At 43.5% G+C, this 1,153,433-nt stretch overlaps 4 non-coding genes and 1 pseudogene across 4 annotated transcripts; 3 read left to right on the forward strand and 2 right to left on the reverse strand.

Moving 5' to 3' along the window:
- Positions 1 to 330,833: 330,833 nt before the first annotated feature.
- Positions 330,834 to 330,908, reverse strand: Trnat-ugu. Its single transcript has one exon. It is a non-coding gene; the product is annotated as a tRNA-Thr (tRNA).
- A 299-nt stretch (positions 330,909 to 331,207) lies between these two features.
- On the forward strand, positions 331,208 to 331,282 carry Trnat-ugu. Its single transcript has one exon. It is a non-coding gene; the product is annotated as a tRNA-Thr (tRNA).
- A 333,699-nt stretch (positions 331,283 to 664,981) lies between these two features.
- Trnai-uau lies at positions 664,982 to 665,056 on the forward strand. Its single transcript has one exon. It is a non-coding gene; the product is annotated as a tRNA-Ile (tRNA).
- A 131,488-nt stretch (positions 665,057 to 796,544) lies between these two features.
- Positions 796,545 to 796,662, forward strand: LOC124621186 (annotated as a pseudogene).
- Positions 796,663 to 977,802: 181,140 nt separating this feature from the next.
- Positions 977,803 to 977,877, reverse strand: Trnas-uga. Its single transcript has one exon. It is a non-coding gene; the product is annotated as a tRNA-Ser (tRNA).
- Between the last annotated feature and the right edge of the window lie 175,556 nt (positions 977,878 to 1,153,433).

Below are 1,153,433 nucleotides of genomic sequence, written 5' to 3' on the forward strand. Positions count from 1 at the left end.
GGGACTGATGACCATAGATGTTAAGTCCCATAATGCTCAGAGCCATTTGAACCAACCGGTCCCTTCTTCTTGTCAAGTTCTGCCACAAACTCCTCTTCTCAACAATTCTATTCAATACCTCCTCATTAGTTATGTGATCTACCCATCTAATCTACAGCATTCTTCTGTAGCACCACATTTCGAAAGCTTCTATTCTCTTCTTGTCCAAACTATTTATCGTCCATGTTTCACTTCCATACATGGCTACACTCCATAAAAATACTATCAGAAACGACTTCCTGACACTTAAATCTATACTCGATGTTAACAAATTTCTCTTCTTCAGAAACGCTATCCTTGTCATTGCCAGTCTACATTTTATATCCTCTCTACTTCGACCATCATCAGTTATTTTGCTCCCCAAACAGCAAAACTCCTTTACTACTTTAAGTGTCTCATTTCCATACCTAATTCCCCCAGCATCATCCGACTTAATTCGACTACATTCCATTATCCTCGTTGTGCTTTTGTCGATGTTCATCTTATATCCTTCTTTCAAGACACTGTCCATTCCGTTCAACTGCTGTTCCAAGCCCTTTGCTGACTGAATTACAATGTCATCGGCGAACCTCAAAGTTTTTATTTCTTCTCCATGGATTTTAATACCTACTCATAATTTTTCTTTTGTTTCTTTTAGTGCTTGCTCAATATACAGATCGAATAACATCGGGGAGAGGCTACAACCCTGTTTCACTCCCTTCCCAACCACTGCTTCCCTATCATGCCCCTCGACTCTTATAACTGCTATCTGGTTTCTGTACAAATTGTAAATAGCCTTTCCCTCCCTGTATTTTACCCCTGCCACCTTTAGAATTTGAAAGAGAGTATTCCAGTCAACATTGTCAAAAGATTTCTCTAAGTCTACAAATGCTAGAAACGTAGGTTTGCCTTTCCTAAATCTTCCTTCTAAGTTCAGTATTGCCTCACGTGTTCCAACATTTCTATGGAATCCAAACTGATCTTCCCCGAGGTCGGCTTTTACCAGTTTTTCCATTCGTCTGAAAAGAATTCGTGTTAGTATTTTGCAGCCGTGGCTTATTAAACTGGTAGTTCGGTAATTCTCACATCTTTCAACACCTGTTTTCTTTGGGATTGGAGTTATTATACTCTTTTTGAAGTCTGAGGGTATTTCGCCAGTCTCATATACCTTGCTCACCAGATGGTAGAGTTTTGTCAGGACTGGCTCGCCCAAGGCTGTCAGTAGTTCTAATGGAATGTTGTCTACTCCCGGGGCTTTGTTTCGACTCAGGTCTTTCAGTGCTCTGTCAAACTCTTCACGCAGTATCATAATTCCCATTTCATCTTCATCTATACCCTCTTCCATTTCCATAATATTGTCCTCAAGTACATCGCCCTTGTATAGACCCTCTACATACTCCTTCCACCTTTCTGCTTTCCCTTCTTTGCTTAGAACTGGGTTTCCATCTGAGCTCTTGATACTCATACAAGTGGTTCTCTTTTCTCCAAAGGTCTCTTTAATTTTCCTGTAGGCAGTATCTCTCTTACCCCTGGTGAGATAAACCTCTACATCCTTAGATTTGTCCTCTAGCCATCCCTGCTCAGCGATTTTGCACTTCCTGTCGATTTAATTTTTGAGACGTTTGTATTCCTTTTTGCCTACATCATTTACTGCATTTTTATGTTTTCTTCTTGTTTTCTTGTTTGTGAAAGTAAATTTATTTTGTTGTTAGTGAAAGTAAATTTTTTTTGTGTACTCGAAGACAACGCTCGTACTAAAGTAGTAAGTACAACGTTCAAAGTCCATAGTTTAAGGTTTATTTTGACACTGATTACTGCGATAAATGCCTAAATAGTTTCCGTAAACGTTCTAAGATAATTGCAATATGGCGACGGAGGACAGTGACCCGCTTAAGTAGGGGCGTTTTGGCCCACATGGTCAACCAGCCCCTTTATCTTTAAGTAAGTAAGTACTCCAAATCATATCCAGTGCAATTTGCGGAGGCCAGTTATGTGTTGCGATGAATTTAAACCGGTAACCTGTATGCGATTTTGATTTTTATTTCTATTTGATTTTTTGGTTTTGACATATGTTTTCGTACTTTTTTTTTTTTTTTTGGTCATCAGTCTACTGACTGGTTTGATGCGGCCCGCCACGAATTCCCTTCCCTCATGTCTTAGCAGATGTCCTATCATCCTGTCCCTTCTCATATCAGTGTTTCCACATATTCCTTTCCTCTCCGGTTCTGCGTAGAACCTCCTCATTCCTTACCTTATCAGTCCACCTAATTTTCAACATTCGTCTATAGCACCACATCTCAAATGCTTCGATTCTCTTCTGTTCCGGTTTTCCCACAGTCCATGTTTCACTACCATACAATGCTTTACTCCAGACGTACATCCTCAGAAATTTCTTCCTCAAATTAAGGCCGGTATTTGATATTAGTAGACTTCTCTTGGCCAGAAATGCCTTTTTTGCCATAGCGAGTCTGCTTTTGATGTCCTCCTTGCTCCGTCCGTCATTGGTTATTTTACTGCCTAGGTAGCAGAATTCCTTAACTTCATTGACTTCGTGACCATCAATCCTGATGTTAAGTTTTTCGCTGTTCTCATTTTTACTACTTCTCATTACCTTCGTCTTTCTCCGATTTACTCTCAAACCATACTGTGTACTCATTAGACTGTTCATTCCGTTCAGCAGATCATTCAATTCTTCTTCACTTTCACTCAGGATAGCAATGTCATCAGCGAATCGTATCATTGATATCCTTTCACCTTGTATTTTAATTCCACTCCTGAACCTTTCTTTTATTTCCATCATTGCTTCCTCGATGTACAGATTGAAGAGTAGGGGCGAAAGGCTACAGCCTTGTCTTACACCCTTCTTAATACGAGCACCACGTTCTTGATCGTCCACTCTTATTATTCCCTCTTGGTTGTTGTACGTATTGTATATGACCCGTCTCTCCCTATAGCTTACCCCTACTTTTTTCAGAATCTCGAACAGCTTGCACCATTTTATATTGTCGAACGCTTTTTCCGGGTCGACAAATCCTATGAAAGTGTCTTGATTTTTCTTTAGCCTTGCTTCCATTATTAGCTGTAACGTCAGAATTGCCTCTCTCGTCCCTTTACTTTTCCTAAAGCCAAACTGATCGTCACCTAGCGCATTCTCAACTTTCTTTTCCATTCTTCTGTATATTATTCTTGTAAGCAGCTTCGATGCATGAGCTGTTAAGTTGATTGTGCGATAATTCTCGCACTTGCCAGCTCTTGCCGTCTTCGGAATTGTGTGGATGATGCTTTTCCGAATGTCAGATGGTATATCGCCAGACTCATATATTCTACACACCAAGGTGAATAGTCGTTTTGTTGCCACTTCCTCCAATGATTTTAGAAATTCTAATGGAATTTTATCTATCCCTTCTGCCTTGACCGTAAGTCCTCCAAAGCTCTTTTAAATTCCGATTCTAATACTGGATCCCCTATCTCTTCTAAATCGACTCCTTTTTCTTCTTCTATCACATCAGACAAATCTTCACCCTCATAGAGGCTCTCAATGTATTCTTTCCACCTATCTGCTCTCTCGTCTGCATTTAACAGTGGAATTCCCGTTGCACTCTTAATGTTATCACCGTTGCTTTTAATGTCACCAAAGGTTGTTTTGACTTTCCTGTATGCTGAGTCTGTCCTTCCGACAATCATATCTTTTTCGATGTGTTCACACTTTTCCTGCAGCCATTTCGTCTTAGATTCCCTGCACTTCCTATTTATTTCATTCCTCAGCGACTTGTGTTTCTGTATTTCTGATTTTCCCAGAAAATGTTTGTACTTCCTCCTTTCATCAATCAAATGAAGAATTTCTTGTGTTACCCATGGTTTCTTCGCAGCTACCTTCCTTTTACCTATGTTTTCCTTACCAACTTCTGTGATGGACCTTTTTAGAGATGTCCATTCCTCTTCAACTGTACTGCCTACTGCGCTATTCCTTATTGCTGTATCTATAGCGTTAGAGAACTTCAAACGTATCTCGTCATTCCTTAGTACTTCCGTATCCCACTTCTTTGCGTATTGATTCTACCTGACTAATGTCTTGAACTTCAGCCTACTCTTCATCACTACTATATTGTGATCTGAGTCTATATCTGCTCCTGCGTATGCCTTACAATCCAGTATCTGATTTCGGAATCTTTGTCTAACCATGATGTAATCTAATTGAAATCTCTCGGCCTTTTCCAAGTATACCTCCTCCTCTTGTGATTCTTGAACAGGGTATTCGCTATTACTAGCTGAAACTTGTTACAGAACTCAATTAGTCTTTCTCCTCTTTCATTCCTTGTCCCAAGCCCATATTCTCCTGTAACCTTTTCTTCTACTCCTTCCCCTACAACTGCATTCCAGTCGCCCATGACTACTAGATTTTCGTCCCCCTTTACATACTGCATTACCCTTTCAATATCCTCATACACTTTCTCTGTTCATCTTCAGCTTGCGACGTCGGCATGTATACCTGAACTATCGTTGTCGGTGTTGGTCTGCTGTCGATTCTGATTAGAACAACCCGGTCACTGAACTGTTCATAGTAACAAACCATCTGCCCTACCTTCCTATTCATAACGAATCCTACACCTGTTATACCATTTTCTGCTGCTGTTGATATTACCCGATACTCATCTGACCAGAAATCCTTGTCTTCCTTCCACTTCACTTCAGTGACCCCTTTTCAGATTTTCTAGTTTCCCTACCACGTTCAAGCTTCTGACATTCCACGCCCCGACTCGTAGAACGTTATCTTTTCGTTGATTATTCAATCTTTTTCTCATGGTAACCTCCCCCTTGGTAGTCCCCTCCCGGAGATCCGAATGGGAGACTATTCCGGAATCTTTTGCCAATGGAGAGATCATCATGACACGTCTTCAATTACAGGCCACATGTCCTGTGTATACACGTTACGTGTCTTTAATGCAGTGGTTTCCATTGCCTTCTGCATCCTCATGTCGTTGATCATTGCTGATTCTTCCGCCTTTAGGGGCAATTTCGCACCCCTAGGACAAGAGAGTGCCCTGAACCTCTATCCGCTCCTCCGCCCTCTTTGACAAGGCCGTTGGCAGAATGAGGCTGACTTCTTATGCCGCCAATGCTGATTACTTATCAAAGTTTAGGCAGTGGCGGGGATCGAACCCGGGACCGAAGACGTTTTTGAATATGAATCAAAGACGCTACCCCCTTTTTTTTCTTTTTAATTTTTTTTCTTTTTAAATCTCATTTTGTTCGTTTTTGTTCGTTGTATCTGCTCTGGGCGGACGTCGAAAGACACCCGTTTCAGATCGTTGTTGATCCATTAACTCAGTTGTTTTTATTACAGAGGGCACCTAGCCCTCTGACCGATTCACCTGTATTGCCGAGAGAAAATGGACCCCTAGACCACGGGGAACTGTTCGTACATAACGGATATATTTGATCTTAATACTGTTGGTTCTGATTATGCTGCTGAAGCTGGCCCTTCAACTGCTCAAGGAGACAGCGGTAGGTCTGTGCTGTCATAATGACGCCTATTAAATTGAACATTGCTTCAGCCGACCAACCATGGTACCCAGCGCCTGAGGTAGTCCGGCCATTAAAGAAATGGTAACCAAGAAAAAACATATAAATCTAACGGTAAAGAACTTCAAGAATACTGACAGGCAGTCCAGTGAACGATGCGTTGCAATGCAAACAACAAGCCTCCACAGACAGAGAAGAAAGCACTTTAAAGGGGAAATGTGAATGTACTGCGTAAAAATAATTTTCTAAAAAAGTGTCCATGATCAAGCTAAATCACATGATAAAACTCAAATAAAATGCAGTACGGAAGCAGGCATTCCTAAGAAGGTCAAGACGAAGGTGAGAGGATGAGAATGCCATTTGTCTTAGGTGTGTTAAATCTTAGGTGTGTTAAACCATTTTCTCTCGGCAATACAGGTGATGAAAAGATTCAATGGACAGGTTATAAGCTGAAACTTCCTGGCAGATTAAAACTGTGTGCCGGACCGAGACTCGAACTCGGGATCTTTGCCTTTCGCGGTCAAGTTGGTAGAGCACTTGCCCGCGAAAGGCAAAGGTCCCCAGTTCGGGTCTCGGTCCGGCACACAGTTTTAATCTGCCAGGAAGTTTCATATCAGCGCCCACTCCACTGCAGAGTGAAAATCTCATTCTGGAAACATCCCTCAGGCTGTGGCTAAGCCATGTCTCCGCAATATCTTTCTTTCAGGAGTGCTAGTTCTGCAAGGTTCGCAGGAGAGCTTCTGTAAAGTTTGGAAGGTAGGAGACGAGGAATTGGCAGAAGTAGAGCTGTGAGGAGGGGGCGTGAGTTGTGCATGGGTAGCTCAGTTGGTAGAGCACTTGCCCGCGAAAAGCAAAGGTCCCGAGTTCGACTCTCGGTCCGGCACACAGTTTTAATCTGCCAGGAAGTTTCATATCAGCGCACACTCCGCTGCAGAGTGAAAATCTCATTCAAGTTATAAGCTGTTGGCACATCGATCTTGTATTGAAAACGATACGGATAAACTTTTTTTAAGAATTTTTGAATGGTAAAAATCCTATCGGGCTTTCAGACAAAGACCGATAAACCTTCTGGACATACTTTTCTGTCAAACAGCTATTCCGACTATTTATGATTATAATTTTTGTCATAAGGGTGTAGGAATTTCTATTAACGTGTTAATCCATATATTTTCAGTTAAATAATGTCGTAACTAATTAAATGATAAAATCATATGGGGGAATTTGTCCCAACTGTTGGGTCAACTTACCCCATGGGTGAGGTAGCTTGGTCCCAATGGTTCTACTGTACTAAATATTTTTTTTGGCAGTAAAGATACTGAAATAATGTACCAGTGTTTTCTCATAACAAAATCAATGGCAACATTTTAAATACAAGCTAGAAAAATATCAAGAAAAAGAATGAGGGTCAACCTGCCCCGATCTCCCCTACCGTACGTGGCAAAATGGTGCTATCCAAAACTGCTGCCAAGGCAACAGTGGTGCATCAAGACCCATAGGTGACAGGGGTGAACGACAGCTATGGAGATGTGTATGGGGGAACAGACGTGCAAATTTTGAGCAACTGACCGCCCAGATGAATCAAGGCGCTACTAACATTCTCTCCTTAAGGACCGTTCATCGATCATTGCTATATATGGCCCACAGTACCAGTCTCCTGGTTCATGTGCCCAAGCTGACTGCTGTTCGTCAAGGCTGGAATTTGCGCGTCAGTACTGCAACTGTACGTTCACTGAATGGCTACAGATGAGCTTTTGAAATGAATCGCATTTTATGCTCCATCGCGGTGATACGTCTGCAAGTAAACACCCTGTAACAATCATCGTATGGATCCAGGCTGGAAGAGCGAGCGGTATGATCTGCGCAATGTTCTCATAGCGTTCGCTCGGTGACCTTGTCATTTTGGAAGGGAGAATGAATCTAGAGAAGTATGGATCTATCCTTGGGGATCATGTCATCCGTACAAGCAATTTGTTTTTCCTCGGCACGATGGCATCTACCAGCAAGACAATGCAACGTACCACGTAGCTCGTAGTTTACGTGCGTGGTTCAAAGAGCACCGGGATGAGTTAACTGTATTCCCCTGGCCACCAGACTACCCAGTTTTCAACCCAGTCGAGTATCTGTGAGACCACCTCGATCGGGCTGTCCCCACCGTGGATCCTTAATGAAGAAACCCAATGGAGCTGGCCACGTCAATGGAGTCGGCGTGGATCCACCTCCCTGTAGGTACTTTCCAGAACATCTCTCTCTCTCTCTCTCTCTCTCTCCTTGCATGTCTCGCAGTGGGCTGCGCTGCAAAAGGATGTTATTCAGGCTCTTGCCAGGTGGCCACATTAATGTGACTGAACAGTGTGACTCCTGGAAAATAGAAACTTCTAATGAGATGACTTACAACTGTAATATTTGCTAGACGCGTTGATAGTTTCCAATAATGGAGGAAAGAAGGAAAGAAATATAATCAGGGAAGTCTTGGGACCAAAATACGAGAATAGGAAATGGAAGTCAAGAAGTAATAAAGAAATGTATGAAAAAATAGAACCAATATCAGACAAAATGAGGAAGAGCAGAGTCGTATCCTATGGACACCTAAAATGGCTGGATTAAAAGACGGTAAGAAAACGAATTTTTAACTGTTTTGACAGAAACCCAAAAACGACAGTGACATCGATCAAGGAGGTTAAAGCAGACTTGAGAGAAATGGAAATAACTCAGGAAGAAATAGGAGAAAGAGACAAGTTCAGAGCGTAAGTAAAAAAATTTCTTTTTTTTAATTTTTGACGCAATCACTTTTTTACGCTACAATCATAACCGGTTTCGGTCTTAAAGGGCTATCTTCAGATGCTACAATAGAGAACAGAAAAGCCTAAATTAGGACCTAAAACAAGTCGTTATTTTCACTAGGTCTACATGTGACCTTAATAATGTCCTAATGACATGCATACCGTCCATACCTCTGGGTGGCATTTGATGAACAAGTGTTCATGCGTTGTCATCTGAACATAAAATCAGAAACCAGGGAATTATAGAAATACAACCAAGAGAAATTTTCCTTCCCTACTCTCTTAGATAGATGCGCACTTTTTTATAAGGCCATCTTCAATTGTAAAAACCATACAATATGAAAATTATGACAAAACTATTTGAATCAGTTATTCATAAAATATGTAAGTAAATACCAGTTTTTAAAACAGTGGAACCTATTTAGAACAAAGTGAGGTCTTTACAGTAAAAGCGACAGAGTAGCAATCCTTATGACATACTTCCGGTGCCCGATGGCGCTGAACTTCACGCTGCTTGATGTTTACGCCACTGCAAATAAACTTAGGAGAGATGACATGGAATGGATGAACAGGGCAGTTCCTTGTTCAGCTCTCTGGCACGCTGTAAGTCAAGTACTATCTCCGCAAACGGAATACTTTTTTTCCGAAATGTTTCTGCTTCAAAATGCTTGTACTCCATAGAAGTTTTGAATAGGTGATATCCGTGTGTACTTTTGGTTAAATTTATTAAATTTTGATATGGATTAACATTTAATTAAAAATCCAGTTATGTAAATGGCCAGCATATATGCCTTCACAGAGGTAATGTGACCGTATGGTAAACGTAACGTTTCACTCACAGCTTGTGTTGTAAATATGGTCCGCGTTACACGCAAAGAACTTACAGATTTCTTATGTATTTTATGACACAATGGCATAAGCATTTCGCAATGATGTAGCAATTTTCGGCCAGCCAATAGTCACCTTCAGACTGTCCATGGATGAAAAGAGAAGCGAAGAATCGTTATAAGGTCTACCATGAAAGCCAAACAACTATCTACGTTAGTGACGAAAAACAATAAAATTATACGTAAGTGCACATGCTACAAGCGGTGCTGTAAAATTCCCGTTGCGTTGTCCCGCTTGCAGCATGTGGAGGAGCATAATTTGTGAATTTACGTCCATTCAGCGAATTCGTACTGCGAACCTTTCGGAACAGTAGAACGGATTGCCCAGTCCGTTAGATACGAGTTGTCGGCTGTTCGTCCATATTTTTACAAGAAAGGTTTACATGAATCAAAAGGGACAAATATAGTATATGTAAGATCGAGAGGACCGGAAAAATAATAAAGCCCTCACCATTCCTATAGAAATGCAGATTTAATTTGAATGAGCAAAATAATAAGAACAACGATGAAGTTAATATATTCGTCCTGGCCTGATATTATCTTTTGTATTCGGTCGTTACAGAGATTACTTTCAGAAAACGGACCGAAGACGACTGTCACTTGTTGTCGATATCACTGGCGACTTATTTCCTGTAGTGGTTACAAATCACGGACAAGTGCTTCCGAACGTGGATATAGTTTCTTAGGCGAGTTTTCTGGTATTTTTAATCCTGGCAGATCAATATTTGTAAGATTCAGTCAAACTCTTTACAATGAAATTTGTCTTCGAATTTGAATCGCACTGAATCTCAGTGAGTCCCATGTGATTAGGCTCTAATTCAATATCAATTGAATACTTTAATGAAGCAAAGATAACTTCTCTTCCAAAATTGTGAAGTCGCCGGATTCAGATCTCTGAGTTAAAGTTTTCTCCGGGTATTTCTGATTCAACGCGGTTTCACTTGAACTGGATTTTATGTTTAATGTTGGAAAGTGCGCCCACCTTCCCTGTTCGACTGGTTTTCACAAGAACCTAATTAATGTCTGAATGCTTGGACGCACATGTTCGTGACAATCCGACCTTTCGCTTGGAGTTTTCAATTTATATCACGCTGTTGTTTTGTTATGACAGCCACGAAGAATAAATCTTTCAACCATATGGCATCAAAAACCAGGCTTGTATCTTCGTTGTTGTTATTAGAAAGTGACATATTCCTTCTTTAAAGTTTCGGAATTGTTAAGGATCAGCTTCTGCGACGTGTATGGAACCGGCGACGAAAGAAAGTGTGACATTCATCAGTTCAGTAAAGGAATACCGAAGGGCATATACCAGCCGTCTCGCCAACAATGCATTTTATTTGGGACCTCGAAGTCACAATGGGAGACAGTATCAAGCAACCACCAGGGTTCCGAAATTATGTCGTACACTGTTTTAATTAAATTTCTATGACGTGTTATCAGTTTCGTCCCACTGTAAATAATGTGTGGTAATGACAATGAGTTATCGCTAAGTACGAAACCAACTCGAAGGCAGCTACGCAGTATGTTATGCTGTTCTGTAGGCATTATGAAAATGGGAACAGAGTATTATAAGGTTAAAGCTCAATCCATCCAAAACCTAAGCGGTCCTGATTAGTCATTCTGGGCTCATTAATCCGAAATATGATGAGAGCCTACGATCTTTAATCCTAAATGGGACGAATATAAATCTATCTCCCTAAGCAAAAATTTGAAAAGCCCTTCCCTTTCGAACCAAAAAGAAAACTTGAGCTTCCGATTGTTGATTAAAGCGCTGTTATGCTACAAAATCTTTCTCAGGACTGCTCTACGTGCTTGGAACTGGTGATAAATACCTGTGTACGATAATCTCAAATGGTTCAAATGGCTGTAAGCACTATGGGACTTAACACCTGAGGTCAGCAGTCCCCTAGACTTAGAACTACCGCCGGCCGGAGTGGCCGAGCGGTTCTAGGAGCTACAGTCTGGAACCGCACGACCGCTACGGTCCCAGGTTCGAATCCTGCCTCGGGCATTGTTGTGGGTGATGTCCTTAGGTTAGTCAGGTTTAAGTAGTTCTAAGTTCTAGGAGACTGATGACCTCAGAAGTTAAGTCCGATAGTGCTCAGAGCCATTTAGAACTACCTAAACCGAACTAACCTAAGGACATCACACACAACCATGCCCAAGGCAGGATTTGAACCTGCTACCGTAGCAGCAGCGCGGTTCCGGACTGAAGTGCCTAGAGCCGCTTGGTCATAACATTCGTCCCAACCATAGAAAAGCCCTTCATGTCCGATTCCATCAGCCAGCCTGTAAGCCCTCGTCAGTAGCAGGAACCCGATTCTAGGCCTTTCTCCTTAATCATATGAGAGAACTGAATAAAATATCCAGCTTCAAAAGACAATCAATGACATATGTACTACAACAACAATGACTGCCAATGCCCAGTAACGTTACGTCATTACAGCTGAGTGATCCTTCATTCCCATCACAGCTTCCTCATTCTCCCAAAGCCCTCAGCTGATATAATCTACCAAAATCTATCGCCTTTAAAACTCATTGCATCAGAAAACATTACTTTTATGATCTTCACTGTTAAGATTCCGAGGGCGTACATTCCTAGAAAAGTCAACAAATAAACTGCCCAATCACATTAATATAACCGCTAGTCAAAAGCTTTTTGCAGAGTGGACGTGCAGGAAGAGAGTCATTCAGGTTCTGGATGGTGCAGACAGGGTATGGAGCCATGCCGACTCCAATGCTGCGGTCAGCTGTGCTAAGTTTCTCGGTGGAGGATGCAGGGCGTGAGCATACCGATCGAGGTGGTCCCACAGATTCCCGATTGGGTTTAAATCCGTGGAGTCTGATGGCCAGTGCAGTATGGTAAACCAATCCTGCTATTCTTAGAACTTCTCACGTACACGAAAGCAGTGTGACACATTGGAATGTCCTTGTGTTAGATGACATTGCGCCGAGAAAAAAGCAAACCGTATGTGTTGGTGGACGTGGCCCCCAAGGATAGATGCGTACATGTATTGACCCATTGTGCCTCCCAGAATGGAAAGAATGCCACGAAAACATAGTCCAGACCATAACGGGGTTAGGCTGTTACACGATAACTGCCACCTGTCCAACGGAACGTGATTCATCCAGAAAGGCCACCTGTTGCCGCCAAGCGAATGTCCAGTGGCAGTATTTGTGCGCAATTTCCGGCCTGTGTCGCGGATGAACGGCATTCAGCATGGGTGCACGAAACAGATGCCTGCTGCGGAGTCTCTTACGCAGAAACGTTCGTTGAACGGTTGTTGAGGAAGCACTGTTGGTAGCTCCTTGTTTCACCTGGTCAGTCAGTTTGTAACCTCCGCGTGACACAGTACTCGTTAAAGCCTGTGCTAAGGTAAGTGAGCGGGGTTCACCTTATGAGAAAGGATTTTCGTATAGATATCGACCGCGTGTACCTGACTGGTGGCAAATCAGACTTACATCCACTCTGTAATAACACTGATACGTCAAGTAAGTTCGAAATGCAATTACACGTCAGGATGGACGAAAAGCAACCCTGAAGATGCTACCAATTTGATAATAATACGGTCTCCAGCCTAATTAGGCATTAACTGAGTTTCTTCCCTGTACAAGTTGGTATATATTCATGCAAAACAACAAGTAGTAACACTGCATAATACTGTCGAATTTTAGTATCATAAAATCTATTGAACTGATGGTTTCACGTTCTGTACTGATATGGATGAATACATAACACTACACTATAATGCATTCAACAAAACTTTATACTGTCTATTAATCTGATTAAAATCGGGCATAGGTTACCCTAGAAATTGCACTTTCGTGCGACACACACAAAATGTCAATTTTGATAAAGATAAAACACTGATAAATTTTGACTTTTATATTGACTTTAACTTTTGCTGGTCAAACCAATTTAGAACACTTCAGAATAAAAAAGGGGGGGGGGGACCCTGAAACTGTTACGATCACTGTATTAAAAAAATTGATTACTGAATTTATTATGCGTTCAAGATTACCAGTATATAAGTTACTACTCTTTTCATCTTATTTACTGCTCATTTAAATACCTTTATATCTGTTTCGAAATAATTAAACTTCATTACTATATCAATATTAAAGTTATATTTCAACTTCGTTAGACCTTCGTTATTCATTTACTGGTTCATTAAAAAAACACTTCTTTAAACACCATTCTAACATAGCTAGGTCTGCAAATAATTATCATTTTGGGACACTCGGATTGCACAATATTTGGAAAGGACCCTGTCTAGGTTAGTTGTGAGGATAATTAAATGATGGGAAAGTTCTGGTAAAATTTAGGTTATTATTGCACAGTTCACTCTATGATCCATACGAATACAGTACTAAAAGTTTCAACCTGCTAAAATATAGTATCGGTGCGGCGGTTGGCGGGCGGCGAGATGGCGAGGCACAGAGCACACATACAACCACAGCTATGGCTCTTGATGTATCGGCACTTTAATCCTTCTTAGCGTCGCAATACTTTTCCATTTAGTGCCTATGGAATTTTGCCATGCTGTGTGGGCGTTGGAACGGTATACCCGAGGCTCAGTGAAGCTACGTCTTCCAGGAGAGCCTCCTCGCTCCAGAAGGTGTTGCTCAAACCAGTGCCAAACTCCAACTACTACTACTGAGCCCGTTGTGCCGTGCAGTGCCCGCGTGCGTTTTCCCGCGCTCGCCTGCCATCCATCTTTTACCGCTCCCTTACAGACCGGGTATTCACCCGAGGTTTTGCATTCTACCTATCCTAACACATTGCCTACGTATGGACCAGACGCACAGTTTACTATTTTAAACATCTTACAACAGTTTCAACATTTCTTACATTTCAATTCTGTTACAATATTGCTTGACATTTGACATAAACATTAATATTCACATTGAAACTTATTTACAGTTTTCTTAACATAATGACATTAAACAAAAAAAAAAAAAAAAAAAAAAAAAATCAAATCAGAACATCAATTACACAAATGTATCGAAAAATCAGAAGAAAAAAATTATTTATATGTACAACAGTACAGCGTCGTTGTTGTTACAAGTTGCTCAACAGGTGCACGACTATTCGACTGTACACATCTCTGCTGTGATCGTTCACCCCTGTCATGGGTGCAACGCACTTGCCTCGGTGCCTGTTTTGGGTAGCATCATTTTGCCATACACAGATTGCTTTAAGCACAGCTACAGTTTGCTAAATTAGCCGTTTCGGAAATGCTTTTACTATTAGCCCGAGAGGTAATTATGATACCTTTTTTGCTTCGTTTTACGCATTACGACAGTGACTGCGCATTCAACCGATACGCATAACACGTACCCTCCAACTAGTAGTGCTGTCATATTCCGCATGTGAGTGGTTGTTACACGTAGACCGTGTATACTACCTGCTCCTACGTTTATTTCGTGAAACCACTGTGAAGATAAAAACAGAGGTATTTATGCTCACCAGCAACGTTTTTCAGCGAACCATTCGCGACTAGAACAGGAAGGGCAGAAGTAACCTCCACCACACACCACAAGGTGGCTTGCCGACTGCACGAGGGCTATTTTTCTTTTCCATCCCACGACCGGTCGCAAAATTAAAAACACAGTGAAAATTCGGTGTATCTTTGCGCAGATGTGTTGTGCAGTGTCTCTACGAGTAGTATGCCCACCTATCACGTCAGCTCACATTGTTCAAGTCAGTGAGTATGCGAAGAAGCCTAGAACGTAGCATCTGTGTGAAGCTCCGACGATGGGTTTCGCCTGATTTCGTGCATTCTACATAAAGTAACTGTCATGCATTTCCATCTTCATGTCAGTTCTTGTCCTCATTCTTCAGATGCAATGAAGACGCTCCTGCAGCGCTTTCGATGGGAAGTGTTTGATCACCCGCCATACAGCGCAGACTTTTCTCTCTCTGAAGGCGAGAGGCTCAAAGCATTGCTGAGGCACCTACCCTCAGATGAAGAGTAGTGTTAGATCGGACGGTGGCTGCCCACGACAGAGAAACTCCGTGTCTTTCTGACGTACTTCCTCCCGGACAGCATCGGTAGCGGTACTTTGTAAATCTAAGTCTTTTGCTATCTTTCAAATTTTTTATGTTATTGATACATAAATTTTGAAGTATTCTCTTTTCATAATTAGTTTTAAGTTTACAGCTATTTGAAGCTGCAGGATTGTTAAACTTGGTTAAAATTTAAAAAAATAGATTCTTCATATCCTGGGCGGCTGCCTCATATGAAGACCCTATTGGGAAGCTGGTACCACACTACGACAGATGTCTCACTCGGAGCGTTGACTATGCCGAGCAGTAGCTGCAAGGTTTTGATTTTCACTATCGTTTCCATTTCGCAGCCGATCGGAGGTTGGATAAAAGTAGCCCTCATATATGTCGATGAATACACCTATAAATACATTCTGCATCTTTTAATCTCACTGTTATTTTTTTTTGTTGGTTTGGGCTACTAAGCAACACATGAAGTAGTAGCTTTCAATTCTTTCCCTATGGTTTTTCTCTTCTTTCTTCTGTCCATACAGTGTCTGTCTTTTTCTTTGTTCTCTCTTGGAAGCCCTTGAAACTTATTACTTACGCTCTAAACTTGTCTCTTTCTTCAATTTCTTCCTTCGTTATTTCCATTTCTCTCAAGTTTGCTTTAACCTCCTCAATCCGCGTCACTGTTGTTTTTGGGTTTCTGTCAAAAAAAAAAAAAAAAAAAAAATCGTTTTCTTACCGTCTTTAAATCCAGCCATTTTAGGTTTCCATAGGATATGACTCTGCTCTTCCTCATTGTGTCTGACATTGGTTCTATTTTTTCATAAATTTCTTTATTACTTCTTAACTTCCATTTCCCTTTCTGGTATTTTGGTCCCAAGACTTCCCTGATTATTTTTCTTTCCTTCTTATCTATTTCACCTGATTTTTTAGCTGTATTTCACGAAATGCAGTACATGTCGGTATTGTAGTGCCAGAATTTTGAATTAAATTTTTTGTTATATGGTCTTTCTTTGGTTGAGTAGCCATTCCCAGTTTCCGTGTCCTTGCTAAGTTAGCTTCTTTGTCCAAAGCACTTGATTGTAATATTTCACCTAGCTATTTAAATTTTATAGCTTTCCATAATCAGTTTCCATGTATTTTGGAGCCTCTATTTTCTCCGAAGATATACATAGGCCTGCTTTTGAAGCTTTCCGTTGTAGGAGATTTATCCGTATTGTTGCATCTTCTGTAAATTGAGCTAAGATGACATGATGGTTCAAATGGCTCTGAGCACTATGGGACTTAACATCTGAGGTCATCAGTCCCCTAGAACTTAGAACTACTTAAACCTAACTAACCTAAGGACATCACATACATCCATGCCCGAGGCAGGATTCGAACCTGCGACCGTAGCGGTCGCGCGGTTCCAGGCTGGAGCGCCTAGAACCGCTCGGCCACACCGGCCGGCTTAAGATGACAAGATCGTCTGCAAAAGCCAGCAATCAGAACTAGTACAACTACAGGCTAATATAACAAAAATTCCTGTGTTCCTAAAGAAATATATCAACGATAGCATGAGTTAAGGAAATAAAGAACTAGAAAGAACAACATCAAAGAATCAGAAGTAACAGAAAGAAACATAATAATAAAATAGTAAATTTAGAAGTCTTTACAGCAGAAGAAATAAGAAATCGGGAGATATGGTTAAAAGAATGGAAAAGACAATATGGGGAGAATATGGAGTACTGAAAAAATAAGAAACAACATCGAAAAAGGACATGAAAGTGTCACATGATCGTAGTTGGTTAATACGAAGATTTTTTAAAGATGCAACAGATTTTAGATTTTTTCTTTAGGTAAGAAATTAACACCAATGTCGATCTTGCAGCTTGAAAAACGTTTGGAATTACACAACATAAAGGAAAACATGCAGCTGAAATAAAGTCATCAAAAGGAAAGTGTTAAAATTGGAAGAGCTCTGAGGTGGAAACTGTAAGACAACAACTGTAATATTATCTCAAAAAGACAAAAAGCGACGTAATGAAGAAAAGGAGAAAATTACATTGGAGGAGAAGATAACGGTTTTTTTGTTCGTTTATAAGAGTAACCAGTACACAGTTTACCGGCACAAATTTGCACACATCGCTTCAGGCTTATTTAATACAATCACATTGCAGACGACTTGGTTTCTTGGTTTTATTTCCCACATTTCTCAACAACATAGATCACAAACAGAACAAATTTTCAGTATTATTTGATTATTTTTGACGCACTGGAGGCATAATATAATTTTCATCTGGTACAGACTGTTGAGGTATGGACAGATGCGGAAATTTTCACAGATTTTTGCACTGAGGTTGCCACGTGATCATGACTGACTTAATCACATAATCGAAAGAGTCTTTCACACACGTTTTGCTCGAAATATTTAAGCACTTTTGTAACCTGACTGAGGAGACGGGGAAACTCTGGAAACTCTACCTTAGGAAAACAATGTACATGTCCTGGACAAAAGTAAAAAGGATTTGTCTTTGAAACGGAAATTGCGTTGCAGATCAATCGCCGGCCGAAGTGGCCGTGCGGTTAAAGGCGCTGCAGTCTGGAACCGCAAGACCGCTACGGTCGCAGGTTCGAATCCTGCCTCGGGCATGGATGTTTGTGATGTCCTTAGGTTAGTTAGGTTTAACTAGTTCTGAGTTCTAGGGGACTAATGACCTCAGCAGTTGTGTCCCATAGTGCTCAGAGCCATTTGTTTTGCAGATCAATCAGTTCCATCTGAAAATGCACAGGGGCGCTTTCAACTGAAATATCAAATAGTCTCGAAAACAGATATAAGATTAGCAGTGTCCTTAAAGCGTTTAGAAAACTATGGTTATAATTTTTTCTACGTGACAATGAATTCATCAAACCTCGTATTTTTGTTAGCTCCAGTGAGTTTAAGAAAACAGATGGTGTATTTTGTCAGAATTTGTCCCTTTCAATATGCGATTTTCTTTTCAAAAGCATCCCAGTCAAATCAGAAATACTTTTTTTCACACCTTGCACTGTCTTACTGTGGACAACGTGCAGTCAAGTTCACTTAAAATGCAACGTCTGCAATCTATTGCCGGCCGTGGTGGCCGTGCGATTCTAGGAGCTTCAGTCCGGAGCCGCAGGACTGCTACGGTCGCAGGTTCGAGTCCTGCCTCGGGCATGGATGTGTGTGATGTCCTTAGGTTAGTTGGGTTTAAGTAGTTCTAAGTTCTAGGGGACTGATATGGCCTAAGATGTTAAGTCCCATATTGCTCATGCTCAGAGCTATTTGCTATTTGAACCTTTTTTTTTTTTTTTTTTTTTTTTTTTTTTTTGCAATCAATTCTGGATGCTCTAATTTTCATTCCTGCACTCCTTTTTCCTTCAGAAAATCAACAATAGTGGATTTTAAATCGAAAAGTCGTTCCAACGTAATATATTGAAGTCTCCATACTCTTCGTTCAATCCAATTGAAAACTATTGCAACTGACAGAGGAATAATATGTATGACTTCAGAAATTCTACTATTTTTATCACAAATTTCTTCACGAGCACCATGCCTACAACTTTAGCGCAAAGTGAGTGTTGCTGTATGTAACAATGAATCCTGTCTCGCGATCGTTGTAATTTTTTGTTCTTTCATTGTCAACTAAATCTTCAAATTCTTTCTGCGTGGTATTATATTGTCATTTCATAGCAAATTTGTATTACCCACCGATTATGCAACTCCATAATACATATTAAGAATTCTCAACCGTCTGTTGCGTGACTGTCATTCAGTTTTAGAGGTTTGTGCGGATAGATCGCTTGAGTGCTTCTTTTTGTGCAGACAGACATTGGACCTGTCGACGTCGTTCATACTTCGAACATGAACAATGAACGAATGGTAAACAGGTCTGACACCACGATTCAGCCAAACTGAAGCGAGTTGTGCCGACTGAAAAATGCCATTCCGCAATACTAAAAGAAATGTGGCGTTTTACTGGATACTTCCGAGGAGTGTCGAGCAAAGCCGAAACAGGCAGCCCCTTGGCCAGCACACAACCCGCACAACTCGCTCGCGAGCAGTTTGGCATGCCATGTCTGGCCTAATTTAGATGGGTAACAGGATCTGTTTTATGCCAAATGAGTGCAAAATTTCACTGAAGACAAAATATCAATTTTTTCCAAGGACAACAAAATGGTTGACACTTTTTCAATAGACGGGCATAACGAAAAAATTGTCAGAGTAATATACAATACTGGCCATTAAAATTTCTACACCATGAAGATGACGTGCTACAGACGCGATATTTAACCGACAGGAAGAAGATGCTGTGATATGCAAATGATTAGCTTTTCAGAGTATTCACACAAGGTTGGCGCCGGTGGCGACACCTACAACGTGCTGACATGAGAAAATTTCCCAACCGATTGCTCATGCACAAACAGCAGCTGACCGGCGTTGCCTGGTGAAACGTTGTTGTGATGCCTCGTGTAAGGAGGAGAAATGCGTACCATCACGTTTCCGACTTTGATAAAGGTTGGATTGTAGCCTATCGCGATTGCGGTTTATCTTATCGCGACATTGCTGCTCGCGCTGATCGAGGTCCAATGACTGTTAGCGGAATATGGAATTGGTGGGTTGAGGAGGGTAATACGGAACGTCGTGCTGGATCCCAACAGTCTCGTATCACTAACAGTCGAGATGACAGGCATCTTATCCGCATGGCTGTAACGGATCGTGCAGCCACGTCTCGATCCCTGAGTCAACAGATGGGGACGTTTGCAAGACGACAACCATCTGCACGAACAGTTCGACGACGTTTACAGCAGCATGGACTGTCAGCTCGGAGACTTTGGCTGCGGTTACCCTTGATGCTGCATCACAGGCACGAGCGCCTGCGATGGTGTACTCAACGATGAACCTGGGTGCACGAATGGCAAAACGTCATTTTTTCGGATGATTCCAGGCTCTGTTTACAGCATCATGATGATCGCATCCGTGTTTGGCGACATCGCGGTGAACGCACATTGGAACCGTGTATTCGTCATCGCCGTACTGGCGTATCACCCGGCGTGATGGTATGGGGTGCCATTGGTTACACGTCTCGGTCACCTCTTGTTCACATTGACGGCACTTTGAACAGTGGACGTTACATTTCAGATGTGTTATGACCCGTGGCCTTACCCTCCATTCGATCCCTGCGAAACCCTACAGTTCAGCAGAATAATGCACGACTGCATGTTGCAGGTCCTGTACGGGCCTTTCTGGATATAGAAAATGTTCGACTGCTGGCCTGGCCAGCAAATTCTCCAGATCTCTCACCAAATGAAAACGCCTGGACAATGGTGGCCGAGTAACTGGCTCGTCACAATACGCCAGGTACTACTCTTGATGAACTGTGGTATCGTGTTGAGGCTGCATGGGTAGCTGTACCTGTACACGCCATCCAAGCTGTGTTTAACTGAATGCCCAGGCGTATGAAGGCCGTTATTACCGCCAGAGGTGGTTGTTCTGGGTACTGTTTTCTCAAGATCTTTGCACCCAAATTGCGTGAAAATGTAATCACATGTCAGTTCTACTATAATATATTTTGCCGATGAATACCCGTTTATCATCTGCATTTCTCCTTGGCGTAGCAATTTTATTGGCCAGTAGTGTGTAAATTATTTGTACCCTACATTCTCAATTTTTCGTTGGACGTATTCCATGTACTGTCTCCCCCTAAAATATGTTTATAACAAAGCGTTTGCATCGGAAGAACTCTTTCTTGAGCTCCGACTTAACTTTTTTAACTTGATTGTGGGTATATGGCGGTCGTTATTGGAGTGTGTGTGTGCCAACTTGCCGCCGAAACTTGAAGCAATCATGGAACATTTTCTGAAAGGTCTAGGAAATTTATGATCGATCTATGCACGTGACGAGAAAGGCGCGGTGAGCAGATTGGTTCGAGTTTCTCGCAGTCAAGCTGTCGGCCTCGTGCACTTTATGACTGGCGAAAACGATGGGGCGCGCTGGGGGGGACGGAGCTGTCAGACAGGTTAATCTGTGGCGAAGGCCGTGCCTGGCACGTGGCGCAGAGGCTGAGGTCGGCGCCAAGGCGCTTTGGACAGTAGGAGCATGGCAGCACAGGGCCTGCAGGACCATCCACATCGACGGCACGGGATCGCAGCTCGCCCAATTCTGTGGCCGCCCTCATTGGGTCCCAGACGGAGAACCGAGGCCTTCATTCCACAGGCAAAAAATATCTGTGGCGAAGGCCGTGCCTGGCACGTGGCGCAGAGGCTGAGGTCGGTGCCAAGGCGCTCTGCACAGTAGGAGCATGGTAGCACAGCGCCTGCAGGACCATCCATACCGACGGCACGAGATTGCAGCTCGCCTAATTCTGCGGCCGCCCTCATTGGGTCCCAGACAGAGAACCGAGGCCTTCATTCTACAGGCAACAAATGACCGCCAACTGAAGTTAATACCAAAGCAATTACCCAATAATGAAACTAAGCAGACAGTATCCACACATTATCCTTCCCACTAAAAAAATGGTTCAAATATCTCTGAGCACTATGCGACTTAGAAGTTAAGTCGCCAAGAACTTAGAACTAATTAAATCTAACTATCCTAAGGACATCACACACATCCATGCTCGAGGCAGGATTCGAACCTGCGACCGTAGCGGTCGCTCGGTTCCAGACTGTAGCGCCTAGAACCGCATGGCCACTCCGGCCGGCCTATCATTCCCACTCCTAAGTTCTTTTTAGGTGATTAAACTTCGCGCTTAAGCTCAAAAATTTGCCTAGGTAGGCCATACCTTGTAAGCACATGATGTCTTCCTCATATCATGACCAGTGAATACTTCATAAATGTTAACACAGTCGATCTAAGTACGTTCTGCACAGGATAACATAAACGCCCTTTTCCTCAGCTATACCTTTTATTTCACTTTAGTAGTAAATTCAAGGTCAGGAGTTAAGTTCGCGTCTTGTCCCAACAAGTAACTATCATAGAGTCAATGCGCAGGCGCAAGGTATTGTGTCCGCCTAGGCGGGCCTCATGACGCTACGGTCAGTTCCAGTACTGCATTCGTGGTCGCGAAGTGGGGCCGAGGCAGTTTTAGATAAGTTTTTACAGTCTGCCGATAATTTATGGATTTGTAGTTTTAGCTTGACGATGTCCACTATGGACAAACGTTAGTTACTGTTATTCTGAAGAAGGTTGGGTTATCTCGACTGAAACCTAGGTAAATTCTAGGTAAACGGTGCAACTGAGGCTGTTGATTATTAAAATTAAAATTAGTATCCACATATTCCGTTCAATGTACGTAAAAAATACATCATTCTAACCTAGGATTATTATTAATCCCATCAATATTTTGACATACACCATCACGAATTAATCTTATCTGGAATAAACTTTTTTTTAGGTGGTGACTTTTAATCTTTTATAACACTAAATGTTGGTCTATTATACCATTTTTTAACGATATTGTTATTTCTTTATGATTTGTTTCCGGTTTTAAAGACCGGTGTTTTTTTTAAACTATTAAAAGTAATATTTATATTCTCTATTTTTACTTCATCTAAATTGAAGCAACCTTAAAATAATTAAAATAGTTCAGGATATACGATGTCATGAACACTGAAATGCATGAGATACTGCGTCTGAACGCCACTAATAGAATTTAATTACTTATTTGAACTGCTAAGAGAAGTTTACTGATGCTAATCACACTTGGCTACGTGTTGTTGAAACTATCCCCCAACAGGAGGTCAAAGAATGAGGCATATTTTGCTACAATTTACATTTCTGCTGTTGCTTTTGTCACAGATTTGGAGGGTGAAGTACATACTAAAGTGACAAATGTTATGGAATAGAGAAATGCAGATATGGGAATGGCGATAGTATCGCGTACACAAGGAGTAAAAGGGCAATGCATTGGCAACGCTGTCAGTTGTGCTCAAATGGTTCATTTGAAAAGGTATGCGGCGTAACTATTGCCGCGCGACAGGAATTAACAGACTTTGAACGCGGAATGTTAGTTGGAGCTAGACGCATGGATCACTCAATTTAGGAAATCGTTCGGAAATCCAATATTCCTTGATGTGCAGAGTCAATAGAGTGCCGAGAATACCACCACCATCATCATCAGTGTTCTGCCAAAAGGCAGTTTTTCACATGGTAATTTTCCAGGCTGTCCGGTCTTCTGCCATACTCTTAAGGTCCTCTTCCCTTTATGTCGTCTATCATCTTGTATCTCCTTCTTCCTCTTGGTCTTCTCCTACAAGCCAATCCGTCCAAAGCATCTGCTAGCAAACACATCCTTCTCAATGAATGTCCCAACCAGTTCTTTTTCCTTTCTCTTACAACCTTCAGCAGACATCTTCTCTCACCAACCCTTTGCAATACTTTTCGTTACTCACTCTTTCTATCCAGCTGCTTCCTCCACATCCACATCTCAAATGCTTCTAACCTTTTCTATCCTCTCGTCTCAACATCCATGTTTCTGCCCCATATAGTGCCACACTCCAGACAAAACATTTGGTAAGCCTTTTCCTTCGACCTTTATCTAATTTGCCACATAAGAGTCTCCTCTTTCTCTTGAATGCATCCTTCGCTATGGCAATTTCACCTCCTGGTGACATCTCAAGTCTTCAGTTATTGTGCTTCTAAGATATCTAATGGTTCAAATGGCTCTGAGCACTATGGGACTCAACTTCTGAGGTCATCAGTCCCCTAGAACTTAGAACTAGTTAAACCTAACTAACCTAAGGACATCACAAACATCCATGCCCGAGGCAGGATTCGAACCTGCGACCGTAGCGGTCTTGCGTTTCCAGACTGCAGCGCCTTTAACCGTAAGATATCTAAATTCATTTACTTGGCTAATGGTAGATTGTTCTATTTTAATATTGGACAGTCAGCGTCTTGTACTGATGACTGCGCCTTTTACTGTTTTTGCGGTGTTTATTTGCATCCCATATTCCACACAAGCTTCCTTCAGATCTCTCAGCATTTATTCACTGTCCGCTCACTTTCTGCCACTAATACCATGTCATCAGCAAATCTTATACATTCCATTCTCTTTCCACCAATACATATTCCTCTTTTCCCATCTAAGCCTTTCGCAATAATCTCTTCAAAGTATGCATTAAACAACAGTGGGGAAAGGCAACAACCTTGTCTAAAACCTCGTCCAATGCTGCTTCCTTCTGACATTTTATTTCCAATCCTTATCCCTACTTTCTGGTGTAAATATAGATTCTGTATCAGTCGTCTCTCTTTCCAATCTACTCCTTTCCTCTTCAAAATATCCATCAGCTTGTTCCACTGAACTCTGTCAAGAGCCTTTTCTAAATCTATAAAAACAGCAAAGACTTCTCTACCTTTCTCCATATATCTTTCCCCTATAGTTCTTAACATGCCAATAGCATCTCTTGTTCCTTTTCCTCTTCTAAATCCGAACTGCTCCTCTGCAATCCCTCCATCCAGCTTGCCATATAGCCTTCTATTCAACACCCTCAGCAAGGGAATACCAAATTTCAGGTAATTATCTCTCACCACGGACAACGCAGTGACCGACAGCCTTCACTTAACAATCGAGAGCAACGGCGTTTGCGTAGTGTTGCCAGTGCTGAAATTTTTGGAAAATGTGGTAAGCTTCCTTGGGAATAAACTGTTGAGGTCGTCGGTCCCTAGACATACACACTACTTAATCTAACTTAAACTAACTTACGCTAAGGACAACACACACACACGCCCAAGCCCGAGGGAGGACTCGAACCTCCGACGGGGGGAGCCTCGCGAACCGTGACAAGACACCCTAAGACCGCGCGGTTACCCCGCGTGGCGTCAGTTCTGACAGACAAGCAAAAATGTATGGAATAACCGCAGAAGTCAATGTGGGACGTACGACAAATACATCTATTAGCACAGTGCGACGAAATTTGACGTTAATGGCCTATGGTAGCACACGATCGGAGCGACTGCCCTTCATAATAGTACGACATCGCCTGCAGCGCCTCTTCTGGACTAGTGATCATATCGGTTGGATCCTAGACGATTGGAAAACAGTGGCCTAGCGAGATGAGTCCCGATTTCAGTTGTTAAGAAGGGACGTTGATGAAAAACACACACTATTTCAAAAATGCACCAAATCCACAGTTTTGGAGATATCGCAATGAAATTTTGTACCACGCTGTACATGAAAGCATTTACATATAAAATCCTTTGAGTATATACAGGGTGGTCCATTGATCGTGACCGGCCCAAATATCTCACGAAACAAGCGTCAAACGAAAAAACTACAAAGAAAGAAACTTGTCTAGCTTGAAGGGGGAAACCAGATGGCGCTATGGTCGGCCCGCTAGATGGCGCTGCCATAGGTCAGACGTATATCAACTGCGTTTTTTCAAAATAGGAACCCCCATTTTTTATTACATTTTCGTGTAGTAAGTAAAGAAATATGAATGTTTCAGTTGGACCACTTTTTTCGCTTTGTGACAGAAAGCGCTGTAATAGTCACAAACATATGGCTCTCAATTTTAGACGAACTGTTGATAAGAGGGAGGTTTCTTAAATTAAAATACAGAACGAAGGTACGTTTGATCATTTTATTTCTGTTGTTCCAATGTGATACATGTACCTTTGTAAAATCATTTCTGAGAACGCATGCTGTTACAGCGTGATTACCTGTAAATACCACATTAATGCATTAAATGCTCAAAATGCAGTCCGTCAACCTCAATGCATTTGGCAATACGTGTAACGACATTCCTCTCCACAGCGAGTAGTTCGCCTTCCGTAAAGTTCGCACACGCATTGACAATGCGCTGACGCATGTTGTCAGGCGTTGTCGGTGGATCACGATAGCAAATATCCTTCAACTTTCCCAGCAGAAAATAATCCGGGGATGTCAGATCCGGTGAACGTGCGGACCATCGTACGGTGCTTCGACGACCAATCCACCTGTCATGAAATATGCAATTCAATACCGCTTCAACCGCACGCGAGCTATGTGCCGGACATCCATCATGTTGGAAGTTCATCGCCAGTCTGTCATGCAGTGAAACATCTTGTAGTAAAATCGGTAGAACATTACGTAGGAAATCAGCATACATTGCACCATTTAGATTGCCATCGATAAAATGGGGGCCAATTATCCTTCCTCCCATAATGCTGCACCACACATTAACCCTCCGAGGTCGCTGATGTTCCACTTGTCGCAGCCATCGTGGATTTTCCGCTGCCCAATACTGCATATTAGACCGGTTTACGTTACCGCTATTGGTGAATGACGCTTCGTCGCTAAATAGAACTTGTGCCAAAAACCGGTCATAGTCCCGTAATTTCTCTTGCGCCCAGTGGCAGAACTGTACACGACGTTCAAAGTCGTCGCCATGGTGCATAGAAATAAGGTACGGGTGCAATCTATGTTGATGTAGCATTCTCAACACCGACGTTTTTGAGATTCCCATTTCTCGCGCAATTTGACTGCTACTGATATGCGGATTAGCCGAAACAGCAGGTAAAACACCTACTTGGGCTTCATCATTTGTTACAGGTCGTGGTTGACGTTTCACATGTAGCTGAACACTTCCTGTTTCCTTAAATAACGTAACTATCAGGCGAACGGTCGGGACACTTGGATTATGTCGTCCAGGATACCGAGCAGCATACATAGCACACGCCCGTTGGGCATTTTGATCGCAATAGCCATACATCAACACGATATCGACCTTTTCCGCAATTGGTAAACGGTCCATTTTAACACGGGTAATGTATCACGAAGCAAATACCGTCCGCACTAGCGGAATGTTACGTGATACCACGAACTTATACGTTTGTGACTATTACAGCGCTTTCTATCACAAAGCGAAAAAAATGGTCCAACTAAAACATTCCTATATCTTTACGTACTACACGAATATGTAATAAAAATGGGGGTTCCTATTTAAGAAAACGCAGTTGATATCTGTTTGACCTATGGCAGTGCCATGTAGCGGGCCAACCATAGCGCCATCCGGTTTCCCCCTTGAAGCTAGACAAGTTTCTTTCTTTGTAGTTTTTTCAGTTGACCCTTATTTCGTGAGATATTTGGCGCGGTCACTATCAATGGACCACCTTGCACATTCAACTTTTTTTAATGAAATTTGAAATTTTATTTTCAAAAAATAATGTATGTTCCTCTTTCTCTGAAAGTATTCAAGAGATTTCTACAAAAAATTATTCTCTGTTTCATTTCTTTATATGTTGTATGCTTCTCTCATGAGCTTTTTGGAATAGGTTAAATTGGAGAATTTTCATAATTTTTTAATTATAATTCCACAAGTACAATTTTAAATTCATGCAAAATTCAAGCACTTTGCCCCATATCTCAGCTTGCAATCAGAATTTCAAAATTTTCTTTTGAGACAACGTTTATTAGGGTTACAGATATATGTGTACAAAATTTTATAATTCTAGCATTCATAGAAACTGAGGAAAAGGTACATAAACTTTAAAAAACACACTTTTCAGGAAACGCAATTGAAAGTTCAATCTATCTTTTTTCCTTATGTCACTTCTTCAGAAGGCATCACATTTGTACTCTGGTCATCTTTCCCTTCAAGGCTTCTCTTCTGGTTTCTTGTTGTCTGTCTTCTTTCCTTTACCAGGTCGTCAACTGACTTTTGAGCTGAACAGAAGCGCAGTAAATCTATTTTTCTCAGGATGTCTTGAGTAAAATTTCGAATCTTGAATCCCATTCTTTCTAATACCTTCATCCTCTCGACGTTCCCATCATTAAATACAATAACTGCATCATAAGTTGCAATTCTTACAACTCTAGCAGATAAAAATGTGTTTTTAGGACATCGTTTCCATATGAGTGAAATTAGAGACTCATTTGGATTTTGGGTTTTGCCGCGAACACACTTTTTGAGAAGTGCAAAAAATAGTTCAAATGGCTCTAAGCACTATGGGACTAAACATCTGAGGTCATCAGTCCCCTAGAAATTAGAACTACTTAAACTTAACTAACCCAAGGACATCACACACGTCCATGCCCTAGGCAGGATTCGAAACTGCGACCGTAGCAGCCGCGTGGTTCCGGACTGAAGCGCCTAGAACCGATCGGCCACCACGCCGGCTGAGAAGTGCGGGATCGGCCAGAAACTTTTAAGTGTGTTTGACAAGATCCAGGATACAATTTGGAAGCCTCTCCTTGTGAATGAATGTAGGGGTTGTTCACTGAGCTGGTATTGAAGTCCTGCTTCAAAACGTGGGCGTGGCAGGGAGGCCGCGTCACACTTTTAATTAATTTTCAGGCACTTCGGATGCGATTTCAACATTGAAACTTTGGGAACTTATTGTCCATGAGTTTTACGAACATATAAAGAATCAATCGAAAATTGACATTTTTGCTCAATTTCATCAACGTCCACCCTTAAGACCCGATGGTAGGGTTCGATTTTGGCGCAGACCCCATGAAGCCATGGAGCCAAGTTTTCAACAAGACGCTGTGAAAGCTGGTGGTGGTTCCACAATGGTGTGGGCTGTGTTTACATGGAATGTTCTGGGTCCTCTGTTCCAATTGAACCGATCGTTGACTGGAAACGGTTGTGTTCGGCCACTTGGAGACTATTTGCACCATTCATGGACTTCATGTTCCCAAATAACAACGGAAGTTTTATGGATGACAGGCACCATGTCACTGGGCCGGAATTGTTCGAGATTGGTTTGGAGAACACTATGGACAATTCGCCCGACATGAATCCCACTGAAAATTTATGGGACATAGTCGAGAGGTGAGTTCGTGCATAAAATCCTGCACCGGGAACACTTTCGTTATAATGGACAGCTACAGAGGCAGCAAGGCTCGGTATTCCTGCAGGGGACGTCGAACGACGTTTGAGTCCATGCCATATCAAGTTGCTGCATTACCCAGGCGAAAGGTAGTTCCACATCAACAAAATAACTATCGGAAGTTTACAGAATGAGATTTTCACTCTGCAGCGGAGTGTGCGATGATATGAAACTTCCTGGCAGATTAAAACTGTGTCCCCGACCGAGACTCGAACTCGGGACCTTTGCCTTTCGCGGGCAAGTGCTCTACCAACTGAGCTACCCAAGCACGACTCACGCCCGGTACTCACAGCTGTACTTCTGCCAGTACCTCGTCTCCTACCTTCCAAACTTTACAGAAGCTCTCCTGCGAACCTTGCAGAACTAGCACTCCTGAAAGAAAGGATATTGCGGAGACATGGCTTAGCCACAGCCTGGGGGATGTTTCCAGAATGAGATTTTCACTCTGCAGCGGAGTGTGCGCTGTGAAGTTTGGAAGGTAGGAGACGAGGTACTGCCAGAAGTAAAGCTGTGAGTGCCGGGCGTGAGTCGTGCTTCGGTAGCTCAGTTGGTAGTTGGCCTTTGGCTGTGCTGCGGTGAGGACGCGCTGTTTGTGTTCCTGCCGCGGAGCGAGCGCTCGTGTTGTTTACATAGTACTCGGCCGTTTCGCGCGTGCCGTACTCAGCATATAGATCACTATGGCGCACCAATACAGAAAATCGGCGCTCAAATTTACGTTCCGCAACGAATTTGCACGGCCCAAAGCACTCGAAGTCGAACGATTTCTACGAGAAGAAGTTAAAATCCCGGCGACCGACATTCTCGGCATTCACTTGTCCATTGTGAGTAGTATCGTATATGTCAAGATCATCAACGACGCAACATGTGAACGGATCCTTCGGGACACGAAACAGGGCCTCCGTTTCTGCCATGCTGATGGCAATGTCGGGACTGTGCACGTCGATTATTCTGGCATGGGACTTCGCACGATCAGAATTTTTGAACTTCCTTTCGAACTACCGGCGGAGGACGTCGTGACAGCGCTGCGCCCCTACGGCACGGTCCATGATCATATTGCGGAAAGATGGACGCAATTCCAGACATATCCTGTGCTGAACGGCGTCCGCCAGGTTCGAATAGAACTTAAACGACATGTACCTTCATATCTGAATATCGGTGGCTGCCGTGCCATCGTCATCTACGATGGGCAACCGAAGACCTGCTCTGGTTGTGGGAAGGAGGGACACCTCAGATCAGAATGTATGCAACGTCGCATCACTCAACTGCCGCCGGCTGAAGCGGATCCGCCATCGCAGCCGACGCTGCTTCCTGTGACTTATGCAGCAGCCCTCACGACAGCTACCACTTCACCACGACAGCCGACATCCACTGTTGGGTCGCGGCTCCATGCTCCAATACAGAGCGATGCTGACACACCCGTTCCACAAGATACGGATTCAACTCCGATGCCGCCGCCCCCGTCGACTGATAACAACGTACATGACGATAGCATGGCCGTAGACTCACTTACTGTGCCTACGGCTGCCTTTGTGCCAGAACGTCGTGAATCTTTGCCATCGTCTGACACAGAAGGACACACCAGGAAGCAACGCTCTCCGAAGCGACGGAAGCGGAGGCGTAGAGCAACTTCCGAACGGGATGCGACACAGCCTCCACAGGATGACGATTCCACCTTCAATGACGACGCTACCACAGAGGTAGCCGCCATTTGCTGCAGTGTGGCACCATCGAACGAAACTGAGGACAAACCACATGTATCTACAGTGGCAAAATCGGATGCCGAGCTGCAGGACAGATGCTGCCCACCACCATCTGGAATGCAAGCACCTATGCCGTGTCCTGAGGAAGCTAGGGAGGCCGATCTTACTTTCAGTTCCCCGACGTGGGCGGATGACCACGACGACAACGGAACCATGCAAGTTCGGCCAACAGGACCCACGCCATTGGCGCCGGCTCTCTAGCAAGGACTGCCGGTGAGGTTTGGGGGGATGCGGAGGTGTCAATACAGTCAGAAGCGTCATAGGTAATTCCAGTCTTAATGGATAACTTGACACCTGCGGTTCGGCAACAAGCTTATCGTATCGCCACGCTTAACCTCAACACGATACGAACGGCAGTGAAGATTCAGTTGCTGCGTGAGATGCTTCGTTCTTCGGATGTTGACATTGCCCTGTTGCAAGAAGTATATATAGCGGCCCTCCCCGTTTTCTACGGTTATGTGACATACGTGTCACCGGCGGACCGGAATGGCAGCGATACGGCAATACTAGTGCGCGACGGAATTGCCATCGACGAAGTGACTTACCTTCCGTCAGGAAGGGGGCTGGCGATCACAGCACTGGGAACGCGCATCATTAACATTTACGCTCCATCAGGAGCTGACCAACGCCACGAACGATCGCTGTTCTACTCGGAGGATATCGCCCCCCTCTTTATCAGCCGTTTCGAGCAATATATCTTCGGGGGCGATTTTAACTGTGTGCTCCACCCCAAAGACCAAGTCCCACGTTTCTCAACTTGTCAAGAACTTCGGCTCCTGGTTCGAGATCTGCTTCTCACCGACACGTGGGAGACAGTGCACGGTGGACGTCCCGGGCCGACGTACCTTACTAGTCACTCCGCCAGTCGCCTAGACCGCATTTATGTATCACGAGCTCTAGCGCCGGGAGTATTGGACGCCGAACGTTGGCCGCTTGCCTTCTCCGATCATAGCGCTTTCATATGCACACTCACTCTACAACAGCAGCGGATATGGCGCAGCCGAGGACCCTGGAAGCTGAATGTGGCACATCTTCAAGCCCCGGAATGCCGTCAGATTATCGCCAACACATGGCTGGATTGCGAACGTCGTCTTCCCCGATACCCATCGACTCTAGCATGGTGGGTGGACTGTGCAAAACCAGCTTTTCGGCGTGTGCTAACACAAATCGGAAAAGATATCGCAGCTTGGCATCGTCACACATTGGACTTTTTTATTACACGATGCTTCGAGAACTCGACAGCCAACCACCATCTCCAAACCGACAAATGGAAAGCAGCCGAATTAAAGGTAAAATATTGTCTCTTACGAGGAAACGTTTGGAGGGGGTCGTAGTGCGATCGCGACGTCAAGACCGAGTGGAAGGAGAAAACCCGTCTATGCATCACATCGTGCTCGACAGCCGCCGACGCCGACAGCAGCTGATCACGGACCTCGTATTGCCAGGTGGTAGGGTCGTAATGACTCAGGCCGCAGTTACAGAAGCCTTCGCAGATCACTATCGCCGGTTTTACGACGAGGTGAATACAGAGGACGAGGGAGCGGACGATCACGACATACTGCAGCACGTGTCGCACACCCTCGACAATGCAGCAGCGGCGACGCTGTTAGGTGGGATTACACGAGACGACATCGAGGACGCGCTTAACAAGGGAGCACTCAACAAATCTCCCGGGCCAGACGGACTGCCGCTCGAGTTTTATCGTACTTTCCGCAATCTCATGATGCCCCGATGGATCATCATGTACCAAGAACTGATGACCCCCGGTTCTCACGTGCCACCTGCATTCGTGGAAGGTCTCCTAATACCAATACACAAGCCTTCCAGAGGTCGGACGGTCGAGGACTACAGGCCCATTACAATGCTCAACTCGGACTATAAAATCTTCGCCCGACTACTCGCCAGCCGCATGAAGACGGTTCTGCCCCTACTCCTCTCAATGGAGCAAACGACACAGGGCGGAGTGACCAACATGCAAACGGCAACCAGTGAATGCAGGGATTTAATAGCCATCGCCACATCCTGTCGCCTTCGAGCTGCTCTGATCTCCATTGATTTCGACCACGCCTTCGATAGAGTTCACCACAAGTTCCTTCTGTCCGTTATGGCCCGCATGGGCTTCCCGCCTGACTTTCTCGACATCTTTCAGCGCCTTTTCCGTGGAGCTGCATCCCGTGTATTGGTAAATGGACGGATTGCGGGTCCCTTTCCGATCCGACGGTCAGTTCGCCAAGGCTGCCCTCTCTCCATGATCCTTTACGCGATCGCACTCGAACCACTTGTCGGAGGGTTGAAAAACAGGCTCTCGGGCATGTCATTGAGGGATCGCACCTTTCACTGCAGGATATATGCTGATGACCTTCTATTACTTGTCCGATCTGGTGACGAGGTACGCTCGGTGATACAATGGATCAATCGCTATGGTATGGCAGCGGGCAGCCTCATGAATGTGGCCAAGTCGGCAGCGATGCCCATTGGGAGAGGTCTACAGGAGGACGCTTTAGCCCCACTCCCACTAGTTAACAAGATCCGGTTCTTGGGCATAACATTTACACAGGATGTGCGCCGCACGGCTGCCATGAACTATGCACGATTACTACAGGCAATACGCACAGAAGTTCGCCGGAACTTACTTCGACGGATGGACCTCCTACAGCGTGTGGAATACCTCAACGTTCACGTGGCAACTAAGATGAACCACATGGCCCAGGTCCTACCGATACCGACAGCGATGGCAGACAGACTGCAAGCAGCGTTTGGATATTACCTTACCGCTGGACACCTATTCAAAGTCCGCTACGAAACACTCACCCTCCCTCCGCTTGATGGCGGACTGGCACTTATAAATGTACGAGCGAGGGCTACAGCATTATACTTGTGCACAATGATGAAATTGTGGACCCACAAAGAGGCTTCCCTTACGGGTCGTCTGTTGAAGGAATTGCTGCCACCTGTCACGGTTGCGCACATTACACCCTCACTCTCGCACCTCTCGGCATTTATTCTTTAGTTACGTGCACCCAGACCTTCCCAACACTCGCACTCCCAAGGCGAGAGACTTCTACAGACTGCTGCTAAGGTCCATCCCTCGCAATGTGATTGAGAGGAAGAGCCCTACGACCCTATGGCCTGCAGTGTGGAGAGCGGTCCAGAAGTCGTTCCTCCCCACGCGGGTACGAGCTGCGTGGTACCAGGTGGTGAACGGGAAGGTTGTAACTCGACAAAGGCTGCACGCTATTGGGATGGCGGATTCCCCCCTTTGTCCACATTGCCACCTCGTGGATACTGACGAACACCGTTTAACATGTGGATCGGCGTTAGATGTATGGCTGCTAGTGCAGAAGATCCTCGCCTGCTACCTACGTATCGCGCCTCGCACAATTGAGCCACGACTCCTCCTTTGTCCAGAGGATACTTATTTCCCACCTGCGAAGACTCATGCTCTCACATGGTTTAAAGGCATGTCCATATACTACCTCTTTCGAGATGATGAGAAGATGGTGCTTGATTACTGGCAATTTCTCCAGGACAGTCATAGCACACACTTGAGTGTACACCCCGATACCGAGAACTATTTGCCAACTATTTACGCAGTGTCTTCGATAACCCCCCTCACAGTTGGGGAGTACCGGGCAGAGGATGACCGCCGTCATGGAGCTCCAAACGCTGCGAAATGTTGTACCAATTTGGAACATGGAATCTGTACGCAGATGGGCCATGCACATGGAATGGCGTGCGGGATTTGGTTACGTTTTTCTTTCTTTATTATCTATCACCACACTATTGGTTTCAAATTCTCTTTCATAGTTTAGAAGAAACTCTTGTTCTGTTGTTGCTACGGATGTACATTCTAATTTTGTTTGTCGTAACTGAAAGACGCCTTTTTCCATCTATATATAAAAAAAAGGGTTGGCAGGGGGAAAAAAAAAGTGGTCAGCGTGACAAAAAAAAAAAAAAAAAAAAATGGTCAGCGCGGCAGAATGCCATGCTAGGGGCCCGGATTCGATTCCTGGCTGGGCCCGAGATTTTGTCCGCTCGGGGACTGGATGCCATCAGCATCATGTCATCTTCACTGACACACAAATCACCGAAGTGCCTCTTAACTGAAAAGACTTGCACCAGGCAACAGGTCTATATGCAGGGACACCATAGCCACATAACATTTCACCAACCCAAGGCAGTTCCCCTCCCCCTATCAATGCGATGTTCATTTCCGCTTGCATTGGATACTGTCCTTAAGGACTCGAAGTTTTTGCCACTCTACCGCACCACTCACTTCTCTTTCTGAACTGTTCTTGAAATTGGGACTTATTCACATAGCATTGTGTTCCTACTGCTGCGCTATGTACAAGGGTTGGACCTTTAATAGTGGTAAAAAAAAAAAAAAAAAAAAAAAAAAAAGGTTGGTTGAGCACTTGCCCGCGAAAGGCAAAGGTCCCGAGTTCGAGTCTCGGTCGGGCACACAGTTTTAATCTGCCAGGAAGTTTCACATCGTAAGTTTAATTTATAGAGACGTACTTACAATCTAAAACTTAAACATCAGCAACAGTGACTAAAAGGAAATCACAAAATAAAGTGGTCACGAACTCTTCCATGAAATTTGATTTATGCCATTAAATCTTCAAAATATCACGCGTCTGCTCCATTAAATGCTTATAGTCTCTGGTGGAAGGACTTCTAGGGGACTGATGACCTCAGAAGTTAAGTCCCATAGTGCTCAGAGCCATTTGAACCATTTGAACATGTTGCAACAGCGCGATAGATTATATTCTCTTAGGTCGTCGGATTTTGTGAATGGCCTCTGAGCTTACGACAAATAATGAAGTTCAACTTTAAAAAAATCAAATGCAGGTCATCTCATGAGCTTTCGAGGATTTGTTAACGTTGCTTCATCGATAAAAAAGAATTCTTTGACGAAGCAACATGTATTCTGAATTAGCATCAGAGAAGAGGGAAAGAACTGTATGTATCTTCTAGGATCCCGCTGGTTAATCTGGTGGCGAAGCGACACATGATAAATCTGGAAACTGTATGCGTGCACATGGAAGTGTGTGGCGCATTTTCTTACAAATAATTCAGAGAGTTTAGATACATTTGAAGACAACCCCAGACGGAGCTACATTATAACTGGCTCTTTCATTTTGATGGGGGATAGAATACCACACTCTGATTGGAGGAAGATGCAAGGGGCTGGCACATTATGTACTGTGTGTGTGTGTGGAGGGGGGAGGTTGTTTGTTTATGGCAAATATCTTTGACATTTTACATGAATTTGTCATTTATACGCATCATTTTATTACTACGCTGTGGTTGGCTGGGAAAGAGGAGGAATGGGTGAAAGGTGGCATATTTTTTTTCCATGCTACCACAGTTGGACTGGTTCCCCTATCTTTGGTTTAGACTGGTTGTCTCATGATATTACTACACTGTGTTTAACTGGAAGGGGGCAGGAAGGGAGCACAGTGGGATACGGGGCGTGGTTCGTGACGTTATCATGGAGAAGTTGATGACCTGGGTTTCGTAATGCAAACAAAGTGCGTTGGGGTCATAATAGCTTTGCTGCTGATGTGAGTCAATAAACCATTATTAAACATGACCGACGATGCAAAAAATTTTTTGTGTCCAGATGATAGAAGAACTATCGCGGAAGATGTGGAATATTACACGTATTAATTGGGATACCGGTATCTAACTAACAAGTGAGTACGACTTATGGAAAACAAATAGACACTATCTGTAACTAAATGGAGTAATGTTATTAAAACTGACGATTTTATTATCAGAACATGGTAAAATAGTAGTGACTGGACTATTAAAAATTTCCACAATTTAATGTAAGTACTGTCTTCCAAGTTTTGCAATGAGGATATCGAGCAGTAACTATGTCCTGTTGTCTCCACCCACAGAAATAGACCACTGTCACTGAGACTCGGAAATTTATTTATTTCGCTTATATTTATTGTATGGATAACTTTGTGGAATGACGAACGATAAGATGGACACTGAATCTGACCCTTCATTTAGTCAGTTAAGATGGTAAAGTTTGAGGCGCAACGTTTGTAACGTCCCCTTAGAAAAATTAATGAATGACTGCTGATAAACCCCTACGTTATTTGATTTTCAAACAGCTGAGCAAAACTGAACGTACTCATACATTCACTAAAGTGACACACAATATTTTTAGCGCAACACAGTCTGACTTTCAGTAATCCCTACAAAAGAATGGCCCTGACTAACAATACCCAATACCTTTCATGAATCACTTACCTCACAAAAATCTTCGTTACTCGAACTACTGCAATACAGCGAGTGCCAATACTGCCAGCTAAATAAAAGATTCTAACTACTGAAGGCACTAACTACTGTTAGTAACTGTTAACATAGTTAGCAAATGAAAGATATTGATAGAGAACAAACAATGTATTTACCTTAATAGTGTTCGAAAGTCATAATTTTATATATATATATATATATATATATATATATATATATATATATATATGTTCATGACATCCAGTCTTACAAATTTACTGTCTCTGATGGACACACGTCCAGATCATCCGCTCTCAAAACTCCATCTCTCTCCCCACATCCACCACTGCTGGCGGCTCACCTCCAACTGCGCAACGCTACGCGCTGTTAACAGCCAACTGCCCAACGCTACAATAGCAAATTCCAACAATGCCACCCAGCCACAGACTGCACACAGCACAGCCAGTGATTTTCATACAGAGCGCTTTGTGGCGGTGGCGTTACCAATATAAGGACCTAAACAGCTTACTTACACGCTGTAACCGTGCTATTGACTCGACTGCAGCCGGCCAGAGTGGTCGAGCGGTTCTAGGCGCTACAGTCTGGAACCGCGAGACCGCTACGATCGCAGGTTCGAATCCTGCCTCGGGCATGGATGTGTGTGACGTCCTTAGGTTAATTATGTTTATGTAGTTCTAAGTTCTAGGGGACTGATGACCTCATATGTTAAGTCCCATATTGCTCAGAGCCATTTGAACCATTTGACTCGGCTGTAGGTAGAGTACAGCGTTTCGTCGCCGCAGCACTAGGAGGAGGAGGTTGGCGCTCTCGCGGTCATAGGAAAGATCCGTCGTACTCATTTGACAGCAGTCTGAGTGGACCTAGGGCCGCCCTGGAGAGACTGGAACGACGGAAGTCCCTGTCCTATGCGGGGAACCTACCGGGTCCAACTCTAGTGCTGTGTCTGCTAGATCACCACACTCACACTGTTAAACAATATGCGACTTACATTTATTTTGTGGCCGATTCGACTGTGTTGTTCTTCTTCAGTTATCATTGGTCATCAACATTCTTCTGCAGGAACATTTCATAAGCTTCAGTTTTCTTATCTGCTCTTTTCATTGCTTACGTTTCGCTTCCATCGAAGGCTATACTTACGACATGCACCTTCAGGGAAGGATTCCTAACATTTGAATTTATGTTGTGTTTTCACATATTTCTCTTTTTCAGAAACTCTTTTGTTGTTATTGCGTCTGCTTTTATATGTTTTTTACTCAGGCCATCATCAGATATGTTTTATACTTATGCTATCGTCAGTTATTTCGCTCCCAACACTCCAGTCATTAAAACTGCAGTACTCTCAAGGCAGTACACAGCAAATGTCAAATTGTCATGAAGTGTACTACATTTTTGGATATGCAGATAATTCATATTTTCGCGTAGCCACACAACAGTTACGCCATCTAAATCCATACATTTATATATATCATAAAATGTATGTGTGTATGTTACAATCTACTCCTAAACCGCAGGACCGATTTCAACCAAATGTAGTGCACAAATCGCTTACTGTCAGGAAAAATATTCAGTGGGGGTGAGAACCACGTAGCTATCAAAGGGGAGGGGTTGGAGCTGAAAAACAAGTGCAGCAAATCACACACGAGTTCGCAGACTTCATTCATCCGTTATTTGATAATGAGAGTACTTAATGACTTGCAACGGAAAAATGTGTATCGCTTACTACGTTTTCGCTGTACATGCAGTAAAACTGCCGCATCGGACATGATATTTTAATTCATTACCTCTTTACTACTAAATTTATTCACGAGACATTTTGCATACAGTAGTCTCATACACCACCGAATGTACCAGCAAAATTTCAGTACATCATTGTTGACACATACTTCAGGAGATATGACGTCATAAACACCGAGGTGCGTGAAAACTGCCACATCATTCATGACATTTGACTTATTTTTTTACTACCAACTCTGTTCGCAAAAAGTTTTGCAGATAGTATCCCAATATACAACTGAATGTACCTGCAAAATTATACAGTCGTGTGACAGATCGTTTACGAGATATGACGTCATAAACACTGAGATGCCTGAAAACGAATCTGCAGGGAGAAATTCCCTACAGATACTGCTGAATATATATACAAATATGTAGGACATATATTAAATGTACGTAACAGCAGCGTACTTTGGAAAATCGCGGGGAAAAAAAGCTCCTCCTAAACACCTTGATTGATTTCAACCAAACTTGGTACACATATTACTCACTATCTGGAAAGAAATATTGTGTGGCAGGAACCTCTAGCCTGCTATCATGGTGGAAATTATATCTTGGACATGGTGAGAGAAGGTGTGGAGGAGGACATGAACAGAGAAGGGGAGGGAAGAGATGGAAACAGAGACGAGGGGGTGGGGTAAGGAAATGGACAGATAAAGGGAAGAGGGTGAGATGGACAGAGGCAGCCGTGAGGAGGATATGGACACAGAGAACGGGGATGAGGAGATTGACAGAGAGAGAGGGCGTCACTCAATTGGTTTGTCAGGGTAGCAGCACCTCTAGCTGTAACCACACTCGCATTGCCATGGGTGTTAGCGAAATATTTCAGTAATTCTTTCGCTCATAATAATTTTAAATTAGGATAATTTGAAATATTTAAGGAACAAATTTTAATTAAAAGGAAGTAAAATGACTAAGAACATTAAGCTATAAGAGAACAAAGGTGCTACACCATAGTTTGATTTTGCCTATATATAGATGCACGTAAACATAATTGTTAGCTCGTTACTACTCCGATTACTGTTCCGATTCCTGTTCGAGTTCCTGTCCTCTGATTGCTGTTATTACTGTTATTGCGATTTCTAATATTGCGCGTTATGTAGGGCGAAGTACTCATAATATACCAAGTTATTTTTAAAATGTTGACGATCATTTTACGAAAATATTACATGCCCATAGTCGGCGTAATTTTCATCATCCAAAGATATAATTTCAGAGATTTGAATTTATTTAAAGAGAGAGAAAGTCAGATTTTTTACTGATTAGGGCTGATGGTTTGTGATAGTTCACGTTAAACAGAATTATTAAGTGAAAAGTGAAAGGTGAAATTATCTGCATTTTAGTGTGAACATTTGCAGAAGTTAACAGTATCGATATCGACATTCAAGTGTTAGTATAAAATTTCAATACTGTAGACTTAGAGTCTCTGATCGGACGTAAACTTTGAGCTAGTTAGAACGTTTTGAGAACTTGTTAATGAATTTTTATTGGCCTGTTTAAAGAACGAAAATAGGAAAGGCTATAAACTTTGCAAGCCCATAATTATAAATCAGAATGAATAGTGCAAGCCAGATAATTACGTCGACGCAGTCCCTTCTGTAACGTGTGTAAGGAACAGTTCACTGGTATCACACGCAGTGACTGTAAACTATTTAAATTAAACTGAAACGATTTGTGTCTTATTGAAGCGAGATGTTGGTTTTTACTCTGTGCTCTTATACGTGATCAGAACGTAATAACTGAATCGAAGCTTCGTCGCCCGCCGTTGTGGCCGTGCGGTTCTAGGCGCTTCAGTCTGGAACCGCGCTACCGCTACGGTCGCAAGTTCGAATCCTGCCTCGGGCATGGATGTGTGTGATGTCCTTAGGTTGGTTAGGTTTAAGTAGTTCTAAATTCTAGGGGACTGATGACCTCAGATGTTAAGTCCCATAGTGTTCAGAGCCATTTTTTTTAGCTTCGTCGCCGTGTTATTGAAATAAAACAAAATAATACCTAGCATACTCCGGTAACACTTCGTACGATTTACGTCCAGATTTGCATACACGACGACGCCACAGCTTAAGAGAACCACATATTAAAATACCTACAGTCAAGACAAGACCACGACAACTCAACACCAGCCGCTGGTGGCGGCTGTGGAACGACCGGTGCGGTGTATCTGGCTCCAGAGGGACGGCCGCTTTGACGTGCGATTTAAGGACAGCCGCGGTCGGCAACGGCCTCACTCAGTTCCGGCAGGCAGTGAGCTGCAGTGTTTTCGCAGCCGGCGGTGGAGCTGCGGCAGCAGCAGCTACACGTAAAACATTAGTCTGTGCTGTTTTGATGTGACGGTTGTTTTTGTTTTGACAACGAATGTCGACTGGTGGGAACTTGTTCCGACGTAACGGTTGGATCTTTGCTTGAGCTCAGCAACTGAACATTTGAATGATGAGGTGGCGAGTTTGCTACCTGCCCGTCAATTCCGAACAGTGGTCGTCAGGGCTACCTGTAGATTGTGGTGTGTTGGTTGCTGAACTACAGCTGTACTGTGAAGGCACCTCTTGCTATCGGCCTCGGTTATTTGGGGCTGCTATTGATTTCCTCATCGATCTTCAGAAATAACGGTGAGCATTTTGTTTTACGATTATTATGTCGCTTGTGATCTACCCGTTGGTGTGCTGGCCACTCTGGTACCCAAAAACCTGTCAGAATCACAGTATCATCAGTGAACTAGTTATCTCAGATTGGGTACTAAGTGATTTCCTATAAAATTGTTTGTTGTTAATCATACGGTATCAGCAGAACTGCTAGGCCAAGTTGGCTCGTGTTAAGTATGGGCCCTGTTGAAAATGGCAAATCTGCGTGTAAATTCACTCCTGTGACGTGGCAGTTGAAGTGTTACTTATTGTTCCTTGTGTGGAAGAGCAGTTATTTAATCTGGAGGTGGTATGTTCTGTGTATGTTTACTTCATAAATTTATTTTGATTGTTTACCTCTGCCTCGTGTGTTACAGGAAGGCGATCATGTAATTCTGTCTGTCAATTTTGTGTATCCATGGATCCTGGAACCGGTGGCAGCAAAGGATTAGAGAGGCTCCTACACGAACAGATAGATGACTTGCTACTACAGGCTTTACGTTATCCATAAGCCACGATAATGGAACTAAATTAAGAAACTAGTTAGACAGGCCAGCTGTTTAGTCTAGTGTTCCTAAGCAAAATTCTGTTGTGCTTTTGCTTCCGTTACTGTCTGCTAGTTCCTTCTTACAGACGGGCTTTGGTACTATTTCAGGGTACAGATAATGGTACTGATTTTTTTTGATCACGCATCTTTGAGTGATTGAAGGTGCGTACAAGAGGTTGCTGAAAAGTTACTGGCCTTGCCAACATTGAAAAAAAAAAGCTATAGTTTTACCCATTTATTCAATATATTATTCCCTGAGATTAGCTCTCCGCAGCCTCCTTGACATCTTCCCTGTCCTGAAAACGGTTACCCTTCAAGTGTTTCTCCAAGTTCGGGGAAGATGATAGTCCGAGGGGCTATATTTGGTGAGATGGGTGGATGGCTGCCTAGTTCAAAGTCCTGGGTTGTCAATTTCTTCTTCTCTTCTTCAGTAGCTCTACAGCCCTTGGTGAGCCTTGGGTTCTTCAACAATCTTCCTCCACACTTCTCGGTTTTTTGCTGCTCTTTTCCACCCCCGGACTCCCATATTGCTGATATCCATTATTACCTCATCGATTCATCTTCTTCTAGGTCTCCCTTTTCGCCTAACTGAATGGATCATACCTTTCATCATTTTCTTTGGAATTCTATCCTCTGCCATTCTCTCCAAGTGTCCTAGCCATCGTATTCGCTGTGATTTAACAAATTTTACTATGTCCCTGCCTTGTATTAACTCCTGTAATTCAGCATTGTAGCGTATTCTCCAGCCTTCTTCCTCCCTTATTGGCCCATAAATTTTGCGTAGTATTTTCCGCTCAATGCTTCTTAGAGCATTTTTATAGTGTTCTGTCAACGTCCATACCTCCGAGCCGTATGTGATAACTGGGCGGACTAGGGAATTATATATTAGCAATTTAGTTTTTCTTGTAACAAGGCTACTTTTGAAAAGCTGCATATTTGCAAAGTAAGCTCTGTTTCCTGCTTGTATTCTTTCCCTTATAGCCTTTCCAATACTGTTATCATTTGTTATTAGGGCTCCCAAGTAGTTAAAAGAGGACACTCCATTGAAGCATTTCCCATTGATGTTTAGATTTTTAGGGGTTCTTCTGGCCTCAGATTGTGACATTACCATATATTTTGTTTTGTTTACATTTACTATGAGGCCAATTTTTAAGGCTTCTGTTTCCATTGCCCGGTATGTTTCTAGGAGTGTATTGGTATTTCTTCCTACTATAGCAATGTCATCAGCGTATGCACATATCTGGCTAGTTTTCATAAATATGGTGCCTCTTTTGTTGATTTTATTTACTGCACTATGCAGGGCAATGTTGAATAGGACAGTGGAGAGACTATCCCCTTGCTTCACACCTTTATTAAAGTCAAAGCTTTCACTTGTTCTGCTAAGGACCTTTACTTTTGCTCTTGTCTCTGTCATTGTCATTCTGATTAGTCTTATTAATTTAGCACATATACCAACTTCTTTCAGTACTCTGTATAGTTCTTGCCGATTTATGCTGGGTTGTCAATTTGTGAGCCACAAAGTTGGACGTGTGCGCAGGTGAGTTGTCATTCATCAAAAGAATCCTTTTGGTCCTCCGCGATTGTTCTTAACTGCTTCGATCAGCTGGTCCAGCAGGTTAGCATAGTATTTTCCGGTTCTAGTGGATCCCTGAGATAAGTCCACCAGCAGAATGCCGCCCTTCTCCCAGAAAACGGACTCCATCAGTGTGTGTGTAACTTCTTCAGGATTGCTGTGGCGCCATTATATTGATTCTTGTTTGCTTTCAGGGTCATAAATGCGAAGTTAGGTTCCATCCTCAGTCACTAACTTCTAAAAACGTCTCTGGAGCTTCAAAATGGCGCAAAATGATTTTCGATGTTCCTGCTGCTGATAACAGTTCAGATATTTCGGCACCTATTTCGTTGAAGGCTTTCGCATATCCAGTATTGTGGCGCTCATGAAACCAACACGCTCCAGGGAGATGTACGGTATGCCGGCTATCTTTTTCGCCGCTGTTTGTCGGTCCCGATGAAACAACTCATGGACAGCATCCGATGTTGCAATGTCTGCTGCAGTTTGAGGGCTGCTGCTGCGGGGCTCGTCCAGATATACAAGTTTTCACAGTGCTGCAGGAAGCACTGCAGTGCTTGTGACATCTCAGTATGACAGTCCTTTACGGACTTTCCCTGAAGAACCCCAGTGACGGGAAACTTGCTTGGGACTCTGTCATCTCGGCAGTTATGTTCAAAGGGTTCAAATGGCTCTGAGCACTATGGGACTTAACTGCTGTGGTCATCAGTCCCCTAGAACTTAGAACTACTTAAACGTAACTTACTTAAGGACATCACACACATCCATTCCCGAGGCAGGATTCGAACCTGCGACCTTAGCGGTCGCGCAGTTCCAGACTGTAGCGCCTAGAACCGCTCGGCCAGTCTGGCCGGTTGCAGTTACGTGCGACAGAACAAATTGTACGAATAGTAAACACGTTTTAGTTGCGCAGTTACCTATTAAAATTTCAGACTTTCAATTGAGTCTCCATTTCCTTTTTTTATTGTTTTGTTTCAACTATAAGGCAACAAAGGCAAGAACTTTACAGCATCCTCTCGTACTGCTTGTTTTTCATTATTTAAAAGGGCCTTTTGGGCCAGTAGAAGTAAACATATTTGCTCCCGTATTTTGGTGGAATACCCATTCTGAATAATATTTAACTTTCAGTTTAATTGTTAGTACCACACTAAATTACATTTACTCCAGGTTTTTTTTCAGTAAATCTTGCTGGCAGTTGGCGTTTTGCCGTTTTTGAATTCTGCCGACAGTTGCCTTTCTTAAGTTGTCATAGTAAATCTTGTTGGCAGTTGCTGTCTTGCTCATTCATTATTCTGTTAAATTCTGCCAACAGTTACCTTTTTTAAATTGTGACAGTAAATTTGGTGGACAGTTGCTGTTTAGCTTTATGCTCATTTTATTAACTTCTGCCGGATGTGACTTAATAGATCACTGTAGTAAATCGTGTTGCCAATGGTTGTTCAAATTTGTGGTGGCATCCTATTCTTCTCTTAAGTTTAATAGTTAATTTGGTTGGCAATGTTACTTGAATGTTGACGTCATTAAATTGCTGTCTTGAGCTTTTTTTGGTAAATTCTACCACCAGTATTCTTTTGTAAAGTGATATTAATAAGTTCCGGCGGTATTTACTGTCGTTATCTGATATATTTAACGCTTGTTAACTTTCATGCTTCTTGAAATAAAGTGGTTTTTCGAGATGTGAGTAAACTTGCTCTGATCCAGCACCTTACCACTCAACACTATCTCCCTAGAACTCTTAATGACGCAAGTGCAGTGTTGCGAAACAGGTTGTAAGAGTAAAGGATTATTGAACAGCCGCTGCGGTTTTGTTTAACAGGAGTACGATTAAGGACATGACTGGCGGGCAGAACAGAAAAAAATCTGGGTAGATTGTGAGGGCGGCCACAGTGAGCCAGTCTCCTGTAGCGTCATTTCCTGGCTGAGAAGACAGTGTTGGAGAAATTATTCAGCATCTGGCAGGCCAAGGTAATCACGTGCTACATCACAGCAGCAAGACAGTTGTCATAGTTCAAGTGCTCGGATGCAGCCAATCTGCACGGCACCTGCCCTGCGTATAGAGCTGGGTCACACATGCCTTCAGGCTCGGAAGCCTCGGCTTCTAGTACCTGCTCTGTGTACTATGCGACGCATCACACCCACTTCCTTTCGCTTAACAGCGCCGCTCCGTGCTCTGCACACCGTGTCTGGACGTGTAACAAAAGCGGTTCGGTAAACCTCCCGGCTGAGTTGCAGTTCTGCACAGAGAGAGGCTTTCATCGTCCGTTCATGTGGTGCACGTCTGCTACACGTTACAACGCTATGAGTAATGTGAAAGGAAACCGATACTGCAGCTTCTGGGTGGGGCCGATACGCAATTTTATAATTTATAGTTGAGCTGCATCGTGTTAGGAGCATGTAAGCCTTGTCTAGGATATGATGGCATTTTTTAATGTGCAGCGTAACGTTTCATTGTCCGCCCCCGGTAGCTGAGTGGTCAGCTCGGCAGAATGTCAATCCTGAGGGCTCGGGTTCGATTCCCGGCTGGATCGGAGATTTTCTAAGCTCAGGGACTGGGTGTTGTGTTGTCCTAATCATCATCATTTCATCCCCATCGACGCTTAAGTCGCCGAAGTGGCGTCAAATCGAAAGACTTGCACCCGTCGAACGGTCTACCCGACGGTTCATTACTCTGTATGTTCGACGTCTCTCCAGGTCCACCCTCCAGCAGAAAAAGGCGCTCCGCGGCTGGGGTAATTTGATGTCTTGTTCAACGTGACTGAATTCAGGAACAGTCGGCCAGCGTCCTATTGGTGGACGTTTCAAGGTTCAGACGAGAGTCTGATCTTCGACTTAAGCTCATCTGGTGTAACAATGAGATGCTTTACCGTCCTTGCAATGGCAGACCGTGATAACCTAGGCAATGAGCGCCCGTAAGCTGCTCCTCCAATGATAGACCAATATGACTGCAACAGTGTTCTCATTAGAAATTCTTCCAATCCATATGTGGCATGCAGCAAACCAGTGCTTAACAGTATTGGTTAAAAACAGTCTTTGTTGCAGTTTTATTTCTTTATTTTTCAACGACGCGTTTCGCCTTGTTTAGGATTCTTCAGGTTATCTTTTCTAGATGGACGCGAGAAGCACCAAGATCTGCATAACGCGTTCCCGTTCGGTAAACTTCCCGGCTGAGTCGCAGGTCTGCACAGAGAGAGGCTTTCATCGTCCGTTCATGTGGTGCACGTCTGCTACACGTTACAACGCTATGAGTAATGTGAAAGGAAACCGATACTGCAGCTTTTGGGTGGGGGCCGATACGCAATTTTATAATTTATAGTTAGGCTGCATCGTGTTAGGAGCATTTAAGCCTTGTCTAGGATATGATGGCTTTTTTAATGTGCAGCGTAACGGTTCATTGTCCGCCCCCGGTAGCTGAATGGTCAGCTCGACAGAATGTCAGTCCTGAGGGCTCGGGTTCGATTCCCGGCTGGATCGGAGATTTTCTAAGCTCAGGGACTGGGTGTTGTGTTGTCCTAATCATCATCATTTCATCCACATCGACGCTTAAGTCGCCGAAGTGGCGTCAAATCGAAAGACTTGCACCAGGCAAATGGTCTACCTCGACGGGAGGCCCTAATCATACGACATTTACATTTTTTACCTTCCACTACTTTTCCTTTTAGTGTATGTTTACCTCTTTTGCTTAACTTCTTTCGTTTTCTCTTTCCGTGCAGTTCCCGGTTATTTTACCGTCCTTTTCCTTTCTCCACTGCTTTTGGTAATTGTTTTAACTTGAGCCTTGTTTCCATGAGGGAAAAGGGACTGATGACACTGTATTTTGGTCCCTCTACGCCCCAAACCAACCAACTAGTCGTCAGTATTAAAGCCGCATCCACCAAAAATGCTTGCGGTTTCTAAATGTGGATGACAGGAGCGAAGCTTACCTTCGCTAATCCTTGGAATACCCCCGTGAACAGGGAGATTTTCTGTAGTTTTTTGTACGGTGGCACAAATGCACATTCGCGCCGCAGAGATGTAGGTGGTACACGGCTGAGTATGGGTAGACGGAAAGAAGGTATGGGTCTGATGCTACCAGTTATAAGACGCATGGTAGGTTGAGCTGTGTGTTAACAACTTTCCTTTGGGCACTACTCATCCAGGCTGGTGGGCAGTATTCCGCCACAGGGTAACCCGTCTCAGACCTGGAGTACGGAATGTTGATGCAGTTGATCCCCATGATGTGCTACAGAGTTTCTGGAGGATGGTGATTCGAGTTTTGATTTTGGCAGCTGTTTTTGACAGAAGTCACACACAGCCCTGGTGGATCAGTATATGCATAATGAGGACATCGCACTTCTTTTTCTTTCTTGCTAGGCTGGTTTTCAGATCCATCCTTTTCAAAAATTAGAAATTAGATGGCTGGCTGAATTATGTATCTTATCCGCTGTGAGCAGCTGTGACAGCTAATATTCAAATGTGAAGGAGGATAGTAGTCAGTCACAGAATCCGTAATTTATTGCTGATCCGGATTTCAATTATAACATCGGTAGTAAAATACGAAAACAGAAGGAATCAAGAACAGGCAAAGAACGCAGTTACACGAGTCCATATAAACGCAAAATAACAGTACATACGATTACCAGAAGAGTCGTACGGGCATAACCAAATCAGAGCATGAACATGTGACAATTGATGCTGGCAGAAACAAAACTGAAACCGTTGTTTTCAACCAGCACAGACAGTGATAAAATGCGCCGTCGAGGCCCTATAGTGCCCTCTATTGGTGTGTACTTCCGAGAAGCTATAACTCAGTTTTACTGAAGACCATAAGCATACTATATTTGGAATTTGAAAATTATATATATATATACCAACAGAATGTAAATGGAAATAAATCATAAGACAGATGGCGTCCTGTATGAGATTACACTGTAACAAAAACAAGTCGAATTTTCTAATGAGACTGGTGGATTAAAAATCAAGTTACAAAAGTTTCATACAACATATTTGATTAATACGCGTCAGAAGATATAAAGATAATTCAGCAGTGGAATATGGGCTGGTTTGAAACTTTATCGCAGATTAGAACTGTGTGCCGACCGAGTCTCGAACCTGTGACCACTGTGTATAATTCCCTTACTGCGTCACGTGACCAGTGTCACCAGGCGGCATTCAGTTTGGTGATGTTAACGGCCATAAAATTTTTCTTCCTCAGAGTGTACAGCCCGCCAACATGTCGAAATGAATTCATTAACAGCAGTTATGTACTTCCCCTGCTTGTGAGCAGATGTGTCATGTGGCCATGTGACAGTGGAATATGTAATGAATGCTCTGTTTGTTAAGTTTATTCGGCAGAATTTGTGAAAACCAGTCAGTACATAGTTACAAACCCTATTGGAAGTATGACTGTACGAAACTGTATAATGTGTGCGTGCTAAATCGAGAGTATGTGTTGATGTAGCATTAAATAGACACTTCAAAATCGTTGTCAGTATTGAAACTTTTACATATAAACTTAGTAATTAAAAACATAAACTTAGTAATTAAAAACTGCGTGTGTGATAAAACCTCTCGCTAGCAATGTGAAATCAAGAACTTTTAAAATCCGATTACAGTATCATCAGTGTATTCTGATCTAGAATGGCCTTAATGTATCGAATACAGTGGAGTGAGAGTAAATCGAAGAAAGTCGAAAGTAATGAGATGTAGCATAAATAAGAACAGCTAGAAACTTCACATCAGGACTGGTGATCACATAGTAGATGAAGTTAAGGGAGTCTGTTTCCTAGGCAGCAAAATAACTCATGGCGGACGAAGCAAGGAGGACATCAAAAACAGACTAGCACTAGCAGACAGGGCATTCCTGGCCAAGAGAAGTCTACTAGTATCGAACATTGTCCATAATTTAAGGAAGAAATTTCTGAGAAAGTATGTTTGGAGCACATCGTTGTATGGTAGTGAGACATGGACTGTGGGAAAAACAGAAGAGAAGAGATTCGAAGCATTTGAGATGTGGTGCTACAGACGAATGTTGAAAATTAAGTGGACTGATAAGGTAAGGAATTAGGACGTTCTGCACAGAGTCGGAGAGGAAAGGAATATATGGGAAACACCGACAAGAAGGAGGTACAGAATGGAAGGACATCTGTTAAGGCATCGAGTAAACACCCACGGTACTAAAGGGTGCGGTAGAGAGTAAAAACAGGAACAGGAAATGGAGGAAAAGTGAAATTGAAATATATCCAGCATATAATTGAGAATATTAACTCGAACATTAACTATGTAAATTACTTTTGATGTGTGTGATACCAATTAACGGAAACTAAATCTGATGAATTTAAATACAAAGAATGGTTATCAATAATCTGAAAATCTGCAGAATTGCTTCTTATGAAACAATCACGCACAATGACTAATGCTGAGTACTGAAATTACGTCCGGTTAGAAATTTTGCAAATGAAAAGAGTTACAAAGTTCATCATCGAAAGTTCGCTTAGGCCTTACAATTGATTGTTATCTTGCAACGGATAGGTCAGCTTTCTCATGAAATGCTGAAGAGCGTAATATGAACTGTAAACAGCTTGTACCTGAAATAAATCACTACGTGGCTAATTGCTTTATCTCTTGCTTTAGGCTGCCTTTGCAAACTAGACTTTTATCTTTTCAAAAAAATGCAGCTAGGTATCTACGCAATAGCGCAAGATGCGATAGTGCAGTAATGTTGGAATTGCATTCAAACTGCGAAAATAAACTTTAGTGACGTGGTTGCAAACGAATAAAAGGGTATTTTGAATTTATATTAAACCCATTTTAACTACAAAGAAGTGACTCGTACTAACATGAACTACGATTTTTTTTCCTAGCTTTGCCATACACCACGAAAATGAACTCACACAAGTAATATTTAAATTAAGTAAAATTTACTCTTTGCTTTTCTGATGAAATACTTTTAACTGAAGGTGGAGGGTGAAGAAAAATAATTAAGATTCTGAAGACATGACAGATAATTCGCCCTGGGTACCAAAACGAGATATTGTTAAACACAATGTAATATTTACTCTACAATAACCACTCGACTAGCGCTTGCGCAAAACAGAACTCAAGGCGTAGTATCTTTTTTCGGTGACTTCTCTCTACAAAATCATCCCAGAAGTTTATCCTCTATATTCAGCCACAGCAGTTAGTGTCTAAATAAAATTCATTCTCTGTACGGCACGTCCGCCATCAAATATCACTCAGCAGCGACTTCACTCACTCTCTCTCTCTCTCTCTCTCTCTCTCTCTCTCTCTCTATTTCTGCACTCTACTCACTCACTCGTGCTCTCCTATTAGGCAAAGAATACGTATCCCTTATGTGTTCAGGCATGTAGACGTTCATAATGGCAAGCAGTTCAAAGTGCCATTTCTCATGATATATAGGCTTTTCCATATATCGATATTACTTTTCGAAAATTCGTCCTGGAAATAATCCCCTAGACTGTGGCTAACCCATTTATCCGCATTTTCTCCCTTCCAGGAGTAACCCCAGCAGGTATGCACAATAACTTCTTTGAAGTTTGGAAAGTAGGGGAGAGCTACTGAATTTTGGAAAGCAATAGATGGCTACTGGCGGTAGGAAAGCTACGGGGATGAATCGTCAATCGTGCCAGGATAGTTGGGGCCTAGAGCATTTGCCCACGAAAAGCAAGGGTTCCATGTTCCAGTCCAATTCAGGTAGACACGTTTACTTCGGTTAACCTTTAATAGGAGTCGTAAAAAAAACTCGTACATAACCGGAGCAAATTAAAGTCTATGGTCCGTTGGAGCTGTAAAAATTTTAAGCTTCTAAGCCACTTCAGTGATAAAATACGCTCATTTATGTCACATATTTTCATACTCGCAAACTCACTCAACAAAGCCTGTAGGTACTTCCCGTTAAGCTAGAAACATGAAATTTGGTAAGCAAGATGGTGTAGAGCCCATGCGAGCACGCAGAAGTGCCGCAACACATGACATGGACTCGACTAATGTCTGACATAGCCCGCCCGGCTAGCCACGCGGTCTTACGCGGTGCTTCCCCGGCAAGAATCCGCCCGGCGGATTAGTGGGGAGGTCTGGGGTGCCGGCCAGCCTGCGGATGATTTTTAAGGTGGTTTCCCATCTGCCTCGGTGAATGTGGGCTGGTTCCCCTTATTCCGAGTCAGTTACACTATGTCGGCGATTCCTGTGCAAACACTGTCTCCACGCACGCATATACCATAATTACTCTAGCACGTAAACATTTGGGGTTACACTGGTCTCATATGAGACGTTCCCGGGGGGGTCCACGGGGGCCGAACCGCGCAATAACCCTGAGTTCGGTGTGAGTCGGCGGTGGGGTGGGTGAACTGTTGTGGCCTGTTGTGGGGTTGTGATCCACTAAGGACTATGGCGGGACGAAGCCTCTCCGTCGTTTCTAGGTCCCCGGTTTAATATGCAACACACAATGTCTGAAATAGTGTTGGAGGGAATTGACACCATGAATCCTGCTGGGCTGTCCATAAATCGGCAAGACTACGAGGGGGTGGAGATCCCTTCAGAAAAGCACGTTGCAAGGCATCCCAGATATGCTCAAGTTTGTTGGCTAGCGGATGTGTTTAAACTCAGAAGAGTGTTGCTGGAGCTACTCTGTAGCAATTCTGGACGTATGGGGTGTCTCATTGTCCTGCTGGAATTGCCAAAGTCCGTCCGAATTCACAATGCACTTGAAAGGATGCACGTGATCAGACAAGATGCTTAGAACGTGTCGTCTGTCAGAATCGTATCTGGACGTATCAGGAGTCACGTATAACTCCAACTCCACATCATTACAGAGCCTCCGCCAGCTTGAACAGTCGCCCGGGTCCATGGATTTATGAGGTTGTCTCCATACCAGTTCACTTCCATCCGCTCGATACAATCTGAAACGAGACTCGTCCGACCCGGCAAAATGTTTCCGGTCATCAACAGTCCAATGTCGGTATTGATGGGCCCAGACAAGGTGTAAAGCTTTGTGTCGTGCAGTCATCAAGGCTACAGGAGTGGGTCTTCGGCTCCGAAAACCCATGTCGATGATGTTTCGTTGAATGGTCGCATGCTGGCACTTGTTAATGGCCCAGCATGGAAATCTGCAGCAATTCGGGCCGGTCGGGGTGGCCGAGCGGTTCTAGGCGCTACAGTTTGGAACCACGCGACCGCTCCGGTCGCAGGTTCGAATCCTGCCTCGGGCATGGATGTGTGTGATGTCCTTAGGTTAGTTAGGTTTAAGTAGTTTAGTTCTAGGGGACTGATGACCTCAGAAGTTAAGTCCCATAGTGCTCAGAGCCATTTTTTTGCAGCAATTCGCGGAAGGGTGGCACTTCTGTCACGTTGAACGATTCTCTCCAGTCGTCGTTGGTCCAGTTCTTGCATGATATTTTTCCGGCCGCAGCGATGTCGGAGATTTGATGTTTTACCGGATGCCTGATATTCACGACACACTCTTGAAATGGTCGTACTGGAAAACCCCAGTTCATCGCTACCTCGGAGAGACTATGTCCCATCGCTCGTGCGCCGACTATAACACTACATTCAAAGTCACCTAAATCTTGATTGTAGCAGCAGTATTGTTATATTAACTCTTGCCTCTCTCTCCATCTATAAACTGAAGTCCCTTGTTCGCTTTTTGTGTCTGGGCTAGTCTGGGAAACAACTTGAGAGATTTCGATGTGGTATTGGAATTCCCGGGGTCAATGTCCTGCTAGTATCGATAACGAAAACAGGCAAGAATCGTTGACATGTTCGATTTCCAGGATGAATGAACTACATACGTACATAATTAAGTTTGTACAGAACCCTCGTGTGGAGTCATACTCGCACTTGGACAATTTTTTTTCCTTGTGCCAGCGGCATGAAATATATTGAAAGTATTTTATTGAAAAGTTATTAGAATAGACATACATTGACAAAGATAGAGACTACTTAAAGTAGACAGAATTTATACTGAAACTTTTTAACATGTTTCTTTTGGTATTCAAAAGTAGATTTTAAGACAATAATAACGATGTAATACCATTTTCATCAGAAATATTATGATTTACAAATGAAATGACAACTATAAGAGAGAAATTTTTTCCTGTTGTATACAATTTTTGCAAATGGTTTGGAGACACATATTACAGATACGTCTTTATACATTTCTTACAGTATTGTGAAGTGTTGGTGTCTGCCTTCGATGGACATATGTAAGGCCTCTTTCTTTAAAATGTTAGCTTCAGGGAACGAGGATCATTCACAATCGTTTTCTCGATGTTCTCCAAACTGGTCATTGTAAACTACAGTAATTTAAAATGAGGCCTTAGAATATACAATTATGTTATTCAAACATTAAACTTAAATAAGTCATTACAATAGATAATTATGTTATTAGCTATCAGTATACATTAAAATATGAAAACTGGAAACTTACTTAATTGCAACAGCTGAATCCTCAGATACGTTTCCGCAAACTGACAATGATGTGACACTCTTCAACAATGAACAACGTATTGGTCTTAACGGTCAACTAAAACGATAACACTACTGATAAACACATAGCGTTAGTAGTACGGATAACGAATATATGATTTATAATCTGAGCTTCGGATTCATTTGACCCGCAGTTCTCGAGTTGGAGGCTAATCGTTGCCATTCTCCGCTGTTGTCAGAGTCATCCGCCTTTGTTACAGGCTGCCGCGTTTGCATTCGCGCGACGACGCCACTGCCTCAACTCATCGACTGTAGCACAAAGTTTGCACAGCACCATACCGGTGGCATAAACAACACATATGAGTGAAACACTCCATTGTAAATACGAAAGTCACTGTCACGTACACGAGACGGTTGAACGTCAGTAACACTTCGGGAGTGGAAAGTGCCACTGTGCACGAAGGGAGAAAACGTTACCAATTAGGCGATTAAACATGCTCGTCGGAGTCTCAGAGATCGTATAAACAACAGTCAATCTACAATCATCGTATTACACTTATTCATATTTTAAGTTGCAGTCTCTAGTCTTTACTGTGATCGCTGAACGTCTTACTCACCTTCACTGATAATTAGGTCCTGCTCAATTGACTTTGGATAACTGCGTGAACAGAAGAGTTAGCTGGCGGACCGGTGACACCGCCACACTAATATACGTCTCACTAAATTTTCTCTGCTGCTTATGATTTGGATTACATGCTACCAAATTGGGAAATTAAACCTGCTACGATACGAATCAGTTTCTTTTCCCCTTCACGCTGCAGGCTCTTCGTAGTTGCCTGTCAGGTGCACGGTCACCGCTGGTCGCGAAGTGTTTGCACGCAGGAAAGCGCGGGAGCCAGGTTTACATTCCCATTGGCGATGAGAAGAAACTGGACAGGTACATACTACAAAACTCGTTCCACAAGCGGCTCCAAGGCTATAGTCTCGACATACGACGATAGCCCGACCGAAACGCAGCGCAGCTAAACCAGTTCCCAGTGTAGCTGCTTTGTTTTCCAGTCGCACCAAGGTGCTTCACCAAATGAAATGGGTGCATAATAAAACGTTCAATGCGCGGTATCAGACACCCACCCTCTTATACGGTGCGTACAGAGTACTTACAAGGGAACCTCCCCATCGCACCCCCCTCAGATTTAGTTATAAGTTGGCACAGTGGATAGGCCTTGAAAAACTGAACACAGATCGATCGAGAAAACAGGAAGAAGTTGTGTGGAACTATGAAAAAATAAGCAAAATATACAAATTGAGTAGTCCATGGGCAACATAGGCAACATCAAGGATAATGTGGGCACAGGAGCGCCGTGGTCCCGTGGTTAGCGTGAGCAGCTGTGGAGCAAGAGGTCCTTGGTTCAAGTCTTCCCTCCAGTAAAAAGTTTAAACTCTTATTTTCACGCAATTATCAGAGTTCAGGCACTTTTTCGCTCTCCAAAATTCCAGGACATGTTCAGATTTGCTTGGACATATGCAAGATTTGACGGTCTACACACGGGAAAATTTGAAAACGTTAAAAACATATGTTTTGACAGAGCACAGAGAAAACTGTGCTACTGTGAAACTGTTGCATTAATTTGTTGCATTTTATGTGACACACTCTTATGTTTTCATCACTTTTTTGGGAGTGATTATCACATCCACAAGAAAACCTAAATTGGGCAAGGTAGAAGAATCTTTTTACCCATTCGCCAAGTGTGCAAGTTAGGTGGGTCGACAACGTATTCCTCTCATGTGACGCACATGCCGTCACCGGTGTCGTATAGAATATATCAGACGTGTTTTCGTGGATCAAATGTTTTCGGTTCCCATTGGAGAGGCACGTCCTTTCGTCTACTAATCGCACGGTTTTGCGGTGCGGTCGCAAAGCACAGATACTAAACTTATTACAATGAACAGAGACGTCAATGAACGAACGGACAGATCATAACTTTGCATAAATAAAATACGTAAACTTTTCGCTCGAGGGTAGACTTGAACCAAGGACCGCTCGTTCCGCAGCTGCTCACGCTAACCACAGGACCACGGCGCTCCTGTACCCATACCAACCTTGACGTTGCCTATGTTTCCCAGACTACTCAGTTTGTATATTTTGCTTATTTTTTCATAGTTCCACACAACTTCTTCCTGTTTTCTCGACTGATCTGTGTTCAATTTTTCAAGGCCTATCCACTGTGCCAAATTATAACTAAATCTGAGGGGGGTGCGATGGGGAGGTTCCCTTGTTAGTCCAGTCAACGAAGACCAATGAAGGTCGATTAGATGAAAGAATTCGTGCAGTCGCAGTTTCTTGTACTCTCTCGCTCTCTCTCTCTCTCTCTCTCTCTCTCTTTCTCTCTCCCCCTCCCTCCCCTTCCCCTTCCACTCCCTCTCGTTAAACACACACACAACTATATAATCTCCCCCAGCAAGCAAACCACAATAGTTTTCACCTAACATTCAAAATTAGCGCCACACTGAACAGAAACGAAACGATGCACGAGTGAGCAGTGAGAATGACACAGCGCATCTCTGGATATGGTGATTTGATTTTTTTTTTTCAAACCCGGTTTCGTGAAAAAAGGAAAGTTTGAAAACAAGTGAGAATGAAACACAAAAAAAGGTATGAAAAACTGTGCATACAAACGCGATAGAGATGTATAATTGGATCGAATTGGTAGGGATGGGTACACGTACGACTACTGATGAAAAGTATTTCGAAAATCAGAAAATTTCTTTCGAACTACTCTCAAGATGTCACGCTGCCAAAACTACAAAAAGGCATAAAAACAAGTCATTTTCGTAAGTAATGTAATTTCAGGTGAGCAATCGAAAAAATGTACATGTTTTTATTTTTAAGCCTGAAATACAAAAGAATTGTACGATAATTACAGAAATAAATTGATACCCACAGAAGATTATAGCCGGCCGGAGTGGCCGAGCGGTTCTAGGCCCTACAGTCTGGATACCGCGTCTTTAGGTTAGTTAGATTTAAGTAGTTCTAAGTTCTAGGGGACTGATGACCTCAGAAGTTAAGTCCCATAGTGCTCAGCGCCATTTGAACCATTTAGAAGATTATAAACACGTGTCAAAATATTTCTGGGTAAAAAGAAAGAGAAGTACAGTGTGTTTTTCATAAGTTGAAGCTTTAAGAAAATTTAATTCGCAAACACGGAAAGAAGTCAACAGGGGCTTCCATCTCGAGCAAGATGAAATAATAGGCATTTTACCCCGTTCAGGTGTTGAAATGGAAATGAAGTCCAATGCTTCTTTACATAGCGTAGGGGAACGATGCAGGAGACCCGCACCGCTTTAACTAGGCAAGGTCGTAGTGGAGGTGGTTTGCCATTGCCTTCCTTCGACCGTGATGGGGATGAATGATGATGATGGAGATGACACAACAACACCCAGTCATCTCTAGGCAGGAAAAATCCCTGACCCCGCCGGGAATCGAACCCGGGACCCCGTGCTCGGGAAGCGAGAACGCTACCGCGAGACCACGAGCAGCGGACGTTCAGGTGCTACCCACTATAAAATTTTACCCCGCTCAGGTGTTACCCAGTATAGAAATATACTCCGCTAGACCCGTTATGAATTTTCACATTGATTCGAAACTAGCGCCTTTGCCTTTCGCGCGTAAGTTTAGAAGGTAGGCGAACAGAACTGGCTGAAGCTATGAGGGCGGCTCTGAGTCATGCTTGGATGTTTCAAACGGTAAGCGCTTGTCCGTGAAAGTCAAAGGTTGCAAGTTCGACATCCGTTTCGGCACATAATTTATCAGGAAGTTTTACGTCCTATTACTTCCCAATATTCCACAGCTAAAACTCAAGAAACCACGCCAACTTCGGAGATACAAAGCTACCTGAGCCAATGTAGGCGAAAACTATTTGCGGTATGGGTACCGAACATTACAGCAATAACGTTCAGAGCACCCGCTGCATGATTTCCGTTGTTACTTGTTAGTAGCGTTAGTATCATGACTGACCGTTGGGAGCGGCTATTGATACGACGACGTTAGGTTGAAACACAAGCATCAGTGTGTATTACAGTCGCAGATAGTAAACATAATTCTGGATAAGCCCGAGGAGGGCTTCCTCGTAAAACTGTTTTATTGAAACAACAGAAATAGTGCCGCTGTTCTTCGCGATTATCGGCGCTTTAAAGGAACACAGAGAGACATCTTTCAGCGCCGGGATTTAACAACTCGATTCGGCAGTTCGAATTAACTGGGGATTTGGGAATTGCTCCTGTGAGAGGCCAGAGGCCTATTGCGCTACAAATTGTTGAAGGTTACTGTTCCACAGCTGAGAATGCGGGGCGCAGTTTGCTACCTTCAAGCAGTGCACGAGCTATGCCACGACAGCTGAACATTGCATGGTCAACCCTCAACCCTACGAGAAGTGGCGCGAACAATTGTGGAATGTGAGAGTTTTTCCCGGCGTATATAATGTTCGAATAAGTTACGAGAATGCAGCGAGGTGGCGTCGTGGACAACCGCCGACATTTCGACCGGAGCACAACCTGCTATTTTCAAGGCCAAACTGCACCACGTAAGCGCTGTTCAAGAGAATTTAAAACGTCGGTTTCATCATAAACTCCGTAAAGGTAACACACACACACACGCACACACACACACACACACACACACACACACACACAGTGAGTGAGAGAGAGAGAGAGAGACACTATGAGCATTAGCAACAATACAAACCAAAGATGACCGACGTCAGAAATTGTCCCTCTGTTTCTTTGGCCATGTGAGGGAGAAGGATCCCATGCAGAATTCAAGCAAAAACCACCATCTACATTTATAAGATTATTTTCTAATTTAATTTTAACAGGTTTCTTAATAACATTATTCCGACAGCTGTAAGCGCATGCCAGATTCTCCGTGTTGTTATATTCCACAGGATTAGCGGTGTCAAGACAATGTTCTATCGACCAACTGTGCACTGGGTGACTGATGGTAATACCGAGGTGATGCCTTACAGTCCGAAGCTCGTGGTCGTGCGGTAGCGTTCTCGCTTCCCGCGCCCGGGTTCCCGGGTTCGATTCCCGGCGGGGTCAGGGATTTTCTCTGCCTCAGGATGACTGGGTGTTGTGTGATGGCCTTAGGCTAGTTACGTTTAAGTAGTTCTAAGTTCTAGGGCACTGATGACCATAGCTGTTCAGTCCCATAGTGCTCAGAGCCATTTGAACCATTTTTTGATGCCTTACACATGGAACATTTCGAACAGAATTGGTCCTATTTGCGGAAATATGATGTGAAGTGTGCTTTTCGACCACCATCTAAGATCAGGGTCCTTTTAGGATCCGTAAAGGGTGATCTTGGTTTGCGTGAGGCACGAGTGTCTACCGTATTTCTTGTAGTTGTCGCATGTCAACCACTGGTGAGACTATCAGGACTGTGGATGATCGGTGTACTGAGCACAAGCGGCACACACGCTTAAGACTGCCGAGCAAATCCGCCATTGCAGAACATTGTCTTGGCACCGGTAACCTTGTGGAATACGCTATTTGATCAAAAGTATCCGGACACCTCGCTGAAAATAACTTACAAGTTAGTGGCACCCTCCATCGAAAATGCTGGAATTCAATATGGTGTTGGCCGACCCTTAGCATTGATGACAGCTTCCAGTCTCGCAGGCATACGTTCAATCAGGTGCTGGAAGGTTTCTTGGGGAATGGTAGCCCATTCTCCATGGAGTGCCGCACTGAGGAGAGATACCGATGTCGTTCGGTGAGGCCTGGCACGAAGTCGGCGTTCCAAAACACCCCAAAGGTGTTCTATATGATTCAGGTCAGAACTCTGTGCAGGCCAGTCCATTACAGGAATGTTATTGTCGTGCAATCACTCGGCCACAGGCCGTGCATTATGAAGAGGTGCTCTATCGTGTTGAAAGATGCAATTGCCATCCTCGAATTGGGGAAGCAAGAACGTGCTTAAAACATCAATATAGGTCTGTGCTGTGATAGTGCCACGCAAAGCAACAAGGGGTGCAAGTCCCCTCCATGAATAGCACGACCACACCGTAACACAACCGCCTCCGATTTTTACTGTTGGCACTACACACGCTGGCAGATGACGTTCACTGGGCATTGGCCATACCCACACCCTGCAATTGGATCGCCAAATTGTGTACCGTGATTCGTCACTCCACACAACGTTTTTCCACTGTTCAAGCATCCAATGTTTACCCTCCTTACACCAAGTGAGGCGTCGTTTGGCATTTACCGGCTTATTACACATTACGACCCTCTTCAACTGTTGGCGGTCTCTGTCAGTCAAAAGACGAGGTCTGCCTGTACGCTTTTGTGCTGTACGTGTCCCTTCACGTATCCACTTCACTATCACATCGGTAGCAGTGGACCTAGAGATGTTTAGGAGTGTGGAAATCTCGCGTACAGACGTATGACACAGGTGACTCCCAATCACCTGACGACCTTCGCGGTCTGTGAGTTCAGCGGAGCGCCCTATTCTGTTCTCTCACGATGTCTAATGGCTACTGAGGTCGCTGATATGGAGTACCTGACAGTAGGTGGCAGCACAATGCACCTAATATGAAAAACGTATGTTTTGGGGGTGTCCGGATACTTTTGATCACATACTGTATGACGACACGGAGATTATGGCATGCACTTCAGCTATTGGGGTAGTGTTATTAAGGAAGCCATTGAAATTAAATTAGCAAATAACATTACAAAGAGAGATGTTAGTTTTTGTTTGAATTCTGCATGGGCTATCTGGCGTTAGGAACTTGCTTATTCTGTATAAGAAATATTAGTAAATAATAATAGTGATGCTATCACTGTTGGTTGGTAATATTTACTGGCAAAATGCAACTTAACACCAGATTGCATACTTACGGCTATCCTGTGTGGCCGTTTTTCAGTACGACTTGAAAAGAGAGAGAGATTATATTAATTGATCACCGATGTGTCGATTCTCGATTGTGTTCAGGAGACGCACGGATTGATTGCGCGAATAATTGACCTTTTGACCCGGATTGCCTTCACGCAATCAGAATCTTCGATGAAAAACCTAAGGAACCTATTTGAATATAAAAATGGAAATAAAAACAAATTAGTGGAATTTCGTAAGAGAAAGATTAATAGATTGGAAGTTGAACACATTAGTGGGCTCCCAAACACAATCAAGACACCGTGATAAAGAGCGAACCTGTAACAAAGCTCATATACAATTTGAACATCAATTTTGGTTAGTGAAAGAAAAGAATAAGAAGAAAATTACTGCATCGTAAAATATTAATATATTTTGAACAAATTGACTTTAAACTTCTAGACATTGACAAATACACAATAAATGCATGACTTACGTCTGATATTTCTTTTGTACATGGCGCAGTCCAATAATCGCTGCTTTGTCAGTCCGTTCCATCTTAAAATTAAATTTCGTTGCGTGTGCGTAAGTACATTGTATCCTCACCTGAGTTACCGAAATGTTTGTTCGTCGTTTCACATAGTTTTTACACAAAATAACAATACAACTTGTAGCAATGCTATGTAGTACGTCTTAACACGTCGGCGACCAAAAGTACAAGGGATAATGAAGTATCTAGAATATTTCTTAACAAAAGATAGATGGTTTTTTTCTTCTGTTTCGCAGCTTCCTGTTATCAAGCGCTGCAGCAATGATTTTAAATGTCTGCGCCCAGGGGGTCATAGTGTTTATTTATTTGGAGTATTTAAACGCTGGACGCGCGTCTTGATATAGGCGCACATTTAAAAAAAATATTTCAACTCTTTAACTCTCGCGCTGTGATGCTTAGCATTTTTACGAACTACAGCTCGTTGGCTGTCCTTTTCTTTTATGACAAATATCTCATGTACAAAGTATATGAAATCTAATAATATTACAGATACTGATCTCTCCTTTGTCAAAGCAGAGGGTCAGAGTTAATGCTGCCTCACACATTCGCTATGAATTTTCTCTCACTGTCGATAACTTCTGAGTCGGCCATCTTTGGTTGTGTGATGGCGCTGGTGTCTACTCTGTGTGTGTGTGTGTGTGTGTGTGTGTGTGTTTATATTTACAGAATTTGTGTGGGAACCGAATTTTAAATTCGCCTGCACCGCGCTTACTTCCTGCGGTTTTGCCTTGAAAATTTCAGGGTGTAATCCTGTCGAGATATTCGCGGTTTTCGACGACGTCATCCGGCTGCATTCCCGTTAGTCATTTGAAAATGGTGACATGTTAGTTGTAGTGTGATCCCAGGCTGTCGTGGATGCAGATGATTGCCACATTGATGTATACCTGGAACGTTAACATGGAACGCAGTTGACAAATGTTACAGTCTCATGTGGAAATTAAAATACGTTTCATTAGTTTAATCTTTATTTCTCTTCAGCATATGCTTACACAATTTTCAGAAAATTTCATTGACCTGTGATCACTGGTTTGGCGTGGGAGCTCACTCAAGTCACAAAAGCTTAATTAGAATTATTCTGTACGCTACTTTGAACGCATTACCACGTCCTCGTTCATCACCATATCCGATGCGCTGGCTGAGATAAAAGCTATCAAACTACCTTGATCTTTGTTATATTAGTACTAATTCGGATAAAGGTCCGGTGCTTCTGTTCTTTACAGTGACGAATGCAATGCTGGCTTTCAGCTTTAGCGAGCAGCTTCTTCAAGTGCAACTATCGCGCGATGGTGAGAATGGCAAGCAGCTTCCATGGTTCATATCATCACCATTTTCGCTAGAGGTCTCTGCCATCGCCCGTGCTCTCTCGTTCGTCGTAATTAAATGTAACATAACGTGCGTACAACAGCAACGAATACTCGTATACGGCACGTTTTAACCGAGCTGTGGTTAGCACGCTGGACTCGCATTCGGGACGACGACGGTTCAGATCGGCGTTAGGCCATCCGGATTTAGGTTTTCCTTGAATCAGTCCTAGATTGCGCGCTGTCTCCTCGATTTCGGCTAGTCGTTAATCTCTAATCTTCCTTACTTTTTTAATACACAGCCGTGAAATTTACGTAGTTTCTAATAGGAACACGTCTTTAATGCGTGGTGCGACATTTTAATGGGTGAAAATGTGCAGTAGAGCAGATTGGTGTCTCACGAGAGCGAGGACGGTTTCCCTGTGGTTGACCTTCGTCCCGGGGCTGGGCTGCAGCGGGGTCTGGCTGCAGGAAGTGAAGATGCGTCACTTAAAGCTGCGTATACACAGCTTTAGTGCTGCTCTGCTTTCAACGACCTTTGGCGGCTAAGGACAGGTTAATTTTGGATTTTAACAGCGCTTCTGGTTGTGTGTCTTTAGTCCTTCACCTGTGCAGTTTTCCTCATGACGTGCGCTGTAATGAAACTGTGGTTACAAACCTTGGCGTGTGCAGTCAGTGTTACTTCTAAGTCTCTAGCAGCACCTGTGGTTATCTATTTCTACTCACTGTCCTGTGGATCATCTTTTACCTCCTCCTAGGTAATTTTTCTTTTTTTGCATAGTCTCTAATAAAATTATTACGATACGTAGTAAACTTTCTTCTAAGACAAAATTCTCATGTAATTTTCTAATCGGTTGTTTCCTTTAAGCTTTTAAAAATATTGCCTCTCACTGTATACACACTCATGCTCATAAATTAAGGATAATTGCATAATTTGGTGCCACACAATGTGGCATTACACAAGACTGGCGCTAATACACTACTGGCCATTAAAATTACGACACCAAGAAGAAACGCAGATGATAAACGGATATTCATTGGACAAATATATTATACTAGAACTGACATGTGATTACATTTTCACGGAATTTCGGTGCATAGATCCTGAGAAATCAGTACCCAGAATAACCACCTCTGGCCGTAATAACGGCCTTGGTACGCCTGGGCATTGAGTCAAACAGAGCTTGAATGGTGTGTACAGGCACAGCTTCCCATGCAGCTTCAACACGATACCACAGTTCATCAAGAGTAGTGACTGACGTATTGTGACGAGCCAGTTGCTCGGCCACCATTGACCAGACGTTTTCAATTGGTGAGAGATCTGGAGAAAGTGCTGGCCAGGGCAGCAGTCGAACATTTTCTGTATCCAGAAAGGCCCGTACAGGATCTGCAACATGCGGTCGTGCATTATCCTGCTGAAATGTAGGGTTTCGCAGGGATCGAATGCAGGGTAGATCCCCAGGTCGTAACACATCTGAAATGTAACGTCCACTGTTCAAAGTGCCGTCAATGCGAACAAGAGGTGACCGAGACGTGTAACCAGTGGCACCCCATACCATCTCGCCGGGTGATACGCCAGTATGGCGATGACGAATATACGCTTCCAATGTGCATTCACCACGATGTCGCCAAACACGGGTGCGATCATCATGATGCTGTAAACAGAACCTGGATTCATCCGAAAAAATGACGATTTGCCATTCGCGAACCCAGGTTCGTCGTTTAGTACACCATCGCAGGCGCTCGTGCCTGTGATGCAGCGTCAAGGGTACCCGCAGCCACGGTCTCCGAGCTGATAGTCCATGCTGCTGCAAACGTCATCGAACTGTTCGTGCAGATGGTTGTTGTCTTGCAAACGTCCCCATCTGTTGAATCAGGGATCGAGACGTGTCTGCACGATTCGTTACAGCCATGCGGATAAGATGCCTATCATCTCGACTGCTAGTGATACGAGGCAGTTGGGACCCAGCACGGCGTTCCGTATTACCCTCCTGAACCCACCGATTCCATATTCTGCCAACAGTCATTGGATCTCGACCAACGCGAGCAGCAACGTCACGATACGATAAACCGCAATCGCGATAGGCTACAATACGACCTTTATCAAAGTCGGAAACGTGATGGTAGGCATTTCTCCTCCTTACACGAGGCATCAAAACAAAGTTTCACCAGGCAACGCCGGTCAACTGCTGTTCGTGTATGAGAAATCGGTTGGAAACTTTCCTCATGTCAGCACGTTGTAGCTGTCGCCACCGGCGCCAACCTTGTGTGAATGGTCTGAAAAGCTAATCATTTGGATATCGCAGCATCTTCTTCCTATCGGTTAAGTTTCGCGCCTGTAGCACGTCATCTTCGTGGTGTAGCAATTTTAATGGCCAGTAGTGTAGCATAAGCACATAGAGTACACACACGACACAGATCTGTAAGTCCACGGTATTTGTGATGAGTTGAGAAAACCGTCCAGAAACACACGTGTTACAAAGTGCCACTGTTTCTTACGCATGTACCCCGGCATCAATGTGGGATATGATCATCATGCACACGTGCACAGGCCGCACAATGGGTTGGCCTACTCTGGATCAGGTGTTCGAACATATGCTGGGGTATAGCCTCCCGTTCTTGCACCAGTGCCTGTCGGAGCTCCTGAAGTGTCGTAGGGATTTGAAGACTTGCAGCGATAAGTGGGCCGAGAACATCCTAAACGTGCTCAAAGGGGTTTAGGTCTGGAGAACAGGCAGGCCACTGCATTCGCCTGATATCTTCTGTTTCAAGGTACTCCTCCACGATGGCAGCTCGGTGGTGCTGTGTGTTATCATCCATCAGGAGGAAGGTGACAACCAATGCACCCCTGAAAAGGCGGACTTCCCTGTACAAAATAACGTCCCGATACACCTGACCTGTTACAGTTCCTCTGTCAAAGACATGCAGGGGTGTACGTGTACCAATCATAATCCCACCACACACCATCAAATCACGACCTCCATACAGGTCCCTTTCAAGGACATTAAGGGGCTTGTATCTGATTTCTGGTTCACGGCAGATGAGAACTCGGCGAGAATCACTGTTCAGACTATACCTGGACTCGTCCCAGAACATAACCTGGGACCACTGCCCCAGTGACCATGTACTGTGTTTTTGACACCAGACTTTACGGGCTCTCCTGTGACCAGGGGTCAGTGGAATGCATTTTGCAGGCCTACCGGGCTAATAAACCATGTCTGTTCAGTGGTCTGTAGACCGTGTGTCTGGAGACAACTGTTCCAGTGGCTGCGCTCAGGTTCCGAGCAAGGCTACCTGCGGTACTTCGTGGCCGTCTGCGGGCACTAATAGTGAGATATCGGTCTTCTTGTCCTGTTGCACACTGTGGACGTCCCGTACTGTAGCTCCTGGACACGTTTCCTGTCTGCTGGGAACGTTCGCATAATCTTGAGACCACACTTTGTAGCACACGAAGGACCTGTGCTTCGACCTGCTGTGTTTGGCCATCTTCCAGTCGCCCTGGTATTCTAACCCTCATAACGTCACCATCTTGTGTTCTTTGAGCCATTTTCGGCACACAGTCACCATTAGCACGTCTGAAAACGTCAGCACACTTAGTCACTGCACCGTACTCTGATACGCACCAATACACCTCTGCGTATGTGGACTGCTGCCAGAGCCACCGTGCGACGACCGCTGGTCAAATGGACCGCATGGTCATACCCCGAGGTGATTTAAACCCGCAAACCGACCGACAGAGCGTTGTTTCATCATGTATCAGCATTGTCCGTAATTTATGAGCATGATTGTAGTTACTCGCGCTCGAAACCAACCCGAGATTAAAGCAATATGCTAATACAACTAGGAGGAATTGTGTTTTGGGCTTTGCCGGTTCACTCACGGGTTGCACTTTTATTACGCATTTATTTTCCAAGAATATCACACTGCGTCAATTTGTATTTTTCACGCTCACAATGCATCTTTACCAGCGCCAAAATTTACTTTGTACACAATATCGGTAAAATCACAAAAACTTGAAAAAACGACAACAAAAGAATTTTATTGTAAAATTTTTGTCTTTTTTAGAATATTTCAGAGTTCTGCTAAAAGCTAAACTTACTAAATCTTACAAGTTCAAAATGTTTTAGAACAAGGATGGGTCTTGACGTGGTTCTGCATCTCAAACACCGGGAGAGGTGGCGCAGTGGTTAGCACATTGGACTTGCATTCGGGAAGACGAATGCTTAAACTCGCGTCCGGCCATCGAGATTTAGGTTTTCCGAGATTTCCCTAAATCGCTCCTTTAAAGGGCACGGCCGATTTCCTTCCCCATACTAGACGCAATCCGAGCTTTTGCTCCGTCTCTAATGACCTCGTTGTCGACGGGACGCTAAACCTAGTCTTCCTTCCTTCCTTTTTACATCTAAGACGTACGCTGTACATTAACCAAATTAAACGGATTTGGAGGACTGTGTGGGCATGGCTCACCTTAGTCCCTCCCTTAACCAGGCAAGTCAGATTAACATTATATGGAATCTGCAAAAAAGTGGTTCAAATGGCTCTAAGCACTATGGGACTTGACATCTGAGGTCATCAGTTCCCTAGACTTAGAACTACTTAAACCTAACTAACCTAAGGACATCAAACACATCCATGCCCGAGACAGGATTCGAACCTGCGACCCTAGCAGCAGCGCGGTTCCGGACTGAAGTCCCTAGAACCGCTCGGCCACAGTGGCTGTCTAATCTGCAAAATAACTTGTATTAATATCACACAGTAGTAATATTACATCTCACAAGAAACAACTTGCAAAGCAAGCAGTTGATGTGAGTTGTACGCTAATGACATGTCAAGTAAACGCACTTAAGCTTATTAATTTACTAAATTAAACATAAATCGGCTCTGCTAAAACTATCCCGGTACTTTCTTCTCCTTGCCAAATAACCTGCTCGCTCAGCTCAGGAGTCTGGAAGAGTTTTTGGAACCTTGATCTAAGGAGTGGATGTGGAGACTAGAGCTATAGCTGGTACGATTTCTGGAGAGAGAGGTTGCGTGTAGAATTGCCTTGAGAAGGCATATGGAGAGTGTGGTCGCGGGACGAGGGTGAGACGTGTTGGTATAGATGCAGCTGCAGCGTCGGATTAGAGAGAAAGAGGTACAGAAGTATGCAGGATGTTTAGAATTTGTCAAGATATTTAAGGAACCCATCGAAAGAACATACATATAGAAGAAGGGAGGTCGTTACGGAATGCGAGGCAGAGTGCACTGTGTTCTAAGACTTGTTAGGAGAGGAAAAATATTTGGGGTGCGTAGATCCACTGTAAATTGGCAAAGGTGAATATACTGGACTCTCTCTTCTATCTCTCTCTTTTCTTTTTTGTGTCATCAGATCTCTGAATGGTTTGATGTGACCCGTCACGAATTTCTCTCCTATGCCAACTTCTTTGTCTCAGAGTAACAAGTGCACTCAGCATTCCCATTGATGTGTTGGATGTAGCCGGCCGCAGTGGCCGTGCGGTTCTAGGCACTGCAGTCAGGAACCGCGGGACTGCTACGGTCGCGGGTTCGAATCCTGCATCGGGCATGGATGTGTGTGATGTCCTTAGGTTAGTTAGGTTTAAGTAGTTCTAAGTTTTAGGGGACTGATGACCTCAGATGTTAAGTCCCATAGTGCTCGGAGCCATTTGAACCATTTGTTGGATGTATTCCAATATTTTCTCCCATACTTTTCACCCTCTACAACTCCTTCTACTACCATGGAAGTTGTTCCCTGATATCTAAACATTCGTTCTGTCATCCTGTCCCATCGTCTTTCAGCATTTTGCATGTGATCCTTTCCTCACCGATTCTGCGGAGGACTTTCGCTTTTTACACTGTTTCAGAAGAAAAAGTGTAGCACCTCGAAGGCGAAATGAAACTTTACGAGGTAAGAGGGTATATGATGTTATTTCAGTGATTACAAAGTCGAGTCAAACTTGTTGCGCACGACATCGTTTACGACTGTAAGGAGTCGTGGGCTACAGACTGCTGCGGCAACTGTCGTCGTAGAAAACCTGCACAGGAGCAGAAATCACCAGCGAACAAGTTAACAGAGCAAACAGAAGAATATATTAATTTGTATTTCTCCAGACGTATGTACATTCGTGTGTAGTGTTCCAATAACAAGAAATCAAGCGGACTGAGACCAGGACCTCCTCTGTCTATCCACATTTCAGGGAATGTTTGATCGAAATGTTCACGAAACTTTAGTTCAAAGTGAGGTGGTGTTCCACGATATTGCAGCCACATCTGTGGACGAATAACAAGTGGGATATGTTGCGCAATCCAGGGTAGTATGTCTCTGAGTAACGTTGTGTGCACTTGTGCATTTAACCCTTTATGATCTGACGGGACTTCAAAGTCCCACTTTATAAAAATGAGTGTAAAACATTCTTCGTCCTTTGAATTGCCCCGGAAGTGTAGCACTCCACATATTTTTCCTTTGGTACACTGTTAATGCATCGCAGTTCTTTCATGGTTGAGTTATCCGTGACGCCAAAGCAATTTGAATTTCAGCGCGCGCAGTCCTCGCGGTATTTGGTTGTTTGCATTTGCAGAATGATCGTTCAGTTTTAGTTCCGTTCATTTCCTGTGGGAATCCGATCTTAACAATTTTTTTCCTGTTACTCGGTAAGTCAATTTAAACTGGCCAGAAGCGGAATATATTATAAATTGTTAGAATAAATTTGTAAAGATAGTTTGGTACTAGTAAGTCAAAAAAATGGCTCTGAGCACTATGGGACTCAACATCTTAGGTCATAAGTCCCCTAGAACGTAGAACTACTTAAACCTAACTAACCTAAGGACATCACACACACCCATGCCCAAGGCAGGATTCGAACCTGCGACCGTAGCAGTCCCGCGGTTCCGGACTGCAGCGCCAGAACCGCACGGCCACCGCGGCCGGCTACTAGTAAGTCCCGTCACGCCTATACATATGTGTTTTTGCATGACAAGCTACGGCGAGAAAGCTGAAAAATGAAGAGATACTGGAGTTACTCCTGAAGGATTTTCCATCTGACATCGATACGCCTGATGAGAACAGTAGTGATTCTGAAACAGAACAAGTTTTAGAAAAATTCGAACTCAACAATGTGAAAGTGCAAAGATCAAAAAATTATGCCACACCGTCCACCAGTCGACAAGAGAATATTCCCACTTGTTCTCAAGAAGCTGCAGAAATACATTTTGAAGACAGTAGTGGTTTTGAAAATGATCTGACAGACGACGAACAAGAAAGCAACAATATACAAGCGCAACAAGAGGGAAATAACAAAAAGCAAGCAAACAGCTAGTCACAAAGACAATACAGACTCTCCCTTCGGTGAAAATGAAAGAAATGCGAAAATTGTGAATCGCGATCTAAACCTTTCTCGCAAATTTAGGAGACAAAGCTGTGTAACAGATTTTCCTAAATTTGTGCTCCTAAAGGGAGTGATCGAGCAGTACTTTTCCCAAAAGGATTCTGCAACAGAGATCTTTTTGACTGTTTTGTCGAGCAAAGTGATTGAAAACATTAGTTTTCAAAGTAATCTATATATTGTGCGAAAGGGAACACGGAGTCAGCGTATAACTGAAGAAGAGCTTTACGGATTTCTTGGTCTTGAATTCCTCTGCAGTTATTAGCGTTTGCCACAAAAACGTCATCATTGGTGTTGTGATAGTGATCTGAACGTTCCACTGGTCACACAAACAAAAACAAAAGAGAGAGTACAAACAAATTCTGTTCGTGATTCAGCTGAATGAGAATCTCTCTATACATAAGAACAGTACAGACAAACTGTATAAAATACGTCCGCTAATTACAGTGTTGAACGAAACAGAAACTACGGCTTCCAGATCAGATTCAGAGTATCGACGACAGTATTGTTCGATTCAAAGTACGATCTTCCCTAAAACAATTCAACCCGATGAAGCCAGTGAAACGTGGGTACAAACTTCGGAGTCGCCCAGATATGTCAGGTTACATCTACGAATTTGATGTCCACCAGGGCAAAACATCAGATAGCGGCAAATGAAAGTTCGGACTCAATGGGAATGTAATGCAAAAACTGCCATCCCACATTCACTACAATCATTATGTAGTTGTGATGGACACCTGTTTGTCTTCTGTGTATCTTCTTGAGTATCTAAAAGCTCATGGTGTATATGCATGTGGAACTGTGCGTCCCAATAGACTTGGCCTACTAAAACTAAAGAGCGATCAAGAGCTGCTAAGAGGTGAATTTGGCAGTCAAACTTCGGAAGAAGGAATTATGTTTTCAAAGGAAAGACAATAGTATGCCGGCCCATGTGCCTTCAGTCCGGAATCGCGCTGCTGCTACGGTCGCAGGTTCGAATCCTGCTTCGGGCATGGATGTGTGTGATGTCCTTAGCTTAGTTAGGTTTACGTACTTCTAAGTCTAGGGGACTGATGGCCTCAGATGTTAAGTCCCATAGTGCTTAGAGCCATTTGAACCATTTGAAAGACAATAGTAGTGTATATTTTTAGCTAATTTTCATGGAAGTGAAACAGTTAACGTAAAACGGAAACAAAAAGATGGTACAAAAATTTATGTGACGGTCTCAGTAGTGGTTAGAGACTATAATTCACATACGGTTGGAGTTGATAAAGCACATATTCTCCGTACCATTAATGACAGAGATTGTAAAGCTAAAAAATGGTGGCAACGCCTGTTTTTCGCTGTCATCGATATAACACTTGTGAATTCATATGTTACATATTCAGATTTCAATGAACGAATATCTTTCCTTCAGTTCAAGTGTATGGTAACTCAGGGACTTCTACAAAAGGAAAAACAGTTTTGAAGAAAAGAGGAAGACCAAAGCAAGAAACGTCTCCTAGCTCTTTACTGAATAAAAGAAGGAAGACAGGTTTTTCACCTTCAGATGAAATTCGAATCCAAAATCTCGGAGCTCATTGGCCAAATTTTGTTGCAAATCGTGGTATATGTGAAAACTGTGCTATTCGTAATATAGAATCAAGGCGTCATTCTAATGTTCTCATTGTAGAGTATTTTTGCGTGTCAATGAACAAAAAAACTGAAACTTTCTGGCAGATTAAAACTGTGTAACGGACCGAGACTCGAACTCGGGACCTTTGCCTTTCGCGGGCAAGTGCTCTACCATTCTGTAAAGGAGAAACTGTTTTTATGAGTACCACTTTTCATGAAGTAATGGTTGTTAGTATCTTAACCGTTGTGACCTGAAGGGACTATCAAGTCCCTTTTTGAACGAAATTAAGTGCCTGGCAGAGGGTTCATCGAACCCTCATACTACTTTTCTACCATTCCACTCACGAATGGCGCGTGGGAAAAAGGAACACCTAAATCTTTCCGTTGGAGCTCTCATTTCTCTTATTTTATTGTGATGATCATTTCTCCCTACGTGGGTGGGTGTCAACAAAATATTTTCGCATTCGGAAGAGAAATTTGGCGATTGAAATTTCGTAAATAGATCTCGCCGCAAAGAAAACCGCCGTTGTTTCAGTGAGTGCCACCCCAACTCGCGTATCATATCAGTGACACTCTCACCCCTATTGCGCGATAACACGAAACTAGCTGCCCTTCTTTGCACTTTTTCGATGTCCTCAGTCAATCCTACCTGCTAAGGATCCCATACGGCGCAGCAGTATTCCAGCAGAGGACGGACAAGTGTAATGTAGGCTGTCTCTTTAGTGGGTTTGTCGCATCTTCTAAGTGTTCTGCCAACAAAGCGCAGTCTTTGTTTCGCCTTCCCCACAATATTATCTATGTGGTCTTTCCAATTTAAGTTGCTCGTAATTGTAATTCCTAGGGATTTAGTCGGATTGACAGCCCTTAGATTTGTGCGATTTATCGTATACCCAAAATTTATCGGATTTCTTTTAGTATCCATGTGGATGACCTCGCACTTTTCTTTGTTTAGTGCCAATTGTCACTTTTCGCACCATACAGAAATTCTATCTAGATCATTTTGTAATTGGAATTGATCGTCTGATGATTTTACTAGACGGTAAATTACAGCTTCATCTGCAAACAATCTAAGGGGGCTGCTCAGATTATCACCTAGATCATTTATGTAAATCAGGAACAGCAGAGGGCCTATGACACTACCTTGCGGAACGCCAGATATCACTTCTGTTCTACTCGATGGTTTACCGTCTGTCACTACGAACTGTTACCTCTCTGAGAAGAAATCATGAATCCAGTCATACAACTGAGACAATACTCCATATGCAGGCAATTTGATTAATAGTCGCTTGTAAGGAACGGTATCAATAGCCTTCTGGAAATCAAGGAATATGGAATCGATCTGAGACCTCTTGTCGACAGAACTCATTACTTCATAGGAATAAAGAAGAAGAACAATATTTTCTGAATCCGTGTTGGTTATGTATCAATAAGTCATTTTTTTCAAGGTGATTCATAATGTTCGAGTACAGTACATGCTCCAAAATCCTACTGCAAATTGAGGTCAGTGATATGGGTCTGTAATGCAGTGGGTTACTGCTATTTCCTTTCTTGAATATTGGTGTGAGCTGTGCTACTTTCCAGCCTTTAGGAGCAGACCTTTCGTCAAGTGAGAGGTTGTATATGATTGCTAAGAAAGGCGCTATTCTGTCTGCATACTCTGAAAGGAACCTGACTGGAATACTATCTGGACCAGAAGACTTGCCTTTCTTGAGTGATTTGAGTTATTTCGCAACACCTAAGATATCTACTTTTAAGTCACTCATGCTAACAGCTGTTCTGGTTTCGAATTCTGGAAACTTTACTTCGTCTTCTTTCATGATGGAATTACGGAAAACTGTATTTACTAACTCCGTTTAGTAGTACCATCATCGGTAACATTTCCATCGCTATCGCGCAGTGACCATATTGACTGTTTTTTGCCACTGGTGTACTTAACATACGACCAGAATCTCTTTGGGTTTTCTGCCATATTTGGAGACAATGTTTCATTGTGGAAACTATTAAAAGCATCTCGCATTGACGTCCGCACTAAATTTCGAGCTTCCGTGAAACTTATTCACTCTACATAAATGGAGGTAGTATCAGTGGGGGAAAACAGAGAGAAGACAGTGGAAATGAAAAAGAGAAATGACTGGAGATCGTTTATAGGTTTGTGGGTCTGGACACCTCCACCACTACCACACACCGGCGAACTTAACATACAGGTATAGGGAGGAAAAAATTCTTGGAACTCCCAAAATGTTTTAAGTGCCGAATTATGATGGAGGCAGTGGTGGTGGGAAAGAAAGACGAAAATAGACAATGTAAGTTAGTGATGAGATAGTAGCAGTGGGATCTACTGTAAATACAGGAGACGGTGTAAAAAGAGAGACAGACACAACATCAGTGAGAGAGAAAGAAACAATGGCAGACGTACAGAGGAGCCTACATGTCGGCCCGTCTCCTGTTTCGGGGAGGAGGGTCGAATTTTGTCAATCTTCACCCATCGCCCTATCCTCACGCATTAAAAAATTGCCTAATTTTTCCCCGTACCCTATAACTATGTGTTGAAGGTTCCTGATCTAGGGATCGAAACCTCGAACAAATCTTCCTCATGGGCATGTGTGGGTACATTCTTGAAGAGAAATACAGCAAATCGTAAGAGACAGTGGCAATGGGAGCTAAAGAGAATGGGACAAAGACAATGACAGTGGGACAGAGAGACAGTGCAAAAAGCAAACAGTGGTAAGGAAGAGAGAGAGAAAAGGATGAAGACACTGACAGTCGGAGAGACAGGTAGGAGGAGATTGTTACAATGGGTGAAAAAAATGTTCAAATGTGTGTGAAATCTTATGGGATTTAACTGCTAAGGTCATCAGTCCCTAAGCTTTACACACTACTTAACCTAAATTATCCTAAGAACAAACACACACACCCATGCCCGAGGGAGGACTCAAACCTCTGCCGGGACCAGCCGCACAGTCCATGACTGCAGCGCCTGAGACCGCTCAGCTAATCCAGCGCGGCCGACAATGGGTGAAAAAGGAGATAATGGGAGAGAGACGTAAACGGACAATGGAAGTAACAGGGAGGTGCTGAGTATGGAGGCTGCGGTACAAAAAGATATTGGGTGAATTGATTTAGAATGTTCTGTGTTTAAAGAGCGCGATTATGTTTGCGCATACCAAAGTGTTTGGAGATCAAGGGGGGGATGAGGATTGAGTCAGCTGGTTCTCCACTTTTCTGTCAGAGGCTTTTAAAGAGGAACACATTCGCGTTTTTCCGCTGATTATGTAAAATGTTTTACTTATTTATATTTATTTATGTTATTTGTTATTTTTTAAATCTTAGGCATTTGTTGCTTTTTAAAAGTCAGGATGACGGCAATTTATATTTGCAAGGGGGGCGGAGGAGTAGGGGTCAGTACAAGAAACTGGTTCTTAAACCACCACCAACAACGGCCGCGACCATCACACGCTGTCAGGAACTGAACGTTAGATCCGCGCCTGGTATGTCAGAAGAAGGGACCGTCCGCTAGGAAAGCTGCGTAGAAAGTACCAGTCACCGTATGTTGAAAGCTGCGGTCGACAGCTGAAAATGAGGCTGAGGAGACCCGGTCTGATGTCAATAGCTCTTTCACATCCACAGCTACATTCCTTACGTCACCTGCCTTGGCCTTGCCACGTGCAGCCGAACCGCTAGGTGAAATCGCAATCGGAAGGACAGGGATTTGAACCTCGGCCATAGCTGACTCAGGCTTTTTGCGCAACGTTAATATCGCTGCACTTCTGTATGACACGGAGCTCGCTATCTGGGGTCTGTGTCGTCCGGGATTTCCGGTGCTATTACCGACATTTGAAAAGAGAAAAGTATCACACTGTTGAAGCTAACGTTGCTAAATGTCGTGGGTCTACCTTTGGAAAGCAAAACTGTAGCGGTTCTCCGCGGTGTAGATTCTAGAAGTCCTTAGTAAGTTTCAGAGGTACGTTATGTGATAAAAAGTATGCCGACTCCTTTAAGTAATGCGCAATTGACCACCAGATGTCACAAGAGATGGACACGGCAAAGGAGGCGAGGAGTAGTGTCTTACCAGTAGAGACGCACTAACTGCAGAACGGGTCGTTCAGGATAGCTCAAATGACTAAGCACGTGAACTTGGCATTGGACGTCACCTGAGCACCGAAATTCCTCAGTGACATTTCAACCCTTCTAAAGCTGCCAAGTCAACTGTTACTGACGTGAAGTAGTGGTGGTGGTTAGTGTTTAACGTCCCGTCGACAACAAGGTCATTAGAGACGGAGCGCAAGCTCGGATTAGGGAAGGATTGGGAAGGAAATCGGCCGTGCCCTTTCAAAGGAACCATCCCGGCATTTGCCTGAAACGATTTAGGGAAATCACTCGTGAAGTAAAAATCACTGCTAAACGACAAGCAGGCAGACATGACGCACTGACAAAATAGAGCCAAACAACAGAATGGAATCGGCAGAAGAAATGTATCGTTCTAAAGTGCTACCCTAAGTACAGTTAACACAATCATTGTGGTTAGGGTGTTAAAAAGAACCGTGTATAATGGGTGATCAGCTTGTCATAAAACAAATATTTCAGTCGTGATTGCCAAGCGAGACTTGAGATGGTGTAAAGACCGATATACCACGGGACAGTGGGTGACTGAAACGAAGCTTGTGATTTGTTTTATAATTTGAGGCCATTTTCGAGGTTGCTAGTTTTCACGTTGCTGTACTCCCTGAGAGTTCACTAAAAAATTTCGAAATTAATATGTGTAAAAATGTAAACGCTGTTTGTAAAATGTTGTGTGTGTGTGTGTGTGTGTGTGTGTGTGTGTGTGTGTGTGTGTGTGGAGGGGGGGGGGGGAGGGGGAGTAACGCCTTCGTAATAAAGCGTGCCACAAGCTATGCAGGAGAGAGTGAGACAAAAGTGAACATCTTGCTTCACTGGTCTCCCTCAATCCAATTACATTTTAATTTCTGTAAGCAGTGATGCAACACTCCAGTATATGAGGTGTTACCCAAAAGGCCGGAATGCATGTGTAGCTCGTGAAGTGTAGCTAGTATGATGAAACGCCGCCAGGTGGTACCTCATACACCTTTTGTGAGTCACTGCACAAAGCAGCTCTGTGCTGTGTGGTCGCGTTTACATGTTATGCACATATCCTTATTATCGTGTGTTGCATAAACTTTCCTTGTAGACTCGGAAAAGATGCTGCAGAAACACATACACGTTGAAGCAAGCATATGGGGAAGACGCCTTAGAATGCAGTCAAACTTACGACTCGTTTAATCTTCTTCAACATGATAGAACATAGCCTGATAATGATGCCTGTTCAGGACTGCCGCCAACCAGCATTACTCTTGAAAATGTTACTGCTGTTCGGACTACGGTGGTGCAAGATCTTAGGCAGACCATGCAAGAGATATGCAATACCTTGTCGCTGTCTTATGGAACAAATAGTTCAAATGGCTCTGAGCACTATGGGACTCAACATCTTAGGTCATAAGTCCCCTAGAACTTAGAACTACTTAAACCTAACTAACCTAAGGACATCACACAAACCCATGCCCGAGGCAGGATTCGAACCTGCGACCGTAGCAGTCCCGCGGTTCCGGACTGCAGCGCCAGAACCGCACGGCCACCGCGGCCGGCTATGGAACATGTCAGAGGATTTTGTCCGACGAACTGCAAATGAGATGTATTCCTACAAGATTTGTGCCACGAATTCTGAGCAACGAGCAGAAAAACCATTGTGTGCAAGTCTGCAAAAAATTTCAATAGATGCTTGAAAGTGAATCAGACTGTTTTTCGAGGGTTATTAGTGGCGATGAAAGCCGGATTTATGTGTGCTGTCTCGAAACTAAGCTGCTTTCGTCTCAGTGGAAGAGACCACTGTGATCCCACCACAATAAAGCCAGGCAAGTGAAGAGAAATGTAAAATCCATTTTGATCTGTTCCTTCGAATGGAAGTATTTATCCATAAGGAGTCAATCCATCAACGCAGTGTTCTTCCGTGATGCCCTGACGTTGTTGAGGGAGAAAGAACGTAAGAAGAAAAGTCCGGAAAAGTGGCTCACTCCACGGGCGAGGTCACATGCTGCATTGATCACCTAGGTGCTTCTGGCGAAAAACAAAATGATAGCACTAACCAGAAATGGCACGGAGTGACTTTTTTTATTCCCCAGAATGAAAATCAGTTGAAAGGCAGAAGCTTTCACGTACACTCTAAGGAAAAAAAAAACAACACGTTACAAAGGAATTATCCGCCGCGCGAGATTAGCCGAGCGGTCTCAGGCGCTGCAGTCATGGACTGTGCGGCTGATCCCGGCGGAGCTTCGAGTCCTCCCTCGGGCATGGGTGTGTGTGTTTGTCCTTAGAATAATTTAGGTTAAGTAGTGTGTAAGCCTAGGGACTGATGACTTTAGCAGTTAAGTCCCATAGGATTTCACACATTTCATTTGAGCCGATGAGAGTGCTAGGAGTGGAAGTCCACTAAACTTAGTTTGAGAACAGAGGCGTAGTACATTCTTCGTTAGGGGACCTTTTCCGCAGACTAGTGAATGAAGTCCCTTGTTGATCTGTGGGGTGCGACAAGGCAGCACTGCACTTTGCAACTGAAACAGATGTTTGTTATTTCAGACGTGTGAAGCAAGTTCAGGCTGCATGCTGTATTTCGAGGTTTTGTAGTTTCATTAACCAAATAATCGCTACTAGGGACGACGGTTCAGAAGAAAATGAAGGTAAACTAATGTAATTTACAACGTACTGCGAAACAAAGGTCACGTTTTTATCACTTATACCATTTGTGTACATGGTTTGACAACAACATAACCTTTTTTTGAAAACTTATAATGAACTTAATTGTCTGAAATTTTACTTTTGGTGTTTGTAATAGCTGTTTTTATTACATTATTTGTTGTAGGGCTGAGAGAGAGAATCGTAGAGAATAGTTAGTCACCACTAAAACAGAGTAAGAAAACATACGAGGAATGTGGAGCTATGGAAGACCAACAAAAGGAAAACTTTACGAAATACTGGACTAGTGTATATAACCAGAAAGGGACAACTGGTTCAAATGGCTCTGAGCACTATGCGGCTTAACTTCTGAGGTCATCAGTCGCCTAGAACTTAGAACTAATTGACCTAACTAACCTAAGGACATCACACACATCCATGCCCGAGGCAGGATTCGAACCTGCGACCGTAGCGGTCGCTCGGCTCCAGGCTGTAGCGCCTAGAACGGCACGGCCACTCCGGCCGGCGACAACTTGTTAAAGAAAAAGCTTTTACCAACACGTGTCGATTAAGATACTCTCCAAGAATTACAGAAGGGCAGTCTACGAAATTCCTTGATTATTTCTGGAATTTAGGTGATTATTCACAACAGAATATTTATCTTCCGGGAACAACGCAATTATTCTGTGTGAAAAGGAGACGGTGACGAAATGGTTATAATGGATACGTAAAAATTAAACACTGAAAAGTTTTTATTGTGTGCTACTTTGCTTGCAATTCTTTTCAGAAGACTACTGGAGCAAGTCCGTATTTTCCGTTTCAAACATTATTGCAGTCTTCAGTGTTTCTCCTATGTACTCCATTCTGCACTTAAAAGATGAAGCACAATTGTCTGTTTCAAAATAAAGTACATTTACGTTTGTAAAGTTTATGCTGATTATTTTATTCCCATGTATCTTTATCCTCCGATATCTAAGAAACACTTTCTCAGGACTTGCACCACGTGTACCATGAGTGCCTAATTAACACACGAGAAAATTGACAGCTCACGAATATCAGTTTCTGACAATAGTGATATACCGTTAAATGGAGAAATAAATTGGGGAACTGTTGGATGATGGTGTGTTTGATTTTGAGGAAAAGTGAACCTACTACACAGGCAGTTCTGATGTTAGGCTTGGTAAGAAAAAGTAAAGTGGTGCAAGAAGTTTGAAAATTTCAGAAAATAGGTGTTAGGTATAGGAAAAGACAGTCAACATACACTGTATGCAAGAAGCAAGAGAGACCAATAATAGTGGAAGACCAAGGGACAAACGCTCGGATTAAGAAGGGCATGCAGGAATTACATCCCCTTTACTGTTCAACTTATATACACCGAAAAAGCAACGAAGAAAATAAAAAAAAGATTAAGAACGAGGATTAAAACTCAGGGACATCAATAACATTCTCTGGTGACATTGATATCCTCAGTGAAAGTAAGGAAGGGTGACAGTATGTGTTGAATGAAATGAACAATGTACCAAGCACGGAATATGGAACGAGAAGAAAGCGTAGAGAGACGAAGGTATTGAGAGGCAGCAGATATGAAATTAGTCATAAATTTTATAACTGGGGACCACTTAGTAGACAAAAATGTTCGAATGTGTGTGAAATCTTATGGGACTTAACTGCTAAGGTCATCAGTCCCTAAGCTTACACACTACTTAACCTAAATTATCATAAGGACAAACACACACACCCATGCCCGAGGGAGGACTCAAACCTCCGCCGGGACCAACCGCACAGTCCACGACTGCAACTTAGTAGACATAGTGAGAAAATGTTGCTGATTTAGAAGCAAAATATCGCGTGATGGACGAAGCAAGGACGACATAAGAAGCAGACAATGAGAGTCAAAGGGAGCATTAACCAATAGAAGCCAAGTCTAGTCATAGCAAACACAGGCCCTACTCTAATTAAGATATTTCTTAGCAAGCACAGTATGTGGGAACCATAATCAGGCACTATGAGGAGGGTGAAAAGAAGAGGAACTGAGGCATTTGAGATATAGTATTAAGGAAGAATTTTGAAAATTAAGCGGACATAATAAATGAGATCTCCACAGGACCGGCGAGGGAAGGAATATGTGGGAAACCACTAACCAGATCCCAGAACAGCATGACAAAACATACGTTAAGACCTTAGTCGATAACTTTCGCTGACTACAGGAAACAGTAGTGGGCAGAGAGTAGAAAATATACCACAAATAATTGAGGTCTTTCGGTGTAAGTGCCAATTAGGTGAATGAAATTGTGAGGGGCTGCAAAAACTAGAGTGATGAGCAGAAATAAATAAAGGTTTCGTGTGACCCGTGGGCGACAGCTGTTGATCATACACTCCTGGAAATTGAAATAAGAACACCGTGAATTCATTGTCCCAGGAAGGGGAAACTTTATTGACACATTCCTGGGGTCAGATACATCACATGATCACACTGACAGAACCACAGGCACATAGACACAGGCAACAGAGCATGCACAATGTCGGCACTAGTACAGTGTATATCCACCTTTCGCAGCAATGCAGGCTGCTATTCTCCCATGGAGACGATCGTAGAGATGCTGGATGTAGTCCTGTGGAACGGCTTGCCATGCCATTTCCACCTGGCGCCTCAGTTGGACCAGCGTTCGTGCTGGACGTGCAGACCGCGTGAGACGACGCTTCATCCAGTCCCAAACATGCTCAATGGGGGACAGATCCGGAGATCTTGCTGGCCAGGGTAGTTGACTTACACCTTCTAGAGCACGTTGGGTGGCACGGGATACATGCGGACGTGCATTGTCCTGTTGGAACAGCAAGTTCCCTTGCCGGTCTAGGAATGGTAGAACGATGGGTTCGATGACGGTTTGGATGTACCGTGCACTGTTCAGTGTCCCCTCGACGATCACCAGTGGTGTACGGCCAGTGTAGGAGATCGCTCCCCACACCATGATGCCGGGTGTTGGCCCTGTGTGCCTCGGTCGTATGCAGTCCTGATTGTGGCGCTCGCCTGCACGGCGCCAAACACGCATACGACCATCATTGGCACCAAGGCAGAAGCGACTCTCATCGCTGAAGACGACACGTCTCCATTCGTCCCTCCATTCACGCCTGTCGCGACACCACTGGAGGCGGGCTGCACGATGTTGGGGCGTGAGCGGAAGACGGCCTAACGGTGTGCGGGACCGTAGCCCAGCTTCATGGAGACGGTTGCGAATGGTCCTCGCCGATACCCCAGGAGCAACAGTGTCCCTAATTTGCTGGGAAGTGGCGGTGCGGTCCCCTACGGCACTGCGTAGGATCCTACGGTCTTGGCGTGCATCCGTGCGTCGCTGCGGTCCGGTCCCAGGTCGACGGGCACGTGCACCTTCCGCCGACCACTGGCGACAACATCGATGTACTGTGGAGACCTCACGCCCCACGTGTTGAGCAATTCGGCGGTACGTCCACCCGGCCTCCCGCATGCCCACTATACGCCCTCGCTCAAAGTCCGTCAACTGCACATACGGTTCACGTCCACGCTGTCGCGGCATGCTACCAGTGTTAAAGACTGCGATGGAGCTCCGTATGCCACGGCAAACTGGCTGACACTGACGGCGGCGGTGCACGAATGCTGCGCAGCTAGCGCCATTCGACGGCCAACACCGCGGTTCCTGGTGTGTCCGCTGTGCCGTGCGTGTGATCATTGCTTGTACAGCCCTCTCGCAGTGTCCGGAGCAAGTATGGTGGGTCTGACACACCGGTGTCAATGTGTTCTTTTTTCCATTTCCAGGAGTGTAGAATGACTCTAGAGAGGTTTAGCAAGATTGGTTATTACGTTAGGAGAGAAAATACTGACTCTTCACACTTGGTATGTAGTCGTAGATGTTCCCATGTTATTCATAAAAATACCCTCTTAAATAATCAGAAGCTCACAACCAACTTACTTTCGTAATATACTGATGCAAACAACAAGATTAATTCGGATCAATTCAAAACTAACTTTTCCATCACCCCAGCACTGTAAAGTGCCCTGATGCGAAATACTTTTTACATTTACTTAATTTATAGCAATTATGTTTGATAAACAATAGTGGTAATTGACAGAACAATTTTCTAACTTACTTGCAAATATCAGTTCAAAACACAAAACAAATAAACGGATTGGAGAGCCTAGTATGAAATACCGTATATGAACAACTTAAATATCGACTGAGTTAGGGTAACACATGTTTGAAATAAGTAAACATTATAGTACGTAAACACTTTAACTCAATATTCCGTTTGGATTTTATCGTCAATTGTCACATAAAAAAAAAAAAAATAAAAAAAACACGTTGCAGTAATTTCAATACTATGAATTTGATTTTCATAGTAGATTTTTTTCACAAACTTACCACAAATGAACTGCTTTTTGAGTTTCCAACACACTGTTCATGGGCTCATAACTTGCGCCTTTGGCACTGGACCCAGACACCATTCACATTTTTGAACCATAACATCCGACAGAAGATACATTCGGCATCCTCCTCAGATGAATTTTCACTAGACGTATCTATTATTTTTGTGTCATCTTCAGAAGTGGTGCACGTCTAATTGCAATTTTTCTTTAGCCTCTTGCTGCCTCTTTCTTGCGTTTAGTGGAAGTAGGTTTATTTGCAGTGTGGGACCTAGACGGTTGCAACTCATTCTTGCTTGCGGTGAACTGGCCCTTAAACCTCTCTGTTGTAGTTGGACCTAGGCTGTGAAGTGAAGTTAGTTCAGATATGCTAGTGATTGTTTAAATTATCTCAATTTTCTTTGTGGTTGGTTGTTTCTTTGTTAATGAGCTCCTGTAGCAAGTCGTCCTCATCAAACGTGTTCCTGTTGAAGGGGTAGATACATGTTTCCTAAATCCATTTATGGCGGTTTCCGTTGACGCCGCTTTAATATAAGCTTTTCCCAGAAGCTCAGATATCTGGTGGTGTGTAACCGGACATACTGGCTCTCCCTGATTCACCAACCATGTCTTAATTTCGATACTGTAGAAACACTTCAGTGGATTGATGAATGCTATATCTGGTGGTTGCCGTTTATGAGAACTGTGTGGAGATTTTGACACAACTGGAATGTGATGCTCCTTTGCAAAAGCGACATCTAAATTTATAGAATGCGAATAGTGACCAGCAAGTATTAAGAAGACTGGATCTAATACAAAATGTTTGGCAGTTGATACAAAATGTTTAAACCATTTTGTGAATATGCCCATCTGGATCCGTCCAGATTTATGGCAGTCGAATATCAACCTGGGGGATACACCGTCCATAAACTCATATTCTGTCTTGGAAACATCAGGAGAGGCGGTATACAATTTCCAGCTGCACTCATGCAAATAACAACGGTGACTAAGCATCCCAGTTCAGCCGAAGAAAGCGAAGTTACTAGCTTCTTCCCTTTCTTTGAGAACAGAGACACATTTTTTATGCTGAGCCATCGCACTCTGGACAATGGTGTTAATTCAGATATGGAGGGATTCCTCTGCAGAAATGTCTTGAACCACTTTCTTCCGGCAGATTCAGTTTCTCTGTTGAAGGTGTTTGGTATATTTGTGGCCTGAGCAAGCTGAGAAGCAAATTTTCGAATATCCTTGCTGGAAAGGCCAAAAAATTTCTGTCTTCATATAATAATCCGCAAGGTCCTTTCCCATACTGATTGGTAAAGGGGGCTTTCCTCCTAATCGTAGGTTAACAATATCGTTAACATTTAAATTTGCGTCACTTTCCAAAATTTAAAAAAAGGGAAAAGAATACCTCGTGGTAGATTGTATGTATTTTGGGCTTTAAGAAAACCCTTCTTGTTGGACCAGTAGATCTCTATTGCTGCTTTCATGTTTGTGGCATACCATGTATATTTCGTCATTTTTTACCAGCATCTAAAAACACAAACACGGACAAAAGGCTTTGTTATAAAGCACTGTAATAACGGAGATTTAAATATATTGTTATTCAAAACAGAGGAAATAATAACAAAGGAAAGGCAGAAATTTATTCTGAGCATGCTTCCAAATAGTCTCAAATTATTTCTCATTTATGCATTCCAGTCATTAATATATGAATATCCTTGTGGGATCTTGGTACTATTAAATTATTTTAGTTATCACACACAAAACATGTAAAAGTATTCCTAATATGGAATATTAAACATTGAGATCTACATGGTATTCCACATTAGGAACATTCTTTCCAATTTGTTCTAACCATGCTGAACGCAAACCGGTTTTACCAGTGTTTTAGCAAACTATGCAGCACAGTCCCACAATGATTCCTTTATCAAAATATAACAATTATATATTAATTTTGCTTACTTTATTCAGCTTTACTACCCATTCAATCGTGAAGACAGAAAACCGAAAACTTGTAAAAACATTTATTGCGACAGAAAAAGACCAACGAAGGTTATCAAGGAACGAACGGCACTCCATTCTGCGCCAGTTGTCTCTGTAGAAGCATCTGCACTGTTTTCCACCTGATGTCACCTTCATACAGAGTGAACACATCAGGAAAGTGTTCCACATTAGGGCACCTTACCCTACCGGTTTCATGAACTTTCGCTTTGTTCGCAAAATTATCTGTAGGTCTTCTGAGAATATTTTGCTGTATTTTTGTGGAGGTTATAAAGTTTATATTTCGAGCATCTAACTGGAGACTTGTGTTCACGTTTTCTCTGTGCAAGTACCTCCTCACGTCCATCTGCACAGATGTATTAGAGCAAGGTCCAGCTTCATCCGTGGCCAATAAATGTGACAGGTGAAGGTCAGTCCGAGTGGATAATGTATTACCTGACACCAGAACATGTTGCCACTCCCCCACACTGACAAGAAGAAATCCAGTCTTGTAGCCAAAAGGACCTCTTCCAATGGCAGTGACAAAAATTTCCATACATGAGGCCCGTGAGGTGATTAGACAAGACAGCAAGTGAAACATATGAAGGACTATAATTGCGTGTATGAAGATGCTATCTGTTCTTTCGGACATGTCCGAAAGAACAGATACAGTCTTCATGTAGTTAAGGCTAGCCGGCCAATGACCTTCCTCTGTGCTGGATGCACACGCATTACCCGAACTCCTACGGGACTCGGTAAGATTGTCTGCCAGGAGTACTGAGTGTAATGGGCAGGGGCACTACGAATCTAGTGTGTAGCCATTAAGTTGGGAATGTGGGTCTTACGGGGAGTGCAGTCGCACTATCCTCTGTGCCCTCGGTGGCTCAGATGGAGAGAGCGTCTGCCATGTAAGCAGGAGATCTCGGTTCGAGTCCCGGTCGGGTCACACATATTCAACTGTCCCCGTTGATCTATATTAACACCTGTCGGCAGGTTACGGTCTTGATGTAATTATCTTATAATTGCGTAAGCTTCCGCGGCCAGAGTCAGTCGACATAAACGTTTTCTGAGTGTGGTACCGCGTCATAAGGTATAAAACTACTGCTACTGGAGAAAAACCAACGTTTCGGCCACTTTTGCAGCGGCCTACTTCTGGGTCTACTCGATAAATGCAGGCCAAGAAGAACGCCGCTGCAACCGTGGCTGAAACGTTGGTTTTTCTCCTGCAGCAGTAGTTTTATACATTATGACGCGGTACCACACCCAGAAAACTTTAATGTCGATATGAAGGACTGTTCATTGCACATTTACATTCTGCCGTCACTTCCTGAGACCGTATTACTGGAACTTCCACATGAGAAAACAGTTTCATTAGCACCCGGTGTGAACAATATTAACTGGAGACTTTGTTACCTGCATTGATACCGTGTTCCATGGCAACCAGAAGGCATCAGATACAGATTCACCTAATGAACAAAATATGACCGAACGGAATGTCAGACTCGCTTGGTGACTGGATTAAAGATTTTATAGCATACAGAAAATAGTGTGTCATTCTCAGCTGACAGACATCGTCAGACGTAAAGGAGACCTTCGGCGCACTCCAAGGGTTGTTACAGGACCATGTGACTCATTTGATACCATGTAAAAGTTTCCTTTAAAGTTTTTTTTTCGTTTGGTTTTGAACTTGTACTGGCTTGGTTGGTTCGTTGTTAACTCTGCTGTTGTTTAGCTTTGCGTGATTTTAGCCATTCCCAACTGCGAGAGAAACCAAATATATCGGCCTGTGAGAATACAAGATGAATTTGGCCCTGTCATATAATCTTTCTAAAAAGTGCACATTCATGTTACAACACTCATTATCACTGACAAATGGCAACATTGATGTCAAACTCTTACTCTCACGAATGTTAGAGAAACAATTAAGAAACATGAAAAATACCTGACTGTGAAAATTACTCGATCTTGACCGAGAAATCTGAAGTTCCCTGACGTGGATGTCTCAGTCAACAATGATTCCAAACTACGTGCGACTACAATGCAAGTAAATAAAAAATATTACCTTCATTCCTCTTCCTATGCTTTTCTAATCTCATTACACCTCATTTATTTCTAAACCACTAATTGAATCTTTCTCCTCAGTTTCACAATACTCAAACACAATGCATTTTACTTAAACACAGATGCACTTAACTTTACGTCCACATTGCCACGAGTCTTCTGCTCGGCGTCTGACTTACTACTCCTCCAGCGATGGAACCCCCGCGCTCCATGCTGCCAGGCAGCGATGACCAGACAATCACATCTTCCAGCGACACAGCTACTTTGACAAAAGACTGGGCGCGATTCAAAATCGCCGCTTAGCGTTTGAGACATACAGGCCATGTACAAATTCCAGAAATGCAAATAATAAACTCCCAATAGATCTGTTTCACTTGGGTTTCCCTAAGGACGTTCACGGATGATATGCTACTCTAGACAGAAAAATCGTGACGCTATAAAATTATAGCAAAATCCAATATGGTATGCAGAGGATCAACACGTGGTGTAGGAACTCCCACATGATCCTTAATGTAAACAAATGTAAAGTGTCATGCGTAGATTGGCGTAAAGACCCGTTATAATATGTCTAAACGATTGCAGAACGATCACTGGAAGCGGTCACTTCAACCAAATACATTGTCGGAAAGAAATTGGCACACCTGGAAGGGCGACGATGATTTTGACCCGATGACGGTATACCACCTGTGGGATACCACATGTGCTCATAATGCATTCAACATTGCCCGCCAACAGACAGCGTAGTGGCATAGCTACTAGAGTACCATCTGCGTCTACCGTTTAACAGGAAATGCTCAGAAGGCTAAGTGTGATGCAAACGTGTGAAGCTAGTAGCGAACCATGCCATGGAGAGCACTCGTGCTTCCTACAGCCAAGTGAGCGAGTTTCAAAGGGCCAAATTGTGGCCTTCCGAGTAGGGGCATGGTCCTTTCGGTGAACGGACACATAAGTTGGACGTACTGCGTCAGTTCTGCAACGTTACTGGTGTCAACGATCACGTGAACATTGTCGCCACCGTAGACGAGGTTCTGGACGTCCACACAGCACAGACGCCCGCCAGAACCGTCGTACTGTAAATGCAGCACTGGCAGCTGCTACAACACAGATAATAGGGCTCCTGAGTCCAGAAGTGCACACACGAACTGTTGCGAAACGGTTATTACCGGTGGGCCTAAGGGGAACACACATGTCAAGCCCGTCTTCCACTCACGCCTCGCCATCATTGTGCACGGCTCGACTGGTGACATCAGAGGATCGCCCGGAAGGTGGAATGGCGCACCGTGGTCTTCAGCGATGAAAGCAGATTCCGCCTGCAGATAAGTGACGGTTGTTTGCGCGTACGACACAGACCTGGTGAGAACTGTCTTGTGCGGTGCATTTGTCCAAGACATACTGGCTCCACTCAGGACTTACGGTCTCGGGTGTGATAAGGTACACCTCTCGTTCACATTTGGTGATTCTGGAGGGGACGCTAATCAGCGCGTGGAACATGTAGAATGTTGTTAGGCTCGTTCTTATGCCGTTCTTGCAAGATGATGCGTTGTTCCATCAAGATCATGCTCTCTTACACACTGCCTGTGAAACTCAACGTGCCAGATTTGTCTCCAATTGTCGGTTATGATGGGACCAAGTGACTCGTACGACTCATCAACCAACAATTGTTATAGAACTGCGTGAACAGATCGAGCAGGCAGGGAATAACGTATCCATGAGAATATTCGCCATCTGTACGATTGACTGGACACCAGAGTCGGCCCCTGTTTAGTCGTCTGTGGAGGTTACACCAAGTACAAACATGGGTGTGTCAGCATGGGTGGATAGCCGCTACCTCAAACCAGCTTGTGGTATTGATCTATAATTACACTACTGGCCATTAAAATTGCTACACCACGAAGATGACGTGCTACAGACGTGAAATGTAACCGACAGGAAGAAGATGCTGTGATATGCAAATGATTAGCTTTTCACAGCATTCACACAAGGTTAGCGCCGGTGGCGAAACCTAAAACGTGCTGACATGAGGAAAGTTCCTAACCGATTTCTCATACACAAACAGCAGTTGACCGGCGTTGCCTGGTGAACCGTTGTTGTGATTCCTCGTGTAAGGAGGAGAAATGCGTAACATCACGTTTCCGACATTGCTGCTCGCGTTGGTCGAGATCCAATGACTGTTAGCAGAATATGGAATCGGTGGGTTCAGGAGGGTAATACGGAACGCCGTGCTGGATCCCAACGGCCTCGTATCACTAGCAGTCGAGATGACAGGCATCTTATCCGCAGCGCTGTGACGGATCGCGCAGCCACCTCTCGATCCGTAACAGATGGGGACGTTTGCAGGACAACAACCATCTGCACGAACAATTCGACGACGTTTGCAGCAGCATGGACTATCAGCTCGGAGACCATGGCTGCGGTTACCATTGACGCTTCTTCAAAGACAGGAGCGCCTGCGATGGTATACTCAACGACGATCCTGGGTGCACGAATGGCAAAACGTCATTTTTTTTTCGGATGAATCCAGGTTCTGTTTACAGCATCATGATGGTCGCATCCGTGTTTCGCGACATCACGGTGAACGCACATTGGAAGCGTATATTCGTCATCGCCATACTGGCGCATCACCCGGCGTGATGGTACGGGGTGCCATTGGTTACACGTCTCGGTCACCGCCTGATCACATTGACGGCACTTTGAACAGTGGACGTTACATTTCAGATGTGTTACGACCCGTGGTTCTACCCTCCATTAGATCCCTGCAAAACCTTACTTTTCAGCAGGATAATGCACGACCGCATATTGCAGGTCCTGTACGGGCCTTTCTGGATACAGAAAATGTTCGGTTGCTGCCCTGGCCAGCACATTCTCCCGATCTCTCACCAACTGAAAACGTCTGGTCAATGGTGGCCGAGCAACTAGCTTGTCACAATACGCCAGTCACTACTCTTGATGAACTGTGGTATCGTATTGAAGCTGCATGGGCAGCTGTACCTGTACACGTCACCGAAGCTCTGACTCAACTCCCAAGCGTATGAAGGCCGTTATTACGGCCAGAGGTGGTTGTTCTGGGTACTGATTTCTCAGGATCTATGCACCCAAATTGCGTGAAAATGTAATCACATGTCAGTTCTAGTATAATATATTTGTCCAATGAATACCCGTTTATCTTCTACATTTTTTCTTGGTGTAGCAATTTTAATGGACAATAGTGTATTTCCTGTACTCCATACGCACTTGTGCAACAATAACGCTTGAGAGAACTGGAAACCTATAAAAGGATGTACTATTTTTTTACGGAAGTGTATCTAGGGGTATGCTTGTAGAGTGATTGAAATTGGAACGACCACATAAAACAAACTGTAGCAAAGGCTTATACCATGCTGATATTCATTGGCAGATCAGTGGGAAGTTCCGAGAGCGTAGGTGTCTATAGCAGACAACCAATATACTCCTTCCTCTGACGTACACTTTTCTGAAAATCCATGACGATAAAATTACAGATTAAAGCTCATACGGTGGCTTACAATCAATCATTCGGAGGGAGTGCCCTCCAACCTGCACAATAAGTTGGCTTGCGGAGTGTAGATGTAGCCGTCGCAGGTGCTGCCCATACTGATGATTATGATGCAAATTTTGCTAGACTTATTGGTTTATCACCCTCATGGAACATCAGCAAGTACTGAAATCCTTCGCGTAGGAACCACGTTCTATCTGCTGATAGGGTCTACAACTTCAGACACATTACCGAGCGAGGTGGCGCAGTGGTTAGACACTGGACTCGCATTCGGGAGGACGACGGTTCAATCCCGCGTCCGGCCATCCTGATTTAGGTTTTCCGTGATTTCCCTAAATCACTCCAGGCAAATGCCGGGATGGTTCCTCTGAAAGGGCACGGCCGACTTCCTTCCCCATCCTTCCCTAATCCGATGAGACCGATGACCACGCTGTCTGGTCTCCTTCCCCAAACCAACCAACCAACCATCCATCCACATTCTCTCTGCCAACGACGTCAAGCTTGTCGTTTAGCAATTGCCCTGTCATATTCTTTACTCTAGGAATGGTATGCAGTGGGAAATGCCGATGAGCTGCTCGTAGTTTGTTGTATGTACCACCAAAGAAGCTGCTATAAAACTATTTTGCTGCGACGAGTTTCGGTTATTTCGTCGTCATCTGGGAAACTTAAAACTGAAGTTAACACATGTCTATTATCACAGAATATGCTACACATGTAGTTAACGCTGTGGAAGCAAATGGGCCTAGTGTGGCACGAGATCATTCCAATGTTTGGGAACTGGATGTGCCATACATTGGGTCACTCTCATCTACAACATCAAATAAATACAATATCAAACAAACTTGTACCTCCTTGTGATTCTTGAGTTTCTCCCGGCGTATTTGATAGTCAAAATATCCACGGGTGTGCTGCCGGTACTCAGAGTGGCAGATTCAACGTGCTCTCCGCCCAACCACTGCAACACAACCTGTTGAGATGGAGGAAGTCACGAGGGAGGAGGTAGGCACTGCATTTATTCCATACACAGGCGCACTCTCGGGGAAAATCGCCCGCATTCTGAAGAAACACCGGGTCGGAACTGTGTTTTGTCCTCCAAATAAAACTCGTGCACTGGTGGGGAGCGCCAAAGATGACCTCGGTTTGAGGAAGGCCGGCGTGTGCCAGATTCCGCGTCAATGTGGCAAGTCGTATATTGGTCAGACGATGCGTACCGTTGAGGATCGCTGCCGTGAACACCAGAGGCACACTCGACTGATGTATCCGAGCAAGTCGGCGGTCGCTGAACATTGTTTGTCGGAAAATCACGCCATGGAGTATGACCGCACGAGGATTCTGGTACAGACGTCGAGATACTGGGACAGCGTTGTTAGAGAGGCCATCGGAATTCGCACCAATGACGACCTCATAAACCGTGACTGTGGCTATAATCTTAGCAAGGCTTGGGAACCAGCGATTGGGTTAATCAAGAGTAAATCGAGCAAACGGCGGACAGAGCCATCACACCGACGTCATCTCAGACGCCGTCGCAATCTGTTCCACCGCGCGACCGTGGCGCGGACGGCGGAGGGAGCGCGCCGCGGGCGGAGGGTATTTAAATCGGCCGCCGCCGCGACCGAACCCAGTTCCCTCTGAGCAGCCATAGCGTACGGATCTCCGTGCCGGCACGTTCACAGGAGCTCAGTCCGTCAGTTCACCTGATGATGGCGACGTGTATGATCGCCGAAATATTGTGCCCGTTGGACACTATAGACCGGCAGCACACCCGAGGATATTTTGACTATTTGTACCTCCTTCATTTCACAAACTTCTATTAACGATATTCAAAAGCTCTTGAAGATACGAGGACTGTGAAATAAGGGCGGTTAATGTTGGTGTTGAAATGTTTCACCAAAGAAGAGTGGCGTTCATGCCACGTTACTGGCTGCAATTTTATTACATAGTACAATCATTGTTATGGATGTGCGTGTCAGAAGACAAACTCAGGTTCTGCACTCCACTGTGACAGATGCTCAAGTTTACAGACCTGGCGTGTTCGAAAGTTTGAATCTGTAGGAGACTTTTTCTGTGAGATGCGTCAAACTGTAGAAACTTGCCAGCAGAATTGGAGACATTTTGTAGAACTTCATATGTTAGAAATAAATAAATAACTTATTAAAAACCATGTCGACCATCCTAGAATCCTTACTGATAATGCTGTTTAATAACTGCAATATTATATCTGCAAAACGAGACAAAGCCGTTGTGAGACTAGGGCAAAGCAACAGGGTAAACCTGCTACTGGTCACCCAGGAATCCGTAGCAATGAACAAGCTGATAGGCTGTCTAGGGAATGTGTGAGAAGTTCACTTATTGGACCGGAAACTGACCTAATCATTAATAAGATGATAGTTAAATCAAGACAACAAAGCTGGATCAGAAGACAGCATCTAGAATACTGGACTACGATCCAAAAAATAAAAAATAAAAAAATAAAAAAAATTTAAAAAAAACTTGGCAAGCCAATAATACCAAAGTCATGTTTTAAGGTCTGTAACCGTGGGAGGCAGACTGAACTCAAGGCAGGACTCATGACTGATCATAGGAACTTTAAGAAATATCTTCAGTAGCGAGTATAGTGAAAGAAGACCCTAAGTGTAGGCTATGTGATGAGGCTGATAAAACCAAACCACATTTACTTTTCCAACTCATATCGTTGGTGATCGAAAGACAGAATATTTGGGTCATCAAATATTGAATAAATGGTGTGTAGTGCAGAAATAGTAAAGGGCCTCCTGGTACTCTTAAACTGTACTGGACCAGAAGAAGTGAAATGTATGTTTTCATAGGAGTAATAGTCTTTTTGTCTCCCTGTTCAAATCATATCAATATCTTCAAAAGGCCTTTGGAAGGTAGACAAATGAATCAAATAAACCATGGAGGTAAGAATGAGGGGAGATGGCGCTACGTATCCAAGCCGTACTACGTTTTGAAGCCATGGGGGCGTGGCTCGCTGCCATGACACTCTGACCAAAACATTGCCAGTGTGCTATAGCGCTGCGTGTATTAAAGTCGCTAATTGCACCATATACGCATGTAACGTCATCAGATTGGTTGTTTCAAAGTTTTTGTTTAAAATAAAATCTCGTAAAGGCGAAATTACGCGTTTCTTCTGATTAAAAATAGTTTTTAATGTAATATTACGAATGGTTAGTCTTTCAATGTAGACGATACAATTTTGTTAATTCAGTAATGAACGTGTATCACAAACTAGGGTTCTTTCTTTACTTATTCTTACGATCATCTGATTGGACGAAGCAATGCCAGATTTACGAAAAGTGACGTCGTCTTTTGCGATTTTCGTGACATACAAACCAAAACTTTTCAGTTGTTTGAGTTCAGAATGATGTATTGTAGCAGCTATTTACTAATGTGTAACAGACTGATTGCGGTTCTGACCTCCACCTATATCTGAAGAGGTAACCAAGTGATCTGTCTTTGTTGTTAATTATTTAAACAATGAAGCAGCAGATAAATAAGTCTGATAAAATAACTCAATGTGAGTTAATGTTTAGCCAACAACCTGTCACATTTTGCACAACTTCATTCTGTTGTCAAGTGGAATATAACTGCGGAGAATCCCAAGAAATATAGATCAGGTTGTTGTTATACACAAAACAGGTACTTTCAGTTTGGATAACATTGACCCTGAGGAAGAAAACAAAACACTTTGCCATACAGTTCATACACACTTCAATACATACCCACATTTCTTCTCTTAAGTGATATGCAGCAGCTCTAATATGAGACTACGGCACTTTTTTTAGTAACTAACAAATCAGCTGCAGCAGCAGCACTTAAATGACATGTCTGTCAGCCAAGGCAGTATAACAGTGTTCCAATTTTCATCTGCTATGGGACTCTTTTTAATATTAGTAAGGAGTTCTACTTATTGCTTACTTACCTTAGGTTCCAATTTCTTATTTTGGTATGGAAGAGATTTCTTAACAGGGCAACAATGTCCCAGTGTTTTTAGGTAGCTTAGACATAAACCATTCTACATTGAGCTTTGTTTATGTCATTCCCTATTTTATAATTTTCATTCTTTTAAATGCAAGCCTTCCTTGTCAAGCTGACAGGTATTTACAGTGGTACAAAATGAAATGATGAAGGGATTGAGACAGATCATAGAGCAAAACTTTACACCATAGTTTGAGAAGTGTGGAATGTCTCAATCAATAAGCAGAAGCTTCATTACTTGCCAATGACAATGTTTTACTAACATTGAAACTAGGATTTCTTTTGAAATCATTGTCCTAATAAAAATATAGGCTATATATTCCTTATTCATTCATAAAAAGTATGGGAACTGGGAATGAAATAAAGCATAAGTATTAGGTACTATATTCAGAATTTTATTCCAGCAAAAAAGCTTTTCTTGATCTGTTGTTATCCACTTTGTTGAACTGCTTGTTACAGGTATACAGAAAAATTATTACAATGTGACTTTTCAGTTAACTGCCTTTTTCAAAAGATTGTGGAATTTAAAAATAACACAGTTTTATGTAAAAAAAATTATATGAAATTGTAAAAAAGTCCACATCATTGCTTGTTGAGAATGAAAGAAATCTCTCGGTCTCCTGACTGATACAAATGTAATACCATTTACCATTCCACATACATATGATTTATCACAGCGGTCTTGCATAAACCAGGAAAGTAGTCAAGCAAACATACATAAGAAAATATGCTATCATTTATAAAATATGTCTTACTACAGATATAAATGTTGTGGGCTGTAGTTTCTGTACAACACATGGGTTACATTTCAATGGATTAGGGGAGAGACTGCTAGAAAATTTCGTGCCCAAAGAAGTAGTGAAAAACCAATAACGCTCAGCTGTGAACACTACTATCTCTCATTTTTTGAGGGTAAACCACGGACTAGATCACAAAAAAATGTAATTTGTAATGGCACACAAGCAAAAACAATAACATACCACACAATGATGGGAATGTATTTCAATGTGCCAAAAATGAGGCAATTCTATTTCTCATTAACATGTTGTCACTCGTGGAAATTTAATTAACAACACTGGCTAGAACATACTACAGCATACTCTGCCAAACAATGGCTAAATATTTCAAAAAGAAATGTATGTCCCATTTGGAAGCACACAGATCACAAGCTATTGCAGAACTAGTACTGCATACTGGTATGGTGGAGTATCAATCACTTGGAAAGACTCTACATATAATGTAGTTCCAAATTTTGGTTTGAGGAAGATATATTTGGAAGGTATTACACACACACATAAAATTATAATTGTCTGACTCCATCACACACCGGGAACAAATTTTCATAGATACCCTGAATATGCTAGTACTAATAGTTTTAAGATACACACATCACAAACATTTTGTAGCTGGTTATAACAACATAGACATAACGGAAAAGGAAGAATGTGCATCATTTATTAATCACAATAAGGTTACATTCCCAGTTTGCCTCAATATAATGAGTGCTTTATACAAGATGCCTCACACACTAGACCTCTGTGTACAAATATCAGTTACTGATCTTTAAAGAGTACCAGTTTTGTATAGGTTGTCCTGATTTTATTTTCATGCAATGCATCACTTATTCTCTTGGCTGCATGTTTTTGCCGTGTCAAGAGGTATCGTGTGGCAATTGCTTTAATCAGCAGTATCATATGATTGTCCAAGGGATGCTGATTTTTCATGTGGTCTGCTAATCCCTTACAACACTGGCTTGAATATGAATTCACTAAGCACCTCAGACACACATTTGGAAAACTGATTTTTCAAAGGAACTTTAGAATTACCTGTAGTATAGCGCCTGAACACTTTTTCTGCACACACACAGATGTCAACAACATCATTCGATGGTAAAACCAACCATCCCCTATTCTTTCTATGAATGAGAGAATAAGCAACATGGCTACCATCCCCTCTCAACACGGATAAACATGGTTCACATTTTAAGGTTTTCTCTAAGTGACGCACCACAAATCCAGCTATATATACTACAATATGGACTGCCACTTCAGAGAGATAAATTCCAGTAGCAAAGTAATCGTGGTCGTTGTCAGTTGTCGCTGCATTATTATCCGTGCTTAGTAACTGCCACCGTTCCGAAGCGTTAGCCACTTTCTTCTTAGACTGCTGAAGAGTTTTAATTTGTTTTTTGTACTGATCAGTTTTTATTATGAGGTGTTCACACTTTGCCTTCAGTTCCTCACTTTCAGAGGATGTCTGACTACGTTCTGGTGGTCCTGCAGTGTACTCAGGAACAAGAGCAGGAACTTCTTCATCCTGCACTCTGCTGACGGTAGCCAAAACTGAAGATGGAAAGGAAGAGCTCTCCTTCCGCAATGGTGGCTTTCTCTTCTTGTCTCCCTAAATGAAATAAACGGATGGAAAACATTAAGAACTGTTTTTAACAGATGGTTGAAGGTGTCACAGTCTTTGTCATGAACAGCATGTTACAGCCTACTAATTACTCCTATTCTTAGTCCTTCCCAGAAATATAAATTCTATTTTTCCAGCAGCTATTTATCTTGTTCATAAAATACTCATTACTCTAACAAAAACCGTTGTTGTGTTCAGCAGACAACTTGAAATGCCTCCCATGTGCGAAGCTACAATTAATACACACTTATTGAAAAAATATAAACTTTGAACATGTAAAATATTTCTGCTGGGGTGTCTTGTTTAACTATCACACTGTATCGCTATGGGTGCTGTCAGTCAACAAGTTCTCAATACAACTGGTCCAACAGTTAATGATATAAAATTATGTGTTATATTTAATTTTGCATTAGTGGTTGGTGCATATTCAATGTTCCACAGTAGTGGATAGTGTTAACAAGAAGGTACTGCCAAAGCTTTTTAATCAATGATATCTTTCAATGGAGAATGTCAATGAACAGTGCATCAAACAAAAGAAATGTTCATTTGCTGTGCTTAACCAAAATACAGAGTTATATTTAACACAGCCCAAGTGTTAATTTCTGTGACTTCACTAAATAATTATACCAGACAAACTTGTTAGCTTCAGTAGTCTCATAATCTAAACAGCGAACCTGAGTTTTCTTCTCAAATATTCTCTTGTGTGCAGAGGCTGATGCTCATCAAAAAGGAGTTTCATAAATTTGTTTCTACATGACAATGTGGAGAAACAGATTATCTCTTTATAAAATACTGTGTAGCTGCAGAAACACTTCAGTGTTCCAGCACCTCCCCTCTTAAATTCTATATACAGTATGGAATCATTCCTAGGCAAAAGCTATGTGTAAGGACCTAATCAGGTGGAAAGTGAAATTAATGTATTCAAATGACCTGAAGGAATCCTCCCAAAATAAACATATATAAGTAAAACTAGAGCTGTATCAATTACTCCTAAAACATAACTGCCATTAACTAGCAAAGACAGTGCAATAAAAATGTTGTACAACACAGTAGACCAGACAAAGTGAAATGTTCACAAACTGCTGCCTTAAATATTCACATAACTGATATAATTTACTTCACACGTGTATTCCATTACTTTCGGAGTTAGAGCTAAATAATAGAAACTGAAAATTAAATTAGCTATACCCTCCCTCCAAAGCCCGATAAATACATCTTGTTTGTAATACGTTCTGGGACATTTCAGTTACGTTACACTACTGGGAAACACTGTTCATTACCACCAATATTTACTGAAATACGGTACATAGAATGGCAAATCTACACAGTGTCCTGTTTAGGCCTATACTTTACGCCAGTTAATGTAGTGTTAGCTTTTAATTTGGTACATGACGAAGACAAAGTGAGTTACTCAACACTTCGATTATCGACGATACGTACGTATTATACTGAAACGTGAACTTGAAAACTAAGACTTTAATTCTTTGAATTAACACACCTTTTGCAAATGTTTTGGGTGTGTAGGGAAAACTGATGGTACAGCATTTTCTCGGAGCCTTACTGTTGAAAGGGAAGTTCGGTCTATGTCCTCTTCTCGGAAATGCTGAGAACATATAGTGCTCCATTTAGACGCACGCCAATTCTTCCTCCTCACGGCATTCTCCCACACAGCTTTCCGACTTTCATTTCTAGGAAATCTAAAATCATACAGGAGGAAAACACGCTATAGTACAAGTACCGATGTAGCACACGTTCATTCACAATGAAGTTGTAAAATCACACTTAACGAGACAACTTACACATGAAATGTTATTCCCTTCGATTTCGCATCACAATCAGAACGATTCGTACACCGGAACACCACACAAGTCACCATAATAGCGCAAAATCCTTCCAAAAGCGAGCGACAAGCCTATGCACACAAGCTTACAGCAGCAATGTTTTGGTCGGACTGAGATGGCTACCCTCGGCTTCACATAGCTTCGCAGCTGTGACGTCACGGCGTCTCCCTCTATTCTTACCTCCATGAAATAAACGTTAGCGGAAATGGTTGGTCTGTGACGGAAATGAGCACTATGGGACTTAACATCTGAGGTAATCAGTCCCCTAGAACTTAGAGCTACTTAAACCTAACTAACCTAAGGACATCACATACATCCATGCCCGACGCAGGATTCGAACCTGCGACCGTAGCGGTCGCGCGGTTCTTGAGTGAAGCGCCTAGAACCGCTCGGCCACACCGGCCGGCGGTCTGTGACGGAAATGTGCCATACTGCGGGCAAGCCAGAATCTGTTTAGCGCGGTCATTAAGCTGTTAACTCGGTGTTCGGTGATGACAGCTTGTGACACACTATCAAGTGAACAAGTTATAATTTTGTAGGTAGAAGTGAAATAAACGTTAAAAGTGCCATCAGCAACGTTTGATGTGATACTGAGAGCACAGTGTTACCAGGTGTAATTGTTTCGGTGCTACATATTGTGATTAGACATCGCGATCGTAGATTGGCACTGGCTCTCGCGCGGCATTGATTCTACCATATCACCAGATATGTTTGTCTGCTTATTTTACATAACTGGACAAATACATAAGGTGGCATCCGTTTTTCCTTAAATCAAAGTCTTTGAGCGCTGTTGTAGAGACGGTAGTAGTGACCTACTTTCACTGTCGAAAACAGCAATGTTACAAGTTGCAGGAGACGGTAGTAGTGACCTACTTTCACTGTTGAAAACAGCAGTGTTACAAGTTGCAGCCGGCGGAGAAGAATTCCAGTAGGGATAAAGAGACATCTTTAGAAGACATGAGATAAGCACGCCTCTCTACCAGTAACCAGCAAACCACCGAGGGCAGACTGTTCAGTAACGCAGTTTATCCAACATAGCCCTCCAAATGGAATTTCATGTCGGGAACAACTTACGGAGTTGGCATAGTCAGATGGAGTACGAATAGCCTATTCCATTGTTTTTTAAGTCCATAAATCACTGCTCCATGACATGCCAAAACCGAGAGGCGAGGAGGACTGCCAATTGATGCTGCACACTACATCCTGCGTAGATATCATATAGTTCTGTACCATCGCTACGTACAATGTGTTCCAGTTACCAAGAGACATAGGCAAGGCCCCGCACCACTTGTTGTTCGCTATAGCAACGAGCCAAGACGTCGATAAAAATGCCCCGAACTGAAAGAAGCTGTCACTTCCTACCAGTTACAGTAAACGTGGAGGAGACGCCGTTACAGCTAATTAGATATCACAGCTAATTGGAGACCATCGGTCCAATTAGTTGTCCGAACCGGCGGAATGTGCTCTCCGTGGTAGATGTACTGCAGAAAACAACTAACGGAGCAGACATTTTCGGTTGATAACAGATCTCGTGGATTGCTGGTCTACTGCGAAAGAATCAAAGAGTTTCAGATGGAGTATTGAAAAGTAAGTGGACTGATAAGGTAAGAAGTGTGTTTTCTCGAAGATTCGGCGAGGAAAGGAATATGTGAGAAACACAAGCTAGTACAAGATGTGTGTTAATACATCGTGTTAGGAGAGGGAGACGTATAGAGCAGAATTGTTGGAGATGATAAAAAACTAGAAGATTCTGAGCGTTTTCCTCTATATCTTACAAAAACAAGTGAGAGTAATATTTAATTAGATTTGTAAACGTAAGGTACGTTCTTTTTCTGTGGAGCTCTGGACGTGGTATATTTACTTATTTTCCAGAAAGTTACAGCAACGCTTTATCATTTTTGAAATAGCGCATTTTTATCATGGTCTGATCGTTAAAAAGCAGCGCCATTCGTGATAATTCGAGCTGACTGTTCTCTCTTTCAAGTTGCTGCCACCCTCACCGAGTCCAAAGTTGTCACACTGTAATTACCAGACGAAGTATTACTGTGTTGCCTGTGTGAGAGTACGATTAATTGAGTAATGACAGCAGTTTCATTTATATTTAAATCCATTATGTAATACGAGACACGATCACAAATTTTTAGTAAATACTGCCTGCAACAAATATGACCGTCTGTGTAATATACAATAACGAATCCATGTCACTTCGGTTTGAAATTTATACCGTAGCAGCTGGTGGGTACTAGTCGTGTACGCTAGTGAGTTGCCAGTACTGGCAGACAATCAGTACAGCTTCTCCGTTTCACACCCTCTAGCCCTACAGTGACCGTGCTACTTGCCCCTCAGCCCCTGAGCTAAGCAGTCGACTTTATCTATCTCATGGCCGAATTCAGCAACGTGAATTAAAATTAAGCAGGTAGTAAAATATTGCTGTCTCCATAAGTATTTGTGTTTGTTCAAATGGTTCAAATGGCTCTGAGCACTATGGGACTCAACTGCTGTGGTCATAAGTCCCCTAGAACTTAGAACTACTTAAACCTAACTAACCTAAGGACAGCACACAACACCCAGCCATCACGAGGCAGAGAAAATCCCTGACCCCGCCGGGAATCGAACCCGGGAACCCGGGCGTGGGAAGCGAGAACGCTACCGCACGACCACGAGATGCGGGCATTTGTGTTTGTTACTGAGCAGGAAACTGCCCTCTTAAGAATCTTGTAATGGTAGCTGAAGTTTTTACCTTCGGCTACTAGTTGGTGCAAACATGTTATTGTGAAAATACTGATGACAATCGCGGGCCGCACGAGTAGTTGATTTGGGTCATATGCGGTCCGTGGGACACAGTTTGAAGACCAATAGTCTAGACATTAGCGGCCGTGTATCGATGTAGTACGACGTGTAACCAAGCTCATTCTGCGCATCGTATTGAGTAAGAATTGAACAACAGGTTTCCTGATAAATGGTTAGGACGCCGTGCTCCTCGGGAAAAGCCCGCATGGTCACTCGATTTAACAACAATAGACATCTTTTTGTGGGATTCTCTAAGAGTCGTATTTATGTCACCGAATCCACCTTCCCAGATGCCTTCAAACAGCACATCGAGAAAGCTTGTCACTCCGTGATAGCAGGGATTTTACGTCTCGTGCGCCGGGCGTTTGGAATACACAGGAAAATGGGCACTCGTTTGAATATCACATTTAAATGAATGTTCCGCCACCAGAACAGCCAGCTAAACATAGCCAACTGTGTACAGCGTGTTGCTTTCATACCCAAAACTCCAGTGCCCTTTCCTAGATTCAAAAATAAATGGATAGAAAAATGATTTGCATTAATTTCTATTGAGTTGTTATTAACAAATCAACCTACATGAAAGGTGAAAAAATGTTTTATTGCAAAAATTACACTCATTGATGTCACTCTTTGGAAAACAGCTGTATAAATTGTGTCCATAACTCCGCAGAAAGGTAAAGCTTCTTATGGTTCTTCATACATATTTCTTTCATCTGTTATTACGTAAGTTAAAGAGGAAAACACCTTACCTGCAAGGTCCTTTATAAATGAAACAATTGAGGGAGCTGAGTGTAAGTGCTACTTTGGGATAGAGAGTCTGGCGGAGGAGAGGAATTCGTGGCGACGGGGAAAAGAAAACTCCTACTGTAATTTGTAACACCAGTTGCAATATATCGTTAGTTCTGGATCATCGTGATGTTTGATGGTGTTGTTTGCACTGGCTGAAGTTACTACACAGACACTGGGGATTTGCTCCTCTTAGGCATTTCTCACAAACATTAAATTAACTTACTGAGAGTAAAGTACAACAAGTATAAGACTATTCACATCACTGCCTGATGTGAAGATGAAATCTTTTACATGTACAGTATCATTGTATAGTACAGAATAACTAAAAAGTATTAAATCCTTCAGACTACAATCATAGTATTTGTTAGAGTCTCTATTGCCCCTAACCACCTCAGAAGTATTTGGCGGGATTGATTCTTAGGTTGCTAAAGTCGTTCAGCGATAAATCTGATTACCTCAATGAATATTTGACCATTGCGTGCTCCAGGTCCAGACACTTTAACGTGACCACCGCCTTTGTTCGACGTCAACGTGCGATAACGACTCACAGACGATAGGTGGCAGCACTAGCATTTGAGGGTACATACAACGTGCCGAGGGAATCGGGAAAACAGTTCAGTTGTCGTAATGTGGAAGCTGACATCCAAAAGAGCATGATCATTGATTTTCGGGCCCAGGTTGGAAGCATTTCCGAAAGGCCTAAGTTTGTAAATCGTTTGCGTGCCGCCGTGGTTTGTGCATGGCAAAATGGCGCTATCCAAAACTGGCGTCGAGGTAGCTGTGATGCATCAGTAGCCGTAAATGACAGGGATGAACGACAGCTGCATAGATGTGTACGTGCTACTAGACGTGCAACTCTTGAGCAAATTACCGCCCAGATGAACCAAGGGGCTACCAACAGTGTCTCCTGAACGACCATTCAGCGGAAGTTGCTCTGTATGGGCTTACGCAGCAGGCGCCTGGCTTCATGCACCCATGCTGACTGCTGTTCATCGGCGACGAAATCTGGAATTTTCACCCCAATAGTGGATATCAACTGAATGGTGGCAGGTGGGCTTTCAAGATGAATCACGTTTCATGTTCCATCGGAGCCGCCCGGGGTAGCCGTGCGGTCAGGGGCGTCTTGTCACGGTCCGCGAGACACCGACCATCGGAAGTTCGAGTCGTCCCTCGGGCATGGGTGTGTATGTCGTCCATAGCGTAAAAAATGGTTCAAATGGCTCTGAGTACTATCGGACTTAACATCTGAGGGCATCAGTCCCCTACAACTTAGACCTACTTAAACTTAACTAACCAAAGGACATCACACACAACCATGCCCGAGGCAGAATTCGATCCTACGACCGTTGCAGCAGCGCGGTTCCGGACTGAAGCGCCTAGAACCGCTCCGCCACTCCGGCCGGCTACTTAGGCCATCATCAGGTATGTTTTTCACTTATGCTATCGTCAGTTGAAAAATAAAATGGCTCTGAGCACTATGGAACTTCTAAGGTCATCAGTCCTCTAGAACTTAGAACTACTTAAACCTAACTAACCTAAGGACATCACACACATCCATGCCCGAGGCATGGACCGTAGCGGTCACGCGGTTCCAGACTGAAGCGCCTAGAACCGCACGACCACACCGGCCGGCTATCGTCAGTTATTTCGCTCCCAAATACACTCCAATCATTACAACTGAAGCGGCCGGCTCCATAGCGTAAGTTAGCTTAAGTTAGATTAAGTAGTGTGTAAGCTTAAGGACCGATGACTAAAGCAATTTGGCCCATTAAAAAAAAAAAAAAAAATGTTCCATCGGACAGATTGTCGTTGCCGTTTACGACATGAAACGTCTGGAACCAAACACCTTGCATGTGTTATGATCTGTGGAATGTTTTCGTGGTATTCCCTAGTTGACATCGTCATTCTGGAAGGCACAGTTGATTAGTTCATGTATGCATCTATCCTTGTGGATCGTATTCACCCATTCATGATGTTTGGTTTTCCTTAGGACAATGGCATCTACCATCAGGACAATGCAACATATGACACAGCCTGCAGTGCACAAGAGCACAAGGACTAGTTTTCTGTACTCCCCGGAATTAAACCCAACCCAGAATCTCAGAGACGATCTCGATCGGGATATTCGTGCTGTGGATCCTCAACCTAGCAACCTAGGGCACCTGGCCACCACATCCCTGTCGGTATCTTATTAAACCTCATTCACTCCATCGCAGCGGTCTGCGTTACAAAAGGTGATTTTTCAGGCTTTTGGCAATTGACCACAGTGACTGTGCAGTGTAGTACACGCTAGACATTCCATAAAAATAAATGTAATACCGGGTGTGCCTCAAGAAAGCGTAATACCATCTGTAATGTTTATAATATACGTAATGGTGAGAGGTCTGGAGAACGTTATGACATGGGGACAGCAGAGAACTCAGAATTAAGGCAGTTGAAGTCTCGACAGAGATAATGTTATGAAGAATTCGGAGATAAAGCAAAACGCCAGCCTTAACATGTCATATAATTTAGAGCCTGCTGATCAAATTAGTGTGTTTTATGCCCAGTTTCTGGTCAGAGGAGTATAGGGCAATGACAACAGCAGCAGAAAGCGGTATACCGGGAGTAGGATTCGTTATGAATAGGGTCAGGACAGACAGTGAACAGTTCAGCGATATGGTTGTTCTCATCAGTATCTACAGTTAACCACCACCGACAACGATTGCTTGGGTATACATGACGACGTCGCAAGTGGGAGATGAAGAGACAGAAAGGATATGAGGATATTTGAAAGATAATTCAGTACACGAAGGGAAATGAAAATCTACTACTCAAGGGGGGTTGAAATGTGGTTGTGGAAGAAGAAGAAAGGGTTACGTGACAATATGGACTAGGTACTACGAATGAGAGAGGAGGAAGGCTCATTGAGTTCTGCAATAAATTTCAGTTAGTAATAGCGAATATACCTATCAACAATCGTAAGAGGAAGAAATACAGGCATATCAAAAAAAACTTTTCCATCACCTCGATTCCCTGGAACCGCGAGACCGCTACGGTCGCAGGTTCGAATCCTGCCTCGGGCATGGATGTGTATGATGTCCTTAGGTTAGTTAGGTTTAACTAGTTCTAAGTTCTAGGGGACTAATGACCTCAGCAGTTGAGTCCCATAGTGCTCAGAGCCATTTAAACCTCGGTTCCGAGAGTTCCGGAACCTATTCAGAAAATTGGAATAGAGATCAACATAAAAATCATTTTCGCCCTTTTTATTGCTCATGAAAACCACACATTGCATGTTGTACCACAATGCAGCGAGACATTCGGAGGTGGTGGTCTAGATTCCTGTACACACCGGTACCTCTAATACTCAGTAATACGTCCTCTTGCATTGATGCATGCCTATATTCGTCGTGGCATACTATCCACAAGTTCATCAAGACACTGTTGGTCCAGACTGTCCTGCTCCTCAACGATTCGGCGTAGATCTCTCAGAGTGGTTGCGGGGTCACGTCGTCCATAAACAGCCCTTTTCAATCTATCCGTGGCATATTCGATAGGGTCCATGTCGGAGAACATGCTGGCCACTCTAGTCGAGCGATGTCGTTATCTTGAAGGAAGTCATTAACAAGATGTGCACGAAGGGGGCGCGAATTGTCGTCCATGAAGACGAATGCCTCCCAAAATGCTGCCGATATGGTTGCACTATAGGTCGGAGGATGGAATTCACGTGTCGTACAGCCGTTACGGCGCCTTCCATGACCACCAGCGGCGTACGTCGACCCCACATAATGCCACCCCACAACAGCAGGGAACCTCCACCTTGCTGCACTTTGCTGGACAGTGTGTCTAAGGCGTTGAGCTTGACCGGGTTGCCTCCAAACATGTCTCTGACGATTGTCTGGTAGAAGACATATGCGACACTCATCGGTGAAGAGAACGTGATGCCAGTCCTCAGCGGCTCATTCGGTATATTGTTGGGCCTATCTGTACCGCACTGCATGGTGTCGTGGTTGCAGAGATGGACCTCGCCACGGTCGTCGGGTGTGAAGATGCGCATCGTGCAGCCCATTGCGCACAGTTTGAGTCGTAACACGACGTCCTGTGGCTGTACTAAAAGCATTATTCAACATGGTGGCGTTGCCGTCAGGGTTCCTCCGAGCCATAAGCCGTAGGTAGCGGTCATCCATTGCAGCAGTAGCCCTTGGGCGACGTGAGCGAGGCATGTCATCGATAGTTCCTGTCTCTCTCTGTATCTCCTCCATGTCCGAGCAACATTGCTTTGGTTCACTCCGAGACTCCTGGACACTTCCCTTGTTGAGAACCCTTCCTGGCACAAAGTAACAATGTGGACGCGATCGAACCGCGGTATTGACCGTCGGCGTGGTTGGACTACAGACAACACCGTGTACCTCCTTCCTGGTGGAATGACTGTAACTGATGGGCTGTCGGATCCCCTCCGTTTAATAGGCGCTCCTTATGCATGGTTGTTTATGTCTATGGGCGGTTTTAGTGACATCTTTGGACAGTCAAAGGGACTGTGCCTGTGATATAATATCCACAGTCAACGTCTATCTTCAGGAAGTCTGGGAACCGGGGTGATGCAAAATAGCGGCCGGCCGTCCAGAAAATAGGCACCTCAAGATCATCTTATTGTCCTACAGCATTGCCAATTAGTGATAATTTCAAATGACAGTAATTCCAAAAAAATATTATTCATCTCTATGTAGAGCATGATGGAGTATTTTCCAAAAGAAAATTCTTGCCAGGCGCTACGGAAAAAAAAACCACTACTGCAAGGAATCTTGAAGAAAAGTTAGGTCATGATAGGCCAGAGATTTCGAAATCAGATACTGGATTGTAAAACTAACACAGTAGCAGACATAGGCTCAGATCATATTTTAGTGTCGATGGAGAGTAGATTGAAGTTTAAGAAACTAGTCAAGAAGAATCAGTACGCAAAGAAGTGGGATCCGGAAGTACTAAGGAATGAGGAGAGACGCTTGAAATTCTCTGAGGCTATAGATACTGCGATAAGGAATAGCTCAGTAGGAAATTAAGTTGAAGAGCAATGGACATATGTAAATAGGGCTGTCACAGAAGCTAGCAAGAAAAACGTAGGTACAAAGAAGGTAACTGCGAAGAAACCGTGGGTAACAACAGAAATACTTCAGTTGATCGATGAAAGAAGGAAGTGATCAGGGACACCCAGGAATACCGAAGTGGAAGTAACTTAGGAAATAAAGAAATAGTAAGTGCAAGCGGGGGGGGGGGGGGGGGGGGAGCGGGGGGGAGGGGGAGAGGGGGGGAGGATAAGGCGAAATGGCTGCAAGAGAAATACGAAGAAACAGAAAAAAAGATTGTCGGAAGGACTGACTTAGCAAACAGAAAAGTCAAAACAACTTTCAGTGAAATTAAAAGCACGGGTGGTAACATTAAGAGTGCAATTCCACTGTTAAACGCAGAGGAGACAGCGGATAGGGGGTAAGAGTACATTAAGGACCTCTATGAGGTGGAAGAGTTGTCTGATGTAACAGTATAAGAAACAAAAGTCGATATAGAAGAGATAGGGGACCAAGTATTAGAATGTAAAAGAGTTTGGAAGACATCAAATGAAATGAGGCAGAAGGAATAGATCACATTCCACCAGAATTTGTAAAATGATTGGGGGAAGTGGCAACAAAACGACTTTTCACATTGGTGTTCAGAATGTATGCGTTTGGCGATGTACTATCTGACTTCCGCAAAAATATCATCCACAAAGTTCCGAAGACTGCAAGAGCTGACAAATGCGAGAACTAACGCACAATCAGCTTAACAGCTCATGCATCCAAGTTGCTTACAAAAAGAGTATATAGACGAATGGAAAAGAAAAAGGAGATGTGTTAAAGGACGATCAGTTTGACTTTAGGAAAGATAAAGGCACCAGAGAGGCACTTCTGACGTTGCGATTGAGAATGGAAGCAAGACTAAAGAAAATTCAAGACACGTTCATAGAATTTATCGACTTGGAAAATGCGTTCGACAGTGTAAAATGATGCAAGATGTTCGAAATTCTGAAAAAATAGGGGTAAACTACAGGGAAAGGCGGGTAACGTACAATATGTAGAATAACCAAGAGACAAAAATAAGACTGGAAGACCAAGAACGAAGTGCTCGGATTAAAAGGGGTGTAAGACAGGGTGTAGTCCTTCGAACCTACTGTTCAATCTATACATCAAAGAAGCAAAGAGGGAAATAAAAATAAGTGTCGAGAGTGGGGTTAAAACTCATTGTGAAAGGGTGTCAGTGATAAGATTCGCTGATGTCATTGCTAACTTGAGTGAAACTGAAGAAGGATTGCAGGATGTGTTGGATGTATACTGAGTGAGCCGTGCGTGGCTCGTGTTCGTGCCATATCTCATTTGACATCCTGTTTTTACTGTACTACCACCTCGTTATGTTAATTTCAATTACTGGTGTCACCGAGTTGCCGCCTTGCCTGCCCGTGAGCGGCAGCAGCGGCGCTTATCGATATAAGCCCTGACGTACTATCTTTCCTGACTGCCCTTGCTTCCCGGTCGTCGTGTGTTCGGAGTTAGTTGGGATCTGCCAGTGAGTTGGGAGGCGCTAGCAGTGCAGTTCGGACCTGGCGGTGTTTGACTTGGACGCGGCAGAAGTTCAGTCGGGGCGCGGCTGCAGTGAAGTCCGGACAGCCAGGCTCGCCAGACGATTGCCCATAAATATCACTTGAGTGAGGACCACCTTGGTTGGTCGACGGTCGGTCGTCTTATGGGACGACATGTATGTTGGCCAGCGATCGCTTATGGGTTGCCTGCGCGTGCCGACTCGTGATATATCGCCAATTTTGTAAAGGCCTCAGCGCTACTGCTGTGGAGACCGAGTTGCCACTGCTGTTACGGTAGGTCGAGTTTATGAGTTCGTTCAAAAATGGTTCAAGTGGCTCTGATCACTATGGGACTTAACATCTGAGGTCATCAGTCCCCTAGACTTAGAACTACTTAAACCTAACTAACCTAAAGACATCACACACATCCATGCGCGAGGCAGGATTCGAACCTGTGAACGGCCACGCGGTTCCAGACTGAAGTGCCTAGAACCGCTCGGCCACACCGGCTGGCCTTTGAGTTCGTGAATCAGCTCCTGGTGCAGTATGCCGCTAAGATGCCACTATTACATAGCTATGGCCTAGGGTCAGGTAACAGGATAGGAAAACGAAGGTTATGCAGCACCCCAACAAATTAGTAACAAAGTCACACAAATGAGTTAAAAAGGTTCACTTATCTTTGTGGCCTGTTGAATAATTAAGTCTGCAACACTGCTCGTAATATAACACAAAAAAGGCCCTCAATGGCTAAGTTCAAAATGGCTCTGAGCACTGTGGGACTTAACATCTATGGTCATCAGTCCCCTAGAACTTAGAACTACTTAAACCTAACTAACCTAAGGACAGCACACAACACCCAGCCATCACGAGGCAGAGAAAATGCCTGACCCCGCCGGGAATAGAACCCGGGAACCCGGGCGTGGGAAGCGAGAACGCTACCGCACGACCACGAGATGCGGGCAATGGCTAAGTGCAAATAATCGTAGGTGAACTACACAGCAGATGACAAATGCAATTTACAACAACCGTCTGTACACTTCCAAGAGGTCACTAAACGACGTTCCCTGTATAGTCAGCCCTGGACGATATCACCAAGTGGCGAGAGCTGCTGCTCTGTCTTCCTAGTAGGCTTCTGTCTGTTGTCGTTCAGTCATTGGCGGATTGTACTCGGCCGGCCATTGGCCGAGGCGAAGTGGATATCTTCATTCTCAGCGCCGCTCGTGGCGCTGGTGGAACTCGCGAAAGTGGCGAGTCTCTATGCACTGGCACCAGCTCGCATCTTTGCGCCTGTGCTGCTTTTACGTGGCTGTCTCTTGTTCGGCGACACAGCAGAAGGAATGTCTCCATTTAAAAAAGCGGTGGTTGCAATGGTGCATGGGAACTGAAAAGACACACCTTCTCAACGGGTGCTTAGGGATGTGACTAGGAAGCCGGTTTGGATCTGCCCTTGTCCCCGTCTAGAAATAAAACGAAAAGTCTCCCTCTTACAGCCGCCCTGTTGAAATTACATTGAAGTGGTGGTCGCAGTTTCGGTGAATCTTGGCTAGAGATTGGACTGTCCTCGGAATCATTACCATCCATGGTGGACGACTTGGAGGTTTTCCAGAACCAGAGAGAATCTAGAATTTCAGTAAAAGTCTTCGTTCTGCCTCCAACAAAGATGGTCTTGCTGCAGCCCCATGGATCGCACACTCGAAGATGGGTCCCGAATGTTGTTGACAGCACGGCAGCCATGAGTACTGGAAGTTATTTGCTGATATTCGGGCAGCAGTGCTTTTCCGTGGTGCAATTCAGGGCGCGCCGTATTTGTTAACTTTGCAGAGTTAGTCGTTTCGGTAATCGATGACAGCATTTAGCTGTCTGATTTGCAGGATGCACTTTGTACGTCTGAACGGTTTCTCTCTTCCGATTTCACTTTTCATCAGCACTTTCTGATATGCTTTTCGCTTGGCCATTGGCAATATTCAATACGCGATTCTAAAATTGGTACCAAGATCGGAGTTAAACACTACTGTTTCTTTAACTTTGCATTCATTGTCATCTTGCTGAAGGTTTTCCCACTTAACTGCACTTTAAGGGAAATAAAAAGCAACTTTTATGATAGTGGATTTTCATTCAGTAATGAGATGCCTCCCGTAACTAATATGTAGTGTTGTGTAGCGGTTGACTGGTGTATTTCATGCACGACTATTAACTTTTGAAGGTGGGCCTACCCCTATGAAATGTTAACCTTAGCGCGACTAGTTCCATTACATTCCAAAAGTAAATTCGCCTGATTGTATAAGGAGCTTCACTCTGTTTTCCGATCACAGGGACTTTAATATTTGCATCTCAGGGATATACGCTACTACAACCACAACCATCTCACCTCACAATTTCAGCAACCGAATGATGCGACAAGTCGTCAGTGAGAGTAGGCAGACAACAGCACCTCCTTCCTGACCGTGTATAGCTTATGACTCGCGGGCGTTCGTTCCTCCGAGCATCGCAAAGATTTTGTAGTTTGCTGAGAAATGAATGAATGTTTTAAAAATGCTGTTTCCATGACTAAACGTACTACAAGAGGTCAACGGCTACCAACCTATGCAGTATTGTGGAACGATGAACTGCATATTAGCCCAAGATACTCCCACTATCGAATACTCCCACTAGTACTGATAGATGTCTCTCAAACAATCAACATACAAATGCACATTTTGAATGAGAAACCAGCTGGGTAATCATTCTTTGCGTAAATAATGTGTAGCATCACTCCTGTCTTGTGAGGCTGTGCTCAAAGGCCTATCATTTACAAAAAAATGGTTCAAATGGCTCTGAGCACTATGGGACTTAACATCTGTGGTCATCAGTCCCCTAGAACTTAGAACTACTTAAACCTAACTAACCTAAGGACATCACATACATCCATGCCCGAGGCAGGATTCGAACCTGCGACCGTAGCATATCATTTACATATCGGCAATGAAGTACACTTCATGTTAATTTGACGCTCGTTAAACCTCATATTCGTGATGTTGCAACTTTAACGCCCATCTCGTTCAGGGGTTATACTGAAAAGCAAGATGAAATGGTATGAAGACTTAAAATCAGTATCAGGAAGGTTTGTTGGAATGATTCTGGGGAAACGCAGTTCATCTGTAGAAGAAATCGTATACACCACGCTTGTGCAATCAGATCTGTTGTTCTACGTCTCATCTCTGAAAATCATTTGCCCTCCCCTCCCTTCTCCGAGGTCTAGGATCATACTGTCGCAAACTCGTACCCAGGATCACCCTACGAAAATAACCATGTCAGTGCAACGTGTTCTATGTGAAGCTGAGCTTGAAGAGATTAATGTGGGAATGAACTAATATTTCATACAAGTGACCGGTTGCAATTTCGTGTATTCATATTCAGTACACAGAACATCCGTAATAGACAAGCTTATTAAGATTTTTCCAGAATACCCAGCAGTTAATGCTGCTGGTTATCGTCCCGTCGCAGTTCATTGCGCTCTATTTCTTGTTTGCGTTGGTGTACTTAGTGTTCCGCTTCTTACATCAGCTGTGTGTTACGTACATTATTGAAGCTTCGCTGGTATTAGACCACAATTAAAAAGCCCGTGGTCCGCCCCCGGTAGCTGAGTGATCAGCGCGACAGAATATCAATCTTAAGGGCCCGGGTTCGATTCCCGGCTGGTTCGGAGGTTTTCTCCGCTTAGGGACTGGGTGTTGTGTTGTCCTAATCCCCATCTACGCACAAGTAGCCGAAGTGACGTCAAATCGAAAGACTTGCGCCCGCCGAACGGTCTGCCCGACGGGAGGCCCTAGTCACACGACATTTACATTTTATTTACAATCCCGTGCACTGTAATCAACGTAAAAAATTCAACGTTATTTAGTGTGGGAAAAATTGACACGGCATCCTTCAGTAGTTTAGCCGATGACGTCAACGAACTTGACTGCTATGCGGGGCGAATGGCGTCCACAGCGTCACGTCTCGTTCCACCTGCGTGAAAAAGAAAACACTCAACAGGTTATTCCAGAAACTTTATGAGTCTGCCCGTGTCGCAAACCTGATATTTTGGGGCTGGTTTTCCAACGAGTAGAACATTATCCTGAAACAAATCAGCAAAGAACTGCCGCTACTAAGGCCACCAGACAGGTAAATTCTTCAATGGAATTTATTATATCTGTAATAGAGTACAAATGGCCATCGGCTTCGAAGGCGGAGTGTTGTAGATTTGTAATTAACAGCTCCTATTTAGAGATAGCGGTGGGGAAGGTAGTGGGAATGGATTCAGACAGAGTGGATTAATAAATTATTACAATTGATAACAGGGCAGGTGCGAATCGCCGAGCAATCAAGGATGCAAGGTGTAGGCTTCTCTTTACATAAAACGAAAGCAAGAGTTACAGGGTGGCAAGCTTGCAAGGCAGCACGCCTCACTGAACACGGGATGAGGTGATGTTGAACAAGAATTCTGTGAGACAGATTACGTCAGTCATCGGAGAAAGTTGCCCTCGAAGGCATACCGGGCTCTTACGTAATATGTCGGAGAGAACAGTACATCGAGCCTTTGGGATGACTTTTCCAGTCATCATGTAACAGGATGTGGCTCAGGTAGCCATGGAACATTACCCCAGTTTGCAGGCTTCATAAGGTACTTAGCTATTTGTCAAGTGTACTAAATCACGTTGTAGACAGTAGCAATTTTGGCGTCCGATATTGCTTTAGTACATCGAAAATTTCTTTGGAGAGGTACCTTTTGTCGGTTTTTGTACACTGCTGTCCATTAAAATTGGTACACCACGAAGATGACGTGCTACAGACGATAAATTTAACCGACAGGAAGAAGATGCTGTGATTTGCAAATGATTAGCTTTTCAGAGCATTCACACAAGGTTGGCGCCGGTGGCGACACCTACAACGTGCTGACAGGAGAAAAGTATCCAACCGATTTCTCATACACAAACACCAGTTGACCGGCGTTGCCTGGTGAAACGTTGTTGTGATGCCTCCTGTAAGGAGGAGAAATGCGTACCATCACGTTTCCGACTTTGATAAAGGTCGGATTGTAGCCTATCGCGATTGCGGCTTATCGTATCGCGACATTGGTGCTCGCGTTGGTCGAGATTCAATGACTGTTAGCAGAATATGGAATCAGTGGGTTCAGGAGGGTAATACGGAAGGCCGTGCTGGATCCCAACAGCCTGGTATCACTATCAGTCGGGATGACAGGCATCTTATCCGCGTGGCTGTAACGGATCGTGCAGCCACGTCTCGATCCCTGAGTCAACAGATCAGGACGTTTGCAAGACAACAACCATCTGAACGAACAGTTCGACGACGTTTGCAGCAGCATGGACTATCAGCTCGGAGACCATGGCTGCAGTTACCCTTGACGCTGCATCACAGACAAGAGCGCCTGCGATGGTGTACTCATCGACGAACCTGGGTGCACGAATGGCAAAATTTAATTTTTCGGATGAATACAGGTTCTGTTTACAGCATGATGATGGTCGCATCCGTGATTGGTGACATCGTGGTGAACGCACATTGGAAGCGTGTATTCGTCATCGCCATACTGGCGTATCACCCGGCGTGATGGTATGGGGTGCCATTGGTTGCACGTCTCGGGCACCTCTTGTTCGCATTCAAGGCACTTTGAACAGTGGACGTTACATTTCAGATATGTTACGACTCGTGGCTCTACCCTTCATTCGATCCCTGCGAAACCCTAAATTTCAGCAGGATAATGCACGACCGCATGTTGCAGGTCCTGTACGGGCCTTTCTGGATACAGAAAATGTTCGACTGTTGCCCTGGCAAGCACATTCTCCAGATATGGTCAATGGTGGCCCAGCAACTGGCTCGTCGCAATACGCCATCACTACTCTTGATGACCTGTGGTATCGTGTTGAAGCTGCATGGGCAGCTGTACGTGTACACGCCATCCAAGCTCTGTTTGACTCAATGCCCAGGCGTATGAAGGCCGTTATTACGGCCCGAGGTGGTTGTTCTGGGTACTGATTTCTCAGGATCTATGCACCCAAATTGCGTGATAATGTAATCACATGTCAGTTCTAGTATAATATATTTGTCCAATGAATACCCGTTTATCATCTGCATTTCTCCTTGGTGTAGCAATTTTAATGGCCAGTAGTGTATATACGTAAAAAGTGAAGATCCCTTCTTTCACAAGCGTATCAAAACAGGCTGCATCTGAAATTTGTTAAAATCAAGCCCAGTAGAATTTTAGTAGTGCGACTCTATAAAAATGAACTAAGTTTCTTCCGAGTGTTGTTGTTAGACATTGAGATTATTTGGTAGACTGTCCAGGACAGGATTATTTTTTTGTTTCTTGTAAATTCTTTCCCTTGCTCGTGAGGCGAGCTACATATTTGCCACTCCTCAGCCAAGGACATTTACAATAAAGACAAGGTCAGGTTTTAAAATATTATGATTATAAAATAATTACTTAGTATTAATAATTGTTAAAAAACACTGCAGTGCGCTGCACTAATTCTTCAGACGTGTGTTGAGACTAGAAGTTGGGATTACTGCTGGAGGGAGGCCGTAACGGTGGACAGATACAATGGGTTTGCAGTATGGGTGAGTAGGTGGCAGGAGGCACGGGACGGGGGTAGGGGCAACCAGCGCAGAGACCAGGCCATTGTCATGAAGAGGGAAAAAGATCAGGTTGGGAACCGAGGTAGGAAGTCTTACATAAAAGAAAAAAGATAGGTGTGTGTTGGATCTGCTGAGAAGGATATATGAGTAGCGTTACATCGTTTGTAACTGTGTGGGATGTGACCTGGTTAGCAAGTGCAGTTAACAAGATGTATAGGATGTTCAATTTCCACGATGAGGGAGGGGAATTTTATGAGATGGTAAAGGATTCAGGTGGGGGTATCGGAACAGTTAGCAACTATTGCTTGGGCCAGGAATGAACTGCTTAAGACAGTAATGAAGCGATTTTTGGGTTTATGACCTATGTAAGCGATGCTATAGGGGTACTTTAGAACATGAGGAAGGGGGACTGGTACAGGCATATCGGGCTCTTATGTCAGAGAGAAGAGTGCATGGAGTCTTTGGGATTACTTTTCCAGTCATCATATAACTTATTCGGAGGTACGTACATAGCAAATGCAAAGCACACCAATGGTAGACACTTATCTAGCGCACATTGTGCTCAAAACCGGAAATAAGTTTTCACGTGCATTAACACTGATCTCGCTTGCTGTGTAAACGAACACTTTAGCAAACACAAGGGCCATCCGGAAAGTGATCTTCCCAAAGCGCCGAAAGGTATCAGCTCATATACTGCGAGATGCGAGTGGACATACGCGAAAAATTCAATGCGTAAGTGTTGTATATTGCTATCGGCACTTTCTCGTTTGTGGAAAGCGAATTATAAGTGACACTCAAATGAAAACGAGACAGGTGGAAAAAAAGTAAACCGTTTATTGTTTCAAAAGTAGTCGCCACAACTGTTTCTTAATTTATTTCACTGTGAGACAAGACGGGTCAATGCATTCATGAAAATATGTTTGCGGTTGCCAACGGAAGCATGATTGTACCCAGGCAGGTCCATATGTTGCCAAGATTGTGTCGACCACGTTGCAGAAGTTTCACTGGGAAGCCCTTACACACGCTCCATTCCACCTCGATTGTTCGCCTTGCGATTTTCATATTTTTGGAGCTCTGAAGAGAGACATTCGAGGCCGTCGATTTTCTTCGGACGATGAGGTGCTCACGTCGAGTACTCATGTTTCCATAGGCGAACACAAACATTTTTTGATTAAGGCATTCACCGTCTTGTCTAAAAGTGGCATGAATGTATGAAAAGTTATGGCGACAACTTATGAAATAATAAACAGTTCACTTTCCACCAGTCTCATTTTTATTTGAGTGCCCCTTGTGTAGTGTCCAGTCACATTGTGCCCATTTGTCGAAAGTCTGAATTGGCACTTTCTGCAGCGCGCACTGCTTCGAGACTTGCAGAAAGAGTGTCAGTGAGACTCTGGAAGTTTCCGACAGGGATTTAGAGCAATGCGCGACTCAAGTGCCGTGGCCAGCTGCGCTAGGTTTCCAGGTTGAGGATCGATGGCGCCCACATAACGATCAAAGTGGTCCCAGAGATTCTTGGCTGGGTTTAAATCCGGGGACGGTTCAAATGGCTCTGAGCACTATGGGACTTAACTGCTGAGGTCATCACTCCCCTAGAACTTAGAACTACTTAAACCTAACTAACCTAAGGACATCACACACATCCATGCCCGAGGCAGGATTCGAACCTGCGACGTAGCGGTCGGGCGGTTTCAGACTGCAGCGCCTAGAACCCCTCGGCCACACCGGCCCGCTTAAATCCGGGGAGTTCGGTGTCCAGGAGAGTCCGGTAACCTCACCCTGGTGCCATTCGAACCACGCACACACACTGCGAACTGTCTGACACTGTGCATTGTCATGCTGGAAGATGACGTCGTGACGAGGAGAAACAAGCTGCATGTGGGGGTGTACATGGTCTCCGAGGATAGAAACATACTAGTGTTCCCCCTTTCTTCCGCCTAGAATGACGAGATCACCCAGGAAATTCCGCGAAGAAATTCCCCAGACCATAGCCGTTGTAGCGTTGCTCTTGGGGGGCGAAAAGAAAAATAATTGTTATTTCATATTTTTAAAAAAAATGTCGAAAAAATGAATATTTTAGTATGCCACTTGGCAACAGAATCAGGGATTGATTACACTATTATAATAACATACGTTGAGCATTAAATACCTGAATAAGATATATTTGAGATCGTTCGGAAGAGACATTATCATTTCTATGCATTTTTATAGTCGCGATGTAATCATACCCGGAACAACACTAAGGGACCAGAAGATTTATAGACTTTAAAAGAAATGCAACACTACACAATTAAAAAAAAGAGTTGATTCAGAAATAATAGGAAAACGATAATGTTCCTTCTGCCTCATGCTGCATTCGGCCCATCAGCGTGATCGTAATTTCTGGTGATGAACTAACACAAAACAATTATCATTCAAGTAAATAAGGAGATGGCAATCATCGAGGTTAATTTGCTGAAATAAGCACACTTATCTTTAACACACGTTTCTTTAATGCTACGTACCTTTTCATATTAAATTACAATAGATGACCCATTGTGGTTAAATATTTTCTACATAACAGTCAAAATGTCCTCTTGATGCTGTCTGTTCGTAATCAGATACAAGAAACTACATGTTTTCTGATTGTAAAAATAACAATTATCATATTCACTCAATATTTTCACATAAAATGTTAAACACCCTTGCGGAACGCAGCAAGTCCGCGTCCGCCTTTCATGGAGTACAAACAGTAAAAGGTGAGGCGCCCAATGCCTCATTTGTCTTGAAACAACAGAATTCTTTTTTATATCATTAATCGATACACGTACATAGAGATTTACAGGCACCGCGCAAGAACGGCAAAGATAAAGAATAATAGATTCTGTCGCTGCTATGCGATGGCTCATTTCTTTTACTTTACAGTTGTTCGATACCTTTAGGCCATCAGGCGTTTACTATTGAGCGTATATTAATGTTTGTGAGGCGAAAATTACTAATATTACACAGTCTCTTCTCTGGCCTGGATCCTTCAGACTAATGTATAAGGTGTTTTCTTTCAGACGTTTCACGCCGTACAAATCAATGCCCATCTGTCAGGTGGAGCAAAGAACGTGATTCATCCGAAAAGGCCAGCTGTCGACCCATAGTGCACGTCCAATTGCGATCGTCGCCGATGAGCAGCAGTCAGTATGGGTGCATGAACTCAGATGTCTGCTACGGAGGTCCATACACAACAACGTTCACAGGACAGTCATTCATGAGATACTGTTGGTAGCCCCTTGATTCATCCTGGCAGTCAGTTGCGCAACAAATGCATATTTGTTCGCATCATAATCTAGGCCCGTGGTGCACCACAGTTGCCTTGGAGCCAGTTTTGGATAGCGTCCTATTGCTATGCACGGTATGGTCTAACCATGGTGGAAAGCCAACGGTGTATGAACTTAGCCGTCTCGGAAATGCTTCCACCCTTAGCCCGAAAGCCAATGACCGAGCACTTCTGGACATGGGATAAGTAGCTCTGTTTCCGCATTACGACGACTGCACCGTCTTTCGCCTACTCCCCACCAACGCTGGTGCTGCCGTCAGCTAGTGGTTATTGCACGTTGGCGTCGAACATAGTCAGTGGTCAAATTAATATGACTGCACCGTGTAAAGTGATAGAGTCGAATTTTTCTCCCGCCAACTGCAAAGTTAGTGACAGCAGTATCGAGAATACACAATGTGACGGAAAGGATTTCAACGCGTTAATCACTCCGCCACTCTGATGTGGAACAGAAACGATAGGACTACTGTCCCATAGCGAGACTGATGAACACTTGGCGGCATGATGGTTTCGACAAAGGGCCAATTATTAACGCTTGGCTCCTGGGAACGATCATATCGGTTAGTTGACTGATTGTGTCTTACTGCCGTGTTATCTTTGGAAAGTGGTGGAAGAACGGTGAAAAGTCGGAAAGGTGCTGGATGTCCAGGACTGTAAAACAGGATAGGCGGTGATCTGTGGGAAACTGGACGATGCTGCTCGAGCATACGCTTCAGCGCACGTTCTTGATGTTAGGGCCCCATAGCAGCGATCCATAGGTGTTCGTATGTTGACCATCATCATCGTTAGTTACGACTTCAGAGGCCACGGGATCATCGAGATTGGACGGTTGATTCATGGAAAAATGTTGTCTAGTAGGATGAATTATACTCCTGATTATATTCTATCGATGGTCGTGTCCAGAAATGTAGACATCCTGGAGAATGGCTGCTCGAAACAATCACCGGGCCACGGACATAGGCCAATTGGGACTGTGCACGGTACCAGTATGTTCCAAGAAGCCGCACACGAAACGGAGATCTTTCAGGGGGTCCCATCTCGAGTTCTATTGATCTAAGATGTAAAGAGTCAAGTGTTTTGGAAAGCCATTGACGATTTCTATACCCATCGGAAGAATGGGCATACTGTAGCTATGCTATAGCATAGGATCAAAATTTAAACACTTTGCACTTCCTACAAACAAGGCAAATTGAACAAAGCGGTTGGGTCTTTGCTTGGAACTTAAGCGGCTTGTGAAAGTACCATTTGTGCATCGGCGATTCCAAAGATAACTCCGAAAAACCATGATTATTGGTTACGAAAAGTACCAGCTGTGTGGATGGCCACTTCTGTAATTTCTATTCATTGTAAATGGTCGAATTTTTTACCACGTGTTCTCAAGATGATGTTCTCGGGAAAATTTGGAAATTTTTGGATATCATTATCTGCCAGAGATTCAAAGTTTCAGTAACATATGCACGTAATTTCCGGTCTGAGGCGTAATGTGCAAAGGGCGTTCAATAAGTAATGCTACATTTTTTCTGAAAGTAGGTTGGTTTTATTCGGGATACGAACACACAATATTGTTCCTCAGCTGAACGGAATGGACAGTGTCTTGAAAGGAGGATATAAGATGAACATCAACAAAAGCAAAACGATAAATCGGGTGATGCTGCGGGAATTAGATTAGGAAATGAGACGCTTAAAGTAATAAGGAGTTTTGCTACTTAGGGAGCAAAATAACTGATGATGGTTGAAGTAGAGCGGACATAAAATGTAGACTGGCAATGGCAAGGAAAGCGTTTCTGAAGAAGAGAAATTTGTTAACATCGAGTACAGATTTAAGTGTCAGGAAGTCGTTCCTGAAAGTATTTGTATGGAGTGTGTCCTGGTATGGAAGTGAAACGTGGACGATAAATAGTTTGGACAAGAAGAGAAAAGAAGCTTTCGAAATATGGTGTTACAGAAGAATGCTGAAGATTAGATGGGTAGATCACATAACTAATGAGGAGGTACTGAATAGAATTGGGGAGCAGTTTGTGACACAACTTAACTAGAAGAAGGGATTGGTTGGTAGGGCATATTCTGAGACATCAAGGAATCACCAATTTAGTATTGGAGGGAAGCGTGGACGGTAAAAATCGTAGAGGGAGACCGAGAGATGAATACACTAAACAGATTCAGGCGGATGTAGGTTGCAATAGGTACTGGGAGATGAAGAAGCTTGCACAGGATAGAGTACCATGGAGAGCTGCATCAAATCAGTCTCTGGACTGAAGACCACAACAACAACATGTTGTTCCCCAGTCTTTTGGCTACAAAACCCTGCTTTTCAACATAATCTCAGTTCAACGCGAAGGCCTGACGCCAATTTATGGGAGGCCCTTCATGCCCGCATGGTTCCACTCCACCAGTCGACATAGGAGCCAAGTTCTTGCCGCATCAATAATCTTCGCATGATCTATGTACAAACAGATGGAAGTCGGAAGGGAAGGTACGAGATCCGGGTTGAGGGGTGGATGAGGAAAAACGGTCCAGTGAAGTCTTGTGAGCTTCTCTCGGTAGCGCAGACTTACCTGAAGTCTTGCATTGTTATAGAGAAGGAGAAGTTCGTTTGCATTTTTGTGGTGATGAAGACGCTGAGGCTGTGTGCGGCCGATCGGCACGCGAGAGATCGACAAGTCTGCGCGATTTTGTTACGATGATAACAGACACGTCGCCCAACGACTCACCTCGCTTTTGTACACTACCAGGTCTCCGTAGACATTCTACAGGTGCCTACGAATATCTGTGATGCTTTGGTTTTCAACCAAAACAATCTCAATAACAGCTCCCTGCTTGGAACGCTGTAACAGACTCCATTTTGAAGTATAGGGCCGCCACCTGTCGGAACTGCATGAAACTATAGGGGCTGAAGTGGGAATATTCCACGATGTACTACAACAAATTCAGTATTTTTTTCATTCGAAATCGGACGAGAAAAATAAAAATGCATTGCGTTTATTGTTGAACGCCCCTCGTGGTTTCAACCAGCGTAGTGAACACATGGTGAGGGTTCTAGGGTCATCGCAAGGGCTCTAAGATCACCAAACTATGTTTGTAGTAATCATTTTTTCGCTAATAAAATTTTATGATGGGCATTTTATGCTTGTACAGTTATGCCCAAAGTGGTACTTCAGTGACAAAAAATGGGCATAATAAACCTGAAAAGAATTTTGAGTTTCTGCCAAAAATTATGAAAAATTGGAAAAACTGTAAATGAAGTACCATATTTCTAGTAAAATTTTTAATTTTTGAGATTCAAATTATAATCCAGGCTTTTCGATGATCTGTCATCGATGACTAAAGTGTCCTCAAAAAATATACGCAAACGATTTTGTATTGACCTTATATTATGCGTACTTATTGTAGTTTATATGTGTCAAAATGTATTAATGTGTCGAAGTATGTAAATAAACTGAAAAACCGTTTTATATAAAGAGCACAAGTAGGGAAAATAAGGGAACTAGCTAAAAAAATGCTCCTGTCGAAGCACAAAGAGGCGCATCTGTTCCTCTTTAACAGACTCTGACAGAAAAGTGGGGAACCGGCTGCTTCAATCCTCGTTCCGTTTCTCTCGCCAAAATTTCGGCAAGCGGACGTATTCCCGCTCTTTTAATGCAGAAAATTCTAAGTCCTCTTACCCAACCTCTCTTTGTAGTGAAGCCTTTATTCTCAGCACCTCCGTCTTACTTCCACTTGTTGTAAATGTCTCTCTCCAACTGCTTCCTCCCTTCCCACTGACATACAGTATATCTCATTTACACAGAATATTTTCTCAGTCGGAGGAGAAAGTTGGTGATTCAAATTACACGAGAAGATCATGACGCAACGAAAAACACCTTTGTTTTAATGACTGCCACCCCTATTCGCTTATCACATCTGCGGCACTCTCTCCCCTATCTCTTGATTATACAGAACGAGTTGCCCTCTTTGAACTTTTTGGATATCCTCTTTCAATCCTATCTGATGCGGATCCCCATACCGCGCAGCAGTGCTCCACAAGAAGGCGGTCAAACATAGAGTAGGTAGTCTCTTTAGTAGATGTGTTGCTTTTTCAAGTGTTCTGTCAATAAAACGCGGGCTTTGGGTCGCTTTCCCTACAAAATTATCTACGTGATCGTTCCAATTTATTATTCGTAGTTGTAATCCATGACTATTTAGTTGAGTTCACAGCTTTATATTTGTGTGATTTATCGTCTAACCGAAATTTAGCGGATTCATTTCGGTACTCATGTGGATGACTTCGCAGTTTTCGTTATTTAGGATAAATCGTCATTTTTTACACCATACAGATATGTTTTCTAAATCATTTTGCAACTGATTTTGAGCATCTAACAAGACTGTAAATAACAGCATCACCCAAAAGCAGTCTAAGAGAGCTACTCTCAAATAGTTTCTGTAGATCAGTGACAGCAGAGGGCCAGTAATACTTCCTTTGGGAACGCCAGGTATTACGTATGTTTTACTCGATGACGCTCCGTTAGTTACTGCTAAATGTGACCTTTCTGACTGGAAAGCACGAATCCAGCTGCACCGCTGAAACGATACTCCGCAGGCAAGAAATTTTATTAGACTTCACCTGTGAGGGATGGTGTCAAAAACCTTCTGGAAACCTAAAAATATGGAATCAGTTTGACATGCCCTGTCGATAGCACTCGTTACTCGGTGCGAATGAAGAGACAATTGTGCTAGCTGTGTTTCGCAAAAACATGTTTTCTGAATCCATGTTGGCTGTTTGTTAATGAATCGATTTCCTCGGGGTAATTCATAATATCTGAACGCAGTATATGTTCCAAAATCTTACTACAAATTAATGTTAGTGATATGGGTTGTAATTTAGCACATTACTCGTATTTCCTTTCTTGGGTATTCGTGTGACCTGTGCAACTTCCCAGTCTTTAGGTACGGATCTTCTGATACGCGAGGGGTTGCACATGCTTGTTGAGTATGGAGCTATCCTACCAGCATATTGTGTAACGAACCTAACTGGTATAGAATCTGCACCGGATGCCTTGTCTTTATTAAGTGATTTAAGCTGCTTCATTGTTCTTTGACACTGCCAAGTCGGAAGACAGGCGATATGTTACGTTAAAATGTGTAGATAAAAATCATAGATCAAGATCAGTGAAACTCCTTTATTGGTTTCTGGTTTCAGCTCATTGACGAGCCATCTTGAGATCAGTAACAATTATTAATTAATTCAGTTTGTATCAGCTGCAAAGCATTACACATCGTCATAATCTGTTGAGCTGAACTGCGTCTGTTATCATGCACACATGCACACACTAAAGAGGATAGTCATGGTTACATAAAGTACAACATTAGCCATACATGTTGGCAGCGCTCATATTGCCACACTGGCGACATAAATGGCTAGCGTTGTACATTACGTAACCAGGACAACCTACTTTAGTGTGTACATGATAACAAGAACGATTCAGCTGAACAGATTATGACGATATGTAGTGCCTGGTGGGTGATACACTTTGAATTAAGCGATAATTATTATTGATCTGAAGATGGCTAGTCAGTGAGCTGAAACTAATAATCAGTAAAAGAGTTTTAGTTATCCTGACTCAGAATTTTTATCCACACTTTTGGAGACTTTCAAAAATGGTTCAAATGGCTTTGAGCACTATGGGACTTAATTTCTGAGGTCACCAGTCCCCTAGAACTTAGATCTACTTAAACCTAACTAACCTGAGGACATCACACACATCCATGCCCGAGGCAGGATTCGAACCTGCGACCGTAGAGGTCACGCGGTTCCAGACTGTAGCATCTAGAACCGCTCGGCCATCCCGGCCGGCGACAGAGTTTCGTCGTGGAAATTATTACAATCATCTCGCATTGAGGGTCGCGCAAAATTTCGAGCTTCTGTAAAACTTCGCAAATCTTGGAGATTTTGAATCCTTTTAAACTTGGCATCCTTCCCCGTTTCTTCTGCAACAGTGTTCTGACCTGTTTTTGTACATGGGGTATCATTACCATCTCCTATTAATTTATTTGTATATATTCTCGCAATTGCATTTTATAATTGGCTAACGTAACCCCGAAATACGTTGTAGTAAAAACATGACACATTTGGTAATTGATGGCGCAACGTTCTCTGAACCGATTTGGTTCACAAGAAATAGGGATTTTCTAGGTCCATACCTGCCAAACTCCTGGAATCATGCTGTGGGTGGCTGGTCCCGGCGGAGGTTCGAGTCCTCCCTCGGGCATGTGTGTGTTTGTCCTTAGGATAATTTAGGTTAAGTAGTTGTGTTAAGCTTAGGGACTGATGACCTTAGCAGTTAAGTCCCATAACATTTCACACTCATTTGAACATTTTTTTGAACATGCTGTGGGGAACTACTGGATGTGCCAAGAGGGATGATTTGTTAATTGCTGAGTGGAAGCTGAAAGCTCGCCGGTATGTGTGAAGTCTGATGTCATAACCTTTTTGACTCGGGGAACAACTGTCCCCACTGTAGTTCACAGCATAAACGCTCTGAGTAGTGTACGAATCTTTGACTGGCCTGCACGGTTCCCTGAAATGTCCTTTTATAGAGCATAGCCAGGGTTCGATGGGAAGCCGTGTAGTGTCATACCAGCATCCAATCAGCAATGTTCATGAACTGACAGAGCATGTGTTTCAGGCATCACAAGCAAGTTTCAAGAACACATTTATTCGCTGCTTTCTTCCGTATCACAATGAACACAAGAGTATATTCTTGCCTGTAGGGGGAACACTTCATACCTGTGGGGTGGTTGTGATGGTGATGATAACAATGATGAAAGATATTAGTTCCTAACTGAAAGAAAGTATCCTTTTATAGGATGAACATCTACACAAAGTTTGACAAACATCGCACTGTTCCGCCTCCCCTGATGTCAACTAGAGACTACCTGCGACGAATTATCTAACTGATAAGAACTTTTTCAGTCGTTGTTGTGACCGTATGTCGCCATGGCGCAGTTGCAGATCGTAGTATATCTAGGAATTAGACGAACCCGCATTAGTCTTCATCCAATTAAAGTCTTCTTCTATTAAATACTGGCCGGCCGGAGTGGCCGTGCGGTTCTAGGCGCTACAGTCTGGAACCGAGCGACCGCTTCGGTCGCAGGTTCGAATCCTGCCTCGGAGATGGATGTGTGTGATGTCCTTAGATTAGTTAGGTTTAATTAGTTCTAAGTTCTAGGCGACTGATGACCTCAGAAGTTAAGTCGCGTAGTGCTCAGAGCCATTTGAACCATTAAATACTGTTCTTCAGTATCAGATCCTTTTCGCTAACAACAAGAAGACTCAGGGATCATTTTGGACGATAATATTCAATTCCGTTTGTGACAAAAAGATGACAAGATTGTGAAACAAACGAAAGATCAGTATATCGATATTCTGACAATTTGATAATCTCTGTAGCAGTGTCTTCCTTCACATTCCTTTATGATAAAAGTATTTCACAAAAAGCTTTTCTTGAGTACAGAAGCATTTGAATAATTGGATTAACTGACGTAACCAGCTGCACTTCGTTAATATAATTTAAACCTTAATGTTCACGTTAGCCGGCCGGAGTGGCCGAGCGGCTCTAGGCGCTTCAGTCTGGAACCGCGACACCGCTATGGCCGCAGGTTCAAATCCTGCATCGGGCATGGATGTGTGTGTCGTCCTTAGGTTGGTTAGGTTTAAGTAGTTCTAAGTTCTAGGGGACTGATGACCTCAGATGTTAAGTTCCATAGTGCTCAGAGCCATTTGAACCATTTGTTCACCTTAGCTGTGGACGGCAATCAGAGAATACATTCTTACCAAGAAAATATACCACTTCGATATTGGGTGCAATTTGCTTTTAAGACAACATAAATGTATAACAGTCCTAATTAGAGGGATAATATTTTAACAGTGCTTAATTAAAGTTAATAGACCTTTTTGGCTCACTTGGCTCAGCCGACATGCACTGAATTTGAAACTCTCGTAATAGAATTCTGTGTTTTCCATTTAACTATCAAATCATTATTTATGCTGGTTCAGCGACCGCTACTAGTTCTTAAAGCTTCGTCAATGTCCAGTATGTGCCTGAATACCGAAGAGAAATATTATCAGTCAAAGTCTGCTCACTACTAACCGTCAGAGATATTGTAACACTTTTGATCGTACACAGTGCGTAAGTATATTTACTGTCCTTTAGCCTCCAATTTAAATTTCCATAAACTTAGTCTGAGTTATGAGAATTTCCATTAGAATTGCTTTGCACATCTTCCTGCAACTCGAAAGCACGAGAATTAAATATCTTCTTATGCTATATTTCTTCTGAGTAATTCTTACGTACAATGAAACACCAACGGACACGAACCTGAGAGAACACAATTTTTGATGTTCACAGCCGGACATCAGTAACACAATTCGTCATTTCATTCTTTAGCGAGACATTTTTAATAATTAACATTTAATCTCGGCATTGTCTTCCAGGTCATCTGCCACCCGCTAGCCAACGCTTGGACTCGAGTAGAGTAATCATAACTGCACTGGGAACCAAGCAAACATTTTAGTACATCAGTTCGTACAAAATCAATAACAAAAAATTATAACAGCCATTTGTACTTGTCTGGTGTTGCTCAGCGGACCCTCTCAGTGTTTGCCACGATTTATCGTAAGCACTATATGTTTCTGCGTATAACACTGTCCGCTCCCGTCACTGTAAGATGTGGAATTCCGCCTGGCGTGTCGCATAGCATACACTGCAGTCTTGGAGAATTTATACTGCACAGCCCGATGGGAGATGTGCGTCCTGAGTCAGAGGCTAGGTATGTATCTAAGACATGTGCCGTGCTGGCGGAATTTATTCAGGTACTTACGTCGACATGATCTTCCTCGTGGCGGTGTGGCTCACACACTTCCCACCAGGCTGTGAGGCGTCTACTCCGAGAGACAGTTACGTACGCTACGCGACACGCCGTATGCATTCCCCCTGATGCAAAACACTGTGCAGTGGTTTGCACTCTCTGACTGGGTGCATAACAGTAGGGTTAACAGGAACGGCGTAGCCTGTTTGTCTGGCGCTGTCCTACATGGTGTCACAACGCTATGAGAAATCAATGTGGATTCCACCTGGGGTCAATATGACAGTTTGTGTATTCTCATCTGAAGCTAGATCCTGTTAGCAGCTCGTACGTCACTCGATTCGTTTTGTACATTAGCTTGGCCTTCTGAGTCATGCATGAGGGACGTTCGGTAAAGACTACGCATGGAGTACATCTACGTCTATATTATGCAAGCCACTTTACCATATGTGGCGGAGTATACTTCTGGTTCTACAGTCTTTTCCCCCTTTCCGTGTTTCATTCGCGACTTCCACATGGGAAAAATTAAAGTCAATAAAGCTCCGGATTGGCTTAAATTTATTTGCTTTCCTCATCGTGATCATTTTGAGAGACGTACGTCGAAGGAAGTAATATGTTGCCCAACTTTTCCAGAAACGGACTCTGCAAATGTCACCTCTTCGTGATGCACAGTACCTCTCCTGTAGCGCCTGCCACTGGAGTTCGTTGAGCATCTCTGGAAAGTTGATCACATGAAAAATAGTTGGTTTTACATGATTCTTTTTCTCGAGTAAAATAAAAAGTAATGCGAAATCTGGTGATACAGTTTAACCCCTTTCGTTATTATCTGTCCACACAGGAGGCTCCCTTTGACTGCTCCACCAGGGGGAAGGATCACTTGCAACGGGAACATCGGTCACCGGTGCGGATTCTCGAAGCCCTCCTATTGAACCTGTAACAAAATAATTTCGTAATAATTGTTTTCAATATATTTTCAACTAGCGTACATAGGATATGATGTGTTGGCAAATGTGCCAACACCTTGTAGATATAGGAGGCCGAAATGCACGCTATCTAACGCAGACGGGCGTGAATTCTGGAACAGGATAAGTAGTAAATGCTAATAAGAAAAGTATGCAGCTCCTCGAATACTTAACTTTTATTTATCCTTGTTGTGAATACAACGTTCTTGATGAGACATTTCATACGATCACTATCAAACTCTGTAAGGCTAATGGCGCCTTGCTAGGTCGTAGCCATGGACTTAGCTGAAGGCTATTCTAACTGTCTCTCGTCAGTGTACTCGCTAGCAAAGTCGTCGTACAACTGGGGCGAGTGCTATTCCGTATATCGAGACCTGCCTTGTGGTGGCGCTCGGTCTGCGATCTCACGGTGGCGACACGCGGGTCCGACATGTACTAAATGGACCGCGGCCGATTTAAGCTACCACCTAGCAAGTGTGGTGTCTGGTGGTGACACCACAGGATAAGTGAAATATATTAAGTTCTAAAAAAAGGCCGATGTGTTGAAGCCATAGACCATAGATAACGCAGACTGCGCATGACGTCATTTTACTGAAACCAACATCTGAGTCACGTGACTCGGAGCACGAATACGAGTATGTCATTACGCGTTTATAGTGCACAATTTGACATTTTTTGACAGATCAAATGTTGTGCTGTTATGCTTTTTACTAGATGCAGACATAAAGACCTTCACACTTGTATCCTACAGATTAGGTAAAGTGACGAAAACTTCAGTTGTGTAAGTGAATTACTTTAAAATACTTGCAGAGGTATTTCCATGAGTTGAAAGCTAGGATGGATGTTGGTACTGGGATGTAGAACTTGGTGAATGACTAAGCTTTTGAGACGACATACCGTTAATATGTAGCTCACTACACCAATATAATGAACATTTAGTGATGGATTACGCTTCCCTTCTTGATACCGTTTAGGTTACTGGATTACGCAAAAGTCAGAAAACGTATGTGCTTATTTTGTGTAAACTGGGATCAACACTACAATATAAAAGACATCCCGGAGAACATTTTAAGCCAAAAACAAAAAAAGTATTTTTTCAAATTTTCAAAAAAGAGCTTCATGTTATTCCAACTTGTTGATGGTCCCAGATTAATGAGTAGTATACAAAAATCAGTCGATTAAGTATTTTGCAGGACACCTCTTTCGTGGATGAACTGCGTATCGTTAAGGTTGTTTCAATGAATCTCGGCCTCGTGTGCTTTTCTTTCTATTTGCTTTATGTGCTCATACCGCTTTAGGTCGCTCCGGGTGGCTAATCAAAAAATGTGTGTGAAATCTTATGCTAAGGTCATCAGTCCCTAAACTTAAACACTACGTAACCTAAATTATCCTAAGGAAAAACACACACACCCATGCCCGAGGAAGGACTCGAACCTCCACCGGGACCAGCCGCACGATGGCTAATCCTAGATATTTTACGGTAGTTACTTTTTCCACAGACTTTTGGAAGATAGTATAATCATACAGTCGTGGATTTGTTCGTCTATTTTGCCCAAGTTCAGGGTCAGCTTCCAATTTCTTCACCAGTCGTCGATCCGCTTCAGTCCTTCATGCAGATCGCTACAGTCTTCTAACGTTGCTACCTTCTTACAGACAACAGCAGCCTCTGCAGCCAGCCTCAAGGACCTTGCATCGTTATCCACTAGATCATTTTTGCTATTGTGAACAGCAACGACCTTATCACACTTCCTTCAAATACTCCTGAAATTTTTACGTTAAGAGCGACGTGTTGAGTTCTACCTGCAAGGAGTGACTGAATCCAATCACAACTCTGGTTCGATCCTCGGTAAGCTCGTATTTTGTTAACTAAAAGACAGCCTATATGTGTATCAAAAGCCTTCTGGAAGTGAAGGGATGCGGCTTTGGATCTGCGGACGACGTTCTAGGCCAATTAATTTTGTCCCTAAGACCATCATTACAGCCCATTGCTCAGCTTCAGAGGGCGCTTGTACAGCAGTCTGACTCACTACTCTTAATCGTGTTCTGCTGCGTGGTGTACTGAAACATCCCCGTAGAAAAATTATGAATGATAGAGCTGGTAAACCTCTTACGTTATTTGATTTTCAAACAGCTGAGCAAAACTGAACGTACTCAGACATTTCTCTCTTTACTTATTCTTATAATCACTAAACTGGCACACAATATTTCTAGCACAACGCAATCTGAATTTCAATAATCCCTACAGCAGAATGGCCCTGACCAACAACAACCTATACCTTTCATGAATCACTTACCTCACAATAATCTTCGTTACTCAAACAACTGCAATACAGCGTGCGCCAATACTGCCAGCTAAACAAAAGATTCTAACTACTGAAGGCACTATCTACTGATAGGCATAGGTAGCAAATGAAAGATTTTGATGGAGAAAAAACAATGTTATTTACATTAATAGTGATTATCAGTTCATGACATCCAGTCTTGCAAATTTCCTTTTTCTGACGGATACACGTCCAGATCGTCCGCTCTCAAAACTCTCCCATCTCTCTCCCCACATCCACCACTGCTGGCGGCTCACCTCCAACTGCGCAACGCTACAATAGCAAATATTCCAACAATGCAAACCAGCCACAGACTGCACACAGCACAGTCGGTGATTTCCATTCAGAGCGCTACGTGGCGTTACCAACATAAAAACCTAAACAGCCTACTTACAGTACATACACGCTCTGCAAGCCAGTATACAGTGAATGGCCCAAGCATTTTGTGCCACTGCTAGTCATTCTTTTCTTGTTGCACAGAAGGAGAACCGATGCATACTTTTCCATACTGCGCCTCCAGTAGACCCCAACCAAACAGTTACCTTTACAAAGCACACTCCACCTGGCTGAGCTATAAGTAACGTATGCAATAGTATGCTTTCATGTATCACATAGCGACCTGTCATGTGCTATCTATATTGTGCAGTAGCGGCTGGTTATCATGTGCTAATATTCTGCAGCATACTATAAATATCACACTAAAACTACGCCGTTTCTCTTCGAATGCGTGCTAGTATACAAATAAAATGGACAAAAACATGTTTTGTAACACTCTCTACGCTATAACTAGAAACGATTGTCGAATACTGAAACGATGGTCAGCAGTTCTACGATCAGCTCAGAGAAGGGACCACAGCTGTGTATTCGAGTGTACATGCTCTGATGTGACGTCATCCTTTCCGGCACTGTGAACGCTATGTTTCTCATAGCACCAGGTCAGTATTCTTCTTTGAAAGTGTGTGTAACGTATTGTGCAACCATAGAGTACCAGCTGTTCTTGAGGAACCGTTGCCGTAACGGTGCTGCGGCTCAGTGGTCAAGCGCACTCACTGGCAAGTCGTCAGCTCGGGTTTGATTTCGGATGCTACCATCACATTTTTTTCATTTTATTGTATTCCTCGCAATGTTGAACGATTAACTATTAAATTTAAGTATATTCGAACAGTTCAATCTGTATACGTAAAATTAATGTATTCAGTTTAGTCACGATTACTAATCTTGTAAGTCAAAAGACTATAGGCCACCATATTGTAACACATGGGTAAAATTTTTGCACTAGCTGTCACAGATATTGTGTAATAGTTCATATACATTAGTTACGTCTAAAAATATGTCTCTTATCTGTTTCCAGTCGTAACCAGCATTTACTGAAGGAATAAAAAAAGATAGATATGGTCCTAGAACATCCGGTCGTCAATGTACACTTTTTAGTGAAAGCCAAAGGACGCAGCTTCGAATCCCAGCCCAGCACACACTTTTAAGTGGCCAGGAAGGTTAAAATCGGTGCACAGGCCGTTGAAAAGTTAAAATTAATTGTAGAACCATGGCAGTTTGCTACAAAAATGTACTTGCAGTGTTGTGGGTTGGCAGGAGAGCCAACACCGGGTTACAAGAGGAAGCCGAAAGGCACGCGTTTTAGCTCACGCAGGCTGGCTTGAGGTCTGGAACAGGACAAGAAAATTAGAATTTAGAAAAAATGGACGTAGCTGGTGGAATACTTAACATTAATCCATTAATGGTGAACGTCGGTCTTGACGGTACGTTATTACAGTATCAATAGTAACTGGTACTGGCGCCTTGCTAGGTCGTAGCAAATGACGTAGCTGAAGGCTATGCTAACTATCGTCTCGGCAAATGAGAGCGTATTTTTTCAGTGAACCATCGCTAGCAAAGTCGGTTGTACAACTGGGCCGAGTGCTAGGAAGTCTCTCTCTAGACCTGCCGTGTGGCAGCGCTCGGTCTGCAATCACTGATAGTGGCGACACGCGGGTCCGACGTATACTACCGGACCGCGGCCGATTTAAAGGCTACCACCTAGCAAGTGTGGTGTCTGGCGGTGACACCACATGCAGCACGAACAATTGCGACAGCGCGTAACGGACGAGATCTCAAGTAAGAGTAAAATGTGCACTGAAACCTGTAACATAATCTTGTTAGATGGTCCTTTCGTTTATGTGCTTCTACAGAAAGCTTCAACTGTGAAAGAAGCAAGGAATAAATTAAAAAAAAAAAAGTGTGAGAACTCTGGACTTTACCGAAAAATAGGACTGGTGGAAACACTCTCAGCTGCTTTATTGCAGAACTATTGATCTGTGAAAGAATATGTGTCGAATATTGTTTAAACATGGAAAAAATAGAATAATTTTAACTTTAAAGTAAACGAGGAACGTAGTAGGATGTTTCATACTAGCAGGGCCAGTTTATATTGAAAATCAGTGATAACGGGTTTGGAGAAGTCCACTGCGGTGATAACGGGATATTTAGTAAAGGATAAATTACTGTAGGATATAAAGGATGATGCATGCGGCAATTCGAGTTTTGATGACACGGCCCTTCAAGCAGATAAGGATGACAGCCACAATAGCCACACTAGATTCCAAGAGGTCCGAGATGTAGGAAGTGCAGCAAATCTGGACACATTGATGTAGTAGAAACAAAATAAACGGGAATATCTTCCACCAAAGTAACGAGTTATAAAAGATTCTTGACGATACAAGCGTCACGTAATGTTACGTAGCTCATCGGCACTTACGTTAAAGCACCCATACGATTAGAATTTTATGTAGTCAGTGTTCTGTTCACAAGTACTCGTGGCTAGCTAACGACGAGAACTCACATGTTACAAGGTATCTATATTGTAGCTGTAGCACACAGAGATAAGGCAAACATCAGGGTGACTGATGTGTTTTACGCTCCTCAAAGTAAAATTTACTTTCCCTAAGAAAAACAATGGAACAGATCAACCTATTCGTTTCTTATGAAAAAACCTGTCGCATCTGTGATGCAAACTGATAGCCACATCATCGTTAATGTATGGAATGTATGAACTGAATCAACCCCTGTCGCATCTATGATGTAAATTGATAGGCACATCATCGTTAATGAATGGAATGTATGATCTGAATCAACCAAGTGATCAGTGTTGAAGGTAAGCCTGCATCCACGTATAATGATGCAGATCTGTGTCGTATAGGATAATCTATCCCACCTACATTCAGATGCGATTAAAGAATAACGAAAACATTTGGCCCGTGGCATCAGGGATAAAGGAACTGTTGATGTTCCACGCATTACATGTGTAGATAGTAAACAAACTTGACTTTCAGTACCACATTCTCACGGCGTCCCGGGTTCTATTCCCGGCCGGGTTGGGGATTTTCTCTGCCCGGGGACTGAGTGTTTGTGTTGTCCTCATCATTTCATCACCCCCATCATTCGACCGTGAAAAAAATTGGACTATGAAAAAGTTGGGATTTTGTACTGGCGCCGAACAAACTAAACATCATCAAGTACCACATTCCACTTCTAATGTTAAAAGGATTTTGGGATTGGTACATTGAGATTTACGCAGTAAAAAAAAAAAAAGTATGTCAACCAGAGGACTTAAATAAATGCTGACACTGATTGATGATCCTTTCAGGATGATTTTCTTACACTTTTAGCAATTAATACAAAGCACCCTAGCTTATATTCCATGTAAAAAGGTGTGGAGGCAGATGAAAGAACTTGTATCTTACGAAACTTCGGCGTCGTGGTCACGGTGTTGCACTGCTCCACGAACGACCTACACTCATGTTCATAAATTAAGGATAATGCTGATTCATGGCGAAACAACGCTCTGGTGAGCGCTTTGTGGGTTTAAATCACCTCGGGGTATGACCATGCGGTGCATTTGACCTGCGGTCGTCGCACGGTGGAGTTGGCAGCAGTCCACATACACAAAGGTGTGTTGGTGCATGTCAGAGTACGGTGCAGCGAGTAAGTGTGCAGACGTTTTCAGACGTGCTAATGGTGACTGCGTGTTGAAAATGGCTGAAAGAACAAATATTGATGACGATATGCGGAATAGAATACTAGGGCGACTGGAGGCTGGTCAAATACAGCAGGTCGTAGCACGGGCCCTCCGTGTGCTACAAAATGTGATCTCAAGATTATGGCAACGATTCCAGCATACAGGAAACGTGTCAGGGCTTACAGTACGGGACCAACACCACAAGAAGACCGATATCTCACCATCAGTGCCCGCAGGCGGCCACGGAGTACTGCAGGTAGCCTTGCTCGGGACGTTACCGCAACCACTGGAACAGTTGTCTCCAGACACACTGTCTACAGACAACTCAACAGACATGGTTTATTTACCCGGAGACATGCAAGGTGCATTCCACTGACCCCTGGTCACAGGAATCGGGCTTTAGCCTGATGTGAAGAACACAGTACATGGTCATTGGAACAGTGGTCCAGCGTTATGTTCACGGACAAATCCAGGTATAGTCTGAAGAGTGATTCTCGCCGGGTTTTCATCTGGCGTGAACCAGGAACCAGATACCAACCCCTTAATGTTCTTGAAAGGGACCTGTATGGAGGTCGTGTTTTGATGGTGTGGGGTGGGATTATGATTGGTGCATGTACACCACTGTATGTCTTTGGCAGAGGAACTGTAACAGGTCAGGTGTATCGGGACGTTATTTTGCACCAGTATGTCCGCCTTTTCAGGGGTGCAGTGGGTCCCACCTTCTTCCTGATGATTATAACGCATGGCCCCACCGAGCTGCCATCATGGAGGAGTACCTTGAAACAGAAGATATCAGGCGAATGGAGTGGCCTGCCTGTTCTCAAGACCTAAACCACATCGAGCACGTCAGGGATGCTCTCGGTCGACGTAACGCTGCTCGTCTTCACACCCCTAGGACACTTCAGTAGCTCCGACAGGCACTGGTGCAAAATGGGAGGCTATACCCCAGCAGCTGCTCGACCACCTGATCCCGAGTATGCCAACCCGTTGTGCCGCATACGAATATAAGGTTGTTGTGAAATTCAGTGCTCGAATTGACACATATTACGACAGAGGGAGCCAACAGATATATTTCTTAAAGCAAACAAGTGTCGGAAAAGCAGAGTTGAGTCAGCCCTAAGTTAGCGTAAGAATACCCGTGTCGAAGGAGATGTACAAACCGTATCTTCCAGAAACATCGTTACACCAAAGATGATTTGAGGTGCGTAATGTTGTGAAGTCCTGTTTTTCGTATTGAGCCACTAGAAGGCATTTAGTTCTGAAGTGCCACTTTAGAAAACATGCAGCGCTACACATGGAAAAAATTGTCAGACACGCATTTGTTTCCGGTGCAGCTGATGACAATGGTCGAAGAGTTCAGCGAATGTACCGCGAACGCTTCTCTGCACTGTCAGTACTGTTGCACATTTCCTGCTGTCCATTTCGAGAGGGCAATACCGGTACACTGATGGTAAGCGGGCTCAATGGAGACACCTACTTTTGAATGAGACGTGCTGTTACCTTTTGAGAACAGGCCCGAGGCAAGTACTTGAGCAACTTCCACCTATATCGGTGTTCACCAGAGATGTATATGAAATGTGTTGCTTGATCCCTCTTTTCCTACCAGAGTATAGTCCTATATCTCTAACATCGATCAGTTGCAGAATTTTGGAACACGTATTATGTTCGAGTATAATGACTTTCCTGGAGACTAGAAATCTATTCTGCAGGAATCAGGATGGGTTTCGAAAAAGACGATCGTATGAAACCCAGCTCGCGGTATTCGTCCACGAGACTTAGAGGGCCATAAACACGGGTTCCCAGGTAGATGCCGTGTTTCTTGACTTCCGCAAGGCGTTTGATACAGTTCCCACAGTCGTTTAATGAACAAAGTAAGAGCACGTGGACTATCAGACCAATTGTGTGATTGGGTTGAAGAGTTCCTAGATAACAGAACGCAGCATCTCATTCTCAATGGAGAGAAGTCTTCCGAAGTAAGAATGATTTCAGGTGTGCCGCAGGGGAGTGTCATAGGACCGTTGCTATTCACAATATACATAAATGACCTTGTGGATGACATCGCAAGTTCACTGAGGCTTTTTGCGGGTGATGCTGTAGTGTATCGAGAGGTTGTGACAATGGAAAATTGTACTTAAATGCAAGAGGGTCTGCAACGAATTGACGCGTGATGCAGGGAATGGCAATCGAATCTCAATGTAGACCAGTGTAATGTGCTGCGGATACATAGAAAGAAAGATTCTTTATCATTTACCTCCAGTGTAGCAGGTCATCAACTGGAAGCAGTTAATTCCATAAATTATCTGGGAGTAGGCATTAGGAGTGATTTAAAATGGAATTACCATATAAAATTAATTATCGATAAAGCAGATGCCAGACTTAGATTCCTTGGAAGAATCCTAATGAAATGCAATCCGAAAACAAAGGAAGTAGGTAACAGTACACTTGTTCGCCCACTGCTTGAATACTGCTCACCGGTGTGGGATACGTACCAGACAGGGTTGATAGAAGAGATAGAGAAGATCCAACGGAGGGCAGCGCGCTTCGATACAGGATTATTTAGTAATCGGGAAAGCGTTTTGGAGATGACAGATAAACTCCAGTGGAAGACTCTGCAAGAGAGACGCTCAGTAGCTCGGTACGGGTTTTTGTTGAAGTTTCGAGAACATATCTTCACCGAGGAGTCAAGCAGTATATTGCTCCCTCCTACGTATGTCTCGCGAAGAGACCATGAGGATAAAATCCGAGAGATTAGAGCTCACACAGAGGCATACCGACAATCTTTCTTTCCACGAACAATACGAGACTGGAATAGAAGGGAGAACCGATAGAGGTACTGAAGGTACCCTCCGTCACACACCGTCAGGTGGCTTGCGGAGTATGGATGTAGATGTAGATGTATAGTCTCTTGCAGCAAATGATTGTACACGTCGACTTGAGTATGAAAGGCTGACTTCAGTAACAATTTCCTGAAGCTCTGCTGTTATGCATGGGGCTCACTTTGCTCGGGAATGCACGTAGTAATCTTAAAAGTTGCACGCATGGGAGGGTGAAAATCCGTGTGCAACAGTTATGAGAGACTATTAGAGAAAATTTGCAGTATACATGCGGGCCTGCGTAGATGTTGCCCCCTCGACTCAGGTTACCGGTGTACAGCCTGCTTTTGTAAGAGCAGCTGCCGACGTTTTGGAGGAACTACCACTGTATATCAAAGGGGGATGTAGTTCCGACATGATGGAGCAGAGTCAGTACTTCCCTCAGTGACCCGTACTTTCGGCAATCGATGGATCGGCTGTAGAGGAGCTATGCATTGCACATTGACCTGCAGGATCGCTGGATCATACCCCTTTAAACTTGTTTCTCTGAGCGACAAGAAAACCAAATTGTATTCCACCACTGTGGACTCAGAGGCGGAAATAGTTGCAAATATTCTAGCAGCGGTCACACACCAACAGAAAAAATATGACATTTTCTGTCGAATACGGAACTTCTTGCGAAGTCAATACCGCTTCTTCGCTAAAGTTACTGGTTCTCATTTTGAACATTTATTGCAGCATCGATGAGAACAGTAAAGGACTCTATACTCGGTCAATGTGCATTTTCTTCACTTTTTTTCTTCTCTCTCCCTCTATCGTATGATGTCCAACACAAAAGGTCTATTGCCATCTCTGCAAAAGGATTAGTTTTCACTAGATTGAGGTCTCGCAGGATGTGGGAACTGCGATGTTTGCGTGCGTCTGGTTAAGGTTAACCATTAATACTCGCTCATCTGGAGATAAATTGGGTCGAAAGTTGAACGGAGGGTAGCGGTTTGAAAGGCAGAGGGGAAAGAAGTGGCAAGGCAAGAGCCAAGAGAAAAAACCTCTGCGATAGTTGGGTCGGCTTGTAAGAGCAGTAGGGTTTTCTTGCTGCCTGCGACAGGTCATGCAAGGGTAGGCTTTGTTAGTAGTGTGTATCATGCGTGTCGATACCTTGACGTTGTGCGGTGCTGTTACTCGGCAGCTGCCGCCGGGTGCCGGTGTTGATTTCTCGGTCAGCGTCAGTAAGCCTGTAACAGTTAGGTTCATCATCGTTTTGTGCCCGATAGTTCATAAGTCAGATTCACAGTGTAGGGTAATGCTGACTATTTGTTTTTGCGTCAGTGTGCGAGATTGTCGGTTTTCCTGCTTTAGCCTGCTTTAATAGCAGCTGGCATATCCAGTCAACCTTGTTGATTTGCAGGGGCTTGCCGACGTTGTCGCTTGCTGGTGTATGTTAGCTTGCCATAGGTGGTTATGCCCTAGCTAGTAGTGTCTTTGGCCGCTTATGCTTCCACCTATGGTTGTGGTCATAGTTTCCCACAGTAAGGATGAAAGGATTGTTCGAGTGTCTCGAGTTCCTGTATAGTCGTTCATGTATAGTCGTTCCTTGAGGGTCTCAAGGCGGTATTCATGGTGAAGATCCACGGAGCGTGTGTAGCGTGGAGCGTTGCTAACTATGTGTAGCACTTTGTTCTGTATGATCTGCAGGCGGCGCAGACGTGTAGGAGCTGCATATCCCCAGACCGGAGCTACGTACGTCGTCAGAAGTCTAAACAGTGTTATGTGTATGTACCCCGACACCCTCGTATTCGGTGTACTTTCTCTGTTGAGCATTGGGTAGAGTTGTTTGAGCCTCGTGTGCGCTCTGTTGACAATGTATTCGATGTGGTCCTCCCGGTCCAGCCAGATACCGAGCTATCTTACTTTCTCTCGGAAACATATTGGGCGTTTATGTAATGTTACCTGTTGAAAGAGTTGATGTTTGCGCAGTAGTTTCGGTCTGTGTGTAAACAGAACTACTTTGCACTTGTCGACGTTTACTTTAATACGCCATCGTTCCAACAAAGGCTCGGCAGTTCTGAGTGCCGTCTGTATTCGTGAATTTATGTTCGATGGCGCAAGGATGGCTGTGTCACCCACGCAGACGGATAACGTCGTGTTTTGTTCAAAAATGGTTCAAATGGCTCTGAGCACTATGGGACTTAACTTCTGAGGTCATCAGTCCCCTAGAAGTTAGAACTACTTAAACCTAACTAACCTAAGGACATCACACACACCCATGCCCGAGGCAGGATTCGAACCTGCGACCGTAGCGGTCGCGCGGTTCCAGACTGTAGCGCCTAGAACCGCTCCGCCACCCCGGCCGGCGTCGTGTTTTGTGTTGTTTGAAAGTTATTAATGTACAGGTCGAACAAGATGGGCCCCAAGATGCTTCCCTGGGATATTCCAGTTTGGGTACCGTGTTGTGTCGGTTGTTTGCCCTGCATGTCAGTGCTAAAACATCTGTTCGTGAGATATGAGTGTATGAGAGGTAGGAGTACGTCCGGGAAACCAGCTTCGCTTAGTTTGCATATAAGGCCGTTATGCCACAGATGGTCGAAAGCTTTTTAGATGTCCAGGAACATGGCTCCTGTGGTTTTGTTCGTGTTGTAGCCGTGTGTTAAATGTTCGACTACGCGGAGGAGTTGTTGTGATGTTGAGTGGTGATTCCTAAAGCCGAATTGCACCGGTCTTAGGCACTTGGTTTCTCAGATAAATATATTTTTGTCTCCTCATCATATATGCTAGTTTTGCACTGAATTTTTAAACATCCTGTATAGAGGAGAGACTAACTAAATACGCGCAATGTCATAGAATATGTCTTAAAATCCAGAGATTTTAAAACGGATTTCTTATATGTGTAACTGTGGAACATCAGAAAGAAAGTTTTAAGAAAGTTTTTCGAAAAGCACAGGGGCGATTTCTTACTGCAAATTCATTCAGCCCAGTTTTTGTTGTATCCATAATGACCTTTTCCTCGACGGGGCGTTAAACCCTATTGTTCCATTATATTGGCTTATAAAAATCACTTCGAGGAATTACTATCACTAGCAGTGTGCTGCCCGTTTGCAGATCCGTAGATGGCCAGGGAGAGTTCCATCATTCTCCATCAAGTCCAGCTTCCAGTTATTTCCGTTGATCTGCATCTTCATTTTATTCCATTAACTACCAATATTTTGTAATTCATCAGTTTTATTCTTCATTAGACTCTCTTCTACGCCTTCAATAGCTTCGTCCAGAAAACACTTATCTCTCAAGACATGACTTTCCGAAATATATTTCACATGAAGGATGGCTATCAAAACTGATTTCCTCCTATCAGATCTTTTCATCGCCTCTTGGTTTCTTGTTTTGTCTAGTTTATCTTTACTGTCCTTCTCCGTCACGTCTCAAGGCTCTTTAAATATTTTATGTCATATTTTATTACGGCTCTACGTCGTCATTGACATCTACATGGCTATTCTTCAATTTACAATTGTCGGAGGATTCATAAATTACGTTTAGACTATTTCTCGATCGTTCCACTCATCAACAGCACCTAGGGAAAATTAACATGTAATTCTTTCGCTGCGAGCTCTGATTTCTCGTTTTGTATGACGACGGCCGTTACTCCATGTGTAGGCGGGAGTTAACAAAATATATTCGCATTTGGAGACGGAAGTTGATGATTGATATTTCGCCACAACGAAAAACTTAACAATTGGCTTCCCCAACTCACTTATTATATTCATGACACTCTCACAACAGTATAAAATGAGCTGTCATTGTTTGAACTTTTTCAGTATCCTCCGTCAACCCTACCAATAGCAGAAGACGGAAAAGCGTAGTGTAAGCAGTCTCTTTAGTAGACTTGTTGCATTTTCTAAACGTTCTGCCAATATAACGCTGCCTTTGATTCGCCTTCCCCAACAATTTTTCTGTGTGATGGTACCAGTTTGTATCTAATTGCAATTCCTAGGCATTTGGTTGAATATAAAACTTTTTAAGTAGTGCTATTCATCGTGTAACCGAAATGTAACGGAATTTATTACTCATGTGGAGGCCCTTAGTATTTAATTTTTTAGGATCAAGTACAAAAATGTTTAGGGAAATTCAGGAACACAGAAAAGCAAATCAAGCAGCAGTGATACAAATAGGAAAAGCAGACAAGTGAAGGTGAAATGGCTGTATGAACAATGTGAAGAAATCGAAAAGAAATGATTGTCAGGAGGACTGACTCAGTATACAGAAAAATCAAAACAGCCTTCGTCGAAATTAAAACCAGGAGTGGCAACATTAAGACTGCAGTGGAAACTCCACTGCTAAAAGTGGAGGAGAGAGCGGATAGGTGGGAAGATTATATTGAAGGCATCTATGAGGGGTGGACTTGTCTGATGTGATAGAAGAAGAAACAGGGAAGAGGTAGGGGATCCAGTATTAGAACCAGAATTTAAAAGAGTTTTGAAAGACTTGAGATCAAATAAGTGATAAGTTCCATTGTAATTTATAAAATCATTGGGGAAAGTGGCAATAAAATGTCTATAAGCGACGTATGAGATAGAACGTATGAGATAGCAATATCCGACAAGTGCGAGAATTATCGCACAATCAGCTTAACAACTCTTGCTTCCAAGTTGCTGACAAAAATAATGTACAGAAAAAGGTTTGGGAAAGGGGAGAGGTGGTTGTTACATATGGTTCAAATGGCTCCGAGCACAACGCGACTTAACTTCTGAGGTCATCAGTCGCCTAGAACTTAGAACTAATTAAACCTAACTAACCTAAGGACATCACACACATCCATGCCCGAGGCAGGATTCGAACCTGCGACCGTAGCGGTCACGCGGTTCCAGACTGAAGCGCCTTTAACCGCACGGCCACACCGGCCGGCTGTTACATATGCCTCGTGACAACAGGGTGCAGGAGGTCGAGCGCTCAGGATTAGAGAGTGGACATCCAGCGCTGCCGTTAAATTACAAAACAGGAAATTAAGTACAATAAAGAGGAAGTATTTCAATGTACGGTGTACAAAGAACGCGACTAAGGTCGGAAATTAGCAGGTTTAGGCCAGTCTAGGAGGACGAACAATTAATTGAAATTGGAAGCGGTTCATGTTAACTTACGTTGGTGGCTGGTCGTGAAAAGCAGAGCCAGAGGTTCTGCCTTCCAAAAAGACGTCTGTTCTGCTCGAGGTCTGGATTACAAGAGAGAGACGCAACTGTGTTCCGCTCCGCAGAACACTCCACTGTCCACACACGTGACCTGTATCCCACGCACGCTATTGGCTAAAGCCAATGGCGTGAATTCGCTAGCAGTTTCAGCAGAGGGCTAAAGGCGTCTCTTGTCAGCAGCTTTAACTGGACAAAACTGCCTCGGTATTGAAAGACAAGTGACTGGTGTCACGTAGGCACAGCGTAAGTTACTCGGGGAGAACTTTTGTAAAGTTTTGACTGGGCCTTTGAAATAAATTTTTTAAACCAATCCCCTAAAATATTCATTGACTGGCTGCCACCATGTACAGTCTGGCTTTAGGAAAAGTAAAGGTACCAGAGAGGCAGTTCTCACGTTGGGCTTGATAATGGATGCAAGACTGAAAAAAAATCAAGACACGCTCATGGGATTTGTCGTCCTGAAAAAAGCGTTTAACAATGTAAAATGGTGCAAATGTCCGAAATTCTGAGAAAAATAGGGGTAAGCTACAGGAAAAGATCGGTGATACACAGTACATACAAGAACCAAGAAGGAACAATAAGAGTAGAAAACGAAGAATGAAGTGCTCCGATTAAAAAGGATGTAAGGTGTGGATGCAGTCTTTCGCCCCTACTGTTCAATCTGTACATCGAAGAAACAATGACGGAAATAAAGGGAAGGTTCAAAAGTGGAGTTAAAACTCAAGCTGAAAGGATATCAATATTCGCTGATGACACTGCTGTCCTAAGTGAAACTGAAGAATTGCAGTATAGGATATGTTGAATAGAATGAACAGCCTAATCAGTACAGAAAACGAGGTTAGAGTAAATCGAAGAAAGACAGAAGTAATGAGAAGTAGCATAAACGAGAACAGCGAGAAACTTAACATCAGACTTGGTGATCTTGAAGTAGATGATGGTGAGAAATTCTGCTATGTAGGCATCAAAATTACCCATGACGGACGGATCTAGGACGACCCAAAAATCATAGTAGATAGCACTGGCAAAAAGGCATTGTTGGCCAAGACACAGAAACGTTATCGTGACGATATAATCGTCGGTTTTAACGGGACCAAGGACGAGGCGCTCATACTACAAGAAATTTTTAGCTTTTGACACCATAATTTAATTTTCAGTGTGGATTTTGAAGTTGAGGGTTCTCTTAACTTTTTTGGATTTATGGATAAGTAGGATTGGCTAGTGTTTAAAATAGGAGGTTTTCCGTAAGCTGACAACAACAGATGTCATTATTGCTGAGAATTTTAATCATCCCTCATCACACAAGAAAGCATTTTTTCGTTCAATGTTCCACAGCTTAAATGCACTTGATCACCGATAGGGAAACAGCCACCGTTGTCTAGATAGGGACTGCGAACGGATTTAGCAAAAGTGGATATTAGGAAAATGGGTGAAAAAATTCTAACACAGACTCACAAAGGGACCGAAGTAAAGAACGAAGAAGTTAGACATCCTACTGGGCCCATCTTCTCTGAAGATTAGTAATGAGTTTAAAAAGCATAATGTGGTAGTAGGTTTTAATGCTGTTAACAACTGTGGATGCTCCTCCGAAATATTATAGAGCAGCCAGTTAATAAGTTTTGCGAAGGGGTTCTATAACGTTACGTGTGGAGCTTGAGACAAGTTTTACAACGGACAGACTGGGGAGAGTTCAGAACGCGATATAGGGAACACGGTTATCCTAGCTGTGGTAGTGCTCTAGGCGCTCATTTACGTCACTGCATTCATTAGCTTCGTGACATCGAAAACGATTTACAGATTCTACATTATGAGAATAAATGTTTATTTGGATATTTTGGAAGACCTAGAAATTTTCGAATATAGATGGCGTTTCCATGAACGATTACTTAATGAACAGATCAGTAGAACAAGAGATTGTTTTTTTATATTTTTGATAAGTTATTCAAATGCCATTGAAAGTAAAAATCGACGACTGCCGTTGAGTTTAATTTAACATGCTGTAATTGTCGTACATGTAATAGTTACTGTCATGCCTTCCACGAATTTATGTCTTCGAGCTTCACTTTTGTCATTGTTAGTAAACTTGATATGCAACTTTTATTAAATTTCCTTATAGTAGTGGCGGTTCGGTTCCGCCACATGGCATTGTGCTAGCCCAATGTGCCCTCTATCGGCCTCGGCGCGTACTACCCGCTGCTCTGGCGTTGGTGCATTTGTTTCTACCTGTACGAGTGAAAGGTTGATGCACCTGATACAATAAGGATTTCTTGATGTACGACATTTGCAACTGCCTCTTGAACTTACGTAATTGCATATCGTATGTACATTATTGTCTGTTTTGATTTCTTCGATTTTTTATTATTTTTGTACGTTTTGGAACTTGCAATTGAGTATACATGCATTTGTATTATGGGAAGAGTCTGAAATCTCAAATTTTGATCACTGACAGATCATCAGACGATGGGCTGGCCCGAAACATGTTGTAAACGTGGAAATAAAAAAGAAAGGCCTCAAAAATAACTACGAGATTTTCCGAACAGCCAACTAGTATTTTTCCAGGCACTTTTATAATCCAGAATTAAATTTTCACTCCGCAGCTCTATGAGCTGATATGAAACTTCCTGACACATTAAAACTGTGTGCCGGACTGAGACTCGAACTCGGGATCATTGCCAGTTCTGCAAGGTCTGCAGGAGAGCTTCTGTGAAGCAGGAGGCGAGGTACTGGCGAAATTGCAGCTGTGAGGACTCGTTGTGCAACGTGCTTGAGTAGCTCAGATGAAAGAGCAGTTGCTTGCAAAAGGCAAAGGTCGCGAGTTAGAGTCTCGCTCCTTCATATAGTTTTAATCTGTCAGGAAATTTCATTTTTGTAATATTTATTCTGAGAGTTTCACGTGGTTATGGGTGAGTGGACGTATTGTGTGTTGTATTCAGATAGGAAGGGGGTAGGGGGTAAGCCTGTGTAGAACACCTGAATCATTAAAACCATCATTTTAACGTTTCTGTATTTTTTATTAATCCAGACACGAAACTTTTTGCACTGACGATGTATTCTGTGTTAGAATATAATAAATTTCCTTGAGACACAAAGATTCTATCCAGCAACCATAATTTGTGTGAAACTCAACTTGCTCTTGCCTCGCACGATATTCTGTGAACCATTGATGAACAGCAACACGCAGATTTCATATTATTAGATTCCCGGAAAGCGTTTGACACAGTGCCACATTACCGTACTGCAACCTGTTAAGGGAGAACCGAGCATACGAAATAGGTTCTCAGGTATGTAAGACTTTTTAAGCAATAATTCCTGTTTCGTTGTCCTGGACGGCGAGTGTTCGTCAGAGACAAAGATATCGTTAGGAGTGCCCCAGAGAAGTGTCATAGGACCACTATTGTTCTCTGTATATAAGAGACAGTCAAATGAAAACGAGACAGTTCGAAAACATGTAAGTAAACTTTATTATTTCAAGAGAAATTGTTAATACATTTATCTCAATATGATATAAGACGACCAATGTCTTCACAGAAAAGTATTTTGCGATTACCTGGGAAACCATGATTGTGCCAAGGCGTGCACAATTCTTCGTCTTCAAAGCTCCAAAAATATGGAAAGTGCATTGGGAGAGATCAGGAGTTAATGGAGGTTGTGTGAGTCCCTGAGAAACTTCTGTACTCAAAACAACTTTGGAAACGCGACACCAACATAATTTTCGGTGCATTTTCAAAAGCTGTCGAGAACTAGAAAAAAGTTTTGCCTGTTAATATACACAGTTTTGGCATTATGGTGTACACAATTGTAACATTAATAACGTATTATATTCCTTGACGTTACCTACTGATTATCGTTTTATTCTCTATCATCTGCAATGAAGATGATATTTTGCTCCTCTTTTTGTTATCTGCATCTAATATGGATTTCACCGTAGTATATTCCATATATCTACCGAATGATTAGGACTATGAGGGCCGCGCGGGATTAGCCGAGCGGTCTGGGTGCTGTAGTCATGGACTGTGCGGCTGATCCGTCTTTGTCCTTAGGATAATTTAGGTTAAGTAGTGTGTAAGCTTTAGGGACTGATGACCTTAGCAGTTAAGTCCTGTAAGATTTCACACACATTTGAACATTTTTGAAGGACTATGAGGGGCAGTCGAATGGAAACCGAACACACACCATAACGGGACCACGGATTGTTTTCATTCAAAAGTAATGTTGCACGCTTTCAGACATTTATCCTACTGGGAGACGAAACGATCAGTTCTTGTTTCGCAGAAGACGGTCGACCGCTGATGGATGCATAACCGCACCCACCCTTGCACTTTCTCGTCCGACTGAAACCGACGTTCACGCGTCTCTTTCTTCAAGTCGCCAAAGATGTTAAAATCACACAGTGAAAGATCCGGGCTGTACGGAGGACGTTGAAGTCTTTCCCAACCAAATCGCTGAAGCGTACCCTTCGCCCGATTGGCAGTGTGGGGGCGGGCGTTATTGTACAAGAGGAAGATTCAGTCCGACAGCGGGGACAAGCGGCAAAGCGGACAGTGGAAACCCCCCAAATCTCTCACGCCAAAGAAGTCCAAAGTTATTCACACAAGTTCTAGTAAGGTCATAATGACCTCCTTCTTCGAAGGGCCCTCTGCTCGGGGAGTTCCTCGAGACTAGACCCACAATCAATACTCAGCGCAGTGAAGGCTCTTTGCAGAAGATGCAACCCGCCATAAAGTCAAAATGCCTGGTAATTCTGTACGATAACGCCCCCCCCCCCCTTTTCTCTCAATCGAACAAAAAATGGTTCAAATGGCTCTGAGCACTATGGGACATCTGAGGTCATCAGTCCCCTAGAACTTATAACTACTCAAACCTAACTAACCTAAGGACATAACACACATCCATGTCCGAAGCAGGATTCGACCCTGCAACCGTAGCGGTCGCCCGGTTCGAGACTGAAGCGCCTAGAACCGCTAGGCCACACAGACCGGCTTAATCGAACAACCAGGATTTTTCACCGTGTGATTTTTCACATCTTTGGCGATCTTAAGAAAGAGATGCGGGTTTGTCGGTTTCAGTTGGACGAGAAAGTGGAACAGTGGGTGTGGTTCTAGATCCGTAAGCGGCCGGCCGCGTTCTACGAAACAGAAATGAACCGTTTTGTCTCCAGTGAGATAAATAACACGTTTCTTATTTTCTTTCTCCTTCGTCAGTGCTTCTATTTACGGTGGTAGGATAACATCTGTCACCCGAGAAATCATCACTTGATAGGCACACTGATGTTGTAGTTGTAGCTTAAAATAAATAAGCAATCAACGTAGCAGAAATAAAACCAGATCCACGCAATCTAATACAAAGATGTCGAAACATATGTGGATGAACATTACGTCTTGGGCAAAGCAGGGTATTAAAAAAAAATTAATTGTATCACATACACAAAAAATTGCACATGGAGTTTATTATTTCAACAACAACTGCACCCATACTCCACAGTCCGCCTCACGATGTGTGAGGGAAGGTACTCCTGGTACCAATACCTGTTCCGCCCTTCCCTCTTCCATTCGCGAATGGAGCATGGGAACAATTACTGCCGATAAACGTTTTATTTGCTCTAATTTCTCGGATATTCTCGTTGTGGTCATTTCGCGAGAAGTTTGTGGAAGGATGTAATATACACTACTGGCCATTAAAATTGCTGCACCACACCACGAAGATGACGTGCTACAGACGCGAAATTTAACCGACAGGAAGAAGATGCTGTGATATGCAAATCATTAGCTTTTCACAGCATCCACACAAGGTTGGCGCCGGTGGCGACACCTACAACGTGCTGATATGAGGAAAGTTTCCAACCGATTTCTCACACACAAACAGCAGTTGACCAGCGTTGCCTGGTGAAAAGTTGTTGTGATGCCTCGTGTAAGGAGGAGAAATGCGTACCATCACGTTTCTGACTTTGATAAAGGTCGGATTGTAGCCTATCGCGATTACGGTTTATCGTACCTCGACATTGCTGCTCGCGTTGGTTGAGATCCAATGACTGTTAGCAGAATATGGAATCCGTGGGTTCAGGAGGGTAATACGGAACGCCGTTCTGGATTACAACGGCCTGGTGTCACTAGCAGTCGAGATGACAGGCATCTTATCTGCATGACTGTAACGGAGATCGTGCAGCCACGTCTAGATCCCTGAGTCAACAGATGGGGACGTTTGCAAGACAACAACCATCTGAACGAACAGTTCGACGACGTTTGCAGCAGCATGGACTATCAGCTAGGAGACCATTGACGCTGTGTCACAGATAGGAGCGCCTGCGATGGTGTACTCAACGACGAACCTGGGTGCACCAATGGGAAAACGTCATTTTTTTGGATGAATCCAGGTTCTGTTTACAGCATCATGATGATCGCATCTGTTTTTGGCGACGTCGCGGTGAACGCACATTGGAAGCATGTATTCATCACCGCCATACTGGCGTATCACCCGGCGTGATGGTATGGGGTGCCATTTGTTACACGTCTCGGTCACCTCTTGTTCGCATTGACGGCACTTTGAACAGTGGACGTTACATTTCAGATGTGTTACGAACCGTGGCTCTACCCTTCATTCGATCCCTGCGAAACCCTACATTTCAGCAGGATAATGCACGACCGCATGTTGCAGGTCCTGTACGGGACTTTCTGGATACAGAAAATGTTCGACTGCTGCCCTGGCCAGCACATTCTCCAGATATCTCACCAACTGAAAAGTCTGGTCAATGGTGGCAGAGGAACTGGCTCGTCACAATACGCCAGTCACTACTCTTGATGAACTGTGGTGTCGTGTTGAAGCTGCATGGGCAGCTGTACCTGTACACGCCATCCAAGCTCTGTTTGACTCAATGCCCAGGCGTATCAAGGCCGTTATTACGGCGAGAGGTGGTTGTTCTGGGTACTGATTTCTCAGGATCTATGCACCCAAATTGCGTGAATGTGTAATCATATGTCAGTTCTAGGATAATATATTTGTCCAGTGAATACCCGTTTTTCATCTGCATTCCTTCTTGGAGTAGCAATTTTAATGGCCAGTAGTGTATTTATTGTTAACTGTGACGTCCTATCACACATCCGTCGGGTACACCTAACATTAAGCTTACGTTTGTCGATTTTGTTCCGCTAAAACCGATATGTTGAGTTCTGTTTTCACCAAAGTCCAGAATCCATTCGCAAATCTGGTCCGATATTCGTAAGCTGATAATTTATTCACTAAACGACGGTCCGGAACTGTATAAAACAACAGTAATTGATTTAGTATATGGCTAGAACTGACTGTAGAGAATGGAACTGGGATTCCACGAAGTCCTCGTATCAGGTGCCCATCAGTTCTAAAGCGTTGCCGATTAATAAAACCACAAGCTTTAACTGTGTAGACGGTCAACCACAGTGGAAACAGGTAGCAGCTAAGTATCGTATGTCGCTTCGCAGGCGAAGCAAGGACGGCTGGGTGCAACGTCTGGTTCTGCGGTCTGCTTCTGCGGCTGCGCCACGTGGCATATGACGTCAGCGGCTGGCTCGTGACCGGACGGCACGTGCTACGCGGCATGTGGGGACGCTGGTGTGAAGCGGGTAGCTGACCTCGCAGGGGTCCGGTACCCCGAGATGTCGTTCTGGCAATCGTAGGTACCGGATGGCGCTTGGGTTTACCGACTGGACGAATACTGTCGGTGAAAATCTCTCTTATCGCATGGATAACAACCAGCTATCTCCGAGACTAGGCGGCCACACAAATGAACGTTAGGGACAGTTGTTACAGCGTTGAGTACAGTTCAATGGCCGTTCATTGTTGCGCTCTAACAGAGCTGGTTTTAGTCGAACTGTCTGCAGGAGTCGTTGGCGATAGTTCAACTCAAGCAAGTAACCAGTCCTGAATAGCAAAATAGTATAAAATTGTAATTTTTATTTACGTAGAATTTGTGTTTTCATCCTGAACTGCTTGCATAATCGACGATTAAGTGATGCAACAAAAATATGTTTGAAAGCAAAGTAATGCTATTGTCCATTCACTCTGTTGTTCAGGGTGTCCCAGGAGGAATGCTCAGTATTCAGGGATATGACAAGAACGTTCATTTGAAGTAAAAAACTTCACATGGACGTATACCCTATTCAGAATGGTTTCCGAGATAGAATACGTTTAATGTGTATTTAAGTTTGGGCAACTGGTGCTCAAATACGTGTCTTAGCCAGCCAACCTCTTTGACGTTTTATTTTAATCGAACCAGCCTCTCTGATTTCAGTCTCTTTGCTCGGGATATCTTTCTGCCATTAAACTAGCCCACCGAACGCACAGTTGGGAGTGATTTGTCATGAAGGGTGGGGTTGTTGTGGGGGAGGAGACCAGACAGCGAGGTCATCGGTCTCATCGGATTAGGGAAGGACGGGTAAGGAAGTTGGCCGTGCCATTTCAAAGGAACCATCCCGGCATTTGCCTGGAGCGATTTAGGGTAAACCCAAGCGCCATCCGGTACCTACGAGTGACTTTCTACGCGTGTCCCAAAAACAAGTTCACTAATGAGGGATATGCGGGTATGGTGTTCGTTTAAGGCTTCTGCTGTTGAAGAACACAGTCGGCGCTTTCCAATACGTCGAATTCTTGATCGTAGAGTGTTTGCCGGAGTTTTGAGCACACTGCGTGAAACAGGTATTCCTGGAAATCCCCATTTTTGCTCTGCACGGGTGTTTCAACGATATGTGTAGGAACAGCAACACATCGTAAATGGTGCAGCGTAGTCCTACTGCCAGTGCACAGTGACTTTCTACGCCTGTCCCAAAAACATGTGTATGATGAACATTATGTGAGGGGAAACTTGTATACATTTCACATAGAGCGTGTCCACTGTCTTCACATTGACGACAATCCCACACGACTTGATTTTGTCGCTAGGTGAACGATAATCGTTATATGCTTTCATTAATGCTATTCACTGAAGAAGTCACGTTTACACGGAATGAAATCAACTCCACACTTAACAACAATGATGGTAGCAGGAAAATCCTTACGCTACGGTTGAAATCAATTTTCAGATTATTTGTCCGTTCAATTTTGGTGTCGCACGATCGGTAACAAGTTGACAGGTCCAGTCATTTCGGAGAGCGAATGATTGAACAAAATTACTCGCATTTTTTTGGAAAAATTGTTTGCTGAATACCCTGAGGACGTTCCTTTGGTCATGCGGAGTGCAATGTATCTCTAGTATGACGGAGTCTCTCCATATTTTACCAGACGTGCGAGGGAATATGTCAGCCGCAACAACCATAATCGCTGGATTGGTAGTAGTAATAGTACAATTAACTGGCCACCAAGATCGCCAGACCTACGGTATTAGATGTTTGTTTACGACGTTGGATGAAATGTGAGGTGTACAAACGAGAAGTGAATATGTGAGATGAAATGCCTGGTCGCACCACGAACGCTGCTGCCCTCATAAAGAAGCATGTAAGGATACACAGAGAACCAATACAAAATTATCTGTCAAGAGTGTCTAGATCTACTGCAGCTGATGGTGGCATATTCGAACATTTATTGAGCTGTACAACAGCTGTAATGTGACGTGTATTAATGTGTTAAGGAAACGTACACTGAGGTGAAAAAAGTCACGCCATAGCGATATGCACATAACAGACATGGCGGTAGTATAGCCGGCCGAAGTGGCCGTGCGGTTAAAGGCGCTGCAGTCTGGAACCGCAAGACCGCTACGGTCGCAGGTTCGAATCCTGCCTCGGGCATGGATGTTTGTGATGTCCTTAGGTTAGTTAGGTTTAACTAGTTCTAAGTTCTAGGGGACTAATGACCTCAGCAGTTGAGTCCCATAGTGCTCAGAGCCATTTGAACCATTTGAACCAAGCGGTAGTATCGCGTACACAAGGTATAAAACGGCAGTGCATTGACGGAGCTATGTTTCCGACGTGATTACGGCCGCATGATGGGAATAAAGACTTTCAACGTGGAATGGTAGTTGGAGCTAGATGCATGGGGCATTCCATTTCGGAAATCTTTAGGAAATTCGATATTCAGAGATCAACAATGTGAATTGTGTGCCGAGAATACCAAATTTCAGACATCACTTCTCACCACGGACAACGCAGTGTCCGGTGGCGTTCATTTAACGACCTTGAGCAGCGGTGGTTGGGAAGAGCTGTCAGCGGTACCAGACGAACAACACTGCGTGAAAAAACTCACGGAAATTATTGTGGAACATACGACAAACCGTGCGTGGCGTTAATGGGCTATGGCAGCAGACGACCGACGCGAGTGCCTTTGCTAACAGTGCGACACCGCCGACAGCGCCTCTCCTGGGCTGGCGACCATATCGATTGAACCCTAGACGAGTATAAGACGGTGGCCTGGTCAGATGAGTCCCGATTTCACTTGGTAATAGCTGATGATAGGTTTCGAGCAAAGAAGGGAAAGCAGAAAGGAGGAAAGAGTATATAGAGGGTCTATACAGGCGCGATGTTCTTGAGGACAATATTATGGAAATGTAAGAGGATGTAGATGAAGATGAAATGGGAGATATGATACTGCGTGAAGAGTTTGACAGAGCACTGAAAGACCTAAGTCGAAACAAGGCCCCGGGAGTAGACAACATTCCATTAGAATTACTGACGGCCTTGGGAGAGCCAGTCTCGACAAAACTCTACCATGAATGAGACACTTAAAGTAGTAAAGGAGTTTTACTATTTGGGGAGCAAAATAACTGATGATGGTCGAAGAAGAGAGGATATAAAATGTAGACTGGCAACGGCAAGGAAAGCGCTTCTGAAGAAGAGAAATTTGTTAACATCGAGTTTAGATTTAAGTGTCAGGAAGTCGTTTCTGAAAGCATTTGTATGGAGTGTAGCCCATGTATGGAAGTGAAACATGGGCGATAAATAGTTTAGACAAGAAGAGAATAGAAGCTTTAGAAATGTGGTGCTACAGGATAATGCTGAAGATTAGATGGGTAGATCACATAACTAATGAGGAGGTATTGAACAGAATTGGGGAGAAGAGGTGTTTGTGGCAAAAATTGACTAGAAGAAGGGATCGGTTGGTAGGACATGTTCTGAGGCATCAAGGGATCACCAATTTAGTACTGGAGGGCAGCGTGGAGGGTAAAAATCGTAGAGGGAGCCCAAGAGATGAATACACTAAGCAGATTCAGAAGGATGTAGGCTGCAGTAGGTACAGGGAAATGAAGAAGCTTGCACAGGATAGAGTAGCATGGAGAGCTGCATCAAAGGAGTCTCAGGACTGAAGACCACAACAGCAACAACAACAACAACAGGTTTCGAGTGTGGCAGAGACGCCACGAAGCCATAGACTCGAGTTGTCAACAAGGCTCTGTGCTAGCTGGTGGTGACTCCATAATGATATGAGCTGTGTTTACGTGGAATGGACTGGATCGTCTGCTCCAATTGAACCGAACATTGACAAAAAATGGTTGTGTTCGGCTACTTGGGGAGCATTTACAGTAATTCACTGGCTTCATGTTCCCAAATAACAATGGAAATTTTTTATGGATGACTGTGTCATGTCACCTGGCCACAATTCTTCACGATTAGTATGAAAAATATTCTGGACAGTTCGAGCGAATGATTTGACCACCCGGATTGCCGTATATGAGTGCCGGCGAACATTTGTGGTACATAATCGACACGTCAGTTCGTGCACAAATTCTTGCACCTGCAAAACTTCCGCAATTATGGACGGCTGCAGAGACAGCATGGCTCAACATCACTATAGGTTCCTTTCAACGACTTGTTAAATCCATGCTACGTCCAGTTGCTGCACTGTGCCAGACAAAAGGAGGTCCGACGCGGTATTAGGAGGTATCCTATGACCTTTTTTACCTGAGCGGGTTTTTCAATGGGTACTTTTTAAAATGCATGTTGTAATGTTTACTACGTGTTGTATATGTAACCCTGACAGTGTATCGATTGGTACAGACAATAAAGAACAATGTGTATAAAATGTGTAATATCTTGGGAACCATTTGCTATAGGGCTTATGTCCAGACGGAGTCTTGTGCTTCAGATAATGGTTCATGTCGTATTCTTGAACTTTCTTCCGCGGACACACTGTAGATACGTCTGGTACCGAAACTTAAGTCAGCAGACTCGTAGCAGAAATGTTTAATTCAACATTTCAAAATGTATCAACGCAAGAGCACAAAACCGTACCAACGTTTCACCGCTGAACAGATTCATAAATGAGCAGTATCGATATTACCACAAATTTCTCAAGAACAGCTTGCACAGCGGAACAATCTTGTGTGACTGGAAAAGAGCAAACGTACATTCTGTTTTCAGCAAGGCTAATGCACTAAAGGGAAAAAGGAGGTGTGTGCAACCTGGGGAAAGTTAGTTGGCATGTTTTTATATCCGAAAGATGATATTAAATATGGCGCCATTAGCATAGGAGTGGCGCTAATAGCACAACTATGAGGATGCAAATCAGGTTTGCTTTGATATACGCTGTAACGGTATTGAACTTAGTTATCTTTGAGACTGTACGCGGTGAGTTGATGGCAGTCAGGAATGACTTTAAGGCGACAAAAACACCATTGTCAACACCCCGCTGAGTTTGAACGAAGTCACGTACGCTACGAGAAGCTGTATGTTCCTTTAGCGATACTGCAGAAATACTTGGTAGGAATGAGGCCACTGTACTAGATTGCTGGCAGTGGGGTCGCGAGAATGTAAGGTCGCAGGAAGACTGGGCTCCGAACGGCCACATGGCACTATAAAAAAAAAAAAAAAATGTTCAAATGTGTGTGAAATCTTATGGGACTTAACTGCTAAGGTTATCAGTCCCTATGCTTACACACTACTTAACTTAAATTATCCTAAGGACAAACACACACATCCATGCCCGAGGAAAGACTCGGACCTCCGCCGGCAGCAGCCGCACAGTCCATGACTGAAGCGTGGCACTATCGAGAGGGAAGACTATCTCGTATCCGCCATATGACTCTGGCGCATCGTATTGTATCTGCAGCAGCAATTTGAGCAGCAGTTGTCATCAGGTGAACTGTAATGTTACAGATCGGTTACTTTATGGACAGCTCTGTGACAGACGCGTGTAGCGTGCAATCTCCTCATCCCAAACCACCCCCATTTGCGCCTTCAGTCGTCTTAAGCGAGAACTCATAGGAGAGCGGGGTTGAAATCTTTCGTGTTTTCTAATGAAAACTGGTTCTACCTTGGTGCCACTGATGGTCGTGCGTTGGTTAGGAGGCCAGTCGAGGACCTGCAACCAATCTGCGTTCTAGACACACTGGTCCTATCCGTGGAGTTATGGTCTGGGGTAGCGATTTCATATGGCAGCAAGAGCGTTCTCGTGGTTACCCCACGCACCCTGACCGCAAATTTGGACGTCAATCTGGTAATTCTGCCTGTTGAGCTACCGCTCATGAACAGTATTCCAGGGGGTGTTTTCTTACAGCATAACGCTCACCCAGATGCCGCTGTTGTAGCACAACATGCTAACATGCTCTACAGAGTGCCGACATGCCTTGCCCTTTTCGATCATCAGATCTGTCTCCAATCGAGCACATGTTCGACATCATCCGACGGCAACTTCAGCCCCATCCACAAAAAGCATTTACTGTCTCTGTACGACCGATAAAGTAAAACAGGCACGGAACTCCATGCTACAAACTGACATCTGGCACCTGTACAACACAATGCAAGCACGTTTGCATGCTTGCATTCAACATTCTGGGGGTTAAACCGGTTATTAGTGTACCAGCATTTCACATTTTCGGCGACTTACAGGGTGTTTAAAAAATGACCGGTATATTTGAAACGGCAATAAAAACTAAACGAGCAGCGATAGAAATACACCGTTTGTTGCAATATGCTTTGGGACAACAGTACATTTTCAGGCGGACAAACTTTCGAAATTACAGTAGTTACAATTTTCAACAACAGATGGCGCTGCAAGTGATGTGAAAGATATAGAAGACAACGCAGTCTGTGGGTGTGCCATTCTGTACGTCGTCTTTCTGCTGTAAGCGTGTGCTGTTCACAATGTGCAAGTGTGCTGTGGACAACATGGTTTATTCCTTAGAACAGAGGATTTTTCTGGTGTTGGAATTCCACCGCCTAGAACACAGTGTTGTTGCAACAAGACGAAGTTTTCAACGGAGGTTTAATGTAACCAAAGGACCGAAAAGCGATACAATAAAGGATCTGTTTGAAAAATTTCAACGGACTGGGAACGTGACGGATGAACGTGCCGGAAAGGTAGGGCGACCGCGTACGGCAACCACAGAGGGCAACGCGCAGCTAGTGCAGCAGGTGATCCAACAGCGGCCTCGGGTTTCCGTTCGCCGTGTTGCAGCTGCGGTCCAAATGACGCCAACGTCCACGTATCGTCTCATGCGCCAGAGTTTACACCTCTATCCATACAAAATTCAAACGCGGCAACCCCTCAGCGGCGCTACCATTGCTGCACGAGAGACATTCGCTAACGATATAGTGCACAGGATTGATGACGGCGATATGCATGTGGGCAGCATTTGGTTTACTGACGAAGCTTATTTTTACCTGGACGGCTTCGTCAATAAACAGAACTGGCGCATATGGGGAACCGAAAAGCCCCATGTTGCAGTCCCATCGTCCCTGCATCCTCAAAAAGTACTGGTCTGGGCCGCCATTTCTTCCAAAGGAATCATTGGCCCATTTTTCAGATCCGAAACGATTACTGCATCACGCTATCTGGACATTCTTCGTGAATTTGTGGCGGTACAAACTGCCTTAGACGACACTGCGAACACCTCGTGGCTTATGCAAGATGGTGCCCGGCCACATCGCACGGCCGACGTCTTTAATTTCCTGAATGAATATTTCGATGATCGTGTGATTGCTTTGGGCTATCCGAAACATACAGGAGGCGGCGTGGATTGGCCTCCCTATTCGCCAGACATGAACCCCTGTGACTTCTTTCTGTGGAGACACTTGAAAGACCAGGTGTACCGCCGGAATCCAGAAACAATTGAACAGCTGAAGCAGTACATCTCATCTGCATGTGAAGCCATTCCGCCAGACACGTTGTCAAAGGTTTCGGGTAATTTAATTCAGAGACTACGCCATATTATTGCTACGCATGGTGGATATGTGGAAAATATCGTACTATAGAGTTTCCCAGACCGCAGCGCCATCTGTTGTTGACAATTGTAACTACTGTAATTTCGAAAGTTTGTCTGCCTGAAAATGTACTGTTGTCCCAAGCATATTGCAACAAACGGTGTATTTCTATCGCTGCTCGTTTAGTTTGTATTGCCGTTTCAAATATACCGGTCATTTTTGAAACACCCTGTACCTCCCACTGACATTACTCTGTAATCTTGTGGGGCAAATCACTTACATATGTTACTAGACAAATGTATTCCAGAAACTTCACTACTCCACGTTAATTATTTTTTGGTGTTGCGATTTTTTTTTCTGTCAGTGTAGATCGATTATTCACCAATGTCACTAAACGTCCGTCAGTTGCAGAATCCTAAAATGTATTAAGAAAGACATTTTATGCGTGCATAAAAGTAAGCTACGTCTATAACGAACAGGGAGAATTATACAGTACCTGATTACAGTACTACTGGTGAGCTTCTTGAGCACGTTATGTCGCATAATTTTGTAGGGGTGACACTATGAAGCGTTATAAAACGATACGATCACCTACAATCAGTGCTACAGAAGGCGAGTAGAAGACGTAGGGACCTGGAATAATGCATCTGTAAATCGTGTACATGAGGACAGTGCGAGCAATTGTATTGCTACAGTGTTTGTGTGTGTGTTGGGGCTTATGGGCGCTCAACATCTACAGTGTTTGGAGCCGTTATCAATTAGGCATGGCAACAGACATCGGGCGAATTGAAAGACGTGCTACGGGGCTCATAACAGGTCGGTAGTGGCCACATGAAAGTGTGACAGAAATACTGGCGGAACTTGAGTGGGAATCTTTGGAAGAAAGATGTCATAGTTCTCGAGAACGCGTGCGTCCCAAATCAAGTTTTAGATTTCCTTACGATTATTTTCAGCTTTAGGAGCGGCTGATAAATATGAACCCTAAACCACTGGGAAGCTGAGCAGCACATGAAAGACCGCACTTACAGATCTGCTATTCAGAATTCTAGTCGTCAGTGTCTACAGTTTCCACTCTCATGTTTGGACACTCCCCTCGACATTCCACTTACATCCCCGAACTGGCCACACGAGAGGTGACATTCTTTGGGTTGGGACGAGGCGGCTCAGCAGGCAACAACGCCTTTCGACAACTCAGGGTATCAAGCTGGCAACTTTTTTACTGCTACTTGACGTCTCGAGTTTTGAAAATCAAACTTTAAACCAACTTCTGTGCAGAAATCTCTGAACTGCTGTCGGAGTTCTAAATTCGGTTGGATGTTCCAACCTTTCTGGGTTGGAAGCAACGAAAGAAGATTGGAGTTTACGTCCCGTCGACAGCAAGATCCTTAGTTCCAAGGTCGGAGGCGAAGCTTCGACACCTTTCTAGCACTTGGTTACTCAGTGCCCCCTGAGTTGTATCCACCCGAGCAGCAAAGATCCACAAATTTCCTGATTTATATTCGCACCACGAAAAGAAGTGTTGACATCCATCTGGTTGAACACAAGAGCAATTGCCGTCTGGAATGTATGGATAAATCGGCCGTAGCGGAACATGTTTACCAAGAGGGCGATAATGAAATAAAATTCAGTGCGACTAGTGTCGTATTGAAAACATCGCATGTATAGAGTAGCTATTAAGATATATAAAAACCGTAATCATTTTAACAGAAAAGAGGAAGGTGTTAAATTACATATAATTTGGATGCCAACGTTGCACAGTAAGAATGACGATCGCTTACTATAAATCGAGAATGTTGGCGTTTCCAGAGGTAATCTCGTAGCTGACGCCATGTGACGGACAGTGGTGCCTTCTATACTGCCGATATATATGGAGATCTCTCTAGTTCTGGTTGTAGTCAGCCGCTTTACCTCTGAAAATGTTTCTCGCACCCGGAGATGAAATGTTGGGAGAAAATTTTATACACCGACCACGGCCTACGAGTCCGGAAGTTTCAAATGAAATCAGTACTGTGCCTGAAAATATACACTACATGATTGCCCTTGTGTAATCGCCTCCACTCTGAGGTTGCTGGTTCGAAACCACGTAGTGGGAGAAATTTTCACCATCAGTATTTGGCCGGCTAGGGAAGACACCGTAGTGGAGTAAGTTTCTCGATCACCAGACGTTGTGCCAACTACGGTACAACTGAGTTTTGATGAAATCGAGTGATTGAATATGGTGCGAACTTGAACATTAGGCTCCGCTAGAGGTCACTCTTTACCACAGCCTTCGTCTGGCATCTAGACCTCGGACCACGCTACAAATCAGTCTGTCACCACATGCAATTCGACAGATTTAATCTGAACGACAGTTGTGCCGTATGCCTTTTAGCCAATCATCTGTATCTTTAGTCTGTCGACTCAGTCTGAAGAAGGCGGAAAGATATACGCCCGAAATGTCAAACGAAGAAGAAATAGTTAATTCAGATATACTCCAGTAATTTAATGGATTAGTTATTTCTGCACAGAAACGTCAAGATCCACATGTTTAAGGTCCTTTGGCATTATTGACTTAGAGTTTATCTGGTACCGTACACTTCCCATCGGCTCGCCTCTCAGTTCTTTAGTATGTTGATCCCGTGTTAGCCACATGTCGAGTGTGTGTGTGTGTGTGTGTGTGTGTGTGTGTGTGTGTGTACTTCCCCATTGTGAAGTCCCACCATGGATAAGTTTTGAAGCGTCGGGTGCCAGAGGTACAATTTTTTTGAGGAGAGAATTTTCAACGTTGGCTGTATTATGTTCACAGTCATTTACTTTTGATGAAGCGCTACTTTCAAGTCCTTACTCATGTGATTTGTGCTATGTGTTAATATATCTGACGCTCCGCATCGAAAGAATAAGTCGCTGCGAAGGCGAACAGTAGCCACAAAGCCTATGTTGGTGCACAGCGCCGCTTCTCCAGCCGTTGGGCCCCGTCCTTAACTTGTGGTTCTGCTGTAGCTAGGGACCGTGCGGAGCAGGTTTCGCGGCCTGCGGTAGGGCAGTGAACCAGCTACGTTGCGCGGGCGCCTGGAGACACAAGGGTCTACGTAGCATGGGCGCTTCCAGACTCAAGGGCACTCAGCGCTCGGCGTGTCTGGAGCACCGCGTTAACGATCTGCATCTGCGTTAGGCGTAAATAGTGAGTTCTTCTGCTAATAATAACACGTTCGACCTCGGAATGAAGTCGTCAGTGTTTTTGTATAATGTACTCGACTGGGACGACGCATCCAATCCAAAGTGAATACGTAGAGCAAGGTGTACTACTCGTTACTCATTCGTAATAAGCTACGTTTCGTCTCGCCTTCAGTATAAAGTAGCTGTACTAACATCTAGTGCAGTCACACGTTATTGAAATACAGATACTAACACATATGGGTCTGAAAATCGGCAACGCAGTACTGACAAGGGAAGGGTGTTCCTAATCTGTCAACGACCTTACAAAAGCAGGCAGGGCGTATTGTATTGTCAATAGTGAAAAGCTAACTGCAGAATGATTGGTCAGAGTTTCAGTGACTTCGTATGTAGGATAATCACTGAATGGCACGCGAGTAACAGAACCGTCAATAACATTTCAAACTTTGTAAAGCTGTCCAAGTCTGCCCTTGATGATGTGACTGTGAAGTGGAAACGTGAAAGAACATCCACCGCTAAGCCATCTAACCAGCTAACCAGCTTCATACAGGCTTCATATGCCGAGAGACAGAAACAGTCGAGCATTACGAAACGTAATTATATAAAATGGCGCGAAATGAGGTGAAGGAGTCACTCCTGAGCTCCGAAATGCTTCCTTGAGTCCAGCTAGCACAATTTGCGTAGGGAATTAGAAGTAGTGGGTTACAATGGCCGAGAAACTCCTCATAACCCACACATTTCTGTAGTCATTGCGAAGCTGTCGTCGAGGTGAGGTAAAGAGGGACGCTACTGGACAGTGGGTGACTGGAAGAGAGTGGTTTGGAGTGATGAATCACACTGTAGCCTGTGGCAGTCCCATGGAAGTGTAGGTCTGACGAATGCATGGAGAACGTTACCTGCCGTCATGTATAGTGCCAACAGTGAAGTATTGAGGAGATGGTGTTACAGTATGTGGACGTTTTTCCTGGTTAGGGTGAGGTCCCTTTACTGCTTTTAAGAAACGCTAAATGTGGAAACATTTTACAGGAATGTGTGTTTGTGTACAGTTACGGGACACTTAGGAGACGATGATTGTATGGGTGTGACAGTGTACTCTGTCATAAATCAGCACTTATGAGGCAATGGTTTGTGGACAGTATGTTCCTGATATGGACCGACCTGTTAAGAGTCCTGGCCTGGACTCAGCAGAACACTTTTGGCCTATTCAGGACGACAGGCTGTCATTCCTCGACATACTTTCAGACACCTCATTAAAAGTCCTTAGCAGAATTCAAGGCATCATAAAGGCAACCGGTAGACAGACCATATATTATTCTCCATTGACAGATATCCAGATACTTTTGATCACATAGTGTACATTTGGACAGGTGCAGATCCAAGGGGGTGCGTGGGAGGGGGTTTCAAGGACACCTCTTCGTTTTGGGCATCAGATTAGAACTGGTAACTCACTGGAGCGATCGGCTCTTTATCATGACTCACCAATCACTTACCAAATTAAATGAAAATAAGGCACCATGCCTTTTTAATTCATGGTCAAGGTACCTATATTTTTACCTTATTTTAACTCTTTTTGAAAGAGGATTAATAATTTCTGTTATATTCCTTCTAGTTTTTAAATTTTCGAATAGTAGTACATTTTGTCTTCAGCAAAAATTTAAAATACCTTAACAAAAATCTGAATATTTTTTATCAAGTTGGGTAATTATAAAAATAAAACTCATTCTTGTTACTTTTTCATAATTTTATTGAATGAAAAATATAATTTTCTATCTCCTGTAATTATCTACATTTTTTCATTCATGAGAAATTAGTCAGTGGTACGTTTTCATTTACAGTCAACATGAGGAATTAGTCAGTGGGACGGTCCATAAACAAAATTTGACCAATTTTACTTGAAGCGAATTAGTGTCTTTGCGCAGTGCATATCTGTCTTTCTTTTGAAAAGCTACACTCACAGGTCACAGATGCAGATGGAATATGTAATACCCGTATTTTTGGAACACACTGGAGAAGCATTGGTTACAGCAGTTATCTGGATTCCCACATGTCTAAGGAATCGCTACTACTTGTAGGAAACTATGTCTTAGATAAATAATGTATTTGTCCATTTCGACAAACGCTGCCGGTTGCGGTTCATGGCTGTTTTGAAGATGACTGGTGGTATCATCCAAATTGAAGAATTTGCAACTGTTAAGGTAATAATTTTCTTGTGATTTTTCAAAAATTTTCTTATGCTTCAGCAGGTTTTCTTAAGGCAAATCAACATTTTTTGAAAATAACATAACTGCACTTTTGATCTTGTCAACAGCACTGCCTATAGCCAAACGAGAGTTAAAGAATGTGCAAAGTATGAGACATGTGGGAAGTTCAGAAGCTTGACAGTTGATTTCCAGTTGAAAGCATCGTCCATTATTGTGGCAGTGATTTTAAGGTTGATGCCATACTTAGTGATGACAGCTTTTACTCAGTTTGACATATTTTCTGAAATGTGTCTTTCTTCAGACTGGAACCACTGAAGAAGGTACAACTTTCAGATTCCTCGTCTATAAAATGTACTGTGAGTGCATAGAATGTAATATTAGTTATAATTGTCCAGCTGTCCTTGTCTCTGCAGAGGTCAAATAATTTTTGATTTTGCTAGTACTTGATAAGATTTTTCGAATTTGTAAATTATAGTTTGGACAAGCATATTTATGATATTTTAAATTTTGTATATACAATTGCATTATTCTGTAACATTGGCGTTTACTTAAGGATTGTTGCAAACGAAAACCAGATGAAGGTGAGGAGAAGCTCCTAAGTCCTTATCAGTCCACTTAATTTCCATCATTCTTCAGTAGCACCTTATCTCAAATGCTTAGGTTGTCTTCTCCGGTTTTCTCACAGTTCAGGTCTCATTACCATTCAATGCTGTGTTCCAGATGTACATTCGCTGAAATTTCTTCCTCAAATCAAGGCTAATGCTTGATACCAGTAGACTTCTCTTGGACAGGAATGTCTCTTTTACCAGTGCTAGTCTGCTTTCTACGTCCGCCTTGCTCCGTCTATCATGAATTCTTTTGTTACCTAGGTATCAGGATTCGTACTAAATGAAATGTGGACTCATCACGGTTTTCCAGTCGTCTAGAGACCAACAGATAGTGTCACTAGCCCAGAAGAGCCGCAGCAGGCTACGTCGTACTGTTAGCAAAGGCACTCGCGTCGGTCGGTCGTCTGCTGCTATAGTCCATTAACCCCTGTTCTAAAAGGGATACGTTCGTCATGCGTCTCACATTGATTTCTGCGGTTATGTCATGCAGTGTTGCTTGTCTGTTAGCACTGACAACTCTTCGCAAACGCCGCTGATCTCGGTCATGAAGTAAAGGCCGTCAGCCACTGTGTTGTCCGTCGTGAGAGGTAATGCCTGAAATTTGGCATTCTCGGTACACTCTTGACGCGGTAGATCTCCGAGTTCCCAAATTATTTCCAAATTTAAGTGCCCCATACGTCTAGCTCCACTTACCATTTCGCGTTCAAAGTGTGTTAACGCCTGTCATGCGGCCATAGACACGTCCGAAATCTTTTCACACGAATCACCTAAGTACAAATGACAATTTCGCCAATGCGCTTCCCTTTTATACGTTGTATGCGCGATGATATATGTGCGTATCGCTACCCCATGACTTTTGTCACCTCTTTGTGTGTTTCACACAATGATTCAACGTTAAAAATTAGCTAAAAAAAATGTTCTGAATAAAAGTACTTGTAACTGAAGTTCTTTTCTTTCGACACTTTTTTCGCGTCTTTCCATTACTTAGGGTAATGTATTAAATTCCCTTCTTAAAATTTTGTAATAAATATGTAATAGTCCTCTTTAGCTTAACATTGCTACTCTCGTGCAATATGGATTACTGAGCTGGAGAGTGGCCGACAGAAAATGACAGATCTGATTCCCGTTGTGGAGCTGAGAATGCGGAAGTTGGGAACTTTATTTGAACTTCGTTCAAGCGCTCAAATGTCTATTGCAAGAATCTTTTCTGCTTTGGCAGTCCTTCATGGCGCAGGTTTGAAACAAACGAAAAGAATCTACTTAAGTACCCTATGTTATAGGAACATTATACGCCACCAGCAAGAGTGACCACCTAGTGGCGATATGGCCATATTGCCCGGAGAATTGTTCAAGGAAGTTCTTTCCTTCATTAATGAAACACGAACACCAAGATACTGGTTTTTGATGGTGATGTAATGTAAATTTTTTATCATTATGTGTGGTGCTATTCATTTTCCATCATTAAAATAACAAAATAATTTCTTGAGGGAAGTCATTGTACTGAGTAGGACGCTATCAGCTAATTGCGCCCCATTTGTCATTTTCATGCTGTCTGGTAGTGAAACAAATGACAAAAATTACAAGGTGTACAACTTTGCTTCCGCCGTTTTTTCCCCAACATTTGAGGCTTTAATAAAATAAATTGGTCACACATATATTATTCAAAGTATTTTCCATCGCTGGCCACTACTTTCTCCCATCATTCGGGCAGTGTACGAATTCCGCGTCCAAAAATTTGTTCATCTTTTGAAGCGATTCACGAAGATCCAATTTGTGACTTCTTCATGAGATCGGAAATGCTGCTCAGCCAGGCCGTGCACCATTGATCTAAACAGGTGATGATATTAGATTTAGATTAGATTAGATTAGTTTTGTTTTTCGTTCCGAAGATCCGTGCTGAGGAGATCCTCGTGGTTGTGGAACATGTCAATTTTTCTTAAAGCTGTAATAACAATACTAATAGTATGAGTACATACAATACATCATTTGTTTCTATTAAAAAATTCGTCAGTGGAATAGAAGGAGTTGGCCACTAGTAAGTCTTTCAGGGTCCTTTTAAACTGATCTTTATTTGTAACTAAATTTTTTATGTTTTCTGGCAAATTATTGAAGATGACTGTTCCTGAGTAGTGGATCCCTTTTTGAACTAAAGTAAGTGCTTTTAAGTTCTTGTGCAGATCATTTTGTTCCTGGTACTGTATGTATGAACTGAGCTGTTTGTTGGAAAAAAAGAGATATATTATTTAGGACAAATTTCATTAAGGAGTAAATATACTAAGAGGCAGTAGTTAGTATACCCAGTTCTTTGAAGAGGTTTCTACAGGACATCCGTGAATTTTCTCCAGAAATAATACGTATTACATGCTTTTGGACTCTGAAATCTTTTGTTTCACTAGAAGAGTTACCCCAAAATTTTATACCATATGCCATTATGGAATGAAAGTAGGCAAAGTATGCAAGCTTTTTCATTTTTATGTCGCCTATGTCTGCTAACACTCGAATTGCAAATACAGATTTGTTAAGGCGTTTCTGCAGTTCTGTGTTGTGCTCCTCCCAACTGAATTTATTACCAAGTTGTAATCCCAGGAATTTAAGACTGTCAATCTCTTCTATCTGCTCTTCTTTATACTCCATGCATATGCTGGGTGGAAACATCTTACAGGTTCTGAATTGCATATAGTGAGTCTTTTCGAAGTTTAATGTCAGTGAGTTAGCTTTAAACCATTTATTAATATCCATGAAAATATCAGTAGTATATCTTTCCAGAACTACACTCGACATACTATTTATTGCAATACTTGTCATCTCCAAACGAAACGAACTCTGCTTCTGGCAGTGTAACTGATAAGAGATCATTAATGTACACAAGAAAAAGCAATGGCCCTAAGATGGATCCTTGTGGGACACCACATGTAATTTCTTCCCATTCTGATGATGGCTGATGACTTAATTCACTAGTCCCTTGCACTGACACCCTTTGTTTCCTGTTATTGAGGTATGACTTGAACCATTTTGCAGCACTGTAGAATTCTAATTTATTTAAAAGGATATTGTGGTTCACACAATCAAAAGCCTTTGACAAATCACAGAAAATACCTGCTGCTTGTAATTTGCTATTTAATGAATTAAGTACATTTTCACTGTAGGTGTAAATAGCCTTCTCGATATCAGAACACTTCAGAAATCCAAACTGTGTTCTTGATAATATGTTATTTGTCGTCAGATGGATGAGAAGCTGCCTGTATGTACTGTATGTTAACCGGGGACCTAGAAACGACGCAGAGGCTCCATCCCCGCCGCAGCCAGTGGTCCACAACCCCACGACGACTACCGCAGTCCACCCCTCCGCCGCCCCACATCGAACCCATGGTTATTGGGTTGGACCGCCCCCCTCCCGCCCAGCGAAAGTATCACATCAGACAAGTGTAACCTCTGTAACCACTATGTTTGTGTGGTAGAGCAATGGTGGTGCACGCGTACGTGGAGAACTTGTTTGCGCAGCAATCGCCGACATAGTGTACCTGAGGCGGAATAAGGGGAACCAGCCCGCATTCGCCGATGCAAATGGAAAACCGCCTAATAACCATCCACAGGCTGGTCGGCTCACCGGACCTCGACACAAGTCCGCCGGGCGGATTCGTGCCGGGGACCAGGCGCTCCTTCCCACTCCGGAAACTCGTGCGTTACGCCGTTCGGGTAACCGGGCGGGCGTAAACAGCTGATAGTCAGAGGGAGCAATGTCTGGAGAATACGGCAGGTGGAGTAGGTTACTTACTGCCAAATGTGACGTCTATGACAGGAAACCACGAGTCCAGCTGCACCGCTGAAACGATACTCCGTAGGCACGAAATTTTGTTAGAATTCACTTGTGAGGAACGGTGTCAGAAACCTTCTGGAAACCTAAAAGTGTGTAATCAGTTTTACGAGCAATGTCGATAGCACTCGTTATTCGGTGCGAATGAAGAGATAATTGTGCTAGCTGTGTTTCACGAAAAGATATTTTCTGAATCGGTGCTGGCTGTTTGTTAATGAATCGATTTCTTCGGGGTAATTTATAATGTCTGAACGCAGTATATGTTCCAAAATCTTATTGCAAATTAATGTTTGTGAAATGTGTTGTAATTCAGCACATTACTGCTATTTCCTTTCTTGGGTATTCGTGTGACCTGCGCAACTTTCCAGTCTTTAGGTACGGATCTTTTGATCCGCGAGGGGTTTGCACATGCTTGTTGAGTATGGAGCTATCGTACCAGCATATTGTGTAACGAACCTAACTGGTATAGAATCTGCACCGGATGCCTTGTCTTTATTGAGTGATTTAAGCTGCTTCATTGTTCTTTGACACTGTCAAGGAAGACAGGCGATATGTCATATTAAAATGTGTAGAGAAAAATCATTGGTCAATATTTGTAAAACTCCTTTATCGATTACTGGTTTCAACTCATTGACGAATCATCTTCAGATCAGTAACGATTATTAATTACTTCCGTGTGTATCAGCTACAGAGCATTAGACATCGTCATAATCTGTAGAGCAGAATTGCTCATGTTATCATGCACACACTAAAGAGGATAGTCATGGTTACATAAGGTACAACATTAGCTATACATGTTGGCAGTGCTCATATTGCCACACTGGCGACATTAATAGCTAAAGTTGCGCATTATGTAACCAAGACAACCTACTTTAGTGTGTACATGATAACAAGGAAGATTCAACTCAACAGATTATGTCGATGTGTAGTGCCTGGTTGCTAATACACATGGAACTAAGCGAAAATTATTATTGATCTGAAAGTGGCTTGTCAGTGAGCGAAACTAATAATCAATAAAAGAGTTTTAGTTATCCTGACTTAGAATTTTTATCACGCACTTGGAGACAGAGTTTCGTCCTGGAAACTATTACAATCATCTCGCATTGAGGGTCGCGCTAAATTTCGACCTTCTGTAAAACTTCGCAAATCCTGGAGATTTCGTGTCCTTTTAACTTGGTATCCTTCCGCGTTTCTTCTGCATCACTGTTCTGACCTATTTTGTGCACATGGGGTATCATTACCATCTCTTATTAATTTATTTGTGTATATTCTCGTAATTGCACTTCATAATCGGCTAACGTAATGGTGAAAACATGACACATTTGGCAGCTGATGACGCAACGTCCTCGGAACCGATGTGGTTCACAAGAAACAGTGATTCTCTAGGTCCATACCTGCGAGACTCCTGGAATCATGCTGTGGGAAACTACTGGATGTGACAAGAGGGCTGATTTGTTAATTACTGAGTGAAAGCTCGCCGGTATGTGTGAAGCCTGATGTCATAACCGTTTGGACTCGGGGAACAACTGTTCCCACTGTAGTTCACAGCATAAACGCTCTAAGGAGTGTACGAATCTTTGACTGGCCTGCACGGTTCCCTGAAATGTCCTTCTATAGAGCATATCCAGGGTACGAAGAGAAGACGTATGATGTCATACCAGCATCCAATCAGCAATGTTCATGAACTGACGGAGCTTCTCTTTCAGGCATGACAAGTAATCTTCAAGATGACATTTATAGGCTGCTTTCTTCTATACAACAATGAACAGAAGAGTGTATTTTTGCCTGTACGGGGTACACTTCGTACCTGTGATGTGACTGTGATGGTGATGATGATGATTATGATGATAATGATGATGATGAAGGATATTAGTTCGTAACTGAAAGGAAGTATCCTTTTATAGGATGAACATCTGCACAAAGTTTGACAGACATCGGACTGATGTTTGCACTGTTCCGCCTCCCCTGATGTCAACTACAGACTACCTGCGACGAATTATCTAACTGATAAGAACTTTTTCAGTCTTTGTTGTGACCGTATGTCGCCACCGCCCAGTTGCAGATCGTCGTCTATCTAGGAATTAGACGAACCCTCATCAGTCTTCATCTAATTAAAGTCTTCTTCTATTAAATACTGTTCTTCAGTATCAGATCCTTTTCGCTAACACCAAGAAGACTCAGGGATCATTTTGGACGATAATATTCAATTCCGTTTGTGACAAAAAGATGACAATATGGTGAAACAAATGAAAGATCAGTATATCGATATTCTGACAATTTGATAATCTCTGTATCAGTGTCTTCCTTCATATACCTTTATGATAAAAGTATTTTCCAAAAAGCTTTTCTTGAGTACAGAAGCATTTGAATAATTGCATTAACTGACGGCACTAGCTGCACTTCTTTAATATAATTTAAACCTTAATGTTCACGTTAGCCGGCCGGAGTGGCCGAGCGGTTCTAGGCGCTTCAGTCTGGAACCTCACGAGCGCTACGGTCGCAGGTTCGAATCCTGCCTCGGCCATGGATGTGTGTGATGTCCTTAGGCTAGTTAGGTTTAAGTAGTTCTAAGTTCTAGGGGACTGATCACCTGAGATGTTAAGTCCCATAGTGCTCAGAGCCATTTTTTAAACTTCCTTAAACTTCATCTCAGTTATGAGACTTTCCATTAGAACTGCTTTGCACATCTTTCTGTAACTCGAAACCATCAGAATTAAATATCTTCTTATGCTATATTTCTTCTGAGTAATTCTTACGTACAATGAATCACCAACGGACACGTACATGAGAGAACACAATTTTTGATGTTCACAGCCGAACATCAGTAACACAGTTCATCATTTCATTCTTTAGCGAGACATTTTTAATAATTATCATTTAATCTCGGCATTGTCTTCCAGGTCATCTGCCATCCGCTAGTCAACGGTTGGACTCCGGTAGAACGCAGCATACACGCTGCCGCGTAATCAGAACCGCACTGGGAAGACTTTGTCTGGACTCGGTCGGTCGTGGATTATAAAACAAATACCAAAGCAAACATTTTAGTACATCAATTAATAGAAAATCTCTAACAAAAAATTATAACAGCCATTTGTACTTGTCTGGTGTTGCTCGGCGGAACCTCTCAGTGTTAGCCACGATTTATCGTAAGCACTTTATGTTTCAGTGTATAACACTGTATGATGTGGAATTCCGCTAGGCTTGTCGCTTAGCGTACACTGCAGTCTCGGAGAATTTATACTACACAGCCTGATGGAAGATGTGCGTCCTGAGTCAGAGGCTAGGTATGTATCTAAGACATGTGCCGTGCTGGCGGAAGTTATTCAGGTACTTACGTCGACATGATCTTCCTCGTGGCGGTGTGGCTCACACACTTCCCACCAGGCTGTGAGGCGTCTACTACGAGAGACAGTTACGTGCGCTACGCGACACGCCGTATGCATTCCCCGTGATGCAAAACACTGTGCAGTGGCTTGCAGCCTCTGACTGGGTGCATAACAGTAGGGTTAACAGGAACGGCGTAGCCTGTTCGTCTGGCGCTGTCCTACATGGTGTCACAACACTATGAGAAATCAATGTGGATTCCACCTGGGGCCAATATGACACTTTGTGTATTCTCATCTGAAGCTAGATCCTGTTAGCAGCTCGTACGTCACTCGATTCGTTTTGTACATTAGCTTGGCCTTCTGAGTCATGCATGAGGGACGTTCGGTAAAGACTACGCATGGAGTACATCTACGTCTATATTATGCAAGCCACTTTACCATATGTGGCGGAGTATACTTCTGGTTCTACAGTCTTTACCCCCTTTCCGTGTTTCATTCGCGACTTGCTCATGGAAAAATTAAAGTCAATAAAGCTCCGGATTAGCTTAAATTTATTTGCTTTCCTCATCGTGATCATTTTGAGAGACGTACGTCGAAGGAAGTAATAAGTTGCCCAACTTTTCCGGAAACGGACTCTGCAAATTTCACCTCTTCGTGATGCACAATACCTCTCCCGTAGCGCCTGCCACTGAAGTTCGTTGAGCATCTCTGGAAAGTTGATCACATGAAAAATAGTTGATTTTACATGATTCTTTTTCTCGAGTAAAATAAAAAGTAATGCGAAATCTGGTGATACAGTTTAACCCCTTTCGTTATTATCTGTCCACACAGGAGGCTCCCTTTGACTGCTCCACCAGGGGGAAGGATCACTTGCAACGGGAACATCGGTCACCGGTGCGGATTCTCGAAGCCCTCCTATTGAACCTGTAACAAAATAATTTCGTAATAATTATTTTCAATATACACTACTGGCCATTAAAATTGCTACACCAAGAAGAAATGCAGATGATCAACGGGTATTCATTGGACAAATATACTATACTAGAACTGACATATGATCACATTTTCACGCAATTTGGGTGCATAGATCCTGAGAAATCAGTAACCAGAACAACCACCTCTGGCCCTAATAACGGCCTTCATATGCCTGGGCATTGAGTCAGAGCTTGGATGGCGTGTACAGGTACAGCTGCCCATGCAGCTTCAAACACGATACCACAGTTCATCAAGAGTAGTGACTGGCGTATTGTGGCGTGCGAGTTGCTCGGCCACCATTGACCAACGTTTTCAATTGGTGAGAGGTCTGGAGAATGTGCTGGCCAGAGCAGCAGTCGAACATTTTCTGTATCCAGAAAGATCTGTACAGGACCTGCATCATGCGGTCATGCATTATCCTGCTGAAATTTAGGGTTTCGCAGGGATGGAATGAAGGGTAGAGCCACGGGTCGTAACACATCTGAAATGTAACGCCCACTGTTCAAAGTGGCGTCAGTGCGAACAAGAGGTGACCGAGACGTGTAACCAATGGCACCCCATACCATCACGCCGGGTGATACGCCAGTATGGCGATGACGAATACACGATTCCAATGTGTGTTCACCGCGATGTCGCCAAACACGGATGCGACCATCATGATGTTGTAAACAGAACCTGGATGCATCCGAAAAAATGACGTTTTGCCATTCGTGCACCTAGGTTCGTCGATGAGTACAACATCGCAGGCGTTCCTGTCTGTGATGCAGCGTCAAGGGTAACCGCAGCCATGGTCTCCGAGCTGATAGTCCGTGCTGCTGCAAAGGTCGTCGAACTGTTCGTGCAGTTGGTTGTTGTCTTGCAAACGTCCCCATCTGTTGACTCAGGGATCGAGAATTGGCTGCACGATCCGTTACAGTCATTTCGACTGCTAGTGATACGAGGCCGTTGGGATCCAGCACGGCGTTCCGTATTACCCTCCTGAACCTACCGATTCCATATTCTGCTAACAGTCACTGGATCTCGACCAACGCGAGCAGCAATGTCGCGATACGATAAACCGCAATCGTGATACGCTACAATCCGACCTTTATCAAAGTCGGAAACGTGATGGTACACATTTCTCCTCCTTACACGAGGCATCTCAACAACGTTTCACCAGGAAACGCCAGTCAACTGCTGTTTGTGTATGAGAAATCGGTTTGATTCCCTCATGTCAGAACCTTGTGTGAATGCTCTGAAAAGGTAATCATTTGCATATCACAACATCTTCTTCCTGTCGGTTAAATTTCGCGTCTGTAGCACGTCATCTTCGTGGTGTAGCAATTTTTGTAGTGTATTTTCAACTAGCGTACATAGGATAAGTGAAATATCAGTACTTTAAACATAGCTGCGCTACAGCAATGGTTCCACGTAAATCAGACTAAGAACAGCCGACCAGTTGCAAAGGATAAAGCAATCTTTACCTAGGTTTCAATAGATATAAATCTATCTTCTTCAGAAGATGCAGTATTATAACAACATGAAGTGATATGTCCTTATCGTTTAGGCAAACATCTGCATAGTTACATTAATCATATAAAATATAGCCCTGACAACAGGGTTTGTCAAACAAATAAAATAGGTACATAGAAGTTGCAGAGCGCCTAAGCGCCTAGGCGCTCTGCAACTTCTATGTACCTATTTTATTTGTTTGACAAACCCTGTTGTCAGGGCTATATTTTATATGATTAATGTAACTATGCAGATGTTTGCCTAAACGATAAGGACATATCACTTCATGTTGTTATAATACTGCATCTTCTGAAGAAGATAGATTTATATCTATTGAAACCTAGGTAAAGATTGCTTTATCCTTTGCAACTGGTCGGCTGTTCTTAGTCTGATATAAGTGAAATATATTAAGTTCTGTGTGGGGGGGGGGGGGGGGGGCGGTCCAACGGGGGCCGAACCGTACAATAACCATGGGCTCGGTGTGGGGCGGCGGAGGGGTGAAGTGGACTGCGGTAGTCGTTGTGGGGTTGTGGACCACTTGTTTGCTGCTGGGATGGAGCCTCTGCGTCGTTTCTAGGTCCCCGGTTAACATACAGTACATACAGGCAGGTGGAGTAGGACTTCCCATTTTAACGTTTCCAAGTACGTTTAGACCTCTTTTGCAACGTGTGATTGAGCGTTGTCTTGCTGCAAAATCACTTTAGCGTGCCTCTCGCTGTAATAGTAATTTAATGCTCTGCTCAAACGCATTAATTGCGTTCGATAACGAGCACCTATGATTGCTTTACTTGGTTTTAACACCTCATAGTACACGACGCCGAGCTGGTCCCACCAAATGCAGAGCACGATCTTGGAGCCTTGAATATTCGGTTTGGCCGTCGACGTGCAAGCATGGCCGGGATATCCTCATGATTTTTTTCGTTTAGGGTTATCGTAATGAACCCATTTTTCGTCCCCGGTCACAATGCGACGCAGAAATCGCTTCCGTTGTTGCCTCTGAAGGAACTGTTCACAAACACACAAACGCCGTTCAACGTCTCTTGGTTTCAGCTTGCACGGGACCCAAGTTCCTTCTTTCTGAATCATGCCCATAGGCATGAGACGTTTTGAAATGGCTCGCTGTGTCACTCCCACTAATCGTGACAATTCTTCTTAAGCTGCACTCGACAATGTCTCCAATTCTGTATCTTCGAAAACATTCTCTCTTCCACCATTATGACGGTCTACGCCGTTAAAATCACCTTGAAGCGTTGAAACCACTCACGACTCGTTCTTTCTTTAACAGCGCCCTTACCATACGTACTTGAGAGCATTCGATGTGACTCAGCCGCTGTTTTCTTCATACTGAAACAAAACAGTAACACCTCCTGCAAACGACGAGAATGAGGCTCGTAAACTGACATTTTCAATCAAGAACAACTTTATGATGCAGACACGAATCGACTAATGTTTGAATGAGATAAAAAAAAAAAAATGTCGTGTTACTAGGGCCTCCCTCCGGGTAGACCGTTCGCGGGGTGCAAGTCTTTCGATTTGAATGAGATTATGTTGACCGAGTTCTTAGCTAACTGCCTGAAGTCTGCGATCTGTTCCTTTCGACCGCTACTTACCGTTGTCACCACCTATCGGCAAACGCCGGAAGCAAAGCTGTACACCTTGTACAACAGCTTCAGTATTAGAAAAATGAAGTCTGAATTACACATAAAAACTTTTTACGCACATCCATCACAATGAAAAACTGTAATCACTTATTTTATCTTCCACACATTAGTAAGGAGAAAGCGCCGTCTAATAGTATCTCTAATGAAGGTTATTTGTGAACGTGGCGGATAGATCTCTAGTCAGCATAATTCATACAAAAATGTGAATAACATTTAGTTTTACCGTCACATGACGTTACAACTTGCACAAATGTGAATTACGTAGGCCAAATGATAAAATGTAAGCCTTATTTGGGATTTGACGCTGTGCCAGTCTTACATGACAGTGAATTTAACTGCACGATTGCGTTGTCAGAGACAAAAATGCAGCTTAAACCAAAGAAACACCTGGCCAAAAGCAATCCTACATATGTTTAAACTCTCGTAAGTGAAATATACTGGAGAAATGTGAAGCTTCAAAAATTTATTGGGAAGGTGGAGAGTCTACAGCCTTATTTATTACGTCTGTGGCTCTGAGCACTATGGGACTCAACATCTGAGGTCATCAGTCCCCTAGAACTTAGAACTACTTAAACCTAACTAACCTAAGGACATCACACACATCCATGCCCGAGGCAGGATTCGAACCTGCGACTGTAGCGGTCGCGCGGTTCCAGACTGTAGTGCCTAGAACCGCTCGGCCACCCCGGCCTGCTTATTACGTCTGTAAGGAAGCAAATAGCTAGCCAAAACACAACAGAAGTCTTGCTCAGTCACAAAATTATTAGGATACAGCGAAGGACTATGTCCTCGAAGTTTTATGTCGGCTCGACGAGCGATTACATCCAATAGACAGTGAGACCATTTCGTATAGCCGTTGCTTGTAATCTTCTAAAACAGTACTACAGTTAACAAGAAAAATTCTAAACCATGAACACAGACACGGACACAATATAATAAAATAAAATTGTCAAATATCTGACTATTATGTATCCTTTGCAGCAGGAAGATCCATTGTAACTGGCAATAACATATCTAAAGCTTTTTGTGCCATGAAGGTCCGTTATAAAAAATTGTGTCTGATGCACTTGACAGGAAGATCCATGCCAAGCACAAAGTAAAAGCAGCGTAACATTATAACAGTTTGAAGTTGTATAAAAACTGTCTAAATACCGTCTATTTTTCAATTCCGTCTGTTGCTTTAAAATCTTTTCTGTGTGTTTTTTATAATGGTTATAAGTCTCGATCTCTTCTAAAATATTTAGGAGATATCCTTTACCTACTTCATGTGATATATTCAGACTAATAAAATAATTGCTAGCTTTCAACGTAACGATTTGTTATGATAGTATTACCTAAATCGTTGTCTGCTTCCCTGCTTTGTGTTTTTCGATTTACGTTTTTTGTTTATAAGAATCCGCAGGCAAGTTGCAATCATTACTAATTTACCGTCGAAAGTTCAACAGATTTGAATTAATGTTGCAAAGCAGCAAATCTGTTTACGTCGTTTTGCTCTTGGACATGTAACACGAAGTTTATTTTATTCAGTTTCTGTCGCTCGCGACCGTGTCTCAAATGTTTTGTCAAGTACACAATTGGTCCTTAATTGCCTGTGCTTTTAGTGGTCTGTTTTGGTTTGCGTCAAGTAAAAAGGTTAAATTCTGAACTTAGATCGTTCGTTTAATTGAGCTCATAGCTTGTTTGCGTTCTCAGCGAGAGGTTTATGCAATTTACTTAACCAGAAGCTTGTGAAACGAAAACGCTGTTGACTGAAGATTTAAAAAGGCTGTGAGTAATGTTTCCGCTTAGTACACTCCCTTCGAGATAACGAGTGGGAAGATTACCCTAGGCTTCTTGTGCATGCAGTCGTTAAAGCAGGATGAATCGATTGAAACCGTGTTTTCGTATTTTTCATGCTTACATTAAAAGCACCGATAGCAGTACAGCTAATGGACACAGATTATTCGTCGCTTTTGCAACGAGACGGGACTGTTGCATTCGACGAGGTGGTACGTTAGTTCCAGTGGCTTCCTAATAAACTAGAACAGACTGATAGAAGTTTGTTTTGCTTAGTGTTGAACCAAATGGGAATTAAAGTAAATAAGTAAATAAACATGCCGATTCTTTACAAGAGAAGTGCTGTAAGCCTTCTGTAAAACGTTGCCTGTATGTGTGAATACTGAATGTTTTGTTTTCCAAATCTTACTCTTAATGCTATGTGTACCTTAGAACCGATGGCCCTGTGTTGTGAATGTGAACAATGCCGTAAAACAAAACTTGATGAAATTCAGTATTTGAAATAATGAAAATGAATCTGGTTAACTGCCAAAAGAGACAAATTGTGTGCCCACTGAAAACAATGTAACTGAAACTCAATACCAAAGTACATTATGAAAGTTGCGTGTTGTGAAGTGCAGTGTTTGACTTCGATTAACCACAAAAAGAAATTACTGCTCTACTCGGGAAATAAATAGCTGCAAGAAATTACCAACACTCTTCACTGAAAATTAATCTGTTTGGTTAGGAAAACACCAGATAATTCTGATTGCGTACTATTTCCTCATAAGAATGCAAGGAGAGATCTGCCTTGAAATAAAAGTGACTTACTTCTTGTTCAGCAGGCTATTTTGTGTCTGATGTACTGAAGTCGGGACGGCGACGGTTCAATCCCGCGTCCGGCCATCCTGATTTAGGTTTTCCGTGATTTTCCCTAAATCGTTCGCGGCAAATGCTCGGATTTTCCTTTGAAAGGACACCGCCGACTTCCTTCTCCGTCCTCCCCTAATCCGATGAGACCGATGATCTCGCTGTTTGGGCTCCTCCCCCAAACAACTCAACCCATTTTAAAGAAAATCACTCTTGAAAAATTAAATTCTGATTATTGACAAGGAGGACTGTACAACATAAGAAAAGTAAGCAATTGCGAAAGTCTCTTATTACCAAAATTAAAGAAATATCAACCAACTGCGTAATTTGTGACGTAATGAAAATACAGAGAGCAAGTTAACACTAATCATAAATATTATTAGTTATCTTTTCCTTCAATTACATCTACATCTACATACATACTCCGCAATCCACCATACGGTGCGTGGCGGAGGGTACCTCGTACCACAACTAGCATCTTCTCCCCCTGTTCCACTCCCAAACAGAACGAGGGAAAAATGACTACCTATATGCCTCTGTACGAGCCCTAATCTCTCTTATCTTATCTTTGTGGTCTTTCCGCGAAATGTAAGTTGGCGGCAGTAAGATTGTACTGCAGTCAGCCTCAAATGCTGGTTCTCTAAATTTCCTTCAGTAGCGATTCACGAAAAGAACGCCTACTTTCCTCTAGAGACTTCCACCCGAGTTCCTGAAGCATTTCCGTAACACTCGCGTGATGATCAAACCTACCAGTAACAAATCTAGCAGCCCGCCTCTGAATTTCTTCTATGTCCTCACTTAATCCGACCTGATAGGGATCCCAAACGCTCGAGCAGTACTCAAGAATAGGTCGTATTAGTGTTTTACAAGCGGCCTCCTTTACAGATGAACCACACCTTCCCAAAATTCTACCAATGAACCGAAGACGACTATCCGCCTTCCCCACAACTGCCATTACATGCTTGTCCCACTTCATATCGCTCTGCAATGTTACGCCCAAATATTTAATCGACGTGACTGTGTCAAGCGCTACACTACTAATGGAGTATTCAAACATTACAGGATTCTTTTTCCTATTCATCTGCATTAATTTACATTTATCTATATCTAGAGTTAGCTGCCATTCCTTAAACCAATCACAAATCTTGTCCAAGTCATCTTGTATCCTCCTAGAGTCACTCAACGACGACACCTTCCCGTACACCACAGCATCATCAGCAAACAGCCGCACATTGCTATCCACCCTATCCAAAAGATCATTTATGTAGATAGAAAACAACAGCGGACCTACCACACTTCCCTGGGGCACTCCAGATGATACCCTCACCTCCGATGAACACTCAGCATCGAGGACAACGTATTGGGTTGTATTACTTAAAAAGTCTTCGAGCCACTCACATGCTTGGGAACCAATCCCATATGCTCGTACTTTTGTTAGGGGTCTGCAGTGGGGCACCGAGTCAAACGCTTTCCGGAAGTCAAGGAATATGGTATCCGTCTGATACCCTTCATCCATGGTTCGCAAGATATCATGTGAAAAAAGGGCGAGTTGCGTTTCGCAGGAGTGATGCTTTTTAAAGCCGTGCTGATGCATGGGCAGCAACTTCTCTGTCTCACGGAAATTCATTATATTCGAACTGTGAATATGTTCGAGAATCCCTGCAACAAACCGATGTTAAGGATATTGGTCTGTAATTTTGAGGGTCCGTCCTTCTACCATTCTTATATACAGGCGTCACCTGCGCTTTTTTCCAGTCGCTCGGGACTTTACGTTGGGCAAGAGATTCGCGATAAATGCAAGCTAAGTAAGGAGCCTATGCAGTAGAGTACTCTCTGTAAAACCGAACTGGAAACCCATCAGCACCTGGCTTGGGTTACCTTCAAAAATTCCTCCAAAAATCTTCTCCATTGATATAAACAACTTATATCGATAATAAAGTATAACAGACAGTTTCTCCCAGATTCACAAATAACAGATGTAATTCTCTGAAAAACTAAAGTGCTCGCTATAATGCGTCAAATAAGAATGCCCCAACGCTGCACAACTGACTGACTAGAAAATGAACCACAGGTAAAACAAATCACAGAGTCAAGTGTAATTGCTTAAGTAATTTAGTTCGTTGAATCCGATAACAATATCTGAGCCGTGTTGCGACTCGCGTTGGTGCCGTTGGTAGATTGGCATCGTGTAATAGGGATAATGGCGTCTTGTTTTCTTCTTGTGTTTACTGGAGCCACTATGTTTGCTAGTGTTGTCTGTCCGCGAGTGGCAGCAGCAGCGGTTATCGATATGTAGTACCCTAGGAATATCTTTGGAAGGTCGTCAAGTGTTTTCCCGGTTGGGTGTGTCGGGAGTTCGGTTGGGACAGAGCAGTAGTGAGGTCCGGCATACTCGTTCTTAAGAATTTGCTATCTAGGCCTTCAGCAGTGCCGGTCGTTGTGGCCGAGCTGTTCTAGGCGCTTCAGTCTGGAATCGCGCTGCTGCTACGGTCACCGGTTCGAATCCTCCCTCGGGCATGGATGTGTGTGATGTCCTTAGGTTAGTTTAAATAGTTCTAAGTCTAGGGGACTGATGACCTCAGATGTTAAGTCCCATAGTGCTCAGAGCCATTTGAACCTTTAGCCGTCAATTTATTACTATTGGGGGCCTTCAGCCGACAAATAAGTTCAATTTCTGATCAATAAGGCCTTCAGCCGTGAGTGCAACTTGCTTAGGAAACTTTTTATTAGACATAGTATCTTAAAAGTCAAATTTAATAATTGTTCCTTATTGTCAACCTTATTTGCAATTGTTTCCAAATAAAGTGGAAGTGATTTTTTAATAATAATAGAAAAAAGAAAACTGAGCAACCAATGGTGAGTACTGCCCCGTCCACACTGAATCTTGCCTTTCCCTAAGTCCCACGTTTCAATATCATTCAATATCTTAGATTAAAAACGCTATTGTCAACATTTTGCTTCTTATACAGAGAGGAGCTGGTATGTGTGCGTGTCAGTATTACGTACTCGCTCGGGTGCAGACACCTGGTAAGCCTTGGCTACGTATAACACTGGTGCTGCGTCAGTCAACACATCCACATCTAGAGCTACGAGTACATCTACGTACGTACTCCGTAAGCCACCGGATGCTACCTTGTGTCACCGCTGCTCTTTCCCATTCCGGCTCCACTAGCAAATGGAGCAAGGCAAAAACAAGTCTCTACATTCTTCCATAAGAGCCCTCGCTTGTCTTGTCTTTTCTTTGCGTCCGTGTTTGTAGCAGCAGAAGCGTTTCGCACTGTGTCGCAAATTCCGTTTCTCTAGACTTTCGCAGTAGTGTTCGGCGAAAAGAAAGTCTTTCCCTCCCCCTCTCCCCCCCCCCCCCCTCTCCTCCAGGGATTCCAATTTGAGTTAGCGGAGCATTTCTGCAATACTCTCATGCTGATCGAACCTACCGGTAACAAATCTAGCAGTACGCCTCTGAATTGCTTCTATGTCTTCCTTTAATCCGAACTGGAGAGGATCGCGAACAATCAAAAATGGATCAAAATTTTTTCAGATGACTGTCAACAGCATCGCCATACTTCGAGAAATGAATGGTAAACACTGTGCTGTCTTACAATATATTTATTCACAACCGATTTCGATCAGTGTTCATCTTCAGAGTGGAAAAATATTATGACAGCTTCACATGTCATACACACTATTTAACCAGAAAAGATACCATAGCTGACTAGCAAACATGAAAAAAAGATACTTCATGCAAAATACCGGCTAATGTAAGCAGAAAACAATGAAAAATAAAACCATGTAAAGCAGAAAGTGCACAGCACCATTGCTCAGACCCAACAAGAACTTACTGCTGTTACATGGTTTCATTTTTGAATGTTTTTTGCTTGTTTCGAGATTTACCGTGAAGTTTTTAGCTTGCTTAAGCCGGTATTATACGGTGAAGTATTTTATTCTGATGTTTGCAAGTTGACTATGACATATTTTCTGGTTAAATAGCATGTACGACAAGTGAAGTTGTCACAATATTTTTCCACTCTGAAGATGATCAATGGTCGAAACCGGGATGGCATCTTTTCTGATTAAATAGCATGTATGACATGTGAAGTTGTCACAATATTTTGCACTGTGAGGATGATCAATTATCGAATACTAATTCGAATAAATACATCGAAGAGCCAAAGAAACTGGTACATCTGCATAATATCGTGTAGGGCCCCCGCGAGAATGCAGAAATGCCGCAACATGACGTGCCATGGACTCGGTTAATATCTGAAGTAGTGCTGGAGGGAACTGACACAATGAATCCTGCAGGGCTGTCCATAAATCCGTGAGAGTACGAGGAGGTGGAGATCTCTTCTGAACAGCACGTTGTAAGGCATCCTAGATATATTCAATAATGTTCATGTCTGGGGAGTTCGGTGGCCAGCGGAAATTTTAAAATTCAGAATAGAGTTTCTGAAGTCACTCTGTAGTAATTCCGGACGTGCGGGGTGCCGCATTGTCCTGCTGGAATTGACCAAGTCTGTCGGAATTCATAATGAACATGAATGGATGCAGGTGATCAGACAGGATGCTTACTTACGTGTCACCTGTCCGAGTCTTAAGTAGACGTATCAGGGGTCCCATATCACTCCAACAGCTTGAAGAGTCCTCTGCTGACACGCAGGGTCCATGGATTCCATGAGGCAGTCTTCATACACGTACACGTCCATCCACTCGATACAATTTGAAACGAGACCAGGCAACATGTTTCCAGTCATCAACAGTACAATGTCGGTGTTGACGGGCAGAGGGGAGACGTAAAGCTTTGTGTCGTGCAGTCGTCAAGAGTATACGAGCGGGCCTTCGGCTCCGAAAGCCCATATCGATGATGTTTCGTTGAATAGTTCGCACGGTGATGCTTGTTGATGGCTCAGCACTGAAACCTGCTGCAATTTGCGGAAGGGTTGCTCTTCTGTCACGTTGAACGATTCTCTTCAGCCGTCGTTGGTCCTTTGCTGTCTCTGGCAGAATTACAATGTCATCAGCGAACCTCAAAGGTTTTATTTCTTCTCCATGGATTTTAATTCCTACTCCGAATTTTTCTTTCGTTTCTTTTACTGCTTGCTCAATATACAGATTGAATAATAACATATGTATTATAGAATACTTATTATTGAGAAATGATCCTAAAAAAATTAAGAAGGCAGGTTTGTGTTATCTAAACGCAAAGATCTAAAACCAACATCGTACTGTATTAAATGTGCTGATGTTGTAGTCAATATATTTGATAACACCTAGAAAATTCAAGGCAACCTTGAGAAGTGACAGACTCACTTAATTACAGATAGCTCGCACATTAGCAGAAGGAAGACCGAGTCACGATGAACAACTGCAGCCTCGATGCCAGCCAGCTATCAAACTTGATAATGTCTCAGTTCCAAGCGATAAAATTTTTAGATATTTCGTATCAGTAAAATTAGATATAGGGGAGAGTTTTGTACCATGGAACGCTTTTCAGGCTTTCACTTCTACGGCTTAATATATTTTCTTATTCCATTTTGAAATGATAGCATTCACTTTATGTATACTACAGTCCTTTCCCAAAAATTACTGCGGAAAATAAGATTTTTCCAAAGACTAATAACTGTTCGAAGATACAAAATACAGAAACGTTAAAATGATGGTTTTAATGATTCAGGTGTTCTACACAGGCTTACTCCCTCCCCCCCTCCCGATCTGAATACAACACACATTACGTTCACACACCCATAACCACGTGAAACTCTCAGAATAAATATTATAAAAATGAAATTTCCTGACAGATTAAAACTATATGAAGGAGCGAGACTCGAAGATACAACATGGCCATCTAATTAGGAAAAAATATTCCGTTCAAATTTCAAAGTGCTGCAGTCGAAAAAATACTGCCGATAGTCTGTGTTTTTAAATTATTACTCTCCTATATTTGAGAAATCAGTAAGTGAAATCGAATTAAGAAGTAGTATTGTGAAAAATCAGTTATAAGTTAAGAACATACAACATTAAACAAACCCAGTTTATTTGTCTCATGGTATAAGGTCTCCTTCCGTTTCAAGGTAAAAGATGCTGCACGACCGACGAAGTGCGGTTTAACCGTCCACACGTTATGTAACCAGCTATAAAAATATGTAGCATTTTACTCACAATAAAACTTTGTAACTGAAGAATTAAAAGTATCCGCACAAGTGTCCATATTAATAAAAGACAAAATTTATGAACCAGCTGCGAGACCAGTGTCATCGAATGGAAACGAAGTCTGGACATCAAAAAAGAACGACAAACGCAAGCTGCACACAACAGTAGGACACATGTAACGATGGGTGGGAGGAATGACACTGAAGGACAAAGTGCTCAATGAATTCATTAGAGGTATTTAAAATTTTAGGAATCATTCTTCCAATGGAGAGCGAACAGCGATAAGCGTAAAATGATTTAACAATTTTACTAAACCAGTCTTGATCGCAACAGATGTTTATTTTGGTTGGCAACCGTTTTCGGTCTATAATTTAGACCATCTTCAGGCCGTAGGCACGATGATGGCGGCTGGTGCTGGCAGAGGTGGACGGAGCGGGATCCGTAAGAGCAAGGACGTTGTAATCTTACCCTCCCACACATCACTATTAAAGTTATCTTAGTGTGTTCGTTAGTTTCAAAAGCTTCGAGAGGCGTAAGGCATACAAAAGAAAAACTTCTTACTTATCTTCATTTTCTCATATCGTTAGCTCCATGTCTTGCGTCTAGGGGTACATTATTGCGGGTGAAATTTTGATTTAACGTTGTGTGTTCCTGATGAATAAATAACTGATGAAGATTTGCCTGTATTTTTCATGAATTTTAAACTTTGTCACATCAGACCGTTTCTACAATTTCCTCTTCATATTCCAAATTACATCGTTAGTGTCGATCATATAAATACGTCTGTCTTCATAACAGGCATGCCCACTACTACTAACATTCTACGGTACTCAGAATATATCAAAGAGTTTACAAAGCAAGACGCTTACAAACTATCTTGAAAAAAGAAGAGTCATCACGAAGATATAACATTATTTTATAAATGAATCCAGAAATAAATTTAATAATTAGCGTTTGAAAGTCCAATTAATAGTACGAACTTTAAGCATAGCAAAAATTTCGGAATTTCAAATATTTTTCAAAGAAGAGTAATTTTAACTGTACGTACAAAGTACTAACAAATTAATTTCTTTTATATACAGGATGGTCCATTGATCGTGACTGGGATAAATATCACACGAAATCAGCGTCAAACGAAAAAACTACAAAGAACGAAACTTGTCTAGCTTGAATGGGGAAACCAGATGGCGCTATTGTTGGCCCGCTAGATGGCGCTGCCAAAGGTCAAACGGATATCAACTGCGTTTTTTTATAGGAACATCGATTTTTTATTACATATTAGTGTAGTAAGGAAATTGAATGTTTTAGTTGGACCACTTTCTTCGCTTTGTGATAGATGGCGCTGGAATAGTCACAAACATATGGCTCACAATTTTAGACGAACAGTTGGTAACAGGTAGGTTTCTGAAATTAAAATACAGAACGTAGGTACGTTTGAACATTTTATTTCGGTTGTTCCAATGTGACACATGTACCTTTGTGAACTTATCATTTCTGAGAACGCATGCTGTTACAGCGTGATTGCCTGTAAATACCACATTAAGGCAATAAATGCTCAAAATGATGTCCGTCAATCTCAATGCATTTGGCAATACGTGTAACGACATTCGTCTCAACAGCGAGTAGTTCCCCTTCCATAATGTTCGCACATGCGTTGAAAATGGGGTGCCGCCTGTTGTCAGGCGTTGTCGGTGGATCACGATAGCAAATATCCTTCAACTTTCCCCACAGAAAGAAATTCGGGGACGTCAGATCCGGTGAACATGCGGACCATGGTGTGATGCTTCGACGGCCAATCCACCTGTCATGAAATATGCTATGGAATACCGCTGTTGGTGAATGACGCTTCGTCGCTAAATAGAACGCGTGCAAAAAATCTGTCATCGTCCCGTAACTTCTCTTGTGCCCAGTGGCAGAACTGTACACGACGTTCAAAGTCGTCGCCATGCAGTTCCGTGTGCTTAGAAATATGGTACGGTTGCAGTCGATGTTGATGTAGCATTCTCAACACCGACGTTTTTGAGATTCCCGACTCTCGCGCAATTTGTCTGCTAGTGATGTGCGGATTAGCCACGACAGCAGCTGAAACACCAACGTGGGCATCATCATTAATGTAGGTCGTGGTTGCCGTTTCACATGTAGCTGAACACTTCCTGTATCCTTAAATAACGTAACTATCCGGCGAACGGTTCGGTCACTGGATGATGTCGTCCAGGATACCGAGCAGCATACATAGCACACGCCTGTTGGGCATTTTGATCACAATAGCCATACATCAACACGATATCGACCTTTTCCTCAATTGGTAAACGGTCCAGTGTAACACGTGTAATGTATCACGAAGCAAATACCGTCCGCACTGGCGGAATGTTATGTGATACCACTACTTATACGACTGTGACTATTACAGCGCCATCTAAAACAAAGTGAAAAAAGTTGCCCAACTGAAACATTAATATTTCTTTACGTACTACACGAATATGTATTTAAAAAAAGCCAGCAGGTGCGGCCAAGCGGTTCTAGGCGCTTCAGTCTGGAACCGCGCGACCGCTACGATCACTGGTTCCAGTCCTGCCTCGGGCATGGATGTGTGTGATGTCCTTAGGTTAGGTAGGTTCAAGTAGTTCTACGTTCTAGGGGAGTGATGATCTCAGATGTTAAGTTCCATAGTGCTCAGAGTCATTTTTTGTAATAAAGAGTGGGAGAGAAGAGAAGATTACTGTTTAACGACCCGTCGACAACGAGGTCATTAGCGACGGAGCACAAGCTCGGATTAGGGAAGGATGGGGAAGGAAATCGGCCGTGCCCCTCGTAAGGAACCATCCTGGCATTTGCCTGAAGCGATTTAGGGAAATCACGGAAAACCTAAATCAGGATGGCCGGACGCGTGATTGAACCGTCGTCCTCTCGAATGCGAGTCCAGTGTGCTAACCACTGCGCCACCTCGCAATAAAGAGTGGGGGTTCCTATTTTTAAATAGCAGTTGATACCCGTTTGACCTATACCAGCGCCATTTAGCGGGCCAACAATAGCGCCATCTGGTTTCCCCCTTCTAGCTAGACGAGTTTCGTTCTTTGTAGTTTTTTCGTTTGTTGCTTATTTCGTGAGATATTCGGCCCGGTCAATGTCAATGGACCACCCTGTATACAGGGTGAGTCACCTAATGTTACCGCTGGATATATTTCGTAAACCACATCAAATACTGACGAACCGATTCCACAGACCGTATGTGAGGGGAGGGGCTAGTGTAATTGTTTAATACAAACCATACAAAAATGCACGGAAGTATGTTTTCTAACACAACCCAAGGTTCTTGAAATGGAACCACGTTAGTTTTGTTAGAACATCTGAACATATAAATAAATACGTAATCAGTGCCGTTTGTTGCATTGTGAAATGTTAATTACATCCGGAGATATTGTAACCTAAAGTTGACGCTTGAGTACCACTCCTCCGCTGTTCGATCGTGTGTATCGGAGAGCACCGAATTACGTAGGGATCCAAAGGGAACGGTGATGGACCTTAGGTACAGAAGAGACTGGAACAGCACATTACGTCCACATGCTAACACCTTTTTATTGGTCTTTTTCACTGACGCACATGTACATTTACCATGAGGGGTGAGATACACGTACACACGTGGTTTCCGTTTTCAATTACGGAGTGGAATAGAGTGTGTCCCGACATGTCAGGCCAATAGATGTTCAATGTGGTGGCCATCATTTGCTGCACACAATTGCAATCTCTGGCGTAATGAATGTCGTACACGCCGCACTACATCTGGTGTAATATCACCGCAGGCTGCCACAATACGTTGTTTCATATCCTCTGGGGTTGTAGGCACATCACGGTACACATTCTCCTTTAACGTACCCCACAGAAAGAAGTCCAGAGGTTTAAGATCAGGAGAACGGGCTGGCCAATTTATGCGTCATCCACGTCCTATAAAACGCCCGTCGAACATCCTGTCAAGGGTCAGCCTAGTGTTATTTGCGGAATGTGCAGGTGCACCATTATGCTGATACCACATACGTCGACGCGTTTCCAGTGGGACATTTTCGAGCAACGTTGGCAGATCATTCTGTAGAAACGCGATGTATGTTGCATTGCTCTCCGATACACACGATCGAACAGCGGAGGAGTGGTACTCAAGCGTCAACTTTAGGTTACAATGTCTCCGGATGTAATTAACATTTTACAATGCAACAAACGGCACTGATTACGTATTTGTTTATATGTTCAGATGTGCTAACAAAACTAACGTGGCTCCATTTTTTAAAAAACGTAGGTTTGTGTTAAAAAACATACATCCGTGCATTTTTGTATGGTTTGTATTAAACAATTACACTAGCCCCTCTCCTCACGTTCGGTCTGTGGAATCGGTTCGTCAGCATTTGATGTGGTTTACGAAATATTTCCAGCCGTAGCGTTAGGTGCCTCACCCTGTATATATATACGTTGTATATAAAATCAAATGAAATTCTTTCAGTGAAAGTGCCGAGAATTCTCATCTATACCATATTCGGGATTAATCCTGGTATCGGCTACTTTTGTAAAAAAAAAATTGTTAGAAATGGGTGTCCCATTACAACGTGAAATGCTCAAAACAGTTGACGTCCATGTTATTACGTATATGCACTGTCCACCACCACCAGTCTCCATCGTGGTGCCTACGGCCTGAAGATGGTCTTAATTATAGACCGAAACCTGTAGAAGCGTTTTTATCATAAGAGGAAGTTTGAAAGTCCCCCCCCCCCCCTGTAAATGAAAATCTAGGCTGAGATGGAACGGACACGTAACACTAAGATATGAAGGACATGTCGTGAAGAAGTAGTTGCCCACGGCTACAAGGAAAAGCTGGTTGACGTAACCAAAGTGATATGAAGGAGCAAGGTAGGCCTTCGCGAAGAAGCCGCCTATCAGCAGGCTAGACGGCGCTGCATGAGGAGGAAAACCGACCCGGAGTAACGGGAAAGGCAAGGACAAAGCAGGTGGATGGAGGCGGCGGTTAGAGGAGGCAGGAGTGAGAGGTGAGACCGGCACTCGCTTCCACATTTCCAACGGCACCGCAGCAGGCCAGGCTTGCTGGCACCGAGCGAGGTCATCCAGGCGGGGAAACGGTACTCGTCAGTCACCTGAGTGGCTGTCTCTGAGGACGCGGCTAACTACCAAAACTAAGCCGTGATTAATTATTCGGGTGAGACAGGGCAACAAAACGGCTATTAAAGTTGGTGTGTAGAATGTATGAGATTGGCGATATACACTATGTGATCTAAAGTATCCGGACACACCTAAAAACAAACGTTTCTCATATTAGGTGCATCTTGCTCTGACCTACTGTCAGGTACTCCATATCAGCGACCTCTGTAGTCATTAGAAATCGTGAGACAGCAGAATGGGGCGCTCCGCGGAACTCAGGGACTTCGAACGTGGTCAGGTGATTGGGTGTCACTTGTCATACGTCTGTACGCAAGATTTCCACACTCCTAAACATCCCTAGGTCCACTGTTTGATGTGATAGTGAAGGAACACGTACAGCACAAAAGGGTAGAGGCCGACCTCGGCTGTTGACTGACAGAGACTGCCTGCAGTTGAAGAGGGTCGTAATGTGTGATAGACAGACATTTATCCAGACCATCACATAGGAATTCCAAACTGCATTACGATCCACTGCAAATACTATGACAGTTAGGCAGGAGGTAAGATTACTTGGATTTCTGGTCGAGCGGCTGCTCATAAGCCACACATCACGCCGGTAAATGCCAAACGACGCCTCGCTTGGTGTAAGGAGCGTAAACATTGGATGATTGAACAAGTAAAAAATGTAGTGCGGAGTGGCGAATCACGGTTCACAATATGGTGATCCGATGGCAGGGTGTGAGAATGGCGGTGAAAGACTTCTACCAACTGGAAAATTCGAAGGCAGTGGTGTTATGGTATCGTCGTGTTTTTCATGGAGGGGGATTGCACACCTTGTTGTTTTGCGTGCCAGTATCACAGCACAGGCTTATATTGATGTTGTAAATGGTGGAGTGGTTACACGACAATAACATTCCTGTAATGGACTGGCCTGTACAGAGTCCTGATCTGAATCCTATAGAACACCTTTGGGATGTTTTGAAACGCCGACTTCGTTCAAGGCCTCACCGACCGACATCGATACCTCTCTTCAGTGCAGCACTCCGTGAAGAATGGGCTGCCATTCCCCAAGAAACCTTCCAGCTCCTGATTCAACGTATGCCTGCTGGAGTGGAAGCTGTCATCAAGGCTAAGGGTGGACCAACACCATATTGAATTCCAGCATTACGGTGGGATGGCGCCACGAACTTGTAAGTCATTTTCAATCACGTGTTCGGATACTTTTGCCCACACAGTGTACGATCCGACTTTGAAAAAACATTAGCCAGACAATTCGGAAGATAACAAGATCCGATAACTGCGAGAATATCGCACAACCGCCTTAACAGTTCATGCATTCGAGGTGCTGAGAAGAATAGTGTGCAGGAAAATGGAATAGAAAACTGAGAATAACTTAGATGACGACCAGTTTGGTTTTAGGAAAGGAGAATGTACCAAAGAGGCAGTTCAGACGTTGCTGTTGATAATGGGAGCAACACTAAAGAAAATATTCACAGGAATTTTCGACCTGGAAAAAGCGTTCGACAATGTAAAGTGGTGCAAGATGTTTGAAATTCTGAGAGAAATAATGGTTAGCCATACGGAAAGACCGGTAACATAAAGTATGAAGAAGAACCAAGAGGGAACAATGAGAGTATACCACCTAGAACGAAATGCTCGAATTAAAAATGTTGTAAGACATGGGTGTAGTCTTTTGCCCCCACTGTTCAGTCTATACATTGAAACATGTAAGAAGAAATGAAGGAAATAAGAGAGCTTCAAGAGTGGGTTCAAAATTCAAGGTAAAGGATAACAATGATAAGATTCACTGATGACATTGCTATCGTCAGGAAAGTGAAGAAGAATTACAGGATCTGTTGAATGGAATGAAAAGTCTAATGAGTATGGATTGAATGTGAATCGAAGAAAGACGAAAGTAATGAGAAGTAGCAGAAATGAGAACATCGAGAAATTAACGTCAGAATTGGGAATCTCGCACGAGATGAAGTTAGGGAATGCTGCTACCGAAGCAGCAAAATAAAATGCAGACTAGCACTGGCAAAAAGGGCATTTCTGGCTAAGAGATGTCTACTGGTATAAACAAAGGCCTTAATTTGAGGAAGAAATTTCTGAGAATGTATGTGTAGAGAACAGCATTGTGTAGCAGTGAATCATGAACAGTGGGAAAACCGATACAGAAGAGAATCGAAGCATTTGAGATGTGGTGTAGCAGAAGAATGTTGAAAATTAGGTGAAATGATGAGGCATGAGAAGGCTCTCATCAGAATCAAATGGCTGTGATCACTATGGGACTTAACATCTGAGGTCATCAGTCCCCTAGAACTTAGAACTACTTAAGCCTAAGGACATCACACACATCCATGCCCGAGGCAGGATTCGAACCTGCCACCGTAGAGGTCACGCGGTTCCAGACTGAAGCGCCTAGAACCGCTCGGCCACACCGGCTGGCTCATCAGAATCAGCAAGGAAAAGACCATGTGAGAAATACTGACAAGAGGAAGGGACACATGTGTTAAGACGTCAGGGAATAAGTTCAATGGTGCTAGAGGGGATAAAAGGTAAAAGCTATAACGGAAGACAGGGATTGGAATGTATGCAGAGGATGACTGGAGACATAGGTTGCAAGTGCTACGTTGTGATGAAAAGGTTGGCGCAGGAGAGAAATTTGTAGCGGGTTGCCTGATGAGAAGTGCTCGTCCAACAATGATTTGCGTTGTGTCACCATTGAATCACACGACAGTATCACACGAACAGCCGACCACCTTTACGGCTTCCGAGCTGCCTATCCGCCTTAAACGGCATTTTTGTTGATAAAAGTTTTGCATCATCTCGGTTCCGAGAGTTCCGGAACCTGTACAGAAAATTGGAATAGAGATCAACATAAACATGAGTTTCGTCTTTTTTATCGCTCATGAAAACCACACATTGCATGTTGAACCACCATACAGCGAGACCTTCAGAGGTGGTGGTCCAGATTCCCGTACACACCGGTACCTCTAATACCCAGTAGCACGTCCTCTTGCATTGATGCATACTATCCACAAGTTCATCAAGGCACTATTGGTCCAGACTGTCCTGCTCCTCAACGGCGATTCGGCTTAGATCTCTCAGCGTGGTTGGTGGGTCACGTCGTCCATGAACAGCCCTTCTCAATCTATCCCAGGTATGTTCGATAGCGTTCAGATCTGAAGAACATGCTGGCCACTCTAGTCGAAAGATGTCATCATCCCGAAGGAAGTCATTCACAGGATGGCCAATAATTGGCGCCCATGAAGACGAATGCCTCGCCAATATGCTGCCGATATGGTTGCACTATCGGTCAGAGGATAGCATTCACGTATCGTACAGCCGTTCGGCGCCTTCCATGACCACCAGCGGCGTACGTCGACCCCACATAATGCCACCCCAAAACAGCAAGGAACCTCCACCTTGCCGCACTCGTTGGACAGTGTGTCTAAGGCGTTCAGCCTGACCGGTTTGCCTCCACACACGTCTCCGACGATTGTCCGGTTGAAGGCATATGCGACACTCACCGGTAGAGAACGTGATGCCAATCCTGAGCGGTCCTTTCGGCATGTTGTTGGGCTCATCTGTACCGCGCTGCATGATGTCGTGATTGCTAAGATGGACCTGGCCAAGGACGTCGGGGGTGAAGATGCGCATCATGCAGCCTATTGCGCACAGTTTGAGTCGTAACACGACGTCCTGTGGCTGCAAGAAAAGCATTATTCAACATGGTGGCATTGCTGTCAGGGTTCCTCCGAGCCATAATCCGTAGGTAGCAGTTATCCACTGCAGTAGTAGCCCTTGGGCGGAATGAGCGAGGCCTGTCATCAACAGTTCCTGTCTCCCTGTGTCTCTTCCACGTCCGAAAACGTCGCCTTGGTTCACTCCGACACGCCTGGACACTACACTGGTTGAGAGCCATTCCTGGCGCAAAATAACAATGCCGACGAAGCCGAACCGCGGTTTTGACCATCTAGGCATGGTTGCGCTTCAGACAACATGAGCCGTGTATCTCCTTGGTGGAATGACTGTATCTGGTCGGCTGGCAGCCCCCCCCCCCCCCTCCGTCTAATAGGCGCTGTTCATGCATGGTTGTTTACTTCTTTGGGCGGGTTTAGTGACATCTCTGAACAATCAAAGGGACTGTGTCTGTGATACAATATCCATAGTCACCGTCTGTCTTCAGGAGTTCTGGGAACCAGAGTGATGCAAATTTTTTTTTGATACATATATACAGGGCGGTCCATTGATCGTGACCGGGTCAAATATCTCACGAAGTAAGCATCAAACGAACGAACTACAAAGAATGAAACTTGTCTAGCTTGAAGGGGGAAACCAGACGGCGCTATGGTTGGCCCGCTAGATGGCGCTGCCAAAAGTCAAACGGATATCAACTGCGTTTTTTTTTAAATAGGAACCCTCATTTTTATTACATATTGGTGAAGTACGTAAAGAAATATGAATGTTTTAGTTGGACCACATTTTTCGCTTTAGATAGATGGCAATGTAATGGGCACAAACATATGGCTCACAATTTTAGACGAACAGTTGGTAACAGGTACGTTTTTTAAATTAAAATACAGAACGTAGATACGTTTGAACATTTTATTTCGGTTGTTCTAATGTGAGACGTGTACCTTTGTGAACTTATCATTTCTGAGAACGCATGCTGTTACAGCGTGATTACCTGTAAATAACACATTAATGCAATTACTGCTCAAAATGATGTCCGTAAACATCTATACATTTGGCAGTAACGACATTCCTCTCAACAGCGGGTAGTTCGCCTTCCGTGATGTTCGCACATGCATTGACAATGCGCTGACGCATGTTGTCAGGCTTTGTCGGTGCATCACGATAGCAAATATCCTTCAACTTTCCCCACAGAAAGAAATTCGGGGACGTCAGATCCGGTGAACGTGCGGGCCATGGTATGGTGCATCGACGACAAATCCACCTGTCATGAAATATGCTATTCAATACTGCTTCAACCGCACGCGAGCTATGTGCCGGACATCCATCATGTTGGAAGAACATCGCCATTCTGCCATGCAGTGAAACATCTTGTAGTAACATCGGTAGAACATTACGTAGGAAATCAGCATACATTGCACCATTTAGATTGCCATCGATAAAATGGGGGCCAATTATCCTTCCCCCCATAATGCCGCACCATACATTAACCCGCCACGGTCGCTGATGTTCCACTTGTCGCAGCCATCGTGGATTTTCCGTTGCCCAATTGTGCATATTATGCCGGTTTACGTTACCTCTGTTGGTGAATGACGCTTCGTCGCTAAATAGAACGCGTGCAAAAAATCTGTCATCGTCCCGTAACTTCTCTTGTGCCCAGTGGCAGAACTGTACACGACGTTCAAAGTCGTCGCCATGCAGTTCCGTGTGCTTAGAAATATGGTACGGTTGCAGTCGATGTTCTCAACACCGACGTTTCTGAGATTCCTGACTCTCGCGCAATTTGTCTGCTAGTGATGTGTGGATTAGCCGCGACAGCAGCTAAAAGGTCGTGGTTGCCGTTTCACATGTAGCTGAACACTTCCTGTATCCTTAAATAACGTAACTATCCGGCGAACGGTTCAGTCACTGGATGATGTCGTCCAGGATACCGAGCAGCATAAGTAGCACACGCCTGTTGGGCATTTTGATCACAATAGCCATACATCAACACGATATCGACCTTTTCCTCAATTGGTAAACGGTCCAGTGTAACACGTGTAATGTATCACGAGGCAAATACCGTCCGCACTGGCGGAATGTTATGTGATACCACGTACTTATACGACTGTGACTATTACAGCGCCATCTAAAACAAAATGAAAAAAGTTACCCAACTGAAACATTCGTATTTCTTTACGTACTACACGAATATGTAATAAAAATGTGGGTTCCTATTAAAAAAAAAAAGCCGCAGTTGATATCCGTTTGACCTATGACAGCGCCATCTAGCGGGGCAACGATAGCGCCATCTGGTTTCCCTCTTGAAGCTAGACGAGTTTCCTTCTTTGTAGTTTTTTACGTTTGATGCTTATTTCATGAGATATTTGGGCCGGTCACTATCAATGGACCAGTTTTATAACAGGACGGCCGATACAGTCGCCAAAGCCGGCTGGTGTAGCCGAGCGGTTCTATGCGCTTCAGTGTGGAACCGCGCGACCGCTGCGGTCGCAGGTTCGAATCCTGCCTCCGGCATGGATGTGTGTGATGTCATTAGGTTAAAAAAAATGGCTCTGAGCACTATGGGACTTAACATCTGTGGTCATCAGTCCCCTAGAACTTAGAACTACTTAAACCTAACTAACCTAAGGACATCACACACATCCATGCCCGAGGCAGGATTCAAACCTGCGACCGTAGCAGTCGTGCGGTTCCGGACTGAGCGCCTGAACCGTGTCATTAGGTTAGTTAAGTTTAAGTAGTTTTAAGTTCTAGGGGACTGATGACCTCAGATGTTAAGTCCCATAGTGCTCAGAGCCATTTGAACCATTTGAACAGTCGCCAAAACATAATATTTTGGCGACTGTAGCGGCCGTCCTGAAAATACGCACCGCAAGGTCTTCTCATCGTCCTACAGCATTGCCAGTTAGTGCTAATTTCAAATGATAGTAATTCCAAAAAAATATTTTTCATCTCTATGTAGAGTATGATGGAGTATTTTCCAAAAGGAAATTCTTGTCAGGCGCTACGGAAAAAAATCAAGTGGTACAAGGAACCTTGAAGAAAATTATCTTTTTACTTCATCCCGTCGAAAACAACAGACCCACTGACATATTTAAACCGAAAAAAATATATGAACTTTCTCAAATTTTATTGATGCCTGTGATAGGTATTTTATCGTGAAAATATGAAAGTATTCTGGGATAAAAACTAACATACCCAAAGAGTTGTGAAACTGTTCCGCCTGTCTAATGTAATGGAAAATGTCGTCACCAATGAATCTGCGTTGTGTTGGACCTTGTAGAAACTGCCAGCGTGAAAGTTGTTAAGAAAACTACGAAATTAATTTGAGTAAAATATGAGACATTATTACTGTATCATGTCATGTATCAACGCAATTTATTTACGAGAGACACCATGGGCGACAGCGCGCGACTAGCTGTATGCTGCCACCAGGATTTTGATTGCGACGTCTCTTCTTTATACCACCAAGAATATTCACTACATTCCGAGAATTTTTTATTTGCAGCTCTTTCTGACTATTTGTCAATGCAGTTACCGCCAAAATCGCCGATACGCGCAATAGAAAAATATCTGTAGGTAGTGTCATACGAATATTTTCGTTTAAGTAGAGCAAACATAGAGTTCTTGTGGTTTTGTGAAACCCAAGGTCTATCGAAGTATACTACAAGACTATTGTTCTCAGCACGCGGTAAGTACATTTTACACACAACTTCGTTCTTACTACTGCAATGTCTCTGCAAACGATTAAACATTTTTGTCCAGCATTCTACTTCCCGAATGAAAAACAAGGTGATCAGAGAAGACAAAGGGGTCTCTGGGTCAGAATAATGAATTTTTTCACGGAGATCATTCTGTACTTTTCTAGCCGTCGGATACTCTCCTCTGTGGTAGTACTGAAGTACAGTTCTGCGTACTAACTTTTTGTCAAAATTGTCAAATTCCTTAATTTCCGTTTTAATTTATAATCTTTTTCTTGGAGAATCAAAACAAGAGCTCACGTCTAAAGATTCTGCGAGCGTTATTGCACTGTTATTACAGAATACGGTCGATTCGGAAATACCACAAGGTTTTGATGTCATTTATGAACTTGCGCAGAATTTATATTATTCCTTGCTTTTTCATTCTTTGGCGATATCAGTAAGAAATATTCAGTACCTTCTATACGACAGGTTTAGACAGTTTTCGAATGTATTTTCACCGTTCAAGCACACCGACGTGTGTAGCACTACACGTAGGCCTTTGTTCCTGCATTTCAGTCACTATCAAACACACGTCAATTCACGGTTCCACGTAAGACCGAAACCATATGTAAACACACAACATTGCACGGAAACACAGAACATTCATCTGGCACTTGCTTACTGCACTGTTAACAGTGTACATGTGGCGACAAAGCCATGAGGGGGCAAATTACAGCTCTTAGTGCCAGCGGACTGCAGCGGGTATGAACTCGAGGTGTCTAATTTCTTGACGGCCGCTCCCTAGTTCCCAACGGACTGGTTCTTTCTCAAGCCTGATCTACTGAGGCTGCACTGAAACTGCCTGATCTTAATGGCAACCATTTAAAATTGGCAATACATGCACCGCACAGTGACTGTACATAAATGTCACAATATACATATGCTCACTATATAAGTCAGAATCAAACTCTGCAGTTTACCCCTTGTATTGTCACTGTAACGATTCACCATTGGACAGTGGTCACTGGCCCATCAGAACACCTTAGTACGAGAAATGAATCATCATCATTGGACAGTTGAAAGTTTTCTCTTTTGCTTGGGAAGTTTTCTGTGCTACTACTTAGGTCTAAATTTTCAGCATTATAAGTGTAAGTTTTCAAAAGAGACTAATATTCAGTGTGTCTTGTGCTTTCTAACTTCCTATCTGGTATGACTTTTCAAAAGAGAGTTTCTACTTTCGGATCTGAGTGAAACCTTTAGAATTTAATGTGGCAGATCATTCCCTCTGTCTTTTCTGCCTTCCTATGAGCGTAGGCTGTCCCTTATATCTCTTCTCTTCCATATCGCTCTTGTCTGAACAACATGGCAGAAACATCAGTGCCTATCACCGTAAAATCCCTTCTGTCCCACACCATTGTTCAGCCACATTCTCGAAGTCTTTTTCGGTAGCAGGAACCCGACTCTTGAATAACCGCCCAGATTATATTCGAGAACTGAGTAACATCTCCAGATTGACAAGACACTTAATAACGAATCTACAAGAGCAGCAATGACGATTAACTTGACCCTGTACGCACTCGTACCCTTCTTACTAACAAGACCTCCCTCATTTACCAGTATTTTTAGCTGGTGGAGTGTCCTTAAATTTCCTTCCCCAAGAACTTGCTGTATCAGAAAATATCTACTTTCTATACCACTATCATTATTGTTATTATTACACTACAGGCCATTAAAATTGCTACACCACGAAGATGACGTGCTTTATCCGACAGGAAGAAGATGCTGTGATAAGCAAATGATTAGCATTTCAGAGCATTCACGCAAGGTTGGCGCCGGTGGCGCCCACCTATAACGTGCTGACATGAGGAAAGTACCCAACTGAATTCTCACACACAAACAGCAGTTGACCGGCGTTGCCTGGTGAAACGTTCTTGTGATGCCTCTTGTAAGGAGGAGAAATGCGTACCCTCACGTTTCCGACTTTGACAATGGTCGGATTGAAGCCTATCACGATTGCGGTTTATCGTATTGCGACATTGCTGCTCGCGCTGGTCGAAATCCAATGACTGTTAGCAGAAAATGGAATCGGTGGGTTCAGGAGGGTAATACGGAACGCCGTGCTGGTTTCCAACGGTTTCGTATCACTAGCAGTCGAGATGACAGGCATCTTATTCGCATGGCTGTAACGGATCGTGCAGCCACGTCTCGATCCATGACTCAACAGATGGGCGCGTTTGCAAGACAACAACCATCTGCACGAGCAGTTCGACGACGTTTGCAGCAACATGGACTATCAGCTCGGAGACCATGGCTGCGGTTACCCTTGACGCTGCATCACAGACAGCAGCGCCTGCGATGGTGTACTCAACGATGAACCTGGGTGCACGAATGGAAAAAACGTCATTTTTTCGGATGAATCCAGGTTCTGTTTACAGCATCATGATGGTCGCATCCGTGTTTGGCGACATCGCTGTGAACGCACATTGGAAGCGTGTATTTGTCATCGCCATACTAGCGTGTCACCCGGCGTGATTGTATGGGGTGCCATTGGTTACACGTCTCGGTCACCTCTTGTTCTTATTGACGGCACTTTGAATCGTGGACGTTACATTTCAGATGTGTTACGACCCGTGGCTCTACCCTTCATTCGATCCCTGCGAAACCCTACATTTCAGCAGGATAATTCACGACCGCATGTTGCAGGTCCTGTACGGGCCTTTCTGGATACAGAAAATGTTGTAGTGCTGCCCTGGCGAGCACATTGCCCAGATCTCTCACCAATTCAAAATGTCTGGTCAATGGTGGCCAAGCAACTGGCTCGTCACAATTCGCCAGTCACTACTCTTGATGAACTGTGGCATCGTGTTGAAGCTGCATGGGCAGCTATACCTGTACACGCCATCCAAGCTCTGTTTGACTCAATGCCCAGGCGTATCAAGGCCGTTATTACGGCCAGGGGTAGTTGTTCTGGGTACTGATGTTTCTGGATCTATGCACCCAAATTGCGTGGAAATGTAGTCACATGTCAGTTCTAGTATAATATATTTGTCCAATGAATACCCGTTTATCATCTGCATTTCTTCTTGGTGTGACAATTTTAATGGACGGTAGTGTATTTACGATTATTATTGTTATTGTTACTATTATTAGTGGCAGCAGCAGCAGTAGTAGTAATAGTAGAGGTACTGCCAAAATTAACTTTATCATTCCACAGTCAGTATAATTTACTCACGTCGTCATTGCAGACACTCAAATTATTTTAATACTATTTGTAATATGAAAATTGTCATTTGCTAGGTAACTACAATATAATAAAGATACTGTATGTCCGAAACCCAGGTACGATGTAAAAGAAGGCCCTATGGCCCTAATTAATTAATAATATAAGCTCATGGTCCCTAGTGGTTGTGTGTAACCATTACTTTTCCTGCATATGAAGATTGTATAACGTAAGTACCTACGTGCATTATTATGTACACTGAGTGCAGTCCTCATGAACAAAACGCATCTGGCTCATCACATGTGAATAACCTCAACAATCTTATCTCTAGTGAAAAGCTGTTACACAATCACTGAGCTAAATAACGTCAAAATATGAATGTAATCTGACTTGACAATCAGTGTTCCTTAAGTGCACAAAACAATGGCCCTAATAAACACTTTAGCTTTGCTGTGCACAAATGGATAAATTGTTTTTCATGCAACTATCTACCTCAACATTCACGCTGCTTGTTATTATTTAATTCATTTTGCCATATGCTGTGCAGGATCTTGCTCCAGATAAAGTGAATACTCGGATTCGCGAAACGCAATGCGAGCGCGAAATTCTTTTCTTTTAAAACTTTTGGATGGTAAGTGGGACGTGGAGGCTCAGCGTCGACTAATAATTTGCGAACTGACTGAACTTAACTTTCACATTCGTTACCCAAATTAGATAATATGAACAAAGATTCCTACATCATTATACATTGTTATTAGAAAATGGTTATACTTTGGAAATGGACAGTAAATTTAAAAAATTAACTCTTCGACAAAACTTTAATCAAAATTAATTTGTTAGATAAAATTTACATTCAGTATTTAAAAATGAATAGGGGTAAAGAGTGATGTATCCCTTTTGTGAGTTCGTGCATTTACAAGATAATGAAACAAAAGTACCATAATGGTCGAACAAAGTGAGTTACGAAAATTTACAGATCAACTCTGAAAATATTTCCTGAACCCAATATCCTACTATCTACTACGGTAAGGAACGAGGCAAGTTACCTTTCCTTAACATATCCCAAATTACAGCAACTGCATTGCGTAATTTGGGCTTCGCACCAATACACACGTCTGCTTCTAATCACGCTCGACAAGTCTTTCCCTCTCCTGCAGATTGACTGCTTAACAACAGCATAGGCTTTGGAATTCATATAATTTTGTTCATACATAGACTTCTGTGGACAATATCGCATACAAAACTGCCATTTCTCATACCGTGACAACCTTTCACAGAGTGATGTGTCTCTCTTGGGAGACAGATAAGGGACAATAGCTGGAAAACCCATTTTCGCAACTGATCTGGAAGGAAGGGACGCGTTTTGATTCAAGACGATTGAGTAAAGTATAGGGCCTGACATAATCACTTTTTACAGTCGAATATATTGGATTTACTTATTGATCTATTACACTTACCTCACAATATAAAATTTTTTGAAAGACGTCATGGTCACCTTTCATGGTAAAATACTTTATTTTAACAAGTAACTATTGCAATTCTTTCTTATGAGTGTTATGAAGTAGAAATAATAGTGCTTTAGCACACGTCGAATCCTAAAAATCATATTAAATATTTGCTTGACGTCGTTACATTCATGTGTTTTGTCTTTAACTATACGACTGCGACTGCATTAGACGGTACTGGAAACTGGTCGCGAAGAATCTTGCACCTCGTTCAGCAACATTCACTAGCAGGATACGAAACGAAGAGAGTGGACAAATACTGGTCGTCATCTTGGGGTTGAAGCTCTTTTCTTCCCTGTTTGCTGTAACAATATGTATGTTTTTGCATAGGGTCCACGTTTAGCAAAACACATTTTTTATTTTTTAACCCAAACATGTTTCACTGCAGTTGCAGCATCTTCAGTGGGCTTTTATTTTCCATCTGTTAAAGATAAAGAGTGTTCTTTGCTGTTTGTATACATGTAGCTATTAGTTTTTAAATCGTAATTGCAGATATTTGAAAAAACACATAAATTACGAATTGATACCTTTTTACCACATAGCGTGGTTTTTCTCATGTGTTGTGTTTCTACAGTGACCGTTTTTTGCACAGTTTGTCATCTGCAACCACTTATACCTTAAAGTAGACAAACTGTTTAAGCCAAACTTCCTATTTGAAAACTTGTTATTTCTATGTCTGAAATTATTTCTCTGTTCTCTGCAGACAAGACAAACCACTGGAGCTCTCACCCACCTCCCCCCCTCCCCACCCTCACACACACACACACACACACACACACAAATAAGAAAATAAAAATAAAATAAAATAAATCCCTAAACCTACTGTCACCGTCACTCTCTCTCTCTTTCTCTCTCTCTCTCTCTCTCTCTCTCTCTGTCCCTTTTCTCACACACACACACACACACACACACACACACACACACACACAAAGAGGAAAAAAATCACAAACACCTCTGAAAGATTCAGAGCAACAGCCAGGAACACCTTCAACTGTTCCACTGTTGGGCATCTTGTTTTTACACCTTCAATTATTCCACTGCCCGCCATGTTTGTTTTTACAGCTGGTGAAGCAGTGAATCAGTTACAGTGTCAGCGACAGTGACAACTCAATATATACTGTTTGACAGTGATGAAGATGATTACAAGGAAAATGTAAGTGAAACATTATGTAAATAGACATACACATTAAATAATTTCAGACACACAAATAACAAGTTTTCAAATCGTAATTTTGGCTTAAACAATTTGTCTACTTTAAGGTATAAGTGGTTGCAGATGACAAACTGTGCAAGAAAGCGGTCACTGTAGAAACACAACACATCAGGAAAACCACACCATGTTGTAAAAAGGTATGAATTCGTAATTTATGTCTTTTTTTTCAAATATCTGTAATTACGATTTAAAAACTAATAGCTACATGTATACAAACAGGAAAGAACACTCTTTATCTTTAACAGATGGAAAATAAAAGCCCATTGAAGACGCTGCAACTGCAGTGAAACATGTTTGGGTTAAAAAACAAAAAATGTGTTTTGCTAAAGACGGACCCTATCCAAAAACAATCATACTGGTCGTCGTTTTTTGCCTTTAGTTTTGATGAAGATTGCTTCTAGGTTAGAATGTCTGCCGTTGCTGCTACAGTCGTACTTAAAGCACTCAGTAGTACAGCTGTGCAGTGCGCCACTCCCTTCACACTATGACCTTTAGTGCATTCAAAGCTAGTCACACTCTGTAGCTAACGTGTCACATCAGCCAGCATTCGTTAGTGCATTAGACTGGGAACAAGAGCTACAGCATTTGTTATGGTAATTATTTATGACTATAATTACTAGTTATATCCCATTTGCACATTATTCGTTGACTATTACATTGTCTTAATGATAACATTTTTCTCATTTGTTGCAGGTGAGTACAAATTCATCGTTGACGTTATCACATTCACATTGTAGACAGGTAAGACGTGTTACTCAATTACTGCGTATATTTTATCTTTGCCACAGCTAGTTTCACTGGTTCTCATCTTCCTAATTTCGTCTTAACCAGTAAACTCACGATTCCTTAATGAAAACGAACTCGCATGTATAGAAGAGCATTTGAGAGATAATTAGGAGTTTATGGGTTAAATATCTTACGTCAAGCATCTAAGCGAGAAAAAGTTTAGAGAAGATTTGAAGCCGGCCGGTGTGGCCGTGCGGTTCTAGGCGCTTCAGTCTGGAACCGCGTGACCGCTACGGTCGCAGATTCGAATCCTGCCTCGGGCATGGATGTGTGTGATGTCCATAGGTTACTTAGGTTTAAGTAGTTCTAAGTTCTAGGGGACTGATGACCACAGATGTTAAGTCCCATAGTGCTCAGAGCCATTTGAACCATTTTGAAGATTTGAAAATTTGTGTCAAGTTTGTCGCAAATCAACAAGTCTTCGCATTCATAAACACTGGATAAATACAGTCCAGCTATGAAAACTAGTTTTGTATGAATCTCAGTGTTAATGACGTCATATCTCCTAATGAGAATGATACAACTTCGCAGTTTGTATATGGAGACTATATGAAAAATGCATTGCGAACACAGTTAGTAGTAAAGAAGTAAGAGATTAAAACGTCATGCCTGATGCAGCAGGTTTACTGCATGAGGAGCGAAAATACAGCAAGCGATAAACTTTGTTTCCTTTCATCATTTTGTGAGGGGAGTAAGCGGAAACAAGTCTCGAAAAGGTTTAAGTTATGTTAAAACCTTGCTACAGGTCTCGAAGTGTTCTTTTTCTCATGTATCGGATGAATATAGTCTGGGTGTCTGCGCGCTGTGAATTACGCTGCCGCAAGAGATATACACAGTTTATGACTGTAGCGTTTCTTCTAGTGTGTTGAATCTTTCACTTGAGAGTGTAACTCAAAATTAATAGTTTATGTCCGCATTTCAAAAATTTTTATTTCGGTCGTTACTTATATGAAATATTGAAAATCATATTTTTGTTGCCTCCGGATGCCGCTCGATAGGCAACCTGCAAATCCATGTAGTCGCTTACTAATACAGATGTTAAGTATGAATCTTAACTGGAATGGAAGCTTCATTTCAAAGCTTCTGCTAATCTGAAAAAATGGAAACCAGTGCAGTGTTTCCTCAAAACTATTAAGTGAGCAAAATATAAGCAGTTGTAGTGTGAGAGTCTTTCTACTCATTACGGCTAAGTTACATGCATTTGTAGTATGAAGGTAAAAACCGAACCTAGTAGCTGGACGAAACAGAGAAATGGAGACTTGAGCTAAGACGGATTGTTCTGAATACATGGAGTAAAAGAAACTGACAGAATGACAGTAACCATCCCGGAAGTAATACCTACCTAACACAAATTATCAAAGGATAAGAAACAGAACGGTATGGGGGACAAAGTTAACAGTCAGCGTGCATTGCCAATTCTGACTTATGGCAGTGAGACATGGATTTTTATCAGGAAGTCCATTAAAAAGCTGTGGCATATTCAGGGTGTTACAATGAAATGCACTACGGACGTCACAAGGTAAAAAGATGGAAAATAAACAGGTTGATCTGGAAGCGCACTGGATTTAACTACACCTCTAAGGTGAATCAAATTGTAGTGGTCCGGTCATTCAGCCAGGACTCCATGCTGGCTGCGAATATATATATATAAGAATAGAACGAGGCGACGACGGAATAGAGGATGGGGAGGTGACATTAGGAAACGTGAAGAGAAACGAGGATGAAGGCCCTAACAGACTGAGAAGCCTAGAGCAGGTTTTTATTCTGCAGCGCTTGAGAAATGGCTGCTGGTGCTTCTAATGGTGGTGATGCTGGTTGCACCACTAGTTAGCTATTCATTCGGGCAGCACAATACAAAAGCGCCCTGTTTATACGGAGGAAGTAGACGTTCATTGTTCAAAAATATTTGCGACACTCTCGTATGAACTGAAGGCGAATGATGGCAAACCAAATACGAAGAGGAAGAGAGATTTTCGTTGAATGGCAGTTTATATCTTTAGATCTATTCTTGTGATTCATAAACTCTTAATGTAGACCACACGAAAACTAAATAAAAAAATAGATAACAATTCTCAAGTAAGTACGATCATGTTCAGTTAAAAGGCGCAATCTTAACTGTTAAAAGTGAATGCGCAGACGGAGTTACAAATCTTCACCAACTTTGAAATGGTTTTGGTGGGGATAACCAATTCGAAGCAAAGAATGCTATGACGACACGGTAGGTACTCCAGTTTATGAATTTTAATCATACACATTCAACGCAAACGCTTTTAGAAGTCGAACACACACAATTGTTCAAGTTGACATGCGACAGCATACCAGAAACAAAACTTATTTCTTGGGACTATCCTCTTTGTGCAAGGCTCAGAAATAGTTTTCGTGGTCAGGGGAAAATTTGAAAGGTTTTCTCTTGTGGAATTGTTATTTGCAGGAATCTTTGGTCGCCCGCCTGGTTGGGCGTGCGGTCTTACGCACGGCTTTTCTGGCGGGAAGGAGCGCCTGGTCCCCGGCACGAATCCGCCCGGCGGATTTGTGTCGAGGTCCGGTGAACCGGCCAGTCTGTGGATGGTTTCTAGGCAGCTTTCCATCTGCCTCGGCGAATGCGGGCTTGATCCCCTTATTCCGCCTCAGTTACACTATGTCGGTGATTGCTGCGCAAACAAGTTCTCCACCACTACTCTACCACGCAAACATAGGGGCTACGCTTGTCTGGTGTGAGACGTTCCCTGGGGGGTGGGGGGTCCACCGGGGGCCAAACCGCACAGTAACCCTGCTTTCGGTGTGGGGTGGCGGAGGTGTGAAGTGGACTGCGGTAGTCGTCGTGGGGTTGTGGACCACTGCGGCTGCGGCGGGGACGGCGGCTCTCCGTCGTTTCTAGGTCCCCGGTTAACATACAATACAATACAATACAATACAATCTTTGGTCTATTTCAATTTCTTTATTGCTAAAACATAAATTCTCGTAATATATTACATTCATGCTAGAGAAATCATGTTATTAAATCCTTCAACAAGAAAGTGTTACGGCGTAAAGTCAAGCGCCGGCACGCCAGTCAGCAACGATAGAGAAGAGATGGCTGTGACAAGACGTCAGCCAATCGCATGCTGACAGACCCCTTTCCAGGACGACAACGCGACAGCAGCGGCCCCTATGTGAAGAGGCATAAGCGCCGCGACCGACTGGCGATGCCCATTTGAGAAGCAGCTTCAAGAGAGAAGCGTTAACGCTCGTTACTTCGCTTGTGCAGTGTGTGTAGCACCGACTTGCAATTGTTTATACTGAAGAACATTGATTGTTTTGTATGTCGCCCTTTGCTTGTGGCACTTCCGTGTAGTTGGCAAGTTGAGTATTGTCATTTATTTTTTTATAATAAAACTCATTAATACGATTTGTTTGTACGTTTGTCTAGCTAACCTAGTAAGCAGGCTTCCTAGACACCATATATTTAACGACGGAGCATGGAGACATAATAGACAGGAACAAAGGAACAGTAGAAAGGAATCGCCCCAGCATTTGTGTAACCACTTAGGGAAAGGCGCAATTGGTTCATAGAAAACACTTTTTCCACATCATTGCTCTGATGTAGCCTTCATGACTGGGTGTATTAGAGGATATTTGTACTGAATGCCATTGCGAATTAGTTGCATCGTATCTGAGGCTACATTTGGTCAACCAGGCGGCAGAGTTTGAAGCATTTCGCCGCAGTCATACTGTACCGTGTCATAGGTTATCCTAGATTCTCTGGAAAGCAAAGAACCACCAGGTTTTAACTGGCAGTCGGAGTTTGAAAGCATAGGGGGACGGATTCGTGAGTAAGGAATGGATACAGACCGGAAAATAACATAGCACAATCCTACAGTTACAATGCATAGAGGAAATAGTCTTCTGTTATGGAAAATATGCCCTAAATGTGAAAATACAGAGAATGTGAAAATACAGAGAATGTGAAAATACAGAGAGGTCCAAAAAAATGTATCCACTTTTTAAAAGTCCATAACTGGCAAACTAATTGTCGGAGTTGTCTCATCTTTGGTAGTGTAATAGTTTGTAGTTCCGGCAATCGCCACACAAGCGTTGTTTTGTTTTGTCAGATGACAGTCGCCAGATATTCAGTGTTTTGTTCTTAGTTGCACCTAGTTACTCGAGTAAACATGGCTGGCACAATCCTTTCGATGAAAGGAACTCAGTTTTGAAGTGCTATTTTAAGTACGAAAACATTAATGAGGTTCAACGACAATAGCGAAATAAGTATCAAACAGAGTCACCGACACGTTTAACGATTCGTCGCATTAGAGACAAATTTGAATCCGAAGGCTGTGTTAAAGATGTACACAACCAACGATCTGGGCGACCTGTAACAGTAACAAGTGCAGCTAACTCCCGCTGTGTGTTACAACAATTCACTCTTTCACCACCGAAGTCTGTGAGACAGTGTGCCCGTGAAACTGGAGTGAGTAGCTCAAGTGTTCGGCGAATTTTGAAGACAGCAAAGTGGAAGTGCTACATCCCACTATTGCTACAAGGAATGAACGAGGACGACCCACATCGTAGAATGGAGTACTGCGAGTGGTTTACTAACATGGTGCGCAACGATGAAGAGTTTACAGAGACGATTGTGTGGTCTGATGAGGCACAGTTCAAGCTCAATGGTACAGTAAATCGCCACAATTGCATCAAAATCTACCAGGAAGATGGATAGGCCGCAGAGGTGCTGTAGAGTATCCACCACGTTCCCCAAACCTAACCCTCTGGACATTTACCTGTGGGGAACACTAAAGGACGTCGTTTATCGACAAAAGCCACACACATTGGATGAACTTCGAGAATCCATCGTACATTCATATGCAGACATCCAACTGAACACGTTGCAGTCAGTAGATCGTGGTGCAGTTCGGCGGCATCGTTTGTGTGTGGATGTTAATGGTGACCATTTCGAACACGTACAGTGATATCTTTAAGTTGGACTTTAAGCTACACCTTCACCAAAAATGAGACAACTCAGTCAATTAGTGGCGTGCTGCTTGACACAGTCGCGTGACGTTGCAAAGCGATATGAAATGGAAGGAGCACGTAAGATCGGTTGTGGGGAAGGCGAATGGTCGATTTCGGTTTATTGGGAAAATTTAGTGTTATGTACGGTTCATCTATATAGGCGTCTACGTACGGAAGGCGTGGTGCTGGATTTGCTACCGGTAGATTCGATCAGCACACGAGTATTGCGGAATTCTCCATAAACACAAATGAAAATCCTTGGAGCGAAGTAGTGCCTTTCGTGAAACTCTATTGAGAAATAATGCTTTACCATATAAATAAGACAAATTGCGTCTTTTGCGAACCAACATTTTATTTGTGTGTAGCAAACATGTTTCGCTCATCCATGCTGGGCGTCTTGAGTGGTCTATAATACGAGTATACAAGAAAATTATATTCTGATAGAAGGCCTGTAGTGGTTCTTGGCAGCTCATTAAATTAGTAATTTACAACTATATGGTTGTGTTTTGCACACTTACATTAGCTACTGTGTCCTCTTTTGTACCCATGTGATCTCGTACTACATATAGTATAGGCATCTTCCAATTAATGTCGTATTTAAACATTTCACTGCACATAACCTATACTGTAGCACACTGCACATAACCTGTACCGTAGCACACTGCACATGACCTATAATGTTGTACACTGCACATAGCCTATCCTGTATTGCACTGCACATTACCAGTACTGTAGGATACTGCACGTAACCTACACTGTTGCACACTACACGTGTACTTATTCACATGCTGACATTGACATTTGACTATACGAATCACAATATCCTTTTAAGTAAATTAGAATATTACGAGTAACAGCAGATGGTACAAAATGGTTCAAATCCTGTATTTCTGACAGGAAACAATGGATGTAATGAAGAAACCGACGTGTATTAAGCTATCAGGCATCATCCAGCTGTACACTAATTACATGTGGTGCCCCACAAGGTTCATCTTCTGATCCTATTTTTTTTATTTATTTTTTTTTTTTTTTGTGTATCAGTGACCTTTCATCTGTCATATTACCTGATGTCCTCCTTTTGTTTGCGTATGATACAAACATTCCAGTAAACGGCAGATCATATCTTAGAAATATCAGTTTATGATATTTTCAAGGACATTATTAACAAAAGGTTAATAGCCAATTCTTTGCCATTAAATTTTGAAAAAAAAAGAAAAAAAGTAAATGCAATTCTAAGAGGTTCTAAGTGGTTTATCGCCAGAAGATACAAAAAATATGTCGGCAGAGGAAGTTGAGAATGCTAAATTCCTGGGATTACAACTTGATAAGAAATTTAACTGGGAGGAGCATACCACAGATCTTCTGAAACGCATAAAAATCTTTATTTGCAATACAAATGTTTTTCAGACAGAGATGATATAAAAAAAAGCTATCATACTATGCTTACTTTCATTCCATAATGTCATGCGGGACTATTTATTGGGTTAACTCATCCTAAAGTTTTCCAAGTCCAAGAACGTGTGATAAGAATTGTTTGTGGTGTGAGCTCAAGAACATCTTGCAAAGGCCTGTTTAGGAGAGTAGGGATGTAAACTACAGCTTCTTAATATATTTCGTCCTTAATGGAATTTGTTTTTCAACCCAGTAGCGTAGTTCATGAAATCAATATGAATAATCTTCAGAAAGATTTAAAGTGACTTGCTTTGGTCCAAAAATATATCCATTATTCACGAAGACACATTTTTTTAAATAGTGACTTACATCTGACCTCAGTTTTATGTTCTGTCGCATACAGTTTTGTCACAACGTAAGTTAGTTACAAACTAAAATAATTAACAAAGTATACTAACTGGAAGGGAAATTAATTTAATTTTTAATAAGAACAATGGTTTTTTTCGAAGTGTAAATGCTAAAACACCTCTTCTTTAAGTAGGAGTTGGGCATACATTGGGATATATTTAGTTTCTCTCTTCTCCTTAAAGCAAATAACGTAGCTTTTTCCCCGATGAATAGCCAGATGTACGCCTCGACCAAGTGACCAACAGTAGTATTGGTACTCAAGCGATCCTGATGCCGTCCATTCTCAGGAATGTTTAACGAAAGGAATCTAGTTATCTGTAAGATGCATTCCGCAGGGACGCCGATAACTGCCCTTGTGCTTCGCATCGGCAAAGTAAGACAAATACCTGTTCATTCTGATGCAACGAAATACAAGTGCTCCAAATGCAGATTTTCAAGGATAAATCAGAACTGACAAAAATACTTAGTGCAGTCAACACTGACAGATTATAAACTCATCAAAGGCAACAATAGAATGATGGAGAATGCTTTAAAGTTGTTGCCTTTTTATCTGGAAAGGGAAGTTGTATAAAACGCTAATACTTCAGTTCTTGATTACATAGATGTTATCCTGTAAGGTCTTCCCCAGAAATCTCACCTGCTGGAGCTGATTACGGACACCTATGTTCCATATCTCTGTAGCATTCGACTCGATCGTATTTCACAGTCTTATGCACTGCTGTCCTGGCTACGTGCAGACAATCGCAGAGACTGCCATACACTCTGTCTTACCAACGTACACCGTCCCTCATAACTCTCCTCGACCTCAACACAGCTGAAACACTATTTCATATCGGAGCAAAATCCTTTCTGTCCCACCCCATAAATCACCCGTTTTGTCTAATTCTTTTGAAATAGCAGGAGCCTGACTCCGGAATGACCTTCCACTTTATATCAGAGAACTGAATAACAGCGACAGGTTTTAAATAGTAAAAAATATTGTCAATAACAAATCTACTAACACAACAGTAAGTCTGCCTTTGTTCCTGTTACCCCATTACAATTAAGGGGCTCCGGAACGCCCTATACTTGCAATGTTAAAATAACGCTTATAAATTACATCTTTCCTCACAAAGTATTTGAGGTAGGAAGTTGAACTTTTTACAGATTATATATTGGAATATGGTCTACAACTTAACACAGGGATTTTACAAAATTTTAGTTCAGTTATTAAAGATGATTTTTTTTCAATTGTAATGAAAATTCACAACATTTTTTTGCAATTTTTTATTTATATATTCAGAAATATACAGTTTTTTGGAAAAAGGCTGTGTTAAATTATGCAGAAGGTACTGTGTAACATTTACTGAAAGTTTGAAACAAATATGTTTGGAAGATCCTTAGAAAACATGTAATTAGTATGAGAAAATACAAGTTTTGGGAATCGAGCGACAAAGATTGGATTAACTTTTTAGTGCATTCCAGGTCCATAGGATGGATTATCTTCATCCTCTGCAAACTCCTCCTCCAGCTTCCTCTTGTTCCTCCTCCTGTTTACTCTTGCTTGTATTTCTAGACTCTTTACAGCCCTGTCTGCAGCCCGAAGGCGTTCCTTGTCTAAAGCAAGAATCGCTCGTTGTTGTGTTCGTAGATTTTGCTACCATTTTCTTCAGTTGCAGTTACTGCAACACTGTTCCAAAAGGTGGTCATGTATGAACACTTATCACATTTCAGTTGTATTTCACTAGCAAGTCCTACGTGCTTTATTATGGAGAGTTCCAGACCAACTTCACTACAATGAATACATCTTACACAGTTTGAAAAAATTCCTTTGAGAACCGAGATATCAAATATTTAATTCACATCCGATTCGCCCATAAAACATTCATAGTTTTCACTCATTGAACCAAGCTTCTTCTGTGAAGTATTTTCTTTCCCACTTTGACTGCTATGGGCAGGTGTACTTGAGAGGTTAGGTTCACTCACTTGGTTATCGTCTTTATTGTTTACAGTAATAACACATACCTTTGGCTTTCCAACATTTCTCCTTTTCCTAAAAGCCTTCAGAGGATTTCTAATAACTTTACTTTTACTCATTATTATACTTCAACAAAACAGAGACTCAAGGAACAGAATTAATTACGAATATTTTCGGGATAACGACAGAGTAAATAAACATGAAACAATCGACAATCACACCAGCGATATATGTTGAACCATCACAGGTTAGCCACAACACATACTTCATTTCACATCACTAAATTGTACCTGATGAACACGGACGTTAATAATAACACCATTTGACAGCAGTTTAACAGCGCCACAGTGGGTCACGCCCATGTAGAGCACATTTCAAAAAAAATTTAAAAATAGTTGTAGTCTTCGGAATTGAATAAATTATATATCTATTAAAAGGTAATAGTCTGCAGATTCAGAAAACGCAAAAAGTAAAAATTGAACTTTTCATGATTTTGAGCCTTTCCGGAGCCCCTTAAGTATTTTTCCTGCCAACCAAGTCTTTCTCATTCCCAAAGTTAGTAGAAAGTGCAGTCTACCTAAACTTCTCTCCCTCAGAACGCACTATCATGTATAATATCACTTTTGTACACCTATAAATATATTTTTTACCTTTTGCTTTCATTATTATTATTATTATTATTATTATTATTAGCGATAGTAATAGTAGCAAACACCGCCTCCGATGCACAGTGATACTACTCACATGACACGCCAGTACTACAGGGCAGCCGAGATGTCAGGTGTTACTGAACTTTTTCATCCCTAACCACACCCCTGTCGGAGCAAGACGGATCAGAGAAGTTTAAAATTTCAAGTCTCTAGCTCATGGAGAAGCTAGTTTAAAATCAACTGCAAAATTTGTGCCAGATAGAGCAACTTAATAAAAATGTATTAATAAACAGTACCAACTAGAAACCAATAATGTTAATACTAACAGTGCTTCTACTACTGTTACATCTAATGCTGCTGCTAATACTAACAGAAAAAGTAATAACAGTGATGATAGTGATAGTGACAGATACAAAATGTATATATAGTTGTTCAAAAGTGATATTTTTTGACGTAGGTGATTTCTAATGGAGGGAAATATAGGTGATCGGAGCAGCTAAGAACACTGGGAAATAATGATCACGTTGGACAGAAGGATGTAATGGCGTAACAAGTGCATACAGAGACAAAGGTAAACATTATTATCATTTCATCAGGTGTATTGTTAATTGTGTTTCGAAGCTGGAGATGTTATTCAGTTCTCTGATAACTTGTAGGATATTATTCCAGAGTCAGATTCCTGCTACTGAGAAGGACTTTGAGTAAGTGGCTGAACGATGGAGTGAGACAGAAAGGATGTTGTTGTGACGGGAACAGCTTTAATGACGAGGAGAGATAAGAGGGACAGTGTTCATTAATAAGACATTAGAGGAGACAGTGTACATGGAAATCTCTGCGCTTGCCTGCATGTAGCCGCGAAAGCTGTGCGTATGATGGTGAATTTACAACAAAGAGTTAAACGTCACAGATATATCAAACACAGACGTTCGTAATCATCTCCAACAGCAATGACCTTCCCTAACAAAAACTTTGCAGGATATCATCATTGTAATCAACAACTGAAGGTACAGGCATTTGAACAAATTTCTATTTCAGGTCAAAAGGAAGGAGCTTTTTATATTCTCACAGAGCATGGACAGATGGTGAAGCCCTCTTGCACATTACAGCCATGTGCACATTCTGAATCAGTATTATGTCATCCAATTTTTTTGAAGGCAATTTCTGCCATTTGACTGTTAATTCTTAATTTATTTTACACAGTCACGATTTCGGCTTTATAGCCATTCTCAAGAGCACGTTGAAATGTTAAAATATATCTGATCTGTCTGTGACATCATTGTCAAGAAAACATATTTTTGGTCGTATAGAGCAGTTGTCATAGTATACGGTGTGAGTTAATGTCGGAGATAGATAATATGGCTGACGCACTGCACAGTGTATAACCATTAACACACAGTATGGCATATTTAACAGCCAATACATCTTGTGACCTGCATTAGTTCCTTCTGTTCATCAACAGGTCAAGTCAGGTTAGTTGATGAACGTAAGTGGCTAATGCTGTTAAATACGCCATACTGTGTGTTAATGGTTTTTCACTGAGCACAGTGTCAGACATATTATGTTTCTTCGATATTTACCATATCCTGTAATATGACAACTGGTCTATAAGACCAGAAATATGTTTTCTCGACGATAACATGTCGCAGACATGTCAGATATATTTTAACATTTCAACATACTCTTGAGAATTCTTATACAGCCGAAATCATGATTATGTAAACTAAATGAATAATTAACAGTCAAATGGCGGAAATTTATTTCAACAAAACTCCACATGACGGTGGACCTCACACGAAGGAAATTGTCATTTGATATATTCAGATCATTTTTAATTTTATTAATACAATGCTATTAGTATTTACATATTAAGATTGTCATTCCTTCGGTATGACACTGTATGATGAAGAAAGATTAGGTACGTGTAAAACCCTGGTTCGACTTAAGAGAACACCTGAAGTCTCTAATCTGATGAGGTTAAATAAATAAATAAAAATATTAGGTGATCGTTACAGTTAAATTTTTGTCACTTTCAACGCATTTCCTTCCGTTGACTATATGTAGTTGCATTCGCGTATTCCATTCTTTTAAACTAATGTTGTAGGTCCACAGTTTCAAATCTGCTACTGGATTGAGTTGATTACCCTCAAACCGTAGCAGTACCGGCTACAACCACAGGTTCCCTTTGCACTTTAGCGCACTAATTTAGGAGCAAACTCCGGCGGAGGAAGAAAGTCACCGCACCCTCTTTATGTGGAATCCTGCCTTAATTTCTTGCCACTGCCACAATCATTCTTTGGAGATCGACTTGAACCAGTAAAACCGGGTACTGGGTTCATTTGTCAGCCACCTGGTCATCTTATCTGTCTTTTCTGATGTGTGGTGCCGATTGCAGTCCTCCGGTTCGAGAGTACCGCCATTTAGTTTTAGTCGCAGCTGTAAAACTGGTGTCAGGTAAAACTGCTTTGTTTCCGTCGGTGTGCTAACACAGCTCAAAATTCTATTTATGAGGTAACTCATATTTCATGCATTCTTACCATTTTTAAGTAGAGCGATAGAAGCTACATCTGCTTAGGTACTCAACAAGCCGCCATACGGTGCATGGCAGAGGATACATTGTACAACTGCTAGTCATGTTCTTTCCCGTGATATTTGCAAATGGAAGGAAGGAAAAGCGATTGTTCGTATTCTTCCGTAGCAGCTGTCATTCCTCATATCTTGTCTTCACGCTTTTTTACCCATTGTGTACATCGGTGGCAGTAGAGAGTTTTGCAGTCTGACGCAAATGCTTGTTTTGTAAACTCTCTCAACAGTGTTCCGCAAAAAGAACGTCTGTTTCTCTTCAGGGATTGCCATTTATGCTCACGGAGGAATTCCGTAATATTTGAGTATTGATCGAACCTACCGTTATTATAACTAGCAGCACGTCTCTGAATTGCTACTGTGTCTTTCTTTATTCCGACGTGGTGGCGATTCAAAACATTCGAGCAGTACTCAAAAATGGGCCACACAAATATTCTCTCTGAACAACATTGTCGTAGAATTCACACAATAAACAGAAGTCGGGCATCCGCATTCCCTACAACCGACATAACGTGATAGTCGTATTTCATGTTGTGGTGTCACCGCCAGACACCACACTTGCTAGGTGGTAGCTTAAATCGGCCGCGGTCCCATTTAGTACATGTCGGACCCGCGTGTCGCCACTGTGTGATCGCAGACCGAGCGCCACCACAAGGCAGGTCTCGAGATACGAAATAGCACTCGCCCAGTTGTACGGACGACATTGCTAGCGACTACACGGACGAAGCATCGCTCATTAGCCGAGCAGATAGTTAGCATGCATTGCTCATTAGCCGAGCAGACAGTTAGAATAGCCTTCAGCTAAGTCCATAGCTACGACCTAGCAAGGCGCCATTTGTAACATTGCATGTACCTCAAGATAGAGTCTCACTTGTATCACCAAGAACGTTGTAAACCAATGAAGATATAAAAGTGTTCTAGTAGCTACATACTTTTCTTTATAACATTAATAAGTATCCTGTTTCAGACCTCTATCTAGCCTACTTAAGATTACGCGTGCCTTTCGGCTACTTCAGTGTGGCGTAGCTGTCTTGTTACACCACAACACATGTCGCGTTGCAACGTTTCACCTAGATATTTAACCAACTTAACTGTGTCTATAGCACTTAACTAATAATATATTCGAATAATAAATATTACAGGATTGCTTTTCGTACTCACATACACTAGTTTACATTTTTGCACTTTTAGTGCATTCATCACACCAAACAGAGATTATGGCCAGGTAATCCTGTATTCTACCCTCCTACAGACTCCCAACGACAGCACTTTTCCGTACTCTACAGCGTTATCGTCAAAGATCGCAGATTGCGAGTCACGTTATCAGTCGGTTTATTTACGTATATAGAGGACAAGAGAAATCCTATTACACTTTCCTGGTGCACTGCGATACCTTTCTCTCTGAGAACACTCTCCGTCCAGGTCAACGTACTGTTTTTTATTACTTGAAAATTCTTCGAGCCACTCACTGTCTGAACCTATTCCGTATGCTCCGACATCTAGGGATAGTGAATTTGCCCGTTATCCTTCATCCGTGGTTCGCAGAATGTCGTGCGAGAAAAGGGCAAGCTGAGTTTCGCATGGGTGATACCTTCTAAACCCGTGCTGGTTTGGGGACAGAATCTCTTCCGTCTCAAGAAAATGTACACGAAAGTTATAACTAAATTTTCACTACGTGAGCCAGTGTAGACGGAAAACTTTAAACTTCTTTATTTAAATGAGTGTGTCTGTACTTCAATTGCTGAATGACTGAGAAGATGAAACTTCTACGTTATTTGATTCTGAAACAGCTGAGTAAAACTCAACGTACTGAGCCTACTTTCTCTTATCATGTCAACACTGACCCACAGTATTCTAGAGCAACGCAATCTGACTGCTCAAAAAAATTACAACCTGACTTTAAATAATTAAATCAAAAGAATGGCCCTGACTAAAAAGAAATCTTAACAGTAACCTATACATTTCATTAAGCACTTACCTCACAAGTGTGTGCATTACGCGAACTACTGCAATACAGCGAGCGTCAATACTGCCAGCTAAATAAAACATTCTAACTACTAGAGCCACTAACTACTAATAGGCATCTGGTTAGCAAAGGAAAGATTTTGTTGCAAACCAAATAATGTATTTTTTACCTTAATAATGTGACAACCAGTTCAAACACGAATATAAATCGTCATTGACATCCAGTACAATGATATATAATCATAATTTTCAATCTCCAAGTCGGATAGCTCCAGATCGTTAGCCTACGCTAACACTTCAGACCTGTACCCTCCATTAATACTGACTTCTAACGTCTAACATTCATCACTGCTGGCTGTTCGCCTCCAACTGCCCAACAGTATTTCCATCACTGCTGGCGACTAACTTCCAACTGCCCAACACTACTGGCGATTAACTTCCAACAACGAGTCCGACCAGCCACAGACTCTCTTACAAAGAAAGCGCAGTCGGAGATCCAATGCAAAGCGCTACACAGCGCTGCCTACACAAAAGCAGCCCACTTACAAACTATTTACCTTTTGGGTACTCAGCTTTAAAGGATGATGTCCAGACTATGAACTGTAGGATTGTAATTGTTAATGGTGTTGTCATGTCGTTAGGCACCGGTACTGACACGGCCACGCAGGATTGAAACACAAGCATCAGTGTACGTTGCAGTAGAAGACCAAGGTGAGCAGGGCTTCCTAAAACTGGTTTATCAAAACAACAGAAGCCGTGGCACTGTTCTTTGCGTAAGGACACTTGGTTAGAGCACAACCCATTTGAAGAAAACCGAATCATTGCCGATCGTTCCAAATTGCATGGCCACCAAGATCACCAGATTTGAACCAGTGTGTCTTCCGACTGTAGTTACCTGAAAGATAGGGTTTATCAAAGGTAAACTGGAACGTAAACATTGTATGCAATTACCGTCTCATGTGAAAATTCAAAAGCCTTCTGTTCAGCGATTTATTCGTTATTTCTCTTCCGCATTTGCTTCCAAATGTTTCCACAGAATTTCATTGCCCTACGATCACTCGTGTCTCATGGGGGACTTCTCAAATAGCGAAAGTATAGTTATAACTACCCTACATTACATTCAGACACAGAAAATGTTCAAGAATCCTGCAGCAAGCCGACGTTGAGGATATTGGCCTGTGCACTTGCGGGTACATTTTTTGTACACTTGCGGGTACATTCTTTGTAAATTCCCGTTACAAACTTCTAGGACTTGGAGAGGGGAGTGAGTGCATAATATTACGAACAGGAACCCATGACCGGAAACGTACAGTTTCCGTTCTACGACGGCTTCAATTCAGATGTGTAATGCGTCTACGTCTGCTGATCGAAAGACAAAAGTCTCGAAGTACCTCGTCCTGGTATGCAATAGGTTACTCAGGATGACATGTGCTACCTCAGACGGGCGCCTGTTGTCATTTACCATCTGCGGTGCGAAGTTTAATTTACGGGACTGCTATAGAGCTAGAGGATGATCTGCTGCCATGACGTCTCGCCATTGCTCTAGAAAGGAAAAGACGTCAGGTGGGATGGACAGTGTACACCAGAACGTGCTTCGTAGGGGGAACATCTGTAACAAAGTCGGTGGCCGCTGTATCGAGTCGCTGTTGTAATGCATCAGTATTATTCTGTTCGTTCCTTTTTGTTTTGGAATAGTGTAAGCACGTAATGTTTAAGTGTTAATGCAACAAATGTGCTTAAGTGATAAACGGATGTTTCGGCATGATTGCTTTGGAATTGTTACCTAATGACTGTACTGCGCACGCCTAATTCATTTCCTCAGGCAGAAGTGGATGAGTTAAAGATCTGAATTGAAACCGTCGTAGGACGGAAACCGTACGTTTCCGTACATCAGTTCCTAATTAAAATGTTATGTACTCACTCCCCTCTAGAAGAATGTAACGGGAATTTCCGAACGGCTCATATACACTCCTGGAAATGGAAAAAAGAACACATTGACACCGGTGTGTCAGACCCACCATACTTGCTCCGGACACTGCGAGAGGGCTGTACAAGCAATGAACACACGCACGGCACAGCGGACACACCAGGAACCGCGGTGTTGGCCGTCGAATGGCGCTAGCTGCGCAGCATTTGTGCACCGCCGCCGTCAGTGTCAGCCAGTTTGCCGTGGCATACGGAGCTCCATCGCAGTCTTGCCGCGACAGCGTGGACGTGAACCGTATGTGCAGTTGACGGACTTTGAGCGAGGGCGTATAGTGGGCATGCGGGAGGCCGGGTGGACGTACCGCCGAATTGCTCAACACGTGGGGCGTGAGGTCTCCACAGTACATCGATGTTGTCGCCAGTGGTCGGCGGAAGGTGCACGTGCCCGTCGACCTGGGACCGGACCGCAGCGACGCACGGATGCACGCCAAGACCGTAGGATCCTACGCAGTGCCGTAGGGGACCGCACCGCCACTTCCCAGCAAATTAGGGACACTGTTGCTCCTGGGGTATCGGCGAGGACCATTCGCAACCGTCTCCATGAAGCTGGGCTACGGTCCCGCACACCGTTAGGCCGTCTTCCGCTCACGCCCCAACATCGTGCAGCCCGCCTCCAGTGGTGTCGCGACAGGCGTGAATGGAGGGACGAATGGAGACGTGTCGTCTTCAGCGATGAGAGTCGCTTCTGCCTTGGTGCCAATGATGGTCGTATGCGTGTTTGGCGCCGTGCAGGTGAGCGCCACAATCAGGACTGCATACGACCGAGGCACACAGGGCCGACACCCGGCATCATGGTGTGGGGAGCGATCTCCTACACTGGCCGTACACCACTGGTGATCGTCGAGGGGACACTGAATAGTGCACGGTACATCCAAACCGTCATCGAACCCATCGTTCTACCATTCCTAGACCGGCAAGGGAACTTGCTGTTCCAACAGGACAATGCACGTCCGCATGTATCCCGTGCCACCCAACGTGCTCTAGAAGGTGTAAGTCAACTACCCTGGCCAGCAAGATCTCCGGATCTGTCCCCCATTGAGCATGTTTGGGACTGGATGAAGCGTCGTCTCACGCGGTCTGCACGTCCAGCACGAACGCTGGTCCAACTGAGGCGCCAGGTGGAAATGGCATGGCAAGCCGTTCCACAGGACTACATCCAGCATCTCTACGATCGTCTCCATGGGAGAATAGCAGCCTGCATTGCTGCGAAAGGTGGATATACACTGTACTAGTGCCGACATTGTGCATGTTCTGTTGCCTGTGTCTATGTGCCTGTGGTTCTGTCAGTGTGATCATGTGATGTATCTGACCCCAGGAATGTGTCAATAAAGTTTCCCCTTCCTGGGACAATGAATTCACGGTGTTCTTATTTCAATTTCGAGGAGTGTATATATAGATATAGTCAAGTGGTCTAGGGGTAGCGTCTTTGATTACTAATCAAAATGCCCTCGTTCCAGGTTTAGAACTTCGTTACTGCTTAGCAATGGCGGCCGATCACTTCCGGCATAAGAAGTCACCCTCGTTCTGCCAACGGCCTTGTCAAAGAGGGCGGGTTCAGGGCACTGCTTTCTCGCTGTAGTTACCTGAAGGACAGGGTTTATCAAAGGTAACCTGAAAACTAAACATGGTATGGAATTACCCTCTCATGTGGGAAATTGCTCTTAAAAGGCCGGCAAATCAGCTATGGTCAACGGCATGGAGATTCACAATTCAACGAAAACCACTGAATTAATGGGTATCCACAGGACATATTGCCTGTCGTTGATAAAGTGTCATAATGATCTCGCCACTTCCAAAAGATTCCGGAATAGTCTCCTATTCGGATCTCCGTCAGGGGACTGTCAAGTGAGAGGTGACCATGAGAAAAAGATTTAATAACCAACTGAAGGATAATGTTCTGCGAATCGGGACGTGCAATGTCAAAAGTTACAGGAAAGCTAGAACATCAGAAAGGGAAACACTTGGGCTCAGTCTCGATAGAACGGTGGTCAGTAAAGTGAAATGGAAAGAAGACGAGGTTCTCTGGTCGGATGTATAGGTATTATCCAGAGCAACAGAAGAAGGTATAACGGGAATAAGATTTATTATGAATCGGAAGGTAGGGCAGAGAGTGAGTTACTGTGAATAGTTCAGTGACAGGATTATTCTCATCAGAATTGACAGCAATCCAACAATGACAACAATAGTTCAGTATACATGCCGACGGCGCAAGTCGAAGATGAAGAGGCAGAGAAAATATATGAGTATACTGAACGGGTAATTCAGTATCTAAAAGGAGACGAAAATCTAATACTCATGAGGGATTGGAATGCAGCTGTAGGGGAAGGAATAGAAGAAAGGCTTACCACAGAATACGGGCTTAGTACTACAAATGAGAGAGGAGAAAGATTAATTCAGTTATGGAATAAATTTCGGCCGGTAACAGCGAATACTCTGTTCAAGAATCACAAGAGAAGGAGGTATATCTGGAAAAGGCCGAGAGAGACGGGAAGATTTGAGTCACTTTACATCATAGTCAGGCAGAGATTCCGAAATTGTATACTGGATTGTAAGGCGTACCAAGGAGTAGATATAAGCTCAGGACACAATTTATTAATGATGAAGAGTACGCTGATGCTTAAGAGGCTAGTCAGGAAGGATCAGTGCGCGAAGAAGTGAGATACGGAAGTACTATGGAATGAGGAAACACGCTTGAAGTTCCCTGAGGCTATAGGTACTATGATAAGGAATAGCTCAGTAAGCAGTTCAGTTGAAGCTGAATACACATATCTAAAAAGGTCGATGATGGAAGTTGGCAGGATAAATATAGATATAAAGAAGGTAACCGCAAAGAAACCATGGGTAACAGAAGAAATACTTTGGTTGACTGGAGAAAGAAGGATGTACAAATATGTTCTGGGAATTCGGGAATACAGATATACAAGTCACTTGGGAATGAAATGAATAGAATGTGCAAGGAAGCTCAGGCGAAATGGCTGCATGAAAAATGTGAAGAAATCGAAAAAGAGATTATTGTCGGACTCAGTTTCCAGAAAAGTCAAAACAGCCTGCAGTAAAATTAGAAGCAAGGATAGTAATAATAAGAGTGCAATGGGAATTCCATTGTTAAATGCAGAGGAGAGAGTGGAAAGGTGGAAAGAGTACATTCATTGATATAGAAGAGATAGGGGACCAAGTATTGGAATCAGATTTTAAAAGAGCTGTGGAAAACTTAAGATCAAATAAGGCTGAAGGGATAGTAACATTCCATCAGAATTTCTAAAATCATCCACATTGGTGTGTAGAATGTATGAGACAGGAATTTAAAAGAGCTTTGGACAAATTACGATCAAATAAGGCTGAAGCGATAGTAACATTCTATCAGAATTTCTAAAATCATTCACATTGGTCTGTAGAATGTATGACACAGGCGATGTACCATCAGACATTCGGGAAAACATCGCACACCCAATTCTGAAGATATCAAGAGCCGACAAATGCAAAAATTATCGCACTATCGGTTTAACAGCTTATGCATCCAAGTTTCTCACAAGGCTAATACTCAAGAGAATAGAAAAGGTTCAAAATGGTTCAAATGGCTCTGAGCACTATGGGACTCAACTGCTGAGGTCATACGTCCCCTAAAACTTAGAACTACTTAAACCTAACTAACCTAAGGACAACACACACATCCATGCCCGAGGCAGGATTCGAACCTGCGACCGTAGCGGTCGCGCGGCTCCAGACTGTAGCGCCAGAACCGCTCGGCCACCAGCGGCCGGCAATAGAAAAGGAAATTGAAGATCAGTTAGAAGGCAATCAGTTTCGCCTGCGGGAAAGGTAAAGGCAACAGGGAGGTAATTCTGACATTACGGTTGATAATGGAAGCAGGACTGAAAAAAATCGAGACACGCTCATTGGATTTGTCGACCTAGAAGAGGCATTCGACAATGTAAAATGGATGTTCGAAATTCTGAGAAAAATAGGAGTATAAAATGTGCACAAGAGCTAAGAGGGAACAATAAGAGTGGAAGACCGAGAACGAATTGCTCGGATTAAACAAGGGTGTAAGACACGGATGTAGTCTTTCGCCAGTGCTGTTCAGTCTATACATCGTAGAAGCAATGAGGGAAATAAAAGAAAGATTCAGGAGTGCGATTAAAATTCAGGGTGTATGGATATCAGTGATAAGATTCGCTGATGACATTGCTGTCCATAGCGAAAGTGAAGAAGAATTACAGCATCTGCTGAATGGAATGAACAGTCGAATGAGTACAGAATATTAACTGAGAGTTAGTTGAAGAAATACGAAAGTAATGAGAAGTAGCAGAAATGAGAACAGAGAAAAACTTAACATCAGAATTGGGGATCACGAGGTAGAAGTAGGTATGGAATTCTGCTATCTGGGCAGCAAAATAACCTTGACGAGCGGAGCAACGCGGAATTAAAAAGCAGACTAGCTGTGGCAAAAAGGGCGTCCCCGGCCAAGAGAAGTCTGCCAGTATCAAACGTAGATCTTAAATTGAGGAAGAAGTTTCTGAAAATGTACTTTTAGAACACAGCATTGCATAGTAGTGGAAAATGGGCTGTGACAAAACCACAGATGTGGTGGTACAGAAGAATGTTGGAAATTAGGTGGACTCATAAGGTAACAAATGAGGAGGCTCTGTACAGTATCGGCGAGAAAAGGAGCATGAGGAAAACACTGACAAGAAGAAGGAACAGAATGATAGGACATGTGTTATGGCATCGGGGGATAACTTCCATGGTAGTAGAGGGAGCTGTAGAGGGTAACAACTATAGAGGAAGACAGAGACTGGAATACGTCCAGCAAAAAACTGAGGACGTAGGTTGCAATTCCTACTCTGAGATGAAAAGGTTGGCACAGGAGAGGAATTCGCAGGGGCCCGCGTCAAACCAGTCAGAAGACTCACAAACTGAAGGTCGCAAATATGGTCGGAACAACTAAATTAGGGATACCTATCTGGTAACGAGTAGTGAAAAGTTACGTTCGCCATGTTACTGGAGATTAGCATCCGATAGAACATTACTTTTAACAATAAAGTTTAACGCAGTCACATGCTAACGTAAATCCTGTAATGGCTTAAACCATTCTTATAGTGGTAATTCACTTTCAAATTAGAACACACTATATACACACAGACGTACAACGGCATTACACCGATATACTAAATGAATACGTCACTAATCTACTTCAGCCTTATAAGTAACGTTATGGGAACTTATTGGCATACTGTGACGCAACGACGCATAGAGTTTCTTCGTAATCTTTCACGGTGCTATCCAAATTGACTTATTAATCGAAAGCGATTTAGCGATTCTACGTCAACGTCCAGATTCATACTCTGCAAGCCATATTATTGTGTGCGCCCGTAGATACATCCTGCAACGGCCTTGCCGCAGTGGATACACCGGTTGCCGCGAGATCACCGAAGTTCAGCGCTGTCGGGCGTGGTCGGCACTTGTATGGGTGACGATCCAGGCCGCTGTGCGCTGTTGCCATTTTAAAGGGTGCACTCAGCCTCGTGATGCCAATTGAGGAGGTACTCGACCGATTAGTGGCGGCTTCGGTCAAGAATACCTTCATAACGACCGGGAGAGCAGTGTGCCAACCCCACGCCCCTCCTATTCGCATCCTCTATTGAGGATGACACGGCGGTCGGATGGTCCCAGTAGGCCACTCGTGGCCTGAAGACGTAGATACATCCTCGTTTCATTCTCGAATGGTGCATGGGAAGAACGGTTGTCTATGAATCACTGTATGAGCTATAATTTATCGGATCTCGTTATGGTCATAATGTGACCTCGTGTCAACAGCCTAAATAACTAGCTATCGCAGCGCGGACCGCTGCGAAATGCACGGAAAGCGAGCCAGTGTGGTTGTGACAGGTCCCGACAGGTATGTGAAGACATGCCGACTCGTGCCGCGGGCCAGGTGCACTAGGTTTCTCGTTTAAGGACACATGCTGCAAACAGCCCTATCGAGGTGGTCCTACGCATTCTCGATGGGTTTAAATACGGAGAGTTTAGTGGCCAGGGGAGTGTGGTAAATGCATCCTGGTACTCTACGAACCACACACATAAACTGCGAGCTGTGTGACACGTCGCATTATCCTGCTGGTAGATGCCATCGCGCCGAGGGAGTACATGGTCCCCAAGGACTGCTCATTACCTGTGTCGGTCCATTGTGCATTCCAGAATAACCACGAAAACACCCCCCAAGACACAACGCTCCCTCCTCCGGCCTGGGCTCTTCCGACGACTGTTACAGGCTATTTGCCTTCAGACGTTTCACTGGCACACGCCAACGGCCATCTGATAGATCTTGAAACACCACCTACCGCCATTCAGGGGACGTACAGTTGCTGTTCCATCCTTCGTCACCAATGAACGGCAGTCAATATAGGTGCATGAACCAGACACTTGCTGCGGAGGCCCAAATGCGTCGAACGTTCGCTGAAGGTTCGTTTTGCTCAACAGTTGGACGTCTAATCGCCCGTACGCATGTCCGCAGCGGTGGTTCATCCGTGTCATCTATGGCCCGTGGTGCACCACAGTTGCCTCCTCGTCGGTTTCGGATAGCGCCATTTTTCTGTGCACGGTATACTTTAACTGCGACGGCGCACGAACAGTTTACAAACCTAACCGTTTCGGGAAAGCCTCGGCCCGAAAGCCAATGATCATTCCCTTTTGGGCGTCAGATAAGTTGCTCCGCTTCCGTTTTACGACGAGTGCACTATTTCCTACATCCCCCTGCATGAGGTAGAACCTTGGTATAAATTTTAGCTTACGCGTATGACGACAAAGTTTTTCTTTTCAAAAGAACTCTCTGATTTGATTGGGACAATATACAAATTGACAAGAAAAGTGAAGCACCCGGAAATCACGCTCGGACGTCAATGTAACGTCCTTCACGTACACGACATCGGCAGACACGTAAAAGGTTAAATTTGTAGTTCTCTACGATAAGTAGAAAGACCACCAGACTGCATTAGTATCGTTCGTTCAGTGTTGTTACCAGGCCTGGTAGGCTACCTAAGTCATTGGACAGCGTCAGATATTGAGTCATCTCTTTGAAGGAGACAGAGGTGCTGCGTACTCGTGTGCGACAGCGTTATCAGCCACATTGTTGGTCTCCATGTGGGAGGCTGGTCGAGTCGTGCAGTATCCAGATTTGTGGGGCATTCGGATGTGACAGTGATCCAATATCGGGACTGCATGGGAACGTGACGCCAGCCACACTCGTCGCCTACGTTCTGGCTGAAGTCGCCGGCCACAACGAGGGAGGATCACCGAACTGCGCCAGCGACATCGTGACCTCTCCACTTCTGCCCCTGCCATCCAAGAACAAGTAATGGAATTTCCTGCAACATTCTGCGTCATCCCGCACGGTCAGCCAGATTTAGGAATTACCGTCCCACCCCTAGGCTGTGATGAACGCCACAAACGCCTAAGTTTGGAGTGTTGCAGTGACCAGGAAGCACGTGCTGTTGGTGAATGGCGTCGCATTGTTTTGAGCGATTAATCGCGATTCTGCACTGCACCAGCAGAGCATTGTTGGAAAGTGTGATGGCGGCCTGGGAAGACATCCGATTGTTCCAATGTTCTGGAGAGACACAGAGGTGTTATCCTGGATTCATGGTGTGGGGAGCCGTAGAGTATGACTTCAGGTCACATCTGGTACTAGTGACTGAGGGAACACTGACGGCACAACAGCACACAACGTACATCCTTCGTCGTTTCTTGTTACCTGAGTGCGACAGTATTGTCGTGTCATTTTTCAGCAGAACGATGCTCGTCCACGATAGGCATGTATCTCTATGAACTCTGCTGATGTTGAGGTACTCCAGTGGCCTCCACGATCCCCAGATCTGTCGCCGAGAAAACATGTGTGGGCCATCTCGAACGTCAACTCCACCGCAGTGCCAGGATCCAGGATATCAAGTATCAGTTACAGAGGTCGTGGGCCAGCTTGCTTCAGGAGAGACAGTTTTGTGACTCTCAACCCAACCGATTCAGCGCATGCATCGATGCCAGAAGGGTGCATCGTCGTTCTTGAAAGTTCTTTGTAGATTTGACCCGATCTTGTAACCACTGCAGAGAACCTCCTCATCGTTTATCTTATCAGACCACTTAATTTTCAACATTCTTCTGTAGCACCAAATCTCAAACACTTCGATTATCAAACGTACATTTTCAGAAATTTCTCCCTCAAATTAAGCCCTATGTTTGATACAAGTAGACTTCTGTTGGACAGGAATGCCCTTTTTTCCAGTGCTAGTCTGCTTTTGATGTCCTCCTTCCTCCGCCTTTCATAGGTTATTTTGCTGCCTAGGTAACTTCATCTCCCTCGTGACCATCAATCTTGATGTTAAATTTCTCGCTTTTCTCATTTCTGCTATATCTCATAACCTTTGTCTTCTCCCATGTTCTGTACTCATTAGGCTGTTCATTACATTGGAGAAATCCTGTAATTCTTCTTAAAATTCACTGAGGACGGTAATGTCATCAGCGAAGCTTGCCCAGAAAGTTATGCACCACATTTTTTTCTTCAACAATTATTTATTGAACATATTGAGAATTACACACACGAAAGAATGGTGTTTTTCTACGCACACTATTTTTTCACGTAATCTCCATCCTGTTCTATGGCCTTCCTCCAGCGCGAAACAAGGGCGTGTATGCCCTGTCCGTACCAGTCCATGTCCTGGTGGCGGAGCCAGTGTTTCAATGTGGGGCCTCCTCATTGTCCTCAAAATATCTTCCACGAATGGCATCCTTTGATGGCCCAAACTCGCAAATGCCAACGTCATCTCGTGGATGGTCTCCCCGACCGCTGCAAATAATGGAGCTCCGGCGAACCGCCTTCTGATGACCTCACCCTCCGTGCCCAGTGACAAACTGTACCTCTGTCGACAGCAGAATTTCCTTAGACTTTGCACTAGCGTTTGTGAATATTCCCCACAAGTTCTTTCATTGCAGTAAGAAATTCAATGACGGCATGTTGCTTGTAATGTACATCACCTACAGACGCCATTTTGAAACTATCCTGCAATTACGCTGTGTGTCGGAAGTGACGAAAACTTGGCGCCCTCGCTCAGGGGACTTCAAATAATAAATACGTAACGTTTCGCATTCGTAGCATTGTTTTGGGCTGAGAAAAATAATGCGATGAAATCCCTGGGCTTGCAGGACAGAGCGGGTGTGGTTATATTTGTGGAAAGGGGCCAGAATGAGTTACAGTCAGTTGCACTCAACATATAATCTTTATTTCTTAAAACAGACAATCACACAAGCAAGAATCAAGAACTCTCAAGGTTTTAACGAAAGACCTCCTTTGATTTAATTTAGATCAGCTGAAGGCCACATCGAAAAACCAAGGCGCAAGGTCCAAGCAAGGAACTGAGGTACAAGAGTTCTTCTGGAGGTTTCACTTCTTTAGAAAAAAAGTCTTAGCTTAAGTTTTTCCCATAGAACTCGGCGGAAGGCCTCACATTAATCAAGAACAATGTTACGGCATAAGGGCGAGACAAAGATTTTCAATGTTTAATCTAAATAGGTTGAAAACTCGGCTGAAGGCCGCATATCAACAAAACAATTTAACGGCTTAAGGCCTAGGAATAAGAGCTTTCAATTTGAAATGGCTGAAGGCCTTATCTTAAAATATTTCGTGTAAAACTCGGCTGAAGGCCTCATACTAAAGAATAACAATCTTATGACTTAAGGGCAAGACAAGGATTTTGAATTTTTAATTTAAGAGAGATTAAAACTCGGCCTGAATGCCACACAGCATTCAGAAAACAATTTTACAGCTTAAGGCCTAAAGGAAAGAGCTTCTAAATTTCAACTAAAATAGGCTAAAGGCTTTATCCTAAAATGCTTCATATAAAACTCGGCTGAAGGCCACATACGAAACCCAAACAATCTCACGGCTTAAAGCCCAGAGAAAGAAATTTACAATTTTTAATTTAAGCTGGAAAACTCGGCTCTAGGCCACATACAAACTAGAATATATTTCTTACAGCTTAAGCCTAGACAAAATTTTTCAATTTTTGATTTGAAAAGGCTGAAAACTCAGCTGAAGGCCACATACCAACTTGAAACAAATGTACAGCTTAAAGCCTAGGCACAAGGAATTTTCAATTTTAATTTTGAAAGGCTGAATCTCGGCTGAGGGCCACATACCAAACAAGAAACAATTTTTTTATGGCTTAAGGCCTAAGAAGAAAATCTTGCAATTTTAATAAACTAAAACTCGGATGAGGGCCACGCAGAGACTAAAAAGGAAATCACTATGTAAAGCACAAGGAGCGGCGCTCAGAAGGTTCCAAGGATCGGCCTGGGAAGGTAACACTAACGGACGTTTAGGTGAGACAGGCAGCCAGACCGACAACCTCTTAATCGGAAGGCAACCCAACCAAAAGCCGATGAACCATCCAACGAGATCAGTTCTGCTCCACCCGACCAGCAAAACGACAACTAGAGGTCAATAGTACAATGTTTTGGATACTGGTGCCCAATCCAGCCAAGTCAGAATAAACGCCCAAAAACTACCAACAACACCTCAGTTGCCGAACTACAAGCCGCGCTGGGCAGCATCAACATGACGAGGAAAATACACTGCCGAAAACTACGTCAAGCACCAGGGCAGGTCACTGGAACGTCAATGGCCACAAGGCCGAAGATACCGCTGGTACACTTCATTAATGAAGGAATGAATTAAATTAAGTTAAACACCACACAGGAAGACGGCTGCAGTTCTAGCTGACCTCAATGCACACACAGTGTTGCTTGTGGGAATTTCCCAGAAAGCGACAACCAGGATCAAACGAAGAGATGTGATAGCAGTTAAGGCTTGATAGTAGGTTAAGTGAGCACTCAACTTTAGTGTCCAGGATCGGTGGGTGACGAACTTCGTAACCCTCGCAAGAAGCACCCCACAACTCGAGCCGCACGTGCGCTCCGCCAGCGGCTCCAGCCTGACTACGCGCCACGGAGACTTCCTCGCTGCTCTGCCCCAACCGACTGACTGCCACCACCCGGAAACGGTCAAAGGACCAAACAGACGTCGGCTGATGGGATGACCGACCGAACGACCAACCAGCGGTCGTTGGCGCTCCAGTCTTCTTCAGTCGGACAGTGCATGTGTGTCGCCAGCAGTCGGCAAGTGCTGGCTGTCCGCACCTCACTGGCGCGTCCGTGCCCGACGCTCCTTCGTCCCCGACTGCTGCTCCGCCCCCGACTGAGCTCCCAACTGCTCCAGATACACGACGACCCGGAAACATTATCGGTCGCTCCAGAGATGGTACGACAGTGCGCTATCGATACGCGCTGCTGCTGCCGCTCAGGGGCAAGTAAGGCAGGAAGTTAGTGACGCCAGTAAATGGAATAAGAGAACGAGGCGACAGATGACAAACAATAAATGGCATGAACACGAGTCTTGCACGGCTCATGCGGTGCATTACTTTCTGGGCAACCCTCGTATCAGTGACATCCTTCCACCCTGAATGTCAGCCCCACTCTTTAATCTTTCTTTTATTTCCTTCATTTACTGTTCCATGTAGATCTTAAACAGTAAGGGCAGAAAACTGCATCTCTGTCCCACGCCCTTTTTAATCCGAACACTTCGTCCTTGGCCTTCCAGACTTACTATTCCTTCTTGGTTCTTGTAAATCTTGTATATTACCCGTCTTTTCCTATAGCTTATCCGTATTTTTCTCTGACTTTCGAACATCTTGCACCATTTTACATTGTCGAACGCCTTTTCTAAGTCTACGTATCCTATGAACATGGCCGGCCGGAGTGGCCGTGAGGTTCTAGGCGCTACAGTCTGGAACCGCGAGACCGCTACGGTCGCAGGTTTGAATCCTGCCTCGGGCATGGACGTGTGTGATGTCCTTAGGTTAGTTAGGTTTAAGTAGTTCTAAGTTCTAGGGGACTGATGACCTCAGAAGTTGAGTCCCATAGTGCTCAGAGCCATTTGAACCATTTTCCTATGAACATGTCTTGATTTTTCTTCAGGCTTGCTTCCATTATCAAGCGTAACGCGAAAACTGCCTCTCTGGTGCCTTTGCCTTTCGTAAAGCCAAAGTAATTAAAGTCAAAGTAATCCTTGAAACTTCCTGGCAGATTAAAACTGTGTGCTCGACCGAGACTCGAACTCGGGACCTTTGCCTTTCGCGGGCAAGTGCTCTACCAACTGAGCTACCGAAGCACTGTGGAAACATCCCCCAGGCTGTGGCTAAGCCATGTCTCCGCAATATCCTTTCTTTCAGGAGTGCTAGTTCTGCAGGTTCGCAGAAGAGCTTCTGTAAAGTTTGGAAGGTAGGAGACGAGGTACTGGCAGAAGTAAAGCTATGAGTACCGGGCGTGAGTCGTGCTTCGGTAGCTCAGTTGGTAGAGCACTTGCCCGCGAAAGGCAAAGGTCCCGAGTTCGAGTCTCGGTCGGGCACACAATTTTTAATCTGCCAGGAAGTCTCATATCAGCGCACACTCCGCTGCAGAGTGAAAATCTCATTCTGGAAACATCCCCCCAGGCTGTGGCTAAGCCATGTCTCCGCTATATCCTTTCTTTCAGGAGTGCTAGTCCTGCAAGGTTCGCAGGAGAACTTCTGTAAAGTTTGGAAGGTAGGAGACGAGATACTGGCAGAAGTAAAGCTGTGGGTACCGGGCGTGAGTCGTGCTTCGGTAGCTCAGTTGGTAGAGCACTTGCCGGCGAAAGGCAAAGGTCCCGAGTTCGAGTCTCGGTCGGGCACACAGTTTTAATCTGCCAGGAAGTTTCATATCAGCGCACACTCCGCTGCAGAGTGAAAATCTCATTCTGGAAAGTAATCCTTATCTAACTGACCTTCAGTTTTCTTTTTGTCAGTGGCTTGGATGCATGAGCTATTAAGCTGATCGTGCTATGGTTTCCGCACTTATCTGCCCTAACTGCCTTCGGTATTGTGTGGATGATATTTTTCGGAAATCTGATGTTACGTCACCAATCTTATAGATTCTATACACTGACGCGAATAATTGGTTGCCACATCCCCAAAGACTTTCGAAATTTCGATGTGATGTTAGCTATCCCTTTTGCCTTATTGAAGGGCAATTGTTGCAGAGCTCTTTAAAATTCTAATCCTGGATTCCCTAAGTCATCCATATCGACTCCAGTTTCTTCTTCTTTCACGTCGTCAAACAAGACCTCTCCTTCACATAGGTCTTCAATATACTCTCCCGCATATACGCTCTCTCTCTTCTGCGTTTAATAGCGGAATTTCCATTGGCCTATTAATATTACTACCCTTGCATTTTAACATCACCGAAGATTGTTTGACGGTTCTACATGCTGAGTCAGTCCTTCGGGTGATAATTTCTTTTTCGATTTCTTTATTTCTTTCCTGCACCCATTTCACCTTATCTGTCCTGCTATTTATTTCATTCCTAAAGCATTTATACTACTGTATTCTTGTCTTTTCCTGAATATGTTTGTACTTCCTCCTCTCGTTTATCAATTGAAGTATTTCATCTGTTCCCCATCTCAAGGGCAAGAGAGTGCCCTGAACCTCCGTCCTTGTTGACAAGATCGTTGGCCGAACGAGGTTGCTTCTTATGCTGGAAGTCCTCGACCGCCATTGTTGATGATTTTCATTGAAAATGTAATCAGTGGCTGGTTTCACATGTGGGATGCTCGACGTTTAGATTAGTACCGAAAGACGCGACCCCTAGACCAAAAATTGCAAGAGCCGTAATGTACAGTGTGGAAGTATGTAATTAGGAAACTTCTGCGAGATAGACGTAATTATTCATAAAAATTACAACCAGTTCCTCATGTGAGAAAGCAGCACACTTCATTGTGGACACATGTCTCAACACAAATACATTAATTAAAGCGATGAAATGGTCTTGTTGCGTTTTTCGTAGGCCATCGGATGTTACAGTAGTACTGGTAATATGTGAGAAGCAGGAACCATTCATTTTACGGTAAAAGTGATCAGAGGCATGCCCCATTCGCCAGAGGTGATCCAGGTAAACTGTACCGGCACGCGCAGGCTGATAATTGGCCCCGTAACCTCCAGTATAAGTGTCTGATTTCTTGATCAGTGACTGCCTCGAAACGTATCGCATTGTAGAGTCTACTGTTCCATTTGTTCTCCCACGTTGGCGCTCTTCGTAGGGTCCCAAGCCAGTATTCATCCTTTTGGTCGGGACAATGAACCAAGGAGACGGGAAATGATACTTGAACACCGGTCGTTCGTATTCCATTTGGTAATGCCTCTGCTGTTTCCTGTGGCACGACCCAGCTCTGTGCAGAGCTTGTCCCGTTCCACGTTACACGTGAACTGCCGTGTGAAGACTTTCATGTATGCAAGGGAGAATCCAAAGCGAATGACAATTACTTTCCAGCAGGCGAAAGAACCTGTAAGTGTCTCCAGCACATGTTGATTTGACCTCTTGCCCAATCATATCCGTGCAGATGCATTAGGTCGGAATGCTAGTTCTCATAAAAGCTGTGCCACTTGTTCGGCTAAATTTTTCGCTTCATCTTAATCCTAAAAGCACTTTCATTTTATTTTCATTTTCAGTCACAGGAACGTGTCAGTAATAGCAGGCCCGTCGGGTGGGTCCAAAAGGGTTCTCAGTTTACGATGCATGCATGTCCAAGGAAACAATGCATCGTATTTGTTGCAAACACAGTTACTGCAATATCGTATTTATCCGCCAATACCAAGCAAGCGGTTTTCGATTAAATGTCTCTCCCGTATAGAAGTTATAGTAAGTGTACTAGTGCAAATTCATGAGACATGGACGGCGACAAAGGAAGTTTTGGTTTGGCCGTGAAACGTCCACTGATGGCTGGAATGGTTAAGGCGACCACTCGCGACAAGTTCTCGAGTTCTAGTCCGGCACAAATTTACAATGTCGTCATTCCAGTCTACAACTGGAGGTTGCCTGTATTCGCAACAGCAAATACGTCTGCTGTGGTGTTCTCAATTTGTTTGCGAGCAGACACTGCTTGACGCTCGACGCCGCGAGACAGCCAACGCTGTTGCTACAGAGACGCCCATCCTCTGATAACATTAAGCCTGCATCTTTGACAGGAAATGTAAGATATAAGATATGACTTCTCAAAAACAGGTGTTCAGGAATCAACCTGTAATGCTGTTTCTGAAAGTTACTTTCCTTTTTTTGAGTCTCGTCAGAATTATTCACGTAATAAGACCTCATATTTTACAGAGTTAAGGAACTGAGGCACAAACATCAAAAAAAAAAAATCAATCAAGGTCTATATTAATTCAGAAAAACTGCTCTCACCAACATTATTAATAAACTGTTACAGTTGATTCTCACATTTTTTCTCTTGGTTTCCTCGGAGAACCTTCGTGTTTATTGTCCTTCTTCAACATCCACCATACTTTCATTTTTGTTTCCCTGGCACAGCTTCTCCATCTCCCTAATACCCTAGTGGCAGGGAGTTTCAGAAGTGCAATAAACACAGGGTGTAAAAAAACTACGTATACAAAACTTTATGTAGAGCTTCTAGAGGAGATTAAAAAAATTTTTGTATGGCAAAAATATCACGGGTGGTGCATTGTTTCCCGGCTAGTGATCGATGAAGGTTTTGACGCTAGTGATGTTCAGACACGGTATTGACACTGCCGTGTGATGAGTATTGTTTTAGAGATTTTCCTAAAAATGTCGTCCGTTTTTGTTAATACACAACTGGCATTTGCGTGCTAATGATTGTCTAAAAACAATCAGATGTTTCACCAATAATGATTGCAACTTCAGCCAAGTGGGCAACGAGTTTCTGCGCCGTGTCTACTGGTGTCTCGTAAGCCAAGTGCTTCTTTTCCCCGCACAAAAAGAAAACCATAGCAGTGAGGTAGGGAGAATGTGGTGGCGACGGTACTGGCTCATATCTCCCACTCTTTTGTATAAAAGTTGTCTTGACATAAACGGCAAAGTGTGGAGAGGCCAAGTCATGTTGGAACCATAATCGTTGCTTGACCGGTAGCGGCACATTCTTCATTATTTCCGGCAGTACATCACTGAGAAAGATACGGTAATTAACTCTTCCGACTGTTAACCATACCTCGGGCATGGATGTGTGTGATGTCCTTAGGTTAGTTAGGTTTAAGTAGTTCTAAGTGCTAGGGGACTGATGACCTCAGATGTTAATTCCCACAGTGCTCACAGCCATTTGAACCATTTTTGTTAACCACAAGATATGCCGCAGTAAGACGGCTGAGACCGATACCAGCCTACACATTCCTTGCATTATGAAGGCAACATAATTTTAAGCAGGGGTTTGGAAGTCTGGGATATTTGCTGTCTGCTTTAGATACGGTTGTCAGAATTTCACGCTCTGTGGGAAGTTCTGTACCTTCAGATGCTTGAATGACTGCATGCGCGTCTCGTTAAGGACATTCCACACATTGGCGTTAGAGGTTTTTAGTTCCTTCGCTATCGTCCGTGTGACTATGCTGAGGTTGTCACACAACTTCTTCAAAGCGCAAAGTAGGCACTTTGCGAGTTCTACCAGTTTCCCAGTCGGTCTAGTCTAGGGGAACCTGTTTCACGACGATGGCTTTCAAGTCTGAGAAATGTGGTAACCTGCTCGTTGTGCGACTGTTGCACTGCATCCAGCCTCCCTCCTTGAAATTTCAAGGACGGGTTGTGATAGTTGTTTCGATAGTTTCATGTTATACTTCCTACCATATTTTATGAATTTAACCCTTTGTGAACCGATTACTTCCATCAGAAACCACCCTTTTTTTCCTTTTTTTATAACTACCTGTGCTACTGCAAGACATCTAATGGTATACTGACGTACTTCCACGAATGTAGTGCATTGCAGCAGTCATTTGCAGCGTTCAAAGCAATAGTCGACGCGTGATTGTACGAGATTGTGTGTGTTTTTTTTTTATCATACTGATATCGCTGACAGTGAAAGTACTCGTAGGTATATCTACAGTTATCCCAACATAAATTTTAGTTTTTACTACTTTTATCAGTGGTTTCGAAATGCAGCTATTGGGGCATTATGAACTTTGATATAGATTTGTTAAGTTTTAGGCCAATTTTTGCTTGTGATTTAGGACTATAATTTGTTTTCGACGTTATGAGTTCAAAGGTGTTTCGAAATGTGGAATTGTGCCGAGGAAAAATGCGAAATGCCATTCAATGATGTCACATGAAATGATGAGCGGTTGAAAACTGTATGTCCCAATGAGTCCAAAGTGAAACTACCTCCATAAAACAATTGACTGTATACTTTTAGCCAAGATCTTCCTTTTATTCGACTGCTGACTATGACGGTAAAAGTTAATTCTGTGAAAATAAAATTATATTACAAAGTGAAAGCACATCCTTTGAACGATTGGTTGTTTACTTTTTACCAATTTCTTTTTTTATTCCTGGTGTACCGAGAAAAAAGATTAATTCTGTGAAAAATTTAAAATATTTTTTTTAACGTTGTAGAATTTCAAAGGGTTAAACTTTTGTAATTAATTCAAAGTCGCGCACATCATGCTTATGATCAACTAGTTGGCAAACCCTCTATTATGATCTATGTTTTTAATAAAAGAATTGTGAATATCCCAACTTAAGCTTCACTGCTAGGGCCGCAAATTTCTAAAGCATTAATTTAATCCGTTGTGCACATTTAATCCAACGCTAATTCTGAAGTGTGGATCTGTCTCATAGTTAATTCCGACCGACATTCTTATTCACAGCACTGAGGTTTCACAATGCGAGTTATCATAGCTCCATATAATATTTCCTGCGTAATAGATTCTGTGCAGGTTTCGAAAAAAATTTTGTCAAATTTTGGATTCTTGTACATTAGTATCTTTTTTGATCCTAGTCAGCTGTTAATTTACGATCTTATAATAATCGGTACGCTAGTTACTAAAAACCAAATAATCGTAGAACGAAAAAAACCTTTAAATATGAGATTTGGAAATCGAAATTGATTTGCGCCAGAAACTGTTTGTAATCTGGACATTAGTGAACTTCTTACGAGATACAGAGAATCTCGGGCTACTTGTCAGCGAATTCATGTTTAAAATGAAGATATACGTACACCGAAGAGCCAAAGAAACTGGTACACCTGCCTAATATACTGTAGGACTCCTGCAAGCACGCAGAATTGCCGCAACACGACGTGGCATGGACTCGACTAATGTCTGAAGTAGTGCTAGAGGGAATGGACACTATGACTCCTGCAGAGCTGTCCATAAATCCGTAATAGTACGAGGAGGTGGAGATCTCTTCTGAACATCAAGTTGCAATGCATCCCAGATATGCTCAATAATGTTCTTGTTCTGGGAAATTTGGTGGAAAGCGGAAGCGTTGAAACTTAGAAGAGAGTTCCTGGAGGCACTGTGTAGCAATTCTGGACGTGTACGGTGTCGCATTGTCCTGCTGGAATTTCCCAAGTCCGCCGGATTGCACAATGGACATGAATCGATGTAGGAGATCAGATAGGATGCTTCCGTACGTGTCACCTGTCGGAGTGGTATCTAGACGTATCAGGAGTCCCGTATCACTCCAACTCCACACTATTACAGCCTTCACCAGCTTGAACAGTCCCCTGCTGACATGCAGGTGCAAGGATTCATGAGGTTGTCCCCATACCCGTACATGTCCATCCGCTCGATACAATTTGAAGCGAAACCAGGAAACATGTCTCCAGTATTAACAGTCCATTGTCAGTGTTGACGGGCCCAGGCGAGGAGTAAAGCTTCGTGTGGAGTCATCAAGGGTATACGAGTGGACCTTCGGCTCCGGATGCCCATATCGATGATGTTTCGTTGAATGGTTCTCTCGCTGACACTTGTTGATGGCCCATCATTGAAATCTGCAGCAATTCGAGGAAGGGTTACACTTGTGTCACGTTGAAAGGGTTTCTTCAGTCGTCGTTGGTCCCGTTCTAGAAGGATCTTTTCCTGGCCGCAGTGATGTCGGAGATTTGATGTTTGTCCGAATACCTGATATTCACGGTACACTCGTGAAATGATAGAGCCTCGGAGAGGCTGAGTCCCACTGCTCGTACGCCGACTAGAACACCACGTTCAAACTCATTTAAATCTTGACAACCTGCCATTGTAGCAGCAGCAACCGGTGTAACAACTGCGCCAGACACTTGGTGCCTTATATAGACGTTGCCAACCGCAGCGGCGTAATCTGCCTGTCTACATATCTCTGTATTTGAATAAGCATGCCTATACCAGTTTCTTTGGCGCTTCAGTGTATGTATTCACCAGCTGGAAGGGCTTTCAAATTCCCGTGGCACAAACGTCTGTGGCCTGCGAATAAAGCCAGTGTGTCACAGCTGTCTGCAGTTCTTATTCATTTCACTATTGATAAATGTTCGGGAATACAAAACTTTTTGTGAAGGTACGACGCATATCTCAGTTCCTGTTGTCTCCCATACAAGTGGCTCAAGTATTATAATATCGGGTTCAGAAATGTCTGCAGGGACCTACGTTTTCATTTCTGTTTACGGCCCTACAGCAACTTAATTTCCAGATAGGTAGAGGTATGGGGGGAGGGGGCTGGTTGGGGGTAAATGGGGTTTCACGCTTACATACGGAACACAGCGTTTATTTTTGTGACACTGTTTGAATTTTATACACGTGCATTGAATTTAAGCTGGAGTGACGCGAATGATGGGTAAAGCAGAAGAATATGGCAGAAGTCATACATTGTCCAGTCACATGAACTCGGCCGTCTGTCACATGCCTGAATAATCACTTTTTCCAGCGCGGACAGTTGCGAAACGTGCAGGAAGGGAATGAATGAGGTTCCTGGATATACGTGCAATGATGTGGAGTCATCCCAATTCCAGTAGCTTGGCCAGCTCCGCTAGGTTTCTGGTTTGCCCGATCGAGGTGCTCCCATAGGTTCTCGACTGGGTGAGGTCCATACGCAGCAACGGTCGCTAAACGGTCGCTGAGAAGAAATTTGGTAGTTCCTTGGTTCATCTGGGTAGAAGGTGAACATCCATTCGCCCGTACACACATCCGCAGCCGTCGTTCACCGCATCATCTACGGCCCCAGTGCACCGCAGTAGCCTCAGAGCGGTTTTGTATGGCACCATTTTGCCATGCACGGTACTCTTTGACCACTGCGGCACGTGAACAGTTCACAGATTTAGCCGTTTCGAAAATGCATCTTCCCTTCGCCCGAAAGGCAATAATCATGGCCATTTGGACATGAGATAAGTCGTTCCGTTTTCGCATTGCGACAACGACGCTCTGTTTTGCGCATTCTCGGACACTGTTTATACAGGGTGGTCCATTGATCGTAACCGGGGCAAATATCTCACGAAATAAGCGACTAACTAAATAACTACAAATAACGAAACTTGTCTAGCTTGAAGGGGGGTTGGCCCGCTAGATGTCGCTGCCATAGGTCAAACGCATATCAACTGCGTTTTTTTAAAAATAGGAACCCCCATCTTTTATTAAATATTCGTGTAGTACGTAAAGAAATATGAATGTTTTAGTTGGACAACTTTTTTTACTTTGTGACAGATGGCGCTGAAGTAGTCACAAACATAGGGCTCACAATTTTAGACGAAAAGTTGGTAACAAGTACGTATAATAAATTAAAATACAGAATGTAGTTACGTTTGAATATTTTATTTCGGTTGTTCCAATGTGATACATGTACCTTAACCAACTTATTATTTCTGAGAACGCATGCTGTTACAGCGTGATTACCTGTAAATACCACATTAATGCAATAAATGGTCAAAATGGTGTCCTTCAACCTCAATGCATTTGGCAATACGTGTAACGACATTCCTCTCATCAGCAAGTAGTTCGACTTCCGTAATGTTAGCACATGCATTGACAATGCGCTGACGCATGTTGTCAGGCGTTGTCGGTGGATCACGATAGCAAATATCCTTCAACTTTCCCCACAGAAAGAAATCCGGCGACGTCAGATCCGGTGAACGTGTGGGCCATGGTGCTTCGACGACCAATCCACCTGTCATGAAATATGCTATTCAATACCACTTCAACCGCACACGAGCAATGTGCCGGACATCCATCATGTTGGAAGTACATCGCCATTCTGTCATGCAGTGAAACATCTTGTAGTAACATCGGTAGAACATTACGTAGGAAATCAGCATACGTTGCACCATTTAGATTGCCATCGATAATATGGCGGCCAATTATCCTTCCTCCGATAATGCTGCACCATACATTAACCCGCCAAGGTCGCTGATGTCCCACTTGTTGCAGCCATCGTGGATTTTCCTGTGCCAAATAGTGAATTATATGCTGGTTTACGTTACCGCTGTTCGTGAATGACACTTCGTCGCTAAATAGAACGCGTGCAAAAATCTGTCATCGTCCCTTAATTTCTCTTGTGCCCAGTGGCACTACTGTACACGATGTTCAAAGTCGTCGCCATGCAATTCCTGATGTATAGAAATATGGTACGGGGGCAATCGATGTTGATGTAGCATTCTCAACACCGACGTTTTTGAGATTCCCGATTCTCGCGCAATTTGTCTGCTACTGATGTGCGGATTAGCCGCGCAGCACCTACTTGGGCATCATCATTTGTTGCAGGTCGTGGTTGACGTTTCACATGTATCTGAACACTTCCTGTTTCCTTAAGTAACGTAACTATCCGGCGAACGGTCCGGACACTTGGATGATGTCGTCCAGGATACCGAGCAGCATACATAGCACACGCCCGTTGGGCATTTTGATCACAATAGCCATACATCAACACGATATCGACCTTTTCCGCAATTGGTAAACGGTCCATTTTAACACGGGTAATGTATCATGAAGCAAATACCGTCCGCACTGGCGGAATGTTACGTGATACCACGTATTTATGCGTTTGTGACTATTACAGCGCCATCTATCACAAAGCGAAAAAAGTGTTCCAACTAAAACATACATATTTCTTTACGTACTACACGAATATGTAATAAAATATTGTAACGTGTCAGGCAAATCCAACACCTTCCATGAAAACCCTGACATGATGAGCAAATCCAGCAGTGTGTCACATAGCTCCGAATAAATCGTGACATTAAATTAATCAAAGTAATACGAGTAACGAGTGAGCAAATGGAATACCACAGACTAACACAAGAATGCCTAAATGCATGTCATACCTTCCCACCGTGAGACAGACGCAGTTCCGAGGGGAGAAACGAGAACAGAAGCTGAGAGCAGAACCGTGTTAAGCTAGAAGGCGCTACGATAAGGGACGGACAGCCACGTCGCCAGCTAACCATCAGGACCACCCCCCAGCCTACGTTAAAAGCTAGAGCCCTCCTGAAGAACAGCATAGATCTTACGATAACACTAAAAAGGCCACACCAGCCGCAAGTTTTAGCGTGAGACTTTTTCGCGTCTCTGTTCCGTTGCAAACCTAAAAAACATTGCCCCACCACGAAAAGTATAACGTTTCTCATTGGATAGACAGAATTTTTGTAGGCGGAGCTTAAGGTTAACATTGAGACCCTGATTGGTCAGATGAAAACACAGCCAGATAGTTTTTTTTTAAACCAACTTCGGTAACTTAAGGTTAACATTGAGACCCTGATTGGTCAAATGAAAACACAGCTAGATAGTTTTCTTTTAAACCAACTTCGGTAAATTGTAGTAAGGAGAAGTTAGAAAAGAGTTGCGTCCGAGGTGAGTGGAGCTGTGCTGCCCGCCGCCCCCTTACGAACACCGACAAGGTAATGAACGCACGCAATGCTGCATTTTTGAGCGCATAGGGCTTCACTCAGAACTGCAGAAGTCTCATCTGTTACATCCCCTTTTTACGTAATACTAGTGTCGATCGTCAATTGAAGCTCATGGTATTCACATTTGCTACATAAGCTAAAATCTGAAACGCGATGATATTTCTGTTATATAATTATTGAAAAGCCACATCCGCCACTGTAATTTACAAGTTAGATAAGTAATTAAAGATAATTGAGGGTCACTGTAGACCATTTTGATAGTTTTCTCTTTTGTGAAACTTAATTTAAACCTAGATTATAGATGTGATATGGCATAGGTCATCCTTCGATCCATTGTGAACTTGGAAACCCACTCAGGGTATATTCGTTCACATTTTTGTTGAACGCAGTTGGTTTTTATCATCTTGTATTAAAATGTTTCCTTTTATCAATAGTGCAATTTATAAACAATGTTTTGCCGGCCGAAGTGGCCGTGCGGTTAAAGGCGCTGCAGTCTGGAACCGCAAGACCGCTACGGTCGCAGGTTCGAATCCTGCCTAGGGCATGGATGTTTGTGATGTCCTTAGGCTAGTTAGGTTTAACTAGTTCTAAGTTCTAGGGGACTAATGACCTCTGCAGTTGAGTCCCATAGTGCTCAGAGCCATATAAACAATGTTTTGTGAGTAGAATAAAATTTCTAATGGTAAACTTAACTGATTTTTCGACGTTATTTTACCAGCTAACTAAAAATAGGAAAGCCTTGAACCCCTTCCACTAAATTTAGATAGTATTAAGATTCTTTTATAGGGAGTGCAGTGGAGCTGACGCTGAAATAATTAAGTATTTGGTTAAATCATCGCTAGTCTCACTGAACTCTTCTGAACTCTACGTATTATGTATGGTCTGCCGTCGCCTTACCAGCAACAGGTCCCAGGTTCAAACTAGTCAATTCCCTAAAAAACACGCTCAGAGCGTCGTTGCGCGAAAGTGGTAGGGAGACACGACATAGAACAACAGACACCACGCAGAATGTTAGAATATGTGGGCTCCTATTTAAAAAAAACGCAGTTGATATGCGTTTCACCTATGGCAGCGCCATCTAGCGGACCAACATAGCGCCATCTGGTTTCCCCCTTCAAGCTAGACGAGTTTCGTTCTTTGTAGATTTTTCGTTTGATGCTTATTTCGTGAGATATGTGGCCCGGTCACTATCAATGGACCACCCTGTATACTTTTCACTGCTAGTGCTAGCTATGAGTGCTTATTGACGTTGATGTCGAACGTAACCAATGGTCACGTTAATGTGGTTGTACCGTCTATTATGATGCCTTAAAGAGGCAACAACAATGAGAGTCTGTCTGCTTAGATGGTCTGGTAACGCAGATGGTTGGCGTAAGTTGATTATTATTTGTATTTGCCTGTACATATGGTCGGAGAGGACTGTTTATCAGTATTTTCTGCTGGGGGAAGTACCTCGGACATTGCGCCAAACTGCTAAGGCAATTATGTAAGCCTCCTGTTATGAGAAACCGTGCTGAAGTGTTTCTGCCCCGGTCACTGCTGGTGATATTTCAGTGTCACAAACAGACTTCATACAAGTTCAAAGGATGCTGTCAAAAAACGTTCCACTGCGATAACACTTAAAATAGCAACTTTCATTGAAAGGAAAGACCGGCTGAAGCTGCTGCCACAGCAAAGTATGAGAATCTTTCTGGACCAAATGCGCTGAAGAAAACGATGTTAGCTTGAGGACTTTTTAAATGTTGTTTAGTATATTTTATCCTTATTCGTCATCATCATCGTCTGGTTTATGAAACAGGGACTAGGCATATGTCTCTAGTGTCTTCAAAACGTTTCTATCCATTTCCTTGGTCAGCCGATTTACCTCCATTCTTTCTGGCATATTTCGAAGTTCTCTTGGACAGTCTTTCGTATCTCATTATATTTGAAAGTTATTTCCACCTATTTCTGCATTCAGTTGTTTGCCCATTAATAGCATGTTTTCGATTCACCACGGTACCAACTCACAGTAAAACGTCGTCATAGTTTAGAATTATAAAAGTAATTACGGGAGCAGATTGCTAATACCGGCAAGAAGACATAGCAAATGACTTGAACGTACTATTACTTTTCACCATTATTATCAATCCAATATCCTAATTCTATATTTACTTCTATACTACGACAATTATTTTATTGGGCGTTGATATTATGATATTTAAAGTCCAGTCTCTGATATGCAACATGGAATTCACACGTCGTGTCGAATTCCTTTCTTTTCCTCAATTTTCCTGTATTTATTTATTTTATTTTTAGAGTTTTATTTTATTGCTATTTCCCATGTTCTCCACATACTCTGTTGCTACAGTTATGTTCTACACTATCACTTTCAATATATAATACTCCTTTAAGCCGTTAATCAGATTGGAATCCATGTGATCCCATTTTGGGCAACGTTCGTTGAATATAGATAGCGGAGAAAAGAAAAACAATCGATCGCGAAATCCGTCGTTTTATTACAGTACATCTAGATTTCAACTATTACATATTCATATTAAGTGCATATAAGAACAGATAAGAATAGCTTAAATCTTGATCTGCTGAAAAAATTAAAAAAGAAAACAAAACGGATTTCGCGATAAATTACCATTCTTTTTTCCGCTTCAAGTTATTCTATAGTAGTCCTGTCAAGTACTCATTTTATTTTGTTGGTATTGTTAACTTAATTTAAATTTTTATATAGGCACTGTTTTTCAGGTTTAGTGCTCATTTTTTTCGTGGTTTGCTCCCTTTACATTTATTTACTGTTCAACTTTTTAATTACATTATCAAAGCTGTCATTTGCTGTGTGTCTGTGCCTCAGTCTAGAGGAATAACATCTTTTCCAATGTGATCTACAAATATTGTAATCCCTTCAACTACGATAGCAGTTGATACGTTATTCCAGAGCCTTTTGCTCAGAAAGACGACGCAGAATTCCTTCGGACATGAGTGCTGTTCAAAACAACGATTCACGGTATTTGTAAACAACACATGCACTGCAATATCGTATCTATTCGGCGACACCTGGCAGCGACTTTTAATTGAAATGTCTCCTCTGTACAGGAATAAACACTACTAACCATTAAAATTGCTACACCACGAAGATGATGTGCTACAGACGCGAAATATAACCGACAGGAAGAAGATGCTGTGATATGCAAATGATTAGCTTTTCAGAGCACTCACACAAGGTTGGCGCCGGTGGCGACACCTACGACGTGCTGACGTGAGGAAAGTTTCCAACCGATTTCTCATACACAAACAGCAGTTGACCGGCGTTGCCTTGTGAAACGTTGTTGTGATACCTCGTGTAAGGAGGAGAAATGCATACCATCACGTTTCCGACCTTGATAAAGGTCGGATTGTAGTCTATCGCGTTTGCGGTTTATCGTATCGCGACATTGCTGCTCGCGTTGGTCGAGGTCCAGTGACTTAGCAGAATATGGAATCGGTGGGTTCAGGAGGGTAATACGCCGTGCTGGATCCCAACGGCCTCGTATCACTAGCAGTCGAGATGACAGGCATCTTATCCGCATGGCTGTAACGAATCGTGCAACCACGTCTCGATCCCTGAGTCAACAGATGGGGACGTTTGCAAGAAAACAACCATCTGCACGAATAGTTCGACGACGTTTGCAGCAGTTTGAACTATCAGCTCGGAGACCATTGCTGCGGTTACCCTTGATGCTGCATCACAGACAGGAGCGCCTGCGATGGTGTACTAAACGACGAACCTGGGTGCGGCCGGGCGGAGTGGCCGAGTGGTTCTAGGCGCTACAGTCTGGAACCGCGCGACCGCTACGTTCGCAGGTTCGAATCCAGTTTCGGGCATGGGTGTGTGTGATGTCCTTAGGTTAGTTAGGTTTAAGTAGTTCTAAGTCTAGGGGACTGATGACCTCAGAAGTTAAGTCCGCTAGTACTTAGAGCCATATGAACCTTTTTTTTGAACCTGGGTGGACGAATGGCGAAACGTCATTTTTTCGGACGAATCCATGTTCTGTTTACAGCATCATGATGGTCGCATCCGTGTTTTGCGTCATCGCGGTGAACGCACATTGGAAGCGTGTATTCGTCATCGCCATACTGGCGTATCACCCGGCGTTATGGTATGGGGTGCCGCTGGTTACGCGTCTCGGTCACCTCTTGTTCGCACTGACGGCACTTTGAACAGTGGACGTTACATTTCAGATGTGTTACGACCCGTGGCTCTGCCCTTTATTCGACCCCTGCGAAACCCTACATTTCAGCAGGATAATACACGACCGCATGTTGCAGGTCCTGTACGGGCCTTTCTGGATACATAAAATGTTCGACTGCTGCCCTGGCCAGCACATTCTCCAGAAGTCTCACCAATTGAAAACGTCTGGTCAATGGTGGGCGAGCAACTGTCTCGTCACAATACGCCAGTCACTACTCTTGATGAACTGTGGTGTCGTGTTGAAGCTGTATGGGCAGCTGTACCTGTACACGCCATCCAAGCTCTGTTTGACTCAATGCCCAAGCGTATCATGGCCGTTATTACGGCCAGAGGTGGTTGTTCTGGGTACTAATTTCTCAGGATCTATGCACCCAAATTGGGTGAAAATGTAATCACATGTCAGTTCTAGTATAATATATTTGTCCAATGAATACCCGTTTATGATCTACATTTCTTCTTGGTGTAGCAATTTTAATGGCCAGCAGTGTACATAACGGATGTGCGCGTCCAGGTTGTAGACACGTGGTTGACGACATATTCAAGTTTGGTCTTGCCGTGAGTCTTGCTCGGATAGCTTAACGCTAATTCAATTGCTCGCGATAAGCTGGAAGTCCTGGTTCGAGTCCCGGTTCGACACAAATTGTCGCCATTCCATTACACAATTGATGGTTGTCCATGTTTGCAACTGCAAATACATTTCTTGATTTCTTGTGGAGTTTGTTCAAGTCTGATCATGGCCTTTTAGACCGAAAACCGTTTCATTTAGTAAAAACAATGATTTGCAAGAAAGTTAAAACGAACACTTCACTACCACTTGATCGTAGCGATCTGCACTTAGAAAGAGTAATGAGGAAGAAAAAGAATTAGTACTTTTGAGTAATTGAAGTGTCTGTGGAGCAGCGTGATTCAGTTGTGTTGGGTTGTGGGGATAGGTGTAATGTGGTAAGAAAATGTGGGATTCTGGGTGCCTACAGCGGAGGGAGGGGAGCCATGAAGTCAGAAATGAATATGGGTAGATGCTGAGCCGTGACGGCTCTAATCTTGACGGCATAGCATTCCACTGGCGCCACTAACTACTTAGGTTGCCGACATCGATTCGATCGTGTGTCGCGAGTTAAGGTCTTGGATCGAGGCGTGTGTGTGGTTGGTTTGGAGGGGTCTGGAGTAACAGTTGGCTGGAGGGCACGTGGCTGACAAGTTGTGGCTTTTCGAGGGACTTCAGCTGTCCAGTGCGGGTCTCGAGAAGCCGCGTAAGGTTAAATCGGTCGGGGGAAAACCTGCCCGGCTAGCTTAAGGACTGGTAGTGGCGGGCGTTGCATGCAGTCTGGTCGCCACGTCCCCGGCTTACTCTGCAAGCTTAATTAAAAGAGATACTAGCAGAAGTAAAGCTGTGAGTACCGGGCGTGAGTCGTGCTTCGGTAGCTCAGATGGTGGAGCACTTGCCCGCGAAAGGCAAAGGTCCCGAGTTCGAGTCTCAGTCGGGCACACAGTTTTAATCTGCCAGGACGTTTCATGTCAGCGCACAATCCGCTGCAGAGTGAAAATCTCATTCAAGCTTAATTAAAGTTTACGGCACGTCGACGACCGCCTGTACGGAGTGGAGGCTGTAACACCCTGGTTGGAATTCTGCAAGTCACGGCTCCATCACACCTGAGTGCAGTTACGTGTTTTCTTATTTTGAGTGCTTGATATGTACGGCCATGTCTGCGTTATATGGAATTGGACCTGTTATATTAACGCGCCTTCGAGTGATTGAGCGCGTGACCATCGGTCAGTGTTACTAATTGCCATTTGTGTTCCAGGCCATATGTCATACAAGTGTATTCCGTGTTACAAGTTCCGTTCAGACGGTTCAAATGGCTCTGAGCACTATGGGACAACGTTTGAGGTCATCAGCCCCCTAGAACTTAGAACTAATTACACCTAACAAACCTAAGGACATCACACACATCCATTCCCGACACAGGATTCGAACCTGCGACCGTAGCGGTCGCGCGGTTCCAGACTGAAGCGCCTAGAACCACACGTCCACAGCGGCCGGCTATAAGTTCCGTTACTCATTGGCCATTCTTGTGTGCAGCCTTATTTGCGCAAATTACTGTTCGCTTTTTAGGTGTATTGGCAAGGTATCCTTGGCGGCAAACTATGCGTTACTGTTTCTGCCCGGAGGAGAGGCGTGTTTGCTTTTTGCCACGGAGGCACTTCTGTCGTCCCACGGCGTCCAGGTTGGTCGGCAGTCTGGTGACCCTACCAGCCGCGTTGTGGTGGCTCAAGTGAAGTTGATCGTTGATGCGTGCCACGGTCGTGTGTCACCGTTTAAGCAGAACGCGTAGTTGGATCTGTTTGGTGAATTTAAGGAACTCAGGAAGTTAAGGAGTGTTTGCCAAGCTTGAGGTTCTTCCTCATTATACCTCTGTAACTATTCGTTTAAAGTTTGCACTCTTATTACTGCTTCTCAGCGCGTCAAGTTTAAGACCTGTTACTTATCAATATAAACTGCTGAGCCTTACCATGATCCACAGTCATTAGCTACTCCCCTTGTTGTGAAATTTGGCTTCTCGTTCCTTATTGGCTGTGGTACCCGTCTGCTGTAGCTCTCTGCTTACTTTGAATTTTGGGCAATTGTGTATTTATTAAAGGTTGTTGTTAATGGCTGGTTGGAATGTACAGGTGGCCATTTATATTTAAATTTTATACCCTCCCAGTTTGTCTGTTTTGAGGGACTGTGTATTTTATTGCTTAATGGATCTTATTAAGGGTTATACATTGCTAAGCAGACTTCCAACAGCTACAATGAGTGGTATATCTTGTGGTCATTCCGGTATTTTGATGAATGTTGTCCGACTATGTAACTGTCACGAAGTTTTGCAAATTCTTAGTACATCTAAGGGCTGTTATTGTAATTCATGTGGTTCATAAAATTATTTGTTTAACGTGCTTGCAGCCACGCCCGGTCGGTGAGACTTTATTGTTTTTGGGAACTGTGTACTTCCGATTTTCGTGAACTGCTCTTAATGATGTAATTGTTATAGTTGGTTTTTAATGATTTGAGTCTGTTCAAGTTTTGTCGAGAATTCTGATTCTTTTCATAAGTTTTTAAATTGTAACGATAATCTTGTTGTTAAGTAATAAAATATGTGGGTCGACCTTCCATGTGTTATCATTAAAGCATTCCCAGCGCTAGTTGTGTGATGTCAGATACATTCTTATTAATGTAAGCAGATATATGTAACATCCAATTGACATAGGGTACAAACACTTCTTTTTATTTGGGTGGATCTATTGCGTTTTGTGAGTTAGGCACGTCAGTTGCTCATTTGAAAAATATCTAAGAGAGTAAGGAAATAATTAAATTAATTTATTGTAAATATGAAGGGGAGGATGGAGGACAGAGAGAGAGAGATGTGGGGGCAGCGATTGTGTGTGTGCGTGCGAGTGTGTTTGTGTGTGTGTGTGTGTGTGTGTGTGTGTGTGTGTGTGTGTGTGTGAGTGAGTGTTTAGGGATTGAGATAAAGGGAGTGATTCGAGGAAGAGCTGTGGGATGTTAAGATTATTACTGTTAGGATTTAAAGGAAAGTCAATCAACTTTTGTTCTCCTGTACAACAAAATCTACATCCTGGAATGCGAACGAGAGTGTTGCTGCTGTATGCATCATCTCTGACAATATGTCAAACGCTCTCGAATACATTAAGATTACTGTATGACACGTCTCAGATTCCAAAGTCTGTTTCCTTCAGACGTATACCGACGTCAGTAAATGTCTCGTAGAACAGTGTTTTGTTTCTGTTTATGTACCAATGTACACTTGTGTCCGTTAAAATCAGTATGAAGGTGTGGGGGTTGGGGAAAGGGGCGTTTAGACGAAAGCGTTAGCACGGCGCTTGTTCTTGTGGCAAGATGTTTTTAGCTATAGAACGAGTGCGACTGTGGGAAAAAGAATCAGGATGACAACTGGTAAGTACGATGTACGTCAGGAACGATCTCATGCCATAGACGGTCACAATCAGCCGCTCTCCGGTTTGATAGCCTCCCAGTGAAGCATTTTCGCGCCATTGCATTTATCTGTAGGTGTGCTCGGAGAGTAGGTTTTGTCATCACACTTGCTTCCATGCTGAGGGAAGCGCCTTCGTCACGATGCCAAGCTGCTAAGGCTCTCTGTTATGTGGTTTCAATTCAGTCAATGCTGTCAAGAAAACAGCGATAAAACTGAAACTGCAGCTTTCATTAAAAGGAAAGATCGACTAAGATGGATGCCATAGGAAACTATTAAACTCTCGCTGTGCGACATGCAGTGAATCAAAGGGATAGTACCTTGAGAATTTTATTCAGTGTGCTTCCTACGTTCTTTTATTAATATTACCAATATGCTCTCGAAATTATGTTTTTACTCATAAACTATGACAATTTTCAAACAAAGATATCGTTCCACCACACTTAATTATGAAATACACTACTGGCCATTAAAATTGCTACAGCAAGAAGAAAAGCAGATGATAAACGGGTATTCATTGGACAAATATATTATACTAGAATTGACATGTCATTACATTTTCACTCAATTTGGGTGCATAGATCCTGAGAAATCAGTGCCCAGAACAACCGTAGTAACGGCCTTGATACGCCCAGGCATTGCGTCAAACAGAGCTTGGATGGCGTGTGCAGGTACAGCTGCCCATGCAGCTTCAACACGATACCACAGGTCATCAAGAGTAGTGACTGGCATATTGTGACGAGCCAGTTCCTCGGCCACCGTTGACCAGACGTTTTCAGATGGTGAGAAATCTGGAGAATGTGCTGGCCAGGGCAGCAGTCGAACATTTTCTGTATCCAGAAAGGACCGTACCGGACCTGCAACATGCGGTCGTGCATTATCCTGCTAAAATGTAGGGTTTCACACGGATCGAATGAAGGGTAGAGCCGCGGATCGCAACACATCTGAAATGTAACGTCCACTGTTCAAAGTCCCGTCAAGGCGAACAAGAGGTAACCGAGACGTGTAACCAATGGCACCCCATACCATCACGCCGGGTGATACGCCAGTACGGCGATGACGAATACACGCTTCCAATGTGCGTTCACCGCGATGTCGCCAAACACGGATGCGACCATCATGATGCTGTAAACAGAACCTGGATTCATCCGAAAAAATGACGTTTTGCCATTCGTGCACCCAGGTTCGTCGTTGAGTACACCATCGCGGGCGCTCCTGTCTGTGATGCAGCGTCAAGGGTAACCGCAGCCATGGTCTCCGAGCTGATAGTCCATGCTGCTTCAAACGTCGTCGAACTGTTCGTGCAGATGGTTGTTGTCTTGCAAACGTCCCCATCTGTTGACTGAGGGATCGAGACGTGGCTGCACGATCCGTTACAGTCATGCGGATAAGATGCCTGTCATCTCGACTGCTAGTGATACGAGGCCATTGGGATCTAGCACGGCGTTCCGTAATACCCTCCTGAACCCACCGATTCCATATGCTGCTAACAGTCATTGGTTCTCGACCAACGCGAAAAGCAATGACGCGATACGATAAACCGCAATCGCGATAGGCTACAATCCGACCTTATTCAAAGTCGGAAACGTGATGGTACGCATTGTTCCTCCTTACACGAGGCATCACAACAACGTTTCACCAGTCAACGCTGGTCAACTGCTGTTTGTGTATGAGAAATGGGTTGGAAACTTTCCTCATGTCAGTACGTTGTAAGTGTCGCCACCGGCGCCAACCTTGTGTGAAAGCTCTGAGAAGCTAATCATTTGCATATCACAGCATCTTCTTCCTGACGGTTGAATTTCGCGTCTGTAGCACGTCGTCTTCGTGGTGTAGTAATTTTAATGGCCAGTAGTGTAGTAGTTTATGAAGGATTACTAGTTTCGATCGCGGTTCATATATCCTATTTAGCTATTTAGCTATTTAGCTTACCGGATGTAGCGTTGCCTTCAGAAACAGTGTTTCCCTACAATTGATATAGATATATTATCCTCGTGAGCCATGTGTCGTTGTACATAGCACGTTCGTGTAAAATGCAAGAAGTGATAACAGATAGGAGAACTGTATACTAAAATAAAATTAAAAAGCCACACGTAACCAGTAGTAACAACGGGAAGTCGAATCTCGCAACGCATACGTAGTCACAAAGCATACTCACACACATTTGTTTCATGTACCACGTCGTGGTTACAAATGTATACGTGGAAACTGTGTCAAAGAGAGTACAATCAAATGATCTTAAAATAAATGTATCCATATAGAATTTCACAGGACGTCTTTCGTCGTGTACTACAACTTGCGTGGCAGGCGGGCGAGCATGTCACTTTAATATTTACGAAACAGTGTCACATGTAAGCATTTTATAAAAAAAGAATCAGGTTGACATTCACAATCTGAACATAATAATTTATAAAACGAACATTCGTTGCAGTTGTGAATATAGGCACACACATACAGCCTCGCCTGAAACAACTTTCAAAATGGTTCAAACGGCTCTGAGCACTATGGGACTTAACATCTATGGGCATCAGTCCCCTAGAACTTAGAACTACTTAAACCTAACTAACCTAAGTACATCACACTGAAACAACTAACCTGGAAAATAATATCATCTATATCTGCAGTGAAAAACGTAAAGCACTTCTGAGGACAATAAAGGAAGCTCGTAACAACAACACAGTACGCCGTTGTGTCTAAGCATGCGGAGCATCAGTAATTAAATGCAGGTAAAACATATTCCCTTAGTCTTCATGAACAGCATTGACATGAAATCTACTGAAGCACGAAAAGTTGATTTATGATCATTTTTATTGTACGTTGCTGTCCTGATATTTTCATTTGCATATTTCCTCTCTCCGACTAACCAGGGATATTCTTCGCGTGAGTTCCTATTTTCCACTGGAGCGTTACCTACATTTGTCATTGTCAGGCATTTCGAGATTTCAAACAAATTAACAATAATTAAAAGCTGCGGTCAGTTCCTCATAGCATGTTCCGTTAAATGGATACTGGTGTAGTCATTTCCATCACACGTCCGTCTTGATCTAATACGTCGTATAACATGTTACAATAAAGAGACCGGCTAGCAGGAAAACTGGTCGTCTAGCTAGGCTCACGTGCCCTTGTCTCAAATGCTGCCTGACATTCTCCGCTTACTTGTGACAGATTAATGTCTCATTGACGGTTGCAATGTCCGTGTTTGAACAGTGTCTGTATCTTCACAATACATCGTCCTTCAGACATACATGCATGTCTAAAGGACATTGTTCAAATGGTTCAAATGGCTCTGAGCACTATGGGACTCAACTGCCGAGGTCATTAGTCCCCTAGAACTTAGAACTAGTTAAACCTAACTAACCTAAGGACATCACAAACATCCATGCCCGAAGCAGGATTCGAACCTGCGACCGTAGCGGTCTTGCGGTTCCAGACTGCAGCAGCCTTTAACCGCACGGCCACTTCGGCCGGCTAAAGGACATTGTACTGTGAAGATACAGGGATTATATACACACAGACACTGTAACCGTCAGTGATGTTTGCACGTCTCGACGGGCTTAAATGATGAGATAATATTTGACTTTCTGTGCGGGAATCACGAATTACGCGAGCACGAGGGTTGTGACTACGTGACGTGTCGAAATTTGGATCGGTTCTGGAGGTGTGCACGGACAACCGAATGGCTAAGGCGACCGCTCGCGGTAAGCAAGAGATCCGGGTTCGAGTCCCAGTCCAGTACAAATTTTGATGTAACGCAAACAGCTGACATCAATGAACACTCGCTGAATGCAAATCTATTTCGTAAACGTTAAAGTATGGCCAGTGCCCTTGCGAACTGAACGATTCAGAGTCGCAACAGTACATTCACATTTTAGTGAATTATACAAAATATTATTCTTGTTTTAACACTTAAGAGACCGTCGGCTCCCTTAAGCACTTACTGTGCTGTGAATTTCATCAACTTTAACTATGGAGCCGGATAAACAGTATGTAAGAATTCTGTCATTTTTGTAAGCATCATTTTTTCCGTAATTTACCTACAAATAGCAGAAGCTACAAGAGGAGCGTTAAGCATTACGGTATCTACATCTACATCCATACTCCGCAGGCCACCTGACGGTGTGTGGCGGAGGGTACTTTGAGTACCTATATCGGTTCTCCCTTCGTTTCCAGTCTCGTATTGTTCGTGGAATGAAAGATTAGCGGTATGCCTCTGTGCGGGCTCTAATCTCTCTGATTTTATCCTTCACGAGATATAAGTAGGAGGGAGCAATATACTGGTTGACTCCTCGGTGAAGGTATGTTCTCGAAACTTCAACAAAAGCCCATAGCGAGCTACTGAGCGTCTCTCCTGCACAGTCTTCCGCTGGAGTTTATTTATCATCTCCGTAACGCTTTCGCAATCACCAAATGATCCTGTAACGAAGCACGCTGCTCTCCGTTGGATCTTCTCTATCTCTTCTATCAACCCTATCCGGTACCGATACCACACTGGTGAGAAATATTCAATCAGTGGGCGAACAAGGTACTGTAACCTACTTCCTTTTCTTTTCGGGTTGTATTTCCTTAGGATTCTTCCAATGAATCTCAGTCTGGCATCTGCTTTACCGACGATCAACTTTATATGATCATTCCATTTTAAATCACTCCTAATGCGTACTCCCAGATAATGTATGGAATTAAATGCTTCCAGTTACTGACCTGCTATATTGTAGCTAACTGATATGGGATGTTTCTTTCTAAGTATTCGCAGCACATTACACATGTCTATATTGAGATTCAACTGCCATTCCCTGCACCATGCGTCAAATCGTTGCAGATCCTCCTGCATTTCAGTACAATTTTCCATTCTTACAACCTCTCGATATACCACAGCATCATCCGCAAAAAGCCTCAGTGAACTTCCGATATTATCCACAAGATCATTTATGTATATTGTGAATAGCAACGGTCCTACGACACTCCCCTGCGGCACACCCGAAATCACTCTTACTTCGGAAGACTTGTCTCCATTGAGAATGACATGCTGCGTTCTGTTATCTAGGAACTCTTCAATCCAATCACACAATTGGTCTGATAGTCCATATGCTCTTACTTTTTTCATTAAACGACTGTGGGGAACTGTATCGAACGCCTTGCGGAAGTCAAGAAACACGGCATCTACCTGTGAACCCGTGTCTATGGCCCTCTGAGTCTCGTGGACGAATAGCGCGAGCTGGGTTTCACACGTTCGTCTTTCTCGAAACCCACGCTGATTCCTACAGAGTACATTTCTAGTCTCCAGAAAAGTCATTATACTCGAACATGTATTCTATTTATTCTATGTATTCATGTATTCTATTTTGCTATTAAAATTCAGCGAGCGTACGTTCTTTTCTCCGTCCTAAGTGCGTCTCACAGAAAGACCATGAAGGCAAAATTAGAGATGCTCGCGTTGTGAAGATGATGATCGTACGGCACTGACACGGGTAGCGTCATCTGGTGAAGCATCGGAGAGTTCTCTTAACGTTTTCAAATCACAGGTTCTGCTCTTTGGAGGTGACCTGCCTGAGGGGTGCATCGCTCCTCTATGGCAACCATCGTCCGCTGCTTCGACACTGATTTCACGAACGATATTCGTCTTTCGGCGGCAACAAACAGTAGACGTCTCCTCCAAACGATGAGGGCTGGTCTCGTTGATCCCAGCTTAGATCCTTCGACACTGTTCGGCGGAAGCAATTCGCGAACGTCTACCATGCCTCTTGTATTCCTCATCTGGCACAAGTGTTCACAGTTCCGATTACCCTTGCCTGTAGTATATTGATGGCACTAGGATCCTTTGTCTGTAACGGGATGTTATTCAAAGTTCAATATACTCCCCTTGCCATCCGACGGGAACGTGGTGGGGTTAGCTTATTCCACGAGGCGAACAGAGTTAGGACAGTTTTTGTCAGGTTCCAAGTCTGGCGCCCTATTCCGAGAAGCCTGATCGAACTGCTTTTACAAGATTATGTGGCGGTCTCCTTGTCAGCCCAGTTATGTTATCAGACATTTCACCCCCTCCCTTTTAACCACTTTCGGCATTTCTTTCTGGAATTAAGTTACATCCTCCACTTCTTACCATTTCCACGAATACTCCGGACAAAGACGATACACGACGCATTACAAATGTATCAGTCCCCAGTCCCATCGAAACAAGTTTGCCCAGATCATATGGCTTCAGATGTGGAAAGCGGTACATGCAGGCCCTCTCGACACCAGCGTCCAATCCGCCTAGTATGTCACAATCGATGGCAAACAGGTCAACCAGCTTCGTTGGCACCGCATCCGCCTCGCTGACACACAGCTACGTGTTCGCTGTAGTGGGGACGACACAGCCGTCCACCGATTCTCGTGTGGTCTGTCGTCTGATGTTTGGAGGCTTTTCTTGCCAGACAGGCATCTGCTTAGACCACTTTCCAGACGCTTTTATTCCCGAACTTGATTCATTACCCTGCAATGAAAAAAAAAATGGTTCAAATTGCTCTGAACACTATGGGACTTAACATCTGTGGTCATCAGTCCCCTAGAACTTAGAACTACTTAAACCTAACTAACCTAAGGACATCACACACATCCATGCCCGAGGCAGGATTCGAACCTGCGACCGTAGCAGTCGCGCGGTTCCGGACTGAGCGCCTAGAACCGCTAGACCACCGCGGCCGGCCCCTGCAATGAAAACTAACGCTGTGAGTAAGATATGCGGCCATACGGTCCGCTACCTTTCGGGCTCCGACGAGAAATTGGAATTTGGTTACTGGACGTATTGTAATGATCGACACTGCACACTTGTTCGCAACCCTAGAAGCAAGCAGTTCTTTTCAGATTTTTAATGGAGCGCCTTTCATCACGCGACTTCTAGCTGTAACAGCCAGGCCATGAGATTCTGATGTTTATTTTGACGACATGATGCTCTGAACGAACTACAGACAGAATCTCATTAAAAATTTCGTGAAGACAGCTTTGGATGTTCCACAATCCGAAGGTGCGAGTGACTCCCGGAATTTCGGTACCTCTAAAAATAAATAAAAAATCTGTTACACAACTCCTTTCATTTTTATCGCTTTGCTGTGTGTTATTTTCCCATACTGTCTTCCTTCCCTATCCCAATTTTAGTAAAAGGCTAGTTGTTTTGGGATAGGCATAGATAGACGCCAACGCCTGAGTAGGTGCAGCTCTTTTTTCTCTTAGGACACAAGTGGTGGTGGCAAGTGGATTCATTTTTGTAGTTCCGTTCCGTGTACAGGGGAGATAAAAAAAAGAGCAAGCGTTTAGCTTTATAAGTGCGAGATCTCTGGATCGAATCTCTCTGCCAGTACATCTTTTTTTTCATTCCCACGTAATTGTAACAACAGAAGTTTTATGACTGTGTAAATTGTCAATATTTAATGATTCATTTATTATTCTGACAATCTGCATCTTTAAAAACGGAGACAGTTTTTTTTTTTTTTTTCGTTGGAGATTGAATGTAAAAATCAGATACATAGGAATTTTCAGTTAAATCAGCAAAGCAATGTTATTTATATTGTTGTATCTACATTTATGGAAAGTATAATACGTAACCCACAGAGTACTGGCGAATCAAGCTGATACTGATCATACAAACATGTATAACAATAGTGATTGCGACGTACAGGACATGTAATTAGAGCCTAATTTTTGTGTGTGCGTGGTTTTCCAATTTGTCGATGCAAAACAGTGAGTCTACAATCATGAACGATTCTCGGCCATCACACAATTTCGTTGCGTACCACGCACATCTGTTGGTAGAATTATTGGCAATGAAAAAAAAGAACAGCAAGAAGTATACTGGAAGCGATGTTCGATCTAGAGAGCTGGCGATATGAAGTTGGGGGCTTACTCGCTCGGCTGCGGACTCCTCGAATACTAGCGTCGATCAGACGAAGTTATAAGCACACATAAAATGTTCAAACACGATTTTGTCACAAATGGTTGGGAGTTGCGTCTCCCCGTGTACATATGTTGAAGTCCTAATAATACCCGGAGCACCCTATCGATAGGAATCAAATCGGTGAGGGAAAGATCGTACGATTTTCTTGTAAGGGCTGTAAGAGAAGGTGGCAACAGATTGGTATCTTCGTGTGTCACTAGATGGCGCGGCTTGTTTCGTGTCCACGGTGTGGCAACTTGGGTTTGAGAACCTTTCAGTCTGACGGCATCTCCAACCACTGTTTCCTCTTGCAGTCCTTAGCGCCGTGTACCGTACTAAGCCATGAAGTTATAGCCTCACTGGCAGTTACCAACTTTATTTCAGTTTCAATGTTCTTAATTTTTATGTGGTTTTAATATCAACTTCTCAATGAAGCATTTCGAATGACTAGACCATTATTGCTCTTAAATTTGTTCGTCAGTTACTACACAGCAGTTGTGGCCTTTCTGGTGAAGACATCCGCAGTCCGTGTCGAAACCTGGTACAAGTAAAATTCTGCTGCAACCGGTTGGCTGTTTTATACTTATCATATTTTTGTACGGTTGCTTTCTCACTGCCAATGTTTAAAATTGTAATAAAAAATGGTTCTGAGCACTATGGAACTTAACTTCTGAGTTCATCAGTCCCCTAGAACTTAGAACTACTTAAACCTAACTAACCTAAGGACATCACAGAGTCCGCAGCTCGTGGTCGTGCGGTAGCGTTCTCGCTTCTCGCTTCTCGCGCGGGGGTTCCCGGGTTCGATTCCCGGCGGGGTCAGGGATTTTCTCTGCCTCGTGATGACTGGGTGTTGTGTGAGTCCTTTTTTTGAACCATTTTTTTTTTGACATCACAGACATCTATGCCCGAAGCACGATTCGAACCTGCGACCGTAGCGGTCGCGCGGTTCCAGACCGTAGCGCCTAGAACCACTCGGCCACTAAACAGGCTAAAATTATAATACAGATATACTTGAAAGTAAATGTTTCGATTAAGTCCCAATCTCACTGGGCTCGAATTTCAACCATTACCCATTGCTGCGGAGTTTGGTAAATATATGCTGGGGCACAACCAAATTTTTCTGTATACGTAAGACGACATCTAAAGCGCCAATATGGTCCAAGAAATGGATGCGTTGTGCAAGGTCTGTATCTTGGCCTCAAGTCCTCTGTATTTTTCTGTCGGGGGTTGTTTCAGAAGTGAACTGCACAGCACTCCCACTAATACGCCTGAAGAAGTGGAGCAGTGAACTGTATCATCTTGTCTAGATTTACCAGAAGATTGGTGTCTTCTTCAAAGAACTCCCAACTCACTGCAGAGATCAGTGCAGCATTTTATCCAAATGAGAGAGCGACACATGAAACAGGTGCCGAAATGGACTCAATGCTTTGTACAACTAAGGCAATAGTTCATACTGGAGTCCGTGGTGGCTCATAACCACGTACTTACACTTATATCACAAACGTCTCATTTTCAGACTATTGATTACTACAAAGTTTTTGCTTCTTTCGCCGTATTTTGGTAATTTCCAAGAGTAATAGCAAACAACGAGTTTAAATTTCATAGAGTGGCCATACGTCCGCCATGTTTGAGCCAATTTAATTCCCATGCGCCATTTTTTCTGTAGCCGAGGGCGTCGTATGCTTCTCCGGCCCCCTTGAAATGACGTTTGACTAACTTCAGACAGCTCATGCTAGCTTTAGTTTTTCTCAAAAAACAGAAAACATCGGTGATTTCTGCGTAAACTAGCAGCAACAAGTACACTTTCAGTCGCAGTATGGATAAACTTTTCGATGCAGATAAAACTGCAAGATGACTCAAAACATGTTCGTCTACTCACATGTTTTTAATGCACGGAAATTGAACATAAATGAATGAAATTTCAGCAAGTACCACGTCTAGATTATGTAGTCAACTTCAAAACGCGCTTTTGTGGCTAATAAAAACGCTAGCTGGCTCAGAAATTCTGTATTTTTGTTTCTGTCATAAGGATACGGTCACAGCCTCAGAAACCAGTGCACCATGGACGACAATATTTTAAAAAACTGAGTGGCAAGTAGTTATTGCAAGTAATACAATAATAATAATTATTATTATAACTTAAAACACAATGAAGTAACATGTTTCCATTTCATTTTTATAATGTTTTATTGACTTTTCATTAGTATTTCATTTTTCTATGACATTTTATTTCTGCCCCGTATTCATTGACCTTTCAATGAAATAAGGTTGGTATATAGTTGAATCGCAACTTGACCTGTTCCCCAAGGTCAGTACCTGTGAAAAGATGGTCACTCTTTATAAATAGGGAACTTCACAGTAATTGCAGTGAAACGTTCTTAGGCGAGATAATTTCACAAACTTCCCTAAGCACCTATATGCCTCATCAGGATAAAAATGTAGGGTCAGAGCCAATTTCCTTACGTTCTGAGAATACAGTGATATTTTAGCACTAGCTTGAAGTTCAAAAGTTTCAAAACTGTTTAGCGTATCAGAAGCTGAATTACAAAGTACTTTTTGAAACAAGCAACTCAAGTTTCTAACAGCACTATTATTCTCTTGTGTCACACAATAAGCTGCTTTATATGCTCCTTCAGTAGCACATTCTCATCTTAGCCATATTGAGCCTGTAGCTTTCTTTGGACTTGGAAGCCCGAAAGTGTGATCATCATAAAGAGGCGTACTAGGCACCAAATGAATGAAATTAAGTCATAAGATTATAACAATAATTTTGCTCCATAAAAAGCAGAAATTCTCAGAAACCGTAGGTGTCGCAAGACTTAATGGAAAACAGGAATTGACGAGCCTGACTTTAAATCGTTGGCTTCTTCTTTATATTCGGACTATCGTGTCCTGGAAATGGCGGCCGAGTTAGCTTTCGTTACCGCAAGGAGCGCTGTGACGCGTTTGTTTACGACTCCATGAAATTTTGACATGTTACTTGCAAACGATGTGTTTAGAGAGCGCGACTGTCATGGCGCCAGATATCGATTTTGTGTACAGCATCCAAAACGATAACGACAAAAGCTGAACGTCTTCCAAGGATGAACTTAAATGAAAAAGAAAGATATATACTCGCGAATTTATAGAACGTGTTTTGCTCACTTAATGTCAAGATGTACGAAAAAACTGAAAGCACAACAATTTAACTTACATTACTCGTCATCCAGATCTTCGCCAGCGACAATCCCGTGTTTTGTGTACACAACCTGAGACAGTCGCTTTTGATGATGATGATGATGATGATACTTGGTTTGTGGGGCGCCCAACTGCGCGGTTATCAGCGCCAATACAAATTCCCGATCTTTACTCAGTCCCATCTTGTCACTTTCATGAATATTGACGAAATGATGATGACAACACAAACATCCAGCCCCTTCGAGGAGAAAATCCCTCACCCCGGCTGGGAATCGAACCCGGGACCCCGTGATCCAGAGGCAGCAACGCTAGCCACGTGCAGCGGACAGCCAGGGTACATTGTAGCTCTGTCGTCCAGGAAAACAGTGATAGTCTAGCAAGGAAGCTTTTTCCCACACAACCACAAATTGTGAAAATAAAGGTACTGAAATACGTACGGTTCGTCTCTTTATTAATAGAGGATTTAACAGATTTTCACAAGTGCTTTGTGTGTGAACTAACGGATCTTCCGAAGATACATATTCCACTGAATAGTTGACAAATTCGTCTTCTAAACCTTCTAGCTTCAAGCTTCTATAGGATCTCCAGCCGTCCATAATTATTTTCGTTCTTGGAAAGACGAAACGCTTAATAAGAGGCACTAAAGTTTCTTCATCCGTCGAATTCACTATCCGTGGTCTGTGTGACAGACCTAGTGGAGGTACATAAATCAGAACTGTCTGTTTAAATTGACCATATTTCGAGTGGCGTACCGTGTACCATATTGAGGGCTAAACGATGTGTTAATCATACAGTGTAGGCTTTCACGGCCGGTGTTGTCTTCAGTTGAAACTTCCGGGCTGAGAGGCCGTGGTCGATGTTTAAAATTTCCACCTAACGTTTCGTCTACATCTGCGGGAGACATCTTCTGAGGTCGTCCGGCTACTGCCACTTAGGCTCCAGGTACTCTCGCATTTATAGAGCTCACCACCATTCGTCACGTGATGCTGACGGTATGCCTATGTTTGTAAGGCGTCATCATTCTCGATTAAGAGTAATCGATTGTCATTCTGCTGGTGCAACGTCGACATTCATATTTTGTCTAACTTAACATGTCTGGGAGAGAATTAACAAAAGAGAAACATTCAGTTCTATCGAAAGGAGACAACTTTGCAGTCAAGCCACTAAAGGTCCCTACGGAGGACATTATAGCGAATGTGGAGGCAGGAATCCGTTTGTTATCATCGCATTCCGCGGATGAAATCAGGACTGAAACAGCCAGAATATTACGCCAAGCGAAACCACCTACCAGCAATTTGTCTCAAGCGGAAAGAAGGCCACTGAGGGAGATCAATGCGGATAAGAGCATTATTGTACTTGCAGCTGATAAAGGTAATCCTACGGTTTTGCTGAACACCGGAGTTTATCACAAGAAGATTAGTGACCTTTTGGATCCCACTACTTATAAAAAGCTTCAGAAGGATCCTAGAACCAAATTTTGAGAAATACCAATCAATTGACAGAAATATCTTCTCTTTCTTCGGATGATAAAAAACAACTCTGCAAAACGGAAACTTATCCGCCCAGACTATATGGACATAAACCACAGGTCCTGTTGAGACCGATTGTGAGTACCATAGGATCTCCAACACAACAGGTGGCCAGATATCTCGCCTGCTTGCTGTAACCATACATTGGCAGAACGAACAGTTACATTAAAAACTCGGCGCATTTTATTGAAAAACTGAGGGAGATTAACGTCAGCTCAAGTGATATTCTTGTGAGCTTCGATGTAATGTCATTGTTTACCATGGTGCCTGTAAACGAATCTATTTCATACATAGCAGATATTTTTAGGATTGACTTTTTTTTGTCATCAGTCTACTGACTGGTTTGATGCGGCCCGCCACGAATTCCTTTCCTGTGCTAACCTCTTCATCTCAGAGTAGCACTTGCAACCTACGTCCTCAATTATTTGCTTGACGTATTCCAATCTCTGTCTTCCTCTACAGTTTTTGCCCTCTACAGCTCCCTCTAGTACCATGGAAGTCTTTCCCTCATGTCTTAGCAGATGTCCTATCATCCTGTCCCTTCTCCTTATCAGTTTTTTCCACATATTCCTTTCCTCTCCGATTATGCATAGAACCTCCTCATTCCTTACCTTATCAGTCCACCTAATTTTCAACATTCGTCTATAGCACCACATCTCAAATGCTTCGATTTTCTTCTGTTTCGGTTTTCCCACAGTCCATGTTTCCCTACCAGACAACGCTGTACTCCAGACGTACATCCTCAGAAATTTCTTCACCAAATTAAGGCCAGTATTTGATGTTAGTAGACTTCTCTTGCTCCTGGGTACGCCTTACAATCCAGTATCTGATTACGGAATCTCTGACCATGATGTAATCTAATTGAAATCTTCCCGTATCTCCCGGCCTTTTCCAAGTATACCTCCTCCTCTTGTGATTCTTGAGCAGGGTATTCGCTATTACTAGCTGAAACTTGTTACAGAACTCAATTAGTCTTTCTCCTCTTTCATTCCTAGTCCCAAGACCATATTCTCCTGTAACCTTTTCTTCTACTCCTTCCCCTACAACTGCATTCCAGTCGCCCATGACTATTAGATTTTCGTCCCCCTTTACATACTGCATTACCCTTTCAATATCCTCATACACTTTCTCTATCTGTTCATCTTCAGCTTGCGACGTCGGCATGTATACCTGAACTATCGTTGTCGGTGTTTGTCTGCTGTCGATTCTGATTAGAACAACCCGGTCACTGAACTGTTCACAGTAACACACCCTCTGCCCTACCTTCCTATTCATAACGAATCCAACACCTGTTATACCATTTTCTGCTGCTGTTGATATTACCCGATACTCATCTGACCAGAAATCCTTGTCTTCCTTCCACTTCACTTCACTGACCCCTACTATATCTAGATTGAGCCTTTGCATTTCCCTTTTCAGATTTTCTAGTTTCCCTACCACGTTCAAGCTTCTGACATTCCACGCCCCGACTCGTAGAACGTTATCCTTTCGTTGATTATTCAATCTTTTTCTCATGGTAACCTCCCCCTTGGCAGTCCCCTCCCGGAGATCCGAATGGGGGACAATTCCGGAATCTTTTGCCAATGGAGAGATCATCATGACACTTCTTCAATTACAGGCCACATGTCCTGTGGATACACTTTACGTGTCTTTAATGCAGTTGTTTCCATTGCCTTCTGCATCCTCATGTCGTTGATCATTGCTGATTCTTCCGCTTTTAGGGGCAATTTCCCACCCCTAGGACAAGAGAGTGCCCTGAACCTCTATCCGCTCCTCCGCCCTCTTTGACAAGGCCGATGGCAGAATGAGGCTGACTTCTTATGCCGGAAGTCTTCGGCCGCCAATGCTGATTATTTATCAAAATTTAGGCAGGGGCGGGGATCGAACCCGGGACCGTAGACGTTTTGATTAGGAATCAAAGACGGTACACTTTTTTATTTTTTTTATTTAAACACTGCCTGACGACAACTTATTTCCAGTACAACAACAAGTTTTACGAATAGATCGACGGGGTGGCGATAGGAACCGCTCTCAGCCCAGCTGTTGCCAATTTATTTATGGAGGTCTTCGAACAGCGAGCGCTGCAGACTGCCAGTAAAAAGCCAGCTAAACGGTATCGCTATGTTGATGACACATTTGTAGTGTGGACTCATGGTGAAGAAGAGCTAGATATCTTCTTGGTGCATCTGAACAGTATTAATCAGAAAATACACTTTACGATGGAGAAAGAGAGCAACGGTCAACTCAATTTCCTGGATGTGTCGGTAATTCAAATGGTTCAAATGGCTCTGAGCACCATGGGACTTAACATCTGTGGTCATCAGTCCCCTAGAACTTAGAACTACTTAAACCTAACTAACCTAAGGACATCACACACATCCATGCCCGAGGGTGTCGGTAATTAAACGGGTGGATGGGACGCTGGGACACAAGGGATACAGGAAGAACACTCATACGGATCGATACCTCCATAAGGAATCAAACCATCATCCTAGGCAAAAAAGAGGTTCCATGAAAACCTTGGTGGACAGAGCCAACAAAATCTGCGAGCCGGATTATTTACAAGGTGAACTAAATCACTTACGGTCAGCCTTCATGAAAAACGGATATACCAGCAAGGAAATTGATCGAGCCCTCCATCATAGAAGAAAAGAAGGCAGAAGTCAAGAGCAACAACGGTCATCTACTATAAAACTTTTCCTACCGTTCATTAATAAAGTCACGGACCGTATCTGGAAAGTTCCGGCCGAGTATGGGATCGAAACAATCTTCAGACTCACCAAGAAGATTAAGAAATATTTCAAAACTGCAGAAGACGCCCGACACCCCCTAGCAACACCTGGGGTATACAAAATGCCATGCAGTTGTGGACAAGTATATATTGGAACAACAAAAAGAAGTGTAAACCCCCGCTTAGCCGAACATAAAAGAAATTGTCGCTTAGGACACATCGAAAAATCGGCCATAGCTGAGCATGTTTTTCGATATGGGAACCACGAAATTAAATTTAATGAGGCAAGCGTTCTAGCACGTACATCCCATTATCATGTTCGCATGTATAGAGAAGCAATAGAGATTCACAAACACCATAACAATTTTAATAGAAAGGAGGAAGTTTTAAGGTTAGACAAAATATGGATGTCGACGTTGCGCCAGCAGAATGACAATTGCTTACTCTTAATCGAGACTGATGACGCGTTCCAAAGACAGGCATACCGCCGGCATCACGTGACGAATGGTGGTGCCCTCTACGTGTTCTATAAAGGCGACAGTACCTGGAGCTTCAGTGGCAGACGTCTCCCGCAGATGGAGACGAAACGTTAGGTGCGAATTTTATACATCGGCCACGGCCTCTCAGCCCAGAAGTTTCAACTGTAAACTATGTGTTGTTCTTCCTTTTAAATAATTAAGTTTAACTAAATCGGAGTGCCTTTCACTGCAATCATTTTAATTAAGCATTTGCAATACATTTTAGTGGAGTTGGTCTAACTTAACCAGAGTGTCTTTTCACTGTAATAATTTTAGACAAGTATATGTAAAGCATTTTGGTGGCGTTGTAAGTTGATCTGCCATGAGAGTTTCTATAGTAAACTCTGCTAAAATAAGAATATACCATTCCACTGTGGTTGTTACGGGCAGCCTGGTAAACAGAGTTTGACATCTGAGATTCGGTTGCTTAGCTATTCGAAATAGAGGATTTTGCGTTAGTAAGAGGTGCCGTATTAGTTATTTATGGGTAATATTTCTGTAAAACATGTTGGAAGTCAGCAAATTTGAATTTTCTTCCATTTCAAAATAATGTGTAATGACTGTCCTGCGGCATAATTAGTACAAGTAACTGCCAATTAATTTTGTAGGCACGCAAGCCTTATTGGTTTTCTCATTCCTGTAATCAGAGTGCTACACAGTTGTTAAGTGCTTTGTTGCTTATCACCATATTTGCTGGGTCGATGTTTGCTTATTTATTTAAATTGGATTTTAAATGGTAATATGATGAAACATGTGCCGCCCTTTGTAAAGCAGTGCACTGTTACTAGTTTTCTAAGGTTAGTTTTTAGTCTGTTGTAGTTAACGTTGTACGGGACCTGCCGCGTCGACCAGCATATCCGTGGGTGTCGAGTTCACACCGCCCTCTCTGTCCGTCGGTTTATCCCGCTGTCACGCGGCTGAATTGTATCTGTGCAACTTTTCCTGGTTCTGAACTTATGTCACCAACGGAAGTGACGCGTTGCTTATGTTGCTATTGCTGTTAACAAATCTGCTGCACTTATTCAAGATATTACATTTTAAAAGTCAATTGAAAAAAATGGTAAATGTTAAGCTTTTGATTATTAACGTGCAGCTTGGCTGACTTCAGATACTTGTTAATGTTTGACAAACAGCTTAGTTTCTTTATTGTTTAAAGCCTCTTTTTCTGACGTCAATTCTGATCTCATTTCCTCGTTAATATTCGACTAGTTGTTTTTTACTTGTTTTTAAAAGCTACTTTACTGACGTCATAAGCTGTTGGCTTTTATTTAAATACGTTATAATTCATATTTTCAACTTTTAGCGCTGTTTTCTTGCCTTCTGCCGCGCTCTATCGCTCAACAGCGTATTAAGCTGCTGTGGGGTACCTACGCTCGTTTCAACCATCACATAACGCACCTCACGATAGAAAACGTAAACATAGTAATCGTGAACAGAATTAGTAGTTAATCCAGTTTCTTGTAACGTATATGCTTTAACCCAGCTAGAAACTAAAATAGTACTCTACTGAATACACAACTTACGTTTATAGAACCACGTGTCGTTCCTGTTTGTAGTTCCTTTGTGACCTTCCACACAATATAACTGGAATGGGAAATCAAAGAGCTCGTTTTCTACCAAGTTTCACACACAACGTTCCATGACAGTCCACACATTTCCTACAATCGTCGTTCAGCAATAAATGATATTCCAAACAGCAGTCTAAGCTATTTTCCACAGTACACAATCTTAGAATTAAGTACCAGCAAGTCGACATTGCAACGGGTTCACTCTTGTCAAGAGCACTCGTGGCTAATGTTCTGCTGTCATTGCTGTGAACAAAATGGAAAACTAATAGCCGTATGGCGCAATGACAGCCGCGCGCTCAATATATATCGTTTGCAAGTAACCTTAGAAATGAGCCGTATTTTGTCCGCGGCTCGTGGTCTTGCGGTAGCGTTCTCGCTTCCCGCGCACGGGGTCCCGTGTTCGATTCACGGGGGCGTTAGATTTTTTCTGCCTCTAGATGAGTGGGTGGTGTGTGTCTTTCATCCTCATTCACTCCCAAGTCGCCGTAGTGGCGTTAAAGAACTCGTGGAGCGGCGGCTGAACCGCCCCGCGAGGGGTCTCCCGGCCACAAATGCCATACGCTCATTGCATTACCCGTATTTTTATATCCGTCCAAGTTTTCGCTGTTAATTATGATACGCCCTGTATATAGATACCTACTGCTCGTTTGGGCGGGAGGCCACTTCATACGCCCACTACCCGCTCCTTCACAGCCCACGCAGGTCCATTACTTTCCGCCAGTAAAGATATTTCAAACAGACAGTTGTTGTGACATTGTGCGACGTCTTTGTATAGACCCCAGTGACGACCAGTAGCGCCACATACTTGTTTGTTCAGAAGCAATATGTGGGACGATCTGTAAATGCTTCCCCATCTAACGGACAGTCGCGTGACGCAAAGCACCAGGATACCAGAGCCGTTGCTCTGAGAGGAGGAAGACACTGTTCTCGCGCTATTTCTGTGTATCCTGTTCAATTCATCACTTCTCGCTACAGGGGGGAGGAAGTACTGTGGTTCTGGTAAGGGGAATCACCTGTTTGTGTCCGATCTGCCAGTGCCAAGGAGCAGAATTCCTGGAAGAGCCTGTGAGCTTTGTGGTCATCTGTCATGCCGTAAAAAAATTGGACGTCCGTTTACTCAGTGTCATAACTTTACTAGCCACACGAATGGCGGAAAAGTGTTGCAGGTAGATAAATAGGTGGACCAGTGTGAAAAAAAATTGGGCTGCTACTGTTTTGGTGTTCGTTACCGGATAAAGCTTGACACATGTATAATTCGTGATTGAGCAATACGGAAATCTTACAAGATGGTACAGACGTGTGGAACCATCCTTCTAAAGCAAGAACAGCTAGATAAATAGCAGTTTAAAGTCAAGTAGCATCAGACGGGAGAAGTGGAAAACCTGTGAGGCTATGGTACCAACATGGGAAGTCGCCATCTTGAATGCAACTCGTAATTTTCAAATGGAAAAAAATGGTTCAAATGGTTCTAAGCACTATGGGACTTAACATCTGAGGACATTAGTCCCCTAGACTTAGAACTTCTTAAACCTAACTAACCTAAGGACGTGACCACATCCATGCCCGAGGCAGGATTCGAACCTGAGACCGTAGCAGCAGCGCGGTTCCAGGCTGAAGCTCCTAGAACCACTCGGCCACAGCAGCCGGCTAATTTTCAAATGGAAAGGAGGTCATGTGGCATATCAGACATATAGAGAACTACGTGAGAAAAATACAGGGTCCAGTCAAATGAATGTGACCACTGCTTATCTTCGAGGTCAACTATCCACAGACGACAGGCGATAGTACTAGCAGTGGAGCGTACATAATGCGAGTCGGGGAGAGGGGTGGGGGGTGAGGGGTGAGGGGGGGGGGCTGGAAATGGCAAACAATGCAGCCGTTCTCGTAATGTGGTTCAAATGGCTCTGAGCACTATGCGACTTAACTTCTGAGGTCATCAGTCGCCTAGAACTTAGAACTAATTAAACCTAACTAACCTAAGGGCATCACACACATCCATGCCCGAGGCAGGATTCGAACCTGCGACCATAGCGGTTGCTCGGCTCCAAACTGTAGCGCCTATAACCGCACGGCCACTCCGACCGGCTCGTAATGTGGAAACGGGAACGATTTATCTGACGCCTAAAGGAACACCATTCGCTGTCGAGCCAAATGTGGGAGCATTTCCGAAACTGCTGAGTCTGAAAATTGTTCGCGTGGTTCGGTGGTTAAATTATATTGCGCATAGCAAAATGGCGCTATCCAAAACAAGCGCCGAGGCAACTGTGGCGCACAACCGGCCATATATGACAGTGGTGAACGACGGCTGCGGAGATCTGTACAGACGAATAGACGCTGAACTGTTGAGCAGCTGACCTCCCAGACGACCTAAGGGTCTACCAAGTTTCTCCTCAACCACCGTGGGAGTGTACGACGTGGAAAGTCTGAAGACAAACACCCAGCAAAATTCGGCGGGAAGTTCCGGGCCAGAGAAGGGAACGTTATGGTCTGGGGCACTTTTCTGTGGCATTCCTTGCGCGTTTTCGCCATACTGGGAGGCACAGTAGGTCAACACAAGTACGCATCCGGCCTCGGGGACGACGTCCACCCCTGCATGTAGTTCATTTGTTTTCTCGGTACGATGGTAACCACCAACAGGACAATGCAATGTGTCACACAGCTCGCAAAAATGGTTCTGAGCACCAGTATGTCCGCCTTTTCAGGGGTGCAGTAGGTCCGACTTTCCTCATTATGGATGATAAAGCACGGCCCTACCGAGCTGACATCGTGGAGGAGTACCTTGAAACAGAAGACATCAGGCGAATGGAGTGGCCTCCCTGTTCTCCAGACCTAAACCCCATCGAGCACTCCAGGGACGCTCCCGGTCGACATTTCGCTGCACGTCTTCAAACACCTACGACACTTCAGGAGCTCCGACAGGCACTGTTGCAAGAATGGGAGGCCATACCCCAGCAGCTCCTCGACCACCTGATACAATGCCAACCCGTTGTGCGGCCTGTGTACATGTGCATGGTGGTGGTGCAAGTGGCTCTGACAAGGGAACTTCCCCATCGCACCCCCCCTCAGATTTAGTTATAAGTTGGCACAGTGGATAGGCCTTGAAAAACTGAACACAGATCAATCGAGAAAACAGGAAGAAGTTGTGTAGAACTTTGAAAAAAATAAGCAAAATATACAAACTGAGTAGTCCATGTGCAAGATAGGTAACATTTCTGAGTATATGGGCCCACGAGTGCCGTGGTCCCGTGCTTAGCGTGAGTAGCTGCGAAATGAGAGGTCCTTGGTTCGATTCTTCCCTCGAGTGAAAATTTTAATTTTTTATTTTCAGACAATTATCTAAGTTCAGGCACTCACACATAATCAACTTCGCTCTCCAAAATTCCAGGACAAGTTCAGATTTGTTTGGACATATGCAGGATTTGACGGCCTATACACGGAAAAACTTGAAAACGTTAAAAACAGGTGTTTTGACAGAGCACAGGGAAAACTGAGCGACTGTGAAACTGTTGCATTCATTTGTTGCAGTTTATGTGACAAACTCTTATGTTTTCATCACTTTTTTGGGAGTGATTATCACATCCACAAGAAAACCTAAATCGGGCAAGGTAGAAGAATCTTTTTACCCATTCGCCAAGTGTAGAAGTTAGGTGGGTAGACAACATATTCCTGTCATGTGACGCAACGGCGTCACCAGTGTCGTATAGAATATATCAGACGTGTTTTCCTGTGGAGGAATCGGTTGACCTAGGACCTTGCGATCAAATGTTTTCGGTTCCCACTGGAGAGGCACGTCCTTTCGTCTACTAATATCACGGTTTTGCGGTGCGGTCGGAAAACACAGACGCTAAACTTATTACAGTGAACAGAGACGTCAATGAACGAACGGACAGATCATAACTTTGCGAAAATAAAAAAAGTAAACTTCTCACTCGAGGGAAGACTTGAACCAAGGACCTCTCGTTCAGCAGTTGCTCACGCTAACCACGGGTCCACGGCGCACCTAAGCTTACAGTGTCCTTGATGTTGCCTATGATGCGCATGGACTACTCACTTTGTATATTTTGTTTATTTTTTTCATAGTTCCACACAACTTCTTCCTGTTTTCTCGATTGATCTGTGTTCAGTTTTTCAAGGCCTATCCAATGTGCCAACTTATAGCTAAATCTGAGGGGGGTGCGATGGGAAGGCTCCCTTGTGAGCACTATGGGACTTAACTTCTGAGGTCATCAGCCCCTAGAACTTAGAACAGCTTAAAACCTAACTAACCTAAGGACACACACATCCATGCCCGAGGCAGGATTCGAACCTGCGACCGTAGCGGTCGCGCGGTTCCAGACTGTAGCGCCTAGAACCGCTCGGCCACATCGGCCGGCACACAGCTCCCAGTGTACGTGCCTGGATGGAAGAGCACCAGGAAGAGTTTGCCGTACTCCCAGAGCTACCAGATTCTCCTAATCGGGAATCTGTGGGACCATCTCGATCAGTGTTCGTGCCATCGATCCTCAACCGAGAAACCAAGTGCAGCCGGCCACGGTACTGGAGTCGGCTTGACTCTATAACCCCGTCGGCATCTTCCAGAATATCACTGACTCTTCCTGCACGTTTCGCAGCAGTCAGGGCTGCGAAAGGTGGTTATTCAGCTGGTCAAATGTGACTAGGGCAGTGTTATTATCAGTTTATGACTGATGTTTATTCTTTACACATCACGTGAAAGCATTCGGCGTTAACGTAAGTCAAACGATCCGAGATCGTCATGATATCATGAGAGAGGAGCATCCTTTTTATCTCAGGGGGGTTCAACCAACGTCATCAAGACATCATCCATTACACACAGAGTGGTGGTGAAGCTTCTCGCGCCATTACGTGAGACTGGCCACGTTGCAGACAAAAGTGAAAGCCGGACTATCGAAAACGGATACGGATGAACCAAAATTAACTGCTGTTCTAGCAGCCTTCGAACAACAGTGTTCAGTAAGAGCCCAGAGCACAGTATAAGCCGCATCTCGAAGGAAACCGGGAATATCCGTCTGTTGATGATGTGCATCTGGATCGCACGTAAATGCTACACTTACCAAATGCAAATGTTAAAACATCTCAGTGAGGACAATACAGATCGTTTGGATTGCAGAATGCAGAATGGATGACAAGCAGACCGAACGAAATACCTCGCTATTCCGATACTGTTGAAGGTTAAAGCTAATTTCTGTTTGAATGAAAAAAAAAAGGAAAAAAAAAGATTCATTGATAGTGAGCAGATGTCAAACCTCTCTGGATGGCTCCATTGAGGTGGTCAGCGAAAGTGATGGCTTGCTTTGGAATATGGGGTTCACGACTTGCTGGGCCCTTCTTCATTCAGTGTACACCAACATCAGCTCATTATCTACAGATGCTAGACAAACATGTGATGCCGTCTCCGCTGAAGATAGGACATTTCGAACTTTAAGCACGATGGTGTCCTTCATTACAATCTAGCTGCCCTTACGTACGTGGGTTCGCGTGAAAATTCCAAAACAGGCAAATCTCATTTACAGAGGTAACCACTGTGCAATACGGTGAATACCAGTGGTCAATACGAAACATAGCATGGTAATCCAAACAATAGAAGAGCCATTATCTGGAAACAGCACAAAGTTCAATATACATATATACGGCAGGATTTTAAGAACCTGAATATTTCACACTGTTTGATTCTGTAGCGTATCCCCATGCAGACTGATACATTCCAAAGCCACTTTCACATGTTCACATCGTTTAGCAGCACAGGACTCCATCGTCCTCTCGATGGAGGCAGTACATACTACCGACCGCACGCACATCTCCGCAGCCCAACTGCCCACGTGACAGAAAGAGACAGAGCATGCGCAAAGAGCGACCGCCGACAACCCGATTGCACACCGGAGCGCCAACCAACCGACTAAAACCAGCCCTCTCCCCACCGCGTCGTGGGTTTAAATAATCGAAAAGCGACCGAAGAGGAAAACCGAGGCCACGCTATACAGAGTCGATCACAGAGATCTTAATGAAAGGAAAGAAGCGACTGCGCCAACGGCGCCACGTATCAATGTACTATTTTCTTCCTCGCAGTCGATTTTCTCAGAAAACGGTAAAGGTGTATTTATGATTTATCAGCTTACGATTACAATACTACTAAGAAATACTAAAATGCGTTAACAATAAACAGTGCTCAAGGTCAGAGGGAACAGCAGATGGACAACGGAAGGGGGGAAGGGAAGAGAGGTAATGGACATAGAGAGGGGAAGGAGAAGACGAATACAGAAAGGGGGATACTGAAATGGACAGAAAAAAATGGTTCAAATGGCTCTGAGCACTATGGGACTTAACTGCTGAGGTCATCAGTCCCCTAGAACTTGTTGTTGTTGTTGTCTTCAGTCCTGAGACTGGTTTGATGCAGCTCTCCATGCTACTCTATCCTGTGCAAGCTTCTTCATCTCCCAGTACCTACTGCAACCTACATCCTTCTGAATCTGTTTAGCGTATTCATCTCTTGGTCTCCCTCTACGATTTTTACCCACCACGCTGCCCTCCAATACTAAATTGGTGATCCCTTGATGCCTCAGAACATGCCCTACCAACCGATCCCTTCTTCTAGTCAAGTTGTCCCACAAGCTTCTCTTCTCCCCAATCCTATTCAATACCTTCTCATTAGTTATATGATCTACCCATCTAATCTTCAGCATTCTTCTGTAGCACCACATTTCGAAAGCTTATATTCTCTTCTTGTCCAAACTAGTTATCGTCCATGTTTCACTTCCATACATGGCTACACTCCATACAAATACTTTCAGAAACGACTTCCTGACACTTAAATCTATACTCGATGTTAACAAATTTCTCTTCTTGAGAAACGCTTTCCTTGCCATTTCCAGTTTACATTTTATATCCTCTCTACTTCGACCATCATCAGTTATTTTGCTCCCCAAATAGCAAAACTCCTTTACAACTTTAAGTGTCTCATTTCCTAATCTAATTCCCTCAGCATCACCCGACTTAATTCGAGTACATTCCATTATCCTCGTTTTGCTTTTGTTGATGTTCATCTTATATCCTCCTTTCAAGACACTGTCCATTCCGTTCAACTGCTCTTCCAAGTCCTTCGCTGTCTCTGACAGAATTACAATGTCATCGGCGAACCTCAAAGTTTTTATTTCTTCTCCATGGATTTTAATTCCTACTCCGAACTTTCCTTTTGTTTCCTTTATTGCTTGCTCAATATACAGATTGAATAACATCGGGGATAGGCTACAACCCTGTCTCACTCCCTTGCCAACCACTGCTTCCCTTTCATGTCCCTCGACTCTTATAACTGCCATCTGCTTTCTGTACAAATTGTAAATATCCTTTCGCTCCCTGTATTTTACCCCTGCCACCTTCAGAATTTGAAAGAGAGTGTTCCAATCTACATTGTCAAAAGCTTTCTCTAAGTCTACAAATGCTAGAAATGTAGGTTTGCCTTTCCTTAATCCTTTTTTCTAAGATACGTCGTAGGGTAACTATTGCCTCACGTGTTTCTACGGAATCCAAACTGATCTTCCCTGAGGTCAGCTTCTACCAGTTTTTCCATTCGTCTGTAGAGAATACGCGTTAGTATTTTGCATCCGTGACTTATTAAACTGATTGATCGGTAATTTTCACATCTGTCAGCACCTGCTTTCTTTGGGATCGGAATTATTATATTCTTCTTGAAGTCTGAGGGTATTTGGCCTGTCTCATACATCTTGCTCACCAGATGGTAGAGTTTTGTCAGCACTGGTTCTCCCAAGGCCGTCAGTAGTTCTAATGAAATGTTGTCTATTCCCGAGGCCTTGTTTCGACTCAGGTCTTTCAGTGCCCTGTCAAACTCTTCACGCAGTATCGTATCTCCCATTTCGTCTTCATCTACATTCTCTTCCATTTCCATAATATTGTCCTCAATACATTGCCCTTGTATAGACCCTCTATATACCCCCTCCACCTTTCTGCTTTCCCTTCTTTGCTTAGAACTGGGTTTCCACCTGGGCTCTTGATATTCATACAAGCGGTTCTCTTTCCTCCAAAGGTCTCTTTAATTTTCCTGTGGGCAGTATCTAACTTACCCCTAGTGAGATAAGCCTCTACATCCTTACATTTGTCCTCTAGCCATCCCTGCTTAGCCATTTTGCACTTCCTGTCGATCTCGTTTTTGAGACGTTTGTATTCCTTTTTGCCCGCTTCATTTATTGCATTTTTATATTTTCTTCTTTCATCAATTAAATTCAGTATTTCTTCTGTTACCCAAGGATTTCTACTAGCCCTCGTCTTTTTACCTACTAGGTCCTCTGCTACCTTCACTACTACATCTCTCAAAGCTACCCACTCTTCTTCTACTGTATTTCTTTCCCCCATTCCTGTCAATTGTTCCCTTATGCTCTCCCTGAACCCCTGTACAACCTCTGGTTCTTTCAGTTTACCCAGGTCCCATCTCCTTAAATTCCCACCTTTTTGCAGTTTCTTCAGTTTTAATCTACAGTTCATAACCAATAGATTGTGATCAGAGTCCACATCTGCCCCTGGAGATGTCTTACAATTTAAAACCTGGTTCCTAAATCTCTGTCTTACCATTATGTAATCTATCTGAAACCTGTCAGTATCTCCAGGGTTCTTCCATGTATCCAACCTTCTTTTATGATTCTTGAACCAAGTGTTAGCTATGATTAAGTTTTGCTCTGTGCAAAATTCTATCAGGCGGCTTCCTCTTTCATTCCTTAGCCCCAATCCATATTCACCTACTACGTTTCCTTCTCTCCTTTTTCCTACCACCGAATTCCAGTCACCCATTTTCGTCTCCCTTCACTAGCTGAATAATTTCTTTTATTTCATCATACATTTCTTCAATTTCTTCGTCATCTGCAGAGCTAGTTGGCATATAAACTTGTACTACTGTAGCAGGCGTGGGCTTCGTGTCTATCTTGGCCACAATAATGCGTTCACTATGCTGTTTGTAGTAGCTTACCGGCACTCCTATTTTTTATTCATTATTAGACCGACTCCTGCATTACCCCTATTTGATTTTGTATTTATAACCCTGTATTCACCTGACCAAAAGTCTTGTTACTGCTGCTACCGAACTTCAGTAATTCCCACTATATATAACTTTAACCTATCCATTTCCCTTTTTAAATTTTCTAACCTACCTGCCCGATTAAGGGATCTGACATTCCACGCTTCGATCCGTAGAACGCCAGTTTTCTTTCTCCTGATAACGACGTCCTCTTGAGTAGTCCCCGCCCGGAGATCCGAATGGGGGACTATTTTACCTCCGGAATATTTTACCCAAGAGGACGCCATCATCATTTAATCATACGGTAAATCTGCATGCCCTCGGGAAAAATTACGGCCGTAGTTTCCCCTTGCTTTCAGCCGTTCGCAGTACCAGCACAGCAAGGCCGTTTTGGTTAGTGTTACAAGGCCAGATCAGTCAATCATCCAGGCCGTTGCCCCTGCAACTACTGAAAAGGCTGCTGCCCCTCTTCAGGAACCACACGTTTGTGACTGGCCTTTCAACAGATACCCCCTCCCCCCCCCCCCCCCCCCTGTTGTGTTTGCACCTACGGTACGGCTATATTTATTGCGGAGGCACGAAAGCGTCCCCACCAACGGCAAGGTCCATGGTTCTTGGGGGAAGCCCTAGAACGTAGAACTACTTAAACCTAACTAACCTAATAACATCACACATCCATGCCCGAGGCAGGATTCGAACCTGCGACTGTAGCGGTCGCGCGGCTCCAGACTGTAGCGCCTAGAACCGCTCGGCCACTCCGGCGGGCTCAGCGTTCAGAGACAGATATTTTCACGTGTGATGTGTTGACAGAAGTGCCGAGACAGTGTTATTTTGAGGGGGCCGATAGGCACGCTATAAGCTCACGCAGAATATCTTGAAGTCTGAAACAGGACGCTCAATGAATTGCTATAAAGAAAAGTACGTTGCTTTGGGAATACTTAACTTTTAATCCTTGTTGTATACATCGTTCTTGATGAGACATTTCATACGATAACTATCAAACTATGTAAGGCTAATGGCGCCTTGCTAGGTCGTAGCCATGGACTTAGCTGAAGGCTATTCTAACTGTCTCTCGGCAAATGAGAGAAAGGCTTCGTCAGTGTAGTCGCTAGCAATGTCGTCCGTACAACTGGGGCGAGTGCTCGTCCGTATCTCGAGACCTGCCTTGTGGTGGCGCTCGGTCTGCGATCACATGGTGGCGACTCGCGGGTCCGACATGTACTAAATGGACCGCGGCCGATTTAAACTACCACCTAGCAAGTGTGGTGTCTGGCGGTGACACCACACCGTGTACTGAATAGCAATGGGTTGTAGTTTAGGCGGTGGCGTGTTGACGTCCTGTGAAGTGCTCAGTGCAGTCGTGGCGTGCTTCTTCAGTTTCAGGAGCTGGTGAGACATCAGTTTGTTCACTGACTGTTTGGATGGGGGTGAAATGGCACGAAGCAGCGATTGGTAGCTGCCTCTTGGTGACATCGATAAGCTCTTGAGAGTTCTTTCGTTTTCTCACGGCTCGTCTGCGGCGGATGAGTTGAATGTTACCTTCTACTATGTGTTCTGGCTGCTGGTAAACATCTGAATCTGAGCCTAATGCCAATCCTTGTGCTTTTACGTCTCCTGAGATGCTGTCTGCGTTACGTTTGAGTGTTGTCTGACCGCATCTGGCGGCCTGTCTCGTGGCAGTTGGTCCCTCCTTTGTCTGTCTCCACTGGTGGACCGTTGGTCACGGTCCTTTTCTTTGGATGCGGTGTTGATAGAAGACAGAGTATACGTTCCTAATGCAACGCTCCTACCAGCGGAACCGTTCCTCGTTCCTGACCTCGACATTTGGCTTGGAGGGTGTGGGCTTACCGGCCGCGGCCGGGGCCTGGGCCATTTGTTGTTTACGTCCAAAGCGGCGCCAGAGTGTGCCGCATCCGAAGCTGTCGTCGTTCCGCAACAGCCGGTGTCGTCATACACGGCAGTCCAGCCACCACTGCCTGGGTCGTCGTACTCGGGTGTCCTTCCTCCTTTGCAGGGGTCATCATAAACGGAGTGGCCGATGGGGCAACCAGAGCCGGAAGGCAGCCGACCAGCTCCTGAGCTGCCGAGGCTGCTGCCCAGACCGCACGCGCATTGCAGTCCATCTTCCGTGGCGTCGCTCGCTCGACACTGCACACTGATGGCTGTGGAGCTAGATGCAATTCTCACACATGTTTAGCAATTGCAAGGCATTTCCGGGTTCGTTACCTCTAAATATTAGCCGAGCTAGTTTTATTTACCGGGTGATCAAAAAGTCAGTATAAACTTGAAAACTAAATAAATCAGTGAATTATGTAGATAGAGAGGTACAAATTGACACACATGCTTGGAATGACATGGGTTTTATTAGAATCGAAAAAAAATACAAAGGTAAAAAAATGTCCTACAGATGGCGCTTCATCTGATCAGAATAGCAATAATTAGCATAACAAAGTAAGACAAAGCAAAGATGATGTTCTATACAGGAAATGCTCAATATGTCCACCATCATTCCTCAACAATAGCTGTAGTCGAGGAATAATGTTGTGAACAGCACTGTAAAGCATGTACGGAGCTATGGTGAGGCATTGGCGTCGGATGTTGTCTTTCAGCATCCCTAGACGTGTCGGTCGATCACGATACACTTGCGACTTCAGGTAACCCCAAAGCCAATAATCGCACGGACTGAGGTCTGGGGACCTGGGAGGCCAAGCATGACGAAAGTGGTGGCTGAGCACACGATCATCACCAAACGACGCGCGCAATAGATCTTTCACGCGTCTAACAGTATGTGGTGGAGCGCCATCCTGCATAAACACCGAACGTTCCAACAGGTGTTTATCAGCCAGGCTGGGGATGACGAGATTCTGTAACGTATCGCTGTGCCTCTCACCCGTCACGGAAGCAGTTTTGCTGTCCAGCGCCATCTGTCGGACATTTTGTATTTTTTTTTTGGTTCTAATAAAACCGCTTGTCATTACAAGCATGTGTGTCAATTTTTGCCTCTCTATCTACATTATTCCGTGGTTTATTAAGTTTTCAAATTTATACTGACTTTTTGATCACCCTGTATTAACCCCGTTGTAGACGTTGTTAAACGTAGAAGTTTCAGACTCATTTGTATCTGAACAACTTAATGATACCCATAAAAGTTTCACAATCAGAAAAATTTAGAGCCTGTGGTTTCTCTTCTCGCAAACACTTAGGTAAACACACACACACACACACACACACACACACACACACATACACACTGCAAAAGGAACGGATGCACCATAGAACAGGCAGACCACCATGAAGCATAGCCCAAAGGCGCTGCGAAATTAAGTGAACTCACCTAGCCAGAGATTAAAATACATTTATAGAGCGACAAATCCCTACTTGAGAAGTATGGGAAAGTGAAGCAAAAAGGGAAAAAAAGCAAAGAAACTTGAGCGGTTCAGCCGCTGTTGGAAGTCGGCCGGATGACGGGTTTCATCACTGTGCGTCGCCCGCAACTGATATGGTTGCCCATTCAGCGATTTGAAGAAGTTGTGCAGGTCAGTTGTGGGAATGCGTGACACCAGCAGAAGGATTTATTACTCCGTGCCAACAAGGGCACTGGATAAGGCCCGTCCATTCAGGCGTCTCACACATCAATGGCATCGAGACATTGTCTGGATACTAGAAACAGAACCTTTATCACCGAAAGAACTTGCCCCCCTTCTAACAGCCGTGTACCGCAAGTCTCTAGAGGAACGGAAGGTTCCAAATGATTGGAAAAGAGCACAGGTTGTCCCAGTCTTCAAGAAGGGTCGTCGAGCAGATGCGCAAAACTATAGACCTATATCTCTGACGTCGATCTGTTGTAGAATTTTAGAACATGTTTTTTGCTCGAGTATCATGTCGTTTTTGGAAACCCAGAATCTACTCTGGAGGAATCAACATGGATTCCGGAAACAGCGATCGTGTGAGACCCAACTCGCTTTATTTGTTCATGAGACTCAGAAATATTAGATACAGGCTACCAGGTAGATGCTATTTTTCTTGACTTCCGGAAGACCTTCGATACAGTTCCGCACTGTCGCCTGATAAACAAAGTAAGAGCCTATGCAATATCAGACCAGCTGTGTGGCTGGATTGAAGAGTTTTTAGCAAACAGAACACAGCATGTTGTTATCAATGGAGAGACGTCTACAGACGTTAAAGTAACCTCTGGCGTCCCACAGGGGAGTGTTATGGGACCATTGCTTTTCACAATATATATAAATGACCTAGTAGATAGTGTCGGAAGTTCCATGCGGCTTTTCGCGGATGATGCTGTAGTATACAGAGAAGTTGCAGCATTAGAAAATTGTAGCGAAATGCAGGAAGATCTGCAGCGGATAGGCACTTGGTTCAGGGAGTGGCAACTGACCCTTAACATAGACAAATGTAATGTATTGCGAATACATAGAAAGAAGGATCCTTTATTGTATGATTATATGATAGCGGAACAAACACTGGTAGCAGTTACTTCTGTAAAATATCTGGGAGTATGCGTGCGGAACGATTTGAAGTGGAATGATCATATAAAATTAATTGTTGGTAAGGCGGGTACCAGGTTGAGATTCATTGGGAGAGTCCTTAGAAAATGTAGTCCATCAACAAAGGAGGTGGCTTACAAAACACTCGTTCGACCTATACTTGAGTATTGCTCATCAGTGTGGGATCCGTACCAGATCGGGTTGACGGAGGAGATAGAGAAGATCCAAAGAAGAGCGGCGCGTTTCGTCACAGGGTTATTTGGTAACCGTGATAGCGTTACGGAGATGTTTAACAAACTCAAGTCGCAGACTCTGCAAGAGAGGCGCTCTGCATCGTGGTGTAGCTTGCTCGCCAGGTTTCGAGAGGGTGCGTTTCTGGATGAGGTATCGAATATATTGCTTCCCCCTGCTTATACCTCCCGAGGAGATCACGAATGTAAAATTAGAGAGATTAGAGCGCGCACACGGAGGCTTTCAGACAGTCGTTCTTCCCGCGAACCATACGCGACTGGAACAGGAAAGGGAGGTAATGACAGTGACACGTAAAGTGCCCTCCGCCACACACCGTTGGGTGGCTTGCGGAGTATAAATGTAGATGTAGATATACAGTAGCACGGTGGCAGTAAGACACCGACTCGCATTAGGAAAGATGGGAGGATCAGAGCCTCGTCCAGCCGTCCAGGAATAGGTTTCCTGTATTTTCCATAAAAATGGAGGTTGCTCGTTCTGCCTTTAATTTCCATATTCAATGAAAATACAATACTGCACTGTGCAAGTACCCATCAGTTATCCAAACGTGAAGAGACTGTTCCTAATAAACTGACTGAAAAAATCGCATCACCAAAATATAATTATTGTAGAATAATGAAATTACGGGAATACATTTGTCTAGGTAATATATTTAAGTAATTTACTTTGCAAGATCATAATTTAATGTAAGCGCGAGCTAATCCACTGCAAATGTGAAATGATGGTATATTAATAACTGGTGTAACCACCAGAACTTTGACCACAAACATGCAAACGTGCATGCATTGTGATGTGCAGGTGCCGGATGTCAGTTTTTGGGATGGAGTTCCATGCCTGTCGCACATATTCGGTCCAAAAACAGACAGTTCATGCCAGTTGTGGAGGAGGCTGGAGTTGTCATCCGATGATGTCCAATATTTGTCCGAGTAGAGACAGATCCGGTGATCAAGTTGGCCAAGGCCACATGTCGACACTCTGCATAGCATGTTGGGTTACAACAGCGGTGTGTAGGCGAGCGTTATCCTGTTGGAAACCTCTCCTCTAATGCTGCACATGAAAGTCATCACAACAGGTCGAATCACCATACTGACTTATAACTTTGCAGTCATGGTGCGTGGGATAGCAACGATAGTGCTCCTGCTTTCATACGAAATCGCACCCCAAACCATAAGTTGCAGGTCCAGCGTGTTTAGCACGCAGACAGATTGGTTGCACTGTGGTGCCAACCACTGCGCAATTTGCTGCTGAAGATGCAGTGCGTTGCGCTCCCTCTCGTAGTACCACGTGGCTGCCCGGAGCCCGGTCTTCTTGTGACAGTACATCTTCTTGGCCACCGCTGCCAGCAATCATGTATGTGTTTACATTTCTGCCAAGTCTTTCTGCAGTCTCTGAGAAGGAACACTCAGGTTTTCAAAGCCCTGTTATACGATCTCTTCAAACTCCGTGAGCTGTTTATAATGGCTCTTTAAAGCTATTCTATTGTAGCATCAACTCACCACGACCAGTCTCAAAGATAACTAACACTCATGATCACTACAGCGTACATTTAAAGGAAACCTGATACGCATCCTCTTAATGGCACTAGGAGCGATGTCTCGAATAGGCGGTGTGTGTGAGACATGTGTTTGTTAGCTGCTTCAGTTTCTTAACAATCAGCAGAATGCTGTATCGACTGTGGTGTCCTATCTCGAAAAACAATATACAGTCAATTGCATAATGCCCAATGTGGGGTTACAGTTTACTGTTCATGCCCCATTCTTGCAGAGGGAACGTTATTCGTTACAAGAAACTGCAGACGCGCATTTAATATACGGTACTTTTTTAAATTTACTGTATTTATTTTAATTGATGATGCATCACTTGCTTAACACACAAGGCCGTTTTTATACATTATATTTTCAAACAAGTTATAGAAATAAAAATATATAGGCCTACATTATTGTTGCCATTTCGTAGAATTGATTGAGGAAAATTGTTGTCCTGCGTAAACTCTTTTTATTTTTGAAATAAACACTTTACTTCATGCGGCCGGCCGGAGTGACCGAGCGGTTCTAGGCGCTACAATCTGGAACCGCGCGACCGCTACCGTCGCAGCTTCGAATACTGCCTCGGGGATGGATGTGTGTGATGTCCTTAGGTTAGTTAGGTTTAAGTAGTTCTAAGTTCTAGGGGACTGATGACCTTAGAAGTTAAGTCCCATAGTGCTCAGAGCCATTTCTTTGGTTCAAATGGCTCTGAGCACTATCGTACTTAACTGCTGAGGTCATCAGTCCCCTAGAACTTAGAACTACTTAAACCTAACTAACCTGAGAACATCACACACAACCATGCCCGAGGCAGGATTCGAACCTGCGACCGTAACGGGCGCGCAGTTCCAGGCTGTAGCGCCTAGAACCGCCCGGCGACGCCTGCCGGCAGCCATTTCTTTATTTCATGCTTTTGCGCTATTAGCTACTTTCGCCCCCTTGGACATCTTCAAGTTATCTAGTAATGAAACTAATGGCGAAAGCTATGGCAACTTCAGAATAGAAAAGTAGACAGAGATGTACGTTAAGACGTTTTACACACTTTCGTCGCAGAGAAAACTTTTTATTATATACTCGTATTTTATTTCTCACACATTAGTGTGATGGAAGCAACATCTAATGGTACAATAATAAAGTTATTTGTGAACTTGGCAGTAACGGGTACAATCTGCATATACATCACTAATTTTGTCATTTGTTTCACTACTAGGTTGTAGGGTATCCCATTTCGATATTGAATAACGGAAACCATTATAGCTACACTTCAAAGGGAAGCTGTGTCCCATTGCCAGCACTATTTCAGATTTCACTCCTATGGACTTTTACCTGTCAGGTTACACCAAAATTCTAGCAGAAACCTGGGGGAACTGATTCGTGACGTCGTAACTATCTTCATTTTTTCAAAACAGACAAGAATAGTATTTGAGAAAAAATTTTGTGCATCATTGGAAAGCACACGTTGAGCTATTTACTGACGTAAACAATTCGTTTCTGGTCATTAGTTCCTTTTCTCAAAGTCTTCACTTTTGAGACGCCGTTGGATCTGATTTACATTTCACCTATCAAACGAGAGCAAGATCAGACCGCCTCCGTTTGGAACTTCTCGCAGAAGCATGTGTGTGTTGATCCATATCATTGACAATTTCAGTAATGTGTGGAAATATTCAGACAATTCCGGGTGATTGGAGGTACGTGCTTAGGGAGCTCAATAATGCTATCATTAACGCCTTATGGAGCTAGCGGACCGAGTGAATGGCCAAATTGGATGATTAAGGATGTCGGTTGCTGTCTTGTCTATAGGGACACTTATTGCGTTATACAGTGAGTAACGGAAAAAGTTACGCTCACAGAAGTGAGAGAGGAAATGAAATTAAAATTCTCGGACTGATAGTGTATGTAATACAGTGATTGCAAAACCGAGAAAATTTACAAGGAAACTGGCAGTGTGAGCCACTCATCAGTACAAAGCTGCATCCCTTCTGGGCTGCATGCATACTTGCACTGATTCAGGTGTGAAATATGTAGTAAAACCACTTTATTGTTTCCTGAGGCAAGGTGCCCCACAGCTGTCGATACTGGCATTGGCACGAAGATGACGTCGGAGCGACGGAGATATCTAAACTTCACACATGCAGTTCATAGAGACAGGTGCCTTGTGTGCAACAAATGAATGCAACAGTTTCACAGTCGCACAGTTTTCCCTGTGCTCTGTCAAAACATATGTTTTTAACGTTTCCAAATTTTTCCTTGTGTAGACCGTCAAATCCTGCATATGTCCAAGCAAATCTGAACATGTCCTGAAATTTTGGAGAGCGAAGTTGATTATGTGTGAGTAACTAAACTTTGATAATTGTCTGAAAACAAAAAATTAATCTTTTCACTTGAGGGTAGACTTGAACCAAGGACCTCTCGTTCCGCAGGTGGTCACGCTAACCACGGGGCCACGGCGCTCATCACATTATCCTTGATGTTGCTTATCGTGCGCATGGATTACTCAGTTTGTATATTTTGCTTATTTTTTTCATAGTTCCACAAAACTTCTTCCTGTTTTCTCGATTGATTTGTGTTCAGATTTTCAAGGCCTATCCACTGTGCCAACTTATAACTAAATCTGAGGGGGGTGCGATGGGGAGGTTCCCTTGTTAGTTCCTTCAGTCACTACTGGCCACACCATGTCGTTAGGAGTAACACCGCTGTGCCGCACCAAAATACTGGAAGAATGGGACCTCTTCCCTGGTCGCCACAACATTCGTCGACGATGGTCAGCTGGGGTAGTGCAGAACCAAGACTCATTTCTGAACACAGTGCGACGTCATTCATCAGCAGTCAATGCTTCACGCCATTTCTCCGTATGTTTGTGTTGTGGTGTTACGGCATCTGGTGGTAATTCCCCGGTGTGGCTGCTGCTAGTCTCTGGAGAATGGTACTGAGCCATGGCTGGCTCATGCTATGCGTTGGATTAAACCTTGGTTGCTATTCTGTGTTTAGATTCCAGCGGTTATCGCGATTATGCTGTTATATTCTCTTTCCCCCGGTGGCAGCAGCGGTGTGTATCGATGCTTTGCACTATCTTTGGCCTTGCGCTTACAGTTTCCGGCTGGGCTGTGTGCGGAGAGTTGGTCGGTTGGCGTGGAGCAGCGAGGAAATCTCCACGGCGCGTAGTTTGGCTGGGCCTGCTGGCGGCCTCTTTGCGGTGTCGGAGTGTGTGGTGCTGTTCCCATTGCTACGAGGTTCGTGGCTCATCGGTCTTGGACTTGAAAGTTGAGTTTTGACTTAAACTACCAGCAAGTCACGATTGTTCACATTTTGTCGTTTGGAGTTCGTTGTCAGCTGTTGAGATATTCCCACAAGCTACAAAGTGTGTTTTCAAGTTGGCTAATTTTAGCCACCCTCCGGTGGAGTTTAACTGTACTTGGTTATTTGGATTGAAGTGCTACGGCGGAATCTTCTGCCTCGTCGCTGTTAACGTTCCAGTTATCTGCCCTGGCCGTTGATGTAAAATCAGGCACTGTATTTTCCTCATCGTGTTGTCGCTATCCAGCACAGTGTGTAGTTGGACAGCTCAATGGATAATTCGTTGTGGGTGCCAATACCTTCTACGTTGTGCCAATGAACTCCCTGTTGTGTGCTGGTTGGGTGAAGTCAGGTTGTCTTGCTGGTGGGTCCGTTGACTGTCTGTCAGTGGTTGGGCCGACTGCCTGTCTCACCTAAGCGAGCGTTAGTGTTTCAATTCCAGGCCGACCCTCGGAACTTCTGAGCGCCCTTGGGTGTACTGCCTTTTCCTGTTTGTGCTTGTTGTTTGTACTTGTATGGCTTCTAGCCCATTTTTAGATTAAGGATGTTTTGCCCTCAAGGGGTCAGATGGTTTGGGCTTTCAGCCTAATTTAAGAACTGTTTTGCGTAAAGCCTTTGGCATTTTTAAAATTAATGTTATTGAGTCCTAAGTATTGAGCCTTCAGACGATTTTGAATTTAAGTTGTTTGCTCTTAAAGTGTCAGATTCTTTGGGCCTTCAGACTAATTAAGGAACTGTTTTAAGATAATGTTTTGCCTTTTAAATTTCTGATTTTGGTTGAGCTTTAAGTTATTTTCTTTCAGCCATTTTTAAATTAAAGTGGTCTTGCCCTTAAGCTATGAGAATGTACGGCGCATTCAGCTGCTAATTAAGTTCCAAAACTAAAGCTGTGTTTTTTTTTAAAAGAATTTCTTGGCTCTTGTAGTGTATGATCAAATAAAAGGTCGTATGTTCGAGTGTAACTGACAGTCGCTTATTTTGGTCCCTTTCCACAACTTAAACCACCTGTCCTATTCTCCGGGTTTAGCAGGGCGTTTCAGGTATGGTATGACACAGAATGTTGCAGGGCACACGCAGATGTGAAGGGATACAATGTGCTCGGTGTGCAGTGTAGCGATCCTACCTTTTGGTGGTCACACGTGGTCAACCGGAACCTTGACGAGTATGCCTGCCTCAGTTACCCACGCAGTCTAATATCGGGACACTGTCACATACGAAACCTCCACAAATCTGAATATTGCACTATTTGATCAGCCAGACAAATGGAGACCCACAATGAAGACCCTTTCAACCTCAGTCAGGTGCCGATAACGTTGTCTCGCATTAGTACACGGCATATGCGTGTCATTCGCAGTGATCACTCAATATCGGGCGCTGTGCATGCTCTTTTGTACCCTACCAGGCCTGGCGTTAACAATAAACGCCAACATAACTAATGCACTCCTGTGGTCGTTATATCCGTCACAGGGACATGCAACTCTAATCATCTACATACTTGCCGATGGTGTGAGACATACCAGGGACATTAACAAGCATATATGTCTTCGGGGTGTTTCACTTTTTCGTTATGCCGTTTATTTTTATAGACTATGTGATCAAAAGTGTCCGGACACCTGGCTGAAAATGACTTACAAGTTCGTGGAGCCCTCCATCGGTAATGCTGGAATTCAATGTGGTGTTAGCCCACCCTTAGCGTTGATGACAGCTTCCACTCTCGCAGGCATACGTTCAATCAGCTGCTGGAAGCTTTCTTGGGGAATGGCAGCCCATTCGTCACGGAGTGAGGAGAGATATCGATGTCGGTCGGTGAGGCCTGGCACGATGTCGGCGTTCCAAAACATCTAAAAGTTGTTCTATAGGATTCAGGTCAGGACTCTGTACAGGTTCGAATCCTGCCTCGGGCATGGATGTGGGTGATGTCCATAGGTTAGTTAGGTTTAAGTAGTTCTAAGTTCTAGGGGACTGATGACCTCAGATGTTAAGTCCCATAGTGCCCACAGCCATTTGAATCATTTTTTGAACTCTGTACAGTCCAGTCCATTACAGGGATGTTATTGTCGTGCAATCACTCCGCCACAGGCCGTGCATTATGAACTGATGCTCGATCGTGTTGAAAGATGCAGACGCCACCCCCTAATTGCTCTTCAACAGAGGGAAGCAAGAAGGTGCTTAAAACATCAGTGTAGGCCTGTGATGTGATAGTGCCACACAAAACAAGCCCCCTTCATGAAAAACACGACCACAACGTAACACCACCGCCTCGGAATTTTACTGTTGGCACTACACACGCTGGCAGATGTTGTTCACCGGGCATTCGCCATACCCACACCCTGTCATCGGATCGCCATATTGTGTACCGTGGTTCGTCACTCCACACAACATTTTTGCACTGTTTACTCTCCTTACATCAAGCTAGCCGCCATTTGGCCTTTACCGGCGTGATGTGTGGCTTATGAGCAGCCGCTCGGCCATGAAATCCAAGTTTTCTCACCTCCCGCTTAGCTATCATAGTACTTGCAGTGGATCCTGATGCAGTTTGTAATTCCTGTGTGATGTCTGCCTCTTACACATTACGACTCTGTTCAACTGTCGGCGGTCTCTGTCAGTCAACAGACGAGGACGGCCTGTACGCTTACGTGCTGTACGTGTCCCTTCACGTTTCCACTTCACTATCACATCGGAAACGGTGGACCTAGGGGTGTTTAGGAGTGTGGAAGTCTCTTGTACAGACGTACGACACAAGTGACACCCAATCATCCGACCACGCTCGAAGTCCGTGAGTTCGGTAGAGCGCCCCCATTCTGCTCTCTCACGATATCTAATGACTTCTGAGGTCGCTGATATGGAGTACCTGGCAGTATGTGGCAGCACAATGCACCTAATATGAAAAAAGTATGTTTTTGGGGGTGTTAGGATACTTATTATCACAAGGTGTATTAACTTTCGTTACTTTAAACGCCCGAAATTGTGAAAGAATAATCAACTTTCCTGGCTGTAGCGTAATGTTATCTAAGTTTCAGCTAAAAGATTGTTTAAGCGAATACACTCATCAAAGGCTTTTCCCTAATGACGGCACCTTTTTCCTGTCGCCCATACAACACTTTGAAAAAAATTTCTCCGTTGCGAAACACTACTATTACGGGTCACCGTTATCTGCTAGGTGTGACAGATCGTCGTCAATCAATTGCGACTATAGCTTTTACTTGTGAGCTCAATTCCGCACCGATAAGACCAATGAAAAGTTAACAATACCAGCCTTTCTAACTTAGCGACACATAGAGAAATAATCTTTCTCCGCGTCGGTTCAGAAAGCTGAATTCTGGAATACTTTATAAGAGTGACTGAAACGAACGCCCACTGTAAGAAATATTTTGCGTCTCGTTACATGATACTGTTAACCCAGTACCAGTAAATTTCTTTTCAGCTGTCTTTTATGTAAGATATCAATATTACATTGCTGTTTTAGGGTTGCACAACCCTATCTTCAGATGTTTATAGATTTTTTTGTGATAATCTAAAGTAGTGCAAATCGAAAAGGCTTCTAGAGATTTTGCAAGAGTCTCATCTTTAAGGGTACTGTATACGACCAATATCTGCGGTATTAAGAATTCTATACTCGTCCCTATAGTTCCACTGTCTACCTGTTTGTTTTTGTTTGTACGACGTACGCAGATTTCGACCAGTCAACTAGATGGACGTCTGAAGATGGGCTTCTATAATCTTGAAAGCTATAATGTAAAACTAATTTCTTAAATGAAATATGGCTGAGTGGATCTTTACCCAACAAATGATTAACAAAACAATTGAAAGCCATACCAAGTCACCATGAAAAGATGCAGTCTACCACAATATCGTGCTACATTTTTGTTAGTAGATAGTTGATAATAGAAAAAGAAGACATGACAGTCGTCAATCAGTGATCTGTTCTTTCAACCGGAGGATTTAAGTAGCATCACGCAAGTATTTTCGTTGTTGACCCAAGAGTCCAATGCGAGAGGTTATTTTGCGCCCACAGGTACGGCAACTGTACATCACCTCGAAATAGGGATTCGTCGGAGGCGCGTGACTACAAACTCTTTTGAGGGGAAGGCGCCGACGTGGAACTTGGTGTCGTTCTTGAAGGGTTCCCTCCATTCACGTCAGTCTTTGGCCACCTCTTCCCATTTGTTGCACTCTATATTAAAAGTGTTCATATAGCACTAGGTGTAATCTTTAAAGCGCAGTGCAGGCCTTCCAGGGAGTACCTTGGCAAGTGATACCTCACAAGTAGAGTGCGTCGGGGAAGACGGGAGTGTCCGAACACCTCAAGTGGCGGTGGCACTCTGTAGCTTCGCAGCATTGAGGACCATCTCATTTGTCACGTGGTCCCTCCATGTTCTGCCTAGAATGTTTCGTAAGCACCGCAGATAAAAGGTACTGAAGGAAGGAAGGTAGGAAGATCAGAGTTTAATGTCCTGTCAACAGCACGTTAATTAAAGATGCAGCACATACTCGGATTACCAAAGGGTTGGAAAAGAAATCGGTGGTGCTTTGTCCAAAGGAACGGCCTCGATATTTCACGGGAGCGATTTAGAGAGTTATTGTGATCGTTTCATAGCTTTGGTTACTGGTAATAACTTGACACCAGTGCCTATGAGTTTAATTTGCACACTACAGCACTGAAGATGATCGCTATGTGATTGAAAATCGATTTTGCTGTCAATAAACCATCAATATTACGGCCAACGCTGACCTTCTTTCTGATTTAGAGAAATATGGATGGACGGGCGGGAATCTGAACCGTCGTCCTCTCGAATGCGAGTCCCGTGTGTTAACCAATGCGCCATCCCGCTCGGGTGAATGCTACCGAGCTTTCTTTCTTATTTTGGTATATGTCCTCTTCTCGGCGCCATACACGGGGGTGTTGATAGATGAGAACTTTTGTGGGCAGTGTAAGGTGTTTATTGCCTCAGTTTCTTGTACGGAGATTTCCGAAAGTATTCGTCAGTTTGTTAATTCTCGCCTTTACTTTATCGTGCAGAGAGAGATCCTCTGACAATATCGAGCCGAGGTAGCAGAATTTGTCGACGACATTCAGCAGGAGGCCATTCAATCTCACGGGAAGCATATTAGTGTATCTTAGTACCATAATCTTCCTTGTATTCAGACATAACGAAGAGTTCGCACGCAGTAGCAAATTTGTCCACAAGCGTCTTGAGTACGTGTTACAATACTGCAACGCCAGCGAGTAAATTGTTGCTTAGGGGTGCACTGGTGATGAGAACTTGAGAACAGACATGATGTCTTACTGCCAACTGACACAGCTCGATGAAACTTGGAGCATAAATACAAAGAACTTCTACAATACAGTACAGTACTGATGGTAACTGATAGAAATACGCAATGAGACGAACGGAAATGGGAGCAAATGCAGTAAATGCACAGATGTCAACGCGTTTTTAGTGGTCACCTGGTCATTATTAATGGCGGGACATGGTTCTTAATAAGGTTTATGATCACCAGTGACGGCAGTGCATGCTCTTCAACGTGCTCCCAGGCTGACCACATGTTTGGTAAGGATATCTAGTGTAGGACATTCCATTCTTCCACCAGGTGGCTGACAACTGCTGCATAGTACTGGTGCATGTGTACGTACAGTAGTAAGTCTCCCAACGCATCTGACAAGTTCAAATGGATGAAATGGCTCTGAGCACTATGGGACTTAACATCTGAGGTCGTCAGTCCCCTAGGACTTAGAACTACTTAAACCTAACTAACCTAAGGACATCACACATAACGATGTGCGAGGCAGGATTCGAAACTGCGACCGTAGCGGCCGCGCAGATCCAGACTGTAGCGCCTAGAACCGCTCGGCCACTCCGGCCGGCATCTGACAAGTACTCGATGGGATATAAGATGGGTGAACGCGCAGGCCAGTCCATTCAACGAATATTCTCTTCGTTCCAAGAGCTCCACCAGCAGTGCTATTTGATGCGTTCGCGCACTGCCATCTGCAGAAATGAAATCAGGGCCGAATGTACCGTGAAAAGACGTACTTGGGAAAGGAGTACAGCGTCACAGTAACCTCGACCAATAAGTGTATCGTGTTCCAAGATTTGGAGGTCAGTATTTCCAGGCCACATTGTGCCACCCCACACACCTGGACCATCAAACGATCCTGTTTGACAATGTTCCTGGGTTCAATCCGTGATCCTATTTATCGCCACATGTGGTTACGTCCAGAATCACCAGACTTAATCCGGTGTCATCCGAGAAGAGCAGGCGATATCACTCGGCGTTTGTCCAGTTCCTATGCCCTTGTCACGATCGCAGATGTGTGGGTGTCTACGGAACGCAGAGCACTGTTCGTCTGGCAAAGAGACCAACCACATGGAATCGCATTGCTATTGTGGAGCGTGAGATTGTGTGACTTGCACTCCTGTTAAATGTGATTGCAATTGCACCCACTGTTTGAAGTGGATCCTTTCCTGCCCGTTGCACAATGTAGCGGTCATCTGCTACCGTCGTCGACCAATTTTTCTCATTCGGCAGCGGTGGCTGTCGCTCGGAACGCTCCCCATGCACGCGAAACAATGCTGTGAGGAATACCAAACTTCAGAGCTGCACTCTACACACTTCCATCTCCAGTTTCCCGATGATTCTTCACCGTCTGAAGTTATGCTGGGACACACCGTAATGAAGGAGCCCACCAGAGCGCACCGTCACTACTCGTCGATTGACGCACACTGTCCTGTCCTGTCCTGTCTTGTTCCTTTAACTACCATGAGTTGTGGTGTCAGCCCCATTAGACGCTATAGTCACGCTGGCGCTATGTGGCGTCCAACTTCATATGTACGAATGGCAACATGCTGTCGCACTTTCATTCGTTTTTACGGAGTAGGTAATATGTTACGTCACTTAAGGGGCTCCGGAAAGGCTCAAAATCATGAAAAGTTCAATTTTTACTTTTTTGCGTTTTCTGAATCTGCAGACTATTACCTTTTAATAGATATATAATTTATTCAATTCCGAAGATACAACTATTTTTAAAATTTTTTTGAAATGTGTTCTACATGGGCGTGTCCCACTGTGGCGCTGTTAAACTGCTGTCAAATGGTGTTATTATTAACGTCCGTGTTCATCAGGTACATTTTAGTGATGTGAGATAAAGTATGTGTTGTGGCTAACCTGTGATGGCTCAATATATATCGCTGGTGTGATTGTCGATTGTTTCATGTTTATTTACTCTGTCGTTATCTCGAAAATATTCGTAATTAATTCTGTTTCTTGAGTCTCTGTTTTGTTGAAGTATAATAATGAGTAAAAGTAAAGTTATTAGAAATCCTCTGAAGGCTTTTAAGAAAAGGAGAAATGTTGGAAAGCCAAAGGTATGTGTTATTACTGTAAACAATAAAGACGATAACCAAGTGAGTGAACCTAACCTCTCAAGTACACCTGCCCATAGCAGTCAAAGTGGGAAAGAAAATACTTCACAGAAAAAGCTTGGTTCAATGAGTGAAAACTATGAATGTTTTATGGGCGAATCGGATGTGAATGAAATATTTGATATGTCGGTTCTCAAAGGAATTTTTTCAAACTGTGTAAGATGTATTCATTGTAGTGAAGTTGGTCTGGAACTCTCCATAATAAAGCACGTAGGACTTGCTAGTGAAATACAACTGAAATGTGATAAGTGTTCATACATGACCACCTTTTGGAACAGTGTTGCAGTAACTGCAACTGAAGAAAATGGTAGCAAAATCTACGAACACAACAACGAGCGATGCTTGCTTTAGACAAGGAACGCCTTCGGGCTGCAGACAGGGCTGTAAAGAGTCTAGAAATACAAGCAAGAGTAAACAGGAGGAGGAACAAGAGGAAGCTGGAGGAGGAGTTTGCAGAGGATGAAGATAATCCATCCTATGGACCTGGAATGCACTAAAAAGTTAATCCAATCTTTGTCGCTCGATTCCCAAAACTTTTATTTTCTCATACTAATTACATGTTTTCTAAGGATCTTCCTAACATATTTGTTTCAAACTTTCAGTAAATGTTACACAGTACCTTCTGCATAATTTAACACAGCCTTTTTCCAAAAAACTGTATATTTTTGAATATATAAATAAAAAATTGCAAAAAAATGTTGTGAATTTTCATTACAATTGAAAAAAAATCATCTTTAATAACTGAACTAAAATTTTGTAAAATCCCTGTGTTAAGTTGTAGCCCATATTCCAATAAATAATCTGTAAAAATTTCAACTTCCTACCTCAAATACTTTGTGAGGAAAGATGTAATTTATAAGCGTTATTTTAACATTGCAAGTATAGGGCGTTCCGGAGCCCATTAATCTGTCTCGCCCTTACGTCACAGTGGAGCATTGTACGACCTCACTACAGAGCTTGGCTCTAAGTAGCAAGATGTGTGGATCTCCACCAGCCCTTGTACGTAGATGGATGCGAAGGTATGATTCTCTTAAAGGATATTTAAGAAGCATCGATAAAATGTATCAAACAAGGTACATTAAATGCATTCGCAGTTACGAATATATCCAACCTTCAGCTGTATAATGGATAGAGGACAATGCAAATTTGTGCCTGACCGGGACTAGAACCTCGTAAAACACCGCCATTAGATATGGGGCTCGACATATTTCTCTCCTTCTACTTCACGAAGAATGACGGTTTAGTTCCCTACAGCTACTCTACAACTACATCTTTGCATATATCTTTGCACTGACGCGAACTGCATGGCATTTGCTTTTCTTACCGGCCCACTCTCCCGGCAAAAGAACGCTGGACAGTGGATGTCGATAGGAAAAAAACTGCGCTGCCGTTGCATCACGTCTGGTCAGGAATGGGAGTGAAATCAGAACGATTGTCTTTTCAGCAACTGCGAATAAAAACTAATATCTTCGAGTCTTTAGTTCTGGCTTGTTTCATGAACTATGACTGTAGTCATGGCACTTCGATTTTATACTTGTAAATTAAATTTGGAGTATGACGAATAAGTGAAAACTTTTACATGAAAAAGGAAAACACTTCAGTAACGATCTGCAAAATTATACAGTATTTATTTGGTCACTAACCGGCATTCAGCATCTCAGGTCATCTTCTGGTGACAGATGAATGTCGCAAACACAGATAAACGCGTTGTGTAACTTACACAGATATTATTTGTACAGAAGATGCAAAAATGACAGTGTTTACGTTTTAAAGCATTACATTTTTTGTCACATAAAAATAATCACATTAACTAAAAATGGAGATGATATACTCAGTGATAAAACAAAGCACTAGGCTTTTACCAGAAATATTCACCCTTAAGCAATGTGTCTAGTAGTATATTGTAAATACGACAGTATGCCATCTTAGGCACTGTATAACATTAAAACACTTGATAATGGCAACTTAAAGCCGAAATCATGATCGTGTAAATATAACACTGCAAATAAAAAAAAGAGAAAACAGTCTAATGGCGGTACTGACTTTAAAGAAAGTAGCTTTTATTGAATACTGCACTACACATCACAATGACACAGATACATAACAGTGGTTTTTAACATAGTCATCAACTCTCTATAACCAAATATCGGGTCGTTGTACCAATCGTTCGATTCCTCGATGACAGAAATCCCCTACATGGTCATAGAGCTATTCGAGAACCGCTCTGTGAACTTCCTCATCACCAGAAAATCTCTTTCCCCCTAGGTGTTCCTCCAGCCTGCCATAAAGGTTACCTGGACATTGTCGTCTATTGTCGAGGTCGATGACCTTCCCTCCCGATCAGCGAGGTCTGAGCGCCCGTGAAATCATTTCTCTGCAGCTGGAAATGACGTTGTATTTGGTCCATATTGTTGTTGTTGTTGTGGTCTTCAGTCCTGAAACTGGTTTGATGCAGCTCTCCATGCTAATCTATCCCTTTGCAAACTCCTTCATCTCCCAGTACCTACTACAACCTACATCCTTCTGAATCTGCTTAGTGTATTCATCTCTTGGTCTCCCTCTACGATTTTTACCCTCCACGCTGCCCTCCAATGCTAAATTTGTGATCCCTTGATGCCTCAGGACATGTCCTGCCAACCGATCCCTTCTTCTAGTCAAGTTGTGCCACAAACTTCTCTTCTCCCCAATTCTATTCAATACCTCCTCATTAGTTACGTGATCTACCCACCTAATCTTCAACATTCTTCTGTAGCACCACATTTCGAAAGCTTCTATTCTCTTCTTGTCCAAACTATTTATTGTCCATGTTTCACTTCCATAATGGCTACACTCCATACAAATACTTTCAGAAATGACTTCCTGACACTTAAATCTATACTCGATGTTAACAAATTTCTCTTCTTCAGAAACGCTTTCCTTGCCATTGCCAGTCTACGTTTTATATCCTCTCTACTTCGACCATCATCAGTTATTTTGCTCCCCAAATAGCAAAACTCCTTTACTACTTTAAGTGTCTCATTTCCTAATCTAATTCCCTCAGCATGACCCGACTTAATTCTACTACATTCCATTATCCTTGTTTTGCTTTTGTTGATGTTCATCTTATATCCTCCTTTCAAGACACTGTCCATTCCATTCAACTGCTCTTCCAAGTCCTTTGCTGTCTCTGACAGAATTACGATCTCATCGGCGAACCTCAAAGTTTTTATTTCTTCTCCCTGGATTTTAATACCAACTCCAAATTTTTCTTTTGTTTCCTTTACTGCTTGCTCAATATACAGATTGAATAACATCGGGGATAGGCTACAACCCTGTCTCACTCCCTTCCCAACCACTGCTTCCCTTTCATGCCCCTCGACTCTTATAACTGCCATATAGCGCCACGATTTCAACTCTGAAACTGTGTGTGTTTTTTGGCCTCGAGAGTCGACTGTTGCAGCACGTTTCCAGTTGCTGCCCCATTTCACTCCCATACTATAATGTGCCCGTTACCCTTACCACCGCAGAACTGTGCCAGCAGGAAACCTGATACATCTATTATTCAACCACGATATTATTGCACTTGGCTGTTATCGGACATACGCCGTGACGTCACAGGAAACAAGTACACTGGTGACTAAGGAAAGCGCATCGCAGTGCCAATGCTTTCAGGTAATTGGTGCATACACAGGGCTATTAAAAAAAAGAACAGATTTCAGACATTTATTGCTTCCAAACTAAAAAGTAAGAAACACAACTCCAACGTTCCTCAAAAGAGAAAAGTTCAAATTTTTAACAATATGGTTACTGTGTGCTACACAACATGAGTTTCAGACATAGGGGGGACAAAAACATAGTCTTTTACGTAGAGAATTTCTCTAAGCACGTCCGACGTTACTTAAATGACACGGTTCCATGACGTTGGATTAGAAAAGGAGGAACAGAAGACGAACTTCATCGCCGGTGCGCTTCCAGGTCTCCAGACCTCACACCTTGTGACTTGGGGCTACGTAAAAATTGCGTTTTTATGTCCCTCCCCTCCGCCCTGTACCTGACTCTCTTGAAAGTCTGCGACATCGCGTTGTTGAATTTGTGAATTCGATAACTAGAGACCAGCTGCTTCGTGCGTGGCAGGAAATGAGCCACAGTTGTGATATCTGTCGTGTAACACACGGTACTCACATTGAATGTATAAAGATTTGATCTTTTCTCTTTGGAGGAACTTTGGAATTGTGTTTCCGTCTTTTGTGGTTTGGAAGCAATAAATGTTTGAAATCTGTTCCTTCTTCTTGAATAACCCCGTACTATGAATCCCGAGCACACGCTGACTCACGATAAACCGGGCGAGCACTCTTACTCCCAAGTGCAGTAACATATTGATCGACTACCGTATTTTACGGACTGTAAGACGCTGTGGACTATAAGACGTGCTCAATTTTAAGCAACTTTTTAAAAACAACATTTTTATCATTTTTGTCATTAGATTACAAAGAAAGACTATAATTTTTTTTATATAAAACCGAACTGATCTTTAAAATCCCTGAAAATCGTCTTCAGAACTTTCTTCTTCTTCTTTATGGACTTCTTCTTCCTCTTATTTGTGAAAAAGCAGCTGTCAGAAGGACAATGAGAGACTCTTTTAACGAATTTGAAAGCAATATTTTATCTGCAGATTCTAAAAATAACCCCAAAAAATTTTGGTCGTACGTAAAATCTATGAACGCTACAAATAATTCAATACCTCCTCTTGCTGACAGTACGGGTAATGTAACTGATGATGATAAACAGAAGGCCGAAATTCTAAACCTAGCTTTCAAAAACTCGTTTACGATAGAGGACAGCAGCACCAATCCCCCATTCAATTATCGAACAAACGAAGGGATGGCTGACATAGTGTTTAGTGTATCTGAGATTGTAAAACAGTTAAGATCCTTAGACACCAGAAAGGCATCTGGCCCAGACGGTATCCCCGTAAGATTTTATGTTGATTATGCTACAAATATAGCACCATTATTATCCGTCATCTATCAGAGATCATTGGAACGGCGAAAAGTTCCACGGGACTGGAAGAAGGCGCAGGTCATAGCAATCTATAAAAAGGGTAGAAAATCGGATGCACATAATTACCGGCAATTTCACTGACATCATGGAACTTATTCTGTGTTCAGACATAATGACCTTTCTAGACTCTGAGAAGGCCATCTACAAAAACCAGCACGGTTTTAGGAAACAGCGGTCATGCGAGACACAGCTCGCCCTCTTTGTGCATGATATACAACAGGCTCTAGATAACGGATCCCAGGTTGATGCCATATTTCTCAACTTTCGAAAGGCGTTCAACTCAGTTCCGCTCTGTCGCTTGCTACAAAAAGTGCGCGCTCACGGTCTATCCAATGACATATACGGTTGGATAGAAAGTTTTCTAACAGACAGGGGGCAGTATGTAGTCCTGAACGGGGTAACTTCAACAGAAACAAGAGTAACTTCAGGTGTGCCCCATGCCAGCGTAATAGGTCCTCTGCTTTTTACGATTTACATAAACGATCTGGTTGATGGTACTGACAGCGGCCTTAGACTGTTTACCGGCGATGCTGTAGTCTACAGGAAAGTAGTATCACACGAAAGTTGTGAACAAATCAACGAGGATTTGCAGGAAATAAATGCGTGGTGTAATGACTGGCAGTTATCTCTCAATATTAGTAAGTGTAATCTACTGCGTATAACAAGGCGAAAATCCCCATTAATGATCAGTCTTTGGAAGCGGTAACATCAGTCAAGTATCTGGGTATGACTATTGGAAATGATCTCAAATGGAATGATCAGATTACACGAGTAACGGGTAAGGCGAACTCTAGATTCCGCTTTATTGGCAGAATCCTGAAGCGATGCAGTCCTTCAACAAAGGAAATAGCTTACAATACGTTAGTTCGTCTGGTCTTACAGTATTGTTCGTCTGTATGGGATACTTACCAGTTGGGTCTGATTCAAGATATTGAGAAGGTCCAAAGAAGAGCGGCAAGATTCGTGAATGGTACATTTAGCCATCGCGAGAGCGTTACAAATCTCATAGAAAGTTTGAAGTGGGACCTTCGACCATAGATACTAATAGACTGGGCAAGCAGTGCAGCGGCCATACATCAGACGTGGCTGCAACATAGAATCACGTGACTGTTGGCAGAACGTCGGCGGGAGTTCAAAGCAGCATTCTGATTCCTGATTTCACTTCCAGTATTTCTCAGTGGATTTCCTGCTAACTTCACCACATTAAATGTAGCTTATGTAAACACAGCTAGAAGTGATAAATTATTGCGTAACCACTGTACAAATTTAGTTTTACAGCCATTACTTCACAATGAACTTTGTGAACTGCTGAAACACTTTCGATGTTCGGCAATATATTCGCCTCGAATATTTCAGTGTTACCAATTATGAGATGCATTCTCTACTAACAATACGCGTTATGCACTGCATAAAATGTAAATATTGCGTGTGTGTGTTTTAGTGCCTTGGTTGTAGAAAGTGTTATAGACTTCATAAATCGGCATAAACAACGAAACCTGTAACGTAAACACACGTGTTCACATCGAATGTAACGAACTCAATTGTGTCGTTCACCCAAAAAACGTAAAGCAGTTTCATTTGAAAGCTCTTTTTTGGTTTAAACAGTTTGTTTCGTAGATGTATCAAATAAGATATCTACAAAATCAGTACCTACTTACATGAATACTTGTTCCACAGATCATGAATACGATACTTCGCAACGATGTGTCAGTTTAATGAAAGGTAGACCTATCATTACATGACAATTCTTCCAATCACTTATTTATACCTAAAAAATCGTCTACTGAGTAGGAGCTGTCATTCATAGATTCTTTTAGTTTGATTTTAAATTCTGGTTGGCTATCTGTCAGGCTTTTAATGCTTTTTGGTAAATGACCAAAGATTTTTGTAGCAGCATATTATTTATCCCATACATTACAGCTTATTATCTGGAAACTAACGTAGGCCATACAACTACCTTTTTGCAAATGGTATTCAGTATCTGTTTCTGATATTCGTATGTTTTGTAACTGGGAAGTACAAAATAAAACTAAACTCTGATGAGAAATCAAACCCCTAACTTGTTTTTGCAAATTGTTCTTTAAAATAATACCAGCATAATTCACCCCTTTTTGTACCAAAGTCAGATTTAATCCAGGATAGTAAAAATCATCCTTTCTTCTGATGTAGTAGCAATGCACATTGCCATTGCTTTTGGAGTGGGAAGGGTTATTGGTAATAAATATCTCTCTCTCTCTCTCTCTCTCTCACACACACACTCACACACACACACACACACACACACACACACACACACACACACACATATATATATATATATATATATATTCTTCAAAGTGCTTCGAACAGATGCGTGTGTGCGCAGTAGGCTTGAAATCTTTTCGTTTCACTGCCTGTATCCACATCTGCCTGCGCCCTTCATCCTTTGGAAACCTATACGAAAGAGAAAAAGCAGCTTTGTAGCTTACCATTTCAAGAAATATGTACGATTGCAATGTACGCCTGGAAACACACACAGCACTTCAAACCGCCAATTTACGTAACTGTGGCGTTCTGGGTAAGGATATGATACACACAATAGCTTATCAGTATTCAAGAAATGCCGCTAAATTAAACTAATAATACTTACACGTGAAATTTAATGTTACTTCCCTTCACAAAACGATCGGTACAACCATAAGCACAACAGGATACCACCGTTGTTTTGCCAAAAGTCACGTGGTATAGCAGTAGAGATGTTGGTGCCACGAAATATACGTCATGACCAGTCTACCAATATCTATGGTCGAAGAGTGGGGCACACTTGCAGATAGATGACGTGCTAAACAGAAGGGGCTGCTCTCTAAATTCCGAAATCCAATCTTCACCGAGGATGTAGAGCATATATTATTACCACCAACTTTCAAATCGTGTAATGATCATCATTCAAAGATAAGGGAAATAAGAGCTCGTACTGAGGCGTTCAGACAGTCGTTTTTCCCTCGCGCGATCCGCGAGTGGAACAGAAAGGCGGGAGGGGGGGGGGGGGGAATTATGACTTTGGCGTGAATTGTGCCCTCCGCCACACACCGCTTGGTGGCTAGCGGAGTATATATGTAGATATGCAGATGTAGATTGTTGTCCTCTTCATGTATAAGATGGTCTTCACTGCCATCGGTAGCGATACTTATGCCGCACTTCTTGAAAGATTTATCACTAATGTGTTCTTTCACGCTAGACCACAGCTATTTTATCCACTTCCACGTTTGTATGAATGTAGGTCGCATTAAAGCTCCCTTTGGCGTGAATTCATGTTGGGTTTCATCCATCATCCATTTGTTCCATTACTGTCTCATATACACTTTCAATGGTTTATTTAACGGGACATCAAGATTTTGCAGTTGTGAAGTAAATCCTCCCGGAATAACAGCAAGCTCAGTTTCTCTTTCACAGAATTTTTCAGATTACTACTTAACTGATGTAACACAAGAAGAGAACTCTTCTTCAATTACGCAGCTTTGCAGAGAATTTTTTTCATGTCCACTTTTTTTATAGTTAATAGTTTTAGCACCTTTCTTGGTAATAATCCTGTTACTCGGCACATCAAATGTCAGAGGAGTCTCGTCCATAATCGCTATTTCGCTTAATTCCACACTAGTTTTATTTCAATGTTGAATAATAAAGCGATGGCAAGATAATATTTTGTCTTCATACTCTTGCGGCGTTTTCTGAGCTATTTTGGTTTTGGTTCGCTTGCTAAGCCCATGACGCATCATAAACCAGTAGCACCAACCAACTTCACCGTAAAGTCTGTTAAGTTCCACCGTAGCGCTAGGTTACGAACGTTTATTTTAATCATTTTTATATTAATTGCAAAGCCATTTTGACGGTCTCCTTGAATCTATTTTAATACGTCATCTTCTTATGTGGGCCAGTTTGCTTTCAGTCCCTGTTTGTATATTTAGTCTTTATCATTTTCTTCAGTTCTTCTTTACCAGCCCTCCAGTCGGGAATGTTTTCTTTCTGTTGGTGGAGGGCCGAAATCCCGCTCAGCTGCCCTGTTTCCATGCTGTTCTGCTTGCACTGCACTGCACTGCAAATCTCTGGTGACAGCAACCAGGAGTGAAACAGGCTAAGCAGCGTAGCTGCTGTTCCTGTGTGGACGTCAAGAACGAATTCTGGCCTCACGGGTGGGATTGGCCTGTGTGAGCGGCCGCGTGGGAGCTGACGCTTCGTCGAAATCGACAGCGGGGCTGCGGAAGAAACTACTGCCGCAGCAGATCAGGCCAGCGCGTGGTCGGCCTGCGGTGGACCTTTTGTCACAGTCCACGAATAAGACGACTGCCAGAGTGTGCGGAAGAGGCATAGAACACCCTGGCCGATTGCCTGAAGCGATCCCTCAGCAGCGGCACGCCTGCTTCCTTATGAAGGAGCCTCGTCGAGTAACGAGGCGGCTTGTGGAGAGGGGGCGGAGCGCCCGATTCTGGACGCGCTGGAGCATCGCGACGTCCGACGGGGCTGCATTCCCCCACACTATGGCGGCGCACTGAAGCACTGGCAGGACAAGGGCCAAGCACACAGTCAGGCCGTGCCGAGGTGGGAGGGCGGATTCGGGGTTCAGCAGCGGGCAGAGCGCCAAGAGACGCCCAATCGCTCGCCCCCTGATGTCTCGGATGTGCGGCAGCCATGTGAGATGCCTGTCCAGCGTCACACCGAGGTATTTGCCGGACGGCGACCACGGGATGGGGCCTCCCAAGATCGTGACAGGTGGCAGGGCAGGAGGCAGTCGTCTCTGAGTGAAGACGACCGCCTGACTCTTTGCGGCGTTAAATTTGAGTCTCCACTTGGTGGACCACGCCCCCAGGACGTCGCACGCTAGTTGGAGTCGGCGGCACATCGCGACCATGTTCATGCTGCGGGTGAACAGCGCAGTGTCGTCGGCATAAAGAGCCAACTCCACGCGCGCCACGCGCGGTGCGTCAGCGGCGTACAAGGAGTACAACAGGGGGCCGAGAACCGACCCCTGCGGTACCCCCGCACGAATCGGGCGGTCGGTGGAGGTGCCCCCGGCAGCCCGGACGTGGAAGGTGCAGCCCGCGAGGTAGGACCGCAGCAGAAGCGCGTGTGACGTCGGGACCCCGTGCACAAGGAGCTTGTACACGAGGCCCTCGTGCCACACGCAGTCGAACGCCTTGGAGACGTCGAGGAGTACCATGTTGTTCTGCTTATGCAGTTACTTTCAACAAATAGGCCGCATCATATGAACACCTTTTCTTTTTTTCCATTACGAAAGTAGCTACTAGCAAAGATATTGTTCTGTTACCGATAACATAAAACATTTTCAGTTACGGTTCACTGGCGCTGTAGACTGCAATGACGATTAACAGGCTAGACAGTGTCAGGGTTTTTGATGGTGAGGCTGTATGGTTACAGTGTTAGCAAGCTTGTGAATTCCGGCAAATGTTCGTCTCATCGGTGCACTGCTGCTGCCTATTGAATCCAATGTTGCCAGATAGGCATAGGTTTTCCGCGGCATCGAATATATGGCCATTTTTAAGACTGGCGGGAATTTTAAATCAATGACTGGACATGAGGAAGATAGGAGACGAGGTAATGGCGGAATTAAAGCTGTGAGCAGAGGTCGTGAGTCGTGCTTGGGTAGCTCAGTTGGTCGAACACTTGCCCGCGAAAGGCAATGGCCCCGAGTTTGAGTCTCGGTCCACCACACAGTTTTAATCTGCCAGGAAGTTTCATATCAGCGCACACTCCGCTGCAGAGTGAAAATTTCATTCTGGAAACGCTGGACATTTTTGTATTAATTTCGAATCTAAGACGCACCTGAATTTTGGAGGCAAGTCTTCGAAGAAAGAATTGCGTCTTATAGTCTGTAAAATATGGTAATAGTCTTTCCTGACTATGCGTCGCTTACGTTGCACAATGTTCTTAATGCAGGGCGACGTGTATTACTTACTTTTTGAAGTTCTTATGTCCCACTAAAATGTAAATGTCGTGTGACTAGCGCCTCCCGTCGGGTAGACCGTTCGCCGGGTGCAAGTCTTTCTATTTGACGCCACTTCGGCGACTTGCGCGTCGATGGGCCTGAAATAATGATAATTTGGGCAACGCAACAACTAGTCCGTGAGTGGAGAAAATCTCCGACCCAGCCGGGAATCGAACCCAGGTGCTTAGGATTGACCTTCTGTCTCCATTTGCATATGGAGCGTGGTTAGAATTACAGCTTAGTGCTTTACTGTCGGTGCTATAATCAGTCTAGTCTTTTCTTCGCGGTAGGTATGAAACGATTGGTAAGGGAGTTGTGCATACAAGGGGATGGCCCTTATTCGTCACCCTCGATTTCATACAAATTTATGGTACATGAAGGGCTTGACCGGAAATAAAATTGACAGAAGTGGGAGCCCCAGATGACCAAATAAATAGCATTTATAATCCCCATCGATCGAGGAATGAACGATTTATACTGAGGTTACAAAACTCAAAGGATACCTCCTGGTACCATGTCAGACGTCCTTATGCCTGGCGTAGTGCAGAAAATCGACTGGATGAACTCAACAAGCCTTTGGAAGCCTATTGCAGAAATACTGAGCCATCCATAAATGTGAAGGAGCTGCCAGTGCTCTGAATTATGTCCCATAAATGTTTGATGGGGTTCATGTTGAGAGGTGGCATGAGCCCCCTCTCACATTTCTATCTTACTCTGAGTAATTCGATTTTCCTCTCTAATTGCATGCGGTGAATAGTTGCTATTCCTTCGCACGCGGACTTCCCACACAGCGTCTCTCGTCACCGAGGTGGTCCGGTCACAGGCGGGTTCTGCTGATCTTGAAAGGGTTAAGCTGACAGGTGTGAGGGAGTCAAGTGGATGATTTCCAGACGCCGACATTGTCATAAGAGCGGCGGCGACACACCCACAGGGGCCTGACGGAGGGGCTGGGCTAGAGATTCCGATACTTCGCAGAAACTTAGTGAAAACACTTTCTTGTGGGCTACCAGCGAGGCGTGGGAATGACTTGTGTTCCCAGGCGTTTTCTGCAAAATCATAACTGTGATTGGCTTGCTCAGGGGATAGCTCCGTGACGTAGCAAAATCGGCGCAGAAATTGGCGCCAGGTATTACATTGGTGGAATAGTAGTGCATCAGCAATAGAGTGGAATTTTCGGCCGGTTTTCGAGTTGCTGATTGGAACGTTTAACCACGGCCACTGTCGTGGGCGCGGGAATGTTCTGTGTTTGGCTTGTACGGGTGTTCTTGAGGGAGTCGGCTCTTGGCTTTTGATCGGGGTAGGTTACAAGATTGAGCTCTCGCTGCTCTGGACACCCTACCTTCCATTGGCCGTCTAATATACTTTCATTTAATTCTAACTGTTTGACGAAGTTGCTGAAGTTTCGACTTCAACGTAACTTTCTGAGTACAGATGGCAACTGAGCTTTCTGCGTACAAGCAGCCTATGTTGTCCGTCTTGAGCAGTTTTGGCTAAAGTTACTGTGTGACTTCTCTTGTTAAAATCACTCACTGTAAAGTCCGTGATTGTGTAGCGAGCCTTCTTCGTCTCCCTCAGAGGCGTATTTGTGTTGATAGGAAGTCTGTAGTCTGGAACAACCAGACCAGGAGAATTTGTTTCGGGCTATACTCACGACATTATCATCACCACGACAGGACGTCAAAGCAACCAGCCATCGCCTCCGGTATGCCAGATCGTATCCTTGCAGTTAAGAAGACAGCTTGGTAATATATGTCCGCAGCACCGGCAAATCAGGGAATTTTGCTAGGTGATAATCGGAGCTCAGCAGAGCGTGCCTGTTCGTCTTTTCTAACTTCGTTCTGTCTTGGGTGTTCATTGTCTTAGTTATCACTACTGTAGCAGCAATTAATGTTAGATTGGCTGGGTGTTTCTCTTAAGATTTGAGTTGCAAGGAATTGGCTCCACATACCACTTGGTCATAAATTTCACAATCTAATTTATGGACAACTTCATCTTCACAGAATTTATTTGGGTATCCAGTTTGATGTATTGTAAATGTTTCATGTGTTTTGTTTATTATTTTGAGTGTAGTCATAATAAATCAAATTGTTATTTTGAATAGAACTTTCATTCTGTTAATCGGTAGAGCAACCCTTTCATTTCTCACTATGTTAATGAAAATTTCCTTTATCTACTTAATTTCTATCCAATTAAATTATTGCAGGTGCCAAACTCTTTTCTGCTCCACTTGTAGGGTCGATTACAGTCAGTTTGTGTTTCTTCTTAATCTATGTGCAACAGCAAAACTCGGAGTTAGAAAAGGGGGGCTTAGAGCATCATTTCGGTATGAAGATTCGAGAAGAATTTAGTGTTAAATACACTGCTAACCCCGGCACCTCGCAATGTCTGACAGTCTGGGTAGCCAAATCATTCACTCGAATTGTCGAAAGCAGTGGGATAAAGCAGGTTCTGGCACATTTTGTTTTTGCAGGTTGCATTCATTCAGGGGCAAAACTATTGTTCTGTTTACTGATTTATGTACCCCTGGGGATTGATTTATGACTCCCCAGGGACAATCTGTCCTGGGAAACCCCCCTACCCTTCCCCTCCCCTTCTTTCACCCTCCTCTGGGAAATCCCCAACCCTCTCTTTGGCGACACAAGCACACATTTTATACCAAATTAATTGACTAATTGCCGCAGTCAGTAAAATTCTTCTGGGTTTGAGGCCGCATTGTCAGCTATAAAATTCTGACGTTTTGGCGATTGTTGCAAGGTGCCTTCCTCAAGGTTTATTGCTAACTGCTGAATGAGCAGTAGTTTGGTTATTTATATACTGCTGAGGAGTGCTGTCATTGGATATGAGGATGAGGAGGAAGGGTATTTGGAGTTCATTTTATTGATCTTGGCATTGGCTCTGAAGCTCAGACGTTTAGTGAGCCACACAGATTCATACATCAATGATGCCACCCATTTTATAGCACTTTTGAAAGTAAAGCATGTCTCGGGTACCGATGTGATGGCCAGTTTTGACGTGAAGTCTTTGTTCACGAATGTACCCATGACAGACACAGTGACCATCTTAGAGGAATGCATGGCATCTGATATCTGCAAGCTAGTGCGCCAGTATTTGACGACCACCTATTCCAGGTGGAAACGGGATTTCTATGAGCAGACGGACGGTGTAGCTATGGGTTCCCCTCTTTCGCCTTCCACAGCAGACATTTTAAGGCAAGTGTTCGAAGAAACAGCACTCCAGTCCGCACCATTACGCCCAGAATGCGGCTGCGATACGTTGATGACACCTTTGTTACCTGACCACATGGAGAAGAGGAGCTTCAGAACTTCCACCAACATCTCAAACAGCAGCACAGCAAAATTCACTTTACCAAGGGGATAGAAAAGGACGGGGTATTGCCTTTTCTCGACAGTAATCCTGACGGTAAGCTTGGACACAGAGTTTATAGGAAGCCCACCAACACGGACAGGTACCTGCATGCATCCTCCTACCGCCACCCTACGCAAAAGAAATCGGCCCTGCAAACTTTAACTAAGAGAGCATACAGGATCATCGATGAACACAGTCTGAAAGCTGAACTACAGAACCTCAGGTCCATTTTAGGAGCTAATGGCTACGACATGAGCATGATACGCAAAATCATGGCGCCGAAGGAGGAGGGCAACTGGGAAATGCAGAACGAAGCACAGAACACCGTTCTGCTTCCATACGTACAAGGGGTTACTGAACGTCTGGGCAAAATTCTCCGTCGGGCTGGTATTAAGCCGATTTTTCGTAGCAACAAAGTAAACGACGTTCTGGGCTCGACGGGAGATGCAATTCACAAGTTTCATGCCACCGTAATTTATGAAATCGGATGCGAATGTGGACTGGTATATGTAGGTGAGACTGGGCGTTCAATAAGGACAAGGTTAACTGATCACGAGACATGTATCCGCCTGAAAGAAAACAACAAATCGGCGGTGGCAGAACATCAGGAACAGTGCAGGATGGAGATCGAATTTCGAGAGGCCCGCGTACTGCCAAAACAGCCGTTTAGTTGAGGAGGAAGGGTTGTTTGGGGGAGAAGACCAGACAGCGAGGTCATCGGTCTCATTGGATTAGGGAAGGACGGGGAAGGTAGTCGGCCGTGCCCTTTCAAAAGAATCATCCCGGCATTTGCCTGGAGCGATTTAGGGAAATCTCGGAAAACCTAAATCAGTATGGCGGACGCGGGATTGAACCGTCGTCCTCCCGAATGCGAGTCCAGTGTTGAGGAGGAAGATTAGAGAGGCTACAGAAATAGCCAAGCGACCCGACAACATGAATAGAGAAGTCGAGTACCGGCTTCCAGCGTCTTGGCTGCCAGCAGTGACAGCTCCGCCGAAGGACAACTCTCGCAAAGCAACAGGCGCGCGCTAGGCCACAGCGGCGGAGGGTACAAGCCGGCCGGTGTGGCCGAGCGGTTCTAGGCGCTTCGGTCTGTAACCGTGCGACCGCTACCGTCGCAGGTTCGTATCCTGCCTCGGGTATGGGTGTGTGTGATGTCCTTAGGTTAGTTAGGTTTAAGGAGCTCTAAGTTCTAGGGGACTGATGACCTCAGATGTTAAGTCCCATAGTGCTCAGAGCCATCTGAACCGAAGGGTACAAAGAGTGCTGACGCGCCCTAGTAGATACTAGGCAGTTAGTAAACAACGCTACGCTGCAGTTGCTGCTTAGTTTCCTATTTGTCCATTTTCACCAATGGCAAGCAATAATGGAAATTCCAGTGAAAACGCCTATTTCCGCCAATGATAACACACAGTGCAAAGACCTATAAAATGAACTCTTAATACCCTTCCTCCTCACCCTCATTTCCAATGACAGCACTCCTCCATGGTATATAAGTAGGCAAACTAGTGCTCATTCAGCAGTTAGCAACAAACTCTGAGAAAGACGCCTTGCAACAGTTGCCGAAACGTCGGAATTTTATAGTTGACAATGCGGTCTCAAAGCCAGAAAAATTTTATTGGCTGTGACAAAGGTCGCGGAAGCCTACGTTTACATAATTGACTAATTATTTAAATTAAATGGTCAGTTTAATTAATTGACACACGGCAGCTTGTAAAGAAATCACATATGACACACACTAGTGGATCCTATTTTAGGCAACTGATCTTGTATGTGGAATGCTTGTAAATAAACAAAATGGGGAAGTTCCGCGTTCTATCCTACACGGGCCAATCGGGCATGACCGACCGCCGTGTCATCATCCACCAATGACGTCGTTGGATGTGAGATGGAGTGGCATGCTGTCAGCGAGAAAACAGGAACAGGTTCTTGCTTACAACTTTTCACTTCACAAGGCTAGAGAAAATATATGATGTCTCCTCGTTGTCGGGTTTCTTGAATTTGGAACCGCTGCTAATAGGTGTAGTAGCTCCTCAGTGGGCCTCACGAAGCTAAGTGCGCCCTTTTCCAGTCCTTTCACGAAGGAAATGTTCCTGGGAGTACCGGGAATCGAAAACGGATACAATGCAAGGCGGGCAGCCTCGTTGAGCAGTCAGCTACAGCGCGAACAGCGTAACGGAAGACGGCGAAGAAATTAGGCGACATGCTGCTTGGACTTTACCGTCAATAGTTTAAATTCTACTCTCGTCACTTTTTCTCTGTTTTGCACATGGCATTGTGGTTTGTTACTTGCTGTCCAATAACAAACCGAGAGGCGTTGCAATATTACTGTCGTTCAAATTACCCTCTACACCTGGCTGTTGGCCGAGCATCACTGAATAAAAAATCGCACGTCTCTGTCTAAACGCGGCACAAATAACAAGCGCAATTTCTATCGCTCCTTCCGCGCAGGCACAGAAGACCCGCCTGTTCAATCCAACAACTGTTAAATAGCTGTAACGTTTCACTGTTTGTTGTAAGGTGGTACGTAATGAACCGCAATGCTACATACGAAATAGGAAAAACGCAAATCAACAAATACTGTGAACACTTCACACTCGCTATAGTAACCGATTAAGATACTAGCAGCTTTTCCCCTAATTCCTCCCATACGCTAACTTTACTTACAATTACAAACACTAGAATAGTTGTGTGGAATAGGTACGGCGAGAGTGTCGCGCATGCTTTCATTCAAAGCTGGACTGGAACTTCGCAGAAATCTCAAACGTTTTAGGTTTTCCATTTGCCATTCATTACTGATTTAGTGTTAGTACCTTTCCTGTCGACTGAATGTACTGTCCTCCATACCCCGCCACTCCAAAAAGTTCCGAGAAGAACCGTTAACACGTTTTAATGTTTCAGATCTTCGACACTACTGGCCATTAACATTGCTACACCAAGGAGAAATGCAGATGATAAACGGGTATTCATTGGACAAGTATATTATACTAGAACTGAAATGTGATTACATTTTCACGCAATTTGGGTGCATAGATCCTGAGAAATCAGTACCCACGACAACCACCTCTGGCCGGAATAACGGCCTTGATACGCCTGGGCATTGACTCAAACACAGCATGGATGGCGTGTACAGGTACAGCTGCCCATGCAACTTCAACACGATACCACAGTTCATCAAGAGTTGTGACTGGCGTATTGTGACGAGCCAGTTGCTCGGCCACCATTGACCAGACGTTTTCAATTGGTGAGAGATCTGGAGAATGTGCTGGCCAGGGCAGCAGTCGAACATTTTCTGTATCCAGAAAGGCCCGCACAGGAACTGCAATATGCGGTCTTGCATTATCCTGCACGATCCGTTACAGCCATGCGGATAAGATGCCTCTCATCTCAACTGCTAGTGATACGAGGCCGTTGGGATCCAGCACGGCGTTCCATATTACCCTCCTGAACCCACCGATTCCATATTCTGCTAACAGTGATTGGATCTCGACCAACGCGAGCAGCGTTGTCGCGATACGATAAACCGCAATCGCGATAGGCTACAATCCGACGTCTATCAAAGTCGGAAACGTGATGGTACGCATTTGTCCTCGTTACACGAGGCATCACAACAACGTTTCACCATGCAACGCCGGTCAACTGCTGTTTGTGTATGAGAAATCGGTTGGAAACTTTCCGCATGTCAGCACGTTGTAGGTGTCGCCATCGGCGCCAACCTTGTGTTAATGCTCTGAAAAGTTAATCATTTGCATATCACAGCATCTTCTTCCTATCGGTTAAATTTCACTTCTGTAGCTCGTCATCTTCGTGGTGTAGCAATTTTAATTGTCAGTAGTGTACATAGTCTCCCCTTCCCATTTGATTACGAAGCACAGAACGTATATATAACCACATAAAACTTCATAAAACTGGTTTTCTGGGGCGTTCTACTCGCGCTTCACAATGGCTTGAACGTCGGTACGTCGTCAAAGTGTTCAACCTTCATGTGAATTTCTGCACTTTGTCGTTTTTTGGTAGGTTCGTATTTATAACACCAAATGTTCCGTAAGAGAATTGTCTGATCTGTGCATTTCAATCAAGCTGCGACAGGCATCCGCCAGTCCTCGCTTTTGTGCGAGAGTCAAGGTATGCGCGACAAACTTCACACCCACTCTTCTCTTCCTAGCAACGTTTACAGAGCATAAATCGATAACCTCGAGGACCACAGCAAAACTAATCACTATCTGCTGGAACACACATGGATGTTTATAAAACTATTTCACCTTATATCTGAATAAAAGCAGTTACATTTGAATGTTTTTGTTAATAAAACAGCATATAAAGTGGCTCTAAATATACAAATACTCTTGTACAACGCAACAGCAGGCGACATGCTGCTAACCAAAACTTCAATGTACTCCGATATGTTAGCCATCTGATAAAGGATATGGTATTGCGAAACCAGTTAACGGCACTGAACTCGCTGTGCTGGTACTAAGAACGGCTGAAAGCAAGGGGAAACTACAGCCGTAATTTTTCCCGAGGGCATGCAGATTTACCGTATGATTAAATGATGATGGTGTCCTCTTGGGTAAAATATTCCGGAGGTAAAATAGTCCCCCATTCGGATCTCCGGGCGGGGACTACTCAAGAGGACGTCGTTATCAGGAGAAAGAAAACTGGCGTTCTACGGATCGGAGCGTGGAATGTAAGATCCCTTAATCGAGAAGGTAGGTTAGAAAATTTAAAAGGGGAAATGGATAGTTTAAAGTTAGATATAGTGGGAATTAGTGAAGTTCGGTGGCAGGAGGAACAAGACTTCTGGTCAGGTGAATACAGGTATAAATACAAAATCAAATAGGGGTAATGCAGGAGTAGGTTTAATAATGAATAAAAAAATAGGAGTGCGGGTAAACTATTACAAACAGCATAGTGAATGCATTATTGTGGCCAAGATAGACACCAAGTCCACGCCTACTACATTAGTACAAGTTTATATGCCAACTACCTCTGCAGAAGATGAAAATATTGATGAAATGTATGATGAGATAAAAGAAATTATTCAGGTAGTGAAGAGAGACGAACATTTAATAGTCATTGGTGACTGGAATTCGAGAGCAGGAAAAGGGAGAAAAGGAAACATAGTAGGTTAATATGGATAGGGGGTAAGAAATGAAAAAGGAAGCCGTCTGGTAGAATTTTGCACAGAGCAAAACTTAATCATAGCTAACACTTGGTTGAAGAATCATAAAAGAAGATTGTATACATGGAAGAATCCTGTAGATACTAGAAGGTATCAGATAGATTATATAATGGTAAGACAGAGATTTAGGAACCAGGTTTTAAATTGTTAGATATTTCCAGGGGCAGATGTGGACTCTGACTACAATCTATTGGTTATGAAGTGTAGATTAAAACTTAAGAAACTGCAAAAAGGAGGAAATTTAAGGAGATGGGACCTGGATAAACTGGCTAAACCAGAGGTTGTACAGAGTTTCAGGGAGAGCATAAGGGAACAATTGACAGGAATGGGGGAAAGAAATACAGTAGAAGAAGAATGGGTAGCTCTGAGGGATGAAGTAGTGCCTTCACAGAGGATCAAGTAGGTAAAAAGACGAGGGCTAGTAGAAATCCTTGGGTAACAGAAGAAATATTAAATTGATGAAAGGAGAAAATATAAAAATGCAGTAAATGAAGCAGGCAAAAAGGAATACAAACGTCTCAAATATGAGATCGACAGGAAGTGCAAAATGCCTAAGCAGGGATGGCTAGAGGACAAATGTAACGATTTAGAGGCTTATCTCACTAGGGGTATGATAGATACTGCCTACAGGAAAATTAAAGAGACCTTTGGAGAAAACAGAACCACTTGTATGAATATCAAGAGCTCAGATGGAAACCCAGTTCTAAGCAAAGAAGGGAAAGCAGAAATGTGGAAGGAGCATATAGGGGGTCTATACAAGGGCGATGTACTTATGTACTTAAGGGCAATATTACGGAAATGGAAGAGGACGTAAATGAAGATGAAATGGGAGATAAGAAACTGCGTGAAGAATTTGACAGAGCACTGAAAGTCGAAACAAGGCCCCGCGAGGAGACAACATTGCATTAGAACTACTGATAGCCTTAGGAAAACCAGCCCATACCCGCCTGGTGAGCAAGATGTATGAGACAGGCGAAATACCCTCAGACTTCAAGAAGTATATAATAATTCCAATCCCAAAGAAGGCAAATGTTGACAGGTGTGAAAATTACCGAACTATCAGCTTTCTAAGTTACGGCTGCAAGATACTGACACGCGTGTAAAAAGTGGTAGAAGACGTTCTTGGGGAAGATCAGTTCGGATTCCGTAGAAATGTTAGAACACGTGAGGCAATATTGACCCTACGACTTATCTTAGAATATAGATTAAGGAAAGACAAACCTACGTTTCTAGCATTTGTAGACTTAGAGAAAGCTTTTGACATTGTTGACTGGAATACTCTCTTTCAAATTCTGAAGGTGACAGGGGTAAAATACAGGGAGAAAGTGGCTATTTACAATTTGTACAGAAACCAGATGGCAGTTATAAGAGTCGAGGGGCACGAAAAGGAAGCAGTGGTTGGGAAGGGAGTGAGACAGAGTTGTAGTTGTAGCGTATCCCCGATGTTATTCAATCTGTATACTGAGCACGCAGGATAGGAAACCAAAGAAAAATTTGGAGTAGGAATGATAATCCCTGCCGGCCGCGGTGGTCTCGCGGTTCTAGGCGCGCAGTCCGGAGCCGTGCGACTGCTACGGTCGCAGGTTCGAATCCTGCCTCGGGCATGGATGTGTGTGGTGTCCTTAGGGTAGTTAGGTTTAAGTAGTTCTAAGTTCTAGGGGACTGATAACCACAGCAGTTGAGTCCCATAGTGCTCAGAGCCATTTATGATTTTATGATGATAATCCCTAGAGAAGAAATAAAAACTTTGCGGTTTGCCGATGACATCTTAATTCTGTCAGAGGCGGCAAACGGCCTGGAAGTGCAATTGAACGGAATGGACAGTGTCTTGAACGGAGGTTATACGATGAACATCAACAATAGCAAAACGAGGATAATAGAATGTACTCTAATTAAATCCGGTGATGCTAAGGGAATTAGATTAAAAAATGAGACACTTAAAGTAGAGATGAGTTTTGCTATTTGAGGAGCAAAATAACTGATGTTGGTCTAAGTAGAGAGGATATAAAATGTAGACTAGCAATGGCAAGAAAAGCGTTTCTGAAAAAGAGAAATTTGTTAACATAGTGTGTAGGTTTAAGTCTCAGGAAATCTTTTCTAGGAGTATTTGTATGGAGTGTAGTCATGTATGTATGTGAAACATGGACGATAAATAGTTTAGACAAGAAGAGAATAGAAACTTTCGAGATATGGTGCGACAGAAGAATCCTGAATATTAGATGGGTAGATCACGTAAGTAATGAGGAAGACCCTAACAACAACAACGTGAAAGTACCGCACGTGTTTGATTTGACTGATTCTTTTGTATTTTTTCAAGGGTAGAGCTGAGAGCGTAACCACATCAGTCAGAGCAGTGTTGTTGAGCCTGACCAGTGAGGACTGTAAAAGCCGGTTTGCACTTTGGTGTCGCACTATTATGAAACAGTTTTCCTCATTATTGTGTCACTTGCGCGAATCCCGCATCTTGTCAAAAAAAGTCACATCCGACAGAGATCCCAAATTCCTGTGGATATTCGGGGCTCAACTCCTTCATTAACAGGGAGCAAATGTCCCTGTCTTCAACCTTTTAGGATCTTACCTAATTCCTACTCCTGGCATTACATCGTCGTTCTGCCCTTCTTCTAAGGCTAACGCGGATATTGTCACAGCAAATACTGCATAGATAATTGCGTTCTCCAAGTCTAAAATGCTGTGAAACGTAAATATAATCATTTTCATGAACCATCATGACAGAAAACGAACACTTCAGTCCATCATTAGTCCGTAGCTCGTGGTCTATTGGCTAGCGTTGCTGCCTCTGGATCACTGGGTCCCGGGTTTGATTCCCGACCGGGTTGGAGATTTTCTCTGCACGGGGACTGGGTGTTTGTGTTGTCCCCATCATTTCATGATCATCATCCTCATTCGTGACTGTAGCTAGATTTGATTGTGTAAAAATTGGACTGTGTAAAAATTGGGACTTTGTACAGGCGCTGATGAACCCGCAGTTGAGCGTATTATTATTATTTCTCTTTCCTGTCTCAGACGTTATGTCTGGTTAAAAATGGAAAGTGACGCGGACCTTGATCAAGCGTAACTTCCTTTTAACTGTACGGTATATGTTACATTGCGTTTAGGAACTTTCGGGTAATTGAACATGTATCAATAATTACAGATTTCTGTAGTTGTATATATACGGTTGGATGTAGCTGTATTGCGCTGATCTACTGGTGGATATTGTGTGGTATGACTCCTGTAGTTGATAGTATAATTGGTATAATGTCAACTTTATCCTGATGACACATGTCTTTGACTTCCTCAGCCAGTTGGATGTATTTTTCAATTTTTTCTCCTGCTTTCTTCTGTATATTTGTTGTATTGAGTATGGATATTTCGATTAGTTGTGTTAATTTCTCCTTTTTATTGGTGAGTATGATGTCAGGTTTGTTATGTGGTGTTCTTTTATCTGTTATAATGGTTCTGTTCCAGTACAATTTGTATTCATCATTCTCCAGTACATTTTGTGGTGCATACTTGTATGTGGGAACGTGTTGTTTTATTAGTTTATGTTCTATGGCTAGTTTATTATTATTATTATTATTATTATTATTATTATTATTTTGCAGTGTATATGCTAATGTGAGGCATTGTTTCGTTTACTGTTAGTATTAGTCTTACTGCTCGTATTACTATCAATGCTGCTCTTTCTTCTACCACGACTTCGAATTCTGCTGGTGTTACATTCACTGTACGTGCTATAATAGAAAAATATACTAATCTGGAGATACCTTAAAGTGACTAATTAACAGTAATTTCAAATTTTTTCAAACATTCACGGGCATTTTAACAGACAATATTTGAGATATTTTGCAATCTGAAAACTACGAGACTTTATTCAAAAGTGATTTTTTCAGAATAATATACTACATGAAATTTACGCGACAACGCAATACGTTCTTCAATTGTCACGCGAAGGAACGCGAAGGAACTTGCCCCCCTTGTTGCAGCGGTGTACCGTAGGTCTCTAGAAGAGCGTAGCGTTCCAAAGGACTGGAAAAGGGCACAGGTCATCCCCGTTTTCAAGAAGGGACGTCGAACAGATGTGCAGAACTATAGACCTATATCTCTAACGTCGATCAGTTGTAGAATTTTGCAACACGTATTATGTTCGAGTATAATGACTTTTCTGGAAACTAGAAATCTACTCTGTCGGAATCAGCATGGGTTTTGAAAAAGACGATCGTGTGAAACCCAGCTCGCGCTATTCGTCCACGAGACTCAGAGGGCCATAGACACGGGTTCCCAGGTAGATGCTAGGCGTTCGATACAGTTCCCCACAGTCGTTTAATGAACAAAGTAAGAGCATATGGACTATCAGACCAATTGTGTGATTGGATTGAAGAGTTCCTAGATAACAGAACGCAGCATGTCATTCTCAATGGAGAGAAGTCTTCCGAAGAAAGAATGATTTCAGGTGTGCCGCAGTGGAGTGTCATAGGACCGTTGCTATTCACAATATACATAAATGACCTTGTGGATGACATCGGAAGTTCACTGAGGCTCTTTGCAGATGATGCTGTGGCGTATCGAGAGGTTGTAACAATGAAAAATTGTACTGAAATGCAGGAGGATCTGCAGCGAATTGACGCATGGTGCAGGGAATGGCAATTGAATGTCAATGTAGACAAGTGTAATGTGCTGCGAATACATAGAAAGATAGATCCCTTATCATTTAGCTACAAAATAGGTCAGCAACTGGAAGCAGTTAATTCCATAAATTATCTGGGAGTACGCATTAGGAGTGATTTAAAATGGAATGATCATATGAAGTTGATCGTTGGTAAAGCAGATGCCAGACTGAGATTCATTGGAAGAATCCTAAGGAAATGCAATCCGAAAACAAAGGAAGTAGGTTACAGTACGCTTGTTCGCCCACTGCTTGAATACTGCTCGGCAGTGTGGGATACGTACCAGATAGGGTTGATAGAAGAGATAGAGAAGATCCAACGGAGAGCAGCGCGCTTTGTTACAGGATCATTTAGTAATCGTGAAAGCGTTACGGAGATGATAGATAAACTCCAGTGGATGACTCTGCAGGAGAGATGCTCAGTAGCTCGGTACGGGCTTTTGTTAAAGTTTCGAGAACATACCTTCACCGAAGAGTCAAGCAGTATATTGCTCCCCCCTACGTATATCTCGCGAAGAGACCATGAGGATAAAATCAGAGAGATCAGAGCCCACACAGAAGCATACCGACAATCCTTCTTTCCACGTACAATATGAGACTGGAATAGGAGGGTGAACCGATAGAGGTAGTCAAGGTATCCTCCGCCACACACCTTCAGGTGGCTTGCGGAGTATGGATGTAGATGTAGATTAGTTGCTCCCTCAGTAACGGATATCTCTGGATCTCATTATTCTGCGCTAGACGTCTTTACTGAAATAAACTTCAATTTAAAGTTTAGAAATTTTGTGTTGAACCAACAGGGAAGAGATATTTAATTCAAATCATGTTCTTTTATAGAGAAAATATTCAAATATAGTGTTTTATGTGTTGTATAGCTTCCGACTGCAGAAATATTTTTTTGCGTAAGCTCAATAGCAAAAAATTCGCGTAGAGTGTAGAATTCTGCCTACGTTCCTTACAACTACAAAGAACAAAAACCTTCATGGAAGACTGTACATTATTGTACCGTTCTCCCATGCGTATAACGGAAATGCAGTGTCCTTGAGATAAATACTGGAAAAATAAAAATCTACAAAAAATAAAAATTTGTGTGACAAATTATCAGTCGCTCACAAGAGAAAACATTACAATAATGAATGCTGTCATTAGTCTAACGTTGTTTTCGAGATCCTTGGGACGACTTTCGTAAGAGAAGGGGGATGGATTCTGTATGTAGTATATTCCTCACTTAACACTGGTTCGTTAAACATGATAGTTTTTTTCCAGGCAGTTGACAACTATCTTCTGCTGCCTAGCAGTTTAGGGTTTAAGCATTTACGTGACACACTTCTGTAGGTCAAATAAACGACTTACCATTCACGCTGTCCTTTTTTGTAGTGCCGGGTTAATTCTCTTGTTTACATTTCATTTATCTACATTTAACGAAAGCTCCCACTGAGTACACGATATCTGAAGTCTGACGTAAGATTTCTTCATTTCCTTTGAATAACGCAGCATTTGTCTGCAGTGGATACGAGTTTTCAGTATTACTATCATCGAAACTTTCTTATCTCTTGCACTTGACTGTTTGCCGAGCAGCCCCGAATAAAAATATCTCATGTTTGTCGTTTCATTAATAAACATGGCACCTTCGACAAATGAAATATTACAATCGCCCCTTTTGCGTAATCGCAGGAGACTTGTTTGTTGATCTGCACGTGCTGTTAAAAGGTTGTGACGCTCCGCGGTTTGTTATCGGCTGATAAATAATGAGCCATAATGCGATGTGGAAGAGAAATGGGAAGTGAGCGAACAGTGCAGCTGCGACTCGGCTTCGCTTCTCAAGGCCGTGCGGCGCAGCGGCAGGTCTGGCAATGACCTCGCGCCAGCCAGCCGTAGACCCAGATCCAGCGGCACCGGCACGAGGAAAACGCCGCCGTTTTCCTGCTACGGAGGGCGCCGCCTCTCAGCCAATCAGCGCGCGTCCCGCGCTGCCTGCCCGCGGGGTGGGGGAAGGCGCCGCGGGCGTCACAACAGTCGAACGACAGCTCCGCTCGGCGACACGGGCGCCAATTCCGTCACTGCACCGCTCCTAATTATACCAGCACAGCCCCCGCTGGTGTCTTGCGCTTCTGCTTCCGACAAGATCGCGCTAATCTGCCCACAGGTCACAGATACATAAAGAAGCTGCCGTTAATATGCGCTCAGGCACTGTTTCGACGTGAAAACCTCTCTTCGCTCGTCGGTCGAACATTTTTGTGTGATAAAATACCGTAAGATTTGTATTGGTAATAATTACGAGATTGATAATGCGTAAACAATGCTCTGTTTATGTTTTTCGGGCAGTATTTGTTTCGCTGGTGACGTCATTGTAACTCAGTAGGCGCATGCACGTAATACTTACGAATTTCTTTTGTGCAAAGTTATAAATTTTCATGTAGTATGGATCCACAGCTTTTATAAATTTCTTAAAGGATTTCATCTCGCTTTCAGCTGTTAGTATTTTATTTTACGATTGCAATTTCGGCATTAAGCTATTTTCAAGCATCTATAAAACATAATACAGCGTAATGAGAACAATTTACAGTGGGATTAACAGTAGGCACAACCAACCTTGTAGTTTTTTGACGTTCGTACATCGTACTTACAAAATTTTGACAAATCGTCAGATATAACAACGTAATAGGCACATCAAAGAACAACTATTCAGCGATGCTAGACAATATTCCAATTTGTGTCCTGCGATTTTGAGTGGGCTGTATACATCGCAAAAGTGTGCGCTCCTAATGCACCAGAGTAAATGTAAAAAAAGGCGAGAAAATTCTTATTTCTGTGGTCTGTTTGTTCATTGACTACGTACTGCGATTCTTGTTTGAAGGAGCCAAAAATTTCAAATTTTGTAGAGTGTTCATTTCTTTGCATTTCACTACCCTGTGTAGTATCTTTAAGGATTACTCGACGCTGCTAGTTTCGTACATGTGAAATAAACGAAGATTTACAGTTCTCTTATGTTTGTCCCTAATTTGTTGTTCGTTCGAAATCCGATTCGTACATTACTTTTTTGAAAATTATCGGCTGTTCTGCCTGACATGGCACCTTAATACAGTAAAGCAATGTATTTCGTTCTTTTGTCACTCTGCTTCTTATGTTTTTCTATTTCTCTATCTGTAATGTTGATTTAGATATGTAGTTTGGTAGTATGCAGTTTGTCTACCTTATCACTGTTGTAGCCGTTATTTGCTGCTATATGTTTCCGGTAATTTCGTTCTGTTCCAGTGGGAGGTTAACGATACTGTTGGCCATGCAATGAAGAAAAGCTTTCTTATACATTTCTGGGTGGCATGAACTGTAGTGGAGTATGCCTTCTTGCAGGTTGGATTCCGAAATATTCCGAATTTGTGAGCGTCTTTCTCATCCTTCAAAGGGTAGAGAAAGATAGAGCAATGGACGCTCTAGAAGAAACTGAAATTTGTAGCACCTTCAAAGAACAATCACAATACGTGCTCAGTGAACAAGCAGATGTCAGAAATAAAAGTCTTCTCCTCTGTTTTAGACATTTACTCTAATTCATGGTCAGTGAACACTTGTAGTTATGTGATATATAAAATCTATTCCAAATCGCAGCACACGAAATGGAATATTGACTAGTATCACTGAATAATTGTCCTTTGCAGTTGTGCATACTACGTTGTTATCTCTGCCTGTATGTCAAAATCTTGTAGGTATCGTATATTAACGTCAAAAAACTACGAAACTGGTTGTACCTACTGTTAATTCCCCTGTAAATTGTTCTCATTACGTTGTGTTATGTTTTATAGATTCTTGAAAATGGCTTAATGCCTAAATTGCAATCGCAAAATAGAATTCTAACGGCTCAAAGCAAGATGAAATTCTTTAAAAAATTTATAAACTGGTGTAGCAGGGAAACAACGCGTTGAGCTAGGACTGCGCCATTGCGAAGAGCCTGTGGGGTACTACGAACTAGGACCCAAAGTAAAACAATAAAAAGATTTTGAAAAGGAAAACATGGTCGGTAGCAAGAAGTAATATTCTTTATTAATTGTGCCATCAGCCAATTTCGGCGTATATGTCATTTTCAGGGACTTAAAATAGAAACATGCCGACGTGGAAAACATTTTAGCGTAAGTTTATATTTGTATAGTGATATACTGTAATAACCGTCATATTACAATCATGGCACAGACCCGTTTGTAACACAACTTGATGACTCACTGTCAGAGATTTAATTATTCTGTCAAAAGCTCGTCTCTGGTGCATGTTCTACTGTCGATCGGAAATTCGTTTCTATGTTGTCTTAAAAACTGGAAGCGATGTACAACTCACTCTTGTTCTGTCTCTTGTCTTCTCACTCTGTTCTTCGAGCTTCCACATGAGAAGATCCTCTATATTTTATTAGATTAGTTATGCCGCGTTATTTTAGGAGGAGTAGGCGTTCGCGTCTTACAGTTTTTAAAGCAATAGACAACATTTCTATTACTACCAAGGATTTCGTAGGCGCGCAAGTCAACTTGCATGGTCCATCGGTGTTTTGCGGTGGAGTTTTGAACTTCACTCTCGCTAACAAGGATACAAATGAACACGGTAACGGCTGGGTCACCGTTGCTCTTTTACGTGGACCAAAAGTCGATAAAGTAAAAGGGCTAAATAATGTCAATTCACGTGATGTCATCGCTTATCGGACATTTCAGATTTGTGAAGTGTACAACAGAGATAAGGATTCATCGTATTACGTGACGACCATGTCTTTGGTTCTCAGGATCAGGAATCGTCGTAAAATAAATGAATCGGAATCTGTCTCACTGTGGGTGAAAGGTGTTGACAACTGTAAAAAGATCGCACTAGTTGGTGATCTGATTCATTATTATAGAAATTAAATAATGTTCCATTCCGTATCTTTAATCCTTATCTATTAAAAAAACTACACATTGGTCTTGTCTTATATTAAAGTAACAGAGAGATGGTTAACATGCATTGTGTTTCAGTTAGTAGAGGTACACGTACAGCCCTACCCCCGCAATATAAAGTCTTGTACGTACTTTTCAGCCTGTGAAATTGGTTGGAAGTGGTCGGTTTGGTTACGTAACGATGGTGCGCCATTTGTACGCCATGGTACTCAAATTATTACGTACCTTATTAGAGTCTGCGGTGTATATGTTCAACGAAGACCTATTAACATCACCTTTTATACGCAAAGCTGACTTTCTGCATTAACAGCAACAGTTACCAGATCAGGTGTCACAAAGGTTACTGTTTCCAACTATGACCTCTTGCTATAAAAGTCTCAATATTCCGACGAAAAAAGGTTTGTCAGCACCATAGATATATTTGCGTCGTATCATTGCATTAATTATTCTTTTCTTGTTTGCAAATTAACGATAGTGTCGACGATCCAAAAATACAGTACTGGCCATTAAAATTGATAAACCACGAAGATGACGTGCTACAGACGCGAAATTTAACCGACAGGAAGAAGATGCTGTGTTATGCAAATGATTAGCTTTTCAGAACATTCACACAAGGTTGGCGCCGGTGGCGACACCTACAACGTGCTAACCTGGGGAAAGTTTCCAAACCGATTTCTCATACACAAAAAGCAGTTGATCGGCAGGTTGTTGTGATACCTCGTGTCAGAAGGAGAAATGCGAACCATCAACTTTCCGACTTTGATAAAGGTCGGATTGTAGCCTATCGCGATTGCGGTTTATCGTATCGCGACGTGCTGGTCGCGCTGGTCGAGATCCAATGACTGTTAGCAGAATATGGAATCGGTGGGTTCAGGAGGGTAATACGGAACGCCGTGCTGGATCCCAACGGCCTCGTATCACTAGCAGTCGAGATGACAGGCATCTTATCCGCATGGCTGTAACGGATCGTGCACCCACGTCTCGATCCCTCAGTCAACAGATGGGGACGTTTGCAAGACAACAACCATCTGCACTAACAGTTCGACGAAGTTTGCAGCAGCATGGACTATAAGCTCGGAGACCATGGCTGCGGTTACCCTTGACGCTGCATCACGGACAGGAATGCTTGCGATGGTGTACTCAACGACGAATCTGGGTGCACGAATGGCAAAACGTCATTTTTTCGGATGAATCCAGGTTATGTTTACAGCATCACGATGGTCGCATCCGTGTTTGGCGACATCGCGGTGAACGCACATTGGATGCGTGTATTCGTCATCGCCATACTGGCGTATCACCCGACGTGATGGTATGGGGTGCCGTTGGTTACACGTCTCGGTCACCTCTTGTTCGCATTGACGGCACTTTGAACAGGGGACGTTACATTTCAGATGTGTTACGACCCGTGGCGCTACCCTTCATTCGATCCCTGTGAAACCCTATATTTCAGCAGGATAATACACGACCGCATGTTGTAGGTCCTGTACGGGCCTTTCTGGATACAGAAAGTGTTCGACTGCTGCCCTGGCCAGCACATTCTCCAGATATCTCACCAACTGAAAACGTCTGGTCAATGGTGGCCGCGGAACTGGCTAGTCACAATACCCCAGTCACTACTCTTGATGAACTGTGGTATCGTGTTGAAGCTGCATGGGCTGTACACGCCATCCAAGGTCTGTTTGACTCAATGCCTAGGCGTATCAAGGCTGTTATTACGGCCACAGGTAGTTGTTCTGGGTACTGATTTCTCAGGATCTATGCACCCAAATTGCGTGAAAATGTAATCACTTGTCAGTTCTAGTACAATATATTTGTCCAATGAATACCCGTTTATCATCTGCATTTCTTCTTGGTGTAGCAGTTTTAATGGCCAGTAGTGTAGAAAGATTAGATTGCCGGAAACGTTCCTCCGCTACTGGGTCCCTTGGTGGCCACTGAGCAGGTGAGGAGTCTTTGCGGTAGGACGTTCATTCCTCCACCAGCGCGGCTTACAACAGTACGTTTCACGTTTCACCACCACATTCCACCTGCTCGACAGGACGTAAGTCGGGGGGGGGGGGGGGGGGAAGCAAGGCCAGTCTATTCGCGGAGTATCCTCTCGTTTTAATAAAAGTGACGCCATGGCCGAGTGCATCCCTGAAAAGACGCACAGGCGGTAAGTGTACCGTGCTCCGCCGGCCGGTGTGGCCGTGGGGTTCTAGGCGCTTCAGTCTGGAACCGCGTGACCGCTACGGTCGCAGGTTCGAATCCTGCCTTGGGCATGGATTTGTGTGGTGTCCTTAGATTAGTTGGGCTTAAGTAGTTCTAAGTTCTAGGGGACTGATGACCTCAGATGTTAAGTCCCATAGTGCTCAGAGCCATTTGTACCGTGCTCGAAGATCTGGAGGTACGTATGCTATGACCTATTAGTTGTAGTCACTGCAAACAACAGAGCCCAGTTAGAAGAGAAAGCCAGTGGAATACTACAAACAATTACTCAGTGGTGTCACAGCAACAAACTCAGGATAGCCGAAAACAAAACAACATACACTTTACTGAAAGGATCACTCCATAGGAATCCTTCAGTTAAAATTGTGGACACAAACATCAAACGAGCACGCATTACGTGCAATATTGGGGTACACATAGATGAAAAATTGATTTTCCACGAACACATAAGGCTAACAACAGACAAAGCAGAAAATATACTACACAAACTGAGGAGGCTAAATTCAAAACAGTACAGACTACCTCTACCACTCATACGTACATAACACTGTGCGCTATTCGAATTAGTACTGAGCTTCGCAGCTAGAACGTGCACATGCGGAGAAGAAGATTCCCCAGAACACACTGTCTTTTTCTGCGAGCAATACGCGAACAATAGACAAAAAAATGGTTCAAATGGCTCTGAGCGCTATGGGACTCAACTGCTGAGGTCATTAGTCCCCTAGAACTTAGAACTAGTTAAACCTAACTAACCTAAGGACATCACAAACATCCATGCCCGAGGCAGGATTCGAACCTGCGACCGTAGCGGTCTTACGGCTCCAGACTGCAGCGCCTTTAACCGCACGGCCCCTTCGGCAGGCAACAATAGACATACACTACACTTAGATTACACAGATACAGACATAGATATATACACAGCAATAAGGGACGAAGAACAATGGGCACAATTAAACGCACTGACAAACAGTATTTCAAAAACAACACATGAAGAGTATATGCGGAAACGACATTACAGACATGCCTATGTGTAGCGTAACAGCAATCTCCATAGGTCCACAGTGACAGCGAAAATAGTGACAATGAGGAGGAACAGGAGGAGGAATCTGAGATGTGACAGTTAATAAGCAAAAGTACTGTCAATCTAGCCAAGAAAACACCAAATTCTGTACATGGATGGGCACCTAAAGTAGTTAATACATAGGATTAGTGATAAATAGGATAAGCAACATTATTTCTCTACTAATACCTATTTGTGTGTGTGTGTGTGTGTGTGTGTGTGTGTGTGTGTGTGTGTGTGTGTGTGTGTGACTGGCGGTCAACGGTTCGAAGAAACCATTCCGAGGTATTCACCGTCAGTCACATTCGGTGATGGTACTTACAAATCTCTCATCTATTCTATCTTCTTTTTATATTCTTTTTTAAAAAAAAACAACAAAATTTTATTTATATTTCAACCTTAAATTATTGTTATTTTGAAAAGTATCATTCTTTTTAAATGCTGTAGATAAAACAAAAGGAAAGAAAACTGTAAAAAGATAAAAAACCAAAAATTGTAAGATGTACGACCTGTTTTAAACATCAGGTAACAGATCTATAATTTGGCAATAAATGAATAAATAAATCCCGACACCACAACACCTGGATCACCAAAATGCTCATGTTCCTGGCTGAATGCGTACCCTCACATGGCCAAAGGTTTGAACACACAACGCACCTGGGAACATCGTCGAGCACGATCGTTTTGGCGGTCCAAAAGTTATAGTGCGCGGGGGCTCACTGATCTCCAAAACTCTGAAGACGGTACACTCTTCAAAAATCAAATGGCTCTGAGCACTATGAGACTTAACATCTGAGGTCATCAGTCCCCTAGAACTTAGAACTATTTGAACCTAACTAACATAAGGACATCACACACATCCATTCCCGAGGCAGGATTCGAACCTGCGACCGTAGCGGACGCGCGGTTCCAGACTGAAGCGCCTAGAACCGCATGGCCACTGCGGCCGGCGGTACACTCTTCTGTCAGCATGATTCTGACACTGTATTCCTTTTCCATGTGCGTCTTTTCAGGGCGCGTATTTCCCCGACTTCGTTTTTATGGATGACAATGCGCGACCGCATCGCAGTACACATGGAGCCATGGGAACGAGGGGATATTCCGCGAATAGACTAGCGCGCCAGTTGCCGCGGCTTAAATCCCACCGAGCACGTACGGGATGCGTTGGGGAGACATCCTGCAGAATGTCCACTTGCACCCCAACGATCAACTACATCTACGTCTACATCTACATCCATACTCCGCAAGTCACCTGCGGTGTGTGGCGGAGGGTACCTTGAGTGCCTCTATCGGTTCTCCCTTCTATTCCAGTCTCGTATTGTACGTGGAAAGAAGGATTGTCGGTATGCCTCTGTGTGGGCTCTAATCTCTCTGATTTTATCCTCATGGTCTCTTCGCGAGATATACGTAGGAGGGAGCAATATACTGCTTGACACCTCGGTGAAGGTATGTTCTCGAAACTTCAACCAAAGCCCGTACCGAGATACTGAGCGTCTTTCTTGCAGAGTCCTCCACTGGAGTTTATCATCTCTGTAACGCTTTCGTGATTACTAAATGATTTCGCAACGAAGCGCGCCGCTCTCCGTTGGATCTTCTCTATCTCTTCTACACTCCTGGAAATGGAAAAAAGAACACATTGGCACCGGTGTGTCAGACCCACCATACTTGCTCCGGACACTGCGAGAGGGCTGTACAAGCAATGATCACACGCACGGCACAGCGGACACACCAGGAACCGCGGTGTTGGCCGTCGAATGGCGCTAGCTGCGCAGCATTTGTGCACCGCCGCCGTCAGTGTCAGCCAGTTTGCCGTGGCATACGGAGCTCCATCGCAGTCTTTAACACTGGTAGCATGCCGCGACAGCGTGGACGTGAACCGTATGTGCAGTTGACGGACTTTGAGCGAGGGTGTATAGTGGGCATGCGGGAGGCCGGGTGGACGTACCGCCGAATTGCTCAACACGTGGGGCGCGAGGTCTCCACAGTACATCGATGTTGTCGCCAGTGGTCGGCGGAAGGTGCACGTGCCCGTCGACCTGGGACCGGACCGCAGCGACGCACGGATGCACGCCAAGACCGTAGGATCCTACGCAGTGCCGTAGGGGACCGCACCGCCACTTCCCAGCAAATTAGGGACACTGTTGCTCCTGGGGTATCGGCGAGGACCATTCGGAACCGTCTCCATGAAGCTGGGCTACGGTCCCGCACACCGTTAGGCCGTCTTCCGCTCACGCCCCGACATCGTGCAGCCCGCCTCCAGTGGTGTCGCGACAGGCGTGAATGGAGGGACGAATGGAGACGTGTCGTCTTCAGCGATGAGAGTCGCTTCTGCCTTGGTGCCAATGATGGTCGTATGCGTGTTTGGCGCCGTGCAGGTGAGCGCCACAATCAGGACTGCATACGACCGAGGCACACAGGGCCAACACCCGGCATCATGGTGTGGGGAGCGATCTCCTACACTGGCCGTACACCACTGGTGATCGTCGAGGGGACACTGAATAGTGCACGGTACATCCAAACCGTCATCGAACCCATCGTTCTACCATTCCTAGACCGGCAAGGGAACTTGCTGTTCCAACAGGACAATGCACGTCCGCATGTATCCCGTGCCACCCAACGTGCTCTAGAAGGTGTAAGTCAACTACCCTGGCCAGAAAGATCTCCGGATCTGTCCCCCATTGAGCATGTTTGGGACTGGATGAAGCGTCGTCTCACACGGTCTGCACGTCCAGCACGAACGCTGGTCCAACTGAGGCGCCAGGTGGAAATGGCATGGCAAGCCGTTCCACAGGACTACATCCAGCATCTCTACGATCGTCTCCATGGGAGAATAGCAGCCTGATTTGCTGCGAAAGGTGGATATACACTGTACTAGTGCCGACATTGTGCATGCTCTGTTGCCTGTGTCTATGTGCCTGTGGTTCTGTCAGTGTGATCATGTGATGTATCTGATCCCAGGAATGTGTCAATAAAGCTTCCCCTTCCTGGGACAATGAATTCACGGTGTTCTTATTTCAATTTCCAGGAGTGTATCAACCCTATCTGGTACGGAGCAGTGAGCAGTGTTCAAGCAGTGAACGAACAAGTGTACTGTAATCTACTTCCTTTGTTTTCGGATTACATTTCCTTAGGATTCTTCCAATGAATCTCAGTCTGGCATCTCGTTTACCAACGATCAAATTTATATGATCAATCCATTTTAAATCACGCCTAATGCCTACTCCCAGATAATTTATGGAATTAACTGCTTCCAGTTGCTGACCTGCCATATTGTAGCTAAATGATAAAGGATCTTTCTTTCTATGTATTCGCAGCACATTACACTTGTCTACATTGAGATTCAATTGCCATTGCCTGCACCATACGTCAAAAATGGCTCTAATGGCTATGGGCACTAGGGGACTTAACATCGGAGGTCATCAGTCCCCTAGAACTTAGAACTACGTAAACCTAACTAACCTAAGGACATCAACACATCCATGCCCGAGGCAGGATTCGAACCTGCGACCGTAGCGGTCGTGCGGTTCCAGACTGAAGCGCCTAGAACCGCTCGGTCACTTCGGCCGGCCTCATGCGTCAATTCGTAGCAGATCCTCCTGCATTTCAGTACAATTTTCCATTGTTACAACCTCTCGATATACTACAGCATCATCCGCAAAAAGCCTCAGTGAACTTTCGATGTTATCCACAAGCTCCTTTATGTATACTGTGAATAGCAACGGTTCCACAGCACTCCCCTGCGGCACACTTGAAATCCAGCAATTATCAGCCGCGCTCTTGGAGGAATGACACGCCTTTCCACAGGCATTCCTTATCAACCTCGTGACCAGCGTGGGAGCGCGTTGCAGACCCTGAATTGTGGTCCGTGTTGAATGCACATACGTATAAACCAAAACATACGGCTGGTGGTAAAGTTTTTTGAATCAAGAAATACGTACCACCCGATGTCCCCCAGGTCATAATAGACCGACAGAGACTATTAACAATCATGTCTCATCTTTTGCAATGTTCAGGGGACCAGCATGAATCGCGGGGACTTCAACAGGTTATTGTATTTGAATAGAAGTGTCTCATTGCGTGTTTGTTCTTCTGTGTTGTACTCTAGCTGTTTGTAACGTCCCAAGGACAGAAAACTCCAGTTAACAAACTTTGTGGAAAGTTAAAGTAGGGAAGTGAGTCATCTTGACAGTGACGACAACTATTGACGATAAAATCTGCACTGGTGATATTTTGATTAACATCTATATCATTCAGATATTGAGAATAGCATACAAAAAGGAGAGATAAAAGGATAGATTCTCTATCAGACATCTACAGAATAAATTTAAAATCATATGAACGAAGGTTAAATCCGAGAAAGTAATTCATCAAAGATAACATTTACTATGGAAGAGAGTTGTAGCAGCATCGAAAAGGAAATTCAATGCGACTACAATGCAACTCGGATATGGAAAAGTTCAGTTAGTTAGTTGCTCTTGAGTCGCTCTAGAGTACTTTTGCGATAGTTGTCTGGACGCAAACGCTATTAAATTGTTTCAGTTTTGGAAGTTTGATAATTCGTGAGGTAGAGACTGAAGTATTGCTCAGTCATTCAACCGATGAAAGTTAATCTTTACCGTTCTGAACGCGACGGTATGGTAAGACGAGTGTTAGACTTCAGTTGAGTGGTATTGGTTTATCAGACTTGGCCTTCGTGCTGATGAACAGTTACCAACTTTTAGAACAATGGATCAACGACAGAAAAACAATTCGTAGTCTTGAGTAGGGCACAATGAAACGAAGACACAAAGAAACACAAGTGTGTGCGTGTGCGTGTGTTGTAGGAACAAACAATTAATTACGCAAAGAACAATAAAATCTGAATCAAAAGACAAATCTTACGTGTCGCCTAACTCTTTATGAATAATAGACAGTGAAGAGTGAAATGATAATTAAATGGACACCCTAGCTGCAAACAGGCGTTGATGTACTTCATTGGGGACATGTTGAAAATGTGTGCCCTGACCGGGACTCGAACCCGGGATCTCCTGCTTACATGGCAGACGCTCTATCCATCTGAGCCACCGCGGGCACAGAGGATAGTGCGTCTGCAGGGACTTATCCCTTGCACGCTCCCCGTGAGATCCACATTCCCAACATGTCCACACCGCTACATTCGTAGTGCGCCTAATAGATGTTTGCCCATAGCGTTCGCACACGCTATGCCCGAACTCGTACGGGACTTGGTAGATTAATCTGCCACGAGTAATGAGTATGATGGGCAAACATCTATTAGGCGCACTACGAATGTAGCGGTGTGGACATGTTGGGAATGTGGATCTCACGGGGAGCGTGCAAGGAATATGTCCCTGAAGACGCACAATTCTCTGTGCCTGCGGTGGCTCAGATGGATAGAGCGTCTGCCATGTAAGCAGGAGATCCCGGGTTCGAGTCCCGGTCGGGGCACACATTTTCAACATGTCCCCAATTAAGTACATCAACGCCTGTTTGCAGCTAGGGTGTCCATTTAATTATCATTTCATTTCTAGCAAAGCTGCATGGCCATCCACGGTAACTGTTCTTTCGGGAACAGATACTACCGTCATATACAGTGAAGAGTGATTAGTTAAACCAGTATTACGGCCTATTAAAAAAAAAAAAAAACATTTACTCCAACATATCTCTGGAGGTACGTCGGACCATTGTTAATAACTGGACGTAGCTACGGCATAGCAACGGAATAGTAGACAGAAAATTTTCATCCTCGCTATGTATGATGTGAAAAACGCCCGTAATGATGAAATCAAGAATCAAGATTTTATTTCATGACGGCACTAACAGGGCATAAAAATAAAACTAAACTATTGCAGTTTTACCAGTTCGCACAAACTGAGAAGACTATTGTGGACAGATAACAGAATATTACTAAACCACGCGAGGAGCTGTGTTCTTACGAGAGCTACAGGTGCTGTTCCACGTCACACCTACAGGGACGAACGTCGTTACGAGTTGCGCCTCCTCCCGGCGAGTGAAGGAGGAGGGAAGGGACGTCACAAGTTGTTTCTATGTATGGTCGAAGTTTCACCGAGCTGTCTTGCTTGGCAGTGACTCATCATGTGAAACTTCCTTTCATCCTTAGGTTTTTCACACCATTTGTGGAAGTCATGAAAAATTGTCGGTGCCGCGTTAAAATTTCATCCTGAGTATATATTAGTTAGCAAACGTACACAAAAGAATACGCACGTTGTAATCTCATGTACGAAAAAGTCTCCATTTAAAACTGTATAATAGCACTATGCGGTTAGTGCAGTTGTAGAGTTGTGTTAGAAAACAACGTGCATTATTCATTTCTAGTATTTTTTGTGATTGCTACTATAAAGAAATTTCCAAAAATTCTCCAAAGAATCTTAAAAATCCTTTAACCTTTTGTTTTGAGAATAAATGAAAATCCTTCCAGCTCGCATTAGCTGTTTAGGCAACACAACCGGTTTCACTGTATTATAGGTGCATCTTCGGGTGGAAATCTGTATCGAATACAAAAAAATGTTTTTATAAAATGCCGTTATAACGTAGGGTAAAACAGCGAGAAAACAGGAACAGGTTTTTATTAACAACTTTTCACGTCATAAGGCTAGAGAAAACATACGATGTCTCAACATTCAAGTTGTAAACCGATTGGGTGCGTAACCTCTTAAAAGTTTGATCATCGAGTGGCTAAACTCAGAATTATACGCCGTAAGGTGAACGCCGAAAGCGTCGAAACTCATGTTCCAATTAAAAAAAAAAAAAAAAAAAAAAACTAGGGAACGAGAGCAAATCACTGGAACTACGACATATAGGAGACACCACGATAACGGATACGTGCAACAGAGCTCTCTTATCAGACCCGACGTCTAAAAAATTGACTCCTTATCAGATGTGGTCGTAAAATGCAGTCCCCTTTGAAAGGGACCTGCAGTCAGCGTGTACAAGGTCTTCGTCAGGCAAATAAAACCATAGTTCATGAGGATCATTTACGGACAAACATTAAGCGAGAAAATATTTTTACCGGTTGTAATCGAGCAGTATTTGGACGAAAATGGGGCAACAAGCGAATACTTGTTAGCCGGGAAGAATTGATAAGCAAAATGTTTTTGGAAACTAACCAAAAAAGGGGCTGTGATAGTTTAAGCTGGTCATCTGATGATTGGTTCTTGCACATTGCTACTGGGAATCCGTCTTATAAGGTATTCGTCACAATGCGCTGTTGCAACAGTCGCACGGTAGGCGAGGCCACTGAGACGTACTAATACGAACGGAACACGAGCCATTCTTGTTTGGATTTCGTACAAGATGGATTCCCAATAGCAGGGTGAAACAGCCTGTTACCGAATGACCAACTTAAAGTATCAAAGCTCTTTCTCACTGTCTTGCACAGTTTTATTGGTGAGTTGCCAAAAAGCCGTTTTTTTCCTATCCGTTCTTCCCGGTTAACAGGTGTTCGCTTGTTGCCCCATTTTCGCCCTGCTTATGCTCGACTACAGTCGGTAAAAAAGAAAGAAAAAAAAGAAAGGTCGGTGACGTCTTTCACTAAACGATTTAAAATTGCTATGGTCCTATTTGTTTTAATTGCAATGATTTCTCTCGTTCTCTAGGTTTTTATTGGAACATGACGCTTCCAACTTTCACCTTAAGGTGCATAACTCAGAGTTTATTCATTCGATGCTCAGCCTTTTAAGAGGTTACGCAACTAATCACTTTAGAACTTGAATGTTGGTACACCGTACATTTTCTCTCGCCTTACGAACTGAAAATTTTTCAGCAAAGACCTGCACCCGTTTTCTCGCTATTTTACACGATGTATTAACAGCATTTTAGAGAAGCATCTTCTGGGTTCAATATAGATTACAACCTGAAGTTGCACGTATAATTGTGTGAAACCGGTGGTGTTGCCTAGTAGAGGAACCTCGTAACAGCTAAAGCGTCCTTGAGGAATTTTCATTCATTAAAAAAAAATTAAGGAACTTTTAAGATATTTTGGAGAATTTTTAGAAATTTCTTTATGCTAACAATGCATAATCTAAGTTCTGGTTGCACTAACTACAGCCGCGCTAGTGGCCGCGCGGTTTGAGGTGCCAAGTCACGGATGGCGCGGCCACTCCCGCCGGAGGTTCGAGTCCACCCTCGGGCAAGGGTGTGTGTGTGTATGTGTGTATTGTTCTTAGCATAAGTTACTTTAAGTTAGTCTAAGTAGTGTGTAAATCCAGTGACCGATGACCTCAGCAGTTTGGTCCCTTAGGAATTCACACTTACTTGAACAGTAACCACATTTTTTTGTTTTGGTTCGCTGCGTTTGATCTGACAGGTATCGCATCCAGTTTCTTACTCGTTACGCAGTAATTACACAGGTCCTGTCCAAAACATGTGCAGTTACTCAATCGTAACGCGAAAGTAATTATAGTCTACAGTCGTTTTAATTGTTCCAAATCTGAATTTGTGTTTCGTCATTTTTGGCCTATTGTCAGCTTTTCTTCCTTCACCCCCTTCAAGGCATCTTCTGTTTGTTGTAGGAGAGGAAGTGGATTTTCGAATAAAAATTATAGGACCCTGTAAAGAAGAAGTGTATTTCCGGATAAAAAAAAATATGGCGCTATTTAAAAAATGTGTACTGTCATTCAAAGTTGCAGCAAAGGCATTCGTCCTGCTTGACGCCCATGGTAGCAAAAAAAAAAAAAAAAAAAGAGAGAGAGAGAGAGAGAGAGAGAGAGAGAGAGAGGTACAAGTTATCTGTGGATCTGTGGTAGGAGACCATGCACATGAAAAACACATCAGCTGCAGTTAAGAAATACAGGATGACTATACTTAAACTTCCAGTTTCAAAACGCTGTAAATATTGAATCACTGCTCAGAAGGACTTTAAATTTCAATGATTAGTGTGGAAGGAGAGGGAAAGTTACGGAAAAAAAAAACAAATTAATGAAAATTTTTCCGATAGATGGCGCTGTAAGCGTCATAATGTAAATGGGTTCGGCTACAAATGGCAGATGAATTGCAGTACGATGGCCATGGTGTGAGTTGCGCATTAAACCAATAGTACTGCGCAATGTGCATGACCGCCGAAGTTTGGCATTCATCAATTGCAGCACTGTTACTTAGGTAAGCCCATCCATCACAGCAATGTCGTACCACATCGGATGGGAAAAAATCGATATTTAATTGTCCTGAGACCCAAACCGCATGAAAAGTAACAAACATCACGAGACTGGCGCAAGACATGTTCGATATGCAGTCCACCGTTTTCTGCCACATGTTGAAACCGGGAAACAGCATGTTCCACAACAGATCAGAGTGTCCCAGGAGTCACATTCAGAATACGTAGCACAATGCGTGCCTTCAATTCAGCTACGTTCCTAATCGGAGCACAGAATACAGTGTCTTTCGGATAACCCCGTAGCCAGAAGACACATGAATTAAGATCACGTGATCTGGACGTCCAAGCTACATGGAAATGACGCCTCATGATTCTAGTACTTCCAAAATCCCTCTGCAGTAGGCGCTTCACTGGCTCTGCAATGTTCAGAGAAGCAAAATTATGCATAAAAATGATCCTACCCACACAACCATGCTGCTGAAGGGCTGGAATGAAGTCGGTGCGCAAAAGACTCACACAGTGATTACCAGTGACGGTACAGGCACGAGCAAGACTAGCAGGATCCATCTCCTTGCAAAAATATGGCCCTACGATAAACGATGCACGACAAGCTATTTTACCAGAATGAGGAGAAACCTGTTCATGTGCGAGTGGATTTTTCGTTGCCTATATTGTGCAATTCTGTGTGTTGTTCGTGTCCTGGTCTTGAATATGGGCTTCTTCTGTCCACAGAATGTTCCATGGCGAGTCCTTGCGAGGGAGAAAATTCTAGAACAAACGTTGTCTTGCTGGCAGGTCAGCTTCAAGCAGCTCCTGGACGTGGATAATTTTGTATGGATAGCAGTGCAGGATATTTCGTAGAATATTGTGCAGCGTGCTCACTAGCACGTCCAAAATTCGGGCAATTCCCAGTGCACTGCAGGTTTGCAAACCACTGCTAGAACTCTCCTGCAGTACTGAGACCACATTTTCTAATGAAGGCGAATCAACTATTTTCCTCCCTCTGCCTATTGCACTTCAAAAGAACCTTATTTTTCGGATTTCATAATCGTTTTTCCAGGTCCTTGGCAGACATCGGTAAAATGCCTTTTTTCATACTCTTCGAGTGTCCGGAACTTCTGCGGAGCTACTGGGGCACTGTCATCGTCTTTGTAGAAGATCTTTCTTTACAAGCAGTACGATCCTGTGTTGGGACAGTCATGCTGAACGTCTCAAACGCAAACTGACGAACAGCCGTGTAAAGCCCGCTTTTTGTTTTGCATATTCTGCTGCTAATAGCGCCATCTACTGATAAAATTTTCATTAATAGTTTTTTGTTACCACAGTGTTTGCCCCTTCGTCGATAATATTCCGTTCAAATTTGGCGTCATTCTACGCATTTGTGCTTTTTTTGAAACTGGAACTTTAATTATAATCACACTGTACTTTAATCTCCATTACCGGTTTCGTTTATTGAACATATTGAGGCGATGGGTGTGTAGAAACTTGCCGAGTGCTTCGGTGCACAGCTTAGGTGGTGTTCTATACACACTTCGAAGCAGCAGCGCAACGCAAAACATGCATAAAGTTGAGTTGTACTGGCTTATATAATGGAGGATATTGCTCTTACTGAATATTCGGAGATAATCTGCATACGTGTGTGTGTGTGTGTGTGTGTGTGTGTGTGTTTGTTTGTTTTGTAATGTTATCAAAAACTAAGAGACCAACTGCGTGGTCACCGTGATATCTGACCTAAGCCTGCCTGACTTTCACTCATGCAGTGGTCTAACGAGTAATGTGTGTGCAAACCTACACAAACGCCATGAAATTCTCCAGCAAATAAAAAGCACACTGGTGACATTTCAACTCTTACGAGACGTCGTGTTGACGCACGGTTGTGAGCTAATGGAGCCTTGAAGTCGAGTGTTTTCTATTGATCTTGCTGTGAAACGTCTGGAAATACTTTCTTGCTCATCCTAGCCTTGTCTGGTTCCGCCTTTTCTAATCTTGGATCGTCATTTCTCATGTTCCCATATACTGCATAGAGAAGACCATTGGTCTTCATGTCTTTGTCGATGATATGAGGAATAATTTTTCAAAACGCGGTGACTACACAAAAGAAGAAAAAGAAAGTTATTGGAGAGACCAAAAACTAATATCGAGTTATGTTTTATAACAATTGATAATTTAAATATGAGGTGATATTAATGGAACTGAATATAAAAAGAGTGGGATAAGAACGAAAAACCTCACTATTTAAAGGCACAACTGCTTGTCAAGTTTTTGGAATCTGTGGATTTATTTCGTTTTACACCAACCAGAAGGGACGTTTCGTAGTTTGAACCAAATTTATATGATAAAAACTGAAGAATCCATTCTTTAGCTTTTATTTTGAGCAATGATGCTCGGTACAAATAAACAAGAATATATGTCTGACTGTAGTGTAAAGAATACAGTCAAAATTAATGAATTTGGTTTAATGATAACATAATGTTTGTATGAGAAGTCTCCATTTATTCTGTGAGCACTCTTTTAAAACTGTAATTACGCAATATACTTCTAATTAATCTTTAAAAGGTAGAATTAAACTAGTTATCTTAGTTACACTTTTTTGTTTTTCAGGTAAAAAGCTTTTTGGCCGTTTTCAATGCATTTTGTATCCAGTTTCCTTCTACAAAACAATCACGCTTTCCTTCCTCAACTTGCTCTTTATATTGTTTGCCAAATAAATATTTTTGCTGTGCTCCAGCGTGATGATACTTTTCTGCTCATACTTTAAGTGACTTTGTACTGGGATAAAGCATTCAGAAACATTCCGTAAGGATCCAATACATGATTCTTGCAATTGGAGCGTTTAATATTCAGGAATTCGCTGAGTAGTCAACTTCGTACCAAACTTTTCTTTTAAAATCACTTACCCTTCCTTCTGGTCCACTATTCTTTTCACTACGCTCTTATTTTGCCTCATAGATCCAGAAAAGTACTCCCCTACACGTACACTTTTTTCCATCTCACCGAGCGAGGTGGCGCAGTGGTTAGCACACTGGACTGGTATTCAGGGGGACGACGGTTCAATCCCACGTCCGGCCATCCTGATTTAGACTTTCCGTGATTTCCCTAAATCCATCAAGGCAAATGCTGGGATGGTTCCTTTGAAAGAGCACGGCTGACTTACTTCCCTGTCCTTCCCTAATCCGATGAGACCGATGACCTCGCTGTCTGGTCTCCTCCCCCAAAACAACCCTACCCCAATCTTCCATGTCCACCATATTTTATATGAACTGCATGCTCACACAAAAATAAAATCGTAGACAACAAACCTGTTTTATACGACATTGCGTTGGCCACAACATTCTGCAGTATACAACGGAAACATTGTTGTGAAGTTTCGAAATGCTTGCTGCCATGGCGTTAAAAATTTTATTGAACTTTACAACACCGATGAAAAAAATCGCAATACCAAAAAAATAATGCAGAGTAATGAAATTTCGGCAATACATTTGTCTAGGTAACATATTTAAGTGATTAGCATTGCAAGATCGCACTTAAATGTAAGCTCGAGATAGGCCACTGCAAATGTGAAATGCTGGTACATTAATAACTGATATAACTGCCAGGATGTTGAATGCAAGCATGCGTAAGTCCATGCACTATGTTATAGAGGTGCTGGATATCAGTTTGTGCAAAGGAGTTCCACGCCTGTTGCACTCGGTCGGTGAGTACAGAGACGATTAATGGTGTTTGTGAATGACATTGGAGTTGATGTCTGATGATGTCTTACAAGTCCTCGCAAGGAGACATGTCGACACTCTGTAGAGCATGCTGAATTACAGCAGCGGTATGTGGGTGAGCAGTGTCCTATTGGAAAACACTCCCTGGAATGCTCTTCATGAATGGCAACACAGCAAGTCAAATCACCAGTCTGACGTACTAATTTACTGTCAGAGTACATGGGACAGTCACAGACACACTAAATCACACCACAGACCATAACTCTAGATGTGGGTGCAGTGTGCCCAGCACACAGACAGATTGGATCCAGGCCCTCGACTGGTCTCCTTCTAAACAACACACGGCTGTCACAACCATTGAGACAGAGCCAGCCGGCTTTCTGTCACGGTGTAAAGTCAAGCGCCATCACGCCAGGCGGGAACGCCAGGGTAGAGAAGGCTGTGAGAAGAAGTCAGCCAATCGTACGCTGACCAGACCCCCTCCAGGACGACAACGCGACAGCAGCGGCCCCTATGTGAAGAGCACATAAGAGCCGCGACCGACCGGTGACATCCCAGTTCAACAGTAGCTTCAACATTAGCGACTTGGATAGCAGCGTCAACGATAGGCTCATCGATAGCAAATATTTACTATTAAAAACAGTCTTGATCACAATTTATTTAGTCTGGTGACCGGTTTCGACCACTACTGTGGTCATCTTCAAACCAATGAGTAAGAACCACCTCCTGGTGATTTACCACCAGAAGGAGGATCTTCCTCACTGTTCTGAAGATGACCACAGTAGTGGTCGAAACCGGCCACTGGAACAAATACGCTATTGGTCATTAAAAGTGCTACACCAAGAAGAATTGCAGATGATAAAGGGGTATCCATTGGACAAATATATTATACTAGAACTGACATGTGATTACATTTTCACGCAATCTGGGTGCATAGATCCTGAGAAATCAGAACCAGAACAACCACCTCTGGCGGTAATAACGGCCTTGATACGCCTGGGCACTGAGTCAAACAGAGCTTGGATGGCGTGTACAGGTACAGCTGCCCATGCAGCTTCAACACGATCCCACAGTTCATCAAGAGTAGTGACTGGCGAATTGTGACGAGCCAGTTGCTCGGCCACAAATGACCAGATGTTTTCAGTTGGTGAGAGATCTGGAGAATGTGCTGGCCAGGGCAGCAGTCGAACATTTTCTGTATCCAGAAAGGCCCGTACAGGGCCTGCAACAGGCGGTCGTGCATTACCCTGCTGCTGAAATGTAGGGTTTCGCAGGGATCGAATGAAGGGTAGAGCCACGGGCCGTAACACATCTGAAATGTAACATCCACTGTTCAAAGTGCCGTCAGTGCGAACAAGAGGTGATCGAGACATGTAACTAATGGCACCCCATACCATCACGCCAGGTAATACGCCAGTATGGCGATGATGAATACACGGTTCCATTGTGCGTTCACCGCGATGTCGCCAAACACGGATGCGACCATCATGATGCTGTAAACAGAACCTGGATTCATCCGAAAAAATGACGTTTTGCCATTCGTGCACCCAGGTTCGTCGCTGAGTACACCATCGCAGGCGCTCCTGTCTGTGATGCAGCGTCAAGGGTAACTGCAGTCATGGTCTCCGAGCTGATAGTCCATGCTGCTGCAAACGTCGTCGAACTGTTCGTGCAGATGGTTGTTGTCTTGAAAATGTCTCCATCTATTGACTCAGGGATCCAGACGTGGCTGCACGATCCGTTACAGCCATGTCGATAAGATGCCTGTCATCTCGACTGCTAGTGATACGAGGCCATTGGGATCCAGCACGGCGTTCCGTATTACCCTCCTGAACCCACCGATTCCATATTCTGCTAACAGTCATTGGATCTCGACCAACGCGAGCAGCAATGTCGCGATACGATAAATCGCAATTGCGATAGGCTACAATCCGACATTTATCAACGTCGGAAACGTGATGGTACGCATTTCTCCTCCTTACACGAGGCATCACAACAACTGCTGTTTGTGTATGAGAAATCGGTTAGAAACTTTCCTCATGTCAGCCCGTTGTAGGTGTCGCCACTGGCGCCAACCTTGTGTGAATGCTGTGAAAAGCTGATCATTTGCATATCACAGCATCTTCTTGCTGTCGGTGAAATTTCATGTCTGTAGCACGTCATCTTCATGGTGTAGCAATTTTAATGGCCAGTAGTGTAAATTGTGATCAAGACTGTTTTTGATAGTAAATATTTGTAACAACATTGATCACTGTTCGCTCCCACAATGTATCCCAAAGTAATTTCTTTGATAGCAGTTCAGGAAAGGCTCTTGTCAATTTGAATCAGCAGTCACTCCAGAGACTTATTATTTCATATGTCGCCCTTTGCTTGCAACAAATGTTTGTCGTTGCCAAAGTTAAGTATTGTTTTTGATTAATTGTAATAAAACCCATTAATACGGATTGTTTGATTGTTTGTCTAGCGAACCAAGCATGCAGGCTTCCTAGACACAATAAGATTGACGACGAGGCTGGACGGAACACTTTCGTCATAAAACATTACAGACCTCCATCATGACCTCCAATGAGCTCTTGCTTGACACCACAGAAGGTGCAAATGGCGGTGATTCGGGGACAGTGGAATGCACTCGAAAGGTCGTTGTGTCACCGTGGTGCCACCTTTGCAGTATCGCAGAAGGAACATGTAACTTCTCGTAGCTCTATTACACGACCTCGTCCGAACTTAGTGAGGTGTTGATAACAGCGTGTTTATCTCATTAAGGACATTCTTGGATAACATCAACTCACCATGTTTAATCTCGAAGGTAACTAATGCTCACGACTGTAACAGCGTGTATTTAAAGCAAACCCGATTTGCATCCTCATAGTGACTCTACTAGAGCCACTCTTATGCGACTGGCACTAAATTTGAAGAGACATCATTTTTGAGCTGTAGAAATACGCCTATCAACTTTCATTTATTTCGCACGTCTCTTTCTTGACGTGGCGACTTTTTCTCTGGCAGTGTATTTTTACGTCAAGGACGCTTGCATGTGTCAGAATTTATTTTCCACATAGGAAATATCTGCAAAAAAAAAAAAAAAAAAGTCAGAAATGCAAAATGGACTCTAGGCACTACTTAAATTGGCAGTCGGGAAAAATGTATCGAGATTTGAACCAAATTTGCTGCTGCACGTATTGTGTTTTGAACCAGAGGCCAAATTTTGCACTTGATCTAGATATAAATGGTTAACAATAGCGTTTTAAGTGAAAACAGCACCGTGGCTCCACGCGGCCCATCTTCTAGACTAGAAATATGTTTCATACTAGTTTACAAAAGAAAAATTCGGAGTAGGAATTAAAGTCCATGGAGCAGAAATAAAAACTTTGAGGTTTGCCGATGACATTGTAATTCTGTCAGAGACGGCAAAGGACTCGGAAGAGTAGTTGAACGGAATGGACAGTGTCATGAAAGGAGGGTATAAGACGAGCATCAACAAAAGCAAAACGAGGATAATGGAATGTAGTCGAATTATGTCGGGTGATGCTGAAGGAATTAGATTATGAAATGAGTCACTTAAAGTAGTAAAGGAGTTTTGCTATCTGGGGAGCAAAATAACTGATGATGGTAGAAGTAGAAAGGATATCAAATGTAGACTGGCAATGGCAAGGAGAGCGTTTCTGAAGAAGAGAAATTTGTTAACATCGAGTATAGATTTAAGTGTCAGGAAGTCGTTTCTGAAAGTATTTGTATGGAGTGTAGCCATGTATGGAAGTGAAACATGGACGATAACTAGTTTGGACAAGAAGAGGATAGAAGCTTCCGAAATGTGGTGCTACAGAAGAATGCTGAAGATTAGATTGGTAGATCATATAACTAATGAGGAGGTATTAAATAGAATTGGGGAGAAGTTTGTGGCACAACTTGACTAGAAGATGGGATCGGTTGGTAGGACATGTTCTGAGGCATCAAGGGTTCACCAATTTAGTATTGGAGGGCAGCGTGGAGGGTAAAAATCGTAGATGGAGACCAAGAGATGAATACACTAAACAGATTCAGAAGGATGTAGGTTGTAGTAGGTACTGGGAGATGAATAAGCTTGCATAGGGCAGAGTAGCATGGAGAGCTGCATTAAACCAGTCTCAGGACTGAAGACCACAACAACAACAACACTAATTTACGATGGCGAGTGGATTTATCGCGTTTTGAAACGTCACTCTTCATCTATTCTCCCATTGTTGCCTAGGTCAGCCACGATTTTCCGGCTTCCAGACTGCGGCGTCACGAGACGGCACAGAGTCACATATCCGCTGCAGCGTGAAGTATGCCGCCAAATATTCCCGTGAGGAACTCGCCTCTCCCAAGTATGCTCCGTAAAACTCGGTCCGTTTTTTTTCTTTTTTTTTTCGTGACGAACGTGCTGTGTCGATCGTCAGCTGCACCTGTAGGAGTACAGTGGTTTGATGGACGGAACGTTTCGTCAACAGCTTGTAGAAGGCTGCTTGCTTGGTCCTGCGGTTATTGTATTGTCTGGATGTACGAGGTGCTATCCAAAACTTTCGGGACTGTTGCTCCCATCTGTTGAAAACCTTACCTTTGGACTAATGGTCACCATCACCCTCGAAGTAGTTCCCATCCGCATATACACACCGGTCCCAATGCTACTGCCACTGGACAAACGTTTTCTGGAAGCTCTGTTGTTTGAGGGTGTTTATCACTGCCAGTGATGCTTCTTGAATCCTCTCTTAGAGTGTCGAACCGACGGCCTTTCAACTTGAGTTTCAGTTTTGAGAATAGCGTGAAGTAGCAAGGTGCCAAATCTGGCGAGTTCGGTGGGTGGGGTACAACCGCTATGTTGTTTTTTGCCAAAAATGTCCTGTGAGCAAGGAAGTGTGGCGGTGCGCGTTACCGTGATGTAGTAGCCAGTTCCGTTGACGCTGAAGTTCGAGCCCTCGTCGCCGCACGTTTTCACGGAGCCGTCGCAAAACGTCACAGTAGTACGCGGAATTCACTGTTTGGTTGACTGGGACGAATTCATTGTGCACAGTTCCCTTGGTATCAAAGAAAACGATGATAAGTCTCTTCACTTTGCTCTTCACCTGTCTCGCTTTTTTGGGTCTTGGAGAACCTGGGCTCTTCCACTGGGACGATTGTTCCTTTGTCTCTGGGTCCTAACCAGCTCTCGTCGCCGGTGATAACCCGTGAGAAGAAGGTTGGATCATCAGATGCGATCTGACGAAGGTCCGTGCACACTTTAACACGCTGTACCTTCTGATCGGCAGTTAAGATCTTTGGCAAAATTCTGCAGCGACGCGATGCATGCCCAATTCATCAGTCAATATTTGATCACATGTCCCATAACAAATACCTACTTCATCCGCAAGGTCTTGAATGGTTCGACGTCGATCCGCACGAACCAATCGCAGAAGTTTGGCAACAATAACTGGCGTTGTGTAGTTAACGGGCCTTCCAGTGTGAGCCGGTCCTGAACCGAGCATGCCACTCAAACACACAAGTACGGCTCATGCTCTGTCCCCCAAACACTTGTTGAATCATTGGAAGGGTCTGCGTAGCACTTTTCCCGAGATGTACACAGAATTTGATACACACACGCTGTTCTGTTCGCGGATCCATCGTAAAATCGCCACACACCAAACAAAGAGTATTACGGAAATCACTGTGGACACGCTACACGTCCTCTCAGCTGTATACCACTCCGCACACTGACTCATCAGAAACGCAGCTCTCGCCACCTAGCGGTGCAAAGATCTACTACTCCTACTTCCCAAATGGCAGCTCCAGTCCCGAAAATTTTGGGTTCCATCTCGTGTGTGGTAGGTCTATTTCATAAACGGCCGAATAATCGAAAGTTATGGTATGCAATTTTCAAGGTAACCTGTTAGTGTCTATAGTGTCTATCCAGAGCATGGCTTCTGCTCGAGCCAGTACAGTGCTGATATTTTCATCTACTCGTACACTGTCCAGTCACATTACGGTGACCATCTGTCTATAGCCGGAGTAACCACCTTTTGCAGTGCGAGACGTGCAGGAGGGATGCCCATAGGCTCTAGAAGGTACCGACAGGTATGTGGAGCTGTACTGACCGCAGTGCCGTTCTAGCTGCGCCAGGTTTCTGGTTTGAGGATCCATGGCACGAACAGCCCAATCGAGGCGGTCCCACATATGCTCTATTGGATTTAAATTCTGGGAGTTTGATGGCCAGGGGAGTAAGGTAAATTCATCCTGGCGATCTTCGAAACACGCACGTACGCTGCGAGCTATGTGCCACATTTCACTGTCCCGCTGATAGATGTCATTGCGCCGAGGAATAAGAAACTACATGTAGGCTTGGGCATGGTGCCCAAGGGTAGATACATCCATTCCAAAATAAGGAGATCACCTAGGGATGCCACGACAACATTCCCAAGGCTCCCTCCTGGTTGCAGAGTGTTTTCTTTCAGACTTATGTAGGCGCATACGCAGCAGAGTTCGCTGAACGGTCGTTGTCGATACAGTATTGGTAGCCGCCTGGTTTGCGTGGGTGGTCACTTGCTCACCAGTTGCACTACTATTCGCCCGTGCACATCTCCGATGTCCTCGTTCACTCATTCATCACAGCTGCCTCGACACCAGTTTTTGATAGCACCATTTGCCATGCCGGCCGTTGTGGCCGAGTGGTTCTAGGCGCTTAAGTCTGGAACCGCGTGACCGCTACGGTCGCAGGTTCGAATCCTGCCTCGGGCATGGATGTGTGTGATGTCCTTAGGTTAGTTAGGTTTAAGTAGTTCTAAGTTCTAGGGGACTGATGGCCTCAGATATTAAGTCCCATAGTGTTCAGAGCCATTTGAACCATTTGCCATGTACGGTATACCACGGTGCCACGCAGAATTTACGAAATTATCCTTTCCGGGAATGCTTCCACCATTGGCCCGAAATCCAATGCCCATGCCCTTTTAGAAGTCAGATAAATGACTGCGCCGGCCGCGGTGGCCGTGCGGTTCTAGGCGCTTCAGTCCGGAACCGCGGGACTGCAACGGTCGCAGGTTCAAATCCTGCATCGGGCATGGATGGGTGTGATGTCCTTAGGTTAGTTAGGATTAAGTAGTTCTACGTTCTAGGGGGCTGATAACCTAAGATGTTAAGTCCCATAGTGCTCAGAGCCATTTGAACAATTTTTTTTTTTAATGACTGCACTGTTTCCGTCCCCCCTCATGCCTCCTCCAAAGGCGTTTTTCATATACCCTCCACTGCTGGTGATACCACGTGCCGTCTGTGAGTGGTTATTAAACTTTGGCATCGAACATACACGGTGGTCAGATTAATATGTGCAGAGCATGTAATATCACCATAGTGCTTATGCAGAGAATGTTTGTACAATTACTTCGTATCGGTAAAGCTGAGTAGATATGATTATCATTCTAAACATTCCGATCTGTAACTGTGGCTATGTGTTTACTTGCATATCCAGTGATGTTCTAACTGATGTGCTAAAACTGGCTGGATGAGCATTACTTTAGTAAGCGAGTAATAGTTGCGTTAGTTTTAGTGAGGGAGGGGGGGATTACCCTTGTGATAATAGATGCTTTCATGATGTAGTGTTTCCGCATGAGCCAGAGGTATAACAGAGTTTTGTGGAATTTATCATCTCGTAGTATTGTTAAATAGGCTGTAACATGGCCTGATTGTGTTAATGTCAGCTGTACCCCGTATTCGGTAGGCCCGTACATCTAAATGTGTTGCGGTGAGGGCTTACAGTCTATCTTGTTAAATATAGCGCGTCAGTAGCGTGAATGAAGTGACTGTCTAGCCCCATTGATATTACAGTTTTATTGGTTAGACTCGTGTTTCAAATTTAATTAATCTTAGTCGTTATAAATCAACTTATATTTAATGAAATTGATATGAATGTTCTGGTTCAGTGATTCACCAAATCAATACAGAGCTTATACTGACTGTGACGCCACATCTGGCACGAATTATCTATTTAATTAATTGCAGGTCAACTGATGACTAATACGTTTAAAAGGGTGTCAGTTAAATTGTTACGGGTTGATACAGGAGGTGCACCTTAAATCAATAGATGTTTAAGTGATTTTATGATAAATAATGTTGTCATACGAATCTTTAGCGCTCAACGATGAAATTACATGCATGATCTACGGCCAGTAAGTCAGATTTGTTATTGGCTTGAGTTTTCTTATCATTAGTGTTCCCATTTCTTATAAATGAAATTTTTGTGAAATAATATTTATTCAAAAACTACGTTTATTCACAGCTCACCTCAGCCCTTCCAAGTGGTAGGTCTATTCCACTACACAGCAGTCTGCAGCTCGTGGTCCCGTGGTCGCGTTCTTGCTTCCCGAGCACGGGGTCCCGGGTTCGATTGCCGGCGGCGTCGGGGATTTTCACCTGCCTCGAGATGACTGGGTGTTTCATCACCATTCATGAATGTGGCGAGTTTGGACTGAGCAAAAGTTGGAAATTTGTACGGGCGCTGATAACCGCGCAGTTGAGCGCGCCACAAACCAAACATCATCATCATCATCATCATCATCCACTACACAGAATTTACTCTGAGGTGACGTAAGTCATGGGATACCTCCTAATATCGTGTCAGACTTTATTTTTCCCGGGCGTAGTGCAGCAACTTGGCTTGCATGGACTCAATAGGTCGTAGTACCCTGCAGAAATATTGAGCCATGGTGCCTCTTTAGACGTCCATAATTCCGGAAGTGTTGCCGGTGCAGGATCTTTTGCACGAACTGACCTCCCGATTATGTCCCACAAATGTACGACGGAATTCATGTAGGGTGATGTGGGAGGCCAAGCAATTCGCTCGAATTGTCCAGAATATTCTTCAAACTGTGGCCCATTGACGTAGGGCATTATCATGAAGTCCATGAATGGCTGCAAATGGTCTTCAAGTATCCGAATATAACCATTTACAGTCAATGTCGGTTCAGTTTCACCAGTCCATGTAAACACAGCACACACCCTTATGGAGCCACCATCAGCTTGCACATCATCAGCTCTTACCAAATGAAATTGGGACTCATCTCACCTGGCCATGGTTTTGCAGTAGTCTAGGGTCCGACCGGCATGGCCACTGTCCCAGGAGAGGCGCTGTCGGCGATGTCGTCGGCCGTCTGCTGCCGTGGCCCATTAACGCCAAATTTCGCCCACTGTCCTAACGGATACGTTCAGCATACGTCCCACATTGATTTCTGGCGTTATTTCATGCACTGTTGCTTGTCTGTTAGCACTGACAACTCTACGCTAACACTGCAGTTCTCGATCGTTAAGTGAAGGCAGTAGGCTCAAATGGTTCAAATGGCTCTAAGCACTACGGGACTTAACATCCGAGGTCATCAGCCGCCTAGATTTAGAACTACTTAAGCCGAACTAACCTAACGACAGCACACACATCCATGCCCGAGGCAGGATTCGAACCTGCGACCGTAGCAGCAGCGCGGTTTCGGACTGAAGCGCCTAGAACCGCTCGTGGTGAGAGGTAATGCTTGAAATCTGGTATTGTCGGCACGCTCTTGACACTATGGACCACGGAATATTGAATTCACTAACGATTTCCGAAATGGAATGTCACATGCGTCTCTCTCCAGCTACTATTCCGCGTTTGGTCTGGTACGCCCCGTTGTGTGTGTGTGTGTGTGTGTGTGTGTGGTCTTCAGTCCTGAGACTGGTTTGATGCAGCTCTCCATGCTACTCTATCCTGTGCAAGCTTATTCATCTCCCAGTACCTACTGCAACCTACATCCTTCTGAATCTGCTTAGTGTATTTATCTCTTGGTCTGCCTCTACGATTCTTACCCTCCACGCTGCCCTCCAATACTAAATTGGTGATCCCTTGATGCCTCAGAACATGTCCTACCAACCGATCCCTTCTTCTGGACAAGTTGTGCCACAGACTTCTCTTCTCCCCAATCCTATTCAATACTTCCTCATTAGTTATATGATCTACCCATCTAATCTTCAGCATTCTTCTGTAGCACCACATTTCAAAAGCTTCTAGTCTCTTCTAGTCCAAACTATTTATCGTCCATGTTTCGCTTCCGTACATGGCTACACTCCATACAAATACCTTCAGAAATGACTTCCTGACACTTAAATCTATACTCGATGTTACCAAATTTCTCTTCTTCAGAAACGCTTTCCTTGCCATTGCCAGTCTACATTTGATATCCTCTGTACTTCGACCATCATCAGTTATTTTGCTCCCCAAATAGCAAAACTCCTTTACTACTTTAAGTGACTCATTTCCTAATCTAATTCCCTCAGCATCACTCGACTTAATTCGACTACATTCCATTATCCTCGTTTTGCTTTTGTTGATGTTCATCTCATATCTTCCTTTCATGACACCGACCATAATCAGGTCGAAACCTTTCATATGAATCGCCTGGGTACATATGACAGCTTCACCAATGCACTGCGGTACTACCACGATTTGTATATGTGCGTATCACTATCCCGTCACTCGTCAACTCAGTGAAAACAGTTTTCCTTGAGGATGTATGGAAACTGGCAAAGCCTTCCGCCATTTTCTCTGTAATGGACGATATGCAGAACCACGTCTGGATAATGTCGTTAAAGATATGATAACTGATCAGTTTGTATCTCGTGAAAGAATCTTGACACCTATTGGTGGACATCAGTATAACATTAGAGCTTGAATTGTGCTGGGGACAATTTCGGTGAGGTATCCAATGTCTCTGGAGGAATGGCAGCCAGTTTTTCCTAAAGGGCCGAAACCACGGAAGGTAGTGATCTAGGACGCTGAGTTCTGAAGCGAAGCAGTCTTTCTAACTCGCACCAAAGAAGTTCCATTGGGTTCAGGTCAGTACTCCAGGCAGGTGAGCCCACTTCTGAAAAGTTGTCCAGAAACCATTGCCTCACATTCGCTGCCTTATGACAGGGTGCACTGTCACACTGATTCAAATAATCATCGTGTGCGAACAGTTCCTCTACTGTAAACAGTACACAATATTGTAAAATGTGTTCATACTCTTCCGCATTTCTCGTTTTCTTAAACGCAATAAGGTGTTCACACCCTAACCACGAAAAGCACCCCCATAACTTAAACCACCCCCACGTATTTCGCTACCGGTGTGGTACTCCACATCATGGCAGCTAAGTTCTCCAGGCATTTGCCAAATGCACACTCTTCCCTTGTATTGCCATAGTCTACAGGGTGGTCCATTCATCGTGACCGGGCCAAATATCTCGCGAAATAAGCGTCAAACGAAAAAACTGCATAGAACGAAACTTGTCTAGCTTGAAGGGGGAAAACAGATGGCGCTATGGTTGGCCCGCTAGATGGCGCTGCCATAGGTCAAACGGACATTAACTGCGTCTTTTAAATAGGAACCCTCATCTTTTATTACTTATTCGTGTAGTACGTAAAGAAATATGAATGTTTTAGTTGGACCACTTTTTTCGCTTTGTGATAGATGGCGCTGTTATTTAAGGAAACAGGAAGTGTTCAGCCACACGTCAACCACGACTTGCAACAAATGATGATGCCCAAGTAGGTGTTTTAGCTGCTGTCGCAATTCCAACGAAGTCCTTAAGGACGATTTCAGAATAATTACTTAATTTTCTTATGTTTTTCGTCGTTCCTTACCTGCTTCTATATTCCTGGGATGTTGTTCAGCCGCGCGGAGTGGCCCCGCAGTTTGAAGCGCCATGTCACGGACTGCGCGGCCCCTACCACCGGAGATTCGAGTCCTCCCCCCGAGACGGGGTCCCAGGTTCGATTCCCGGCGGGGTCAGAGATTTTCACCTACCTCGAGATGACTGGGTGTTTGTGTTGTCCTCATCATTTCATCATCGTTCATGAAAGTGTGAGATTGGGCTGAGCAAGGCTTGGGAATTTGTACGGGCGCTGATAACCGCGCAGTTGAGAGCGCCACAAACCAAACATCATCATCATCATCATCATCATTATCGAGTCCTCCCTCGGGCATGGTTGTGTGTGTTGTCATTAGCGTAAGTTAGTTAAAGTTAGTTTAAAGTATTTTGTAAGCCAAGGGGCCGATGACCTCATCAGTGTGGTCCCGTAGGAGCTGATCACTAATTTCAAAATGCTAATGAAAAACCACACCTTGCATGTTGTACCATCATACAGCGAGACATTCAATGGTAGTGGACCAGACTGCTGTACACACCGGTACCCAGTAGCACGTCCTGTCGCACTGATGCATTCGTCTTGGCATGCTATCCACAAGTTCACCAAGGCACTGTTGATCCAGACTGTCCCACTCCGCAAAGGCGATTCGGCGTGGATCCTCAGAGTGATTGGTGGGCCTCGTCGTCCATAAACAGCACTTTTCAATCTATCCCAGGTACGTTCGATAGGGTTCATGTCTGGAGAACATGCTGGTCACTGTAGTCGAGCGATGTTGCTATCCTGAAGGAAGTCATTCACAAGATGTGCACTATGAGGGGGTGAATTGTCGTCCATGAAGACGAATGCCTCGCCAATATGCTGCCGATATAGTTGCACTATCGGTGGGAGGATGGCATTCAAATATTGTACAGCCACCCCAAAACAGCAGGGATTCTCCATCTTATTTACAAAACCATAATTTACAAAACCATAATAATTATACAAAATTAACTCGCTTCCTTATCTCATTAGTGGGTCGTAATAATTATACAATTAGTACTTAAACTGCAGCTATATACAATTTGCAAGTGAGCTACAGTTAGTTTTTCATACAATGGGCATTTAATTTCTAATATCTACGGCTTATATCTATTTCTTATAACTAATTCCTATCGCCTGCAGCGTCACATGTGTGCCAGTTAAAGATATAAACGTACTTTTCATAGCCTTGCTCTTCGAGTTAAACCCAAAGAGCGTGCCCCTGACAATGGGCAGGCCACGATGTTGATTCGCTGCAGTTCCCAAGCATAATTTTCCTAAAAACTAAGTCCTACAAACTAACTTATCCTACGTCATTTCCGGTGCATGTCCTTATCGATGGCATTGACCCCCACTCCCCCTAATCCTGCACGTGGCGGATTCCAACTATGATGGAAAGTCGGCCAGTCCACGCACAGGCGGTATGGGAATAGGGCTCTGGACGCAATAAGTGTTGGTTGTCTTTGTTATTTAGTTCATGTCCCTCAAGTATTCTGTTAAAACTTTCCGTGATACCTCGTTGTCCAATGTGTTTAACATTTGGAAAGTGTCCTCACGTCCAAGCAGTTGGTATGTGTCGTGGTTTGGAACCTCCATCTTGATGCACTCGCTGGAAAGTGTGTCTAAGGCGCTCAACCTGACCGGGTTGCCTCCAAACACGTCTCCGATGATTGTCTGGTTGAAGGCATTTACGACAGTCATCGGTGAAGAGAACGTGATGCCAATCCTGAGCGGTATGTTTGGGCCCATCTGTACCGCGCTGCATAGTGTCTTGGTTGCAAATTGGACCTTGCCATGGACGTCGGGAGCGAAGTTGGGCATCATGCAGGCTATTACACACACTTTGAGTCGTAACACGGCGTCCAGTGACTGCACCAAAAGCATTATTCAACATGGTGGCGTTGCTGTCAGGGTTCCTCCGAGCCATAATCCTTAGGTAGCGGTCATCCACTGCAATAGTAGCTTTGGGGCGGCGTGAGCGAGGCATGTCATCGACGATTCCTGTCTCTCTGTATCTCCTCCATTTCCGAACAACATCCCTTTGGTTCACTCCGAGGCGCCTGGACACCTTCCTTGTTGTGAGCCGTTCCTGGCACAAAGTAACAATGCGGTGGCTTAGTGATTTTGCTGTATTATTCTAAAACTGATGCAGCTTATGGAGGAAGGCGATAATCACTATTCTTGCAGCAATAAGTCGTCTCACGTAAATTGTAGCCGTGGGCACAATACATTTCCAGGTAAATTTATAGTGTTGCAAAAATTCCACCGTTTTACTACAAGAATGGTTCCAAAAAGTAAACATTATGGCATGTTTGGTTTATCTATATAATATGAGACGTGAAGATGCTGTGGAAGCAGTACCATATTTTCAGCTCCACTTTTTCTGCCAAGGCAATCTAATGACCTTTTATTTCGTAATTAAATATAAAAGGAACGCCAGAATTACTTTAACATACTGTAAATTGGAATTTATAGTGTCTTTGGATTAATACAGTAATAGATCATTTTCAAAAGTGTCACCTTGTTGTTTCAATTACATCCTATTTACATTGCTCAAATTCTATCATGAAATTTTTAGTATTAAATTATTTGCATTTAATATAATGTTTTGCGATTAATATACGCAAGGACGTGGAGATACGCTACTTTGATGTGTGGAGTTGTAGCAGTACTTGCTTAAACACATTTCCTTAGTTTCTCACCGCTGAAGTAAATTCAGTCTGATGCCAATTAACTGACTTTATTTCTGTGTGCAAAGTTTTGTAAAGTTATAGTTGATAACGAAGTCGTTAAAGAAATTGTTACATTCATTGTGGCATTAAAAGCAAAAATTATGGTAATTCAAACATAAATTCATTAACTGTTTGAAGTTTGATGCACAGACTTACGTTCAAAATTTGTCCGTTGAGGATTTACGAGCTGTACTGAAGGCAGAATTATTCATATTCGAGAGGAAAGTTCTCCATGTGAGTCAGTATTGACTCCTGGCGCCGGCCGAACTGGCCGTGCGGTTCTAGGCGCTACAGTTTGGAACCACGTGACCGCTACGGTCGCAGGTTCCATCATCAGTGGGTTTTCATTTTTATTTATTCTATAATGTCAACATCTTTGCTAAATGATTATAAAATTATGTGCATCTTTAGTTCAAACAATAGACCGTTTCTTTTTGTAAATACCTTTACATTTGCTGTGCATAAATTTTCTGGATCACTTGTGTGTTAATTACTACAGGTAAGTACATTTACATTCTAAAAGACACCTCTGACAGGCTATTTCACCCTGATACAGTCTGCTTATTGGCACATCAGGTGCTCTATTTAGTGTGACTGATGTTACTCTCTTTCTTCTTCTTTTCGTTTTTTACCCAAAAAGAGGAAAGGCTTTTGTAACGTGTCGCTAGGAATTTATGATAGCTTCTGAAAAATTAATGACGCTATGGACTCTAGCAACCAAATTTGTGTCTGGTGTCGTAATTTCCGACAAGGACGAATAAGGCCTGAGTTTGCTTTTCCTCAATAGCTCCTCGCGATAGATCAGCGTCCTAGATCGCTCTCTGCGGTGGAGCTGTTTTCGTTCGTGGTTAGCATTATCACCAGTCCTTCACTGTTGACGTGCGTTATATCGTTTCTGTTTCTTTCTCCCTAATTAGGTAAGCGACCTTTTACGGAATTCAAAGCACGGTTTTTCCTGTTATATCCCTGCCTACACACACCAATCGAGTTCCGCCGCAGGGAAAAATGTCTCCAAGTGTTGGTAAAGGAGGACTCGGAACAGAGAGCCAAAGGCGGAGGGCGCTATCGCGACACACGGCTTCCGGCTGTTTGTTTAAGCGGCGCGCACGTGGTCGACTTCCTGGTGCGTCTGGTGTTTCCCACGTGGCTAGTCACTGCACGTGTCTGAGGTCTCTTCCAAGGCCAGGCTCACAACTACTGGGTGGGTGTGACTACTCGACAGGGTTGTAATTATCGTATGGGAACGAATCTTTCCATACAGGGTGTTACAAAAAGGTACGGCCAAACTTTCAGGAAACATTCCTCACACACAAAGAAAGAAAATATGTTATGTGGTCATGTGTCCGGAAACGCTTACTTTCCATGTTAGAGCTCATTTTAGTTTCGTCAGTATGTACTGTACTTCCTCGATTCACCGCCAGTTGGCCCAATTGAAGGAAGGTAATGTTGACTTTGGTGCTTGTGTTGACATGCGACTCATTGCTCTACAGTACTAGCATCAAGCACATCAATACGTAGCATCAACAAGTTAGTGTTCATCACGAACGTGGTTTTGCAGTCAGTGCAATGTTTACAAATGCGAAGTTGGCAGATGCCCATTTGATATATGGATTAGCACGGGGCAATAGCCGTGGCGCGGTACGTTTGTATCGAGACAGATTTCCAGCATGAAGGTGTCCCGACAGGAAGACGTTCGAAGCAATTGATCGGCGGCTTAGGGAGCACGGAACATTCCAGCCTCTGACTCGCGACTGGGGAAGACCTAGAACGACGAGGAAACCTGCAATGGACGAGGCAATTCTTCGTGCAGTTGACGATAACCTTAATGTCAGCGTCAAAGAAGTTGCTGCTGTACAAGGTAACGTTGACCACGTCACTGTATGGAGAGTGCTACGGGAGAACCAGTTGTTTCCGTACCATGTACAGCGTGTGTAGGTACTATTAGCAGCTGAATGGCCTCCACGGGTACACTTCTGCGAATGGTTCATCCAACAATGTGTCAATCCTCATTTCAGTGCAAAAGTTCCTTTTACGGATGAGGGTTCATTCGAACGTGATCAAATTGTAAATTTTCACGATCAACATGTGTGGGCTGACGAGAATCCGCACGCAATTGTGCAATCACGTCATCAACACAGATTTTCTGTGAACGTTTGGGCAGGCATTGTTGGTGATGTCTTGATTGGGCCCCATGTTCTTCCACCTACTCTCAATGGAGCACGTTATCATGATTTCATACGGGATACTCTACCTGTGCTGCTGGAACATGTTCCTTTACAAGTACGACACAACATGTGGTTCATGCACGATGGAGTTCCTGCACATTTCAGTCAAAGTGCTCGTACGCTTCTCAACAACAGATTCGGTGACCGATGGATTGGTAGAGGCGGACCAATTCGATGGCCTCCACGCTTTCCTGACATCAACCCATTGACTTTCATTTATGGGGGCATTTGAAAGCTTTTGACTACGCAAGCCCGGTACCAAATGTAGAGACTCTTCGTGCATGTATTGTGGACGGCTGTGATACAATACGCCAGGGCTGCATCAGCGCATCAGGGATTCCATGCGACGGAGGGTGGATACATGTATTCTCGCTAACGGAGGACATTTTGAACATTTCCTGTAACAAAGTGTTTGAAGTCACGCTGGTACGTTCTGTTGCTGTGTGTTTCCATTCCATGATTAATGTGATTTGAATAGAAGTAATAAAATGAGCTCTAACATGGAAAGTAAGAGTTTACGGACATATGTCCACATAACATATTTTCTTTCTTTGTGTGTGAGGAATGTTTCCTGAAAGTTTGACCGTACCTTTTTGTAACACCCTGTGTAATTATGTTACTGTGGAACCGATTTACTCTGCAAAAAATTAGTTCCTGTTTTGTCACCAGGTGCAAATCTGCTGTTGTGAATATTTCCTCTGTAATGGATTAGGAGTGGGACCTGGGCAGAAAAGATCAAACAAATGAGAAAAGCATAAGTTGCTCGTAGTATTAACGGCTGCTTACCCGCTTTCACAATTCTTTCAACATGAGCACCATAGGAGTCGACGAGATGCTGTACAGCGCCAGATTTGCACCTGGTGGCCGACATTGGAACTATTTTTTTTTTTTTTCGGCGTAAATCGGTTCCGCATAAACGATTTAGCGTATCGACGAAGATTCGCTACCGCACTGAACAGCTGTGAGTAGCTGCACTTTATAACGACCAAATACGAAACACAGTGACCGCTTTTAAAACATTTCACTATATTCCAGCCGAAAAAGACAGCTTTCACTTGGTCTTCATTTACATTTGTGTTCTGAAAACATTGCAGATCACTCGAGAATACTGTAATAATGAACTTCATAAAAATGTTATTGTTTCACGCTCAAGTACTCTGAAGCACTCTTGAATACACTTAAGTAGTCAACAATGTCCTAATCAATACTTATATACAAAGCTTGGGGCAGCTAAGATAGACCGTCGCAAATACATCAAGAACATCTACAGAGGTGTGGTTTTCGCCAAATTATAGCGGACAATATGGGGAATTTCCTGGCGTTTGCAAATAATTTTTGTTGTTTATAGTCGTGTATGGGACTTCCTGAAATAGTATCAAGATAACAGCGCTGCAAACTACTGCCCCGCTGTCAGGAAGAGAGGTCTGGCAACAAAAGCGAAAATTTTAATTACATTTATGTATAATGATAGCTGTGTCTACCTCCATAGCTGAGTGGTCTGCGTATATAGCTACCATGTGTAGGACCTGTGTTTGATTCACAGTACTGCCAAGGAGTTTTCCTTGGTGGCAGGTCTGCTATGAGGCGCACTCATCCACGTGGTTCCAATCGAGGAACTGCTTCATGGAGTATTATCTGCTGCAAAATGGCCCGTTATACTTTGTACTAACCACATGCCCCTCCATACAGTATTCCCATCATACTGCAAGCAAAATGAAGACACGGCAGCTGACAGACATCCCTCAGGCCTTCATGGCCTGGACGGGAGCTCGTTTTTATAATACTGGCTGCGCCATAAGGTGTTACCCACGGTTAAACAGCTATTTATAAAAAGTGCCCGGGTATATATTCATTCCAATTTTCTATTAATCTATCTCCCTCTTCCCCTCCCTTTGTACACCGCCTCCTTCCCTTCGTCTCTGTCCATCTTCATCCCCTCTCTCTATTCACCTCCTGTCCTGGACCTTCGACTCTCTCGATGTCATCCTTCCCCCATGTCGTTCCCCCTCCCCCCATTCACTCACCCCCTTTGTTGTCGCCTATCTTCAAAATGTTCAAATGTGTGTGAAATCTTCTGCGACTCAACTGCTAAGGTCATCAGTCCCGAAGCTTACACACTACTTAACCTAAATTATCCTGAGGACAAACACACACACCCATGCCCGAGGGAGGACACGAGCCTCCGCCAGGATCCGCCTATCTTCATCCCCTCTCTCTGTCCACTTCCTGCACCCTCCACTCTCTCAATATCATCCTCTCCCCCCCTCCCCCTATGTTCTCCCCTCCTCATTTCTGCCCATTTCTTCTTCTCTGTCTCTCTGTCCACCTCATCCTCCTCCCCTACTCTCTCAGTTCATGTCTTCCTCCCCATTCTTGCAGTTCATCTCCTCTTTGCTTCTCTCCCTGACCTTCTCTTCCTCATTCCTTTCTTTGCCCATTCCCCCCCCCCCTCTGTCCATCTTCTCCTCTACCCATCTCCTGCTTCCCTTTGTCTGTCCATCTCCTCCTCCCCTCCTTCTCTCTCCACATTATCACTGCTACCCCAATAGGAGGCTGGTGGTTCTCAACCCCTCAGTATTTTCCAGATCGTAACTAATATGTGTAGTGAATTTGGTTGAAATTGCTGTAAGGATTTAGGATGAGCTTTCTACCCGTGGCTTCGCGCACCTATGAACATTGAAATATATTTCACATGCATTTAACGTATGTCGCACGTATTTATGCACATATGTCACCTGCATCTCCAGCGAATTTCGCCCTGCAGTTTCATTTTCGAGCAGATCAATGTTTATGAAGTCTTATCTTTTGAACTATGTGTCGTACAGTGATATAATTTTGCAGGTACATCCAGTGGTATATGTGGTTACTATCTGTGAAATGTGTTGTGAATAGAGTTAGTAGTAAATAAGGAATTAACTGGAACGTCATATACTTTTTCACGCATCAGTATTTGGCGTGATATCTCCAGAACATTTTGTCGTACATTGTTATAATTTTGCTGGTACATTCAGTGGTAAGCCTACACTCCTGGAAATGGAAAAAAGAACACATTGACACTGGTGTGTCAGACCCACCATACTTGCTCCGGACACTGCGAGAGGGCTGTACAAGCAATGATCACACGCACGGCACAGCGGACACACCAGGAACCGCGGTGTTGGCCGTCGAATGGCGCTAGCTGCGCAGCGTTTGTGCACCGCCGCCGTCAGTGTCAGCCAGTTTGCCGTGGCATACGGAGCTCCATCGCAGTCTTTAACACTGGTAGCATGCCGCGACAGCGTGGACGTGAACCGTATGTGCACTTGACGGACTTTGAGCGAGGGCGTATAGTGGGCATGCGGGAGGCCGGGTGGACGTACCGCCGAATTGCTCAACACGTGGGGCGTGAGGTCTCCACAGTACATCGATGTTGTCGCCAGTGGTCGGCGGAAGGAGCACGTGCCCGTCGACCCGGAACCGGACCGCAGCGACGCACGGATGCACGCCAAGACCGTAGGATCCTACGCAGTGCCGTAGGGGACCGCACCGCCACTTCCCAGCAAATTAGGGACACTGTTGCTCCTGGGGTATCGGCAAGGACCATTCGCAACCGTCTCCATGAAGCTGGGCTAGGGTCCCGCACACCGTTAGGCCGTCTTCCGCTCACGCCCCAACATCGTGCAGCCCGCCTCCAGTGGTGCCGCGACAGGCGTGAATGGAGGGACGAATGGAGACGTGTCGTCTTCAGCGACGAGAGTCGCTTCTGCCTTGGTGCCAATGATGGTCGTATGCGTGTTTGGCGCCGTGCAGGTGAGCGCCACAATCAGGACTGCATACGACCGAGGCACACAGGGCCAACACCCGGCATCATGGTGTGGGGAGCGATCTCCTACACTGGCCGTACACCACTGGTGATCGTCGAGGGGACACTGAATAGTGCACGGTACATCCAAACCGTCATCGAACCCATCGTTCTACCATTCCTAGACCGGCAAGGGAACTTGCTGTTCCAACAGGACAATGCACGTCCGCATGTATCCCGTGCCACCCAACGTGCTCTAGAAGGTGTAAGTCAACTACCCTGGCCAGCAAGATCTCCGGATCTGTCCCCCATTGAGCATGTTTGGGACTGGATGAAGCGTCGTCTCACGCGGTCTGCACGTCTAGCACGAACGCTGGTCCAACTGAGGCGCCAGGTGGAAATGGCACGGCAAGCCGTTCCACAGGACTACATCCAGCATCTCTACGATCGTCTCCATGGGAGAATAGCAGCCTGCATTGCTGCGAAAGGTGGATATACACTGTACTAGTGCCGACATTGTGCATGCTCTGTTGCCTGTGTCTATGTGCCTGTGGTTCTGTCAGTGTGATCATGTGATGTATCTGACCCCAGGAATGTGTCAATAAAGTTTCCCCTTCCTGGGACAATGAATTCACGGTGTTCTTATTTCAATTTCCAGGAGTGTATATTTAAACACTGTCTGCAAAAGTTGTAACGAAGACAGTTAGTAGTGAAGAAATAAGAAAGTAAAACTTCATGCTTCATGCGGTACTTTTACTCCTTGAAAAGCGGAAATGTAGCAAGCGATAATTTTTTTTTTCCTTTCGCCATTTTGTGGGGATCGTCAGCGAGAGAAATTTTCTTAAATGTTCGATATTATGTCTAAAGTTTGCTGCAAGACACTAAGTGTTTTCATTCTCAAATAGTGGATGATTAAAATGTGGGTATTCCCTCGTCGTACACTACACTTCTTTTTCGCAACCCCTACCCCTTTGATAGGTAGGTGTATACAAGGTAGCCTATAAGTTAATTTCGGGTATAAGTTATCTCGATTCCAGATTTTATCGCAATCCGTCCAACCGTTTCAGTATGAAGTAATAACAACCATACTAACATACACATACTCTCACTACATAAGAAACAGAACTGATGTATCTGGTGTTACTCAAGGAGATCGGGAAAGAGAGAGAGAGTCAGAGAGAGAGAATCAGAGAGAGAGAGAGAGAGAGAGAGAGAGAGGTAGAAAGAGAAGCAGAGAGTGAAGGTGCGGGTAGAACAGTTGCAGAAGTGTGCATAAAGGAAACTGGTCATCATGTGTCAACAAGGCGTGAAACACTTGTTTATGTCCACACGTACATATGTCAGTGCTTTCCAGGAAACCTCCGCGTTCTGTTTATGTAAACACTGCAGATTCATTCAATGTGCCTTACTGGGCTGCACTCGCTGCGTCACATTACAAAAACATTTTCTGAAGCTCTACGCCGCAGAATCACTTCACTTTTGCCTTTACGTTTGTAACATCTGGCTCAGCCTGTTAGTTGTGAGCAGAATGACAGCGTATGACCGTTTTTCAGCAGCAGTGTCTAGCAAGAACAGCTTCGTTTGTTCTGACGGAAAGGTACCCAAGGAGAACACGACTGGCTTTAAAATTTTCCCCAGATGCGCACTGACGCATTTCAACACCAATCAGTTTCATCAGGATACGTACCGAGCAATCGCTGTTCACAGTTCAGTAAGGGAGCTACTTCTTTGCAGTAGGACTACATCCTGAATCCTTTAGTACGAGCTGGCCTGTGTGACCGAGCGGTTCTAGGCGCTGCAGTCTGGAACCGCGCGACCGCTACGGTCGCAGGTTCGAATCCTGCCTCGGGCATGGAAGTGTGTGATGACCTTAGGTTAGTTAGGTTTAAGCAGTTCTAAGTTCTAGGGGAGTGATGACCTCAGATGTTAAGTCCCATAGTGCTCAGAGCCTTTACAACGATGAAATCAACTGCAAAATCATTTTCATCTTACTAGCTTGGCTAAGCTCTGTATCGAAACGCAATGTTCGGAGACCATATTTCTTTCTGATTAAAGGTGGGAAGTGTTAGATTATTAGTAAGGTATCACCTGAAAGCGACGTTAAAATGTTGTCGAACATTCATTAGCTGTAATGTGTGTTCTTATTGAATTAATTTTTTTAGTCAGACATTTCCTGAATTGCCATACGGATCGTCCACATTTTCTGCTTTACGACTGGTTTTATGCAATCCTTCTTCATTTCGCATATTACGCTGAACTTTCTCGTCTCTGTTTACTTACTTACATATAATATTTTAACGCATCTAGTCTTTGTCTACCGCTACTATTTTTATCATCTAACGCCATTTCCAGTGCAACGTGAACTATTCCTGGACGCCACAGCACTTGACATATATAGCGAGCTTTTTTCTGATATGGACATTTCACAGACATCTTTCCGTAGCTGTTCCTTCTAGTACCTTTTCACTTCGTAACTTGTTGGTCCACTCAAATTTTAACGTCCTTCTGTAGTACCTTATTTCAAATGCTTCCCGTTTCTTGTCTTCGGCATTCTTCACTGTCCATATTTCACTTCCATGTAATGTCGTTCGCTCAGGTACTATCAGCCATGTTGATACATTCTTGGTTTAACGTAGACTCGGGCACCTCATCGCAACTCGGATGTCGCGCTGAACCATGTGATTTTTATGCCATAGACGTAGTCTGGAACTACAGGGGGAGCACAAAAACGTGGAAACACCAAAAACACAGCACAAGACGATGCTTAATGCGGTGTAGGAAACCCGATGGCATTAAAAACAGCCTCCAGTCCATAGGATCTATGGGGTTTTCACGGGAATTTTATACCATACTTCCTACAAAATAGTGGCACGTTAAGGTAACGATGATGGAGACAGACAGCAATCACATACCATTCTCTCCAAAGTAGAGCGCAAAGGCTAAAAAATAATGAGATCTGGTAACTGTGGTAACCAGGTGAGATGTGACAATACAACCTCGTGCTCACAAAAAGTCCTGGAGGATCGGAGCTGAGGAATGGGGCACTGTCGTCGGGGAGGACAATATCACCACTAACGAACAAACATTGTACCATGCGATGGACCTGATCAGCCAAAATGGTCACATAATCCGTGGCAGTAATGCAGCCTTGTAGAGTTACAATGGAGCTTGTAGCACACCACGATATGGCTGCTCGGATCATCACTAAACCCCCGCAGTGTTTCACTCTTGGGACGTAAACTCGGTCAGAAGTTGGAAACAGTGTGTTAGGTTAGGTTAGTGTTGTTTTTAACGTCCCGTCGACAACGAGGTCATTAGAGACGGAGCGCAAGCTCGGGTTAGGGAAGGATGGGGAAGGAAATCGGCCGTGCCCTTTCAAACGAACCATCCCGGCATTTGCCTGAAACGATTTAGGGAAATCACGGAAAACCTAAATCAGGATGGCTGGAGATGGGGTTGAACCGTCGTCCTCCCGAATGCGAGTCCAGTGTGCGAACCACTGCGCCACCTCGCTTGGTGAAACAGTGTGTAACAAGATTCATCCGAGCAAATGACATTCTGGAGCCATGCTGCGGCTCGCATTGGTACCGTTGCTAGGTTGGCATCGTTTATTTGGTATACGAGGGCAGTTCAGTAAGTAATGCAACACATTTTTTTTTCTCGGCCAATTTAGGTTGAAAAAACCGGAAATTTCTTGTGGAATATTTTCAAACATTCCCGCTTCGTCTCGTATAGTTTCATTGACTTCCGACAGGTGGCAGCGCTGTACGGAGCTGTTAAAATGGCGTCTTTAACAGATGTGCGTTGCAAACAACGGGCAGTGATCGAGTTTCTTTTGGCGGAAAACCAGGGCATCTCAGATATTCATAGGCGCTTGCAGAATGTCTACGGTGATCTGGCAGTGGACAAAAGCACGGTGAGTCGTTGGGCAAAGCGTGTGTCATCATCGCCGCAAGGTCAAGCAAGACTGTCTGATCTCCCGCGTGCGGGCCGGCCGTGCACAGCTGTGACTCCTGCAATTGCGGAGCGTGCGAACACACTCGTTCGAGATGATCGACGGATCACCATCAATCAACTCAGTGCTCAACTTGACATCTCTGTTGGTAGTGCTGTCACAATTGTTCACCAGTTGGGATATTCAAAGGTTTGTTCCCGCTGGGTCCCTCGTTGTCTAACCGAACACCATAAAGAGCGAAGGAGAACCATCTGTGCGGAATTTCTTGCTCGTCATGTGGCTGAGGGTGACAATTTCTTGTCAAAGATTGTTACAGGCATTGAAACATGGGTTCATCACTTCGAACCTGAAACAAAACGGCAATCAATGGAGTGGCGCCACACCCACTCCCCTACCAAGAAAAAGTTTAAAGCCATACCCTCAGCCGGTAAAATCATGGTTACAGTCTTCTGGGGCGCTGAAGGGGTTATTCTGTTCGATGTCCTTCCCCATGGTCAAACGATCAACTCTGAAGTGTATTATGCTACTCTTCAGAAATTGAAGAAACGACTTCAGCATGGTCGTAGGCACAAAAATCTGAACGAACTTCTCCTTCTTCATGACAACGCAAGACCTCACACAAGTCTTCGCACCCGAGAGGAGCTCACAAAACTTCAGTGGACTGTTCTTCCTCATGCACCCTACAGCCCCGATCTCGCACCGTCGGATTTCCATATGTTTGGCCCAATGAAGGACGCAATCCGTGGGAGGCACTACGCGGATGATGAAGAAGTTATTGATGCAGTACGACGTTGGCTCCGACATCGGCCAATGGAATGGTACCGTGCAGGCATACAGGCCCTCATTTCAAGGTGGCGTAAGGCCGTAGCATTGAATGGAGATGACGTTGAAAAATAGTGTTGTGTAGCTAAAAGATTGGGGAATAACCTGGTGTATTTCAATGCTGAATAAAACAACCCCTGTTTCAGAAAAAAAATGTGTTGCATTACTTATTGAACTGCCCTCGTAGCTACAGTTGTCGTCTTCTTCTTGTGTTCACTGGCGACACGCCATTTGCAAGCGTTGTCTGGCCGCTAGTGGCAGCAACGGCGGTTGTCGATATGTAGTAACGGTGCTACGATCTTTGGGGCGACCTTGTGGTGTTTCCGTGCAGTAAGTCAGCAGTTCGGTTGGGGATGGCGAGCAGCCAGGTCCGCGCAGCACGAGAACACGCTGGGACTGCTGGCAATGCAATTCCGGATGGAAGGGCTGTAGTCGCGAGGGGTACAACCTCGATTTCAACTGGATCCAGGAAGTTTAAGTTGAGTGGGCCTTAATTCAAGTAGTGAAACCTCCACCATTGTGAGATCTCGCCATTTGCTTGCGTGTTGCTGCTAGCAGTGTCACCGAGACGAAGAGCAGCGAGTGGAGCTTTTGGGGGAGGCGAACCTAATTAGCCTTCCTACATTTATTATTATTAACTGTTTCATTCTATGTGTTATTATTTGTTAAGTTCAACCAATGGTATTTTTCCTGCCTAGTGGCCGCTAACGCCCCAGTTACCTGCCCCGGAGCTTAGTGTATGTTATGCCAGTGTACTTTCCCTCACCTGCTGTCTGGTAAGGTGTGTAGTTCGACAGTTTCCTTGATTTGTGGGCCGGGTGGCGGTTTTTTTTTTTTTTTTTTTTTCCTACTCTGGTAGTAGTGGTTCCTTTCTGCTTCCGGATGCTCTAAACACCAGAGTCTGAAGACGTAGTGCTGACCGCCGGTTCCGGCTTGGGTGTGTTATCCCAGCGTTGCATTGGTCATCAGACATTAGGTACATTCGGCAAATGATTAATGGTCATGCGTTTAAACTGCCACTAGTCTGAGTTACCATCTCGTGAAGTGAATGCAACTCTTGGCTGTCTGTCTCATCGCTTGTGAAGTTTTGAGGGACTTTTTCAGGTCTATCCTTGGAGCAATGTCTCCGCCCCCTCCCCCCCCCCCCCCCCCCTCTCCATCGGTTTGGTCAGATTTGATGATTTTTTAAATAATATTTTAATAACTGTAATTTCAAGTTTGAAGATGTTTAACTGGTTCTTAAGAGATTGCTATTCAGGCCTTCAGCCGAGAAACAGTTTTTAAATTATTACTGTTGGGGCCTTCAGCTGAGAAAAAGTTTGAAATTGTTGCCATTAAGGCCTTCAGCCGTGGGTGTTACTTGTAACTTGTTCTTAAGATTGCTATTCAGGCCCTCAGCCGTGAAATAGTTCTTAAATTATCACTGTTGGGGCCTTCAGCCGACCGAGCGAGGTGGCGCAGTGGTTAGACACTGGACTCGCATTCGGGAGGACGACGGTTCACTCCCGCGTCCGGCCATCCTGATGTAGGTTTTCCGTGATTTCCCTAAATCGCTCCAGGAAAATGCCGGGATGGTTCCTTTCAAAGGGCACAGCCGACTTCCTTCCTCGTCCTTCCCTAATCCGATGAGACCGATGACCTCGCTGTCTGGTCTCCTTCACCAAATAACCCCAACCCTTCAGCCGAGAAATAGTTTTGAATTTTTTGTCATTAACGCCTTCAGCCGTGCAAAATGGTTCAGATGGCTCTGAGCTCTATGGGACTTAACTGCTGTGGTCTTCACTCCCCTAGGGCTTAGAACTACTTAAACCTAACTATCCTAAGGACATCACACACGTCCATGCCCGAGGCAGGATTCGAATCTGCGACCGTGGAGGTCGCGCGGCCCTTCAGCCGTGGAACACTTCTTAATTTATTGTCACCTTTTATCTGTTGTTGTTTCCAAATAAAGTGTATGTGATTGAAAAATAAAGTAACCAACAGTAATTGATTACGGCCCCGTCCACAATCGTAACCCACTCCTGCCTTCCTTGGTACCAGGTCTCAATTCTTCCATTGCTACATAGTTCAGGTATTATGGATTCGGCTTTCATGTTACGGGCGTTCTCACATTCTGCGTGGTGTCTGTTTGTTCTATATCGTGTCTCCCTACCACTTTCGCGCAACGACGCTCTGAGCGTGTTTTTTAGGGAATTGACTAGTTTGAACCTGGAACCTGTTGCTGGTAAGGAGACGCCAGACCACACATGACATGTAGAGTTCAGAAGAGTTCAGTGAGACTAGCGATGATATAACCAAATACTTAATGATTTCAGCGTCAGCTCCACTGCACTCCCTGTAAAAGAATCTTAATACTAACTAAATTTAGTGGAAGGGGTTCAAGGCTTTCCTATTTTTAGTTAGCTGGTAAAATAACGTCGAAAAAGCAGTAAAGTTTACCATTGGAAATTTTATTCTACTCACATAACATTGTTTATAAATTGCACTATTGATAAAAGGAAATGTTTTAATACAGGATGGTAAAAACCAACTGCGTTCAACAAAAATGTGAACGAATATTCCCTGAATGGGTTTCCAAGTTCTACAATGGATCAAAGGATTACCTATACCATATCACATCTATAATCTAGGTTTAAATTAAGTTTCACAAAAGAGAAAACTATCAAAATGGCCTACATTGACCCTCAGTTATGTGTAATTACTTATCTAACTTGTCGTAAATTACAGTGGCTGATGTGGCTTCTCAATAACTATATAACAGAAAAATCATCGCGTTTCATATTTTTACTTCAAGTGGCAAAAGTGAACATCATGAGCTTTAATTGACGATCGACACTAGTATTACGCAAAAAGGGGGTGTAACAGATGAGACTTCTGCAGTTCTGAGTGAAGCTGTATGCGCTGTTATGCGGCATCGCGTGCGTTCATTACCTTGTCGGTGTTCGTCAGGGGGCGGCAGGCAGCACAGCTCCGCTCACCTCGCCGTGTCAGAAGCAACTCTCCCCTAACTTCTCCGTACTACAATTTACCAAAGTTGGTTTAAAAAAACTATCTGGCTGTGTTTTCATCTGACCAGTCAGGATCTCAATGTTAACCTTAAGCTCCGCCTACAAAAATTCTGTCAATCCAATGAGAAACGTTATACTTTTCGTGGTGGGGCAATGTTTTTAAAGTTTGCAACGTAACAGAGACGCGAAAAACTCTCACGCTAAAACTTGCAGCTGGTGTGGTCCTTTTAGTGTTATTGTAAGATCTACACTGTTCTTCTGGAGGGCTCTATCTTTTAACATGGGCTGGGGGTGGTCCTGACGTAACAGAGACGCGAAAAACTCTCACGCTAAAACTTGCAGCTGGTGTGGTCCTTTTAGTGTTATTGTAAGATCTACACTGTTCTTCTGGAGGGCTCTATCTTTTAACATGGGCTGGGGGGTGGTCCTGACGTAACAGAGACGCGAAAAAGTCTCACGCTAAAACTTGCGGCTGGGGTGGTCCTAGCGGTTAGCTGGCAACGCGGAAATCCGTCCCTTATCGTAGGGCCTTCCAGCTTAACACGGTTCTGCTCTCGGCTTCTGTTCTCGTTTCTCCCCTCGGAACTGCGTCTGTCTCACGGTGGGAAGGTATGACATGCATTTAGGCATTCTTGTGTTAGTCTGTGGTATTCCATTTGCTCACTCGTTACTCGTATTACTTTGGTTAATTTAATGTCACGATTTATTCGGAGCTATGTGACATACTACTGGATTTGCTTATCATGTCAGGGTTTTCATGGAAGGAGTTGGATTTGCCTGACACCTTACAGCGCCTATATCACTGACGTGTGGTTTTGAGATTCCAGCTCACCCTGCAGTTGCCAGCTTCTGGAGCTCCCTTCGCGTTGTTTTGGTGCTGACAGGTAACGTGAGTGTGACATTCTGTTCTGCAGAGTCTTTTACAGCTGTCGTCACCTTATTTTTCGTCACAGTCCTTTTGAGTGGCCGTTTATCACTAATACTCACTACCATACTTTCTTACGCGTTGTGACGTAGTTCCCGCTATCCCTGTATACGGCGTAAACATTCGATACGGTGCCTCTACATACATCAAAAACTTGGTCTGCCTTGGTTACGGTAGCACCCAGCATACGAGCAGCAACAACTTGTCCACGATCGAATTCTGTTACGCTCTGATACAAAGCACTCACAACTGCACATAACACTGTTCTGAGAACGACTGACGCTTGCAAGGTATTATGGACATTGCACAGGTGTCATTCGTTGTCAAATACTGTAGCATCACCCTTTTTCTGTCACTTTTTCTCTTCTAGCGCAAATTTTTATGCGTAACTAAACAACTGATCTATATGGATCAAAGACTCATTACGACTGCGATAGAGAAAGAGATTATCTCTGACTCGTGATATAAAAGCTCTGTGGATAGAATGTGGGGCTGAGGCTGTTTCCCAGATAAGTAATTGCAATATGACGACATATTATAGTTTTTGACATCGTCCATTATGGACAAATCGTAGTTCCTTTTATTGTGAAGAAGGTTGGGTTATCGCAACTGAAACCTAGGTAAATCCGGGTAACCATTGCAACTGAGGCTGTTGTTAATTTAAAAGTACTATTTATACACTTGCTGACAGATCCGCGAAATGTTGAAAATATTAGAATGTGAAACATTACTTATACTATGGACATACTTATAATTCCTGATTTAGCAAATGCGAAGGGCAGGATCGCAGCGGAACTGTCATTAGAGGCATTGTTGTAATCTGCCATTTTGAATACGGAATGTAACTTCATTAATTATGATAGCATTTCATCTCCTACAAGAAGATGATGTATCCTTAAATGTAGCTATGAAGATCATTTATGGAGTTGATGAACGGAAAAGGTACGTTTAATTCTTTGGTTAGTTTAACTTCTCCCGTGTCTGTGGCTCGGGACATTATCTGGAGTGTCGAAACTCGTAGGGAACTTTGTATCCTGGGAAATCAGTAAAGCCTGCACCACTGTCGTTAATGCTCTATTTCTAGAGATTAATTTCTGGACTTTCATCGACACAATTTGGTCACTGATTCCCATGCTGCAGAACGTGTACGCCATACCAGCCAAGATAGCCACCCCACGGCGTACAACTGTGCCTCTGACTATTTTAAGAATTTTCAGAGTCGAGAATTGCCGGAATTCTGCAGAGCCACAGAAATTTTATTGCAGATGCTGACTTCGACATCGAGAGGCAGACAGAGTATAGCTATGAACGGTAACTGTCTAATCATTTTGTTTTATAGACTTGATAATTCAAATACGAATTAAATCTATATCTGGGGGTGTGACAGTTGTGTTAAAACATTGGGCAAGCGACTGCTCTCGCCGAAAAGTTTCTGTTAAAGTGACTAGATATTACTGTCATAATAATTTAACATCAATTTAGTGGGGAGAGAAGTTGAAATACGACAAGGCAGTCTCGAGGCTCGGTTCTCATTTGCATTTATGTTCAAGCATGATTTTCTCGCGGTATTTCCATATTCTTGTCCAACTCCTGTATCTGGAACAGCGCGAGAAACTTAGCAACCAACATCCTCGCAGTTTCATAGCTCCGCGGGATCTAATCGCAAATGAGTGGCCTGAGATGGGCGAGAGTCTTCCTCGCCGAACCGAGACCAGTGTCAAAGCCAGGGGCGCCTTTACACGATATTATCGTGATGTCTCCTGGAGGAAGACTTAATTTTTGTCTCGTGCACTTACGTACTAGGCAAAGTAATAAGAGATCAACAGTGATTTAATGGTAACATAAGCGAAAACATACGTTGTTAAATTCACTAAAAAATCTAGGAATACTAAAAGAAACATTTTAATCATAAGTCGTGTATCCCTAAGAAAGGCAATGCGTCAAGTCTGCTGTCATTTCCACAGTGAGAGTCAAAGGAAAAATAGAACAGGCAGTCATAGAAAGTTCTCGTTCTACTTCTACATCTACATCTATGTGATTACTCTGTTATTCACAGTAAAGTGCCTGGCAGAAACTTCAATGAACCACCTTCAAGCTGTCTCTCTGCCGTTCCACTCTAGAACGGCACGCGGGAAAAACGAGCACTTAAATTTTTCTGTGCAAGCCCTGATTTCTCTTATTTTATCGTGATGATCATTTCTTCCTATGTAGGTGGGTGCCAACAGAATGTTTTCCCAATCAGAGGAGAAAATTGGTGATTGAAATTTCATGAGAAGATCCCGTCGCAACGAAAAAGTCTTTTTTTTAATGATTGCCACTCCAATTCACGTATCATGTCTGTGCCACTATCTCCCCTATTTCGCGATAGTACAAAACGAGCTGCCCTTGTTTGTATTTTTTCGATGTCATCCGTCAGTGCCACCTGATGCGGATCCCACAACGCACAGCAATACTCCAGAATAGGGCGGACAAGCGTGGTGTAAGCAGTCTCCTTAGTAGACCTGTTGCACCTTCTAAGTGTTCTGCCAATGAATCGCAGTCTTTGGTTTGCTCTACCCACAATATTATCTATGAGATCGTTCCAATTTTGGTTATTTATAATTGTAATCCCTAAGTATTTTGCTGAATTTACAGCCTTCTGATTTGCGCGACTTATCGCGTACCGTAATCGAAATTTAGCTGATTTCTTTTAGTACTCATGTGAATAACTTCCCACTTTTCTTTGTTCAGGGTCAATGGCCACTTGTCGCACCATTATTTCTTATCCAAATCATTCCGCAATTCGTTTTGATAATATGATGACGGTAAATGACAGCATTATCTAAACAATCTAAGACGCTACTCAGACTGTCTCCTATGTCGTTAATATAGATCAGGAACAATAGAGGGCCTATAACACTTCCTTGGGGAACGCCCGATATTACTTCTGTTTTACTCGATGGTTTTCCGTCTATTACTACGATCTGTGACCTTTCTGACAGGAAGTCACGAATCTAGTCGCACAACTGAGGCGATACTCCGTAGGCACGCAGTTTGGTTAGAAGACGCTTGTCAGGAACGGTGTTGAAAGCCTTCTGGAAACGTAAATGCTATCCTCATCTCCCAGTAAACTTTATTTCATATGTACATAGTGTCCGTAATTATAGTTGCAGTTTCAAAACGCTGTAGAAGGACACGTCATCGAAAACACACTGTACGCGTCAGATTATGCACGCTAGCAGACGCGAAGTACATGGCTGTTTTACATTTTTCGTCCGAGACGCCCAACATGACTGTCTATATGTAGGATCGCGCAGTGCTAGTAAAATTTTGGTAAAAGAACGGTGACCTTGCGTCAACAGCCCTGCTGAAGTTCCGGACATTCAGGAGTATGAAAAACGGCATTTGACAGACTTATGCCAAGAATCTCGAGAAAATGATTACGAAATTCGAAAAGACGGTTTCTTTTGAAATGGATGAGGGAGGGCTGTCGAAGATGTGGCCACAGGATTGCAGAAAGGGGTCGAGCGGTGGCGTGCAAACATGAGTTGCGTGGGGAATTGCCCGATCGTTGGACTTGAATGCGAGCATGGTGCATAAAATCTTACGAAATATAATGCATTGGTATCCATACAGAATCACCGCCGGCCAGTGTGGCCGAGCGGTTCTAGGCGCTACAGTCTGGAACTGGGCGACGGTTGCAGGTACCAATCCTGCCTCGGGCATGGATGTGTGTGATGTCCTTAGGTTAGTTAGGTTTAATTAGTTCTAAGTTCTAGGCGACTGATGACCTCAGAAGTTAAGTCGCATAGTGCTCAGAGCCATTTGAACCATTTGCACAGAATCACCCATGTTCAGGGGTTACTTTCTGCTGATCTACCGCCAAGACAATCGTTCGCTCTGGAACTACTTGCCCGTATGGAAATGGGCTATGAATGGCCATGCAACATTCTGTGGACGGACGAAAACCATTTCCATCTCCAAGGACATATCAATACGCAAAATTACAGAATATCGGCAACGGAAAATCCACACGCATATCAACCGCTATCGCATCGTTCTGTGAAGGTGACTGCGTGCTACAGGTTGACGGCTTTTTTTTTATCGTAGGGCCGTATTTTTTCCGGGAGATGAGTTCTGTGGGTCCTTTTACCTATATCGTCACTGCTAAACGCTATGAGAGTCTTTTGTGCACTATCGTCATTCGAACTCTTTAACAGCGTGGATGTGTGGGTAGGATCATTTTTATGCAAGATGGCCCTCTTCCGCACATTGCACAGCCAGTGGACCAGCTGCTGCATAGGCGTTTCGGAATGGCAGACTTATCAGCCGTCATTTTCCTACAGCCAGGCCGTTCAGATCATCTGATCTTAATCCGTGTGGCTTCTTTCTGTAGGGTTGTCTGAAAGATTTTGTGGTTATTGGTTCAATTACGAACGTAACTGAATTGAAGGCATGCATTGCGCAACGCATTCTAAACTTGACCCCCGAGACACTCCTATCCTTTGTGGATCATGCTGTTTTCTCTGTATCAACTTGTGGCACAAAACGGTGGACAGCATATTGAACATGTCTTGCGCCAGTCTCACGACGCTGTCATTTTGCTTTTTATACGGTTTTTTAGCCTCAGGACAGTTAAAAACCGATTTTCCCATCAGATGTACGACCCTGCCGTCGTGGATGGACTTACCTAACTAGCAGCGTCACAACTGTTAAATACCAAATTTGTGCAGTCGTGTACACTGAACAATATGGATGGCACAATGTGCAGCTCAAACCATAGCCGTCGTACAGCGATTCGTCTATCATTTTTAGCAGACCCTGTTTACGTTAAGACGCTTACAGCGCCATCTATTGGTAAGATTCCCGTTAAATTTTTTTGTTCCATGACTTTTTCACTGCGTCAAAAACATGCTGTTCAAACTTCACCTCATTCTGAACAATTATTCTGTTTTTACAGAGTTTTCAAAATGGAAGTTTAGTTTAGGACTACCTGTATATGGTTGTATGTTTGAGTTGAAGTATACAGAAAGTGTAACTTTATTGAGAGCATTTTCCTATAAATTTACGCTACATGCTTGAGCACGCTCAGCGATATTACAACACGGGTTTCTGAAAGTTAGCTTTACACTGTTCGGATAATGAACGAGGGTTATTCCTTCGAGTGAAAATGTGCATATGGAAGACATGATTCGGAGCATTTCTTTTTGAGCTTCGGTACGAGACGTACTAGAAAGTAAGTATACCAACAAGATTGATACTGGTACTTTGTTGCATTGTTGGCGGCCAGTGTGCAATAAATTCTAACATAATAAAATACGTCCTACGTGGGCGCGTCTACAATAACACTTGTCACGAAATTATTGGAGATTATGAACTGTCAAACAACAAAAGTACGACTAACTATAGTTTCTTATACGTCCCGCACCCTATATTTCATGCATACCGAATTTTGTCAACGTAAATTACGGGAATGTTTGAAGTATGACGGATTAGTTTTGTTCTACTCCACGGTCTTTGCAACTTTGTGAGATTTTCTAATTAACGGAACTGTATTTTATCGCACAACATGTTTAAAATCCGGTCACCCTACATGCAGTTCGCTTACTCTCACAAACGTGCGGATCCCGTTTTTCTTTATCTAGAAGCAGGAATTAAATCCAAAGCTAAGTGCTTCAAACTTAACGTAATTTCAGCCTTTATGCAGTATAGATACGCAGTGATGATGAATGCAGAATTCTCAAGATAACAATATTCATTTAAATCTGGAATTTATTGAAACAAACTTAGTGAGCACGCCTGTTACAGAAATGATAGAATTTCTTGTCGTCCACTTCCGAAAACAAAGAATTTTCTCTTAACAATTTGATCTAAAGACTGTTAACTGAACATTACTTGTTTGATTCAGGGTACTATACTTTTAATCCGTTTACTATAGTTTTGCCAGTTTGAATTAGAAACAATAAAATTATTTTCTGAGGTCAAAGTATTTTCGAAAACACAATTTTCGCTACATCCGAGTTTGGAAAATCTGCTTCTGATCATTTAAAATTACTCACACTTGCAATACACTCTTGTACTTAGGTTATTGTAACTGCTTCGTGGTATGTACAGATACAGTATACATAAAGCGAAAAATTAGTTCCAAATCTTTCAGTCTCTTTTTTGCGGGCGGAACAGGATTTGAAACTGACGACAACAGTCAGAAAACATATGTATGACTTTGTTTATGCCTGAGAATACAACTGTACCAACGTTTGAGCACTGCACATTCAAACGAGAGATAATGAAATGATTAAGCCCCGTACCTGATTAACAAGTAAGAGTTTTTCGAAGCAAGCAGTGCACCAGGTCCTGAAGGAATTATTTTTAAATTAACACCTTTCACACTTAATGTTTGTTGGGGGTACCTCGCGGTGACTTTATTCTCTCACATCACGTGAAATGAGCTCAGGTTGGAACGTCCCCGTAGAAAAATTAATGAATTACTGTGCTGATAAACCTCTTACATTATTTGATTTTCAAACAGCTGAGCAAAACTGAACGTACTCAGACATTACTCTCTTTACCTATTCTGATCAACACTAAACTGACACACAATATTTTTAGCGCAACGCAATCTGACTTTCAAAAATCCCTACAAAAGAATGGCCCTGACTAACATTAACCTATACCTTTCACAAATCACTTACCTCACAAAAATCTTCGTTACTCGGACTACTGCAATACAGCGAGCGCCACTACTGCCAGCTAGATAAAAGATTCAAACTATTGAAGACACTAACTACTGATAGGCGTAGTTAGCAAATGAAAGATTTAGATAGAGAACAGACAATGTATTTACCTTAATAGTGTTCAAAGGTCATAATATATAGCAGTTCATGACATCCAGTCTTACAAAATTACTCTTTCTGATGGACACACGTCCAGATCGTCCGCTCTCAAAATTCCACCATCTCTCTCCCCACATCCACCACTGCTTGCGGCTCACCTCCAACTGCGTAACGCTACGCGCTGTTAACAGCCAAGTGCCCAACACTACAATAGGAAATTACAACAATGCCAACCAGCCTCAGACTGCACACAGCACAGTCAGTGATTTTCATATAGAGCGCTACGTGGCGGTGGCGTTACCAATATAAGAACCTAAACAGCCTACTTACAGGGTCACTTGTTTACAGAAATGGTAAAAGGGCGTTTGCTCTGGATTATTGAAGAATATCGATAACTAAGCTAATGGAAGGTCACTGGAATATTTTTCATCAACTTCATTTCTAAAGGATTTTTGAATACACGCTACCTTGCAAGCCGCCAAAAATGTTGAGGAATATTGAAGACTGTCGATAACTGAGAAGAAAAAAAATGGCTCTAAGTACTATGGGACTTAACATCTGAGGTCATCAGTCCCCTAAACTTAGAACTACTTAAACGTAGATTACGTAAGGACAGCACACACATCCATCCCCGAGGCAGGATTCGAACCTGCGACCGTATTATGCTATTATGCCCACGGGTCCGGACTGAAGTGCTTAGAACCGCTCGGCCACAGTGGCCAATGGAAGATCATTAGAATATTTTTCATCAACTTCATTTCAAGAGGCTTTTGGAAGACACGCTATCTTGCGAGCCGTCAATAATTTTAAGGAAATATCATGATAGTTTCGTTGTTAGTATACTTTTGTGAATATTGCTTATGGAAGAAATAAGCTGGCTAACACGCTACCCCATTCGCTCCATAGTCTTCAGTAGAAGGTCTGTAACGTAACGAAGCGAATTAAACATTAAGAGTCCTACGATTGTGGCGGGTATCGGTGTCCTGACCATATCGTGAGACCATATCGTGACGATAGCGATGAGACCCTATACGACTGGGAAACCGTGACCTGGTCAGATGAGTTCCGATTCCAGTTGGTAAGAGCTGATGGTAGGGTTCGAGTGTGGCGCAGACGAAACGAGTTCATAGATCCAGATTGTCAACAAGGTACTGTGCAACTGGTGGTGGCTTCATAATGGTGTGAGCTGTGTTTACATGGATTGGGTCCGTTGGGCCAACTGAACCAATCACTGACTTAAAATGGTTATGATCGGCTACTTAGAGACCATGTGCAGCGTTTCATGGACTTCATATTCTGGTTTGAAAACATTCTCGACAATTACAGCGAATGACTTGGTCACCCAGATCGTCCGACGTGAATCCCATCGAACATTTCTGGGACTTAATCGAGACATCAGTTCGTGCATAAAATCATACACTGGCAACACTTTCACGATTATGGACGGCTATAGAGGCAGCATTGGTCAGTACTTCTGCAGGAGACTTGTAACAACTTGTTGAGTGCAGTCACGTCGAGTAGCTGCATTGCGCTGGGTGAAAGGGAGTCCCACACAGTGTTACAAGCTATCCCATAACTTTCGTCAACTCAGTCTACTCGTCGTGGCCAGTTAGTCTGTTAGTGCGGTAATGTAGTTGGACCTGAAGTAGTGACTCCTTTCATGAGGATCGGTTAGCTGTGTTGGCGCAGAGGGTTTGCGACAGACCTGACCTTGCGCTCTACGGTAAAGCGTTACATGCGATGACCTTTTGGCCAGGGCATATTCCTTTCACGGCTGAAATAATTTGTAGATGCAGTTTTTTCGTCAGACTGCACGCTCGATCGCGGCGAGAGTTATGCCTTCCGGCAAGGGGGGCGAGAACAGGTCCTGCCACTGAGTGGGTCAATCCTCAGGATACCGTATTTCGAGACACGCCAAGGTCGCGAAACAGTCGCACGCAAATTCATCGTAATACGCAGTTACATGGTAAAGCGAGCATCTTAGTTTATTTTGTGTCGATGTAGAACGTTTGGAAGAGTTTAGCAGTATCTCTGTCTTCAGTCGTATTTCTAGTTTCCGCTACTGATAAATTCGGTGTCCTGCCATTGAGTGGGACAATCATCAGGACACCGTATTTCGGCACACGTCAAGGTCGCGAAACAGTCGAACACTAATTCATCGTAATAAGCAGTTACATGGTAAAGCGAGCATCTTGGTTTATTTTGTGTCGATGTAGAAAGTTTGGAAGAGTTTATCAAAATCTCTGCCTCCACTCGTATTTCCAGTTTCCGGTACTGATAAATTCGGTACGTACATACACGGTCTATTGGGAGAATCAGTAAATATTTTGGAAGGTGGTAGTATAGATTGACTGCAATAAAACGTTCGATACAGCTTTTACAGAGATGTTTTCAATTCGAGTGTTTTTACTCCCATTGCTATGGATTATTTTATATATCTTTATTCATCGAAGTGTGTCGATAGTTTAACTCATGTTTCCTACCCAAATTGCTATTGTTGATTGGGGCGCTGGGACAGCAGTATAACCGAAGGTATCTGACATTCATTCGTAGCGTCCATGTGTATAAAGATAATTTATTCATTCCAAAACAATACGCCTCCAAAATTTAAAGAACTCTATACAGCCGGCCGGTGTGGCCGTGCGGTTCTAGGCGCTTCAGTCTGGACCGCAGGTTCGAATCCTGCCTTGGGCATGGATGTGTGTGATGTCCTTAGGTTAGTTAGATTTAAGTAGTTCTAAGTTCTAGCGGACTGATGACCATAGATGTTAAGTCCCATAGTGCTCAGAGCCATTTGAACTATTTACTTACCTAGTAAGAACTGCTCCCGCCCAGGAAGCACTGAATTTTACTGCAACACAAGCAAATATTAACCAGGAGCCCTCTGACACAGCCGGTCGCTGTCGCCGAGCGGTTCTAGGTGCTTCAGTCCGGAACCGCGCTGCTGCTACGGTCGCAGGTTCGAATCCTGCCTCGGGCATGGATGTGTGTGTTGTCCTTAGGTTCGTCATGTTTAAGTAGTTCTAAGTCTAGGGGACTGATGACCTCAGATGTTAAGTCCCATAGTGCTCAAAGCCATTTTAACCATTTGGACCCTCTGACACAGTGCAGCTAAACACGTTGTTGTTCGAAACTACGGAAACCATGTGTCATTTCCCCGCGAGCTACAAAACTTTTCACGGCACCATTTCCGTGTAAGTGGTCAGTAAACGCATTTCTGTCGCCTCAGACAGACATTCCGTCCTCTTCCATTCGCTGCCTGTCTATCATGCCTCACTTCTCCAGATCACGAGTCGAAGAATTCACTTGGCCCTGCGATATCTTCGACACGGCACAATCGGTCGCAATAGCGCCAACCACCGGCTCAAAACGATCATATCACAATGATATAGGGTCTGTCATTTGTTTTATTTATCATTCATCATTCATTTTGTTTATCGATTGTCGTTTTTATTTTGAAGTTCAGATTGTGAAACTGTGCTTGAGTTTATATAACCGAGCTTCTCAACTGTGATAGTGACTGTGATTTGTTGTCGAATTCCACTGTATCGCTTGAGCACGCCGCATGTATTTACAAATGCTGAGTATGCCGAGATCATATCTAAATGCTGGTTTTGTAATGGAAACTATATTGCTCCCTTCTTCCTACCGTTGAGGGCTTCCTAACTTTTTTCGAATCAGAAGTAAAATGTTGACGAAACAAGGTCAAATTTGTCACACTGACAACAGCAAGAGAACAACAAAATCATGAATATGGACGCTTTCGATTTAATAGCTTGAAACAAAGTTCTCCTGCTTCGTCTAATACCTTTAATTTTTTAAATACCTCTTATCTTTCTGAAAATGAATCATTAGACACAGAAGTCGTTGTTGGAAGGTGGAAAAGGTTGCGACACAAGGCCCTAGTTTCATGTTAGGTTTCGTAGCCAAAAATTATTTGTGGGATAGTAGTAATACTGATCGGTTTTTGTTAACATTACAAAGTACAGTCTCCAATGATTTACGTTGAAATTTCGAAGCAATGGCGTGCGGTCGTTACGTCAGCAAACCAATCACTTCTAGCTAGCTTCATACATAAAAGTTTTTGGATTAGTGAGCTGATTACAACACTCGAAATAAAATATAATATATTTTTAAGTATTTACTTATTATTTAATTAGCAAGTATCATAGCAAAAAATACAGAACCATCTCTAACAGGAAGAATAACAAGTGTGAGCTGAATATAGTTTTTTTCATTTTAAAACAACAGAAGAACGAAAATTCCGCAGATAGCTGCATATAAACAAAAGATAAGTTTTCTACACATACATCTTGTCGCGTAATCCCCACCGCACACCCTATTTACTTTATATGGAGTTTGTATAGCATAAAATTTTAATTAATTTTATATTGCTTATTGTTGCGAGCACGACAGATAAGATACGATTCTCACTATTAGTTTCTGCAGTTGAAAATATTTTAATGCACTTTGATCTATTATGTGGGGATACACACAACACTGAAAGATTTCCTGCTGTGGACGTACGATCTTTTATTTGCAAACTAGTTTCATATAACACTGATCTGGCGTGTTAGATATGGAACATGGTATCATTAATGTAACTAATTATGGAATGAAAAAAAAAATGCCCTTCGCTACTTTCATCTCTTGAATGCACAGAAAATTACTCTTATTACCTGTATGGAAGTTACATTGTGTCATGTTCACTAAACGTAACAGCTGCAGTGGATTTTTTTAAAAATATATGAACACTATTAACTGCCACGACTCTGTCTGTAGGCAAGTCTTTATCTAGCGCATTATTACACTTTCTTGTGAGCCTCGCTCATACCATAAATATTCTTTACTCTCTTGATATTCAGAACTGAATATACCAAATTCATTCTCAGACACAAATATAAAATTTCCTTATGGCTACTACTTACAGTCTGTTGCCACTGCCTCCCTTCTCGACCTTGTGATGGGGTAAGACGCTCGACAATAAGTTTTGTTGGTCGTAACCTCTATATGATAGTTGTAACCCCTAATTACTCCTGGCCGTTCAGTAAATACCATTGTATATTCTGACAGCAACTGCGTTAGCTCTTGTTTTTGCATACTATTTGAACCTTCAGATTCTTGGACTTTATTCTGGAATGCATCTACATTTACTTCAAAATAATTACTTTCTTTATTGGGACAGTAAAGATCTGTCGTTGTTGAATAATTTTCTAAATGCAGTACACACGGGTTCCTACCCTTGATATTTATTCTGTTACAAGATGGCACAAGTACCTCTTTCGATCGCATGGAGAGCTGCATCAAACCAGTCTCAGGACTGAAGACAACAACAACTACTGTACGGAAGTTACAGTGTGTTATGTTCACTAAACGTAAGTGCTGCAGTGGATTTTTTAAAAATATATGAACACTATTAACTGCCACGACTCATCTGTCTGTAGGCAAGTCTTTATCTAGCGCATTATTACAGTTTCTTGTGAGCCTTGCTCACACCATAAATATTCTTTACTGTCTTGATATTCAACGCTTCTACCTTTATTAAGTATGCTTAGTTTTCCTGCGGAGAGGTCGATCACTGCGTCGCTCTCACGGAGAAAATCTACTCCCAGAATGCAGGCCACCCTTAACACCTTAACAGCGAGGAACGAGCTCACTATGGCTACGCCCTCTTTATAAATTTCTGCCTGCACCTGGCGTATAATTAACTGGCTCTGAGCGCTTTTGGCTCCAGACACCTTGCAGTTACTCACTGGGAAAGTCGGTATATTTCGTCCCTTCCCATGTGCTTTTATACAGTTCCGCACTCATCACACTGACCGAGGCACCTGTGTCATTGATTATGTGTACAGTAATATCGTAGATTTTTGCTTCTAGGATTGCTTGTATGTTTTCATTATTATTCTTTTCACATTCATGCGGTTCTCAAAAATGGCTCTGAGCACTATGGGACTCAACATCTTAGGTCATAAGTCCCCTAGAACTTAGAACTACTTAAACCTAACTAACCTAAGGACATCACACACACCCATGCCCGAGGCAGGATTCGAACCTGCGACCGTAGCAGTCCCGCGGTTCCGGACTGCAGCGCCAGAACCGCTAGACCACCGCGGCCGGCTCATGCGGTTCTATTAGGAGGTCGTGCTCCATACTAATGCCGTCATTATAATGCAGCATTTTGATTCCAGGTATATTATCATTTGTGAGGCTCTCACTCCAGCCCACGGCCTGCGACGGAGAGCATATTGTGGCTGATTCTAGTTTTCGTGCGAAGTGCTTGGGCGGTTGTTGCCCGTGACCTCGATAATATGAATATTTTGATTTACAAGCCGTCACGACTGCGCGATAGGCGCGTTTTGCTGCGGTGGTCTGTTGTTATCGTACCTCTCGCTATTTTGTCGGTCTTGCTTCGGTCGGTGATTATGATTCTAGTTACGATTGTTTTTGTGCCATTGCCGGCTGGGGTGGCCGAGCGGTTCTAGGCGCTACAGTCTGGAACAGCGCCACCGCTACGGTGGCAGGTTCGAATCCTGCCTCGGGCATGGACGTGTGTGATGTCCTTAGGTTAGTTAGGTTTAAGGAGTTCTAAGTTCTAGGGGACTGATGACCTAAGAAGTTAAGTCCCATAGTGCTCAGAGCCATTTGAACCATTTTTTGTCGTGCCATTGACCTCGCGCATTTTTCCAGCGGTTCGCCCCTACTTGTCCGTAATCATATCGATGGTCAAATCTACGTTTTTTATTATTTGACGGGTGACCATAACCATTTTGATTTCGGTTGTTGCTACTACTCAACTGATACTCATGCCTTTTACCACCGCCCCCACCATTTCCATGGTTGTGGTTCGGTGCATAAGCACTTCTACCGTTTATGCATCCTGAGCCATTATTTCTTGCGTGTTCGCACGCTGACTTCACGTCTTCCTGTATAAGGTCAATCGAATCTAGTACTGACAGGAGATGTTCCATGTCGTTTTCGGGAACGTAAATTAGCTTTTCTTTGATGTGGGTAGGTAAATGTGATTCATGTAGCCTAATAATGTCTCTCGACTATACAGGCTCGTCCCAGTAGGGCGTCTCGTTAATGTATTTTTCAAAATATCGTCTCAGGTTTCCAAGACGAGTTGAAATAAGGTTCAGGATTATAGACCTCTTTCCTAAGCCGCTCTTGGATGCAAGGCGACCAATATTTGGCTAATAATGCCATCTCAAATGGCGTATATGTCATGCAGATGTCCGCTACATCAGTAGCCCATAATGCTGCGTCGCCCTGAATATAGGACATGACATACTGTATTTTCTGCGTTTCATTCCATGCGCCTGCCAAGATGTTCCTGAAACTTTTAATAAACACTACCGGATGTACTGACTTTCGTTCGGTAGTGAAAGTCTGGAATTGTCTATACTTAATTACACTTTCTTCGACCAATATTTTTGAATTGTGCGCATTTGCGCTTGGTGCATAGGCTGCCTGCTCATATCTGGAGCTGCGGCTATTCGCATTATCGCACGAAAAATCCTCGTTATTGCGTCGCACATACGTCTGTGCGTTACCAAAAACATTCGTTACTGGCGACACACTTTCATTTTCCACACGCTTGCTACTAACGGCTAAACTTTTTTCCAAGTATTGATATCCGCTTAGCTATATTCATCTGCCAATGATCAGTATCATCACTTAGTATTTGTATGATAGTCTGAACATCACTCTGTACCTGGCTGTTTATTACAGCGCTAAAAGATTCGGAGTCCTTATCGTCAAAAGCTGCTTTTACCTTTGAATCAGTCCTTTTCTCTATTTCATTGTTTTTCGATTCTAACCAGGAATTAAACTCAGCCTCAATTTTAGTAGCTTGTTCGTTCAGTTTGTGTTCGAAAAGCTGCGTAGAATCTAGCTCTAATTTTTCGATTAGGTTAGCTAAAATGCCCATTTCAACTACAATGGTAGTATTCGCTAACTGCTGATTATTTACTTGCGCAGTCAAGTCTTGTACAGCTTTAGGTATTGACTCATAGGTTTGTTTCACATTTGATATTTCCTTTTGCACGTATTCTAAGGACTGTACTACTTGTTGGTCACGCTCTGCTTGCTGTACAAGAAAACTTTAGATTTTTTCATCTCTTTCCGACTGTTGACAGAAAAAGGCTTTCAATTGCTTGTCCTTTTCCGACTGCTGGCGGTCCCGCTCAGCTTGCTGGCAGAAAAAGGCTTCCAATTGCTTGTCCTTTTTCGCTTGCTGTTGCGCTAACTTCGCATGATAATTTAGCATGCGCTCTAACATAGCCTGAATCGAATATCCACCAGGCAGATTACCAATATCTGGTCCCTGCTCTGGTGGTGGTTGTACTACTTCTTTTTCTACGTCTGCTTGGACACAGGTGGACGGAAGCAACACTTCCTGTGCCCCCGCCCCCACAGTTTCACAGGGTATTTCCTCAAACAGATTGCTTGTGCTGTCTAAAGCACTCGTTTCTACATGTACTGCTCTGGCTAATTGATGTTCCTCAGTAACCATGTTGCCTGTGCGTTGCCTACGCAGTTTGACCATATTTATGGCTTCGAAGTTGGATCTACATTCAAACTCTGTTCTTCACAAACAACTATCATTAAACTACACACACACCACTATTGACATGGGATGACTTCACTGAAATTCGTACTCTACTGACAGGGCAACTACACTGTAGTCTTACCGTTAATTTGCATGGTTCTAATTTCGGCTGCTCCAGGCTATGTTGTTGCAATTTCTCTGTAGAATCAGTTTATACTCGTTCAGTCTGCTCGAAGTGGTGTAGTTTTCATGAAAGAATTATACATGCATTGATACGTAGCATTTGTTACAAAATACATATGTGCATTTAGCAGTAAATATATATATATCCACTAACTATTCTGAAAGAAAAAACATAAAATTGTTAATACATTTTTTTTCTTTCGTGGCCACTGCTTATTCGGGCCCCGCGCTTCTGGGCGTCAAATTGCCACGTAATCCCCATCGCATATCCTTTTTACTTTATACGCAGTTTATATGGCATAATATTTTAATTAATTTTATATTGCTTATTGTTGCGAGCACGACAGATAAAATACGATTCTCACTATTAGTTTCTGCAGTTGAATATATTTTTATGCACTTTGACCTATTATGTGGGGATACGCACAACACTGAAAGATTTCCTGCTGTGGACGTACGATTAATTTGCGAACTATTTTTATATAACACTGATCTGGCTCGTTGGATATGGAACATGGTATCATCACTGTAACAAATTATGGAATAAAAATACCCTTTGCTACTTTCATCTCTTGAATGCACTGAAAATTACTCTGATTACCTATATGGAAGATACAGAAAGCTATCTTCAGTAAACGTAAAAGCTGCAGTGGATTTTTTTTGAACATATGAACACTGTTAACTGCCACGACTAACATGAGAGCATGAAAGTAAAAAAAGATGACGTTTGATTTTTATATTATTAGCCAGAACAGGTTTTGCACAGCACTCTTTGATCACACACACGTAAAATTATTAAATTATTTTCGTAACTGATAACATAATAGCAGCTGCCCATGACCACCTCAAAATGACGTAATAAAATCCACAATTTCCCTCTGAAGTGTCTAGGAAGCTGAAAAGATAATTTTAGTGTGCCGTTACCTGCCCGCTGTATTGCGGGAAAACTGCTTTCATTCAATTTAATTTGAATTTGCCGCGGCAGCGGTTCCCGCCATAGCTGCACGGCTCTGTGTGATGAAAAATTCCTAATATGCTGAAAACGGCTAAGAATGTGGAATGAAATCTTGGGCAGGCCAGCAATAAATTATTACAGGTGATAATTTTAACAATTTCTATATTCAAAAAATCAACATAAATTGAAAATACACACCTTTTACAAATATCAACCTCCAATGGCGTCTTTCTCGATCAAAGGACAAACGAAGGCTACTTAAGCATCCAAGCGAGCGTCACAGGCTCTTACAACTTTAACGACTACAAGAAGACAGAGACAGTAATGATGTTTTAACCTCCACTATTTATAGGTAATTTAATATGCACGTTTGTAATTATTTTTAATTATTATTGTCTGCTTCTATACATACATACGCCGACCACAGACGTTATTTGTGAAATATAGATACATAAATATTGCACAAACATAAAAATGAAAAATTTTTATTTCCTCTTCTACATAATCTACCACCATTCATACAGTAATGAAATAATAATATTTTTATTATTATTTTATATATTATAACGATTCCTTAAATGTCTTGCCAGGAGACGTCACAATCTACATCTACGTGATTACTCTGCTATTCACAATTAAGTGAACCACCTTCAAGCTGTCTCTTTGCCGTTCCACTCTCGAATGGCACGCGGGAAAAACGAGTACTTAATTTTTTCTGTGCGAGCCCTGACTTCTCTTATTTTATTGTGATGATCACTTCTCCCTATGTAGGTGGGTACCAACAGAATGTTTTCGCAATCGGAGGAGAAAACTGTTGATTAAAATTTCATGAAGAGGTTCCGTCACAACGAAAAACGCCTTTGTTGTAATGATTGCCACTCCAATTCACGTATCATGTCTGTGACACTATCTCCCCTATTTCGCGATAATACAAAACGAGCTGCCCTTCTGTGTACTTTTTCCATGTCATCCGTCAGTCCCACCTGATGCGGATCCCACACCGCACAGCAATACTCCGGAATAGGGCGGACAAGCGTGGTGTAAGCAGTCTCTTTAGTAGACTTGTTGCACCTTCTAAGTGTTCTACCAATGAATCGCAGTCTTTGGTTTGCTCTACCCACAATATAATCTATGTGATCGTTCCAATTTATGTTATTTGTAATTATAATCCTTAAGTATTTAGCTGAATTTACAGCCTTCAGATTTGTATGACTTATCGCGTAATCGAAATTTAGCTGATTTCTTTTAGTACTCATGTGAATAATTCACACTTTTCTTTATGCAGGGTCAATTGCAACTTTTAGCACCATTATTTCTTATCTAAATCATTTTGCGATACGTTTTGATCATATGATGACTTTAAAAACGGTAAATGACAGCATCTTCTGCAAACAATCTAAGACGGCTACTCAGATTGTCTTCTATCTCGTTAACAAATGGTTCAAATGGCTCTGAGCACTATGGGACTCAACGTCTTAGGTCATAAGTCCCCTAGAACTTAGAACTACTTAAACGTAACTAACCTAAGGACATCACACACACCCATGCCCGAGGCAGGATTCGAACGTGCGACCGTAGCAGTCCCGCGGTTCCGGACTGCAGCGCCAGAACCGCACGGCCACCGCGGCCGGCTATCTCGTTAACATAGACCAGAAACAATAGAGAGCCTATAACAATTCCTTGGGGAAGACCGGTTATTACTTCTGTTTTACTCGATGATTTTCCGTCTATTACTACGAACTGTGACCTTTCTGACAGGAAATCACGAATCCAGTCGTACAACTGAGGCGCAGTTTGGTTAGAAGACGCTTGTGAGGATCGGTGTCGTAAGCCTTTTGGAAATCTAAAAATATGGAATCAATTTGACATCCCATGTCGATAGCAATACATCTGAGTCTGTGACATTGAATCATAATCATTTCTTATAAAATGCTGCAGCTAGTTGTAGAGAACACAGTAGACGATTTTCTAACCGCAGGGTGCCAGATTCGAGAGTGTTTACTAGAGTTTCAACTAAACTACGTGAAACTTGCGTAGTGGCTAGAAGTCAAATCTCATCTGAAAGTGGAAATGAGCAGTGTGTGGATGAAGTAGAAGACTTTTACAACGTATTAAGCACCTTCGTGTGTAAAAGGAAATAAAGCTTTTCGCACACAGTCAATGGATTACCTTGTAACAGAGGAATCATGCGCAAGAAGAACATTTTTCAATTCACATATTTACATTATTTATTTATTGTTACTACCTTCTGATTTGGCTGCCTCATTTAAATACCATGCTGTGATTGGCTAGAGAGAGGGAGGAGGGCAGGGGGAAGGAATTGGGGTATGGCTTGCGTTTTTCTTAATTCTCCTGATAGCACAATTGAGCTAGTTCACCATCTTAGATTATGATTGGTAGTTTCATTTTAATACTAGTCTGTAATTACCTGTAGTGATGGGTATGGGAGACAGTCAGGTGCCTGGTTTAATGTTGTCATTGATAAGGATGATGACAACGCTGATGAGATTATCCCTCATGTAGGTAACTCACACTAACTCTTGCATGTTGCAAGGACAAGTGGCCACCTTCTAGGATTGTAGCGTCAGTGGTATAGCATACTTCAGTATCGCATTTGACTGCAAAGTATCAGTGAGTCACCGTTGATTTATTACTCTATGCGGAAATATCCAGTTCTCTTGGCCAGCGACGTCTCTTGTACTTACCACTTCAGATTTTTCTCTGTAGGGATAGTTGAAAGGCAACGTCTACAAAGAAGAAGGAAACACAAGAGACGGACTGATCGAATTATGAACAGTGCTGCCTTTATAAAAGAAAGCCAAGATGATCTCAGAAGAGCTACGTGTGCTGTTGTCAAGAGGATTTGAAAATGCACTGAAATGGAAGGTGTAATTTATGCAAATCAAGTTTCAAGTTAATGATTTGCCTTTGCTTACAGCTTCTGTGAGTATTTATTTGGGTTACGTTCTAACAACCGTATCTCTGTATTTGTAAAAACTGGAAGCAAGTTACATGGAATTACTTACTGATTTACTCTACCTTCTTGTAAAATATTTACTGTTCTTCCTGAAAGATCCTGTATATTTTTTTTAACACATTGTGACATAATATTCCCTATCACTGTGTTTAAAATATCTGAGGGTACATAGTGTGCCAGCGTTCATTGCACACACTTATTTTTTTCCGGATGCTATACAGATAGGAAGATTGCCCGTGTGTTTGAGTATGAGCCAGAAAGTGTCTGATTTCATTGTCGTATTCATTATACGGGAAATACGTTGATAATGTTATTAACTTGTTTTTGATCGTGGGAGTTTTGAATTTTCTGAGTAAATCTCTTCTCGATGCACAACGCTTCATTGTTACATATCTCGACTTTCACTGCAATTCGTTGCGCTTTTCAGTGACCTTCTCAGTCTGACTACAGAAATCTGCGAAGAATGGTGCAACTCTTATTTGAATCTTTTCGATTTGTTTCGTTGATCCAACTTGCTGAGGACAGCTTGGTAAGCTTCCAAAACCCGAATGATAATAACCTTGACTTTGACTAATGAGATTTTTTTGTTCACATCTCTGCGAACCAATTTTGCTGGTCTTTTATACGTATTCGAATGTAATGGTAAAGGTATACTAGGGCAGAAACCAATTCCTCCCCATATTCAACATAGAAAGGATAGAGAAACACCACCAGACTCTGTGTCCTTTGCTCTAATGATCGATTTGATCCGTTTTCCAATTCAGTACTCACTTTATTCCTTGTCGATCATTTATGCATGAGAGCTATGGACGAACATTGGGACTGTGTTGTGATCATTGGTGAAGCAGTGTCGGAAGATAGAATATTGGATTAACTTTATGAACTTCCGATTCGGTGCTATCATAGACAACGAGCGTTTTGTGAAGACACCTTAGTTACATAAACTGAATTCATATGGTACCGAAAATTGTTATTAACTCAGCAGGTGATTTTTTGCTTCATGGTTTGTTGAATGCTTCTCTCTTGGCTGTCTTGATGCTTACTTTCGCGTTCTTCACATCCGATTACTCAGCAAGGAACGGATTTGTTTGAATCTCCTTGCAGCTCTGTGCTGACATAGTGTCTTCTTCATAACATCATTAAACCGATGGGAGTCACTACCACCTCTCGTTATCTTTCACGTCGCCAGCATGTGAAGTATATTAGAATTATATATTAATACCTTCAGATGCTGACGGGCGTTGATATATATCAACGGGGACAGGTGAAAATGTGTGCCCCGACCGGGACTCAAATCCGGGATCTCCCGCTTACATGGCAGACGCTCTACCAATCTGAGCCACCGAGGGCACAGAGGATCGTGCGACTGCAGGGACTATTTCGCGCACGCCTCCCGCGAGACCCACATTCTTCAAATGGTTCAAATGGCTCTGAGCACTGTGGGACTCAACTGCTGAGGTCATAAGTCCCCTAGAACTACTTAAACCTAACTAATATAAGGACATAACACACATCCATGCCCGAGGCAGTATTCGAACCTGCGACCGTAGCGGTCGCGCGGTTCCAGACTATAGCGACTAGAACCGCTCGGCCACTCCGGCCGGCAAACCCACATTCTCACCTTACATGTCCACACACTACATTGGTTGTCTCCCTACCCAACACATTCATTACTTGTGGAAGACATTCTTACCAAGTCCCGTAAGAGTTCGGGTAATATGTGTACACCCGCACAGAAGAAGAAAGTCATGGCCGGTACTGCCAGAACTATATACTTATATGGATATGGTGTCTGTTCTTTCGGACATGTCCGAAAGAACAGACGCCATGTCGATATACGTTACGGCTATGTCTTATACAAGACGACTGGATTTATTCCACATAAACTTCACATTCTCCTCCGCAGAATTGAACGTTCGCAGAAGACTACACTGTTGAACTGCGGGCGCACACATATTGTATCTTTGCTTGTGAAACGACTTCGAATTCCGTTACCTAGCTACAGTTTCTCTGTCGTCTCGGTAGGTGACAACCTTATAGCAGCTCAGGCGGGATTAAAGCTCATTCTAAAGGCTCACTCCAAAGGCCTGCCTGCTTGGGGTCTCTCTGGAACGTGGCGTGAACTTGCTAGCCTTGGAGCTTCGCATGCCGCGCTTAGATGGCGGGTGTTTGGTGTGAGGAGTATGCCTACCCCTACTGGAGATTCTCCACTTCCCTCTGCCCTTGTGGTAGTCGCCCATACTCTGGACTTCGACTAGACCTGTTCCCTGCTGCCTTGGTTGGTTAACGTGGTCACATACACCTTTTAATTCCACGAAGCTGGAATAACACTGAGCACCATTTCTTGTGTAGGGTGAAGTGACCACTACAGTTCGTGAAAAGCCCCTCTGATTCTGCTATTGAATTTCGTTCGATGTTCTTCTGTAAACTGATATGGATTCTGTTGTTGGCCGTTGTGTTGGCTAGAAGCTTGAAGTGGATCAGCATCCCGAAGAAAAGACGTAGCCAATTTAAACATTCATTTGATTGTATGAGGGCTTCCACTTTACCTTGTTATTGTTGTCGGTAACTGGACAGAAAGACTTGGCTGGTGCGTGTGTTCCCTATATATAGGAATCTTTGAATTTTTTTATTGTCTGTTAACCTTGATCTAGGACAGTGGTTGACAGAATCAGGGGCAAATATCAACAGTACAATGACAGGATTTCTTTTGGGAGCCAAATTTGTTAAACTTAAATTATATAGGTTGGTATATTATTATTAATATACGGTACAGTCGCATTAATGCGACCACCACCTATATCTGACGTCAACGTGCATTGAGAACGCTTCAATAGCAGATGCCAGCACTAGTAGCAGAAATCATATAAAGCGTGTCGTGGAGATGCGGGAAACAGTGCGGTCATTGTCACTAGGCAGAAATGGAGTGATGCACCTGACGTCCAAAAGGGCATGATCCTTGGGCTTTGATTCAAGGTTGGAAGCATTTCTGAAACGGCTACGTGTAAACTGTTCGTGTGGCAACGTAGTTAAAATATACCGTGCACGACAAAATGGCGCCACTCAAACCGGCGCCTACAGCACTGTGGTGTATCACGGGACATGGGTGTGAACGACGGCTGTGGAGATGTGCACAGGCGAACAAACATGCAACTGTTGAGCAGCTAACCACCGAGATGAACTAAGAGGGCTGTCAACATTGTCTCCTCAACGATCACTCAGCGAACGCTGCTACATACGGATCCGCAACAACTGCCTGGTTCATGCACCCATGATGACTCATGTTCATTGACGACGAAGGCTGGAATTGGCACGCCAGTACCGCAGCTCTACGTCCACTGAGTGGCGACAGGTGGCCTTTTCAGATGAATCATGTTTGATGCTCCACTGGACAGATGGCCGTTGGCTTGTACGGCATAAAACGTCTGAAAAGCAAGGGGTGAGGGAGCATTATGGGCTGGCGAATGTTTTCGTGGCATTCTCTGGGCGATCTCGTCATTCCGGAAGCCACAATGGATCCATCTTTGGCGATCATGTCCACCCCTAAATGCAGTTGGTTTTTCCGCAGCACAATCGCATCTGTGAGCAGGACATTGCAACGTGTTACACAGCTCGCGGTGTTCGTGCACAGTTTGAAGATCGCCAGGGTGAATTTATCATGCTCCCTTGGCTACCGGTCATCCCGGATTGACACCCAGCCGCGTCCTCAGCTCCTGGTCTCGCAGTCGCGTTCTCGTTTCCCGAGCACAGGGTTCCGGGTTCGATTCCCGGCGGGGTCAGAGATTTTCACCTGCCTTGAGATAACTGGGTGTTTGTGTTGTCCTCATTATTTGGCTGAGAGGGTTGGGAATTTGTACAGGCGCTGATAACCGCTCAGTTAAGCGCCCCCCAAACCAAACATCATCATCATCATCATTAAACCCAGTCGTGAATTTGCGGGACTACATCGATCGGGCGGTTCGCGCTATGGATCCCCAATTGAAAAACCTAGCGCACCTGCCACGGCACTGGAGTCGGCATGGATCCAAATACCTCTCAGTATCTTTCAGAACCTCAGTGAATCTCTTGCTGCATGTCTTGTAGCGGTCCAGGCTGCAAAATGTCGTTCTTTAGGTTTTTGACAGGTGGTCATGTAGGGTATAACTGCGGTCCTGTCTCACTTCACTGGGCCACTGCTGACGATGCCCTCGTGTATTATGGACACTCGCCTTCGAGGACAACGTGCTGGGTTCTGTTACTTAACAAGTCTTCGAGTCACACATCTGGGAAGCTAATCCGTATTCTCAGACCTTCGTCAACGTATTAACTAGCAGTAACCTGAATGCTTTCATTTTTATTTATGTAAGACCTCGTAATGATAAAATATGGATGTTAATTTACACTTGTAAACAGCTCTATTGTTGTTGAGTGCAAAGTAGGCGGAAAATGCTCATGACGTTAATGCAGGAAAGTAACCGACGCGCCGGAGTATTTATAGTGTGTGAATTGCGTATCCGCTAGCATTTGCGGCTCTGGAACTGGACTGGTGGCCCGGCGAGCAGGGAGGCTTTGCCGGTGGCGTCCGTAGCGCTGATTGGCTGTCGGGTACCTGGCCTGGCGGGCTGTTGCCCGGCCGCTGGTGGCTTTTCCTCGTTACGTGTCCGCTCAGGCACGCGGTGTCCACGGGAGACAACCTCGCCTGCACATGTACTTCTGCGGTCGCGTGGTGCACGCTAAACCAGCGGCAACTTTTTTTTTTTTCTTTTAATCCAATTCAAGGCTGGCCAGAAGCGCCCAACAGGCCTTGCACTCGATCGTGTACTCTGCTTAACAACTTGCTCTGCGTACATTCAACTAAATATTCGATGACGTACGTTGGTAAATGACTCCTCGCGGTTTAGAAAGTTGAACGCGCGCCCGCCTCACCCGAACTGTCACGTCCTGCACCAATCAGTGACTCAGGAATGCTCCGGTTTTAGTTTTTATCGTTCTTTCTATTCTGAGGTTACTGCAGACAGAACACTATTTGGGCAAGGACAGAGAAGGACATCGCTAGGCACCTCCGGAAGGAAAAGTCCTTTTCGTTTTGTTGTTCAACACCCCGCTGAACTTACACTACTGGCCATTAAAATTGCTACACCACGAAAATGACGTGCTACAGACGTGAAATTTAACCGACAGGAAGAAGATGCCGTGATATGCAAATGATTAGCTTTCCAGAGCTTTCACATAGGATTGTCGCCGATGGCGACACCTACAACGTGCTGACATGAGGAAAGTTTCCAACCGATGTCTCATGCACAAACAGTAGCCGACCAGCGTTGCCTGGTGAAATCTTGTTGTGATGCCTCGTGTAAGTAGGAGAAATGCGTACCATCACGTTGCCGACTTTGATAAAGGTCGGATTGTAGCCTATCGCGATTGCGGTTTATCGTATCGCGACATTGCTGCTCGCGTTGGTTGACATCCAATGACTGTTAGCAGAATATGGAATCGGTAGGTTCAGGAGGGTAACACGAAGCGCCGTGCTGGATCCTAACGGCCTCGTATCACTAGCAGTCGAGATGACAGGCATCTTATCCGCATGGCTGTAACGGATCGTGCAGCCACGTCTCGATCCCTGAGTCAACAGATGGGGACGTTTGCAAGACAACAACCATCTGCACGAACAGTTCATCGACGTTTGCAGCAGCATGGACTATCATCTCGGAGACCATGGCTGCGGTTCCCCTTGACGCTGCATCACAGACAGGAGCGTCTACGATGGTGTACTCAACGGCGAACCTGGGTGCACGAATGGCAACACGTCATTTTGTCGGATGAATCCAGGTTCTGTTTACAGGATCATGATGATCGCATCCGTGTTTGGCGACATCGCGGTGAACGCACATTGGAAGCGTGTATTCGTCATCGCCATACTGGCGTATCACCCGGCGTGATGGCATGTGGTGCCATTGGTTACACGTCTCGGTCACCTCTTGTTCGCATTGACGGGTCTTTGAACAGTGGACGTTACATTTCAGATGTGTTACGACCCGTGTCTCTACCCTTCATTCGATCCCTGCGAAACCCTACATTTCAGCAGGGTAATGCACGACCGCATGTTGCAGGTCCTGTACGGGTCTTTCTGGATACAGAAAAAGTTCGACTGCTGCCCTGGCCAGCACATTCTCCAGATCTCTCACCAATTGAAAACGTCTTGTCAATGGTGGCCGAGCAACTGTCTCGTCACAATACGCCAGTCACTACTCTTGATGAACCGTGGTATCGTGTTGAAGCTGTATGGACAGCTGTAACTGTACGCGCCATCCAAGCTCTGTTTGACTCAATGCCAATGCGTATAAACGCCGTTATTACGGCCAGAGGTGGTTGTTCTGGGTGCTGATTTCTCAGGATCTATGCACCCAAATTGCGTGAAAATGTAATCACGTGTTAGTTCTAATATAGTATATTTGTCCAATGAGTACCCGTTTATAATCTGCATTTCTTCTTGGTGTAGCAATTTTAATGGCCAGTGGTGTAGCTATACACATGAAAAGTTTTGCATCAGCTCCTTTATTTAGAAATTCATAGCACGGAATACAAAAATAGGCTCTTAGGCACACACATCCGGGGTGATTACGTGAGGCTGATATAAAGTTTCGGGGCTGATGGAGAATGGTAAGTATATCAATTTGAGGTAAAGGACCTTGGACCGGAAACAATGGCATCGAAAGTTATGAGCCAAAATCCTTCCGATACATCTGACAGTAGACCTCGAAGCCTGTAAGCTCTTTGCTTTCTATATTTTGGGACGCGGTAGTACGGAACAAAACAAGAAGAAAAATTTCTTGATGCAGTAATTTAGCAACAGCCGTATGTATTGTAGAAATTTATTTTATTTTATGAACTTCTATGTGCTACCAGTTTCGGCATTATATTGATGCCATCTTCAGGTCCCACTCGTCATAGTCGTAAAACCGCTATACACGGAAGGAGCTACAGTCTGGAACCGAACGTCCGCTACGGTCGCAGGTACAACTCCTGCCGCGGGCATGGATGTGTGTGATGTCCTTAGGTTAGTTAGGTTTAATTAGTTCTAAGTTCTAGGCGACTGATGACCTCAGAAGTTAAGTCGCATAGTGCTCAGAGCCATTTGAACCATTTGAACCACGGAAGGAGCCATATTACTGGATCCGTGAATCAATTCGTCCTGCAACAGCTCTTGGTGACCAGGCGACACAGACTGAGCAACCAAGAGCTGTTGCAGGACGAATTGATTCACGGATCCAGTAATATGGCTCCTTCCGTGTATAGCGGTTTTACGACTATGACGAGTGGGACCTGAAAATGGCATCAATATAATGCCGAATTCATGCCGGCCGTCGTCCCACGATCCATAATGGATCAACGAAGAAAAACAAATGGTTCAAACGGCTCTGAGCACTATGGGACTTAACATCTGAGGTCATGTCTCCTAGAACTTAGAACTATTTGAACCTCACTAACCTAACATGACACACATCCATGCCCGAGGCAGGATTCGAATCTGCGACCGTAGCGGTCGCGCAGTTCCAGACTGAAGCGCATAGAACCGCTCGGCCACATCGGCCGGCCCAAAACAAGAAAATTTGGCCAGTAAACTTGGGATCAAAAGTGCATACCTTAAGAGTTACGAGCGCTTGTTCAGTGGAAAAGATGTGTTTCACAGTATCAGAGGTGAAAAAGTGCTCATATCCTTTAAGGTACGCATTTTAGAGCTCGTATTTACTGCGCGTTTTTTCTTGTTTGGTCCATACTACTTCCTCCTAAAATATGGAAAACAAAGAGTTTGAATTTGAAGAGGTCCACTGTCAGAAGTAACAGAACGATTTTCGCTTACAACTTTCGACTCCGTCGTTTCCCGACCAAAGCCCCTTACCTCAGAGTGATACATTTAGACTTCTCCAGAATCCCTGATAATTTGTAACATCATCACGGAATGTGTGTATTCATTTTGTCGAATGCAGGCTTGAATCCATCGCGGCAAACCATCGAGGAAGTCAAGCCAACCCTTGTCCAAATTTGTCCCACTCTTCGATGAAGATTCTGCATAAATTGGGCAGGTTACGAGATCGTTGTCGACGTTCAAAAACTGCTCGTTTCAGTCGATCGCACATATCTTGTATTGGGCTCATGTCCAGGGAACAGGCAGATCACTCCATTTTGGTGATCCTAACTTGCTGAGATACACGTGTTCACGAGAACAGCACAATGAACCCGAGAGTTATCGCGCATGAAGATGAAACTGTCACCGAAATGTTGGCGATACGGACCAACTGTTGGTTGCAGAACTCGTTCCTGTACTACAGAACAATTAGACTGCCATCGACAACCATGAGTGGAGTACGGTGGTCCCATCTAATGCAACCCCAGGACATCACTCCACCACCACCTTGTTGAACATGTGAGACGCAGTACTGGAGGCGTTCGTTATTACCAAGTTGAATCCAAACACGTTGTTTTTTATTATCAAGGTACAGACAGATCCGAATTTCGTCCATAAACAACACCCACCCGACGCCAATCTTGGGGCGTGCATTCTACATTATTCCTTGACTATCTGTAACGGAGTCCACGATGTTGTTGTGTAGGGCATGGTGCTCGCTATGGTGGTCCGGAGTGGAGATTTGCATCATACAGTCGTCTCCTAACAGTTTGGGGCAATAAGTATATTTCTGTAGCCGCTTCGAACGTCGAATTGAGTTCTAGAGTACCTAGCGCAGGGTTCCTCTGACTGAAAAGTCGTAGATACCGATCATCCTGTGTACTTTTCGAAAGCGGATGGCCTGTCCCATGTAAGTCCTGAAGACTATCTGTCAGCTTGATGTGATTACACGTCCGACCACATCACAATGGGAGACATCCCTAGCTAAGAAGCCTTCTATGCATAATTTGATGATGGGGACCCGATCCTTGACCTTCCTGGCATGATGGATGTTCAGTCTACTGTCCCACAGAAATCTCTAATGCATCCGTACTGGTGCTTTACATTCATCCGAAATGCTGCAATCCATTCGTGTGCGACAGTTTACCGGTATGCAACACTCGCGGTAACTATGTCTATGTTTACAAACAACGGCAGGGGTGATCTTCCGATCGGTACAAAAACAATCACAATAGCAGCACTCCTGCGCGAGGTTTCGGGGTGATGCGAAACTTTTGCTGATGGGTGTACTTTAGCCAATAAAATTGTAGCATCATGAATACGGCATACAACAGTAGTCGAACTGACATGAATCGTGCTGCATGTTTGGATATGCAACCTCAGTACACCCTCACAAAATAGGCAGGATAACGCAAGCAGCGAGGGACGCTCTGGAAGTAAATTTCGCCACTGTCTTTGAAAGATAAGATGGTACGCTACGTGACACAAACAAATGCCATATGATATACACCTGTGGCTGGTTCAGCAACAGAAAAGATGGTTCAAATGGTTCAAATGGCTCTGAGCACTATGGGACTTAACATCTGTGGTCATCAGTCCCCTAGAACTTAGAACTACTTAAACCTAACTAACCTAAGGACATCACACACATCCATGCCCGAGGCGGGATTCGAACCTGCGACCGTAGCAGTCGCGCGGTTCCGGACTGAGCGCGTAGACCCGCTAGACCACCGCGGCCGGCAACAGAAAAGACTTCAGCGGAGGAGAAATGACATATGCGCAGAGTGCCGATGAAGTGAAAGCAGCAGCAGACTGATGGAACGGAACGATGGCAAAATGAATTGCCGCAACTGGTTGCTTTCAGAATGAAATAAAATATCTTAAAGTGTACGGCTGTTGGTGAAGTTTATTGAATTGCAAAGTACGTATCAGCCGATGTCCCCTGGCCTTAATGGACCAACAGAGATTAGATGTGACATAGGTTATTCAAGTACACATCATGATGACAGATGGGCGTTTACTGACGACGTGGTTGCCAGTGGAAGTGCGTGCTGTTATCCGGTATGAATGGACGCATGGGACTATTGTGTCTGGCATCCATGAACATCTGTGCACGGTGAAGAAGTCGCTCATTGTGCCTCCTGCCTTGTTCACAGAAGAAAGGCCGAATGTAGAGGATGAAGGCCGAAGTGGGTGCCCTACACATCCACGAATGAAAGCAACGTTGCCAGAGTACAGGTCATGGTGATAGCGGACAGGCACATAGCGGTGTCATATGTGGCATCCACACTGTGCATTGGCCGTGCTCCTCGATAAGTTGGAATACCGAAAAGTGTCTGCGAGATGGGTGCCGAGAAACCTGACCCAGGATCACAGGAGTGCAAGAATGGGAATCAGCCTCGATCACTTGATGCAGTATGTTTGAGAGGGAAATGACTCACTGTTCGGAATCGTCACAGGCCACAAGACATGGGTGCACCACTTCACCCCATAATCCATGGCCGCCTCAATGACGTGGAAGCATTCCAGTTCACGAGAGAGGAAAAAATTCAAAGTATCACTCTCCGCAGGTAATATTACGGGCACAATATTCCGGAATGTGAAACGTGTGGTTCTCCTTGACCATAAATGCGGTACACTACTGCAACATCCTCAGCAGACTTAGGTCCGTCATTCGACGAAAGAGACCGAGTCTCTGCAGTGGAGGTGTTATGCTCTTGAACGACAACGGAAAACCACAAGAAGCAAGGCTCACACAGGACCAGATTCGTCGCTTCGCTTGAGAGACTTTGGATCATCCGACCTGGAGCTCCCATCTGGCCCAACGGACTTTTACCTGCTCCTGTATTGAAAGTCACACTCTCAAGACGTCACTTACAAATCGACGTTGAGATGGAGCAAATTATGTGACAATTCCTTGCACTGCAGGGCACCGAGTTTTATCACAGTGGTTTCTTCAAAATTACTGCACGCTACGACAAATTTCTCAATGTCTTTGGTCTTTACATCGAAGAATAGTGCACAGTGTATAGTACATAATGCCATAGAATATTTGTTGTTGGCCATGAAGTTCCCGTGACGAAATTTACTTTTGGAACGTTCCTCGCACATCTGCACGTAAGGAGAGGTTATGTAGAGAGTTTCTCGATTAAAAAGCATAATAAAATGTTGATTGTTTTTGTTATGCCTTGTGTGAGACGCGCAAGTGCCTACCAGAATAAGTCATAACTCGACAGCGGCAAGGTCGTGGCTTATAGATGGGTTATCGTTCCGAAGTATTGCTGTCCACATTACATTGGTCGGGATACGACGACTGTCATGAATCAATATGTTCAGGGACGCCACACTCAACGTCAAGCGGGTTCTCAACGGCCCCATGCGACAAGAGCTCGAGACGCATTTGTTCGCTTGGCTGCTCAGGCTCGTCAGCCACATAACGTTCCTCCTATTACGTTTGCAGCAAGGCAGTCGGATAATACCGCTAAATCTGTCATGGGCTGTCAGTATGAAGACCATTACTGCGGATTTCCTTGACGCGGCCGCATAAAGAGACGCGCCGACAATGAACACTGGATGCAGGAATGCCTACAGTCACAGTCTTTACATGCGAGTTCTGGTACTGCATACTGTATGAGGACGGGCGTATCCGTAAGTGGAGTCTCTTACGAGAACGAGCTTTGCTAGATTTAATTGTCGTCATATGGCGCGTGATGGAAGGGGATGCTGTTGAGTCCACAACATCACTATCCTTGATACTTGAAACACTAATTGCACTCATGAGCGTGGTATTATAGTGGGTAGAGCACTAGACTCTCGCCCAAGTCCCATGATCAGTCCCAGATAATGTCAAAGATATTCCAGTTCCCTCAGGACGGACCTATGTTCACCCAGCTTGCTATCAAATGAGTACCGGGTACCTTACCTGGAGATAAAAGGTGCCTGGAGTGATGAGACCCTCGCCCAACTATTCCTAATGCCACCACAGAGAAAGGCTGCAGCACCGTACCTGCCAGACCACAGATTTTATCTTTTACTTTACTACTCACACATGGATACATTTGGTTTCGCTTGGCCTCAGGGCTCATTTCGAAACGGGACTCACCACTGAAAACATTTTTACTCCACCCAATGCGATTCCAGGCCGAAGTTTAACGGGAGACGTCCTGGACAGCTGTGGGATACCAGCCTGACTGTTGCCCTCCATATGGCCCGACAACCAGGTGTGATGGCCTCAAGCGCCATTTCTTACCGTAGCAGAACCCCTTTGGTTGTCGTCCGCGGCACCCTTACAGCACTGCGGTGCGTCGACGGCTTTCTACGCCCCGTTTTGTTGCTCTTCAAGGCAAACCAACCTGGGTTTTCTGCTGCTTGTCTTCGTCCTTACCAAACCCTACCTTGACCAACATGGTCGCCGGATCTCTCCCCAGTGGAGACGTTTGGAGCATTATGAACAGGGCCCTCTAACCAACTGGGATTTTGATGATCTGGACATCCAACATCTAACATCTCCGTCAAATAACTGCTTGCATAAGCACTCCGTCTTCAAGCCACATATGTCCCATCGGGACCATCCGACCGCCGTGTCATCCTCAATTAAGGATGCGGATAGGAGGGGCATGTGGTCAGCACATCGCTCTACCGGTTCTTATGATGGTTTTCTGTGACCGGAGCCGCTACTATTCGGTCGAGTAGGTCCTCAATTGGCATCACGACGCTGAGTGCACCCCGAAAAATGGCAAGAGAGCATGGCAGCCTGGATGGTCGCCCATCCAGGTGCCGGCCACGCTCGACAGCGCTTAACTTCGCTGATCTCACGGGAACCGGTGTATACACTGCTGCAAGACCGTTGCCTGCTTGCATAAGGGCCAGAGGTTATTGACTTGCTCGATTTACGAAGCTCCTTTTCTTGAAAAAACCATCAAATTTCTCTGAAGTTGTCACTATTTTTTTTTCTGTACATGTATATCACATCTACCGATTTAATTTCGGTCCATTTCAGATTAAACTTCACGTCATGAATTTAAGGTCAAGATATGCGCTTCCGCTGCAAAATTACTTCAGCAGCAGCATCAAAAAGTCAGTCACAAAATATATGTTCATAAGGGAAGATGAAGGCAATATTATAGAAATGGAAAAGGACATAGACGAATATGAGATGAGAGATATGATACTACGAAAAAGTCGAAATATAGCTCCTAGAGCAGACGACGTTGAGTCAGAACTATTTATGGCCTTGGGAGGGCCAGCCATGACAGAACATGTATGGCGCAGGCGAAATACTCTCACACTTCAAGGAAGATGTAATAATTTTAATTCTGAATAAAATAGTTTGCTGACGGATGTGAATTTTATCGAACTGTGGTTGCAAAATATATGAATTCCTTACAGAATGGAATAAGTGGTAGAAGGCGATCTCGGGCAAGATCAGTTTGGATTCTGGAGAAATGTAGAAACACTCAAGGGAATACTGACCCTACGATTTATCTTATAAGATAGCTTAAGGAAAAGCAAACCTATGTTCCTAGCATTTGTAGACTTAAAGCTTTTGACAATGTTTGCTGGGATACACTCTGAAATTCTAAAGGTAGCAGAGATAAAATAAATGGAGCGAAGGGGTATTTACAACTGGGACAGAAGCTAGATGGTAGTTAGCCGGCAATGGTGGCCGAGCGGTTCTAGGCGCGACAGTCTGGAACCGCGCGACCGCTACGGTCGCAGGTTCGAATCCTGTCTCGGGCATGGATGTGTGTGATGTCCTTAGGTTAGTTAGGTTTTACTAGTTCTAAGTTCTAGGGGACTGATGACCTTAGAAGTTAAGTCTCATAGTGCTCAGAGCCATTTGAACCATTTAGATGGTAGTTATAAGAGTCAAGGCCAGTGAAAAGGAAGCACTTGTTGAGAAGGGAGTGAGGCAGGGTTGTAGCCTACTATCATTGTTATTCGGTCTGTTCATTTCGCAGACAGTAAAAGAAACCAAAGGAAGGTTTAATGAAGAAACTAAAGATCGAGGAGAAGAAATAAGAATTTATTAGAGACAGCAAAGGACTTGGAGGAGCAGTTGAGTGCAATGGACAGTGTCTTGAAAGTAGGATGAACATCAACAAAAGCAAAACAAAGATGACGGAATGTTGTCGAATTAAAACACGTGATGCTTAGGGAATTAGATTAGGAAACGGGAAGCTATTTCGACAGCAAAATACCCAACGATGGATAGAGGATATAAAAGGCAGACTCGGAATGCCCAGGGATACGTTTCTGAAGAAGGGAAATCTTTGACATCGAATTTAGGTTTAAGTGATAGGAAGTCTTTCTTGAAGGTATTGTTATTGATTGTAGCCATGCATGGTAGTGAAACATGCAGGATCAACAGTTTAGATAAGAAAAGATATAGCATTCTAAAATGTGTCACTACAAAAGAATACTGAAGATTAGGTGGATAGATCGCATGACCAATAAGGAGATATTGAATAGAATTGGGGACATAAGGAATTTGTGACACAACCTGACTACAAGAAGGGATCGGTTGAAAAGATACATTCAGAGACAGCAAAGGATCAATAATTTAGTACTGATGGGAAATTTGGAGGCTAAAAACCGTAGTGAATACAGTATGCAGATTCAGAAAGATGTAGATTATAGTAGTTATTCGGAGATGAAGAAGCTTGCGCTGGATGGACTAGCACGGATAGCTGCATCAAACCAGTCTTCGGACTGATGATCTCAACACACGCTTCCTTAAAACTTCATTTACGTCAACAACTGCTCAAAATGCTCGCCGTCTACTTTAATGTAAGTTCAAAGTCGCTGGTGCAAGGACTTATGGAAAGGCGGAAGATATTCCTTAGATAAATGGTTTAAATGGCTCATTCAGCTATTTGGCAATCGGTCACATTAATGTGACTGGACAGTGTGTACGTAGATGTGCCAGAATAGTAAGTGCCCAACTCACTACTCGTTTGTGACTAGGAAAGCCCTCATACATCTCTTTGCTAGTCGCTGGATACGACATGAAGGCGTTGTCAGTTGGCCCACACGTTCTCCAAATTTCACGTCACTGGAGTAAAATCAAATATGAGGTCTATGTCCAAGGTCCCACTAGCCAATAAAATATAAAAGGACGCATTTTTGGTGCATGTGCAATATCTAAGGAGCTGGCCGCTGTGGCCGAGTGGTTCTAGGCGCTTCAGTCCGAAACCGCGCTGCTGCTACGGTCGCAGGTTCGAATCTTGCCTCGGGCGTGGATGTGTGTGATGTCCTTAGGTTAGTTAGGTTTAAGTAGTTCTAAGTCCAGGGGACTGGTGACCTCAGATGTTAAGTCCCATAGTGGTCAGATCCATTTGAGTTTGAACCTTACACGCCAGGAGTGGCAATAAATTAAGAATTCTTTGAAACTCGCTGCAACTTACAAATTACAGGTATTGAAATATTAAGGTAAGTCGCCACAAACACAGCAGAAGGCATCAGACGCCAGGAATGGCAGTAAATAAAGTTTTAAGGCTTACTGCTAAAATACAAATACCAAATTAAAATTTTAAGCCAAATGACCACAATCACTGTTGAAGGCCTTACACGCTAGGAACGTCAATAACATAAAAAAATTTTGAAACCTGCTGTAAAACATCAAATACAGTAGCAAAATTTAATTGAAAAGAAACAAGCAACTGATCCAGACGGTGCTCCAGGAATCGACCTCTGAGAAGATCCGGCAAGAAACACTTTCGCGGGCGATGAGATGGGTGGCCAAGAGTTGCATTCACTTCACAAGATGGTAACTCAAACTAGTGGTAGTCCAACGAATGACTAATGATAATCTTGCTGAAGCTACCTGATGTCCGATAACCCAAATGCAACGATGGAACAATACGCCAAAGCAGGAACCGGCGGTCTGCACTACGTCCAGAATACTGAGTTTAGAGCCCCCGGAACGAGAACGGAATCATTACCACCAGAGTAGAGGAATTACCAACCGGCCTACAGTCACGAAAGCTGACAAAACTACACGCCTTACCGGACAGCAACGACAAGGCGAGGAAATGTACACTGCCATTACATACACTAACCCCCAGGGCAGGTAAGTGGGGCGTTAGCGGTCACCAGGCAAGAAAAATTTCCACTGGTTGACCTTAACAAATTGTAACAAACTGAACGCGGTAAACAGTAATAAGAAGTCGAGGAAAGCTAATCACGTGCCTTCCCCAAGCACTCCACTCGCTGTTCTTCGCCTCGGCGACACTACGAGCAGCAACACGAACCCAAGTCACTGGAGAATCGCGGGATATCACAATGGTGGAGGTTTTTCTACTTGGATTGAAATGTGCTCATCTTAAAGCTTGCTGGATCCGGTTTACGACGAGGTCGTGCACCCTCGTGAACAAAGCCCTTCCATCCGGCAGTCCATGCGTGCCGCCAGCGGTCCCGGCGTGTTCTGGCACTGTGCGGACCTGGCTCCTCTTCAGCCCCCAACCGAACTCGCCACTCACACAACCCGGCAAAACGACGACGTCGCCCCAAAGATAGGGCAACAGTTACTACATATTGATAACCGCCGCTGCTGCCACTAGCGGACAGGCAACGCTTGTGAAACCGAGTGGCTCCAGTCAACACGAGAAGAAGACAAACAACCGCAACCATGCCAGCTAAACGATACCGCGTGGCCTCCAACAGAGGCCGGAAACCTACAAACAGTACCAAAGCGAGCCGCAGCACGGCTCAATTCACGTTTCTGTGATTTGTAACAGTAGTTTCATCGGCCTTATGAAGGAAGAACTTATTGGTCGCCTCGCATCATACCTGAGTGGCAGAATCTCATGCTTCTTCGGCAGTCGCACTGGTTAATCTGCTGGTGAAGTGACCCATTGTACGGATGAAAGCTGTTTGCTCGCAAAATGAGGGTATCGCTGTGATGACTTATTCTAGAGGCACTCTCAGTTTCTCTGAAGCTAACATGTGGATTGTGAGCGACAACTGCCAGAGCATCTACACTGAGAAAGGTCGCAACAAAAGAAAATAATTAGTGTAGAGTAATAAAATTTATGAGTTCATTTGTCTAGGTAATACAATGAAGTGATTAACATGGCAAGATGTAAGCTTGAGATAAGCGATTACAAATGTAAAATGCAGGTACATTAATAACCGGAGTAACCACACTAAATGTTGAATGCAAACGCGCTTACATGATGTTATACAGGTGCGAGATCTCTGTTTTTAGTATGGAGTTCCATGTCTGTTGCACTTAGTCGGTGAATACAGGGGCGGTTAATGCTGTTTGTGGGTGACGCTGTATGATGTCCCATATCTGCTCGACTGGAGACAAATGTCTCTGAGCACCATGGGACTTAACATCTGAGGTCATCAGTCCCCTAGAACTTAGAACTACTTAAACCTAACTAATCTAAGGACATCACACACATCCATTCCCGAGGCAGGATTCGAACCTGCGACCGTAGCGGTCGCGCGGTTCCAGACTGAAGCGCCTAGAACCACTCGGCCACACAGACCGGCTCGATTAGAGACACATTTGCTGATCGAGTAGGCAACATGTCGACAATGTGTATAACACGTTGGATTAGAACAGCGGTATGTGGGCGAGCGTTATCCTGTTGGAAAACACCAACTAAATTCTGTTCATGATTGGTAGCACAAGAGGTCGAATCACCAGATTGACGTACACTTTTGCAGTCAGCATGTGTGGCCTAACCACGAGAGTTCTGCTGTCACACGAAATCACACCGCAGACCGTAAATCCAGATGTAGGTCCAGTGTTGGTTGCAGGCCATCAACTGGCCTCATCCTAACCAATATATGGCCATCGCTGGCCCCGAGGTAGAACCAGCTTTCATCAGAAAGAAAAAAAGACCTCCCCCCCTGCTCTCCTATAAGTTCTCACTTTACAGTGCCGAAGTGGCAAGTGGCGGTGGTTTTGGGCGAGCGGAATGCTTGCCGCAGTACCTCTGACTAGGAGCTGTTCTTAAAGCAACCAATTTGTAACAGTTCGTTGTGTCACTGTGGTGCTCCCTGGTGCCCCAATGGCTGCCGCAGATGCAGTATGATGCGCCAGAGCCATACACCGAACACGACGGTCTTCCCTCATGATAGTGTCACATGGCCGTCCGGAGCCCGGACTTCGTCCGACCGTACATTCTTGTTACCACCGCTGCCAGCAATCATGTACAGTGGCTACATTCCTGCAAATCTTTCTGGAGTATCGTAGAAGGAACATCCACATTATTACACGACCTCGTTCCATCCCAGTGATGTGTTGATAATGGAGTCCACGTCGCCTTACAGACTTTCTTGACTAACTGTTGTGTTGGCAGAAGAGCCAACACCGTGTTACTAGAGGAGACCGAAATCCACGCGTTTTAGCTCACGCGGGCTAGCGTGGCGAGGGAAGGACTATACTGACGAGAGATCTGGAACATGACAAGGAATTATAATTCAGAAAGCGAACGTAATTACTTTGATACTTAACTTTAATCCATTAATGATGAACGTCGCTCTTGACGGCACATGATTCACAGTATTATCTGTTCAGAATACATTTTTGTAACTGCATATGGCGCCTTGCTAGGTAGTAGCAAATGACGTAGCTGAAGGCTATGCTAAACTGTCGTCTCTGCAAATGAGAGCGTATATAGACAGTGAACCATCGCTAGCAAAGTCGGCTGTACAACTGGGGCGAGTGCTAGGGAGTCTGTCTAGACTAGACCTGCCGTGTGGCGGCGCTCGGTCTGCAATCACTGATAGTGGCGACACGCGGGTCCGACGTATACTAACGGACCGCGGCCGATGTAAAGGCTACCACCTAGCAAGTGTGGTGTCTGGCGGTGACACCACACTAACATCAACTCATCGCGTCCAATCCCAAAAGTAACTAAAACTCACGACAGTTGCAGCATATATATTATAGCAAACGTGATCTGCATCCTCATAATGGCCACTCTTATGCGACTGGTGCGAAATTTGAACAGACATCATCTTTGAGATGTAGAAACACGCCTACCAACGTCCCTTTATGCAGCACAAATCCTTCTTGGTGTTGTGATTATTTTTCCGTCAGTGTATTTCGTTCGCTCCAGTAGTTTCATGCTTGCCTCTTATCTCCTGCGTCGAATTGCAGTGCTCGCCCATTCGTTGAATCGTCAAAGAACAGAATTCTTTGGTGTGACGTCATAAGCGAGTGACTGCGTGTGAGATCGCTCTCTAAGCTTTTATATATTTTTAGGTTTCAGATACATATTTTAACGGTTTTTGGGATAATATTTACTATATAAATCACTTATTAGTGGTTTCTTCATTCACCTCTGCCTTTCTTGTGTTGTGACCTGATATTTGTGAGTGTTTCGTATCGAGCAACGTAACCTCTTACCTGTGTTTACATTCCGCGCTGACCAGTTTCAGCTGTAGCGGCGCATCGAAAGCTAAGTACTAATTAATTGTTTGTGTATAGTGGTTTATTTAGGAACTTTAGTAGTCTTCAACCGGTGTTTTTTGTGTTTTCTGGTGAAATAATTTCAGAAGAACCTTTTGGGAACTGTTTTCAGCTTCGTTACTGTGTCATTAGACGTTTGATTCTCTTTCTATATTAGTCTTTTGTTATATTCACATTTGTTGTTTAATAATACTGTTAATAATAGTAGTTACTTCCCTTGTAGAGTAAGTCTGTGATTATTGTAGTCAGGTTTTTAACACCTTCTTATTGTAGTAGCGGAACTTAGAAAAAGTAAAATTTTACCATGAGTGAGAAGTGTGGGCTTTGCCGTAGGTTCGTGAGTAGTGGATTGCGGTGTGAGACTTGTTCGTAGTATTTTCACTGGGGGGAATGCAGTGGGGAAGCCAGTGGGCATTCTGGTGAGATCCTCTCCTGGAACTGCAGGTTATGTAGCAAGAGTAAGTTGATAGAGGAGCAGGAGCGTAAGATCTGTGCCCTTCAGGTGCAGTTGAAAAACGCACAGGAGGAGCTAGATAGGATGAGGAGGGAGAAGGGGGTTGGGGAATGGGAGCTGGCTATTGGCAAGAGATCTGGCAGGAGAAGAAGATTTTCAGATAGTTTTACTATTGGTGTTTACAATAGATATGACCAACTGTCAGAGTCTAGTGGAGAGGAATCTCTAGTAGCTGTAGATGTAGGAAGTATGCAGCAGACCTCAGTAGTTACGGTGGCTGGAACAGTTTCAAAGTTGAAGAGGAAGAAGAAGGTTCTGCTGTTAGGTAGTTCTCATGACAGAGGTGTAGGCCAGCAGTTGCAGGAACTGCTGGGGAGTGAGTACCAGGTCACCAGCATTGTGAAGCCTAATGCAGGATTGGCTCAGGTGACTGTTAGCATAGGGGGGCTATTTAGGGATTTTACTAAAGAGGATCAGGTAGTGATTGTAGGTGGGGCTGGTAATAGTATTGATAGGGATGGGGAGTATGACATAGATAGTGACCTGGAAAAGATAGCCACTCAGACTGGTAACACGAATGTGCATTTCGTGGAACTGTTTCAGCTCCACGATCGGCCTCATCTTAATACAGCCGTCAGGCCTAATAACATGCGGGTGCGCTGATGACAGAAAGCATGGGTCACATTTCATTGGTGTCGGTGGAGTCTATCAGCAGGACGGGTTTCACTAGACATGGCCTGCACCTCAACAGGTATGGGAAGGGGAGATTGGCAAAGCTTATAGGTGACAGCATAGGTGGGGTTGGTGGGATCACTCATGGGAAAATTCCTGCTGTAGTGGGTGTTAGAGCTGCACCTTTTTTAGACTGAAGTCAGCTGATAGGTACTCCTGCTTAAGGGAAGTCTCTCTAACAAAGGAATCACTTTTGACAAAGCTTAGGTATCCGAGTAACGAGGGAATTAATATATTTCATCAAAATATACAAGGTATTAAAGATAAAGTTAGTGAACTGCTTGTAGATGTTGACTCTGAAATTATTGGTATATCTGAACACTTCTTAAATAAGAAGATAATTCAGAGGCTTCCTTTACCAGGATACAGGTTGGCTGGCAGCTTTTCGAAGAGCTCTTTGCGGTGTGGGGGAGTAGCCATGTATGTGAAAAACGGCATCCCATTTGAGTCCATTGATGTTTCAAAGTACTGCACTGAAAAGATGTTTGAATGTTGTGCAGGTGTGGTTAAATTTAATGGAGCTAAACTTCTAACTGTTGTTATTTATAGATCCCCAGACTCCTATTTCACAATATTTTTGCTAAAGCTAGAAGAGGTTATTGGTTCACTTTATAGGAAATACAAAAAGTTAGTTATATGTGGTGACTTCAATATTAAGTGTATAAGTGATTGTGCAAGGAAGAGGATGCTGGTACACCTCCTTAATTCATATAATCTTATGCAAACCGTATTCTTTCCTACGAGAGTGCAAGGGAACAGTAGAACAACCATAGACAACAATTATGTTCATTCCTCATTACTAGAAGGGCATTCTGTTAGCAAAAAGGTGAATGGCCTTTCAGATCATGATGCACAAATTTTAACTCTAGAAGATTTTTGTGCTGCAACACGTGTTAAATATAGTCATCAGCTGTTTAGGAAAGCTAATCCAGTTGCTGTAGAGACCTTTGTAAACCTTATCAAGGAACAAGAGTGGCAAGATGTTTATAGCGCTGATACAGTAGACGATAAATATAATGCTTTTCTCAAGACTTTTCTCGTGCTCTTTGAAAGTTGCTTTCCGTTAGAACGTTCAAAACAGGGTACTAGCACAAACAGGCAGCCTGGGTGGCTGACTAGAGGGATAAGAGTATCTTGTAGAACAAAGTGGCAATTATATCAAAACGTTAGAAACAGTCAAAATCTAAATGCAGCAGCCCATTACAAACAGTATTGTAAGGTGCTTAAAAATGTTATTAGGAAGGCAAAAAGTATGTGGTATGCAGATAGAATAGCTAAGTCTCAGGATAAAATTAAAACCCTATGGTCAGTCGTAAAGGAAGTGGCTGGTCTGCAGAGACAGGTCGAGGATATAGAACCAGTGCGTAGTGGGAATGTCCGTGTTACTGATAAGTCGCATATATGTACAGTATTTAATAATCACTTTCTGAATATAGCAGGTGGACTAAATAGAAACCTAGTCCCAACAGAGAATCATATAGCGCTCCTAGAAAAAAGTGTTCCGAGACTGTTACCTGAAATGCTCCTCCATGATACTGACAAGAGGGAGATTGAGTTAATAATTAAATCACTAAAGACCAAGAACTCTCATGGATATGACGGGGTATCTAGCAGAATACTGAAGTATTGTTCTATGTATGTTAGCCCAGTACTTAGCCATACCTGTAACTTTTCCTTTAGGAGTGGTCGGTTTCCTGACCGATTAAAGTACTCGGTAGTGAAGCGACTTTATAAAAAGGGAGACATTGATAATGTTGACAATTTTAGACCTATTTCTATGCCATCGGTGTTTGCTAAAGTTATCGAGAAGGTTGTATATGCAAGGTTACTGGAGCATTTAAATTCACATAATTTGCTGTCAAATGTTCAGTTTGGTTTTAGAAATGGTTTAACAACTGAAAATGCTATATTCTCTTTTGTCTGTGAGCTTTTGGACGGATTAAATAAAAGGTTGCGATCGCTAGGTGTTTTCTTTGATTTAACGAAGGCTTTTGACTGTGTTGACTACAAAATATTTCTGTAGAAGTTGGACCATTATGGAGTAAGGGGAGTAGCTTACAATTGGTTCGCCTCTTACTTTAAGAACAGAAAGCAGAAAGTAATTCTCCGCAATATTGAGAGTGGTAGTGATGTTCAGTCCCAATGGGGCACTGTTAAGTGGGGCGTTCCCCAAGGTCGGTGCTGGGGCCACTGCTGTTTCTTATTTATATAAATGATATGCCTTCTAGTGTTACAGGTGATTCAAAAATATTTCTGTTTGCTGATGACACCAGCTTTATAGTGAAGGATCTTGTGTGTAATATTGAAACAGTATCAAATAATGTAGTCCATGAAATAAGTTCGTGGTTTGTGGAAAATAATTTGATGCTAAATCACAGTAAGACTCAGTTTTTACAGGTTCTAACTCACAATTCAACAAGAACCGATATTTTGATCAGACAGAATGGGCATATTATAAGCGAGACGGAACAGTTCAAGTTCCTAGGCGTTCGGATAGATAGTAAGCTGTTGTGGAAAGCCCATGTTCAGGATCTTGTTGAGAAACTAAATGCTGCTTTATTTACCATTAGAACAGTATCTGAAATAAGTGACACTTCAACACGAGAAGTAGTCTACTTCGCATATTTTCATACGCTTATGTCGTATGGTATTATTTTTTGGGGTAATTCTTCTGATTCAAAAAGGGTATTTTTGGCTCAAAAACGGGCTGTTCGAGCTATATGTAGTGTAAGTTCGAGAACCTCTTGTCGACCCCTATTTAATAGTCTGGGAATTCTGACATTGCTCTCACAGTATATATTTTCTTTAATGTCGTTTGTTGTTAGCAATATTATACTATTCCCAAGATTTAGCAGCTTTCACTCAGTTAATACTAGGCAGAAATCCAATCTGCATGTGTATTGGACTTCCTTGACTCTTGTGCAGAAAGGAGTGCGGTATTCTGCTACATCCATTTTCAATAAGCTACCACAAGAACTCAAAAATCTTAGCAGTAGCCAAACTCTTTTAAGTCTAAACTGAAGAGTTTACTCATGGCTCACTCCTTCTATTCTGTCGAGGAGCTCCTGGAAGAGCTAAAAAATTAACCAAATTCCAGTGTTACATTGTTGATTTTCTTTATTTAAACTTACGGGTTGTCACCTGAATATGTTTTTTTGTATTTCATTTTATCTGTTTCTAATATCGTGTTATAATTTCATGTATTGACTCGTTCCATGACCATGGAGACTTCTCCTTAATTTGGTCTCACGGAACAATAAATAAATAAATAAAATAAAAAATAAACTCCGTCTAGTGGGAAACATTCGTCCACACTTCCCAGCTGTTCTCTTTGCTTTTCTTGTTCATTCCTTGTGCATTCTATGTAAAAAAATGTAGCATATCTGTGTTCTCCTCGTTTATGGAAGATATTTTTTTCCAAACTAACCAGCAATCGATATATGCGAACTATACAGACAGAATGATGGCTTCCTTTTCTCTGTGGCTCATTTATAGCCTTATCACGACGGTGCAACACTCAGTTGCTCCATATCTGACGTGACGCATTCCTTGTTTTGGTATAAAATCACGAACTTCCGCATAGGGCGGTAACCAGTTTCGTGTTCATGGTGGATAAATCCCAACTTCTAAACATTGTAACTACTCCGAAACTAGTAATCAGACAGAACGAAAAACCAGTTCAAGTTGCAAATATTTTATCTGTCGTTCGATGACTAGTTTCGGGCCGAGTTTCGTTTTCAAATCAACATAAAAAAAAGTCGAAAATGGCTGTAACTTGGGAAGTGGGGATGAGGGGTACACTTAGGATGGAAGGACGAGGCCCCTGTAATGTCACTCAAGGCCTCTGTAATGTCACTCCTTAAACAACAACTAACAAATTCATTGTTTATTCAAAACAGGTAAGAGACAATCAACGTGGCCATCTTTTATAAGATATTACAGATATCTTGCTTCTCAAGCAAGACAGCAGATAACAATTACCAACAGACTTAAAGAGATGACCCACAGATATTTCAAGTAAATTACAGTCTGAAGCTGATTTAACGAAATGGCACAAAAATTTAAAAAAATTTACAATATGAAGGTGGCTTACGAAAAGCACCAGTTCGTTTACAGCCCCCAAAAACCCAACCAGCACAACACGTGACTATAGTTACAATTCATACTCAACAAATTTAAAACCTTTTCTTAAAAAAAAATACATGAAATGGGTTATGTTTATCAAAGTGACCCCAGGCTGCCCTGGGCGAAGGTGACAACTTAAATGCCGGAAGCAGCAGACCTATCGGTATACAACAGCCCTGTAGGCATCTCAACACGCGATATCAGCACATTACTCAACATTTCACCGCGAGTAATAGTCGCTGGAGATCTGAACGCAAAACACCCAGAATGGAATTCACGCATACGAAATCCCAACGGCAAAAAACTGTACGAACATTCGCTAGGCAGAAACTACATTATACTAGCGCCGACTGAACCGACGCACATTCCCTATCAGAGGGGACACAGGCCAGACGTGATAGACATGGCCCTCATCAAGGGCATTACAGCGACACTCAACGTCGCCGTTGAAAACGATCTGCCCTCAAACCACCAACCTGTAATACTATACATTGAGGAAACACTGCAGCACACGGAACAACGCAAGATGTTGGACTACGGGCGTGCGAATTGGACATTGTTCAGGCAAACGCTTGATAGCCACATCCCACCTATACACGAAATTAACGAAACAGCACAAATTGACGAGGCAGTAGAAACCCTCACCAACGCTTCCAGGACGCAATGGCAGGCACCATACCTGATCGCACCTCACGACAACGCAGTGCGGCCCTGTCCCAGGAAATCCTGGGCCTAATCTCAATGAGGAATCGCCTCAGGAGACAATGGCAGCGCACCAGGCGCCCGTACTTCAAACGGCTCATTAACAGACTACAGGACATCATACACGATAAAATACAAACACACAGAACACAACAGTGGAACCAAAAACTCGAAGGGCTGGACACCACACGACCTGGCGTGTGGCAACTAGCCCGCCACTTCACCAGGGAGAAAATATACACCCCAACGCTTCAAGGGCCTGACGGACCTGCATACTCAGCGGAACAGAAAGCAGAACTAATGGCCCGAACACTCGCAGCGTCATTCACACCGAACCTGGTACCATCAGATCCAGTGTTCACACTTGCTACTGACCAAGAGGTTACACGCATTCTAGCCCAACCATCGCGCGACGACATTCGACATGCTAGCACAGCCGAAGTCTCCTGGGCTATAATGCATTCCGCTGCTAGGAAAGCCCCTGGCCATGATGGCATTCAAAACCGTGTCCTCCAGGAGTTCACGGATAAAGCAACTGAGTACCTAACACACATAACGAATGCCATACTAAAACACCAACACTTCCCCGCCTTTTGGAAGACGGCCAAGGTCCTGATGTTCAGGAAGCCGGGGAAAGACCACAGCCTCCCACAAAATTACCGACCCATCAGCCTTCTGAGTTCGCTCAGTAAGATTGTTGAGAAGGTGATTCTCAAACGCATCACTAGGCACTGCATAACAAATGACATCCTGAGACCGGAGCAATTCGGCTTCAGGAATCACCACTCCACAACACAACAACTCCTACGGGTCGTTGAACATATAACACATGGCTTCAACATAAACAAAGCTACAGGGGCAGTGTTCCTGGACATCGAAAAGGCTTTCGACCGTCTATGGCACAACGGCCTCATCCGCAAACTCAGCGACGCGGGGTTCCCTGACGGGCTGCTGCGTCTAATACACTCATACCTCACAGACAGGAGTTTCAACACTGACGTGCAGGGAAAACAATCAACACGACACGGTATACACGCGGGAGTACCCCAGGGAAGCATCCTAGGGCCCCTACTGTTTAACCTCTACATAAACGATCTCCCAACCACACACAACACAATGATGGCAATCTACGCGGATGTCACAGCCATCCTTGCGCAAGATTGGAAACCATCAAACATTACGTCACGCCTACAGACTGCACTTAGAGTGGCCGAGCCTTGGTTGGAGAAATGGCGTGTTAGAGTAAACGTCGACAAGTGCGAAGCCGTTCTGTTCACTAGAAGACCGAAGCAACTGCGCAAACACCGCTACTGCAGACAATGAACTCTACATGCACGTCCAATACGTTTCTGCGAGAAAGTCAAACACCTCGGTGTCTGGCTGGACCGGAAATTACTCTGGGGGGACCACATACAGCACATGACCAACCGAGCTAGCGCGAGGCTCAAACAGCTCTACCCTATGCTCAACAGGCGTAGCACACTGAACAGAAGGGTGTCGAGGTCCATGTACATGACACTTATCCGACCCCTGATGACGTACGCAGCTCCTGTCTGGGGATACCCTGCGCCTACACGCCTGCGCCGTCTGCAGCTCATACAAAGCAAAGTACTCAAAATCATAAGCAATGCTCCACGATACACACGCATCGCGGACCTTCACCGGGAATACCGACGTGAGACTCTCACGGAGGTAATCCACAAACTCACCACAAGACTATACAGAAACTCCAGACATTCGCAGAACCCGTTTATTCTGATTCTGGGGAACTACGACCACAACCATAGATGGAAACATAAAAGACCAAAAGACATACTTGCAAGGACATAACATCTATGGCCAAGCATACGCAAACATAACGGCACAGGCGAGCCCCTGTTAATCAGACGCATTTACTGGATATCCAGCTGAAATACACTGCCGAATAACTGGCACCACACAGGGAAGCCGTACCGTACACTGCATGGAAACAAGCTCCACACATCCCCCACACAGTGAGATGATCTATGGCCGATCTCCCACTACTGTATAACGATCTTGATTGTTCCAGGAATGTAGCAGCTACAGCAACTGGGACACATCGCCATCGCTTGTCACGGTAATGATGCATGATACCTATACTAACAAATCCAACTTTGCATGAGCTATCGCAGATAGTAAGCCACTACTGCTCTTACTACCCATCCCACTGTCGCAGAGGTTTTTTTCCCACGGCACGGCCGGCCGGAGTGGCCGTGCGGTTCTAGGCGCTACAGTCTGGAGCCGAGCGACCTACGGTCGCAGGTTCGAATCCTGCCTCGGGCATGGATGTGTGTGATGTCCTTAGGTTAGTTAGGTTTAATTAGTTTTAAGTTCTAGGCGACTGATGACCTCAGACGTTAAGTCGCATAGTGCTCAGAGCCATTTGAACCATTTGAACCCACGGCACGAGCCATGGCACTTTTTTCCCTCCGCTCTTCAAATCGCTACCCTCACTCGCGTTTCGTCCACTATCTATCACCTGATGGACCGTGTTAATGCGTAGCCTTACCCAGACGCACGGACAACATCACAGCCCAGCATCCTGTGATCCACTTACTAGATAACTAACATGTTTACGGAGGTGACAGTAGAACTTTTGGTTTGGTCACCACGTTGGTGCGGGCGTGGAGGGGCCCCATCTCTATTTTTAAAAAGCAGCAGACCAGCCGTCCAAACAACACCTAAACCCCGGGGCCCAACCGGGAGTCACTTCCCATTAGACGGCACGTCACAGCCTCTGTGCACCGAAGCGGGACGTGGCGCCGCACCCACGCACCCCAACTCGCAGAAACTGAAACACAAACAGACCGCAGAAGACACAGCAAACACCAACCAAACATCAATCAATATACATTAAGAATTGATAAACAATAAAATACACAAACCAATTACTGTTGAGTGAGTGCATTCAATAAGTGCACGTATGTAAGGAAGTATATATAAATGACTAGCTTTACAAAATACAAGTTTTACTAATAACAGAATAACTGGTCGCAATAGAAAAAAAAATTTTTTTTCTTTTATAGCAATATACCAGGGATGTCGCCTGATGGCAGTAGCCCTAAATTACACGCACGCGCCGGCCGGAATGGCCGAGTGGTTCTAGGCGCTACAGTCTGGAACCGCGCGACCGCTACGGTTGCAGGTTCGAATCCTGCCTCGGGCATGGATGTGTGTGATGTCACTAGGTTAGTTAGGTTTAAGTAGTTCTAAGTTCTAGGGGACTGATGACCACAGCAGTTAAGTCCCATAGTGGTCAGAGCCATTTGAACCATTTTTTTATACGCACGCCTTCGTGCTAATCTGCCTTTTAATAGTCATCCAACCACAGGATTTTAAAGCAAATAGTAACTGCTGGTCTGCATACACTCACACAGACTCTGCCGGCTGCTCTTACTTCGACAACACGTACATTAGAACCAACCGACCGACAAGTACACTCGCTGCAACGCAAATCGTTTGACGAAACGAAGGCACCAAAACCACTTACGATGGAGAGCATTGTTCCAGATGGTCTCGAGGGATGGCTCTCTCCGAGAAAACAGGCACCAAAGCAATGCGAGGATCACCGTCCGAAGCTGACATCAGACAGGTCCACCACAAACTGGCGACCGTCTTGCGAGGTAGACCGGCCGCGCCACCGCTGCCGAGCCGGCGTGTTTGCTCCGCCGTCACCTCAGGCACGTCCTAGCGCCTCGTAGAGAGTCCGGCGACCAACTGCCCTGTCGCAAATACCCACCGCCAGATCACAACAGCGGCAAAGATCGTAGTACAGCCGGGTAATAGTTAATACGGCCAAAAAGCTGGTGTGCCAAAAAAATCGCACCACGACTCAGTGGCATTTCCGAAGATGTCAACGAAATATGTGCTCCACAACATGCTCCCATAATAGCCACAAGGTTGGTTCGGAGTTCTTGTGGTAGGTCGTTCCATTCCTTCACCAGCGCGGACGACATCTGCTGGATGGTCGTTTGTGCTTGTGGACGTGTTCCAATACGACTTGGCAACGTATTCCACATTTGCTCTATGGGAGTTAAGTCAGGGGAAGGGTAGTCAGTCAATTCGTCGAACATAACAAAGTCGAAAATGGCATTTCCGAAGATCTCAACAAAATGTTTAATGTACCTTCACAGTGCATGCAAATATCTGATATATCTGTATACACTGTGAATGTATATTACACATTTTGTTGACATCTTCGGAAATGCCGTTTTCGACTTCGTTAAGTTGATCTCGGATGTTGGATCTCGGCCCGAGACTTGCCATCGAATTAAAAATAAAATATTTGCAACTTGGACTGGTTTTTCGTTCTATTGAGTAACACAAGTTTCTGACCCAAGTTACTCCAGCGTGCTGGAAGTTCGTAGTAAACCGATTTCGAAGAGTGAAACACCATTGGCTTCGTCTGTGTTAGAACTACAATGTCAACAGCATAAATTACTGTAGTTCCAAATAAAAAAGCGAATTTGATACCCATATCTCTGTAATTAATATGAAAAGCGACAATAGTCCGCAGCTCGTGGTTGTGCGGTAGCGTTCTCGCTTCCCACGCCCGGGTTCCCGGGTTCGATTCCCGGCGGGGTCAGGGATTTTCTCTGCCTCGTGATGACTGGGTGTTGTGTGATGTCCTTAAGTTCTAAGTTCTAGGGGACTGATAACCATAGATGTTAAGTCCCATAGTGCTCAGAGCCATTTTTTTTTAAAAGTGACAATATGTTGTTTGATGAGGACTTTCCCACAGTTTATCTGGTTGAAAGCGGAATTACGATATCGTGAACAATTACGGAAGTGTTAGAGAGGGGGCAGCTTATCTGTGTTACCTAATTAATATATACACGATGAGCCATCTGAGAGACGCCACTGTTAATACACTGGTGTGCAAAACGTCAGCACGAAAGTACGTTTCGCACGATGTGTCACTGCCAAGTATCATAGCTCGATGTAGCTTTCACCGTGCATAGAAAGTAGAGAGGATCAATGAAACAAATAAGCAATGTTACGAACAGAATTGACACTTCTATTCAAAGACGACAATTACACTGCGATTTATGTCGGTACTAATGGAGTGTGTGATGCTCCACAAATGGTTCAAATGGCTTTAAGCACTATGGGACTTAACATCCCCTAGACTTAGAACTACTTAAACCTAACTAACCTAACGACATCACACACATCCGAGCCCGAGGCAGGATTCGAACCTACGACCGTAGCAGCAGCGCAGTTCCGGACTGAAGCGCCTAGAACCGTTCCGCCACAGCGGCCGGCGGTGCTCCACAGCGTCATCCCATAATGACCATGAGGTTGGTTCGGAGTTCTTGTGGTAGATCTTTCCATTCCTTCGCCAGTGCGGTCGTTTGTGCTTGTGGACGTGCTCCAATACGACAAGCCAACGCTTTCCACATTTGCTCTATGGGCTTTAAGTCGGGGGACGGGCAGACAATCAATTCGCTGAATATATTGCTGCTAAAAAAGCTACTCCACCTGTGCTCTTCGACTACGTTGCGCATTGTCATTCACAAAAATATGGCCAGGTGCAAGTCTCACTTAGGATACCGTACACACTTAATTTTGTATATAGACAGTTTGTTCAGCCCGAGAATCGAGGACACTGCAGATTTTTTCTTGTTATCGACGTTGATGCCGGCAAGATATCCGTCCCAGGGATTCCAAGTCCTTCGATAATGTTTAAATTTCAAGTTTGAAGTCGGACAACAAAACACAAAAGAAATGTTTTTTTCTGTGTGATATAATTACAAATTAACAACTTAGGATTTTCCCTTTATTTTTACAGTGAAAGCCTGTTTAATGTGCCAAATTTCATGCTTCTAGGTAAACGGGAAGTACCCTAAAGGTTTTGTCGAATGAGTTTTCGAGTATCAAAGTACGTGACACAAATGGCCCTAGTTTTTATTGCATTGACTTAGAAACTTAAAATATTTACATCACCAGAGGCTAGAGACCGTAACACGCGATATAAAATTGGACTTGAGACGTTACTGAGAAAAAGGGACCTTAACAGTTGAACAGACGGACAACAAAGCGATCCTATACGGGTTCTGTTTTCACAGACTGAGGCACGGAACCGTAAAAATGAAGTCCCTGAAGAGACGTACATGGGGAGTGAATAGCGTGTGATGTCCTTAGGTTAGTTAGGTTTAAGTAGTTCTAAGTTCTAGGGGACTGATGACCTCAGATGTTAAGTCTATTTCCTGTCGCCATGTGAAGGTACGTCCCAAATAGTAGAACATAATCGTTCAGGTGGTCCAGGTGTTGTAAAGTGGAGAGTCATGACGTAGCAGGGACGTGTTGAACAGAGTGCATTTACAGGTCAATATTATATGACACTGTACTCCTTCGGCGTGTGCGTCTTTTCAGGTGTGTATTCGATCACGAATTCATTGTTATGGATGACTATTGTCGCGTCCTGAAACAGGATAGAGGGAAGACAGGGGTCTAAGGCCAATGTGCGATTTCCGAGCGGTGAGGAGCGAATGTATAAAGACAAAATTCCCAGTGAAGGCAGGTTGTTGACTTGTATCAGCGCCAAACACTGTCGCAGGGCACCTACGACAGACGCATCCGAGATTTTGGGACTCGACAAGATGTTTGAATCGGGAGACTCATGGAATTCAAGCGTCTGACTAGCACTATTTATTTGCGATCAGATTAACTACTACTCTGAAGGCTAATTCTAAACATTAGAAAAGCAAAAGAGGCAACTGGTTGCACGACGGAAGTCATTGTCTGAAGCTACGGGGGCGGATGCTAACAGAAGTAGCGAACACTAGCAGCACGTTAAGTACACACTAGAGAGCCGGACTCCAAGTGAGATAAACAGGCATATACTTATATGGATATGGTGTCTGTTCTTTCGGACATGTCAGGAAGAACAGACACCATTGATGACCAGCAGCAGTCTAGAACGAAATTAGAATTATATTAGTAGCTTCAGCTGCTGACGGGCGTTGGTATATATCAACGGGGAGAGGTGAAAATGTGCGCCCCGACCGGGACTCGAACCCAGGATCTCTAGCTTACATACCAGACGCTCTATCCATCTGAGCCACCGAGGGCACAGGGGATAGTGCGACTGTAGGAACAATCTCGTTCACGCCTCCCGCGAGACCCACATTCTCACCTTGTATGTCCACAAAAAGATGGTTCAAATGGCTCTGAGCACTATGGTACTTAACTGCTGTGGTCATCAGTCCCCTAGAACTTAGAACTACTTAAACCTAACTAACCTAAGGACATCACACACATCCATGCCCGAGGCAGGATTCGAACCGGCGACGTAGCGGTCGTGCGGTTCCGGACTGTAGCGCCTAGAACCGCTCGGCCACTCCGGCCGGCTGTATGTCCACACACTACACTCGTAGTGTCCCACCCCAACCCACTCATTACTCGTGGAAGACATTTTACCAAGTCCCGTAAGAGTTCGGGGAGTACGGCTGCAGGCCATCAATGGTGTCAGCTCTTTCGGACATGTCCGAAAGATCAGACACCATATCCGTATAAGTACATAGTTCTGGCAATACCGGTCATGACCTCCTTCTTCTGTGCGGATGCACACATATTCTCCGAACTCTTACGGGACTCGGTAAGAATGTCTTCCACGAGTAAAGAGTGTGTTGGGGTGGGACGAATGTAGTGTGTGTACATACAAGGTGAGAATGTGGGTCTCGCGGGAGGCGTGCGCGAGATAATCCCTGCAGTCGCCCTAACCTCCGTGCCCTCGGTGGCTCAGATGGATAGAGCGCCTGCCATGTAAGCAGGAGGTCCCAGGTTCGAGTCACGGTCGGGGCACACTTTTACAGCTGTCCTCGTTGATATATCTCAACGACTGTTAGCAGCTGAAGGTATTAATATAGTTGTAATAAACAGGAATGTAGGAGCTTATCGAGGCTTGCCACGAGTGATACGGAGTCTGCCCTCAAGAGATCTGACTGAGAACTCTCTCTGAATGCAAAAATATTAGTTTTTAAAGAATCGTGGCGGCACCCCATTTCTCCCTTTCTACAGTCGACCAACCGGCACTTAACAATCTGGCGAGTCATTCTGCATCTCCAGGGCGCTTCTGGCCAACCACAAATAGATTCCTCTTCTACTCTTACTCGGTAGGTAGGGATGCTTCTGGATCTGACATCAACAAACTCCAAGTTTGGTATCAAGAGCGTTCAGCTGGAAGCTAAACGTCACTGCCATTCCTATTATGGCCACCAACAACAGTGTTTTACGTCATTTGGCCCCGCCCACCGCCCTTCTGTGTAAACCCACTGACGTTGCAGTTCTCAGCAGCGAGTATCAAGCTTGCTGCCTCTGCTACGACGTGCCTTTTCGGGGCCATCTTCTACAGTGACGCCTTACGACAGCCTTTCGCCGGTGGATGGAGTTACCAGTTAATTCTCCGAAGTGAAACTTCTCCGCTGGGACAGCTGCACAGAGCGTCAGCAATTTGCACAGCTCTAGTGTTACTATTTATCTCAAGTAACCCTGACGCTAACACTTTTACCTGCTCTCTGCATTGTGTCTCTGATTTCCTGCCCTGGAGTGCCCTTGATTGCTCCAAAAAGCCTTAAGCGGAACAAAGTACAAATTATTATGTCGTCAATATATGACACGCGTGACTGCATTCAACAGCGAAGGTAGAGGATCTCTTGGAACGAGAAGATATTCGGCGAATAGACTGACGTGCCCGTTCCCCCGACGTAAATCCCATCGAGCACATGTGGGATGCGTTATGGAGATGTATTTCATCATATCCACATGCGCCAACTACCATCCAGCAGATTCCAACCGCACTGCTGGAGGAATAGAACGTCCTTCCACGAGAACTGCTTACGAACCTTGCGGCCGCATGGGAGCACATTGCAGAGCATGGATTGTCGTCTGTGGCTGTTTACGGCGTGATTACACATCATCTCCCGCCTTTCTTAATCTACAAGAGACGCTCCTGTTCGTCTCATTGCATATCTGTTGCAGTTACATCCTGTACTACACCGTAGCAGTTCTCTCTATGTATAGTTCACGATTCAGCGAGCTATATAGTCAGTGACACATCATGCTAAAGCAACTTTTTCCTTTTTTGCACAGCAGTGCACGTCCACAACGACTCAACCTACAAAGCTGCAGTTGTTCTAAGTTACAGCGGATACTGTGACGAATTTTATTACGTACGCAAGTGATTTTTAGCATTTGGAGCTGCAGAATTGTGGAATCAACTTTTTTAATGGAACAGTCTACTTTTTTCTGTGGCATTAGAAAGAGTCTTTGAAGAAGACTTCGGTGAAGTGACATGTGCGGAACTTGATTAAACAGTGGCAAGACAACAGCACCGTAAAACACTGTCCTGCCGTCAGGAGATGAGGCTCAAAATAAATCCTTCCCACTTACCGATTGGAGGGGGGAGGGGGGGGGGGGAGGGAAATAAACATATCCTGTTGAGTCTCTGTCACATATTTCCAGAGATCAAACGTAGAATTAGATGTTCAAATTAAGCAGCGCTCCATCGAATTAGTGCAGTCCCCACACGTAAGGAAACCACAGAGAAACGCGACTCTTATGTAAGTGCCGTCCTTGACAGATAAGCTGCACCTACGCACAGCTGTCGCGTGTAACCACGTTTGTTCTTCGCTTTTTCCTCGTACTAATCCTTGTTGTCATTCCTCCCCATGACGCATTACCGCGCAACTCATGGTCTGCGCTGGAAGTGCATGCAGCGCAGCTCATTCGAGTCGTACACTATGTAATCAGAAGTATCCGGACACCCCAAAAAACATACGTTTTTCATATTAGGTGCATTTTACTGCCACCTACTGCCAGGTACTCCACATCAGCGACCTCAGTATACATTAGACATAGAGACCAGAATAGGGGCCTCCGCGGAATTCACGGACTTCGAACTTCGTCGGGTGATTGGGTATCACTTGTGTCATACGTCAGTACGCGAGATTTCCACACTCCTAAAGATCCCTAGGTCCACTGTTTTCGCGGTGATAGTGAAGTGGAAACGTGAAGGGACACGAACAGCATAAAAGCGTACAGGCCGATCTCGTCTGCTGACTGACAGAGACAGCCGACATTTGAAGAGGGTCGCAATAGATAATAGGCAGACATCACACAGGAATTAGAAACCGCATCAGGATCCACTGCAAGTACTAAGACAGTTAGGCAGGAGGTGAGAAAACTTGGATTTCATGGTCGATGATGATGATGATGATGATGATGTTTGGTTTGTGGGGCGTTCAGCTGCGCGGTTATCTGCACCTGTACAAATTCTCAAGCTTAGCTCAGTCCAAACTAGCCACGTTCATGAATGATGATGAAATAATGAGGACAACACAAACACCCAGTCATTTCGAGGCAGCTGAAAATCCCTGACCTCGCCGGGAATCGAACCTGGCACTTCGTGCTCGGTAAGCGAGTACGCAACCGCCAGGTCACGAACTGCGGACTTCATGGTCGAGCCCCATCACGCCGGTAAATACCAAACGAAGCCTCGTTTGGTGTAAGGAGCGTAAACATTGGACGATTGGAAAGTGGAAAAGCGTTGTGTGCAGTGACGAATCTTGGTATGTGGCGATCCGATGGCAGGGTGTGGGTATGGCGAATGTTCGGTGAACGTCATCAGCCAGCGTGTGTAGTGCCAACAGTAAAATTCGGAGGCGGTGGTGTTATAGTGTGGTCGTGTTTTTCATGAAGGGGGCCTGCACCTCTGGTTATGTTGCGTGGCAGTATCACAGCACAGGCCTACATTGATGTTTTAAGCACCTTCTTGCTTCCCATTGTTGAAGAGCAATTCCGGGATGGCGACTGCATCTTTCAACACTATCGAGCACCTGTTCGTAATGCACGACCTATGGCGGAGTGGTTGCACGACAATAACATTCCTGTAATGGACTGGCCTGCGGAGATTCCTGACGTGAATCCTATAGAACACCTTTGGGATGATTTGGAACGCCGGCTTCGTGCCAGGCCTCACCGATCAACATCGATACCTCTCCGCAGTGCAGCACTGCGTGAAGAATGAGTTACCAGTCCCCAAGAAACCTTCCAGCACCTGTTTAAACGTGTAAGAGGTATGTGCTGCCTGCGATATGTAAGCTATAAGAGAATCTGAGACCAAAGAGCAGTGTTGACTGCAGTACAAACTGTGTAGCAGTAGCAGTAAGTTGTTGCTAGCGAGCAGTCGCCTGTCTGCGCTTGTCAGTCCTGTCTGGTGTATCATGTTGGCTGGGCCGGTCGCGGCGCAGCGATGCCGGAGCCTGAGTATTATTGTATAAGGTAAAAAAGCAGCCTCGCGCATATCTAGTAATATTATGTAAACTCACATGTAAATCTTTTAAAAATGTCCTAATAATAATCTTTGTCTAATTTCTAACAAGCATTCATTTCAATTTAAAGAATTTAATATTTTTTTATGCATGATCATTCCGATTGTTGCAAAAGAAAAATCATTTGCTTCCTTTCATAAATAACAAATGTATAGGCCAGCATTGCACAGAGCTGTGCCGGAAAAGAGCTATTGTAAGAGCAGATAGTTGCCGACTCTATCGAGGTGAGAATTTTTGCTTTTTATTCAGAATGATCTTACAGGGCCATGACGCAGCACTGCTGTCGTCCAAATTTTACCAGGTTACTGCATTTATTTTTTTATTACGAGGTTTAGGAATTTTTCTGTTTCGAGCTTATATTAAATGAGAAAAGAATTTTGTGGGTACATTAAATGGGAACGAATTTTGTTCATAGGTTAGACAAAAAAATAGAATCATATTATTATTATTATTAATTAAGTTTTTTTGTGAGGTTACACAAATTAGAATCATTAACCAAATAATATTTAAAATATTTCGTGTGGGGAGGTTACAAACGTATGCCTGCGAGAGTGGAAGCTGTCATCAAGGTTGCGGGTGGGCTAACACCATACTGAATTCCACCATTACCGATGGAGGGCGCCACGAACTCGTAAGTCATTTTCAGCCAGGTGTCCGGATACTTTTCATCACATAGTGTAGGTCTGATCTCTGCTCCTCCCAGTGCTCTAAAATCTTTTATCGAAATGTTGGACTAAGGGCGCTGTGCCACTCGATACGCATCGTCATTCTCTACGAAGATAAAGGCGATCGTGGTGACTGCAAATGCTACCGCGAGAATATGTACCCTATGTCTCAACTATTTTCCGAGCCCACCGACCTACATTCACACACCAAGAAATTCAGGAAAAATACAGCGAGCGGAAGACCCGGTTGTTCACTGAATCTATCGACCTAAATACGGCATTTGACACAATAAACGTGGAGGGGCTGTATACTTTACTAGTAAAGATGGGATGTCTTCTAAAACTCTTGAAGATGATCACGGCTTTTCATTACAATATGGAGGGCGCTGTGATATTTGAAGGAAGCGTATCAGAATTTCTTGTGCAATGGTGACTTTGTCAAGGCTGTGTTCTGACTCCTATCTGTTTGGTATATTCTTCTACTTACTTCTCAAAGTAGCTTTCGGAGAAACAATCTAGGGCATCCATCTACATACCAGGGAAACTTTACATCTCCTTCCTCAGTCCCAAACAAAATCTTGACGACTTATATACTCGCTAACGATGCAGCGTTCATAGCAGATACCCAAGACGACCTCCAAAGGTTTATGGACAAATTTGCTGCTGCATGCAAGCTCTTCTCCATGTATCTGAATGGAGAGAAAACTGTGACTATGGTGTAAGGATACACAGACATACCTGCCATGTAATTAGAAGACTTTTTATTGAACGTAGTCGACAAATTCTGCTACTTCTTTAAAGTGCCGCCATTAGACTGTTGTTTATTTACAGTGTTACATTTACACTTACACAATCATGATTTCGGCTTCAAAGTGCCATTATCAAGTGTTTTAAGTGTTATACAGTGCCTAAGGTGACGTACTGTCGTATTTAAAATACACTATTAGACACGTTATCTACTGCTTTGCCAGAAATGTCGACCCTTAGACATGTGTCAAATAGTGTACCTTAAATACGACTGTACGCACTGTATAGCACTTAAAGCACTTGATAATGGCACTTTGAAGCCGAAATCATAGTGTAAGTGTAAATGTAACAATGTAAATAAACAATAGTCTAATGGCGGTACTGACTTTAAAGAAATATAATATTACTGTGTCCCCGCATTATGAAAAAAATGATTAAATTCTGCTACCTCCGTTCATTAGTGTCGGAAGATTTTTCTCTACACGACGAAAGAAACGCACAAGTGTATGGGACAACAAAAATGCTCTTCTACCACGCATGCGTAGTGAGCACCCTCTTGCATGTTCCGAGAGCTGGACGTCACGCACCAAACATGAACGCAAGCTTAGCACCTTCCATCTGTGGTGCTTACGAAACATTGTAGGCATAGCACGGAGGGACCATGTGACAAATTAGATGGTCCTTAATGGCGCGCATCTACAAAGTATCACCGCCACTCTCAAGGAACGTCACTTGCAGTCGTCTGCATCACTCCCGTCTTCCCAGACGCACAGTACTTAGTGATATAGCACATGCCAAGAGGCCCTTTGAAAGACCTGCTTTGCTGTTTAAAGAGCTTTCAGTATAAAGTTCTACAAATGGGAGGGACTCGCCGAAAACCGCAGCAAATGGAGGAAACTCATGGAGGATGGGAGCAAGTTCCATGACGGCCCATGGCTCAACAACTTAGCTGCGAAACGAGCATGCAGACAAAAGCCTCCGACGAACCTCTCATTCGGAGTGGTACACACGTGCCCAACCTGTGAGCGCGAAGTGCACTCTCGCAATGTACTCCTGAGCCGGAAGTGTAGGACATTCAGGGTGATGATGATGATGATGATTTCTTATCGTTAATACCATCACAGAATCCCTCCACTTTACCGAGGCCGCTGAATCCTGTCTTTTCGTATCTCTTCCCGATGTAGAGAGCATTATTCATTATGGAATTTTCTCGCGGCTCTTTATTTTTTTCTTACCTCCGGTACTGCTAAAACGAGAAGACAAGAGTTTTTGGCTTGTTACGTGTAGGTGTACCTCATATTGTCACCATATAGGCAACAGAATCTTTCGAATTTGTAGTATTTATTAAGCAGTTGTATCTTATTAAAAAGTAAGATAATGATCAACGGGTTGCGACAAGGTGGCAGTAAAATCCTTAAGATACAGGAATTATTATTTAATTTATTTTATTATAAATCCAGGCAGGGACCACAAATTTTCATCAATCAGGTTATTATTTTCGGTCAAAGATGACTATTTTCATACCTAAAAACAGGCATATACAGGCAGTTTGACGTACAATGTTTCCAAGTTACACAAAATGCGGAATCAGAAATTACAATAAGTAAAACGTGTCAACATTTTCATGCTTGAGTAAATGCATTATACTACACAACTCTTGTCACTGCGTACGTATAAGGGGGGGGGGGGGGGTGTTGCTGCTACGTATATGCAGTGTAGAGCGACTCCGTTGTGGATATATAAGGACCGACATGTAGAAAGCACATTTGTGAATGTCCGAAGTGTGTGCAGTAAATGCGGAAAAATGAACTATGTGGACGTAATCACGAAATGCATCCAAACAGTTCCAGCGTGCTGTTATTCTTTTCTTGGTTGCCGAAAGAGAAACACCGGTAGAGAATGGAGATGGAGAATGAAGAATGTGTATGGAGCAGTATGACTGTCGAAAATCTCCGCTGTGGAAAGGTGCGCCAAATTCTGTGCTGGTCGTGATTCGACACAAGACGCCGATCGATTTGGGAGGCCAGCCTCAATCACTAAGGACAACATCAAGCGGGTGGTAGATGACACGATTAGTGCGGACCGGTGCATTACCAATCGTGCGCTGGCATCTCGACATCAGCTTCGGTAGCGTGCACCACCTTATCCACTAGGCTATTGTAAGGTCGGCAGCTAGTGGATATCTCGAGTGTTGAATGCTGAATACAAAGAACCCATTCGCTGTTTGCCTGAAGCAATTGTTGGTATTTAGTGTTGAAAGCAACGCGTTTCTAGAGCACGTTTTTGCAGGCGGCGAAAGCTGGTGCCACCACTGGGAACTGGAGTCGAAAGCGTTGTCGACACAGTGGTGTCATCTATCGTCCCCTCGTCACAAGCACTTCAAGAGCCAGACAACTGCTGGAAAGATCATCTTCATCCCACTCTTTGATTACTGGGACCCATTGCTTACTGATTTCAAGGCAGTTGGCATCTCTGCCACTTTAGAACGGTACTGAACAGCGTTGAAGAAATTACGGTGTGCAATTAAGGCGAAACGTCAGGGGAAACTGCTGCAAGGGGTGCTGCTGCCGCTTCATGATAACCCACACCGCGGAAGTCGTAACGCAAAAGTTAGGCCACCTCAAGTGTGAGACACTCGAATACTTGCCTAAGAATTCTGATCTCTACCCATGCGTTTATCACGCCTTCGATCCGTAAAAAAAAGGGGCTGAAGGTCGACGATTCGTGTCGGACAAGTATGTGCAGTATTTACGGTCTTCTTCGCGCAGCAGCACACGTTGCTTAATCAAACAATTGTCTTCAGCTTGGTTCAAATGGCTCTGAGCACTATGGGACTTAACAACTGAGGTCATCAGTCCCCTAGAACTTAGAACTACTTAAACCAAACTAACCTAAGGACATCACACACACCCATGCCGGAGGCAGGATTCAAACCTGCGACCGTAGCGGTCGCGCGGTTCAAGACTGTAGCGCCTAGAACCACTTGGCCACTCCAGCTAGCCTCTTCAGCTTGTTGCGTCGGTGTGATGGTTGCCTCAATGCTCACAAAGAATTTGTCTGATTGGCATACCGATTCTGGATTGTACAACCTTCGAACGAAAACTTTTTGATCGCCCCTTACAGATGGTACAGTCGTATTAATTAGTCATATAAACTTTGTCATAAAATTACAAATTTCCAATACCATGGCCATTATTACACAGTGTTTGATGTTCGAGGTAGTCAAAATCTGTAATTATGTGACGATGCTTGTATGGCTAATTAACGTGACTGTATCATCTATAGCCGGCCGCGGTGGTCTAGCGGTTCTAGGCGCTCAGTCCGGAGCCGCGCGACTGCTACGGTCGCAGGTTCGAATCCTGCCTCGGGCATGGATGTGTGTGATGTCCTTAGGTTAGTTAGGTTTAAGTAGTTCTAAGTTCTAGGGGACTGATGACCATAGATATAAAGTCCCATAGTGCTCAGAGCCATTTGAACCATTTTGTATCATCTATGGCCGGCCGTAGTGACCGAGCGGTTCTAGGCGCTTCATTCCGGAACTGCGCTGGTACTACGGTCGCAAGTTCGATTCCTGCCTCGGGCATGTGTGTGATGTCCTTAGGCTAGTTAGGTTTAAGTAGTTCTAAGTCCAGGGGACTGATGACCTCAGATGTTAAGTCCCATAGTGCTTAGAGCCATCTGAACTATTTGTATCATCTATGTAGGCAATGACACGAATTGCATAGTATACAGAATTTACTCAGATACGGAAATGTTGTCATTTTTGCCGACAGTGATTTATGATTATATATTTCGTGTAATTTGGCATAATTGTACGTTAGATTTAAGTCTGGTCATCGTTGACCGAATTCAATAATTTCCTTGATAAACTTTTGTGGCCCGTGACAGGATTTATAATAAAATAAAACAGTTAATGATTAAGATAATGATCAACAGCAAGGGGCAGGCATCACAAACATGAGAATAAATAAATCCATTTTCAATCAAGAAATGACTTTATTGCCCACTTAATACCGATACAAGACAAGTACAGCACATATATTAAATAACAAACAGCGCTAGAATGTTGAGCAAGAGCACCCACTAAACAACTGTATACGCTATACACGGTAAACAAATATTCCTTCTACGAAGACGTACTAAAAGGAACGTCTCCGAATTTTATGTGAAAATTCTTAAAACTTTTTAAATAAAACATACGTTATTAACATTCTGCATTTTAATTCTTAGTGTCTACATAATTAGTTTTAAACATAATCACCCTGGCAACGAACACGATGTTCCATAAGTAACTGTGCAGTTCATAACTTGCCGTATCCCATTGAGCTTGAAGACACAGATGCACACCTTTCTGCATGTTCTTGGAGAGGCTGTGCAGAACATCGGGAGTGATGTTCCGAATGTGACGTATCAGTGCAGCTTGAAGTTCATGTATGGTGTGCGGATTGCCTTCATAGGCCTTTCCCTTCAACGTACTCCGTAGAAAGCAATCCGGTGGAGCCAAGTCGGGTGAACGCGGAGGCCAGTCCACGAGAGATGATGCGGTCACCGAGATGTCCTTTAAAAAGTTCATCGGCTTCTGGGCGGTATGTGCAGTCGCCCCATCCTGTTGGAACCAGACATTCTCAATTTCTTCCTCATTCAGTTCGTCTAGAAAGGGCTCCAGAATGCACGTGCAATACCATTTTGCATTTATGGTGTGCTGAAACAAGATCGGCCCAATGATGCGTTTACGAGTCACGGCGCACCAAACACCAACATTTTGATCATGCAGTGGGGTCACCTTAAATTCATGCGGATTGTCCTTAGTTCACACACGACTATTCTGGCTATTCAGGTTAAGTGGAGGGGTAACATCATGCCTCATCCGTGGAAAACATTGTGTCAAGAATCCCCTCACAATTATCCTGCAGGAAGGACAGAAACCAGTTGCAAAAGTTCACACGCGCCGGGCGATCGGTGTCTCTCAGTCCATGCACGATCGACATTTTGTACGTATACATGGACAGTGACATCCGGAGAATCTTGTGAGCAGAACCCACGGACACGTGGGCGTGCTGAGCTAGTCGTCTAACCGATTTCTTTGGACTTTGCAGCATCATGTCTTGCACCTCCGCCACCTTCTTTACGGATGTCGATGTGCACGCCCTGCCTGATTTTGGGGCATTATGAACGCTTCCGCTCTTTAGACACTTTGTTCTGCGCTTCCGTACAGCATTGCAGTTAGGCATCTTCTGGAAATGCAGCTTCTACTTCTCAGGTAAATTTGGCTCCATTGCGGAACACATGCTCCACAAGAAACATTCTTTGTTCAATCATCAACTTGATGACCTGGATCACAATGATGTCACACAAGACGTTGGTCTTCAATCAAACTGGACCTGCGAACAAATAAAAATACCTGGTCAAATATGCTTAAAATATGGTACAAAAATGTTAAATAATGGAAAATGCTGTATTAATAATTGACAATCATATCAGTCATTACTTAGCACACCGCAACATGGCACAGCATAGTTACTTTGTGAACACCTGGTATTTCTCCCAACGAGAGACCAGTTTGTTGACACCGTCACTGCAGAATGTTTGACTTCGTTGACGGATGCTCAACCTCAGCTCTGCTTGCACCGCTTCATCACTATGAGAGTGAAGTTCTCAAAGACGGTCTTTAAGTTTTGGAAACAGATGAAAATCGGATGGGGCCCAGTCTGAACTGTATGGAGGACGAAGGAGGACAGCGAACCAAAGGCTTCGGATTGCTGCAGATATCGCAGACCTCATTTGTGGTGTGGCACTGTAACGATGAACGAGAGGATACATCATCTGTGGACGAACTCTTCAAATAAGAAATTTTCGTACTCAATTGATGGCAATACTTGATAGGCTTCACTTCGTGACCAGCAGTCGCTTGTTAGTAAGCGACATTTTGCGATTCATGTGTTTATTTCCACCGTCTTGGAAATAGCCGTGCAGTTAGGTTCAGTTTTCATTAAGTCGCTAATGGTAGGACAGTCACAAAAAAATGTGACCTATTTAAGATGCAAATATTCGGTTTGCATCGCGAAAGATCAGCCTCGCGGTTTTATCAGTGTTAAATCGGTAGTATTTAAAGTGCTACCCCTGCCCGTGTACTCGCACTGTGTTCTTACCCATGACTTAACATTAATTTATGATCGGAATCCTGGCTTTCGTTTTAATTAAGCTGCATCAGAACTCTCTCTAGGGACTGGGGTAGTGATTGTTATTTATGTTCGTATTTTATGTCTTTTCACGTATTGACGGCGTCTGCCACAAGCCTGTGGATAGCTTGTGTACCCAGGAACTGTGGACTAACTTAGTTTCTATCTATTTGTATCGAGACTGCCTCTCATGTTAATGTGTTGACGAGGATACACCGACTTTTATTTTAGCTGTCTCTTACTGGTCTGTAGTATCCCCCTGTTCTCTTAATTAAACAATTAATTTTGGTCACCAGTCGAAATCTCTGGTGTACGAGAAAATGAATCCGACGCCATGACGGTCTTCAGAGTAGCGGATCATCAGGTGAGGTCCTTCTAATCCAATAGTAGGGGAGACGGCGACAGGCAAAATTCAGTTACTTCTTTCATTTCAGAGTCTTTCGCCGAAATAACAAAGACAGCTACAGTATGACACGTGCAGTGGTAGCGTAGCTACTGGTAGAATCTCTGTAACTCGATGAACCAGACGAAGTATGTCTCACTGACACTATCTTCCCACAGCCTTTAACATTTTATTGAAAGGGGAGACGAACCTCGACAGCTGTCGGAAATAAATTCATCTAAGGGAAGCTTACTTCAAACTCAAAACCCTGGTACTTCAGGTTCCGGGTAACTTGGTAACGGTAAAGAGGCTACGAGGAAGCCTCGGAGGAGAGGAGCCTTGCTGCTGTGTGCAGTCCTCTGGGCGTGACCACACAAACGCAAAAAAGGGTAAGCTTTATACATGGTGCAGTCTCATTAATGCGATAACCGCTTATGTTCGGCGTCAACGTGCAATAACCACTCACAGAAGGCAGGTGGCAGCACTAAGAGTGCTATATAAAGTGTACCAGAGGGATGCGGGAAACAGTGCAGTGATTGTCGTAATGCGGAAACGGAGCGATTTATTCGACGTCCAGAGTGCTTGATCATTCGCTTTCGTACCAAAGGTGGAAGCATTTATGAAATGGGTAAGTTTGTAAAGTGTTCGAGCTCCGCCGTGGTCATGCTAAAACGGCACTATCCAAAACTGACGGTGAGGCAAATGTGGTGCGTCACAGACCATAAAAAATGGTTCAAATGGCTCTGAGCACTATGGGACTTAATTGCTGTGGTCATCAGTCCCCTAGAACTTAGAACTACTTAAACCTAACTAACCTATGGACAACACACACATCCATGCCCGAGGCAGGATTGGAATCTGCGACAATAGCGGTCGCGCGGTTCCAGACTGTAGCGCCTAGAACCGCTCGGCTACCCCTGGCCGGCCACAGACCATAGATGAAAGGGGTAAACGACCGCTGCGGAGATGTGTGCAGGCGAATAGACATCCAACTATTAAGAAACTGACCGCCCAGTCGAAGAAATGTGCCGGCCGGGGTGGCCGAGCGGTTCTAGGCGCTACAGTCTGGAACCGCGCGACCGCTACGGACGCAGGTTCGAATCCTGCCTCGGGCATGGATGTGTGTGATGTCCTTAGTTATGTTCTAAGTTCTAGGGGACTGATGACCTTAGAAGTGAAGTCCCATAGTGGTCAGAGCCATTTGAACCATTTTTTGAAGCAAGGTGTCATCAACAGTATGTCCTCAACGACCGTTCAGGGAAAGTTGCTGCATATGGGCCTCCGCAGCAGGAACGTGATTGATGCACACATGATGACTGCTGTTCATCGGCAATAAAGGCTGGAATTTGCCCGCCGTTACCTCAACTAGACGTTCACTGAGTAGCGACAGGTGGTATGATCGTCGTATCACGAAAAATCTGAGGAGCCGCCAGCACCAGCCTTAGGGGGCCAAAAAATTCTGAAGATGGCTTGTAGATAAGACGAAACCGGTTAATAAAGAAATATTATTGCGATACCGACTGGTCTTTTTTAAATATATAATCAGGTCGCTGCTCTCTGTGGACTATGTTGTCAAAATTCATGAACTATTTAGATGAGTCATGTTTTATACTCCATCAGACAGGTGGTCTTTGGAGTGCCCAGCGTGAAACATCTGAAAGCAAAGGGTCCAGGCTGGAAGACACAAGTCTTCCCTAGGGTTCTCGTCATCCTGGAAGACACAAGGGATCAACAAGTATACATCTATTCTTGGGAAACATGCCCACTCCTAAATGCAGTTTGTTTTTTCCTTGGCACAATGACGTCTACCGGCAGGACAGTGCAACGTGTCACACAGCTCTTAGTGTACGTGTACGTGTCGAAAAGCACCAGGACCAGTTTGGCTTAATCCTCTGGCGATCACTTTGATCGGGCTTTAGGAACCATGGATCCTCAACTGAGAAACATAGTGCATTTGACCACGTCACTGGAATCGTCATTGATCCACATCCTTATCGGTACATTCGAGAACCCCATTGACTCCTTACCCACTCGTCCGTGGTGCGAAAGGTGGTTATTCAGGTGGTTTTATTAATGTCACAGGACCATATAAATGAAATTTTCAGTTTTACTTTTATGGGTAGTATTGGGCGCCTTTGTGTAATCAACAGTACCGTTTCCCACGAGAGTATTTTCTAAAACATGATTACATATCTAGCTTGATAAGCACACCGGACAAAAAATTAGTCTTCCCCCGAGGAGACATGGCGTGCATCAACATCTGCAGCCTCAGTAACGGCCACAGTTCGATGATGAAGAACATCCACTAATTTATTAAGGTTGCAATATCCAGCAGAAGCAACTCTTTGATAATCAGCTCCCATAGAGCTACCAAAGTGTCGGCTAGTTAACTGCTACATCTTACGCGGCGTTCCAAAGATCCCAGATATTTCCTGTGGATATAAGGTCGGGTGATTTAGCGGGTCAGTTGAGATGCGGTAGGGTACGTGAGTTACTCATTCGTGCAGCCTTTTGAACACGGTTGTAGTTACCTTGGACGACAGGAGTGTCCATAGCATGCTCATCAAGAAGAATAGAAGGAACAGGAAGCCTTGGTCACCGACAATGTTGAAATGAAACTTCTGGTTCATGCCCACAGTAACATAAAAACCAGTATGGCCAAGTCATGGTAAACAACATCACAGAACCGTCTCCACCCTGAACTGCGTCCGCAACACTGTGCCGGCGAAACCTCGGTGGGCCGTCAGTGCGTGAGATGCCTTGCATCGTCTGAAAATGTCGTGACTGTAGTAAGTGAATTCTACCCTTAATTCAGCCCAAACATCTACATTAGGGGAAAAATGTTTCTCTGCAATGGTTCCATAATGGTGGCCCCTTATCACTATGATTATTGAACCACTTGTTTGATAGTGCACATTCCAAGAAAATGAGATTTGTTATACAGATGAAATTTATTGCGTGTAAATCTCACTTAAACCTCCTTTGTAATCATGGTCAGATGTTGGTCACCTCCCTTGAAAACCGTGATCAAATATTGCTAACCCTACCTCACAGTACCTTACCGAGAAGATGCATGTCCTGTACTGCACTATCAGGCTGCTGGTGTAAATCTGGCTGAGTGTACTCAGTACACTGTGTTTTGGTGCCTGTTGGTTGAAGGATTTGCATCCCTGCCAGTACAAGATTGAAGCGGTGTAGTCTGTGGTTCACAGTGTGACACTATTGGAGAAAGTATACGACCTGCTAAAGAAAGTGGCACAGAAGAAAGAAGAGGTCTAGATTTGTCAGCGCGATTTGGATGGTGCTGCGCAGACCTGAGGTGCCTTGCGAATGGCTGTGATTGTGTGGTGGCGCCCTCTTGCAGTATTTGTTTGCACCTCTTGCTTGGTACACAACAGAAAAGAGGCAAAATAGCAACACGTTGGACAACACTACACATCTCTAGTGAAGTCCTGGTTCAAATGGCTCTGAGCACTGGGGACTTAACTTCTGAGGTCATCATTCCCCTAGAACTTAGAACTACTTAAACCTAACTAACCTAACATCACACACATCCATGCCCGAGGGAGGATTCGAACCTGCGATCGTGGCGGTCGCGCGGTTCCAGACTGTAGCGCCTAGAACCCAGTGACGTCCTGTCTAGTTTCTGTGTTGTTTGGTCTCTTGAAGGTCCCGTCTTTGTTTTCACCCAGATGCTGGCTGGAATGGTCCTACGTATATTGACGGAAGTAATTCATGGTGAGTATGAAACAATTCTCATTGACAATGCATGGCACATGTGACTGTCGGTTATTCTCGGTTAGGATATTTTTACGACCACTGCTCTCACTACGCGTTTAGTGGCTGTGAGTGGGACACCAATTCATTTGCAGACACGTTGGACAGTCCTCGTTGATACATACCCAAATTTGGTAGTTTCGTTCATAGTATTGCCTTGGCCAAGTCCACAATCGATAGCTCCTTCCTGCCATTCTACCACGTCTCCACGTCGATCGATCTGACTACATTGACTCCATACAATTGTTGCACAGCAGAACAGTAAGAACAGGAACAAAATTAGTTTGCAAACAGCTGGAGACGTCGCTAAGTGGGGCGCATCTGCCGGCTACGGATTGATGTCGTAGCTGAATGTCAACACGGAAGGCCCAAAGTACAAATAAGCTCGTAGCTCATTTGATGAGACCATGGTAGAGGGAAGCCAAGAACAACTGATTCAGCACTTTAACATCAATGTGGGGAAAACAGAACGCTCTACCGTAACGAAGCTAAATGCAGTAACTTCGATTAGCGGTGTCAAAAGAATACCTTTCAGGACGCAAACATTGCATAAAGGAATGCTCTGGAACCCTGAACACTAGAGCAGCTGAGAGCGCTGAAAGGATCAGAAAACGAGTGCACATTCGCTCTCCAGTGTGTGTTTGGTTGGGGGGGGGGGGGGTGCAGTGAGGGAGGTAGTATCACGTCATCACTTGCTGTAAAGCCTCCGCCCTCCTCAAGCTAGGCCATTCGATCTGTATTACAGATATCGATGGAAGACGAGATCTATTACGTTGGAGGATGCTCTGATGAAATCAATAAGTGGCAGCAACCTGCCGCCAAATCCTGGAAACCTACAGCCGTCTGGCCATGGAGGTGACTTCTGAATTGCACTCCGCAGTCGTGCCGGTCACAACGGTGACTGACTGAGAGTGGGGAGGGCAGGCCAGTCGTCTGCGGATGAAGAGCCGATCTGCCCTTCTGCAAGCTGTTCGACTTAGGCGCTGGGTGCCTGGATCGCCACTACTGAAGCAGTGCAAGTACCGCCACTCAGGCCTCTCCTTTGAGTTGCTACTGGCCTTTCGTCCACCCGCCGGCCCGACAACAGGGGCGTGCAGATTTCTTGGACCTAGCCCTAGTCCAGCTTCCGTCGACGAGAGCACTGAGGACGGACGTACACAGCCACGCTAGGCTTACGGTGGCGCGTGGGCCGCCCCATTCTCCTCCGAGGGGGCCGCAGCGCTGACCACAGGCAATGCCAGCACCTGTTCTCGTCAAGTTCCTTGCTTGGCAAGGACGTGCCACCCCGTGCTTCCATGCAGTGATGACTCAGCATAGGCGCTGCCAGGCAGCGCTGAAAAGAGGACAGAGGATTGAAAAACTCTCGCCTACAAATGATGTTTCATTAATGCCCTCTAAAGGATCACTCACCCCCTGTCTTCGCTCTACCTTCTGATAACAACGCAACCACGGTTGGGGTCGTAACACAACCGATTGGCACATAGACACTCTTGGAAATGGAAAAAAGAACACATTGACACCGGTGTGTCAGACCCACCATACTTGCTCCGGACACTGCGAGAGGACTGTACAAGCAATGATCACACGCACGGCACAGCGGACACACCAGGAACCGCGGTGTTGGCCGTCGAATGGCGCTAGCTGCGCAGCATTTGTGCACCGCCGCCGTCGGTGTCAGCCAGTTTGCCGTGGCATACGGAGCTCCATCGCAGTCTTTAACACTGGTAGCATGCCGCGACAGCGTGGACGTGAACCGTATGTGCAGTTGACGGACTTTGAGCGAGGGCGTATAGTGGGCATGCGGGAGGCCGGGTGGACGTACCGCCGAATTGCTCAACACGTGGGGCGTGAGGTCTCCACAGTACATCGATGTTGTCGCCAGTGGTCGGCGGAAGGTGCACGTGCCCGTCGACCTGGGACCGGACCGCAGCGACGCACGGATGCACGCCAAGACCGTAGGATCCTACGCAGTGCCGTAGGGGACCGCACCGCCACTTCCCAGCAAATTAGGGACACTGTTGCTCCTGGGGTATGGGCGAGGACCATTCGCAACCGTCTCCATGAAGCTGGGCTACGGTCCCGCACACCGTTACGCCGTCTTCCGCTCACGCCCCAACATCGTGCAGCCCGCCTCCAGTGGTGTCGCGACAGGCGTGAATGGAGGGACGAATGGAGACGTGTCGTCTTCAGCGATGAGAGTCGCTTCTGCCTTGGTGCCAATGATGGTCGTATGCGTGTTTGGCGCCGTGCAGGTGAGCGCCACAATCAGGACTGCATACGACCGAGGCACACAGGGTCAACACCCGGCATCATGGTGTGGGGAGCGATCTCCTACACTGGCCGTACGCCACTGGTGATCGTCGAGGGGACACTGAATAGTGCACGGTACATCCAAACCGTCATCGAACCCATCGTTCTACCATTCCTAGACCGGCAAGGGAACTTGCTGTTCCAACAGGACAATGCACGTCCGCATGTATCCCGTGCCACCCAATGTGCTCTAGAAGGTGTAAGTCAACTACCCTAGCCAGCAAGATCTCCGGATCTGTCCCCCATTGAGCATGTTTGGGACTGGATGAAGCGGCGTCTCACGCGGTCTGCACGTCCAGCACGAACGCTGGTCCAACTGAGGCGCCAGGTGGAAATGGCATGGCAAGCCGTTCCACAGGACTACATCCAGCATCTCTACGATCGTCTCCATGGGAGAATAGCAGCCTGCATTGCTGCGAAAGGTGGATATACACTGTACTAGTGCCGACATTGTGCATGCTCTGTTGCCTGTGTCTATGGGCCTGTGGTTCTGTCAGTGTGATCATGTGATGTATCTGACCCCAGGAATGTGTCAATAAAGTTTCCCCTTCCTGGGACAATGAATTCACGGTGTTGTTATTTCAATTTCCAGGAGTGTACATTACTTCCCTGCCATAGGAGTACATTAGCGCTGGAGGAGATGTGATTGCCTGGTACCGGTTCTATGCAGTCTACAGTGATCCGAATTAAGCAGCTTGCTCCTGTATGGTGGTGCCGGATGTTTCTCCGGATGAGCTTAGTTCAGTTACAGTTTCTGTGCCACCAAACATGGATGCCGTCGTACTGGGTGTGGTTTATCACGCACGAGTTACAAGTAGCAACGGCGGGTCGGTCGCAGTTGCTGGGCCGCGTCCTACGGAGTGTATCGGCACTCGAAACGAAAGTTCAGTCAACGTGCATCTAATGGAACGTCCACTGTCAGTGGCATCGGACCACACTAACAGGGAAGGTGCATATTGTCTGGGCGAAGCAAACTGATCAGAGTTTTATGGGGGGAGGGGGGGGGGCGGTTCAGACTGGGTTCTAGAATCACCTTTAGATGCAGCAAGTAAACGAGAGACTACAGAAGGCGACCCTTTTTACTGCAGAAAAGTTTGAAGAAAGTTTTTTTTAAAAAAAAGCGACTCCAGGAAGAACGTACTACGAGTTTTTCAGATTTCCCACACCTGCTCTGTATAACCATAGAACATTTTCCTCTTGACATAGTCGTCTACCTTTCGAAGATAGGAAGTCTTTCATGGTCATACAAAAGCATGGATACATTTAACATTTGCCTCTCTCTCGGCGTGGAAAAACACAAAATTATGACATTAACTGTAAACATTCCAGTTTTGCACAGCTACTGACAAATTGCGCACTATACAATATTCGAAATTTTTACTAGTTCGCAGTACGTATTGTGCTCCACGTTGGATCTATCAGCAGGTCATTCCAGCATTCAAAAAAACATCCAGAGTAACATTCCTGTGGGAACTCTGACCGACTTTGTTTGTCTGGAGTAATATGACTACGAGGCCTTTGACTAACTTTGTTTACTTTTGCGGCATACGTCACCTAGGTCAGCGACCTACCCATGGTCAGAAGCCGCGTCTTCTTATCTATGATGTCATTATTGTAGCTACACAAGTCACACGACTTTTCGATGAGATCGTCAAGCTGGAGGTTGGCACGAAATTTGAAAACTGGAGGAAAATTATAAATGCAAGATGGTGGGAAACTTAAAGATGGCGGAGATCGGTAAATTCAAAAAAGATAATAGGGCTAGTGTGAAACATTTTTCGGTCAATCACAGTATACTATTAAAAACAGTCTTGATCACGATTTATTTATTAAGCTGACCGGTTTCGACCACTACTGTGGTCATCTTCAGACCATTTAGTAGGAACCTCTTTCTCCAGCAAAAAGAGGTTCCTACCCAATGGGCCGAAGATGACCACAGTAGTGGTCGAAACCGGTCAGCTTAATAAATAAATCGTGATCAAGACTGTTTTTAATAGTAAATATTTGTAACTCACTGATCACTGCTACTCCCATAATGTATTCAAAAGTAATCACAGTGTAGTTTGGTGATGGTAGGAACAATTTTACAGCCAGCGACAGTTCGCTACATTTATTTGCATTGTATTTAACTATACTACAGTATTTGCACACTAAAAAATTACGTAAGGTTCTCCATCTGAACTGGCCGGTCGGAGTGGCCGAGCGGACCTAGGCGCTACAGTCTGGAACCGCGCGACGGTTACGATCGCAGGTTCGAATCCTGCCTCGGGCATGGATGTGTGTGATGTCCTTAGATTAGTTACGTTTAAATAGTTCTAAGTTCTAGGGACTGATGACCACAGCAGTTATGTCCTATAGTGCTCAGAGCCATTTGAACCATCCATTTGAACTGTCAGCATAGAAGTATTATCAGTACTACAGTATTTCCAAAATAAGTGACCTAAGCTTCTGTACATTAATTGTTTAAACACACACACACACACACACACACACACACACACACACACACACACACACACACACACGCACTCCCTCCCTCTTTTCTCTCCCTCTTTTCTCTCCCTCTCTCCCTCCAAAAACTTATGTACATTGTATAAATTGCAGTATTTCAAAGTACTTTACAGTGTGCTCAAACGTATCCGAACTATCTGAATGTTTTTTTCATACTCACAAGTGTTGGTCCAAAAATACATAAAGCTGTTATGATGACGACGAAAGAAACGTCGCCAATGTTGAATGGCTGGTGGCCAATGGTAAATAGAAACATACAAATCTCTTTGCTCATACAGCAGGTTTGTCAGTGAAGTCGATAAGGAGCTGGCTGCATAGTCTGTGTCTACAAAGACTAAAATATTTAAAAGTCGTTGGTAAAAAAAAAAAAAAAATATATTGTACTTAACTGGTGGTACAGGAGTCTTCATAGTCAGGATGAATATAATAATAAACAGAGAGCTATTCGCGGGTCCAGCGATACTAGTACGGACCGCGGTCGATAACTGCATCCCTTAAGCCGGCCGGTGTGGCCGTGCGGTTCTAGACGCTTCAGTCTGGAACCGCGTGACCGCTACGGTCGCAGGTTCGAATCCTGTCTCGGGCATGGATGTGTGTGATGTCCTTAGGTTAGTTAGGTGTAAGTAGTTCTAAGTTCTAGGGGACTGATGACCACAGATGTCAAGTCCCATAGTGCTCAGAGCCATTTGAACCATTTTGCAACCCTTAACAAGGGTGGTATCGAACATTGACACCACAAAGCAACACTTGCGTATGTGAATAGTTTGTTTTTTGGTTGAAGTCGCTGATGAGAATTTTGTTTGTTCAGACAAGTCTTGTCTTGCTGACATTCAATGCATTTGACTCCCTTAGCCTGGCATAATCTGACGCACTTGCCACGTTGTAAAACACACATGTGTACCAACGCTGATACAACTCACAGCTTCAGATTCACTTGTCTATAAGAGTAAACAATGTTATTCACACATCAAACACTCGTCTCTCACTACTCATTAAATACTCGTAATTTTATGCGTAAGTCGGATATAGAGCTTACGATCGCTGAACAAAATATAATTCATCGCCTTAAAAGGAAAAAAGTTGGCTACAAGATTTACGCTGAATGGTGTTTTCAGTCCTGGTTTAAGGCATTAGTTTTTGATGCAACAGCATTAAATACAGACACAGTTCAAGAAGCGTGTGTTTTGACGGAAAATGTTTTGGAAAAATATTTCTTGTGCTTGCCTCGAAGACATTAGATATATAAAATCAAAGTGAGTAGTGCTTTTGAGAAAAAGATGAACTGTAGACGCACAGTTCCTGGCAATTGGCGAAACAGTAAAATTGTAGAATAGGTGAATGGTTGAACAACTGATCGATTGAACAGTTTAATGGTTGAATGGTAAAATTGTTGAACTCTATATTGTCCTTTAAGACTAAGTTAACTATGAATTTAACGTACGTTTGAAAATGTAAAAAAACAATAAATGTGATCTAGTATGTGTGACACACAGGTGGTGGAGACCAGTGCATTTGAATATGGAACTGGCAAAGTATGACATACGAGTACATTAGCAATCAGCAAATCTCAGCTCAACAACTATGCGTTTTACAAGCCAAAAATTGTCCTGCTTTTCGAGTATTTGAAGTGTGATGTTGCAAAACATATTGACTTTCGGACGAAGCATAAAATCGCTCAAGAAGTAGTACTTTACAGGTTCTGAATACTTCGTTGCTTTCCTAGTGTGTGTGATAAGTATGAACTTACTTATTGCACAGGAGTGATTGTGTTTCAGTATAAGAAAATGGTTGAGTGTTACAGCAACGATAGTTGAGTATTTTTGTAGTGCGAAAAAAAAACATAATAAAGTACAGAAAATGTGTGAAAAATGTAAAAAATACTAAATGTAAATGTACAATTAAACTCCTAATATCCATTGTTGTACGTAAATGTGTACCGAGCGTGCATGTAACTTTCTCTCCAAAGTATTTTTTTATTTTTTATTTTAAACATAGCTGCACAACAGCAACGGTTTCACGTAATAAAATTATAAACAGTCGACCATTTGCAATGGATAAAGAAATTCCTTACCTAAGTTTCGACAAATATAAATTTGTCTTCTTCAGAAGGTAGCAATTTTACAAAGGTATTAATCTACATTGTCACCTTCTGAAGAAGACAAATTTGTATTTGTCGATACCTACGTAAAGAATTTCTTTATCCATTGCAACTGGTCGGCTGTTTATAATTTTATTGTAATTTTTTTATTATAAATATTAAATTTACAGTATTTTTGTTTGAATTTATTTTCTTTTTGCATTTCTTCTGTATTATGTTAGAAAGATAGGGATGAAGTTTCGTAATGATTTCAGGCAGTACAATACTTGATATAAAAAGAGAGACATGAAAGTATTGATGATCAGGTAATATAGTGCTTTGATGTAAACGTTAGTAGAATATGGAAACAAAGATGAAATTTACTGATGCTGCTGATGTGAGATGAAATTTACTGGCAAGATAATATAGTTTTGGCATAAAAGTGTGTGTGTGTGTGTGTGTGTGTGTGTGTGTGTGTGTGCGTGTGGCTGCGTGCTTGGTGAATAGCACTGATTTGCAAGATTAAGGCGAAACAGTTTGGAAATACTGTCGTATTGGTGATTCTTTCTGAACATGGCACCCGAAGAAGCTACTGTAGAATAATGAAACATAATGCAAAAACACCGCGCTGCGACTGGTTGAAAAATATTTGCAATCTTTAACTTTTATAAATTTAGTGCCCACCACTATGTCGCAAATTTTTCGCCCACACCATCTTTAACATTTAAATTTCGCACCTGTTTTAATATTTAAATTTCCCACGAAATTTCAAATTTCTCGGAAATTTTTTAATTTCCCACCTTCTACCATGTTGATGACGTTATCGGAAAGGGGGTGTGTTTTTGATGACACAATGATCACGTCGTGTATAAGGAGTTGAGGCAAGTGGCGTCACCGACCTGGGTCACGTGAGGTCACAAATGAAAGCAACGATAGCCAAAGGCCACATAGTCACACGACTGCCTGGAAACAAACACTTGTTGAGATCTTTTGGAACAACGTTCCCGGGAAACAGAGATCAAAATAATTTTAAATAAAGTGTAGGATCGCATGTAAATTTTTGAAGTTTATTTATCAGTGACCGCTTTCGGTTATGGTACTACCATCATCAGGCCATTAAAGCTCCATGATGATGGCTGAAGAGGGTGACGAGGAGTGGTTCACTGTGTAGCTACGATAAACACTGAACGGTGAAACCGGCCGTCTGGTTAATAAATAGACTGTTTTTATTTAAAAATTCTTGCTTGTTAAGATATTTGTTATTCTCTCCCACGATATCGGGGTGGCGCTAAATGTAGTTACCACTCACTGTTACATACTCTCCAGCCGGCCTCCACATAGACTCACGAACTCATAACAACACAACTGGATACCCTTGCATTTGGTCACACCCATGGCACATACGACTCTGTAACACGTGTATTTCATCGATGGACTTGAAATACAAACATTTCTAAAGGATTAAGATCACGTCGAATGGGAGACTATGCTGTTGGATCAGTCCATCGCTTAGTAACCGTTTGTGTTCGATAGTGTCATACGAGGCCCAGAAAGTCGAACGGTGCTCTGTCGCAGATAAATCAAATCCAAATGTGACATGTGTGGAGTTTCATTTTGCATAGCCACTTTCAAAAGATACTGTTGTATCCTAGAGGTTCGTTCTCACTTTAATGAAGGACGCTGAACTCTTTTTCTTGGGAAATATTTGGTATACATAAACATACAACAAAGTCAGTCAGAAAATGTTGGATAAAAATTTAAAATAGATTTTCTTAAGTGCACGAGCACAAAATATGTAAGTACCACACTGTATAGACACAGGCGCTGTTTGAGGAGCGGTAGAGTTTTGTTCCTTGCAACTACCAGATGTTACCTGTGTTTGTCTCTCGCAAGCAGACGAGTTGGGGCCTTACTTAACCATTTGCCACAGTGCCGCTCCGCCGAAGGACGGACGATGACATTTCCTCCAAGGCACTGCCATTGTAAAGGTTGAGAACAATTACACTGACGAGGAAAAGATTAGAGGCTTGCAGCTGTGCCGAAGAACGCGGAAATTCAGACGCCATACACAACAGAGTCGTTGATGCAACAGAGCACACAAAAAAGTGATTATCAGACATGTTTTTCTCAGCGAGCATGATGCATGATGTCTACATACATCAGAAGGTGTTAATATTTTTAACACAATGGCCTGGTGCTCCTTTCTGCCTCACTACAGTGTTTGTAATGCGTTCTTCATGCAAACGACACCGAACAGTTGTTAATTGAATTTAAAGCCACACTAGGTGTTATTTTACCGTTACTGTTACAATTTACGAACAGGATTTTAGAGACCACTTATAGTTTTTTCTTGATAAAATTAAGTAGGAAACACTTCCTGATGTAGCCGCACAATCATGCAAAACTCACTGCACCCTATGAGGCAGAAAACAGCAGTAACAAATCGAATGCAATGGTTATTATGAATAAAGCAAATGTATTTTTACAGCACGTTTTAGTTTGTATATTCATTTCAATGAAATGTCATTATTTGCCGGAAGACCTCACCTGGGGTTGTCTATTTGACGCTGTTTTGGCAACTTGCACATCTTTGTGATGAAGATGAAATGATTAGGACGATGTGAACACCCTGTCCCTGAGCGAAGAAAATCTCCGAACCGGACGGGAATCGACTACGGGACACCACGACCTAGAGGCTGCAATGCTTACCGCTGTGGACGATCATTACAATAATTTGAGGTTATCAAAATTAATTCTGTAATAACAAATAATTACTCTGAGTTTTTAATTTTAATTGTAAATAGAAAACGTAAATGAAAATTTACTAGGCCTAATAGCTTGTTTCCTGGATGTGACGGAATCGCACGCATAACTGTTATTTAAGAAATCCTTACTTCAAAAGTGAAGGTAAATGTACGAGGGTTATTCGGAAAGTAAGGTCCGAATCACCGTAGCTAATAGAATGACGGGCGAATATTGAAACGCTCTTGCGCACCGATTCCTGGTATGTCTCGCTCGTTAAACGACACCATTTCCTTGGGTATTACCGTAATGTACTGCTTACAGTCCCAGTTCAAAATGTTCCAAACAGGTGAGTAGCGCGTCGACTGTGAAGCAAGGAACGTTGCAGCAGGGGAAATTCATCGAACTATAAGTGAGGTGTATGGCTCCAATGTGATGAGTGACAGCAAGTGCGTAAGCGGGTGAGAGATTTCAAAGACGGATGGGAGATTATCCATAATGAACAACGATCAGGCCGACCATCAATGATCTCAGCAGATTTGGTGAAAACCGTGGACGAAAACATTCGTGAAGACCCGCTACACAAAGGAATTTCACGATGGCAACAGATAACGAGCCGAAAAAAGCAGTTAAAGACTGGCTATCTTAACAGGTGGCAAACGTCTCTGACTTAACGATACAAACTCTTGCAGAACGTTACGAAAAACGTTTAAACAAATATGGAAATTATGTAGAAGAATAGAGAAACATGTAAGGAATTAAATAAAAACTGGTTTTTGAAGAAAAAATCTGTAATGCTTTATGTTTTATTAGAAATCGGAATAACCATAGTATAATGATATCTAAAATTTGCGTATCAAAAATGATAACTTCAACTTCTCGGTGCCACGCTGCAACATAAAAACAGGACATTTTGAAACGTAATCTCCATTTCTGAATTAGAGATATAAAGGAAATTTTCGATAGCAGAATTAAAATCCAGATGGAAGAATATCAGTGATAATAATAACTGATGTTACAAGTGACCTATGCAAAAGTGAGGAATCATTACAGCCTTGCTGAATAGAATGATCTGTTTGGCACAGAAAATGGGCTGGGAGTAAACCAAATGAAGATGAAGACTTTAAGTACTAACAAAAAAAATGGATTCACGTAGTAGATGAAGTAAATTAATTATAGTACATCGGAAGTGAAATAACGCATGGCGGAAGAAGCAAGCAGGCTAGGAAATGTCAGGAGAATAGAAATGTTCAAATGTGTGTGGGGTCTTAAGGGACCAAACTGCAGAGGTCATCGGTCCCTAGGCTTACACACTACTTAGACTAAGATATGCTAAGAACAACACACACACTCATTCCCGAGGTAGGACTCGAACCTCCGGCGGGAGGGGCCGCGCAGTCAGTGACATGGCGCCTCAAACCGCGCGGCCACTCCGCGCGCCCCAGGAGAATATTATCCGCAAAAAAAGTCTTCTGGTATCAGACAAAGGTCTTAATCTACAGCTACATGATTCCTCTGCAATTCACAATCAAGTGCCAGGCAGAAGATTCATCGAACCACCTTCAACCTATTTTTCTATCGCTCCACTGCCGAGAAGCGCGCGTGAAATGTGAGGACTTAGGTCTTTCTGTGCGAGCTCAGATTTCCCTTATTTTATCGTAATGATCATTTCCACCTGCGTACGAGGGCGCCAACAGATTTGATTGATATTTCACGAGAAGATCTTGCTGCAACAAAAAACGGCTTTGTTTTAGTGATTGCCACCCCAATACGAGTATTCTATTCATGGCACCCTCTCCCCTATTTCGCGATAATACAAAACGAGCTACCCTTCGTCGAAGTTTTTCGGTGGCCCCTCTCTCTCCCATCTGATGCAGATCCCACACTGCGCAGCAATACTTCCGAAGAGGGTGGACGAGCGTAGTGTTGGTAGTCTCTAGTAGATATGTTGCATGTTCTACACTGAAGCGCCAAAGAAGCTGGTACTGGCATACGTATTCAAATACAGAGGTATGTAAACAGACAGAATACGGCGCTGCTGTTGGCAACGGCCGGCCGAAGTGGCCGCGCGGTTCTGGCGCTGCAGTCTGGAACCGCGAGACCGCTACGGTCGCAGGTTCGAATCCTGCCTCGGGCATGGATGTGTGTGATGTCCTTAGGTTAGTTAGGTTTAACTAGTTCTAAGTTCTAGGGGACTAATGACCTCAGCAGTTGAGTCCCATAGTGCTCAGAGCCATTTGAACCATTTTTTTGTTGGCAACGCCTAAGTAAGACACCAAGTGTCTGCCGCAGTTTTTAGAAATGGTTCAAATGGCTCTGGGCACTATGGGACTTAACATCGGAGGTCATCAGTCCCCTAGAACTTAGAACTACTTAAACCTAACTAACCTAAGGACATCACACACATCGATGCCCGAGGCAGGATTCGAACCTGCGACCGTACCAGTCACTCGTTTCCATACTGAAGCGCCTAGAACCGCTCGGCCACTTCGCCCGCCCGCAGTTGTTAGACCGGTTACTGCTGCTACAATGGCAGGTTATCAAGATTTAAGTGGGATTAAACGACATGCTATAGTCGGCGCACGAGCAATGAGTGCAGCATCTCCGAGTTAGCGATGAAGTGAGGATTTTCCCGTATAACCATTTCACGAGAATACCGGTAAAACATCAATCCTCGGACATCACTGGGGCCGGAAAAATGTCCTGCAAGAACGAAACCAACGACGGCTGAAGAGAATCGTTCAACGTGGCAGAAGTGCAACACTTCCGCAAAATGCTACAGATTTCAGTGCTAGGTCATCAACAAATGCCAGCGTACCAACCATGCAACGAAACGTCATCGATATGGGCTTTCGGACCTAAAGGCCCACTCGTGTACCCTTGATGACTGTACGAAACAAAGCCTTACGCCTCGCTTGGGCCCGTCAACACTGAAGTTGGACTATTGATGACTGGAAACATGTCGTCTGGTCGGACGAGTCTCGTTTCAAATTGTATCAAGCGGATGGACGTGTACGGGTATGGAGACAACTTCATGAACCCATGGACCCTGCATGTCAGCAGAAGACTGTTCAAGCTTGCTGAGGCTCTGTAATGATGTGGGGCGTGTGCAGTTGGAGAGATATGGGACCCCTGATACCTCTAGATACGACTCTGACAGGTGACACGTACTTAAGCATCCTGTCTGGTAACCTGCATCCATCCATGTCCATTGTGCATTCCGACGGACTTGGTCAATTCCGCCAGGACAAAGTGACCCCCCACACGTCCAGAATATATACAGAGTGGCTCCAGGAACACTCTTCTGAGTTTAAACACATCCGCTGGCCACCAAACTCCCATTAGTGAGCATATCTGGGATGCCTTGCAACGTGCTGTTCGGAAGAGATCTCTACCCTCTCGTATTCTTACGGATTTGTGAACAGCGCCGTAGGATTCATGGTTTCAATTCCCTCCAGCACTATCTCTGACATTAATCGAATCTCTGCCACGTCGTGTTTGCAGCACTTCTGCGTGTTCGCGGGGGCCCTACACGATATTAGCAGGTGTATAACTTTCTTTGGCTCTTCAGTGTAAGTGTTCTGCCAATAAATCAGTCTTTGGTTTGCTTCCCCCACAACATTATCTGTGTGATCGTTCCAATTTAAGTTACTCGTAACTGTAATCCGTAATTGTTAGAAGAATTTACAGCATTTAGATTTTTTTGATTCGTTGTGTAACCGAAATTTAGCTGATTTCTTTTAGTCTCATGTGGATGACTTCAAACTTTTCGTTATTTAGTGTCAGCTGCCACTTTTCGCACCATATATGTATATATATCTTTTCTAAATCATTGTGGAGTTGGTTTTGATCATCTGATGACTTTATAAGACGGTAAATGACAACATTCTAAGAGGACTACTCAGATTTTCTACTAAATAGTTTATGTGGATGAGGAACTGCAGAGAGCCTATAATACTTCCTTGGGGAATGCAAGATACCATTTCAGCTTTACTCGCTGACTTTCCGTCAATTACTATGAACTGTGAGCTTTCTGAGGGGAACTCACGAATCCAGTCGCAACTGAGGCGCAACTGTATAGGCATGCAGTTTGAAGTCGCTTGTGAGGAACTGTATCAAAAGCGTTCTGGAAATCTAAAAATATGGAATTAATTTGACGTCCGCTGTTGGTAGCACTCATTACTTCGTGAGACTAAACAGCTAGTTGTGTTTCGCAAGAACTATATATGCTGAATCCGTGTTGGCTATTTGTCAAGAAATCGTTTTCTTCGAGGTAATTCATAATGTGTACACCATACATGTTCGAAAATACTACTACAATATAACGTTAGTGATATCGGTCTGTAATTCAGCGTATTATTTTTGTTCTCTTTCTTGGGTGTAGGTGTGACTTGGGCAAATTTCCAGTCTTTAGGTACGGATCTTTCGACGAGCGAGCTATTGCGTATAATTTCTAAGTATGTAGCTATTTTCGATATGGATAGGAGCTGAAGTAATCCATTAAAATTTTTACCATGGCCTGGACTCTGTATTAGCAAACACCGAAAGGAATATGACGTATACCGTCTGGACTGCAGACTTTGACTTCATTGAGTGATATAAGCTGCTTTGCTACATCGACGATATCAACTTCTAAGTTATTCCTGTTGGCACTTCTCCTAGATTCGATTTCTGGAATATTTCCTTCATCTTCTTTGGTGAAGGTGTTTCGGAAAACGGTGTTTAATAACTCTGATTTAGTGGCACTGTCATCAGTGAGATCACCATTGTTATCAGGCAGTGAAAGTATTAACTGCGTCTTGCCGCTGGTGTAGTTTATACGAGGGCAGTTCAATAAGTAATGCAACACATTTTTTTTTCTCGGCCAATTTTGCTTGAAAAAACCGGAAATTTCTTGTGGAATATTTTCAAACATTCCCGCTTCGTCTCGTATAGTTTCATTGACTTCCGAGAGGTGGCAGCGCTGTACGGAGCTGTTAAAATGGCGTCTGTAACGGATGTGCGTTGCAAACAATGGGCAGTGATCGAGTTTCTTTTGGCGGAAAACCAGGGCATCTCAGATATTCATAGGCGCTTGCAGAATGTCTACGGTGATCTGGCAGTGGACAAAAGCATGGTGAGTCGTTGGGCAAAGCGTGAGTCATCACCGCCGCAAGGTCAAGCAAGACTGTCTGATCTCCCGCGTGCGGGTCGGCCGTGCACAGCTGTGACTCCTGCAATGGCGGAGCGTGCGAACACACTCGTTCGAGATGATGGACGGATCACCATCAAACAACTCAGTGCTCAACTTGACATCTCTGTTGGTAGTGCTGTCACAATTTTTCACCAGTTGGGATATTCAAAGGTTTGTTCCCGCTGGGTCCCTCGTTGTCTAACCGAACACCATAAAGAGCAAAGGAGAACCATCTGTGCGGAATTGCTTGCTCGTCATGTGGCTGAGGGTGACAATTTCTTGTCAAAGATTGTTACAGGCGATGAAACATGGGTTCATCACTTCGAACCTGAAACAAAACGGCAATCAATGGAGTGGCGCCACACCCACTCCCCTACCAAGAAAAAGTTTAAAGCCATACCCTCAGCCAGTAAAGTCATGGTTACAATCTTCTGGGACGCTGAAGGGGTTATTCTGTTCGATGTCCTTCCCCATGGTCAAACGATCAACTCTGAAGTGTATTGTGCTACTGTTCAGAAATTGAAGAAACGACTTCAGCGTGTTCGTAGGCACAAAAATCTGAACGAACTTCTCCTTCTTCACGACAACGCAAGACCTCACACAAGTCTTCGCACCCGAGAGGAGCTCACAAAACTTCAGTGGACTGTTCTTCCTCATGCACCCAACAGCCCCGATCTCGCACCGTCGGATTTCCATATGTTTGGCCCAATGAAGGACGCAATCCGTGGGAGGCACTACGCGGATGATGAAGAAGTTATTGATGCAGTACGACGTTGGCTCCGACATCGACCAGTGGAATGGTACCGTGCAGGCATACAGGCCCTCATTTCAAGGTGGCGTAAGGCCGTAGCATTGAATGGAGATTACGTTGAAAAATAGTGTTGTGTAGCTAAAAGATTGGGGAATAACCTGGTGTATTTCAATGCTGAATAAAAACAACCCCTGTTTCAGAAAAAAATGTGTTGCATTACTTATTGAACTGTCCTCGTACATGAGCAGAATCTCTTTGGGCTTTCTGCCAGATATCGACACAGAGTTTCATTGTAAAAACTATTAAAAGCTTCTCGTAATGAAGTATGCACTAAATTTCGAGCTTCTGTAAATCAGTGCCAGTCTTGGTGACTTTAAATTTCGCATAATTTTTCGTTGTTTCTGCAACAGTTTTCAGACCTGTTCAGTGTGCCGTGCGGGATTAATTCCATCGCTTAACCTTGGCGATTATCAGTGTAAATGAAACGGATTTAACGAAAACAGGAAAAGAAGAGGTGGAAGAAAAACATGCAAAAAGTTAAGTGGACTGATAATAGGTTAAATTCTCTGTGCAGTCGACGAGGAAATGAATATTTCGAAAACATTGACTAGAAGAAGGGACAAGATGATAGGAGATGAAGGGATGTGAAGATAGAAAAAACAAATTGTGAATTATTCTGAGATGCAGAGTTGCCATAGGGGAGAAAGTCGTCGCCGTTCGCATCAAATCTGTCACAAGATTGACAACATGGAAAAAATTACATTAACTTCTGCATCTTGCACAACTCTTTCCTTGCTACCTTGTTCAGAGGACTGTTACCACACGATCAGGAAGCTGAGTGTGTGGTAACCATGACTCGCTTTTGAAGCAAATGAAGGCAAACCAGGGGACGCATTGACACACGAAGCACAAATAATTGAAAACCAGTAATGTAACCTTCACAGCGCAAAAAATGGCTGTTGCTGATATTTGAATTACTCGCTATGTTACCCAGGAGCCAAACTCATTACGGGATGTACCAATCTGCTCATAAAAGTAATGAGCAGTTGTGGGTGTAGTAGAAAGATTAACACCTTTTTGACATGTAGCATAAGGACGACCTCGCTAAAAATACGCGGGAAAACTGCTTCGCATCATTAGTCACTGTACACCCAGTAAAGGAAGAAGTCGGTGGCTGTAGCATAATGCATCGTAGCTCAGTGGCGTAGTTGGTGGTCTAGTGACAGAAGTCAGGGATAGCGATGTGCATATAGATAGATGGCGGTAGTATCGCGTACACAAGGTATAAAAGGTCAGTCCATTGGCATTTGTACTCAGCTGATTGATTTGAAAAGGAGTCCGACGTGATTATGGCCGCACGAACGGAATTAACAGACGTTTAACGCCGAACGACAGACGGAGCTATACGCATTCCACTTCGGAAATCGTTATGGATCCAATATTCTGAGATTCACAGTGTCAAGAGTGTGCCGAGAATACCAAATTTTAGGCGTTACCTCTCACCATGGACAAGGCAGTGGCCGCTGGCCTTCACTTAACGACCGAGAGCAGTAGCGGTTACGTAGAGTTGTCAGTGCTATTAGACGAGCAACAGTCCGTGAAATAGCCTCAGAATTCAATGTGGAACGTACGGCGAACGTGTCCGTTAAGACAGTGCTGTGAAATCTGGCGTTAATGGGCCATGACAGCTGACGAGCGATGCGAGCCGGCCGCGGTGGTCAAGCGGTTCTAGGCGCTCAGTCCGCAGCCGCGAGACTGCTACGGTCGCAGGTTCGAATCCCGCCTCGGGCATGGGTGTGTGTGATGTCCTTAGGTTAGTTAGGTTTAAGTAGTTCTAAGTCTAGGGGACTGATGAGCTCAGAGCCATTTGAACCTTTTTTTTTTGAGCGATGCGAGTGCCTTTAATAACAACACGACATCACCTGCGGCGCCTTCCCCTGGGCTCGTGACCATATCGGTTCGACTTGGTCTGATGAGTCCCGATTTCAGATGACAAGAGCTGAGGGTAGGGTTCGAATGTGGTGCAGACCTCTTCTGCCCCAAGGGCCCAAGTCGTCAACAAGGCAGTGAGCAGCTGATGGTGACTTCATAACGGTGTGTTTACATGGAATTGATTGGATCCTCTGGTCCAATTGAACCAAATGGCTCTAAGCACTATGGGACTTAACTTCTGAGGTCGTCAGTCCCCTAGAACTTAGAACTACTTAAACCTAACTAACCTAAGGACATCACACACATCCATGCCCGAGGCAGGATTCGAACCTGCGACCGTAGCGGTCGCGCGGTTCCAGAACTTAGCACCTGGAACCGCTCGGCCACCGCGGCCGGCCCAATTGAACCGATCATTGACTGGAAATGGTTGGTTCGGCTACTTGGAGAGCATTTTCAGCAAACAACGATGGTATTTCTATGAATGACGATGTACCATGTTACCGGCCTATAACTTTTCGCGACTGGTTTGAAGGACATTCCGGACACTTCGAGCAAATGATTTGGCCATCCAGATCCCCCGACATGAATCCCATCGAATACTTATTGGACATAATGGAGAGGTCAGTTCATGCACCGGAAACAATTTCGCAATTACGGACGGCTATAGAAGCGGCAAGGCTCAGTACTTCTGCAGGGTATATCCAACGACATGTTGAGCCCACACCGCGTCAAGTTGTTGCACTACTCTGGGCAAAAGGAGGTCCGACATGATATTGCGAGGTATCCCATGACTTTTGTCACCTCAGTGTAGACAGCTGGCTGGCGACAATGTTTGGTTCGTGCCTGTTTCCGGACTCCGATAACTTGTTCAAACTGTAGAAATTACACAAGAAACAGAACTGTAATATAACAGTCTCCAGAATGATATTTTCACTCTGCAGCAGAATGTGCACTGATAGGAAACTTACTGGCAGATTAAAACTGTGTGCCGGACCGAGACTCGAACTCGAGACCTTTGCCTTTCACGGGCAAGTGCTCTGCCATCTGAGCTGGCCAAGCACGACTTACGATCTCCCCTCACAGCTTCATTTCTGCCAGTACCTCGTCTCCTACCTTCCAAACTTCACAGAAGCTCTTCTGTAAAGAAGTGCATCTGTGAAGTGTGGAAGGTAGGAGACGAGGTACTGGCAGAAATGAAGCTGTGAGGGCGGATCGTGAGTCGTGATTGGGTAGCTCAGTTAGAGCACTTGCCCGCGAAAGGCAAAGGTCACTAATTCGAGTCTCGGTTGGGCACGAAGTTTAATATGACAGTTACTTGGTTGGCCGTGGGCTGGGTTTCGCTGTTGAAGGTGGGGGTACGGACAAGAGCAGAGGCGAGTCTGTGTGAGGATACAGTACTTCGTTATTGCTTCCTTACTAATTTATACACCTTGGATTCCACCAATTCAGGAGTGGTCGTAGACACACATCACAAGAAACACAACAAGTCTTCAGCTATTGAATCCTGCTAGTGCAGCCGGTCAAGCGCATTTTCTTCTTCGTATAATATCCAGCGTTGGAGCGGCCGGCGAGGTAACGGCTGGAGAAGCGTATAGGCGAGGTGCTTGCACAGTAGAGCTCTGACACAGGGCACAGTGCTGACACCGCACTTCACACGGCTGCGGCTCTGAGCACGCAATGTATCACGTCTGTCGGCTTAGCGGAAGGTCACGGTGCTGCCCAGAATATGACTCTGAACTGTTAGCTGGGGTCTGGCAATGATAATTATGTATTAATGACTACACGGAGTACTGCTAGTGATGTAAACAGCCGGCCGCGGTGGTCTAGCGGTTCTAGGCGCTCAGTCCGGAACCGGTCGCAGGTTCGAATCCTGCCTCGGGCATGGATGTGTGTGATGTCCTTAGGTTGGTTAGGTTTAAGTAGTTCTAAGTTCTAGGGGACTGATGACCACAGATGTTAAGTCCCATAGTGCTCAGAGCCATTTGAACCATTTTTTTAATGTAAACAGCTGGAGCCTCTCGGTTGCTTCTTGTCTCTCCGCGGATGACACATTCCACTCAGGCAGTAAACAATCTCTTGTCCGCCTTGCCTGTGTCAAAGATTGTTTGACTACTGTAAAAATTAGTCTAGGTGTGCAAAACGTTTGTTGTTGTTGTGGTCTTTAGTCCGACGCAGCTCTCCATGCCACTCTATCCTGTGCAAGCACATTCATCTCTGAGTAACTACTGCAACGTACATCATTTTGAAAGTCCTTACTGCATTCATCTCTTGGTCTCCCTCTACGATTTTTACCCCATACACTTCCCTCTAATACTAATCTGTTGGTACTTTGGTGTTTCAGAATGTGTCCTATGAACGGACCCTTTCTTTTTGCCAGGTTGTACCACAAATTTCTTTTCTTCCTAATTCTATTCAGTACCAGCTCATTACTTACACGATCTAATGTTTAGCATTGTACAGTAACATCACATTTCAAAAATGTGTATTCTCTTCTTGTACTATCTGTTTATCGTCCCTGTTTCACTTGCATACACGTCTTCACTCCATACAAATACCTTCAGAACAGAGTTCCTGACAGTTAAACCTATATTCGATGTTAACAAATTTTTCTTCTTCAGAAACGCTGTTCTTGCCATTGCCAGTCTACATTTTATATCCTCTCTTCTTCCTCCACCATCAGTTATTTTGGTTCCCAAACAAGGAAACTCATCTGCTACATTTAGTGTCTCGTTTCCTAATCTAATTCGCTCAGCGTCACCAGAATTAATTCGACTACATTCCATTATCCTAGTTTTGCTTTTCTTGGTATTTATCTTATACCCTTCTTTCAAGAGATTGTCCATTCCTTTCAACTGTTCTTTCGCGGCCTATGCTGTCTCTGAGAGAATTACAGCGTCATCAGTAAAACTCAGACTTTTTATTTTTTCTCCCTGAACTTTAATTCCTACTCCTAAATTTTCTTTGGTTTCCTTTACTGCTTGCACAAGCGACAGATTGAATAACATCGGGGATAGGGTAGAATCCTGTCTCACTCCCTTCTCAACACTCCTTCCCTTCCACGCTCCCTGTGAAACGTCCCCTTTGAACAATTGTACAAGACTGTGCTTAAACTGACACACAATATTTTGTTAGCGCAACGCAATCTGACTTTCAAAATTCCCTACAAAAGAATGGCCCTGACTAGCATTAAACTATACCTTTCACAAATCACTTACCTCACAAAATCTTCGCTGCTCAAGCTACTGCAATACAGCGAGCGCCACTACTGCCAGCTAAATAAAAGATTCAAACTACTGAAGGCACTAACTACTGATAGGGATAGTTAGCAAATGAAAGATATTAATAGAGAAAAAACAATGTATTTACCTTGATATCATCATATATAAATATACCAGTTCATGAAAAATTACAAAACTCCGCCATCTCTCTCCCCACATCCACCACTGCTGGCGGCTCACCTCCAACTGTGCAACGCTACGCGCTGTTCACAGCCAGCTGCCTAATACTACAATGGCGAGTATTACAACAATGCAAAGCAGCCACAGACTGCACACAGCACAGCCAGTGATTTTCATACAGAGGTGGCGTTACCAATAAAAAAACCTAAACAGCCTACTTACATAGAGAAAACATAAACAGCCTACTTACATAGAGAAAACATAAACAGCCTACTTACACAGCCCCCATGCTCCCCACAAAAAATTTTACAAAATTTTTTTGGGCAGTGGCCAATAATGATTTGATAAAATTTTTCATAATTACAATAACAAAGATATAAAATGCACACACTTATTAATATTATGTTGGTCAAAAGATCAAAATTTCTCGCAGTCCATAAAGACAGTCCACATTGTTCATCACAGTGAAACTGCCGTTTCTTTTCTCAAAGTCTGACCAGTAAAAGACAATGCACACAGACGTAGTGGATTTCCATGCAGTCTTGAAGAAGTAGTGTTGTCCTTCCAACGGAAAGACAGTGCTGACTCGACATGCAGACAGGTAATGGGCCACAACAGAGTAAACCCACAGCAGAGTCAGTCGACGTTTTGAAGAATATTGGTAGGTAGGTCATCACAGAGCAGACCCACTGGAGTCCTGGTAGAGATTACGATATTGGTGGGCCACCAGAGGCGCAGACCCACTGCAGTCCTTGTAGAAATAATGGTACTGATGGATCATCAGAGATGTAGACCCACTGTAGTCCTTGTAGAGATAATGGTATTGGTGGGCCACCAGAGGTGCAGACCCACTGTAGTCCTTGTAGAGATGACCAGCAGCCATCTGTTGCGATTGTGCAGGTGCACATTCACCATCGAAGAGTCTTGCGGAGAATATAGCAAGTCCATAAAACACCACTTGTGCACTCACAAAGTTTTTGAAATTGTCCTTAGAACGAGCAATGCTGTTATCCAGTCCCTCGCTGAATTATCAACACACGTGCAAACACTAACAGCCCCTACTTCTCACATATTGTCCATATACTATGACCAACAGAAACAAGTGCAGTGAAAGGAATGCTTACAAGTTACTTAATTTGATGAACTGGTAACAATTACAATTTTATAACAGAAGAATACAATAACAAAGGTACAAAATACATCATTAAAAACATAATAATACAGATAACATTTGTAGTACAGGCTTTACAAAAGAATAGAAATAAACATATACATCAGTGTTACAAAAATAGTGACATAAGTACATACATAAAATAATGAGAATAGTTTTCGAAACATTAATTTCACACATGAACATTGAAACAGAACAGAATTGTAAACAACTTTACAAAGAAAATAACATATTATTAATGCAACTTATATTTGAGGATAACAGTATTCCTTCTCATAGTGAATATAGCTTAGTATTAGAAGAGAAAAAAATTCTATGAAACAGTACACAGAGACAGGAAGAAAACAAATACTCAAGGGTACACAAACACATAGTGGGATAACACTAATAGGAAAGGACAGGGTTCGTTTTCAGTGTAACATTTGGTACTGCAGTCCAACCCAAAACTTCATATATCTTTCCTCTTATTTCATCCTTTGTTTCCACCAAAAAAATCCTATCCAAGCATGCTTTCTGTGTTTATATGTTCACACATTTCTTACCTCAACATTTATTTCCAAGAAAATCCTACCTAAACCTGTTTTCTCAATGCATTTCTTCCAATTCATCGCAACTCATTCTCTTAGAGGCTACCCCCTCTTAAGCTAACTTAAATCTACTGAGCTCAGATGCTAAACTAAGGGACGAGGCAATGCAGCATCACAAAACAATTAATATAAACAAAATAAAAAACGCAGATTTGCGAAGCAAGCAGCATTAAGAAATTAGCAAAAGTCAAATTCAAGAACACTATGCCTGGCAAACAGCAGCAACTTATACCTAAACATGACATAGCGCAAGCAGAAAAAATATTACACTAAAATGGCCATGTCTAATACCTATGTCACATCTTAACATTAGAGTGATGCATCACAAAAACTTACGCTAGTAGATAAGTAACCAAATCGTAAAAAAATTATTTATGCAATTCCTGTGAAGGGAAATGTCTTTTTTTTGCTCCCTCATTTGTTTTGGATAGATCATAAAATTATTTACTGGATCTGTAGGCATAAAATATTTATATTAGTACATATATTAAATTTTATTTTAACCAATGCTGCAGTGCAGCTAGAAACTTGATATTAAACAAAATGTGTAAATAAATACATAAAGCAAGCCATATGGCATTTTTCTTAACTAGCAAGACAATAGCTGTGAAATGTTTCTCATCGTTTCATTAGGCATTTCAGTAAATATCATAAATTACGAGCTCCACAGTATGCTTTCAACAAGGAGATGTCAGTAGCGCGGACAATGGCCTTCCCTTTCCTTTTTTTTTTCTACCTGTGCTTCTGATGAGGCACTCACTAATGACTTGTTCTCCCGGCGTCTGACATAGCTGCGTGCCCACGACGCATTACGTGCAGGTGGTCACTTAACTTTCTTACGGAAATATTTACGACAGCAGTTTCTGCTACAGTCTCACATAGAAATATTTCACAGGTCAAGAATTAGCGTTGCAAATCTGTAGAAACAAAATGCTATTGATATAACAGTGTCCAAAAAAATTTTCGTCTGCATTGTAATACATTCACGAATATACACACACATTTCATAACTCTTAAAGTACGATTCTTGGTTTCCAACAACCTTTTCCACAAATCAGAGTCCCTAAACACTACTCATTATTCCTTACCTTATTCGTCGACACTTCTTCAGTATTTCATCATAAGAAATACGTAGCATAATAAACATTCCTCAACAACATAATACACATCGTCGTCGTAATAATAACATCATAACACCTCAGTCAAATCTCAAAATCGTCGTAGCTTCCTCCAATAATTTCTAAGCCTAAAAAGAATTCTCTGCTCACTTAAATAGTGTCATCTACCTCAAACGTACTTTAAAAATCATGATCTCATACCCAATATATCATTCAAAGCTCTCATAGTATCACAGTGATTCCGAAAAAATATGAACAGTTTACAAAGTACAGACAAAATACAGTTTCATAAGTGTGAAGTTATCCAACTGTGTAATTGCGTAAACATGTGTCACTGATATAGTAAAAATAAATGTTTTAAGTATAAAATTGATCACTGAAATGCGTGTCCTGTAGCGCTAAATGTGCATCTTGTTGTAAGATAATCTCTGTGGAAGTGTCGTAGTTATTTTCCTCCGAAAGCTAAGTTCTGCAGAAGCCAATGTACTTACCTCATGATAAATAAAAGTGAAATGCTTTGCGTATAGATATCGTATTTATTATACTTATTGGCGTGATGAAGAAAGCACTGTACAGTAACGTAATGTTGTGCCACGAACAAGGCTGTCTCATTGTTGCTATACCACAAAAGTTACTACTAAAACATGTTTTTCTTTCCAGAAGAATTCAGAAAACTGTGCAGATATAAAACAGAAACACCGCAAAATCAACATTGTAAATTGTCACTCATTAGTAGCGTCGTGATAAAATCGTGTAGCTGTCACATAAACTAACCTCTGTGTCATCTGGTATCTCTCAGAAAGCACTTTAAATTATTCAGAATGTATTTTCAAATAAACCAAAATGTTGCATTAAAATCTCATTAGCAGTACTGGTAAATGTTCTAAGTATGTGAGCCTTATAGTGGTCACGTAATCGTGCAACAAACAAGCAAGAATGTACACACACAATAACACTGTGACGTCTGTTCACTATAACAATGCATTCGTCATTTCTGTTTAAATAAGTTCTCTTGGTTCTTGACTGGATATTTCACTTCAAACATTGTTACATGTTAACAGATTCTAAATCTGACAAAGCATATTAGTAATGTGAAGCGAAAAATTTTATGACAAAGACTAAGTTAAAAAGCAGATTATCTTTCAATAAACGGTTTTACATGTGAAATGTGGTGTAAACCTTTACTCTTCCTAGTACTCAGAGTTTCAACTTCAACGCAATTATCATGTGGTATACGTCGGATTCTGTAAGGTCCATTGTAAACTAGAAAGAATTTGTGACTCAAGTGTTTCTTCTTATGTGACAATGAATGAGCTTTAATGAGAACCTTCTGACCAATATACAATTTCTTTGCATTTGCTTTACCGTGTAGTTTTCTCCTTTTGTCTGCTGCAGATTTTATATTTTTAAGAGCCAAATCAATTATGTCTTTGTGTCGAAGTTTACGTGTATTTGGGAAAGGTACAAGCTCTCTGATTCTGTTCGGTGGTTCTTCATTCTTCAGTACAAGAGTAGGTGGTAAAGCAGTGGAATCATGAGGCATTTCATTCAGCACGTTTTCAAATAAGTGTAAATATCTGTCCCAATGCTGATGCTTTCTGTGACAATAAAGCCTGCAGAGCTTATTGATTTCTTTCATAATCCGTTCGGAGGGGTTACAATGTGGTGAGTACAATGAAATAAAAACAGGTTTGATTTTATGGTTGCGAAGCATGCGTGACCAAACAGCAGATCTAAATTGCGGTCCGTTATCTGAAATGACTTTAGCAACGTGGCCAACTTCACGTAAGAAATTTTTAACAAAGGCGTTGGATACAGACCGTCCAGTGGCTTTACGTAACGGTGTGAAAGAAACAAATTTTGAAGTGAGTTCAACAGCGACTAGAACGTACGAAAATCCATTAGATGTTCTGACAAGCGGTCCCAAGAGATCAACAGCAGCAAATTCTTTTAATTTAGAAGGAATGATGGGAAACAACGGAGCACGATGTGAGACAGTAGATGGTTTCGCCTTTTGACAAAGTTTACAAATAGACAAGACTCTTCGAATTCGCTTTTCCATATTGTTAAAATAACAAGTCGTTCGAAGAATATGATAACATTTTCGTGGGCCAAAATGTGCATAGCTGAAATGAATGTACCAAATGAGCTTATTAACAAAATCGTCTGGAATGCAAAGTACCCATAGCTTGTCATCAACAGTGCAGCGTTTGAAGAGTATGTTGTTTCTAACCAGGTAATAATGCCGAATCTGTGTGTGTGTCTTTTCATGCCATTTGCTCTTGATGTCTTTCCAAATCGGATCTTTATCTTGTTCATGAGCAATGTCCTTTAAAGATGTGGTGATGAAGTTTTCAAAGGCGACTTTCTGAATGTAAAGAATACTGAAATTTTTCTCGAGGTTGCCTTCTGTGGTACTTTTCTCAAGCCCAGCCGGTGCGCGTGACAGTGCGTCCGCAACAATGTTCTCCTTGCCGGGAATGTAGACTATTGTGAAGCGGAATTCTTGCAGAAACAATGCCCAACGTTTTAACCTGTCATGATTTAATTTTGAAGACATAAGAAATTGTAATGCACGATGATCACTGTATACTTTTACGTGCTTACCAGAAAGAAAGAAACGGAATTTGTTAAATGCCCAAACGATAGCTAAAGCTTCTAATTCAGTAACGGAATAATTTTTTTCAGATTTTGTTAGCACTCGGCTAGCAAAAGCAATGGTTTTCTGAACGGTAGTGTCATTTTCTATGGCTTCTTGAAATAAATGGGCACCAAGACCGACTTTAGAAGAATCCGTACTAAGGCAGAAATCTTGTGACAGATCTGGATGGGCTAAGATTGGCGCGTGAAGTAACGCTTCTTTCAAAGAATTGAATTCCAACTGTGCTCGTTCGTCCCAGTTCCAAATAGTATTTTTTCCAGTGAGAGAACAAAGTTTTGGTGTAACAAGAATTTGCATATTCAGAAAACGACGGTAAAAATTTACGAGACCTAGAAAACTGCGGACTTGTCTTTTTGTGGATGGAACTGGAATGTCTCTGATTGCTTCTAACTTTTCAGGATCCGGCTGAATGCCTTCAGAAGAAATAATATGTCCCAAAAACTTCACCTTTGTCCTACCGAATTCAGACTTTTCCAAGTTAACTGTAATTCCAGATTCTGCAAAAATACGTAACAAACTGTTGAGGATGCGATTATGTAGTTCCCATGAAGCTTCTGCTATTAGAATATCGTCCACATATAAGGTGATGTGACGTTTTAAGAACTCAGGTAATATCGAATTTAGCCCGCGAATGAATGCTGCTGAAGAAATGTTCAAACCAAAGGGAAGTTTCCGAAACTGATAACAAACGCCGAAACAAAGGAAAGCTGTGTATTTTCTACATTCTGGATGAAGTTCGATCTGATAAAAGCTGGATCTGAGATCAATGGAAGACAACACTTTTACACCATTAAAATTTTGAAGAAGTTCTTCCATCGTCTGCGGCCTGTCTGTTTCAGGAATAATGATAGTATTGATTTGTCTCGAATCTAAGACAAGCCTGATCGATCCATTTTTCTTCTCAACAACATGTAACGGATTGTTGTATGAGCTTACTGCAGGCTCAATAATGCCCTCGTCAAGCATAGATTGTATTTCTGTTCTAACACGGTCCCTATAATGCGCCGGAATTACGTATGGTCTAACACAAAATTTAGCATGCTCACGAACACGAAATTGGTATTGAAATCCCTTGATTGTTCCTGTTTTGTGAGTAAAAACTGTGGAATGTTCTTGTAAAATCTCAAAAAGGTCCTGCCTATCAGTGTCATTACAATTCTCAATTGTTTGAATTTTATTCTGAATTAACTCATTAATTTCAAATATGCCGTCGATATCATCCCTGTCAGTTCTTGCAGAGTGATTGTTAGTGTCTAGTTCCGTAGAAAATTCCGAATTGTTGTCCAACAGAAGGTAAAGCCGATTGATTTCTTCGTCATGGTTTGAGAGCCAATCTTCAAATTTCAAAGCTATTGACTTACCTTCCTTCTCTAAACCTATTTCAGCATCGTGAAAGTTTAAGATTGCTTTGTATTCATTCAAAAAGTCTACTCCCAATATAATTTCCGTCGACAATAATGGAACAATGAGAAAGCTCATAGAGAAGCTGTGGCTTTGACAATAGAATTCTAAGTTGGTTTGTTGGCGTACATCTACACTTTTTCCAAAGATTGCACCTTGTAATTTAATCTTACGTAACGGAAGTGTGGGACAATCGTTCGATTTGTTGCATTTGCTAAAGGCTGTTTCACTAATTACTGAAATGGGACTGCCAGAGTCAAGTACTGCCGTAAATTTTACGTCATTTACAGTAATGTGAATCACAGGATATGCAATGTTGTTATGTTTTACGTCGTGTTCCTGTAGTAAGATGTCCCTAATGTCTTCCATTTTTACGTAATTACTAGCTACGGCAGCTGCGTCGTCAGTTTCATAAGTACGTACTGTGGCTGCCAGCAGTGTGAGTCATTGCCTATTGTCTCTTTGTTGGCGCGCGTCGTTATTGGGATTTGGAGACCTAACTTCTACAAATTCACCGTGACGAGAGGGCCCTGCTCTGTTTAAATCTCGCCAGTTCTGATGCAGTTCAGGTCTGTCGTTACGATCATATCGTCTGTTGTCATGTCGGTAGATTCGATAGTTTCTTTCTTGACGGTCACGTGGTGGAGAATTTCTCCCTGAATCGTAACTCCGCGCTGAACTGTTGCGTCTGAAGTTATTCTGTCTCCCCTGGTAATAATTGTTTTGGTTACCATATTGTCTATTTCTATGGTTATCTCTGTCATATTCATTTCTACGGAAATGCGATCTTTCTCTGTAACTATTACTCTGCCAATGGTTGTCATATGGGTGGTGTCTGTTTTTGTCACGATTTGCGTTGTAAGAATAGCCTTGTCGTGTCCAGTTATTGTTTCTGTCGTCACGGAATTGTGACGTATGTGACCTGTAGTGATTGTTTTCCTGTTTTCGCATCCGGCGACTGTCAGTGTCAATTTCTAATTCTTGTAAGAGTCCCTGAAATGCTTCAATGTCGTTTTTGCAACGTCCTGCCAAAATAATATGTCGTAAATGTTCAGGCAGTTTGAGTAAGCAAATGCGGATGAGTTCTGAGGGGCTGTATGGGTTTGAAAGATACTGATTCTTATGCAACATGTCTTCAAAATATTTGGCAAGACTGGAAAATTCAGATTGTTCAAAGTGTTTCATCATCATGATGCTATGTTTTACACGGTCTTGTGTAGCTTGAGACCAATATGCTGAGAGGAAGGCATGGTAAAACTCTCCTTCACTGTGGCAATCGTGAATTACCGATCGCATTCTTACAGCTGGTTCATTCTCTAAGTAGCCACACATAAATTCTAATCTGTGCTCCAATGACCAGTTGGGAGGAAAACAATGAGAGAATTGATGGAGCCATGCTTGTGGATGAATGTCGTTGGCAGAATTCTTAAACGTTTTGAATTTACGTGTAGTAATGAACAGCTTATAGTCAAAATCATCATGTCGGCGATTCGCATATCGGTCATTGTTAGGTCGTGTCGGCCGTTCGATCTCAAAATTCGGTGCACATTGCCAATTTCTTTCATAACTTCCGAAATGCCCTGTGTTATTATTTTGCGGCTTTTCCGTGTTTCTAAGTCCCTCTTCCCAAGTTGGGGCACGAGTATCCTCTGAAATACGTAATTCTTGTATTAACTGTGTCAGCTGATCTTGTACTTCCCGGATTTCTCTTTGGTGTTGCGTATTAATCTGATTCTGATTTTGTTTGAATTTCCTAATTTGTTCGCACTCTTCAGTGTCAGTGAAGGCTACAGGTCTTGTGTCATTCAGATCATCATCTACCTTTGTAGATAAGTTAGTGACCTGATCCGAAAGTTCGGCTACTTTCTCCGATAGTGAACACATTTCCTCAGTGTGTTTTTCTGAACCAAGTTTCAGAGTATCTACTGTGTCCTTTAAGTTTTCCTGAGTTTTTGCAAGTTGCGTAACCGAATCGGTAGATGCAACTGAGTCAATTTTAGCCCACAAGGTCTCATGATTTTCATGAACAATGGCTTGCAGTTCTTTTATGGCTGCTTCGTGATTCTGTAATGCATTTTCATGCCGCGAAAAAATAGGTTGAAAATGCTCACAAATTTGTGTTTTTACGTCATTACAGACTTTTTGACATTTCGATTCAATGTTATGTAACTCAGTGGTTAAATCTTCACGTGTTTGTTCAAGTGTAGTGTCTAACTTTTGAAGATTTTGTTCCATTGTGTCTAACTTTTTGAGATTTTGTTCCACTGTGTCTAACTGTTGCTGTGTTTGTCTCTGGTGTTGTTCCATTGTGTCTAACTTTTTAAGATTTTGTTCCACTGTGTCTAACTTTTGAAGCTTTTGCTGTGTCTGTCCCATTTGTTGTATTAATTGTAATAACAATGCATTGGTGTCTGAAACATGTTCCTCAGTGCTTTTCGGCAGTGAATTTACACCGGAAACATTCACATTTTGACAAGCAGAAAATGTGTCTTGACTTATTTGAGAAAACGGTGAGGATCCAAAACCTGAATCGACAGTATTTGCGAGATCGTGTCGTGTCATTTCGGCTTCCTGAGGCGAGCTATTACCGACCGGTCGATCGATAATACTTCCCTCTTCACTAATTGTTTCACTGTCCACGCCATTGTTTGACGCCCGCTCCATTTCCCTGTGCACAGTTACCAAATTACTACTTTGAACATTAGTAAATTCATTACTCGGCGGCGCTGATAAGCTACGCTCGTCATCACTATTATTTCTCAGTTTAGTTTGGAGCCTAGTGTTACGTTTTTCACACGCCATTATTGTCACAGTATTTCACACGACAACACAGAAAAACACAATTTGAAGATCAAAAATAAGAGAATACATTAACATAGCACTGAAAATAATATCTAGTTAATTGCAAGCGCAGCTGCGAAATACTTGGTGCAAATCTACATGCATGCCACAACTGTTTTACTATACAACAATGAAAGACTGCAACTACAAAGGAAATTCTCTCTACAATTACGCGCTAGCAATAAACAAAAGCTACACTAAATACACAAACTACAAGAAAAAATCAGAAGATTCCAGTGAGGTATCCTAGGCTAAGGGTCGACATATGAAACGTCCCCTTTGAACAATTGTACAAGACTGTGCTTAAACTGACACACAATATTTTGTTAGCGCAACGCAATCTGACTTTCAAAATTCCCTACAAAAGAATGGCCCTGACTAGCATTAAACTATACCTTTCACAAATCACTTACCTCACAAAATCTTCGCTGCTCAAGCTACTGCAATACAGCGAGCGCCACTACTGCCAGCTAAATAAAAGATTCAAACTACTGAAGGCACTAACTACTGATAGGGATAGTTAGCAAATGAAAGATATTAATAGAGAAAAAACAATGTATTTACCTTGATATCATCATATATAAATATACCAGTTCATGAAAAATTACAAAACTCCGCCATCTCTCTCCCCACATCCACCACTGCTGGCGGCTCACCTCCAACTGTGCAACGCTACGCGCTGTTCACAGCCAGCTGCCTAATACTACAATGGCGAGTATTACAACAATGCAAAGCAGCCACAGACTGCACACAGCACAGCCAGTGATTTTCATACAGAGGTGGCGTTACCAATAAAAAAACCTAAACAGCCTACTTACATAGAGAAAACATAAACAGCCTACTTACATAGAGAAAACATAAACAGCCTACTTACACCTGACTGTTACAGCTCATAACTGCCTTCTGGTTACTGTACAAGTTGTATACAGACTTCTACTGTCTGCATTTTATCGCTGCATCTTCAGAATTTCAAAGAGAGTATTTCAGTCAGCATTGCAAAAACTTTTCTCTAAGTCTACAAGTAATATAAACGTAGGCTTGTCTTCCCTTAACTTACCTCCCAAGGTAAGTCGTAAGGTCAGTATTGCGTTGCATATTCCCACATTTCTGCGCAATCCAAAATGATCTTCCCTGATGTTGGTTTCTACCCGTTTGCTCCAGTCTTCTGTAAAGAAGAATTCGTGTTGGCATTTTGCAACCATGAATTATAAACTGAAATATTCACAACTGCCAGCGCCTACTTTCTTTGGAACTGGAATTATTGTGTTCTCCTTGAAGTCTGAGGGTACTTTTCTGTCTCATACATCTTGCTTGCCGGTAAGTATGCAATCAGAATTATGATAGTTTCATGGCATTAACGGACAGGGATGAAAAAAGTTGGCATATTCTGCCAAGGAACCCACTGAGTGCCAAATCTGAGGTTCGATCTTTAGTAAGGCACATTTCAAAGTGTTGTGCTAACAGTTATGACTAGAAAAATATTAAGTGCTAATGACTCGCTATGTGCATCGGAAGGGAGACAGAAAATGAGTGTACAGGAGGTGAAGAGACGAAATACCTTCTATGGTATGTATGTATTACACTTCACAAAATGGCCATCGTCTAAATTCAAGAAATGTTCAAAACAAACCGTTAACTAGCGCAATGAACACCGAAAGAATAATGGCGCCCCACAGTGATCACAAAGATTAGCACATCAAACTCGAAGGCGAACTGCTTCGGAGTTACTGACCGTGCTGGACGCTCAGAAAGGTGACCACTCTTTAAGAATGCATTTATCATCATTTTGGTGTAACGGGGTGATGAGAACTGATGAAATGTAATGACATGCAACCGAATGCGAACCAGTCTGTCGTGCAGCTTACCGTGAAACGGGATATCCTTTAAAGCGTAGCTGCAGAAAGTAAAATAATATGCTTTTTAGGCACGGAAAAGAGAAACATCCAGAGGCTGAATTTGTCCAGTGATTCCAGCTCGTATGAACTATGAACTGCAATGTCACACACTTTTCAAAATTTTCCCACTGTTGTTTACTGGGACGTAAATGTTACCTTTTGCTGATGCAAGATCACACACACGAGAAAGAATCGTAGGGGACAGAGCACCGCCAACTTCTCGCAGCACAATAAATAACTTTTCAGATATTTTACCATCAGGGTTAACAGTCAGCGCAATTGTATACGAATGCATGAAGGCACTTATGTTAGTTGATGTTGATACAACACTCTCGGTACCTCTAATTTTTAGTGTTCATTTTATATGCGTTTCCTCTTCATGTACCCGGAATTTGAAACGAATTCCTTACTGAAAGTTGGGATAAGTTTTTTTATCTCATCTACAAATTTTCTAGCTGATTCCGCAGTTTTCTGTGGATCGTCAGTCTGACACATTGTTTGAAGTCTCGTTATTTTACGTCTACCAATTCTGTAGCACTGTTTGAAGATATGCAACCAACCATCGCTTCCCTTGAAACCACTGCAATCTACGTCGCCAGCAATTTGATGTGCATTTCACTATCATGCACATCCTGTAAACCGCATCGAGCAACTTTGAAACTACCGACTTTTGTAACAAGTGTGCCTTCTCCTCCGTTGCATATCCGTAGTTAGTCTTATGCACTGCACGGTCATATTGCTGTGGACGTATTCGAAATCTGTTCATAACTGTTTTTTAACTATGTTGCGGATGATATTCCACGTACGTAATTACGTTTATTACCCGCTCCTTGGACAATGATTCTCCTTCACTACGTTTCACTGGAGGCGGTATTTGTAGCTCCCTTTCCGACACAGATGATGAACTACATGGCTCGACATCTGTTTCAGTGTCACTTTCACTTGCTAAGCACTTATCGTCATTATTATACTCCTCATGAACCTTATCCGCACCGGCCGGAGTCGCCGAGCGGTTCTAGGCGCTTCGGTCTGGAACCGCGCGACCGCTACGGTCGCAGGTTCGAATCCCGCCTCAGGAATGGATGTGTGTGATGTCCTTGGGTTAGTTAAGTTTAAGTAGTTCTAAGTTCTAGGGGACTGATGACCTCCGATGTTAAGTCCCATAGTGCTCAGAGCCATTTTTTGAACCTTTTCCACAGAGTCAAGGGTATACGACGTCACACATTCTAGTGATTTACCTTTCAGGAACGCTAATATTTCATCTACCACTTCTTTCTATCTATCTATTCTAACTATCGCTTGAGCCTTGTCCTGCAGTTACGCAGGGTCAGCCATCGTTAATCGGATTTGGCATGTTAATGTTTAAGGGGGTGGTCGGGTGCCCTTCTGCTGTCACCCCCTACCCCCCACGACGGAATTAGTGTACCCCAACTTCTGCATCGAGTGTAATCCATGGAATAGTGCGAAAGTGTCCAGATGTCTGGGAGCCGTGTAACTGAGGCGGAACATGGGCACCAGCCCGGTATTCGCGTAGTGGGATGTGGAAAACCGCCTAAAAACCACATCCAGGCTGGCCGGCACCTCGGCCCTCGTCGTTAATCCGCCGGGGGGATTCGATCCGGGGCGTTAGCTCTCTCGGCTACCCTGGCGGGTCTTCTACCACTTCTTTCTTCACTCTGCCAAATTCCTTCCGTTCCTCTCTGACGCATTGTCTACTTCGGCAACTGTTCTTGTGGGTATAATGCAATGCTTGCTTTGTTTATCGTTGCCATTGCTCTGCTTTGTATCGACACCTTCTCACTGTGGCACTGTTGTCAGTTACACGTCGACTAAGCAGTTCAACTACGCTACGTAACCCCATGCAGTGCTTACCATTGGAGAGCTCCAGTCACCCCCCCCCCCCCCCACCTCCAACCCCCTTTGTTGCCATTAGCACCTAGTACTGAATATTATGTTTGCATGGTAGACAATATACGTGGCGTCAAATGCCGTAAACATTATTGGCCTTATGCGACCTCGCACTCTAAGAGATTCCTTCTGAGTCTACATGTTTGTCGGTCAGGAACTAATTACAAGTTCCTGTATTTATTGTAACGAGCAATAGTATCGTTGTCTCTTGGCTCCATTCCACGCAGAGTGCTGGCCTGATCGTGTTACGTAAGACTTCCGTTTGCTATCTGAGCAGCGGATGTGCGGTTATTACGCTAGACTCGGTGCATGCAGATTAGTTTGCTTCACGCATTGCAAAAGGAAATGCATGTAAGCCGCAGCGTAACAGGTCGTTGACTGTTTTACTGCATTGACGCGCCTTGGCAGTTCAACGTGTCACGTTTCAGGTCATGCGCGAGACGCCCTTTTCTATCGATTAACGTTCTCCTTTACTTATTAAACATAATTAACAGTAGCTGTCAAAACTGACTGCTTGATGTGACGAGCCCCAGTCGCTGAATTGGCCGTTCCAATATCATCCACGCGGTATTATAAACGTCAGCAGAGATTTGGTTTTATGGGAGGTGACTGAAGGGGAGGAGTATGGGGGGGGGGGGGTGACATGGCGAGAGGAAGGATCATGTGCCTGTATTAAATATTATATCAACTGTTCTATTATATGTAAATGGCTTACCACGTCGGTCTGATTATTTTGAAGCTGTATGTTTTCTGCTCTGGTTTAATCAGTGTGCTAGTTTTAACGAAGAGTGGAAAGTTACTTGTTGCTTACACTATATACTACAGCCCTCTTCTCAGAAACATTTTATGTATCAGGAACTCGACTTCGGAACGATCTTCCTCAAACGGCCTGAAAAACTCCACCTTCTGCAACGTACGATTGATTTCTTCTTCCAATTTATGTTAAACAAAGACACTTCTTCAAAGAAAACATAATATATATGAAACCCCTTCAGTTATTATCCAAAACAAAAACACATGATTCTTAACATCCCCTTCCTCCTCTCTTGCACCACACATTCGAAATTAGCGCCGCACTAACCCAAAATACAACTATGAACAGGTGAGTGGCGACTATAAGCTAGCTTCTCTCGATCGATTTGGTGACGTAATTTTGTGTATTGAAACATGTGATACCAAGTGAGAGCGAAGGGTAGAAGGCTTGAAAATAGTGTACGTAATTACAAACCAAAAGACGGGACAAAACAAAGGTGTACAACAGAACGAAAAACGTGAGTACAGGACACAAACCACTAACACACTCGAAAAAATACTCCAAAGCTAGTAACTTTCTTCTTCAGACTACTCTGCAGACGACGTGCTGTCAAATTATAAAAGGCATAAATGCAGTAAGACCTGTACAAATCGAATGTCATAATTAATGTAGTTGCAGGTGAACATACAAAAAAAAATGGAAAAAAACACTTGTGATAGATTTAGGCATAAAATAGAAAAATAACCCTGAAATTTATGTAATATTTTTAAAGAAATAAGTCTAGACCCTCTGAGGGTGACACATAGATATCGATACATATTCGAGTAGACAGAAAACAGACGTATACTGTATTTTCCAGAAGGTGGACTTAAAGCTTTTAAATTTAATTCGCAAACACGGAAAACCGTGAACTGGAGTTCCCAACCGCAGTGGCAGAGAAATTACGTTTCCAAGCTAAAAACATTAATATCCTGACATCGTCAGATAGAGACGAAACAGTGATCTGTTTTATTTATTACAAATTTTAATACTCTTGATAGCAGTCCAGTCCAATAGCAAAAGCCATCTTCAGGTCATACTTTCACTGTAATTGGTGCTTGATAGTGATGTCCTGATGTCTCAGGTGCCATGTTCATTCAAGGTATGATTTTATCTGACGTTTCAGGTCTCAGTAATAGTGTAAGTATGATCTTAATATGGTCGTTGGCCAACCGTAACCGAGTACGACTTGCTATCGTGACGTACTGCCTCCGAGACCATTAACATTTGCAATAACCAAATTTAAACGGTGGTTAATGTTCCACATATTATAACAATAGCTCTGTCTTTTACATGTTTGTGCACGGCTCGCTCTAGTGAATCGCTCTCCTCCCAACCCTTTTTCCCTCCTCCTTGTCTACAGAGTCATATATTGAAAAGGTACGCTCTTTCTCAACAGTTACTGTGTTTTCTTCTGTCATTATCCTTAGTGTTTCTGATGTTTTAACCACGGTATCCAAAGTAATAAACTAATTAATGGTATTGTTATACTTATTGGTATCTGAAAATTGTGAATATTTTCTAATATTAGGTTTGTGCGTAAGTTCGTAGGGTTTTCGTTCCACATGTTGGCATCCCGATCGCTTTTGGTTTATTTATCGATTGCAATTTTTTATTTGTACTTCACTGATACTATTTGAATTTACGTATTGTCGTTCTGTCATTTGGAGATAGTGAGTTGAGCTGTGTACGGTAGAAAATGGAGTCCTAAGTGGAGAAATCGAACCATTACTGACATATTCTTCTCTCTGAGTTCAATAGAGAGGTGACAGCAGCAGAGGCAACCAAAAACAAATGCGCTGTGTATAGGGTTAGTGCCACTGGACAGAGCACGGAAAAAATGGTTTCCTCGTTTTAAGGGGGATCGTTTTGACATAAGTGACTTCCACGGTCATGAAGACCGCCGGAGTTTGATGAAGATCGTTTAGAAGCATTTATCCACAATGTTCCACGTTATTGTACTCGAAAACAGGCAAATGTGATGAACAATTATCATTCCAATATCGTGTGACTTTTGCATGCAATGGGGAAGGTTCAAAAATCGGGCGTATGGGTGCCGCATGCTCTAAGCCAAAATCACAAAAATCTGCGGGTGGTCATATGTGCATCTCTGCTTGCTGGTAATCGGTTGACTCGTGAACGACACCGATCGTTGAAACTTCCTGGCAGATTAAAACTGTGTGCCGGACTGAGATTCGAACTCGGGACGTTTGCCTTTCGCGGGAAACTGCGGGAGAGCACATGCCCGCGAAGGGCAAACGTCCCGAGTTCAAGTCTCGGTACGGCACACAGTTTTAATCTGCCAGGAAGTTTCATATCAGCGCACGTTCCACTGCAGAGTGAAAATCTCATTCTGGAAACACCGATCATCCCTCTCCTGCATCGTTACTTGCGATGAGAAATGGCATCTTTCTGCTAACATAAATGTTTGAGCGCTTCAGTCCGGAACCACGCTGCTGCTACGGTCGCAGGTTCGACTCCTGCGTCGGGCATGGATGTCTGTGATTTCCTTAGGTTCGTTAGGCTTCAGTACAATACTGGCCATTAAAATTGCTACACCAAGAAGAAATTCAGATGATAAACGGGTATTCATTGGACAAATATATTATACCAGAACTGACATGTGATTACATTTTCACGCAATTTGGGTGCATAGATCCTGAGAAATCAATACCCAGAACAACCAACTCAGGCCTTAATAACGGCCTTGATACGCCTGTGCATTGAGTCAAACAGAGCTTGGATGGCGTGTACAGGTACAACCGCCCATGCAGCTTCAACACGATACCACAGTGCATCAAGAGTAGTGACAGGCGTATTGTGACGAGCCAGTTGCTCGGCCACCATTGATCGGACGTTTTCAGTTGGTGAGAGATGTGGATAATGTGCTGGCCAGGGCAGCAGTCGAACATTTTCTGTATCCAGAAAGGGCGGTACAGGCCCTGAACATGCGATCGTGCATTATCCTGGTGAAATGTAATGTTTCGCTAGAGCCACGGGTCGAAACACATCTGAAATGTAACGTCCACTGTTCAAAGTGCCGTCAATGCGAACAAGAGGTGACCGAGACGTGTAACCAACGGCACCCCATACCATCACCCCAGGTGATACGCCAGTATGACGATAACGAATACACGCTTCCAATGTGCTTTCATCGCGTTGTCGCCAAACACGGATGCGACCATCATGATGCTGTAAACAAAACCTGGATTCATCCGAAAAAATGACGTTTTGCCATTCGCGCACCCAGGTTTGTCGTTGAGTACACCATTGCACGCGCTCCTGTCTGTGATGCAGCGTCGAGGGTAGCCGCAGCCATGGTCTCCGAACTGATAGTCCATGCTGCTGCAAACGTGGTCGAACTGTTCGTGCAGATGGTTGTTGTCTTGAAAATGTCTCCATCTATTGACTCAGGGATCCAGACGTGGCTGCACGATCCGTTACAGCCATGTCGATAAGATGCCTGTCATCTCGACTGCTAGTGATACGAGGCCTTTGGGATCCAGCACGGCTTTCCGTATTATCCTCCTGAACCCACCAATTTTATATTCTGCTAACAGTCATTGGATCTCGACCAACGCGAGCAGCAATGTCGCGATACGATAAACCGCATTTGCGATAAGCTACAATCCGACGTTCATCAAAGTCGGAAACGTGACGGTACGCATTTCTCCTCCTCACATGAGGCGTTTCACCAGGCAACGCTGGTCAACTGCTGTTAGTGTATGAGAAATCGGTTGGAAACTTTCCTCATGTCGGCACGTTGTAGGTGTCGCCACCGGTGCCAACCTTGTGTGAACACTCTGAAAAGCTAATCATTTGCATATCACAGCATCTTCTTTCTGTCGATTAAATTTCGCGTCTGTAGCAGGTCATCTTCGTGGTGTAGCAATTTTAATGGTCAGTAGTGCAGTTCTATGTCCAGGGAACTAATGACCTCAGATGTTAAGTACCATAGTGCTTAGAGCCATTTGAACCATTTGGAAAAGGTCGAGGACTTAAGTCTCTGTTACGTGCGCCTGTTGTGTTTATTCAAATGGTTCAAATGGCTCTGAGCACTATGGGACTCAACTGCTGAGGTCATTAGTCCCCTAGAACTTAGAACTAGTTAAACCTAACTAGCCTAAAGACATCACAAACATCCATGCCCGAGGCGGGATTCGAACCTGCGACCGTAGCGGTCTTGCGGTTCCAGACTGCAGCGCCTTTAACCGCACGGCCACTTCGGCCGGCCTGTTGTGTTTATTAAACTTATGCAAAAATGCTACGAGCTCATGCACCAACCCAATAGTTTTTGATATGTGTTTTCCTAGTCGGATGTAAGATGGCCAGCGTGAATAAAGCAATAAATAAAACTATTATTATTATCGCGAACAGTAATTTTGTGCTTGTGATGGTGAAAGCGTTCCGCAATGTTTGATTGACACGTCCTGTACTTCTATGATCCATGTACCCGGTGTTTAATGTCTACGTGGGGTTGTAATCTGTGGTTGGTCGTCAGCGTATTGCTGCTGCGGTCGCGTGAAGCTCGTAAACCCATTGCAACAGCGACAAATGGCTCACGTAGGCCAATAGACGCTATTGGCTCGCCGGTCGGCCAAACTGATTTCCTCTTTCTTTCCTTGTTTGTATCGTTCTCTGGACCGCCGCGTCGTTAGGAGGCCAAATCTACAGCCCATGGATGGCGAAATAGTCATCAGTGACCTTTTTGAAGGACTACTACCCGCATTCAGTTTAACTTACCTGAGAATAGACTAATATCCGTGCCGAATAAACGCTCTGCCGCCTGTAACGGTTGCTGCACTACTGTATTTGCTCACTCACTGCCAAACTGATTAAATTAGCATCAGATTATACCGGTTTCATGCCAGCTTCGTTGTATTGATATCTTGTAGTAATATCGTTATCTATTTATAAGGGCGAATATGTACAAATGTATCAGTTTAACATTTTATATGATATGGATTTTATGACTGATTGTCATAGTCTGCAAGAGGAGGAAGGATATACTTGGAAAAGACCCGGAGACACGGGAAGGTACCATATGGATTAAATCAGGGTCAGACAGAAATACCGAAATCAGGTACTGAGTTCCAATGCGTGCCAGGAGCGGATATATGGCGCTGAGCACTATGGGACTTAACGTCTGAGGTCATCAGCTCCCTAGAACTTAGAACTACTTAAACCTAACTAACCTAAGGAAATCACACACATCCACGCCCGAGGCAGGATTCGAACCTGCGACCGTAGCGGTCGCGCGGTTCCAGACTGAAGCGCCTAGAACCGCTCGGCCACAACGGCCGGCGAGCGGATATAGACTCAAATCACAACTGAGTTATGATGAAGAGTGGATTGAAGTTTAAGAGACTAGTCAGAAAGAATCAGTGTGGAAGGAAGTGGAATACTGAAGTATCGTGGAAAGACGACGAGGCGTTTGGAGTTCGCTAAAGAATCACAGACGCTGGACAGACAGACACTGGTACTTGGAAGGTAACTGCGAAAAAACCTTGGGCAACAGATGAAATACTTCAGCTGATCGACGAACGAAAGAAATACAGAAATGTTCAAGAAAAGACAGTAATACAATAGTATAAATCACTTAAGAATGAAATAAGTGGCAAGTGCAGGGAGGACAAGGCAAAATGGCGGCAGGAAAAATACGAAGAAATCGAAAAGAAAATGATTACCCTGAGAACTGGCTCAGAAAAGGCCGGTTCCTGCGAAAACTGTCGGACACTCAGCTTAACAGCTCATGCATCCAAGCTGCTGACAAGAATCATCTACAGAAGAACTGAAAAGCAAATTGAGGATCTGTTAGATGTCGGTCAGTTTGGCTTTAGAAAAGGCAAAGACACCAGAGAGACAGTTCTCATGTGGTGGTTGATAATCAAAGCAAAACCGAAGACACACTCGTAGGCTTATTCGATCTACGGAATGGGACCGAAAATTTAAAATGGTCGATTATATTCGGAATCCTGAGAAATTAGGGATAAGCTACAGGGAAAGATGGGTAATATGTAGAAGAACCAAAAGGGAACAATAAAACAGGAAGACCAAGTACAAAATGCTCGAATTTAAAAGGATGTGAGACAGGATGCAGGCTTTCGGCCCTACAGTTCAGTGTATACCTCGAAGAAGCAATGACGGAAATAAAAGAAAAGTTCAGTAGTGGGAATAGCAGAATCGATGCTGAGGCCACGAAAAATGTTGAGAGAAAGACCAACAGTCTCTTGAAGAAAAGTGGTTTCTCGCAGGACACTATCAACAGTGTTAACACCTATAGTGCTGTTCCCCCATGGGTTATATGACCTTCCGAAGGTGCACAAGGAAGGCTTTCCTTTCCGTCCTGTAGTGAGCAATATCGGCGCTCCGACATATCATGTAACCAAACATCTTGCTTCTCTGTGAAGTCCACAAGTTGGTCGGTGTGAACATTATATCAGGAACTCTGCTGGTTTCTTACGTCGTTTGGAGGGAATGCCGTTGAAGTGATATTTTAGTAAGTTTTTATGTGGTCTCTCTCTTCACTCGTGTTCCTCTGTCTGATTCGTTGCGGTTAATTGAGGTTAAGTTTGGTGTTGAATTAACTAATCTCTTTCGGCATGTATTGACATCCACTTACTTTTTATTCAATGACCAGTGTTACAAGCAGACAAATGGAGTTGCGATGGGTAGTCTGTTGTCTCCTGTGATTGCAAATTTGTTTATAGAAGACATCGAGGAACTTCCGTTGGAGTCGGTGCCTCTGAAATCAGCCTGTATGTTGATGATACTTTTGATGTGTGGCCTCATTGTAGGAAGCATTTGAATGCCTTTTTGGAACATCTGAAATCGATCGACCCATTCGTTCACGATGGAGAGGGAGGAGGATGGTTGCCTTCCCTTTCCTCATGTTTTGGTTAGGAGAAAGGTTGATGGATCATTCGGACATGCAGTTTACGGGAAAAGCACTTAAACTGACTTGTATTTGCAGGCTGATAGTTATCAAAAATAAATGGCTCTGACAAGGGAACCTCCCCATCGCACCCCCCCTCAGATTTAGTTATAAGTTGGCACAGTGGATAGGCCTTGAAAAACTGAACACAGATCAATTGAGAAAACAGGAAGAAGTTGTGTGGAACTGTAAAAAAATAAGCAAAATATACAAACTGAGTAGTTCATGGGAAGATAATCAACATCAAGGACTCTGAAAACGGAGGAGCGCGGTGGTCTCGTGGTAACGTGAGCAGTTGAGGAGCGAAAGGTCCTTGGTTCAAATCTTCCATCGAGTGAAAATTTTAATTTTTTATTTTCAGTTTATGTGACAAACTCTTATGTTTTCATCACTTTTTGGGAGTGATTATCACATTCACAAGAATACCTAAATCGGGCAAGGTAGAAGAATCTTTTTACCCATTCCCCAAGTGTACAAGTTAGGTGGGTCGACAACATATTCCCGTCATGTGACGCACGTGCCGTCACCAGTGTCGTATAGAATATATCAGACGTGTTTTCCTGTGGAGGAATCGGTTGACCTATAACCTTGCGATCAAATCTTGTCGGTTCCCATTGGAGAGGCACGTCCTTTCGTCTACTAAACGCACGGTTTTGCGATGCGGTCGCAAAACACAGACACTAAACTTATTACGGTGAACAGAGACGTCAATGAACGAACGGACAGATAATAACTATCCAAAAATAAAGAAAGTAAAATTTTCACTCGAGGGAAGACTTGAACCTCTCCTTCTGCAGCTGCTCACGCTACCACGAGACCACGGCGCTCCTCAGTTAACAGTGTCCATGATGTTGCCTATGTCGCCCATGAACTACTCAGTTTGTATATTTTGCTTATTTTTTCACAGTTCCACACAACTTCTTCCTGTTAAATGTGATTTGAGACTTTCTCGGCGTATTCCATTCGTGAAATCTTCTCGGGTGATCAGCCGAGTAAAGGCGTCGTCTTCTCGCAACGTTTCGAAGGGTTTCGTACCCATCATCTTCAAGCGAAGTGTCGAGATGCTGTGTTGCGCGGTCCTATAAAGGCTCCTGGACCAGTGACTGATTCCGGGCGCCGACCAATCAGGTACCTGCGGAATCGGCCGCCGCGCCAGTGGTGGAGGGTTCGCGGCGCGGACCGGGCGTCGAGTCCCTGCCGGTTCCTAATACGTCTGTGGCCGCTACCGTCTTCGTGCCGGTGCGTTCTCTTCTAATTTTAGTTATTGCGGGATTCCAAGCTGTACTAAGTTGGAAACCAGTGTCTCGATTGATCAGGTTGCTGTTCAACCGAATTTCTACAGCCTCTTTGAAAACTGAATCCCAAAATCCTTTAGCGTCACACAGCTTCTTCGTACCCTCAAAGAGGAAGGTGTGTCCTTCGTTAAGGCTATGTTCCGCTACCGCCGATTTTTCTGTCTGACCAAGGCGTACATTTCTAATGTGTTCCGAGCGCCTCTGCGTGATGCAGCGCTGCGTTTGTCCGATGTATTTCGTACCACATTCACATTCAATACTGTATACGCCCGGAGTCTGCAGTCCTAGGTGGTCTTTGACTGAGCCAAGTATGTCCTTAATTTTACTTGGGGCATGAAAAATTGTCTTGATGTTGTGTTTCTCCAGAATGCGGGCAATCTTGGCTGTTGGCGGTCCCGCGTATGGTAGAAATGTCAGGCATCTGGTCTCATCTTCTTCTTCTGGTGTGTCTACCTTCCTGCTCTTGTGTAGGGCGCGCGAGATTTGCGTCTCATTATAACCGTTGCTGCGGAAGGTCTTCCTTAGGTGTTGTAACTCTGCAGGTAGGCTGTCATCATCACAGATAGACTTGGCCCTGTGCACAAGTGTGTTAAGCACTGAGTTGCGTTGTGCTGGGTGGTGGCAACTCTGTGCATGAAGGTATAAATCCGTATGTGTCTTCTTCCTATACACAGCGTGACCCAAGGTGCCATCAGGGTGCCTCTTGATTAGAATGTCAAGGAAGGGCAAGCTTCCGTTATCTTCCACCTCCGTGGTGAATTGTATGTTGCTGTGTATGCTGTTGAGATGTCGCAGGAAGTCTTGCAGGTTCTCTCTGCCATGTGGCCACACGACAAAAGTGTCATCCACATATCTGTAAAAGGGTTTAGGTTTCAATGGGGCGGTGTCCAGGGCTATGTCTTCAAAGTGCTCCATGTAAAGATTAGCGATGCCTGGAGCTAAGGGGGACCCCATGGCTACACCATCCACTTGTTCATAAAATTTGCCTCCACACTTGAAGTAGGTGTTTGTTAACACATGTCGGAACAGCTTTATTGTGTCCTCACTAAAGCGTGTTTCGAGCAGCGCTAGGGAGTCTTCCAGCGGTACTCGTGTGAAGAGTGAGGTAACGTCAAAGCTGACAAGAAGATCTTCTTTATCCAGGCGAAAGCCTTGTAGTGCCTTCACAAACTCCGCCGAGTTCTTGACATGGTGCTCACAGTGACCCACGATCGGTTTGAGCAGTTGTGCTAGGTACTTGGCTAAACCATATGTCGGTGAGTTGATGGTGCTCACTATGGGTCGCAATGGAACTCCGTCTTTGTGGATCTTAGGGAGCCCATATAGCCGTGGTGGTGCCGGTGCTCTGGGGTACAGCTTCCTGATGACGTCCTTTTCCAGTCCAGAGTCATTGAGCAAGGCGATGGTCTTGCGAGTCACGGAAGCTGTCGTGTCCTTGTCCAGTTGCTTGTAGGCAGTATCTTGTAGCAGTGAGTTTATCTTCTGCCAATAATCTTCTTTGCCTTTGTCAGCAGCTAGAACGACAGTGTCCTCATCCTCACGTAGGGCCTTAAGAGCCTTCCATTCAGCAGACGTTATGTTGTTCTTGGGCATTTTTGCCTTCTCCAGGACCCTGCACGTCTCTCTCCTAACTTCCTCAGCTGCCTCCGTAGGGAGGCCGCGCACGGCTTGCTCGATGCTGCTGATAATGTCTCGCTTAGGTAGTGTCCTGGGTACTGGAGCAAAATTAAGTCCTCTCGACAGCACTGATATTGTGGTCTCGTCCAGTTCTTTGCCTGCCAGATTGATGACAGTCTTGGCATTGGTTGTGTGGTCGGCATGTTGCCGGGCTCCAGACAGTCTGGTGAACTTGCCACATTGTTTTTCCGTGGCTTTTCTCTTGTGGATCTTCCTGTTTTCTCAATTCATCTGTGTTCAGTTTATCAAGGCCTATCCACTGTGCCAACTTATAGCTAAATCTGAGGGGGGTGCGATGGGGAGGTTCCCTTGTGAGTACTATGGGACTTAACATTTGAGGTCATCAGTCCCCTAGAACTTAGAACTACTTAAACCTAACTAACCTAAGGACATCTCACACATCCATGCCCGAGGCAGGATTCTAACCTGCGACCGTAGCGGTCGCGCGGTTCCAGACTGAAGAGCCTAGAACCACTCGGCCACTCCGGCCGGCTATAGTTATCACCGTCCGGCTCAGCATGAAGGGGTACTTCTTACCCTGATACACAGAGCACAAATCATTTCCGACACGCAGACTTTGCCAACTGAGCAGGCCCATCTTGAAGCTACATATCGTCAAATTGGCTACAGTGAAAGACATATTGAACGTGCGTTGGGCTATCGACTAACTGTGCAAAGAATGATTGATGATAATACTGAGTCGACATCTAAGTCTAGCGCCTTTTTGCCTTACGTAGGAACCACTTTCAACAAGACCGGTCGTATTTTACGGAAATACGATGTGAAATGTGTTTTAGGACCTCCATCTAAAATTAGAGTGCTTTTTGGTTCTGTTAAGGACGATCTTGGATTGCGTAATGGGGGTGTATATCGCATTTCTTGTAACTGTGGCGTGGCATATATTGGTCAGACTGTCAGGACCGTGGAGGACCGATGTACTGAGCATAAACGGCACACGCGATTACAGCAGCCAAGTACATCTGCAATTGCAGAACATTGTTTGGATACTGATCACCCTATGTTATATAACAATACCGAGATATTGGCATGCACGTATACCTATTGGGACAGTGTTATTAAGGAGGCTGTTGAGATTAAATCAGCGAGCAACCTTGTAGCCAGGGATGGAGGCTTTTGCTTAAACTCTGCTTGGAATCCTGCTCTCTCCTTTGTCAAAAAACAGAGGGACAGAGTCAATGTTAAATCACTTGCATGTTCGTAGTCTTTCAGTATGGCTACCTCTCACTTTGATCATCTTTGGTGGCACTAGTGTTCAGTGTGTGTGTGTGTGTGTGTGTGTGTGTGTGTGTGTGTGTGTATTATCTTTCCTGAATTACAACAAGAACCAAGGTCTTAAATTTGCCTGTACATCGCCAGTCCGTTGTAGTTTGTGCTTAGAAAATGGCGGGGTGTACTCCAGCCGAAATATCGGCGGTCGCTATGAACATTACCTGGCTGAATTCCTATAAGTTGTTTGAAACTTGTATATGCCAGGAGAAACTCAGGTCTCACAAAATAACCAATGATGGACGAAGCAAGAAAGACAGGAAAAGGGGCATTGCTGGCCGGGAGAAGACTACTGATATCAAACATAGGCCTTATTTTGAGGAAGAAATTTCTGAGAATGTTCCTTTGAAGCATGGTAGTGAATTAGGCACTTTGGGAAAACCGGAGCAGGGGGGAATCGAAGCGTTTAAGATGTGGTGCTAAAGAAGAATGCTGAAAGTTAGGTGGACTGATAAGACAAAGACTGAGGTGGTTCTCCGAAGAGTCGGCGTACAAAGACACATATGGGAAACACTAACGAGAAGAAAGTACAGGATAATAGGACATGTTTCACGAGACCAGGGAGTAACCTCTACGATACTAGTGTGACCTGTAAAGGTAACAAATGTGGAAGACACAGATGTGAATACATCCAAAAAGTCATTGGGGATTGGAGTGCAAGTGCTACTGTGACATGAAGAGGATAACGCAGGAGAATAATTCGTGGCGGGCGCATCAAACCACCCATTGCGGTGGTCTCGCAGTTCTAGGCGCGCAGTCCGGAACCGCGTGACTGCTACGGCCGCAGGTTCGAATCCTGCCTCGGGCATGGATGTGTGTGATGTCCTTAGGTTAGTTAGGTTTAAGTAGTTCTAAGTTCTGGGGGACTGATGACCACAGCTGTTAAGTCCCATAGTGCTCAGAGCCAAACCACCCGTTTGGAGCACAGCTTGGTATAAGGTAAGTTTGTACCTCTGCAACTTCCCGTGCGCATTAGGCACACGCGGCCGTAGCACGAATAGGCAAGAAGGCGCATGCAACGGTACGAAGTGAAGGAAGGCTTGGACTTTGTGCGTGCAAGCCACTGTACACAGTATAACGTTTCCTGGTAAAACATGCTTTATAACTATGAAATTACAATTTTATATATATATATATATATATATATAGGCACATTACGTCTGTGGACTCTGAGTAATAATAGAATAGAGACAATTATGTTAGATTGATGACCATAGCTGTTACGTCTCATAGTGCTCAGAGCCATTTGAACAATTATGTTATAGTTTGCGTTTGTAAAGGATTAAGTAATGGATTTGTGGAATAATATATGTGTCGGAGAGTCCTGAAACCGCTACAGAAAAGAATTAGTAACGAAAAACTCAGAGATTTCATGACAATCAACCATTGTATAAATAGTAGTGTAAGAATAATAATGTCATTGTCGTCTTCTTGGAGTCACGTAGAGAGGAGGAACCTGTGACGCTATGTTTAACGCATAGGTAGCTTTCATTTGTCAAGATTGTAAGCAGGACGCCATTAGGCACTAATTATAAAGAAAGGTGTGTGAACTTGTTATTATTCTAGTTTTAAATATAGTTGTTTAATGAGAACTCGTATGGTATTATTAGAAAGCTTTCCTGGTGTTTTACCCGTTTATTTAAGACGTTTTCAGCTTTTTAAGTAGTGTTCGTGGTGCAAAGCTGCGACACGGCGGAGAGACCCACTGCAGCGGCAGATTCAAATATAATAATAAGGGCAATCATCCCGTAATTAGGGAGCAGGTAAAGAGTGGATTTAAACTTAATTCTTACAGCAGTTCGAGATCGGAGTACAAAGCAGCAGATTTTACGTTGCGTGTCGCAGACGGACGCGGGCTGCTAATATGGTAAACTTTAACAGTGTCAAAGTTGAAATACTTTCATGTTTCAGAAGGACATCTTCCTAGGCAAAACTTCTGGACTGGTAAAAGTTATAGAAAAATCATTTTCTGGTTAATAATGATAGTCTCATGCTCTAGTGTTAGCCGTGGCACTGATTAATAATTAAAGTTGACGAAAAATCCACTGCAAGGCAAGTTCTTTAAGCATTGCATACGGTAACTTCATTATTTTTGATAACAGAAATAATTTCAGAACATTTTTACGATAGTGGTAGTAGAGATGGGTATGTTGTGCATTCTATTGAGTTGCATAACAAAACTACTCATTTAATAAGAAGCCAGTTCCAGCATAATAATAATAATAATTAACCTCACTTGTTCGCAACATACAGTTAACCAAAGTAAACCAGTGTACAGGAAAAAAAGTGTAGCGCGAAAACAGGTGCAGGGTTTCCCTACCCCAGGTTGAGAGACAGGTGTGCAACAATCGTGCTCCTGTTGGCACCCGCAGGACGATCCAGTAGATAGTTCCTCTCCAGTAGCTCAGTGCAGACTGAGTCCTTTTGGTCCTCTGTATAATTACATCCCTCTCATACACTGTCCAGTCATACTAACGTGACCATGTGTGAAAGGGCTGAATAACCACGTTTTGTAAGAAAACGTTGTGGAAGGCACTGAGAGGGATGTGGAGCCCTGACGACTTCAGTGCCTTGGAGAGTTGTGGTAGGTTTCTCTTTTGAGGATCCAAGGGGTGAATATCATGAATTGCGTTTAAGTTTGGGAAGAACGGTAGCCAGAGAGAACTGTAAACTCATCCTATTGCTCTTCGAACCACGGGTGCACACTGCGAGCTGCGTGATGCGCTGCATAGTCCTTTTGGTAGATGTCATCGTTGCGAGGAGAAACAAATTATGTGTGGGGGTGCACATGGTTCCCAACAATAGATGCATATTTGTGTTGATTTATTATGCCTTCGAGAGTAACCAAATCACCTAGGGAACCTAGGGAACATTCCCCAGACCATAACGCTCCTGCCGTCCGGTACGTATCCCCCGATTGTTGCAGGGTGCATTCAGACTTTTCACGCTGTTCACGCCAACGCTCATCTGTCCAATGGAGCATATAACGTGTCACATATGACAAGGCCACCTGTCACCAGTCAGTGGACGTTCAGTTGCGTTCGTCGCTGATGAACAGCGGTCAGCATGCGTACACGCACCAGGCGCCTGCTGCAGAGTTGCAGTCGCAGCAACGTTCGCTGAACGATCATTGAGCAGACATTGTTGGTAGCCCCATGCTTCATTCCGACCGTCAGTTGCTCAAGAGTTGTAGATACGAGGGCCGTTCAGAAAGTAACCTCCGGTTGATTTAAAAAAATACACCAAGTTAAATAAAAATATTTTAATATATACATCTTACAACTACATCTTTGCACTATTTTTCTACATAGTCTCCATAGCGATTGAGGCACTTATCGTATCTCTTCACAAGCTTTGAAATTCCTTCTGCATAAAAATCACCCGCTTGTGCCTGGAGCCAGCCTGTGACCGCATCTTTGAGCTCTTCGTCGTCACCAAACCGATGTGACCTGAGCCATTTCCTCAAATGCATGAAGAGGTGATAATCACTTGGCGCCAGGTCTGGGCTGTAAGGTGGATGGTTGATAACGTCCCACTTGAAGGACTCAAGAAGGGCCGTTGTTCTGCGAGCAGAGTGAGGACGGGCGTTATCGTGCAAAAAAACGAAACCGGAAGTCAGCATACCACGGCGTTTGTTCTGTATAGCCCGTCGTAACTTTTTTATCGTTTCACAGTACACGTCTTGATTAATGGTCGTACCACATTCCATGAATTCAACCAACAACACCCCTTTGGCATCCCAAAACACCGTTGCCATCAGTTTTCTGGCAGAAAAACCTTGCGAGGCTTTTCTTGGTTTGGTAGGCGAATTTGAATGTGCCCACATCTTTGATTGTTCTTTTGTCTCAGGGTTCACGTACTTAATCCAGGTTTCGTCACCGGTCACGATTCTGTTTAACAATGGTTCTCCTTCGCCCTCATAACGTGACAGAAAGTCTAATGCAGAGGCCATTCTTTGAGTTTTGTGGTGGTCGGTAAGAATTTTGGGCACCCATCGTGCACAGAACTTACAGTAACCCAATCTTGCTGTCACTATCTCGTACAAGAGAGTCTTAGAAATCTGTGGAAAACCAGTAGACAACTCCGACATTGAGAAACGTCGATTTTCACGAACTTTTGCATCAACTGTCTGAACGAGTTCGTCAGTCACCAATGATGGTCTACCACTCCTCTCTTCATCATGAACGTTTTCTCGTCCACTTTTAAATAAACGTACCCATTCACGGACAACTCCTTCACTCATAACTCTTGGTCCATACACGGCACAAAGCTCACGATGAATAGCTGCTGCAGAATATCCTTTGGCTGTAAAAAACCTTATGACAGCACGCACTTCACATTTGGCGGGGTTTTCTATTGCAGCACACATTTCAAACTGCCACAAAAACTAAACTAGCGCAGGTACGACGTTCACTCGACCACGGCTTGATGCCGACTGACCTGTTGAGTGCGTGAACGCACAGATGGCGTCGCTACTCCCCCCCACAACCCGCACTGTGACCAATCGGAGGTTACTTTCTGAACCGCCCTCGTATATTCGCCCGTACACATGTCCGCAGCCGTCGTTCACCAATTTCATCTGTGCCCCATGTTGCCATGCACTGTGGACTTTAACCTGGGCGGCACGCGAACAGTTTACAAACTTATCTGTTCGGAAATGCTTTCACCCATTTGCCGGAAGCCAATGATCATACCCTTTTGGGCGTCACGTAAGTCCCGCCGCTTCTGCATTACGACAACTACTGCACTGTTACAACTAGTGCTGCCATCTGCCCTTTGTGAGTGGCTGTTGCATGTTGAAGTCGAACGTAGGGGGTGGTCACATTAATACGACTCGACTTTCGTTAAGAATCAGTTTTTCGCCCGTATTCAAGTTCGCCTTTCCTTCGGCACAGATAGAAATTGAACTGTATTATCGAGTGTTTCCTTTTCTATGGTTGGTTATTTCCGCGGATTAAAAAGACAAAGTGAAGCTAATTAACTGTCTACAGTTCCTCACACACAGGAACAACCGGGAAACAACAAAGGTAAACAAAATGAAAAGTCTGTACTTTCGATAAAAACATGTTGAAGAAGAGGAATGATTCTGGGGCCCTTGATGTGACGAAGCTGTCCTGTTTGTTTTACGAGCCACTTTCGTTCGACGAGGGCACGTAAAAGAATAATGAAATCTGGCAGTAAAGGGCTCCCTTTTTGGTTTGTAAATAGAGTCTGGTAGTCGTATTTCTTCATTAGCTACCAGCCAGTCCTTTTACGTTGCAGATCCAAATACTGCAGAAACTGCTTACCTCTGTGCTTCAAAAATTTCGACTCCCTTTGCATACGGCTCGGCCAGAGAATCGAATTCATCACTGCAACAGTCAAATGCCCAAATGTTTCGGACTCTCTCTAATGCCACACTCTGCTAACTTCCGCGTGAAGTAGAAATTGGCATTCATAGTATAAACAAACATGATGATTTAATGATTGTTACTTTTTTCAGTACAAAGTTTTACACGTTTTGTGATATAAATTAAAATACGTACACAGGAATATTCTTCAGCTGTTCGTTGTAAATAGTAAGAACTTAGCAAGCATTTTGTTGCGCACAGTAAGCCTTATACAGGGTGTTACAAAAAGGTACGGCCAAACTTTCAGAAAACATTCCTCACACACAAAGAAAGAAAAGATGTTATGTGGACATGTGTCCGGAAACGCTTAATTTCCATGTTAGAGCTCATTTTAGTTTCGTCCACCTGCGCTCAATGGAGCACGTTATCATGATTTCATACGGGATACTCTACCTGTGCTGCTAGAACATGTGCCTTTACAAGTACGACACAACATGTGGTTCGTGCACGATGGAGCTCCTGCACATTTCAGTCGAAGTGTTCGTACGCTTCTCAACAACAGATTCGGTGACCGATGGATTGGTAGATTCGGACCAATTCCATGGCCTCCACGCTCTCCTGACCTCAACCCTCTGGACTTTCATTTATGGGTGCATTTGAATGCTCTTGTCTACGCAACCCCGATACCAAATGTAGAGACTCTTCGTGCTCGTATTGTGGACGGCTGTGATACAATACGCCATTCTCCAAGGCTGCATCAGCGCATCAGGGATTCCATGCGACGGAGGTTGGATGCATGTATCCTCGCTAACGGAGGACATTTTGAACATTTCCTATAACAAAGTGTTTGAAGTCACGCTGGTACGTTCTGTTGCTGTGTGTTTCCATTCCACGATTAATGTGATTTGGAGAGAAGTAATAAAATGAGCTCTAACATGGAAAGTAAGCGTTTCCGGACACATGTCCGCATAACATATTTTCTTTCTTTGTGTGTGAGGAATGTTTCCTGAAAGTTTGGCCGTACCTTTTTGTAACACCCTGTATGGTAAGTGTTCCGCCAGCCTGCCTTTAGGCAGTGTTCAGATTAGCGTCCAGGACGTGCCCCGCGGGCGACGTTTCAGAATGTTTAATATTTCCGGCGAGAGCAGATGAGGATACGCTTCATTTCCTGCAGTACATGTACCAGACGTTTCCTGTATATAATAATTTATACATTTTACTAGCTGTTGAGCTCGGTGGCTGTGGGTGTATTATTTTATTTTAACAACTGCCGCAATCAACCACTTTCTTAAGGATTCTGATTTAAGCTAATATGCATTTCGGGCTTTCAGCCATCTTCAGTTAGCGAAACACATATTCGAGATTTCAGTCAGTACATAGTTATAACACAGATAGCAAATCGGCTGATGCAGCTGTCTTTCTACTCTGCTTGTTCCTATTCAGATTCTAACCCTTATGGATGTGCCACAAACACATTTTTAATCCTATTTTGCACAGAAACAGCCAAATATGCGCCATGTTGCCGACTGTCCAGAATTAGAATAACAAAAGCGGAGAAGAAAGGCAGCTGCAGCATCAAACTTGCTGTCTATTTTGTAAGCATGTACTAACTGAGGACCCAAATACGCATTACGCTAACTGAAGATGGGTGAAAGCCCGGAATTCATATAAGATTAAATAAAAATTCATAGCAAAATGAGTGGTTGCTGTACTTGATATTACGTCTCCTGTCTATTTTAATCAAAATGTCTCTGCGGAAGTAATTTGTTTTTGTTTGCTAAAGAAAGAAAAAGTTGCTTTACATTTCACAATTGGCAGCAAAAAATTACAAGTAATGTAATGACAAACAATTTTTCTCTCAGATTTGGTAGTAAAATACATATTTACTTAGTCCATCTATTTTCGTAGTCTTGAAGCAATGGAGAACGTAAGAGCCACTTTCTCTTACATCCTTTAATTACTATTTCGGTTGAAATAGTGAAATCGAAATGGAAACACTTTAGAGATAGTTACAGAGAAGAGCTTAAAAAGAACTTGACAGAGTGAAGTTAGCTAATCCAGGGAAAAGTCCACAGTTACGAAATTCCGCTTGATCTGTGTGTCATCACATGAATTCCTTGAAATAAATATTAAAGCTAGACCTATGTGTAATTCCTTGCCAGTGGAAACAGAACCAATGAGTAAAATCGGATTTTCTCCAAAAATTTTCGCTTTTCAATCTATCTGTGTCACAAGATGAAGATTATTCTAGGAGGATGTTATTAGTTTTAGTCAATGTACCAAGGACTGCATCATTAAGGAAAAGAAAAAAAAAATTACAAAGAATTTTGGCGGCTCAATAAGTAGGAAATAGCTTCGTTGAAGAGACAGCAAGACGCCATCCATGACGATGGCACTTGTTACTTCCTGTGGACTCTCAGGAGTGCAATAAACGCTCTTCTTCTTCAAAAGCAAATATTTATAAAACTTGAAATACGACAGCTTTTGTTAATGAATAGGATGCAGTAAGTTCCGCGTAAAGTTTTCCTTCAAAACAGTGATTGTGAACTAATTCATCTTACTTCGTCATACACAGTTTTCTTCTGCTTATACTCCTACAAAAATTTGTTCTCTTTTGAAATTTTTCTTGATTGTTCTGCGTGGATACTGAAATCCATGGTCCGTTACGTAATATGAATAACCTTTCTGAAAAATTTGTTAGTTATTCCTGTACGGTAACAAAGTTCATAAACGTTGGCCAATATTCGTGGGAAGAGTCCATAACGTCTTATTTGTTCTGTGCCTTGAAACTCGATGAGTAACGGTACTGTCGAAGCCATGCTAGTAAAACACTAGTCATTTTTCTGTACAATGACTCGCAGTGTACACTTGGTAGCTGCACCTGTGTGTCTACAACCTTTTATGTCAGTTGTCAAGTTGAAAACTTCCTTTAACGGTGTGGATCAGTCAATCAGTGTGAAAAAAGAGAAACACATATCAAAAGCAATGACACGAACTTCTCACGGTTTAAACTGGTTTGAATTGCATGAGGGTACAACAGTCCACCTGCATCGATAGTAACTCGTTTACTTGGCGTGCAGTGTTTAATGCTACGCTCGTTCAGACCGTTATTCTTTCAGTTAAAATACGAAAATCAACGTTAGAGATAGAGAGAAGAATTTAAAGATTCCTGAAGTAAGGTTATCGAAGGAAAAGTCCATTAAAACGAAGGTCCACTTGGACTTCATTTCATCATGCGTTTTTTCTAATAGAAATATAATTGCTAAGAGCTGTGCACAGTCCTTTGAAAGTGGAGATAAGTTAATTATTTACAGCTTGCGGTACTGCACTCGCCTAGAAATACGAAAGCAAAAATGTCGAACAGGAACATTTCAACATCTTGTGTATTAATAACTTTAGCTGTAGTAACATCTATAAATGTACTTCTATGTTTGAGTCTGTCGTTTTTCATCTACAACTAGAAATCAGTTTAATACAATTTCACCGGTTTTATTATAGTCAGTCCACAGCAAATTCTTATCTAATATTAATTTATTCTCTTCCTAGTTTCATGTATAAAACGTACATTCCATTTAATTTTAAGATATGGACAAGAATTAATTGCTTCACTTTTATAACATAATGTGTTGGCTACTGCAAGACCATAGCAGATGACTGTGGAGTGAAATCAGTTTTCGCCAAGGGAAAAGTTAGTATATATTTGGAGTTTTCTGAAAATGGATGATTAAAATCGTATGAGGGTTCGATACTATGCCAGTGTCACTGTCATTTCAATTTTTTTTATACTTTTAGCTACATTTCACTCGCAGTAATGTGTTGTCTAAAATGTAGCAAATGGTAAGCTACAGGCTACCTCACTTTCTCGATACTAAAATTGTAAAGGAAAATGGTTGCCACACTACCACGCGTGAAAAAAATGAGAGTTTTAAATCGATTACTTACTGCAAAATAGATTGAGAAACATTACACAACTAAAAAATCACGTGAAATGAAAAGTATAGCTTTTGATGAAAAAATAAGTTAAAAAACGATTTGGCGTTGCCTCACATACCTTTCAAAGTGTTTTGCAGCGTAAAAATCGGAAAAGTATCTTTTCCCCCCTCCTTCACGCAGTCGCACGCGCATCCCCCTGGCCTTGCCCCCGTTGTGAACGCTTACATGGGAATGGGATCACTCGTGCACACATGTTCAGAAAGAGGCATGTGCCTACACGTTTGCTCCTACTTGCGTATGGGGCAAACATATGTGCACGGTGACTAAGCTCATGGTACACAGGCTGTAAACGCACCTTTATTCACACACTATATCTTGCAAACAGGAGATGAAGGTCAACAAATAGATTCAGTCTTCGTAGATATCCGATGTCTACAGGAAAGTATCGTCGTTGGATGTTCATAAGTGAATGTAAGAAGACTTGGATAAAATTGGCACTTGATGACGTAAATGGAAGCTTTCTTTAAATATGGATACATGCAAGATAAAACCAATAACAATGGGAAAAGACAGGTACTATCTGATTTAAGATCAGGGGCAATCGTTTGAATCGTCATATGGTGTAAAGGTTTTGGGGTAATACTTAGAAGCAAAATGATAGGGACTGGTCACGTACAACCACTATTTGGAAAGGCGAATGGTAGACATACATCTGTTGGAAGGGTCTGGGTAAGCGCAAAGCCTGTATAAAGAAAACTGCCAACAACATGATAGTGCGAGCAATTCAAGAGTCTTATTCCGGCGTTTGGCGTCCTTATAAAGTACTTGAAGAAATGACACGAGACATTGATTGCATTCATAGGTGTGCTGCTATATCGGTATAAGTATATTTCATACAAAAGTGAAACAGAGATGTTGGGAAAACTCAAATGAGGATGTCTGGATGAAGGGCAATGTTATTCTCACTGTACTCTGGTGGATAAATTGAGAGAACCGGAATTAGAGAAAGAGTGTGTGACGTTTCTCCTATCACAATCGTATAACTTACACAGAAATCATGGGCCGGCCTGGGTGGCCGAGCGGTTCTAGGCGCTACAGTCTGGAACAGCGCGACCGCTACGGTCGCAGGTTTGAATCCTGCCTCGGGCATGGATGGTGTAATGTTCTTAGGTTAGTTAGGTTTAAGTAGTTCTAAGTTCTAGGAGACTGATGACCTTAGAAGTTAAGTCCCATAATGCTCAGAGCCATTTGAACTATTTGAACAGAAACCATGAGAAAAAGAGAAGTTATATTTGGATACTTACAGAGATATGTCAGCGGTCATTTCTTCTTCGCCCAATGCGAATAGAATATGACAGAATAACGCGAAATTCGTGCAAAATAGCCTCCAATAAGCATTCCATAGTGGATTGCCTAGTACGTGTAGGGTGTTTCAAAGTCTTTGCATCAGACTTCTAGCCATGATAGGTAACATCATGGGGAATAACTTTTGTTAGACACAAACTGTTGAGTGACACTCCACAGCAATGCTACAGCAATGCTAACTATCTGTCTACTACTCATCAATTATGCCCGTGAGAGGTGACAGGCGTTAGCACTCTGGGGTATGCATCGTGTGCTCCACCCCAGTAAATTGAAGAAGTGATTTCCAACAACAAAACATTAAGAACGAGTGGAAGAGTTGAGGCGTTTAGAAGCGAATCAGGAAGTTTAATTTTGCTCGGTCCAAACCCTCTTCATGCGGAGCAGATGACTGGATTGTAGGCAACACACGTTGCATACGTATACCTCAGAGTGCCGCGTCTCAGGAGCATGCTCAGTAATAAAGATACCCAGTGTTGCTGGGAGCGTCAACGAACATTTGATACACAAACGACTGGTCCCGCATGACGTAATCTATCACCCCCTACACGTTTGATGCAAAGACTGTAAAACACTCTGCATACGCTGCTTTTCTTATATCAGACAAAGAGTTTTTTTCGTTTTATAGTTACTTTCAGTCCTAAATTAACTGTTCTTGTATGATTTCCACTTACCTACCCCTCATTTCCGTATGATTTTTCCATAGGGTTCTTTCCTGTCCTGTTACTTGTAAAAGCTCTTTATTCTGAGTCCATATTCATCTGTGTGCACCTTTTTAAACATAAAGTAGTGAAGCACAAGCGTTTCACTATTGTTTCTGAAATTGCGACGGTAAACATAGCACTTATATACAGTACTGTGCTTAACATGTACATATTCAGCAACGTTTTCTCCAATTCCTTCTATACCCAAAATGTCTTAAATTACTAGCTACATATGATAGAATTAAACTCTGTAGTCAGCACACTACTCACAGGGAATGGACTAAAATATGGAAACGCCGAAAAGGCAAAACATTACCATGCCTAATAAAGTGCCGTTTCGGAATGTACCAGTATGGTTTTAAGGGAACCTTATAGCAGTCTTCCTGCAAAATAGTGGCAAGTTCAAATAACAGTAATGGAGGTTGGTAGCGATCAAGCACACTTCTCTCCAAAGTAGACCACAGGGGCTGAATAAGATTGAGATCTGATGAATGTGGCAACCAGGCGAGATACGACCATTCATCCTCCTGTTCACAAAACCAGTCCTGGACGATATGAGCTGTGTGAACAGGGGCCCTGCTGTCTTGGAACACAGCATCGCTATTGCGGAACAAATATTACACCATGGGATGGACCTGATTAGTCGAAATGGTTCATAATTTTTAGCAGTAATGCGACTTTGCAGAGTGACCACGGGGTTCGTGGAATACCACGATGCGGTTGCCCAAATCATCACCGAACCCAAGCGATGTTTCGCTCTTGGGACGTAAATTCATCCAGAAGTTGGAAACAGTATGCAGCGAGACTCATACGACCAAATGACTTTCTTCCATTGCTCCAAAGTTCAGGTTTTATGGCTTCAGGATCACATTCTCCTGTGTGGGGCATTTTCACAATTGATGAGTAGTTTTGGAATTCCAACTCGCCCTCGAATTCCCAACTTGGTGCTGACAGGGTTCGCGAGTACAACATTCAGTTATCCAGTGACTTTTGCAACTGTAGTTCTTTTATTTTTCGTCACAATCCTCTTCAATAACCATACGTCACGATATCTCAACACACTTTTGTCCGAGTTATAACTTAGCGGATGATGTTTCTCCGCTTTTTCTGTACGCGTTTTAAATCTTCATTACGGTGCCTCTTGAAACAAACACTTCGGCTACCTTCGTTACGGAAGCACCCACCATACGAAAAGCAACAATTTACCCACGTTCGAAATCATTTAGCTTCAACACAATGTGCAGACTGCACGGAGCATTGTTTCTACCACGACTGACACTTGTAACACTACACAGGTGCCCTTCGTGGTCAAATAAAGCAGCGCAACCCGCAGAATTTTCTATCATCTGCATCTATGTTCAAGCAAGCATATCTCGCAGTGTTTCCAAATTTTTTCGAAGCCCTATAGGATTAGAGTATCTCATTTCACGTGAGCTCTTTTGTACATAAGACGGTCGCATGGACATTTTCATTATTTACCTATTATTTCATACCCATCTCGCTAACGAACCACACAGAAATCCTGGGTTCGGTGTGGGGCGGCGGAGGGGTGAAGTGGACTGCGATAGTCGTCGAGGGGTTGCGGACCACTGCGGCGGCGGCGGGGACGGAGCCTCTCCGTCGTTTCTAGGTCCCCGGTTAGCATACAACAAACCATTATTGCTCCGTAGTTGTTGGCTATAGTATTGTTTCCAGCAACGTTTTAAAGCTATTCGATAACTTGCAGTTGCGCGTATATTATAATACTTTTTTTTAACTATCTGGCAGTCGTAGAAATTCAAGGGTGACAGCTAGCTGTCTACTCAAAAATATTTGTGTTGTTGTGGATCGTGTATCTGCTGAACTGTTATCGAAGTGTTTGTAATCTCTGGTGTTTTGGTTGGATAATCAAGTTATCCCTATATAAAATTTCAATACGTTTTTTTTTAAAAACTGATTGCGCCTGAAAACAGTTTGTTCATTTACTATATCCTAGGGATAATTCTTGGTGTATATGTATATTCCAGATTCCTCCAACATATTCATGACTGGACCTTTTGGGATTTTGTGCAGGATTTGCATATTTAGTATTGTGAATTTCGTATTTTTCATTTTTGAGCGTGTAAAGAAGGTGGATTGGTTGTTATTTACCTCTCTCGTGTGTTCTCTGTATCTATCGATAAAACTTCTTCCCGTTTATCCTTTATAAAATTTTGTGCAGTTATTGCAGTTAATTTTTTAGACGCCAGAATTTGCGTTTCGCGAGTATGACTTTTCCTGCACGTAGTTTTGTGCTAACGTTATTTGTCGTTCTGAAGTCTAATTTCACGTTTTTATTTTTTAGTACGGCGTTTATTTGATGTGATGCTTTTCCCATATAGTTTGTCGGTATGTAGTTGGTCTTCTTCTTTAATGTAGTTCCTCTCATTAGCATTATTTTATGATAGATGTTCGCGCTCCCCGTCCTCGTCGGAGGTTCCAAACCTCAGATGGTTCGAATGGCTAGCTCTGAGCACTATAGGACTTAACTTCTGAGGTCATCAGTCCCCTAGAACTTAGAACTACTTAAACAGAAATAACCTACGGACATCACACAAATCCATGCCCGAGGCAAGATTCGAACCTGCGACCGTAGCAGCAGCGCGGTTCCAGACTGAAGCGCCTATAACCGCTCGGCCACTCCGGCCGGCTTCGAGTCTTCCCTCGGGCATGTGTCCGTGCGTGTTGTCCTTAGTGTAAGTTATCTTAAGTTAGATTAAGTTGTGCGTAAGCCTAGGGACCGATGACCTCAACAGTTTGGTATCATAGTTCTTACGACAAATTTCCAAATTATTGATAAGGTCTTTTGCGGGTATCAAAACATGTGACGTTAATGATCGTATCATTTGATTGCGTTGATTTAGAAGCTCAGATTTTTACAACGCCACTGGACCGCAGCCCTTAGTTTGCGACATAAATTTCATCTTGATAGGTTCACCAGTTCCAGAGAAAAAGCGTTCATAACAGTCAGACAAACAGACAACAAAGCGAATTTATAAGGGTTTCATTCTTACCGACTGAGGCATCGAACACTAAAAACAAAAGGAAAAGAAAGTCTTTGCAAACCAGAATCCTGACGTTCCAAACATACGACCGGATCAGTCTGAAGAATGCGAAAATATGTAACGGGCAATGTGTAGTAGGTAGTATACTCAGAGCTATTTGTCGTGAGAACTCACTTCGTCACTCACCGCGGAAGTAAGGAAGGTGAAAAGGGGGGGTGAGGGAGGCGAACCTTCCCGTAGCTCAGGTCCTAAGTACATTCTTCTTGTGACTGGAAATACTACACAGCTATGGGAAACAGAACAACGAAACTTGCAAGCAGCAAACTGCGCGTGTAATTATCTTATCCCAGTATTTCAGACAACTTGCGGTTATTAACCTTTGTGCCAGATCGAGACCCGAACTCAGGACCTTTGCCTTTCGCGGCTCGTGCTTGGGTAGCTCAGTCGGTAGGTCACTTTTCCGCGAAAGGCAAAGGTCCCAATTTGGACTGCCGGTCCGGCGCATAGTTTCAATCTGTAAGGAAATTTCATACCAACGCACACTCCGTTGCAGAGTGAAAAATTCATTCTGCAGCCTGCAGTTGTTCTTCCTCGACTATGGATAATTGGTTGTCTTCTCTCTAGTTTAACTGCTGTGTCACGATCCGACAGAGTGCGAAGGACGACTTTCATAGACCGTTCCAGTCAGGGCGACGTTTCCTGCCGGCAGATTTACATCACCCGCAAAACGACCTCTTCGCAGCCAGTGTAACTAGTACATTTATCTGACTTTATTGATCCGGGAAACTCTTTCACTAGATATCAAGGGATTTTATTAATATTTACGACTCGTACGAGGTAGAAAAGAGATTGTAACAAATATCTATTAAAAAACATAAACAAAAAGCAAAAAGTAAAAATACGCGTGGTGCCTTCCAAAGAGCCCCCATTCCTTCCATACTAAGTATGTAAGCGTCGATTAAATGTGGCTAAAATCCAAAGCAACAAAATTGACGGCAGTTGACTGTTTTATAAAATGGAAATTAATAAGGGACGGAACATATGTGCTACGGTTCAAAAAACAGGTTTGGACACTGCTGAAGAATGTTCTGGCGTAACCACAAACGCCGGAACGAAGATGCGAAACGAAAGACCAGAGAAGGCAGTGAAGAAACGGCGGCCAGTGGTGCGCGGAATCGGACCGCGCTGCACCAGGCGCGCCCCTACAACAATTGCATATAAACGCATCTCCTGCCAGCCCTCTCCGCACTTGATCGGCAGCCGGCCGGGGTGGCCTAGCGGTTCTAGGCGCGACCGCTACGGTCGCAGGTTCGAATCCTGCCTCGGGCATGGATGTGTGTGATGTCCTTAGGTTAGTTACGTTTAAGTAGTTCTATGTTCTAGGGGACTGATGACCTCAGATGTTAAGTCCCATAGTGCTCAGAGCCTTTTCAACTTGATCGGCCCGAGTCTGCAAAGTGATTAGTGCTATGCTGTCAGTATCAAGTATTTCCTTGGACTCTGTATACACCAAGAACTGTAGTTTTTTCATGTCGCCTCTCGCTAGCGACATTTGCTGTAAAGAAAGTTAAGTATTGCGAGTTTGCTTTCTGGAAATAAAACTACTAATGTTATTTCTCTGAAATTGTTGTATAGCATTCCGAGAACGCTGCATCCCGTGAGCATCCTATTAGCGCCGAGTGGGCGCTACTGACCATTAAAATTGCTACACCACGAAGATGACGCGCTACACACGCGAAACTTGACCGACAGGAAGAAGATGCTGTGATATGCAAATGATTAGCTTTTCAGAGCATTCATACAAGGTTGGCGCCGGTGGCGACTCATACAACGTGCTGACATGAGGAAAGTTTCCAACCGATTTCTCATACACAAACAGCAGTTGACCGGCGTTGCCTGGTGAAACGTTGTTGTGATGCCTCGTGTAAGGAGGAGAAATGCGTACCATCACGTTTCCGACTTTGATCTATCGCGATTGCGGATTATCGTATCGCGACATTGCTGCTTGCATTGGTCGAGATCCAATGACTGTCAACAGAATATGGAATCGGTGGGTTCAGGAGGGTAATACGGAACGCCGTGCTGGATTCCAACGGCCTCGTATCAGTAGCAGCCGAGATGACAGGCATCTTATCCGCATTGCTGTAACGGATCGTGCAGCCACGTCTCGATCCCTGAGTCAACAGATGTGGACGTTTGAAAGACAACAACAATCTGCACGAACAGATCGACGACGTTTGCAGCAGTATGGACTATCAGCTTGGAGACCATGGCTGCTGTTACCCTTGACGCTGCATCACAGACAGGAGCGCCTGCGATGGTGTACTCAACGACGAAGCAGGTTCTGTTTACAGCATCATGATGGTCGCATCCGTGTTTGGCGACATCGCGGTGAACGCACTTTGGTAGCGTGTATTCGTCATCACCATACTGGCGTATCACCCGGCGTGATGGTATGGGGTGCCATCTCGGTCACCTGTTGTACGCATTGACGGCACTTTCAACAGTGGACGTTACATTTCAGATGTGTTACGACCCGTGGCTCTAACCTGCGATCCCTGCGAAACCCTACATTTCACCGAATAATGCACGACCGCATGTTGCAGTTCCTGTACGGGCCTATCTGGATACAGAAAATTTTCAACTGCTGCCCTGGCCAACACATTCCCCAGATCTCTCACCAATTGAAAACGTCTGGTCAATGGTAGCCGAGCAACTGGCTCGTCACAATACGCCAGTCTCTACTCTTGATGAGCTGTGGTATCGTGTTGATGCTGCATGGGCAGCTGTACCTGTACACGCCATCCAAGCTCTGTTTGACTCAATGCCCAGGCGTATCAAGGCCGTTATTACGGCCAGAGGTGGTTGCTCTGAGTACTGATTTCTCAGGATCTATGCACCGAAATTTCGTGAAAATGTAATCAAATGTCAGTTCTTGTATAATATATTTGTCCAATGAATACCCGCTTATCATCAGCATTTCTTCTTGGTGTAGCAAATTTAATGGTCAATAGTGTAGGTTGGTCAAAAAGACAATGACCGAGTAAATATTTCGCGCACGTTAAATAGGCAATCCTAATTACGTCATCCATAACTGGGGCATCGTGATGTAAATTGCGTTGCCTATATTAAGGTGCATGAAATATTAGACGGGTCAGTTTTATTTTACCCACTTTTTAGGTTCAACAACAACGAAACTCAGTCTGAAAATATGGCGGAGAATACAATGATATTCTTTTAGTATGTGAAGTACACCATCAGCAAGACACAACACTCCCTACACTGCCTGATGACCATGGTAATGTTACCGATGACATCAATGAAGCAGGGTTACTAAATAGTTTCCCAAAATTCTTTCACCAGCGAAGACTCAGTAAATATTCCAGAATTCTGATGAAGAAGAGCTGCCAATATCAATAATCTGCAAGCAGATACCCTTGATGTAGCGGATCAACTTACATTACAGGGGCGATCAGAAAGTTTCCATTTGAGGGCGTTTCTGCAACATATATGCAACTTAGCGTGACTTCAGTGCTCATATATCAGTACGTGACTCCAATGCGGGTATATAAGTACCGGTATGTAGCGATGGAATTAGTATGACATCCACATCTTTCCGACGTGCCCACGGTAAATGCAGAAAAGTGAACTATGGTGTCGTTATTACTAAACGCGTCCAAACAGGATCAACCTGCTGTTATTCTATACTTGGCTACAGATGGACAAACACTGTTAGACATCCATCAGAGAATGAATATTGCGTATGAGGCACCACGTCTGTTGAAAACCAGAATTGTGGAATGGTGCACTAAGTTCCGTGCTGGTCGCGATTCCACACAAGACGCCGGTCGGTCTGGAGGCCAGCCTCATCCATTATGCCAACTCCAGTTTGTCGAGCATCCGTCCTATAGCCCTTATTTTCCCCATATGATTTTCACGCCTTCGGACCCTTAAAAAACGCCTTGAAAAGTCAACGATTTCTGTCGGATGAGGATGTGCGGCAGGCTATTACGGACTTGTTCCGTCATGGGAAACATTGTTTTACCAAACTGGTATCTTCAACCAGGTGAGTCGGTGTAATGATTGCCTCGAGCTCACGGCAATTTTTCCTAGTTAGTGGCCTTTGAAAGGAAACTCTTTTGTCAAGTCTCACGCTCGAGATAGTATGCCAGCTATGTTCCTTTCGGGATGTGCTGGCATAATATCTCCATTTATAACAGTTATATATAGCCGGTCTCTAGACGGGAGATCAGTACCTAAAGACTGGAAAGTTGCACACGTCACACCAGTACATAATAAATAAAATAGAAGTAAACCGCTGAATTATAGACCCGTATCGCTGACATAGATCTGAAGTCGAATGAACCTATACTGTTTTCCAACATTACGAAATACCTCGATAAAAACGATTGGCTGACACATAAGCAACACGGATTCAGAAAACATCGTTCTTGCGAAACACAACTGGCTCTTTATTTGCACAAAGTAATGAGCGCTATCGAAAGGGGAACACAAGATGAATTCATGTTTCTGGGTTTCCAGAAGATACTATTCTAGAGGATATTGTTCCCCACAAGTGGATTCTAATCATATTGCGTGCCAGTGGTTCTCAGTTGTGAGACTCGATTCCCGATGTCCTGCCAGAAAGGCTATTGTAATTTTGAAAATTTATCTAAGTACACTGAATAAGTACGTGGGGCTTCCAAAGAAACTGTTATACGAGTAGGCTATTTGATGTTTTTAATTAGTATAAACGATTTAGGGGACTATCTGAGCAGCTCCATAGATTGTTTGTGGATGATATTATCGTTTACCGTCTACTAAACTCATGGGAAGATCAAAATTAATTGCATAATGGTTTAGACTAGGTATCTGCATGGAGCAAAAAGTGGTAATCGACATTAAGTAGTAAAGATTACAAAAAAATTTCGCCAAATTTCGGTAAATTGTAAATGTCGTATGACTAGGGTCTCCCGTGCGGTAGACCGTTCGCTGGGTGGAAGTCTTTCGATTTGACGCCACTTCGGCGACTTGCGCAACGATGGGGATGAAATGATGGTGATGAGGGCAACACAACACCCAGTCCCTGAGCGGAAAAAAAATCTCCCACTCAGCGGGGAATCGAACCCGGGCCCTTGGGATTGACATTCTGTAGCACTGACCACTTTCTTTTTATTCCACAAAATCAATAACAAAAATGGCTACATTGAAATGACATAAATAAGGTGACAAATTATTGCAGTCATAAATTACGTCATTCAAAGAATGACGAATCATATTCAGTCTTTAGCAGTAGCACACATTTAGCACCTTCACTGTCACCTTGGTGGCAGTTCAGCATGCACATTTTCTTCTTCTGTAGCCTGAGGTTCCTCATCATCATTTCCCAGACCCAAATTAATCATTCAGTAAATCCTTGATGTGTGTTCCTTCCAGGGTAAATTATGTGGACAGAAGAGAAGTCCCGAACAGCGACATTGCAAAGTCCTTCACTGCCTTGTTATGTTTGTCAATTCCAGCCCTATAAGGGCATCCTTAGGGAATTCGAGATCTTCCTTTACGTCAGACACCAGATATTTGCAGTCATATTCTTGTATCTCTTGTACTACTGATTTATTTTTCATGTGTGACTTGCAGATGAGGTTAGGGTCGAGAACGTGACCCAACACATCCCCTCTCTACGAGGAATCCAGTTCCTAACCTATACCCATTCTGTTCAAGACAATTCGGAGCGTGTTACCATATTTCTTATTGTCATTCTGATACTTAAGTGTTTTCTCGAATTCATTTTCCATTTACATCATGTATTCGATTTGTTCATCGCTCCCAATATTGTTAAAAATGTAACTTGTATATTTGCCCATTAACCAGATCACTACGTTATTTTTTGCCTGAGGGTAATAATTTTCTTCTGGTCTGAAGAAAATGTTACTCGGTACATTTTTTGCTGAAGTTCTTGTCATTTGAACAATTTTCTCCCTGGTCCACCTCCAGTTGATTATCCGATCTCCACATGTGTAACGATGAGGCGTGCTATCAACGAGGTTGCATTTGTTGCAGAGGTTAGTGTCAGTTAAACCGATGGCAAAGAGACGCTCATTATTGCTGATGATGTTACTGACTACCTCACGTCAGACGAAAGAACATCACTACTGATGTTTTTCCAGACCACATTCCATGCTATTCCACCATATTTAGTTTCTATGTTATTTTTCCTTCCATATTTCCGTCTTTCAGCTAAAATTGCCTTTGCTGTAACGTTTTTGGAGTTTAAAAGCTTTTTGCTGAGATAACTTAGTTCAAGATAATACTCCCTAATGTGTTTTAGCTTAAAACTTATTTTTTTGTATACTTATCGGCGGCTCTGCACTTTCTGTTCTGACAATATCGTATAGTTTTGCTGTAATGCACCCTGGATCGTTACAAATTATGCTCCATGTTCAGCTATCGGGGGCGGACGTCAAATTTCGGTTATACGAGAATAACACAAATTTAAAGGTAGTAGATTTAATTAAATACTTACGAATTACAATTATAAAAGTCTTAACTTTGATACAGCACATAGAAAATGTTTTGGGGAAGGTGCATCGAACGCTGGATTTTACTGACATAACACTTAGAAGAGCAACAAATGCACTTGTTTGTTCTACGAGAACTATTCGGAAAAGCCACACAAATGAAGAATTTATTCGGAAAAGTGAGGTCCGATTGGTCGCGAAATGGAAACCACAGTGAAAATTAAAAATGTTTTATTTGCAAAAATTTGCTTCACCTTCCAACTACTTCTCTACATAGTCACCGCACCGACTTAGGCATTTGTCGTATCGTTGTACAAACTTTCCAGTACCCTCGTCATAGAAGGCAGCCGCCAGTGCTTTCCGCCATTTTTCTGCGTTGGTCTGCAGTTCGTTGTCTGTGACAAAATGTTGTCTTCATAGCCAGCGATTCATGTGAACTGAGGTGTACATCACAGGAAGCCAAGTCCGGTATATATGGTGGGTGTTCATACATTTCCCATCAAAAACGCTGCAGGTGCGTCCTCATTGCCCCTGTAGTGTGCGGCCGAGAATTGGAATGGAGAGAGGAAATATATGATAGGTACGTTATGTGAGGCTGCATGAAATCAGGCAAAACCTCTCAGCGATCACCCATGCTTGGTGGGAGTCAGTATTGTTCCACGAATCTTTATGTGCTCATTGTGCGCTCAGAATTGAAAATAGCGACGTGACGCGATCGACAGGCGTACTACAGGTACTGCACAATACATCTGTACAAAGCTTCATCGGATTTTCTCTGTCGTTTCCATTTCGCGATCTATCTGATCTTAGTTTCCGAATAGCTCTCGTATTCTGGCAAATTACTCTGTGATATAGATTTATATCTGATGGAATTGACGGAGGACGTCGAAAAAGTTAGAAGGACTGTTGGTTTTGTATTACCGCGAAACAGGGAAGTGAATGCCATTTGAGCTGAGGCAGCAATCTTTAAAACAAAGGTGATTTTCGTTGAGCCGAGATGTTATCACGAAATTTCTGTCCCAAAGTCTCTCCTCTGAATGGAAAAATATTTTGTTCCACCTAGAGAAAAATGACCATCGTAACAAAATAAAATAAATCAGAGCTCACACGGAAAGATTTAGGTGTTCATTTTTTTCCATGTGCTATTTGAGATTAGAACGGTCGGTAAATAGTCCGTACGTGGTTCTGTCTTTCCTACCGTAAATACTTCAGCTTGAAATGGTGAATAGTGATGTAGGTGTAGCCAGTCGATGTGCCCGATCGGTTCTAGGCGCTTCAGTCTGGAACCGCGTGCCTGCTTCGGTCGCAGGTTCAAATCCTGCCTCGGTCATGGATGTGTGATGTCCTTACGTTGGTTAGGTTTAAGTAGTTCTAAGTTCTAGGGGACTGATGACGTCAGATGTTAAGTCCCATAATGCTCAGAGCCATTTGAACCATTTGATGTAGGTGTAGGTGTAGAAATCCTCCTACGCTCTCCATGAAGACCCAGATCCGTGATCGTCAATGGACACAACTGCAGGCAGTGTTCCAAAAATAGAGCAGCTAATAAAATGTAAATTTGAGTATTGTCAGTACATATTTGATTCTTCTGTACTGCAGAATAAAAATAAGTGCATCAGCCATAACAGACTTGTAGGAGGCTGGAATTGTTGTGAGATATATAATAGCCAGAGCTTAAGTGTATGTTACATATGGCATATTCACGTAGGTGAGGGCATTCGACAAGGGTTGGCAAGACTCGAAGTTATCCCGAAACAGCCATGAAACTTTAATTTTGTAGAACAGAAACAAAGTAGATTGCTGCCCGTTAACATTGCAACACTAGGCAGAATACCAAAATACGTAAATTTATTTATTATACGGCAGAAGTGTCGTAAGGAGTAGGTGATTTTGAGTGGGCGATTATCGCTGGGACAGGCGGCTTTCGGTTGTTTGTATCTTTTTTTTTTTATTTTTCAACGCCAATTTTACCTGATTGTTAAAACCGCTCAAAATAACCGGTTTCTGAAATGATCGATTTTCGTTTTTGTTTCTGTTATTTCTCGTAATACACGTAGAAATCGAACAATATTGAAAAATTTTGGCTCCCTCAGTTTCAAGATACTAAATTAAATAGGAAAATAAAAGAAAACCTAGTCCGTCCACAGTCTGCTGCTTTTCAAAAACAGTGATGAGTGATTGAATACCACAAACAATCAACGGTATTGTCCTACTGGTACTAACTTTTTGAAACTCTGCTCAAAACATCATTTTGTAATCGAAGACCGTATCACCATTTCGGTATACGGAGTAGTTAAGGTTAAAGGGAGCAAATCGAGGTTGAAAAACTATTTTTCGTGTCTGTTTTCAAGGGCCACAAGTCAATAAAAGTATGTTACATAGACACAGGCAACAGAGCAGAACTATCAAATTTTAAGCTTTGTTCTTGCATGATGTCGCAAATCTGTTGTGGCTTCTTCCGTTCTTAAACTTTTAAAGGGAATGGAGCATTGTACTTCACTGGTACAGCACTTCGTAAAATGCTTCCAGACTAGAGATGGTACCACTCTGTGATACAACTAATGTTGGCCGACGACACCTTGATACTACCATATAGACCACATAAGGCAAGTCTCACACACTGCATGTACACGTGTATCAACCATCAGGTTCATTATTATCTCAGCAGTGCTGTACCAATTCTTATGAGACGCGTCTGTTCTTCGTTTCCCTCGGCATTATCTTCCTTTTTTTAAAAAAAATAACGCAATTTTTAAAAACGACGGAAATTTTACGAATAAAAATTACTCGTTTTTTAAAGGGTTTATTTAGAAATCAAAAATTTTTGCCCTGGTGCTATGGATAATTTATTTTTCTGGTTTTTATCAGGTTATTAGTAAAAAATAAAAAATAACAGTTATAACCAAGAACAAACAAATACCGAGAAAACCAGCATCGGTTTTAGCCGTTCGGCTTTCGCATCCCAATTTGGTTGAATGTTTAAAACCTTGTGACTACCTCTACACCATAATGACAAGGATAAGCTTTTAGCATACACAGATTCAAATAACTTACTTTACAAAGTAAATCAGGTCCATTTTATAAAGCAAGTGAAAGACGAAGCGTTTCCTGGACCAATTGGGGCGAACCTGTAACAACATTCAGCATCGTATCTGCTACTGAAGATGAAATTAGTTGGCGACCAGTCCTCGGTTCGCTAACAATTTGTTTCTCGCTTTAGCTAGTAAAGCGTAAAAAAATAAAAAATAGGAACATTTATGTAGAAAAATGTGTAGCGAGTACATGGTGCCTCAAAAAGATTCATCCCATTATCACAATCCTTCGACATGAATGAAGACAGAAACTTCGGTCAAAGTTTAACTTGCGCGTAGGACTACCCCCGATTTTTCAAGTGTATATGTTTTATATGTCTGCACATACAACATTGCGATACGTTTTACAATTACGTTTAGTATCAAAGTTTCCATTTACCTTTTTCAAATGTTCAGTGTGCCCTCCACAGTATGGACGACAAACATACAGAGAACAGTCAAAGTCGCCCCATACTTTTGCGAAACATGTCTGTAGTTTCTGCATTAACTAATGTTGGTAAGCTGCAATGCAGTACACCCAAAAGTGTCTGCAGAAGATCCGCGTAGACGGAAGCTTTCACAAAGTGTATTTTTGTATTTAGCGAAACACTCCACGCCATGTACCGCTAAAACACTGTGTAAAACTGCTTTTGCAGAAACACACTTCCCTCTAATATGTGCGGCACGACATAACAATTCTCTTTAATCCTCTCCAAAAACTTTTGTTACCGTTTTCGCCAAAAGTTCTGGAAGAATTTCTGAAGCTGAACGTCTCTGACAGAACATTACACAATTGCAGTTTTCAAACTCTTAAGCGAAATTACAATTTAATACTATTATGTGTGCAGAAATGCTAAATGCGCCATGTTAATAAACGTGCAGGGTTCGTAAATTTTGATAAATGGTAACTTTAGAATGTATATAGCAACAAAAATACAAAACCTATACTATCGCTACCGTCTCCTAAAAACAAAGAATAGAAACAATTTTCATCGCACTTCAGGTACTATGGGGAATAACCTATGGAACCTACTTTTCTAGAAACTCTCTATTCGGGGAAGACAGGTTGCAAGGGGTGGATTTTTACGTTGACTCTTGAGGCTGCATGAGAAACACGAGGTTGAAAAGCAGTGAAACTAGATCAAGGCATTTTTTGTAGGCAGTGGACGTCGAGTGGCAGGGAAATTGGTTTCCAAGGTGACATAAGGGTGCTAGGTTTGGCCTCTAAAGACATGCCCTCAGGAATGTGGGCGTTGCCTTGCAATCTAGAAAATTGCCCGCCTGAGGTTTCTATGTCATTACGTCTTCCACTTTCCTTCTAAAGGCTTCGGACTTGGGCTGGTATTTGTGGTTATCAGGTAAAAAGATCTCGCATGTGATACCGCGCGTGTGGGGTTCTTTTCTTTCACCTAATAAAAGAACAGCACACAAGGCTAGTTCTTTCATTCTGTGCGCGGAGTGAAGCATAAAAAGTGTACCTGTTTTCACCTCACCGCCAAATGCTCAGGCGAAGATTGCAGCCACAAATGTTAGAGCCATTTGGCTAGACGTCTTTGCCGAAATCTACCGAACTTGTGTGAAGAAACATAAAACGTTTCAGGTTTATGCGAAATGTGTAGAGCTGAAGGGAATACCGCAGACAGATATCCATGTAAGTAAAGGTTGACTATTTTCAGGTGTGTGAGAAAAACCTATCATTAGGAGAACAGCCACAAATACAAAAAAATGTCGACCATGTCTTGGGGCCATAATGGAAATTTTTCCCTGTCGCTAAAGACAGTACTTTTACCTGTCCTGTCGGTCAAATCAAGTCACTTCTCGCCACAATCGAGGGCTTAGACATACAAGAGTCTATCGATTTTTAGTCATTACGACACTGGTGCCTCTAATCTCATCTAAGAAACAGGTATGGGCAGACAGTGCGCAATTATCTGTTTGTGATTATGGAGACGGATAAGAAATAAAAACTACAGCTGATAAAATAATGTAAAATAATAAGGAAAATGGATTGAATTAAAAATGTTTTGAGCCTTTATAGATACTATACAGAAACAAAGCATTGTTTGGATAAAAATGGATTGTCTCCCAATAAAATTGAAGAAAATTATATTTTTGCAATTCACGTCTTATCGTGTTATGTAAACAGTTCAATTCACACAAATTTGGAAAATAAATTTCATCTACAGCAAATTTGAAGAAATCGTTCGTATCATTAAAGTAAATATCTTACTGTCAGTTTCTCAAATTGCACTCGAAATTCCTATTTCACGAAAAAGAACAATCCGTTTGGTATCTCACACATCAATTAGAACAGAGCAAATTCTTTGCAAGAAGAAATCAAAATAAGTTTATGTTGTTTCTTAAAAAAATATATCTTTGTGCATACAAATGTACACTGTTGATTCCTCTCTTCTATTCTTCGTTAATTATTTTAACTCAATTTCTTGCTTTGTGTAATACGAGTAATTTGAAGGCTGTGATGGTAGTGCATAAACATTTGTAATTCATTTTACTTTATTTCACCGAAAGATTACATTAAAAAAATATGCCCTAGTTGCTAGCGTTTCTGGCTATTGACCTTAAGAACCCAGATTCCAGAGTCCGATTTTTCCGTGGTGGAAAGATCTGGAACAAGATGTGTCAGCATAGTGCGGCCAAACGAGAAGCTGCCCATTGAAGGATGATTTGCAACTGACACGCTGACCACCCAAGTGGCATCCAATCGCAAGGCTTTGACAGGACTCGGAGGCACACGACACAACACAGGAGCGCCCTTCGCCATTCTTGACGTTCGCTTTGTTACGTTATAGAGATCATAATGACTCAGTTACTCACGTTGCCTAATATTTAGTACAAATTCGGAAACACAGCAGATAAAGGTTGCGATCGCGTTTATCTGCTAGCAAATGCTCAGTGGACTGGCATAATGTATGATAGATGTTCACCTGTTTAGCCAACAGATGATAAAGTGTAATGAACGCTTGATTGGAGCTTAATCTCTCTCTCTCTCTCTCTCTCTCTCTCTCTCTCTCTCTATCTCTCTCTCTCTCCCTCTCTCTCTCTCTCTCTCTCATTGTCCCGTCCCTTCCTCTTGTTCACACCTTTTCCTCTATCCTCCCATCCTTACGCTTGACAGCAGAAGTGATTCACAAACTACCATCCAGTTTCTTCGGAATCAATATGTTTTACCATGTTAAAACACATTTTACAACAGTAGAACACATTTTGAGCTCAAAAGTAATGTACACTACTGTCAACTAAAATTGCTACACCAAGAAGAAATGCAGATGATAAACGGGTACTCATTCAACAAATATATTATACTAGAACTGACATTTGATTACATTTTCACGAAATTTCGGTGCATAGATCCTGAGAAATCAGTGCCCAGAACAACCACCTCTGGCCGTAATAATCGCCTTGATACGCCTGGGCATTGAGTCAAACAGAGCTTGGATGGCGTGTACAGGTACAGCTGCCCATGCAGCTTCAACACGATACCGCAGTTGATCAAGAGTAGTGACTGGCGTATTGTGACGAGCCAGTTGCTCGGCCACCATTGACCAGACGTTTTCATTTGGTGAGAGATCTGGAGAATGTGCTGGCCAGGGCAGCAGTCAAACATTTTCTGTATCCAGAAAAGGCCGTACAGGACCTGCAACATGCAGTCGTGCATTATCTTGCTGAAATGTAGGGTTTCGCAGGGATCGAATGAAGGGTAGAGCCACGGGTCGTAACACATCTGAAATGTAACGTCCACTGTTCAAAGTGCCGTCAATGCGAACAAGGGGCGACTGATACGTGTAACCAATGGCACCCCATGATACACAAGTATGGCGATGACAAATACACGCTTCCAATGTGCGTACACCGCGATGTCGCCAAACACGGATGTGACCATCATGATGCTGTAAACAGAACCTGGATTCATCCGAAAAAAAGACGTTTTGCCATTCGTGCACCCAGGTTCGTCGTTGAGTACACCATGGCAGGCGCTCCTGTCTGTGATGCAGCGTCAAGGGTAATCGCAGCCATGGTCTCCGAGCTGATGGTCCATGTTGCTGCAAACGTGGTCGAACTGTTCGCGCAGATGGTTGTTGTCTTTCAAACGTCCACATCTGTTGACTCAGGGATCGAGACGTGGGTGCACGATCCGTTACAGCCGTGTGGATAAGATGCCTGTCATCTCGACTGCTAGTGATACGAGGCCGTTGGGATCCTGCACCGCGTTCCGTATTACCCTCCGGAACCCACCAATTCCATATTCTGCTAACAGTCGTTGGATCTGGACCAACGCGAGCAGCATTGTCGCGATACGATAAACCGCAATCGCGATAGGCTACAATCCGACCTTTATCAAAGTCGGAAACGTGATGGTACGCATTTCTCCTCCTTACACGAGGCATCACAACAACGTTTCACCAGGCAACGCCGGTCAACTGCTGTTTGTGTATGAGATATCGGTTGGAAACTTTCCTCATGTCAGCACGTTGTAGGTGTCGCCATCGGCGCCAACCTTGTGTGAATGCCCTGAAAAGCTAATCATTTGCATATTACAGCATATTCTTCCTGTCTGTTAAATTTCGCGTCTGTAGCACGTCATCTGGCAATTTTAATGGCCAGTAGTGTATTTCAAAAAGAACGCCAACTAGCATGAATTCTGAAAACATCGCTTATGCGAATCTCAACTCGCGCTTTTCTCATCTGATGTTCTGAAAGTTATGGATGAAGACCGTCAGGTATAGGCAGCATTTCGTACATTTCGAGAAGTATTTGTGCCAGAACTACAGCCAACGTTTACTAACGAAATTGCGACCGACTTACGAGAAGCAAGCCACAGATGTTTCGCTCAGAAGAATTTGTATAGATGGTTTTGTAACGTCAGCTTGCCGACGAAATTCAAACTTGGAAGAATGCAGTGTTGTTCTCAGTATATAGAGTCACTTTTTAATAGCAGGTAGTCCCCTGTTACCAACGTTTGCATGCAGTGGAGCCCAGTCATTTTGAAAACAGGCCTAGCTCAGAACTGAAGCTTCTAACTTCCTACTACTTCTTGTCAGGTGCTTTCGTTCCTGGAGTGATTAAAGTGCTCGTAACCGGAAGAAAATAGTCACACCGGTTCAACAGGTTCTTTTTTCTTTTTTTTGCTCTGGGAGGAGACCGAGTGGTACGAAAAATATTAGTTAATTTTGTTACAACATAGAGAAGAAGAATTACTTTGTATAATGAGTGTCCACAGAAATGTCATAAGTATTTACGTCTGTCTGTGAGCATTAACGCATCACTTTGTAAAGCCAGCATCTCATTTTGATTTTTGTTAGTTATCGAAGTGCCCGTCAGAGAGAGAGCAAGTTAGGTTACTATTATACAATCTTTGGTCTGGTTGCGTCGCGGTCTTTACCGTTGCGCAGTCTGATACATTCTTTGTTGAAGTGTGGTTGGTGATGGACGTATTCAGTAAGGCTTTGCTGACTTGTGATTTTTATCGGTTAGATGAAGAAAGAAGGAAGAAGTCTGAGGTAAGACTGCAGCACTGCGCAGCTAGTTTGCGGAGTGATTATTGTAAGCTAGTTAACTTAGTTCACTTGCTCAGAGCTGAGATAAAGACCACCACCCCACTTCTCTGAGTCAGGCGTTAACACATCAAATGAGTAAGCTGTCTGGTTTTATAGAAATTCTCTGTTAACATTATACCCTTTTTAAATCGTTGTTCACTTTCTTAAGCATAGTAGTTGAGCCGTGGCTAGCTCGTGTTATGATTTGCATTAAACCTTGATTGCTTTCTGTGGTTTGTCTCCCGCGGTTATCGCGATTATACTGTTACCCTCTCTCTACACGAGTCACAGGAGCAGCGTGTATCAATAATCGCACCCTTGTACTATCTTTGGCCTCGCGCTTATAGTTCCCGGCTGTGGTGTGTGCGGTCGGTAGGCACGGAGTAGCGAGGAAGTCTCCGTGGCGGCTGTGTGGCAGGGGCCGCTGGCGGCGTCCACCTGCGGTCGGAGTGCCAGGGGCTGTTCCCATTACTACGAGGTCCGTGGCTCAGGAGACCCCGGACACCGAAGTTGAGCTACCAGCCAGACCAACTGTTCACATTGTGTCGTTTGATTTCATTGTGGGCTGTTGGGAAATCCCTCGAGCAACAACGTGTGTTTCAAGTTGATGAAATTCTAGCCGCCCTCCTGTGGAGTTTAACTTAACTTGATTATTTTTTAATTGAAGTGCACCAGCGGAATCTTCTGCCTTGTGGCCGTTAACGTTCCGGTTACCTGCCCTGGCCGTTGACGTAAATTCAGGCAGTGTATTTTCCTCGTTGTGTTGTGGCTGTCCAGCACGGCATGTAGTTTGACAGCTGAATGTGTAATTCGTTTTGTGCGCCGATACCTTCTGCATTGCTCCATTGAACTCCCTGTTGTGTGCCGGTCGGGTGGGGCGGAAATTATCCTGTCGCTTGGTCCGTTGCGGTCCGCTGCGGTCGGGCTGCCGTCGGATTGAGAATTGTTGGGCTAGCTGCCTGTCTCACCCAAGTGAGCGTTAGTGTTTGAATTCCAGGCCGACCCTTGGAAACTTCTGAGCGCCGTTTGATGTGCTGCCTTTTCTTATTTGTCCTTGTTGTTTTTTATGTATGGCTTCTAGCCTATTTTAAATAAGTTGTTTTGTCCTTAGGGCGTGAGATTGTTTGGGCCTTCAGTCTAATTTAGAGAAATGTTTTAAGACGAGGCTTTGTGCCTTTTAAATTCAAATTCTTGTTTTTGAGTCTTAAGTGATTGGCCTTCAGCCGGTTTTAAATTAAAGTTGTTTTTCTCTTGAGTCGTGAGATTGAATGCCGCATTTAGCCATGAATTATGTTCTAAAATTAATGTTTGGCTTGCTCTGTTTTTAATGTTTTCTTTACTCATGTAATGTTTGTCAGATCAATAAAGTAGTATGTTCGAGTGCAACTGACAGCCACTCATTTAGAGCTCTTTCCACAAATTAAACTATCTGTCCTGTCCTGTGGGTATAGCAGGGGCTCTCAGTAGCCTTCAATGCAAAGTTGTGTGTGACGACAACGCGGAGTTTTACTCTGTCTTTTTGAATACCTACTTCATTCTAAAATTGTTGTCTTGGATGTGATTTCATTGGGGTTGTTAGTCTCCCCATTCCACTCTTTAAAGGAGGTTTGTCATTACGCATTACCATATTGCAACATATGTTATGCAACAGTGTAAATATTGTTTGGAAATTATTTTTAAAAATAGAAATCTAGCTTAGCCATTGACTGCTTACGGTATGCTGATGTGCTTTCAAGAAATCTGCATCAGTGTTGCCAAGACACGAGGTAAGTGGAAATTTTGATTAGGGCCAGATAATTGTTTAACTTCAGCTGCGCATTTAATATAAAGACAAGTTGTATTGAGACAAGTTACAGTTCAGTTCTAATTAGGTTCTGTTTGGTCAAAGGTAAGAATAAGAGTTTCAGTTGGATGAAAGTTTGTGGGTACACAATTTTGGTAGTTTGTAGACTCTTTGTAGAATGGGAGGCAAATTTGGGATAAATTTCACACAGAAACAAGTAGTGGGGAAGTTACGACTCCCTTCACATGATTTACAACTGACATAACTTATAATTCTGCTTCAGACACTGATTACACAGTTGACCTATTATAAGGTGATATTGTCATCTTAATCGATGATCGATGAATGATGAGTGGGCTAAGCAATTCCGTGTTTGGCCGTAAGTAGAAAAGCGAGTGCGGTGGCGTATCGGAACGCTGGTGGGCGGGGCTTTGCCGGGGACACTCATGCGTCGATACTGCTTGCAGCGACTATTCTTATCTTGTGTTTGCGTTGCGATGTACCAAATTTGCTTTAGTACCTCACTATTCGGACGACATCACATAACATCCTTACACTCATGGTCCAACTCTTCTCTTGAGATACCACGTTCAATATTTACTAAAGTACAAGATCATCAGAAAATTTCTCGACTAGTTTGTCATAAACTATGACGTTTACCCTTTCGAATGAGGTTGCAAACTGGGGGAGAGTGCTTCTGTGCTCGACACTTTTTTTGTATCCCGCGTGGAAGGCGGAGCGTTGGTAGGAGCAGGAGCAGGAAAAGGTAATACACGTCGGTACTGCAAGAAAGTAAAAGTCGTTTACTGGTGCAAAAAAAAAGAAAGTTAATACATGGTTTCATAACTGTGTACAGATGAGCACAGTCTCAAGCTGAAGCGAAGTGTCCCGGCCGTCTGCTCTTCATCAAATGGGCAGAAATCTATAGCAGTGCTCGTAGACCTACACAGCACCGGCTAGAGGGTGCTGTCGTAGGTGTCTGTCGTAGTGCCAACTTAATAACTTGCACCTACACCGTGGCGTCATTGCTGTCGATACCACAAATTCACCTCCGGTACGACGGCGCTGCTTTCCTAAGAGGAGAAGTGTGGTCTCTCAGGGGTGCCTCTAATATGTCATTGAGGATTGCAACGAGACCTGGCTAACATCAGTGGTGTCGATATCGGGGGAGGGGGGGGGGGGGAGGATATCATTTAAGACTGAAAGAATTTTAAGCAGAATTAACATTAAAAGTGTGAGCGTTCCACATGCCAAGATTAAAGCACTACTCGTCTCGGTTAACGTTGATTTGGGACCTGGTAAGCATAGCATATAGAAATTCCGTGTCAGTGTGCGAAGGCTTACATCGGCCAATCGACTCAGAATGTGCAGGACATGTGCATGGAACGTTGCTGTCACACGAGGCTACAACAATCTGAAAAATCGGCTGTAGCGAAACATTGTTTAAAGAAGGGACACGGGATGAAATTTGGGAAGACCCTGATAGTTGCCAGTATGTCCGATTTTAGGACAGTGTTCATATGGAGGCGACTGAAGTTAGGTTGGCATAGAACTTGATTAATAAAAACGAAAGTTTTTCTCTTAGCAGGACATAGCGTTACACTCAGATGACGATAGGCATGGGGTACCTCCTAATATTGTGTCGGATCTCCGGCGTAGTGAAGCAACTCGATTCGGCGTGGACTCAACAACTCGTTGGAAGTCCCCTGCAGATATACTCAACCATACTGCCTCTATTGCCATCTATAGCTGCGAAAGTTTTACCGGTGCAGGATGTTATCCACGAACTGATCTCTTTAGGAGGAGGAGGAGGAGGAGATTAGTGTTTAACATCCCATCGACAACGATATCGTTAGAGAAGAGCACAAACGCCGGTTAGGGACGGTGGGAAAGGAAATCGGTCGTGCCCTTTCAAAAGAACCATCCTGACATTTTGCTTGAAGCGATTTAGGGAAATCACAGATAACCCAAATCTGGATGATCGGACCCGGGTTTGAACCGGCGTCCTCCTGAATGCAGGTCCAGTGTGCTAACCTCTGCGCCTTTTTTTCTCGGTTGACCTCTCGGTTATGCCCCGTTGATATTCGATGGCACTCTTGTCGGGCGATATGGGTGGCCAAATCATTTTCTCCAATTGTCCAGAATTTTCTTCAAAAGAACCGCAAACAATTACGGCTCGCTCGCAGGGCGCATTGTCATCCTTAAAAATTCCATCATTGTTCGGGAACATGAAGTCCATGAATGGCTGCAAACAGTCTCCAACTAGCCGAACATAGCCATTTTCAGTCGATGATCGGTTCAGTTGGACCAGAGGACCCAGTCCATTCCTTGTCAACGCATCATTATGGAAGTATCACTAGCTTGCACAGTGCCTTGTCGATAACTTGGCTCCATGGCTTCGTGGAGTCTGCGCCACATTCGAAGTCTACCCTCTGAAATCTGAACTCATTCTGCAACACCATCGTTTTCCAGTCGTCTAGGGTCCAACTGATATGGTCACGAGCCTGGCAGATGCCCTGCAAGCTATGTCGTGTTGTTAGCAAAAGCACTCATTTCGATCTTCTGCCGCCATAGCCCATTAACGCCACATTTCGCTACACTGTCCTAAAGGATACGTTTGTCGCACGTCCCACGTTGATTTCGGAAGTAATTTCACGCATTGTTGCTTCCCTGCCAGCATTGATGACTCTACGTATACAAGCGCCGCTGCTCTCGTTTGTTAACTGTAGGCCATCGGTCCTTGCATTGCCTGTGGTGAGCAGAAATGCCTGAAATTTTGCACACACCTGGCCATTAAAATTGCTACACGACGAAGATGATGTGCTACAGACGCGAAATTTAACCGACTGGAAGAAGATGCTGTGATATGCAAATGATTAGCTTTTCAGAGCATTCACACAAGTTTGGCGCCGGTGGCGACACCTACAATGTGCTGACATGAGGAAAGTTTCCAATCGATTTTTCATACACAAACAGCAGTTGACCGGCGTTCCCTGATGAAACCAAGTTGTGATGCCTCGTGCAAAGAGGATAAACGCGTACCATCACGTTTCCGACTTTGATAAAGATCGGATTGGAGCCTATCGCGATTGCGGTTTATCGTATCGCGACATTGCTGCCGCGTTGGTCGACATCCAATGACTGTTAGCAGAATATGGAATCGGTGGGTTCAGGAGGGTAATACGGAACGCCGTGCTGGATCCCAACGGCCTCGTGTCATTAGCAGTCGAGATGACAGGCATCTTATCCTGTAACGGATCGTGCAGCTACGTCTCGATACCTGAGTCAACAGATTGCGACGTTTGCAAGACAACAACCATCTGCACGAACAGTTCGACGACGTTTGCAGCACAATGGACTGTCAGCTCGGAGAGCATGGCTGCGGTTACCCTTGACGCTGCATCACAGACAGGAGCTCCTGCGATGGTGTATTCAACGGCGAACCTGGGTGCACGAATGGCAAAACGTCATTTTTTCGGATGAATCCAGGTTCTGTTTACAGCATCACGATGGTCGCATCCGTGTTTGGCGACATCGCGGTGAACGCACATTGGAAGCGTGTATACGTCATCGTCATACTGGTCTATCACCCGGCGTGATGGTATGGCGTGCCATGGGTTACACTCTCGGTCACCTCTTGTTCGCATTGACGGCACTTTGAACAGTGGACGTTACATTTCAGATGTGTTACGACCCGTGGCTGTACCCTCCACTCGAACCCTGCGAAACCCTACATTTCAGCAAGATAATGCACGACTGCATGTTGCAGGTCCTGTACAGGCCTTCCTGGATACAGAAAATGTTCGACTGCTGCCCCGGCCAGCACATTCTCCAGATCTCTCACCAACTGAAAACGTCTGGTCAATGCTGGCCGAGCAACAGCTCGTCACAATACGACAGTCACTACGCTTGATGAACTGTGGTATCGTGTTGAAGCTGCATGGGCAGCTGTACCTGTACACGCCACCCAAGCTCTGTTTGACTGAATGCCCAGGCGTATCAAGGCCTTTATTACGGCCAGAAGTGGTTGTTCTGGGTATTGATTTCTCAGGATCTATGCACCCAAATTGCGGGAAAATGTAATCACATGTCAGTTCTAGTATAATATATTTGTCCAATGAATACCCGTTTATCATCTGCATTTCTTCTTGGTGTAGCAATTTTAATGGCCAGTAGTGTATTTTCGTCACATTCTTGGCACTGTGGATCTGAGAATATTGAATTTCCTACCGATTTCCGAAATGGAATGTCCCATGCCTCTAGTTCAAACTACCATTCCGCATTCAAAGTCTGTTAGTTGCTGTATTGCGGCCATAATCAAGTCGGAAACTGTTTCACGTGAATCACCTGAGTACAAATGACAGCTCCTCCAATGCACTGCCGTTTTATACCTTGTGCCTGCGATACTACATGTGCATGTACATGTGCATATCGCTCGCCCATGATTTTTATCACTTCAGTGTATACTATCTTCCATCAGAACTCTAAGTCCTTCGGTGCGCCGGTCCGAGTGTTTGAGGATAGCCTTTGAGTGCAGTACATTGAAAGCGCTGTTGTTCTACTACGGGTGGCGACACGAACTCAGTACTGTGGAGCAGTACATTGGTGGGCGGCGTATGTGGTGTATACAGTACCGGTAACTATATGGAAGACAGTCTCCAGCCGTGGCACCGGTTTTCAGCGGGATTTAGCGGAAGCAGCTGCAGCGTTTCTGTTGATAATGACGGTCAGATGGGTCACCGAAACATAGTCGGACATCGAGTCACTTTCATTTTAGGACCCAACAGACAACCGCAAGGCAAGCTACGCATTCAAAATATAAGATACATTTACGATGTTGCTATTGATAATGGAAGCAAGACTTTGAAAAAATCGAGACACCTTCACAGCACTTGTCGACCTGGAAAAAGCGTTCCACAATGCATGCTGTTGAATATTCTGATAAAAATAGGAATAAGCTGTAGGGAAGGACGAGTAATACACAATATACCCAGAAACAAGTGAGATGGAAGACCATGAGCGAAGTGCTCAAAATGAAATGGGCATAAACAGGGATACAGTCTTTCGCCCGTACGTTCAATCTGCACATGGATAAGCAATGACGGAAATAAAAGAAAGGTTCAAGAGTGGAATTAAAATTCAATGTGGAAGGATATCAATGATAAGATTCATTGATGACACTGCTATTCTCAGTGAAAGTGAAGAATAATTACAACACGTGCTGAATGAAATGGACTTTCTAGTGAGAACAGATTATGTATTGAGAGTAAACCAAAGATAGACGAAAATAATGAAGAGTAGCAGTAATGAGATTAGCGGTAAACTCGTCAGAAATGGTGACCAGGAAGTAGGCGAAGTTAAGGAATCCTGGTATGTTGGAAACGAAATAAAACATGATGGACGAATCAAGAAGGACTCACACAGGCAAAGAGGGCATTCCTAGTCAAAAGAAGTCTACTACTATCAAGCACATGCTTCAGTTTGAGGAAGAAATTGTTGATAATGGACACTTGCAGCACAATATTGTTTGATAGTGGATCATGGAATGTGTGAAACTCGAAAAATAAAACTGAAATGAAATGATAGGGAGCATGGAGTTGTGAACGACTGTTACTGGTGTTTCTCTTCGGGAAATAAGAAGGATAAAGAAAGAGGGAAAAAAGTAGTTGCCGGTAGTTCTGAGGATTTCTCTGCTCGAGGAAAAAACAAGAATAGATAGACAAAAATTTTACATGTAGATGATTTTGACGAACAAGCTGTGTGGAGACTAATACACAATCTCCATGTTACAAACAAACAGCGTCCCACAATAAAGTAACTTTTTTCACATAATAAGAGAAAACACCTCTTTTAAGGGAAGTATTTCTTCATTATGGTAGCTACTCCACAAGTTAGGCTTCAGGTATGTCAGTTTTTTATGTCTTTGTATTACTTACATGTTTTGTGTAGTTACATGTGTAATATTTGCCAGATGGCGCAAAACAATAGATATCCGAAAGGCGCTTGTGAAAGGCTTAGAACTACGCCCTAAATGTATACAGTATTTAAATAAAATAAAAAAGTACCGTGAGAAGGGTAGATCGATGAAATATGTCGATAAAACATACATTCATAGTTCGTGTACTACATCTAATGAGTGGACAGATGGCTCAAGTGAGGAAGTAAAGGCGCCAATTTCGAAAAGATGTCTCATTATAGTACACGCATATAACACAAATATCTGACAAGGACTTGTAGTTATATAGACTGCAGAGTGTTAACATGTTTAAAGTTAAAAGAAGAAATGCTGTATTAGAGAAGAAAGTGAGAATTTCTTTTAAATTTAAACATGTTCTACCAAGCAGCGACTGAAAATTACGTCGCTTTTATTAGTGCATTTATGAAATGTTTCTGGTCGTAGGTGGAAAGTTAGGTTTTGTGCCAAATGCACTTTTAACTTTCAAATCCGAAACTAGAACGGGAGATTACCATTAAGAAATGAATGCTGAAAGTTTTTCATGGTAACTGATTTATCTTTCACTATCTGACTGAAGTACAGACGTAAAACAGTGTCACACTTTCACTGAACGAATGTGTATATTTTTTAGCAGGTGGCTTGGACATAAGCTGATACCAAAGTTGCCGAAAAACACCGTTTTCGTCCTTGAAAATTCTAGATCACAATGTTCTATATAGCAAGAAAGCTGAGATGGCATATTGGCTGAATTCCCGCATCATTCAGTTTAACCAGGAAAATATAAAGATTGAGTTGCTTGCCTTAATAGAAAGCAACAAACCTGCAAAGATTTCCACTGCATGTAAACTTCTGGCACATTATGGCCATTCCATTCTCGGTTTGCCCCCTTGCTATCCCACACTAAACGCTATAGAAATGGTATGGGCACTGGTAGAGATCTAGGTATGTTACTTTCAAGCTGAGAAACATGTGGAAGCTAGTGACGAAAATTTTTCCTACATTACTGAACAAAAATTAGTGGCAATTTGCAGACATATGGAAGGTGCTGAAAAAACATATGTAGATCAGATTGACGGATGAAGTGGAATAAATGGTTATTGAGTTGTATGCCAATGATACTGAGGACACTAGCGAGGATGATGATGAATTTCGACCTTTCCATTCTGAGGACAGCGAATAAATAGAAGACGTGTCGACGAAAAATCGACATTCTGCATGGTCTTTATCTTACATTTTGAGCATTCTTGTACATAAAGTTGTGCACTGTATTTTTTATCGCTTTAACAATGAAGGATGTATTTTGTGGTATCTCCTTTGCACTGTGAGTCTTTCATTTAGCACTGCTTCCAACTGATTCTTTGTTAAAGCCCCTAATGAAAAATGTTCTATTTGCAGGTTTATTGGAAACATTGTGCTTCATGTATGCACATTAACAGTGCTAACAAATCAGTCCTGATCCTGAACCCCAAAACTGTCACAGGAGTGGAAGTTCTGCCACCTGCTCTACTTCCCAACCTATGCTGTTGCTTAGGTTTCTTTCCTACAGCTCTTCAAGCTGAGGCACATGTTTTCCTATGGTGTACTCTTCTGTAGAATAGCTTCTTTTTGACTGTCTCCCTTCATGAGACCATGTAGATGGGTGATTGGGCTGAGAATCAAGGATCACATAGCAGTTAGCAACCTACAACGTATTTTTTTAGGTACTGACCAAAGCAGAGGTTACAGTAGATCTTATTGTTTGATCACCATGCAAGTGTGGATCTGGAGGGGCTCCACTTAATATTTACAAACAGTATAAGCATAGGCTTCAATTTAGAACAGCACTTCCCCACCAGTGCTCGGCTTTTCCCCTACAACGCTCTGAGCCACTCCCCCCACCACCACCACCACTGCCCCTCTGCCCATGCTTCTCCAGCTGACTGCGCACCTAGCGGCCACTGTATTTTGCGCGCACTATAGCATGCGGTCTTCTTTGTAGTCGAGCTGACTTTGGAACTGTCTGCTCTGCTGTGGCGCCGGCGCAAGTCACTTCTCTGGCTGCGACTTCCTGGTGCGGCAACCACTGGGCTATACGTCTTATCTGAAGTGGGCTGTTCATCTAATGATGTCTGTGGTGCTGCCTGGTGCTGTGTGTTGTGCTTACGAGACCACAAAAAGAGCTAATATAAAGAAGTTAATGACTATCACAATGAGAATGTCACAATATTTAATGAAAACCTTAAAGAGGATGCAAATTACTTTAGAACAGTGAGAGAATCAGTATTTTTTTTATTTAGTCACCAATCTTCTGACTGGTTTGATGAGGTCTGTCAAGAATTCCTCTCCCGTACCAACTCTTCATCTCAGAGTAGCACTTGCAACCTACATCCTCAGTTATTTACTGGATGTATTCCAGTCTTTGTTTTTATCCTTTACAACACCGACTAATACTATTACTATGGAATTTAACAGATGTTCTACCTTCCTGCCCCTTATTATTGTCAGTGTTTTTCATATTTTCCTTTCCTTGTCAATTCTCTGGAGAACCTGTTCATTTCTAATGCTCTCAGACCACCTAATTTTCAATATTCTCCTGTACCACCATATCTCAAATGCTTCGATTCTCTCCTTTTCCGGTTTTCCCACAGCCTGTATTTCACAATCATACTGTGCTGTTCTCCAGACACATATTCTCAGAAATTTCTTCCTCAAATTAAAGCCTATGATATTAGTAAATTTCTATTGGCAGGGAAGACCCTTTTGCTTCGTCCATCATAGGTCATTTTGCTGCCTAGGTAGCAGGATTTCTCAACTTCAGCTGCTTTGTGATCACCAATCCTGATGTGAACAGTCGCGCTATTATCATTTCTGCTACTTCTCATTATTTTAGTCTTTCTTAGATTTACTCTCAAGCCATATTCTGCGCTCATTAGCCTGTTAATTTCATTCAACATATCCTGTAATTCTTCTTCATTTTCACTGTGGATAGCAATGTCATCAACGTATCTCTTCATTGATATCCTTTCACCACGAGGTTTTGGTACCACTCCTGAAGATTTCTTTTTCTTCTGTCATTGCTTCTTCGATGTATAGATTGAACAGTTTGGGTGAAAGACTACATTCCTGTCTTACAAGATTTTTTATCCGAGCACTTCGTTCTTGACGTTCCTGTCTTATTGTTCCTCTTGGCTCTTGTACATATTGTATATTACCCGTCTTTCCCTTTCGCTTACCTCTATTTTTCTCAGGATTTCGAACATGTTTCACCATTTTACACTGTCGTACTCTTTTTCCAGGTCGAGCAATCCTCTGAACGTATCTTGATTTTTCTTCTCTCTTGCTTCCACTATCAGTCGGAATATTAGAGCTGCCTCTTGGGTGCCTCTAACTTTCTTTCAGCCAAACTGTTCGTCGTCTAATACATCCTCAATTTTCTTTTTCGTTCTTCTCTACTTTATTCTTGTCAGCAACTTGGATGCATGAACTGTTAAGCAGATTGTGCGATAATATTCGCAACTGTTGACTATTGGTATCTTCTAATGATGTTTTTCCAAAAGTCTGATGGTATATAGCCAAGCATATACGTTCTAGACACCAAAATGAATGTTCGTTTTCTTGCCACTTCCCTAATGATTTTATAAATTATAATAGAGTGTTATCGATCTCTTCTGAATCATCCGCTCTTTTAAATTCTGCTTCTAATACTGTATCCCCTGTCTCTTCTATATAGACTTCTGTTTCTTCTTCTATCACGTTATCAGATAATTCTTCCCCTCATAGAGGCCTTAAATGTACTCTTTCTACGTATCTGCTGTCTCCTCTGTATTCAGTAGTGTAATTCCCATTGCACTTTTAATGTTGCAACTCTTGCTTTCAATTTCAGCGTAGGGGGTTTTGACTTTTCTTTATCCTGAGTCATTCCTTCCGACAATCATTTCTTTTCGGATTTCTTCACATTTTTATTGTAGCCTTTTCGCCTTACCTACCCTGTACTTCCTCTTTATTTCATTCGTAAGTGACTTGTATTTTTGTATTCCTGAATTTTCCTGAACCTTTCTGTACTTCCCTCTTTCATCGAGCAACTGAGTATTTCTTCTGTTACCAATGATTTTTGTAGTTCCCTTCTCTCTACCTGTGCCGGCAGGTGTGACCGAGCGGTTATAGGCGCTTCAGCCTGGAACCGCGCGACCGTTACGGTCGCAGGTTCCAATCTTGCCTCGAGCATGGATGTGCGTGATTCCTTAGGTTAGTTAGGTTTAAGTAGTTCTAAGTTCTAGGGGACTGATGACCTCAGAAGTTAAGTCCCATAGTGCTCAGAGCCATTTGAACCATTTCATAGCTCGCAATGTATTTACAGGTGATGCAGGACTTAAGAGATGGTGTAGTATATTATCACAATACGTACGTATTGGCAGATACAAATGTCCATGTAACCATAGAGGTGAGGCATCAGGATCGCTCCAGTGTCAATGTACGGGAGGAAAATGTCGGTGACACATTCGTATTGTCATACAGATTACCAGACAGATTAGCTGGTGCTGTTTATCACTGATTTCTGCCCGAAGAATTACGACCGATATTAGAGAATGTTACCCAAACAGAAAGGGTTGTGGTTTACGCAGGATGGGGCACCGTCCCATTTGTTCGTGCCGCTGTGGGCTCAAATGGTTCTAATGGCCCTGAGCACTATGCGACTTAACTTCTGAGGTCATCAATCACCTACAACTTAGAACTAATTAAACCTAACTAACCTAAGGATGTCACACACATCTATGCCCGAGGCAGGATTCGAACCTGTGACCGTAGCTGTCGCTCGGCTCCAGACTGTAGCGCCTAGAACCGCACTCGTGCCGCTGTGCCTCGCCGCAACGTTTCATTAGCAACGTATTGGTCGAAGTAGTCCGGTAGCATTGTCTTCCAGTTCACCGTACCTGCATTCATTGGTGTCTACCTGATGATGATGATGATGAGGTCCCATCCTCAGAGGAGCGTAGGGGACGACGCGGGAGACCCGCACCGCCGGCTAGGCATGGTCCTAGCCTTCCTCCGACCGTAATGGGGATTAATGATTATGTTAAAGACGACACAACAACACCCAGTCATCTCCAGGCAGGGAAAAATAGCTAACCCCGCCGGGAATCGAACCCGGGACCCCGCGCGCGGGAAGCTAGAACGCTACCGCAAGACCACGAGCTGCGGACGGAGTTCGCCTATGAGGACATTTAAAGGCATTGGTGTATGCCCATCGTATCTACAAAATGCAGACAAGAGCGTGTCACTAAAGCAGGTGATGCAATACCAGCCGAGCGAGGAGTATTTGGAAAAGCGCGTGCTTCACTGCGAAGAAGGGATGAAGGATGTGTCGGTATGCGTGTAAGCACATGCGACACTGCCTATAGTGTCTGCTTCAACCAAACAGTCCTGAGAATGAGTGGACAGACTGGTCCATAGGCATTGGTTTGCGGATATATCATTATATGAATTTTTCTTCTTGTTTTGACCTTACTAACTGTAAACACACTGTATGAATAAAAAAAAGAAAGAAGCGCAAACTCCAATTGAAAAAGCATTACGAGCAAAACCGCCATACGAACCAGCGGAAGAAGAAGAGGAAAGGTATTTCTTGTTTATATTAGAAATTTTTCCTCAGCAATTCACATAATCATGAAGAACCTTAAAGTGAAAGTGATATTGTTTCCTCCGCAATGAGAGTGACGCTGTAGGGGTTAGATCATCGGGACTTGCATTTGGGAGGATAGAGGTTTAAATCCACTTTGGGTCGCACAGTTGTAGATTTTCCGTCATTTCACTAAATCAAATTTGGAAATTTGTGGTAAGGGCTTATGGGACCAAACTGCTGAGATCATCGGTCCCTAAGCTTACACACTACTTAACCTAATTTAAACTAACTACTCTAAAGACGACACACACACCCATGCCCGAGGGAGGACTCGGACCTCCGACGGGAGGAGCCGCGCGGACCGTTGCAAGACGCCACAGACCCCACGGCTACCCCGCGCGGCTCCCTAAATCACTTAAAGAAACTTTCTTTCAAAAAACACGGGCTGTTCCCTTCTGCATTCTTCATCATCCGACAGACCGAGGTGGCGCAGTGGTTAGCACACTGCACTCGCATCCGGAAGGACTATGGTTCAAACCCGCGTCCGGCCACCCTAATTTACATTTTCCGTGATTCCCTAAATCCCTCCAGGCAAATGCCGCGATGGTTCCGTTGAAAGGGCACCGCCGATTTCATTCCTATCCTTCCTTAATCCTTCGCCTCTAATGTCCTCGTTGTCGACGGGACGTCAAACACTTACCTCCTCTTCCTCCTCTTCATAATCCGAGCTTAGGCGTAACGACCCTATCGCCGAGGGGACATTGAACCAAAAAGCTTTTTTTTCGTTCTATCGTCATCCGGCAAAGAAAGACGCTCTCCTGCGGACCACGGAGTATTAGCTGTTTTTATGATGTGAAAATTCCGAGGCAACGTGATAAATGATTTACAGGACAAACAACATGCATTGCGGGGTCTGTTGCATCATATTCCAGCAATGCATCCAACTTCAGCTATACACATTTGTAGAGGCTGAGCGTCGTATTCCATCCTAAGAATTATGATAATATTTAGTTCCACAGCCTCACTGTGCAGGCGTTCTACGGTCACGCAAGCAGTGTAAAACCGACTGCCAACTAATCAAAGTGGACGGTGACCTCCATTTACACACTTCGTTGAAACCATACGCATCATAGCTCTCACACAAGAATTTCCGTTTTGCATCTTGGTAGCATGACACACTGGCATCTGCCAAGCCCCTGAACATTGAGACCATCTGTCTAACAATCCCTGTGCGTGTAGAGGTGTTGGTTTACTCTAGGCGTTACGGCATGTTACCTGTGACGCTTAAGCCCTGTCTGTGAATGGCAGTGTTGTGCCAACTGTGTCAACCGTGACGCATACGCCGTAGGTCTCTGAGTAGCGTGTTTTTGGCGCCGTATTGCATGCGGAGGCAGGTGTGGCATTCTTAGAAGTCAGTTGCGTCTCACCTTGACGGGGATTGGAAAGTTTCCAGCCGAAATATAAGAAGAGGAAGGAGCAATGTCTTCTAGATGCACATCCGAAAAGTGATGGAAAACTCCAGCTGTAATCACATTGCCACACTTCCCTGGTGACTCTGCGCCAATATTCTAAATATTGTTTTCTGTATCTTAGTGGCTGAGATCACAACAACAGTGTATGAGAAATCTTCTTTTAAGCGCACACTTGAAAAACAAATTAGATACAGCAGTCTCTAGATAACGAGGCACGGGCTCGCCCGGTTTACGGTGCATCCGTGCGTGGTTTGGCTATTTATAAAAAGTAAGTACCCAGGCATAAAGTATTAGACTCTTCAGTCACATCAATGCCACCACGTGTCAAAAGTATAATTGACCACCTTTTGCAGGGCGGCCCGCGTACAGCAGTACAGACTGAACTTCTTCAGATCTGTTTCATTGCATTAGATAGTCTTTCTACAGCTGCTCGCATCGATCAACACTCAAAGTTGAATATTTCATTCCGTATAATCTGTTTTAATAAATGTTGTTTATTTTTCCCATTATGTTTCCCGTATTACTGAGTTTCAGATGTATCGCCCTGTGATCACATCTGTTGCTAAGTGTGCAAGTCAGCTGCTCGTACAGGAACAATTCTCATGTAGTAGGGTGTTCGCTTTTGGCTATGTTGGATGCAGATTTGAATCTTTTGCCTCTGGAATATTACGCCTGCAGACTGCGTAATAAAGCCAAAATTTATAGGAGTGAATATTGATTCTCCGTTGAAGTGGTATGAACACACAAAGATACAGTCTGTCGGTAATCACATGTCCCCTTTGTAGGGGACGCGGTCTTTCGCGAAAGAACCCTGCTGCTGCCCTACAGGCGCGGCAAAAATCAATTGTACGCTTCATTTCTAGCAGTGTAGTGGAGCATGCATTGATTTACGTCGATTATGTTTGTGTCCTTTTACTTACAAGCGTCCGCTCTGTCAGTATCTTTGGTGGTATAGTTATTCAGGAAAGATTGATAAGCGTACTACAACTCAAAAATACGTTAACAACGCGAATAAGAGATATTTGCAGAGTAAACAGCGTTCGTTCGTCACTAGTATAATAACAGCTTGTATTAAGGAATCCAAACAAAAATAACTGTTGGTTAACATTGTCAGTCCCAATCAGAAGGCTTACTGCAATAGGACGCATTAGAGGAACGCGAGAATGGTTCAAATGGCTCAAATGGCTCTGAGCACTATGGGACTTAACATCTGAGGCCATTAATCCCCTAGAACGTAGAACTACTTAAACCTAACTAACCTAAGGACATCACACACATCCATGTCCGAGGCAGGATTCTAACCTGCGACCGTAGCGGTCGCGCGGTTCGCAAACTGAAGCGCGTAGAACCGCTCGGCCAATGCGGCCGGCTGAGCGTGAGAATCAACCACAATGTTTACTGGAATCACAAAGAATGAGCGCTGAAGATTTTCGGAGGAGAACCATCGTTATAGACAGCTGTACAAAATCGTTAACTCGACAAACAATGGGGGAGTTTAACATAAATCAAAAACTTACGCAGATTACTTTTTCTGTAAGATTAAAAAAATCAATTTCCCTGGGTACAAAGATGTTTTGCACAAGACGCTACGTGAAATGCGATTTATCTAGAAGAGATCAGTAAGTGAAAGACATGTTTACCACCACAGTGAGAAAAACCCTGCGAATCGGAATAATTGCCATTTCCACGTTGCTTCATACAGTAATTACTTGTTTCGTTTCACCGCAACCCATAAAGGTAAACTTTTACCCCTTAGCGGAAACACAAGGAAGGAATAAGCCTTCAATGCTCCAGAGTAATTGTGTTGAAAATACTGTCGGAATGTATATCCATGGGTTTAGGAGGAGATACTATACGAACATGCTTACAGATAAACACACGCTCTGTCCTACATTTGTAGTAGATACATGAATCCTGGTTTGTCATTTCTGTTCTCCCACTAAAGTCATTTTCTTTATAACGTTGTGTTTCAAAAGAAGGCAGTCGTCCTATGTATTTTGTGCAGTGTTAAATCGTTTATCTGGATGTATCAGCACAACGCTCCGCCGTTGGTTTAAAGTGTGTGCCACGGGAGGCCTAATACAACAACAAAGCAGGGCCGGCTCCTTTGATTTGTATGGAATCAAGCGTTGTGTTCTACGCTATACTGAAACTAAGTAAACACGGAAAGATAGCTGCTTACTAGATTCTACGATTCGAAATGAACATTCGTACGAACTGAGTAATGTAACGGACTAAATGAAAAATTTTCTGACATAAAACGCTAATGAAGCAACTTGTGATGAATCTTTAGTTAAAATTTATCACATAAGCTTTTAAATTCATTACTGTTGCCGTGTGCAGGCTGTGAAATGCCACTGGTTTTTAGCTTCAGACCACAATGAAGCTACTTCATTTTGTAAATATCAGATTTTTCCTAACAGAAATTTTATTTTAGTTCTTAATTTTTCTTTTCTGGGACTTTGAGATAGCTCAACTTCACTTCCAACAGAAACTACTGTTATGGAGTGCACTGCAGGAGTTTCAGCGTGTGTATCAGTGATGGAATTATCATTCATGTTTTCGACCTGAAAGACAAAGGTTTTGCGTTGAATGAAGGCATTAGGCTGCATTAAAATTTAATTTATACAAATGTTTCGAATTAAGCCCAGACCTATAAGTTCCTATCTTCACCCAGTCATCTTGGTTTAGGTTTCCCTGGTTTCCGTAAATTGAGACAAATGCCTGAATGGTTCCTGTTATAAGGCCATGGCCGAATACCTGTCTCATCGTTGTCAAACTGTACCTATTAGTATCTAAATGTCTGCACGTATGACGTATGTTATTTTTAATCGTATTTTAGATGTTGCTGCTCTTATTAGTCACTCTTGTTAAGGATAACTTCCGCCTTATGTAAGACAACGTTTTATAGTTTTGTTATTATACAAACATGTTTAAACACTTTATGTGCTAATTTTTGCTCACTTTACTCCTGAAAAAATATTGTTGCATGATAACGTCTTCTTTAGGTGACATGGATTTATGGTTCAAAAGTATTTCCATTTGCAAAAGAGCGGTTATAAGGTGTTTAATATTTTACATGATTGAAAACTCACTATTGCACACAGCTACATTATTCCAATATTTAGTACACAGCCAGTTTGAGTCGTTAACAGACCATCTTCTTGTGTACTTTTGAAATCGTAATCAGATGTGATTCAACACGCATCCTTCAGAAATCATCATGTCACAAGCCAGGCTTTCCATTTAGCGTACATAGCTATATGTGTTTTCTTGAAATTTGTTATTAATGTGTAATTTGAGGAAGGGGAGACGGTGGCAGTCTTGCACTGATATTTTTTGTAGATCCATATCTTTGCCATTTTTTGTTCAATCTCATTGAAATTTTGCACAATTATGTATAGAGATCTAATATGATTTTTTTAAAATCAGAATTTTTAATAACTATCTAATGCAGTGAGATAATTTTGAATTTTTTATTGCATTATTATTTTAAGGTACACTTTTTCATAATTTCGAGGCAAATTTTTTTAACGGTAAAATAATCTACACTAACAGGTGTACAATTAATTGCAGTAACCTTTTGGTAAATTAATGCTATTATTTTCTGTGATATTTTGGGTTCAAACATTTTTTACAAGCAAACTTTTCAATATATTAACAACCACAAAACTGTGTATAATATCTCGATTACAATATTGTTCCACATAAATATTGCTTAAAAAGTAAAAGAATAGGTGTGCCAAATTTCATTGCAATCCTTCCAATAGTTTCTGATATATGTGTTCCTGAAAGCAGAAAACCTTAAGTTGCAAAAATCTGTCATACCTAAGCTAAAACTGCCCATATCCATATTATTCCATTTATTCCTCATCATCCTCTACAGCTCTTTTAGATTCTCTGCTCCTTTGCCTAATAATTTTTTCTATGTTCTGGACTGAATTCTCCGCCTTCGCCATTCTTTGCTTATCGATGATCTGCAGTATCTGCTCAGTGAAGACTCCAGGTGTAAAGCCCAATTTGCTGAGTATGTGAAGTCTTGCCACATTCCCATCATTAAACACTGCTGCAGCTTCCAAAGCAGAAATCTTCACCACCAAATTGGAAACAAACACAGTCTTTGGACATCTTTTCCAAATAAGAGCATTGAAACTTTTATTTGGATTCTGTGTTTTCCCATGCAGACATTTTTCTAGCAGTTCTGGTGAAGCCGGTGCTCTAAAAGTTGGTTTAATGGCCATTGAAGCCTCATAAGGAAGGTTATTTTTATGGGTATATACTTCGCCACTTTTCTTACTTTTCAAAAATTTGCACCATTCATTAGAACAGAGGCCATGTTGAGGTGTAGTGTTTGTCGACAAGTAATGAAACCAAATGGCCCATACTGCTTTCCTCATACTGCCCAAGCTTGTGAGGTTTCTTCTAATTGCAGCACCGTAATAGACTTGTAGGCTGTCAATTCCCTTCTTTGTTAGTCTGTTTTTACCTCCCAGTGGCTTCCCATCCTCTAGTAGCTTGCCTTTATTGTCTGCAACAAGTCTTCGGAGTCGTCCACCCATCCTCTTCTGAATGTGGCCTAAGCACTCCAGTTTCTCAATAGTGCAATCTTTTCCATAGGGCTGACTTTCAACTACATTCTTGAAAGCACTAGAGTCTCCATCTCCTAAATATTATACGTATCTTACTCCATACTTTTGTAAAGATCTATGGAAAATGAATTTCATACCTACAGCTTCCATCCCACCTTTGGAGCCTGCATGATTTCTGCTACAAACGGCTTTATGGGCTTCTTGCCATTCTGTTTCTTTACCTGCATCAATATATTTCTTGTGCACGGAACATGCAGAACAATATTTAGACATCACCTCTAAGTCTAATACTTTTCCAGTGTCGACACTAATGATTGTTGAAATTCAATGCAGTGAAGTATGCCCCCTCTTCATCCAGGAACTGTCACAGGAAACTGCTATACCGTTGCTATTAGTTGCTTCACAATTTTCTTGAATTTCCCCCAGGACTGCCATTTTCACGCTCTCTTCACTTACCTCTGCAACTGCATTGAGGAGAGCAGCATTCACTGCAGAAAATTTTAGGGGAGGATCAGGCATGTTCATAATACCACATAAAAGGTTTCCACTATCTCTTACAACCACTATATATCTTAGTCCATAAGCAAATCTCATATTGGCTTCATAGATTCTATTACTGACCTTTGATGTCTTGAATGGTTTGTCAGCATCACAGTTTTGACACAAAATGTGCAATGTGCAAACCAAATCTTCTCTCTTTCCATCATCAACCAAATCCACATTTCCTCCACAAACAGAGCACTTGCAGGCTTTTCTAAGTGCTTCTGCCACCATACCATTTCCAGATCCACAATTCTTAAACCTGTATTTCTGTCATGATTTGTTTATTCTGACACAATGCCTGTCCCACGTTTTTTTTAGATGTACTTGCAGACAAGCTAATGTTTGCATCTGCAGGCCTGACCCTAACCTCAATGTCAGTTTTTCGCTTTATATTGGAAATATGGGACTTACTATATTTTTTAAATACTTTGCCAGGCCTAGGCATTGTAAAAAGGGATCAACAGATTCAACCTCGCACAAAGAATGGCACAATAAATCAAGCATCACTCGAATTCCACTGAACAGCACAAAACTTGTTTACAACACTCCACAGCCTTCTATACCACACTGATTGAATCAGAAAATGGCTCCACAGCCTTCTTTACAACACTGCTGTTATGTATACAAAAAATCAAAGCCTCCTAAAGCTATATTTTCTAGGTTCACAGGCCAAATTCTGCAATAAAATTTTTCCTCCATTTGGTACATTGAAAAGCAGGCTTGGCGCATTACACTGCTCAGGGTTTTAATTTTTTTATGCCATTTGTAGTTCGAATTTCAACGAAAAATTTTTTTGATAATAATCTCAATTACATTTACTATAAAACAAGCAAATAAAAATAATTTGTAAATTTTTTCTGCCACCGTCTCCCCTTTTGTGGCCATGGTAAAGCACTTCGTCACTGAACAACGAGACGCTATAAATATTTTCGCCTGAGAATTAAATGGAAAGCTTTGGCAAGTGCCATTATTTATCATGGTTATGAAGTGTATAATATCTAATTACGATTTGAAAATACACACGAGGGTAGTCTGTTAACGAGTGGAACCGGTTGTGCAATGATCTTGGAGTAATGAAGCTGTGTGCAATCACGAGTTTTCCAAATTTCTTAAAAGCAGAAATCATAGCTTGCTCAAAATAATTTGTATTTCACATTGGTTTACACACAGTAAAGACGTTTGCCACTGGGTTGTGTCAGTATGTCTATATTGTCTTCTTGCGCTATGACCAAAGACTTAGGTGTAGGATAATAATTTGGAAATAATACCGATACATACGGTGCAGCCAAAAAATTAGTACACCCTTTTAGATATTTGCAATTCATTCAAGATATATCGTTGTAACAGTGCATATGGAGGCCATGAAATGATTATATGTACAGCTCAATAGCACCAGCGATTCAGAGGTACCAGCTATGGTTCAAAACGGTTCAAATGGCTACAAGCACCATGGGACTTAATATCTGAGGTCATCAGTCCCCTAGACTCAGAACTACTTAAACCTAAGGACATCACACACATCCATGCCCGAGGCAGGATTCGAACCTGCGACCATAGCAGCAGTGCGGTTCTGGACTGAAGCGCGTAGAACTGCTCTGCCACAGCGGCCGGCACCAGGTATGGATGGAACCATGCTGAAATATCCACTTTAGTACGTGGTCCAGTCGATCGTACAGATGGCGAATACTGTCCAGAGATACGTTAGGCCACGCCTACTCGACCTGTTCACGTAGTTCTGTAAGAGTTTTCGGTTGACGAGTCGCACGAGTCACTTCTCGGTCCATCATATCCCACACGTCATTGGAGTCAAGTCCGGAGATCGAGCTGGTCACGGAAGCTGCTGCTCGTCTTGCAGAGCGCGTGGAGTTTCACCGGCAGTGTCTGGGTGAGCGTTATCGTTTTGCAACAACACATTACCTTTCTGTTGCAAGGTCGTCAAAAGAACGGATCTAACAACATTCTGCACGTACCGAGCGCTGGTTAGCGTCCCCTCCAGAAACACCAGAGGCGAACGACAGTTGAAGCTTATCGCGTCCCAGACCATAACGTCTGGGATGGGTCAGAGCTTCCTGGACGAATGCACTCTACGAGACAGTGATCACTAGATCTACGTCATATGCGCAAACAACCGTCACTAGCTTGTTGACACGTCTGGGGTCAAATGCCCTGTTATCTGTGCTGTGGTAGCTGTACGATCTGCCACTGCTGCCCTCAAAATACGACGATCCTAGCTGACATCTGTGCTGCGTGGACGTCCAGAACCTCGTCTACGGGTGTGAGAATGTTCACGTGACCACTGGTACCAGCACCGTTGCACAACTGACGCAGCACGTCTAACACGTGTGGCAATTCTCGGAAGGCCTCAATCTGATCCTTTTCAAACTCGCTCAGTTGGCTGTAGGAAGCACGAGTGCGTCTTCGTAGCACAGTGGCCTGCTTGCTTCACTGGCTGTGAGCTCTCCCTATTAAAGGATAGACATACAGACGGCACTCTGGTAGCTATGCCCTTACCCTATCTGTTGGCGGACGACGTTGAAACCATTATTTCAGTACATCTACTATCCCCCAGGTGGCGTATGTAGTCAACAGATCAAAACTAACGTCCTTTTTCCAGGTGTACTAAATTTTTTCGGGTAGCGTATTTTCTCAAATGACGCTATTAGTTGTGTCTACTGCTAGCTTTACATTTACCGTACGAGGGTAATCCCAAAAGTAAGGTCTCATATTTTATTATAAGTACAGAACTCTGTGTGACAGTTGGTCACACTGTTATGAAGAGTGCTTCACGCGCTATGTGTAAACATGCGGCTTAGCAGCCGTTGAGAACGGAGCTTCCGTTGGATGTTACCGACAGGTGCGAATTGCGCACAGCTATTCGGTTTTTGAACGCAAATGACACTGCGCCGATTGAAATCCCTCGCCAATTGACGGAAGTGTATGGTGAGTCGTGCATGGTTGTCAAAAATGTTCGTAAGTGGTCTAAAGAGTTTGCAGTTGGTCGGACCGAAATTCACGACGAACATAGGAGCGGGAGACTGTCAATTTGCGAGGAGATAGTGTTGAAGGTTGAGCAAAGCATGCGTGAAGATCGGCGGATCACCCTGAATGATCTCTGCACGTTGGTTCCTGAGGTTCCCCGAATCACCGCTCACGCCAGGCTATGTACCCGAGCGGTTCTAGGTGCTTCAGTCTGGAACCGCGAAACTGCTCCGGTCGCAGGTTCGAATCCTGCCTGCACCACTCACGCCGGCCTATGTAGCCGAGCGGTTCTAGGTGCTTCAGTCCGGAACCGCGAAACTGCTCCGGTCGCAGGTTCGAATCCTGCCTCGGGCATGGATGTTTGTGATGTCCTTAGGTTAGGTTTAAGTAGTTCTAAGTTTCAGGGGACTGATGACCTCAAATGTTAAGTCCCATAGTGTTCAGAGCCATTTGAACCACCTTTGAGGACCGCTCACAGAATTTTAACGGAAACATTGAACTATCTGAAGGTGTGCGCAAGGTGGGTGCCACGCATGCTGACTGAGGACCACATAAGGCAACGAGTTGATGCTTCCCGCGCATTTCTTCACCGCCTTGCAGCCCAACAGGGCAACTTTCTGGACTCAATTGTAACGGGTGACGAAACCTGGGCATACCACTTTATACCTGAGACCAAGCAACAATCACGCCAGTGGTGATATCCTTCTTCGCCAAAGCCACGGAAATTCAAACAAACACAGTCTGCCGGTAAAGTCATCACAACCGTTTTTTGGGATCGGAAATGGGTATTTGTTGCCCACTGGGACCACAATTAACGCTGGCAGGTACTGTGAGACTCTGAAAAAACTAAAATGGGCAATTTAGAACCGGAGAAGAGAAATGTTGAGCAAGGGCGGGCACATTCTCCATGACATTGCTCGCCCACACATCGCTCGGCAAACCATTCCTCTTCTGCAACAGTTTCAGTGGAATATAATCACGCACCCTCCTTATAGTCCTGACTTGGGGCCCAGTGACTATCACCTGTTCCCTAAGTTGAAAGAACATTTGGCCGGAAAGCGATTCAGCTCTGACGACGAGGTGAAAGAAGAGATTCATAACTCTCTGAACAGCATGGCGGTGAGCTGGTATGACATGGTCATACAAAAATTGCGACAGCGTCTACAAAAATGCATCGACAGAAATGGTGAATATGTCGAAAAATAGCTAAATTTTCAAGCTGTAAACTGATGTACGTCATTGTAGAAATAATCAGGTCTATGTACTTATAAAAAAACTTACTTTTGGTATTACACTCGTACATTCTACAGCTCGATATTCTTAAACTGTAAAGACATAGCATGTCCAACATTCTTGTTAAAGTGATCCATGGATGAATAAAATTACTGTTACTGCTGCTGGCTAGTGCTGCTACTGTTACTACTGCTACTACTATTACTACTGATTTTGCCACTCACTTCAGGCAACCCCTCCGTCAAATAACAGACAAAGCAGTTCTGTATAAGCAAAAGAAGAAAAAGGCTATCTTTTTTTTTTTTTTTTGCAGAAGACATGCGTTCAGGAACTTAACTCATTTCCCAATAACAGTTCAAAACGGGCTAAAGCATTCATTAAGGTGCTTAATAGTAGCCATTTTAAGGTATATCCCAGGTATACAATTACACGTTTCAGTTGCAGCAGTTGTATGACGATACTATTTTTCTTTTATGTTTCAGGTGAGTAAGAAGTACGCTGTGCTCGTTGTTCTACTTTGAGTGAAATGTAAGGGACTCTTCCACTGTGTTCTTCAACATCTACATTCACACTCCACAAACCACTGTGAAGTGCATGGAAAAGAGTACTCCTTATTTTACAGTTGTTAAGGCGTTTTCCCCATTCCATTCATGTGTAGGGCGAAGGAACAATGATTGCTTTATCACCTCTGTGTGCGCTGTAGCTACTCTTGTCTTGTCTTCGCAGTGAGCGGGGGTTGTTGTATAGTCCTAGAGTCATTACTTAAAGCTGGTTTTTCAAACTTATAAAACAGGTTTTCATGGGATAGCTTGTATGTATTTTCAAGCACTTGCCAGTTCAATTCTTTCAGTGTCTCTGTGACACTCTCCCGTGGAACGTTTCAAACCTGTGACCTTTCTTTCCCACTGCCCACTGCTCTTCTTTCTGTACGTTCAATATCCCAGCTTAATCTTATCTGCTACAGGCTCCACACACGTGAGTGGTATTCTAAGACGTATCATATGAGTGTTTTGTGAGTAATCTCGTTTGTATACTGATAGCACTGTTGTAGTATTCTACTAATGACACTAAATCTACAACTCGCTTTATCGAGCTTTTTGTATGAATTGACCGATTCCAACTGTGACTCATTGTAATCATAGGACTTTTTTTTCCTTTTTGTGAAGCGCAAGTTTTACTTTTGTGAACATTTAAAATAAGTTGCTATTCTCTGCACCACTTCGAAATATTATCAAGCTCCCACTGGACGTTTATGCAACTTTCTTCAGATAGTATTTGATTTTAGAAAACTGTGTCATTTGCGAACAGTTTGAGGTTACCATTAATCTTGTGTATGCTATGTCCTCCAGAAGATACGGGCAAAGCCGTACCTGCTAGAAGCGCACCTATCTACCTGCAACTCAGGCAGCACAAATTTGAGGCTACAACTGTGTGCATGATCGTCATTGTACAACAAAACATCAGGGATCGCAATATACCGTCGCGTGGCACACCTCTAGCTACTTTAACATCTGTCAATGGCTCTCCATCCTACATAACATGCTCTACAGGGTGGTCCATTGACAGTGACCGGGCCAAATATCTCACGAAATAAGCATCAAACGAAAAAACTACAAACAACGAAACTCGTCTAGCCTGAAGGAGGAAACCAGATGGTGCTATGGTTGGCCCGCTAGATGGCGCTGCCATAGGTCAAACAGATATCAACTCCTTTTTTTTTAAATAGGAATCCCGATTTTTATTACATATTTTGTAGTGCGTAAAGAAATATGAATGTTTTAGTTGGACCATTTTTCCGCAATTGGCCTACGGTCCATTTTATCACGGGTAATATATCACGAAGCAATACCGTCCGCACTGGCGGAACGTTACGTGATACCGAGCGAGGTGGCGCAGTGGTTAGACACTGGACTCGCATTCGGGAGGACGACGGTTCAATCCCGCGTCCGGCCATCCTGATTTAGGTTTTCCGTGATTTCCCTAAATCCCTCCAGGCAAATGCCGGGATGGTTCCTTTCAAAGGGCACGGCCGATTTCCTTCCCCGTCCTTCCCTAATCCGATGAGACCGATGACCTCGCTGTCTGGTCTCCTTCCCCGAAACAACCAACCAACCGTTACGTGATACCACGTACTTATACGTTTGTGACTATTACAGCGCCATCTATCACGAAGCGAAGTAAGTGGTCCAACTACAACATTCATATTTCTTTACGTACTACACGAATATGTAATAAAAAATTGGGGGTGCCTATTTAAAAAAAAACTCAATTGATATCCGTTTGACCTACGGCAGCGTTATCTAGCGGGCCAACAAAATAACGCCATCTGGTTTCCCCCTGCAAACTAGACAAGTTTCGGAGTTTGTATTTTTTTTCGTTTGACGCTTATTTCGTGAGATATTTGGCCCGGTCACGATCACCCTGTATTTTCAACTACCAAGAAACCCTCACTCCAGTCGCAAATGATCGTATAATAAGCGTATGTGTAGTACTGGTCGCCTTCCGAAGACAAGAAATACTAAATTTAATTGACTCGCTTGATCCGTGGCTTTCAGAATGTTATATGAGAAAAGCTTAATGTGGGTTTCACAAGATCGATATTTCGCGAATACGTGCTGGTTGACATGGAGGAGCTATCATATTCGATATACCTCAATATTTATTGTATTATCTCTAAAGGATTCCACACTGACTGCAGAAACAGCTATCTCCTGAAAGTAACCCATCTCCGTTCGTCTCTGAGAACGAGAGGTCAGCAGATAACGGTCCCACGGTTGACGCCATGCAGTGACTTCGAACTTGGACTAGTCACTGGATGTTACCTGAGTAAAAAATTGATCAGACACATTTAAATCCTTGCAAAGCTGCCCGTCTCGACTCTTCGTGATATGGTTGTGAAGTGGAAACAACGAACGAACACTCACTGTTAAACGCTGACCAGGTGGACCTCATGGGGGCTGCCAAGCATTGCGGAGGGCGGTTGTAAAATCATCGCATATCAACGGAAGGAACCAACCATTAGTTCCAAAGTTCTACCAACACACCATTTAGCGCAGTGTAAATAGGAATTTAACCCTCGTAATACCATGGGGTCTATAATGACCCCAGGCCGTAATTTTCTGTAAAATATACCTTATTTCCTATTCCTAAAAATTATGAAAAATTCGGACTTTTCCTGAATTAAGTAATGGGTTCGTAAATATTAATATAACTTTTTGAAAATATTTAGTTTTGCAGAAGGTCAAGAGAGAACCACTGAATACCATTAGGGTTTAATGCAACCCCATTTCTCTCTTGCAGTATTATTACCCAATAATGCTGCATTGAATCCGTAACTGTTGGTGTGTTTCCTTTGTTTTAATCTTGTAAATATTGCTGTAACGTGTGATTGTTGCCAATACGTCATGAGCCGACAGTTATTTGTTCCATACAAGTGGAGACTACTATTGTGTGTGTTGCATTTAGTGGAAAATGTCTTGTCACCTTTCCGAAGACGAAGTACTTGAAATATTACTGCGGGATAATCCTCTGTCTGGAGAATCAAACAGTAATATCAGGGATATAGTTTCTGATGTCTTATGCAGTGATGGAGAAATTGACGTCTTAGAAGAGAATATTTCTCAATTAGACGGAAGTTCAGAAGAAGATTTGGACGGCGCAGATGTCCAGCCTGAACAGGAAGTAACACATATTTCTGTTATATGTAAGTACACAATGTATTTTTGTAAATGTGCGTTAGGGTCTAGCGCCAAGATATATCCTTTGTATTTTTTATTTTTTTATTTTTTATTTTGTGTAGGTCTAAAGACAAAGAAGAATTGCGGCACAAACATGAGTTGAGAAGAGGTTGTGGAAGAGAAGAGAGATGGAACATAATGCGAGTAAAGCCAGGTCCAACAAAATTCGCATTGAAAAATGTAGACTCCATAGAATCAGCTTTTCAGTTGTTTCTTAGGAGAAACATTGTTGATGTTATTCTAAAGTGGACTAACAAAGAGGACAGTCTTGTTTACGGTAGTAAATGGAAACCAGTAGATGCCATTGAACTGAGATGCTTTATCGGTGTCTTGATCCTAGCAGGTGCTTACAAGGCCCATAATGAAGCAGTTACACATCTGTGGAACAAACAGGATGGTAGACCCGTTTTTAGTGAGCCAATGACTAGAAATCGGTTTACGCAAATTTCAAGGTGCATCTGATTTGATGACGCAGGTGTGAGACATCACAACCATGCTCCTGACAAGCTGGCTCCCATTAGAGAAATATTTGAAATGTGGGTACACACATTTATAGAAGCATATGTTTCTCACAGCTACGTAGCAATTGATGAACAACTTGTGGCATTTCGTGGTAGACGTCCATTTCGGCAATATATTCCTTCAAAATCAGGAAAATTAGAGTTGGAATTATGGGCTGTATGTGATAGTGCAACATCTTACGTTCTCAATCTCCACGTTTACACTGGTCGACAAGAAAATGAATCTCGTGAAGTTGGTCAAGGCAAGAGAGTTGCTTTAGATATGGTGAAAGGCTTAGAAAACAGTGGCAGAAATGTAACAACTGGCAATTTTTTCACTAGCTTTAGTTTGGCGATGAACTTCTGAAAATCAATCTCACCCTCTTAGGAACAATTGGAAAAAATAAAGGAGATCTACCACACGCTTTCACTCAGACCAATGGTCGAGTCAAATATTCATCTATTTTTGGATTCCAAGAGCATGCTTCAATTGTTTCATATTGTCTGAAAAAGGGAAAAGTTGTAACTTTGCTCAGGACAATGAATTCAAGGAAGGAAGTGGAAGATAGTGAAGAATGCAAGCCAGTAGTGATTCTGGATTATAATAAAACAAAGTCAGGAGTAGATACCATGGACAAGCTGGATAGAACGTACACTACAGAGAGGATGAGCAGCAGGTGGCCAATGGTATTATTTTACAACATGATTGATATCAGTGCACTGAATGCATTTATCATATGGCTACATCTTACACCAGACTGGGCAGAAAGAACCAACTACAAGAGACGGGCATTTCTCATAGAATTAGGAAAGCAGATCGTCAGAAGAAAGCCAGACAAAATTATTTCCCCAGTACTTCTATCAACAGTACAGACAAAAAAAGAGGAAGGTGTCCGTTTTGTAAAAGGTCTGAGGATAGAAAATTCACTGATAAATGTTCAAAATGTGGACGTTCTGTGTGTAAAAACCACTCTGCAATTTATTGCTGTAAGTGTAATACATCATAAATGTCAATTCGGAATTTAATCAAAAATGTTTGAAGTTCATGAGAATTGTTTGTGTGGAAAAAATAAGGAATGTGATTTTATTCAACCATTATTAAAACTATCCTTCATAAAAAAAATAAATTCCGTTGGGGTCACTAAAGACCCCAACGGTACTCAGTGTAACAAAAAATACTCGGTATTAGAAGGATTAAAAAGAATAGGGTACAGTGGCGGAGCAGCTCCTCGCTGGTATAACACTAGCATATTTATTTGTCGAAGTTGATATGTCAAATATTTGTGTCAAAGAAAATTGATCGTGTGATAATGAACTTCGTCAGATCTGGTCCTTCGTCAAAGAAATATGATCCAGTCTAGAGCGTCTCCAAAAATATGATCACAAAAGTCGTTCGTCTCCTGTTCACTACAATGTGAAATGTAACCGCTTGGAGCCCTGGCATCGCTACAGCTATTTTACGTCTGGAGTGTGTTTGTGAAGATGGCTGAAAAGTTTAGTCGGTGTGTCTTTTTCGATTATTTTCAATAATCTTGCTTCGACTGAAGTGGGAGGTGAGGATAGTGGATGCTATTAATCGTGTGCTGATAGGCAGGTAGGAAACGTCGCAGGCGAGTTGAAATTCACAACCAAAGCTGCAGCCAGCCATGTCTACATCAGGTAGTTTTCCAGCAAGCCAGAAAAGAGGAAGTAGGCACACTCCAAAGTAAAAAGAATCTCAGCTCTCCATTCTACACTATCTCATTTTGAATTCTGGATGCATCAAGTTAAAAAGTGTTTCATCTGTTTCGTGCTTTTTATTAATTTTGTAATTGTTGAAACATTAATTCTATTAAGTTATTCAAAAATAGAAAACAGTTCTTAATGCCTAAAGAGTGTGCTAAACATTTATTTACCTTCAGATCTTTGTCCTTCAGCGCTTTAGAAATCGCTACACACATATATGGAACTATTTTGTTTAATTTGCAGTGTGGTATTCGAGTGCTGTATTGTTAACTAGAGTAGCTTCCTGCTGCAGTAAGAAATCGCCGTGTTATGATGCTGTTGTCTCCTGCTTTTCTCAAGTGAATACTCTGGTTTGTAATATAAGGAGCCACTTTACTGAGCTAACACTGAAACGCAGTCACATCCATTTGTAAGTAATTTGCATAAGACTCGACGTCCTCCACTTGCAGCTCCAGTAGAAAATTTTGCTTAATGCTTTTACTACCTTGATGTAAAACGCAAGGTTTCACCCAAGTATGTTCCCCTTTTTCTCCGCTACTTCTCTTCCAAATGCACATACAATACAATTCTGGTACAAGCAACTGCAGCGCATAACAACAGATTGTTGTTGTCCACCATCTTGAACTTCGATGAAAAATATGATGGCAACGTAATACTCCTTTTCGCGTTCCGTCAAAGAACTTTGTCAGGGAAATTTGACGAATATTTAATCGTATTTGTTTATCACAAAAATATGATAGCGTAATACCGGCCTAGGTCACACATTTCTGTAGGCAGTGCCAAGCCACGCTTGGTGTCGTGTAAAGAGCGACACCCCTGGATAGAGAATGACTAGAAGCGAGTGAAGTGATGAATGACGCTATGTCCTGTGACAGCCCAAGGGTTCGTTTCTGGCTGCGTTGCGTTGGTCGTGTGACTAGGGCCTCCCGTCGGATAGACCGTTACCCGCGGGCAAGTCTTTCGACGTGACGCCACTTCGGCGACTTGCGCGTCGATGGGGATGAAGTGATGATGATTAGGACAACACAACACTCAGCCCCTGAGCGTAGAAAATTTCCGACCCAGGCGGGAATCGAACCCGGACCCTTAGGACTGACATTCTGTCACGCTGACCACTTTTTTTTTTTTTTTAATCTCATTTTGTTCGCTTTAGTTCGGTGCATCTGCTCGGGGCGGACGTCGTAAGACATCCAATTAAGTTCGTTGTTGATCTATTAACTCAGTTTTTTTTATTACAGAGGGCGCGTAACCCTCTGATCGAACACGCTGAGCTACCGTGCCGGCGCCCGCATCTCGTGGTCGTGCGGTAGCGTTCTCGCTTCCCACGCCCGGGTTCCCGGGTTCGATTCCCGGCGGGGTCAGGGATTTTCTCTGCCTCGTGATGGCTGGGTGTTGTGTGCTGTCCTTAGGTTAGTTAGGTTTAATTAAGTTCTAGGCGACTGATGACCTCAGCAGTTGAGTCGCATAGTGCTCAGAGCCCCTACCGTGCCGGCACCACTCAGCTACCAGGGTCGGACGTTACTGGTGAATTTCTGGAACTGTTACCTTCCACCATGTGTAGTGCCATCATTGATGTGCGTAGGAGGTGGTGTTGCGGTACGGAGGTATCTTTAGTTTTTAGGTTATCGTCCCCTTATTGCCCTTACTAAAACGCTAAAAGTGAAAGGGTAGGGAACACCCTTTACAGCGTTGTGTACTGCATGCAGCAGCGAAATAGTTTGCAGGAGATGATCGTTTCTATTGTCACCACATAGTATACACTGCCAAAAAGCAGCGTCTGTGAGGCAGTGGTTTGTTGACAATAACGTACTTGAAGTGGACTGGCGTGCCGAGAGTTCCGATCGCAAGCCAACGCACCACCTCTGAGATGTGTTGGAAAGTCGACTTTGCCCCTGAGTCAAACACGACTACTTTGTCTGGTTTCTGCTCTTGAGGAAGAATCAGCTGTATTCCTCCACAGACATTCAGACGCATCATTGGGAGTGTCCCAAGCGGAGTTAAACCCGTAATATAGGCGATGGGTGGCCACACCCCATGTTAATGTACTGCCCAGATACTTCTGAACAGATAACGTATGTCTCACAAAACTCTGATTAGACCGTTCTTACTCAAAGATACATCGGGTGTAATAAAACGACAGACTTCGACGGCTTGTAAAGTCTTGAGGAACAAACTGAGGATAGAAGTACGTGTCCAGTAACGACATCCAAAGATGTTAGCATGCATGGAAGAGTACACTCAACAATGTTATTTTGGCAGGTGGGAAGGTGTTCGGCGTAATCCATAATGCATAACAGCGTCATGAAAACTGTCGACACAAAGTGTGAGAAGTTGTACTGCCCAGACACCATCGAACTTCGGCAGGCTTTGCAGCGTTATTGGATGACGTTTCTGGGCATGAGTTTCTGTCCTCAGTTTGTTCCTTAGGACTCCCTTTACTACCCCTCTAAGACGGTCAAAATTATTTTATTACACCAAGTATACAGGATGTTACAAAAAGGTACTGCCAAATTTTCAGGAAACATTCCTCACACACAAAGAAAGAAAATATGTTACGTGGACATGTGTCCGGAAACGCTTACTTTCCATGTTAGAGTTCATTTTATTACTTCTCTTCAAATCATATTAATCATGGAATGGAAAGACACAGCAACAGAACGTACCAGCGTGACTTCAAACACTTTTTTACAGGAAATGTTCAAAATGTCCTCCGTTAGCGAGAATACATGCATCCACCCTCCGTCGCACGGAATCCCTGATGCGCTGATGCAGCCCTGGAGAATGGTGTATTGTATCACAGCCGTCCACAATACGAGCACGAAGAGTCTCTACATTTGGTACCGGGGTTACGTAGACAAGAGCTTTCAAATGCCCCCATAAATGAAAGTCAAGAGGGTTGAGGTCAGGAGAGCGTGGAGGCCGCGGAATTGGTCCACCGCTACCAATCCATCGGTCACCGAATCTGTTGTTGAGAAGCGTACGAACAGTTTGACTGAAATGTGCGGGAGCTCCATCGTGCATGAACCACATGTTGTGTCGTACTTATAAAGGCACATGTTCTAGCAGCACAGGTAGGGTATCCCGTATGAAATCATGATAACGTGCTCCATTGAGCGTAGGTGGAAGAACATGGGACCCAATCAAGACATCACCAACAATGCCTGCCCAAACGTTCACAGAAAATCTGTGTTGATGACGTGATTGCACAATTGCGTGCGGATTCTCGTCAGCCCACACATGTTGATTGTGAAAATTTATAATTTGATCACGTTGGAATGAAGCCTCATCCGTAAAGAGAACATTTGCACTGAAATGAGGATTGACACATTGTTGGATGAACCATTCGCAGAAGTGTACCCGTGGAGGCTAATCAGCTGCTGATAGTGCCTGCACACGCTGTACATGGTACGGAAACAACTGGTTCTCCCGTAGCAGTCTCCATACAGTGACGTGGTCAGTGTTACCTTGTACAGTAGCAACTTCTGTGACGCTGACAGGGTTATCGTCAACTGCACGAAGAATTGCCTCGTCCATTGCAGGTGTCCTCGTTGTTCTAGGTCTTCCCCAGTCGCTAGTCATAGGCTGGAATGTTCTCTGCTCCCTAAGACGCCGATCAATTGCTTCGAACGTCTTCCTGTCGGGACACCTTCGTTCTGGAAATCTGTCTCGATACAAACGTACCGCGCCACGGCTATTGCGCCTTGCTAATCCATACATCAAATGGGCATCTGCCAACTCCGCATTTGTAAACATTGCACTGACAGCAAAACCACGTTCGTGATGAACACTAACCTGTTGACGCTACGTACTAATGTGCTTGATGCTAGTACTGTAGAGCAATGAGTCGCGTGTCAACACAAGCACCGAAGTCAACGTTATCTTCCTTCAATTGGGCCAACTGGCGGTGAATCGAGGAAGTACAGTACATACTGACGAATCTAAAATGAGCTCTAACATGGAAATTAAGCGTTTCCGGACACATGTCCACATAACATCTTTTCTTTCTTTGTGTGTGAGGAATGTTTCCTGAAAGTTTGGCCGTACCTTTTTGTAACACCCTGTATAAAGAAGTTGCCAGAGAATGTTTACGTTTTAAGGTCTCTGTCCCTGTTCACCGACAAAACAGTTGCATTAAGTTGTCACGTCGCTGAGAAGCTCGCCAATTTATATGTTGGCTTTCTAGAATAGCGCAGGCGCCAGTGGGGGCATAACGTGATCGAAGACCATTCGTAGACGGCGTCGAATACCAGAGCCTTCTGCTGCAGAAACGGGTCGCGGTCTGCGGAAGCGCGCCACAGCGCGGGAAATGCGCCCGGGAGCGACGGACCCCGTTCGCGCGCGCGAGGTGTTGGTGCGCGATTTAAGCATCTGCGCTAAGGTTTCCCATCTGCGTTGACTCGGTGCAATTGCTAATCTGCGGCTGACGATTCTTTAGTGCCGCCAAGGCTGGCTCCGAGGCTCTGCCCAGGTGAAATACCGTGTCTCTGTTTATTAGTTCACTGCTTATACGTATTTCGACCGCCTCTTTGATGATGGAGTCCCAGTATGAGGAAGCATACGAGAGGATCTTGGTTTTTTCATAATTCATGCCGTGTCCAGTGTCAAGGCAGTGTTCAGCAACCGCAGATTTCTCTGGATGACCCAACCTCGTGTAACGTTTATGTTCGTCGCATCTGTCTTTAACCGTACGACACGTCTGACCAATATAAGACTTCCCACAGTGGCACGGGATTTTATATATTCCTGGTCTCCTCAGGCCGAGGTTGCTTTAACAGAGCCTAGCATTAATTGCACTCGTTCTGGGGGCCGGAAAACACATTTAATCCGGTATTTCTTGAAAATTCTGCCCATCTTAAAAGACACGCCACCGACATACGGTAGAAAAACCAGCCCCGTGGTGTTCTCTGCTTCTTCAGGCTGTTCTTGAGGTTTGGAGCGTGCTGGTCGAAATGCATTCCGGATCTGCTTCTCGGAGTACCCGTTCTGGGCGAACACAGAGCAGAGATGGCTAAGCTCTGCCGATAAGCAGTCCTGATCTGATACGGCTCTAGCCCTATGCACTAGCGTCCGTAATACACCGCTGCGCTGTGAGGGATGATGACAGCTCGTAACTTGTAGATACAAGTCTGTGTGCGTAGGCTTCTGGAACACACTGTGACCCAAGGAGACGTCTCCTTTTCTACGAACCAAAACATCCAGAAACGGAGAAACGGGAATTCACCATCTTTCTGTGCCTTTTTTTTTTTTTTTTTTTTTTTTTTTTTTGTGTAAAGTGATCTCGAACTCCACCGCCGAAATTTTGGGTAGGTTTTAATGTTTTGGTGTAAGGGGCGCGCGGTCTTCGGTAGCTCGTTTCAGAGTAATAATCCAATTTAGATATCTTCGCTTTGTTACAGCAGTTACCTTAAAAAAAGGCTGGGGAAGTGGCGTAAGAAATTAAACGAAATGCAATTAGTCTGTTTCGAGCCACCGACGACCGCTGGTCTGTCAAGCAAAATACACAAAAGATATCACTGAACAACCTCCAAAATTTTTGTTTGTGGAGTTCAGGGCACACCCTACATAATGTAGAACTGAAAACCAAGCAAAACTACTATTTTTCCATCCAGTTGGTGATTCCAGTCTGGGTACAGTTCATCTTATAATATTATAGTGCTCTCTACAATTCATCTTACAATGTTGTAGAGCTCTCCTATGTTCTTTTTATCGCCGTGCATTTCCAACAGATGTACCCAGACTTCAAAATTGCTACTGCCGGAAAAGAGAGTGTTAAAGTAACAACAAAACTACGCTACGACAAGGGTGCAGTTTCTCTCAGATATTTTTTAATTTCCATGGCTAGAAGAAATGGTGAAATAAAAAAAAATTATCTAATGACAACATATTTTCCTGATGACCAACTTCTTATAACTGGCAGCGATGACAGCCTTCAAAAAACCATTTATAAATTATTACTGCTAAAACATATAACTTAACAATCTCGATCAAAAAAGGGAAAGTCATAACTTTTTAAGGTGAGAGAATTCAGCTTTCTGGGAAATGCCGACTCTGTCACAAACGGAAAAGACGTACCGAAAAAAATTAACAGCTTCAGGTATATAATAAGGGGACCATGAAAAGGTGAGAAAAGAAACAAAATTCTGCAAAATTATGTCAGTACCACCTACAATTTATGACAGTGAGACATGGATAATAACTGACCGAAGGATACAAGCTGCGGCAGCGAAGTTCTCAGAAACAGCAACTGGGTGTAGACCATCTGGTTTGACGAGTACAAGAATCAGATAAGGACTAGGACTTAAAAGCATAAATGAGCACAGGAATAAATGGAGAGATCATGCCACAACAATGATTGAAAATAGAGTGCCTTAAATGGTAATGGATTCTCGACCAATTGGGAAATGATCAATAGGTTGACTGAGGAAGAGGCTAAGATATCAAACAGAAACTAACCACAGCGGCGTCGATCAAGAAGACGTAACAGGAGAATGCGTAACACTGGAATAGAGCAGAAGAAGAAGAGAATTCCCTCCGTTTCCACTTCCACACTGCCTCTACACTACATGGTATTAGTGACTGAATAGCGCTGGAGCCGTGATGTTGTAATAATAGTATTTGTACCCGAGTATTTCAACTAGGTTGCACTTGCAGAAGTAAGGCGTTGGTAACAAATTTCATATAACTGCTCCCCTGTCATTCGTTTAAGATGCCATACGAAGTCGTGCTGACGCTAGAAGGAAGAATTGTATTAGTTACAGTCTTTCAAATCTTTTTCATATTCGTTGTTCGGTTTTGCTCTCGACTGGGTTTCTCGCTTTTCTCTTCACAATCGTCTTGGTTATCATTTATTGGGTATCGGTTTGCACATAATTCGAAAAAGTGCTGCCGTGTGTATCCTAACTCCAGGTAGGTATGACCAGTGTTTCTTCGAAGCATCACTCACTTTGGGAATCGCCTATTAAAACGATTTTTCCTAATACCATGCTGATAATTTTGTCTCGCTTTAGTCATACCTGCAATATAAAGAGCCATACTCTGGAGCCGGGCCTTTTTAATGCCGTGTTTATACCAGAGCATGTGCACAAGTAGTCAGGAATTCCAGTAGGTCGTCTTACAAGCGAAACAAAGGAATATGCAGCGATTTACTTCTTAATATGGCAGACACGGCTGGAATTCCTACTACGCCAGTTGGTACACAGATCACGGCGATTCGCGTGTCGCACCTGTGTTGCTGTCAGACCACGGCAGGGTTACTTTTCCAGTCAGCTTTTAAAAAAGTACCTCGACGTGAGCTCGTTGTAAAGACGGCGCGTGAGCGTATACGTGTTTATCCTGCAATCCGGGTGTTGAGGAAAAAGTTCCACTTCTAACTGAATAACAATGCGCTTTCATGCTGAAGTGACAATCCGTTTCCGTAAATGGATTGGTTGACAATATCACGTCTACGCACGACTTCGAAGTCGTTATTTTGCATTCATACCGAAGGCTTTTTAATCAGATTTTGGAAAACAAATGCACAAAATAAAGTAACTTTTCGCAAACTACAGAAAACAACGAAAATAATCGTAACAAAAAATGTTAACTTGACTCATTTGAAGATCTATTCCAAGAGTTGGGAATTCGAATTGCGCAGTGTGAATAGAGCTAGTAATCGGCTGTTAAGAGTGAGAATAACTCAAGTACGCGAGAATGTTGACAAAAATTGCCTCAGAACTTTTTATTCTGTTCTTAATCTCGGTTGAGGTAATACACTACTGGCCATTAAAATTGCTACACAAAGAAGAAATGCAAATGATAAACGGGTATTCACTGGACAAATGTATTATACTAGAAATGACATGCGATTACATTTTCACGCAATTTGCGTGCAAAGGTACTGAGAAACCAGTACCCAGAAAAACCACGTCTGGCCGTAATAAAGGCCTTGATACGCCTGGGCATTGAGTCAAACAGAGCTTGGATGGCGTGTACAGGGACAGCTGCCCATGAAGCTTCAACAAAATACCACAGTTCATCAAGAGTAGTGATTGGCGTATTGTGACCAGCCAGTTGCTCGGACACCATTGACCAGACGCTTTCAGTTGGAGAGAGATCTGGAGAATGTGCTGACCAGGGCAGCAGTCGAACATTTTCTGTATCCAGAAAGGCCTGTACAGGACCTGCAACATGCGGTCGTGTATTATCCAGCTGAAATGTAGGGTTTCGCAGGCATCGAATGAAGGGTAGAGCCACGGGTCGTAACACATCTGAAATGTAACGTCCACTGTTCAAAGTGCCGTCAATGCGAACAAGAGGTGACCGATACATGTAACCAATGGCACGCTATACCATCACTCCGGGTGATACGCCAGTATGGCGATGACGAATACACGCTTCCAATGTGCGTTCACCGCGATGTCGCCAAATACGGATGCGACCATCATGATGCTGTAAACAGAACCTGGATTCATCCGAAAAAAATGACGTTTTGCCATTCGTGCACCCAGGTTCGTCGTTGAGTACACCATCGCAGGCGCTCCTGTCGGTGATGTTGCGTCAGGGGTAACCGCAGCCACGGTCTCCGAGCTGGTAGTCCATGGTGCTACAAACGTCGTCGAACTGTTCGTGCAGATGGTTGTTGTCTTGCAAACGTCCCCATCTGTTGACTCAGGGATCGAGACGTGGCTGCACGATCCGTTACAACCATGCGGAAAAGATGCCTGTCATCACGACTGCTAGTGATACGAGGCCGTTAGGATCCAGCTTGGCGTTCCGTATTACCCTCCTGAACCCACCGATTCCATATTCTGCTAACAGTCATTGGATGTCGACCAACGCGAGCAGCAATGTCGCGATACGATAAACCGCAATTGCGATAGGCTACAATCCGACCTTTATCAAAGTCGGAAACGTGATGGTACGCATTTCTCCTCCTTACACGAGGCATCACAATAACGCTTCTGCAGACAACGCCGGTCAACTGTCGTTTGTGTGTGAGAAATCGGTTGGAAACTTTCCTCATGTCAGCACTTTGTAGGTGTCGCCACCGGCGCCAACCTTGTGTGAATGCTCTGAAAAGCTAATGATTTGCATATCACAGCATCTTCTTCCTGTCGGTTAAATTTCGCGTCTGTTGCACGTTATCTTCGTGGTGTAGCAATTTTAATGGCCAGTAGTGTATATGTCGGTAGTTGTAACCATCTGCTTCTAGGGGGTCCGAACTGTAGTGTGTAACAAGGCGGCGTGTAAAGTAACTATGTCGGTGCGTGAGAAACAGCGGGCTGTAATGGAGCACACACTCCTTCAGCACGACAATGCCAGGTCACACACGAACGTTGCGGTTTCTGCAACAATCCGACGTTTCGGGTTCACTGTAAATGATCATCCCCCATACAGCCGAGACTAGGCCACCAACAGATTTTCATCTGCTTCCAAAAGTCGTAGAACATTTTCCAAGACTTCACTTTGATAGCGAGGCAGCGTTGCAAGCTTATGTGAGGTTGTGGCTCCGTCAACAAATTCAAACATTGTACAGTGACTTATCAAAAAACTGGTCTCGTATTGGGAGAAATGTGTTAATCGCCAGGGTGGCTATTTTAAGAAATAAATTAGCGGATATGAGAATAAAGACGTAGAATATTACTGAAATGTGTTTTTTCAAGGCGTCCACATATTTCACAGTTCTACTCCTTATTTCTATCGAGATATAGACTTAAATTACGTAAAAAATAAACGAAAACTTGAGCTGTGTTACTGGTCAAGTTACGTGCTAGAGAAACCAATTGCAATTGAACCACAGCTACTCAAAGGAGATAGGAAGCTAGGGATCTTTGCTGATGGACAAACTTGTGGTTGGTACATAATTTTAATTTCAACTAAAGAACAAATTTCATTATTACAGAATTACAGAATCAGAATAACAATATAAAAATTAAATTCGGACCTTTGTCCTCTTAAGAAAATATACAACTGACTTCAACCGTCTGCCCATTTCTTTTCTTTTTTTTAAGACAACAATGGAATTACCAAAGATCAAGACCCTTATCCTTCACCAAACTTAGAAAAACTATGTGATTAGATCATGAATTAATATAACAAACAGTATTTTAAAGACAATAATTTGATCTGATTGCAAAAGGATCACAGACAGTCGCCACCATAAGCACACTATCAACTTCATTGCTTACGTGACCAAAATTTACACGGCACTGATGTTTCACCTTGAGTTACTTATGATAAGATCTCGTCCGTCCCGGCGCACAGGCCGGATATTTAACTAAAGCATGGAAACGCAGCTTATGCACAGTGGTACTCGGAACAAACGATTAAAAAGCAACCGCCAAGCAATTTCGAAGACTATCAGGCTGCAAGTCAGGGCAGAAAACACGCCGAACACACACATGATCTCAGCCTGCCCGCCAAGGCAGACAAACCCCATCTGCCCCACATACCAGACCATTTCTGCAACAGCAAAAACAGCAGTAAAACTCTATTCCCTTTTGCATTTGCCGAAACAATTAGACTCCACTGCGCGGAAACAACACTTCGAAGCCTTAGACTTCGTAAGTTCCATATAACACTCTCTTATTCAAAACCGTCCTTAGCTGATCTCCGGCAGGTACAACATGCCACCATAAGTTCCACAAATCTTCACAGGTTAACAGCTGAATATGAATCATCGATAACTTCATGCTTCCAGTTACGCGACGAGAAGATGTCCAGCATGAGGTGACGGACCCGCCACCGTCTCGCACGCAGACGCGTCGACCAATCAACACCGTACAGACGGCGCGCGGCGAAGCCCAGGCACAGCGGATCGAGACGAGGGACTGCCTGCAAAACATGTTGCTTCGTTGAACCCCAGCCACACACCGAGCCGGAAAACCAAAGGCGGAACAGTCAGAGGCACAAGACCAGACGAGTGTCGATATCAGCGACGTCAGTCGCCAACGCAATCGCTATCAGGGAATAAATTTCTGTAATGAATTGTTTAAGGTGAGTAAGAAGAGAACGAAAAATAACAGATGTGAAAATGCAGTTAAAGAATACAAAGTGTACACGGATCACGGGCGAGCAGAAACATAAAATACACTCCTGGAAATTGAAATAAGAACACCGTGAATTCATTGTCCCAGGAAGGGGAAACTTTATTGACACATTCCTGGGGTCAGATACATCACATGATCACACTGACAGAACCACAGGCACATAGACACAGGCAACAGAGCATGCACAATGTCGGCACTAGTACAGTGTATATCCACCTTTCGCAGCAATGCAGGCTGCTATTCTCCCATGGAGACGATCGTAGAGATGCTGGATGTAGTCCTGTGGAACGGCTTGCCATGCCATTTCCACCTGGCGCCTCAGCTGGACCAGCGTTCGTGCTGGACGTGCAGACCGCGTGAGACGACGCTTCATCCAGTCCCAAACATGCTCAATGGGGGACAGATCCGGAGATCTTGCTGGCCAGGGTAGTTGACTTACACCTTCTAGAGCACGTTGGGTGGCACGGGATACATGCGGACGTGCATTGTCCTGTTGGAACAGCAAGTTCCCTTGCCGGTCTAGGAATGGTAGAACGATGGGTTCGATGACGGTTTGGATGTACCGTGCACTATTCAGTGTCCCCTCGACGATCACCAGTGGTGTACGGCCAGTGTAGGAGATCGCTCCCCACACCATGATGCCGGGTGTTGGCCCTGTGTGCCTCGGTCGTATGCAGTCCTGATTGTGGCGCTCACCTGCACGGCGCCAAACACGCTTACGACCATCATTGGCACCAAGGCAGAAGCGACTCTCATCGCTGAAGACGACACGTCTCCATTCGTCCCTCCATTCACGCCTGTCGCGACACCACTGGAGACGGGCTGCACGATGTTGGGGCGTGAGCGGAAGACGGCCTAACGGTGTGCGGGACCGTAGCCCAGCTTCATGGAGACGGTTGCGAATGGTCCTCGCCGATATCCCAGGAGCAACAGTGTCCCTAATTTGCTGGGAAGTGGCGGTGCGGTCCCCTACGGCACTGCGTAGGATCCTACGGTCTTGGCGTGCATCCGTGCGTCGCTGCGGTCCGGTTCCAGGTCGACGGGCACGTGCACCTTCCGCCGACCACTGGCGACAACATCGATGTACTGTGGAGACCTCACGCCCCACGTGTTGAGCAATTCGGCGGTACGTCCACCCGGCCTCCCGCATGCCCACTATACGCCCTCGCTCAAAGTCCGTCAACTGCACATACGGTTCACGTCCACGCTGTCGCGGCATGCTACCAGTGTTAAAGACTGCGATGGAGCTCCGTATGCCACGGCAAACTGGCTGACACTGACGGCGGCGGTGCACAAATGCTGCACAGCTAGCGCCATTCGACGGCCAACACCGCGGTTCCTGGTGTGTCCGCTGTGCCGTGCGTGTGATCATTGCTTGTACAGCCCTCTCGCAGTGTCCGGAGCAAGTATGGTGTGTCTGACACACCGGTGTCAATGTGTTCTTTTTTCCATTTCCAGGAGTGTACTTTTAGTGCAAAGTTATTTATATATGGCGTCTGGTTTACGTATAAGTGTAGTTACCTTCTGGTAACCTCCCAAGTAACAGAAATATATTAGTACGATGAGCTTGTCAGTTATTTGATGGTACATGCATGGTGCATTAATGCATAGTTTTAATGAGTAGTGGGATTGACAACTGACCATCAACTTCGACCAAATTTAAAAGTAATCTGTGATTGAAAGTAAATAGGTATTCACTACTTGCATAGCGTGTTTTTCCTTTTTGCGAAGTTGCTTCTCGTCTGGCTAACTCTAGTTTGTTCATTGGTAGCTTTCAGTGTAGTTAAAAAGTAGAAGTAGCAGATTTATATAACGAAACCTTCTTCCGTTTCTTTCATTGTTGTAGTCGCTTATGAACATTTGCAAATCTATAGCTGAACATAGTGGAATATTGAGATTACGGACGCTTATCCACATACACTGTTGATTTAATTCTATTTTGTGCATTATTTATTTAAGTGCAGCCATTGTCCTCATATACTGCCAGCAACGTGAAGCAAATGGTTCTAAGGAATGGTATTAGTATACATCGCGATACAGGTACAAAACAGTGTCACTAATGAAAAATGGATAAAAACAAACTGCAAATATAGTACATATGTGCTATGGTAGTATAGTTCAATGGAAAACACGGTATTAAAATTAATGTCTCAATCCAATTAAAAGCATCTGGAAAAGAAAGAAGTAAGATTAGTGTCCCGTAAAAGACCTGGTCGTCAGAGAAAGAGCACAAACTTGGGCAGGAGAGTGGAGAGGGAAGAAAACTGACCATGACCTTTCAAACGACCCACACTACTAATCGCCTGAAGCGATTTAGGGAAAGAACAGAAATCGTAAATTTGTATACTTGGATTAAAATTCCAGTCGCTGTCCTCCAGAACAGTAGTCCAATATCTTACCGTTGTGATACCTCGTACAGCCAAAAATAATCGGGAATTTATTTGCTTTGGGTGTATGCAATGTTAAAGTAGCCTGCTGCACAATGTGACATACGCTGTGGGATGTTTTACCGCACATTCAAGATGGATTGAGTACATTTTTCCCATTGGGAAAAATATTCTCGCGTACTAGATGGAGTGTCTAAATGGACTGCACGGATTATGTTAGCTGTCTTCCATATACGTTGATGCATATCGAAGCCTGCTGGTTTAATGCAGATATTTATGTTGATTTGAACTCTTGGTTGTGGTTGCATGATCAGAATTTCCCTCTGTAGATCACTAACCTTTTCTGCAAGGCTGCAACCATTTATACATTCAACACATACTGAACACATCTTGTCCTCCCCATCTCTGTGTCCACCTCTTCTTCCCTATGTCTGTCAACCTATATCTCCTCCTCCCCACTCTCTCTCTCCCCCTCCTCCATCTCTCTTTTCCCAACTCCGCCTCCCTCTCTCTTTGTCCATTCCTCCATTCCCTCTCATGCCCTCTCTCTGACCATATCTTCCTCCCCCCTCCATCTGACCATATCCTTTTCCCTCTTTCTCTTTCTGTCCCCCCCTTTTCTTTTTCCACAGCCCTCTACCCCCTCTACACTTTCCAGTTGCCTCATGCATCTCCCACTCCCCCCTTTCACTGTTAATTTCCTCCTCCCCTCACTCTATCCATATCCTCCTTTACCCATATCAATATTTCCCTAGCTATACTCATCGGCATATGTAGCCTTTGCAATATAGTTCAACCAAGCAGGCTGATACTACTCCCACAACACACCTGTCATGCAGGGTGGGCTAGACATCAGAGTATTCAAAATCATTTATTGGCCCCTGGTATACAGGCCACCATCCAAAGCAAGTCAACACAAGTTGAGTACAACATGCCTAACATGTGGGCAGCCTACATGTGTACTCCTGGTACGTAGGCTGCCCTTCATAGAAGGATGATTGGAAGACTGAAACTGTTTCCACACAACATATCATCCAGCGGCTGAAAAAAAAAATACGATTTTGCCTATATCTCTGCTCCTGTTGGGGCTAGGAGGTTATAAACCGACAATGCTGATGCTCGTGAGGCCTGCTCTTTCTGTGTCAGATTTGGTTCAAACCAATAGAAGGTTTTCAGAGGAGATCCCAGACATGCACACACACGTTCAGACAGCTTTATATATAGAACAGATATCAAATACTTCACAAGAAGTTCTACAGCAGTTTTCATTGTTGGCAGTTGGGATTTTACTCTATCTGATGTAGCACTCGAGACATAGTCATGAATGGGAAGCTTGGGATTGTCCAATATCTTATTATGTAACAAAGCTTCCTGCCTTCTTAGTACAGTTGGAGAGACATGACTTAGACTTGAAGAACCAATACGTTGGTGTAGTTTTTAGATGGACTTTTTTGTACACATTGTTTCACTGGACTGGCTTTGGGGCCAGCTGTTGTGGTTGCAGTTTAGCCACTTTGAGCAGAACGTTCCATTGTGTTGTACACTAATTTCAACGTAGAGAAGTGGAGCGTTACAGCTTTCTCATCCCCATGTGGTGCCACGCACATTTTGGAAGATGTCATTCCTGGAGCGAACTTTCCTCTAGTATCAGCCAAGTGTGACTGATAGGTCAAAGATCTGTGAGGTTGCCCTGCACAGTAGCCATTGCAACACGCGTGGACAATAGTACACTCCTGGAAATGGAAATAAGAACACCGTGAATTCATTGTCCCAGGAAGGGGAAACTTTATTGACACACTCCTGGGGTCAGATACATCACATGATCACACTGACAGAACCACAGGCACATAGACACAGGCAACAGAGCATGCACAATGTCGGCACTAGTACAGTGTATATCCACCTTTCGCAGCAATGCAGGCTGCTATTCTCCCATGGAGACGATCGTAGAGATGCTGGATGTAGTCCTGTGGAACGGCTTGCCATGCCATTTCCACCTGGCGCCTCAGCTGGACCAGCGTTCGTGCTGGACGTGCAGACCGCGTGAGACGACGCTTCATCCAGTCCCAAACATGCTCAATGGGGGACAGATCCGGAGATCTTGCTGGCCAGGGTAGTTGACTTACACCTTCTAGAGCACGTTGGGTGGCACGGGATACATGCGGACGTGCATTGTCCTGTTGGAACAGCAAGTTCCCTTGCCGGTCTAGGAATGGTAGAACGATGGGTTCGATGACGGTTTGGATGTACCGTGCACTATTCAGTGTCCCCTCGACGATCACCAGTGGTGTACGGCCAGTGTAGGAGATCGCTCCCCACACCATGATGCCGGGTGTTGGCCCTGTGTGCCTCGGTCGTATGCAGTCCTGATTGTGGCGCTCACCTGCACGGCGCCAAACACGCTTACGACCATCATTGGCACCAAGGCAGAAGCGACTCTCATCGCTGAAGACGACACGTCTCCATTCGTCCCTCCATTCACGCCTGTCGCGACACCACTGGAGGCGGGCTGCACGATGTTGGGGCGTGAGCGGAAGACGGCCTAACGGTGTGCGGGACCGCAGCCCAGCTTCATGGAGACGGTTGCGAATGGTCCTCGCCGATATCCCAGGAGCAACAGTGTCCCTAATTTGCTGGAAAGTGGCGGTGCGGTCCCCTACGGCACTGCGTAGGATCCTACGGTCTTGGCGTGCATCCGTGTGTCGCTGCGGTCCGGTTCCAGGTCGACGGGCACGTGCACCTTCCGCCGACCACTGGCGACAACATCGATGTACTGTGGAGACCTCACGCCCCACGTGTTGAGCAATTCGGCGGTACGTCCACCCGGCCTCCCGCATGCCCACTATACGCCCTCGCTCAAAGTCCGTCAACTGCACATACGGTTCACGTCCACGCTGTCGCGGCATGCTACCAGTGTTAAAGACTACGATGGAGCTCCGTATGCCACGGCAAACTGGCTGACACTGACGGCGGCGGTGCACAAATGCTGCGCAGCTAGCGCCATTCGACGGCCAACACCGCGGTTCCTGGTGTGTCCGCTGTGCCGTGCGTGTGATCATTGCTTGTACAGCCCTCTCGCAGTGTCCGGAGCAAGTATGGTGGGTCTGACACACCGGTGTCAATGTGTTCTTTTTTCCATTTCCAGGAGTGTATTTTCTACGACTTTCATCAAAAACAAAACTTAAAGACGAGAGAGATAAAGTAACATAAAATACTAACAACTAGGTGGGAATCAATGAAAGTGCGGGAACATGTTGCCAGATGTCTTCCAGTCAGTTGCAGAAAGCTGGACGTCAGATGACGTGAAGTCGAGAGCTGAGTCCGGAACACTAGGCAATTAAAGGAGCGGCAAAAGACAGTGTGTATCATTGGACGAGCAGTTACAATGCTCTGCGTTGGTATTCTTAAGTACAATATGGTCCAGAGACAACATCTGGATGATGTCAAATGAGGAAAAATCATCGTGACACTGGAAGAAGATCTAAGTGTGAAATATGTAGCCCAGCAGTTTGATATTGAGCATTGTCACACATGCATGGGCAGCGTTCAAAAACAGAAAATGTGGTCGATCACGGTCAAATATGACAGTAGCAGCGGCAGAAGCTGCTACTGCTACAAATGACTGTTGCATTGTGCAACAGGCAAGAGGGACCCACGTCAAAAAGCGAGTGAAACTGAAACCACATTTATCAGGACAGAAATTCATGCGATCTCACGATACATAATGGCATGGCGATAGTGACGTGGTGATTGTGTGCTGGTGTTTTTGGCACCCACACATAGCCACACCGTTTGCAATGGTGCTAAGAGCATAGGCACTGGACAAACGAGAAGTGGATCGCTTGCGTTTTTCGGATGAGAACAGATATTTCTAGACGTACCTTTATATGGCGGGACGTAAGTGCATTACGGGTACTCAATGCACCTAGGGAAACTGTCGAACTTGCTCGTTTTGGTGGTCGACGGGCTATTGCGTGGGGAGGCGTAACGTTTCATTGGCATATTGACCTAGAAATCTTTGAAAATGGTACACTCGACGGCCAACGTTATTGTAACACTGTCCCCGTACATCTTTCCACTGGTGCATTTGGCCCTGACTTCATTTTTAAGGATAACTGGATAGAAGAGCTGAGATGTTCTTGGAACGAGAGGTTACTCGGCGAAGGGACTGAACTGCTTGTTCCTCCGAATTTCCCATGTAGTACGTGAGGAACGTGTTTGGAGACGTGTTTTAAAGCGACCGCGTGCACCACCGACCATCCAGCTGTTGTTAGCCGCTCTGGTCTCTGTATGGGGCGCCCTACCACAGGAACACCGTACCAATCTAGTGCCCAGCATGGGAATACGTTGCAGAGCGTGTATTACCGTCCGTGGTAATCATACACCCTATTAAGGACCATATCTCGTCCTTTTTTAGTGTCCAGGGGCCATCATAACTACCGGTGACTCCAGCGTCATTACTTTCTTTGAATAAAAGTGTCATTTTCATCGTACCATTGTCGTATTTCTTACAGTTACCTTCTCTACTGTACTGTAGCAGTCCCTTTATACGTATGGTCCATGTTTCATCGACCTGTGTTACTTGATGATGACGCACAATGCCAAAATTACTTTTACTGTTAAGTTTTGCACATCACTGTAGATTTGCAGTTGTCAGTTTTCCTGTCTGTTGTTGAGCTGGAAACACGGACATTGTGTTTTATCCGATCTGGGTAACTGTTGAAATATCTTAAACATATAGGCTAAGAACAACTGGCCCAATACATGATCTCTAGGAGAACGGATACTAGATGGACCAAGGAAATAACGTGAATCCTGAGAAAGGCCTTTATGGGCTCCAAGCACTATTGGACTTAACATCTGAGGTCATCAGTCCCCTGGACGTAGAACTACTTAAACCTAAATAACCGAAGGACATCGCACACAGCCATGCCTGAGGCAGGATTCGAACCTGCGACCGCAGCAGCAGCGCGGCTCCGGACTGAAGTAGTGCCTTTATCCAGATGTGGTTGTCTAATGGGTAATAACGGTGGTGGGGATGGTGATGTTGTTGATCGTGATACTGATATTAAGAAGAGACCATGAACCGAGAAGAAACACGCGTGTGGAAACGGCTACTATGCAGGGCAACCTCATCACTCGCATATCAGTGAGCAATTTGTTGACATGAATGTTTTTGTTGTTGGCGCTAGGTGCCTGGATGTTCATGATATCTCGTTCACTCCAGTAGCTATTCTTTTTCTTCCTCCCGTACAGTGAAGGAGACGAGCAATCGGCACCTACATTATCACTGGTTCTTGATAACAGCAAATGTCACTCTGTGAGTTACTTAAACGTTGCCTGGCGGCCGAGATAGCGAGATCGTCCGTTTTCCTGTATCTCTTTATCTGTACTTCTGTCACCTATGGGCTGTTAAACATTGGCATAGCTCAAAGGTCAAGGTTTCTTCGGGAAAAGTCCACTTCTATTGAAACGCTTGAATTTTTTTCCCCTGTCGACCACAATCTTGGTACGAAGAAACCTGTATCTCTTGTGGTTATCATAGGGTGTTCCCGCTCATGTCTCTCCTGTTGCGAGAGATATTGACAGGCGCCTTCCTGGATAAGGAAGGCTTGCTGCCGCGTGTCGTCTTTGTGACGAGCCCACACACGAAAGAAAGACTGAATTTTAACGTCGTGGACAACAGAGGCTTGTCACTAGTTCATCTGAAGAAGGCCAGTGAGAGATTTTAAGACTGTATGACTATTTCAGAAAGACTGTGGGAAATTTAAATTAGCTGGACAGGACAAATCTAGGCGTTCCGCTCCTACCGAACACGAACTCAAGTTCTTCATCACGATACTCCAATAACGTCTGCCACAACAAATATTTGTCTGAAAGTCTTAGAGATCTGTGCACGTGTCTTGGCTAAGGGGGCTTACCTTTGTGGTCAGAATTGTTGAGTGCCTGTCAGTCGCTGCAACAATGGACAAATAGGAATTGCTTCTATAATAGATATGCAGCAGGCGTACGTACACGGAGAGGAAATGATAATAAAAATAGCATCGACACTATTCCAAGTACAGCCGGCCGGTGTGGCCGAGCGGTTCTAGGCGCTTCAGTCTGGAACCGCGCGACCGCTACGGTCGCAGGATCGAATCCTGCCTCCGGCGTGGATGTGTGTGATGTCCTTAGGTTAGTTAGGTTTAAGTAGTTCTAAGTTCTAGGGGACTGATGACCTCAGACGTTAAGTCCCATAGTGCTCAGAGCTATTTGAGCCATATTCCAAGTACATTTATTATGTCACAACTTGTTTCGTTCTAAGTGAACATTTTCAGGTGCATAGAGGCCACTAAAACATGCGTGTAATAGACGGTCCATCACATTAATGTGACTACTGACTATGTTCGACATCAACGAGCAATAACCACTCTTGGCAGGTGAAAGCATTATCAGTGGAGGGTATATTAAGCGCGTTGGTGGTCGGGGGGGGGGGGGGGGGGGGGGACAGGGAAAATAGTGCAGTCGTTGTCGTAAAGCAGAAACGGGCCAACATACCTGACGTCCACGAGGGCGGGATCAGTGGCTTTCGGGCCAAGGGTGGAAGCATTTCCGAAACGGCAAAGTTTGTAAATTGTTCGCGTGCTGCCGTGGTTAAAGGCATGGCAAAATGGCACTATCCAAAGCTGGCGCGGGGCTTAGGTTGTGCGCCTCGGGTCATAGGTGACAGGGATGAACGACGGCTGTGAAATAGGGGTGCAAATAGAGTTGCAACTGTTGAGCAACTGACCGCCCAGATGAACCAAGGAGCTGCCAACAATGTCTCCTAAACGAACGTTCATCGAACGTTGCTGCGTATGAGCTTCCGCAGCATGCATCACACATGCTAACTAATCTTCACCGCCGACGAGGATGGACATACACGATAATATTGCAAGTGGACTCCACTGAGTGGCGAGGGTGACCTTTCCAGATGGCTCACGTTTTATGCTCCACCCTGGACAGATGGACTTATGCGTGTACCAACCCGAAAAAAAAAGAAAAAAGAAATAAACACGTAGGAAGGGTGCAGGCCGAAGAAGGGAGAGTATTTTCTGGGGAATCTTTTCGTGGTGTTCCCTGGGTGATTTCATCATTCTGGAAACAACAATGGATCAACACAAGTATGCATTTATCCCTGGGATAATGTCCACCTCTACATGCAGTTTGTGTTTCCCTCGGCTCGATGGCATCTACGAACAGGACAATGCAAGGTGTCACTCAGCTCGCATTGTACGTGCGTGGTTCGAAGAGCACCACGATGAGATTACCGTTCTCCCGTCGCCACCAAGATCCTCGTATTTAACCCCAATAGAGATTCCGTGGGACCACTCTGATCGGACTGTTCGCACCATGGATGCTCTACCGATAAACCGAGTGCTACTGGCACGGCACTGTAATCGATGTGGCTCCACATTCCTGACCCTCACTCACTCTCTTTCTGCACGTCTCACAGCGAGCCACGCTGCAAAAGGCGATTTTTTATGCTTTAGACAGGTGATCACATTAATGTGACTGGCCACTAACCGTCCTAAACTTTCTGAGGTTGAGTTCCTGGCGTATAGGCGACTTTGGCGCATTAACTACGGTGGCCGTTTGGATTAGCAACTGTCAACAACAGATTTGCATCGAATCACTCAGTTGCAGGCAGTGTTCAGTAGTGGACTTGCGGCCGTAGTATATCAGCGTTGTACCACATATCTCAAAGGAGCAGCATTTTGGAATCAAGTGTCCACGACATTCTCCAGGATGTTTTCAAGAAGAAAAATATGTGTGGAAAGTTTATCCACTGCACCTTGATTCCCGAACACAAACAACGACGCTTAGACACCTGCTACAACGTGATTCAAATTCAAAACGCGGAAAATTCTTTTCTGGAAACACTAATCACGGGTGACGAGACTTGGTGCGATCAAAACGAACCTACTACATAACGAAAAGGTGTAGGAGTTCAAAAGAAGAGTCAGCACTTTGACGACAGAACCGACATTCAAGACAATGTGATGCAAGAAATGAAAAGCTCCCCAAACGAACACGTATCTGACAGGTCCACGTGGTTGTATGAACGTTCTGTGCATTGTGTGTGAGTGGGTGGGGACTAGTGGAACACCTGAAGCATTAAAACCACTGTCTTAACCAGCAGAACGACAAACCCGTCCAGGTTGCAGATTTTTACTTTTTATTCATTCGTTGATTAGTTTCGGGCCGAGACTCATTTTCAAATCATCCTAACAAAATCGAATATGGAATTTCCGAAGATATCAAAATTGCGCAATGAACATTTACTGTGCATACAAATAAGTTACTATATTAACGTTTCTCTTTTCATTATTGTTATTATTATTATTATTATTAACGCAGTCTCGAAACTTTTTGGACTGAGGGAGTGTATGATGTTATGTCGTCATCAGTGCGATAGGTACCGTAACAACGTGCTGCGTTATACAGGTCTGTCAAGAGACGGTCGTTCAGCGAAAGAATAAACACCGTAAGTAGGCTGTTTAGGTTTTTATGTTGGTAACGCCACGTAGCGCTCTGTATGAAAATCACTGCCTGTGGTTGATTGGCATTGTTGGCATATTCGCTATTGTAGTGTTGGGCAGTTGGATGTGAACAGCGCGTAGCGTTGTGCAGTTGGAGGTGAGCCGCCAGCAGTGGTGGATGTGGGGAGAGAGATGCCAGAGTTTTGAGAGGTTACTGCAAGCGGACGACCTGGATGTGTGTCCGCCAGAAAAAGGAAATTTGTAAACATGGATGTCATGAATTGATAGATATGTATATGATGACTTTTGAACATTATTAAGGTAAATGCATTGTTTGTACTCTATCAAAATCTTTCATTTGCTAACTATGCCTAACAGTAGTTAGTGCCTTCAGTAGTTAGAATTTTTATTTAGCTGGCAGTATTGGCGCTCACTGTATTGCAGTAGTTCGAGTAACGAAGAGTTTTGTGAGGTAAGTGATTCATGAAAGGTATAGGTTATTGTTAGACAGGGCCATTCTTTTGTAGAGATTATTGAAAATCAGATTGCGCTGCGCTAAAAATATTGTGTGTCAGAATAAGTAAAGAGAGAAATGTGTAAGTACCTTCAGTTTTGCTCAACTGTTTGAAAAACAAATAACGTAAGAGGTTTACCAGCACAGTCATTCAGAATTTTTCTAAGGGGACGTTTCAACACGTAAACAACATGCTCAGATTCTGTCAGCGAAGTGTTTCAGTACGCCTGTTGTGTTCCATAATGTGCCTTGTAGCCTAATTCCTAATGTACGGCGATTGGGCAGTTTTGAATCATGACAACGCCACATTTCTTTTGAGAACTAGCAACGAAGACTTTCGATCAACGTTCGTTTTGAGTTACATATAAAATATTATGTGTATAATATATTGTGTGGATATTGTAGTGGCTTTCAGCCTGACCTGTGTCTTGTTGAATTGCAGATTATCTGAAGATGTTCATTCAAAATTAAACCGGTAGTGGCCTGATAAACAGACCCGAAATACAGACACGACGGTTTTTATTAATATTTACAGAATTCATTTATAGAGCACAAAATGATCAAAATTATTTACACAGAGCGCTCCATTTGTTTCCGAACTGAGGTACCAGCATACTCAAAACATAAGGCGAACGATTTTTCACTGTGATTTACTAAAGATATGATCAGTTTGATACAACATACTGCTCAACTCGAGTTTTCAATTTTTTCATGACTTCAAAAAATTCTGTACCGATCAGCAGAATTTTTGCGAAATGTAGTAGGTTTTGGAGACAATGTGTGTGATGTATAAGAAAACATAATTATTTACCGTACTTCAGTCATTCTTGTAACGGAGGACGTAGTGATTTGACCTGATTTTCGTTAAACAGCTATATACACAACGAGCCTCAATTGATCGCTCACAGGTTTCTATACGAGATGATTTCTTGATGTTGATACAAATTTTCAGGGATGATAGAAGAGGTTAAATGTATCAATGTGAGGTTTGGAAACGATCGAGTCGACCGTTATAAGCGAAAATCATCCTGATACCTCTGACAGTGGAACACAATGTAACGGTACTGTTCTTGCTAAGTTGTAGGTTAGGCAATCCCAACGAGTACTTAGGTCTAGCGATTGAGAAAATTAATCTAATCCATTGCAGATGGCGTACTCTGTACTGACATAAGCAGTCGTGTTATGCACTATGTGATCAAAAGTATCCGGACACCCCCAAAACATACGTTTTTCAAATTAGATGCATTGTGCTGCCACCTGCTGCCTGCGACGTCAGTAGTCCTTAGACATCGTGACAGAGCAGAATGGAGCGCTCCGCGGAACTCACCGACTTCCATCTTGGTCAGGTGATTAGGTGTCACTTGTGTCATACGTCTGTACACGAGATTTCCACACTTCTAAACATGCCTAGGTCCACTGTTTGCGATGTGATAGTGAAGTGGAACGCAGAACACAAAAGCGTACATACCGAGCTCGCCTGTTGAGTGACCGAGACCGCAGACAGTTGAAGAGGGTCGTAATGTGTAATAGGCAGACATCTATCCAAACCATCACACAGGAATTCCAGACTGCATCAGGATCCACTGCAAGTACTATGATAGTTAGGCGGGAGGTGAGAAAACTTGGATTTCATGGTAGAGTGGCTGCTCATAAGCCACACATCACGCCGGTAAATACCAAACGACGCCTCGCTTGGTATAAGGAGCGTAAACATTGGATGATTGAACAGCGGTAAAACGTTGTGTGGATTGACGAATCACGGTACATAACGTGGCGATCCGATGGCAGGATGTAGGTATGGCGAATGTCCGGTGAACCTCATCTGCCAGCGTATGCATTGCCAACAGTAAAATTCTGGGGCGGTGGTATTATGGTGTGGTCGTGTTTTTCATGGAGAGGCTTACACCCCTTGCTGTTTTGCGTGGCACTATCGTAGCACAGGCCTACATTGATGTTTTAAGCACCTTCTTGTTTCCCACTGGCTGACCGCTGTGGCCGATCGGTTCTAGGCGCTTCAGTCCGGAACCGCGCTGCTGCTACGGTCGCAGGTTCGAATCCTGCCTCAGGCATTGATGTGTGTGATGTCGTTAGGTTAGTTAGGTTCAAGTAGTTCTACGGCTAGGGGACTGATGACCTCAGATGTTAAGTACCATAGCACTTGGAGCTTCCCACTGTTGAAGAGATTCGAGGATGGCGTTTGTATCTTTCAACACGATCGAGTACCTGTTCATAATGCAGGGCGTGTGGCGGAATGATTACACGTCAATAACATCCCTGTAATGGACTGGGCTGCACAGAGTCCTGACCTGAATCCTATGAACACCTTTGGAATGTTTTGGAACGCTGACTTCGTGCCAGGCCTCACCTATCGACATCGATACCTCCCCTCAGTGCAGCAATCCATGAAGAATGGACTGCCATTCCCCAAGAAACCTTCCAGTACCTGATTGAACGTATGCCTACGAGAGTGGAAGCTGTCATCAAACCTAAGGGTGGCCCACACCATACTGAATTCCAGCATTACCGATGGAGGGCGCCATGAACTTATAAGTCATTTTGAGCCAGGTATCCGGATACTTTAGATCACATAGTGTACATTGTCTGTACTGGAGTAGACAGCAGTCTGTGTTTACAAACTGAAATACTAACGTCGGTCAGTATTAACCTAAAGGAGTTTTACCCGGTGATGAATGGTGCAGATATGATTTTCGTGTTTGGACAAACTACCGAAAGAGGCAGAAAAGCCGACAGATGATACAGGATCCATGTAGAAGACACTTGGTTCACAACACATTTTGAAGACTGGTCTATCAATTAAATGAAACACGGCGATTGGTACCAAAGTAGAACGACTGAGACGGACGACCTACTTTTTGGACTCCAGACGTAGAACACGCAGCGCTTGCTTGAATGGATGAAACACCTGCATTCAGCATTTAATCAGTTACACGTGAAGTGAATGTTTCGCAGAGTACTGTATGACGTCTATTACCAGAAATGCAGCTACACCCTTCGATTCTAAGAATGTGCGTTAACTCCTGGTGACTTTGGACCTTGTGTGGCGCCTTGTCACGGTTTGCGCGGCTCCTCCCCTTGGATGTTCGGTTCCTCCCTCCGGCGTGGGTGTGCGTGTTGTCCATAGCGTAAGTTAGTTTCAGTTAGATTAAGTAGTGTGTAAGCTTAGGGACCGATGACCTAAGCAGTTTGGTCCCACAAGATCTTACCATAAATTTACAATTTTTTTTCGGACCCCGTGTATTTTTCACCCAATCTTGCATCCCCTCATAGTCAAAAAATTGTTCAAATGCCTCTGAGCACTATGGGACTTAACTGCTGTGGTCATCAGTCCCCTAGAACTTTGAACTACTTAAACCTAACTAACCTAAGGACATCACACACATCCATGCCCGAAGCAGGATTCGAACCTGCGACCGTAGCGGTCTCGCGGTTCCAGACTGTAGCGCCTAGAACCGCTCGGCCACTTCGGCTGCCACCTCATAGTCGATCGTTACTTTCTTACGTATATACTTTTTGCGAATGAAACCGATTTTGCTTGAGACGGAATGCTAAACAGTCGCAGAATGTTTGGGCCGATGAGAATCTGCAAGCAACCTTTGTGAAGAGCCTTATCGGTCAAAATATGAGCAGACATATGTACAAGGCCTGTTTATTCTACCTGCCGACTTAAATGCGCCAGTGTACACAGTTTTTATCAGATAGATACTAACCTGGTTCCTGGAACATACCTCACTTGTTATTCGTCAACGTATGTAGTTTCAACACGATAAGGCCCCACCTAACTTTGCAATGAGGGTTCGTGAATATCTGGGCCACCTTTTCCCTGAAATGTGGATGTGCGGAGGAGGTTCTAAATCGTGGCCATCACGTTGACCTGACCTCACCCCACATGATTTCCTCTTGTGGACGATGTCAAAAGTTTTGTCTACGAGACGCTTGTCGGGACTGAAAAGGATCTCTTGGCGAGAAGACACTGTTTAGATGACGTCAGAGATGTTATAACGGATACGAAGAACTTTGTGGGCTGGGGGACGCCATTTTAGACAACTTCTGTAAATGTAGTAGCTTTTGAAACGTGTGCAGGTAAATGGAGTCCACTATTGCCGTTCCGTAGACTTAGGATTTTCAGTCTCTTAGGCATGAAGCTACGCCCACCTTTACTAGTCCGCCAATACGGGAAATTACCTGAGGGTACTCGGGAGTATTCAGCGGGAATGGTGTACATAACACAGTTGGGACGTTGCGGCTCTTAGTTCGTGCGATGAGCGAGGATAAGCGGAACTGGAATAGAGTTTCGCTAATTTTTTTCGAATCGATCGTTTCCGGTTTGGGATCCCTTACCTCACATTGATACATTTACCCTTATAAATCATACCTGGTACTTTGTGACATCATCACATAATCAATCCGTGTGTGTATATACTCAAAAGCTAGCCTAAAACGGTCATTTAATACACCCGCATTTTTTTCACTTAGAAAATTTACTGCAGTTATATAAATCTGATTCTAAAACTGTTTTGTTTCACATCATACAGAGACACGTCAAGTATTATCAACAGAACACATAAATAACTAAACACAGACAAACAGCCTCGTGATGACTGGGTGTTGTGTGATGTCCTTAGGTTAGTTAGGTTTAATTAGTTCTAAGTTCGAGGGGACTGATGACCATACATGTTAAGTCCCATAGTGCTCAGAGCCATTTTTGAACAGACAAACACACGCACTTCAATAACAACAGCTATACTAATTGTGACTATATAGACTTTTCCGGTGTGTTAGTATATCAAATTCTTGTCGTGTTCAATAACACGGTTATATGGACCGACAAATTCGACGTGTTTTGAGTTTGGACCTCTACCTCCTGAAGACACCTATAGGTCTGTGGCTTTTCTTCCGTATGCTGGGGATGTGTCCGCCAAGACAGATAGACTTTTGAATAAATATGAGTTCAGATGTGTTTTTCGCCCGCCAGCTAAGATTCGAACACTTCTTGGCTCTGCCAAAGATGGTTTAGGTTTGAAGAAGTCTGGCGTTTACAAAATACCGTGTGAGTGCGTGAAAATTTACATTGGCCAAACTATTCGTACCGTCAACGACAGGTGTATCGATCATCATTGCCATAAGCGATTATTACAACCAGATAAATCTGCGGCGGCTGAGTATTGCCTTACAGACGGACACAGGATGCTATACAATAAGACGCAAGTAGTTGCAAATACTTCTCGGTAATGGGATTGTGTTTCAAAGGAATCTGTTGAAATCAGACTAGCAGATAATATCATTAATCGTGATAATGGATCCCGTTAAGTAAAACGTGGAATCCTGTTTTAGACATGAAGAAACAACGGCATTTGAATCGGCCAGCTATGAATAATCGTTTATAACGATATATCGTTTTCAACAGCATTCGCCACCGGAGGCGCTGCAACTTTTTTTGCGCCAGGGGGCAGTAGGAATGATTAGCGCGTGCGCACTGTATCTAGCGCATGCGCTGTTGTACTTCCGATCCATATAAAGGTGCTGTCATTTGCGAGTGGAATCAGTTATCGGCGAGAGCAGCGTAGCTTTTCTCATCTGATGATGGCGGCCAGGTGGACCGCTGAAATATTGTGATCAGCTGACTGTCTGATCCGACTGGAAACCCGACAAGAATTTCATATAGCTATACTAATTGTTGTCATGGTGGGATTTCAAATGGGTTCAAAGTAAGCTAGTCGTACATTAATCTAATACTTCAAGTTGTTCGTTCATTAAAACTTCTGGGCTGAATTGCCGTGGTCCATATATAAAACTTCTTCTCCTTCCTGACATTTCGTTACCTACTGCGGGCAACATCTTCTGAGGTGAGTCGGCGACTGGCTGCTAGGCGCTGGAGATCCCGCTTATATAGAGCGCTTAGATGGCGCCACCACTCATCACGTGCTTTCGACTTTAAAACTATCTCTGGGTAGTGCCATCTCTCTCGATTACAGGTAATCGATTGTCACTTCGTTGGTACAAAGTCGAACGCCATATCTTGTCTAATTTTAATCCTTCTTCATTTTTATTAAAATTATTTTCATGCTTTAGATCTCTATAGCTTCTCTATACATGCGGGTATAATAATGTGAGGTCCTAGCTATCACGTTTGCCTCACTAAATTTAATTTCGTTGAAAACGTGTTCCGCTACGGCTGATATGTCAGTTTGTCCTAATCTACAGTTCCTTTTGTGTTCCGTTAGGCGGGTATTAACACTCCTTTTAGTTGTTCCAATATAAATCATGTCACAGCTACACGGAATTTTATACACACCTGGGGTAGCTAAGGGGGTCGTGCGTCTTTCACCAATCTTAAACTTTCACTAATTTTCTTGGTAGGTCGAAAGATTGACTGCACTTGAAACTTGGCCAAAACTTTCCCAATACGGTGCGTGATGTTATGAATATATGGAAGGAAAACTTTTCCTGCCGACGGTTGTTGTTGTCGTGTATTTTCGGACACTTTTTTTCTAGGGTGGAGTGCTCGATCTATTTCGTTGTCACTGTACCCATTTCTCTTGAAAGCCGTTCGCAAATGGCTTAATTCATCTTGCAAATAAATTGGCTCGCAGATGTTATTAGCCATCAACCTAGGCAGAAGAGAGGAGTCATAAAAACTTTAGTGGACAGGGTTAATAACACCTGTGAGCCAATTTATTTGCAAGATGAATTAAGCCATTTGCGAACGGCTTTCAAGAGAAATGGGTACACTGACAACGAAATAGATTGAGCGCTCAACCCTAGACGAAAAATGTCCGAAAATACACGACAACAACAACCGTCGGCTGGAAAAGTTTTTCTTCCATTTATTCATAACATCACAGACCCTATTGGGGAAGTTTTGACCAAGTTTCAAGTGGAGACAATCTTTCGACCTACCAAGAAAATTAGTGAAAGTTTAAGATCGGTGATGTTCAAATGTTCAAATGTGTGTGAAATCTTATGGGACTTAACTGCTAAGGTCATCAGTCCCTAAGCTTACACACTACTTAACTTAAATTGTCCTAAGAACAAACACACACCCATGCCCGAGGGAGGACTCGATCCTCCGGCGGGACCAGCCGCACAGTCCATGACTGCAGGGCCTCAGACCGCTCGGCTAATACCGTGCGGGCAAGATCGGTGAAAGACCCACGAAACCCCTGAGCTACCCCAGGTGTGTATAAAATTCCGTGTAGCTGTGGCATAGTTTATATTGGAACAACTAAAAGGAGTGTTAATACCCGCCTAACGGAACACAAATGGAACTGTAGATTGGTACAAATTGACAAATCAGCTGTAGCAGAACACGTTTTCAAAGACGGTGATCACGAAATAAAATTTAGTGAGACAAACGTGATAGCTAAGACCTCATATTATTATACCCGCAAGTATAGAGAAGCTATAGAGATCTACAAGCACGAAAGTAATTTTAATAAAAAAGAAAAAGGATTAAAACTAGACAAGATATGGCGGTCGACTTTGTACCAACGAAGTGACAAACGATTACCTATAATCGAGAGAGATGGCACTAGTCAGAGATAGTTTTAAAGTCGATAGCACGTGATGAGTGGTGGCGCTATCTAAGCGCTCAATATAAGCGGGACCTCCAGCGCCTAGCAGCCAGTCGCCGACTCGATTGATAAAGACTTTCCGATAATTCCGCAGTCACCACCGTATACATAGCCTTCCAGTCATGAGAAATATGAGAGGTATTCGTGTGATCAAGGCAAATGCATAATTTTCGTTTCTTTGTGTCACACTCGAATGGAACACAATAGAAACTCACTAATATGAGTCCGCAGTACCATCCTCTACGCATTTGTAAATAAACTGCTCAAGAGAATTAGGGAGCGTGATTTTGGGCTCTGCTATGCTCCACTGAGCTATCATTGAGGAGTCTGTGTGTTACCACATTTCCCCTCTATCTTTCAGAAATTAAGTACACAACAAAACATCATTACATCTTTGTTCATTTCCACTACAGGAATTGAAATGACGGTCAGTAAGTTGTCGAAAACAAAGTGGAAACAATGATTCATCGCGTCATCATGGGTGCTTTTCATTGGACTTTGAGAGCCATCGCGAGAGTTTATCACCGCCTGGCACCTATGTGCTTTCTTCGTATGATTCTGCGGAAGTTACTCTGTGGTATCCGTTCTCAGCCTACAATAAGAGCCGTAGAAAGATCTTCAGGAGCCTGTGGTAGAACACAACGACCACGAAAACGCATATCCCACTCACGCTTGATGGCGTTTATCTACATCTGCATCCATACTCCGCAAGCCACCTGACGGTGTGTGGTGGAGGGTACCTTGAGTACTTCTATCGGTGAAGTGAAGTGGATGGAAGACAAGGATTTCTGGTCAGATGAGTATCGGGTAATATCAACAGCAGCAGAAAATGGTATAACAGGTGTAGCATTCGTTATGAATAGGAAGCTAGGGCAGAGGGTGTGTTACTGTGAACAGTTCAGTGACCGGGTTGTTCTAATCAGAATCCACAGCAGACCAACACCGACAACGATATTTCATGTATACATGCTGACGTCGCAAGCTGAAGATGAACAGATAGAGAAAGTGTATGAGGATATCGAAAGGGTAATGCAGTATGTAAAGGGGGACGAAAATCTGATAGTCATGGGCGACTGGAATGCAGTTGTAGGGTAAGGAGCAGAAGAAAAGGTTACAGGAGAATATGGGCTTGGAACAAGGAATGAAAGAGGAGAAAGACTAATTGAGTTCTGTAACAAGTTTCAGCTAGTAATAGCGAATACCCTGTTCAAGAATCACAAGAGGAGGAGGTATACTTGGAAAAGGCCGGGAGGTACGGGAAGATTTCAATTAGATTACATCATGGTCAGACAGAGATTCCGAAATCAGATACTGGATTGTAAGGCGTACCCAGGAGCAGATATAGACTCAGATCACAATATCGTAGTGATGAAGAGTAGGTTGAAGTTCAAGACATTAGTCCGGAAGAATCAATATGCAAAGAAGTGGGACACGGAAGTACTAAGGAATGACGAGATACGTTTGAAGTTCTCTAACGCTATAGATACAGCAATAAGGAATAGCGCAGTAGGCAGTACAGTTGAAGAGGAATGGACATCTCTAAAAATGGCCATCACAGAAGTTGGGAAGGAAAACATAGGTACAAAGAAGGTAGCTGCGAAGAAACCATGGGTAACAGAAGAAATACTTCAGTTGATTGATGAAAGGAGGAAGTACAAACATGTTGCTGGAAAATCAGGAATACAGAAATACAAGTCGCTGAGGAATGAAATAAATAGGAAGTGCAGGGAAGCTAAGACGAAATGGCTGAAGGACAAATGTGAAGACATCGAGAAAGATAGGATTGTCGGAAGGACAGACTCAGCATACAGGAAAGTCAAAACAACCTTTGGTGACATTAAAAGCAACGGTGGTAACATTAAGAGTGCAACGGGAGTTCCACTGTTAAATGCAGAGGAGAGAGCAGATAGGTGGAAAGAATACATTGAAAGCCTCCATGAGGGTGAAGATTTGTCTGATGTGATAGAAGAAGAAACAGGAGTCGATTTAGAAGAGATAGGGGACCCAGTATTAGAATCGGAATTTAAAAGAGCTTTGGAGGACTTACAGACAAATAAGGCAGAAGGGATTGATAACATTCCATCAGAATTTCTAAAATCATTGGGGGAAGTGGCAACAAAACGACTATTCACGTTGGTGTGTAGAATATATGAGTCTGGCGATATACCATCTGACTTTCGGAAAAGCATCATCCACACAATTCCGAAGATGGCAAGAGCTGACAAGTGCGAGAATTATCGCACAATCGGCTTAACAGCTCATGCATCGAAGCTGCTTACAAGAATAATATACAGAAGACTGGAAAAGAAAATTGAGAATGCGCTAGGTGACGATCAGTTTGGCTTTTGGAAAAGTAAAGGGACGAAAGAGGCAATTCTGACGTTACGGCTAATAATGGAAGCAAGGCTAAAGAAAAATCAAGACACTTTCATAGGATTTGTCGACCAGGAAAAAGCTTTCGACAATATAAAATGGTGCAAGCTGTTCGAGATTCTGAAAAAAGTAGGGGTAAGCTATAGGGAGAGACGGGTCATATACAATATGTACAACAACCAAGAGGGAATAATAAGAGTGGACAATCAAGAACGAAGTGCTCGTATTAAGAAGGGTGTAAGACAAGGCTGTAGCCTTTCGCCCCTACTCTTCAATCTGTGCATCGAGGAAGCAATGATGGAAATAAAAGAAAGGTTCAGGAGTGGAATTAAAATACAAGGTGAAGGGATATCAGTGATACGATTCGCTGATGACATTGCTATCCTGAGTGAAAGTGAAGAAGAATGAAATGATTTGTTGAACGGAATGAACAGTCTGATGAGTACACGGTATGATTTGAGAGTAAATCGGAGAAAGACGAAGGTAATGAGAAGTAGTAGAAATGAGAACAGCGAGAAACTTAACATCAGGATTGATCGTCACGAAGTCAATGAAGTTAAGGAATTCTGCTACCTAGGCAGTAAAATAACCAATGACGGACGGAGCAAGGAGGACATCAAAAGCAGACTCGCTATGGCAAAAAAGGTATTTCTGGCCAAGAGAAGTCTACTAATATCAAATACCGGCCTTAATTTGAGGAAGAAATTTCTGAGGATGTACGTCTGGAGTACAGCATAGTATGGTAGTGAAACATGGACTGTGGGAAAACCGGAAGAGAAGAGAATCGAAGCATTTGAGATGTGGTGCTATAGACGAATGTTGAAAATTAGGTGGACTGATAAGGTAAGGAATGAGGAGGTTCTACGCAGAATCGGAGAGGAAAGGAATATGTGGAAAACACTGATAAGGAGAAGGGACAGGATGATAGGACATCTGCTAAGACATGTGGGAATGACTTCCATGGTACTAGAGGGAGCTGCGGAGGGCAAAAACTGTAGAGGAAAACAGAGATTGGAATACGTCAAGCAAATAATTGAGGACGTAGGTTGTAAGTGCTACTCTGAGATGAAGAGGTTAGCACAGGAAAGGAATTCGTGGCGGGCCGCATCAAACCAGTCAGTAGACTGATGACCAAAAAAAAATAAATAAATCGGTTCTATCTTCTATTCCATTGTAAGTATGCCTCTGTGTGGGATCTAATCTCTCTGATTTTATCCTCATGGTCTCTTCGCGAGATATACGTAGGAAGGAGCAATATACTGCTTCACTCCACGGTGAAGGTATGTTCTCGAACTTCAACAAAAGGCCATACCGAGCGACTCAGAGTCTCTCTTGCAGAGTCTTCCACTGGAGTTTATCTATCATCTCCGTAACGCTTTCGCGATTACTAGATGATCCTGTAACGAAGCGCGCTGCTCTCCGTTGAATCTTCTCTATCTCTTCTATCGACCCTATCTGGTATGGATCCCTCACCGGTGAGCAGTATTCAAGCAGTAGGCGAACAAGTGTACTGTAACCTACTTCCTTTGTTTTCGGACTGCACTTCCTTAGGATTCTTCCAATGAATCTCAGTCTGGCATCTGCTTTACCGACGATCAACCTGATATGGTCATTCCATTTTAAATCACTCCTAATGCGTACTCCCAGATAATTTATGGAATTAACTGCTCCCAGTTGCTGACCTGCTATATAGCAGCTAAATGATAAAGGATCTTTCTTTCTATGTATTAGCACCACATTACACTTGTCTACATTTATGCAGGGACTCACATCTGGCTATTCCATTACTTGAATGTCCAGGCTTCACAAGATGTCCCTGCTGACGCCTGCAACGTGAGGCCTGACATTATCGTGCATGAAAATCAGCTGAAGGAATTCAGGGCCAGCACCGTATGCAGGAGCCACCACGGGGTAGAGCAGGATCTGTTAGACGCACTGCCTGGCAGTAAGGCGGCCACAAACAACGACAAGATCCGTAGAGCTGCCAAAACTAATGCCCCTACGTGGTATCGCAAAACGTTTGCCGGATCTGTCGATTTTGTGGACAACTTTTTGCAGGTACCGCTCCCCACAGTGTCTCCACACATGAACACGGCCATCACCTTGCGTCATGTCTGGGCTCGTCTGTGAATAACACGTTTCGCCAGTGGCGATATTGCCAGCTGATATGGGTGCGGCAGAACTGAAAGTGAGCTACGAGATGTTGTCGTGTCAAGCAGGGTACTCGAACAGGACGTCTGGATCGTACAGCCGTTTCTCGTAACCTGTTTCTTACCGTCTGATCTGACACAGCGGCTCCAGTGGCCCTTCTGAGATCATCTTACAGCGCTCTGGCGGTATCCGTACGACGCCGGGGCCAGGTATCGGTCACCACCTGGGGTTGTAATGCATGGGGGACCTTGTCCAAGTCTCCTGCATCTACATATGTTCTCCGCTAGCCACCAAGCGGTGTGTAGCGGAGGACACAATTCATGCCAAAGTCATTCCCCCCCTCTGTTCCACTCACCGATCGCGCGAGGGAAATCGACTGTCTGAACGAGCTCTTATTTCCCTTATCTTTGAATGGCGATCACTGCGCGGTTTGAAAGTTGGTGGTAATAATATATGCTTTACATCCTCGGTGAAGATCGGATTTCAGAATTTAGTGATCAGCCCCTTCTGTTTGGCGCGCCGTCTATCTGCAAGTGTGTTCCACTTCAAACTTTCTATGAGATTTGTAATGCTCTCGCGATGGCTAAATGTACCAGTCAGGAATATTGCCGCTCTTCTTTGGACTTTCTCAATCTCTTGAATCAGACCCAACTGGTAAGGGTGCCATACAGACGAACAATACTCCAAGACTGGACGAGCTAACATATTGTAAGCTATTTCCTTTGTTGAAGGACTGCATCGTTTCAGGATTCTACCTATAAACCGCAATCTAGAGTTCGCCTTACCCGTTGCTTGTGTAATCTGATCATTCCATTTGAGATGATTTCGAATAGTCACACCGAGATACTTGATGGATGTTACCGCTTCCAAAGACTGGGCATGTATTTTGTACTTGTACATTAATGGGGCTTTTCGCTTTGTTATACGCAGTAGGTTACACTTACCACGCATTTATTTTCTGCAAATCCTCATTAACTTGTTCACAACTTTCGTGTGATACTGCTTTCCTGTAGACTACAGCATTATCGGCAAACAGTCTCAGGCCGCTGTCAATACCATCAACCAGATCGTTTATGTAAATCGTAAAAAGCAGAGGACCTATTACGTTGACCTGGAGCGCACCTGACGTTACGCTTGTTTCTGTTGAAGTCACCCCGTTCAGGACGACATACTGCTCCCTGCCTGTTATAAAACTTTCTGTCCAACAGAATATGTCATCGAATAGACTGTAAGCGCGCACTTTTTGTAGCAAGCGGCAGTGCGGAACTGAGTCGAACACCTTCTGAAAGTCGAGAAATATGGCATCAACCTGGGAGGAAGTATCTAGAGCCTGTTGTATATTATGCACAAAGAGGGCGAGCTGTGTCTCGCATGACCGCTGTTTCCTAAAACCGTGCTGGTTTCTGCAGATGAGCTTCTCAGAGTCTAGAAAGGTGCATTGTGCGTTGTGCGTTGATCTGTCTCCCTGTAGCGTGTTCACGACCAAGGGATGACAGATGGAGAGACATTTCCATCTGTAGCAATACGATGGAAATACCATCTTTCTTGGATCAAACAGACTGCTCTTTGAACTTGTACTGCAGTAAGATGTCGCACTGCATGTGCTTGGTTGAATATAACTCGCACAAATGACAATTGCCATCTGTGTACCTCACTAGGTGACACTGGGACACCTGTATTCACTTCCCTCTGCGGAGTCACCCGACACTGTGATGTATAACACAGGGGATACATGGTGAATTTCTTCAGTTGTTGCGTACATTGAAAGCGAGCGTCTCAAGGTATACAGTAATACCACAGGTACCGCCTGTATCAAAATAGATTTAATATACCGGAGTTGTTACACGTGTTCGCCTAATTTTCAGCACTAATTTCTTACGAACAAAGTAGTATCTAACAAACTACGTCTTTAATGGGTAGGCGCAGATCCACTTTTTTTTAATTTTTTGAGTCATCAGTCTTTTGACTCGTTTGATGCTGCCTATCGCGAATTCTTCTCCTGTGCCAACCTCTTCTTATCACAGTAGCACTTGCAGCCTGCGTTCTCAGTTACTTGCTGGATGTGTTCTGTATACGGGATTCAGTATTAGAATCAGAATTTAAAAAAGCTTTGGAACACTTAAGATCAAATAAGGGAGAAGAGATAGACAACATTTACCCGCAAGGTTAGCCGAGAGCGCAAATGGGCTGCTTCCTGGACTGGGTAGGCGCGCCGGCCCCGGATCGAATCCGCCCGGCGGATTAACGACGTAGGCTGGTGTGTCGGCCAGCCTGGATGTGGTTTTCAGGCGGTTTTCCACATACCGCTAGGTGAATACCGGGCTGGTACCCACATCCCGCCTCAGTGACACGACACACAGACATTTGTAACACTTCCGCACTATTTCGTGGTTTACACTAGACGCAGACGGCTGGGGTACACTGATTCGATCCTGAGGGGTATGGGGTGGCGGGAGGAAGGGCATTCAGCCACGCCTTTAAATTAACCTTGCCAAATCCGTTGTAACCATGCCGACCCTGCGATCATTTCGGGACAAAGGCGCAAGTGAAAGAAAGAAAGAAAGATAGACAACATTTCATCGGAATTTCTAAATTCATTGTAGGAAGTGGCAACAAAACAACTATTCACGTTGGTGTGTAGAACGTATGAGTGGCGATATACCATCAGATTTTCCGGAAAACATCATACACACAATTTCGAAGATAGCAAGAGTCGACAAATGCGGGAATTATCGCATAATCACCTTAACAGATCATGCATCCAAGTTGCTGACAAAAATAATATACGGAAAAATGGAAAAGAAAATTGAGAGTGTGTTAGATGACGATAAGTTTGGCTTTAGGAAAGGTAAAGGCACCAGAGAGGCAGTTCTGACGTTGCGGTTGATAATAGAAGCCAGACTAGAAACAAATCAAGGAATTCATAGGATTTGTCGACATAGAAAAAGTGTCCGACCCCGTCAAATGCTTCACAACGTCGAAATTCTGAGGAAACTAGGGGTAAACTATAGGGAAACAAGGGTAATACACAATATGTGCAAAAACAAAGAGGGAACAATAACACTGGAAGACCAAGAACGAAGTGCTAGGGTCAAAAAGGGTGTAAGATTGGGATGCAGTCTTTCACTCCTACTGTTCAATCTCTACATCGGAGAGGCAGTAACGGAAATAAAAAAAAAAAGGTTCAAAGGTGGGATTGAAATTTAAGGTGAGATGATGTGAATCATAAGAATAGCTGATGACGTTGCTGTCCTCAATGAAAGTGGAGAAGAATTAAAGGATGTGTTGAATGAAGCGAACAGTCTAATGAATGCACAATACGCATTGAGAATAAATCGAAGAAAGGCGAAAGTAATAAGTAGTAGCAGAAATGAGAAAAACGAGAAACTTAACATGAGAATTTGAGACCACGGAGTAGTCGAAGTTAAGGAACTCTGCTACGTAGGTAGCAAAATAACCTATGACGGACAAGGCAAGAAGGACATAGAAAGAAGAATAGCGCTGGTGAGAAAGGCATGGCCAAGAGAAGCGTGTTTGCATCGAACAAAGGTCTTAATATGAGGAAGAAATTTCTGAGAGTGTACGTTTTGAGCACAGCATTGTACGGTAGTGAGACATGGACTTTGGGAAAACCAGAACAGAAAAGAATCGATGCCTTCGAGATGTGGATCAGCAGAAGGCTGTTGAAAACTAGGTGGATTGACAAGGTAAGGAATGAGGAGGTTCTCTGCAGAAGCGGCGAGGGAATGAGCCTATGGAAAATACTGACAAGAAAAAGAGACATACGGCAGGTCATCTGTTGAGGTATCAGGGGTAACTTCTGTATTCCGAGAGGGTGCAGTAGAGGGTAAAAGCTGTAGAGGAAGGTAGAGATTGGAATACTTACAGTAAATAACTGAGGACGTAGAATGCAACTGCTGCTCTGAGATGTAAAGGTTGGCGCAGGAGAAGAATTCGTGGTGGGCTGCATCAAACCAGTCAGAACACTGATGACTCAAAAACAAAGAAGAAGAAAAGGAGATTCTAATCTCTTTCTTTCTCTACAGTTTACGCTCTCTACGGTTGTTTCTAGTACAACGAAGGTTATTCCCTGATGTCTTAAAACATGTCCTATCTTCCTGTCCCGTCTGGCCGAAGTGGCAGTGCGGTTAAAGGCGCTGCAGTCTGGAACCGCAAGACCGCTACGGTCGCAGGTTCGAATCCTGCCTCGGGCATGGATATTTGTGCTGTCCTTAGGTTAGTTAGGTTTAACTAGTTCTAAGTTCTAGGGGACTAATGACCTCAGCAGTTGAGTCCCATAGTGTCAGAGCCATTTGAACCATTTGAACCTGTCCCGTCTGCATGTTTGTGTTTTCGAAATATTTCTTTCTTTGCCGATTCTGTAGAGATCCTCCTCATTCCTTATTTAGCACTCTTCCGTAGCACTGCATTTCAAACGCTGAGACTCTCTTCTGTTCCGGTTTTCCCACTGTACGTGATTCACTACCATACAATTCTGTGCTCCAAACGTATGTTCTCAGATTAAGGCTTGTTATACCAGTAGCCTTCCCTTGGTTAACTATGCCGTATGACTGTGTTGGTCTGCTTTTGATGTCTTCCTTCCTCCGTCCGTTATGATTTATTTTGCTGCCTAGGTAGCAGAATTCCTTAACTTCTTCTGCTTTGTGTTCAAGAGATCCTGTAATTCTTCTTCATTTTTCTCTGAGGTTAGCAATGACATCAGCGAATCATATCGCTGATAACCTTCCGCGCAAAATTTTAATCCCACCCTGGAACCCTTCTTTTATTTCCTTAATAGCTTCTTCGATATACAGATGGAACAGTAGGGGACAAAGGTTGCAGCCCTGTGTCACACCATTATTAATCCTAGAACTTCGTTGTTGGTCATCCAATCTTGTTTTTCCTTCTTGGTTTTTGTGTATATTGTATGTTGTCAGCTTCCCCTATACCTTATTCCTATTTTTATCAGACTTTCGAACATCTTGCACCGTTTTACATTGTCGTACGATTTTCCTAGGTCAACTGGTCTTGTGTCCATTTCTTAATTTTTCTTCAGTCTTGCTTCAATTACTAACATCAGAACTACGTCTGTGGTGCCTTTAACTTTCCTGAAGCCAGACTGATCGTCGTCTAACAGATCCTCAGTTTTCTTTCCCATTCTTCTGTGCATTATTCTTGTCAGCAACTGTGATGCATGAGCTGTTAAGATGACTGTGTAGTAATTCTCACCCTGTCAGCTCTTGTAATCTTCGGAACCGTGTGGATGATGTTTTTCGAAAGTCAGACTCGTATCTTCTACACACCAACGCGAATAGTCGTGTTGCTGCCACTTCCCCAAATGACTTTAGAAATTGTGATGGAATCTTATCTAACCCTTCTACCTTATTTGATCTTAAGTCACACAAAGCTCTTTTAAATTGTGATTCTAATACTGTATCCTCTACGTCTTCCATATCGACTCCTGTTTCTTCTTCTATCATGTTATCAGACAAGTCCGTCCCCTCATAGAAGCCCTTAATATACTCTTCCCGTCTATCCGCTCTCTCCTCTACATTTAACAGTGTAATCCCCATTGCTCTCTTAATGTTACCACCCTTGCTTTTAATTTAACTGAATTTTGTTTTGAATTTTCTATATACTGTGTTAGTCCTTCCGACAAAAATTTCTTTATCTATTTCTTCACATTTTTCATGTTGTTATTTCGCCTTTTCTTCCCTGCGTATTTATGTTATTCCAAAGTCACTTGTATTTTCGTATTTCTGAATTTCACTGAACCTTTTTGTACTCTCTTCTTTCTTTCTATCAGCAGAATTATTTCTTTTGTTACCCATGCTTTCTTCGCAGTTACCTTCCTTGTACCTATGTTTTTCTCTCGAACTTGTGTGACTGAACTTTTTGGAGGGGTCCATTCCTCTTCTACTGAACTGCCTACTGTGCTATTTATTATCGCAGTACCTAAAGCCTCAGAGCACTTCAAGCGTATCTCTTCATTCCTTAGTACTTCCGTTTCATTCCTTAGTACTTCCTTATCTCACTTGTTTGCGTATTAATTCTTCCTGACTAATCTCTTAAATTCAGACTACTCTTTATCACTTCTAAATTTTGATCTGGGTATATATCTTCTCCTGGGTACGGCTTAGAATACAGTATTTGATTTCAGAATCTCTGCCTGACAAAGATTTTATCTAACTGAAATCTTCTCGTTTCCGCTGGCTTATTACAAGTATACCTCTTCTACTTGTGATTCTTCAATACAGTATTCGCTATGACTAGCAGAAATTTATTGCGTGACTCAATTAATTTTTCTCCTTTCTCATTGCTAGTTCCAAGCCCATATTTTCTCGTAACCTTTTTAACTACTCCTTCCCCTACATCCGCATTCGAATCCACCATGACTATTAGAGTTGTATATCCCTTTATCTACTGAATTACCCATTCAGTATCCTCGTATACTTTCTATATGTCTTCATCTTCTACTTGCGAAGTCGGCATGTATACGTGAACTATTTTTGTCATTTAACTGTTCACAGCAACTCACTCTCTGTCTTACCTTCCTAATCCTAACTAATCCTATTCCCGTTATATTATTTTCTGCTGCTGTTGATATTACTGTATACTCTTCTGACAATTTCACTTCACAGACCTGTACTATATCTAGTTGACCCTCCGCATTTCCCTTTTCGGATTTTCTAGTTTCCGTACCACGCCCAAGTTTCTGACATTCAACGCCACGACTCATAGAACGTTATCTTTTCGTTGGTTATTCAATCTTTTTCTCGTGGTCGCTTGCCAAATGGCTCTGAGCACTATGGGACTTAACATCTGAGGTCATCAGTCCCCTAGAACTTAGAACTACTTAAACCTAACTAACCTAAGGACATCACACACATCCATGCCCGAGGCAGAATACGAACCTGCGACCGTTGCGGTCGCGCGGTTCCAGACTGAAGCGCCTGTAACCGCTCGGCCACATCGGCCGGCTATGTCCACTCCTCCGCCCTTTTTGACAAGGTCGTTGCAGAATGACGGTGATTATTAACCAAAGACAATACTTTTTTTCCGGGAACCAATGAATTCACCGTGATTTTTTTTAAGGAGAGTGTGGAGGGGATGGCAGGAAGAGCAGAGTGGCCAGGCCAGGGATCGTACCCCGAGGCCTAGCCACGTTGTACCCTTCGCTGTCAAGGGGTTAGGAGCGGTGAAGGGAAATCAGCAATGGGACCTTTTCTAATTTTTCAGTTTTTTATTTTTGATTTTTTTATACCACACCTAAAATACCTGTAACTAGCACCACATCGTGCTCTAAGTAAACAAAACATATAATTCTAGACTTTCCGACGAGATATGTACGGGGAAACGGAAAATGTGCTTCGTAGTACAATGCAAAAGGATGAACCGCTGATTTCCTTAAGCTTGACCACCCAGGTATTTCTTCATGCATGTCGTAGGCTACTCAACCGATAATCTGTCGTATTCCCCTCAGCTCAGTGAATGGGTATCTTCTCCTACCTGTTGATGATCCAGCTGAGTCCAGGGTGGCGTAGGACAGTACCTAAGCAATTAGAAAAATATTGCCTGTTATTTGGGTTCTGTACAGTCTTGCAATGACGTTCTCGAAGGTAGTTCCTGAAGTCCAATACGTCTTTAGGTCCAACGTGAAAAAATAAATGGTTCACTACGTGGCCAAAAACTCACGTGACTGCGTTGGTTTTGGAGCGCGAGGAATACAGTTCATCCGGATAAAGTAGAAGCCGAGGTGCGATACATTCCGGGGTCACTCGAAGAAAGTATGTCAAATTTGTCGCACCAAGAGCCTAACGTCTTCTGCTGCGCCACATCTGAGACGGTGCTCACCTGTGTCTGATACTTCATGTTCCGCACATAGAGGCGAGCCGCTACGGTCGCAGGTTCGAATCCTGCCTCGGGCATGGATGTTTGTGATGTCCTTAGGTTTGTTAGATTTAACTAGTTCTAAGTTCTAGGGGACTAAGGACCTCAGCAGTTGAGTCCAATAGTGCTCAGAGCCATTTGCACCATAGAGGCGAGTGCGCCATATGTATGCTGCAGAGGCACGATCGGGTGACTTGTTAACCGCTGTATGTGATGTACCAGGGGCTCCACCAGCAAAATGGTTCAAATGGCTCTGAGCACTATGGGACTTCCACATCTGAGGTCATCAGTCCCCTAGAACGTAGAACTACTTAAATCTAACTAACCTAAGGACATCACACACATCCATGCCCGAGGCAGTATTCGAACCTGCGACCGTAGCAGTCACGCGGTTCCGGACTGAAGTGCCTAGAACCGCACGACCACCATGGCCGGCATCCAGCAGCAGACCCGTAAAACTTTCCAGGCGGTGGCGCCACAGCTTGGTATGCGAGCTGATAAACAGGGACAAAGCATTGTCGAGGACACGGGCTAGGCCAAAACCTCGTCTGCCTGGGGGAAGGGGCAGCGATTCCTAACTGACTTTGAAGAGCATGGCTATACTGACGTAGTCTCCAGATGCCGTTAATATACGTCAAGCCATCAGCAACGGTATTGGATGTAGTCGTGCTATGTCTGGAACATCAAAGAAGTGTGTCCTTTGAAGGATGTGGAGCGTCCGCATACTGAGGTTGGCGACCTAGGCCCTTATTTGTTTAACAAAGTAGTGCGCCGTTTGTCGTCGCGAAACACTAATCCGAGGCATTTGACAGTATCACTAAGCTGTAGGTGTTTGACAGATGCTGGGGCCAACCGGTCTCCTATGTTTCCGGCGACAGATTTAGTAACATTGAGACAGCTGCTGTAAGTCACACCGTATGTGTCAATCCATTCTAGTGGGTTGGCTATATCGTTACCGTTGCGGAGCACAAGAACCAGTTCGTGTATAAGTTGTACAGCGAAATGTGACGCCACGTAAAGTGAGGAGTTGACGGAGGCCGCAGAGGATCGGTTCCAGTCCCACGACGTAGTGTAAGTAAGGTCGACAGGGGGCAGCCTTGACACACCAATCAAGAGATCGGGAGGGACTGCGTGAGTCGCCCGTTGACGAGCACCTTGGAAGACGCCCTTCGGAGGAAGCGCATCACGACGTCTATGAATTACTGTGGGTACTGCATGTGATGGAGAATGGACGACAGGTATATGTGATCCACCCGATCAGAAGCTTGGCTAAAATCTAGCTCCCGAGATGCGGCGTGCCCTCGCCAGAGCTATTACGTCACGGTATCGACACAGTGCTGTGTGGATGTTATCGATGCCCTCTGGGGAGGCCTAATCTGATGAGATGACGTGAGACAGGGCCGACTGTATAAGAGTAGCTATCAGTCTGGTGAATATCTTCATGTCGCAGTTGAGGAGAGGCAGCGAGCGGTATTCATGTACTCGAGTGCGACCTGTCGGTTTGTGGACAGGTACAATCATTCCTCCGACGAAGGCAGCGGGAGAAGCACCGCGGGGGACATAAGCTCCCGACAGCCGCCAACTTACGAGCCAGTAAGAACTGAAAAGTTGTATAAAACTCCACAGAGAGTCCACCAGGGCCAAGAGATTTGTTCGACGCCTTTTTACCAATGGCGCCGATAACTTCATCTTCCATAATTTCGTCCAGTAATTCAGTTTGTAGGTCCTGTGGAACAGTGCCTTAATCCAATTGTGAGACACCTTTCACCGTCGTCGGGTTGGAACAGTGAGCCGAGTAAACTCGTGCGTAACGGTCGAAGAACGCTGCACCAATACCACATTGCGTGGTGAGGCGACGACCGCCCATACTAGTGATGGCCTGTATCAGCGCCCTTCGTCGTAGTTTACGTTGTCGAATGACGTGGTACGTGGTCGGTCGTTCTGTTGCTATTCTGCCATGTGTTCGCGCTCAGACAATCGTCCCTTCGAGGTGTCGGTCTGCATGGGCTAAGATCCGTGCCTTCGCACGCAGTTTGTCCTTCCGGCATGGTTGGCAGGTAGACGCATTCGCGAAGGACGGTGAAACAAAAATCTGGGTTGTGCCACCTCCAAGCAGTTGTCTCGCGATGGAACGTAATCAAGGTTCTTCGTAGGGAGGCCGCGGCCGCGCGAACTGTACGTATCCTCGATGGCTCGCCGACTGTCCGGAGAGCCGGTCGGTGTGGCCGAGCGGTTCTAGGCGCCTCAGTCCGGAACCGCGCGACTGCTACGGTCGCAGGTTCGAATTCTGCCTCGGGCATGGATGTGTGTGATGTCTTTAGGTTAGTTAGGTTTAAGTAGTTCTAAGTTCTAGGGGACTGATGACCTCAGATGTTAAGTCCCATAGTGCTCAGAGCCATTTGTACCATTTGACTGTCCGGAGAAGCGAGATGACCGAGGTTTAACTTCCAATGATGTCCACTGCGCCACACCCGTTGGCGACGAAGGGTTGCGGCACATGCCGCGAGAGAACAGGATCGTAAATCCTATCAATGCGACTAGACGAGTGACTCGTAAAATGTGTGAATCGCGACTATAGATACATATTCCCATGTGTCTACCAGTCCAGTTGGAAATCGCTGATGAGTGCCCACATTTCGCGGCTCGGTGAATGGCGCGGCAGTTGATCAGTAGACGCCTGGATTGATTTCGCACTCCCCCCCCCCCCCCCCCCCCCCCCCCACTTCCATATCTGCAGAGCGCTCTTGGCAAGTGGGGTGCACTCAGCCCTTGAGAGGATTGAAGATTGATGAGGATTGGTTGAGAAGCAGCGGCTCAGGTCACGAACGGGCGGGAGAGCGGTGTGCTGACCATATGACCCGCCATACCCGCATCCGGTGACGCCTATCGGCTGAGGATGACACAGCAATTGGTTGGTACCGTTGGGCCTTCTGAGGCCCGTTGGGTGGAGGAGATGTACTACTGAAAATTTACCACCGCTGTGCTGAAAAATCCTGTGTATTATTATTATCACTATCAAAATTCTACGCATTCGCGGAGTGTTAAAGCAAAGGGTAGCGTCAAGCTGCATTTGTAGGGTGAGGAGGTGGGGTGAAAGTGTAAGTAGGCTGTTTAGGTTTTTATATTGGTAACGCCACGTAGCGCTCTGTATGAAAATCACTGGCTGTGCTGTGTGCAGTCTGTGGCTGGGTCGCACTGTTGTAATATTCGCCATTGCAGTGTTGGGCAGTCGGCTGTTAACAGCGCGTAGCGTTGCGCAGTTGGAGGTGAGCCGCCAGTAGTGGTGGATGTGGGGAGAGAGATGGCGGGATTTTGAGAGCGGACGATTTGAACGTGTGTCATTAAGAAAGAGTAAATTTGTAATATTGGATATCATGGACTGATATATATATTTTTGCTAACTATGCCTATCAGTAGTTAGTGCCTTCAGTAGTTTGAATCTTTTATTTAGCTGGCAGTAGTGGCGCTCGCTGTATTGCAGTAGTTCGAGTAACGAAGATTTTTGTGAGGTAAGTGATTTGTGAAACGTATAGATTAATTTAGTCAGGACCATTCTCTTGTAGGGATTATTGAAAATTTGTGAAACGTATAGATTAATTTAGTCAGGACCATTCTCTTGTAGGGACTATTGAAAGTCAGATTGCGTTGCGCTAAAAAATATTGTGTGTCAGTTTAAGCACAGTCATGTATAATTTTTCTAAGGGGACGTTTCAAAAGTTACTGTGTACATATGTAATCTAAAGTGAAAGTAGCGTACATACTAAATAAGAACAAAAAATCTGGAGGGAGAGATAATGTATGCGTTAGACTCATCCCGCGCCTTCTCCCTAAACAAACGCCAAAGATGAGAAATAGTGTTGAAAATCAACCTTAAATCTCGAATATATTATGACCTCCCCCCCCTCCCCCCTTCACTCTACACCCTGCCCAATGTAATGACACGACAGCCTTCCTGCTTTCGCCCTTTTTATTTTTATTTAATTATTTATTTATTTATTATGCGTTGGGGGTTGGTCTCGCGGCAGTTCTGTTGTAGGAATGAGAGCCTCGAGGAAGACGTTCGTGTTGATCCAAATTGCATGAACACGTGTTGTTACGAGTTAGCATGTTACATCGTGCACTTTTTTGTAATTAGGTCAGCCTCGTTAACGCTCGAAAGGCAGTCCGCGCACGACGCCCCGGAAGTTCGTTTTGCACGAGCGGCCCTTGTTATTTAGTTATCCATTTGCGTCTGTTGCTGAAATTCTTCTGTCATTTCCGCACACGAACCTTTTATCTTTAACTTTCCCCGTAGAGCTGCGGGCCGCAAATGTCATCCGCTACGAGGAACCGAGCCACAATAACGCCTTGTCAGCTCGTTTACATCACGCACCGGACAAATGCGTTTGACTGCCCAAGTCATGACGTCTTTTTATGTAAATAAAATATTATAGTCTATCTAACGGTAAACAAGGGTGTCAACGGGAAAGTGACCTGTATTAAGCTCTTTGCCATTATCCACCTTGCAAGTAATTACATGTGGTGTCCCACAAGGTTCCATCTTAGGGCCCTTACTTTTTCGGAAAGTTATTGAAAAATTTTCTTTTTGTGATTAATGTTGCTACTTTTCTCTTAAAACTGTATATAATAGCCTGTCGGGCTTTCTACTGTGACGCTCTGTGGTCGTTATTCAGGGAGTATGTTTCGTACAGGTAAGCTTAAAATTGATTATATAAATCTGTAACGCAGATTTTATCCGACGACCTAGTTCATGTGCTTGCTTGTGTTCATACATTTCGCAAATTCTGTTTGTTGCATTGTGGGGCATCCGCACTTAGCAGAATATACCGCTTCCGAAGTGTAGTATGTGCAGTCCATTGGCTTGTGAGCCAGACTGCATAAGTCGTACCTACCTAGTTATTTAAATTAAAGCAGCCGGACACCCGTTGGTGGATATTAATAGGGGGGGGGGGGGTGTCCATCCTTCGTATTTATGACGGCCTGAACTCTGTTGTGGCAGTTTCAGTGTCAGGCCATTCTTCATCAAGAGCTGAAATCAGACAAAGTGGTGATGCCGGACGCTGGGGTCTGGAGATAAGTGGACTTTCTAACGCACCGAAAGTTCTTCCATCGTGTTCAGGTCGCAAGTCTGGCTAGGCCAGCCCGTTTTAGAAATTATATCGTCCACAAGCCACTGCTTTCACAGAGTGCACTGCCATGTTAATACATTCATCGCCTCAGAATTGTTGATCTACTGTACTCAGCACACAACGGAGTAAAATGTGTTTATATCTTTCTGCGTCTAGCGTTTTCTTAAGCGCTCAAAGGGGACCGCACCCTAACCACGAAAGACACACTTTTACAGTAACACCACTGTCTCTGCACTTCACTGTTGGCACAACGCATTATGGCAGGCAAAGTTTTCCAGAAATTCACCAAACCTATCTCCCTCCATAGGACTGCAACCGAGTATAGCGTTATTCATCACTCCAGATTATTCGTTTCCAATCATGCACTGTACAAAAAATGGCTCAAATGGCTCTGAGCACTATGGGACTTAACATCTGAGGTCATCAGTCCCCTAGACTTAGACTACTCAAACCTAACTAACCTAAGGACATCACACATCCATTCCCGAGGCAGGATTCCAACCTGCCACCGTAGCAACAGCGCGGTTCCGGACTGAAGCGCCTAGAACCGCTCGGTCACAGCGGCCGGCCCAATGGCGTCGCGCTTTACACCAACTACAGATGAGTGAGTTTCGTCCAGCAATGACAAGAGGGATAAGATCCGTTATCATACACGAGACATGGACATCCTGTATTAACGTAGAACCAAACCGTCACTGCAGTGGCACCATTCAAGTTCCATAAGACCGAAAAAATTGACACATCCGCCTTACTCGAGTCTAAACATGGTGGCTACCGTTTTCTGGGATAGCGCTGGCATTCTTCCAGTTGAATTCGCGGAACGCACGTCAAGAATGACAGCTGACAAGTATTGCGAAACACTCACCGGGCAGAGAGTAACGTACAGGCACGACGGCGCACGACGCGCGGTCCGAATGCCTCTGCCCGTGCCAAGAGGGAATGAAAATGGGCAGCTAGGGAGGAGCTGGCTGTGGTACGATGCCCGGCCACAAAAAACATAACATGACACCCAGGAAAGATAAACTGATATTATGTAACATGTAGTGCAAACTGCTGTTATGGTGAAACTTCCTGGCAGATTAAAACTGTGTGCTGGACCGAGTTTCGAAATCGGGACCTTTACCTTTGACGGGCAGGTGTTTTACCGACAGTACCCACGCACAACTCACGACCTGTCCTCATGGCTTTGCTTCCGCCAGGACATCTGCATCTACGTCGTACTCCACAAGCCACTTAATGGTGTGTGGCGGAGGCTACTTTCGGTACCACTATCTGATCCCTTCAACGCTGTTCCATTCGCGAATAGCGCGTGGGAAGAATAATTGTCGGGAAGTCTCTACCCTCGTTGTCAATTGGCGGTATGTACGTGTGTGTGTTTGGGTGGGGAGGGGGGGGGGTGGGGGGGGGGGGAGTAATAACGTCGTCTGACTGCTCCTGAAAAGTGCTGTCCCGAAAGTAAAACACTCCGCGATGCACAGCGCCTCTCTTGTAACGTCTGCCAGTGGAGTTTGTTTAGCATCTCCGCCAACGCTCTCTCGCCAGCTAAACGATCCCGTGACGAAACGCGCGGCTCTTCTTTGAATCTTCTCTATCTCCACTATCAGTCCTACCTTATAGAGGAGACAGAACTATAGAACGAAAATCTTGTCTATAAAAATCAATACGGATTCCGCAAACAGAGATCTTGGCGAACTCAGCTCGCTTTGTTCCTCTATGAGATCCACAGTGCCGTAGACAATGGTGCTCAGATTGATGCCATGTTCCTTGACTTCAGGAAGCCATTTGACACCATCCCACACTGCCGTTTAGTGAAAAAATAAAATACGAACTTATCGAATTTTGGACCAAATTTGCAACTGAATACAAGACTTCCGTACGAACAGAACTCAACACGTTGCTTTTAATGCAACAAAATCAACACCTGTGAAGGTAATTTCCAGAATTCCGCAATAAAATTTGTATGACAGGATCATTATTGTTTACAAAGTACACTGAAGTGCCAAAGAAACTGGTGTAGGCATGCATATTCAAATACAGAGATATATAAACAGGCAGAATAAACAGGCAGAATAAACAGGCAGAATACGGTGCTGCGGTCGGCAACGTCTATTAAAACAACAAGTGTCTGGCGCAGTTGTTAGATCAGTTACTGCTGCTACTATGGCAGATTATCAAGATTTAAGAGACTTTGAAAGTGGTGTTATAGTCGGCGCGCGAGCGATGGGACACAGCGTCTCCGAGTTAGAGATCAAGTGGGGATTTTCCTGTACGACCATTACACGAGTATTTACTGAAAATCAGGAATCTGGTAAAACATCAAATATCCGGCATCACTGCGGCCGGAAAAAGATCATGCAAGAACGAGACCAACGACGACTGAAGAGAACCGTTGAATGTGACAGAAGTGCAGTCCTTCCACAAATTGCTGCTGATTTCAATGCTGGGCCGTCAACAAGTGTTAGCGTGCGAACCATTCAGTGAAACATCATCGATATGGGCATTCGGATTCGAAGGTCCACTCGTGCACCCTTGATTCCTGCACGACACAAAGATTTACGCGGCACCTCTGCCCTTCAACACCGACATTGGACTGTTGTTGACTGGAAACATATTGCTTTGTCGAACGAGTCTCGTTCCCAGTTGCATCGAGCGGATGGAGGTGTTCGGGTGTGGGAACAACCTCATGAATCCGTGGACCGTGCATATCAGCAGGGTACTGTTCGAGCTGGTGAAGACTCCGTAATGGTGTTGGGCGTATGCAGTTGGAGTGATATAGGACCCCTGACACGTCCAGATACGACTCTGACGGGTGATACGTACGTAAGCGTTCTGTCTGATCACCTGCATCCATGCATGTCCGTTCCGACGAACTTGGGCAATTCCAGCAGGACAATGCGATACCTCACAAGCCCAGAAATACTCTTCTGAGCTTAAACACTTCCGCTGGCCACTAAATACCCCAGACATGAACATTACTGAGCAGGTCTGCGATGTCTTGCAACGTGCTATTCAGAAGAAATCTCCGCCACCTCCTACTCGTACTGATTTCTGGACAGACGTGCAGGATTCAATTCCCTCCAGCACTGATTCATACATTAGTCGCGTCCATACCACGTCGTGTTGCGACACTTCTGCGTCCTCGCAGGTGTACCAGATTCTTTAGCTCTTCAGTGTTTATAAATCGTATAGTAGAAAGCTTCGGAAGCTCTTGAAGGTTGTTTGCATATGATGCGGTTGTCTATAACGCCAGAAGACTGTATCGGATTGCAAAATGACCTACGGAAGATTGGATAATGGTGTAGCTCTTGACAGTTACCTCGAACGTAAATAACATATTGCGCATACGCAGGGAAAGAAATTCACTACTGTATTACTACACTACTGATGAAAAATTGCAGGGAACATTAAATTATATCGTAAAATATCTAGGAGTAAGTTTCCAGAGTGACCTTAAGTGAAACGACCACATAAAACGAGTAGTAGGGAAAGCTGATGCCAGACTGAGATTCTTGAGTCTTGTTCATCAATCTGGAATCATTACCAGGTAGGACTGATAAAAGAGATAGATCCAACGAAGAGCGGCACGTTTCGTTACTGTATCGTTTAGCTGGCGCGAGAGCGTTACAGAGATGCGCAACAAACTCCAGTGGTGAACGCTACGAAAGAGGCGTTGTACATTACGGAGAGGTTTACTATTCAAATTTCGTGCGAGTACTTCCTTGGAACAGTCGGACAACATATTACTTCCTCCCACGTACACCTCGCGAAATGACCGCGATAAAGAAATTAGAGAAAATACAAAGTCTTACGCACTACCTTTCTTCCCACACGCCACTCCCGAATGGAACAGGGAACGTAAAAGGGGTGATCAGTTAGTGCTACCAGAATTACCCTCCGCCACACACCATCATGTGCTTTGCGAAGTACCGATGTACATGGAGATGTAGAGGGCGCATGCCTCCTGGCGGGACGTGAAGGAGGCGGTTGCTTCGATACGCAGGCTAAGTATAACACTCTTTCGAGTTCGTATCGAAGCACTGCACGCGTAAAGAAGGTTCAACAATTTCATTGGAAGTTGTCGACAGTGCATCCTACAGTCCAGACATCACACAAAGCGGCTATTATCTCTTCTTGAACTTGAAACAATGCCTTTTTGGACAATGTTTTTAAGATGATGCTGAACTCTAAACATTAGCTGGTTCAAATCCCAGGCAGAAAACTTCTACGCGGAAGTTACCAAGAAGTAAGTGCAACGTTACCAAAAGTAACGTGACTTTCGTCTCGAGATCTTTGATCTGTGGCGGACGTTTGTTTAATGCTTATTTTCTAACTTACCACCAGTAGTAAGGTTGACATTGTCAAACATTCACCCTCCTCCATTGCTGGTGCAGTCGAGCTTCCCGCCGAAGAATGTTCGTACCTGGCGCACCAATGGCTCGTGGCTGACCGTTACTGTAGAGTTTTTCTCTTTTTTATCTGCAACAGTCGTGCGCTGCAACACGTGAATTCAGAAAACGCTTATACGGTTACCTTGAGGATTTCCTCTTTCTTCTGAAACTACTGTTATGCTCATGAATTTCAATAGCTTCTCTGTACAAACGGGCGTGGTAATTCTTATCCACAGCGAGAACCTGCTCGTCGGCGAATTACATTACGTAGTCGTTCTCACACACACTGTGTGTTCCACTACGGCCGATTTATCCAACTTTCCCAACTTCCAGTAGTGTTTATCTTCGATGTCCTGATACTGAGAACTCATCCGGTCATTCCAACATAAGACTGTTCTGTATGTACATGGTATGTGGTTGCGAGTGAGTGCTGTTTTCCCTTTGCCGATCGGAGACATCACTGATCTTGGGCAGTTTGTAAATAGTTTTTATGCCGTGTTTATACAATTTAATGTCTGTTCTATTCGTCACACTGGAGATACATGGTAAAAGGAACGTTCCTGATATTTCTTTTTCCGGTGTATTACTTCGCCTAGTGTTAAGTTTCCTGATTCTCCTTATTTAACTGGGGACGGGGTATGTCGTCAAAATCTAAGAGCGAATCTTACACAATAGATCACACAGGTTACGAATCGGTTAGTGGAGGTGTCTTCTCTCTCGGCTGGCATACAGAGGAACCTGCCCAACACAGGAGCCCCAACACCTCAGCTGAAAGGATTCCAACATCTACAGAGATGGAATATTAAGATCGATCGTAATTGCAACTTTCCCCCTGGCGTTTAAACTGGGGAAACGCTTGAACCCTCTGGTTCAGCTGCACGTGGGAAAACCAGCACATAGTAAAGGACTTGGAACATTTCACTGAAAAGTTGAAGAAATGTAACTTGTAACGGATGACGTTCTGATAGCCTTGATGCTACTTGTTTGTTTATCAAGTGTCTCCAATGACTATCTGGCGCATATACGTTCCATCTTTCCGCATGCCACATCAAGACGTTTCATACATATCGCGAGCCATTTTATGTGAAATGGCATATCATACCGACAGCTGGAAGGTGTCCTCATGGGTAGTCCTTTTAGTCTGGTCGTTGCCAATTTCTCCAGGGATCTTTTCGAAAGACAGACAACGAACTTGGCACCTTGGAAACTCAAGTATGGTAGATGTACGTCGACACCTCCATCATGTGGAGCCATGGTGAGCAACAGCTCGATGACTTCCTAAGATGACTGCACATTTAAACGCTTGGATGTAGAAAAGCACGTTAAGAAATGACTATGAAATCCTCAACAGTTTTGTGTTATGAAAAATGTTTCGAAGTGGCGACTGAGCGGCCCTCACATTTCGTGTAGACCGCGTATTAGGAAGAATCAGTACGATTCAGTATTGTGTGTGGTATTTGGTTACGTTAGAGATAATGGGAGAAGAAATCTGCACGGCGACCTTTTATCTCTAAAGCAACTGTTGTACAATTAGCTTAGCAACCCCTGCTTCAGTCACGTTGACAGTATAGCTCTGCATAGATTTTTTTGTTTTCCTTTAATCGAATTTTTATGTTGTTCACAAATTGGAACATCTTCCAAACTTTCTACACTAATAAGACCGTAGAAGCATGGTATTTTCCGAATTTACTTCTGACCGAAAACCTATTCTGGCAGCTAGAGTTGCAGATCTTTGTTAGTCCTGCCATTTGAGTTCTTGTGGTGATATTTCCGTAGAAACTTTCACATATTTATTTATAAGCTAAACAAATATTCATAGATATAGCTGTAAAAATGTTTTAACGTAACGAAATATTTTCAGAAAAATTTTCATTCCCTGTTTCATCCCATTAGGGGTTGAACTCCCAGAATCGCTGAGACATGTTTGTTTTTCCTAACCAAGAACCCAAATACAGAATTTCTTAGTTTTAACTTAAAAACTTCTTAAATAATGAGTTGTTTTTATAAACATTACCATCATTGTTTCCAAAAACACTGAAACAGGTAGTTTTCATTTCTAACCGAAAAGTCAAATACCAGTTTTCGTAGATGTAGCTTTAAAAATGCTTTATTAGGGCTTCAATAATGATTTATTTTCCAAAGAAAGCTGTCTCTCGCTATTGTTCCCTTTAGTGGATGAATTTCCAAAAATGCGTAAGTGCGTACATGAATCTCTGACAGAGAATTCAGATACCAGATTTGTAGTTCTAGCTTAAAAATGCCTGAATAGCGACAATTTTTCAAAAAAATCTTTCATACCCTGCTTAGGGGTGGAATTTCGAATTAATCCCTACAGTATAAAACGAACACCTTGGCAAAATTTCCTGTTCCTATCCTAGTTGTTTGGGCTGGGCGACGATGGTGTATCAGTCAGACATAATTACGTTCCCTTAGGGGCTGAATTTCCAAAAATACTGAAACACATCCTATTTTATTTCTAACCGAGAAGCTAAAATCAATGCTTCCTTAATGAAATATTTTGAGCAAAATTTTCATTCCCTATTTCATCCCGTTAGGGGTTGAATTTCCAAAAACACTGCAACACCGATAAGTCAGATACCAATTTTCGTAGATGTAGCTTTAAAAATGCTTTAATAGTTCTTTAGTAATGATTTGTTTTCAAAAAAAATCACCAAATTTTTCATCCCCATAGGGGTTATATTTCCAAAAATACTGAAACACGTATTTATTTCTGACCGAGAAATAAAATACCAGTTAGAGTAGGTCTAGATTCAAAATTGCACTAATGGCGACATTTTCCCAAAAATCTTTCGTCGCCTATTTCACCCGTCTGCAAATTTCAAGTTTCTATCCTTAGTGGTTTGCGCTGGGCGATAATGAATCACTGAGTGAGTCAGTCGGGACATTGCCTTCTATATAGGGAGATAATTTATTTTCCAGTGAGCTTGTCCTGAGTTATAAGAAATTCTCTCATGCTTGCACGTCCCTATGGTCGCAAGTGGTTTAAATGACGCTCACATCAGTATTTGTCAATGTTCCTTTTGAATGTCTTATACCTTCAGCGTGCAACTTTCAGAACGGGTTGTAGTTAGTTACTTTAGTGAAGGCGTTAGAGTGAAAGTTCCAGCCTGGAAGCAATCTGTAGGCTGCGACTTAGTCATTTCTCTGTGATAACCTGTTCTTCCAGAAGTGCTAGACCCGCAAGGTATGCGGGAGAGCTTCCGTAAGTTTGGAAATAGCTTTGAGGGCGAGTTGTGAGTCGTGCTTGGAGAGCTTAATCGATATTAAGTCTGTTCCTGAAAGGTAATGTTCCGTGTTCGAATCTCGGACCGTCAAACAGTTTCAGTCTCTCAGGAAATTTAAATTATTGTTTAACTGAATTCTGTATGGATATTCTGCGTAGGTACCGGTAGTTTCTCCCTGTATTTTTTTCTGACAGTGGGATAACCTGTCACGCTGAAAGCTAAAGGCAGAAGTATACCAAAATATTTCCGAGCACTGCTCTGTCCCTTTACTCAATGCATTGGTTGCAGAAATATATCCAGTCGTCCAGTCGTTTCCTCGTTCACGGCAAGCTCAGCTTCTTGCGAAATTTCGTATATCAAATGGTAAAACCCGGACCGCTATCGGCCATATCTTGGCATTTCGTGGAAACATTCGTTGACCCCAGCCGACCGGCAAAGCCCCGTTGCTAGTTCCTTCGTTTGTCGGTTTGTGCACAACAAGAAATCTGATGTTTCAAATGTTTCTGTATTATTTCAACAGGAGATGTCTTGTTCGCACAGTTCTGAGCTGATGGTACCTAGCCATTAGTTTGACACTGAATGGAGGACACACTTTCGAAAGTGTTGGTATAGAGAAACCGGGTGTGATGAATTTGTGGCAGTAGATTCGAAATCTGGAGCAGAGCGTCCAAATCCGCAACCCGCAATCTCTATCAAGGTTTCATATTAACAATAAATTGCTTACGGTCTCTCACTTGGTAATCCTGTATTAATGCTGTGCTTCCAGTTTTGAGATCTGTGCCCATTTTGAGGTAAAATTCATATGTGGCTCGTGTGGCATTGTTGTCCGGAGACCCGAGCGCTATGTTCAGCTGCCTAAAAACCCTTCTTTCTCCAGCCCGCAGCTCGTGGTCTAGTGGCTAATGCTGCTGTCTATCGATCACGGGGTCCCGGCTTCGATTCGCTGCTGGGTTGTGGGGATTTTCTCCTCCCGGGGACTGGGTATTTGTGCTGTCCTTATCACTTCCTCATCATTCTTGAAACTGGCGACACTGGATTGCGTAAAGATTGGGAATTTGTACGGGCGCTGATAACCGCGCAGTTGAACGTCGTTCTTTTTAACTCCTTACACACTGTCATTTTGCTAGCTAGACTGAAGGTAGCACTTTGGAACTCAGGAGCGATTCCTTACGGTGATTTCATGCTATGCTTTACAACCACCATCCGCAGTGCTCGATGGTGTCTGTTCGTCAGTACATGAAGTCCATCTGATCTTGGTTTAGTTGTGCTTATTTCTTCACATTTCCACCTCACAGTCACAAGACTAACATTCGTTACAAGAGTTGAAATGTCTCTGGTGGATTTGTTATTTAGGTAACGATCACTGAGCTCTCATGGTTCAAATGGTTCAAATGGCTCTGAGCACTATGGGACTAAACATCTGTGGTCATCAGTCCCCTAGAACTTAGAACTACTTAAACCTAACTAACCTAAGGACATCACACACATCCATGCCCGAGGCAGGATTCGAACCTGCGATCGTAGCAGTCCCGCGGTTCCGGACTGAGCTCCCGGAACCGCTAGACCACCGAGGCCGACTGAGCTCTCATGACTGATCCATTCTGCTAATACTGCATCTCTACTGACAACACATTATTATTGTTATTATTATTATTATTATTATTATAGTTCTTTTTGCACTTTTTACTCTCCACTCTGAAGTGGTGGAGCGGGCTGCTTGAAGGATTGCAGTTGCTCTTTTAAGCCCTATGCTGTACAAGTACAAGAATGTGACAGATATAAACCAGCCAACTGGTTGCAACAAAATTTTAGATTTCGAGGTTTTAACATCGACTGTAGGTGTCTTCCCCAGGAAATTCACGATTACCTAAGAAGATTGTAAATAAACATTAACGCAGAGAAAACTGAAGAATAATCAATTTTATTCTGAACAGATTTACAAGAGGACTCTACTCTCGTGCGGTAAATGACGAATGAATTTAAGGATACAGGGTACTTTCCCGTCTCAATATTATGTAAAAATCAACATTTCTTTCTTTCAGGCACTGTTTATAATGCATATGTTTTACAGATTTCATGTTGATATCAGGTAATGCAGCACACATTCTAAACAAATTAGAAGTATTTCGAATATTTCTGAACCTGCTTAGGGTCATTAAAAAATTACAAAGAAATTGATGCAATTTTTTTTTTTTTCAAAATGCTACCTCAAATTGACGTATCATTTAATCCAATGTTATACATTTGAAGAAGACCAAATTTTTACCAGATATGCATGACATGATGGCTGAGGTACTAGACCTATTTAATTCCACTTATTATGTATATTACAAGGATAAAAAAATATCACACCTTACATTTTAATTTTTTCCTAATAAAATGTTATTTTTCCATAATTTCGTTGATTCTGCAATAAAGCTTAGGTCTACTACATAAGTATGGACTATTGCAAGTTACAGAATTAAATTAGAGCAATGCTTTATAAACTCTAGGAAATATTTGTACCTGAATTCCGAAAAATACAACTTATGGGAAATTGCGAATGGAGATATGAATCCATTTAAACTGTGCCTCAGAACATTCCTGAAGCATAGTCTTCATCCTGCAGCATTTCTTCATCTTCAGGCTTCCTCTTGGCATTTCTTTTAGCACTTCTTGCTTCTTTGGTAACTTGAAGAGCGAATCTTTCAGCTTTATGCACCCGTTGTCTGTCACACGCAAGCAATTGGCTCTAAAGCCACATTTTATGCCTAAATTTCTCAGGACTTTCAATCTCCCTATCATTTCATAATTGAAACGTATCCCTGCATCTACTACACCAACTTTTAATGTATTTATTCCTACAAAAACATTCTTGGGTAATCTTTCCGATACGCAATGGTTGAAACTTTCATCTGTATTCTGAGTGCCTCCGTGAAGACATTTACTAAGCAAAACAGGATCACTCAGGTCTCTAAAAATTGGTTTTATTTCATTCATAACAGGCCCAGGAAGAGAATGCTTATGATAGTATATTTGACCACTTTCTTTTGCTTTTTGGTAACCACACCAAGAATCTGCTCCTTTAGGCTAAGTCCGCGAGCAGGGTGGTCATCTGCGGACACCTTATGGAAGTAGGTGGCCCATATAGCTTTTCTCATTGCTGGAACATCATTCAGAGGTGCAGTTCGTCTAATGGCCAGTTCATAATAATTCTAGGTCTATTTCAGTTTCTGTCAGTCTGCTTCGGCCAGACAGAGACTTTCCATCAGATAGCAACTTTCCTTTCATTTCTCTTCGTAGCTTCATCAATCTAGCAACCATCCTCTTTTGCACATGTCTACAACACTCCACTTTTGTTACCAAGCTATCACCATAAACAATGAACTCGTTAATTTCATTGAAAGATTTAGATTCCTCATCGCCTTGGTACTTCGTATATCTAACGTTATAAATGGACACCGACTTCTGAAATACTTTTAGAGCTCCATCACACTCCATACCTCCACTATAACCAGCTTTAGACAAAACCGTCAAGGCACCTAAAAGTACTTTTATGTTCTTGCTGAACCTGCTGGGAGGAAGAGGAAGGTCCATCAAACCACAAAACCTTTGAGCAGGCTTTTTTCCTTTTCCTATTGCACTCATTGCATACACTAAATTATGAACAATGTTCGAAGTCATTTTCGAGGTATATTTATTGCAGGATCTACACAGAACAACTAATTTTGATGCTAAACCCTTTCTTCTACTTTGTTGTTTAGTTATTTCCAGACCGCCTACACCATCACATTGTCTACATATCGCCACTTCCTTTATCAAAGAAGATAAGGTGCCCACATCAACAACAAATCCACTACAAACAGAGTCATTGTTAGCGCAAAAATTTGAATCGCCAGGAGTGTGCCATGTGGGAGTTTCTTCCCTGAACTGATACATGGTTACTTTCAACAGTGTGGCTTGCATTGTTTGTGAACTGGTTACCATGGAATTTTCTATTATTGAATTTGTTGAAGAGTGTCATAGTTCGTATTTATTGTACACTATAGGATGTGTACTTCCACAAATACAGGTAGCACTTGGGCAACAAACATTTAGTAACACATTTAGTAACCGCTTCAGAGAAACGAAAGTAAAAATTAGCAAAGATAATCATTTACAGACACCAAAAATCTGCACTATTACCAACATATACGTATAATAGCTGGAAACGGAAAGTTCACATTTGTTTTCAAAATAACACTGGTTTCTGTAACAGAAATAAAGGGGGCATGGCGGCATATATGACCCTAACTTTAAAATTTGGTATATGTAGGTCATTTTTCATTTGAAAACCTATAATGTACAAATCAATGTTATCAGGAAAGACTATAAAATGTAATAAAGTCACTAAAAAAATTTCCATTTTTCCACCATTTATAAGTACCCCCGTATGCTTAAGAGCAATAATGGTCTCGCCACATAAAATACTACATTAAGAAGTTAATAGCAAAGCCCCATATAATTAATGACATGGAAACAAACACAAAGCTGTCAGATGCTAGTAACAGCTACATGGAGTAGCACGCTATTCGCCGCTGAGGGCTCCGAGAGGCAACAGTAACTAATGGCGGCACACGTTCTAAAGTTGCCACAACGCGGACACCAAACAAGTCGCGCCATCTAGTAACAATCAGAGATAGCAACACCCCAATTTTCGAAAAATATTTTAAATGAAACTTCCTGGCGGATTAAAACCGTGTTCGTGACAGAGACACGAACTCGGGACCTATGCCTTTCGCAGGAAAGTGCTCTACCATCTGAGCTATCCAAGCACTACTCATGACCCCCCCCCCCCTTCGCCCCCCCCCCACCCTCACAGCTGTACATCCGCCAGAACCTCGCCTCCTACCTTCCAAACTCCTCTGCAGAACGAAAAGTTCATTCTGGAGTATTTTAAATGGCATGTAAGTATTCGTGTCAAATATCAGTTGCCACTAGTATGCGAAAATTAAATAAGACAGTGCAACAACACATGTTGCGTACATTTTAGTACGAAACAATTACAATGTAATAAATGAAAATGAGAGAGGAAAACGAGGAAGTCTACTCTGAGAAACAAAGAGGTCTCAACTTCAAGCATTTCTAAGTAACGGCTTCATAGCACCAAACTAATTTTTATTACGTATTGGAACTTTTTATTAAGAATTAAAATTACACACCTTTCTTTTAATGACGGTTTTTTCTTCTTAATGAACACTTGCAATTGAACAATATATATTTTTAAAGGTATTGCCCCGTTCCTTACAAGGGAACCTACCCATCGCACCCTCCTCAGATTTAGTTATAAGTTGGCACAGTGGATAGGCCTTGAAAAACTGAACACAGATCAATCGAGAAAACAGGAAGAAGTTGTGTGGAACTATGAAAAAATAAGCAAAATGTACAAACTGAGTAGTCCATGCGTAAGATAGGCAACATCAAGGATAGTGTGAGCTCAGGAGCGCCGTGGTCCCGTGGTTAGCGGGAGCAGCTGCAGAAAGAGAGGTCATTGGTTCAAGTCTTCCCTCGAGTGAAGAGTTTACTTTCTATATATTCGCAAAGGTATGATCTGTCCGTACGTTCATTGACGTCTCTGTTCACTGTAATAAGTTTATTGTCTGTGTTTTGCGACCGCACCGCAAAACCGTGCGATTAGTAGACGAAAAGGACGTGCCTCTCCAATGGGAACCGAAAACATTTGATCGCAAGGTCATAGGTCAACCGATTCCTCCACAGGAAAACACGTCTGATATATTCTATACAACACTGGTGACGGCATGTGCGTCACATGGCAGGAATATGTTGTCGACCCCTAACTTGTACAGTCGTGGACAAAACGAGCGAGACCCCTCGCCTTTTCGTTATGCTGATTCGCACAGCTTTAAAGTCTGCTACACAGCATACAAGGCAAGGCGACGAAGTGCTACCAACATACTATGCACAGGTGTGAAATTGAAAAACTATCCGAACATTGTCAGACTGTTTTCAATGACGTGTGAAACTATATTAATGCTGATTAGTTTGTTAAACAACACGTAAATAGTTGTGGCCGAGCGGTTCTAGGCGCTTCAGTCCGGAACCACGCTGCTGCTACGGTCGCAGGTTCGAATCCTGTCTCGGGCATGGATGAGTGTGATGTCTTTAGGTTAGTTCGGTTTAAGTAGTTCTAAGTCTAGGGGACTGATGACCTCAGATGTTAAGTCCCATAGTGCTCACAGCCATTTGAACCATTTTGAACACGTAAATATAAGTTGTAAATGAAAGAAGAAACGCTAATGAGCATGAACTGTACTAATAAAAATGAATTTTTTGCACCACCAAGGGACCGTATACCGCAGGAGGTGCGATACATTTCCGCTTATTAGGTCTACCTGTACTCGAGGTAAACGGGTTTTAAGGGTTGGGTAGACAGATAGACGGTCAAGAAAGTGAGACTAGTAGGGTTCCGTTTTTACCGATTTAGGTGACGAAATCCTAACAACGGAAATAGCTACAACACTTACTGAAGATGAGGGTCGCATACATAATTCCTCCTATCCTTTATTCGAAATGTTCTAGTTGCAGTCGATACATCAGTATATTAACCGTAGCTACGCTTTCGATCAAATCACGTTTACAGAAATGCAAATAAAATCCATTTGCCTATACACGTGGTAATTCAGATCCCAGTATTAATGCCACCGCTTTTTAGAAGTGCGAGCGTTCCCATTGCTAGCTAGCTTAAGAAACACTTCGGCTAATGAAAATTTTCTGGCTGTGGCGAGTCTAATGGAGAATTCGAAAATTGTAGAATACGTTTGGCAGCTATGTAGCCGTTTATTTCCTGGGGTGGTGCAGAATTATCCTACTAAATTTACTCGCTAATAACAGTATTTTGTTATTTCGATAAACATTCCGAATGATTGTCACATAAGCGGTGACATAAGGGTAGAAAATTCATGTTTTTGAGTCCAGAAAGTTCTATGCAACAGAAACTGCACATCATTTTGCCATTTTCATTGCGAAATTGCCGGCTTATTCATGTGTGGGGTAATAATAGAGGACTGTTTGCCTGGGTTGTCTGCTAGCGTAGTGAAAGGTGTTTGCTACTGCATGGGAGGTCTGGTTTGTTTTCGGTTCTAATCTCGATGGAGGCAGATAAACTATCAGTAAAGCAATTGTAAGGAATTCTCGCGCCCCCAGTACGTTTTACTGCCACCTTTATTATGTACCGGCGCCCTGTGGATGTAAATATGAAAATATTGTAGAATTTCATACTTGTTAGTGCCTACTTTTTCCGCTTCTGTCAATAAATGAATTGACTTAAGTGTGGCACTGAACGATTTTTAACTGAATTTCGTTATGAATCTTCACGCATTGCTAAATTTGCACACTTTCATGGTAGGTGAGCAACGGTAATCCAGTATGACTGGGCTGAACGTTGACACACACCGTTTTATGGCCGAATGCGCATAATATTTTGCTAATTCGTAACCATCTGGGGTACTTTGTCTTACTACAACAGTTATGTTATCCCGATAAGCTGAAATTCATTTTTATTAGTACAGTTCATACTAATTAGCGTTTCTTCTTTCATTTATATCTTACATTTACGTGTTGTGTTTAACGCACCAATCAGCATTAATATAGTCTTACACATGATTGCTAACAGTCTGACGAAGTTCGGATAGTTTTTCAATTTCACGACTTGCCTGCTATGCTGTGTAGCAGACTTTAAAGGTGTGCGGATCAGCATAACGAAAAGGCGAGGGGCCTCGCTCGTTTTGTCCACGACTGTACACTTGGCGAATGGGTAAAAAGATTCTTCTACCTTGCCCGATTTAGGTTTTCTTGTGGATGTGATAATCACTCCCAAAAAAGTGATGAAAACATAAGAGTTTGTCACATAAACTGCAACAAATGAGTGCAACAGTTTCACAGTCGCATAGTTTTCCCTGTGCTCTGTCAAAACATATGTTTTTAACGTTTTCAAATTTTTCCGTGTGTAGACCGTCAAATCCTGCATATGTCCAAGCAAATTTGAACATTTCCTGGAATTTTGGAGAGCGAAGTTGATTATGTGTGAGTGCCTGAACTTTGATAATTGTCTGAAAATAAAAAAATTAAATTTTTCATTTGAGGGAAGATTTGAACGAAGGATCTCTCGTTCCGCAGCTGCTCACGCTAACCGCGGGACCACGGCGCTCCTGAGCGCATATTATCCTTGATGTTGCCTATCTTGCACATGGACTACTCAGTTTGTATATTTTGCTTATTTTTTTCATGGTTCCACACAACTTCTTCCTGTTTTCTCGATTGATCTGTGTTCAGTTTTTCAAGGCCTATCCACTGTGCCAACTTATAACTAAATCTGAGGGGGGTGCGATGGGGAGGTTCCCTTGTTAGAATCGCCTACGCTGACGTGACGCAAGTCATGAGATTGTGCAATGCACATATGTAAATGGCGGTAGTATCGCGTACACAAGGCAATGGCGGAGTTGTCATTTGTAGTCAGATGATTCACGTGACCGCCATGCAAGCGAGCCATGGTTCGATTCCCGGGAACTATGTGTTTTGTTGTGTTGTTCTCATCATCACCGGCGCGCAAGTCGCCCAATGCGGCGTCGACTGAAATAAGACTTGCACTCGGCGGCCAAACTTCTCCGGATGGCCTCCCGGCCAACGATTCCATACCCTCATTTCATTTAGATGATTCACGTGAAACGGTTTCCGACGTCATTATAGCCGCCGGAAGGGAATAAACTGATGTCGAAAACGGAATGCTAGTTGGAGCTAGAAGCACGGGACATTTTATTTCGGAAATTGTTAGGGAATTCAGCATCCCGACACACACAGTGACACGAGCGTGCTGAGATTACCAAATTTCCGGCTTTCTCTTGACGATCGAGAGCAGCGGCGCTTGCATAGAGTTGTCAGTGCTAACAGACAAGCAACACGGCGTGAAATAACCGCAGAAATCGATGTGGGACGTATGATGAACGTCTCCGTTAGCACATGCGGCGAAGTTTGGCGTTAATAGGCTAAGCAACAGACGACCGACGCGAGTGTCTTTGTTAACAACACCACATCGCCTTCAACGCCTCTCCTGAGCTTGCCCGGGTTCCCGGGCTCGATTCCCGGCGGGGTCAGGAATTTTCTCTGCCTCGTGATGGCTGGGTGTTGTGTGCTGTCCTTAGGTTAGTTAGGTTTAAGTAGTTCTAAGTTCTAGGGGACTTATGACCACAGCAGTTGAGTCCCATAGTGCTCAGAGCCATTTGAACCATTTTTTTCTCCTGAGCTTGTGACCATATCGGTTGGACACTAGACGACTGGAAAACCGTGGCCTCGTCAGATGAGTCCCGATTGTATTTGCTAAGAGCTGATGGTAAGGTTCGAGTGTGGGGAACCCATGAACCCAAGTTGTCAACGAGGCACTGTGTAAGCAGATGGTTGTTCCATAATTGTGTGGACTGTGCTTTCTTGGAATGAACGGGGTCCTCTGATTCACGCATCGATTATTGACTGGAAATGGGTATATTCGGCCACTTATAGACCAAATGCAACCATTCGTGGGGCTCATGTTTTCAAACAACGATGGAATTTTTATGGATCACAATGGATAATGGCACCTGGTTGCAGTTGTTCGCAACTGGTTTTAAGAACATTCTGAAGAATCCGAACGAATGATTTGGTCACCCAGATCCCCCGACAATAATCATATCGAGCATTTATGGGACATAATGGAGATGTCAGTTCATGCACAAAATCATTCTCTGGCACCATTTTCGCCATCACGAATGCCTATAAAGGCAGCGTAGCTCAATATATCCTGCTGCCCATATTCTCCTGCTGCTTCCACTCTGTCCATCTCATTCTCCCAACTCTCTCTGGCTGCCTCTTCCCTCTCTGCCCATGTCTTCCCCCCCCCCCCCCCACTGTCTTTGTTAATTCTGTTCTCCCTGTCCATCCCTTTCTCCCCCTACCTTGGTTCCTCTGCTCCCCCTCTCTGTTCATTTCTTCCTCCATCTCTCTGTTCATCGCCTCCAACATCTATGTGCATCTCTGACTCCCATATTTGTCCTTCTCGTACACCCCCTTTTACTTTCAGTCTCATACTCCTCCCTCTCACTGCCCATCTTCCCAGTCCCACTCTCTCTGCTCAGCTGTACCCATCTGCATATATACCTCCTGATATTGTCTGCACAACACACCAGTTGTGTGGATCAACCTAGATGTCAGGTAGTACCAACCTTGTTTCACCCCCACTCCCAAACCCACGGGACCTAGGTGATACTTACCTCTACGGTACTTCTTTCCACACAATAAGTAGTATATGTATCAAATTTGATTGAAATCGAGACTGTAGTTTAGGAGGATATGTGCAGCATGCATATGAGGCGCGTTTGAAAAGTCCATGCAAAGTCCGAGAGCTGGCACCACAGGTGCGTAACGAGGTCATGTTTAGTTAGTGGCATCTTTGGAAAGAGCGCACAACAGGTTTCAACCATATTGGTCCATTTCTTTGTGTTTGGCATTCATGTTTATCAAAGAAGTCGAGTGATTGTCAAAAAATGGACGAAGAAGTATTTCGTGTGGTTATTAAACATTATTTTATGAAAGGCAAAACCCCTCAAGAGACTAAAGAGAAGCTTGATAAACATTACAGTGACTCTGCACCTTCGATTAGAATAGTTTATAAGTGGTTTCAAAATTTTCGGAGTGGCCATGTGGGCACAAGTGATGCTGAACTTTGTGGACGCCCTGTGGAGGTTACGACTCCAGAAATTATTGATAAAATCCGTGATATGGTGATGGATGACAACAGTTAAGGTGCGTGAGATTGCTAGTGCTGTGGGAGTCTCGAATGAAAGGGTACGTAATATTTTGCATAAACATTTCGACATGAGAAAGCTATCCGCGAGATGGGTTCCACGATTGTTCACGATTGACCAAAAACGGAATCGTGTGAAGTGTTGCAATGATGGTTTGCAGCTGTTCAGGAAGAATCTGCAGGACTTTCGTCACTGTGGATGAAACGTGGATACATTACTATACTCCTGAGTATAGTAATTCCTTCGGCCGGAAAGGTTATGGCGACTGTCTTTTCGGATTCGCAAGGGATAATCCTCATCGACTATCCGGAAAAGGGTAAAACTATTGCAGATCCATATTATTTATCGTTATTGGACTGTTTGAAAACCGAGCTGTAATAAAAACGCCGGCGATTGGACCGCTAAAAAGTCCTTTTCCGTCACGACAATGTACCAGCACACACCTCAGCACTTGTGGTCACAAAATGAATGGAAATAGGATTCGAACTCGTTTCACGTCCTCCCTGTTCTACAGACTTGGCTCCCTCGGACTACTATTTGTTCCTCAATTTGAAGAAAGGGCTGGCGGGACAAAGATTTTATTCAAACGAGGAGGTGGTTGCAGCAACTAGTAGCTATTTTGCAGACTTCGACAATTCCTATTATTCGGAAGGGATCAACAAATTAGAACAGCGTTGGACGAAGTGAGTAAGTCTAAAAGTAGACTATGTCGAAAAATAAAGGTTTACCCTAAACACGTAAGTAGTTTTAATTTTTGCACGAACTTTTCAAATGCCCCTCGTACATACAGACATATGTACATGCTATAAGACAAAAAAAACCTGAATGAGATCCTTTCTTTCAGGAGTGCTTGTTCTGCAAGGTTCGCAGGAGAGCTTCTCTAAGGTTTGGAAGGCAGGAAACGAGGTGCTGGCAGAAGTAAAGCTGTGAGGACGGGGCGTGAGTCGTGCTTGGGTAGCTCAGTTGGTAGAGCACTTGCCCGCGAAAGGCAAAGGTCCCGACTTCGAGTCTCGGTCCGGTACACAGTTTTAATCTGCCAGGAAGTTAAAAAAAAACCACACCACAAAGGAATTATCCGAATGGGACAGAAATCATTAAATGTAACGTAAATGTACAGTGAAACAAATGATTACAATTTATTGATTTATTCATGAGGAAGAGCTTCACAAATTGAGCAGGTCCCTCATGCAAGCAATTATTCAGTTTGGTTTCGACTAACAGAACTGTTGGATCCCCTCCTGACGGGTAACTTGCTGAATTATATCCAACTGCCGCGTTGGAGCGTCATTGTCACGAGCTGATGGAGGGCCCTGCACATAATGCTGCAAACTTTCTCAAATGGTGAGAGATCTGAAGACTCTACTGGCTGTGGTAGGATATGGCAAACACGAAGGTAAGCAGTAGAAACACTCGCTATGTGCAGAAGGGTATTATGTTGCTGAAATGTAAGCCCAGGATGGCTTGCAATGAAAAGCAACAAAACGGTTCGTAGAATATCATCGACATACCACTGTACTGTAAGGGTTCAGCGGATGACAGCAAAAGAGGTCCTGTTATGAAATGAAATCACTCCTGGTTTTCGAGTCAAGTGGAGGGTGAGAATCAAGTTGGTGTCTCACCATTATTTGGGGGTCTCCAGGCGTGTCTTCACTGTTCATCGGGGTCTGGAATCTCTTTGACTGGAGTAGAATTGTCTTCAGTGATGAGCCTGGTGACCGGCGAAGACGTGTCTGGAGACGTTCTGGATAGTCGTGGGTTACCAATCCGACAATCACCTGCCATATATAACCCAACAACCAGGAGTGATGGTGCAAGGTGCCATTTCTTTTCAAAGCAGGACGCCTTTGGTTGTCATCTGCAACATCTTACAGAACAGTGGTTCGTTGAGGACATTCTACGCCCCATTTTGTTACCCTTCTTGGCAAGCAGTCCTTGGCTTACATTTCAGCAAGATAATGTCCTTCCCAAACACTACCTCAGCCAGTAACGTCATCAGATCTCTCACCGGTTGAGAAAGTTTGGAGCATTATGGCAGTCCTCACTAATGAAATCGTGATTTGACGATTTAACGTGGTAATTGGTCATAATTTGTCACGATAATCCCCGGGAGAACATTCAACAACTCTACTTATGAGTGCCGAGCGGGATAATTGCTTGCATAGGAGGCAGAGATGGACCAATGCGTTATTGACTTGCTCAGTTTGTGAAACTCCTGGCCTTGAATACATTTTCCAATTTTTCTGACATAATACTTACCCGATTGTCTGTACAAGCACATCAGATCTACCGCTACCAGTCCCATTTCCCTTTGAGCGCAAACAATTGAAAAAGCTGCATTAATACACTGTAGGGTACTTGAAAACACCAAATAGAGGAAGGCGACTAGGATGAGTAAAATGATCGACGATACCGAAACCACACGGGAAAGCTGGACGTGAAATTATCTTGCCACAGTGTGGTTTTCTCTCACTTCGAAGATATTAGCGAGACAGTGGTATATTCCTGACAGTCCATAGGCGGATAACTACCGCACCAAAAAGCCCTATATGTCCGATGAAGAGAAGTGAATCATGGCTTCGTAGACTTTCCCGGCGTAATAAGTCTCCGAAGTCTCTTCGGGTTTGCTGCCAGATCCTAAAATCAACATGATTCAATATTTCGGTGATCTATTTGTCTGCCATCTCCAAAGAAAGCTGTTGCTGCTGAGTCCCGCTGAATACTTAAGGAATCAGTAGCAGCGTTCTCTTGAAGATGACAGACGAATGGATCGTCGAGATATTGAATCATTTTGATTTTAGTGTCCGGCAACAAACCTGAGGAGACCTTCAAGAGAAGTGAATCATAACGAAACGGGACGAAGTAGAATAATTTCAGCTTATCTAGGCTACGTCTCTTGGGAAGCTTACATGTACAACTTGTTAACTATAAAAGTCTTGTGCAGATACGCGTGTGGGTGTGGGGGGAGGGGGGGTGGAGCTTAGTATCCGAGGACGGTACCTGTAGTTGGAGGATGAAAGTCAGCGAGGGTAGATGGCCCGCTCTTTTGAAAAAGCACCAACAGAGCTGACGAGCTTATCGCCCCTATTCACAGTAAAGATCACAGTGGAGAGCCTCACACACCTTCACCCCATGAGATCCGGTGAAGACTCTAACCCGGGACTTTTGTACAAAGGTTGATTACTAACTTTTAGACTTGCTCAGATTGTAAAGCTCCTTGCCTTGAATATATTTTCCAGATTTTCTGACATTATACTTACCTGATTGTCTGTACATGCACATTAGATCTACCGCTATCAGTCCCATTTCCCTTTGAGCGTAAATCACCGGTGGAACATTTGCGACACACAATTTTCAGAATTGGGATTCACCTCCACCCCAGATGCAGGCCTGTAGTACCTTTCTGTAGTACCCTTAAATGACCCATAACTTTCCTCACCTTCATCCATCCACGATTCTGCTCCATCTGTAACGAGCTCGAGACAGGGCACTCGATTATAATCAACCATTCATGCTTCCTTTTGATCGAATTGTGCATCCCATAACTGGTTGTTCTTCTTGTGGTCTTCAGTCCAGAGACTGGTTTGATGCAACTCTCCATGTTGCTCTATCCTGTGCAAGCTTCTTCATCTCCCAGTACTTACTGCAACCTACATCCTTCTGAATCTGCTTAGTGTATTCATCTCTTGGTCTCCGTCTATTATTTTTACCCTCCACGCTGCCCTCCAGTACTAAATTGGTGATCCCTTGAAGCCTCAGAACATGTCATACCAACCGATGTCTTCTTCTATTCAAGTTGTGCCACAAACTCCTCTTCTCCCCAATTCTATTCAATACCTCCTCATTAGTTATGTGATCTACCCATCTAATCTTCAGCATTCTTCTGTAGCACCACATTTAGAAAGCTTCCATTCTCTCCTTGTCCAAACCACTTATCGTCCATGTTTCACTTCCATACATGGCTACACTCCATACAAATACTTTCAGAAACGACTTCCTGACACTTAAATCTATACTCGATGTTAACAAATTTCTCTTCTTCAGAAACGCTTTCCTTCCCATTGCCAGTCTACATTTTATATCCTCTCTACTTCGACCATCATCAGTTATTTTGCTCCCCAAATAGCAAAACTCATTTCCTAATCTAATTCCCTCAGCATCACCCGAGTTAACTCGACTACATTCCATTATCCTCGTTTTGCTTTTGTTGATGTTCATCTTATATCCTCCTTTCAAGACACTGTCCATTCCATTCAACTGCTCTTCCAAGTCCTTTGCTGTCTCTGACAGAATTACAATGTCATCGGCGAACCTCAAAGTTTTTATTTCTTCTCCATGGATTTTAATACCTACTCTGAATTTTTCTTTTGTTTCCTTTACTGCCTGCTCAATATACAGATTGAATAACATCGGGGATAGGCTACAGCCCTGTCTCACTCCCTTCCCAATCACTGCTTCCCTTTCGTGGCCCTCGACTCTTATAACTGCCATCTAACTTAGCGTCTCGTATTTGTACCTAGATCGCCTGACAATTCTGCTGAGTCACCGAGAAAACGAAGAGAGGGAGCCAGGTAAACATTGGTATTCACACAGTGTGAAAGCCTCTCGAATAACAGGATGGGGTCTCGAGCTTAGCCTAAAAATCATCATCAGTGTCACCCTCATCGAGTGAGATACTCAAGAGAGATGAAGAACTTTGGCGCAAGATCTGTTGATGTGGGCTCTCTCGCCAAATATTGCTGAACAAATTTGATTTCTACCACCAGTTAGCTTTGAGTCGAATGCCACCTCTACAACTGGCGTTAACCATATTGGCGTATAGGTCCTTCGTGTTTCTGGCTCTTCCAATTACTACCTTACTATCCCTCAGGTCTAATTATTCCAGACAGCTGTGAACGTCAGTAAACCCTGTGTGTTCGCTACAGTTCCTTCCTGCTTGCGAAATTGCTTTCATAGATACTGCCTCACAATACCTCATTGGTGGTCAGCCCAAACTACGCAGTCTGAAATATCACAGTTATCTCAACATACGCCTCCCTCCTCGGTGCTGTTAGTTGAAACATGTACCGCGGTATCTACAGTACTTTGCGGGACCTGGTGTGACAAGTTTCGTGACAATGGTACAGTCGTTTCCGCAAGTTGTGTGCCAGATATGTCTCTATTACTCCATATATTGCTGATAACTATAATGGACCTGATACAGGAGTGTTGTAGGTGCCTTGACGTAGCCGGCTGTGCGGGAAGAGGACGTAACTTACTGCACGATTTGGAGGAGTGATTCAGCCGTCGTCTAAATGCGCTAATCTTTCAATTTCCAACTGCGTCTTGGTTATTAATACGGAAGTCATACACTGAAGAGCCAAAGAAACCGGTATAGGCACGTGTATTCAAATACAGAGATATGAAAACAAGCAGAACACGGCACTGCTTTCGGCAACGCCTCTATAAGACAACATGTGTCTGGCACAGTTGTTAGATCAGTTACTGCTGCTACTATGACAGATTATCAAGATTTAAGTGAGCTTGAACGTGGTGTTATAGTCGGCGCACGAGCGATGGTACACAGCGAATCCGATGTAGCGATGAAGTGGGGATTTTCCCGTGCGAACATTTCACGAGTGTACCGTGAATATCAGGGATCTGGTAAAACATCAAGTCTCCGACATCGCTGCGACCGGAAAAAGATCCTGCAAGAACGGGACCAACGACGACTGAAGAGAATTGTTCAACGTGACAGAAGTGCAACACTTTCGCTAATTGCTGCAGATTTCAATGCTGGGTCATCAACAAGTGCCATCGTGCGAACCATTCAACGAAATATCATCGACATGGGCGTTCGGCGCCGAAGACCCACTCGTGTACCCTTGATGACTGCACGACACTAAGCCTTACGCCTCGCCTGAGCCTGTCAACACCGACATTGGACTGTTGATGAACATGCAAAATGTTGCCTGGTCGGACGAGACTTGTTTCAAATTGTGTCGAGCGGATGGACGTGTACGGGTATGGAGACAACCTCATGAACCCATGGACCCTGCATGTCAACAGGAGACTGTTCAAGCTAGTGGTGGCTCTGTAATGGTAGGGGGGGGGGGGGGGAGGGGCGTGCAGTTGGAGTGGTATGGGACCCCTGATACGTCTAGATATACGACTCTGACAGGTGACATGTATGTAAGCATCCTGTCTGAGCACCTGCATACATTCATGTCCCATGTGCGTTCCGAATGGAGACCCGTGGTCTAGGGGTTCGATCCCCGCCACTGCCTAAATTTTGATAAATAATCAGCATTGGCGGCCGAAGACTTCCGGCATAAGACGTCAGCCTCATTCTGCCAACGGCCTTGTCAAAGAGGGCGGAGGAGCGGATAGAGGTTCAGGGCACTCTCTTGTCCTAGGGGTGGGAAATTGCCCCTAAAGGCGGAAGAATCAGCAATGATCAACGACATGAGGATGCAGAAGGCAATGGAAACCACTGCATTAAAGACACGTAACGTGTATCCAGAGGACATGTGGCCTGTAATTGAAGAAGTGTCATGATGATCTCTCCATTGGCAAAAGATTCCGGAATAGTCCCCCATTCGGATCTCCGGGAGGGAACTGCCAAGGGGGAGATTACCATGAGAAAAAGATTGAATAATCAACGAAAGGATAACGTTTTACGAGTCGGGGCGTGGAATGTCAGAAGCTTGAACGTGGTAGGGAAACTAGAAAATCTGAAAAGGGAAATGCAAAGGCTCAATCTAGATATAGTAGGGGTCAGTGAAGTGAAGTGGAAGGAAGACAAGGATTTCTGGTCAGATGAGTATCGGGTAATATCAACAGCAGCAGAAAATGGTATAACAAAATCAGGAATACAGAAATACAAGTCGCTGAGGAATGAGATAAATAGGAAGTGCAGGGAAGCTAAGACGAAATGGCTGCAGGAAAAATGTGAAGACATCGAAAAAGATATGATTGTCGGAAGGACAGACTCAGCATACAGGAAAGTCAAAACAACCTTTGGTGACATTAAAAGCAACGGTGGTAACATTAAGAGTGCAACGGGAATTACACTGTTAAATGCAGAGCAGAGAGCAGATAGGTGGAAAGAATACATTGAAAGCCTCTATGAGGGTGAAGATTTGTCTGATGTGATAGAAGAAGAAACAGGAGTCGATTTAGAAGAGATAGGGGATCCAGTATTAGAATCGGAATTTAAAAGAGCTCTGGAGGACTTACGGTCAAATAAGGCAGAAGGGATAGATAACATTCCATCAGAATTTGTAAAATCATGGGGGGAAGTGGCAACAAAACGACTATTCACTTAGGTGTGTAGAATACACGAGTCTGGCGACATACCATCTGACTTTCGGAAAAGCATCATCCACACAATTCCGAAGACGGCAAGAGCTGGCAAGTGCGAGAATTATCGCACAATTAGCTTAACAGCTCATGCATCGAAGCTGCTTACAAGAATAATATACAGAAGAATGGAAAAGAAAATTGAGAATGCGCTAGGTGACGATCAGTTTGGCCTTAGGAAAAGTAAAGGGACGAGAGAGGCAATTCTGACGTTACGGCTAATAATGGAAACAAGGCTAAAGAAAAATCAGGACACTTTCATAGGATTTGTCGACCTGGAAAAAGCATTCGATAATATAAAATGGTGCAAGCTGTTCGAGATTCTGAAAAAAGTAGGGGTAAGCTATAGGGAGAGACGGGTCATATACAATATGTACAACAACCAAGAGGGAATAATAAGAGTGGACGATCAAGAACGAAGTGCTCGTATTAAGAAGGGTGTAAGACAAGGCTGTAGCCTTTCGACCCTACTCTTCAATCTGTACATCGAGGAAGCAATGATGGAAATAAAAGAAAGGTTCAGGAGTGGAATTAAAATACAAGGTGAACGGATATCAATGGTACGATTCGCTGATGACATAAATAATTGAGGACGTAGGTTGCAAGTGCTACTCTGAGATGAAGAGGTTAGCACAGGAAAGGAATTCGTGGCGGGCCGCATCAAACCCGTCAGTAGACTGGTGACCCAAAAAAAAGTGCGTTCCGACGGACTTGGGCAATTACAGAAGAATAACGCGACCCTCCACACGTCCAGAATTGCTACACAGTGGCTCCAGGAAAGCTCTTCTGAGTTTAAACACTTCCGCTGCCCACCAAACTCCCCAGACATGAACACTATTGAACATATCTGGGGTGCCTTGTAACGCGCTGTTCAGAAGAGATTTCCACACCCTCGTACTCTTACGGATTTATGGACAGCCTTGCAGGATTCATGGTGTCAACTCCCTCCAGCACTACTTCAGACATTAGTCGAGTCTATGTCACGTCGTGTTGCGGCACTTCTGCTTGCTCGCTGGGGCCCTACACGATATTAAGCAGGTGTACCAATTCCTTTGGCTCTTCATTGTATAATGAACAATACAAAATTGTTTCACTTTTTCCTTATGAGGACCAACACCTCCTATGTTATTAAGGTACAGTAAGAACTTTGTTTGCCGGCCGGGGTGGCCGAGCGGTTCTAGGCGCTACAGTCTGGAACCGCGCGACCGCTACGGTAGTAGGTTCGAATCCTGCCTCGGGCATGGATGTGTGTGATGTCCTTAGGTTGGTTAGGTTTAATTAGTTCTGAGTTCTAGGGGACTGATGACCTTAGAAGTTAAGTCCCATAGTGCTCAGAGCCATTTGAACCATTTTTAAGAAGTTTGTTTGAAGAACCTATACATTTTGCGGAAAAATAATTGTTTCGCAACAAGAGGCTCATTGACGAATACAAATATAGTATAATGACGATACGATTTATTTATTCGCTCGGAAATGAAATAAATTTTCAAGTCTGTCTAACATTCGTTTGAAGACCAGATAAGCTTGTCATGTGACAGAATTTTTTCACTGCAAGTAATGTTTTGAAGTCAGGAAACAGAAAAATATTACATTAGGCCAAATCTGGGAATTATTTTGTTTGGGGAACAAGGAGAGCATGTGCACGTTTTCCGTCGCAATGGCCGATGCATAAGCAGTTCTGGTGCAAGAACCCTTGGCTGCAAGACAATCTTTGTCGCTGCTGCAATACAAAGGACACAATAACGTTTATTAACAACAGGTCTCAATGTTACTCTTCCCAAATAACTGTTGACACAGAGTTACTCTTAAAAATGTTCACCACTTTACCTGCTGACATAACGGTTTTTTGACATAATGTTGTGGGGAAAAGTCTGCCATTCACATAACGTTTTAACCATTTTTTTCTCTGACCGTATTTTCACTGTGAGACAGTTTAACATCCATGTTCAAGTAATATTTGTACAATGTTACTCCATTGCAATGATTATTATGTTTGTAAGTAAAATGTTATATGTTTCACGTAAGATCGTTATATTATAGCATAGTTGTGCAGAATATGCTGGTAGCTGGCCGATTTCTCATGAGAAACAGGTTTATTTTTATTTTATTTTTTATTTTATTTATTTTTTTTTTTTGTCATGCTCCAACCTTTTGTGACAACCTCTGGCTCCCCTTAGTATACATTCCTTCCTGATGCTGCGGAGAATCTTCTCATTCCTTACCTTATCAACCCGCTTATGAACTTTCTTTCTTAGCACCACACCTCAAATTGTTCGATTCTGTTTTTCTCCCCACAGTCTGTGTTTCACCACCGTAAATGCTGTGCTCCAAACATACATTCTCAAAAGTTTCTTCATCAAATTAATGCCAACGTTTGACATTAGCAAACTTCTTCTCCTCGCCAGGAATGCCCGTTTTGCTAAGGATTGTCTGCTTTTAATGTCCTCCATGCTCCGCCCATCTTGGGTGATTTTGCTACCTTTGTAGCAGAATTCCTTAACTTCGTCTACCTCAATGCTAAAGTTAAGTTTATCTCTGTTTGCTAAAGTTAAGTTTATCTCTGTTATCATGCCTGCTAGACCTCATTACTTGAGTCCTTCTTCGATTTAGTCTCAATCCATGTTCTGTAGGAATTAGACAGTTCATTCCATTCATTTTCACTGACGATAGCAATGTCAACAGTGAATCTTATCATTTACGTTCTTTCAGCCTTAAATTTGATTCCAGACTTGAACCTTTTTTTATTTCCATTATTGCCTCTTCGATGTGTCGATTGAACAGTAGGGGCGGAAGACTACCTTCCTGTCCTACACCAGTTTCAATCCCAGCTCTTCCAGTCTTATTGTTCCTTCTTGGCACCCATAATTGCTTACACTTACCCCTATTTTTCTCAGAATTTGAAACATCTTGCTCCATTTCACACTGTCGAACGCTTTTTACACCTCGACAAATCCTACGACATTGTCTTGATTTTCCTTTAGTCTTACTTCCACTATCAACCGCCCCTCTCGTGCCTCTACCTTTCATGAAGCTAAACTGATCACCAGCTAACAGATTCACAATTTTCTTTCTCATTCTTCTGTATATCATTCATGCCAGAAACTTGTATTTATGAGCTGTTAACATGATTGTTCAATAATTCTCGTACTTGTTGGCTCTTGCTATCATCGGAATTTGTGGATGACTTTTTCCTGAAAGTCGGATGATATATCGCCAGTCATATATATTCTACACACCAAAGTGAATAGTCGTTTACTTGCCACTTCCTCCAATGATTTTAGAAATGCCGTTGGAATGTTTCTCTTCTTACTACCTTATTTGATTTTCAGTCTTACGAAGCCCTTTCAAATTCTGATTCTACCCCGCGGTATCTAGGTTGACTATTACACTACTGGCCATACACAAACAGCAGTAGGCCGGTGATGCCTGGTGAAACGTTGTTGTGATGCCTTGTGTAAGGAGGAGAAATGCGTACTATCACGTTTCCGACTTTGATAAAGGTCGGATTGTAGCCTATTGCGATTGCGGTTTATCGTATCGCGACATTGCTGCTCCCGTTGGTCGAGATCCAATGACTGTTAGCAGAATATGGAATCGGTGGGTTCAGGAGGGTAATACGGAACGCCGTGCTGGATCTCAACGGCCTCGTATCACTAGCAGTCGAGATGACAGGCATCTTATCCGCATGGCTGTAACGGATCGTGCAGTCACGTCTCGATCCCCCGGTCAACAGATGGAGACGTTTGCAAGACAACAACCATCTGCACTAACAGTTCGACGACGTTTGCAGCAGCATGGACTATCAGCTGGGGCACCATGGCTGCGGTTACCCTTGAGGCTGCATCACACACAGGAGCGCCTGCGATGGTGTACTCAACGACGAACCTGGGAGCACGAATGACAAAACGTCATTTTTCGGGATGAATCCAGGTTCTGTTTACAGCATCATGATGGTCGCATCCGTGTTTGGCGACAACGCGGTGAACGCACATTGGAAGCGTGTATTCGTCATCGCCATACTGGCGTATCACCCGGCGTGATGGTATGGGGTGCCATTGGTTACACGTCTCGGTCACCTCTTGTTCGCACTGACGGCACTTTGAACAGTGGACGTCACATTTCAGATGTGTTACGACCCGTGGCTCTACCCTTCATTCGATCCCTGCGAAACCCTACATTTCAGCAGGATAATGCACGATCGCATGTTGCAGGTCCTGTACGGGCCTGTCTGGATACAGAAAATGTTCGATTGCCGCCCTGGCCAGCACGTTCTCCAGATCTCTCACCAATTGAAAACGTCTGGTCAATGCTGGTCGAGCAACTGGCACATCACAATACGCCAGTCACTAGTCTTGATGAACTGTGGTCTCGCGTTGAAGCTACATGGACAGCTGTACCTGTACACCCTATCCAAGTTCTGTTCCACGCAATGCCCAGGCGTATCAAAGCCGTTATTACGGCCAGAGGTGGTTGTTCTGGGTACCGATTTCTCATGATCTATGCACCCAAATTGCGTGAAAATGTAATCACATGTCAGTTCTAGTATAATATATCTGTCCAATGAATAGACGTTTATCATCTGCATTTCTTCTTGGTGTAGCAATTTTAATGGCCAGTAGTGTAGCATTTCTCCCTTCGGATTTTATAGCATTGATCTACCAAGCATCAAAAACAAATATTCGGTGACAGTTTCAGTGCATAGGGCCTAACTCTGCGACTGAAAGACAATGGTAACAGTATTGTAGTTTTACTGCCGCCTGTGATGCCATGTTAAGCAAATGAGTTCAACCTTCGACCGAAGTAGAAGGATAACTACGTCAAAAGACCATATATTATAGGTTACCCTATTTTCTGCCTCTTAGAAGCAATCTCCATTGTCCAGTACCTTGTTGTAATGATAACTACGTAAGCCTATGCTCACATTTTTGGAGGATAAGCCTGAAATAGATAGAGAACTAGATGTTTCCTTTTGGCCTTCACTTTGATGATTGGTTTGACGCAACTCTCCGCCTTAGAATATCTTGTAGTAGTATTTTCAAATCTCCTTAACTGCTGCACAGTACATTCATTTGAATACGACTACTGTAGTAAAACCTAGGTCCTCCTCTAGAAATTTTAGTCACCATTTTTCTGCTGTTCAAATGTCTGTGAATTCCTAAGGGACCAAACTGGTGAGGTCATCGCTCCCTAGACTTACACACTACTTAAACTAACTAATGCTACGAACAATACACACACCCATGCCCGAGGGAAGACTCGAACCTCCGGCGAGAGACGCCGCGCAATCCGTGACATGGTGCCTACAACCGCTCGGTCACCCTGCGCCGTTTTTCTCCTGTACTAAATTCATTATTCCTTGATCCCTCCCTTTACTCAAGTCTTGTTGCACACACTCCCCGATTCGATACAGTACCTCTCCATTTTGTATCCGATGTGCCCACCTATGGGACCAAACTGCTGAGGTCATCGGTCCCTGGATTTACACACTACTTAAGCTAACTAATGCTACAAACAACACACACACCCATGCCCGAGGGAAGACTCGAACCTCCGGCGGGAGACGCCGCGCAATCCGTGACACGGTGCCTACAACCGCGTGGTCACCCTTAGCCCCTTTCCGCCTGTACTGGATTCATTATTCCTTGATCCCTCCCATTACTCAACTTGTGTTGCACACACTCCCCGATTCGATAAAGTACCTCTCCATTTTGTATCCGGTCTGCCCACCTAATCTTCAAAATTCCTTAGCACCAAATGTCAAAATGTTCTATGTACATCTTACCTGTGTTTCACTTCCTTGTAAGGCTGTGCTCCAGACAAATACTCTCAGAAAAAACTTCCGAACATTTTAATTAATATCAGATGTTAACGAATTTGTCTTTCTCAGACAGTCTATTGGTCTGCATTTTACTCGGTAAATGGAAATGAGCGTTTGGCGTCATTGTCCGGGAGGCCCCTTGCGGGACAGGTCCGGCCGCCTTGGTGCAGGTCTTATTACATTCGACGCCACATTGGGCGACCTGCGCGCCGGATGGGGATGAGGTGATGATGAAGACAATACAACACCCAGTTTCTGAGCGGAGAAAATCCCCGACCCCGCCGGGTATCGAACCCGGCCCGGAGGACAGCAATCCGTCACGATGACCACTTTTTTTTTTCATTTTGTTCGGTATTGTTCGTTGCGTTTGGTCTGGGCGGACGTCAAAAGACATCCGTTCAGGTTTTTCGTTGATTTTACTCGGTGCCGTCACATTAATGTGACCACCTCGTACGTTCGAAGCCAACGCGCAAAGACCTCTCACTGACAGCAGGTGGCAGCACTAGCAATGAAGGGTATATAAAACGTGTGGGGTGATGCGGACAACAGTGCAGTCATTGTCGTAATGTGGAAACTGAGTGATTTGTTTGAGGTGCCAAATGGAATGATCACTGACTTTCAGACCAAAGGTGGAAGCATTTCCGAAACGGCAAAGTTTGTAAACCGTTCGCGTGCCGCCGTGGTTAAACTATGCCGTGCATGACAAAATGATGCTATCCAAAACCAGCGCCGAGGCAACTGTGGTGAGCCTCGGGCCACTGATGACAGAAGTGAACGACGGCTGCGGTGACGTGTACTGGTGAATGGACGTGCAACTGTTGAGCAGCTGACGGTGTAAAGTGTCTCAAAGCAGACACTGTACAACAGTCGTAATAGTGGAAGCCACAATGCACGGATAACCACTTGGTGCAGGGAGTGGCAACTGACCCTTAACATAGACAAACGTAATGTATTGCGAATACATACAAAGAAGGATCCTTTACTGTATGATTATATGATAGCGGAACACACATTGGTAGCAGTTATTTCTGTAAAATATCTGGGAGTATGCGTACGGAACGATTTGAAGTGGAATGATCATATAAAATTAATTGTTGGTAAGGCGGGTGCCAGGCTGAGATTCATTGGGAGAGTCCTTAGAAAATGTAGTCCATCAACGAAGGAGGTCGCTTACAAACACTCGTCCGACCTATACTTCTGTATTGCTCATCAGTGTGGGATCCGTACCAGGTCGGGTTGACAGAGGAGATAGAGAAGATCCAAAGAACAGCAGCGCGTTTCGTCACAGAGTTATTTGGTAAGCGTGATAGAGTTACGGAGATGTTTAGCAAACTCAAGTGGCAGACTCTGCAAGAGAGGCGCTCTGCATCGCGGTGTAGCTTGGTATCCAGATTTCGAGAGGGTGCGTTTCTGCATGAGGTACCGAATATATTGCTTCCCCCTACTTATACCTCCCGAGGAGATCACGAATGTAAAATTAGAGAGATTCGAGCGCTCACGGACGCTTTCCGGCAGTCGTTCTTCCCGCGAACCATACGCGACTGGAACAGAAAAGGGAGGTAATGACAATGCCACGTAAAGTGCCCTCCGCCACACACCGTTGGGTGGCTTGCGGAGTAGATGTAGATGTAGAATGGATAAACACAAGTATGCATCTATCCTTGGGGATCATGTCCACCCCTGCATGCACTTTGTTTTTCCTCGGCACGGCGGCGTGTAGCAGCAGGACAGTGCAACGCGCTACACAGTTCTCAGTGTACATGCGTGGTTCGAAGAACACCACGATAGATTTATAGTACTCCCCTGGTCACCAACCTGGCCGGATTTAAACCCAGCCAAGAATCTGTGAGACCACCCCGATCTGGCTCTTCGCGCCACGGGACCTCAACCGAGAAACCTAGCGCAGGTGCCCAGGACACTGGAATCGGCGTGGCCCCGCATCTCTGTCGGTACCTGCCAGAACCTCATTGACTCTCCCGCTGCACATCTCGCACAGGTCCCGCTACAGAAAGTAGTTATTCAGGCCTCTGACAGGTGGTCACATTAATGTGACTAGACAGTTATATCCTTTCTACTTCTGCCAATTTCCTATCAGAATCGTGTGATTTAATTGGTTTACATTCCAGGATCCTTATTTTTCGTTTCTTGGTCTTCGCCTTACAACGTCCTTTTAAGCGGAGGTTTACTATCTTTTGATCCAAAAAATCGATTTTTTTAAAGTTGTATTTTTGGATCCATAAAAGTGTTTAGAATCCAGCCCTGAAACGGTTTTTTCCGAATACGTAACGGAAATGTTTGTTTTTTGGACAACATGGTTGTGGAGATGAAGCAGCGATTAGTATGATTAATCAATTATTCAAAAACAGTCTTAATCGCATTTATTATTATTATACCGCCAACCGGTTTCAACCCAACGTTTACACTGTGAAATTATAGATATCCGGTAGAAAGACTCCATTATACAACAGCTAAAATTACGTAAATTTAACATGTGTTACCCATTGGTCGACTGCTGGTGGTGTCACTTCCTTCTACATAACGGCAGGAAACTATGCGAGACTAACCCTTCGTATGGACTTAAATAGCGTGCTGAGATCACGTGAATAGACGGCAACACCACCAGCGGCGATCAACGGCATTTAATACAATTTATTATATGTAATTACTAGTCACCTTGGTTTAACATAAATGTAAGTAATAGTGAATAACAGAAAACGGAACCATTCCATTTAAAAAGAGTTACTATTATAGTGTTAATTATAAAATAATAACAAATGTTCCGTAGTCAACTAGTAAAATTCGTAAAAATATATTACATTATGTGCCATAATATAAAGTAAAAGAAATTAAGACACACAAAAACTGGTGTCGTCTTGTATTATAATATATCTATTCGTACATTTACGTAGAAAACATTTGAGTCAGTTTACTAAAACGGCTAATATGGAAGCACTACAAAGCCCTCTACTCCTTGTAAGGAGCCCATACGAAGGGCTAGTGTCGCATAGTTTCCTGCCGTTATGTAGAAGGAGTGATACCACCAGCAGTCGACCAATGGGTAACATATTTTCAATACACTTAATTTTAGTTGTTGTATAATGGAGTCTTTCTGACGGATATCTATAATTTCACAGTGTAAACGCCCAGAAGATGACCCCTACGTCGGGTTAAAACCGATTGGCGGTATAATAATAATAAATGCGATCGAGACTGTTTTTGAATAATTGGAAATGTTTGTTATTCGCAGTTGAACAAAAAAATGCACCTGCCTGAAATCGGCCTTTTTCACGCACCAGTTTTTTTTTTTTTTTCTTTCGGAGGACGAGTTGTCGTACCGGTGCTTGGGAGGAAACGCACAAAATTCAAATGAAAGTTTGAACGCGTGTGTTTGGAAGTTAGCCCCCAAGCATTTGCATTCTGGTGCGAAGACTGTGGAGACTGCGACTTTCCTGGCAGTGAGCAGCTTCAACGAAGGGTATTCAGCATCTCTGAAGACCATGACAACGATGGACGTCACCCTGGGACTCTATTCGACGCTGTTCGCCAAGCATTCGCACGACCACCGGATTCAAGCGGCCGGAAACCGCTTGTTACCGGCCGTACGAGCGGCTCTGGAGCAGCGCAGGATGGCCCAGATTGAGCAGGACGCCCTCTGTGAGGAAGAGGAAGGACTAGCTTATGGACCCGGAATAGCAGATTGAACGTAAGTTGCATTTATACGTAGTCAAAACTTCAAACGCGTTTTTCTCGAAATGACTTTTTTTTATCGCGCGGTATGGTAACTTCAAATCTACTGAACCGATTGGCATGATTCTTTGTTTCCGACGACGCTAACTAAATTGTCTACGAGTTGTACGACTTTTGTGCCGATCCACCAACTATAAATATTTTTACTTGGCCGACGAAGTCGAAAATGATGAAAAAACCCAAATTTTTCAAATGGCCGCCATTTTGTTTCCTATGGTCCAAATAACTTAAGCGAGGTACAACTCCTAAAGAATCTTATATACTTCGCTAATGTCAACTCTATTTTGATTTACACGAGCCGGCTGACCTGTGACATCCGCTCGTCGAAGTCTACATGGAAATGTTGTTTCGCTCCGACGGTTCTTCCGCCTTTGCTCTTCGACATTTCCGTTCGAAAAAAATTCCCGTTTGTAGAGGAAAAATGAATAAACATTTTGACCAAATTTCTATCTATGATACATCACGAGAAAAAAATTCTCAGAGAACATGCTTTTTTGGGGCCAAAGATAGTAAACCTCCCCTTAACACATTCCCTACAAATTGCTCTTTTACGTCCTTTTCTGTCGCTGACAGAATTTCAATGACACCGATGAACCTCAAAGTCGTTATTTCTTCTCCCTGATCGTAAATACTCATGCCAGTTTCGCCGTCGTTTCCTTTGCTGTTTTTTCAGTGGGCACATTAATTACACGGGGAACAGACTGCACCCGGCTTCTCTTTCTCCTCAATTACTTCCTCCCTCTTGTGCCCTGAACTCTTACAACACAGCAATCTGATTTTTGTCCGTTGTATATAATCTTTCGTTTGTTGTATTTTACCTTTGATATCTTGATAATCTGAAAGAATGTATTTATAACAACGTTACGAAAACAATGTTTCGTTAAGTGACTGGTTGTAGCTGTATGTCGCTAAGAGTGGCCTTCAATTAGTAATGTAAAATTTTTTTCTGCAAGCTGGTTGGTTTTATTCAGGGTTCCAACACACCGTATTATTCCCCAGTCTTTTGGCTACAAAATCCTATTTTTCTACATAACCTCCGTTCAATTCGGTGGCCTTACGCCCCCTTTCTGGGAGGGCCTATATGCCCGCATTTTTCAGAAGACCGTCGGTATGACTTTAGCGACTGAGGTTCGACTTTGATCTTTTGTTCCAGAGGAGAGGTGTGTGGTGCCACTCCATGGATTGCCGTTTTGTTTCCGGTTCGAAGCGGTGAACCCATGTTACATCGTCTGTGACGATGTTCGGCAGAAGATTGTGACGATCTGCCTCGTAACGCGCTATCAATTCCGCACAAATGGTCTTCCGTTGCTCTTAACAATCTTCTGTTAAGTGTCGAGGAACCCAGGGGGCACACACCTTTGAGTACTGCAACTGGTGGACGAGTGTGTCAGCACCACCAACCGAAACGTTCAGCTATGCAGCGATGTGTGTGTTTGTGATATGTCGATCACCTCGAAGGAGATTGTCAGCACGTTCCAACTGTGAGCATGTGGGTGCTATTCTGTCATCCTGCGCAACGGATTAGTCTGAGATGTACCCTTTACCCTGTGGCTCCTGCAAGATGCAATTTCCACCCCCACACTACTACTACAGAAGTCAGACAGACGCTCCTAACGTTCTAAAGAGAAATGCCTGAAAATCTTTCAGCAATAAATATCTTGTGGAGTTGTCCGCTGTAAGGAAATGACACAAAAATTCACAAAATTTCTTACGTAACCAGTGGGATACTTGGGTACTGGAGTAGTGCTAGTTAGTGTTAGAAAACCATGGAACTAACGAAAGTTATTATTTATTTTGCAAAAATTCTGTGAAATCGGAATGACACTTTTGGTTATGAACTGAACAAGTTATTTCCAGGTTCTTTTCGGAATGTGAGGTTACCTCTAAAGGATAGGATTCGCTAATGAAATTTCTATACAAAATTTACGATTGTTATTGACTTGGCAGAATGGCTGAGAGCCGCGCCTACTCAACGTGAATAATTATCCATTAGAATGTTGCTAGGTATGGTCGAGGCTGTCGCGTGTGAAATGTAGTGAAGTGTGCTGTTGTGGAGGAGATATGGGGCTCACAATAGCTGTAGCGCACAATTCTGTAAGCTGCAATGACTGCTGTCTGAGCTGCACACTGCTGACAAATAAGATAACTCTCGTTGTATCTGAATTGACCTTCACCAATAAAAAACTCTCCCTACGCCTTGATGAAGTCAAGGACTTCTATTCGCCCCTAGTCTAACTATTGGCGTGGTTGACCTGTCAGATAACCAGTCCACTGCGATGCCTCTCAAAAATTCGCTCGCAGGCATTTAACTATAACTCTGTCCGTTCACACCTCACAATAAGTGAGGTGGCCAACACAGTGAACAACGCTTAATCACAAGGACTCAATATACAGTCGCACTCCGATTCGCTCTCCCAGTGAAGTACTGAGGAGAGACTTGTTCCTCGCTCTTTGAGTACATGTACGAGCGCACACGCTCTCGTTACGTGTTCTCGCTCCAAGAGTGACAACGGAACAGTCCCTCTCGACGCCAGACGCTAAGGGGTATATCTTTCAGTGTCTTCCATTACTCCTTCTGCTCAAGGCGTCAGGAATATCGTTTGCCAATCAGCATTGCTCTTCTAAAACGGGAGAATGACGTTTCGTTTAAGGCGACCAATCCGGAAATCTGTAGCATCGGCGTTTGACGTCTGCTGTCTCCCTGTGAAAACCTCTGAAACTGCTTGCTACGTTTGTAAAGAATGCGTGGGCAGGGCGCTCCCACGCAATGTAGCGGAATTTGCTTTTAAGCCGAACACGGGGTCATTCTCCCCTTTCACTTGGGCAAACGCTGTCCGCTCCACGGACGTTCGCCGTCCAACGTAGATAGGCTGAATCGTCCTCTGAAGGGACCAGCCTCTCAGCATGCAGTCCGCCTCTCCTGAACTAAAAGCTCTTGTGGCCGTCGTGTCTTGAATGTGTGTGTGTACGCCAGCCTCGAGTATCTCAACCCCAGTGCGCACTTGTTATTTGCGTATCGTTTACATGAATTCATACAACATTCGCTTTATCTTGTCGAGTTTTGGTTCGAATGAAGCATCTTGATGTGCGGAATATGATTGTGAGGGCGGAATATGTGAGCAATGAAGGTCAGGAGGCCGTGACGTCTTACACAACATAACAGGAGTCGTAACTCGGGCAGGTTTTCGACACTGTTGCAATGATGACAGACCCATCGTCAACGATCGCTGTGCTTTTATTCACTGCTAGGTCTCCATAGACATTCTGCAAGCGCCTATGAATGTCTGCGATGCTCTAGTTATTCGCCAAAAGAAACTCAATGACAGCTCTCTGCTGGGAACGCTTCTCCGTTACACACGCCATTTTGAAGACTATGTATACCGCTGCCACGTATCGCAATTTCTGGAAACTATCGGGGCTGAAGCGAGAGTATTCCACGATGTCCCGCAACAAATTCCACATCGTTTCAGACGAAATTGGCCGATAAAAATGTGTTGCATTACTTTTTGACCGCTTCTCATACAATTCACTTAATATTCAGTGACAGTGTTCACCAGTATCCATGGTGGCAGTCATATGGCATTAAATATGGTTAAAGCAACATGTCCTTGTCTAGTTGGTGTATTAATCACAGCAGTTTCCTCTCAATTTTCATATCGAAATACTGGATGTGTGGTTGTGAGAAGCGAAATTCAAATGTCTTTCGCTATTCCAATTTAAGAAATCTCTCCTTTCCGGAAATAACTAGAGGCCTACGCTGGAAAAGTTCTTCACCAATGCCATTATCGATTACACACTCCACCTTACACATTTATAGGTCGACGAGGCATTAAATCCTAACAGAAACGTGTAAACAATGTCCACATTTCCTGTATTCGGTAATTATTTCGTCGCTTCCACCGAATATAAAGAAGCGTAACCCTTATATAAGTCACTCAAGAGACGTAGTGCATTCCTCCATACCCACGTATACCGAGTTATAGAATAATTAGCGCTTTTCATAATTACTTGAGTCCAGTACTTGGTGTACCTCAGATATGTGTAGCTGGTTTATTAGCTAATCAGCCAATCTGGTTTCCGTATGGGTAGATGACACAGACCTGTACTGTTGCCACGTTCCTCTAGAAAGAGACGTACTGGTTTTACCTGCTGAATGCTAAGCGCAAGGCAAAGGAGAGCATGGAGGTAGTCTTGCAGAAGTGGTGTGAGACTGAATAATACAGTGGAAAACGATGAAGTACACACTCAAAATGAAAATTATCCATCAAGGTCTCGTTTTGCTTGACTTCAAGAAAGTTTTCAATACAATTCCACACTACAGTCCAATAGGTAAATTACGTTTGTTGGTGTGATCATTTTTCACGACAAATATTAATATAGTTCTACAAATTCTATAGTAGAGACGCCAAATAAACACACTGCTCATATAGAAAAATCGTCACAGTTATGGTACTACACAACTGAAATTATTGCCAAATCAGCATTGAAGTATTTACATCATTCAGCAATTATCGAGAAACTGAGTGTGCAAAAAATTCACCCTAAGTTGTACCAAAATTTTGTAAGAAAAGATGACAGTGCTTCTCCTAACCACTGCACAGTGGAGAAGAAATGCAAATTTCGGCAGTTCCAGTGAATGTGTGACAGGTGAATCCACGTTCACTGTTGACTCCTCTCTCCTGAAAAAATGAATCTCTGCCTCAACGAGTGTAATTTTCATCTTCTCCTTTCTTCTATTTTGTATACAGGGGGTCCCATTTATCTTGACCACCCTAAATAGCTGTTTGTTCCGATGCAATACAAAAAGGTTTCAAGCAAATTGTTCTTTAGCCGTCAGGGAGACATCAATCAGCTAGATTGCCTTCGTTGTAGCTTTGTTTTTTACAAAGATACGAACAGCGGTATGACTTTTTTAAATTGCACCCTGTATTTTTATTGGGTAATTCATTTCCTCTTCTGAAGACCTATTCAAAATTGTATCACATTGTACCATTCACTGAAACACAGCGTTATTAATTACATAACACAACACTGACTTTGACGCTCCCAGCGCTTAGTGCAGGTACTCGGGGTAATACAACACGTCCACGTGCTGACATTGACTGAGGACAGAAGTAAACGTAAGTAGAATGCACTCACGTCATTCCGTCAACAATCGTCAGTTGAAGAGTTGCGTGAGTAGAATGTACACCAACGAAGAGAAGGTAGAAATGCTACTCATCTGTGGGGAATGTAAGTTAGCTGAACAGTAATTGCAATACTGTTTTCTTATGTGTGGGTACATTTAGTACAGTAGTTTAGTCCTTCCAAATATTGTTGTTTAGAGTAGGCATACAGTAGATGCTGTCCTTCCTACAAACTGCATCGACATAACGTTTCTTTTATAGTAGTTGTTGACCGAGCGAGGTGGCGCAGTGGTTAGACACTGGACTCGCATTCGGGAGGACGACGGTTCAATCCCGCGTCCGGCCATCCTGATTTAGGTTTTCCGTGATTTCCAAAAATCGCTCGAGGCAAATGCTGGGATGGTTCCTTTCAAAGGGCACGGCCGACTTCCTTCCCCGTCCTTGTCTAATCCGATGAGACCGATGACCTCGCTGTCTGGTCTCCTTCCCCAAAACAACAACAACAACATAGTTGTTGTTGAAGGTAGGCGAAATGCTACGCAGGCACCTGACAAGAACCCACCTTCCCGACGGATGTTTTCTCTTCTTGTTGCGACGCTTCAGGAATCGAGAAGTTTCAACCCACGACAACGCAATCGTCGTAGCAATCGCGCAGACGAAGCTGCCGAAGTTACTGTTCTCGCTTCCGTTGCTATGAATCCACATGTGAGCACACGGCACCTTGAACATGAGATTGGCATTCCTAAAACCAGTGTACATCGTATTCTTACACGTCAGCGGTTCTATCCTTACCATGTACACCTACATCAAGAATTGCATGGGAATGTTTTCCAGAATCTTGTACAGTTCTGTCAGTGGGCATAGCAGCAAATCCTCACCAACCCGAACGTCTTCTCCGATGTTCTACCTACCGACGAATGTTCCTTCTCAAACAAGGGACAGGTAAATACAAGGAACATAGATTATTGGTCTAGTGACAACCCACGATGGCGTAGACAGGTGGAACATCGGCGTCAATGGAGAGTTAACGCCTGGTGTGGGATGCTTGGTACTACAATTATTGGCCCTTATTTCATCAATGGTAGTCTAAACGGCACCGCGTATGCCAACTTCCTCAGACCAACTCTTCCTCCTCTTCTGGATGAAGAGCCGCTAAGAACCAGAATGCTTATGAGGTATCAAAACGATGGATGTCCAGCACATAATGCCTTGCGTGCACGTCGTGTTCCGAACCGAAGGTATCCAGCCAAATGGATTGGTCGTGGAGGACCAGTTACTTGGCCTGCTAGGTCTCCTGATTTAAATATCTGGACTTATTTCTTTGGGGATGCATTAAAGACGTTGTCTACCGCGATATTCCAACAGCTCAATAGGACATACAGGTATGTATCGTGCTTGCTTGTAATTCTCTTCAGCAGTAAGCACTGGAAGCAGTAAATAATTCTTTCATTCAACGAGTGCACCAGAGTATCAGTGTCCATGGTAACCTGTTTGAGCACCTTTGAATGTTCTACTCCTGGTCAGTGGTACAGGAGAGTCAAAGTCAATTCTGTGTTATGTCTTTACTTGGTTTTCATTTGTTTTCTGACAACTCCAGCAAGTGGACGAGTTTGTGATCCCCGGCTCAAAGTCAATGTTGTGTTATGTAATTAATAACGTTGTGTTTCATTGAATGGTACACTATGATACATTTTTGAATAGGTCTTTAGGAGAGGAAATGAGTTACCGAGTAAAAAATGTGCCATTTAAAAAAGTCATGCCGTGTTCGTATCCTTGTAAAAAAACAAAGCTACAAAGAAGGCAATCATGCTTATTGATGTTCCCCTGACGTCTAAAGAACATTTGATTGAAACATTTTGTAATTTGCATCTGGACAAACAATTACACTACTGGCCATTAAAATTGCTACACCAAGAAGAAATGCGGATGATAAACGGGTATTCATTGGGCAAATATATTATACTAGAATTGACATGTCTTTACATTTTCACGCAATTTGGGTGCATAGATCGTTAGAAATCAGTACCGAGAACAACCACCTCTGGCCGTAATAACGGCTTTGATACGCCTGGGAATTGAGTAAAACAGAGCTTGGATGGCGTGTACAGGTACAGCTGCCCATGCAGATTCAACACGAGACCACAGTTCATAAAGAGTAGTGACTGGCTTGTTGTAACGAGCCAGTTACTCGGCCACCATTGCCGAGACGTTTTCAATTGGTGAGAGATCTGGAGAATGTGCTGGTCAGGGCAGCAGTCGAACATTTTCTGTATCCAGAAAGACCCGTACAGGACCTGCAACTTGCGGTCGTGCATTATCCTGCTGAAATGTAGGGTTTCGCAGGGATCGAATGAAGGGTAGAGCCACGGGTCGTAACATATCTGAAATGTAACGTCCACTGTTCAAAGTGCCGTCAATGCGAACAAGAGGTGATCGAGACGTGTAACCAATGACACCCCATACCAACACGCCGGGTGATACGCCAGTATGGCGATGACCAATACACGCTTCCAATGCATGTTCACAGCGATGTCGCCAAACACGGATGCGATCATCATGATGCTGTAAACAGAACCTAGATTCATCCGAAAAAATGACGTTTTGCATTCGTGCACCCAGGTTAGTCGTTGAGTACACCATCGCAGGCGCTCCTGTCTGTGATGCAGCCTCAAGGGTAACCGCAGCCATGGTGTCCCAGCTGATAGTCCATGCTGCTGCAAACGTCGTCGAACTGTTCATTCAAATGGTTGTTGTCTTGCAAACGTTCCCATCTGTTGATTCAGGGATCGAGACGTGGCTGCACGATCCGTTACAGCCATGCGGATAAGATGCCTGTCATCTCGACTGCTAGTGATACGAGGCCGTTGGGATCCTGCACCGCGTTCAGTATTACCCTCCGGAACCCACCGATTCCATATTCTGCTAACAGTCATTGGATCTCGACCAACGCGAGCAGCAATGTCGCGATACGATAAACCGCAATCGCGATAGGCTACAATCCGTCCTTTATCAAAGTCGGAAACGTGATGGTACGCATATCTGCTCCTTACACGAGGAATCACAACAACGTTTCACCAGGCAACGCCGGTAAACTGCTGTTATTCTATGAGAAATCGGTTAGAAACTTTCCTCGTGTCAGCATGTTGTAGGTGTCGCCACCGGCGCCAACCTTGTGTGAATGCTCTGAAAAGCTAATCATTTGCATATCACAGCATCTTCTTTCTGTCGGTTAAATTTCGCGTCTGTAGCACGTCATCTTCGTGGTGTAGCAATTTTAATGGCCAGTAGTGTATCTAGGGTGGTCAAGCGAAATGGGACACCCTGTATACACTGAAGATCCAAAAAACTGGTGCACCTGTCTAATGTACGCCCCCGGTAGCTGAGTGGTGAACGCGACAGAATGTCAATCCTAAGGGCCCGGGTTCGATTCTCGGCTGGGTTGGAGATTTTCTCCTCTCAGGGACTGGGTGTTGTGTTGTCCTAATCATCATTATTTCATCCCCATCGACGTGCAAGTCGCCGAAGTGGCGTAAAATCGAAAGATTTGCACTCGGCGAAGGGTCTACCCGACGGGAGGCCCTAGTCACACCTCTCTAATATAGTTTAGGGCCCCCACGAGCCGCAACACGACGTGACATGGACTCGACTAATGTTTGAAGTAGTGCTGGAGGGAACTGACACTATGAATCCTGCAGGTCTGTCCATAAATGCGTAACAGTATGAGGGGTGGAGATCTGTTCTCAACAGCACGTGGCAAGGCATCCCAGACATGTTCAATAAAGTTCATGTCTGGGGAATTTGGTGGCCAGCGGCAGCTTTTAAATAGGAAGAGTGTTCCTGGAACCACTCTGTAACAGTTCTGGACGTGTGGGGTGTAACATTGTCTTGCTGGAGTTGCCTAAGTCAGTCAGAATTCACAATTGACATGAATGGATATAAGTGAACAGACAGGAAGCTTACGTACGTGGCATCTGTCACAGTCGTATCAGGGGACCCTTACCGTACTAACTGTATACACCCCACACCATTACAGAGACTCCACCAGCTTGAACAGTCAGCTGCTAACGTGCAGGGTCCATGAATTCATGAGGTTGTCTCCGTACCCGTACATGTCCATCCGCTCGATATAATTTGAAACGAGACCCGCCTGACCAGCAACATGTTTCCAGACATGAACAGTCCAATGTCGGGGTTGACGGATCGAGGTGAGGCGTAAAGCTTTGTGTCGTGCAGTCATCAAGGGTACACGAGTGGACTTTAGGCTGCGAAAGCCCATATCGATGAATTTTCGTTAAATAGTTCGCACACTGATACTTGTTGATGGCTCAGCCCTGAAATCTGCAGCAATTTGCGGAAGCGTTGCACTTTTCTCACGTTGAACGATTCGCTTCAGTCGTCATTGGTCCCTTTCTTGCAGGATCTTTTTCCGGTCGGATATTTGATGTTCTGCCAGATTCCTGATCGCGGTACACTCGTTAAATGGTCGTGCGGGAAAATCCCCACTTCATCATTACCTCGAAGATGCTATGTCCTATCGCTCGTGCGCCGACAATAACACCACGTTCATACTCACCTAACTCTTGATAACCTACCATTGTAGCAGCAGTAACCGATCTGCGCAGACGCAGACGCACATGACCGAGGACTGAATCCTCAGCTGGGGGCGAAGTTCTAGCGCTTTGTGCGCTTCTCCTTCTTAGATGATGGGGTGAAAATGTGGGATGTCATGGTGGGTGTTTTTGTTACTTGATTGACTTTTGTGCTGGATATATATATATATATATATATATATATATATATATATATATATATATATATAAAGATAGATTAAAGGACAGTGAGAGAAAGGGAAAACGAAAGGCCTAAGTGACTGGCCGGTGGTTATCGTGAGTTACCGCTACGCCTGACGGTTGCCTAGTGTGTGTTCATTTCTGAACTTGGCCCTGTGATTTCAATTTTTTCCTGACAAATATGTCACTGGGAAGCTTCTTCTCCCTCCTATCCGACCGGTACTCTTCCCACACCCACGATTCTACGACGTCGACCAGGTTGTCCCATTGGGAGGGCGTGAATATTGGGTAAGAGTTAATGATGGCTAACTCTTTGTCCGTGGCTGCTTCCGCTAGTATGGTACGCCATCTATATGTCCGTAGGTCGAGCGGTTGATGGGGGAGGGGAGGCTTAGGCTGGCCGGGTGGGGTGTAGGGGTATGGGAGGTGTGATTGGGGGTACGACCCGCTCTTCAGTGACGAGGCAGTGTACTTGAGGATTTCCTGCACATCGTCCATCCTTGGGAATGCGCGAGACACTTGTTGTCTTATATACGCGTCGCCGACCGCAACGCTGTATCCTGCGTGTTTACATATCTCTGTTTTTGATAGGCATGCCTATACCAGTTGCCTTGGCGCTTCAGTGTATATTGCTTATTGGTACTTCTAAGTGCCATTTCGTTTGATTTTTTTACCTCGATTGCACAGATATTTACCACATCCTGGGCTGACGGCACCTTTAACTACATGTTTATGACGAGCCACATTTATACTGAACTGAAGCATACGTTTCTGTCCCTAATATTCTCTGTAACATTGCTTCACCAAAAGTATGTAATATGGTTACTACTGTGGTCGTTGTTCTTGTTCCCGTTGTAATCTTGTTTTTCATTCGACTGTTTGAGATTTTCATTAAGTTGTTGTTTGAGATTTTCATTAAGCTGTTTGCTCGATTCATTAAGTTGTAGCAATAATGCCATTACTTTATCCATGCCAACATTACCTACTCTATTCTCTGTGCTGTGTGATGGTGTATCTGCATTTGTCACGTTTTGTGTAACCATTTGGTCATTCTCTGATTCTTGAAAAGGTTTGCCAATTGGATGTGCACTGTTCGTCACTACACCGGAATCAAATAAATCTGACTTATTTTGAGTACATTGTTACCTTCGTTAGAAACATTTGTCTGTTCACTGTGTAAATTTTTCCAATCATGTGTGTCAAACTGGACAGCGTTCATTGTAACGAAACGTGCCGCGTTATCAATTGTCGCTAAATTTACAGTGGACATAATTGAATTTATTTGTTCATCATTTGGATTAAAATCATTACTAGTGGTCGGTACACACTGATTATCTGTAATTAGAGGATTATCATTATGACACTGAGTGTCCCTAGTATTATCAGTCAAATTATTCAAGTCGGCTTTTTCGCTCATTGTACATCGCAATGTACTGTTAGCAGTTTTTCGCGGCATTTTCACAAGTCAAAGGTAAGCACAAAATCAAACAAAGACAAAGCAAAAATTGAACAAATACAATAATAACAAAGAGCAATAAATTGCCGATGGTCTGTGAAAGAAAGAGTGACAAGTTAGTAAATGCGTCGCGCCAGACGCAAACTACATTTAACATTAAGTAAATAAGAGCAGATATATGACTACTTCTCATAAATTCACAAAGAAATTACGATCCTGGCCGGTTGTCGCCAAGTGTAACCTCCCAACAGATAAATTCCGTAACCTTGGAACAATAAAATGTAACTAATCTCCTAATAAAAAAATGTCCTTTCAATAATTGACTGTGAATTTAAACTGGTAAATTTTGGCCGTGAGCAGTGCTGCGTCATGGCCCTGAAAGATCATACTGAATAAACTGAAAATTCTTACTTCAATGAAGTCGCCGGATAACACACATATATCTGCTCTTATAATAAATTTTTCTGGCACAGCCCAGTGCAATGCTGGCCGACAGATTTGTCACGTATAAAAGGAAACAACTCTTTTTTTTTTTTTTACAATAATCGGGATGACCATGTTTGGAGAAATTAGTAAATTCTTTAAATTGAGGTGAATGATTGTCAAAAGTTAATTTTTATAAAATGATTGTCAAAAGTTTATTTTTATAAAAAAGATTATTACTAAGAGATTTTATTTTAAACATTTACATGGGACTTGATATAACAATGCTACATATGCGCGAGGCTGCTTTTACCCTATATTATATCGGTAAGGCACCGCCATCGCTCCACACGACCGGCCCAGCCAATACGATATACCAGACTGCTCGCTACTATTACTACAACTGCTACACAGTTCCTACTGCAGTCAACACTGCTCCCTGGTCTGAGATTCTCTTATAGCTTACATATCGCAGGCAGCGCGTGAGCAATCCATCAAAATTACATCTGCTCGAGTGCGCCAGAAACAAATTCCTTGCCGGCCGAAGTGGCCGTGCGGTTAAAGGCGCTGCAGTCTGGAACCGCAAGACCGCTACGGTCGCAGGTTCGAATCCTGCCTCGGGCATGGATGTTTGTGATGTCCTTAGGTTAGTTAGGTTTAACTAGTTCTAAGTTCTAGGGGACTAATGACCACAGCAGTTGAGTCCCATAGTGCTCAGAGCCATTTGAACCATTTTGAACAAATTCCTTAATCATGGACCTCTTACACCGTCTACACAGGCGACATATTTGTTTCTATATGTATGGAACAGTCGCCAACTAATATCGATATAAACCCGGCAAGGAGATAGCAGCTTCTCCTGGCGAGTAATGACTCCTAGCCACACACACGCACGGTGCATGTAGTATCCGTGAGCTTACTGCCCACGTATAGAAAGGGGAAGGCGCACGGTCCATCTGAATTTGACAATGGCCCTGATTGTGGTGGCCGGAGGCTCTGCACAAGCGTTGTCGGATGTTCGAGGAGTGTTGTGGCGAGTGACTTCAACATGTGGAGTAACCAAAGTGAAACCACATCCAGACGTTATGGTGTTCGGCGGCCACCATTCATTATAGATGTCGGACGTCGTAGGCTAAGCAGACTGGTAAAACAGGACAAGCGGCGAAATGTGGCGGAACTGACAACAGACTTTAATCCAGGGTAGAGTATAAGTGTGCCTGAACACACAGAGCACAGAATATTCCTAACGATGGGCTTCCGTCGCCGACGACCTATGCATGTGTCGGTGTTAACAGTACAATATCGGCAATTGCAACCGAAATGGTTGCAGAACTATATACCTATATCTCTAACGTCGATCGGTTGTATAATTTTGGATCACGTATTATGTTCAAGTACAATGACTTTTCTGGAGACTAGAAATCTACTTTGTAGGAATCAGCATCGGTTTCCAAAAAGAGGATCGTGTGAAACCCAGCTCGCGCTATTCGTCCGCGAGACTCAGAGAGCCATAAACACGCGTTACCAGGTAGATACCGTGTTTCTTGACTTCCTCAAGGCGTTCGATACAGTTCCCCACAGTCGTTTAATGAACAAAGTAAGAGCATATGGACTATCAGACCAATTGTGTGATTGGATTGAATAGTTTCTAGATAACAGAACGCAGTATGTCATTCTCAATGAAGAGAAGTCTTCCGAAGTAAGACTGATTTCAGGTGTGCCCCAGGGGAGTGTCGTAGGACCGTTGCTATTCACAATATACATAAATGACCTTGTGCGTAACATCGGAAGTTCACTGAGGCTTTTTGCGGATGATGCCGTAGTAAATCGAGAGGTTGTAACAATGGAAAATTATACTGAAATACAGGAGAATCTGCAACGAATTTACGCACGGTGGCAATTGAATCTCAATGTAGACAAGTGTAATGTGCTACGAGTACGTAGAAAGAAAGATCCTTTATCATTTAGCTACAATATAGCAGGTCAGCAATTGGAAACAGTTAATTCCATAAATTATCTGGGAGTAGGCATTAGCAGTGATTTAAAAAGGAATGATCATATAAAGTTGATCGTCGGTAAAGCAGATGCCAGACTGAGATTCATTGGAAGAATCCTAAGGAAATGCAATCCGAAAACAAAGGAAGTACGTTACAGTGCGCTTGTTCGCCCACTGCTTGAATATTGCGCACCAGTGTGGGATCAGTACCAGATAGGGTTAATAGAAGAGATAGAGAAGATCCAACGGAGAGCAGCGTGCTTCGTTACAGGATCATTTAGTAATCGCGAAAGCGTTACGGAGATGATAGATAAACTCCAGTGGAAGACTCTGCAGGAGAGACGCTCAGTAGCTCGGTACAGGCTTTTGTTGAAGTTTCGAGAACATACCTTCGCCGAGGAGTCAAGCAGTATATTGCTCCCTCCTACGTATATCTTGCGAAGAGACCATGAGGAAAAAATCAGAGAGATTAGAGCTCACACAGAACAGTACGAGACTGGAACAGAAGGGAGAACCGATAGAGGTACTCAAAGTACCCTCCGCCACACATCGTCAGGTGGTTTGCGGAGTATGGATGTAGATGTAGATGAATGGGCACGTGACCATCGGTACTGAACGTTGGCGCAGAGGCACAGCGTTGCATGGTCTGATGAATCCCCATACCTTCTTCATCATGCCGATGGAAGGGCCCAGATCCGTCGTCTTGCAGAGGAACAGCTCCTTGACACCCGTACTCCGGGACGGTGAAAAGCTGGTGGCGGCTCCATTATGTTCTGGGGAACATTCATGTGCAAGGCACCATGACAGCCAGGGAGTATCGTACACTGGTTGCAGGCCACGTACATGCCTTCACTGCGATCATTTTTCCCGAATGCATCAGCATTTTTCAACAAAATAATGCACCATGTCACAAGACCAGGAGTGCTGGAGTCGTTTGAGGAACACAGTGGCGAGTTCCAGCTGTTGTAGTGAGCCACCAACTCGCCAGATCAGATCCCGATCGAACACATTTGGGATGTGATTGAACGTAGCGTCAGAGTCCATCGCTTCCCTCCGCAGAATTTACGGGAATTAGGTGGCTTGTGTGTGCAGAAGTGGTCCAACCTCCGTCCAGCGACCTATCAAGGCCTCATTGCTTCCATTTCACGACGCGTCGCCGCAGTTATCCGTGCGAAAAGTGGACATACCGCCTATTGGGTAGGTGGTTATTATGTTCTGGCTGATCAGTATACGTACTTGCATCATCTGCTACGCTGAACTCTCAGCAAACAGTTTACACTACGTTATGACAGGTGAAGAGGATAAATTAATGTTGCTTGGTGCTGCACTATTAATACTCGATATATAAGCAGACGAAGAAAAAGATGTAATCGTTGTTGGCGGACAGAAACTCACAGGAATGGTACGCTGCGCGATTTGGGTTTCTAAGAGAGTTTTCTGGTTTTCGTAACTTCACCATGACGCGAATTTTGTAAATTTAGTGGTTGTGATAGGGCCAAAAAGACACGTATTTCAGAAGAGCAATTACTGTGAAGCAAAGACTTGCTGTTACACTTCGGTTTTTTGGAGATTTCTGTCAAACCCTTGTATATTTATTACACATTTCCGAAGCCAGCCGCATTTCAAGCAGTTCCTGTATTTTGTGAAGCGTTGTTGAAGGAGTGAAAGATTATGTAAAGTTCATATTTTATTGATAATAGATAAAAATTACATCAAATCATCATCATTTTCAACAAACAGCATATTTCCCACTTTAAAGTCAATGGCGACTCCAGCGAATGTGACAGAGTAGTCCACATTGTAATACCCCTTTCAAAAAATTAGTTTTTGCATCTGTATAAATTTTTCATGTAGTGATCCAAATGTCATGTGTAATAAAGGAAGGTGCGGCCTTCAAACTCTTTAGAGAGCAGATAGAAGAAGCCTGGCTGTCCATATTTTTCCTTCTTCTTCCAGCCGTCGGAATATAGGTACCGTGGACTGTAGCTATAAATGATTTCTAATGCAAGTAACTAATTTTGACTCACTAACGTGTTATGCCTTTATTCATCCACCATACTACATTTTTATGCCAATATTTATCGTGTTAAAAGTTTTTTTTTTTTCAGATTTTCTCCCGGAGAAGACGCAACACTTCGATGTGCCACCGTTCCGCCATTAGCGTGTTTTTATTAGTAATTTAAAATGTTCATTTTTCCTTATCGTACGGCCAGAGCCTACAGTCATTCGGAGAAGAAGTCAGAGATATCTTTAAAGCAACCATACGCCATAAAGCCGACATCAAATCGCTATATGCAATTTATATTTTCTAAAGTTCCATCGGCGCACATCCTCTGTTGCGCCGTCCCCAGAAAGAATATGGGACACTTTCAAACTTCATTCTGGTAGAGTTTTATTTGAAATATTTAAGTAAGGGGAGTTGGGAGCCAACTCACAGAGTTACCTGCTGACTCCTCCAAGTACAAATGGCTCTCTGCCTCAACGAGAGTGTCTTTTTTTTTCTTCTTCTTCTCTTTTGTTGAAACGGAAAAAAAACAAGAAATACCGTTTCATAGGACAGCAGCTACCTTAACTTGCTGACAGCGAACTTCCCGAAGGCACTGACTGAATCGTATTCTTGTTGTTGTTGCTGCACAATACTCTGCAACAATACTGTTGCCTCGTTTAATGGTTGCCTCTTCTGCCCCTCTTTGCTCGTTTTTGTTGAGGATTCGTATTTAGCAGTTCATCTGGACGCGCAGCATCTTCCGTATCCTCATCTGTTAACTCTTACGGAACATGGAGTCATATCTACTCGTTTCAAATGCCTGCTAAGAAGATGAGCAGCCCGAAAAGAAATTGTATTCAGCCAGGTGCGCCACTTCCCGCATCGTGTGGCAGCAGTTGCGAATTCAGAGAGGAAGTCAGCAACGCTATAGCTATCACTAGCACTAGAAAATGCGAGAAATACAAAGGAATCTGACACTGAATGGCATAAAACGAAATCTGTATCGCAGTTGTACAGAATTGGAGACCCCATAGCGAATAACATACTGAAGGAGGAGGAGGTTAGTGTTTAACGTACCCTCGACAACGAGTCATTAGAGGATCTGGAAGGAAATCCATCCCCTTTCATAGGAACCATCACGGCATTTTCCTGAAGGGATTTAGGGAAATCACGGAAAACCTAAATCAGGATGGCCGGGCGCGGGTTTGAACTATAGTCATCCACAGCGCGAGTCTAGCGTGCTACCCACTGCGCCACCTCGCTCGGTAACAGCATACATTACGAAGTGAGTAATATATACTCAACAGGCTTGTAAATGCCCATATTATTACACGGCCTTAGCATGTTCATAGTCTAATTCAAAGTGAGGCTGCTGCTTACAGGACTATATAACCAGCCGCAGTATACATCGTAGAGGATAACCAACGCCTTTTATAACAGTGACATCAGTGTATGACTACCAGTTTAAACATTTCTCTTTATTTAAGTAAAAGCAGACAAATAACATGTATAGTAAGATGGCGGTTTTGCATAAAGATGATCAGAGTTTTCTTTTCCTTTGTTGTTATTTCATCCCCCTCACCCTGTATTGGCGGGAAGAGGGGGTGGAGGGGGGGAGGGCTGTCAGCGGTACAATATTTTCGCTCTTCAGCTAAGAGATGACAAAGGTAAGAAGAAATGTTATTAAAGGAGAAGCATAACACGTTTTTAATAATAAAAAAAAACAATATACAGGCTGCACTTTGTCGGTGTCTATATAAAAATCGGGACTTTCCTTTTTTCAGTTAATAAATAAGTTTATAATTTATATGCATCGCAGAAAGGTGGAATTCTTCTAATAAAAAGCATTGCACTTTCATATAAAATTAGAAAGACACACAGTGTGACAGAGGGATTTCAGAAGGAGAGAATATGTTCCATAGAGTCGACGGGTGTGGCAGGGAAAGATAGGGTCTTCTACGAGGTGTGGCTAGAAAAAAACCGGACTAGTACTGGTGAAACAATAAAACGAATGCAATAAGGCTGAAAGTCGCGTGGCCTGTCACGTGACTCTCGCTCCGCCTACTGCTCGAGTTTCATCTGCCTCCTGCACTCAGTCTGCCCGTGGCGTCTGTTGACGTTTTGTCTGTGCGTCGGAAAATGTTGAGTGTACAGAAAGAACAGCGTGTTAACATCAAATGTTTGTTTCAAACTAGGAAAATCTGCAAGTGAAACGTTTGTAATGTTACAACAAGTGTACGGCGATGATTTTTTATCGCGAACACAAGTGTTTGAGTGGTTTAAACGATATAAAGATGGCCGCAAAGACACCAGTGATGACACTCGCACTGGCAGACCATTGTCAGGAAAAAGTGATGCAAACATTGAAAAAATCGGTAAACTTGTTCGACAAGACAACAAGTCAACTCCTGTTAACTCAGACACTGCTCTGATTGTTAAACGGCGATCTTGTCGAACAAGTTTACCGATTTTTTCAATGTTTGCATCAGTTTTTGCTGACAATGGTCTGCCAGTGCGAGTGTCATCACTGGTGTCTTCGCGGCCATCTTTAAATCGTTTAAACGACTCAAACACTTGTGTTCGCGATAAACAATCATCGCCGTACACTTGTTGTAACATTACAAACGTTTCACTTGCAGATTTTCCTAGTTTGAAACAAACATTTGATGTTAACACGCTGTTCTTTCTGCACACTCAACATTTTCCGACGCACAGACAAAACGTCAACTACTTAAAACAGACGCCACGGGCAGACTGAGTGCAGGAGGCAGATGAAACTCGAGCAGTAGGCGGAGCGAGAGTCACGTGACAGGCCACGCGACTTTCAGCCTTATTGCATTCGTTTTATTGTTTCACCAGTACTAGTCCGGTTTTTTTCTAGCCACACCTCGTATGTAGGAGTTGACGGGAAGTGTTGGGCTGTATAGTGGGAAGGCAGAAGGTGGGAAAGACAGAGGCTGAGGAGGAGTATGGGGGGGGGGGGTGAGGGGGTAGCGCAGTGTTATGAAGAAGAAAGGGATGGGAATGAACGCAGAGGGAAAACGAGAGACGAGCTCTGATGTGGCGTGGGATGCAGTAGGTGGAGAAGAGTTAAAGTTGCTAAGAGGAATAAGTATAGGGATGTGTCTCATGGGATCACAAGATAAAGTAAGAATGATATAATGAACTAGTGAAACAACCCACTGACTTACGTGAAACGTGTGACTTAAAATTAATGGTAAAACTTATTGAAACTTTTTTTAAAATTTATAATCATAGTTATAGTTTGGTGCAATCAAATCACAATAGGTAGTTTTATTGTTAATTTTATTTTACAATGTACTGAATAAAACACCAAAAACTACAAGCTAACACTCTGCGTGGTAAGTCATGTGAACTCCTGTGTCATAGTTGAAATCATTATCATCATCATCATCGTCATCATCATCATCATTTAAGACTGATTATGCCTTTCAGCGTTCAGTCTGGAGCATAGCCCCCTTATAAAATTCCTCCATGATCCCCTATTCACTGCTAACATTGGTGCCTCTTCTGATGTTAAGCCTATTACTTCAAAATCATGCTTAACCGAATCCAGGTACCTTCTCCTTGGTCTACCCCGACTCCTCCTACCCTCTACTGCTGAACCCATGAGTCTCTTGGGTAACCTTGCTTCTCCCATGCGTGTAACATGACCCCACCATCTAAGCCTGTTCGCCCTGACTGCTACGAGTTCATTCCCAGTTTTTCTTTGATTTCCTCATTGTGGACACCCTCCTGCCATTGTTCCCATCTACTAGTACCTGCAATCATCCTAGCTACTTTCATATCCGTAACCCCAACCTTGTTGATAAGGTAACCTGAATCCACCCAGCTTTCGCTCCCATACAACAAAATTGGTCGAAAGATTGAACGGTGCACAGATAACTTAGTCTTGGTACTGACTTCCTTCTCGCAGAAGAGAGTAGATCGTAGCTGAGCGCTCACTGCATTAGCTTTGCTACACCTCGCTTCCAGTTCTTTCACTATGTTGCCATCCTGTGAGAATATGCACCCTAAGTACTTGAAACCGTCCACCTGTTCTAACTTTGTTGCTCCTATTTGACACTCAACCGGTTTATATTTATTTCCCACTGACATTACTTTCGTTTTGGAGATGCTAATCTTCATACCATAGTCCTTAAATTTCTGATCTAGCTCTAAAATATTACTTTGCAAATTTTCAATCGAATCTGCCATCACAACTAAGTCATCTGCATATGCAAGACTGCTTATTTTGTGTTCACATATCTTAATCTCACCCAGCCAGTCTATTGTTTTCAACATATGATCCATAAATAATATGAACAACAGTGGAGACAGGTTGCAGCCTTGTCTTACCCCTGAAACTACTCTGAACCATGAACTCAATTTACCGTCAACTCTAACTGCTGCCTGACTATCCATGTAAAGACCTTTAATTGCTTGCAAAAGTTTGCCTCCTATTCCATAATCTCGTAGAACAGACAATAACTTCCTCCTAGGAGCCCGGTCATATGACTTTTCTAGATCTATATAGCATAGATACAATTCCCTGTTCCACTCATAACACTTCTCCATTATTTGTTGTAAGCTAAAGATCTGGTCCTGACAACCTCTAAGAGGCCTAAACCCACACTGATTTTCATCCAATTGGTCCTCGACAGCCGGCCGAAGTGGCCGTGCGGTTAAAGGCGCTGCAGTCTGGAACCGCAAGACCGCTACGGTCGCAGGTTCGAATCCTGCCTCGGGCATGGATGTTTGTGCTGTCCTTAGGTTAGTTAGGTTTAAGTAGTTCTAAGTTCTAGGGCACTAATGACCTCAACAGTTGAGTCCCATAGTGCTCAGAGCCATTTCCATCGCAAGTCACCGTCGTCCTCAGTGCCGCTTTGACCGTTTGCCGTCATGTACCATCCCACAACGTCTATCATCTATATCTTCCCATCTCCTGCTCCTACTGTCAACACATGGAGCTTGTCATCCCACCCAATCCTCTACGTCTGTCCTCCCCTACCTACAATATCCTCTCAAACCACAACAGCAGCACATGAATATCTCTCCCTCCCTACATCTCCTTGCCTTTTTTCTCTAAGCCACAACTCGCAAGACACCACATGTACCACTCCAGCACATTTCACAGCACCGGGAAAAAGTAGCTACAGATAACGTTTCAGTCAACCCTTCCACGCATCTCACCACATCAACCGACATAGGCAGTGCTGAAGGACTTGCACAATGCTCAGGTAACCCGCAGCAAAGTCATATCCCGCCACCCCACCCCACAACCATCACTCAACAGCTGTAAAAAAAAAAAAAAACCACCCACAAACACCTCTCCCTCTCCCAAAAAAAAAAAACAACCTCTCCCCCTCCAACATCTTTCCCTGACCTTCACACATTTATCCTCATCAACGCTCAGCGAAAATTCCTCAAACACGAATCCTTCACCCTCGAAATCAAGAAACAGCTTCCAAACACCCAAATCCAACAAATTATCGCAGAAAAGGACTTCATATTAATAAAGTCCCTGAACCCAAATAGCCGGCCGGAGTGGCCGAGCGGTTCTAGGCGCTTCAATCTGGAACCCCGCGGCCGCATCTGTCGCCGGTTCGAATACTGCCTCGGGCGTGGATGTGTGTGATATCCTTAGGCTAGTTAGGTTTAAGTAGTTCTAAGTCTAGGAGACTGATGACCTCAGATGTTAAGTCCCATAGTGCTCAGAGCCATTTGAACCATTTTTTGAACCCAAATATTCACACTGACATCCTTTCCAAAATTCCTCATGTTACCTTTGGTCCGAAAGCTTCCTTAGGACGCCTCACGACGACATCCTTGGCCAAACAACCCCAATCTCTCTGCCGACCTCCCACCCTCACTATGGTGATCACCTTGGTCAACATCGACGTCATGTTTGAGGAAGTGGCATCTGAACTAAACAAAAACCTGGATGTAGAGGTCTGAAAAGCCTTTATAATGAATAATGACCTTGGTGCCTCTCGCCTTGTTCGTGTTTTATCTAAACTTGCCTCCACCATAGATCTTGTCCTTGAAGAGGGAGCCCAGATGTACCACCGCCGCCAGGAGATAGAACCTTCCAAATCCCATCCTCAGTCCTGCTGCTCCGAAAAAGTCTCTAATACAATGATTATCTTGCTGCAGATTGCAAGAACCTACCACCTGTACACATGGCAAAGCCTCTATTTTCTTAAACAGTGACCAAACCTTACCTATCTCCAATACCTGCAACGAATCTAACCCCACCTGTTCTGCGAAATGCAAAGCCAACCCACCATCTGCCAGAACAGAACTCACTGTCCCAATCTGTCCCATTAATAGCCCCATTCGCCCCAACAATTTTCTCTGCCCACGTTCCACTGCTGAAGATACAAAAATTCATGACAATCGCTCTCCAAAATGTTCAACTATTTAAAAGTCCACAGGCACACCAACAAAACTACCTCGCTGTCACCTTCATCTCTACATACTACCTACTGTGTGTTGAGTGATCGTTGTAGACGGTCATTGAAATGGACTGTGACGAAAAATAAAACGACGACAGCTCCGCGAGTTGCTTCAGAACGGAGTGTCGAACTCGCGAATCCTGTCAACACCAAAAGAAGGCGAAGGCAGATCCAGAAGCTGGAAATTGTAGAGCGGTCAGTAATTCCAAATTCCCATAAAAAATTAGTATCTGTGACAGGAAAACGTCGCGCCAAAACCACAAAATCTGGACTGTGGACTAATCGAAGATGTCGTTTGTTCTGATGAGTCTTGTTTAACACTATTTCCATCTCCTCATCGAGTTTTCGTTCCACTACTGAATAATGACGAGGGTTCAGTGATGATTTGGGGCAGCCATATCGTGGGATTCCGTCAGCCCCGTGGTTATTCCGCAAAGTCGCTTTACTGCCAAGTACTATACGACCATTTTGGCTGATCAGGTCCATCCCACGTTACAATATTTGCTTCCTGTTGGTGATAATGTTTTCCAGGAGGACAAATGGTTCAAATGGCTCTGAGCACTGTGGGACATAACTGCTGTGGTCATCAGTCCCCTAGAACTTAGAACTACTTAAACCTAACTAACCTAAGGACATCACACGACACCCAGTCATCACGAGGCAGAGAAAATCCCTGACCCCGCCTCCAGGAGGACAGGGCCCCTGTTCATACAGTTGATCACTGTCAACCTCTACCATTCTTACCTCCACTTGTTACTACCTTGCAGGAAGAATGGTATAAGAATCCCGTGACCATACAGTTCCTTTACTCATCCATTCCCCGACGGCTAGAAGCTGATCTGAATGCCAACAGTTTTCCTGTACCGTATTAGACATGATAATTTATTGTGTTTTCAGTGTTTACATATTTTGCTCCCCCTGTAGCTTCCATCAAAGAAGAAAGAGGTGAGGTTAATTTGGCACAGTGTCTATTTCACCCTGTCACAGATAATTCCATCTCGCACGATGTTAAGGACAGCGCCGAGACGTATCGGGATGTGGACGCGGCTTGCCGGCAGCAAACAGCTGCGCTCTCTCTCTCTCTCTCTCTCTCTCTCTCTCTCCCATCTGTAGGGCGTTTCCACCTCGACTGGCCTTGATCGACGGCCGGCTTGTGCTACTGTTCGCATTTCCCAGGAGCTGCCGTCACGCACTGGGGAACCTCACCACGACTCCAACGGCTTCCACACCTTGTAGAATCTTTACATTTCTTATTCCAACAATCGTCTCGCGGTACTGTAGGAAGCTTATCCATTCTTGAAGTAAGACTGTGGAAATGTTAGGGGACCATTACTGTTCCCAATATCAATAAATTATGTTGAGGGAGTTTAGTGACGCCGTTCTGAGATGATGCTGTTGTATGTAGAGAAGTCGCAACGCTAGGCAACTGAAGCGAAATGAAGACCTACTGAGGGTCGACGCTTCATACTGATAATAGCAATTGATCCTAAACGCACACAAAAATGTAACGTGTAGCTCGTGAATACTAAGCAAAAACGTCCATTATTGTTTAAGTCAAGATCGTTATATAGGCTGATCAGAAACAGCCTGAAAAGCTTGTAAGGGTGTTGCCGGGTAGGTTGTGCTAAAAAATACTTGTAAATAAAAAAAATCGATACGTTACGCCGTTTTCGGTTAAGTAGTCAGAGCGTTTTGCGCGCAAATACAAGCGCCCCGTCTGACGTTAGGTTGCCTAAAACCGGATAAGACGGCTATACAAAAATTTGACATGGGATGGTAGTAACGGTACAACCCGATCCAAAGGCTGAGCAGTCTTGTGCGCTATCATCTACACTATGAGAACAACTGATACTAATTTTATTTGGCGGTTCGCTTGAAAGTGCGCGCGCAAAAGCCCGATCGGCTTACTTCAATGCTAATCTACTCGGAAATGGCGCAACGTTTCTTAACAATTGTTTCTCAGCATTGTCTTCCCCGCAACAAGCTTACAAGCTTCTAACCATCATGTATACCTGGGAGTATGCTTACCGAGCGACGAATAAAAGTTCTTGTAGGAAAGGTAGCTGCCAGAGTGAGATTCATTTGACAAATCCTCTGAAAGTGTACTTCACCTACGATGGAACCATCTTAGAGGCAGTCGTTCATGTATGAATGCCAGGCTATTTACCAAACTGATAATGGGCAATAAACCAAGGTATGAAAAGTACACACATCAAAGTAAGATTGTAGCCCAGAGTACCAGAATAATGATTCCAGATTTTACTCTCACCGTGACACCACTAACAAGGAATGAATACACGCCCTTACCTTTTTATTACACACAGACATCCACTTAGATGAAACACTATAATCATACAGGTGTACAGATCGGTATACTGGATTGGGATAGGATAATCGTAACAACAACCTCCTGCTCGTCACAAAAGCAACTGCAAAGATTATAATGTAAGACCAAACATTCTTAAAAGAACACATGCAGCAGACGTCGTGTAAACAGAAGCGTGTAACATAACATCAGTGTGACACTAAGGTCAGTATCTGCACAGGTTAGAAAACGTAATATTAAGTAGCACACTCTTCAAGTTTCGTCAAATATTAGCTTGTAAACTATAATTTATGTATTACACATATTTTTAAAAGTAACAAATCATATCGTAGGTATGAAGACGGTTAACGAAATAATCTCGAATGGTGATGATGCAGCCATTGAGGAGAAGGCGAGAGTTTCAACAACAATGAAAAATAGTACAAGTATTCCGTAGCCTTATAGGATAACACAGTTCAAGAAATGAATCAGAAACATAGCTAATTAATAATTGTTCCATTAATAATGAAAATAATTGACTAATGTCAAAACTGTTCTACTTCAGCAGAAAGGAGACACATCAGACGTGAAAGACTCATGACCAATCAGCCTTATCTCCATAATGTAGAAGATATTCATTAAAATTGTCACCAGCGGACAAAGAGCCTTGGGCTCTAATGAGGTGAAGGAATAGGCAGCCATTGCAAATGAATGTCGCACAATGGACTATTTTCATTGAAGCATTTCACTCATTACGCAAGCCTGTATTCTTACAAAATTCGTCAAATAATTTCTCAAAAGCAGGAGTTCGAGAACAAATTTGTAATGCTGATTCTGAAAATTACTTCCAATTTGTTCTATAAGGTCAGGAATTTTCAAAAAGTAAGGCTTATATTTTAATTGACGGTTTACGTAATCTAAGCACAAATATGAAAACTAGAGGTCGATCAGTGCCTATATTTCTTATGATTATTGTTTTATTTATTTAAGCATATACTACAAGTACTGGAAAATATTGTATTGCAACACCGTGAGTATTGCGTTACATCTAATATCCACATTTTCTTACTTTTGATTCCCTTGCAGAATCCTTATCTTCACTGTCCCCCTTCATCGCTTAGCAACAGGTGGGCATCACACTTTCATTTCATCTTCCCAAGTAGCTCTTCTCCGTCTCCTTAATGTCCTGACGCAAGTGCTCTCGTTAATTTTCACTGTTATGTCTCAGATTTTCAAAGAAATTGTCAAGATATGAGAGTATGAACTTCTACTTCCACGTTATAGCCCTATTTCTTGAAATTTTCGAACATGTTATTGTCGATGTTCTTGTAATCTTGATACATTTTAATGCCCTGGAAAGTTTTCTATAACAGAACTGAAGGCAGCTCTTGCATCTATCTCCCTGATATTTATTGCATTCTCAAATTAGTGGTCCGTCATCAATTTGTGAACTGGAGGACTAACATAAATATCCGGCTTTCAGTTTTTCTTGACTGATGAATATTTCGTAGAAATGTACTTAAAGCATGTCCAGTGTACTTAAAGCATGACCACCTTACACACAGCTTCATCAGTCCCAGTTTGATAAGTAGTGGTAGAAGCAATATTTTTTATGGCCTGCAGGTGAGTAATGCAAGATACTTTCATTCCCGAGCTGCAAATGCTCCAATATGGGCAAACCTTTACAATACTGTGCTTTTGCTTTGCCCAGCTACCGCACTCACGTGTGCGGGAAGACTTTTGTATAGCCAGCTTTCATTCCTAATAAAATTTGTATGACTAAAAATAAAATTACCTTTATTCCATTATGAAGAAACCACACGCGATAGAAGAAAACGGAGAACCGTTTTGAAATCAGCATAAAAAGTTATTTACGAATACATATTTATTCTCAAACACCTGATATCATACAAACCGGTGTTATCAACAAAATTTTTCAACGGGCCATAGAAAATAAGGGGTTGATTCAAATTATATTGGTATACCGAGGAATATTTTTTCCACTGCGACGGTATCCATTAGTTGAAAACGTAGAATTAAAGGCTAGGAGATTCCATTTCACCACATCTATCCTGGGCAGTCCAGCAATAAGTTTTCAAATCCTTGAATTGTGTAAATGATGAAGGAATCCGCTTTAACGGATCATTACCGAACCACCTTCGTTTTAGCGATGAGATTGTACTGTTTGGCTCCAGTGCACATTAATCTTAAGAGCCAGTGGAAAAGCTTAATATAGGAAGTTTGGAAACAGATTAGAAAACTGTTAGTACTAATATTAAAAATAATGTATAATTAGCACATCGAAAAGAAAATCGTGCAAATTAACGATGAATTCACAGAATCAGTTGATAGGGTTTCTTTTAATTGCGGGCTGTTAAATGCAACGACTGCGTGAACAGCAAAAAAAAAATAAACAAGAGAGTAAAAATGGCCTTGCATGCTTTTCCTAAACTAAACAGAGTTTTTCAAAAGCGATCATACAATGAGTTTGAAACGGAAAGCTCCCTATCAATGTCTATTACCAGTGATACATGATCTTTAAATGTGAAAACGATTTAAAAGTTTTGGGGACGTCTCTTTAGTTTACAAACAACACTTAAAGCAATTTTTACTCTTTTGTTTATTTATTTCGCTGTCAGTTCAGTTAACACCTTCAACACTGCCCCAATAAAAGATCTCACCGCCTTATTCTACAAATTCAATGTTAATTTCCACAATTTCCTTTCTGTTACGTTACTGTGTAGGGGATAGTCAAATGAAAACGAGTCAAAGGAGTACGTAAACTATTATTTGAAAAGTAATCACCATAACTGTTAATACTTTGAGACAAGACGATCGATGCCTTCATGGAAAAATATTTGCCTGTCAGGCATGATTGTTCCCAGGCATGCACATCTTCGTCCGAAGCAAATGGATGGCCTGCCCACATATTGCTAAGGTTGTTTCGACTACGCTACAGAAGTTTCGGTCGGTAGCCATTGCGCATCATCCATACAGTCCGGTTTCTCCCTGCGGTTTCCATGTTTTTTGAGTCTTGAGACAGACATTCATGTCCGTATATTTTCTTTGGACGAAGATGTGTACACTTGGGTTCAATCACCATTCCATAGGCAATCGTAAATATCTTTCCATGAATGCATTGAACGTCTTGTCTCACAGTGGGATAAATGTGTTCACAGTTTCGGAAATTACTTTTGAAATAATAAAGAGTTTACTTACTTTTTTTACATCTATTTCGGTTTCATTTGATTGCCTCTTAAACGCTCTTGTAGTAGTTTATAATTATGTATGTAGTAATTAATGCCTGTTGGTTTTACAACAGTACGTAATTGTTTCCATAAAGGCTACTGTAGTAGTGTGTCAAATAAGAGTACGCCGTAACATCCCAACGCTGTGTTTGTGTGTACATTGGTGCTGCATGTTATTGTAAGCATTTCATGTGGTGCTGTCAACTAACTTTGTGATTACCTATCCTGTACTATTTATTTTGCTATTCTTGACTCAGCTCACGAGAACAAAATCGGGCACCTCCCTTTATTATGGCGATTTTGATTGATGAGAGATGTAACTTCAGGCATGCTATATGGCTGCAAAACAGCCTGGTAAATACTCAGCATGTGCGTTTCCTTACATCAGTCCGCATTGTTACAATAAGAGTCACAAAACCTAAGGAAAAATTACCCAAAAACTATATGTATAAAACATCCCTTTTTTGAGGTGATGGAGGGCATTCGGGGAGGGGGGAGACAGGAGGGTACGGTGGTCATCAGTATTCTTAATGGTTTCATGCAGCCTACCACGACCTAGTCAGCTGTGCCAACATCTTCATCTCATTTATCGGTTTGATATACTCCTATCTCTGTCTTCCCCTACAGTTTTTCCTCACTTCTGCACCCTCTAGTACCATGTGAGATACTCTACGATATCTTAAATTCTTCTTGTCAATGTTTTCCTCATATTCCTTTTCTTGGTGATTCTCCAGAGAATCTCTTTTGTTACGTTATCTATCCACCTAATCCTTCTGTAGCACAACTTCTCAAACACTTCGCTTTTTTTTATTTCATTTCATCTGCTTCATAATTCACTTTGTTTGTTCTACTTCGTGGGCCCCGCCGTTGTACACATCCTTAATGGAGCATTTAAACACACAAATACAAATTATGAGCCGGCCGGTGTGGCCATGCGGTTAAAGGCGCTACAGTCTGGAACCGCGCGGCCGCTACGGTCACAGGTTCGAATCCTGCCTCGGGCATGGATGTGTGTGATGTCCTTAGGGTAGTTAGGTTTAAGTAGTTCTAAGTTTTGGGGACTGATGACCTAAGATGTTGAGTCCCATAGTGCTCAGAGCCATTTGAACAAATTATGAATCTCCAAAAACAACAGCTGACCTAAACTCGGTCTATATATACACACAGGGTGCGGCAGGAGGAAAGGTACATGCTTTGACGGATGATACTACTGGTGACTCTGAACAAAAAACTTCTGATGAACATATGCCCTTTTGTTAACCGTCTCCGGGTAAACCAATGAAAACAGCTAGGAACGGGAGAGGTGTAGGTGACGGTAAACTAAGATACTGTTATGTTATGGTTTGTTTAATTGCGTGCGTTTCCTCACGGAAGATGTTCAAACAGTCCACCGTCAACTTCAATGCACTTGTAGACAGGTGTTGTGTCGCCAATCGGAGCTCAGTTTTACATTCCCTTGCCTGGGCACAAGAAAGTAAAATACGAGCGAGAAGTTCCTCTCTTGTGTCCACTCTGCGCTTGTAGACGTCGCTCTTCAGCCACACTCACAAACAGTAATCTAATGGGGTAAGATCTGGTGAGCTCGGTGGCCAAGCAATGACTCCACGGCGACCGATGCAACGACCAGGATACGTTGTGTTGAGATACTCTGTCACTGGCCCTGCGTAATGTGTAGGAGCTCCGTCATGCTGAAAGTACATACGAGCTCGTGTTGCCTAAGGGATATCATCCACGTATTCTGGTAACACATTTTGAAGAAACTCAAGATACCGTGTCCCAGTAAGACGGTTATCTAAAACAACTGGGCCGATGAGTTGGTCATCAATAATATCGCACCACACGTGGACTGAGAAACGTCGTTGACAATTCGTTTCCACAGTAGTGTGCACATTTTCATTTGCTCATACATGAGAGTTGTGAGTGTTGTTGATTCCGATGCGGGTAAATGTTGACTCATCAGTGAAGAGAATACATGGAATTAATAGCTCATTGGCAATGATCCACTGACAGAATTATTGCCGGGTGGCAGCATCTCCTTCATGCAGATGTTGTACACTCTGCCGACACAGGGACACAGACCGTGCTCGTGTACTGTGCGTACCACTCGTGTTTGTGGAATACCAAGTTGGGCAGCAATTCTTCTAGAGCTAGTAGTAGAGCTGCGTTCCACTAGTTGAAGAATGTTCTCAACTTCATTAAGAGTTTGTTGTTCGTTCAGAGACAACATTTACGCTGGGAAGCGTACCACGCTCACACAATCCGAGAAACACCCTGCTAAACACCCTGCTATCTGGCAGTCTGCGATTCGGAAATCTTTGTTGGAATTCTCGCACAGAAGCTAAGGAAATCCCATTGGACAAATCACAGACAAACACCATGTCAGCATACTCTGCATGTGTGAAGATACGTGGCATTTTCACAACACAAAACTATATTCGTTGTTCATGTAACAACACTGTAGTACCGTGCACTACGACAAGCACTGTCGGACAGAGACTTGAGGCAAAAAACTGCACCATGCGCAAGTGAACTGCGCACTGACACGGTTAGTAAGGACGACGCTACATGTTTCCCTTTCCTAGTTTATAAAAAATTGGTGTTTTGCCCTTAAAGATCGCAATTAGACTACACTACATGGCCAATTCCCTTTGCTGCTTTCCATGCTGCCCAAACAACTCTCGTTCGCTCGCTGTGTTTGTGTGTCCGGTCCTCTGTCCATGCTTCTTGTCGGCTTCGTGTCTTCGGCTTCATCTTGATTGCCTTTTTGGTTGCCCATATTTCTTTCATCTTCCGGCTGTGATATTGTTTGCGATCTTCGGTCCATTTTACACCTGTTCGTTTGTCACAGTGTATCTCATGTAGTTTACTTTTCTTAATGATGTTTCTGAATTTTATTCTGTAGTTTATTGTGTCTGGTGTGACGTTGAGATTGTTCACGCCTTTTTTTTACCTCTGCCACCCATTTGTTGTTTCTAGTGGTTACCCAGCCAAAGATCTGTTTGGTCAGTCTGTGTGATGGCATTCTGTATAGATGTACATAGAATTGTAGTCTGCGTTTTCTAATCTTTTCTGTGATTTTCTCCGTATGTTTGTATAGTTCCTCTGTAGATTTCTTGATCCATATTCTATTGTTGTTTGTTGTGCCAAGTATTATCCTAAGTATTTTCCGTTCTATCTTTTCTAGTTGTCTGAGACGTGTATGCCCTAGGGTTAGTGTGGACTCTGCTGCATACAGTGCTTCGGGGAGCACCACCGTGTCGTAGTGGCGTAATTTGGCTTTTAGCGAGATAGAATTCTTGTTGTAATGATTCCACAGTACTTTGTATGCCTTGTCCAGTTTAGTTTTTCTTTCTTCGTTATGTCAGCTCATTTGTAGTGTTTCACCGAGGTATTTGAAGTTTGTCGTTTTGTAAATCGTGCCGTACTTTGTGTTCATAGATGAGAGTTCCTTTGTTCTCATAAACTGTGTCTTTTCGTAAGAGATCTGTAGTCCAGTTTTGGATAGGATGTCGTGTAGTTTTCAATAGCTTTCTTTGCTTCGTTTATACATTTCGTGTCAATCGCCAAATCGTCTGCAAAAGCCAGGCATTTAATCTGTAGGTTTCCTAAGGTCATCCTCTGTTATGATATTTCCTATTCTTTTATTACCTTATCTAACACCAGATTAAAAAGGAGGGATGAGAGGCCATCGCCTTGTCGGACAACTGTGCAAATTTCAAAGGGCTCTGATAGTTCCCCACAGAACTTTACTTTGGAGGTCGTGTTGGTCAAGGCTTGCTCTATGATAGTCCGTGTTTTGTTGTCTACTTTGTATTCAGCTAGAATTTTCAAGAGATTTTTCCGTAGAGTCGTACGCCTTTTTTCAGTCGACAAGGTGACGATCAGGTTTTGTTTGTGTTGTTCAAAATGGTTCAAATGTCTCTAAGCACTATGGGACCTAACATCTGAGGTCATCAGTCCCCTAGACTTAGAACTACTTAAACCTAACTAACCTAAGGACATCATACACATCCATGCCCGAGGCAGGATTCCAACCAGCGACCGTAGCAGCAGGGCGGTTTCGGACTGAAGCACCTGGAACCGCTCGGCCACAGCGTTTGTGTTGTAAAATCGTTTTCAGGTTCCGAATTTATTCCGCACAAGACCCGCCCTTTACGGAAGCCTGTTTGGTATTCCCCAATCAAGTCGGTCTGGCATTCTAGCCTGTTTATACACTCCTGGAAATGGAAAAAAGAACACATTGACACCGGTGTGTCAGACCCACCATACTTGCTCCGGACACTGCGAGAGGGCTGTACAAGCAATGATCACACGCACGGCACAGCGGACACACCAGGAACCGCGGTGTTGGCCGTCGAATGGCGCTAGCTGCGCAGCATTTGTGCACCGCCGCCGTCAGTGTCAGCCAGTTTGCCGTGGCATACGGAGCTCCATCGCAGTCTTTAACACTGGTAGCATGCCGCGATAGCGTGGACGTGAACCGTATGTGCAGTTGACGGACTTTGAGCGAGGGCGTATAGTGGACATGCGGGAGGCCGGGTGGACGTACCGCCGAATTGCTCAACACGTGGGGCGTGAGGTCTCCACAGTACATCGATGTTGTCGCCAGTGGTCGGCGGAAGGTGCACGTGCCCGTCGACCTGGGACCGGACCGCAGCGACGCACGGATGCACGCCAAGACCGTAGGATCCTACGCAGTGCCGTAGGGGACCGCACCGCCACTTCCCAGCAAATTAGGGACACTGTTGCTCCTGGGGTATCGGCGACGACCATTCGCAACCGTCTCCATGAAGCTGGGCTACGGTCCAGCACACCGTTAGGCCGTCTTCCGCTCACGCCCCAACATCGTGCAGCCCGCCTCCAGTGGTGTCGCGACAGGCGTGAATGGAGGGACGAATGGAGACGTGTCGTCTTCAGCGATGAGAGTCGCTTCTGCCTTGGTGCCAATGATGGTCGTATGCGTGTTTGGCGCCGTGCAGGTGAGCGCCACAATCAGGACTGCATACGACCGAGGCACACAGGGCCAACACCCGGCATCATGGGATGGGGAGCGATCTCCTACACTGGCCGTACACCACTGGTGATCGTCGAGGGGACACTGAATAGTGCACGGTACATCCAAACCGTCATCGAACCCATCGTTCTACCATTCCTAGACCGGCAAGGGAACTTGCTGTTCCAACAGGACAATGCACGTCCGCATGTATACCGTGCCACCCAACGTGCTCTAGAAGGTGTAAGTCAACTACCCTGGCCAGCAAGATCTCCGGATCTGTCCCCCATTGAGCATGTTTGGGACTGGATGAAGCGTCGTCTCACGCGGTCTGCACGTCCAGCACGAACGCTGGTCCAACTGAGGCGCCAGGTGGAAATGGCATGGCAAGCCGTTCCACAGGACTACATCCAGCATGTCTACGATCGTCTCCATGGGAGAATAGCAGCCTGCATTGCTGCGAAAGGTGGATATACACTGTACTAGTGCCGACATTGTGCATGCTCTATTGCCTGTGTCTATGTGCCTGTGGTTCTGTCAGTGTGATCATGTGATGTATCTGACCCCAGGAATGTGTCAATAAAGTTTCCCCTTCCTGGGACAATGAATTCACGGTGTTCTTATTTCAATTTCCAGGAGTATATATATATATATATATATATATATAAAAGCGGTGTGCAGAGCCTACATAGACTCGACATTAATCATACGTCCTCAACACAAGGATCCTCAAACAATGGAAGTGAAGATGCATACGTATTTCTCCCTTTCTTAAATTACATGGTCCACTCATATTGATGCGACCACTACCTACGTTCGACGTCAACGTGCAACAGTCACTCACAGACGACAAGAGGCAGCACTAGCAGTGGAGGGCGTATATAGCGTGTCGGGGGACGTGGACAACCAGTGCAGTTGTACTAATGAAGTGAATTATGTGGCGTCCAGAACAGCATGGTCATTGCCTTTCGGGCGAACTGCGGAAACATTTACGAAGCGGCTACGTCTGTAAACTGTTCGCGTTCCTCCGTGCCTAAAGTATACTATGTGTGACAAAATAGCGCTACTGAAAACCTGGAGCAACTGTGGTGCATCACCGACTGTAGATGGCAGGAATGGACGACGACTATGGAAATGTGTAAGCGCGAACAGACGTACAACTGTTCATCAACTGACCGCCCAGATGAATCAAGGCGTTACCAACAGTGTCTCCTCAAACACCGTTCAGTGTACGTTGCTGCGTGTGGACATCCGCATCAGGGGCCTGGTTAATGTACTTACGCCGACTGCTGTTCATTAGCGACAACCGTAATTGTCCGTCCGCTGAGTGGCGACAGGTAGCTTTACAGATGAACCACGTTTAATGCGCCATCGGACAGACGGCTGTTGCCGTGTATGGCGTGAAACGTCTGAAAGCAAAACCCTGCAACAATAATCGAAATGGTTGAGGGCGGAGGAGGGCGCCTTAGGCTCTGGGGAATGTTTTGGTGATGTCGACCTTCTAGAAGGCACCATTGATCAACACAAGTTGTATCCATCATTGGGGACCGCATTCAGCCCAAAAACCGTTTAATCTTGATTGGCGCGACGGCATCTATCAGTAGGATAATGCTACGTGTCACACAGCTCGCAATGCACGTGCGTGTTCCTAAGTGCACCAGGATGAGTTTACCGTACTGCTCTGGGCATGAGCCTTGGAGCTCCATATCCGGTCCATCCCTTGGTGCAACGGATCCAGCAGTCCCTCCATTCTTTTGCTGATGATGGCTCTCCTGTCAGCTTTCTGTGGGTTCCCGGCCATGTAGGAGTGCCTGGGAATGAGGCTGCTGATGCTGCAGCCAAGGCTGCAGTCCTCCTGCCTCGGCCAGCCTCCCATTGTGTCCCGTCATGTGACATTAGTGGGGTTGTTTGTAAGAGGCTTGTGTCATTGTGGTGGGATACTTGGTCATCACTTCAAGGAAACAAGCTCCGGGCAGTAAAACCGTTCCCAACTGGTTGGACAACCTCCTCCCGACCATCTCGGCGAGAAGAGGTCCTTCTGACCAGGTTGCGGATTGGGCATTGCCGGTTTAGCCACCGCTACCTGCTCTCCGGTGACCCAGCCCCGCAGTGCTCTTGTGGTCATGCCTTGACAGTGCGCCATGTTTTATTGTTGTGACTCCGTTTTAGTCAATCTCGTGTTGTCCTGTCTCTGCCATCTACTTTACAGCATATTTTGGCTGATGACGCTCGAGCAGCTGCTCGTGTTCTTCGTTTTATTACTTTGACTGGCTTGTCCAAAGACATCTAACTCTTTCACTTACTTTATCTGCATCTTTGTAAGAACTTTCTGGTGTCCCCCCCCCCCCCCCCTTGAGTTTTACTAGATTCTATGTTCTCTAACAATTGTGACTGGGCGCTAATGACCTCAGTAGTTGAGCGCCCTTAAACCCCAAACAAAAAAAAAACAAAACAAAAAATCCTCTGGGCACTAACTTCCCAAAATTTGATACTAATCAGGAGTCTGGGGGATCGCCTCGGCCGGGCTTTCTGTGCCTTGGATACTCAACCGAGAAACCTAGCGCATCTGGCCACGGCATTGGGGCCCACATGGCTTCGCATCCTCGTCGGTACCTTTTATAACCGCACTGACTCTCTGCCTGTACATCTCGCAGCGGTCCGTGCTGCAAAACGTGGTTACTCGGGCATCAGACAGGTGGTCGCGGCCCTGATAATTCCCAATTTGACAAACATGTAATGCTTGAGCCGCGCTGGCCCCGGCCTATGCGTTGGTTTAAATCTCGACTGTTACTCTGCGTCTGTTATCCTGCAGTTATTGCGGCTATGCCGTGGTTCCTCCTCTTTCTACGTGTGACAGCAGAGGTTATAACACTGCAACTGATTTTACGTAGCTTGTGCAATGAAATACTAAATTTTGTTTCTTCAGTACTATGGCCGAACAGAACAAATAGTCCTGTCACGGAAAAGCCACGTATAACACTTCCGTCTGCTACTGCTGTACCATAACCTTAAAGTTGGAGGCAGGTTACAATTTTGTTATGTTGACCGTGTTATACCTAAGGAAATGGCTTATCGGAAATGAAAGTCAGAATAATGTAAATATTCGAACAGTAACAAACAATATTTTTGCCTATCTACACTGTTTAAAGCATATGTTCACTGTGAAGACTGGAAGCCGACAGAGCAGAACAGACTATTTGCATAAATATGACAGATAACATTACACACTATTACTTTTCACACATTTTCCTAGCTGACATAAAATCGTAAATGTAGTTCACTGCAAAATTATGAAATGATCACAGGTTAAGACTCTCCTAGCTAAATACTATTTTATTTAGAATGAAAGTTAATTGGAATTCACTAACAGGTTACTTCTCACTGTCTTTTGAATAAAGAAATTATTGTTTTCATAAATAGTGGTCTTTCTATTAATTGTTATTTATCATGAGCATAAAGGATAACCTGTGGATCCTATTACACTATTAATATGCACTTTCATTACCCAAAAGAAACAAGTACTTAGCAAGCATGAGTGTATTACTTTCCACTATTGCAGTTTTCCATTTTTACTACAGTGAGACACAATGTTGACAAATATGCAAGAAACTGACTCATCTTTTAAAATTTACCACAGGCAGCACTATGATCATTAACTAATCAAAACTTTATAAGCCTCAGTTTTAAGAACTTTTAATCTTTAAAAGAAACAGTAAATTGTCTTTATTACCACAGTCCTCTACTTTCAAGTAAATGATTAAATAGGTGACTTTGAAACTCCACAAAACTTTAAATTGGACTGTTTCCATCACTGGGAGGCTTTCACAAAACTACATTTACTAACTCCCACAATTTCACTAAATCCACAGTCAATCTGAATACTCCCTTCTTACCAAAGATCAAACAACATTATTTAATTAACTGTTTGGCTTTGAGGCTTTCATTTTTTCCGCAAACTAGGACACTCGGTAATCATAGTTCAAATGGAGAGGAACCTGATAGGTGTTGTGATAGGGAAAAAATCAAGGTAGGTACATGAATTCAGTTTAAGTTACCTTATATTTGTGCACACTAAAACATCCAATGAGCTGATCCTTCACTGTACATTACTATAGAGCTCCATTATAGTGATTGCGCAATGTGGTGGCGATTGCATGTTGGTAGGTGGAATTGCAGGTAGAATTGATGGACTCTGTCATTTCATGGTGGCGATGATAGATACCAATTCCAGAATAGTTCCAGCTATTTATCCATCCATCCGAGGCATTGGAAAGCGGCAGGAAAAGTCTCTCTCGGAAGCAGCACAATATACAACTTTTACATGGGCAGTGCACAGTTTGGTAGCTCGTCCCCGACTGACTCTTTGTTCCACCTTTTCTACCTGTGCCAACCACAATTTGCGGCGGCTACACAGTTCCTTTCCCGAGGGGAACCACTACACCTTTTTAATACAAACTAACTACGAATCCTAAGTGAAAGTCAGCAGTTTACATAACAGCAAATAAACATTTTAAGTAAAACATAACCTTTGCACATATTGACATTTCTAAAAAAATTGTTTAAACAAATTCCAAATATATACAGTAAGTTTTGTCTCCCTCCAATTGGGACAAAGAATTTAAATGATAGATACAATACATTGCATAGAATCAAATCATGACATCAAAGTTTTTAGAATGAATGGAGTATATAATTTTGTGTTATCTATTCAATCGCGCTGACGTAAAATTCAGGCAGTGTCCTTTCTTCACCGTGTTGTCACTGTCCAACATGTGTGTGTAGTTTTGACAGCTTATGCATACTTGGTTGTGGGCGGCTACGCCTTTTACGTTTTGGCTTTGGAGTTCCTAGTGTACTGATCGAGTGGAAAGCAAGTCGTCTTGTCGGTGGGTCCGTTGGCTGTCTCTCGGTTGGGTTGCTGGTGGATGGGATATAGTTGGGCCGACTATCTCTCCCCAAAGCGAACGTTAATATTTTAAGTGCAGACCGACCCCCGGAAACTTCTGAGAGCCGCTGGCTGTACTGCCTTTTCTTACTGATGTTTGATTGTGTATTTTAATGGCTCATAGTCGATGATTTGAATTTGTAAGCTTTTAGTTGGGTTTTAAATAATGGGCCTTCAGCCGGTTTAAAATTGAATACTTGTCACGTCTTGCATTGTTTGGGCCTTCAGCCAAATCCAATTTTTTTTTGTTTTGATAAAGCTTTGGGCCTTCTGCTTTTTCAAAATTCATTGTAGTTGTGTTCTTCAACCATCGGCTTTCAGCCGTCTTAAAATTAAAATTCCTTACTTGTTAAGTCTTAGATTGTCTGGGCCGTCAGCCTCATTTAAAATATTTTTGGATAAAGCTTTGGGCCTTCTGCCATTTGAAAATTTATTGTAGTTGTGTTTTTTCAATCATGGGCCTTCAGCCATCTTAAAATTTAAATTCCTTACTTGTTAATTCTTAGATTGTTTATGCCTTCAGCCTCCTTTTTTAAAAATTATTCAAGCATAAAGCTTTGGGCCTTCTGCCTTTGAAGATTTATTGTAGTTGTGTTTTTAAATCATAGGCCTTCAGCCGTTTTAAAAATAAAATTCCTTACTTGTCAAGTCTTAGATCGTTTGGGCCTTCAGTCTCATTGGAAATATTATGTAAGGATAAAACCTTGCGCTTTCTGCCTTTTGAAAATTTATTGTAGTTATGTTTTAAATCATGGGCCTTCAGCCGTTTCTAAAATTAAAGAGGCTGTGCCATTAAGCCATAAGATTGTGTGACATATTCAGTCGATAGTTAAGCTCGGAAATTGACGCTGTAATGTTTGGGCAACTAAATAAAGTTATATGTATTCGAGTGTAGCTGACAGCCGCTCATTTTGGGCCCCTTTCCACAATTCCAACTACCAGTTCTGTCCTGCGGATTTAACCAGGCGTTTCAATATTGAGATGTTCGATTTAACAAAACTGTATAAAATACGACTATGGCGTCTAATGCTCTACGATTGATTAAGAGCAATATAAAAAACGGTACATTAGCTTCATGTTCGATGTTTCCCAGTGCATGTTATTGCTGTGGCCTTCAATCCGAAGTTTGGTTCAGTGTAATTATCCACAATAGTCAGTCCTGTGAAAGCCTCTTCATCTCCGCATAACTACAGCAGTCTACATCCTTTAGAACCTGAGTAACGTGACAAACCTTGGCCTCTGTCAAAAGATTTTATCCACCCCCACCCCACCCCATCCCATTTCACTCCAGAATCAGAGTGACGATTCCTTGATGCCTCTCTCCTATCAACCGATCCTGTCTCTTAGTCAGCTTGTGCAATAAATTTCATTTCTCCACATTTCGGTTCACTATCTCCTCAGTTAGCTAATCTATCAATCGTCTGTAAAGCCTCTTTTCAAAAGCTTCCATTGCCTTCTTGGTTTTCACTTCCGTACAATGTCACACTCCACATAACTCACTTCAGAACAGAATACCGAACGCATCAAATTATATTTTAGGTTAGTAAATTTTTCTTCTTCAAAAACGCTTTACTTGCTAATGTCAGTCTGCATTTTATATCCTCATTGCTTCGCTCATCGTCGGTTATTATGCTGCGCAAACAAAAAAACTCGTCTACTATTAGTACTGTCTCATTTTATTATACAATTCCCTCGGCATCTCCAGATTTAATTCGACCACATTCATTTACCCTCGTGTTAATTATGTTCATATTCGTCTTGTAATGTGTTCTGAAGCGACTATCCATTGTTTTGAACTGCTCTTCTAGGCCCATTGCTACCTCTGACAGAACTGTAATGCCGGTGGAACGACCGTTAATGATCGGTTTGTGGCTCGCCTTTTCAAATGCAAATCTCGCTCGCTTATCTGCCTGCGAGCTTGTGCTGCATAAACGGTACATTCAATTACCTGTACTATATCAACGAAATTAATTTCGCCCAGAAGAATTACAGTGCCTAGCGTGGAAGCTAGAATCAAATGGCCTCTCCTGCTTACGAATCGCGTAGCCTTCATTCATTGTGAAATTATTAAAATGGCCGCTTGTATTGACCATTACTGTAACTCTCTGTAAGATATTACCGTCGTCGACAGTTGGAAAGGAGCGTGGACCGGCCGTAATCATCAAGGAACTCACGCTTCAGGCCAACTCAGTAAATAGCGGTGGGCACGGATGTGCTGGTTTGACCAGTGATGGCAGAATAATTTTTATTTTTATAAGAGACTTAGATTTTAAAGGAGATCTGAAAGACTTGAAATCAAATAAGGCAGAAGGGATAGCCAACATCCCAACGTATTCCTAAAGTCATTTTGGAGGGGGGGGGGGGGGGAGGGGGAATCAAACTACTATATAAGTATATAATTCTGGCAATACTGGCCATGACCTTCCTCTTCTGTGGAGATGCACACATATTACCCGAACTCTTACGGGACTTGGTAAGAATGTCTTCCACGAATAATTATGTTGGGTAGGGACACTACGAATGTACTGTGTGGACATATAAGGTAAGAAGGTGGGTCTGGCGGGAGGCGTGCGCGAGATAGTTCCTGCAGTCGCATTATCCTATGTGTCCGCGATGGCTCATATGGATAGAGCGTCTGCCATATAAGCAGGAGATCCCGGGTTCGAGTCCCGGTCGGGGCACACATTTTCACCTGTCTCCGTTGCTATATATCAACGCCAGTCTGCATCTGAAGGTATTAATATATAATTCTAACTACTCAAGTTGGTGTGCAGAATCTATGAGACTGGCAACGTGGCATCAGACTTTCGGATAAATATCATCCACACACTTCCGAAGATAGTTTAACACTTATCTGCTCTTGCTATCTTACGGTCAGCTTAGCAGCTCATGCATCCAAGCTGCTGACAAGAATAATACCCAGAAGAACAGAAAAGGCACCAGAGAGGCCGTTCTGACGTTGCGTTGAAGCAAGAATGATGAAAAATCAAGACAAGTTAATAGGATTTGTCACTCTGGAAAAAGCATTCGACAGTGTCACATAGTGCAAGATGCTCGAAATTGTGAGAAAAACAGGAATAAGCTATTGGAAAAAGACGAATGATGTTCGAAATTGTGAGAAAAACAGGAATAAGCTATTGGAAAAAGACGAATGATGTTCGAAATTGCGAGAAAAACAGGAATAAGCTAATGGAAAAAGACGAATGACATAGAATATGTGCAAAAACCAAGAGGGAACATTAAGACTGTAAGCTAGAGAACGCAGTGCTCGCATTAAAAAGGATGTAAGACAGGGATGTAGTCTTTCGCCTTCACTGTTCCATCTGTACATCGAAGAAGTAATGATGGAAATGAAAGAAAAGTTCATGAGTGGAATTGAAACTCAGGGTGAAAGAATATCAATGATAAGATTTGCTGATGAAATTGCGGTCCTCAGTCAATGTGATGAAGAATTTCAGGTTCTGTTGGATGGAATGAACAATCTAATTAGTGAAGAACATGGATTGAGGATAAACCGGAAAAAGACAAAGGTAATGAGATGTAGTGGAAATGAAAATAGAGAGAAACATGAAAATTGGGGATCACGAAGCAGATGAAGTTTAGGAATTCTGCTGCCTTGGAAACAAAATTTCCCATGACGGGCGGAGCAAGAAGGACATAAAAAGCAGACTAGTACGGGGAAAAGAGGGATTTCATGACCAAGAGAAGTCTGCTGGTATCAAACAGTGGCTTTAATGTCAGGGAGAAATTTCGGAGAATGTACGTCGGAGGCGCAGCGTGGTATGGTAGTGAATCACGGACAGTGGGAAATCCGGAACAAAAGACAATCGAAGCGTTTGAGATATGATTTACAGAATAAGGTTGAAATTCAGACTGACTGATAAGGTAAGGAATGAGGAGATTCTCCGCAGAATCGGCGAGGAAAGGAATGTAGGGAAAACACTGACGTGAAGAAGGGGCAAGATGACAGGATATGTGAAAAGGCATCAGGCAATAACCTCCAAGGAACTGTAGCTGGTAAAACTGTAGGGAAAGCAGAAATCTGACAACATCCAGCAAATAATTGAGGATGAAGAGCGTCAGTGCTACTCTGAAATAAAGAGACTGGCAGCCGCTGGTTCACTATACCAGATACTGAGCCAGTATTACGAATTAAATCCCAGATTTGTCTCCTGTGCCTTATAGAGTGACGGTTATGAACTTTGTTGACCCACAAGAGACGCAATGATGTAGGTGTAGCTGATACAATTGGAGTTATTCGCGAAGAGTAAACCTGTATTTTACATTGCTATTTCATCATGTGTAAGGCTATCTGCCCTTGGAGTATTTAACCATTTGTCTTTATTTCATACCATACTCACCGTTCGTGAAAGACGTACAGCCGTATTTTCGCAGACATTCGCTACACCGTCGTCAAACAATATGTACAGGAAATATTTCGTTGGTTCCAACTCGTCTGTCTTTCCGTTTCATGCAATTCGTGTCTAGGTTCACGCTTATTCTAAAATGGACCAAGAATTTGGAGACTCCAGATAATGGTCAAAAGAAAATGGTAAAGTTAATATTAAACTAGAAGATGATGTTCTAGAGCAGGTTGAGAAGTTCTGTTATTTGGGGAGCACAGTCACTGACGACAATAAATTTTATCACAGATATAAAGAGAAGAATAGCCTTGGCAAAGCAAGCTTTCCAAAATAAAAGGAATTTACTAACAGACAATCATACAAGCCTAGAAAGTAGGAAAAAGTTTGCCAAAACTTTTGTCTGGAATGTCTTATCATACGGATGTGAAGCGTGGACTCTCGGAAAGGCACAGAAAGCAATGGAAATATGGATATGAGAAGAATGACGAAAGCAACTTGGGTAGATATAAAAAGTAATGAACGGGTCTTAAGAGAAGTGAATGAGAACAGAACGCTGCTAAATTACATAGGAAAAAGAAAATCAAAAATGATAGGGCACATAATAAGACACAAGCAGTTCCTAAAGAATGTATTTGAAGGAAAAGTTTCAGGGAAAAAACCAAGAGGCAGGCCAAGAGCAACGTATTTTAATAACATCAAAGGCGACATGGGAATAAAATCGTATGAAGAATTGAAGAGGATGACAATGGAGAGAGGGACGTGGCTAAATCGCCTGAAGTCATTTCTTTTTTACTGGATGACTTTCCGTCAGTTAATAAGAACTGTGACCTCTCTGACAGGAAATTGCAAATCCAGTCACATAACTGAGACGATATTCAATAAGCACGCAATTTTACAACGAGCCGCTTGTGTGGTACAGGGTACCCCAAGCAAGAGAGGGAAAAATGGTTGAATTCGTATGTTCTTGTTTTTGCCCAGTTTCACTTTTAAAGGGTAAAACACATCCCAAAAGGTAATTTTACATTTTAGGTGTACAGGGAATAACTTCGAAACGATGATATACAAAAATGTTTTTCACGTAAAAGTTGATACGTAATTAATTTTCTTAATAACTTTGTAATCAACTTCTGTTATAATTTGAATTTTGCAAAGTAACCTACCGCCATTAATTAATACAGAAAAATAAAAAAATTTGTTACAACATAAATTAAAGAAGCTATCAAGAACATGTATCCCTTTGTAATAAAGCTGGTTTCTGAAATACCATTCTGAGAATATAAGCTGCACATAATGTGCTGTTGGAATATTTTCAATGTACTTAATAAAATATCTAAAATTTCATTACTATTCTAATTATTTGGTTTACTTATATTTGTTTTATGTTTTGAATAGTTATTTTACGTTTAAAATTCATGGTTTTCCTTGTATTATACTTTACCGTTCCACATACGTGTATTCTGTTAACTGAAAATAGTATGTAACTCATTATTGTAATAGAAAATGATTACAGTAATAGTAGTCTGTACAGATATGCTTAAAACATAACGCTGGCCGGAGTGGCGGAGCGGTTCTAGGCACTACAGTCTGGAACCGCGCGACCGCTACAGTCGCAGGTTCGAATCCTACCTCGAACATGGATGTCTGTGATGTCCTTAGGTTAGTTAGGTTTAAGCAGTTCTATTTTCTAGGGGACTGATGACCTCAGAAGTTAAGCCCCATAGTGCTCAGAGCCATTTGAACCAAGTTAAAACATAACGTTTGTTACACCAAGCATATAAAATGGACTGAACTTTTCCTCGCAATATACACGACGGAAAAGACTATATAAACCAAAACCTAAAATGCCAAATTACCTTTCGGGATGCTTTTTACCTTCTAAACGTGAAACTGGGCGTCACAAAAAAAACACGTATTGCACCATTTTCCCCCTCTAAGCACCCACCAGTTTTCATGAAGATCATTTATTGACACTTGGGAGTGTTTCCTTGTTAGTGATATCGGACGTGGACTAATTATTGGATGTCACCTTAGCTTTAAATCCATCAGGGACATTTCATCCCTTCTGAAGCTGCCCAAGTCGACTTTTGATGATGTAACAGTACCGATTATTACCGAGTGAATAAATCCCCGATACAGCTACTCCTATGAAATGAATTTAAGTTTGATCGTGAAAGTGTACCAGGGAGTTGGAATCGGACTATATTTAGTCACCAGAAATTTGACTTATTGCAAGGAGTAGCAGTTAGGTCAATGGCTGTTTGACCAATATTACCCAAGTTGTAAAGTAAAATTGTAATCACCTGAAGTAAAAACGGTTGCAAGCCTAACTAGGCAATGTGATCCCAAGTAAAGATACTGTTAATTAAGAACACTGACTGCTGCATATGTATTCACTTTCACTGGAGCCTGTTTTGTAAATTGGATGAGAAACGATAGCACAGCCTAGCATGTGTTTGTGAAGTAGTTATTCAAGAGCAACAGAGATAAAATCTTGAAACGTGTTGGCAATAAACTCATTCTTACCAACATATACTGCCTGTTTCAAAGAAATAAGAAAAGTCTTCCTCACACTGTACTACTTAATAAGTGAGTACAGCATACCAACCATTATGCTTTCTAAGTACTTTCAAGTGAAACGTCTTTGCACTAAGTGAAGCCCGAGCAGCCTGAATCCATTATGGTCTTACTAATTGGTGGACAGTCAGATTTATAAGGACACAAATGTATCTAACTGATTATAGCACTTCATAAAGCACTTTCACTGTAAGGATTACTGCACTGCTGGCTCAACATTAAGTGGGGAAAAACAGAAACTGTACTGTCTATTAACTGATTCAAGCACAAACACTTCTGACCAGGCGTAGTAAAAATGCATACGCATATGTAAATGGAGATATTAGAGTGAAAGCACTATTACAAACCTACAAAGTACGGAATAGTTGTGTTGATTTTTAAAGTGTAATGACTTATACATATTTCTAATAATCACCTCTCCAGTCTATTACGTCAGTACTGAGCCAAAGCTTTTAATTAGAATTAAAATTGAATAATGTAAATTGGCCATTTTCTTAGCAATTTTTCTTTTGCAATACGTTTAATGAATGTGTGGAGCATTTCACACAAAGATTAATTAACAGCTGGGAGAATGGTAGCACCACGAAAAAAGATAACACTCTTGCAACAGTAATGATTCTTTAGACCATTAGACGCTCGGGATTATTTTAGCACTAGGAATGGGAACCTGTCCTGGTAAGTGACTGAGAAATAAACCAGTATTCTTAACACAACGTTGAAAAGGAATTATTTATTATTTCACCGTTAAGCAACTTACTGGCCTACGTATTTATGAGTAAATACAATATTAAACTTTACTTGCAATGAAGGTAGTGGCTTCGATGATTTTCTGTAGCGTTAGTGTGAAGTCGTCATACGTGATCACGGCTCTTTATGTAAAACAGTTATGCAAATTATCTTCTTGCCGCCGAAATTTTAAGATTCATAGCAAACCAATAAATTGCATGACCTAATAGCCAATAGGCAGAATGACTCCAACCTTGTTGTTATCCTTGCCCCGTTTAGCTTTCAAGATGTTCACCGCTGGAAAGCTAGCCACCGACTATATCTCTTACAAAGACTTCTTACGATGCTTCCCCCCCCAATCCACCTTTTACCGAAATGGGTCGTGGACAATAATATTCACGAAATGGTCTGACCTGCCTAGAGTCTTGACCTCAATCCAATGGAACGCCTTTGGGATAAGTGATTAGAATTTGGGATGAGTTACAACGTAGACCTCATTCTACGTCCCAGCGTCCAACATCACTCGGTTTCGGCTGTTCAGGAAGAATGAGCAGGCATTCCTCCACAGACATCCAAATGCCTCGAAAGTTACCCTGGTACAATTACACCCGTCCTAAAGGCAACCGGTGGATATAACCCATATTAATATCCACTAACAGGTGTCCGGATATTTTTCTGTCGTGATATCTATAAATGACCCTCTGCAGGTTGACTGTGTAATTCTATTTTAACTCTCAAGGACCTGAAGCTGTATTTAATTTTATTTCACAAAAGTTGATTACATTGGTCTCTTAATATATTTTCCGAAGAGGTCGGCGCTCCTCTAGAGCGACAACTTCATTCATTGAGTATTTATTACCATGATCGAGGAGGTATTCTGATCTCAGCACGGCCTCTTCCACCAATTTTAATAACCTACCTCCCTAGTGGAGGTCGCTAATGCTAACTAAACCGATTTGAATCATGGTTGTGGATGAAATTTTCAATGTCAGTATTTGGCTGGCGAGGATGGGAGGTTACATATAGCTTCTGATTACCGATCCTTGCGCCAATGACCTGGATTAAATTCCAATCTCTCTGCAGTGTATCTTCGGCTCTCAGCTAGAGGACGCAAGAAAGCGGAAACAGAATAAAGAGCTGGTGGCGCACACATTTATGAAGGAGGAGGTGACTGTGACGGACTTCTCTGCTGCTGCTGTAGGAGTCCCTGGATGATACGTCTCTGTATTGATCTGAGCTTGTTCGGCAGGGCGAGAGTTATTTATTTTGTCGTTAGAAATCTCTCACTTAACAATTTGCGGCACATTTTGTAAACTGATTATTAAAACGATTTCTTGAATAGGTTTTCTTCCAAGCCCACGTGGCCCTCAGCCACTTAGTCACTCTATTACCGTGCTCATTCGTTATACAAATGCTTTGCTTTGCATTGTTTCCATATGTTCCGTGTTTCACGAATTAGCGTAGAAAGATGTTGATTGATGTTTCTTGCCAAGTACCTTTGTGTGAATTTACACGATATTGCTGCGGTAGCTTCTCGGCCACATATCTCGTAACTACTAAGAAGCCTCTCCCCAATGTTATTCAATCTGTATATTGAGCAAGCAGTGAAGGAAACAAAAGAAAAATTCGGAGCAAGTATTAAAATCCATGGAGAAGAAATAAAAACTTTGAGATTCACCGATGACATTGTAATTCTGTCAGAGACAGCAAAGGACTTGGAAGAGCAGTTGAACGGAATGGACAGTGTGTTGAAAGGAGGATATAAGATGAACATCAACAAGAGCAAAACGAGGACCATGGAATGTAGTCGAATTAAGAAGGCTGATGCTGAGGGAATTAGATTAGGAAATGAGACACTTAAAGTAGTAAAGGAATTTTGCTATTTGGGGAGCAAAATAACTGATGATGGTAGAAGTAGAGAGGATATAAAATGTAGACTGGCAATGGCAAGGAAAGCGTTTCTGAAGAAGAGAAATTTGTTAACATCGAGTATAGATTTAAGTGGCAGGAAGTCGTTTCTGAAAGTATTTGTATGGAGTGTAGCCATGTATGGAAGTGAAACATGGACGATAGATAGTTTGGACAAGAAGAGAATAGAAGCTTTCGAAATGTGGTGCTACAGAAGATTTCTGAAGATTAGATGGGTAGATAACATAACTAATGAGGAGGTATTGAATAGAATTGGGGAGAAGAAGAGTTTGTCGCACAACTTGACTAGAAGACGGGATCGGTTGGTATGACGTGTTCTAAGGCATCAAGGGATCACCAATTTAGTATTGGAGGGCAGCGTGGAGGGTAAAAATCGTAGAGGGAGACCAAGAGATGGATACACTAAGCAGATTCAGAAGGATGTAGATTGCAGTAGGTACTGGGAGATGAAGAAGCTTGCACAGGATAGAGTAGCATAGAGAGCTGCATCAAAGCAGCCTCAGGACTGAAGACCACAACAACAACAACTAAGTAGTTTGTTACGTTAAAATTAATGATACGCTCGTAACATTCTAAAGAGAAAATTCTTTGTAATTTCAATATTCCGCGTACCACGTGGTGTCTAGTAATCACCAAGTCCTTTGTCTTATCAGTTAGTTATTAATAATGCTGGGATCCAAGCAGTTTTTTTTACGAAATAGCGATTCGCGCTCATATTCCGTTGCAATTCATGGCTGTCTGAACAGTTTCGAGATATTTCTGTATAGTTAGAAGGGGGACACCAAAGCCTTTGCGGAAAGTGATTGTGTGTGTGATGTGACATGTGTCTGAATGGTCGTTTTGTAGTATACGGGGCGATAAAAGCTTTACATTTAAAGACCTCTCAGCCCAGAATCGGTACGCCAATCAGGCAAAATTGCCATCAGCGTTGAGGCAATCATCCAGCCGATACGCAAGCTTGAATATGCCCATCTGGTAAAGCACTATGTCATGCTACTTGACAAAATCCGGAACAGCATCGTCGTCCTAAAGGAATCGTCGACCCTTCAAGACCTTTTTTAAGGGACCGAAGGCGTAATAATCGCATGGAGAGAATCGGGACTATAGGGCGGGTGTTAGTGTCGCCCATTTGAGTAAGGATGAGGGTGAAGCTGGCTTCCCAGTTCAACCGGAGTCTTGTGTTGATTCGCGACCAGTACGGAACTTGCTGCACCATTCACCAACGGTGGTTTTCGACAGATGTGCTGCCCCATACACGTTCTTCTTTCATTCTGCGTTGGATGTCTTCCGGTGTCTGTCCTTCAGCAACAGAAGAATAACAGTAGGTCCTGTTTGGACGCATTTGGTAACAATGTTGCCATAGTTTAGTTTCAGCATTTACTGCACGCACGTCGAAAAGGCACGAATGTTACAGTAATGCCTTGCCTACATGTCGTTGCTTATACACCCGCATCGGAGTCGCGCTACGTTCCATATGCAGACGTGTTCAAATTATTACACTAAGGACATTTTTTTCCAAAATTTTACATTTTTTACACATTTACATCCACATACAGATTATGTTTATGCATTCAATACTTGGTATGCATTCCTTTGTTCCTAATGAACATTTTTATCCTGTTTGGCAAAGTTATAATTATCTTTTCACAAGACATTTTGATATCATTGTCTTGGTAGCAGATTTCCTTTTGGTGCTTAGTGCAAACAACCTTTTCCTCTGTTTCGCAATAACCCATAAATTTTCAGTTTGGTTCATATCAAGGCTATTCCCTGGCCAGGGAATCACTTTCACTTGCTTTTCTTCCAAGTACTTGGAAACACTTTTGGCTTTGTGGTAAGATGCACCTCATGCATAAAAATGACATCTTTATTAGGAAACCACTCAGTTATTTGGGGGAAAAGTTCCTTTTCAAGGATTTCTTTATATTGTTCTTGTCTCATTGTCGCTTCAACAATGTGCAGTCTGCCAGGACCTTTCATGGACATTACACTCCAGACCATAACGGAAGTTGGATGCTTCACACATTGCTGCACATACTCAGCTTTGAACTGTTCTCCCAGTCTGCAACGAACGTACTGGCTTCTTTCTTCCATCACAGTGTATATAGATTCATCACTGAAGCATACCTAAAGCATTTGTACAAAATTGCAAGTTAGAAAAGTTATTAATAGCAGCATAGGACACCTCAACAGTCCCAAAGTTCAAATGTGCATTTCTTCAGTATCAATAAAACATCACAATTTCAAACCAAAACTCCTATCTTTAGAGATCAGACCCACTTAATTTATCATATCATTGCACATACCTTAGCCCAGTCCTCGCTTGTCCACTCCTGAAGTTGTATAGCCCACTGCAAAATTTTACTTTTTATGGCAGGTGTGATTTTCTGTTTTTTCCTTGGTCGGCATGCCTGTAAACCACATTCAAACAGCCTCCACCTCACTGCCACAGGTGAAGCTTCGGCGCTGGCCGCGGTGGTCTCGTGGTTCTAGGCGCTTCAGTCCCGAACCACTCGGCTCCTACGGTCGCAGGTTCGAGTCCTGCCTCGGGCATGGATGTGTGTGATGCCCTTAGGTTAGTTAGCTTTAAGTAGTTCGAAGTCTAGGGGACTGATGACCTCAGATGTTAAGTCCCATAGTGCTTAGAGCCATTTGCACCATTTGAAACTTCAACACCCAAACCTTTCAACTGATGGCTCATGTCTGTAGAAGTAAATTTACGGTTCATTGTTGCCATGTTTGTAAGTCTTCTCATTTTCTTTTACGTCCAAATTTTCCTTTCCTGTTTGGCTCGTATTCACCACCTTTCTGCACTGAAAGTTTGATTCTGCTGACAGTTTTCTGTGATAATCTCATTCCGTCAGCAATTTCTTGCTGTGTATAATGATTTTCAGCAAGACGTGTTACCACAGCCGAAACTTTCCGAGGTGAAACATCCTTTATCTTCCTCATGAGCTCAGTTTCTTTGGAAACTCCACGATTTATGCAAGTTCGCAAGCTATATAAAATCTTGTTAATGTATCAAAAAGAATAAATAACAAGCTGAAGTACACCACAGAAACATAAAACATTATTGTTAACATAGTTTCAAAGCATGTACACAGAAAACTAACACCAAAGCGACTTTGAGAGAAAATGACAAATGTTACCAACTGTGAAAAATTCAGTGATCTTTGAGTAGCTTGGAAGGGAAATTTTGTCGCATCAATCAAACCATTAAAACAAATCAATCATTACACTTTTCTCTCATATGCTTACACTAGGAAAGTTAAGAGTATCAAAAATAATCGTTTAGTCTAATAACTTGAACACGTCTGTACGCTGCAGCAACGCCTTCAAACATAAACTTTTTGATCGTCCCTAATATATGGTAGTATAAATATCTTCTGTAATTCTGAAGGCTGTTTCGATTTTGTGGCAACGAACTTCGTAACTTATGTATATTTTCGAGGCTAGTCACCTGAATGGTTTCGAAGTCTGCTCAGCTAGCAATTGAATTTCACAAAAGAAATATGAGGAACCGAAAATATCGTTATAAAAAGAAATGAGAAAAAACCGAGTGGCAAGCATTATCAAATACGCAGAATTGCATAGAATAGAAAGTACTTTTGTACAGAAAGTGTGTATCTGCAATAAACTACAATTTATCATACAGGAAAAGAAGAGAGTATAAGCATATAAATGTGGTACTGTAGAAGGATGTTGAATATTAAGTGGGAGGTTCTTCACAGATTCGGTGGAGAAAGAAATATGTGGACAACACTGACTTGAAGAATGGACGGGATAATAGGACATCGGATGATACATCAGGGAATAACTACCATGCAAAGAGTAAAAACTGTATGGGAATACAGATACTGGAATGTATCCAGCAAATAACGGAGGAGGACGCTGTGTGTATGTGCTACAAATTAATCAGAAGACCGATGTAAAAACAGGTATCATAGATGGCTGGTCTGTGTGTTGTTATTTTAATAGCGATTGAAAATGTTTCGCTGATTCATTGCCCCTCTGCACTATTTTTGTGATTCAGTTTGTATAATGTTATAATGAAAAACGAAATTGAAGCTATCTCTTCTGGGAAATATCATTTATTGTAAGGTAATTAGGTTAACACTGTTGAAGAACTGTGACTGAAGATTCACCTGTTTCCGGTCGCTATAAATCTTGATTTATCAACCGAAAGATTATGGTTAACAGTGGAACAGAACTTATTCGGAAGAGAAGCACAGTATCATATTCAAGACAAGATGGTACGTTGCCGAAAGTCTATGGCAAAATCCCAGGATGTATTTTTCTTTCCAAAGAACAGTGGTTGAAATCGGGGCAAATTTTTGTGAGAGAATGGTCCAATATCCATTTGAGCACAGGTGCCACACTTTTGAAAATTTTAAAAATATTTTTTTCGTGAAGCCGTATATGATAATTACTAATGAAACGCTTTCAGATGACGGTTTTTAACCACAGTAGTGATAGCGATGGTACGTTAGAAGAACTGCGTATAGAGGTGTGACTGACTTTTTGGTACTTTCTGCGTATAACATTTTGGAACGTCGTGGACATCAGCGTTTAGTTCTCTAGATTTTAAATGAAAGATAATTCTGGATGAGGCCTCAGAACCTCATGTTCTTCTCGTATTCTACAACTCTGTATCTCTCTTTTGTTTCAGGTGAGTACGATTTCATTTATCGAGAAGACTGCACCTCAAGCAACCTCAACAAGGTATGCACTAATATACTAGTTCCTGTTTACGTTTTATGTTTGGAATCCTAAAGCGCCAGCATTTCAGTCGTAAAGCTTTGTATTGATAAAATCACGAGAAATGTTACTATGCTTTTATGGATTTTACACATGTTGCCTCGCATCTATTCTTTTCTCATGAGAAATATTTCACAGCAGCGATGTATTTTATTTATTTGTTAGCTTCTTTACTCTGGACATTTTCGAGATTTCGATCCTGCGCTACGTAGAAGCGACTCCTTGCTTTTTTTGTGGGCGGTTCGAATACAGTTTTACGAACTAGGTTACGGAAAGAGAATATTTAAAGTGTACAGTATTGCTACTATGTTTCATACTCTACATTATAAGAATTTTACTTCAAAATGAAAACGGTGAATTAAGAAAAACAGAAAACTAAAAAAAAAAACCGCAGAAAGAGAATTTGGCGTAAAATGGCCATTTGGAAATCTATGACGATGTACATAATATTTACTGAATTGTCTTGCTGGCACAATTTTTCAATAGAATTAGCGGTTTCGGCTATGCAATAGCCATCTTCATACTCTACAATAGACATAAAAAAGTACAGTACTAGCTATCACATCGAGAGATTAAGAACAAATGACAGAAGTGATAAGCAAAAACACAGTACACCTGTAATTCTGATGCAATGCAACGAGTTATAACATGTAAAAATAACACGAGTCAAAACTGACACGCATGCTTCACCCAGTCATATAAAGGATGCAAAGCTGTTCTATAGGTCTTTGATGCATGTATAATGTACAAATAAATAAAAAAGTTCATTTAAAATTATAGTTCTTTAAAGTATTCTCAGTTGAATATATGAAAGAAGAAACAGGTAAAGAACACAACATCATGAAACAAATAGCCTATGAAAATGGCTGTAAAAGTAGAGACGTAAGGAATATTTATTACAAGAGAATTACAGCGCTTGGAAACAGACATCGGATCAACGACAGCAAGGAAACGAAATATGTTGCCATGGAATATCAGAAAAGGCGTCTCAAGAAACTGAAAATTGTTTTCGCAAATCCAGTGTCAAGTTAGGCTTCCAAATTAATAACACTCTGCAAATGCGTCTTCACGATAAGATCGGCCAGAATCACCGTAAATTTTCACAGTCAGGCTTTTACAAAATTACATGTAAAACATGCAGTTGCTTTTGTATAACTTTGAAATGTTGCTATTATATTGGATATAAGGGTCATAATTTTGAAACAAAGTTTAAAAGAATACACACAGTCCCGCAACGAAACAGCTTTTGGTGATCATTTACAAAAATCAGAAACACAGAATAAAGGGCATAGCAGATACTTTGATGATTTTTCCAAACCACTTCCAAAAGTAGATGCTTTTCTGAGGAAATGAAAAATAGTTGTTAGCAGGAAAAAGCGTCCTGATCGCGTTCTTAACAAGAGAAATGTCTTCAACCAAAACTTTTATTTCGAAATCTTTTAAGAACTCATCTCTTGACATACGATTTCCTAGTGAGAAGTGTTATCGTGCATCGTCGAAGACTTGCAGAGATCAACGGTGCCACCAACATCTACTGATCTTAGCCGCGCCTAGCAGGAACGTTCGCTACCTTGAATGCCACAACAAGAACTGTGGCCAAGAGGAAGTAATACGCAACCGCGAGTAACATAGCGACGACAGCTGCACGTCACCACAGATTATGCTATGTTTTGTTTATTTTATTGGTAGCCTTTAGTAACTTACTTCTTTTCGTTACTTTACGTTCCATTTTAATTTTCATTGTTTACTATATTTTGATAAAAATATAAACTGGAATATGAGAAACAGCACAATATGCATGTTCTCGAAGTTCTCCATCTGTCAAGCTTTCACTACTAAACTGCTGAACCGATTTTAATGAAATTTGGTAAGGAGTTAGCTTAAACCCTGAGGGAGAACATAGGCTATTTTACAAAGCAAAAAAAAGAAAACAGATATCGACCCCTAAGAGGGTAAGGCGCACACACACACACACACACACACACACACACACACACACTGCACGTACTGCAACCTTTACTTTGTGCCAACTGGAATGGGGTTGGTGATATGGGGTTGGGGGAGGGGGGGGGGCGTAGCGGTGTCCACATCACGAGCTATGCTCACCCAAACAGGCAGACACATAAGGGCAGCTAACGTTATTGCAGGTACAAATAATAAAAACAATGTTCACTTCATAATAGTATAAATTATTTACTTTATTTCATTGTCAGTTTAATCTTCTTTCATAATTTTAGGAAGTGGACATTTTATTTTAGTGCTGAACTTGGTTCCTTGAAACAAATCTCAATTTTGTAGCAGACAGTAGATATTTTGAACTCAACAATTTTGTCTTTAATTTAGTTTTGACAATATCACATTATCTGTCTGTTGATAATATTATGGACATCCATATCCTATAGAGTTCCTCATCTACTTGGAATTGTCAGGAATGCCTTCTCATCAACTGACATTAAAGGTTGATGATCCGGTCATCTAAATGAGAAATCTCGATGTGACCAGACTCTGCAGTAGTACACACAAATTAGGCATCTGGGTCGAAATATTGATGGGGCTATTATAATTAGTAACACAACTAAAAGAGAAAGTGTTTTATTCCACGAATTCCAATTATATCAACGGATTTACGTTGTGAAAGATTGCAATCCCACTAAAAATTGCTTCTGGAATGACCATAAACATATACCAAAGGCAAACATCAAAGCTGCCGGTGTGCATTTAGAAAAATCGTGTTTTTCTCGTAGACAACTCTATGTGGCATGCTCATGTGTATACAATCCAAAAAATTTGTACACCCTTGCAATAAAAGGCAAGACCATAAACACTGTTTGTAGCACTATGTTAACATTGATCAATAAATAATTGTTGAGAAATTTTTTTTTAGTTTTTGAGATTTTTTAATCATGATTCGACAGATAGCGAATATAAAAGGAACGCATTCATTATATTCTTGTATAGTGGCATTACATACATTTATTCATACACATATACATATCTACACCACTATATACCCAAACATTTACAAATTGCTATCTTACTTACCATCACTTATCATAAAAAACTGCTGATACGTTATAATGGGTAGTTTATACATATTCCACTATATTTTTCTACGTTGAAGTGCTCTTTCTCATTGATTGATTAATTTTTTCACCGTGTTCACTACATGCCAACAAGGAGACCCTTCAGAGACGTGAAACGAATAAAGGGATACATTACAAAGAGAAGAAAATAATCGAAATGTAACCTGTACTTCGTAGTGAAAATAACTATCACTGTACTACTTAATGCTATTTGCGTTTATGATATCTAAAGTTAATCGAGTACAATAGCAAGAAAGTTTCTACTTTGAAAAACGGTGCTGCTTCCTCTGTTATATTATGGAGTTGTTGTTTACTAGCATTTAGATATTCAGATAATTTGTACAAAGAGTGGCTAATGAGATATATTTTTAAATTTCTTTGCTAGTTGGTAGGGACTCACAATTTCTTGGTTTATGTTACAGGGGAGCCTGCTGAATATTATCCCCCACAGAATTCTACACAACGTGGTGAAATCTACACGAACATTATTTTTGTGTCTTTTATTGTAACCATTTACATCACAGGTCATCTGAAACGGACTTTTATTGTCAGTAACGAAAACCATTAATGAATAAATGTACTGGAAAGCGAATGTAAGAACTCCAACATCCTTAAGGAGTTGTCTGTTTCAACATTATTGTTACTGCTAGCTTGTACTGAATAAATACTTCGCTTGCCTCAGATGTAATGCCCAAGAAGATAATTCCATAAGACAACAGAGAATGAAGATATGCAGAGTCAACAGCCTTGTCGTTAGTTCAGGACGATTAGAGATGCTCCTAAGGGCACAACGCAATGAACTGAGCTTGTGGGTTATTTTCTTTACAGCCAACGCTCTTGCTACATTAGTGGCACCAGTTACCACCCCATCTACAAACTTAAGCAACATTGGGCCTGAGTAGTACTTGGACGGGTGACTGTTCAGGGAAAACTGGGTGCCGTTGTTTTTAAAGATACACAAGTCATCGAAGTGGCGTCCAATTGAAAGGCTGCACGGGGCCATAGTGCCATACATGTTGAATCCATTTTAACATGTTATACAACTCGACTGCAAGGAACTTCGAACATTATAATTTTCATGTATGACGTTTAACGTCTACTTCAGTTGTTATCAGGTAATTATCGCTGGTTTGTAACTGCGCAATATGAGTGACATTCTTGGACCCTTTATTAGCATACTTGTGTCATTAGCAAACATTAGTTTTCTAACCTCCTTTTAAGGGCCACTGGAAGATAATTTATGTAGGTTAGGGGCAAGTATGGACCCAATTCTGTCTGCTACTAAGTAAAAAACGTCATTGTTTCGTTGAGGCTGCCTGTCGCTCGAGTAAAATACTTTATTCTTTGTTACTGGCCAATTCCGACCAAATGATCATTATGCAGTGGCCAATAAACACCATACCATAATACATGAGGACATGTGCAAGGAGAAATATGTGCATACAAGGTATGACCTATACGTTTATAGATTCAAGTGTGTATAAAAAGAAACCAAGTAAAATATCTCAATAATTAAAACTTTGTACTTAGTTTTTACAAATTCAAACCAAAGCAGAAAAGTTATTTGCTGTTTCCAGCAGTGGTTATGGTATGAAGGTACTTATTTATATACATTCACACACAGCACATTTGTAAACGAAATTCAGACATACCAGAGAATAATCACACTTTCAAAAGTTTATTTTCTCGTAAAGAAACGAGTTTCATTAGGTCATATCTCTCATTTAATCTTTATCATCATCTACATCCTCTTCCATTTCCATAATATTGTCCTCAAGTACATCGCCATTGTATAGACCCTCTATATACTCATTCCACCTTTCTGCTTTCCGTTGTTTGCTTACAACTGGGTTTCCATCTGAGCTCTTGATATTCATGCAAGTGGTTCTCTTTTCTGCAAGGGTCTCTTTGATTTTCCTGTAGGCAGTATCTATCTTACCGCTAGTGATATACGCCTCTACATCCTTACATTTGTCCTCTAGCCATCCCTGCTTAGCCATTTTGCACTTCCTGTCGATCTCATTTTTGAGACGTTTGTATTCCTTTTTGCCTGCTTCATTTACTGCATTTTTGTATTTTCTCCTTTCGTCAATTAAATTCAATGTTTCTTCTGTTGCCAAGGATTTCTATTAGCCCTCGTCTTTTTACCCACTTGATCCTCTGCTGCCTTCACTATTTCATCTCTCAAAGCTGCCCATTCTTCTTCTATTTCTTTCCCCCATTCTTGTCAATCGTTCCCTAATGCTCTCCCTGAAACTCTCTACAACTTCTGATTCTGTCAGTTTATCCAGGTCCCATCTCCTCAAATTCCGACCTTTTTGCAGTTTCTTTAGTTTTAATCTAGAGTTCATAACCAATAGATTGTGGTCAGAGTCCACATCTGCCCCTGGAAATGTCTTACAATTTAAAACCTGGTTCCTAAATCTCTGTCTTACCATTATATAATCTATCTGAAACATGTCAGTATCTCCAGGCTTTTCCCATGTATATAACCTTTTTTTATCATTCTTGAACCAAGTGTTAGCTATGATTAAGTTATGCTTTGTGCGAAATTCTACCAGGCGGCTTCCTCTTTCATTCCTTACCCCCATTCCATATTCGCCTATTACGTTTCATTCTCTTCTTTTTCCTACTATCGAACTCCAGTCACCCATGACTACTACATTTTCGTCTCCCTTCACTATCTGAATAATTTCTTTTATCTCCTCATACATTTCATCAATCTTTTCGTCACCTGCGGAGCTAGTCGGCATATAAACTTGTACTAGTGTGGTAGGCGTGGGCCTCGTATCTGTCTTGGCCACAATAATGCATTCACTATGCTGTTTGTAGTAGTTTACCCGCATTACTATTTCTTTATTCATTATTAAACCTACTCATATGATGCTTAAAAACATGAGAGATGACTAACCATTCTGGCTGGACACATCTCATCCATGCAACAGTAATGAGGGAAATGACAGTGATTGCAATGACAGTGCTAACTCTCTGTGCTTTCATGTACTGATGGAATTTCTTGCCTGCCACATATAGAGGGGGGCAAGGTGCCGTCAGGATCTAGCGAGCACTGGGGAGAGCGAGGGCTGCTACAGGGGTCATACCCTCGGAATGTAGGAGGCGGTGTCCTTTACAGGCTGTACGGTGAATCCGCAGGTGAGGGAAAGCTGCACAACGGAGATTTGTGTGGACGGCAGAGCAGTCTCCTGACTAGGCTGCAGACCGCCAGAGTCGAGGGACGCAGTTAGGGTGCTAGGGACGCAGCCCCCACTGTTACTCCCAGTCTAGCAGGCCGACGGCATACTCCGCTCTCAAGTTAATAACAAAGACCTGCCCGGTAGAGTGAGGGGCTTCAGAGAAACGCTATTGGATTCTCTGGGTGAGCAAAAACATAGGGTCCAGCCGCAGATTACATCTTTAGAAAGCGTCCCAAAAGACCAGCGACTGAGATGTTATTGCGCAGCTGTCGGGCAACCAAGACAGGACGTTTCTTTCTCCTTTTTGGTTTCCCACAAAGGCGGAAACGCGCCGGCGGGAAAGGCACGGTCTGACGCTGGTAGACGAGCTGTTACGGCCTTGAGAACCACTTTTTAGACTACGAGGGCCGGCAGAGACGTTTATAGGAAAGACAGTTTTACAGAGCCACTGGCGGGAGGATGAAAAAGATAAAATCACAGAATTGCCTGACGTTGGCGGTAAGTCTTGTAACTGACTGGAAATTTTAGGCGCGCGCTGAATAGTTGCCAGGCCTCGAGGAGTGCGTGAGTGCGTATTTGGGGACAGCCAATAGCTACATTCAGAGTTGGATACTGGAGTATCCAGATTCGGTCTCTGACATTCAGAATGGTGATTCGGGAATGAGATTAGGAGGCAGTTGGACTCAGAAGAGTGCACATCCAACTAACAGAGATCGAGGGCACCTTGAGCTACGCGTCTACAGGTCACTCCCGAACATCGCTCCTTATGGAAAGAACACGCTACAGTAACATCATTATTGGGACGGATAGGCACAATAACTTGTCAATTTATACGGAAGCAGTAAACCCTCTGTCAGTCTCTCTGCTCCAGTAATACGTTTGCCTTCAGTTGGTGGCTCACAGTCGCTGCACACCAATTCTACAACAACAAGATTTAATGACAATGATAATGAATTATCGTTACCAGATTGCTAGCCCCATCCATCTCAGAACCTTACCAGCAATGTTGTGTAACATACAGTTTTGAGTAATTTCCTACTAAAGTGCGTTTGGTTATACTACAAGACGATTTTTTATACTGCTAAGAAATGTTTTCTTGCGTAGTCTTGTTTTATAAAAACATGAAGTAACCCATTCTGTCCAGAGTTCTCCTACCTATGTACTCTTAACAGTAGTAATCTAAATTTGTGATGTAGACTGATCAGGCATCTGAAAATCAGCTCCCAGGTTTCGAAATGCATCGTTTATTGAAGTAAAAATCACGATTTGTGACTGAAGGCGGTTTGTTTGTTATTTTATATGCTGTATCTTTATAGGAGCTCGAATACGCAGTCGTAAATAAAAACGAAATTCCAAGGCTTTCACAGATACAGGATTTGCTGTTAACATATGAATATGCTCGTATATTATGTGTAAACATAAAGTATTGATTATTATGGTATTTTCATTTATTTCTTTTTGTATAGACTGTTATCGCTGTGTATGTACGTATCTCCTTGTTTATGACCTAATTTATGTCCGTTGTTACTTTTATATGGCTATTTGAGAATGATCATGTGATCTAATTGTAAATTGACCGATACTGAAGAGTAAAACGTCTTACTCAAATAACACAGCCTCAGCGGAGACAAAATATTTTTGAATCAAGGTTTGATTGCAGTGGGCTCACGTTACTACATCAAGAAGTGATTTGTTACTTTCTGTGTTTTATTTAGATCATTTCAGTTTTTTGTCATAATGTTTTCTTTATTTTTTTAAGCTGACAGATTAGAGCCATCTCTCGTACATCGGACCAGTGTCTCAGACATACAATACCTTTTTCACGTCATAGTTAGCTAAAAAATAACAATTTTGATATGAAAAATTGTATTAAAATGATTTGAGTGTTTGTAGGGGCCGTGTGAGTAAATGATACTGACTATGAACTAATAAAGTTAATACTGGCAGTACTCGTACTACTAAAGCTGCTGCCACTAATAGCAATTATAGTAATCCAGAATGAGATTTTCACTCTGCAGCGGAGTGTGCGCTGATATGAAACTTCCTGGCCGATTAGAACTGTGTGCCCGACCGAGACCCGAACTCGGGACCTTTGCCTCTCGCGGGCAAGTGCTCTACCATCTGAAAGACAAAGTTTGGAAGGTAGGAGACGAGGTATTGGTAGAAGTAAAGCTGTGAGTACCGGGCGTGAGTCGTGCTTCGGTAGCTCAGATGGTAGAGCACTTGCCCACGAAAGGCAAAGGTCCTGAGTTCGAGTCTCGGTCGGGCACACAGTTTTAATCTGCCAGGAAGTTTCATATCAGCGCACACTCCGCTGCAGAGTGAAAATCTCATTCTGGAATCATCCCTTAGGCTGTGGCTAAGCCATGTCTCCGCAATATCCTTTCTTTCAGGAGTGCTAGTTCTGCAAGGTTCGCAGGAGAGCTTCTGTAAAGTTTGGAAGGTAGGAGACGAGGTACTGGTAGAAGTAAAGCTGTGAGTACCGGGCGTGAGTCGTGCTTCGGTAGCTCAGATGGTAGAGCACTTGCCCGCGAAAGGCAAAGGTCCCGAGTTCGAGTCTCGGTCGGGCACACAGTTTTAATCTGCCAGGAAGTTTCAATTATAGTAATAATAATAATAATAATAATAATAGTAATAATAATGACAACAATAACAGTGAAGATAGTGGCAGATGTACAAGAAATTTATAGGTGTGCGAAGTAATAGTTTTCTGATATAGCGAGTTCTGGGGAAAGGTAATTTATGGCGAATACTCCAGCTAAGAATATTGACAAATGAGGAGGATCTGGTTGGAAAGAAGGTTGTGCAGGGTTAACGAGTGCGTACAATGACAATGGTAGTCATTAGTGATGCTACAGTTATTTTCTCACGGTATACATAAAACAGCTACAAGCAAAACTATTAGTGCCACAACATAATTTTTCGCATTTTAAACAAAATTTACGACATTACAAATTTTTTTTAGTCTGTCGCAAGCCTGAATATCAATAACGCCAATTGATGCTATTAAGATGATCTATAACTCATGCGCTGCAAGTTACTTATGCATTAAGTAACTACCACGAACTGGGCTCGTTTTTCTGTTTACTCTTGTTTTCGCTGTTGGCCAGCTTTTTGTGTTGACCGACGTTCCAATGCGTTCCAAGAAATCTCGAAAGACACGAGCGTAGGTCATAACGCCGCCACAACAAGGGTGTGAGTCACCTCTTTCATTTTAACCGACGGAATTCTTCAAGGGGCGATGATAAAACGTGATATTTGCAGAAATGAACGCGGGAAAACAGATCTTAAAGCGTTTAATCTTAGACTGCCGCCACAAAAACTTTAATTTCATCGAATCTTGTGTCTTAAAGACCTACGAGAAATTTCAGTGACCTCTCGGTGGCAAAACCAAAAAACCCTATTCAGAAATCAGACTGAATCAACCGTTTTTTAGCAGACAGATGCCAGTCTGTATTGCCGAGTACGTCTACACATACATACCCTGCAAGCCAATGTATGGTGCGTGGCAGAGGGTACCCTGTACCAGTACTAGTCATTTCACTTCTTGTTCCACTCGCAAACAGAGCGAGGGAAGATCGACTATCTATTTGCCTCCGTACGAGACTTAATCTCTTATTATCATGGTCCTTACGTGAAATGCACGTTGACAGCTGCACTCAGCTTCAAATTCCGGTTCTCTAAATTTTTTCAATAGCGTTACTAGAAAATAATGTCGCTTTCATTCCAATTTCAGTTCTCCATAGTACTTGCGTATTGTCCGAACATATCGGTAACAAATCTCGTAGCCCGCCTCAGAATTGGTCAGATGTCTTTCTTTAATCTGACTTGTTGCAGATCCCAGACATTCAACCAGTACTCAAGTGTGGATCCCGCTAGTGTCCAATATGCGGTCTCCTTTACAAATGAACCACATTTACCTAAAATTTTCCCAATAAATGGAAGTCGATCATTCGACTTCCCTACTACCGACATTGCGTGCTAATTCCGTGTCATATCGCTTTGCAACGTTATGCCTGGATGTTTAATAGAGGCGAGTGTGTGAAGCATCACATTACTCACGCTGTATCCCAAAATTAATGGTTGGTTTTTCCTACCCATGTGCATTAATTTACATTTTTCTTCGTTTAGAGCTAGCTAGCATTCATCGCACTAGAAATTTTGTGTAAGTCATATTGTATCCTACTGCAGTCACACAACGGCGACACCGGCTCGTATACCACAGCATCATCAGCAAACAGCCGCAGATCGCTGCTCACCCTGACCGCCAGATCATTTATGTACTTACAGGACAAGGGCGAGCCTGTCATACATCCCTGCGTCATTCCTGATGGTACTCTTGTCTCTGATAACGAGTCGCCATCGAGGACAACAAACTGGGCTCTATTACTTAAGATGTCTTTGCGCCACTCATATACCTGAGAAGGTACGAGCATACGTACTAGGTTCCCAGATATGTGAGTAGCTCGAAGACTTCTTAAGCAACAGAATCCAGTACGCTGTGCTCGACGGCAAGTGTTCATCAGAGACAAGCGTATCATCAGAAGTGACGCAGTGATGTACGACAGGCCCGCTCTTGCCTTCTGTATACACTCATGCTCATAAATTACGGATAACGCTGATACATGGTGAAACAACACTCTGGTGGCGGTTCGGTTTACGGGTTTAAGTCATCTCGGGGTATGACCATGCGGTGCATTTGGCCTGCGGCCGTCACACGGTGGCGCTGGCAGCAGTCCACATACGCGGAGGTGTGTTGGTTCATGACAGAGTACGGTGTAGCGAGTAAGTGTGCAGACGTTCTCATACGTGCTAATAGTGACTGTGTGTTGAAAATGGTTCAAAAAACACACATTGATGACGTACCGGCCGAGGTGGCCGAGCGGTTCTGGCACTGCAGTCTGGAACCGCGCGACCGCTACGGTCGCAGGTTTGAACCCTGCCTCGGGCTTGGATGTGTGTGATGTCCTTAGGTTAGTTACGTTTAAGTAGTTCTAAGTCTAAGGGGCTGATGACCCCAGAAGTTAAGTCCCATAGTGCTCAGAGCCATATTGATGACGTTTTGAGGGGTAGAATATTAGGGCGACTGGAGCCTGGTCAAACACAGCAATTGGTAGCACGGGGCCTCCGTGTACCACAAAGTGTGATCTCAAGATTATGGGAACGATTCCAGCAGACAAGAAACGTGTCCAGGCGCTACAGTACGGGACTTTCACAGTGTACAACACCACAAGAAGACCGATATTTCATGATCAGTGCCCGCAGATGGCCACGGAGTACTGCAGGTAGCCTTGCTCGGAACCTTACCTCAGCCACTGGAACAGTTGTCTCCAGACATACAGTCTACAGACGACTGAACATTCATTATTTATTCGGGCGGAGACCTGCAAGGTGCATTCCACTGATTTTTGGTCACAGGAGAGCCCGTAAAGCCTTGTGTCAAGAACACAGTTCATGGTCATTGGAACAGTGGTCCCAGATTATGTTCACGGACGAGTCCAGATATAGTCTGAACAGTGATTCTCGCCAGGTTTTCATCTGGCGTGAACCAGGAACCAGATACCAACCGCTTAATGTCCTTGAACGGGACCTGTATGGAAGTCGTGGTTTGATGGTGTGGAGTGGGATTATGACTGGTGCACGTACACCCACGCATATCTTTGACAGAGGAACTGTAACAGGTCAGGTGTATCGGGACGTCATTTTGCACCAGTATGTCCGCCTTTTCAGGGGCGCCGTGGGTCCCACCTTCCTCCTGCTGGATGATAACGCACGGCCCCACCGAGCTGCCATCGTGGAGGAGTACCTTGAAACAGAAGATATCAGGCGAATGAAGTGTCGTGCCTGTTCTCCAGACCTAAACCCCATCGATCACGTCCGTGATGATCTCGGTCGACGTATCGTTGCACGTGTGCAAACTCCTACGACACTTCAGGAGCTACGACAGGCACTGGTGCAAGAATGGGAAGCTATACCCCAGCAGCTTCTCGAACACCAGATTCAAAGTATGTCACCCCGTTGTGCGGCCTGTGTACGTGTGCATTGTCATTGTATCGCATATTGATGTCGGGGTACATGAGCAGGAAACAGTGGCTTTTGCAGCACATGTGTTTCGGGACGGTTTTTCGTGTGGCACCACATTCTGCAATTATCCTTAATTTATGAGCATGAGTGTACATACATAAACGGTCTGGGTGAGCAGAAATCTGCGATTGTTTGCTGATGATGCTGTGGTGTAATGGAAGGTGTTGCCGTTGTATGACCGAAAGAGGATACAATGTGACTTACATAACATTTGTATTTACTGTGATAAATGGTAGCTAGCTCTAAATAAAGCAAAATGTAAATTAATACTTATAAGTAGGAAAAACAAACCCGTAATGTTCGAATAAAAAGTTAGTGATGATACAGTCACATCGATTAAATATCCAGGCACAATGTTACAAAGCGATATGGAATGGAACGAGCACGTAATGACAATAATAGGGAAGTTGAATAGTCGACTTCGGCTCATTAGGCGAATTTTAGGAAAGTGTAATTCATCAGTGTAGAAGACCATATATAGGAGAGTAGTACGACCCATTCTTGAGTACTGGTCGAATATTTGGGATCCGCACCATGTCTAATTACAGGAAGACATGGAAGCAATTCAGAGGCGGGCTGCAAGATATTCGAACAACACGCAAGTATTACTTATGTTCAGAATGAGATTTTCACTCTGCAGCGGAATGTACGCTGATATGAAACTTCCTGACAGATTAAAACTGTATGTCGGACCGAGACTCGAACTCGGGACCTATGCCTTTCGCGGGAAAGTGCTCTACCATCTGAGCTACCCAAGCACGACTCACGCCCCGTCCTCACAGCTTTACTGACGTCCTCGGGAACTCCAACGGGATTACCTAGAGGGAAGGAGACGTTATTTTCGAGGAGCACTAATAAGAAAATCTGGAGAACCAGTATTTGAGGGTGACTGCAGAACGATTCTACGGCCGCCAACGTGTGTTTCCAGTAAGGACCATGAAGATAAGGCAGGAGATTAGAGTTCGTATGGAGGCATATAGACAGTCGTTTTTCCTTCGGTCATCTTACGAGTGGAACAGGAATGGAAATGGCTAATAATGCTACAGATACTCTACGCCGCGAACCGTACGTGTGTTTGCGGAGTATGTTTGTATTTGCAGGTGTGGATTGTTATGGCCCGGCGCCTGGGAACGAGCATCTCGGTGAAGGTGGTCTGTTGGTCACGTGCTGCTCACGTGAGCACCAAGTGTTGAAGGACGGTGGAATCAGGAGCAGGCGACAACGTATTAGACGTGAAGGTCGGAGGCTTGCCGTTTCCCTAAAGCAGGAAGGCGGCGACCTGTGGCTCATCTCAGGACAGAGTACGACGCTGAGGCGAGCGCAGTTGTCTCGGAACACATCTTTCGGGGCATATCGTTTTAGACTATTTTGTAATTACCGTTACCATCGCAATATTTTGAAATGTTAAGTGATTTCTTTGTATTTACTTACGTAATATATGCATCTTCTGTTTTTTTTCTGTAGCCTTGCGACGCCTCTCTCACGTATCTACAGAATATTGCTAATGTAATGAAAATGTAATTAAATTATTATTATTATTGTTATATCAGTTTGGCCTACTAAGGACCACATGAAATAGCTTTATTCTTTCTTTCAGCAATTTTTCATCCTTTCCCTATGTTTTTCTCTTTTTTCTTCTGTCCATGCTGCACCAGTCTTTTTCTTTGCTTTGAGCTGGAAGATATTTACTTTTGCTGTGAATTTGTCTCTTTCTCCTTTTTCTTCCTACGTTTTTTTCCATATCTCTCGGGTCTGCCTTAACTTCGTTGATTCATGTCATTGATATTTTTGTGTTTCTGTCAAAAAAAGCTAAAAATTCTTTTTTTATCCTCTTTTCATCGAGTTGTTTTAGGTGTCCATAGAATACAACTCTTATCTTCCTCATTGTGTTTGATATTGGTTCTTTTTTTCTCAAAAATTTCTTTACTATTATCACTGTTTGACACGTAGCAAACTAAGGTCCACAAGTTCCAAATTATAAAATAAGAAAGAAAATTACAAATAAGAAATACGACAGAGTATTTATAAAACACAAATTCAACAAAACATTAATACAAGTAATGAAGGTTGCGAGAAAAAGTGCGAAAAAAAGTGCTTTGGCACATTGTTCCACTTTTTGTCAGATATCCATTTAACAGCTTCAGCTGTAGATTCAACGACATCGCTCCACTTCCCAAAAGGTCTTTTCCTGGAGCCCTGTTGAATAATGATCTCCACGATCTGCTCTGCTGCTCCGTAGTTACATTCAGCGATGTCGACAATGCGCCATCTGTGTTCAGGCGGAACTAGATCTTCCCGGTTAGTTCAGAACCTGGAGCTGGTATGGAGCAGTTCGAATTCTGGAGCTGATATGAAGAGATACGATGGAAATCTTACTACATTTGGGTTTCCATCCCGCATTAGGGAAAACAGATCGACATAGAAAGAGGACATCATCCTCCTGCGGAAGTTACAAGTTACGATGGTTTTAAGCTGAGAAAAGGTTGTTTGTTTGAGGTACTTGCCTCATTTGCGGTGAAACTTCAGTCCGTGCGGGGTCATAATTTGGTTTCGAGACGACGCAGAAGATCGCAACATTCTGTAGCGCATATAAAGAGAAACGTTATAAAGCACAATGACTCATTTAGAGGGCCATCAGTTTTATTGGTGTGCTTGTCTCCGCAAAATATACCAGTGCAAAATACGAGTAGTACACAGTTGACTCTAGCAGGGACGGTATACCGTTCCCTAAATGTTCCTGCAAATTCCCTTCTTATGTTATTTCTGTCACAAAATTTCTGATAAGGAGTGCTTTTAATAATCAGTCTCCTGGCTGGTTTGATGGCGCCCACCACGAATTCTTTTCTTGGGCCATTTTCTTCACCTCGGAGCAGCATTTATGTGCTCAATTATTTGTGCGACAGATTCCAATCTCTGTCTTCTCCTACACTCTTACCCTCTACACTTCCCTCTAGTACCATTACGTCATTCCCCGATGTCCTAACGCATATTCTACCACCCTGTCCCTTATTATCGTCAATGTTTTCCGTATGTTCCTTTCTTCACCGACTTTTCAGAGATTCATTATCTGTTCACCCAGATTTCGACATCCTTTTAAAACACCACTTCTTCGATGCTTCGCTTCTCTTCTTTTTCGGTTTTGCTACAGTCCATGATTCAGTACGGTGTAAGTGTTCTATAGTCGTACATTCTCAAAATTGATCGTCAACTTAATGGTGATGTTTGACCCTAGAGTACTTCTTTTCACAAGGAAAGTCCACTTTGCATATTCTACACTAGCAGAAGTTCTTAACTTCATCTACTTCAAGGGCACTAATGTTACGTTTATTGCTAATTTCATTTTTGATACTGCTCATTACTGTCGTCTTTCTTCGCTTTACTAAGCCCATATTCCTTACCCAGTGAACAGTTCATTTCATTCAAGAGGTCCTGCGGTTCTTCCTGACTTTCAGCGAATCTTGTTAGTTGTCATCCTCTCGTTCTGAATTTTAGTCCCGCTTTTAAAACTTTCTTTTATTTTCATCATTCCTTCTTCGATACATAGATTGAGCAGAAGAGGCGAAAGACTGCATCCCAGTCTTATATCCTTTCTGACACGAGTACTTCTTATTTGACCTCCCATTCTTATTGTCCCCTCTTTGTTCTTGTACATACTGTACATAACCCGTCTTTCCCCCTATCTTATTCATATTTTTCTCAGAATTTGTGTAATTTTACACTATCGAACGCTTCGCTAGGATGAGAAATCTTATGAACGTATCTTTTTTTTTTTTTTTTTTTTTTAATCCCGCTTCCATTAGTAAGCGCAGTGTCACCGCTGCCTCTCAGGTGCCTTTACCTTGCCGAAATACAAACTGATGGTCACCGGTAGCCGATACATAACGAGGTGAGCCATACAACAGGGAGAGAAATTGGAGTAAAACGAGCCTGCAGGAAGTGATTTCCTGTGAACGGCGCAGGAAACTGTGATGGTTTCGCTACAAGTGACACGGCCTCAGCGAAGGCAAACACAGCGTCACAGCACGTGACAGAAGCCAGTCTTGGAGTGGCAGCCGCTCCATCACGTGAGGTCCCCCCCACAGTGACCGGCATGTCCTTCGCCTGAGTCTAAAGCCTGTCCAACCAGTGCACGTTTCTACTCGTAGTAAACAGCTTTGGCGCAGAGGTGAGCCAAACGCTACGTCCGAGTATCAGTTGTCGCGGATATCACTGTTTTTTCATCCCAGTTACTTGTAACAGTTATTTATAACTATCAACTACTTTTACGACCGAATTTTCCACACCGGGGTATAGTTGTCTCTGAGCGCCTCAGCTGGTGTACGCACTAACTCGGACGTAAAAGGAAACATTCCCAAGGATAAATCAAGGCTCTTAATGAAACTTGGTGGGTGTCTAGAGGAGGAAAAGTAATGCAATACGCATTTTTTTTTTTTTTTTTTTTTTTGGTTTTGCCCAGTTTCACTTTTAAAGGATAAATCACAAGCCGAAAGGTAATTGGCATATCAGGTTTTGAGGGAATATCTTAGAAACGATGATATATAAAAAGTGTTTTTAATATGAAAGTTAATAAATAATTAACGTTATTGTAAACTGTGTAATCAACGGTTGTAATAATTTCAATTTTGCAAAATACTTCATCACCAATAAATAATTTTGAAAAACTAAAACCTTTATTACAACATAAATTAAAGAAATTTGCAAGCCACCCACATCCACGTGTGATAATGCTGGTTTCTAAAATACCATTTTTAGAAAATAAGTTGTACACAATGTGCTGTATGACTACGTTGAAAATACTCATACAGCACATTGTGTTCAACGTATCTAACTAAAAAATCTAAACATTGATTAATATGCTAATTATTTATTTTACTTATATTTTTATTAACTTACAATTTTTTTATGTGTAATACTCATGTTTGTTGTTTCTTTTTTTTGTTTTTTAGTTAACTGTTTCACATGTGTGCGTTCTGATAATTGAATAAAATAAGTAAGTCATTATGATGATACAAAATCATTTATCAACGGTACCGTTATAGCTGTGGGAAGTACACGGCTTTCGATACAGGAAGAACTTTGTGAGAAGATTTCCACATTTTGTTCTGATGAATGATTGTGACGTCACTCTGTAATTGAGAAGCAATACAATCAAGCTACAGCCACTAGTGCATAATCACTTCTCCAAGGCGTACGAATGCACTGAGATTTGCCTGATACATATCAGGATGCTTAGAGGATCACTCATGACCATTTGAAATCCTGCTGAATTTAGTTTTATGTTGTGTTCTCCGTCGTTTACATTATGGTGTAAAAAAATGTTATATTCTTAGCGTTTCTTGACACATTATCATTTTTGAAAGATGTTGTATCACCACAATAAGTCATTTATTATTTTCAGTTAACAAAATACACATATGTGAAACAAAGAATCAAAAAAACAAGAAAAAGTGAACGTAAAACGTAAAATACAAATTTAAAACATTAAAGAAGTATAAGTAAAATAAATTATTAGAATAATTATGAATGTTTAGATATTTCACTTAAGTTATCTTTTGTCGCTCGATCTTTAGGAACAGTTAAATTCCAGACTCAAGGGAGCGAACTGGCAGCGTGTCGTTGCACGCCAGTGGTCGATACTTTCGTTATGTTCTTTTCACAACGACGCTTAAACTGTCTGCGCGTGCTTTACATCTACCTTCGCCATTTACAAGAGCCAGAAAAACTATTTTTGCGATCAGCCAAAAAGCTATGGAGAACATACTGACCATAATTTCCAGTACGCAAGTCCACATGACTCTTTGTGCTCACTGAAATAAATCGTTCCTATTTGCAATTTACTCAGTGGGATCAGGAACTATGACTATAAATACAAGTTTTGAATTTTAACTGATTTGTATACACTGCTCAGCCAGAACACTATGACTACCGGCCTACTATCGATGTAAACCCACCCAGACGACAGCACCGTTCCTGACGAGGAATGACAGTCAGACACACGCATGGTGAATTTAGTATCAGTAAGCGTGCTGTCCATGTGTAGAATGTGGAAGGCGTGCGATCTTCCTGAGTTTCACCGAAAGCACATTCTGATGGCCCGGAGGCTCGGCACTAGCATTTTGGAAACTGCACTACTTGTCAGGTATTCAGGCAGTGCTGTGGTGATTGTCTTCAGCATGTGGCGAAACCAGGGTGAAACTATGTCCAGACGTCGTGGGATTGGGCGACCACCCCTCGTTACAGATGTCGGACGTCGTGGACTGGGCAGACTGGTAAAACAGGAGATGCAGCGAACTGTGACGGAACTAACATCAGACTTTAATGCTGGGCAGAATGCAGGTGTGTCTCAGTACATAGTCCATCGAACACTCCTAACGCTGGGCCTCTATAGCCGACGATTGATGCATGTCCCGAAGTTAACACCAAGATATCGGCAACTGCGACTGAAATTTTTAGAACGGAACCGACAGTAGAACATGACCTCTGAACTGCCTCTTTAAGATTACTTTTATTTACAATACAGTCTTGAAACGTGGTGCAATTGTATTTTTTCATGTGTGTAATCGAGTGCTGTAGGTAAAGCGTCTATTACAAACACTAATGGTACTTCGTCTATCATGAATAAGGACGTTTTCGTTCGAAATTTGAAAACTACTAGAGGTAGCTTATTGGTATCACATAGTTAAAGGTGTTGTGTGAAACTGAGGCTACATACGAATTCTCATCTTTATGAGTCTAATATTTAGCGCCTTCAACTTTTAGTAAAAACGCCGATTTAGACCAAAATATAGCGCTGATCAAGTTGAGACTTGTAACTTTTGATTATGAGATACATTTGCACATTATGAACAATTTTTAGCTTTGTAGTTTTATTATTCAGCGCCACTTATATTTGTTCTTAAGATAGTTTATTTTGCCTAACATATTCATTTGATCATTCTGTGACCTTACAATGTTAGCATTAATATAATGAAGCATACACTGACGAAGTTTGGAGAATTTTTAATTTCACTCATAGATTATGGAGCAATCTTTTGTGTATTAGGCACAGACGCATTATGATGACTTGGCTCTGGTTGTAGTGAACTGGGGTACGTCCCGGCACACTCGCTGGCCTCTGTGCCTCTTACAACGATACAGCGCTTGTTTCGCCTCAGTTTGGTAGTCACACTAGTCGATTCTGGTGTCCCGCACCTGTCTAGCAGCTACTGCATACATGCTACCGGCAACTGCATTTGTAGCAACATGTGGATCACTCTGAGTTATTTGCAAACCTTGTGGAACTTACGTTTTTCTTCTGACCTGTTTCATGCGGTCCGCCACGAATTCCTCTCTTGTGCCGACCTTTTCATCTCAGAGTAAAAATTGCCACCGACGTCCTCGATTATTGCTACACGTATTCCACTCTCTGTTTCCCTATAGTACCAAGGAAGATGTTGCCTGAAATCTTAAGAGATGTCCTAGCATCCTGTCCCTTCTTCTTGTCAATGTCTTCCATATATTCCTAACCCGCCGATTCTACAGAGAATCTCCTCGTGGCCTACATTAACAGTTCACCGAATGCAGTCCCTTAAACTTGTGCCTACTCTTCAATATTGCTAAATTTTGATCTGAGTCTATATCTCCTCTTGAGTAAGCCTTACAATCCAATACCTGATTTCGAAATCTCTAACTGACCATGATGTAATCTAACTGAAATCTTCTCGCATGTCCCAGCCTTTTCCAAGTATACTACCTCCACTTGTGATTCCTGAACAAAGTATTCGCTAATACTAACTGATATTTATTGCAAAACTCAGAGAACCATCTTTCACAGTGTGTTTCGCAAACCAACTCACACTGACCCATATCTACGAACTGCTATCACCCACCTCAACGCAGTGGCGTGTTATGCACTCTCGTTCATATGGCTACAATTATTTCAGATGCAGGGAGCTTATCAGCAGAACTTAGCCATCTTCGCTCTTTGTTTGTACAAAGCAGGTGCTCAGATAAAGAAATCCGTAAAGCATTTAAACCTCCACTTACTAAAACTCAAGAACAGACAGGAGAAACTGAGAACTCCAAGAGGATTGTTTTTCTACCTATGTTGGTGGCGTATCCCATAAGATTGGCAGGCTGTTCAAGAAACATCAAATAGAATTTGTTTTCCGCCCTCTAGAGCTAGTGCAAACTATGCTGGGTTCTGTTAAAGATAACCTAAGTCTAAGCAGACCAGGAATATACACACATCAAAAAAAGTTTTGCATCGCCTTGGTTCCGAGAGTTCTGGGACTAGTACAGAAAATTGGGTTAGAGATCAACATAAACATCATTTCCGCCCTTTTTATTGCTCATGAAAATCACACATTGCATGCTGTACCACCAAACAGCGAGGTGGTGGTCAAGATTGCTGAACACACCGGTATCTCTAATACCCAGTAGCACGTCCTCTTGCACTGATTCATACCTGTATTCATCAAGACACTGTTGGTCCAGATTGTCCCACTCGTCAACGGCGATTCGGAGTAGATCCCTCAGAGTGGTTGGTGGGTCACGTCGTCCATAAACAGCCCTTTTCAATCCATCCCAGGCATTTTCGATAGGGTTCATGTCTGGAGAACATGCTGGTCACTCTAGTCGATCGATGTCGTCACCCTGAAGGAAGTCATTCACAAGACGTGCACGATGTGGACGCGAATTGTCGTCTATGAAGACGAATGCCTCGACAATATGCTCCCGATATGGTTGCACTATCGGTCGGAGGATGGCATTCACATGTCGTACAGCCCTTACAACGCCTTCCATGACCACCAGCGGCGTACGTCGGCCCCACATAATGCCACCCCAAAACAGCATGGAACATCCCTCCAGCTTGCTGCACTCGCTGAACAGCGTGTCTAAGGCGTTCAGCCTGACTGGATTGCCTCCAAACACGTCTCCGACGATTGTCTGGTTGAAGGCATATGCGACACTCATCGGTGAAGAGGACATGATGACAACCCTGAGCGGTCCATTCGGCATGTTGTTGGGCCCATCTGTATCGCGCTGCATGGTGTCGTAGTTGCAAAGATGGACCTCGCCATGGACGTCGGGAGTGAAGTTGCGCATCATGTTGCCTATTGCGCACAGTTTGAGTCGTAACACGACGTCCTGCGGTTGCACGAAAAGCATTATTCAACACGGTGGCGTTGATGTCGCGGTTCATCCGAGCTATAATAGCTATAATCCGTAGGTACCGGTCATCCACAGCCTTAGTAGCCCTTGGGGAGCCTGAGCGAGGCATGCCATCGACAGTTCCTGTCTCTCTGTATCTGCTCCATGTCCGGGCAACATCGCTTTGGTTCACTCCCAGATGCCAGGACACTTCCCTTGTTCAGAGCCTTTCCTGGCACAAAGTAACAATGCGGACGCGATTGAACGGCGGTATTGACCGTCTAGGCATGGTTGAACTACAGACACCACGAGCCGTGTACCTTCTTCCTGATGGGATGACTGGAAATGATCGGCTGTCGGAACCCTCCGTCTAATAGGTACTGCTCATGCATTGTTGTTTACATCTTTGGGCGGGTTTAGTGACATATCTGAACAGTCAAAGGGACTGTGTCTGTGAGAATATCCACAAAAAAATGGTTTAAATGGCTCTGAGCACTATGGGACTTAACTTCTGAGGTCATCAGTCGCCTAGAACTTAGAACTAATTAAACCTAACCAACCGAAGGACATCACACACATCCATGCCCGAGGCAGGATTCTAACCTGCGACCGTAGCGGTCGCTCGGCTCCAGACTGTAGCGCCTAGAACCGCACGGCCACTCCGGCCGGCCAATATCCACAGTCAACGTCTATTTTCAGGAGTTCTGGGAACTGGGTGATGCAAAACTTTTTTTGATGTGTGTATAAAATCCCATACCAGTGTGGGAAATCATACATTGGCCAGACGTGTTGCATGGTTGAGTATAAATGTGCTGAACATAGACGTCACATCAGATTTGATGAGACAGAAACGTTTGCTGTGGATGAACACTGTCATTGACACGGGACACAGCATGAAATACGGAGAGATCATTTCGTCTGCTTCCACGTACTGGGACTCCGTCATTAAAGAATATCAAAATACGTGTAAGTAACGACCTGATCAATAGAGACAAGATATTTCAACTCAGCAAGGCTTGGGAACCAGCATTGGCCGTATTAAGACGTCGTCGGCAACAGGCGAACGAATCTGAGTCAACACAGACGGAGGATCAGAGTCCGTACACTTAAACTGGGCGCCAACACCCGGCCCACGCGCGCGCTGGTCTGCTATTTGCGACCGCGCTTTTCCCGCGTCGCGTTGGCGAAGACCGTGGCCCGTTTCTCCGGCAGGGAGTACTGGATGTCTCCGTGCTCTATGATTCGTCTACGATGACATTACAGCCCCACCCTTTGGCGCCTGCGCTTGTCTAGCGAGTCAGCTCATATTTTGGCGAGCCATTGCAGCAACACGTCAGTAAACATCTGAAGATGACGCGTAGCTCTCTCATTGAAATATTGTGCAGCTTCCGCAGTATTATCCGACGCGACGCCCGTGAACGAATGAAGCAGTAGATGGGGATATTGAACGGGTAATTCATTATGTAAAGGGAGATGAATAATAATAGTCACAGGGGATTGGAATGCAGTTGTAGGGGAAGAAGAAAGGATTACGGGAGAAGATAGGCTTGGTAATAAGAAAGAGAGAGGAGAGGGACTAATTGAGTTTTGCAGTAAACATGAATTAGTAATAACGAATACTCTGTTCAGAAATCACAAGAAGGGGTGGTGTACTTGGAAAAGGCTGGGATATACGAGAAGATTACATCACGGTCAGTCAGAGATTCCGAAATCAGTTATTGGATTTGTAAGGCTTACCCAAGAGCAGATATGGGCTCGGATCACAAGTTAGCAATGATGAAGAGTAGGCTCAAGTTTAAGAGACTGCATTAGGTGGACTGTTAATGTAAAGCATGAGGAGATTCTCTGCAGAATCGGCGAGAAAAGGAATATGACAGGAAGAAGGGACACGATACCATCAGTTAAGACTTCAGGATACTAGAGGGAGCTGTAGAGGGTAAAAACTATAGGGGAAGACAAAGAGTGGAATACATGCATAAAATAATTGAGGATCTAAATTGCAATTGCTAGTCTGAGATGAATCGGCTGGCAGAGGAGAGGAATTCGTGGCGGGCCGCATCAAACCGGTCAGAAGAAAAATATAAGTTCCCCAGAGTTTACAAATAACTGGCCTGTTGTCACTCGGAGTATGTAGTAGCTGTTGGCCCAGTACCGGGCACCAGCGAACCAATGACGCAGTTACTACGTGAGGAAATCTGAAAAGCACATCGTCATATACTTTCTGCCTGCGACGTCCGCATGTATAATAGAAAATACCTATCCACTGGAACATCTATCCTCCCTGGAAATATCTCTTCTAAGACGATCTACTGGACTTCGGAACACAGTTACCAACTCCTCGATTACCTGTAATTCCCAGAAAGCAAGAACTGCGAGTGAATAGCCGGCCGTTGTGGCCGAGCGCTTCTAAGCGCTTCGGTCCGGAACCGCGCTGCTGCTACGATTTGAGGTCCGAATCCTGCCTCGGGCATGCAGGTGTGTGATGTCGTTAGGTTACTTAGGTTTAAGTAGTTCTAAGTTCTAGGGGACTGATGACTTCAGACGTTAAGTCCCATAATGCTCAGAACCATTTGAACCTTTTCTTTTTTTTGCGAGCGAATAGTATAACTGCTACAGAAAAGTACTTATCCTCTGACAGATTTCCATAAACGAATTCATTTCGGTCACTCGAGCACGAAAGCGTTGTACACACTTCGATAAACAGATGGCGTGCGATCTCACACTTATTTCCGTGAGCTATACGCTAATACCTTCCAAATGGCCCGGCTCACTGCTCTGTTCATTTACATGCGGTCATATCTCAGATGACACAGAAGCATAATACACACTTCAATAAACAGGTGGCACCATATACTATTGGCAGTTACTATAATAATTGCCAGTAACAGATGAGCGGATACTACGGTAACTGCTCCTTCTCAGTAACCGCTTGATTCTATCAGTTAAGTTATTTTTTGTCACCCCAACTTCGGTGCACCTTTGGCAACGGAAGGAACAACACGGAGAGACAGTAGCGACCGGTGTCTCTGTAGGAAGCGTGACAGATGTACAGCGCGGAAGTACCTGGCAGGTTAAAACTGGATTCGGACCCGGGACCCCGCCTTTCAAGGGCAGTGGACTCACCGACTGAGCTCTACAGGCCAGGCGGTTTACGGTGCTCCTTCGCACCTTAACTTCGCCAATACCTCATTTGCTACCTTCGACACTTCACAGTCGTTCTAATGTACAGTGTGTTCTCAAATTATACAAAAGTAACCTTTAATTTTGAAAAAAGTAAATAAATTACAGAAACGTTTCATACAGCACTGATTGCATCATGTGTTCAGGTTTTATTTACAAATGTTCAGTGTAGCGACCTTTTGCAACACACAAAATGCCCCATCTGTAATCAGTTTCCTGTCAAATCCTAAGAAGTATATCTCACTGCAAGGTGGCAACTCTTTGTGTTATCCGTTGTCACAGCTCGTCGACGTTTCCCGGAAGCCGGTGAACAAACACGATGTCTCTAGTCTAACTCCATACACAGAAGTCCATTGGGGTTAAATCAGGTGAACTTGAGGGCCACAACATCGTTCCACCACGTCCGATGCAAGTCGACACAAAGAGAGAGAAAACAACTAACACACTGAAGTTGGTACATATTAAGTTACCAATGACCGCCAATATATATTATTAGTGGTATAGGTACAGCCATTCTGGTAATTGGTAGCTTAATACAGTTTGTACCTACGTCACGTGTTAGTTTCTGTATGTCCATCTTTTTAACAGGAGGTCTCTGGGACGACGGCCGTTTACTATAGTGACAAATAAATAAAAACCCCTACAGCCGTCCTTTCGATTTTATTTTATTTTGTAGCTACCAGTTTCAACGCTACAGTGCGTCATCTTCAGGCTGTTTTTGATGCGATACGGGTTGATATGATTCCCATGCAGAACACATCAGTTGCCAGCATTACTGGATACGCAGATAATGCATCAGCACTCCAACCATCAACTGCAGCCGTCCAAAATAAAATTATAAGGACGGCTGTACGTGTTTTCATTTATTTGTCACGTGTTAGTTGTTTTTTTCTTTGCATCAAACACTCTTCCCATAAACACTTCATATATTTTAGCACCTTGATGTTTACAGCACAGTAAGAACTATGCCACGAAGTGGGTTCCTTCTGTCAGCAAGACTACCTGTTTTGCGTCCACGAGTCCAGAATTCAGTACCTGACCTGCTAGCCAGGAGAAAATAAACATTATTGGCTCCATAGTGCCACATGTACTTGGAGATCCTAACCAACCTAATAACATATTACTCATAACTGCTACTGCCTACAGTCAGCAATAGAAATAGCTGCACTAGTACTCCTAAAACATTCATATATATGAGGGTTGGAACTTAAATAGTGGCAAGTAATCACCAGCGTTGTGTATAACCCGTTGCCAGCGATGTGGAAGGCGTAGTATACCGTTAGCAGAGCCTGTTCTGTTGATGGTGCGTCTACTGCCTGTCGAATCTCTGGAACAGTTCTGAAGCGAGTGCCAGTAAGTGGTTCCTTCTTCTTCGGAATCAAATCAAAGTCACAAGGACGTAAGTCCGGGGAGTAAGGTGGATGGTACACTACTTCCCAGTCCCATCGACCGAACAGAGCAGCCACAGCTTGCGGTGTATGCACCCACGCACTGTCGTGCAAAATGATGGGTGGGTTGCACAGAAAGTGTCGCCACTTCTTTTGCAAAGCTGGTCGCAGGAGATGCTCCAAAAACGAACAGTAATGCTGTGCATTGACGGTCTGCCGTGGAGGAGCGTAATGCGTTAGGATAACACCATCACAGTCGTACACGAGAATCACCATAACTTTTCCACACTGGGGCTCTGACGCACTTTCGACTTTCGCGGCGACCCATAATACTTTGCGAAAGAAGCGGCGACACTTTCTGTGCAACTCACCCGTCATTTTGCACGACAGTGCGTGATCGCATGCAGCGCAAGCTGTGGCTGTCCTGTTCGGTCGATGGGACTGGGAAGTACTGTACCATCCACCTTACTCCCCGGACTTAAATCCTTGTGACTTTTATTTGATTCCGAAGCTGAAGGAACCACTTCGTGGCATTCACTTCAGAACTGTTCCAGAGATTCGACAGGCAGAAGACCGCTCCATTCGCATCATCAACAGAACAGGCTTTGCTAACGTTATACTACACCTTCCACATCGCTGGCAACGAGTTCTACACAACGCTGGTGACCGCTTTGAAGGACAGTATCAGGTGCAAACATGTAACTCTTTTGTATCGGTTGTAAATAAATAGTTACCACTATTTAATTTCGAACCCTCGTGTATGGTACGGTTTTTCTCAGTTGCTTGTTGTTTGAGACCACCATGTTTTCCTTACTACACATTCGTCGCCATACGATACAGTAACTCACAAATTCCTTTCTTCTTTTACCAAGGGAGTAGTCTACAAATATTGTTTATAAACAATTTTTTGTGTTTGCTTGAAATTGATAGAGTATTTGTGAAACACTTTGCTTTTCAATTTTCATACGGTATTTACACTTTTAATAGATGCAAACAAAATTACTCTAATTTGACACTAAAGATGTACCTGATTGAGGCGCTACAGTCTGGAACCGCGCGACCGCTACGGTCGCAAGTTCGAATCCTGCCTCGGGCATGGATGTGTGTAATGTCCTTAGATTAATTAGGTTTAAGTAATTCTAAGTCATAGGGGACTGATGACCTCAGAAGTTAAGTCCCATAGTGCTCAGAGCCATTTGATGTACCTGATTCCCTTTTCTTGAACAATTGAAAATTTAAAAACCGAAATAAATAACTTGGCGGTTGCCGGTTTCAGCTTCAGAAACAAAGTAATTACTGAATTTATTTCCGACAGCGTTCGCCGACACGTCATCTCCACTGTTTGTTGAGTGGGGGAGTTCTCGCCGTTTCGAGTTAACACGCAGCTACAGCCAGTCAGCTGCACGTAGGAGCAAATAAATATGGAGGAAATTCGCTATGTTAGTTACTAAATCCTTGCAATGCTTACGCGACAGCTATAAATTCGTGTCAATTTTTACAGTCTCCAGCTTGCACTTCTCATTGTAACTAGTTTGCTGCAATGGTAAAGTGCCTGTACTACCACTTGGATTATTTGCTGGGATTGTTCCACGCATTCGTACATAACAATATGTAAAGGTGATAATTATGGCCTTTTAATTCAGCCAGGATGGGCTGGACCAGTGGGGATTTTTACACACTTCACCCACTGGTAGAACAAATTTATTTTACGCAGTTACAGTCACATAGCAGACAATTAAGCTTATACTTATTTTTAAATTAACAAAAACCCAAGCAACGAGATTCTCGTTTAAAATTCAATGCCAGTTTACATAATTTACAGAAAATTCAAAGTTAACTTTAACCCAAGATGACTCTTTAACGCAAGACACTCCCTATATAAGACACAGAATGTAATAAGGGTAAAGCCGTAATAAAAGCAGACGTAAATCTAAACAGTACCAGAACCGATCAAAACGGCCTTAATCACCAAATGGTGAGAATAAAATATGATTTAAATTTGAATGATTAAAAAAACCGAAAACCATACTTAAAACAATGAAAATCAATTTAACGCCCATATCTAGGCAAGATAATTTTAAACGCAGAAATACACATCAGATGAAGATTTAACACATTTTTCAGAAACACAAGATTAATTAAGTTGCAAACAGACTAATATGTTTAAGGTGAAGGCCGCAAGCTAACGGATAAAAATTCAGAATTACACTACTGGCCAATAAAATTGCTACACCACGAAGATGACGTCCTACAGACGAGAAATTTATCCGACAGGAAGAAGATGCTGTGATATGCAAATGATTAGCTTTTCAGAGCATTCACACAAGGTTGGCGCCGGTGGCGACACCTACAACGTGCTGACATGAGGAAAGTTTCCAACCGATTTCTCATACACAAACAGCAGTTGACCTGCGTTGCCTGGTGATGCCTCGTGTAAGGAGCAGAAATGCGTAACATCACGTTTCCGACTTATATAAAGGATTGTAGGCTATCGCGATTGCGGTTTATCGTATCACGACATTGCTGCTCGCATTGGTCGAGATCCAATGACTTTTAGCAGAATATGAAGTCGGTGGGTTCAGGAGGGTAATACGGAACGCCGTGCTGGATCCCAACGGCCTCGTATCACTAGCAGTCGAGATGACAGGCATCTTATCCGCATGGCTGTAACGGATCGTGCAGCCACGTCTCGATCCCTGAGTCAACATATGGGGACGTTTGCAAGACAACAACCATCTGCACGAACAGTTCGACGACTTTTGCAGCAGCATGGACTATCAGTTGGAAGACCATGGCTGCGGTTACCGATGACGTTGCATCACAGTCAGGAGCGCCTGCGATGGTGTACTCAACGACGAACCTGGGTGCACGAATGGCAAACGTCATTTTTTCGGATGAATCTAGGTTCTGTTTACAGCATCATGATGGTAGCATCCGTGTTTAGCGACATCGCGGTGAACGCACATTGAAAGCGTGTTTTCGTCATCGCCATACTGGCGTATCACACGGCGTGTTGGTATGGGGTGCCATGTTACACGTCTCGGTCACCTCTTGTTCGCATTGACGGTACTTTGAACAGTGGACGTTACATTTCAGATGTGTTACGACCCGTTGTTCTACCCTCCATCCGATCCCTACGAAACCCTACATTTCAGCAGGATAATGCACGACCGCATGTTGCAGGTACTGTGCGTGCCTTTCTGGACTCAGAAAATGTTCGACTGCTTCCCTGGCCAAGCACATTCTTGAGATTTCTCACCAATTCACTACTTTTGAACTGTGGTATCGTGTTGAAGGTGCATGTACACGCCATCCAAGCTTTGTTTGACTCAGTGCCCAGGCGTATCAAGGCCGTTATTCCGGCCAGATGTGGTTGTTCTGGGCACTGATTCCTCAGGATCTACGTACCCAAATTGCGTGAAAATGTTATCACATATCAGTTCTAGTTTAATACCGGGTGATCAAAAAGTCAGTTAAAATTTGAAAACTTAATAAACCACGGAATAATGTAGATAGAGAGGTAAAAATTGACACATATGCTTGGAATGACATGCGGTTTTACTAGAACCAAAAAAAGAAGTCCACAAAATATCCGACAGATGGCGCTGGACAGCAAAACATCAGTGACTGCGCATGACAATCGTGTATAAAAGGAGCTGTAATGAGAGAGAGAATCAGATGCGCCAGCAGTCGCAGCATGTTGACGTTACCTGAAAAGGCGCTTTTAGTGAAGCTGTATTATCAGACGCGTGAAAGATCTCTTGCGCACGTCGTTTGGTGATGATCGTGTGCTAAGCCGCCACTTTCGCCATGCTTGGCCTCCCAGGTCCCCAGACTTCAGTCCGTGAGATTATTGGCTTTGGGGTTACCTGAAGTCGCAAGTGTATCGTGATCGACCGACATCTGTAGGGATGCTGAAAGACAACATCCGACGCCAATGCCTCACCATAACTCCGGACATGCTTTACAGTGCTGTTCACAACATTATTCCTCGACTACAGCTACTGTTGAGGGATGATGGTGGACATATTGAGCATTTCCTGTAAAGAACATCATCTTTCTTTGTCTTACTTTGTTGTGCTAATTATTGCTATTCTGATCAGATGAAGCACCATCTGACATTTTTTGCACTTTTGTATTTTTTTGGCTCTAATAAAACCCTATGCCACTCCATGGATGTGTGTCAATTTGTACCTCTCTATCTACATTATTCCGTGATTTATTCAGTTTTCAAATTTATACTGACTTTTTGATCACCCGGTATATTTGTTCAATGAATACCCGTTTATCATCTGCATTTCTTCTTGGTGTAGCAATTGTAATGGCCAGTAGTGTAGTAGTGTTGCGGCGTTGGAGGAAACAGCGCGAGAGACAGCGGCGACAGCTGCCGAGTGTACGCACTCCAAATGACGTAATCAGTCGGTTAAGCAAGCTGACCGGGCGTGAGTAATGGTACCCGATCCTGCGTAACACATGCCAGCAGTGGAGTACAAGATATGAATAACGACAGTTTCCTGCAGCACAAATAATTTTGATTAGACTGAATTGCAACACACCGCCGTGCGTCAAATACCAGGCGGTTATAATTAAACTTTCCTTATTTAACACGTTAGAACACGGAAACTAATTACCATACGAGTATCATATTTGGTAGCATTAATGTCAAGGACATGGGAAAGAGAAATTATGCATTATCAATTCAATTGAAGCACTTTTAATGTGCTACTACGGTACGTCATATCATTAAATGCAGGTACCATTATTGCTATAAAAGGGGCTCAATACGGCGGCCATCAGTACCCAAAAGAGTCTGAAATTGCAGAATTGTATTCTACACAGCAAAACGAAGCATGTCCGTTGGTATGCTTGCTACCTCTCCTAATATGCTGCGCTTCAAATCAGCTAATGTGTGAATGTTCCCCAGGTAAACCCTATCCTTCACGTGGACCCACAACCAAAAATCACAGGTGAGATCGGGTGATCGTGCAGGCTGAGCATTTCCAAAGGTGCAAAGGTGTTTCTGAGAAGCAGGTGAACTTCACGAGCGCTGTGTGATGGAGCCCCGTCTTGCATGAAAACTGTTGAGTTCAATGCATCTCTCTGTGTAGTGCGTGTATGACATGCTGGCGAAGCATATCGCACTACCACTGGTCAGTCACAGTGCACGTCTTTGGTCCTTGAGTGCCAACCTGTTCAAAAGCGAATGGGCCAATGATAAACGTAGCCGTGAAGCCACACCGTATGGTGACACGTTCACCATACAGAGGAGCTTCATGCGCAGTGACGATGTGAAGATCCCCACACTCGGTATTTCTGTGTGTTCACCTCACCAGTCAGAGAAAAATGACCTTCGTCTGTCCATAGGATGGTCCAGGATCAGTCCTCGTCAACTTAAATCCTTGCGACAAAGTGCAGAGCGAAGTCAACACATCGTTGTGGTCCTGTGGTGCAAGCTGCTGCACGATACGGATCTTGTACAGATATCATTTGAGAATAGTTCGAAGCACCTTCCGTACAGTGGACTGATGTGTCGACAGAAGTGCCGACACAGTGTGATTTGAGGGGACCGCAATGCACGCTATAAACACACGAAGGATGGCGTGAGGTCTGAAACAGGATACGTAATGAATGCTATAAAGAAAAGTACGTAGCTTTTGGAATACTTAACTTTAATCCATCCTTGTTGTATACATCGTTCTTGATGAGACATGCTTTATACGAGAAGTATCAATTGCTATGTAAGGCTAATGGCGCCTTGCTAGGTCGTAGCCATGGACTTAGCTGAAGGCTATTCTAACTATCTGCTCGGCAAAGGAGTGAGGCTTCGTCAGTGTAGTCGCTAGCAATGTCGTCCGTACAACTGGGGCGAGTGCTAGTCCGTCTCTCGAGACCTGCCTTGTGGTGGCGCTCGGTCTGCGATCACACAGTGGCGACACGCGGGTCCGACATGTACTAATGGACCGCGGCCGATTTAAAGCTACCACCTAGCAAGTGTGGTGTCTGGCGGTGACACCACATGGACCACGGGATGTTGAACTGTCGTGACACAGCACGCTCACTGCCTGACGATCGGGAATTGCGCGCAGCATTGTCTGAGATAGCAACGGCGATTTCATCAACCATCTGTGGTGCAACCGATCGGTGGCCTCTTCTAGGAGCGTACCCAGTTCTCTATTTTATTCAGACTTCTTCATCATGCTGCGGACACCAGATGGTGAAAGAGGACCCTTCCTTCCGTAATACTTTCAGCCGGCGATACTCTCTTAGTGCAGCTGCAGCATTACTGTTGTTTTGATAACAGAGCTTCACCAATAATGTGCTCCTCCTTTTGTCCAAGCTCATGTTGACATGTCAACAAGTGCACTGTGACTTGTCAGGCTATGAATCATGATGACTGATCATGACACATGGTGGCCATTGCTGGAACTGGACGGTGGCGCTGTGATGCATGCAAAACAGGCATCAACATTAATACTATCAAGTTTGGTACTCGTGCGGTAATTAGTTGGATCTCAAGAACACACCGAAATCACAGGAGTAATCCGCTGTAGTTGCCACATATTTCTTTATTACAACCATAAAGCTTTTATCAAATCCCAATCAGCCGGCCGGTGTGGCCGTGCGGTTCTAGGCGCTTCAGTTTGGAACCGCGTGACCGCTACGGTAGCAGGTTCGAATCCTGCCTCGGGCATGGATGTGTGTGATGTCCTTAGTTTAGTTAGGTTTAAGTAGCTCTAAGTTCTAGGGGACTGATGACCACAGATGTTAAGTCCCAGAGTGCTCAGAGCCATTTGAATCATTTTTTCAAATCCCAATCATAACAATAATACAAATGCGATTGCCTTATAAAGCCACGTAACTTTAACAAATGACAAAAACAAATTTCTTTAATTAGAACAATGCCCATAAAACCTGAAAAACTGAATGTAACTATGTGAACTAAGTCAGATAAATTTCAATGATATACGTCACAACTAAAGGCAAGCACAATTAACCTTCGTGGGTTTCTTGGCCAGTCACGGCCCTTAAAATTTAATGAGCCAATTGCTTAAAACCACCAATAAAACAATGGCCTAGAAGTTAAAAAGACACAGAGTTATCTCGGCCCACATTTAAACGCCAGACTACAATAATGAACTACAGAGTAGAATGGGAGAAATATCCCGGCGTAGCTTGGAGCGTCAGACACCGACTTACGCAGTACTTGTTGCACTTCTAGCTACGTATTTAGCCATACTTCGTGTCTGTTTGTTGGGCGTAGCTACACTTCCTTAACTGCCGTCTAGGTATCAAGTCACTACACCGTATTGACTGATAAACAACTAGAACAGTCGCAAATGGTTTTATGACACTGGAATATTCAGTTAAGATGCACACAACCCAACGAAGCAACTCGACGACTCCAGTTCAATCGGCCTGTGTGGCTTGTAACAGACTAGAAGGAACTTGTCCTTCCAACCTCTAGGAAAACCCCATCACCATGGGCAATGGATCTGCTTTGTACGATTAAGCACGTCGTAGCTCCTTGGTGATGCCGACTCGGCCTCTCGGCGTGTTACATACATACACAGTATGACATCACACCACCCACTCCGCGGATACCCGCTTCCTCCTCTGGCAGAACGCACGCGCTGCCGTTAAATCCCGCCGCCAAAGATGTGCAGAAGACAAATAAGCATCGAAGTCGAGTCAAAGATCAAAATGACAATCGATACAAACCGCCGCCAGAAATGCCCCAGCTCATTACCTACCTTGTTAAAGAAGAAAAAAAAACCCTCCGTCTTCAGGCCACGAGTGGCCTACCGGAACCATCCGCCCGCCGTGTCACCCTCGGTGGTGGATGCGGATGTGAGGGGCTTGGGGTCAGCACACCGCTCTCCCGGCCGTAAGATGGTATTCTTGACCGAAGCCGCTACCATTTGGTCGAGTAGTTCCTCAATTGGCATCACGAGGTTGAGTGCACCCCGAAAAATGGCAACAGCGCGTGGCGGCCAGGATGGTCACCCATGCAAGTGCCGACCACGCCCGACAGCGCTTAACTTCAGTGATCTCACGGGAACCGGTGTATCCACTTCAGCAAGGCCGTTACCCACCTTGTTAAAGAGGAAAGTTTAATTATAATCATGTGGTAGATAACTCTTAGGGCAGAATTAATGAATCTCAACTCATACCAAAAACAACTTAATTACTGTTTAATAAATTAACCAAAGGATTTAAGAAACCAGCTACAAATATTTAAAAAATAATTTCAGTAATAAATAGTAATATGAGAAAAATTTTGCTTTCTAGCAAACCATTAAAAGAGCCACAAGAACACTCGCATGACATTCATAGCTCGCATGACATTAGCCCCTAGCGGTTTGGAGGAACTAATAACTAATATGCGTCCTGGAACAGACTAAAATTTGTCTTAGCCTCTTAAGTAGAACAGACGCATTATACAGGGTGTAAATTTTAAGTTGACAAACCAGAATAACTCGAAAAATAAGCTTCACACGAAAAAATGTGTAGAATCCGAAGTTGATTATTTTCGAGGGGGACATATGTTGGCGCTAAAACTAGCCCACCACCCCAGTCACCTGGGGGTGTGGTGGGAGGCAAACTTAAAATTTCAAATGGGACCCTCTATTTTTTATTGCAGATTCAGATTCTACATAAAAAAACTAAGTACATTCTGTCTTAAACATTTATTTGGTTCTTGATAGTTGGCGCTGTAATTCAAAAAAATCCATGTTCTCATTTACGGATAAATAAATAATACTTACTTACCTCGTAAATTTTGATTCGCTAAAACTAAAACTCTCCCTCTCTCCCCATAGGGTGGGGTTTGAGAGAGAAAAATTACAGTTTCACAAATGTTGACTCCAATATTATTTTCTTCTGTAGATTCGCATAAGCTTTGTTTGTTTCACCATTTGGGTCAACATTTGTAAAACTCTAACTCCTCTCTCTCAAACCCCATCCTATGGGGAGAGAGGGAGAGTTTTAGTTTTAGAGAATCAAAATTTACGAAGTAAATATGTATTTTTTATTTATCCGTAACCATTTCCCACGCGAAAATGAGAACATGGATTTCGCTGAATTACAGCACCAACTACCAAGAATCAAAACAAATGTTTAAGACAGAATGTAGAATCTGACTGTGCAACAAAAATAATGGGGGTTCCCATTTGAAATTTTAAAGTTGCCTCTCGCACCACACCGGGGCTGGAGTGTCGGGCTCATTTTAGCACCAGCAGATGTCCCCCTCGAAAATAATCAAATTTGGATTTTACACTTTTTTTGTCTGAAGCTTATTTTATTTTTCGAGTTATTCAGGATTGTCAACTTAAAATTTACACCCTGTATAGTTTCTTAGACTTCATAGACCTTTACCCCTAACTTCAAAGAAAGACACACATTCTGACATGAACAATTAATCATCCTTGGTAACTGGCAATATTAAACATTTCACTGCGCTTCCAATTGAAAATTACATGACCAACCATTTACTTTAAAAATCAGAAGGAATAAGGAGAGGCGGACAAAAACAGGTAACACGTATACTAATGCACACCGCCAACCTTCATAATAAGCTTACTCATAGAACGCGGTGCTTTATACTGGCTAAAGGTTCATAAGCATCACGGATACGTAAGGTTAACACATAAGATAAATTGTAATGATATATCAGCCAATGAATCAGTCTAAAATGTCTACCAGATCTTGTAATGACATTGACCTTCAAATACCATGGAGACACCGGCGTCCATACCCAACAGACAGGAGAAAGACAGAACAAACTGTCAGTGAACACTGCCCTGACAGCTCGGTGCCCTTCTGATAGATCACAGCACAGGCCACGACGGTACTCGATAACTTACACGGAGCAACATGACCGCAACTTTGGTCGCCCGCCAACAACTAACGTCACGGCGAAGAGGCCCCACGGAAAGCTCGTTCAGCCTCGTTCCTCAGCTCATACTCCCCCAGACTGCCCGGAGCCGCCACACCAGAGAGGGCTGCGCTCCAACGGCAAAGTTTTAGTCAAAGGTCATAAGAATGGTGATATAGATACATTGCTAGAAAGCCACCTCGGCTCACTGTATTCATCACTAGCGAAGGCATATGGTTTGAAAGTGGATGCAATTTACCATAAATAAACAAAACAGACTTCCAACCATTTCTTTCGTATCATTTTTTCTACTCCTGGCTACCATTAGGAAAAAGTAAATTATAATGTGAAGCAGATGTTTCATGCCCTACGAATACTAGTAGCAGCCTGGAAAATCTTTATCGTGACAGCATCTTGAAATGCGGTTCATCCAGATATTAATCCAATGAATTAGGAAGCGCTCCACTTCTCTGGAAAAAAAGGGAAAAAAACTGAATCGAAATGAGAAAGCCTCTGTAGTAAACATCCGACATTGGTACAACGGCTTGATGCGAAAACAATTCACCATCTAGGAGCATTGATTCCTGTCCGGAGAATATATACAATTTACTTCCTCTTCGTCAGCCTGCCTCACAACTCGGAGTAAGTTCTTCTGAACTAGGCACCTCGGTTTATGCTTTCTGTACTTTTCCTCAAGGATTATAACAAAAGCTGGAAAAATTAATTCCCAGTGATAAAATTTGTTTCTTACCTGTTTCTGCGTATGTTGTGTAAATCGTGTGCTGGCAATGGAAGTGTTTCTCTCTGCTCCGTAATTTTCCTGTCCAACCCTGCTGCTTCCCTCTTCGTAACTAGTTCACTCACATACACCGCTCAGCGAGAAATGAAGTTACTAAAGCTTTGTTCAACAAATCCGTTCAGAAACTAACAATAGAAATGTAAAACATTGCAGTAATAGTAAAAATAGAATTATTACTTAATTCAACTACAGTAAATTGTTATTGTGACTAAATATGAAAGTTTAGGGTACTACTCGCCATGTTGACTGTCTGCTTGTTTGAAGTACAATGTTAGTGTCAGTGCCTGTTCAGTAGGTTGCGGTTTTGTGAAACAGTTCAGTCTTATTGCCATCGAAAAGGCACCAGAGATCACATGTATTTGTTTGTCTTTATTCTTTGTTGTTCGCAATTTTAATAGAGTAGCTTAGTACCGCCTGCAGCGTCACCGTGAATTTCTTATGGTGCTGGTCTCCACACAGTCTTGGTCGGAACTTCTTGGAAAGATCATCCCCCCAACACCATGAGCAGCAGTGATACAAAAAGTTATCTGAAGTTTTCAACTTTCCCCTTCGCTTACCAGTTTTCTCATTATATCCTTTTTTTTTTTTACATATTTTGATTACATACCTATTCTGACAAACCTGATAGTGTTTCATTGATTTTGTAGCATAAAATTTTGTTGGTAATTGGTACGAATGATGCGCTATGTATTGTGAATATTGACAAGCTGCTATATAGAAAAAGCCAAAACGTTACAAATGCTGGAAATCGTCTAATTTGACGCAAAAATCATCAGTGGTTAAGTTGGTAGGGAGTGGCTGCATTGCACCCAGTGTAGAAACATATGGCTAATGGCGTTTCCATTGAGTATATTAACAAACATAGGTTAGTGACAGTGAATTTATTTAATATGGAAAAGTTGTTTGTATGTAGAGAGCCACGAATAGTTAATGTAATATCAGTTTAAATGGTCAGGACCATACCTCAGTTTGCTTTGAAAAGTGTGAAGTCACCTAAATCTCCTTCAAAATTTTGTCATTGCACAGGCACGCCTTTGGTTGCAGCTAAACCAATCACAGTGCTATTATAATTCTGAGCAAATACTTAAACAAATATTTCATTTTTGTGTGCATTTCTGATAGGCCCTACTCTGAAATGGTAATTAAATGCTCACATGTACCCACCCAACCATTTTAACCATATGGTGCTTTGACAATCCTGTTACACACTTCTAGAGGCTGTAGAGGGGACGTAGTATATCAACTATTACATAGGGACCTACGCCGGGCCGGCCGGAGTGGGCGTGCGGTTCTAGGCGCTACAGTCTGGAGCCGAGCGACCACTACGGACGCAGGTTCGAATTCTGCCTCGGGCATGGATGTGTGTGATGTCCTTAGATTAGTTAGGTTTAATTAGTTCTAATTTCTAGGCGACTGATGACCTCAGAAGTTAAGTCGCATAGTGCTCAGAGCCATTTGAACCATTCGAACCTATGCCGGAAACGCCATCCAACGAAGCTACAAGTTACAGGCGCCGGCGGGTGATCCGTTATGTGTTACAAACTTGTTAGGGTAATAGAGAAAGATAAATGTATCAGTTGGAGGCGTGGGATCCCTGTACCAGAAAAGAATGAGTCGAAAGCTATGAGTGAAAACCGTTCTAATACCTCTGACAGGGGAATACATGTAGCTATACTGTTGATGCATAGATTGCACGGTAGGCAACTTTCAGAGATAGTAGGATGGATCAGAACAAGGAAAAAATGTCCAGTAAAATGCTTACCTGAGAAGCTATGAGCACTCGTACATTTCGCTACTGTGAAATACATCTCCTCTATTGAAAAAATGCTCATAGCTCTTAAGGTATGCATTTTAGAGCCCTTTTTTGGACATATTTTCTTGTTTTGATCCGTACTATTGCGTCTGAAAGTTGCCTAATGTACGATCTTAGCAACAACAGTACCAGCAACGTATTCCACTGGCAGAGGTATCACAAGGGTTTCGCTTGTAACTTTCGACTCGCTCGTTTCCGCACCAGAGTCCTTCACCTCAAATTGACACCTTTAACCTTCTCCGTCATCCTTGAAAGTATGTAACATCCTCACGGAATCATTCTGTATGTACATAATTTTAAAGGGGACGTGGGTTCGTAAGTAAAACGTGATCTACTAAATCCCCTCTACAACCTCTACTAGAAATGTGTAACATTAATTGCAAAACACTCTGTATCTGTAACAGTAATGCATGCGTATTTCTACCTATGCCATCTCACCTCTAAAGTGAGCCAAGTTAATGTGTCAATGTCATTTTAGCAATGAGTATAGCATCTGGCCCACAACTCTCGAATCTTGTGATCTGAAGCTTGTATGAAAAAGAGAAAAATTATTCCTTTTGAAAGTTAAGTTAACAAAGTAGAGTGGCATACTTCTGTTTTCCAAACACCAGGATTCATATGCAGAATAAATTTCAGCTGAAAATCCCTTAGGGGAATTAAATTGCAGTAGGATGTGTTAAATTTTCACTAGATTGGATGTACCGTCCCTTTAATCGTAAAAGGTTATCGGGAACTTAATAGTTGTTTTCTTCAACGAGAAGCCTGCCAGACTGAAAACAAAACGCTATGCCCATGAAAGGGCTTTTCTCTTGGAGCAAGGTTATTAAACGGTTTGAGTACCAGTCACTTACGTAAATCGACTTACTCCAATGCCGGTCTGTTGCCTCCTTCTCCTTCACCAAGTTCCGGGAATTTTCCATGTAATTTGAGTCTCTGGTGCAAATTCAAAAAACAAAGCGACACCGTTTTAATTACTTTGAACGAAAAATAAAAATGGAGTTTACTAATTGCTTTTTAAATAACTGCGAATGATATGTTCACGTGCTAAACTTTCATCATCAGAGGGCGTAAAAAAGACTTACTTTTCATGTGCAAAGAAAGTTTATTTTAGCGTTTCTTTTACAATTTACGAGTAAAAAGTGTGAGATGAAATCTCTACATACAGTCGAAAGCAAGACTATCTTACGAGAAAGATTTAATATTTCAAATAGTTCTTCTTGGTGTGGTAGAGCTGGAAATACGGTGGCACTCAAAACCTCACTTTGCGTAGACCATACTGAAACGACCTACCTTTCCTTTTGGCTGCTCCTTCTTTCCTGCCTCCTTCTGAGCACATTCTTCTCGCAATGGAAATCTGCCTGACCACTCCGCCTCTTCAAATTGTGTCTTCCCATTAGCACGAGTTTAAAATTTGCACTCACCTGGATTAGCCCGTTTTCATCTTCTGCCGGTTGCTGCTTGCAAATGCCAGTTTCTGAGGGCCCAGAAGCAGTTGGCGTCACATGTTCACTCTCACACTTGATTATTTAATAATATATAAATTGTAACTGAAAATGAGCGCCTGTGTAACATAACAGTAAAGGAATATCGAAAAACAACACTGTATTACGCTGTTTCATCAGATATTTCCTTCTTGTTGTTATGTTGCTATGGTGGTGGTGGTGGTGGTGGTGGTGGTGGCGATGATATTCTGCAGTCCGAAGACTGGTTTGATGTAGCTCTCCATGCTATTCTATCCCGTGCAAGCCTCTACATTTCCCAATAACTGTTGCAAGTGTTCCCTTCGAAGATCTGACAACAAGTCGAGTCTTCTAAGGAAGCACTTGAAGTACGAATTCACGACGACCATAAAATGATGGCCCCAGTATGCCAATATCGATACGTTTGAGTGTCTATACATGAGGGGCATATGGAGCCTGAAGCTGGAATATTGAACTGCCGAAAATGGTAGTGAAAATAAAATAAAACAATTTCTCAAATTGCACGGCTGTTTAGAGATTTTTCGTGTTAAAATATATGGCCAGCCGCTGTTCCGCGTCCTCAGTGGATCAACAAAGGAGTTCAGTGATATAATAGTTCTCATCAGAATCGACGACAATAGTTTAGGTAAACATGCCTGTTGTGGCGTAACAAGCTAGTTACGCCACACTGAGAAGGGAGCCGAAAGGCACGCGTACACACACGCCGACTGGCGTCAAGTCTGGAACAGGATACGTTATGACTGCTATAAAGAAAATACGTAGCTTTGGAATATATTTAACTTTTAATCTTTGTTGGGTTACAACGTTCTTCTTGAGACATTTATACGATAACTCTCAAACTAGGTAAGGCTAATGGCGCCTTGCTAGGTCGTAGCCATGGACTTAGCAGAAGGCTATTCTAACTGTCTCTCGGCAAATGAGAGGAAGGCTTCGTCCGTATTGTCGCTAGCAATGTCGTCCGTACAACTGGGGCGAGTGCTCTATCGTATATCGAGACCTGCCTTGTGGTGGCGCTAGGTCTGCGATCACACAGTGGCGACACGCGGGTCCGACATGTACTAAATGGACCGCGGCCGATTTAAGCTACCACCTAGCAAGTGTGGTGTCTGGCGGTGACACCACAATGCCAACTTCACAATCAGAAGATGAAGGGATAAAGAAAGAATATGAAGATACTGGACGGGTGACTCAGTAACTAAAAGGAGATGAAAGTCATCGGAGATTGCACTGCGGTTATAGGGAAAGAAGGACAAGAAAAGGTTACAGAAGAATACGGAGTTGACGTTAGGAACGAGAGATAAGGAAGAATGAGTTCTGCAATAAATGTCAATTAGTAATACCTAATACTCTGTTCGAGAATCAGAAGAGCAAGAGGTATACTTGAAAAACGCCGACTTCAATTAGATTACACCATGGTCAAGGTCCGCCCGCGGTAGCTGAGTGTTCAGCGCGACAGAATGTCAATCCTAAGGGCCCGGGTTCGATTACCGGCTGAGTCGGAGATTTTCTCCGCTCAGGGGCTGGGTGTTGTGTTGCCCTAGTCATCATCGTTCCATCCCCATCGACGCGCTAGTCGCCGAAGTGGCGTCAAATCGAAAGACTTGCATCCGGCGAACGGTCTACCCGGCGGGAGGCCCCTGTCACACGATATTTTTTTTTACCATGGTCAAGCAGAGATTACGAAATCAGATACTGGATTGTAAGGCGTACCCAGGAGCAGATACAAGCTCAGATCATAATTTAGATGTGATGAAGAATAGGCTGAAATTTAGGAGACTAGTCAAGAAGAATCAGTGCGCAAAGAAGTGGGATACAGAAGTACTAAGGGATGAAGAGGTACGCCTGAAGTTCTCTGAGGATATAGACAGCTCAGTAGGCAGATCATTTGAACAGGGAAGGACTTTTCTAAGAAGGACAATCACAGAAGCCGGAAAGGAAAACATCGGTACAAAGAGGGTAACTGCGAAAAAAACATAGGTAACAGAAGAAATACTTCAGTTGATCGATGACAGAGGGAAATACAAAAATGTTCAGGGAAATTCAGCAATATAAATATGCAAGTCACTTAGGAACGAAATAAACAGGTAGTGTATGGAACCAAAGGCAAAATGGCTACACGAAAAATGTGAAGAAATCGAAAAAGAGCGTAATGGGAATTCCACTGTTAAATGAAGAGGAGAGAGCGGATAGGAGGAAAGAGTACACTGAAGGCCTGTCGAGGAAGAGGACTTGTCTGATGACGTGACAGAAGGAGAAACCTGACTTTAGGAAAGGTAAATGCACCCGAAGGCAGCTCAGACGTTGCGGTTGATATTGGAAGCAAGACTGAAGGCAAATCAAGACACGTTCATAAGATTTAACGACTTGGAAAAAGCGTTCGACAATGTCAAATGGAGCAACATGTTTGAAATTCTGAGAGAAATAGGGACAAGCTATAGGGAAAGACGGGTAATATACAATATGTACAAGAACCAACAGTAAACAGTAAGACTAGAAGACCAAGAACAAACTGTTGGGGTAAAAAGGGTGCAAGGCAGGAGCGTAGTCTTTCACCCCTACTGTTCAGTCTATACATCGAAGTAGCAGTGACATATATAAAAAAATGGATCAAGGGTGGGATTAAAATTTAGGGTGAAAGGATATCAATCATAAGATCCGCTGATAACGTTGCTGCCCTCAATTAAAGTGACGAAGGATATATTGAAAGAAATGAACAGTCTAATGCAGAACGCAGAATATTGATTGAGAATAAATCGAAGAAAGACGAAAATAATGGGAAACAGCAGAAGTGAGAACGGTGAGAACGTTAACATCAGAATTTTGGATTACGAAGTAGACAAAGTTAAGCAATTCTGCTACTTGGGCAACAAAATAACCCGTGATGGACAGAGCAAGAAGAACGTAAAAGACATATTAGCACTGACAAAAAGGCCATTTCTGGCCAAAAGAACGAGGAATAAAAAGCAGATTAGCACTGACAAAAAGGGCGTTCCTGGCCAAGAGAATTGGACAAGCATCAAACGTAAATCTTAATTTGACGAAGAAATTTCTGATAACGTACGTTTGGAGCACAGCATTGTGTGGCAGTGAGACATGGACTGCGGGAAAATCGAAGCAGAAAAGAATCGAAACTTTTGATGTGTGGTGCTACAAAAGAATGTTGAAAATTAGATGGATTGATAAGCTGAGGAATGAGGAGGCTGTCCGCAGAACAGGGCGAGAAAAGGAACGTATGGAAAACACTGACAAGAAGCAGGGACAGGACGAGAGGACATCTGTTAAAGCATCCGGGAATACCTTTCAGGCCGGCCGGTGTGCCCGAGCGGTTCTAGGCGCTTCAGTCTGGAACCGCGCGACTGCTAAGGTCGCAGGTTCGAATCCTGCCTCGGGTATGGATGTGTGTCATATCCTTAGGTTAGTTAGGTTTAAGTAGTTCTAAGTTCTAGGGGACTGATGACCTCAGATGTTAAGTCCCATTGTGCTCAGAGCCATTTCATACAATTTTTTGAATACCTTTCACGGCACTAGAGGGAGCTGTAGAGGGTAGAATCTGTAGAGGAAGGCAGAGATTGGAATACATCTAGCAAATAATAAAGGACGTAGGGTGCAATTGCTCTCTGACATGAAAAAGGTTGGCACAGGAGAGGAATTCATGGCGGTACGCATCAAACTAGTCAGAAGAGTGACGACTCGAAAAATAGAAAAAAAACTACTTTCAAGACGCTGTCCAGTCCATTTATCTGTTCTTCCAAGTCCTGTCTCTGACAGAATTACAATGTCATTCGCAAACCTCAGACTTTTTTTTCTTCTCCCTGAACTTTATTCCTAATCCAAATTTTTCTCTCGTTTTCTTTAATGCTTGCTCAGCCTGCACACTGAATAACATCGGAGATAAGCTACAACCCTGCCTCACTCATTTCTCAACCATTTTGTCCCTTACACGACCCGCTACTCTGGTTTATTACAAGTTGTGAATAGCCTCTCACTCAGAAATCGTTCAAATGGCTCTGAGCACTATGGGACTTAACTTCTGGAGTCATCAGTCCCCTAGAACTTAGAACTACTTAAACCTAACTAACCTAAGGACATCACACACATCCATGCCTGAGGCAGGACTCGAACCTGCTACCGCAGTGGTCGCGCGGTTCCAGACTGTAGCGCCTAGAACCGCTCGGCCACCCCGGCCGGCGCCTCTCGCTCCCTGTATTTTATCCCTGCTACCATCGTAATTTTAAAGGGAATATTCAAAACAACTTTGTTAAAAGCGTTCTCTAAGTTTATAAAATACTATAAACATTTGTTCCTTTACCTATATTCTAAGATAAGTCTAGGGTCAGTATTGCATCACATGTGCTTCAGAATCCAAGCTGATCTTCCCCGTGGTCGGCTTCTGCTAGTTTCTCCATTGTTCTGCAAGGATTTCGTGTAGGTATTTTGAACCATGACTTACTAAACTGATACCTCGATGATATTCCGACCTGTCAGAAACTGCTTTCTTTGTAATTGGAATTATTACATTCTTCTTTAAAGTTAACAAAACATGTATGCAAATAAAAAAAATCACAGAAACTTTTTCACGTGAATCAGATAAATCATAAGTCTAATCTTCTTCCGTGTCAACAGAATCAAAAAGTTTGCTAAGGTAACTTCGGGGTCAGTGAGTGGATTATTCTTGGAAGTATTACTTCGAGTACACAGTTTCCTAGTAGTTGTGTTTTACGCTCAACAGATTGGTTGTGTCGATTATCAGAATGCATTGGCTTGAATAAAATTGGCTAAAATGTTCACTAGAAGTGACTTCTGTTATCTCTTGGACGACTAATATTACTCACGAGAGCTAACACTTGGATGGGGAGCGGTGAAAGTAATATTACGTTCCTCGCCACGGGACTGTGTCACTAACACACTGAAGCGCCGAAGAACCTGGTATAGACAAGCATATTCAGATACAGATATATGTAAGCAGGTAAAGTACGGCACTACGGTTGGCAACGCCTGTATAAGACAACAAGTGTCTGGCGCTGATTTTAGGTCGGTTACTGCTGCTACAATAGCAGGTTGTCATGATTTAAGTGAGTTTGAACGTGGTGTTATAGTCGGCGCACGAGGGATCGGACACAGTACCTCTGATGTAGCGATGAAGTGGGGAATTTCGGGTACGACCATTCCCCGAGTGTAACGTGAATATCAGAAATCCGGTAAAATATCAAACCTCCGACATCGCTGCAGCCGGAAAAAGATCCTGCAAGAACGGGACCAAAGACGACTAAAGAGAATCGTTCAGCGTAACAGAAGTGCAACCCACCCGCAAATTGTTGCAGATTTCAATACTGGACCATCAACAAGTGTCAGCGTGCGAACCATTCAACGAAACATCATCAATGTGGGCTTTTTGGGCTGAAGGCCCACTCGTGGAATCTTGATGACTGCACGCCACAAAGCTTTACGCCTCGCCTGGGCCCGTCAACAACTAGGTTGTACTGTCGATGACTGGAAACATATTACCTGGTCGGGCGCGTCTCGTTTCAAATTGAATCGAGCGGATGGACGTATACGGGTGTGGAGACAACCTCATAAATCCATGGACGCATTATGTCAGCAGGGGACTGTTCAAGGTGATGGAGACTCTTTAATGGTGTGGGGCGTGTGAAGTGGGAGTGATAAGGGACCCCTGATACGTCTAGGTACAATTCATACTGGTGACACGTACTTAATCATCCTGTCTGATCACCTCCATCCTTTCATATCCATGATGGATTCCGACGGACTTGGGCAACTCCAGCAGGACAATGCGACACTCCATGCGTCCAGAACTGCTGCAGAATGGTTCCAGGAACATTTAAACACTTGCGCTGGGCAGCAAACTCCCCAGTTATGAACATTATTTAGCATGTCTGGAGTGCCTTGCAACGTGCTGTTCGGAAGAGATGACTTACGGATTTATGGACAGCCCTGCAGGATTCATGGTGTCAGTTCCCTCCAGCACTACTTCAGACATTAGTCGAGTCCGAGGCACTTCAGCGAGCTCTTGGGGAGGGGGGCGGGGGACAGGGGCGTCTAAACGATATTAGACAGGTGTACCAGTTTCTTTGGCTCTCCATTGTATTACTGGAGCCGCGCGGCCCCTCCCGCCGGAGGTTCGAGGCCTCCCACGGGTATGCGTGTATGTGTTGTTATTAGCATAATTTAGCTTAACTAGTATTTAAGTCTAGGGACCGTTGAACTCAGCAGTTTGGTTGCTTAGGAATTCAGACACATCCAATCATTTTGATTTACTGGCATGGCTCAAATGGTTCTGAGCACTATGGGACACAACCTCTGAGGTCATTAGTCCCCTAGAACTTAGAACCAGTTAAACCTAATTAACCTCAGGACATCAGACACATATCCATGCCCGAGGCAGGATTCGAACATGCGACCGTAGCGGTCTCGCGGTTCCAGACTGCAGCGCCTAGAACCGCACAGGCATGGCATTTGATGTCACGTATATGGCAGTTTAAGTGCTAAATCCTTTGCAATCGCCGGAAGAATTTTCTGTGACCAGTCGAGACTAGTCATGACTTTTTGCTGGCCACACTTGAACAGCTTTCGGCCTGTCGTGACCCACTGGAACTGGCAGAATGCCTCACCCGAAAGCATTCGTGTGATCATGAGTAGTGCTGATCGTTACGCGAACGAACCCCTTTTCAATCGTGGGTGTTGGACGCAGGCAACATTGCTTGTAATTCAACAGTGCTATCTGACTCGAGCAGTAAAAGCTGTATTGACCACCGCAGACTGCTCCAGGTTCCTGCACTGCGCTGCAGTGATGTTTGGATACGTGGGGCATCCTGGTGCACCTGGAACCTCCGGATTTTTTGGTTTATTTTGTTGGGTTTTGTGTGACTTCATTCAACCACCCGAAGGAAGTGAAGGAAATGTATTAAGAATGTACACAACAAGTAGGTACGCGGAGTCTATTACACACTTCGAGAATAAGCTCCTTGCATCAAATTAAGAAAATAAGTCAGTTAAACATAGGCTATCAGATTCATTCCTTAACAGCTATGAGCACTTGCTCACCTTCGCTACTGTGAAAGACACCTCATCTATTAAACAGTTGCTCATAGCTCCTCAGATATGCATTTTAGAGCCCACGTTTGTGGGACATTTTTTTCTTGTTTTGGTGCATGCTACTTACTCCCTAAATATCGAAAGCGAAGAGCTTTCAGTGGAAGAGATGTGCTTCACAGTATCGGAGATGAACAAGAGGTCAAAGAGCGTAAGGTTTGCATCTTAGAGCCCATTATTTCCTTGTTTTAGTGTATGGAACATGTTCTGAATGTTCAAATGTGTGTGAAATCTTTTGGGACTTAACTGTTAAGGTCATCAGTCCCTAAGCTTACACACTACTTAACCTAAATTATCTTAAGGACAAACACACACACCCATGCCCGAGGGAGGACTCGAACGTCCGCCGGGACCAGCCGCACAGGCCATGACTGCAGCGCCTGAGACCGCTCGGCTAATCCCGCGCGGCGTACCTGTTCTCAGAGTCTGTAAGGGGAATTTCGTTAGGCCGTGTATAATTCTAGTAGTCTGAAAATTCGTACAGAAATATAGCAAACGCCATTATAAGCAATTTCCAGCATTAAAACCACTGCCTTTTTCTAGATGACAATCTCTTATACAGGGTAGTCCATTGATCGTGACCGGGCAAATGTCTCAAGAAATAAGCGTCAAACGAAAAAACTACAAAGAACGACACTTGTCTAGCTTGAAGGGGGAAACCAGATGGCGCTATGGTTGGCCCGCTAGATGGCGCTGCCATAGGTCAAACGGATATCAACTGTTTTTTTTTTTAAATAGGAACCCCCATTTTTATTACATATTTGTGTAGTTCGTAAAGAAATATGAATGTTTTAGTTGGACCACCTTTTTCACTTTGTGATAGATGGCGCTATAACAGTCACAAACATATGGCTCACAGCTTTAGACGAACAGTTGGTAACAGGTAGGTTTTTTAAATTAAAATGCAGAACGTAGGTACGTTTGAACATTTTATTTCGGTTGTTCCAATGTGATACATGTACCTTTGCGAACTTATCATTTCTGGGAACGCACGCTGTTAGAGCGTGATTACCTGTAAGTACCACTTTAATGCAATAAATGCTCAAAATGATGTCCGTCAGCCTCAATGCATTTGGCAATACGTGTAGCGACATTACTCTCAACAGCGAGTACTTCGCCTTCCGTAATGTTCGCACATGCACTGACAATGCGCTGACGCATGTTGTCAGGCGTTGTCGGTGGATCACGATAGCAAATATCCTTCAACTTTCACCACAGAAAGAAATCCGTGGACGTCAGATCCGGTGAACGTGCGGACCATGGTATGGTGCTTCGACGACCAATCCACCTGTCATGAAATATGTTATTCAATACCGCTTCAACCGCACGCGAGCTGTGTGCTGGACATCCATCATGTTGGAAGTACATCGCCATTCTGTCATGCAGTGAAACACCTTGTAGTAACATCGGTAGAACATTACGTAGGAAATCAGCATACATTGCACCATTTAGATTGCCATCGACAAAGTGGGGGCCAATTATCCTTCCTCCCATAATGCCGCACCATACATTAACCCGCCAAGGTCGCTGATGTTCCACTTGTCGCAGCCATCGCGGATTTTCCGTTGCCCAATAGTGCATATTATGCCGGTTTACGTTACCGCTTTTAGTGAATGGCGCTTCGTCGCTAAATAGAACGCGTGCAAAAAATCTGTCATCGTCCCGTAATTTCTCTTGTGCCCAGTGGCTGAACTGTACACGACTTTCAAAGTCGTCGCCATGCAATTCCTGGTGCACAGAAATATGGTACGGGTGCAATTGATGTTGATGTAGCGTTCTCAACATTGACGATTCACGCGCAATTTGTGTGCTACTAATGAGCGACTAGCCGCGACAGCAGCTAAAACACCTACGTGGGCATCATCATTTGTTGCAGGTGGTGGTTGACGTTTCACATGTGGCTGAACACTTCCTTTTCCTTAAATAACGTAACTATTCGGCGAACGGTGCGGACACTTGGATGATGTCGTCTATGATACCGAGCTGCATACGTAGCACACGCCCGTTGGGCATTTTGATCACAATAGCCATACATCAACACGATATCGACCTTTTCCGAAATTGGTAAACGGTCCATTTTAACACGGGTAATGTATCACGAAGCAAATACCGTCCACACTGGCGGACTATTACGTGAAACCACATACTTATACGATTGTGACTATTACAGCGCCATCTATCACAAATGGAAAAAAGTGGTCCAACTAAAACATTCATATTTCCTTACGTACTACACGAATATATTATAAAAAATGGGGGTTCCTATTTTTAAAAAAATGCAGTTAATATCGGCTTGACTTATGCCAACGCTATCTAGCGGGCCAACCAAAGCGCCATCTGGTTTCCCCCTTCAAGCTAGACGAGTTTCGTTCTTTGTAGTTTTTTCGTTTGATGCTTATTTCGTGAGATATTTGGCCTGGTCACTATCAATGGACTACCCTGTATAGTTCGTTTTCCTTCCAGTAATGCGTTATGTATTAAAATATCTTTTGATGATTGCTCTGAAAGAGAAATTCGTAAATGATGTTTCAGACGGGTAATGTTTCGTAGCAGCTCTCTTAAAAAAATCCTTCACCCCGATGGCCCTGCGCCATCATATGCATCAGTCGCACCGGCTTCCCAGAACTGATTAAGAGCCCTTCGCGGAAAAGCAGCCAGCCGCGTGGCCGCGACCTGAATAGTGAACTCTCCACACTTGGTCATCCTAAGAACGTTGGACTTCGCAACTCAGTAGACACACGGAATGCCGGCATTTCCTCTGAGTAGTCAGCAGCTGGAAACAGCCAACCAAACGTGTAAACTACCGCTTAAGATGAAAGAGAAATATTCGTGTGATGCTCACGATTGGCAGGCCACCAACGAGGAACCCCTTGTATGCAAGGACGCAAGTTCAATCTTTAGTAAGGCGCGTTTGATAATTAGCTACTGATGACTCGCCTTTTGCACCGGCAGCGCGATAGGAAATGAGTGTCCGGGAGGTACAGAGATCAACCCACGGGATGTAAGTATTATCTTCACAAAATATATATCGTCGACATTCTAAGAATATTCAGAACAAACTATTAATTTGCATCATGAATACCTAATGAAAAATGGCACGCCATAATGATCACAGAGATTCGTATCATGAGATCGCTGGCGAACTCCTTGCGAGCTGACGCTGTACCTGAAATTTCACAAGCAAGCGATTAATGTCTGTTTCCTCCTGGGCAGCCGGTGAGTGTTCAAATAGCTCTAAGCACCATGGGACTTAACATCGGAGGTCATCAGTCCCCTAGACTGAAAACTAAGTAAACCTAACTAACCTAAAGACATCACACACATCCATGCCCGAGGCAAGATTCGAACCTGCGACCGTAGCAGCAGCACGGTTCCGGACTGAAGCGCCTACAACCGCTCGGCCACAGCGGCCAGCAAGCAGGTGATGTATTGCTGTGTAGATGAATGCACGCAAAACGGAATGTCTATACTGAGAGACGTCATTCACTTCGCTGCCCAGATACGGCCATACCGAATATATCAGGTCGTAAAGTTTATGACGTGTTTTTGGGGAGACTGCTTGATGCAAAGAAAAAGACAATCAACACACCGATGTGTGTACGTATTTAGATACTACACATATAAATATGTGTACTTATATCCGTTACACGCTGTATAAATTGAAAGTCAAGCTTATTTGTTTATATTGGGCGATTACCGTCGTCATACTGTAACAATTTGAAACTTAAGATTCACGTTAACGTCAGTGACACCACCAGTAGCTCAAGAGTGCTTGAAATGAAACCAGTGAGTTTCCTTCGGCACTTTACCTATCGCTGTGAACACTGTGTGACAGTTTCAGCTAGGTGTCTTAAAGTCTGCGGAGGAATGACAGCCCATTCTTTCTCAAGAGCCAAAACCAGAGAAAGTACGAATGGTGGACGCTGCGATCTGGAGCAAAGTTTGAAGTTCTAACTCATACCAAAGGTGTTGCACTGGCTTCAGGCCGGGACTCTGGGCAGGACAGTTCTTTTCAGAAATAATATTGTTGACTGCACTTTGTTGTCGCCAGGCGTCACTGTTATTACCGTGCCTATATTTGCTTTCCATTTAGTGCCAACAAGTAGCTTTCAGTTCAGTTTTTCTTCCATATTTATGAATAGGCATTTTCTTAATAGTGAACTTTGTGACGCACAATTTATCATTTTAGGTCATTGAAGATCCAGATACTGTGTGAACACGAACATTGTAATCCTCAATAATTGCATCGACGGGCTAAAATGACGATATGATATTTGTCTCACTGTGGAGAAATCACGAATTGTGTAAGCAATAGGGTTTTGACTCCGTGACACATGGAATTTGTGACGCACAATTTATCATTTTAGATCATTGAAGATCCAGATACTGTGTGAACACGAACACTGTAATCCTCAATAATTGCATCGACGGGCTAAAATGACAATATGATATTTGTCTCACTGTGGAGAAATCACGAATTGTGCAAGCAATAGGGTTTTGACTCCGTGACACATGGAATTTTTGATCGATCCTCGAGGCGTGCTTAGGTAGCCTAAGCTGTTAAGGCGACCGCTCGTTATAAGCCGGAAATCCTGCTTCGAATGCCGGTGTTGCACAAATTTTAATGCGTCGCAAACACGTGACGTCAATACATAGTCACAGAATGGGAATCTGTTTCTTAATGTATAGATTTTTGTATGTTGTCAATATCACTTAATTTGATGTTTTGTTATGTTTTTAGATGCACCTGACAGTGATATGAATTCGGAACTACCACAGTTTTAAAATATAGATTCGTCTAACGATGTTTTTCTTCCATTTTGTTCCAGGCTGTTGTGCTCACACAGAAGAAATTAATTTTAGAAATTTCTTTGTTATGCAGTTAGTTTAGTAGTAATAATAGCCAGTAATTCGAACAACTTCGAACACATGATGTAAAGTCGAAGGGTGCACTCGCCATTATCGATATTTCACTTTCGATACCACCGTGGCCACTGCGTATTATCGCTATGTGTGAATGTACGAGGGGCGTTCAGAAAGTAAGCTCCGATCGGTCGCGAAATGGAAACGACTATGAAAATCCGATAAAGCTTTGCACAGATGTGTTGGGTAGTGTCTCTAGTATAACCCCAGTTAGCATCACGTCGCTCTTCTCATTTCTGAGCTCGCAGTGAGTGCGTAAAGATGTCTAGAAAATAGTGTCTGCCGCCAAGTACGAGGGCCTGGTGAGAAATTTCGCCTGAAGCTATGCAGCTAACATTACATAACTGTCGTGCTGTTTCTTCTTCAAGACAATTCTCAGCCGCATTCTGCAGGGGCAATGAAGATGCTCCTGCATCGTTTTCAAATGGAAATGTGAGATTACCCACAATACAGTCCGCAATTGTCTCCCCCTGAGTTTCATCTCTGGTCACATGAACCGCTGTCTTTGAAGACAACATTTTGACACAGACAACGAGGTGTAGGCCAGCGTGGAGAATTGGCGGAAAGCACTGGCGGCTGCCTTCTATGATGAGGCTATTGAAAAGTTGGTACAACGCTATGACAAAAGTCTAAGTCAGAACGGCGACTACGTAGAGAAGTAGCTGAAAGGTGTAGCTAATTGTTACAAGTAAAACATTTCTGATGTTCACTGTGGTTTCAATTTGGCAATCAATCGGAGCTTACTTTCTGAACAGGCCTCGTACATTTGAAGTTGCTGTATGTTTCCGTCATTTCCATGTACATTCGGGAACGCTGTGTTCTTCTTAGTGAAGGGTATTTCCCTTTCTGCCTTCCTTTACCCACCTTTCTTTATTTTGCCGGTTCTACCTGCGGACTCATGAACCATGTTGGCAGCAGGTAAGGTCACCTGTGAATGAACGCCTCCACATCGCAGGAATGTGGGCCATCCACGTGGACTAGTCCCAACACAAGCAGAAATAGGGATACGTAGAAATTTTGCGGCTTACTGTTTATACACAATTAAAGTTCAGTTCGTGCGCTATCTGTATCCCGCAGGATATCTAAAAAGAGGACCTCGTGAACTTCAGGTCACCAGTTTTATTCATATCGACTAGATTAGATTAGGTTAATACTAGTTCCATGGATCATGAATACGATGTTTCGTAATGATGTGGAGCGAGTCAAATTTTCCAATACATGACATAATTATGTTAATTTAACAACATACTTAAGTTAATATAACAACTTTTTTATTTTTTTGTGTTTTCTTTATCTTATTTTTTATTTTTTTAATATTTTTTGGGTTTTTTTCTTTTTTTTTCTTAATTTATATCTAAAAATTCCTCTATGGAGTAGAAGGAGTTGTCATTCAGAAATTGTTTTAATTTCTTCTTAAATACTTGTTGTTTATCTGTCAGACTTTTGATACTATTTGGTAAGTGACCAAAGACTTTAGTGCCAGTATAATTCACCCCTTTCTGTGCCAAAGTTAGATTTAATCTTGAATAGTGAAGATCATCCTTTCTCCTAGTATTGTAGTTATGCACACTGCTATTACTTTTGAATTGGGTTTGGTTGTTAATAACAAATTTCATAAGAGAGTATATATACTGAGAAGCTACTGTGAATATCCCTAGATCCTTAAATAAATGTCTGCGGGATGATCTTGGGTGGACTCCAGCTATTATTCTGATTACACGCTTTTGTGCAATAAATACTTTATTCCTCAGTGATGAATTACCCCAAAATATGATGCCATATGAAAGCAATGAGTGAAAATAGGCGTAGTAAGCTAATTTACTAAGATGTTTATCACCAAAATTTGCAATTACCCTTATTGCATAAGTAGCTGATCTCAAACGTTTCAGCAGATCATCAACGTGTTTCTTCCAATTTAATCTCTCATCAATGGACACACCTAAAAATTTGAAATATTCTACCTTAGCTATATGCTTCTGATTAAGGTCTATATTTATTAATGGCGTTGTACCATTCACTGTACGGAACTGTATGTACTGTGTCTTACCAAAATTCATTGAGAGTCCGTTTACAAGGAACCACTTAGTAATTTTCTGAAAGTCAGTATTGACAATTTCATCAGTTAATTCTTGTTTGTCAGGTGTGATTACTATACTTGTATCATCAGCAAAGAGATGTTGTGACAGGTTGTGTAGGGCAGGACTAGGGATTCAACATATCACACCCCGGCAAGAATAGTGACCCATCTCAAATATGAGATGCATGAGAAAAATCGACTTAGAGAATTCTATAAAACTTATACTGAAATACGAGTAGTATTAGCTTCCTTTACATTTCAAGTGAGTAGTTTTGGCAGTAAATTACATTATACTCAACACAACAGTAAAATTGACGTAAATGGACTTGTAGTTCTGTCCTCGTCAAATGTGAGGTATTACCAGGTAATTATTAGTTAGTTTTTTGAATTGTATTACTTTTATTGCTTTCTATTTGTTTTTGTTATGATTTATGCCTCTTTTCCACCATTTTTTTTTATTTCTTTCAGTTCTTTTTTTATTTTTACTTACTGTTATGTTTTACAACATTCGAACCTGCTTCAGTCAACATTTCTCTTAAGTTAGAATAAAAAATTAAAGACAAGTTGAAATTTATTTATTACAACAATACAAAATTCAGAATTCTTATTTGTGGAAATTAATAAGAAACATCAATAAGGTACAGTTTAAGGAACGGAATTCCATTTTTTTTCTTTTGATATTGTATGTTGCAACGCACTGCATACTAGAGATGTTCAGCTTTTTCCTCCTGGTATTCTTGACGATCGTTTGGACTTATTCTTTTTGCTCGTATGTGGTTTTCACGAAACGAACGCCTGGGTCACTCTCTTGCACTTTGAGTACTTTTATGTCACGTAGTCCATATCACTTTTACCGAACTTTTGTGACATTGTAAGAGGAAATGGCAATTATTTAAAAGTTTTTGTTCACACACACTGAAGTCAGATTATTGTATAGCGGCAGAACTGTTCTCACATTGCAAACTCTTTCCACGTTTTGAAGCAGTCAATGCTGAGGCTTCATTCTCTGTATGACACTTTGTAAAATAACGCAACACGCCAGCGCTGAGGATTCAAGTGGTTCAAATGGCTCTGAGCACTATGGGACGCAACTGCTGTGGTCATCAGTCCGCAACTGCTGTGGTCATCAGTCCCCTAGAACTTAGAACTACTTAAACCTAACTAACCTAAGAACATCACACACATCCATGCCCGAGGCAGGATTCGAACCTGCGACCGTAGCAGTCGCACGGTTCCGGAATGCGCGCCTAGAACAGCGCTGAGGACAATTCCGTTATACTGCGTAGTTGTTATTAAATTTGGTGCCCCGCTCACATAAATTTACGGCTTTTCAGCATTATATTATCAGACGTTGAGAACATCAGTACTACTGAAGTATTTACTTAGCATAGCTAATTAACACCACATTTACCTCGTAATGCAGCACATATGTAACGTACTGCGGCTTTAACTTTCTCTCTCTGTTATCGAGAGATCATTTAGATGATGCACCTGTGTTACTAGAAATAATGCAAGCAAATCTATTGACCTTATTTCCATCTTTTCGAGGGCTTGTCTTCAATAGCGCTGCTTCCCGCAAATGTTTGACAATATTGAGGCACACTGCCTTCTTAAATTATGATCCCTTATCCAGTTATGGGTGTTTAAAATATTTCACCAGAATATAAATTTCACTTTTAAATGCGTGGACTGCTTACCTTGCTGTCCGCCGCATTCTCAGCACAGTGTTTGTGTAGCTGGTACACACATTGCACAAGCAACTGCAGCGTCGATCAGTGGCAGCTTCCATAACCTTGGTATCCCCCCTGTAATAGTTCGATAAAATAAATTATTTTTTTAGCTACCTGGTAATCCCAGACCCCAAACAAGTGTATTTGTTTCCAAGCTCACGTAAATCTTCAGCAATTTTTTCAAGCTGCATAAACACGGATATTAGCATGACACACAAAGTATTCCAGCGAGTCTCAACGTGCTGCTTCACGGTAAACTACAACCGTGAGTCTTTCAGTTCTTTTTTAAATAAGTTACGGCATGTTTCGTTGATTCCAACGATTGGTGAACATTTCTACAATATGACTGCAACCATTTTTCCTCAAGGGTATAGCACAGAACAGTGCTGAAAGAGTGGTTGTTGTATGGAAGGCGACAACAGTTCTCTAGGGACTTTTTCACATTTGCCCCCTGAGCGATAACGAACGTAACCTCCTAGAGATGGCTTGTAAATATCCATGACGTGCTAATGTTAGTTACAGTTTCGTTCCGTACATTTATAACACTTTTCTCCAACAAACAAGACCCGATGTACGCACTGGAACTCTAAAAACATTAAAGGCGTAATAAGAGCAAAATAATGCCTTTTAGTGTGCGCGTCTGTCGACGTGCCAGTTGTACATGCACACTCACCATCTTCTGTATCCACATGCGTATGGTACTGTGCTTATATTTCTGACAGTCTCTGTGCAAGATGCAGAAAACCTTCTCTCTGCCCCTTTGATGAAGGGCCGTAGATCTCTTGTGCGCATTGTTACACACTTCTCCAGGACAATGCACTTCGCTGACGTCGAAAGGTAGCAGAAGCTTTGCAGTTATTCAGATGTCGCAACGGGGTACACGAGCTTTCCTGTTCGTGATAGCAAGTTCCAGTTGCTTTCAGTATAGCGAAGGAATAGACCACTGACCGCATATAAAACAAATAAAATTGTACCGCAAAAGTAATCGTTTGTGGAAAATCACCCAAAGATGTTACATAAAAAAGAAAAATATAAAAATTATGGTGTAGGAAGACATTCTTGAAACATTTCTAGACGTTATAAAACTGTGGACCAAAATGCAGTAAAAACTTAACTACAAAATTTGATATCAAGTTTCATAAAAGAGCACAGAAAGGTAGTGGCTTTGGAACGAAGCGGAAAAAGAATGGATGAATTGTATAAACCAATAAAACGTTACTTGTACTATATTTGTTATTGTATTACGCATTACTGTGTGGCATTCATTATTTTAGACTGAAGCGCCAAAGAAGATGGTATAATAATGCGTTTTCAAATACAGACACCTGTAAATTGGCAGAATACGGCGCTGCGGTCGGCAACGCCTATATAACACAAGTGTCTGGCACAGTTGTTAGATTGGTTACTGCTGCTACAATGGCAGGTTATCAAGATTTAAGTGAGTTTGAACGTGGTGCTACAGTCGGCGCACGAGGGATGGAACACAGCATCTCCGAGGTAGACATGGAGTGGGGATTTTCCCGTACGATCTCTTCACGAATGTACCGTGAATATCATAAATCCGATAAAACATCAAATCTCCGACATCGCTGCTGCTGGGAAAAGATCCTGGAAGAAAAGGGACCAACGACGACTGAACAGAAACGTTCAACGTGGCAGAAGTGCAACCCTTCCGCAAAGTGCTGCAAATTTCAATGCTGGGCCCAACAACTGTCAGCGTGCAAACCATTCAACGAAAAATCATCGATATGGGCTTTCTGACCATAAGGCCCACTCGTGTGCCCTAGATTACCACAACACAAAGCTTTACGCCGCTCCTGGGCCGTCAACACCGACACTGCACTGTTGATGACTGAAAACACGATGCCTGGTCGGATGAGTTTCATTTCAAATTGTGTCGAGCGAATGGAAGTGAACGGGTATGGACACAACCTCATGGTTGGTTGGTTGGGTGGGGGAAGGAGACCAGACAGCGAGGTCATCGGTCTATTCGAATTAGGGAAGGATGGGGAAGGACGTCGGCCGTGCCCTTTGAAAGGAACCATCCCGACATTTGCCTGCAGCGATTTAGGGAAATCACGGAAAACCTAAATCAGGACGGCCGGACGCGGGATTGAACCGTCGTCCTCCCGAATGCGAGTCCAGTGTCTTACCACTGCGCCACCTCGCTCCAACCTCATGAATACATGGACGCTGCTTCTCAGCAGGGGACTGTTCAAAAGGGTGGAGACTCTTTAATGAAACTTCCTGGCAGATTAAAACTGTGTGCCGGACAGATACTCGAATTCGGGACCTTTGCCTTTCGCGGGCAAGTGCTTGCGTAGCTCAGACGGTAGAGCACTTGCCCGCGAAAGGCAAAGATCCCGAGTTCGAGTCTCGGGCGGCACACAGTTTCAATCTGCCAGGAAGTTTCATATCAGGGCACACTCGGCTGCAGAGTGAAAATCTTATTCTGGAAACATCCCCCAGGCTGTAGCTAAGCCATGTCTCCGCAATATCTTTTTATTCAGGAGTGCTAGTTGTGCAAGGTTCGCGGGAGAGCTTCTTTGAAGTTTGGAAAGTAGGAGACGAGGTACTGGCGGAAGTAAAGCTGTAAGGAGGGGGGGTGAGTCGTGCTTCGGTAACTCAGACGGTAGAGCACTTGCCCGCAAAAAGCAAAGGTCCCGAGTTCGAGTCTCGGTCCGGCACACAGTTTTAGTCTGCCAGGAAGTTTCATATTAGCGCACACTCCGCTGCAGAGAGAAAATCTCATTTTGGAGACTCTTTAATGCTATGGGGCGTGTGCAGTTGGAGTGACATAGAACCCCTGGTACTTCAAGATACGACTCTGACAGGTGACACGTACGCAAGCACCCTATCTCATCGCTTGCATCCATTCATGTCCATTGTGCATTCCGATGGACTTGGGCAATTACAGCAGGACAATGAGACACCCCACGCGTCCAGAATTGATACAGAGTGGCTCCAGGAACACTCTTATGTGTTTGAATGGTTCCGTTGGCCACCAAACTCCCCAGACACGAACATTATTGAGCATACCTGAGATGTCTTGCAACGTGCTGTTCAGGAGAGATCTCCACCCCCTCGTACTGTTACGGATTTATGGACAGTCGTGCAGAATTCATGGTACAGTTCCCTCCAGCACTAGTTCAGACATGATCGAATCCATGCCAAGCGGCACTTCTGCGTGCTCGCGGGTTCCTACTCGATATTAGGCAGGTGTACCAGTTTCCTTGGCTCTCACGAATTTTTTTCTTTACAGTGGTTCAGGAACAGCCTCTTCCTAGCACATCAAACCTCCATGATTCTCAGAGGTGTTCAGACGATTCAGACAGCTATTCCGCTCGCATATGAGACACTTAAAGTAGTAAAGGAGTTTTGCTATTTGTGGAGCAATGGTCGAAGTAGAGAAGATACAAAATGTAGACTGGCAATGGCTAGGAAAGCGTTTCTGAAGAAGAGAAATTTGTTAACATCGATTATTGATTTAAGTGTCAGGAAGTCGTTTCTGAAAGTATTTGTATTGAGTGTAGCCATGTATGGAAGTGAAACATGGACGATAAATAGTTTAGACAAGAAGAGAATAGAAGCTTTCGGAATGTGGTGCTACAGAAGAATGCTGAAGATTAGATGGGTAGATCACATAACTAATGAGGAGGTACTGAATAGAATTGGGGAGGAGTTTGTGGCACAACTTGACCAGAAGAAGGGATCGGTTGGTAGGACATGTTCTGAGGCATCAAGGGATCACCAATTTGGTACTGGAGGGCAGCGTGGAGGGTAAAAATCGTAGAGGGAGACCAAGAGATGAATACACTAAGCAGATTCAGAAGGATGTAGGCTGCAGTAGGTACTGGGAGATGAAGAAGCTTGCACAGGATAGAGTAGCATGGAGAGCTGCATCAAACCAGTCTCAGGACAGAAGACCACAACAACAACAACAATGGCCCGTCATTGCCGCCTTCCCAGGGGTGCCTGTTTCCCGGTTGCATCGAGCCGTGTTGACACCCGGGCTCGGCCGGATCCCTAATGAGTCGCGGGCCTCTACGGCGCATCGCGGCTGGCGCACCCTGTTCCCGCTACAGCTGAGCTCGTCTGCCCGAGGTCCGGGCAGCAGAACGGGGCGGTCGGTTGCAGGTAGGATAAGGATGGTAAATGCCGTGCGCTGCACGGCTCTACTAGAGACAAATATCTTGTTGCTGTCGCTGTTTTAGACCATTGAGACATAAGTATCATTGATTATTACAACGTCTGTGTTGGGTTGGGTTGTTTGGGGGAAGAGACAAAACGGCGAGGTCATCGGTCTAATTGGATTAGGAAAGGACGGGGAAGGAAGGCGGCCGTGCCCTTTCAAAGGAAACATCCCGGCATTTTCCTGGAGCGATTTAGGGAAATCACGGGAAACCTGAATCAGGATGGTCGGACGGGGGACTGAACCGCCGTCCTCTCGAATGCGAGTCCAGTGCGGTAACTACTGCGCCACCTCGCGCTGCAACTTCTGTGTTTTTAGGTTACCTACAGACACGAATGCATATCTGAGGGAAATTGTAATGTGAGATAGAGACACTGTATGAACACATTCTAATAATGAATGATATTACATTCAGTTACATTACACTCAACTTATTTAAATATGAAACGCGTGACAACTCTGAATGTGCCGTTCTCCTTGAGCGACCGACGCACACCTGGCAGAAGAAACGCTCCAGTGACACTATCCTTGCCGCGGCGAATCGTGAAGTAGCCTACAACAAAATGACACAACTATCGTCAAGTGGACAATTTGCGAGATAGTGATATGACGTTTATCGTACACGTTGGGGTCTTCGCCCGTATTTATTCTGTGACATTAACTAAAAATTCCCCATTTTCGACTTCTGTTTTTTTTCTTGCCCGAGTGCGATGTGTAAACAGCATGATGCAACACCCAGCCATTGCCGAGATAATCGAGTCTGAAAACTGTAGGCTTATTTATATACACTTCATGGTCGTCAGTATTCAAGAATTCCGCAGTCGGGCGAATACGCGTCTAGTTTCATAAACGCGAGGTCTATGAATAGAATCTCCATGCTGGAACATCTTTATTTCATTCCCACGTTATTCTAGCAACAGATTTATTATGACTGTGCAAATAATTAACATCCAGTGAATCATTTATTATTTTCATAGTCTCTTTCATGAAAAAAGAGAATTTTTTTCGTAGGAACCTTTGAAATAAAAATAGGATACACAAGAACATCCAATAAATGAGTACGGTTATTTTATCTATATTAATCTATCTGCATTTGTGACAAGTATAATGTGTAACCCATAGAGCACCACATGAATCAGGATGATACTGATCGTAGAAACAAGGAAAACAAAAATTAATTCAACATACAGCACATGTAACGAATGTTGAATTTTTTCATGTGCATGGTTTTTTCGAAGTTTCTGTTGCAAAACAAGCTTGGTTTATTCATAAACACTTCTCGGTCATCATATAATTTCGCGGCATACTACCCATATCAGAGCTATCACCCAACGTCAAAATGGCTCTGAGCAGTATGGGACTTAACTTCCATGGTCATCAGTCCCATAGAACTTAGAACTACTTAAACCTAGCGGTCGCGCGGTTCCAGTCTGTAGCGCCTAGAACCGCTCGGCCACCCGGCCGGCCACCCAATGTCCTCTGATGGTGGCCAGTTGATTGAATTTTAGTGCAGTCTAGTCTAGAAACTATTTCCCTATTCTTTTTTATGATGTATGCACAATTTTACATTTTTTATAAGACTCTTCGCCTGCCTTTAAAAATAAACGCCCCTCCCGCCGGAGGTTCGAGTCCTCCCTTGGGCATGGGTTTGAGTGTTGTTCTTAGCGTTAAGTTAGTTTAAGTAGTGTGTAAGTCTACGGACCGATGACCTCAGTAGTTTAGTCTCTTAGGAATTCACACACATTTGAACCTTTTTTTAAAATAAACGTGCCACGGCTGCACCAGCAGAGTACATTTTATAGGAATTACTTTAATACTCCATGTTGGGAGCACCTTCATTCCTAATAGTTTACGTGGGAATGGAAAACGAAAACAATTCTGGCAGCGAGATTCGACGCAAAGACCTCGCGCTTATGGAACCAAGAGCTTAATCTCTCGGCTGTGATCCCCATGAGTGCTAGCGACCAGACAAACTATATAAGCACGACTAAAACTTCCAAACTCGATATTCTCGAAAACGGTTGAGAGTTGCGTCTTCCTGTGACGTGATGCGTCGCATCGTAGTAAAAACGGTGACACAGCTCAAAAATGCTATAACTGAGAAACAATGTTATGAAAAGGACAGTTCCTACTCACTACATAGCGCAGATGCTGAGCCGCAGCGCGCGCGCGCGTGCTAACGCAACTCACACACACATACCACAGTCTCTGTCGGCTGAAGCCAAAAGTCTGCTTAAAGCATTCTATTAAAAAAAAATGGTTCAAATGGCTCTGAGCACTATGGGACTTAACTGCTGTGATCATCACTCCCCTAGAACTTAGAACTACTTAAACCTACATGACCTAAGGACGTCACTCACATCCATGCCAGAGGCAGGATTCGAACCTGCGACCGTAGCGGTCGCGCGGTTCCACACTGTAGCGCCTAGAACCGCTCGGCCAACCCGGCCGGCCATTCTATTAAACAGACTAAGCGAAGGAACTTGCCCCCCTTCTTGCAGCGGTGTAACGTAGGTCTCTAGAAGAGCGTAGCGTTCCAAAGGATTGGAAAGGGGTACAGATCATCCCCGTTTTCAAGAAGGTACGTCGAACAGATATGCAGAACTATAGACCTATATCTCTAACGTCGATCAGTTGTAGAATTTTGGAGCACGTATTATGTTCGAGTATAATGACTTTTCTGAAAAATAGAAATCTACTCTGTAGGAATCAGCATGGGTTTCGAAAAAGACGATCGTGTGAAACCCAGCTCGCGCTATTCGTCTACGAGACTCAGAGGGCCATAGACACGGGTTCCCAAGTGGATGCCGTGTTTCTTGACTTCCGCAAGGCGTTTGATGCGGTTGCCCACAGTCGTTTAATGAACAAAGTAAGAGCTTACGGAATATCAAACCAATTGTGTGATTCGATTGAAGAGTTCCTAGATAACAGAACGCAGCATGTCATTCTCAATGGAGAGAAGTCTTCCGAAGTAAGAGTGATTTCAGATGTGCCGCAGGGGAGTGTCGAGGTCCGTTGCTATTCACAATATACATAAATGACCTTGTGGATAACATCGGATGATGCTATGGTATATCGAGAGGTTGTAACAATGGAAAATTGTACCGAAATGTGGGAGGACCTGCAACGAATTGACACATGGTGCAGGAAACGGCAATTGAATCTCAATGTAGACAAGTGTAATGTGCTGCGAATACACAGAAAGAAAGATCCCATATCATTTAGCTACAATATAGCAGGTCAGAAACTGGAAGCAGTTAATTCCATAAATTATCTGGGAGTACGTATTAGGAGTTATTTAAAATGGAATGATCATATAAAGTTGATCGTCGGTAAAGCAGATGCCAGACTGAGATTCATTGGAAGAAAATGGTTCAAATGGCTCTGAGCACTATGGGACTCAACTGCTGAGGTCATTAGTCCCCTAGAACTTAGAACTAGTTAAACCTAACTAACCTAAGGACATCACAAACATCCATGCCCGAGGCAGGATTCGAACCTGCGACCGTAGCGGTCTTGCGGTTCCAGACTGAAGCGCCTTTAACCGCACGGCCACTTCGGCCGGCTCATTGGAAGAATCCTAAGGAAATGCAATCCGAAAACAAAGGAAGTACGTTACACTACACTTGTTCGCCCACTGCTTGAATATTGCTCACCAGTGTGGGATCCGTACCATATAGGGTTGATAGAAGAGATAAAGAAGATCCAACGGAGAGCAGCGCGCTTCGTTACAGGATCATTTAGTAATCGCGAAAGCGCTACGGAGATGATAGATAAACTCCAGTGGAAGACTCTGCAGGAGAGACGCTCGGTAGCTCGGTACGGGCTTTTGATGAAGTTTCGAGAACATACCTTCACCGAGCAGTCAAGCAGTATATTGCTCTCTTCTACGTATATCTCGCGACGAGACCATGAGGATAAAATCAGAGAGATTACAGCCCACACAGAGGCATACCAACAATCTTTCTTTCCACGAACAATACGAGACTGGAATAGAAGGGAGAACCGATAGAGGTACTCAGAGTACCCTCCGCCACACACCGTCAGGTGGCTTGCGTAGTATGAGTGTAGATGTAGAGATGTAGATATTGCAATAGTATAAGCTTCATTTGAATGTCAAATATTTAATATTGGCAGTAAATATCCATTGTAGTCCATTCAACATTAATACGGAGTCAGCTTTGCTCTCATCGAATGTGAGGTGTTATCAAACAATTAATAATTAATTAGTTATTAATTAATTCTTATTTTCAAAAAAAATTGTTTTTGTTATGACCACTCATCTAATATTGTTGCCACTTTTCCATTATTTATTCTTTTAAACTCAGTCTGAACAGGCCTTGGATGGCCCAACGGTACTGACCGGCCGCCGTGTCATCCTCAGGCCACAGGCGTCACTGGATGCGGATATGGAGGGGCATGTGGTCAGCACACCTCTCTCCGTATGTCAGTTTAAGAGACCGGAGCCGCTACTTATCTGCGGTAGCGTTATCACTTCCCACGCCCGGGTTCCCGGGTTCGATTCCCGGCGGGGTCAGGGATTTTCTCTGCCTCGTGATGACTGGATGTTGTGTGATGTCCTTAGGTTAGTTAGGTTTCAGTAGTTCTAAGTTCTAGGGGACTGATGACCATAGATGTTAAGTCCCATAGTGCTCAGAGCCATTTGAACCATTTTGAACCGCTACTTATCAATCAAGTAGCACCTCGGTTTGCCTCACAAGGTCTGAGTGCACCCCGCTTGCCAACAGCGCTCGGCAGACCGGATGGCCACACATTCAATTGCTAGCCCTGCCCGACAGCGCTTAACTTCGGTGATCTAACAGGAACCGGTGTTACCACTGCGACAAGGTTCAAATGGCTCTGAGCACTATGGGACTTAACATCTATGGTCATCAGTCCCGTAGAACTTAGAACTACTTAAACCTAACTAACCTAAGGACAGCACGCAACACCCAGCCATCACGAGGCAGAGAAAATCCCTGACCCCGCCGGGAATCGAACCCGGGAACCCGGGCGTGGGGAGCGAGAACGCTACCGCACGACCACGAGATGCGGGCACTGCGATAAGGCCGTTAGCTATTTATTCTTTTACTTACAGTAATATGATACTGCCTTCGAACTTCCATCAGTCAACATTATGACTTAGGTTAAAATAAAAATGAAAGGCAAGTTGAAATTGTTGTATTAGAAAAATACAAATTTCAAAATAGCAATTTATGAAAATTATTCAATTTAATGAGTGTCAAGTACGTAAATTTTAAGGAACACAGCACATGAAACCATAGACTCATAAATCAGTTTAGCCGGCCGGGGTGGCCGAGCAGTTCTAGGCGCTACAGTCTGGAACCGCGAAACCGCTACGGTCGCAGATTCGAATCCTGCCTCGGGCACGAATGTGTGTGATGTCCTTAGGTTAGTTGGTTTATGTAGTTCTAAGTTCTAGGGGACTGATGACCTCAGCAGTTAAGTCCCACAGTGCTGAGAGCCATTTTGAACCATAAATCAGTTTATATAATGTAGGAATACTGTTCATCGAGAAAAGGGATTATATACGAACTTCCTTTATAGTAGAAATTTCTATTTCTTTCCGATATACTGTAACGGACTGTGATGGACATTGTAATTTAAGATATAAACACTGTATAAATGCCGGCCGGGGTGGCCGAGCGGTTCTAGGCGCTACAGTCTGGAACCGCGAAACCGCTACGGTCGCAGATTCGAGTCCTGCCTCGGGCACGAATGTGTGTGATGTCCTTAGGTTAGTTGGTTTATGTAGTTCTAAGTTCTAGGGGACTGATGACCTCAGCAGTTAAGTCCCACAGTGCTGAGAGCCATTTGAACCATTTGAACCACTGTATAAATACCGACGTTGTAATAATCAATGTTATTAAAAATTACATTCAGCTTGCGTTATCCATTAAACGTGTCATAGCTCAGAATGTGTCGTTCTACTTGAATGGCCCATGCACACTTGCCAATAGCAACGGAGAAGTGCCACTGTTCTTGAAGTGGCAGATCATGAAGTGGCCTACAACAGAAGTGACACCACTGCCATCAGGTGGACAAACTGCAAGGTTTTTCGTACACGTCAGGGCACTTCACACGTACTTTTCAGTGAAATCAACGAAAAAAATGCTGTTTTTTGACTTGTGTCATTTTTCTTGCCGTGGTGCAATATGTTGAAGTCCTACTCGTGCCCTTATCAGCATGAATCAAATCAGTGAGAGGAAGTTCGTACATCCCCTTATAAGCGATCATCCAGTTTCTGCCATGTTCGGCCTAGCGTGTTTTGCATGCACAAAACTCGTGCTCTCCATGCTACTTCGGGGTTCCCTGAGCATCGTGTTCCAGTTTGAAGATTGGACGTGATGGTGGCCCGCTTCTGTGACTTGTCCGGAAATTCCTCTGCATCTGGTTGTGGAATTCGGTCTCTACCAATCACTAGACACACTCTGCTATCTGCTGGGATGTGACAGTTGCTGATATTAACTAACTTGTAAAAACAATATACACACATGAAAAAACTTTTGCATCACCTCGGTTCCGAGAGTTCCGGAACCTGTACAGAAAATTGGAATAGAGATCGACATAAACATCAAAAAATGATCCACATGGCTCTAAGCGATATGGAACTTATCATCTGAGGTCATCAGTCCCCTAGACTTAGAATTACTTAAACCAAAGTAACCTAAGGGCATCACATACATCCATGCCCAAGGCAGGATTCTAACCTGCGTCCGTAGCAGCAGTGCGGTTCCAGACTGAAGCGCCTAGAACCGTTCGGCCACAGCGGCCGGCCAAAAACATCATTTCCGCCATTTTTATTGCTCATGAAAACCAAACATTGCATATTTATTCTACCACCATACAGCGAGACCTTCAGAGGTGGTGGTCCACATTTCTGTACATACTGGTACCTCTAATACCCAGTACCACAAGTCCATCAAGGCTCTGTTGGTCCAGATTGTCCCACTCCTCAACGGCGATTCGGCGAGGATTCTTCGGAGTCCATTAACAGCGCTTTCCAAACTATCCCAGGCATTTTCGATAGGGTTCATGTCTGTAGAACATGCTAGTCACTCAAGTCGAGCGATGTAGTTATTCTGAAGGAAGTCTTTCACAAGATGTGCACGATGGGAGCGCGAATTGTCGTCTATGAAGAGGAATGCCTCGCCAATATGCTGCCGATATGGCTGCACTATCGGTCGGAGGATGGCATTCACGTATGGTACAACCGTTACGGCGCCTTCCATGACCACCAGCGGCGTACGTCGGTCTCACATAATGCCACCCCAAAACAGCAGGGAACCTACACCTTGCTGCACTTGCTAGACGGTGTGTCTAAGGCGTTCAGCCTGACCAGGCTGTCTCCAAACAAGTCTACGACGATTGTCTGATTGATGGCATATGCGACGCTCATCGGTGAAGAGGACGTGATGCCAATCCTGAGGAGTCTATTCGGCAGGTTTTTGGGAACATCTGTACCGCGCTGCACGGTGTCGTGGTTGCAAAGATGGGCCTCACCATCTACGTCGGGAGCGAAGTTGCGCATCGTGCAGCCTATTGCTCACAGTTTGAGTCTTAACACGATGTCCTGTAGCTGCACGAAAATCATTATTCAACATGTTGGCGTTGCTGTCAGAGATGGTTCAAATGGCTCTGAGCACTATGGGACTTAACATCTGAGGTCATCAGTCCTCTACAACTTAGAACTACTTAAACCTAACTAACCTAAGGACATCACACACATCCATGCCCGAGGCAGGATTCGAACCTGCGACCGTAGCGGTCGCGCTGTTCCAGACTGAAGCGCCTAGAACCGCTCAGCCACACTGGCCGACCGCTGTCAGAGACCCTCCGAGCCATAATCCGTAGGTAGCGGTCATCCAATGCAGTAGTAGCCATTGGGCAGTCTGAGCGAGGCATGTCATCGACAGTTCCTGTCTCTCTGTAGCTCCTCCATATCCGAACATCATCGCTTTGGTTCACTCAGAGAAGCCTGGACACTTCCCTTCCTGGCACAAAGTAACAATGCGAACGTGATCGACCCGCGGTATTGATCGTCTAGACATGGTTTAAGTACAAACAACGCAAGCCGTGTACCTCCTTCGTGGCGGAATGACTGGAACTGATCGGCTGCCGGACCCTCTCCGTCTAATAGGAGCTGCTCATGCAGGATTGTTTACATCTTTGGGCGGGTTTAGTGACATCTCTGAACAGTGAAAGGGACTGCGTCTGTGATATGCGTGGATATGCAAAATTGTAGTGTTTATGAATAAACCATGTTTGTTTCGCAACAGAAACATTGAAAAAAACCATGCACATCCATAGTCAACGTCTATACTTTTTTTTTCAGGATAGAGACTATGAAAATAATAAATGATTCACTAGATATTAATTATTGGCTCAATTATAATAAATATATTGATAAAATAACGTGGGAAAAAATATGTATCAAATATAGCATTTTTGAGCTGTGTCATTGTTCTTGCTTGGGTGCGACATGTAAACAGGAAGACGCAACTCTCAACCGTTTTAGGGATGTATGCCCACTACTACTCAAAGGGATCACAGCCAAGAGATTGAGCGCTTAGTTCCATAACTGCGAGGTCTCTGCGTCGAATCTCGCTGCCAGAACTGCTTGCGTTTTCCATTCCCAGACAAAAGTTTCGGAATGGAGGTGGTCGGCCAACATACAGTATTGAAATAATTCCTCCGAAATGTACCCTGCCTGTGCAGCTCTGCCATGTTTATTTTTACAGGCATGCGAAGAACCTAACAAAAAAACTGCAAAATTGCGCATACATCGTCAGAGTAGGTTGGTTGGTTGGTTTGGGGATGGAGACCAGACAGCTTGGTCAACGGTCTCATCGGATTAGAGAAGGATTTGGAAGGAAGTAGGCCGTGCCCTTTCAGAGGAACCATCCCGGCATTTGCCTGGAGTGATTTAGGGAAATCACGGAAAACCTAAATCAGGATGGCCGGACGCTGGATTGAACCGTCGTCAGAGTAGGGAAAGAGTTTGTAGATGAGATTTCAAAAACATTCAATCAATTGTCACCGCCAGTGGATGTTGTGTATCTGCTTGGATATGCGTGGTAAAGCGCAAAATTGTAGTTTTTATGAATAAACCAAGTTTGTTTTGCAACAGAAATATTGAAAAAACCATGCACATGCAATAATTCGGCGTTCATTACATGTGCTATATGTTGCAGTAATTGTTGATTTCCATTTCCTACGATCACCCTGATTCGTGTGGTGCTCCATGAGTTACACGCTATACTTGTCACAAATGAAGGTAGATTAATATAAATGAAATAGCTGCACTGATTTCATTCAATGGTCTTGTGTAACCTAGTTCTATTTCCAAGCTTCCTACGAAAAAATATCTTTTTTTAAGATAGAGACTATGAAAATAATAAGTGATTCACTAGATATTAATTATTTGCGCAGTCATTATAAATCGCCGGCCGGAGTGGCCGAGCGGTTCTAGGCGCTACAGTCTGGAACCGCGCGACCGCTACGGTCGCAGGTTCGAATCCTGCCTCGGGCATGGATGTGTGTGTGGTTCTCAGGTTAGTTAGGTTTAAGTAGTTCTAACTCCTAGGGGACTGATGACCACAGCAGAGCCATTTGAACCATGATAAATCTGTTGTTAGAATAACGTGGGAAGCAAAAAAATAAAGATGTATCAGCAAGGAGATTCTATCCACAGACCTCGCGTTTATGAAACTAAACGCGTACTGGCCCGACTGCGGACTCGTTGAATACTAATGACCATGAATTGTATGTAAGTACGCCTACAAACTTCAGATTTGAGTTTCTCAAAAATGCCTGGGAGTTGCGTCATCCTGTTCATACATCGCAGTCTGGCAAGAAGAATAACACATGTCGAAAAACGGCGGTTTGTAGTTTATGTCACTGAAAAAATACTTGTATGTACGTATGTGTATGTATGTATGTATGTGTGTGTGTGTGTGTGTGTGTGTGTGTGTTTGTGTGTGTGTGTCTGTGGGTGAGTACATTACGCTGCAAACTGCAGCTTTCTACCTAACCTTGTTTTCGGAATTTAGGCAATCGAATTGCAAATAAAGGAAAATAATTCGTTGTATGTGTCCGCGATGGTTGTAAATATTAGGCATAGCTTTTAGTACTGACGCACAGCTTTCTTTTATAAGTTTTAAGCTTTTTGACATCTTATGATGGCAGGAGCTGGGTCAACAGTGTTCTGACGCCACGAATTCCTATCCTGTGCCACCCTTTTCATCTCAGAGTAGCACTTGCAACCTACGTCCTCTGTTATTTGCTGGATGTATCCCAATCTTTGTCCTTATCTACAATTTATACCCTCTACAGCTTCCTCTATTACCATCAAAGTTATTCCATGATGTTACAACACATGTCCTATTATCCTGTCTCTTCTTTTTATCAGTGTTTTCCATATATTCCTTTCCTCTCCGATTCTGCACTGAACCTCCTCATTCCTTACCTCATCACTCCACCTAATTTTCATCATTATTCTGTAGCACCACACTCAAATGGTTCGACTTTCTTCCGTTCCGGTTTTCTCACAGTCTATGTTTCCCTGCCTGACTACGCTGTCCTCCAAACGTACATTTTTGGAGATTTCTTCCTCAAACAAAGGCCTACGTTTGCTAATAACACACTTCTCTTGGTCAGGAATGCCCTTTTTGCTTGCCCTAGTCTGTTCTTCATATCCTCCTTGCTCCGTCCATCATGGTTTTCTTTGTCGCCTAGGTAGCAGAATTCCTTAACTTCATCTACTTAGTCATCAGCAATTTTGATGGTAAGTTTCTCGCTGTTCTCGTTTCTGCTGCTTCTCGTTACTTTCGTCTTTTTTCGATTTACTCTCAGTCCATATTCTGTACTCATTAGACTGATTCACTTTGACTCAGGATAGCAATGGCTTCAGCAATCTTATCACTGATATCCTTTCGCTGTTCTGTTACTCTCGCTCTTGAATCTTCCTTTTATCTGTCACTGCTTCTTAGATGTGTATTTTGAACGGTAGGGACAAAAGCTTTTCCAAGGTTGAAAAATTCTATGATCATGTATTGATTTTCTTAAGTCTTGCTTCTATTATCAACCGCAACGTCAGAACTTCTTTTCTGGTGCCTATCCCTTTCCCAAGCCAGACTGATCGTATTATAACAGATCCTCAATTTTCTTTTGCGTTCTTCTGTATGTTATTCTATCAGCAACTTGGATGCACAAGCTGTTGAAGCTGAATGTCCGAAAATTCTCGCACTTGTCGGTTCTTGCAGTCTTCGGAACTGTGTGAATTATGTTTCTCCGAAATTATGATGGTATTTGCCAGTCTGATAGATGCTGCACACCAATATGAATAGTCGTTCTATTGCCACTTTCCACAATGATTTTCGAAACCCCGATGAAATGTTATATTTCCATTCTGCCTTATTTGGTCTTAAGTTTTCGCAAGCCCTTTTAAATTAAACTTCTGGATCCCCTATTTCTCCTCCATTGATTCCTGTTTCTTCTGCTACACGTCGACAAGTCCTCCTCATCATGTACACTTTCCACCTATCCGCTCTCTCCTCTGCATTTGATAGTGGATTTCCCATTGCCCTCCTAATGTTACTGCCCTTGCTTTTAATGTTGCCGAAGGTTGTTTTGACTTCTCTGTGTGCTGAGTCAGTTCTTCCGACAATTATTTCGTTTTATGTTTCTTCACGTTTTTCATGCGGCCATTTCACCTTCCGAGCGCTTCCTTTTTACTTCACTCCTAAGTGAATTGTATTCCTGAGTTTCCGTGAACATTTTTGTACGTCCTTCTTTCGTGTATCAAAAAAATGGTTCAAATGGCTCTGAGCACTATGCGACTTAACTTCTGAGGTCATCAGTCGCCTAGGACTTAGAACTAATTAAACCTAAACCGCCAGACACCACACTTGCTAGGTGGTAGCCTTTTAAATCGGCCGCGGTCCGGTAGTATACGTCGGACCCGCGTGTCGTCACTGTCAGTGATTGGAGACCGAGCGCCGCCACACGGCAGGTCTAGAGAGACTTCCTAGCACTCGCCCCAGTTGTACAGACGACTTTGCTAGCGATGCTACACTGTCAAAGACGCTCTCATTTGCCGAGACGATAGTTAGCATAGCCTTCAGCTACGTCATTTGCTACGACCTAGCAAGGCGTCATTACCAGTTTATATTGAAATTGTTATTAATGTGTCAACAAGAGCGATGTTCTCCAATTATGGATTAAAGTTAAGTATTACATCATCTACCTACTTTATTTGCTACTATAAATTCCCTTAACTGTTCCAGACCTCACGCCAGTCTGCGTGAGCTTAACGCGTGCCTTTCGGCATCCTCGCATAGTGACTTGGTTGTCTTGCCAAGTCACAACACTAAGGACATCACACACATCCATGCCCGAGGCAGGATTCGAACCTGCGACCGTAGCGGTCGCTCGGTTGCAGACTGCAGCGCCTAGAACCACACGGCCACTCCGGCCGGCTTTCGTGTATCAGCTGAAGTATTTTTTCTGGTACTCAAGATTTTAGTCATGTAATATACATGATCAAAGTCGTTTTGGAACCCCCCGTATTCGGTGATGTACACAGCTTGTAATTTTCCTGCACTTGTCGTCGTTTTAAAGTGCCATAGTTTCCGTGGTTCTTTACAGTTAGCTGAAAGATTTGGAAATTTACTTATCTGAAAATACAAACGCCTGTAGTAAAATGTTCTTTGGAGGAGAGAACGTGATCTCCATGACGTGTCCCCACACCCCGTCTTGGATCTGCGTCTGACGAAATGAAAGTAAAGTAGAAAGTGAAAAATGCTGTATCGACTAACTCTCGAATAACACCAATACTGTATGTAGTTCCAAGACCTGTAGGAGGGTTCCAACAACATGTGCGTAAAATATGAGAACACGCAGGACACCAAACTCGTACAATGCTGGGCGCGTGTTGTCTGTTATTTCATGCTGTGTAAGAATGTGGATTACCAATAGTGCTGCGGTTTGTGGCTTACTGGCCTGGTGCAGGTCTTTCGTTTGGGCGCCACTTCGGCGACTTGCGTGTCCCTAACCTACCCGAATTATCCAACCGGTGAAAGGAGGCCTACAGTTTAACGTGGAATCCGAAATGTTACTCCTTGTGAAAGTGGCTTCTCACATGGACCTACATCTAAATCTAGCATGTATACTCCGCATTACAGAGGGTATTCGTGCCAATAATATTGATTTTGTGTCCCATTCGCATACTGATGAGTGGAAATTTGACTTCTGTTTGACTGTATGCGCCAAGTGCAGTTTCTAGAACCCGCGCAGCGGAGGAACTCCTGAAACGAAGCCTAGTGCAGAATCGTGCGTCGAGGCGAAAGTGTGTTACGCCATCACAACAGCGCCGGCGAGTGTCCTCGAGGCTAAGTCGGACGCAGAACCGGTTTCGAGGAGCACTGCCCCCGGATGATCGTCTGATTTACCTGCTCCGGCCGCGCGATTGGCTGGCGCCTTACCAGGAAACTCGCGCTGCGCCCCGCCTGGTTGGCCGCGCTTCGAAGCCAGCTGCGGGCATCCTTTTCCTCCAATCCCTCCCCCCCTCCCCCAACCACCCCCTCATCTTTTTGCTCTAGCCGCTGCGGACTGTTGTCATCCGTTCGCTATAGCTGCGCCGTCTGCACCTCAGTAAACACAACACGTGACATCAGTTACCGTCCGCGAAACTCTGTCACTGTTTCTGGAAATGCTACTCGCTTACGGCAGAAACAGATAGCGGGAAAGCTCCATCGCGTTTGTATACAACAGTATGCTCCCTCTTCGCGTACGGGCACAGATCCGCAATTCAGGAAAGGTTGAGTTAGAGTCTAACAACCGCTGTTTCCAAATTCCGCAGCTCAATAAAGGTCGACGAAAGTTCGATGAAGGGTACAACAGTCCTCTTACCCGAATTCTAAGCCACGACCCCCCCCCCCCCACAACACAAACGACATACACACACAAACACACGCACACACACACACCCCAGAATTCCGCATTTCGGTAAAGGTTGAAGAAGGTTTGATGAAGGGCCGAACAACCCTTCCACCCGAATTCTGCATTCCAGAATAGATCGAGAAAGGGTACACCAACAGTTATTGGAGTACTTCAATTCAGATAATATTGTCCCAGGACACTCCGTACCCGAATTCCGCAACTTGCTCTTCAGTTACAAGATCACGTACGAGGTATAGGCAAACGAGTCCTCCTCACTTGCCGGACGCTGTGGCCTAGCGGTTCTACGCGCTTCAGTCCGGAACCACGCCGCTGTTACGGTCGCAGGTTCGAATCCTGCCTCGGACATGGATGTGTGTGATGTACTTAGGTTAGTTAGGTTTAAGTAGTTCTAAGTCTAGGGGACTGATGACCTCAGATGGTAAGTCTCATAGTGCTTAGAGCCATTTGAACCACTTGAACCTCTGCACTTTGGGGAACGACAAATTCTTCTTCTGACTTTTTGTTTAATAGGCTAATATTTATATCTTTGTAACTCGAGAAGAACACCAACAGACTATTACTTTCGGTTAGATTGTGTCGACTCTGGTTCAAAATGTTCAAATGTGTGTGAAGTCCTAAGGGACCAAACTGCTGAGGTCATCCGTCCCTAGACTTTCACACTACTTAAACTAACTTATGCTAAGCACAATACACACACCCATACCTGACGGAGGACTCGAACCTCCGGCGGGAAAAGTCGCGCGATCCGTGACATGACGCCCCAGACCTCGCGGCCACTCTGCGCCGCTCGACTCTGATTCTGTACCAAAAACTGACATTAAGACGAAGAGAAGTATTCATCTAGAACAGAACCGTGCCATGTAAAAATGTTGAAATACACAGATTGCTCTATCTGAAGTGTGTTTGCTACAACAGATTTTGTCGTTCGCTTACGAACATCTTCGGATCAGAAGTACAACTTAGGCTCGTTACTACGTTTCTTTTCTTCAAACACTGTTTCACCACTCCGTTTCAGATAGGCTATTTATGATAACAAAACCTTTTTCTTTATTTTGTATTATAAAAGTAATAGTACGCTAAATTTAATATTGCTACGCTTCTACAATATGGCTTACTGTGGCCAAGAGAAAATCACAGGTCTGCTGCTAGTTGCAGAACTTAGGTACTGGCGATAAGGGGAGTTTAGGGCGAGTTGCGGAGTTCCGAGTTCAGCAGGTAAGAAAGTTACTGAGTTAGTGCCAGCCACATCGATGACTGGAGAAAACCAAGTATTTTCCTTGTGCATTTAGGAACTTCTTGAGATGGTGTTTGCACGGGAGATGCCTGTTGTTTATTGTTTTGTTTATAAACTTGCATTAATCCATAGCAAAAAAAGAGGAAAAAGTCATACGGAGTATCTTCACTTCTATATGGAATCTCCTCGATGAATCTTTGATCAATAGAACTGTAGTGAATGGATAATGTTCTACAGATACGAAAGCAGCATCTTGTGTACCTCAATGAAGCGTATTAGGACCTCTAATGGACTCAGTATACGTAAACAGTTTGTCAGGTAGGATTATCACCATTATCAGATTCTCCGCTGACGATGTCGTTGACTGCAGGAAAAGTATTATCGTTGAGTGATCATAAGGAAATACAGAAAGACTTCGACACAGTTTCCACTTGGTGGATAGAATGACAGCTGTCTCGATATGGATAAATCAAAGATAATGCCTGTAAAGAAGGGAGATAACCTGACATCATCCCGTCAGGAGATTAATGGTAAGCACCCTGTGTGGCCTTCGACAAACAAAACAAAACAAAAAATTAAAAAAAAGAAAGAAAAACTTGAACACATATGATGTAAGTACTTGGGTAATGCCTAGAAGTGATATGAAATGTAACGACTCTGTAAACGCGGCATTAGGGGAACCAAATGGAAGAGCAGATTTCAAACATAACGCTAATGAGGGTTATCTGTTGGTCCTGTATTTGGAAACTCTATCAAGTAGGAATGACAGTAGACATAGTAGGAAATCAGAGATGCGTTGCTAAGATTGTATGAGATCGATATAGACAACACAGAGATCCCGGCGGGGTCAGGGATTTTCTCTACTTCGTGATGACTGGGTGTTGTGTGATGTCCTTAGGTTAGTTAGGTTTAAGTAGTTCTAAGTTCTAGGGGACTGATGACCATAGCTGTTAAGTCCCATAGTGCTCAGAGCCATTTGAACCAACACAGAGATATAACAAAAATGCTCGTGGAACTTAGGGGAATCTTCAGAAGTATGATGACGTAGCTATCAGCTTTCGCGATAGTTACAGAGGAGGGTACGACTGCAGTGACTTATCTCTGGCACGCCTCCCGTGAGACCCAAATTCTCAACTTATTGTCCCGCACTATATTCATATAGCCCCTGCCCATTGCACTCATTACTCGCTGCTTTTTGCCGATTCCCATAAGAGTTTGGGCACTGTTTGTGCATCCGCATGCTCTTTGTCCTCGGTGACTCAGATGGATAGAGCGTCTGCCATACAAGCAGAAGATCTTGGATTCGAGTCCCGGTCGGGGCACACATTTTCAGCTGTCCCTGTTGACGTATATCAACGCCTGTGAGCAGCTCAGCGTAGTGATTTAATTGTAATTTCAGACTTCAGAATAGTTATTATCTTTGGAAAGAAGTGTCATTGCGTATTTCATTCAGTTACCTTCTGTACTATATCGTAACAGTTCTTTCTATGTATGGTCAAGTTTCGTCGAGCTACGATACTTTACACTGATACACGCGCGAAAGTCTCTTTCGTCCTTAAGTTTTGCATACCGGTGTATATAGACTTTCCAGCGTTTCAGTAGCTTTGAAGAGTTGTAGCCTCGATACTAGGCAAGGCGGCACATTTGGATAAAGGATGGAGCGATGAATACTGGGTACAGTCGAAGATGAGGAAACATGGCAACAGATGCACAGCTGTTACAGGTTTACGCAATTGCACGGGGATGTAATTCGGTGTCACCGGTTCTGTAGAATACAGTACCGTTAATATCTTACATAAACTTGAGTGTTCTAACTGTAAGTCACTGAAGTGTATTTAGATGGTCGATAGCCAGTCATCTAAATACGATACAAGCTTGCCTGCCTAGTGCTACTAATTCCTCTCCTGTGCCAACCTTTTCGACTCAGAGAGCAATTGCACTCTACGGCCCGCATCTCGTGGTCGTGCGGTAGCATTCTCGCTTCCCACGCCCGGGTTCCCGGGTTCGATTCCCGGCGGGGTCAGGGATTTTCTCTGCCTCGTGATGGCTGGGTGTTGTGTGATGTCCTTAGGTTAGTTAGGTTTAAGTAGTTCTAAGTTCTAGGGGACTGATGACCATAGATGTTAAGTCCCATAGTGCTCAGAGCCATTTGAACCATTTTTTTTTGCACTCTACGTCCTCAATTATTTTCTGGATGTATTCTAAACTCTGTCTTCCTCTACAGCATTTATCCTCTAAGTTCCCTCTATAACCATGGAAGTTATTCCATGATGTGTTAACAAATGTCCTATCATCCTGTCCCTGCTTCTTGTCAGTATTTCCACATGTTCCCGCCCACCCCGATTCTGCGGACAACCTCCTCATTCATTACCTTATCAGTCCACCTAATTTTCAACATTCGTCTGTAGCACCACACCTCAAATGCTTCGATTCTCTTCTGTTTCGTATTTCCCCGGACTCCATGTCTCACGATGCTTGTACACTTCTCTTGGTGAGGAACGCCCTTTTTGTCAGTGCTAATCTGCTTTTTATTCCTCGTTGCTCCGTCCATCATGGGTTATTTTGCTGCCATAACAGCTGAATTCCTCAACTTTGTTACTTCGTGATGCCGAATTCTTAAATGGAGTTTCTCACTGTTCTCATTTCAGTTGTTTCACACCTCCATTTACATAGTTTTCCAAATAATTCCATGTGAATGCCAAGATGGCTTCTACTACTAAGTCACAGCTTAAAACATTTCCGTCGCTTGCCTGTTATTAAAACTCATTAAATGAAGTAAGGTCTTATTACTACTATTGTTGTTATTATGTATATCGTCGGTCGGGAATGGTGACTGTATAGTTTAGTGGTAAAAACACTAACTACTGTAGATGAAATTTCCGCCAACCATTTCTGACCTGTCTGAAAGTTTCGTAGCGGCGTACCTGCAGTCGCTGATTGAAAGGTTCATTCTAGAGATGAACAGGTATTGCTTCACAGCAGACCGTTGTGGCCGAGCGGTTCTAGCCGCTTTAGTCCGGAACCGTGCTGCTGCTACGGTCGCAGGTTCGAATTCTGCCTCGGGCATGGATGTGTGTGATGTCCTTAGGTTAGTTAGGTTTAAGTAGTTCTAAATCTAGGGGACTGATGACCTCAGATGTTAAGTCCCATAATGCTCAGAGCCATTTTTTTATTGCTTGACATTTATATCGTTTAGAATGCACCTAAGTTGCAGTCTTTGGTTCTTGACGTCAATAGTGTTTACAAACTGTCCAACTCTTAGCTTCTTAACTGGACGTATTGCATACTAGTGGTTGTTTTCCCAACTTGCCCTGGTGTTTCGTGAAAGTGTGTGGATGCTGCTGGTGTGAGAGGCTCTTTCACTTCTCATTGCTGCTCTGTGTTGTTGTGCTCTTCAGTACAAAGAGTGGTTTGATGCGCTCTTCTCGCTAGCCCATCATGTGGAAACCTCTTCATCTCTGAGTGTCTACGGCAGCCTACATGCATCTGAATTTGTTTTTACTGGTCAAGTCTTTGTCACCCTCTGGAGTTTTTCCTCCCCCTCCGCACACTTCCCTACGCTATCAAATTTAATATTCCTTTATGATTCAGTATATATCGTATCAACATATCAGTGTGTTTAGTGAATTTATTCCATAAAATTCTTTTGCCACAGTTCACTTTAGTAACTCTTCGTCATTAGTTACTTGATGTTCCCGTACAATCTTCAGCGTTATTCCGTCGCACTACACTGAAAAAGTTTCTTATTATATGTACCGTTGATCATCCACGTTCGAAAACCATGTAACGCTACTGTCTACACAAACAGGCAAAATTCTTCTTACACTCGGTGTTAACAAAAATTCTTTCACAAAAGCTTTTCTTCGTATTTATAGTCTGTATTTTGTATCTTCTTTATTCGGTCATAGTTAGTCATTTTGCTGCCCAAATAGCAGAATTGGTCTACTACTTTCAGTGTATCATTTCCTTATCCAAATACCTCACCATCACCTGATTTAAAGTGGCTGCCCACACTTATAGCTGTTTTACACCCAATTCCCTTCAGCTCATGTTCCAAGATCTTTGCCGTTTCTGACAAATTTACAGTGCCATCGCCTGACCTTAAAGTTATAATGCTTCTCTCTCAACTTCAATTCTTTTTTCTGATTCGATCTTGGTTTCGTTTATTGTTTGCTGTATGTTCAGATTGCATAGCATATTGTGTACAGCTTTTAGTTCCTGTTGCCGCCATATATTCTTTAAACATACTACAAAAGATCTGTCTGTCTCTCTGTCCAATGCCTTAATATAAAGATCTAAGTTTTTAGACACGTGCGTGGCTGTTTGATTTCTTTACTCGTAGCAGTGAGGGTATTTTTACGCAAGGGCTCATTGGTGGAGGGTATACTCATGCTTTGCCTTTTAATCACTCAGATATTTCCCACGAAGGGTTTGGTGGAATATACACCTTATATGAAAAATCAACAGATTTAATAAAATCATAATTATTACGTTATTTGAGACATGTGCGGTAACAACATCCTGTTGGAAAAGCCGAACTCTCGAGTTTTACGTGGTTCCCGTAAGGTAGCAGCAGTGTGCATCCACTTCAGTTGTAGTAAAAATGGCGTCGGGACAACAGAAAGCTCTTTCTGTTCTACGTTTTGCGCAGTGCGGGTCAGTAATAACTGTTCAGCTTGACTTTCGTACTAAGTATGATGTGAACCCACCAACAGCACAGAGCTTTAGTCGATTGCTTAAACAACTCCGAGAAACAGGTTGTTTGTGTAAAGGCAAATCGCCGGGCCGTCCCCTAGTGTCTGACACAGACGTCGAACGCATCTGCCATAGTGTCACAAGGAGTCCGCAGAAATCTGTCCGCCGTGCAGCTTCACAGCTCAACATGCCCCCGACGTCCGTCTGGCGTGTGTTACATCGACATTTGCACATGAAACCATACGAAATTGAGCTACTACAAGCTCGTCGTGAAGGTCACAAACAACAACGTGTGGAGTTCTGCAATTTCGTTCTTGACGGGATGGAGAATAACAGTTTTCTTCCACGCTTTGTGGTTCAAATGTCTCTGAGCACTATGGGACTTATCATCTGAGGTCATCAGTCCCCTAGAACTTAGAACTACTTAAACCTGACTAACCTAAGTACATCACACACATCCATGCCTGAGGCAGGATTCGAATCCAGAGTAAGCGCCTGGAACCGCTCGGCCAAACGCCTAGTGTTTAGTGACGAGGCAACAATCCGTTGAAACGGAAAGGTGAACTGTCATAATGTGAGTATATGGGGTACGGAACAACCACATGAAGTTGTACAACATGAAAGGGACTCTCCATAATTTAACGTGTTTTGTTCAGTTTCACGGGGAAAGGTTTATGGTCAATTTTTCTTTGCCGAGAACAGAATGCATATATTTCGATATGCTTTAGAACTTTCTTTTCTCGGAGTTGGAGACTGATTGGAATGACTTCATTTACCAACAGGATGTGGCCCCGCCACATTGGCATCTGGAAATGCGGGAATTTATAAATCAAAGGATTACTGGACGATGGGTCATAACACTGGACCAAATAATTCAACCTTGCAATACTGGCCTCTAAGGTCAGCGGACTGACTGTGTGTAATTATTTCTTGTGGGGGTTTATAAAAGACTGTGCTTATGTGCCTCAGTTACCAACAACAATGAAAGAACTAAGACATCGCATAACAGCAGCTCTGGAAGCAATAACTCAAGACATGCTCGCTGCTGTGTGGGAACAATTTGAATACCGCATTGACATACGCAGTGCATCTCAAGGGAGGGATACTGAACACCGATGAAAAGGTATGAAGAACACTTCTTGAGTTTCCCATTCATCAAAGACCAAAATTTATTGTATATGTTTATCAGTTTCAGCAACATGCAAATGCCTAATCGGATGATTCTGTTTGATACACCCTGTATTTTTATTTAAACGCCCTTGTTATGCTGTGTGTATTTTTTAACTGAAACTGTTTAGTGGTGGAGATAGAACATCAGCATCTGAAACTAGTTAGTAATCTGGAAGACACAGTACTGTGGCCTGTAGCACCCCATTCACGCTTCCCATTACAACCTGCAGATGATTTACGTCAAGAAAAAAATGCTTATACTCGTATTTGTTTTTAATTCCGTGATCATTATCCGATATCTTCGTCGACGTTTCTCGACACGTCTAGGGAGCTGCGTTCTCGGAAAGTCGGAACCAATACGAAAATGCCTTAAATTAGCCCAGACTACAACATTAACGAGTCACAAACGAAATGTTCGATTTTATACATGTTCCTGCGTGTGCCATTGTGCAAGGACATGTTGACGATGCGTTACATTAGCTCATTTGAGAATAGAGAAAATACACTACTGGCCTTTAAAATTGCTACACGACGAAGATGACGTGCTACAGACGCGAAATTTAACCGACAGGAAGAAGATGCTGTGACATACAAATGATTAGCTTTTCAGAGCATTCACACAAGGTTGGCGCCGGTGGCGACACCTACAACGTGCTGACATGAGAAAAATTTCCAAACGATTTCTCATACACAAAAAGCAGCTGACCAGAGTTGCCTGGTGAAACGTTGTTGTGATGCCTCGGGTAAGGAGGAGAAATGTGTTCCATCACGTTTCCGACTTTGATAAAGGTCGGGTTGTAGCCTATTGCGATTGTGGTTTATCGTATCGCGACATTGCTGCTCGCGTTGGTCGAGATCCGATGACTGTTAGTAGAATATGGAATCGGTGGGATCAGGAAAATAATACGGAACGCCGTGCTGGATCCCAGCGGCCTCGTATCACTAGCAGTCGAGATGACAGGCATCTTATCCGCATGGCTGTAACGGATCGTGCAGCCAAGTCTCGTTCCCTGAGTCAACAGATGGGGACGTTTGCAAGACAACAACCATCTGCACGAACAGTTCGACGACGTTTGCAGCAGCATGGACTGCCAGCTCGGAGACCATGGCTGCGATTACCCTTGACGCTGCATCACAGACAGGAGCGCCTGCGATGGTATACTTCACGACGAACTTGGGTGCACGAATGGCAAAACGTCATTTTTTCGTATGAATCCAGGCTCTGTTTACTGCATCATGATGGTTGCATCCGTGTTTGGCGACATCGCGGTGAAGGCACATTGGAAGCGTGTATTCGTCCTCGCGATACTGGCGTATCACCCGGCGTGATGGTATGGGGTGCCATTGGTTACATATCTCGGTCACCTCTTGTTCGCATTGACGGCACTTTAAACAGTGGACGTTACATTTCAGATGTGTTAGGACCGTGGCTCTACCCTCTATTCGATGCCTGCGAAACCCTACATCTCGGTAGGATAATGCACGACCGCATGTTGCAGGTTCTGTACGGTCCTTTCTGAATACAGAAAATGCTCGACTGCTGCCCTGGCCAGCACATTCTCCAGATCTCTCACCAACTGAAAACGTATGGTCAGTGGTGGCCGAGCAACTGGCTCGTCACAATACGCCAGTCATTACTCTTGATGAACTGTGGTATCGTGTTGAAGCTACATGGGCAGCTGTACCTTTTCACGCCATCCAAGCCAGGCGTATCAAGGCTTTAGCCGAGCGGTCTAGGGCGCTACAGTCATGGACTGTGCGGCTGGTCCCGGCGGAGGTTCGAGACCTCCCTCGGGCATGGGTGTGTGTGTTTGTCCTTAGGATAATTTAGGCTAAGTAGTGTGTAAGCTTAGGGACTGATGACCTTCGCAGTTAAGTCCCACAAGATTTCACACACATTTGAACACTTTTTTTGTTTTTTGTTTTTTGTATCAAGGCCGTTATTACGGCCAGAGGTGGTTGTTCTGGGTACTGATTTCTCAGGATCTATGCACCCAAATTGCGTGAAAATGTAATCACATGTCAGTTCTAGTACAATACATTTGCCCAAGGAATACCCGTTTATCATCTGCATTTCTTCTTGGTGTAACAATTTTAATGGCCAGTAGTGTAGTAACGGTAGAAAACATATAGTTACCTGGTTGTAAGAGAGGCTGGAAGTGCAGTATAGTCAACTTTTGTGACAGTGTTGCCACTTCACAAGCAACTCTACTTGAGATGATTAACCAGTGCGTGAGGCATACCGGTTTTATGTGGGACACCATTTATTTTGCAGTGTCTGTGTTTAAATGTCATGAACTTTCAGACAGAGAGCGTGATTTGCCTCACTTAAAATAATAATAATAATAATAATAATAATAAATTAATGGAATGAGTAAAATTAAATATGGTAAGTATATGGAAAGGCAGTATATCATACAATAAGATATTTATACGTAAAATGTCTAGAATTGTAGGCACAACACCTGGTGTTCTGAAAACATAGTTACACACACAGCATAGACATGTACAACCTACCGAGCGAGGTGGCGCAGTGGTTAGACACTGGACTCGCATTCGGAAGGACGACGGTTCAATCCCGCGTCTGGCCATCCTGATTTAGGTTTTCCGTGATTTCCCTAAATCACTCCAGGCAAATGCCGGGATGGTTCCTTTGAAAGGGCACGGCCGACTTCTTCCCCCATCCTTCCCTAATCGGATGAGACCGATAACCCCGCAGTCTGGTCTCCTTCCCCAAACCAACCGACCAACCATGTACAACCGTAAGAGAGTACTGAAGTATGACGGCGACACCTCGCGGCTGACTGCTCAGAGAATCCGAGCGGAAAGATATGCTCAATGTCTAACGTTTGTTAACCAGGGAACTAACATAGCACAGTATATGAGTGGCAGGAAGGGATGATGAATTGCTTTAGGCTTCTGCAGACTGGACGCTGCAGAGTCATCATGACGTTCTCATTTTTTTTAGAGGTGAGGCTGAACCGGATTGCAACAGCCGCTTAGTTGATGACCTTCTGCGTTTCCTATACGACTAGCTGTCCGCTCCGCCATGCAGATGTTCATGTAGAGAGTGTCATTCCTAACATAGCAGGTATTCCACATTTCACTTCGCTATTTACACGAGGTCAGCTGCTCAAGAATAGGGAGCCAAAATGGTTACTGTTTGTACCTCAGGCACTATCCCGGTATTTTCCAAGAACAATTTAAAGAAATAGCGGAAAAACTAAATTTTGTGATCCAACGAAAGTTTCAATCAAAGTGCGAGTCTTTCTTCGGAGCCACGCAACACCTGAACACCTAGTGGGTTCAGATACAATGCTGATGGTGACAGGTACGCTTATCATTGGAAATCCGGTACTATGGCGTGTCAAGTGAAATTTGTGACTGGATTGAGGAGTTTTTGCTAGACAGGACGCAGCGTGTAATCCTGCATCGAGACTCACTGACTCACATAGAAGGCGTACCACACAAAAGAGTGTTAGGACATCCGCTTTTCAAGTTTTACATTTAGAACCTTGCAGAGAGTATAGGGTCGTGTGCCCGTGTTTAATTTTGAGTACTTCCCGCGATTTGGAATCCCTTTGGCCGCAAGAGCACATGGAGCGTTACTGTCGCCGGTAGAGAGCAGATCGGAGGAGAAGGTACTTCCGAGCTGCGGCGACCTGGAGAAAATAATTACTGCACCCCTCCTCTGTACTTCCACCGTCGGAGGGTGGCATGGAACTTAGAATTCCACCGCCACACCTTCAACGTGCTATGCTCGGCTGTTATTCAGCCGTTGCTTTGAGTCTCCTCTCACTTGTCCACCGAGACAGTTGGACCGGTGACGGTGTGTATTAGTACACCCACAGAACAAAGGGTTTCGCGGTGCCGAGTGTTGGCTGCAGCACTGAACATTGCTCGTTAAAAGTTACTTCTGCAGGACGCACAGTGTTCGGCGTGTACTCAGCTATTTGAAGTTGCAAGTAGTTTGTGTCTATTGTGGTGCCGGGTTGGAGTCTGGTCTGACCTTTGCAAGTACTGGACGTGGTGGGGTCGGCTGGATGATGCCCGTGGAGTTTCCGACTACGAGTGATCTTCGTTACGTTCTTCTCTCGGCGCTCTCTAAGCAAGCGTTTGTCAGTGGGCGCTGGATTTTACGAGAAATCACGGTGAACATCCTATTAGTGTGCACGTCACTTGGTGTCGCGTGGTGGCTATTTTCACTCCATATCCTGGTTGCCTGTTGTTATACATCTAAATGTGTTATTTATGAAGGTTTTGCCTGCTACTACTTGAGTTCAGGTCAATGTGTGGGCTTGTGGCTGTCACTATTCCAAACTGATTTTAGAATGTAAGGGTATAGAATGCAGATGTAATTATTCTGATTTACGAATTGTACTTTCTAGTCAGTGAAGATTATTTAATCTATCTACCTTATTTCTGAGGCATGTCTGCAGTTATCTGTTGGCTAGTATCACGAGCTCGAGCTGGTTACTAAATTGTTTGCATCTACTAAACAAAGAAAAACAAATAAAACAAAATTAAAGAAAAATTTTATGTCTCAGTAGTCAAGCCAAAGTTTCCCGCATAATGTTCGTACTTTTCTGCATTTCTAATACGTTTAATTTTTACTACATAATGAGTTTTCTCTGTGTTACAGGATAGGTGATTATATCTCTTGTTAACTGTGGTCTAGTTAAATATGTCTGTGTACCGTGATTGCAATTTTTAATGAAGGTTTGTAGTACTGTGGTAGCGGCAATCGCCATCCTGTGTTACTAGAGGAGGAGGGATTATGGCTACTGGGGTTGCCTCTGCCACCGCCTCTATCATCATAGATTTGAACCACATTTGTCAGTCATTATGGCTACTACGAAGGCAATGGCGTTTTGATAGTTACTGGCAATAGGCGATGGTTGGTATTTGTGACATATTCATTTGATCATATGTTTTGCTGTTTGTAATGTAAATGTATTTTTACTTCATTTTGTATTCTTTAATAAGAGGAGGTGATTTTAAACTGTTGCTGTTTTCAGGTTTTTGCTATCAGCTGTGTTATTGAAATTTAGTCTTTTCAGTTCTGGAGGCAATTTGTTAATGTTATTCTTGGAGTTTTGCTTTTTAAAAATAAATTCATGAGTGTTTTTAGAAGCGTTAATAAATTCATTGCCCGCATCTCGTGGTCGTGCGGTAGCGTTCTCGCTTCCCACGCCCGGGCTCCCGGGTTCGATTCCCGGCGGGGTCAGGGATTTTCTCTGCCTCGTGATGGCTGGGTGTTGTGTGCTGTCCTTAGGTTAGTTAGGTTTAATTAGTTCTAAGTTCTAGGGGACTGATGACCATAGATGTTAAGTCCCATAGTGCTCAGAGCCATTTGAACCATTTTGAATAAATTCATTATGGCTCAGTACCTTTCCACTCAACACCAGCTCGTTACCCATTCCATACCCTTACATTCTAAAATCAGTTTGGAATAGTGACAGGCCGGCCCTTGTGACCGAGCGGTTCTAGGCGCTTCAGCCCGGAACCGCGCGCTTGCCTACGGTCACATGGATGTGTGTGATGTCCTTATGTTAGTTACGTTTAAGTAGCTTCTATGTCTAGGGGACTGATGACCTCAGATGTTAAGTCCCATAGTGCTTAGAGCCATTTGAGCCACTTTTTGGAATAAATGTTCAAATGTGTGTGAAATCTTATGGGACTTAACTGCTAAGGTCATCAGTCCCTAAGCTTACACACTCCTTAACCTAAATTATCCTAAGGACAAACACACACACCCATGCCCGAGGGAGGACTGGAACCTCCGCTGGGACCAGTCGCACAGTCCATGAATGCAGCGCCTCAGACCGCTCGGCTAAAGCCGCGAGGCTTTTTGAAATTCTGACAGCCACAAGCCCACACACATTTACGGAACTGAACTCAATTAGTACCAGGAAAAACCTCCATAAATAACACAATTATATGTATAACAACGGGCAACCACGATACGGAATGAAAATAGCCACCACGCGACACCAAGTGACGTGCACACTAATCGGATGCTCACCGTGATTTATCGTAAAATCCAGCGCCCATTGACAAAAGCTTGTTTATAGAGCGCCGAGAGAAGGATGTAACGAAGATTACTAGTAGTCGGAAACCCTCTGGCATCATCCAGCAGACCCCACCGCGTCCAGTACTCCAACCCGGTACCACAATGGACACAAACTGCTTGGAACTTCAGTAGCAGAGTACACGCCGAATACTGTGCGTCCAGCAGAAGTAGCTTTTATCGAGCAATGTTCACGGCTGCGACCAACACTTCGTCCCGCGAAACCCGCAGAAAGCAGAGGCAGCACTGTTGCCAACGGACCACGGCAGACGCTTGGCCACAGCAACACGCCGGCTCACTTGCGCTCTTCCCCGCCCGTGTCACATTGTCCTTCCCTCCAGGTCAATATTAATAGTAGCCTCAGATTTTTCGCAGATGATGGTTCAAATGGTTCAAATGGCTCTGAGCGCTATGCGACTTAACTTCTGAGGTCATCAGTCGCCTAGAACTTAGAACTAATTAAACCTAACTAACCTAAGGACATCACACACATCCATGCCCGAAGCAGGATTCGAACCTGCGACCGTGGCGGTCGCTCGGTTCCAGACTGTAGCGCCTAGAACCGCACGGCCACTCCGGCCGGCCACAGATGTTGCTATTATCTGTAACTAAGATATATCTGATAAAAACTGCACACATGTTCAGCCAGAATAATATTTCAAAGTGTTTCGAATGCCATGAACTTGGTTTAAATGTTCCGGAGCGAATAACCTGTCACAACAACATCAATGAGTCACAGCTGGGAACGGTATATTCATACAAATACCTGGGTGGAGCAATCTGTAGGGGTAAGAAAAACAACCATCATATAAGCTCAGTCCTAAGCAAAGTGGGCGGTAAAGTGCGGCCCATCGGGAGGACAATAGAGAAAAGCAGTCAGACTACTAATGGGATTGTTTACAAAACAATCATGCGACCCATCCTACAACATCGCTCAAGTATGTGGGACTCATACCAAATATGTAGTAATAACGGGATATTCAAAAGGTAATGGTTTGTTTTACCTAAGCGACAACGTTGTGGTGACGCTTGAAAGAATAAACTGACAGACGCTTGAAGAAAGACGCAAACTTACAATGTTTCAATAATCAGCTGCAAGTGATGAATCTAGGAATGGACTGCAACCTCCTACCTATAGCCCTTGTAGGGATCACGTAGAAATTAGTCCAACGCACTAAGGCGTTTAAAAAACTATTCTTTTCAGACTCCATACATCATCACAAGAGGCCCTAATAAGTGACACAGCGGATAGTACCGACCAGCAACGCGACACAGCGGTTTTTAAACAGGTGTCAAAGTCCTGAATCCTGATGGTTCAAAAATGGCTCTGAGCATTATTGGACTTAACATCGGAGGTCATCAGTGCCCTAGAACTTAGAACTACTTAAGCCTAACTGACCTAAGGACATCACACACATCCATGCCCGAGACTGGATTCGAACCTGCTACCCTAGCAGCAGCGCGGTTCCCGACTGAAGCGCCAAGAACCGCTCGGCTACCGCTGCTGTCTGATTGCTGACTCCATCACTATAGATTAATCGAGAGCTACAGCGAAGTGCCAGTCAGACTTATAACGGAAGTGTAAATAACCATCAGGGCAGCGTTCGTGCATCTCAGAATCGGGTTTAGAGATTTCACAAATCTATACAAGAGCAGAATGGGGACGGACAAAACGAATCTATCGATACCTCTTTCAGCCACAGTTGGCAGTAAATGTGTTACAAAAATGGTTCAAATGGCTCTGAGTACTATGGAACTTAACATCTGAGGTCATCACTCCCATAGACTTAGAACTACTTAAACCTAACTCACGTCAGGACATCACAAACACCCATGCCCGAGACAGGATTCGAACCTGCTAACGTAGCAGCAGCGCGGTTCCGGGCTAAAGCGCCTATAGCCGCGCCTCCACAGCGGCCGGCACACATGATACGTATTGTACACTCCTGGAAATTGAAATAAGAACACCGTGAATTCATTGTCCCAGGAAGAGGAAACTTTATTGACACATTCCTGGGGTCAGATACATCACATGATCACACTGACAGAACCACAGGCACATAGACACAGGCAACAGAGCATGCACAATGTCGGCACTAGTACAGTGTATATCCACCTTTCGCAGCAATGCAGGCTGCTATTCTCCCATGGAGACGATCGTAGAGATGCTGGATGTAGTCCTGTGGAACGGCTTGCCATGCCATTTCCACCTGGCGCCTCAGTTGGACCAGCGTTCGTGCTGGACGTGCAGACCGCGTGAGACGACGCTTCATCCAGTCCCAAACATGCTCAATGGGGGACAGATCCGGAGATCTTGCTGGCCAGGGTAGTTGACTTACACCTTCTAGAGCACGTTGGGTGGCACGGGATACATGCGGACGTGCATTGTCCTGTTGGAACAGCAAGTTCCCTTGCCGGTCTAGGAATGATAGAACGATGGGTTCGATGACGGTTTGGATGTACCGCGCACTATTCAGTGTCCCTTCGACGATCACCAGTGGTGTACGGCCAGTGTAGGAGATCGCTCCCCACACCATGATGCCGGGTGTTGGCCCTGTGTACCTCGGTCGTATGCAGTCCTGATTGTGGCGCTCACCTGCACGGCGCCAAACACGCATACGACCATCATTGGCACCAAGGCAGAAGCGACTCTCATCGCTGAAGACGACACGTCTCCATTCGTCCCTCCATTCACGCCTGTCGCGACACCACTGGAGGCGGGCTGCACGATGTTGGGGCGTGAGCGGAAGACGGCCTAACGGTGTGCGGGACCGTAGCCCAGCTTCATGGAGACGGTTGCGAATGGTCCTCGCCGATACCCCAGGAGCAACAGTGTCCCTAATTTGCTGGGAAGTGGCGGTGCGGTCCCCTACGGCACTGCGTAGGATCCTACGGTCTTGGCGTGCATCCGTGCGTCGCTGCGGTCCGGTCCCAGGTCGACGGGCACGTGCACCTTCCGCCGACCACTGGCGACAACATCGATGTACTGTGGAGACCTCACGCCCCACGTGTTGAGCAATTCGGCGGTACGTCCACCCGGCCTCCCGCATGCCCACTATACGCCCTCGCTCAAAGTCCGTCAACTGCACATACGGTTCACGTCCACGCTGTCGCGGCATGCTACCAGTGTTAAAGACTGCGATGGAGCTTTGTATGCCACGGCAAACTGGCTGACACTGACGGCGGCGGTGCACAAATGCTGCGCAGCTAGCGCCATTCGACGGCCAACATCGCGGTTCCTGGTGTGTCTGCTGTGCCGTGCGTGTGATCATTGCTTCTCTACAGCCCTCTCGCAGTGTCCGGAGCAAGTATGGTGGGTCTGACACACCGGTGTCAATGTGTTCTTTTTTCCATTTCCAGGAGTGTATTTAACAACTTTCGGATGTATGTATATACACAAACTGCGGAGGCAAAAGTCGTGTGGTAGCATTATGCACATATGCAGATGGCGGTGGTATCGCGTACGCAAGGTACAAAAGGGCAGTGCATTGGCGGAGCTGTTATTTGTACTCAGTGACTCAGGTGAAAAGGTTTCCGCCGTGATTATGTCCGCAGGACGGGAATTAACAGATTTTGAACTAGGAATGGTAGTTGAAGCTAGACGCATTGGACATTCCATTTAGGAAATCGTTAGGGAATTCAGTATTCCGAGATCCACAGTGTGAAAAGTGTGCCGAGAATACCAGATCTCGGGCGCTACCTCTCACTACGGGCAGTGCAGTTCCTGACGGCCTTCACTTAACGACCGAGAGCAACGGCGTTTGTGTAGAGTTCTCGGCGCTAACAGACAAGCAACACTGCGTAAAATAACTACAGGAATCAATGTGGGACGTACGACGAATGTATCCATTAGGAATGTGCGGTGAAATTTGGCTTTAATGGGCTAAGCATCAGACGATGGACACGAATGCCTTTGCTAACAGCACGACGTCGCCTGCAGTGCCTCTCCTGAGCTCGTCACCCTTTTGGTTGGACCCTAGGCGACTGGAAAACCCTGGACTGGTCAGAGCTGATGATAGGACCCCAGCGTGGCGCAGACCCCAAAAGGCGTGCAACCGAGTTGTCATCAAGGTACTGTGCAAGCAGGTGATAGCACCATAATGGTGTGGGTTGTGCTTGCATGGAATCTACATCTACATCTACATTTATACTCCGCAAGCCACCCAACGGTGTGTGGCGGAGGGCACTTTACGTGCCACTGTCATTACCTCCCTTTCCTGTTCCAGTCGCGTATGGTTCGCAGGAAGAACGACTGTCTGAAAGCCTCCGTGCGCGCTCTAATCTCTCTAATTTTACATTCGTGATCTCCTCGGGAGGTATAAGTGGGGGGAAGCAATATATTCGATACCTCATCCAGAAAGCCGGCCGTATTGGCCGTGCGGTTAAAGGCGCTGCAGTCTGGAACCGCAAGACCGCTACGGTCGCAGGTTCGAATCCTGCCTCGGGCATGGATGTTTGTGATGTCCTTAGGTTAGTTAGGTTTAACTAGTTCTAAGTTCTAGGGGACTAATGACCTCAGCAGTTGAGTCCCATAGTGCTCAGAGCCATTTGAACCATTTTTCATCCAGAAACGCACCCTCTCGAAACCTGGCGAGCAAGCTACACCGCGATGCAGAGCGCCTCTCTTGCAGAGTCTGCCACTTGAGTTTATTAAACATCTCCGTAACGCTATCACGGTTACCAAATAACCCTGTGACGAAACGCGCCGCTCTTCTTTGGATCTCATCTATCTCCTCCGTCAACCCGATCTGGTACGGATCCCACACTGATGAGCAATACTCAAGTATAGGTCGAACGAGTGTTTTGTAAGCCACGTCCTTTATCGATGGACTACATTTTCTAAGCACCCTCCCAATGAATCTCAACCTGGTACCCACCTTACCAACAATTAATTTTATTTGATCATTCCACTTCAAATCGTTCCGCACGCATACTCCCAGATATTTTACAGAACTAACTGCTACCAGTGTTTGTTCCGCTATCATATAATCATAGAATAAAGGATCCTTCTTTCTATGTATTCCCAATACATTACATTTGTCTATGTTAAGGGACAGTTGCCACTCCCTGCACCAAGTGCCTATCCGCTGCAGATCTTCCTGCATTTCGCTACAATTTTCTAATGCTGCAACTTCTCTGTATACTACAGCATCATCCGCGAGAAGCCGCATGGAACTTCCGACACTATCTACTAGGTCATTTATATATATTGTGAAAAGCAATGGTCCCATAACACTCCCCTGTGGCACGCCAGAGGTTACTTTAACGTCTGTAGACGTCTCCCCATTGATAACAACATGCTGTGTTCTGTTTGCCAAAAACTCTTCAATCCAGCCACACAGCTGGTCTGATATTCCGTAGGCTCTTACTTTGTTTATCAGGCGACAGTGCGGAACTGTATCGAACGCCTTCCGGAAGTCAAGAAAAATAGCATCTACCTGGGAGCCTGTATCTAATATTTTCTGGGTCTCATGAACAAATAAAGCGAGTTGGGTCTCACACGATCGCTGTTTCCGGAATCCATGTTGATTCCTACAGCCGGCCGAAGTGGCCGCGCGGTTCTGGCGCTGCAGTCTGGAACCGCGGGACCGCTACGGTCGCAGGTTCGAATCCTGCCTCGGGCACCTTCCGACTTCCATCTGTTTGGCCCAGCGAAGGAAGCACACCACAGGAAGCAGTACGTGGATGATGAGGATGTTGCTGATTCAGCAAGAAGTTGACTCTGACGTCGACCAATAGAGTGGCACCAATGGGGGCATACAGGTCCTCGCAGTAAGGAGAGGTAAAGCCGTGGCAATGGACGAAGATGTTGGAAAATAGAGTTTTGTAGTCATGAGTGTGGTGAATAATATGGAGTAGTGCAATCCTGAATGAAGCTAAAAAGTATTGTATTACTTACTGAACGCCTCTAGTACTATCACTAAAGAAAAGACGTTGCAAGGAAACGAACTTTAAAGCAACAGTTTGGAAAGGGAAGAGGAATTTAACTACTGGCCATTAAAATTGCTACACCACGAAGATGACGTGCTACAGACGCGAAATTTAACCGACAGGAAGAAGATGCTGTCATATGCAAATGATTAGCTTTTCAGAGCATTCACACAAGGTTGGCGTCAGTGGCGACACCTACAATGTGCTGACATGAGGTAAGTTTCCAACCGATTTCTCATACACAAACAGCAGTTGACCGGCGTTGCCTTATGAAACGTTGTTGTGATGCCTCGTGTAAGGAGGAGAAATGCGTACCATCACCTTTACGACTTTGATTAACGTCGCATTGTAGCCCATCGCGATTGCGGTTTATCGTATCGCGACATTGCTGCTCGCGTTGGTCGAGATCCAATGACTGTTAGCAGAATATGAAATCGGTGGGTTCAGGAGGGTAATACGGAACGCCGTGCTGGATCCCAACGGCCTCGTATCACTAGCAGTTGAGATGACAGGCATCTTATCCGCAGGGCTGTAACGGATCGTGCAGCCACGTCCCGATCCCTGAGTCAACAGATGGGGACGTTTGCAAGACAACATCCATCTGCACGAACAGTTCGACGACGTTTGCAGCACCATGGACTATCAGCTCAGAGACCATGGCTGCGGTTACCCTTGACACTCCATCACAGACAGGAGCGCCTGCGACGGTATACTCAAAGACTTGTGCACGAATGGCAAAACGTCATTTTTTCGGATGAATCCAGGTTCTGTTTACAGCATCATGATGGTCGCATCCACGTTTGGCGACATCGCGGTGAACGCACACTGTGTATTCGTCTTCGCCATACTGGCGTATACTCGGCGTGTTGGTATGGGGGGCTATTGGTTACACGTCTCGGTCACCTCTCGTTCGCATTGACGGCACTTTGAACAGTGGACGTTACATTTCAGATGTGCTACGACCCGTGACTCTACCCTTCATTCTATCCCTGCGAAACCCTACATTTAAGCAGGATAATGCACGACCGCATGTTGCAGGTCCTGTACGGGCCTTTCTGGATACAGAAAATGTTCGACTGCTGCCCTGGCAAGCACATTCTCGAGATCTCTCGCCAATTGCAAACGTCTGGTCAATGGTGGCCGAGCAACTGGCTCGTCACAATACGCCAGTCACTACTCTTCATGAAGTGTTGTATAGTGTTGAAGCTGCATGGGCAGCTGTACCTGTACACGCCATCCAAGCTGTGTTTGACTCAATTCCCAGGCGTATCAAGGCCGTTATTACGGCCAGAGGTGGTTGTTCTGGGTACTTAGGTTAGTTAGGTTTAACTAGTTCTAAGTTCTAGGGGACTAATGACCTCAGCAGTTGAGTCCCATAGTGCTCAGAGCCATTTGAACCATTTGATTCCTACATAGTAGATTCTGGGTTTCCAAAAACGACTTGATACTCGAGCAAAAAACATGTTCTAAAATTCTACAACAGATCGACGTCAGAGATATAGGTCTATAGTTTTGCGCATCTGCTCAACGACCCTTCTTGAAGACTGGGACTACCTGTGCTCTTTTCCAGTCATTTGGAACCCTCCGTTCCTCTAGAGACTTGCGGTACACGGCTGTTAGAAGGGGGGTAAGTTCTTTCGCGTACTCTGTGTAGAATCGAATTGGTATCCCGTCAGGTCCAGTGGACTTTCCTCTGTTGAGTGACTCCAGTTGATTTTCTATTCCTTGCACACTTATTTCGATGTCAGCCATCTTTTCGTTTGTGCGAGGATTTAGAGAAGGAACTGCAGTGCAGAATGGGCTGGGTCGTCTGGTCCAACTGAATCGATCACTGACTGGAAATGGTTATCTTCTGCTACTTGGAGACCATCTGCAGCCAGTCATAGATTTTATGTTCCCAAACAAACATGGAATTTTTATGGATGACAATGCGCATTTCAACGGGCCACAGCTTTTCGCGGTTGGTTTGAAGAACATTCAGGACAGTTCGAGCGAAAGCTTTGGCTACCCAGAACGCCCGATATGAATCCTATCGAACATTTATGGGCCATAATCGACAGGTTAGTTCGTGTACAAAATCCTGCACCGGCAACACTTTCGCAATTACGGACGCCTGTAGAGGCAGCATGGACCAGTATTTCTGGAAGGAACTTCCAGCGGCTTTTGGAGTCCATGCCATGTCGACATGCTGCACTATGCCGTCCAAAGGAGGTACGACACGATGTCCCAAGACTTTTGTGATCTCAGTGTACTAGTTACAGAAAAGACATTTGTACTCTCGGGAACTTGTACGTAATTATATTGTAATCAAACTGCTAAAACATTCACCAAAGCACCCAACTGCAAAACACTGTCAGAAAAATAAGACTCCAGAATCTCGATTTCACTACCTCTCTTAGTGAACACCAGTAGCTCAGTGAAACGTACTTGATATAAAATTGCTGAAAATATGTTATTAATCTTTAATTCACCGTAATGTCCCAATAATTCGTATTCTTATACCTGGCATTGTTATTGTAATTAACGTCATGTAATTGTATATCGTATGGCAATGGTTTTGTAAAATTATTATCATGTGGGAAGCTTTGATTTATGTCAATGTTTACTTCACTACTAAATTGATTAAATTAGCAGAAGCATAATTGTACTTTGTCAAAAACAAGTATATAAAAATACTATGAAACATGTTAATTGTTAATACACTCCTGGAAATTGAAATAAGAACACCGTGAATTCATTGTCCCAGGAAGGGGAAACTTTATTGACACATTCCTGGGGTCAGATACATCACATGATCACACTGACAGAACCACAGGCACATAGACACGGGCAACAGAGCATGCACAATGTCGGCACTAGTACAGTGTATATCCACCTTTCGCAGCAATGCAGGCTGCTATTCTCCCATGGAGATGATCGTAGAGATGCTGGATGTAGTCCTGTGGAACGGCTTGCCATGCCATTTCCACCTGGCGCCTCAGTTGGACCAGCGTTCGTGCTGGACGTGCAGACCGCGTGAGACGACGCTTCATCCAGTCCCAAACATGCTCAATGGGGGACAGATCCGGAGATCTTGCTGGCCAGGGTAGTTGACTTACACCTTCTAGAGCACGTTGGGTGGCACGGGATACATGCGGACGTGCATTGTCCTGTTGGAACAGCAAGTTCCCTTGCCGGTCTAGGAATGGTAGAACGATGGGTTCGATGACGGTTTGGATGTACCGTGCACCATTCAGTGTCCCCTCGACGATCACCAGTGGTGTACGGCCAGTGTAGGAGATCGCTCCCCACACCATGATGCCGGGTGTTGGCCCTGTGTGCCTCGGTCGTATGCAGTCCTGATTGTGGCGCTCACCTGCACGGCGCCAAACACGCATACGACCATCATTGGCACCAAGGCAGAAGCGACTCTCATCGCTGAAGACGACACGTCTCCATTCGTCCCTCCATTCACGCCTGTCGCGACACCACTGGAGGCGGGCTGCACGATGTTGGGGCGTGAGCGGAAGACGGCCTAACGGTGTGCGGGACCGTAGCCCAGCTTCATGGAGACGGTTGCGAATGGTCCTCGCCGATACCCCAGGAGCAACAGTGTCCCTAATTTGCTGGGAAGTGGCGGTGCGGTCCCCTACGGCACTGCGTAGGATCCTACGGTCTTGGCGTGCATCCGTGCGTTGCTGCGGTCCGGTCCCCGGCCTCCCGCATGCCCACTATACGCCCTCTCTCAAAGTCCGTCAACTGCACATACGGTTCACGACCACGCTGTCGCGGCATGCTACCAGTGTTAAAGACTGCGATGGAGCTCCGTATGCCACGGCAAACTGGCTGACACTGACGGCGGCGGTGCACAAATGCTGCGCAGCTAGCGCCATTCGAGGGCCAACACCGCGGTTCCTGGTGTGTCCGCTGTGCCGTGCGTGTGATCATTGCTTGTACAGCCCTCTCGCAGTGTCCGGAGCAAGTATGGTGGGTCTGACACACCGGTGTCAATGTGTTCTTTTTTCCATTTCCAGGAGTGTATATGTTTTGCCGCGGAGGCCATGCCGTCAGGGGCAGTATAAAGTGTGGAAGTGTGTGAGTCCAGTGTCTGTTCAATCAACAACACGTCTGCCTTGTACAGAGTTGCAAAATAGTTTCAGAAAACATGAATATTTTTACTTACAAATTAGTGCTCGAGATTTCAAACGATAGAGATCTTGGAGCAGCTTGGAGAACCTAAGGATATCATCATTTCTGTAGCGAGAAGACTGAGTTAAACCATGTACACACAAACGAGACCCAATTACAAAGCTAAGTGCGCTTATTGCCGTCGCACTTTAAGGTCAATATTTGATATCCTTGCCATGTGCAGAACTGCCAAAGTCAGTCTCAGTAAAGGTATACTTGCAATTCTAGACTCACCGTAATTGAGTGGTCAGCTTGTCCGATTGCCATACGGTGAAACCGTGATCAATCCCCGATACTGCCAGAGTGGGAGGGTTGAAACGGGTTTGTACTCAGACTCGTGATGCTAACTGAGAAGCTACTTGAATGAGAAGCGGCGGCTCAAAGGTCTGGGAAGCTGATGACCGGAGAATAACGGTTTGCTGATGCCACACCTTCAGTAACACATCAGAGTGACATATTGCCGTAGGATGGCAGGGCGGCCGGCCGGCACTCAGTGGAGCTGAAAGTTTCACATAGGCAAGGCTCAGGCAGTAACAAAGCTCCTATCACGTACCCTGAAACACGAAACGTCATCATCATCATCATCATCCTCATCATACTGTCTCAGTTGTCTGTTTCAAGCAGTAATATCATGACGTCGGATATCCTCTCACCATCATCAAATGAAAAACACCTTCAGCCGTATATATTTCCAATTTTATTTTGTTTTTACTACAATTGAGGATCCAAGGGATCGTCTTGTTAAAAAAAATGTCTACGAATTCCAATGACTGTATGCTAGCCCCTAATTCGAGTGTGCAAGAGGTGGAACCCTTCATACACGTGGGTCAGGGGTCCTGAAGATGGCAAAAATAAAATAAAATTGGAAATATAGGGTTTGACATTTTATATTGAACAGCCGAGGTCCTGCAAACTTTCTGTGTAAAGATGAACTCACAGAGACGCTCTTAATCAGGTGATATTCCGCCGGTTGTTTCGTAATTACCTTATTTAATGCATGGTCGTCTGACTGGTATATCAAAAATCAGTACTCAACAATGGTAATAATTTTTTTCAACAAGAAGGCAATTTAAATGTAAAATACCTCCCTACCCCCAGATCGAACAAAATTAATTAAAATAATTCGCTACCCCGTACAACTCATTTGCATTTTTGTGTAAACATAGTTTCTATCCGCATAATCTTCTGGTGCTTAATGTTCATCGAGTGTTTCATGGAGCTTAATGTTTGAGAGATGATTGTTTTAATATAGCTCTGCTAATTAACTGAGTGATGATCAAAATGCAAGCTTTTACGTTCATTCGATTGCCTGTGCCGAGATAGCTGAACACGTTGCGACGTGTGTAATACCACAATCACTTAGCTAACTGATGTAATCAAATTTATGGGGTACTACCTGTGTAAATCAGCTCATATCAGATCAGGTCGGACATTTTAATGAAGCAGTCTTCTACATAAACCACATTCAGTATGAACAACGGTTACTCTTGCCTTCCAGTAAATGTTAGTATGACACCAGGTACTGTAAGTGTATCCTGGATCACTCGCAGATATCTGCACGAGTAAATGTACGTAGCGTGTCTGATATTAAATGAACCAGAAAATTACAAGCAAAATTAATGTAGTGCCGGAACTATACGTTGAGAAATATTTGGTGCAACGAAATGACCATTATACGTAGGCTGACTTGTCAGTTTGTCGACCAACTTCACAATAACATCATTTCGTTTCAAATGGCAAGCTATACGAGTGTGAAAGACGGTCATACAGAACATAAAATTCTAGACCTCCAGAGAATAAGTCGACAGTCACAAAAGAAAAAATTATTAGGGCTAGTTTTCGTTACAATAATTATTAGTTAAATCCTGTATGCATTTTACAGACCTGAATAAGAGCACCCAATGATGACGGCACAGCAGTATTGAAACAAGACTGAGCAGTAATGAGAACAGTTGCTTTCATAATAGGCCGATCTGAATTCCCACTACTTAAACTGCGAACGCGGCTGCTTTTACAACATGAAAACCAGTCGATGATAACTTGCACGTATTATTTCCCGTCTCTCCTTAATAGCGTATACTTATTTTTCTGAATGTTTTAAACATGTTCCACCACTTTACACCATGTCGCGCTCTTTCTGGGTGAATAAATCCTAGTTTCTTTTTCACTGAATTCATACTGCTTCTATCAGGCATACCGTCGGAATTGTCGCCATTAATTGGCAGTGATCCGGAGAATATTCAAACTCTTTTATTCACAAAACTTGATCAAAATTTTTATTAAATACGATCAATGATTTTAAATAGAATAGTTTGAGCTAACAGATCCGCAATTTTACTTTCCATTCTGCTATACACAATTCTGGTGAGCAGATTAGTCGCAACAGCTCTCAAGATGATTGTAGGAAAGTTCTACTGTTTGTCTGTCTTTTATATCCTCGGGATTGTGTGAATGGTATCCTCTCAATATTTCAGAGGTATGTCTCCAGTGTCATAGATTCTACGCGCAACCTTTAGTAATCGTTTGATTGCCCAATGATTGTAAAAATTTCGAAGGAGTGTTGCCTTTTGCTTCTGCCTATGTGACTGCAGGCCTACCAAATCTCTCTAAAAGTCTGGTCCTTAGCCCTGGATCTCCCATATCGTACAGATCAAGATCGCAGTCGCGTTTTATCGCGTTGACAGAATTTTCCTCCTTTCGTAATCGCCTTGAATTTACGCTTTGCACCTCTCGGCTTTTCCCTGTATGTTTCGCAGTTGAATTCCACTCGTACTCTTAATGGATCATTTGCTTTTTAATACTCCGAAAGTTATTTCGACTCCCTACAAGCAGAAGCCCGTAATTCCAGCGATTATTTCCTTTATGATTTTACCACATTTTTCCTGCAGCCATTTCGCTTTAGCTGCCTCCCTCTTTCTACTGATATAATTTCTAAGTGTTCTACATTGCCGCAGTCCTTTCTTTTCCTGAACAGATTTTATTAGCTTCTCTTTTCGATCAGTTGAAGTATTTCTTCTGTTCCCAAAGCCACTTCGGGCTATGTTTCATTTGCTGGCCAGAGTGGCCGAGCGGTTCTAGCCGCTTCAGTATGGAACCGCGCGACCGCTACGATCGCAGGTTCGAATCCTGCCTCGGGCATGGATGTGTGTGATGTCCTTAGGTTAGTTAAGTTTAAGTAGGTCTAAGTTCTAGGGGACTGATGACTTCAAATGTTAAGTCCCATAGTGCTAAGAGCCATTTGAACCATTTTTTGTTTCTTTGAACTACACTCCTGGAAATGGAAAAAAGAACACATTGACACCGGTGTGTCAGACCCACCATACTTGCTCCGGACACTGCGAGAGGGCTGTACAAACAATGATCACACGCACGGCACAGCGGACACACCAGGAACCGCGGTGTTGGCCGTCGAATGGCGCTAGCTGCGCAGCATTTGTGCACCGCCGCCGTCAGTGTCAGCCAGTTTGCCGTGGCATACGGAGCTCCATCGCAGTCTTTAACACTGGTAGCATGCCGCGACAGCGTGGACGTGAACCGTATGTGCAGTTGACGGACTTTGAGCGAGGGCGTATGGTGGGCATGCGGGAGGCCGGGTGGACGTACCGCCGAATTGCTCAACACGTGGGGCGTGAGGTCTCCACAGTACATCGATGTTGTCGCCAGTGGTCGGCGGAAGGTGCACGTGCCCGTCGACCTGGGACCGGACCGCAGCGACGCACGGATGCACGCCAAGACCGTAGGATCCTACGCAGTGCCGTAGGGGACCGCACCGCCACTTCCCAGCAAATTAGGGACACTGTTGCTCCTGGGGTATCGGCGAGGACCATTCGCAACCGTCTCCATGAAGCTGGGCTACGGTCCCGCACACCGTTAGGCCGTCTTCCGCTCACGCCCCAACATCGTGCAGCCCGCCTCCAGTGGTGTCGCGACAGGCGTGAATGGAGGGACGAATGGAGACGTGTCGTCTTCAGCGATGAGAGTCGCTTCTGCCTTGGTGCCAATGATGGTCGTATGGGTGTTTGGCGCCGTTCAGGTGAGCGCCACAATCAGGACTGCATACGACCGAGGCACACAGGGCCAACACCCGGCATCATGGTGTGGGGAGCGATCTCCCACACTGGCCGTACACCACTGGTGATCGTCGAGGGGACACTGAATAGTGCACGGTACATCCAAACCGTCATCGAACCCATCGTTCTACCATTCCTAGACCGGCAAGGGAACTTGCTGTTCCAACAGGACAATGCACGTCCGCATGTATCCGGTGCCACCCAACGTGCTCTAGAAGGTGTAAGTCAACTACCCTGGCCAGCAAGATCTCCGGATCTGTCCCCCATTGAGCATGTTTGGGACTGGATGAAGCGTCGTCTCACGCGGTCTGCACGTCCAGCACGAACGCTGGTCCAACTGAGGCGCCAGGTGGAAATGGCATGGCAAGCCGTTCCACAGGACTACATCCAGCATCTCTACGATCGTCTCCATGGGAGAATAGCAGCCTGCATTGCTGCGAAAGGTGGATATACACTGTACTAGTGCCGACATTGTGCATGCTCTGTTGCCTGTGTCTATGTGCCTGTGGTTCTGTCAGTGTGATCATGTGATGTGTCTGACCCCAGGAATGTGTCAATAAAGTTTCCCCTTCCTGGGACAATGAATTCACGGTGTTCTTATTTCAATTTCCAGGAGTGTACATTTGTCTGACCAACTTCATGACTACTCTTTCTAGAAACGCCTGTTCTTTCTCAGCTGCACGGCCCTCTCATTGTCTACGTCTAACTCTATACTCGGAAAGAGAAGAGTTCTGTGTGTACCACAATCACTTCCCCCTTTTCTGCCGGCCACTGTGGCCGAGCGGTTCTAGGCGCTTCAGTCCGGAACTACGCGGCTGCTACGGTTACAGGTTCGACTCCTGCCTCGGGCATGGATGTGTGTGATGTCTGTAGGTTAGTTAGGTTTAAGTAGTTCTAAGTTCTAGGGGACTGATGACCTCAGATATTAAGTCCCATAGTGCTCAGAGCCATTTGAACCATTTTGAACCCCCTTTTCATACAGATTTGACCACTAGTAGTCACGAGAGGCGAAGCCCACCGGTGTAAACGGAGGGAAGTGGGGAGTATTATGTTGTCTGTAGAGAGGCAGTAATAACAGAATAACGGTCGTTCAGGAGAGTGCAGTGACTTCTAACGTCACCTGAGTAACAAATCCATCCTCATGTGCTGATGGACAGGGATGGTGGTTGAAAAATTCGCATAAAGTCAGCACAAACTGAGCTCCAAAGTGCTACCAGGAGTTCAGCTAGAGCAACGCCTGTGTGTAGGGAGTTAAAAAGAATGGGCTACAATGGTGGAGCAGCTGCTCATAAGTAACATATTTCCTTAGTCAGTGCTAAGTGACGATTGTTGTTGTTGTTGTGCTCTTCAGTCCAGAGACTGGTTTGATGCAGCTCTCTATGCTACCCTATCTTGTGCAAGCTTCTTCATCTCCCAGTACCTACTGCAACCTACATCCTTCTGGATCTGCTTAGTTTATCGATCTTTTGGTCTCTCTCTCTATGATTTTTACCCTCCACGCTGCCCTCCAACACTAAACTGGTGATCCCTTGACGCCTCAGAAAATGTCCTACCAACCGGTCTTTTCTTCTTGTCAAGTTGTGCCACAAATTTCTCTTCTCCCCAATTATATTCAATATCTCCTCATTAGTTACGTGATCTACCCATCTAATCTTCAGCATTCTTCTGTAGCACCACATTTCGAAAGCTTCTATTCTCTTCTTGTCCAAACTATTTATCGTCCATGTTTCACTTCTATACATGGCTACACTCCATACAAATACTTTCAGAAACGACTTCCTGACACTTAAATCTACACTCGATGTTAACAAATTTTTCTTCTTCAGAAACGCTTTCCTTGCCATTGCCAGTCTACATTTTATATCCTCTCTACTTCGACCATCATCAGTTATTTTGCTCTCCAAATAGCAAAACTCATCTACTGCTGTAAGTGTCTCATTTCTTAATCTAATTCCCTCACCGTCACCCGACTTAATTCGACTCCATTCCATTATCCTCAACGATTAAGGTGGTGTAAAGAGCGTCACCACTCGATATTGGATGACTGGAAACGTGTGGTTTATAGTGATGAATCAAGCTGTACACTATCAAGCTATCCGATGCAGGGGCTTGCCGTCATGTGTAGTACCAACAGTGAAGTACGGAGGAGCCGGTGTTACGCTATGGGAGTGATCTTTGTAGTTAGGGCGTGATAGTTAGTTACTTTCATGTTCTATGGATCATTATGCGCGATAAATCGTCATGATGCGGAACGAGTCTATATGTACAGGGTATTTCAGAAGTAGTGGCCAATATTCAGGGATATAACAGGAACGATCATTCGAAACTAAAAAGTCAAGTAAATATGGGGCCTAAAACGCATACCTTAAGAGCTATGACCAATTGTTGATCTTCAATACTGTGAAACAAACTTCTTCTACTGCACGCCCTTTGCTTTCCGTATTTTGGGAAGTGGTAGTATGGACCAAAACAAGAAAAAAGTCCAGTAAATATGTGATCGGAATGCATACCTTAAAAATTATGAGCACTTGTTCATTAGAAGAGTTGTCTTTCAAAATAGCGGAGATGAACAAGTGCCCATAGCTCTTAAGTTATGCGTCATAGGGCACATGTTCACCGGACTTTTTTTCTTGTTTTAGTCGCTACTACCACTCCCCAAAATATGGAAAGCAAAGAACCTGCAGCAGAGGAGATTTGTTTCACAGTCTCGAAGATCAGGGGTATGCGTTTTAGATCCCTTGTTTACTTGACTTTTATATATATATTTGCACTTCAGAAAACTCAAAATGCGCGAGGACATGAACACACTTTTACAGTATTGTGTACTGCATACAGTACAGGAAGAGATCAGAGACAATGACTGCTATATTAAAAATAAAACAGTGACGGTTGCAGAATTATTTTTATCCAAAGTAACGCGTTAGCCATGGTTAGCAATCATCAAATTCTGAAAACTGTCAAAGCTCTGCGTCAACCACGTCTGAATGAATATCCGGTCGTCAGAATAACTAAAAGAAACTGTGGTAACCTGTGTACTGTTACAGCAGCAAGTGGAGCCCAGCGCAGAGCCACCTGTACGTGTTGGCCTGGATGCGGAACAGCTGAGGGGTCTAGCCGGCAGCGGCTCTACAACTTCGCAACCGTGACAATTTTATTTTTTATACAAAAATGACCGACTTCTGTAACAGTCAGCCAACGACGCGATGGAATGAATGCTATGATTGCTTGTACAACCATGACAATGTACTCAGCCATAAGAAAGCAACTGTGAGACAATTGTTTGTGGAAAATAACATTACTGAAATGGACTGTTCCGCCTAGAGTCCCGACCTGGCCACAATGGAATACCTCTGAGATGAATCAGAAGACTTCGCTCCAGAAATACTTTGCTTCCGATACTCTGCGTCCAACAGTATTGCTGCGGTCGCTGGTTCGAATCCTGCCTCGGGCATGGATGTGTGTGATGTCCTTAGGTTATTTAGGTTTAACTAGTTCTAAGTTCTAGGGGACTGATCACCTCAGATGTTAAGTCCCATAGTGCTCAGAGCCATCTGAACCATGTTTGATAACACCTTCGCGTCCTGTTCAGTAAAGAGCTGGGTGAGCGCAGCCATAAGTGGGTAGGGACAGGGCACCCATCGTGGTGGCGCCGTACATAGCTACACTGCTGGCCACCGTAAATGCAACACCAAGAAAGACAAGAGGTAGATAACATGTTGACCACGTATCAAATGATTACGTTTACAGACGTCTGTGACATGTGGTTCCTGCCAGAATTAGTAGCCAGAGTAGCCGCCATTGTTGGAGATCACCGCTGCCACACGTCTCGGCATTGAGTCAAAGAGACGTTGGATGTGTCCCTGGGGTACAGCAGCCCAAGCAGCTTCCACACGTTGCCAAAGATCATCTGGTGTGACAGCTAGGGATGTAATCTGGGTCACTCGTTGAGCAACCATGGACCACATATTTTCTATCGGCGAAAGATCCGGAGAGCGAGCCGGCCAGGGAAGCACTTCAATCTGGTTATTGACGAAGAACCTTTGGACAATGCGTGCCACGTGTGGTCGCGCATTATCCCGTTGAAATATGGCTGTGGCCGAGCCCTGAAGGTAAGGAAGGACAACTGGCTCCAGCACCTCGGATATGTAGTGCCGGCTATTTAAAGTACCGGCAATGCGTACTAGAGGTGTGCGAGAGTAATATCCAATACCGCCCCATACCATAATACCCGGTGCAAGACCAGTGTGGCGGTGCATAATGCAGCTGTCCAGCATCCTCTCTCCACGGTGTCTCCAAACTCGAATCCGACCATCGTGGTGCTGCAGACAGAAGCGTGCCTCGTCAGTAAAGACAACGTCATTCCATTCTGCCGTCCACATCCGTCTGTCATCACACCATTGGCGACGGAGACGTCTGTGGTTCTGCGTCAATGGTAGACGAAGCAATGGTACGCGCAGACACTGGATGATGCGTTACAGACGCAATGTGCTGTGCTATGGTTCGGGATGTCACTGAGCGATCCGTCACTGCCATGCGCACAATTTGCCTATCAGCACGTGCAGTGGTGCACCGAGGTGAAGGCGATCGATCACGTCGGTCCGTCGTACCCTCCTGCATCCAACGGTCACATATCCGCATTACAGTTGTTTGGTTTCGTCCAACACGACTAGCGATTTCTCTGTATGATAATCCACAATCTCGGTAAGCCACTATCCTTCCTCTGTCGAACTCGGATACTTGATCAAACGATGTTCGCTGTTGTCTACGAGGCATAACTGATCGTCTTGTGAAACAACCACAAGGTAAACACACGTGCCGAACGTACACTCGTCGAAATCGCCAAGCCTTAAATGGCGCTATGAGGTGGCGCTACAGGCGCGCGTGATGTGCGTCTGCGCTGAAATTCTAATCAGTTGCATATCTCATCGCTGCAAACCCATGGTGTAAATTTCACTTGATTCGGATGCTTCCTTCAGGGTGTTGCACTTACGGTGGCCACCAGTGTATATACAATGCGCAACGAAGTTAACGGATCACTTTCTCGACACCCTGTAATTGCCTCCCACTGCAGCGTAGAAGTTTGAAATTCTGCTGAAAAGTGCCTACAGTCGTCCTCTGTAATGGTGCTAAAGCGTGGTGCCCTCTGACTTCACTCTCAGATCTGGGCGATGCTTCAGACGGCAAAACGGCAAGGTGTCGACACATGCGAAAAAAAAAAAAAATGCAGCGGCTCGGAAGTTCATGTGAGCCGTAAGGGGGTTTAATGCTGTGTATTGCCACTAAGTTTGACTACCATTCTCCCGACGCTATCATAGAAGTGTCACACTAAGAGAAGGTCGCCACAGTCTTTCTTACCCACATTTGACCACTTCTTTCGACGTCTCTGCGACGGATGTCTGAACCACGACACCCAGCGTTGAAACCACGTGGTTTTCTTATGGATGCCCGAGGAAAACATTTAATACACACCGTCGCTAAGAATCGACTCGAATAGCCCTCAGGCTGTGGCATAAAGGGTGTCAATGAAACCACCCCTTTCCCTGGGGCGTTCATTCCTAGCTATTACGCAGTCGCCGGCCGAAGTGGCCGAGCGGTTCTAGGCGCTACAGTCTGGAACCGCAAGACCGTTACGGTCGCAGGTTCGAATCCTGCCTCGGGCATGGATGTTTGTGATGTCCTTAGGTTAGTTAGGTTTAACTAGTTATAAGTTCTAGGGGACTAATGACCTCAGCAGTTGAGTCCCATAGTGCTCAGAGCCATTTGAACCACTTTTTTATCACGCAGTCGACAGTGACAGTTCGCAATGCGATAAGCAAAAGGAAGACGTTATTGACGACCTTTAATGGTGCTGACATCCTCGGACGTTTCAACCCTCCTCTAAGGACATTGTGGGGCTGCATTCCATTGAAAGTGATCGCACCACTATTGAGTGCAGCGTGGCCACGGTTTTTGCTCTACTGTAGAGTTTGGAACCACTAGTGAACGTTCAAAACAATTCGACGAAATTTGAACGTGATCAGATGCAGCAAAGGCCACTTACTCTTTTTCAGGCCTCCTGTTTTCCGCCATTCTTTGGCGTGATCACACGGGAGTGAAACGTTAACATGTGACGGCAAAGGGTCCCTCTAACACTCCTCAGTCTGCATCCGACGCAACGTAGTTGAGCACATTGCAAATGTACTTGTCAGAAACATCGACATCAGTTCAGACTGCTGGCTGCTCTAGCGCCTGAAGGTAGGCAAACTGCACCCAAATGATGTCAAATGGGTTGTCTAAGCCTAAGGCGCTGGAGCATCTGCCAGACTAAAATGGTTTGAAATTTCTAAAGGCTCAATACTGTTTTCTCCTCATCTGTCGTCACTTAGTCTCTTATTGGTTATGTAATTTGCGGACAACATCCTTTCTGATACACTTGGCATGTACATTGTTTTGTTCTGACCGAGCTATGTTGCACAGTGTTTATTATAGTACGCTGACCTCGCAGTCAAGAGGAGTTGTGTTCAAATCCCCGTCTGACTATCCACATTTCAGTTTTCCGTAGTTTCCCCGACTTTCTCGTGCCAGAATGATTCCTTCAAATGGGACACATGATGTTTCCTTCCCTATGCTTGGCTGTTCCGAGCTTGCGCTCCGCCACTGATGACCTCATTGTCGATGAGCTGTTATACTCTATCATAAACGGTTGCATGTTCGTGATACTCCATGGAATCACACAGTCGTTATTGTACCAAACGTGTGCCGCTACTTACGTTTTAACAAAATGACAGGAAAACAATTTTCGTTCAAATTGTTTTGTAAAATATTCCCCATTTAAATCTATGTTTTTTTTTTTTTTTTGCATACGTTTCAATAAATTCTGGAAAAATTTATTTCCATTCATGTCAGTACCTCAAAAACGCGGTTTTTGGAATATCCAAAAGTCTTGTAAACCTTCGTCGCCAGTTTTATAAAGGCCTCGTCACTACTGCTGTGGAGGTCGAGTTTGTGAGTTGTTGAAACGGCGTCTGGTGTAATACACCGCTAAGACAATTTCTCCCTGCCACTATTACACAGCTACGCCTCAGTGTCAGGTAGCATGATAAGAGAACAAAGGTTCAATAACACTCCAACAAATTAGTAACTAAGTAACACAGACGAGTTAAAAAGGTTTGCTTATCTTTTTGACGTGTTGAATGATTAAGTCTGCAGCACAAAGAGGCCATAATGGCTAAGTGCAAATGATCGTAGATAAACTCCACATTTAGAACAACTGTCTGTTCAATTCTAAGAGTTCACTAGACGACGTTCCCTGTGTAAGTCAGCCCTGGACGATGATCTATAACCAAGTGGGCGAGAGCTGCTCTTCTGTCTTCCGAGTAGGCTTCTGTTCCTTGCAGTCCGGTCATTGGCGGATGCCGGCCGCGTTGAAGTCGATATCTTCATCCTCAGCGCCGCTCGTGGCGCTGGTGGAACTCGCCAAAGTGGCGAGTCTCTATGCACTGGCACCAGCTCGCATCTTTGCGCCAGTGGTCCTTTTTGCCCTGGCTGTATCTTGTTCGGACTACACAGCAAAAAGCCTCTTGAGTCGACCAAAATTGCTACCCTAATGTTATTGTTTGACTTTAGGGCTCAAAATTAGTGATAAATGAAGCTAATACAGTCACAGTTCGCAGTGATAGACGGTAAATCACCGAGTAGAACAGGAGTGATATCTGGCGTTACGCAAGATAATCACATAGGCCCTCTGCTGTTCCTGGTTTACATAAATGATCTAGGTGATAATCTGAGCAGCCCCCTTAGACTGTTTGCAGATGATGTTGTAATTTACCGTCTAGTAAAATTCCAATTACAAAATGATCTAGAGAGAATTTCTGTATGGTGCGAAAAGTGGCAATTGGCACTAAACAAAGGATAGAGCGCGGTCATCCACATGGGTACTAAAAGAAATCCGATAAATTTTGGGTATACGATAAATAGCACAAATATAAGGGCTGTCAATTCGACTAATTACCTAGGAATTACAATTACGAGCAACTTAAATTGGAAAGACCACATAGATAATATTGTGGGGAAGGTGAAACAAAGACTGCGCTTTTTTGGCAGAATACTTAGAAGATGCGACAAACCCACTAATGAGACAGCCTGCATTACACTTGTCCGTCCTCTGCTGGAATACTGTTGCTTGGTGTGGGAACCTTACCAGGTAGGATTGGCGGAGGACATCGAAAATGTGCAAAAACGGGCAGCTCGTTTCGTTTTATAGGGGTGAGAGTGTCACTAATATGATACGCGAGTTGGCGTGGCAGTCACTGAAACAAAGACGGTTTTCTTTGCGGCGAGACCTATTTACGAAATTTCAATCACCAACTTTCTCTTTCGAATGTGAAAATATTTTGTTGACACCCACCTACGTAGGGAGAAATGCTCATCATAATAAAATAAGAGAAATCAGAGCTCGAACGGAAAGATTTAGCTGTTTCTTTTTCCCACGCGCCATTCGAGAGTGGAATGGTAGAGAAGTAGTATGAAAACGGTTCGATAAACCCTCTGCCAGGCACTAAAGTGTGAATTGCGGAGTAACCATGTAGATTTATATGGAACATTAATTCGACGTTTTTTCTTCACCAGATAATCGGTATCGTTTGACTTCTGTGTGACGCGAAAAGGTTGATGCGACGTTTTCTGTTCTTTTTCGTGGTTTCGAGGATCACTAGTGGCAAACAAAATGCTGTATATCATTCAGTTTCAGCTGTTCTACGAACCCTTGAAGAAGTTGCCGGAACATGACCAGCGTAACCAAATAATTAAGCTTATGGAGGTTCCGTTGCATAATGTGCGCTAGTGAATCCTAATAGTCTGCACTCTGTGGTTCGCTGATTGTAGTAAGAGAGGTTAGCTTACCTCTTCCCTTCTAAAGACGTCTCGTTGTACCAACTGTAATTATACTCCAACGGTTGGAGCTTGTAACATAACAATTTTCAGTAGCGAAACTAAGTATGGTCATTGGGATCGCTGCTATCGTCGCGATAGTAATGTTCAGAGTCTTTGATTTAAGACGGATGCCTTCTTATTTATTTCTCCAGTTGTGTAAAATAAGGAACCAACATCTATCAATATGGCATTAGATATGACATTAGAGCCTGTAAAAACCCGTAAATCCCTCATGATGTGTAACCACAATACCGAGCACTGCAACTACGAGGGTCTTTTGAAAGGTTCGGTCGGTTACGAAATGAAAACCGCAGTGAAAATGTGATGAAGCTATGCGCAGATGTATTGGGCCATGTCTCTAGTACGCCCGTCGATAGCTTCACGTCGCATTTTGCAGTTCTGAGCTCACAGCGAGCAAGGAAAGATGCCAACACTACAGCCTCCTGCCAAGTTTTAAGTGGTTACTGTCATTCGATTTATTCACGCTAAGGGGTTCCGCCAGGTTTCGTAGTCTGCGTAACGTAACTGTCATGTGTGACACCAAAGTGCGGCAATGGGGCAGGAACTTAGAAGTAGGACGTACAGACGTTAATTTTGCAGACGGTCCGGAAGTAGCTGGAAGTTGTAGGTAAATATTGTTAATAAAACGTTTTTGATTTTCATTATGGTGTCCATTTCGAGACCGATCGGACCTTGAAAAATTCTAAACAAAAAATAGTAATCGTATGATTCCTAATCTCACAGTCTTTTCTTGAGAGTTACTAAATGTGACATCAAACGTTGCCTGAGACACTTCTAACTTTTATATAACTGTTTACTACAGAGCTATAACCGTTCAATAACGATTCACTGTTCTAGACTTGATCAGCCACATTCCAGTAGAGGTATTCAAACCCATCTTGGAAGACATACCGCGGATGTGTGATAAATTCCTCCACTCAGTGCAGCCCACTCTACAAGTGCCAGAAATTCCTGAAACGGAGAGATTTATGCAGTCTACCAGTGACATAATTGATGGTGAGAGAAGTGCAGTAACTTTTTGTCCTTTCGTCAGTTCCTCACCAAGTGAATAAAATACAATCACTTGGGTTTACAACTGGCTGTCGGTGATAGACAGAAGCAAGGTGTCACATTTACCAATCCATTCCCTTCCCCACCAACACTACATGGATTACCGACAATACCAGAGATACAAATGAACACATAGGAACATATTTTATGTAGTAGCTCATTTAACAACTAAAAATAAGTACTCACTTAATAAACTGAGACCGCAGCTCCCAGTCTTGCCGTAGCGTTCTGCTTCCCGCGGGGTCCCGGGTTCGATTCGCGGCGGGATCAGGGATTTTTCCTGTCTCGAGATAACTGGGAGTTGTTCTGTCGTCTTCATCATCATCGTTCATCCCCATTACGATCGGAGGAAGGTAATGGCAAACCACCTCCCATAGGACGTTGCCTAGTACGGCGGTGCGGGTCTCCCACATCGTCCCCTACGCTCCTCGGAGTATGGGACCTCATCATCAAATAGACTGAAAATAGTTCCGCTATATAAACACGACCGCAGTGAGTCATTTTGTCTACTTACATAAGAGAACTGGACAGGAAATGCTGGGGAGGTATATTGTGTCTGTAAACTAAAACGAGAGCAGCACTTATCGTCGGCGAAGTTGCCTTTCGCGGAGGAACACTACAGCTACCATACGGGATGACAAAGCAGCAATTTCACCTGTAGCAGTATAGAACTGTGTGCAGAGATTTGCGTAGATTCTGTCCATATGCATGACCTGAGTTCTCATTTTCCTGCGTCGCCAATGATTCGTAAGGCGCTCTATGGAGGACCTGTACAACTTTGTGAAACACCCAGAGTTGCTTCTTGTGACGTAATGAGATAGACTGCGGAATCAGCTGCTCGACGTGCAGTTTGCAGGCATGTGATGGAGGTAAGTTCGTAAATACTACTCGGCGAACTACTTTCCCTCGCGCTACCGCCCCACACGTCTCCTCTCCTTAACCTGTTCCTTACCTCGGTACACAGTTATCTCTTAATATCAGTCTACAGCACTTAGATGTGGTGCAAAAATATTTTTGCTAAAAACTCCCTTCTAGCACCTCCCAAAAATTTGCAACCACACGACTGTTTCCCCTGATCGACCTTGGTTCAAATGGCTCTGAGCACTATGGGACTTAACTACTGTGGTCATCAGTCCCCTAGAACTTAGAACTACTTAAACCTAACTAACCTAAGGACATCACACACATCCATGCCCGAGGCAGGATTCGAACCTGCGACCGTAGCAGTCGCGCGGTTCCGGACTGCGCGCCTAGAACCGCTAGACCACCGCGGCCGGCTAATCGACCTTCGTCGGTCTTCGTTTGCTGGGCTACCTGCCGTAGATGAACGATAGTCTCGTACTGACTGAAACTTTCTCACACTCGAGGTCCAGGTGTCTTGATAATCTGTCATAGTGGAGTGAGTAGCCTGCCTATCTCTCCTGACATGCGCAGCCATAGTACTGAGTGCTACTCTGTATTTAAATTAAATTACAGCACGCACTGTGACATAAATGTCACCATTTTCTTACAAGTGCTTCGCGAACGAAGGACTTTCGTTGTTTTTGGTTCAACTCGGAACAACTAAACAACTGATTACCGTAATCCGTGTATACTTTGACCGCTTTGGTTACTTCAGGCATACACCGAAAGTTTTACAACTGTCTGCTGGCTCTCAGTTGAGGGTTTAGAATACACAGTTCGCTGGTGAAATTCCATCAATAATACAGGGTGATTCAAAAAGAATACCACAACTTTAAAAATGTGTATTTAATGAAAGAAACATAATATAACCTTCTGTTATACATCATTACAAAGAGTATTTAAAAAGGTTTTTTTTCACTCAAAAACAAGTTCAGAGATGTTCAATATGGCCCCCTCCAGACACACGAGCAATATCAACCCGATACTCCAACTCGTTCCACACTCTCTGTAGCATATCAGGCGTAACAGTTTGGATAGCTGCTGTTATTTCTCGTTTAAAATCATCACTGGTGGCTGGGAGAGGTGGCCGAAACACCATATCCTTAACATACCCCCATAAGAAAAAAATCGCAGGGGGTAAGATCAGGGCTTCTTGGAGGCCAGTGATGAAGTGCTCTGTCACGGGCTGCCTGGCGGCCGATCCATCGCCTCGGGTAGTTGACGTTCTCTGTAAACTGTTTATACCAACGTTTAATACACCACCTACCAGGAGGTTTAACACCATACTTCGTTCGAAATGCACGCTGAACAACTGTCGTCGATTCACTTCTGCCGTACTCAATAACACAAAAAGCTTTCTGTTGAGCGGTCAACAGCGCCTCAAGCGAACAAATGTACAACTAAATGAAACTTTATAGCTCCCTTAATTCGCCGACAGATAGTGCTTAGCTCTGCCTTTTGTCGTTGCAGAGTTTTAAATTCCTAAAGTTGTGGTATTCTTTTTGAATCACCCTGTACACTGGAAGATGCCATGTACTGTCGATTTTCTTGCGCAACAGTTGGTGGAACTGTTGCGATTTATAACTGTACACGAAAAAGTGTAATAAAATCGAGTTGCACAATATCCACTGACATCTTTTTATTTCAAAGTCATCGATATTTTCAACTATATCATGTGTGTTACTCTATTAATTCTCAGAACAGACCACTGATTAGATTTTAGTTCACATGTATATATCTGCCACTACATTCGATTTCTGAGATAACTTGCGTGTCCACTGTTTTGGGGTTACTTTGGTTATTAGCCATTGTTATCACATGATTCCAGATGGAGAATGTATTAAACAGCGCTTATACCAATGACAGTGTGGAAATAAAGAATACAAACATTAACAATTGGTATACAGACGAAGGTTAATCTGCAATTGTAAATGTGCCTACAACAACGAAAAACAAATGTTACTCGTATATTGCTCAAATTTGCCTGCTATTGTGATTCAGGCAGTGATTTAGGTACAACATATACTGTCAAATATCTCCAGAAAGGAGGAATGAAGTTTGTTTGATCATGAGTGCCAGATACTGACTTGATAAATGAAGAACAGATAGCCTTAGTTCTAACTGCAACGGATGGTTTGTGATGAGTATTTAGGTTGAAGACGGATGAAAAAAAATGTTCAAATGTGTGTGAAATCTTATGGGACTTAACTGCTAAGGTCATCAGTCCCAAAGCTTACACACTACTTAACCTAAATCATCCTACGGACAAACACACACACCCATGCCCGAGGGAGGACTCGAACCTCCGCCGGGAACAGCCGCACAGTCCATGACTGCAGCGCCTAAGACCGCTCGGCTAAACCCGCGCGGCAAGACGGATGAAACTGAATGTGTTTTGCGTAACTAAATATGGAGCTATGTGTCTGCTTCTTCATCCTAGTACCTTTTATTATATTTATAGTTTTGATGATGGGTCACACTGTTCGATTTATGTACTGTACCAGGTTCTTTTCTTATTTCATGGGTCTTAATAAAACACTGAAGAAAACCTTAGTTCAATCTATTTATTTGTGGCTGGTCAAAGTTTCATTATGTTTTTGAAATACTTATACAATGGGATGGTAGATGACAATATAGGCCGGTCACTGTCCCCAAATACATTTCACTTTGACCACCTACAATTTTTTCCGTTACTTCCTCTACATTTCAGAAAATATATTATTCTAATTAGTTTGTAATGCTTTTCATACAAGACCCTACGTTCACTACCACAAATATCACAAAGTCAAAAAAAAAAAAAAAAAAAAAAGAGTCACGTGACGATAATCACGTTTGAATATGAATGTCGCTCAAAGCATACCCGATTTACGATACTGCTTAGTTTACGGCTCGCATGAATGTATGATGCTGTAAAATTGCTAATATAGGCTTCTTGTAGTTGTAGAGGGGTTTAGTAGATAAAGTATTGATCCGGTAATGTATAGTTTCGATTTAGAATAAGTTTGAACATCGAATCACTTTCAAATCTAACGGGTCAGGGTACATTTCGAACGGCTAGAGCACAGCGCATATTTTCCGTATCTCCTCGCTCTGTCAAATACCATTTTCCTCGGACTACAAAAACGGTCGCGATAAATGTACGTTTGCAACTAGGAGAGCTGACTATCGTTGTTCTCGGACGCACACCGCGGCCTGTGGATTCGTGTGTACGAAAGCACGTGTCGCAGATACATCTTGTGCAATGAAATGAGTGTTCAGGACTTCGAGCACGTCCTGCAGAACACACAAGACAGAACTCATTGATTCTGCTGTGTGCGTACCGTGAAGCATGGGATCTGAAAGTGATCTGATCATCAACCTTATTTTGTACCCAAACTGTACATTTCCGGAAATAGGTTCTTTATTTGAACTTTATCTACTAAGTCTCCACCACAGCCCCTAGAAGCCTGTAATAGGAATTATGAAACTCACTGTGCATCCAAGCATGGTTTCCTATTACGACGTTGCGTACAGATTACATATTTTCTCGGCGGAATTTTTTGAGCATTTTCATACTTCAAATGACTCCTTGTTTATGAGCTTCGGTTAAGCTATGTAGAATCCATATGGAACAGATCTTTTATGCTGAATGTTCACGCAGAATCGAATGACCTGCAGTCTCCTACGTAACAGTCTATCTCACGTTAGGACAGGTGCCAATTCTCTTCAGTCAGTTTTGCGACCAACATCGGTGTTTTCTGAAGCTGACGGAAACAAGACTGATTACTAAAAGCTGAACGAAGAGATTCGAAGCTCAGTTATTGAGTTAGGCCAGCGAGCAGCAAGCTTCTTAAGTAATGGAATGCAGTACGTTGTCGTCGATGGTGAGTGTTCATCGGAGGTGAGGGTATCATCTGGAGTGCCCCAGGGAAGTGTGGTAGGTCCGCTGTTGTTTTCTATCTACATAAATGATCTTTTCGATAGGGTGGATAGCAATTTGTCATCGTTGAGTGACTGTAGGAGGATACAAGATGTACTACAGTCACGGACTGTGCGGCTGATCCCGGCGGAGGTTCGAGTCCTCCCTCGGGCATGGGTGTGTGTGTTTGTCATTAGGATAATTTAGGTTAAGTAGTGTGTAAGCTTAGGGACTGATGACCTTAGCAGTTAAATCCCATAAGATTTCACACACATTTGAACATTTTCTAAATATAGATAAATGTAAATTAATGCAGATGAATAGGAAAAAGAATCATGTTTGAATACTCCATTAGTAGTGTAGAGCTTGACACAGTCACGTCGATTAAATATTTGGGCGTAACATTGCAGAACGATATGAAGTCGAACAAGCATTTAATGGCAGTTGTGGGGAAGGCGGATAGTCGTCTTCGGTTCATTGGCAGAATTTTGAGAAGATGTGGTTCATCTGTAAAGGAGACCGCTTATAAAACACTAATACGACCTATTCTTGAGTACTGCTCGAGCGTTTGGGATCCCTATCAAGTCGGATTGAGGGAGGACATAAAAGCAATTCAGAGGCGGGCTGCTAGATTTGTTACTGGTAGGTTTGATCATCACGCGAGTGTTACGGAAATGCTTCAGGAAGTCGGGTGGGAGTCTCTGGAGGAAAGAATGCGCTGTTTTTACTGAGGAAATTTAGAGAACCAGCATTTGAGGCTGACTGCAGTACAATTTTACTGCCGCGAACTTAAATTTCGCGGAAAGACCACAAAGATAAGAGAGATTAGGGCTCGTACAGAGGCATAAAGGCAGTCATTTTTCCATCGTTCTGTTTGGGAGTGGAACAGGGAGAGAAGATGCTAGTTGTGGTACGAGGTACCCTCCACCATGCACCGTATGGTGGATTGCGGAGTATGTATGTAGATGTAGATGTAGATAGGACCATTGTGCAGAGACACGAACTGATACCAGTGTTTTGGCCCGCCTCCAGGATACGAGATGTGTTACGACATAGCTCTTAGAGTGGCCACAGTGTATGGTGTCCCCTGTGAATGAGGCAGTATATGGTTCAAATGGCTCTGAGCACTATGGGACTTAACAGCTGAGGTCATCAGTCCCCTAGAACTTAGAACTACTTAAACCTAACTAACCTAAGGACATCACACACATCCATGCCCGAGGCAGGATTCGAACCTGCGACCGTAGCAGTCGCGCGGTTCCAGACTGAAGCGCCTAGAACTGCTCGGCCACCGTGGCCGGCGAGGCAGTATAGCTCAAACTATTCGCACTGGTGCTGAGTGTTGTTCTGAGGACACACGACGTTTTAAAGGTAGTAGCCTGAGAATTCGGCCGTAACTGAACGAAGAAAACGGAAGTGGAAGGCAAATTGAAAATACGAGAATCTTGACTCACACGTCACTATATAGGAATTCCGTTGTAAAGGAGACAGCCGCGACATTTTTAAGAGTTACCAGAGGTACGTCCTTTGTAGGGAATGAGGGAGAGCTTTGGATATCGAGCGAAAGCGAAGACGAACGCTTGGTGCTGGTAGGGAGGTGGAAGCGACAGTTTCAAACGTTACGCCGGCACCTCGCGCCGGATGACGTCACTCGATGCCGCGGCGACAGAGCGGCTGCGAGCTGCCCGACTCGCCTTGTGCGCATGCGTCACTTCGGCCGTCTCTGGAAGGTTCCAGTCGCTGCCATCGTGTCTATATAAGCAGAACACCGTGCCAGCCTCGGCAGTCAGTGGTTTTCACTCCTGATGTTGATGACGGAGACCATCTTCGATAGCTCGAGTGCTTTAATCAAAGATTTTATTCATACAAAAATTATCCAGCGAAGACCTCCACAACACAACATTGTCACTATAACCGCTCAATACTCGACCAGTTTCAGAGCTGCCTTTGCTTTAACAATGACAAATGGCAAATTTTAAAATAGTAGTAATATGAAGGAACCTGCGGAAGAAAGTATTGACCCACAAGAGCGTTTTTTGAGTTACTGTATGTTATGGGTTTGGTTAAATTTAAAGACAATAACGTAAATAAAATAAAGACAAAACCATTAATGTAGTTGACACTGCGTGTTAGCAGTAAAAATGGAATTATCGGTGATCTAGGGGGCGATCCGAGGGCTGGTTGCCCTCCGTAATAAAAAAAATTGATTAAAGCGTAAAGGAGTCAACGATCAACTTTAATGGATGTCATGTGACGTCCTCCCAGACAAACGCAACGAACAATACGGAAAGAAAGGTAGCGTCTTTGATTACTAATTGAAACGTCCTTGCTCCATCCTGGGTTCGAACCACGCCAACGCGCAAATTTTCAATAAAAATCGCAGCGATTGTCGCCAAACACTTCCAGTATAAGAAGTCACCCCCTTTCTGCCAAAGACCTTATCAAAGAGGGCGGAGGAGCGGACAGAGGTTCAGGGCACTCTCTTGGCACTAAGGTGGGAGACTGCTCAGAGACGGCAGACTCAGCAATGATCAACGGCATGAGGATGCAAAAGGCAACCAAAACCACTGAATTAAAGATACATAATGTGTACCCGCAGGACAAGTGGAGGTGGCCATGAAAAAAGGATTGACTAACCAACCACAGGATAACGTGCTACGGGACGGGGCGTGGAATGTCAGCCGTTTGAACCTGTTAGGGAAGCTAGAAAATCTGAAAAGGGAAATGTTAAAGTTTAATCTAGATATGGTGTAGATCAGTCAAGTAAATGAGAAGAAGATAAAGATTTCTGGTCAGATGAGTATAGGATAATATCAACCGCAGCGGAAAATGGTATAAGGGGATTCGTTATGAAAAGGAAGGTAAGGCAAAGAGTGAGTTACTGTGAACAGTTCAGTGATACGGTTGTTCTCATCAGAATCTACCGCAAACCATCACTGACATCGATAGTTCAGATATATATGCTGACGTTGCAAGTGGAAGATGAAGAGATGGAAAAAGTATATGAGGATATTGAACGGGTAATGCAGTACGGAAAAGGAGACGAAAATCTAATAGTCATGGCGGACTGAAATGCGGTTGTAGGAGCAGAAATAGAAGAAATGATTACGGCAAAATATGGGCTTGGTACAGGGCATGAGAGATGAGAAATGCTAATTGAGCTCTGCAATAAATTACAGCTGGTTATAGCGAATACCCTTTTCAATAATCACTGTAGGATGAGCTACACTTGGAAAAGACCGGGAAACACGGCATGATGTCAGATTACGTCATGGTCGGGATGTAAGGCGTACCCAAGAACACATGCATACCACTACTAGTTGTGATGAAGAGCAGTCTGAAGTTTAGGAGACTAGTCAGGAATAATCAATGCGCAAAGAAGTGGGATACGGAAGTACTAAGGGACGAAGAGATACGCTTGGACTTCGTCAAGGCAGTAAATACTGTGATAAGGGATAGTTCAGTAGGTAGATACTTCAGTTAATCAATAAAAGAAGAAAATACAAACATTTTCGGGGAAATTCTGGAATACAGAAATACAAGTACTTCGGAATGAAATAAATAGGAAGTGCAGGGAAGCTAAGGTGGAATGGCTCCACGAAAAATGAAAACAAATCGAAAACGAAATGGTTGTCGGAAGGACTGACTTAGCATGTGGCAACGGCCTTGCCGCAGTGGTTACACCGGTTCCCGTGAGATCACCGAAGTTAAGCGCTGTCGGGCGTGGCCGGCACTTGGCTGGGTGACCATCCATGCCGCCATGCGCTGTTGCCGTTTTTCGGGGTAATGACAAGTGAGGAGCTACTCGACCGAATAGTAGCGGTTTCGGTCAAGAATACCATCATAACGACCCCACGCCCCTCCTATCCGCATCCTCCACGGAGGATGACACGGCGGTCGGATGGCCCCTGTAGGAGATTTCATGGCTTGACGACGGAGCGTTTCTTTTCCTTTTTTTTTTTTTTTTTACTGACTCAGCATATAGAATTGTCAAAATTACAAAATTACCTTCGGTGAAAAGCAAGGGCGGTAACGTTAAAGAGCGCAGAGGAGAGGCAAGAGTACATTGAAGGTCTTTGTAAGGGCAATGACTTTGCTGATGACTTGATAGAATAAGTAACAGGGTTCGATACAGAAGAGATAGGACATTCGATACTAGAATAAGAATTTAAAAAAGCTTTGGACGATTTAAGTTAAAATAAGGCAGAAGGGATAGGTAACATTCCCTCACAATTTCTAAAATCATTGGGGAAGTGACAAGAAGTTCGCGTTGTTACCTAGAATATGTGCATCTGGTGATGTACCATCTGACTTTGACTTTAGGAAAGAGGCTAGAGAGAGGAAGCAAGACAAGAAAAATCACGATTCGTTCGTAGGGTTTGTCTACCTGGAAGAAGCGTTCAACAATGTAAAATGGTGCAAGATGTTTGAAATTCTGAGAAAAATAGGGGGTTAGCTGTAGGGAAAGACGGATAATATAGAGTATGTTCAAATGGTTCAAATGGCTCTGAGCACTATGGGACTTAACATCTGTGGTCATCAGTCCCCTAGAACTTAGAACTACTTAAACCTAACTAACCTAAGGACATCACACACATCCATGCCCGAGGCAGGATTCGAACCTGCGACCGTAGCAGTCGCGCGTATAGAGTATGTAAAAGAGCCAGAAGGGAATAATAAGAGTGAAAGACCAAGAACGAAATGCACGGATAAAAGAGGTTCTAAGACAGGGATGCAGTCTTTCGCCCCTATTGTTCCTTCTATACATGGAAGAAACAATGAAGGAAATAAAAGGTTCAAGAGTGGAGTAAAAGTTCAGGGTGAAAGAATATCAATGATAAGATTCGCTGATGACATTGCTATCGTTAGTAAAAGTGAATAAGAATCACAGGATCTGTTGAATGGAATCAACTGTTTAATGAGCACAGAATATGTACTGAGAATAAATCGAACAAAGAGTGTAGGAGAATCAGTACAGCGAGATAATTAAAATCAGGATTGGTGATCATGAAGTAGGTGAAGTTAAGAACTTCCGGTAGCTAGGTAGCAAAATAACCAATAGAGGATGGAATGAGTAGGACATAAAAAACGGACTCTCACTGGCAAAAAAGGCTTTCGTGGCCAAAAGAATTCTACTAGTATCAAACATAGGCCTTAATTTGAGGGAGTAATTTCTGAATGTGCGTTTGAAGCTCAACATTGAATGATAGTGAAACATGGACTGTGGGAAAACCGAATTGGAAGAGAATCGAAGCATTTGAGATGTGAAGCTACCGTAGAATACTTGGACAGATAAGGTAAGAAATGAGGATGTACTCGGCAGAATCGGCGAGCAAAGGAGTATATAGAAAACAATCACAAGAAGAAGGAACAGGATGATAAGTTATCTGTTAAGACATCAGGGAATAACTTCATGGTACTAGAGGGAATGTAGAGGGTAGAAACTACAGAGGAAGTCAGAGACTGAATATGTCCATTAAATAATTCAGGACGTTGGTTGCAAGTGCTACTGTGAGATGAAGAGGTTGGCACAGGAGAGGAATTTGTGGTGGGCTGCAACAAACAAGTCAGAAGACTAATGATACAAAAAAACTGCATCTCATCAGCATGTGGGACGTTGGGATACATAACGGATAACTTAATCACACGAACCCTTATTCAGTTGAGGACTGACAACTTCTCTCGCCGACCACTTCACATAACATTTGAATTCGTCTAGTGGCTCTTACACATTTCCCAAACCGTTCTTTAAGACAGAGAATGCCCTCATTACACGCTGAATACTCCTCTACAACAGCCAAAGGTTTGGCAGTCGCGTAGAATGATTTTCATACAGTCTCGAAACAGCTACAAATAAACAACTCTTAATACGCTCCACTGGTTCACGAAAAAAAAGAGGAAAAGGAAAGAAAAACTAGGGTTTTACGTCGAGTTGTTCAGAACCAATTTTACCAATTTTTACCTCATTAATGTAGAGCGTCTCTTTCTGCATTGCTAGCATATTCCTCTGAGGGTATCTTAATTAGTGTATTGCACTAATTGGCGGAAGAGGTTGGTTGCGTGAGCTTTCTGTGATGGGCGTTCTCTTTGACCTTTCTACTAATAGTTCCCGTGGAACGGATGAGTGAGAGAGAGAGAATCTCGGAAATGCAATGACTGGAGTTGCTTCGGGAAGAACCGCCTCCTGGGAGTGCGGCGTGTCATAATGGGGAATGTGACTGGCCCCAGTGAAGCGGATGTCTACGCCAGCGCAACGGCGACCGGCTGGTGGTTTCCGGGATGATGTAGCGTGTTTCTCTGACAAATCCGGCACTGACCGGTTATTCATTTTGCCAGTTTTCTGTCAGAAACGGAAACAAAAAATTAACTGTATTTGTAGTGTAATATCGAAAAGCTTCGAAATCATGGAACAGTTGAACAAAGGAATATGCATAATACGCAAATGTATAAGTCCATCTGCTTCGCGTGTCTACAAAGCGATTCTGTATAAGTCTCTATGGCAATGCCTCTTCGTAGCTCTAGATGTGGCTATTGTTTTTGCTTACAGCCGTTTACGCTTCCGGGTTCGAAAAATGATTCAAATGTCACTGAGCTCTACTGGACTTAAAACCTGAGGTCATCAGTCCTCTGGACGTAGAGCTGCTTGAACCTAACTAACCTAAGGACATCTCACACATCCATGCCTGAGGCAGGATTCGAGCATGCGACCGTAGCAGCAGCGCGGTTCCGGTCTGAAGCGCCTAAAAACGGTCGGCCACAGCAGTCGGCGCTTCACAATTGAAATCTGTCAAAAGCGCTGTCAAGTGTCACGGATTTCCGTAAGCTGACTCGACTGTGGGAGTGTCTTAGTAGTAAAGAATAAATCTATTAAAACTTCATTCATGATGGGGCATTTTTTTTCACTCCTCACATTGTTTATGAGGTTGTGTTTCCTGATCTACGGGTCGTGCAATGATATAATTTTACAGGTACATTCAGTGACACATATGGATACTGACTGCAAAATGTGTCGCGAGTAGGTTTAACATCAAAGGAGTAATAAATTTAAACTGTATGCACAATGAAGTATTTAGCGCATCTCAGTTTTTATAAAGTCATCATTGAACTATGATAGACAGATGGTTTTTACCCCGACAGCGATTGTTAACTGACAGTAACGGACATGTTTACCAAGTTTGATTGAAATCGGTCCTGTGGTTTAGGGGGAGATAAACACACATACAAGCACACATGGATTTTTGCAATATGTATGGCTTACACCAATGTCACACAATCATTGGAAGCAGTTAAAGCCATAAAATTATTGAACTACGCGTACTAAGCGATTTAAAGTGGAGCCAGCACACCGCAGGCAAGGCAGATGATCGACTGAGATTCGCGATACTGAAATATTGTTCGTCAGTCTCGGATGTGTATCAGTGATGGGACTGACAAGGTAAACAGAATATCCTAAGGATAGCTGCACGTTTCGTCACAGTGTCAAATAATTCCACTGAACTCGCCGCTCTTTTCAGAAGTCGGACATTGCTTGCGACCAGTCGATCTATTCCGAATCGACTACTTCAGATGAAAAAATGGCTCCGAGCACTATGCGACTTAACTTCTGAGGTCATCAGTCGTCTAGAACTTAGAACTAATTAAACCTAACTAACCTAAGGACATCATACACATCCATGCCCGAGGCGGGATTCGAACTTGCGACCGCAGCGGTCGCTCGGTTCCAGACCGTAGCTTCAGATGAAAACTCCGCTCCAAAGATTGTTGTTGCTCTTGTTGTGGTCTTCAGTCCTGTGACTGGTTTGATGCAGCTCTCCATGCTACTCTATCCTGTGCAAGCTTCTTCATCTCCCAGTACTTACTGCAACCTACATCCTTCTGAATCTACTTAGTGTATTCATCTCTTGGTCTCCCTCTATGATTTTTACCCTCCACGCTGCCCTCCAATGCTAAATTTATGATCCCTTCATGCCTCAGAACATGTCCTACCAACCGGTCCCTTCTTCTTGTCAAGTTGTGCCACAAACTCCTCCCCAATTGTATTCAGTACCTCGTCATTAGTTATGTGATCTAACCATCTAATCTTCAGCATTCTTCTGTAGCACCACATTTCGAAAGCTTCTTGTCCAAATTATTTATCGTCCACATTTCACTTCCATACATGGCTACACTCCATACAAATACTTTCAGGAACGACTTCCTGACACTTAAATCTATACTCGATGTTAACAAATTTCTCCTCTTCAGAAACGCTTTCCTTGTCATTGCCAGTCTACATTTTATATCTTCTCTACTTCGACCATCATCAGTTATTTTGCTCCCCAAATAGCAAAACTTCTTTACTACTTTAAGTGTCTCATTTCCTAATCTAATTCCCTCAGCCTCCAAAGATTAACCTAAAATTTTACATACATGTTGATCTGTTGTGACATAAAATAGCTTTAAATTGTCCCTTTCCATAATATCTACCTTACTTGTATTTTCTTTACTCCTGTGGTTCGGTTATCTTCTAGAAACTCTACCCAGCTTTACTAACGTGATAGAATTATCCGAATGAGACCGATGTCAGTAGGCGTGGTGTGCATGAACAAGTATACAAACGATTAGAATTTCAGAAAAAAAATGTTCAAATGTGTGTGAAATCTTATGGGACTTTACTACTAAGGTCATCAGTCCCTAAGCTTACACACTACCTAACCTAGATCATCCAAAGGACAAACACACACACCTATGCCCGAGGGAGGACTCGAATCTCCGCCGGCGGGATCAGCCGCACAGTCCATTACTGCAGCGCCGTAGACCGCTCGGCTAATCCCGCGCGTCGAATTTCAGGGACCCAGACAATAACGCGTTAGCCCATCTCTGCCACATATACAAGCAGTTATTTTGATTGGAACTAAATGTAAATATCATGTCACTAGGGCCTCCTGTAGGGTAGACCGTTCGCCGGGTGCAAGTCTTTCGAGTTGACGTCCCTTCGGCGACTTGCTCGTCGATGGGGATGAAATGATGGTTAGGACAACAGAACGCCCAGTCCCTGAGCGGTGAAAATCTCCGACCCCGCCTGGAATCGAACCTGGGCCCTTAGGATTGACATTCTGTTGGCTGACCACTCAACTACCGGGGGCAGACGGCTTGGAACTGGATGACAGAGTTGTTGGATGTCCTTTTGAGGGATATCGTGCCAAATTCTGTCCGTCTTGTGCGTTTCATCATGATCCCTAGCTGGTTGAAGGGCTCTGCCCATAATGCTGTAAACATTCTCAGTTGGGGAGGAATCCGACGACCTTTCCACTCAAGATAGGCTTCGGCAAGCAAGCACTAGAAACTCTCACTGTTGGGGAGGCGGGCTTTACCTTGCTCAAATGTAAGCCCAGGATAGCTTCCCATGAAGGGCGACAAAACGAGGCGTAGAATATCGTCGACGTACCGCTGTGACACGAACCAAAGGGGTCCTCACATGAAACGAAATGGCACACCAGACCGTCACTCTTGGTTGTTGGGCTGTATGGCGGGCCATAGTCAGTTTGGTACCCCATTACTGTCTGATGCGTCTCCAGACACGTCATTGCTGGCCATCGAGGCTCAGTTCGAAGTGGGACTCATCACTGAAGACTGTTCTACTTCAGTCAAACCGAAGACTTGTCTGAACATGCCCCCATCAGCGGTGCGGTACCAACATAACTGTAGCCCGCCACACAGCCCGGCAACCGCAAGTGATGGACTGGGGTGCCACTTCATTTCATAGCAAGACCCCTTTGCTTGTCAGCTGCAGCGCGCTTACAGCACAGCAGCCACGTTATGGTAAACTCATCCTGGTGCTCTATGAACCATGCACGTACCCTGTGAACTGAGTGAAACTGTCCTGCTGGTAGATTCCATCATGACGAGGAAAAAGAACCTGCTTGTAGGGGTGGAATGGTCCATACGGATAGAAGCTACTTACACTACTGGCCATTAAAATTGCTACACCAAGAAGAAATGCAGATGATATAACGGGTACTCATTGGACAAATATACTAGAACTGACGTGTTATTACATTTTCACGCAATTTGGGTGCATAGATCCTGAGAAATCAGTACCCTGAACCACCACCTCTGGCCGTAATAACGGCCTTCATACGCCGGGCATTGAGTCAGAGATTGGATAGCGTGTACAGGTACAGCTGGCCATGGAGCTTCAACACGATACCACAGTTCATCAAGAGTAGTGACTGGCGTATTGTGATAACCCAGTTGCTCGGCCACCATTGACCAGACGTTTTCAATTGGTGAGTGATCTGGAGAATGTGCTGGCCAGGGCAGCAGTCGAACATTTTCTCTATCCAGCAAGGCCCGCACAGGACCTGCAACATGCGGTCGTGCATTATCCTGCTGAAAATGTAGGGTTTCGTAGGGATCAAATGAAGGGTAGAGCCACGGGTCGTAAAGCATCTGAAATGCAACGTTCATTGTTCAAAGTGCCATCAATGCGAACAAGAGGTAACCGAGACGTGTGACCAGTGGCACCCCAAACCATCACGACGGGTGATACGCCAGTATGGCGATGACGAATACACGCTTCCAATGTGCGTTCACCGCGATGTCGCCAAGCACGGTTGCGGCCATCAGAACCTCGATTCATCCGAAAAAATGACTTTTTGCCATTCGTGCACCCAGTTTCGTCTTTGAGTACACCATCGCAGGCGCTCCTGTCTGTGATGTAGCGTCAAGGGTAACCGCAGCCATGGTCTCCGAGATGATAGTTCACGCTGCTGCAAACGTCGTCAAACTTTTCGTGCAGATGGTTGTTGTCTTGCAAACGTCCCCATCTGTTGACTCAGGGATCGAGACGTGGCTGCACGATCCGTTACAGCCATGCGGATAAGATGCCTGTCATCTCGACTGCTAGTGATACGAGGCCGTTGGGATGCAGCACGGCGTTCCGTATAACCCTCCTGAACCCACCGATTCCATATTCTGCTAACAGTCATTGGATCTCGACCAACGCGAGCAGCAATGTCGCGATACGATAAACCGCAATTGCGATAGGCTACAATCCGACCTTTATCAAAGTCGGAAACGTGATGGTATGCATTTTTCCTCCTTACACGAGGCATCACAACGTTTCACCAGGCAACGCCGGTCAACTGCTGTTTGTGTATGAGAAATCGGTTGGAAACTTTCCTCATGTCAGGACGTTGTAGGTGTCGCCACCGGTGCCAACCTTGTGTGAATGCTCTGAAAAGCTAATCATTTGCACATCACAGCATCCTCTTCCTGTCGACTAAATGTCCCGTCTGTAGCACGTCATCATCGTGGTGTAGCAGTTTTAATGGCCAGTCGTGTATATTGACCCATTGTGCTTTCCAGAACGACAATATCATCAGGGAATTCCACGAGAACATTCCCCAGACCATAACGCTCCTTCCTCCGGCCTAGTTTCTTATGACGCTTGTCACTGTGTGTCTGCTTTCAGCCGTTTTACACCGTTTAAACCAACGCTCATCTGTCACCTGAAAAGCCCACAAGCACAAGCCGCCATTCAGTGGACGTCCAGTTGCGGTATTGGCGTGCAAATACCAGCCTTCGTCGCCGATGAACGGTAGGAAACTTGGGTGCACGAACCTGGCACCTGCTGTGGAGGTCCATATGCAGCTACGTTCGCTGAACAGTCGTTGAGGAGATACTGCCGGTAGCCCCTCTGTCCTTCTGGGTGGTCAGTTGTTTATCAGTTGCACATCTACCCGCCCGTACACATCACAGTCGTCACTCATCTCCCCTATCTATATGAAGATGGTATCTGTACTTTCGGACATGTCCAAGAGAACAGATACCATCTCCATACAGTTAAGGCTAACCGGCCATTGACCTCCTTCTACTGTGCTGATGCACAGGTATTGCCGGAAATCTTACGGGACTCGGTAAGATTGTCTGCCACGAGTAATGAGTCTAATAGGCAGGGACACTACGAATGTAGTGTGTGGACATTGAGGATGTGCGTCTCACGGGGAGCTTGCAAGGGGTAAGTCCCTGCGGTCACACTATCCTCTGTGCCCTTGGTGGCTCAGATGGAAGCCGGCACGGTAGCTCAGCGTGTTCGGTCGGAGGGTTAGCTACCCTCTGTAATAAAAGAACTGAGTGAACGGATCAACGAACAACCCGAACGGTTGTCATGAGACGTCCGCCTCGAACATATACAACGAACAGTATACAACAAAATGAGAAAAAAAGATGGATAGAGCGTCTGCCATGTAAGCAGGAGATCCCGGGTTCTAGTCCCGGTCGGGGTACACTTTTTGAACAGTCCCCGTTGATGTACCGGGTGATCAAAAAGTCAGTATAAGTTTGAAAACGTAATAAACCACGGAATAATGTAGATCGAGAGGTAAAAATTTACACACATGCTTGGAATGGCATGGGGTTTTATTACAACAAAGAAAAAACAAAGTTCACAAAATGTCCGACAGATGGCTTTGGGCAGCAAAACGTCAGTGACTGCGCATGACAATCGTGTATAAAAGGAGCTGTAATGAGAGAGAGAATCAGATGCGCCAGCAGTCGTAGCATGTTGGCGTTACTTGAAAAGGCGCCTTTAGTGAAGTTGTATTATCAGAATGAGAAATGTGCTAGTTCAGCGTTACGATTCTATCGCCATAGGAAGGGGGATTCGAACGCGTGAAGGTCCGTTGACAAATGCAGCTGTGGCGAGAATGATTTCGAAGTTCGAAGCCACGGGTTGTTTAGACGATAGACCCCGTAGTGGCCGACCGAGCACAAGGCGTAATGCTGCTGAGACAGTTCAGGAAGAAATGGAGACTGTAGCGGGTTCGTCTATGCACGGGGAAGTCAGCGCTCGTGGAGTCGCACGTCGCACCAGCATTCCATACACTACTGTTTGGTTGGCACTTATGCATACCCTGCGATGCTATCCGCGCAAAATCCATCGGCATCATGAACTGTTACCTGGCGATTTAGTGAAGCGGAGGGCATTTGCGGTGTGGGCATTTCAAAAGATGGCGGAAGATGGCGATTGGTTGAGTAACGTGCTGTAGACCGACGAAGCTCATTTCACGCTCAGAGGGTCTGTCAACGCCCACAACTGCAGAATCTGGGCTACCGAAAATCCTATAACTGTCGTGGAAACTCCATTGCACGACGAGAAAGTCACGGTATGGGTTGGATTTACCACATCTACCGTTATGGGGCCTTTTTTCTTCGAGGAAATGCGTGATTCTGGTTTTGTAGCTGCTACCGTGACGGGTGAGGGGTACGCCGATATGTTACATAATCGCATAATCCCCAGCCTGGCTGATAAACACCTGCTGGAACGTACGATGTTTATGCAGGATGGCGCTCCACCCCATATTGCTAGACGCGTGAAAGATCTCTTGCGCGCGTCGTTTGGTGATGATCGTGTGCTCAGCCGCCACTTTCGCCCTCCTTGGCCTCCCAGGTCCCCAGATCTCAGTCCGTGCGATTATTGGCTTTGGGGTTACCTGAAGTCGCAAGTGTATCGTGATCGACCGACATCTCTAGGGATGCTGAAAGACAACAACGGTCGCCAATGCCTCACCATAACTCCGGACATGCTTTACAGAGCTGTTCACAACATTATTCCTCGACTACAGCTATTGTTGAGGAATGATGGTGGATATATTGAGCATTTCCTGTAAAGAACATCATCTTTGCTTTGTCTTACTTTGTTATGCTAATTGTTGCTATTCTGATCAGATGAAGCGCCATCTGTCTGACATTTTTTGAACTTTTGTATTTTTTTGGTTCTAATAAAACCTCATGTCATTCCAAGCATGTGTGTCAATCTACATTATTCCGTGATTTATTCAGTTTTCAAATTTATACTGAGTTTTTGATCACCCGGTATATCAACACCTGTCGGCAGCATAGCGTCTTGATTTAATTATCATTTCGCCATGACGCCGTGACGTCGGTTTTGGATAGCGCTGTTTTGCGAGCAATTTACGAACCTAGCCGCTTCGGAAATGCTTCCACCATTGGCACGAAAACCAATGATGATGCCTTTTGAATTTTAGATAAGTCGCCCCTTTTTCGCATTACGACGACTGCATTGTTTTCCGCGTCCCTGCGCCCCCCCCCCTCGATATGCTTCATATACCGCTCCCCCCCCCCCTCCCCACTCCTCTGCTTGTGTTGCCATCTGCCGTGGTGGTTGTTGTACGTTGATGTCGAACATAGACGGTGGTCACGTTTTGTGACTGGACCGTGTTGAAGGTATAAGACGTCACAACACGAAGAATCATTCAACATCCTACATCGTAAACATGATTCGCACGAGGACGGAATCCACAATTTGTGAAGGACATCGAACGTCATTTAGATGAACTGAAAGATCGATATAATTGGCAGTCAACATAAAAATTGTACGAAACTTACTATGAAACGTATGTCTGACGTAGGGCCTATTTGGCGCCAAGGTGATGACGTCACAAGGAACTAGAATAAAAGAAACAGCTTCAGCTAAAGGCAGACAGTGGTAGCAATTGTTCTTAAGGTTGCCCGGTGAATCAACTGTTTCTACTGCTGTCGGATGTACAGCCGGACCCCGTAGTTCGCAAAATACTGTCGAAATACCGTGTTTCTTAAACAACTACATCTGGCAGAACACCCGAGAACAATTCAAGCAGTCTGCCCCCCCCCCCCTGACATGCTTTATGTACCGCTTCCCCCCCCTCCCCCTACTCCCCTGCTAGTGGTGCCATCTGCCGTGGTGGTTGTTGTATGTTGATGTCAGACATAGACAGTGGTCACATTAATGTGACTGGACCGTGTTGAAGCTATAAGACGTCACAACACGAAGAATCATTCAGCATCCTACATCGTAAACATGATTTGCACGAGAACGGAATCCACAATTTGTGGACATCGAACGTCATTTAGATGCACTGAATGATCCATATAATTGACAGTCAACATAAAAATTGTACGAAACGTAGTATGAAATGTCTGACGTTGGGTTTGTTTGGCGCCAAGGTGATGACGTCACAAGGAACTAGAATAAAAGAAACAAATTCAGCTAAAGGCGGCCAGTGGTAGCGATTGATATTACGGTTGCCCGGCGAATAAATCGTTTCTACTGATATCGGATATACAGCCGGAACCAGTAGTTCACGAAATGGTGTCGAAATACCGTGCTTCTTAGCTTCTTAAACAACTACATCAAGCAGAACACCCGAGAACAGTTTAAACAGTCTTCAAGAGTGTTCAATCAGCCGTTAACACTAAAACATCCTGGAGAAGCAGAGGGGTCAAAGAATCGTTCACATATAAGATATATTATGCCACCTGACAACCCAGAAGATTTTACCTTCAGTCTCTACGATATGGGCGGCTGTAACAGACGTTCCAACGGCTGCAGATGTGCATATTTTTTAAGATGGTACTGCATCGTTTCTACTTAGTGTGAAGGTAACAATACCGAAGCAGAGCTGTTCGCTATGTTGTCGCTTTTTTACTGTAAATAAACATTACTCAAAAGCTGTGTTTAAGTATCTTCAGAGAATTTGTGGAATTCTTCATTTTTTTTTTTTTTTTTTTTTTTTTTTTTTTTTTTTGGAGGCTCATATTAACGCCATTCCAAATACACACGTATAGATCTCAAGAGGTGCACCTGTACAATACCATTGCTTTTCCCCTGTTTGCTGCAACGACTCAGGATTTATTCCTTGTAGATTGTCGTCATTATTCGGTTCCGTTCCCTTCCATGTCCTGAATGATGCTGGAGTTATCGACAATGTCTTTTTTTCCATCCGCGATGTGAGTTTGCTCTATGTCCTTCAGTTTGATTTGCCGTTATTTTTCTCTCGTTTTGGGACCCTCAGTTTCAGCTGCTGAATGAGCTATTATTCACTTCTTGCTCTTACGAGGTGTTGCAATATGATCTTCAGATGCGAGTACATTGCTGCCCATTTCCATTATGTTAATGTCCTAGTTTTCGTTATTCTCTGTAGGTCCTATTTTCTGTTGACTAGAATCTGTATGTTCAGAAGCCAATGCATTTCTAAGTTTTTAGCAACTGAGTCATTCTCGCCCTCCGTTTCCTTCACTGGGATAAGTAAGCAGACCGGTTAAAGATTTCATTTTTATTGTGTCTTACTTTTACGCATACACGGTACGGCGACCAAAAAAAACTCTATAGAGGGGGAGTCTGGGCCAGAGTATGTTTGAGCAACACTATTCTGGTTGTCATCACGCAAAACACCGTAACGATTCAGTCTGTACGTGCTTTTAACATGATAACAAAGCGCTCCACAACACATACATGCAAAAACATTTTTTTTCCATTTCACAATACTGCTTGCAAAGATAAAGCATTTGTGCAATATTATACGAGGTTTCCAGTTAAGTGTAAGGAAAACATGAGGTGATTAGACCCATAAGTACAGGAAAGTAAAGGCATTTACCGAGAACCTTCGTTTTTCCTCTTGCAATTAGTGTACAGTCCACGACAGAACTTTCTGTTGTATACGTGAATAGCTCTGAAACTCTTCCGTGATGCTATCAGCCGGTAGAGTCTTGTTTCTGAAATTTATGTAACTCATTTTGAGAAAAAAATGAAGTTGCCAAGCCTCAAACCTTCCGAATATATTCCGTTGGTCCCTATCTAGCAGAGTTTCATAAACCAGGAAAGAAAGATGTAACCTTCCTGCAGCTATGCGTTTCCCCGTTTCTGAACTGAAGCTGTTTTCTTTGCGGCTATCCGACACGGGTAAGAGTTAACATAGAGAAAACGCTTCGTATGTACGTAACATGATCATGTTTCCCAGAATGAAGACGTGTCATTTTTCTTTACGAATACTGCAGTCTTTAATTGAAACGAAAAGATTTCTTTGAAAGGAATGCAGTTCCCATCCTTTACTTGGTTTGTCGACTTCATAAGCAACAAACGCCCTTACACACAACTTTTCTAATGGGGCTTAATGTCCCCATCCAACTGACGGATGACCAGCCTCGCATGCTCTCATTCCTCAAGATACTGGTTGGCTCTGAGCACTATGGGACCCAACTGCTGAGGTCATTAGTCCCCTAGAACTTAGAACTAGTTAAACCTAACTAACCTAAGGACATCACAAACATCCATGCCCGAGGCAGGATTCGAACCTGCGACCGTAGCGGTCTTGCGGTTCCAGACTGCAGCGCCTTTAACCACACGGCCACTTCGGCCGGCTCAAGATACTGCGAAGTTGTTTAGCAATCAGTCCAGAACCTTGGCTCGAAGTTTGGTGATCAGGAACCTCTTTTCCCCTTGCCTACCAAATAATGGCAGTGAAAATTTTTTTTTTCACTACCAGGACTCAAATCAGCTTACCTCCAAATCGAGCACCATTGCACAGGCTAGCGTTATAGGGTGGATCGATCGCAAAGGTATGAGTCCAAAAGAACAGGTCAATACACAGAAGACCAAGGAACGCCTAATGAATGATCGTTCACTGTTGCCTTCAGGTCGATTTTGTTCCTATTTCAGTCTCCTTCAGCCGGTACTGTTCTTTTCTGAATACCACTCATTCTTCATTCCGACGTTTCTTTGTTTATTTGTAACTCCTTCAGTGCATTCGTCTATTCTCGTTCAATTTCAAACCGTTCTCGAAATCTCAACGTCTAGTTTATTGCATACATCGGTCGGCTTTCATGGCTCATAATTTATAGTGTTGTTGTTATGACATATTAAAGTTATCACAAGAACTCCCGATTTGCTAGAACTTTATTTTCTATGTGTTAGCACGTGTTTTTGAAATAAATGCCCATAGTTTCTGCTTTAGAATTTTACAGTAATATGTACTGATAACTATACTTAAGATTAAGTGTATATATATATATATATATATATATATATATATATATATATCTTCTACAAGTTTATAAGAAATTAAATATTAAAATGAAATTGAGTTAATTTATCAAAACAGCCTCCTCTTCTATTTTCATTGTTCTGTTTCTGATTTCAACTGCTAATCCTTTGAATGTATTACAGGGCAGTGTCTGACCTGTGTCCGATAGCCGCAAAGAAAGCCGTTTCAGTTGAGAAGCATGAAAGCATAGTTGGAGGAAGGTTATATCCTTCTTTCCTAGTTTAAGAAACTCTGCTAGCTAGGAACCAACGGAATATATGCGGCAGCTCCCGTTTTCATTTTAATCTATTTCGTTTGTTGAAGGCACCAACATATCAAAATTTTGAAGCCTCAATATTTGTCTGACAAAGGGACCTTGCAGACTGGCCCATCGATATAGCCGTCATACAATATTTGAAGGTCAGTGTCTGGAATCAATTTCCTAAAGTAGTACAACTCAGTTCCCAAAAACCTGATAAATGGTCTTCGAAGATTGGAAGATTTCTGAGCTCCTTTAAGTTCAAAAAATTCCTGCTCATCATCATATTCGTCACTAGTTTTGTAATTGTTGCATAGAAAATTCGTTTCACAGGTGTGCATTACTTGGCACAGACGGCAGAAAATCAAATCTGGCTCATATTGCGTGTCACAACAAGTATCTGGAGCACATAAAGAGTGCAGTGTTGCAGAAGGTGGAGGGCGCCGCTCATAACGCATTTCCACACCTAACCCAGCCTTAAATGGCGCAGAATGACAGCACCTAATGCGTCGTTCTGTGAGCCTTCCATGTAACCTCCGAGCCCAGCTGCTCCACAGCCTCCCAGCACTGATAGAAAGTGCGGACGCAACGGGAACTGACAATAACTGCACCACCACGATGCGGACAAGTCCGCTGACACCTACGGATAGTGAGGGCAAATAACCACGAAGCCAGCCGCAATGAAGTTACGTCCAAATTAAATACTAACACTTCCTAAGTCTCAGTCTCAGAGTCTGATCATCGATTCTGCATCTCTGGTTCTGACGGAATGACTGTCTTGCTACTTACAGGGTAGCTTTATTGGCGAATCATGATGTGGTGCCTGCTGCCAAGAGAAGACTTCACCTCCGGTGTCACAGCCAGCTAACTGTAGTGGTACTTACAAGGGAACCTCCCCATCGCACCCCACTCAGATTTGGTTATAAATTGACACAGTGGATAGGCCTTGAAAAACTGAACACAGATCAATCGAGAAAACAGGAAGAAGTTGTGTGGAGCTATGAAAAAATAAGCAAAATATACAAACTGAGTAGTCCATGTGTGAGATAGGCAACATCAAGGAGATTGTAAACTGAGGAGCGCCGTGGTCCCGTGGTTAGAGTGAGTAACTGCGGAACGAGAGGTCCTTGGATCGAGTCCTCCATCGAGTGAAAATTTTACTTTCTTTATTTTCGCAAAGTTACGATCTGACCGTTCATTCATTGACGTCTCTGTTCACTGTAATAAGTTTAGTGTCTGCGTTTTGCGACCGCACCGCAAAACCGTGCGATTAGTAGATGAAAGGACGTGCCTCTCCAATAGGAACCGAAAACATTTGATCGCAAATTCATAGGTCAACCGATTCCTCCACAGGAAAACACGTCTGATATATTCTATACGACACTGGTGACGGCATGTGCGTCACATGACAGGAATATGTTGTCGACCCACCCAACTTGCACACTTGGCGAATGGGTAAAAAGATTCTTCTACCTTGCTCGATTTAGGTTTTCTTGTGGATGTGATAATCACTCCCAAAAAATGATGAAAACATAAGAGTTTGTCACATAAACTGCAACAAATGAATGCAACAGTTTCACAGTCGCACAGTTTTCCCTGTGCTCTGTCAAAACATATGTTTTTTACGTTTGAAATGTTTCCGTGTGTAGGCCGCCAAATCCTGCATATGTCCAAGCAAATCTGAACATGTCCTGGAATTTTGGAGAGCTAAATTGATTATGTGTGAGTGCCTGAACTTTGATAATGGTCTGAAAATAAAAAATTAAACTTTTCACTCAAGAGAAGATATGAACCAAGGACCTCTCGATCCGCAGCTGCTCACGCTAACCACGGGACCACGGCGCTCGCAAGCTGACACTCTCCTTGCTTGCGCATGGACTACTCAGTTTGTATATTTTGCTTATTTTTTTCATAGTTTCACACAACTTCTTCCTGTTTTCTCGATTGATCTGTGTTCAGTTTTTCAAGGCCTATCCCTGTGCCAACTTATAACTAAATCTGAGGGGGGTGCGATGGGGAGGTTCCCTTGTTAGTTGCTGCACTGTGCCACTGCCGTGTCGGCGTGACTGAAGAAAATGTGGGCGAGCTTGGGCCTTCCCCTGGTGACGCGCCGTACCAAGTAACTGCAGGCTAGCGCCTACAACCTGTTGGGAGAGACACCTGAGTACCGCCTCTCTGGATGTATGCTGTGTTGCTGATTTGGGTCGTGGGCTTCTGCCTTCACAGCACCCGACGTCTGTGATATACTGTTGACACTCGCTTAAGCGCGCTTCCATCTTCGAGAGCACTGGGGTGAATTGCACGACGCTGCCACTGGGTTCTGACCCAAACAAAGATCGCAGCTGATGAAGTGCTGTGTCCACATTCCTTGTCGCATGCGAGTGTGCGACTCAGCGCGACTTTTGCCGCGCGGCTGAAGACTAATAAACATGATTCCAGACAATGCTGTGACAGTGACGTCTTCGTGCATATGACAGCCATCCACACCAGCTCCCGAGCTCAGCCTCCTTCTCCAGTAATGTCACTGCCTCACCTGCTCAGTTTCCACACCCACTAAAAACACTAACCTGCGGAGTGACTGTAAAGTTGCTGTTTTGAATCCCAGGAAACAAGTTTTTTTCTTTTTTTTTTTTTTTACTTTCATGTAGATTCCATACACATTACGAAATGGAAATGTTAATTAAAATAGTGAATTACAATTTTGTAATAAAAGTTATGTCTTATAATTTCATTGAATGGTCGTAAGAACACAAATTAAGATTAGATGAGGTACAGTAAAACAAAATTGTATGAAAAGGGGAGCGAGTAAAAATGAATGGCTCCCAAAAGGACTGGTCGCCAGTGAACTACACTCCTGGAAATTGAAATAAGAACACCGTGAATTCATCGTCCCAGGAAGGGGAAACTTTATTGACACATTCCTGGGGTCAGATAAATCACATGATCACACTGACAGAACCACAGGCACATAGACACAGGCAACAGAGCATGCACAATGTCGGCACTAGTACAGTGTATATCCACCTTTCGCAGCAATGCAGGCTGCTATTCTCCCATGGAGACGATCGTAGAGATGCTGGATGTAGTCCTGTGGAACGGCTTGCCATGCCATTTCCACCTGGCGCCTCAGTTGGACCAGCGTTCGTGCTGGACGTGCTCAATGGGGGACAGATCCGGAGATCTTGCTGGCCAGGGTAGTTGACTTACACCTTCTAGAGCACGTTGGGTGACACGGGATACATGCGGACGTGCATTGTCCTGTTGGAACAGCAAGTTCCCTTGCCGGTCTAGGAATGGTAGAACGATGGGTTCGATGACGGTTTGGATGTACCGTGCACTATTCAGTGTCCCCTCGACGATCACCAGTGGTGTACGGCCAGTGTAGGAGATCGCTCCCCACACCATGATGCCGGGTGTTGGCCCTGTGTGCCTCGGTCGTATGCAGTCCTGATTGTGGCGCTCACCTGCACGGCGCCAAACACGCATACGACCATCATTGGCACCAAGGCAGAAGCGACTCTTATCGCTGAAGACGACACGTCTCCATTCGTCCCTCCATTCACGCCTGTCGCGACACCACTGGAGGCGGGCTGCATGATGTTGGGGCGTGAGCGGAAGACGGCCTAACGGTGTGCGGGACCGTAGCCCAGCTTCATGGAGACGGTTGCGAATGGTCCTCGCCGATACCCCAGGAGCAACAGTGTCCCTAATTTGCTGGGAAGTGGCGGTGCGGTCCCCTACGGCACTGCGTAGGATCCTAAGGTCTTGGCGTGCATCCGTGCGTCGCTGCGGTCCGGTCCCAGGTCGACGGGCACGTGCACCTTCCGCCGACCACTGGCGACAACATCGATGTACTGTGGAGACCTCACGCCCCACGTGTTGAGCAATTCGGCGGTACGTCCACCCGGCCTCCCGCATGCCCACTATACGCCCTCGCTCAAAGTCCGTCAACTGCACATACGGTTCACGTCCACGCTGTCGCGGCATGCTACCAGTGTTAAAGACTGCGATGGAGCTCCGTATGCCACGGCAAACTGGCTGACACTGACGGCGGCGGTGCACAAATGCTGCGCAGCTAGCGCCATTCGACGGCCAACACCGCGGTTCCTGGTGTGTCCGCTGTGCCGTGCGTGTGATCATTGCTTGAACAGCCCTCTCGCAGTGTCCGGAGCAAGTATGGTGGGTCTGACACACCGGTGTCAATGTGTTCTTTTTTCCATTTCCAGGAGTGTAGTTCACAAAAAAAAACGAAATTGCCATTTCTAATGCGTTAGTGACCTCAGCTACGGCGGTAACAGTTAACTAGTTAAAAATTTAAGGAATGGAAGTAAATACGAGAAATGGCCAAGGAGTGATATCTACAGCTACATCTACATGACTACTCACCAATTCGCACTAACTCCCTGTCAGAATGTTCTTGGAACAACCTTTAGACTATTTCTCAACCGCTCCAGCGCGTGGGGAAAGTGAACAATTAAATATTTGTGTACGAGCTCTGATCTCTCTTATTTTATTATGATGATCATTCCTCCCTGTGTAGGTTGACAAGAAGAAAATATTTTCACATTCAGAGCATAAAGTTGGCAAAACAAATTTCGGAAAAATCTCATCACAACAAAAAACTCCTTTGTTTTAATGATTGCCACTGATCCGTAACAGTCTCTCCCTTATTTCGCGATAGTATAAAATGAGCTGCCCTTCTTTGAACTTTTTCGATGTCCTCCGTCAGTCGTGTCTGGTGAGCATGCGACACAGCACATCGGTACTCTAGCAGAGGACGAACAAGCATAATGTAGACTGTCTCTTTAGTTGACCTGTTGCATCTTGTAAGTGTTCTGCCAATCAAAGGTTTCAATTTAAGTTTCCGCAATTGTAATCCCCCAGTATTTAGTTGAAAAAATTTTCAAAATAAAATTCAAATGACCAAACTGCTGAGGTCATCGGTCCCTAGACTTACACACTACTTAAACTAACTTATGCTAAGAACAACACAAACACCCATGCCCGAGGGATGACTCGAACTTCAGGCGGGAGCGGCCGTGCAGTCCGTGACATTGCGCCTCAAACCGCGCGGCCACTCCGCGCTGAATTTAGTTGAATTTACAGCTGTTAGATTTGTCTGATTTATCGTGTAACCGAAATTTAGTTGGTTCCTATTAGGACTAACGTGCATGTCCTCACACTTTTCAATATTTAGAGTGAATTGGCACTTTTCGCACCATACAGATACCGTATCTTAGTCATTTTGCAATTGGTTTTGATCTTCCGATGAATTTACAAGACGGTAAATGACAGCGTCGTCTGCAAACAATCAAAGAGGGGTGCTCATATTGTCTCCTAAATCGTTATGTATACTAGGGACAGCAGAGGTCATATGACACATTCTGGACAACGCTGGATTTCAGTTCTGTTTTACTCAAAGATGTTCTGTCGGTTACTACGTAAGTAGTGCGGCAATGGGACTCAGAAACAATTTTGATGTGAAATTGATATCAAATTAATTATGCAAATGAATTAAACTGATCCCCCACCTACTGATGACGTCATGAGTTCTCTCCCATCCCCTCACTTCCCCCCTGCCCCACCTGCCCTATTGGTGGGAAGTTCGACTTCTGGCGGGAATTTCGAATTTTGGTGGCAAATTAAAAAGATGGTAGAAATTTCTCTGTCCCAAAGCTTTTCCGACGTCCCACCACAACTCCCACACCAGGGAATTGGCGGAAAATTCAGAACTGTGGTGCTCTTACCGGGACTCAAACCCCAGCCCTGGGAGCAAAACCCAAGTGCACCCTCCTACACAGGGAAACTACCCAGCTCCAGGACAGGAACGTTAAGTTAGTGTACTTTACTTATTTTGTGGACGAAACTTAAGTGAATATCGGCCCTAATTACGTAATTAATCATGAAGATTGGACCTAATTACATATCAATATGCTTAGTGCTACACAAGAAGCGCCTGAAACCGCAATACAGCTCAAAAAATGACGATGTCATACAACTGGTGCTAACCTGCTAGGAAAAAAATCCACAGTACCACTCAGAACTAATGGCAGACCTACTTAATATAAACTCTGCCTTGAATTATCCCTTCACCTACAAGCTGGCGGGAAAAAGGCTGGAGTGGAAGATATTAACCTTATTTTTGTCAGGAAAAGTGTTCATCTGATGAGATGCTGGTGTTGGACAGTGAGGAATTTAATAGGTGTATTACCTGTAAGCATACAGCTGAGAACAGTGTTCATCGCTGTTTGTTGACAGAGTGCCCTAGAGATGCCTCCCGCAGCATTGCTCATCAAAAAGCATGCAGCCCTGGTGCTCCGAAATTGAAATAAATGATGCTATCTACATTTCTCGACTATTCCACTGCCCCCCCCCCCCCCCCCCCCCCCCCGAGGTACAACAGGAAGTGTAGGAACGTCGATACCCGCTACCACAACTGCTGGAAAATGCTTCACTGTTTTAGTTACACATCGAAATCGTCGTGAAAAGAAGCTGCCACAGACCAAAGCGACATAACTGATGGCAACCACATTCACGACTTTTTTGTCTAAAAGTGCGGCTGCGGCAGCACTTCCCCTACCAAGGCCGTTTGCTTCTGCTGGTGGCCACCGTTCTGCAAGAAGCAATTCAATGTAACAGCTGTATCTAACATCAAGCACCTCTTACAAGCGAGCATTCGTGATAACAATAAGAAACAGATCTGTTCTCAAGAAAATAGGTGCAGTCCATTTTTTTTAATTTTATGAGCAAAGTTAGTGTAGTTTGAGAGCAATCCTCGTCTTCAAATTATAAATTGTCGAACATGAGGGCATTACAGTCTTTTGGACAATTGAATTATCAATGTAGAGTGGCATCTATACAGTCATTCTTTTACGTTTGACTGTAGGATACAATTCACATATCTCTCTCACTCTCTCTCTCTCTCTCTCTCTCTCTCTCTCTCTCTCTCTCTCTCTCTCTCTCCACCTAACATTATTTTGTGGCATCCTATGATGTGAAAAAAAAAAAAACTACAGCACTGCCGCCGATTACAGATGAGAAAACTACAAAAGTCAGATATATCTGACAGATGTATTAACTTCTCCTATACAGGCCCACCCTGCATAAAATTAAAAAAAAATCCACTGTTTTGCTGTGAAAAGTATCGATCACTGCAGAATGTCATCGTTATTTCGAAGCTTCCATTGGAGTAAAGAAAAAGTGAAAATTTAAGCTTCAAAGGAAAAAAAACTGTCTGACGAAACATCTACCTTAACTGATTTCTTTCAATTTGATGGAGAAAATTACATGGTTTGAGAGCATTCCTGGCGTTCAAATCATTGTCTGTAGATAAAATGCCATGCACTTGGGTATGACAAACCTTTCACAGTCCGCAGCTCGTGGTCGTGCGGTAGCGTTCTCGCTTCCCGTTCCCGGGTTCGATTCCCGGCGGGTCAGGGATTTTCTCTGCCTCGTGCGTGATGACTGGGTGTTGTGTGATGTCCTTAGGTTAGTTAGGTTTAAGTATTTCTAAGTTCTAGGGGACTGATGACCATAGATGTTAAGTCCCATAGTGCTCAGAGCCATTTTTGAACATTTCAGACATATAAAATAACATTAAAGAATACAGTCTTTCTCGCCACCTTTTAACATGTCAGAAAAAACGCAATCATTTTATGTTTGGCAAAAACATGCTATAATTCAAGAGGACATTGTTGTTTCGTACACTATGGGGCAAATCCCGTTTCTCCAGTGCAATGATATATGGTGCTGCCATTAACAGCACATAAAAAACAAATTGTGATAGGATGTGTTGTAATAGAACCGCCTTACGTCGTCTAGTAGAAAAACCTACAAGATTCCACCAATACATCAAAAACAAATACTGTCTGCTTGCTGATATTTTGATATTTTTGCTTCATAACTCTCCTACACTGACCTGTGTGTAAAGTTATTGTCACCTAGCTTCATAAGCAATTTGGTCATCACAGAACAGCCTGTTCCATGCAATATACTCCCAAGTTGTGGAAACCATTATCATTTCTAGATTCCACAATGAGCTATAATTCACATGGTGGCTGCTTTATAATTAGAGGTTATGAAGTGTGAAACAACACAGGACTTGCAGTAATACCTATTTTTAAATACAAATCATGGCGATATTAATAAACCAGTCACGAATCCATGAGAATAGACGGAGTCGATTTCCATTAGTTTTATGAGCGAAATTGGTGTAGTTTGATAGTTGATTAAATTACAAATTATCGTGCATGAAGGCATTACATTCATTTCAGTCATATGAAACACCAATACAAATCAGCATCTATACCCTCATTTATTACGTTCCAGACCACTCTTCAACCTTATTCTGCAACATCCAGAATAGGTAAAAAAAAAAAAAACGTTATCTATCTGCATCCAGACTTTAACTAATCATACCACTCATTGTAATGTAACCTCCTAACATCACCCTATAAGGTTATACTGCATCTCTCTCTTCCGATATATCAAAAAATAAATACCATCTGCATGCTGACATCGACCCTATTACACATACAAGTATTTCTATGTTGGAGCATGTGGCCATTGATCAAAGTCGCTTACACAGATATGTGTAAAGTTTTGTCACCTGTACTGGAGGAAGACCATATCCCACAGACTATCAGTCACAAGAGAGGGTTCCTGTGTTGTTCTTTCATAAGCAGTTAGATACATTGTTTTTCTGCTGTAACACATCCAAGCAGTGGATGACCTCAGCTTTGTGCACCGCCATACATTTTGTTTTTCTAACATGACTTCAAGGTTTTGTCAAGTACTAAACTGACATTAACATATTTCAATCCACTGGCTCTCACAGAAAGATGGACATCGCATGGCGCAAACTATGCTGCTCTCACCACACACAGGATAGTAGAAATAAAACACAGAGGTGATTTTTCTTATTGACAAAAATGTGTAAGACAACGCAACACATGGAAACTGGACGTGTTTGGGGCGTTATGGAGTGTTTCAAAACAGTTGTCTGCAGCTGATTACCTATACATGTAATCACATCTTCGACAGTGACAGGGTAGAAGATGTCTCGGTGTTCTGTTTTGAAGAGAGTAAGACCATTGTTTCTTCATATTGCAGCCATGTGCATAATCACTGTTCTGGGGGCGACCATCGCTGGAATGTGCTGTTCGCAATATGAGGTACTGTTGTCTTGTTCGTGGGGGAAAAATGTGGTGGTCATTGCAGCCTATAGAAATAGGATGAGTTTGCAGCACTGAGAAACATCTCCATACAGCTGTCTGAAGGCGATGACCTCTACATTTAATCCTATGTCGCACACAGACAATTAGCAGATGTCCAGTGTTCCATAAAATCTCTCTCCGCCTGAAGCAAGTGCCATCAATTGATCAATTAGTGGCAATCAACAAGATAGGATGGAAAAGACACCATCAATACGGGATGATGTACTGCAATAAGCACCACAGTTGATAGCACAATCAGTTATAGCAATTTTACCAGTTCTGTAATTTCACTGCCAGCCAATGACACACCATAATGCTTCCCAATTTCTGTATCATCGCTAAACCACCCCTCCACTACTTTGCGAGTACTATATACTAGACTGTGAATGCAGCTAGATGACTTTGCAGCGTTCATATACACCAAAGATTACCAAATAGTGTCCTACACCAATGTCGTTATGTTATCTACAGATTTCTATCACATCGATCATAGTTTGGAATTTAGCATTACGACAGGCCATCTTTCTCTATGTGCATCGGAGTCACAGGTTATTCTTGAATTCATATGATAAAGTCGGAAACTGAAAGATTTCCCCGCATTGCCCTTGACCAACCCTCCCAGCAACAATGTCGTCAATTTAATTCGCAACTGACCAAAAGCAGGAGGGTGCATTTTTACTTCTTGTGAAGGAACTGACTGAGCTGAGTCCACAAGTGTTGTTCAGCGAAGACTATTCTGCACCATTCTTACTCACGGCACCCATCCAAGGGCACGAGATCTATCCAGATGTGCTCATGTCGAGGAGGTGAGCACCCTTTATCGGTGTACAGTGGACATGAGAGTGGTATGACGATATAACAGATGGTTAAGAAAAAATTCATGGTTTATACATGATGGAGCTCCAGACTGATGGAGTTTGAGACATTTTACATAAATCAACAGTGCTATCATTTCCGGAGTATTATTCCAGTGCCTGGAATCAGTACCAAGAAGGTACTGGCAAAGAGTAAAACAATTGTAGAGTATAAACACATGCAGTCCTAACTCTACACCGTTCTGTATGCTTACAGGTAATACACTTATGAAACTCCTCTCTGTCCAACATCAACATCTCGTCAGTTGAACACATTTCCTGCCAAAAATATAGTACCTTACTCTCCAGCCTTTTTCCCACCAGCTTGTAGGTGAAGGGATAATCCTATGTAGAGTTTACTTTCAGTAGGTCTGCCACTAGCATTGAGTGTTATTGTGAATTTTTTTTTCCCCGCAGGATAACACCAGTTGTATGACATCAATTTTTGAGCTGTGTTGCGATTTTAGGCGCTCCTTATGTAGTGCTATGCATACAAATGTGAAATTAGGCGCGTTTTTTATGATTTATTACTTAATTAGGACCGATCTTTACTTCAGTTTCCCACCCAAAATAAATAAAGTATGGTAATCTAACCTTCTTCTCCTGCAGCTGGACAGTTTCCATTTATAGGGGTGCACTTCGGCTTTCCACATAGAAGGACCAGGCTTTCTGTCCCGGAAAGGGCACCAACATTTTAGATATCCCACCAATTGCCAGGTGGGGGGTGCGGCGGTAAGTCAGCAAAACCTTGGGACAAAGAAGTTCCTTCTATTTTCTAATTTCCCGCCAAAATTCAAAATTCCCGCCAAAATTCGAAATTTCCTGGGGGAGTGGGAGGAGAGTGGGCGGGGACACATGACGTCACCATAGGGTTGAGGGAACAATTTAATTAATATGGTATCAATCTGATATCAAAATTATGGTTGGAGCCCCATTACCCCACTACTTACGTACTGTGACCTTTCTGACAGGAAATCTCGAATTTAGTGGCTCAACTGAAAGGATACTTCGTATGCATGCAGTTTGATTAGAAGTCTCTTGTGAGGAACGGTGTCAAAAACCATCGGGAAATCTGAAATATGAAATTAGTTTGAGATTCCCTGTTGATAGCTCTCATTACTTCCTGCGAACAAAGGACTAGTTGTGTTTCACAAGAACGATATTTTCTGAATTCGTGTCCACTGTGTGTCAACGGCCCGTCTAAACGCACCAGCGTGGCATTTCATAAGATTCGAACACTGTATATGTTCCATAATCGTACTGGAAATCGATGATAGTGATATGGATCTGTAACTCAACTTATTACTCTTGTTGCCGTCCTTAATTATTGGTCTCACCTGTTCAACTTTATAGTCTTTTGGAGTCAGTTACCAGGATGGATTCCATTCCGAGACATTGCATCTTACGTCACTGACGGAATGCTGTTCATTTCCGTAAGATTACCACGTTTCGATCCTATGTCACCCGTTTAGGTGATGATGATTGCTTCTGTCTCTAGTGACATCTCGCCCCAGTACTTACAACGGCGGTAGACTTGTCTCTAACGAAATCTCAACATTTTGAACAGATCGTTGATTGTTTACTGCGACGTGTAAAGGAATTGATTAGTCCGTTAGTCCCTTCCAAAGCAATGATATCAGCGATCTGTCAAGCTATTAAATTACTGCTTGTCATATGCTGCCATTTATATGCTATATTTTACGAATTACGTGTTACAGTGTTTTTTCTAAAGTCTCGATTTACTCTGTTGCAGACTGTTTTGTGTACCGGGAAGCAGGTGATATATTTGTAAATGTGCGTGACCAACTTTCTGTATGCATTCCCCTTCCTTGTTAGTCTTTCGTGGCTGGCCGAACGGAATATGACGCGGAAGAATTGTGCCAGCACAAGAGGTTCCATGGTCCTGTGTTCGGTCTCGATACTTGATACTAATCGACGCCATGCTGTCGAGAAGCTCAGGGATTGAAGTTAAGTTACTTACCTGATCTTTTTCAGATATTTTGGCATCAACCGCTATAATCCAAGCAACCCAACAGTACGCTAGTCCTAATGTACCAATAGATAAGTTTAATCACTTCTCTTTCAATGCTGTTCGTTTTTGGAACACAACCTACGACCAAAAAATAGCTCAAATCACTCTGAGCACTATGGGACTTAACTTCTAAGGTCATCAGTCCCCTAGAGCTTAGAACTACTTAAACCTAACTAACCTAAGGACAGCACACACATCCATGCCCTAGGCAGGATTCGAACCTGCGACCATAGAGGTCGCGCAGTTCCAGACTGTAGCGCCAACCTACGACCAGCTTAGAGACAGAAGTGATGACACTTTCTGCAGGACCTGACCATCACTTTGCAGGACAATGCTCAAAGACGTACAGTGTAAGCTGTTACTGATTTGCTCGACTTAGGGGGCCTGCTAAGTGCTATACCAGCTACTGCACTCCCCTGACTTAACGTAAGTTCAACTCAGTTTGTAAACTGAAGGAAACACTTCACGTCATTCGCTTCAGAACTGCTACAAATTCGTCGGGAAATAGATCGCGCCGCTCGAACTGTCAACACAACTGGCATTGGTAAGAGTATCCCACGACTTCCACATCGCTGGCAACGGATAACGGGTTATACACAATGCTGGTGAGTGCTCTGAATGTCAGTAAAACTTTGAAACACGTATCTATTTTCTACGAGCTGTAAATAAATAGTTGCCACTGTTGAAGTTCCAACTCTCGTACCTTTATTGAGGCCACTCTTGATCGCGTATATGTTAAAATTCCCTTTGTGGAGCTGTACTGGCTATCTTCTTATCCTGTTCATTAATTGCAATGTAATATTCATGTATTGCTGAGTGTTTGTACAGCAGGAATTGTTCCATCTTGTTGCTAACGCCACCATAAGTTTAGACCTTGCATTGCTCTGTAATGGGGTTGAAGCCTTAAGGTCTTTTTCTTATTATCAAATTCTGTTCCAGGTTCTTATCGAAGATTAAATTAACATTATCATTACAGTTAACCAGTTAGGTTTGTTTTCATATGGATTTAAACGCCCTGCATGTTAACTGATTGTTTCTTAACTTACGGCACGCAAAATCTTATTATATCTATTAATGTTGTACAATTGTTTGGTGACCAGTCTACTACAGATATTTAATCACTGAGTAAATGGTTAAATATAATGGTTAATAAGACTGCGTAATAAAAGGTGAATGAACGTTTGTAAGCCCTTGGTCCAGTCCTTCCATAAATTCCCGGTACTCGCCAATCACATTCAGTAAATAAAATATTTGAACTTGCCTGCAGTGCGTTTTCCCCCTTAGTGACAGTAATTATCAGGTAATACGTGTGAAAGTGTTCTTGGAAATCGGTCCAGAGGCGAAGATCACGTTTCCTTTCTGGGGGACATGTTAGGAGAGATAAGAAATCTACAGTGGCCGCTGAACAGGCTATTGGCCACTTGGACAGCGTCTTTTCATTGCTTCAGTGATAGGGAGTTATCCCTGTGCGTGTGTCGTAAACGCTGTTAAGTCACGCCGTGTTTCTTCATTAATGGAGCCACCCGCCGCGAGCCAGCAGCACGGTAGTAAACATGACGATATCGTGGGCGTTAATTGTGTAATCGTGTAGCTGAGGACGATAACGCAGACCTCCTCATTGCAGCAGTAAAAATAGACGCAGCCGGAAAAGACGGAATGCCGGGACTGCTGACTTTCGTGTTGGCTTTCGCTGGTTCTTCCGCCGCCGTTCGACAAAGCTACGAACGCCACGTCCGCGGGCGATATGAGCGTTGCAGGGCATCAAACGCTCCCTGTGATATCTAGATTGTTACTGTTTCTGTTGACTTCACAGTGGGTACTTAGTGAAACATCAGTTAAGCGAAATAACACTTTTTTCGCCAATAATTCACTGATTACTCATCATCTTTGCCTCTTAGGTTCCGATTTAGTAGCCGATTTACGAAGGGCGTTCAGTAAGTAACGCAACAATTTTTTTATTTTTTTTCCTGAAGGTGGATTGATTTTATTCAGGATTCCAATACACCATATTATGCCCCCTCTTCGGGCTACCAAACCCTATTTTTCAACCTAATCTTTGTTCCATGCGACGGCCTTACGCTGCCCTTCTGGGAAGGTCTGTGCGCACGCGTGGTGACATTTTACTGGTCGACATCGGAGCCAACATCTTTCTGCATCCGTCACCTTCCCATCATCTGCTTACTACTTTCCGCGGAGTCCCTCCTTCATTGGGCAAACAGATGGAAGATGCGAGATCCCGGCTGTAGGATGGATGAATAACAGTTCGATGACGCTTTGTAAGCTGCTATCGCGTGCGCAGGCTTTTGTGGCGCCATGCATTGTCACGGAGGAGAAGAAGTTAGTTTGCGTTTTTGTGGCGACGAACAAGCTGAAGTCGTTTCCTCCTCAACTCTTTCCAGCACTGCAGCAGTCACAGCAGTGTCCGGCCGGCAGGCTCGCCGGAGCTCGGACACGTTTGCTCGTTCTTGTCGCGATGATGACAGACCCCTCGCCTGCCGACTCACCGTGCTTTTGTTCATTGTCGTGTCTACGTAGACATGCTGCAAGCGCATGTGACTATCTGCGATGCTCTGGCTTTTCAAGAGAAGCTCAATGACGGCTCTCTGCTGGGCACGCATATCCATTACAGACGCCATTTTGTAGGCTACGTAGAGCGCCACCACCTACATCTACATCTACATCTACATGACTACTCTGCAATTCACATTTAAGTGCTTGGCAGAGGGTTCATCGAACCACAATCATACTATCTCTCTACCATTCCACTCCCGAACAGCGCGCGGGAAAAACGAACACCTAAACCTTTCTGTTTGAGCTCTGATTTCTCTTATTTTATTTTGATGATCATTCCTATCTATGTAGGTTGGGCTCATCAAAATATTTTCGCATTCGGAAGAGAAAGTTGGTGACTGAAATTTCGTAAATAGATTTCGCCGCGACGAAAAACGTCTTTGCTGTAATGACTCCCATCCCAATTCACGTATCATATATGCCACACTCTCTCACCTATTACGTGATAATACAAAACGAGCTGCCCTTTTTTGCACCCTTTCGATGTCCTCCGTCAATCCCACCTGGTAAGGATCGCACACCGCGCAGCAATATTCTAACAGAGAACGAACGAGTGTTGTGTAAGCTGTCTCTTTAATGGACTTGTTGCATCTTCTAAGTGTCCTGCCAATGAAACGCAACCTTTGGCTCGCCTTCCCCACAATATTATGTGGTCTTTCCAACTGAAGTTGTTCGTAATTTTAACACCCAGGTACTTAGTTGAATTGACAGCCTTGAGAATTGTACTATTTATCGAGTAATCGAATTCCAACGGATTTCTTTTGGAACTCATGTGGATCACCTCACACTTTTCGTTATTTGGCGTCAACTGCCACCTGCCACACCGCCACACCATACAGCAATATTTTCTAAATCGCTTTGCAACTGATACTGGTCTTCGGATGACCTTACTAGACGGTAAATTACAGCATCATCTGCGAACAACCTAAGAGAACTGCTCAGATTGTCACCCAGGTCATTTATATAGATCAGGAACAGCAGAGGTCCCAGGATGCTTCCCTGGGGAACACTTGATATCACTTCAGTTTTACTCGATGATTTACCGTCTATTACTACGAACTGCGACCTTCCTGACAGGAAATCACGACCCAGTCGCACAACTGAGACGATACAACATAGGCCCGCAGCTTGATTAGAAGTCGCTTGTGAGGAACGGTGTCAAAAGCTTTCCGGAAATCTAGAAATACGGAATCAACTTGAGATCCCCTGTCGATAGCGGCCATTACTTCGTGCGAATAAAGAGCTAGCTGCGTTGCACAAGAACGATGTTTTCTGAAACCATGCTGATTACGTATCAATAGATCGTTCCCTTCGAGGTGATTCATAATGTTTGAATACAGTATATGCTCCAAAACCCTACTGCAAACCGACGTCAATGATATACGTCTGTAGTTAGATGGATTACTCCTACTACCCTTCTTAAACACTGGTACGACCTGCGCAATTTTCCAATCTGTAGGTACACATCTATCGGTGAGCGAGCGGTTGCATATGATTGCTAAGAAGGGAGCTATTGTATCAGCGTAATCTGAAAGGAACCTAATCGGTATACAATCTGGACCTGAAGACTTGCCCGTATCAAGCGATTTAAGTTGCTTCGCAACCCCTAACGTATCTACTTCTAAGAAACTCATGCTAGCAGCTGTTCTTGTTTCAAATTCTGGAATATTCCATTCGTCTTCCCTTGTGAAGGAATTTCGGAAAACTGCGTTCAATAACTCCGCTTCAGCGGCACAGTCGTCGGTAACAGTACCATCGGCACTGCGCAGCGAAGGTATTGACTGCGTCTTGCCGCTTGTGTACTTTACATACGACCAGAATTTCTTCGGATTTTCTACCAAATTTCGAGACAATGTTTCGTTGTGGAACCTATTAAAGGCATCTCGCATTGAAGTCCGTGCCAAATTTCGCGCGTCTGTAAATTTTAGCCAATCTTCGGGATTTCGCGTTCTTCTGAACTTCGCAACCTATCGGGACATTATGAAACTATAGGGGCTGAAATGGGAGTATTCCACGATGTCTCACAACAAATTTCGAATTTTTTCAACGTAAACTGGCCGATAAAGGAGGTGTTACATAACTGAAAGCCCTTCGTACATCTAATCCATACTCACCAAACCACTTTGATGTTCAATTGTCCCTGTTCCTTGGGCTTCTTCATGCTCCATTCACGCATGGAGTGCGGAAAGAGTGACCGGCCACAGTGCTTGCTGTGTTGAGTCTGATCTTGCTTCCGAGATCCTTACGGGAACAATACGTAGCGAATTTAGTTCCTAGATTTCTCACTTAAAACTGGTTGTTAGAAGTTTGTACATAGGTCTTAGCTGGATATTTTCCGTCTATTTTCTAGCGCCTACTAGTTCAGCTTCTTCAGCATCTGCATAACGCTGTCGCGTGAGTCAAACAAACCTGTGGCCCTTCGTATTGCCCTGGTCTGTATACATTCAGTATCTGCTATCAGTTGAATTTGGTGTGGGTTTCACGCAACCGAGTATATTCTACGATGGATCTACCATCTCGTTTGTAGACTAAATGTATCTTCCTGGCTTTGTGCCAACGAACGGAAGTCTACCATCTGCTTTACCTACGACTGAACCTGTGTGATTGTTAAATTTCATATTCCTGTATATTGTCCTGTATATTCCTGTATATTGTCACGCACAGGCATTCATATGAGTTGGGTGATTACAACTGTTACTCAGTGACATTGTAGTCAGTCAAATTAAATGTGGTGTGGTGGGGGCCTCTTGGTGGGTAGACTCGATTGACTGAGGTCTTTTGAGGTGATGCCACGTTGGCGACTTGTGCGTCAATGAGGATGAAATGAGGATGATGAAGATGACACAAATACCTGAGCAGATATAATCTCCAACCCAGTCATAAACCAAGGCCAGGCCCCCTGACATGATAAGCCAGTGCACTGTCCACTCAGCTATCTTAGAAGCCCCTCGACATGACAAGCCGATGAACAGTCCACTTAGCTATGGTGGAGCCCCCCCCCCCCCACATGACAAGCCGGCACACTGTCCTCTCAGCTATGGTGGAGGCCCTCCATTATGACCTGTCGTAGCGCTGTCCACTCAGCTATGGTATAGGTCCCTCAACATGACAAGCCAGTACACTGTCCACTCAGCTATGGTGAAGGCCCCTCGACATCACAAGCCAGCGTGCTGTCCACTCAGCTATGGTGAAGGCCCCTCAACATGAGAAGCCAGCGCACTGTCCACTCAGCTGTGGTGAAGGCCCCCCCCCCCCCCCATATGACAAGCCAGTACACTGTCCACTCCGCTGTGGTGAAGGCCCCTCAACATGACAAGCTGGCGTGCTGTCCACTCAGCTATAGTGGAGGCCCCCCATTATGACATGCCATAGCACTGTCCGCTCAGCTATGGTGGAGGCCACTCGACATGACAAGCCAGTACACTGTCCACTCAGCTATGGTGAAGGCCCCTCGACATGACAAGTCGGCGCATAAAATGTAGACTGGCAATGGCCAGAAAAGCGTTTCAGAAGAACAGGAATTTGTTAACATCGAATACAAATTTGTCAGAAAGTTCTTTCTGAAAGTATTTGTCTTGAGTGTAGCCATGTATGGAAGTGGTATTAAACAGCATTGGGGAGGAAAAAAAATTTGTGGCACAACATGACTATTGAGACATCAACTGATCACCAATTTACACTGAAGCGCCAAAGAATCTGGTATTCAAACACAGAGATAGATAAACAGGCAGAATACGACTCTGCGGTTGGCAACGCCTATATAAGAAAACTACTGTCTGGCGCAGTTGTTAGATCGGTTACTGCTGCCATAATGACAGGTTATCAAGATTTAAGCGAGTTTCAGTGGTGTTATAGTCGGCGCACTAGCGATGCGACACAGCATCTCCGAGGTAGCGTTGAAGTGCGGATTTTCCCGTACGACCATTTCACGAATGTACCGTGAATATCAGGAATCCGGTAAAACTCAAACCTCCGACATCGCTGCAGCCGGAAAATATTCTGCAAGAAAGGCACCAATGACGACTGGAAAGAATCGTTTCACATGACAGAAGTGCAATCCTTCCGCAAAGTGCTGCAAATTTCAATGCTGGGCCATCAATAAATGTCAGGGTGCGAACCATTCAACGAAACATCATCGATAAGGGCTTTCGGACCCGAAAGCGCACTCGTGTACCCTTGATGACTGCACAACTAAAAGCTTTAAGCCTCGTCGGGGCCCGTCAACACCAACATTGAACTGTTGATGACTGGAAAAAATGTTACCTGCTCGGATGAGTTTCGTTTCAAATTGTATAGAGCGGCTGGACGTATACGGGTATGGAGACAATCTCATGAATCTATAGACCCCGGATGTCAGCAGGTGACTGTTCAAGCTGGTGGATGTTCTGTAATGGTGTGAGGCGTGTGCAGTTGCAGTGATTTGGGACTCCTGATACGTCTCGATACGACTCTGACAGGTGAAAGTACGTAAGCATCCTGTCTGAGCACCTGCAACCATTCACGTCCGTTGTGCATTCCGAAGGACTTGGACAATGCTGGGTCATCAACAAGTGTCAGCGTGTGAACCATTCAACGAAACATCATCGATATGGGCTTTCGGATCCGAAAGCCGACTCGTGTACCCTTGTTGACTGCACAACTAAAAGCTTTACACCTCGCCGGGGCCCGTCAACACCAACATTGAACTGCTGATGACCGGAAACATGTTGTCTCCTCGGATGGGTCTCGTTTCAAACTGTATACAGCGACTGAACGTGTACGGATGTCGACACAACCTCATGAACCTATGGACCCCGCATGTCAGCAGGGGACTGTTCAAGCTGGTGAAGGCTCTGTAATGGTGGGGGGCGTGTGCAGTTGGAGTCATATGGAACTCTTGATATGTCTAGAAACGACTCTGATAGGTGAAAGTACGTAAGCATCCTGTGTGATTGCCTGCATCCATTCACGTCCGTTGTGCATTCCGAAGGACTTGGACAATTCCAGCAGGGCAATGCGACACCCCACACGTCTAGAAATACTACAGAGGGGCTCCAGCAACACTCTTCTGAGTTTAAATACTTCCGCTGGCGACCAAACTCCCCAAAAGTGAACATTATCGAGCATATCTGGGATGCTTTGCAACGTACTGTTGAGGAGATATCTCCACCCTTTCGTACTCTTACGAATTTATGGACGGCCCAGCAGAATTCTCGGTGTCAGTTCCTTCCACCACTACTTCGGACATTAGTCGAGTCCATGCCACGTCGTGTTGCGGCAATTCTGCGTGCTCGCGGTGGCCGTATATGATATTAGGCAAGTATGCCAGTTTCTTTGGCTCTTCAGTCTTCAGTGTAGTATTTGAGTGAAGTGTGGGGGGGGGGGGGGGGGGAGAAAATCCCCGACCCAGCCAGGAATCGAACCCGGTCCCGTAGGACGGCAATCCGTCACTCTGGCCACTCAGTTACCTGGGCTGACGGGAGAGGGGGGGGGGGGGGGGGGGTAAAAATCATAGAGGGAGACCAACAGATGAATAAAAGCAAATTCAATCGGAGACCAAGAGGCTCGTACAGGATAGAGCAGCATGGTGAGTTGCGTTAAATTAGTCTTCGGACTGAAGACAATTACAACAACTGATCAGAGATTATAAGCACAGTCTAACACAAACACTCACGTCCTATTTTATCAGAACACTCCTGCTCATTTCCTTATACTCTGTGACAAGAGCGCTCCAACTGCTGAATAAGATATCAGATAAATGCGAACAGTGTCTTTTATACTGTTTTGTAATACAGTATTTAGAATAGGGAGCGAATGTAGCGCCATAAAAATCAGCACTAACTGAAAAATGAGACCAAATTTCCCTTTCTTTAGTTTCCCAAGGACCTTTGGAAACATTACAGGACAGCTTATTCTTGTAACCTACAGATATTTACTAAAGAATGCCATTTTCCTTCAAGAATAAAATATTTTTTGGTAAACAGCAGAAGGGCTGGCATTTTGCAGCAAGACGTTTGACATGTACTCGACAACGTGAAGTTTTTTTCAATGTATTTGCTATCAAATCAGTGAAAGTGGAACGTAGGAAACGTACATAGAAGGCAATACATTGTTTAACGTACCAAATTAACCACCGCAACTCGAAACCACACAGACGTGATAATAAAACATCACAAGCAGTAAAACTGTTTCCCAACACAGAAGATACCAGTGCCTCTATTTTTCCTACAACTGAGCCACAAACGGCAAGAAGCTTCGACACATTCGATTTTGGAACAAAAGTTATTATTATTATTACTATTATTATTATTTATTTTATGGCCTTCATTGGACAACTGTAGTCAAAAATACAAAGTTCTAAACAAGTTGTTACACATGGATACAATTTGGTTCAACAATAATATATTTAGGTAATATAATTATTAGAGGCTATTCTTATATGAAAGGTGTTTTGCTCTTCTGTCTGCCCAATATTTCTTCATTCTTTCAGATATTTTCTTTCTTTCTTCATCTGAGACAACTCTTCTTGTACTCCTTTTAATAATTTTCATTTGTAGTCTGGTTTGCGGGTCTTGCAGTATTCTGGTTTCCTCTGTCTTGTTTTTTAGGTCATCTACTGTAATTTGAAGTTCTTTTATATCTCCCTTAATTTCTGTGATCCATTTAATGTCGCTCTTGCTATTCCACAATTTTTGTACTATTTTTTTACTGATTCTGTTTTCTGGAGTTCTCATCAGATGTCCAAAGAATGAGATGCGTTTCTTCCTGATTGTGCTCATGAGTGGTTCTATTTTCTTATATACTGTTTCATTTGATGCTATTCTCCAGTGTCCATTTATTTTATACTGTTTATTTATACAGGGTTATTACAAATGATTGAAGCGATTTCACAGCTCTACAATAACTTTATTATTTGAGATATTTTCACAATGCTTTGCACACACATACAAAAACTCAAAAAGTTTTTTTAGGCATTCACAAATGTTCGATATGTGCCCCTTTAGTGGTTCGGCAGACATCAAGCCGACAATCAAGTTCCTCCCACACTCGGCGCAGCATGTCCCCATCAATGAGTTCGAAAGCATCGTTGATGCGAGGTCGCAGTTCTGGCACGTTTCTGGGTAGAGGAGGTATAATCACTGAATCTTTCACATAACCCCACAGAAAGAAATCGCATGGGGTTAAGTCGGGAGAGCGTGGAGGCCATGACGTGAATTGCTGATCATGATCTCCACCACGACCGATCCATCGGTTTTCCAATCTCCTGTTTAAGAAATGTCGAGCATCATGATGGAAGTGCGGTGGAGCACCATCCTGTTGAAAGATGAAGTCGGCGCTGTCGGTCTCCAGTTGTGGCATGAGCCAATTGCCGCGGGCTACGCGTGAAACTTGCCCGCACGCGTTCAACCGTTTCTTCGCTCACTGCAGGCCGACCCGTTGGTTTCCCCTTACAGAGGCATCCAGAAGCTTTAAACTGCGCATACCATCGCCGAATGGAGTTAGTAGTTGGTTGATCATTGTTGAATTTCGTCCTGAAGTGTCGTGGCACTGTTATGACTGACTGATGTGAGTGCATTTCAAGCACGACATACGCTTTCTTGGCTCCTGTCGCCATTTTGTCTCACTGCGCTCTCGAGCGCTCTGGCGGCAGAAACCTGAAGTGCGGCTTCAGCCGAACAAAACTTTATGAGTTTTTCTACGTATCTGTAGTGTGTCGTGACCATATGTCAATGAATGGAGCTACAGTGAATTTATGAAATCGCTTCAATCATTTGTAATAGCCCTGTACATGTCCTAATTATTCTTCTTTCTATTTTTAGTATTCTGTCAATTTCTAGTGTATTAGTTGTTTTGAAGATAGTTTCAGCTGCATACGTTATTTCTGGTTGTGTAACTGTTTTATAGTGTTTTAATTTTGCACCTATAGATAGGCTTTTTTTGTTGTATGTAGTTTTGGTAATGTAATTTGCATAGTTCAGTTTTTTATTCTATTTTGCCATGATGGCTTCTCATTTAGATTGTATGTTATTATTTCGCCTAAATATTTAAATTTATCAACAATTTTGATTTCCTGTTCTCCTATTGTAATTTTGTTTGCAAGTGGTGGATCAGTTAGCATAATCTCCGTTTTTTCAAATATTATTCTAAGGCCTACTTTCTCTGCTATTTCTTGTAGTGATTTCACTTGTTGCCTGGCTTCTTGAACGGTGTTGGCTAGGAGAGCAAGATCATCAGCGAATCCCAAGCAGTTTAAGCTAATATCATCTATCATCTTTTGCACTTCCAATTCTTATCCTCTTTGGATTGTCCTTGTACCATTCTCTCATTATGTATTCCAGTGCACAGTTGAAAAGTAATGGTGATAGGCAGTCACCTTGTCTTAAGCCTGTTTTTATGAGGAATGGTTCCGAAATTTCTCCTCTAAACTTTACTTTTGATTTGGTGTTGGTTAGAGTGAGTTGTATTATTTTAATTAGTTTTGGATGGAGTCCCAGATTTCTTAAAATTTTTAATACTGAAGGTCTGTGGAGACAGTTATAAGCCTTCTTAAAATCTACAAATGTTATTGCCAGAGGTTTGTTCCGTTTCTTGTAGTATGCCATAATCAATTTTAAACTAATTATCTGCTCTGCACAGCTTCTCCATGGTCTGAAACCTCCCTGATATTCCCCTAACTCCTGTTCTAACCGCTCCTTGATTCTTTCATATAGGATCTTGGATAGAATTTTATATGTGCAATCTAGGAGAGAGATTCCTCTGTAGTTGTCTGGGTTGCTCTTATCTCCCTTTTTGTGTAGTGGGTGGATGATAGCTGTGGTCCAATGTTCGGGAAATTGTTCTGTTACCCAAATTTTTGTTAGAGCCATGTGTAAGGAGGTCTTGACTGTGTTGCTTGCATATTTCCACATTTCAACTAAAACCTGATCTTATCCACATGCCTTATAATTTTTTTGTTCTTTAAGAATTTCTTCTACTTCTTGGAAAGTTGGAGGGTCTAGTTTGTTAGGTTTGGTTTTTATTGGGGTATTTATGTTGATTTGTAAGGGTTCTTTGGGTTCCTCGCAATTCAGAAGTTTGTAAAATGCTTTTGCCATGATTTCTGCATTTTCCTTGTTACTGTGTGTCATTCTTCCATCTTCATATTTCAGTATTAGTGTAGGGGCCTCATATTGTTGTAGTTGTTTCCCAAAGATTTTGTAGTAGTTCCTGGAGTTGGTTTTATGATAATTACCTTCTATAGACTTTATAATATCTTTATGAAATCCTCTCTTGATTCTTCTAATGTTTTGAGTGAATTTTTTTCTTTCATTTTTTAGGTTGATGGCATTTTCTTCAGTTTTATGTGTTTGAAACTTTAACCATGCTTGGTGTCTATCTTCATGGAATTTGTCACATTCTGATGTCCACCAAGCATGTTTCCTTCGTGGGTTCAAGGGAGCTAGATTCTCTGCTTCTTTTTTAAGATTAGGCACTATTTGTTCTAGATCATCTGTTAATTTGATGGTTTGTATTATTTGTTGGTACTTATTATTTTTAATTAGCTGATGTGGGTCGAACCGCCTTTTTATTTTATTAGTTTTTCCGGTCCTCTTCTTTAACGGTGTGAATTCGATTTTAATTTTAACCATATAATGGTCTGAGCCTGTTGTGGATCTCCTTATGAAAATTTTTGTCCATACAGACATGGTCTAGCTGCCACTTGCCCTTCCTCCAGTCTGGATGTTTCCATGTTTTAAGTTTACTTGGCTTCCTTTAAAAGTATGTTGATTTAGATATAAGGTTGTGTTCTCTGCAGAGTTCTACAAGTCTTTGACCGTTTTTGTTTGTAAATTTATGTGGACTCCATTTTCCAATTATATCTTTATATTTCCTTTCTTTTCCAAACTGAGCATTGAAATCTCCCAATAAGATTTTTACATTCTTTTTATTTACTCTGTTCACAGTTTGTTCTAGAAGGTCCCAAAATTTATCTACCTCTTCCTTCGTTTTTGTTAGACAATTTTTTTCATTTGTTGGGGCATGAGCATTTATTATTGTATAGGTTTTATTCATTGTTTTAAAGCTTAGAGTCGCAATTCTTGGTGATACTGCTTGGAAATCCGTTACTGAATCTATTATTTTTATGTTTACTAAAAACCCTGTTCCAAACTGGGGACATTGTTTCATTGCCCTCGGTCCTGGTTTCCCATTATAAATTCTGTATCCTTGTGATTCGAATGGGTCCTCTGTGGTGTTTCTCATTTCTTGGATCCCTGTTATTGAAATTTTTTGTTTATTTAGTTCATCTGTGAGCTCCTTGAGTTTTCTGGTCAAAAGTATTTATATTTACAAAAATATTCTTTAGAAAGACGATTGAAGTTTAAGGATGCAGAAATCATGAGGCTCCACGCAAAACTGTTATGTGTCATAAAAGTACCTATCATAATAATAAAATACAACTGAGACATATGCTTCTCATGCATGAAATTCGTGTTTATAATGTCTTGCTCACAGCGAAAGTAAGCAGCAAATATACATGTATTCGAAAATATTTCTTCAGGATGTAATTGTGGCCTCTGCCACTAAATCAATGAGATTCGGGTATTTTTACAGTTATTTCACGATCATTCATGTTTATTGATAATATGCGTGGAACCAGATAACTATTTAGTTAATCAAGTGTAAAACAGACTAAGAGCAGCCGACCAGTTGCAAAGGATAAAGTAATCTTTACGTAGGTTTCGATAGATATAAATCTATCTTCTTCAGAAGAGGGCCTGGGGACAATGAACATCGTAATATATATTAAGGTATGAAACATGAGTCAAGAATGAAGTTTAACATATATTAGGAAAATATTGTATTACAAGATGTGAGAAAGATTCTTGGTACTTACAGTATTATAACAACATGAAGTGATATGTCCTTATCGTTTAGGCAAACATCTGCATAGTTACATTAATTATATAAAATATAGCCCTGAAAACAGGGTTTGTCAGACAAATAAAATAGGTACATAGAAGCTGCAGAGCGCCTAAGCGACTGAGTAAAATCGGCCAGCGTAGTAGCACAGCGGCCAGGGCAGGTGGCGCTCATGTCGCGCACTATGTGCCGATAGGCGTACTGAAGTAACATTTGAAACATCAATATTAAATGCGTTCTTAAATAGAGTGATAGTAAATAAAATGGCAAGCATTTAACACTCCCGTTATGACACTGTGGGAGGTATAGGAACAATAACGTAGATACATACATCAAAAAGACAGGTGGCGCTTCCGCCGTGAGTTACATGCAGTGGTCTATATAGCCAAAATATAAAAGTTATATTACCATATTAGTGAAGCCCATAGAACGTATATAAGTCAAAACATCCAGAACAATCAGTAATGGCTTTTAAGAAAATTACGAGACCTGGTCTACAATCCAGTTACTACGTAATGTAGAATAAGAGAAAATTACATGAGGGCCGCTGTAGTGGCAGCCATACGTCGTGAGAAGAACACATTATATAAACGGTAGTAAACTGAAAGATTTGAAAGTGCGTTATAGCTTCTTGAGGAAATAGACTACTGAGGTTACTAGCATTAATGTTATATATTAAACAGTACGGGTTTAAAGCCCTCGAAAAATTGTTTACAGGCAAGGTTCAACTGATCATTCAGAATATTGCCGTCTTTGAGCTCTAGATGTTTAAAAATAAATAGCTCTTCCCACAGATCTAGTCTCCGTCCTTTGACCTGTCTATGTAGGATAACCGTGTCTTCTAACTGTTTAGGCGTATGGCCGGTTATCAAGAGGTGTTCAGCAAAGGTAGAGTTGCGAATATTCGTTCCTTTTTTTACCTAAAAGATGTTCTTTATATCGTGTTTTCACAGCTCTGCCGGTTTGACCAATATAATAAGAGGGGCAGTTATTACAGGTTAGCTTGTAAATACCTGAATTAGAAAACCAATCGCTGGCAATCTCTACTGACTGTACAAGATTTCTTTCTAAACTGTTATCTGTAGAAAAGGAGACGTTACAGTTATATTTTTTATTTAGAAGACGTTTAATCCTATACGATAAGTTACCCAGGAAAGGGATGGAAATAAATTTATTAGTTTCTGTGGTATCCGTGGGGAGAATATTTCTCAAAGTCGAACATTTTTGGGAGATTTTCTTATTGAGCAGGTAATCGATCATATTCTGGTTATACCCATTATTAACCGCAATCGCTTTGATGACATTCAATTCCTTTTTTTGATCCGCAGGTGATAAAGGAGTGGTTACCATTCGGTGAATGGCGGAATTAAAAAATGCCAATTTATGAGCTTTTGGATGGGTTGAGTCAGCAGGAATGACATTATCTGAATATGTTTCCTTGCGGAAGATATTAAAATGGAAGGAATTATCTTCTATAGAAATGTTTAAATCGAGAAAATTAAGTTCACGTTTATCATTTTGAAGTTCTTTTGTGAAGGAAATTTTTTCATGTAAACCGTTGAAAGTGTTAAAGAGATGCTCTAACTCATGATCAGTTCACATTTAACGGGAAAATGTATGTACAGCCAGATGGTCTAGCAATGGGTAGCCCCCTCGCCGGTATTCTAGCAGAGGTTTTCATTAACGCCCTGGAAACAACGTTCTTCAATTCAAGTTCAGAATTACGCCACAAAATCCGCTATTATGCACGGTATGTTGATGACATTTTCATTGCTTTTGATGGCACTGATCATGAGTTAGAGCATCTCTTTAACACTTTCAACGGTTTACATGAAAAAATTTCCTTCACAAAAGAACTTCAAAATGATAAACGTGAACTTAATTTTCTCAATTTAACAATTTCTATAGAAGATAATTCCTTCCATTTTAATATCTTCCGCAAGGAAACGTATTCAGATAATGTCATTCCTGCTGACTCAACCCATCCAAAAGCTCATAAATTGGCATTTTTTCATTCCGCCATTCACCGAATGGTAACCACTCCTTTATCACCTGCGGACCAAAAAAAGGAATTGAATGTCATCAAAGCGATTGCGGTTAATAATGGGTATAACCAGAATATGATCGATTACCTGCTCAATAAGAAAATCTCCCAAAAATGTTCGACTTTGAGAAATATTCTCCCCACGGATACCACAGAAACTAATAAATTTATTTCCATCCCTTTCCTGGGTAACTTATCGTATAGGATTAAACGTCTTCTAAATAAAAAATATAACTGTAACGTCTCCTTTTCTACAGATAACAGTTTAGAAAGAAATCTTGTACAGTCAGTAGAGATTGCCAGCGATTGGTTTTCTAATTCAGGTATTTACAAGCTAACCTGTAATAACTGCCCCTCTTATTATATTGGTCAAACCGGCAGAGCTGTGAAAACACGATATAAAGAACATCTTTTAGGTAAAAAAAGGAACGAATATTCGCAACTCTACCTTTGCTGAACACCTCTTGATAACCGGCCATACGCCTAAACAGTTAGAAGACACGGTTATCCTACATAGACAGGTCAAAGGACGGAGACTAGATCTGTGGGAAGAGCTATTTATTTTTAAACATCTAGAGCTCAAAGACGGCAATATACTGAATGATCAGTTGAACCTTGCCTGTAAACAATTTTTCGAGGGCTTTAAACCCGTACTGTTTAATATATAACATTAATGCTAGTAACCTCAGTAGTCTATTTCCTCAAGAAGCTATAATGCACTTTCAAATCTTTCAGTTTACTACCGTTTATATAATGTGTTCTTCTCACGACGTATGGCTGCCACTACAGCGGCCCTCATGTAATTTTCTCTTATTCTACATTACGTAGTAACTGGATTGTAGACCAGGTCTCGTAATTTTCTTAAAAGCCATTACTGATTGTTCTGGATGTTTTGACTTATATACGTTCTATGGGCTTCACTAATATGGTAATATAACTTTTATATTTTGGCTATATAGACCACTGCATGTAACTCACGGCGGAAGCGCCACCTGTCTTTTTGATGTATGTATCTACGTTATTGTTCCTATACCTCCCACAATGTCATAACGGGAGTGTTAAATGCTTGCCATTTTATTTACTATCACTCTATTTAAGAACGCATTTAATATTGATGTTTCAAATGTTACTTCAGTACGCCTATCGGCACATAGTGCGCGACATGAGCGCCACCTGCCCTGGCCGCTGTGCTACTACGCTGGCCGATTTTACTCAGTCGCTTAGGCGCTCTGCAACTTCTATGTACCTATTTTATTTGTCTGACAAACCCTGTTTTCAGGGCTATATTTTATATAATTAATGTAACTATGCAGATGTTTGCCTAAACGATAAGGACATATCACTTCATGTTGTTATAATACTGTAAGTACCAAGAATCTTTCTCACATCTTGTAATACAATATTTTCCTAATATATGTTAAACTTCATTCTTGACTCATGAGGATACGGATCCTGTACACCTCCCGCAAACTCGATCCTCCTCACCCGCTCGTCTCCCCGATCCTCTCCCACCCCCGCCCGCTGCCGCGCCTGTATTCGCACGTCCCACCCGGTCTCCATCTCTCCACTCTCCTTACCCTCTCCCAAGGTGGCTTCCGCCAGCTCCCTCTCCCTGATGATGCCCTCCTCCCCTCCATCTACCCCTCCTACCAACTTTGATCCTCCCAACCTCTTCCTGTACTTACTCCTCTGGGCACCCTCCCCCCCTTCTCTTCCTTTTCCTTCACTCCTCCTTTTCTCGCCCCTCGTCCCCCGGGCCTCTCCTCCCCTGTCCCTATCCTCCTGTCCCCGTCTCCTAAGCCGTGGCATCCTCTTTTCCTCCCCTCTCCCCCTCCTCTCCCCTGTTCCCCTCTTGGCAGGTCCCCGGACTCGCACACGCTCAGTGGACATTCGCGCGCCGGAGATCACCGCCATCAGTGTATCGTGTGTGCCGTCATGTTTAGTGTTCAGTTTCGCCGTCACGCTCCATTGTTCACCAGTGACATCGTCTTCTTCAGTGTTTGTGCGTCGGGTCTCCAGTTCCTAGTGTGGATTGTCATCCAGTGTGAACGGCTTCTTGTGCTTTTATATTCTTGTGTCTCCTATTTTTTCCCGCCGTTTTTCTATGTGATGTCTCTTCTTTGTTTATCTCCATGTACTCTCTTCGGCTGAAGAGCGGCGTATTGTGCTGCTGCCAGCCTACCTGGTTGTTTCAGGTATCAAAATTACAATAAAGTAAAAAAAAAAAAAATCTTGACTCATGTTTCATACCTTAATATATATTACTATGTTCATTGTCCCCAGGCCCTCTTCTGAAGAAGATAGATTTATATCTATTGAAACCTAGGTAAAGATTACTTTGCAACTGGTCGGCTGCTCTTAGTCTGATTTACGTGGAACCGTTGCTGTAGCGCAGCTATGTTTAAAGTACCTAGTGTAAAACAATTAGAAACATAGATTAACCGTATGACTGGTTTTCTCCCCGCTAGGGGTGCTAGTATCGTTCCAACTGTCGGACGGCACAATTTTCACGCCAGTGATTGTCGCGACTGTGTATGTTAGACTGTGGTACGTTTTCTCGTCCTCACGCAGCGACATACAGGGTGGTTGGAAACAGTCAGAAAAACTTGTGTGGGTGTAGCAGGGTGCTTTATGCTGAGAAACATTTGTTAAGAAAAAAATTCGACACGTTGCCCCGTTTTCTAATTAATAAGCGTTGGAGTCAGCCAGTCATCAGATTCACGCGATCCACCAGAGTCGGTGTCCCCAAATGTGTTCTTCGTTTGGTTTCCGAAAATCGAACAAGAGATCCATACAAAAATTGGAGACTGGATGGTAAAAAGGATCTAGTCCGTGTGCTATCGGCTACGCTATGAGAACATATGACACTAATTGTATCTGACGGGCCGCTTAAATTTGCGCTCGTAACCGCCTTTTGTCTAATTTCGGTGTTAATTAACTCGGAAACGCAGCAATGGATCGATTTTTTGTCAACAATTATTTATGAGCGTGACGTACCTTGTAATACTATTACAAGCTTCCCAGACTGTTTCTGAGCACCCACTATAAGGCGCAGCATATGAAAACGAGGCACACGGAGAAAATTTACTTGAAGTGTTTATAATTTCAAACGTAATCATCGTAATTGGTGATACATTTATTCCACTGTGAAACATGACGGTTAATGCCTTGAAGAAAAAATGTTTGCGATCGCCTTAGGAAGTGTGCTTGTGCCAATTTGTGCAAGCACCTCTTTTTTTTAGTCACCAGTATCCTGACTGGTTTCATACGACCTGCTACAAATTCCTCCCTGTGGCAACCTCTTCATCTTCAAGTAGCATTTGCAATCTACGTCCTGAATTATTTTCTGGATTCCAAGGTCTCCTTTCCTCTACGGTTTTTACTCTCTGCAGCTCCCTCTAGTTCCATGAAAGTTTCTCCATGTTATCTTAGCAGATGCCCTACCATACTGTCCCTTTTTGTCGGTGTTCTCCATATATTCCTTTCCTCGGCGATTCTACGGAGAACCTCCTCATTCCTTACGTTATCGGTCCACCTAATTCTCAACATTCTTCTGTGCCATACATCTCAAATGCTTCGATTTTCTTCCGTTCCGGTTCTCCCACAGTTCAGGGCTCACTACCATACAATGCTGTGCTTCAGAAGTATATTCTCAAAAATTTATGTAGAGAAAACATCAAATAGCATAAGTAGCAATTTGAAGGCAAATGGTTTCTCTGTGTTTTCTATGCCCATCAGACAATAGGTAGTTTCTTGTTCAATGCAAAAGACAAACTACCAACCATCACAAAAAGTGGGGTTTATAAAATCACGTGCTGTGAGTGTCAGTCTTGCAACATTGGACAAACCGGGAAGTCAATCTGTACTAGGCTTAAAGAACACTACAGAAGCCGGAGATTGAAGAAGCCTGATTCAGCCTTTGCAGAACATTGCCTGAACGATAACCACAAATACACAATAGATGTACAAGTCTTACACAAAGAGGAAAAGGTGACAAAACTCACCCAATTAGAAATTTTAGAAATTAAAAGACACATGTGTCTATCCCCACATCTATTATTAAACGAACAAACCAAATTCAGTTATTCACCTCTTTTAGATGAGATCACAACCCAAGGATTGAAGCAAAATTTTTGGCCCCAGTCCATCGTAGTTAAAAAGTGCTTGTCTGATGCATAACTTTAGTCCTGTCATTGTAGTGTAATTGCTGAATTGTGTAATAAGGTCTGCAATTTGTTTAAAAAAATGGTCATTGACGTAACTGTACATTAAGCTATGGATCGGTACCTTAAGAAGTTGAGATGATTATCTTTGCCTTGCCACCGTGTTTATCTGTGCATTATTATCTTTGGAAATCAGTAATGCACTTGAAATGGACTTATAACCCAAAAACTAGGATGGTGAAATAAGGCAAAGAACAGTGTTTGTTTAGTTAATTTACAATGTTTCACCAAGAACCCACAGCAGATTTAAAAAAAATGACCTATGTCTGATATTAGTACACTTCTCTTGGCCAGTAATGCCCTTTTTGCCAGTACTAGTCTGTTTTTTATATCCTTCTTGCCCTGTCTGTCTAGGGTGATTTTGCTACCTATGCAGCAGACTTCCTTCACTTCATCCACTTTCTAATCCCCAGTTACGATGTTTTAAGTTTCCCGCTGCTCTTATTTCTGCTACTCCTCTTCGTCTTTCTTCGATTTACTCTCAATCCATACAATGTACTCAATAGACAGTTCATTCCATTCAGCAGATCCTATAACCCTTCTTCACTTTCACTGACGATAAGAATGTCATCAGCGAATCTTATCATTGATTGGCTTTCACTTTGAGTTTGAATTCCACTCTTCAACCTCTCTTTTATTTCCGTCACTGCTTCTTCGATGTGTAGATTGAAGAGTAGGGGTGAAAGACTGGCACTGCTAAGAGTATCCTACGACTTCCACATCTCTGCCAACGGGCTATACACAATGCTGGTGACTACTTAGAAGGTCAGGAAAACTTTGAAACTCTTATCTATTTTGTACGAGCTATAAATAAATAGTTACCGCTATTAAAGTTCCAACCCTCGAACCTTTATTGAGGCCACTGTTGACCTTTTTGTTCCTTTATGTTAAAATCACTTAAGTAGTACTTAAAGTAGTAAAGGAGTTTTGCTATTTGGGGAGCAAAATAACTGATAATGGTCGAAGTAGAGAGGATATAAAATATAGGCTGGCAATGGCAAGGAAAGCGTTTCTGAAGAAGAGAAATTTGTTAACATCCAGTATTGATTTAAGTGTCAGGAAGTCATTTCTGAAAGTATTCGTATGGAGTGTAGCCATGTATGGAAGTGAAACATGGACGATAAATAGTTTGGACAAGAAGAGAATAGAAGCTTTCGAAATGTGGTGCTACAGAAGAATGCTGAAGATTAGATGGGTAGATCACATAACTAATGAGGAAGTATTGAATAGGATTGGGGAGAAGAGAAGTTTGTGGCACAACTTGACCAGAAGAAGGGATCGGTTGGTAGGACATGTTCTGAGGCATCAAGGGCTCACCAATTTAGTATTGGAGGGCAGCGTGGAGGGTAAAAATCGTAGAGGGAGACCCAGAGATGAATACACTAAGCAGATTCAAAAGGATGTAGGTTGCAGTAGGTACTGGGAGATGAAAAAGCTTGCACAGGATAGAGTAGCATGGAGAGCTGCATCAAACCAGTCTCTGGACTGAAGACCACAACAACAACAACATGTTAAAATTCCTTTTGTGGAGCTGTAATGACATTCTTATTATCCTGTTCATTAATGGCAATGCAATATTCATGTATTGCTGAGAGTTTGTAGACCAGAAATTGTTCCGGGTGCACCTCTTATCCGAAATCAAATCGACGGCCAAAGGGGTCCAAAAATATTGCAATCGCATGGGGTGAGGTCGGGAGTGTGTGGAGGATGTGTAGCGACTTCCCAGGAAAACTTCTGCAGCACTCTCTATACAATCTTGGCAACATTTGGGCCCGCCCTTCCTTTACGGGTTGTGGATTCCGTGACTCTTGCGCCATTTTCCTGCGTCAGTACCGCATCCACATCAGTTTCCACGGTGCTGCATTCCGCTGAACCCGAAGATAGTTGGCAGCTCCGAAGTTCTTGCAGCTTTTCACGATTCAGTTTGTTTCAAAATTATTAATAAAAGGTTTTATCTTATTACTTTTCTTGAGTCTCATTCAGCAACAGTTTGATAATCTATAAGTTAGCTTCACATATACGGTCGGAATTAAAAAAAAAGTGGTATTAACTGGACTCTACAAGTCGGACAGGACTTGTAACCTGTAGAATTCTTCTAAGTCTACATCTACATCAATACTCCGCAAGCCGCCAGACGGTAGGTTACGAGAGGTACTTCTGGTATACTATTAACTGATTCCGCCTTTCCAGTTCCTCCCATGAATGGCGCTGGGGAAGGATTATTGTCGTTAAACCTCTGTATTAGCTCTAATTTCTCAAATATTTTCATCGTCGCCGGATTTCGTGAGATGTATGGAAGAGGAAGCAGTGTGTTGTCCGCCTTTTACGGGGAAATACTCTTTCGAAATTTCAATAGTCCATGATGCCCAGCACCTCTTTTATAGCGTTTGAAACTGGAGTTTTGTTGAGTACCTCTGCAACGCTCTCTCGCAGAGTAAACGTTCCCATGACGAAACGCGCCGCTCTAGGTTCGATCTCTGTCTTCTGTCAATCCCACCCAGTAATCATCAAACTGAAGAACTATAATACAAAATTTAACTATATTCTCACATCTTCCTGATCTCAGAGGTACAGTAAATGCATAAGAGTTGATCGTCCGGTTGCACTTCGTACAATTGCTGGTGTCTTAGTACCGTTTTTTCTCTCTTGTTTCCTAGCTTTCCTCCTGAACGGATTGACTCATATTATATCGTTGTAATTTTTTTCTTTAATCACTTCTTCTTATTTAATATATTTATTGCCCTCTTCTGATTTTTTAAAATGTGTTTCACTAGATATTTGTCGTCGTTCGTTTTAATACGATGACACAGTGCAGCAGCCGCCATTGTCGCTGCCGTAAGTGCCTCCGTCCAGCAGCCAATACAAAGTCCGATGTCATTTTTTTAGAGTCATTTTATTACAAGGTCAACTATTAGTTATCTTTTCACGGTCACTCATCATCGAGTTAAAGGGGGCCGACAACACAAGCGTCGCCGATTTCATTTCCTCCTCTCATCAATATAATCACACTTTCCCTCTCTTGGTTATCTTATTCCTTATAACTAACATGTAAAAAAAAATTAAGATTCCGAGATCGGGTGATTATAGAGGAACACTTAAGAATCGGGCAAGCAAGGGCCTTGTAGGGCACTTCTTTCGTGGATGAGTTACATTCCCTTAATATTCTGTCGGCCACGGTGGCCGAGCGGTTCTAGGCGCTCAGTCCGGAACCGCTGACTGCTGCGGTCGCAGGTTCGAATCCTGCCTCGGGCATGGATGTGTGTGATGTCCTTAGGTTAGTTAGGTTTAAGTAGTTCTAAGTTCTAGGGGACTGATGACCACAGATGTTAAGTCCCATAGTGCTCAGAGCCATTTGAACCATTTGAACCTTAATATTCTTTCTAGGAGTCGCACCCTTGCGGCTACTTTTCCTACTATTCGTTTTACGTGGCCATTCCACTTAAGATAGCTCTTGATAGTTACTCCTAGATATATTACATTATGTACTGTTTGCAGCAACTTGTCATCAATAGTGTAGTTGTGGAGTAATGGATTCCATTTCCTATGTACGTGCAGTATGTTACATTTATTTACGTTCAGCATCAACTCCATTCGTCAATCTTCTGCAGATCATTTTGCAAATCGATACTGTCTTCTAGTGTTTCTCCTTTCTCAGAGACAACCGCTTCATCTGCGAACTCTCTTAAAGAGCTTCCGATGTTTCCCACTAGATCGTTTATATTGTAAACACTAAAGGTACTATCACACTTTCTGGGGGTACTCCGAAATTTATCTTTACGTCTCTAGATCTTGCCGCGTTGAGAGCGACATGTTGAGTTCTCCACTGAAGAGCCAACGAAACTGGTACATCTGCCTATATCGTCTAGAGCCCCCGCGCGCACGCAGAAGTGCCGCAACACGACGTAGCATGGACTCGACTAATATCTGAAGTAATGGTGGAAGGAATTGACACGATGAATTCTGCAGGGCTGTCGATAAATCCTTAAGAGTAGGAGGGGGAGGATATCTCCTCTGAACAGCACTTTGAAAGGCGTCCCAAATATGCTCAATAATGTACATGTCTCGGGAGTTCGCTGGCCAGTGGAAGTATTTAAACTCAGAAGAGTGTTCCTGGAACCACTCTGTTGCATTTCCGTAAGTGTGGGGTGTCGAATTGTTCTGCTGGAATTGCCCAAATGACATGAATGAGTACAGGTGATCAGACAGGATGCTTACGTACGTGTCACCTTTCAGAGTCGTATATAGACGTATCAGGGGTCCCATATCACTCAAACTGTAACACGCCCCACACCCTTACAGAGCGTCCGCCAGGTTGAACAGTCCCTTGCTGAAGTGCAGGGTCCATGGGCTCATTAGGTTGTCTCCGTACCCGTACACGTCCATCCGCTCGACACAATATGAAACGAGACTCGTCCGACCAGGTAACATGTTTCCAATCAGTTTCGCTGTTGACGGGCCCAGGCAACCCGTAAAGCTTAGTCATCAAGGGTACATGAGTGGGCCTTCGGCTCCGAAAGCCCATATCGACGGTGTATCGTTGAACGGTTCGCACGCTGACACTTGCTGATACTCAAGCATTGAAGTCTGCAGCAATTTGCAGAGGGGTTGCACTTCTGTCACGTTGAACGATTCTTTTCAGTTGTCGTTGGTCCCGTTCTTGCAAGATGTTTATCCGGCCGCAGCGATGTCGGGAATTTGATGTTTTACCGGAGTCCTGATATTGACGGTACACTCGTAAAATGGTTGTATGGGAGAATCCCCACTTCATCGCTTCCTTGGAGATCCTGTGTCCCATCGCCTGTGCGCCGACTATAACACTACCTTGAAACTCACTTAATTCTTGATAGCCCGCCCGGTTAGCCGTGCCGTCTAACGCACGGCTTTCCGGATTGGGAAGGAGCGCCTGGTCCCTGGCACGAATCGGCCCTGCGGACTTGTGTCGAGGTCCGGTGAGCAGGCCAGTCTGTGGATGGTTTTTAGGCGGTTTTCCATCTGTCTCGGCGAATGCGGGCTAGTTCCCCTTATGCAGCCTCAGCTACACTATGTCGGCATTTGCTGCACAAACAAATTTTCCACGTACGTGTACACCACCATTACTCTGCCACGCAAACATAGAGGTTACAGTCGTCTGGTGTGAGACGTCCCCTGGAGGGGTCCACCGGGGGCCGAACCCTGACAGAGTGGTTCTGTGTGGGGCGGCGGAGGGGTGGACTGCGGTAGTCGTCGTGGGGTTGTGGACCACTGCGGCTACGGCGGTTTGAATACAGTCACAAGCTTGCCCGATACCCGATAAGCTCCTATTTTTTCACTAGACGGTAGTGCGGTTCGGTGTCAAATGCCCCCCCCCCCCCCCCCCGAAGCAAGGAACTTGACATCAATCTGTCTAATGTGCTATGGATCTCATGGAAGAACAGGGCGAGCTGCGTCTCGCAAGGTCCCTGCGGAATCCGCGTTGATTTCTATAGAGGAGATTTTTCTTCTCAAAAAGCGCCATAATTCTTGAGCGTAAAATACATTCCATGATTCTACAACAGATTGATGAGTGTAACTGCATCCTCTGTATGGAGCGTGGGATTACAGCTGGTCAATTTCCAATAATACAGTACAAGTAGCCGTTATTTAAGTTTTAATTTTAGGCTACCAGTTTCGACTTTACATTAAGCCATCTTCAGGCCTGCTTAAATCGAGTAACATTCGTGTTACAAAACACAGCAGCACAGTAACTGGCCTTGTGAAGATTATTACGGGCAGCGTGCTTCTTGGTTCAAATGGCTCTGAGCACTATGGGACTCAACTGCTGAGGTCATTAGTCCCCTAGAACTTAGAACTAGTTAAACCTAACTAACCTAAGGACATCACAAATATCCATGCCCGAGGCAGGATTCGAACCTGCGACCGTAGCGGTCTTGCGGTTCCAGACTGCAGCGCCTTTAACCGCACGGCCACTTCGGCCGGCAGCGTGCTTCTTGGACAGCTGTGATTTGCTGACAGCTGTCCAAGGGGCACACATACCCGTAATAATCTTTACGAGGCCAGTTACTGTGCTGTTGTGTTTTGTAACACGAAAGTTACTCGATTTAAACAGGCCTGAAGATGGCTTAATGTAAAGTCGAAACTGATAGCCTAAAAATAAAACTTAAATAACGGCTATTGCTACTGTATTAGTGAACAACAGATTGACGTCAACAATGTAGGCCTGTAAGTTCGTGCAACTGTCCTACGACATTGCTTGAATATGGGAATGACCTACGCGTTTTTCCAGTCAGTAGACACCATCGTTGCTCCAGCGAACTACGATAAACTGCTGGTAGAAGGGGAGCAAGTCTTTCGCATAATCTTTATAGAATCTTGTAGTTATCTCATCTGGTATCGCATGGTATGGTATGTTCGTCCCCGGTAGCTAAGTGGTTAGCGCGACAGGATGTGAATCCTAAGGGCCCGGGTTCGATTCCCGGCTGGGTTGGAGATTTTCTCCGCTTGGGGGCTAGGTGTTGTGGTGTCGTAATCATCATCATATCATTCCCGTCGACGCGCAAGTCGCCGAAGTGGCGTCAAATCGAAAGACTTGCCCTAGTCACACGACATTTTTTTATGGTATGATATGGTTCTGCGGATGTGCCGAGTAAGTACTTTCCTGGTTTCCAAGAGATAAGAAAAGGCCGCGCGGGGTAGCCGCGCGGTCAGGGACGTCTTGCACGGTTCGTGGGGCAGCTCTCGTCGGAGACTCGAGTCCTACCTCGGGCAGGGGTGTTGTGTTGTGTTGTGTTGTCCTTAGCGTGAGTTAGTTTAAGTAGTGTGTAAGACTATGGACCGATGAACTTAGCAGTTTGGTACCTTAGCAGTTCACACACAGATAAGAAAAGTTCGAGGATGATAGGTAGAAGACGTTAGAGAACATACCGGAGAAACGCGGGAATAGATTTATTTCAAAACCGTCAACTGCAAAGCGTGGAGACGTTTAGGTTAGGTCTTCACTGAGCAGTGGATGTGAAATGGCTAATACTGATATTGACGAGCCGCTGACGAGCGAGTTAATCCTGCTTGCCGGGCAAGGTGGCGTAGGGTAAGACAACTGACATTCATTCGGAAAAACTGCGGTACGATTACCGTCCGTCTACCCAGATTTAGATTTTCCACCGTTCCCCGAAATTAAGGCAAATACTGGGATGATTCATTTGAAAAGAACGCGGTTTTTTCGAGTCTTGCACCTTGTCGCCGCTGCTCTGGCGATGTGTTAAATCATAAGTTATCTTCGTTTCTTTTTCAGTCCTGCTCGGTAATAATACTGGTTGTGCCGTGTGGACACACAGGATGTGCCTCTGTGATTAAGAGAGCGATGACCTGAAACAACAGAACGATCTGCATGTTCTGGTCACATTAATGCGACCATCACCGAAGTTCGAAGTCAACGTGCAATAACCACTCACAGAGGGCAGGTGGCAGCAACAGCAGTTATATAAAGCCTTTGAGGGAAACGCGGGAAACAGTGCAATCGTTATCGTAACATGGAAACGGAGAGATTTATCTGATGTCCAAAAGTCCATGATCATTGTATTACGGGCCAAGTGTAGAAGCGTTTCCGAACCGGCTAATTCTGTAAACTATTCGCGTGCCGCCCTGGTTAAACCGTGCATGCCAAAATGGCGCTACGCAAAGCTGGCGCCGAGGCAACTGTGGTGAACCACGTCCCATAGACGACACGGGATGGACGGCGGCTACGGAGATGTGTAACTGTTGAGCAAATGACCACCCAGATGTAACAAGGGGCTACGAATAGAGCTTGTCAGCAACAGTTCAGCGAATATTGCTGCAAATTTGCCCCCACCGTACGCAATTAGTTCATGCACACACACTGACTGCTGTTCGTCGGTGACGGAGGCTGGGATTTGCACAGTAGTATCAAAACTGGACGTCCATTGAGTGCCGACAGGTGGTCTTCTCAGATGTAAAACATTTTATGTTCCTTCGGAGGGATGGCCGTTGGTATGTACAGCCTGAAATGTCTGAAAGAAAACGCCCTGAACCTTGCAGGGTGCGTTATGGTGTGGGGAATATTTTTGTGGCATTCTCTGGGTGATCTCCTCATTCCCAAAAGTACAATTAATCAACACAAGTGTGCATATATCTTTGAGGACCTTTCAACTCCTACATGCAGTTTCCTCTGCACAGTGGTGTCTACCAGCAGGACAATGCAACGTGTCACCTCACAATGTACGTGCGTTGTTCGAAGTTTATCAAATCACCCGATTTGTTCCCAATCTGTGGGACTACCTCGATCGGGCCGTTCGCGCCATGGATCATCAACCGAGAAACCAAGCATAGCTGGCCACGTCACTGGAGTCGGCGAGGCTCCACATGGCTGTCGGTACCTTCCAAAACCTCACAGACTCCCTCCCCACACGTCTCGCAGCGGTCCGCGCTGCAAAAGGTGGCTATTCGGCCTTTTCACAGGTGTTCACATTATGTGACTCGACAGAGTATGTTATTAAGCAGCTAATACGATCACAGTACCCCAATTGCAAAAAATTTGTTCCCAGTATTCGATATAATTGTTGACTGAATGTCAAACTTTGAAATGTTTTGACAATCTGCTCCTTAGAGGGTGTAATCTCACGTTAAAGGTTTAACACAATAAGACAAGTATTAAAGTTAGAAATTGTATATAAATAACTTGAGGCGAATTACCGAAACATGCACTACTTCAGAAATAGTGCCCTTTGCATTTCCCAACAAACTTTACACATAAGTTTCAAATCTTCTGTAATTTTTTTTCTCGTTATACTGTTTACAAACCAATGCACTAAAATTTCAGCATCGGGATTGACGTTTTAATTTGTTACTTCGTACTACTAAATTCTACCCGCAACAGGCAGTATTCAAATAAACCACTGGATGTAGCTGCTAAATTATATCATTGTACGACAAACAGTTCAGGATGTAGGGCGACGTACACATTCAGACGTATGCAAACTAGTTTTCCATAAAACACTGCCAAATTACTCGGACTGTGGGACTACTCTCATCCACTGCTTGATAATGAGCCACTGACCGAATTCTAAAAAACTTTAAACAATATTTCAAACCTCTATGGGTGGAGAATCCCAACATATACACTGAGGTGGTCCAAAGCGGGGAGAGCGGTATGCACACACACAAATGGCATTAGTATTACGTTCACAAGGTATAAAAGCCTAGAGCGTTGGCGGAGCGGTCATTTGTACCCAGGTGATTAATGGGGAATCTTTCCGACCTGTTTATCGCGGCATGACGGGAATCAAAAGACTTTGAACGCGGAATGGTAAGTGGAGCTAGACGCTTGGGACATTCCACTTCGGATATCGCTAGGGAATTCAATATTGCCGGCCGCAGTGGCTGAGCGGTTCTAGGCGCTTCAGTCCGGAACCGCGCGAGTGCTACGGTCGCAGGTTCGAATCCTGCCTCGGGCATGGGTATTTGTGATGTCCTAAGGTTAGTTAGGTTTAAGTAGTTCTAAGTTCTAGGGGACTGATGGCCTCAGATGTTAAGTTCCATAGTGATCAGAGCCATTTGAACCAATTCAATATTCCGAGAGCCGCAGTGTCTAGAGTGTGCCAAGGATATCAGGCAGTACCTCTCATCATGGACAACACAGTGCCCGACGGCCTTCACTTAAGGACCGAGAGTAGTGGCGTCTGCGTAGCGTTGTCACTGCTAACAGACAAGCAACGCTGCGTGAAATGACCGCAGGAACCAATGTGAGACGTGCGACGAAAGTATCCGTTAGGACAGTGCAGCGAAATTTAGTGTTAATGGACTATGGCAACAGACGAACGACGCGTGTGCCTTTGATAACAGAACGACATCGCCTCTGGGTTCGTGACCATATGGGATGAACCCTAAACGACTGAAAATTCGGTGCCTGGTCAGATGAGTGTCGATATCAGCTGGAAAAATCGAGTGTAACACGGCCCCCACCAAGCCACGTACCCAGTTGTCTACAAAGTACCTGTGAAAGCTCCATAATGGTGTAGGCAGTCTTTACGCTGAAGAGTCCTCTGGTCCTCTGGTCAAACTGAACTGATCATTGACTGGAAATGGTTACGTTCGTCTACTTGGAGACCATTTGCAGACATTCGTGGACTTCATGTTCCCGTATAAATGCGCCATGTCACCACACTACAGTTTTTCAGGTTTGGTTTGAAGAATATTTTTGACAATTCGACCGAATGGTTTGGCCTCCGATACTGCCCGGCCTGAATCACACCATTTACCAGACTTAATCGACAGGTCGGTTCCTGCACCAGCAGCAGTTTCGCAGCTATGGTCGGCTGCAGAGTCAGCAGTTGCTGCACTAACCCGTGCAAAACGAGGTCCGACACGGGGTTATCACGTATCCATGACTTGCTACCTCAGTGTAAAACTAACATAAGAGGGCGTGATAAATAACGCCAGAGAATTTTTTTATTCTGTTCTCAATACTGGTTGGGATATTACATGTCACACATATTTCTCAGTCTTCTGACCCACTTTGCTGAAGCAAGTTGCAACTATCTGCCGCTAGAGGTCTCCGAATTGTAGTGTATAACATGGCAGTGTGTGACGTAACTATGTCGACGAGTGAGAAATGGCGTACTGTAATGGAGTTTCGTTTTTGAAGAGTTCGTCCACACATGGCGCAACCTCTCCTTCAGCATGACAATGTCAGGCACCACAGCAGCGTAGCGACGACTGCAGCAATCTTACGCCTTGGGTAACTGTTATCCATCATCCTCCATTCCCGAGTTGATCCCAACGGACTGTCATCTGTTTCCAAAACATAAAGAAAACCTTCGAGGACTTTTCTTTGATAGTGATGAAGCGAAGAAGGCAGAGGTGAGGTTGTGACTCCTTCAACAATGTCAGACATTCTGTGTTTGTCTCCAAGGAGAGTATGTTGAAAAATAAATATGTAGACACGAGGATCAAAGAAGTATAATGTTAATAAACTTTTTTTTATCTAAAAGTCTTTCTCATTTTTAATGTTTATTTGTACCTGAAAGTTTGCTTCTGTAAAGAATTAAGGATGGGACAGAGGAGGGATTATCGCTGTTATCTCTGCTTTAATGGGCACCAATACATCACTTACATCTGTGGATGTATCTCCTCTTTGACAGACAGATGCTTCCATTCCGAAGGAGATGTTGGATACTATCGAAAGCTCGGAACTTTACACAGGTTCGTTTTATGTAATGGTAATAACATCCCTCTTCCTCATGTGGGTTCAGATGGTTCAGCAGTCCCCTAGAACTTAGAACTACTTAAACCTAACTAACCTAAGGACATCACACACATCCATGCCCGACGCAGGATTCGAACCTGCGACCGTAGCGGTCGCCTGGTTCCAGACTGAAGCGGCTAGAACCGCTCGGCCACAGCGGCCGGCTCTTTATGTGGGTAAAACGGAGCATAGCTCTGATCTGATGATGAGATGAAGCTGGGTCATTGTCTTTATGCAGGGCCCTCACTTGAATGAAATGGTTCATATCGCAGTTGTGTCAACGAGTACTTTTCTACGAAGTTGTCAATGGTAAACAGTGTTGACCTCGAACGAATAAAGCCATAACAGTTGAAAAACGCTCCGCAGCTCGTGGTCTTGCGGTAGCGTTCTCGCGTCCCGCGCACGGGGTCCCGGGTTCGATTCCCGGCGGGGTCAGGGATTTTTCTCTGCCTCGTGACGACTGGGTGTTGTGTTTTCTTCATCAACATCGACTCGCGAGTCGCCGAAACGGCGTCAACTAAAAACAAAAAGGACTTGCAATACGGTGGCCGAACTTCCCCGAATGGGACCTCCAGGACAACAATGCCATACGATCATTTCATTTCATTTCAGTCGAAAAACGATTATTACAAAACAGGGACACCGAAATGCTCCGCGACTCTTGCCTTCTTTACGTAGGAAGAAATTTCCGTTACGGTGCTTTGAGGACATTATGCGGACGGAAACTTCGGAAGGAATGGCGACGTTTGGACCAATAGAGATGAGTGCAAACTGCTCTTTGTCGCCCTCTATTGACGTAGTTGCACGTTATGTGTCAGAGACCACACACATGGTCTTATAAATGTCGTTTCCACGGTAGACCTAACGAAACCATTCGAAAGAACTGCGTGGAAGGCCTAAAGCAACTAGGGATGACTGTGTTGAAAGAGTTACGTATAATGAGTAGAGCTCCAAACATTCACTCAGATCTTGAAATGATTTTGATGCGCTGCGTACAATGGGAACTTAGGATCGTAGGCGCACGACCGCGCTGCATTTGTTTAATCAGTCGCGGGACAAAACTTTATTTGGAAGCTTCAAAACAGCAGTGTGCTTTTGGAAACCCAGCGGTAACTGCCCGACCAAGTGGTATTCATAGCATGATTTATGGTCAGCTGTCAGCGCCATTTTTCAGACGATGTTATCGCGTCCGTAGTTCGCATCAGAATTGATTTCAGAAAAAGAAATACAAATATTTTAATGCAAAGCAAGTCTGCACACTTTAGTCCATTTCATTTTGCCCTGAAGCGGCAACAGTGGTTCAGTGTTTCAAAAAGAGATAACAGTCTCCGTTCCAGGTGTTTTAGTGACAATGGCGTGTTTCCCGCGGTTAGCGCTTCTTCAGAGTATCTTGAACAGCGTAGACTAATGCGATCTCCGCTGTTCAAGATGTTCTGAAAGATTTACTTATTATTAATAAAACACCTGGACCAGACACTGTTTTTTTACTTTTGGACGATTTTTAAATCAGTCTGTCTTCCGACGAACCTTCAAAGGCACAATGTAGTTGTGTGAATATTACATTCATTGGACGCCACTAGTATATTTGCATCGGATGTTCAGATGACAAGCACTATACACTAAGGTGTTCGAAGGAAAGTGAAGACATCTATCAGATTGAGTGAAAGAGCCCTTATAAGGCGACCAACATTAATACGTTACTCTGAACTGCCAAACAAACTGGTACACCCGCCTAATGTCATGTACAGCCTCCGTGTGCACGCACAAGTGCCGCAAAACGTCGTGGCATAGACTCGACTAAAGTTTGAAGTAGTTCTGGAGGAAATTAACAAAATGAACCCAGCAGGGCTGTGCATAAATCCGTAAAAGTACGAAGGGGCGGAGATCTCTTTTGAATAGAACGCTGCAAGGCATCCCGGATATGCTCAATAATGTTCATGTCTGGGAAGTTTGGTCGCCAGCGGAAGTGTTTAAACTCAGAAGAGTGTTCCTGGAGCCACTCCGTAGCAATTCTGGACGTTTTGCGTGCCGCGTTGTTCTGCTGGAATTGACCAAGTCCGTACAAATGCACAATGGACATGAATGAATGCTTGTGATCAGACAAGATGCTTACGTACTTGTCATATGTCAGAGTCGTGTCTAGACGTATCAGGGGTCCCATGTCACTCCAACTGCACGCGTCCCACACCATTACAGAGCCTCTACCAGCCTGAACAGTCCTCTGCTCACATACAGGGTCCATGGATTCATGAGGTTGTCTCCATACCCGTACACGTCCATCCGCTGGATACAATTTGAAACGAGACTCGTCAGACCAGTCATCAACAGTCCAACGTCGGTGTTCACGGATCCAGGCGAGGCGTAAACCTTTGTGTCGTGCAGTCATCAAGGGTACATGAGTGGGCCTTCGGCTCCAAAAGCCGATATCGAAGACGTCTCGTTGAACGGTTCGCAATCCGACACTTGTTGATGGCCCAACATTGAAATCTACAGCAATCTGCGGAAGGGTTGCACTTCTATCACGTTGAACGACTCTCTTAAGTCGTCGTTGGTCCCGTTCTCGCAGGACATTTTTCCGGCCGCAGCGATGTCGGAGATTTCATGTTTTACCGGGTTCCTGATATTCACTCGTGAAATGGTCGTACAGGAAAATACGCACTTCATCGCTACGTCGGAGATGCTGTGTCCCATCGCTCGTGCGCCGACTATAACACCACGTTCAAACTCACTTAAATCTTGATAACCTGCCATTTTAGCAACAGTAATCAATCTAACAACTGTGTCAGACACTTGTTGTCTTATATAGTCGTTGCTGGGGGCAGCGCCGTCTCCTGCCTGTTTACATATCTATGTATTTGAATACGCATGTTTGTATTAGTTTCTTTGACGCTTCAGTGTACAAAAGAGGCGCAGCGTCACCGGAAGTGGGTGAATTCATAAGATGCGCGAGGCAATGCTCCGAGGCATGTCGAGCGTCAGACAAGGTGAAAGATGGCTCCTTACAGCTCTTCAAGAATATATCTGCGATCTCAGAAAAATGAGGTGGATCCAATGACACAACAGTATTTCACTATCTTTAAAACTACAGAAGTTAATATTCCGCAGTCGATAAGCATTTTCACAGTGAATCTAGAATTAACAACTCTTAAATACTACTTGAAATTTCAACGTACAATATCTCAGATGACAGCATTGCGCTATACGTATCGTCCCTGGAAGTTACGTAGCTGTATCTATTTTATTTGTTGTTTTACGACGTCTGTTACATCTTTTTCATTACAAATCTTTGTCAGAACATCGTATACACCACAATTATACAGCAAATGAATACAACATGAATACTTCACACTTTATCGTACTTGTGTATTTAATTAATGAACAGTTTACTATTTTGCCAGAAACCTTATGTTGATTGATGGTTCTATTAAAAAGCTGCGCTAATTTAAAAGTGCTCAGTTGCATGTGTTAGTGGACACCATATTTGAAAAGAGAACCAAAAGACACTTCTGTCAAGAAGACACAGATAACTGTTTAAGCAAAATTTATCTACAATTTGTTCTCATTTAAAGTGAGTCCATTTGCACAAAAATACTAGTTTATTTATTTATAAACAAACCTTTATTTGTAATTCTTGTGAATGATCTGAAACTGACGGAATATTGTTGTAATATATTAATTTTCTCTGAGAAGTGGTCAAGTTGAATCAAATTGCTGTGTCGTCCGAACAAGACACAGCCAGGGCAAAAGCACCACAGGCACAAAGATGCGATCTGATGCGAGTGCCATAGAGACTCGCCACTTGCGCGACTTCCACCAGCGCCACGGACAGCGCTGAGGATGAAGATATGGACTTCGCCTCGGCCAATTGCCGGCCGAGTACAATCCGCCAAATACCGGGCAACGGGCAGAAACCTACTCAGAAGCATATTGGTTATATATCATCGTCCAGGGATGACCTAGGCGGGGAACGTCGTTTAGTAAACTCTTAGAATTGAACAGACAGTTGCTGTAATTGCATGGGCTATGTTCTGTGAAGTTTACCTGCGATTATTTGCACTTAGCCATCGAGGGACTTTTTCTGTGTTACATTACAAGCAGTGTTTCAGACTTCGATATTCAACTAGTCATAAAGATAACTCATTTGTGACTTTTTTTTTACTAATTTGTTGGAGTGTTTAGAAACTTCGTTCTGCAATCCTGTTACCTGACCCTGGGGGATAGCTGTGTAACAGTGTCAGGGAGAAATTATCTTACAGGGGAACCTCCCCATCGCACCCCCCTCAGATTTAGTTATAAGTTGGTACAGCGGATAGGCCTTGAAAAACTGTACACAGATCAATCGAGAAAAGAGGAAGAAATTGTGTGGAACTATAAAAAAAAATTAGTAAAATATACAAACTGACTAGTCCACGCGAAGATAGGCAACATCAAGGACAATGGGACTCTAGGAGCGCCGTGGTCCCGTGATTAGCGAGAGCAGCTACGGAACGGGAGGTCCCGGGTTTAAGTCTTCCCTCGAGTGAAAAGTTTAATTTTTTATTTTCAGTAAATGTGACAAACTCTTATGTTTTCATCACTTTTTTGGGAGTGATTATCACATCCACAAGAAAACCTAAATCGGGCAAGGTAGAAGAATCTTTTTACCCATTCGCTAAGTGTACAAGTTAGGTGGGTCGACAACATTTTCCCGTCATGTGACGCACATGCCGTCACCAGTGTCGTATAGAATATATCAGACGTGTTTTCCTGTGGAGGAATCGGTTGACCTATGACCTTGCGATCAAATGTTTTCGGTTCCCATTGGAGAGGCGCGTCCTTTCGTCTACTAATCGCACGGTTTTGCGGTGCGGTCGGAAAACACAGACGCTAAACTTATTACAGTGAACAGAGACGTCAATGAACGAACGGACAGATCATAACTTTGCGAAAATAAAGAAAGTAAAATTTTTAGTCGAGGGAAGACTTGAACCAAGGACCTATCACTCCGCAACTGCTCACGCTAACCACGGGACCACGTTGCTCCTTGATGTTGCCTATCTTGCGCATGAACTACTCAGTTTGTATATTTTACTAATTTTTTTCATAGTTCCACACAACTTCTTCCTGTTTTCTCCATTGATATGTGTTCAGTTTTTCAAGGCCTATCCACTGTGCCAACTTATAACTAAATCTGAGGGGTGTGCGATGGGGAGGTTCCCTTGTTAGCACTGAACTGCACCATAAGCTGTGTTTCGAACTCACAAACTTGGCCTGCCGTAACAACCGTGGTAACTCGGCCTCCATAGCAGAAGTGACGAGGCCTTTACAAAACAAATTATGTCTGTAGAGCTTAAGAACGGTGTATTTTTGGATAGGATGGTCTTGAGCCAATGGAAAAGCAGACCGTAGCACAACACTAAGGGAGTTAAGAAGAGACTGGGGCTTTTCGACTGAAGAGCTCAAGAGAGTGATCCTGGAGACTTTGTGTCCAATGTTCAAAGAAGGGAAACCTGCCTATGGTAACGTGCATCACTCAGTCGTATAGGTGAATGATTCTCGGCGGTGAACAGCTATTACATTACTTTTGAAAGGACTTCATATTTTGAGAGGTCTCGATGTGCTCCATAGTAGGACTCTTTTTCCACTTGTATTACAGAACTGAGGATAAACAGAGTATGAGTTACTGTTCTTTGTATCACATGTGATAATTTGTAAATTGTCATGTTAAACTCTGAAGTGTTTTGAGCTGGTGAATATTTTGTGCTTGTGATTACGATGGACTTAGTTTTCACGTATCTTTGATTACAATTTAATATTGGTTAAAAACAGTCTCGGTTGCAATTTTAGTTTTTTTATTTTTCAACGACGTGTTTCGCCTTATTTAGGCATCTTCAGGTTATCTACATAGAAAAACAAAAAAAAAAGTTTTTTTTGCTAGAAGTTCTAGCTCCGAATGACGCAGTATTGAGTGTTATATGGGCGGCCTCTTTATTTGAAATTACGGTCCTGTGTTTTTAATGTTCTCGTTCTAGTGGTATATTATACGAATAATCTGTTTATGTACTGCATCTGTGTGTTGTATTATATACCTTGTTTTCTCATTTCAAATTTACTGCCTTCATTTATATTTTACTTCGTCAAAATTTTAGGATAAGTTATTGCACAGGTGTTGCCCCTAGTAATTCCATCTTATCAATGTTTTATGTGCATTACATTTATAAAGTTTTAGTGGGTATATATATCCAGTTTAAGATCTCTCATTCTTATCACTGCTGCGTCGCAGCGCCACCTATTGAGGTGATTCTGTATTAGGCTTTAGCACTAGCACACGACGCTGTGGTGCATTATGCTTACTACCTGAGCCCCCATCTTACTCTGCTACTCGCTCCTGTGAACGGGAACGTGTTATGCAGGTCTTGGAGCCTCTCGCGTCCATGATTTTACTATTTTATATACATAGTTTTTACTGAGTTTAACGAAGGCGATGCCCTGGTATATTCGAAGATGCCCGATGCCCTTTTACTACACTGACTAAAGGATTCTTCTAAGAAATACCAAGTTAAGGTATTTACTCTTTCAATAGTTGATCTGTTTATACATGCTTATAGGTTATCCAAGTCTGCACAACGCGATCGCGATTCTTAAATAGGTGTATTTGTTCTCTGTTTTCTATGTAGATAACCTGAAGATGTCTAAATAAGGTGAAACGCGTCGTTGAAAAATAAAAAAATAAAATTGCAACCAAGACTGTTTTTAACCAATATTGTTAAGCACTGGTTTGCTGTATGCCACATATGGATTGGGAGGATTACAATCTAGTTTGGGGATTTGGCTACCATTCTCATTGCGGTCTCAGCATAACTTTACTACATTTGATACAGGTATTTCCTTCCTGTATGTTAATTGAATATTGTAGAACCACTCCCCATTTATTTGAGATGTCCTTTCTTGGATAAACATTGTTCTACATAATTCTCTGTCGTCTACATCGATTATACACTTAAGCATAGAGCTCTTGTGTTATCAAATTATTCATTTAATTTTTGCTTTGTATTTCCTTGCCTTTTATTAACTCGCAATTCTAGCCAATGCATGGACTATTTGACTGCAAGATAACAGCTACAAGTTATTATTTGCAGTGAATTAGCTGCGAGGCTTGAAAGCAGACGTGCCCAGCTCAACTACTCTGAGCTACTCTTTTCAAATAGAGCCGTGCATATCCCAAATACCTAAAGCACAAGTAATCACAGGTAAAGATGCAACTGGTACGCTCATACCGGATGCTGTCTGGAAGAGCAGTTACACTCAGCAGTAAGGTACTGTCACACAGCTCCGAACAATTTGGATACGGAAAAAAACAAATAAAAAAGCTGCAGATTGCATTTGGGAATCGAACACAAGTTCTCTACTTCCCAGCCAGACGCCTCACTCGCTGCATCAGTGGCGCTCTTGTTTAACAGCATCTACATTATGTATATGTAAGTGGGAGTCGTAGCAATTTCTTTCCTCGAGTTCTAGGAAGATAAGCGTTTGCAGACCCCATATGTGATGTTGACAAATGCTCAGTTTTCAATTACCTATCGGTCCCATCAACTCTGAGTTGATTGCACATCACGAACGTTAGGTGTGATTTTCTCAAAACGGGATTGTTGAGACAAATTATCTTAGAGTCTTTCATTTTATGTTGTACACAAACGATATGCCAGATATCAGCAGCCACTGGCCGAGACAGAGCAGCAGCATTTTACGATTTCCTAACCAGGAGTGAATTATATAATTTCATCTGTGTACTTCAGTAGAATAGTTTTAGAATTTCTGCGTGTTAATTTAATAGACACAGTTCTAGCGTTTTCGTTTGTGTCGGAAAATAAACCGATTTTTTGGCATTTTACAAGTTTATAACCAGGAGCGAATTATTTCGTTACTACTGTGTGCCTTGGTAGTTTAGTATTTGGATCTCTGCTTGTTAATCTATTAGTATCAGTTCTTACGTTTTTGTAAGTGTCTACAGTAGACTTTCGTGCCACATTTCGATAGTCCTTTGTTTGTCTCTGTAGTGTAGATTTCCACAGTCTTCAGTATGATAGGGACTGTCACTGCAGTGTTCAGATGCGAGCACAGCTGCTGGCACTTCACTCTCAGCTCCAGGCTGTGTTGGCTTCAGTTAGACATCTTGAGGCTACAATGGGCGTCATCACTGTTGTGAGCCAGCCTTGGCGATCCAACGGTTGTCCAGCATGAGTCCAGTGGTCGGTCCACACCAGCAGCAAACCCAGTTACTGCTCGCACCCTCACCCCTACCTGTGGTGAGCGTGGCGAGCTGTGAAAGACAGGGTGGAGGGAGGGAGGGAGGGGTGTGTGTAAGGGGACCAAATGTAAGGCCTCCCCAGTTAGTCTGAGAAACAGTTTCCAGGTGCTGTCTGTGGCTGACACTGTATCTCAGCCACAAGCAGTCCCAAAGGAAACCTCTCAGCCTGCGAGATCTGGGCGGTCTCCGAGGTACCATTATTGGTAGTTGGGAGCTCCACTGTTAGTTGTGTTTTGGTGCCCCTTATGAACATGGCTGCCAAGGAGAGGATGAAGGCTAATGTACTCATGGTGTGCATACCAGGTGCAGTCACTTCAGAAGTGGAACAGGTCCTCCCGGATGCCATGAAGAGCACAGGGTGCACCAACTGCAAGTTGGCCCTAATGACTTGTGTCGCTTTGGCTTTGGCTTGGAAGAGATTCTCTCTCGTTTCGAGTGGCTATCAGAAGTGGTAAAGGCTGCCCAGTCTTTCTTGCGAGGTGAAAACAGAGCTCACCACCTGCAGCGTAGTCGATAGTCCTATCGGATTGCGGATTTTTGATACAGAGCCGAGTGGAGGACCTGAATCAGAGGCTCAAACGATTCTGCGACTTTATGGGCTGCAGATTCCTTGACTTGCACTGTACAGTGATGGGGTTTTGGGTTCTGCTAAACAGGTCGACAGTCCACAGCACACAAGAGGGGGCTACACGGATAGCAGTAGCAGTGCAGCGTGAGCTGGGCCGTTTTTTACGTTACAGTGTCTCGAGGAAACACAAAAAGGGCCTCTGTCTCAAGGTGTGTAGGTTCAAGACAGGAAGAACGTAGATTTACGAGCCATTGGTATAACAGTTGTAAATTGTCGTAGCTGTGTTGCGAAAATAATAGAAAGCACTGATGCTCAAATCGTTATAGGTACTGAAAGCTGGCTAAAGCCAGAGATAAGTTCAGCTGAATTTTTTGCGAAGGACCTAACGGTGTTAAGAAATGATAGGCTAATTACAATGGTGGTGGCGTGTTTGTTGCTCTTGTAGCCGAATCGAAGTAGTTTCTGTAAGTTAGTATGGGTAGAGGTCATTCCTGGCAACCGGAATAAAATAATAATTGGATCCTTTTATCGACGTCCCAACTCAGATGATACAATTGCTGAAAGGTTCAAAGAAAACTCGAATTTAATTTCAAACACATACCGACTCATCCATATATAGTTTGTGATGATTTCAGTTTACCCTCGATATGCTGGCGAAAATACATGTTTAAATCCGGAGATACGCATAAAACATCATTGCGAAATTGTGCTAAACGCATTCCCTGAAAGTTATTTCGAGCAATTAGTTCATGAGCCGACTCTGTTAGTAATCTGTTGTGAAAACACGCTTGACCTCTTAGTAAAAAATAATACTGAGCTAATAACGAGCATTAAAACGGGTACAGGTATTAGTGAAAACAGAGTTGTAGCGTGACTGAATACCGTAACTCCCAAATCCATCAAAAATCAACGAAAGATATATCTATTCAAAAAAGCAGATAAAAATTCGCTTCACCCTTCCTGATAGACAATCTACACTCTTTCCAAGTTAACAATGTAAATGTAGACCAGATGTGGCTTGAATTCAAAGAAACAGTATCGACAGTAACTGAAAGATATTTACCAAATAAACTAACAAACGACGGAGCTGATCCCTCCTGGTACACAAAACGCATCAGAACGGTTTTGCAGAAACAAAGCTCGAAATTTAGCGCGGAAGTCAATGCGAGATGCGTATAATACTTTCCAGAATGAAACTCTGTCTCAAAACCTGAGAGTAAATCCAAAGAGATTCTGGTCAAATGTAAAGTATGTTAGCGGCAAGAAACAATAAATGCCTTCTCTGCGCTATTAACGACGGAAATACGAGGTGCGGCTAGAAAAAAACCGGACTGATGCTGGAAAAAACATTTATTTACAATTATTTACAATTTCATGTTATCTCCTTCAATGTACTCTTCTCCTCGGTCTCTACACCGCTCCATACGAATTTTCCACTGTTCATAGCAATGCTGCAGATCATTTCCGGTAAGTCCATACATTACTTCCGTCGCTATTTCTTTTACTGCTTCAACAGTCTCAAATCTAGTTCCTTTCAAAGCTGACTTGACTTTAGGGAAAAGAAAAAAGTCACAGGGGGCCAAATCAGGTGAGTAGGGTGGATGATCTAAGATGGGAATGTTGTGTTTTGCCAAAAACGTCTTCACTGACAACGCACTGTGAGCTGGGGCATTGTCTTGGTGAAGGATCCATGACTTTTTTCTCCACAAATCGTTCCGTTTTCTCCGTACTCGCTCACGTAGGGTAGCCAGGACGCTAATGTAGTAATGCTGATTCACTGTTTGTCCCTCTGGTACCCAATCAATGTGCACAATCCCTTTGATGTAAAAAAAAAAAAAAAAAACAATCATCATTGCCTTGAATTTCGATTTTGACATTCGTCCTTTTTTTTGTCGTGGAGAACCAGGAGTTTTCCAATGCATCGATTGGCGTTTAGTTTCGGGATCGTAAGTAAAAAACCACGATTCATCGCAAGTAATAACATTTTGTAAGAAGGTGGGATCACTTTCAATGTTTTCCAGGATGTCAGAACAAATCATTCTTCGGCGTTCCTTCTGTTCAATTGTGAGACACTTTGGAACCATTTTTGAACACACTTTGTTCATGTTGAAACTTTCATGAAGAATCTGCCTAAAACTTTCCTTGTCAACTCCTGTTAACTCAGACACTGCTCTGATTGTTAAACGGCGATCTTGTCGAACAAGTTTACCGATTTTTTCAATGTTTGCATCAGGTTTTGCTGACAATGGTCTGCCAGTGCGAGTGTCATCACTGGTGTCTTCGCGGCCATCTTTAAATCGTTTAAACCACTCAAACACTTGTGTTCGCGATAAACAATCATCGCCGTACACTTGTTGTAACATTACAAACGTTTCACTTGCAGATTTTCCTAGTTTGAAACAAAATTTGATGTTAACACGCTGTTCTTTCTGTACACTCAACATTTTCCGACGCACAGACAAAACGTCAACTACTTAAAACAGACGCCACGGGCAGACTGAATGCAGGAGGCAGATGAAACTCGAGCAGCAGGCGGAGCGAGAGTCACGTGACAGGCCACGCGACTTTCAGTCTTATTGCATTCGTTTTATTGTTTCACCAGTACTAGTCCGGTTTTTTTCCAGCCACACCTCGTATTATCGGCGACAGTGCTGCCAAGCGATGTCTCTAAACACAGCCTTCCGAAGTGAAGAAAAAGTAAATACTCCAGAACTCGAATCGAGAACAGCCGCCAACGTGAGTACTTAGAAGCAGGTATTCTCGACTTGTGAAGCAACTCAAATCACTTAATAAAAGCAACTCTTCCGGTCCAGATTGTATACCCATTAGACTCCTTTCAGAGTATGCTGATGCAATAGCTCCTTTCTTAATAATCTTACACAACCGCTTGCTCGACAAAAGATCCCTACCCAAAGACTGGAAATTTGCGCAGGTCACACTAATTTTCAATAAAGACAATATAAGTAATCCACTAAACTACAGACCCATTTAATTAACGTCGATATGCAGAAGGAGTTTGCAACGTATATTGTGAATTACCTCGAAGGGAACGGTCTATTGACACAGAGTCAACATGGATTTAGAAAACTTCGTTCTTGTGAAAAACAACTAGCTCTTGAGTCGCACGAAGTGTTGAATGCTATGGACATGGAATTTCAGATTGATTCCGTATTTCTAGATTTCCAGAAGGCTTTTGACACCGTACCTTACAAGCCGCTTGTAATCAAATTGCGTGCTTACGAAATATCGTCTCAACTATGCGACGGGATTCACAATTTCCTGTCAGAGACGTCACAGTCGTAGTAACTGACTAAAAGTCTTAGAATAAAACATAGATGATTTATGGCATTCTGCAAGGCCTTGTTATACGCCCTCTACTGTTACTTATGTATATAAACGATTTAGGAGACAATCTGAGCACCCTTCTTAGGTTGTTTGCAGATGATGCTGTCGTTTATCGTCCTGTAAATTCATGAGAAGATCAAAACAAAATGCAAAACGATTTACAAAAGATATCTGTGTGGTGGGAAAATTGGCAGTTGACCCTAAATAATGAGAAGTGTGAGGTCATCCACATGAGTGTTAAAAGGAATCCATTAAACTTCGGTTACGCGATAAATCAGTCAAATATAAAGGCCGTAAATTCAAATAAATACCTAGTAATCACAATTGCGAACAACTTAAATTGGAAGGAACATATAGAAAATGTTGTGTGGAAGGCGAACCTAAGGCTACGTTGTACTGGCAAAACACTTAGAAGATGCAACCGATCTACTAAAGGGACTGCCTGCACTGTGCTTGTCCATCCTCTTTTGGAATACTGCTACGCGGTGTGGCATTCTTAACAGACAGGGTTAACGAAGCACATCGAGAAAGTTCAAAGAAGGACATCTCGTTTAGTATCATTGAGAAACAGGGCATGGAGTGTCATGAAGATGTTACAGGATTTGGGATGGACATCATTCAAACAAAGGCGTTTCTAGTTGCGGAGGATTCTTCTCACGAAATTTCGGTTACCTACGTTCTCCTTCGTATTCGAAAATATTTTTTTGACTTCGACCTATAAAGGGCGAAACGAACATCATAATAAAATAATGGAAATCAAAGCTCAAACGGAAAGCTATAGGTGTTTATTTTGTCCGCGTGGTATTAGATAGTGAAATAAGAGAAAACTGTTGTGAATGTGTTTCGATTAACTCTTTGCCAGGCACTTAAGTGTGATTTGCAAAGTAGCCACGAAGATGTAGATTTAGTCGAATCACTTGGCTTTGTCTGAGTTCCTCCCTCTGTGAGGAGACTGCTTACAAAACACTCGTGTGATCCATCTTAGTATACTGCTGCGTTGTGTGAGGCCGTACCAATAGCCGCAGAGAAGGGCAGTACGAATGGTAGTAGGTTGGTTTGGTTCATTGGAAAGCGTGACGCCGCGCGGGATTAGCCGAGCGGTCTCATGCGCTGCAGTCATGGACTGTGCGGCTGGTCCCGGCGGAGGTTCGAGTCCTCCCTTGGGCATGGGTGTGTGTGTGTTTATCCTTAGGACAATTTAGGTGAAGTAGTGTGTAAGCTTAGGGACTGATGAGCTTAGCAGTTAAGTCCCATAAGGTTCCACACACATTTGAACATTTGAAAGCGTGACTGAGTGCTCACGAAACCTCAGCTGGCAGATGCTTGTAGACCCTTCGAAAGCCTCCTTACAAAATTCGATGAATCAGCTTTAAGCGAGTAATCTAGGGATGTACTGCAAATCCCTACATATTGTTTCCGTAGCGACCGGAAAGACAGTATTAGACTAATTGCAAGCACACTGCAGTGCAGAGTCGGATACACTGTATTGACGATCAACAGCCGCATTAAATTAAGAATGAACTCACAAATCGCAGCCATGGTTCCACATTAGCTGTAGAATACTTCAGAGCAAATGAACATTTGTGCCGGACCGTGAGTAGTTTCCCACTTGTCGCGAGCGATCGTCTTAACAACTTCGGCTATCTGAGCATGCTTCCAGGAGCCGGCCAAACCTCCATTTGTCCTGTTGTGTATTCTCCCTGGTGGTCGCACTACAGTACCGTGATTCCCGGACAGGGTTCGAATCCCAGTCCAGCAGAAATTTTCGTTTGTTCTCAAATATTCTACGGATGATATGGAACCATTATCGCAGTTTGCGAGTTTATTCTTAATTACACACTGAAGAAGGTACTGGAGTCACACTACCGCAATCCACAAGCGAATACAACAGTAAGGAGCCTCTGCCCCGCACTGCAGTGATTTACAGAATATAGATGTAGATATCTGGGAGTAAATCTCTACTCCAGAAACTGATGTGGTCTTGAGTCCGAAGAAGACTGGTTCGATACAGCTCTCCATATTAAACTACCCTACGCAAATCTCTTCATCTCTACAAAACTACTGGAGACTACAATCACTTTAATCTGTAAAGTCTTCATATCACTGTACAGTTTTAACCAACCTCCATCCCCAGTCTCTCCCACCACACACTCCCTCAGTTACCAAATGAACGATCCCTTGATGCCTCAGGATGTGTCCAATCAACTTATTTCTTCTTTTAGTCAAGATGCAACATAAATTTCTTTTCTCCCCTATTACATCCAGTACCTTTTCGGTAGGTACCCGATCTACCATCTTCTCTTCAGCAAACACTTCTTCTTTTGGTCAAGATATGATATAAATTTCTTTCTCTCGTATCACATCAAGCACCTCTTCGTTAGGTACCCGATCTACTATCTTTTCTTCAGCAAAATGTTTATTGTCTACGTTGGTTGGTTAATTTGGGGCAGTGGACCAAACAGCGAGGTCATAGGTCCCATCGGATAAGGGAAGGATAGGGAAGGAAGTCGGCCTTGCCCTTTCAAAGAAACCGTCCCGGCATTTGCCTGAAGTGATTTAGGGAAATCACGGAATACCTAAACCAGGATAGCCGGACGGGGGTTTGAACCGTCGTCCTTCCTAAAGTGAGTCCAGTGTGCTAACCACTGCACCACCTCGCTCGATACTGTCTACTTTCATCTTCACGTAAGGCTACAGTCTAGACGTACTTTCAGAAGAGATTTTGTAACACTTAAATATGTATTACGTGCTAACAGCTAACATGTTTATCTGTTTCGATAAGCTTTTCTTGCTAGTTCATGTTTTCGTCGTCTAATCCTTCCATCGTCAGTTATTTAGCGGCGCAAATACTCGTGTGTTTAGTTTCAGTGCCTCACCTCCAAAGTCTGATTCCATCGTAATCGCCCTTGTTTTACTTTTATTGTTCGTATTATAACCTCTTTTGAAGACACTATCCATTCCTTCAACCGGTCTTCCAAGTCTTGTGCGTCTCTGTATCAGTAAAGCACCCCGAAAATAAATTCCGTTTCCAAATTTCTCCTTTCATTTCTTTAGCGCCTGCTCAGTGCGCAGATCGAATAACATCGGTATTGGCTACCGTCCTGTCTCACTGCCTTCTCTATCACCACTTTCCTTTCATGTCCTTCGACTTATAACTGTTGTCTTGTTTCTGCGCAAGCTGCAGATTAGCTTTCAGTACCGTATTTACTACCTTTAGTATTTCAAAGAGTGATTCCAGTTAACATTGTTAAAAGCTTTTTCTAAATCTACAATTGCTACAAACTACTGTGGTACTATAAGAAATTAACTCAGGTGATACAGATGAAATAAGTTTAGAAAATGACACACTGAAAGTAGTAGACGAGTTTCGGTGTTTCGACAGTAAAAAGTGCATAACTGAAGAGGATATAAAATGAAAACGTTCAATATCAAGAAAATTTTTCTGAAAAATACAAATACATTAACATCTAATTTAAATTTAAATGTTAGTAAATCTATTCCAAAAGTATTTGCCTAAAGCTTAGTTGTACACGAAAATGAAGCATGAACGATAAATTGTTCCGACAAGGAGAGAAGAGAACCTTATGAAGTAGGTATCTGCAGAAGAATGTTGAAGATTAGATGGGCAGATCGAAGAACTAATGTGGTGGTACTGAATCGAATACGGGGAAAGAAACTTATGACGCAACTTGACTAAAAAACGAAATAGTTTAATAGGAGACGTCCTCAGACTTCAAGGACTCTTTAATTTGATAATGAAGGGTAATGCGAGTAGTGAAAATCGTTGAAAGAGAGATGGAGTGAATACAGTAAGGCGGTTCTAACAGACCTAGGTTACACGTAGCGATGAAGAGGCTTGCGTGGGATAGAGTAGCGTGTAGAGCTGCTGCGTCAAACCAGTCTTCGGACGGAAGGCTTCAACAACACAATGTAAGAACCTGATGTGAAGCCATCATACAATTGTTAAACATGCAATAATAAGGTCATTCAGCAAAGTTGTCAATAGTGCCATTACTGCCACAACATGTTTCGGGACAATAGGAGAGTGCTGCACGTTGGAGAAAATTTAGAGGAGGTAGAGATTTATTGTGCCTTGAAAGAGGAGTGCTTCGACGCTTTGAATGAGAGGACGGAAGTGTCTAAAGGTCATTTCTGGGCACACTGTAGCGATATTCTCCTTAAGAAGCAGCCACAAACATATTTTACCTAGTGACACAGGGTTTCCTCATGCTATCTTCGTTCAGTACAGGTAGTTTTAAGCTAGAATGTGCTAGGACCAGACAGGCATTTCTCAAAAATTTTATGAGAGACAGTAGTATCGTTGGTGCTGAGCATTAGACTTTAAGGAAATATCATCGTTGGTAGGTGATGGAAGCGGCTTTCAGTTTGCAACTGTGCCTCGGGAACGGTTGACGCACCGGCTTGTGATGTTTTATGGTTTGAGTTGACAATTCATGTGTGCAGGCTGTTTCTAAGTTGTGACGAGGCCTAATGGCATAAAAACTTTTTAAGGTAGGTTATAACTCAGGAAGTCAGTAACCCTTATGTCTGACGGGATAAAGAGGACCGTTTAATCTGGTTTCCTTGTTTTTAGCACTTGAAAATGGGATAATGTTGTTACGAAACAAGTGGCAATAATCGGACGATTGACAACTGGACTGAATAACCTCACTATTGTTACAATGCAAGAAAGTTTTAGAAATGTAAGTCATAAACATATGTTCAAAATGATTCCCGCTCTTTTGCTTTTGGCGTGATGAATCTGCCCTAAAGTTTGTAACCGTTTTTTCTGGAACCAGGGAAATCTATCGATTTTTTTTCTGAACTAAAATATGATGCTTCTTTACAAGCGAAAAAAACAGCATAACGATGAGAGGGGGAGGGGGGGGGGGGGGGAGGGAGAGAGAGAGAGAGAATAACACAAACGTATTACACTACGGCATCAGATCCCTCAGCATCTACACTTCGATAATGTGCTGTAATATAGACATTCAATAGCCCAGCTTCATGCACTATAAGACAACCTTCACCACAATCATCGCCGTGGGCGACTCCGAGACCAAACGTCATCGCTGCCAGACAGACTGATTTTCCAAGCAAAAGTGTCCCAACAACAAAGCTCACGGATTTCACATCATCATTTCGTTTCTCCACAAGAAATTTTATTTTAACAGTATTCACATGAAACAATTAGTATACTATAGTTTTATGGTCAAAGCATGCCGAATCTTCTCAGTGAAATGTGAGCAAAGAAATAATTTCCCTGTCTGTCTTTGACCGGTAGCGCTAGTGAAATGTTTTCGGCCGCATATGTCAGATCACCTGCGATATAACTAAGTACATTGTAGTGCTGGTCAATGGTGAAGGAGTATCCCTCTTCTGCGGTATCAAAGTTGCTAGGAACGTAACAATGAAGGTCCGGAGTCCGCTCAACTGTGTTTGCCTTATAAGAAAACCTTCTGAGAAACTTTCATTGCCACTTATATAAGATGTCGTTCTCAGTAAACCTGAGAAAGGAAGTATCCTTCGCATTTTACACGGCTCGGTTCGCTCAAGCAGCCTGTTGCACTTCCCTGAAGGTTTCTGTGGTATGTCCGGTCGAATACCCACGAAACGTTTGACAGCTTTGAGCCATGGTATGCTAGCAACTTCTTCTAGTATAGACAACATGGTTATGGATTAACAGCTATTCATATAATTAACTTAGTATTAAGAAAACAGTCTTCATCGCACTTTATATTTATTTAGTGCCGACCGGTTTCAACCCATCTCAGGAGCCATCTTCATGGCTAACATATGGTCGACTGCTGGTGGCGTCACGTCTACCAAGGTGTGGCATATAAAATACGATTAAGACTGTTTTCTTAATTCTAAGTTCTGCTTCTGTGTCAAAGCAATAAACTTATATCGGCAGGAAACAAGTTCCTTTTCAGTTACATACATTTTTAAAGGTAGCAGCATATGAGTTGCAAAGCAAGCTTCTCTTCTTTTCAATAATAGCGCCACAAACTACCCGCTTTCATAGCTTGTCAGTTACAGGACATCCTAGCACACCAAAATGTTATTTGGTTATCGAGGAGGAAGAGAGTGGCATAGATCGAGCTTCACCACAATAAGCCGGATTAGCACATATTATGCGATCGCAAAAGTGGCTCATTTAGCTTGCTATTGAATAACAAAGGGCACTATGAACATGCTAGACTTTCAGACTTACGTGTAGCAGCAGCAGCAGCAGCACTGCACCATGTAACAAAGATGCAGCGGAAAATTCGTTGAATTGTTCCAGAAGTATTCAATCATGTATTTTTGATTGCATTAACGGGGAATGCAAGATGTGTAAGTAGGCTGTTTGGGTTTTTATCTCGGTAACGTCACGTAGCGCTCTATATGAAAATCACTGACTGCTGTGTGAAGGCTGTGGTTGGTTTGCATTGTTGGAGTATATGCCATTGTAGTGTTGGACAGTTGGATGTGAACAGCGCGTAGCGTTGCGCAGTTGGAGGTGAGCCGCCAGCAGTGGTGGATGTGGGGAGAGAAATGACGGAGTTTTGAGAGCGGATGATATGGACGTGTGTCCATCAGAGACAGTAAATTTGTAAGACTGGATGTCATGAAGTGCTATATATATTATGACTTTTGAACACTATTAAAGTAAATACATTGTTTGTTCTCTATCAAAATCTTTCTTTTGCTAACTATGCCTATCAGTAGTTAGTGCCTTCAGTAGTTTGAATCTTTTATTTAGCTGGCAGTAGTGGCGCTCGCTGTATTGCAGTAGTTGAGTAACGAAGATTTTTGTGAGGTAAGTGATTTGTGAAAGGTATAGGTTAATGGTAGTCAGGGCCATTCTTTTGTAGGGATTATTGAAAGTCAGATTGCGTTGCGCAAAAAATACTGCGTGTCAGGTTAGTGTTGATCAGAAAAGGTAAAGAGAGTAATGTCTGAGTACGTTCAGTTTTGCTCAGCTGTTTGAAAATCAAATAATGTAAGAGGTTTATCAGCACAGTAATTCATTAATTTTTCTAAGGGGACGTTTCAGATGGAGTTCGACGAGAACCGACAACAATCGTGCGTTGATGATGTCCTTTATTAGACTAGAAAGAATATTTCAATCCCATAAGAATGGGAAGCTTTTAGTTTCCCAACTATGAAGAATTGTATTTTCAGAAAATGACAAATAAATAAGTTAGTAAGAATGCAAATTTTATTGCGTTTAATAGTTTGTTTTCCAGATGTTTTCAGGATAGGAGAACCTTTAGTTTCCTAGGGAGAAAGGCTTGGAAGGCAACAAGTTCAGGCCTAATAGCCTATGCCCATGTGGGCACCAATTTGACGAACTTCAGGCTGGGCTGAAGGGGAGGGGAAGGGGCCCATTAAAAATAAAATCAGAAAAGTTGCCGAGATCGTCAGTGACAGGCTTTCTGCGTTGGCGGTAATTTGAAGGTAGTCATTTCGAATCCTACTGGAGGAAAAAATCCTTCATAGTATTTGGTCATCAAGGACAGGATAGGTGGCGACATAAAATTGCTGATCAGCACTATTTGCACCAGTACTCGGGGTTACATTCCAGTCGTCTCTTCGGTGTCGCGTGTAAATAAATGATGCCGGCCGGAGTGGCCGTGCGGTTCTAGGCGCTACAGTCTGGAACCGCGTGACTGCTACGGTCGCAGGTTCGAATCCTGCCTCGGGCATGGATGTGCGTGATGTCCTTAGGTTAGTTAGGTTTAAGTAGTTCTAAGTTCTAGGGGACTGATGACCACAGCAGTTAAGTCCCATAGTGCTCAGAGCCATTTGAACCATTTGTAAATAAATGATGCTAATCGAGACGAGTAGGCTATGTTGTGGCACCATATCTCATCCCCTTCGTTGTCTCATCATGATCTTTTCAGCACATTACACTACCCACGCACTCGTCACGGTCACCTGTACGAAGTATCAAGTTGGAACTTATGTTCGTAGCGTTTTTAGTTCGAATGTTGATATTCCTGTTGCTACAGGTTTATTTATCAATTGTTACTTTCAATGTGGTATTTGAGTGTACATATTGTCATTTTCTCATTTGGAGATAATGAGTGGAGGTGTGGACGCTAGAAAATGGAGTGCCAGTTCGAGAAATCGGAACATCTCCGACGTATTCTTCTGTTTGACAGTGAGCACACAGTGCGTATTGGGGCGATCACTCTGTTGTAGAAATAATTCAAAAGCCAAGATCGCTTAAACACTCTTTATTGGATACCCGGTTCAACACTCTAAAGGAGCCATCATCGGATCAGAATGTAGATTAACATTTATAAACCATTTGGATATAATGGTACATGAGGCAGACCAGTTGATATAAAAGTTTTTTCCTTTGTTTTATTGAGGTTATTGTGCAAAAAATTGGTTTTCTGGAGGTGTATCACAGGTGAATTATTATTGCATGATAATTCTGGCTATATTATATCCGTAAAGTGTACGTATATAAACTTAATCAAGTGAAAAGAAATGGGAACTGTTCTACGTGCCGTTGACGATGAGGTCATTAGAGACGTAGGACGAGATCGGAGAAAATTGGCCATGTTCTTCTGATTTACTTAACTACAACTTAAGCGATTTAAGAAAATCACGGTAACCCAAAAACTGGATGTCAGCAGGATTTGAAGCGTCGTCCTCCGAAATGCGCGCGCAGTATCCAACATTTCGCCACCTCGTTCCGGCAATTACGTCAACAAATTGTTCACAACGCCCGCATTCATACTCTGATAAATTACACAAGCCATTCAGCGTTCTACAAATAGATAACTAAAACGACAACGCCTAATACATGGTCCTCTAAAAGAACTCCTACTTCTCTGGTAAACGACTAACTGCAGCTGCAGGAAAATGTGAGTTTATCGAATAACCTTATAACAAGGAAAAGCAGCGTTTTTCACTGTACATTTATCAGGTATCGCGTTGGAATAAGTGGACACATCTATAACTGTTCAAGGCCAAGGACCGAGGGAAGGATGTAGCGTTATCTAACACTGGATGTCTAAAATCAACTGCAATCTGAGACCCTCTAAGTAAACTGACGCCACAAATCCATAAAAGGTTGATAACAACGACATATTAAAATGGCTGTGGTCCATTCCAGGAGACTAGTTCCTCGGTTCACTTGTGCTGAATGTGCTATGTTCATCGTATTAATGAATAAGTAGAAACATTAATTCATAGTGTGTGGTTCACTGAAATCCCAATTCACATGATTCACAACAACAAAATGTCGACCATGTCGATTCAGTGTCGCCAACCTAATTTTTGGTTGAAAATCACAAAAATATACGAATTATATACCACACGACTTACGGAAACGATATCTCACATTGAACTGCCATTGCCATGTTTCCAAAATCTATTTAAAGACCTGCCTCTCCCCTCCAGGAGACGTGAGGTCACGAAAAAAAGTATAAATACGTACTTCATAATAGAAGTAAGCTGCCTGGAGCAAGCATTGTTCTAATTTATAACACTTTTAACAAAAAACTTGCATACTAAATCACTCGCAATCTATACAAGTTTGGCAGCAACAGTAATTACGTTAGTATTTCTTCCATGAATGTTTCAGCCATCATACATAAAAAATAAATGTAATTTTTACCAAATTTAGAAATATAGTGAAATCGTATGTAGAGTGTCTCTTACTAAAGCATCTGTTGTGCTGATTCCAAAACTGGTCGTATATTTTGTGTGAGAGCCATATTTCCAAAGTTATGAACAGGAAAATTTTGATATTAACATGGCTAAACAGTTTGTTTATATTAAATCACTTAATGTGTTTGGGATTTAGTTGTAGGTGTAAAACGTATTTTCTCCTCTAACATTAGTTGAATGACTTTTATATTTGAAAACATCGTTTAATTGGATTCTGACATTACTTACCAGATTCCTTTCTCCATACGTGATAAAATTTTGCAATTAGCCAAAAGAGCAGGTCTCCCATGATACTTGTTGTCTTATTGTGGTCTTAAGTTGTTACACATCCTCAATTTGTGGTAGCAAAATATGGAGTAATGGATTATATAGTTTCAATATTCGAAATACGGATTTCTTACAGGCATCCGTAAATACAACTTCAGAAGGTGTGCTTGGTATCTACGGAGTCACCAAACACTCCGTAATGCTGCGTCGATGTTAGAGGCATGTCGTGAGTACAACACAAATAAAATTTACTTAAAACCAGATTTGGTTAGAATCAAAGGACCTGTTGATACGTATTACGATCGACTTTGCCCTTCACAATCGATAATCCATTACTTAAATTGTATCTCAAGGAGAACGAAATTAACGCTCTGTCAATATCTATGGGGCGTTAAACTGAAAGGATTCTTTCTTTTTTTACGATTATGATAGACAAGATGAAAAACAGTTCAAAGGAATTTGTGTGTATAAAGAAGCGTCACTTTGAATAAAACACTCGAGCTTTCGATATCAGTTTTTGTCAACTTCGTCAGGATTAAAAACACTCACTCCAGATGACGATGGCGGAGGCAGTTGTCGACAGCTCGAGTACTTTACTCGAAGCGATGCGACTTGTAAGCTAAGATGACTAATCGTGCAAGTCACTGTGCACGGCCCAAGACCGCATTGTACTCTGTCGCTAGATCTGCCAAAGATCGCAGCATATCCTACTTTACAGAGTGGAAAGGCCACCCCACGTTTTGTGATGAGACATGGACGTCCAACAACTTGTCGCCTACTCGTGGGTTCACCTTGCTTCAGCCGATGTACGGAGAAGCTCACGACAGCATCACATGAACTACCGACAAGATGCCCCATTTCCGAGATGCCTCTTGGCAGGTGTCGGGCCGTAGCAATCTGCCCTTTGTCAAAGCTCCTTCAGTGGCTTTCCCCATTTGTAAGTGAAGTGTATTTGCAGTTGCGAATATGGACAACCATCATCTGTATAATGGAATGACGGCAATGAAAATTTGTGTCCATTATAATTATCCGGGCTGTTATGCCGTGGTCGGTTGATGAATTCTGTGTCGATTCCCAACGTTTCGTCTCCGACTGCGGGAGACATCTTCAAGGGGGTCCGTAGCTCAATGGAAGGTCCAACACACCCACTGGCTCGCTCAGTAGCTTGAAAGTCGCTTGCCCGGTATCGGCAGATAAATATTGTATTCCCCATGTGCGGCCAGTATCGTTACTAGCATAATTCCCTGTTGGCCTCGTATCCACTTATATACTTTCAGAAGGATGTAGGTTGCAGTAGGTACTGGGAGATGAAGAAGCTTGCACAGGATAGAATAGCATGGAGAGCTGCATCGAACCAGTCTCTGGACTGAAGACCACAACAACAACAACATACTTTCTTTCGTGCGCACAATGCCACGAGGCGACGTTCAATCTCGTGACGGGCAGTGATCATAATGTTTTGGATTATTGGTGTATACAGAACTATACTAACGAAAACGTGAGAACAAATTGTCAAATTTTAAAGCTTCGTTTTACAAAGAGAAATTAAGTGGCAATTACATTTGGCAACGGATCCATGCATGGGACTAAGAACTGCTTTAAGGGAAAAATAATACAGATTTTTTAAAAATATTGTACAGTGAACTTCTTCTTAAATGACTATTCACTGACGGAAAAAAAGTCGCAATACAAAAAAGGAGTTGTGCGACACAAACGAAAATTGTTAGGCGTGTTTCTACATCTGAAAGATGAAGTTTGTTCAAATTACGCGGCAGTCGCGTAAGAGTGGCTGTCGTTGCGCCATTACGAAGATACAAAACAGGCTTGCAAAATACAACAACATCAGAAATTGAGTCCGCCTTTATGCAAAACACCTTGTTATTTGTTTACTTGTTTATTTTCCCAAACTAGTTTCGGTGACAAGTATCACCATCATCAGTGCGTTTTTTTAATCCTATTTATTGTATGTTATAGCATGTTTTTCAGAATTATTGTCGCTGTTTTAGACATATTTCCTGTGGTTTTTTTCTGTTGCCGTTCATTTGTATTTCAAAAATGAATGCAAAAACGAAACTGTCGCACTTTGTTTATGATCAAGAATATTACACCATCTTGCTGTTCGCGTAATATCCTTGGTCAGAAACAAAGTGCGAAAGTTTTGTTTTTATGTGTATAGATTCAACTACATACCATCCAACGAACTTGCAGATGACATGACTTTCGCTGAGGAAAAAACGGCAACAGAAAAAAAGCACAGAAAATATGTCGCAAACAGCGACTATAATTCTTAAGAACATACTATAACATAGAATTTAAAAAAAATTTAAAAACCCACTGATGATGGTGACATTTGTCGCCGAAACTAGTTTGGGAAAATAAACAAGAAAACAATTAACAACGTGTTTTGCACCAAGGCGGACTCAATTTCTGATATTGTTGTTTTTCTATGCAAACAAGGACCAAATGGAAGAGTTCCAAAATAAAGTTATTGTTAAACAGACTTGCTTTAAATGCACAGTCGTGAACGTTAGTTGTGTTTGAGATTGGGCGTGGTGAGTATGATGTTAGTGAATAATTCCTTTAAAATGACAGAGAAACCATTATCAACACTTCACTGTGTTTGCACGATGTCGTGTAACAGGGCTTCGAGAAGCTGCACGTTACTTCTGCGATACTGCAGAAATACTTGGCAGGAATCTAGACACTGTAAATAATTGTTGGCAGCAGTGCTCACGAGAATGTGCGGTCGCAAGAAGACGGGGCTCTGGACGGCCATGTGCACTAGCGAGAGGAGAGACCACCGTGTTCAGCGTACGGTACTGGTCTGCTCGTCGTGCTGCATCTGCGGCAGGAATGCGAGCAGCCGCTGGCACCACGGTGGCACAACTCACTCTTACAAATCAGTTGCTTCAAAGACAGCTCCGAGCCAGACGCCCTATAGCGTACACTTCATTACCCCAAAGCAACGACATTTACAACTTCAGTGGTGTCAAGCGAGAGCTCATTGGAGGGCAGGGTGGATGTCTGTTGTGTTTTCTAGTGAAAGCTGGTTCTGCCTCGTTGCCAGGGATGGCCATGTGAAACGTGCATTCTTATAGGACAACTATCCAAGGAGTTCCACCCAATAAGATCCAAACAGCAGACTCTGTACACAATTTATTAAATTACCAATACTAAACTTCTTTAAATAACAACAAATTCATATAACTTACAAAACGTAACAAATGGTTAAAGAGTGGGCTTTAAAAAACAATAACGGCAGCTTGCCACCATAAAATCAGGAACCTTTTACAATAGTGCTTTTAGAGTTTATCCAAAAGACAAAATCCAGTAATAAGTTAACTTGGCAGTACAATTTAAAATGATTTCTATAAATTTTTTTGCGATAATGGCGTTTGGCACCATAAAATGAAAGAATCGCAACACACAACCAATAAATATAATAACAAAATAATTTGATACAACCAAAGGGCGCGGGTAGCTCCCAACGCAATTACAGAAGAGCGATCTCTCAACACTTCGGAGCCTTCCCACTAGAAACGGTCCCCGAAATAAACCGCTGAGAGCTCCCCGACGTGCCTCCCACAACTGCCCATCACTTACGCACCTTGGTTATGTTCTGTAACACACGACAGATAATATCAACACAAGATAAAATTCAAAATACAGTATAACATCCCGACAGCATATGATAACCACAGCGCCGTTAACTCGGGCGCTCTTAAGTACCGGAAGCCAACACACCCAAATCTCAAACAATTCTCGCTTCCTAAAACGAAACAACAAAAGCCAAGCGCACATGAATAGTCAAACCACAGTCTTATAAGTGCCTTAACGACACCAAACTCGACTATTCCACCAAGTTAATAATAACACAGTGAGAAAAATACAGAACATACCACTAAATGCTTTTACACAACCAAATTGACTAGATCGTCTTGTCAGGTCCCAGAAGACCACATATACCAAGCAGCAGTAATTAACTATGTATATACTGTAAAAAACCGCCCTTCTTAGGCAGACTTTACCTAACACATCGACTGCCAAATGTACCATACATGAACGCAACTCCCGGCAGGACTCCAGTTGAGCAAATAAATTAGTACCATCGTAACGAGCCACACACACAGCAAAAAGTTCCAACACCGTCTCACACAAGAAAAGTTCAGAAACCGCTGCTAGAGCTTCCATGGGAAAATGTGAAGAGCCAACCGAGCCCACACCCTAGCCTGGGAGACGGCTCCAAAATTCAGCAGCTAGTTGTCTCCGGGCCAGAATATCACAGGACCCCACCGGACCTCCACATCAGACAGGCAGAAAGAACAAGTACGCCGACTCCAATTAACCACCACCGCATGGCCAGCACAGCGGCGAGTCGCCTCCGCCCCAGACCACTCTGCTCATATTGCGAGGAACAACAACCTTAGCGCTAGTCACTAACAGGTCAGGCAGAGCGGACATCACGTTCTGTCCAGTCCCCGGAAAACCAACTACCCTCTCGCTCTCCGCCGGCCACCGCAAACACACGCCAGCGACGTCGTAGCAAATCGCCACCGGAGCACCACCCGCACCAGGACAGCGAACTACACTCCTGGAAATGGAAAAAAGAACACATTGACACCGGTGTGTCAGACCCACCATACTTGCTCCGGACACTGCGAGAGGGCTGTACAAGCAATGATCACACGCACGGCACAGCGGACACACCAGGAACCGCGGTGTTGGCCGTCGAATGGCGCTAGCTGCGCAGCATTTGTGCATCGCCGCCGTCAGTGTCAGCCAGTTTGCCGTGGCATACGGATCTCCATCGCAGTCTTTAACACTGGTAGCATGCCGCGACAGCGTGGACGTGAACCGTATGTGCAGTTGACGGACTTTGAGCGAGGGCGTATAGTGGGCATGCGGGAGGCCGGGTGGACGTACCGCCGAATTGCTCAACACGTGGGGCGTGAGGTCTCCACAGTACATCGATGTTGTCGCCAGTGGTCGGCGGAAGGTGCACGTGCCCGTCGACCTGGGACCGGACCGCAGCGACGCACGGATGCACGCCAAGACCGTAGGATCCTACGCAGTGCCGCAGGGGACCGCACCGCCACTTCCCAGCAAATTAGGCACACTGTTGCTCCTGGGGTATCGGCGAGGACCATTCGCAACCGTCTCCATGAAGCTGGGCTACGGTCCCGCACACCGTTAGGCCGTCTTCCGCTCACGCCCCAACATCGTGCAGCCCGCCTCCAGTGGTGTCGCGACAGGCGTGAATGGAGGGACGAATGGAGACGTGTCGTCTTCAGCGATGAGAGTCGCTTCTGCCTTGGTGCCAATGATGGTCGTAAGCGTGTTTGGCGCCGTGCAGGTGAGCGCCACAATCAGGACTGCATACGACCGAGGCACACAGGGCCAACACCCGGCATCATGGTGTGGGGAGCGATCTCCTACACTGGCCGTACACCACTGGTGATCGTCGAGGGGACACTGAATAGTGCACGGTACATCCAAACCGTCATCGAACCCATCGTTCTACCATTCCTAGACCGGCAAGGGAACTTGCTGTTCCAACAGGACAATGGACGTCCGCATGTATCCCGTGCCACCCAACGTGCTCTAGAAGGTGTAAGTCAACTACCCTGGCCAGCAAGATCTCCGGATCTGTCCCCCATTGAGCATGTTTGGGACTGGATGAAGCGTCGTCTCACGCGGTCTGCACGTCCAGCACGAACGCTGGTCCAACTGAGGCGCCAGGTGGAAATGGCATGGCAAGCCGTTCCACAGGACTACATCCAGCATCTCTACGATCGTCTCCATGGGAGAATAGCAGCCTGCATTGCTGCGAAAGGTGGATATACACTGTACTAGTGCCGACATTGTGCATGCTCTGTTGCCTGTGTCTATGTGCCTGTGGTTCTGTCAGTGTGATCATGTGATGTATCTGACCCCAGGAATGTGCCAATAAAGTTTCCCCTTCCTGGGACAATGAATTCACGGTGTTCTTATTTCAATTTCCAGGAGTGTATAATCGATTACAGTGCGCGCTCTGAACATGATCACAGGTTAGCGACGCGCGCCATATCACCATGTGTTAATTAGAAGGAGATTAGTTGAGGGCCTGTGTGCTAGACACGCTGAAACTACACCTGGAGTTATGATTTGGGGTGCAATTTTGTATGATAGCAGTACCAAGCACGATGACTTCAAATTTGTACGTTACTCTGGTTATTCGAGCTGTTGTGCTCCATTCGTGAACAGCATTCCGTGGGGTGTTTTCCAGCAGGATAATGCTTGCCCACACACTGCTGTTGCAGCACAACATGCTTCACAGAGTGTGGAAATGTTGCCTTGTCCTGCTCGTACACAAGGTCTGCCTCCAATCGAGAACATGTGGTTCATCAGACGACAGCTCCAGCGTCATCCACATCAGCGTTAACCGTCCCAGTATTGAATGACCAAGTGCAACAGGCATGGAACTCTGTTCTGAAAAGGGACTCCGGCACATAGACAACACAATGCATGCAAGTCTGCATGCTTGCATTCGACTTTCTGGGGGCTACACCGGTTGTTAATTTACTATGATTTCACATTTGCATATATCTCACATACATTAATAGGTGATCTTGCAGTGGTTTCACTCAAATACACTCCTGGAAATGGAAAAAAAGAACACATTGACACCGGTGTGTCAGACCCACCATACTTGCTCCGGACACTGCGAGAGGGCTGTACAAGCAATGATCACACGCACGGCACAGCGGACACACCAGGAACCGCGGTGTTGGCCGTCGAATGGCGCTAGCTGCGCAGCATTTGTGCACCGCCGCCGTCAGTGTCAGCCAGTTTGCCGTGGCATACGGAGCTCCATCGCAGTCTTTAACACTGGTAGCATGCCGCGACAGCGTGGATGTGAACCGTATGTGCAGTTGACGGACTTTGAGCGAGGGCGTATAGTGGGCATGCGGGAGGCCGGGTGGACGTACCGCCGAATTGCTCAACACGTGGGGCGTGAGGTCTCCACAGTACATCGATGTTGTCGCCAGTGGTCGGCGGAAGGTGCACGTGCCCGTCGACCTGGGACCGGACCGCAGCGACGCACGGATGCACGCCAAGACCGTAGGATCCTACGCAGTGCCGTAGGGGACCGCACCGCCACTTCCCAGCAAATTAGGGACACTGTTGCTCCTGGGGTATCGGCGAGGACCATTCGCAACCGTCTCCATGAAGCTGGGCTACAGTCCCGCACACCGTTAGGCCGTCTTCCGCTCACGCCCCAACATCGTGCAGCCCGCCTCCAGTGGTGTCGCGACAGGCGTGAATGGAGGGACGAATGGAGACGTGTCGTCTTCAGCGATGAGAGTCGCTTCTGCCTTGGTGCCAATGATGGTCGTATGCGTGTTTGGCGCCGTGCAGGTGAGCGCCACAATCAGGACTGCATACGACCGAGGCACACAGGGCCAACACCCGGCATCATGGTGTGGGGAGCGATCTCCTACACTGGCCGTACACCACTGGTGATCGTCGAGGGGACACTGAATAGTGCACGGTACATCCAAATCGTCATCGAACCCATCGTTCTACCATTCCTAGACCGGCAAGGGAACTTGCTGTTCCAACTGGACAATGCACGTCCGCATGTATCCCGTGCCACCCAACGTGCTCTAGAAGGTGTAAGTCAACTACCCTGGCCAGCAAGATCTCCGGATCTGTCCCCCATTGAGCATGTTTGGGACTGGATGAAGCGTCGTCTCACGCGGTCTGCACGTCCAGCACGAACGCTGGTCCAACTGGGGCGCCAGGTGGAAATGGCATGGCAAGCCGTTCCACAGGGCTACATCCAGCATCTCTACGATCGTCTCCATGGGAGAATAGCAGCCTGCATTGCTGCGAAAGGTGGATATACACTGTACTAGTGCCGACATTGTGCATGCTCTGTTGCCTGTGTCTATGTGCCTGTGGTTCTGTCAGTGTGATCATGTGATGTATCTGACCCCAGGAATGTGTCAATAAAGTTTCCCCTTCCTGGGACAATGAATTCACGGTGTTCTTATTTCAATTTCCAGGAGTGTATGTTAGCTAAACAGATGGATTCCTGGAATTTCATTACTCTACATTAATTGATTTTTAGTGTTGCGATTTTTTTCCGTCAAGGTATTTATTAAGCTCATTTGATATGTGTTCAGTGTATCAGTGCAGCAGGAATTTTAGTTTGGACGGTAACAAAAGTCTTGTTTTGTTAGTCGTCTATCCATGAGGCCTGCTCTTGGTCTGTTAAGAATAGTAATCTAATTTCTCGTAAGCACTTTGTTGACAAACAAAAGGTTGTATGAAATCTGTTGCTGAATAGGCGAATTCCATGTGTCTTTTATTTAAAATCATGTTTACTAGTACTGCAAAATGGTACAAATGGCTCTGAGCACTATGGGACTTAACATCTGAGGTCATCAGTCCCCTAGAACTTAGAACTACTTAAACCTAACTAACCTAAGGACATCACACACATCCATGCCCGAGGCAGGATTCGAACCTGCGACCGTAGCAGTCACGCGGTTCCGGACTGAAGTGCCTAGAACCGCACGGCCACCGCGGCCGGCACTAGTACTGCACATCTGGTTTTCGGTTGGTTGACGAGTGTGCTAAGAAAATCACTGTATGCTATAGGTGTGCCAGTGAAAGTGAATACTGGGCCAGTTGGTTTTCGGATTCGTTGCACTCACAGTCTCTTTAACACTGTCACACCCAAAGGTCCATTAAATCTGGATAGAGGATGGTTCGATCATACGGCGAAACGGAGACCCACAAGTAGACCCCTTTCAAACTTTGTTAGCTGCTGATAACGCTGTCTCATATGAGTACGCGGCATGTCCGTGTCCTTCACAATGATCACTCAGCCTCTGATAGTGTTCACGCCCCTGATATATCCTTCCTGTCACAGAGAAGTGAATACCGGCCGACGGTGTGTACGTATACTTACAAGGGAAGCGCCTTATCTTAACCCCCCACCCCCACCCCCACCCCCGCCACCCCTGGCCTTGGATTTAGTGGTAAGATGGCTCAGTGGATATCCCATCAATAACAACACAGATCAAGCATGGCAACAGGAATAAGATGTACTGAATTGTGAAAAAAAGAAGCAAATTCTAAACAGTGAACGGTCCAAGCTCAAGATATGCTACATTGAGTGCATTTGCAGAGCTGCGGCGTCGTGGTTATGTGGTCACGGTTGTTGGCCTCCCTTGGGCGAGACCCGTGTTCGAGTCACCTTAGTTCCCCATTTTTCTTCTTTTTTTTCACAAAATTATGAACTGTCCCTCCGATCGTTGACGTGAGTGTTCGCTGTATTCAGATTTGTATCTCCGTTGTTGTCTAACGTCCCTTTGCAACAGCGAGATGTAAGGGAGGAACCTCCAGACTTACGTACCTCCTATTTGTTCTACGTAAATGTTTTATCTCCTGGGTTCCGTTTTGGAAGTTTTGACTCCTGAATTCCTTTGTTGTAACATAGTTCACATACGTTTATTTGTTGTTTCCCTTTCTGTGAGAGGTCTATGCGGCGTCTCGCCTGCTCTCACTATTCATCACGTCTCCTTGCGACGGTAATATATTCCTACCACATGACTCGTATTCTATAACAAACGTATAGTATGACAATTGCCAAGGCTACAGAAGGAGACCAGACATGTCAATGACCGGACGGAAAGTTCACAATTCTGTGAAAAAAGCAATTGGGCAGTAGGGAGATTTGAACACCGATCCACCGCTTCGCAGTCCGACACGGTGCCCACGTAACTATGACGCTATGGTTCTAGACATTTGCTTGGTGTCGAGCTTGGACCGTTCACGTTTCATTTTTGCTTCTTTTTTCACAGTTCAGTACACATTCTTCCTGTTTTCGTGCTTGATCTTTCAGTTTTTGACGGGTTATCCACTGAGCCATGTTATCACTACATCTGAAGGGGTGGGGAGGGTGGGGAGTTTCCCTTGTTAGTTACGTTACCATCCGACCACATCTTCTAGATGCCTCGCTTCTTTCATCAGCAGTGTATAATGGGGAACTCGAGCTCCAGTGTTCAGTCCACGCTGCGTTAGTACGTATACATCTGTATATGATCAACGAAGAGTGGGCCCACTAATTAGTATAAAAATAAGTACAACAATAGACTTGATTAATAGATGCTGCACTGTCCAGTCTTCGTTAATGTGACCACTTGTCGAAAGCTTGAATAATCATCTTTTGCAGCACGGATTGCTATGAGACATGCAGGAAGAGAGTCATCGAGGTTCTGGAAGCTATCGACAAGTGTGTGGAGCCATACCGACTCGAGTGCCGTGGCGCTAGGTTTCTCCTTTGAGAATCCGTTGAGCGAACAGATTGACCGAGGTAATCGGTTGCGGTCAAATCTGTGGAGTTCGGTTGCTAGAGGAGTACGGTAGACTCATACCGGTGCTCTTCAAACCACGCACATGCACTGCGAGCTGTCTGGCACGTTGCACTGTCCTGCTGTACTTGTCACCGAGCCGAGGAAAAGCAAACTGCATGTAGCGATGGACATGGCCCGCAATGGTAGACGCATACTTGTTTTGATCCATTGTACCTTACAGAATGACGTTATCACCCAGGGAACGGCACAATAGCGTCCCCCGACTGTAACGCCTCTTATGTGTTTTGCTTTCAGACGTTTCACCCCGTAAACGCCAACAGCCATCTGCCCGATGGGTCATAAGTCGTGATTCATATGATAATGCTGCCTGTAGCGTCTCAGTGAACGTATAATTGCGGTACTGGCGTGCAGATTCTAGCCTTCGTCACCGATGAACAGCAGTCGCCATGGATGCACGAACCAGTCGGCTACTGTAGTGGCCCAAATGTTCAAATGTGTGTGAAATCTTATGGGACTTAACTGCTAAGGTCATCAGTCCCTAAGCTTACACACAACCTAAATTATCCTAAGGATAAACACACCCACCCATGCCCGAGGGAGGACTCGAACCTCCGCCGGGACCAGTCGTACAGTCCATGACTGCAGCGCCTAAGACCGCTCGGCTAATCCCGCGCGGCTGTGGTGGCCCATGCGCACCTACCGTCGTTCCACGGTTGTTGAGGAGACGCTGTTCGTAGCCTCTCGGTTCATCGGGGCTGTCAGTTGCTCTTCGCAGCTATCGTTCACCCGTGTCATCTATGGCCCGTGGTGCACCACAGTTGCCTCGGAGCAGGGTTTGGACAGGCATTTTGCCATGCACTGTATACTTTAACCGCGGTGGCAGGCGAACAGTTTACAAACTTAAACGTTTCGGAAATGCTTGACCGGAAACCCAACGGTCATTCGCTTTTCGACGTTAGATAAATCGCTCCGCATTACGACATCGATTCCATGCTTTCCGCATGCCCCGACACGATTTACACTGTATACCCTTCACTGCTAGTGCTGCTGCCTGCTATTTGTGTTTGACGTCGACACAGGCGGTGGTCACATTAATGTGACTAGAACGTGTATAGTAACTCTGTTCTCTCGTTCCATCATACAGGCGTCCAGCTGTCTGCTTTTCACAGATGAAGCAAACGGATAGTAACATGCAGACACGAAGTTCGATACCTGCAAAAGATGGAGGGAGGATGCAAAACCCTCCACTCGAATTCCGCACCCTGCCGTAGAGGATGATGATGATGATGTTTTGGTTTGTGGGGCGCTCACCTGCGCGGTCATCAGCGTCCGGACAAATTGCCAACCTTTGCTCACTCCAATCTCGCCAATTTCATGAATGATGATGAAATGATGACGACAACACAAACACCCAGTCATCTCTAGTCCAGTAGGAAAAAAAAATGGTTCAAATGGCTCTGACCACTATGGGAATTAACATCTGAGGTCAACAGTCGCTTAGAACTTAGAACTACTTAAACCTAACTAACCTAAGGACATCATACACATCCATGCCCGAGGCAGGAGTCGAACCTCGACCGTAGCGGTCGGGCAGTTCCAGACTGAAGCGCCTAGAACCGCTTGGCCATCGATTCCAGTAGAAGAGCACGCTTTCCGTCATTCGGCTGCGTCCAGTAGCGTAGCCTCCAGCTGGCGGTAGAGACGAGCATAGCTGAGCTAAATCTAATGCTGAGAAAGTCAGTTACTGAAAAGTGGTGTTGAGGACAGAGACCAATGTAGAAGTTACCTATATTCATAAACCGCTAATCCGGTTCGTGGTTCGTGCTTCATAATCTCTGTTACACGTCGCCTACATAACGGCTTCCAGGGGCAACAAAAACTTGATTTCCAGTACGTCTTACAACTTCTGGTCGAGTTTAAAAGTTTAAATTGCTGTCATAATCTGCTCATCAAGTGGTCTAATTTTACCTTTAAGACAACTATTACAGTCGGAAATTGTATTTATGTTTTGAGACAGCGTAACTAAAGGCGAGCAAATCACTCGGACTATATTAATTCAGTATTTGAGAATGTAAGCTCTTACCGACTCCCAAGAAACTTAACACACAATTTTAAACCGTGTCCAAACTTCTTTTCGCCACAACCACCAGAAAATGATGCAAGGAAATGATTTTATCACTTACTACATTTTCGCTCTTAATGCAGTAAAACGGTGTAGGGAAACCGTTGGCATTCAAGACAGCTTCCAGTCGTCCTAGAATGGTTAAATACTGATCCTGTCTAGTTTTCAAGGCAGTTTTGCACCATTCTTCCTACAAAATACTGGCAAGTTTAGATGACGATGATGGATGTCTATAGCGGCCACGCGTCCGTCTTGTTAAGTACGCCAACAGTATTGAGATCTGGTAATTGTCGTGGCCAGGGGATATGCGACAGTTAGTCTTCGTGCTCATAAAACAAGTCCCGGGCGATGCGAGCTACGTCGTACCTTGCTGTCTTGCAACACAGAATCACCGTTGGGAAACAAACATTGAATGGCTGGCTCTGAGCACTATGGGACTCAACTTTTGAGGTCATTAGTCCCCTAGAACTTAGAACTAGTTAAACCTAACTAACCTAAGAACATCACTAACACCCATGCCCGAGGCAGGATTCGAACCTGCGACCGTAGCAGTCTTGCGGTTCCAGACTGCAGCAGCCGGCCGGAGTGGCCGAGCGGTTCTAGGCGCTACAGTCTGGCACCGCGCGACCGCTACGGTCGCAGGTTCGAATCCTGCCTCGGGCATGGATGTGTGTGATGTCCTTAGGTTAGTTAGGCTTAAGTAGTTCTAAGTTCTAGGGGACTGATGACCTCAGCAGTTAAGTCCCATAGTGCTCAGAGCCAGCCAGACTGCAGCGCCTTTAACCGCACGGCCACTTCGGCCGGCCAAACATTGAACCGTAGGATTGAACTGATGAGCCTTATTGTTCACAGTATCCCTAGTGGTGATAATGCCACGTTGTAGAATACAGATAGGGTCCATGGAACATCACGATACGGCTGCCCAAATCCTCATTGAACCTCCGCAATGTTTCCCTCTTGGGAAGTAAACTCAGCCAGAAGTCAGAAGCAGTGTGCAACTGGACTCATGCAAACAAATGAATTTCGTCCATTGCTCCATAGGACAGGTTTTATGGATTTGGCAGCACTGAATTTAAATCTCTGATGAGTGGTTTTGGAATTCCAGTTCGCCCTGCATTTCCCTACTTCTGGAGCTCCCTTCAGTCCTGGAGTGACTTCTGCAGCTGTCGTCCTCTCATTTGTCCGTGTTGTCTCTTAGCGGATGTTTTTCCACTTTCCCCGTAAGCGATATGGTGCCTCTTGAAACACCATACAGTTTGGATAGCCGGCCGGGGTGGCCGAGCGGTTCTAGGCGCTACAGTCTGGAACCGCGCGACCGCTATGATCGCAGGTTCGAATCCTGCCTCGGGCATTGGTGTGTGTGATGCACTTACGTTAGTTAGGTTTAAGCAGTTCTAAGTTCTAGGGGACTGATGACCTTAGAAGTTAAGTCCCATAGTGCTCAGAGCCACAGTTTGGATACCTTGGTTACGGAAGCATACATCACACTAGCACCAGCAGTTCACCTACGTTCAAGTTTACTTAGAACCTATATAATACACTTAACAATTACATAGAACGATGTTCTGTCCACGACCGACAATTTCTCGGGTGTCATTCACGGTCAAATATAACAGCGCAGTCGACAGCCTTGGCCAGCAACTGTGTTTATAATTTCGCAGGCTGCCCCGGCCAGAGCCGGTTGACATGAGAGCCTTCTGGGTACGTACGACGTAATAATGACCAGTAGACCCAGAAGAAGGCCAGTGTAACCGTGTCTGATACTTTGGTTTCTTCAAAACAGTATTTTTGCGTAATGACCCGGCACCATACTCAAAAACTTTTATATCATCTTCGTTTATGTTCAAGCTTGTATTTCTCGCTGCGTTTTTGACGCCTGTATACCTCCTGAATACAAGTACTTTGAAGTGAATCTTATAAGGGGTGGAGCAGAGGAAACGCATGTTTTTCACTATTGAATGACAGGGACGCGGTTTGATAAAAATAATAAAAACAAGCATTAAGTGATAGATTTATTAATCCAGTTTTGAAATGTACGTACTTTAATTAGGTTCGAACAATAATGTCTTGGAGATGACGTCCTTATTGCTGAATACAAATTTTGTTCCTCTTCCGAAAGTTACGCATGGCTCTCTCCAACATTTCATACGCCACGGCTTAAATTTCTTGACGAAGGGAATTCTTCAGGTCATCATTGTGCAAGGCTTGTTCATGTATACCTTTGATTTTAAATATCCCCGCAAAAAAAGTCGCATATCGACAGATCGGGTGAGCGAAGGGGCCAGTAAACATCACCATATCTCGAAGTAACATGTCCTAGAAACATTTCTCGAACCACTTCCATGGATGCTCTCGCCGTGTGAGCTGTGCTGTGGCACCGTCCTGCTGAAACCATATTTCTCTCTCATGTTCACTTGACGTCTTTCAAGTTCAGGACGAAGAAAGTTGTTTAACATTTAAACGTAGCGCGTTCCTACCTCTTTAAAAAAAAAAAAAATAAAAAAAAAGAGCGTCCAACAATCCCCATCTTTGAAATGCAGCACCACACTGTTACTTTTAAACTGTGGAGAGGTCTTTGGTGTAATTCATGTGGGTTCCCCGGCACCCAATACCGACAATTTTGAACATTGACGTAACTATCAATGTGCTTAATCACTCATGAAGATTGTAGCATGTGCATCTTCCGTAAAAATTTCGTCCATTAAGCGACAAAACTCTCTACTCTGTACAAAATCCCCTTCACTAGGCTGCTGGACGATCAATATCTTGTACGGGTTCTAACAACCCTTACCGCAGCAAAGGTCAAAATTTAATAATGATTGTGGTGTTGCTCACGCTGCTAATTACTGCATTTTTGGGCAACAACAAAGTTATTATGTGGCAGGAGTCATAACAGCACAGTTAATAAAGTCATTTCATGTAATAATAAATAAACTAGGCACTCATCTTTTCGTGTTTCCCACGCTGGTCTCGTTGTAAAATCATGGCTCAATCGTCGAAATGTAGGTGGTGATGATTCCAAGCTCGGATGCAAAGAGGCCTAGGTTTTATTACGCGATATTCGAAGTTTTATAGATGTGTTTCACAAACCATTCTTGAAGATTACACTTTTGCACGACAATGGTGATGTAAAAAAATAATCAGCACTCCGAATTTAAGTTACACTTCTTTTTTATTACTTTTGCTGCAATATCACGTAACACACAAAACATCACTTCACAATACAAAACATACTTGAAAACATGTTCCTCACTGTTAAAGTTCACATTTTATAAGCTGACTACAATATGCGTCTTTCCAACATGACGTCCAAGACTTAACCTTCTCAAGGTCCGACTCTCTAACTAACTAATAATCGCTCACGCGCCCAAAAATCAGAGTTACAAGTACGACAAAGATCATAGTGACAAAAGAAATAATACACATAAGAATAATATCATTGCAATATAAACATATCTATGTATCAAAGTACTTCTACCTTAATGAAATCAAATCTGAATGTTGTCTCAGAAATATGTTAACTACTTTACAGAAACACAGTAGAATATTGCTGGTATCGAGAGGTTGAGTTGAGGTGCCGTAATGGTTACGTAATTCAAGTACCATTACAGGGTGAAACTTAAGATCATGTAAGTTGCGGTGAAGCGAACGACGCGTCATACCCAGCGCTACAGCCGGTCCTCTAGCCGATCGTTTCGGACGAGCAAGAACTGCCGTTCACCCTCGGTCTTCATTTCCCGGAGCACGAACTGTCAGAGGAAGACCAGGAGGTTTCTTTTTCATTACAGATCCAGTACTTCTAAAAGCTGCAACCCATCGGAGTACAATAGCCGGCCGGTGTTACCGAGCGGTTCTAGGCGCTTCAATCTGGAAACACGCGACCGCTACGGTCGCAGGCTCTAATCCTGCCTCGCGCATGGATGTGTGTGATGTCCTTAGGTTAGTTAGGTTTAAGTAGTTCTAAGTTCTAGAGGGCTGATGACCTCAGATGTTAAGTCCCATAGTGTTCAGTGCCATTTGAACCATTTGGAGTACAGTATTTCGATCAGCCACTGCATCTCGACTACCCACTCTAAAATTTTGAAGGAAAAGACGTTGCGCTGTGACTACGGAATCATTGCTTCTAAAGTACTGCTCGACAACGAACACACGATTCTCTAGGCTCGAACACTCCATAGCGACGGAAACTGCATTGGATGGGCAGTCTGCCAGCATTCATTCAAGGTCAATACCCCCCGCGTACTAGCGGTTCAAAACACATGCGTTTCCTCTGCTCCACCCTGTATAATTATTTCCCATAAATACCTTTTGTTAACCTTCCGTCATTTAGGGTATTTAAAACAATAATTAACCTTTTTTTTAAATTTCGTAATAAAAATGTAGAAGCATTCTGTGGCTTAACATTGCTGGACTATTACAATATGACTTAATGATGTAATACATCTTGAGGACAACAGAAAATCGCTGGTCTGCTACAAGTCACGAAGCTCAAGTACTTAGTGTATGGACAGTTTTCGCAAGTTGCAGATATTGTTTATTGAACAGGTAAAAGCAGCGGAATATGTGTAAGCCTGTTTAACGTGTTTTGTTCTTGTGCAACTCTACCACACTTACAACATACCCAGATTTGATACGGAGAGCTTTATCTTGTCCTGAGTTATTAACGTATTTGTGCTTCATCTTTTCTTAATATATGTACACCGGCGTAAGTATAGCGGAAACTCCAAGGCTTCCTTATCAAAAACCAATCAGAACGGCAGGCCTACGTCTTTATCAACTGAAGCTCGTATATTTCACAAGGACAACTCAGTAGCTTCGGTCCTATTCGCTGTGCAATCGGCACTCGATATCTCTTCCTTGTTGCGATAGTGTAAATATTGGATTTATCAGACTTATCAGATCAAGTTATTATAAGTGTCACCCTGTAGGCATAAAGACGTTGCCAGCTACATTACAATAACTATCCGAATGGTACGTCAAACGACACATAATACACTTGCTTCCGTAAATTAGAGAAAACTTACATAACCAGCATGAACTCGAGAAAACATTTATCAATTAACACGTAAGTTATGTTTTGCTGCACATATCAGGCAGCTGTATAGAAGACCGTCTTGTGAGAAGATGGGAGGCAATATCTGAGATAGATGACGTGACAGGACTGTAGCTAGATGGGAGACACCCAATCGTAGTTGCTGCTGTTGCGGTCATCAGTTCAAAGGCCGCTTTCATGCGGCTATCTACTTCGTTCTGGCTGCATTACGTGTTCCCACTTTTCGCCATGTGGCGGTACCTCCAGCCTATCCAATATGATCGCGTTGGTGATACGAGTCTTATGGTATGGGAAGGCTGTTGCTGCATAGGTATACTGACCTCGCGTGCTTCTACATTTCTCTGCAACGCAAACTTATCTTCTGGCAGATTGTTTTCTACCACTCTTGCCAATCTTCTCTAAATAGCTCGTGTAGTATTTTGGAATTCTGACTTATGAAATTGATGGATCGTTAATATTCACTTCTGTCACCTATCTGCCTTCTTCAATATTGGAATTATTACCTTCTTAAAGAATGAAGGTGTATGTCTGGCTCCAATTTTTCGTACATAAAAGGTGGAGTAGCTATGTCTTGGTTGGTTATTTCATGGATTTTCATAATTCTGAAGGAATGTCATTTACTCCAGGTATCTTGTACCGAATTAGGTGCTTCATTACTCATACATTCCTTGCAGTATCACATCACGTGCTGTTTCCATAATAATTGAAACGTCCCCTTTGAACAATTTCTACATGACTGTGCTTAAACTGACACACAATATTTTTAGCGCAACGCAATCTGACTTTCAAAAATCCCTACAAAAGAATGGCCCTGACTAACATTAACCTATACGTTTCACAAATCACTTACCTCACAAACATCTTCGTTACTCGAACTACTGCAGTACAGCGAGCGCCACTACTGCCAGCTAAATAAAAGATTCAAACTACGGAAGGCACTAACTACTAATAGGCATAGTTAGCAAATGAAAGATTTTGATAGCGAACAAACAATGTATTTACCTTAATTGTCATAATATATATAGCAGTTCATGACAAATTACAAAACTCCGCCATTTCTCTCCCCACATCCACCACTGCTGGCGGCTCACCTCCAACTGCGCAACGCTACGCGCTGTTCACATCCAGCTGCCGCTGCCCAACACTACAATGGCAGACAACAATGCAAACTAGCCACAGACTGCACACAGCACAGCCAGTCATTTTTCATACAGAGGTGGCGTTACCAATAAAACAACCTAAACAGCCTACTTACACAATGTCCTAAAGATTATTTTCTATTTCTATTTCCTGCACGTTTCAGCCTTCTCTTCTTATTACTTGTTAGGCATTACAGCTCTTGGATCTCCTCCCAAAATCCTGCACTGATTTCAACCAAATTAGGAACAGAAACAGCAAGTCTCACGAGTATCAGCACTGTGGGGTTTATAACCTCGTACCTCGCATATCAGCAGAGATACGAGCAAAAACGTGTTTTTTCCAGTCCTTGGCGTGTAGGCTGCCCTACATGACAGGTATTTCGTGTCGGAATAGTATCAGCCTGCCAGATCGACCTGCATGACAGACAGCCGTGTTGTGTTGAAGTAATATCAGCCCGCTTTACTGGGTGCTTTGCACAGCGGCCTATACATGATGGGCAAAGAAATTATTTTCAGGACCCTGATGTGTAGCTTGCCCTGCATGAGAGGTGTGATGTTGGATGGTATCGGCCAGCTTTGTTGAACTTATTGTATTGCAGGGACTACATGTGTCAATGAGCATGATTGGGGATAAGTTGGCATGTACAAAGGAGGAGATGGACAGAGTAAGCAGAAGGAGGAAATGGACAGTGAGAGGGGAGGAAGGGGGGGTGCATGAGGCAGGTGTAAGCTTTAGAGGGTTGGTGGGCAGGTGGAAAGGAGGAAGGGGAGGCAAAGATGGAAAAATACAGGGGGAGAGGGATATGGTCAGAGGGAGGGGAGGAAAATGTGATCAGACAGAGGGGATAGAGGAAATGGATGAAGAGTGTGGAGAAGGAGATAAAGAGACAGAGTGGCGAGAAGGGGGTAGAGGTGGAAGGATGAGGTGGGCAGACAAAAGGAGGAATGGGTGGACCCAGAGAGGATAAGAAGAAGGTGTGTTCAATATATGTTATGTGCAGACTGAAGTCGGAGGGGGGGTGCGGTGGAGGAAGGAAAGCAAAGGGAAGGGATAACTGATATCAGCTGCATTGGGGCATTACGTGTAACAGTGGCGACGAGTGAAAACGCGTACCGGATTGGCATTCGAAGCCAGGATCTCCTATTTACTAGGCAGCTGCGTTAACCACTGCACAATCCGGGACACAGTGTTATCACAAATGTGTGGACTACCTCGGCACGCTTCACAACTGACCCACGTTCCCACCGAGCGCCACCTATCTGCATTTCCTGTCGATTTCCTTAATGCGCGCTACCCTGAGATTCCTGCAGGAGGTCGAACTTACTTGTTGTGCATTCGCACCCAAGAAGGTGGATCCATTGCCCATCTAGGTGAATCAGTTATATGAATGCGTGGTGTCGAATATATATGTGGGAGAAGCCATGGGGGAAAGGCCAGTTTTCCAACGGCAACTATCTACGTTCATACATGTTCCTACAACTGTATGCTCTATCCACTCTCTGTTAAATTCACTCTCTATCAGGCTCATCTTTACGCATCTACACTGATGAGCCGAAACATTATGTCACTGCCCTTCGCGATACTGAGTGCCACCTGGTGGCATGTGACGCGGTAACAAGAGTATATAAATGGGGAAATACACGGAAATAAGCAACTTTGACAAAGAGCAGATTGCAACAGGTATCTCGGTAACAGCAAAGTTGGTTGGTCGCGTGCTATTCATGAGGCTGAAGGAAGGCCAAACCACAAATTACCAATAAGGTGTTGGACGGGTTACCAGCACCTTGTCGCCCATATGTGGTTTCGCCTCGGCGCAGAACATAGCAGCTGGAGGCTTACACACTCTGTAGAGCCGGGGTTTCCTAGGAGTGGGAATTGTGCGCTGTGTGAATAGTACCGGGCGTTTTGTGTTGTCAGGGACACAAAACTGAAAATACGAAGCATTTGTCAAACTGCTAGCGCATTAATTATTCAGTCCATAAGTGATGTCTGTGAAGTTCAGTAAGTAAAAGCAGATTTCTTACCGTGACAAAAACAGCAGATACATACAACCACGGCCGGCCGGTGTGGCCGTGCGGTTCTAAGCGCTTCAGTTTGGAACCGCGTGACCGCTACGGTCGTAGGTTCGAATCCTGCCTCGGGCATGGATGTGCGTGATGTCCTTAGGTTAGTTAGGTTAGTTAGGTTTAAGTAGTTCTAAGTTCTAGGGGACTGATGACCTTAGAAGTTAAGTCCCATAGTGCTCAGAGCCATTTGAACCATACAACCACAAAACAATTTTCCATTGAGTTTTATACAGCAAATAAAGTGTGCAACATTATGCAAAATGCTGTCTTGTTCTGTATGACTTATTGTATTAGTACTGCCCATCAGAAGCTCATGCAATGAAAATTCTAGTGATTGACTGACAATCTTAGTTATTTGATACATTAAATGTTTTGGCAATTGCTTATAAAGACAACCATCAGCAGTAGAATGTAATGACGACAATGAAAACTTGTGCCCGACCGGGACTCGAACCCGGATTTCCGCTTATTGCGAGCGATCACCTTACTCTCTGGCTATCCGTGCACGACTCACGGCCACACACAACTTTCCATACTCGTCAACCATGTTTCTAAAACCTGTACTCGTACATCCATTATATAGAGTGGTCCACTGATAGTGACCGGGCCAAATATCTCACGAAATAAGCGTCAAACGAAAAAACTACAAAGAACGAGACTCGTCTAGTTTGAAGGGGGAAACCAGATGGCGCTATGGTTGGCCCGCTAGATGGCGCTGCCATAGGTCAAATGGCTATCAACTTTTTTTTAAAATGGGAACCCCCATTTTTATTACATATTCGTTTAGCACGTAAAGAAATATGAATGTTTTAGTTAGACCACTTTTTTCGCTTTGTGATAGATGGCGCTGTAATAGTCACAAACGTATAAATACGTGGTATCACTTAACATTCGTGAGGACGACGGTTCAATCCCGTCTCCGGCCACCCTGATCTAGGTTTTCCGTGATTTCCCTAACTCGTTTCAGGCAAATGCCGGGATGGTTCCTTTGAAAGGGCACGGCCGATTTCCTTCCCAATCCTTCCCTAACCCGAGCTTGCGCTCCGTCTCTAATGACCTCGTTGTCGACGGGACGTTAAACACTAACCACCACCACCACTTAACATTTCGCCAGTGCGGACGGTATTTGCTTCGTGATACATTACCCGTCTTAAAATGGACCGTTGACCAATTGCGGAAAAGGTCGATATCGTGATGATGTATGGCTATTGTGATGAAAATGCCCAGCGAGCGTGTGCTATGTGTGCTGCTCGGTATCCTGGACGACATCATCCAAGTGTCCGTACTGTTCGCCGGATAGTTACGTTATTTAAGGAAACAGGAAGTGTCCAGCCACATGTGAAACGTCAACCACGACCTGCAACAAATGATGATGCCTAAGTAGGTGATTTAGCGGCTGTCGCGGCTAATCCGCACATCAGTAACAGACAAATTGCGCGATAGTCGGGAATCTCATAAACGTCGATGTTGAGAATGCTACATCAACATCGATTGCACCCGTACCATATCTCTGTGCACCAGGAATTGCACGGCGACGACTTTGAACGTCGTGCACAGTTCTGCCATTGGGCACAGGAGAAATTACGGGACGATGACAGATTTTTTGCACGCATTCTATTTAGCGACTAAGCATCATTCACCAACAGCGTTAACGTAAACCGGCATAATACGCAGTATTGGGCAACGGAAAATCCACGATGGCTGCGACAAGTGGAACATCAGCGACCTTGGCGGGTTAATGTATGGTGCGGAAATACGGGAGGAAGGATAATTGGCCCCCATTTTATCGATGGCAATCTAAATGGTTCTATGTTTGCTGATTTCCTACGTAATGTTCTACCGATGTTACTCCAAGATGTTTCACTGCATCACAGAATGGCGATGTACTTCCAACATGATGGATGTCCGGCACTTAGCTCGCGTGCGCTTGAAGCGGTATTGAATTGCATATTTTATGACAGGTGAATTGCTCGTCGAAGCACCATACCATGGCCCGCACGTTCACCGGATCTGACGTCCCCGGATTTCTTTCTGTGGGAAAAGTTGAAGGATATTTGCTATCGTGATCCACCGACAACGCCTGACAACATGCGTCAGCGCACTGTCAATGCATGTGCGAACATTACGGAAGGCGAACTACTCGCTGTTGAGAGGAATGTCGTTACACGTATTGCCACATGCATTGAGTTTGACGGACATTATTTTGAGCATTTATTGCATTAATATGGTATTTACAGGTAATCACGCTGTAACAGCATGCGTTCTCAGAAATGATAAGTTCACAAAGGTGTATGTATCTCATTAGAACAACCTCAATAAAATGTTCAAACGTACCTACTTTCTGTATTTTTATTTAAAAAACCTACCTGTTACCAACTGTTCGTCTAAAACTGTGAGCCATATGTTTGTGATTATTACAGCACCTTCTATCACAAAGCGGAAACGTGGTCCAACTAAAACATTCATATTTCTTTACGTACTACGCGAATATGTAATAAAAAATGGGGGTTTCTATTTAAAAAAACGCAGTTGATATCCGTTTGACCTACGGCAGCGCCATCTAGCGGGCCAACCATAGCGCCATCTGGTTTCCCCCTTCAAGCTAGACAAGTTTCGTTCTTTGTAGTTTTTTCGATTGACGCTTATTTCGAGAGATATTTGGCTCCGTTACAATCTCTGGACCACCCTGTATATTCCCATACAGGTGAGGCATTTTATTTGAAAGTCGCTTGCCCGGTGTCGGCAAATATATTCGGTACAGCAGTGCCTGTGTCATCCTGAGTTGCGTTGCAAAATTCCTTTTAACATGCATGCACTTTCAAATAAAGTGCATCTAGAGGGTTGGATCCCCTCCTTCGAAAGCGTCAGATTGCAAAGCCTGGGCTACTCTCAGGGTGGAATCTCCGTCTTCGAAGATTGTGTGTGTGTGTCTGTCTGTCTGTCTGTCGCTGTTCGTTCGTTCGTCCGTCCGTCCGTCCGCCTGCTGGCTGTCCATCGCCGTCGTCGCAACCGCCGCCGCCGCCGCCGCCGCCGCCGCCTGCTGTTCGTCCGTCTGTTCGCCGCCGACGCCGACGCCGCCTGCTGTTCGCCGCTGCCCATCGCCGACGCCGACGCCGACGCCGCCTGCTGCACGTCCGTCTGTCCGTCGCCGTTCGTCTGCAATGAGTACTCCCACCTCCACCGTCATCTACACCTCCCCCTCCCCCTCTCCCACAGTCACTTCCTGGAGAGCCGCCTCTGCCCTCCCTCCTTCCACCTCCCCTTCCCTTCCTCCACTTACCCACCCCCCTATCTCCTCCCCTGCTGTATACCCACACCTCTACACCCTTCCTCCAGCCTCCACACCCTCAACAACTCCCACTACTACCCCCGCCCTCACGTACGCCTCTGTTGCCGCCTCTGCTGCCGCCCCTCAGGTGGTTGGCTTCCCCTCTCTCACCGACCCCGTCGCTTCGTCTTCTGCATCTCCCGCACGCATCACGTTGCGCCGAGCCACCATCGCCACCACTGAACCAGCTGCTTCTCCCGGTGCCTCCACTACGCCACAGGGATCTGCCACCCGCCACCTCCCTCTCCTCCCCGTCCCTCTCCCCTCCTCCCAGCCTCCAGTCTCCAAAAAACCCCAAAAGCGCGTCCTTACCGACTCTGCTCCCGCCACTTCCCACAAAAAATCAACGCCACCTCCCCCTCCCCCTGCCGTCACCATGGACACCACCCCTCCTCCTGCCACCCCTACCTTGGCCCCCACCCTCCACACCTTTGTCCTGTCCACTCCCGATCCTAAGTTCCTCGACGCTCGTACCCTCACCAAGGAAATACGAAAGTACTTACCTGGTGCTCCCATCTGCCAACTCATTCCCCGCAGGGACTCAGTCCTTATCAAGTCCCCGTCCCCATCATTTCACACAGACCTCCTGCGAAAACTCCCACGAGTTATGTTTGGCCCCCACGCCTCTCTGACACCCTTCCTCTCCGCTTCCACTCCTCGTCAGCCCCAGCCTCCCCGTCGCCCCCCCACCTACACCGCTGTGATCACCAAGCTCAGCCCGGTGATCACAGAGGATGAAGTGTTGGTAGAACTGAACTCCCACCCGGACTTGGAAATCCGCTCTGCTCGCCGTATCCACAATGCCTCTGGTCCCACCTACCTCATGCGGGTATTCTCAGAGTCCGCCCCGTCCATAGACCATCTCCTCACCCAGGGTGCCCTGATATACCACCGTCGCCACCCTGTTGAATCCTCCAAATCCCCTCCCCAATCCTACCGTTGCCAACGGTGCCTGATGTACAATGACCACCTGACTCCCAACTGCAAAAACCCCCCCACCTGTCCCCATTGCAAGGCCTCCCACTTTCTCAAGAACTGCCCCAACCTCGCTGCTCCTCCTTCCTGTAATACCTGCAATGGCCCCCATCCCACATACTCCCACAAGTGTAAAGCTAAACCCCCTCCAGCCACCCCTGAACTTACAGTTCCAGTTCGTCCCGTCGATCCTCCTGTCCATCCTAACAATTCCCTCCGTCCACCCCCCACGGCCGAGGACATCATCCGGTTCATTACCGTTGTACTCCAAAACATTCACCCTTTTCAGCGCCCGCACACCTTCCAACAAATATCCCTTGCTGCTCGCTCTGTTTTCCACCTGAACACCTTCGCCACTTACTCCCACAACCAAGCCCACTTCACCTTCACCCGCCTCGACACCCTAGTTTAAGTCTCTTCCCTTCCCTCTCTTCCCCCCCTCCTTCCCGTCATGGCGCGGCACGAGTCTCGCATCCTCTTCCAGAACATTCGCTCCTTCTGCTCCAACAAATACCTCCTCATGCACACACTCTCCCACCACCAGGTCGACACCTTCCTCTTGAACGAAACCTTTCTCCAGCCCCACCATTCTATCCGCTCCTCCCCCTATATCCTCCACCGCACTGATGCTCCTGGTCCCCGTGCGCAGGGTGGAGTCGCGATTGGCCACCTTAAGCATATCCCCGTCCGGCCACAACCTCTCCTCAATTACCCCACTGAACACCTTATCCTTAGCGTCTTCTTCCCCTCCCTCACCATTACCTGTGCCACCATCTATGTCTGCTCCACTGCTCCTCTTCCTTATGACTTCATCTCACACATTGACCACACCTTCTCCACCTATGTGATTGCCGCCGACCTCAACGTCCATAGCCGCACTCCTGCTGCCCTTCGGCGGTGGCATCAGTTCCTCTCCACAATCCAGGGCGACCTTGTTCCCATTCCCCAGCACACCCGACCCGAAAGTAACACCACCCCCGATGTTGTCATTGCCTCCGCCAACCTCCTTGGGGATATCACTGTCGCCGTCCTTGACCCCACAGGTAGCGATCACCTCCCTGTCCTTCTCACCATAACGTCTGCAAACCGCCCCCCTCCAGCTCCGCAACCTGCACCCCCTCCCAAGGTCGTCCATGACTATCGCCGTGCCAACTGGGATGCCTACCGGGACTCCATCTCCACCCAGGTCGAAAGCCACCCTCTTACCTATCGCCATCCTGACGACATCATCCGCGCCTCGTCCTTCCTTCAGACGGTAATTACTGACGCCGTGGAGGCCCATGTTCCTACTAAAACCATCCACCCACACCGTCCCACTCTCCCTCCACGGGCTGTCCTCCTCCTCCGTGAATCCCGCCGCCTCTATCGCTCCTTCCTCCGCACTCGTGACAGGGATACACTCCAACGCCACCGGCAAATACAGCGACACGTACGGAACCTTATTACAGCAACGAAACGCCGGGACTGGCGCCAGACCTGCACACGACTCAATGCCACCCTCCCTATCAACTCCTCCAAGTACTGGTCTGCCTTCCATCGTCTTACTGGTTCCCTTTCCGCTCCCCACTACCCCCTTCTCCATAACAATCGCCCCCTTCCAGACAACCTCAGTAAGGCCAACCACTTCGCTTCCCACCTTTCCGAGGTCTTCTCCATCCCCGATGATCCCCACTTTGATTATTATCTTTTCCCCACCGTCATGGAACGTGCTGATACCTCAGTCGCTCCACTTGCTCCTGGTCTCCAGTACTTGGGGCAGTTGCCCCCCTCCGACGTCAACACTCCCATCACAGCACAAGACATTAAACTTCTCCTCCAGTCCAAACGCAACACGGCCCCTGGTCACGACTGTGTCACCTACCGTCACCTTCGAGAAAGCCCCTATTCCTTCCTAACTGTCCTCGCCCATCTCTATAAAGTCATCCTCTCTACTGGCTTCTACCCTGACCTGTGGAAGACCTCCCGCGTCCTCCTCTTCCTCAAACCCAACTAACCCCCTTCTGCCGCCTCTTCCTATCGTCCCATCTGCCTCACCTCCGTCTTCAGTAAGGTCCTTGAATCCATCCTCTCCCACCGTATCCATCGGCACCTTGCTCAACACCACCTCCTCCCCCTTACCCAGTGTGGCTTCCGACCCTCCTTCTCTGCTGACGACCAACTCCTCAACCTTGTTCACCTTCTGTCCCTCCAGCTCAACTCCCATCGCTCCGCCATTTTTGTTTCCCTTGACCTCCAAAATGCCTATGACCGTGTATGGCATCCCGGTCTCCTCTTTAAACTCCAAACCTACGCCCTGCCTATCAATTTTGTCCGTCTGGTCGCTTCCTTCCTCTCGCACCGTCCTTCCTATGTCACCCTCCACAACACCAACTCCCATATCTTTTATCCCACGGCTGGCGTCCCCCAGGGTTCTGTCCTCTCCCCTCTCCTTTATCTCTTGTATACAGCTGATATGCCCAAGCCACCCCCACCAGTTCACCTTCTCCAATATGCTGATGACACCGCCTTCCTGGCTCTCTATCCTACCCTTCAACGGTCTCAACGTACCCTCCAAACCCACCTTAACCAGTTCACCACTTGGTGTAACCAGTGGCTCCTCCGTCTGAACCCCTCCAAAACCCAGGCAATCATCATAGGCCATACCACTCGCTCCTTTCGCCTCCAAGATTTCTACCTCACCCTTTATGGTCGTCCTATCCAACTCACCCCCACCCTGAAATACCTTGGCCTCACCCTTGACCGACACTTCACCTGGACCCCTCATCTCCTGACCATCCAGCAGAAAGCCCATTCCCGCCTCCGCCTGCTGAAACTCCTGTCCGGCCGGACATGGGGATTGCATCCTTCTACCATCCTCCACACCTACAAATCCCTCATCCGTCCTATCCTCTGTTATGCCAGCGTCGCCTGGATCTCTGCCCCCACCCCCTTTTACAAGGCTCTCCAAATCCTTGAACGCCATGCGCTCCGCCTTGCCTTCCGTATCCGCCTTCCTTCCCCCACATGGCTCCTGTATGAACTGATCCCCTTCCCCCACCTCCTCTTGTTCCTCCAACATCTCCGCATACTTTACATTGTTCGCAGGGTTGATCCCCCCCACCCTCTGGTTTCCTCCTTCCTCTCCACCCCTCGCCCGTTGCCGCGCCTCTATCGCTGTATCCCTCCCTCTCTCCACCTCCACACCCTCCATCTCCTTCATCAGGGCAATTTCCAACGCCTCCCCCTCCCGGATGACGAACTTCGCCGTGACATATACCCTTCCTTCCAACTATAACCCGGCCTTGTTCCCCCCCCCCCCCTCCCCAGGGCCCCCTTCTCCTCTTTCCTCCTTCTCCCAGAGCGGATTTTCCTCCATCCCCCCCTCCCCTGAGACCCTGCACCCCATACTTGCCTCTCTCCTTCCCACGTCCCTCCCTACCTGGCCCTCTTCCGAGCGCCCCCCATTCCCCTCCCCCATCTCTTCCCCTCCCTCCCTTCTTCAGGTCTCCCTCATCTCCTTGAACCTGGCAGATCCTCTGTATTGATCGTCATCAGTGTGCCACGTCAGTGTTGTGTTTCATGCTGTTTCTCGTGTGCGTCCAGAGGTGTGATTTTAATTGTGTACTGCCTTGAGGTTCGCCGTCAGTGTTACGTTGTGTGCTATGCCATCCGTCAACACCTTTATGCTCCAGTCATACTGTGCCTTGTGTTCTTTCACTCGTCGCAGAGTGTGGCTTTTTTGTGTGTGCTACTTTTAAACAGTTTTTTTCTCTCCATTTTACAGTCACCCCGTTTTTTTTGTATATTGCCTTCCATGATGTTCTCCCTTTTTTTATATCTATGTTCGCCTTCTTCTCTCCTTTGCTGTTTTTAAATGTCTTCTATTGTTTTGTTCTATGTCTTTCGGCTGAAGAGCAGCGCATATGCTGCTGCCAGCCCGCCCCGATGGGGAATTGAAATACAATAAAGAAAAAAAAAAAAAATCTAATAAAGTGTCTCACCTGTATGATAATATACATAACGAATGTACGTGCACATGTTGTAGATGCATGGTTGACGACGTATGGAAATTTGAATGTGGCCGTAAGTCGTGCACGAATAGCCAAATGTCGGGTTTTAGAAACCTATGTCTTCAGTATATTACGTTGCGCAGGTCTTCCCGCGATGATGGCCCGCAGACTGAAACAGATGTCTGGTCGATTCCTGTGGCGCCGCCATATCTTTCGTGTCCGGTTTGAAGTAGTGTCTAGGCCTCGAAAGCTTGGAGGTTTGGGTCTTTCCGATATCAAAATGATGACATCCATCTTATTTTCCCGCCGCAATGTTTTAACCTGTACGCGGGCTCCGCATTCGGTTACCTCTCGTTTACTTTCCCGCCTCCGGCCGGTCTGTCTGACCCCTCCTGTTGATGTTGGACGGATAAATCCTAAATTGCGGCACATTCGTGAATACTTTCTAATTATCGGTATCCTAGGTGCTATTATACATTGTATGACGCATATTAATACCAACATGCTATCACCCCGTCGGGGTGCACCATGTCCCCTTTCTTCTGTTGACCTTGCTTTCCCCCCGTCAACGTCTTGGAAAACGGTCTGCTCTCATCTTAGTCTTCCTGTATTGCCGATGGAGATTGCTTCAACATAGTATAAGGTCATTCACTGTCTGATACCTACTGGTGATCGTCTTTTTCGTATTGGCCTTCGTCCGACTTATCAGTGTGAGGAATGTCATCAGACTGACGACTTACTTCACAGGCTTGTTGCCTGCGCACGGGATCAGTGGCTCTGGGTCCGCCGTCAATTAGCTTTCCTTGCTCGTGGCCTGAAACCGCTTTGCCACACGACATTCTCCTACATCCGGACATATCCGTTTTTCCTCTGACGAAAACGAACGCAAATATCCGGCTCTTGGGTTACCATGTTCAACATGTCGTTGAAGGCGGGAATGACCCAGATACCCGCCTTTTTCACCATTATCTGACGACTGCGCATTGGAAATGGCAGCGGTCGTCACGATACTAAACGCTTTCTGTGAATACACTTTTTCTTGTGTTTAACCGTCAGGGTGTTGGTTAAGCTCCCCTGTGATATCTGTTTCTTCCCTGAGCTTGAGTCCCCTACCTTGTAGCTTAGTTTTGTCACTTTTCCTCTTCCACGTGTATATTAAAAAAAATTGACAAGAAGGATGGGATAATGGGTTAGTCTTCCCGTTCAGAATTTAATAATTGGTTGTGCATAAACTAATTTGTTGATATTCTTTTTGCAGCTGATATTAAATGATGATTTGACTATGTTTGCCCGCTTTTCACGAAAATACCAAGTCAATCTGATAATTACAAAAATGGTGAGGTGACAATTCGTGATAAGCGGTAAATCCGGGCTCGAGTCCCGGTCGGGCACAAATTTTCAGTGTTGTCATTCCATTTTACAGCTGATGGTTGTCCATATTCGCAATTGCGAATACATTTAGTGTGTATCATAATGGCTGTAGTCGCGGCAGTTCCTGCAACGTATTTCGGAATAACACAGGCACTCCGGTATTGTATCAGTTATTTGAGTCACTTGACCAAGAGGTGCTGTAGGCACATTAGTTGGTGGCCGTGGGGAACGGTGCGGATGAGTGCTGCGAGGACGAATGACTTTGATTATATTCCACAGTTGGTGAAGGAGAATCGCATTGCCGCTGTTGGTTTAACACTTCCAGAGAAATACAGTCTTGTCCTGTGTAATGGGATCTGGCCCAAATTGTTTTCACTGCCATGGCCACGGTTGTAAAGAGCATATCTATTGCGTTCATGCATAAATCGTAGCGTTTCTCTCTAAGTTTAATAAACACAAAAACATGACTTTAGTCATCAATAATATGTTCTCCTTGAGTATTTACGAACAAACTACCAACGCTGAGGTAAATTTAAGATTCAGCGACAGCAGAAATCAGGTGGTTTTGAGGCGCAGATGTCATCCAACCATGTTAAGAGGGTACTTTCATCCGGAAAGGATGTTCCTTGAAGTTTGTTCGACAGAGAGCGTAGAACGTGGATATCCGAGGGCACAAGAGCAGGTGAATAACGTTGGTGCAGAATGACGTCCCAACCCAACTCCTGTATAGTATTTTTTTTCAGTCTAGCAGAATGTGGGCGGGCTTTATCGTGAAGTAACATCACTTCATGCACTCTTCTTGGTCGTTATTGTGTCTGCAAGACGTCTCAGTTGTTGACAATAAATGTCAGCAGCGATGTTTACAACTTGGGGAAGCAATTCATAGCACACCGCACCGTCACTGTTCCACCAGAAGCATAACCTTATCTTTTGTGGATGCGCGTAGGTCCTTGTACTGGGAGTTGCTGCTTTGTTTGGAACCAAACATTCTTTTATTTTCCTCATGTCAGCATGAAAGGGTACAGTACCGCCCGACATTGAAAGTAGGTACAACATTCTTCGTTATTCTTGTCAGAACAACATTTTTTTGTAATAATAACTCAATTTCACTTAATACACCGAAACCAGATACCAGTGTAGGAAAGAAGGACAATTTATTTATTTAATTGATCACATGTGACTCCCACAAAATAAATCCCTATATCCAATTTGGTGAGATCTGCGAAATGAATGAATGTATGGTCGTCTGCAGGTAGTGAATGTGCAATATATGATCATCTTTGAGACGGTCCTTTGGTCACCTTTGGTGGAACCAAAGACATGAAATTTACCTGAGCTTTGAGCGCCTGAAATGTGGCTGACCAATGCGGTAGCATGGTGCTCCCCCACCTTGAGGGAGGTGAGAGATGACCTGAAGAACGACCATGTTTCAGCACTCTGGCGCTGGATCTTGTGTTGGTAAGACCTGTCTTAGGTGTGCTCCGTAAAGACAAAAGAGTGGAGGGAATGGTATGCATGTGGAATACTTAAGAGTAGTTTGGAATAATTATTTCTCTATTTAATGAACTTTTTTGGGGGGGGGGGAGAATTAAATGACAGGCAGATAATATTAAGGGGATCGTAGTAATCTTCGGAAGTGACTAACGGTCACAATGAAACCACGTGTACCAATAAGTTGAAATACTTGCGAGTGCTAGTACTAAGTTGAAATACTTCCGAGTGCTAAAGTTAAGCTGAATTACTGGCGTGTATATTATAAGTTGGAAATATTTAAGAAATGGCGTGTTAAGGACTTGAAATTAGAGACGAGCACTTCCAAGTGGTGAGTACTGTGTGAGTCTCAATCTGCATATGAGACAAAGGATATAGAGAAGTACTCGTCCAAGGTATCAGTAGAGACGAGCACTTCCACGTGGTGAGTACTGTGTGAGTCTCAATCTGCGTATGAGACAAGGGGTCAAGAGAAGTACTCGTCCAAGGTATCAGTTGAGGACTCGCGTGTCTGACGAATATGATCTTAATATTACTTTGCGTGTTACGTTTCCGTGTGAAGCTAGATTCAAACTATAATACTCAGAGTGAAGCAAGGTGAGTCAGCCGTCTATCCAGCAACACCACTTCGCTTGCATTGCACAGGAATACGTGCATCTATCCTCCAGAGTTCGTAGTAGGAAAGAAAAGTTACGAAGTGGGGCAGTGTCGTGTGAAACTGGGATGAATAGTAATAGAAGTGGGAAAGCTGAAAGTGATGTGATTCTAACGTTGTGACTATTCTTTGTGCTGTATTCTATGTTACCAGTGTGGTGTATTTCATGTAATTTAAGTATGTGTGGTTTGCATAGGAGAGTAGCAAGATAGGTTCAGAGGCGGTGGATTATGCATGTTCCTTTTTGTACCGCTCCGTCTGGAGGAAATTTTCGTGATGATGGGTGTGAGAGTCGAAGTGTGAGATATAGCAAAAGCTCCACCATCCTATCCAGAAAGTGCACTGTAGCGTTAGATAGTTACGAGACCATAAGATAGAGAATCACCAATGTAAATCCATGCCCACTGGGCAGAGTTTCTTATGTGTAATTGTAGTACAAAATGTAGTGGTGTGTTTAGGTTATCTGTGAATCATAATACACTCCTGGAAATCGAAATAAGAACACCGTGAATTCATTGTCCCAGGAAGGGGAAACTTTATTGACACATTCCTGGGGTCAGATACATCACATGATCACACTGACAGAACCACAGGCACATAGACACAGGCAACAGAGCATGCACAATGTCGGCACTAGTACAGTGTATATCCACCTTTCGCAGCAATGCAGGCTGCTATTCTCCCATGGAGACGATCGTAGAGATGCTGGATGTAGTCCTGTGGAACGGCTTGCCATGCCATTTCCACCTGGCGCCTCAGTTGGACCAGCGTTCGTGCTGGACGTGCAGACCGCGTGAGACGACGCTTCATCCTGTCCCAAACATGCTCAATGGGGGACAGATCCAGAGATCTTGCTGGCCAGGGTAGTTGACTTACACCTTCTAGAGCACGTTGGGTGGCACGGGATACATGCGGACGTGCATTGTCCTGTTGGAACAGCAAGTTCCCTTGCCGGTCTAGGAATGGTAGAACGATGGGTTCGATGACGGTTTGGATGTACCGTGCACTATTCAGTGTCCCCTCGACGAGCACCAGTGGTGTACGGCCAGTGTAGGAGATCGCTCCCCACACCATGATGCCGGGTGTTGGCCCTGTGTGCCTCGGTCGTATGCAGTCCTGATTGTGGCGCTCACCTGCACGGCGCCAAACACGCATACGACCATCATTGGCACCAAGGCAGAAGCGACTCTCATCGCTGAAGACGACACGTCTCCATTCGTCCCTCCATTCACGCCTGTCGCGACACCACTGGAGGCGGGCTGCACGATGTTGGGGCGTGAGCGGAAGACGGCCTAACGGTGTGCGGGACCGTAGCCCAGCTTCATGGAGACGGTTGCGAATGGTCCTCGCCGATACCCCAGGAGCAACAGTGTCCCTAATTTGCTGGGAAGTGGCGGTGCGGTCCCCTACGGCACTGCGTAGGATCCTACGGTCTTGGCGTGCATCCGTGCGTCGCTGCGGTCCGGTCCCTGGTCGACGGGCACGTGCACCTTCCGCCGACCACTGGCGACAACATTGATGTACTGTGGAGACCTCACGCCCCACGTGTTGAGCAATTCGGCGGTACGTCCACCCGGCCTCCCGCATGCCCACTATACGCCCTCGCTCAAAGTCCATCAACTGCACATACGGTTCACGTCCACGCTGTCGCGGCATGCTACCAGTGTTAAAGACTGCGATGGAGCTCCGTATGCCACGGCAAACTGGCTGACACTGACGGCGGCGGTGCACAAATGCTGCGCAGCTAGCGCCATTCGACGGCCAACACCGCGGTTCCTGGTGTGTCCGCTGTGCCGTGCGTGTGATCATTGCTTGTACAGCCCTCTCGCAGTGTGGGAGCAAGTATGGTGGGTCTGACACACCGGTGCCAATGTGTTCTTTTTTCCATTTCCAGGAGTGTAGAATTTATCTGAATAAAAAAGATAATGAAAAGAAAAAGAGTGGTGGCCTTGTTCTTCGAATAGTGTGTAGTCATGATATCCAGAATTTATAAAGTGTGCGCCATTCATATTCAGTGCGATGGCCACGTGTTGATCAAAGCTGTTGTGTAAGAAAGAAAATGTGGTATTGTCAGTGCGTAGTGAACAATCAGAGTTGTGTAAATTACTAATAGTCAGGTATGCGTTATCCGTTTACGTTGCGTATTATTCAAACAGGAGAATAATTTGTAGCTTAATTGTGAGTACTAGAGCTCATAATCAGCCATTGATGTTGCTCGATAAATAAGAATGAATCCATTCGCTTGGCAGACCACTCATCTTGCAGGCCTGACTGCTTGATGTCACAGTATGAGCGAGGCATGTGGGTGCCTCTCAAGACACCATTTCTCGTCACCCACTCACTATCTCCAAATGACAAAATGACAATATGTAAACTCAGATAACAGCAGTGAACAACAAATAAAATGACAGTCGATAAATAAACCCGCACCTACCAGAATATTAACAAGCAAAACAAAAAACGCTAGGAACTTATGCACCAATCTTGTGGTGGTTTTGAAAGCTCTTCCAAATAGTTTCTGAACTGGTGTCTGTGTTCTTTGTTATCATTTCAGTATCTGAGAAGTGCTTCACTTCTTTCCTCTTTTTCGTCGGAGGACATTGGCATTTGACTAAAAGATGTGGTTTTAGTGTTCACTGAGAATCGGGGAAAAGTAGTTCATACTCAGTTTTTTCTGGACATTTATCGTCAGCGTTGCAGCGGAGGCCATTACTGGGTTCTGCCGACACATTAGGACAATTTTACGTATTTTCAGGGTACGGTGAAAAAATTGATACGGTAAGAAGATTGGCTTGGAGCGGTTCAACAAGTTGATTTATACAATTAACAAACTTAATGGCAACGAACTTTTCCAGAGGTCCATAAAAAGACGTGAACAAATCTTTATAATACTGTAATAATGCACCCAAACAATTTGTTTACTAAATTTACGATAGTACAATAAGTAATATGACGTTAATAATCTAAAGTTTATTCTCCTTTAAGAAAAAAAACAGTAACGAAGTCACATAGTGTTACTGAGTTAACAACATGAAACCAATACTATGCACTTGCGGCCCGTAGTGCCCACAGGTACACGGGATGATAACCCTTAGTTCACAAATAGTTTCAAGACCATGAGAAAAACTTAGAAAAACATAAGACCTTAAGTTTACTTACCGTTCAATTGTGGCCGCCCGGAGTGGCCAAGCGGTTCTAGGCTCTTCAGTCTCGAACCGCGCGACCGCTACGGTAGCAGGTTCGAATCCTGCTCCCGGCATGGGTGTCTGTGATGTCCTTAGGTTAGTTAGGTTTAAGTAGTTCTAAGTTCTAGGGGACTGATGACCTCAGAAGTTAAGTCCCATAGTGCTCAGAGCCATTTTAACCATTTTTTTCGTTCAATTGTGTTAAAGTAGCAGAATTCTCACACAGAACATACAGTACTGAGTGTGTTTAATCTTTGGTCAGTGCTGCCGAAGCCCACACAGATTTCCATTAAACTCTCTGCAATCAGTTACTGATAGTATTCTTTAAGCAAGACCATACTTAGGTTTGGTCCTAAGCACCTACACAGTGATACATTAGAGTGACAAGAATTCAGCACTTGTGGACACACTGGCCTGACTTGAAGCAATCAATCGCAATGCCCCAACTATCTAATCTAATACTCGTACCGTTGCAGAAATTTTAATTTATACGACCGAGAGGCCGATTCCAACCTCAGGTCAAAAGGGAGCCAACCGATATCAGGTAAGAGGTTACTTATGCATGCCGAAGTCAAAATTCTGAAGTACAGAGAAAACTTACATTATATAAAAGCGTCTGTTCAGCTGAGCCAGTATCAATTTTTCTGGTAATAATCAGTTCTTTAAATTTAACTGGGTTAAGTTTAGCCGGGACAGCGTAGACCTCAGAGTAACAGATACTATTTAATTCGACCTTTCGAGAAAAACAGTCAGTAAGATACGTACTTGGGTGCCTCGCACAGCAGCCTACAGTAACTTATTGAACTTCCTCTTCTTATCTCAATCAAATTTCCAACAGAATCCTTCAGATCAGTAGATTAACTGTAACACTTGCGGCGCCTGTGTCAGCTGTCAGATAATTCGTAATTCACTAAACATCTGTACCTTATTGCATCGAGAACGTTCTCGTCCAGATAAAAGCATTCAATATTTACAATACGCCTGGCGTCCAACGCGCCGCAGCCTTTGCAAATAAGCGTCAAGTCCAGAAACAACATCAGCACTCTATTCAGTCGTGTACACTGGTTACTACCGTAACACACATAACGGGAAATTACTCTACCAACTAAGCATTAAGAAAATCAGTGCTCTAACTCTGAAGCTATAGAAACTACAAGCGGATGTGGTCTTGCTCACCCACAGAAGGTTCTCAATTTTTAACTAAGCAGACCAAATACCTTAGTAAACTGCGAGCGTTCTTACCGGTGCATAAACCTTCGATTTTGGAAATACCGCCGGCCGGGGTGGCCGAACCGTTGTAGGCGCTACAGTCTGGAACCGATACCGCTACGGTCGCAGGTTCGAATCCTGCCTCGGGCATGGATATGTATGATGTCCTTAGGTTAGTTAGGTTTAAGTAGTTCTGAGTTCTAGGGGACTGATGACCTCAGAAGTTTAGTCCCATAGTGCTCAGAGCCATTTGAACCATTTTGGAAATACCACTGGAGCACAACTCTGACTCAGCAGTAAAAGAAAAACCAACACGTACGGAACAGTAACTCTCATTAATCATGCACGGAGATTACTACTGAACACACACAACGGAACATTAATCCACTGAAATACAAAAATTTTAACCACACTGATCTAGACGCTCGAGAGAGCAAATTGATTACAAACAGACATGGGCTTGCTATATCAGCTGATCAAGCTTCACGAGCAGACCAAATGCCATACTTCCCCCTGAACAGCAAAAAAATATAAACCACGTGGTAGATCGTAAATATCGTAGCTAATTATCAATAACTGGTACGAGGTCGGGAAAGCACAAAAGCCAACAAAGGAGTGACCAAGTTTTAGCACATGCAAGTTGTTGGCTAAGAATAAGGTTTTTTTTCCTTTATTGTTATTTCATCCCCCTTCGCCCTATGTAAAACGGAGGGGGGGGGGGGGGCTGTCAGCGGTAGAGTCAACCCGTTCTTCAGCCAGTAAACGTTATTCTCTAATTATATTCTAAAACAAAAAACAAGAAGAGATATTTACCATGAATTTAAAATTATTTTAAAAGATGATGTTAATGGGAGAATGTTGTTTAAAAAACAATGGAAAAAAGGTGGACAGACAGCATAGTTAAAAATACTCGAAGACCACCAAACACATTGACCATTAAAAACAGAGCACTACACATTTTCACTAAAAGTAGAAAAATACCTGCCCTGGGATGGTAGATTGTTGATGAGAAGAGAACTGGGTATAGATGGAGATAGGAGACGGGTAATCTTGAGAAATGTGGAATGAAAAGGGGTTGAGGGGGGGGGGGGGCAGGAAAGGGGAAAAGGAGGTGTGATATGAGGACGACGAGGGACCCTTGGAGGGTGGATAGGATGGGGTGAAGTCAGGATTGGTGAGATGGATATACGTCAGGGAAGAGGTCGGGGTCTGTTGAAATTCCTTTGGGAGAGGACGTGAAGGGTGTGCGGGTGGAGGGTTAGTAGGATGTATAGGTAGAGATGCGGCAGCACACTAGGATCGGAAAGGAGAAGGTCCATAACAGGACTGTTGGAGTCGAGTTTGTGGATGATGTAGGTTATTTGGAGGTATTTAACGTGAGTGTAGAGAGGTGGGAATTCATGAGTTGGTAAAGGATCCTTGTGGGGGAAAGGTAACGGGATGTGGAAAGCGAGACGGAAAGCATGATACTCGAGGATTTGGAGGGATTTGTAGAGCAAGGCTGTGGCAGATATCCATGTAACATCTGCATATCAAAGTGTGGTGCGGATCGGGGATTTGTATGTGTGAAGGACAGTGTAAGATGTAGGTCGCGCGATCGACCAGTTATCAGTTTTAAAAATTTTAATCGGTTGTGAGCTTTCTGTTGAACTGTTAGAAGATGTATCCACGTTAGCTGCGAATGGAAGACTAATTCAAGGTATTTAAGCGTTTTATTTAGTTGGATGGGACAGTCGTAAATGGTAAGGTAGAAGTTTTGGGAACAGAAGGTGCAGCTGATACGTTCTATAATTGTTGTTTTGGTTTTGGAGATATTAATATTAAGGAGCCATTGATTGTGCCAGGAGGTAAACTGATGAAGGTGGATTAGGAGGGATCGTTGGGATTTCTGGAGCATAGGATAGAGGGCGAGGTAAACGTTGTCATCGGTATACTGAAGGGGGTGGATGGAAAGACGTGATTTCAGTGTGTCGGCTGTGTTTCGAAGGTAAAGGAGTGCGGGGGTAGAACGGAACCTTGGGGCACTCCTGCAGTGGAATGGAAGGTAAGGGAATTAGTGACATACGATGGGCGGTTAGAGAGAAAGGAGCAATAAGGCACACATAGTTAATTGGAGGTGACTAAGTCTGGATTCTGAAAAGAAGACGAGAGTCCATATCCAGTCATGTACTTTCTCTAGGTCAAGAGGGTTTTTGAGCTGTTTGGAGAGGAGATGGGTGAAATTCAGGAAATCAGCAGAGAAGGAGACATGGAAGCCACACTGGGTAATAGGGAGGAGGTTGTGTTGGTGCAGATTGCAGTGGATGCATCGGAACAGGATGTATTCAAAAACCTTTGTAAATGCTGAGGTGAGGCAGATGGATGGGTTGATACGAGGAGGTGTCAGTAGGGGGTTTGTCCGGTTTAACAAGAAGCAGGATTTTGGAGTTTTTCCACAGGTCGGGATAGTAGTCTGTGGAGAGAATAGTTGTATATATGAATAATGGATGTTCTCACAAAAGAAAGAAGAAGCTGATCGCCTTCCACTGGACGGCTCGGTTTTCCCACTGTTGTAACGACTACACACAGGCCTTCCGCGTTGTAGCTGCAGTGCCCAATAGATTCTTCTTCAAGCAGCCGGCGTCTCGTGTCTCCGTTTGTCTTCTCAAGGCAGCCCGGCCCCAGACCTCACACTACGTACCTTCACTCATTCGCACTAGCGGAATAAACACCCTTCCTCGGGCTCACTGTCTAGTCCGACCTCTGCTGTCACCTTGCTTCTGCTAAAAATAAAACGAGGGCTAGAGCAGAGTCGGTAGCATGCGGTGTGCCAGGAATACTGGCTCACATGGTACAGAAGTGTTCGTTTAATATTCCACACATTCTAGAAATCCCAGCCTGTCCATGTAGGAGGCTCTCTTCTTTTTTGCAGCAGGCTCTGTTCACATATTATTTCTTTTCTCTTCGTTCTGTAGAGATCACGAACATTCTTCCATTGTCTTTGGCACTCACTCACTTGAACGCAGCGTGCAACGCATTAGACTCGTCCAGAACCAGTTGGCCTGGCACGCCTGATGCAAATCGTTGGCATTGCGCTCTGTCGGAAAACACCACCACTCTTCTGTCACTGTCCAGTGAACGACGCACTACTTCTGGAGCATTACAAACTGCGCAGTGCAAAATTTGTGCTGCGAGGAAGATCCCGATTAAAGCAGGATAGGCGGCGATCTCTGCCAGATATGACGACAGGGCACACAGCGGGTGCAGGCTCAACTCTTTCGGAGCACGCCGTTCAGTGTACATTGTTGAAATTGGGGCCCCACGGCAGAAGACGCCCTACATGTTCCCATGTTGGCTCAATGACGTCGTCAGTTACGATCGCAATGGGTATCGAATCATCGATATTGGGCTGTGCATCAATGGAGCCGCCGTCTAGTCCGATGTAATACGTTTTTTTGTCGCGTCAGGTCGACGTTCGTGTCTGGATACGCCGCTATGAGTGGCTGCTCTGAACATGCACCGGCGAATGGACGCAAGGTCGGTGGCGTCAGTGTTGTGTCGTGGGAGACAGTCTTGTGATGCAGGAATTGAACAAGTTCGGTAGTTTTGCATTTGTAGTCCAGATCAGTTAACGAGAAGCGCCAGCTTAGATTTGAATATACCTTGTATTTCAATGTGGCAGGTATTACGGAAAGGCTATTTGTTCAAACTATAAATTGGAACTATTGCAAGGTTTAAGAGAAAGTTAAAAAAAAGGGACGAACTAAATTGTGTCTAGTAATGTTTAGCAAAATGCATACTGAAGATGAGTTTCTTAATAAAAATGTATAGTGACGAAACGACCTTTCATACGTGCGGTAAAGTGAATCGGCATAATGTTAAGATAAGGCGTGTTCATAAACCAAGTCTCGTAATCGAACATGTGCGGGGCTCGACTACGGCAAACCACGCGGAATTAGCCGAGCGGTCTGGGGAAATGCAGTTATGGTCTGTGCGGCTGGTCCCGGCGGAGGTTCGAGTCCTCCCTAGGGTATGGGTGTGTGTGTTTGTCCTTAGGATAATTTAGGTTAAGTAGTGTGTAAGCTTAGGGACTGATGAAAAATGTTCAAATGTGTGTGAAATCTTATGGAACTTAACTGCTAAGGTCATCAGTCCCTAAGCTTACACACTACTTAACCTAAACTATCCTAAGGACAAACACACACACCCATGTCCGAGGGAGGACTCGAACCTCCGCCGGGACCAGCCGCACAGTCCATGACTGCAGCGCCTTAGACAGCTCGGCTAATCCCTCGCGCTAGGGACTGATGACCTTAGCAGTTAAGTCCCATAAGATTTCTCACCCAATTGAACATTTTTGACTGCGGCAAATGTTTTTGTGCTGTAAGCCGTTACCGGCATATCGTATCTGGACATGCTTCAACATTATGTAACACCACAGTTACAAAACGATATGGGCGCCGAATTTATTATCCAATAAGATGACACGCCACCACGTACGATGGAGAAGTTGTCGCGTGTCTCTGTAGGAATGTGTCAACTTGGGTTTGACTTCGAGGAACAGTATCGTGTCCACCACCTGATTTAACCCGAATGGATTTCTGTGTATGGGGTCACATTAGAGACAGAGTGTTTGTTCACCCGCTTCCGGAAACGTCGACGAGCAGTGACAACGGATAATATGAGCAGTTCCCACCATACATCAAGACTTGCTTCACATGTGACATTCATAGACCTTTCAGCTGCATATGATACTGAAAACCATCGGAGGCTCCTTAGGAAAGTATATAATGTGACAAGAGATTACCGTTTAACATCACTAATAGGTACTTTCCTGCATAATAGGAGATTTTTCATCTGTCTCCAGGGCAAGAGGAGCAGGTGGAGAAATCAGAGGAATGGCCTACCTCAGGGAAGCGTCCTCGCCCCAGCTCTGTATAATATATATACAAATGACCAACCAGTGCCAAAATCACGCGCCAATTTATGTATGACGATGACACTGCAGTTGCAGCCCAAGGTAACAATTTTATGGATGTAGAGGAGAAATTAACCAGTACCTTGGAAGCACTCTCCCAGTATTATGAGGCAAACCACCTAAGGCCGAACCCTTCCAAGACGCAGGTCTGTGCATTCCATTTAAAGAGCAACAGGGAGGCAAATCTTGAATTAAATGTAATATGGAGAGGTGAACGTCTCGAGCATTGTAAAACGCCCAAATATCTTGGTGTCACGTTGGATCGCACACTGACCTATAAACATCATTGTAAAGCCACAAGGGAAAAAGTCTCAACTAGAAATAACATCATCAGGAAACTAACCAGCGGATCCTGGGGTGCAAACCCAAAAGTCCTGAGAACTTCAGCCCTTGCGCTCAGTGTGTCAGCCGCGGAATACGCCGCTCCAGTATGGTCTGCATCAACACACGCGAGGAAAGTTGATGTCGCGGTGAATGAAATGGAACGGATTGTTACCGGATGCTTGAGGCCAACCCCAGTGCACAAGATGTACTTAATCATGGGGATCGCACCGCCCAACATACGACGTGACATCGCTGCCGGAGCCGAAAAAAACAAGCAAGAGAAGGACATGCGTCACCCTTTATATGGACACCAGCCTGCTGACCGACGGCTTTGTTCGAGGAAGAGTTTCCTGTCACGTACTCGAGCCCTGGTAGGGTCGGCTGCAGAGAATCGTTTGGAAAGGTGGGAAATCGGCCTGAGAAACCCCCATAAAGATGTAAAAGAAGAACTGGCGCCTGGTGAAGACCTACCATACACAGTCTGGAGAACTCTAAACCGTATGAGGGTAGAAGTGCCAAACTGCAAGACAAACTTGCAGCAATGGGGTTTCCTAAAAGAGAATGAGAACACTCTCTGTCTGTGTGGTTCTGTCCAGGATCCTGAACACCTGCTTATCTGTCCATATTTAGACCAGCCCTGCACAATGAATGACTAATGGGAGGCAAATGACAAGGCCATATTGGCTGCTGATTTTTGGTAATTTTAAGTCTAGTTCCGGACACGGAAAGTAAGTACTTGCGTCACATGAGTTCGCATGAAACTGATTATCGATGGGACATAAGTCGTGTTAGCCACAATGAACACACTTAAATAAAACTTGAAGATATACTGTATTCAGTGCTGTATCAAACTTTTTTCACAGTTAAAGGTTACTGTTGCATAATTAATTTCTAAATATCCCGTATTATAAGAAGGCTAACATCGCAACAACATCATAAAAATCAACAGTAAGTATAACACGAACAACACACATACAAAAAACTAGCCTTTTAGACTTGAAATTTCATTATATTTCGATGCAACTAAAAATTCTCGAAACATCAAAGATAGTTTTGTGTAATAGATAAGTTATGCTGAGTTAAACTGGTTTTGTATGTTTGTCATTACTCCTTCGAAAGGCACCTACTGTTTTCTTTATGTGGGTATCATCAGAGATTACTGATGTAGAGAGTTACTACTTCAGCTAAATGAGAGAAATCAAACACCAACAACGGGAGTTTTGGTACTTCATGCACGTCAACAGCATGTGATTAGCGTCACCGTAATAAATAACACAATCACAGTAAGAGGCGTTCTTGAAGTGCACACAGTAGAGATGGGAGGGATGGTTGCAATAACTGAGTCTGAAACGGTTGATCACAATTATCAAGTCCGACTCCGTGGAACAAAGGCTGGTTTGAAATACACTGTCCAGTTACATTAATGTGACTATCTGTCAAAAGCTTGAATAAAAATCTTTTGCATAGCAGACCACTGCAAGAGGTGCAGGAAGAGAGTCAATGACGGTCAGGAAGGTACCAACGGGGACGTGGAGCCATGTCGTAGGATTCTCGGTTAAGGCTCAATGGTGCGTACAGACCTATTGAGGCGGTCCAACAGATATTCAGTTGGGTTTAAATCCAACGAGTTTGCTGGCCAGGGGACAATTCATCCTGGATGCCTTCAAACGACGCAGGTAAACTGCGAGTTTTGTGACACATAGCACTGTCCTGCGGGTAGATGCCATCACGCCGAGGAAAAACAAACTGCATGTAGGAGTGGACGTGGTGCCTTCCAGAATGACGAGACCACCCTGAGAATGCCACGAAAACATTCTACAGACAATAACGCATGCAGAGTGTTTGCTTGTAGAGACATTGGGGTCACGCCGTACACGCAAACGGCCGTCTGTACAATGGGGCATAAAACGAGGTTCATCGGAAAATGTCACCTGTCAACCAAAATTGGCCGAGAAAATAAAGTATGATGCGCCTTTATATGACTCCTGAGCCGTGGCGGCTTCCGTGAGTGCGCGCGCGTGATCCTACCGGCGCCATTCAGCGCACGTTCCATCGACTCTTGCGTCGCCGTGTCATCTTCACTTCGTTATGTGTTCCTTCTGGGAGTGTGTGGTGGTGAGTGGTTTGTCGGACACCGAACTGGACGGCTGTGCCTGAGTACTCGCCGTCCCGACGATGGCAGCGAGCCAAAACCGTTTACCGTTAAGCTATGGCCACCCGTGTTCTCCAGCAGCGTTGACGGTTGCTACCGGCGAATTTAGCAGGCAAGGAGCGGCTCTCTTCGATTGCAACCTGATTACGCTGTGCATCAGTCAGTTGGGTGTGGTAAAGACGCCGCAATGTACTGAACAGCTTGCTAGCAGCTAGGCAGTCACCGGGAATCCTGGAGCTATTGGTCCCCTTGGCATTTGTTTGAAATTATCTATGACAGGGCTTAACAACTGGCCGGTTTTGAGCGCGAGTACTCGCGTCTGCTCAGGCACGTGCTCGCGAGCAGCTGCAAGGAAGCGGAGTAAGGAGGGAGGGGAGGGAGGGGAAATACGCGCGCACGTTTGAATAGGGCCGCAGCGTGCCTATTGAATTCGCGCCGACTGTGTAACTTTTAAAGTACTACGATCAGCTCTTAACAGTCACTTCCCTGGTTAAGAATCATGTGAAGTCGCCGTTGTGTAACCCCAACCATGCTTTCGCAGTTCAACCCCCAATGGGAGGAATTGTATCTGTTTACTAAAAAAGATGGTGTTGCAAAATGTTTAGTATGTCACAAAACGCTGAATTCTTTTACAAAATTTAATTTGCAGCGACATTGTATGTCGTACCACGCGAAAGACTACGGACGTGGAAAATGTGATTGACCAGATCGTGCACAGGAAGTTATTACACTTAAAAGGAAGCTACCCGAAGAAGATCTGGACGACGAAGAAAAATCAACTGAGGCAGCTCTCAGCGTGGGTTACAAAATTGCTTTGCTTTTAGCAAAATCCCTGCGCCCCTTAACTGATGGCGATTTAATAAAAGAATGTTTGGTAGTTCCAGCGGGACATTTGTGTCCATCTCAAGTTGAACAGTTCGGATTGTGCCATTATCTAATATGACCATTATGCGTCGCATACAGGACATGGCAGACGACGTCCAGAGCCAGCTTGCAAATATCTGTAAAGATTTTATGGCGTATTCTCTAGCTCTGGACGAAAGCGTTGATATCACTGGAACAGCGCAGCTTGCCGTATTTATTAGAGGTGTTAATAGAGATCTTCAGGTGAGGGAGGAGCTCCTCGATGTAGTAGCCATGAAGAACACTACAACCGGAGGTGATATTTTAAGTAGTGTTGAAGAAAGTGTTGAAAATATAGGATTGTCGTGGAATTCTTTAGTTTCAGTGCCTACAGATGGTAGAGGCACACACTAAGCTAATAAAATTATGTGGCACGTGTACATTCTCCTTTATTTGTTTCATTTGTCGCAGTAATAATTCGTGAGTGATATCCCTGCAGGTGGCCGCGGATTGACATCGACTGGCGGCAGCTGTTGTGTACCCCACATGACTCTCCCCACTCTCCGCTCTGGCCCGGTAGTGGGGGTAGCGTGCTCGCGCTGCTCCGTGCTCGCGCCTTGCTGCTCACAGCTTGCTCCGCGAGCACGTATGTTGTGAAGCCGTGATCTATGAAGACTGTTTACTAAGTACCAGTACTTACAGACTGTTAATTCTGCCCTGTTTGACCTGACCAGGAATACAGTTTCTTTATGCCTTTCGATGACCCCTTTGGGGCTGCGTGTCTCAGTCTGGGGGTTTCTGTATGCACAAAGTTACTATTTTGCAATGTCAATCTTTCAACTGAAATCGCGGTTTGTTACTATTGAGTATTTGATACTACTGATTGCAACTTCTGTTTGTTGTAGACATCATGGTTCTTCCAGGTACAAGGTATTGGATTCAGCCTGTAACTGAAGTTGTGTGCGCTCAGCCTAAAGATACGATTGTGTGAGTCATATCTGTGTGTGTGCATGCTTGTGCTAGCACACTCTCTTACCCCATTTTGAGAAGCCCCTCAGGTTACACTTGCACAGTTTAACCAGCCATCTGCCATTTGGTTCATATACTAATTATAGTGTCTATTAGCCCCTATGAAGCCCCAGTAGAGATATACCTTGATTTTTTAAATGTTATTGTAATTATTCTGGAAATATTCTTTTAAATGACCTTCTACATTGCTTCTTGTTATTGCTGGTAAGGTTAACTTGCAATGTTATGAGTGGGCCGCCCCCATACCGAAATTTTAGTACTTGAATTTTCGATTGTCCGTGTAAGTATTACTGTGTATCTTAATTTTTATCAAATTTGTTTTGCTGTTTGTTGTTTGATATGTATTATATTGACACCCTCGCTTAGTCAGCGGTTGACGTGTTGCCGTTGCTGTTCTTCTGGTCCCAGGTAGGGACGCATTTTCCCTCTGCTTAGGCAGCCTTCCTGCCATCGCACGAGGCCTAAGGCTGTGTCCTACGTGAGCGACAGAAGCGAGCGACTTCTGGATATGCGACACTCCAGCGACAAGCAGCAGCATTGGGCGAAAACCCTGGGTGTCCTGCGTGCGAGCGACCATGTCGCGCTATGGGATGGCTGCTTACAGCCAACCAGCTGTTTCTATAAAACGGCATCCCTCGTGCATGAAATTTACAAAAGGAGGAATCTCCATGGAGAATTTCATAAATATCATCAACTACCAAAATTACCAGACAAATTCTTCGAATACACGTGAATGAGCAGAGGAGGATTCAACTATATCATCAAAAAATTAAATACGAATGTTTTTTTACATGATCAAGAACTTTTAACAGCCAATAAATGCGGAGCAAAACTACTTCATGACTGACTACACTAAATACGAACATAACTATACAGATTGACACGAAAGAATAAATGCTACTTGTGGTGTAGGGTTAGTGTAAACAGTGCGTGATTATGTGTTAGAAAAAGGTCCTGGGTTCGATTCTGGGCCAATATTATATTTTTATTGACTCAGTTACAATTCTGAATACTAAGTTTTATGTATACTGTTTACACTGCATCGCTAAGTATATTTTTAAGGTCTTGCCAAAGAACTTAATCTTCACACCTATCTCAGTACATTACACACATTTAATTCCTAATAAATTACAATGAACCATGATATTTTACGGATATTTGATGTTGCAAACGTAATTCATCAGCATTCAATGTTAAGGCCAAGCGTTTCAATTACTCTAAATAGTCTGTAAAAGTAAAGCTTAAAAAGGTTTTTAAAAATAAAGTCAAACGTTTTGTCTATTGATTTGTCTAAAAGTATGAAATAAAAAGTATTAGGGAAATGTTTGGTGCACCTCATTTTCTATTCATGATTTCGAACATCATTCAAAGGCACGTAGAACGTTTTTCTGATCCACTTATTTCATTTTATACAAATCGTTTCATAAAATATTTGACTGATTTCTTTTATGTTTTAATTTCAAGTTTTATTCAGAAAGCATGATCCTACTGACTCCTCGTTTGCCTTTCTAACGTACTTGATTAGAAGGAAGCCTTTTTGACGTTAAAATACCGCACCAATGTATCTTTTTATGTGTGAAATAGCTAGGTCTTGAACAGATGAAATTTTTGACACTTGATTTACAGCAGCTTGTGGTGAAATATTTCAATTTTTCCTCGGCTTATTTTCGTTAATTACACTGACTACTTTCAAGCAGTTAAATATTTTCATGCCAAACTAGACCTCATGCTGGTCACTTTGCTACTCCGTTTGCCTGTTTCTCTCCCTTTGTTTGGCTCTGAAAATTTGGACAATACCTCATGGTGTAAGTTATAAGGAGTCTTGTTTTCGCTCTGCTCACGCGTTTACAAAACCGTATCGAGTATTAATCATGTGATAAAATAGTCCTTTCTGCCTGCTGTGATTTCCAAAACTCGTCTTCTCGATATCTTGAAACTTTTATGAGAACCGACGATTTTTACGACCACTTGCTTCCCGAAGTGCAGGAAAGGTTCGGACGCGCTGCGAACGATCTGTCTGCAGATATAACAACCAATATCTCAAGAATGAAAAGAGATATCATTCCGGTCTTAACTTTAAATACAATTTAGATATATTGGTTACATTTCATGCACAATAATGTACGGCCTTAAATGAACTATACGGAAAGTCTACACAATGTGATTTTACCTCTGCGAATTCTTAAAAATTTCGTGCACACGTACTCAATTTCGTGCAGCACAGTAACCATGCCGAATAGTGAAAATAAATTGAGATCTTTATCGTTTAAATATATCAAGCTATAGGTTGCGGAAGAATCAAATTTTCTTCACCGAATAGTTTTCTTAAAATGGAACGTTAAGTAATTCATAGCTGCCGTCGAGTCCGCTCCACTGCTTTGCCGAGAAGACACGTGGCTGTCGCTCTCTGTCGCGCATGCTGCAGCGACAAGATTCAAACACGTTTGAATTCAAACGTCGCCAGTTGCAGCGGGAGACAGGCAGCGACACAGCTGTCGCTCACGTAGGACACTTCCGTAACTACACCTGCAGTTGTGTTTCGTCTCCTGAACCTGTCGCCCGCTGTCGTTCGTTTCTGTCGCTCATGTAGGACACGGCCTAAGCGTTGGCAGGCCACACACGTTTCTGCGGATTTCCCGTCCCAGCCTCAAGTTGAGTAGTTTGTCGTTATTCTTCTGGTATCGCGCCATGGCGGGGGTGTCGCTGTCTTAGGAAGTAACTGATTCTGTATTTCTGTTATTGTATGACCCTTGTGGGCGTGTGATGAATGCCTTTGGGCAAACTACGTACTAAGTTTCTTGTTTCTTTTAAAAAATTAAGGATTTAATTGTCATTATCATTTTAATTGTGTTTTTGGGGCCTGCTAATTTATTTAAGTACTTAACGTGATTTATGTGGAATAGGCTTTCGGCCAATCAGTGAAGTACTACTGTTGCTTTGGTTTTACATATTGGTAGCCTTTGGGCGGCTTGGCCATATCTTGTCTATACGAGAGCAGAATAACCAATAGAGATGTACGCATTTTAATGTTTTGTATTGAATTATATTCAAATCCTGTAGTTGTATTAGCCCACAGTTGTGATCTAGTTGCTAGGACAGAGTGGCGCAGCAGGTTTGCTTAACTCTTTGTAGTAGGGCCACAAGTCTGGAACAGTTGACATTTTTGAATACTTTTTGTAATTTTATGTATAATGCAAACTTCCTTATACACTGTGAATTTAATTTTAAATTCTTAACTATTTGTATGTATTTCGAAATCATCTTGGTAACTGTTGACTCATGATTGAACTGTTATTAAATAAAAATATTTGTTTGGGAATGTTAAATGACGCATCAAGTTAGGCCACCCTTCGTCCTATTTTCCTTAAATTAATCCCAGTCCTTGTTTTTGGTCACCACTCCATGATGGTTGTTGGAATAACTTACTCGCGCGTGCCATCTAGCGTGAACATCGGGAACTAACAGTCTTAGGCGGGAATAGAGAGAAATTTTGAAACACAATAATTGAATGTTAACAAGAATACAACCTAATGCAACCTCCCAGCAAATAAATTTAATGACAATGACAATTAAATAAAAATTAGCAATCTGACCCTAATGTAAGCTGCACACAAAATGAAAGTCAATTCAGTGATAATAAAAATCTCAGTGACAATGAAAACGCAAATAGACCGAAATGTCGATCTTAGGCCCTGTTCACTAATTAAACTGTAACTCTTACTTTAGTAAAACTGCATCTGCTCTTATTTTTCGCCATAGCTTGGAGGAAATTCATTGCAAAAATCTTGAATTTAAGGGAAACTTTTCTTTAAGGAATAGCAAGGGAAATATTTCTTTCATTAAAGGATTCTTTGTTAAAAAATTGCTTTGAAAACAAAATTATTATTGGGGCGATTCTTGGACAAATTAGTTACAGTTAATTTACATCATTAGCTGAGCGCAATGCTGCTTCATTACCTTATTTAAAAATAATATACCTCGTCCTGAATCTTGACCAGAATGCCATGTCGACGCCCGCCGACTGCTCACACACAACTAAACTCTCTCGCAACTAGACCGCAACTTCACTATACTGCGACTCGAGCGCAAGTGCACTCTCGCGCTACTGCCTCGCTACTGAACTGAACTCTCGCGCAGTCCAGCGCAGACTAGGAATGACAAATAGCTCTCTGGTCAGAGACTCTGCAATGCCTCGCCATCGCCGCCACACAACATACGTGTTTCATAACCCACCACTAGGGGGGGGGGGGGGGGCAAAAATTTGGCAGCGACGGTGAGTTATTTGGACTTGCCATCGCAAGAAATTTTTTTTTTAACTAATTAACTTTACAGTTACAGCATATATACAGATATAGTACATAAATTAAATGTGGTGCACATGCACCGAGTACAAAACATCAGACCATGACAAAAAAATGTATACAATGAGCACAGAGCGTATCAGCAAATCAGAAAAATGTACACTCGTGGAAATGGAAAAAAGAACACATTGACACCGGTGTGTCAGACCCACCATACTTGCTCCGGACACTGCGAGAGGGCTGTAGAAGCAATGATCACACGCACGGCACAGCGGACACACCAGGAACCGCGGTGTTGGCCGTCGAATGGCGCTAGCTGCGCAGCATTTGTGCACCGCCGCCGTCAGTGTCAGCCAGTTTGCCGTGGCATACGGAGCTCCATCGCAGTCTTTAACACTGGTAGCATGACGCGACAGCGTGGACGTGAACCGTATGTGCAGTTGACGGACTTTGAGCGAGGGTGTATAGTGGGCATGCGGGAGGCCGGGTGGACGTACCGCCGAATTGCTCAACACGTGGGGCGTGAGGTCTCCACAGTACATCGATGTTGTCGCCAGTGGTCGGCGGAAGGTGCACGTGCCCGTCGACCTGGGACCGGACCGCAGCGACGCACGGATGCACGCCAAGACCTTAAGATCCTACGCAGTGCCGTAGGGGACCGCACCTCCACTTCCCAGCAAATTAGGGACACTGTTGCTCCTGGGGTATCGGCGAGGACCATTCGCAACCGTCTCCATGAAGCTGGGCTACGGTCCCGCACACCGTTAGGCCGTCTTCCGCTCACGCCCCAACATCGTGCAGCCCGCCTCCAGTGGTGTCGCGACAGGCGTGAATGGAGGGACGAATGGAGACGTGTCGTCTTCAGCGATGAGAGTCGCTTCTGCCTTGGTGCCAATGATGGTCGTATGCGTGTTAGGCGCCGTGCAGGTGAGAGCCACAATCAGGACTGCATACGACCGAGGCACACAGGGCCAACACCCGGCATCATGGTGTGGGGAGCGATCTCCTACACTGGCTGTACACCACTGGTGATCGTCGAGGGGACACTGAATAGTGCATGGTACATCCAAACCGTCATCGAACCCATCGTTCTACCATTCCTAGACCGGCAAGGGAACTTGCTGTTCCAACAGGACAATGCACGTCCGCATGTATCCCGTGCCACCGAATGTGCTCTAGAAGGTGTAAGTCAACTACCCTGGCCAGCAAGATCTCCGGATCTGTCCCCCATTGAGCATGTTTGGGACTGGATGAAGCGTCGTCTCACGCGGTCTGCACGTCCAGCACGAACGCTGGTCCAACTGAGGCGCCAGGTGGAAATGGCATGGCAAGCCGTTCCACAGGACTACATCCAGCATCTCTACGATCGTCTCCATGGGAGAATAGCAGCCTGCATTGCTGCGAAAGGTGGATATACACTGTACTAGTGCCGACATTGTGCATGCTCTGTTGCCTGTGTCTATGTGCCTGTGGTTCTGTCAGTGTGATCATGTGATGTATCTGACACCAGGAATGTGTCAATAAAGTTTCCCCTTCCTGGGACAATGAATTCACGGTGTTCTTATTTCAATTTCCAGGAGTGTATATACAATATAAAAGACAAGAGTGCACATATACTGTACTTCAGAACAAATCGAAAAATGTCTTTAGCATTTTCACAACAAATAAACATAATGGCAAAAAATCATGTCGACAAGTGACATAAGTGTACTTGCATTGGAGTTCAGCAAATCGAAAAAAAATGTATAGGCCATGAACATAAATGATGTTAGAAAAAAATGATCTTCACTATGAGACAAGAATTAGGATAGGAAAGGGAAGGATTGCATCATGGTTGCAGCACTTTAGATTGCACATAGCTGCTCTGAAATTCCATATCTTTCCACAGAAGTACAACACCAAGTGACACAATTTGAAGTTCTTTTTCCATTAGTATTTATCAGCGTAGCCAGGACACTGAAATGTCTTAGTAATCTTCCATGTTATCATTTTGGCAGTACATCAGGTACACCAAACAGTGGGACCATATTAACGTCTCCATCGCTCACGGTGGTGGACAGCATGTCGTGTCAACACCACGCTCTTACAAGGCACACCAACGTAGAATTAGTGCAAAAACCAAATATAGTGCTCCATGATCAGGAGGATGTACAGGACAAATGGATATTGCAGTAATTCAGGGTAGTGAGGTCAGAAGATGAAGGACATTACGTCACATACTAGTCTTCATTAGGAATTACATTAGTAGTTTGCGGCATTCATAGCCTAGTTATTGAACATTTCTGTACCATGTATTTAGTATTACAGAATAATGTTCATAAAATTAAATTATTGGCATCATGGGTAATCGTATTACAATAAACAGCGGCAGTCTTTGGCCAGTTACAAAGCATATTTAGTATGACAGAATAATGTTCATCAGAACTCTTCATTGAAAAGGAGAGTCAATTATTGGCGTAGCATAATACATTGAGTTATACAAATTATTGGCACTCATTGGCCAGTTACCAAAACATGAAAAGTCATCATTGAAAACAGGAGCTAATTAATCTCATAATTAATAACATAATTCATTTAGTGACATTAATTATTGGCACTCATTGGCCAGTTACAGAACATGAAAGGTCATAATTCATTTAGTTATATTAATTATTGGCACTCAGTGGCCAGTTACTAAAACATGAAAAGTCATCATTGAAAACAGGAGCTAATTAATCTCATAATTAATAACATAATTCATTTAGTGACATTAATTATTGGCTCTCATTGGCCAGTTACAGAACTTGAAAGGTCATAATTCATTTAGTTATATTAATTATTGGCACTCAGTGGCCAGTTATAGAACACCAAAGGTTATCATTGAAAACAGGAGCTAATTAATGGCATAATTAATAACATGATTCATGTAGTGACATTAATTATTGGCACTCAGTGGCCAGCAAGTATTGAATAGTATAAAACATTGTTCATCATTCAGTATTATTCAGATCATTAAGAAGTCATTATTAAAAATCAGTTAATTACAATCATAGCATTAATAATCATGGGCATTAGAAGTAGTCTCATTACAATAAACAGTGGCAGTTATTAGCCAGTTACAAAGCATTATTTTTTTTGTATCATTAAGAAGTCATTACTGAAGTGACATACTATTCAGAGCTGATCAGTATTATTCAGAATTCTCTTAAACTAGTAACATTATTCGGGACTGGTAATACATTTTTTTTTGTTTTTGTGCTAGTTAGTTAGCAATGCATTGCTTTGGGTAATTATAAGGGAAAGCAAGAAGAGAAAAAGAAAAAAAAATTGCTTCTGGGTTGTTCCTGTAAATGAAAAATGTGTAACGTCATTCGTCATGAGTCAGCTGTAGCAAGGTTGTGACACAAGTGGGTAAAAAAAATGCAAGTACTAGTATAGGCTTAATAAGTAACAAGTTTAGTAACTATCATGAAAGGCTTCTCCTGGAAAAATACAAAATGGATTATTGAGCTGAAAGAAGAAACGCATACTATGCTGAAAAGTAGTGAACTTCGAATTAACAGGTAGTGGAATGTGTATAAAAAAATGTGTTCCATAGCTGTCCTTTCTAAAACCTTCAGTCATCATACTATGCAATATAACACCTGCTGTCAAAGCGAACTGCAACAAATACTTAAATAACTACATAGCATAAACATAACTTCAACATTATCCTCATCTGCAAAGAAAACTTCATTATCCATATCATCATAACTCCATTATCATCATCACCTGTAAAGAAAAAACCTCATTATTCATAGTAGCATACTCTTCATCATTATTCATCAGCATTCATTATCATCTGCAAAAAATCACTTCATTACTCATTATACAACTATTCCTTATCTCTAGCATATTTCATCACTAAAACTAAGATGTGTAGCTCTGTCTGACAGCTTAAATCAATCGCCTTGTATTCTGAAAGAAAAAATTAGTTAAGACTGCTATTCTACGATGAGTATAGTATATTCTTGTTAATGCTTGTTAATCCTGATCCATTTACTCTTCCTCATAAAGTTATTGCATCTTCTTTCGTTTATTCCGTAGGTGAAATTCCCATTTTTGTTTAATTTATTTCCTTTATACGTTATTTCTTTCTGAAAATGATGAACAAAGATTAATATCGTGCATTTACATCATATACTCACTAAATAATGACTGGTGTAAGGTAACATAATTAAGCATACAGCATAACATGACAGAAAACGTAATATGTCAAAGACATTGACAGTGTTCAGATGCAAAAATGTACACAGAATATCACAATGCAGCAGCAAAAAATGTAAAACAGTCACGATCTTGAGATGTCATAAGGCAAAAAATGTCAAAGTCAACTGGTGTGTGTTATATCTTAACTATTTCACAGTGCATACAAACAAAACATGAAAACAATTGTACATACATAAAAAATGGAAAAATGTGCACGGTCTGATGTGTAACCACAAGAAAAGCGACCTGCTAACCTTACCTTGCCGAGCACTTGCCAAGAAAAGATACGATAATCATCAATAATTGTTCACATAAATATCTGGAAAATGTATTACAGTGTGATAAATCCTAAAGTATGTTCATGCAATAAACGGTTTAACATTGGAGATATGGTGATAGCCTTTCGATTTTTTGGTTCTCAAAATTTCGACGTGTACTACATTGGGGTGAGGAATACTGCGAATCCGATATGGACCTGCGTATAGAAGTTCAATCTTACTGCACTTACCTTTTAATTTGCTGGATAAATAGTGTGTTCGCACTAATATCTTCTGTCCAATGTGAAAGTCTCGGCGTGTACAAACCTGTTCTTGCTGTCTTCTCCGGCGCTCTGCGGCACGTTTGATGTTGTTCAGCGCAATGTCAATTATTTCGTGGTGTCTTAGTCGACGACAGGTAGGGAAGTTTACTAATTCTTTAATTTTGTTTGGTGGTTCAACGTTTTTCAGTATAACAGACGGAGATAGCATAATGGATTCATTTGGAATGGAATTAATTACATCTTGGAATGAGAATATGTGTGTATTCCAATTAATGTGTCTTTTGTGGCAGTATATTCTACACAGTTTACCAATTTCTTTCATCAATCGTTCACAAGGGTTCGAAGAAGCGTGGTACTTGGATATATAGATCAGAGAAATGTTTCTAGCTCGTAACATGCGTGTCCATATAGCAGAACGAAATTGTGATCCATTGTCAGAAATTACTTTCATCACATGTCCTACATGAAATAGAAAATGTTTTACAAATGCTTTCGAAACAGTTTTAGCAGTAGCTTTGCGTAACGGAGTGAAAGTAACAAATTTTGAAGTGAGTTCAACAGCGACAAAGATGTAGCAAAAACCTCTGTTAGTTCTCGGAATTGGACCAAAAATGTCTACTGCGGCCATATGTCTTAATTTAACAGGTATAATGGGATATAATGGAGGAATATGTGAAGTGGTGTCTGACTTAGCTTTCTGGCAAATTTTACATGACGCTAAAACTCGTCGTATACGTTTTTCCATGTTGGCAAAATAACAGTTCTGTCTCAGTATAAGAAAACATTTTCTGGCTCCGTAATGTGCGTAGCTTAAATGAGTGTACCAGATTAATTTGTTAACCAGTTCGTCAGGAATGCATAATAACCAGTTGTTGCTGTCTGGATGAGAGCGGCGAAACAGAATGTCATTGCGTACAGTGTAGTGGTTCCTAATCGTAACATTATTCTTATCTTGCCAAAGGTGTTTAATTTCTTTCCACACATTGTCTTTACGTTGCTCTTGTGCTATGTCCTGTAATGACGATGAAATAAAATTTTCAAATGCAACTTGTTGAATGTACATGACACTGAAATTTGCTTTGCAGAAGTTGGTTGCTACGTCTTGCTGATTGTTGCTGAGAGAACGCGATAGTGCGTCTGCTATAACATTTTGCGTGCCGGGAATGTGAACTATTGTAAAATTAAATTCCTGTAAATATAGCTTCCATCTGCTTAGTCTGTCGTGAGTGAATTTAGCTGAAAGTAAGAATTGTATCGCTCTGTGGTCTGTGTACACGGTCGTGTGTCTTCCATAAAGAAAGTGCCGAAATCTCGTAAAAGCCCATACAACACATAATGTTTCCAGTTCTGTAACGGAATAATTTCGCTCAGCAGGTGACAGAATGCGGCTTGCAAATGCAATGTTTTTGATTACTGTAGAGCCATCTTCTTCAATTTCCCGAAAAATGTGTACGCCTAAAGAGGTGTTGGAACTGTCGGTGGCAATGGAAAAATTTCTAGTAAGATCTGGGTGCGATAAAAGTGGAGCATTCAACAAAGCATGTTTCAGGTTCACAAATTCAGAATGTGCTTGCTTATCCCAAGACCAAATACTGTTTTTACCTGTTAAATGGCATAATCTAGGTGTGTCTAAAGCAGAATGATGAATAAATTTACGAAAAAAGTTAATTAATCCCAAAAAACTGCGTAATTGCTTCTTCGTTGTAGGAATAGTAATGTCACGTAGAGCTTGAAGTTTTTCCGGATCAGGTGCAATGCCTTCTGCTGAAATTACGTGTCCAAGAAATTTTATAGAAGTTTTGCCAAAGTGCGATTTACTAAGATTAACTGTGAGTCCTTGTGCATGAAAAGTTTGCAACAGTCGTTCAAGAATCATATTGTGTTCAGACCAGTTAGCTTCTGCGATAAGAATGTCATCTACGTACGTCGTGATTCTGTCTTTAAGTTCTGTCGGAAGTATTGTGTTCAAACCGCGAATGAAAGCTGCAGAAGAAATAGTTAAGCCGAATGGTAATTTGCAAAATTGATAACAATCGCCAAAACAGAGAAAAGCTGTATACTTTCTGCAATTCGGATGAAGTTGAATTTGCCAAAATCCTGATTTCAGATCTAATGTGGAATAAATAGCAGTACCATGAAATTTCTGTAAAAGTTCCTCTAAAGTCTGTGGTCGATCTGTTTCATTAATAATAATGTCATTAATGTGACGTGAATCAAGTACGAGGCGAAGTGAGCCATCTTTTTTCTTAACAATATGTAGCGGGTTTATGTACGGACTAACTGCTGGTTCTATAATTCCTTGGTCAAGCATATCCTGCAATTCTTTTTTAACCTGCTCTCTATGAATATACGGAATGGGATAATGCTTTGCTTTAAATGTGTCGTGCTGTTTGACTTGAAATTCATACATAAAGCCGGACATAGTACCAGGAACATTGTCAAAAACTGGAGCTTGTTCTAAAATAATTTTGTGTAATTGCGTTCGTTCGTCGTCTGTATTTGCACTGCTCTGTTTAACTTTATCAGTAATCATCTGCATTACGTCGTAGTCAGCTTAGTCTGGAGTATTATAGTTATGTACGTACGTATCCGTAAACAATGTGGGATTACAGTCAATGTTACGTGTTGCGGAAATGACGTCTGTGCGGTTAATTGTTTGTTCTTCCGCAGACAATGAGTGCTGAAATTCTAAAGCCAATTGCACATTTTCATCCTTTAACATTAAATAAGAATTCTGAAAATCAACCACTGCGTCGTGTTGTACGAGAAAATTAGTACCTAAAATTGCGTCTGTTGTCAATAAGGGAACAATCCAAAAATTTGAGTGAAAAGTATGACCTCCAATACAAAATGATAAATGCGTCTGTAATTTCACATCCACTCCTTTACACTGCTCCTTTTACTTTCGTTTTGCCTAAAGGTAATGTGGGGTAAGTATTCTCTTTGTTGCACTCGTTGAAAGTTTCTTCATTTATTACTGAGATAGGTGATCCGGAATCGATTACTGCTGTAAATTTCGATGAACCAATTTTAACTTCGATGACAGGATGTGAAATGGTTTTCTGAACAACTGGTCTTTCCTGTAAAAGAGTGTCTCGGAAGTCGTCAAAAGTAATTACATTTTCGTGAACAACATTCTGCGTGTCAAAAGTAGTGCTTGTGTTATTGAAAGATGCGACCTGTACAGTATCTAGGCAAATTCTATCCGACGTATTATTATTGTCAGGACGATTCTGTGGGATTTCGACTATTTGAACAGTTCTATTACTTCTTCCAGACGTATTACGCTCTGGATGATACCTACTGTCGGGTTCATTCATGAGAATAGGTTCTTGCGGATAATTCTGCTGTTGGTATGACCGACTGTTGTTAGATGTACGCTGAAAATTGTCCTCATTATTTCTACGTCTGTCGTAATAGTCATTCCTATACGGTGCATTGCGATAGGAATTGAAATACTGCGTTTTCTGTACGTAGTTGTTCCTTTGCTGCCGTGCGTTACTATTTGTTGTATCAGGGACTATACGTGCACGCGGCAAAGCATTAAAGCCTGGTTGACCTTGTGCATTCCATTGTTGGTTAGGTATGCTAACCGGCTGACTTTCATGCTGTTGTGGTGGAAAACGTCTATTATTACCAAACTGTGCTTCCCGTTGCTGAAAATTTTGACGATATTGATAATCAGAATTTTGTCTGTGATTTAAGTTCTGGTAGTTGTCGTTCCTAAAGCGTCTGTTACTTTTCCTATTAAAATTACGTCCCTGGTCATAATTACTGTAAGTCTGTTGATCTTGGTTATTATACGAAAAGTTTTTGTTTACAAAAGAATAATCAGATTGCTGCACTTCTAAAAGCTGCAATAGATCCCTGAATGCCGAAATATTTTCTTTTTGCTGACCTGTTATAAGTGACACTCTTAATGATCGTGGTAATTTAGAGATACATAATTGAATGAGTGCAGATTCACTATAGGGTTCACTTAAATACTGGTTTTGTTGCACCATGTGCTCAAAAAATTGCGTCACACTGGGAAAATTTGTGTTCTCATAATTTGGTAAACTAATTAACTGATCTTTAATTCCGCGCTGTGTCGTCTTCGACCAGTACGCTGACAGAAAGGCATTCTGAAATTCATCTACCGAGTAACATTGCCTCGCGATCGGCCTCATACGAGTTGCCGGTTCGCCTTCCAAAAAACTGCAAATAAATTCAAGTTTATGCGTTACGGGCCAAGTCGGTGGAAAAGCAAAGCTAAATTGTTGTATCCAATCCAGTGGGTGAATCTGTGTTCTGTCGTTTTTAAACACTTTAAACTTTCTCACTGACAGAAAATGTTTGTAATCAAAATTATCGTCTCTGCGTAATGGAACCGGTTCAGGATTGTAAGAGAATCTATTGAACTGTGGTTGTTCGGAATCTAAGTCCCGTACTCTCTGTAGATTACCCAAATTATACGCGTTGCGTGAGTCTGACAAATGTTCGCAAAGTGGCGTCTGCTGTGATGTGTTATTAACTGAAATACTTTTCATCTCTGTTACTTCTTGCTGTAAACTTGACAATTTTCTATGTAAGGTGTTATTAGACGAATCTATCTCATTAATCGTCTGCTGTAAATTTTGAAATTCAGGTGTTTGGTTAAATGAAACCGGTGCAGTATCGTCTGATTTATTGCCATTAGTACTTTCAATAACATCAATACGACTGGCCAATTCATCATATTTTTCAGTCAGTATTTTTGTCTGATCATCGGTTTTAGTGACAGTGGCATTAATCTGTTTTTGCAACTTACCTGTAGTTTCGTTCAGTTTTTTAACATCAGCTTTGACGACATCGGAATCCAGTGTTAGTTCTAATTGTTCGAGTCTGTCGGTCACTGTTTGAAAATCTGTTGCGTATGTATCTGTTTTTGTTTTAAGGTCAGAAATCTCATCACGTAATTCAGTGTTCAACTGTTCGATGGTATTAATTTTGTCCGATACTGTAGCAATATTGTTGTCTACATATGTTTTTGCCTTCGCAAACATTTTACGTTTGTCTTCCTGTCTCTGTGCAGTGATTGTTTCCATTACCTGACGTTTTACTTTATTTTGATCCTGAATAAATTTATCACTGTTTTGTATGTGAACACTAAGACGTTCGTTAATTTGAGAGTTCTGTTGCTCGAATTTCGCGTCTATCTTTTCATCCATTGTGCGCGAAAGTTCTGCTGTCATTGTTTTAAACTCGTCGCGTAATTGTGTAGCCTTTTCAGAGCATTGTTTAGCGACTGTACTAATTTCCGCTCTAAGTGTATCTGTTGTAGCTGTTTGCATTTCCCTTAATTCTTGAGCAACAGATCTAATTTCTTCGCTATTTTTCTTTGAACAAACCTCAATTTCCTCGCGTAACTGTTCCTTAGTGTCATGACACTGCGCGGCAACGGCTCTAATTTCTTCACTAAGCTGTCTGGAATTGTTGTCTAATTTTTCATTAAGCTTATCTTGTTTTTCGCTCTGTTGTTTGACCTGTTCACTAAGTTGTTTGAGATTTAAATCATTGTTGTCTAATTTTTCATTTAAGTGTTGTTTGAGATTTTCACTCTGTTGTTTGGACTCTTCCTTATTTTGTTTGGAATCGTTATCTAGTTTTTCAATACGTTCATTAATTCGTAGCAACAATGTCATGATTGGATCCTCAGCAACATTATCTGCTCTATTATCTGTGCTGTTTAGTGGTGTGCCTGGAATTGTCGCGCTTTGTGTGACCATTTGGTCATTCTGCAATTTACAAAAAGGATTATCAGTCGGACGTACACTGTCACTCACTATTTCGGAATTAAATAAATCCGTCGTACTTTGTGTATCCTGTTCATTTTCATTAGACAAATTTGTCTGTACGTTGCTTGAATTTTCCAAACCGGGTGTGTTATGCTGGGCAGCGCTCATTACAATAGTGCGCCCCGCGCCATCAATTGTCGTCAAATCAACAGACGACACAATCGAGTTCGTTTGTTCATCATTAAGGTCTACATCATTATTAATGGTTGGAACGCACTGATTGTCATTGAACGCAGGATTGTCACAATTACTATCGGTCACGTTGTTTAAATCGGTAAATTCATTCATAATACCTCGCGAAACACTATTCACAGTCCTTCGCGGCATTTTTGCTATAGTCACAATTATTCAAAAAAAAAGAAATAAGCACAATGCAAAAGCAACACACAAATACAACAGAGCAACGAATTGCCGATGATCTGAGGAAAGAAAGTCACAAATTAGTAAAAGCGTTGCGCCAAATCCTAATTATATTTAAGCAAATAAGAGCAGATATCTGACTGTTTTTCAAAAGATTCTCAACGAAATACGATCCTGGACTGGGTGTCGCCAAGTGTAACCTCCCCACAAAAATTTAAAAGATATTATTTTAAATTCAAATGGACATTGAGCTAAGTGTAAGCTCCCCAGAGAAATTTTGAATCACAATAATTGAATGTTAACAAGAATACAACCTAATGCAACCTCCCAGCAAATAAATTTAATGACAATGACAATTAAATAAAAATTAGCAATCTGACCCTAATGTAAGCTGCACACAAAATGAAAGTCAATTCAGTGATAATAAAAATCTCAGAGACAATGAAAACGCAAATAGACCGAAATGTCGATCTTAGGCCCTGTTCACTAATTAAACTGTAACTCTTACCTTAGTAAAACTGCATCTGCTCTTATTTTTCGCTATAGCTTGGAGGAAATTCATTGCAAAAATTTTGAATTTAAGGGAAACTTTTCTTTAAGGAATAGCAAGGGAAATATTTCTTTGTAAAAAATTGCTTTGAAAACAAAATTATTATTCTGGCGATTCTTGGACAAATTAGTTACAGTTAATTTACATCATTAGCTGAGCGCAATGCTGCTTCATTACCTTATTTAAAAATAATATACCTCGTCCTGAATCTTGACCAGAATGCCATGTCGACGCCCGCCGACTGCTCACACACAACTGCTAACCCGCGACTACGTCATCTCGCACGCGGTACTATTCCCCAACTGCTAACTCGCAACTGAACTGTCTCGTAACTCGACTGCCACAGAACTATACTGCGACTCGAGCGCAACTGCACTCTCGCGCTACTGCCTCGCTACTGAACTGAACTCTCGCGCAGTCCAGCGCAGACTAGGAATGACAAATAGCTCTCTGGTCAGAGACTCTGCAATGCCTCGCCATCGCCGCCACACAACATACGTGTTTCAAGATATAGTGGATTCCGTGCTGTATCAAACATTTCTGTAAGCTATTTACCCGTTTCACAATTGTAGGTTACTTTTTTACGTAACTAATTCATATAATTCATAAACAGCCTTTATTGGTGAATAAATCTTGTGAAGAGGAAAAGTTCCACCATGGTACTGACACTTGAGATCACGGTTTGTGAGGAAACGCCAGGCTTCTAGATTTTCACTTCAAATACTAATCTGTGAACGGATGGACTTCATTATCACTGCTACTGAAACAGCTGTTATTTGATATAACGATCGTATTTCTGGCCCTGCGTTTCGTGTGCATTCCTATCCGTGTCGACACAAGGATTTGTGGCTTAGTACACAGAGCTCCCATCCTGAATCCTAAAAAATGGCAGTGCTAATGGGAGCCGTCTGCGCGTTGGATACAGTCGAGGAAACGGGTGACTTCTGAAAGAAATGCCGGAATGCTGGTTTCGCTGTTCGGTTTTCCCTATTGGTCCCAGCTAGTGAACATCCTCTTCTGTCTTTGTGAGGACTTCTGTCAGCTGCCATGCCTTCACAAATATGTTTTCCTTCCTTCTATGCTTGCTCATTGAAAAAGTAGATACTTTGTCTCCAGCACTTTTTTGAACCGTTCCGGAACACCAGACAATCACGAACAGACTTCTGCGCGCTTATTTCCCGCAGCAGCAAGTAGACAAATTTGTAATAAAATCTTTTTCCCTCTTACAATTAAATTTTCTTATTATTTAATTGGTACAGGAGAATCGAAAGAACTTGGTACAGGTGAATCGAAAGAATTGCCCTCCAGATTTATTTATTCAGCGTATATCTTACAGGATTCCAAATAATTAAGTTAAAATTATATGAATCAGTGCACGCAGATACGTCTATACAGGGTGATCTGAAACAGACTGAAAAGCTTGCAAGGATGTTCGACGGTACGTTGTTCTGAGAAATAATTCGGGACGCTCAGCCGTTCCCTAGTTAAATAGCACTGAAGTTCGCCAATAAGGCCGTTGCACATGCAAATTCAGGCGATCCGCCAGACACAATTAGTGGTAGTTGTGCTCGTAGCGTAGATGCTAGCGCACTAGATTACTCAGCCTTTTGCTTGGGTTCGATCCTTACTACCGTCCGTGTCCAATTTTCGTATCACTCTGTTGGTCAGGCCGGCCGCTGTGGCCGAGTGGTTCTAGGCGCTTCAGTCCGGAACCGCGCTGCTGCTACGGTCGCAGGTTCGAATCCTTCCTCTGTCATGGATGTGTGTGATGCCCTTACTTAGTTAGATTTAATTAGTTCTAAGTCTAGAGGACTGATGACCTCAGATGTTAAGTCCCATAGTGCTTAGAGCCATTTGAACCATTTTTTCTGTTGGTCATTTTTAGAATACCAAAGGAAGAAAATGTTTGGCGGGTTGCTCGAATTTACAACCGCAACGGCATGAATGGCCAACTTTAACTCGGAAACGGCGCACCTTTGAATTTTTTTCTTAATAGTTATTTCACAGTACAGCGCACCCTGATAACACGATACCACCCTGTACACACGGTGAGCATAAATAAAACAGACTGCAGGGACCGATTCCTGATTGGTAATGGGGGAGAAAAGGTGGCGTGAACATGTGACGGAAAATGCATCGTTGCCACGGCAGATGGCGATGACGAATTATAGTTCCTCTGGCCACCTACCTTGCGTGTTGCAGGCTGTGTGATTGAAGCAACGTACTGTACAGGCGACCAAAAAGGCCTTGAAATGCTGTTTGATGTGATTGGTGTCTGTGAGGGAACTTGTTTTCATGTAACCGTGCTGCCTCTAGACCGTTTCTCTCTGCTTGGCAACGGCCGCTGTGGTCGAGAGGTTCCACGCGCTTCAGTCCAGAACCGCGCTGCTGCTACGGTCGCAGATTTTAATACTGCCTCGGGCATGGATGTGTGTGATGTCCTTAGGTTAGTTAGGTTTAAGTAGTTCTAAGTCTAGGGGACTGATGACCTCAGATATTAAGTCCTATAGTGCTTAGAGCCATTTGTACCATGTCTGCTTGGCCGTACACAAACTGTTGAGCATGAGGCGGAACTATGAGCCTCATGGAAAAAGGGTGACTCGGCTGAGTCACGCAAGTTGACTCTTAGTCTGATCACGAGGTGTGGCCATCGCATGTATTGAACACGTGGGCTGACGTGCTTTACAATTCTGATTGCTTCACGCATATAGATCAATTGGCAATGCATAAACTACAGGGTGTTTCAAAAATGACCGGTATATTTGAAACGGCAATAAAAACTAAACTAGCAGCGATAGAAATACACCGTTTGTTGCGATATGCTTGGGACAACAGTACATTTTCAGGCAGACAAACTTTCGAAATTACAGTAGTTACAATTTTCAACAACAGACGGCGCTGCGGTCTGGGAAACTCTATAGTACGATATTTTCCACATATCCACCATGCGTAGCAATAATATGGCGTAGTCTCTGAATGAAATTACCCGAAACCTTTGACAACGTGTCTGGCGGAATGGCTTCACATGCAGATGAGATGTACTGTTTCAGCTGTTCAATTGTTTCTGGATTCTGGAGGTACACCTGGTCTTTCAAGTGTCCCCACAGAAAGAAGTCACAGGGGTTCATGTCTGGCGAATAGGGAGGCCAATCCACGCCGCCTCCTGTATGTTTCGGATAGCCCAAAGTAATCACACGATCATCGAAATATTCATTCAGGAAATTAAAGACGTCGGCCGTGCGATGTGGCCGGGCACCATCTTGCATAAACCACGAGGTGTTCGCAGTGTCGTCTAAGGCAGTTTGTACCGCCACAAATTCACGAAGAATGCCCAGATAGCGTGATGCAGTAATCGTTTCGGATCTGAAAAATGGGCCAATGATTCCTTTGGAAGAAATGGCGGGCCAGACCAGTACTTTTTGAGGATGCAGGGACGATGGGACTGCAACATGGGGCTTTTCGGTTCCCCATATGCGCCAGTTCTGTTTATTGACGAAGCCATCCAGGTAAAAATAAGCTTCGTCAGTAAACCAAATGCTGCCCACATGCATATCGCCGTCATCAATCCTGTGCACTATATCGTTAGCGAAAGTCTCTCGTGCAGCAATGGTAGCGGCGCTGAGGGGTTGCCGCGTTTGAATTTTGTATGGATAGAGGTGTAAACTCTGGCGCATGAGACGATACGTGGACTTTGGCGTCATTTGGACCGCAGCTGCAACACGGCGAACGGAAACCCGAGGCCGCTGTTGGATCACCTGCTGCACTAGCTGCGCGTTGCCCTCTGTGGTTGCCGTATGCGGTCGCCCTACCTTTCCAGCACGTTCATCCGTCACGTTCCCAGTCCGTTGAAATTTTTCAAACAGATCCTTTATTGTATCGCTTTTCGGTCCTTTGGTTACATTAAACCTCCGTTGAAAACTTCGTCATGTTGCAACAACACTGTGTTCTTGGCGGTGGAATTCCAACACCAGAAAAATCCTCTGTTCTAAGGAATAAACCATGTTGTCTACAGCACACTTGCACGTTGTGAACAGCACACGCTTACAGCAGAAAGACGACGTACAGAATGGCGCACCCACAGACTGCGTTGTCTTCTATATCTTTCACATCACTTGCAGCGCCATCTGTTGTTGAAAATTGTAACTACTGTAATTTCGAAAGTTTGTCCGTCTGAAAATGTACTGTTGTCCCAAGCATATCGCAACAAACGGTGTATTTCTATCGCTGCTCGTTTAGTTTTTATTGCCGTTTCAAATATACCGGTCATTTTTGAAACACCCTGTATATGTGGCGCCTGGCTAGGTCGTAGCTACTGACTTAGCTGAAGGCTATGCTAACTAGCGTGTCTTCAAATGAGATCTCTGAAGCGATAACAAATGAACCATTCCTATTAAAGTCGGCTGTAGAACTGGTCAGTGCTCCAGCTTGTCTCGTAAGACCAGCTGAGTGGCGGCGCTCGGTCTGCTAGCGTCGACAGTGGCGACTCGCGGGTCCGATGTGTACTGACGGACCGCGGCCGATTTGAAGCCTACAACGTAGCAAGTGTAGTGCCTTGCCGTGACACCACCCAAACACCATCTCGGTTTGATTCCGACATGAATACTGGACCAATCTGCTGCTTACAGTACGCTGCGTGAATCACACAGCCTGCAAAACATAACGAACATAGGGTAAGTGATCATAGAAACTGCGGTTCGTCAGCCCCATCTACCGTGGCAACGATGCATATCAGGACACATTTTCGTAGGATATCCAAATATTCCAGATCGTTGACTGCTGCATTTCTTGCATCTTTGATGTCTTTCCTGGTACTCATGAATTTGCTTTTGGGGCAGTCGTGCAAAAGGCGCTCCAGTGTTTGTTGCGATGTTTCGCAATTGTATTGGTCGTCACAGGTATATTCCCACTTGTGTATCGTTGCTTTGGCCACGGCGTCGCCAGTTCTAATAGGGTTGAGGGAGCGCCATAGTTTTCCTGGTTGGTTTGCTTCCGGAAATTGGAGGGTCGGATCTGTTTCACCAAACTTCTTGTGACCATGGACGGACTTCCACTGCTTTCTCCATTCATTTCTTAGATTATTGCGTTACGGGGCTTAACCCAGATTCGTCCCCTAGATTTTAGCCGGTTACGTAGTAAATCTCGGAGCCTTTTCAGTTTCGTCAGTTTATGTGTTATTGCTTCTTGTTGTCTTCGGAGAGTTGGACGGACAACATTTGCGACACGTTTGACACGAAACGTGGTAGTGTGCATCGCCTAGATCTGTATGCTGCTGCGTACGTCGCAAGCAACCCACCACTCCAGCACCTCTGATGTTGCGAGGAACCTCTCCTAAACACAAAGCACAAAAAATTAATCGTGCTTCGGAGACATCAAACTAACAGCGTGGAATGCCTCGTCTAACCTTAACAATTTGATAAGAAATATAGACCACAGTTTTTTTCACGTATGCGACGTCCGGTTGAAGCCACTCATTCATGATTAGAGCCGGTAGATCTATGGAACTGCAGGGAAATTGGTTGCGGCTTTTCACCGTCTGTTTCAAATACTCCCAGACACTTTCTATGGAATTAATATCGGAAGATTTAGTCGGTCATTCGAGAAGTGCGATAGACTGAGTTTTTGTCAACTTCGAAACATAAACAAGCAGCCGAAAATACAGGATGTCCCAGTAGAAATGGTCAAATCCGGGGGTATGACAGGAACGATCATTCGAAACAGGCGCTCTGCAATGCACGTCTTAAAATCTATGAGCACTTGCTTATCTTCGATACTGTGAAACACGTCTTTTCTACTCAACAAGTGCTCATAGATCGTAAGGTGTGAATTTTGGAGCCCGTATTTGCTAGACAATTTTACCTTGTTTTGGTCCTTTTACCTCCTTCCAAAATATGGAAAGCAAATATCTTGCAGTAGAAGAGATTTGTTACACACTATCGAAGACGAAAAAGTGCTCATAGATCTTAAGATATGCATTCCAGAGCCCATATTTGCTAGACTTTATTGCTTCGAATGGTCATTCATGTCCTATCACTGAATGCTATAAAAAATAAACACCGTCTGCATCACAACTTTTTATTTCCCGACAGGATGAACAAAATCGGTAACAGTAACAATTTTACAGAAGTGCGATATTACCCACACACGGACAGAGAACGAATTCTGTAGTTTTTGTAGTAGATTAGTAGCTGGGTAATTTGTTAAGGATTTAGTGTAGTTTATTAGTATCAGAAATAAATAATTAATATATAATTTATTATTATCGAAGAAAATGTGATTTGTATAGCCCATTTTAGGTTTTCATATAATAGGCTGTAATTATGAAGAATAAATAAAAAATTACGAACACCTGTCTGACGGATAGTAGAAATAACAACAAAGTATCCCGAACTCACACATCCCTGGCGCTGCAAATTACAGTTTGTCAACGTTGTGTGGAACTAACATAAAAGACAAGGATGTGCTGAGGAAGAAATATTGTTTCGTTTGATCACAAGACACTTGAGGAAGCGATAGATCAGTGCATTAAAGCAATGTAAAACTATTTCTCCCTATATAATTAAGTAAACAATTAGTAAAAACTTAGACTTAAAGAACACGTTACTATAATACATTTCAGCATGAATGATGTGTTACACAATAATAGATTATAAACAAATGTTACAAACATACTGACAGGACACTTGCCCGTTGTACATTTTCCTTCTCGTTTACATGCTTTAAAAAGTCAGTGCAAAATAACCGAACATATAAGAGACCTTTAAGAAATTTCTCTTCATTGTTATGAATAAAATAGAAATACAGTGAGTATTCTTACAGCAAGTTAAAAAAGGGGGAAGAAAAAGGAATCTAGTTGCGAGATAATCATAACTACGTGAATGTAGTACGTTTCAATACGAATGATGCGTTATGCAATAGTAGATAAAAAACATGTTATAAACATACCGGCAGCAACTGAGTATCGTATATTTTTGTTCTTGCTTACATAATTTAAAAAGCAATGCAAAATTACCAAACATATCTGAGCTTTTAAGAAATTTCCTTAATTTTGATGAATAGGAACGGAAATACATTGAGGACTCTTACTGTAAGGAAAAGCCGGCGGCGGTGGCCGTGCGGTTCTAGGCGCTTCAGTCCGGAACCGCGTGACTGCTACGGTCGCAGGTTTGAATCCTGCCTTGGGCATGGATGTGTGTGATGTGCTTAGGTTAGTTAGGTTTAAGTAGTTCTAAGTTCTAGGGGACTGATGACCTAAGATGTAAAGTCCCATAGTGCTCAGAGCCATTTGAACCATTTTGTAAGGTAAAAAGGGAATTTTGACCATTCCCCCTTCGACACCCTGTATATGCATGCAGACGGTGACGACGCAACACTCTTCAAGAGCGTTTGACAGACAAAATGGACTGGTAGGGGACAATGGAACAAGGAAATAAACCTAGTAAACATAGGCCCAGAAACCAATGGTTTTCCAATAGAACATGAACACCTTATAACTGAGTTCTCGAGGATCCAAAATGCAGATGTGCACTTAAGAACAAACACATCATAATAAGTGGTGCACATGTCCACTGCTCATGTGCAGTCAGTCTTCAGCCTTTCTCCTCGCGATGCTCGTACGCGTTCAGAAGTCTCAGTGCTATTCTGAAAGCAAAGGCAACTATCTCGACTCCATTAACAGGGCTCGAATGCACCAGAGCTTGTAAATGCCACAGGTGTTCAAGTCAGGGGATGTGGGATGCCGTGTTATTGGAGAGCCACGACCGATACACTTATTGTTGCAACGCCATCAACCGGTGGATAAACACGTTATATAATAGATCTCTAAATACAATACAAATCACCTAAAAGCTATTTTTTGAAGCAAAGTGAGGTGTGCAGGACATCACAAGTAAAACTGTTATTTACTACCATAGCTCTTACATATGTCTTTCACGCAGCGATTAACCTCCTCTAAAACGAGGGCCGATCAAGACTGAGACTGATTTTTTTCCCCAGCTGCTTTGTTTATTACTCCATTTCAACGTTTACGTGATGTTTCTCAAAGTACTCCCCTCCTAATTGAATGCACTTTTTACACCATCTCTACCAGTCCTCGAACACATGGTGCAGGTTATTCTCTGACACACCCTTGAGAATCGCCTCACTTTTCTTGAGCACTGCCCAAAGCTTTGCGTTTAGTGATAGGAATAGAAAATCACAACCTGCACGATTGGGGCTATAAGGCGGATGCCGTACGCAGGTAATATTGGACTGAGCCAGAATCTGCATAACTTGATTTGTGACGTGAGGCCGCGCATTGTCATCATGAAGTCGCCACCCAGTCCGGGAAAGTTCTGGTCGTTTCCTTGCGATGTGCTTTCTCAGTTTAGCCCGTACTGACGTGTAGTATACTGCTGTAACAGAAATGAAAGGGTGAAATGCATGCTGGTAAATCATTCGTTGACAGTCAAAAATATGAACACCATCACTTTCCCTGCAGATGGAACAACTTTCGCCTTTTTTGTGTTGGAGAACGTGGCGCCTTCCACTCGTTTTCCTTCAGGACTGTAATGATGCAGCCACGACTCATCACCGGTGATAATCGACACTAGAAACGCATCCCATCCATTGGTAGAGAGAGGCGGCACCTCACGGCTTGCCTCCATTCGCACAACTTTTTGTTCGGGAGTCAACAGACGTGGCACTCAACGAGCATAAACACAGACCAAACGGAAATGATCACACATAATCGTAAAGAAACTGTCATATGAAATTCTCAACACTTCACTGTCGTGCGACTAGGGCCTCCCGTCGGGTAGACCGTTCGCCGTTCGTCTTTCGATTTGACGCCACTTCGGCAACTTGCACGTCGATGGGGATGAAATGATGATGATTAGGACAACACAACATCCAGTCCCTCAGCAGGAAAAAAAATCTTCGACCCAGCCGGGAAACGACCCCGGGCACTTAGGATTGACAATCTGTCGCGCTGACCACTCATCTACCGGGAGTGGACACTTCACTGAGGTTACGTAACGTTTGCCGGTGATCTCACGGTCAGTCACAGCAGCTGTGTTGATGTTGACTTAGTCACAGCGGATGCCGCAACACCATGCCTACCTTGTGTAACACTAAAAATTCAGCCTTCTTGGAAGTCCTTGAACCACTTAAGGGGCTCCGGAACGCCCTATACTTGCAATGTTAAAATAACGCTTATAAATTACATCTTTCCTCACAAAGTATTTGAGGTAGGAAGTTGAACTTTTTACAGATTATTTATTGGAATATGGGCTACAACTTAACACAGGAATTTTACAAAATTTTAGTTCAGTTATTAAAGATGATTTTTTTTCAATTGTAATGAAAATTCACAACATTTTTTTGCAATTTTTTATTTATATATTCAAAAATATACAGTTTTTTGGAAAAAGGCTGTGTTAAATTATGCAGAAGGTACTGTGTCACATTTACTGAAAGTTTGAAACAAATATGTTTGGAAGATCCTTAGAAAACATTTAATTACTATGAGAAAATAAAAGTTTTGGGAATCGAGCGAAAAAGATTGGATTAACTTTTTAGTGCATTCCAAGTCCATAGAATGGATTATCTTCATCCTCTGCAAACTCCTCCTCCAGCTTCCTCTTGTTCCTCCTCCTGTTTACTCTTGCTTGTATTTCTAGACTCTTTACAGCCCTGTCTGCAGCCCGAAGGCGTTCCTTGTCTAAAGCAAGCATCGCTCGTACCATGTTAGAACCTATCTTCATTCCCATATTTCTAAATACCTTCCACCTTACAATGTTGCCATCATTGAAAGTCGCAACAGCATCATACACACCAAAGTGAAGTGTTTCTATTCCAACAAATACAGTCTTGGGGATTCTCGACCATATAACACTATTTACACTTTCATTGGGGTTTTGAGTTTTTCCGCGAATACACTTTTTCAACAGTTCAGGTGCTGCTAAGTCTCTGAAAATAGGTTTTATCACCTCCATTATTGCATGAGGCTGACTATGCTTATGAGTGTACACTTCACCAGTTAGCAATCCTTTGTTATATTTACACCAACTGTCTTCTTCTTTGGGACACAAGGTATGTTGGGGATTTTCATCGGTTGAAGAAGTATGAAAAAAAGGAGCCCAAACAGCCTTCTTCATTTCGTCGACACTTTGTGTATTTTGCCTAATAGCCATTCCATAATAGTTCTGTATTTTGTCAATTACACTGTCAGTTAACCTTCCCTTCCCATCCAACCCTTTACCATCACTGAGTTTTTGTTTTTTGTACGAAGCTTTCAGTCGCCGAAGTCTTGTTCCCATTCGCTTCTGTACGTGTCCAATACACTCAAATTTCTGCACTACAACATCATCACCATAGGGCTTCAGTCCTTGAACATGTTTGAAACTTTTAGAATCACCAAGGTAATTAACATATCGCACTTTATCACACGCCTCAGAACGCTGGAATATACTGGCAACACCAGCCACTTCCATTCCTCCACTACTGCCACTATAGTTAGCTTTGCAATTACTTTCATGTGTACCTTTATATTTTTGTGGACATCTACAATACTTTGATATTACTGCTACATCTAAAACTTTCCCTGTATACATACTGGTGGCAGATACTACACCATGAAGAGATGTGTGTCCCCGTTTATGCCAGGTACTATCGAACGCTGCAGTCAAATCTCTGTTACCATTATTTTCCATTACTGCCTCTTCCACAGCTTTCTTCATAGATTCTATACAGACATCTTCTACTTTAGACCCTATTAATTTATTATAGGTCGTAAACTTGGTTGGAGGATTGGAAGATTCATGATGCCACAGAAAATTGCACCTGCAGTAGCACCCTTACCAACTGAACGCAAGGAATAAACAAATCTAATGTTGTGTTCGTAGATTTTGCTACCATTTTCTTCAGTTGCAGTTACTGCAACACTGTTCCAAAAGGTTGTCATGTATGAACACTTATCACATTTCAGTTGTATTTCACTAGCAAGTCCTAAGTGCTTTGTTATGGAGAGTTCCAGACCAACTTCACTACAATAAATACATCTTACACAGTTTGAAAAAATTCCTTTGAGAACCGACATATCAAAAATTTCATTCACATCCGATTCGCCCATAAAACATTCATAGTTTTCACTCATTGAGCCAAGCTTCTTCTGTGAAGTATTTTCTTTCCCACTTTGACTGCCATGGGCAGGTGTACTTGAGAGGTTAGGTTCACTCACTTGGTTATCGTCTTTATTGTTTACAGTAATAACACATACCTTTGGCTTTCCAACATTTCTCCCTTTCTTAAAAGCCTTCAGAGGATTTCTAATAACTTTACTTTTACTCATTATTATACTTCAACAAAACAGAGACTCAAGAAACAGAATTAATTACGAATATTTTCGAGATAACGACAGAGTAAATAAACATGAAACAATCGACAATCACACCAGCGATATATATTGAACCATCACAGGTTAGCCACAACACATACTTTATCTCACATCACTAAAATGTACCTGATGAACACGGACGTTAATAATAACACCATTTGACAGCAGTTTAACAGCGCCATAGTGGGTCACGCCCATGTAGAACACATTTCAAAAAAAATTTAAAAATAGTTGTATCTTCGGAATTGAATAAATTATATATCTATTTAAAGGTAATAGTCTGCAGATTCAGAAAACGCAAAAAAGTAAAAATTGAACTTTTCATGATTTTGAGCCTTTCCGGAGCCCCTTAAACACTGCTACACGAGGTAGTTCATCTCCACCGAACGCTTGGTGCAGCTTTTTCTAAGTTTTAGTGGCTGTATGGTTTAAACGAACGCAGAATTTTACTGCGCCGTACTGCTCCTAACGCGTCACAGCCTGGACCGAGCGAGGTCGCGCAATGGTTAGCACACTAGACCAGCATTCGGGAAAACGACGATTCAAACCTGCATCCAGCCATCCTGATTTAGGTTTTTCATTATTTCCCAAAATCGCTTCAGGAAAATGCTGGGTTGGTTCCTCTGAGATGGCACGGCTGACTTCCTTCCCCATCCTTCACTAATCTCACGGGACCGAGTCTAAATATGTATCTAACTTCTGACTTCGAGTTGGGGTGGGACTACGATTACACAGAGTGTCTGCTAGAACTTATTGTTTCACGTGCGGTATATGAGCGAGAAAACTAGCAGGTCTATGAATAATGCAATGGAGTTCAAAGCGCTTAGGAGCTAATGAAGGGGAACGGGTCGTGAGAGGAGATCACAATACGCTACGGAGATCACGCAGCTGCGTCATTTCGCCTTCGAATTGTTCGGCTGTTGGATGCCTAAGCTTTTATCGGCCTGAGTTTTCCTGCATCCGTTACAGTCTGCCAATGAGTCTGCGTTGTAAAGCTGGAAATTAATGAGACTTTTAACAGGTGCGTGGAAAGCCGTTTGCATTCCCGGTAAATGTTGTCTCACCTGTGTCTTACATTAGTTTCGCGTGACGTAATCCCAGAAATTCCATCGTTCGACTCGTCATTTCGGCCAAATATTTCCCCTGATGCGTTACAAGAGCGTTTCGATAGGTTTCTTTGCTAGTCACGTAAATTGTTTATATTTATTTTCCTTTTGCACTTATTTCATCTCACAATTTCTTAAATCTAACAAGAGATCCTTAGTGAGTCAACACTACAGGATGTTTACGGATCTCTAGCGGACTGAATGTGAAATAGGAGCGCGAGTTTTTCTTTATCGAAATAAATGGTTGAAATACCGTCGTAAATTGCATTAGTAAGTATCCTTGGTTACTTCTCAGGCTGCTTACGTAGGAAGTCTAACCATTTATTTAATTACAATACACATAGCACATCAGCATTACATAATAATAATTACAATGGTAATTAATATTATTATTTTTATTATTATATTATTATTGTTATTGTTATATTATCATAATTATTGTAATATTCATTATTATTATTGTTATTGTTATTATTATTATTATTCCTATTATTGTTATCCTTAATAATATACGCTCATGCGCAGCTTGCCGACCATCTGTTAAGATATGGTGCTTCTTCATCACCAACTTAAGTACAGTACACAAGTTTATACTTTTGCTTCTTGGAAAACAGACGGTATTAGAATTGGGGCACTATAGGAAATTTGCAGGTGGCTCTGAGCACTATGGGACTTAACTTCTGAGGTCATCAGTCTCCTAGAACTTAGAACTACTTAAACCTAACTAACCTAAGGACATCACACACATCCATGACCGAGACGGGATTCGAACCTGCAATCGTATCGGTCGCGCGGTTCCAGACTGTAGCGCCTAGAACCGCTCGGCCACTCCGGCCGGCCGGAAATTTGCAATACATTCGTTGTACCGGCACTTTTAAGATACATTAAGTTTTAGTAAGAGAATACTTGCTCAGTGGTAAAACAGATAAATTAATCTACAAGTTCAAAATAATAACTTTGCATAAAACATAAGCTTTCCAAAAATGGTTCAAATGGCTCTGAGCACTATGGGACTTAACTGCTGTGGCCGGCTAAGCTTTCCCAACGCAATTTAAATTTCAAAAACTTCGAGACAGCAATATTTAATATACAGTCAAAGTAACGAAAACAAAATACTTCTTTAAATTAAGAGGTGCAAAGCGATCTGTTAATGTTCAGCACCTATGACCATGAGTAAATCCCTTTACTAAGGTTAAGACAGTTACGAGCAGGCAGAACTGTGTCCCAAGATGACACAGGTCGCATAGTCTAGGAATGGTTTTTTGAGCACGGGGATTTACTGACGCATCTTACCTGACCACTACAGTCACCAGATTTCAATATTAATGTGTGTGAAATCTTATGGGACTTAACTACTAAGGTCGTCAGTCCCTAAGCTTACACAGTACTTAACCTAAATTATCCTTTTGACAAACACACACACCCATGCCCGAGGGAGGACTCGAACCTCCGCCGGGACCAGCAGCACAGTCCATGACTGCAGCGCCTAGACCGCTCGGCCACCCCGACTGGCACGGCCAAAGCCAAGCTGCCTTTGCGACGTACGACACGTGAGACAAAGCCTCTGTGGTATTGCTCCGCCGTTTTACCAAGAAACGTCTATTGGAGGGCCCGGATTAAACATCTGTGCTGTAACGTTGCTAAGTCTAAATAGGGATCATCAGATACGTTATGAGCCGGGAGACTAGGTTAAAATCGTCGCTTCCTCCGTATCAAAAAAATGGTTCAAATGGCTCTGAGCACTATGGGATTTAACTTCTCAGGTCGTCAGTCACCTAGAACTTAGAACTACTTAAACCTAACTAACCTAAGGCCATCACACACGTCCATGCCCGAGGCAGGACTCGAACCTGCGACCGTAGCGATCATGCAGATCCAGACTGTAGCGCCTAGAACCGCTCGGCCACCCCGACTGGCTCCTCCGTATCACTAGTCATTGCACTGTAGTAACAGGGAAACTTCCTGACAGATTAAAAATGTGTGCCGGACCGAGACTGGAACTCGGGACCTATTGAGCTACCCAATTTCATTCTGGAAACATCCCCCAGGCTGTGGCTAAGCCATGTCTCCGCAATAACCTTTCTTCCAGGAGTGCTAGTTCGGCAAGGTTCGCAGAAGAGCTTCTGTGATGTTTGGAAAGTAGGAGACGATGTAGTGGCAGAACTGAAGCTGTGAGGAGGGGTCGTGAGTCGTGCTTGGGAAGCTCTTTTGGTGCCTGTACGGTAGCTCAGCGTGTTCGGTCAGAGGGTTAGCGGCCCTCTGTAATAAAGAGACTGAGTGAGCGGACCAACGATGAACTTTAACTGGTGTCATGGGACGTCCCCCCCCCCCCCCCCTCCCAGAACATATCCAAAGAACAGTTACGAACGAAATGAGAACAGCAAAAAAAAAAATTGGTCAAGCATTTGCCCGCGAAAGGCAAAGGTCCAGAGTTTGAGTCTCGGTCCGCACATAGTTTCAATCTGTCAGAAAGTTTCCCTGTAGCTGTGTTGCTACAGCGCAATGGCTAGTGATACGGAGGAATTGACAGTTTTAACCAGTCTCCCGGCTCAAAATATATCTGGTGATCTCCCAGGCTGTGGTTAAGCCATGTCTCCGCAACATCCTTTCTTCCAGGAGTGCTAGTTCTGCAAGGTTCTCAGAAGAGCTTCTGTGATGTTTGGAAGGTAGGAGACGAGGTACTGGTAGAACTGAACTACGAGGACGGGTCGTAAGTCGTGCTTGGGTAGCTCTGTTGATGCCGGCACGGTAGCTCAGCGTGTTTGGTCAGAGGGTTAGCTGCCTCTGTAATAAAGAGTCTGAGTGAACGGATCAACTATGAACTTTAACTGGTGTCATGGGACGTCCCCCCCCCCCCCCCCCTCCCACCGAACATATCTAAAGAACAGTTATGAATTTGAGTCTCCGTCCGGTACACAGTTTCAATTTGTCAGGAAGTTCAAATGGTTCAAATGGCTCTAAGCACTATGGGACTTAACATCTGAGTCATCAGTCCCCTAGACTTAGAACTACTTAAACCTAACTAACCTAAGGACATCACACACACCCATGCCCGAGGCATGATTCGAACCTGCGACCGTAGCTGGCGCGAGGTTCCGGACTGAATCACCTAGAACCGCTCGGCCACAGCGGCCGGCTGTGAGTAAGCTTCCCTGTAGTTGTGTTGCTACAGCACAATGACTAGTGATGCAGAGGAAGTGACAGTTTTAACCCAGCCTCCCGGCTCAAAACGTATCTGGTGTTCATTATTTAGACTTGACAACGTTACAGCACAGATGTTTAATCCGGGCCCTCCTACAGACGTTTCTGGGTAAAACGGAGGAGCAACACCTCAGAGGCTTTGTCTCGCGCATGGTACGTCGCAAAGGCAGCTCGGCTTTGGCAGTGCCGGAAGTTGGACGTGGCGCGACGTAGCGTGAGCTGCAAGGGCGGACGAAAGACACGCTTCACGTTGCACGGCCACATGCTGTTTCCCGTGAGACCGCTCATGTGTTCCGTCGTTTTTGCCTTCCAGCGAGGCGCGGGAAGGTATGCTTCAATGTCACAGTCTTTGATGAGTTTCTTATGAACCTGCATACAATACGGGTTTTCTACATCTGCGTCTAAATCTACACTCCTCAAGCTACCTTGCGGTGTGTAGCGGAGGGTACTTCGTGTACCATTCTCACACCCACTTTTTCTGTTCCAGTCGCGAATAGTCCGCGGGAAGAACGATTGCCCATAATCCTCCGTGCGGGCTTGAATCTCACTAATTTCATCCCATGGTGTTTTCGCGAGAAATACGTCTGAAGAAGCAATATGTTTGTTGACTCTTCTAAGGACTTACGCTCTCAGAATGTTGACTGTGATGCAGAACGCCTCTCTTGCAACGTATGCCACTTGAGTTGCATGGTCACCTCCGTTACGCTTTCAAACGGCACTGAGCACTATGGGACTTAACATCTATGGTCATCAGTCCCCTAGAACTTAGAACTAATTAAACCTAACTAACCTAAGGACATCATACAACACCCAGTCGTCACGAGGCAGAGAAAATCCCTGACCCCGCCGGGAATCGAACCAGGAAACCCGGGCGCGGGAAGCGAGAACGCTACCGCGCGACCACGAGCTGCGGACGTTACGCTTTCGTGCTTGCTAAATGACTCTTTAACGGAACGCACTGCTATTCTTTGGATCTATTGCGTCTATCAGTCCTATCTGATACTGCTCTCACACTAACGAGCAGTATTCAAGTATTGGTCGAATCAGTGTTTTGTTGGTGGACACCATTTCCTGAGTAATCTTCCTATGAGCCTCGTTCCGGCATCTATCTTTTGAGCATCTCGTTTAGCGTGATGCGGGCTGTGGACGCCTGTTTCATTCAGAATGAAGAAGAAGCTTCCTCACTGTCGTATCCTGGTAAGACATGAGGTCATGGACCCTTTATTCCGTGAGCAACGGGGCTGTTGCGCTGACGACGCAAGGAGGAAGAATGTGCCTTCTGTCGTATTGTGACATGGTTTTGCTGGAAGGGAAGAGCTCAGAACAGGTAAGAAGCCACACCCGATTCATAACTCCGCTGTCACGACTAAGGAAAACGGAAAACTGGACGGCAAAAGCCGGCCCTATTCGTCCTGGAAGACATTACAGAGTAGTGGGCTGTACAGCTCGTTTCATCAGTAATACAAGAGCGTTATTGACAATAATGTTTTCTTGTTTCCTGTGCTATTATTACGACTTATTGTTATTATTTACAATTAACAGAATAAATCCAGCGACTTGGCGATTATCAAAGAATCTTGCCTTCTATTCACAGATCATACAAAGCATTGAACGATATGAATCGAAACAAGGCACCAAGAGTAGAAGCCATTCCTTCAGAATTATTACGATCTTTGAGAGAACCAGCCTTCGTGAAATTCTTACACCTGATATGCAGGGTATATGAGACAGGAGAAATACTCTAAAACTTCAAGGAGATGTAATAATCCATGGAGCTGACTGGTGTAACACCGAACTATCAATTTACTAACCCATTGTTGTGAAATACTTACAAGTATTTTCTAAAGAAGAATCCAACAATTGGTAAGAACAGATACGGGGGAAGATCAGTTTGAGTTCCAGAGAAATATACGAACACGCGAAATTATGCTGGACTTATGACTTATTTTAGACAGGGCTTATGAGGTCTGTTGAATGGAACTGCAAAGATTGGTTAATTAAATAATGACACTCTCTGCACTGTCAGCACTACAAATATTACAGCACCGCCAAAGGAAGCGACGCAATAGCCTCTTAGCGTTTTAGATAATGTGACAAATGAACGTTCTGCAGCAGAGTAACACTCAAATTAACGAAATAGCGGACTGATTAGCGAAGGAAATAATGATTACGAGCAGTCATGAGTACGACCGATTTACCTAACTAATACTTTGTTGCGATTTTAAAGCAATCACTATGAAACCATTGCAGTAATCATTAGAGACCCAAGCCGTCTACACGAGAATGTCCTATAACGAGATGTATCTCTACGTCTCATCCTCGCAGTGGTATTCCAAATAATATTCCAAATAAGGCATTCCAAAAAGGTTTTATGTGCCGTGGCATTTTGCACATTACACACACATCAAAAAATGTTTTGCATCACCTCGATTCCGAGAGTTCATGCAGAGACCAACATAAGCATCATTTCTGCTCTTTTTATTGCTCATGAAAACCATACATTGCACGTTCTACCACCATACAGCGAGACCTTAAGAGGTGGTGGTCTAGACTGCTGTACGCTCCAGTACCTCTAATACCCAGTAGCACGTCCTCTTTCGTTGAAGCATGCCTGTATTCGTCGTGTCATACTATCCACAAGTTCATGAAGGTACTGTTGATCCAGATTGTCCCATTCCTCAACGGCGATTCGGCGTAGATCCCTCAGATAGGTTGGCTGGTCACGTCGTCCATAAACAGCCCCTTTCTATATATCCCAGGTATGTTCAATAGGCTTCATGTCTGGAGAACATGCTGGTCACTCTAGTCGAGCGATGTCATTACCCTGAAGGAAGTCATTCACAAGATGTGCACGATGGGGGCGCGAATTGTCGTCCATAAAGACTAATGCCTCACCAATATGATGCCGGATGTGGTTGCACTATCGGTCGGAGGATAGCATTCACATATCGTACAGCCGTTACGGCGCCTTCCATGACCACCGCAGGCCTGAGTGGCCGTGCGGTTCTAGGCGCTACAGTCCAAGCGACCGCTACGGTCGCAGGTTCGAATCCTGCCTCGGGCATGGGTGTGTATGAGGTCCGTAGGTTAGTTAGGTTTAATTAGTTCTAAGTTCTAGGTGACTGATGACTTCAGAGTTAAGTCACATAGTGCTCAGAGCCATTTGAACCATTTGAATCATGACTACCAACGGCGTACGTCGGTCCCACATAATGCCAACCCTAAACAGCAGGGAACCTCCACCTTGCAGCGCTCGCTGGACAGTGTGTCTAAGACGTTCAGCCTGACCGGGTTGCCTCCAAACACTTCTCAGACGATGGTCGGTTGAAGGCAAATGCGGCACTCATCGCTATAGAGAACCTGATGCCAATCCTGAGTGGTCCATTCGGTATGTTGTTGGACTCATTGGTACCGCGCTGGATGGTGTTGTGGTTGCAAAGATGGACCTCGCCATGCACGTCGGGAGTGAAGTTGCGCATCATGCAGTCTATTTCGCACAGTTTGAGTCGAAACGCGGCGTCCTGTGGCTGCACGAAAGCATTATTCGATATGGTGGCGGTGCTGTCAGGGTTCCTCCGAGTCATAATCCGTCGGCAGCGGTCATCAACTGCAGTAGTAGCCCTTGGGCGGCCTGAGCGAGGCATGTCATCGACAGTTCGTCTCTCTGTATCTCCTCCATGTCCGAACAACATCGCTTTTCTTCACTCCGAGATGTCTCGACGCTTCCCTCGTAGAGAGGCCTTCCTGGTACGAAGTGACAATGCGGACGCGATCGAACTGCGGTTTTGACAGTCTAGGCATGGTTCAACTACAGACAACACGACCCGTGTACCTCCTTCCTGGTGGAGTGACTGGAACTGATCGGCTGTCCGACCCCTCCTGTCTAATAGGCGCATGGTTGTTTACATCTTTGGGCGGGTTTGGTGACATCTCGGAACAATCAAACGGACTGTGTCTGTGGTATAATATCCACAGTCAATGTCTAACTTCAGGAGTTCTGGGAACGGGGGTGCTGCGAAACTTTTTTGATGTGTGTATATACACTAACAAGTGAACCTTCCCATCGCACCCCCCTCAGATTTAGTTATAAGTTGGCACAGTGGATATGCCTTGAAAAACTGAACACAGATCAATCGAGAAAACAGGAAGAAGTTGTTTGGAACTATGAAAAAAATAAGCAAAATATACAAACTGAGTAGTCCATGCGCAAGATAGGCAACATCAAGGAGAATGTGATGTTAGGAGCGCAGTGGTCCCGTGGTTAGCGTGAGCAGATGCGGAATCTGAGGGGGGTGCGATGGGGAGGTTCCCTTGTAAGAAACGCGATATCTGATGAAAGGTATCTGGACCCCTGTTAGTGGACATTGATGTGATGTGTATCCACCCTTTATGACTGCTTGAACTCTGATGGGGATGGTTTCACTGACGTGTCTGAATATCTATGGAGGAATGGAAACCCATTATCTTTCAGGAGCCGAAACCAGAGGAGATAGCAATATTCGGCGCTGCTGTTTGCGGCGAAGTCGACATTTTAAACACATCCCAAATACAGTCCACTGGGATCAGGTCTGGACTGTGGGTAGTCCAGTCCATTCCAGAAACGCTATTGTCCAAAAACCATTGCCTCACAAATGTTGCTTTATTGCAGAGTGCCTTCATATGCTGACACCGTCAACCACCCTCTCTGGACTGTTCATTTACCGCACGCAGTACACAATGTTGTATAATGTGTTCACATCCTTCGCATTTAGGATTTTTCTTAAACGCAATAAGGGGACCACACCGTAGCTATGAAACCATCAACATGCTGTAACACTATCTCGTCCATACTTCACTGTTGACACTACACTTGACGGCAGGTCGCAGGTTCGAACCCTGCCTCGGGCATGGACGTTTGTGATGTCCTTAGGTTAGTAAAAATGGCAGCATTAAGTCTTTAAATACGATCCTGAACGTGGGCTTTCCACGACAGTTTACTACCTATCTGAACACCTAGAAATTTGGGCTGTTCAGTTTCTCTAATCATATGCCCATTCTGTGAAATTAAAACGTCAGGTTTTGTTCAATTGTGTGTTAGAATCTACAAAAACTGAGTCTTACTGTTATTTAGCGTTAGTTTATTTTGTACAAGCCGTAAACTTAGGTTATGAGATGCACTATTTGAAACCGAGCCAATGTTGCACACAACATTCTTCACTACCAAGGTAGTGTCATCAGCAAAAAGAAATGTTTTAGATTTACCCGTAATACTAGAGGGCATATTATTTATATAAATAAGAAACAGGAGTGGCCCCAACACCATACTGTAGTGGTAATGTTAGTGGGACTCTAATAGTGCCTAGAACAGAGACGAGAGCTTAAATACGCCTTAGCTTACTAAGCTATTGGTCATGAATACGAATTTTATGTTTTGTGCTTTTTATGAATTACAAACTCGTACGCGAGTTTGTGAAGGAAACTACTGTTGTATAAAGAAGTCAAACTCGTCATGCGGATGGGCGAATGGAATAATGTGAATGGAAGAAAGAGAGATATCTTGTGATACTAAGAGTATAAGAGTAAACAAGTCTACTTTTCGTACATTAGAGATGGCTAGATGATTGTAAAATTCAAAACCAATGGAAAAATGGGATGAAGTGAAATTGTATTAAGAGATGTGGCGGAATTAGGAAATGAGCAGCAGAAAGTAGTAAACGAGTTCTATTTGTGTGGCAGAAGCTGATTTGTTATAGCAATAGACGGCTTCGCAATGGTAAGACACTGGCCTCGAAATCGAAATGTGGTAATACAGAATAATTCGGAAGATTAAATTGGATAATGAATGGGAACTGAGTCGAGTAGCGATATATTTATGGCCGCATGCATCACATAAGATCATTAATTCAATGCGAAATTAAGCTTCTCCCTGCGTGTCGAGTATTCAGATATTTTTGGAGACTGCAACCGGGTTACGTCCCCTACAAGAGCGGATATTCCGACAGGTGAGCACACCTTCACTTTCTAGACACAACTGTGGCTTGTCTCCCTATGCGTCGCTTATCTGGTACCTTATAACGCGTAACTTTGGCACGGAACCCATATGCACTCTATAAAATTTAAATAATCCTATTCGAACTTACCCTTGTTGATCTTTTTTATTAGCAGCTGAGTATCTTCCAACTAATTCGCTGTTCGTCGGGAAGCAGCACCTTGCCTCCTGAAAAAACGTTTTTAATCACTCAATGTTTTCGTTGACTTAGGACGCATAACTCATGCGTACTATAAACTTTTGTTTTCACACGTGCACGCTTGTGAGACGACATCGTTTTATGTTTTGGTCCAGAGATTTAAAATGTCAACTGTATCAACCAAGTATTTGGAATGGAAAATTATGTATTCCGTGATGAAGTTACAGACTATCAGGGATGATGGAAAAGCGTAAATGTATAAAGCTGAGGTAAGGAACCCTGGCTCAGAAACAACTTTTTCAAAAGTTATAGGCGAAAATCATTCACGTACTTTGTGTCAATAAATTTAAATAAACAAACGGTCGCATTCTTGTTCAGTTACGCTGCCGCGTATTTGCTGAAGAACGGGAAAGCAATTAAAATATTCCATCCGAACCTGAAACACGTTACACTTTTAGCCCATGCGCTACATCGTGAACTGAAACAGTACGGCCGCCCACGGTGGCCGTGCGGTTCTAGGCGCTTCAGTCCGGAACCGTGAGACTACTACGGTCGCAGGTTCGAATCCTTCTTCGGGCATGGATGTGTGTTCTAGGGGACTGATGACCTCAGATGTTAAGTCCCATAGCGCTCAGAGCCATTTGAACCATTTGAAACAATACGTTTAAAATATCACAGTGTGAATGATATCCTGCACGAATAAGGCAAATAGGCACAAAATATGCAAGGTTTGATAATTCTGACAGCATTAATTAAGTCACATACTGCCTTTTCCCCTTTTGAAAACGCCTGTCCGTGATGCCGCATTCAGATATATATTCCCTGATTTAGCTTTGCTACCACAACCTGCATATTTTAACCAGATGAGGTACCTGGATAAATGCTTCCATATTTTATTGTGATAATTTTGATAAAGTTAAATCGGTAAGAGACTGTAATTCCTCGCAGATTCATCGCATTTAACTTATAGTTGCTTCATTCTATTGGAAAGCCTTAAGTTACTGGCCCGCATCTCGTGGTCGTGCGGTAGCGTTCTCGCTTCCCAAGCCCGGGTTTCCGGGTTCGATTCCCGGCGGGGTCAGGGATTTTCTCTGCCTCGTGATGGCTGGGTGTTGTGTGCTGTCCTTAGGTTAGTTAGGTTTAAGTAGTTCTAAGTTCTAAGGGACTGATGACCATAGATGTTAAGTCCCATAGTGCTCAGAGCCATTTGAACCTTAAGTTACTGATATCTGATCTTCACTTGTGGTTTTTAGACACTTTCGAAGTCACTAAAATTCAGCTTGCATTAAAGACACACAACTGACATTCAAGGAAACACGTATCAAGCAAGACCTGATTAACATCAAATCATATTTTGTGCATTTGACTGCGGCAGTAGCGGAATTGGAAGCCACAGGTAACTGGTGGAATATCTGACAATTACTGAAGAGATCGAAACTTTTTTGCAGTCATCCAATGCAAAGTGGTGCGTTGCATCCAAAGATAAGACGAACATAGTTATCGAATCAGATCCCAATTCTGAGTTGAAAAAAAATATTGCGAAAATGAAAAGACTTTCAACTTGATCTGACTTTGTCCGAAATGTTTTCATGCAAGTATGCATGTCACTTTTTACACAAAATGGTCATTTTCTACGTACAAAAATGTTCTGTCTGGTAAAGACTGAGGCTACGTGAAGAATATTTGGAGAAATTAGTTGTTGTGTACTGTCTTAGAAGAAAACAGGAATAAATATAGAAGTAAATTTTGATACTGTATTTTTTTATTGTTTTGCTGCCCTATTGTGCATCTTTAGTGGTATGATACGGCATGAATGCATGTACGTTTCACGATTTAATAGTGAATGGATATGTGAATGGAAATCCGGGCTCAAGTAATTAGCGTTAATTCTTCAGGAAAGAGCGGCGCCGCGAAGGATTAGCCGAGCCGTCTGGGGCGCTGCAGTCACGGACTGCGGAGGTTCGAGTCCTCCCTCGGGCATGGGTGTATGTGTTTGTCCTTAGGATAATTTAGTTTAAGTAGTGTGTAAGCTTAGGGACTGATGACCTTAGCAGTTAAGTCCCATAAGATTTCACACACATTTGAATTTTGATTTGAAAGAGCGGCGGGTTGTAGTCGCCGCTGCTTTTTTTCCTTGTCCATTGTTCTGCATCGTCGCATGACTTCCGGGTACTCTATGACCCTGACGGTGATGCCTGCATGGAGGCTTGTGCGTTCTTTGCATGCAACACATTTTCATAAAAAATTAGTAAAAGAGTTTCTTCCCACTTGCCGCCATTCTACAACCACTCAGCGAAGTATTTCAGTACATCATTCTAGTTTTACGTTTTGAATTAATGCTTTGCCGCGGAATAAAAAGGCGAATGCAACCTGACTCTTAGACGTTAGTGTGCAACACAGCTTTTTCGTTCAACCTCGTTCCCCAAGCTACCAGCCGAACAGGTAGTACACAATCACTGCATGTTCAAAAAGTAGCAGGGAAAAAAGCTGCAGCTTTCCTCGCTGAGACCGCGTAAATAGAAAGCGGCGGAAGTGCACGGGTAGAGGTGGGCCCCGTGGTTGGCTGGCGTTGCAGGAAAAGCCAACTAGTAGATACGACGATCGAGTTACGACACCACACCTAGCCGCCGCCTCTACTCGCCCTCGAGTTGACTGCCTGGCGCCGTTACTACCGAACACCTTGCTTCCTTGTTCGCCACGACTGTGGCCCCTGGCTGTGCCTGTTGCTGCCCAAGATATGGCAACCACATTGATTTACTCTGTGCCGATGAAAACGAAAAAAATCATATTCATGGCACTACGAGTTACTGCTATCTTCAAGGACGCACAAACGTCTCAGCAGTAAATGTGGCTTTACCGTGACTGTTATTGACATTAAATGAAACAAGTTTACTGTTACCAGTCACGACGCGTTTCAATGGTCCTCCATCATCAGGTGGGTGTACATTTGTTAGTATGACATTTGTGTGTGTGTTGTGTTACGATTTTTGGAGGAACATGTGGCACTGTCTGTGGTCGTCACAGGTTCCTTTCACTGTAGTGACACATCACATGTATACTGTCATATTTTGTAAAAAAAATAAAAATGGCATCCCAGACAGAATGTAGACAGTGCCACAAGTTCCTCCAAAAATCATAACACAATACACACACAAATGTCATACTAACAAATGTAAATCCACCTGATGATGGAGGTTTAAACCTTTGAAACGCACCGTGAAGAGAAATAAACAGCGACTGGTAACAGTGGACTTGTTTCATTTAGTCTCAGCAGTAGTAAGATTTAGATGTATGGAAGTGAAACAAGGACGATAATTAGTTTGGACAAGAAGAGAATAGAAGCTTTCGAAATGTGGTGCTACAGAAGAATGCTGAAGATTAAATGGGTAGATCACATAACTAATGAGGAGGTATTGAATAGAATTGGGGAGGAGTTTGTGGCACAACTTGACTAGAAGAACAGATCGGTTGGTAGGACATGTTCTGAGGCATCAAGAGATCACCAATTTAGTACTGGAGGGCAGCGTGGAGGGTAAAAATCGTAGAGGGAGACCAAGAGATGAATACACTAAACAGATACAGAAGGATGTAGGTTGCAGTAGGTACTGGGAGATGAAGAAGCTTGCACAGGATAGAGTAGCATGGAGAGCAGCGTCTCACCAGTCTCAGGACTGAAGACCACAACAACAACAACAGATCTTATTTGAGTCAACATTTAGAAACCAGAGAACTAAACATGCAATCTGTCGTTTCAGATACAATAAATGGTGTAACAATGACTAATAATCTTCAAGTGTGATCTGTTTAACCCATTAACACGCACAAGTCCCATTGCCTACGTCTACAAATGTATTCTACAAGCAGATCCGGTTCGAGAACATTTTCCGAGACAAGCAGTATATCATTTGGCTCATAATTCCGTTCCCTCACCCCTTCGGCCACCACCCTCCTCTTCAAACCACTCAGTATTTACCTTTCCTTGGACTCTTGGTAAATCTAAATTCAGCGACCGTGGGAATGTACGAGTGTTTTTTCTTTTAAAATACTAGCTACACAGTCCTCTGTAACAAAAATAAATTTCTTACAATAGATTATTCGTTTTACTGAGTGTTGAGTTCCGCGGCTTTGAATTATATTATTTTAAGAAATACAGCAGCCAGTCGGCTTTTTACGTATTTTTATGTATGCATTCGAGCATTTCGAGGCTTCAATCATTTTCAGTTGGCGTAATACATATTTGAATCACCATTAAGCACATCGTTAAAGCATCGACAGCAGTTTGGATGCTGCTGCCATCCTGTGCAAAATTAACAACTTTTTTTAGCTACCACATTTCGCGTGTTGTATATTTGAGCTGTATTACTCGATAGCTGTACTTACTTTCTGCTCTGCTTGCTATTATTCCGATTTTCTCGTTTGTAGATGTAGCACAAACACTTTTTCACTTGTATCGTACACAAAAAACAACGTAATATCCGCCGTGTTTCCGAATGACATCTTTGTTTACCTTTAAATACGAACGTTTTACCAGTCACTGTTATTTATCTCCCCGCCGTGTTTCAAAGGTTTAAACCTCCATCATCAGGTGGATTAATATTTGTCAGTATCGCGTGTGTGTGTGTATGTGTGTGTGTGTGTGTGTGTGTGTGTGTGTGTGTGTGTGTGTGTGTTTTGTTACGATGTTTTTGCAGTAAGGAACTGTCTAGTGGAGAAATAAAACACTATTTCATAAAGTGGTTTTGGATCTCTTTTGACAAAAGCTAAAAGTATATCTAACAACAAAAATAAAATAAATGAGATAGAGTAACTTCAGAAGTAAAATAGAGTACCTTCAGTGGTCACAGGTTCCTCTCACTGTCGTAACACATCATATATATACTCTCATATTTTGTAAGCAGGTATGGCGTCTGGAAAATATTAGGTGCAAGGCTCATATAGCTTAAGTGATACATTAACACAAAGTACAAACATTATACATCATAACAACATTATTACAGAATAAGTTTTAAGGATTTTGGAGACCTTTGTTTGGAGGTGTTGTATACATGCGTTGAAATAAATATTTCAGGTGGCATATAAATCCGATTTTGTCAAGTTTATATAGCTTAAATTTCATATTCGTTTATATGGTCAGGTACAAGTACAATAATTATGTTGGCTACAGTGGTAAAATTATACACAAATAACAATTTTGTTTGGGATCCACAGATAGGAATGAAAGTCTGGAAGAAGAGGGAGAGGAAGAGAAAGAGAAAGTGATTAGGAGAGGGTGGAAGAAGTGGTTGGATGAGAGCAAACTTTCCAAAGCAGCGTTTTTTAAAGATTATATCTGTTACATGTAATACCTGCTTAAAGGTGGGTGTAATGCATTGGTTAATGCTTTAAAATACGCAGATAGATGCACAATTCGTGTCATTAGTTGCTGTATATATAGTTTCAAGCTGACGTGGGGTACAAGTTATTGGTGTGATGGTATATTTGTAAATGAGGTCAATCCCTTGTACATTTGGGGGCTGTGATGGTAACATAACTAAATGTTTATGGTAAATATTAAGGAGTGTGTGTGTGGGGGGGGGGGATGCACATTTGTGGCATTAAATTTCATTTTTTCAAGTAAGATCTTTTTTTTTCCTTTGTTAGTAGGTGGCGTATTTGTAACTAAGAGCTACGTCTCTCATTTGATGTTCATTTTCCACTACTTTAAGGGCAAATGTGGGTTTAATAAAGTTCTTTAAACGAAGCATATGCGTGTGTACCTGGAAATGTGTATTGATTTTTTTTTTCCTTTCTGGCCTGTGCACATCTTCGAATGTGACTAGTAGTTAAATTTTTATATTTTAAGTTTGCATATTCGTGATTGATTGTGTGGACTGATGTTATATTTAGTTCTGTGGATGGCTTTGTCATTTATTTTGTTATCTGTGTAGAAACCGTTTCCAACATTTGTTCCTTCCAACAGGGTTTTCTACTTTTTTTGAAAGTTGTCCTAAAAATGGCATGCTCACAGTTTTGCTGTTATATGTGATGTGGTGTTATTTAGTGTTGCGTTATCTTTATGGATGGTTACGTGGGAATTTATTTTACTATGTAACTCATCGAATAGTACTGGACTGTAGTGATTATTGTAAGTAATTGCTTTAATGTAGTGTTTTGAAGGATCTGCCCCAGACAGTTAAGGAAGTATTTTATTGTGGAAGATTCGTTGATGATACAGTAATCTTATTTGGTGGTACAACAGGAGAATTTGAGGGCTTAGCAAAACAAATGAATAGAATGATGAATATCATCTTCATTGCTGAATACCAAACAGTCAAATTTTCAAATTTCCTGTACCTGTCAGTGAGTGACTCCAGCAACAGACATAAATTTCAAGCACACAGGCAACTAACATTTACAAATGCCACATCAGTAACACTTCATGCCACCCAGAAATGCACAAAATGGCTTCATACAGAGCAATGCTCAACAAAATGCACAAATTTTCGTTAGAAACAACTTACCAAACTGATGAAAACGCCATTAAAGAAACTTCTTAGTATAACGGCTACAGGCCTAAATTAAAACATGAGCTAATTCTAAAATAAATTTTCACATGTCTAGCCATAAGGATAAACCAATAAAATAACACCACATCACAGCTAACAGAAAAATATGATTGCCATTTTTGGGAAAACTTTCATGTAAAGTAGCAAACTCTATCTGCTAGAATAAATGTCAGAAACAGTTTTTACACAAATAACAAAATAAAGCACAAAGCCATCCATAGTATTAAAAATAACAGCAAGCCATACAATCGATCAGAAATGTACGAACTTACAACATTCAAACTTAACTGTAATTCATGTTCGAAGAAATACACTGGCCAAAACGAAAAAGGAATTTCAATATACGTTTCTGGGTACACATGCGTACTCTTCATTGAAAGAACTTAATAAAATCCACATTTACCTTACACTAACCTGAAGGTGAACATCAAGTGACAGCCATGTATCATAACTTACTAATGCTCCGCCTTGCTAACAAAGGAAAAAGAGTGAACTTACTTGAAGAATCTGAAATTTGTTCTCACAAAAGGCCAAATAGAGTTACCCAACAAAATTTTACTGAGGAATTTCCATAATTTGCTTATACAACCATGCACGAAGTACATTCATGAGGTAACGAATCCAGTGTGTGGGCATCCAGTCTATATGATTGTTCTATGTACGTAATGGTAAGTCTTTTGTTCTGCCTTCATTGTTTGTAAATGTTATTCCAACCTGAGTAAAATCTGACGTAATGTTAATCCATTCATATAAAACATACTATGTTATTTTTATGATATTCAGTACTGTAAAACTACAAAGTCACTACTGCACTTATTTAATAACGATACAGAGTGCTCAGTACATTCCTGCTAACCACTTAACTTTTTTTTAGTCCTACAGAAGCTTAAACTAGAAATAGTTCTTCCAGGACCTGCAAGCAAAATATAACTTCGACAGTATATAATTTTGTGAAGTGAACTGAATGCCCGTAACAGGAAAACGTGGTGCCAGAGTCACGAAATCTGCACTATGGAACAATGGAAGAAAGTCATTTCGTTATACGAGTCTTGATTCACACTGTTTCTAATCTTTGGCTGAGTTTACGTCCGAAAAGTAAATCATAACTGGTTTTCGGTGATGATATGGGCAGCCATATAGTGATATTCCATGGGCCCTACGGTTACTCTGGAAGATCACATTACTACCAAGAATTACGAGACCAGTTTGGCTGATCAAGTCCCTCTTTTGGTACAGTGTTTGTTCCCCCAAATGGTGATGCTCTGTTCCAAGACGACAGGACACCTTTCGCGCAACTCGCATCGACAAGGACTGGTTTTGTCAACACGAGGATGAACTGTGGCATCTCCCTTGGCCGCCATGGTCACCAGATATCAATATTACTGAGCCTTTGAGGTCTACTTTGGAGAGAAGCGTGCATGATTGATAGTCATTTCCATCATCATTACCTCCGCTTGCCACAATTTGGCAGGAAGAACAGTATAAGATTCCCACGTAAACCATACAGAATCTATATTTATCCATTCCAAGATGAATAAAAATGGTTTTGAATGAAAACTGTTTCAGTATTCAAGGAACAGTGACTGACGCCCGAACAACAGGGACTTACATGCATTGAGAAGAGAAAATAGTGCATTGAGAATGGCTAGCTACTAGCCGAAATCTGGATTTGCGGAATAAAATCTAAAAAAGGACGACTGATTGCTGCACTCTGTAATTTATAAGTCACATAACAGTCGCTGAGTGCACCCATTTTCCGAATGGAAGGTAACCTGATGAAAACTGTTTTTCTTACAAATATTAGGCATGGTCATCTGTTGTGTTTCAGGTGTTTCCATATTCTCGCTCAATCCCTGTAGACTATCATCAGCGCACACCCTGCTACTACAGCTTTTTTGCGATGGGTCATTACTGACACTGTTACATAAAGGTGACGCCAGACGTGCGTCATTCGGCGTACACCGAGCGAGTGCTCGCGGAATGCAGAGTGGTGGGGTCATGTCGCCAGCTGCATGCTGAGCGCCGATGTTGGGTGCTCGCCATTTCCCACATTACATGGCTTTTCAGTGCCACATCAGGGTGTACGTGCTCATTAATGCACTTCGGCCCCGCTCCCAAGCGTTTTCAGTTGAGCAATCGTTCATCAGTCTAATTATCCTTTATTGAATTTACCGTCGATAATCCAAGTACTTCTACCAGGTGTACCGGTATAAAATTAGCGTTAAGATACAAATGTGTCGATAGGGAACATTTGTTGTGAACGAGCCTTTTTTTATTGTTGTTTGGTTGGTATGACATCTGTCAAAGATATTTAGTACACATCAAGTTTTGGAACAAACAACATCATATGTTTTCATCGTGTTAACAATGTCGAATTTTGTACCAGAAAGTGATGATTTGCGGACAGCATTAATTTTTTGTTTTCATTTGAAAAAAAGTGCAGCAGAGTCGCATCGAATGCTTGTCAAGGCATATGGTGATCATGCCCTATCAGAACCAACGTGCAAAAGATGGTTTCAACGGTTCAGAAATTATGATTTTGATGTAAGAAATGAAGAACGTGGAAGATCACCAAGAAAGTTCGAAGACGCCGAATTGCAAGCAATACTGGATGAAGATGATACTTTTGAGTCAGAAGCAAACGGCAGCAATGCTTAATGTTGCACAACAAACAGTTTCTGACCGTTTGAAAGCTATGGGAAAGATCCAAAAGTGTGGAAAATGGGTGCCAGATGAATTGAATGAAAGACAGATGGAAAACCGAAAAACCATTTGTCAAATTTTGCTTCAAAGACATGAAAGAAAATCAATTTTGCATCGAATTGTTACTGGCGATGAAAAACAGATTTATTTTAAGAATCCTAAACGGGAAAAATCATGGGTTAATCCGGGACAACCATCAACATCGACTGCAAAACCAGATCGATTCGGCAAGAAGACAGTGCTCCGTGTTTGGTGGGATCAGAAAGGTGTGGTGTATCATGAGCTTCTAAAACGCGGTGAAACTGTGAATACTAATCGCTACAGACAACAAATGATCAATTTGAACTATGCATTGATCGAAAAAAAACCAAAATGGTCCAGAAGACATGGCAAAGTGATTTTTTTACACGTCAATGCACCTGCACACAAAGCAAAACTGATTCAGGGTACAATCAAAACACTTGGCTTGGAGTTGCTACCCCACCTGCCGTATTCACCAGACTTGGCCCCTTCCGATAACCACTTGTTTTCATCAATGGGACACGCATTGGCTGAGGAACACTTCTATTCCTACGAAGAAGTCGAAAATTGGGTGTCTGGTTTGCTTCAAAAGATAAACATTTATATTGGCATGGTGTCCACAAATTGCCAGAAAGGTGTTCAAAATGTATAGAAAGCAATGGTCAGTACTTTGAATAAAATGTTTTTACTTTTCAGTTCAAAATTAGTGTTTCATTTTCACAAAAAAACGCTCATTTCATACCGGTACACCTGATATGTAATGCGGAATTGACCACTAGATGCCACGAAATGCAAACCCATCAGTATAAAAAAGTCAGGGAGTATTATGTTCTCTTTAGAGAAGCGGCAAAAGCAGAATGGGTCGTTTGGGAGAGCTCAGTGACTTCGAACGTAGACCAGTCATTCTACATCTACATCTGCGTGGATACTCTACAAATCACATTTAAGTGCCTGGCAGAGGGTTCATCGAACCACCTTCACAATTCTCTATTATTCCAATCTCGTATGGCGCGAGGAAAGAATGAACACCTACATCTTTCCGTACGAGCTCTGATTTCCCTTATTTTATCTTGGTGATCTTTCCTCCCTATGTAAGTCGGTATCAACAAAATATTTTCGCATTCGGAGGAGATAGTTGGTGAATGGAATTTCGTGAGAAGATTCCGTCGCAACGGGAAACGCCTTTCTTTTAATGATGTCCATCCCAAATCCTGTATCATTTCTGTGACATTCTCTCCCGTATTTCGCGATAATACAAAACGTGCTGCCTTTCTATGAACTTTTTCGATGTGCTCCGTCACTCCTAGCGGGTAAGGATCCCACACCGCGCAGCAGTATTCTAGAAGAGGACGGGCAAGCGTTCAAAAAATGTTCAAATGTGTGCGAAATGTTATGGGACTTAACTGCAAAGGTCATCAGTCCCTAAGCTTACACACTACTTAACCTAAATTATCCTAATGCCAAACACACACACCCATGCCCGAGAGAGGACTCGAACCTCCGCCGGGACCAGCCGCACAGTCCATGCCTCGGACAAGCCTGGTGTAGGCAGTCTCCTTAGTAGGTCTGTTACATTTTCCAAGTGTCCTGCCAATAAAACTCAGTCTTTGGTTAGCCTTCCCCACAACATTTTCTATATGTTCCTTCCAATTTAAGTTGTTCGTAATTGTAATACCTAGGTATTTAGTTGAATTTACGGCTTTTAGATTACACTGATTTATCGTGTAGCCGAAGTTTAACGAGTTCCTTTTAGCACTCATGTGGATGACCTCACACTTTACATTATTTAAGATCAACTGCCACCTTTCGCACCATTCCGATATTTCTTCTAAATCGTTTTGCAGTTTGTTTTGATCTTTTAATGACTTTATTAGTCGATAAACGACAGCGTCATCTGCATACAACCGAAGACGGCTGCTCAGATTGTCTCCCAAATCGTTTATATAGATAAGGAAGAGCAAAGGGCCTATATCACTACCTTGGGGAACGCCTGAAATCACTTCTGTTTTACTCGATGACTTTCCGGCAATTACTACGAACTGTGACCTATCTGACTGGAAATCACAAATCCAGTCACATAACTGATACAATATTCCATAAGTCCGCAATTTCATTAGGAGGCGCTTGTGTAGTACAGTGTCAAAAGCCTTCCGAAAATCCAGAAATACAGAATCGATCTGAAATCCCTTGTCAATAGCACTCAGCACTTCATGCGAATAATGAGCTAGTTGTGTTTAACAGGAATGATGTTTTCTAAACCCATGTAATTTAGTGGGTTACTCCTACTACCTTTCTTGAATATTGGTGTGACCTGTGCAACTTTTCAGGCTTTGGATACGAATCTTTCGTCGAGCGAACGGTTGTATATGATTGTATTGGATGTTACCTGACAAATAAATCCAGCAGGGACGTTTGAGCACTTCTAAAAGTGCTCAATTTGACGCTCCATGAGGTGACTGTGAAGTGGAAAGGCGAAGGAGTAACCACAGCTAATCCGAGACCAGGTGCAATTCATTTATTGACGGACATGGATCGTCAAGAATGTTTGTAATGGCTCTGAGCACTATGGGACTCAACTGCTGTGGTCATAAGTCCCCGAGAGCTTAGAACTACTTAAACCTAACTAACCTAAGGACAGCACACAACACCCAGCCATCACGAGGCAGAGAAAATCCCTGACCCCGCCGGGAATCGAACCCGGGAACCCGGGCGTGGGAAGCGAGAACGCTACCGCACGACCACGAGATGCGGGCTAAGAATGTTTGTAAAAAAAGTTCTTATGCGATCAGCGGAAAAACTCAGTCGTGAGTTACATAGTGCTACCAGCAGTCCAGCAGCTCTTCATAAGCCACAAATGTTTGCATCCAGTGTTAAACGGCGCTTGATGTGTCGTAAAGAGCGTAACCACTGGATAGTGGGTGACTGGAAACCAGTGATTTGGAGTGATGAATCAAGCTATACGCTGTGGCAATCCGTTGGAGGTGTCTGGGTTTGGGGAATGCCTAGAGAAGAGAACGTTAGCTGCCATCTGTGTAGCGCCAACAGTGAAGCACACAGGAGACGGTGATGGGGTATGCGAGTGTTTCTCGTGGTAGCATGTGGTCCCCATACTGCGCTGAAGAAACTGCTAAATGTGTACAGTAGAGCAGCAATTCGGAGACGACGATTGTTGTGCCAACATGACAACGCACTCTGTTGTGAAACAACATGTTTGAGACAGTCGTTTGTGGACAATATCATTCCTGAAATGGACCTCCCTTCCCAGGATCCTACCTGAACACAATGCAACGGTTTTGGGACGAGTTAACTTTGCGTCCGACATCAGTACCTCCTCTGGCTTCGGCTGTTGAGGGTGAATGGACTGCCGACCGTCCACAGACATTAAAATTGTCTCCAGCAGAGTTCGAGCCGTCATCAAGGCGAAGGGTGGACACAACCCTTATTAATGTCCACTAACTGGTGTCCGAATACTATTGATCATATAGTGCATAGATGTGCAACAAAGCGTGTCGCTTAATGTATCATCACCTGTATGTCACCGTTGTTTCCTTTCGTTAATTCTTTGGCTTTATAACTACCGTTAATCATCTCATTTTAAAGATTCACTTGCACTGTGTGATCAGAAGTATCCGGACACCTGGCTGAAAATGACTTACAAGTTCGTGGCGCCCTCCGTCGGTAATGCTGGAATTCAGTATAGTGTTGGCCCACCCTTAGCAGTCCATTCTTCACAGAGTGCTGCACTGAGGAGATGTATCGATGTCGGTCGGTGAGGCCTGGCACGAAGTCGGCGTGCCACAACATCCCAAAGATGTTCTCTAGGATTCAGGTCAGGACTCTGTGCAACCCAGTCCATTACAGGGATGTTATTGTAGTGTAACCAGGATCTGCATTATGAACAGGTGCTCGATCGTGATGAAATATGCAATCGCCATCCCCGAGTTGCTCTTCATCAGTGGGAAGCAAGAAGGTGCTTAAAACATCAATGTAGGCCTGCGCTGTGATAGTGCCACGCAAAACAGCAAGGGGTCCAAGCCCCCTCCATGAAAAACACGACCACACCATAACACCACCGCCTCCGAATTTTACTGTAGGCACTACACACGCTGGCAGATGACGTTCGCCGGGCATTCGATATACCCACACCCTGCCATCGGATCGCCACATTGTGTACCGTGATTCGCCACTACACACAACGTTTTCCACTGTTCAGTCGTCCAATGTTTACGCACCTTACACCAAGCGAAGCGTCGTTTGGCATTTACCGGAGTGATGTGTGGCCTATGAGCAACCGCTCGACCATGTAATCCAAGTTTTCTCACCTCCCGCCTAACTGTCATAGTACTTGCAGTGAATGCTGATGCAGTTTCGAATTCCTTTGTGATGGTGTGGATAGATGTCTGCTTATTACACATTACGACCCACTGCAGCTGTCGGTGGTCTGTCAGTCAACAGACGAGGTCGGCCTGTACGCTTTTGTGCTTTACATGTCCCTTCACGTTTCCACTTCACTATCATATCGGAAACTTAGGGATGTTTAGGAGTGTGGAAATCTCGTGTACAGACGTATGACACAACTGACCTCGTTCGAAGTCCGTGGGTTCCACGGAGCGCTCCATTCTGCTCTCTCACGATGTCTGATGACTACTGAGGTTGCTTATATGGAGTACTTGTCAGTACGTGGCAACATGATGCACCTAATATGAAAAACGTATGTTTTTGGAGGTACTTCTAATCACATAGTGTTCATCACTTATCCGTTTTCATATATTTCCGTGTTAATTAGAATTAAAGTTAGCCAATCAGGCCATTGCGAGCGCAAATCCAAGTGTCCTATCAAACGCGTTCTTCATTTGGTTTCCTAAAACCGAATAAAAAAACAATGCAAAAATTAGATGTGATACAGTAGTAAGTATTGAACCCGAGATAAAGGTTGAGCAGTCACGTGCACTATCATCGACGCCGTGGGAATAGCTAGCACTAATTGCATCTGGCGAGCTACTTCAATTTGCGCTCGCAACGACCTTATTTTCTAACGTCAATGCTAATTTACTCGGAAACAGCACATGGTACAGAACTTTTTTACTTACTTCCCAGAACAACGTAGCCTGCAACATACTTACCAAGCTTTGCAGACTGTTTCTGAACATTCTGTATAGGGTGAACCAGAATTCCTCCGACAGACTTTCAGATGCGGTAGAAACGAACAAAGTCTAGTAAACATGGGCTGTAAAATTCATATCTTGGACGATAAGCACTTGTGAAGTAGACCAGACGTGTTTCATACGTCTGATAGTTACTGAACTTGTTTGTGTAAACTAACACCTCTGAAGGTTTGTCGGAGACGTTCTGGTTCATCCTAAACAGCATATAAAGCCTACGTACGCCACTGCAGGATGTGAGGTGGTGAGTGCTCCAGTCAGATGCAGATCCAGGAGAACGTTGCTGTCGCCGTGCCTCACTGCTCTTACTTGAAATAACCTATTTTCCAAAAAGTTGAATAAGACTCTATTTTGACCGAGCTTCCAAACTGACCAAAAATTTAAAAAAAACAGCATTCCCATTATCCTTGTAGTATTAGTTATTATTAACATAGTGAAAATATTCATTAATCATTCTGAAATTTTTTTCGAATTTTCCATTTGGTTCTTATAGCAAGAACGTCAATACGTTGGTACCATTATATTTACAATAACAAATTCCAAGGGCATCTTCAGAAACACACTGAAGCGCTGGATTTGGGAGGAGTGGAATTGGGGCTGGTGTTGTGTAACTGTAGGCTAAAATTTAAAAATTAATTTATTAAAAATAGAATATTCTGCTTGACAACGGAGAAATGACGACAAACATTACTCAGTTTACAGCCCAGTACAGTTCTTGAAGGCTGGACTCAACAGGAAAATAAGAGAAAAAATCTTTAGTACAATGAAAACAAAATTCAAAAGATTTCGCTCTGCAGACGGAATTGGGCCCACAACAATAAATGGTAACATAATATGACACCTGGCCAAAGCCATGAAGACGAGAACAAAATTAGCTAATACAATTAACTATAGAACAACAAAAAGTAAACCAACTCTCTGACTTAATTAAGGCTACTCATATTATCACTCAAATAAATATGTATCAGTGAACACTCCCATCACCAACTAGTCACTCAGGCAAAGTTAGTATCAACCAACTACTGGGCTACCTAAGCAAATCTGTCAGTATAATTTTCTGTACAATACGACATACAAAACAGATCACTCTTGCAGGGTAAGAAACAAGAGCCGGACGCTGTGGCCGAGCGGTTCTAGGCGCTTCAGTCCTGAACCGCGCCACTGCTACGGTCGCAGGTTCGAATCCTGCCTCGGGCAGTGATGTGTGTGATGTCCTTAGGTTAGTTAGGTTTAAGTAGTTCTATGTCTAGGGGACTGATGACCTCAGAAGTTAAGTCCCATAGTGCTCAGAGCCACTTGATCCATCTGAGCCACCGAGGGCACAGAGGATAGTGCGATTGCAGGGACTTATCCTTTGCACGCTCCCTGTGAGACCCACAGGGCTCAGAGCTATTTGAACCATTTGAAAAACATGATAATTTCTGACAAAATGGCATAAACAGAGTCAGTTGTGCTCATAGTATAATAATAACAAGATCACCTGTGCAGTGGCACATACAGATGCAGGCATGCTCACGGCGTATAAACAGCAAAACCAGTATAGCTTTCGCTTGTAAAGAAAACATCTGAATCCTCAGCGTGTTACCACACAATAACCGTAACATAATGCCTTGTACGCACTGGACTTCCTTGCGTAACATTACTGATAATCCGGCACACTCAATGTCCAGCCTGTGTTCTTCACTATAGGCTATGTTGCGTTACTCAATTGACCAAAATACTGCTGTCGGCCACTAAGGGATCCAGTTAGTGCTACTCTTGTAACCTAGAACTCCTGTCTGTTCCTGGAATCACCTCCATCTCGTTCCGGAAAGACATCAATCGCCCCTGATTGTTTGTGTACACGGTGATCTCCCGTAGACAGCTCCTTGGTGTATCAGCTTGGAGAAGGCTACTCGTTCCTGGCTCCCCATGAATTGGCTGCACTCGTCCAGTTTTCCTTTCGCCTCCACGACGGCCACCATTAGCGCTCGCACGGCATCAGAACGGCAGCTGCTGTCCGCGAGATAATCCCGGATAGCCCGCCTTGCCGCCACCGAAAAGAAATCCGCCGCGCGCCGCCGCTCTTAGTCCAAGGTTCGACATCTCTGCCCGGCTCGCCCGTTCGTCAATCTAAGCCGAAGCTCCCACGCCATCTGCCTCATCCCTGCTCAGAGTTCTGCCAACAGCGCCACAAATACCGCTGACTACTTCCCCCGATCCAAGCACAAGTGCAACAGTAGCCGGCTTGGTAAGGCTGGAAACACGACCTGCTGCTAATTTCAAATACACAGCACGAAATGTTGTTGTGGTCTCCATTCCAAACAATGGTTTGAAACAAAACTCCAAGCCAATCTATCCTGACCAAGTTCCTTTATGAAATGATAGTTAAATGAAGAACCTACGCTGTCAACAGGCGTTGATATACATCAATGGGGACGGTTGAAAATGTGTGCCCCGACCGGGACTCGAACCCGGGATCTCCTGCTTACATGGCAGACGCTGTATCCATCTGAGCCAGCCGGCCGGGGTGGCCGAGCGGTTGTAGGTGCTACTGTCTGGAACCGTGCGACCGCTACGGTCGCAAGTTCGAATCCTGCCTCGGGCATGAATGTGTGTGATGTCCTTAGGTTAGTTAGGTTTAAGTAGTTCTAAGTTCTAGGGGACTTATGACCTCAGAAGTTAAGTCCCATAGTGCTCAGAGCCACTTGATCCATCTGAGCCACCGAGGGCACAGAGGATAGTGCGATTGCAGGGATTTATCGCAGGCACGCTCCCTGTGAGACCCACATTCCCAACTTAATGTCCACACACTACATTCGTTGTGCCCCTGTCCACTACACTTAGGCCGGCCGAAGTGGCCGTGCGGTTAAAGGCGCTGCAGTCTGGAACCACAAGACCGCTACGGTCGCAGGTTCGAATCCTGCCTCGGGCATGGATGTTTGTGATGTCCTTAGGTTAGTTAGGTTTAACTAGTTCTAAGTTCTAGGGGACTAATGACCTCAGCAGTTGAGTCCCATAGTGCTCAGAGCCATTTTTGAACCACTACACTCACTACTTGCGGCAGACAATCTGACGGAGTCCCGTAAGAGTTCGGGCAATGCGTATGCATCTGCACACGCATCTGTTCCGAAAGAACAGATACCATCTCCATATATGATATGAAGATGGCATCTGTTCTTTCGGACATGTCCGAAAGAGCAGGTGCCATTGGTGACCGTGCAACTCTCTAGAATGAAATTACAATTAAACCAATACCATTAGCTGCTGACGGGCGTTGATATATATCAACGGGGACAGTTGAAAATGTGTACCCCGACCGGGACTCGAACCCAGGACCTCCTGCTTTCATGGCAGACGCTCTATCCATCTGAACCACCGAGGGCACAGAGGATAGTGCGACTGCATGGATTTATCGCAGGCACGCTCCCCGTGAGACCCACATTCTCAGCTTACAGTCCACACACTACATTCGTAGTGCCTCTGCCGCGAGTAATACGTATAATGGCAGTGTGTGGACATTACGTTGGGAATGTGGGTCTCACGGGGAGCGTGCAAGCGATAAATCCCTCGGTGGTTCAGATGGATAGAGCGTCTGCCATATAAGTAGGAGATCCCGGGTTCGAGTCCCAGTCGGGGCATACATTTTCAACTGTCACCGTTGATGTATATCAACGCCTGTCGACAGCGTAGCGTCTTGTTTTCATTATCATTTCCTTCTAGAGCGCTGCGTGGACATGTCCGCAAGAACAGATACCATCTTCATATTAAGGTCCTTTATGTCTCATTATGTGTCCTATTAATCGATCCATTCCTTTAGGGAAGGCTTTTCTTAATGGCATACAGCCAGCGTCACACCATAAAAAGCGACAATTATCTGTTACATCCATTGAAATTAACATATTTAACGTACAGGTAAGAAAAATTTCTATTCTTATATTTTTATTTCACTCCTCTTATAAAATCGTATAAGAGCTTGTACACTACTTTGTCCTCTGTTAATAAAAGAGTTTTAATGATCGAACGAACGCCATTTCCAGAGGTCATCAGATGCTGTAATAATTCCGTAGCTTATTGAAACCTTCCGTGACAGCTGAAGAAAATGAGATGAATATCTTCCTCACTGCAGCGTTCACATGAAGATGGTGTGAGCATGTTGAGGCGATAGATATGTTGTCGGAATCTCGCGTAACTGAAGCGAAGTTCGTGTCATTGTCACTATAAAGTTTGTGCTGTGTATGCAATTTTGGTTCCGGGGACGGGAAGGGAGATTTGACGCAACTGTGGCGTAGCGTCCTCTCTAATTTCGTAAGGCTGTTGGAGATTTTCATTCCCTAGTTATAGTCTTTCCTGATTATTGTCTATAAGGCATTTTATCATATTTTTTTGAACCAGTGTATACAGCTTCCTTGGCCAAAATATCTACTTTTTCATTTCTTTTATTCCGCTGTCCACTTTCACATGTGACATCCATTCGTTTAACGAAGCTGGGCCGTAAATTTACACCATTTCGTTTCAGTGCGTCCTGATCAGCTATCTGCTCTTATAATTAAATCTTCGGCAACCTTCTATAGCACAAAATTTCAAAACCTTCTATTCTGCTCCTGTCTGAACTGCTTACTGTCCACGTTCCATTTCTATAGAAGGCCATACACTAGACAGCTTAAGAAAGGTTTCCTAACATTTAAATTTATATTAGATGTTAAAATATTTCTATTTATCACAAATGATATTCGTTTATAGCTAGTCTGACTTTTATATTCTCTCTACTTTGCCCATCATCAGTTATTTTCCTGCCCAAATAGCAAAACTCATGCTTAAAAAAATGTTGTAGCATCTTTTTTGCTAATTCCTGCAGCATCTCCTGATTTAATCCATTACATTCCATTACCCTTGTTTTACTTTTTGTTACATTCATCTTATAACCTCTTTTCATGACTTTATTATTCCGTTCACCTGCTCTCCAACAGCTTTGTTATCTCTGACCCAATTACAGTGTCATCGGCACATCTCAAATTTTTATTTATTCTCCCTTAACATTAATTCCCTTTCCAAATTTCTCCTTGTCTTCCTTTACTACTTGCTCACTGTACCGATCAAATAACATCGGTAATAGGCTGCAACCTCTTCTAAATCACTGCTTCTATGTCCTTCGACTTTCATTACTACAGTGTGGTTTCTGTCGTAAATAACTCTTCACTCCCTGCTATCTACAGAATTTCAAAGAGTGCATTCCATAAAAATTGTCAAAAGATTTCTCTAAATCTACTAATGCTATAAACATACGTTCTTCTTTCTTTAACCTATCTTCTAGGACAAGGCATAGAGTCCCTATTGTCTCGCGTGTTCTTATATTTCTCCAGAACCCATATTGATCTTCCCAGAGGTCGGCTTCTAGGAAAGTCTGTTGGTTGGCACTTCACGCGTTAGAGTTGGTTTCCTCCAATCAAACCCCCAAAGTCACGCCCGCAGTCAGTTCGCTAACAGACAGTCGAGACAACTCGCATGCGACATGCAGAAATACTTTGAGAGGGCGTCCTGTCTTACCAGTTTCCAAAGTAGTCGCGCGAACGGCAGCCGCGGTTACGGTTAGTGAAATGTCGGTACTTCGAATCGCTAAAGAAAACTACGTTAAGAAAGGAAGTGAAGCAGGATCCTCATGTCTTCATACGAGGGGGAAAGAAAAAAAGTATTCAGAAAAGCGTAACAAATCTAGAATCTTTCGCACAGGGTGTGACTCGGAGTACCAACTGAGAAAATTTAGAGAACCGGTATTTGAAGCTGATTACACAATTATTATACTCCAGCCAGTATACATTTCGCGTTATGACCACGAAGATAAGAGAAATTAGGACTCTTACGTAGGTATGTACACAGTCGTTTTCCCCTCGCTCTGTTTGCAAGTGGAACAGGAAAGGAACTCAATAAAATTGGTATAGGTTCCTCTCCGCCGCTCACCGTGCGATGGCTTGTGGAGTATGTATGTAGATGTGTTATAATGACAGAGATCGGCTTACATTAGATAAGCTTCGTACGACACTGTGGGAGACCGAACTTTTTGAAGGTGGAAAATTGCTGTTGCAGCTGGTCCTGCGGAGTCTCAGTTTTAAATAAAACATACTTCAGGGCGTGAAATGTTAATGGAATGAGCAGACATAGCCGCATGGGGTGTAAAACACAGTAATTTCGAGAAAATTAATTAGGCGAAACACGGCAAATGTTGGTCATACTGATACGTAAGGTTGGGTTGACCACAAAACAAAAGGTGGTGCACTCCGCACAGTCTAAGGTGGTATAATTATTCTTTTGCTTGTTGCTACCAACCATGGCTTTATTCCTGGCTGTCAACTGCATTTCAAGTAGAAGAAAACATTGGAGTACAAAGAAGAAATGAATCATGAACATTTTGAAATTAATTCTAAAATACTTCGTTACCAAGTTTAGAAACACCATCAATAATTACTCTCAGAAATTCTACATACCATTCAGTTTTAAAGGATACACTTCAAACCCTATCCTCTCGAAAGGAAAACTTTATTCAGTGGTTACGACAACACGAAATAAGTGTTAATGATTTACCGGAATATACTGAATTATTAGAACTCGAAGCTCTGTATGTCCATCCTTGTAATGCACGGTCACGAGGACTTCGGCTGTTCAATATGAAATGAAAGTTAAAATACCTGAAGCCTCTCTTTTGCACGTAATGTACACTACTGCCCATTAAAATTGCTACACCACGACGATGACGTGCTACAGACGCGAAACTTAACCGACAGGAAGAAGTTGCTGTGATATGCAAATGATTAGCTTTTCAGAGCATTCCCACAAGTTTGGCGCCGGTGGCGACACCTACAACGTGCTGCCATGAGGAAAGTTTCCAACCGATTTCTCATACACAAACAGCAGTTGACCGGCGTTGCCTGGTGAAACGTTGTTGTGGTGCCTCGTGTAAGGAGGAGAAATGCGTACCATACGTTTCCGACTTTGATAAAAGTCGGGTGGTAGCCTATCGCGATTACGGTTTATCGTAAGGCGACATTGCTGCTCGCGTTGGTCGAGATCCAATGACTGTTAGCATAATATGGAATCGGTGGGTTCAGGAGGGTAATACGGAACGCCGTGTTGGATCCCAACGGCCTCGTATCACTAGCAGTCGAGATGACAGGCATCTTATCCACATGGCTGTAACGGATCGTGTAGCCATGTCTCGATCCCTGAGTCAATAGATGGGGACGTTTGCAAGACAACAACCATCTGCACGAACAGTTCGACGACGTTTGCAGCAGCAAGGACTATCAGCTCGGAGACCATGGCTGCGGTTACTCTTGACGCTGTACCACAGACAGGTGCGACTGCGGTGGTGTACTCAACGGCGAACCTGGGTGCACGAATGGCAAACGTCATTTTTTCGGATGAATCCAGGTTCTGTTTACAGCATCATGATGGTCGCATCGTGTTTAGCGACATAGCGATGAACGCACATTGAAAGCGTGTATTCGTCGTCGCCATACTGGCGTATCGCCCGGCGTGACGGTGTGGGGTGCCAGTGGTTACACGTCTCGGTCACCTCTTGTTCGCATTGACGGCACTTTGAACAGTGGACGTTTCATTTCAGATGTGTTACGACCCGTGGCTCTACCCTTCATTCGATCCGTGCGAAACCCTACATTTCAGCAGGATAATGCACGACCGCATGTTGCAAGTCCTGTAAGGGCCTCTCTGGATACAGAAAATGTTCGACTGCTGCCCTGGCCAGCACATTTTCCAGATCTCTCACCAATTGAAAACGTCTGGTCAATGGTGGTCGAGCAACTGGCTCGTCACAATACGCCAGTCACTACTCTTGATGAACTGTGATATCGTGTTGAAGCTGCATGGGCAGCTGTACCTGTGCACACCATCCAAGCTCTGTTTGACTCAATGCCCAGGCGTATCACGGCCGTTATTACGGCCAGAGGTGGTTGTTCGGGGTACTTTTTTCTCAGGATCTATGCACCCAAATTGCTTGAAAATGTAATCACATGTCAGTTCTAGTACAATATATTTGTCCAATGAATACCCGTTCATCATCTGCATTTCTTCTTGGTGTAGCAATTTTAATGGCCAGTAGTGTATTTACGCAACCTGTTTCGGTGCTCCATTATACCATTTTGAGGCCCTTTGACCAATGTAAATTAGGAGGAATCCAATCTCGTGTGCATTCATAACCGGATCCTGTAGATCTCTGATTATACAACAATGTTCCTTTGTTATCAACCGACGACTGTCAGGACAATATTCAAAGCAGAGCGTCCAAAGATGAAGAAACATTGACTTTCATCTTTGGATGTTCTCGTATGAGTGTCGTTCTGACAGTCGTCAGTTGATGAACGAAGGTATAATGCCATGTGAACCAGAGATCAGCAGACACCGGTTATTTAATATTAACTCCTATCATGACTACAAACGAGATTGAATTCCTCTCAGTTTATGTTGATCAGTGGGCCTGAAGATGGTGTAATGGAGCACCGAAACTGGTTACGTAAATAAACTAAGTACAAAAGGTTAGCCGCGCGGGATTAGCCGAGCGGTCTTAGGCGCTGCAGTCATGGATTGTGCGGCTGGTCCCGGCGGAGGTTCGAGTCCTCCCTCGGACATGGATGTGTGTGTGTTTGTCCTTAGGATAATTTAGGTTAAGTAGTGAGTAAGCTTAGGGACTGATGACCTTCGCAGTTAAGTCCCATAAGATTTCACACACATTTGGACATTTTTAACAAAAGGTTACGATAATCCGCTTAGCACCGACCGGGCAGACAGCCTACGATGCACAGGTGCTCTGCGGGGCCCAGTGCTGCTCCAGAGTGTTCCAGCAAGTTCATTTTGACCGACACCACATACAGGATTTGGACAAATATGTGAAAACACTGCGAAAAATGCGTGCTTGAACGCAAATGCAGGTGCCTCCCATGCCTATAAGTTTCACTGTAGTATATGACCATGAGCGGAACCTGTGCAATGTCCTCAATACTTTGAAGTGTCAGAGAACAGTGTTGTATGTAGCCGTGAGGGCATTATGTCGGAGCTAGGTGACTTCGAACGTGGCCAAATTCTTGTTGATCGTATGGTGAGTGCTTCTGTAACCAGGATAGCACAGTCTTTAGTGTTTCGAGAAGCACAGCACCCGAAGATTTATACTGCATACAGGGAAAGCGGAAAAACATCATCTGCCAAGTTGCAATGTGTTCGTATAGTGGGGGCTTCTGTAACCAGAATAGCAAAGTCTTTGGTGTTTCAAGAAGCACCGCACCGGGAAAGCGGAAAAACATCATCTGCTACGTTTCAATGTGGGCGAAAGTGCGTAATGAGTAACAGTGACAGTCGGTCATTGAAGCGGATTGCGACGAAAAATAAGCGGTCGATAGCTGAAAGAGTCACTGTACAACTGAATGTCGCACTCGCGGACCCTATGGGCACCGAAACAGCACGAAGGTAGCGACAGAAACAGGGAATTGAGAGCGAACTGGAATTCCAAACCCACTCATCAGTGATGCAAATGCTCGTAACAGGAAGACGGGTGCCGAAGACATTGAAACCTAGAGTATGGAGCAATGAAAGAAAATCGCTTGGTCGGATGACTCACGTTTCACGCTGGTTATAACTTCTAGCCGAGGTTATGTCCCAAGAATAAAACGTGACGAGTATTCGGTGATGATTTGGACAGCTAAATCGTCGTATCCAATGGACCCCACGGTTACTGTAGGATTATGTGACCATTTTGTCTTATGAGCTCCATCCCATGAAATAATATTTGTTTCCTATTGGTCATGCTCTTGCCTCGTGAGAACGAGGATTAATTGTCCCACCTTCCCTGGCCACGACAGTCACCAGTTCTCAATATTATTGAGGCTTGACGGCCTACTTTGCGGAGAACGATGTGTGATCGCTATCGATGTCCATCGTCATTACTTGAACTTGCCACTATTTTGCGCGAAGAGTGGTATAGCATTCCTTTGAAAACCACAAAGGAGCTGTATTTATCTATTCCGAGACGTGTGGAAACTGTTTTGAATGCCTACAACGTATTAGGAATGGTAATGTGTCGTGTTTTTAATGTTTCCAGGCTCTTTTTCGGCCCGTGTATATCTTGCACGCTAAGTGCAACAGTTCTGTTATACTTGGCGCTCCCAACAATCTCAGTAACTCTGAGGGAATGTCGTCTACTCCAGGTTCTTTGTTTCGACTTTGCTCTTTCAGTGCTCTGTAAAATTCCCCTCTCAATACCATACCTGCCAACTTATCTTCATCTAGTTCCTCTTCTCTTTCTGTATTATTGCCTTCATTTCTCTTGTACAGCCCTTCTATATATTCCTTCAGACTTTCAGCTTTCCGATGTTTGTTTAGTACTGTATTGCTGTCGGGTGCTTGATATCATACAACTCCTCTTTATTCCCCTCAAAGCCCATTTAATTTTATTGTAGCAAGCATCTATCTGTCCCCAAGTTATGCATGCATGCTTGTATGCTTCTACGTTCTTGCTCTTGTCCTCTTCCCACTCCTGTTTTTCATTTTCGACTTTCTCGGTTTCTGAACTTTTACCTTTTTCATTTTCTGCATTTTTATTCACTGCTTTTGTCAATTAGATTCAATGTATCGTGCGTTATCAAGGATTTCTGTAGCACTTTGTATTTTTACCTGTTTGATTCTCTGTTATCTACATTATTTCATCTCTCAAGTCTACCCAACTGCTTTATATTATGTTCCTTATCCCTGTTTGAATCAATCATGCTCCATTTGAGACTCTGTAATAACCTTTGGTTCTTTCAACTTGTCAATGTCCCATCTCCTTAATTTCCTATGTAAAGCTGAGATCTCGTGATTCCGGCATCTGACGAGCGAGCCACGTCAAAATAAATCAAATAATGCATGATTTGGGGCTGTGTTCTGTGCCCTAAGTATTTTTTGCGATGAAAAAGAAATTGTTTTACTGTTGCAGACTATTTCAGACTGTATTTTTCTATGTTTTGAATTGAATCAAAGAAGAAGTCCTATAGAAATATGTGTTTTTTACTTAATTATTCGTTATTATTCATGCACCATCTCATTCCAACCCACAGATGTTGACACTTTCGTTTATTTGAATTTTGGAATTGGAAGTTCGGTGTTTTCTTGTCGAAACAGAAAACTGCAATGTTCCAGAGGTAAAAATTACTATTCCCTAAAATACTTAACAATTAATGGAAAGCTTGTACACTGCAATTTTGCTTTATGGGCACATTCAAACGTAGCAAAAATAATTGTTACCTGTGGCTGCACTCACAAATCAAAAGTTTCGTTATGATGAGCGATAGTGAGTGAGTAAGCTACTATGTGCAATAACGTCAGCTGCCGTCACGGGCCCGGCTGCTCAGACATGCATAGCCTGTGATGTGGAACCCACTCTCTGCCAACGCATGACCACGTGGCATTGCTAATAAGTGGTCTTTGCGGAGTGGCGTGGGCAGCAGTACACATCGATGCACTGCGCTGTTGAATTAGCTGTACATTCTACAACGAATTCGTTATGCAACAAATATAATAGTTATTAACAAGTTATGTGTTCACTGATGTAAAACAAATGTTCCATTCCCTACCGTTTGTCACCGAGCGAGGTGGCGCAGTGGTTAGCACACTGGACTCGCATTCGGGAGGACGACGGTTCAATCCCGCGTCTGGCCATCCTGATTTAGGTTTTCCGTGATTTCCCTAAATCGCTTCAGGCAAATGCTGGTATGGTTCCTTTGAAACGGCACGGCCGACTTCCTTCCCTAATCCGATGAGACCGATGACCTCGCAGTTTGGTCTCTTCCCCCAACTCATCCAAATCATTTCTTCTTCACCCCCTACTGTTTGTCACATTCTAAAGGTGGCCTATGGTATTCCTCACGGTCCAAGAAATCTCCATACTAAATTTCATCGAAATTGGTTCAGCGATTTGGTCGTAAAACGTGACAGAGTTCCTTTCAAATTTAATAATATTAGTAGGGAAGTATGGATTAAAGATGTTTAGCATTGTGTAAGCAATGTACTCATTAATCTGCGCGGTATTACGAAGGGCATATTGACGAATAAAAACATGTTCACTTTTATGCTTCAAATGGCTCTGAGCATTATGGGACTTAACTTCTGAGGTCATCAGTCCCCTAGAACTTAGAACTACTTAAACCTAACTAACCTAAAGACATCACACACATCCATGCCCGAGGCAGGAGTCGAACCTGCGATCATAGCGGTCGCGCGGTTCCAGACTGTAGCGCCTAGAACCGCTCGGCCACCCTGGCCGGCTCACTTTTATGATAAAGTTCAAAATTTTAGTAGTAAACAGCTTTTATAAAGAGCAAATATTTTCCACTATTCGTATAATATTCTTCAGATCAACACACATTCGAAAGTAGCTTATGTTCTTCCTTAGGGTTCTCTCTATCTACTTACGAATTTTTATCGAAATCTGTTCAGCGGTTTAGTCGCATAAAGTAACAGCTAGAGTTACTTTCGCATTTATAGTATCATATTATTAGTATGGGCAAGGATAAATGAGAGCTTGGTAGGGGTGAGTATTTAACAAGAAATGATCGTGAGGCGGTGATGGCCGGGAGGCCCAGTCGGGGAAGTTCGCCCGCCAAGTTGCGAGTCGTATTTCAGGTGACGTCACACTGGGCAACTTGGGTGTCTGTGATGATGAGATGATGAGAACAAGACAACACCCAGGCCACCAGCAGAGAAAATCTCCAACCCGGCCGGAAATCGAACCCGGGCCCGCCACAAGGTACGCAAACTCGTTACCACTCAGCTAAGCAGGCGGACTATTAAACAAGAATTGGGGTGAGATTGACATGAGTCGCGGCAGGAGGTGGGGGGATGGGGAGCGGAGGGTGGACGAGTAGGTGTAAGTTTTCTGTGGCGCAAGCTACCCTAGGCACACAACTGTTAATAGGCAAGAGCCATAGGGCCGTGGGTACCGTAGTGCGAGTCAGCTGAACCCCACCACCTATCCTCAGTCAGGGGACGTTCGAAAGAGGAAGGGGAGATATGATGTGCTGGTAGTCTAGTATAGGAGAGGCACAATTTTATCATGCCAGACAAGACGTCGCAGTTACAGACCTGAAGGGATACGAAGTTCGCTAACACGAAGCAATCGAATTTTCAGTTTGAAGCCAGACATATCTAAATCACAAGGTACTCAGTTTTTCAGTGGTACAAGGTCTTCGCTGGTATCGTTTTAACAAGGAAAAAAAGACTTGAAAAAATTATTTTTTTAGCACCACACAGAAAACTACAGTCTATAAACCAGCTGATTTGAATGATAGAGTGTATCTTTGTAAAGCAATGATCCAGTGCCACTGTGTGTTATGTAGATGCAAAAATGTATCATTCTTTCAAAAACTCTTTCTTTTGCCTCTTAATCTGTCGTTGTTTAATTCTATAACACTGCTTGTGCTTACATGCTTTGGGCTGATTTTCCTAGATATGATGTACTTGTGCAATAATGTGCTGTGTTCCTACAAGACGTTAGTTCTGTACCTTTATATTGTGTTAAGCAAATCTCATGAACAGTGTATATGTAATCGTGCACAGTACACAGAAAAATGTTAACTCTCTAAGAACATTGTACTCGATAATGGCGTGAAATAATATGTCATCTTGCGCAGTGCACGGCAAATTACGTTAATGGTCTGAGCTCATTGTACTCGATAATGGCGTGAAAGCCGAAACCTAGAAAGTACACAGTATATATACGGTCAGATGGCGGTGCGTCCCTTTTAAAAAATGCTGCGCGACTGTTGCTCAGGCTGTGGTTAGACACTGGACTCGCATTCGGGAGGACGACGGTTCAATCCCGCGTCCGGCCATGCTGATTTAGGTTTTCCGTGATTTCCCTAAATCATTCCAGGCAAATGCCGGGATGGTTCCTCTAAAAGGGCACGGCCGACTTCCTTCCCTAATCCGATGAGACCGATGACCACGCTGTCTGGTCTCCTTCCCCAAACAACCAACCAACCAACTGTTGCTCAGCACCACCGAGAGCTGCACTCTCTCCTTCACATCATCTGGTTTATCGATTGTAATTTTCTTCTTGGTGCTAAAAAATAATTTTGTCACGTTTTCTTTTCCGTCGTAAGACGAAGAACTGGCAGATTTGTATGCACCATATTTGTCAAACACCTGTTAGCTTTGTCTGTATTGCACTGAAACATTGGTTCACAGCAGTGCACATGTCGGCAGTAGGCGCTTTGTGTCTTGTTTCCATTCGCTGCTGTTGACAGTAGTAGTAACCATTTTGCTCTCCGCCTTCAAATTTGCTTTCAGTATTGTCCGGCTCTGTCTAAGGTATGTTTTTCCGTCATTGTTAGTTGTATGTTAACAGTGACGCACAAATGTATGGTTGGGTTTACTCATGAAGAGTTGGTGATATGCGCCTCGTGTGTGGTTTCACTGAAGGCAAAGGAAGACCGGCACAAGGACGCTATGCTGAACTGCTCGCGCAACGACAGCAGCCACATCACAGTACAGTGCTTCGACTAATAGTTCTTGCATTACTCTATGTTGTGTGGTGATCGTTTTGGTTATTGCATACAAAAGGCTTCTTCACTGTTATGAAGGTATGTTCACAAAAACAATGGGGTTTGCCAAAGCATACCGAAAAAATCATAATTACATAATTACTCTGTAACGAGCAGCTGATGACCTTACGATCTTTATCGCAAAATACTCAGAAGGTATCCCTGAACAACCTCTGGAACTTTGTCAGCGGAGTTCTTGTTCAACTTTTATAAAATTCCTCGTAGTGCACGGCTGTCTCGTCTGGAGGTAAGAATGTGAGCTACTATGAAACTTCCTGGCAAATTAAAACTGTGTGCCGGACCGAGACTCGTTCTTATCAGCGCTCATTCCGCTGTAGAGTGAAAATTTCATTCTAGAAACATCCCCCAGGCTGTGGCTAAGCCATGTCTCCGCAGTATCCTTTCTTCCAGGAGTGCTAGTTCTGCAAGGTTCGCAGGAGAGCTTCTGTGAAGTTTGGAAGGTAGGAGGCGAGGTACTGGCGGAATTAAAGCTGTGAGGACGGGGCGTGAGTCGTGCTTCGGTAGCTCAGTCGGTAGAGCACTTCCTCGCGAAAGGCAAAGTTCCCGAGTTCGAGTTTCATTCTAAATTTTCTGCTTGACTGTCCTCAAATAGTGCCACGAATCAAGAGAGTGAACTTCCAAAAGTTCTCACTTTTTCGTCGCCAATAACTGTTGTATAACAAATTACGGATGGAACAGAGGGTAAAGAACAAAATGGAAAGTTGTTCATACACTATGTGATTAAAAGTATCCGGACACCTGGCTGAAAATGACTTACAAGTTCGCTGCGCCCTCCATCGGTAATGCTGGAAATTTAATATGATGTTGGCCCTCCCGTAGCCCTGGTGACTGCTTCCACTCTCGCAGGCATACGTTCAATCAGGTGCTGGAAGGGTTCTTGGAAAGTGGCAGCACTTTCTTCACGGAGTGCTGCACTGAGGAGAGGTATCGATGTCGGTCGGTGAGCCCTGTCACGAAGTCGCCGTACCAAAGCATCCCACAGGTTTGCTATAGGATACAGGTCAGGATTCTGTGTAGGACAGTGCATTACAGGAATATTGTCATGTAATCGCTCCGCAACAGTCCGTGCATTATGAACAGGTGCTCGATGGTGTTCAAAGATACAGTCGCCATCCCCGAATTGCCCTTCAACAGTGGGAAGCAAGAAGGTGCTTAGACATCGATGTAAGCCTGTGCTGTGATAGTGCCACGCAAAACAATAAGGGGTGCAAGCCCCCTTGATGAAAAGCACGACCACACCATAACACCACCGCCTCCAAATTTTACTGTAGTCGCTACACACGCTGCAGATGACGTTCACCGGGCATTCGCCATACCCACACCGTGCCATCGGATCGCTACATTGTGTACCGTGATTCGTCGCTCCACACAATGTTTTTCCACTGTTCAATCGCCCAATGTTTACGCTCCTAACACCAAGCGAAGCGTCGTTTGGCGTTTACCGGCGTGATGTGTGGCCTATGAGCAGCCGCTCGACCACGAATTCCAAGTTTTCTCACCTCCCGCCTAACTGTCATAGTACTTGTAGTGGAGCCTGATGCAGTTTGGAATTCCTGTGTGATGGTCTGGATGGATGTCTCCTCATTACACATTACGATCCTCTTCAACTGTCGGCGGTCTCTGTCAGTCAACAGACTGGGTCGGCCTGTACGCTTTTGTGCTGCACGTGTCCCTTCACACGTTTCCACTTCACTATCACATCGGGAACAGTGGACCTAGGCACGTTTAGGAGTGAGCAAATCTCGCGTACAGACGTACCAAGTGACACCCAGTCACCTGACCACGTTCGAAATCCGTGAGTTCCGCGAGCACCTCATTCTGCTCTCTCACGATGTCTAATAATTACTGAGGTCGCTGATGTGGAGTATCTGGCAGTAGGTGGCAGCACAATGCATCTAATATGAAAAACGTATGCTTTCGGTACTGTCCGGAAACTTTTTATCACATGTCGTATAAAGCGTGAAAAGCAATGGATAAATTTAATGAATCAGAAGAAACGTAATTTTCACTACGCTTTAGGGAAATATTTCAAATTAATAAACCATTTCTCATACGTTGCTTAAAACAACTGATCAAAAAAATTCCGATTAAAATTCATAGGGAAGAAGAAACGTGAAATGAGGAGCAATGATGATTTTGACAAAGGAAAAACTAACAACATCTTGTTACCGACTACATCACTACCAAATATTCGATAATGCTTTCCTTAAATCTAATTGTTACTCTTACAAAAGTGTAAAGCGCGCATGTGAGTAATTGTGTAGCAGGTCGTTACGGCACAGCTCTATGAAAGAAAAATCAGCCATCGCAACAGGAATTTCGAAAGGCGCCACAAGAGTTGATTACGTTTCCAGTCAGTCATGCGCAGCTTGAAAATTTCCTGTTCGAAGAGGAAAATATTTTCCCCTCAAGGTAACTAACAAAATGAGATCAGCACCTGTGATGTAGGTGCCTCATTACCTAAAACAGAAAATAGCGCTTATTTTCCTTTTCTCAACGAGGAAAACTCGTGATATCGAAATTTTGCAGTGTAGTTAATACTACATTACTTGTTATTTACACATATATTTTAGGTGTAGGGACGTACTTTATAATGATATTCAAGAGTTCTTACAATGGAGAGTGCATTGACAGGGCGTTTGCCAATGGTTGCGGGCGGACATTTCCTAAAAGTGCTCCAGAAGTATGCTACAGTGGAACTTCGCCCATCCAGACTTGGTGGGACTGTAAGCCATCCGGATAATGGAAAATAGGGAAAATATGTAAGCTCAGGAAAAAATGGAATGACATATATTGAATACTATAAAAACACACGTTGTATTTATCTTTGCGTGGACAGAAATTACACATTATATTCACGTAACTGCCGGCCATAAATTGAAAAAACTCTGTGTTTTATACACCAACCAGACTCACTGGCCGTTTATGTACAACAATAGCAATAGTTCGGCCGAAATCGCTTCTCTCTGGCGTTCCAAATAAACTATTATTTTATCCAACTGCTTTATTGCCTCCGTATGTGTCGCAATGTCCTCACATTGAGCGCCAGTTACCTCATCTTATCCATCATCACTACCGTTATTTTCTACAGACCAACGACGATAATTTCATTATCAGACATCATACCGTAGCCAGCGTCATTGCCTGGTCTTTCAATTATTTATTTATTTATTTATTTTATTAATTTTAATCATCAGCCTTCTGACAGGTTTGACGCGACCGGCCACGAATTCTTTTCCTGTGCCATCCCAACATTCTCCTGTAGCGCCACATCTCCAGTGTTTAGATTTTCTTCTGTTCCGGTTTTCCCGCACTTCATACTTCGCTACCATGCAATACTATGCTCTAGAAGTATATTCTCAGAAGTTTCTTCCTCAAATTAAGGCCTAGGTTAGATACTAGAACACTCTTGACCAGAATGACCTTTTTGTCATTTCTGGACTGCTTGTATCGTCCTCCTTGCTCTGTCCATCATGAGTTATTTTGCTGCCTAGGTAACAGAATTCCTTAACTTCACTTACTTCGTCATCGCCAGCTGTGATGTTAAGTTTCTCCCTGTTCTCAATTCCGCTAATTCTCATGACTTCCATCTTCCTTTGATTTACTCTCAACCCATGTTCTGTACTCATTAGACTGTTCAATCAATTCAACAGATCTTCTATTTAATGTTTACCTTCACTGAGGACAGCAATGTCATCAGCGAATCTTAAAATTGGTGTCGTTCCTTCCTGCATTTAACTCTGCTCTTGAATTTTTCTTTCATTTCCATCATTCATTCATCATATTTAGATTGAACAGTAGGGGCGAAAGACTACATCCTTGCCTTCCACCATCTTCAATCCGAGCATTTCCTTCTTGGTCTTCCAATCTTATTGTTCTTTTTTGGTTGTTGTAAATATTGCGTAGTATTTTAATGTAGCCCCCTCCTATTGTTCTCAGAATTTCGAACATCTTGCACATTTTACACTGTCGAACGTTTTTTCTAGGGCGACAAATCCTATGAAGGTGTCTTGACTTTCCTGCAGTTTTGTTTCCGTTATAAAGTGCAACGTGAATACCGCTTGTCTCGTGCCTCTTCCTTCCCTAAAGCCAAACTAATCATCGTCTAGCAGATCCTCAGTTTTCTGTCCCATTGTTCTGTATATTATTCTCGTAATCAACTTGGACGCATAAGCTGTTAAGCCGATTTGCGATGGTCACACTTGTGGGATCTTACTAAATTCAGAAGTGAATGGATGTTATTTTTCCGAATGTCTGTTCGTATGTCGCCTGTCTCATAGATTCTATACACCAACTTGAACAGTCGTTTGTTTGCCACTTCCACCAACGAATTTAGAATTTCTGATGTAATGTTACCTATTGTTTCTGTCTTATTTTAAGTCTTCCAAATTCTGATTCTAATACTGGATCCCTGTTACTTCCCTATTGACTACTGTTTCTTCTTCTATCACGTCATCAGATAAGTCTTCCCCTCATTGAGGTCTTCAATGTACTCTTTCCACCTGCCTGCTTTCTCATCTGCGTTTAATAGTGGGGTTCCCACTGTCACGTTTGCTTTTTACTTTACTGGAGGCTGTTTCGGATTTCCTAGAAACTGAGTCAGTCTTCCCGACGATCATTTCTTTTTCGAGTTCTTCACACTTTTCCTGCAGCCATTTCACACTGGCTGCCCTGAACTTCCTTTTTACTTCAGTCCTAAGTGATTTATATTGTTGTATTTCTGCCTTTCGGTGAACATTTTTGTACTTGTTTCTTTCGTCGATCAAGTGAAGTATTTCTCCTGTTACCTAAAGTTTATTCACTGTTGCCTTCCTTGTACCTATGCTTGCCTGTCCAACATCCGTGATTACTCTATTCAGTGATGTCCGCTTCTCTTCATTCAACTGAACTGGCTACTCTGATATTCGTTATCGCAGTATCCACACATCCAGCGAACTTCAGATGAGTCTCCTCATTCCTCAGTACTTTATCATCCCACTTCCTTCCACTCTGATCCTTCCATATGATTCTTTTGACCTTCGGCTTATTCTTCATTATTAGTGTGCTGTGAGCCTTAGTTGTAAAAAGGCGTGCTGCTCCCTGTTTTGTTTCCAACTCTTCATAGACTTCTTTCCAAGAGCAACCTTCGCTTTTCCAACTGCTCTCGTTGTCAACAATCAATCACAGTTCGAAAACAACAGCAACATTCGCGAATACTGTATAACACTGGAAGGGGACATGTTTTAACACTACCCTTCACTCATCCGTAGTTTGACACAGAAAGTAGTCAGACATTCTGCCTTAAAAATCTTTGCCCATCTACCCAGCAGCGTAAAGAATTTTGTTAGATTGAACATAGCCAAGCATAAGAATGGAAAATGCGCCAAGATCTCTTATTATCTCTCAATAGTCTTGTTTTGTCGCTTGAATTTTTGTGATATTCTACACCATTTACCATGGCAAACTCAACACATCAAAATTTTTAGTTGGTTCACCCTGGCATTATTCATTACTCCAGATCTATGACAATGATGGAAGCGAGATCATCCTTTTTCAGATTTAGGTCTTTCCACTCATATATAGAGGGGTCAGAAACTGTCTGAAAAGCTTATAAGTGTGTTGTAGTGTATTTTGTGCTCAGAGATAGCTGTTAGAAAGAAATTCGATGCGATGCACAGTTTCCGAGTAAATTATCATTGAAGTTAGACATACGGCCGTTACGTGCGCAAATTCTAGCGGCCCGCCAGAGACAGTGCTGCCAAACGTGTTATTCGTTTGTTTTCCCAAAACTCAATCAGCGATACAAAAATTGGGCATGGGATGGTAGTAAGGATCAAACCCGAGCCAAAGTCTGAGCAGTCTTGCGGCCTACCATATGCACTATGAGAACAAATGACACTAATTGCATCAGTTTTAGGAAACCAAACGAGGAACCCGTTTGGCGACAGCATCTTTGACGGACTGCTTGAATATGCGCGCAGTTGCCTGATTGGCTAATTTTAATGCTAATTAACTCAGAAACGGCTCAACGTGTCGAATTCTTTTCTATCTGTATCCGGATCCCGCTCCAGCTACTGCTGGGTCTGGGTGCTGACGAGTCCTCTCCATTTGGCTCGGTCCCCCACCACTTCTCTTCCTCCACTTGCTGCCAGGTCACACCTCTCCCTTCCACAGATATTCTCACTCCCGTTTTCCACCGTGTTCTTGGGCGCCCTCTAGTCTTTTTCCATCCATCTTTAGTTCTTCCATAATTTTGGAGAGTCTCTGCCCACACATCCTCTTAACATACCCGTACCATCTTAATTTCTTTTTTTTTCAATTTCTCCTCTCATATTTTTTTTTATTAACAATTACTTATCGGCACAACCTACCCTGCAACATCGTTACAACCTCAGCAGACTGTTCATGACCACCTTGTATATTACTTTCTGTGTTCTGGTCGTAGACATATATATCAGATTAATAAATTCATTTTGGTCCCGTTTACCCATTTCTACATTCCTATAGAAAACAACTGAATCAAATACCTTAATGTACGCGCGCTATCTTTCGAACCGAAGCGAAACAATATTGTTTCACTGCTTTGATTACGTAACTTGACACTGCAGCGCTGTCAGCGTGAGAAGGAAGAAAGGAAGCCTGAGAGTAAATAGAAGCATTTACAGAGACGGACCGAGGGAGACATGACATGGCCTTACGAAATATTCTCTGTCCTCCACGGACAATATTGGCTACATCTCGGCCATACCTCGGCAACTGCCTGCAACAGCCTGCTTCATCAGCAATATTTCCCAGTCATACCACAGTGTTGCCGTGTGTTGCACCCACAACGCGGAAAAATTGACGGGAAACCTATTTCGGCCATAGTTCTCAATAAAATATCACCCGTGTGAAGGCACCTTATAGAGCCGTGTAATTGGTCAGCATGTTGCCACGCTTTCCATTGATGAAGTGTACTATATTTTCAAAACCAAGTTGTTCATTATCTTAGGGATAGGTCGCAATTACGGAACATGGAACATGGGACATGGAAATAACTAAACTTAACTACACTGCTCGGTGGCACCGTTAAGGTAAAGCTTGACAAAGAGCGGCTCCCTCAGAGTCTTGTCATCAATATTTCTCTCCACGCCCTCATTCGTGAACGGAGCAGGAAGAAAAATGTAATGTACGGCTCAAGGAAAAGAAACCCTGCCAGCACATTGTAGAGACTCCCAGAAGACTAATACAGATTCCAACTCCTTATTAAGTCACAGACTCATACCGCACGCTTGTTATATAAGGGAGACGCGTTGACGTGGTCATTTGCAGACGGCGCCTGCGATCTCTCGTCACAGTGGGTGGGCGCCAGGATGGAGCCCTGCGCACTCACCGTTGACGCATTGACATGTGACCGTCTGACTCAGGCCGATGAATATGAAAGAGACTGTCCAGTTGCGCAACGCGTGTGCACATACTGATGTAGCAGCACCACATGTTCTGCATAAACAATTCCGTATACCGTGAATAAAGAAATACTGTGATGAAGAATCACCTTTATAACACGGACGTGTGCATTGGCGAAAACGTGTGTTCACCTGAAGCTAATCACGACTGCCTCAATTCAACAATCTTCCACTGTTTCACCATACTTGCAAATTCTTAGGAAACCTTTTCTTACAGTAGCTGACAAACTTTACACTTTATCTTGAATGATACCGAAAGTAGCATGTGGTTGCAGGGAGCTTATAATAAATATTTCGCCACTTGAGAGAGCCCCCATGAAAAACGAGTGATCGTACAACAATTAAACCTTATAGATACATATATAAGGAAATGTGTAAGAGAAATACCGACTGAACCATTGAAAGAAACAGATTTTCATTTCCTCATGAGAGGGCAAACGTTTGTTAACTGCGTACCATGTTTACGTTCTAGGTTACAGATGTTGCCCAACATGATGGCCATCTGGATCCACGACAGCTTGGAACAGCTCTACTGCTGCCCGAAATAACGGTGGACCATGGAACGTTCAGCTGTCGTGACACAGCTCGTGCGCTGCTTGAAGTTCGCACATTGCGTACAGCGTTCCCAGCCACGGAAATAATAACTTCAACAGTTTGTGGCGCAATTGGCCTTCGGCCTCTCCCAGGAGGAATCCGTAATTCACGGGTTACTTTCAACTTCCGTATCATGTTCTTCAAAGAGGACTTCTCCGTGTTCCTTTAATGCGTCGATATTCGCCAACAGCAGCATCACTATTGCTGGTGCTTTGATAAACCAGCACTACCAGTAAAGCCCTGCTTATCTTGTCCAGATCTATGTTGACTGTCTACGTCGCCATACCACTGGCGGCGCCTAACACTACTGACAGCGCGAACCCTGCAGTGCACAGCCCGAACAAGATCGGGATACCCATATGCTTAATACTTTCCCATCTACACTGGCTCAAGCAGCGAAAGTTGAATTATAGCCATCCTGCACATGAAACGACGTTCGACGCCGTGTATTTCCTTCCCCATCCTTCGCCAATTCGAACTTGAGCTCCGTCTCTAACGACCCCGTTGTCAGAGACACGTTAAAGCTTAATATTCCTTCTTGTTGAACTAATTTAAAGTTCCCCTTGTATTTGCACGACTGCTATTCTGGGAATTTAAGGACGTTCACATTCCCAGGACACGTACATTAATATGTTCTGCAGAAATGGTTAGCATTTCAATCAGCTCGGTTAGACATGTTTCCTGTTACCTAATAGGCAAAGGGTCCACCATAGGTCCTGATAACCTGTTCCAAGCATGATTGCATCGACGAGTATAAGGCGTGAATGGTGTCCTGTGGTATAGCCATCGATGCTACATTCACCTGGTTGCAAAGTTCATCTGTGGTGGTTGGCCCTGTGTCAAAGCACTGCACGCATCATTTCAGCATATCAAACACATCTTTGGTTGTCAGGTGTACTGCCGGATATCAGTGTCGTACATGTACGATATTTCAGTAGCGTTATGGTCACTGTTAGAAGTATATTCGTGGGATTTCTGGTGCAAAGCCCATTTTGAAGTAAAAATTCCAGATTGAAAACCTGGAATTTAGTTCTTTATGAAAAAGGACCAAAAAATCTCATTTGCCTATTCGAAGAAACTAAATTCTATATAAATACAGCGAAATCAGAATGACCAACAAAGTTGAATTATTTAAAAAGTTAAAAATTATAGTGAAGGAAAATTTAATTTAATTAAAAGAAAAATATTTTTTTAATTTATGTCATATCAATAAAACAAATAGATGCAGCAGTTGAAAATGCAGTTACAAATAATAAAAATTTGATAAAGAATTAGAAGAACAAAAAAACATAATTTGGAAGTGCAAAAGAAGGAAAAAAGAGTAAAAAAATTTCAAAGAAATAATCGACAAAGATAATAATCGTTTATCTAATTTTGAAATGGAAGAATTAGTTAAAAAATTAAAAATTAAACATCTTTGGAATTTTTATGGTTAATGAATTACCAAATGTACCCAAAAATTTAGAATGTGGAATATTAAATTTAAATAAATCTGATCATGTTGGAACTCATTGCATTTTTTATCATAAAATAAATTATAAAATTTGGTTTGATTCATATGGAGAAAATATTCCAAAATAACTTGTTAACACTTTGGGGAAGAGTGATCTTTACTATAACATCGAAACAACAAAAAACTTTGATAAAGTAATTTGTGGATATTTCTGTTTATTTGTTTTGAAATTTATAAATTATAAGTTTACTGATACTTTAAATTTTTTAAATGGATATTTTTTTAACTAAACTCAATAAAGATTTTCAATCATTAAAATCAAAAGCAGACAATGAACTAATTTCAAAAATCAAAAATATTCAATCATCAGTAGATCTAAAAATAGATGATGTAATCAAACAATTTCAAAAAGAATTAAGTAGCATTATTAAATTAGCTAAATATATTTTGATTTTAAAAATAGAAGAATTGTTATATTATTGATCCACTTGATGATTTCGATGCAGTTAGTAAAAGATAGTTGGAAACAAGACTCTACCAACCCAAACAGTGGTATGTAAATGCGTTAACTGTGGTTGAAAATTATTATTGCAAGAAAAATATTGAGAAAGTTTTATCACACCTTGTTCCAAAACCTGAATACAGCAAAATGCTCACTGATTTAAGGCAACGAAATAGTATTTATGATGGTATCACAGAACTTCACAGTAAAGAAATTAATAACACAAAAAATCCATAATGCAATAGATAAAATAGTTTCATTAGAAGATAAACTTAATTCATAGGTTTCGAAAATTAATAATTTAGACAAGAAAGTTGGAAAAGGTTTAGAAATACTGAAGTCTTTTCCATTGAACAATTAAAAGTAAACTAATTATCTTTTATTCTTTATAAATGAAGACTGATAATCACATTTATCCTCTGAAGTGCAAAAAGTTTACTGAAACACTTCATCCTCATAGATTAACAACTAAGAATGGAAAACAAAGGATTGAAGGTCTTCATTCAGTGTATAAAACTAAAAAAAGTAAATTCGTTAAAAATTTTTGTAGTTGGTCTAAATATTCATGAAGAAACTTCCTGGAAGATTACAACTGTGTGCCGGACCGAGACTCGAACTCGAGGCACAGGCACACAGTTTTAATGTGCCAGGAAGTTTCACATCAGCGCACACTCTGCTGCAGAGAGAAAATCTCATTCTGTATTCATGAAGAAATATTAATGAATACATAAACCAATTAGAAATAATTTTGAACGAAATAATGTAATTTATTTTGGAATTCATGATTTATGGCAGTCTGACTTTATCGAAATGGATTCTGGAAAGATGAAAGGAATTTCGAAAATAGATAAAGGATATAAATATTTTTAACCATTATAGATGTTTTTCAAAATTTCATTGGGCAATTCTGGTTAAAGACAAAACAGGTAAAAATATAGTTGATTCTTTAAAACAAATATTTCACTCAAGAAAAGCCGAAAATTAGCAAACAGCAACTAAAAATTTCAAGAATTATAGAAACATTTAACATTAATCGTTATTTAACTTTTAGTACATTAAAAGCGACTGTTGTTGAACGATACGAAAGAACATTTTAAAAAATGTGGAAAATATTTGCTCTTTAAGGAAACTATAAATGGGTTGCCTTAGTTTCTACACTAATTGATAAATATAATAACATAGCACATTCTTTTTTTAATGCTCCCCCTGAAACTCTCTACAAACTCTTGTTCTTTCAGTTTACTCAGGTCCCATCACCTTAAATTACTGCCTTTTGCAATTTCTTCAGTGTTAATCTGCACTTCATTACCAATACATTGTGGTCAGAGTCCACATCTGCCCCTGGAAATGTCTTACAATTTAAAATCTGGTTCCTAAATCTCTGTCTAACCGTTATATAATCAATCTGAAACCTTCTGGTGTCTCCATGCCTCTTTCATGTATACAACCTTTCCACATGATTCTTAAACCAAGTGTTAGCTATGATTAAATTATGCTCCCTGCAAAATTCTATCAGGTGGATCCCTCTTTCATTCTTCTCCCCCAGTCCATATTCACCTACTAGTTTTCCTTCTCTTCCTTTTTCTAATATCGAATTCCAGTCCCCCAATTAACTGTCTGAATAATTTCTTTGATCTCATCAGTCATTTCCTCAATCTCCTCCTCATGTGCGGAAGTAGTTGTCAAATAAGCTTGTACTACTTTGGTGGGTGAGGGCTTCATGTCAATCGTGGTTACAATAATGCATTCGCTATGCTGTTCATAGTACCTTATCCGTGTTCCTATTTTTTATTTGTTATTAAATCTATTCCTACATTACCCCTGTCTGATTCTGTATTTATAAGCCAATATTCACCTGACCAGAAGTTCTGTTCCTCCTGCCACCGATCTTCACTAATCACCACTGTGTCTAACTTTAACCTATCCATTTACCTTTTTAAATTTTCTAACCTACCTGCCAAATTAAGGTATCTGACATTCCACTCTCCTAGCCATAGAACGCCGGTTTTGTTTCTCCTGATAACGACATCCTCCTGAGTAGTCCCCGCCCAGAGATCCGAACGGGCGACTGTTTTACCTCCATAATATTTTACCCAAGAGAATGCCATCATCATTTAACCATACAATAGTGCTGCATGCCCTGTAGTTTCCCCTTGCTTTCAGCCGTTCGCAGCACCAGCACAGGTGGTTTTGGTAGATGTTACAGGGCCAGTTCAGTCAATCATCCAGACCGTTGCCTCTGTAACTACTAAAAAGGCTGCTGCCCTCTTCAGGAACCACACGTTTGTCTGGCCTCTCAACAGATACCCCTCCATTATGGCGCACCTACGGTAGAGCTATCTATATCGCTGAGGCAGGCAAGCCTCCCCACCATTGGCAAGGTCCGTGGTTCATTGAGGAGGGGTGTGCTTTTGGTCTATGAAACCCAAATTAGGAAAAACTATTCAGAAGGATTAAACGTACGCATATGTACAATACATAATTGTAAACATACAGTTTGCTGTGCCAGCTCATGAATATGCGTACCAGAAAGTTCAGTACAAAATATAATCCTTTTCAAAGCTTTATACTATATAACATATGTGCAAATACTGAAGTATATCGTCTAACTAGAAAAGTGAGGTAACCACCAGGTAATCAAGAACTAACAATACCATCTTATCGTTACTGTATTTTTTTATTTTTATGTATGTATTTATTTATTTATTTATTTTGTTATTCCTGTCTCGAAACTTCTTGTACTGGTTAGGTATGTCTAAGAGTCTTGCAAATATTTTCATTTTTTATTCGATAAAATCTTGTGTGTCACAAAAGCGTACCAGTTTTTTTCCTGAGGTAGTAACGGAGAAAGCGTTATGAGAAGCAAATGGCTTAAATTGGGTTGGCATATAAGTCCATAGCGTTTTTCAAATGGCTCTAAGCACTATGAGACTTAACATCTGAAGTCATCAGTCCCCTAAACTTAGAACTACTTAAACCTAACTAACCTAAGGACATCACACACATCCATGCCCGAGGCAGAATTCGAACCTGCGACCGTAGCAGCAGCGCGGTTCCGGACTGAAGCGCCTAGAACCGCTCGGCCACAGCGGACGTCTCATAGCGTTTTTCCATAAGTTTAATATACAAGACAGATACACATTATAGAAATTTCAGTCATTAATAATATATTACCCCCAACAATTTAAAACAGTCTGCCAACGCTGGAGTAACTTTTCGATTCCGCATCTGTAGATATCATGTAGTTTTGAGGCGAAGAACTCATCGAGCTATGTTCGGAGCGCATTTTCATCCGGAAAGGAAGTTCGTTGAAAGTTGTTTGATAAAGAACGGAAAAAGTGAAAATCTAAAAGGCACAAGATCGAGTGAATAAGGTGGGTGAGGAATGGCTTCCCAAATCAACCCCTGTATAGTATTTTTCGTCAATCTAGCAGAATGGAGTAGCATCACTTCAGGCTGTCTTCCTGGTCGTTGTTCTTGAACTGCGTCTGCAAGACGTGTCTTGTCGGCGATAAATGTCGGAAGTGATGATTACACCTTGCGGAAGCAATTCGTAGTACACCGCAGCGTCGCTGTTTCCACCAGATGTATGACATTATCGTTTATGGATGAGCGCAAGTCTTTGTATGTGGAGTTGCCTTTTGGTTTGGACTCAACCATTCCTTGCTTTTCCTTATGTTAGCACGAAGACACCATTTTTTCGTCACCAGTAACGACAGGGGTTGGGACGGTCAGTACTGTTTGCGCACCACAGGATGACGAGCATGCACAGTTACGCTGACTTTTGTGGTTTTGACTTAGAGCATGCAGTACCCATACACGTGATTCTTGAATCTTCTCCATTGCATGTAAATGAGCCGCGCGCAGTGGTCGCGCGGTTAGTGGTGGTGGTGGTGGTTAGTGTTTAACGTCCCGTCGACAACGAGGTCATTAGAGACGGAGCGCAAGCTCGGGTTAGGGAAGGATTAGGAAGGAAATCGGCCGTGCCCTTTCAAAGGAACCATCCCGGCATTTGCCTGAAACGATTTAGGGAAATCACGGAAAACCTAAATCAGGATGGCCGGAGGCCGCGCGGTTCGAGGCGCCATGTCACTGACTGCGCGGTCCCTCCCGCCGGAGGTTCGAGTCCTCCCTCCAGCATGGGTGGGTATGTCGTTCTTAGCATAAGTTAGTTTAAGTAGTGTGTAGGTCAGGGACCGATGACCTCAGCAGTTTGGTCCCTTAGAAATTCACACACATTTGAACATTTTGCATGTAAATGTCGCATGATGGTGGAATGATCACAGTTCATGAGATTTCCCTCAGAAGTGGATCATTGTGAATTAATGCGTTTAAAGGACATTATCACACCCGAAGGTCTTCCCGAACGTGGAGAGTCAGTAAAGTCAAAACGATCCTCCTCAAAACGAGAAACCGAGCGAGGTGGCGCAGTGGTTAGCACACTGGACTCGCATTCGGGAGGACGACGGTTCAATCCCGCGTCCGGCCATCCTGATTTAGGTTTTCCGTGATTTCCCTAGATCACTTCAGGCAAATGCCGGGATGATTCCTTCGAAAGGGCACGGCCGATGTCCTTCCCCACCCTTCTCTAATTCGAGCTTGTGCTCCGTCTCTAATGACCTCGTTGTCGACTGGACGTTAAACGCTAATCTCCTCCTCCGCAAAACGAGAAAACCATTTTTTTGCCATGCTCTGTCCAGTGGCATTATCCTCGTACATGTTTGTGGCTGCCGCTGATGTTTTCATCCCTCTACTGAACTCAAACAGAAGAATATGTAGAAAATGTTCCGATTTATCCACTTGGCGTTCCGTTTTCTAGCGCCCACAGCTCCATTTTCTGCAAATGACAAAATGAAACTATGTAAACTCAAATAGCAATAGTGAATTACATTTAAAAATGACAACCGATAAAAAAACCATACCACTCGGAATACCAACAGGCAAAACAAAAAAGCTACGAACTTACCCATCAACCTAATAGTAGGAGGAGAAAGGATGATGAAATACGCAAAAGATATCAAGCGCTATTGGCTTACTCAGAGAAGGAACTACAATTTGTGATGGAAAACATAGTAAAAGTAGGAAAAGAGTAAGAAACGTGTATAAATGTAGAAAAAAATGGTTCAAATGGCTCTGAGCACTATGGGACTTAACCTCTGAGGTCATCAGTCCCCTAGAACTTAGAACTACTTAAATCTAACTAACCTAAGGACATCACACACATCCATGCGCGAGGCAGGATTCGAACTTGCGACCGTTGCAGTCGCGCGGTTCCAGACTGTAGCGCCTAGAACCGCTTTGCCACTCCGGCCGGCAAAATGTAGAAAAGACAGAAGCGATGAGCAGCAGTACATTTAAAGGCTCTGTCGAAACATAAGGTGAAAACAAAGACTTTGAAACAAGAACAATCTGTGAGATTGAAGATTTTATTGACAGTAAAAGTAATTGCGATAGAATTAATTAAGAGTTACGCTGTTTTGAGTGATGTGGAGTATTCTATGGCAGCGTATGACGCTCACCAAAAAGAAAGAAAGAAATGTGGTTGCGAAGAAAAACGCTAATGCTGAAGTGATAGAATGAATGAATAAATACTTCTAGGAAATTACGAGGAAAAAAACTAGTGGAAATGTTAAAAATGGGAAAAACGTCTTTCTTGGGATATGTATTGCTCATTAATTGTCTGAAAAGAAGGATCACTGAAGGAAAGATTGCAGGAAAGACCTCGCTTACGTGTGCAAAAGCAAAACAAATCTCTGTCGTTGTGGCTGCAGAGCGGCCAATAGGGATTGACCGTTGTCTCATCCTCCACCAATGGCAGCGTTATGCAGGGGCGTGGTGAGACACACCGCTCTCACGGCCGTTGTCGGCTTTGCAGACCTTGGAGCCGCTACTTATTCAAGTAGCTCCTCCACTGACTTCAGGTGGCTAAGTAAACACAGTCCCTCCCTCGAAGGAAAAGTCGCTGGCAGTACCAGTAGCCTGCACTCAACTCTGAAGGCAGATGATGGAAGGAAAATTTGTTCGCATGCCACAATAGATTGCTTTGTGATGCCATCACTCTGGTAATGTTATTCTGATTTCGAATTACATTAGCACTGCGCAGCCAAGAAACAGTTATGTATCTTTAATCTGAGTGAAAAAAGAGAATAAATACTTTGAATCGGGATGTGATTGTGTGGCGGGAGTGGAGGGCTGGATAGAAGTTCTGACGAGTTTAATTCGACTCCGATTTAGTAATTTAACGTTTGGATAGAAGTAATTGAAGCTCTCAAGGACGACTGATCCGTTTGTGTCCCCCCCAGTCACTCCGAATGCAGGAGAGCTTCTTCATCAGGCTGGGTGCAGCGGATGCGGCATGGCGCAAACTCCAGCTTTGTGCCCCAGAAACCTGAAACTATAACTTTAATCATTCCTACAATCTTGGAAACAGATTAGTCTAGATCATGACATCCACCGTAACCATAGGAACACCGCAAATAACAATTTTGGAAGCTCAGCAGAATTAACAAAATTCTTGCATGATGCGACACGTTTCCATTGATCGACAGTCGAATCCCCATGGTCCCGTAATCGACCATGTCGTTGGTTCAACATGGGAACACTAGGAGTGGTCCGCTGTGGAGCTCCGTGTTCAACAATATACGATGAATGGTGTGCTCTGAAACACTTCTGCGTGCAGTTGCTTTGTGCTCTTTCGACAGAGATGCCACAGATCACCATCTAACCTACTTTTCAGAGCGGACAAACCTCCGAGCCACATGTTCTGTGAAGATTCGTGGACGTCCAAAAATTAAGCGCCTCTTCGTAGTTTCACTGTCCTTCTACATTATGTGATCAAAAGTATCCGGACAACCCCACAAACATACGTTTTTTTATATCAGGTGCATTGTGCTGCCACCTACTGACAGGTACTCCACATCAGTGACCTCAGTAGTCATTAGACATCGTGAGAGAGCAGGATGAGGATCTCCACGGAACTCACGGACTTCGAACGTGGTCAGGTGATTGGGTGTCACTCGTGTCATACGTCTGTACGCGAGATTTCTACACTCCTAAACATCCCTAGGTCCACTGTTTCCGATGTGATAGTGAAGTGGAAATGTGAAGGGACACGTACAGCACAAAAGCATACAGGCCAACCTCGTCTGTTAACAGACAGAGACCGCCGTCAGTTGAAGAGGGTCGTAATGTGTAATAGGCAGACATGTATCCAGACCATCACACAGGAATTCCAAACTGTATCAGGATTCATTGAAAGTATTATGACAGTTAGCCGGGAGGTTAGAAAACTTGGATTTCATGGTCGAGCGGCTGCTCATAATCCACAATTCACGCCAGTAAATGCCAAACGACGCCTCGCTTGGTGTAAGAAGAGTAAACATTGGACGATTTAACAGTGGAAGAACGTTGTGTGGAGTGACGAATCACAGTACACAATGTGGCGATCCGATGGCAGGGTGTGGGTATGGTGAATGCCCAGTGAACGTTATCTACCAGCGTGTGTAGTGCCAACAGTAAAATTCGGAGGCAGTGGTGTTATGGTGTCGTCGTGTTTTTCATGGAGGGGGCTTGCACCCCTTGTTGTTTTGCATGGCACTACCACAGCACAGGCCTACATTGATGTCTTAAGCACCTTCTTACTTCCCACTGTTGAAGAGCAATTCGGGTATGGTGATAGCAACTTTCAACACGATCGAGCACCTGTTGATAATGCACGGCCTGTGGCGGAGTGTTTACACCACAGTAACATCCCTGTAATGGACTGGCCTGCACAGAGTCCTGACCTGAATCCTATAGAACACCTGTGGGATGCTTTGGAACCCCAGCTTCGTGCCAGGCCTCATCGACCGACATCGGTACCTTTCTTTAGTGCAGCACTCCGTGTAGAATGGGCTACCATTCCCCAAGAATCTTTCCAGCACATGACTGAACGTATGCCTGCGAGAGTGGAAGCTGTCATGAAGCCTAAGGGTGGGCCAACACGATATTTAATTCCAGCATTACCGATGGAGGGCGCCACGAACTTGTAAGTCATTTTCAGCTGGTGTTCGGATACTTTTGACCACATAGTGTACCCCTTTTTGTAAATTCTCACGACAGTAGCACGTAAATATTCGAGTAGCTTCGCCGTTTTCGAGATACTGGTTCACAGGATCTGCGTAATAATAATCTGCCCTTTGTCAAAGTCGCTTATCTCAACGGATTTCCCCATTTTCTGCCCATATCTTCGCTAGTGTGATCCGCATCCATGTACGCTCCGCTTACATACTTTTGTTACCACATCACGTGGCCGTAACGCCACCGGGCGACATCTAACGTCGCGGTGGGCAGTGGTCGTAATGTTCTGGCTCATCAGTCTATTTCAGCCGATAGCGACAGTGCGAATTCAAAAGTGTCGAAGAGGAACCAACCGGCACAAACTTTGCTAACGAAATGGCATTAGCGCTAATCGCGCTGCCAAAAATAAAATACTGGCCATTAAAATTGCTACACCACAAAGATAACGTGCTACAGACGCGAAATTTAACCGACAGGAAGAAGATGCCGTGATATGCAAATGATCACCTTCTCAGGGCATTCAAACAAGGTTGGCGCAGGTGGCGACACCCACACCGTCCTGACATGAGGAAGGTTTCCAACCGATTTCTCATACACAAACAACAGTTGACCGGCGTTGCCTGGTGAAACGTTGTTGTGATGCCTCGTGTAAGGAGAAGAAATGCTTACCATCACGTTTCCGACTTTGATAAAGGTCGGATTGTAGCCTATCGCGACGTATCACGACATTGCTGCTCGCGTTTGTCGAGATCCAATGACTGTTAGCAGAATATGGAATCGGTGGCCTCAGGAGGGTAATACGGAACGCCGTGCTGGATCCCAACGGCCTCGTACCACTAACAGTCGAAATGACAGGCATCTCATTCGTATGGCTGTAACGGATCGTGCAGCCACGTCTCGATCCCTGAGTCGACAGATGGGAACGTTTGCAAGACAACAACCATCTGCACGAACAGTTCGACGACGACGTTTGCATGGACTATCAGCTCGGAGATCATGGCTGCGGTTACCCTTGACGCTGCATTACAGACAGGAGCGCCTGCAATGGTGTACTCAACGACGAACCTGGGTGCACGAATGGCAAAACGTCAATTTTTCGGATGAATCCAGGTTCTGTTTACAGCATCATGATGGTCACATCCGTGTTTGGCGACATCGTGGGGAACGCACATTGGAAGCGTGTAGTCGTCATCGCCATACTGGCGTATCACCCGGCGTGATGGTATGGGGTGCCATTGGTTACAAGTCTCGGTCACCTCTTGTTCGCATTGACGGCACTTTGAACAGTGGTCGTTACATTTCAGATGTGTTACGACCCGTGCCTCTACCCTTCATTCGATCCCTGCTAAACTCTACATGTCAACGGGATAATGCACGACCGCATGTTGCAGGTCCTGTACGGGCCTTTCTGGATACAGAAAATGTTCGACTGCTGTCCTGGTCAGTACATTCTCCAGATCTCTCACCAAATGAAAACGTCTGGTCGATGGTGGCCGTGCAACTGGCTCGTCACATTACGCCAGTCACTACTCGTGATGAACTGTGGTATCGTGTTGAAGCTGCATGGGCTCCTGTACCTGTATAAGCCATCCAAGCTCTGTTTGACGCAATGCCCTGGCGTATCACGGCCGTTATTACGGCCAGAGGTGTTGTTCTGGGTACTGATTTCTCAGGATCTATGCACCCAAATTGCGTGAAAATGTAATCACATGTCAGTTCTAGTATAATACATTTGTCCAATGAATACCCGTTTATCATCTGCTTTTATTCTTGGTGTAGCAATTTTAATGGCCAGTAGTGTAATTTGATTTCTATTTAGCACTTCATTCCCCTGAACGTAGCACTGAGAAAGTTTGTAGAAATCACAACGAAAGTTTAACAACACAGGCACATAGTAGTCATCATATGTGGAAAGAACTACATACCGATCACGAAGCAGTTTTAAAATATTCAGATGAAGCTGCAAGCCAATAGCACGATTTCATATGATCTGGCGGTGAATCGAAATTGTTGTGACTTGGCAAGACAGCCGAACCACTGGGAGGCGAAGCCGAAAGGCACGCGTTTAAGCTCACGCAGGCTGGCGTGAGGTCTGGAACAGTTAAAGGTTTTGAGTCTAGCAAATAAAGTACGTAGCTGTTGGAATACTTAACTTTAATACATAATTGGTGAACATCGGTCTGACGGTACATGCATCACAAGATAAATAGCAATTGATAATGGTGCCTTGCTAGGTCGTAGCAAATGACGTAGCTGAAGGCTATGCTAACTATCGTCTCGGCAAATGAGAGCGTAATTTGTCAGTGAACCACCGCTAGCAAAGTCGGCTGTACAACTGGGGCAAGTGCTAGGACGTCTCTCTAGACCTGCCGTGTGGCGGCTCTCGGTCTGCAATCACTGATAGTGGCGACACGCGGGTCCGACGTATACTAACGGACCGCGGCCGATTTAAAGGCTACCACCTAGCAAGTGTGGTGTCTGGCGATGACACCACTGAAATTCTGTCTGGAAAAACTATCTGAAGCGCAACGAATTTTCAGAATTTTTCAAATGCTGATTACGGACGACAAACTTTAGCCACGTACGACACCAATGCATGAAAAATGTAGCAGTCAGTGAAAGGGGATGTCTTGTGAAAGGAGGCAGTAAAAATGAGCTGTAAACTCGCCCCTGTTATGTGTGGAGCGGTTTTATTTTGAAACGTGTTATCTTTTAATAAAAACACACAATATTGTTCTATGTGTCGTGCCCAAAAGCCACGATGATCCTTTGAGAAGGTGATGGCCCCTTCCTTTCCTTTACTTCTCCAACCTAATTTCATGTTCTTTCTGTAAAGACCTCGTTGCCGACGGGACTTTAAACGCTAAGCTTCCTTCCTTTTTTCTTTAAAATGCATTTTCTTCAATCCTAAGACGCATCTTCTGCAATCGGCTCGCGGGAACTGGTTAAGGCAATGTTTTAGGCCATCTCTGAAAAACTTGCGTTGAGGAAGCTTTGGTGCAGCGCCTGGTATTCAGGAGTACCCTTCCTCTGATGTCGCCTTCTTTCTTATTTTTATATTCGTTATTTTCAATTCCTCAAAGGGGATGTGAAAACAGAGAACAGATTGCTGTTCTTTCAGCCATTGCTTTACAAAAATTGAATGAATAGAAGTTATAATTTAGTAGCGCTTAATTTAGGATCCGATGATCGAGATAACGTGAGTTGTTATTAGTTAGTTGGTTAGTTACGTATTCAATAGCTTATTTAAACGATTCTTTCATCGAAATGATGTGGCACTAGTCAGTTTACAGGATATGTATACATGTTTGGTGTTAACATTAATGAACACATTATCATTTCATCCTACTCAGGAAACTACACTTAAAAACAAGATTTTCTTTTTTTTTATGGCTATCAGTTTTTAAGCAGAAATTCGTCGGTGAATTTGGAGTTGCTCAGGAGAGATAATTTTAAGTTAGATTTAAAACCTACTCGGCTACCTGTCAGACACTTTATGTGGAAAATTTTTATGATTAAAATTTTTCTCTTGCTGCATATTGAAACACTTTCTAAAATACTGGCAGTTTTAATAACGAGTAACAAAGGTCGTTTTTGTCTCCAGTGTCTTAGGCGCCGACATCACTGTTCTTCTCAAATTGTGATGGATTATTAACGACGAATTTCATTAGCGAATATATGGTTTTTGATGGTGCAGCTAAAACGTCTAGCTCCTTGAAGAGGTTCCTATTTCACGTCCAAGGGTGAACACCATATATTATGCTTACCGATCGCTTTTTTCCAGTCAATACTTTCTTTGGATGTGATGAGCTACTCCAAAAACTATTCGGTACGACTTTATTGGGTGGAAATATGCAAAATATGTCGGGAGATTGATTCGTTTGTTTCCAAGATGATCAATTATAAGCAGTGTTTTTTTTTCTAAAAAAAAGTTTGAGGGTATAATGCAGCGAAAATTACTTATAACTGAAGCATGCGATACCACCCGTCTGTTTTTAGTCATAACGTCATCAACATGTCAAACTACAAAGAAAATGGTGTCGGACTCTTCAGTTGAAATGCTGCTCAAAAGAAGCAGACGATACCGAGAAACACCCAAACATACAAGAGAATGTGGTATCGAACACTTCAGTTTACATCACCTCAAATGAAGATTCCCATCAACCCCTAGTTTTCTGCTCATCTCTCACCTCCAACTTAATTTACAAATTGCAACGAAAGACAGGACACACTGTAAAACTTCGCACAACTGACAAGAACGGAACAGCAAACGCAAACGAATCAAGAATAAGAAAACAAAGATGGCAGTGAATCGCGAAGGATGATGGTAGCGGGACCGTAGAGACATCTATCGGTTGCTCGGCGTTTGAGCGTACACATATCCGTTTAGCACTACCATCGGCCACTATTAGCGGGCTGGCTGCCAGCGATTCAGTTGTCGAGAACGGTTGCCGCAGCTTCGAAATGCTTGAAAGAGTCAATGACATCGCTTTTCTCACCAAAAACTGCAATGGTGCCGTTCGTATTACAATTGCGAATACGAGAAAATGAAATAAAAAATTTACGTCCGTGAAATAAATCTTTGGCACTTTTCCAATTTCTCAACATCGTAAAAAAAGTTACATTCTCGACGAAAATGTTTAGGGGTACGCATCCCCCAGCGTTCCCCCAGAAAAACACCACTGATTATAAGAAGAGGAAAACTAGCTGAACGCGATTGTTTGAGAAGCTGAGTGATACGCTCCTTCCATTTTAAGCTTTTATCAATGTGTATAACCAAAAATTTGGAGCAATCTACGCTATTCTCTGACTCTTATTCATGTTCTACACCAGTAGTTGGTATAACTCAGTTTTATAGAATGAAGGCTTTCGTGACCGGATGAAACCGCTACTGGTAAACCTTTTGGGATATATCGTCGTCGTGAGCAAAACTCTTCTGTTCCTATCGTTTAGTCCAGAGCTGCGCTGGACATCTTCAGAGGTGTTGCTCCTCCATTGATCCTTATCGACTGATGAGTCGAACGTTGAGGGTGACGTATATACTGTGGAAAAATGGGCGGGGCCGGAGATACACGTGATAAGCAGAAATGATGTTTGTCAGTGATAAAACTTAACTATCGACTGTCTTCTTGTTAATGAAAAAAACTGTGTAGCGATTCTGCAGAGCTATTGTCCATATGTCGTCAAGTTAAATGGTCTCTTGTTTCCTAATAAAACCATCCCAATGTTTATATATTTCAGTGGCTTCTCTACACAGCCGTAGATAATAGTTCGTCGTCGTAGATAAAATTTTTGTTTCAGAAAACTCCACTTTGTGACTTCCTGGCTGAAGAGCATGCTCTGATATAGCCGATTTGTCTATTTTGCCTAGTCGGCAAAAACTTCTATGTTCCTTTAGCCATGTATTCACGCTTTTCTTTGTTATTCCAATATGAACTTTAATACACATAAACAGGATTTTATATTCGCCACACACTGACAGATCGGACAACTTGGCCTATTTTCCTTGTTGGTCTAAAAACCAGATCAGTCTAACGTCATGTTTTTGTAAAATCTTTCCGATCTGGAGGAGGAGCAATGTCTCTGGAGATGTCGAACGCAGTTCTGGAAGAAAAGTTAGAAACAGAATAGTTTCGTCGATCACGACCTTATAGCCCAGAAGGTTTACCAGTAGCAATGACTCTACTTGTTGTACAGAGCCGGCCGGAGTGGCCGTGCGGTTCTAGGCGCTACAGTCTGGAACCGAGCGACCGCTACGGTCGCAGGTTCGAATCCTGCCTCGGGCATGGTTGTGTGTGATGTCCTTAGGTTAGTTAGGTTTAATTAGTTCTAAGTTCTAGGCGACTGATGACCTCAGAAGTTAAGTCGCATAGCACTTGCAACCTACGTCCTCAATTATTTGCTTGGCGTATTCCAATCTCTGTCTTCCTCTACAGTTTTTGCCCTCTACAGCTCCCTCTAGTACCATGGAAGTCATTCCCTCATGTCTTAGTAGATGTCCTATCATCCTGTCCCTTCTCCTTATCAGTGTTTTCCACATATTCCTTCCTCTCCGATTCTGCATAGAACCGCCTCATTCCTTACCTTATCAGTCCACCTAATTTTCAACATTCGTCTATAGCACCACATCTCAAATGCTTCGATTCTCTTCTGTTCCGGTTTTCCCACAGTCCATGTTTCACTACCATACAATGCTGTACTCCAGACGTACATTTGTTGTACAGAACTGAATACAGTGGATTTCTCAAAATTTAGGGAGAGTCCATTTCCAGTTGACCATTTTATAATTCTTTCGAAAATATCATTTACCATCTCTTCCCTGGCTTTTTCTCTAAACCGATTTATTACAATTCTAGTATCGTCTACAAAAGGTATCAATTATTCTTGTCGAATGTTAAGTGGAAGGTCATAAAGTATATAAGGAATAGGAGTGGACCCAAAATTGAAACTTGTGGCACTCCATTTGTGATTTCTCCCCAGTCACTAAAATTTTCTATCCTTCCGATATTCTTTGAAATATTCACGACGATCTTTTGCATTCTGTTCGTTAACTATAATTCCAAGCAACTATGTGTAAAACCATCAGTTCCATAAAACTTGAGTGACATGATCTACAGAATAAAACATCTTGAAAAGATCGCAAAGTATACTAAATGACAGTATTTTATTATTGAAGGCTTGTACTGTTTGATGATTGAATGTATAAATAGCATTCTCAGTCGAGCGACCATTCTGAAAACCACTCAAGTATGAAACTGCGCTTGGTCTCATACTTTTCGGAATATTTCGGAAAAAGATGTCAGTACAGTTTCTTATTTTAACCAGCTTGGAAAATGCCTTGTGCCAGTGTTGCATTGCATCTATCACTAAGGACACTACTTGTTAAGTTGGAACAACTTCTCAGAATTCTGTTTGATATTCCATTGTCACCACATGAGCTTGCTGTTTAGAATTTTTACAAGTCTATTAATTTCAGTGATGGGTGGTGGTATCACTTCTAGTTGCTTAAGTTTTGTGGAATTTCATTTTTAATATATTCTCTTGTTTCTTTAACTGAACCTTTTTTGCTGCTACATTTAGAAAGCGATTGTTAAAAATACTTGCACCTTGTGAATTATCAGTCACAACATTGTCATTTAATTTAATTTTTATGGTATATTGTACACTGACTGGGTATTCTGTTTCTTGTTTAATAATATCCCACGTAGCTTTTTATCTTACTATCTGCATTAATTATTTCTGTTTGCATGTGGATACTTCTGGATATTTTAATGACAATCCTCAGAATACAACGGTATTTTTTGTAGTATGCAAGTAATGTCGGATCTGCCTGCCCGGTTGGCCGTGCGGTCTAACGCACAGCTTTCCAGGCGGGAAGGAGCGCCTGGTCCCCGGTACGAATCCGCCCAGCGGATTTGTGTCGAGGTCCGGTGAACCGGTCAGTCTGCCCCGGCGAATGCGGACTGGTTCCCCTTATTCCGCCTCAGCTACACTACGTCGGCGATTCTGCACGTACGTGTACACCACCATTACTCTACCACGCAAAAATAGGGGTTACACTCGTCTGGTGTGAGACGTTCTCTGGGGGATCCACCGGGGGCCGAACCGCACAATAACCCTGGGTTCGGTGTGGGGCCGCGGAGGGGTGAAGTGGACTGCGGTAGTCGTCGTGGGGTTGTGGACCACTGCGGCGGGGACGGAGCCTCTCCGTCGTTTCTAGGTCCCCGGTTAACATACAATACAGTACAATACAATGTCGGATCTTGACTTAGTCGGCGTTTATTTTTTTATGGATATTCCAGATTGTTTTTAGGAAAAGACGGCCGAAGTGGCCGTGCGGTTAAAGGCGCTGCAGTTTGGAACCGCAAGACCGCTACGGTCGCAGGTTCGAATCCTGCCTCGGGCATGGATGGATGTTTGTGATGTCCTTAGGTTAGTTAGGTTTAACTAGTTCTAAGTTCTAGGGGACTAATGACCTCAGCAGTTGAGTCCCATAGTGCTCAGAGCCATTTGAACCATTTTTAGGAAAAGAATTTTCAAGTAGTGACAAATATTAATTATAGAATAAACTGAATTTGACATTAGCATACATTCCATACTGCCCCTTTTAACCTACCCTCAAAACATTTTATATGCAGTGGGAGAAATCTGAGTGGGGCCTCCTAGCAACTGTAAGAACGGAACTTGAGTGAGGAGGCTAAGGTAGAGGACGTGATATGGGAAAGGACTAAAGTATACACTGCTGTGCAAAACTTAAGGAGGGTAGTAACTTTCGCACGATGTGTCACTGCCAAGTAACATAGCACAAATAAACTTGGGCCGTTCACAGAAAGAACTGCTACCGTATAATACAGAAGCTATCTGAAAGAAATACCCGCTGAGACAAACAGAAATGAGACTTTTATTGAAAGACAATAATTACATTGAAGTCACCATGATTTGTAATGCTTCCCTGGTTATTACAAAAGGCGCGACGTGCTCCTTAATAGAGTGTTTAGTCCTCACGGACGGCAGTGCGTGCTCTGGTGCGTGCTCCCATGCTGGCTACGAGATTGCTAAGGAGTTCTTGTGGTAAGCTTTGCCATCCCTCCACTGGAGCGGTTGATAACTGTTAGATGGTCGTTGGTGCATGTGGACGTGCTGGAGTACGTCTCTCCAAAGCATTCCATACGTGCTTGATCGGTTTCAAGTCGGGGGTAACATACAGGCAGTCCATTCACCGAATATGCCCTCATTCCAAGAGCGCATGCGATGCGGTCGCGCATAGTCATCCACAGCAATGAAGTCGGAGCCGAAAGCACACCTGAAAAGAAGCACACGGTGAAAGAGAACAGTGTTACAATAACAGAATGAGATTTTCACTCTGCAGCGGAGTGTGCGCTGATATGAAACTTCCTGGCAGATTAAAACTGTGCGCCCGACCGAGACTCGAACTCGGGACCTTTGCCTTTCGCGGGCAAGTGCTCTACTAACTGAGCTACCGAAGCACGACTCACGCCCGGTCCTCACAGCTTTACTTCTGCCAGTATCTCGTCTCCTACCTTCCAGACTTTACAGAAGCTCTCCTGCGAACCTTGCAGAACTAGCACTCCTGAAAGAAAGAATATTGCGGAGACATGGCTTAGCCACAGCCTGAGGGATGTTTCCAGAATGAGTGTGCGCTGATATGAAACTTTCTAGCAGATTAAAACTGTGTGCCCGACCGAGACTCGAACTCGGGACCTTTGCCTTTCGCGGGCAAGTGCTCTACCAACTGAGCTACCGAAGCACGACTCACGCCCGGTCCTCTAATCTTTACTTCTGCCAGTCTCCGCAATATCCTTTCTTTCAGGAGTGCTAGTTCTGCATGGTTCGCAGGAGAGCTTCTGTAAAGTTTGGAAGGTAGGAGACGAGATACTGGCAGAAGTAAAGCTGTGAGGACCGGGCGTGAGTCGTGCTTCGGTAGCTCAGTTGGTAGAGCACTTGCCCGCGAAAGGCAAAGGTCCCGAGTCCGAGTCTCGGTCGGGCACACAGTTTTAATCTGCCAGGAAGTTTCAGTGCTACAATAACGTTTACTGGTGAGGATACCGTGTTCAAATATTTGGAGGTCAGTATGCCTCCGCATACCATAACATCTGGACCACCAATACGGCCAAGTTCGACAATGTTCCTGTGTCCGTTGTGTGTTCCCACTTCTAGCAGTGTGAGGGTACGTCCAAAATCACTACTCATACTGAATCTGCTCTCATCTGAAAAGAGTAAGCGGACGCACTCCTCGATGGTCCAATACCTATGCTCTCGATACCGTCGCAAAAGGTGTCGCCGATTTGCGGGTGTCAACCAGCGTACTGATGGCCTGTCAAAGAGACCATCCCCACGCAGTAGCCGTGTCACTCTGCAGCGTGAGGTTGCGTGCCTGTCAGTCCTGTTAAACCTGCTTGAAAGTACACCCTTTGTTTGAAGTGTGCCCCTTCTTGCCGGTTGCACAATACAGCGGTCATCTGCTGCTGTAGTTGACCGTTGTCGACCACGTTCTCTCCTTCGGGTAGCATCGCCTGCTCTCGTCACGCTCCCATTGCATATCAAATAGTGCTGTGAGCAGTGCCAAAATACTGTGCAACACATGTCACATCCAGTCCCCCGATGATTGTTCATCCGTGTGAAGTCATGCATATGTTGTCTCTGGGTCACACTGCAACAGAACTGCCTGCTGAGTGACACACACTGTCTTTTGCTGTTCTTTTAACTGTCTCGTTTTGTGGGGCAAGCTTCATTTGGTGCAATAGCCACGCTGACCTCACGTCATGTGACGTCCAACTTTTCTGACACCGTAGGCAACATGCTCCCGCACTTTCATTCATTTCCACTGAGTGTTTAATATGTTACGTAACTCTATGTCTCTCATCCTTAAGGGGACCAAACCCCGCCTATCTAACCCATGTTAATTTAGGCAAGTATTTAACCCATTTCTGAAAAAACTGTTTGATACAGGGCCTTAATATTTTTACTGTATGTTACATGATGCTAATAAAGTCAACTGCACTAAAATCTACTTTATCCATTTTATAGTTTCTAAGAAATACTTTTTTAAATTTATTAACAAAAAATATTAAGTTTTTTTCTGCAGAAAATATTTTTTGTAAACTTCCTAATGGGGGAATATTAATGACTGTAGTACAAGAGGTGGCCTTTTATGTTATGCAGAGTCTCTGAAAATTTCATTCATTTGTCTTTGATATTTTCTGACATAATGGGGTAATATGTACTGAAAATTTTAGTTTGCGGGAAATTGACTTTAAAGACAAAACTTTTGAAATTTGTTACTTACAATTAATTAAAACTGTCCTGCTGCATATGACGACCCTTCTTTGGCCTCTAGCAGGTCTTTTCACTTTCCTGGATGTTTGTCTTGCTTTCTTGGCCATATCAGATGCACACCTGTCTGCATCGGCTATCCTCATTTTATCGCAATGTTGCAGCCCACTGATCACATTTTCACCAGGATTAATTGCCAGCTTTTTCAGTACCCAACACTTTCCAATATTACCACAATTGAATGTAATAACAGCATCATGAACTCCTAGTTTCATTGTATGCATGCCTACAAATACAGTTTTAGGAAGGCGGTTCCAAATTATGCTGTTGAAACATTCATTTGGGTTCTGTGTCTGCCCATGCAGACATTTCCTTAGAAAGTCAGGATGAGCCAAGTCTCTGAAAATAGGTTTAATTGCTGTAAAAACAGCAGCAGGAAGAGAATGCTGATGAGAATAAGATTCTCCAGTTGCCTGAGCCCTATTGTATTTGCACCGCGAAATTTCTCCTGATGGACACAATCCATGACATGTCTTATCATCAGTAGAAGACTCATGGAAGAATATAGCCCAAACATCTCTCTTCATTGCCTCTAGATTTTCTTTATTTCTCTTAATTGCCTCCCCATAGTATACCTGCAAGTTTTCTATAACAACTACTCGCAATTACACTTGAACAGCACTAACCGCGTGTTTGAAAGCGTGTTGTTTGCAAACAGCCGAAACAAAAGAATACCGACCGTTGCATTCCAAGGATAGCCAACACACTCGGGAGTTAAAAAAAATCCCTAACGTGCAATGTAGGGGAAATAAAGATCTAAAATATTTGCAGGAAAGTGGGTGGCATAAAAGTTGGCGTGGCACATAAACACACGTGATAGGAAAATACTCTATAAATGCTCGTACTTAAATAAAACCTTAATCTATCGGAATATGATGAAAACCGAAAATCGATTTTTTTCCACCTGAACCACGGTGTGGTCCCCTTAAGTTTGATAGTGATGTGTATGTAAAGGAAGATGGGACGTGGGATTTTTATCTTGATCATCTTGAGCTACACAGGTGATCCTCGTTAATAGTAACAAGAAGCCACCACAGCTGTATTGGACCGCATTTATAATATAACGACCGGTTTCATTCGAGAAAACATCATTCTGTTACCTACAGTAGAAAATAATGTTATAACGAAAGTTATAGTACCCAAATAGTCTTTTGTGACTGTTATGAAAGTCTCGTTAAGACCATACAGGTTTCGGTTTATTTGGCATCTTCAGTGGCTAAATTTTTTGCTTCCTACTTCAAATATTTTTACACGCATAGGCACTCGATTTTTTAGGAGACTGTACTTCAATTGCAATGGCTAGAGTTGAGTTTTCATGTTGTTTACGTGCACTTACACCTTAATGTGGTAGACCATTAGAATGAAGTAGGATGCAAGAAAATCGGACCACTGAGGATGCTTTGAAATAAATGAAACGTTTATGATCTAGAAATGGTTCAAATGGCTCTAAGCACTATGGGACTTAACATCTGAGGTCATCAGTCCCCTAGATTTAGAACTACGTAAACCTAACTAACCTAAGGACATCACACACAACCATGCCCGAGGCAGGATTCGAACCTGTGACCGTAGCAGTAGCGCGGTTCCGGACTGAAGCGCCTAGAACCGCTCGGCCACAGCTTCCAGCGTTTATGATCTAAATAAGATCTTTACTACAGTCGCAGAAGTGGCGGGAAAAGGGGAAGCCTGAAAACAAAAAAAGACAGCAGCTCTACTAATGCATAATGACACGCCACTCGCAATGCCAAAAGTTTCATAAGAAATCCCCACAGAGTGGTGGCAATAGCGACACTGTCCAGGAAGGGCCGTACCACGAGAGAGGTAAGCGCGTAAACATTCTAGCTGACCTCAATCGAATACGAATTATCGATTGCTGCATATTATGAACGTTACTAACAAAGACAGTAATTAATTACAGCAACGACGTTCAAGTGTAAAAATGCCACACAATTCCCCATACAATTTGCAAAAAAGCAACAAGCAAAAGCAGAACAAAACAATTATGAACAACAAAAAGGAGTAAATGTCAATGCTTACACAGCAAGTGACTGATTATACGAAACGATTGAAAGTAATCTAGATATACTGTAAAAGCCAATATCTTGACTGACTCATCATCGCCCAGACTGGGCTGCTGAAGATAGAAACTTTGAATTCGGAGAGAGTGTTGATCTTGTACTGCAAGCGTCGCTTAAGAAGAGATTTTTCGAAATTCCACCCCTAACGGAGTGAAATAAACCACAAATGTTTTTAAAAAAAAGTCGCTATAAATGCAATTTCGAAGCATGACGTGGAAAAATTGGATTTTTGTATCTCGATCACAAATAAAGAAACACGTGTTTCAGCATTTATGGAAATTTACGTCTGCAAATCACACTTCAGTGTCACACTAGTTCTCTATTATTCTACTCTCGAACAGCGCGCGGAAAAAATGAACACATACACTGAAGATCAAAGAAACTGGTACACCTGCCAAACATCGTGTAGGGCCTCCACGAGCACGCAAAAGTGCCACAACACGACATGTCATCGACTGTCTGAAGTAGTGCTGGAGGGAACTGACACCATGAATTCTGCAGGGCTGTCCATAAATCTGTACAAGTACGTTGTAAGGTATCCCAGGTATCGTCAATAATGTCCATGTCTGGGGAGTTTGGCGGCCAGCGGAAGTGTTTAAACTCAGAAGAGGAGTGTTTCTGGAGCCAAGGAATGTTTCTGGAGCCACTCTGTAGCGATTCTGGACGTGTGGGCTGTCGCATTGCAGACTAAATGCACAATGTATATGAACGGATGCAGGTGATCAAACAGCATGCTTACGTACGTGCCACCTGTAAGAGTGGCATGAAGACCTATCAGGAGTCCCATATCACACGAACTGCACACGCTTCATACTATTACTGACCCTCCACCAGCTTGAACAGTCCCTTGCTGACATGCAGGGTCCTGGATTCATGAGGTTGTCTCCATATCCGTATACGCCATCCGCTCGATACAATTTGAAACGAAACTCATCCAACCAGACAACATGTTTCTAGTCATCAACAACCCATGTCTGTGTTGAAGGGTCCAGGCGAGGCTCAAAAATTGTTCAAATGGCTCTAAGAACTATGGGACTTAACATCTGAGGTCATCAATCCCCTAGAATTAGAACTACTTAAACCTAACTAACCTAAGGACATCACACACATCCATGCCCGAGGCAGGATTCAAACCTGCGACCGTAGCAGCAGCGCGGTTCCGGACAGAAGCGCCTATAGCGGCTCGGTCACAGCGGCCGGCCCAGGAGAGGCGTAGAGCTTTGTTTCGAGCAATCATGAAGGGCCCACGAATGGGCCTACGGCTCCGAAAGCACATATCGATGATGTTTCGTTGAATGGTTCGCAAGCTGACACTTGTTGATAGCCCAGCACTGAAATCTGGAGTAGTTTGCGAAAGGGTTGCACTTTTGTCATGTTGAACGATTCTCTTCAGTCGTCATTGGTCCCGTTCTTGCAGGATCTTTTTCCGACCACAACGATCTCGGAGATTTGATGTTTTACCGCATTCCTGATATTCACGTTACACTCGTGAAATGGTCGTGCGGGAAAATCCCCACTTCTCCGCTACCTCACAGGTGCTGTGTCCCAGCGCTCGTGCGCCGGCTATAACACCACGTTCGAACTCCCTTAAATCTCGATAACCTGCCTTTCTAGCAGCAGTAACCGATCTAACAATTCCACCAGACGCTTGTTGTCTTATATAGGTGTAACCGACCGCAGCGCCGTATTCTGCCTGTTTACATATCTTTGTAATTTGAAACACGTATGTAACATAGCAGCGATGGCGAGGCATTGTAGCATCTGTGACCAGAGAGTATGCGCTTGACCGCGCGAGTGTTGCGAGCGGTTCTCAGTCAGTTAGTCGTAGCGAGTCTGTCAGTAGTAGTCGTTCCGAGTCGGTAGCACTGTCTAGGTGCGTGCAGTAGTAGTCAGTCGTTGCGTGTCTGTAGCTCTGTCTAGTTGAGAGCAGTACTCAGTTAGTAGTCGTCGCGTGCGGTACGCCAATAGTCGTCATGGAGAGCGGTCGGCAACACTGGTCAAGATGAGGAATAAGGTATACTGTTAATTAATATAATCATTAGATAATGAAAAATTTTATTTATTGTAATTATTCTCCAACAAGTCTCCCAATAATAATAATTTTTATTTCAAAAGCATTTTTTCAAAAATTTAATTTTTTATTGAACTAAAGATCTCGTTGCACTTCCCAATTCATTCCACTTCTTTTGAAGAAAAATTTCACTAGAATTACAAAAAAAAGAGAATATTATTATTTGCAATGCAGTTCCTCCAAGCGGTGCGCAACAACAAGAGCAGATATGTGACATCCATTTATTCTGAGGTAAGACTTTAATTCTGATTGTTTTTACACAGGGCCAAAGACCGATATTTCGGTTTAATTAAATTTTCTTATCACTGAATGGACTTTAATTTTTCATCAGGAATTTATATTTGAGTCAGATTGCGTATTTCACATTTTTGTTCCCATTGTCAGTACATTTCATTGTGGGCAGGTTACGCATAGAGCCATGTCCATCAGCATTTCTAATTAGTATCGTCCTTTTCTTTTAAAATTTTTGTGGGGAGGTTACACTTGGCTCCCATTTCTATTAAGTATTGCTATATTTTCTTTAAAAATTGCGGTGGGGAGGTTACACTTGGCGACACCCAGTCCAGGATCGAATTTCGTTGAGAGTCTTTTGAGCAACAGTCAGATATCTGCTCTTATTTGCTTAAGTATAATTAGGATTTGGCGCTACGCTTTTATTAATCTTGTGACTTTCTCTCTACAGGTCAACGGCAATTTGTTGCTTTGTTGTATTTGTGTGTTGCTTTTGCATTTGTGCTTATTGTTTTGTGAATAATTGTGACTGTTGTTAAAATGCCGCGAAAGACTGTGAATAGTGTATCGCGAAGTATTGTGAATGAAATTACCGACTTAAACAACGTGACCGATAGTAATTGTGATACGCAGCGTAATGATGACAATCCTGCGTTCACTAACAATCAGTGCATTCCAACCACTAATGATGACTTTTACCTTAATGATGAACAAACGAACTCAATTGTCTCGTCTGTTAACTTGACGACAATTGATGACGCGGAGCGGTCTATAGTAATGAGTGCTGCCGAGCTTAACATAACCGATTTAGTAAATTCACGTGACGAGCAGACAAATTTGTCTAATGAAGATGAACAGATCACACAAAGTAGGACGGATTTATTTAATTCCGAAACAATGACTGACAGTGTACGTCCGACTGATAAACCTTTCTGTGAATTACAGAATGACCAAATGGTCAAGCAAAACGTGACAATTGTCGGTACGCAATTAAACAGCACAGATATTAGAGTAGTTAATGGCTTGGGTCAAATTTTGGTAATGTTACGTCTAATGAATGAAAAACTGGATAACAATCTCAAACAAAGCAAACTGATTAATGAAAGGGATAAACAATCGAATGAAGAACAAGACAACATTGATAAAAAAATCAAACAACTTAGTGAACGAAATGAACGGATTAGTGAACAGATTAAAGCCATTGCCACGCAAAATTGTGATAATACAAGTCAATTACGTGAGGATACTAAGACTTGTGCTAATAACAGTAATGAAAAAGTTGGCACTGTTGCACAAGAATTAAGTAGCACACGTGTAAGCACAACAGAATTACATAAAGACGAAGTTAAAGCAGTCACTGAACAATGTTCAGCAAACGCAACAGTGATACACGAAATTAATGCAGTCACTGAAGAATGCCCTAAAAACGCAGTACAGATTCGCGACAAAATTAATTTAGAGTCAGTGGAAGTTTCACACACTCCGAACACGGAAGATGACGAGAAATTTGCAAGACACAACAACCAGATTGACGAAAGTATTAAAGTAACAGAATTAACAATTATTTCAGTCACCAATACGTCACAGAACCCGCCACGTTGCGAGCATTTATCAGAGTCACGCAGCGTGTATAATGTGAGCAATTTACAGCAACTACGCGACTTAAAATCGGAAAAGCCACGCGACTTAAAATCTGAAAAGCTATGCAACTTGAAATCCGAAATGACACAGACGAACAGATTCACATACAAACCTGAACGTGTTTACAAATTCAATGACGAGAACGTAGATTACGAGCAATTTTTATCCGCAAGAAAATGTAAAGAATTTAATAATGACAGCGTACAGGTACACGCTTTACACTGTATACGACAATTTATCTTTGTACATTCACCGCTATTGCCTGTAATGCAGAAGCTAGCTTTGAACCAGATGCGACAATTTATTTTTGTATTTACAACAGCATTGCCTGTAATGAAGAAATTTGAATTAGCACGGATACAACAATTTGCCTTTGAATTTTTACCGCTATTGCTTGCAACGCAAAAACTAAAATTTATTCTCAGTGCGTAATTGACCTCAGGGGATTCATTACGCTTTAATGAATATGTGCCGTAGCGAGCATAGGGCCCCGAGCTGTAGTAGTGCTGTTTCATCTTTAGTTTTCTGCACTGCTGCCTTCTCTTCTACTATCCTTTATATCTATCAAAACTGCTCTTCAACTATTGCTCTATCTAGAATTAAGAAATATTGTACTGAAAACCCGATATGACAAATCTTTTACCGAATGTGACAATTTTCAGCAGGCACTCCCGTAATGACAACTACCGCCGCAACTTTATTAACTGATATAGTCGTAATCATCAGTATGTACAAAATTCTCGGCAGTCGCAACCACATTTTTGGTAACAATAGACGTTTTCCACCACAATAGCATGAAAGTCAGCCGCTTAGCATGCCTAACCAACAATGCAGTCTACAAGGTCAACCAAACTTTAATGTTTCGCCGCGTGCACGTATAGTCCTAGCTCCAACAAATAGTAACGCATGGCAGCAAAGAAACAACTACGTACAGATAACACACTATTTCAACTCGTATCGCAATGCGCCGTATAGAAATTACTATCATGACAGACGTAAAAAAAATGATGAGCACAATTTTCAGCGTACATTTAATAACAGTCAATCTTATGAGCAGCAACAACATCAGCAACAACAAATAATCATGAATGAAACAGACAATAGGTGTCATCCGTAGCGTAATACGTCAGTAAGAGTTAACAGAGCAGTTCAAATAGTGGATATGTCACAGCATCCTCCCGTAAATAATAACACGTACGACAGAATTTAACCAGATACAGCACAGATTGCATAGTACAGTAACGCAAACATTACTTTTGACACGCAGAATTTTGCTCACGAGAATGTTATTTGAAACATGCTTTGTTGAATGCACCACTTTTATCGCACCCAGATCTTACCAGAAATTTTTCCATTGCCACCGACAGTTCCAATACCGCTTTAGGCGTACACATTTTCCAGGAAATTGAAGAAGATGGTTCTACAGTAATTAAAAAACATCGCATTTGCAAACCGCATTCTGTCACATGCTGAACGAAATTATTCCGTTACAGAACTTGAAACATTATGTGTTGTATGGGCTTTTACGAGATTTAGGCACTTTCTTTATGGCAGACATACCACCGTCTACACAGACCACAGAGCGATACAATTTTTACTTTCGGCTAAATTCACACACGATAGATTAAGTAGATGGAAACTGTATTTACAGGAATTTAATTTTACAATAGTTCACATTCCTGGCACGCAAAATGTTATAGCAGACGCACTATCGCGTTCTCTCGGCAACAATCAGCAAGACGTAGCAACCAACTTCTGCAAAACAAATTTCAGTGTCATGTACATTCAGCAAGTTGCATTTGAAAATTTTATTTCATCGTCATTACAGGACATAGCACAAGAACAAAACAAAGACAATGTGTGGAAAGAAATTAAACAGCTTTGGCAAGATAAGAATAATGTTACGATTAGAAACCACTACACTGTACGCAATGACATTCTGTTTCGCCGCTCTCATCCCGACAGCAACAATTGGTTATTATGCATTCCTGACGAACTGGTTAACAAACTAATTTGGTACACTCATTTAAGTTACGCACATTACGGAGCAAGAAAATGTTTTCTTATACTGAGACAGAACTGTTATTTTACCAACATGGAGAAACGTATACGACGAGTTTTAGCGTCTTGTAAAATTTGCCAGAAAGCTAAATCAGACACCATTTCACATATTCCTCCTTTATATCCCATTATACCTGTGAAATTAAGACACATGGCCGCAGTAGACATTTTTGGTCCGATTCCGAGAACTAACAGAGGTTTTTGCTACATCTTTGTCGCTGTTGAGCTCACTTCAAAATTTGTTACTTTCACTCCGTTACGCAAAGCTACTGCCAAAACTGTTTCGAAAGCATTTGTAAAACATTTTCTATCTCATGTAGGGCATGTAATGAAAGTAATTTCTGATAATGGATCTCAATTTCGTAGTAGTGTATGGACACGCATGTTACGAGCCAGAAACATTTCTCCGATTTATATATCCAAGTACCACGCTTCTTCGAACCCTTGTGAAAGATTAATGAAGGAAATTGGTAAGCTGTGCCGAATATACTGCCACAAAAGACATATTGATTGGGATACACACATACTCTCATTCCAAGATGTAATTAATTCCATTCCAAATGAATCCACTATGCTATCTCCGACTGTTATACTGAAAAACGTTGAACCACCGAACAAAATTAAAGAATTAATAGAATTTCCCAAAAGTCGTCGCCTACGACACCACGAAATAATTGACATTGCGCTGAACAACCTCAAACGTGCCGCAGAGCGCCGGAGAAGACAGCAAAAACAGGTTTGTACACGCCGCGACTTTCACGTTGGACAGAAGATATTAGTACGTACACACTATTTATCCAGCAAATTAAAAGGTAAGTGCAGTAAATTTGAACTTCTATACGCAGGTCCATATCGGATTCGCAGCATCCCTCACCCCAATGTTGTACACGTCGAAACTTTGAGAACTAGAAAATCGAAAGGCAATCACCATATATCAAACATTAAACCGTTTATTGAGTGAAACCACTGTATGATTCAACACACTATGATGCCATTTACTAATGCAATTATTTCACGTGACTAATTACTGATGATTATCGTATTTTTTCTTGGCAAGTGCCCGGCAAGGTAAGGTTAGCAGGTCGCTCTTCTTGTCGTTACACATCAGACCGTGCATATTTTTCCAGATGAATTTACACATTTATGACTATTTTTGCAATTATATTTATGTGACTACTTATTGATGATTATCGTGTTTTTTCTTGGCAAGTGCCCGGCAAGGTAAGGTTAGCAGGTCGCTTTTCTTGTCGTTACACATCAGACCGTGCACATTTTCCATTTTTTTGTGTATGTGACTGTACTCCAGTTTTGTTTGTATGGACTATGAAATAGTTAAGATATAACACACACCAGTCGACTTCGACATTTTTTTTGCCTTATGACATCTCAAAATCGTGACTGTTTCACATTTTTTTTTTTTTTTTGCTGCTGCATTGTATTATTCTGTGTATATTTTTGCATCTGAACACTGTCAACGTCTTTAACATATTACGTTTTCTGTCATGTTATGCTGTAGGGTTAATTATGTTACCATAAACCAGTCATTATCTAGTGGGTATATGATTTAAATGCAAGACATTAATCTCTGTCATCAATTTCAGAAAGAAATGGTGCGTGTAAGAAATAAATTCAACAGAAATGGGAATTTCACCTGCGGAATAAACGAAAGGAGATGCAATAACTTTATGAGGAAGAGTAAATGGATCAGGATTAACAAACATTAACAAGAATATACTATACTCATCGAAGAATAGCAGTCTTAACTAATTTTTTCTTTCAGAATACAAGGTGATTGATGCAGGCTGTCAGAGAGAACTACACATCTTAGTTTTAGTGATGAAATATGCTAGAGATAAGGAATAGTTATGTAATGAGTAATGAAGTGATTTTTCGCAGATGATAGTGAATACTGATGAATAATGATGAAGGAAATGGTATTATGAATAATGAAGTTTTTCTTTACAGGTGATGATAATGGTGAAGTTATGATGATATGGATAATGAAGTTTTTTTTCTTTACAGATGAGGATAATGTTGAAGTAATGTATTTATGCTACGTAGTTATTTAAGTATTTGTTGCAGTTTGCTTTGACAGCAGGTGTTACATTGCATAGTAGGATGACTGAAAGTTTTGGAAAGGACAGCTATGGAACAAATTTTATACACATTTCACTACTTGTTAATTCGAAGTTCACTACTTTTCAGCATAGTGTGCGTTTCTTCTTTCAGGTCAATAATCCGTTTTGTATTTTTTTCCAGGAGAAGTTTTTCATGATACTTGCTAAACCTGTTACTTATTATACCTGTTCTAGAACTTGCATTTTTTTTTTTGTATTTTACCCATTTGTGTTTATCATTTATAAATGTGATCACATGTACTGCCTTGTTACATAATCTTGCTACAGCTGACTCATGACGAATGACGTTACCTATCCTCATTTGCAGCAATAGGTCAAAAGCAAAAAGTGTTATGCCTCAGCAATTAATTATCGATCCCAACGCAATGCATTGCTACCAAAAAAATGTATTACCAATCCCACATAATGTCACTAGTTTATGATAATTCTGAATAATACTGATCAACTCTGAATAGCATGTCACTTGATTAATGACCTCTTAATGAGACTATATTCTAAATGATGCTTTGTCACTAGCTAATAACTGCCACGGTTTATTGTAATGATACTACTTATAATGCATGTGATTACTAATGATTTGACTGTAATTAACTGATTTTAATAATGACTTTGTAATGATCTGAATAATACTGAATGAGGAACACTGTTTATTGTAATGAGTACTTGTAATGCCCATGATTATTAATGCTATGACTGTAATTAACTGATTTTTAATAATGACTTCGTAATAACCTGAATAATACTGAATGATGATTCTATTCAATACTTGCTGGCCACTGAGTGCCAATAATTAATGTCAGTCGATGAATTGTTATTAATTATGCCATTAATTAGTTCTTGTTTTCTATGTTCATACTTTGTAATTTGAAATGAATGTGACTGTTTAATAATGCTTTGTAATTAATTAAGGCTAATAATTCTTACTATATTGAAATGACAAATGATTAATTAATTAACTGTAATTAGACAAATGATTAATTAACGACAAATGATTAATTAACTGTAATTAGACAAATGATTAATATGATTAATTAACTGGAATTATACAAATGATTAATTAACTGTAATTAGACAAATGATTAATTAATGACAAATGATTAATTAACTGTAATTAGGAAAAGGCTAATGATTATTGGAATGACAAATGATTAATTAACTGTAATTAGGAGAAGGTTAATGATTCTTAATTATACTCTGTAACTGAAAAGAATGCGATTATTTCATAATGCTTTGTAACCAGGAAAAGAAGGCTACTGATTCTATGTAAAACAATTAATGAACATTTTTCTGTAATACTACATACTTGGTACAGAAATGTTCAATAACTGGGCTATGAATGCCACAAACTGCTAATTAAGTCTGTAATTGTCAATATTATGTGGCTTGATGTCCTTCACCTCATAAGCTGACTACCCTAAATTACTGCAATGTCCATTTGTCCTGTTTATCCTAGTGATCATGGAGCACTATCTTTGGTTTTGCACTAATTCTACGTTGGTGTGCCTTGTAAGAGTGTGGTGTTGACACGACATGCTGTCCACCACCGTGAGCAATGAAGATGTTATTATGGTCCCACTGTTTGGTGTACCTAATGTACTGCCAAAATGAAAACATGGAACATTACTACGACAGTTCAGTGTCTTTGCTACACTGATAAATTCTGATGGGAAAAGATCTTCAAGTTGTGTCACTTGGTGTTGTACTTCTGTGGAAAGATATGGACTTTCAGAGCAGCTGTGTGCAATCTAAAGTGCTACAACCATGATGCAATCCTTCCCTTTCCTATCCTGATTCTTGTCACATAAAGAAAAAATTTTTTTTTGGTAACATCATTTATGTTCATAGGTTATACATTTTTCGATTCGCTGAACTCCAATGCGAGTACACTTATGGCACTTGTCAACATAATATTTTTTGCCAGTCTGTTTATTTGTTCTGAATATGCTAAAGAATTTTTTCAGCGCCTGTGCACTTTATCTGTCAAATAATTTGTATATACTTTTCTGATTTGCTACTATGTTTTGTACTCACATTTTGTCTTTGTCTGATATATTTTGTACTTAGTGCGTGTGCACAACATTTAAATACTCTGTAAGTTATAGAATTTTGTTAATTAAAGAAAAATTTTGCCGCGCTTGGCAAGTCCAAATGACTCACCATCGCTGCCAAATTTTTGCCCCCCCAGTGGAGGGTTATGAAACACGTATGTAACATAGCAGCGATGGCGAGGCATTGTAGCATCTGTGACCAGAGAGTATGCGCTTGACCGCGCGAGTGTTGCGAGCGGTTCTCAGTCAGTTAGTCGTAGCGAGTCTGTCAGTAGTAGTCGTTCCGAGTCGGTAGCACTGTCTAGGTGCGTGCAGTAGTAGTCAGTCGTTGCGTGTCTGTAGCTCTGTCTAGTTGAGAGCAGTACTCAGTTAGTAGTCGTCGCGTGCGGTACGCCAATAGTCGTCATGGAGAGCGGTCGGCAACACTGGTCAAGATGAGGAATAAGGTATACTGTTAATTAATATAATCATTAGATAATGAAAAATTTTATTTATTGTAATTATTCTCCAACAAGTCTCCCAATAATAATAATTTTTATTTCAAAAGCATTTTTTCAAAAATTTAATTTTTTATTGAACTAAAGATCTCGTTGCACTTCCCAATTCATTCCACTTCTTTTGAAGAAAAATTTCACTAGAATTACAAAAAAAAGAGAATATTATTATTTGCAATGCAGTTCCTCCAAGCGGTGCGCAACAACAAGAGCAGATATGTGACATCCATTTATTCTGAGGTAAGACTTTAATTCTGATTGTTTTTACACAGGGCCAAAGACCGATATTTCGGTTTAATTAAATTTTCTTATCACTGAATGGACTTTAATTTTTCATCAGGAATTTATATTTGAGTCAGATTGCGTATTTCACATTTTTGTTCCCATTGTCAGTACATTTCATTGTGGGCAGGTTACGCATAGAGCCATGTCCATCAGCATTTCTAATTAGTATCGTCCTTTTCTTTTAAAATTTTTGTGGGGAGGTTACACTTGGCTCCCATTTCTATTAAGTATTGCTATATTTTCTTTAAAAATTGCGGTGGGGAGGTTACAAATTGAATACGCATACCAATACCAGTTTCTTTGGCGCTTCAGTGTACAGCTTTCTGTGCGAGATCTGATTTCCCTTATTTTATTATGATTATCGTTTCTCCTTACGTAAGTCGGCGTCAACAAAATATTCCCGCATTCGGAGGAAAATGTTAGTGATCGAAGATCCCTCAGCAACGAGAAACGCCTTTGTCTTAATGATGTCTACCCCAAATCCTATATCAAGTCGGTGATAACCTCTTCCCTATTTCTCGATAATGCAAAATGTGGTGTCCTTCTTTGAACTTTCTCGATTTACTCCGTTAAGCCTACCTGGTAAGAATCCCACACTGCGCAGCAGTACTCCAAAAGAGGACGGACAAGCGTAGTGTAGGCAGCTTCTACAGTGGATCTGTTGCATCTTCTAAGTGTTCTCCCAGCAAAACGCAGTCTTTGGTTCGCCTTCTCCACAATATTTTCTGTGTGTTCTTTCCAATTTCAGTTGTTCGTAGTTGTAATTCCTAGATATTTAGTTGACTTTATGGCTTTTAGATTTGACTTATTTATCGTGTAGCCGATGTTTAGCGAATTCCTTTCAGCAATCAATGTGGATGAGCTCATACTTTTCATTATTTAGGTTCAATTGCCAATTTTTGCACTTTTGTCATGTTTTGAAATTGGTTTTGATATTCTGCTGACTTTACTAGATAAACGACAGCATCATTTGCAAACAAGCCAAGCGGATGCTCAGATTGTCTCCTAAATCTTTTATTCAGATAAAAAGTAGCAGAGGGTCTGTAACACTACCTTGGAGAATGTCAGAAATCACTTCTTTTTTATTCAATTACTTTCCGGCAATTACTACGAACTGTAACCTTACTAACAGGAAATTATGAATCCAGTCACGTAACTGAGACGATATTCCACAAGCATACAATTTGATTTCAAGCCTTTTATGAAGCACGGTGTCAAAAACCTTCGGGAATCTAGAAATACGCAATCAATTTAAAATCCCTTGTCGACAGCACTCAACATTTTGTGTTTCATAAGAACGGTGTTTTCTATCTCCCAGTTGACTATGTGTCAATATACCGTTCTCTTCGAGGTAATTCATAATGTTGGAACACAATGGGTTCCAAAATCCTGCTGTATATGGATGTTAATGATATGAGCCTGTAATTTAGTGTATTACTCCTATTGCCTTTCTTGAAGAGTGATGTGACCTGTGCCACTTTCCATTACTTAGGTACGGATCTTTCGTCGAGTGAGCGATTGTACGTAATTGTTAGGTGTGGAGGTGTCGCGTGAGCGTACTCTGAAAGTAACATAATTGATATACGGTCTGGACCGGAAGACTTGTTCTTATTAAGTGATTTAAGTTGTCTAACTACTCCGAGGATAGCTACTTCTGAGTTATTCGTGTTAGCAAATTTGAACTTTATGGGAGTGAAATAGTTGGTGATTTTTTTAATAAATCATTATTAAAGAACCACTACAGTATTTTTGAGGCTGCATCTATGAAAATTGGTGTTTGACTTCTCGGAAACAAATAAAAAATGCGTATTTCTATGTTTCTGGAAATTCTTCCCCTAGAGGGGGGGGGGGGTGAATTATTCGATGAAACATTTCATGAAAGTATTTCATTATGAAACCATTTTTAAACTTAAATCTACGAACTTTTGAATTCAGCTTCTCGGCTGGAAATAACAAAATACGTGTTCCAGTGTTTTTGGAAATTCAGCCGCTAGGGAATGAAAGTTTTTTTTTAAAAATAAATCATTATTCAAAAACTGCTAAAGCGTTTTTAAAGTTACATCTATGAAAATTGGTATTCGACTTCTGCTTTAGTCTGATGCCACCTCTAGTGCCTGTTTCCTCGTACAGCCCTTAGCGGCGTACAATGTGCTATGTCATGTAGTCATATTTTTTACTGACAAGTATCACTCTTATGTGATTCCCGATACCTGTAATTTTTGTATGATTTTGAATATGATTCTAAGAAGTTATTTTGTATGACGAGAGCATTTTTCATGTAAATTTTTTTCTAACAATCACTACAATTAATTGTTTTTGGTTTTTCCTGATGAAGACACCTATAGTCGGTGTCGAAATCAGTCAAGTTAAATCCTGCTGCAACCGGTTGGCTGGATTATAAAAATCATATTTCATTACATTAAAAAATTTTAAAGGTGAATCTATGAAAATTGGTATTTGACTTCTCGGTTAATTATAAAGATATGTGTTAGGAGATGAAAGTTCCTACGAAATATCACGGCAAGCTTATGTATATGTGTGTGTGCGTACGTAAATATTTAATATATAAAGGGAAAACGTTATTACGAAAAAGCTCGAGAGATTCTTACGCAGTACTCTAATGAACATTCCGATAGACAGCGAACCATTGTCAGAAAACAGCAAAATTGTATTTATAGCTTATCGTCTTACATTTATACAGCTTGTGAATTTGCGATAGCAATAAACAAGTCTCAAGGTCAGAGAGAGTGGGAAGAAGAGATGGAGAGAGAGGTGGAAGAGAAGACAGACAGATAAAGGCGAGGGCAAGTGATAGAGAGGGGCAGAGAGGACAGCAGGAGATGGAGAGAGGGGGGGGGGGGGAAGAAGACAGAGAGAGGGGGAAGAGGTTATGGACGGAGAGACGGGGCAGGAGGAGAAGTTGGACAAAGAAAGGAAGAAGATGGAAGTAAACAGAGGGACACAGATTAGGGCGTACATCCAATTCCCATACATATTAGAAATGTGTGATTCCTCTTTTCTTTCTCTTCCATCTTGTCCATTTAGCCAGGCTGAGTCGCAACAACACGTGGCCGGGAACAACCATTTTGCAATATAACGGAAATAATTATCATTACTAATGAATGAAAGAGATTAAAAATCACATTGTCATTGAACGTGTGAAAGACTTAAAACGACTGAACTGCAGGCGTATACACAGAACTGAGGAACAGCTTGGAGCGGCGTGTCTGAACAGTCTGTTGCTCGCAGCATTCCAAGTTGCCCGCACCCACTACTCGCCTAGCTTCTGCCAGGCAATCGACTTTACTTAATATAAATGACTTCCAACTCATGATATTGGCACACCTCTGTGAGAATTTCTTAGCAGAACTGTTGGCATTACGTGTTGCATATCACTTACACGTTAAGTTACTATATCTTCTATCCTAATTTTTGTTACGCTCATCTGCAAGAACCCGATGATGTTCTTTCGAATGAGATTGGTCACGACATAATAAATGAGTATCAATACAGCTGTGGTTGTCTCTGATTAATAAGCACTCCGTCTTCAGGCCAAGAGTGCCCCATCGGGACCATCCGACCGCCATGTCATCTTCATGTGGGATGTGGATAGGAGGGGCGTGGGGTCAGCACACCACTCTCCCGGTCGTTATGATGGTATTCTTGACCGAAGCCGCTAAGCTTCTCAATTGGCATCACGAGGCTGAGTGCACCCCGAAAAATTGCAACAGCGCATGGCGGCCGGATGGTCACCCATCCAAGTGCCGACCACGCCCGGCAGCGCTTAACTTCGATGATCTCACGGGAACCGGTGTATCCACTGCGGCAAGGCCGTTGCCCCGTTTCCGATTAATATTAGGAAGAATTTTAGTTACGAAGGAATATGATGGGATGAATACTACATATGGGGTCGGACAGATGTGTTGGCTTACAACTGCCAGAATAGAGAGATGTCAAGAAATATCTCAGAGTCTAGGAGAGAGAAGTGATCAAAATTGTATGGGAAAATTATGTGCAAATGAAATCAGTGCTAGATGTGTTAAAGAAGGCATAACAGTAGAGCAGATTTCTCAGTGATATTGGTTACAATAGACGCAGGAACTCAAATTTATGGGAGACGTTGAAGGAGCGAAGGCGTTGCAGATATCTGACGAGGTGAGGGCACTTTAAAAGTAGGATGAGGTTCTCGGATATAGTAAGGAGTGCAGAGAGCTGTTACGCTAGGATTTGGAGGGAGTGATAGAACGTGAGAGGAGAGATGGTCAGTGTAACGTCTGGGCACTGAGGACTGAGGAGATCATGATGTTTTATACACGGATGGTAGTCATGTGGTTTAGTCCCTACATTTAGCATGTCAACAGATGTGGGTATTCTTTTAGAGATATTGGAACTTGGTGTTCGGCTATGAATGGTTCCACTTTGTGCCAGAGCAGACAAATGAACGCCCCTTTATGGATAAAGTGGTCCAGGATGGCTATGGATTGGGAGCCTTGACTGAGTAAAGACTGTGGCTCTTTTGTGCCGTATTCTCAGAATACACGCTTGGCCACAGCAGTGACGTTCGGGTGGATGAAGGGGTAGACAATACGTGATTGGTTGGCATGGCGGACAGCGCACTCTGAAGAAGCGCTGACGGAGAAGGTGTACGCCAAAAATGGAACTGAGGATATAATGAGGGCGCTTGCAGGAAGTAGTTTGGGCGATTTCGTGGCTACAAGTTTGGGTTCGCACTGGAAAAGAGAAAGCATATGTAGCAGGGCAAGTAGGTTATGATGAATTATACGGGGTGGACGACGACTGATGAGAGCAATGGGCTTGAGTGTATTCTACTTTTTTTTGTGAGTCTTTTCTTGTGTTTTGAATGGAAGGTAAGTCGGATTAGCTTCGCGTAAGAAAATTCGTGAACGTTTATTATGGAAGGAGGTTTAGGGATATACAGGGTGAGTCACCTAACGTTACCGCTGGATATATTTCGTAAACCACATCAAATACTGACGAATCGATTCCACAGAACGAACGTGAGGAGAGGGGCTAGTGTAATCGGTTAATACAAACCATAAAAAATGCACGGAAGTATGTTTTTTAACACAAACCTTCGTTTTTTTTAAATGGAACCCCGTTAGTTTTGTTATGACATCTGAACATATAAACAAATACGTAATCAGTGCCGTTTGTTGCATTGTAAAATGTTAATTACATCCGGAGATATTGTAACCTAAAGTTGACGCTTGAGTACCATTCCTCCGCTGTTCGATCGTGTGTATCGGAGAGCACAATTACGTAGGGATCCAAAGGGAACGGTGATGGACCTTAGGTACAAAAGAGACTGGAACAGCACATTACGTCCACATACTAACACCTTTTTACTGGTCTTTTTCACTGACGCACATGAATATTACCATGAGGGGTGAGGTAAACGTACACAGGTGGTTTCCCTTTTCAATTATGAAGTGGAATAGAGTGTGTCCCACTGGAAACGCGTCGACGTATGTGGTATCAGCATGATGGTGCACCTGCACATTCCGCAGTTAACACTAGGCTGACCCTTGACAGGGTGTTCGACGGGCGTTTCATATGACGTGGAGGACGCATAAATTGGCCAGCCCGTTCTCCTGATCTTACACCTCTGGACTTCTTTCTGTGGGGTACGTTAAAGGAGAATGTGTACCGTGATGTGCCAACAACCCCAGAGGATATGAAACAACGTATTGTGGCAGCCTGCGGCGACATTACACCAGATGTAGTGCGGCGTGTACGACATTCATTACGCCAGAGATTGCAATTGTGTGCAGCAAATGATGGCCACCACATTGAACATCTATTGGCCTGACATGTCGGGACACACTCTATTCCACTCCGTAATTGGAAACCACGTGTGTACGTGTACCTCACCCCTCATGGTAATGTACATGTGCGTCAGTGAAAAAGACCAATAAAAAGGTGTTAGCATGTGGACGTAATGTGCTGTTCCAGTCTCTTTTGTACCTAAGGTCCATCACCGTTCCCTTTGGATCCCTACGTAATTCGGTGCTCTCCGATACACACGATCGAACAGCGGAGGAGTGGTACTCAAGCGTCAACTTTAGGTTACAATATCTCCGGATGTAATTAACATTTTACAATGCAACAAACGGCACTGATTACGTATTTGTTTATACTGTCAGATGTACTAACAAAACTAACGGGGATCCATTTAAAAAAACGAAGGTTTGTGTTAAAAAACATACTTCCGTGCATTTTTTTATGGTTTGTATTAACCAATTACACTAGCTCCTCTCCTCACGTTCGGTCTGTGGAATCGATTCGTCAGTATTTGATGTAGTTTACGAAATATATCCAGCGGTAATGTTAGGTGACTCACCCTGTATCGTGTGCATTACCTGTAACCTGTGATGAAGGTGAAGTACTGGTGATGGCGACATATATAACTAGATCATTGATGCCGGAGATGACGTCGGTGCTTACAAAGACGTTGCTGTGTAGTCGGTGGTGGTTCTGTTGGCGGTGACTTTGTCTATAAAGCTGGTTACAGTACCGCGGAAGTGCTGATGATAACGATAGTGCTTTTGCTGAAGACAAAACTGGCAGTGAACCGGAAGCTGCAAAGTGATTGGTTGAGTTGTCAGTGGTTTATACAGGAAAGGGAAGGAGCGAAAATCGCAGCCGTTTTTTGTGATTGTAGGAAGTGGTACGATGATGTATGAAACGGTGGTCGTTGGATGATGCTGTGATCCCATTCTGTTTCTTAGATACTATTTTCCGTTGGACGCATCAGTAGCAGGTGCCGGGTGGTGCTGGACGGATTGGAAGTGCGGAGTGAGACCGTACCTTCTGGCAGTGGCGTAGAGGCTAGAGTGACAATTGTTGGTAAGCCTCGGTGTCACCTCGAATGTCTCTGATGTTCACACCGCATTTGGCTTCAGTTTTAACGAATATTCCTTTTAAAGATTTGAACCAATATCGCTAAATTACTTCAGCACACAGCACCTGTGAAATCCGACACGTCTTTCACAAAATGACACTTCTGTAGGTTCGAAGTCTGCTTTACTCCGTAGCTAATGGCGTCACGTCAGCCATGGGTTCATTAGTACAACTGGCTCTACTGTGTACAAGAGTTACAATATTATTTGCGACAGTTAATAGTAACTACAGACTTCGAGAAGAATGTATTAATTCCAGTTCCAAAGAAAGCAGGTTCTGAGAGGTGTGAATAGTACCGACCTATCAGTTAAATAACTCAGGGTAGCAAAAAACTAACATGAATTCCATATAGAAGAATGGAAAAATTGGTAGAAGCTGAGCTTGAGGAAGATCTGTTCGGATTCCTGAGAAATGTAGGAACACGCAAGGCAGTATTGACCCTACGACTTTCTTAGAAGGTAGGTTAAGGAAAGGCAAAGCTACCTTTGAAAGCATTGTAGACTTAAAGCTTTTGACTGCAACACTCTCTTTGTAACTGTGGGGGTGTCAGGGGCAAAATACATGGAGCGCAAGGATATTTACAACTTGTACAGAAACCATATAGCAGTCACAAGACTCGAGGGGCATGAATGGGAAGCAGACGTTAAGAAGGGAGTGAGACAGGATTGTAGCCTATCCCCTATGTTATTCAGTCTGTACATTAAGCAACCAGTAAAGGAAACAAAAGAAAAATTCGGAGTAGGAATTAAAGTCCAGGGAGAAGAAATAAAAACTTTGCGGTTTGCCGACATCATTGTAATTCCGTCGGTGACAGCAAAAGACATGGAAGAGCAGTTGTTATTCAGTTTGTACATTAAGCAACCAGTAAAGGAAACAAAAGAGAAATTCGGAGTAGGAATTAAAGCCCAGGGAGAAGAAATAAAAACTTTGCGGTTTGCCGACAACATTGTAATTCCGTCAGATTCAGCAAAAGACTTGGAAGAGCAGTTGCAAGTAATGCACAGTGTCTTGAAAGGAGCCTATAAGATCAACATCAACAAAATCACAACATGGATAATAGGATGCAGTCGAATTACATCAGGTGATGCTAAAGCAATTAGATTAGGAAACGAGGCACTTAAAGTGGTAATGCGTTTTGCTGTTTGGGCAGCAAAATAACTGATGATGGCCAAAGTAGAGAGGATATAAAATGTAGACTGGCATAGTAAGAAGAAGAGAATTTTGTTAATGCCGAATATAGACTAAAATGTTAGGAAGTCTTTTCTAAAGGTTTTTGTGCGGAGTGTAGCCATGTATGGAAGTGAAACTTGAACGATAAACGTTTTTGAAAAGAAGAGAACAGAAATGAGGTGCTACAGAAGAATGCTGAAGATTAGATGGGTAGATCAGGTAACTGATAAGGAGATACTGAACAGAATTTTGAAAGCAAGAAATATGTGGCACAACTTGACTGACAGAAGGAATCTGTTAACGGCGCACATTCTGAGTCATCAAGAGATCACCAATTTAGTATTGGAGGGACGTGTGGGGGATAAAAGTCGTAAAGGAAGACAAGGAGATGAATACGGTTAGCAGAAGGATGTAGGTTGGAGTAATTATTCGGAAATGGAGACACTTGTACAAGATAGGGCAGTATGGAGAGCTGCATCAGAACAGTCTTCGGACTGAAGACCACAACAACAACAACAACAACAATAACAACTGTAACTATAATTATGAGCTGTGTCACACATACACTAAGCTGTAACTGCTGCATCGATATAATCATAACATTTTCTCTTTTGTTGCAGGTGAGTGCAAATTCAACATTGCATGTAAGCACCCTACGTTGCGAAGAGGTAAGATACATTACTGTAATTATTTTATATACTCTACCTTTTCTACAGTCAGTTCTCGTCTGCATTTCATCTTTGTATTTTCGTTTAAGGTGAAGAGTGAAACGTCACTTGAATTGATAATTTTATTACCCAGATATTACCGCTTCGTTTACTCAAAGTTAATATGTTAAAGAACGCATTGTGATGGAGTGCTTTTTGACTTATTACTGCTAAGTTTACATCCTTCTACTCGTATATCACCATGAAAAGAGAACCTAATAATTGGAAGAAATCCAGACAGATAAATCTAAGTTATTGGAATAACGTCCCAGCAGCATTATATCATATATCACGTTCCTAGCGACTGGGAAAAAAGTGCAGCTCACTCTTGTTTTCAAGAAACAATGGACCTACATAAACGACGTCAGCATTTTGTAGAATTTTCGAAAATTTTTTACTCTTGCGTATTGTGACATTTCTGGAGACCGAAAATCTCCTCTGTAGGAATCAACATGGATAAAGCAAATAAAGAAAAGATCATCTGTAAGTAAGCTCGCTCTGTTCATCCACGAGATTCAGGAAGCAGTAAATATCGGCACCCTTGTTGATATCGTGTCCCTTGGCTTCCAGAACGAGTTCGACACAGTTCCGAACTCTGCCTAATGAACAGAAGACGAGTGTACGATATATCGGCCTAGCTGTGTGATTGGATTGGAGGGTTCCTAGTAAACAGATCACAGCATGTCACCCGTAACGGAGTCCGCCCCCGGTAGCTGAGTGGTGAGCGCGACAGAATGTCGATTTCCGTCTGGGTCGGAGACTTTCTCCGCTCAGGGATTGGTTGTTGTCCTAATCACCTTCATTTCATCCCCATCGACGCGCAAATCGCCGAAGTGGCGTCAAATCGAAAGACTTGCACCCGGCGAACGGTCTACCCAACGGGAGGCCCTAGTCACACGACATTTACATTTTTACCCGTAACAGAGAGAGAGCTTCAGCCGCGCGGAGTGGTCGCATGGTTTGCGGCGCCATGTCATGGACTGCGCGGCCCCTCCCGACCGCGGTTCGAGTCCTCCCTCGGGCATGGGTGTGTGTGTTGTTCTTAGCATAACTTAGTTTAAGTTAGTTTAAGTAGTGTCTAAGTCTAGGGACCGATAACCTCAGCAGTTTGGCCCCATAGGAATACACACACACACACAGCTTCAGACCTAAAAGTAACTTAGTGTGTACCACAGGGAAGTGTTATAGGGCAGCCGGCCGGAGTGGCCGTGCGGTTATAGGCGCTACAGTCTGGAACCGCGTGACCGCTACGGTCGCAGGTTCGAATCCTACCTCGGGCATGGATGTTTGTGATGTCCTTAGGTTAGTTAGGTTTAACTAGTTCTAATTTCTAGGGGACTGATGACCTCAGCAGTTGAGTCCCATAGTGCTCAGAGCCATTTGAACCATTTTGAACCTCAATGCAAACAAACGTAATGTATTGAGAGTAGATGTGTAGAAAGACCGACTAGTGTATGATTACATGACCGAAGATCAATGCGAGCAGTTGCATCCATTAAACGTTTAGGGATATACATACAGGACGAATTTAAGTCGAGCGATTACATAAAACTAATCGCAGGAAAGGCAGATGTCCGACTGAGTTTCGTTGGAAAACTGTTCAGGAATTGTAATCCACACACTTGCGAAGCAGCATACAGAATCCTCGTTCGACCAATAATTTAATACTGTTCGTCAGCTTGGGATCCTTACCAGATGGGATCGATAAAGGAAGTAGAGTAGACCAAACGAGGCTCAGCGCGTTTCGTCACAGATTCATTGAACGAGCATCTCGGAGATGCGCGTCCACCTCCAGCGTCAGAAGCTACAAGAGATGGGTTGTGCATCATGGTGTGGATTACTGTTAAATTCCCGAGAGCGTACCTTCCTGGATTGGTCAACCGATATTTTGCTTCCTTCTACGTATGTTTCACGAAAATACAGTGAACGTAAAATTAGAGGGATTGGGTCGGACAAGGCTTCTTGTCAACAATCGTTCTCGTGACTGGAGCAGAAAAAGGGAGCAGAGAACAGGTGTTGTTATTCTGGGATGTTCAAAGTACGGAACCGTGATGACAGAAGGTAGGCACACGAGAAGTGTGGAGTCACTTGTCCCTCAGTAACCTACACTACTGGCCATTAAAATTGCTACATCACGAAGATGACGTGCTACATACGCGAAATTTAACCGACAGGAATAAGATGCTGTGATATACAAATGATTAGCTTTTCAGAGCATTCACACAAGGTCGCCGGTGGCGACACCTACAACGTGCTGACTTGAGGAAAGTTTCCAACCGATTTCTCATACACAAACAGCAGTTGACAGGCGTTGCGAAGGTGATACGTTGTTGTGATGCCTCGTGTAAGACGGAGAAATGCGTACCATCACGTTTCCGACTTTGATAAAGGTCGGATTGTAGCCTATCGCGATGGTGGTCTATCGTATCGTGACATTGCTGCTCGCATTGGTAGAGATCCAATGACTGTTAGCAGAATATGGAATCGGTGGCCTCAGGAGGATAATATAGAACGCCATGCTGGATCCCAACGGCCTCGTATCACAAGCAGTCGAGATGACAGGCATCTTATCCGCATGGCTGTGACGGATCGTGCAGCCACGTCTCGATCCCTGAGTCAACAGATGGGGTCGGTTGCAAGACAACAACCATCTGCACGAACAGTTCGACGACGTTTGCAGCAGCATGGACTATCATCTCGGAGACCATGGCTGCGGTTAACCTTGACGCTGCATCACAGACAGGAGCGCCTGTGATTGTATACTCAACGACGAACCTGGGTGCAAAAATGGCAAATCGTAATTCTTTCGGATGAATCCAGGTTCTGTTTACAGCATCATGATGGTCGCTTCCGTGTTTAGGGACATCGCGGTGAACGCACATTGGAAGCGTGTATTCGTCATCGCCATACTGACGTATCACCTGGAGTGATGGTATGGTGTGCCATTGGTTACACATCTCGGTCACCTCTTGTTCGCACTGACGGCTCTTTGAACAGCGGGCGTTACATTTCATATGTGTCACGACCCGTGGCTCTACCCTTCATTCGATCCTTGCGAAACGCTACATTTCAGCAGGATAATGGACGACCGCATGTTGCAGGTCCTGTACGGGCCTTTCTGGATATAAAAAATGTTCGACTGCTGCCCTGGCCAGCAAATTCCCCAGATCTCTCACCAATTGAAAACGTCTGGTCAATGGTGGCCCAGTAACTGGCTCGTCATGATACGCCAGTCACTACTCTTGATGAACTGTGGTATCAAGCTGTATACGCAGCTGTACCTGTACACGCCATCCAAGCTCTGTTTGACTCAATGCCCAGGCGTATCAAGGCCGTTATTACGGCCAGAGGTGGTTGTTCTGGGTACTGATTTCTCAGGATCTATGCACCCAAATTGCGTGAAAATGTAACCACATGTCAGTTCTAGTATAATATATTTGTCCAATGAATACCCGTTTATCATCTGCATTTCTTCTTGGTGTAGCAATTTTAATGTCCAGTAGTGTATTTAGGGATTCCCTGAAGCTGTTATTGAGCGAAGTACTCTGGTACGCGACCCTGCAGTTATCGTCGTCGTCATTATCGGCTTCGCTACCACTGCCATCCGCAGTATTATCATCCTCATTACTCAAGGCAGTAGTCAGTATCTCACCGTAGCCACCGGTATTGTCATCAGAGATCTCATTGCTTCACCAAGCCGTTGCTAGTCAGTTTAAGCGCTACCACCGTCTTTGTTGCCGCTGCCGTCCGCTTCCTTCGTGGATGAAATACACTTTCTGAGGAATCTTCAAAAATCTCAGCCTTACATCTGCCTTACCTGCGATTAATGTAGTCGTTCCACTTTAAGTTACTCTGCATGCACACTCAGAGATTTTTAGTGGATGAGACTGCTTCCAGTGATTGTTCTCGAATCGTTTAATACAACAGTGGGTCCTTCTATCCACAGGTTCACAGTTACTGAACTATATGAAAAAAACGTAAATGAGTTACAAACTATCGCGTGCAGCATGTAAACGTCACTAAAGATTTTGGGATTTAGGTTGTGACACGTTCGATATGCCTGCCATCACTGGCGATGATGTGGCGCACACGAATAGAGAAATTCTGCAGGACCGCTGAAGTGTCGGAAAATCGATTATGTCTGTGACCTCCTGAATGGCTGTTTTCAGTTCAGCATTAGTTTTGGGGTTACTGCTACACACTTTGTCTTTAATATAGCCCTACAAAAAGGAGTCACATTTGTTCAAATCCGGAAAATATGGCGGCCAATCGATGTCCAAGCCAATGGTCTCTGGGAACCACAGAGTCAGAATGCCTTCCCCAAAGTGCTCCTCCAGGACATCAAACACCCTTCTGCTTCTATAGGGTTGATCTCCGACTTGTATGAATGACATCTTGTCGAAATTCAGGTCGCTTTTGATAATGGGCATGAAATCATCTTCCAAAACTTTCACGTAACCGGTAATCCCTGTGCTATCCCTGTACCATCAAGGAACATCGCACCGATTATTCCTTTACTGGGCATTGCACACCACACAGTCAACTATTGAGTGTGAAGAGATTTCTCGATCGAGAAATGTGAATTCTCAGTCCCCCAAATGCGCCTATTTTGCTTATTGACGAAGCCATCCAAATGAAAGTCGGTTTCGTCGCTAAAAGCGCGTATTCATGCACATACTATTTCCCATCATGGCCTGCGGCCAACTGGGCAGTTTGAACTTCCTAACGCAACCCGTTCTGCAGTTATGTCGATTTCATTTCATACACACTCCTGGAAATGGAAAAAAGAACACATTGACACCGGTGTGTCAGACCCACCATACTTGCTCCGGACACTGCGAGAGGGCTGTACAAGCAATGATCACACGCACGGCACAGCGGACACACCAGGAACCGCGGTGTTGGCCGTCGAATGGCGCTAGCTGCGCAGCATTTGTGCACCGCCGCCGTCAGTGTCAGCCAGTTTGCCGTGGCATACGGAGCTCCATCGCAGTCTTTAACACTGGTAGCATGCCGCGACAGCGTGGACGTGAACCGTATGTGCAGTTGACGGACTTTGAGCGAGGGCGTATAGTGGGCATGCGGGAGGCCGGGTGGACGTACCGCCGAATTGCTCAACACGTGGGGCGTGAGGTCTCCACAGTACATCGATGTTGTCGCCAGTGGTCGGCGGAAGGTGCACGTGCCCGTCGACCTGGGACCGGACCGCAGCGACGCACGGATGCGCGCCAAGACCTTAGGATCCTACGCAGTGCCGTAGGGGACCGCACCGCCACTTCCCAGCAAATTAGGGACCCTGTTGCTCCTGGGGTATCGGCGAGGACCATTCGCAACCGTCTCCATGAAGCTGGGCTACGGTCCCGCACACCGTTAGGCCGTCTTCCGCTCACGCCCCAACATCGTGCAGCCCGCCTCCAGTGGTGTCGCGACAGGCGTGAATGGAGGGACGAATGGAGACGTGTCGTCTTCAGCGATGAGAGTCGCTTCTGCCTTGGTGCCAATGATGGTCGTATGCGTGTTTGGCGCCGTGCAGCTGAGCGCCACAATCAGGACTGCATACGACCGAGGCACACAGGGCCAACACCCGGCATCATGGTGTGGGGAGCGATCTCCTACACTGGCCGTACACCACTGGTGATCGTCGAGGGGACACTGAATAGTGCACGGTACATCCAAACCGTCATCGAACCCATCGTTCTACCATTCCTAGACCGGCGAGGGAACTTGCTGTTCCAACAGGACAATGCACGTCCGCATGTATCCCGTGCCACCCAACGTGCTCTAGAAGGTGTAAGTCAACTACCCTGGCCAGCAAGATCTCCGGATCTGTCCCCCATTGAGCATGTTTGGGACTGGATGAAGCGTCGTCTCACGCGGTCCGCACGTCCAGCACGAACGCTGGTCCAACTGAGGCGCCCGGTGGAAACGGGATGGCAAGCCGTTCCACAGGACTACATCCAGCATCTCTACGATCGTCTCCATGGGAGAATAGCAGCCTGCATTGCTGCGAAAGGTGGATATACACTGTACTAGTGCCGACATTGTGCATGCTCTGTTGCCTGTGTCTATGTGCCTGTGGTTCTGTCAGTGTGATCATGTGATGTATCTGACCCCAGGAATGTGTCAATAAAGTTTCCCCTTCCTGGGACAATGAATTCACGGTGTTCTTATTTCAATTTCCAGGAGTGTAGTTCAATAATTGTCACCCTGTATTTATGCGCAGCACGTCACGTTCGTTTCTATTGAGGGTCAACTGCCGTTTCCTGCACCAATCGTCGAACTTCTTTAGGGTTCCCCGAAATTGCTTACAATTTTCTAACATTGCGATTTCTTTATATACAAACGCAGCATGGAATTTCGGCTGTTATTTACTATGTCATTGATATTAGGGGTTGTCAAAAAGTTTCCTTTCGTTGGTCGCACAGCTTAGAATCGGTTGGCAATCTGGCAAAACCAGCGTGAGGATTCAGGCAATGATCCCATCGACACACGAGGTTTGGTAAACTCCATGTCCTGATGCGTGAAGAAACAGTAACTGCCTCTCGCACGTCCTCGTCCGATAGGATCCGTCAAAGGCCCTTTTAAGGGCTCTAAGGCGTAATATCTGCAATGGAGAGAGATCAGGACTATATGTGGGATGATCGATTGTCTCCCACTTGAGCCTCCCAGGTCGATAGGCGTCCTGTGTCGAATCGTGACCAGCACGGAACTTGGCGCACCATTCCACAACGGTGGCTTTCGACAGACCTGCTGCCCATACACTTTATTCATTCTCTGATGGCAACCAAGAAAAGAATAACGACACGTTCGTGCTGTTTGGGCGCATTTGGTAATCAGTATCAGCATTTACCACGCACACATCACAGAGACACAAATGCCACACTAATCTTTTTTCTACTTGTTGCTGCTTATATACTCGCAGTGCATACCATATGCGTTGCATCAAAGCCCTCAGACGGAAACTTTTTGATCGCTCCTTATACATATTGTGAAAAGTGATGGTCCTATAAAACTCTCTTGGAATACGTCTTTTTGAAGATTTGTCTCTGTCGAGAAGTACGTGACGTGTTCTGTCTATTAGGAACGCTTCAAGTCCATCACAAAGCTGGCCTGATGTGTCGTACACTCGTATTTTGTTCATTCAGTGACTCTGTCGAACTGTACTGGACGCCTTCCTAAAGTCAAGGAGCACGGCGTAGAACCCGAGCGCCAGTATCTACGGCTGTCAAGAAGTAGGTGCCAGGTTGCATGTGTACTTGCAAACTCGTTTCTGATCTGCAAAACAACAACAGAAATCGTACTTACGATTTAGAGCTGACGGAAAGCTGTAAGGTCTTCGGGTCACATAACTTTTCTTAATTTCATAACAGCAGAACAGCTGTTGCAGCGTCATATTGCGTAATACGGAAGTGGTTGGTCTGCCAATGGGCAGTTAGCATATATCAACGCTAGATGTACGCGGAGATATGTTTATAACTCTCTTTTCAGTGTCTCGTCTTCTTAAAGGAGATACTACTACTCATAATTAGAAATAAAAGTACTGCAAACATATAGACGTAAGCAAATATCGTGCCGTTTTCCTTTTTTCGAGAACAGCAGGGCCTCAGTGGAGTACGCTGTCTTCTTATTGTGGCTGATTGCTCATTTCTTACTGGCTTTGACGTTAGATGCAGATTACTCGGACGGTCATTGAAACAAAGCATCAGCGTCACTTTATTGTAAGGGGCGATCAAAGAGTTTCCCTTTAAGGGCGTTGTTACAGCGCATATGCAACTCCGATGAGGGTATATAAGCACCGACATGTAGGCAGGGAATAAGTGTGGCACACGCGTCTTTCCAGGGTGGGTGCAGTATATGTAGAAACGTGAACTATGGCGACGTTTTCACCAAATACCCACAAACAGAACCAACGTGTTATTCTTTTCTTGGCTGCTGAAGGGCAAGAACCGGTAGACATCAGAGAATGAAGAACGTGTAAGTAGCAGCATGGCTGTGAAAACCACCGTTGTGAAACGGTTGAAACGGTGCGCCAGTTCCGATAGTGTGAGACTACCTTCTCTTGGTCTGCAGAGAGAGTAGCACTCCGTCTTCAGGCCACAAGTGGCCCATCGGGACCATTCGACCGCCGTGTCATCCTCAGCTGAGGATGCGGATAGGAGGGGCTTGTGGTCAGCACACAGCTCTCCCGGCCGTTATGATGGGTTTCTTTGACCGGAACCGCTACTGTTCGGTCGAGTAGCTCCTCAGTTGGCATCACGTGGCTGAGTGCACCCCGAAAAATGGCAACAGCGCCTGGCGGCCCAGATGGTCACCCATCCAAGTGCCGACCAAGCCCGACAGCGCTTAACTTCGATGATCTGACGGGAACCGGTGCATCCACTGTGGCAAAGAGTGTAGAGGTGAAGAAAAATTCCCCTCGCACCAGAACAAGCTGTACATATTATGGAGCAAGTTATCAGATAATTTTATCTGCTCTGTGACCAAAATAAATTTAGGTTAACTCCGAAAGATCACCAATAGACGCCGTGAAGTATGGCCACGTAGGCAAACCAGATTGATGTTGCGATGTTGCGTTATATATGGAATATAAACCAGTCACAAGTGAGAAATCAAGCTCACGGAAGAGCAATAGAGCGATATATCTCAGAATACACTTAAGGAACAGGTAGTTGGTTCTATTAAAGGTTTTAAATCAGTATCTCTATGGCGAATTATGAACTAGGATTCGCTCGCAAAAGCCAAACAGGCTCTTGACTAAATCACAGCGTCTACTATGATTTAAATCAAATCAAATATTTAGTCCAGCTAACGAAGTTGACTACACGGTACAATCTACAAATTAATTATATCCTTGGAATTAAAATGTTGATTATTATTTCAGAGCAAATATAAGAACATTGTTACAATAGCTGCTCTCCCTAATTCGTTCTCGTCAAGGTACAATAGTATAGACGTAGTAATTCACACGTTTTTAAGGAAAAGAATGTGAGCCGCCTAAGGCACCCCAGAGATAATGAATCTACAGTCTATGCACTTCTTGTGAAATCAACTTCGAAAAGTTCTTGGAAGAATAAAATAGTGTCCTATGAAGAATTACTATAGAAGCATACAACGCATTATCTGCAGGAGTTAGGTTACCATCAGATCTGTAGTCAGTGGAAACCCCCGGCGTCGAACGTCGATCAAAAAGCAAACTGGATGGCTGTTTGTCTGAAGCACCTGGTGCGTTTCAGTGTTGAAGACCACACTTTCCTTGAACGCGTTGCTGCAGGCTACGAAAGCTGTTGCCACCACTGGGAACTGGAGTCAAAAGTTTCGACACCGCAGTTGTGTCATCAACCGTCTCCTCGCCTCAAGAAGTTCAAGAGCGAGCCACCTGCTGGCAAACTGACGCTCACCCTGTTCTTTGATTGCTGGTGCCCATTGCTTCTTGATTTCAAGAAACCTTGTATCTCTATGACTGGGAAACGAAACTTTGCAAATCTGGAAAAATTACGGCGTGTAGCTAAGGCCAATAGTCCGGGAAAACTGAAAGGTTTAAAAGTAAATACATCACCAGGTCAGGATGGAATCCTAGTTCGATTTTACAAAGAGTACTCTACGGCATTGTCCCCTTACCTAGCTTGCATTTATCGTTAATCTCTCGCCCAGCATGAAGTCCCAAGCGGCTGGAAAAAAGTGTAGGTGACTAGAAAATAAGGAGTATAACAGAACGGACCCGCAAAATTAAGGCCAATATCCTTAACTTCTGTTTGCTGCCGAATCGTTGAACGTATTTCAGTTCGATTATAGTAAACTTTCTTGAGAAACTGATTCCCACTAATGAGCATGGTTAGAGAAAGCATCGATCGTGAGAAAATCGGCTTGCCCTTTTCTCACATGATATACTACGAACTATGGATGAAGGGCAATTGGCAGATTCCATAATTCTAGATTTCCGGAAAGCATTTGACACGGTGACCCACTGCAGGCTGTTAACGAACATAAGAGCATAAGTAATAAATTCACAGATATGTGAGTGGCTCGAAGAGTTCTTAAACAATAGGACCCAGTTTGTTGTCCTCGACGGCGAGTGTTCATCAGAGACAAGGGTATCGTCAGGATTGCCCCAGGGAACTGTGGTAGGACCGCTGTTGTTCTTCATATACATAAACAATTTGGCGGACAGAGTGGGCAGCAATCTGCGATATTTTGTTGATGATGCCGTGGCGTAAGGTAAGGTGTCGAAGTTGAGTGACTGTAGGAAGATGACTATTATACAGTTACAGTATTACTAGTGTTCGTTTAAATATCTGGGCGTAACGTTGCAAAGCGACATGAGGTGGAACCAGCATGAGAGAATTGTGTTAGGGAAGGCGAATGGTCGACTTCGGTTTATTGGGAGGATTTTAGGGAAGAGTGGTTCAGCTGCAAAGGAGACCGTATATAAGACGCTGGTGTGATCTATTCTTGAGCAGTGCTCGGGTCCCAGGTTCCCGGGTTCGATTCCCGGCGGGGTCAGGGAGTTTCTCTGCCTCGTGATGACTGGTTGTTGTGTGATGTCTTTAGGTTAGTTAGGTTTAAGTAGTTCTAAGTTCTAGGGGACTGATGACCGTAGATGTTAAGTCCCATAGTGCTCAGTGCCATTTGAAGTGCTCGGGTGTTTGGGACACGTGCCGGCTCGGATTGAAGGAAGCCAACGCAGCAATTCAGAGAAGGGCTGCTAGATTTGTTACCGGTAGGTTCGAACCACACGCAACTGTTACGGAGATGATGCGAGAACTCAAATGGAAATCCCTGGAGGGAACGCGACGTTCTTTTCGAGGAACGCTGTTGAGAAAATTTAGAGAAGCGGCATCTGAAGCTGACTGCCGAGGGATTCCACTGCTGCCAACATGCACTGCGCTTAAGGACCACGAAGATAAGATACGAGAAATTAGGACATACGGAGGCATATAGACAGACGTTTTTCCCTCGTTCTATTTACGATTGGAACAGAAAAGGAATTGACAGGTACAGCGTCCCTCTGCCACGCACCGTACTGGCATGCGGAGTATTTATGTATATGCAGAAACTGCAACATTGGTGCTGCTACTTCATGAAAATGTAACGCAGAAGTTACGCCTACTGAAATGGGAGTCACTCGGGCACCCGCCCTACAATCATGATCTCTCCTCATGCAAGTATCATGCCTTCAGTCTCTTCAAAAATGCCTTGAAAGGTCGACGATTTCTGTCGGCCGAGGATGTGCAAGTTCTAGGGGACTGATGACCTCAGATGTTAAGCCCTATAGGGCTTAGAGCCTTTATTTTCTTAAACACTCAGTACACAACGTAAACAAGGAAGAATCAGACTGTAATGGCGTCAGTGCGTAGATTAAGGTATAGGTTTTCATGTAAAAATAAAATTATTGAGATATCTTAGCACGTCTTTTTTTTTAATTTCAAAACGGTACTTACTTAAAAAACACTTGTACTATCCAACAGTCGTGTATGAGAATTTGTGTCGGTCAGGGGCACGAATCTGGATTTTAAAATTATCGCGAGCGGTCGCCTTACTCACTGTGGCTATCCGTGTCCACTCTCTGGCCGATCCAAACTTCCATGTGTCACAATGTCTACGCCGTGGTCCACTAAATTCATCACCCGATGCTCACAACATTACTTGGATTCTCGCAACAGGGTGAACGAGACAATGAGGAATCGAGACAATGTTGCCGTCGTGTGCTTGCCTAGGCTTGTTATTTTACCCGCATCTCTCAAAGAATATATACTTTTGACGGTACACAGCCGTACTTTTCATCGACATTAATTCGCTTAATTCGGTCCCGGAAGCATGCACGGATAGCCGAAGTGGTTAAAGCGACCGCTTGCAAGAAGTGGGAAATTCAGGTTTGACTACCGGTCCGGCACAACACAGCTGATGTCAAGGAATTCGCAGTCAGTGAATTATTTCGAAGTATTTCGTGCATCTGTGCTTCGTCAACCGTGTCTGTTCTTTCAGACTGAATGTAAATATATTCTATAATGGGCAGATCTAGGGACCTTGCTGGGCACGGGAGTACCTCATCCTCAGAGCCATTTGAACCAGAGCTGAGAGTACCTCATCGCCATGCAGTTCGTAGTGATACATACCGTTCATGGACGAGCCATTGTTATGCTGAAAAATGGAATCGCGATACTGTCACATGGGTCGTAACACATGAGACGCAGGATGTTAGCGACGTACCGTTGTGCCGTCAAGAGTTCCCTCAGTCACTACCAGCCGTGATCTGAAATCATTCCCGACGGCTCCCCACACCATGACGCCAAGAGTGGCACCATTGTGTCTCTCCAAAATAGAAAGTATAGGATCTCTCCCCATGTCAGTGCCATACTCGCCGACGATGAAAATCCAGGGTAGCGCATTGTGGTTGCAATTCACCAGCGAGCAAAGTGGGACGCCATACGTCATCACTCCATGTTTCCTGGAAAAGGCACCACTTCAGACACAGCCCTATGCTTGTGGAGTTAACGGCAGCTTTGCACAGGTCAGTAATTCGTAGAGGATGTCACAGAATGTTGCAGGGGTCCATTACCTTTTCTCAGATGGCACACGCTGATGTGAATGTGCTACGTTGTGCTCGGTGCACAATACAGCGATCCTCTCTTATGGCTGTCAGACGCGACCGATTGGAATCTTGAGAAGTAGGCCTGCCCTCTCGCTTCGATGAACTCCGAGTCGAGTCACTGTCGCATCCGAATACTCCTCAAATATAGATATTGCACGATTCGACCAGCTGGCCAAATAGACCCACACTTAGTCTCCTTTCAGGCTCTGTCAGATGCTAATAAAGCTTTACCACTGGAGTATGTGATATCACCGTGTCCCTCACGGTGATCGCTTACATCTGGTGCTGATCACGACACTTACAAATCCTAACAGGCTTGGTAACAACACTTAACTCGCACAATAGTTATGGGATCCTACCCGCTCGTCTAATATGGGCTACCTAGGAAGCTGTTTTCTCTGATAGCTAGACAACATTCAAGCAAATCTTATTAATGGACTTTCTTACAGTAATTGAACTGACAATACTTAGCGGAGTTACAATGGTGTCGCAAGCAAATGGCGACATGCAAATAATCAATGTCCTTGATATATACAGTTTCCAATGCAAGCAGGTTATGTAGATCTCAAGCTTCGGCTAAACAGTTGGGATGGCAGCTCGTCTTCTAGTGCGGCTCTTTATGTGGGACCCAACTAGTGCCGGTCTTCTAGGGCGTCTTCTAGTGCTCGTCTTCTACCGTGCGGCTGAGGCTGGCAGGTGTGGCTCTTATATTCTCTTCCTGTAGAGGCCGCGCCTGTCGTGGTGTCGTCCTAGTCAGCGTTCTATTGTCTGACGTCGTCTCACAGCCCTCTCTGCTCTTACTATCCAAGCCGGCGTGCCGGCGCTTGATGTTACACCGGAACAATAGTAAAGCAATCAAAAATGGCTCTAAGCGCTATGGGACTTAACATCTGAGATCATCAGTCCCCTACACTTAGAACTACTTAGACCTAACTAACCTAAGGACGCCACACACATCCATGCCCCGAGGCAGGATTCGAACCTGCGATCGTAGCAGCAGCGCGGGTCTGGACTGAAGAGTAATGCAATCTCGTGGCTGTTCTACCCTTCACAGACATTTTTGTACTCGACGATGGTGTGAACGTGTACGTTACAGTACATTACATTATTACTTGTTCCGTAGATCATGACTATGACATTCGTAATGATGTGGAACGTGTCACTTTAACACAAGTTTTCTTTACACGACACAATTTTTTTAACAGTTACTACTTCATATCTCAAAGTTCATCTACTGAGTAAAAATAGTAGTAAAAGGAGTTGTCATTCAAAAATTCTTTTGATTTGTTTTTAAATGCTGGTATTCATTTTGCCGTTTTTCTATTAGAAATGTAAAAAAATGAACTGTGTTTACAGTGTAATACTGAAAAAATTTCATTTTCATGTAATCGTGAAAACACCTTTAAAATTATGAAATAGTCGTACGAAGAAATATGCATAATGTACAAATGCATAAGAACAGCTGCTTCCCGTGTCTACAACGCGATTTGTAACCATCGCTAAGGCAACGTCTCTTTGTAGCTCTGTATAGGCGGCTATTGTTTTCGCTTACAGCCATTTCCGTTTCGCAGTTGGTGGCTGTCAGAAGCGTTGCCAAGTGTCAGGGATTTTCTTAAGCTGACTCGACTTCATTCATGATGCGGCATTTTTACGCGTCTCAGTGTTTATGACCTCACATCTCTTGAGCAATGTGTTGAACAATGATGTATTTGTGTAGGTACATTTAGCGGCATATGAGGATTCTGCCTGCGAAGTGTGTTGCGAACTGACTTAGTGGGAAAGAAGTAATACACTTAAATGTCATGCTTGATGCGGCATTTTTTCACGCATCTCATTGTGTATGACGTAGTATCTCTGGTCTATGTGCAATACAATTATTTTATTTTGTTGGTACATCAGAAGCATATGCGGTTACTGACTACAAAAAAATGTCACGAACAGAGTGAGGAGCAAATAAGTAATAAATTTAAACTTCACATACAATGCGGAAGTTTTTGACGCATCTCATTGTTTATGACATCATACCTGATGAACTATGATAGTACGTCTTACAGCGACAGCGACTGTTGCCTGACAGTAAGGGATACGTGTACCAAGTTTGGTTCAAATCGCTCCAGTGGTTTAGCTTGTGAACACACACACACATTTTTATAATGTGTATCGCATCTGTACACCACGTTAACACTGCTCCGTCGTAATCGTACAGCATAACTGAAGAGCATGGTTCACCTACCCCACAAGTGACTACATTTGAGAAAAACAATGTTTGCTATCAATTATTTACTTCAGAAAGTATTATATCGTTACTGATTCGTTTTAATTCAAATAGTTAGTTACGTGTTCAGCAGATCACTTGAACGAGTCTTTTATCGAAATGATGTGAAACGAATCAGTTTAAACAGTTTACACGTGATTAATATTAACATGAAGGAAAACACAAATTTTTAGTCTTAATCATCCAGCTAAAATTAAAAACTAGGTTTTCTTACAGTCTACAGTTTTTAAATAAAAATTAGTCCATGGAATACAAGGAACTACCTAGGAAAAATTGTTTTGTGTTAGATTTAAAACTTGGTTTTACTACATATTGAGCATTTTAAAGTACTTGGAAAATTATCGAAAAATTTTCTCGCTGCATATTGAACTCATTTCCGATCCACTCACAGTTTTAATAATCCATATTAACATTACAAATGCAAAAGTGTGTTTATCTGTTAACTTTTTACGACCAAACCGTTGGACTGATTTTGATAAAATTTGATATGGAACTGCTTGAATGACGAAGAAGAACATAGATTGCTTTAGAAAGTGTGTAGTAAAACATGGTATTTTTTGATTCGAAGAATATAAAGCAAAATACGAAAAAATGTGTACACTTTGTAAAAGCTGTTTACTCGTTGACTTTTAAACCTTCTCATATTTGTGAAAATTCTTTTATTGGTTAATATGTTCTACGTAATACAATTCCTATTAATGAATAAAATGCTAATACAATTCTCAACGTGTTTGATTCAAACTTCCATTCTAATGTTATTAAATGGGAGAGTTACTCTGTCTGTTACGTTTGCATGACTAAACCACCAAACTGATTCCGGGGAAATGTGTTTTGTAACAAGTTTGAACCCTGAGATCGAATATAAGCTACTTTATAAAAAAAGGAAAGATAAGAAAAATCGACGCCCAAGAGGATGAAATAGGGAATGAAACATCTTTTCTAACGTCAGTGAACGTAAACAGTGCTCAAAAACTATTAAATTTGTTGCATAATGTAGACAGTGTATAATCTATAGCGACTTCAGTACCACAATGCATAGATGTGAGCTCCTGCCCATACCTCTCTGTATGCATCGTATGGGGGGGGGGGGGGGGGGGGACAGATCACGAGCTACATTTACCCAAACAGACGGACACGTCAGAGGACAGCTGAAGTTACTCCACATACGATACAATAGCCTGCTTACTAACCATCAGTTATCGCGACACAGTAGCAGCAGGTAACGGCTACTGGGTAACAAAGATCATTTTTCCGCTAGTGTAGTAGGTATGGGAATCACTATTCATCTCAAATTGTGATGGATTTTTTTGTGACTAATGTAATTACGGAATATATGTATTGTGATAGTACAGTTAAAATCCGGAATTCCTTGAAGAGACCACATGACGACCATGAGTGAACACCACATATTATTATTACTGCTCACTTCCGTGCAATCATTACTTTCTCTCTAAGTGATGACTTATCCCAAAAATTATACTGTGAGATATTATTGAGTGGAACTATGCGAAATATGTCAAAGGTTGATTCATTTGCTTCCAAATCTAGAAGTTACACGGAAAATAAAATAAACTGAAATGAATTTTTTGGGCAACTCAGTAAAATGCTTCTTCTGATTCAAGTTTACATTACTATGTGCACCCAAAAATTTTGAGCATTCTACCCTATTTATTAACACCTTTTCATTTGCTACATCAATTGTTGGTGTTTCTCTACATGTTGTAAGTAACTGAACGTAGTGTGTTTTCTCTAAATTAAATGGGAGTCCATTTTCAGAGGACGACTTAGTAATGCCTTGAAAAAACATCATTAATAATCTCTTTATTTCTCTCTAATGGGATCTATCTTACGTGATGACTGGGTGTTGTGTGACTCCTTAGGTTAGTTAGGTTTAAGTAGTTTTAAGTTCTAGGGGACTGATGACCATAGATGTTAAGTCCCATAGTGCTCAGAGCCATTTGAACCATTTGGTCTATTATAGCTCTAGTATCATTTGAAAAAAAAACAAATTCTGCTTCGTGATTGTTATACGTGAAACGTCATTCACATACACAGATGGTCTCTCCAAAGGGTCGTCAGGTGCAGTTTTCTCTGCTGTTTCGACAGATATTTGCAATTTCGTTTTTGCAGTGTGCAACTAGAGTCAGCCCTAGCAAAACACTGTTCATCAAGTCTTTCATGCGGCTCCCTGTGTCGACTGAAAGCATCTGTTTGTTTCCCATTACAAAGAAAATTATTTTTAAAGGGGAATATTCCATGCGCATTCGATAGGGCGTGGTCGAAAATCGTCAAGTGCTGTATTCGTTTCGTCGATATGTATTAACAGGCACAGCAAAATACGAAGAGCAACATGATCTAAGCAATGAAACGCCTCGGAAAGATCACAGAAAATACCAACTGGCGATATTTTACTATTTAAGACTTGTTATATATAGCAATTTCAGTCGAGCATCCCTTCTCTAATCCAATCCTTGATGTGCCAAGTAAACTGTTTTTCCTTAAATCTGAGAGAACTCTTTAGTACTTTAGTTTTTCTAATAATTTGGACAAGGACGTCGGTAAGGAAAGTGCACGATAACTTTTTAAGTCAAGGTTTAACAATAGCGTATTTTAATCTGTCTGGAAATATTCCCTGTTCCAATTATGGTAGTGGGGTTATAACGTATTAAGTAAGAACAAATATTCAGAATTGTGTCTGACATTCCATCAACACTGTGCGAGCTTTTGCTTCTAGAATTCTGTTAATTTCTGCTGGTGCTTCTTTCATCTTGCTCAATGTCTTGTGGAATGACTTTTTAACATATTCTCTTGCCCCGTCAACTGATGCATTTAATCCCATTTTTGCTGCTATATTTAGAAAAGTGCTTGTTAAAAATATTTGCAACCTGTGAACAAAAGTGCCACTTAGTTTTAACTACTGTGGTATCTTGTACGCTGACTGATTGTCATGGGTCCCGTTTTATGTACGCTATGTCTTTAATCTTATTATCTGCATTATTAATTTCTGTCTGGGCTTGTATATTTCTGGACATTTTAAAGACTTTCCTTAAATTATTACAGTATTTTTTGTTGAATGCAACTAACGTTGGATCTTACATATTCTAACTTCTACGTAAATTTCCCTTTTCCTCTTAGATGAAGTTTTAATACTTTTAGTTATCTACAGCTCACGTGTTTTCATAATTAACTTTCTGGATAGCTCCTATGGAGGGGTCTTCAAATTCAAGGTGACTATAAAATACAAGTAAGTGAATAATAACAATTTTTTTCTACTGCGTACAAGACAAACTACATTTTTAAAAGGGTAAATTAGAGATACAAGGGGATAATTTGAAAGTAGAAAAACGAAAACATTTTAAAAGTTGGAAAATACGTGTCCAGTATTGTAATGTTCAGCTTGTTCATTGGAAATTGTACCACAAATTGAATGATAAACCGATTGTTTGGAAGATCTAATGATCTGTACATATCGTGGTTTTTATGAGTAAGTTCGTATAACAATAAAATAAAAATTATTCCCGGCGGCAGCACCATTCAAAAAAAATCTACATATCGTAGTTTCAGTACAGTTTTGTCTCCGCAGGAAACAATGATGATACCTCAGACATCAGTGCAGTAATTTAAGAAGGCACAGCTAGGAGGCACGTCAGTGAAATTTAGATCTTTTTACAGGCATGTCATCGAATAATTTCTTTTTTTCAATTTGTCCAGGTCCTATATGGTACTTCCGTTAAGTAGCGCTGTTCTTTCCAAGATTGCTCCTTGCATTTTTGTCTCCTCCCAGCACTCAGCACAGCATTTGCGTTAACTGAATTTTCGGAGGTGCCTGACAGAATATGACAATGATATTAAACAGGAAATACTTAAACGTTATGTTAGCCATTTCTTCGTTGATGTATAGATTGAAGAGTAGGGGAGGAAGACATTACTCCTGTCTTACATCCCTTCTGATCTGAGCAGTTCATTCTTGGTTTTCCATTCTCACTATTACAAAATTCCAAACACGTAGCTTAAAATATCGTATTGTTGACACCAATGACGTCTATAATCTATCCACCCTCATATGCGGAATAGCTCTATTTAAGAATCAAAATGAGCAACTTTGTTTAAACTATCGTAGATGGTAGCTGAGATATATCGATTACTAGAGATTTTAAAACCTCCTTACCCGTTTGTTGGCATTAGTTGTCCAAACATCTCACGAAATCATTTTTTCTATATATGTTGCACTCTTACTAGGTCCGTAAATGCGGCATTGGCCGTTGCTCTTATGAAACACGATGCTCGGTCGGGAAGTGGGTCACTCAGTCAGTCACATGATGCCAGGGCGCCTCTAGCGGCAAATGGCGAGTCACGTTCTGGGAACAACTTATAGCTGACAAGGAAGCAACGGAATCTCCCAGTTGCGAAACGTCACACTGTACGCCGAAATACTTTCCATTGCCAATATAGCAAATTGTTGTTCCCACCACGTAGGCAGCAGCGTTACGTTTAGCTTCGAGAAAGAAAGTGACGGGTAGAGAACCGGTATTTAACGAGTCTGGATATTTTCCTTGTGAGCAGTATCGTAAGGAAATTAACGTTATCATAAAAGTACCGACAGAAACGTATCCATACCAATATTTTGATAAAAGTATTAGAGTAGATACCCTCTGTCAACTCCAGTCTATTCGAATCTGTTTTCAAAATCCACACTTACTATAAAAATGTATCTATGTATGTGTGTGTGTGTGTGTGTGTGTGTGTGTGTGTGTGTGTGTGTGGGTGGGTGGGTGTGTGGGTGGGTGGGTGGGTGGGTGTGTGTTTTCCGAATCTCCTCCTAAACCACCATGCCGATTTCAACAAAACTTGATACACAATCCCTTATTGTCAGCTAACAACCTCCATGGGGGGTAAGAACCTCTCATAGCTTAGGAGATACGTCACAAACAATTAGACGCGAGAAAAGCTGTCACATCATGCTTGACGTTTTAATTTATTTCGCCCTTGTTATTGTATTTATTCGCAACACATTTCGCAGACAGTAACCACATATGCTGCCGTATGTACCTACACAAGTACGTCATTGGCCGACGCATACTTCAAGAGATATGATACTGAGATGCGTGAAAAATGCCGCACCATTAATTAAGTTTTTATGCGTCTATTCTTCACTACCAAGACACTCCTACTCATTCAATGGAATCTACATACGACAGTACTGTAAAGCTGTTACAATTTTCAGAGTATAGTATGTAGAAAGCTCCAATAGCATCATAATCAGCATATGAATTGCAGTCCACCAGATACGAGATTACAACTATTAACTGGAAATTACTACGACTTGACAGAACTATCAGAGTTGGATTACAATGAAATACGAATGAAACGATCGTCCCCTTTCAAACAGTGCTGAAAAAGACAAGAAAATTTATTTTACACCGGTGACGTGATGGAACACTGTCACATACTGAATGTAATTAATACAAGAGCAAAGTAAACTGGATATATGAGAGATTATATAACATGTTAATGATACAAGTCGTTGCATTAACATCGCTTAAAATGATGAATTCATCATTGGAATACGCCGAGAAAGACTGTCATCGCATATAACGGTTAAAATTACGAAAACACCTACGATAAATAATCCAGCATGAAACACAGTGTAATCCAATAACAAAAAATTCTACACTGCATATAAAATATCGTTGTCACATAGGTCAGATCATTCTGGATAATGAAGGTACCACAATTAAGAAAAATACGTATCAACATAAACCTATAATGTGTAACTTCAGCAGCCGGCCGGGGTGGCCGAACGGTTCTAGGCGCTACAGTCTGGAATCGCGCGACCGCTACGGTAGCAGGTTCGAATCCTGCCTCGGGCATGGATGTGTGTGATGTCCTTAGGTTAGTTAGGTTTAAGTAGTTTAAGTTCTAGGGGACTGATGACCTCAAAGTTAAGTCCCATAGTGCTCAGAGCCATTTCAACCATTTTTTGTAACTTCAGCTGTGACATCTTTTAACACGGAGATGGGATGCATTTTATTCTGATGACATAAATAGAACTGTTCATATCAAACATATCCTATATACAAATATGTAAGCAGTTACCATATGAAGTATTTTACCATCGATATCTTTATTATCACATTCGAGACACCCACTAGCAACAAATTTTGTTCTCTGTGATAGATGGCTTGTGAAACTTGGCAAATCACGAAACATCATTTCATTATAATCCAGTTTATCGAAATGCTGCCACGTTTCACTTCCCATAGGCGTCATTCAGTATGCTGATATAGTAATTTTTGAATTTAAAATGTTTTAAACAAGAATATGAAAACAAACAAATAAGTCCGGCCTCAAAAACAAGGATTTTCCAAGTGAAAGAGCTACAAACGAAACGTTGCCAAGGTTGATGAAATATCACAAATATCTTCGTAAACTCACTCTGTCACTCGCGCCCACACCGCTCGCTGAGGCTTGTGCAATCAGTTGTTGACAGCGCTGGAACTGAGTCGTGCTGCCAAAATTTTGAATAAATAATAAAAATGTAATAAATGATCTGTAACGGCAAAAGCCTAGGTAACAGGGCTCGCAGTCGTAAAAGGGCCATTTGCAGTATTAGGCTAGCGCAGCATTACGACTCGCCACGGGACTACAAGTCCCACCGCCACACCTTCACCTGCCCATGTTAGGCCAAATTTTTCTGCCTGACTCATGTAGTACTATCACCGTCAGAGGGTGGTACGGGGCTACATGTCCCACCGCCACACCTCCAAAGTGAATTGCAGTGACGGTGGTGCTGTATTGTAACATATCACCCCGGACTACAAGTCCATTTAAAAAAAAAAAAAAAAAAAAAAAAAACGCCACGGAAGCCACTGGTTGCCACGTGGCGACTTCCTGGCTATTTAGCGAAACGCAACACGTGGCGTACGTGACATCTGCGGCAGCAACACCGCAACAAACCTGCTTCGGCACGTATAGATACTGGCCACCCAGGCAGGTCAGTGAATCAGCAAGTCATCAAGGCAGCGTCCGTCACAGTGTCGGCTTCTGAGGTGAGGTCCCTACCGCTACATTACCATTCTCACAGGACGCCTTGCAAGGGTTAGTGATAAACTGAGGGTCCTCCAGGTCACTGAAACCAAATGATTGTACGGCATTGTTGGCCAGCAGACCCCATGCGGGATGTTCGGCCGCCGAAATTGCAAGTCCTTTTTAGCTGACGCCACTTCTGCGACTTGCGAGTCAATGATGGTGAAATGATGCTGAAAGACACACAACACCCAGTCATCTAGAGGCAGAGAAAATCCATGACCCTGCCGGGAATCGAACCCGGGACCCCGTGCGCGGGAAACGAGACCACGAGCTGCGGACTTCCAGGCCACTGAGCACTGGGTGTCCACCAGCGACGGACGCTACCACTCAGGCACCGGTCCGGGTTTCGTTCCTGTGACAGCTACGCTCCTGTAAAAGTGTCAGTTGAAATATATTGTGTAAAAATGTATCAGTTTCGAGATGAAAGTAGTCATGCTGAGGAAAACCAAAACTTTTTCCTTGTTCTTAATGACGGGCAAGCCACATAAAGTCCATCATTGTTATAAATGAGACTGTCTTGCACACTACCCGAGTAAATGTTTACTCATCTGCTTATCACATTGCTGCGTGCAGACAAATTACTAACTCTGTCCATACAGGCCTTTGAAGGCCCAATGTTATAGTCCAATAGCAGTGCAATCCTCAGCCCAAAGGTGCCAGCAGATACGGATGAGGAGGGGCATGAGGTCAGCACACTACTCTCCCGCCTATAGTCAGTTTTTGTGACTTGCAGCCGCTACTTCTAAATTAAGTAGCTTCTCAGTTGGCCTCACAAGGGCTGAGTGCACCCCGCTTGCTGTTTACGTTGCATTGACGCCAAAACTGTCAAGCAATCTGTTTCATAATGTAATATGCGTATTCCAGTGATCAGTATAATCGATTCTTTAAAACGACATGAAAAGTGCAGACAATATTCTCTACTGCCAGTGACTGCACAGATAATTACTTCATCTCCTTTCCTGTTGTTATGGCGCAGGAGACCTGTTATTTCTGCAGTCTTGGGAGCTTTCTTTAGCTGGCTCAACACAGAGAGGTTGACTTAGAAGGCTTAGAGTGTCATAAAGTTGCTCAGCCATGAAAGCTGCCACCTAGTACACTACTGGCCATTAAAATTGCTACACGACGAAGATGACGTGCTACAGACGCGAAATTTAACGGACAGGAATAAGATGCTGTGATATACAAATGATTAGCTTTTCAGAGCATTCACACAAGGTCGCCGGTGGCGACACCTACAACGTGCTGACATGAGGAAAGTTTCCAACCGATTTCTCATACACAAACAGCAGTTGACAGGCGTTGCGAAGGTGATAAGTTGTTGTGATGCCTCGTGTAAGACGGAGAAATGCGTACCATCACGTTTCCGACTTTGATAAAGGTCGGATTGTAGCCTATCGCGATTGCCGTTTATCGTATCACGACATTGCTGCTCGCGTTGGTCGAGATCCAATGACTGTTAGCAGAATATGGAATCGGTGGGTTCAGGAGGGTAATACGGAACGCCGTGCTGGATCCCAACGGCCTCGTATCACTAGCAGTCGAGATCAAACGCATCTTATCCGCATGGCGGTTACGCATCGTGCAGCCACGTCTCGATTCCTGAGTCAACAGATCGGGACGTTTGCAAGACAACAACCATCTGCCCGAACAGTTCGACGACGTTTGCAGCAGCATGGACTATCAGCTCGGAGACCATGGCTGCGGTTACCCTTGACGCTGCATCACAGACAGGGGCGCCTGCAATGGTGTACTCAACGACGAACGCGGGTGCAGGGAATGGCAAAACGTCATTTTTTCGGATGAATTCAGGTTCTGTTTACAGCATCATGAAGGTCGCTTCCGTGTTTGGCGACATCGCGGTGAACGTATATTGGAAGCGTGTATTCGTCATCGCCATACCGGCGTATCACCCGGCGTGATGGTATGGGACGCCATTGGATACACGTCTCGGCAATCTCTTGTTCGCATTGACGGCACTTTGAACAATGGACGTTATATTTCAGATGTGTTACGACCCGTGGCTCTACCCTTCATTCGATCCCTGCGAAACCCTACATTTCAGCAGGCTAAGGCACGACCGTATGTTGCAGGTCCTGTACGGGCCTTTCTGGATACAGAAAATGTTCGACTGCTGCCCTGGCCAGCACATTCTCCAGATCTCTCACCGACTGAAAACGTGTGGTCAATGGTGGCCGAGCAACTGGCTCGTCACAATACGCCAGTCACTACTCTTGATGAACTGTGGTATCGTGTTGTTGCATGGGCAGCTGTACCTGTACACGCCATCCAAGCTCTGTTAGACTCAATGCCCAGGCGTATCAAGGCCGTTATTACGGTCAGAGGTGGTTTTTCTGGGTACTGATTTCTCAGGATCTATGCACCCAAATTGCGTGAAAATGTAATGACATGTCAGTTCTAGTATAATATATTTGTCCAATGAATACCCGTTTTTCATCTGTATTTCTTTTTGGTGTAGCAATTTTAATGGTCAGTAGTGTTATTGCAGTGTCTCGTACCCACTCACCAGGTGCATAGGAGGACAGCCTGCGTTCCATAAAAACCGCATTGCGCGAGACACAAGAAGGACTCCCTTTTGGTGGGATAAGATCTGAAAACCAAATGAAAAACTCACAGCTTGACACTAGTGGCCCAGCCACGCCACGTACGGGTGTGCGTTTACTTTCGCGTAAGGCGGAGTGTGAGTGGCTCACAATAAATATTTGTGTATCAGGTGTGTTTCCCTATGTGTGTCTACGTGCAGGGATTTTGGTTGGCTGCCTTTGGAAATCTGTCACATAGTGGAAGATATTTTTTGTTTTCTTTCACGCACCACACCATTACTGATTAACCACGACAAAAACTCTGAGAGTAGGAATTTGGTAAACATGTGTGTAAAATTATTATAGGTCAAAAATCGCAAGGTCTGCTGGAATTGGCCGGCGAGATTCCTTCGCTGGCAGAAGCAGCTAAGTGTTGAGGAGTAAAGTCAGAAGGTACTTGCTTCAAAGATGCCATCGAGAATGCACTTCACTTTCGGCAGCTGCTAAGAGATATGTCCTCCGACTTACTGCAGGGTACAGAGTACAGAGTACAGATCTGGACTCAGAATATCCTAAAGGTACCGTAGCCTTATTCCACGCTACACCATCGAAAAGTGATAAGCATGAGTCGCTGATGCAGTCACCGAGTCGAGGGGAACGCAAACCTAGTTAATTTGCATCATGGTTTAATTGCACATATCGCTCCACTCGTCACACGCTTTGACCGAAAGTATTGGTATTAATACTTGCTTCTCTGGTGACCTTCCTTCAAATCACTAAAACCATTCTCCTAGTAATTGGCCGTATCCAAGATACAGTGTCATATCATCCTTTCGTTAAAAACAATTCAAAAGGCAAGATCGCAACAAAATATTTTGTTTATTCAAGGCAACTGGATTCAACAGTCTTACCTGTCAACCTTTTTTATAATAAAACAGGTTCATTTTACGCTGACCTCATGCGCAAAAGTCAAGTGGATAAAAATCAGCACATTATAAAAATTTGTCATCGCTAAAATATGCCAAAACACACAGTGTCTTGTCCAAAAGGCCTTACGTAAGCTGGAGAAACACAACCTTAAAATGTCAGATAAGGGTAAAGGATGTCAAATCGATCAAACATTTCCAGAGAACCATAGCTTAGAAATGCACTATTGTGGATCAACGGTCTTAAAACGACCGCCAGTCAGCGACGAATACGTGGACGTGTGTATCCATTACACATTTGCTCCAGTTACCTGGCACCAGTTGGTTACGTTTGATGCGAATTTGCATTACATGTGACCCCTTCCTACAATATCTCCGCTTCTAAAGGTTAAACGTCACTGGGAGTGCGAACATCGAAAAAAATCCATGCGGATTTCGTTGAGGCACATGGAAGTACATGTTTTGAACCGTCAAAGCCCACACCTGAAGGTATCACTCATACTAGGCAATGTTAACTGTGCATAATGCAAGTTAACGCTGGAGGAGTAGGTTGATGATGGGAATGAGCAAACTGGTAGGGGAGTTAAGGGTGGACATGCCATGCGTCGTATAAGAGCTCTATGTCAGAAATAGTGCAGTATTTTATTTTTCCAGTAACAGCTACGGCGATGTAGGGTCAGGTTGTTGCCAAGGAGGTGAACATTGTGCCCAATTGAAAATTACTGCAAAGCTGGTTTATTAATATGACGAACATATGGCCACTATTGGGTACAGGTGGCAGTTAATACGTAGACAATTATGTGTACTCAATTTTCTCAAAAGTACACGAACACATATTATTGGGCACTCTTCGGCTTTATGACTTTTCAATTTGCTGGGGGCACTTTGAATGAGATGCCTGTATGTCTATGGAGGAATGGTAGCCCATTCTTCCTCAAGAACCGAAACCAGGGAAGAGAGTGTTGTTAGACCTGGTATCTGGAGCGAAGTCGACTTTCTAACCCAATCCAAAGGTGTTCCATTGTGTCTAGATCGGGACTCCGGACAGGACAGTCAATTTGAGGATTGTTATTGGCCACGAACCACCGCCTCATAGATGATGCTTCATGACAACATGCATTGTCTTCTTCATACAACAGTTATCGTCTCCAAACTGTTCTTCCGCTATGCACAGTACATAATGGTGCAAAATATGTTCATATCCTTCCGAAATTAACGTTTTCTTAAACACAGTAATGGGGCAGCACCCTGACCACGAAATTCAGACCCATTCCCCTAATACCACCGCCTCTGTACTTTGCTGTTGACTCTACACGTGATGAACACAGCTGAGCCGTGACTGGCTCGCGTTGACGCCGTTTGTTCTTTGGCATTTTGTCACAATCGAGTGGTGTCTTATTTCTCCCTGAGTTAATATCATAATGAGTTGCTGACTTGCCTCCATCAGTGGCAGCAGCAGCGCTTATCGATACTAGTACTGCTGTACCATCTTTGGTGTGACTGCTTTATTTCCGTGTGGTGGTGTGTGTGGCAGTCGGTCAGTTGGGACAGGAAGTCTCAGCGGCGCGTAGTCAGGCCGGGACCACTGGCAGCGTCCACGTGCGAGCGGATTGTGAGGCGCTTGCTACGAGAGCTACAAAGTTCGTCGCCCACCAAACCCGGACACTGAAGTTGAGTGATCAGTTAACCTGTTATGAAACCTCAACTGCTGTGACATCTCTTCGTTCATTACCAGTTATTGCAATGTATGGTGTGTTGGAGTCGGCAAAATTTTGCAGCCATCTTCCTATATGGTCTTTAACTATTAAATTTGTTGTTACTTATCAGTGAAGTGCACCTGCGGTATTTTCTGCCTTGTGCCCGGTAACGCCCCAGTTACCTATCTTGATCGTTAGCTTTTCTGCCTTGTGCCAGTTAACGCCTCAGTTACCTATCTTGGTTGTTAGCTTTTCTGCCTTGTGCCCGTTAACGCCTTAGTTACCTGTCTTGGTCGTTAGCGTAGTTTTCCGGCAGTGTGTTTTTCCTCACTGTGTTGATGCTGTCCGGCATGGCTAGTAGTTTGACAGCCTTTTAGTTGTTTGTTCATTTTTTTTTTGTTATAGTGGTTGTTGTGCCTTGGATGTTTGTAGGCGCCAATTTTGAAGACTTAGTGCTGCTGGTATCTTCGTCCTCAGCTGATACTTTCATTGTCGTACTATTGGTCGGGCAGAAGGGAATTGATTAGGTTGTTGGTCGGTCCTTCAGCTGTCCCAGGGTCAGGTTGCCATCCAATTATTTAACCTTACTTTTGGCTGCCTGTCGCACTCACCTTACGTTAGAGCTACCTCCTCAGGCCGACCCTTGGAACACTTTGAGCATCACTGTTCTGTTGGTTTTAGATTGTGATTTTCATTTTAGTCTACTGTGCGAGGCCTTCAGCCGTCTATTAATTTAGTTTGTTTTAATTTTAAAATAAAGCCTTCAGCTGACTTAAATTAAAATTTGAAGATTGATTTGTTTAAAAACTAAATTTTGAAAGTTTGTTCCATCTGAAATTCTTGTTATCCAGGCCTTAAGCCCTGAGTTGTTCAACGTCCAGCGTGTGGCCTTCAGGCGAGTATTTACGTGAAATATTTTTTAAGCAAGGCCTTCAGCCGTGTGTATTCATTAAAGCAATTTTTTATAACTTGTGTTCAGGCCCTCAGCCGTTCTTGTTTTTGGTGTGGTTTTGGGCCTTCAGCCCAGGAGATATCTCAAGTTTTCTTAACTAGGCCTTCAGCTATATTGTTTTATTTTGATCATTTTAAGGAAATGTGTAATTAAGTGGTTCTTAGGAAAATAAAAGTTCGTATGTTTTGTGCAACTGACAGTAACTTATTATGGGCCCCTCCACAACCATAACCTGATCCGCTCTATTCTGCGAAACTAGATTTCAACGGCCTATTGCAATAAGATATGGCAGCAGAATTAAACCTACTTGTTGACAGAGGTGGTTAACTACATACATACCAGACCAGAGCAGGAGAATTTGCTAATATTGAATAAACGCTGGTAGACTACGTGGAGGACGAACTGTTGAATGGCCGGCCAGTCAGCCAAGCAAATACGTTACCAGAGGCTTCTTTCAGGGTCCAATTTCCGTGATCTCCCCGTTGATCTCTTGTGCTCACCATACTGGATGAAGAGGATGATGTCTACGAACGACATTCTGCTAGTTGCCTCATAAGCTGGAGGCAAGGCAACAAGTATTCTACCTAATGCAACGATAGAGTGCTAACAAGGAAATGTCAATAGTTGCCCGCGAAAAAACACATCACTCTGAAAATCAGTCTTAACTCACTGGAGCTTAGACCTCTGACTGACTGCCGACAGAGACTGAAAGGGACCGACTCGCTGTTAGTGCACAGCATCGCATCATCTTCGTAGTAACACCACCACGCTCCTCAACGGGCGCTGCATCGTGTGTTGGCCGGCGATAACATGCAGAGCAGAACATAATCGACCGTTCGCACTGGAAAAGTACCAGACTAGCTCAGATCCAAAGTATAATAGTGTTTAAGGTAGAATTAGAATTGGTTGTTGAATATATAATAAATAAAATAATAAAACTTGCCCAGAAAATATTTCATGCAATTTAAGACAGGCAACCGAATTTGTATCATGTGCAGTCGGGGATAGATGATTTGGCCAGCCAATGTGGCCGAGCGGTTCTAGGCGCTTCAGTCCGGAACTGCGCTGCTACTACGGTCACAGGTTTGAATCCTGCCTCGGGCATGGATGTGTGTGATGTCCTTAGGTTATTTAGGTTTAACTAGTTCTAAGTTCTAGAGGACTGATGACCTCAGATGTTAAGTCCCATAGTGCTCAGAGCCATTGGATCCATTTTTGATAGATGATTTAAGTTGGGTTGCATGTCTTCAAGTGTATGAGATATTTTCTGGGCAAGATTTATTTTCCTCCCACACTGTACATTACAGTTGGAATATAACAGTAGGATTTTATCTTCCTTTCCAATCATTAACTTTCTCCTTTGAAAATGCCAGAAATTTATACATATAATAACATACATATTTATAAACATGTATTTACGAGACTCGTTTCAGACAGCTAGGAAGCAGGACATGTAAACTGATAGTCTCAATAAATGAAATGAAATGAATGTCACCATTCAGCCTACCAACTCAGACAACCTGTCAACACTAACGCAGATCGTCTTCGATTATTTTTACATCCCTATCACATCTGTAAGCTAGTTAAGAGACTCTTAATCAAGATAATTTTGTCATTCTTGTAGTACATTTTGTTTAAATTTCTCCCAGCATTACTGGCGTACCTTTACGTGTCCATTTTCCTACCACAAATCGCACAATTATTGATGCTAGGGGTGCCCCCTGGTGCTAAGTCATCTGTGTACCAAGTTGCTCAGTGGCCTTCCAGACCTATCCTGGAACATCCCCCCCCCCCGCCCCCCCCCCCCCCCACACACACAACACACACGTACAAATCTTTATTTATTTATTTTTAGAAGGTGCTTCATGAGTAACATTAAGTATAGGATGTCCCACCTAACTTTGCCACCTCATGTACGTATTTCCAGCAACATGTGAACAATGGAATTGGCCAGGGTTGCACCTATATCAGGGGCTCACACAATGTGTAGGAAAGCACAATTCCAACAAGTAAACAAATATCACTTACAACTCAAAGTTAGATTTTCTTAAATGGCACATGTAGGTTTTTTTTCTATGGAGATGAAAACGAAAGATACAGTTAGTGACGGCAAACTTGGTTTTACTGCTCTAAACTTCATATTTTCTGGAATTCTTACAAGGGGAACTCCCCGTCGTACCTCCCTCAGATTTAGTGGTAAGATGCTCCAATGGGCAGCCCGTCAAAAACTGAACACAGATCAAGCGTTAAGACAGGAAGAAGGAGTACTGATCTGTGAAAAAAAGCAAAATAGAAACAGTTAGCGGTCAAGAACAAGAAATGCAATAAAGAGCAGCCTAAAAGAGCAACGATGTCGTGGGTAAGTGGTCATGGAGTTGAGCGGGCGAGCCGTGTTCAAAACTTTCTCTTGCCATAAATTACTTTTTTTTCCACAACATTATGAACTGTCCATCCGGTCACTGACATGTTTGTTTTCTTGCTGCAGTCTTGGCAGTTGTACTATACATTGGTTGTAGAATATGACTCATGTGGTAAGAACACGTTACCATCGCAAGTAAATGTGATGAATAGTGAGAGCAGGTGAGATACCACATAGACGTCTATCAGAAAAGAAAACAACAAATAAACATGTGTGAACTACGTTACAACAAAGCAGTTCAAGAGTCAAGTTATGTATGTTTACGCATATGAATTGTGCGTTCCTGCCCATTGTGTGAACCCCTAACATAGGTGCGTCCCTGGTCAGTTGCATTTTTCACATTTCGTTTCGTTTCGTAAAAATATAAGATGGCAGAGCTAGATGGGACACCCTGTATTTTACGAGATGATAATGTAGAGTAACTCGAATAAAACATCCCCTCTAACGTTTGCCCAATTGTTATTGGTTACACAGATAAGTTTTCACTCCGTGTGTTGGAAGTCCAGTTGCTATGGTTCATTTATCGGTTGTCATTTTCATTTTAAAATTTAAATAGTGAAGTGCTTCAATTTGTGTAAATGAATGTTTCAAGTGTGATTGTCATGTGATGGCCAGTTCTGCAGTGTCGTTTAAGCATGCTGCACATATTTACAAATGCAGAGTATGCCGGGGTGGTACCTTGTACGGGTTTTGTAATGGAAACGCTACTGCTGCTTGTAAAGAACAAGATAGACGATTTCCTGGCAGCAGAGTACCAGATCAGAGAGTGTTTACTCGCATTTTCACTAAACTGCGTGCCACTGCTGCAGTGTCCAGCAGTCATACTTCGTCTCGTGTAAATGAACACAGTGTGGGTGAAGTAGAAAGCATTATTCAGTTGCTAGAAGGCAGTCCCTCAACAAGTGCACCAGAAGTCCTACCCGAATCGGTGTTCCACATACGAGACCGTAGCGGATATTGCATGTTCACGGCCTCTATCCTTATCATTTACAGCCGTTTCAACACCTTCGAGAAGTAGATGAAGGTGAACGACTGGAATTTTCTCGTTGGCTAACTTCAAAATCGTCGAGTGGTCCGACTAATACCGTTTGATGATGAAGCAACTCTCACTCGTGATGGTAGCAGTAACAGTCGAAAATCACGTCGGTGGTCCAATGAGAACCCACATACTTTTGAGGAGACTCATTTTAAAGAACGTTCTCCTGTAAGTGCGTTGTATAGTATGATAGAAAGTTGGTTGAATTTGCCAGATATGTTCCCTGATCATCTTTATAGGACCTCGTTATCTGCGTGAGAGAGGTCTTTCGCGACGGCACTATTGTATGAAACATTCTCGTATTTATTGCCACGTCCATTCAGAGAAACCTCAAGCTTTCGACGATTAGCTCTATCGTCAGGAGCAACTGCCTGTCTAAAACTGCTGCTGTGGTGGCCTTATACAGTCCATAGATGGCTTCTGATTGGTCGGTAACTATGTAGTGCTGTCGCAGATGGTTTCAACGTTTCCGCTAGTGGCGCCACCGCTCCCTCAATAGCGCAAAAATTGCGATGAATATCTCTGCCTTTTGCCGGCCGAAGTGGCCGCGCGGTTCTGGCGCTGCAGTCTGGAACCGCGAGACCGCTACGGTCGCAGGTTCGAATCCTGCCTCGGGCATGGATGTGTGTGATGTCCTTAGGTTAGTTAGGTTTAACTAGTTCTAAGTTCTAGGGGACTAATGACCTCAGCAGTTGAGTCCCATAGTGCTCAGAGCCATTATCTCTGCCTTTTCTCTGCATCGAAAGCTCGTTTCCATGCATCGCTAAGATTTCACACCCGCTGTCATGGTTGAAGTTCCTCTCGCACATGCTTATTTCTAAAGTCCCTTTAATTACAGAATCCCAGGATGTGGGAGCGTGGGACAAAAGTAGGTTAAAAGTCGCCGCAATCTTTATGCTAGTAAGGCAACGTTCCGTTACGTAATCACCGACCAATCAGAAGCCGTCTACGGACTACGCAAGGCCATCACAGCAGCAGTATAGACAGTCAGCTGCTTCTCACGAAGACGATGGAGGTAATCCTGTAAAACTTGAGTTTTTACCCTGGACTGACGCGGCAAGAACTCAGAGAACATTTTATACTCGTTATCTAGACTTTCTTGAAAATGAGCTTCCAGCATCACTGGAAGATGTTCCATTGGCTACATGGATGGGTACGTTTTCCCAGCGTGACAGTGTCCTTGCACATTGTAGACGTCAGGTGACAGTAGTCCCAGCAAACACCGGAAAATGGTAAGTCAGAAATCGTCACTTTTCTTCGCCTCGTACCAAACCCTTAGTGTCTTTGCGTACTGGGATAGCTAAAATCAAAGCGTGCAAAGATAAAGCAAACGCAAGGGGCGAATTGTTTGTTTGGATTATGGATATAGGTGTCCTCATAAAACAAGAAGGTTTGTACGTGGTTTCAAGAGAATTCGAAGTTCAGTTGATGTGAAAGATTGAATTTATGAAAATCAAATTTGAACTTATCCATTTACCTTTGCTTAACGTTTTCTGTATTTGTTTGGCTCACCATAACACACGCTTTATGGAATACTTAATTTGAATTACATTACTGACCATTAAAACTGCTACTTCACGAAGACGACGTGCTACAGACGCGAAATTTAACCGGCAGAAAGAAGATGCTGTGATATGCAAATGATCAGCTTTTCAGAGCATTCACACAAGACTGGCGCCGGTGGCGACAGCTACAACGTGCTGACATGAGGAAAGTTTCCAACCGATTTCTCATGCACAAACAGCAGTTGACCGGCGTTGCCTGGTGAAACGTTGTTGTGATGCCTCGTGTAAGGAGGAAAAATGCGTACCATCACGTTCCTGACGTTGTTAAAAGGTCAGATTGTAGCCTATCGCGACAGCGGTTTATCGTATCGCGACGTTGCTGCTCGCATTGGTCGAGATCCAATGACTGTTAGCAGAATATGGAATCGGTGGGTTCAGGAGGGTAATACGAACCCCGTGCTGGATCCCAACGGCCTCATATCACTAGCAGTCGAGATGACAGGAATCTTATCCGCATGGCTGTAACACGGATCGTGCATCCACGTCTCGATCCCTGAGTCAACAAATGGGGACGTTTGCAAGACAACAACCATCTGCACGAACAGTTCGACGACGTTTGCAGCAGCATGGACTGTCAGCTCGGAGACCGTGGCTGCGGTTACCCTTGACTCTGCATCACAGACAGGAATGCCTGCGATGGTGTACTCAACGACGAACCTGGGTGCACGAATGGCAAAACGTCATTTTTTCGGATGAATCCAGGTTTTGTTTACAGCATCATGATGGTCACATCGTGTTTAGCGACATTGCGGTGAATGCACATTCGAAGCGTGTATTCGTCATCGCCATACTGGCGTATCACCCGGCGTGATGGTATGGGGTGCCATTGGTTACACGTCTCGGTCACGCTTCTTCTCGCTGTCACTTATTCACACGATGTTTCACGCTCGAGACTTTACGAAGAACTGAAACAAAAAACACCTACATGCCGCCCATTAGAGATATATATATATCATGCTTTTCCAGGAGTTTCAGAACCCGTATTGTCCAAGTTATTGATTGTTCAAATGCGTGTGAATTCCTAAGGGACGAAACTGCTGAGGTCATCGGTCCCTCGACTTACACACTACTTAAACTAAGAACAACACACGCACAAACACACACACACACACACACACACACACACACATACATACATACATGCCCATGGGAGGACTCGAACCTCCGGCAAATTATTCATTATAATAACATCTGGTCTCTAATCCAGCGAACAATTTAAACAAAAGTGCGTATTTTGATGTTTACAAAAATGTAAGTTCAAAATGGTTCAAATGGCTCTGAGCACTATGGGACTTAACTGCTGTGGTCATCAGTCCCCTAGAACTTAGAACTACTTAAACCTAACTAACCTAAGGACATCACACACATCCATGCCCGAGGCAAGATTCGAACGTGCGACCGCAGCAGTCGCGCGGTTCCAGACTGTAGCGCCTAGAACCGCTCGAAAATTTTAAGTATAAAACGGTAATATAATTAAGTTTCATAGTTACGAAATATAACTTCTGAAATTGTGGAATGTGTCATGTGTAATAGTTAAGGTATTTCTGATTAAATTAATTATGGCTTTAAAATATAAAAATAATTCTTTATTTGGTGAGCAATAAAGTTTTATTTGACATCACATAAAATAAATTTGGAAAGTAATCGTATACAAGAGGCTACTTATGATTCATATCAAGAGAAAATGAAAACCAGATAGCGTTTTGCATAGGTACAAAATATATTTTGACTGTATGCCATTATAAATTCCATACCACAACGCTACATCACAGAAACATGCAAAATTAGTATTACGTAATAGACGAATTTGGAAACATATAAAATTTCGTAAATGCACAAATGTACAGTGTGATTACCCGAGAAACATGAACTTCATTCTTTGTTGCCGAAAACCGTAGTAAACGTTACTGAAACGAAGGTGGTATCACACACTTCGGTTAATCCGAAAAGCAGGCATAAATCTTGGTTTCTTACAGTATTGACCGAATCGCCTCACGTGGAATAAATGTATTTACAGTTAATACGATTACTTTTGAAATAATTAAAAGTTCACTTACTCTTTCCAATACGTCTCCTTTTCATTTGACGACCTCTCTTACTGACATCTCCTAAAATATCTCTTTACTCTTCCTCTTGAGACACCCCGTGTACATTTTTATCTGTTGAGTGTGCAGCGTGAGATTGAACGCTATATAAGAGCGAAACATGATGAAAAGCGACTCCTCTTTTTGCTAGTTATCAGTGATCGGACTGAAAAATGCTGTCTCTTCATCTATGTCAGACAACATATTCTGTTGGAAATCCCCTAACGTCACGAAAAATTTCAAGGGTCCGGAGCATTACTCCGGAATCCAGGCCTTCTTTTATGGCACAAGGTAAATGTTTCAATTCGAGGTAGCGACTGAGTTTCCCTCCGCTCAATTCGCAGAAGCATGCCGACTTGTATGACACTATATTTCATGGAAACCAAAGGATACCGACGGCCAAATTGACCTCATTTTCTCGCGGGTGAGAGAGACTCGAGACAACCTGTCTCTCTGGCCTATTCGTGAGCGCATACAGTTAGAAGTTTAGATAAGACACCGTCCTCTCGTTATAAGCTGGCACACACGCAATTAGAAACAATTTTTTTTGCGTCTTAATGTATGTAGCAATAGTCGCAAAACATTAATCAAGGAACTTGTAAGAGCTAGACAGTTTGGCTTTTCGGGACACTTTACTTATGTTCAATAATATACTGCAGTAATATTTAAGTCTTTCCCATGCATACAGAGTCAGCCATTTTATTTATTTGTTTATTTATTTTCTCATCATTACCATGGTCGTTGCATGAGACGATGATTATCATGATAGCCCTAAGGACACTCTGAGATTGTGTGTTGAACTCCTGGTTGCACAACACGTCTGTAGCGTTCGTCACAACGTACTGGTTTACAGATGATTCTAGCAATACGTTCTTTGTTTTTCGGTCGCCATTGTTTCGACTCCATTGACGTCTGTCTGCATACAATGGCTATGCGATACAACTCAGACACGCAAAAGAGCAGTCTTCACCAGCTCATTTGGCAGCGTTCCACTGCATATATCAGGACATCAGCTTTCATGGAATACACGTGTCGGAGATGTGGCAGAAGCTAAGCATCACCTCTAGCTCTAAGTATTGCTGGCTATGTTTTTCTGAGACACGGTAGACGAAACAGGCGATAGGGCTGCGTGACAGCGTAAATACACTATCCGATCAAAACGTCAGGACACGAAGCAAAACTGATGACTAGATGTTACAATAGCCGGACCCGCCAGTATAAAAAAACACTACTGGCCATTAAAACTGCTACACCACGAAGATGACGTGCTACAGACGCCAAATTTAACCGACAGGAAGAAGATGCTGTGATATGCAAATAATTAGCTTTTCAGAGCATTCACACAAGGTTGGCGCCGGTGGTGACACCTACAGAGTGCTGACTAGAGGAAAGTTTCCAATCGATTTCTCATACACAAACAGCAGTTGACCGGCGTTGCCTGGTGAAACGTTGTTGTGATGCCTCGTGTAAGGAGGAGAAATGCGTACCATCACGTTTCCGACTGTGATAAAGGTGGGATTGTAGCCTATCGCGATAGCGGTTTATCGTATAGCGACGTTGCTGCTCGCGTTGGTCGAGATCCAATGACTGTTAGCAGAATAAGGAATCGGTGGGTTCAGGAGGGTAATACGAAACGCCGTGCTGGATCCCAACGGGCTCCTATCACTAGCAGTCGATATGACAGGCATCTTATCCGCATGGCTGTAACACGGATCGTGCAGCCACGTCTCGATCCATGAGTCAACAGATGGGGACGTTTGCAAGACAACAACCATCTGCAGGAACAGTTCGACGACGTTTGCAGCAGCATGGACTATCAGCTCGGAGACCATGGCTGCGGTTACCCTTGACGCTGCATCACAGACAGGAACGCCTGCGATGGTGTACTCAACGACGAACCTGGGTTTACGAATGGCAAAACGTCATTTTTTCGCATGAATCCAGGTTCTGTTTACAGCATCATGATGGTCGCATCCGTGTTTGGCGAAATCGCTGTGAACGCACATTGGAAGCGTGTATTCGTCACCGCCATACTGGCGTGTCACCCGGCGTGATGGTATGGGGTGCCATTGGTCACACGTCTCGGTCACCTGTTATTCGCATTCACGGCACTTTGAACAGTGGACGTTACATTTCAGATGTGTTACGACCCATCGCTCTACCCTTCATTCGATCCCTGCGAAACCCTACATTTCAGCAGGATAATGCACGACCGCATGTTGCCAGTCCTGTACGGGCCTTTCTGGATAGAGAAAATGTTCGACTGCTGCCCTGGCCAGCACATTCTTCAGATCTCTCACCAATTGAAATCGTCAGTCACTACTCTTGATGAACTGTGGTACCGTGTTGAAGCTGCATGGGCAGCTGTACCTGTACACGCCATCCAAGCTCTGTTTGACTCAATGCCCAGGCGTATCAAAGCCGTTATTACGGCCAGAGGTGGTTGTTCTGGGTACTGATTTCTTAGGATCAATGCACCCAAATTGCGTGAAAATGTAACCACATGTCAGTTCTAGTATAATATATTTGTCCAGTGAATACCCGTTCATCATCTGCATTTCTTCTTGGTGTAGCAATTTTAGTGGCCAGTAGTGTGGGTTGTGTCGTAAACTACAGAAGTAGTAATGGCAGACTGGGTCGGTTGGGAGAGCTGAGTGATTTTGAAATTGGACTCGTGCTTGGATGTCACTTGACTATCAAACCCTTTAGGAACATTTCGCGTAAGGACCACGAAGACAAGACAAACTAAATTAGGGCTCGTAAGGGGGCACGTAGATAGTTGTTTTTCCTTCGCTACATTTGCGAGTGGCACAAGAAAGGAAATGACTAGTGGAAGTACATGGTACCCTCCGCCGTACATCATATGGTGGCTTGCAGAGTATGTATATACATGCAGAACATTTCAATCCGTCTGACTGCCGGTGATGTCATATTGAAGTGGAAGCGCGAAGGCACAACCACAACTAAACCGGACCTCAGGTACTGTTGGACAAGGACGTCGAGCATTGGGGACGGTGGATGAAAAAAATCGCATGAAATCAGCGGAAGGAATCTCCCCTAGTACCGGAGTTCTATCAGCAGTCCAGCAAGCACAGTTACTGTGTACATGCTGTTAAAAAGAAAGGGGTCAATGATCGAGCAGCTCTTTATAAGCCACTTGTTTCTGTTGTCAGTTCTAAGCTATGCTTGAGGTGTTGTAAAGAGCGATGGTACTGGACAATGGATGACTGGGAACGAGTGATATGGTGTGTTGATTCACGCTGTACCCTGCGGCGATCCAACGACAAGGTTTTGATCTGGCTAATGCCCACAGAACATTTTCTGCCGTCATATGTAATGCCAACAGTGAATTACGGGAGAGGCGCTATTAATGGTTTTGGGATATATTCCGTGATTAGGTTGTGCGATTTAGAAAACGCTACATGGGGCATGATATGAACATATTTTTACGGCAATGTGTACTGCGTACAGTAGAACAATTCGGAGAGAATTATTGCTTGAATCAGCATGACAGAGTACCTTGTCGCAAATCTGCTTCTGTGAGACTATAGTTTACAGACAATATCACTCCTGGAATGGACTGGCTGCCCCAGAGTCCCAACATGAACCGAATGGAACACCTATGGAATGAGAGAACATTGACTTCGCTCCAGACCCACTGTCCAATATCTCTGCCTTCTCCGGACCGCCATTCCTCCACAGAAATTCGTACAATTCATTGGAAATGTCCCGACCAGAGTTCAAGCCATCATGAAGGTCAAATTTGGACAGGCTCCACGTTAATTTCTGTCAACAGGTATTCGGTTACTTTTCATCAGATACTGTACACGCAAAATTGTTCTACAAAGTCATGTTCACGTCCAAGAATGAAGACCAACAGCTTCAATAGATGTTCTTTGAAATTAAACCTATCAATACACAGTGTCTTATCTCTGAAATATACACTGAAGAGCCATGGAAATTGGTTCACCTGCCTAATATCGTGTAGGGCCACCGGGAGCATTTAGAAGTGTCGCAACACGACTCGGCATGGACTCGACTAATGTTTGATGTAGTACTGGAAGGAATTGACACCACGAATCCTACAGGGCTGACCATAAATCCGTAAGACTACGAGGGGGAGGAGATCTCTTCTGAGCAGCACGTTGCAAGGCATCCCAGATACGCTCAGTGATGGTCATGTCTGGGGACTTTTGTGGCCGCGGAAGTGTTTAAACGCAGAAGAGTATTCCCGGAGCCACTCTGTAACAATTCTGGACGTCTGAGGTGTCGCATTGACCTGCTAGAATTCCCAATTCCGTCGGAATGCACAGCGAACATGAGTGGATGCAGATGATCAGACAGGATGCTTGAGTACGTGTCATCTGTCAGAGTCGTATCTAGGCACATCAGTGGTCCCATATCACTCCGACTCCACACGTTTCACACGATTACAGAGCCTCTACCAGCTTGAACAGTTCCCTGCTGACACGAGGGGTGAATGGATTCATGTGGTGGTCTCCATACCCGTAAACGTCCATCCGCTTGATACATTTGAAACGACTTTTGCGACCAGGTAACATAATTCCAGTCTTCCGCAGTCGAATATCGGTGTTGAAGGGGCTAGTCTCGGCGTAAAGCTTTGTGCAGTGCAGTAATCAGAGGGACACGAGTGGGCCTTCGGCTCCGAAAGCCCCTATCGATGATGTTTCGTTGAATGGTTCGCAAGCTGACGTTTGTTGATGGCCCAGCATTGAAATCTGCAGCAATTTGCGGAACGGTTGCACTTCTGTCACGCTGAACGATTCTCATCAGTCGCCGTTGGTCCCGTTCTTGCAGGACCTTTTTCCTACTGCAGCGGTGTCGGAGACTTGATGTTTTACCGGATTCCTGATATTCAAGGTACACTCGTGAAATGGTCGTAAGGGAAAAGCCCCGCTTCATCGCTACCTCGGAGATGCTGTGGCCCCTCGCTCGTGCGCCTACTATAACACCACGCCCAGACTCACTTAAATCTCGATAAGCTGCCATTGTAGCAGCAGTAACCGATCTAACAGCTGCGCCTGACGCTTCTTGTTTTATACAGGCGTATCCGACCGCAGCGCCATATTCTGCCTGTTTACATATCTCTCTTCTTGAATACGCATGCCTATACCAGTTTCTTTGGCGCTTCAGAGTACAGGCCACCCAAAGCTGGGCAGCTTTCTAGCTTTGAAACCACACTTTCAGATCATGTATCTTCGTGTGACCGCGTAATTATAGCCACGAAAACGAACATAAAGTTTCTAAATAACAGTCCCTTTGTTTTAATATTCAGGCAAAAAATAAAACGCAAGTGGTGACTTTCACGGATTTTATGCTCACGAATATGTTAATCTTACAGCTGACGCCTATGAAATTTCTTGGCAGACAACGGCGTAGAATAACTTCTGTATAAATTATGAAGTACCTAAGCTGCTGAGAGACTCAATAATTTTCACGACAAACACGAGCCTCCAAAAACTGCAAGAGTAAAGAGAAAACTTGCACCATGGCTAACAGATCACCTTAAACACTGTAAAATATGAGCCTCTATTTCCTATTGATGACGTAAATCATTATTTCGCCACTCTCGTATCTTTACTTGACCAGCGCACGAAGGCGCAAACTATCGTACAGTGCGCCATGTCATTCGATTCGCATCCCCACAGGCTGCTCAAGTGCCGCAAGTCATTTAAAACCAACAGAATTAAAATATGTGCAATATCTTGTTTGTAAGGTCCGCAGCTCGTGGTCTTGCGGTAGCGTTCTCGCTTCCCGCGCACGGGGCCTCGGGTTCGATTCCCAACGGGGTCAGGGATTTTTCCTGCCTCGAGATGACTGGGTGGTGCTTTGTCGTCTTCATCATCATCATTCATCGCCATTACGGTCGGAGGAAGGCAATGGCAAACCACCTTCTCTAGGACCTTGCGTAGTACGTCGGTGCGGGTCTCCCGCATCGGTCCCTACTCTCCTCGGAGTATGGTACATCATCGTTGTTTGTAAAGAACGTGGTTGCTGGATTCCTAGCTTCTAAGTGGCAAAAACTGGAAGGATTCAGGTTACCAATGCTTTAAGTATGAGCACTACCACTAATAATACAGCAGTGTAGTAGCCCTTACATAGCTACTGTTGTGTTCTGCTGCCAAATAGTTCTCATACCTGTTGCGAAGTGAGTAATGAAGAAATTTCTGTTCCTTTGCGGGTACTGCCTACAAGAAATATTTGTACATATGTGAGGTATATGTCCCACGTTTACAGTCCTAAATGCATGCTGCAAAGCACAAAGTTTGTGTGTAGTGGGTGGACTATGTGTGGTAGATTTTCACACTCCCGATTCACAAACTGTAACCTTCACGACGTATAAATGATAGTACAACAATGTGAGATCATGGGTCCGCCTTGATGCAAAACACTTTTGATTTATTTATTTTCTTTCCCAACTTAGTTTCAGCGACATCGCCATCATTAATAGGTTATAGATAGTCATTTTTCCTCCATTTTCGATTGATGTAAGAAAGTAAATTACTAGTAGTGATACATGGTACCGTTCACCATACGTCCTATGGTGTCTTGCGGAGTATGTACTTAGGTGTAGAACATTTCAACACTTCTGAAGCTGTCCAAGTCGACTGTCGGTGATTTGACTGGAAGTGGAAACGTGTAGGAACAACCGCAGCCAGCCGGCCGCTTTGGACGAGCGGCGCTAGGCGCTTCAGTCCGGAACCGCGCTGCTGATACGGTCGCAGGCTCGAATCCTGCCTCGGGCATGGATGTGTGTGATGTCCTTAGGTTAGCTATGTTTAAGTCGTACTAAGTCTAGGGGACTGATGACCTCAGATGTTAAGCCCCATAGTGCTCAGAGCCATTTCAACCAACTGCAGCTAAACCTAGACCAGGCAGAGCTCATGTAATGATGGACAGGGAGTATTGCGAAGGTTGGCTGTAAAAATCAGCGGAAGGAATCACTCGTTAGGTCAAAGTGCGACCAGTAGTCCGGCTAGCACAGTGACTGTGCGTAGAGAGTTAAAAAGAATGGACTACATTACTCGAGCATCTGCTCATGAGCCACACGTTTCTGCGCTTCAAGTGGTTCAAAAAAAGACGCCACTGGACAACGGATAATTGGACAAGAGTCATTTGGAGCGATGAGCCGCCTTATCCCCAAAGGCTATCCGATAGGGATCGTTGACTGCCATCACATGTAGTGCCGACAGTAATGTACAGAGGAGGAGGTGTTCAGATATGGGAATGTTTCACGTGATTACCGTGTAGTCCCCTTATTGCGGTTAAGAAAATGTTTAATTCGGAAGGATATGAAGGGAAAGCAGAAAGGTTGAAGGAGTATATAGAGGGTCTATACAAGGGCGATGTTCTTGAGGACAATATTATGGAAATGGTAGAGGATGTAGATGAAGATGAAATGGGAGATAATATATTGCGTGATGAACTTGACAGACCCCTGAAAGACCTAAGTCAAAACAAGGTCCCGGGAGCAGACAACATTCCATTAGAACTACTGACGGCCTTGGGAAAGCCAGGCCTAACAAAACTCTACCATCTAGTGAGCAAGATGCATGAGACACCCGAAATACCCTCAGACTTCAAGAAGAATATAATAAATCCAATCTCAAAGAAAGCATGTGTTGACAGATGTGGAAATTACCGAACTATAATTACCCACTGCTGCAAAATACTAGCACGAATTCTTTACAGACGAATGGAAAAACTGGTAGAAACTGACCCCGGGGAAAATCAGTTTGGATTCTGTAGAAATGTTGGAACACGTGAGGCAATACTGACACATCGACTTATCTTAGAAAATAGATTAAGGAAAGGCAAACCTAAGTTTCAAGCATTCGTAGACTTAGAGAAAGCTTTTGACAATGTTGAGTGGAATACTCTCTTTCAAATTCTAAAGGTGGCAGGGGTAAAATACAGGGAGCGAAAGGCTATTTACAATTTGTGCAGAAACTAGATGGCAGTTATAAGAGTCGAAGGGCATGAAAGGGAAGCAGTGGTTGGGAAGGGAGTAAGACAGGGTTGTAGCCTATCCCCGATGTTGTTCAATCTGTAAATTGAGCCAGCAGTAAAGGAAACAAAAGAAAAATTCGGGGTAGGAATTAAAATCCATGGAGAAGAAATAAAAACTGTGAGGTTCGCCAATGACATTGTAATTCTGTCTGAGATGGCACAGCATCTGAAAGAGCAGCTGAACAGAATGGACAGTGTCTTAAAAGGAGCATATAAGATGAACATCAACAAAAGCAAAACGAGGGTAATGGAATGTAGTCGAATTAAATCAGGTGATGCTGTGGGTGTTAGATTAGGAAATGAGAGGCTTAAAGTATTTAGGAGTTTTGCTACTTGGGAAGCAAAATAACTGATGATGGTCGAAGTAGAGAGGATATAAAATGTAGACTGGCAATGGCAAGGAAAGCGTTTTTGAAGAAGATAAATTTGTTAACATCGAGTATAGATATAAGTGTCAGGAAGTCGTTTCTGAAAGTATTTGTATGGAAGTCAAACGTGGACGATAAATAGTTTGGACAAGAAGAGAATAGAAGCTTTCGAAATTGGTGCTACAGAAGAATGATGAAGATTAGATGGGTAGATCACATAACTATTGAGGAGGTGTTGAATAGAATTGGAGAGAATATAAATTTATGGCACAACTTGACTAGAAGAAGGGATCGGCTGGTAGGGCATATTCTGAGGCATCAAGGGCTCACCAATTTAGTATTGGAGGGCAGTGTGGAGGGTAAAAATCGTAGAGGGAGACCAAGAGATGAATACACTAAGCAGATTCAAGAGGGTGTAGGTTGCAGTATGTACTGGGAGATGAAGAAGATTGCACAGGATAGGGTAGCATGGAGAGCTGCATCAAACCAGTCTCTGGACTGAATACCACAACATCAACAACATGAACGTATTATACAGTACGTGCATTGCGTACACTACAGGAACACTTCAGAGACGATGATTGACGGTCTCAGCACGACGATGAATGCTGCCACAGTGCAGCATCTATTAGGGAATTATTTGTGGACAATAACGTACCTGAAACTGATGGCCCAGGGTCCCTACCTGAACCCAAAGGAACACCTTTTGGATGACTCAGGTCGTGGACTTACCTCCAGATCCCAGCGTCCAGCATCACTACCTTCTGTAGTTTCGGCTCTTGAGGAAGGACTCACTGTAAGTGTCCCCAGCAAATTCAAGCTGTCAAAATTGGCTAAGAGTGAACAAACCCCACTGAGCCGTGGCGCAGCAGTTCGCTTTATCTTTGCGCGAATATTCTCTTTGCCTCTACCGATATATGAGGCAAAGGTAATACTCGCACAAAGATGAATCAGCTCTTTGGTTGTGACTAGAGGGTGTGGTAGAAAGGGCCAAATACTCAGTAGTGCTCGCTTGGTGAGCGAGGGAGAGAAGAACTAGGCTGGACGGCATTCGCTAAGAAGGAGTGAGCTCTGTTGCGCTCCTAGTGGCAGTTGTGCCCTTTGTACCGACTTGAGTGGCGAACGGTTCGAGTATGTGTCTAATGTGGTGTTCTGAAGCGCGTCGCGGAGAGATGGTTCGCTGGCCTGGGGCATAGCGCACGGAAATTTCTACTGCACAACTTGAGAGGAGCCATGGCTGTTTGCTACGCCAGTGCGATGGTGACTTCTAATCTGGATCGCGAACGTCCTATAGGTCCGGCTTCATTTGTCCCCTTGTTGCCGAGACTTCCTTCGTTTAACCGTGAGCCCTGATAAATTTTCTTGGGAAATTGTGGCTTACCAACCTTATCGCACTTTCGTTGTATGCCACCTTAAGGCTAAAAAAAGGGGGGAGGGGAGAGACTTCAGAAACGAGATGAGTGTAGTTACACAAGCTATGAAAAAAATTGGCCAAGTTTCGTGACTCAGCTCGTCACACTGCTTAAATAATTACGTTATTGTTTGGACACTGGTCGGAGCAGTTGATGCATTTAAATAGTTATTTGGAGTCCTTTCCTTAATCAACACGATAGTTGTTATAGTCCAAGTAGTTAAATTTTGTTCATTTGAGGAAATGTGAACTTGTTCTTTTTAAACTGTGTGTGTAATTTTTTTTTTATTTATTTATTTATTTTTTTTTTTTTTTTTTTTTTTTTTTTTTTTTTTTTTTTTTTTTTTTTTTTTAGCCTATGCTTACATGCTTTCATGTGTTCCACGTCGTTTAATCATTGTGCTTGTAAATCTTAGAACTTGCATTGATGACTGACGAGCGTTATGTATGTCATGGCTTAGTGGTCCCTTGTTACAGCTACATGTAATTACTCCGCCACTTGATGCTAGTAGTTACGCTCGCTGGTTCTGGCGCAATGCCTCAGTCTGTCATTACTGTAATTCTTGAGACAACGTGTAGCCTTACTGATGTGTAAAATTTAATACTTTAAGTGGCTCAGAGAGTAATTCATTTAACTCCATGTTATATAAGGTTTTAACTGGTTTTTAACTTTGTTAGTGTCTTGCAATTTTACTTTTTGTCATTAGTAAATTCTTTCACTGTAAGAACTCTTTGGCTTGTAACCGCTGTAATTTAAAGTTAATTGAGTGTTTCGAGATTTAAATGAGAAGTTGCGGCCGGCCACTGTGGTCGAGCGGTTCTAGGCGCTTCAGTCGGGAACCACGTGGCTGCTACGGTCGCAGGTTCGAATCCTGCCTTAGGCATGGATGTGTATAATGTCCTGAGGTTAGTTAGGTTTAAGTAGTTGTAAGTCTAGGGGACTGATGACCGCAGATGGTAAGTCCCGCAGTGCTTAAAGCCATTTGAACCATTTGAGAAATTGCGATTGAGCTTTCTTGTGTAATAGTTACTTGTCAAAGTCCATTGTGTACCTCATCAGTTAAAGGTGTAATTAAGGTCCTGTATCCTCTGGGAAATTTTATCTCTAATAAATGAGTTTTAAAGTATTGTGTGTCTATTAGCTAATTCAGCCCCCTCCCCCCCCCCCCCCAACCACCCCCACTGCACCACCCGACTGTCGCGCAACTTCACCGGTGTAGTTGTCCGGATACTTTCGAACAGACAGCGTACATCGATTCAGGTAAAATACGATGTATTAATTATTACTTGTTAATTAAAACATAGATAACTTAACGAAATGCTTGTATATAATTTTTATGTTGACATTTTTTGTAGTGATTTTCGTTTCTGTATGTTTTTAGCCCTATCATCCTCTTGTCAACCCAGTTCAGTCAGTATGTTATAAACATTAATTTATGCGAAATATCCAGAAATTTGCATGGGTCTCTGAATCATATTTTGATCCATTGAATCATATAAGAATTGGTCTCCTGTTCCACTTGAAACTGTATAAATTATAATTTGATATGTAAGACCTTTCGTAACACTGAATTAAGACTTGGCTGACACTACAAGATTGACATTACGAGTTGCCATAACAAAAAAAGGCGCTTCAGGTAAAAGTGGGCAATCGTAGCCAGTTCTGGAGAGTTTTCAGTGATTTGGGCCAATTACAGCCAGAGTGACAAGACTAACACTTTCTGATGATTCGAATCTAATAAATAGACTAATGAGCAAAACTTAAGGAAGAAAGTTTCTTTCTCATGATGTATCACTGTCAAGTAACATAGCTAAATGAGACCTGGACCATACATAGATAGAATTGGTACAGTATAGCACAGAAAATAAAAGAAATACACATTGCGAGGAACAAAAATGGCTCAAAGATCATTTATAATTACAGTGAAATCACCGCGATTTATGGTGGCTTCCTGAACATTTTATAAAATGGGAGATGTTTCCCAATAGGATGTGTAATCACCACGGATGGCAGTGTAAGCTCTGCAACGTGATCCCGTGCTCGCCACGAGGTTGGTAAAGAGTTCTTGTCATGGGCGTTCCATTCTTCCACAAGCGCTATTTACAACGGTTAGGTGGTTGTTGGAGCATTTTGACGTCTCCCCAACGCAACCCGCAAGTGCTCGAATGGGTTAAAATCGGGTGAAAGGTCAGGAAGTCCATTCACCGAATACCCTCTCGATGCAAGGGGTCCTCCATCTGGGCTGTTCGATGCGGTCGCGTGCTGTCATACATAAAACTGAAGTTAGTTTTTTAATAGAATTTTGACCGTATCGAGTTTTCCTCTTCAATTTATTGGCTTTCGAAACTGGCCCACAGAGCCAGTTTGTTGTTGTCATTAGTACACATTAGTTTAAGTAGTATCCTCGCACGAAGGTATATAGGCTTTACAAAGGACAAATTTTACATCCGTGGTATACTGAAACGAGTTAACAAAATGAAAACGTAGCTTAGGATACACAGTGGTAGTATGCTATAAAAATCCTACTGGTAAATCGCCGCTGGTTGGCACCTAGGATGTTCCCAATTCAATCCATATTAACGACTATGTATTTAAATTAGCAATAAAATGTTCTCTTGTATGTCCTGTAAGAATTGTTTCAAAAGCTGCGAATAGAGATTTGTGAAGGTATATAAGTATCAGCTAGACAGAACATGAGAACAGAACAAGAATCACATTTGGTATTACAGTCATACGTATAGACACACCACAGACATATACATATAGGAGGTACATAGTGACATACATCTGTAGGCTGAGCGTTCCATATACTGCTGAATAGCACGTGGAAATGTAGCCAGTTATACTGTGGTCTTCCCCTGGCATTCTGATTACAAAGAGTCTTAGAAAACAGTGGAGAGAGCTATGTAGCAATGTTGGCCTGTATTTTATTCGTTGCTTTATCGTTGGCTATCAGCAGGGTTAGGAACCGATGTTCGAGAGCCCGAAGATTCCTAGCAAGTACGTGTATGTAATACGTGACTCGAGGACATTGTGGGAGTGCTCGGAACTTCTTCCTATTCGCAAACACATACAGGGGCGACGCTTGTATTGAGCCAACAGAGGTGTTTGTTGAATTTCCAGTGATTCAATTTTAGGTGTGCTGTAACTGTCGCGAGGTTTCTCGATGTTTGTGTCTTATTATACCATGGTACTCTTCGCTTCCATCCAATATTAAATTGATGTCTCAGAATGTGTCCTATCAACCGAGCCCTTCTTTTCGCACAACTTGAACAAAAGGAGGGATCATTGATAGAACACAATCTGACACGTCAAAGGATCACCAGTTTAATATTGGGGGAAGGTGTGGAGGGTAAAAGTCGTAGAGGGAGACGAAGAGATGAATACAGTAAGCAGATTCAGAAAGATCCAGGTTACAGTACTTATTCGGAGGAGAAGAGGCTCGCAAGTATAGAGTGGCATGGAGAGCTTCATCAAGCCAGTCTTTGGACTGAAGAACACAACAACAACAACAACAACAACTCTTGGAATGATGAAGTGAATTAGGGCATAGCGGCTGGCTTTGATTTTAGATGTCTCGAGCAGTCCATATCGAAGATGAAAAACTGCCCACAGCTCTTAAGGTATGCATGTTACATCCCATGTTTCTTGTTTCGGTCCATATTACCACCTCTGAAAGTTTATCGATGGAGTTCAAAGTTGCCTACCTACAGTCTTAGCAATAACAGTACCGGTCATACAGGGTGTTTCAAAAATGACCGGTATATTTGAAACGGCAATAAAAACTAAACGAGCAGCGATAGAAATACACCGTTTGTTGCAATATGCTTGGGACAACAGTACATTTTCAGACAGACAAACTTTCGAAATTACAGTAGTTACAATTTTCAACAACAGATGGCGCTGCGGTCTGGGAAACTCTATAGTACGATATTTTCCACATATCCACCATGCGTAGCAATAATATGGCGTAGTCTCTGAATAAAATTACCCGAAACCTTTGACAACGTGTCTGGCGGAATGGCTTCACATGCAGATGAGATGTACTGCTTCAGCTGTTCAATTGTTTCTGGATTCTGGCGGTACACCTGGTCTTTCAAGTGTCCCCACAGAAAGAAGTCACAGGGGTTCATGTCTGGCGAATAGGGAGGCCAATCCACGCCGCCTCCTGTATGTTTCGGATAGCCCAAAGCAATCACACGATCATCGAAATATTCATTCAGGAAATTAAAGACGTCGGCCGTGCGATGTGGCCGGGCACCATCTTGCATAAACCACGAGGTGTTCGCAGTGTCGTCTAAGGCAGTTTGTACCGTCACAAATTCGCGAAGAATGTCCAGATAGCGTGATGCAGTAATCGTTTCGGATCTGAAAAATGGGCCAATGATTCCTTTGGAAGAAATGGCGGCCCAGACCAGTACTTTTTGAGGATGCAGGGACGATGGGACTGCAACATGGGGCTTTTCGGTTCCCCATATGCGCCAGTTCTGTTTATTGACGAAGCCGTCCAGGTAAAAATAAGCTTCGTCAGTAAACCAAATGCTGCCCACATGCATATCGCCGTCATCAATCCTGTGCACTATATCGTTAGCGAATGTCTCTCGTGCAGCAATGGTAGCGGCGCTGAGGGGTTGCCGCGTTTGAATTTTGTATGGATAGAGGTGTAAACTCGGGCACATGAGACGATACGTGGACGTTGGCGTCATTTGGACCGCAGCTGCAACACGGCGAACGGAAACCCGAGGCCGCTGTTGGATCACCTGCTGCACTAGCTGCGCGTTGGCCTCTGTGGTTGCCGTACGCGGTCGCCCTACCTTTCCAGCACGTTCATCCGTCACGTTCCCAGTCCGATGAAATTTTTCAAACAGGTCCTTTATTGTATCGCTTTTCGGTCCTTTGGTTACATTAAACCTCCGTTGAAGACTTCGTCTTGTTGCAACAACACTGTGTTCTAGGCGGTGGAATTCCAACACCAGAAAAATCCTCTGTTCTACGGAATAAACCATGTTGTCCACAGCACACTTGCACGTTGTGAACAGCACACGCTTACAGCAGAAAGACGACGTACAGAATGGCGCACCCACAGACTGCGTTGTCTTCTATATCTTTCACATCACTTGCAGCGCCATCTGTTGTTGAAAATTGTAACTACTGTAATTTCGAAAGTTTGTCCGCCTGAAAATGTACTGTTGTCCCAAGCATATTGCAACAAACGGTGTATTTCTATCGCTGCTCGTTTAGTTTTTATTGCCGTTTCAAATATACCGGTCATTTTTTAAACACCCTGTATATTCCACAGTCAGAGGTATGGAACTGTTTTCGCTTGTAACTTTCGACGCTGTCATTTCCGGAGGAGAGTCCGTTATCTCAGATTGGTACATTTATTCTCCTCTATAAGCCCTGAAAGTTTGTAACATCATTGCGAAATCGCCCAGTATGTGACGTGAGGCCCTCGTCTACGTAATTCCTGAAGATACTCGCGATGGTAGAGTGAAACATGTCAATAAAGGAAAGTTACGCGCGACCTATTCAACACTTTGAGAGTTTGTCTTTGCCATTCTGCATCATTTTTTTGTGTCGTTCTTGACGATTTATCTGTTCCGACATTTTGAAATGTTTCACGGACTTCACACGGGAATTGTGGATATGACACTCTAATAATGGGGGCTCACCTTTTGTGCCTGCATAGTATACGAAGGTAATCCCAGAAGGAAGATTAGGTTTTATCGTCCCGTCAACGACGGGGTCGTTGAGGGCTGCAGCCTAGGCCTGGGAAAGGAAATCGGCTACATCCTATTCAAAAGAAACACCTTGGGGTTAACTGAATTTTTCGTCGGTGCTCGACAGAACATGATAAAATTAATGAAAAGGAAAACACTTCCTAATGCTTTTCAAAATTATATTTGTTTGATCAATAACTGGCTTTCGACCTCTCATAGCATCTGCAGGTGACAACTGAATGTCATACAGACAGACATCATATGCGACTTACACTGGTATTATTTATAAAAAAGATACGAAAATGACAGAGTGATTACAGAGGAAAACATTACATTTTTTCACAAAGAAATAATTCCATTAAGAAAAACAATGTAATGTTTTACTGTTTAAACACTATCATTTTTGTACCTGCTGTTCAAGTAACATATGTGAAAGTGGCACATTATGTTTATTGTGTTTGCCACATTCAGTTGACCACTGAAGATGGCCTGAGAAGCCCAAAGCCGGTTCGTGACGGTATACGTACATTAACGGAAAAAAATCGCAGCACCAAAAAATAATTAATGTAGAGTAATGAAAATTTTGGGAATACATATTTAAGTGATCCACATTGCAAGACCAGGGACTAGTGTAGCAGGGGATACAACCCGTCGGCTTTGAACAATGACGTCACAAGTGGCCAATTGAGAAGCGATTCTTCTTAGTGTTGTAGCTCCCTTCAGTGGCTGATAAGTGTTTTTTGGCTTTTAAAAAAAAAAATCTCACGAGATAGAATAAACAGATCCACTTTATTAAGCATTCAGTAAAAAAACGAAACTGAAACATAACAGCAAAAGCGAAAATGGTAAACTGCTCTCTGGCGACTTGTGACGTCATTGTCCAAAGCCGACGGGTTGTATCCCCTGCTGCACTAGACCCCAAGACCACAGGCTAATGTAAGCGCGAGATATGCTATTGTAAATGCGAAATGTTAGCACATTAAAAATTGGTGTAACTGCCAGACTGTTGAATGCAAGCGTGCAAACGTGTACACATCGTGTCGTAGACGTGCCGGATGCCAGTTTGTAGAGTTCCATGCCTGTTGCACTTGGTCGTCAATATGGGGACAGTTAATGCTGTTTGTGGATGGACGGCCGCGGTGGCCGAGAGGTTCTAGGCCCTCCAGTTCGGAACCGCGCTGCTGCTACCTCGGGCATGTATGTGTGTGGTGTCCTTAGGTTAGTTAGGTTTAAGTAGTTCTAAGTCTAGGGGACTGATGACCTCAGATGTTAAGTCCCATAGTGTTTAGAGCCATTTGAACCATTTATTTCGCCGCGCGGGATTAGCCGAGCGGTCTAGAGCGCTGAAGTCATGGACTGTGCGGCTGATCCCGGCGGAGGTTCGAGTCCTCCCTCGGGCATGGGTGTGTGTGTTTGTCCTTAGGATAATTTAGGTTAAGTAGTGTGTAAGCTTAGGGATTGATGACCTTAGCAGTTAAGTCCCATAAGGTTTCACACACATTTGAACATTCTTTTAACCATTTATTTTCGTTTGTGGATGACGCTGGAGCTGTCGCCCGGTGATGTCCCACATGTGCTCGATTGAAGACAGTTCTGGTGACCGAGCAGACAAGGCAACATGTCGATAATCTGTAGAGCATGTTGGGTTACAAGAGCAGTATGTGGGCGAGCGTTATCCTGTTGAAAAACACTCCCTGGAATGCAGTTCCATGGATGACAGCACGATACATCGAATCACAAGATTGACGTACAAATTTGCAGTCAGGGTGCGTGAGATAACCACTGTCATACGAAATGGCACGCTAGACCGTAACTCCAGGTGCAGGTGCAATGTGCCTAGCAAGCCAACAGGTTGGTCGCAACCCCTTAACTGGCTTCTTTCTAACCAACACTGAAAACGAGGCAGAACCAGCTTTCATCAGAAAACATAAAAGATCTGCACCCTGCCCTCCAATGAGCTCTCGCTTGACGCCAGTGAAGTCGCAAATGGCGGTGGTTTGGGGTCTATTGAATGCATGCTGTAAGCCGTCTGGCTTGGGCCTGTTCTTGAGGTAACCGATTTGTAACAGTTCATTGTGCCACTGTGGATCCAATGGGTGCTTATATTGCTGCTACAGATGTACGATGCAAAAGATCCAATACGCCGAACACGGTGGTCTTACCTCTCGATAGTTCCGTGCGGCCGTGCAGAGTCCGGGCTTCTTGCGACTGTACACTGTCGTGGCCACCGTTGCCAGCAGTCATGTACAAAGACTACATCCCTGCCAAATCTTTCGGCAGTATCGCAGAAGGAACACTCAGCTTCCTGTAGCCCTATTTCACGACTTTGTTTAAATTCATTAAGGTGTCCATAACAGCATCTTCGTCGCCTTAAAGGCATTTTTGACTAACATCAACTCACCACGTCCAATCTCAAAGATAGCTGACGATCACGAAGGCTGCAACGTGTATTTAAAGCAAACCTGATTTGAATCCTCATAGTTGCGCTAGCGCCACTCCTATGCGACTGGTGCGAAATTTGAATACACATCGTCTTTCAGATGTAAAAACACACCTACCAACTTTCATTTAAGTTGCACAACTCCTTTGTGTTGCGATTCTTTCCATCAGTGTATAATTTTGCAAAACATTATGTTTTCATTTTTAATGTTAAACATCTTGGGATTGGTCTTAAGCGGATTAGGGAAACCGCAAAAAATTTAACGTCTGGTAGTTTGAACCACTGGCTTCCCGTGCCTGGATAAGGTTTTTAGAGTGGTTTCTGCATTTAGGTTTCAAGAACGGCCGTGACGAAACGAAGAAAACAGGCTCCGTCTATAGAGCAGAAATAACGCCTCGCACCTCGCAAAGTAACAATTCAAAGCGACTTCAAAGCCAATTTCAGTTTGCTGATGACTTTGCCAAGAAGGAACAGGGCACTGCTAAAACCGGTAAACGCTTTTTTTACGCATAGAGATGTACTGCATAGTGATTGATGGGGAGCTGGCGACGAAGAGCAAAGTAATCTTGAGGATAATGTGCCACTGATGTCGATAAATTTAAAACGTACTGCTTGAATGTGGCTAAGCGGTATGTAGATTTATACTCATCTGTCCACGTAGTTTGGATGCAATGATATGCGGCAATCGAAACTGTTTCGTTGCTATCGGAAGATGCGCAGGAAGCTCAGAATAGGACGTTACCGACGTGATTTTACGTTCAAGAATTCACCCGAGAAAACAATGCAAGACGTATTCCATCGGCTTTTTGCAACTGCGGATGCACTCAGCTCGAGCTTCTAGGAAGTGATAAATGTTACCCAAGGTAAAAGATCAGCTTTTCGAGCCACCTCCCATTGGTAAACCCGACAGCGACTCTTAGAGTAAAAACGGAGCAAGCGACGAATGTGCCTGCGATTTCGACTGAAAAATATAAAATATCCGATAAATTATTTCACTACGGTAATTCCGACTTCTAATTCGTTGTCATCGACACCAAAAAGCTTATACCCGTAGGTTTATGGCTCAGAGCACTATGGGACTTAATTTCTGAGGTCGTCAGTCCCCGAGAACTTAGAACTACTTAAACCTAACTAACATAAGAACACCACACACATCCATGCCCGAAGCAGGATTCGAACCTGCGACCGTAGCAGTCGCGTGGCTCCAGACTGTAGCTCCTAGAACCGCTCGGCCACTCCGGACGGCCTACAGGTTTACTTGAATCCGCTAAATTAATAATTTTTGATCCCCCGTATTGGATTCGCCATTTTGAATTTTGTAATCCTGACATCGTATTGATAATCAGCGACCCGAAAAATAAAGAAAGAAACACAATGTTGTAAAACTCTATATCCATTTTTTTCTACGCTGAAGAGCCAAAGAAACTACACCTGCCTAATATGGTGTACGGCTCACGCGAGCACGGAGAACTGCCGCAGCACGACGTGGCATGGACTCGACTATTGTCTGAAGTAGTGCTGGAGGGAATTGACACCATTAATCCTGCAGGAGTGTCCGTAAATCCATACGAGTATGTTGTAGGACATCCCATGTATGCTCAATAATGTCCATGTCTGGAGAGTTTGGTGGCCAGCGGAAGTATTTAAAGTCAGAAGAGTGTTCCTGGAGTCACTCTGTAGCAGTTCTGGACGTGTGGGGTGTCGCATTGTCCTGCTGGAATTGCTCAAGTCCATCGGAATGCACAATGGACATGAATGGATGCAGGTGATCAGACAAGATGCTTCCGTAGGTGTCACCTGTCAGAGTCATATCTAGACCTATCAGGGGTCCCATATCACTGCAACTGCACACGCCCTACACCATTGCAGAGCTTGCACCAGCTTAAACAGTCCGTTGCTGACATGCGGGGTACATGGATTCATGAGGTTGTCTCCATCACCGTACACATCCACCCGGTAAATACTACTTGAAACGAGACTCGCTCGACCAGGCAACATTTAACGAAATTCGAATTAATTTAAAACCGGCAGCTGCTGACGGGCGTTGATATATATCAACGGGGACAGGTGAAAATATGTACCCCGAATGGGACTCGAACCTGGGATCTCCTGCTTACAAGCAGACGCTCTATCCATCTGAGGCACCGAGGGCACGGTGGATAGTGCGACTGCAGGGATTATCTCGCGCACGCCTCCCGCGAGACCCACATTCTCACTTTGTATGTCCACACACTACATTCGTAGTGTCCCACCCCAACGCACTCATTACTCGTGGAAGACATTCTTACCAAGTCCCGTAAGAGTTCGGCGAATATGTGTGCATCCGCAGAGAAGAAGAAGGTCATGGCCCGTATTGCCAGAACTATATAGATATGGTGTCGGTTCTTTCGGACATGCCCGAAAGAACAGACACCATATCGATATAAGGCAACATGTTTCCAGTCATCAGCAGTCCAATGTTGGTGTTGACGGGCCCATGAGAGGCGTAAAGCTTTGTGTCGTGAAGTCATCAAGGGTACGCGAGTTAGCCTTCGGCTCCGAAAATCCATATCGATGATGTTTCGTTGAATGGTTCGCACGCTTACAATTGTTGATGGCTCATTACTGAAATCTACAACATTTTGCGGAAGGATTGCACTTCTGTCACTTTGAACGACTATAACACCACGTTCAAACTCATTTAAATCTTGATAACCTGCCATTGTAGCAGCACTAACGGATCTAACAACAGCACCAGACACTTGTCTTATATAGGCGTTGCAGTGCGCTATTTTGCCTGTTCACATATCTCTGTAATTAAATACGCATCCCTAACCAGTTTCTTTGGCGCTTCGGTGTATTATGTCCTGGTTTTGAAGCGAACTGGCCCACGGTGCGCTAGTATCTACCGCCCTCTGGGTCTTGCGGATGAACACAGCGAACTTGATTTGGAATCTCTATTGTGATGTTCATTCCTTCTGAGGAGAATTTATGTGACCCTCGTAAGCTCTTCTGGGCCTGAAATGTGTTGCCGCTTACATTAAGTATCAACGGCGACTGGCAATGTTGCCGAACAAGTAGTTGCAATCCGTACGGCCGAAAATGTTGCTGGGCTATGCTGTCAGCAATGTGCAACTTTTGTGGCACATGTGAGTGTACATCTAGGGCGGTGGCTTCCCAGAGCTGGGTTTAGCAAGACTGACTGCTGCGCAACGCTGGTGGCGCCACGGCGATATCGCGGGGCTATTGCACGGGGCCGTTTTCCGCTGGATTACGCGGAAGGGAAGCGCCGCCTCGCTCCGGACAGCGGGTAAATATTTACCGCAGGCGGCGCTGTTTCCCTGGGTCGCAGTTACTGCGCAGTTTCGGTACAGATTGTCCTCCATCGCGCGGTACGGCAATGCACTACCTCCACCCAACTAGAGTAGCCGTCTGTCTCCCCACCGCGCCAGTCCAGTCGTACAAACCGATTACCTTCCCCACTCCTTGTACGCCAAGTCCCAAGGACGCAAACGATGACCAAGATCACGCTGCATATTTCTTAATACTGTTTGTTTTCCGCATCGTGGGTAAACACTGTATTTGGAAACGACTCTGCGCCGCCTTTCTTGTTTCGCAACGTTTAGAGATTAACGAAAACGCGTTTATTCGCACTACCGCACAATATCAGTACGAAGTTTTCCATTGCTCGCATATAGCCCCACCAAGCGAGGCTGCGCAGTGGTAAGAAACTAGATTCAGGCAGAAGGCCTGTGACTATGCAATCTGGCTGCTAGTTAATTTAGATTTACTCACGAATTTTCCGAAGGAGCAAAATTGGATATTATATAAACGCATTGTGTCCGTTCTTTCGGACTTGTCCGGAAGAACAGGCACCACACACTCATATAATTTGGTTGACCTAGCTGGGCAATGGATCCACCTTCTTCGTTATGGATGCACAAATATGAGGGTCACTCCAAAAGAAATGCACACTACTTTTGTAAAAATACAGTTTTCATTCTGGATGTGTGAAAGTTTTACAGTGTGTAGATACGTCCTTCCCACTTGTTTTCAAAAATAGTTCAACCTGTTCCCGTGAGTGGCGCCGTCGCAGCATGTCTTCAAGATGGCTGCTACACTTGACGTTCGTCAGAAGCAACGTGCTGTCATAGAATTCCTGTGCTGTGAAAACGAGACAGTGGGAAACTAGCACAAGAGGTTGAAAAAGGTGTATGGAGATGCTGCTGTCGATCGCAGTACAGTTAGTCGGTGGGCAAGCAGGTTAAGTGATGAAAGCGGGCACGGCAATATTGAGGATTGTCCTCGCAGTGGCAGGCCTCGTACTGCACACACTCCAGACAATGTGCAGAGAGTTAACGAATTGGTGACGGCTGACAGACGCTTAACAGTGAGCGAATTGTCACGCTACGTTGGGATAGGGGAAGGAAGGGTTTGCAGAATATTGAAAAGTGTTGGCGTTAAAAAAGGTTTGTGCCAGGTGTATTCCCAGGATTTTGACAGTGACGCACAAACAAACAAGAAAAACGGTATGCAGCGAACTTTTGGAACAGTACGAGAATGGTGGAGATGAATTTCTTGGAAGAATTGTGGCAGGTGATGAAACATGGCTCCATCATTTTTCACCAGAGACGAAGAGGCAATCAATGGAGGGGCATCGTGCAAATTCACCCACGGAAAAAAATTCAAAACCACACCTTCTGCTGGAAAAGTTATGGCTACGGTGTTTTTCGGGTCCGAAGGACTCTTGCTTGTGGACATCATTCCAAGTGGAATTCTGATGCATATGTGACGACACTGAAGAAACTTCAAGCTCGACTGAGTCGTGTTGGACCACATCGGCAAAAGCATGATGTTTTGCTGTTGCACGACAATGCACGGCCACATGTCAGTCAAAAAACCACGGAAGCGATCACAAAACTCGGATGGACAACACCGAAACACCCGCCTTACAGTCCTGACCTGGTTCCATGTGACTATCATCTCTTTGCGAAACTGAAAGACTCTCTTCGTGGAACAAGGTTTGAAGATTATGTCTCCCTTCTGCACGCTGCCAAGCAGTGGCTCCAACAGGTTGCTCCAGAATTTTACAGTGCAGGTATACAGGCGCTGCTTCAAAGATGGTGTAAGGCAGTTGAGAGGGATGGAAATTAGGTGGAGAAATGAAAATATTGTTCCTAAAGGATGTATCTACACACTGTAAAACTTTCAAAAATGTAGAACAAAAGATGGATTTAAAAAAATAGTGTGCATTTCTTTTGGAGTGACCCTCGTACGTCCGGCCTCCTGTGAGGATCTCAGAGAGCGAACATGGAGGTAACGGACAGGGATTGCGGACAGGTGGCGCTCGATGGGATCACAGATCGGCCGTGACGCGTGATGAGATAGTCCGCGCAGTTGAGATAATGCTGTGTCCCGGATGGCGCAGTCCTAGCAAGCTGGAGATCCCCAGTTCGAATCCCGATCCAAACACATCTTCACTCGTCGCTGCTGATTTCGAGAAATGTTCCGATGCAGCTGACAGCAGTGTTCCTTCTTCCCCTCTCCAACTTCATTTTACTCTATTATATTCTGTTGCATAGTTGGTAGAAGCCGACCTCGGGGAAAATCAGTTTGGATTCCGTAGAAATGTTGGAACACGTGAGGCAATACTGACCCTACGATTTATCTTAGAAAATAGATTAAGGAAAGCCAAACCTACGTTTCTAGCATTTGTAGACTTAGAGAAAGCTTTTGACAATGTTGACTGGAATACTCTCTTTCAAAATCTGAAGGTGGCAGGGGTAAAATACAGGGAGCGAAAGGCTATTTACAATATCTACAGAAACCCGATGTCAGTTATAAGAATCGAGGGGCATAAAAGGGAAGCAGTGGTTGGGAAGGGAGTGAGACAGGGTTATAGCCTATCACCGATGTTATTCGATCTGTATATTGAGCAAGGAGTAAAGGAAAAAAGAGAAAAATTCGGATTAGGTATTAAAATCCATGGAGAAGAAATAAAAACTTTGGGGTTCGCCGATGACATTGTATTTCTGCCAGAGACAGCAAAGGACTTGGAAGAGCAGTTGAATGGAATGGACAGCATCTTGAAAGGCGGATACAAGATGAACACCAACAAAAGCAAAACGAGGATAATGGAATGTAGTCGAATTAAATCGGGTGATGCTGCGGTAATTAGATTAGGAAATGAGACGCTTAAAGTAGTAAATGAGTTTTGCTATTTGGGGAGCAAAATAACTGATGATGGTCGAAGTAGAGAGGATATAAAATGTAGACTGACATTGGCAAGGAAAGCGTTTCTGAAGAAGAGAAATTTGTTAACATCCAGTATAGATTTAAGTGTCAGGAAGTCGTTTCTGAAAGTATTTGTATGGAGTGTAGCCATGTATCGAAGTGAAACGTGGACGATTAATAGTTAAGACAAGAAGAGAATAGAAGCTTTCGAAATGTGGTGCTAAAGAAGAATGCTGAAGATTAGATGGGCAGATCACATAACTAATGAGGAGGTATTGAATAGAATTGGAGAGAAGAGAAATTTGTAGCACAACTTGACTAGGAGAAGGGATCGGTTGGTGGGGCATATTCTGAGGCATCAAGGGATCACCAATTTAGTATTGGAGGGCAGTGTTGAGGGTAAAAATCGTAGAGGGAGACCAAGAGATGAATACTGTAAACAGATTCAGAAGGATGTTGGTTGCAGAAAGTACTGGGAGATGAAGAAGCTTGCACAGGATAGAGTACCATGGTGAGCTGCATCAAACCAGTCTCAGGACGGAAGACCACAACACAACAACAGTTATGAGATTAGATCATACCAAAAGGAATTTTGGAATCGGGATTCTATCCCAGGTACTAACGACGTAGGTGAATGATGAAGTCTACCACACACAGACTGCACTCTGCGCTGGTACAAAATATTTATATGTGAAAAATGATGTTTTCAAAAGAGCCATCGGAATTTACATTTTTAATTACGCTTCACGCTACGCATCAATCGCACAGTTCCGTGATGGTGGTGTCGTCGAACGTCGTAACCTTGTGGAGAGGTTGGTCGCCGGCAACAGTGGTTCAGAGCAGCTCCATTTTCGATGTTTGGAACAGCTACTTAATGTTGTGCAGTGTCATAAACTGTTACACGACTTTACTTCTCCGCCCATTGCAACCCTTGAGGGTCAGTCTTGCAAGAAAGTCACATGCCTCGTGAAGCGCAGTCTGCCTTTCTATGACCTCAACCCGCCCTTCGAATCACCTGCTACGAGTACTGCAGCCGAATTTTCTCTGTGACCAGAGAGGGCATCCGCGCACGTTTATTTCTATTGAATTAGACGTACCAGTTTTTTGTTCGCAGCAGATACACGTTAACATTATGCACATTGATTAACTTCTGATGAAAGTGTGCTTCCGTTTTAGCATTCGCTGTACATATACTACAAGGGTAATAGATAAGGCATTGAGAGAGCTAAGCACTCTTTGAAACGCAGCATTGCTTCGTAAATGGATCTATTTTAACGTTATTAGTGCAGTATTGGTGCACTTATATCTGAGAACTCTTACGACTAAGTCAATGTATTGCTCACAGCATCTTTTGGGTAATAGATGCATTGTCGGCAGCCGCCATTACTGAATTTTCAATTCAAGTAAATTTATATGAAATGGTGCGACTCAGTTAGTATCAGGATTAAGTCGAGTTGCGTGAGTAAATGTACTGCTCATTCCAGAATATATTGTGAGTAATGTTTGAAAGGTACGTGGTGGTTCTATTTCAAGGAACACAAATTCGTCATTACGATATTCTACGGCGTCTGATAGATCCTACGGATTGTTGCATCAGTGCGAATTCCTCGCATTTCTTCGTTGCTTGTCTAATGATGGATCAGTTTACTATGCGTGTGCAATGGATTTATGGTAGGAATTTGCAGCCACGGTCACAATCCTTCAGAAAATACTATTATCTTTTACGAATTTTTTAATACCTATATATTGGACACCATCATCCACTTTTCATCGACAAGCCTTACTTGCATAAAAACGGATTCTGGGTGATCTACGGGGACATAGTAGTGACTTCTTTACAGTTTCCAGGTTATCAGATTAATTGCAACATCATCACTGAGCAGACTACCAGATTCTTCAGAAAGTTGCACTAGGAACACCAGCAAGCTGACAGTATTTCTACATCGAATAACGTCGTTCAATCAAACCAAGTTTGCTATTAATAGAAGGAAAAGTATATCTCCGTTCATGATTAGTTTCAGATTTTATGCAAAAACCTTTGTAAGATTGGATTCTTTCGGTTTTTATATTATTATTAACATTTAGAAATTTTAGGTACAGCAGGGTAAATTCTCTTAGACTTCTTGATTAACTTATCGTGGTGATATATTTTAAATGAGGGAGAACGATAAATCTATGCATGTTACTTTATGAAGGATCCTACATGTATCGCGCCAGTTCCGAATCGGGTAACAGGCTTTCTTTTTGTCGCTTGACCACAATGTCGTGTAGAATTTTGGTTTCCACAAACATACCGATTGTTGCTTCACTGTGAATTCCTCGCATTTCTTCATTGCGTGTTTAACCATAGAGCACTTTACTTTGCGTGTGCAAATAGTGAAGACACTTTACCAGAACGGAGAAAGTTATGCGGCAACCGTGTGACATCTTCGCGCGGTTGTAGGGGGAAATGAATCAATAGTTCGCAGGCTTATTGCAAAGTTCAATGAAATGGGTTCAGCGATGAACATTAAGAGATCTGGCACGCTCGTTAGGGCCGACATGTGCAAAACATTGTGATGGTTCCTGACAGTGTTGCTGTTATCCCAGTGAAGTCGGTTCTTCGCCGTTCCCGAGAAATGAGAGTAGGATATCCTTCAGTACGGCGAATTCTCCTGTATTATTTCCATTACCACCCTTACACAATTCAGCAACTAAAAGGAGCTGATAACCAGAAAAAGCGATATTTTTGTTGACTGGTATCTGAGAAGACGGCGGTTTTGCTAGGAAAACCACATCTAATGGCTAGGCGCACTTCCGCTGAAATGGATACGTAAATAAACTGACTGGCCGTACCGGGACTTTTGAGTGGCCGGCATCATCTGCCACTATTTTTTAAAGAGGAGGCGTGTAGTGGGGGACGAAAAAACACTTGAGACATTCTCTTCAGCACTGTAGTCGATCCTAACAAGGCTATATTTACTTCTGGAGAAGGTCCATCAGATACTACAACTGGCACGAAATATTACATTACTTTATTAAATTTTTGTCTAAAATAATTAACTTTGTAAAAATTCATATCGACAGGGTAGTCTATCTACGCTCTAGGAAAAAAAAGACGCACCACAGACAAATCTCAGAAAAATCTCCTCACCTCTGGCCCCTATGTAAGCAGTTATCAGGCTTGGCATTGATTGATGGAGTTTTTGGATGTCCTTCTGAGAGAAATCGTGCCTAATTGTGTCCAATTAGCTTGTTAGATCGTCAAAGTCCCGAGCTGGTTCGAGGAGGCTGCCCACAATGCTTTAGCCGTTCTCAATTAGGAAGAGAACCGACGACCTTGCTGACCAAGGTAGGGTTTGGCAAGCACAGTGACAGTAGAAACTCTCGCCATACGCGAACGTCATTATCTTGTTGAAATGTAAGCTCATGATGCCTCACCATGAAGGACAACAAAACGGAGCGTAGACTTTCGTCGCCGTACTGCTGTGCACTGAGGGTGCCGTTGATGACAACCAGAGGGATCCTGCTATTAAAAGAAATGGTACCCCAGACATCCTGGTTGTCCGGCCGTATGTTGGACGACAGTAAGGTTAGCATCCCGTTCGGGTCGTCTTCAGACACGTCTTCTGACTGAAATCTGATTGTGTGGTGCAGAATTACCTTCAGTGATAAATTCCGCTTCGAACTGAGCCCCGATGAGCACTTATGACTCTTGCTGCTGGATCTAAGGCGTTGCTGTCTATGTAATCGACGATTGGGACTGGGGTGAGCGACAGTGGGCTCTGACGTAAGTGCTCTTCCAGCAGTGGCGACGTATGGAACCTTCTGACGACGTATCTACTTCGACGTCTCCAAAAAATGTTCAAATGTGTGTGAAATCTTATGGGACTTGGTCATCAGTCCCTAAGCTTACACACTAGTTAACCTACATTATCCTAAGGACAAACACACACATCCATGCCCGAGGGAGGACTCGAACCTCCGCCGGGACCAGCCGCACAGTCCATGACTCCAGCGCCTTTGACCGCTCGGCTAATCCCGCGCGGCTCGACGTCTCCCCTTCGACGCTGCGACAGGTAGCGAATGCCCTTACCTGTGATTCCGTCGCGAGGTATCAACTTTGCCATGGGACCTCTTCTTCGGACGACATCACAAGGCAGAGGAAGCTGTGACAATTAGTGGATACCGATACCGTGTGATCATAAGAGACCTTTCGTATTCGCATTTCAGTTGTATGGACTTTCGGAATTGAGATTCAGAACTATGCCTCAAGTCCGCGTAACAAATGAGTTACTGCATGAGCAGTTTCCGGATCGCCTTATCTCGCGTAATAGTGATCAATAATGGTCACCAAGGTCGTATTAATTAATTCCTTACGATTTTTGTTCTTTAAGGCTATGTTAAATCATTGGTGTATCATATGTCTGTAAAACCCGAAACATCCGCGAGTTGAAGGAGGAAGTTTGTCTTGTTGTTGGTCAAATACAAGTGTTGTCTTGGCGGGCAGTCATAGTGAATTTCACGGACAGAGTTCTTGCATGCCAGCGCAGAAGAGGAGGTCGTCCGCTAGACGTAATTTACCGTACCTGAAATTGGGAAATGTGATGAATATGTTTACATATTTTGTTGATGTGTTTTGAAAAAATGACGCTCTTGATTTGATGTGCGGAAATCGGAGCGCTCTTTGAACGACACTTCATTTGAGAAATAAAAATATTACGCATAAATGACACTGTTTTGGGACGTTACGAAATGAGAGTGGCTCACCTGTTTCTGCATTCCGCCAGAAATAAGTTATCAAGACGAAGAGAAATCGGACTTTACTGATGCGCTCTTTTATGAGAAAGTTAATTGCTTCCGAAAGTTGAGCTCGTGAACTGATGCTGACTACATACATTTTCCAGAGTTTCTGATATATTGCTCTGAGAATTGCTAATAGCCCCGAGGAGTGGCCACGCGGTTTGAGGCGTCACAGACTGCGCGGCCCTCCCGCCCGAGGTTCGAGTCCTCCCTCGGGCATGGGTTTGCGTGTTGTTCTTAGCATAAGTTAGTTTAAGTAGTGTGTAAGTCTAGGGACCGATGACTTCAGCAGTTTGGTCCCTTAAGAACTAACAAAAAAAAAAAATTGCTAAGACCAATACCAATATGAAAGTCTGAAAGTGATTTTTTGAACACTCTGCCAAATACTTGCGTTGAGAATTGCATAATAATCATGTACCTATAAATTTAAAATGACTGTATATCAGGTGAAAACCAGACTGGCGAGCATCCTTCGGTTTTTGGCTGTAGTGACAGATAAGTTTTAATGTGGTTCTAAAGTGCAAAAATGGTTCAAATGGCTCTGAGCACTATGGGACTTCTGAAGTCATCAGTCCCCTAGAACTTAGAACTACTTAAACCTAACTAACCTAAGGACATCACACACATCCATGCCCGAGGCAGGATTCGAACCTGCGACCGTTGCGGTAGCGCGGTTCCAGACTGTAGCGCCTAGAACCGCTCGGCCACTCCGGCCGGCTCTAAAGTGCACTTATCACTGGTATGCCTTTTGGTATAGAAGTTTTCAGCGCTTGTGTGGATAGACCCAAAGAGTTGATTAAAAGAGTAAGAAAAAACAAACGATGGCATATATTAATATTTCACTGTTGATCAGCAGTACAGTAAGAGAAGTATGAAATTCATAAATGCGGTACAACTAAGATCAGAGTTATGGCATATTGTAAGTAATGGAGGCACATACCAAGACTGTATTCAAGAAACAGACAATAGGTAATCTGCTTTCCATGAACACCCAACCACACATGATGAAGCGTACAAAAAGTTTAGAAATATTCATAATCTACTTAGAGTACAATTACAGATCACTCCTGAAGATCTTCTAACATGACGGTGAGAGATTCTTCTTTCGCATATTGCAGTCTTTGCATACATGTTTTTATGTTTCACAGATTTGGTCGCAGTTGCATCACATTTATGAAACTCATCGTTCTCTCCCTTGCCCACCTTTACACTCAAGAAGACACGTGACAAATCGAGTACCTATGAACGGTGGCTTACGAATAACTTTTTCTTTCTTCTTTTTCTGCTTTGGCTTTTTCCACTAGAAGTTAGTTCAAAATGGTTCAAATGGCTCTGAGCACTATGGGACTTAACATCTGTGGTCATCAGTCCCCTAGAACTTAGAACTACTTGAACCTAACTAACCTAAGGACATCACACACATCCATTCCCGAGGCAGGATTCGAACCTGCGACCGTAGCGGTCGCGCGGTTGCAGACTGTAGCGCCTAGAACCGCTCGGCCACACCGCCCGCACTAGAAGTTAGTCATTTTTTGCTTACACTAGTCACGATTACTCCATTCGAAAGCTGCTAACCGCGTGTATCCATTGCTTACGAACTTTGCGAAATGACATCGTTTTAAGACCACCAAAACGACGGCCGTACTTCGGCAACTACCTGCAACGGCCTGCTCCGTCAGCAGTATTGGCGCCCTGTCGCAATATTGCTGTGCACTGCAGTCTTTGCAGGAATGTTGACGGTGAGACTATCGCGTCCACACATTGCCCTGAAATAACCGGCCCACCGCGAATTCCCCCTCTGTGACCACATCTACACATCACAATAGAACTTGCAATCTACTGGATCTATTCCAATCTCTATTTTTCTCTACAGTTTTTACCGTCTGCAACTCCCTGTTGTAGCATGGAAGTTATTCTCTGATGGCCTACCCTCCTGTCCTTTCTTCATGTCAGCGTTTTCCATACATTCCTTTCCTCGCCGATTCTCCGGAGAATCTCCTCATTCCTTTCCTTATCGGTCTACCTAATTTTCAACAGTCTTCTGTAACAACACATTTGAAATGCTTCGAGTCTCTTCTTTTACAATTTTCCCACAATCCATGTTTCACTACCATACAATGCTGTGCTCCAAAGTACATTCTCAGAATCTTTTTTCCTCAAATTAGGGTCTATATTTGATACTAGAACACTTCTCTTGGACGGGAATGCCCTTTTTACCACTGCTAGTCTGCTTTTGATGTCTTCCTTGTTCCGTTCGTCATGCGTTATTTAGTTGCGAAGAAAGCAGAATTACTTCATCTACTTCGTGACCATCAATCCTGATTTTAAGTTTCTCGATGTTTTCATTTCTGCTTCTTCTCATTACTTTCGTCTTTCCTCGAAGACCCACGTAAACGTCCCATAAGACACACACCAACTTTAGCTATAGGTCATTCTTCGTATATGGATAGGCAGCATGTATGACTGTACTCTGTTCCTACTAAAGGATGTTTCACACACTCTTGAATGCATCCAGAATAAATTTTCACGCTGGTTTGACACTTCCTGGCCGATTAAAACTGGTGCCGGAACAGGACACTAACCCGGAACTTTTCTTTCCATGGCCAGTTCTCTTACCAGCTCAGCTATGGAGACACGACTAACAACGTCTCCTGTCTGCAATACTTTTTCACGTACATTCTCTCTTCTCCACACGAATGAAAGCCACTGTTTACTACAGTTAATTTATTCTCCTCGTAAATTAAATTATCCTGTAAAACTTCAATGTCCGCCTGGCCAACTGAGCGGTCAGCGCGGCTGGAGGATGACACGGTGGTCGGTCGGTACCGATGAGCTTGCCAGGGCCTGTGGATGGAGTTTTTGTTTTTAAAAATTCAATGAATTTTTCTCATTAAATTACTACGGACGCTTTATTTGAAGCTAATTTCCAACAGCGCTACAAGAATTAGAAACTGTTGTATTTTAACTTAACTAGTATCGAATATCCTTAAAGTAGACATCTTGAGGTGTGGGATATTCTGCCGGATATCAGCGTCGATCTTGTACGATATTTCGAGAACGTGCGTCGATTTCTTCGTCACGTGCTAGCTGATAAATGATATAATTTCTCTAACATTTTCGTGTCCACTTGCTACATTTAAGTTGCATGTGTGTACTTAACTATTTAGTTGGGAACTCTTCTTAACTGTACCAAATGCCACAGTGAAGAATTTTATCTTTAAGGTACTGTATTAAGCTGATAGCGACCTGTTCCGGCTTTGCTCTGGTACCAATGACAAGGGATTTGACCAACTTCGAACGCTCAGAATAGCAAAAAATTTGCGCTCAGAATATAAATCGCTCATTCAAAAAACAGTGGTATGAGGACGGTCACGTGCAGAACTGCAAGTCTTAACGTGAGAGACGTTTGAAACATCAAGGTCTAAAGTTGGGTGTTTGGTAAGGCGGAGAAACAAAATATTGATATACATGTAATACGATTAAAGACAAGCTTGTTTCAATGTAATTCCTCAACGCAATGTACCCCTCTTTTTAAAATAATTACACTCTCTGAACGAGAAACTTTTTTACTTACATGACAGTCTTGGAGACTATTCATTCTTCAAAGTGCAGCTGGGGGATTTCCGTGAAGTTCTCAAAGCGGAGTGGAACAAAACGATACGCACATCTGACTACAGCCCCTTCTTCACATTCAACATCACTTCTGCGTTTAAGCTGGTTGTGGCACTAAAGTATCAATACCATCGTTTTCAAACGTAATTAGTGAGACATTTGACATTTGGCTGCGCCGGCCAAAGTGGCCGAGCAGTTCCAGGCGCTTCAGTCTGGAACCGCGCGACCGCTACGGTCGCAGGTTCGAATCCTGCCTCGGGCATGGATGTGTGTGTTGTCCTTAGGTCAGTTAGGTTTCTAGGGGACTGATAACCACAGATGTTAAGTCCCATAGTGCTCAGAGCCATTTTACCTTTGTGTGTGTGTGTGTGTGTGTGTGTGTGTGTGTGTGTGTGTGGCTGCCTGAATGCAGAAGTAACGCAGACGTGAAAAAGTGGCTTTAGCCAATGCTCATATTGTTCCTCTCCACTTTGCTTTGATCACTTTATTGACACTGAAATACGTCTGTTTTTCATCCTATTACATCCACGTTTTGGTTCTTCGCGTTACCAAAGTTCCTCTCTTCGACACTGATTAGGTTATCATTTAAACGTGTCTCGTGGAAAGATGCCCAGTTTTACACGCCAATGGCTCATTTCATTGTTTTTTGGGGTAAATGATTCATAATGTAAGAGCGGTCTCATGCGTTCGAGGTCTCGCACTTCGCTTGTATTTTCCGCCGAATGGCTTGTCTGTCATAGTGGTAATAAATTACCCTTCCTCGTGAATCTATCTACTAAGGTCTTAAGGTACTTTCACAACTGCGTACCTTGCGCCTACTCGCCGTGCGACTATGGCTGCCCCGCACGCAAGCAGACGCACGTGTGTAGGTTGCATGCCTCTTCCGCAACGGGTGCGTGCGATTGATTCCATTTACACCTGTGTTGATAAAGGGCACCTCTACTTAAGTGAGGGACATGCTACACCCGTACAGCTGTACGGCGGCTAGCTGCAAGGGACGCAGGTGTGAATACATTTTTAGTGAATAAACTATCAGAATCCCTAAAACAGTTCCTCAGATCACTCGTCATGTACAGACGCAAATACGCGGCGATGGCATTAATTTATAATACGTATAGGAGATATGTATAGATTCTAATCAAACTTCGCTGCTTTCTGGAACCGCAGCGACTGTTTGCTGCTTTTGCTCCCAGACACCATCTCTTCTGTAACGGTCAGCTCGTGGTCCCAAAAAAATGTTCAAATGTGTGTGAAATCTTATGGGACTTAACTGCTACTCGTGGTCCCCATCGTTGCCATTTGATGTCACTCCAAATTCAAATTAAATGTGGAACCTATAAGAATATATTACGAGTACATATTGATAATCACAACAACTATAAATTATAAGGTCTGATTAAAAAGTGTCCATTTCAGACATTTGCTGCAGCGTATATCCAGCCATTCGCAACTCCGATGCGGGTATATAAGCACCGACATGAGGACGAAGGGTTAGCGTGGCCTCCGAACGGAAACTTTTTGATCGCCCTTTATATATACAGACATATTCCTCGTGAATCAGCCTACTGATGAAAACCGTATGATAATCGCTACGGTAGTTACTGAGATCAGCCATAACTTATAGACAGAAATGACGACTAAGTTATAGGTATGTACGACCGACAAGACAGTCAGTTCTTCAAAATGGCTCTGAGCACTATGGGACTTAACTTCTGAGGTCATCAGACACCTACAACTTAGAACTACTTAAACCTAAGTAACCTAAGGACATCACACACATCCATGCCCGAGGCTGGATTCGAACCTGCGACCGCAGAGGTCACGCGGTTCCAGACTGTAACGCCTAGAACCGCCCGGCCACTCCGGCCGGCAGTCAGTTCTTGTCAACGAGAGATGGAACTAAAAGGTTGCCGATCTGTGGCCTTTGCGGAAGTCCCGTTGAGGAGAGAGATAACTGTGAATCAACTGAATGTAAAGCTTGCCCCGTTTCACGACGATCGGGTGTAGCTGCTCCCTGCGTAAAACCTTGAGCACAGGTCGGGTGGCTCGCGTGTTGTCCAAACGCTTCCGTGGGAGCTACTTGATGGTGTGTCGACGAAGCTTTCTCGTTGAAGCTGTCTATCCTCGAGCGCTTATCTCCTCAAGTAGGAGCAACCTTTGTCAATGGATAACGGAAGTACTTCGCTACTTATCTCACCTTTCAAATCTTGCTTAACGCAAACGTCATCCAAGGAGTCGTGTTACGCCTCATTTGGTATTTTAAATCTAAACCCTTTGAAGTGTCGATCGTCAAAGAGCAGTGCTAACCTAGCAAGACAATGTGCGAGAGTTCCTGCCGCGTCAGATTTCAATTCAGTCTCAAGCTTTCGACGACTTGCTCCGTCGTCGCCTTCAGGAGTTTTCTGTAGCAGACTTACGCAATGTTATTGAATTTCTCCATACACTGCTGAGTAATACCGTCAATCTTCTTGTGGATTAATTTTGTGGTTTAAGATGGGGGTCGGACTTTGCCGTTCAAGGACCGTCAACGACCACTGAGAGAACTTGTTGAGAGAATTGAGGTTGAACGAAAAAAGAAAGACTGTCATGCCTTTTTATGAGTAGATGATCCTATATTTGATACATTACTGTAAATGGTTGTCCCTGTATGTGAGCACTTACCTCCCTCCCCCCTCCCCTTTTTGGAAAGTACGAAGTTTTTATTCATCACAAAATTCTCATACAGTTCTAGAAGTGAATTCCATTTTTGTTTAGCCTAATGTAGCACTACGTGGCTGATCGCAGTGAGACACTATGGCTTTAGCAGTTACCGTATAACTGTTCGTTGATTTTAAGTATCAAAGTAACGTACATATATCCAATATTGAAAATTTGACGAAACAAATTTCCGACTTTTGCTGGCAATGGGACAGTGAAATATCTCAATGGCGACAGATGAAAATCTGTGCCAGTCCAGGATTCTAACAGCTTCGTATCGGCTGTCGGAGCACGCCTCCCGTCAGACCCAAGTCTCTGTTTGCCGCACACCACAGAGTAGTCTGCGATGCTCATTATTATTCTTCGCTCCCGCGAGAGGTCGGACGTTATTGTGCATACACGTAACAGCGGAAAACCCTGCACGTAAGAGGAAATCTGTGCGAGCGTCGACAGTCAGCGGTTTCTAATCCTGACGACAATGGCGGAGAGTGCCATCGAAAGCTCGAGAATTTTATTCGAGTTGACGCGGATTGAAAACCGAGAAGGTTTTTCTCGTTATTGTGCATCTGCACTGAAATATCGACCTGCCGTCAGTCGCATATATTATCTAAGTATGTTGTCTGTACTTTCGGACAGGCGTGTCCGAAAGGATAGACACCATACCCATATGAAATATCCAGTGGATAACCATACATTTTCTGGAATATAATAATTTCTTTGTGTCATGTATACTGATCAACTCAGTTATATCAAAAATGGCAACTTTAGAGTATTCCCCCCGCCCCTTGAATAAATTTCAGCGTACGCCCATATCTTCTTGATCAAAACACAAAATAATACAATGAGCGACGCAATTCTACCAAATTAGCTCTTGCCTATTGCACTACGACACCTTGCTACTGGTACTTCTTTAGAAGACTTGAAATTTACAAGTGCAGTGTCACCTCGCAGTATTTGAGACATAATTACGAAAACGTGTCATGCAAAAATATGTGCACTAAAGATAACGTTCGGGTAGGTAACGAATACAAACACATAAATATCTATGTATACTTCTGTTCATAACATTATATTAATTAATTATTTTAACTTCTTCCTTCGTGACCTTTTACTGTATTTTCTGAGCAACAAACCGTACGATTGACTTGTTGTGACTTGGCAAGACAGCCAAGCCACTAGGAGTAAGCCGAAAGGCACGCGTTTAAGCTCACGCAGGCTGGCGTGAGGTCTGGAACAGTTAAAGGAGTTGAGTCTAGTAAAAAAAGTACGTAGCTTCTGGAATACTTAACTTTAATCCATAATTGGTGAACATCGGTCTGACGATACATGCATCACAAGATAAATAGCAAATGATAATGGCGCCTTGCTAGGTCGTAGCAAATGTCGTAGCTGAAGGCTATGCTAACTATCGTCTCGGCAAATGAGAGCGTAATTTGTCAGTGAACCATCGCTAGCTAAGTCGGCTGTACAACTGGGGCGAGTGCTAGGAAGTCTCTCTAGACCTGCCGTGTGGCGGCGCTCGGTCTGCAATCACTGACAGTGGTGACAAGCGGGTTCAACGTATACTAACGGACCGCGGCCGAGTTAAAGGCTATCACCTAGCAAGTGTGGTGTCTGGCGGTGACACCACAGACTCTTACCATTTCTACTCTCTATTCATCTGCCCTAACATCCCACAATGCCAGAAGTGGGTTGCAGATTTCGACACTCTCTAATAATTACGTTCTTTATTCTTGTTTGGAACTCATTTTCAACAGCTACAACCAACAGTGAACACAAACATATTCAGACTCTGTAGCACGTGGTAGACTGCCAACGCTGTTGTCAACAGTGACCACATACGGCACAATATTTTCCAGTAAGTCCAATATATTAAGTTTTTGAGGTGCCCAGTATTTTTGCGCAATCTCTCAATCTCTCAAGCTCACGTCTGCACGTTCACTATTATTGCACAGTAATATTGACCGTCTAGGTGCCGTTAAAAAAAGTAGGAGAGAAACGAGAAAATGATAACCACTTATTTCGCCCACTGGAGAGAAGTGTCCCGGAATGTGATCTCTCATACGATCATTATCAAGGAAGTTGAAGTTTTCTCAAAATCACGACAATCGCTAGAATCTGCAAAAAATTTGAGTGGCTCCTTCTTCAAAGATGTGCCTTGGTACGAAAAACCGTCCATCCACCACGGCATAGGCTGGCGTCAGAGCACGATGAGAAATGTCTGAAGATCGAATGTATTGTTTGCTTTTTAGCAGGTAGAAGCTGGTTACTGCACTTCTAAGTAGTGGGTAAAAAACAATGCTAACTTTTAGAGCTATGAGCACATCATCTTCGATACAGTGCAACAAATCTCTTCTACTGCACGCTCTTTGCTTTCCATTTTTTGCGAGGTGGTACTAAGGACCAAAACAAGGGAAAAAAGGTTTAGTAAACATCGGTTCTAAAGTGCATACCTCACGATCTATGAGCGCTTGTTCACTACAATATCTGTGTTTCAAAATAGCGAAGGTAAACAAGTATTTATAACTCTAAGGTATGCGCTTTAGAGCCTACGTTTACATGACAATTTTTGTTGTTTTGGTCCATATTACAGTGTAGTGCAAGAACGGTTCACGCTCATGACCGATTTATGGATCAGATAAAGTCGGATTTCGATATGATAGCTACCGTTTACGTACTGCTTATAACATTGAGACAAGGAGAAACGGCAGACAAAGTATGGCTACGTCTAGTGATAAGCGAAAGAGGAGTTCAGCAGATGAAGAACTGAAATCACACATGCAGAAATTTTGTAACAGCGCCAGAGAGACGGTAATGAACGTTTATACACTGTAGCGCCAAGACAACAAGTGTCAGACACAGTTGTTAGATCGATTACTGCTACTGCAATGGCAGGTTATCAAGATTTAAGTGAGTTTTAACATGGTGTTATAGTCTGTGCACGAGCGATGGTACACTGCATCTCCGAAAAGCGATTAAGTGGAGATTTTCCCGTACGACCAATTCCCTAGTGTACCGCGAATATCAGGAATCCGATAAAACAACAAATTTCCGACATCGCTGCGGCCGGAAAAAGATCCTGCAAGAACGGGACCAACGACGACTGAGGAGAATCGTTCAACGTTCAAAAATGGTTCAAATGGCTCTGAGCACTATGGGACTCATCTGCTGTGGTCATAAGTCCCCTAGAACTTAGAACTACTTAAACCTAACTAACCTAACGACATCACACACATCCATGCCCGAGGCAGGATTCGAACCTGCGACCGTAGCGGTCGTGCGGTTCCAGACTGTAGCGCCTTTAACCGCTCGGCCACTCCGGCCGGCAATCGTTCAACGTGACAGAAGTGCAACGCTTCTGCATTTTGCTGCAGATTTCAATGCTGAGCTATCAGCAAGTGTCACTGTGCGAACGATTCAACAAAACATCATCGAGAAGGGCTTTCGGAGCCGAAGGCCCACTTGTGGGTCCTTGATGACTGCCCGACACTAAGCTTGGCCTGGGCCCGTCAATACCGACATGGGACTGCTGATACTGCAAACATGTTGCCTGATCAGACGAGTCTCGTTTCAAATTGAATCTAGAGGATGGACGTGTACCGGTATGAAGACAACCTCATGAAAGCATGGACCATGCATATCAACAGGGGACTGTTCAAGTTGGTGGAAGCTCTGTAATAGTGTGGGGCGTGAGTAGTTGGAGTGTTAGGGGACCCCTGATACGTCTAGATGTGACTCTGACAGGTAACACGTACGTAAGCATCCTGTTTGATCACCTGCATCCATTCATATTCATTGTGCATACCGGGGACTTGGGGGATTCCAGCAGGACAATACAACATCCCACACGTCCAGAATTGCTAGAGAGTGGCTCCAGGAACACACTTCTGAGTTTAAACACCTCCGCTGACCACCGAACTCCCCAGACATGATCATTACTGACCATATCTGGGATGCCCTGCAACATGCTGTTCAGAAGATATCTCCACCCTCTCGTACTCTTACGGATTCATGGTGTCAGTACCCTCCAGAACTACCTCAGACATAAATCAAGTCCATACCACGTCGGATTGCGGCACTTCTACGTGCTCACGGACCCCTACACTATATTAGGCAGGTTTCTTGGGTTCTTCAGTGTAATTTGTTATTGTGGAGCGGAGGAAGTACCGCGACGCCGAGGGAAATCTGGAGGCGGCTCACGACTATAGCTGGCTTGCAAAATGTGCGTACCGTCACGTCACCGTGCAGGTAGGTTCTCCAGAAAGCAGGCGGCTGACGGCAGCAACTGGCATGCGGAACGCATCCATCGTAACGTCACCGTGCGGCAAGGCTCTCGTAAGTGATCCTCTCGCGGGACGTGAAAACGTAGTGGGACAAGGAACTGCAGACACCGCAGCGTGGAATTCGAGGCCCGCGAGATACACTACTGGCCATGAAAATTGCTACACCACGAAGATGACGTGCTACAGACGCGAAATTTAACCGACAGGAAGAAGATCCTGTGATATGCAAATGATTGCCGGCCGGTGTGGCCGAGCGGTTCTAGGCGCTTCACTCTGAAACCACGCGACCGCTACGGTCACAGGTTCGAATCCTGCCTCGGGCATTGATGTGTGTGATGTCCTTAGCTTAGTTAGGTTTAAGTAGTTCTAAGTTCTAGGGGACTGATGACCTCAGATGTTAAGTCTCATAGTGCTCAGAGCCAGTTTTTTAATACGGAACGTCGTGCTGGATCCCAACGGCCTCGTATCACTAGCAGTCGAGATGACCGGCATCTCATCCGCATGGCTGTAACGGATCGTGCAGCCACGTCTCGATCCCTGAGTCAACAGATGGGGACGTTTGCAAGACAACAATCATCTGCACGAACAGTTCGACGATGTTTGCAGCAGCATGGACTATCAGCTCGGAGACCATGGCTGCGGTTAATTGTTGGTAAGGCGGGTGCCAGGTTGAGATTCATTGGGAGAATCCTTAGAAAATGTAGTCCATCAACAAAGGAGGTGGCTTACAAAACACTCGTTCGACCTATGCTTGAGTATTGCTCATCAGTGTGGGATCCGTACCAGATCGGATTGACGGAGGAGATAGAGAAGATCCAAAGAAGAGCGGCGCGTTTCGTCACAGGGTTATTTGGTAACCGTGATAGCATTACGGAGATGTTTAGCAAACTCAAGTGGCAGACTCTGCAAGAGAGGCGCTCTGCATCGCGGTGTAGCTTGCTCGCCAGGTTTCGAGAGGGTGCGTTTCTGGATGAGGTATCGAATATATTGCTTCCCCCTACTTATAACTCCCGAGGAAATCACTAATATAAAATTAGAGAGATTCGAGCGCGTACGGAGGCTTTCAGACAGTCGTTCTTCCCGCGAACCATACGGGACTGGAACAGAAAAGGAAGGTAATGACCGTGGCACGTAAAGTGCCCTCCGCCACACGCCGTTGGGTGGCTTGCGGAGTATAAATGTAGATGCAGATGTAGATGTAGACGCTGCATCACAGACAGGAGCAGCTGCGATAGTGTACTGAAAGACGAATCTGGGTGCACGAATGGCAAAACGTCATTTTTTCGGATGAATCCAGGTTCTGTTTACAGCATCATGATGGTCGCATCCGTGTTTGGCGACATCGCGGTGAACGTACATTGGAAGCGTGTATTCGTCATCGCCATACTGGCGTATCACCCAGCGTGATGGTATGGGGTGCCATTGGTTACGAGTCTCGGTCACCTCTTGTTCGCATTGATGGCACTTTGAACAGTGGACGTTACATTTCAGATGTGTTACGACCCGTGGCTCTACCCTTCATTCGATCCCTGCGAAACCCTACATTTCAGCAGGATAATGCACGACCGCATGTTGCAGGTCCTGTACGGGCCTTCCTGGATACAGAAAGTGTTCGACTGCTGCCCTGGCCAGCACATTCTCCAGATCTCTCACCAATTGAAAACGTCTGGTCAATGGTGGCCGAGCAACTGACTCGTCACAATACGCCAGTCACTACTCTTGATGAACTGTGGTATCATGTTGAAGCTGCATGGGCAGCTTTACCTGTACACGCCATCCAAGCCCTGTTTGACTCAAAGCCCAGGTGTATCAAGGCAGTTATTACGGACAGAGCTGGTTGTTGTGGGTACTGATTTCTCAGGATCTATGCACCCAAATTGCGTGAAAATGTAATCACATGTCAGTTCTAGTGTAATATATTTGTCCAATGAATACCTGTTTATCATCTGCATTTCTTCTTGGTGTAGGAATTTTAATGGCCAGTAGTGTATTAGTCCTATCCGGTAAGAGTCCCAGATAGATGGACAGTACTCAAGAATCGGCCGAGCAAGCGCCTTGTATGCCGCTTCCTCCTTAAGATTTTTCCTATGAGTCTCACTGTGGCATCTACTTTTCCTCCTATTTGTTTTATGTGGCCATTCCACTTAAGGTCGGTCCGAATAGTTATGCCTAGATATTTTACGGCCGATACTGTTTGCAGTAATTTGCATTAATAGTGTAGTTGTGCATTAGTGTATTTCTTATCCTATGTATGTACAGAACGTTACATTCATTTGCGCTAAGCGTCAACTGCTAGCGTCTGCAACATTCATCAATCCTCTGGACATCATTCTACTAATCTATACTGTCTTTTGGCCTTCCTATTTTCTTATATACAACTGTCCGCGAACAGTCTTAAAGAGCTTTCTACTAGGTCATTTACAAACATTGTAAACAGTAACGGTTCCATCACAGTTCCTTGAGGTCCTATGGAAAATACGCTAGATCTGCCGATTTTGTTCCTTTAAGAGCGGCACGCTAAGCTCTACCTGCAATCTGCATTCCAGTCGTAAATATGGTCCGACACTCGGTAGGCTCGTATTCTTTTCACTAGACGGCAGAGCGGGACGGTGTCGAATGCCTTCCTAAAGTCAAGGAACACGGCACCAAACGGAGCGCCATTGTCTACAGTGCTATGGATCTAATGGAGAAATAGAACGAGCTGACAAATGAAATGACACAATTTCAGACACCTCTCATACAGATAGGGTTTTATGTATACAGGGTGGTCCATTGATCGTGACCGGGCCAAATATCTCACAAAATAGGCGTCAAACGAAAAAACTACAAAGAACGAAACGTGTCTAGCTTGAAGGGGGAAACCAGATGGCGCTATGGTTGACCCGCTAGATGGCACTGCCATAGGTCAAACGGATATCAACTGCGTTTCTTTAAATAGGAACCCCCATTTTTTATTACATATTCGTGTAGTACGTAAAGAAATATGAATGTTTTAGTTGGACAACATTTTACGCTTTGTGATAGATGGCGCTGTAGTAGTCACAAACACATGGCTCACAATTTTAGACGAACAGTTGGTAACAGGTATGTTTTTTAAATTAAAATACAGAACGTAGGTATGTTTGAACATTTTATTTCGGTTGTTCCAATGTGATACATGTACCTTTGTGAACTTATCATTTCTGAGAACGCATGCTGTTACAGCGTGATTACCTGTAAATACCACATTAATGCAACAAATGCTGAAAATTATGTCCTTCAACCTCAGTGCATTTGGGAATACGTGTAACGACATTCCTCTCAACAGCGAGTAGTTCGCCTTCGGTAATGTTCGCACGTGCATTGACAATGCGCTGAAGCATGTTGTCAGGCGTTGTCGGTGGATCACGATGGCAAATATACTTCAACTTTCCCCACAGAAAGAAATCCTGGGACGTCAGATCCAGTGAACGCGCGGGCCATGGTATGGTGCTTCGGCGACTAATCCACTTGCCATGAAATATGCTATTCAATACCGCTTCAACCGCACGCGAGCTATGTGCCGGACGTCCATCATTTTGGAAGTACATCGCCATTCTGTCATGAAGTGAAACATCTTGTAGTAACATCGGTAGAACATTACGTAGGAAATCAGCATACATTGCACCATTTAAATTGCCATCGATAAAATGGGGGCCAATTACCCTTCCTCCCACAATGTCGCACCATACATTAACCCGCCAAGGTCGCTGATGTTCCACTTGTCGCAGCCATCATGGATTTTCCGTTGCCCAATAGTGAATATTATGCCGGTTTACGTTACCGCTGTTGGTAAATGACGCTACGTCGCTAAACAGAACGCGTGGAAAAAGTCTGTCATCGTCCCATAATTTCTCTTGTGCCCAGTGGCTGAACTGTACACGACGTTCAAAGTCGTCGCCATGCAATTCCTAGTGCATAGAAATATGGTAACGGGTGCAATCGATGTTGATGTAGCATTCTCAACACCGACGTTTTTGAGATTCCCAATTCTCGCGCAATTTATCTGCTATTGATGTGCGGTTTAGCCGCGACAGTAGCTAAAACACCTACTTGGGCATCATCATTTGTTGCAGGTCGTGGTTGACGTTTCACATGTGGCTGAACACTTCCTGTTTCCTTAAATAACGTAACTATCCGGCGAACGGTCCGGACACTTGGATGATGTCGTCCAGGATACCGAGCAGCATACACAGTACACGCCCGATGGGCATTTTGATCACAATAGCCATACATCAACACGATATAGACCTTTTCCGCAATCGGTAAACGGTCCATTTTAGCACGGGTAATGTATCACGATGCAAATACCGTCCGCACTGGCGGAATGTTACGTGATATCACGTTCTTATACGTTTGTGACTATTACTGAGCCATCTATCACAAAGCGAAAAAAGTTGTGCAACTAAAACATTCATATTTCTTTACGTACTACACGAATATGTAATAAAAAATGGGGGTTCCTATTTTTAAAAAAAAACGCAGTTGATATCCGTTTGACTATGGCAGCGGCATTTAGCGGTCCTTCCATAGCGCCATTTGTTTTCCCCATTCAAGCTAGACGAGTTTCGTTCTTTGTAGTTTTTTCGTTTGATGCGTATTTCGTGAGATATTTGGCCCGATCACTATCAATGGACCACCCTGTAGTAAACGCGGGGGGGTCTAGCAGCACGGAGACCGCCAGTTACGGTCACCGGCTCGAATCTCTGCCTGGTCCATCGATCGGCGCATATAAATAACGCGCCGGTGACTGGCGGCGAAGGAATACACCGCCGGTTGGCACACCCCCGCGTCGAAGAGTCGTCAAAACCGCCCTCATGTGGGCCAGACGTGCTGTACGTCGCCGTTGCTGCACGCCCCGAAACGAGCTGATACATCTCGCGGAACATAACGTGCTCCTCTTCCTGATTTGTCATCGCAGCGCTCTCCAGCGGCGGACCTCTGCGGCATCCGGCGCACAAATCATACAGATTCATTACGAAATGGGACTCTCGTAAAAGAGCTGCTTTAACTATGTTAACGATCGTCGAAGAAGCGCAGGGCAGATCCTGGACATCAGTCTGTCGTAGAATTATGGAACATGTGCATGGGGGCTTAATTAAATACAATGCAAATAATTTTTTATTTTAAGTAGCTGACTGTCCGGTTACACTGTCTCGTAACCGGTTGGCCCTGACTAGTATTAGTACGCAATCTGACTGCATAGAATAACAACAAAGAATGAAAGGAAATTTCCGTTCCGACAATTAATTAATTAAGTCCCCAGCAACTATAAAAGCTACGAAACAAAAACTACGAACAACAAAGCATAAGTGTAACTGTTCTGTGTGTGGAAGTGTGATTCAACGTACACATCTGGCACGGTTCTTCCTCAATTAAGACAATATACACTCCTGGAAATGGAGGGCTGTACAAGCAATGATCACACGCACGGCACAGCGGACACACCAGGAACCGCGGTGTTGGTCGTCGAATGGCGCTAGCTGCGCAGCATTTGTGCACCGCCGCCGTCAGTGTCAGCCAGTTTGCCGTGGCATACGGAGCTCCATCGCAGTCTTTAACACTGGTAGCATGCCGCGACAGCGTGGACGTGAACCGTATGTGCAGTTGACGGACTTTGAGCGAGGGCGTATAGTGGGCATGCGGGAGGCCGGGTGAACGTACCGCCGAATTGCTCAACACGTGGGGCGTGAGGTCTCCACAGTACATCGATGTTGTCGCCAGTGGTCGGCGGAAGGTGCACGTGCCCGTCGACCTGGGACCGGACTGCAGCGACGCACGGATGCACGCCAAGACCGTAGGATCCTACGCGTTGCCGTAGGGGACCGCACCGCCACTTCCCAGCAAATTAGGGACACTGTTGCTCCTGGGGTATCGGCGAGGACCATTCGCAACCGTCTCCATGAAGCTGGGCTACGGTCTCGCACACCGTTAGGCCGTCTTCCGCTCACGCCCCAACATCGTGCAGCCCGCCTCCAGTGGTGTCGCGACAGGCGTGAATGGAGGGACGAATGGAGACGTGTCGTCTTCAGCGATGAGAGTCGCTTCTGCCTTGGTGCCAATGATGGTCGTATGCGTGTTTGGCGCCGTGCAGGTGAGCGCCACAATCAGGACTGCATACGACCGAAGCAACAGGGCCAACACCCGGCATCATGGTGTGGGGAGCGATCTCCTACACTGGCTGTACACCACTGGTGATCGTCGAGGGGACACTGAATAGTGCACGGTACATCCAAACCGTCATCGAACCCATCGTTCTACCATTCCTAGACCGGCAAGGGAACTTGCTGTTCCAACAGGACAATGCACGTCCGCATGTATCCCGTGCCACCCAACGTGCTCTAGAAGGTGTAAGTCAACTACCCTGGCCAGCAAGATCTCCGGATCTGTCCCCCATTGAGCATGTTTGGGACTGGATGAAGCGTCGTCTCACGCGGTCTGCACGTCCAGCACGAACGCTGGTCCAACTGAGGCGCCAGGTGGAAATGGCATGGCAAGCCGTTCCACAGGACTACATCCAGCATCTCTACGACCGTCTCCATGGGAGAATAGCAGCCTGCATTGCTGCGAAAGGTGGATATACACTGTACTAGTGCCGACATTGTGCATGCTCTGTTGCCTGTGTCTATGTGCCTGTGGTTCTGTCAGTGTGATCATGTGATGTATCTGACCCCAGGAATGTGTCAATAAAGTTTCCCCTTCCTGGGACAATGAATTCACGGTGTTCTTATTTCAATTTCCAGGAGTGTATTTTAAATACCATTTACACTGAATTAATTAAATAAAACTGAAATACTATAATTGCACATAGAAACCCGAATTACAGTCTAATACATGAACAGAAGCGAGATGCTTTGTTGACTGAACCTGTGACCAAGAGGCATTGTTAGTTAGGAAATTTTAAAAAAATAATAAAAAATGTTTTTTACCTTCATATATATTGACTAAAAATACACTCTGACCATTACAACATCTCCATTCGAACGACATCTGCTGTCTAGCCCATCAAAACAACTGTACACGACATGGCCTCAAATAGTAGAGCTATCAACATCCTCTCAGCAAAGCACTAACCACCACAACTTCTGAACAAGCACTGCCAGTGGAGGCGGCTGAATAATACTCTTTGGCGCAATCTCTGGCGCTGTGACTCAATGTAGCCACCTTTCACATGTTCAAACTTACCTATGTTCTGTATTTTAATTTAAAAAACATACCTGTTACCAACTGTTCGTCTAAAATTGTGAGCCATATGTTTGTGTCTATTACGGCGCCATTTATCAGAAAGCGAAAAAAGTGGTCCAACTAAAACATTCATATTTGTTTAGGTACTACACGAATATGTAATAAAAAATGGGGGTTCCTATTTTTAAAAAACGCAGTTAAGATCCGTATGACCTATGGCAGCGCCATCTAGCGGGCCACGATAGCGCCATCTGATTTCCCCCTTCAAGCTAGACAAATTTCGTTCTTTGTAGTTTTTTCGTTTGACGCTTATTTCGTGAGATATTTGGCCCGGTCACGGTCAATGGACCACCCTATATACAGATTTCACGAGGCCGCCACTCGCAAGCCCAAGTCCGGGGACTGCAGCGGCGTGCCACCGAGTCCCTACGCCACTGCCGAGCGCTGCGGTTTCAAAATGGTTCAAATGGCTCTGAGCACTGTGGGACTTAACACCTGAGGTCATCAGTCCCCAGAACTTAGAACTACTTAAACCTAACTAACCTAAGGACATCACACACATCCATGCCCCTGCGACCGTAGCGGTGGCGCGGTTCCAGACTGTAGCACCTAGAACCGCTCGGCCACTCCGGCCGGCGAGCGCTGCGGGTTTCGCCGGCTGGCGCCAGCCTTTGCGCGGGGGCCTTGACCGCCAGGCGCTCAGTCTGCTCTCGGTGCGTCAGCACCGCCCACAGCAGGAGCTTACGTCAGCCGGGGACCAACACCTGGCCAGGCCACGGGACATCGCCGTGGGTCGACGCAAGCTTGCGGCACCGGAGAGCGCGCGCACCCGTAACTGCTCTGCCTTGTTAGGACAATAAAGAGTTACCCTTAATTACGTCTGCCTTGCTCCAGCCACCTTGCTCCTCCGATGGATTCTTGTGGCACTCGTCAAACTGTCGAATCCTCAGCGTCAAGGCGGCAGCGGTTTATGAAACTTGTTGCCAGATTAAAACTGTGTTCCGGACACGGACTCCAGCCCGGGAACTTTGCTTTTCGCTGACAAGTGCTGTAGCTACTGAGCTACCCGAACACGACTCGCGATCGACCTCATAGCTCTACTTCCACCAGTACCTCCTCTCCTACTTTCCCAACTTCCATATCAGCACACACTCCATTGCAAAGTGAAAATTCCTTCTGTGAACAACCCATCAAGGTTTTTCAATGTAATAAACTTCACCTTAACTTATTTTATTTTATTCTGAAGGCAAAACGAAAATAATGGAATGTAGTCGAATTAAGTCTGGTGATGCTGAGGGAATTAGATTAGGAAATGAGACACTTAAAGTAGTAAATGAGTTTTGGTATTTGCGGAGCAAAATAACTGATGATGGTCGAAGTAGGGAGGATGTAAAATGTAGACTGGCAATGGCAAGGAAAGCGTTTCTGAAGTAGAGAAACTTGTTAAAATCGAGTATAGATTTAAGTGTCAGGAAGTCGTTCGTGAAAGTATTTGTATGGAGTGTAGCCATGTATGGAATTGAAACACGGACGATAAATAGTTTGGACAAGAAGAAAATAGAAGCTTTCGAAATTTGGTGCTACAGAAGAATGCTGAAGATTAGAGGGGTAGCTCACGTAACTAATGAGGAAGTATTGAATAGGTTTGGAGAGAAGAGACGTTTGTGGCACAACTTGACTCGAAGAAGGGATCCGTTGGTAGGACATGTTCTGAGGCATCAAGGGATCACCAATTTAGTATTGGAGGGCAGTGTGGAGGGTAAAAATCGTAGAGGGAGACCAAGAGATGAATACACTAAACAGATTCAGAAGGATGTAGGTTGCAGTATGTAGTGGGAGATGAAGAACCTTGCACAGGATAGAGTAGCATGGAGAGCTGCATCAAACCAGTCTTAGGACTGAAGACCACAACAACAACAACATTTTATTCTGAAAGCAACCAGTTTCGGCAATTCATTTTGCTATCTTCAGGGTCCATTGGCTTTTATCCAAATAAACGAAATTACAGCATAGCGCCGTAAAACACTGGATATCGTGAATTTCAGTCGTTATACAAATGCTTCATACGAAGACGTGACAGCAACTCTGTTTACGATGGTAGGCAGTCAAACTGTAATGTATTGGTGCGAGTTCATTGAATTACACTCATTTAAATGTACTAAAGATGGCTATTGATAGCGGGAATCTGGATATGCCAGACTAATAAAAAACAATGGGATTGCAACTGACTACTGTGTTCCTATCCTTCCAAAAAAAAACTGCCTTTCCTCTTTCCCGTCCCTCTTCTCTCATACGCCTTGCCTCTTCCGGTCCCATCTTCTCCTCCTCCCTCCTCCATTATCCCTCCTGTATGTCCTTAGCCGATAGCGAGACCAACGGATTGTATTGGTCAAAGATGCGGCAGGTGAAGTTTTCATGGTGTTGTATACGAAACCTTCCGACATTCAATTCCAACGATTTAGGATCATCTCAATAAATCTCATTCACACATTGAGACCGGGATTCGAGGTCATCTTCGTCTATATATGCCTTCTAGGAATCACCGTTCATCGTCTTTCGATTCCTAACTCGAGATCACTTAATCAGGTGATATCCTGGTGATGGATCCCTTGTATTTTTTAATCTTCTAAATAAATTAGTAATAGAAAATATTTTAACTCGCACTTCAAGCTGGTGTCAAGCCGCTGAAAAAGGCTGCACGAATTTGTTTCAGCTCAAGGTTGATTAGATATACACTCCTGGAAATGGAAAAAAGAACGCATTGACACCGGTGTCTCAGACCCACCATACTTGCTCCGGACACTGCGAGAGGGCTGTACAAGCAATGATCACACGCACGGCTATGGCTCTGAGCACTATGGGACTCAACTGCTGAGGTCATTAGTCCCCTAGAACTTAGAGCTAGTTAAACCTAACTAACCTAAGGACATCACAAACATCCATGCCCGAGGCAGGATTCGAACCTGCGACCGTAGCGGTCTTGCGGTTCCAGACTGCAGCGCCTTTAACCGCACGGCCACTTCGGCCGGCAACACACGCACGGCACAGCGGACACACCAGGAACCGCGGTGTTGGCCGTCGAATGGCGCTAGCTGCGCAGCATTTGTGCACCGCCGCCGTCAGTGTCAGCCAGTTTGCCGTGGCATACGGAGCTCCATCGCAGTCTTTAACACTGGTAGCATGCCGCGACAGCGTGGACGTGAACCGTATGTGCAGTTGACGGACTTTGAGCGAGGGCGTATAGTGGGCATGCGGGAGGCCGGGTGGACGTACCGCCGAATTGCTCAACACGTGGGGCGTGAGGTCTCCACAGTACATCGATGTTGTCGCCAGTGGTCGGCGGAAGGTGCACGTGCCCGTCGACCTGGGACCGTAGGATCCTACGCAGTGCCGTAGGGGACCGCACCGCCACTTCCCAGCAAATTAGGGACACTGTTGCTCCTGGGGTATCGGCGAGGACCATTCGCAACCGTCTCCATGAAGCTGGGCTACGGTCCCGCACACCGTTAGGCCGTCTTCCGCTCACGCCCCACCATCGTGCAGCCCGCCTCCAGTGGTGTCGCGACAGGCGTGAATGGAGGGACGAATGGAGACGTGTCGTCTTCAGCGATGAGAGTCGCTTCTGCCTTGGTGCCAATGATGGTCGTATGCGTGTTTGGCGCCGTGCAGGTGAGCGCCACAATCAGGACTGCATACGACCGAAGCAACAGGGCCAACACCCGGCATCATGGTGTGGGGAGCGATCTCCTACACTGGCACTACACCACTGGTGATCGTCGAGGGGACTCTGAATAGTGCACGGTACATCCAAACCGTCATCGAACCCATCGTTCTACCATTCCTAGACCGGCAAGGGAACTTGCTGTTCCAACGGGACAATGCACGTCCGCATGTATCCCGTGCCACCCAACGTGCTCTAGAAGGTGTAAGTCAACTACCCTGGCCAGCAAGATCTCCGGATCTGTCCCCCATTGAGCATGTTTGGGACTGGATGAAACGTCGTCTCACGCGGTCTGCACGTCCAGCACGAACGCTGGTCCAACTGAGGCGCCAGGTGGAAATGGCATGGCAAGCCGTTCCACAGGACTACATCCAGCATCTCTACGATCGTCTCCATGGGAGAATAGCAGCCTGCATTGCTGCGAAAGGTGGATATACACTGTACTAGTGCCGACATTGTGCATGCTCTGTTGCCTGTGTCTGTGTGCCTGTGGTTCTGTCAGTGTGATCATGTGATGTATCTGAACCCAGGAATGTGTCAATAAAGTTTCCCCTTCCTGGGACAATGAATTCACGGTGTTCTTATTTCAATTTCCAGGAGTGTACTTTGTTCTATAGATCCACATAGGTGAGATCCTTAAGGGGGGTAGGACGTCAAACGGGCCGACTTGGAGCAGGAGAGACATCACAGGACATTTTAATTTCCAGTGTTTATAATTTTACAAATAAATTCATAAAACTTTGTCAGCAACACCAGGAAGGATTCAGGATTCACACTAATTGCAGTGGAAGTTCGAAAACATAACAAAATAATTTTTTTTACGTGCGAAATTTCATCATTTTTTTCACTTTCTAATGGCAGCATTTGTTGCCATAGGTACACTTTTCTTCATAAGTTAGAGAGATTCTTCGATGAATTTTGCACTGCATACATACCGTACTCACAGGTGTATGAAACTCTAGAATTTATTTAATTTATGAAAAAACGAGTGAACTGTTATATTTTAAAATTCATGTTTAGAAAAACACAAATTTTATAGTCAATTACCTCAATTTTTATCACAGTTTTTAGTATATTTGGAAAAATTCTAGAGTTTCATACACCTGTAAGTATTGTTTGTATGCTGTGCAAAATTCATCGAAGAATCTCTCTTACTTATGAAGAAAAGTGTACCTATAGCAACAAATACTGCCATTAGTAAGTGAAAAAATGATGAAATTTCACATGTAAAAAAAATCATTTCGTTACGTTGTTGAACTTCCACTCCTATGAGTGTGAATTATGAATCCTTCCTGGTCATGCTGACAAAATTTTATGAATTTATTTGTAAAAGTATAGACAGTGGAAATTAAAATGTCCTGTGGTGCCTCTCCTGCTCCAAGTCGGCCCGTTTGACGTGCTACCCCCCTTAAGGATCTACAACGTGCCGTAAAATAGGAATACATAATACCTATTTACAAATTAATGTACTAATATTCTTTCCATTGATCCTAAGTAAAATGGTCTTCGTGGAGATAACATACGCCGACAACCTCTGTAACAGATATTCATTTAAAAGGAAATAACAAACTTTTTACAATATACGTAATGTATAACCGGTGGCCGAGCGGTTCTAGACGCTTCAGTCCGGAACCGCGCGACTGCTACGGTCGCAGGTTCGAATTCTGCCTCGGGCATGGATGTGTGTGATGTCCTTAGGTTAGTGAGGTTTAAGTAGTTCTAAGTTCTAGGGGACTGATGCCCTCAGATGTTAAGTCCCATAGTGCTCAGAGCAATGTTTGAACCTCGAGACGGAAGAAACGTTCATGACAAAAATTGGCCGTCGGAGTGCAAAAATTTGGTGGCTCATTTGCAAAAATGAGAACCCAAAACGCTCAGCAGTGTTTCATGAGGAGCATGTGACTTCGTTGATAGTGATCCGAGCGTTAGATGGGGATCTGAAACTCTATGACTCCTTCGGCGCAACTGGAGAGGAGAAGCTTGTGTGTCTGCCAGCGGTTTTCAGTTAGACATTGTCTTCCATCGCCAAACGAGGTTGTGCAGTGGTGAGGCAATGGAATCCTAATCTGGAAGACGTTGGTTAAATTTCCCGTCCTACCGACTAGATTTAAGTTCTCCTAATCTACCTTTTTTCTTTTCTCTCGTCGTAAGAACACAATAGTACATTCACTCACATCACTCATCGACATTGCACTATCAGCGTCAGACACACAATGCTGAAAAAAAGAAGGATGACGCAACCTCAGTAATGCATAACGTCCCACGAAGACCACATCGACGACTCATGATGTCCGATTCGCAGTGATGACTAGATAGGCTTGTCCTCTCATGTTGTTGGGGAAACCTGTAGTCCTGCATGAGATCAACTTAGTAAGCTGTACTTAACCAGATTCGCCCCAGGTGATGTCAATATATTCCTGCAAGCGGTCGTGAGAAATCCTTCTGCGAAAACGAAGAAGGATGTTAAACAAGTATTGGAAACGAACTTTCCCCTTATACTCACAAGCTTAGGATTCCACTCACCGTCGACGACAAAGTCTTACGTCGCTTAGCCACAGAATTCCACAGGGCTTTGAAACACTTGCTGTTAAATAAGGCAGAAGACATAAACAACACTCTTTTGGAAATTCTAAAATCGCTGGGGGAAGTGGCAACCAAACGGCCATTCAAGTTTTTGTAGAATGTATGAGATGGAAGGCATGCCATCAGACTTTCGGAAAAGATCATCCCCACAATCACGAAGGTAGTAAAGGCAGATAAGTGCGAGAACTACTGCACAATCAGCTTAGGAGCTCATGTTTCCAAGTGGCTCACAAGAATAATATATCTACATTTACATCTACATCTATACTCCGCGAGCCACCTTACGGTGTGTGGCGGAGGGTACTTATTGTACCACTATCTGATCCCCCCTTCCCTGTTCCATTCACGAATTGTGCGTGGGAAGAACGACTGCTTGTAAGTCTCCGTATTTGCTCTAATTTCTCGGATCTTTTCGTTGTGATCATTACGCGAGATATATGTGGACGGTAGTAATATGTTGCCCATCTCTTCCCGGAATGTGCTCTCTCGATAATAAACCTCTCCGTATTGCGTAACGCCTTTCTTGAAGTGTCCGCCACTGGAGCTTGTTCAGCATCTCCGTAACGCTCTCGCGCTGACTAAATGTCCCCATGACGAATCGCGCTGCTTTTCGCTGGATCATGTCTATCTCTTCTATTAATCCAACCTGGTAAGGGTCCCATACTGATGAGCAATACTCAAGAATCGGACGAACAAGCGTTTTGTAAGCTACTTCTTTCGTCGATGAGTCACATTTTCTTAGAATTCTTCCTATGAATCTCAACCTGGCGCCTGCTTTTCCCACTATTTGTTTTATGTGATCATTCCACTTCAGATCGCTCCGGATAGTAACTCATAAGTATTTTACGGTCGTTACCGCTTCCAATGATTTACCACCTATGGCATAATCGTACTGGAATGGATTTCTGCCCCTATGTATGCGCATATATACAGGGTAGTTGTGATTAAACTTTCGCTACTCGAGGCAGTGTGGACGGAAAACTACCTACCTTTGTAGGAATCATGTTCAGACTGTGCGTTGTAGGACTTGCAATGTTAGTGGTGTTAGAGTCTTGAGTTTCCATTAGACGCTGGTGCATTAGAGTTGCAGACAGTCAACCTGGATCTCAACAAGGTGAGGATCTCGACAAGGCGAGCGAGACTTACTTGTAAAGCTGTTTTATCAAAAAACGACAGCAGTAGTGCTGCTGCTCCTCGTCCTCCCCACCATGACTTATGGCTGCATCATGGGGAACAGCTAGCAAAACCAAAAGGTATGAGTTGCAGACAATACAGAACAATGTCCTTCGATGGATCCTAGGCGCTCCCCTATGGACCAAAACTACAGCCCTCCATGAAGCCCTGGAGATGGACACTGTCGAAACAACAATAAAAAAAACTAACCACAACTGTCTATAAAAAGCTAGACATATACAGAGACAGCTACAAACACCTACAAAACATCGGAACAATCCAACCAAGAACATGACACAAACAAAGAGTTCCACGAAGCATCGTAGAGCCGGTAATCTGAATTCGTGCCCACCAGTAGAAGAAACCTCCCTCCCTTAGAAAATCACCACCTAAGATAGGCTAATTACTACCCCATACTAGACCAATGGGATGTAAAACAAACTCATGATGACAAACCAGTTAGAATAGGCGTACTAAAAACCTTAGTAGATCAGTATGACGTAGGATAAATTCATGGCATGGTGAAAAAGCAATTAGAATAGGCTAACCAAAACCATATTAGATCAGTAAGACGTAGGATAAATTGATGGTGTCCAATAAAGTAAAATAGAAATCAAGTAAAGTAGGCTATCCACAAAGAAAATCTAGAAATCTAGGACCTCTAAATAAGTAATCTTAGATATAAGTCAAACCAAGACAATATAGGAATGTTGATCTAGTGACAACAAAGCTAGAAAACGCCTAAAGAAAAAAAAAACAAAGCCTGAACCCTATGAGGCACAGAACCCCACCTACGGCGGCAGATTGGCGAACTTCTGAGTTCGATAATTCATGATCCTGTCCCCAAAAGTTTAAATAAACGGTCCCAGACTTGACACCACACCAAAACACGTCAAACCGGCGAAGCCGGTGGGACTGATCTTCAACATTGTTACAAAAAAAAAAAAAACCGAACCGGCAATGAAATACGTTATTCGGAATTTCTAATTAACTGGTGATTTCGGAATTCCTCGTCGGAGAGGTCGACGGCCAATTGCGCCATAAAGTGTTGAAGAAGTTTCTGTTGCCACGTCTGAAAATGCTGGAAGCAATGTTCGATCTTCAAGCAGTGCTCGAGTTGCGTCACGACAGCTGAACTTTCCAAGGTCAATCGTTCGAAAAATGTTGCGAACAGTTGTGAAATGTTATCCGTACAGACGTTACATTACTCAACAGCTTTTGCCACGTGACGCAAAATTTCGAGCAGACTTCGCGCTTACGTTTCTTGCAAGCGCTGAAGTTGGCATGTGGCCTTGGAAGGAGTGATGCAGCACTCTTCACGCTTGCTCTCTTCAGCATGTTCTTATACATGTTTCCACAAAGTTTTATTGTTGTACTGTCACTAGTTCTCGTGGGAGCTCTCTTACGTGGCAAAATTTTCATTATTACCACCCTGTAGAGGAGAATGGACAATAAAATTAAGGATCTCTTTGATGACAATCAGTTTGGCTTTAGGGAAGACAACGACTCCAGAGAGGTATTTCTGGCATAGCGCTTGACAATGGATGCACATCTTAAGAAAGATCAAGATACTTTCATAGGATTTGTCTTTCTTGAATTTTCCAGCGAGGGTGTTGTTTTCTGCGGCAGATTTGTCACACAACTCCCTGAAACTGTCTCACTTTCTGCCTCTGCGCCTATTATTCGGCTGTGGTGACAGAATTCCTTTACACAGCTGTCTTCATTACCATGACACATTCCATAGCAAGGATCCTCGTGCGTAGGCAAGATGTGTAAAAACAGTAGCCGTACTGGTTTCCTCGTACGCCGAAACACATGGACAAAGTGCAAACTTACAGGCGTCACACAGATATGGGTAGAAATGAATGATATATTAGTTCTGGTATAGTGGCAAGAGTTTTATAATAACGTAAGTCAAATACCAAACTCGTATGTAGAGGAGTTTGTACATTCGGCTGTCCGAAGTAGTGTAGCGCGCGTTTCGTTCAATAGAATGAACTGCAGTATAGTATAGCCATAAAATTCTTTGTTTTGTACGGTTTATTACCAATGGATATTCGTCTTTAAGGCAGCCTATTCCTTCGCGTTGAACAATTAAGAAATGAGTAATTGAATTCAAATGTTGCTGTATTCCTGTTGATAATGCTCTATGTGACGGGCATCCCAGAAATGCAAGCACAGATGAAAATATCGAGAAATTGCGCAATATGGTATTTGACAATAGGTTATTAACGGTGTATGAAACAACTGACAGCATAGGAATATCAGAATAACAAGTACGGTACATTTTAAGTGAACGGTTATCGGCGAGAAAGCTGTATGCAGTAGGACTGATTGCTAGTCGGAAGTAGAACTCGAAAACGAATATTTGTTTCGTTAAAAATAAGCTCAACTGATATACGGCGCGCTCTTTTATTTCAGAAGATGAAGTGAGTGTCCACTGTTTCATATAAAAAACGGCGGAGTAAAGAAAGAAGAGAGGAACCCAGTGACTCTGGTCTAAAAAAAGCGAGTACTTACGCCCACATTTTTGTTGTAGTCTTCCGTCTGAAAGCAGTTTAATGCCTCTGCCCCCGTTGATCTATTCAGTTCAAGTCTCTACAAGTCTCACCGGCAAACGATCTTCATCAGTGTGGATGCACTCACATTGCTTAAACTCTTACGGGATTCGGTAGATTGACTGCCGCGAGTAATGAGTATAGTGGCCAGGGGCAATGCAAATGTAGTGTGTGGACAGCAAGCTGGAAATGTGGGTCTCACGAGGAGCGTGCCAGACATAAGTCCCTGCAGTCGCACTATCCTCTGTGTCCTCGATGGCTCAGCGTCGGCACCGTAGCTCAGCGTGTTCGGTCAGATGGCTGCTTGCCCTCCGTAATAAAAAACTGAGGAAAGGAATCAACGAATAACTTGAACGGGTGTCTTGTCACGTCCGCCGAGACCAAATGCAACGAACTATATCGAACAAAATGAAAAAAAAGGTCGGATTGTCTGCCATGTGAGCAGGAGACCCCGCGTTCGAGTCCCTGTCGGGGCACACATTTTCAACTGTCTCCATTGATATTTATCAACGCCTGTAAGCATCTATTGGTCTAGATTTCATTGTAATTTCACTCTACGTATCAGTTACATCCATTTTCCCTGGCTTTCTGTATTTAAGTCTTTTGTTTTCCTCCACGATTTCCCCCCCTCTCCCTTCCCCGGTTCATAAACACACTTTTTTCCGTTACCAAGTTAACTATTCCTTCTTGACAGGATCTAACTCTTTTTCCAGTCACATTGTACCATAAGGGTCTCTTCTCCCCGTTTCGATTCAGTAGGCCTACCTCATCATCATTAGCCACTCTATCCATCAGCATTCAGTTTTACCACCATATTTCTAAATCTTCTGCTCTCTTCTTGTCTATGCTGTTTACTGACCACGACTCCCATATAAGGCTACTTTCCACACAAATACCTTCAGGTATGACTTTCTAAAACTGAAATGTATGTGTGATATTCATACGTATCTCATTTTCAGAAAAGCTTTCTTGCTATTGGCAGCCAGCACTTTTTAGCTCTCTAATATTGACACGGTCAGTTATTTTTCTGCTAAATACGGAAAACTCGACTTCGACATTTAGCGTTTCATTTCTTAATCTAATTCCCCCAGCATAAACTGATTTAACTCGACCACATTCCACGTTTTAGTTTTGTTGATTTTTACCTTATAACATGTTTTCTACACACTATTCATTCCTTTCAACTGGTCTTTCAAGTTCTTTGTCGAGTCTGACAGTATGACAATGTCACTGGCAAACCCTAAGTGTTTTATTCCTTCTCCCAGAACTTCTTTTTTCAACTTATTCTTTGGTTTTCTTCACCGTTTGTTCTGTGACCAGATTGAATAACATGAGGTCTACACTACAACCCTGTCCCTTTCTTTTTCCAACTGCTGTTCCTTTGCCAGATTTTCGACTCTTATGACTATAGTCCGGTTTTTATACAAGTTGATCCCTTGTATTTTTTTAAAATCTTCTAAATATATTAGTGTCCAGAAAATATTTTGAGTCGCACCTCAAGCCGGTGTCAAGCCGCTGAAAAAGGCTGCAAGAATTTGTTTCAACTCAAAGTTGATTAGATACACTTTGTTCTATAGATCAACAGAGGGGAGATCCTTAAGGATGTACAACTTGCCATAAAATGAGTATACACAATACCTATTTACAAAATAATGTACTAATATTCTTTCCATTAATTCTAAGCGAAATGGTCTTCTGAAGATAACGTAAGCCGACAACCTCTGTAACAGATATTCATTTAATAGATAATAACAAACTTTTTACAAACTACGTAATGTATAAGACATAAGTAAGTGATTGGTGGAGAAGTGTAGAGAACGCATATGGTCTTCCAGACCAAAGCGACAATTAAGAAGAAGAATAGGAAAGAGAAGAAAAAGACTATGATGTCAATTCTTGTGCTCTTATAGCCACACAACGTCAAACAGAAAATGTTTATGATACTTATTTACATTGATCAAATTATTGCATTGAAGATATGCACAAGTCAGATTTTACGTAACACTCATGTTATTTGATATTTTTGTGTGTGTATTATACATCGATTAGTTCTCCTAAGAAATTCATCAATGGATTGGGACTATGTCACCAATAAACCCTTATTAGCAGTTAATCTTTTTACGTCTACCGATAAATTGTTGACAATGTGTACAGGTATTCCTGAATAGTGAACACATTCCTGGACGAAAGTAAATGACTTTAAATATTTATTTCTAGCTATTTATTTCTAGGACTGATTCCACGAAATCAAATGTTGGTTTGAAAAAGAGATATGCTTATGACATTCCATTACGGAATACATATATTAATCACTAGTACTATTCGTTAAACAAGACGTTCTTGAGTTTACCTCACAATTAATTCATATTACACGCGTCTGTACTAGACAAGCTGTAGCTTGTCTTGAGGTCGCACCCAAAAAATGGTCGCGCACCAGAATATGCAGTGTAAGTAACCAAAGTATGCTACCTTTTTTATTTTTATATCACCCAAAAGTAATCAAAGTATGCTACCTTTTTTATTTTTATATCGCCCAAGCCTGAGAAAACCCGCATTACGTAAAGATTTGCTTAGGAGTTTCAATAGTTCTTTGGTATGTTCCTCCCAACTGAGTTTATAATCGAGCTATAATCCCAAGAATTTAACTCTGTCAATTTCTTCTATCTGTTCGTCATTTTATTTCAGATGTATACTGGGAGGAAGCCTCAAAAACTCTGAACTGCATACAGTGTGTATTTTCAAAGTTTAGTGTCAAGGAATTGGCTTAGAATCATTTTTTAATGTCCCCTGAAACTGTCGTACCGATCTTCCTAAAACTATTCTTGATTTTCTATTTATTGGAATATTTGCACCACTTAGAAGCAAAACAAACTTGGCATCTGAAATGGTACTGATCAAAGATCATTAGTATTAGAGGGTCACTCAAAAATAAATTTTCGCTAATAAAAAATAGAAAGAGGAAAATATAGCTACATGGAAAACTTTCGAGGCAAGAGATGCAGTACTGTTTGAGCTATTTTTCTACATAATCACCACCAGACGTGGGACGTTTGTCATGTCGTGGATCAATTTTTGTATTCCAGGATCGTAAGAATCTGCCGCCTGGGAATGGAATCAGCATGGGACATTCGTCTTTTCTTTTTACGAAAATTCTGACCGGAGTCAGGATTTCTTGAGGAAATATTGAAATCGCGGGGTGAGATGTGATCAGGACTATGTGGTGAATGTTCAAACATCTCCCAGCCGAAATCCTTCGGAACAGTTGTACTGCGAACCTCATGTGGGCGAGTACTGTCACTGATAGGACAACATCTGCACTAAGGAGTCCACGCCTTTTGTTCTGAATGTCCCGTCTTGTTCTGAACGGATTGTCACAACTACCATATCGTTTCACAATAACGGTCTTTGTTGACTGTTTCAATTCTGAGCAAGAAGTCAGTGCAGAGAGCACGTTGTCTTTCTTGTCCCAGGCTCTCGAGCACGTCACTGTCCGCACCGACAAAGTGTATTTGGACTTCATCCGACCGGAGACCCACTGCGATGTCAGTACACCGACTCCTGCTTTGTTTCCGGAGTAAAGTGAGCAAACTGCATAACAGCTATTTCACAGAGGAGTATCAAGCTGTAGGTCGCACCAGCGACAAAATGACAGATATCCAAATAAGTGACCAAAGGATAGAAAAACAGCTGGAATCGCGGAGATGCTACTGGGCATGACGGGATACCAGTTCGGTTCTACACAGAGTATGGGAAAGAAATCGCCTCTCTTCTAGCAGCGGTGTAGCGTAAGTCTCTTGAGGAGCCAAGCGTTCCCACAGATTTGAAAGAATCGCAGATCATTCCCGTTTTCAAGAAGGATCGTCGAACGGACGCACAGAGCTATAAACCTCTATCTCTGACGTCGGTCTCTTGTGGAATTTTGGAAGACGTTTTTTACTCGCGTGTTATGAAATTTCTGGAGATCGAAAATGGCCTCTTTAGGAACCAACATGGATTCTGAAAACAACAATCGTGTGAAGCCTAGCTCGCTCACTTCGTCCGCGAGATCCAGAGAGCAATAGTTACAGGCGCCCAGTGAGATGCCGTGCTTCTTGACTTCCGAAATGCATTGGAAACAGTTCCGCACTGCCACCTAATAACGGTACGATGATAAATAACAAATGTCGTGTAGCTAGGGCCTCCCGTCGGGTAGACCGTTCGCCGGGTGCAAGTCTTTCGATTTGACGCCACTTCGGCGACTTGCGCGTCGATGGGAATGAAATGAAACTGATTAGGACAACACAACATCCAGTCCCTGAACGGAGAAAATCTCCGACCCAGCCGGGAATCGAAACCGGGAATGATATTCTGTCGCGCTAACCACGCAGCTACCGGGGGCGGACTAATACGATGATAACGATGATGATATTTGGTATGTGGGACGTTCAACTGCGCGGTCATCAGCGTCCGTACAAAGTCCCAATTTTTTCACCGTCCAATTTTTCCACTGTCACGAATAATGATGATGATGGAATGATGAGGACGACACAGACACCCAGTCCCCCGGTAAAGAAAATCCCCAACCCGGCCGGGAATCGAACGCGGGACCCCGTGATCCAGACCACGAGCTGCGGTCTAGCAATACGAGCGTATGTAATATCAGAGCAACTGTGTGAATAGATTGGAGAGTTCCTAGGAAACTGAACAGTTCTCAGGAAATTGAAGAGTTCTTAGCAACCAGAAAACAGCAATTATTCTGAACAGAAAGGAGTTTTCAGACGTAAAAGTAACTTCGGGCTTGCCCCCAAGGGAGGATCATTATTTTTCACACTGTACATAAATGACTTATCAGATAATGTCGGAAGTTCTCTGAGGCTTTTCGTGGATGGTTCAAATAGCTCTGAGCACTATGGGACTTAACATCTGAGGTCATCAGTCCCCTAGAACTTAGAACTACTTAAAGCTAACTAACCTAAGGACATCACACACATCCATGCTCAAGGCAGGATTCGAACCAGGTTCCTGACTGAAGCGCCTAGAACCGCTAGGCGAAATGCAGGAAGACCTGTAATGGATCGACGTTTGGTGCAGGGAGTGAAAATTGACCCTCAATATACATAAATGTAGAGCCTTGCGAATACATAGACAGAAAAAGCCTTTATTGTATGATGAAAAAATTGCAATCAATGGAAGCAGTTATTTCCATAAAACATCTAGGAGCATGCGTACGTAGCGATCTGAAGTGAGACTACCACATAAAATAAATCACTAGTAAGGCAGATGCCAGACAGATTCATTGGAGGAATTCTCAGGAAATATAGTCCTGCAACAGAGGAAGTAGCTTACAAAACACGCCTTAGGCCAATACTTGAATATTGCTCGTCAATAAAGGATCCGTATCAGATAGAAGAGACTGGTAATATACAATATGCCCAGGAGCCAAGAGGGATTCATAAGAGTGGACGGCCAAGAACGAAGAGCTCCGATTAAAAAGGGCGTAAGACATGGATGTAGTCTTTCACACCAACTGTTCAATCTGTACATCGAAGAAGGAATGATGGAAATAAAAGATAGGTTCAGGAGGGAAATCAAAATTCAAGGTGAAAGGATATCAGTGATTGGATTCGCCTATGTCGTTCCTAACCTGAGTGAAATTGAAGAAGAATTACAGGATCTGCTAAATTTAATTAATCGTATGGCTAGGGCCCCCTGTCGAGCAGACCAGTCGCCGGGTGCCGGTCTTTCCATTTGACGCCACTTCGGCGACCTGCAGTCGCTGAGGATGATAGGATGACGATGAGAGCAGCACAACACCCGGTTCCTGGGCGGAGAAAATTCCCCGACCCAGCCGGGAATCGAACCCAGGGACCCAGAGGATTGACAATCCGTCACGCTGACCATTCAGCTACCGGGGGTGGACCTCTGATAAATGGAATGAACAGTCTGATGAGTATAGAATGTGGACTGAGAGTAAATCGAAGAAAGACGAAAGAAATGAGAAGTAGCACAAATGAGAACAACGAGAAACTTAACATCAGGATCAATGTTCATGAAGTAGATGAAGTTAAGGTATTCTACCACCTAGGTAGCAATATAATCAGTAACGGATGGAGCAAGGAGGGCATCAGAGGCAGATTAGCACTGGCAAGAATGGCATTTCTGGCCGAGAGATGTGTACTAGTATCAAACATAAGCCTTGATTTGAGGAAGAAATTTCTGAGAATGTAGTTTGGAGCGTAGCATTGTATGAATGTGAGACATGGACTGCTGGAAAACCAGAACAGAAGAGAATCGAAGCATTTGAGATGTGGTGCGACAGATAAAGACGAATGTTGAAAATTAGGTGGACTGATAATGTAAGGAATGACGAGATTCTGCGCAGAATAGCACAGGAAAGGAGTAAGTGGAAAATACTGACAAGGAAAAGGGGCAGGATGATACGACATCTGTTAAGACATCACGGAATAACTTCCATGGTACTACAGGGAGTTGTAGAGGGCAAAAACTATAGAGGAAGATAGCGATCGGAACACATCCAGCAAGTAATTGAGGACGTAGGTTGCAAGGGCCCCTCTGAGACGAAGAGATTGGCACAGGAGGGTAGTTCGAGGTGGGCCGCTTCAAAACAGTCAAAAATAAAAATAAAATGAGATAGGACTCATAGGGGGAATAGACAAGATCCTAAGAAGAGCAGCACGTTTCGTTTCGGATTCATTCAGTAAGTGCGATAGCGGCAAGGAGATGCTTAGTCAACACCAGTGGCAGACAATGCGAAACAGGCGTTCTGGATAACTCTTTAAAATTCCAAAAGCGTAAATTCCTAAAAGATTCAATCAATATATTGCTTCCTTCTACGTATATCTTGCGAAAATACAATGAAGATAAAATGAGAGAGGTTTGACCCTACATGGGGGCTTACCAACAATCGTTCTTCCCACGAACCATACGCGACTGGACCAGGAAAAGTGGAAAGTGACACTGGTAGAAAAAGTAGCCTCCGCCACACACCGTAAGGTGGCTTGTAGAGTATAGATGTTGATGTAAATGTAGAACATTCATGATGGTCCTTTCAATGAATCATCACCGGCATCATGGTACCGCTGCAGAAATGTCAGTGTTGCTCGTGACGTTTCACTTTGTTAACTTTTCTGTTGCTACTGCCTTTGTCCCGCATTATGCGCAGGATCGGCAGGGTTAAGTACGGATTTAGCGTGGTTAATTTTAAGGGGTGGCTAGATGCCCTTCCTTCCGCCACCCCATACCTCCTGGGATAGAATTAGTGTACCCCAGCAGTCTGTGTCTTGTCCCAGCAGTCTGTGTCTAGTGTAAATCATGAAATAGTGCGAATGTGTTTCAAATGTCTGCGAGTCATGTAACTGAGGCGGGACGTGGGGACCAGCCCGGTATTCACCTAGTTGGATGTGGAAAACCGCTTAAAAACCACATCCAGGCTGGCCGACACACCCGCTCTCGTCGTTAATCCTCCGGGAGTTTTCGATCTGGGGCTGGGCCGCCTACCCGAGTCCAGGAAGCAACGCATTAGCGCTCTCGGCTAACCTGGAGGGTCGTTTCACTTTGTTAACTAAATGAAAAAATTTAAAGTTAAATTTTTTTAACACTAGACCGCAATTCTCCTATCACTGATAGGAAAATTACAGCTAGACATTAAAAGATTTTTTTTTTTTGCCTTTATAAAATTTTCTTTGATAAAGCACATCAAGACCGCCGTCTCCTCCATGACAATGACAGGCTTCACTGACTCACTTTGTGTTTGGAAGTTATGTTTTTCGGCACCCAGTACACACAATGTGCCCAGTGATCAGTGACAGTGTAACAGGATTCGCGATATCTGCTGAAAATGGTTGCTGAGTTCCAAAATTGTTAAGTGATTGTTCAAAATGTGCTGTCGCACCAGCTCCACAAGATCGTCATGACGAAGCACGGTCGCTCGTGCCCCTCTTCAATGTGGACACTTCGACGATCTTTTGAAAATTGTTTACACCAGTGGCCGAACGAGGTGGCGCAGTGGTTAGCATATTGGATTCGCATTCGGGAGGAGGACGGTTCAAATCTCCGGCCGGCATCCAGATGTAGGTTTTCCGTGATAAGGCAAATGCCGGGATGGTGTCTTTGCAAATGCCACACCATATTTCCTTTCCCATCCTTCCTCTAATCAGAGCTTGAGCTCCGTCTCTAATGACCAGTTGTCGCTGGGAAGTTCAATCTTCCTATACCAGCGGGTCACTATTTATTTGCTTATGACTTCCCGCTCATGACACGGATTTCACAGTTGACATGGATTTCGATTGCTAGGTGTCGCTCATCAAGAAACTTTATCACAGACCGAACCTCACTATCGGTGGGATAAAGAATGATAGCCGCCATCTTCAGCCAATGCTGCAGCGCTATTAACAACAGTAGACACTTGTCTGGCCGTCATGTGATTATTACGTCATAGCTCTGTCGCTCATGCTCTGCAGTTCTTGACAAATACTTTTGCTTTAAAATGCTAAATTTGGAAATTTGTGGTAAGTTCCTGTGGGACCAAACTGCTGAGGTCATCGGTCCCTAGGCTTACACACTACTTACGCTAAGGACAACAGGACCCATGCCCGATGGAGGGCTCGAACCTCCGACGGAGAGCCGCGCGAACCATGGCAAGACGGCCCTAGACCGCGCGCCTACCCCGCGCGCACAATATGCTAAGGACACGTTAGTTTGTAGATGACCATCTCTAAGAAGAAATAGTAAAGGAACCTTGTGTGACACATAATTAGTTCTCAGTTGGATGACGACAGCTTAATACAACACTGCGTGTAAAAGTAGGCCCGATTTTGCCCTAAAGACTACGGTCGTTCATTGTCTTGTTCTCACAGTTCACACCACTTCCTGTTTTCTCTGCCACAGAAGGAAATTTCAAGGAGATGCTGAAGGATACGAGCTGAGTGGTGTCGGACCCGTTAAGGATCGGCGGGAACGCTTTATGTCTGCGGTACGCAGGGGGGACCACCGCAAAGCCAACCTCTTCCTCCTGCAGTCCTTCCCAGAAACGCGCTTGCAAAACGGACTGTCTTCATACCGTGTGTAGACGCATCTGCAGATCAGATTAATCGCTATACGTGGTGTTGTAAGCCGGAGAGCTACATTCTTTGAGGGGTGATAGTATTAGTGATTCTAAACAAAAAACTTCATATGGACATACGCCCTATTCCGAATGGTTTCCGAGGTAGAACTTATGAAATATCACTTTTGTACGTTTTTCTTCACTAACTCGAAATCCATAAACTCCTGCGAAAAACGTGCTGCAGAACAAAATTAAACTGCATTAAATTTCCTACGAAAAAGGTCCTGTCCATCTTTTCTGTAGGAATAATAGTTTGTGCGAAGAGAGTCTGAAAAATCTCGCAGTAGGCATAAGCACTGTAGCTTAGGTACTTTCTGTAGGCCAATTTGAGGTAGCTTCGAAACTTGATAGACCATCAATCCTTTATCAAATTATTCGTCTCAACTTCCTCTTCACTCCCGTGGTACGATGTAAACAGTGACACTGTTTGAATAATACAGAAAATAAATAACAGTGTACGTTAAATGTGTTCTAATTCGGAAACCATTCGGAATAGAGCATGGTCCATCTGACATTTTTTGTTCAGTCTTGAATACTAACACCCTTTGTAACATGTACCTTTCTTCCTGACCCACCCTGTATACTAGCTGAAACGCATGCAGTGGAGAACGACTGCTTTTTCGTACAGAAATTAACGACTAGATTGGAATTGTTTAATTTGTACCATTGTGTTCTCTGACATTCTCTGTGTATACTCTCAAAAGAGTATTACCCTAGTATCGACAGATGACGTGCTGTGCTAATTTGAAGTTTCGCCGTTCGTAAGAATAACGTTTCCGACAAGAGTCCATTCTCCTCAGTTAGCCTACAAAATAAGTGATTTTTACGATTTTGTTTAGAAACACTAATGAACCAATCAACTTAAATCTTTTTGCACATTGTTTATTGATTCTTGGACAACATTTTCTGATTTTTCTGAGAAATTCAGTCATCATTAAGGCCTCTATCCGAGGAATTAAAGCTGTTCTGTCCAAAATGGCGTGCCCATGGCGCAACTCCTGCAGTCTGCAAATCTTATCTGACGTCAGAAAATAAACAATTGTCTTAATCTATAGCATATTGCGCCGGAATAATAGCACAATTTTTTGAAATTTAAAAAAAGTAACAATAACCTGGCGGGCATTTGAAACAAAAATGTAGCTTTGTCGTATTCGTTTGGTCACGATTTTGCAATAACTAATGAACAAATTTTAAAAAATTACTTATTACTTTTTGCAGACATGCCCGAGGATTAATTCAGCGAAGTTTCAGAAATACATCTTTAACGAGGTATGTAGCAGCGTGTGGAATGAAGGAACATGAATACACGATTGGACCGTTTCGGTAATGACTCCGTTTCGTAATAAAGGAAACGCACGAATTAGTGAGAATGACAGAACCATTTCATTCATTCCACATGCCAGCAAGATTCCTCTAAATGTCATCCACGAACGCCTGAGTACCTACTTAGATGAAGAAATATCACAAGAACAAGCTGAGATTCTCAATGTCAGATAGCTAATTGAAAAATGTAGAGCATTCAGTACCCCACTAGTTCTTTGTTTCTTGAACTATGGCAAGATTTTCGACTGTGTTCGATGGAGAGAACTATGGAGCATATTAGCAGAAACTGGCTTTCCTGATCATATTATTACCTTATAAGAAATCTCCACTGTGCAATAGTCTGACTAGATAAATTATTTCAAGTCCTTTTGAACCACGTAAAGTAATTAGAAAAGTGTGCAGTCTATATCCCGTTCGACTTAATATGTATAATATGTTACGAGAAAAAGTCATCATGGCTGAACTGGTGGGATCTGAACTGTAGGACGAGGAATCAATAATTTGAGATATATTGATGACACCACACTGTCCACAGAATCACAAGTGGAAATAAAGGAACTGCTGGATAGAGCTAAGAGAGAAAGCGAGAAATTTGGATTGTTAATTAATAAGAAAAAGTCCATGATCATGATAACTGACGGAAGTGAGTCACTACCAGCTACCGAAGTACTATCAGAATTTGAAGAACTTGATCACCTTGTCTACCTGCCCTCGATGGTTCAGAAAGAGGGTGGTTACACACAGGACGTGGGATTGTTCTGGGTAGGGATGCTGCATCGAAATGTTTGGAAAGACCGAGCCCTAACCAGACATATTAAATTGAGAGTGCTGAAATCTCTGGTGTTTCCAGATTTGCTTTAAGGCGCTGAAACATGGACAATAACTGAATGGGACCGCAAAAGAACTGATGCTTTGGAGATGTGGTTATGTAGGAGGTTGTTCAGTATGTCATGGATGAACAAACAGACCAACAAATCAATCCTTCAAGAACTCATGTTGGAGAACTTGTAAAGAATCTGTTTTCAGCGAATTCTGCAGCTCTTTGGTCACATAATTCGACGACAGAAGGATAACTTGGAAATGATATTCATCCAAGGAAAGCCGAACGGAAAAGCTTGCAGGGAAGATCACCGAGACGTTGGACAGACCAGATAAAGGAGAAGACACACCAAACATGGGGCCCGTAACTCTGAATGCAAAAAATGGAGGCAGACTCTTAACAGTATTGTGTGATGGATCACCAACTTTCAACTCTGAAAGACAGATTTTGATGATGATCTTTATTGGTCCGTCGGCAGTTCATCCGTCAGCTCGAAAAACACTGTATCGAGAAATACGCGTTTAAAGATAAACGTATGATTTCTGTCAGATTAAAATGAATTTACGTAAAAAATTTGAACTCGGAGCTAATCTGCTATACCGTCACCATGCACGAGTCCTTCCACGACCTCTAAATCCTGCCGTTCCACAGCAGTTTCCGCACGTATCCTGGCCGCCCACGCTTCACGGGAATCGTGCAGCACGCGGCGGTGAGCGGTTCTGCAGGCGATCACTGTCGCCGTCGATGGCAGACGTTTTCCAAGGCATCCGACATCGACTCCCATGTGTCCATCAAATATAGTACCGAGGGTGCCGGGCGTGCCCGCATTCGCATCTGCTCTCCGGCGGGCCACAGCGAATCCCTGCACGCCCAAACTACACTCATGCTCATACATTTAGGATAAAGCTGATACATGGTGAAGCAACGCTCTGGTGGGTGGTTTGCGGGTTTAAATCACTTCAGTGTGTTGGTGCATGTCAGAGTACGGTGCAGACGTTATCAGGCGTGCTAGTGGTGACTGTGTGTTGAAAATGGCTCAAAGAAAACATATTGATGACGTTATGAGGGGTAGAATACTAGGGCGACGGGAGGCTGGTCAAACACAGCAGGTCGCAGCACGGGCCCTCTGTGTGCCACAGAGTGTGATCTCAAGATTAAGGCAACGATTCCAGCATACAGGAAGCGTGTCCAGGTGCTACAGTATGGGACGTCTACAGAGTACAACACCACAAGAAGAACGATATCTCACCATCAGTGCCCGCAGACGGCCACGGAGTACTTCAGGTAGCGTTGATCGGGACCTTACCGCAGCCACTGGAACAGTTGTCTCCCGACACACAGTCTACAGACGACTGAAAACACATGGTTTATTCGCCTGGAGACCTGCAAGGTGCGTTCCACTACCCCTGGTTGCAGGAGAGCCCGTAAAGCCTGGTGTCAAGAACACAGTACATGGTCATTGGAACAGTGGTGGCAGGTCATGTTCACGGACGAGTCCAGGTATAGTCCGAACAGTGATTCTCACCGGGTTTTCATCTGGCATGAACCAGGAACCAGATACCAACCCCTTAATGTCCTTGAAAGGGACCTGTATGGAGGTCGTGGTTTGATGGTGTGGGATGGCATTATGATTGGTGCTTGTATATCCCTGCATGTCTTTGACAGAGGAACTGTAACAGATCAGGTGTATCGGGACGTCATTTTGCACTAGTATGTCCGCCATTTCAGGGGTGCAATGGGTCCCACCTTCCTCCTGATGGATGATAGCGCACGGCCCCACCGAGCTGCCATCGTGCACTTGAAACAGAAGATATCAGGCGAATGGAGTGGCCTGCCTATTCTCCAGACCTAAACCCCATCGAGCACGTCTGGGATGCTCTCGGTCGACGTATCGCTGCACGCCTTCAAACCCTTAAGACACTTCAGGAGCTCCGACAGGCACTGGTGCAAGAATGGGAGGCTATACCCCAATAGCTGCTCGACCACCTGATCCAGAGTTTGCCAACCCGTTGTGCGGCCTGTGTAGTGTGCATAGTGATCATATCCCATTTTGATGTCGGGGTACATGCGCAGGGAACAGTGGCGTTTTGTAGAATATGTGTTTCGGGACGGTTTTCTCAACTTATCACCAATACCTTGGACTTACAGATCTGTGTCGTGTGTGTTCCCTCTGTGCCTATACTATTGGCGCCAGTTTTATGTAGTGCCACGTTGTATGGTACCACATTCTGCAATTATCCTTAATTTATGAGCATGAGTGTAAATGACGCGTAACTTGGTACCAAGTTGTATCAATTTAGGGTTTCGATATGATAGTTCACATACTTCTAGCTTCTAAAAGAATCGATCTTTCTGAAGCTGACTGAGAAGAATGGGCGCTTACGGCACTTCCACAGTAGAGGCCATGCGTCCCCGGATACAGTGAACTGAAGTGTCACACTGAACCGTATGCTACCGATGGGCAAGTAACAGCGTAGCTCCTGTAAGAATTAGTTATTGAGTGTGGTATCACCTATCGATAGCACCCCGTGGGCGTCAAAGTTGGCACCGGAACTGCAAGTTTCAGTCAGCCGCCGACAGCAATCGCTAATCACTTCAACTCCTGTCCAGCTTTTCTGCGAGAACAGTTGCCTCATCACTCTTTAGCCAACCTCTCCTTACCACTGGGAACGAAGTCGTACACAACAAGAATTCAGTTACTACGATAACGTGTTGTTTGTATTTACCGTAAATAACCAACACAGTGAACGTCACAGCTATAACTCCTAAGTATGAGGGAAGCATCAGCAGACCACTAGCAGCCATAATGGCCAGAGCGATAATTGTTCCAGGATCTCATCCACCACACTTCTCTGCTAAGTCAGTGGTGAAAAGTGGCAGCATATCAGACGAAAATCTTATGATGCCCATATATTTATAAATTAACAACAGAGTTAGAGGACCACAAAAAAGAAGTGAATAAGTTCCGCTACCTTGGAAGCAGAGTAACACGTGGTGGACGAAGGGAGGAGCCCATAAGGAGCAGACCAGAAAAGGCAAAGAGGGCATTCTTGGGCAAAAGATTGCTGTTAGTATTAAACATCGACCTCAGTCTCAGGAAGAGGTTTATGAAAATGTGTGCTTGGAGTACAGAATTGTATGCAAGTGAATCAAAGACTCTGAGAAAATAGAAAAAGAAATGAACTGTGAAGTATTTGGGATGTGGTGCTGTAGAAGGGTGGACTTACAAAGATAAGAAGTGGAGAGGAACATGTGGAAGAGACTGACGTGAATAAAGGACAGAATGACAGGACACGCGTTAAGAGATAAGGAATAACTTCCCTGGTACTAGGGAGAGCTGTAGAGAGTAAAAACTGTAGGTGAAGACAAAGATTGGAATATATCCAACAAATATCTCTGAACGTTGGATACAAGCGCTACTCGGAGATGAAAAGGCTGGCACAGAAATGGAACTGATGGTGGGTCGCATCAAACCACTCAGACTGCTGCCATAAAAAAAAATACGTATTTAAAGGAGTAGAAAATACATGAAAACGAGGGCATCTAAATGAAATCTTCCATTGTGTTACGGGAATAAGAATGTAAAACGGTCTCCCTCCCTAGTAACCAGAGAAAAGCCTTTTGTCTCAGACTAGTCTACTGCCTTCAATCCATTATGATACGTGATGCCAAAAGCAAAAGGACTGAAGTTTTCAATCCAAATATTTTCCCATTAGTGTATTCTCATGATGGAATTGCATCAGGTTGTTGAAATTCCTATTTTCTGTGATAAATTTGACTTGCTAGAAGGTGTCAGGTCTGCAAGCACTACATTGTATTGAATTCCAGTCACTTATCGTGAGATTAAATGTTGGAAACGGAAGGCACTAAAGGCCTACTTAAGATTCTGAGAGAAAATGAACGTCCATAATCTGAAAACATTTCTGGCGAAGTTCAATGTGTGGAAATAATGCATGTACCTCTTGCATTACGAAAAAGCCAATAACCAAAAAAAAGTCTAATTATAGAATAAGGAAATATATCAATAAAATAAAAACAGCCAATAATTCGGGTATTTAAAAATATTTCAGTAGATTTTCTCAAAGTAGTGTATTTTGTCAAGCAATATAATACAACCAAACCCCGTCCGAACAGGCCACGAAGGCCCAACGCCACCTACCGGCTGCCGTGTCATCCTCAGCCCACAGGCGTCACTAAATGCGAATACGGAGAGGCATGGGGTCAGCAGATCGCTCCCCTGGCCGTATGTCAGTTTTCGTGACCGGAGCCACCACTTCTCAGTCAAGAGCTCCTCAGTTTGCCTCGCAAGTGCTGAGTGCACCCCGCTTACCAACAGCGCTCGGCAGACCGGATGGTCACCCATCCAAGTGCTAGCCCAGCCCGACAACGCTAAACTTCGAAGATCTTACGGGAACCGGTGTTACCATTGTGGCAAGGCCGTTGGCAAGCAATATACACTACTGGCTATTAAAATTATTACACCACGAAGATGACGTGCTATAGTCGCGAAATTTAACCGACAGGAAGAAGATGCTGTTATATGCAAATCAGTAGCTTTTCAGAGCATTCACACAAGGTTGGCGCCGGTGGTGACACCTACAACGTGCTGACATGAGGAAAGTTTCCAACCGATTTCTCATACACAAACAGCAGTTGATAGGCGCTGCCTGGTGAAACGTCGTTGTGATGCCTCGTCTAAGGAGGAGAAATGCGTACCATCACGTTTCCGACTTTGATAAAGGTCGGATTGTAGCCTATCCCGACTGCGGTTCATCGTATCGCGACATTGCTGATCGCGTTGGTCGAGATCCAATGACTGTTACCAAAATATGCAATCGATGGGTTCAGGAGGGTAATACGGAATGCCGTGCCGGATCCGAACGGCCTCGTATCACTAGCAGTCGCGATGACAGGCATCTTATCCGCATGGCTGTAACGGATCGTGCAGCCACGTCTCGATCCCTGAGTCAACAGATGGGGACGTTTGCAAGACAACAACCATCTGCACGAACAGTTCGACGACGTTTGCGGGGCCGGCCGCGGTGGCCGTGCGGTCTAGGCGCTTCAGTCCGGAACCGCGGGACTGCCACGGTCGCAGGTTCGAATCCTGCCTCGGGCATGGATGTGTGTGATGTCCTTAGGTTAGTTAGGTTTAAGTAGTTCTCAGTTCTATGGGACTGATGACCTCAGATGTTAAGTCCCATAGTGCTCAGAGCCATTTGAACCATTTTTTGACGTTTGCGGCAGCATGGACTATCAGCTCGGAGACCATGGCTGTGGTTACCCTTGACGCTGCATCACAGACAGGAGCGCCGATGATGGTGTACTCAACGACGAACCTGGTTCTGTTTACAGCATCATGATGGTCGCATCCGTGTTTGGCGACATCACGGTAAACGCACATTGTAACCGTGTATTCGTCATCGCCATACTGGCGTATCACCCGGCGTGATGGTATGGGGTGCCATTGCTTACATGTCTCGGGCACCTCTTGTTCGCATTGATGGCACTTTGAACAGTGGACGTTACATTTCAGATGTGTTACGACACGTGGTTCTACCGTTCATTCGATCCCTGCGAAACCATACATTTCAGCAGGATAATGCACGACCGCATGTTGCAGGTCCTTTACGGGCCTTCCTGGATACAGAAAATGTTCGACTGGTGCCCTGGCCAACACATTCTCCAGATCTCTCACCAATTGAAAACGTTGGTCAATGGTGCCCGAGCAACTGGCTCGTCACAATACGCCAGTCACTAGTCTTGATGAACTGTGGTATCGTGTTGAAGCTGCATGGGCAGCTGTGCCTGTACACGCCATCCAAGCTCTGTTTGACTCAATGCCCAGGCGTATCAAGGCCGTTATTACGGCCAGAGGTGGGTGTTCTGGGTAGTGATTTCTCAGGATCTATGCACCCAAATTGCGTGAAAATGTAATCACATGGCAGTTCTAGTATAATATATTTGTCCAATGAATACCCGTTTATCGTTTACATGTCTTCTTGGTGTAGCATTTTTAATGGCCAGTATTGTAGCAAACAACAATTATTGTAGGCTTACACTTACGATACTAAATTTTTAAACCCGGTTCTTAAATTACGCCCTTGTTCCATCCATGTCAGTTGTGAGTGACTTGCATTACATTTGACAGAAGTCACAAATTTAGTGGAATCGCACCTTGAGAACGTTTTGATCCACAAAGTAGGAACTCCATACGTCAGTAACTGTCCTGTATGTTTGATCTGTTTCTGCATCCGGTGGTAAATGAAGTCTCTAGCAGAATTGCTACTCCAGTCAATGAGATTATAAGCCCAAGACTTGTCTGGAGACGACCCCCCCCCCCCCCCAAAAACCCAGACAGCGATGGGATACAAGCCAGTCGCCCGCCATACGGCCTGACAGGCAAGAATGATAGTCTAGAGTGCCATTTTCTTTTCATAGCACGACCCCTTTGGTTGTCATCCGTGGCACCTTTACTCTTCAACAGTAGGTCGATGATATTGTACGCACCGTTTTTATTGCCCTTCATGACAAGCCATCATAGGATTACATTTCAGCAAGATAATGCCTGCCCACACACGGCGAGAGTTTCTATTGCTTGTCTTCGTGCTTGAGAAACCCTACCTTGGCCAGCAAGGTCGCCTTATCTCTCACCAATTGAAAAAAATTTGGAACATTCCACGGCTGTCCAACCATCTCGGGATTTTGACGATCTAATGCGCCAGTTGAACAGACTTGGGCATGACATCCCTCAGAAGGACACCCAACAACTTTGTCAATTAGTATCAAGACGAATAACTGCTTGCAGAAGGGACAGCGTTCGACCAATAAGTTATCAACCTGCTCAATTTGTGAAGCACTTCCTCTCGAATAAATCATCCAATTTTTCTGAAATTTTAATCATTTGTTCGTTTGTACATGTACATCACATCTGGCGATTTCCATACCCTCGTCCCATTCGGATAATCGTTTTCTAGAGTGAATTAAGATGACAGTGCTGTTCTATATATTTTTCGTTCGTTTTTGTTTGCAGTAAGATGTACGAGTTTTTTAATAAAAACGCTGTTTGAAGCACAAACAATTTATTCAAGTATGAACTAAGAGCAGGGTCAATAATGCTCTGTGCAGTCCTCTATTTTTCTTAAAACAAACTGGTCTTCCTCCAGGTGGCTTTTGCGCCAGCGTGCTACATGTGTTTATCTCGCTCATGGCATGGAAATCGGAGAAGACCTCTACTAAATTAGCTAGAACTAGCTGCGAAGTTCAGAGGCCGGAAAATGATAAGGCCGTTTTCGTAGAATGGCCGGTGCTACAGCTTTTCCTTGCCGTTTTCTAGGTTGGATGCTAGTTAACAATGGAGCACAGTTGTGCTTCGCATACGAATTTCCGTGTGTCATGGTTAGCATGCAGCATTCACACTCACATTTCGGAGCATGCTAAATGATATACAAAATGACTCTTTAGCTACGTTTCGTGCGAGATGAATCTGGCGAGCCGATAGTATAAAACGTCTTTTGCATTACGGGTAATATGAGGCCAAGGAAGGTGTGGTATTTTAGAGGACGTACAAATCAGTGCTGATGGGCTTACGACAGCCTACGAGTATTTACTACACACAGGCGCGGTTACAAGGGGGAGAGGGAGGGGGGGTGGTCATGTCATGACACCTCTACCCACCCAACGAAGAATAACACTTCAGTAAAAGTGGTTACAGTTTCACACGTATGTTAGCAGACTAATAATTATAGCTATTAGGAGTAGTACATTTTTAGGTTGGTTTGTACCTCCAAGTACAGGCGGCAAGAGAAAGGTATTAATGCTATTTTCCCTTGGACTGCCAGTCAGTTATTGAAGCGTGGACGCAAAATGGTTAGTCTATATTGACAGGCATAGTCCACTTAGCGGTGCAGTTACAACCGTGCAGAAAATATCAGGTAGTAAATTATGTGGTGTGTTTGTGGGAAGTCTGCTAGACGTAAGCGGAAAACAATTCAACACACTGAAGTGGGTACATTTTAAAGTACCAATGACCAAAATATCTGCACTTATACCCATAACACCTATATAAGACATGCAACTGTTTACACAGTTAGCGCCGACTGCTGATGTAACATGAAAGAGTGCTCTTCCCAGCACAGTTTATATGTTAACGATGTACTTTATATTACGACGTGACAAAAGCGACTAATTGATATTTCTATTATATGACGCCAATGATTTTATATTCGCCAAATATGATGCTGTAAATGCATTTAAGAACCTGGTGCTGGTCGGTCGACCAAAACTGGTTATTTAAATCATGATTTTATTATGAGCTCAAGGCGGTAATCGTTACATTTCTCTATTGAATAATCTTGTTCTTTTATCGTTCATTTGTACATTAAGAACATTGTTGAATTTCATCTCGAAATGGCTATTTCTAATTCTTCTAGCAAGTCGAATTTTGCTCTTTTCTTTTCCACGTGAAGAATTTTCAAACCGTCTTCTATACCCTTTAAGGGGTGACCTCTTTCATACGGTTTCTTAATAATGAAAACAGAATGAGATTTTTAATAGGTTTCTGGATTTATTTTTTCAGATGCATATGAAATGAAATGATAGCACGTCATTTTAGGCGGTAGACACAGTATGGCGTTGTTCTCCCTCCTGGAGTAAACCTTGTAGTCAAGACGAGTGCGAAGGAAACTCCGACTCGGACGGGAATCGAACCCAGGACCCCACAATCTATCTCTCTCTCTCTCTCTCTCTCTCTCTCTCTCTCTCTCTCTCTCTCTCTCTCTTTCTTTCCTCCGTTTGGACCTCATTTCCTTGCATTATATCCCCTCCATTCGCTCACCTTAGTTGCCTTCTCGGCTGGCTTTCTTGTCTCTTACCTTGCTTGTTCAGACACACTACTTCTCCTGAACGATGAAAGAAATTAGCTGACGTAACTATCTCGTGTGATGAGACAGCTTCTTTTTCTAATTTAAATTAAATTTCTTGTTAATTGTAAATTAAATGATGAGGAGAAAATACTTCGTTTCTCCTTTTATAAAACTGAAATTTATTCTTCTGTACAGTAAATGGATGCTGATAAGTTGTCTACATTCAGTCACTTCGATATCTACAGGAACTGGTGTTCTTATTTCTTGTTAAAGAAAAGAAGTAAATTAACGAAATAAAATAAAATTTTCCAGCTCCACTGAAGCATTTTTTTCTCTGTAGATTTAGGCCGGATATAAGAACCATTGGAAAGATTCAGTTTAGGGTTATTTGGAATTCTGTTAAGGTTTAAAGCAAAAATTTTATAAGTTTGATAGACCATTAACGCCTTCTTCCCAGTACCGGTGCCTATGCTTGTTCATTCCTAACCTCTTATTAGGTCTGGATTTTGAATTGAGAATAGGGTTCACTTCTATTTTTTCAAAATTTCGCTCTGCTCCACTTGACCCTACAATCCGCAGTTTCTGTACATTCATATCTCCCTTTCGGTTGTCCGCAGACAATACATGTTCGGTGTGTGAGATCGCTTCCGAGTAGACACTGATATATCCTCACTCTCGCTTTCCCGTTGTTGTTGAGGGCTCCTTGTTTAGGTTTTGTCCTTCTTCGTTACTATAAGGAGCAATGAGAAAGCTTCCATTAGAAAGCCGTAAAGCCCAGAATCGGTACGCTAACCATGAAAAATTGCTGTGAGCATTCGCCAATGTTGGTATGTAAGCGCCGACATGCATGAAAGGATTAGCGTAGCATTCGTGTCTTTCTGATATGCTTAGGACAAATGCTGAAACGTGAATTGTGGCGACGTTATTACCAAAGCACCCAAACAGGACCAACGTGCTGTTATTCTTTTCTTGGCTGGTTAAGAGACTCGTTTGCTAAAGCACCGTGTCTTGCTGCCTGCAGAAGTCCTTTACTGGCTGATGCCCATACTCGCCCGACAGGAATCATCGGCACTCCATGACCTATTTTAAATGAGCGAAGGCGTCATAATCGCATGGATTGATATCAGGATTATTGGGCGGGTGTTCGAGTGGCTCCCACTTGTGCGTTATGACATTTGGGTTATGCGGACGTGCGTTATCATGCAGCAGCAACACCCATTGTCGCGCTACATTCCACAACGGTGCTTTCCGAAAGACATGCTGTCCCATACATACATTCTCCGATGGAAGCCTACCAGTGTTTGTCCTTCAGCAGCCAAGAAAAGAATAACAGCACGTTGGTCTTGCTTGGACGCATTTAGTAACAATGTCGCCATAGTTCGCGTTTCCGTATTTACCACACGCACATTGGAGAGACCCGAATGGCACACTAATCCTTTTACCTACATGTCGGTATTTGTACACCTGCGTCCGAGTCCCGCCACGTTGCTTATATGCTGCAGCAACGTCCTCAAACGGAAACTTTTTGATCACC

The sequence above is a fragment of the Schistocerca americana genome, chromosome 6 (assembly GCF_021461395.2).
Source record: "Schistocerca americana isolate TAMUIC-IGC-003095 chromosome 6, iqSchAmer2.1, whole genome shotgun sequence".
Taxonomy (NCBI): Eukaryota; Metazoa; Arthropoda; class Insecta; order Orthoptera; family Acrididae; genus Schistocerca; species Schistocerca americana.